General features: G+C 40.4%; 4 protein-coding genes, 1 non-coding gene and 1 pseudogene across 12 annotated transcripts; 2 read left to right on the plus strand and 4 right to left on the minus strand.

Annotated features, from left to right (window-relative positions):
* Positions 1 to 19,814: 19,814 nt before the first annotated feature.
* Positions 19,815 to 28,225, minus strand: SPR (sepiapterin reductase). Its single transcript, XM_061431935.1, has 3 exons — positions 27,616 to 28,225; positions 26,730 to 27,020; positions 19,815 to 20,634 (listed from the first exon to the last, which is right to left on the minus strand). The coding sequence occupies exons 1-3, from the start codon at positions 27,935 to 27,937 to the stop codon at positions 20,444 to 20,446; spliced, it is 804 nt and encodes a 267-aa protein (XP_061287919.1). The 5' UTR covers positions 27,938 to 28,225; the 3' UTR covers positions 19,815 to 20,443.
* A 70,417-nt stretch (positions 28,226 to 98,642) lies between these two features.
* On the plus strand, positions 98,643 to 864,561 carry EXOC6B (exocyst complex component 6B). Of its 4 annotated transcripts, none has more exons than XM_061431936.1 (22): positions 98,643 to 98,916; positions 190,650 to 190,815; positions 200,332 to 200,379; positions 202,050 to 202,140; positions 202,251 to 202,296; positions 222,596 to 222,800; positions 406,614 to 406,790; positions 431,816 to 431,884; positions 475,223 to 475,306; positions 478,189 to 478,235; positions 479,552 to 479,672; positions 494,816 to 494,887; positions 495,571 to 495,668; positions 497,103 to 497,208; positions 498,115 to 498,224; positions 512,178 to 512,289; positions 541,796 to 541,930; positions 561,549 to 561,728; positions 622,851 to 622,992; positions 651,988 to 652,061; positions 808,043 to 808,155; positions 812,305 to 815,698. In XM_061431936.1, exons 1-22 carry the CDS (start codon positions 98,804 to 98,806, stop codon positions 812,429 to 812,431), a joined length of 2,436 nt encoding a protein of 811 aa, XP_061287920.1. In that variant the 5' UTR covers positions 98,643 to 98,803; the 3' UTR covers positions 812,432 to 815,698. The 4 variants fall into 4 exon arrangements, 3 of the variants coding, with proteins under 3 accessions (XP_061287920.1, XP_061287921.1, XP_061287922.1); XM_061431937.1 differs by lacking the exon at positions 812,305 to 815,698 and adding an exon at positions 775,400 to 775,523 and having other exon boundaries at positions 98,657 to 98,916; positions 808,043 to 808,108; XR_009739314.1 differs by lacking the exons at positions 808,043 to 808,155; positions 812,305 to 815,698 and adding exons at positions 736,040 to 748,503; positions 862,761 to 864,561 and having other exon boundaries at positions 98,658 to 98,916.
* On the minus strand, positions 149,801 to 149,872 carry TRNAW-CCA (transfer RNA tryptophan (anticodon CCA)). Its single transcript has one exon. It is a non-coding gene; the product is annotated as a tRNA-Trp (tRNA).
* Positions 282,322 to 284,596, minus strand: LOC133256838 (ferritin light chain-like). Its single transcript, XM_061431945.1, has one exon. It carries the CDS (start codon positions 283,186 to 283,188, stop codon positions 282,793 to 282,795), a length of 396 nt encoding a protein of 131 aa, XP_061287929.1. The 5' UTR covers positions 283,189 to 284,596; the 3' UTR covers positions 282,322 to 282,792.
* On the minus strand, positions 361,618 to 363,520 carry LOC133256835 (heterogeneous nuclear ribonucleoprotein M-like; annotated as a pseudogene).
* Positions 839,235 to 864,561, plus strand: LOC133256837 (cytochrome P450 26B1). 5 transcript variants are annotated; one of them, XM_061431940.1, is made up of 8 exons: positions 839,235 to 841,618; positions 844,333 to 844,411; positions 845,269 to 845,891; positions 849,346 to 849,570; positions 858,454 to 858,729; positions 858,999 to 859,154; positions 860,510 to 860,794; positions 861,149 to 864,561. In XM_061431940.1, exons 3-8 carry the CDS (start codon positions 845,688 to 845,690, stop codon positions 861,539 to 861,541), a joined length of 1,539 nt encoding a protein of 512 aa, XP_061287924.1. In that variant the 5' UTR covers positions 839,235 to 841,618; positions 844,333 to 844,411; positions 845,269 to 845,687; the 3' UTR covers positions 861,542 to 864,561. The 5 variants fall into 5 exon arrangements, with proteins under 5 accessions (XP_061287924.1, XP_061287927.1, XP_061287926.1 ...); XM_061431943.1 differs by lacking the exon at positions 839,235 to 841,618 and adding an exon at positions 841,643 to 843,881; XM_061431942.1 differs by lacking the exon at positions 839,235 to 841,618 and having other exon boundaries at positions 844,189 to 844,411.
* Positions 864,562 to 1,153,433: the final 288,872 nt, after the last annotated feature.

Raw genomic sequence — 1,153,433 nt, forward strand, 5'->3', positions numbered from 1 at the left:
CCTCTGAAACAGCCCCATCTTTCTCCAAGACATGGAGCAGCTAGGAAGCATCTGTGATGTCTTCCTCTTGGCCAGCACCCTGCACAGCCAGGCTTTGCATCCATTCCTTTCTTTCCGTGCCCTCTGCCACTGGCATACTTCCCTCCTTGTTACCTATCCCCAGTGATCCTCCTACAGTAATAATTTGTGGTCTCTCCTCTCTATGATTCATATCATATGTGGCTGCCGGATTTCTACAACACAACTCTATCTCGGTAAGATGTTTTCACACAACTGTGGGACCCAGGGCAGCTTCTTTACCTCTCTGTGACTCAGTTTTTTCACCTGCAATCTGCAGATAATAATAACACCTGGAGAAAGAATTAAGATGAGGTGATTCATGTATAGCTTTGCAAACTCAATAAACATCAACTGTTAGTGTCAATGACTCCAACAGAGTTCAAACCCCTTAGCTGGGCATTTAAGGACCTTCATGAACAAGAACCTACTAGATCATGTCCTCTGCTCACCTAGGGATAAACTGTGCTGCACAATACTCCTGCCACCCAAGGCATTTATCCAGAGACCCCTTACTCTCTGCGGCATGCTCTACACATTTCTCCTCCCAAAAAATGCTACTCTAGAGCATATGTCCATCCCTTTTCTGAGAGGAGGAAAATTGTCAAAAGTGCATGAAGTCAACTGTATAGAATGCCAGCGTCATGAAAACTGTCATTTATTTTGTTCATTGCTGTGTTCCCAATACCGAGAATAATTGCCTGGCAATATTAGATGCTTATTCAAGACTGTTGACTGAATATACCAATTCGAAAAACACAATTTAAAGTTATGTTTGTTCTGAGACAGTGTAAAAGTGTAAATTTTCATCACCATAGAACATAAAGAAAAGATGATCCCATGCTCTGTGAGGTCTGTGATGAGAACAGGACCTATGCCTCATTCTGGGAGATTTCTTCTGCAGAGCCTCCAACAGATGGGAAAGGAAACCCAGATACTTTGAACTTGAACCCTGCCCTGTAAATTACCTAAAGTCTTGAGTGGGGAGGACTAAATTTTCCAGTGTCTCTCTATATTGTAAAATGTGTGAACTTGGAGCAAATATCTCTTTCTTCTGGGAAGACCACTTCAATGGCTGCCTCACTTTTGCAAGGACAAACAAAAGACTCAATTCTTAAATGGAGCAGTTAGAGGTCCCATGACTCAGTGCTCTGCATAACGATACAAACATCTCTCTAATAGGATGGTATCTTTGTAGATTACTATTATTTCAGGGAAATATTTCTTTTCAACGTATGGATCTAGGCTGCTCTCTCCCTGAAAATTAGAACTCCTTCTTAGGAGTATAGATGTGCTCTTATTCAAATACTTCTTCTATGGAATTGAAGGGCAGGGGAGGCCATGCCCTTCACCTCCCACTGATAGTGTGGTCTTGACCAAAAGCGCCAAAGCCTACCCCAAGTTATTGATTCTGCTGAATATCACTCAGAATGTCAGTCCAGAAGGAATATTTTTACTTTTTATTTTAAAAACTTGCAAACATACCCCAAAGTAGACAAAAGTGTATAATGCCTATCCATATTCCCTGTTGCTTAGATTTTATAGCCACTCACATTTTTCCATTTTGCTTCATTCTTTTTTCTCTAGAGTATTTTAGAGTAGATTACAATCATCATGATATTTCACCTCTAAATATCTCACTGTGAATCTCCTTGGGGAATTCTTTTTGAAAAACCAAAACTTTTTACCATATGAAATTTCAAACATACCTTGTAGAGAGAATGATATGATGAATCTCCACATGTTTATCATTCAACTTCAGTTATCAGTCTTTTGCCAGGCTTAAAAACATCTTTTTGAATGATTGCTGAGTTGGCACAAAAGTAAAGAAAAATAATTGCCCATAAATTCTGGAAACTTGAATTGAGACAAGGAAGTACATTTTGAAGTTAGAGTTTGTGTTGGAACAAATCCTAGCTCACTGGTGATCCAGAGTTTGGGCTTTAAAGGGCCACAAGTTCGAAGGACAGGGAACAAAGAAGGGGACAGGAAGTCAGATCAAAGACTTTTTTTTTTGAAAGGTGACATCTTAGCTGAGTGAATGAGAAAATAATTCACCTGCCACAGAAGGAGGTGGTGGACATATGATTCTGGCTTAGCTTTGGCTCTGTGTGGAAGGGAAAAAAGAAAACATGTTTTCTTGAGAGTTCCTAATCATAGCCCCGCTATACTTGGATTAGGGGCCAGAAATTTTAGCAAGCCTAAAAGATTCCAAGCTGAAATTTAGTATCCACTGGAAGAAGCAAGCAAGCTTCTTTAGAGGAATACACTTGAAAGCCAAACTTAAAACAAACTTTTTTTTAATTTTATATTGGAGTATAGTTGATAAACAGTGTTATGTCAGTTTCAGGTGCACAGCAAAGTGATTTAGTTATATACATACATACATATATAGAAAGCTTATTTGGGTTACTACAGAGTATTGAGCAGTTTCCTATGCTATACAGTAAGTCCTTGTTGGTTATCTGTTTTAACTATAGCGGTGTGTACATGTCAATCCCAAAGGCCTAATCTACCCCTCCCCCTGCCCCTGCCCCCCTCCCTTCCCAATCACAAATTTGTTCTCTAAGTCTGTGAGTGTGTGTCTGTTTGAAAGACAAACTTTAAATAACTTCCCCAGACAAAGTTCCAAGGAAGATAAACTCACAATGAAAAATTACAAAATATACAGGGAAATAACCTACCATGGAAGTCAGCAGATACTATAAACTATGAATCAGACCTGTAGAGGCAGAGCATATTAGAACTATCGGGTACAGAATATAAAATGATTATGTACATTATGTTTTTAAAATAAAAGAGAGTATTAAAAAGAAACTAAAAATACCTAACATGGGTGTGTAAATGGTACAACTTCAGAAACTACTTGGCAGGGTTTTGTTTGGTTTCTGTTTTGGCCATGCCATGTGGCTTGCAGGATCTTAGTTCGCTGGTCAGGGATTGAACCTGGGCCCTGACAGTGAGAGCACTGAGTCCTAAACACTGAATGGCCAGGAAATTGCCTTGGTGGTTTTAAATAAAATTATAATATACCCATTCAGCCATTCTACTCTTGGGTATATATCCAAGAGAAATGAGTACATATCTACAAAACTTTATTCATAATCATCAAAACCTGGAAACAATCTACATGCCCATCAACAGTAGGGTGAACAGATAAATTATTAGACTCATACAGTGAAGTGCAGTTGTCCATCAGAACAACATCGATAGATCTCAAATGCACTATTGGGTTGATAGAAGTCAGAATAATGGTTATCCCTGAGGAATTTTCCAGTAGACTGGAAAGTGGAAGAGTGGAACATGCTGAGGTCCTAGGAATGCTCTATATTTTAACTTTGGTGGTGTTTATATGGATACACACAAATATAAAGGTTCATCATGAGTACATTTATGATTCATCCATTTTACTATGTAAATTATACCTCATACAAACAAAAGGGACTAGCCAATTTGGAAAAGTACCAGGGAGAGATATAAAGTAAAATTACTGAAACTAGAAACTCAATTATAGAAAGTTAGTAGAACAGACACAGCACAAGAGAGAAATGATAACCTGAAAGATCTGAAGAACTGAAGAAATACAGCACAAAGAGAGGCAAAGATGTAAAAACTTTTGAGAGTTTAAGGGATATGGAGGGTTGTCCACGAAAGATTATATCTAATCAAGATTCTGAAAGTAGAGAATCGAGGTCATAGGCCAGAGGCATCATTTGAAGAGCTAATGGCTAAGAATTTCCCAAAATCGATGAATGACACCAATCCTTGGCTTGGGGAAGTCCACCAAATTTCTACAAGATAAATAAAAGAAATCCACACATAGACAGTGTAATTGCAGAACACATTAGGAAAAGAGATCTTGAAAGCAGCCAGAGAAAAAGGACAGATTATTACAAAGACTGACAAGCGACTCTCAGCAGTGGATACCAGGAGCGAGTGGAATGTGTCTTCAAAGCACTGAAAGTAATGTACAATACGGAATTGTGTTGTTAACACAACGGGCTTTCAAGATAAGAGTGAAATAAAGACGCATTTGGGCAAATCAAAAATGAAAATTTCTACCAACCCATCCTCCCTGAAGGAATTTCAGGCAGAAGAAAAGTCTGAGATGAAAAGATAAATGGTGAGTAAAGTTAATATAACAAATACTGACTGATTCAAAAATGGGCAAAGACTTGAACAGACATTCCTTTAAAGAAGATATATGGATGGCTGAAAGTACATGAAAACATGCTTAACTTCACTAATCATTAGGGAAATGCAAATCCAAACGAGATGGCTTCTATCAATAAAACAGAAAATAACCAGTGTTGGCAAAGATGGGAAGAAATTGAAAGGCTTGTGCCTGTTGGTAAGAATGTAGAATGGGGTAGCCATTGTGGAATACATAGCAGTTCCTCAAAATCTTAAAAATAGAAGTACTGTATGATCCAGCAATTCTACTTATGGGTATAATGCTGAAAAGAATTGAAGGCAGAATTGTGAAGAGATATTTGTACATCCATATTCATTGCAGCATTATTTACAATATCTAAAATATGGAAGCAATTCAAATATCTATCAACAGATGAATGAATAAGCAAAATGTGGTATGTACATATACAATGGAATATTATTCAGCCTCAAAAATGAAGGCAATTTTGCAATATGCTATGATATGAATGAACTTTGAGGACATTATGGTAAATGAAATAAACCAATCACAAAAATTAAATATTGCATGATTTCACTTTTTTGGGGTACTTGGAACAGTCAAAATGATAGTGACAGAAAATAGAATGGTGATTGCCAGGGACTGGGAAGAAGGGGGAATAAAGAGTTATTTTTTTCAATGGGTAGAGAGCTTTAGTTTTGCAAGATGGAAAGAGTTTTGGAGATGGATGGTGGTAATGGTTGAACAACAGTTTGAATATACTTAATACCACTGGAGGGAGAAGGCAATGGCAACCCACTCCAGTACTCTTGCTTGGAAAATCCCATGGACAGAGGAGCCTTGTAGGCTGCAGTCCATGGGGTTGCTAAGAATCAGGCACGACTAAGTGACTTCACTTTCACTTTTCACTTTCATGCATTGGAGAGGGAAATGGCAACCCACTCCAGTATTCTTGCCTGGAGAATCCCAGGGACAGAGGAGCCCAGTGGGCTGCCGTCTATGGGGTCGCACAGAGTCAGACACGACTGAAGCGACTTAACAGCAGCAGCAGCAATACCACTGGAGAAGGGAATGGCAATCCATTCCAGTATACTTGCCTGGAGAATCCCATGGCATAGAAGCCTGGTGGGCTATAGTCCATGGGGTTTCAAAGAGTTGAACATGACTGAGTGACTAACACATAATACCACTGAACTGTACACTTAAAATGGTTAAGATGGTAAATTTTATGTTATGTGTATTCCACCACGATAAAAGTAATTTAAAAATGAATACATAAATAAATAATAAGTAAACGATGGCAATAGCAAGAAATACGTGTATATCCTAAAATATATCTTTCTGGCAAAGTAAAAACTCTGCAACACATCCATCTAAAATATACATATTGATTACAAAACCTCAATGTCCTTGTATAATTTGTAGGACCAAAAAACCACTAAATATTGAACAACAGCACGTTAGTTGGGGTGGAGTGGTGACCAGATAAAGCAGTAGTCCCCAACTTTTCTGGCACCAGAGACTGGTTTGTGGAAGACGGTTTTTCCATGGACCGCGGTGGGGGGGTTTGGGATGATTCAAGTGCATTATATTTATTATGCACTTTGTTTCTGTTATTATTACATCAACACCACCTCAGATCAAGGCATTAAATTCTGGAGGCTGGAGACACCTGAATCAAAGCATATTTGAATTGCGTATTTTTCTGAAGGAAAGTAAAGATAGTGATTAACGATTTTTGGAAGTTACATGTGCCTGATAAGATGTCTAGGGTAACACCCCAAAGAACAAAAACAGGATATTATTTCCACGTTACTAAAAGAGGAAAAAATTGAATTTTAAAAATCTAGAGTGAAAGACAGTTAAACAACAATAAAACATCTCTTAATAAAAACTGTAGTCCAGTGGAAAAATCTGAAATTCATGGTTTCTATACTATACAGTAGAATGCCACTCGGCTGAAAGAGCCCTGCTTTGGGACATTAATCTGGTTAGAAAATAACTGAGAAAACATGGAAAGTGTCATAACAAGAAGTGTTAGAGAATCTGTCATTGGCATTCTCTTCTTGGAGATGGAACACAATCACTGAGCAATTCTAAATAAATACTTAAATCACAGGAATTTAAAACATGATGTCAAAACAAAAGTTTGAGTTTCTATTTTTCACAAAAATTTCGAAGAGTTTACCATCAAATTATGATGCCAAATAGAATTGTGAGGAATAATCACATATTTCACCATCAAGAGTTAATCAGGGTTGATGCGAAGATTGGTATAGACAGTAACACATTTCAAGCCAAGATTCTGTATGTGGTTTGAAATTTATGAAAGAAAGTAATAGGCCTTATCAATCTGAAACTACCTTCAAACTATTGCACAAAATCTTCAATAAGAATTAAAATATTCTTTTAGAACCTTTATATTCAGATTGATGATGGATGAGACAGAGCATTCTAAAAGAGGTGCTGTTTTTTTAACCCATTCTATGGAATGGGCATTTTGTTATTCTGCTAACAAGAATTCAGGAATGAAAGTACTTGAAAAAAATTACTGGAAATTTCAGACAACCAGAAACAACATGAAATACATTTATATTGGTATAGTTTTGTAGAAAACATCTACTTTTTGGTGACATTGTCTTTTGTAAACTATCATAGGATTAACTGAAACCTATTGAGGAAAGCAGACGGTATCTACAGCTGAAAATGAAAACTGTGTCTATCAGGGGGATAGGGAATCTAATTTGTGAACAAAAGGAAGTATCTTGTATTGGAAATCAAAGAGAAATATCAACTAATTTAAGTTGGTTTCTACAAATTGTTCACACAATATGGATCTTTCAGTGCCAGTTTCCTTTTCTGAAATGGTAATATATCATAGAACCTGCTTTGAGTATATAAATGCAAAGCACATAAAATTGTGTTCAGCACATAGTAAGTATTTAGAATTATTAATAATATAATATAGACATTGTTTCCTTAAACTATGCATGAGATACAAAAAGACAACTGATGGCATAATAACACTAAACTCTGTGCAAGTTTTTTTGCAGAAAATGTCCCAGACCATCCTAATTAAGCAGATGTTCCTGGGTGCCATGGCTATGGATGAGCTCACGGGGAGGCTCTTATGTGAAATTATTATGGAAGCTGATTTTAATAAAATGCATGCCTATATCTACATGGGAGCTGCTGACACAAGTGAAAGATTTAATGTTGTTGCTACAACGTTTACGGAGGATGAGCCAAGAGCTTTATACACACATTGTCATGCACATCTTGGGGATTTAATGGTGTTGAGGTTTGTTGGGATATGAAAGAACTCCACAGTGATCTCAGTACTGTCAATTCTTTGTATGACACTATTCATGCATCTCTGAAAAGCTGGCAAATTTTCAAAACATTTGTAAGTGGAGTGAAGGCATAACATACAGGAAGCTCCAAGGTTGTTGAAAACATCTTGGATTTTTGGTTGTGTCTGAGGGACTTTGCCGCTTATTCAAACATGGGAAGTTCTATCAAGCTATTCTTGAAATGCACAGGTGGCTGGTGCGGTGAGGCAGACTCTGGTTTCCAAATTTGAATTCACCTTTGTTTACAAATTTTAAACAGAAGGATAAGCATTGCAGGCATTTTTTTTTTTCCTAAAGAGCTTCCAAGGAAGCTATAGACATTTTTCTCTTTGCCATCAAAGTTAGAAGCAAGATTTTATGGTTTATCATCTGAAAGAAGTGATAACTATTTCAAAATCATTTGGGACAGAATAGAGAAATTATGCCAAAAAGTAATCCCTAACGATTTCAAAGTGGGAAAAAATTGTTTTAAGAAAAAAAAGTTTTCATGTTAATTCAGATAAAACATTTCCCCTACTACATAGAAAAGGTATAATAAACCTTTATCTTGAATAAATAGTAGTCATATTGCTAAACTTGTATTTTCAAAAACCAGTAATAGCTGGTTAATAAAATGAAAGAAATTTCAGAAACACTATCTTGTGGAACAGTATATTAAATGAAGTGAAACATGTACAAGAATTTTCAGTGTTCCTGCCTGCCATGCCCAGAGCTCCACACACCCCAACTGTCCTGGGTGAACCAGGGCCCTCCTCCTGGCCACAGCTGATTGGACTGCGATGGGCACCATAAGCTTGCCCATCACCTTTGGGCTGGGCTCAAACAATGGGATTCTCTCGCAGGCATTAGAGTTAAGTGACTTACAGTGAAATGATGCCTGATAGTGGGCAGAGGGGCAGAGAGCACTGCAAACCAGGGAGCTGGGGATGGTGGAGGCCCTGCGGGCTGGGCCTCCATGTGAGCCCAGGGAAGCCCAGCCCATGCAGAAAGGCCATCCTGGCTTCAGGCCAAAAGCCTGCTCTTCTGAAGGTCGGGAGCACAGCCCGTAGTGTGCAAGTGCTCCCCACCCCTGTCTGTCTCCCCGAGTCTTTGAGAGCAGTCCTTATATTGCCTCCTGTCCCCCTACAGTAATGTTTGCCAGACTCCCTGATAAATGGATTAATTAGGATCAGAGGACAGGTAGGAAATATCTGCTGGGTGACGGATGTGATGAGCATGGTAGATCTGCAGGAGAGGACTCTTGGCCTCTTACTGGATCTCCTGGAAGGTGGCTGAAGTATTGGTGGGGAGAGGCCTGAAGAAAACTGTGAGAGAGCCTTGAGAAGTCTCAGCAGCCAGGGGCTGAGGACAGGGGCCTGTTGGTGTGTAACAGGCATCCCTAGGAGAGCATCCCATGGGACCCCAGTGCCTCGGCCCCAGTGCTTCAGAGACTTCTGCCGTCTGGCCTCATCCACTCCTGACAGGCCTCGGGACACCCGGCTGGCGGGGGTCCACGTCCTCACACACCACACCCCTCGCTGCTGTGCCGTCCACCGCTCACCAGAGCCAGCCCTGCTCAAGCCTCAAGGCCTCTTCTAACGTCACTTCTCCCAGGCAGCCTTCCCCACCTTTGGAGGCTTCAGGCCTCCATTCACACTTGCATCTGTTAACTCAGGAGAGGCATGTGGCAGGAACCCAGGACTCCCCGGGGCCACAGCACGAAAAGAACAAGATAGCCACTGCCCTTGATTCCCACAGCAGGCATTTAGGCCCTCCTCACCCCTTCTTTTGCCTCATTCCATGACCGTTCTCCAGTGAGAGAGGAGACCCACAAGAGCCTTTTCTCGCTCGTCCACGCCTGAGTTTCTGGTCCTCCTCCTCCCGTGTCCAGGAAGCCTGCGGTTTCAGCTGTTCTCTTTCATTCTGCCTCCACATAGGTACAGGATGCTTCTCACCTCCACCCACGCCCAGGGGCACTCCCTGTGTCTCCCCCAGGTAGCCAACCACCCTTTAATGGCACACTACCGCTCAGGTGTGGCGAGCCCGTGATTCTTAGTAAGCTTGGCAGCTCTCCTGGAGACCCCTCTCTTTCTCAAGGGATCACAGACTTAGTCCCCTCGGTTACCCCCGAGTCTACACTGCCCTTCCCACCCTGCTGCCCCGCTCAGGCCTCAACCTTGCAGCCCCCTTTCCTGTAGTCTGAGAGGCTGCTTCCAGGCCTTGACTAGCCTGATGTTCTCAGTGCCATCACTGTGATGGGTGGAATTTCTGATTGCTTAGACATGAACCACGAGGAAGGCCAGGATATGCTAAGCCGAGCTGTCCCTTGCTGCAGTGGAATCCCTATCTTACTGCCTTCGGTGCAATTTGCTCTTCCTCCAGGAAGCCTCCCCAACTACTCTAAACCTAACTCCGCTGGATCTGCCAGGTCTCTTCCAGAGAAGTTTGAAGCTCACAAGTGACTCTGTAATGTGTTCAACTTTTGCCTATCTATAAAACCTCTGTAAATGTATAGAATGGTGTGGTTATGTGTTTTCCCAGTATTCAACAGATATTTCCTGATCACCTGCTACGTGCCAAGCATTGTACTTGGTGCCGAGGACAAAGCAGTGAGCGAAACGAAGCATGGCTGCCCTGCCATGGAGCTTACCTGGTAGCATGTTGGGTGAGACAGAATGAGCAACCAGGCACTCATGGTGTGAATGGTGTGGAGTGGGTGGCAGGAGGTTTTAGGAGCAACATGGCAAAAGCACAATATCAGAGATGCCAACCGTTTCTTGTTCCACCCAAACCCTAATCTGAGGAATCTTTGGTCCAAACAGCCATATTCTGTGTGAGCCACACAACCCCAGAATAAAGGAGATCCGAAGAAACAGGCTCTTAGGTCAAGCTTAAGCAGGGAGTGGGATTGGCCAGGGGAAGCCACTGGGGATGTGAGGGATCCAGCAGACTTAATCACCACGAGAGGAGCAGGAGGGAGTCTCCTGGAGGTAAGAGTGCTTGTCCCCGTGAGTGAGACTTCCAGGGGGCTAGGCCCCACAACTGCACTCACGGTAGCATGAGCAGAGCAGTAAACATTTGAGAAAAAAAATCAGAAGAGCTACATTTGGTTTGAACAGTGTACATTCTTCTATCCCTCTTTCCTTCTTTTTATGTCTCAGTTTATTCTCTCTCTTATTAAATTTTCTTCTAATTGCCAAGGAAAGGAATTTTCATGACAGAAAAATTTTCAGAACACTATAAAGCAAAAAGAGGTACATAAAAATTCTTCAAAGTTCCACCACTCCGATATCATTATTGTAAAAATCTTGGTGTTATTGATTACAACTAATACTTGTTGAGCTCTTTCTAGATACAAGGCACTAAGACTTACCAGGCGTTATTTTATTTAGTCCCCGTGACATTAGTAGGTGAGTACTCTTTGCAACTCAACCTGGCAGATAGAGGAGGACACTGAGACATGGTCTAAGTAGAAGACAGACTGCAACATGAATAAGGGCAGGTGACAAGCAAGCTGAATGATAGGCGGTGTTCAATTTTTGTTGTACATATTTATGGTCTTAAAAAAAAGACCATAAACAAATATGGATTCCTGTTTCTTTTTACAAATATACTTTGAAGAAATTTTAAGTAAAATACAGTCATACTTAATATACTTTCTACAGGTCAAGTCATGTATTTGTGCTGGAGAAAGTAAAAAATACAAGTGATTGTAACAAAGAAAACAAAAATCATCTGTGATCCTCCCACCCGAAAGACCACCGTTTACATTTAGAATCTTTCCTCCATTCCTGGAATGAATTTAGAATTAGGGACATAGCTGCAGCTCCTAAACAGGCAACATCACCCAGGGAGCCTTTTAATGAGCTGGGAAGCCACATGAGCACGCACTGGAGGGTGTGAGTTACACTCGAGACCCTGAAGAACACTTCTGTCTGATGGCAGATGAGTTTGTTACAGACTGTAAGGTTAAACACTGCTCAAATTCTTTACAGACACCCCGGTGGCCGCGCAAGGGGAGCTGGACTTTCTCCCCAGAGATGCACGAGCTGGAGAAGTCATTTCCTGTCTGAGCCTCAGTTTCCTCATCTGTACAATGAGCTGCTACCTTTAGAAGAATGAGTGAATGCCAGCAGGGTTTCACTTCTGGGTTATCTGCTGCATTTTGGATGATTCCTGACACAGTTCCCACCCAGCTCTGGCACGAAAAACAAGAGGGCTGGTATTAATGAAAGAAGCTGGGGTCAGGGAACACCAAAGGCTTAAGGATGCCCAAAGGAGGGTGTGAGCGCTATTTCCCTGGAGGGCTGGGCCAGCCAAGCCGATTAGGGCCCCAGAGCAGCTGTGGGCAGAGGGAGGCCGCTGGGAGTGAGGGGATTCAAACGGCTCTTTCCCACCCTCTCCCCCACCAGCCTGCTCTGTGTAAAAATTCCAAACTCCCAATCAAACCCCCATCTCTTTCTTCTTTCATTCACCTGCCCATCTTCCTCTCCTCTTCTCTCCTTTTCTATCCAAACTCATAATTAATCGCTCAAGGCAAAAGTAATGAATGTTAATTGGCCATCTGTAGGAAGACTAATTAAAATCTACCACGCTGGGGTTTCAAACATACCTATAGCAACGGAGTGAATCGGGAATGAGGCGACGAGGGACTGAGGTAACAGCTGAAAGACTGCAAAACACCATTGGGCTTAGGTGTGAGGGAACAGCGCCAGAGAGGGGCCGAGACGCTGGAGAGGGAGAGGGGAGAGAAACTTGCTTGATTTGTTCTTACCACTGCAGGGCCTGGTGTTTTGTGGCTTTCTGTTTTGTATTTAACAAACACATTTACACATTTCCTTCTCACCGGACGTGGTTTAAGGGGTGGCTGGAGTTTGTCGACACACAGTTGTCGTTCCTCGGCCCCAGGCCTGAACACACCCCTTTTTCCAAGTACACTTGCCCCATGTCAAAATCACACACACACACACACACACCCCACACACTCCCACATATGCTGGCTGGTTAAATCTCTTGCACAACTTTGCACAGGTTCAGGCTTGTCACATTATACACTTGCACATTCAGTTATAACCTGAGAGCAACCCAGGGACATGTGGTGACACATAATCACATGTAATCATGTCTGCACACTGCTCTATGCATGTATGCTTTAAGTGTACAAGCCAACTGTCACGCAGATATGAAAGTGGGTGTGTACTCACAGTAATTTATACCTACACTCAAATTCACGTAATTGTCTTCTAGATATGCACAGATAGATACCCAGGCCCACAGTTGCATGCATATACTATTACCTGGCAAGTTTTACATCAAAAGTTTTATACACAGGTATACTATGGTGACTTAGATGGTAAAGAATCTGTCTGAAATGCAGGAGACCCAGGTTCAATCCCTGGGTTGGGAAGATCCCCTGGAGAAGGGAATGGATACCCACACCAGTTTTCTTGTCTGGAGAATCCCATGGACACAGGAGCCTGGTGGGCTATAGTTCATGGGGTCACAAAGAATCGGACACGACTGAGTGGCCGACATTTTTCACGCATCGGTCAGTCAGTCAGTTCATTTGCTCAGTTGTGTCCGACTCTTTGGGACCCCATGAATCACAGCACGCCAGGCTTCCCTGTCCATCACCAACTCCCGGAGTTCACTCAGACTCACATCCATCGAGTCAGTGATGCCATCCAGCCATCTCATCCTCTGTCGTCCCCTTCTCCTCCTGCCCCCAATCCCTCCCAGCATCAGGGTCTTTTCCAATGAGTCAACTCTTCACATGAGGTGGCCAAAGTACTGGAGTTTCAGCTTCAGCATCATTCCTTCCAAAGAAATCCCAGGGCTGATCTCCTTCAGAATGGACTGGTTGGATCTCCTTGCAGTCCAAAGGACTCTCAAGAGTCTTCTCCAACACCACAGTTTAAAAGCATCAATTCTTCGGCACTCAGCTTTCTTCACAGTCCAACTCTCACATCCATACATGACATAAACAGAGCCAAATATTAATACTAAGGTGGCAAACAGGGACCCATACATACTTGGCTGGGGGCCAGGGCAGGCCTAAGTGTGATTCATATGTATCCACATATGTGCATACAGAGGCTCCGGCCCCAGGGAAGAACACACCCTGAATGACGACCACTCACCTTCTTGGGAACACAGGGCTGGAGCCACAGATGCAAGCACTCAGGCCTCATGTCCTTTTTCACTGCTTTGAGCAAAGTAGGCACCTACAACCTGCCTAGAATGGCCCATCCAACCTTCGGGCAGAAAGGATGGTGGATCTTGGGAAGGAGGGAGAGATGACTTGGGAGTTGGGACTGGCTTTGAGGAGGCAGGGCAGAGGTGGGGCTTCTGGCGAGTGGGATGGGTGGCAGGGCCTCTGGACTCTGCCTGTCTTGATGGGGTCAGTTATGTGGGTGTGGGGAGGCTTCCACCTCTGGGCCTGGCACTGTGAGAGGAACTCTGACCTGGGGCGGGGTGCCTTCCACCAGGGCTCCTATTCACTTAGACTGAGAAGGCTGCCCTCCTTTCTGAACAGATTTGGAGGACTCTTCCTCATGACTGTAAAATCCCTTTATGACAAGTGTAGATAAAAGCAGGAAGGAGTGCAAATGCACAGAAAAGAACTTCCTGACCCAGGGGCCAGGGGTAAGAGCTTCGAAAGGGTCAGTGAAGAGAAGGGGGCCAGCCTCCCCTGCTCCCCACCAGAAAAAGGTAAGCACCCTGGGCCTTAGTCCACACTCCCTGCTCAGGATCTGAGATTCTCAGACCTCTATGGCCCAGAGTCAGTGTCCCAGCACATCCCTAGGCCCAGCGGGGAATCCAGCTGGGAGAAGAGCCAGCCAGAGGAAGGCCACGGCTTTGGTGCTCCCAGAGGGAGCTGCAAGCTGGGTGCATCCCTGGAAGTCAGGAGTCAGCCACCGAAGGGATCCCGGCTCTAGCAAAAGGCTGCGAAGAACCCCTGAGGTCCAGGAATGACGGGCATACAGGAGGCCAACACTCACTACCACCCCTGTAGGATCCAGGGGGTTTGGCCACTCTTCCTCCCTACCGACAAGTAAGGACACCCAGTGGCTCCAATTGCCCAGGGCCGCATGGCTCTAAGAGGCTAAACCAGGCCACAGAAGCCAAGCCCAGTACTAGGCCTCTCCGTGTGCAGGCCGGGAGGGAGTGGGCCTGCTTCCCTGGGTGTGGACTTCCTGGAGAGCCTCCGGGTCCTTGGGGATCTCCCTCTGCCAGGCTGAGGGCCTCAGCATTCTCTGGGAGGAATAGGCGCACACATGCACACACTCTCACACTCACACACACAACCCTACGACAGCTTCTACATTTGGAGCTGACAGATGTGCAAGGTAACAGCTCGGTGCCGCCTGTGCAGCTGAGGCCCCACGTCAGAGTGGGATTATTTCCAGCGAGGCTCAGGGCGGCTGCATGAGCGCAGGCCCGGGTGTGTGTGAGTGTGTGAGTGCGTGTGAGGGAAAGACAGAGAGAGTGTGTGTGTGTATGTGGTTTCTCTTACTCTCTCCTTCCATCTAAATCTGTCTCACTATGTTGCAAACCGTTGTCTGTTTTCCTCCCTGTGTTTCTCTGTCTTCCTCTTCTGTCCTGTTCATGCTGTCTCAGCCATTCACCCTTGCCGTCTGAGTTTTGTCGTCTCGACCTGGATGCTTCAGAGAAGAGAGAAGACGTGCCTCCCCTCGACTCCCTCATTTAGCGCATCCCTTTCCTGTCACTCCCAGCAGGCCCCGAGGACGGACTCTTAGAGAAAGCCCATTTCGTCTCAGAGGACGATGCAGCTGTCCCTGCCCTGCGCACAGGGTGCCTGCCTGGGGGATAGGGTGGTGGAAGCTGGGGTGGTCATGAGGCTGGGAGCAGCTCCCCGCCTGACTCCTCGCCGTGGTCACTGTCTTCAGGCTTGGCCTTCTTCTCCTACTGAGCCAGCTCACCCCGCTGCTCGTCACTTATGTGCAGGCCTCCTTTGCTTCCCAAATGTTCTGTCTCCCTTTTGTTATTCCCAACTCCCAGCATAAGCTCAGCCTACCCATGGCCCTGGGCTGACCCCAAACCTGGACTCACAATGACCCTGACCTTGGCCACATATTAATCCTTAATTCTGACCTAGACTAACCCCAACTCTTAAGCCTGACTCTGTCTCTTGAACTTCCCCTTCTTTGAGGGGTTAGCTCCTTTGATCTCTGCCAGTATCACCTGAGTTTACAAGGTTCACAGCTCACCTTTTAAATTAGTTAATTAATTTTTACAGCTCATTTTTTAGTACTGTAGCATTGGAGTAGGGACATACTTGGACCCACTGAATTGGAATCTGTAGTAAAGGAGGAACAATGGAGGAGTGATTTTTTTTTTTTTTTACCTTTCTTGGTGATTCTGACACAGGCCAGTCCTACCCATGTCCGCAATACACACATGAGGGCTTGCCTTTAGGGATTCCAAGGGGAATCCAAGGAGGTGGGGTTTAACCCCCACATAGGGAAGGTTGGGGTGGGTGGAGGCTTAACTGCCAGGCACCAGTCATCACACCCAGCCCTTTTAAATGCTTCACTCAACCCCTGGCAGTGGGCCACTACAGCATTCACTTGCTCATTCATTCATTCATCCATTCACTCATCATCAAAGACTCAACAAGGCCTCAAAGAATTAGGTCTGCGTAAGGTCTCCGGGATACACACAGCCCCTTGAGCCTTGGATCCCTGGGGTCAAACTGGGCCTTGGAAGGGCAGGACCTGACAGGAAAGGACTCCACAGCAGCTGGACCAAGACCTGAACCAGAGTATGGACCAGACAGATTTCCGCGGCCCCAAGAGTAGGCACGGGTCTCAAAAGTGGGACCCAGGCCCCTCTCTTCCCTTGTCCTGGGGTTGGGGATGAGGGACATGGGCCTGTGGGCTAAGAGACCACTAGACAGCTTGCAGGCCGGTCAGCTGAGGAATCATCTGAGCCCCTGGAATCAGCTGGAGGTAGGCCTGAGAGGTGGATCCCTCAAAGGAAAAAAGAGGCTTCCTTTTCCCTTCCTTCCTTTTCCCAACCACTTCCTGAAAGTCAAAGGTCAGGACCCTCTCAGCTCACACTAAGGGCAGTTAGAGCTGTGGGGTTGGGGGAAATGGGAGACAGAGGGGAGGGTAGGGGAGTCTTGCTGGAGTGGGATAATTTGGGGTGGGAGTGGGAAGGTGGGCTTTACTTCAAGTCTGAGGGAATGTCTAGCGTTTAGCACTGCCTCCCAGCACTGCAGGCAGAAGACCTTGGGGCTGGGGCAGAGAAGCAATGACAGCTCACTCTCTCCTCCGTCCAGCTACCCTCTAACCCCATCTTCAGTGGCCCCAGAGGCTCCCAGTGAGTCCTCGGCTAACCTCCCCGCAAGCTGCCTGGTGTCTTCAGACCCATGCCCCTCTGCGCTACCCCATCACTGTGTGATGCTGCGGGGGCCCCACCCCGGTGACTGGCAGTGCTTTCACCCCCATCCCTGCCACCGCACAGGACCCCGGTGAGGTCCTGTGGTGAGGGCGCAAGGCTGGGCACTGGGAGCGGGAATTACTGCACATACGTCTGCACAGGAGGCCGTGTTCTGCGGGGAGAGGCTGGGCGAGAGGAGGCTGGAGGCAGCAAGCCCGAGCCCAGCTCTGAGGTGAGACCCCGGGGAGAGCTGGTGGCACCTTGCCCTAGGAGTGGTCCTGAGGCCAGGTAGGAACAGCTGCTCACATCCAGCCTTGGCCAAACAGTGGACTCAGGCACTAGGCTGAGTGCTAGGGGACATGCTTCGCCCACTCAGGGGACAAAGGAGAGGAATTGGGGGTGGACAGGGAGCTTCTGACCAATCCAACCCCTGCTGGTCATGCTCATGGACAGAGGTGGGTGCTGGGGCTCCCTGGGGTGTGCCTGGGGTATTCCCATCCCCCACTCCCACAGGCCAGCTGCTGGCCTCCAGCTCAGGGGTATTAAACACAAAACCGAAAAACTACCAGCTCATTCAGGCCACAGACAAAGAAACCTTGTTTGTCTTTAGGCTAATCTGAGGCCCGCCGGCCAGCAGCTGAGCTCTGGGCACGTGCAGGCATGTATTGTGTGTGCGTTCGAGTGCGCTCATGTGTGTGGTAGCCAAGGACAGGCCGTGCACTCTAAGAACACACATGGCTGTCCCTGAGGTGGCAGGAAGGCCTCCCTGCCCCAGGGGTGCAGGACCTGAGAGGCTGAGTCCAGCCCAAGAAGCAAGGCCTGGGAAATCCCTATGGTCAGAGCACAGGGATCACTACAGAGGCCAGGAGGACCCGCCGGGGAGAGTGATCCCAGCTCTTTCTGCCTCCCCAGCTTCCTGGGGGCCCCTGAGAGTCCAGAAAAGTACAGGCAGAGAGGAAGGTCTAGGGTTTCCAAGGCTCTCAAATCCCCCAACTCCGAGCTGAGAGGATGTCAGGCGGGAGTGTGTTGCCACCTTGTGGGGACATGTGGTACTTCTCCCTAAGTCTTGGTCAACCAGCTTCCTGGGGAGGGAGATAGCCCCACCGCACATCATACATATTGCTGGTGCCGACTGCCCTTACATTCCCCTGGGAGCAAGAGGCCAGGCGAGATCTGTCCCACACTCACCAGACTGTGGTCCAGCCCCAGCCACAGAGGCCAATCTGAGAACTGCAGATGCAGCCTAACCACATTTGAAGCACCTTAGAGAAAAGTTTGCAAGAAAGAATCTTAGAGCTCATCTACTCTAAGGAAACTGAAGCCCAGAGACAAGCCCCTGCCCAAGGTCCACAGCATCTCTATCATAGAGGGAAGCGAGACTGAGGGTTCGACTCCAAGCCTCAAGCATTTTCCTGAAGGTCCGGTGAATCCAGGACAAGCTGTCCGGACAGAATCCCAGCCTGAGAGGCCAGGATTACAGGGGGTGCGGTGAGGGCTCTCGCCACAGGCCAGCAATGGAAGGGGCATCTGAGCCACACGATGAGGCTATGCATGCTCTGGATCTTGAGTTGCTCAAGTTGTGTCCGACTCCTTGTGACCCCATGGACTGTAGCCTGCCAGGGTCCTCTGTCCATAGAATTCTGCAAGCAAGAATACTGGAATGGGTTGCCATTTCCTTCTCCAGGGTATCTTCCTGACCCAGGGATCGAACCCAGGTGGCTCCTTTACTGGGGACCCATTAGGGACACCCCATCTTGATATTAAAAGGCAATAAATATCAGCTTCTGTGGCCACTCAGTGCGGCGCCAGCACTGTGCTGAACAGTTACAAACATTAGGTCATTTACTACTCATGATGCCCCTTTGAGGGAGGCACCATTATAATCCGCTTTTTTCAGATAGGGAAACTGAAACAAGAGGAGTAACCTGCCCTGGGTGGCAGAGCAGGGATCTGAGAACAGTGCCTTTGATTCCACTGAGGGCAAAGGCTCAGCTGGGTGAAGAAAGCGCATGAGTTGCTCCCTCCCTCCTAGGGAACCCAGCAGGGCACGGCCAGCTCTAGCTCAGGGCCTGCCTCCACAAGGACCAGTGTTGCCTCTGGTTCCCCAGGAGGCATGGCCTCAGTGCGCCCTCTGCTGTGCATGAGGAGGAACAAAGAGATCTGTCCGGCAATCAGAGGAAGGGCTGAGGCCCGAGACGGCTGGCAGGGACCATGGTCTCTGACCGAATAAGGAACAGGGACAGAGGGCTGCCTGGCTGTAGACCACCACCACCACAGAGCTCTCAGCCTGGCCCACACCTCCTGATCTGCAGAAGGAGCACACCCTTGGTTTCTCAGGGTTTTTTCCTCTTAGAATCTTGTCTACTTTCCATAAAGGCATGTTGGTCCTATGTCCAATCCCCTGAGGATCAGGTCTGTGGGGCAGATGAATGTTACCAGGAGGGCCCACGACAGGTCCACTGAAGATCTGGGATCCATCCAAGCATTGCCATGTGGGTAAAGGGCAGAGTTGGGAATCTAAGAGAGCCAGGGAAACCACCTTTCCCCAAGGGCGGGGGAGCTCTGAGTCAGGCCCTAAAGGCTGGATACCCTTTGAATAGGTCAAGGGTGAGGAAAGGGTATAAGACTAGGGTAAGAATAGGAAAGGCATAAAGGAGGCACAGGTGTCTGGGCCAGTCACCTAGGACTTTGTTTGAACCTGGGTTTGCTACTGAGGGGCGCTCTGTGAGAAGAGGCAGACAGCCCCAAGACGCCCCAGGACATGAGGGCAATACCCCAAGTTTGGATTAACTGCCTCAGGAACACCCCTTGGGTCGAGGAAACCAGGGAGTTAGTCATAGGACCTGTATCAGAAGAGAAAGCAGGTATTAACAAAGGACAATCCACATTTTATTTGTATCTGCCTTTAACATGTAAAAAACTCTCAGGCTCCTTTCCCCCATCTGGTGGATAGATGGCAGATTCTGGAGGGAGGAAGCATCAGAATGAGGACACAGAGTTCAAGTGAAGGTCTTGCTACCCTGGGCAAAGAGCATCCCTGTGGGCTGGGACTTGCGCTGTCCTCCTATCCCTCCAGGCCATCTGTCAATCTACGTGGGTCCTCCTGTTTGACACTAGCTCATCCCTCCTTCCCCATGGACCGTCATGGGCCAGAGACCCATCCTCCTTTTCTCAGTGTTTTTAGCTTCCTGTCCTAGTTTTCCCATCCCTAAAATTCTATTTCTAGGGAGAAAGAACACCAACAGCCATAACTTGTCTCTCCCAAGTTCACTCCTAACTCAGGGTGGTCAATACAGATATCTGAAAACTGAGAACTCCAGCCACCCAGGGCTCTCACAGTTAGTTGGATCTGAGGGCAGGGCAGTAAGTAAGCATGAGTGCTTATCTGTGTAAGGTAGGGTTGGCAGCGCCACTGTGGCAGCATGTAGGGAGGCACAGGGCTCCTGGGTGTGCCTGTAAGAAGGGGAAGAGAGCCCCTAAAACCAAGGGCATGGTCTTATTCATCGTAGAAGTCAATATGGGCTCCAGACTCGAACTTGTCATTTTGCAGCAAGCTCAGAAGTTTCTGGGCTGATATCTTGCAATCCACAAGTTCCCCCTTTCTCTTCAGCTCCTGCAGGCTTTTTCGCAAGTCTGGGTCCACAGAGGTCTCCCGGGCTAACTGCTGCATGTCAGTGTCCAGGGGACCTAGGGGATGAAGAGCAGAAGATGAGGGGACATGACTGAGGCAGGGGCCCCTGATCTATGTGTGGAGTTGGGTGGAGTCAGGTCTGGCCAGAGGCAATACCTCACCTTGGCTGACATGTGGTCAGCATCACCAAAGGCTCCACACTTCACTATCGAGCTCCAGGCTCATCCAGTGTCCACTGAACACGGTCCCCTTAGACTACCAAATCTACAGATTCACGCTACCCCATCACTCCCCCTCAAAGTCCCAGAGCAGAGAGAGACACTCTCCCTGTGGGAGGAGAATGAAGTGAGCAACCAACTTCTCAAGGGCTCCCGAGCCAGCCCGCTCCAGCACCAGGTCAACTCCCATGGCTGTAGGTGGCTCCCTGTGCGTTCCCAAAAAGTCTACAAACAATAGGTGCTGGAGAGGCTGTGGATAAAAGGGAACGCTCTGCACTGTTGGTGGGAATGTAAATTGATACAGCCACTATGGAAGACGGTGTGGAGATTCCTTAAAAAACTAGGAATAAAACCACCATATGACCCAGCAGCTAAAGTAATGCTAGTAAAGTAATGCTCAATATTCTCCAGGCCAGGCTTTAGCAATACATGAACCGTGAACTTCCGGATGTTCAAGCTGGTTTTAGAAAAGGCAGAGGAACCAGAGACCAAATTGCCAACATCCGCTGGATCATGGAAAAAGCAAGAGAGTTCTAGAAAAACATCTATTTCTGCTTTATTGACTATGCCAAAGCCTTTGACTGTGTGCATCACAATAAACTGTGGAAAATTCTGAAAGAGATAGGAATACCAGGAATTCTGACCTGCCTCTTGAGAAACTTGTATGCAGGTCAGGAAGCAACAGTTAGAACTGGACATGGAACAAGAGACTGGTTCCAAATAGGAAAAGGAGTACGTCAAGGCTGTATATTGTCACCCTGCTTATTTAACTTATATGCAGAGTACCTCATGAGAAACGCTGGACTGGAAAACACAAGCTGGAATCAAGATTGCTGGGAGAAATATCAATAACCTCAGATATGCAGATGACACCACCCTTATGGCAGAAAGTGAAGAGGAACTAAAAAGCCTCTTGATGAAGGTGAAAAGAGGAGAGTGAAAAAGTTGGCTTAAAGCTCAACATTCAGAAAACGAAGATCATGGCATCTGGTCCCATCACTTCATGGGAAATAGATGGGGAAACAGTGGAAACAGCGTCAGACTTTATTTTTGGGGGCTCCAAAATCACTGCAGATGGTGACTGCAGCCATGAAATTAAAAGACGCTTACTCCTTGGAAGAAAAGTTATAACCAACTAGGTAGCATATTGAAAAGCAGAGACATTACTTTGCCAACAAAGGTCCGTCTAGTCAAGGCTATGGTTTTTCCAGTGGTCATGTATGGATGTGAGAGTTGGACTGTGAAGAAAGCTGAGCGCCAAAGAATTGATGCTTTTGAACTGTGGTGTTGGAGAAGACTCTTGAGAGTCCCTTGGACTGCAAGGAGATCCAACCAGTCCATCCTAAAGGAGATCAGCCCTGGGATTTCTTTGGAAGGAATGATGCTAAAGCTGAAACTCCAGTACTTTGGCCACCTCATGCGAAGAGTTGACTCATTGGAAAAGACCCTGATGCTGGGAGGGATTGGGGGCAGGAGGAGAAGGGGATGACAGAGGATGAGATGGTTGGATGGCATCACTGACTTGATGGACGTTGAGTCTGAGTGAACTCCGGGAGTTGGTGATGGACAGGGAGGCCTGGCGTGCTGCGATTCATGGGGTCGCAAAGAGTCGGACACGACTGAGCGACTGAACTGAACTGAACTGAACTGATGACCCAGCAATCCCACTCCTAGCTTGGTTTCCTACCCTGAGGAAACCAAAATTGAAAAAGACACATGCATCCCATTGTTCATTGCAGCCATATTTACAATAGCTAGAACATCAAAGCAACCTAGGTGTCCATCGACAGATGAATGGATAAAGAAGTTGTGGTACATATATACAATGGAATATTACTCAGCCATAAAAAGGAATGCATTTGAGTCAATTCTAATGAGGTGGATGAACCTAGAGCCTATCATACAGAGTGAAGTAAGTCAGAAAGAGAAAGAGGAAAACCGTATAATAACGCTTATGTACGGAATCTAGAAAAATGGTACTGAAGAATTTATTTGCAGGGCAGCAATGGAGAAACAGACATAGAGAATAGATTTATGGACATGGGGAGAGATGGGGAGAGGGGAGGAGAGGGTGAGATGTATGGAGAGAGTAACATGGAAACTTCATTACCGTATGTAAAACAGATAGCCAACCGGAATTTGCTGTATGGCTCAAGAAACTCAAACAGGAGCTCTGTATCAACCTAGAGGGGTGGGATAGGGAGGGAGATGGGAGGGAGGGTCTAAAGGGAGCAGACATATGTATACCTATGGCTGACTCATGTTGAGATTTGACAGAAAACAACAAAATTCTGTGCAGCAATTACCCTTCAATTAAAAAATAAATAAATTTATAGAAAAGTCTACAAACAATAAATGTTGGAGAGGGTGTGGAGAAAAGGGTTAGAACCCTCTTGCACTGTCAGTGGGAATGTAAACTGATACAGTCACTATGCAAGACAGTATGGAGAGTCCTTAAAAACTAGGAATAAAACCACCATATGACCCAGTAATCCCACTATTAGGCATATACCCTGAGGAAACCAAAATTGAAAAAGACACATGTACCCCAATGTTCTTAGCAGTACTATTTACAATAGCTAGAACATGGAAGCAACCTAGATGTCCACTGACAGATGAATGGATAAAGAAGCTGTGGTACATATACACAATGGAATATTACTCAGCTATAAAAAGGAACGTATTTGGGTCAGTTCTAATGAGGTGGATAAACCTAGAGCCTATTATACAGGATGAAGTTAAGTCAGAGAGAGAAAGACAAATATCATATATTAATGCATATATATGCAGTCTAGAAAGATGGTACCAATGAATTTATCTGCAGGGCACCAACAGAGAAACAGATAGAACAGACTTATGGACATGGTGGGGGGAAGGAAGGAGAGGGTGAGATGTATGGAGAGTAACATGGAAACTTACATTACCATATGTAAAACAGATAGCCAATGGGAATTTGGTGTATGGCTCAGGGAACTCAAACAGGGGCTCTGTATCAACCTACAGGGGTGGGATGGGGAGGGAGATGGGAGAAGGATTCAAGAGGGAGAGGATATGTACATCTATGGCTGATTCATGTTGGTATCTGGCAGAAAACAACAAAATTCTGTAATTATCCTTCAATTAAAATTAACTAATAGAAAGAAAGAAATGATAGCTGACAACTTCCCAAATCTCTAGGGAGATTTGTACATCTAAGTTTATGAAGCTATTATTTCAACCCCAAATTATCTTCTCCAAGACATCAGGACTAGATGGTTTCACTGGTAAATTGTGTCTATCTTTTATGCCAATACCATACTAGTTTGATTACTGTGGCTTTGTAATATAGTTTGAAATCAAGCAGCATGATGCTGGGGATCTTTGTTCTTCTTTCTCAAGACTGCTTTGGCTATTGAGAGTTTTCTGTGGTTCCATATATATTTTAGAATTGCTTGTTCTATTTCTGTGAAAAATGCCACTGGAAACTTGATAGAGATCGCATTAAATCTGTAGATTGGGTTGGATAGTATTGACATTTTAACAATATTAATTTACCCAATCCATGAACATGGCATCTTTCCATTTTATATTTTCTTGAGATTCTTTCATCAATGTCTTATAGTTTTTGGTGTACAAGTCTTTTATGTCCTTCGTTAAATTTATTCCTTGGTATTTTATTCTTTTGGATGCAATTGTAAATGGGACTGTTAATTTCTTTTCCTGATACTTCATTATTAGTGTATAGAAATGTAACTGATTCTTCACATTGTTTTCTCTATTAAGATGATCATACAAATTTTATCTTTTGTTATTGTGGTGTATTACACTGATTTATTTGTAGATGTTGAAACATCCTTGCATCCCTAGGATAAATCCCACTTGATCATGGTATACAATCTTCTTAAAGTATTTTTGAATTTGGCTCACTAACAATTTTGCTGAGGATTTATGCATCTATGCTCATCAAGGATTTTGGCTTATAATTTTCCTTCCTTGTAGTGTCCTTGTCTGATTTTAGTATCAGGATAAAGTTAGCCCCAAAAAGTGAGTTTGGAGAGCGTTCCCACCTTTACATCCGCTTATCCAGCATGCCTTCCACCTGCTGATATGGAAGCAGCCCTCAAGATCAATGTCCAGTTTAGCTGCCTCCAATAAAGCCATCCCTGGTCACACCACCAGAAAGTGCTTCCTTCTTGAACTCTTACAAGTTCACTGATTTTATTTTTAAAAAACATTTATTTATTTGGCTGTGTCGGGTCTTAGTTGTGGCATGTGGATTTTCAATCTCCACTGCAGCATGCTAGATCTTTTAGTGGTGACACGTAGGATCTTTCAGTCATGACAAGTGTGGTCTTCAGTTGCGCCACGTGAACTCTCAGTTGTGGTATGTAGTATCTAGTTCCTGAACCAGGATCAAACCCAGGCCCCCTGCATTGGGAGCACGGAGTCTTAGCCACTGAACTACCAGAGAAATCCCTATAAGTACTTTCTCACCTGGGGAACCACAGCACCCCAGAATTTGGAGTCAATGGACCTCATGGGCAGAAAATCAAGGAATCTTGGACGTCGAAGAACCACCCTCCTGATCCTCAAATATCTTTCAATCAAATATCAGTGCATCCCCAGTAAGAAGGGATTTGGTCCTTTCCAAACAGCCCTTTCCATCTTTGGACACCTGTTAGGACATTCTTCCAGAGACTTAAACAAAAACCCAACTGGTCTCTGCCTTCATTCAGGCCCTAAGAGCCCCACAAAAAAGTTCAACTTTCTCACAACGTCCAAGAGAGCTCCCTGAGACGTAAACCAGTCACATGGCATTCTGGAGTTTGTTCTGCTCCTGACTTTGGTTTCCACTTGCTCTCTGTTGCCTGAGTCTGAGGCTGAGCTCAGAGTGGGTGCTACATTGAATGTCAGCTGCAAGAATAACCGTATATATTTGGGAGGAAGAGAGGGAGGGCTGGGTCCTAGAGATCATGAGGAAGTAGACATGGCACCGATCAGACCTTGGAGGCGAGGCTTGATCGGGCTATGCTGCATCTGGGTTTTGATCAGGTTAATCTACCTCTTTGCCCCTAGGGTTCCTAGGGGAAAAGACTACTGGATCTCCACCTAAATTGCTCAGACATCATAAACCATCTTCCAGTTCCAGCAACCTCAAGCCTAGAATAGAAGCCTCACTCTTAAGAAAGGGGTATAGTAGCATCACGGTAGAGAGAAACCAGGCCAACCGTCACAAGGCACCCCCCTCCTTTAAATTTCATGAGAATGGGGCTCTATCTTATTTATCACAGCATCCCCCAGTGTTCCAGCACAGTTCAGCACGGGATGGTCAGCATTCAACAATGTCTGTCTGCTCTGCATTCAGCCAACATTCACTGCAGACTGGCTTAGTGGAGCGCTGTGTGAGAAGCTGGGACAGAAAGATGAATAGTGCATAATCCCTGCCTTCAAGGCTTTCCTATGCCGAGAGAGAGACTAGACACATTAAGATAATACAGTATGATAAGTCCTATTTAACAAACGCTAACAATTAGATAGTCCTTCACAGTTTGGGATCACTTCTACAAGTTTGACCTCATTCAGTCCTACAAAGGGCCCTGTGAAACAGGTAACATCTTCCCTATTTCACATGAAGAAATGAGGCACAGGCCTGGAATTCAAATCCTAAAATCGTAATCATCTCTCAGACTCTAATATCTCAGACTTCCTGTCCCCATCCTCAAGTCCAGGCAGCTCCCCACTCTCAGTCCATATCCACTAACTACAGCTTCCTGCCCCCACCAGCCCTAACTTCCTTGGAGCCTGTATTTCCCTTAAGGAGTGATGGGTCAGGATTCAAGGACAATCTACTCTATGGGGCCTTTCCTGGAGGAGACAGAGAGGGCTCCTAGCCCAGTCCCCGAAGGGTAAGCTGCCAGTTCTGAGAACATGGATGGCAGTAAAGCCTCACCTACCTGGGCCATAGCTCAGCACCCTCACGCTAGGTTCCTCCGCCGCCAGGACCTGGAACATCATGTTACGGGCAGCCTTCCCAGCACAGTACAGTCCCCAGCCCTTGAAGGGCTGCAGGGCACAGATGGACGAGATGTTAACCACAGTCCTGCTGAGGCCAGGACTGTCCGGGAAGGCCTTCAGGATACTGGAAGTCAGGCAGAGCGTGGAAGTCAAGTTCAGAGTCCAGTAGTTGCTCACTTCAGTTGGGTCAGTCAGGTCCACCCAACGTTTGGATACATCTCCAAGAGTGCCTGAAAAACCAGACCTTACGAATCACCCAGTGCCAGGCGGGGTTCTCTCTTCTCCCAGCCCTTTTCAAATTCATTCAGACACCCGCTTCCCAACCACAGCTAAAGGAGTCTCTCTAGGGCTTCTGAAGATGGCTCCCTCTTCCCAGACCTGCAGACTGACGTACCTGGGGAACCCCCATACCCGAAGCTTCAAACTGAGAAGGCGCATGCTCTGCTCTGGGGCTGGGTTTAGGGGAACTCTGGGGGCCATTTGGATAAGTGGGGGAAATTTACAACTGCGGAGAGACTCCATGCCCTAATTCAGGTCTCCGCCAGAGGGCGCTGAACAAGAGGATCAGAAAAGTTCTACAGGCATTCTGGAACAAATGGCGCTGAAACAGGAAGGGGGGCGGAGTGGAGAAGCGGGGAGAATGAGCCGCCGAGGCAGCACTAGGTCTTCCTCCACACCTCGCTGAAACTAGGACTTCCAGGCGTCTTTTCTGACTCCTAGGAGTCACCTTTAAAGTTCCAAGAACCGAGGGGGATGAAAGAGAGGGAAAACAGAACAGGACGCTAAGCAGTATTCCAAGCGCTCACGGGCCAACGGGCGTCTTACCCGCATTGTTGATGAGCAGCACTCGCTGCAGGCCTTCGGGCCTGGGGAGGTCGCACAGAGCACCGACCAGTTGCTGCAAGCCGGTCTCGGTGCCCAGGTCGGCGGGCACCCGCACGATACGCAGACCCGGCCACTCGGCGCCCAGATCGGTCTCCAGTTGCCGCAGGGCCTCGTCATTGCGGGCGCTTAGGACCAGCACGGAGCTAGGCGACATCAGCGGGGCCAGGACTTGGGCCAGCGTCCGTCCGAAGCCCCGGGAAGCCCCAGTCAGCACGCATAAGGTGCGCCCCAGGCCGCCCACCTTGCCGACGCTGCCCTCCATGCCTCCTACCTGCTAGCTGGAGCCGCTACCATGACTCGGCAGGGGGCGGGGCGGCCGCGGAGGGAGGAGGAGGAGGCAGCGCCCGGCGAGGGCGGGAACCTAAGGACAGCGCCGGGGCACGCTTTTCCTTGGTCACAAGCCGTTAAACTGGAGGCGACTGCAAAATTAGAGCGCGAAGAGACTAAATCCGAGGCAGGGCCCAGGAAATCTTAGCCCAATGCAGACCGCGGGCCTCATCCTTTGCCCTGCAAACCCATCAGTGCCCCTATGGAATTCATTCTCCTCCCGAGTTCAAACCTAACTTCCTTGTGTAAGTGATTAAGTAAGTGTTAGTCGCTCAGTCGTGCACGACTCTTTGCGACCCCATGGACTGCAGCCCACCAGGCTCCTCTGTCCATGAGATTTTCCAGGCAAGAATACTGGAGTGGGTTGCCATTTCCTTCTCTGGAGGATCTTCCCAACCCAGGGATCGAACCCAGGTCTCCTGCACTGCAGGCAGATTCTTTTACCGACTGAGCTACATGGGAAGCGCAGTTTAAGTGATTACCTCCAGGTTAAGCCATCTTGCTTCTTGCTAGACACCTCTGCACGTGCCAGTGTAGGGACTGGGGTCCGTACTAATGTTATAGCCACGCGTTTGCAGATAGTGGAGTGCAGCTTATTACACCAGTGAGCCCAAGGCAGAGTTTCCTCTTAGCCAAGGACCCCGACCAGCATTTGTGAAAATCTTTTATACCCCATGTGTACATTTCCGAACCCACCACCCCAATTTCCTTGAGACTTACATATAACAAAGGAAGGGTAAATATAATCACAATAACCCCATTATTCACGTGTTATCAAGTGTTAGGTGTTCAAACAGTTAATAATCAATAAGCCTGCGGTTACACTCCAATAGATACAGAAAGAACTTATGACCTGTCCGGAGGGAGGGGTGATTAGAGTATGTTTTCTCCTAGGCGATGAGTAACCTGGATGTGATCTTCAAGGTTCCCCTGTCTGGAGGGAGTCTTATCCTTCTATTGTAGTTTCCATAGGCACTAAACACAGAGTCCAGAGTCCGTTGGAGAGGTGGCCGAGCGTGATCAGTGTGAACAGGCCTAAGATGGGGTCCAGGCCCTATGAATTCCTTCTTCACTGTAGGGGAAACTCGCCACCCCGGAACAACCTCTGGGGGAACAGAGTCTTCTCTGTACTGTGTTCACACAGATTCCCCTTGCCTCTCTGAGATTTCTCACTCCTTCTGTCCCTAAAGTTCTGCGTTTGCTGGGAACCTGCACCCACTCATGCCACACTCTTCCTCGTAGGCAATTCCATCCACTCCCACATTCAGGTTTTCAGAAATGACCAGGCCTGTGGTTCAGAAAACCCACATTTCTGGCTTTTTTTCACAGAAAGGTCTCAACTTAAAAAAAATATTCACAACTTATAAGTTTTATTTTATTTGGTGGGAATTTTTAGGACTTCAAGCCAAGGATATAGCATTTCAAGAAACCCTGAAAGAACTCCAAGGAAGCAAGGAGAGGTACTAGGTTATATAGAAGTTTTTGCAACAAATGACAGGTCGTCTAAACATCAAAAGATTATTGTTAATTAAAGAAAACCAGATGACCCAAGTCAAGGAAGTTAGCACTTTTCTGTGTATGGGAAGCTGCAAAAGTCTGGGTTCACTAAAATAATTCCTTTGATACATGCCTTAGCTTTCAAGGGCCAGTATCCTGTTTTCACATCCCTAAGTTCCTCAGGGCTCGCCACAGGGAGTGGCTGCAGTCTGATGGCCGCTAGATGGCAGGTATTCTTTCCTTAAACCCTACTCCTAACCCTGAGTTCCCTCAGGGCTCACCAGCTCACGTCTGTGGTGGCTGCTGGTGACTATGATGTCCTTGTTTACTGATGCGGCAGGAAGTATTCCATCTCTTAGAGGAAAAATGGGAAAGCTGGCAGATGGCCCCGGATCTCCTTACAAAGCAGTCTCCTGAGAGTTTAGCAAGCATGGGAGGCAACCCTCATGGCTCAGCCCAGGTCCACACAGGGCTCTTCCCTGCCCCAGGGACAGACAGCAAAATCGCCTTTCAAGGCTCCTAGAAAAATGCACTTTGCTCCCTTGTTCTCTGGGCTGTCATTGTGAACATCAGAACAATTTGGAAGAAGTTTTTCACTTTCCACTTAGGTGCCTTTACCACAGACTTTTTGTAAAATGTACACCCCAGACTGTAGTACATTACTGTGGAAATTATTCTAAGAACAAATGAAACTGGAAAATTTAGATTTATTTGTTTATATAGCATAGCATTATTTTGAAACATTTTAATGTAAAATAGGATAAAGAAAATAAGTATTTATGCTAAGTGATGTTGGGAGTCAAGATTACCAGGTTAGTTAAAGGAATAATCTCTAAATTGAGTTTGAATTGGAAGCCATAAAATAGTAGAATTTACTGCAATTACTTTCACATTTATACAATAACACCAAAACCCTTTTTCCCTTTTGATGTGTTCATTTTGCATGTTCATGTTGCAACAAGCAATACCTGTTGCAACAGAGAAAAACAAACCTGACTCCACATTGAATCTATTCCTTTAGCTCTAACCTTTGTGCTCTGGTGCCTGTGCTTCTATCATGCTGGCTCTGTACCTTTTGTAAAAAGTGTTGCCTATAGCCTGAAATCGGAGAAGGCAATGGCACCCCACTCCAGTACTCTTGCCTGGCAAATCCCATGGACAGAGGAGCCTGGTGGGCTGCAGTCCATGGGGTCGCTAAGAGTCGGGCATGACTGAGCGACTTCACTTTCACTTTTCAGTTGCATGCATTGGAGAAGGCAATGGCACCCCACTCCAGTACTCTTGCCTGGAAAATCCCATGGACGGAGGAGCCTGGTGGGCTGCAGTCCTTTGGGTCACTAGGAGTCGGACACGACTGAGCGACTTCACTTTCACTTTTCACTTTCATGCATTGGAGAAGGAAATGGCAACCCATTCCAGTGTTCTTGCCTGGAGAATCCCAGGGATGGGGGAGCCTGGTGGGCTGCCGTCTCTAGGGTCGCACAGAGTCGGACACGACTGAAGCGACTTAGCAGCAGCAGCATAGCCTGAAATATGTGGGATTGCGCATTCTCTAGACTCTGACTTTTATTTTTTTTATTTTTTTTTTAAGTTTCTTTCTTTTTTTTTAAATTTTACTGTGCTTTGCTTTAGTGAACTTTATAGATACATGTTTTTTTTTTTTTTTCCTTGTTAATTTTCTGTTTAGTTGATCTATCCATAGGTGTGAGTAGGGTATTAAAGTCTCCCACTATTATTGTGTTATTGTTAATTTCTCCTTTCATACTTGTTAGCATTTGTCTTACATACTGCGGTGCTCCCATGTTGGGTGGATATATATTTATAATTGTTATATCTTCTTCTTGGATTGATCCTTTGATCATTATGTAGTGACTTTCTTTGTCTCTTTTCACAGCCTTTGTTTTAAAGTCTAATTTATCTGATACAAGTATTGTGACTCCTGCTTTCTTTTGGTCCCTATTTGCATGGAAAATCTTTTTCCAGCCCTTCACTTTCAGTCTGTATGTGTCCCCTGTTTTGAGGTGGGTCTCTTGTAGACAACATATGTAGAGGTCTTGTTTTTGTATCCATTCAGCCAGTCTTTGTCTTTTGGTTGGGGCATTCAACCCATTTATGTTTAAGGTAATTACTGATAAGTATGATCCCGTTGCCATTTACTTTATTGTTTTGGGTTCGAGTTTATACACCATTTTTGTGTTTCCTGTCTAGAGAATATCCTTTAGTATTTGTTGGAGAGCTGGTTTGGTGGTGCAGAATTCTCTCAGCTTTTGCTTGTCTGAAAAGCTTTTGATTTCTCCTTCATACTTGAATGAGATCCTTGCTGGGTACAATAATCTGGGCTGTAGGTTATTTTCTTTCATCATTTTAAGTATGTCTTGCCATTCCCTCCTGGCTTGAAGAGTTTCTATTGAAAGATCAGCTGTTATCCTTATGGGAATTCCCTTGTGTGTTATTTGTTGTTTTTCCCTTGCTGCTTTTAATATTTGTTCTTTGTGTTTGATCTTTGTTAATTTGATTAATATGTGTCTTGGGGTGTTTCTCCTTGGGTTTATCCTGTTTGGGACTCTCTGGGTTTCTTGGACTTGGGTGATTATTTCCTTCCCCATTTTAGGGAAGTTTTCAACTATTATCTCCTCAAGTATTTTCTCATGGTCTTTCTTTTTGTCGTCTTCTTCTGGAACCCCTATGATTCGAATGGATGTAGCGTTTAATATTGTCCTGGAGGTCTCTGAGATTGTCCTCATTTCTTTTAATTCGTTTTTCTTTTATCCTTTCTGATTCATGCAACCCAGGGCCAGCCTCGGATTGTTCCCGGCGGAACAACCTAGAGCCTGAGCAGTGTGGGCAGGGCGGCTACACGCGCTGTGAGCGGGGGCAGACCCAGTGTGGCTGAGGCACTGCGGGCGCACGCCAGTGTCATTTGTTTGCAGCATCCCTCCCTCCCTCCCCACAGCGCGACTGAACAAAGAGAAGAAATACAGCTCCACCCACCAGAACACCGACACAAGCTTCCCTAACCAGGAAACCTTGACAAGCCACCTCTACATACCCACACACAGCGAGGAAACGCCACAATAAAGAGAACTCCACAAACTGCCAGAATACAGAAAGGACTCCCAAACTCAGCAATTTAAACAAGATGAAGAGACAGAGGAATACCCAGCAGATAAAGGAACAGGATAAATGCCCACCAAACCAAACAAAAGAGGAAGAGATAGGGAATCTACCTGATAAAGAATTCCAAATAATGATAGTGAAATTGATCCAAAATCTTGAAATTAAAATGGAATCACAGATAAATAGCCTGGAGACAAGGATTGAGAAGATGCAAGAAAGGTTTAACAAGGACCTAGAAGAAATAAAAAAGAGTCAATATATAATGAATAATGCAATAAATGAAATTAAAAACACTCTGGAGGCAACAAATAGTAGAATAACAGAGGCAGAAGATAGGATTAGTGAATTAGAAGATAGAATGGTAGAAATAAATGAATAAAAGACTCTGACTTTTAAAAGCATAACACTTTTACTCATATAGAAACGAAAAGTTGCAGAACAGAGGATAACATTTGTCTTGTTGGAGGTTTATAGGAACATTTCGACCTTATCTACTGGAGACCTACAAGGACAAAGGATTCTAGCACCAAGAAGTTTGCAACTAGCCATACCTACCTTGCGCCTTCTAGTATAAAAGAAACCTGAATTCTAACTTGGTAAGATGATTCTGTGGAACACTCCTCCACCGTCTTAGTCTGCTGGCTTTCTGAATAGTTACCATCTCTTGCCCAACACCTCCTCTCTCAATTTACTGGCCTGTTGCACGGTGAGCAGCACAAGCTTGCCCTCAGTAACGCTATGACGCTCTTTTTTAAGAGTTCTCCCTGCAACAGTGGCAGAGATTAAAGCAGTGCCCAGATAAAGTCTGCGCTTGTGTTTTGTTTGGCCAATAGGGCTTTTTTTTTTTTTTTAATGTGAGGTGACATTTCTGAAGTGGAAGATTTTACATAGTATCAGAATTTCCAGCTTCTTTGGAGTAATGGGAATGCCTGGCAAGCTGGGTTCTGATTGAGGTGAGCCAACATCACCTCTTGGAAAGAAGACTGTGCTCCAGTTTGCCAAGATTTTCATCACTCACAGGTGTAGGGAAACATTTCTTTCCCACTAATGGCACATAGCTGAATTCTTGGTTAGTGGTGATGGTCAAAACATTAAAAGCCAGGGCTTTGTGCTGGATTGTGGAGAAGTGGATCTCAGGATGAGATGAGGAGGCTTTTGAGGCTTTAACAAGGACAGGACTCTGTATACCTGTACATCATTTGAAGCGCCCCTGTTTTTCACTTATCTATTAAGGATGGAAGATACAGAGGTTAGATTTGATTGCTTCAAAGCTAAACTCTCTTGTACTGGGCCAAAGGCCTACTTTTTAAGTAAATTTCAATAGCTTCCCCCTGCTCTCCTGGCCTCAGAAAACAGATTGGTGAAAGCACAGTCCCATCCATTCATTCATTCAGCATTTATTGAATTTCTACCATGAGCGAGACTTTGAAGAAAGGAGGGAACTGTTTTCAGTGCAAGTGCGGTTGTTGGCCACCCAAATGTCCAGACCCTTCGCTTTGGGCCTTGGCAGCTAATCAACATTGTTGCAAGGTGGATGCTGCCAATTTATTCTTATGTAACCGGAGTCCTGTCTTGGCAGTTTACAAGGGAGTAAGGTGTGGCTTTCATTTGTAGGCATGGAGTTAGTTTGTGACTTGCACTATTTGAAGCAGCCAGATATGTATGATTTCTGGAAATCTATGTTTAGAAATGTATATGTATGTATATACATCTGTAGATACAGAATCTATCTCTAGAGAGTGGCTCTCAATTGGGGGGTGTGATTTTGCCCCCTTGGGGACATTGGGCATGTCTGAAGGCATTTTTGGTTGTCATAATTTCTAGGAGGGAGCAGCGGGCCTCTAGGCCGGGGATGCTGCTAAACCACCTGCAGAGGCACAGGAGAGACCCCTTTCCCCACAGCAGAAACTTACTCGGCACAAGTGAGTACTGCTGCGGTGGAGAAGCTCTGTCCTAGGGTATGCTTTGGCTTTCAAAGTGCTACTTGTGTTAGGAGGAAGTTTGTTCTTGAATCTATATTGCCGTTTATAATAATCACACATATAGGAAGGGGCCTTAGAGGTCATGTATTTGAACTTTATTCTAACTTAAATCCCTCAGAACAGTGTTCTGCACAATATTAATATAATGAAAAAAGATGTTTATTTGTTCAAAGTGCGAATACTTGAGCAGTATTCAGTATAATAAGGAGAACGCAATGGCACCCTAGTCCAGTACTCTTGCCTGGAAAATCCCATGGATGGAGGAGCCTGGTGGGCTGCAGTCCATGGGGTCGCTAGGAGTTGGACACGACTGAGCGACTTCCCTTTCACTTTTCACTTTCACGCACTGGAGAAGGAAATGGCAACCCACCCCAGTGTTCTTGCCTGGAGAATCCCAGGGATAGGGGAGCCTGGTGGGCTGCCGTCTATGGGGTCACATAGAGTCGGACATGACTGAAGCGACTTAGCAGTAGCAGCTCTCCTGGCCTCAGAAAACAGGTTGGTGAAAGCACAGTCCCATCCATTCATTCATTCAGCATTTATTGAATTTCTACCATGAGCGAGGCTTTGAAGAAAGGAGGGAACAATAAAGGGATGGCCTAACCTCTTCTAAACTTAGCAGCTTCTAAGAGGAACTATTTGGAAATAGCACCCAAGGAGAGTATGGTTTGCTTGACTGGAAGAGAGCCTGGAAAAATTTTCTTTTCTGAGAAAAATTGTTATCTGCTGTACCTGTCCTCCCACCTGTCTTATTTCAAGCAATATTTCAGTAATTTATGAATAATATTTCATGGGCAGCAGCTCATAGAATTCATTTAATAGTAGCACTGCTGCTGCTGCTAAGTTGCTTCAGTCGAGTCCGACTCTTCGAGACCCCATGGACTGCAGCCCACCAGCCTCCTCCATCCCTGGGATTTTCCAGGCAAGAGTACTGGAGTGGGGTGCCGTTGCCTTCTCCTAATAGTAGCACAGTGGTTTCCAAATTTGTTTACACACTGGAGTCACTGGGGAACTTCAGTACACTTATGCCTCTATCCCACAGGCCTCGGTTTGGGAATTTTTTATTCTATTTAAACTAAAGCAAACAAACCCAGTTCACCCATTTCTCCCACCTCCACCCCCACCTCTTACTGCCACCAATCTGTTCTCTGTACCTCTGTGCTTGGTTTTTGGGTTTTGTTTTTAGATTCCACATATAAGAGAGATCATATGGTGCTTGTCTGACTAATTTTGCTTAGTGTTAATATAATGTCCTCAAGGTCCATCCATGTGGTTGAAAATGCAAGATTTCACTCTTCTTTTTTTAATGGCTGAATGATATTCCACTGTATATATATGCTGCTGCTGCTGCTAAGTCGCTTCCGTCATGTCCGGCTCTGTGCGACCCCATAGACGGCAGCCCACCAGGCTCCTCCATCCCTGGGATTCTCCAGGCAAGAATACTGGAGTGGGTTGCCATTTCCTTCTCCAATGCATGAAAGTTAAAAGAGAAAGTGAAGTCACTCAGTCAAGTCCAACTCTTAGCCACCCCATGGACTGTAGCCGACCAGGCTCCTCCATCCATGGGAATTTCCAGGCAAGAGTACTGGAGTGGGCTGCCATTGCCTTCTCTGTGTATATATATATACCACAATTTTTGTATCCATTCATTCATCCTTTGACAATTAGATTGTTTCCGTATCTTGACTATTGTAAATAATGCTGCAATGAACACAGTCAGTTCAGTTCAATCACTCAGTCGTGTCCAGCTTTTTGCAACCCCATGGACTGTAGCATGCCAGGCTTCCCTGTCCATCACCAACTCCTGGAGCTTGCTCAAACTCATGTCCATCGAGTCAGTGATGCCATCCAATCATCTCATCCAATGAACGCAGGGGTGCATATATCTTTTCAAATTAGTGTTCTTGTTTCCTTTGGACAAATACCCAGAAGTAGAATTGCTGGATCATATAGGAGTTCTATTTTTAATTTTTTGAGATACCTTTATACTATTTTCTATAGTAGCTGCACCAATTTGCATTCCCACCAACAGTGCACACGGGTTCCCTTTTCTCCACATCATCACCAACACTTGTTTCTTATCTTTTTGATAGCAGCAAGTTCTAACAGGTATGAAGTGATATCTCATTGTGGTTTTGAGTTGCATTTCCCTGATGATTAGTAATGTCAAGCATCTTTTCATGTGTCTGTTGCCCATCTGTGTGTCTTCTTTGGTAAAATGTCTATTCAGATCCTCTATCCATTTTTAATTGTATTGTTTGGCTTCCTGCTTCTGAATTGTATGATATTGTTTGTTTTAGTCCCTTATCAGATATATGATTTGCAATTATTTTCTCTCATGCAGTGGATTCCCTTCTTGTTGTGTTGATAGTTTCATTTACTGTGCAGAAGTTTTTTAGTTTGATACCCTCTCATTTGTTTATTTTTGCTTTTATTGCTTTGGGTGTCAGATTCAAACAATCATTGCCAAGACCAATATATCATGGAGCTTACAGCTTATGCATTCTTCTAGGAATTTTATGGTTTCAGGTCTTATGTTCAAGTCTTTAATCCATGTTTAGCTCAATTTTTGTGTATCATGTAAGATAGTGGCTCAATTTCATTCTTTTGCAAAAGGCTGTCCAACTTTCCTGGTACCAATTACTGAAGAGACTGTCCTTTCCCTGCTTGATATTTTTGGCCCCTTTGTCATTTTTATTTTGTCATAATTATTTAGCCAAATTTGTGGGTTTATTTCTGGACTCTATTCTGTTTCACTAACCTATGGGTCTGTTTTTAATTCCAATACCATACTGTTTCAGTTGCAAAGCTTTGTAATATATTTTGAAATTGGGGAGAATGATGACTCCAGCTTTATTTTTTCTCAAGAATTTTCTCTAGGAATTTTCATCTAGCTCTCCAGATGATTCTATTGTGCAAACAAGCTTGAGAACCACTGCAATAGCAATTGGCAGTAACATTATTTTAAGGGTGTAAACGCCTGAAAGGAAAGTCATATGTTAAAATAGGTTTAAAAGCCTAAACCTGATAAAGGCATTTAAAGGAAAAATTAGTGAAATTTGAATAAGCTCTGTAGGTTAGTTACTGATATTGTATCATTTCCTGATTTTGACTCATTTCTCAGTCAACTGGAGTACCTTGAATTTGTTTTTTTCAGAGAAGATATATAAGTTGTTTCCTTTTCGAGCCCTTAAATATATAAAAGTATCTTCTGTTACATTCTCTTATGAACAAGACAAAGATATGACATAGAATTATTGACTCATTTTTTATTTGATATTCTGAAATGATACTCTATCACCTTTTAATATTCAGTGTTACCTGCTCCGCCCCCCCCCCCCCACATAAGCCTGGTGTTAATGTTTTTTATTTTGTAAATAACTCATTCTATCCCTGACTGGGTTCATACAGGATTATTTATTTACAAATTTTGAGTCTACTCGGTATGTTTAGGTGTAGGTCTCATTTTTAATCATTTATTAATCTATTGCACAAAGATTTATTGGGCATCTACCATGTTTCCGTGGTAGTTTAGTGGGCACTTTTGTTAGGAAGACAACTCTTTCATCAGTTTAGGGACATCTTTCTCTAACTTATCTCATTACAGTCTTTTCAAGTAGAATTCCCAATGTTTGGTTCATTTAATCTGACTTGTACTCCTTTCCCAATTTGAACCAGTCCATTGTTCCATGTCTGGTTCTGTTTACTTCTTGACCTGCATACAGGTTTTTCAGGAAGCAGGTCAGGTGGTCTGGTATTCCCATCTCTTGAAGAATTTTCTCAGTTTGTTGTGATCCACACAGTCAAAGGCTTTAGTATAGTCCATGAAGCAGAAGTAGATGTTTAACTGGAGTTCTCTTGATTTTTCTATGATCCAATGGATGTTGGCAATTTGATCTCTGGTTCCTCTGCCTTTTCTAAATTTAGCTTGTATATCTGGAAGTTCTCAGTTCACATACTGTTAAAGCCTAGCTTGAAGGATTTTAAGCATTACCTTGGTAGCATGTGAGATGAATGCAATTGTGTGGTAGTTTGAACATTCTTTGGCATTGCCCTTCTTTGGGATTGGAATGAAAACTGATATTTTCCAGTCCTGTGTCCACTGCTGAGTTTTCCACATTTGCTGGCATATTGAGTGCAGCACTTTCACAGCATCATCTTTTAGGATTTCAAATAGCTCAACTGGAATTCCATAACCTCCACTAGCTTTGTTTGTAGTAATGCTTCCTAAGGCCCATTTGACTTCACACTGTAGGATGTCTGGCTCTAGGCAAGTGACCACACCTTTGTGGATATCTGGGTCATTAAGACCTTTTTTGTACAGTTCTGTGTATTTTTGCTACCTATTCTTAATCTCTTTTGCTTCTGTTAGATCCTTACTATTTCTGTCCTCAAGATTGCCAGGAAAAATGTCAACAGCCTCAGATATGCAGATGATACCACCCTAATGGCAAAAATTGAAGACAAACTAAAGAGCCTCTTGATGAAGGTGAAAGAGGAGAGTGAAATAACTAGCTCAAAACTCAACATTCAAAAAACTAAGATCATGGCATCTGTTTCCATCACTTCATGACAGATAGATGGGGAAAAAATGGAAACAGTGACAGACCTTATTTCTTGGGCTCCAAAATCACTGCAGACAGTGCCTGCAGCCATGATATTTAAAGACACTTGCTCCTTGGAAGAAACATAGGTTTCAAACCTAGACAGCATATTAGAGAAGAAACCTAGGTGACAAACCTAGACAGTGTATTACAAAGCAGAGACATCACTTTGCTGACAAAGGTCCATATAGTCAAAGCATGGTTTTTCTAGTAGTCATGTAGGGATGTGAGAGCTGGACCATAAAGAAGGCTGAGCACTGAAAAATTGATGCCTTCAAACTGTGGTGCTGGAGAAGATTCTTGAGAGTCCCTTGGACAGCAAGGAGATCAAACCAGTCAATCCTAAAGGAAATCAATCCTGAATATTCATTGGAAGGAGTGATGCTAAAGCTGATGCTGGAAAAGATTGAAGGCAGGAGTAGAAGGCAACAACAGAAGATAAGATGGTTGGGTGGCCTCCTTGACTCAATGGATGTGAGTTTGAGCAAAACTCCAGGAGATAGTGCAGGACAGAGAAGCCTGGTGTGTTGCAGTCCATGGGATCACAAAGAGTTGAACATGACTTAGTGACTGAACAACAACCATCATATTGATGTCTTTTATCACTTTTATGTGAACTAAGTAAATATTTCTTAAATCAGCCTTTTAAAACACTGTAGCATCAATCTGTAAGTCATTGCCTCCTTAAGTTTACCTTGTTGAATACAGGGCTTCAGACTGCTTTAAGGTATAAGGACAGAGCTCTGTGTAGCCATCAAGCTCAGTGCTTTGCAGAATGGATTATTGTCACCTGCTCCATGTACAGGAGGGTTATAAGTTATACGTGTGTGTGTGCACCTGTGTGCATGAATGTGTGTATGTCTAGAAGGTGGTCTCTAAGTCTGTTTTTGTTGGCCATGGAGAAAAGATGCTGATTGCTTGCAAAGGCATCTGGCCCAAGCACTCCATAATCCTTTGACTTAATAGCAAAACACACAGATATAATACATGTACAAGGAAGCACTCCAAACCTCTGAACAAACAGTGGGTTAAGCACACACATTTAACCTTGCTTCCTCCTGAAACAACAACAATAAAGTTGTTATTGTTGCTTTTAATGATACAAACATACTTGGTTTGGGAGATGGGAAAGGAGGTAATTACAAAATTTTGGATGCTAGAAATAACATAGATGACTTAGGAGACTCAAAGAGGCCAAATTATTGGTAGCAATGGGGAGAGTTGAGATCCAGCTTAACCTACTGGCAAAATTCTAAAAAGGATCAGAAGTTGGCAACACCAACTATCTCTAAATGAATGATAATGAGGAAGGCTATGATAGCAAGTGAGTAAAAGCCAGTGAGAATCTGAATCCCCTCCTTCGGTCTACACCCGTGGTTGATTAATCCTCTCTCACCTCAGATTATCTGTAGGCTGTTATGGACTAAATATTTACCCCTAAAACTCATATGTTGAAATCCTAGCCCCCAATTCGTGGAGAAGGCAATGGAACCCCACTCCAGTACTCTTGCCTGGAAAATCCCATGGACGGAGGAGCCTGGTGGGCCGCAGTCCATGGGGTCGCTAAGAGTCGGACAAGACTCAGCAAATTCACTTTCAGTTTTCACTTTCATGCACTGGAGAAGGAAATGGCAACCCACTCCAGTGTTCTTGCCAGGAGAATCCCAAGGACAGGGGAGCCTGGTGGGCTGCCGTCTATGGGGTCGCACAGAGTTGGACATGATTGAAGTGACTTAGCAGCAGCAGCAGCAGCCCCCAATTCGAGGTGGGAAGGTAATTAGGTCACAGGAGTGGAGCCCTTATGAATGAGATTAGTGCCTTTATAAGAACTCGAGAGCTTGCCCTTGTTCTCTGCCCTGTGAGACACAATGAAAAGAGGGCTGTTTGTAAACCCTCACTGGACATTGGATCTGCTGTCACCCTGATCTCGGAATGCCCAGCCTCCTGAACTGTTTGTGGTTTAAGGCACCAGCCTATGGTAATTTGATATAGCAGCCTGAACTGTCAAAGACAAAGACTAAAGGTTTATTTTCTGGAAAGGGAGAAACATAAGATCTCTGGGCTAGAGAATACCAAGTACAGGTGAGGCCATGCACACCCTCATAAATGGAGACGAGGGAATGAGAAGGCAGGGTTAAGTGGACAAATAAGACTGAAGGCTGAGAAACCGCCCCTCCCCCGCCAGGCTTCTTCCCCCACTGAGCCCTAAGAATGATGGCAGCAAGATCTTGAACCTTCACACTGCACATTAGAAGAATCTGACCATCCCAAGAGGAAAGACTTAACATCGGGAGTTTACCATCAAATGGTTTAATGAGATCACCTTATAATGAAGTCCAAAGTCAACAAGCTCCATTCACTTACTCAGGGCTTTCAAATAAATTTTAAGTTCCCTCACCTCAAATAGAAACTGTCTTATGAATGAAACAAGAAGATACTATGTGAGAACAAAAAAGTTGCTAGAAATTTAAAATAGGATAGCAGAATAGTTATAAAAATTAATAGACTGGTTGCTGCTGCTGCTGCTGCTAAGTCGCTTCAGTCGTGTCCGACTCTGTGCGACCCCATAGGTGGAAGCCCACCAGGCTCCCCCGTCCTTGGGATTCTCCAGGCAAGAACACTGGACTGGGTTGCCATTTCCTTCTCTAATGCATGAAAGTGAAAAGTGAAAGTGAAGTCGCTCAATCGTGTCCGACTCCTAGTGACCCCATGGACTGCAGCCTACCGGCTCCTCCATCCATAGGATTTTCCAGGCAAGAGTACTGGAGTGGAGTGCCATTGCCTTCTCCGAATAGACTGGTAGGAAGATAAATTTGAGAACATTTTTCCAGACAGTAGAGCAAAAAATATAAGGCAAAAAGAAAGCTAGAATCCTAGTGGACCAACTCAGGAGATCCAAAATCTGGATGAGAGCAATTTTATAAAGAGAGATAGAAAACAAGGAAAAATTTAAAAAAAGGAAATCGATAGTGAAACAATTCTAGAAAAATGTTCAGAATTAAAAGGCATGAATTTCTAACACAAAAAGGACACAAATTTCTACTGTGTACCAGCACAAGGGATGAATATCGCTTACACCAAGGTTTATCATTATAAATTTTGAACAATGGAGGTTAAAAAAAAGATCCTACTAATTTCTAGGGAGAGAGGTAAAAACAAAAAATAGATTATATAGAAACAAAAGATGGTAATTAGGATGTTGCTGGACTTCTGGACAGTCACACCAGAAATTCTGAAGAAAAATTATTTCTAACTTTGAATTCTATATTCACAAAAACCATTAATTATGAATGAGGGTAGAATCATATGCCTTTCCAGGTACATGTGCCTGCTAAGTCTCTTCAGTCGTGTCCCACTCTTTGCGACCCTAGGGACCATAGCTCTCCAGGCTCTCTGTCCATGGGATTCTCGAGGCAAGGATACTGGAGTGAGTTGCCATGCCCACCTTTTTTCCAGGTATACAAATCTCAAAATATGTCTCTTACATATTCTTGAATATATCAATATTGAATATATCAATATATCAATATCTTGAATATATCAATATCAATATCAATATTCAAGCTGCTGCTGCCAAGTCGCTTCAGTCGTGTCCAACTCTGTGCGACCCCGTAGACAGCAGCCCACCAGGCTTCGCTGTCCCTGGGATTCTCCAGGCAAGAACACTGGACTGGGTTGGCATTTCCTTCTCCAGTGCATGAAAGTGAAAAGTGAAAGTGAAGTTGCTCAGTCATGTCTGACTCTTCGAGACCCCATGGACTGCAGCCTACCAGCCACCCCACCGTACTGGAGTGGGGTGCCATTGCCTTCTCTGAAAATAAGACAAGTCAATGAAAAAAAGGCTTAGGATATAGAAAAGAAGAGCTAAAACACAGGAGAGGAGCAATAGCATCCCATGATAATGGCTGAACTACTTGATGGCAGGTGCAAGTATTTCTCTCTGTCAAAAGTAGGTGTGCTCCCCTGGGAAGGTCAATCACTCTATCTTCCATAAGACTGTTCAGGGGTCCAAATCCTTCTATCCTATTGGTTTGCCATCAACTAGGATGTTGTCCTTATCTATATGGTCCAGTCTGGCTCACCAACACTCCATTTACATTCCAACTTTCAGGAAGAAGAGGGCAAGCGGCTTCCACTCGTATCCCATTAGCCAGAATTGACTACATGATATATATGCTGGGAAGGATGGAAATCACGTGCTCCTGAGCTGGGTTATGAAAGTGGATTTTCCTTCCCTACAGCAACACTCCAACTTCATTGCTGTCATTAACAGATAGCTCCTGCCTTTCTTTAGTGGCTTGAGAAAAAAGGGAAAGAAATCAGAGCCAGTCCTCTTGCCCTCATACTTGTCATTACTCCTCAAAACTCACCTTTTCTAGACCCATATCATATGATATAACTAATATATGGAATCTAAAAAAATGATATAAATGAGCTATTTACAAAACAGAAACAGACTCACAGACATAGGAAACAAACTTATGGTTACCAAATGGGAAGGGGGAGGATGGATAAATTAGGAGTTGGAATTAACATATACACTACTATATAAAAACATATAGTGGACAAGTGCCTGCTATATAGCACAGTGAACTCTGTTCAATATTCTGTAATAACATAAATGAGAAAAGAATCTGAAAAAGAACAGGTCTATGTATGCATATAACTAAATTGTTTTGCTGTAGACCTGAAACTAACACAACATTGTATTCCAATATAGAATTTAAAAAAATTTTTAACTTACTTTTTCTTTATTGCCTCCTTTGACCTAAGATTCCTCAATAGTTTGTCACCTGGTGACAGTTGCCTTATTTGTATTCTTTGGTTTCTTTCATTCATTTGTACATTCATTCAACAGCTATTTATTGAGTACCTATGAAGTACCATGCTTCCAGGATACCATATCCACCCTACATTTAGGCACTGGGGAGACCTCAGTGTAAAAAATAGGTTGAAACTAACATTGTAAATCAACTGTATATCAACCATACTTCAATTTTTTTTAAAAGGCAGACATTCTTGTCTTCCCAAAACTTCCTGCAGGCTGGTAGGGAGAAACACACACATTACATGCACACACACACACACACACTCACACAAAGTAAAACCTGTAGTATGTTGGGGATGGTGATAAACTTCAAAGGAAAATAAAACAAAAATGGTGAATATGGAGTGCTAGGCTGGAGGGTGCTTGCAATTTAATTTAGAGTGGCCAGAGAATGCCACACTGAAAGCACAATACTTGAGAACTGTAGGAGGAGAGAGAGTGATCCATGAAGACAGCCAGAGGAGGAATATTTCAAGCATAAGTATTTCCGAACATAAGTGTTAAGACTCTGAAGTGGGAGTGTTCTTGGCTTGTAGGAAGAACAGGAAAACAGTCAGGGTAGTTTTATTAATGTTAGAAAGGCAGAGGGAATTTGGAGCAGAGATCAGAGAAATCATGGAAGGCCAGATTTGTATAGGATCTTGTAGGCTTTTCCTCTTATTAAGAGAACTTTGGATAAGCATTCGAGGGATCTGAGCAGAAAGGAACTGCTTAGATTTAGGATCATTGTTGCTTCAGTTTTTAGAATAAACTATCTTCTAGGGAGAAGCAGGAAGACCATTTAGGATATTATTTCTGTAATACAGATGAATAACTGTGGAGTTTTGGGCCAGGGTGATAGCAGGAAGGTCATGAGAGGTGATCCATATGGGGATGTATCTTGAAGAAAAACCCAAAAGTATTTGCTGAGGAAGTAGATTTGGACATATGAAAAAGATAATAATCAATAGTGACCCTAAGGTTTGGGACCTGAGCAACTGGGAGGATAAAAATTTGCCATTTTCTGGGATGGGGAAGACTGCAGAAGGAACAGGATTCTTCCAAGGGAAATCAAGAGCTTGGTTTTGCATCTAAGTCTAGATGTCTACTAGACATCCAAGAGGTAGAGATCAAGTAGTGGATAATGTTTGGAGTAAAGTAGAGAGGTCTGCATTGGTGATATAAATTTAAGAGTCTTCAGCAGAGAGTTTTAAAGCCTCAAGGCAGGTTGAGCTCACTTAGAGAATAAGTATGGATGAACATGGATGGGCTTCCTAGGTGGCACTAGTGGTAAAGAACCCGCCTGCCAATGCAGGAGACGTAAGAGACGTGGGTTCTATCCCTGGGTCAGGAAGATCCCCTGAGGAGGGCATGGCAACCCACTCCAGTATTCTTGCCTGGAGAATCCTATGGACAGAGGAGCCTGGCAGGCTACAGTCCATAGGGTCACAAAGAGTCGAACACAACTGAAGGGAATTGGCACATGCATATACTCTAGACCTACTGAGGGTAGAATTCGGTAGGCTAGTTCAACAGACGACTCTCTGACTCTCTAAGCCATTTTGAAGCATGGTATCTGCAATAGGGAACCCCTGCAATAGAGGTGACATCAACCATACCCACTCAGGAAAAAAATAATAATAAAATTTTTTCATACAATAAAAAAAAAGAAAGCTTGGAAACTGTAGACCGTCATTTTTCATGTCTTTCTTGGTCAAATAAAATTAGTACCCTAAGTATATATACACATGGATATCACCAGATGGTCAACACTGAAATCAGATTGATTATATTCTTTGCAGCCAAAGATGGAGAAGCTCTATACAGTCAGCAAAAACAAGACCAGGAGCTGACTGTGGCTCAGATCATGAACTCCTTATTGCCAAATTCAGACTTAAATTGAAGAAAGGGAAAACCACTAGACCATTCAGGTATGACCTAAATCAAATCCTTTATGATTATACAGTGGAAGTGAGAAATAGATTTAAAGGCCTAGATCTGATAGATAGAGTACCTGATGAACTATGAAATGAGGTTCATGACATTGTACAGGAGACAGGGATCAAGACCCTCCCCATGGAAAAGAAATGCAAAAAAGCAAAATGGCTGTCTGGGGAGGCCTTACAAATAGCTGTGAAAAGAAGAGAAGCGAAAAGTAAAGGAGAAAAAGAAAGATATAAACATCTGAATGCAGAGTTCCAAAGAACAGCAAGAAGAGATAAGAAAGCCTTCCTCAGCAATCAGTGCAAAGAAATAGAAAAAACAACAGAATGGGGAAAGACTAGAGATCTCTTCAAGAAAATTAGAGATACCAAGGGAACATTTCATACAAAGATGGGCTCAATAAAGGACAGAAATGGTATGGACCTAACAGAAGCAGAAGATATTAAGAAGAGATGGCAAGAATACACAGAAGAACTGTACAAAAAAGATCTTCATGACCCAGATAATCACGATGGTGTGATCACTGACCTAGAGCCAGACATCCTGGAATGTGAAGTCAAGTGGGCCTTAGAAAGCATCACTACGAACAAAGCTAGTGGAGGTGATGGAATTCCAGTTGAGTTATTTCAAATCCTGAAAGATGATGCTGTGAAAGTGCTGCACTCAATATGCCAGCAAATGTGGAAAACTCAGCAGTGGCCACAGGACTGGAAAAAGTCAGTTTTCATTCCAATCCCAAAGAAAGGCAACCCAAAGAATGCTCAAACTACTGCAAAATTGCACTCATCTCACATGCTAGTAAAGTAATGCTCAAAATTCTCCAAGCCAGGCTTCAGCAATACATGAACCATGAACTTCCAGATGTTCAAGCTGGTTTTAGAAAAGGCAGAGGAACCAGAGACCAAATTGCCAACATCCACTGAATCATGGAAAAAGCAAGAGAGTTCCAGAAAAACATCTATTTCTGCTTTGGTGACTATGCCATAGTCTTTGACTGTAAACTGTGGAAAATTCTGAAAGAGATGGGAATACCAGACCATCTGACCTGCCTCTTGAGAAACCTGTATGCAGTCAGGAAGCAACAGTTAGAACTGGACATAGAACAACCCACTGGTTCCAAATAGGAAAAGGAGTAAGTCAAGGCTGTATATTGTCACCGTGCTTATTTAACTTATATGCGGAGTACATCATGAGAAACGCTGGGTTGGAAGAAGCACAAGCTGGAATCAAGATTGCCGGGAGAAATCTCAATAACCTCAGATATGCAGATGACACCACCCTTATGGCAGAAAGTGAAGAGGAACTAAAAAGCCTCTTGATGAAAGTGAAAGAGGAGAGTGAAAAAGTTGGCTTAAAGCTCAACATTCAGAAAACGAGGATCATGGCATCCGGTCCCATCACTTCATGGCAAATAGATGGGGAAACAGTGTCAGACTTTATTTTTGTGGGCTCCAAAATCCCTGCAGATGGTGGTTGCAGCCATGAAATTAAAAGACGTTTACTCCTTGGAAGGAAAGTTATGACCAACCTAGACAGCATATTAAAAAGCAGAGACATTACTTTGCCAATAAAGGTCCGTCTAGTCAAGGCTATGGTTTTTCCAGTGGTCATGTATGGATGTGTGAGTTGGACTGTAAAGAAAACTGAGCACTGAAGAATTGATGCTTTTGAACTGTGGTGTTGGAGAAGACTCTTGAGAGTCCCTTGGACTGCAAGGAGATCCAACCAGTCCATCCTAAAGGAGATCAGCCCTGGGATTTCTTTGGAAGGAATGATGCTAAAGCTGAAACTCCAGTACTTTGGCCACCTCATGCGAAGAGTTGACTCATTGGAAAAGACCCTGATGCTGGGAGGGATTGGGGGCAGGAGGAGAAGGGGACGACAGAGGATGAGATGGTTGGATGGCATCACTAACTCGATGGACATGAATCTGAGTGAACTCCAGCAGTTGGTGATGGACAGGGAGGCCTGGCGTGCTGCAATTCATGGGGTCGCAAAGAGTCAGACACGACTGAGCGACTGAACTGAACTGAACTGAAGTGAAGTATATCTATATCCCATGTATATTATATAATATGTCAGGACAACTAGATATCTTTCTGGGAAAGATAAATTTGGATCCATACCTCACACTATATACATCAATACAAATCCCAAATACAGCAAAAATTTACGTGGAAAAATAAAACTATTAAAGGAGTCAAAGAAAGATGAGCAATTTCTTTGTAACATTGGAGTGAAAGGGGCCTTTCTGTGATTCAAAGTCCAAAAGCCAAATAAGAGGAATTGCTATATTTACCACTGAAAAATCTGATGGCAAGAAACATAGTCCAAGTTGCGACAGGCTCAGTTGTCTCCAACTCTTTTGTGACCCCATGGATTGTAGTCATCCAGACTCCTCTGTCCATGGGATTTTCCATGCAAGAATCTTGGGGTGAGTTGCCATTTCCTCCTCTATGGGATCTTCCTGACCCAGAGATCCAACCCCTGTCTCTGGTGGTTCCTGGATTGGCAGGAGGATTCTTTACAACTGGGTCACCTAGAGTCAGTTACAAGGCAGAGAAATAGGAAATATTTGCAACTCAGAAAAATGACAAAGGGATAATCTCCTCAATATATAAAAAATTTCTTGCTATCAAGACACGAAAGAACACAATATGAAAATAGGCAAAGCATATAAACAGATGATTACCAGAAAAGAGAAATGTAAATGATTTTAAGCACATGAAAGATGCTCATTTTCACTTATAATGTGAGAACTGAAAACTAAAACAAAATTGACCCCCGAATTTGAAATTTAATAACATATTTTTGGCAAGGAACTCTTATGCGTTGCTGATTGCAACCCTATGGAAGGCAATTTGAAAATATCTTTCAAAATTACAAATGTTTTTATTCTTTGACCAGTAATCTCACAGAATTTTACCTCAGACTTCCTATGTATTAAATAACTTATGTTAAAGGTCTTGCATTGCTTATAACAACAAAAGGTTAGAAAAGATCTAAATGTTATAAACAATGGCCTTGTTAGGAATGTTATGGCGCCTCTACAAAGTGGAATAGTACACGTGTGTAAAAATGAATGGGACTCTATGTACTGATGTAAGAGGATCTCCAGACTATACTGACTGGAAAGGCAAAGTGAGGATCAGAAAAAAGTGTATATTATGCTACCTTTTGTGCATTATAAGGGGAGAATAAAAATATACACTTAGATTTTCTTACACTCACGTATTAAATATTAGAAAGATCCCCAATAAATTATAAAATTAGTTAACTATCAAAGAAGAAGAGGAGACTGTGAATATACTCACAGTGTACCTTTTTGTATTATTTTGATTTTTTTAAGCCTTATAAATGTATTCTCTATTCAGACTTAAATTAAATAGATTTCAAATGAAAACAAAATGTACTAAAAGAACAAAGAAAGATTATATCAGAATTTTAAGCTTTGTAGACTTCCTTGGCATTTTAGCATTCATAACATGAAACAAAATAATTAAGAATTATTTTATTCTTATAAAAATTTTATTCTTATAAAATCTTTCTTATATAAAAATTTTATTATTAAAATTTAAGAATTTAATTTTTAGTTATTAAATTTTATTCAGCTTTGAGTCTTTCAAAAAAAGGCCTATTTGGGAATTCTTCACAGCTTGTGAGAATGACTTACAAGGAGAACATCAACTTGGCCATCATAAAAGTTTGTAAGAAGGAAAACTCGAAAATCCTGTAAAGCAATATCTATGCTGAAATAAATCTGACCCAGATAGAACAAAGAATACAGACTATTAGAAAGGAGAAAGTTTCAGAGAAAACTGTGATATCCCACACCCATTCTTCCTTAACTAATCAAATTTCAAAACAACAGACTTTATAAAAACATTTCAAGAAAATAGGTCCTTCTTCTTTTGAGTCTATGCAAAAATTTAAACAGAAAGCTTGAAAAATATTGCTATAGACTACAAACTATTTTTAGTGCTAAAAGATGAAGGAATTTTGATGTTTGATGAAGAAATAAAATCCTTCTATAAAATGTTACTAAAAACATTTCTTAGAATTAAAGTCTGTGGTGTGTAAAAATGTTAATGATATTATTAAATGTGCTACTTGTGTATCCTGTACATCTTGAAAATAAAGAAACTTGAAAACATTTGAAAATGCAGAAATAACTAAAATTCTTTCAAAAATAAGAACTATGGATTTCTGGAAATAAACAGAGTAGACCTTTTCCATACTCTTCTCCAGACAAAGCAAAAATATGATACAGAAGATATTTGGAATTGCTGTTGGACCAAAAGAAAGCCTTGACATTTTCTTTGCAGATAACAACAGCAACACAGCAACAACTCATGGTAGCTTCAAGATAAAGCAGTTAATTTGCTGGACTAGCTGAAGTAATCAACTCAGTTGTTTTGTGAAGGCAATATTCCTTTCTCTGTCTGAATTTAACAATAAACATGAGCAGGAAGGAAGTCTAGAATGACCCATGTGATAAAGGATTGGCATTGGAGGTATCAATATGAATTCATATTTAGATTAATATAGACACAGAAGAATAGACAGACAATAATAGATATGTGCTCACACACACACATATATACATATACACATATATATACACACACACATTTATAAGCTGTCTTTCGAGGGGGTCAGAAGCAAAGATTACCCCAGTGACAGTGAGTATAGTAAGTGTCCAGATCTTGGCTTGTAAAACCATTCTCTGGTAAAAAGAACCAGGGCTCCTTGGAGGAATAGCTGGTTTTAGAACTGGTATAAAAAATGGCTTGGAGCATGTTGTAGTGCCAGAAAGTAAAAAAGTGCTTAAAAACTAAAAGCATTCAAAATGACAGGGGTACGTGAAAGACACACGGGAGGCAAGTGCAAGTGCTCACAGTGGCCAAAATGGAACAAAGTAAGCAATGAAACCAAGTAGACCGGATTGTGACCCAAAGCATGACATAGTTTCCCATGAATCTACATGCTATGAACAATTGAGTAATAAACAGAAGGAGTCGAATAGACAAACCTCTCATACAAAACAATTCCAGAGAATTCATGTAGATGCCATCACCACAAGGAGTGCAGCATGACTGCCCGTTTCTTAATTGTGGCTGTGCACAGTGAATTCCTTCAAATTGTAGAGTATGTAAGGGCCAGGGGTGAGGACATTACAGTGGAGAAATAATGGTGTGATGAGAATGTCACTTTACCACTGAGATCTTCCTCCCCCAAACCCATAATCCCAGAATAATCATGAGAAATATATCAGTCAAACCCATATTGAAGGACATTCTACAAAATATTTGACCAAAACTCAAAAATACCGTGACTATCAAGAACAAAGAAAGTCTGAGTAACTATCATTGTCAAAAGAACACTAACGAGAGATAGCAACTAAATGTAATATTTTATACTGAAAGAGATCTTGGAACAGAAAAAGAATATTAGGTAAAAACTAAAGAAATAGGAATAAAGTGTTGACTTTTTAGTTAATAATAATGCATCAATACTGGTTCATTAGTTGTGAACAAATGTACCACACTAATCTAGAATATTAGTAGGGGTAAGCTACATGTAGATATATCATACAATGTTTTTTGTCAATCTAAAATTACTCTTAAAAAAGAGCCACTCAATAAATTTCTCTTCTTTTAAAAAATTATCAAACTTAGGTAGATATATTTTAAAATTATTTTATTATTCTTATCATTATTTTATTTATTTTTATTTTTTGGCTGTACCATGCAGCATGTAGAGTCTTAGTTTCTTGACCAGGGATTTAACCTGTGCCCCCTGCGTTGGAAGCACAGAGTCTCAACCATTAGACCACCAGGGGAGTCCTGATAGATATGTTTTTAAGTCTATAATTTATTACTTCAAATGCATGCAAAATATTGGATGGATTAATGGAAGGATAGAGGGCTAACTAGATAGACAGGTATGTGATTAAATAAAAAAAGACAATAGTGAATTGTTAATAGTAAAATCTAGGTTGTTGACCAGTAATTCCATTTCTAGGTATTTACTCAAGAGAAATGAAAACATATGTCTCTGTAATAACTTGCATACAAATATTCACAGTAGCATAATGCACAGTTGCCCCAAAGTGGAAACATTTTAAATGTCCATCAACTTGTGAATGGGTAAATAAAATGTGGTATACATATAAACTGGAATACCACTAAGCAACAACACAGGTAAACTTTATGAAAGAAGCCAGACAAAAATAACTATTTATTATATGAAACTTCTAGAAAGAACAAAACAGACAAAAAGCAAACCAATGGTTACCTAAGACTGAGGGTAGAAGCAAGAATTAGCTCCAAATAGGCACAAGGAAACTTTTTGGAGTGATTGATATGTTCTAATCAAAACATCTATTTCTGCTTTATTGACTATGCCAAAGCCTTTGACTGTGTGGATCACAATAAACTGTGGAAAATTCTGGAAGAGATGGGAATACCAGACCATCTCACCTGCCTCTTGAGAAACCTATATGCAGGTCAGGAAGCAACCTTTAAAACTGGACATGGAACAACAGACTAGTTCCAAATAGGAACAGGAGTATGTCAAAGCTGTATATTGTCACCCTCCTTATTTAACTTATTTGCAGAGTACATCATGAGAAACGCTGGGCTGGAAGAAACAAAAGCTGGAATCAAGATTGCTGGGAGAAATATCAATAACCTCAGACATGCAGATGACACCACCCTTATGGCAGAAAGTGAAGAGGAACTAAAAAGCCTCTTGATGAAAGTGAAAGAGGAGAGTGAAAAAGTTGGCTTAAAGCTCAACATTCAGAAACAGAAGATCATGGCATCTGGTCCCATCACTTCATGGGAAATAGATGGGGAAACAGTGGAAACAGTGTCAGACTTTATTTTTTTGGGCTCCAAAATCACTGCAGATGGTGAATGCAGCCCTGAAATTAAAAGACGTTTACTCCTTGAAAGAAAAATTATGATCAACCTAGATAGCATATTCAAAAGCAGAGACATTACTTTGCCAAGAAAGGTCCATCTAGTCAAAGCTATGGTTTTTCCTGTGATCATGTATGGATGTGAGAGTTGGACTGTGAAGAAAGCTGAGTGTGGAAGAATTGATGCTTTTGAACTGTGGTGTTGGAGAAGACTCCTGAGAGTCCCTTGGACTGCAAGGAGATCCAACCAGTCCATCCTAAAGGAGATCAGTCCTGGGTGTTCTTTGGAGGGAATGATGCTAAAGCTGAAACTCCAGTACTTTGGCCACCTCATGCGAAGAGTTGACTCATTGGAAAAGACCCTGATGCTGGGAGGGATTGGGGGCAGGAGGAGAAGGGGACGACAGAGGATGAGATGGCTGGATGGCATCACTGACTCGATGGACATGAGTTTGGGTGAACTCCAGGAGTTGGTGATGGACAGGGAGGACTGGCATGCTGCGATTCATGGGGTCACAAAGAGTCGGACACGACTGAGTGACTGAACTGAACTGAACACTGGATTGTGATGATATTTGCACAATTGTATGAGTTCTCTAGTTTTAGTTCTTAAATTTAAGTTTTTGATCCATTTAGAATTGATTTTTTTGTATGGTGTGAGGTGATGGTCTAAGTATGGTTTTTTTTTGCCTGTAGATGTCCTGTTTTCAGGCTTCCCAGGTGGTGCTAGTGGTAAGGAACCAGCCTGCCAGTGCAGGAGACACAAGAGACACAGGTTCGATCCCTGGGTTGGGAAGATCCTCTTGAATGGGACATGGCAACCCACTCCAGAATTCTTGCCTGGAGAATCCCATGGACAGAGGAGCCTGGCAGGCTACGGTCCATAGCACTGCAAAGAGTAGGGCATGACTGAAGGGATTTAGCACATGTGCACACATATCCTGTATTCACAAAAATACACTGTTAAGAAGACCTAGACCTGTCTCCCACTGAATGGACTTGGTACTCTTGTCAAAAATCAATTGGCCATAGAATCGAGAATTTGATTCTGGGCTCTCAGCTTTATCCCATTGCTCTATATGTCTATTCTTATGCCAGTGCCACATATAGCTTTGTACATGAGGAAACTAGGAAAGTGTGAGTTCTTCAAAACTGCTTTGGCTCCTGAGGCTCTTTTGAAATTCTGTATGAGTTTTATGATGGGCTTTTCCATTCCTGAAAAAAAGAACAAGAAATGCCATTGGAATTTTGAAAGGAATTACATTGAATCTGTATATCAGCTTTCCAATCTATGAACATGGGGTATTTTCCCATTTATTTAGGTTTTCTTTAATTTCTTTCAGCAGCTATTTTGTAAGTCTAACCTGGGTAAGATAGTTCTTTGAGACACTAGTCCACCATCTTCTCAGTCTGCTGGTTTTCTAGATAAACTTACTATTCTTCCCCCCAATACTTCTTCTCTTGATTTATTGGCCTGTGGTGTGGTAGTACAGCCTTGAACCTGGCAACCTTTTCTTGCTTAATTGCTCTAGCTAGAACTTCTAGTCCAATGTAGAAATGAAGTGGCAAAAATCAACATCTTTGGTGTTTTCCTGATGTTGTTCAGTCACTAAGTCATGTCCAACTATTTGTGACCCCCATGAACTACAGCACTCCAGGATTCCCTGTCCTTCACTGTCTCCTGAAGTTTGCTCAAACTCATGTCCATTGAATCAGTGATGCCATCCAACCATCTCATCCTCTGTGATTCCCTTCTCCTTCTGCCTTCAATCTTTTCCAACACCAGGGTCTTTTCCAATGAGTTGGCTCTTCGTATCAGGTGGCCAAAGTATTGGAACTTCAGCTTCAGCATCAGGCCTTTTAATGAATACTCAGGGTTGATTTCCTTTAGGATTGACTTGTTTTATTTCCTTGCAGTCCAAGGGACTCTCAAGAGTCTTCTGCAGCACCACAGTTTGAAAATATCAGTTCAAGGAAAATCTTTCAGTCTTTCACATTAGGTTTTTTTTACATGGCCATTATCATGTTGAAGAATTTCCCTCTATTTCTATTCGTTGAGTGTTTTTATCTTGAAAGAATATTGGATTTTGTCAAATAAATTTTATGCATCAGTTCAGATATTGATGGTCATTTTCCCCCTCATTCTATTAATGAGATATATAGAATTGATGAATTTTATATGTGAAACCAACCTTCCATTCTTGTGATAAACCCCACTTGGTGATGATTAAATTAATCCTTTTATAGTCATGAGGGAATGTTGGTCTGTAGTTTTCTTGTAGTGTCGTTTGCTTTGTTCTTAGGGTGATAGGAAAGGAGATTTGAACAACGCAGTTACAAGTTTGACTTAAAAGATATATACTGTGAACCCGCATGTGTATATATGTGTGTTTGTGTGTATTTCTTTGTGGAGAGAGAGAATATTTTGTATCCACAACTGAACAACGTTAATCTTTTAATTACCCAAAGAACATAAACATAGAGATTTCTATAAATCCCTCGAAGTCTCTTACCACAATGTACTCACTTGAATTTCTAAAACCATCTTTCCAGATAATTCAGTTCAAAGTAGAAATAAAAATCTGTTCATTAAATAATAACAATGACAGCCCTACTTTGTATACTAGCAAGACCCTTCTCTGAGGAAAATTTACATAACTAAGTAGCTTTTATTAGACAGCAAAAAAGAAAAATGAATGAAATGAGTTCATTGAGTTAAGGATCTTTGTTTGCAAACAACAGAAATCAACTTGGACAAAATAAGACAGAAAAAAATTTGGTTCAATTCAGCACTGAAAGAAAAAGCTAAAAAAACACAGGTCTATAAAGGGCAGAAATCACAGGTGGCTCTGGAGTTGCTTTCTGAACCAGGAAACAGAAAGCAGTGAATCAGTACAAGATGAATCAATTACTAGATGAATCAGCTACAGCTGTTTCAAGTCTTATGATTTTGCTTAGGATTTAGTTGCCATGGAGAAAGCATAAAATTAGCCTAGGTCAGGTTTCATGTCTATTTCTTAATCTAGAAAAGTTCAGTGTGCCTTCATTGATGGTTTCACCAAGCAGTATCTAATGGGGACATTACTTCCTCAAGAAAAATTGGAATGGTGCCATCAGAGGAAGGGGCAATGAATATGGTATAGCAGAACAGCAAAGTGTCCATTATGCACCATTTGATGCTAGATTTTTGCTAGGATGTTCACTACAGCGTTTGTTTATAGTACCATAAAGTTACTTGTCTTTATGGTAAAAAGCATTTATCTCACCATAAAGTTATGAGATCTCAATATTAACTGAACTGATAAATATAGAGTATTTAAGATCATCTATGATACAGCCATTATAACTATGTTTTGGACAAATATGTAAAGAATAGAAAAAACTTACTATGGATAAGTAGAATAAAATCTGTTTGTGAAAGTGAAAGTCACTCAGTCGTGTCCGACTCTTTGTGACCCCACGGACTATGCAGTCCATGGAATTCTCTAGGCCAGGCTACCCACTGGAGTGGGTAGCCTTTCCCTTCTCCAGGGGATCTTCCCAACCCAGGGATCGAACCCAGGTCTCCCACATTGCAGGCGGATTCTTTACCAGCTGAGCCACAAGGGAAGCCCAAAATCTGTTTAGAGTCTATGAATTAAATCTAGTTAAAGCATTTTATTTATGCATGTAACTAACTCCTGAGAAAAATATGAAATATGTGTGTGTGTATCCATAAACTAACATCTGAACCTGTAAAGATAACCTTATTTGGGAAAAAGGTCTTTGTAGATGTAACCATAATTAAATGAATGACCTTGAGATCATCTTAGATTATCCTCATGACTTAGATCTAATGACCAGGGTCCTTAAAAGAGGCAGAAGACAAGACACAAAGAAGACATGGCCCTGTGAAGACGGAGTTTAGAGTAATGCGACCACAGGCAAAAGAATTACTGGAGTCACCAGAAGCCGGAAGAAGCAAGAAACTCTTCTCTTCACTCTTGAAAGGAGTGCAGCCCTGCTATAGACAGAAAGAAAAAATACACTGGGATCTTGCTCAGGACTGTAGCCTTTCAGATAGCCCTGAGGAATTGTTTCTAAGAGGGAAGGGAGGAACAGGATATTTAGGAGTTTTTACTTAAAAAGAATGTATTTGGATGTCGAAATATTACTGCTAATCACACAAAAAAAATCTTAAAGATTATAATGCTTTTTATGCAAAAGAAGATGCAAGAGTCTGAGCATATTGAAATTATGCTTTTGATATGCATCTTAAGATGCATATCTTGATAGTTAACTATCAAGGACCAGTATCCTGGTTTTTCCTCCATCCTGGATTTCCCTCAGGGTGTCTGCAGTGGCTGATGACTGGGTGACTGACAGCTTGACAGTGGACAACAGCCTCTGTTTACTAAAATGTCAGGTGATGTTTTATGTCCACAACACCTTGTCTTGGTCATAAATTCAACCAAGGACTGGGGAGCGTTTAATGACCAATTTGTCCCATGGTGCTAGAAAGACTCACTCCTAGATCAACAGGGGATTCTGTTCCTAATCCACTTAATGTGTTAATTTTTGGATTAGACCCTGTTAATAATCTAAAATTCTCTGGATTACTTGTTCTTCTAGTCTACTATGATCCAGGAAATGTTTTCCTTTATTGCTTCTTCCCATGGCTAAAGTTGCTTAATAATATTATAATTATTCTACGTAGAGTTATATATCTGATCAATTGTCTCAAGATATTTAGACATCATCAATTTTGTCAGAGGCTCAGTTACATACTGGGTAATGCAAGAAACAGCAACCTTAGAAAATAGACAAGATATAAGTAATACCACTAGCAATATTAATAAAGTCATATATAACACAGAGAGATACAAGGCATAAAAATTTGAAAACAATGAGGGAACAAATTAAAACAAGGGTTAGTTTAAATAGTTGTAATCTGGTTGCAATAAGCCATCAATTCCACAGGTGAACCAACTGGAGAAACCAAATTCCAGAGGGATCAGATATTGAGAAAAAAGAGAAATGTTTCATCTTTGTTTACAAATGTATGTTTTATCAACTGGTTGTAAGTCATGGTTAGCATAGGAGGAAATGTTTTTTGGGAAACAAATGTTTGTTGTTGTTGTTCAGTCACTTGGTCGTGTCCGACTCTTTGCTGCCCCATGGCCTGAAGCACTGCAGGCTTCCCTGTCCTTCACCATCTCCCAGAGTTTGCTCAAACTTATGTCCGTTGAGTCAGTGATGCCATCCAACCATCTCATCTTCTGTCATCCCCTTCTCTTCCTGCCTTTAATCTTTCCTAGCATCAGGGTCTTTTAAACAAACCTTAAATACCAGTATATTTCAGAAACAAGTCATAAAATTATAAATCATCTTTATCAGTTCATTTAGTCCCATGTAGCTAATTTCTGTTTATCAGGGAAGTCATCAGACTTTCCATTAGAGTAGTGCAATTTCTTACCCAGCTCAGTGCTGTGCTTAGTTGCTCAGTTCATGTCTGACTCTTTGAGACCCCACGGACTAGCCCACCAGGCACCTATGTCCATGGGGATTCTCCAGGCAAGAATACTGGAGTGGGCTGCCGTCTCCTTCTCCAGGGGATCCTCCTGACTCAAGGATTGAACTGGGGTCTCCTGCATTGCAGACAGATTCTCTACCAACTGAGCTATGAGGGAAGCCCATCCAGTTCAGTGATATGATCTAAAAGTCAGAAACTTGTATTTGTCAAAAAGTCCTTTTTATGAATTTTCTTGAAGGTTTTCATTTTATGAAAGCATCAGAGTAAAACAACGACTGATTAAAAATGACAAAAGACTTAAAATGGCCCAGATAAAGATGTGATTACAAAGCAATTGACAAGAAACTTGCTCATTTCTATGACGTAACTTTTTAAGTTGATAACTAGAATTATGAATATGTGTAATTAGCATTACACTAGGACATAACAGATTTTTTAGGAACTCCATGTAAATTTTGGGATATTTACCCACACAGTATAACCTAAGATGATTTTATCACCACTTCTTTGACAATATTTCCCATGTAATTTAACATACCAAATAAGCTTAATGAGTTTAAAATCTCTCTTCAAGGTGTTTCAGAGCCCTTTGGAGCATCCCAAAGTTAGCTAGAGAACTTTATTAATAAAGAACTATATTTACAATTTGGCTTGAAGAAATTTTTTAGAGATATCAAAGATTTTAAAACACTTGGTCGAGGGAATTCCCCAGTGGCCCAGTGGTTGGGACTCAGTGCTTTCAGTGTCCAGGGCTCAGGCTCAGTCCCTGGTCAGGAAACAGGTCCACAAGCCATGTGGTGCAGCCAAAACAAACAAACAGAAAAACCTTTGTCAAAAAGATCATAGGTCTCTGTGAAACAACACTTGTTCATTTAACCAAAGTGGCAATAAAATAATTTAAAGGCAAATACAAGTCATTTAGAAGGCAAAGAAACGCATAATCTATTATCAAACAAAGAAAACGTTGTTCGCTTAACAGAGAGAGAAAACCAAACTTCTGTCCTGCACAAGCTCACCCTCAATAACAAAATTTATTTACTTAATTAAATTAAATTCAGTTCCAACCTGACCATGCACAGAACTCTTTTCTCAGAGCTCCCTTTCTACAAACTTTCCACAACTTTCTATATCTAATCTATATCTTTATCTGTATCTATATTAGATATATCTATAAAACTTTTGTCTTTTCCAGCTTTAGGACAAAATCACTTTTCCGCCATAACAAAATGCACTTACATTGCTCATATCTTCTTTTGTTGAAAATACACATCCTACTTTTTCTTTCATACTGAAATGTTTCCTTTATTATTGCAGTAGCTTTCATGGCATATATTACAATTCTAACCCTTAAAAAAACCTCACTATCTAATGAAAGCTGAGAAGCAAGTAATTGTGAACTGCTTGCCAAACTAGCATTTCTTGATTGGAAAACTTAGAAACATTCATAACCTCTAGAAATATTCACCTTCTCAGAGCATAATTCTTTCCTCAATGTGGTACAAGCCATATGTCTAGCAAACCCAAACTTTTTTCCTCTCATGAGAAAAAAGTAGGTAAACTTAGACCTGTTTAGTAATTAATGTTCCAATATTTTATCCTAATTGAAATTATCTGAATATTCAGTGAATTCTCATCATTTAACTTAATATGGCAAAACTTTGTAATTTTAACTTACAAAAAATCTGGAGAAAGTATTTTGATAGACATACTTACCCCCAAATATAATTATTTCTAAAGAGTTCACCTAAAAACTATCTCATTTATCTCTATTTTGTAACTTATGAAAATATCATCATAACAAGTTATTTATTTATTTTTGTTAACAAACTGCAACACAAATAACATGAACTTACTGACCTTCCATAAACCTAGGTAAAATAAAAGACATGTTTCTATTGATTACGCCAACAAGCCTAAGCCAGATTTAATACTTGTATTTAATACTCAATATTTCCTAGATCATGATAGCCTGAAATTCATTCTGGCTGATTTTCTTTATACTTCAGTCAGTTTAGTTCAGTCACTCAGTCATGTCCGACTCGTTGTGACCCCATGAACCGCAGCACACCAGGCCTCCCTGTCATCACCAACTCCTGGAGTTTATCCAAACTCATGTCCATCGAGTCAGTGATGCCATCCAGCCATCTCATCCTCTGTCGTCCCCTTCTCTTCCTGCCCCCAATCCCTCCCAGCATCAGGGTCTTTCCCAATTAGTCAGCTCTTTGCATCAGGTGGCCCAAGTATTGGAGTTTCAGCTTCAGCATCAGTCCTTCCAATGAATACCCAGGACTGATCTCCTTTACGATGGACTGGTTGGATCTCCTTGCAGTTCAAGGGACTCTCAAGAGTCTTCTCCAACACCACAGTTCAAAAGCATCAATTCTTCGGCGCTCAGCTTTCTTCACAGTCCAACTCTCACATCCATACATGACCATTGGAAAAACCGTAGCCTTGACTAGATGGACCTTTGTTGGCAAAGTAATGTCTCTGCTTTTCAATGTGCTATCTAGGTTGGTCATAACTTTCTTGCCAAGGAGTAAGTGTCTTTTAATTTCATGGCTGCATTCACCATCTGCAGTGATTTTGGAGCCCACAAAAATAAAGTCTGACACTGTTTCCACTGTTTCCCCATCTATTTCCCATGAAGTGGTGGGACCGGATGCCATGATCTTGGTTTTCTGAATGTTGAGCTTTAAGCCAACTTTTTCACTCTCCTCTTTCACTTTCTTCAAGAGGCTTTTTAGTTCCTCTTCACTTTCTGCCATAAGGGTGGTGTCATCTGCATATCTGAGGTTATTGATATTTCTCCTGGCGATCTTGATTCCAGCTTGTGCTTCTTCCAACCCAGCGTTTCTCATGATGTACTCTGCATATAAGTTAAATAACCAGGGTGACAATATACAGCCTTGATGTACTCCTTTTCCTATTTGGAACCAGTCTGTAGTTCCATGTTCAGTTCTAACTGTTGCTTCCTGACCTGCATACAGGTTTCTCAAGAGGCAGGTCAGGTGGTCTGGTATTCCCATCTCTTTCAGAATTTTCCACAGTTTATTGTGATCCACACAGTCAAAGGCTTTGGCATAGTCAATAAAGCAGAAATAGATGTTTTTCTGGAACTCTCTTGCTTTTTCCATGATCCAGCGGATATTGGCAATTTGATCTCTGGTTCCTCTGCCTTTTCTAAAACCAGCTTGAACATCTGGAAGTTCACGGTTCACATATTGCTGAAGCCTGGCTTGGAGAATTTTGAGCATTACTTTACTAGCGTGTGAGATGAGTGCAATTGTGTGGTAGTTTGAGCATTCTTTGGCATTGCCTTTCTTTGAGATTGGAATGAAAACTGACCTTTTCCAGTCCTGTGGCCACTGCTGAGTTTTTCACATTTGCTGGCATATTGAGTGCAGCACTTTCACAGAATCATCTTTCAGGATTTAAAATAGCTCCACTGGAATTCCATCACCTCCACTAGCTTTGTTCGTAGTGATGCTTTCTAAGGCCCACTTGACTTCACATTCCAGGATGTCTGGCTCTAGGTCAGTGATCACACCATCGTGATTATCTTGGTCATGAAGATCTTTTTTGTACAGTTCTTCTGTGTATTCTTGCCACCTCTTCTTAATATCTTCTGCTTCTGTTAGGTCCCTACCATTTCTGTCTTTTATTGAGGGCATCTTTGTACGAAATGTTCCCTTAGTATCTCTAATTTTCTTGAAGAGATCTCTAGTCTTTCCCATTCTGTTGTTTTCCTCTATTTCTTTGCATTGATCGCTGAGGAAGGCTCTCTTATCTCTCCTTGCTATTCTTTGGAACTCTGCATTCAGATGCTTATATCTTTCCTTTTCTCCTTTGCCTTTAGCTTCTCTTCTTTTCACAGCTATTTGTAAGGCCTCCTCAGACAGCCTTTTGCATTTCTTTTTCATGGGGATGGTCTTGATCCCTGTCTCAGCACTTAATTTCTAAGTGCTTACTTTTAAGTCAGTTAAATAGAGCCCTTTTATCATTTAGTTTTAATAATACTATTCATATCATATATATTATGTATACACAGACATATAAACAGATATAACTGGAGATCTCATAACTTCATCTTAAAACTTAGTTTTGAATCTAGTATTACAATATAAACCCACTAGTTTATAAATAACAGAATAAGTGAAATTTATTTGCTCAGATGACTAAAGTTTTACTATCTGTGGAAAAGACTTTTAACATCTGTGTTGGTCTTGATACATCCTTAAAGGGGCAATGAATTAGCCTTTGGAACACGGGGTGGCTTGAGTTTTAATGGCGTTTCCCCCTCAGTTCCAGGTTTCCCTGGTTGAACCAATGAGGCTCAGTCTCAGGTCAGTCTGTGGCTGCACTTACATTTCTGATTTGGGGAGGTTTGCAAGACAAAGATGGCTGCTTTTAATTTCATAAAAAACTGGTCTTCTGCCTAAATAACTTTAAAAGATTGATTTGCCTAACTATATTTTCTTTAATTTGCTTTTTTTTTACAAAGTAAGAAGATTTCCAACTAAACTAAAAATCAAGAGTTCCATGTTCTACCCCATACCTGGTTGGTGGGAATGTAAATTGGTGCATCCAGTGTGGAAAACAGTATGGAGGTTCTTCAAAAAACTAACAATAGAACTATCATATTATCCAGCAATCCCACTCCTGGTTATATATCCCAACAAAAGTATAATTCAAAAAGATACATGTACCCTATGTTCATAGCAGCACTATTTGCAATAGCCAAGGCATGGAAATAACTTAAATGCTCAACAGATGAATGGACAATGAAGATGCGGTACATATATACAATGAAATACTAGTCAGACATGAAAAAGAATGCCATTTGTAGCAACATGGTTGAACCTAGAGATCATCATACTAAGTGATTTAAGTCAGAAAGAGAAAGACAAATACCATAGGATATCACCTGTATGTGGAATCTAACATATGACGCAAATGAACTTATTTATGAAACAGAAACAAACTCACAAATATAGAGAACAGACTTGTGCTTGCTGAGGGGGGAGGTGGGAAGGGAAGAAGTGGGAGCTCGGGATTAGCAGCTGCAAACTATTATACATAGAAGGCATAAACAACAGAGCACAAGTACAGCACAGGGAAATATATTCAATATTCTGCAATAAACCATAATGGAAAAGAAATGAAAAAGTATGCAAATATGGGTATAAGTAAATCACTTTGCTGTACTGCAGAAATTAGCACTTGAGTGTAAATCAACTATGCATGCATACTAAGTCACTTCAGTTGTGTCCGACCCTGTGACCCTATGGACCATGGTCTGCCAGGCTCCTCTGTCCATGGGATTCTCCAGGCAAGAATCTTGGAGTGGATTGCCATGTCCCCCTCAAAGGGATTTTCCCAACCCAGGGATCAAATCCCTGTCTCTTGCGTCTCCTACCAGCACCACCTGGGAAAAGCCCCAAATCAACTATCCTTCAATATGATAATTTTTTAAAAGAAAAGTTCTGTGTCCTAGAACTTTAGCGTTCAATATATCATGCATTGAGAAATGTGCTCCCTTCATTAATCACGGCCTTGTCCTGATGAAGGGGCTTAGCTTGTATAATTCAATGAAGCTATGAGCCACACCAGGCAGGACCACCCAAGACAGACAGGTCACAGTGAAGAGTTCTGATAAAACATTGCCCACTGGAGGAGGAAATGAAAACCCACTCCAGTATTCTTGCCTGGAGAGACTCATGGACAGTATGAAAAGGCAAAAAGATATGACACAGGTCGGAAAGTGTCCAATACGCAACTGGGGAAGAGCTGAATATGATTACTAATAGCTCCAGTAAGAATGAAGTGGCTGGACCAAAGCAGAAACAGTGCTAGGCTGTGGATGTGTCTGGCAGTGAAAGTAAAGTCTGATGCTGCAAAGAACAATATTGCATAGGAACCTGGGATGTTAGATCCATGAGTCAAGGTATATTGAATGCGGACAAGCAGGAGATAGCAAGATTAAACATCAGTATCCTAGGGATCAATGAAGTAAAATGGATAGGAATGGGTGAATTTAATTTAGATGACAATTATATCTGGGCAAGAATGCCTTTTAAGAAATGGAGTAGCCCTCGTCATCAACAAGAGTCTGAAATGCAGTACTTGGGTGTAATCTCAAAAACAATAGAATGATATCAGTTCGTTTCCAAGGCAAACCATTCAGCATCACAGTAATCCAAGTCTATGCCCCAATCACTTTGCCAAAAAAGCTGAAGTTGAATGGTTCTATGAGGACCTACAAGACCTTCTAGAATTAACTCCAAAAAAATATGTACTTTCATCATAGGGGATTGGAATGCAAAAGTAGGAAGCTAAGAGATACATGAGGTAACAGGCAAGTTTGACTTTGGAGTACAAAATGAAGTAAGGCAAAGGCTAACAGAGTTTTGTCATGAGACCATGCTGGTCATAGTAAACACCTTTTTACAACTGAAGAGATGACTCTACACATGGACATCACAACATGGTTAGTATTGAAATCAGATTGATTATATTGTTTGCAGCCAAAGATGGAGAAGCTCTATACAGTCAGCAAAAACAAGACCAGGAGCTGACTGTGGCTCAGATCATGAACTCTTTATTGCAAAGTTCTGACTTAAATTGAAGAACATAGGGAAAACCATTAGGCCATTCAGATATGATCTATCAAATCCCTTATAATTTATACAGTGGTGATGACAGATTCAAGAGATTAGATCTGAGAGAGAGAGAGAGAGTGTCTGAAGAACTATGGACAGAGGTCTGTAACATTGTACAGAGGCAGAGTGACTAATACCATCCCAAAGAAAAAGATATGCAAGAAGGCAAAGTGGTTGTCAGAGGAGGCTTTACAAATAGCTGCGGAAAGAAGAAAAGCAAAAGGCAGAGGAGGAAGGGAAAGATACAGCAAACTGAATGCAGAGTTTCCGAGAATAGCAAGGCGATATAGGAAGGCCTTCCTAAATGAACAGTGCAAAGAAATAGAGGAAAACAATAGAATGGGAAAGACTACAGATCTCTTCAAGAAAATTGGAGATACAAAGGGAACATTTTCATGCAAGGATGGGCACCATAAAGGACAGAAGTGTTAAGACCTGACAGAACCAGAAGAAATGAAGAAGAGGTAGCAAGAATACACAGAAGAATTATACAAGAAAAGTCTTAATAACCAGGATAACCACAATGCTGTGGTCACTGCCCTAAAGCCAGATATCCTGGAGTGTGAAGTCAAGTGGGCCTTAGGAAGCATTACTACAAGCAAAGCTAGTGGAGGTGATAGAATTCCAGCTGTGCTATTTCAAATCCTAAAAGATGATACTGTTAAACTGCTGCATTCAATATGTCAGCAAATTTGGAAAACCCAGCAGTGGCCACAGGACTGGAAAAGGTCAGTGTTCATTCCAGTTGCAAAAAAAGGCAATGCCAAAAAATGTTCAGACTACCATACAATTGGGCTCATTTCACATGCTAGCAAAGTAATGCTCAAACTCCTTCAGCTAGGTTTCAGCAGTATGTGAACCAAGAACTTCCAGATGTGAAGCTGGGTTTTGAAGAGACAGAGAAACCAGAGCTCAAACTGCAAACATTGGTTGGATCACACAGAAAGCAAGGGAATTCCAGAAAAAGATCTACTTCTGTTTCATTGAGTATGCTAAAACCTCTGTGTGGATCACAACAAACTGTGGAAAATTCTTAAAGAGATGGGAATACAAGATGACCTTACTTGCCTCCTGAGAAACCTGTATGCAGGTCAAGAAACAACGGTTAGAACTGGACATGGAACAACTGACTGGTTCCAAATCAGAGAAGGAGTACAACAAGGCTCTTGTCACCCTGTTTATTTAACTTATATGTAGGGTACATCATGCGAAATCCTGGGCTGGATGATTTACAAGCTGGAAAAACATCAACAACTTCATATATGTAGATGATAACACTTTAATGGCAGAATGTGAAGAGGAACAAAACAGCCTCTTGATGAGGATGAAAGAGGGAGTGAAAAAGCAGCTTAAAACTCAATATTAAAAAAAAACTAACATCATAGCATCTGGTCCCATCACTTCATGGAAAATGGGGAAAAAGTGGAAGCACTGACAGATTTTATTTTCTTTGGCTCCAAAATCACTGCAGACAGTGACTGCAGCCATGAAATTAGAAGACGCTTGCTATGACAAAACTAGACAATGTATTAAAAAGCAGAGACATCACTTTGCTGACAAAGGTCTGTATAGTCAAAGCTATGTTTTTTTCCCAGTAGACACGTATGAATGTGAGAGTTGGACCGTAAAGAAGGCTGAGAGCCCAAGAACTGATGCTTTCAAATTGTGGTGCTAGAGAAGACTCTTGAGAGTCCCTTGGACAACAAGGAGATCAAACCAGTTAATCATATAGGAAATCAACCCTGAATATTCATTGGAAGGACTGATGCTGAAGCTTAAGCTCAAATACTTTGGCCACCTGATGTGAAGAACCAACTCACTGGAAAAGACCTGATGCCGGGAAAGATTGATGGCAGGTGAAGAAGGGGTCAACAGAGAATGAGATGTCTGGGTGGTATCGCCAAATTAATGGACGAGTTTCAGCACTCTCTGGAAATTAGTGGAGGACAGAAGAGCCTGGCATGTTACATACGGTCCATGGAGTTGCAAAGAGTGGGACCTGACTTAGCAACTGAGTAACAACAATAAAAATTTGCACAAGGCATTATACAACAAAGTTCCTCTTTCCAAGGGTACAAGTTAGATCCACAGGGGGAAAAAATCTCTCTTATTATTTGTATTAGTCCCTGAATATTAGCTCCCAGTTTTAACATCATTATGTGTGGACTGAGGTAACCCTACTGATTTTCTTTAGTACATTTAATTAATATTGTCTAAGAGGCAGTTCTATATGCCCTGTCTTATAATACAAGGCAGGGGAAGCATTCCCCAGTGAGACATAAAGTTTATTCCATAATCATCTTATATAAAGCCCATTTTAATAAACCAATTTTCACAAAATTTCATCTCAACTGTATTAGCTTTTATACCTATAACTTTAGTTTCTATTAGGATCCCATCAGTAAGCCTTAGGCTTACAAAATCCTCCAAAAGCAGCTTTTTTTTTTTTTTAATCCCTTGGCCATTTTATCTATTTTTATAAAGGCTTTGGGGTCCCCAGTGAGAGGTAGAGCTGAGGGACTCAGAGCTTTTTGTTAATCTCTTAACTTGATTAATTGGTCAGGTATTTCACTGTAATTTCACAAGCAATTTCACAAACAATTTTTGGCAAGATATTTCACTGTAATTTTCTTCCAGCCTTTTAAACATATATAAGTATATTTTCAATATACATATATTGAACAGGGGTAAATAAAGTGGGACTTGTTTGGGGCCCTTCAATGTTGGGATCAATGAAGGTCCTTTAAGCCCATCCAATCTCTGGTAGTATTGTATCAAAACCTTTTGTTTTAATTCCATTAGTATCCACTTTATTTTTCCCATTTCTTAATAAACATCTGAAAATCTCTATCCTATTGGGATGAGTTCCTTTAAAATCTCCATCTTCATGGGAAGAAATCTCTATTTTCCCTCAGCTTCTTCTTATATCCTTGTTAATCAATCTAATTAACACTTTTAAATATATATATATATATATTATTGAAATATAGTTGACTTAACAATGTTTTAGGTGCACAGCAAGGTGATTCAATTATACATATATACATATATTATTTTCAGATTATTTTCCATTATAAGTTGTTAGAAGATATTGACTGTAGTTCTCTGTGCTATACAGTAAACCTTTGTTGCTTGATGATTATCTATTTTTTTAAATTGGAAATCTAGCATTCTAGTCACACTAAGCTAAACAAGTGGAATCAAAATGTCATAAATTCTTACAGTAGGCCAAATTTCATAAGTTTTCTAAAGTATATATATTATACATACTATATACATATATACATATGTATACAAAAGTTTTTCTACAATGCTTGATAAAGGCTTGAGAAAGAACATCAAAGGAAAAAAAAACAGGAAGAGCTGGAGAAATTGGAAAACAAGTGGAATGAAATGGGAGCACTGAATATGAAATAGAAAAAGTGAAACAAACTAGATGAAAGTAAAAGATCAGCATATAGTCCAGTTGTTTTTAAACATTGCTGCTCATTAGAAACACATCAGGAGCTTTGGAGAAAAGAAGCATTAGTATTTTTTACAAAGTTTCAAGATAATTTTGATATGCATATGGATTTTAAAAAGTGATTACAGGTTTTTGTATTAAATGGCAGTTTTGGTGATATAAAATTCTATTATTTTCTATTGACCAATCATGATAAAATGGTGTTGAATGAGTAATAGTTACATAATCACAATAGTAAAAGATGTTTATCAATTTTCACAATCAATTGCCAGACAAAAATTAAAAGATAATCATATTTGCAAGGCATAATGGAAGCATAATTAACCTAACAATATAAAATAATTACATACAATTATTATACTGGGGGGTTAAGTAGAGTGATGTGGTAAGTGAAGTGCAAACATACACATGTTTTCATCTGCCCAGCAGTCTATGTCTTTTGGTCAGTGCATTTAATCCATTTACATTTAAGGTAATTATCGATATGTGTGATCCTATTGCCATTTTCTTATTTGTTTTGGGTTTATTTTCTATAGGTAAGTCTTTTCCTCCTCTTGCTTCCTGCCTAGAGAAGTTCCTTTAGGATTTGTAAAGCTGGTTTGGTGGTACTGAATTCTTTTAACTTTTTCTTTGGAAATCTTTTGATTTCTCCATCAAATCTCAATGAGTCTTGTTGGGTGGAGTATTCTTGATTATAGGTTCTTCCCTTTTATTACTTTAAATATATCACGCCATTCCCTTCTGGCTTGTAGAGTTTCTGTTGAGAAATCAGCTGATAATCTTATGGGAGTTCCCTTGTATGTTATTTGTCTGATTGAAGGGCCTCAGCTTGAGCTGAGAATTGAAGGCTGATCACCTCTGCTTGGCAAAGAACTTGGATTCTGGTTCTGTTCTGGTCTGGTTTGTGGCTTGAATTCTGGTTCCGTTCTGGTCTAGTCTGGTTTCTGGTAGGGCCAAGTTCCGGTTCTCCCTTCCCTGGAGGCCCAGAGTAGAGTCCCGTAATGCCTGGGTGTCTGCAGGTGGCAGGAGACCTTACAGACGTCTGTGAGGTCTCCTGCTTCCTTCCCCCTCTTCTTTCAACCTGGCCTCCTTCCCTCCCTTTGAAATATTTGAAGACCTGAGATATTTCTGTACTTGGATCTGAAGTTCTGTGTCTCTGTAGGAGGTTTTCTGAGAGACTGCAGTCTTGTACTTCAGGGACTGTCTGATTAGGATGGCTGGGCATGTGTATGTGTTCTAGGTTGTGATTTGCGACGGCCATTTTGCTTTGTGTGGCTGCCATTTTGTTTAGACCTGCAGCCATTTTGGTAGAACTTGATTTTCCTTCCCTGTGCCTTGAGACCAGGGCTCTTGGGATCACTTATCTATGACCATTCCTAATTCCTGAGACTGAGGGAAAAACAAGACTTGGATCTGAAGTTCTATGACTCCATAGGAGGTTTTCTGAGATTATAATCTTGTATTTAAGAGAGTGTCTGACTAGGACAACTGAGTCTATATGTGTTTCATACTGTGTGTTCTGGGTTGTGGTTTGTGATGGTTAATTTGCTTTGTGTGGCTGCCATTTTGTTTAGACCTCAATGAAAGTTGGTTTAGGTACAAAACTTAAAAATTGGTTCCCAAACTGGTTCTCTTTGCATATACATTTAGTAAAAGCAAGCTTGATCAAACGGCTTTTTAGAATTCTGACCCTGACTTCAGAAAATCAAGTTTTACTTGATTTTCTCTTTGTATGCCTTGAGACCAGGGCTCTCAGAAGCACTAACCTAGACCATCTTTAATTCCAGAGACTGAGGGAAAAATAAGAAGAAGCCTTTAAATTTTTATTTATCCCAATTGTTATTTATAAACTAGTGAATTTTATATTGTGATATCCAATTCATGACTAAGTTGTGATCTTGCATTTACCTGTATGGGTATGTGTATGTCTTAGTATGTGTCTGTTTTTGGATAATATTGCTGAGATTAATTTATAAATAAGCTCTAATTTCATTGGGTTAAAGAAAATTAAGCACTTACAAATCGAACAATTCTAAATACAAGAGAAATTATCCTAATTGAATTTCAGGATTCATGTAGGATTATCCTAAATGAATTTATCCTAAATAAGTTGTCAAATATTCAGTATCAAATGAATACCTGGTAGTACAGACATGTCTCTAGAATCATCAATAAATGTAATACTTCAGTTGTACCTAGGTTTGCTAGAGGTCAAATAAGACCATAGTCTATCTGTTACAAATTTGCCAACAAGAAAAGGAACTTGATGTGGAAAAAAATTAAGGGAGTGTTTTCAGTAAAATAAGTTGTGAGAAATGAAAAGTAATGAAAGGAGTTATGCATGATCAGGATTTTTCGAAGACTGGATTTCATTTAGTTGGGTAAATGGATTTTGTTAGGAATGACACAACCATAGGAAAACTGGTTAGAACCAACTAGGTCCAAGACAGCCAACTTTCACTAAACTTTGAGCCTCTGTATATACACCCATTGTAACATATCAGCAAGCTAAGTGACATGCTCACCCGCTTTGACTGAATCTGACTGAGTGTCCTAAACCCTTTTAATTTTTTGGACAAAATTTCCTAAATCAAATTCTGTTGAAGTTCTTTTGACCTCTAGCTAACTTTGGGATGCTTAAAAGGGCCCCTGAAACATCCCAAAGAGAGCTGTTAAGCTAACTGTGTTTATTTGGTTGGTTAAATTACATGGGAAGTATTATCAAATGAGTGATACATCCTCTCAGGTTATATTGTATGTTAAATATTACTAACATAGTTATACTGGAGGTTATGTGGAATTCTTTAAAATCTGATACATCCTGGTAAAATATTATGAGTCATAATTTTCTGAAGGACTGTCTCCAACCTGGATGGAGAGACCCTTGTCAGGGCCCCTGCACTGGACTGGCCTATAGAGAGGGTGGCTGACCTCAAAATTACCTTAAAATGACTCTCAAATAGAAAAGAAACTACACAAAGATGATATCAAGAGAGAGACAGCTTGCCCAAAATCCTTGATGTGACTCTTATGATCATTTATAATGTTTTCTTGCCTTTTGGACCTTTGCATATAAATCAAGTGTATTTCTATCATAGGCATGATCCTATGCTAGTTTTAGAAATCAATCCAATTGTTGGGTGTGTGGCCAATTACCTGTGTCTAGTTCTGGGTTACCTTGGGGAATTTCTCTACATCATCAAGGCTCTAATTAGGGCTTCCCAGGTGGTGCTAGTGGAGAAGGAAATGGCAGCCCACTCCAGTGTTCTTGCCTGGAGAATCCCAGGGACGGGGGAGCCTGGTGGGCTGCCGTCTATGGGGTCGCACAGAGTCGGACACGACTGAAGTGACTTAGCAGCAGCAGGTGGTACTAGTGGTAAAGAAGCTATCTGCAATGCAGGAGACATAAGAGATATGGGTTCAATCCCTGGGTCAGAAAGATCCCCTGGAGGAGAGCATGGCAACCCACTCCAGTATTCTTGCCTGGAGAATCCCACGGACAGAGGAGCCTGGCAGGCTACTGTCCTTGGAGTTGCAGAGTTGCATATGACTGAGCAACTGAGCACAGCAAGGCTCTAATTAGTTGGCCTGGAGGAAATTTACTTTAAAAGGAAAATTACAGTCATGTTCATGTCACTATTGATATTACTAGATGGGAATCACCTCACTCGGCCAATTAATAATATCGGCTCTGACCCTGACCATAAATATGAGTTTTTCTTCTGTTACTCAAGCTCAGTCAAAGCAACAAGCTAAGTTTCAGCCGTGGAATAAAATCTCCCACAATTATGGGATGGATTTATGTAGATAACACCAGGCTACGGTAATTTAAGTTGAAAGTCTCTTCTATGTTGGGAACAATTAGATCATACTAAGGATAATCAGTCAAGTAATACCACCAAACTGGGCTATGTGCCTTATGGACAATGCTATTGTATAATTTCTCTGAAAGATAATGATTGGTACAGAATAGTCATCCTGGGATATTACTGGGCTGCACCTAATGGAAGTTCTTGGCTTGATTCTTACTTATGACTTTAATAATACTACTAGCTATGTTATTTGTGTTTCATCTGTTTCACTAAATTGCTGTTTCGTATATTACCAAATGTGTGACTGAGCCTCTGATAAAATAATATATAGGTCCATATGAGATCAATGTTGATAATGGTGTAACTCTAGATATGGGAAGAAGCAACAAGAGGGAATATTTTCCTGGACCAAGAGGCTAATATAGACAGGTGGTCCAGAGAATTTTGGATACTGTTTTATGGCCTGGTCCATAAAGTGGACATTGAGTGGCCTATCAGCAAGATCTCTGCCAGACCTGAGAATGAGCATTCTCAGCACCGTGGGATGAAATGATCATGAAATGCCCCCTCAAAATCATGGCCAAGTTTGTAACTATGAAGGGGACCTGCTAACGGGAAACAGGCACTTACCATTTACCTCTACAAAGATTAAATCATGGCCACTGCAACTGCTGACCTTCAACACCCGTGAGAGGAGTTCAGGGCAGAGATTAGGAATGAAGCACAAAGTAAAAAGGCCATTTAATTCTTGAAAATATCTCCTAGAGCAGCAAGACTCAGGCAGTGGATGTGTTAATTTCTTCCTTCCTTCCATCTACAGGAGGACAGGGTTTTCAACAAAGGCACTTTAGCTTAATAGCTAGGCCAGAGGGGCAGGATTATCTGAGGCAGGCCATATATATGTATGAATATAATAACAAAAGCAGCAATAAAATAAGGGTTAAAGTCAAAGAAATGGATCTAGCATGGAAGAGTTAAAATGGACTCTTCTCTGTTACATTGGCTCCTGCCATCCCCATTTGTCTGGGAAGCCAGAATCGTATTTACAAGGAGGGGCTCTTTACACGTTTCCAGTGCCCACAGCACGTGTGGAGGGAAGACGAGGAAAACCCCACAGTAATGCCCTAGCACTACTATACGATTTACAACACAGAGCAATGTGGTGAGTGCTTTTTATTCTCTAAATGCCATGGTGGGGAGTAAAGTTTCTTTTTTTGGTGGGGTATGGGGGCAGCCAGGCAGTAAGAACACAGGCCGCCTTATTTTCAGAAACCGGGAAGTGGAAACATGTATTCTAGGTGTCCAGTGCCCCAGATCACTCAACAAAGAAAGTGAAATCACTCAGTTGTCTTCTACTGTTTGTGACCCCATGGGACTGAATAGGCCATGGAATTCTCCAGGCCAGAATACTGGCGTGGGTAGCCTTTCCCTTCTCCAGGGTATCTTCCCAACACAGGGGTCGATCCCAGGTCTCCTTCATTGCAGGCAGATTCTTTACCAGCTGAGCCACCAGGGAAGCCGAAGAATACTGGAGTGGGTAGCCTATTCCTTCTCCAGTGGATCTTCCCAGCCCAGAAATCGAACTGGGGTCTTCTTCATTGCAGGCAGATTCTTTACCAACTGAGCTATCAGGGAAGCCCAAAGAAGGCGCCATCTAACCGGGTGGATTCTAGGAAGGGTGTAGCTCTCAGCGGTGTGACAGGCAGGCGGAGGATCACTTGCAGAATCAGCATCCACCGAGGGGTTTAAGCCCAGCCTGTCACACCGCCACCAGATGGCACCAAAGTGCAACCACACCTCATGCATTCGGATTTCGCGGCCTCAGACTGGACAGTTAGGAAAGCAGAATCAGATACTGAGGCATGTCTCTTGAGAAAGGGTCTTTTCTGTCCTCTGCCCCCAATCCTCAGGGTTGAAACTTCCCTTAAGGGGATATGAACCTCTCCCACAAGCCCCCAGTTAGGGATGTGGGATCCCAAAGTGGGTATTCTCTGGGGAGAAGAGGGAGGCAGCAAGTCCTGCATAAGTGAGTCCAGGGAGCCTGGCAAGGTACCAGGATCATCAAAGGACTAGAGGGCCTGAGAATGCAAAGGTTTCACAAAAGTGGGTGGGAGAGGACTAGCAGAATAGAAGTGACCTGGAGCCCTGGGCCAAGAAGTGCATGTACTAAAACTATGAAGTGTGGGAAACAGTCCCACATAGTCCTGCGTAGTCTGTGGCAGGTGACAGGCTGGAAGGGGAAGTTGATTTCCATCTCAAGGGATGCCAAAGTTGGCCGGTGATGACCACAGGACATTCAGATGACTCTCCCTTAATGCTGCAAAGACTCCCCTGACTTAGATGCAGCCTCCTGTAAGAAGGTGGGAAGGGGGAAATTATAATTCACTGGGAAAATCCTAAACAGGCAAAAATGGCTTAATTTATCTGGAAGTGACTACTATTCATGTCTTGTTATGGGTTTTGCTTTTCTTGGCCATTAGGATTAAAAAAATAACTCAAAATAGAGGAAAAATTGTGTAACAGAAAAATAAAGCTACATTTTGTTTTACAAAACCTGAATCTTCAGCCTGTGAAATGTATATCAGTTACAAATATTCATAAAAATTGAGTGCATATAAAAAACCTTAATACATTCCAAAAACAGAAATTGTACAGATTACATTCTGTGGCCACAATGTAACCAATAAACATGCCAAAACAAAACAAGAAAACCCAGTCACTTGGAAATCATAAAAAGGGGAAAATTATCCTAAACAGCACTAGAGTCATAGAGAAATGAAGTTTACAATATAAGACTCTTTAGAAAAAGGATAAGTAAGAAAGCACAACGTATTAAGCCTAAGATATATGGGCGAAGTGTTTTTGTAACGTGCTAGGTCTGTTTCTTTGACTTGAATTATTCTAAGTTGTTGAATCCAGATACTCTCAGCATCCAATCCCAACACAGAAATACATTTTTCACGTGTCCCATCACCACTGATGAACCCATATTTTGGACCAAGGATTTTGATTAATTCTAACTGTGCATCTGAAATGAAAGGAACTACTCTGATTTCCTGGCCACCTATATCAATCATTTGTAACAACTGACACCATATACAAGGACTCAGTGTCAAACAATCATTGTCTCTGTTAACCTCTTGGCATACAAGCCTAAATAATGTTTGTAAGACTCTAAAGATACTGGAGTTATCATTGTGCTACAAAAAGTATTATAAATATTTTGTAATAAAAAGTATTTTAAAGTGATTTTCTCCAATGGTTTTAAAAGTGTTTTTTCTCCATTCTTACTGTATGCATATAAAAAATAATATATATATATCTACCTTGGTCTTTTCAAACCTAAAATCAGGAGCCCCAGCACTAGAGCATGTGACATCATGTTGTGGTCTGACAGCCATAAGGTGGCAGCAGAATCTGAAGCTTTTTCATTGACATGCAGTCTAGGCTATCTTGCCTTGTCCAGGTACAGTAGCCCTCCTTGTCCTTTAATCCTTTGGTCTCTAGTCTGGTTTTAGAGCTTGCTTTTCATTATCTTGCTGTGCTGCTTCGCACAAGTGAGCAAACACAGCACTTGTTGTATAGTCACTGAGTCATGTCTGACTCTTTGGGACCCCATATACTGCAGCATGCTGGGCTTCCCTGTCCCTCACTATCTCCCTGAGTTCACTCAAACTCATGTCCATTGAGTCGGTGATGTCATCCAACCATCTGATCCTCTGTCATTTCCTCCTCTTGCCTTCTTTCTTTCCCAGCATCAGGGTCTTTTCCAGTGAGTCAGCTCTTCATATCAGGTGGCCAAAGTACTGAAGCTTCAGCATCAGTCCTTTCAATGAATATTTAGGGTTGATCTCCTTTAGGATTGGCTGGTTTGATCTTCTTGCAGTCCAAGAGACTCTCAGGAGTCTTCTCCAACACCACAATTTGATGCATTGGTTCTTCGGCTCTCAGCCTTCTTTATGGTCCAACTCTCACAACTGTACATGACTACTGGAAAAATTAAAGCTTTGGCTATATGGATCTTTGCCAGAAAAGTGATATCTCTGCTTTTTAATGTATTATCCAGGTTTGCCATAGCTTTTCTTCCAAGGAGCAAGTGCCTTTTAATTTCATGGCTGCAGTCACTGTCTGCAGTGATTGTGGAGTCCAAGAAAATAAAGCCTGTCACTGTTTCCATTGTTTCCCCATCTATTTGCCATGTAGTGATGGGACTGGATGCCATGATCTTTGTTTTTTTAAATGTTGATTTTTAAGGCACTTTTTTCACTCTCCTCTTTCACCTTTATCAAGAGTCTATTTAGTAGTCTTTACTTTCTGCCATTGCCAGGAAAAATATCCATAACCTCAGATATGCAGATGACAGCATCCTTATGGCAAAAAGCGAAGAACTAAAGAGCCTCTTGATGAAAGTGAAAGGGGAGAGTAAAAAAGTTGGCTTAAAACTCAACATTCAGAAAACGAAGATCATGGCATCCGGTCTCATCATTTCATGGCAAATAGATGGGAAAGCAATGGAAACAGTGACAGACTTTATTTTTTTGGGCTCCAAAATCACTGCAGATGGTGACTGCAGCCATGAAATTAAAAGACGCTTCCTCCTTGGAGGGAAAGTTATGACCAACCTAGACAGCATATTAAAAGGTAGAGACATTACTTCACCAAAAAAGGTCCATCTAGTCAAAGCTATGGTTTTTCCAGTAGTCATATATGGATGTGAGAGTTAGACTATAAAGAAAGCTGAGTGCTGAAGAATTCATGCTTTTGAACTGTGGTGTTGGAGAAGACTCTTGAGAATCCCTTGGACTGCAGGACGATCCAACCTGTCAATCCTAAAAGAAATTAGTCCTGAATATTCATTGGAAGGACTGATGCTGAAGCTGAAACTCCAATACTTAGACCATCTGATGGGAAGAACCGACTCTTTGGAAAAGACCCTGATGCTGGGAAAGATTGAAGGCAGGAGGAGAAGGAGATGACAGAGGATGAGATGGTTGGATGGCATCACTGACACGATGGGCATGAGTTTGAGTAGGCTCCGGGAGTTGGTGATAGACAGGAAAGCCTGGCATGCTGCAATCCATGGGGTCTGAACTGAACTGAACTTTCTGCCATTAGGGTGGTATCATCTGTGTATCTGAGACTGTTGATATTTGTCCCAGCAATCTTGATTCCAGCTTGTGATTCATTAGGTTTGGCATCATGCATAATGTACTCTGCATATAAGTTAAATAAACAAGGTGACAATATACAGCCTTGTGGTACTCTTTTCCCAATTTTGAACCAGTCCATTGTTCCATGTTTGGTTCTAATTGTTGCTTCTTGACCTGTATATAAGTTTCACAACCACTGTTTGGTGGTTTGACATTCCCATCTCTTGAAGCATTTTCCACAGTTTTTGTGATCCACACAGTCAAAGATTTTAGCATAATCAATGACACAGAAGTAGATGTTTTTCTGGAATTCCTTTCCTTTCCTCATGATCCAAAGAATGTTGGTAATTTGATTTCTGGTTCCTCTGCCTTTTCTAAATGCAGCTTGTACATTTGGAAGGTCTTGGTTCACACACTGTTGAAGCCTATCTTGAAGGATTTGGAGCATTATCCTGCTAGCATGTGAAACGACTGCAATTGTGTGGTAGTTTGAACATTCTTTGGCATTGCTCTTCTTTGTGATTTCAATAAAACTGACCTTTTCCAGTCCTGTGACCACTCCTGAGTTTTCCACATTTGCTGGCATATTGAATGCAGCACTTTAACATCTTTTAGGATTTTAAATAACTCAGCTGGAATTCTATCACCTCCACTAGTTTTGTTTGTAGTAATGCTTTATAAGGCCCACTTGACTTCACATTTCAGGATGTCTGGCTTTAGATGAACGATCACACTGTCATGGTTATCTGGGCCATTAAGATCTTTTTTGTACAGTGATTCTATGTATTCTTGCCATCTCTTCTTAATCTCTTCAGCTTATGTTAGGTCCTTGCCATTTATGCCCTTTATTTTGACCATCTTTGCATGAAATGTTCCTTTGGTATCTCTAATTTTCTCTAAGAGATCTCTAGTCTTTCCCATTCTATTTTTCCCTCTATTAATTTGCATTGCCTTGGAAACGAACAGAGATCATTCTGTCGTTTTTGAGACTGCATCCAAGTACTGCATTTTGGACTCTTTTGTAGACCATGATGGCCACTCCATTTCTTCTGAGGGATTTCTGCCCGCAGTAGTAGATATAATGGTTATCTGAGTTAAATTCACCCATTCCAGTCCATTTCAGTTCGCTGATTCCTAGAATGTCGACATTCACTCTTGCCATCTCTTGTTTGACCACTTCCAATTTGCCTTGATTCATGGACCTGACATTCCAGGTTCCTATGCAATATTGCTCTTTACAGCATCGGACCTTGCTTCTATCACCAGTCACATCCACAGCTGGGTACTGTTTTTGCTTTGGCTCCATCCCTTCATTCTTTCTGGAGTTATTTCTCCACTGATCTCCAGTAGCATATTGGGTACCTACTGACCTGGGGAGTTCCTCTTTCAGTATCCTATCATTTTGCCTTTTCATACTGTTCATGGGGTTCTCAAAGCAAGAATACTGAAGTGGTTTGCCATTCCCTTCTCCAGTGGACCACATTCTGTCAAATCTCTCCACCATGACCTGCCCGTCTTGGGTTGCCCCATGGGCATGGCTTAGTTTCATTGAGTTAGACGAGGCTGTGGTCCTAGTGTGATTAGATTGACTAGTTTTCTGCGAGTATGGTTTCAGTGTGTTTGCCCTCTGATGCCCTCTTGCAACACCTACCATCTTACTTGGGTTTCTCTTACCTTGGGCGTGGGGTATCTCTTCACGGCTGCTCCAGCAAAGCACAGCCATTGCTCCTTACCTTGGACGAGGGGTATCTCCTCACCGCAGCTCTTCCTGACCTTCAACGTGGGATAGCTCCTCTAGGCCCTCCTGCGCCCGCGCAGCCACGGCTCCTTGGACCAGTAACGCTGAAGAAGCTGAAGTTGAACGGTTCTATGAAGACCTACAAGACCTTTTAGAACTAACACCCAAAAAAGACGTCCTTTTTATTATAGGGGACTGGAATGCAAAAGTAGGAAGTCAAGAAACACCTGGAGTAACAGGCAAATTTGGCATTGGAATACGGAATGAAGCAGGGCAAAGACTAATAGAGTTTTGCCAAGAAAATGCACTGGTCATAACAAACACCCTCTTCCAACTACACAAGAGAAGACTCTATACATGGACATCACCAGATGGTCAACACCGAAATCAGATTGATTATATTCTTTGCAGCCAAAGATGGAGAAGCGCTATACAGTCAGCAAAAACAAGACCAGGAGCTGACTGTGGCTCAGATCATGAGCTCCTTATTGCCAACTTCAGACTTAGATTGAAGAAAGTAGGGAAAACCACTAGACCATTCAGGTATGACCTAAATCAAATCCCTTAGGATTATACAGTGAAAGTGAGAAATAGATTTAAGGGCCTAGATTTGATAGAGTGCCTGATGAACTATGGAATGAGGTTCGTGACATTGTACAGGAGACAGGGATCAAGACCATCCCATGGAAAAGAAATGCAAAAAAGCAAAATGGCTGTCTGGGGAGGCCTTACAAATAGCTGTGAAAAGAAGAGAAGTGAAAAGCAAAGGAGAAAAGGAAAGATATAAACATCTGAATGCAGAGTTCCAAAGAATAGCAAGAAGAGATAAGAAAGCCTTCTTCAGCGATCAGTGCAAAGAAGTAGAGGAAAACAACACAATGGGAAAGACTAGGGATCTCTTCAAGAAAATCAGAAATACCAAAGGAACATTTCAGGCAAAGATGAGCTCGATAAAGGACAGAAATGGTATGGACCTAACAGAAGCAGAAGATATTAAGAAGAGATGGCAAGAATACACAGAAGAACTGTACAAAAAAGATCTTCACGACCCAGATAATCACGATGGTGTGATCACTGACCTAGAGCCAGATATCCTGGAATGTGAAGTCAAGTGGGCCTTAGAAAGCATCACTACGAACAAAGCTAGTGGAGGTGATGGAATTCCAGTGGAGCTATTCCAAATCCTGAAAGATGGTGCTGTGAAAGTGCTGCACTCAATATGCCAGCAAATGTGGAAAACTCAGCAGTGGCCACAGGACTGGAAAAGGTCAATTTTCATTCCAATCCCAAAGAAAGGCAATGCCAAAGAATGCTCAAACTACTGCACAATTGCACTCATCTCACATGCTAGTAAAGTAATGCTCAAAATTCTCCAAGCCAGGCTTCAGCAATATGTGAACCGTGAACTTCCAGATGTTCAAGCTGGTTTTAGAAAAGGCAGAGGAACCAGAGATCAAATTGCCAACATCTGCTGGATCATGGAAAAAGCAAGCGAGTTCCAGAAAAACATCTATTTCTGCTTTATTGACTATGCCAAAGCCTTTGACTGTGTGCATCACAATAAACTGTGGAAAATTCTGAAAGAGATGGGAATACCAGAACACCTGATCTGCCTCTTGAGAAATTTGTAGGCAGGTCAGGAAGCAACAGTTAGAACTGGACATGGAACAACAGACTGGTTCCAAATAGGAAAAGGAGTACGTCAAGGCTGTGTGTTGTCACCCTGTTTATTTAACTTATATGCAGAGTACATCATGAGAAAGGCTGGGCTGGAAGAAGCACAAGCTGGAATCAAGATTGCCGGGAGAAATCTCAATAACCTCAGATATGCAGATGACACCACCCTTATGGCAGAAAGTGAAGAGGAACTCAAAAGCCTCTTGATGAAAGTGAAAGAGGAGAGTGAAAAAGTTGGCTTAAAGTTCAACATTCAGAAAACGAAGACCATGGCATCCGGTCCCACCACTTCATGGGAAATAGATGGGGAAACAGTGGAAACAGTGTCAGACTTTATTTTTGGGGCTCCAAAATCACTGCAGATGGTGACTGTAGCCATGAAATTAAAAGACGCTTACTCCTTGGAAGGAAAGTTATGACCAACCTAGATAGCATATTCAAAAGCAGAGACATTACTTTGCCAACAAAGGTTCGTCTAGTCAAGGCTATGGTGTTTCCTGTGGTCATGTATGGATGTGAGAGTTGGACTGTGAAGAAGGCTGAGCGCCAAAGAATTGATGCTTTTGAACTGTGGTGTTGGAGAAGACTCTTGAGAGTCCCTTGGACTGCAAGGAGATCCAACCAGTCCATTCTGAAGGAGATCAGCCCTGGGTGTTCTTTGGAAGGAATGATGCTAAAGCTGAAACTCCAGTACTTTGGCCACCTCATGTGAAGAGTTGACTCATTGGAAAAGACTCTGATGCTGGGAGGGATTGGGGGCAGGAGGAGAAGGGGACGACAGAGGATGAGATGGTTGGATGGCATCACTGACTCGATGGACGTGAGTCTGAGTGAACTCCGGGAGTTGGTGATGGACAGGGAGGCCTGGAGTGTTGCGATTCATGGGTTCGCAAAGAGTCGGACATGACTGAGCGACTGAACTGATCTGATCTGAATTTGCATTGTTCACTTAAGAGGGCTTTCTTGTCTCTCCTTGCTATTCTTTGGAACTCTGCATTTAGTTGAGTGTATCTTTCCATATCTCCTTTGCCTTTCGCTTATCTTATCTTCACAGCTATTTGTAAGGCCTTCTCAGACAACCATTTTGCCTTCTTGCATTTCTTTTTCTTTGGCATGGTTTTGGTTACCACCTCCTGTACAATGTTATAAACCTCCACCCAGAGTTCTTCAGGCACTCTGTCTATCAGATTTAATCCCTTGAATCTATTTGTCACTTCTGCTGTATAATCATGTGGTATTTGACTTAGGTCATACCTGAATGGACTAGTAGTGTTCCCTAAGCGTCAATTTTGCATTAAGGAGCTCATGATCTGAGCCACAGTCAGCTCATGGTCTTGTTTTTGCTCACTGTACAGAGCTTCTCCATCTTTGGCTACAAATAATTAATCAGTCTGATTTCGGTATTGACCATCTGGTGATGTTCATCTATAGAGTCATCTTTTGGGTTGTTGGAAGAGGGTCTTTGCTCTTTGTAAAGTGTGCTGTCTTTGTAAACTCTGTTAGCCTTTGCCCTGTTTCATTGTGTACTTCAAGGCCAAACTTGCCTGTTATTCTGGGCATCTCTTGATTTCCTACTTTTGCATTCCAATCCCCTCTTGTGAAAAGGACATCTTTCTTTGGTGTTAGTTCTAGAAGGTGTTGTAGGTCATCATAGAACCACAGAACTTCATCTTCTTTGACATCAATAGTTGGGGCATAGACTTGGATTACTGTGGTGTTGAATGATTTGCCTTGGAAACAAGCCAAGATCATTCTGTGATGTTTGAGATTGCACCCAAATTCTGCATTTCAGACTCTTTTTTTGATGATGAGTGCTACTCCATTTCTTCTAAGGGATTCTTGCCCACTGCTGCTGCTGCTGCTGAGTCGCTTCAGTCGTGTCCAACTCTGTGCGACCCCATAGACAGCAGCCCACCAGGCTCCCCCATTCCTGGGATTCTCCAGGCAAGAACACTGGAGTGGGTTGCCATTTCCTTCTCCAATGCATGAAAGTGAAAAGTGAAAGTGAAGTCGCTCAGTCATGTCTGACTCTTAGCAACCCCATGGACTGCAGCCTACCAGGCTCCTCCGTCCATGGGATTTTCCAAGCAAGAGTACTGGAGTAGGGTGCCATTGCCTTCTCCGTTCTTGCCCACAGTAGTAGATATGATGTTCATCTGAATTAAATTTTCACATTCCTGTCCTCATTGGAGAGTTCTGACAAAACATGGTCCTCTGGAGAATGGAATGGCAAACCACTTAAGTATTCTTGCTTTGGGAACCTATTGAACAGTATGAAAAAACACAGTCCTGGCTTGCGTTACAATACCACTGTTGCTAACACAGAGTGACTTTTGTAAGTTATATAAAACCACTATAATGAGTGTTGTTGAAGCTTTATTCTTTCATAATGTGTTTATTTTGATTTGTTAATACTATAAGGTTCCTAATTTACCACTTCATCGCTTTCTTCAAATTTTGGCAGCTGGTCTTAAGTGAAATCCATGGACTCCCTGCTGCTGCTGCTGAGTCGCTTCAGTCATGTCCGACTCTGTGTGACCCCATAGATGGCAACCCACTAGGCTCCTCTGTCCCTGGGATTCTCCAGGCAAGAACACTGGAGTGGGTTGCCATTTCCTCTCCAATGCATGAAAGTGAAAAGTGAAAGTGAAGTCGCTCAGTCGTGCCCGACTCTTAGCGACCCCATGGACTGGAGCCCGCCAGGCTCCTCCATCCATGGGATTTTCCAGGCAAGAGTACTGGAGTGGGGTGCCATTGCCTTCTCCGATGGACTCCCTAGTATTAGCTAAATCTAGGATTGGGAGAGGATCCCAAGGGTGAGAAGACTAAAATTCCTGGAAGCTGTCTTGGTGTTGCTGAGGTCTATTTCCTCTGAGATTTGGCATGAGTTTTCAGTAGTTTGTGCCTTTTCTTTTTGTTGTATGTTTCATAGGCATGTTATTGTTGTTGTCATTTAGTCATCAAGTTGTGTCTGACACTGTAGTGAGCTACCATTTCCTCCTCCAGGGGATCTTCCCAACCCAGGGATTAAACCCAAGTCTCCTGCTTGGCTAGTGGATTCTTTGTCTCTGAGCCACCAGGGAAACCCTTGTTATGGGGAAGTTAAAAGAAGCTATATTGAAGACCTCTAGCCAGAACATCCTTATAACACACAATGGGGCTGAACCTTTGACAGTCCTGTGGAACAACCAGATACTGAATTCGAAGGTTCCTGGAGCTGGCACCAGGGGCAATGGAATGCTCCCCCTCCTCCAGCCCTCCTGACTGTACTCACTTCTTACCATCTTCAGGAAGAAAATGAGGTCTGGCTAGATCAAATGTCTGTGGCTCTGGAAGAGAGTCTCAGGAGTGTAGCGCCAGGAGGAAAAAAAGCCAGAAGCGTTATGTAGACTTGTTTCTCTTAAAAAAAATCTGTGTAATTCCCTGGCTGTCCAGTGGTTAAGATTCCGTGCTCTCACAGCTGAGGGCCCAGATTCGATCCCTGGTCAGGATACTAAAGTCCCAGAAGCCACGAGGTATGGCCAATAAAACACAATACTTGTTGCTTCCCTTGTGTTCAATTAGGGCAGAGGGTGAGTCTCCTTGTGGCCCCTTCTCACTCATGGTGCTCTTACTGACCAGGGCCCCTTTAGGTCTCTGCTCCTGACCACGATGCTCTTTCACAGCTGGGTGAAGCCAGCACCCTACAAAGGTTCTTACTGCAACTATCCTCTCGTGACATCTCAGACAACTATTTGGGAACTTATGCTCTGCAGTGTGGGCTCGACAGAAGGGGTGACCCCACTTTGAAGAAGGAGGGTCCCCACTATGGCACCCCTTCTACCACCATAATCTCCCCATAGCCAATTGTCCCAGCCCCTGACAAGCCCCTAGGTTTTTTCCTCTCTGAATTTGTTTATATATATATATCCAGTACTCTTGCCTGGAAAATCCCATGGACGGAGGAGCCTGGTGGGCTGCAGTCCATGGGGTCACTAGGAGTCGGACACGACTGAGTGACTTCACTTTCACTTTTCACTTTCATGCATTGGAGAAGGAAATGGCAACACACTCCAGTGTTCTTGCCTGGAGAATCCCAGGGACGGGGGAGCCTGGTGGGCTGCCATCTACGGGGTCGCACAGAGTTGGACACGACTGAAGTGACTTAGCAGTAGCAGCAGCATATATATAATTATGTTAAAAAACTTATTATTTCTAGCTGCACTGGGTTTTCATTGCTGCATGCAGGCTTTCTCTAGTTGTGGCAAGCAGGGCCTGCTCTCTAGTTGTGGTTTGTGGGCTTCTCGTTGCAGTGGCTTCTCTTGCTGCAGAGCGTGGGCTCCAGGGCATGTGTGGGCTTCAGTAGTTGTGGCTTAGGCTTAGTTGCTGTGTAGCATGTGGCGTCTTCTGGGACCAGGGATCGAACCCATTTCCCCTGCACTGGCAGGTGCATCCTTAACCACTGGACCACCAGGGAAGTTCTTCCCTCTGAATCTGATGGTCACGGCAAATGATCCCAAAACATTACATTCATTTAAAAGACCCCTTAGTTGGTCTAACAATAGCACCCCACTCCAGTACTCTTGCCTGGAAAATCCCATGGACGGAGGAGCCTGGTAGGCTGCAGTCCATGGGGTCTCGAAGAGTCAGACACGACTGAGCGACTTCACTTTCACTTTTCACTTTCATGCACTGGAGAAGGAAATGGCAACCCACTCCAGTGTTCTTGCCTGGAGAATCCCAGGGACAGGGGAGCCTGGTGGGCTGCTGTCTGTGGGGTCGCACAGAGTCGGACACGACTGAAGTGACTTAGCAGAGTAGCAGAGTTGGTCTAAAGGATGAAAAGGAGTGAAGAGATAGGTGTTGCAGTGGAGGGAGGAACATCCCACTGTAAGGGGCCAATGTGAAGGACAGTTGAGGTGGCTGGCTGTTGGACAGTGAGGAGCACCAGTGCAAGATAAGGCCAGGGATTGCTGGGGCTAAACATTTTGATCTTTATCATGATAGTGATGGAGAGCCATTCAATATTTTGAAACAGATTAAGTGATACAACCTGATTTGTGCTTTAAAAAATAATCTGCAAAATAATTTGGAGCAAGTCAGAAGGATATAGCTATGGCCCAAGTGAGAGATGATGGTGATGGAGAGAAGACTTATTTAGAATCTGGGGGGAGAGGAATGAAAGATGTCCACAGCACAAAGGTAGGGTTGTTTTCCTGTGGCCATGCCTACCTTTCTCTATACATTCACACCTACATTCATACTTTCACTTCACTTTGGAGAGAAGGTTTTCTCTGTCAATCATCTCGGAGGGAGAACTTGGGGAACTGGGAGCTTTGGGTAAGGAGATAAATATACAGTAGGTGAGATGGGGATGGTGAGATCCCAAGGTGTGGATCACTCTAGGTCAACAAAGCTGTTCAATTTCATCTAGCCAGACCCTCACTGAGAACCCTGGAGAAAAGCTATCCAGCTGCTTCCCTGTAGACCCAGAAGCTCCCTGGGTCCCAGTCTCTAGAGAAGTTGCACTAGGGTGCCATGGCTACAGTAGTCATGTGACAGACTACCTCCACCCCCATATCCCTAAGGACCTGGTGCACCACACTTGGAAGGAGGTTTGGTAGCAGGACCCCTGGGTTTTCACACAGGGCCTCTTAATTGTCTTGGTGACAGACACAGCTGAGGTGTGGTGTTTTCTGACTTTAGTCCTCCACAAGGGGCTGGTCTACCCAACCAGAGGGAAGAGTTGATGGGGGCGACAGGCCAAAGGTCAGAAAAAACCTGGAGACCTTGGAGGAAGAAGCCAGGCACCAAGAGAGGGAGATTGGCCACTGGCCTCAAGGTAATAGAATCAAAAGCAAGAAAGTGCTCAAAAAAAACAAGAGAATGAGAACATATCAAGAGAACACAGGAGTTGATCTGAAGGAGCTCCCAATGGTCAAAGCTGGAACAATCTGAGCAATAAAATGAATATTTTATTATCCGAAAACATTAAATATATGTACATGCATTCATAATCAGGAAAATATGTCTGAATAAATAATTAAATGGGGATGGGAGAGAAATCTTGCCTCCAAAAGTTCTTTTAACTTATGTCAATAGTCCCTCATCTAGAAATCGGAGCTTAGTTCCCTTTCCACACCTAAGGGTGGACTTGATACTGTCTGTATTCCAAAGAGAGTTTGGAGAAGGAAAAATAGTAACATTACTACTAGTGGAAGAGTCTGGCAAACACTGCCTTAACCGTGTGATCAAAGTAAACATCACAGGTGATGTTGTGTGGGTTTGTTGTTGATTCACTCAGTCGTGTCTCACTCTTTGTGATCACATGGACTGAAGCGCACACCAGTCTTCCCTGTCCCTCACCATTTCCCGGAGCTTGCTCAAAGCCATGTCCATTGAGTCGGTGATGCCATCCAATCATCTTGTCCTCTGTTGTCCCCTTCTCCTCCTGCCTTCAATCTTTCCCAGCACCAGGGTCTTTCACAATGAGTCAGTTCTTCTCATCAGGTAGCCAAAGTATTGGAGATTCAGCTTCAGCATCAGTCCTTCCAATGAATATTCAGGACTGATTTCCTTTAGGATGGACTGGTTTGATCTCCTTTCAAGTCCAAGGGATTCTCAAGAGTTTTCTCCAACACCACAGTTCAAAAGCATCAATTCTTTGGTGCTCAGCCTTCTTTATAGTCCAACTCTCACAAAACCATAGCTTTGACTATATATATGGATCTTTGTTGGCAAAGCAATGTCTCTGCTTTTTAATATGTTATCTAGGTTTGTCATAGCTTTTCTCCCAAGGAGTAAGCGTCTTTTAATTTCATGGCTGCAGTCACCATCTGCAGTGATTTTGGAGCCCAAAAAAATAAAGTCAGTCACTGTTTCTGTTGATTCCCTATCTATTTGCCATGAAGTGATGGGACCGGATGCCATGATCTTCGTTTTTTGAGTGTTGAGTTTTAAGCCAGATTTTTCACTCTCCTCTTTCACCTTCATCAAGAGACTCTTTAGTTCTTCTTCACTTTCTGCCATAAGGATGGTGTCATCTGCATATCTGAGGTTATTAATATTTCTCCTGGCAATCTTGATTCCAGCTTGTGCTTCATCCAGCCTGGCATTTCATGTGATACATTCTGCATATAAGTTAAATAAGTAGGGTGACAATATACAGCCTTGAAGTACTCCTTTCCCAATTTTGAACTAGTCGTTGTTTCATGTTGGGTTTATGTGCCCCCTAATGTGATGCAAAGAGAAATGACTTCGTCTCTGTGGTGTTCTTTCCTGAAACTCACAACTCCAGTCTAGTTATGAGAGGAACATCAGCCAAACCTAAATTGAGTGGTATCCTATGAGATAACTAACCAGTATTGGGCTTCCCCAATACTGCACTATTTTCACAATGTTTTCTGTAAATCTAAAATTATTCCAAGTTATCATTTTTGACTAATGCAGTGAAATTGCCTTCCTAGTTGTTGTTGTTGTTCAGTCACCCAGTCGGGTACAACTCTTTGCAACCCCATGGACTGCAGCTCGCCAGGCCTCCCTGTCCCCCACTACTGGAGTTAGCCCAAGTTCATGTTCATTGCATCAGTGATGCTGTCTGGCCATCTCAGCTACTGACACCCTCTTCTCCTCAATCTTTCCCAGTATCAGGGACTTTTTCAGTGAGTTATTTATTTGCATCAGATGACCAAAATACTGGAGCTTCAGCTTCAGCATCAGTCCTTTCAGTGAATATTCAGGGTTGATCTCCCTTAAGATAGACTGGTTTGATCTTCTTGCTGTCCAAGGAACTTTCAGGAGTCTTCTCCAGTGCCCACATCCGAATCCCTAGAATCTCTGAGTGTTATCTTATGTGACAAAAGGGACTTCGCAAATATTATTAAGGGTCTTAGATAGGAGGCTGTCCAGCATATTGCAGGTGGGCCCAGTGTGAAGTTGAGACTGAGCAGGGTTCTGTGTGGCCTTCCTGGGTACAAAAGACCCTCTGTGTCTTCCATTTCTTGTCTGTAGGAAACAGGCTTTAGTCTCCTGGGTCTTTCCTGAGTTCCAAAGGCTACTCCATTTCTTCTAATTGATTCTTGCCCACAGTAGTAGGTATAATGATCATCTGAATCAAATTCATCCTTTCTCATCCATTTTAATCACTGATTCCTAAGATATCTATGTTTAATCTTGCCATCTCCTGCTTGTCAATGTTAAATTTACCTTGATTTGTGGACCTAACATTCCAGGTTTCTATGCAATATTGTTCTTTTCAGCATCAGACTTTACTTTCACCACCAGACACATCCACAGTTGAGCAATGTTTTCACTTTGGCCCACTTGCTTCATTCTTGCTGGGGCTATTAATAATTGCCTGCCTCTCTCCCCCAGACATCTTATGACCTAGGGATTCATCATATCTTTTTGCCTTTTCATAGTGTCCATGGGGTTCTCTAGGCAAGAATACTGGAGTGGGTTGCCATTTCCTCCTCCTGTGGATCACATTTTTTCAGAATGCTTCACTATGACCCATCTGTCTTGGGTCCTCTAGTTTGTCTTTCATTTTTCTGATTTTTTTTCCTCCCATTCCAAGAGGGGTATCTCTACCTTAGGGCCATTTTCATGTCAAGACAGAAATGAAAGTAGTCAGAGGGAAGGCTAAGGTCCTTGATGGGTTGATACTGGGATGCAGAAAGAGTAGTAGCAGTAGCAGTAGCAGTAGTAGCTCAGTCGTGTCCAATTCTGCGATCTCAAGGCAAGAATTCTCCAGGCAAGAATACTGGAGTAGATTGCCAAGCCCTCCTCCAGGGGATCTTCCCTACCCAGAGATCAAACCTGAATCTCTCGCATTGCAGGCAGATTCTTTACTGTGTGAGCCACCAGGGAAGCCCTTAGAAAGAGAGAGCATACATCTGAAGGGATAAGACTGAAGTGGAGAGGGTAGAGGGGAGGGAAGAGTTCTGTAAGATTAAGACAGTAACTTAGGGGTTCCCAAACATGTGAGAACCCTGTCCCATTGAGTCATCTGGCAGAAGTGGTGAAATGGTAGAAAGCAAGAGCCACACAGTACCCCCAGGCTCCCTGGTTGCCGTCCCCACCATGCTTCCTAGGGGAAGGGTGGTTTGGAGGCTGTGGCGCTACTTCACACATCCCCCAGGGCTGGACCAATTAGCATCTTACTGCTGCTCCTGAAAGGTCTCCTGGGCCTTGCTCAAGCCTGGACTGAACTGAATTTTTATTAACTGGATGGCTGAGGATTTGGAAGTAGATTTAATTTGACTGAAGGGAATTAAAGTAATGCACCATTTCTTGCATATCCAGTTTGTGAAGCAAAACTTATAGCTGCTTTGAGTGTGCTAGTCAACTTTCCTAAATAGATGAGACACTCTCTATATGCAGAGCTTACCTTTTATCATTCATTTGGTCAACAAAGATTTATTGGGAACCTCTATGTGGTAGGCATTGATCTAGGTACCAGGTATACATGAAATAATTCAGACACGGTCCTTGATCTCTTGGACTTACAGATTCATCAGGGAGAAAGAAAATAAACAAAAAAACCAAGCAAGTATATAAGTGTAAATTGGGATGAATGCTATGAAGGAAAAAAACCAGCTGTTCATCTTATAGCTGAGGACATAACACAGAAGCTGGCCCTGAAGCCATTGCTATCAGGGAGGGGAACTTGAGGCACTAATGTAACCCACGCCGCAGCTCCTCTGCTGGAGCAGCACCTCACCAAACTCCAAGTCCTTGGGTCTCATGTTGCTTTTTGTAACGGCCGCACCTGCCTGATGCGAAGACTCATTGGAAAAAACCCTGATGCTGGGGAAGATTGAGGGCAGGAGGAGAAGGCGGGTAACAAAGGATGAGATGGTTGGATGGCATCATCAGATCAATGGACGTGAGTTTGAGCAAACTCTGGGAGATAGTGAAGGACAGGGAAGCCTGGCGTGCTGCAGTCCATGGGGTCGCAAAGAGTTAGACACGACTGAGCAACTGAACAACAACACGACCTGCCAGATCTTTTCAATTTGAGTGTTTAATATTCAAATACCATAATCAAATCGTCAGTCACATTCTGAGGAGTAACTACTGAATCTGACTCATCATGCAAGTCTCAGACATAAATTGCAAACCCTGAAGTTGTCAAGGTTTCGGTTTTTGAGGGATTGAGAAATGGCTGATGGTGCTGGAGGGAAGAACAGGATATAATAAAACTGGGTGCTAACTTTGGGGAAGGTGCGCCTGGCCATGGTTTAAGTTCAAATTTTGTGCTAACTGCAATGGGAGTCACATGCGGATTTTAAGTTGACAAGTGTCCGTCTAATTTTTCTTTTAAACCATATCACATAGTGCTAGGTTTTAGTAGAAAGGACTATTTGTTTTTGATTTTTTGATGCTTCCTTGCCATACTGAATTAAACTATGAGTTGGTAGATGCAGGGGGAGAATTACTTTATGGAGATGACTTCCTTATGGTTAATAAAGACTGGTAAGTGAAAAAGTTCTGTGTTGGAGCCTTTTTAAGTTTCCCAGTCTGTGAGAGTCAGAACCTGGAAAAGCTAAGTTGTCCTCGTTTCCTCTTGCTCAGCTTCTCCCTTTTCCAGTCTGAAAAAAACCACTGAGGAATGTTTTTTTTTTTTTTGGATAATTCCCGATGTTTCCTTATTTATATTGGTGTGTCAGAGATTCCAGGCAGTGTGTGTGTGTGTGTGTGTGTGTGTGTGCATGTATAGCAAAGTAATGAGTGAGGCTTATGATTTTAGGGGAAAGGCAAGTTATGGTGAAAAACAAAAAGAAAAGAAAGGGACTTCTGGGCAAAGATTAGGACCTCTAAAATCACGGTTAGAAGTTGTTTAGGCAGGGGCATGTAGGTCTGAGTTGCTGTGAAGCTCCATGGAACCAAGGGTGACGTCAGTGTGATGTGGCCTCTGGGGCCTGGCAGAGCAGGAGGCTGACATCACTGCCCAGGGGATCCAATGAGCTGACTCCAGGGAGGCCTCCTCACAGCCCCCAAAGATGCTGGAGCAGCAAACATGACCCAAACGGACCCTGGGGACTGAGCTGCTCCCATTTGCTGTTCAATTATTGTCCTTTCCTTCACAGCTCCACGAGCATAGAAGCTTACCTCAGCACTGGTGAGGGAGAAGGAAGGAGTGTTGATGCTCTGCTCCCAGTAAACTTTAGACCTGTGGGGAGACATATTTTTTCCCTTAAAAGAGAGCCATCAGCTGAGTCAGGCTCCTGCCTGCAAGGAGGTCATGGTATAGATGATGAGACAGAATGAAAACTAATTAAAGCAATAAAGGAAAGCATATGAGCTCTGAGGTGGGGCCTGACTTCAAACCTCAGTCTGTCAGTGACTAGCCCTCTGACTCTGGGCAAGTTATTTAACCATACTGAGCTTCAGTTTTTTCCTCAATAGCATGGAGACAACAACTTTTGTCCTACAGCAGGGTAATTGTGACAATGAAATGAGAGAAACAGAATTATGTTCCTGGAACCTAGCAGGTCTTAATAAGCAGAAGCTGCTGTTATTGCTACTACTTCAGGTCACACCATGTGACAGGGACAATATCGAGTCATGTATTAATGCAAGACAGAGGGTGTTGACGAAGGATCTACTGTTCAACTGCCTGTGTTAGGAAAGAAAGGGTTATCTTCACAGAAGAAGGTCACACAAAGCTGGATCTTGAAGTATAATTTCAGCAAGTGAGGAAGGAGGAGGAAAGGGAAGAGCACTTCATTCAGAAGGAACAGAATAGCATAAGCAAAACCTGAAAAAAGCAACCGGTAGTTCATTTCAGATCAGTTCAGCTCCACTCAAGCTACATGAATTAAGTGCTGTCTATTCTAAGCCATTAAAAAAAGTTTTTTTTTTGGAGTATAGTTGATTACAATGAGTCTGAGTGAACTCCAGGAGTTGGTGATGGACAGGGAGGCCTGGCGTGCTGCGATTCATGGGGTCACAAAGAGTCAGACACAACTGAGCGACTGAACTGAACCGAATGTCAGGCAGGCCATCTTCACTGGAGTTTTCTACGCTAGTCACTCCAAACTCACACTGTTGCTGGTAAAAACTCATGTGAGCTCTCTGGCTGCTGGGGGGGGGGGGGGCTAGAAATAAAACCTGCTGACAGTAGCAGAAGCTCATTTAATCACTACTGTACATATTTAGTCTACATACCCATCTTCTCCCTGTGAGGTATAAAAAGCTTTTTGCTTAGATGTTAAAATTGGTGATTGAAGGGACCAGAGATCTTTAGAAATATGAAAGCCTTCATACTCTTCCTGCCCCTCCTACCTGTGTCTGAAATTGTTTAAGCATGAGTAATGAAACAAGGTGAGACAGCCAGAGATTGTCTAGAAACAGACAGGTTTAGCAACCTTCTCAGTTCCTGGCAAACCAAGACTTGTAACTCATTCTCCTCACTATTGCTTTGTTTATTTATAAAATGTGCTTTTAATTAATAATGACTATTCTTTATTAAAAAAGCAGTACATATACAAGGGAAAGAATTCCAAAACTGCATGCATAATAAAAAATATCTTCCTGCTACTTCATGCCCCTTCCTCCCAATATCTGTCCTGGTTGTCACTAATGTTTACAGTTTCTTGGATACCCTTTCAGAAATATTCTGTGAAGTATTTTATACATATATAAGTATATATATGAATTTTTTCTTTGTGACTTTTTACTGAGGTATAACTGACACACACATCACATTAGTAATTTCAGGTATACAACATGATGATTCGATATTTATGTATGTTCTGAAATGATCACCACAATAAGTCTAGTTAGCAACTGTCACCATATGTATTTATGAAATTTTTTTTCTTGTGGTGAGAACTTTTAAGACCTAGTCACTTAGCAATTTTCAACTGTGCAATAGAATAAAAATTTTGTTTTTGTCTTTCATTTTTCATCAAATATTTGTTGTTCAGTTGCTAAGACGTGTCTGACTCTTTGCAAACCATGGACTGCAGCATGCGAGGGTCTTCTGTCCTCCACTGTCTCCTGGAGTTTGCTCAAATTCAGGTCCATTGAGTTGGTGATGCTATCTAACCACTTATCCTCTGCTGTCCCCTTCTTTTTTGCCCTCAATCTTTCCTAGCATCAGGGTCTTTCCCAGTGAGCCCGTACTTTGCATCAAGTGGTCAAAGTATTTGAGCTTCAGCTTCAGCATCACTCCTTCCAATGAGTCTTCAGGTTTGATTTCCTTTAGGATTGACTAGTTTGATCTCCTTGTAGTCTAAGGGACTCTCAAGAGTCCTCTCCAGCACCACAATGTGAAAGCATCAGTTCTTCAGTGCCCAGCCTTCTTTATGGATCAAATCTCACATCCATACATAACTACTGGAAAAAGCATAGCTTTGACTATACAGACCTTTGTCAGCAAAGTTATGTCTCTGCTTTTTATATGCTGTCTATGTTTGTCAGAGCTTTCCTTCCAAGGAGCAAGCATCTTTTAATTTCATGGCTGCAGTCATTGTCCACAGTGATTGTGGAGACCAAGAAAATAAAATCTGTCACTGCTTTCACTTTTTCCCCTTCTATTTGCCATGAAGCGATGGGACCAGATGCCATGATCTTAGTTTTCTGAATGTTAAGTTTCAAGCCAGCTTTTTCACTCTCTTCTTTCACCTCCATCAAGAGGCTCTTTAGTTTGTCTTCATTTCCTCTATTTGGGTTGTATCATCTGCAATCTGAATCTAAGATTGTTAATATTTCTCCCTGCAATCTTGATTCCAGCTTGGGATTTACCCAACCCAGCATTTTGCATGATGTACTTTGCATATAAGTTAAATAAGCAGGGTGACAATATACATCCATGATGTACTCCTTTTCCAACTTTGAACCAGTCAGATGTTCCACATCTGGTTCTAACTGTTGCTTCTTGACATGCATACAGGTTTCTCAGGATACAGGGAAGGTGTCTGGAATTCCTTTCTCTTTAAGAATTTTTCACAGTTTGTTGTAATCCACACACTCATTGAAACATTCTATCACCTTTTAACACATAAATAGAAACAGATTTAATATAAATAGAATTACACTGAAGTTGAGGTAAAAAAACAAAAACTTATAACTTTCCTTGGAAAACTATAAATAAATTGATAATTTCCCGTCAGTTTTGCATTAGCCTTCTCTAACTACGTCAAGGTTTATGCTCTTTTAGTATTGTATTTTTTATGCTGATCAATGTGATGTAATTTCTTAGCCAGAAAGAATTCAAAGCAAAAATCAGATTTAGGGTCTCAACCTGTTCCAATTGGTTCTTCAGTTCAGTTAAACTCTTGGAGACCCCATGGACTGCAGCACGCCAGGCTTCTCTGTCCACCACCAACTCCTAGAGTTCACTCAAACTCATTTCCATCACATTGGTGATGCCATCCAACCATCTCATCCTCTTGTCTCCTTCTCCTCTTGCCTTCAATCTTTCCCAGCATCAGGGTCAGGTGGTCAAAGAATAGGAGTTTCTGCTTCAGTATCAGTCCTTCCAATGACTATTCAGGACTGATTTCCTTTAGGATGGACTGGTTGGATCTCCTTGCTGTCCAAGGGACTCTCAAAAGTCTTCTCCAACACCACAGTACAAAAACATAAATTCTTTGGTGCTCAGCTTTCTTTATAATTCAACTCTCACATCCATACATAACTACTAGAAAAATCATAACTTTGACTAGACAGACCTTTGTTGGTAAACTAATGTCTCTGCTTTTTAATATGCTCTCTAGGTTGGTCATAATTTTCCTTTCGAGGAGCAAGTGTCTTTTAATTTCATGGCTGCAGTCACCACCTGCAGTGATTTTGGAACCCCCCAAAATAAAGTCTGACACTGTTTCCATTGCTTCCCCATCTATTTGGCATGAAGTGATGGGACCAGATGCCATGATCTTAGTTTTTTTGAATATTGAACTTTTTTTTTTCCTAATTTTATTTTATTTTTAAACTTTACATACTTGTATTAGTTTTGCCAAATATCAAAATGAATCCGCCACAGGTATACATGTGTTCCCCATCCCGAACCCTCCTCCCTCCTCCCTCCCCATACCATCCCTCTGGGCCGTCCCAGTGCACCAGCCCCAAGCATCCAGCATCGTGCATCGAACCTGGACTGGCAACTCGTTTCCTACATGATATTTTACATGTTTCATTGCCATTCTCCCAAATCTTCCCACCCTCTCCCTCTCCCACAGAGTCCATAAGACTGTTCTATACATTAGTGTCTCTTTTGCTGTCTCGTACACCGGGTTATTGTTACCATCTTTCTAAATTCCATATAATGTCCATCAGCAGATGAATGGATAAGAAAGCTGTGGTACATATACACAATGGAGTATTACTCAGCCATTAAAAAGAATACATTTGAATCAGTTCTAATGAGGTGGATGAAACTGGAGCCTATTATACAGAGTGAAGTAAGCCAGAAGGAAAAACATAAATACAGTATACTAACGCCTATATATGAATATTGAACTTTAAGCCAACTTTTTCAGTCTCCTCTTTCATGTTCATCAAGAGGCTCTTTAGTTCTCTTTGCTTTCTGCCATAAGGATGGTGTCATCTGTATATCTGAGGTTATTGATATTTCTCCCAGCAATCTTGATTCCAGTTGTGCTTCATCTAGCCCAGTGTTTCTCATGATGTACTCTGCATATAAGTTAAATAAGCAGGGTGATGATATACAGGCTTGATATACTACTGTTCCTATTTGGAACCAGTGTGTTGTTCCATGTCCAGTTCTAACTGTTGCTTCCTGAACTGCATACAGATTTCTCAGTAGGCAGGTCAGGTGGTCTGGAATGAGTTTGACCTTTTAAATATGATATAATTGTTTATGAAAAGTTGCTTTAATAAGTAATAATTAAAATTCTATTGCCTTTTTAAAACTTGAAATAACTTTTGTTTTAAAAAATACAGCAGTAAAGACCGACGCATAAACTTTTCACAAAACATACTTAGTCTTTTTACACTGAAAATGTTTTGCACTGAAAACATATTTTGTATAGTCCAGGGACTTATAATGGCCATTTCTTTCTCATTTTCACCTTTGTTCCCAGTCAATGTTTTTTAGGGTCCATATTCTGACTGTAAACACCAAGTTCATATTTACTTTCTTCCTGTGGATGGACGGAACCATATATGAGAATTTTATATCCAATTTGCAACAGTAAATCTTTCAAAGGGAAAATATCCTAATTGACTTGAGCTTCTCTGGTGGTGCTAGTGGTAAAGAATCTGCCTGCTAACCCAGGAGACACAAGAGACACTGGTTTGACCCTTGGGTTGGGAAGATCCCCTGAAACAGGAAATGGCAACCTGCTCCACTAGTCTTGCCTGGACAATTCCATGGACAGAGGAGCCTAGTGGACTACAGTCCATGGGGTTGCAAAGAGTCAGACAGGATTAAGCACACACAACCAAAGGCTTTAGCATAGTCAATGAAGCAGAACTAGATGCTTTTATGGAACTCCCTTGTTTTCTCCATGATCCAGTGAATGTTGGCAATTAGATCTCTGGTTCCTCTGCCTTTTCTAAACCCAGGTTCTATATCTGGAAGTTCTTGGTTCACATACTGCTGAAGCCTAGCTTGAAGGATTTTGAGCATAACCTTGCTCGCATGTGACATGAATGCAATTATACTGTAGCTTAAACATCCTTTGACATTGCCTTTCTTTGGGATTGGAATGAAAACTGACCTTTTCCAGTCCTGTGGCCACTGCTGAGTTTTCCAAATTTGCTGGCATATTGAGTGCAGCACTTTCACAGCATCATCTTTCAGGATTTGAAATAGCTCCACTGGAATTCCATCATCTCCACTAGCTTTGTTCATAGTGATGCTTTCTAAGGCCCACTTGACTTCACATTCTTGTATAGTTCTGTGTATTTTTGCCACTTCTTCTTCATCTCTTCTGCTTTTGTTAGGTCCTTACGGTTTCTATCCTTTTCATGCTCATCCTTGCATGAAATATTCCTTTGATATTGCCAATTTTCTTCAAGAGATCTCTAGTCTTTGATCTGTATTAAAAAAGAGATCCAAGATGCTTTTGATGCAGGTGGTTGTTGGCCCAGTTGAGCCATTAGAATAAAGTACAAATTTCTGTTCCTGGTGTTCCTTTTCCAAGATGCTTTCCTAGCACCATCTCTTGTTGCTAATTCCCTATACATCAGTGAAAATGAAGTTCTTTCTGGTTTTCTAGGTGCTTCTCACACCTTCCAATCACACCTTTTGAAATGTTCAGGCATAGTCTGTCAATGAATTCTTTACTGACAAAAGTGCTTGCCCTGTTTGATTCTCAGAACTTGCTTATAGGTACATTACACCTTACCTGTTAGTTTTGGGGTTTTTACTTTTGGGCTTTTCCTCTTTCATAACTTGTAAGATATCTGTTCAGGGAAACCTAGTTAATCCTTCCTTAATATTCATGCCTAAAGAGGCTTTTGCACTTTGAGGCAAGGGTCTTCAACAAGAACTGCCTGACAATCGCCGTTGCATATGAAGTTCTTAATTGTTCTTGCCTTACAGTAGAACTTTTTTTTTTCCCCTGAAAAACAAGTTTATTTATTTGGCTGCACCAGGTCATGGTTGCAGCACATGGGATCTAATTCCTTGACCAGGGAGTGAACCCGGGTACCCTGGCTTGGGAGTACGGAATCTTAGCCACTGGATATAGTGGAGCTTTTAACACAAGTTTGTGGCTTCAATGAATAATGTGTGAAATCAGGCTATTTTCCCCAGAGAACTACAAATCCCAGCGGGCATCGCGCGGAACGTCCGCGGACGTGGTGATGCTAGGGGGCGTGCCCAGTCTGAGGGAGGGGTCGTCCTGCGGGTGGCCGGAGGCTTAGGATCCCCGGGAGCCTGGAGTGAGAGAGAGAGAGATTGAGAGCGAAAGGTGAGCGGAGCTGAGGGAGGGGACGCGCTGCGGGGCTCCCCGAGTCTATGGAGCGGGTTAAGATGGCGGAGGCGGAGAGCCTGGAGACAGCGGCGGAGCACGAACGGATTCTTCGAGAGATCGAGAGCACCGACACGGCCTGCATCGGGCCCACGCTCAGGTACCCTGGGTACCGGGGCCACAGAGGGGTGGGCACGGGCGGGACCCGGGAGCAGGCTCCCTCGGGACTGTGCGCCTGGCCGGCCTCCTGCAGGGCCAGCGCCGGCCCCTCCCTTCGGAGAACCTGGCGAGCGACCTCCACCCTCGGCGAGGCAGGTCCCCCTCCGTAGCCCCGCAGACCCGACGTGGGGTTCCTTCCCGACCGTCGGCGCCGGCAGCCCCGTTACCCTGTAGGCTCCTTCTGCCTCCCTCAGGGCTGGGGCAGCCTTCGTTCTCCCTCCGAGGCTGGCCCGGCGCGGGCAGCCGGAGCGCGCCCGACAAATGGTGGCTCTTAGCAGAGGGTCCCCCTGAGGACATCACCCTTCTGCCCCAGACGCAGGTCCTGCTCTTCAGGCAAAACAGAATTCACCCCACGGTCTGTTGCTCGGAGAGCAAACTCTTGCCTCTTTAAAAATCACAATCACTTCTCAGAAACGAGTTCCTGAAAATCCTAGGCCTGGAAGGAAGGAAGTTTCCTTCAGCCCGCGCGCCCCTCTCCTGGGAGCGGGTACTTGCCGAGCCCTGTCAGGAGGACGACCTCCCCAAAGGTCAGATTCCTGGTGCTCATCGCCGAAAAGACGTTATCTCCCTCCGTTCCCCGTGACCCTTACTTTGCCCACACACCCCCATTTCACTTGGAGACGTCAAACTAAGCCGCCACCTACCTCAACTTATTTAACAAACTTAGCTACAACTTGCTGTGTACAGCGCAAGACATTTATTAAGAGATTTACAAGTATGACTTATTCAAACCGCAAAACAGCCCTATTTGGTAGGTACTGTTATTACCCTCATTTTACAGATGAAGCCCAAAGAACTTAAGTGACTTGCCCAAGGTCACAGAGAAAAGTAGGGGAGTCGCGATTCCTGCTCAGGCATTCTGGATCCAGAGTATGCATTCTTAACCCCTCTTGTTCTGCCTCAGTTGGGGATCACCATCTATCCGTACTTTCTGCTAATTACTCAACCAAGCGCAAACTACCTTTCTCTTTCCCCTCAGTTTATTAGTGCCCTAGAACCAACACATCGTCCTTCCTGTGGCACCTTCTGATCTCCATGCAGCCAACAGAATGATCTTACCCACCTTGTACAGTCTTGGGAAGCTATTCCTCCCTTCATAAAGATTATTTATTACTCACTGCTTGTTTTTTTCATGGGGAGAAGTTGTCTCATGAAAGTCGTTGAAAGAGGGGGCAGGCTGCGGACTTCGCTTCTCATCTCCACCTCCACAGCTTCCTTCTCCAGGGCACATGGTTCTCCCAGTGCCATCCCTGGACATGGGACATGACCATCCTTAGTAGTTTGCTTTTTGTCCCTGACTGCGCTATGATCATGACTGTCACGCTCCTCTTTTTTCATATTTTCTTGAGCTCTTAAAGGTAAATGACCCTTATTTCATTATCTTTACTTTTATAAAAACTAAGACTACTTACTGGTATTCTATGTGCATTACTATTGGTTATTAATGTTTGGTTTTTGTAAAACAAAATGTTATTAGACTTACAGAGGATGCTGTTTGAGGATTTTACTAAGAAATTTGGCTGCTGAGCTATATAGCTGGCAGCCAAGCAAAGCTCCCACTGGAATAGTTGGGATTACCAGAGTTTTTAGGAAGGATTTTTCATCAGAATACCATTAATATTGTCTTGAGTTGGTTGTTTTGAGTTGCTGTTGTTCTTGGTTTATATGATAAATGACTTAATTTAGTGTTATCAATTTAGTTTGTTGTGATTTATTATGTTAGCCCTCCACTGAATAATAATGCATATTTGTTCAGCTGAATTTTAGCCTGTAATTTTCCATTATATTGACTGAAGAATATATACATTTTGTTTAAAATGTTATCCATTTTCCCTAAAATTTGCTGCGTTATCACTGAATTCCATTGGAAAGTGGGGACTTTTTTGGGCTAAGTGAAGTAGAGATCTTTTGTCCTAAGGGGACATGGTAAGAAAAGTTTTGAGAACCACTGCACTATCCTACTAGTTTAATTTTCTTTTGTTGACTCCCTTTTTTCTTTATCAGGGGCTTTTCATTTTTGGTGTTGTCCTGTCTTTGATGGATAACCCTAAATCTTAACTATCAGACCCAAGATTCAATCATGTGAACATCCTATAATACAAGTAATATCCACTGTCTTTGTCTTCAGTCTAGCTTGTTCCTGCCTGTATTCATAGGAGATGATCTCATCTTTCTTCCTTATCCCATGCAGAGGCAGCGGCATGCATAGACTTGGTGCTTCAGATCTCATGCTTTACCCTGGGTGCGTGTTCATAATCATTATCTCTTGCTTTTCCATCACAGTCAGTAAACAGGTATGATAGAGGCAATAGGCTCTTCTTCCTACCATTACCCTCAACTGTAAATCTCAGCCTCTATCCCTCTTCATAGACTTTCCTATTTCTTCTGTCTTTTGAGGCATTTTTAAGGCTCTTGGTTCTTACCTGTCCCTGAGACAGGTGTTCTAACTGAAGAGGAATTAAATAACAATAATTTGTGGTACCAAATTATTCTTCCAATTTTATCCCTTTTTGTTTGAGGAACCCCAATGGCTTGACTTTTTCATTATATAACTATCCTTATTTTAATCTTGAAACAGTACTTGCAATATTAGTTGATTACTGTTTATCATAAGGAGTGACTTTATTTATTTATTGTAATTCTAAAAGTCCCAAGCTTATCCATACATACAGAGGCTGTTGCCTAGAAGATTCTTTTGGGGAAGCGGCCATCTCTTCTCTGTCTTCATCTCAAAAATTATTTTGTTAGCTACAAGTCCTAATTTTGCAGATGAGGAAAGAAGCCTGCCGGGAGCCGGTAAGGCATTCTACTCGTGACAGAGGTCATGAGGAAGGAGGCTAGGCATATGCAAAGGCGGGATCGAACCTCAGGAGTCCCCCCGGATATTCTCGAGCATCTACCCCCAAAAAACCAGAGTCTGCCTACTTTATTGTTTTGTGCTCTCACCTCTGACTTTACTGGGGGCTGTTCCCCACCACCATCTCGCTCTCTCTGTCAAAGAGTTAACTTACAGCTCCAATTAATAAAGTTCCTGGGCAATTAGGAGTGTTTAAATCCAAATCCCTCAGATGGCTCTCTAACTCGCCTGACAAATTTACCCGGACTCCTACAGCTATGCATACTATTGTTTACAGTCTCCCAGCCTCGAGAGGCACAGGAAGCTTAAGATATTCAAATAGCTTAGAGCCTCTCAGAAAGTTAGAAACTGTCAGAATAAAACTAGTAAAAGATTTCATTGATGAGCCAATGCTTGTTGCCAAGTTTCCACATCCCCTGAATTGTATCCTTGAATGTGTATTAATTAATATAGTTGGTATGTAGAAAAAATAAGTAGTGGCCTTGGTGTTAGTAACTTTAGACCCTTAAGGTAATAAATTCTTTCCTTTGTTGTAAACCCATTACACATCTGCCCTATAGGAATGCAATTTTATCTTCGGAAGATGGCGCCAAACCTTAAAATAATTACTCTTAGAGAAAATAAGTCTTTGTTGATAAGTCTTTGTCAAGAGTCATAAAATGTTAATAAGCCTTCTGGCCAGAAGATGATGTAAATCACCTAAACCATTTGTATATGGTAAATTTGCAGGAAAGAAACCCTGGTTTTTGATAAGGATCAAAAACTGCTGACTTTGCATCCCCTATTATCCTCTATGTGTAACTTAGGGTATAAAAGCCCCTGTTGAAAATAAAGCTACGGGCCTTGCTCACCAAAGCTTAGTCTCCCCATGTCATTCTTCCCCTTAACTTCCAGCTGAGTCTCTATCTGGAGCGCGGATATCCTCTGCGACCATTTATTTGCCTGGGCTTCTAAGACCCACTCGAGAAGGTGTCTAAGGTGGGGCACCTTCTGCTATTCGAGAGGGCGCCTGCGGCCTCCGTGGTCAGAGCTAACCTGGTGTCACGGGTTATATTGATTTTCCACGTAAACCAAGCTACTCAGCTTCTTTTCTCCACTGAATTTTCGTACTGAGCTATCCTCATTCTATTACTCTTTATATCTTTGATAAATAAATAAATAAATAGGTCGCCTAAGCCGTCTCTCCTTCGAATACCCTGGATCAGCCGGGGCTGGACCTCGACAGAAGCCCATTAGGTGTAAGGGCATGTCTTGTTTTTAAAATAATATTGATTCTTGCTTTGTAGTGCTAATGCATTACAGAAATTGATCACAAGATATTGTGCTGCTGCTGCTAAGTCGCTTCAGTCGTATCCGACTCTGTGCGACCACATAGATGGCAGCCCACCAGGCTACCCCGTCTCTGGGATTCTCCAGGCAAGAACACTGGAGTGGGTTGCCATTTCCTTCTCCAATGCATGGAAGTGAAAAGTGAAACTGAAGTCGCTCAGTCGTGTCCGACTCTTAGCGACACCATGGACTGCAGCCCACCAGGCTCCTCCGTCCATGGGATTTTCCAGGCAAGAGTATTGTGCTGATAATACACTGCAAAAATTGATCACAGAATATTGGTCACAAATCACTCATGAGTAATAGCTCTATATTCTCATTTTTCAAATCACATCTATGTATCCCTAGTGTTCTTTCATATCATTTATTCAAAATAAGTTGTTTCCTCACTTTGCTCTCTGGGTACTAGCAATTAATATTCAGTCTTAATTGTTATTTAAGATTTTAAAAGAGACTTTTAAATTTAGCAGTGAAGTACCTTGCCTTTAAAACAATAGCTTTATTGAGATATTCATATACTGTACAGTTAACCAATTGAAACTGTACAATTCAATGTTTTTTTTTTTTTAGTGAATTCACAGAATTGTGTAACAGTTACCACAATCTAATTTTAGAACATTTTCATCAGCTCTGAAAGAAACCCCATACCCATTAGCAGTCACTCTTCATTCTGTCCCTTCCCCAGGCAGTCACTACTTTCTGTCTTCATGGGTTTGCATATTTTGTTCACTTTGTATAAATGGAATCATAGAACATTTTGAGGAACTGCTAAACTGTGTAACAAAATGCCTGCACCATTTTTTAGTCCCACTCCAGTACTCTTGCCTGGAAAATCCCATGGACGGAGGATCCTGGTAGGCTGCAGTCCATGGGCTCCTGAAGAGTCAGACACGACTGAACGACTTCATTTTCACTTTTCACTTTCATGCATTGGAGAAGGAAATGGCAACCCACTCGTGTTCTTGCCTGGAGAATCCCAGGACTGGGGAGCCTGCTGGGCTGCCGTCTGTGGGGTCGCACAGAGTCGGACATGACTGAAGTGACTTAGCAGCAGCAGCAGCAGCAGCAGCAGCAGCAATGTATAAGGGTTTTAGTTTCTCCATATCCTTGTCAGCACTTGTTGCTATCTCTTTTTATTTTAGCCATCCCAGTGAATATGAAATTGCATCTCACTGTCATTTTGATTTGTATTTCTCTAATGGTTAATCTTTTCATGTGCTTATTTAGTTATTTGTTTATGTTTTTTGTTTTGTGTATTATGTTTTTTGGAGCAGTGCCTTCAGTTCCTTTGCTCAGTTTTTAATTGGATTATTTTTATTGTTGAGTTATAAGTTTTCTTTATATATTCTGGATATATCTTCTACCGGGAATAGGATTTGAAAATACTTTTCCATTCTTTTGGGTGGTTTTTTCATTTTTCTTGATGGTGTCACCTGCTGCACGAAAGTTTTAAATTTTTGATATGAGGCCAGTGTATCTAGTTTTTATTTTTTTGCTTGTGCTTTTGGTGTTGTATCTAGGCAACCTCTGCTTAACCCAAGATTATGAGCATTTGCTCCTAAGAGTTGTATAATTTTATTTCTACATCACAGTCTGTGATCCATTTTGAGTTAATTTTTGTCTATCATATAAGGAAGGGTGTCCAATTTCATTCTTTTGCATGTTGATGTGCAGTTTTTCCAGCATCATTTGTTGAGTGCCATTTTTTTCTTATCCAGGTATATTTCAGGTTGACTTATTTTGTCTTTTTATCATGAAATTTATGTTCTTTATTTGTAGCAGCAGTGTAACCTTCAAGACCTTGTCTTTGTGTTTATTGGACCTCCCTTGCTGAGTGTTCTCACCTGGGAAAAAGTTTGCTCTATTGTTTTCAGCTCATGATTTTCTCTTTTTAGCTTAGTTGCTGCCTTCCATTTCTAAGGGGTCGGTGTTGTAAGAATGATATGATTGCTATATTTGATCCTGGTAAAGCACTTTACTGTAGGGACTGAATCTTGTCTTACCGTATGGAGTGGTTTTGTGCTATACTGCTTAGTTTTAAGATTAACAAAGGGTATTAATGATAGAATCTTATCTATTTGATCTTTATCACTATTAAAACATTAAAAATTCTGTCAACATTATAAAAATTTTGGAAGCTGTATTAAGAATTACTTGTACTATTGTGACATAGCTGCTGTTGTTTTGATGCATTTCCTTTTAGATGCTTGCTTTATTTATTCTGTTGTTAAAAAGTTGTATTTTTGGTATAGCAACAGTTTTCTCTCTTGCTTATTTGGTGGTGGAGGTGGTTTAGTTGCTAAGTTGTGACCTTCTCTTGTGACCCCATAGCCTAACCCACCAGGCTCCTCTGTCCCTGTCCATGTCTCCTGCATTGCAGGCAGATTCTTCACCGCTGAGCCACTGGGGAAGCCCAAACCGTGTATAAAGCTGCCTGTTCCAGAAAACAAATATGGGGGATATTTTCAAAAGCTCTTTTGCTGAATGTCATTTGATAATTTAATATGGTGAACTGACCTCCCCACTTACTGCTTCTCTGCCTTTGGCCACATGGCTTTGTTTTCCATCCTTTGGCCTTCCATTACCTGCTACTGCTAAGTCACTTCAGTCGTGTCCGACTCCATGCGACCCCATAGACGGCAGCCCACCAGGCTCCTGTCCCTGGGATTCTCCAGGCAAGAACACTGGAGTGGGTTGCGATTTCCTTCTCCAATGCAGGAAAGTGAAAGGGAAGTCGCTAAGTCATGTCCGACTCTTTGCGACCCCATGCACTGCAGCCCACCAGGCTCCTCTGTCCATGGGATTTTCCAGGCAAGAGTACTGGAGTGGGTTGCCACTGCCTTCTCCACCATTGCCTAAGTTGTACAAAATCCAGATAATCCTTGGTTGATGACACTTTCTCATTATTGGTCCTTGTATGGATCTCTTTAAGCAGTTAATTATTTTTATAAGCAACTTACCACCTGAGTGGGCAATTTTTTTTCATCTTTAAGTGGGGATACTACCTACATTGCAGGAACAGTATTAAAAAAAAAAGGAGATAAAGCATTCTTCATGGTACCTGCTGCTGCTGCTAAGTCGCTTCAGTTGTGTCCGACTCTGTGCGACCCCATAGAAGGCAGCCCACCAGGCTCCCCCGTCTCTGGGATTCTCCATGCAAGAATACTGGAGTGGGTTGCCATTTGTAACTCCGATAGTGTGAGTCATATCCTGCCTTTTACCCTTGAGTTTGTAATGAGGACTTAGGTGTTTCATTGTTGTTGTTTAGTTGCTAAGTCGTGTCTGACTCTGTGACTCCATAGACTGTAGCCCGCCAGGCTCCTCTGTCTACGGAATTTCTCAGGCAAGAGTGGGTTGCCATTTCCTTCTCCAAGGGATCTTCCCCACCCAGGGACTGAACCTGTGTCTCCTGCTTGTCAGGGGGATTCTTTGCCACCAAGCCAGTGTTAATTACAAAACTTTGTGTTTGGAGTGATTCTTGACTTTGATTTTTTACTTCTACTCATATATCTGAGGGATAAAATATTCATCAATAATCAGACCCTGGAAGTGGTTATTTTGAGATAGATGGAGAACGGAGGAGGAGATAGGAAACAATTTTATAAAAGCAGTTTAGGTGACTCTGATATTCTCCCTCCTTGTCAATCAATGAGGGGAAAGAAATGATCTCCTATTTCTGATTGTTTATTTTTTAGTAGTAACTACCCATTCATGGGAAATAGATGGGGATACAGTGGAAACAATGTCAGACTTTATTTTTTTGGGTTCCAAAATCACTGCAGATGGTGATTGCAGCCATGAAATTAAAAGATGCTTACTCCTTGGAAGGAAAGTTATGACCAACCTAGATAGCATATTGAAAAGCAGAGACATTACTTTGCCAACAAAGGTCCGTCTAGTCAAGGCTATGGTTTTTCCTGTGGTCATGTATGGATGTGAGAGTTGGACTGTGAAGAAAGCTGAGTGTGGAAGAATTGATGCTTTTGAACTGTGGTATAGGAGAAGACTCTTGAGAGTCCCTTGGACTGCAAGGAGATCCAACCAGTCCATTCTAAAGGAGATCAGTCCTGGGTGTTCATTGGAAGGACTGATGCTAAAGCTGAAACTCCAGTACTTTGGCCACCTCATGCGAAGAGTTGACTCATTGGAAAAGACCCTGATGCTGGGAGAGATTGGGGGCAGGAGGAGAAGGGGACGACAGAGGATGAGATGGCTGGATGGCATCACCAACACAATGGACATGAGTTTGGGTAAACTCTGGGAGTTGGTGATGGACAGGGAGGCCTGGTGTGCTGCGATTCATGGGGTCGCAAAGAGTCGGACAGGACTGAGTGACTGAACTGAACTCAACCTTTAAAAAAATTTTTTTTATATTTTAATTTATAACTGTAATGTAGTGACTTTTAAAAAGAAGAAACAGACAACAACAAACTTAATCCTACCACCCTGTCACAACTCTTATTTTTGTATATTTCTTTTAAACTTTTTCCATATTAATTTTATTATATTAGAAGAATAATGTCATGTTATATGTTGCTTTTTCAGGTAACATTATACATTGTTATATATCTATCATTTTAGTGGCTTCATTCATGAATTAATTTATTTGTTTATTCAACAGATATTTATGAAACAACTTCTGTGTGCCAGGTATTCTTCTGGACTCTGGGATATAATAGAGAACAAAATAGATACGTCCTTGCCCTTTTGGACCATGAATTCTACTAGAGCACTTACAGAATAAACAGACACATAGGCACATGAAATAATAGTGCTATTTAGTGGTTATGTTACATGTGATGGGATATTGTTTCTGACTTAGGTGTTTAGAAAAAGTTGTTTGAAGTAGCAAGCCATGTATCTCTTCCAGACAGCAGGCACAGTATGAAGACCCACAGGAGAAGCATAGTGGGAGGTGATGGTAGGAAATCAGTGAGGGTCCAGATAGCATAGACTAAGAAAGAGACTGTTTTTATTTCTAAGTGTCATGTCAAGGTAGAGAAGAGCATTGAGCAGGGAAGTGACATGCACTAACTTAAGTTAAACAAAGAACATTCTGGCTGCTATATGGAGATTGGAGTAAGAGAAGAAACAGGAAAACCAGTCAAGAAAGTGAAAGAAAAGTGAAAGTTGCTCAGTTGTGTCCAACTCTTTGCGAACCCATGTACTGTCCATGGAATTTTCTAGGCCAGAATACTGGAGTGGGTAGCCTTTCCGTTCTCCAGGGGATTTTCCCTACCCAGGAATTGAACTCAGATCTCTCGCATTGCAGGTGGATTCTTTACCAGCTGAGCCACAAGAGAAGCCCAAGAATATTGGAGTGGGTAGCCTATCGCTTCTTCAGGAGATCTTCCCGATGGGAAGAACTGGGAAGTCTCCTGTATTGGAATGGAACCGGGGTCTCCTGAATTGCAGGCGGATTCTTTACCATGTAAAGAATGACAGGCATCAGAGGCCAATTACTTTAGGTTATGCTTTCAATGAAGAGAAAAAGAAACTCTAAAATTGTATATAATTCCAAAAAATAAAATCTTCTGATATGTCAAGGTTTTCAAGATTTTCAGCAGTTTTATACAGGGAAGCTATCAGGGAAGCTTTAACCAGTCAAGGGATATTTGGAATTATATCCAAATGGTTATAGCATGGTTGTATAATGAGATGGTTGTAGCATGCAGTAAGCTATTGGGGAGAAGGTGATGAGAAGTAGTTGGATTTAGAATATTATTTTGAAAACAGAGTCAAACTTTTGGGATTACTTATGGGGGTTAAAGAAAGAGAGGAACCAAGCATGATTCCAAGGCTCTTGGCCTAAGTAAATGGGTGAGTAATGGTGGTGCCATTTGTTGGAGTAGAGAATAAAGGGGAAGGAACTTTATTTTCCTTCATAGCACTTCTGCCTGACATATATTTTTGATTGTCTCCTCTATTGGAATTTGTATTCCAGGAGGGGAGGAATTTTATTCCTTTTGTTTGCTACTGTATCCTGGGAACCTAAGAGAGGGCCTGGCAAACAGTTGGTGCTCAATAAATATTTGTTTAATGAATAGAAGAATAAAATAATTGTACCATGAGCTGTTAATTATCTAGGGGATTAATTAACTGATTTGCAGATTAACTGTCTTTAAAAAAGTATGACTAGGCTTTTGAGCTGGAGAAGGAAATGGCAGCCCACTCCAGTACTCTTGCCTGGAAAATCCCATGGACAGAGGAGTGTAGTAGGCTACAGTCCATGGAGTCGCAAAGAGTCAGACACGACTGAATGACTTCACTTCACTTCAGGCTTTTGAGAAAAAATAAACTGCTGAAAATCTTGAAAACCTTGACATATCAGAAGATTTTATTTTTTGGAATTACATATAATTTTAGAGTTTCTTTTTCTCTTCATTGAAAGCATAACCTAAAGTAATTGGCCTCTGATGCCTGTCATTCTTCAGTATTTTTGCAGTGTTGTTAAAAATTTTCAAATTTAAGTATAACTCTTGAGTAAAATTTTATTTTCTAAGTTAAAATATTTATAGATTTGGGAAGAATGGAATAGAAATAAGTTTCAGTTACACTATGGAATTGTTGTTCAGTCACTAAGTTGAGGCTGACTCTTTGCGACCCCATGAACTGCAGCATGCCAGGCTTCCCTGTCCTTCACTGTCTTCCTAAGTTTGCTTGAACTCATGTTCATTGAGTCTGTGATGCCATCCAACCATCTTGTCCTCTGTTGCCCCGCTTCTCCTCTTGCTCTCAATTTTTTCCCAGCATCAGGGTCTTTTCCAATGAGTCAGCTCTTCACATCAGGTGGCCAAAGTATTGGAGCTTCAGCTTCAGCATCAGTTCTTCCAGTGAATATTCAGGGTTGATTTCCTTTAGGATTGACTGGTTTGATCTCCTTGCAGTCCAAGGGACTCTCAAGAGTCTTCTCCAACACCACAGTTCAAAAGCATCGATTGTTCAGTGCTCAGTCTTCTTTATGCTCCAACTCTCACATCCATACATGACTACTGGTAAAACCATAGCTTTAACTATATGGACCTTTATCAGCAAAGTGATGTCTCTGCTTTTTGATACATTGTCTAGGTTTGTGGTAACTTTTCCTCCAAGGAGCAAGTGTCTTTTAATTTCGTGGCTGCAGTCATCATGTGTGATTTTGGAGCCCAAGAAAACGAAATTGGACACTGTTTCCACATTTTCTCCATTTATTTGCCATGAAGTGATGGGACCAGATGCCATGATCTTCAGTTTTTGAATGTTGAGTTTCAAGCCAGCTTTTTCACTCTTTACTCTTTCACCTTCATCAGAGGCCCTTTAGTTTGTCTTTGCTTTCTGCCATTAAAGAGTATCACCTGCATATCTGAGGTTGTTGGTATTTCTCCCTGCAATCTTCATTCCAGCTTGTGCTTCATCCAGCCCGGCATTTCACATGCCGTACTCTGCATATAAGTTAAATCAGCAGGGTGACAGTATTCAGCTTTCACATACTCCTTTCCCGATTTGAAACTAGTCCATTTTTCCATTTCCAGTTCTAACTATTGCTTTTTGTCCTGTATTCAGATTTCTCTGGAGGCAGCTAATGTGTCTGGTATTCTCATCTTGTTAAGAATATTCTATAGTTTGTTGTGATCCACACAGTCAAAGGGTTTAGCATAGTCAGTGAAGCAGAAGTATATGGTTTTTTTGAATTCCCTTGCTTTTTCTATGTATGATCCAGCATATGTTGGCAATTTGATCTCTGGTTCCACTGCCTTTTCTAAATCCAGCTTGTACATCTGGAAGTTCTTGGTTCACATACTGCAAAAGCCTAGCTTGAAGGATTTTGAGCATAATCTTACTGGCATGTGAAATGATTGCAATTGTATGGTAATTTGAACATACTTTGGCATTGCCTTTCTTTAATTGGAATGAAAACTGACCTTTTCCAGTCCTGTGGCCACTGCTGAGTTTTCCACATTTGCTGGCATGTTGAGTACAGCATTTTCACAGCATCATCTTTTAGGATTTGAAATACTCAACTGGAATTCCATCACTTCCACTAGCTTTGTTCATAGTGATGCTTCCTTAGGCCCACTTGATTTCACACTCCAGGATGTCTGGCTCTAGGTGAGTGCACCATTGTGGTTATCTGGGTCATTAAAAGGTTTCTGTACAGTATGAAGTAGGATAATGAATTTTTTTGTAATTTGATAATGTTAGGTTTTATTATAATAACTTCATTGAATTGTCAGGGAAATTGGAAAAATGAACAAAGCCGTGTAGCTGGTAAGACAGTGTTGGTTTGGTTCTATCAGCAGTGGGCTCCAACTTTGATTTTATTTGAGCTAAGCACAAATTTTCATTGCAGCTTTTCCAGTGGAAGGTTATTCTAGTATGTTATCTGATCAATTAGATTCAAGCCATAAGAAAATTAGTAGTCACAGAGGGAAATTAAATGGGAGAGTAACATTTGGCAATCATTTCCTATATTGAATTTGAAGAGTTTATTAGGTATCATCAGATCAAATATGTGATGCTGGTGAAACTCATGTGGAAGTTTTACCTAGTATAATTCTGAAAATAAAAAAACGAGTAGGTAAATTATTTCTATGGGTTAGAAATATTTAAAAAGTGCAAATAAAAAGGTATGAACCATAAATCTAGTATGTTTCCTATTCCCTCTTTTTGTTTTATTAGTTTGTTGTTTATTCTTCCATCGTATTTTATTACAAATATAGGCGTATATGATTTTATTTTCTCCTCCCCTTTTATATAATAAATAATATACTGTATATACAATTATGTAGCTTAGTGTCTTGTACTTTTTGTATTATTTCATCAATATATTTTGGAGATCTGTCCGTATCAGTATGTAGAGATTTTCCTTATTCATTTTTTACAGCTACATAGTGTGACTGTACTATGGTTTATTCATCCAGTCCCCTATTTCTGTATATTTGGGTATTTCCAGTCTTCTTTTGGACAAAATGATGCAACTGTGAATAACCTTGAATATCTGTCATTTCTTATTGTACACGTTGTACCGTATCTGTAGGATGTATTTTCAGAAGTGGGATTGCTAGGTAAAATGATGAATGTATTAAATATTTCTACTTTCATAGGTATTACTCTCTATAGAGGTTATATCATTTTGTTCTCCTTCTAGCGGCCTATGAGATTGCTTATTTCTCCATAGCTTTTTAAACAAAGCATGTGTGTTAGACTTTTGAGATTTTTCCAATATGATAAGTGAAAATGGTATTTCAGTGAAGTTTTTATTTGTGTTGTATTTCTTTCTATGAGTGAGGCTTAATGTTTCTTCCTATATATAAAGGCTGTGTGTGTATATGTATGTGTTTTCTGTTTGTCTGTGTCCTTTGCTTATTTTTCTATAAGGTTGGCTTTTTTTCTTTTTGATTTGAGCACTAGTGAAGAGCCTTTGGACATGAGTTTGAGTAAACTCTGGGAGTCGGTAATGGACAGGGAGGCCTGGTGTGCTGTAGTCCATGGGGTCACAAAGAGTCGGACACGACTGAACAAACTGAACTGAACTAAGAGCCTTTGACAGGTATACTGTGCTTAAATGCATTAGGAGTATGCAAACGAAAATGGGTTGTGATTACTAAAACAAAGAAACTGTTGTTTTTTTGTGGAATGAAAGTTTCAAACTTTCCTTTTTATTGTTTTAATTATAAAGGAACATGAATAAACAGACTGTTTAAAATTACAAAAATCTTATACCTGTAGGCTATGATAATTTGAAATCAGCAGGTTTTGGGGGAATGCAGTAAACATTATTAGATAATACTGCTTCATATACAAATGAAATTCTTAGCAAATCAGAGGATGTCAACATTTTAATAAATTCTTTACTTTAAAATGTTATGGTATATATTAAAATGTTTACATAATTTCCAGCATCTGCATAATTTGTATATGAATTAGTTGCAAAAAATTATTGAGAAGGACAGTTGTGTAGTATGGACAGTTATTTTGAAGGACAGTTATTTAGTATGGACATTTATTTAGGACAGTTATTTCGGAAGCAGTTTAGGATTTTAGATGACATTTATGATTTTGCTTTAGTTTGAAATATGATATGTGTAGTTTAAAATATGAATATAGTTTGGAATATGAATATTTTTATGTCATTGAGGAAAATAATATTTTTATTCTTTCCATCATTGGATTTGATAGCTTTTAGCATTTGCTAATGATGTAATAATTGATTTAATCACATACGGGGTTTCAGCTTCCTGCTGAAAATAGCCTGAAATTAAATTTGTAAGTAGCTTCCCTATGAAATGTGTGAATCTAGGTTGAGATACTGAGCATCTATGATATTTAATATTTGCTTGGAGGAAATACCAAAAATAATAAGGGGAGATGAGTTAGTAAAAACTGAGTTAAAAACAGAGCTGGTCTTAAACACTTGTGACCTGTTGTGACTAATAACTTATTTTTTAGAGATAACCTGCTAAGGCTATGAGAAAAAAGAGTAAAGCTTTTTTTTTGTAGTGTTGTAGTATCTGCTGGAGTATGTAACAGAAAACAAAGAAGACAGTTTGCTGACTAACTGATGTTGCACGAACTTTGTTTGAATATTTGAAATAAGCAGAGGTCAGCTAAGAAATAGAAAATGATAATGAAATACTTTAATATTTTGGCTATTTTAAAAAGCAATTTGTGATATAAATTTGTAAGTTATATTTATGTTATATTTTGCATTTATAGATATCCTAAGGATGTTAAATGTTTTCTTTCAAATTGCAGGCAACTTAGCATTAATATTTCCTTTACGTTTTGACTGATTTTTTGAAAGGTAATTAATTTTGTTTTAACTTTGTTTTGTGGTTATTCTCAATCTCCTTGCCCTCTTATTCTGGTTGACAGTTGACTGTTCTCCCCTTCCCTCTCTTTTTCTCTGATTTTCTCCTTGCCTTGTTGTAGAGAGGAATTAGATGGTTTCCAAAAATATATGTGATTTACAAAAATACATATAGTAGATACAGTCAACGGTGGTGAGCAAATTAGGGCAAGGGAAAGCAAAGGTAGGAAAGAATATGAAGTCAAGAGAGAGCTGTAAAAAGATTATGTTTGTTAAAGTAGCCATCGGTTTGGCTCTAGGGTTTCCAGCAGCTAGTACAAAAATGAGATATGCTTTGTTGTTTGAGTTATGGTGTAAAATTAAAAAGTAGTTACTTTGGAGAAGCACAGCTATTCTTGGTTCTGAGTAAGACCAGAGAGCTGTTTATACCATGTGTCCTTACAAAGAAGACCCTGTGTAATGTAGCTTTAATATCCATATAGGAAATGCAGCAATATGTGACAGGCTGCTTCTTACATTGTCCTCTAGTGAAAACATACAGCATAACCAAAGCACAATTCAGTAAAAGCAGTTCTGCAGGGAGTCAAGGGAATGAAGGTGTCTGCTTGTCTTGCCTTAATCAGGGCATAGATTTGACAATATATACAGTGAAACTTGTGCACTTACCTCCTGTTTTTGATTATTGATCACTTTGAGAATCTTTGAATGCTGTACACCCTTTCCTTAGTAAAATGCTTGTGACCAGTCTTCATAATTTCTAATATAGAAGAGTGTATGCGTTACATGTACATTAGTTAATTCTTCCTAAGTACTGCTTTTAGTAGTCAAGGTTTTTGACAATGACAATTATCAATGAGTTCAAGATTATACATATATATACTTGCCTTTCTTTCTGAATGTATCACTTGCCTGTGTTCTTAGTTAAGTAAGACCCACATGTACTTTAAAAGTAAACCATCTGTGGATTGGAGTATTTTTATGAAAGTTGAAGAACCTGAATAAGCCACTTTATTCCTTCAAAAGAAATACAGTGAGAGAGAGTACTTAAGGATAGAGCCAAAGGTCTTTGAAAGTTATTTGGGTTGTGTTCTAGAATGACATAAATGCTGTTAAAGCCATAATAATTTTATTCCTAATAGTCTTAAATTTGGTGTTAAAAAAGACCAACCTACCTTGGCCATTTAAAAAATTGCCAGCAAATAAAGTAATCGTAGATATTTTGTCTTAAGTTGTGTAATTCACAATATACTCTCTGGAAAAGGTATGTGCTATTAATTAATGGAGGCTATTTACCTACAATGTCTGGAACCTAACTTACTCTCAGTTCAGTTCAGTTGCTCAGTTGTGTCTGACTCTTTGAGACCCCATAGACTGTAGCAAGCTAGGCCTTCCTGTCCATCACCAACTCCTGGAGCTTACTCAAACTCATGTCCATAGAGTTGGTGATGCCATCCAACCATCTCATCCTCTGTTGTCCCCTCTCCTCCTGCCTTCAATCTTTCCCAGCATCAGGGTCTTTTCCAGTGAGTCATTTCTTCGCATCAGGTGGCCGAAGTATTGGGAGTTTCAGTTTAAGCATCAGTCATTCCAATGAATATTCAGGACTGATTTCCTTTAGAATGGACTGGTTTGATCTCCTTGCAGCCCAAGGGACTCTCAAGAGTCTTCTCCAACATCACAGTTCAAGAGCATCAATTTTTCAGCGCTCAGCTTTCTTTATAGTCCAGCTCTCACATCCATACATGACTACTGGAAAAACCATAGCTTTGACTAGATGGACCTTTGTTGGCAAAGTAATATCTCTGCTTTTTACTATGCTGTCTAGGTTGGTCATAACTTTTCTTCCAAGGAGCAAGCGTCTTTTAATTTCATGGCTGCAGTCACCATCTGCAGTGATTTTGGAGCCCCCCCAAATAAAGTCTGTCACTGTTTCCACTGTTTCCCTATCTATCTGCAATGAAGTGATGGAACTGGATGCTATGATCTTAGTTTTCTGAATGTTGAGTTTTAAGCCAACTTTTTCACTTTCTCTTTCGCTTTCATCAAGAGGCTCTTTAGTTCTTCTTTGCTTTCTGCCGTAAGAGTGGTGTCATCTGCATATCTGAGGTATTGATATTTCTCCCGGCAATCTTGATTCCAGCTTGTGCTTCATCCAGCCCAGCATTTCGCATAATGTGCTCTGTGTATAAGTTAAATAAGCAAGGTGACAGTATACAGCCTTGATGTACTCCTTTCCTGATTTGGAACCAGTCTGTTGTTCCATGTCCAGTTCTAACTGTTGCTTCTTGACCTGCATACAGATTTCTTAGGAGACAGGAAAGGTGGTCTGGTATTCCCATCTCTTGAAGAATTTTCCAAAAAAAAAAAAAAAAAAGAATTTTCCACAGTTTGTTGTGATCCGCACAGTCAAAGGCTTTGGTGTAGAAGTAGATGTTTTTCAGGATCTCTCTTGCTTTTTTGATGATCCAACAGGTATTGTCAATTTGATCTCTGGTTCCTCTGCCTTTTCTAAATCCAGCTTGAACATCTGGAAGTTCATGGTTCATGTACTGTTGAACCTATTCTAGATTTATAATTAAAAAGCTGAGATGTATAAGTCTAAGAGCACAGTGATTGATAAAATAAATTTAATCATGTGATATGTATTTGCATAACTGTGAACTGTGACTTAGAACTTTGAAAAACATGCATTGCCCAATTAAACATCTAAGTAAGCAAGAGCTATCACAGTACATCCAGCTAGATTACCTTGATGTGATTTGTGATGATATATATGGACTAGGACTCTGTTAATACATGCCTCCCATTCACAGTTTTTTTTTTCTTTTTTTGGATAGGCACCATTTCTAAAGTCTTTATTGAATTTGTTATAATATTGCTTTTGTTGTTTATGCTCTGGTTTTTTGGTTGTGAGGCATGTGGGATCTTAGCTTCCCCACAAGGGAATGAACCTGCGCCCCTGGAACTGGAAAGTGAGATCTTAACCAGTGGACTCTTGAGTCCCCCATTCAGAGAGTTGATGATCATCTCATTGACATGTATCTTGCACTGTAATGAATTTACCTTCAGTTATATGGTAATTTGATAATCAGACTAGATAAAAGCAAAAGCAAAAACAATGACAGTAATAACAGACTTTTAAAAAGAGTAGTTCTATAATTTTTTGAGTTAAATTTAGATGTTTCCTGTGTGGCACCCCACTCCAGTACTCTTGCCTGGAAAATCCCATGGATGGAGGAGCCTGGCAGGCTACAGTCCATGGGGTCGCTAAGAGTCTGACACGACTGAGCAGCTTCACTTTGACTTTTCACTTTCACGCATTGGAGAAGGCAATGGCAACCCACTCCAGTGTTCTTGCCTGGAGAATCCCAGGGGCGGGGAAGCCTGGTGGGCTGCTGTCTTTGGGGTCGCACAGAGTCGGACACGACTGAAGTGACTTAGCAGTGTTTAGGATGCTGGATAAATATTCTTTTGTGTATTAGATAAGTGATAGGCCATTTGCCAAAAGTGATAATTTGGATTAAAATGAGGCTCTTTTGCTGTAATTGTTTTTGAATAAAAAGCTGTGGAGTAACACAGACTTTCAGTTTTGATTGTTTTTATGCACTTGGAACATGACAGGCTGGGATGAAGCTGCATCTCTTGGCACTGTAGTTTTGTTTAGTGAAGCACTGACATCTTATTTCTTGTCCAAGCCTTTGCTCTTATTGTTCTCAGTGTCTCTATATTTGAAAAGTGCTTTTTAATGTTTTTCTCCTTTGCATATTTTGGCTTTGTTTCTTTCCCTATATTTGTGCTTGCTTTTTGTATCTCTCTTCTGCTTCCTGTGATACATCAAAGCAAGCAAGAATCATCACAATGCAACTAACTTCCACTTTCTGGGGAAGCTCTGGTGCCAATAAACAATAAAATTTTAAGGGTATTGATATGAAATGTGATCTTACCAAGAAATATGAATGAATAAGGCCTTCCCTGGTGGCTCAGCAGTAAAGAATCCGCCTACAATGCAGGAGATGCTGGTTCCATCCCTGGGTGGTGGAAGATCCCCTGGAGGAGGGCATGGCAACTACTCTAGTATTCTTGCCTGGAGAATCTCATGGTCTGAGGAGCCTAGTGGGCTACAGTCCATAGGGCTGCGAAGAGTTTGACACGACGGAAGCAGCTGAGCATGCACGCACGGATGAACAAAAACAGCAGACATTGAGCTTGACTGAATCCATGTTATGAAACATTTTTGGTATGGAGTTTGATTTTGAGAAAGACGTGTTTGTATAACACATTAAAAAAAAAGGAAATAAGGGAGCTAGCCAAACATTTTGTTTTTGATGAGGTAAAAGAATTACTTGACATTTATAAGGGAGAAGTGTACAACAAAGATCTTTTGGCATTGGAGTAGCAAAAGAAAGAGGAAAATGGGATGAGAACAGCTCTGGAAATCTAAAGTAAAATAGGCTATTGGAAACATTTTAAATGGTAAATGTGGATCTGACTCTATACATTTATTATTTGCATTTTTTAAAAATGTAACTTTTTGTTTTGAGATAATTGGGGATTCAGTTCTAATAAATTATACAGAGATCCCCTGTACCTTCTACACACTTTCCTCCACTAGTAGCATCTTGAAAAACTGTAGCACAATATATCAGGAGCAAGATACTGGCATTGTTACAGTCAAAGTACAGCACATTTCCACCATCACAAGCATCCCTATTTTCCTTTTGTCCCTATATGCTCTTTAATCCCTGACAGCCAGTAAACTGTTCTCTATTTCTATAGTTTTGTCATCTCAAGAATGTTATATAAATGGAACCATACAGAATGTAACATTTTGAAATTGGCTTTACTCACTCAGTATAATTTCCTGGAGATTTCATCCAAATTGATGTGTTATATCAAGTTTGTCCCTTTTTTTTGCAGAATAGTATTCCATGGTATAGCTGTACCACAGTTGTATAATCATTTACCCATTAAAGGCCATCTGGCTTGTTTACAGTTTTTGGTTATTAAAATGAAACTGCTATAAATACATCTGTAAGTTGAACACACATTTTCACTTCTTTGGGGTATATAACTGGTAGTGGAATTGCTGGGTCATACAGTAACTCTATGTTCAACCTTTTGAAGAACTACTAAACTTGTTTTCTAAAGTGGTGATAGTATTTTACATCCCCACCAGCAATGTAGGTGGGTTCCATTTTTCCAGATCCTTGCTAGCAATATGAGGAAAAGTGTCTGTCTACAATGTGGGAGACCTGGGTTCGATCCCTGGGTCGGGAAGATTCCCTGGAGAAGGCAACGGCAACCCACTCCAGTACTCTTGCCTGGAAAATCCCATGGGCGGAGGAGCCTGGTGGGGCTGCAGTCCATGGGATTGCTAAAAGTCAGACACGACTGAGCAATTTCACTTTCACTTTCATACTGCATCGTGGTTTTAATTTGCATTTTTCTAACTGCTAATGATGCTGACTATCTTGTTATGTGCGTATGTTGCCATATGTGTATATACTTTGTTGAATTGCCTCTTCATGTGTTTTGCCCAATTTCTAATTAGATTTTTTTTAATTGTTGAGTTTTGAAAACTGTATCCTAGATACTAGTCCTTTATTGTATGTGTGATTTATAGACATTTTCTACCACTCTGTGACTTGTCTTTTCACCCTCTTAACAGAGTCTGTTGCAGATCAGAAGTTTTTTATTTTGATGAAGTTCAAGTTACCATTTCTTCTTCATATAGAACATATTTTTGGTGTCAATTCTGAGAGCTATTTGCCTAGCCTTAGATCTTGAGGATTTTCCTCTGTGTTATTTTTTAATCCTAAAAGTTTATAGTTTTACTAAAATGTAAAGCGTGTGATTCATTTTGAGTTAATTTTTTAAATTTTGTAGTTTTTGTATAAGGAGTGACACTTCAAAATTTCTCTCTCTCTCCCTCCTCTCCTCTCCCCACCACCCACCATGGATATCCTGTTGTTCCACCTCCTTTTATTGAAAAGGCTCTTTTTCCTCTAATGAACTACTTTTGTACCTTTGTCAAAAGCCACTTGTGTATTCTGGGGCCTCAGTTTTTCTGTTGATCTATATGTCTATCCCTCTGCCAGCATCATAGTCTTGGTTACCATAACTAAATAGAATAAGTCTTGATAATGGGTAGACTGATTCCTCCCACTTTAATCTTTTTTTAATCAAAATAGTTTTAGTTCATTTATTTCCTTTGCCTTTCCAAATAAATTTTAGAATAATTTTGTCTGCATCTATGAAAGTAACTTGCTGAGATTTTGATAGTTGCATTAAACCTGTTATCAATTTGTGGAGATTGGACATCTTTACTTCATGAGTCTTCCAGTCACAGACATGGTATGTCTTTCAATTTGTTTAGCTCTCTTTTCATCACCATTGTGTAATTTTTTGCAAACAAATTCAGTCTATATTTTGTTAGATTTACACTTCAGTATTTCTTCTTAAAAAAAGTGATTGTAAACGGTATTTTTAATTTTAGTGTCATTATGTTCATTGCTAACATGTAGAAATATAATTAATTTTTGGATGTTTACCTTGTATCTTTATAACTTTCTTTATTATTCTAGGACCTTTTTTGTAGATTCCTTGGAATTTTCTATGTGGATAATAATGTCATGTGCAATATGGACAGTTTTATTTTTTCTTTCTAATCTGTACCCTTTTACTTTTAACTTTTTTTTTCACTGTCTAGAACTATGCTGTCAGGACTGTCCAGGACTGGACAGGACTATGCTGAATGAGACCAGCGAATGTGGACATCTTTGTCTTGTTCCTAGTCTTAGAAAGGATCCAGTCTCTCCCCCAAGTATAGTGTTTAAGTTAATACGATTTTTTGCAAATACTCTTTATCAAGTTGAGGAAGTTTCCTTATATTCCTGTTTGCTGAGAGTTTTTAATCTTGAAAAATTGTTGAATTTTGTCCAGTGCTTTTATTTCATTGGTTGATATGATCATGTGGTTTTTCTTCTTTAGTCTTTTGGATTACATTGATTGATTTTGAATACTGAATGAACCTGCCTTCCTGAAATAAACCTCACTTAGTAATTGTATATATTCCTTTTTATATACCTACTTGTCCATTTTTTCTTAAGAATTTTTATGTTTATATTTATGGGGGATATTGATACGCAGTTTTATTTATTTTTTATTGTCTTGATTTTGATGACAGGGTAGTTTCAGAAAAATTAATTAGGAGATGTTTCTTCTTTCTTCTGTTTTCAAGAAGAGGCTTTAGAATTAATTAATTCATAATTAGGTTAATTCTGGTTTAAGCATTTTGTAGAATTCTTTAATTAAACTAGGCCTGGAGACTTATTTTTTGGGAGATCTTATATCAATATTACAAATTCTGGGCTTCCCTGGTAGCTCAGTGGTGAAAAATTCAGTGCAGGAGGTGTGGGCTCGATTCCACGGTCCAGAGAGGCTTTCCTGGTGCCTCAGACAGGAAATGGCAGCCCACTCCAGTATTCTTGCCTGGAAAACCCCATGGACAGAGGAGCCTGGCAAGCTACAATCCATGGGGCACAAAGAATCTGACATGGCTGAGCAGCTGATACTTTCACTTTATGCAAGAGTGTTGAGAAGATCCTCCGGGAAGGAAATGGCAACCCACTCCAGTATTCTTGTCTTGGAAATCCCAAGGACAGCAGGGCTACAGTCCATGGGGTTGCAAAAAGAGTCAGATATGACTTAGTGACTAAACAACAAGTCGATGGACATGATTTTTTTTTTTTTTTTTTTTTATGGACATGACTTTGAACAAGCTCCGGGAGCTGGTAATGGACAGGGAGACCTGGCGTGCTGCAGTCCATGGGGTCACAAAGAGATGGACATGACTGAGCGACTGAACTGAACTGATTACTAATTGAGTTTCCTTCATAGTTGTAGGGCTAATTACTGTTTTATAGTGGGTAAATTGTGATAATTTGTGATTTTTGAAGACTTGGTTTATTTCATCTACATTATCAAATTTATGTCAAAAGAGTTTATAGCTGTCTTTTATTATCCCTTTGATGGCTACAGGGTATGTAGTGATATCTGTGGTTTTATTCCTTACCTTGATAACTTGTTAGATATCTGTTGATTTTGTTGGTGTCTTCAAAGAATCATTTTTCCATTGATTTCATTGTTTTCATTGATTTTCTGTATTTTTCTGTTTTCTTTTGTATTGATTTCTGCTTGCATCTTTACTATTTCCTTCCTACTGTTTGTCTTTTGTTTTGTTTTTGCTCTGTAGGCTCTTGAGGTATATAGCAGCTTCAAATATTGGTTTGAGACTTTTCCTTTTTTCTAATGATATAAACTGTGTCTCGTGCTGTGTGCACTCGGTTGTGTCTGACTCTTTGGGACCCATGGACTGTAGCCTGCCAGGTTCCTCTGTCCTTGGAATTTTACAGGCATGAATACTGGAGTGGGTGGCCATTTGCTTTTCTAAATATCTTCCCAACCCAGGGATTGAACCTGCATCTCTGGCATCTCCTGCATTGGCAGGCAGATTCTTTACCGCTGGCACCACCTGGTAAGCCCATCTCTAGTGCTACCTATCTCTATATTTATAATACTATAAATTACCTCTGGTGCTATAAATAGCTCAGCTCTGCTTTACCTGTGGCCCACAAATTTTGATATGTTGTATTTTCATTTAGTTTAGTGTATTTTTGATTTCCCTTTAGACTTCCTGTTTGACCCATGAATTATTTAGAAGTGTGTTGTTTAGTATCTAAGGATTTGAATATTTCCTGTTATCAATTTCTAGGTTGATTCTATTATGGTTGGAGAAGATACTGTGTTGATTTCAGGTCTTTTGAATTTGTTGAGGTTTGTGTTATAGACTATATGGTCTTTCTTGATATATATTCTACAAACTTTTGAAAAGAATGTGTATTTTGTTGAGTGTGTGTGCTCAGTTATGGTCAACTTTTTGCCACCCCATGGACTGTATAGCAAACCAGGCTCCTCTGTCCATGGAATTTTCCAGGCAAGAATACTGGAGCGGGTTATTGTTCAGTCACTCAGGCATGCCCAGCTCTTTGTGACCCCGTGGACTGCAGCACGCCAGGCTTCCCTGTCCTTTGCTGTCTTCTGGAGTTTGCTTGAACTCATGACCATTGAGTCGGTGATGCCATCCAACCATCTTTCCCTCTGTCATCCCCTTCTCCTCCTGCCTTCAGTCTTTCTCAGAATCAGGGTCTTTTCCCATGAGTTGGCTCTTCACATCAGGTGGCCAAAGTATTTGGAGCTTCAGCTTCAGCATCAGTCCTAAAAGATGATGCTGTTAAAATGCTACACTCAGTAACTGGAGCAGGTAGCCATTTCCTCTTCCAGGGGATCTTCCTTACCCAGGGATCGAACCCATGTCTCTTGCATCTCCTGCAGTGGCTTCTTCACCACTGTGCCACCTGGGAGGCCCGTTCTGTTGGGCAGAGTATTTTATAAATGTTCATTAGATTTCCATTAATTTGTGTTTTTCTATATCCATGCTGATATTCTATTTCTCTTAATTGTTGAGAGAGGGGTATTGAAGTCTCTTAATTATAATTGTGGAATTGTCTATTTCTCCTTTCAGACCTGTCCATTTTTGCTTCATATCTTTATCAACTCTTTTGTTTGGTACATATGAATTCAGAATTGTGATGTCTTCTTAGTGGACTGAGCATTTCGTTGTTTTTTTTCCTGGTAATTTTCTTTGCTGTGAAGTCAGCTTTATCTGATGATAATATTAAATATTAAATTATTAATTAATAATAAATTAATACTTATTGAAATATTAAATATTAAATCTGATGATAATAGATTACCCATTTTCCTTTTTTACTGTTTACACGATATATAACTTTCCCTTCTTTTGCCTTTGACCTGCCTCACTGCATTTTAATTTGTGCTGATAGCGTGTAGTTGCTTTTTTCATCTGCCCTTTCTGTCAGGTATAATTAGAACATTTACATTTAATGTAATTATTGATATGCTAAATCTTAATTCTGTTGTTTCATTGTTGTTTTCTGATTATTCTCTCTTTTGTTTTTCTGTTTTCTTTTTTATGCTTTTCTTTGAATTACTTGAACATTTTTAGAGAATTTCGTTTCGATTTATCTAATGTTTTTGAGCGTACACTTTTTGGTGGTTTCTCTAGTGTTGAAGTTGTTTTTATTTAACTTCCTAACGTTTTACTAGTGTCATCATTTTCTACTTTGAGTGAAGTATGGAAACCTTACCACCCGCCCTCCACACCATGTCCCTTTATTTATCCACATTTTTGCTTACTGTGTCCTTTCTGATACTCCAAGCTTTCCTTTTTTAAAAAAATCATTTCCTTTCTGTTTAGAGAACATCCTATAGCTATTCTTTTAGAGTAGGCATGCTGGCAACAAATTCTCTTTACATGGGAATGGCTGAGTTTTCCTTCACATGAGAAATGTTTTGATTTTTCCTTCATTCCCAAAGGATATTTCTCCTGGTTGTAGGATTCTGGTTGAAAAGTACTGTGCCACTTCTTTTTGGCCTCCATGGTTTCTGATGAGAAGTTTGTTGTCATTCAAGTAATTTTTGCCTTAGAGGAAAGATGTCATTTTTCCTCTGATTACTTTCAAGATTTTTTTTTCTGTCTTTAGTTTTCAGGAGTTTAATTTATAATGTGTCTTGGCGTGAATTTCTTTGGGTTTATCCTGTTTGGCATTTGCTGATCTTTTTGAATTGGTAGGTTTGCATCCTTTGCCAAACTTGGGAAGTTTTTAGCCATTATTTCTTCAAGAACTTTCTTGCCGCATCGTTTTTCTGTTCTCCTTCTGGGACTTTGGTAACATGGATGTTAGATTTTTGGTACAGTCCAACAGTGGCCCCTGAGGCTCTGTTCGTTCTTTCAGTTGATTTTCTCATGTTGTTCTAATAACGTGATTTCTCCTGTTCTTTTATTTCACTGAGTCTTTTCCTCTCTCCCTTTCACTCTATTCTTGAGTGTAGCCACTAAGTTTTTAATTTCAGTTATTGTATTTTTCAGTTCTAAACTCTCAATTTGGTTATCATTTCCTGTATTTCTTTGTTCGGGTTCTCCTTCTGTTTCAAGCATGTACCTAATTATTTGTTGAATCATGTTTATCATGGCCACTTTGTAATCTTCACCAGATAATTCTTTTCTGTTGTCTCCGTTTTGGCACCTAATGATTGCCCTTTTCATTAGTTTGGCAACTTCCTGGTTTTGGTCTGAAGAATGATTTTTAATTGAAATCTGTACATTTTTGTATTATGTTAAGCAGCTCTGGCTCTCATTTAAACCTGTTCTTTTAGCTGGCTTTCTTTGATATCACTTGGGTAGGAGAATGTGCGGGTCACTGCTTCAGTACTTTTAGGTAGGGTGCCCCTTGGTTTCTGCTGACATCTGAGAACGGTTTCTCATCACTGCCGGAGATGGCAGTTGTGACTCTTGGTCTCTGCTGACACTGTGGTGTGGGAGAGGGGGTTGTAACCATTTGGTGGGGATGAAAGTTCCAGATCCCTTCTTGGCCTTCTCTGCCACCCTGACTGGGGTGTTGGGTGCTTTGTCATCACCTGTGAGGGTAGATTTCTAGGTTTTCTTTCTGACTGTGGTGGTCTGGGTTATGGGTGGGTCACTTTCCCCACCCTCCCTTCCCCCGAGCCCTGTGGTGTTTATCTTGAATAGAAGGGTGATTGTATAAATGTTTTCTGTCTTGATTGACTGCCTCTTTGGTCATCTTTTGACTAGAGAGAGCAAGCGTTTGTGGGGGCTTTTTAAAATTTGTACCTGTTTGTGTTTCTGGGTTGCCAGTCTCTTTAGTTCCAAGTCTGAGATACGAGGCAAAAAGAAAGCACAGGGGACTCATCATTGTGTCATGCTTTTTGTTTTGAGATCCAAGCCAGTTTGCTGCCTTCTTTCCACCTTTCATATTTTCTTATTTTGCTTTACATGTAATGTCTAGAGTTTTAGTTATACTAATGGGGAGAAATAGAAAATACTATGTCTGCTACATCTTTCCAGAAGTGGAAGTCTTATTATAAGCCTTTTGATTCTCAGTTTTTTTTTTCTTTTTGTAAGTATGATGCATGCTTATTAGTAAAAATAAAATTAAGCAGTAGAGAGAGTATAAAGATGATACAAGTATATATCAGGCAGAAATCTATTTATGAGATATGACCGTCATTAACTTTAGGTCAACTTTTTACTTAAGGTAAAAAGTCAGTTTCCATATTTTAGGCAAATTGAATTCCATTCAATTTTAGGCACTATTAATTAATTTCCCATTGTGGAAGAAAAGGGAAATTAGTGCTTTTTTCCCCCCAATGGCTTTATTGAAAATAGTTCATGTACTATACAATTTACTTATTTAAACTGTACTATTAAGTGGTTTTTAGTATATTGTAGGCTACATAATTTCTCCAGAAAAGAATCCCCTGATACCTTGGTAGGTGTTTGGCTGCTGGAATCTCCATGTATGGGGTGCATGTGTATGGGTTTGACTGTTCTGTATTAACTATTTCAGTTCATCTGTTTGTTTTCAGTGCTTCCGTTATTCATGGCGTTCTAAATCCTGACCTTCTCCATGATTATGGTTGGTACCTAGACTCCCTTTTGGATTTCATTCCATTGGCAAATAGACTCTTTTTTGTACTAATCTGCTTCATCCTTATTGCCGTTTAGCAGCTTTTCTTCCAGAAAATGTTGCTATATCTTGTTAGCTGCAGGTTCTTTCCTAGTTCTTTTTGGAGTAATAGGCTTACCTTTTCCTTTGGTGGAGTTTTAGGAGGGAGGAAGATAAATGTATGTTGTTTCATCACATTGAAATAGAAGTCTGAAAGCCAGAGTTAACTCACACTGCTCAAGCTGTTACCCTCTAGGCTGAAGCCAGTATACATTAAAGAGTGGATATTCACTAGAGTTTTAAAAATGAAGGAAAGCTCTAAAGATTTCCCGTGGCTACTAACTGGCTGTCCTGCTCCCCATCCCTCATTTATCAAGGCTGTTTTCATGTGATGTGATGACCCTCTCCCATGTATGGAACTTTTTCACTATCTCCTAATTTTCTTTCCACATATTTTGTGTCTTTTTCTCCTCTTCCCTTGTTTTACACTGCTTGTCTTTTCTCATCCAGTGTACCTTGGTTTTCTCTATCCATGATTTTCCTATAGAAACCTTATTTATATATGTGTTCCAGTGTTTGCATTTCTTCTTTTTCTTTCATATTTTATAAAAAGTGTATTGGTTGACATGATTTTCCTTTAAACTTTATTGTTTTCTATTTTATGTAAAATTTTATGTCATATCTGTGAGTGTGTGACAGCCCCTAGGCAATTCTTTAAAATTTTTCTTTTGTTAATTGAGTAACATTTATGTTCCAGGTACTTTATTTTTAAACAGTAATGACTTTTAAATATTTAAAAATTTTACGTTTATTATAAAAAAGAAACAATTTAGAAGTATAAGTAAAATTCCCTCTCTTCCCCACTCTAAAGTTGTCTCTTCAAAGCATTATTAATTTGATGTGTAGTTTTCCAGACTTTTTTCTATGATTATATAAGCATGTGTATATACATTCTTGCATTCGTATGTACATACATAGTCTTATAGTTTTCTTTTTAGCTAGGAGTTATCATTTACATTTTGTTACATATCTTTTTTTTCTATTTAGTAATATGTAAATATGTCAGGTATATTTATGAATTGAAACTTCTAATTCTACTTTTGTTCTTTTTAATGACTGTAGAATACTTTGTTGTAGAATTAAATATTCCTCTCTTGATGGACATTTAGATGGCCTCTTTTTTCTACTTCCCCACATTGTTTTTACAAAAATTTTTGTTATCAGTATCTTTTTATATATCAGTACTATAGAACAGATTCTCAAATCTATTTGAGAATAGATGTGGGATTGTTGAATATGAGCTTTGTAAATTTAAAACTTTAATAAGTACAGCCAGTTCTTGTCATATTCTTTTTTCTTACCAAATGAAGTGGAAAATTTAAAGGGTACAAAATTGAAAAAACAGTATAATAAATTCCCGCATACCCTTCTCACAGTCTTAACAGTTATGAACACACAGCACATCTTGTTTCATCTAATTCTCTAACTGCCTACCCTTTCTCCCCATCCCAGCCTTTGCTAATTTTGAAGTAAGTCCTAGACATCATATCAGTTCTTCCATAAACATTTCAGAAACACCTGTATTACTTCTGGAAAATTTTGGTTTGATTTATAAATATTTGCTTTGTATATAGACTCCTAGGAACTTATTTATTGAATGAATCAGGGACTGCCTGGCAGGCAGCAAGGCCAGTTGTCTAAGGTCATACCTAAAACTGTATAATCAATATATAAGATGTAGCTTTTGTTTCCATTCTCTGCAGGTAGGCATGGGGAGGGTGAAATGGGGAAGAAAAGCATACATTCAGCTCAACCAAAAGAGTTTAAATCTTTAGGGTATAAGACTAAACAACAATAAAAGAAGTCTTTGTTTATCTCACTGAGTTATCATCTGATCTTTCAGAAGAGTTTGCCTATAGTTCCCAGCTCCTGCACCAGATTTTACAAATTGACTCTAAAGACTTTGAGTTCATAATTTTTTTTTACTGAGAATCTTAAGTAAGGAAGCCTAATGCAGTTGATATTCTTTGTTATGATTCATTGCATTCATTGAGGATGCTGGCATGTAATTATAATGGATTACTTAGTATGTACTAATGGATTATGTAGTAATATACTACTTTTTTTTTGTAAACTGAGGATGAGCAAAAGGTTCTTTAAAATAATGACTCAATAAGAAAAATAAAATAAAAATAAAATGAAATAATGACTCAGGCCCTCCTCTCCAATCAGAAAAGACATTGATGTGGAGGAGGTAAATTGGCAAAGTGATTCTTAAATACTGCTGGAGTGAGGAAATCTTCCTAAGGCTTTGTTTAGCTTGAACTTTTAAATCAGTTGTACAGTATGAGGGCTTGTGATCAGTACTTTAAAGTGGCCTTATTTCAACACACAAAGTTCTGAGAGTTTATAAAGCTGGGAAAATAACCTCCCAAAGGTATACCAGACTTAAAATGTTGTCATCTCCTTTGTCACATTTGGACAGCATGACCCAGAATTTAACCTTGTTAACCAGACTTATTAAAAAAAGAGTTTATAATAATTAATTCTTAAAATAATTCCCAGGTCTCATTTTCTTGTGGTTTTATTTCCTATGTTATTACATAAACTTGGTCAAGAGTTTTATTTTTTGCTCTCTGTCAGTCTTTGATAAAGTAGGAGGACAAATTCCATGTCACTTCCAATCAGGTTTCTTTTTTTTGTTTTGGCCGTGCTGTGCGGCCTGCAGGATCTTCGTTCCCTGGCCAGGGATTGAACCTGTGCCTCCTTTCTTGGGTGCACAGAGTCTTAATCAGTGATCAAAGAAGCAGGGAGAAATTTCTTAAGATACTTGAAGTAGAGTTGTAAAAGTGTATCACTGGATTACAAATTGCTAGAAAGGCTTTGAAATTCCTTTAATCTTTCTGGTTCTCCTCAGTTTGCTAGTCTGCAAAGGCCGGTCATACACGGAGATGGCTCCTTAAATAGCTCTTTTAAGTGTTAAATGAAGGAGAAATTGTCATCTGTCTGGTCCAGGAGTGAAGAGGGGCTGCAGAATGCTACAAATTGCTGTATACCTCAGCAGATTTATTTCTGGTATTACTATTTTGCACCATTAGGTTCTGTTCATCAAATAAAAAATTTTTGAAAGACTATTTTGCTCTAACTAACCCAAGTTAGTAGGTTGTCAATAAAATAATTAGTTGCTAGTGATCAGACCACTCATCTCACCATGGCCTTGAGTGTGTGTGTGCTCAGTTGTGCCCAACTCCTTGTGACCCCATGGACTGTAGCCTGCCAGGGTTCCTTTGTCAATGGGATTTTCCTGGCAAGAATACTGGTGTGGGCTGCCATGCCCTCCTCCTGGGTATCTGTCTGCCTGTATTGCGGGCACATTCTTTACCACTGAACCACCAGGGAAGCCCCTCTTCATGGCCTTAGGATGGGCTGTATCAGACCTTTGTCTATTGTGGTGTTTTGTTTTAGAGATACAACAGATAAAATAGGAAAGCAGATCTATTAAAAAATAGATAAAAATTAAATTGACTCAGAGTCAAATGAAGGATATTAATCTGCAGCAAAATTCTTAAACTAATTTTGCTTTCCTATGTACTAGATCCATAGTCAAAGCAGCATCATCCTGTTTGCTGGAAAAGCCAAGAGTCAGAGGACAACCTGCTGGTCCTTATGTGCTTGAGGCTGCAAGCACAGAGCTATATAGTTTTATCACTAGTTACTTGGTAAGATGAGGTTATAGGTTATGTATGTAGCAGGGAGACTCCTATCAGTCTAATGTCTTGTCAGCTTTACCTTTTAAAGATTTCTGATTTACTGGGAGGTTCATGTATGGTCTGCTGCTGCTAAGTCGCTTCAGTCGTGTCCGACTCTGTGCGACCCCATAGATGGCAGCCCACCAGGCTCCCCCATCCCTGGGATTCTCCAGGCAAGAACACTGGAGTGGGTTGCCATTTCCTTCTCCAATGCGTGAAAGTGAAAAGTGAAAGTGAAGTTGCTCAGTCGTGTCTGACTCTTATCGACCCCATGGACTGCAGCCTTCCAGGCCCCTCCGCCCATGGGATTTTCCAGGCAAGAGTGCTGGAGTGGGGTGCCATTGCCTTCTCCGATGTATGGTCTAAATTAGGTTAATTCTTAACTGTGTTTGCTTTGCACATTTGTGCAGGTTGTATAGTGCATAGCTGGGCCATATCAATGATGATGACATTCATAGCATATGTCATGTAGGTTTGTACATTGATTAGGACAGTTTTCCAGCAGATGGCAGGCAAGTATCTTGAAGAGGAGAAAGATACCATATGGGCAAATGTTTTTTTTTTTGAGTATATAAAAATTTCTTGCAAAACTGTAAATGAGAACTCTTTTTTAAGTTGTATTCATAGATGGAGTAATTTTAAGTGCATTGTTCATATATTTAACGCCTCTTTCCTGTTTTTATTATGTCTCTCACATTTTCCTTATTTTAATACTATGTATTTTTTTCCACCCCTTCTCCTGGACCCCTGGAGAAATGAACTCAAGTAAATTTGCTATGAAAAACTTTTGGACTTATTTTTGGCATATTTAGTTTGTTCATAATTAAGCAACTCTGAGCTTTAACATGGATGTTCTTGACATTTTGAGATGACTTAATGCTTGGATCCTGTTAATAGTTCCATTGTATGTTGTATAAACCGCACATCTTTGCCAGAGGTCTGTTCTGTCAGTATGTGATCAGCTGGGATTCTGTTTGTTACTGTCTAGAGTTTTCAGAAGGTTGCCCTGGGTAGCACCAGGCTTTTGATAGGATTCACCATCTGGAGCTGTTGTTTGTAATGTGAGGCTTGGCAGTTTTGTTATTTGTTCTCTTTGCATCAAGATTAGTCACAGGTCAGGTGGGATTGCTTCTTCATTAATGATATTTTGAATATTTTTGAGGCCTTTATCCTCTACATTTATCAGAAAGAAGGCTCTCTTAGTGGAGATGTCACCTACATTTGTTTGGATTTATGTGGCACCAACAATACCAAGAGGTGTTTAAATTGGTCTTTCAGGTTACTAGATTGTGAGTTCATCTTAAACAGTGGTCCTCAAACTGGAGAATGGGTCAGAATCATCTGGATACAGGTTGTGGGCTCCACCCTCAGATTTTCTAGTTCAGCAGGTCTGGAGTAGAGCCTGAGATTTTGCATTTCTAGCTAGTTTTTGGCGATGCTGATCAGCTGCTGGTCACTTTGAGAACCATTGCTCTTAAGATAAAATTATCTTATTCTTCTCTAAATTAACAGTACTTAGCATCTGTCATGAAAAGAAATAGGTTCAGGTCTTTGATAAGATGATCCAAATCTTAGACTTCTTTGTTTTATAGATGAAAAGGGATTTTTTTCCTCTCTGATTTTAAAAATTATATATATATATAGTAAAAAAAAAATCAAACTAAAAGGAAAAGTTTAAAGATAAAAGTGAAAAATACTTAAAATCCCATTATCAATACCCTAAGCTAATTTTGGTATACTTCATTCCAGATGTTTTCAATCCATTTACATACATTTATGATCTCATTTAAAACAATTCAATTTATACCTGACATTTTGTAACCTATTTCTAAAATTCAAAAATATTCATTGACTCAGAAGTACATCAGATTGGTATTCCATTATATAGATTACACAATTTATTTAATCAATAATAATGATAAACATTTAGATTGTTTCAATTTTCTAGCAATTATAAGTTCTTATATTATATCTTTGTACATATGTCTAATCATCTTATGAATTACAAGAAATGGTATTGCTGGATCAAAGGAAATGTACATTTAAAATTTTTATAAATATTGTCAAATTGCCCTCGAGTTAAGGTAGTGAATTAACACTTGCAACAAGCTTTCACAGATTTTTCCTGGGAAGTGAAATGGTTTTAAGGATATTAACTTCCTTTATTCTAAATTCCAATCTTTGTATGGTAGAAAATGTTCTTTCTAAGATAAGTGTTAGTCGCTCAGTCATGTCTGACTCTGTGCAACCCCATGGACTGTAGCCTGCCAGGCTCCCCTGTCCATGGGATTCTCCAGGCAAGAATGCTGGAGTGGGTTGCCATTCCCTTCTCCAGGGGATCTTCCTAACCCAGGGATCAAACCTGGGTCTCCTACATTGAAGGCAGATTCCTTACTGTCTGAGCCACCAGAGAAATAGACTTTCTAAAATGAACAGTGTCTATTCTTGGAGCAAATAAATATTCTAATAGTTCTGGGATTGAGAGTCTTTAGTTCTCTATCCCTTCAAATTTCATCATAGTTCTGATCAGATTATTTAATCTTGGTGAGCGTCAAAACACTGTCCCAGATGTTACCTTTATATTCACGATACTGAAAGGACCTTCTGGGATGACAGATGCATTATTTGTCCTTCATTCAAGTTTTGTTGAAAGTTTCTGAGAAGGACCTTTATTGCAGGGTAGGAACAGTCAACATGGTGTTTTTGGAATTCATCTGGTGACCAGTTAAACAGCTAAAAATATCCTGAAACTTTAGGGTGTAAAAGGAAACCTTTAAAATAAAAGTCAAACCATCTTTATAGTGATGTAATTTTTTTTTTGCTAAGTTGTCTTTTTTTTGACCATGTATTCCTGTCAGTAAACAATGAGCACACTTACCCTCTTTAAAGTATATTTATTTATAAATTATGTGCAAGTACTAAAATATTATATATTTTATAAAACATACATTGGAAAATAGAAATGTAAATGGATGAGATTAAGAGATTGATAGTAAGAATGTAAATGTTTTATTTCTGTACTTCAGTAGAAACTATTGCTCTGTTGAGGGTTTGTTTCTTAAGAATCATTTTCTACAGAGAATAGGGGGGCTTCCTGATTTGAGGCATCTGTATGAGCTGAATTTTTATATCTATCACAGTCCTACGAAGCCCAAGTACCTATTTTGCTAGTTTGTTCCTGAACCTGATAATGCACTTTATGTTTCTTTAGCAACTTCTGGAAAACTTAAGTTACTTGTAATCCAACTCAAGTTACTTGTAATCTCCACCACAGTGGAGAATGAGAAGAAGAGGATTTTATTTGATCCTTTAGGTAGATGGAAACATTCTTTTTAAAATCATTTATAGAGCATATATTACTTTGACTTTAGATCCAGTTCTATTCAGAATCATAGAATTTATAAAAATTATTGCAGGGACTTCCCTGGTGGTCCAGTGATTAAGACTGCCTTCCAATGCAGAGTTCATGGGTTCAGTGTCTAGTCGGAGAGCTTACAATCCCACACGCCTGGGAACCAAAAAATAAAACAGGAGCAATATTATAACAGATTCAATAAAGACTTGAAAATGGTCCACACCAAAAAAATCTTAAAAAAAAGTACTGTAGAAATCATCTCATCTCATTTTTCTTTATTATCTAGGTTTTAGTGTGGTGATTTAGAATCCAGTCCTAGACTCTGGGGTCAGCCTACTTGGGCCCCATTTCAGGCTCTGTTCCTTATTTACTGTGTGATCTTGGGTGAGTCACTTTACCTTTTTGTGCCTTACTTTCCTCATCTGTAAAATGGGGCTGTAAGAGCATTCATCTTATGAGGGCTATTGTGAGAAACAGTGTCTCTCTTGTAGTCAGAGCTTCTACTAAATGTTGGCTATTATTACTACTATTCATTCATTGTTATTAATTTCAAAGAAATATGAAATGGAGTATTTAAATTAAAATTAAAACTGAAAAATTTCACTTATAAGTCTCCTATCAGCTATTTTGGTATTTTATGACAAAATGAAATATCTTTCTGGAGTTCTACTGCTTGGGTTTGAACTCTGGTTTTATTACTTACTAGCTATGCCACCATGGTCAAATCAACTTATATTTGCCTCTGGTTTCTCATCATTTAAATGAGTGATAATAATAGTGCCTATCCTGTAAAGTTATTGTAAGAATTAAATGAATGTGTAGGGGTTAGGAGAATTCTTGGATATAATGAGTGATTATTTTATCCTTTACAGATACTTAAAAATATATTTGTAAAGTTTAATTTTTAAAGTGGCGGTGGCGGTTTAGTCGCTAAGTCGTGTCTGACTCTTGCAACTCCATGGACTCTAGCCTGAGACTTCTCTGTCTATGAGATTTCCCAGGGAAGAATACTGGAGTGGGTTGTCAGTTCCTTCTCCATGGTATTTTCTGACCCAGAGATTGAACATGGGTCAGAGGAGGGCATGGCAACCCACTCCAGTATTCTTTCCTGGGAAATCCATGGACAGAGGAGCCTGGGGGGCTACAGTCCACAAGGTCTCAGAGTCGGACATGACTAAAGTGACTTAGCACTTAGCTCTCCTGCATTGCAGGTAGATTTTTTACCTTTATGACCGACTGACTCATCAGGGCAGCCCTTTATTTTGGTTTAATTTTTAATGTCTATGATGCTGGTTCAGTCCCTGGGTTGGGAAGATCCTCTTGAGGAGGACATAGCAACCCACTCCAGTATTCTTGCCTGGAGTAGTGACTGAGCACACACGTGCGAAGGTATTCTTGGTTACCACAGGAAAGAGTTGTTTTTATGTCATTCTCCCATTTAAAACCTTGGTTAAATTATTGCTAACAAAAGAGATTTTTTTGGGGGGGGCAGAATCTGAATATGATGAAAGGTATAGTTCCTTTCCCAGTAATAACAACCACGCAGAAATTTTGTAATAGTTTTGGAATGGCCTTTTAGAGGCCTAGCCTGACTTTGAAGACCTTTTCAGTCTAGCCATAATCTAGCTGTCCTTTTGTTCTGACCCTGTCTCCTAACCCAATTACTCTGTTTTTTTTTTTTTTTTTAGTTATTGCTTCTCAAACCTGGCTGTACCTGAGAAATGTACATAAAATTATGTATCCATAATTAACTCCTTCCCTTTCCAGGCAAGGTTGAGAACCACTGATACAGACACATTGGATTGTTATATTCCTGGAGAATTTAATCTCTTCCTTTTCTTTTACTCAGCTCCTCTAGATGAATTCCCAGTATTTTTTCAAGGTCTGAGTGAGATGGTGCTTATTCTGTTATGCTTCCCTGACTCAATTCCTATTAGAACTTTTCTGTTATTTCTTTACACTTAGATTTCACACTTTTTGTAATTTCTGTTATAACAGTTAACTCATTATGTTTAGTTCACATTTGTATTCTGAGCAGGTTATGAATTCCTTGTTTCTAGCACCTGCTACACTCATTGGGTTATGTTAGGTCAGTTCACTTCAGTCGCTCAGTCGTGTCCGACTCTTTGTGACCCCACGGACTGCAGCACGCCAGGCTTCCCTGTCCATCACCAACTCCTGGAGCTTACTCGAACTCATGTCCCTTGAGTCGGTGATGCCATCCAACCATCTCATCCTCTGTCGTCCCCTTCTCCTCCTGCCTTCAATCTTTATTAGCATCAGGGTTTTTTCCACTGAGTCATTTCTTCACGTCAGGTTGCCAAAGTGTTGGAGTTTCACCTTCAGCATCTGATGCTGAAACTGAAAGCTGAAACAATATTCAGGATCGATTTCTTGTAGGATGGACTGATTTCATTTCCTTGCAGTCCAAGGGACTCTCAAGAGTCTTCTCCAGCACCATAGTTCAAAAGCATAAATTCTTCAGTGCTCAGCTTTCTTTATAGTCCAACTCTCACATCCATACATGACTACTGGAAAACCATAGCTTTGACTAGGCGGACCTTTGTTGGCAAAATAACGTCTCTATTTTTTACTATGCTGTCTAGGTTTGTCGTAGCTTTTATTCCAAGGAGTAAGCGTCTTTTGATTTCATGGCTGCAGTCACCATCTGCAGTGATTTTGGAGCCCCCCAAAATAAATTCTGTCACTGTTTCCATTGTTTCCCCATCTATTTGCCATGAAGTGGTGGGACCGGATGCCATAATCTTAGTTTTCTGAATGTTGAGTTTTAAACCAACTTTTTCACTCTTTTCTTTCACTTTTATCAAGAGGCTCTTTAGTTCTTCTTCACTTTCTGCCATAAGGGTGGTGTCATCTGCATATCTGAGGTTATTGCTATTTCTCCTGGCAGTCTTGATTCCAGCTTGTGCTTCATCCAACCCAGCATTTCTCATGATGTACTCTGCATATAAGTGAAGTAAGCAGGGTGACAATATACAACCTTGATGTACTCCTTTCTCGATTTGGAACCAGTCAGTTGTTCCATGTCCAGTTCTAACTGTTGCTTCTTGACCTACATACAGATTTCTCAGGAGGCATGTCAGGTGGTCTGGTATTCTCATCTCTTGAAGAATTTTCCACAGTTTGTGGTGATCCACACAGTGAAAGGCTTTGGCATAGTCAATAAAGCAGAAGTAGAGGTTTTTCTGAAACTCTCTTGCTTTTTCGATGATCCAGTGGATGCTGGCAATTTGACCTCTGGTTCTGCCTTTTCTAAATCCAGCTTGAACATCTGGACATTCACGGTTCACGTACTGTTGAAGCCTGGCTTGGAGAATTTTGAGCATTACTTTGCTAGCATGTGAGATGAGTGCAATTGTGCAGTAGTTTGAGCATTCTTTGGCATTGCCTTTCTTTGGGATTGGAATGAAACTGAAATTGACCTTTTCCAGTCCTGTGGCCACTGCTGAGTTTCCCACATTTATGGCATATTGTATGCAGCACTTTCACAACATCATCTTTTAGGACTGATATTCCATCACCTCCACTAGCTTTGTTCGTTGTGATGTTTCCTAAGGCCCACTTGACTTCACATTCCAGGATGTCTGGCTCTAGGTAAATGATCACATGTTAGGTACTCTGTTTATTTTGATCATTTGTCAAGTAAACTTACTGAACTCATTCATCTGCTTATGTTTAGACTGTAGCATTTCAGCACCTTCTCTAAGAAGTGAGTAAAGGAAAGATATGTATAAAGTGGTAGGAACTGATTAAAGTGTTTTTGATTATTAGTGTACTTTATATGAGTGAACTTTCTTTTTCTGTTTGTAGCTCTACGTCTCAACCAAGTATCTGGGTGATGTTCACCAAATTTCAAGAGTACCTTTAGGATTGTTTGACATTGTTTTTGGGGAGCTCTGTAGGGAGGATTACCCCAAACTACACAGTTATCATTGCAGAGCAGCTGATAGGGAGTTAGGTTAAGAGTCCCATGTGGCTGCCAGTTTGGAGAGTCATGCCATACATAGTTAAGCTGCCATAGATGGAGAAACAGTAGTTTCAAATGTTGGCTCCAAATCAAAGGTCAAATGATGGGTTATATGTGTGTTTTATCAGAATTGAGCTGCTCCTAACAAGGGCAGCTCTATATTGCATGAAACAGAATTTCTCTGTTTATATAATGATTAACGAGTATACTGAGCAATGTGGCAGTGGTTAGTGCGAAGGCAATTAGTTGTTGATAAATCAGTATTCATCTCTCATCCCTAATACCGAGGAGTACTTCCCTTTTAAAATGAGGTTTAGAGCAGCTCTTGCTGGCACACCATGGCTCCACTGGAGAGACTGAGGCTCAATTTAGTTTTCTCAGCATTCTTTCTCTTCCATTTTATTAATGTGTCTTACATACTGTCTACCAGCTCTTTGCCCATATCGTATTTGTTGTTCTAGGTACATATTATTCCAGTATCTTGTTTTCTAATATACCTTTTTCTTTCTAGTGCATCTTAACCTTCCCAGTGGTAAAAGGGGCTCATCTCCCAGTTGAAGTATTCCCCTTTATTAGTTTTGTTTTTTCCTGATGCTGTACCTAATGATTTCTTTTTACATCTCATTTACCTGTTTGTAAGGGTTGTCCTTTCAACCATTTTCCACCTCAGAGCCAAACCTACTCTTCAAGGCCCACTTGAAGTGTCTGTCATCTCTTTTCTCCTAACTCCTTCAGGTAGTTAAAGTAGTTCATTTTCTTTGCTTCAAAACAACACTGTTCATATCTCTGTTATGGAATTTATAACATTATTCTTGCCTGTCAATTCCTTCTTTCCCCTCAAGACTGAATATTTTATCCTTCTGTGAATATTTGGGATGGGTGAGGCATAAGCCTTTATCTGTGTTACAAATGCAGCCTGTTCTTAGGCAGATCAGTTTTAGAAAGTAGTATATACGGGAGTTATGGGTCTGAGTTGAATTCTTGAGAAACCGTATGCCCATTTACTGTTTGGAAACTCTGTGTATGTTCTTTGTGTACCTTTTGTGTAGATATGTGAAAATCTTTAGCTTATACATCAGATTACATGTCAAGGAAATGGTCACATCACCAGTGTACATAATAGTTAAAACATGGAAATGATTCAGATGTACAAAAACAATAGGATGGATGAATATTATATGTTCAGATTGTAGAACAGTATATAATTATGAAAATGGATGACTCATAGGTAAGGTAGAACCACATGGATTCAGCTCATTATTTATGTAATACTGAAAGAAACAGGGCACAATACAATGTCTTGTATTCAGTTTGTGTAATATTCCAGAATGAGCAAAGCTAACCAATCTTGTTTATAGGTGCATATGTATATGGTAAGATATAGAAGAGAACAAGAAAATGATTATCACAAACTCAGGGTAGTGGTTACCTCTGGGGAAGGAAAGTGAGATAGTGATTAGGGAGTGATACTTGGTAGGGCAAAAGTAATGATTATAAGTGACCCAGTGAGTTTGGGCATATTATCTAACCTTTTAACCTCAGTTTCTTTAATTGGAATAATGTAACTACTTTATGAAGGTTGTAAGGATTAAGAGAGATAACCTATATAAAGCAGTTAGCTCAGTGTCTGGCTAATAGTTAAAACTAAATAAATGATAATATTGTCCTTATTGTATTGTTTCTCTCACCATGACTTGAAGTAGATGCTATAGACTTTTGGTACGGAGGATAAAGTTCAAAAAAAGTGGATGAAATTGAAATAAGAAGAAAATCTAGAAATAATGAAAAGGACAAGGAAACTACATTTAGGAACTACTGAACTACTGTGTCATATGTCTTGCTAGGTGAGTACATTATTTAATCTTCAAAATAACCCTGAGGCCAGATTCAGTTATATTATAATAGCCAGAGTTAACCCATATCTTGTGGCCTAGGTGTCACTATTACCATTTCATGTCAGATTGGTTAGGTAACTTTCCCAGGGTTATACAACCAATAAGTAATAGAGCTGGAATGTAAAGCAAGAAATTTCCCCACTGTGCTGTTATAATGATTAAATTTAACTTGTAAGTTGCCAGAAGATAGTCTACATTTGTTGTACCTGTAAATGCTCACAGAATTATTTAACGAAGTTTATCCTGAGAGATTTCTCTTGAAGAACATTAGAGTATATTCATTTCCAGAGAGGGACTCCATTTTTCTATGGCTGTGCAACAGAGTCTGGTTAAACTACTGTAGTTTATTCTGGACTTCCAGGATTAATTCTGATTTAATAGGATCGATTCTGAAATGCTGAAGTTGAGTTTTGAAGAAATTATTTGGAATCTAAATTTCAGTGAATTCAACATTAGAAGACAGAAACTTACAGGGTTGGTTGCTAAAGAATATCTCATGTTGAATTATTGTGCTCACTGTCTTAGGTGTTTACTGCAGTGAAGCCAAGTGTGATAGTGTGCAATCAGATTTTCAATATACTCCAAGGATTAAAAAGATGAGTTAATCAAGAATTGCTTATCTACTAGGGATATATCCTTTGGGTATTGACTCCTTCCCTGTTGTGTTTGCTCTCTTCATTATTATTTCTTAATAAGCATTTATATAGCCCTTAGTTTTAAATTTATTTTTAATTGGCCTATTTTCAGTTCAGAAAGCATGGTTAGTATTGCTCTCAGTTTAAGTAGGTAAAGTTAAGTGGCTTCCAAAAACCACCCAGAGAGATTGTAGTGATATCAAGATGTATATCCCCAGCTCCAGATTGCTTTTAATGCCAGTATTAATCATCTTATCTAATTTTCTAGACTCTTGTTTTCTACTGAGAAGTTTTGAGTTAAAATGGGCCACTTTTTTTTGATTGGAGGATAATTGCTTTACAGTGTTGTGTTGGTTTCTGCCATACAACAGTGTGAATCGGTCCCAAGTGTACACATGTCTTCTCTCTTGAGACTTCATAAAATGGACCACTTTTATCTTGTCTCCTACATTACTTAAGAAAGGAGCTATGAACAGTTTGTTCCCTCTTTAGGTTAAAAATTTTTGGAGAACAGAGGAAGCTGAAAGCATAGCTTTGTGTCCCAGAAACTACCCAAGAGACCTTTTAATAAGGTGGGACTTCTCTGTGTCCCAGAAACTACTTGAGAGAACTTTTAATAAGCTAATTATTGCACTTTAAAAAAAAAATCCCTGTTTTCACATTATTTTTGTTTCCTGTTGAAGAGCATATTGTGGATTAGGTCCCCCCTGAAGTTGTGGCATTGATGGCTACTAAATACACAGTTCTTTTCTTCTTTTTAATTGAAAAAAAAAAAAATCTCTCTTTTGCTACTTAAGTTATAGAAACTCACTGCTTAATGCTTCTATGTAACTGCTTTTTCTAAGGCTTATTTAATTTAACTTAGTATTTTTATTCTTGGATTTAAAAATTAAAGAAGTTAATAAAGGCTCCAGCCATATCAGCCTGAAGGCGCCCGATCTCGTCTGATCTCGGAAGCTAAGCAGGGTCGGGTCTGCTTAGTATCTTAAAAAAAAAAAAAAAAAGTTAATAAAGGTTTGTAGTGTTTTATTGGGAGAAGTCAATGGCACCACACTCCAGTACTCTTGCCTGGAAAATCCCATGGATGGAGGAGCCTGGTAGGCTGCAGTCCATGGGGTCGCAAACAGTTGGACATGACTGAGCGACTTCACTTTCACTTTTCACTTTCATTCATTGGAGAAGGAAATGGCAACCCACTCCAGTGTTCTTGCCTGGAGAATCCCAGGGACGGGGGAGCCTGATGGGCTGCCGTCTATGGGGTCGCACAGAGTCAGACACAACTGAAGTGACTTAGCAGCAACAGCAGCAGCAGCAGTGCTTTATTGGAGTTTTTGTGGTAGAAGCTGGGAATACACTCAATAGACCAATCCATTTCAGCTGACTGTGTTAGAGAGTAAGGGGATTTTCATGGCTGCCAGGTGGAAATTCCTTTTCCTAGTTGGCCTTGTGCTATTCCTCTGAGTGTGGCCTTCTTAAGGGGATCTATGAACATTTAGGTAGATTGGTATAAGACAACAAAATTTATAAAAATAGAATCAGAAAGATTTTGCTTTCTATTAGATGGCATAGTTTTCCCTCCCAACTTCAGGGAGTGTTAGTGTATGAGTGTGTTAAGTTCTGCCACTCTGCCCTCTGCTGCCCTTTTTTTAAGCAATGTAGGTTTAGTAATTAATTATTAGCATTTGCCATATTAACTCTACACAGTTTCCTCTTTGAGCATCAAATTGGCTTTTTATTATATAGTTAAGAGAAAGTTCAGGTTGGTATCCACTAGGTAGTTAGTAGTTCTGATTTTCACATTCTTCCTGAAATGTAGAACATTTTGACTTCTGAATCAGAAAATAGAGCAATTTTCTTTCTGATGTTAATCATGACATAAACATTAAACATATAATCACACCCACAGTTTAGGAACTTGGGAGGCACAGCTAAAATGAGGAAGTAGGAATTGGATATCATTAATTTACCTTCAGCTCAGAAGATACTGAGTTGTCAAGAACCCTAGTGTCTCCAAGCTGTGCCTCAGCAAGTTAAGCAGGCACACCCATCCCAGTCTCTCCAGACTTTTTCATTGTATACTCCTTGGAGGTGGGGATAAAGTAGAGCGAGGAAGGTAAGAAACTAGCATTTATTGATTGGTGCAAGATGTATTATGTATCTTAGGTCATTTAATAATAACAGCAATGTTCTTATAGATATTAGTATCCCCATTTTATAACTGAGGAGACTGAGGTTCAGATAAGTTAAATAATTTGCCCAAAGTCACATACTCATAGTAAGTAGAGGAGAAGTATTTTTGAATTAAAAAAACAACTATGTTGTTTTTAGGTCACTGTGATGACAGTATAATCAGGTACATTTGAATTAGAGATCTCAGATGAAAAATGGTTCATTTAGCATCTTGTGGGGCTTCCCAGGTGGCTCAGTGGCAAAGAAAATGCCTACCAATGCAGGACGCACTGCAGACTTGGATTTGATCCCTGGGTTGGAAAGATCCCCTGGAGAAGAAAATGACAACCCACTCCGGTATTCTTGCCTGGATAATCCCATGGACAGAGGAGCCTGGCAGGCTACAGTCCATGGGGCCGAAAAGAGTTGGACACAACTGAGTGCACGTGCACGAGCATCTTGTAGTTGGGTAAATTGTTTGTCTCACATGATCAGCAGTCTGGGTGGGATTTGTTAATACTGCTTTGTAGAAGGTGGTTGACAAAGGTCTTAGTTCTTTTGGGATTTGATAGTGCTAAGTGAAGAACTTGTTGACATGTTTTGTGCGTTTCCTCACCCTGATAAAGAAATGGTGGAAAATTGCAAGTTAAACTAGTCTTAAATACAGCTGAATTCCATCACATCAGCATTCTCAGAGGAGATGGCGCCAAACATGGCACCACACCCAGAATCAGCCAGGCACACCCAATTAGAGAGTCTAAATCAAGAATTTAGTGGAGAGGTTGTGACTCATCCCAGGATCTTGGAGAAAAAAGCTGACATTAAGCTCTCAGGAGGAAACTCAGGAAAAGAATGGGATTCTTGCTCATTTGCTGGTGGTAGCATCAAGGACAGTCTTGATACTCCTGAAGGATGTATGTTAAGAATCTGCAGCTTCAGAACACTGCCAAATGTTGATGCAGGGTAGTTTCCTGGGCTCATGCACGGGCTAAATGACTAGCCTTCACACTTATGTTAATACCGACTCATGTCCATCTGGTTGGTGATGCCATCCAACCATCTCATCCTCTGTTGGCCCCTTCTCCTCCTGCCTTCAGTCTTTCCCAGCATCACGGTCTTTTCCAATGCGTCAGTTCTTTGCATCAGGTGGCCAAAGTATTGGAGTTTCAGCTTCAGCAATCGTCCTTCCAATGAATATTCAGGACTGATTTCCTTTAAGATTGACTGGTTTGATCTCCGTGCAGTCCAAGGGACTCTCAAGAATCTTCTCCAACACCACAGTTCAAAAGCATCAATTCTTCCACATTATCCACCCCAAATTTCTCTTTCTCTTCCCAGTCACATGTTATGATTACATGCCCTTAGTCCTTGGAAGTTAGATGTGGCCATGTGAGTTGCTTTGACCTGTGATGTGTGAGCTGAAGTCATCTTAGTCTCTGCCACAGTGACCTGCAGCTCTCTGATAAGGCTGTGGGCCAAATATGGTCTGTTGTCTGTATTTTTAAATAAAGTTTTATTGGAACATGCTGCTGCTACTGCTGCTAAGTCGCTTCAGTCATGTCTGACTCTGTGCGACCCCATAGACTGCGGCCCACCAGGGTCCCCCATCCCTGGGATTCTCTAGGCAAGAACACTGGAGTGGGTTGCCATTTCCTTCTCCAATGCATGAAAGGGAAAAGTGAAAGGGAAGTCGCTCAGTCGTGTCAGACTGTTCGAGACCCCATGGTCTGCACCCTACCAGGCTCCTCCGTCCATGGGATTTTCCCGGCAAGAGTACTGGAGTGGGGTGCCATTGCCTTCTCCATTATTGGAACATAGCCATACTTATTTGTTTATGTATTATCTGTGGCCACTTTTGCACTACAATAGCAAAGTTAAATGGTTGTTATAGAGACCGTATGGCCTATAAAGCTGAATATATTTACTTTTTGTAAAGTTTTGTTGACAGCTTTTCTGGATGTTGGCTTCTTCTTAGAATGAGGACTTTGTAGAGCAGAGACTCCTACTGACCCACAGTGGAGATATGCATATGCCATCAACAAGAAATAAATCTTTATTCTTTTAAGTCACTGATATTTGGGAGTTGTTTGTTATAGTGGTGTAATCCAGCCTGTCTGACAGTTGGGCTCTTATAGGAAAAATGTTTCAGTGGTTCAGAGAGGAGGAACCCTTATGGATAGTAGCAATGTGGAACAAAGATGGATAGCAGTGTTATGGTAATGTTGTAAAACTGTGAGACTGTTAAGCTCAACTCTTTAGATTTTGTTTAGAATCCTCAGTATGGAATCAAGACTTATGATTTTTTTCAATGGACAGAAGAATAGTATGGTGGGAACTTTATGGTAAAAAGCTTAATCTGCGAATAGTTATCAAAAGGTTGGGAGCATTTGTTGAATCAGGAATTTGATCTATGTAAAACGAATGTTCCTGCAAACTGGACTGACAGTGGTTTAAATGGAGTTTTTTTTCTTTTTAATTTAACAATTTGCAGTGACTTAGTTTCTTGTCCTGTTTAATGCTTAATAGCAATCTCAGATTTTCTGAAATTTGAGCTGTTACACAAGTGAGGAATCCTCACTGTAAAGAGAATTGTGATAATTGAGGGCAAGTTTTTTAAAAAATTTTTCTTCCTTTTTTCTTTGATTTCCTCTTTTTTAGATAAAGCAAAACATCAAATACTGCCATCAACTCAGTGAACTTGGTGTCACTACCTAACTTGGTGTCAGGTAGCCAAAGGTAGTTTAAATGGAAAAACAGTCACTTTAGAGTTAGATCTTACTGCATCTCCTGTAACTTCATCTGCTATATATCTGCTGAAGGAAACCTTCGTCAATTTGCCATGTTACATGAATACAGCTCAAGGTTGATGAGTCTAGCTAATGGTTTGTCAATTTGGTTTTTCTCAAAGAACCAGCTTTTAGTTTTATTGATCTTTTCTATTGTCTCCTTCATTTCTTTTTCATTTATTTCTGCTGTGATCATTATGATTTGTTTCCTTCTACTGTGGGTTTTTTTTTGTTCTTTTTCTAGTTTCTTTAGGTGTAAGGTTAGGTTGTTTATCTGTCTCTTGTTTCTTGAGGTAGGCTTGTATTGTATAAAACTTCCCTCTGCATTGCTTTTGCTGCATTCACAGGTTTTGAGTTGTTGTGTTTTCATTGTCATTTGGTTCTATGCATATTGTGATTTCCTTTTTGATTTTTTCAGTGATCTGTTGGTTATTCAGAAGCATGTTGTTTAGTCTCCATGTATTTGTTTTTTATAGTTCTTTTTTTTTTTTTTTCGTTTAGTTGGTGTCTAATCTAGGTCAGAGATTATGCGTTGTGGTCAGAGAAGATGCTTGAAATGATTTCACTTTCTAAAGATTTACCAAGGCGTGATTTGTGGCCCAAGATGTGATCTATCCTAGAAAATGTTCCATGTGCACTTGAGAAAAAAGTGAAGTCTATTGTCGTTGGATGAAGTGTGCTGTAGATATCAGTTAGGTCCAACAGGTCCAATGTATTATTTAAAACCTATGTTTCCTTAATAATTTTCTGTCCAGATGATCTGTCTGTTGGTATGAGTGGAGTATTAAAGTCCCCCACTATTACTCTGTTACTGTGTAGTTCAGTCACTCAGTTGTCTCTTTTTGACCCCATGGACTGCAATACGCCAGGTTTCCCTGTCCATTACCAACTCTCAGGCTTGCTCAAACTCATGTACATGGAGTTGGTGATGCCATCCAACCATTTCATTCTCTGTTGTCCCCTTCTCCTCCTGTCTTTAATCTTTCCCAGCATCAGGGTCTTTTCCATTGAGTCAGTTCTTTGCATCAGGGGGCCAAAGTGTTCGAGTTTCAGCTTCAGCATCTGTCATTCCAATGAATATTCAGGATTGATTTCCTTTAGGATTGACTGGTTTGATTTCCTTGCAGCCCAAGGGACTCTCAAGAGTCTTCTCCAACACCACAGTTCAAAAGCATCAATTCTTTGGCACTCAGCTTTCTTTATAGTCCAACTCTCACATCCATACGTGACTACTGGAAAAACCACAGCTTTGACTATATGGACCTTTGTTGGCAAAGTAATGTCTCTGGTTTTTAATATGCTGTCTAGGTTGGTCATAGCTTTTCTTCCAAGGAGCAAGCGTCTTTTAATTTCATGGCTGCAGTCACCATCTGCAGTGATTTTGAAGCCCCTAAAATAAAGTCTGTCACTGTTTCCATTGTTGCCCATCTATTTGCCATGAAATGGTGGGACTGGATGCCATGATCTTAGTTTTCTGAATGTTGAATTTTAAGCCAACTTTTTCACTCTCCTCTTTCACTAAAGAGGCTCTTTAGTTCTTCACTTTCTGCCATAAGGGTGGTGTCATCTGCATATCTGAGGTTATTGCTATTTCTCCTGGCAGTCTTGATTCCAGCTTGTGCTTCATCCAGCCCAGGATTTCACATGATATACTTGGCATATAAGTTAAATAAGCAGGGTGACAATATACAGCCTTGATTACTCCTTTCCTGATTTAGAACCAGTCTGTTGTTCCATGTCCAGTTCTAACTGTTGCTTCTTGACCTGCATACAGATTTCTCAGGAGAAGGTCAGGTGGTCTGATATTCCCATCTCTTTAAGAATTTTCCACATGATCATGACGGATATTTGGGTGTTGTTCATAATCTGCTTTAGTTCAAGGAGCCAGTCATACCACATGCTGGACCAGGTAGAGCCACAAGCAACAGGGTTAGTCTGGGGAGGAACAAGTGAGAGGGTAACAGATAGGAAGGCTGGGGACCCCCAAACAGAGGAAATAGGCTGCAAGTGTCAGATATTTTTATCTCTCTCTTAAGCAGCAGGAGGAAGCAAACTACAAGTGTCAGATCTTTTTTCCCTTTCATATACAAAATTAAAAGGAGATTTCTTTTAAAATTCTGTGCTGCCATGACGACACTTGGTTCCACCTGAGCTTAACTTTTCTCAAACCTTGAGCTAACCAATGCATTTTTCTTACATAAGTATTTTTCTTAAGCTATGTTAATGAACTATGTATTTACCCTAGACTCTGTCTTTCTTCAAGTCAATTCCACCTAAGACTCAGAACTGATAATGGCTCAACAAACCAATATGTTTTACTGATACAATTGTTCTTCAGTGTATTTTAATAAGACTATGTATTTGCTTGGAAACCTGCCCTTCTTCAAGATTCATGTCAATTGTTTTATGGCCTGTGATGACTCACCTTGTGCCAGTGTTATCTCAAAATGCATGTTGTGGGTGAGGGGCCTGGTGCCACTCTCTGAGTTTTGAGACATTTCCTTTCTCTAATTATCAGCCTGCTAGTAGGTATATAGCATGGCCCCACCCATCAGAACAAGACCCAGTTTCCCCACAGTCAATTTCTCCCATCAGGAAGCTTCTATAAGACTCTTATCCTTCTCCATCAGAGGGCAGACAGAATGAAAACCACAATCACAGAAAACTGATCACATGGACTACAGCCTTGTCTAACTCAATGAAACTATGAGCCATGCCGTGTAGGACCACCCAAGACGGATGGGTCATAGTGGAGAGTTCTGACAAAAAGTGGTCCACTGGAGAAGGGAATGGCAAACCACTTCAGTATTTTTGCCTTGAGGACCCCATGAACAGTATGAAAAGGCAAAAAGATAGGACACAGAAAGATGAATTCCCCAGGTCAGTAGGTGCCCAATATACTACTGGAGATCAGTGGAGAAATAACTCCAGAAAGAATGAAGAGATAGAGCCAGAACAAAAACAACACCCAGTTGTGGATGTGACTGATGATGGAAGTACAGTGTGATGTTGTAAAGAACAATATTGCATAGGAACCTGGAATGTTAGATCCATGAATCAAGATTAAGTTGGAAGTGGTCAAACAGGAGATGGCAGGAATGAATATTGACATTTTAGGAATCAGTGAACTAAAATGGACTGGAATGGGCGAATTTAACTCAGATGACCATTATATCTACTACTGTGGGCAAGAATCCCTTAGAAGAAATGGAGTAGCCCTCTTGGTCAACAAAAGAGTCCGAAATGCAGTACTTGGATGCAATCTCAAGAAACAGAATGATCTCTGTTCATTCCCAAGGCAAACCATTCAATATCACATTAATCCATGTCTATGCCCTGACCAGTAATGCTGAAGAAGCTGAACAGTTCTATGAATACCTACAAGATTCTCTAGAACTAAAACCCAAAAGAGATGTTCTTTTCATTATAGGGGACTGAAATGCAAAAGTAGGAAGTCAAGAGATACCTGGAGTAACAGGCAAATTTGGCCTTGAAGTACAGAATGAAGCAGGGCACAGGCTAACAGAGTTTTACCAAGAGAATGCACTGGTCATAGCAAACACCCTCTTCCAACAACACAAGAGAAGACTCTATACATGGACATCACCAGATGGTCAGTACCGAAATCAGACTGATTATATTCTTTGCAGCCAAAGATGGAGAAGCTCTATACAGTAATCAGAAACAAGACTGGGAGCTGACTGTGGCTCAGATCATGAGCTCCTTATTGCCAAATTCAGACTTAAATCGAAGAAAGTAGGGAAAACCACTAGACCATTCAGGTATGACCTAAATCAAATCCCTTATGATTATACAGTGGAAGTGACAAATAGATTCAAGGAATTAGATCTGATAGAGTGCCTGAAGAACTATGGATGGAGGTTTGTGACATTGTACAGGAGGCAGTGATCAAAACCATCCCCAAGAAAAAGAAATGCAAAAAGGCAAAATGGCTCTGAGGAGGCCTTACAAATAGCTGAGAAAAGAAGAGAAGCGGAAGGCAAAGGAGAAAAGGAAAGCTATACCCATTTGAATGCAGAGTTCCAAAGAATAGCAAGGAGAGATAAGAAAGCCTTCCTCAGTGATCAGTGCAAAGAAATAGAGGAAAACAATAGAATGGGAAAAACTAGAGATCTCTTCAAGAAAATAAGAAATACTAAGGGAACATTTCATGCAAAGATGGGTACAATAAAGGACAGAAATGGTATGATCTAACAGAAGCAGAGGATATTAAAAAGAGGTGGCAATAGACAGAAGAACTATACAAAAAAGATCTTCATGATCCAGATAACCACGATGGTGTGATCACTCGCTAAGAGCCAGACATCGTGGCACGTGAATTCAAGTGGGCCTTAGGAAGCATCACTATGAACAAAGCTAGTGGAGGTGATGGAATTCCAGTTGAGCTATTTCAAATCCTAAAAGATATGCTGTGAAAGTGCCGCATTCAGTATGCCAGCAAATGTGGAAAACTCAGCAGTGGCCACAGGACTGGAAAGGTCAGTTTTCATTCTAATCCCAAAGAAGTAAGTAAGTAAGTGAAGTCACTCAGTCATGTCTGACTCTTTGTGACCCCATGGACTGTAGCCTACCAGGCTTCTCCGTCCATGGGATTCTCCAGGCAAGAATACTGGAGTGGGTTACCATTTCCTTCTCCAGGGGATCTTCCCAACCCAGGGATCGAACCCGGGTCTTCCGCATTGGAGGCAGACACTTTAACCTCTGAGCCACCAGGGAAGATAATCCCAAAGAAAGGCAATACCAAAGAATGGCCAAAGAATGTTCAAACTACTGCACAATTGTACTCATCTCACATGCTAGCAAAGTAATGCTCAAAATTCTCCAAGCCAGGCTTCAACATTATGTGAACTGTGAACATCCAGATGTTCAAGCTGGATTTAGAAAAGGCACAGGAGCCAGAGATCAAATTACCAACATCCATTGGATCATCAAAAAAAGCAAGAGAGTTCCAGAAAAACATTTACTTCTGCTTTATTGACTATGCCAAAGCCTTTGTCTGTGTGGATCACAGCAAACTGTGTTACTGTCCGTTTTCCCTTTAGTAGTTGTTAGCATTTGCCTTATGTATTGAGGTGCTCCTATTTTGGGTGCATATATATTTATAATTGTTATATCTTCTTGGATTAATCCCTTGATCGTTACGTAGTGTTCTTCTTTGTCTCTTATAATGGTCTTTATTTCAAAGTCTATTTTATCTGATATGAGTATTGCTACTTCAGCTTTCTTTTGATTTCCATTCACATGGAATATCTTTTTCTAGCCTCTCACTTTCAGTATATATGTGTCCCTAGGTCTGAGTTGGGTTTCTTGTAGACAGCACATATGGGGTCTTGTTTTTGTATCCATTTAGCCAATATGTATCCTTTGGTTGGAGCATTTAGCCCATTTACATTTAAGGTAATTATTGGTATATGATCTTGTTATCATTTACTCTATTGTTTTGGGTTTGCTTTTGTAGGCCTGTTCTTTTTGTGTTTCCTGTCTAGAGAAGATCCTTTAGTGTTTGTTGAAGAGCTGGTCTGGTGGTGCTGAATTCTCTTAATTTTGCTTATCTGTAAAGCAAATTTGATTTCTCCTTTGAATCTAAATGAGATCCTTACTGGATAGTAATCTTGGTTGTAGGTTTTTCCCTTTCATCACTTTAAGTATGTCTTGCCGTTCCCTTCTGACCTGTAGAGTTTCTGTTGAAAGATCAGCTGTTAGCTTTATGGGGGATCCCCTCACATGTTATTTGTTGCTTTTAATATTTGTTTTTTTGTGTTTCATTTTCGTTAATTTAATTAATTTTGTTAATTTTGTTAATATGTATCTTGGCATGTTTCTCCTCGGGTTTATCCTGTATGAGGCTCTCTGAGCTTCCTAGACTTAGGTGGCTATTTCCTTTCCCATTTTAGGGCAACTTTCAACTATAATATCCTCAAATATTTTCTCATGGCTTTTCTTTTTGCCTTCTTCTTCTGGGACCCCTATGATTCAAATGTTGTTATGCTTAATGTTGTCCCATTTTATTGTTCAGTTGCTCAGTCATGTCTGACTCTTTGCCACCCCATGGACTGCTGCACACTGGGATTCCCTGTCCTTCACCATGAGGTGAGCTCTGTTGTCCAGTAGCTCTTCTCATTACTTTTTATTCCTTTTTCTTTATTATGTTCTGTTTTAGTTATTTCCACCATTATATCTTCCAGCTCTCATCCATTCTTCTGCCTCAGATACTCTACTGTTAGTTCCTTCCAGTGTATTTTTAATCTCAGTTATTGCATTGTTCATTGTTAATTGTTTATTCTTTAATTCTTCAAGGTCTTTGTTAAATATTTCTTGCATCTTCTCAATTCATGCCTCTGGTCTATTTATTTGTGCCTCCAGTTTATTTTCAAGGTTTTAGATCATATTTACTATCATTACTCTGAAATCTTTTTCAGGTAGATTGTTTCCTCTTCATTTGTTTGGTCTTGTGGGTTTTTATTAAGGTGTTAATCATTCCTTTTCTCTTGGGTCTAATATTTTAATAATGTATTTCACATAGACCATTTCTTTAACAGAAATTAATAGTATAGAAATTCTTTTTTACATATTTATTGATTATGAAAATAATACATACTTAAATTGCTTGGGATTCTGATTGCAAGCGATAGAAATATGTGAATTAACTTTAGCAAAACAGTTCAGTTTATTAGCTTCCTTTGAGTAGGCATCTGAAGACACAGGGTGAAGCTGGTATTATGTAAGACTGCAACAAGGGACCCTTGTGTTTTTTTTACTGACAATGTGTTTTACATTTTTAGGAAATGTTTTCAATGTAGTTGAAAAATACATGTACAAAAATGTACATTTAGAAATTATATATATATATATATATACATACATGGGTTTCCCTGGTGGCTCAGATGGTAAAGAATCCGCCTGCAGTGTTGGAGACCTGGGTTCAATCCCTGGGTTGGCAAGATCCCCTGGAGGAGGGCATGACAATCCATTCTAATATTTTTGCTATGAATAGAGGAGCCTGGTGGGCTGCAGTCCATAGAGTCGCAAAGAGTCGGACACGACTGGGCAATTAAGCACAGCACAACACGTACGTGTTTTTATATAACTTGTATATTTATAATGTTATGTTTATTTTGTCATGGAACAGCAAGTTGTAATCTGTACATTTCATGTATGTATATTATATATATATATATTTTTAATGGGTGGATAGAGAAATAACTGAGTGTGGGGTTCTGTATCAGTATACGTATACCTTATCATGGCTCTGTGACTTGGCAAATAATTTGTCTTATCTGTGAGTCTTTGTATGTAAAAATGAAGATAATAGTATTCTCTATCATGGGGTGGCTTTGAGGTTAACAAGATAATAAAGAGTGTTTAGAAGCAGCCTTTATAAGTAGTGAACATGGGCTAAATGTTAGTTATTATAAATGCTGTAATATTTATATTACACTTTTGTTGTTGTTGTTCAGTCACTAAGTCATGAGTGATTCTTTCTGACCCCATGGACTCCAGCATGCCAGGCTTCCCTGTCCTTCACTATCTTCCAGAGTTTGCTCAAATTCATGTTCATTGAGTCAGTGATGCTATTTTATCCTCTGCTACCGTCTTCTCCTTTTGCTTTCAGTCTATCCAAGCATCAGGTTCTTTTCTGATGAGTTGGCTCTTCACATCACCTATCCAAAGTATTGGAGCTTCAGCTTCAGCATCAGCCCTTCCAATGAGTATTCAGGACTTATTTCCTTTAGGATTGACTGGTTTGATCTCCTTGTGGTCCAAGGGACTCAAGAGTCTTCTCCAGCATCACAACTTGAAAGCTTCAATTCTTCGGCATCCAGTCTTCTTTATGGACCGACTCTCACATCTGTACATGACTACTGGAAATACCTTAGCTTTGACTATATAGACTTTTGTCTGCAAAGTGATATCTTTGCTTTTTAATATGCTGTCTAGGTTTGTCATAACTTTTCCATGGGTTGGAAAACTCAACAGTGGCCATAGGACTAGAAAGGATCAGTTTTCATTCCAATCTCAAGGAAAGACAATGCTAAAGAATGTTCACATTACCATACAGTTGCACTCATTCCATGCACTAGCAAGGTTATGCTAAAAATCCTTCAAGCTAGCCTTCAGCAGAATGTGAACTGAGAACTTGCAGATGTACAAGCTGGGTTTAGAAAAGGCAGAGAAACTAGAGATTAAATTGCTAACATTCATTGGTTCATGAGGAAAGCAAGGGAATTCCAGAAAAACATCTACTTTTGCTTTACTGACTTTGCTAAAGCCCAAGCAAAGAGAAACTAAAGAACCTCTTGATGTAAGTGAAAGAGGAGAGTGGAAAACCTGGCTTAAAACTCAATATTCAAAAAACAGTCATGGATCCAGTCCCATCACTTCATGGCAAATAGATGGGGAAACAATGGAAAAACAGTGACAGACTTAATTTTCTTGGACTCTAAAATCACTGCAGATGGACTGCAGCCATGAAGTTAAAAGACGTTTGCTCCTTAGAAGAAAAGCTGTGACCAACCTAGACAGCATATTAAAAAGCAGAGACATTATTTTGCTAACAAAGGTTCCTCTAGTCAAAGCTATGGTTTTTCCAGTAGTCATGTATGGATGTGAGAGTTGGACTAAAAAGAAAGCTGAGTGCCAAAGAATTGATGCTTTTGAACTGTGGTGTTGGAGAAGACTCTTGAGATCACTTGGACTCCAAGGAGATCAAACCAGTCCATCCTAAAGGAAACCGATTCTGAATATTCATTGGAAAAACTGATGCTGAAACTGAAGCTCCAGTACTCTGGGCACCAGATGTGAAGAATTGACTCATTGGAAAAGACCCTGATGCTGGGAAAGATTGAAGGTAGGAGAAGAAGGGAACGACAGAAGATGAGATGGTTGGATGGCATCACCAACTTGATGAACATGAGTTTGAACAAGCTCCGGGAGTTGGACAGGGAAGCCTGGAGTGGTGCAACCTATGGAGTCGCAAAGAGTCAGACGTGGCTGAGTAGCTGAACTGAACTTGACTGTATGGATCACAACAAACTGGAAAATTCTTAAAGAATTGGGAGTGCCAGACCACCTTACCTGTATCCTAAGAAACCTGTATATGGGTCCAGAAGCAACAGTTAGAACTTTACATGTAACAACTGACTGGTTCCAAATTGGGAAAGGAGTATGGCAAGGCTGTATATTGTCACCCTGCTTATTTAACTATTATGCAGAGTACATCATGTGAAATTCCAGAGTGGATGAATTCCACCTGAAATTGAGATATCAACAATCTCAGATATACAGATGATATCACTCTAATGGCAGAAAGTGAGAAGGAACTAAGGAGCCTTTTGATGAAGGTGAAAGAGGAGAGTGAAAAAGCTGGCTTGAACCTCAGTATTCAGGAAACTAAGATCATGACATCCAGCCCCATTATTTCATGGCAAATAGAAATAATTTGCCATGAAAATTACATCCATACATCATGTATGGATGTGAGAGTTGTTCCATAAAGAAGTCTGGGTGCTGAAGAATTGGTGCTTTTGAATTGTGGTGCTCAAGAAAACTCTTGTGTCCCTTGGAGTGCAAGGAGATCAAACCAGTCATTCCTAAAGGAAATAAACCCCGAATATTCATTGGAAGGATTGATGCTGAAACTGAAGCTCGAATACTTTGGATAGGTAATGTGAAGAGCCAACTCATCAGAAAAGAACCTGATGCTGGGAAAGATTGAAAGCTAAAGAAAAGGGCGACAGGGGATGAGATGGTTAGATAGCATCACTGACTCAATGGACATGAATTTGAACAAACTCTGGGAGATAGTGTTGTACAAAGGAGCCTGGCATGCTGCAGTGCATGGGGTCTCAAAAAGTGGGACACAGCATACAACTGGATAACAACAATGGGATTGCCTGATGGCTCAGTGGTAAAGAATTTGCCTGCTAAGCAGGACACCCAGGTTCAATCCCTGGGTTGGAAAGATGCGCTGGAGAAGGAAATCGCAACCCACTCCAGTATTCTTGCCTATAGAATTCCATGATCAGAGGAGCCTGGTGGGCTATAGTTCATAGGATTGCAAAAGAGTCTGACACTACTGAGCAAGTCAACAACAACGATGGATAGATACATATGGATTTTGTACTGTGCTTTTTTCACTGTTCTGTTTGTTTTCTTTGTTATATTTTTGAACTTTTAACACCTTTTGGAAAACTCATAAGCCTAAACGAGAGAATATTTGGAGTTCCTTGGTGATCTTAACTTTCCTCTGAAACATGGCATTTTGTGAAAAACTACTTGAGCATGCTAGCCTTTAACCCAGAGGTGTGATGTTTTCAGAAGGAATGGGAGATGACTAACACCAAATCTTAGTCATGATTTATGGTTGTTGCTTTAATGTGTCAATTATCAAGATCAGTATATCCCTTTCATGAACTGAAAAGATGATTTTTTGATTTAAAGAGTCGAAAGATCAGCCAGGGACTCTTTACCAGCGATTAAAATGACAGTTTTTCGTTAGTAGTATAAACCATATTGTGATTACATTTAAGTTTCTGTTTATTTTTGTGTTCTGCAGGATAACCGATTTGTTATTTGCACTACTTATGTGGGATTTATTGTTGCTGCCCGTTTGATATTTTCAGATATGTTCTGTTACCCTCCTAAAGGTTGCTAATACTTTTTTTAATGGGACTGAATAGTTGCCGGGGACCAGCCCCGGCTGATCCAGGGTATTCGAAGGAGAGACGGCGTAGGCGAAGATCAGGAAACAATTGCTTAATTAAATGTTAATTAAGGATATAAAGAGTAATAGAATGAGGATAGCTCAGTAAAATTCAGTGAAGAAAAGAGGCTGAAATAAGGATAGCTCAGTGAGGAAATTCAGTGGAGAAAAGAGGCTGAGTAGCTGGGTTTACGCGGGAGACCAATAAAACTTCAAGACAAGAAGTTTGCACCACTTACGTAGGCCGCAGGCGTCCTTCCGTTCTCCCGAAGGAGAGGAGACACTGAGGCCTCCCCGGTCAGATCGTAGAAGCCCAGGCATAATTAGTAAGCATGGCGGGTTCCGTGCTCCAGATGGAGACTCAGCCAGAGTGAGAGAGAGAGCGACATGGGGAGACCAGTATTTCGAGAAACTGATCCTAATTCTTTATTTTCCATGGTCTACTTTTATACACTGAGATGTTATGCAAAAGTCACGTGGGGACAGCAGTCCTGACCTTTATCAAAGTCAGGTGCTTCACACAAATGTATACAGAGGTCTTAGGGGTGTTACATCATCTTCTGGCCAGGGGGGGCCTGCTGACAATTTACGACCCTCTCCTTGTGACAACGGTCAGTCAACCAGGACACTTATTTCTCCAGGGGTGATTATTCTTAAAACAGACACCACCCAAATAAAGTTACATTCCTATAGGGTGATGGTGTAGTGGGTTTTAGTTAAGGAAAGAATTTACTTAGCCTAAGGTCTAACGTGATTAATATCAAAGGTTAATACTTATTTCTTCTATATATTCATTAATGTGTGTAAGGGCAGGGGATGTGGAGACTTAGCAACAAACATTGGCTCAACAAATGAAAAGCCCTTCACCAATACAATTTCTAATCAGCCCATTATACTTATACTAATAGTTTTCTAACTTCTCTAAAGAACCTGTTTTTAGAGGGTTTAAAGCATCTCGTGCCTCTCACGGTTGGGAGGCTGTGAGCAATCACATGTGGCTGGACGAGCCTGTCAGGCAGGCTAGAGAACCTTCAGAGGAGTTTGTAGGTTAAAACACTCTTGTCACGCCCAAGAGTTTTTATTGACTGGAGCTCTAGGTTAACTCCTTCTCCGAAAGAGGTGGTGGGGGACAGCCCCCTGTAAAGTCAGAGGTGTAGGTGAGAGCACAAAGTAGTAAAGTAGGCAGGCTCTGGTTATGGGGGTAGATACTTGAGGATTTCCAGGGGGACTCCTGAGGCTCGATCCCGCCTTTGCGTATGTCGAGCCTCCTTCCTCATGACCTTTGTCATGGGCAGAGTACCTCACTCTGGCCCCCAACAAATAGTGATATAATGAATGTGATTTTTTGAATTGTAATGAATTATGTCAACATTTGGAAGACCTGCAAAACTCAGAGAATGAGTATTCTTCAAATGATCAATGTCCGATATTACATAATCATACATGGGTAAAAGTTTCATTTGAGGTTTCAGATCAATGGATTTTAATCTAAAACTCATTAAGTTTTGAGGTTGTATCATAAATTTGCATATATATGTAATATATAAGTTTCCTGAAAGGCCTTTAAAAATACTTTGTCCTTTTTCCAACTACATTTGTGCAAGGCTGGATTTTCTCTATATACCATAACCAAAACATGACATTTATTATATTTAATGTAGAAGTGGTACAGAGTCCAGATGTCTTCTGTTAAACCAGACATTAAAGATATTTGCACAAATGCAGCACATACTCTTCCAACTATTTTTAAGAATATAAAAATATTCTGTTTTTCCTGAAATGTATTTTTTAACATGTAAATATTGTTGGTTGTTAATATTAAATGAATTAATTAGTATTTTCTAATTTTTAGTTTTAATTTCTAATACAGTAAGTATTGATGTATATAAAATTAATGTAAACAGAAATTATTTAGGGTTATTAAGAATTTTTAATAGTCTAAAGGGCTCTTGTGTTTAAAATGTGGAGAACTGCTAGTTTGGATGAAAGAAAACAGAAGATACATGGCAACTGAATGTAATTCATGGTCCTGGATTGAATACTCTCCAGGAGGAAATGAAACCACTCTAAAGACCATTATTGGAGGACTTGCCTGGTGATCCAGTGGTTAGAAATCTGCCTTCTAATGCAGGGGATGTGAGTTCAATCCTTGTTTGGGGAACTAAGATCCCACATGCCATGTGGCAACTAAGTGTGTGTATGTGTTGCACGCCACAAGTAGAGAGAAGCCCATGTACCTGAAGTAATTACTGATGTAGCCAAAAAAAAAAAAAAGTGGAACCAAGAGATGGAAATGGTCCCCTGATTAAAAAACAACAACAACAAAGATTATTATTGGGACAGATAACAGGATTGGACTATGGACTATGAATTAATTATAATTTTATCAATGTAAATTTATTGAATTTGATAATTGTGTTGTAGTTAGGTATGAGAGGAAACAGTAGTCTTAAGAGTTTAATACATGCAACATATTCTCAAATGGTTTAGAAAAATAAATATACAAATATACAGGTACATATACCGATGTACATATATGTACATATGTGTAGAAAGAGAAAATGATAAATGAGGCAAAAATGTTACAAATTGGTGAATTCTGTATATGGCTAAATAAGAGTTCTCTATTATTTGTACAATTTGAAAGTATTTCAAAATAGAAATTAAAAACTTATGAAGTAATGTAATGAATCTCTTAGAAGCAGATTTTACAGATTAACTGGTGAGAGTTTTATTGTGCTTGTGAATGACTGAGATTTTGAGCAGTTTATCAGTTCAGTTCAGTCGCTTAGTGGTGTCCGACTGTTTGCAACCCCATGGACTGCAGCATGCCAGGCTTCTCTGTCCATCACCAGCTCCCCGAGCTTGCTCAAGCTCATGTCCGCTGAGTCAGTGATGCCATCCAACCATCTCATCCTCTGTCGTCCCCTCTCCTCCTGCCTTCAATCTTCTAGCATCAGGATCTTTTCCAGTGAGTCAGTTCTTTGCATCAGGCGGCCAAAGTATTGGAGCTTCAGCTTCAGCGTCAGTCCTTCCAATGAATATTCAGGACTGATTTCCCTCAGGATTGACTGGTTTGATCTTGCTGAACAGTTGATAACTGGCTATGGCACCCCACTCCAGTACTCTTGACTGGAAAATCCCATGGACAGAGGAGCCTGGTGGGCTGCAATCCATGGGGTCGCTAAGAGACAGACATGACTTCACTTTCACTTTTATGCATTGGAGAAGGAAATGGCAACCCACTCCAGTGCTCTTGCTTGGAGAATCCCAGGGATGCGGCAGCCTGGTTGGGCTGCCGTCTATGGGGTCACACAGAGTTGGACACGACTGAAGCGATTTAGCAGCAGCAGCAGCAGCATAAACTCCTTTGGAGTTGTCACGGCTTTTCAGAGGACACTCCTTGTGCTCTGCTGCCCCCTAGTGACATTTATGTTCATCAGCATTTTATTGTGCAAGTACAGTAAGTTGGGAATTTATAATAAATCATTGTAGTGATCATTTAAAAGTACTTTAGTAATTTTAATTAAGCAAAGTAACTTTTAAGGGGAGGTTGGGGAAGATACTACTGTGAGGCCGAATCTCATGATCTTTTTTTTTTTTTCTAATTTTTTAAAAATTATATTTTTGTTCTTAGAGTTCCTTTCTATTGTATCCTTAATCCCTCCTCCCTCCCACCTCTCTTTTTTGAAGATAGTATTTATTGGTTCCTCATCTGACAGAGATATCTCTAGGATGTGAAGGACAGGGAAGCCTGGTGTGCTGCAGTCCATTGGGTCGCAAAGAGTCAGATGCGACTTAGCGATTGAATAGCAACATCTGACAGAAATAGTAAAACTTCCTGTGTTTTCTTTTCTGTGACCACAGATATTAGTCAATAATATTATCTTAGTGTTTTACTTTATAGCCTTAAAATGTTTAGAATTCTGCTAGCCCATAATCTCTCATTTGCAATTTGAAAGTACCAAAGATTTTGGAATCATTTGTTATTAAAAGCTATCTGAATTTATTTGGTGAGAAAACTTAATGTGAGTTGATATGAGATAGTCTTTCTTTATATTTACCACTTGTGTGAATATTCCTGCATTTTGCTGCAGAGTTACTGATGTGATTGATTAGGGAATGTTTCTTAAGACCTCACTGGGGATGTTATATATAAAGCGCGCACTATAATTATTTTTTAAAATCTGCAAAAATCTGAATTATGGAACATTTCTGCTCCAAGGATTTTAGATTAGGGATTGTAGACTTGTATCTGATTTGCTTAGCTTTGACTCCCAGTCACTATGTATTAAGCATCACCAGTTTATACTACTTTCTTTTTTCTCTTTTTTAATTAGTTGTATAATTTTTACATGCTATTTAAAAATTTTTATTGGAGTGTAGTTGACTTACAGTGTTGTGTTATCACATACTATTTTTATATACCATATTTTGTCACTCTTAATCTGATCTTTTTGTCTTAGGGTTGCAGTTAAGTATGTTCCCTCATTACTTCCAGTCTTTTTTGTTGAAGTTTCTCTTGTCATTTAGTTTGGTTGGAGTTTCTTCTCTACCAGTTCAGAATGATTCAAACAATAATTTTTGGATTATTAGATTTTCAGAATGACTGCTCTGTAGACTGTATATTCAGAGGACAGTTTTATTGATCTTAAAATTTTGACTCATATGTTGTTTCCCTGAGTATTGACTTCTGGTGTTCAATGTTGTCCGATGGCTGCTGGGTTTTGCTTATATGATTACTGACTGTTTATTTTTTCATTTGATGTCTTTTGGTTCTTCTTTTTCTAATCTACTTCTTATATGAAGTACTTTTCTGAGTACTTCATATTAAGTATTATATGAAGTACTATTCTGAGTACTTTATATAAGTAGAGTTGTGCAGTATTTGTCTTTTTCACTTAGGATAATGTCTTCAGGTTTCACTCGTGTTAGTACGTGTTAGACTTTCCTTCTTTTTAAGGCTGAATAATATTCCATTGTATGTGTACCACATTTTGTTTACCCATTCGTCTGTTGATGAGCATTTGAGTTGCTTCCTGCTTTTGACTCTGGTGAATAATGCTGCTATGAACATAGATGTTTAAATATCTCTTTGAGTCCCTGCTTTCACTTTTTTGGAGTATGTACCGAGAAGTAGAATTGCTGGATTATATAGTAAATTATTTTTAATTTTTTGAGGGACCACTAAAATGTTTTCTGTAGTAGATGTACCATTTTACATTGCCCGCTTTAACTTTCAAGGGGCTTTTTTTTTTTAAACTTAGTTTTAGGATTTTAAGCTGGCAGTTTATTTTTTGTTTTTAGCACTTTACTGTATCATTCAGTTGTTGTTTGACATGTATTTCCTGTTAAACAGTTAGCTCTTAATGTTGTTCCTTTTATATTTTTTACCATGTTTTTGGTTTTCTGCAGTTTTACTATGAGGTATTGAGGTATAGTTTTCTTTGTGTTTATCCTGTTGGGGTTTGTAGAGCTTGAAACTGTGGACTGATGTCTTTCATTAGTTTTGGGAAACAGTTGACTATGATGTTTTCAATATTACTACCACCCCATTATAAAAAGAGTAGACCTCTTTCTGCAGAGTCACAAATTCAAAACTATTTCTTAGTAACCACTAAGATATTATTTACTTTTTTTACTCACATTTCTGTTGGAGAATATAGTGAAGTATCCAAGAGGCTATATGATATGTGAGGACTATCATTGTTTTAATGGGTAATGTAATATATGCTTGTATATAGTTATATTTAAATTCTTATTCAACTTTAATTTTTAATGTGATAAATGTCAATAAAAATAACCACATATACAAAATTTTTTGGGGACCTTCATATTTTTTAAGAGCATGAAAATATCCTTAAGCCAAATAGTTTGAGAACCGCTGGGATACACATTTTGACTCTATCTCATACATTTCGTATAGTCTTACATATTTTATGGACTTCCCAGGTGGTGCAAGTGGTAAAGAATCCACCTTGAATCTCCATCTGGAGATTCAAGAGATGCATCCCAGGGTTGGGAAGAACCTTGGAGTAGGAAATGGCAACCCACTCCCATTTTTCTCGCCTGGAAAACTCTATGGACAGAGGAGCCTGGTGGGCTACAGTCCATACGGTCACAAAGAGTTGACACGAATGAGCACACACATGTGTATGTGTTGCATTTTACATATTTTTATTTTCTTCTTTATGCCTTAATCTGAATATTTTCTATTAATTTATCTTCACTAATCTTCTCTTGCTGAAAAACCATTCTATTGGAACTCTTAATTTTAAAAATTACAGTTTTCATTTCTTATTTTTCTCAGTTTTTAAATAACATAGATTTCAATGCTCTGGTGAATTTTCCATCTTTTCATCTGTTTTGTTCATCTTTTTCTTATCATATTGCTCATAGACATTTTAAGTCTTTTTCTCATAACTTCCAATATCTAGATCATCTGGATCTTGATTTTCAGTTTTATGGTCTTCCTTGGCATGCCTGGTAATTTTGGACTGAATGGGAATTTAAAATTTTAAAATTTAAAAATTCATGGAGGTTCTGAATAGCCTTCTCTTGCTTAAGGTTAAACTGTCTTCCCCTTACCCCTTTCTAAGGTGGATAGAATGGCAGTGATCTCAATCCAGTCAGGGACAGAACTGTGGCTATCTCTGGTTCAGGACTGCCTTTTGATATAAGTAAGTGTAAGTGAAGTCGCTCAGTCGTGTCCAACTTTTGCGACCCCATGGACTGTAGCCTATGAGGCTCCTCTGTCCATGGGATTTTCCAGGCAATAGTACTAGAGTGGATTGCCATTTCCTTCTCCAGGGGATCTTCCTGACCCACGGGTTGAACCTGGGTCTCCCGCATTGTAGACAGACGCTTTACCATCTGAGCCACCAGTCTTTCACATATTCTAAAGAGCCTTGAAGTGATGATTAAGTTCCCTTTCCTCAGATGGCGTGAGGTTGAACATTTTTTCATGTGTTTATTAGCCATCTGTATGCCTTCTTTGGAGAAATGTCTGGAACTTCACCTCTTAAGTCTCTAATTTATGTCCCTTCAGTGCCACAAAACTGTCATAAGCTAATTTCTCTACCTCTTCTACTTGAGTCCTTTAATGGAAACAGCCTCTTGTTTGCAGATTTGGCAAACATCTTGGGAAAAAGTGAAAAAGAATGTTGGTACACCCCTTCTCATTCTTCCCCTGGTCTCCAGCATTTTGTTCCCTTAATTTCTGGTTGTCTAGCAGCTCTGTAAGTCAGCCAAGAAAGAACATCACAAATATGGTATGCAGAAAGCCTGAACAGGTGTTAGTTCAGATTGGAGCAGGGGAAATGGGGTCATCAAGACAGAGTTTTCCAGAAAAGGGGGGGTTCCAGTAAGAAAGGGATGGTAATCTTAGTATACAACCTGGCTTAACAATAAAGAATATTTATATAAACTAATACAAATATTGTTTATTGCCTTTCAAAGACAAAGTACTGGTAAACCATAAAAGCTGCTTTTGATTCTGGTACAGAATATCTATGTTATCAACTCAGTGTATAATTCATTTCATCATTTGGAAGAAGGTGAGGAAAAGAAACCAAAATAAAGTAATGGAGAGCTAATGCCTCACTTTGCACAGGTAGGGCGTTGAGATAATCTATAGATAATAATGTAAGAATTAAAAGCTTAAGTACATTATTAAGAAATAAAAGCACAATATTAGGCATAGTATATTAATTACAAAAATCTTTAGAAAAACTAACAGTGGTATATGTATATTGAGGAGGGGAATGTTATGATATGATGAGGTAAATCTGCTCTGATTACAACAGGAAGTAGTCAGTATCTAAGCTGATAAAGGAGCTCCCCGGGTGGCTCAGTGATAAAGACTCCACCTACCAATGCAGGAGGCTGCAGGAGTTGTGGGTTTGATCCCTGTGTTGGGAAGACCTGCTGGAGGAGGAAATGGCAACCCACTCCAATATTCTTGCCTGGAAAAGTCCATGGACAGAGGAACCTGGTGGGCTACAGTCCGTGGGGTCGCAGAGTCAGACATGACTGAGTGACTGAGCACAAACTGATAAAAAGAAAGTAGTCTTATCATATTTTTTTTACAGATATGGGTTTACCTCCATAAAATTAAAATCAGAAATTTTAAAAAGCTCAAAGTAATTTCCTCTGGAATATTAGAATGGAAGTCCAAGAAGCCTAAAGATCCTTAAGCAGGATAAACACAGCAACAAAACTATACCAAGGCACCATCAAAAGAATCACAATAGCTCAAAAGATGAGAAGGGGAAAATGAAAGTATACTCAGTTAATTACAAAGAAGAAGAGGGAATTATTTATATTAATATAATTACCTATTTGACTAGGTTTAAATTTATTATCTTGCTATAATTCATTTGTCCCATCTGTCTCCCTTTTTTCTCTTTTTTTACTCTCCTTAACTAACTTAGATTAATTGAATACATTTTAGGATTCCAATTTTCTCCAGTATTGTCTTATTCAGTATACCTTTTTATTTTATTTATATGTTTTCATTATTCCTTTAGGGTTTATAATATGCATTTTTACTATTTGCTACTGCCTGAATGTTTTGTATCTCTTTAAAATTCATATGTTGTTATCTTAACCTCCCCTTCAATGTGATGATATTAGGAGGGGAGGTGTTTGGGAGTTAATTAATTCATGAGGAAGTGGTGAGAATGAAATTCTCTTGAATGGGATTTGTACCCTTGTAAGAACAGACATGAAAGCTCTCTCTGTTCTCTGCAATGTGAGGATACAGTGAGAAGATGGTTGTCTGGTAGACCAGGAACCTGGCTCTCATCAAACATTGGATTTACCAGCACCTTGATCTTGGGTCTCAGTCTCCTGAATTGTGAGAAATAATCTTTTATTAAGCCATTCAGTCTATGTAATTTGTTATAGTAGCCTGAACTGATTTAGACAACAAGCTACTTTCACATGATATCATGGCAGTTCATGTATAACACAAACTTGTAATAGTATACTTTCATTTCCACCATTGGCCTTTGAGTTATAGTTAACATGTAATTTACTTCTACATATCTTACGAATTCCACAATTCATTGCTATAATGTTTGGTTTAAAACATTCGTTTATCTTTTAGGGACTTCTCTGGTCATCCAGTGGCTAAGACTCTGCTTTCCCAATGCAGGGGGCCTCCATTTGATCCCTGGCTAGAGAACTAGGGAGTTCACATGCCACAGCTAACAGTTTCCATGCCTCAACTAAAAAGATCCCACATGCTGCAATTAAAATCCAGCGTGGCCAAATAAATAAAAGACAAAACCATTCAGTTATCTTTTAAGTAAGTTTAAAAAATTATAAAAAATCTGTATATTTATTGTTACTGTGATCTTTATTCCTTTGTATGGACCCATATTTTGATGTGATTTTGTTTTCTTTTCACCCGAAGAACTAAACTTTAATGTTTCTTGTAGTGCAGGCACATTGGTTGGAGAAGGCAATGGCACCCCACTCCAGTACTCCTGCCTGAAAAATCCCATGGACGGAGGAGCCTGGTGGGCTGCAGTCCATGGGGTTGCGAAGAGTTGGACACGACTGAGCGACTTCACTTTGAGTTTTCACTTTCATGCATTGGAGAAGGAAATGGCAACCCACTCCAGTATTCTTTCCTGGAGAATCCCAGGGATGGGGGAGCCTGGTGGGCTGCTGTCTATGGGGTCGCACAGAGTCGGACATGACTGAAGTGACTTAGCAGCAGCAGCAGCAGCAGCAGGCACATTGGTAACAGCATCTCTAAGACTTTGTCTGAAAAAAATCTTTATTTTTCCTTAGATTTTGGGGAATATGTTTGCTGGATATAGAATTCTAGGTCTGTAGTTTTTCCTTCAAAACTTTAAAGATATCTTTCCATTGTCTTCTTGCTTGCATAATTTGGATGACAAATCTGTAGTCTTTTTTCTGTTCCTTTTTTTGTTTGTGTTTTTTTTTTCCCTCCTCTGTATCCTTTAAGCTATTTTTTCTTCTCCTTTTTTTTTTTTTTAACTGATTTTCACCAACTTCAAGAAACCCTTTTCTGACTAATCCAGTTCCACACCAAACATTATGTTGCTATAATGCTGTACAGATTTAGGTATATAGCTTTAAGAGTACAGACTTAAACATTATATTAATTTCTGTACAGATTTATAGTTTATAATTACCTTCAATTGTATTTCCTTGTGCTTTTCTTTACTAATTAAAGTATGTGCTTCCACAAAGAGTATGTGCTTCTTGTCTCCTTTTTAGTAAATTCTCAATAAATGATTATTAAATGAGCCTATGATGTAAAATGTCTAAACCACCTGGTAGAGCCAGTTTCTATTTAACTTGCTGTGGTCATTTCATTTTATTATTTTCCTATTTTATTTCTTTGTAGTCAAATTTCTCCTTCCTTTTAAAGTTTATTTCTTCTAGTTTAGTGTATCATGAACATTATTAAAAAATTGCTCCATTTCCCTCATTAAGTAAACAATCAAGTTACTCCTTAGATTGGACAACCAGAGTATTATAGTGATATTCCATAGTTTTTGGAGGGTGACCTAAACATAATCTTATGGAGAAATAGTTTACTGGTAAGCAGCATTTGTTTTTTCAGTGATTTTTGAGGCCATATTAGATTGTCATTTTGTTGACTGCAGAATTGATCTCTGTAGGGTATCTGATTCTTCAAAGAAGTTATATGGTCTAGACCAGATTGATTGATAATATATAATTGATAATAGATGAGTAATAAAAGTATGCACTAGATCTTAGGTAGATATCTAATGAATTGTATAACAAACTTTAATCATAGGATCATTTCTGAAGGAAAGGCAGTTTACTTTTTCCATACTTACCCGTTGTACATCTCTTAAATTGAACTAATAATGCGACATTAATGGCCTCTCTTCAGAAAAATGTCTCTAAACATATTAAATTAGTCCATCTCCAATCTTTATGTAAGTTTCCATGTTAGTCATTCTGTTAAACTTCATTTTGTATTGGAACCATTTTCCCATGTAAGTCCATATAGATCAAGGTAGTTTCAGATTTTCTTTTAATCTTTCAAGGTATTAACAAGAACATCATTTTAGTATCATTTATGTAGTTGAACAGCATATTTTATTTCTTGGTCTAGGTATAAAGTAAATGTATTCACTAGAGCAGGTACTAAGATGACTCCATGTAGAGATAGTTAATGACTGAAGTAAAGTCTTAATCAAAGACCATGACTAGCATTTAAACTAACCCTGTCTTGAACATAAAGTATATAGCAAGGCTGACTGTGATATGCCAGGGCAGTGTTTGGGGATTATGATCCAGATCATTGGTTCTGGATGCTAACATTTGAGAATGATTTCTTGATGGAGCATTTGTGACCTTGGAATTATGAGTTGTCTTAGAATTTCTTTTCAAGGGACGGAAGCATATGAATGGGAGGGTAAGCAAATATTTTGTTAATAATTTGCTGTAAAGATGGTTTATTACAGTTTAATATTAAACAGCTCCGGAGGCCTAAAATTTATCTCGCTTGGTTCTAACTGGTGTTTCTTTCTGACACATGTTGTGAATCAACTGTCCTTCCAACTTGAAAGAGCAGAGAGCTTGCTGACGCAACTCTTTTGTTCTGGGGAATTGTTTCCACTGTGCCTTCAAAAGCAAGGGACATTAAAAGCTTTGACTCATAGCAAGTTCTCTCCAAGTTGGTCACAGTTGGAGGATTGAATGCGGGCTAAAGGAAATGGGTTGATGATTTCTTCTATATCCTGGACTTAAAAAAATAAAATTGAACATTTACTTTTTTGAGCTCTCTATTTAACCTTATGTGATTAACAATCCTTTCTGCCCTCTTAAAATGGAATCAGAAATGTCACATGTTGGTGTTTTCCAGAGTTCTCCTTTCTTAGATCCTAGAGTTGCTTGGGTTTCTGCCCTTCCCCATAGTTGAATTACTTTTGTGAAAATATTCATATACCTACTTAACTAAGCAAAACATGAAAAGGGAAGATTCAATGACAAAATCGTGTCTCAGAAGATCTCAGACAAAAAGGATTATGATTATAACAGGTAATAAGTAGTAGATTCAGAATATCAACTGAATGACTATAGCAATATGTTAAAACAAAGATTTTATGTGACTTTAAGCTCAGTGTACAGCATGATATACCTGCCAGAAACACTCAAGCATTATTTTTAGACTGTTTTAATAGAGGCTGAGTAACAAGTTAAAGGCACTGAGTTTTATTTTCCTAGTTTGACTATATTTGATTTGAAAATTGTTTGTATTTGAAGTGTGCTTTCTGTGTGTCATGTACTGTTTTGAATGTTTTACTTATGCCATTTAATCTTTACGTAACAACTGTATGAAGTGGTTGCTATTTTTATCTGCATTTTATAGATGTGGAAACTGAAATAAAGAGAAGTTTAATAACTTTCCCAAGGTCACACAATTAATAACCAAGACTTGAATTCAGGAAGTTTGGCCTTGAAGCCTGTGCTCTTGACTGCTGCACTATAAATGTTGTCTGTATTGTTGCCTTTTAGGAATGTTGACTACTAGAATGTGTCCAGAGGGTAAAAGTCTGAATTGAAAGGACTTATGTAGAATAGTTGATTAATTTGGATTCTTGAGTTTGGAGAAGGGAAGGGAGTGACCAAGGACTCATTTTTGGTGGTCCTTAGAGTGTAAAAATAAGATAAATGATGAAAATTACAGGAAGGCAAATTTTATTTTTTACAGGAACTTTGCAATAGCTATTGAAATGAGATTGGTTACCTTGTAATGAGCTTCCCTTTACTAGAGATGATCCTCTGGAGGAGAATATGGCAACCTACTCCACTGTTCTTGCCTGGAGAATCCCATGGACAGAGGAGCGTGGTGGGCTATTGTCCATAGGGTTGCAGAGAGTTGGACATGACTGAAACGACTTAGGACACATGCATACATGTGATAGAGACATTTAGAAAAAACTGAACTTTTGTCTGAATTAAGGCCAGTCATTTCTGAGGTTCTTTTTTTCTGTACATTTCTATGTATCTCTGTTAAATAGGGATCTTTCAAATGGGCTAGTGTACACTGTCCTTAAGCAAATGCTTCTATTAAAAAAAGGCAGGATATTGATTCCTGATGGAAACATGGTGTGAGAGCCTGGATATGTTCTCATTTATTTTTGTCTAAAACATGAAGGTTTGTTGCAGATAGTTTTATGATGTTGGTAGGAAGTTCTTTGCACATCTGTTAGTGGTATAGGAAACAACAGAAAATGGCCTACTTTTCCAGTTCACAGATCAAGTTACTTAAATTGAGTAATAGATCAGAAGTTCCATCATAGTAACCATTGAGGCTCCCTTCTTCCCCACCATATAAAGGATTATGAAAGAAGGTTAATTGGTGGGGTTCATAGTTGTGATGGAAGGGCTCTGGGAAACTGCTATGTCAATTTGCAAATTAAAAATTTCAGGGTATCAGGTATATCTATTTAAGTGTATTTTGAGGTGATGATCAGTAATGAGATGGTTAGAATATAGAAGAGACTAAATTCTAGCAATTCTGGAATTCTGTGGTGGTCCAGTGATTAGGACTCCATGCTCCATTGCAGGGGGCATGGATTCTATCTTTGGTTGGGAAACTAAGATTCCACAAGCTGAGCAGTACAGGCAAAAAAAAAAAAAAAAAAAAATCAATCCGTGGTGATTGCTTCTTGGGTTTGTAGGTGATAGATTGTGGGAAGAAATTCTTGTTCTTTTTTTTTTTACATAATATTTTGAAATAACTGTTAAAAACGAGGCCCCCAGTTACTCTGAAGTGTTTGTTCTTGTTTGTTTTTTATTTCAATTAATATTTTATTGAGCATCTGCTATGAACCAGGTACTATTGTAGACTTCTAAAAATACACCTCCTTTTTTCAATTATGTAAAAGCAATTATTGTAAAAGCAATGCATGGAGACTTCTCTAGTGGTTCAGTGGTTAAGAATCTGTCTGACAGTGCAGGGGACACAAATTCAATCCCTGGTCCAGGAATTAAGATTCCATATACCCTGGGGCAACTAATCCCGTGAGCCACAACTACTGACGCCTGTGCGCCTAGAGCCTGTGCTCTGCACCACGAGAAGCCACTATGATAAGAAGCCTGCACACCACAACCCAAGTGTAGCTCCTGCTCACTGCAACCGGAGAAAGCCCGTATGGCATCCAAGACCCAGCACAGCCAAAAAAATTTTTTAAAGCAATACATGTTTTAGAAAATAAAAAATGTAGAAAAGTAGAAAGAAGTCACATTTGCCTTATTCAGACACTGCCATTTGTATTATTTTCATGATTTTCTCTTCTCCCTTTTCCATCTTGTCCTCATCTTCCTGTGTCCCCTTTTCCTTTTCTTCCTTCTCTTTTATCTTTTTTTCTTGATATAGTTGTAGCAACCTGGGAAAGGGTAAATATTTTTGTTTCCTGGCAATGTCAGAAAGATTGCTTCATGTGTGAAATGATGATAATAACAGTGAGATTATGATAAAAGATTTATTTATTTACTTTTGTAACATATAATAATGATGTTACTATAATTTTGAGCTGGATTTATCACTTAATGTTCTGGGTGATATTGGTGTAATAAGATTTCCTAGACTCAATTGCTGGGTGGTTGAATGACTGGCTTCTAATGTTCTTTATGAGTTGGTACTGTAAGTGACTTTTTTCACTCACATTCTTGAGCCATCATTACAAACTTAGACATATACCTTAGACTTTTTTCACAACCACAATTAGGCATAAATCAATTTAGCTGTTCCATAAGATTTATGGTAGGATTTCTCTTCATATTACTATGATAACCATTTAATTTTTCATTACTCTATTTCGACCTGGATAAATCCAGGTCGAAATAGAGTAATGAAAAATTGCTAAATAGCAGGATGTTTAGCATTGCTCTGTTCAGCTTTCTGTGATTGTACATTATAGTGCCTATTCTGGGTATGAGACTGATGTTTATCATTATGATACAGAATTCTTGACTACTTTTATGTTCTACCAGATACAAATCTTTAACAGACTCTATCCTCCTCTCCTCCTTCAAAAAAGAAAGACTTTCCCAGCAGATTTTTCTCTCCTTTGAGAATTAGCTTTGTAATTTAGAGCATATAACCATGATGTTTGGGAGCTATCTAACTATTTCCACTGTTGAAATCTGGTTGTCCGTGGTTTAATCATCAGTAGTTAAGAAAGAAAGCAAAAAAAAAAAAAAAAAAAAAGTGGCTCCAGGCTGCAGATTACCATAAAAAATTTCCACTTGGAAGCAATTTTTTTCTAAAAGCCCTTAGGGACTGCTGTCACCCTCCGCCTCTACTGGCAACAAGGTCTAGAAACACCGGTTCCCTTCAGAGCCAGGTTTTGTTGCAATTTAATCGTCTTCCTTCTCCTAGCTTCCAGAGAAAGTTTGAGGAAAGCTAGGGAAATAAATTCAGAGAAGGCGATGGCACCCCACTCCAGTACTCTTGCCTAGAAAATCCCATGGACGGAGGAGCCTGGTGGGCTGCAGTCCATGGGGTCGCGAAGAGTCGGACACGACTGAGTGACTTCACTTTGAGTTTTCACTTTCATGCATTGGAGAAGGCAATGGCAACCCACTCCAGTGTTCTTGCCTGGAGAATCCCAGGGATGGGGGAGCCTGGTGGGCTGCCATCTATGGGGTCGCACAGAGTTGGACACGACTGAAGCGACTTAGCAGCAGCAGCAGCAGGGAAATACATTATTCCCAGACACTTCTCTTCTATAGTAGATTTTCTTGAACCTTCTAAGTTCCTTCTTTTCTTCCTCTAACTCCTCCTTTTTCTGTTAAGCATTTTAGCTGAAGTATAAATTATTTGCACTGCTAGAACTTGAATTTCCTTTTAAGCAAGAATGTTTATTATTAGCTCTAGTGCTTGTCTTTGGAGAAGGTCTAAATATTCAAACATTTTGGGGCATTGCTTTGGGCCCTTTGTCACTTTATAATGTTTTCTCTGTGGGAGGTGGGCATTGTTCCAGGTATAAACCCTCAAGCAACTTGTGGTCCTGTAGGGGAGATAGACATGTAAATAAATCATTACTGTGTAGACTGCATTACGGTGTAGACTGCTCAATATAGTGCCTGTTCAAAAATATGAACAAATAAACATTTCAAAACAAAAGCATATCAACTCAGCTTTCCATTGGTGAATGTCATTAGAGGTGGTGCCCATTAATTTCTAGGATAATACTATGCATTTGTTCAAGAAGAAAACAGGATGATAGTACTTCTGGTGAAACTTACCTCAAGCCACACATGGGTTAATAGGATCAAGGATGGTTCACATTGTACAGTGTCAAAATGAGGTGGTAAATGAGGATACTGTGGCTATAAAGGAACCACTTATATCACTTCCTATCAAGGGTAGGTCTGGGTGTTTCAACAGATATTGTTTCTTCATTTTTAAAATTGAATTTTAAATATATTTCTTAAAAGTAGGCTATTACATGCTATAACAAGCTTTTAATGTAGTTGAAGTTGGCTTCTTTTTGGGAAAGTAACAGAAAAGTAACCTTCAGTATGAATCTTCAAAGAATGGACTCATAATCCTGTTTGGTGTAAATGTCTTGAGAGAGTACAAGTTTAAATTCTTTCTGGTTTTATAAACAGTTTCTTAGGTTCTGCCTAGTTTGTAAGGAGGGGCGTTTCTATATCGGGTTAGAGTAGTTGTAGTAGGAAAGGAGGTTTTAGAGAGAGAGTGTTATGAGCTGAATCTTGAAGGACAAGGGGGAATTTGCCACCTAAAGTGATAGTAAGGAGATTGTGGGCAGAGGGATTATATAGTACACTCAAGGAACTTTAAGCAGAGTTGTAGAGTGGTATGGGGAGTACTCAGAGGTAAATCTGTACATGGAGGTGTCTCATATTCTATGCTAGGGAATTTGGATTTGATCCTGAGGCAGAACTTAATCCTAAATTGTGGTGTGTGTTTTATGATCATATTTCATTTAAAGGTTACTGCAAAAGAAGTATTAAACATGGATTTTTAGGGAAAGATGAAGAGGGAGGTGAAAACAGTTGCTCAGAAAAGAAATAATGACATGAGGCAAGGCGGTGGCAGGGGAGGATAGGGAGGAAGAGAAGCATAGAAAAGCTATTATGGAATTAAATTAGGAGGCCTTAGGGATTGATTAGTTGAAGGCAGGTGCAAGGTGGAGTGAAGTGTCAAGATTAATTTATGTATTTCTAGTTTGGGTAACTGGTTGGCTGGTGTTTGTTTCAGTTGAGATGGTAAATATAGGAGGGATGTGTAGGTTTGGGAAGAAAAGCTAATGGTTTAGCTTTTGAGATGCACAGTTTGAGATGTATTTGAGGATGAATGGTGGTTGAATATTCAGGTTTGTGGGATTTGACAGATATGCCTTGTTACTGATTTGGAAACCAAAGATGTTTAATTAACAGTGAAAGCTAAAGTATTGATAGATATCTCTTAGGGAGTTTGAAGAATGAGAAGAGGTGAAGTCTGAGAAGATATTGAGGGCCAGAAGGAAGAAGAATTATTGAAGACTGAGAAGGGGACTATAATAGAAACTCTGGGAGAAGATATTTCAGAAAGAAGAGTTGGTTAGCAGTGGCACATACAAAGAAGGAATCAAGCAAATGATGAATGGAAGAATAAATATTTGATTTGAGAGTTAGTAGGCTTTTAGTGACCTTAGTTAGCAAGAATAGGTTCTTTGTGGTGATGTGGTAAGAAACAGGTATGCTGGGTTGAAGAGCAAATCTAACTTGAGGAAACGGAGGCGATGAGTATGGACTGCTCTTTAAAGAATCTTAACTGTGAAAGGAGAAAACAGGAAAGAGAAAGGATACCAGATTAAAGTTACTGGAAAAGAGATTTTAATAATAGTACTTCTTAAAAAAAAAAGAGCCCAATTGTTTTATTAAGAGGTGGCATGTTTTGTTAAGAAAAAGAAGTCAGTAGAGCTAAAACATGAAAACTATAGATATTTAAAGATGTTTTGATGGGGTAGAGGAGAAAGGAGATTTTTAGAACATAGTATTAAAGTAAGGTAGATCATCTATTTTGTTGAAATCAGTTCAGTTGAGTCACTCAGTTGTGTCTAACTCTTTGCGACCCCATGGACTGCAGCACGCCAGGCTTCCTTGTCCATCACCAACTCCCAGAACTCAAACTCAAAATCGGTGATGCCATCTCATCATCTCGTCCTCTGTTGTCCCCTTCTCCTCCTGCCTTCAATCCTTCCCAGCATCAGGGTCTTTTCCAATGAGTATCAGTTCTTTGCATCAGGTGGCCAAAGTATTGGAGCTTCAGCTTCAGCATCAGTCGTTCCAATGAATATTCAGGACTGATTTCCTTTAGGATGGACTGCTTTGATCTCCTTGCAGTCCAGGGGACTCTCAAGAGTCTTTTCCAACACCACAGCTCAAAAGAATCAATTCTTCAGCACTCAGCTTTCTTTATGGTCCAACTCTCACATCCATACATGACCACTGGAAAAACCATAGCTTTGTCTGGATGGACCTTTGTTGGTAGAGTAATGTCTCTGCTTTTTAATAGCTTTTCTTCCAAGGAGCAAGTGTCTTTTAATTTCATGGCTGCACTCACCATCTGCCCTAATTTTGGAGCCCAAGAAAATAATCTGTCACTTTTTCCATGGTTTCCCCATCTATTTGCCATGAAATGATGGGACCAGATGACATGATCTTCGTTTTTTGAATGTTGAGTTTTAAGCCAGCTTTTTCACTCTCTTCTTTCAATTAATTGAGATAGGAATGTACAAATGTTAGGGTATATGGAGACAGAGATAGACTTGAAGATTAAGAAGATTCATGCCTAATATGCCTGGATTTTCTTTATGAAATAGATGGCAAAGTCATTTGTTGTGAGAGTAAATTGTGAAAGTGGAAGAATGAGGTGATAAAAGACATACCAAATGTTTGAATGGTGCTAACAGTTCATCTGTTTGTATAATTAGCTCCATCAGTGTAAGGTTCTATATATTACTGTAGTTGAGTCCTGAAGAGAATGACAGCCAGTTCTAAATGTTGATTGATAAAGCTCAACAGAGAGGAGTGCCCTTCCTCTGTTGGGAGACTTATTTTGGTCAGGTTTATAGGTTTGTCTTTTTTATTTCTAGAATAATAACTTCTTTGTATCTTTTATCAATATTGGGAAATCTTCAGCTGTTTCTCTGGATATTAATATTACCTGTTTGTTATTTCTTATTAGAGCTCCCATTAAACCCGTCCTATTCTCCATGTTAGAACTGGACATGGAACAACAGACTGGTTCCAAATAGGAAAAGGAGTTCGTCAAGGCTGTATATTGTCACCCTGTTTATTTAACTTATATGCAGAGTACATCATGAGAAATGCTGGACTGGAAGAAACACAAGCTGGAATCAAGACTCCCGGGAGAAATATCAATAACCTCAGATATGCAGATGACACCACCCTTATGGCAGAAAGTGAAGAGGAACTAAAGAGCCTCTTGAAGAAAGTGAAAGAGGAGAGTGAAAAAGTGGGCTTAAAGCTCAACATTCAGAAAACGAAGATTATGGCATCTGGTCCCACCACTTCGTGGGAAATAGGTGGGGAAACAGTGGAAACAGTGTCAGACTTTATTTTTGGGGGCTCCAAAATCACTGTAGATGGTGACTGCAGCCATGAAATTAAAAGACGCTTACTCCTTGGAAGGAAAGTTATGACCAACCTAGATAGCATATTCAAAAGCAGAGATATTACTTTGCCAACAAAGGTTTGTCTAGTCAAGGCTATGGTTTTTCCTGTGGTCATGTATGGATGCGAGAGTTGGACTGTGAAGAAGGCTGAGTGCCGAAGAATTGATGCTTTTGAACTGTGGTATAGGAGAAGACTCTTGAGAGTCCCTTGGACTGCAAGGAGATCCAACCAGTCCATTCTGAAGGAGATCAGCCCTGGGATTTCTTTGGAAGGAATGATGCTAAAGCTGAAACTCCAGTACTTTGGCCACCTCATGGGAAGAGTTGACTCATTGGAAAAGACTCTGATGCTGGGAGGGATTGGGGGCAGGAGGAGAAGGGGATGACAGAGGATGAGATGGCTGGATGGCATCACTGACTCGATGGACGTGAGTCTGGGTGAACTCTGGGAGTTGGTGATGGACAGGGAGGCCTGGCGTGCTGCGATTCATGGGGTCGCAAAGAGTCGGACACGACTGAGCGACTGATCTGATCTAATCTGATCTGATGTGATTCTCCATGTTCTTAAGCTTTCTTTAATGTTTTCTGCTATAGGTTGAGTGTTTTGTGTCTCCCATCAAAATTCATATGTTGAAATTCTAACTCTAAGGTGATGGTATTAAGAGGATTAATGTAGTACCTTTAGGGGTGATTATGTCAAGAAAGTGGAGGCTTCATGGACAGGATTAGTTTTTTGAGCCATTATAAAGAGGCCCCAGAGAGCTTGCTTGCCCTTTCAGCTCTGTGAGGATACAAGTTGGCTGCCCAGAAGAGAGAGCCCTTACCTGACCATGCTAACACCCTGATCTCAGACTTCTACCCTCCAGAACTGTGAGAGAGGATTTTTTTTTTTTATAAGTTACCCAGTCTGTGGTATTTTGTATAGCCACCTAACAGACTAAGACATTTTACATTTTTCGTCTTTGTGCTACATTTTGTGTAGGTTTTACGTATACTTCCTAGTTAAATATTATCCCTCCCACTTATTAAATTTTAAAATATCAGTAATTATTATAACTTTTATTCCAAAAATTCTATCTTTTTCAGTATGTCTGTTTTTGTTTTGGTAGTTCCCTCGTATTTATTTAAATGTATTACATGTTTAATTTTAACTTATACTTATTTATTTTCAAGTTTTACAAGTCTAATTCTGTTATTTTTGTTGATTCTTATTTATCATGCTTTGTTTCTTTGTGTGTTTCATCGTTTTTGATACTTGAGTTCAGCTCAAAGGAATGTTATTTGTGACACTAATTAGAACTATGACTTAAGATGTATTCCTCTAGAGAAGTTTTTCCTTTTCTTCAGTCAGTTTTCTGGGGATACTGACAACCAGACTGGGACGACTTTTAAAATAAATTCTCAATTTGAGATATCTTAGACCACACAGGTAATGGTATGAACATGGGCCCTCCCTTTGGGTGAGAAGGGCCAGCTTGTGGTTTCAAATTATCCCAGGAGTCCATCCCCCACTTCCCTAGCCAAAGCAAGTAAGTTTCCTTTCAACCTTCTTTTATGGGGAAGAATTTTTCTACATCTTTAACTAAGGGAGTAGCCCTTGGGTATCTTGGCTTTATTCGTTTGGAGGCCTCTTACTGGACTCTCTGTCTCTTATGGGCCCTAGGTTTTGTCTCTTGTTCTCTAGATAGCTATAAAATAGAAGCATTAGGTTATAAGGAATTGGTGGAATCTGGATTCCTTTTCCAGTTTTGTTTTAGCCTCTGGAAATCTTTTCTTTTTTTGCTTAGTCATGCACTAGAAAAAATTTAGAAACTTAATGCAGCAGTTTTAGAAGTTTGATAGTAGGGACGTTTTTCATGGTATATTCAGTCTTGCGTATCGTTCATGGAATTTTATCCTGTTTTGCCTACTTAGTCTCCATCATTTTTTAGGATGGAAACTATTCTAATACCTTTTATCCATCTTCCTTACAGGGTCTTCATTGCTTAATGAGTCTTAAATTGTGGTCAGTTTTGGCCATGGTGTGCATAATTGAACCAGGAATTGAATGTTATTTTGCCAAATCAGGTTCTGTGCTAAGAAAATCAGAAAAGTGTGTTGTGTGTGTGTGACTACACTCATACATATAGGATCAGTTCAGTTCAGTCCAGTTGCTCAGTCGTGTCCGACTCTTTGCGACCCCATAAATTGTAACACGCCAGGCCTCCCTGTCCATCACCAACTCCCAGAGTTCACTAAGAGTCACATCCATTGAGTCGGTGATGCTATCCAGCCGTCTCATCCTCTGTCGTCCCCTTCTCCTCCTGCCCTCAATCCCTCCCAGCATCAGAGTCTTTTCCAATGAGTCAACTCTTCGCATGAGGTGGCCAAAGTACTGGAGTTTCAGCTTTAGCATCATTCCTTCCAAAGAAATCCCAGGGCTGATCTCCTTCAGAATGGACTGGTTGGATCTCCTTGCAGTCCAAGGGACTCTCAAGAGTCTTCTCCAACACCACAGTTCAAAAGCATCAACTCTTCGGCGCTCAGCCTTTTTCACAGTCCAACTCTCACATCCATACATGACCACTGGAAAAACCATAGCCTTGACTAGATGAACTTTTGTTGGCAAAGTAATGTCTCTGCTTTTGAATACGCTGTCTAGGTTGGTCATAACTTTCCTTCCAAGGAGTAAGCATCTTTTAATTTCATGGCTGCAGTCACCATCTGCAGTGATTTTGGAGCCCACAAAAATAAAGTCTGACACTGTTTCCACTGTTTCCCCATCTATTTCCCATGAAGTGGTGGAACCAGATGCCACGATCTTCGTTTTCTGAATGTTGAGCTTTAAGCCCACTTTTTCACTCTCCACTTTCACTTTCATCAAAAGGCTTTTTAGTTCCTCTTCACTTTCTGCCATAAGGGTGGTGTCATCTGCATATCTGAGGTTATTGGTATTTCTCCCGGGAGTCTTGATTCCAGCTTGTGTTTCTTCCAGTCCAGTGTTTCTCATGATATACTCTGCATATAAGTTAAATAAGCAGGGTGACAATATACAGCCTTGACGAACTCCTTTTCCTATTTGGAACCATTCTGTTGTTCCATGTCCAGTTCTAACTGTTGGCTTCCTGACCTGCATACAAATATTCTCAAGAGGCAGATCAGGTGTTCTGGTATTCCCATCTCTTTCAGAATTTTCCATAGTTTATTGTGATCCACACAGTGAAAGGCTTTGGCATAGTCAATAAAGCAGAAATAGATGTTTTTCTGAAACTCTCTTGCTTTTTCCATGATCCAGCGGATGTTGGCAATTTGATCTCTGGTTCCTCTGCCTTTTCTAAAACTAGCTTAAACATCTGGAATTTCATGGTTCATGTATTGCTGAAGCCTGGCTTGGAGAATTTTGAGCATTACTTTACCAGCATGTGAGATGAGTGCAATTGTGCAGTAGTTTGAGCATTCTTTGAAATTGCCTTTCTTTGGGATTGGAATGAATACTGACCTTTTCCAGTCTTGTGGCCACTGCTGAGTTTTCCAAATTTGCTGGCATATTGAGTGCAGCAGTTTCACAGCATCATCTTTCAGAATTTGAAATAGCTCAACTGGAATTCCATCACCTCCACTAGCTTTGTTTGTAGTGATGCTTTCTAAGGCCCACTTAACTTCACATTCCAGGATGTCTGGCTCTAGGTCAGTGATCACACCATCGTGATTATCTTGGTCGTGATCTTTTTTGTACAGTTCTTCTGTGTATTCTTGCCATCTCTTCTTAATATCTTCTGCTTCTGTTAGGTCCATACCATTTCTGTCCTTTATCGAGCCCATCTTTGCATGAAATGTTCCCTTGGTATCTCTAATTTTCTTGAAGAGATCTCTAGTGTTTCCCATTCTGTTGTTTTCCTCTATTTCTCTGCATTGATCACTGAAGAAGGCTTTATTATCTCTCCTTGCTATTCTTTGGAACTCTGCATTCAGATGCTTATATCTTTCCTTTTCTCCTTTGCTTTTCGCTTCTCTTCTTTTCACAGCTATTTGTAAGGCCTCCCCAGACAGCCATTTTGCTTTTTTGCATTTCTTTTCCATGGGGATGGTCTTGATCCCTGTCTCCTGTACAATGTCACGAACCTCATTCCATAGTTCATCAGGCACTCTTATCTATCAAATCTAGGCCCTTAAATCTACTTCTCACTTCCACTATATAGTCATAAGGGATTTGATTTAGGTCATACCTGAATGGTCTAGTGGTTTTCCCTACTTTCTTCAATTTAAGTCTGAATTTGGCAATAAGGAGTTCATGATCTGAGCCACAGTCAGCTCCTGGTCTTGTTTTTGCTGACTGTATAGAGCTTCTCCATCTTTGGCTGCAAAGAATATAATCAGTCTGATTTCGGTGTTGACCATCTGGTGATGTCCATGTGTAGAGTCTTGTGTTGTTGGAAGAGGGTGTTTGCTATGACCAGTGGATTTTCTTGGCCAAACCCTATTAGTCTTTGCCCTGCTTCATTCCGTATTCCAAGGCCAAATTTGCCTGTTACTCCAGGTGTTTCTTGACTTCCTACTTTTGCATTCCAGTCCCCTATAACGAAAAGGACATCTTTTTTGGGTGTTAGTTCTAAAAGGTCTTGTAGGTCTTCATAGAACCGTTCAACTTCAGCTTCTTCGGCATTCGTGGTTAGTGCATAGACTTGGATTACCGTGATATTGAATGGTTTTCCTTGGAGAACAGAGATCATTCTGTCATTTTTGAGATTGCATCCAAGTGCATTTTGGACTCTTTTGTTGACGACGATGGCCACTCCATTTCTTCTGAGGGATTCCTGCCCACAATAGTAGATATAATGGTCATCTGAGTTAAATTTACCCATTCCAGTCCATTTAGTTCGCTAATTCCTAGAATGTCGACATTCACTCTTCTCATCTCTTGTTTGACCACTTCCAATTTGCCTTGCTTCATGGACTTAGCATTCCAGTTTCCTATGCAATATGCTCTTTACAACATCGGACCTTGCTTCTATCACCAGTCACATCCACAGCTGGGTATTGTTTTTGCTTTGGCTCCATCCCTTCATTCTTTTTGGAGTTATTTCTCCACTGATCTCCAGTAGCATATTGGGCACCTACTGACCGGGGGAGTTCCTCTTTCAGTATCCTATCATTTTGCCTTTTTGTAGTGTTCATGGGGTTCTCAAGGCAAGAATACTGAAGTGGTTTGCCATTCCCTTCTCCAGTGGACCACATTCTGTCAGATCTCTCCACCATGACCCGCCCATACACACTATGTAATATACCTGTATGTATATATGATGTATACCTATATAGGTATAATAAATATTTACAAATGACATACACATTTACAAATGATGTCAGATTTATTAATGTTGGTCTAACAAAATTGATTCAACCAATTTTCCAAGAATCACTAAATCATGGAATTTTTCAAATTTTCAAAATCTTCTGGGAAACTTGGTTGGTTGAATTTTGTTAGGCCCACATTAAATCTACATGCATAAGGAGACCAGAACTATTCACTGAAATGTTTCTAATACCCACCCTACATTGGTTTGCTTCTGTATGAATACTTTTATGATCCTTGTTATTGAAACCAGAATGATAATTTTAAGTGTGGAGAAGCTGAATCATTTCTTCAATTAATAGGCAGCTTTTAAAATATTTTCAGAGCTCTTCAGAGTAATTACTTAAATACTTAAATCTTTTGTAAAGGATCTTGAAGAGTTTTACTAATATACCCTAAATCCAGACGATTATGGTAGTGGGAGACAGTGAGTCAGTAGTTTTATTTAGTTCCAACTTTGCATGTTTAAGTGTTAAATTTGACACTTTGAATTCCAGGCAGTGAAATTGGAGCTTATCTATTGATGTTAATTATAACCCTGTATTTGCCAACTGTATCACCACTGTACTTTCAGCAGTTTTCCAGTTTAGATTCAGTCAGTATAACCAGGCCATAGTTGGAGTATTTGTTTTATTTGACAGCAGTATCTAAAATCTAACTTTTAGCTGCCAGATTTTATGACCACCACTGAAAACTACAATCGGATAAATCTAATTACACTTAATACAAATTGATACAGAGGTCAAAATGAAGGCACTAATATATCCTGTAGTGCCTTTATGTCTTCAGTTACTTGTGCTGATTACTTGTTCTAACAGTGTGACATTATCCTGGTAGTAGTTAGAGCATTCTTTGTATCCTTACTTTGGAGTTTCCTTGCTTTCGTTTCAAGGCTGTATATTGTCACCCTGCTTGTTTAACTTATGTGCAGAGTATATTATGTGAAATGCTGGGCTGGATGAAGCACAAACTAGAATCAAGATTGCTGGGAGAAATATCAATAACCTCAGATATGCAGATGACACCACCCTTATGGCAGAAAGTGAAGAAGAACTAAAGAGTCTCTTGATGAAGGTGAAAGAGGAAAGTGAAAAAGTTGGTTTAAAACTCAACATTCAAAAAACGAAGTTCATGTCATCTGTTCCCATCACTTCATGGCAAATAGATGGGGAAACAATGGAAACAGTGACAGACTTTATTTTCTTGAACTCCAAAATCACTGCAGATGGTGACTGCAGCCATGAAATTAAAAGACGCTTGCTCCTTGGAAGAGAAGATATGACCAACCTAGACAGCATATTAAAAAGCAGAGATATTACTTTGCCAACAAAGATCCATCCAGACAAAGCTATGGTTTTTCCAGTAGTCGTGTATGGATGTGAGAGTTGGAACATAGAGAAAGCTGAGCGCTGAAGAATTGATGCTTTTGAGCTGTGGTGTTGGAGAAGGCTCTTGAGAGTCCCCTGGACTGCAAAGAGATCCAACCAGTCAATCCTAAAGGAAATATTCATTGGAAGTACTGATACTGAAGCTGAAGCTCCAGTATTTTGGCCACCTGATGTGAAGAACTCACTCACTGGAAAAGACCCTGAAGCTGGGAAAGACTGAAGGCAGGAGGAGAAGGGGACAACAGAGGACGAGATGGTTGGATGGCATCACTGACTCGATGGACATGAGTTTGAGCAAGCTTGGGGAGTTGGTGATGGACAGGGAAGGCTGGCATGCTGCAGTCCTGGAGTTGCAAAGAGTTGGACACGACTGAGGAACTGAACTGAATTGCTTTCATTAGTTTATTTCCTAACAGTCTGTTGTTGATTTGACCGATGTTTTGTGACAAGGTCCCTTTCTCCATTTTCCTGTGCTGTTTAACTAATACCAGGTTTTTAGTAGGCTGTATGGCTAAGTGCCATTTGAAAGTTCTCTACTCTGTTTTTATCCCTTTGAAAATAGCTTTCATGGAAGTGGGTTTCCTTCCTTGCCTTGCGGGAGAGTTCCATCACAACTTCTTTTGGTTGCATGGGCTATCTTGGTCAAGCCAGTTCTATACCTTGCTATCTATAAGAGTGGGAAAAGGATTTGAATGTATTTGATCTCCTGTGGCTGTACAAAAACATTTGATTGTGGTCTTCAACTTAGACCTCATCTATTAGCATATCCTTCCCCTGTCATTGATGATAATATACAGTGGTCTTCTTTCACCTTTTGCAATCAGGGCATTCAAATTACCTTAGTAAGGTCTGAATTAAATTGATAGACAAACTGAAGTAAGGAAGGGAAGGAACTTTAAACTCCTCTTGACCTCCTGCAGTTTCTCTTGCAACATCATGCTCAGATCTGTTTTTCCATTTTATTTTTAACTTTTGGAATAAACAAGAAATACTAATGATGCTTTTATGGAGCTTAATGAGAAGAAAATGTTTCATGACTAAAACCATGACAGAAGTTAAAAAACATATATATGAAAAAGAAAAGAACAAACCAAACTCTGAATTTTTTTCTTGGATTAATCAAAAACAAAAGCAAAATGTTTAGTCCTTTGTGTCTTGAAGTTCTCTTTGGTTCTGAAAACATTTCAACAGATAAACTTTGTTTGATATAATACTCCTTTGTATCTATCTTTGAGGCAATCAGAAACCTACATCTTAGTTTCCTACCCTTCCTTCTCTTTCTCTGTTTTTAGCATATATGGAGGGTCTCCTCTATGCCAGTCTCTGTGCTATTAGCTGGAGATAAAATGGATAAGACATGGCCTCAGCCGACAAGGAGATTAACCTTTTGGTATGGGGAAATCGACAAGTGAATGGGTAATCAGAATATAATTAAACAAGTTCTGAAATGGCATTAATAACAAAAGAGAAACACATAACAGAGTCTATGTTTAGAGAATGTTTCCCAGTAAAAGAAAGGTGCAAGCTGAGATTTGAAGAGTGAATTGGAAGTTAACTCTTAACTAAAAGAAAATGGAGAAGAGTAGTCTAGGTCCCGGAAACAGGATTCCTTAGCCATATTTAGACTTTGGCTGCTGGTTGTTTTCTTTGATTTGCCTGCTACCTTTGAAGAATGAACAGTGGTAAACATTTAGGATACTTTCCTTTCCAAGTAGCAGACTATTAAGACAAAGTGGAAATAGGAAGTTTTCCTTAAAATAGAACATTTCTTATCACACATAACATGAAGACTGGAGATAGGACTATTCAAGGTTCATCATTAAGGACCCAGTTATTTTCTTTCCTCGTTGGAATTACCAAGTTATTGGCAGTATCTCCTCTCATCTCTGGATGGTTGCTGCATCCCAAAGCATTATACAGAACAATTTTCAAAGTAGAAAAAGCAGTTTCTTTTCCTGTATCCTTCAGGAAAGAAGCCTTTCTTTGGATCCTCACTCCCAAACTTCCTTTTACTTCATCAGTGAGTTGAGTTGTGTCATCTGTTAATTGATCACTGACTAGGGGAATTAAATTACTGTAGTGGTCTAAATTATTAATAGTTTTACCTCTTGCAGTGGGCTTCCCATGTGGCTCAGTGGGTAAAGAATCTGCCTGTCATGCTGGAGATGCAGGGGACACTGGTTCGATCCCTGGGTTGGGAAGTTCCCCTGGAGGAGAGCATGGCAACCCACTCTAGTATTCTTGGCAAGAGAATCCCAGGACAGAGGGGCCTGGCGGGCTGCAGTCCATAGGGTTGCAAAAGAATTGGACATAATTGGAGTGACTAAGCATGTGTGCACGCACCTCTTGGAGTAGGATAGAAAGGTGAAATACCAGAACAAATTGGGCCTCTTCCAATAGGAAGAAGAATGGAATAGCTGTTGTGTAGGCACAGCTAGTAGATAACTGACTCATCTTAAAGCAGAAGTGTGTATGTGTGTCTTTTTAAAAACCATGCTTCATATTGCATTGTCAGGCTTCATATTGCATTAGTTTTTCCTTTTTTTGGGGGGAGGAGGTGGGCCCAGGTGTATCAGTAACAGGCAATGTAATTTTGATTAAGGCGTTTAACTTTTCTTGATTTCAGTTTCCTCCATTGTACAATAAAGGCTTTGTATTCCATTTGCAAGACCTCTTTCAGCTCTAATGTTTTAGGGGTCCATGTGACTTTCTTGCTGTCCTTTGCTGTAAAAGGAGACAGACTGATGTACTACAGAGAATACTCTCTAGGAGTGTGGACTTGGCAAGTTACTTCATCTTCTTGGATTTTAGGTTCTTCAGAATAGAATAATGTCTAATTTATAAGGTGCCTAGGATTTACGTGAGATAACATATGCTCATTACATTGTATTTTTTTATCTTTTGACAAACCAGTGGGAGTTGATATAGGCTTTCACAAGGGATATAATCCTCTTATATCAGTACTTGGGAATAAATATTTTTGTTGAGTAGAATTCCTGAAGTTTTTTATTTATAAGTTAAAAAAATCTCTGTTAATTTAGGTGCAATATTTAGAAGTATGTGTCAGATATGGACATTACGATGAAACATTTTAGTTTTCACAGAAGCCTGTGGTTTATTTGGGTGTGTTTTTTGGAAATGACTGCACAAGGCAGTATTTATGAAGTTGAATGAAATTTTAGGCTATACAAAGTTGCTAGTTTCCAAGCATATCTTCTTGTTTAACTTTCACTAGGTACCAGAATATTTGTTGGATCATCACAAATAATTAAACCCATGGTGCCGTTTATTTTGTAGTCTTGTTTAACTATGACACACCTAAGGCCCACATGTCAAAAGCATAGAACTTTGTTTTTAAGATTCTACTTTCTATTAGAAATGGACATTTAAACATTAGAGTACTTTATATACAATATCATTTAATAACAAGTTATAAGACTTTGGCTAGCAAATATTATAGAATAGCTTTAGATTTTTTTAAATTTTATTTTATTTTTAAATTTTACATAATTGTATTAGTTTTGCCAAATATCACAATGAATCTGCCACAGGTATACATGTGTTCCCCATCCTGAACCCTCCTCCCTCCTCCCTCCCCATACCATCCCTCTGGGTCGTCCCAGTGCACTAGCCCCAAGCATCCAGTATCATGCATCGAACCTGGACTGGCAACTCGTTTCTTACATGATATTTTACATGTTTCAATGCCATTCTCCCAAATCTTCCCACCCTCTCCCTCTCCCACAGATAGTTTTAGATTTTTAAGCAGTCCTTTGCTTGGTCACATCAAATTTTAAAGAATGTTAGAAATGGGCCATCACTAGATGGCAGTCTTTCTCCAGTTTTAATTCATTTATTGCAGGGAAGGGAAATAACTTGTTCAAGTTCAATGTTGACTACAAGTATTAGATTAATTTCAGGAGATCTATGGTCTTTCCAGAATTTAAGGCTTGTTGTTTTTGTTTTTAGCATTTTATATCTGATGGATGGTTAGCACTAAGTCTGAGGTATATGTGAAATGCTGATGTAAGTTGAACTGTTAGGTACTGACTATAATTATAATTGCCTTTTCTTTCAAATGTTAGGCAATTTGAAACAAACTTTTAGGTTTTTAACCCTTTGATAACCAGATGAAAACTATGGATATTTCCCTAAAAACTTATATATATGTGCTTTTTCCTATACATACAAAATCCATATAAGATATGGAAATTGTGGTTTTCCAGTTGTGTACTCATGGAACACATGTTAGTTAAACACAGTCTAAAACTCCTGTTTTAAGTGTAGGTTTTACATTTTATTCTAACTTTTTAAATTCTCAAGATACTCAGGAGATCCACTATATAAGCCTTTCATATTATTCAACATTATTATAATTAAGAGAGTGTTAGAATCATAAAGGCCCTAAAATAGGAGAAACAGGTGGGGCCCTAGTGATAAGGATGTAGAAAATACATTAACTCTTTACATTGTTCTGAAAAATGTTTGATGTTTACGTTATTATGACTGGACTTGAAAGTGGAATTGAATTGTAGAAATTTAGAGCTAGGCTGATGCTAAAAAGAATTTATAATTGATTGCTTCCTATTTCCTAAATGAGAAAGCTGAGTGTCCTAGAGATTAACTCCTAGTTAATCACATGGCTAAACACCAAGGCCACACAGTCAAGGCAGCTAAAATCCACTTTTCCTTTCTTTCACTTATACTTTTTAAAATAGAAATTTCAGGGAGCTAGGGAGGCACTATTAACATAAATTATAAACTTCTTAACTTTGAGATTTTCTTCTCCTTGAGGTTGTCTTTTGCATATTAATGTAGCCCTTTGGAGGAAGAACAATAGAAAGTTTTACATTGTATAAGGAAGTATACTTACTATTTAAAAGTATTATTGGGTCAAGATATAATTGAATTTGAAACCAAGAGGCTTGTGTCAATATTAAGTAATAATCTTCTTATGCCATTTACATGGTTGGATTTTCAGTGGTTATTTCTCTTCTTCAAATGGCAAGGAACACTGGTGCCTTTACATGGAAACCTTTCTTTTTCTTTCCTTTGGAGGGGGAACAGTTAGGCTTGTTTGAGGTTAGTTACAGATAGCTCATTTAGGCATTTTAATTGTTTTAATTGTCAAAGAAAGGGTTGTTTATAATTTATTTGAAGATCTCTTCCTTTTATTTATTCATAAATAAATGTTCAGAATTTTTACTGTAATCCAAACTTGTATATGTATTATGTTCTATGATTACTGCTGAGTTTTGGGCAATGGAACTTACTTGCTGAATCAGGATGGTAATCTGGTACCTACAAATTATGTGCTGTGTGTGCTCAGCTGCTTCAGTTGTGTCTGACTCTTTGTGACCCTAAGGACCATAGCCTGCCAGGCTCCTCTGTCTGTGGGATTCTCCAGGTATGAATACTGGAGTGGGTTGCCATGCCCTCTTTTAGGGGATCTTCCCAGCCCAGGGATTGAACTTGCATTTCTTGAATTGGCATGCGGGTTCTCTACCACTAACACCACCTGGGAAGCCCAAATGATTATAGAACCAGAAAATGTTGGTAATGAGCAAAAGTATATTTGTTGAATAAATGTCAAGAGATCTAAGAGCTCTTAGAGATAATGTTCTTCCTAGGTGGCACTGCTGCTGCTGCTGCTAAGTCGCTTCAGTCGTGTCCGACTCTGTGTGACCCCAGAGACGGCAGCCCACCAGGCTCCCCCGTCCCTGGGATTCTCCAGGCAAGAACACTGGAGTGGGTTGCCATTTCCTTCTCCAATGCATGAAAGTGAAAAGTGAAAGTGAAGTCGCTCAGTCGTGTCCGACTCTTTTCGACCCCATGGACTGCAGCCCACCAGGCTCCTCCATCCATGGGATTTTCCAGGCAAGAGTACTGGAGTGGTGCCACTAGTGGTGAAGAATCTGCCTGCCAATGCAGGAGATGCAGGAGACACAGGTTTAGTTCCTGGGTCGACGAGATCCTCTGGAGAAGGAAATGACAATCCACTTCAATGTTCTTGCCTGGGAAATCCCATGGATGGAGAAGCCTAGTGGGCTACAGTCCATGGGGTTGCAGAGTTGGACACGACTGAGCAACTAAACAACAACAGAGACAACAGTAGTCATTCATTTAGTCGGTGAATGTTTACTTACTACCTCTTACCTATCTGGCATTGTTTTAGAGATAGAGGTGAATGTGGCAGACAAAGTTGTTGCCCTGGAGCTTACAATCTAATTGGGATGGGTTGGGGGGGAAGATAACAAACTGAATGAGAAGGAGAAAATTGTTTGAAGATGTAGGGAATGAGTGTCATTAGCATATGAACAGCAAAAACAAAATGCTTGAGGCAGGAAGAGACTGAAAAAAATCCTCTGTAGCAGGAGCATAGAGAGGAAGGCAAGGCTAGAGGTGTGACTTAGGGAGAAACAATATTAGAAAAATAATCAGAGGCTAGGTTATGTGGAATGTTATAGGCCATGATAATAAGGATTTATGGCTCCTCTCTCCGTGGGATTCTCTAGGTTAGAATACTGGAGTGGGTTGCCATTCCCTACTCCAGAGGGTCTCCCTGACCCAGGAATCAAATCTAGGTCTCCTGCATCGCAGGCACTGAGCTATGAAGGAAGCCCCTTGACTAACACAAACAAGAGGGTAACATCTGAACTACTGCTTCATAAAGGCCATTTTTACTGCTGTGTGGAGTATCTCCTTTGGGACAAGAAGTAGCGGGAGTGAGGGGTGCTGAATGGAGAGTTTTAGGAGGCTATTGCTTTGGTCCAGTGAGCCAGTGATAGCAGTTTAGACTAGGGTTTTTATTGGAAATGGTGGGATGGTGGTTAATTTTAAGATATGCTTTGGAGGTTAAGTTGTCAGGACTTCCTAGCAGATTGGATGAGGTTTGATGGAAAGAGGTGCATTGGGAGTGATTCCTGGATTTGGGTATTTGACTTGGGCAACTGGATACGCCATTAGCTCTGATGGGTAGCTGAGTGGTAGCGAGCTTTTGAGAGGATCAAGTTTGGGATTGGAGATAGTTTGGTGATAGATGATTTTTTTCTATGTTAAAATTCAAGATGATTTTTAAAAATCCAATTGGAGTTGTTAAATAGTAGCTAGGCATTTGAGCCTAGTGCTCAGGGAAGTGCTCAGAATTGAAGGTATAGATTAGGAAGTCTAGCACTATAGTAGATGGTATATATTATAAAGACATGGGATTAGCTGTCATTTCTTGGTGAGAGAGCACAGGTAGGTAAGAGAAGAGCTCTTTGGAATATTAAGAAAAAGAATAGAGGAGGAGGAGTCCAGGAAGGAGATTAAGGAGGTATGTCAGTAAAATGATGAAAACCACTTAGTGTGGCATCATTGAAGTCTAGAGAAAAGAGTGTTTCCAGAAGGAAGATATATTAAACCATAGAAAATGCTGCCATTAGGTGCAGTAAGATGCTAACTATTCGGAGGTGAGGAGGTAGAAAGAAATTTTGCTGGGAAGAGGAGCAGTGACATAAGATGGTGGCTGGAGGGAAATGAGTAGGTAAAGATGGATTTCATAAAGTCATGTTTATATATTCATGAGAATGATTTAGTAGAGTGGAAGAGATATATAATTCAGGGTAGGAATGAAAGGGGATAATTGCAGGAGTAAAGTTCTTAGAGACAACAAGAATGACTATAGATAAACACTTGAATTTTTATTGTTACAAGAGGGTGGACAGAATAGGAGTTTTAAATGTAAGCAGGTTGTTTGAGAGGAGATGAAATAATACATATATGGTATATATAGATAACATATATATATATATTTCTGTGAAATACAACTGAAAGTGACAGAGAGGGTGGACATTTGAGGAGTGGAGAAAGTAAGGTTTTCACACATTTTAGAGACTACAAAGTGATTTTTTTTGGTGGTGGTACTGGGTGGGATAATTTTAATATTACTATCTAGTGATGTTTGGCTGCCCAATTTAAATTTGTCATCAGATGTAGCTGAACTGAGTTTAGCAGCACAGCTGTGTGATTTGTCTCTAGCAATGTCAGCTTCTTGAGTATAATCTTGGAGTAAATGTATAGTTGGGTTTTTCCAAAATTAAGTTTTTCTAGATTAGTTTAACTGAGAAAGAAAGGTACAGAGGAATTAAAATTCAGTCTTTTTATGATGAGAATTCTATGATGATTACTGTCAAACACTTAAATATTTTTCAATAAATAAGGAAGTAAAATTTTAGATTTTCCTAAAAAAATTCATCAAGCATTGGGGCAACATTAATACAATTGAATTACTCTGTGGTTTATGTTACTTAAACATCTAATTTCTAAATAAATTTGCTTGTGGGTTTGTAATTTTGTCTCTCTTTCTTAAGTATAAATCTATGTCTAATCTTCATGGCATTTTTTTTTTTTTTTGTAAAAGGTCTGTCTATGATGGTGAAGAACATGGACGATTCATGGAGAAGCTTGAAACTCGCATACGCAATCATGACCGAGAAATTGAGAAAATGTGCAACTTTCATTATCAGGGCTTTGTGGACTCTATAACAGAACTGCTGAAAGTAAGAGGAGAAGCCCAGAAACTCAAAGTAAGGAGACTCTCTCTGTCTTGGGGTTTTGGTTAACATTAAAGGAGTAGGGACTGCATTACAGGTTACATATTTGTGGTAAAGATCTTTGAATAGTAAGAACGAGGTTTGTACTGAAACATAGATAATTGGGATTATAGCTTTTAGCTGAAAAGGATACTCTTTTAAGTTAAAATTTATTGGGGATAACTACATGTGGATGAGAGCTAGTAATAAAAATCAGTTTCTTCCAGATAGAAACTTAATTGATCCTTCTAGTCCTCTGTCTACTTCCTTGCTAGATAAAACCCATCACCACTGAATGACAGAATTGCAAGCCATGGCTGCAGAAGTCTTTGCGGCATGGCAATCTGCGGCTGCTGCTGCTAAGTCGCTTCAGTTGTGTCCGACTCTGTGCGACCCCATAGACGGCAGCCCACCAGGTTCCCCCTCCCTGGGATTCTCCAGGCAGGAACACTGGAGTGGGTTGCCATTTCCTTCTCCAATGCATGAAAATGAAAAGTGAAAGTGAAGTCGCTCAGTTGTGTCCGACTCTTTGCGACCCCATGGACTGCAGCCTACCAGGCTCCTCCATCCATGGGATTCTCCAGGCAAGAGTACTGGAGTGGGCTGCCATTGCCTTCTCTGATGGCAATCTGAGGCAGGGGAAAAAAAAATTGTGATAGTTGTGGAAGGTCTTCTACCAAAGTATGGAAGTTCTTTCTTGATAGGACTAACTCAAGTTCAGGAGAGAGGGTGGCTGTATTGGTTTTGTCCCTGGCATAGCAAATTTCCTTATCTTGGGTAACTGACTTTGCTACAGAAAAACTACTGTGTTTGATTATGGGATGCTGTCTTAGTGCCTTTTGGGGGGGGTGTTATGAAATAAACAATATTGGCTCTATAAAATCACCCAAATTCTAAAGTACAAATCACAGTGGGTCTGCAAGGTTTCAAATAGGAATTTATGGACGTGTATAACAACTATCCAGTCATCATAAGAAATATAATGTTACAAAGAAAATTAAATCTCTCTTTTTTACCCTTCTCAGTTCTCGAGAAGCATCAGTTAGGACCTTATATGGAACAACTGACTGGTTCAGAATTGAGAAAGAGTGCGACAAGTCTGTATATTGTCACCCTGTTTATTTAACTTATATTCAGAACACATTATGTGAAATGTTGGGTTGGATGAGTTACAGGCTGGAATCAAAATTGCCAGGAGAAATATCAACAATCTCAGATATGCAGATGATACCACTTTAATGGCAGAAGGTTAAGAGGAACTAAAGAGCCTCTTGATGAAGGTGAAAGAGGAGAGTGAAAAAGCCAGCTTAAAACTCAGTATTAAAAAAAGCTAAGATCATGGCATCTGACCCCATCACTTCATGGCAAATAGAAGTGGAAAACATGGAAGTGGTGACAAATTTCCTCTTTTTGGGCTTTAAAATCACTGTGGATGGTGACTGCAGTCATGAAATTTGAAGACGATTGCTTCTTGGAAAGAAACTATGACAGTCCTAGACAGTGTATTAAAAAGCAAAGACATCACTCTGCTGACAAAGGTCCATATGGTCAAGGCTATGGTTTTTCCAGTAGTCATGTACTGATGTGAGAGATGTACCATTAAGAAAGCAGAGCACCAAAGAATTGATACTTTCAAACTGTGGTGCCGGAAAAGACTCTTGAGAATCCCTTGGACCACAAGGAGATCGAACGAGTCAGTCCTAAAGGAAATCAACCCTGAATACTCATTGAAAGGACTGATGTTAAAGCTTGAGCCACCTGATGCGAACAGCAGACTCATTGAAAAAGACCTGACGCTGGGAAAGACTGAAGGCAGAAGGAGAAGAGGGCGACAGATGAGATGGTTGAATGGCATCACCGATTCAATGGACATGAACTTGCGCAAACTCCGAGAGATGGTGAGGGACAGGGAGGCCTGGCGTACTGCAGTTCATGGGGTCACAAAGAGCTGGACTTGACGACTGAACAACAACAACTGAAAACTGCAAACAGCAACAAATGAAAACTATGTTTTCGTTTATTCTAAAGCTACAGGTGCATGTACAGTGATGTGCATGTGATTTTTTTTTTTGATGGCTAAGACTTTAAAATGTCCCTGAAAGTCATGTACTAGAGGATTAGTAAAATAAAGCATGGTATATCCATTTAAAAGAGTAAGAAACTACATTACTGAGGAAGGATATCTGATATGAGAACATTTGCGTAATGTATAAAAACAGATTGAAAAGTATGAACAATTCGGTTCAATTTAAAAAGTTATACTGAATTTTAGGGGACTGAAAAGCCTCAAGTGGACAGAACTGTCTGAAATACGTGAAAACAAAGATACGGCGCTTCTGCCAGGAGTTGTACGGGCTGTTCGTCCTCATTCTTCTTCCTCATCCCAGCTTCCCATCCACCCTCTCCGTGTGCTGTTCTTGATGCCTGTGTTCGAAAACCTCTCTCTCTTCCTCGGGTGCTTTGTCCATGACAGGCAAAAGGGTGCTCTGTCTCTGGTTACTGAAGTAGACATGTAGTGGAGTACCTGAATATTACCCATAATGTTCTCTGTTAACACATGGGAGACTGCCCTAGGGGGCATCCTTTCAGCTTGTGTGAGGAGCCTGTGAAAATTCTTGAACTTTAGAAATAAGTTTAGAAAATGGAAAAGTTTGACTATTACATACTATCAGTGTTATTTGAACATAGCAATGAAATTTCTGTGTTCTCTAGGATGCCAGTTATTATTATTATTTTTTTGATTCACAGTATGTGTGTGTGTGTGTAGGTGTGTATAAATATATATACATATCATACATATGTTCTCTGAATCAAGAAGTAGCATTCTAGACAAGCAGTATATAGAGCCTTTACTGAAATAAACATGGTATGTTTCTCCATTTATTTAGATCTTAATTATTTAAAATCCATCAAAGAGGTTTTTAAAAAAATTTTTTAAATTACGAAAGTATGATAACACTTTTCAGATGACTTGGAAAACACAGAACAAAGTTACATACAGTTCCACTATATATTACAATTATGTTTTAAGTAGATAATTTAAGATTTTTAATTGGAGTTTTAATATCAAACTTTCAGAAATTCATAGCATGAATAAGCAGAAAAGTAGAAGAATACAGTATACCTGAAAAGCAGTATGAACCAATTCAACATAATTAAGATTTATACAATTTTCACACAATAGCAGGATACAAATTCTATTCAAGTTCCCATAGACTGTAAAGCAGGAGGCACTGAAACATATCTAGGGACATAAAACGGGGCTTCCTAGGTGGCTCAGTGGTAAAGAATCTGCCAGCTAATGGAAGAGACACAGGAGACTCAGGTTCGATCTCTGTGTTGGGATCAATCCCCTGGAGGAAGAAATGGCAACCTACTCCAGTATTCTTGTCTGGGAGATCCCGTGGACAGAGGATCCTGATGGGCTACAGTCCCTAGGGTCACAAAGTTGGACACGACTGAGTACAGACATGCACAAATGCCAAAGAAGGTGCAAAAATTTCGTGGTCTAAAGGTATTGGAATCATACAGAATCTGTTCTCTTATCACAGTTGAATTATGTTAGAAATCAACATTAAAGATACTCGAAAATATCCCACATATTTTCAAGTACAATGTGGCATTTATCAAGAGAGATCTTGACTTAGCTGTTGAAAGCCTCAATAAAGTTCACTTGTTCAGTTGTGTCCGACTCTTTGCGACCCTATGGATTGCAGCATGCCGGGTTTCCCTGTCCATCAACAACTCCCAGAGCTTACTCAAACTCATGTCCATTGAGTCGGTGATGCCATCCAACCATTTCATCCTCTGTCGTACCCTTCTCCTCCTGCCTTCAATCTTTCCCAGCATTAGGATCTTTTCCAGTGAGTCAGCTCTTCACATCAGGTGGCCAAAGAATTGGATCTTCAGTTTCAGCATCAGTCGTTCCAATGAATAATCAGGACTGATCTCCTTTAGGATGGACTGGTTGGATCTCCTTGCAGTCCAAGGGACTCTCAAAGAGTCTTCTCCAACACCACAGTTCAAAAGCATCAATTCTTCAGCACTCAGCTTTCTTTATAGTCCAACTCTCACATCCATACATGACTACTGGAAAAACCAAAGGTTTGACTAGATGGACCTTTGTTGGCAAAGTGATGTCTCTACTTTTGAATATGCTGTCTAGGTTGGTCATAGCTTTTCTTCCAAGGAGCAAGCATCTGTTAGTTTCAATAAAGTTAAAAGACTGAAAAAAACACAGAGGGTGACTGTAGAGAAGGAAACATTTAAGTGAGAAATTAATATTAAAATGAGAAATTAATATGAATGATACTTTAAAAAACATGTATTTGGAAATTAAATGTGCACATTTAAGTGATGGATGTATCTAAGAAGCCATAAAAAGGAAAATTAGAAAATGTTTGTAATAGAATAAAAATGAAAGGAAAATTTATCAGATTTTGTTGCATGCAGGTAAAGCTGCTCTGTGCAACTGAATACAATGTGGAATCTTGAATAAGTTATGAAAAAAATAATGGACACTAGCATAAAATTTTGTGAAATTTGAACAAAATCTGTGCTTCAGTTAATAATACTGTATCACATGTTAATTTTCTGGGTTTTTTTTTTTTTTTTGCATCATCGTATTTCTTTATATTCTCAGAATTGGATTGAAAATGTCAAGCCTCATTCAAATTGAAAAAATGTCACAAAGATAATAAACTTTCTAGACTTTTAGCAGTAATACTAGATGCCAGAGTAAGTGGAATTATATCAAAGTTTTGAGTGAATATAAGTTAGAAATCTAGGATTCCATTCATGCTTAAGCAAACAACTGGAACCAAAATGTCATAAATTTTTTTAGCTAAGCAAAAATTCATAAGTTTCTAAAATATATATTATACATATTTCACTTCTTCTATTTCACGTTCAGTGCTTCCATTTTGTTTAAATGCTTTCCAATTTCTCCCTCTTATTTTTTGTTGTTCTTTCTCAAGCCTTTTTCGAGTACATTTAAATAAAATGGGAGCACAGACTATGAAATAGAAAAAGTGAAACAAACTAGATAAAAGTAAAAAGTAATACTATAGTACAGTTATTTTTAAATAGGGCTGTTTATTAGACTCACATCTGAAGCTTTGGAGAAAAAAACAATACCTTGGCATTTGTATTTTACAAAAAATTTCAAGATAATTCTAATGTGCATCTGGATTTTAAAAAGTGATTGCAGGTTTTTCTATTAAACGGTAGTTTCAGTGATATAGAATTTATTATTTTCTGTTGACCAGTCATGATACAATGGTGTTAAAATGAATAACAGTTATATAATCACAGTAGTAAAAAATGTTTTATCAGTTTTCATGATCAGTAGCCAGATAAAAAATAAAAGAGAATTTACAATTGCAAACTATAATGGCAACATGATTAACCTAACGATATAAAATACTTACAGTAGAGTGATGTGGTAATTGGAAGTGCATACTTCCAATTGGATGTGCGTAATTCCAAGTGTTTTCATCCACCCAGCCAGTCTATGTTTTTTGGTTGGTGCATTTAATCCATTTACATTTAAGGTAACCTATTGCTGTTTTCTTAATTGTTTTGAGTTTATTTTTTGTAGGTCTTTTCCTTCTCCTTGGTTTTTCTCCTTAGAGAAGTTTCTTTCTTATTTTATATCCTGCTGTTCCCTTCTGCCTTGTTCCTTTTGCATTTTATATCATGCCATTCCCTTCTGATTTCTGTTGAGAAATCAGCTGATAACCTTATGGGAATTCCCTTGTATGTTATTTGTCATTTTTCCCTTGTTGTTTTTAATGTTTTATCTTTGTATTTAATTTTTGTTATTTTGATTGCTATGTGTCTTAGTGTGTTCCTCCTTGGGTTTATCCTGCCTGGGAGTCTCTGTTCTTCCTGGACTAGGTTGAATTTTTCCTTTTCCATGTTAGGAAAAGGAACTGTTATCATTTTAGACATTTTCTCAGGTGCTTCCTCTCTTCTCCTTTTGGGACCCTTATAATGTGAATGTTGGTGTGTTTAATGTTGTCCCAGAAGTCTCTGACTGTCTTCTTTTTTTTTCTTTTTTCTATATTCTGTTTTGTGGCAGTGAGAGCCACCATTCTGTCTTCTAGACCATTTACCTCTTCTTCTGCCTGTTACTCTGCTATTGATTCCTTCTACTGCATTGTTCATCTCTGTTTGTTCTTTAGTTACACTTGGGCTTTGGTAAACATTTCTTATATCTTCATTCTTTTTCCAAGATCCTGGATCATTTTCACTGTCATTATTCTGAATTCTTTTTCTGGAATGTGCCTATTTCCCCCCTTTTTAGTTGTCTTCCTGAGATTTTATCTTGTCCCTTCATCTGGGACACAATAGTCTGCATTTTCATTTTGATTAACTTTCTGTTATGTGGTTTCTCTTCTGGCGGCTGCAGGATTGCAGTTTTCCTTGCTTCTTCTGTTTGCTCTCTGGTGGATAAGGCTAAGAGGCTTGTGCAAGCTTCCTGATGGGAAGGACTGGTGGTGGGAAAAACTGGATCTTGCTCTGGTGGGCAGGGTTGTGCTTAGTAAAACTAATCTGGGGACTTCCCTGCTGGTCCAGTGGTTAACACTTTGGCTTCCAATGCCCAGGGTGCAGGTTTGATCCATGGTCACGGAGCTAAGATCCCATATGCCCTATGGCCAAGAAACCAGATCGTAAAAAGCAGAGCAATATTGTAACAAATTTAATGAAGACTTAAATTCAGAAAAAAAAAGTAATCCAGTTGTCTGCTTATGGGTAGGGTATTGCACTCCCTCTTTGTTAGTTATTTGGCCAGAGGGAGCCCAGCCCTGGGGTCTACAGGTTCTGTGGTAGGGTTAATGGTGACCTCAAAGAAGGCTCACCAAGGGGCGCCTCCCAGGACTGCTGTTGCCAGTGCGTGTGGCCAGCCACTGTTGACCCACACCTCCATAGGAGACCCTCCATCACTAAGTAGGTCTGGTTCAGTCTCCTGTGGGGGGTCACTGCTCCTTTCCCTTGGGTCCTGGTGTGCTCAGGATTTTGTTTATGCCCCCCAAGTGGGTGTCTCTGTTTCCCACAGTCCTGTGGAAGTCCTGTAATCAAATCCCACTGGCCTTCACAGTCAGATTCTAGGGGGATTTCTAGTCCCTTTGCTGGATCCCCTGGCTGGGAAGCTTGATGTGGGGCTTGGAACCTTCACAACAGTGGGAGAAGGTCTTTGGTATTATGGTTCTCCAGTGTGTGGGTCGCCTGCCCAGTGGGTATGGGATTTGATTTTATAATGATCGCATTCCTTCTGCTGTCTTGTTGCAGCTTCTCCTTTGTCTTTGGGTGTAAGATATCTTTCTTTGGTCAGTTCCAGCATCCTCCTGTCAATGATTGTTCAACAGCTAGTTGTGATTTTGATGCTCTCGCAGGAGGAGATGAATACATGTTCTTATTCAGCCATCTTGAACCCCTAGATAAGCTGTGTAGATGTCCTCTCGTTGTTATGTTCAAATAGTATTGAAATAGTAATTATCTTTCTATCAGAAGCTTTAATTAGGCTCCTGTGGCTGTTTTAGAATTCTGGTTTGCGTGAAATTGGTTTAGTGGGCCATGATCAGTATTTTTAATAAAAATTGAAATAGAATGGAAAAGGGAACAATAAAGTGTATTATATGCAGTAAGACAAAATTGTTTCTTGAAAATTTTGTTTCTCTGTGTGTGTGTGTATTTCATATACTTGCGTATCAGGTTGCAATGTAAAATATATTTCTTTCAATGAGTTTGAGGTTAAAAAAAAAGTTTCAGAAATATCTTTATAAAGTAAACAAGGCATTCTAGTAGAGAATGTGATACTGAAATTAGTAGTATTTATGGAAGGTTGAATTTTATGAAATCTCCTATTTACATGAAAAAAAAATCTAATCATTCTTAAATAATAATCACTCAGCGGCTGCCCACACCACTTTTATTCACATTGTTTAAAAGCTTTTTCTTATATTGAACTGATATTAATCCCATTTTTGAATAACGTCCATATATTGGTTTGAATAATAAGCACTTCAGTCTCACTTATTCTAGACCAAGAATCAGCAAAGTATATCTTCTAGGCCAAATCCAGCTTGCCTCCTAATTTTGCAAATGAATGTAGAAACATATTGGAACATAGAAACACCCATTCATTTATGTATGTATATGGTTGCGTTTTTGCTTCAGTGACAGTGCATGTAGTAATCTGCTCAGAAAATGATAGTCCAGGTATAGTGTATAGTTTTGGGCAAAATTTTCAAAGGTGTGTTCCTAAAAAACTAGTTTCCTGAGATGATCCTCAGTGAAAGGATGCTACATAAAATAAGTTGGAAAACACTGTGTGATATCTCCTTAGGCATTTATGGTGCTATAGAATATTAAATGCTTCAGAAGTTCCCAGTAAACGAACCTTTTTAGTATTATTTCCTATACATATTATGTATGTGTGTGTCTATGTTTGTGTGTATACAGAGTGCAGAGTATCTATTAGTATAAAATTTGTTGTCATTCTGAGGGACATAATATAAAATGCTGGGTTAAGGAAATATCTTAAACATAAGGAGAGATTTAGAGTCCACCAATTTAGAATTGGTGGAAGTATAGGAAGCCTCTATTAAAGAAAGCTTTAGAAGTTAATATTGCTCATGTTTTGATAATGTTTAAGAAGGTGGGGAAGTTACTATTCTGTAAACTTAATTTTTATATCTACTGATTGTTCAAGAGTGGCTACCAAAATGAGTGGTGCCAATTCATGAATTCTATGTAAATTTAAAGCTTGTTTACCTGATTTTTTACTATCTGATGGATAAATTAGAAAAGAGGGAATATGGAAATGTTAGGAACTATCAAGAATTAGTGATCCAAGAAATTAAGATAAAATACTTTCTAAAATTAGATTATAAGTAGAAATATTTGACCTGAGTTCCGTTCAGTTCAGTTTAGTCGCTCAGTCCTGTCTGACTCTTTGCGACCCCATGGACTGCAGCATGCCAGGCCTCCCTGTCCATCACCAGCTCCCGGAGTTTACTCAGACTCCCTTAGTTAAACAATTCAATTTATGCTCAAGTAAGGTTCTTTGTCCCACTCCAGTGTTCTTGTCTGGAGAATACCAGGGATGGGGGAGCCTGGTGGGCTACCATCTATGAGGTCACACAAAGTTGGACATGGCTGAAATGACTTAGCAGCAGCAAGGTTCTTTGTGGGTTATTTTTTCTATTATAGTTTTTCTTTCCATTTCAAATGAAAGTATGATATTTATTTGTGTTATATAGTTTGTACTATTTCAAACTGAACATATTTTTTAGTAATTTTTTTTTTATTGTTCAAGAAGTCATATAGATGTTCAGTAGAAAAGTTAATACAGTTTAATCCCAGGAGAATACAACTAAACCAAAATGTGGTGAAATATGGAAACAATCTGAATACTTACACTAAATATTTTCATTTAAAATCTTCATCTTAATCAAACTGTTGTCTAGGTATTTATTATAAGTTTAAATTGTCTTCTCTCCACAGAATCAAGTGACGGATACTAATAGAAAACTACAACATGAGGGAAAGGAAGTAAGACCAGTTTACCTTTTGAAAAAGTCTTTTCTGTTTCCTGTCATTCTCTTTGATGACTGTGTTCCTGATTTAGTGGCTTGTGAGACCATAAGCTGCATGTTGGAAGGAGTTGGACATTATCATTGCTTCTCATGTTTGTCTGCAGTAAATGAATATACTCACTAGAAAGCTTAGTGAGAGTATGTAGCCTTCCTTAGTTGTATTTTTAAATCACTTGAGTAGTCATAATATGGCCAATGCTGTTTCCGCTGCCTAGAATCTTCTTTCTCTAGTGTTTATGCACTTCATATATTTGCTCATATGTCACCTCCTAATGAGGCCTTTACTAACCAACTTACTTAGAATTGCAATCTCACTTTCACCTTTTGTTTTCTTTTTACCTTTCCTGCTTAATTTTTCTCCATTGCACCTATCATGCTCTGATATTATATAGTTTTCCTTATATGTTTGTTTTTTTGGTCTCCTTCCAGTAGAAATTAAGCTCCATGAGGTCAGGATTTTTTTTTTTTTTTTAAATACACTGCCATATCCCCTCTACCTGCCTAAACAGTGACTGGCACAACATGAATGTGCCATAAGTATTTGTTAAAAAAGTGAATCATTGATTCTATTAGTTGATATATTCACCATTTAAATCATAGTTTATAAGATCACTTGATGTCCATTTTCTCACTTAATCCTCATGGCTGACCTATGACAAAATTAGGACTAGTATTTTATTGACCAGGAGAATAAAACAGATGATTTGCAAAAGTTTACATAGTAGTTGATATGGCTGAGACTAAAATCCAAGTTTTCTGACTTATAGTCAGTTACTGTTCCCTGTATCATGTACCTTCCTTATTGCCTAATACTTATTTAATGTTTAATAATCTTTAAGATTAGCCTTTGATTGTCTTATCAGTAACTTAATCACGACCACTTCTCTCTTTTTTTTGGGAGGGGGGCATAGTATTTAAGTAGCTAACATTTTTAGGTATGGATATGGGATGAATTCTATAAGAGGCCATGTAGCTTATTGCTTTTTAAAAGTTTGTCTCACATATTTTAAGTCTCACATATTTTAAGTTTTTGCAAAGAGCACAGTTTCTTCTAGTTTTATTTTCTATCACTTCAGAGGGAAGACTTTAAAACTCTATGAGAAGATAAGTACTGGATAAGTACTTCACTAAACTGGAATTCTTGAAAAAGCCACAACTTCTAAGTGTGTGGTTTATTCTCTATTGAAATAGAGATTTAGTTAAAGATTATTTTCAAGATTCATTTGAAGCTGTATAAGAAGGACTGTTTTCCTCTAGGCGTCTAGCACTGATGAAAGAAATATAGGATCTTCTTAGATTGATGAAATCATAAATCATGAAAAGTCTGAATAGGGTTTGGAGCAAATCTGCAAGTTTTTCTTTTTTCCTGGATAGCCCCTGAATTTTAAGATTTCATTTCACCCAGCCTTTCCTAGTGTAGTATGTATGCATCTTGGGGAGAAAGGGGGAAACCATGCAGGGGTGTTTTACTGGTTGGGAAAGGCAGTTCCTTAGTCCACTTGGCAGGTCTTACTATGAAACTGTCTGGGATGTTCTGATGAATTGAACATAGGGTGGAAAAATGTGACTGAAAGCTTTTTATTTACAGCTGTTGGCATAATTCAGTTTTTTTTTCCTCTTGCCAAGCTGGTGATAGCAATGGAAGAGCTGAAGCAGTGTCGACTACAACAGAGAAATATTTCTGCCACTGTTGATAAATTAATGCTGTGTCTTCCAGGTGAGAAACTGGATATAGAGTAGAATTCTTGATGCAGTTTCTTTAGCTTTAATTAATCTTTCACTTTCTCTAAATTATTCTAATGTGCTCTTTTTCCCTTCTCTTTAAAGTTCTGGAGATGTATAGTAAACTGCGGGAGCAGATGAAAACTAAAAGGTAAGTTTTTTTTTATTGAACTTTGTGTTATCTAAAATTTGTTATTTAGAATTTTTTAAAAAGTCCATATTTAGCATAACCTTTCAAAAATAATTGTTGATAAGACATCTTCTCTAGCCTTTTGTATATCTATTGATTCATCCTGAGAGTTACTATTATTTACATATGCTAGTGGTATGCTGATGTATTTTGTCATGTATTATGTTTAAGAAAAAATACTACACATAGTTTGATTTTTAGAAGACCCAGTTTTTTAGGGGAAAAGCATATAATTGTTTTAGTGATAGTTAATTTCAGAAATATGCTTTGGTTTAGAAAAAATAGTTACTGGTTCTGGAGGTTCTCCATTGAAACAGAACCAATAATGTGTGTATCTGTGTGTGTGTGTGTGTGGAGAGAGAGAGAGAGAGATTGATTGTTTTTTTTTTTTTTTTTTAGCAAATTGGTTCACATGATTATGGAGGCTGGCAACTCCAAAATCTGCCTAGTAGATTAGTAAGCTAGTTAGTGTCAGGGAAGAGTGAATACTATTGCCTGAGTCTGAAGACGGTCTGCTGGCCAAATTCCATCTTCCTCTGGGGAGTTTAGTCTTTTTTCTATCAAGGTGTTTAACTGGTTTAATGAAGCCCATTCACATTATGCAGACTGTTCTTCTTTACTCAAAGTCTACTGATTTAAGCACTGATAAACTGAGTGACTTCACTTTCACTTTTCACTTTCATGCATTGGGGAAGGAAATGGCAACCCACTCCAGTGTTCTTGCCTGGAAAATCCCAGGGACAGGGGAGCCTGGTGGGCTGCCGTCTATGGGTCGCACAGTCGGACATGACTGAAGCGACTTAGCAGCAGTAGCAGCAATCTTGTGTCAAAAATACCTTCACAGAGATATCCAGAATAATATTTGATCAGATCTTTGGGTACTATGGCCTAACCAAGTTGACATGTAAAATTAACTATCACAAGGGGCAAAGTCAAGGTTAAGCTCAGAGGATTGCTTTCCTATGTATTATTTTAATCTGGTTGTATTTCAGAGGAAACTTTATAGTGACTCTTTGGCTCTTCTTCCCAAACTAGAGTAAGCATCCCCACTGTCTCTGCCCTGGGGTACCCTGCAGTATGATGGGGGTATGTGAAGCTTTAAGATAAACAGGACACATTTTCCTGGAATGTTAATTTTACCTAGTTTTGAGGGAAAAAGTACAGAATTAAAATATGTTAATACTGAAATAAGATTAAAAATATTATGAATAAAATTATAAATCCTCAAGACTTTTAAAGTTAAAACATGAGGCATCAGTATTTTTTTAATTTCTTAGGGCTACTTCCCAGACTGTCTTTTCCCCAGGAGAACATATTCATATAAGCGAACACAGATTGAACAGTATGAGAAATTCTGTTAAGAATGATAGAAAGTAGTATTATTTCCCTGATAACCTTTTTATGAAGTTCTAGAATTATAGAGAATTACAGAGATTTACAAAAAAAAACCCCAAACTTCTGTGTCAACTTTTCTGAATTAACAAATAATAACAATTCTGGTTTTAATTCATATATATAAATATTTATGGCATATATAAACATATGTGAGAGACAGGTAAACATGTACATTTTAAGAAATTCAGGTAGAGCTCATCCCCTTCCTCAGTCCTTTTCCTTTCCTTTCTCCTTTGAGGAAACCAGTATCATAAATCTGGTATTTCCTTCTAGTCCATGTTTTTAATGTCCAAAAATCATATTGTATTTTAAAAAACATTTACATGAATAGTTCTGGTATTTGTTTTTTTGAGATTCATTCATTCATTCATTCAATAAAAATGAATTGAGTACCTACTGTGTTGCTAGGCATTGCTTTTAGTGCTGGGGATATAGCTCTGAAAAAAATAGTATCTGCAATCATGGGCTAACATACTAGTGGAGAGCTTATTAAAACATATATAGAGATCTAGTTCACTTATTTTAATTGCTTTATAGTAGTCCATTATATGAACAATCTGCATTTTTCCTCTTAATTCAAGTGATTGTCATAAGTGCTGTTGACCAATATTTCCAGTTCAACCTTTTTCTGTTGCATAGAATAGGATTATATTTTGGGGGCTCCCTTGAGCTGTATCAGCACCACATACTGAGTTGCCCTCCTGTATGGTATCCTCCTTAATCTGCTTGGGCTCTAATACCCAATGTTATGCTTCTGTGCCTCCTGAATGCCCTTCTCATCCCTGTTTGGCCCTGACACAGCTGCCTTCCTATACAGACAGTCTTACCGCACTAGGTCCCTTATATCCCATGCTGGTCCATCTTACCCCTTATCCACCAGTATATGAATGCTCTTGTTTATTTGGATCTTCTTTAGCTGTTTTCTGCTTTTTAGTGAACAAGTCTTATATATCTTTTGTCATATTTCCCCCTAATTATATGGTATTTTTTGATGCCTATTTTCAATGGTATTACTTTTTAAATTTTAATTTTCAGTAATTTATTACTAGTATACTATTAAATTTGTGTATTTATCTTTTATTCTGCAATCTTATTAAATCATTTACTAATTCTAGGAGCTTTTTTGTATATTATATTGAATTTTCTATGTAGCTGATTATCTTATCTGCAAATAAAGACAGGTATATTTTTTTCTTTCCAATTGGGATGCTTTCTTTTTTGGTTTGGTTTTCTTGTCTTGTTGAACTTGTAGAGCCTCTGAAAGTGAAGTGAAAGTGAAAGTTGCTCAGTCATGTCTGACTCTTTACGGCCCCATGGACTACACAGTCCATGGAATTCTCTAGGCCAGGATACTGGAGTGGGTTGCCGTTGCTGTCTCCAGGGCATCTTCCCAGCCCAGGGATAGAACCCAGGTCTCCTGCATTGCAGGCAGATTCTTTACTGTGTGAGCCACAAGGGAAGCTGGTTAGAGCTTCTGGTACAGTGTTACATAGAAATAATGAGGCTAGATATCTTTGTCCTGTTCTTGATCTTAGGGGGAAAGCATTTAACCATTGAATCATATGTTAGGTGTAATTTTTTGGTACATGCAATTTATAAGGTTGAAGAAGTTTGCTTCTATTTCTAGTTCTTGAAACTTTCTGTTAGGAATGAATATTGGTTTTGTCAAATGCTTTTTCTGTGTAAGTGAGATGATCATTATGTGTGCTAAGTTGCTTCAATTGTGTCTGACTCTTTGCAACCCTATGGACTATAGCCGACCAGGCTTCTTTGTCCATGAGGATTCTCCAGGCAAGAATACTGGAGTGGGTTGCCATGCCCTCCTCCAAGGGGATCTTCCCAGCCCAAGGATAGAACCTGCATTGGCTCCTGCACTGGCAGGCGGGTTCTTTACCACTAGTGCCAGGTGATCATATGTTTTTTAAAAACTGCTTTTAGTTTCTTAATATGATGATTTATATTGAATGTTAAATGTTAAACTTGCATTAATGGAATAAATCCCACTTGGTCATGATATACTGTCCTTTTTAATATGATGTGGTATTTGATTTGCTAAAATTTTGTTAAGGATTTTTGTGTCTATGTTCATGAGAAATGTTTATTTGTGGTTTCCTTTTGTGTTATATCTTTTTGGAATCAGATTCATGCTAGCCTTATGAATAACTTGGAAAGTTTTCCGTCTTTGATTTTCTGGAAGAATTTGTATAGTGTTAGTAATTATTTTCCTTAAACATTAATACTTGGTAGAATCTACCATTGAAACCACTTGACCCAGGAAATTTGCATCTTTTTGGTAAGAAAGTTGTTAACTACAGATTTGATTTAAAAAATAAATACATGGCTGTTTGCATTTTGTGTTTCTTGAGAAAATCTTATTTGTATCTTTCAAGTAATTTGTCTGTGTTACCAAAATTGTTGAATTCATTAACAAAAATTGTTAATTGTATTACTCTATGCTTTATTGACTATGCCAAAGCCTTTGACTGTGTGGATCACAATAAACTGTGGAAAATTCTGAAAGAGATGGGAATACCAGACCACTTGATCTGCCTCTTGAGAAATCTGTATGCAGGTCAGGAAGCAACAGTTAGAACTGGACATGGAACAACAGACTGGTTCCAAATAGGAAAAGGAGTTCGTCAAGGCTGTATATTGTCACCCTGTTTATTTAACTTATATGCAGAGTACATCATGAGAAACGCTGGACTGGAAGAAACACAAGCTGGAATCAAGATTGCCGGGAGAAATATCAATAACCTCAGATATGCAGATGACACCACCCTTATGGCAGAAAGTGAAGAGGAACTCAAAAGCCTCTTGATGAAAGTGAAAGAGGAGAGTGAAAAAGTTGGCTTAAAGCTCAACATTCAGAAAATGAAGATCATGGCATCCAGTCCCATCACTTCATGGGAAATAGATGGGGAAACAGTGAAAACAGTGTCAGACGTTGTTTTTCTGGGCTCCAAAATCAGTACAGATGGTGACTGCAGCCATGAAATTAAAAGACACTTACTCCTTGGAAGGAAAGTTATGACCAACCTAGATAGCATATTCAAAAGCAGAGACCTTACTTTGCCAACAAAGGTCCGTCTAGTCAAGGCTATGGTTTTTCCTGTGGTCATGTATGGATGTGAGAGTTGGACTGTGAAGAAGGCTGAGTGCCGAAGAATTGATGCTTTTGAACTGTGGTGTTGGAGAAGACTCTTGCGAGTCCCTTGGACTGCAAGGAGATCCAACCAGTCCATTCTGAAGGAGATCAGCCCTGGGATGTCTTTGGAAGGAATGATGCTAAAGCTGAAACTCCAGTACTTTGGCCACCTCATGGGAAGAGTTGGCTCATTGGAAAAGACTCTGATGCTGGGAGGGATTGGGGGCAGGAGGAGAAGGGGACGACAGAGGATGAGATGGCTGGATGGCATCACTGACTTGATGGACGTGAGTCTGAGTGAACTCCAGAAGTTGGTGATGGACAGGGAGGCCTGGCGTGCTGTAATTCATGGGGTCGCAAAGAGTTGGACATGACTGAGCGACTGATCTGATCTGATCTGATTATTTTAACATGTAGAATCGATAGTGATACTTTCTCTTTGATCACTTATGTTGATGATTTGTCTTTTCTGTCTTTGTTTCAGTCTATCTCTCATTATTTTGGCTAGTTGTTTGTCAATTTTATTGATTTTTTGAAAATAGCATCTTTAGGTTTTATTGTTTTTTTTCCTTATTGTTCTATTTTACTGATTTTTAATATGAGGAGAAGAGGACAACAGAGGATGAGATGGTTGGATGGCATCACCGACTCAATGGACATGAGTTTGGGTAAACTCCAGGAGTTGGTGATGGATAGGGAGGTCTGGAGTGCTGCAGACCATGGGGTCACAAAGAGTTGGACACGGCTGAGCAACTAAACTGAACTGAACTGACTATTTCCTTTGTCCTATTTAATTGGGGTCTAATTTGCTCTTTTTTTTTTTTTTTGGTTGAAGTATAATTGATTTGCAATGTATTAGTTTCAAATGTACAGCAAAATGATTTAGTCATAAACACACACACATGCCTGGCTTGCTGCAGTCCATGGGGTTGCAGAGAGTAGGACATGACTGGGCGACAAAACAGCAACTCTCTCTCTATCTATCTGTCTATCTCACATCTTCTTTATCCATTCATCTGTTGATGGACATTTGGGTTGCTTCTGTATCTTGGTTATTGTAAATAATTTGTTCTTTTTCCTAGCTTTTTTAGGTGGAAGCCCAGGGCATTGATTTTGGTTCTGTTTTCTAATGTAGCTATTTAAAGCTGTACATTTCTCTTGAACAGTGCTTTAACTAAATCTTACATGTTTTATAATGTTTCAGTTTTTTTTATATTTATTTAAAATATTTTCTAATTTCTGTTGTGATTTTTTTTGATATTCCAATTAATTTTATTAAGTATTATTTTTCATGAAGTTCATAATAACTGTGCAAAATTCCCTGTTGTATATAATTTTTGTTAATTGGAAACCAGATTGTCTTTATTTTTTTTTTTAAACTTTACATAATTGTATTAGTTTTGCCAAATATCAAAATGAATCCGCCACAGGTATACATGTGTTCCCCATCCTGAACCCTCCTCCCTCCTCCCTCCCCATACCATCCCTCTGGGTCGTCCCAGTGCACTAGCCCCAAGCATCCAGTATCGTGCATCGAACCTGGACTGGCATCTCATTTCTTACATGATATTTTACATGTTTCAATGCCATTCTCCCAAATCTTCCCACCCTCTCCTCTCCCATAGAGTCCATAAGACTGTTCTATACATCAGTGTCTCTTTTGCTGTCTTGTACACAGGGTTATTGTTACCATCTTTCTAAATTCCATATATATGCGTTAGTATACTGTATTGGTGTTTTTCCTTCTGGCTTACTTCACTCTGTATTATAGGCTCCGGTTTCATCCATCTCATTAGAACTGATTCAAATGTATTCTTTTTAATGGCTGAGTAATACTCCATTGTGTATATGTACCACAGCTTTCTTATCCATTCATCTGCTGATGGACATCTAGGTTGCTTCCATGTCCTGGCTATTATAAACAGTGCTGTGATGAACATTGGGGTACACGTGTCTCTTTCCCTTCTGGTTTCCTCAGTGTGTATGCCCAGCAGTGGGATTGCTGGATCATAAGGCAGTTCTATTTCCAGTTTTTTAAGGAATCTCCACACTGTTCTCCATAGTGGCTGTACTAGTTTGCAAAAAGAAACTAAAGACCTATATATAGAAAACTATAAAACACTGGTGAAAGAAATCAAAGAGGACACTAATAGATGGAGAAATATACCATGTTCATGGATTGGAAGAATCAATATAGTGAAAATGAGTATACTACCCAAAGCAATTTATAGATTCAATGCAATCCCTATCAAGCTACCAACAGTATTCTTCACAGAGCTAGAACAAATAATTTCACAATTTGTATGGAAATACAAAAAACCTCGAATAGCCAAAGCGATCTTGAGAAAGAAGAATGGAACTGGAGGAATCAACCTACCTGACTTCAGGCTCTACTACAAAGCCACAGTCATCAAGACAGTATGGTACTGGCACAAAGACAGAAATATAGATCAATGGAACAAAATAGAAAGCCCAGAGATAAATCCATGCACATATGGACACCTTATCTTTGACAAAGGAGGCAAGAATATATGATGGATTAAAGACAATCTCTTTAACAAGTGGTGCTGGGAAATCTGGTCAACCACTTGTAAAAGAATGAAACTAGAACACTTTCTAACACCATACACAAAAATAAACTCAAAATGGATTAAAGATCTAAACGTAAGACCAGAAACTATAAAACTCCTAGAGGAGAACATAGGCAAAACACTCTCCGACATACATCACAGCAGGATCCTCTATGACCCACCTCCCAGAATATTGGAAATAAAAGCAAAAATAAACAAATGGGACCTAATTTACCTTAAAAGCTTCTGCACATCAAAGGAAACTATTAGCAAGGTGAAAAGACAGCCTTCAGAATGGGAGAAAATAATAGCAAATGAAGCAACTGACAAACAACTAATCTCAAAAATATACAAGCAACTCCTACAGCTCAACTCCAGAAAAATAAATGACCCAATCAAAAAATGGGCCAAAGAACTAAATAGACATTTCTCCAAAGAAGACATACAGATGGCTAACAAACACATGAAAAGATGCTCAACATCACTCAGTATCAGAGAAATGCAAATCAAAACCACTATGAGGTACCATTTCACACCAGTCAGAATGGCTGCAATCCAAAAGTCTACAAATAATAAATGCTGGAGAGGGTGTGGAGAAAAGGGAACCCTCTTACACTGTTGTGATTTTTAAAATTTATTTCACAGACTATTTAGAAGTTCATTGGTTAATTTCTAAATATTAGGGGATTTTCCTGATGTATCAAAATTGATTTATATTTTAGTTCATTGTGTTCATAAATGTAAAATGTATGATTTCAATCTTTTATATTTTTTGAGACTTGATTTATGGCCCAGTTTTATGGTCTGTTTTGGTGAAAATTACATATGTACTTTAAAACAATATCTATTGTTATTGAGAAGAGCATCTTTAACTTTCATTTAGACATACTCGTTGATAGCATTATGCAGCTTTTCTACATCCTAATGATTTTGTATTTGTTATTTGCTGACAGGGGAGTGTTGAAATTGCCTATTATGATTGGACTTACATATGTGTTCTTTTTATTCTTTCAATTTTTTCAGTGTATATTTTGAAGCTCTTTTATTGGTTGCATACACATTAAGCATTGTTTTATCTTCTTTATGAAAGGACCCATTTATTATTATGGAAAGTTCTTCATCCCTGGTAATATTTTTTCTGAAATATGTGTTGTTTGGTATTAATATAGCCAACCACTGCTGCTATCTTTTTGCTTAATTTTTACATTGCCTATTTTTAATATACATTTTTCTAAAATATTTTTAACAGCCTCATTGAGATATAGTTCATATACTTTTCACTTCATTTATTTAAAACATACAGTTCAGTGGCTTTTAGTGTATTCAGAGTTGTATGACCATCTTCACAGTCAATTGTAGAATGTTTTTATTCTTCACAAAAGAAACTCTGAGCCCCTTGGCCATCAGTATTCAATTTTTTCCTGTCCCCTGCCTCCCTTGCCAGCTACTGGGAATCACTGATCTGTTTTCTGTTTCTTCATATTTACTTATTCTGGACATTTCATATAAATGGAATCATACAATATGATTGGCTTCTTTAGCATAATGTTTCTCAGGTTAATCCATGTTGTACCATATATCAGTACTTTATTTCTTTTTGTTGCTGAATATTCCATTGCATGGATATACCACACTTTTATTTATCCATTCATTAGTGGATGAGCATTTGGGTTGTTTAAGTTTTAGGGTTTTACAAATAATGCTTCTATGCATTTTTGTTTACAATTTGTTGTGTGGAAATATGTTTTTATTTCATTTCTCTTGGCTTTCTTGGAATGAAATTTTGCTGGATCATGGTAATTCTGTTTAACTATTCAAGGAACTGCCAGATTGTTCTCCAAAACAGCTGTGCCAAATTACCTTACCCCCAGCAGCATATGAGGATTTGATTTTCTATACATCCTAGCCAGGACTTAGAATTGTCTTTTGATTACGGCCATCTTGGTGAAATGATATCATATTGTTCACCTTCATTTTTGAAATCTATTTTTGATGGATATATAATTCTAAGTTTATAGATTCATTTGTTCTTGAGATGTCTTTTTTTTTTTTTTTTGTCTTCTGGCTTGTATAATTTCTGAGAAAGAAGTATATGAACAGCTTTTTTTGGTCACTCTCCTTATTGTGTATTTTCTCCAGCTATTTAAAAACTTTTGCCTGTAAAATTTGTTCTCAGCAATTTGATTTTGATGTGCTTTTGTATAAATACGTATGTATGCATTCATGTATGTGTGTATTTATCCTGCTTGTTGTTTGTTTAGTTTCTTGGTTTTGTGAGTTTATAATTTTCATAAAATCTGAAAGATGTTCAGATACTATTTTTCCAAATATTTTTTTTTTGGTCCCTTTTCCATCCTCATTCTGAGATTTCAGTTTTATCTATGTTGGACAACTTCACAAAATCCCGTAGGTGATTTGAGGATCTTCTTTTTTTCCCATCTTTTTTCTCTGTACTTTATATGGGATAGGTTTTATTGCTGTGTTCTTTTTCATTGTCAAATCTTTTAATTTCATCCAGTGAAATTTTCATTTCAGATGATATATTTTTCATCTTTAGGAGTTCCATTTGGTTTTTTATTTTTAATTTCATTTGTTATTTTTCATCTTTTAAAAATACATGTTATAGTGCTCTAATTTCTCTGTTTATGTACTTCTTTGCTAGTTCTGTCATTTTTGGTATTTTGGATTTCTCTGAAGATTGTTTTTCCTAATTATATGTCAATTTTTTGTTCTTTTTGTTTCTTGTAAGTTTTGATTAGATAATGGCCATTATATTACGTTGCCGAGTGTTTGAAGTTTGGAGGACTTTTCTTTCTTACAGGATATTGGTCTTTGTTTTGGCAAATAGTTTAGTTGTTTGCAGATCCATTTGAATCCCAGTCTCATCAGACCCCATTTTTAAGCTCGGCTAACTTTTCCTTTTGGGGCTTCCTTGGCGGCTCAGCTGGTAAAGAATCCGCCTGCAATGCGGGAGAACTGGGTTTGATCCCTGGGTTGGGAAGATCCTCTGGAGAAGGGAAAAGCTATTCACTCCAGTATTCAGGCCTCGAGAATTCCATGGACTGTATAGTCCATGGGATCGCAAAGAGTTGGACATGACTGAGAGACTAAGCACAACTTTTCCTGTATTCCAGGGGTCGCTTGGAGTAGTATTCATCTCCTTTGAAAAACTCTGAAATCCCCAAGAGCTCTGCACTTTGGCTGTTCAGAATTCAAATGTTTTCTCTGTCTTATCTGAGCTCTTTGAAGTATTTTATCTTACATCTCCCTTCTGTCTGTCTCTCCTTCCTTGTTCTTCCTGTCTTTCGTTCCCTTCCTTTTTTTCTCTTCCCTCCCTTCTTTATTCCTGTTCGTGCAGAATTTTACTTTTCCTGTGCTTGGCCTAGTACTCAGCAAAGGCTCAAGGGAACTCTTGTATAAATTTCTGCACTTCTTTCTGCATTGCTTCCCTTTTTTGAGGAAATTTCTGCACAACCTTTAGGTGTATCATTATTCCTGAACTGCATCTCTGATGCTGACTCTGCTAAGTTGTTGGGCTTTGTTTGGGTTTTCTCTGACTGTGTCCATGATCTAGAAGTCACATTCAGGTAACTATTAAATTCACCTTGTTTGTTTTCCTTTTTTCAGAGACCACAGTTTTGTGTTATTTGATGTTCACTGTCTGAAAGCAGTTGCTTTATGAATTTTAGCTAGTTCCCAGGTGGTGTTAGTGGTGAAGAACCCGCCTGCCAGTGCAGGAGGCATAAGAGGCATGAGTTTAATTCTTGGATTGGAAAGATCCCCTGAAGAAGGGCATGGAAACCCACTTCAGTGTTCTTGCCTACAGAATCCCATGGCAGAGAAGCCTGGTGGGCTACATTCCATAGGATCACAAAGAGTTGGACATGACTGAAGTGACTTAGCACACACGTAGCCAGTATTTTACTTCTTAAGAGTGGGAGTTCGTTCTCTTCCTTGTTATTCCTTCATGACTGGAAGCTTAGTTACTTTTTTTTAAAGCTATAAATACTGATTATAATACTAGGTTTTGTGCTCCCTGAGGAAAGCTATCTGACCATCTTTCTATCATTAGCTCATAGAAGGAATTAAGTATTTTTTATTAATGATCTTTAATTAGGAAAGACACCAGTGTTTTCTGTGGTGAAAGCTTTTATTTCATATTCTTACCATACTCTGAATTAAAAAAAAAATTCTCATGGTAGTTGTGATCCACTTTAAAAGATCAATTAGAAATTTAACACCTGTCACTGTGAAAGAGTGCCATGTGCTGTGCACTGCTTAGTTGCTCTGACTCTTTGTTGTGTCTGACTCTTTGAGACCCATGGACTGTAGCCCACCAGGCTCCTCTATCCATGGGGATTCTCCAGGCAAGAATACTGCAGTGGGTTGCCATGCTCTCCTCCAGGGGATCTTCCCAACCTAGGGATCGAACCCAGGTCTCCTGCACTGGCATGCGGATTCTTCACTGTCTGAGCCACCATGGAAGCCCAAAAATACTGGAGTGGGTAGCCTATCCCTTCTCCAAGGGATCTTCCCAACTCAGGAGTGGAACCACGGTCTCCTGAATTTCAGGCAGATTCTTTACCAACTGAGCTACCTGGGAAGCCTGAAAGAGTTCCATACTATGGCAAAAAAGTACCAAAATTTAATTTGCATATAATCAACAGTCCTCTTTTTAGAATAGCATTCAACCATGTTTAAGTTATTCTGAGCTTAGGTTATCCAATTTTTAGGATTATTTTGACTTCATTTCCTGCCTCATTTTTTAAACAATTTTTTGCTTTGAAGTGGGGAGAAGGGGAAAACTAGCACACATGCAAATGAAACTTAGGAATTGGCTTTTGATTCCATTTTAATAATGTTTAGAGGTTTTCAAAAGTAATGTCAAAGTTGTGTTCTAGATTTCCATGGCCCCTGGAAATAGAATTTTATTCTTTTGTTGTCTGCTATAGAGGAGTTTATACAGTCCATGGGTTCGCAGAGAGTCAGACACGACTGAGCGACATTTACTATTTTATAGAGGAGTTTAATTGGAGGATCATGGGAATTTGAATGAATGCTATTGATCTATTATTGATGAAATATGAGTATGTTAGGGAAAGGACAATGGAGAAATAAAGTAACATTCTTTATTGCCAGAAATCACTGGATTTTATACTAATTAGCCTCGAAAAATGTGGCGTTATTTGACAGACCAGATGTTTCCAGCATACAGCCATGTGTCTCATCAGTGAATGTGCCTGTGTCCGCAGGCAACATTGTTAGATTTTTCTCATTCTGTAAACAGTGTTCCAAAATATAACTAGACCCTAAAGTGTGTTTATCTTTTGGCTTAATTTCTGAGTTTATATCCATTCTAAAGTTTCTCTCTAGAGGAAATGCATTTTATTGCACATAGCTCTTCATACCTAATTGTAGTATAAACACCATTATGTTTACACTAAACCATGTAAATTGTACTGTTTTTGAGTCTGTAACATTTTGATAAAAGCAACCATTTCAGGTTAAACTATATTTGTAGTTTTATTTCTAAATTTAGGGGAAATAAATTTCTTCCCTTCATTTATTTGGATTAAAATTTTGATTTTTGGAACAGAGGAAGGGAAAACATAAACAAAGAAAACAAGTAAATCCAACCTCTAGGCTTTAGTGTTTGTGGTATTAAGTGCATTGGAGTAAAAAGAGTTTAAGTATCTACCATGAAATTCATTCTTAAAATCTAAAGTAGAACTAGAAGTCTTTCACTTAAAGGATCAGAACTGAGTTTTTCCTCAGTTCAGTTCAGTCGCTTAGTCATGTCCAACTCTTTGTGACCTCATGGACTGCAGCACGCCAGACTTCCCTGTCTATTACCAGCTCCTGGAGCTTGCTCAAACTCATGTCCATCGAGTTGGTGATGCCATCCAACCATCTCATCCTCTGTCGTCCCCTTCTCCTCCTGCCTTCAGTCTTTCCCAGCATCAGGGTCTTTTCTAATGAGTCAGTTCTTCGCATCAGGTGGCCAAAGTATTGGAGCCTCAGCTTCAGCATCAGTCGTTCCAATGAATATTCAGGACTGATTTCCTTTAGGATTGACTGGTTTGATCTCCTAGCAGTCCAAGGGTTTTTCCTATACCAGGTATATTATGGGAAATGTGGAAATTAAAAACATGAAGAAGAAATTCATTACCTTTAAGGTTTCTATCCAAAGGAAAGAAAAAATCACAGTTAACATTTTTGTATGTATTTTCCTAGTCATTTTCTGTGTACTTGTTTGTGTGGGGGCTTATATTTACTATATGTAGCCATACATCGGAGAAGGCAATGGCACCCACTCCAGTACTCTTGCCTGGAGAATCCCATGGATGGAGGAGCCTGGTAGGCTGCAGTCCATGGGGTCGCGAAGAGTCGGACATGACTGAGCGACTTCACTTTGACTTTTCACTTTCATGCATTGGAGAAGGAAATGGCAGCCCACTCCAGTATTCTTGCCTGGAGAATCCCAGGGACGGGAGCCTGGTGGGCTGCTGTCTATGGGGTTGCACAGAGTTGGACACGACTGAAGCGACTTAGCAGTAGCAGCAGCAGCAGCAGCCATACATAGATACATATTCATAATTTACACATATATATGTATTTGTAATTTTGAAAAACATGATTATACTTGTAAGTTCTATTTTTTGAATTAACTTTCATTCAACAATATTGTGAACATTTTGCTATTTTATTATTCTTTGGATATACATATATACTACATGGATATATCATAATCTGTTTAACCAATTCCTTGTTAATAGAATTCTACTTTAGTATTTTATTTGCTAATATAAGTAACTAATTCAAGAGGCTTATACATATTTTTGTGCATCTAATTTTTTTTTGCGGGGGCAGAGAAATGCAACTGTTTAGAATATGTGTTTGATAATATTTTTCATTGAAAACTTGTATCAGTAATATAAATTTGTTTACCAGCAGGATGTGAATTCTCATTTATTGAAACTTTTGATAATAATATCCATTGCCTTTTAAGAAATCTTTGGTAGTGTGAATGACAAAATCATATTTTTGACTTTGATGTCTTCATATCAGTCCAACTTCTTTTTTCATGTTTGCCTTTTGGGGTGCTCTTGTGACTTTTCTTTTGCTCATTGCTTTTAAAAAACCCTCAAATTTATATGCAAATAATCTGTACTAGGTTGCTGTTTCTTCTTTATTCTTATTATACTCTTTTTATATATACTTATTTTGTTTTTGGTTAGTCAACTGTATCAATCTTAGTTTCGTTTGTTCTCTTATGCTAATAGAAGCTTTCCTACCTAAGAGGTAAATCTTGTCCCTATAAAATTATTATAAAATGTCCTTCTATGTTTCCAACAATATTTGTTGTATATATATTTTTTAAATTTTATTTTATTTTTAAACTTTACAATATTGTATTAGTTTTGCCAAATATCGAAATGAATCCGCCACAGGTATACCCGCATTCCCCATCCTAAACCCTCCTCCCTCCTCCCTCCCCTACCCTCCCTCTGGGTCGTCCCAGTGCACCAGCCCCAAGCATCCAGTACCGTGCATCGAACCTGGACTGGCGACTCGTTTCATACATGATATTATACATGTTTCAATGCTAGTCTCCCAAATCTCCCCACCCTCTCCCTCTCCCACAGAGTCCATAAGACTGATCTATACATCGGTGTCTCTTTTGCAGTCTCATACACAGGGTTATTGTTACCATCTTTCTAAATTCAAAATGGATTAAAGATCTAAACGTAAGACCAGAAACTATAAAACTCCTAGAGGAGAACATAGGCAAAACACTCTCCGACATACATCACAGCAGGATCCTCTATGACCCACCTCCCAGAATATTGGAAATAAAAGCAAAAATAAACAAATGGGACCTAATTAAACTTAAAAGCTTCTGCACAACAAAGGAAACTATTAGCAAGGTGAAAAGACAGCCTTCAGAATGGGAGAAAATAATAGCAAATGAAGCAACGGACAAACAACTAATCTCAAAAATATACAAGCAACTCCTACAGCTCAACTCCAGAAAAATAAATGACCCAATCAAAAAATGGGCCAAAGAACTAAATAGACATTTCTCCAAAGAAGACATACAGATGGCTAACAAACACATGAAAAGATGCTCAACATCACTCAGTATCAGAGAAATGCAAATCAAAACCACTATGAGGTACCATTTCACGCCAGTCAGAATGGCTGCAATCCAAAAGTCTACAAATAATAAATGCTGGAGAGGGTGTGGAGAAAAGGGAACTCTCTTACACTGTTGGTGGAAATGCAAACTAGTACAGCCACTATGGAGAACAGTATGGAGATACCTTAAAAAACTGGAAATAGAACTGCCTTATGATCCAGCAATCCCACTGCTGGGCATACACACTGAGGAAACCAGAAGGGAAAGAGACATGTATACCCCAATGTTCATTGCAGCACTGTTTATAATAGCCAGGACATGGAAGCAACCTAGATGCCCATCAGCAGATGAATGGATAAGCAAGCTGTGGTACATATACACAATGGAGTATTACTCAGCCATTAAAAAGAATACATTTGAATCAGTTCTAATGAGATGGATGAAACTGGAACCTATTATACAGAGTGAAGTAAGCCAGAAAGAAAAACACCAATACAGTATTTGTTGTATATTAATATAGCCATTCAAACACTTGTATGGTTACATTTTGGGTGTATATTATTGTAGCTTTTACTTTAACCTGTTTGTATCTGTGACTCTAACGTGGGTTTCTTGTGGGTAACATGTAGTTGGATCATGCTTTTTAAATCTGTCTTTTGATTAGCAAGCTTATTAGTCCATTTGCATTTAATATAATTATTAATATGGTTGGGTTTTACTCTCTATTTTTCATGTCTTTTTTGTTCTTATTTATCTTTTACTCCTTTGTTGTATTAAATATTTTTTAGTATACTGTTTTAATTCTTCCATAAATTTTTGTGAAAAATTTATTTATTGTTTCTGTACTTAGACTGTGGTGGGTCTTCGTTGCTGTGCACAGCCTGTGCTGAGCACGGCTGCGGCGAGTGGGGACCACTCTTCATTGTGGTGCATGGGCTTCTCGCTGCGGTAGCCTCTCGTATGGGGTACAGGCTTCGGAGTTGTGGCACATGAGCTTAGTTGCTCCAGTGCATGTGGAATCTTCCCGGACCAGGGATAGAACCTGTGTCCCCTGCACTTGGAGGCAGAGTCTTAACCACTGGACCGCCAGGGAAGTACCGTAAATTTTTTAACAGTGTATTTTTTGAGTTGCTTGTTTTTTTAGAGGTTACTCTATGGATTATAATCTGCTTCTTCATTTGTCATAGACTATGTGTCATAGTCTATTTTAGGTCATTGCTGATATAGTTTTGATGTAGTATATAGAAGTAGTTTTGCTTCAACTTAGCTCCATTTCTTCCCTCTTCTTTAGTGCTATTATTGTTATTTATTTATTTAATTTTTTTTTATTCTCTAATCACCTTTATTACTTGAGGTTTAAAGAAAACCTTTTTTTTAAAACTTTTTAAAAAAATTTTATTTTATTTTAAAACTTTACATAATTGTATTATTTTTGCCAAATATCAAAATGAATCCGCCACAGGTATACATGTGTTCCCCATCCTGAACCCTCCTCCCTCCTCCCTCCCCATTACTCAGCCATTAAAAAGAATACATTTGAATCAGTTCTAATGAGGTGGATGAAACTGGAGCCTATTATACAGAGTGAAGTAAGCCAGAAGGAAAAACACCAATACAGTATACTAACGCATATATATGGAATTTAGAAAGATGGTAACAATAACCCAGTGTACGAGACAGCAAAAGAGACACTGATGTATTATTGTTATTTATATTTCATCTATATATTTTATAAAGCCAACAATGCAATATTATAATCATTGTTTTATAAATGTCTTTTATTGTATTAAAAGAAGAAAAGAGAAAAAACTATGTTCAGTTTTTTATATTCAGCAGATATTTATTGTTTCCTGTGTTCTTCTTCTTTCTTTTTTACTGAGAATTCAGTTTACTACTTGCTATCATTTCCTTTCTGACTTTTGTTAGTATTTCTTGTAAGGAAGATCTATTAACAAGGAATTATCTCAGTCTTTGTTTTTCCGGGAATATATTTCATTTTCATTTTTAAAGTTTAGTCATTAGCTAATGATTGGTCCTGGGTGCTCTAAGAAACTTGAGCCAATAAAAGTATCTACCCTTTGTCAGTGGATTTGTTTGTGGATTAGGGACTTCAGTAAAAATTCAGGCAGTTTTCAACTTTGCTGAGCTTTTATTTCCTTCTCCTGGGTGCAAGTCCAGTGCTGTGTGTGGTGCTTAGGCCCTTTTAGGTGTTACCTGTGTTTGTGCACAGCCTCTGGGTCAGCCAGTGATATGCAGAGAGCTGTCAAGTTATTCGTATTGCTGAAGCCTGGCTTGGAGAATTTTGAGCATTACTTTACTAGCGTGTGAGATGAGTGCAATTGTGCAGTAGTTTGAGCATTCTTTGGCATTGCCTTTCTTTGGGATTGGAATGAAAACTGACCTTTTCCAGTCCCGTGGCCACTGCTGAGTTTTCCAAATTTGCTGACATATTGAGTGCAGCACTTTCATAGCATCATCTTTTAGGATTTGAAATAGCTCCACTGGAATTCCATCACCTCCACTAGCTTTGTTCATAGTGATGCTTTCTAAGGCCCACTTGACTTGACATTCCAGGATGTCTGGCTCTAGATGAGTGATCACACCATCGTGATTATCAGGGTCAAAATTCTCCAAGCCAGGCTTCAGCAATATGTGAACTGTGAACTTCCAGATATTCAAGCTGGTCTTCGAAAAGGCAGACGAACCAGAGATCAAATTGCCAACATCTGCTGGATCATTGAAAAAGCAATAGAGTTCCAGAAAAACATCTATTTCTGCTTTATTGACTATGCCAAAGCCTTTGACTGTGTGGATCACAATAAACTGTGGAAAATTCTTCAAGAGATGGGCATATCAGACCACCTGACCTGCCTCTTGAGAAACCTGTATACAGGTCAGGAAGCAACAGTTAGAACTGGATATGGAACAACAGACCAGTTCCAAATAGGAAAAGGAGTATGTCAAGGCTGTATATTGTCACCCTGCTTATTTAACTTATATGCAGAGTACATCATGAGAAACGCTGGACTGGAAGAAGCACAAGCTGGAATCAAGATTGCTGGGGGAAATATCAATAACCTCAGATACGCAGATGACACCACCCTTATGGCAGAAAGTGAAGAAGAACTAAAGAACCTCTTGATGAAAGTGAAAGAGATGAGTGAAAACGTTGGCTTACAGCTCAACATTCAGAAAACTAAGACCATGGCATCCAGTCCCATCACTTCATGGGAAATAGATGGAGAAACAGTGGAAACAGTGGCTGACTTTATTTTTCTGGGCTCCCAAATCACTGCAGATGGTGACTGCAGCCATGAAATTAAAAGATGCTTACTCCTTGGAAGGAAAGTTATGACCAACCTAGATAGCATATTCAAAAGCAGAGACATTACTTCATCAACAAAGGTCCGTCTAGTCAAGGCTATGGTTTTTCCTGTGGTCATGTATGGATGTGAGAGTTGGATTATAAAGAAAGCTGAGCACCAAAGAATTGATGCTTTTGAACTGTGGTGTTGGAGAAGACTCTTGCGAGTCCCTTGGACTGCAAGGAGATCCACCCAGTCCATCCTAAAGGAGATCAGTCCTGGGTTTTCTTTGGAAGGACTGATGTTGAAGCTGAAACTCCAATACTTTGGCTACCTGATGTGAAGAGCTGACTCATTTAAAAAGACCCTGATGCTGGGAAAGACTGAGGGCAGGAGGAGAAGGGGACAACAGAGGATGAGATGGTTGGAATGCATCACCAACTCAATGGACATGCTGCTTCTGCTAAGTTGCTTCAGTTGTGTCCACCTCTGTGCGACCCCATAGATGGCAGCCCATCAGGCTCCCCCGTCCCTGGGGTTCTCTAGGCAAGAACACTGGAGTGGGTTGCCATTTCTTTCTCCAATGCATGAAAGTGAAAAGTCAAAGTGAAGCTGCTCCGTCGTGTCCAACTCTTAGCGACCCCATGGACTGTAGCCTACCAGACTCCTCCATCCATGGGATTTTCCAGGCAATAGTACTGAAGTGGTGTGCCATTGCCTTCTCTGCAATGGACATGAATTTGGGTAAACTCTGGGAGTTGGTGATGGACAGGGAGGCCTGGCGTGCTGTGGTTCATGGGGTCGCAAAAGTCGGACACGACTGAGCGACTGAACTGAACTGATTAGGTTATTCTGTGGGTCTCTTATTTCTTACTTCCTTGTTAAGTTTTTGATTAGTCCTCTAGTCAGCACTTTGTCCCAACCAAGATGAACATCAGGCCAGTAGATTTGGAAGCTCCCACCTCCTTTTTGTAACTGAGTTTGCTACTTTTCCTAACAGCACTAGTCAGTATAGGATTTTCATCCTCTGCTCCAAATCATGTCAACCCCTAATGGCAGAGAAGTTGCTAATTTTCCTGACAAGTTGTAACCAGGGATATGATGAGGGAAGGTGAAGAGGATGATGGAGGTAGCTCCAGGCAAGAACACCATTAAGTCCCTCTTTGTTTATCAGTTTTCATGAATAAACCCTTCTCAAGCTATTGTTCTACTTCCCAGAGTCCTTTCTAATTTCCAGTCCTGAAATGGCTGTTTGCAAAGTTTTATCCAGTTTTTATTTGCTTTTTGAGTAAAAGATTTGCTAAGTTCTTCTGTGTGCCACAGTTGAAAGTCTGTCCTTGGGATGATTTTTATGGCACTGATAGGATCATTTTGTATTTCTCTTTATTTTCGCTCTCTTTTTTTAATCTCCTAGCTGTGGGCTTTATTCTTTATGTAATGAATTTCACTGGTGGATTTTCTATGTTTTCTCTATTCTTGGGATAAAATATTTTTTGATTATAATTTATTAAATCCTATAGTACATATATTAGTTTTTAATAATTTGATATTTATTTTTCCATTGATGTTTTTATTGAAACAGTCCTGCATTTGTCTTAATGTAAGTGAAAACTAATTCAGGCTAGAAATTTTCCCTGAAGAATATATCTGTGGCCCTAAAGAAGACTAAATTGACCTAAAGGTGATGCAATTCCTTTTATAGGCATTATCCTGCACTGAAAACTCTGGAACATCTAGAGCATACCTATCTTCCTCAAGTAAGCCATTATCGATTCTGCAAGGTGATGGTGGACAATATCCCCAAGCTTCGAGAAGAAATTAAGGATGTGTCTATGTCCGATCTGAAAGACTTTCTGGAGAGTATCCGCAAACATTCAGACAAAATTGGAGAGACTGCCATGAAGCAAGTAGGTCTGGGGTTTATGATAGGTTGGCCAGTGACTTTGCAAGTATTCTATTACATAGATTTCTTTTTGCTAAGTGTCTTAATTGTTTCTTGTCATTTTAGGGAAGTCCTTCATCTTTATGGGAACACGTGGTTTTAAAATATTTTTTATTTTCTTAACAGAGCAGTGAATCATTTACTAGTATATTGTTTTGCTCTGTAAATGCTCAGTAAATATTAATTGGCTGTTATGGTTTATACTGTTGTTTTGAAGAGGTTTTTCTATTTTTTGAATACTTTTCTAGACTTTGGGTATGATTCATAGCCCAGGGTTTCAAAAAGTACTACTTATAGTTAATGAGCTAAATTGTGCTGCATATACTTCTGATTGATTATTTACTGTGCAAGCAAAATGTTATATATGAGTATTTCTGTAATTGTTATTTCATGTATCAGGGATATCGATGAAAAAAGGCCTGTTGGAAATGGTGTGATTTATGATCATAGAAAGGAATTCGCTTATAACTCATTAAAAAGTAACAAAGTATTTAGATTTTTTCTTTCAGTATCTTCATCTCTAATTTATGAAAGTCACACAGAACATCCAGAAGTACTTTGTTGTTATGAATAAAGAACAGTAGTAATTTGCAGTATTATTTGCTCTTTGAAACTTAAGTCATGCTGATTTTATTAAAATTTCTCAGGATACCTTGATGTAACCTACAATGATAGGTAGTAGATTCATTTTATTATGGAAAGTCTTTTTTGGTTCTATAAACAACTATGTTCTTGAATAAGTCATTTGTAGTTTGCATCATTCTGTGAGGAAGAAGGGAGTAGGTCATATTTTGGGTCTCAGCTATTCTTTTAGGTATTTGATTCTGTAAAAGAGATCTGCCTGTTGGAAATCCCTTTCCTAAGAGAATACAGATATTCTTTTCTCCTTTCTCCTTTAAAATATTTTTATTATTATACTTTGCAAAGTGCAAAGTTTAAAACTAGTTGATAAACTTTGATGGAAATAATCATATCATGTCTTTTTTTTTTTTTTAGTGATGTATAAAAAATTAATCATTGGAAATATACTTTTGCTTTGCTGTGTATATTTTGAGTACAGGAATGAAAGTATCTTGTAAGGCAAGTCTTTATTGTGGTTGAAAATTTTTTACTAACCTTTCAAAATATTAAAAAGTAGAGTTGCTTTTTCTCGGCCTTTGCTTGAGAAATTACTTCGGTTTTGAAGTAAAAGACAAGATTCCATGAAAAGTATTATTATTTCATTTAATGAGATTTTCTGGCTCTCTCCCTAGTTATTTGAAGAAATTATGGCCTAGGGCAGGGAAGTGATTTGCTCAAGTTCAGTTTATAAAGGTCAGATCCTGTAGTATAGAATTCAAATTAGATTGAGATGAATTTATCTGCTGTGTCATTCAGTCTGTGTAAACTGTTAGCTGTTGGCTGTATTTTTGTCATTTAAAGAAATGGTGATGAAATCTTTTGTGAATTCAGGACTTTTTAATTAATTGATAACCCTTTATTCCTCCTATAATATTTTTCATCTCAAGTATAGCTCTTATTGCATCTATTACTATCTTATGCTATAAGATCCTTGAGTAAGGATATCTTACACATTTTAAAATCTTCTGTAGTCCCTAAAAAGTAAGGAAAGTGGGAGGGAGAGAAACTACCACATACCCGCATACTTTGTACGTATAGGTGTTCAATAAATATTTGTTTGAATTCATGGATGTTGGATTAAAAGGGAGAGGTTATGGTTAATTTCTCTCTTATGTCAAGTCCAAAATGATGTTTCTGATTTGTGATGGTTTTCTTTGCAATGGAGATTTAAGAAATGTCTCCATTATATGGCTCTGTCATATTTAATATGGTTTTGAAGCTTGCTGCAGAAGGGGAAAGACCAAAGAGTACTGGATGTGGTAGGGTTTTTTTTTTTTTTTTTAAGAAGCTTATTTATTTTGTTCTTAGCACACATTTTATTATTTATTTATCTTTTTGTCTGTTTCTTTGGCTGTTCCCTGTGGCATATGGGATCTTAGTTCCCTGACCAGGGATCAAACCCATGTTTTTAAGTTCTGGCCAATGAAATCAGTGTCGTAGTGATGATGTGTCACCTCCATGCCTAGCCCAAAAACCCGACCACAGGGTCTTCCCTGGTGGTCTAGTGGTTAACATTTTGTACTTCCAGTGCAACGGATGAGGGTTTGATCCCTGGTCAAGGAACTAAGATCCCATATGCCACAGGGAACAGCCAAAGAAACAGACAAAAAGATAAATAAGTAATAAAATGTGTGCTAAGAACAAAATAAACAAGCTTCTTAAAAAAAACAAAACAAAACCCTGCTTCTGCTAAGTCGCTTCAGTTGTGTCCGACTCTGTGCGACCCCATAGATGGCAGCCCACCAGGCTCCCCTGTCCCTGGGATTCTCCAGGCAAGAACACTGGAGTGGGTTGCCATTTCCTTCTCCAATGCATGAAAGTGAAAAGTGAAAGTCAAGTCACTCAGTCGTGTCTGACTCTTCGTGACCCCATGGATTGCAGCCCACCAGGCTCCTCCGTCCATGGGATTTTCCAGGCAAGAGTACTGGAGTGGGGTGCCATTGCCTTCTCCTTGAAGAGATCTCTAGTCTTTCCCATTCTGTTGTTTTCCTCTATTTCTTTGCATTGATCGCTGAGGAAGGCTTTCTTATCTCTCCTTACTATTCTTTGGAACTCTGCATTCAGATGCTTATATCTTTCCTTTTCTCCCTTCGCTTTTCACTTCTCTTCTTTAATGTTCTGAACAAAGATTTATTTAGTCCAGATTTGTGGGTTTTTGGCATTATAGTTACCTCACAACTTAGTAGACCTCTGATCTGTTTGTTTCCAGTAGGTTCTGTTTAGAAAGTGTACCCAGTGTTCTTTTCTAAATATAATTTTCAGGAATGATTTTTTCCTTCTTCCCTGTTTGGAGAGGTAGTGGAATTGGGAGAGAATAACTCTTGCCTCATGTCTTTTTTCTTATTTTAATGGCCCTACTTGGAGGCCATTGGAAATAATGAGTAAGAAAACCATACCTGAATCTAATTTTTGCCTCAGAATTAAGTTCAACAAGTTTTTCTTTAGACTTAATTGCTCAAACTTTTACCTTCTTTTTCTTTTACTGTTTGGAATCTGTATGTGATCAGCTTTCTGACCCTCTGAGGCCCAAGTTTCTGGGCTCAGAAATATGGCCCAAATATTAGTTTGCAAATTAGGAAATTCTGTGCTCATCTCTTTTGTGTAAAACTTTGCTAAAAGCAGAAAGTAAATGCCAAGATACACTATAACTCTCTACATTCACTTATAGAGCTACAGGCCCAGTAGCCACGTGTTATGCCTTTTCATTTATTACTGGATCCCGTTTTACCAGTTTTTTTTCCCCCACAATATCATAGGGCTCTTCAGGCTTTTGACTTGCTTGCTAAATGTATATATTCTTAAAGCCTACTGCCTGACCTCTAAACTGATGCCATTTATTTTAGGCTTTTTTGTTATTTTTTGTTATCAACACCATTCTTCCAACTCTAGTGATTGTTTCTTTAAATAATGCTACCTCTTATAATAGTTAAGCTCTAAAATCTCACCCTAGAAATTCTATTTTTTTGCTTAGGTGAAGTCTTCAATGGATACTCCTGGTGGGGTGGCTCTTCTTCAAGTGACTATGAAGGGATCTAGGACTTGTGGCTCTGTCACTTCACCATGTGACTTTCAGTGTTATAGCAGTAGGGAAAGGAATAACAGCATTAGGGACTTTTTTTTTTTTTTTTTTCATTGACCAACTTGTGAGTGATACATATGACTGCTGCCAACATTACATTGGCTGAAGCTCACACACTGCAAGTGAGGATTGGAAATACAGTTTATCTGTATGACTGGGAGAAAGAAGAAATAGTTTCGGTGAATAGCTAGCTACTCTGCTACAACCTACTATTACATAGCCTAGAAAAATACATATCTCCATGTTTTTTTCCTTTTTTCTTCACAGTTTCATCTCTTTAACATTTCTCCCCTGTATGTTTGCCTTATAATTTACTGACCCAGTTTTTAGCATTGTCTGTGCCACTAATCATCGTTTTTAGTTCAACAACTGCAGTTTTGGCCTTAAAAATATGTTCTTGTCCTTTAAAGAAAAATTTAAGTGGCCTTCTTCAGAATTATACAAGAAAACAGATTTGAAAGTATCAATTTTGATAGTTGGTCTAGGTGCTTCTAGCAATTATGTAGTACATTATGCTTTTTCTTGGTGGACATCTCCCTTTTTCTTATTCTACTTACCCTATCCTGAGTTGCTGCATTGATCCATGGTTGAACTTTGTCCTTTGTAAAATGAAATGTTGGAGGCAGTTGGTAGACTGGCTTCTCTTTGGGATATACCATTTAAGCCACCAGAAGGACTCCACCAAATTGGGGTTTAATGAGCAAAGTAGGCTCCAGACTTTTATCTGAGATTATAATCTCAAAGTGTTTGTTCAATTTTGTCAAGATATATGATGCAAAAATTACTATTTGAGGCTGATGAAAAAATGCCATTTGAGGGATATGTAGTTTTATTCATTTTTCTGTATTCCAACTATTATATTGTTTCTGGATAAAGCTTTATCTGTAGGAAGATCTTTGCTTTGGTTTCAAGTGGTAGGCAAAATTCTGAGATAGTCCGCAGGATTCCTACCCCCTGGTCTGTACACCCTGTAAAATATTCTCCCTTGAGTGTGTGAGCCTAGTGTATAAGGTGAGCACCTTTAAAAGAAGGTCTAGAAGTACAGTCAAATGTCCATATAGTCAAAGCTGTGGTTTTTCCAGTAGTCATGTGTGGATGTGAGATTTGGACCATAAAGAAAGCTGAGCACCGAAGAATTCATGCTTTTGAACTGTAGTGTTGGACAAGACTCTTGAGCGTCCCTTAAACTGTAAGGAGATCAAACCAGTCAATCCTAAAGGAAATCAGTCCTGTATATCAGAAGGACTGATGCTGATTCTGAAGCTCCAGTACTTTGGCTACCTGATGCAAAGAACTGACTCACTGGAAAAGGCCCTGATGCTGGGAAAGATTGAAGGCAGGAGGAGAAGGGGATGACAGAGGATGAGATGGTTGGATGGCATCATCGACGTGATGGACATGAGTTTGAGCAAGTTCTGGGAGTTAGTGATGGACAGGGAAGCCTGGTGTACTGCAGTCCATGGGGTCACAAAGAGTTGGACACAACTGAGCAGCTGAACTGAACTGACAGGTTAGATACAGAAATTAGATTAAAAACTGCATCTGATGCTTAACTGTTGATCTTGAAGAAACAGATTGCCATGTTTTGGAGAGGGCCATGTGGCAGGAAATTGTAGGCCGCCATGAGTTGCTGAGAGCTATCCCCAGCCACCGGCTAGCAAGAAAATGGGGACCTGAGTTCTACGACCACAAGGAACTGAATTCTGGCAACAGTATCAGTAAACTTAGAAGACCCTGAGCTCCAAATGAAACCACAGACCTGATTGACATCATGATTTCAGTGTGGTGAGATCTTGAACAGAAGACTCAGCACAAACATGCTTAACTTCTGATCTATGGAAACTCGGATAATATTTTTGTGTACTTTTAAGTCACTAACTTTATGGTAGTATATTATACAGCAATAGAAAGTTAATACACTCTTATTTTGGTCTTGAATAGATTTACTTTTTACTGAACTGTACATTTTAATTTTGCCTCTGGATCTAGGAAACAATGGTATAGTCAGTCTGGTTTAAAATGTGTTAAGCTAGAAGTCTCTGCAGAGAAGGCAATGGCACCCCACTCCAGTAGTCTTGCCTGGAAATTCCCATGGAAGGAGGAGCCTGATGGGCTACAGTCCATGGGGTGGCTAAGAGTTGGACACGACTGACTGACTTCACTTTCACTTTTCACTTTCATGCATTGGAGAAGGAAATGGCAACCCACTCCAGTGTTCTTGCCTAGAGAATCCAAGGGATGGGGGAGCCTGATGGGCTGCCATCTGTGGGGTCGCACAGAGTCAGACACGACTGAAGTGACTTAGCAGCAGCAGCAGAAATCTCTGAGTCTTTCAGTTGTCTTCCAATATACCTGGGAAGCTGTAGAAAATCAAGAGAATGTATAAGTATGGATGTGAGAATTGGACTGTGAAGAAAGCTAAGTGCCGAAGAATTGATGCTTTTGAACTGTGGTGTTGGAGAAGACTCTTGAGAGTCCCTTGGACCGCAAGGAGATCCAACCAGTCCATCCTAAAGGAGATCAGTCCTGGGTGTTCTTTGGAAGGACTGATGCTAAAGCTGAAACTCCAGTACTTTGGCCACCTCATGTGAAGAGTTGACTCATTGGAAAAGACTCTGATGCTTGGAGGGATTGGAGGAAGGAGGAGAAGGGGACTACAGAGGATGAGATGGCTGGATGGCATCACCAACTCGATGGATGTGAGTCTGAGTGAATTCCGGGAGTTGGTGATGGACAGGGAGGCCTGGCGTGCTGCGATTCATGGGGTCGCAAAGTGTCGGACACGACTGAGCGACTGAACTGAACTGATAAGTATGAAACTGTTAGGGGAAGCACACTGACTAAACTGCCCACCCTGGCCAGGCTCTATAGTAACCATTGGCATGAGTTATTTTACAGTAGGAAGTCCTGGTAAGGAACACGGACTTAATAAGCCACCACCAACTGGAAGAGTTTGGGAAAGGTCAAAAGGAAATGTTAACGTGTCCTACCACCTTCCAGAAATCCTTCTCAGTGACATCCATCTTGGCACAAGGTGTGCACCACCAGGAAGGACCCTGAGTCAGAGTGACTAGCCAGAGACAACCTGGAAACTAACCTGATCGCCTTAAAACCTGAGGCTGCGAACCGTGTGGCAGAGCAGTTCTGTTGGGTTCCCTTACCTTCCTTCTCTCTGCCCAGTTTTCCCTTCCCAATAAAGTCTCTTGCTTTGTTAGCACGTGTGTCTCCTTGGACAGTTCACTTCTGAGTATTAGATAAGAGCCCAGTCTTGGGCCCAGGAAGAGTTTCCCCTTCCTGCAACAAAACCTAGAATGGAAGTTCAATCATATACTGGAATCTGAGGAGGAATTTTAAAAGTGTTCATTCTACTGTTTATTGCCATTTTGAATTTTTAGTTAAGTAGTTTTATTAAAAAAGCAAAACAAAAAAACCCACGTTCATCTTCCTGTATATCTCTTAACATGAATTGGCTTGAAAGCATTTAATGGACCCTCCTGTGAGTTCTGCCACAAGAAGTAGAGCCATCTTTAAAGCAAGTAGAAAAACCTTCCCTTTTGTCCTGTCCCATTTTCTGTGTTGATATTCTTACAGTGTGCTTCCAGAATACTGTGTATGTCTTATTTTGGAATAATCAATTTAGCTTGACCTGAGTTTATAAAAAATGTCTAAAGTATTTCTTTGTTAATTGTATACTGTTTTTTAGTTTTCTTTATGAAATTGATTTCTGTAATTCACTTGTTATGGAATTTGTGCAGGAGGGAAGTTCTGTATTTGTTATTTTGATTAGTTTGCCTTAGGCTTTGTGGGACTAAATAACATTTGTAACATAAACATTCTTGGCTAGGTTGATTTCTATGTGAAGTCCTTTAACAAAAGGAAGAATTTATTTACTTTTAAAATTCTAACTTGGCTTTGCCAAATTATATGGGTTATATAACTGATGCTTAGAAAAGGAACTGGTTGCTCATAAAAGAAATTGAAGGCTCCCAGGCATTCTTCCTTTAGTAATTAGTTTTAAAGAAACTGATCCTTGGGTAAGATTAGTTTTCACCATGGCTTTTTCCATGGTCTTCTGAAGTGGCCCAGTGGTAAAGAATCTGCCTGCAATGCAGGAGACTTGAGTTCAATCCCTGGGTAGGAAAGATCCCCTGGAGAAGGAAATGGCAACCCACTCCAGTATTCTTGCCTGGGAAATCCCATGGACAGAGGAGCCCAGCAGGCTGCAGTCCATGGGGTCTCAAATAATTGGACATGACTACGCGACTGAGCACACTCATTCACACAATTCTTTCAGCCTTTGACTTTCTTTGGTTAAATCTTGGCTATAGCAAAATGAGCTCTTTTGTTTATTGTGTAGAACATCTTTTGATTTAGATCAGGCATGGTACTACCAGCTGAGTTCATGTAGGCCACGTAATGCCTGCCGAGTAAAAGCAGTATTGCCATTGAAACCTCTTTTGTGCTGGGTGCTCTGCAAAACTTCCACAGAATATGGCCTTTGGAGTCAAAGAAGTTGATGCTCACTTGGTTTGGTGTTCCTGGATTTATGTTTATTCTCTTTTCTTCTTGATTTTGATATTTATGTATTTGTGCAATTTCTTGCTCCTTACTCTTTGATAATACAGATGGCCTTAGGGTAGGGCAGGGGAATATGGATCTGTAAAACAGGGATTCTTGAAGTCGGAACCAATCGGAGTAGCTTATGCTAGATTGTACAGTGTTAGAATCTGAAGAGGATAGTAGGCAGTTAAGTTTACTGTTCAGTAATGATAATTAACAGAATAGACTTTGCAGTTTGGGTTAGACTCCTAGATTTTCCATTTGCTAGCTGGATGACAACCTGCAATTTACTAAACAAAACATTCAGTCTTCACAGCTCTATAGTTAGAATTTTTAATCTTCTCTTCAAAGATGTGGAAACGTTTAGGGAAATCAAGGACTTAGATTAGTCCTACGCTTATAATATATGTTAAATTAAAAAGAAAGAACCATCCTAGATGAATGGTGAATATAAATAGATTCTAAGAGTATGGAGAAGAAGAAGATAAACTTGATGATTGAAATTCTTTTAATTTTATTCCTAAAATTCAGTTTTCTGTCACAATTGTCAGCCTTGAATTAGATATCAGTTTTAAACATTTTCCTCCTTCCCATAAAAATTATTTCTATTATGTATACTTTAAGATATTTTGCACCTGATTTCAGTTAAAAAGATGAACGTTAAATTTAAAAGGGCAGTGACTCGATTCATGTTGCATGAAAGAACATACAGAATTTATTTCTTAAATCTGAGGACAATATTGAGGCTTGGTTTTGAGTTTTCTTCAGGATAAAAAGGAAACTATGGTGTGTGTATGTGTAAATATAATAAATGTATTATTTATTTGCCTTGACTAAGCAAAGCATGCTAGCTTATTAGAAATTTTTCTGTTATCAAAGGCAAATTGTCATATGGGTTCTCAATATAATTTGTAAACATGGCCTCATACTGTGCTTATACTAAATAGACCATTACTTTAGAGAAACAGCAGCTATTGCAATATTTACACCATCTCTCACAAATATGCTACATATATACATATTTATATACACACATATATATGTTTCAGTTATTTTAAGATTGAATTCTTTTGAAAATATTCCTTTTACTGAGTCTTGGCTTATACTGTAGAGCAGTAATACTTAATTTAAAACTGTATGGTATCATAAGAATAAACTGCTGAGTAGAATAGAAATACAAAAATTGACCCAAATATATAGTATATGAATTTAATAAGTGATAAAGGTAGTGTTAGAGGCATAGACACAAACAAATTAGCGTTATGCCATTAAGTTGTAAAGTAAATTTCCTCAGTAAGCCTTATAGGCAGAAAGGTCAGCACAGTGCACAAAAATACCGTCTTCCTGTCATTTTATGAAGGAATCTGATGGGTTCTACTTTGCACTGCAAGCAACAGCATACGCCTCAGGAGAAGGACTCCGCTCTTGTATTATTGATAGGGAAGCTGAGAGAGGGGGAGGAACGTCTAGTCAATATGTTGGATCCTTGTTGGTCAGAGAAATGATTTGGTTAGGGGAATTCTCTTATCAATGCCACTTATATTGGCTAAAGAGACCTCGTCTTCAGATGAACTTACTCAGTCTACTGAACTAGTTCATTGCTAAGCTTTGAGAATGGGAAAGGTAGAGAGTTACTCGGGCCTCCAAGGTAGCATCTCATAGCAGGAAGGAATGCCATCAGTGTAATTGCTGCTTTACTTATCTGTCTTCCCAGACAGCTTATGGTCTCTCTAAGGATAGGGGTAGGTTTTTTAGCTTTGTATCTTCAGCACCTTTATAGCATAGTGCTTGGTCATAGTAGATAGTTAATAAATCAATTAATTACTCTTAATTATGTATTTAATTAAATTTAATGTACCTACACCTTAACATTTTTCAGGAACACTACCCTTTTTGATAGTCTAAGGTATATTCTCTTATTTCAATTATATTCTGAACTATATGAAAATACCTAAAGTTGCTCTTTGAATGGATTTTGAAACTATCTGAAAGTTCTCTGGAGGTGCTATAAAGTGATCAAATTAACTTCTTAATAAAGATGGTGTGTTGAACACATACATTTCTGTCTTCTGCCTCTCATAAAAACAACAGCTAAGGAAATTTTTTTAAAAAAAGCACAAGCTGTCAAACAAAGAATGTAGAAGAGAAGGTGACAGCACATTTTTTGGAAATTGGAAAGTAAAAGATGTGTGAAAAGTGTCCTAGCATATCCAAGAAAACTCAGTCCTGAATTGGTAGTAGAAGAAAGTGAGAACGATCTAGTTTTAGGGTTTTGCAGAACCTCTATGTTTAAGAAATTGCTGGCCTCAAGGAAAGTGGGGTAAAATTGATGCCCAAAAAGAAAGATTGGTTGAATGTCTATTTAAGAACCAGTTAGACAGAACCATTGGTTGAGTGTCTGTTTCAGAATCAATTAGGATTCCTTCCTCAGGTTTTCTTGCCAGTTAACTACCTGATCCCAATTCTAGCAGAAGACCAGAGAACAATAGACACAAACTGAAAACAGTGAGTTTATATCCTAAATATTGAGATTTATCCTAAATCTCACAGCCCTCTTTTCTGATTTAGTTTCCAGAACCAGACTTACACCCTTCAGGTGTGAGACTGGAAGATAATCTGAATACTCTGAATAATATAATTAGCCCAAGAGAAGTGTCCTAAAGATATGTCCACTGGGTAGTCACCAATAAAAAGGGCAAGTCAGATCACTTTGAAGGTCACAGTTGATTAGACTAATGTACAGCCAGAGAAATTGTAGTTAGCTTTTTAGTTTCCCAAATTAAAATTTGAGCAGATGGCTAAGGATCACCAGATACTTGAAAAAAGATTCTAACATGAAAATAGAGTCAGAACAAATGTGTACAAAGAAGCAGCATGAAGAAGAAAGAGACTATGCAAGAAGAGGAAAACCTAAAAGGCAAAATGAAACAAACTATCATTAGTAGCATTAGAAAGATAAGAGAAAGTAAATTACATGGTAGAAGCAAGATCAGAATGCTACATAAAAGAAGAGCAGAGAACAAGAAGAATGTTTAAAAATTAAAAATATGGCAGCTGAAAACATTTAAAGGAGGGTTTGGAAAATAAAGTTGAAAAAGTCTTTTAGAGAGAAGAGGTAAAAGAATATTAGGGAGTCAGTCCAGGAGATCTAAAATAGCATTTGAATACTAGATATTTTAGAAAAAGGAAGCAAAAAAGAAGGGAAGGAATTCATCATAGAAATAATGCAGGAAATTTCCCCAAATTCTATTAATAAGACACAAACAAGCAGATTAAAGGACCCACCAAGTATCCAACAAAAAGGATGAAAGTAGACTTACATCAAGGCATATTGTAAAATTTCAGAAACCAGAGGACGAAGTGAAAGTTGTAGGTGTCTTTAGAGATTATAGGCAGTATCTTACATGGCTGTGAATTGCATTCATACAGTTATAATAATTAAATGCAAATGCTAAAAGTTAACATATCTAATTAATCCATTGATTTATCTCTGTTGTAGAGGGATAGGTGAATGGACACTGCCCAGATATGTGGTACTGGTGTGTTAAGAACGTGAAAGAGACCTAAACCCCCTTCTTCCTTGGTGGAAAGTCAATAGATAATGCTTAAAACTAAACCATAGTAGCCAAGAGGTAGAAACAACCCAACTGTCCATTCCATTGACAGATGGATAGAAAAGCAAAAAACGGGTGGAATATTATTTCACCTTAAAAAGGGAAATTTTGACACATGCTACAACATGGATGAACCTTGAAGACATTATGCTAAGTGAAATAAGCCAGGCATGAATGCACAAATACTGTTTAGTTCCACTTAGCTGAGGTTCCTGAACCAGTCAAATTCATACAGACAGAAAGTAGAATGATGGTTTCCAGGGCTTAGTAATAAAGGGAATAAGGAGTTAGTATTTAATGGGTACAGAGTTTCAGCTGGGGAAGATGAAGAGTTTCTGAAGATGGTGGTAGTGATGGTTGTACAACAATGTGAATGTACTTAATATCACAGAACTATACAATTAAAAATGGTTAAAATGGAAAATTCTAAGTCATGAATCTTACCACAATGAAAAAGAATCTAAAGAAACAGGCAGTAGCACACACAAGCATGGTATATAGAGATAAAGAGTGGTTGCTTCTGGGGAGCAGGATTTGGGGGATAGAGGAGAGGAGAAAGCAGTTGTTTTTCATAATAAGTCTTTGTGTATAATTTATGCATAGATTTGCATATATAACTTAGATAAGATATATTGAAAAAAAAAAGAACAGAAACTTAAGTCAGGTTTGGTATATGTGTGTAATAGATAGGATTTGTTGGTGGACTGGATTTGAGATAGAAAGTGTTATGACTGTCAGGTACAAAGGAAGTATTCTCTTATATAAGGGATTATTTATACTTATTTATGGCATTATTGATTTTCCTTTCTGCTTTGTGTGGGTAACTGAGGAGTCTTCAGAATCATAGCTGTAGCAAGATGGAAAAGGAATTATGTGTTAGATGTAAATTAAATGATTCCATTCAATTCTCTGTTGTATTGTGTGCCTTATTAAAGAAGTGAACAGATAAGTCTGATATAATGGACAATAAAGCAAGTGTTTTTTTTAATAATATAAAAATCTTAAAAGTGATGATTGTTGTTGAGTTGCTATGTTGTTTCTGACTCTTTGCTTCCCCATGAACTTCAGTGATGATAAAGATGGCAAATTTGTGATCACCAGAATGATCTCTTCCCCTTGCCTTGAATTCTTAAGATAAACATTAACCCTTGTTCAGAAGAGAATATGAGGTCTTCAGCACTCCCCTTTGGTTACAAAATGTTACACTACCATACCCCTGCCACTATTGCAGGCTCACACAGATTTCATACTTGGTTATGTGTTCTGATGAGTGAAGAGTCCCTATGCTGCTGCAGGAAAAGATGGGGAAAGAGGGAATTAAGAGGGCAGTGAGGGAAAATATTTCTGATAAGTTAGTGTACAATAATTTGGCTTGGCCTCAGAGTCTTGTGGGAGAGAGCCAGTAGCCTCATTATTATCAATATTTCATTGGGAAACTTAACTTTCTGCTAAATTTAAGATAAAGGAGAATGACCTACACTGTGAAGTTTTTCTTGGAGGGTTTGTACAGTAACTGAACTTCATTCCATTACAGTGCTCCTAGGATTTCCTACAGCTTCCAAGTATCGTGAATAATTGTGCCGCACTGTGTGGAAATGAAATTCAGATCATTGAACTCACTTTTGAATTGAGCTTGAGACCAGTCCTTTATTATCTAAGTTATGAGGTAGAAAAATTGATTTCATTGACATAAATAAGATGCTTGCTGTTTGTGTTTTTATTATATAATTTAACCTCTGAAACATGCAAGGATATGAAAAGTTATTTAAAATGATGCCTTAATTATAATACAAAAATATACAGCTGTTAAATATTACTATACAGGGGGTCAAGAACAACCACTTTATTATCTTTATTGTCAGATTAAATTTATTTATTATTATTTTTTGAAAAAGCCTTTATTTATTTACTTATTTTTGACTGGACCATGCAGCAGACCCCTGGCAGTAGAAGCACAGAGTCCTAAGCACTGGTCTGCCTGGGAGTTCTCATTACCAGATTAAGTTTAGGTCTGGTCAGACACAGCCTCTGTCTGCCTTTCTAAACGATGAATGGAAGCAAGATACATTTTTCATCTCATAGGAATGAACTGTTAAATTTCATGTTTAATAGGCAGTATTCCCTCATTATAAGACTGAATGAACTAGTATTCTTGTATTATATCTATTTATAAACTTACTCTGCTTACGTATCACTTCAGTTCAGCTCAGTCACTCAGTTGTGTCTTTGCGACCCCATGGACTGCAACACGCTAGACCTCCCTGTCCATCACCTAATCCTGGAGCTTGCTCAAACTCATGTCCATCGAGTCAATGATGCCATCCAACCATTTTCATCCTCTGTTATCCCCTTCTCCTCCTGCCTTCAGTCTTTCCCAGCATCAGGGTCTTTTCCAATGAGTCAGTTCTTCACATCAGGTAACCAAAGTGTTGGAGCTTCAGCGTCAACGTCAGTCATTCCAATGAATATTCAGGACTGATTGCCTTTAGGATTGACTGGTTTGATTTCCTTGCAGTTCAAGGGACTCTCAAGAGTCTTTTCCAACACCACAGTTCAAAAGCATCACTTCTTTGGGGCTCAGCTTTCTCTATGGTCCAACTCTCACATCTGTACATGACTACTGGAAAAACCATAGCTTTGACTAGATGGACCTTTGTCGGCAAAGTAATGTCTCTGTTTTTTAATATGCTGTCTAGGTTATGTATGGATGGTATTTTCTCAAGGCAGATATAACAACTGCATGATTGAAGCACAGAATATACATTTTAAAACAAAGACTTTTTGACAGTTAGATGTCTGCCACGTGTGCAGAGTGTGGTAGAACCAAGTTTGAGGTTTGGATTTAGAGCCCTTCCCAAATCCCTGTAGTGTGCCCTTTGACCTGAAGGATCAGTCTTACTGGCCCTGGAGAAATCCAGTTAAGAATTCCTAGGATTGTTATGCTCTCAGTGAGTTCTTTATTCTTGTGTCCTCTGCCAGATGTTCTCTTTACTAAACATGAAAACTCCTTCAAAATAATGATAAGGCAACTGGTATGTGAGGAAATAGAAAGTAATGGCAAGGGAACTGGTATGTGAGGAGACAGGAAGAGAAAGAAATATTCACATTTATATAGGAGGGCCAGAGATGTGGACCTAAGGATGTTCTAGAACAAGAGGAATCTATTTTGTCACATCCTTCTAAATATCCCTGCTGAAAAGTTTTAGTAAGTAAACTTAAAGCAGCTTTACAATTAAAAAAATTACATACAATAAAATCTTTTTTGTTGTCATCCGTAAGTTTTTTAACATGCATAGATTGATGTAAGCACCACTACAAACAGAACAATTCCGTCATCTTTCCAACTTCCTTTGTGCTCCCTCTTTGTAGTCAAATCTCTCTCTTCCTAATTCCTGGCCATTGATCATGAAGTTTGTCAAAAGTATAGCGTAGGAAGCACATGGAACAGATAATGAGACTACCAGAAACTTTTTAGTTAATTAATTTTTGCTAATTTTTATCTCACTGATTGAGAATGTGGCATCTCTTAATCCTTCTTGTTTAAGATCTCAGCACAGAAATGAACCCCAAACTTAAAACACAGAGAAATGAAATCTTTGTAATTGAAGAGTGACAGGTGACCACCTAAGTTGTTGCTTTTTCTGGGTCTGTGTGATTGTATGCTTTAGAGGCTTTATGAACTTTGATGGATTCTTTCTGTTTTCATTAGAAGGTGAATGGTTACATGACTGCACCAAGCTGGCTAGGGAATAAACACTAGACTGGGAATATAGAAAGTGGTTAGATCACTAGAGCTGAATTTTTCACTCAGACTCATCTTTGTTCTTTGTAAGTGGCTCCTGAACAAAGCAATGGCAAGAGTTTATACTGTAAGCTGAAAGTTTTCAACTGACTACATTTCATTTGTTTTGAAAGCTTGCAAAAAGTTATTTTGTTGAGAGTTCAGGCTACTTTACCTTCCTGACATAACTTTCTAATTGTACATTTACAGCAGATTTAGAAGTTTTCAATGATTACTTCTGTGTATGCATGCAGAGGAGAAAATACTCGACAGATTAGAGAAGTTGTTTGAGGGGAGAAAGAAAAGACCTTGTCAGGTTGTGGTGCCTACTTTCACGTGTGTGTTTGCTTAAACTCAGAAGTCAGCCAACCATTGAGGCCTCTAGTGTGGTTAGCTATTAGAACAGTGATAATGGATCTTTATATAAATGTTTAAGTATTTGGAAATTTTTAAAAATTGAGAAAATTCTGCTTTAGAGAAAATCAGGGTGGGTTGTCAGGGGAGATGATTATACTCTATACCAGTGAGATGTTAATGAGATTGGGAAGGAAGTAGGGAATTTAAGAGCCCTTATTTTTAAAAAGTCTTACAGTGCCAATGCTTAAGATGTGTTCTGTGGCACACCACCATAAATCACAGGGGACTGACTTGCAGAATACTAGGTAATAAAAGGGATCTGGGGCAGGTGTTTGGAGGAGGGGAACCTAAAGCTAGGATAGAGTCGAAGAAGTGGAACTAAGATGATAATCATTTACTGGCATTTTCTCGAGAGCATGTGTCTGAATTAGCTTCATCTTTTTGTTCCCATAGAACCTAGCACACTGCATTGTACAGACTTGGCATTCGATGCATTTTTATTATATTAAACATATATACACTTTTTTCCCCTTTGGCAGGGCACTTATGCATTTAAGGACAGAGAATTTTCATGGATATTGTAAGCATTTTAATATTTTTCTGGTCTTCTTCGACTCTTAATTTGCTGATGAAACCTTTGACTGTTATGTTCAACTTTGATATCTCAAGATGCAAATTGTCTTGAAGTCCCAGGTGAAGTTTTTCACTTAGGTATAATTTTATCTTGATTCTCCACCAGTGAATATTTCTCACTTTTATGCTTTTTTCCTCCTGGAAAAATATGCATAATATAAAATTTACCTTTATAAAATCATTTTTAAATTATACAGTTTTATGATATTAACAGGTATATTCACGTTGTTGTGTAACCATCACCACCATCCATCCTCAGGACTTTTTCATCTTCTGAAACCAAAACCCTGTAACCGGAGAATCAAAAGCTTACGGTTTGTGCTTTAGTACTGACTGAACAAATAAAGTCTTCTATTTATATACTGAGGAATGTATGATCTCTTTGCCGGGAAGAAAAAGAGGCAAAAAGCAAATCTGGAATTCACACAGTAGCTTATTAATTTAATAAGAAGTAGATTATAGTTCCTGAATTTTTATAGATAGATTTTTCTCTTCTTCAGTTTCCTTAAGAAATTTGTTCAGAAGCAACTACTGGGAGTAACTCTTATTCTTCCGAAGTATTTCCAGTCTCCATGTATGTATGTGGTGTGTGTGTGTGTGTTTCTGTAGTCTTTGTATCTAACAAGACATGGAAAGCTATAGTTTTACTTTAGGTTTTGTTTTAGTGTTGTCACTGGCTGGCTTGAACCACGGTGGTCTTCATCTACTTTTGAGGGTTGTGCCCTTGAATATGGTGACTTTACTCTGGTGTCAGAGAATTTAAGGATATGGAGGATCTTATTTTTTGGTACTGTAATCTTATTTTGTTGACTTAGGCTGAAGTCTGTTATTAATTTTTACCTTCCCCTTGCTTTCCATGTAAGCAAACAAGCAAATGTCAAAAAATAGTACAGCTTACTTTCCAACAGAATGACTTCAGCTCTCTTCAGTTTGTTAAACATAGGCATCTCCTAGCCTCCCTGATGAAGAGGCTATGGTCTAGCTGGCATGCCTTCTGTTTTGTTTTTCTTGGTAGGTCTTTAAGCAGAGTTGGTCTTTTAACATTGGAGAAGAGAGATATCTATAGCAATGGTTCATAAACATTTTAGAGACAAAAACTTACCTTTTGAGAATCTATTGAAAGTCATGAACCCTCTTCTCAGAAAAGTTACTGAGTGAACACAAATTTTTCATAAAGTGTCAGAGCATTTGAATACTCTGTGAAGTATATCCTTGTGGGAGCCATCTGGACTATTAAGATCCAGTATCTGTATCAGATTCAGTAGTATATTCTGAGATACTCCATTTTTATTTTCATCATGGTTTGTGAAGAATACATAGTGGAAAAGCTTGAATAAAATTGTTTAACAGTCTCACAGTTCAGTTTTATGTCCTTTGTGAAATGGATGCTATTTTTACTATAAAACTTTGACAAGTAGGCTTAAGATGTTGGTATACTTTGCTGAGTTGCCCAGTTTAGACAGTAGATAAGTCTCTGAGAATAAGTTGATCTGTATTGTATACTGTGAAAGTTGGATACGGTTATGTTTTCAAACTTTGGTTTGCCTATGATTTCTCATATGTTTCTGTCACTTTTTTTCTTTCTTACTTCTGTTGTATAAGAAGTACAGAAGAAATACAGAAGGGCAAAATAACAGTGGAAAAAATTATTATTATTATTATTTTTTTGTAGGGCATAAGAAATCCTTTTTTTTTTTAAATGGACAAAATTTTTTTTTTCAGTTTTATTTATTTATTTATTTTACTTTACAATATTGTATTTGTTTTGCCATACGTTAACATGAATCCGCCATGGGTGTTCATGTGTTCCCCATTCTGAACGCCCCTCCCACCTCCCTCCCCATCCCATCCCTCTGGGTCATCCCAGTGCACCAGCCCCGAGCATCCTGTATCATGCATCAATTTTTGACATGAAACAGCTAGAGATAGCATAGTGTGAGTAAACTTAAAGTTGGTATGTTCAGTATGGCTTAAAATTGGTCATATTCTGTATGACATAAAAAGACATTTTGGTGAAGACTAACCTTTTTTTCACAGAGCAAATATTCCTTTTTCTGTACAGGTGATCTTCTTAACCAATGTCATAGAGAAACTGAGGACTTTTAAGCAGAAACTGTCTTGACTTTCAAGACTTATTTCTTAACTATGTGTCTCCACCATTCTTTATTCCTTCAACTCCAGTTTCAGAGGAAGAGGCTATTCCTCCTGTTTAAGACTATTTCTTCCACTTGTGCTCATTCTTATTTCTTTGTTCTGTCAAATGTTTCGACTTTCTCTTCCTTCCTTTTTTCTGTTTTTCTTCAATCTTTCCTTTCCAGACTGCTTTCATTTTACATTTGATGTGCTCAGGTCTTCCTTTCATTGGTCATACCACTGTATTTCCTCTTCCTGTTGCCAAACCAGTCAATGCTCTTCTTCCATATTTCCTGTCTCATTGAAAGATATCATTGTTCATCCAAGAAAGGAATTTGCCATGCTAAGGTTTTGATAGCTGGGTGGTGATCTAAGTGTAATCAGTAGTATAGTAAGTAAAATATTGTGGGATGAGGGGAGTATACATATATTGTAAGGTAAAAATGCACTGTATTAGTAAAAGCAGAATACTAGAACTATGGAGATTCTTACTTCCTGGGACAGTTTGGAACTTGTAATGTTGGGAAATAATGGTGGACTAAATAGTGGAGCTCTTTTTCCAACTTTTACTGCATGTAGTAGTGCATGACAACTAACTGAAGGTTTTTCAAAAAAATTTGGTACCATCATCTACAAAAGAAAGAACATTTATATCGAATAGCTGTATATTTGTAAATATAAATTTTATGTATATATTAACTTCAGTAGTAGTATACATATGGTTCTAAACTTTTTGATTATGATTATATACCTCCAGTAAAAATTTTTGTGTATGTATGCATTATATATGTATATGTTATTTATTTATAAGTAGTATACATATGTACTACTCTTTTTTTTTTTTACTTTACAATATTGTATTGGTTTTGCCATACATTGACATGAATCCGCCACGGGTGTACATGTGTTCCCCATCCTGAACCCCCCCTCCCACTTCCCTCCCCATCCCATCCCTCTTGGTCATCCCAGTGTACCAGCCCCGAGCATCCTGTATCATGCATTGAACCTAGACTGGCGATTCGTTTTACATATGATAATATACATGTTTCAATGCCATTCTCCCAAATTATCCCACCCTTGCCCTCTCCCACAGAGTCCAAAAGACTGTTCTATACATCTGTCTCTTTTGCTGTCTCACATACAGGGTTATCGTTACCATATTTTTAAATTCCATATATATGCGTTATTATACTGTATTGGTGTTTTTCCTTCTGGCTTACTTCACTGTGTATAATAGGCTCCAGTTTCATCCACCTCATTAGAACTGAGTCAAATGTATTCTTTGTAATGGCTGAGTAATACTCCATTGTGTATATGTACCACAGCTTTCTTATCCATTCATCTGCTGATGGACATCTAGGTTGCTTCCATGTCCTGGCTATTATAAACAGTGCTGCGATGAACACTGGGGTACACGTGTCTCTTTCAATTCTGGTTTCCTCGGTGTGTATGCCCAGCAGTGGGATTGCTAGGTTGTATGGCAGTTATTTCCAGTTTTTTAAGGAATCTCCACACTGGTCTCCATAGTGGCTGTACTAGTTTGCATTTCCACTAACAGTGTAAGAGGGTTCCCTTTTCTCCACACCCTCTCCAGCATTTATTGCTTGTAGACTTTTGGATGGCAGCCATTCTGACTGGTGTGAAATGGTACCTCATTATGGTTTTGATTTGCATTTCTCTGATAATGAGTGATGTTGAGCATCTTTTCATGTGTTTGTTAGCCATCTGTATGTCTTCTTTGGAGAAATGTCTGTTTAGTTCTTTGGCCCATTTTTTGATTGAGTCATTTATTTTTCTGGAATTGAGCTGCAGGAGTTGCTTGTATATTTTTGAGATTAGTTGTCAGTTGCTTCATTTGCTATTATTTTCTCCCATTCTGAAGGCTGTCTTTTCACCTTGCTAATAGTTTCCTTTGTTGTGCAGAAGCTTTTAATTTTAATTAGGTCCCATTTGTTTATTTTTGCTTTTATTTCCAATATTCTGGGAGGTGGGTCATAGAGGATCCTGCTGTGATTTATGTCGGAGAGTGTTTTACCTATGTTCTCCTCTAAGAGTTTTATAGTTTCTGGTCTTACATTTAGATCTTTAATCCATTTTGAGTTTATTTTTGTGTATGGTGTTAGAAAGTGTTCTAGTTTCATTCTTTTACAAGTGGTTGGCCAGTTTTCCCAGCACCACTTGTTAAAGAGATTGTCTTTTCTCCATTGTATATTCTTGCCTCCTTTGTCAAACATAAGGTGTCCATGGGTGCATGGATTTATCTCTGGGCTTTCTATTTTGTTCCATTGATTTATATTTCTGTCTTTCTGCCAGTACCATACTGTCTTGATGACTGTGGCTTTGTAGTAGAGCCTGAAGTCAGGCAGGTTGATTCTTCTGGTTCCATTCTTCTTTCTCAAGATTGCTTTTGCTATTCGAGGTTTTTTGTATTTCCATACAAACTGTGAAATTATTTGTTCTAGCTCTGTGAAAAATATCATTGGTAGCTTGATAGGGATTGCATTGAATCTATAAATTGCTTTGGGTAGTATACTCATTTTCACTATATTGATTCTTCTGATCCATGAACATGGTACATTTCTCCTCTGTTAGTGTCCTCTTTGATTTCTTTCACCAGTGTTTTGTAGTTTTCTATATATAGGTCTTTAGTTTCTTTAGGTAGATATATTCCTAAGTATTTTATTCTTTTCATTGCAATGGTGAATGGAATTTTTTCCTTAATTTCTCTATTTTGTCATTATTAGTGTATAGGAATGCAAGGGATTTCTGTGTGTTGATTTTATAGCCTGCAACTTTGCTATATTCATTGATTAGCTCTAGGAATTCTCTGGTGGAGTCTTTAGGGTTTTCTATGTAGAGGATCATGTCATCTTCAAACGGTGAGAGTTTTACTTCTTCTTTTCCAAGTTGGATTCCTTTTATTTCTTTTTCTGCTCTGATTGCTGTGGCCAAAAGTTCCAAAACTATGTTGAATAGTAGTGGTAAAAGTGGGCACCCTTGTCTTGTTCCTGACTTTAGGGGAAATGCGTTCAATTTTTCACCATTGAGGATAATGTTTGCTGTGGGTTTGTCATATATAGCTTTTATTATGTTGAGATATGTTCCTTCTGTGCCTGCTTTCTGGAGGGTTTTTATCATAAATGGATGTTGAATTTTGTCAAAGGCTTTCTCTGCATCTATTGAGATAATCATATTGCTTTATTTTTCAATTTGTCAATGTGGTGTATTAACTGATTGATTTGCGGATATTGAAGAATCCTTGCATCCCTGGGGTAAAGCCCATTTGTTAATGATGTATGATCTTTTAAATTTGTTGTTGGATTCTGTTTGCTAGAATTTTGTTAAGGATTTTTGCATCTATGTTCATCAGTGATATTGGCCTGTAGTTTTCTTTTTTTGTGTGGCATCTTTGTCAGGTTTTGGAATTAGGGTGATGGTGGCCTCATAGAATGAGTTTAGAAGTTTACCTTCCTCTGCAATTTTCTGGAAGAGTTTGAGTAGGATAGGTGTTAGCTCTCCTCGAAATTTTTGATAGAATTCAGCTGTGACGCCGTCTGGTCCTGGGCTTTTGTTTGATAGAAGACTTCTGATTACAGTTTCAATTTCTGTGCTTGTGATGGGTCTGTTAAGATTTTCTATTTCTTCCTGGTTCAGTTTTGGAAAGTTGTATTTTTCTAAGAATTTGTCCATTTCTTCCACGTTGTCCATTTTATTGGCATATAGCTGCTGATAGTAGTCTCTTATGGTCCTTTGTATTTCTGTGTTGTCTGTTGTAATCTCTCCATTTTCATTTCTAATTTTATTGATTTGATTTTTCTCCCTTTGTTTCTTGATGAGTCTGACTAATGGTTTGTCAATTTTATTTATCTCCTCAAAGAACCAGCTTTTGGCTTTGTTGATTTTTGGTATGGTCTCTTTTGTTTCTTTTGCATTTATTTCTGCCCTAATTTTTAAGATTTCTTTCCTTCTACTAACCCTGGGGTTCTTCGTTTCTTCCTTTTCTAGTTGCTTTAAGTGTAGAGTTAGATTATTTATTTGACTTTTTTCTTGTTTTTTGAGGTATGCCTGTATTCCCATGAACCTTCCCCTTAGCACTGCTTTTACAGTGTCCCACTGGTTTTGGGTTGTTGTGTTTTCATTTTTATTCATTTCTATGCATATTTTGATTTCTTTTTTGATTTCTTCTGTGATTTGTTGGTTATTCAGTAGTGTGTTGTTCAGCCTCCATATGTTGGAATTTTTAATAGTTTTTCTTCTGTAATTGAGATCTAATCTTACTGCATTGTGGTCAGAAAAGATGCTTGGAAAGATTTCAATTTTTTTGAATTTACCAAGGCTAGGTTTATGGCCCAGGATGTGATCTATCCTGGAGAAGGTTCCATGTACACTTGAGAGAAAGGTGAAATTCATTGTTTTGGGGTGAAATGTCCTATAGATATCAATTAGGTCCCATTGGTCTATTCTATCATTTAAAGTTTGTGTTTCCTTGTTAATTTTCTGTTTAGTTGATCTATCCATAGGTGTGAGTATGGTATTAAAGTCTCCCACTATTATTGTGTTATTGTTAATTTCCCCTTTCATACTTGTTAGCATTTGTCTTACATATTGTGGTGCTCCTATGTTGGGTGCATATATATTTATAATTGTTATATCTTCTTCTTGGATTGATCCTTTGATCATTATGTAGTGTCCTTCTTTGTCTCTTTTCACAGCCTTTGTTTTAAAGTCTACTTTATCTGATATGAATATTGCTACTCCTGCTTTCTTTTGGTCTTTATTTGCATGGAATATCTTTTTCCAGCCCTTCACTTTCAGTCTGTATGTGTCCCTTGTTTCGAGGTGGGTCTCCTGTAGACAACATATATAGGGGTCTTGTTTTTGTATGCATTCAGCCAGTCTTTGTCTTTTGGTTGGGGCATTCAACCCATTTACATTTAAGGTAATTATTGATAAGTATGATCCCATTGCCATTTACTGTATTGTTTTGGGTTCGAGTTTATACACCCTTTTTGTGTTTCCTGTCTAGAGAAGATCCTTTAGCATTTGTTGGAGAGCTGGTTTGGTGGTGCTGAATTCTCTCAGCTTTTGCTTGTCTGTAAAGCTTTTGATTCCTCCTTCATATTTGAATGAGATCCTTGCTGGGTACAGTAATCTGGGCTGTAGGTTATTTTCTTTCATCACTTTAGGTATGTCCTGCCATTCCCTCCTGGCCTGAAGAGTTTCTATTGAAAGATCAGCTGTTATCCTTATGGGAGTCCCCTTGTGTGTTATTTGTTGCTTTTCTCTTGCTGCTTTTAATATTTATTCTTTGTGTTTGATCTTTGTTAATTTGATTAATATGTGTCTTGGGGTGTTTCGCCTTGGGTTTATCCTGTTTGGGACTCTCTGGGTTTCTTGGACTTGGGTGATTATTTCCTTCCCCATTTTAGGGAAGTTTTCAACTATTATCTCCTCAAGTATTTTCTCATGGTCTTTCTTTTTGTCTTCTTCTTCTGGGACTCCTATGATTCAAATGTTGGGGTGTTTAACGTTGTCCCAGAGGTCTCTGAGATTGTCCTCATTTCTTTTAATTAGTTTTCCTTTTTTCCTCTCTGTTTAATTTATTTCTAACATTCTATCTTCTACCTCACTTATCCTATCTTCTGCCTCCATTATTCTACTGTTGGTCCCCTCCAGAGTGTTTTTGATCTCATTTATTGCATTATTCATTATATATTGACTCTTTTTTATTTCTTCTAGGTCCTTGTTAAACCTTTTTTGCATGTTCTCAATCCTTGTCTTCAGGCTATGTATCTGTAACTCCATTTTGTTTTCAAGATTTTGGGTCATTTTCACTATCATTATTCAGAATTCTTTATCAGGTAGATTCCCTATCTCTTCCTCTTTTGTTTGGTTTGGTGGGCATTTATCCTGTTCCTTTACCTGTTGGGTATTTCTCTGCCTTTTCATCTTGTTTATATTGCTGTGTTTGGGGTGGCCTTTCCATATTCTGACAGTTTGTGGTTCCTCTTTATTGTGGAGGTTCCTCTCTGTGGGTGGGGTTGGACAGATGGCTTGTCAAGGTTTCCTGGTTAGGGAAGCTTGTGTCGGTGTTCTGGTGGGTGGAGCTGGATTTCTTCTCTCTGGAGCGCAATGAAGTGTGCAGTAATGAGTTATGAGATGTCAGTGGGTTTGGTGTGACTTTGGGCAGCCTGTATATTGAAGCTTAGGGCTATGTTCCTGTGTTGTTGGAGAATTTGCGTGGTATGTCTTGCTCTGGAACTTGTTGGCCCTTGGGTGGTGCTTGGTTTCAGTGTAGGTATGGAGGTGTTTGATGAGTCCTATTGATTAATGTTCCCTGGAATCAGGAGTTCTCTGGTGTTCTCAGGATTTGGACTTAAGCCTCCTGCCTCTGGTTTTCAGTCTTATTCTTAAAGTAGCCTCAAGACTTCTCCGTCTATACAGCACCAAAGATAAAACATCTAGGTTAAAGATGAAAAGTTTCTCCACAGTGAGGGACATCCAGAGAGGTTCACAGAGTTACATGGAGAAGAGAAGAGGGAGGAAGGAGACAGAGGTGGCCAGGAGGATAAAGGGGGAATCAAAAGGAGAGAGACAGATACAGCCAGTAATCTGTTCTAAGTGTTCTCCACACCCTGGAACACACAAAGAGGTTCAGAGTTGGGTAGAGAAGAGAAGGGGGAGGGAGGAGATAGAGGCGATCTGGTGGAGAAAAAGGAGAGTCCAAAGGGGGAGAGAGCAGTTAAGCCGGTAATCTCGCTCCTAAGTAAAAATGGGTACTGAAGATTGGGTTCTTAAAGGTACAAAATTGATAACAAATACCAAAAAGCAAAGATTAAAAATCTAGAGTATTTGTTGGATTCTCAAAAACACAATATTAAAGAAAAAAAACAAAGTCACAAAAGTTAAATATATATATATATGTTGTTTGCTTTAAAAAATAGGGTCTTTTTTCTTTTTTTCAAAGTAATAGTAGGTTATAAAAATGAAAATTAAAGGAGTAATAGAGGACTTAAAAATAAAACAAGTTTTTTTTTTTTAAACTTAAAGAATGATAATAGTAAAAATATATCTAGGACTTTCTCTGGTGTTGTTGTGGACAGTGTGGGGTCAGTTTATTTTCAGATCGTTCCTTGATCTGGCTTATACTTCCCAAGATCTATAGACCCCTTCCTATGTAGTCGGTGCTAACTACAGGGTTTTAATCTATTGCACCTGTCACTTCCAAGGCGATTCCCTCTGTTTTAGCTTCTGTTTGCTGGTCTCTTCAGTGTCTAATTTCCGCCCTGACACAAGGGGGCGGTGGTGGACACTTTTTTAGGCTCACTTGTTTAGTCGTGCTGTGGGGAGGGAGGAACACTGCAAACAAATAACACTGGTGTGTGCTCGCAGTGTCTCGGCCACACTGGATTTGCCCCCGCTCATGGCATGTGTGCTTTCCCTGTCTACACTGCTTAGGCTCTAGGTTGCTCTGCCGGGAACTGTCTGAGACTGGCCCTGGGTTGTATGCACTTCCCAGGTCTAAGCCGCTCAGGTTCAGGTACTGGGGTACTCCACAAAGGCACAGACTCGGTTGGGCCTGCGTTTTGTGCCCTTCCCAGGTCCGAGCAGCTCAGGTGACTAGGTGCTTGGCGAGCGCAGTCGCTGCGACTTATCACCTCCCCCATCCCTGCCGCTTGGTTTTCTGGGTGTACAACTGGTGCGCCTTCTCAGGTGTGCCGTATGTCTCTTCTGGGTAGCTGATCTCCAGCTGCAACCCTCCTGGTGGATGTCGACCGTCCAGAATCCCAAGAAGTCTTGGTTAGCAAAGAAGCCTGCTTGTAGTTTGGTAGATGATGCCGCGGTTGGGGGCCCAGCTCTGGCTGCCCTCGCCTGCCTGTCAGTGGAGGGGGATAGTCTGCAGCTGGCTAGCTCTGCTCAGTCCTTTGTTCTATGAGCGGGCCTGACGGTGTCTTAGGTTAGGGCTTTTTGCGTAGCTCTAGTCGATCCTTTGTTCTGTGAACGGGCCTGGCAGTGTCTTAGGTTTGGGCTTTTCGTGGGGTAGCTATCCCACAGTCTGGTTTGCTATCTCAAGTTAGTTCCCTCAGATTGCCCTCGGGGCATTTAGGCAGGGTCCTTACTCTAAGCAGTGCAGCCCGCGCCTTCCTGCCTAGCCACCGCTTGCTAGTGGCAGATGAGGTCGTCTGCGCTGATTCTCCACTGGGAGTTACCATTGGGCATGTAATCTGTGGGTTTTAATTATTTATTTATTTTTCCTCCCAGTTATGTTGCCCTCTGAGGTTCCAAGACTCGCCACAGACCCACCGGTGAGAGTGTTTCCTGGTGTTTGGAAACTTCTCTTTTTAAGACTCCCTTCCCAGGATGGATCTCCATCCCTGCCTCTTTTGTCTCTCTTTTTATCTTTTATATTTTTTCCTACCTCCTTTTGAAGACAATGGGCTGCTTTTCTGGGTGCCTGATGTCCTCTGCCAGCATTCAGAAGTTGTTTTGTGGAATTTACTCAACGTTCAAATGTTCTTTTGGTGGATTTGTGGGGGAGAAAGTGATCTCTGTGTCCTATTCCTCCACCATCTTAGGACCGCCCCCCTGTACTACTCTTATTAGCTACTATCTTTAGGCAGGATGTATAGTTAGGGAGAGATTCATTGTTAACAATGTTTAAATCCCCTTTTTAAATAGTCATTTTATAATTTCAAATTCAGGGTGTTATTTTCTGTCAGATTTACTTTGATCATCTTTATATTTGCCACAGGGCTTCCCTGATGGCTCAGTGGTAAAGAAGCTGCCTGCTAGGCAGGAGACGTGGATTCAATCCATAGTGTCGACAAGATCCTCTGGAGGAAGAAATGACAACCCACTCCAGTGTTCTTGCTTAGAGAATCCCATAGACAGAAGAGCTTGGCAGGCTACAGTCCGTGGAGTTGCAAGGAGCTGGATGCAACTGAGGCGACCGAGCACGCATGCATGCATATTTGCCACATACTATATTTTATGGGGAGGTCTTACCAGGTGTATCAGTTAATCTATTTCTCTTAACAAACTACCTCAAAATGTAATGACTTAAAAATAATACTTGCATATTTTTTCTTTTTTTAAATGTTAATTGAGTGGCATCATGATAGAGCTGATGCTTAGAATAGAGATTGGTTCGTGTTAACTCTTGGCTTTTTTTTTTTTTTTTTCCCTTGGCTGAATCACGTGGCTTCTGGGATCTTAGTTCCCTTACCAAGAATGGAACCTGTGCCCTTGACAGTGAAAGCATGGAGTCCTAACCGCCAGACCACCATGGAATTCCCTGATGTATTTTTTTCTTATGATTCCATGCATTAGCACCTCACACTGGGCACAGCAAGAGAATTTATCTGCTGTCTTCACCTGGAAATCACTAATGTGGCTGGCTGGCAGTTGGTGCCAGCTGTTGTCTTGGTTCTGTACCTGAACTGCACCCCGTTACCCTCCCACTGCCAAGTAGGCTAAACTGTGCTTCCTCATAGCATGGTGGTCTTCCTAATAGCATTCCTCATAGCATGGGTTCGGACAGAGAAAGAGAGCTGAAGCTGCTAGACCTCTTAAGACCTGGACTCCAGAATTTGGCAATGTCCATCACTTTCTGTTAGCCAAAAGCAAGTCACAAAGCCAGTCCAGATTGAAGAGAGTGGGGAAATGGTCTCTATCTCTTGATAGAAGCAGCAGAATCACATTGCTAAGGGACATGCACACAGGCAGGCTTGATTCACTGGGGACCAATATTAAATGTGCTTCCCAGGTGGTGCTAGTGGTAAAGAACCCGCCTGCCAGTTCAGGATGTTGCAAGAGACACAGGTTTGATCCCTGGGTGTGGAAGATGTCTGGAGGAAGGCAGGGCAACTCACTCCAGTATTCTTGCCTGGAGGGTCCCATGGACAGAGGAGCCTGGCAGGCTACAATCCATAGGATCACAAAGAGTCGAACATGACTGGAGTGACTTAGCATGCAGTATTATAATGGTCTTACTGCACTAGGATGCAGATAGGTGTTAACCCTGTTTATTAGTATTATTTCAAATGACCGTGTATATCCAGGAATATGCTAAAACTATATCTACAAGTTTAACTAAAACTAGGTAATATAACCTAATTTTCATATACAGCATATGTAATCTATATCACAATAAACTGAAAGAAAATCAACAAATGACAGTATTACTATCAACGACTCTGTCCTCTTTTTTCCTTAATATATATATTTTGAATTCCATGTGTGGTATTTGACTATCAGAGGAAGAGGGTATCAGTGTCATTTCTTAAATCAAATGTTAGTAACTTAGTTTCTTTCTTTGTTCTTTTAAAACAAATACAAATATAAGTACTAATGTATTGTTTTTGCATAACCTTGGCGGTAGACACCACCCCACCCTGGAGACCAGCGGTCTAACTGATGTGGAACAGTTATGTGCCACAAGTCTGTGTCACTTGTTTATGTTCACCCTGATAGAAGTCAGTGATTCAGCATGACAGCCTTGCCACTGCACTAGACTAAACTGCAGAGTCCTTCTCAGTGGACCAAGCCAGTTTTCAAAAATAGATCATAGATGACACATGAGATAAAATGTGTTTGTTATTCTGGTTATAAGAGATTAATTGCACTTGTGGAAGAGGTAATGTGTTCATATATTTTGCAGTTGGTGTTTGGAAAAGATCTTTTCAACAGTATGTGTGTGTGTTTTTGAGGGTTTGCTTCAGTAAGTTGGGGAGATAATGCCTTCCATCTCTGCTTTAGTAATTTTCTTTTTTATTCAATCATCAATGGTAACTTTCCTTTGGTTTCCACATTCAAAGAAATTTAATAGCATTTTAATATATTTTTAACGTGTGTAGATGGGAATTGGAAACAAGTGTTTATTTCTAAAATATGAGGTTTGTTTTAATCCTTTGTGTCTACAAAACTCAGTTCACAGTTGCACTTTCCTGATGTTTGAGAGTTTGCTGATGTGAGTTCTTTACCTTTTGATATATGATTGTCATATTGTGCTGCTGGAGTTTTGTGCTTTTACTAAGGAGTTTACTACTTGAAAAGCTTTGTTAAAATTCTGGTGTACTCACAGCTACTTCTCTTATAGTGTGGTTTTCTGTGTCCTAGTGACTCTGGAGAATGCTTCTTCCATGCAGCCAGCAGGATTAACAAATAGCCAAGCTGAACCTAAAGCATTCAGCCTTCTTTCCTGCTTTGACCCCATAACCTCTCCTCTGGTTGGCAGTGTGCTGGTGTTGACAGTTCTCCTGGTTCAGCCAAAGGTGAAAGATAATTGCTTGTGGAGTAGTGGTTGGGATGGTATGTGTTTTTGCAGCAAGCACCCCCACCCCCGTCCGCAGGCAAAGCTTTGGATCTGGTGCACATTTCAAAGCATGTGTTAAACTTTATGTGATACTGATTAAAATAGAGGGCTCCAGGGTGAATTGGCAGAGCCCCACAACTGCATCTGCCAAATGACATACAAAGAAATGTCTTGCTACAAATGGAAGGCCTGAATTCTGTCTATCTTAGCAATATGTAAGCCTACAGAAGGAAAGGTGACTCTGGGCATGTATACATATACAGGCTGTGGAGCATCCAGGTTTCTTTAGTAACTCCTTTGTTCCTGTGACATTCTAACAGGGGAAAAAAGCCTTTTTATTTTTGTTCTCCTTTGAACAACAACAGCAAAACCCATATGGAAATAATAGTTCATATTACCACGTCCTTCAGTTTGCCATTTCCATTGAACATTTATTAAAAACCTAACTTGGACTAAAGACACAGAGATGGAAGAGCTATTTACTTTCTGAAGCTAGATTTGAAGCTAGATTTTTGGAATGAGATCCATAAATGTCATTGTTGAAGGAAGCAAGCTTTTACAAAGCAGACAAGTTTGTTTCCAGAGGTTTTTAGGTTCAAGGTCTCCTCAGGATTCCTTTCTAAAAAGGAGTATGTATTTTTTTTATCATGTGCATAGATCAGCACTTCCCCAGAGGGAACATAAATGACAGTATTGCAGGTCACGTTTCCTTAGACATCTTGCCCTGCTTTTATGACAGAGTTAGGCTAGAGAGACCATCAGGTCTTTAAAGAGATTTAGGCATTTTGTTAGGGACAAAGTAAGGAATTTAGAGGCGTAATAAGGGTAAGTGGAGACCTGCAGGAGGAGTTGAAGAGATTGGTGGAAAAAGGTGGATGAATAAAGAGATCAGCCAGGCTTCCAATCCATGGGTGAATCAGAGGGAAAAAATATTAGGGATTATAAAATGACGAGTCGGTATGAAAAATCAATGAAAAGTAGCCATAATTATATTGATTTATGGATTTAAATAACGCCACTAAACATTGATGTGTTTTATCACATTCATTCTCTTCTCTGGAAAATGAAGAATTGTTTTATTCTTTGCATTATCCTTTTGTTTTTCAGAGTGGCCCAAAGATGACTTGGGGACTTACTATAGGATTTGTTATCACCTAGGTCATATTTGAGGTGGGGAAGGATAACTTGAACAATTTCACAGGAAAAGAAAAGTACTGTGTACAGCAGATCCTGAATTGGGCAAACAATTACATTTTATTGTTCAGATTGCTTTTACAAATGCTGTGTAAAAAACAATCATGAAAAAGCAAACACTGTACATATGGATATATTCCAGTTTTCAAGGTGAGACTATCAGATCTGTTTTGCTTATAACTGTTTTCTATGATGTATCCCATTTCTTTGTTAAATCAAATTTCATCCTCCCCTCCACCTCTTGCTTCTCCTCTCATTTCTCCTCTTTTGTCTTTATTCTTTTGAAACAAAGGTGGAGAATGTACAGGAAACAGAAAGAGAATATGCTGGCTGTTTGCCTACTATTTTGGAGCTTTTATTGAATTTCATACAGTTTGTTTTCCTCTGGTTTTAAAGCTCAGTTTCAGTCATGAAGATATTTCTAGAGTATTTTCGATTAAACTTTTGTGTAAGAGTTGTTTGGGGGGTGGGAGATTGGTAATCTATTTTTCTCTCTGCTAGAGTTTTGGTAGGGTCAAATAGGATTTGCCCTGAGGATATTAGTATTGACTTCATATAAAAGAAGTTTGAAACCTAAGAGTACACTTAGTTTCCTCTCCTGGGCTTTTTTAGAATATTTTGCAGAGAGAAAAATGCAACTGGAATGTAGTTAGCCACCAGTCTTAGTAGTGAATGCCACTTCTTTCCAGCTATCATTTTAGAGCTTCAAATGGGTCAGTTACCAAATGGAAGCTTCACTTTATATAAAGTAAAATTGATAAAGAATACTATGAAAACAGAAGAGGAAGGTTTACACAGTTCTTTATGTAGTCGAAGTTGTAAAACAGAAGGTGGAATAATAAAGAAGAAATTTGTAACTTGTCAGTAATCACATAGTATTCTTCTTATGTAACACATTCATTTCACTGTTTTATGTGTCAGAGATTATCCTTGTCTAGAAATATCCCAGAATTTGAATATAGTTTAAAAAAAGTCAAGTTTAATATCTTTATGTTTTATACTTCATATATTATTTCTATCAATAAATACCTATTGAGTGTGTATTAAAAACAAGTCAGTTTAGTTTGTCAGGTGGTGGTATTTGCTATGGAGACAAATCAAGCATGGAAGGGGAAAGGTTTAGCTGTTTATTTAGAGGTTGGGTAAAGAATTCAGTCCTTAAATGTTCTATAGTTACTTAAAAATTAATTTTATATATTTAAAAGATTCATTGACTTCACATCAACCAAATCATCATCTCGTTAGAGTAGGCTACCTTTGGGAGGCAGCACTTAATGCTTCTGCTTCTTCAATAGCCCAGATTCTGACTGTAAGCAACTATTTTAAAGTTAAATGGGCATATAATTTTGTATTTGTCTTTGTTTTTCATAGTATCTTTGGCTAGTACAAAGCCGAATACAACAGCAGATCACCAAATAATAATATCCAATTTTTAGAAAAGTTCTTGAAACTTTAAAGAAGTTTTTATGCATTATAAATTTATATATTAGATCAAAAATGTATTTGGATATATTTCCTCTTTTTTTCTTTCTTTTCTATTTTTTAAATTATGAAAATATGATAACACATTTACAGGAGACTTGGAAAATACAGAACAAAGTTACATATGGTTCCACTGTATGTTATGGTTGTTTAAGTTGATAAATTAAGATTAGTTGGAGTTTCACTATAAAACTCTCAGAAATTTATAGAATGAATGTACAGAGAAGTAGAAGAATATAGTAGATCTGAAAAGCATTATAAACCAATATGACATAATTAAGATTTATACAATTTTCACAAAATAGTAGGATACAAATTCTATTAAAGTTTCCATAGACTATAAACTGGGAGACACTGGAATATATCCACAGACATAAGACAGAAATTTCATGGTCTAAAATCATACAGAGTCTATTCTCTTATCACTGTGGAATTATGTTAGAAATCAATATCAAAAGATATTTGAAAATAACCCATATATTTTCAAGTGCAGTGTGACAGTACCAAGAGAGATCTTGGACTTAGCCATTGATTGCCTCAATAAAGTTAAAAATCTGAAAAAAACACAGAGGGGGACTGCAGAGAAGGAAGCATTTAAATGAGAAATTAATATAGAAGTGAGAAGTTATATAGATACTTTAAAAAATTCCATGTATCTGGAAATCCAGTGTCCACTTTTAAATGGAGGGTATGTCTAAGAAGCCATAGCAAGGAAAATTAGAAAATATTTGTAATGGAATAAAAATGAAAAGAGAATTTACCAGGATTTGTTGCACGTAGCTGAAGCTGCTCAATTCCATTCAATACAATGTGGAGTCTTGAATAAGGTAGAAGACAAATAATGGACACTAGCATAAACTTTCATTATTTATTATGAAATTTGAACAGAATCCACACTTCAGTAGGTGATGCTGTGTCCTACGCTAAATTCCTCATGGTGTTTTTTTTTACAGCATAATATTTTTTTTTATATTCTCAGAATTGGATTAGAAGTTTCAGACTTCATTCAAAATTTTTCTTAATCCCTAAGGTAACAGACTTGCTAGACTTTCAGCAGTAATGCTAGATGCCAAAATACATGGAACTTTATCAAAATTTTGAGTGAATATAAATTAGTAATCTAGCATTCTGTGCATACTAAGTCAAACAAGTGGAATCAAAATGTCATAAATTTTTTAGCTAGGCAAAGATTCATAAGTTTTCTAAAATATATATTATATTGTACATACTATTTATATTACATATATAAAACAAAGTTTTTCTACTATCCTTGGTAAAGACTTGAAAAAGAACATTAAAAATAAAGATGGAGAAATTGAAAAACAAACTAAATAAAATAGAAGCACTGAATGTGAAATGGAAAAAGTGAAACAAGCTAGATAAAAGACCATCATATAGTGCAGTTGTTTTTAAAGATGGTTGCTCGTTAGATACTCATCTGGAGCTTTGGAACAGAAAAAGCAACATCTGGCCATTTGTGTTTTTAAAAAAATTCCAAGATAATTCTGTTATGCATCTGGACTTTTAAAAGTGATTACAGGTTTTTCTATTAAATGGTAGTTTTAGTGATACAGAATTCTATGATTTTCTGTTGACCAGTCATGATGAAGTGAAGTGAAGTCGCTCAGTCATGTCTGACTCTTTGCGACCCCATGGACTATAGCCTACTACGCTTCTCCGTCCATGGGATTTTCCAGGCAAGAGTACTGGAGTGGGTTGCCATTTCCTTTAAGCAAAAATCGCAATAGTGGAAGACATTTATCAGTTTTTGCAATCGATAGCCAGACAAAAAAATCAAAGATAATTACAGTTGCAAGCCATAATAGAAACATGATTAACCTAACAATATAAAACAATTACATACAATATGGGGGGTTAAGTAGGCTGATGTGGTAAGTGGAAGTGCATGCATGCACATGTTTTCATCTGCCCAGCCAGTCTATATCTTTCGGTTCGTGCATATAACCCATTTATATTTAAGGTAATTATAGATATATATGATCCTACTACTATTTTCTTAGTTGTTTTGGGTTTCTTTTGTGTAAGTCTTTTCCTTCTCTTGTGTTTCTTGCTTAGAGAAGTTCCTTTAGCATTTGTTGTAAAGCTGGTTTGGTGGTGGTGAATTCTCTTAACTTTTGCTTGTCTGGAAAGCTTTTGATTTCTCTGTCAAATCTGAACTAGAGTTGCTGGGTAAAGTATTCCTGATTGTAAGTTCTTTTCTTTCATCACTTTAAATATATCATGCCATTCCCTTCTGGCTTGTAGAGTTTCTGTTGAGAAATCAGCTTATAACCTGATGGGAGTTCCTTTATATGTTATTTGTCTTTTTCCCTTGTTGCTTTTCATATTTTATCTCTGTCTTTAATTTTTGTCAGTTTGATCACCACATGTCTCGGTGTATTCCTCCTTGGGTTTATCCTGGCTGGGTCTCTCTGTGCTTCCTGGACTTGGTTGACTATTTCCTTTCCCATATGAGGGGATTTTTCAGCTATTATCTCTTCAGATATTTTCTCAGATCCTTTCCCTCTTTCTTCTCTTTCTGGGACCCATATAATGGGAATGCTGGTGCATTTAGTGTTGTCCCAAAGGTCTCTTTGGCTGTATTCTTCTTCTTCTTTTTTTTTTTTATTTCATATTCTGTTCTGTGGCAGTGATTTGCACCGTTCTGTCCTCCAGCTCATTTATCCATTCTTCTGCCTCAGTTATTCTGCTGTTGATTCCTTCAGTTACATTGTTCATTTCTGTTTGTTGGTTCTTAAATTCTTCTAGGTCTTTGGTAAATGTTTCTTGCCATCTTCTCCTGGGATCCTGGATCATCTTCACTATCATTATTCTGAAATCTTTTTCTGGAAGGGTGCCTATCTCCACTTTATTTAATTGTTTTTTTTCTGGGGTTTTATCTTGTTCCTTTATCTGGAACATAACTTTCTGCTTTTTCATCCTGATTATTTAATGTGGTGTTTGTTCTAGCCACTGTAGGATTATGATTCCTTTTGCTTCTGTGTGCACTCTGATGGAGGAGGCTAAGAGCTTTGTGTAAACTTCTTGGAAAAGTTGGGTCTTGCTCTGGTGGGCAGGGCTGTGCTCAGTAAAGCTTTAATCCAGTTGTCTGCTGATAGGTAGGGTTGTGCTCCCTCTCTGTTAGTTGTTTAGCCTGAGGTGACCCAGCCCAGGGGTCTGTGGGCTCTATGGGAGGGTTAGTGGTGACTTGCCAAGTACTTGCCAAGTGGTCTATGTGTCAGACCAGGTTTAGTCAGAGGAGTAGAACCACTGGGAGAGTCTTACCCAATTCCTACAATTGCGTAAGGCAGCCCGTAAGCAGAACTGTTATCTTTGTGTCTGATACTGGAGTTTGAAATCCAAAGGGAAGATAAGAGAAAGAAGAATAAAGTAGGGGAGTAAGACAGAACTCACAGGCATGAGCTAGAACCAAAGAGAATGGACTGAAACTCATTCTTACTGCTTCTGATTTTGATGATGTGTACATACTGCAGGAGAAATGGTGCCCCACCTCTGGGAACTAAACACATACCTGGCCTAGGAGAAGCTGAAGGCAGATCCAGGGGAAAGTGGAGTAATTGGCAGGTTTGGCTGTTGTTCTGTGCCAAAAAGCTTAACTAGCAGATAAAACATAGCCTGTGAGCTACAAAATAGCTGCTGCTTCATTTCCTCTCTCTACATTTTGCACTGGAATATCTCATGTGTCTCACCATAACTAGAAACACATAGGGAGGGGAATTGTGGGAAATGTAGTTTGGCATAGCCAAGTTGACTCATAACTATGTGTCTGTTTCTGGGACAATTAAGAACCATTACTCTATAGCAGGAGTTGGAACTACAGCCTTCCGGTGGACCACCTGTTTTTGTAAATAGAGTTTAATTGAAACATAGCCTTGCTAATTTGTTTACATGTTGTCTACTTTTGTGCTGCCAAGGCGAAGTTAAATAGTTGCAATAGCCACAGTATGGCCTGCACAGCCTAAACTATTTACTATTTGGCTCTTTAGGAGCAAGTTTACTGACCCTCATTCTGTGGGAACTAAAGGAGTCTTTGGATCCCAGAAGGCTCATATCTATCTAGAAACACTTCTCAAAAGCTCTAGAACATTGTATTTATCCCCAGGAAGCCTTGCTAGTTTATATTTTATTTTTGTAAGCATTCTTGTTAAATTTCGTTTATCTTTACCTTTGTATTTTTAAGTTTCCTGAAATGTTAATCAGAAATCAAATACAAATTACTCATGACATATTATTGATTGACATTCTTTTAAGAGCTCTATGAATTAACTGCATATTCATCATGGTTTTTCTATAAGCTTTGTAGCTAAACATTGTTGTGTGTTATTTTTTTTTAATGTGATCCTTCAGTTTATAGTTAAATTTCTTAAGGAAGGTGTATTAGTTTCCTCAGGCTGTTATAAGAAAGTAACACAAATAAGGTGAATTAAAAAAAACCCCAGAAATTCATTCTTTCACAATTCTGGAAGCTAGAAGTCTGAAATCAAGGCGTAGGCAGGGTTGATTCCTTCTTGGATCCTTGGAAAATCTGTTACATGCCTCTCCTGGTTTTTGGTAGTTGACAGAAATCTTTGGCATTCTGTGGCTTGTGGCAGTATAGCTTCAATTTCTGTATCCTTCATCACATGACATTCTCCCTGTGTGTCTGTCCCTTTTTCTTTTCTCATAAGGACACCAGTCATGCTGGATTAAGGCCCAGTCTGATGATCTCATATTAACTTGATTATGTCTGCAATGACAGTTTCCAAATAAGGTCACATTTACAGGTTTTGGGAGTTAGGACTTCAACATGTATTTTGCATGGGACACAATTTGACCCTCAACAGTAGAATTTAAGTTGACTGCGTGCCTGACATGCCCTTCTTAGCAACTTTTTCTCTGTATTGTCATGCCACAAAGAAAGTGTAGAATTGAGCTTTACACACCCTAGAAAATTTTAGCGTAAGAAACTTGTCCTTAGGAAAAACTGATAAAGGCTAAATAGGATGTGAAAGTCGCTCAGTCATATCTGACTCTTTGTGACCCCATTTTCCAGGCCAGAATACTGAAATGGGTAGCCTTTCCCTTCTCCAGGGGATCTTCCCAACCCAGAGATTGAACTCAGGTCTCTCACATTGAAGGCAAATTCTTTACCAGCTGAGCCACAAGGGAAGCCCAAGAATAGTGGAGTGGGTAGCCTATCCCTTCTCCAGCAGATGTTCCCAACCTAGTAATAGAACTGGGATCTTCTGCATTGCAGGAGGATTCTTTACCAACTGAACTATCAGGGAAGCCCTGCTAAGTAGGTATAACAGGTTCTATATTCAGAAACTCAGACTATGTCAGTATACAGAAGGTTGGCAAATTGATTAAAAAGACTGATTCATGGTTTGTTACTAGTGTTTGTCAACAAGTCAACAGTGGTTAGTCATTGATATTTTTTATATGACCATTAAGTACAAGGTCTTATGTTAGATGTTGTCAAAACACTCAAAAGAAAGAATCCCTTAAAAAAAAAAAAAAAGAAAGAATCCCTTGAGAACCTTTTCAGGAAATGTGAATTGCTGTATGATCAACTGATAAAACTATTGAGGTCCCTTGGGAATAAAGGAATGATTAGGTTAGTTTAATTTAGAATATAAGATACTCCTTTATTTCTTGTCCTATGGAAATAAAATTATTGGTATATGCATAGGGATATGAAAAAAGCCATTTGTTAATTTGTCATTAGTTAATTGTAATGTTGCTATCCTTGGCTATCATGTACCCAGAAGATACTCAAATGATGAAAAGATTGTTGATGATATGAAACATCTGTTTAGAGGTTTTAAAGTTACTGTTGACGTTTTTGTGAAGTAGGTCAGTGTTTTATCTTCTCTGCCTTATAGACTATGAGGAAAAGCAGTGTCTCTGGGCAGGCTGGCTATAGAAACTTTATGATAAACTGATTTGAAATGAAGGTTTAATTCCTGGGTTTTAATAAACCATCTCTGTCACCCTTTTGTGAAGAGTTCAAACTTGTAGAACGGGTTGTCTTGGCAGAATCAGAGCTAGAATGAAAAGTTAGGCAGTATTCCCTTGAATGTCTTATATGTGTTTTGGTCAGATACTCTCTTTAACTGTACCAGAAATCTCAGGGACACTTAGGCAGCAACTAGCTATGTCCCCTATTTGTCTGGTACATTATGGACCACCTGGAAAAGACAGTTAACACTCTGCACAGTTGTGCATACTTAAACTGAAATAAGGTGATCAGATTGCAAGGAGAAACAGTGGGAGCCCCTGTGAGAAACAAGCATGTGTATAAGGCTCCTGGCAGAGAGAGCCACACTTTGGCACAGGACCTAGATATTAGAAAGGAGCATTGATCTGACCATTCTAACCTAATCATCTTCCTAACCTCACTCTAGAGCCAAGCAGTTGTATACCCTAGGATATGAAACTGAGATTATATCATTAGGAATCCCAGTTCTTCTACCTGTGAATGTGAATGTGAACGTGAAGTCGCTCAGTTGTGTCCGACTCTTTGTGACCCCATGGACTGTAGCCTACCAGGCTCCTCTGTCCATGGGATTTTCCAGGCAGTACTGGAGTGGATTTTCATTTCCTTCTCCAAGGGATCTTCCCAATCCAGGGACTGAACCTGGGTCTCCTGCATCGTAGACAGACGCTTTACTGTCTGAGCCACCAGGGAAGTCTCACTACCTATGAGATACCCATCTTTAAACAAAGTATGTAGAGAAAGGGCATTTCTGTAAAGAATAGAGAGAGAGTCCTACAAAGTGGTCTGCCAGCCAGAGTATGAGGGGAAACTGAGGATAGATGGGGAAAAAGTGGAAACAGTGGGAAATTTTATTTTCTTGGGATCCAGAATCACTGTGGACAGTGACTGTAGCCATGTAATTAAAAGACACTTTCTCATTGGAAGAAAAACCATGAGAAACCTAGACAGCATATTAAAAAGCAGAGACATCACTTTGCTGACAAAGGTCCATATAGTCAAGGCTATGATTTTTCCAGTAGTAACATATAGATGTGAGAGTTGGACCATAAAGAAAGTTGAACACTGAAGAACTGATGCTTTCAAACTGTAGTGCTGAAGACTCTTGAGAGTCCCTTGGACAGCAAGGAGATCCAACCAGTCCATCCTAAAGGAAGTCAACCCTGAATATTCATTGGAAGGACTGATAGTGAAGCTGAAGCTCCTGATTCAAAGAGCCGCCTCACTGGAAAAGACCCTGATACTCGGAAAGGTTGAGGGCAGGAGGAGAAGGAGGCAACAGAGGATGAGATGGTTGGATGGCATCACTGAATCAATGGACATGAGTTTGAGCAAACTCTGGGAGATAGTGAAGGACAGGGAAGCCTAGCATGCTGCAGTCCATGGGGTCATAAAGAGTCAGATACAACTTAATGACTGAATAACAACAAAAGAAAAGGCAATTCTATAAAGAATAGAGAGAGACTCCCACAAAGTGGACTGCAAGTGAGAGTATGAGGGGGAACTGAGGTCTAGCTGTTTTGGTAAGTTTTTGAGCCAATGGGTGTAAAGACATTGTTAGAATAGGCTACTAGAATACTTAGATTGCTGGGTCTAGAGGACATTCAGGTTGCATTTACCTTTTGGAAATTTAATATTATGGCCAAGTATGTGTTTTAATTATGGTTACCTAATTGTGAATTAAAGTAATGTACCTTTCTGGCCAGCTGCTCTGGGCTAAAATTCTTAGAGCTGGGAATTGGCATAATAAATGTGAATATGAAAGTTAGCAGGTGATACATTTGAAAGTTTAAAATGGGCACCATGAGTTTAGCTTTTAATTTTACCTTAATTTACTTTTGGAACTACGACATTACTTTTTTGATTTTGACTTGTTTTCTCATTGGTGAAATAGGGATGGTTAATGTTAATCTATGATACAGAGTAATAAGGATAATAGCATTAACCCAAATAATGTACAGCTTTGACTAGATAATTTTGTAAAACTGCTTGGTAATTTTGGGACCCTTATCACTTATTACCAAGTTATTAGCTTTCTAAAAGACAGTAGAAAAGGATCAAGACAGAACCTCCAAGAGACAGTGTTTTACACTGAATAAAATAGTGACACAAAGTAGCTCAATTATCATAATGAATGTAGCGAATGCCGTTGTGTTTTGTTTTATATCCCTTTAGACTTACCCTTTCAGTGTGTGCCTACTGAATCTCCAATTCCAGCACCTGCATTTCTTTGCCTAAAAGTTTTCTTTGGATGTCAGAAATAGGGAATTAATTCCACTCCGCACACACCCAATCATTGATTAATAACTGATGGAAATTGATGTAAATACTTCACTTCCCCTGCCCATCAGGGGGTAGGATGGTATAAAATACTTCTGAGGCAGGTATTCTATACTATTTCTGTGTACTCTGTGGAATTGTCTCAGTTGACCTAATTTGCTTGATAATAGACCCTTTATTATAAGGCTTCTTTCTTTTCATTGTCTCACTTACTTCTTCATGTCCCTACCAGCCCTTCCTGGGGTCTTCTCCAAAATGAATTCTTTGGACTGAAAAGCTTGTCTCTGGGGGAACTGAAGACAATAATTAATAGCAATGAAAAGTCTGGACCCTGTTTTTATACCTGCTTAGCAGTAAATGTGAGTTTCTTGTGGTCCAAGACAAAGAATATGTACATAGCCACTTAACTCCAACTCCCATTGAAGTTATAACCCTCCTTCTCTTCTCCTACCTGTGCAGTGATCTGGATGGACAATTCCTTTGGGGAGAAACTTCCTTTGTCAGTATCTTTTGGTGATTTTTTTTTTTTTTTTTTGCTGTTCAAATTATTCCAGTTAGGAGATTCTAGAATCCTTCTTGCTTGCCAGCATTTTAAGAAGTCTAAGTAGAAGGAAAAGACTGGGAATTCCAGCATTTAGTAAGTAGACTCTAATGCTTAATCCCCCATTTTCAAAATGATACTCATATTCCCCAGTTCAGAGACGTTCTATCTTTTTGCTGTGGTGAGGGAAGGATAGGTGGTGCCCAGATGAAGTTAGAAAGGGGAATCTGAGAGTCTAATTGTTTCTTAGACATACTTTCAACTTAGCTTATTCAAGCTTCCTTTTCTACTCTCCCTTCCAGAAATACCTAGTACTACCAGTGTGGTACAAGTTAGGCTGCCACTTGGTCTTCCCCACTGCTTGCTTTGTCTGCTTACCAACTGGGCCCTCTACTTTGCAACTTCCAACATTTTTTGCTGTTGGTTCTTCTGTACTCCTTGATTCTTGTAGGTTTATGCTTTTAAAGCTCGGTGCACATGCTCAATCCAGTATTCTTGCATGGAAAATTCCATGGACAGAGGGACCTGGTGGGCTATAGTCCATGGGGTTGCAAAGAGTCAGACACGACTAAGCAGCTATCATTGTCACTTCACTTCACATGCTCAATCTGCCATCTTTAACTTGAAATCATAGAAGTTAGTTTGCACCAAAGAAAACATAATAAAAGAAGGTTGTATAGCCAGCAGTAGATTGTGTATAGTGCTCCCATAGTTAACTATTTATTTATTTCTGAGCATCTGAGGAAGAACATTCCATGCGATTATTTCTTTTTGGATTATTCATAAAATGATTTTGAGTAATAAAAACATAGACAAAAATGAAAGTTGGGGAAAAAACTAAGATCTTATGATTTTAGTGGCATGAGATATATATTCTCTATTTGTGTAGGGTATTTGTGCTGGGTATCATTGTTTGGGATGTAAGTACTATATGTATGTATTGTACAGGTCCTCTTCTTTTATAGTAGGATGAAATAAGACTATAGCAAGAGTACTTACTTCCTATTGCTTCTGGAAGGTAAAGAATCTGCCTGCAATGTAGGAGACCTGGGTTCGATCCCTGGGTCGGGAAGATCCCCAGGAGAAGGGAATGGCTACCTACTCCAGTATTCTTGCCTGGAGAATTCCATGGATGGACGAGCCTGGTGAGCTACAGTCCTTGGAGTTGCAAAGAATTAGACATGACTGAGAGACTTTGGGCTTCCCTGGTGGCTCAGATGGTGAAGAATCTACCTACAAATCAGGAGACCTGGGTTTGATCCCTTCCATTGGGAAAATCCCCTAGAGAAAGGAATGGTTACCTACTACAGTATGCTTGCCTGGAGAATTCCATGGGTAGAGGAGCCTGGTGGGCTGCAGTCCATGGGGTTGAAAAGAGCTGGACATGACTGAGTGACTAACACTTTCACTTTCCCTATGAGAAGTTCAGTCTTTAAATATAAATAACTTAGAAAATTTGGTTAATTTTAATAAAGAATTAAGAATCTTGCTATGGTTACACAGAAGTCTCCAAACAGAACACTAATCCTTCACTTCTGAAACCTGTACTTCTTCAGGTACTATTCCTTGGCAAAAAATCTGTGCCATAGTCAATAGTTTTACAATAGGTCTATCAGATCATAATTGTACATTCTAAGATTCCTATTGACTAGTGATTTTTCCCTAAGAGAATGTCTTTCTCCCATCACCCACGGTAGAGTCTATCTTATTATATCTTAAACTGCATTAATTCAGTTAATTTTGTATGTAGCATATTTGTTAAGTTAAAGAATTCTGTGGGTGGTTTTTCTATCATGACTGTTTTGCCTCTTACACTTAAAAGCCTGAGCCTACCTAAGGAAATTCACTTTTCAAAACTCCAGACTTAACGTATGATGAAACTTAAAAGAAAAACTCTTGGCTGAGTTTGAATGCTGAGAGCCAGCTAAGTGGTTTTCTCTGTCTGGAGAAAATTGGAAAAAGGGAATTATTAAGCCCAGCAAATGTAGTTGCTGATGGAAATGCTGACATACTGGTCTTGCTTGGTGCCACTGTTGTAAGAAGTCGATCAGTATTAGATGCATTGTAAGAGCTGCTGCTTATGTGCAAGTTGTGTCTTGTAGACTGTCACACATAAATAAACCCCTTCAAAAAATGTTAAGTGATTTTCATAAAAAACATTTATTTTGTTCTCTGTCGTAAGCCAAATTCTTGTTGTTTATGGCTTCCTGTACCAACAGTTCCTGATTGTCTCAAAAAGCAAAACATATCCTGCATGGATTAAGCTGCTGAAATGCCTCTCAGGCATTGTTTATGAGTCTGCTCTCTTTATTTTCAGAGAGAAAGCGAATACTTTAATGTCTTCCATATTCCATAAATCTGTCCCATGCTGCAATTCAAAGCTGTGTGTGTTTTTGTTAGAAGGTACTTCTGGTTGTACTTAGGGAAGAAAAGCTGCTTAAGAATGTTAGTGAATATTTGGGTGGTAGTGGCAGACTCCTCTAAAAAGGATTTGTACTGGTTAAAAGGGCTCTTGATTTTTTTGCTCAGGAAAGAAGTCACCAAAGGTGCTGTTAGAGTTAGTAGTAGTGTAGCAGCTCTTTGATTGCTTTGCACCAGTCAGTTTCCTGTTTGGCTCATCCTTTGAGACCAGTTTTCCCTCCAGGCAGGCTTGCTGATTTACCACTTTGACTGTACTGCTAAGTAGCATATTGAGTGTGCTTGTCTAGTGTTGTCAGTAGAGGGAAACTGGACTTCACTTCTCCCCAAAACTCTGTCTCTGGAGACTGAGCAAAATGTAATCTGAGCTGGAGGTCAAAGTTTGCTTTTTTCTTAACTTTTTTTTTTTTGAAAAAATGTCAAACATGCAGAAAAGCTGAAAGAATTGTACAGTTAAAAGTCACACTTATCTACCACCTAGATTCTACAGTTACCATTCTACAATACTTGTTTTGTTATCTAATCTATTAATATTATTCCTCAACCCATCACATCTTTTTTTAAAAAATGAATTTCAAGGTAAATCTGAGACATCAGTACACTTCATCTCTAAATACTCCAGCATGTATAACATTAACTCGAGTTCAGTATTCATTTGACTATTTCTTTGAGGTAAAAGGTGGTGCTAGTGGTAAAGAACCCACCTGCCAATGCAGGAGACATAAGAGACGCCGGTTTAATCTCTGGGTCGGGACGATCCCCTGGAGGTGGGCATGGCAACTCACTCCAGTATTCTTGCTTGGTGAATCCCCAGTGGACAGAGGAGCCTGGCAGGCTACAGTCCATGGAGTCACAAAGAGTTGGACATAACTGAGGTGACTGCATGCATGCACGCACGCATGCATAATATGTACAAATCTGAAGTGTGTTTTTAGTAAGTATATACAGTGTTTAACCTAACCCCTGTCAAGATATAGGACATTACCATCTCCTTAGGAAGTTCTCTATACTCCTTTCTCCTTGGTCCTCTACTCTTTTCTTCCCAGAGACAACCATTTTTTTCCATTACAGATTAATCTTGCCTTTTGTAGAACATCATATAAGTGGAATCATACAATATGTATTCTTTTATATAAGTCTTCTTTCAGTCAGCATAATGATTTAGACATACATTTATATGGTTACATGTTTAAATAGTTCATTCTTTTTCATTGCTGAATTTTATTCTCTCACATGAAATTAACAGTTTGTTTATTCATTTTCCAATGGACGGACACTCAAGATATTTCAGCTTTTGGCCATTATGACTAAAGGTACTCTGAACACTCTTACGTAAGTCCTTTGTGAACATTTGTTTCATTTCCCAGGGTAAATATACCTGGAGGTGGAATTCTGGGTCACAATTTTATGAGACTGACAAACCTTTTTGCAAGTGGTTGTCCCATTTTATACCCTATTAATATATGAAAGTTTCAATTGCTTTTCCTCCTTGCTAACATTTGTGTTTTCATTGTGTTCAACATTTATTTTTGTTTTAATATCAGAATGATAAGAGATGGAAGGGACATAAAACCAAGTTGTATCAGCTCAAATAGTGAATTTTCTGCCCTGATGTTGGATGTGGAGTGAGGAATACACAAAGAAAAATAAAACAGAAAGTTGGACTGATAAGACAGATGAAAAAGGACTGGACAGCCACCAGGGCTGAAGACACTTCAGGAATTTGGGAAATAGTATAGATGTTAGCTTACAGAGTTAAATTTAATTGATTTTTTCCAACATAAAAACATTTTAATTGTTTTGATATTCATGGGAGGGATTAATATTCATTATTTAAAAATTTCATACACTATATAATGGTATAGGTAATGAGGAATGTGGGAATCATTCCAAAATTCCACAGCTCACAGATAACATTTTGGTGAAAAGATTTTATATTTTCTTTATGGATAAACAAGAATCACTTATATATATATATACATGTCAGTATATAGATATTTGCAAAAATGAACTTAGAAAAATTTTTGTAAACTATATAATCTTTCATTCACATCTTAGACATAGTGCACATAAGTATATCAAATCACTTAAGATGTTTTATATGGTATTTGTATAATTATATAAATTATTATATATAGTGGTATAATATATAATTTTTCCTGTTTTTCTGGACATTGGATTGTTTCTAAATTTTTTTCCTTTCTAATATTTTTAAAGTAGTTCTTTTTTACTGTGTAAAACTTTATGCTAGACACTGGGTGGGCAGGGTTGAGGAAAGCAAAGAATCAAGAATGAAAAAGACATAGTTCTGCCTTCTAGGAACTCACAAGCCAGTGAAACTGAATCAGATGCTAAAAGCTTTCAAAGTATGTGTTTTTCTAACTTTGAGTGTGCAGAGTGTGTGGTGGTTTGTGCAAAAGCTCTTTAAGTGAGATTTAATATTACTATTGCTTGTCAGTCCTTTGTCATGTACCTGGGCAAAGAGATTGCCAAATTTTGATAGAGTTTGCTATTCTAAGAAGTATTTTAAACAAGTTGCAGTTTAGTAATAAAACACTCTACCTGTGGTTTTTCATGTGTGACTCCACAGAACCTTAGTATTGCATGAGATCTTTATAAGGGTTCATTGAAAGAAAGAATCATTTTAGAGAGTGTGTCTTTACCAGTGTTTACATGTAATCCCACAGTAAGATTTCAGTAGGTTATAAAACAAGACCGCAGAATAGCTTCATAGTTTCTGTTTTAACTAATGTGAAATCAAGTTGGACTTTTTTCTTATAGATTTCTTATTAGGTATGTTTATAAAGTCAGAGCAAAATCAGTTTCAATAGTATTATTTGGTAACTTTGTTACCATCTGACTTAAATGTTTTAAAATTATTGAATGAGTGAACAGTTGGTTTTCTCCTGTGCTTTCTCCTTATCTCTTATAGTTACCCTGTGGTTTATTTTCGAGCCCATCATTTCTCCTTTCAAAAGTACTCTAAAACATATTTTCTTCCAGGAATCTTCTTACAGAGTTTTCTTACAAAAGCGATAGCAAAGAAGATGGAGAAAATGATAGAAATAGAAAAACAATAAAATATGTCTAGGAATTTGTGCACTTTTACTGTTACTATTCTCTGAATTTTATCTGGTTTAAATTGTGGTCTTCAACTCCAGGGATCTTGTTTCTTGAATAGAATAAATAATGTCAGCCTATCCATTTGTGAAAATGGAATCTTAGGAAGAAAGAGCAGATGGTTGGAACCACTGTGTTTCTTACCCAGCTGGGAAAGATACTATTTTCAAATGTTATTTCCATTGTGTTTAATATGGCTCAAGGGCCTATTTCCAGCACCTTTTTTATTTGGCCATGTGTTTTGCCCAACGCACAGTGCAAAAAGGAACTCTGGTCAAGACTTTGATTATAGGAATTAACCAGGCATTGTGACTAGCAGAATTAAATGCCTTCACAGACAGATTGTATTAGTTCTTTTTTTTTTTTTTTAGATACTCTAGTTAGAAATAACTTTATGAATTTAGGCCGTCCTGTTTCATTGCCAGTGGAGAGAAGGGACCTAGAAAGTTGTCATTTTCTATGGTCTATGCCTCTGGCAGCAAAAGCATTTTCAATTGTTAATATTGTTTTTAGCAGATTAAGAGCACAATATTGTTGTGACTGGTGTATATTAGGCAATCAATGAACATGTGTTTGGAGTAAACGCCCTTTCTTACCAAAAAACAGTGTCATCTACTTTTTCTGAGCTCTGAGGCATGAAGCTGGTTTTTTTAAGATGGAAACTTGCATGGCTAACATTTTACATACTTGGTTAAAAGTATAGATTTCACTTAAACATTAGACCTCTGTTTTGGACAAATGCTTTCACATACTGTTATTATTTAGTAGCTAAATTGTGTCTGAGTCTTTTGTGACCCCATGGACTGTAGCCTGTCACCAACTTTCTCTGTCCAGGAGATTTCCCAGGCAAGATTACTGGAGTGGGTTGCCATTTCCTTTTTCAGGGCTTCTTCCTCACTCAGGGATTGAACCTGCATCTCCTGCATTGGCAGGCATATTCTTTACCACTGACCTACTGGGGAAGCCCTTTCATATGCTGCTCAATAGATTATCTTGTATCTCATTGAAATTTATGTCAACATTGGAAATTATGTCTATATTGAAATCTCTTGTCAAGATTCTTATCGATTCATTCACTCAGCTCTTATTGAAAGCCTGTATCATATCAGGTTTTGTGCTTGAAATTTGAAGGCTTAAAATACATAGATCTTGCCCCTAAGCAGCCTAGAACCTAATGAGCATGATAGCCTAGTCAGTGATTACAGTATAATACCATGGTGGAGATATGCATGTAGGGTTTTGTGCTCTCAGAGAGGCATCTACATCATACTGAGATGTTCTGAGAGTGAAAATGAGATGGCTAGATGAATAAGGGTGAGATCCTGTTCTAGGCAAAAGAAAATCATCTATGTTAGGGATTTAAGGTAAATAAATCACTGGTGGCTCAGATGGTGAAGAATCTGCCTGCAGTATAGGAGGCCCACATTCAATCCCTGGCTCAGGAAGATCCCCTGGAGAAGGGAATGGCAACCCACTCCATTATTCTTGCCTGGAGAATTCCATGGACAGAGGAATTCCATGGACAGAGAATTCCAACCAGGTGGGCTACAATCCATGTGGTTGCAAAGAGTCGGACACGACTGAAGTGACTTAGCATAGGGATTGAAGATTTTATTCATAGAACTACATTGAGGCCTGAGTGAAGGGTATATTTGTGGAAGTGTAGAGATGAGAACAAGGAAGTATGCTCTAACTAAATGATGATGGGCTTTATAATAAGTTTAAGAAGTTAGAATCTTATCCTTTTTTTTTTTTTTTTTAAGCTCAGTCAAATTGGTTTACTGAAAACAAAGAAACAAATTCTTCCCCCGTCAGAATCTCATAGCCATGACTTGGCTGGACCACATCACTTCAAAGATATAGGGTATTATTCTTAAAGCTATTATTGAAAAGTTTAAGGACGATCTCAACAGAGTTGTATGTATAAAGAATTACATGTATAAAATCCCCTTTGACAGCCATCAGAGAATAAGTTAAAGAATGACCAACCTGGAGACAGGGATTAATAACTTTGAAGTTAAAAGATGAAACATCATGACTTTTCCCACTGTTTGTTTCTCTTTTTTTCTGTAATTAGCTTAGTCTAAGGCAGAGAGTGGTGGGGTGAAATGGGACGGGAGTAAGAATGATGTTTGGAAAGGAGTAATAATAGCAATAATGAGTAAGATTTGAGTGCTTTGTATGTGTCGGATATTATTCTAATAGATGCTTTACATGAATTATCTCATTGTCATTTTATTCTTTACAACAACTTCAGGTAGTGTTATAGTATCCCTATTTTACAAATGAGGAAAGAGAAGCAGAGGCAAAGTTAAAAAACTTACTTGTCTAATGTAACAGAGTGACAGAGCCAGAATTTAAACCTAGACAGCCATGCTCAGAGCACATATTTTTAAATACTTTTAAAAATAATATCAGACTGAAAATTTACAGAAGTTGTACAAAGAAGTCTATATACACTTTATCCAGGTTGCTTAAATGTTAGCATTTTACCATATTTGCTTTACCCATCTCTCTCTACATATAGTTAGACATAATATTAGTTTTTTTTCCAAACAGTTACAGACATAATTCCCCCTTTAAAAAATGCATTCTGTTAAAAAATACGTTCTCTTAAAAAAATGCGTTCTCTTATATATTCTCATATATTATCTTTTATATTCACATTTGCAAAGTCAGGGAATTAATATTCGTATTGTTATTGTTTAGTTGCTAAGTTGTCTCTCTTTTGCTTCCCATGGACTGTAGCCCGCCAGGCTCCTCTGTTTATGGGATTTGCCAAGCAAGAATACTGGAGTTGGTTGTCATTTCCTTCTCCAGGGGTTCTTCCTGACTCAGGGTTCGAACTCATATCTCCTGCTTGGCAGATGAATTCCTTACTACTGAGCCACCTGAGAAGTCCCCATATCCGTATTATCCAATCTATGCTATGCTAAGTCACTTCAGTCATGTCCGACTCTGTGCGACCCCATAGATGGCAGCCCACCAGGCTCCCCTGTCCCTGGGATTCTCCAGGCAAGAACGCTGGAGTGGGTTGCCATTTCCTTCTCCAATGCATGAAAGTGAAAAGTGCAAGTGAAGTTGCTCAGTCGTGTCCGACTCTTAGTGACCCTATGGATTGCAGCCCACCAGGCTCCTCCGTCCATGGGATTTTCCAAGCAAGAGTACTGGAGTGGGGTGCCATTGCCTTCTCCAACTTATCCAATCTATAAACCTTATTTAATTGAAAAAATTTAAAGATCTTATTGGCTTTATTCAGTGATTCATGAGTCAGGCAGCATCCAGTCTAACAGGTAGATAAGATCTCTCTAAAATTTTATAAAATAAAAAAAATTGTCCCCAAATCCAATCCAGGATCACCTGTTCAGAGTTTGTGCTCTTAATCTCTACATTGTGTAGCCTTCCCACAGGCTGGTCACCACTGCTAGTATTAAATACTACCAGAATCATTGTCTCTAGCTAAGCTATGAGACATGTTATGTCTCTAGCTGTGTTCCATGTTTCTTTTGAAATCTTCTATCACCATTTCTGTCAGCTCAAAGATTTAATAATCATGGATCCTGTTTTTCTCTTTTTCAGAAATTTTTTCTCCAGTTATAAGTATACACTCTATCTTTTCTGTCACTTTCTCCCAATTCATTTTACAGCTTATATACCATCAGTGAAGTCCCATGACATTACCAATTTTTTAGAATTTTACAGTGTTAGAAATTTCATTTTCTTCTAAACTTCCTTTCTTTTCTCCTTGACCATAAACCTCCAAAACCGTAATATTTATTAACAGATTATATCTAAGGGACCTACATGTCCCTTATTTACCTTAAGATGTCTTTTTTTTTTAGAACTGGAATTCTCTCGTTTTTAATTGAACTATAGTTGATTTACAGTGTTGTGCCAATCTCTGCTGTACAGCAGATTAATTCAGTTATACACGTATATACATTGTTTTGTAATATTCTTTTCCATTATGGTTTATCACAGGATATTGAATATAATTCCCTGAGCTATACATTGGAAACTTGTTGTTTATCCATTCTAAATGTAATAATTTGCATCTACCAGTCATCTACCAACCCCAAACTCTGAGTCCATTTCTCTCCCCACCCAGCTTGGCAACCTCAGTTTTGTTCTCTATGTCCATAAGTCTGTTTCTATTTTGTAAATAGATTCATATGTGCCATATTTTAGGTCCTGCATATATTTGTCTTTCTCTTTCTTAGTTCACTTAGTGTGATAATCTCTGGCTGCATCTATATTGCTGCAAATGGCGTTACTTTTGTTCTTTTTTATGGCTGAGTTGTACTCCATTGTGTGTGTGTGTGTGTACACACACACACACACACACACACACACATACCATGTCTTCTTTCTTTCTTTCTTTCTTTATCATTGATCAGCAGTGTAGGATGGCTCCCTTTTCTCTACACCCTCTCCAGCATTTGTTACTTGTCGACTTTTTAATGATGGTCGTTCTGACTGATGTGAGGTTATGTTTCATTGTAGTTTTGATTTGCACTTCTCTAATAATTAGTGATGTTGAACATCTTTTCATGTGCCTATTGGAATTCTTAACCTGTGGCCCATTAACCTGCAATAAGTTTATGTTTTTGCAGATATTTCTGGAGAGAGTGATCTTATCTTTCAATGGAATCTTAAAGTAATTGATAGCCAAGAATGATTTTTAAGAATTGTCTAGTTAGTTTGTTAATTTCTAGAATGGCGAAATTGTATCTTGAGGGGTTGTGTGTGTATGTGTGTGTGTGTGTGTATGTGTCTTATGAAATCCTAGTAGACAATAAAACAGTCGGTCCTAGCAAATTTTAATCAAGTGCACTTTTTGAAAATTTATACTGTACACTAATTTGATGTGTGCACGTGCACGTTAGTACATCTTTGTTCCTAATTTAAACAGACTGCTATTGTGTATGTTTCAGCTATTAGCCTGTTTCTGTTCCTTAGTAACAGTCCTATCTACTTCTTATTGCTGCCTCTTCCAGGGAACCAGTGCCAATCCAGTCACACTATTTTACTACTGGGCAGTGAAATCAGATTGCACACTAGTGGCAGCCACATTTACAGGCACTGAAACAGAAATTGGTAATCGTATTACAGATGTTCAGTAAGTCACATTTCATGACCAGCTTTACAAGAAAATATTGCAAGTGTGAACAGCTGTTGGTACATTGCATTTGCATTTCTGAAATTTCAAGTGAGGATAAAACATTAGCAGCTGTGATAGACGGATTCCTGCATTTGCCCTAGTGCCTCAGGGTATGTAACACACTGATGTCATCAGACTGTCAGGGTCCTGCTGAGAAGTGTGGAGAGAGGGAGAATCTAAGAGATGAAAATAGGTTTGTTATTCTTTTAAGCTTTTACTTTTTTTTTGTTTTAAAATCTAGATAGACCTACTGGAATCTAGCAATTCCCATAGTCAGTGAAAGAGCTTTTGATATAGAAATTCCAATAGTTGATTGTCCTCGGACTGTGTATGCCTTAAAAATATTAAATAGTTATCTCTCTTGTAGATTGACCATTTTTAAATTTTGTCTGTTCTAAATTGTGTGCCTTTATGAGCTTTTAATTCTGCTTTGAATTTATTTGAGTTTCGTCTTCTGTCTTCACTTAAGGCATTGTTGAGGAACTCTTTTATGAGATCCAAATGCTTGAGGCCTGAATTAAACTTTATTGATGAAATTACTTTAAGCTCACTTCTCATAATATTTATTAATAAATTATTTTTTCTTTCTCCTCTAGGAGTTATGAAATAAACTGTCAAGGAATATACCACTGTTTGACTTTTGGGTCCACTGAAGCTCAATGTGTAATGCTTTGGAGAGGGTCCAGATAAAACTATTCAGCAGGATTTAAAGTGTGAAGAGTAGGCTTGAAGGCGTTGAGTGCCTAGAGCTGTGAAAGAAAGAATTGGGGAGGAGCTGAAAAGGATCAGTCTCCAGTAAGGATCGATTTCTTATAAATTTGAAAGTAGTTAAGTTATTCTTTACTGTTGTGCTCTCATTGTCCCCATTTTGTTGAACTATAGAAAGGAAGGTCTAGGGTTTGGTCTCTGATAACTGAGAATTAGGTTATAGATTAGGACTGTGTGGATTCTGAAACACTGAAGTATATTCCAAAAGTTAGCAGGTTTTTGGTCCAGTGATAACTAGTAAGAAAGGTAAATTTAATGTTTTGTTTGGAATGGTTTATTTTAGAAGACCCTTGAAGATATTTTAGTCTAAGATTTAGATTCTGAAACTACAACTTAGTGGATCTTACGGGAAGAACAGTAAGTCATTTGTGTGTTTTTTGTTGTTGTTGTTGTTGTTTGTTTGTTTCTGGCTCATTTGACTCCAGAGCATCACTCTGATGTGTCATAATGTGGGTTAACACAGAACTTCTTTGTTTTGGGTCTTTTTTTGTGTGTGTATAATTCCTTCCTTGTTTGAAAACAAAAATAGTTTTTCAGTCATTGGTAGTATCTCCTTCAGCTGTTTAGGAGGCAAAAGATCTTGTGATCTGATTGTTTATCAAGAATATATTTGACATCTGATTAAACAAGGATGCTTTTTCTTGCCTTCTTTTAGTTAGAACTTTTGCCTCTGTTTTGGAAATAGCATTTGGTGGTTCCCCCTCCACTCTCAACCACTAGACTTGTTAATCTTATTGAAGTCTTGAGATTTTATATGCAGCCTGTGCAGGTAGCCAGATGCCATATGCTGTTAATTTCTGATTCCATGAAGGCCAGATCATACAGCTGGAAATGATTGAAAGGAAAAGCATGTTCTTTTGTTTAACAAGACAAAGCCTATTGTGTACTCTGCTTCTGATACTTAAAAGATGTTTTTTTTTTTTTTCCTTACTGCATAGTATGTAGGGCTAAAAGTTTTGAACTCTTCACTTCAGAAATTACTTTTCCAGACAGAAGAGCATAACAATGTTTGTATAAATTGTTCTCTGGAACATGACTGATAGTGTTTACAACATTTCTATGACATTTTGATCCAGTGGGGAGTACTTGGTGAGGTATTTAAAGTGCTTTTCACTAAATCAGATGCTTTGTACTGTTTGAACCTTTAAAAAAAAATTATTTGAAAGGTTGAGCTGAGAGACAGAAAATGGCCAGGTCCTTCTCTAAAGACTAAGAATGGCTTATCATAAGCAAAACTAATTTTCTTCCCTCAAAAATAGAAAAACAACTTCTTTTTTAACTAGAGTGAGATGCATACATATTGGTTCAGAGCGTTTTTATTCATGTCAGCCCTTTCATAGGGGCTGTGTGTAGAGTCTACCTGCCATTCAATGAGAATTCTTTAGAAAAAGCCATTCAGTGTGTGTGTGTGTGTGTGTGTGTGTGTGTATGTGTGTGTGTTTAAATTCTACTGCAGAGGAAGTTATAGCTTGATTCAGATATCAGGGACATATTAGTAGAACATAGAAGAAAGTACTACATAAGTGTCTCTATTGAGCCAAAGATAGAGTATACATGGAGAAATCTGTGTTTTGAACATTGTTTTTTTCTAATCCTGATGCTTGACATGTGAGTTGAAGACATTTAGCTGCTTGAAACTGCCTCAGGGGAGCTTACAAGCTATAAAAACTCCACAACATAAGTATTTAAGTAATTGACTCAGTTTGTATCATCAGTTACTTACAGAGAATCCCAGCTTTTAATGGTGATTTTTTAAGGCATTCTGTTTAGACTGCTGCTGCTGCTGCTGAGTCGCTTCAGTCGTGTCTGACTCTGTGCGACTCCACAGACGGCAGCCCACCAGGCTCTCCTGTCCCTGGGATTCTCCAGGCAAGAACACTGGAGTGGGTTGCCATTTCCTTCTCCAATGCATGAAAGTGAAAAGTGAAAAGTCAAGTCACTCAGTCGTGTCCGACTCCCAGCGACCTCATGGACTGCAGCCCACCAGGTTCCCCTGTCCATGGGATTCTCCAGGCAAGAGTACTGGAGTGGGGTGCCATTAGTGGAATGTTTAAATGCTGTCTTTAAACTGGGAAGCGATCATTTTCAGCATTTTATTTAATTTTTATTTTTTAATCAGCTATAGAAATTTTGCATCACAGAATTCCAGATATGAAAGTCAATGCAAAGTTGAAATAACTTAGTGATATGCCCTGATCATATATCATTTATCAGTAACAGACTTTGGGATTGGACTATGCTATGTACATACTTGTATAAATCATCACAGAGCAAGATATTTTAGTTTTGCCTCTTTTGAGTGGCATATGAAGAAACAGGTCAATCTTATTTTGTAGATGGGCTACATAATGAAGTTGGCTCTTAACCTAAAGATATGAAAGAAATATATTTAAGGAGCATTCCAGCATCATTATTAAGCACATTTATTGTTGTGTATTAGGCAATTTAGACGGAGAAGGCAATGGCACCCCACTCCAGTACTCTTGCCTGGAAAATCCCATAGACGGAGAAGCCTGGTAGGCTGCAGTCAATGGGGTCACTAAGAGTCGGGCACAATTGAGCAACTTCACTTTCACTTTTCACTTTCATGCATTGGAGAAGGAAATGGCAACCCACTCCAGTGTTCTTGCCTGGAGAATCTCAGGGACAGAGGAGCCTGGTGGGCTGCTGTCTATGGGGTCGCACAGAGTCGGACATGACTGAAGCAACTTAGCAGCAGGCAATTTAGATAGTCAAATGGACACTGTCTGCTCTGTAGGCCTTTGTATGCTAAACCAGATAAACATTGTTTGTTTAACATCGGTTTCCAGTCAGATGCACAATCTTTTTAAAGGTACATATATCATTACTACTGGATAGATATAAATGATCGAAATAAAGGGACATCTGCAGAAATGCATCTTCGTGTGTACAAGAGTATGAAAAGTAAGTGAAGAACTTTGAAAGTTGAGCTAACACTGGTTCCAAGACTATTAATGAAATGCTTTGTATGAGACGTGGAACTTTGGATTTGAAAGATTATTAAAGGTAGAGAACTTGATAGTCTATACAAGACAGGACTTTCCTAATCATAGAGCAAGATCTGAGAAAAATCTCAGAAGAAAGGTGATGTCGTTGAAGGGAGATTGGAAATATGCTTGTTTGATAGAGGTACAAAGGACCAAACTAGGGAAACAGGGAATTGGGATAACTGAGACTTCCTAGTGAAACTCACTGAAATGAAGAAATCATAGTTTTGTAAAATCAAAATGGTAAAGGATATCATTTAAGTCATATAATCTAACCTTTCCACCAGTATAAAAGTCTTTCTTCAGTATTACTAATAATCGAAGTGAAGAAAGGAAAGTCCCTCAGTCGTGTTCGACTCATTGTGACCCCATGGACTATACAGTCCGTGGAATTCTCCAGGCCAGAATACTGGAGTGGGTAGCCTTTCCCTTGTCCAGGGAGTCTTCCCCAACCCAGGGATTGAACCCAGATCTCCTGCATTGCATGTGGATTCTTTACCAGCTGAGTCACCAGGGAAGCCCACTAATAATTGAAGGGAATTTTTAAATGTTTAAAAAACTCTTTGGTCAGTCAATAAATGCTTACTGAATGTCTGCTGTGTGTCACACACTGTACTATTATTAATGTAGATACGAAGGAAATAGATACAGTCTTCTGCTCATGAATTTTACTGTCTAATTGAGAGTTGATGGTGGATGAAGAATAATCTTAAGGGGCTTAAAAACTAAATATATACTTATAACTTTGTGATAAGAATTATTTTCTTTCCAGTTACAGAAACCTAACTCTAATTACCTTCACCAAAAAAAATAGGGGGAACTTGCTGGTATACATAATTGAAAGTTCTAGGAATGGATCTACAGATGGATCTAATGTGCTCATTATATCTACTTTTCTTTGTGATGACTTAAGGAGACTTTTTCTGCCAGGTGGCAAGGATAGCCATGAGCACCTCTAGGCTTACATAATATTAGACAGTCAGTACTTCTCTTAACTTCAGTAAAAGCTCAGAAAAGGACTCAGCTTGAGTCATATGCTTAATCTTAAACTATGATGACCAGACGAATGGGGTACTCTAGCTAGCCAGTGTAACTTGGCAGCAATCCCCAACCTTTTTGGGAACAGGGATGGGTTTCATTATTTTTCCAGGGACAATTTTTCCAGGGACGAGTTAGAGGGTGGGGCTGGTGGGAGGAGAGATGCAGGTGGTACTAAGAGTGATGAGGAGCAGTCCAGGGGTTGGGGACCCCTGTTATATGGGCAACCTTGTGTGGGGAAGACAGAGAATATTACTGACAGTCACATTCATTTATTCCATAAATGCTAATACTAATATGCTCCAGACCAATTGAACCTGAATCAATGAGGATGGGGCCTGGGCGATGGTAAATTTTAAAAGCTTCCCAAGTAATTCTATGTATCCAGTCTAGATTAATGCTGATATAGGCCTTGAGTTAGTATAAAGACTTACTTTTGAGTGAGAAGGAAGCCTTTGGAGGGTTTTGACTAGAAAAGAATTGATCACTTTTTTGACTCTTTGGATACATCACTCTCACTGCTGTGTGGAATACAGACAAAGAGGGTAGAAATAGAATAAGAAGACCAGGTAGGAGGCAATTTTAATAATGCAGGCATGAGAGGATATAGTTTAGATAAGACTGTACTGCTGGAAAAGGGTTACACTCTGGATTTAGTATATTTTCAGTGTGGAACCAATGGGTGGATTAAGTAGGGTTGTAGAATAAAGAGATACCAGGAATGACTTTAAGGCTTTTGGTTTGAATAGCTCAAAGAATAGAATTGCTCTTTACTGAATGGAGAAGAACGTGGGTGGAGTAGGTTTTGGTGGAGGAGAAGGGACTGGGAGAGGGAGTCAAGAGACAAGGGTTTGATCCTTGTGTCAGGAAGATCCCTTAGAGTAGGAAATGGCAACCCACTTTAGTATTCTCACCTGGGAAATCCCATGGACAGAGGAGCCTGGTGGGCTGCAGTGCCAGGGGACACACAGAGTCAGATGCAGCTGAGCACACGCATGCACACATACTACGGCAGAGATGCCTGTAAGACTTGTGAGTACAGTGTTTAGTAGGGTGATGGGATTTATGAGTCTGTGGTTCAGGGGAGCGGCCTCAGGTTGTGATATAATTTTGAGACTCATTATAGAACTGGAAGGGTTTCCCTTGTGGCGCAACTGGTAAAGAATCCACCTGCAATGTGGGAGACCTGTTCGATTACAGGATCTTTTGGGAAGATCCCCTGGAGAAGGGAAAGGTTACCCACTCCAGTACTCTGACCTGGAGAATTCCATGGACTATATAGTCCATGGGATTGCAAAGAGTCAGACACGATTGAGTGACTTTCAGATAGAACTGGATGGATCACCTAAAAGGGTAAGCATTGATAAAGAAGACATCTAAGGCCTAAGCTCAGGAACCTCTCCAAAACTGAGAGGATGAGGAAAGGACCTGTAACTAGCAAAACAGATTAAGAATGTGTGTCTGTGTGTGTGTTAGTTGCTCAGTTGTGTCCGACTCTTTGCGACCCCATGGATTGTAGCCCACCAGGCTCCTTTGTCCATGGGATTCTCCAGGCAAGAATACTGGAGTGGGTTGCCATTTCCTAGAAGAGAGTTATTCCAGGTTTTGTTTTGTTTTTATAATGAAGAAAGCTTTTAGTATGAAGGAAAAGAAAGTTCGGAGAAAGAAATATTGTGTGACAAATAATAGTATCATATGCTATAGGATCTTGAATGCCATTTTGAGGAATTTGGGCTTCTTCCTTTAGCCCAATAATTTATAAACATCAGGGAGCATGATTAGGTTTGTGTTTTAGGTAGGCTTGCTGGTTAACATTGTGATGGCCAGGTTAAATGAGAAGGGAGAGACTGCAAAATTTCAGGGGAGAGGTGATACAGTTTAATGTACCAGTTCAGCTCTGTCAGACCCACTGCTGCCTTTTTCTAAGAAATATTTAATGCCCCTGTTTACAGTTCTTAGTAAAATAAATAGATAATATAATCTACCTGTGTACATGATTCAGAAACTAACATAGTACCCTAACTCTAGTATAAAGGAGAAATGAAAGTAAGTTGCAATAAAATATTATAACAAAAAAAAATTATATATAACTTGACTTGTAAAGTGTTATTACACTCCATCCATGTGTGCATGAGTGAATCTGAAGCAGACACCATTAACAGCATACAATTCTTACAGATGTGAATCCAGAAAATAGAACTGAGCCTGTGTATTTTAAAAAAATGTTTATTAAGCAGCTTATCCGGTGTGGCTCCTATGTGCACTGTAGTATTGTAGTATTAATTGTAGTATTATTGTGGTATTAATTCCTCATATTTTTGAGCTCTGAAGCATATAAAAACAAATAGATAAAAATGGTATTTACCCCTTTATTGGAGAAGGAAATGGCAACCCCCTCCAGTGTTCTTGCCTGGAGAATCCCAGGGAGAGGGGAGCCTGGTGGGCTGCTGTCTCTGGGGTCACACAGAGTCGGACACGACTGAAGCGACTTAGCAGCAGCAGCACCCCCTTTATAAATCAGAATCTTTTTTTTTTTTTAACTTTGTTTTTCCCTCTTATTTGAGAAAAAAATAAATGATCTTTGTTAGCTTAGACTGCAGTTACATTTTGGGTAAGAGAAACTTCACAGTGAACCTCCCACATTTTCATTGAGTGTTATGAAGATTTTTTGACTACCTTTAGTGGTTGGAACTTTTTTTTTTTTTTTTGCTGCAAAAACCTTTATTGTTTCCATTTGGTCCAAGGCTTTAGAGAGGGCTCCAGGGTGTTAAAAAGTTGCCTAGTGGCTGCAGAGAGGGGCTTCAGGCAGCCCTGATGTTAGGTGGGCTCCTCAAAGGCCACTGGTTTCCAGAAGCTCCTAGTCGTGCTTGAGGGTGAGCCTTTCGAAGAGATACTCGCCCAACCCAGCCTGGAGACTAGCCAGCCTGTGAGGGTTGGTCAGGTGGTCACCCATTTTCTTGATGAGTTTCACTTCCTCATCTAGGAAGTGGTTCTCCAGGAAGTCACAGATGTGGGGGTCTGTGTGGGCAGAACCCAGGTCATGTAGATCCAAAAGGGCCTGATCCAGGTTCTTCTCTACGAGAAGGGCGGCTTCCATAGTGTCCTGGGTTTTACCCCACTCATCTTGAGATGGCTTCTGCATGTCCAGGAAGAGGACACGGCCGGCACGCTGGTTTTGCATTTTCAAGAGAGACTCCATGCCCTCGCGCTTCTCCTTGGCCAGTTGCGAAAAAAGTGATCCACACCCACACATTGTATAAACATTGTAATGTAATGTAATACTCTATTATATATATGTACCACAACTTCTTTATCCATTCATCTGTCGATGGACACCTAGGTTGCTTCCATGTTCTAGCTATTGTAAATACTGCTGCAGTGAACTATGGGATACATGTGTCTTTTTCAATTTTGGTTTCTTCAGAGTATATGCCTAGGAGTGGCATTGGTCATATGGTGGTTTTATTCCTAGTTTTTAAAGAAATCTCTATACCGTCTTCCATAGTGGCTGTATCAATTTACATTCCCACCAACAGAGCAAGAGCATTCACTTTTCTCCACACCCTCTCCAGCATTTATTTTTTGTAGACTTTTTGATGATGGCCATTCTGACCAGTGTGAGGTGATATCTCATGGTGGTTTTGACTTGTATTTCTCTAATAATGAGTGATGTTGAGCATCTTTTCATGTGTTTTTGAGCCATCTGTATGTCTTCCTTGGAGAAGTGTCTGTTTAGGTCTTTTCCCCACTTTTTGATTGGGTTTTTTCTGGTATTGAGTTGTATGAGCTGCTTGTGTATTTTGGAAATTAATCCTTTGTCCATTCTTTCATTTGCTATTATTTTCTCCCATTCTGAAGGCTGTCTTTTCACCTTGCTCATAGTTTCCTTTGCTGTGCAAAAGCTTTTGAGTTAATCAGTTCCCATTTGTTTGCTTTTGTTTCTATTTCCCTTACTATAGGAGGTGGGTCATAGAGGATCTTGCTTTGCTTGAGTATTCTGCCTATGTTATCCTCTAAGAGTTTTATAATAATCTGGTCTTACATTTAGGTCTTTAATCCATTTTGAGTTTATCTTTGTGTATGGTGTTAGGAAGTGTTGTAATTTCATTCTTTTACATGTAGCTATCCAGTTTTCCCAGCACCATTTATTGAAGAGGCTATCTTTGCCCCATTGTATATTCTTGCCTCCTTTGTCAAAGATAAGGTACCCATAGGTGCTTGGGTTCATTTCTGGGCTTTCTATCTTGTTGCACTCATCTGTATTTCTGTTTTTGTGTCAGTACCATACTGTCGCAATGACTGCAGCTTTGTAGTATAGCTGAAGTCAGGAAGGTTGATTCCTGCAGCTCTGTTCTTCTTTCTCAAGACTGCTTTGGCTATTCGGGGTCTTTTGTGTTTCCATATGAATTGTGAAATTTTTGTTCTAGTTCTGTGAAAAATGCCATTGGTAATTTGATAGGGATCGCATTGAATCTGTAGAATGTGTTTGGTAGTATAGTCATTTTCACAATATTGAGTCTTCCTACTCAGGAACATGGAATGTCTCTCCATCTGTTTATATCATCTTTGCTTTCTTTCATTAGTGTCTTATATAATTTTCTGTATACAATTCTTTTGTCTTCTTAGGTATTTTATTCCTAGATATTTAATTCTTTCTGTTGCAGTGGTGAATGGGATTGATTCCTTTCTCTTTCTGATTTTTCATTGTTAGTATATAGAAATGCAAGTGATTTCTGTGTATTGATTTTGTATCCTGCAACTTTGGTAAATTCACTGATTAGCTCTAGTAATTTTCTGATACTGTCTTTAGGGTTTTCTATGTACAATGTCTTGAGTTTATCTTTGTGTATGGTGTTAGGAAGTGTTCTAATTGCATTCTTTTACATGTAGCTGTCCAGTTTTCCCAGCACCATTTATTGAAGAGGCTGTCTTTGCCCCATTGTGTATTCTTGCCTCCTTTGTCAAAGATAAGGTACCCATAGGACTTCCCTGGTGGGTCAGACGGTAAAGTGTCTGTTTACAATGTGGGAGACCTGGGTTCAATCCCTGGGTTGGGAAGATCCCCTGGAGAAAGAAATGGCAATCCACTCCAGTACTATTGCCTGGAAAATCCCATGGACAGAGGAGCCTGGTAGGCTACAGTCCATGGGGTTGCAAAGAGTCAGACACAACTGAGCGATGTCACTTTCACTTTCATGTACAGTGTCCTGTCATCTGCAAACAGTGAGAGCTTTACTTCTTTTCTGATCTGGATTCCTTTTATTTGCTTTTCTTCTCTGATTGCTGTAGCTAGGACTTCCAGAACTATGTTGAATAATAGCGGTGAAAGTGGACACCCTTGTCTTGTTCCCTGATCTTAGGGGGAATGCTTTCAGTTTTTCACCATTGAGAATAATGTTTGCTGTAGGCTTATCATATATGGTCTTTACTATGTTGAGGTTGGTTCCTTCTATGCCCATTTTTTGAAGAGTTTTAATCATAAATGGGTGTTGAATTTTGTTCAAGGCTTTTTCTGCATCTATTAAGATTATCGTATGGTTTTTATGTTTCAGTTTGTTAATATGGTGTGTATCACACTGATTTCTGTATATAGAAGAATCCTTGCATTCCTCAAATAAACCCAATTTGATCATGGTGTATGAGCTTTTTGATGTGTTGCTGAATTCTGTTTGCTAAAATTTTGTTGAGGATTTTTGCATCTATGTTCATCAGTGATATTGGCCTGTAGTTTTCTTTTTGTGTGTGTGTTGTCTTTGGTTTTGGTATCAGGGTGATGGTGGCCTCATAGAATGAGTTTGGAAGTGTTCCTTCCTCTGCAATTTTCTGAAAGGGTTTTTGAAGGATAGGCATTAGCTCTTCTTTAAATGTTAGATAGAATTCTCCTTTGAAGCCATCTGGTCCTGGGCTTTTGGTTTTTGGGAGATTTTTGATCACAGCTCCAATTTCAGTGATTATAATTGGGTTGTTTATAATTCCTGTTTCTTCCTGGTTCAGTCTTGGACAATTGAACTTTTCTAAGAATCTGTCCATTTCTTCTAGGTTATCCATTTTATTGCCATATAGTTATTCATAATATTCTCTAATAACCTTTGTATTTCTACATTGTCTGTTGCAACCTCTGATTTCTCATTTCTAATTTTTGTTGACTCGATTCTTCTCTTTTTTTCTTGATGAGTCTGGCTTAAGGCTTGTCAGTTTTGTTTATCTTCTCAAAGAACCAGCTTTTAGTTTTTATTAATCTTTACCATTGTTTCTTTCATTTCTTTTTCATTTCTTTCTGCTCAGATATTTATGATTTCTTTCCTTCTACTAATTTTGGAGGTTTTTTTTTTTTTTTTTTTTTTGGTTCTTCTTTTTCCAGGTATTTTAGGTGTACTAAAAGGTTGTCCTTTCGATGTTTTTCTTGTTTCTTGAGGTAGGATTGTATTGCTATAAACTTGCCTCTTAGAACAGCTTTTGCTGCATCCCTTAGGTTTTGAGTTGTCGTGTTTTCATTGTCATTTGTTTCTAGAAATTTTTTGACTTCGCTTTTGATTTCTTCAGTAACCTGTTGATTATTTAGAAGCGTGTTGTTTAATCTCCATGTGTTTGTGTTTCTTATGGTTTTTTTCTTGTAATTGATATTGAGTCTCAGTGTTGTTTTCAGAGAAGATGTTTGATATGATTTCAATTTTCTTAAATTTACTGACGTTTGATTTGTGACCAAGATGTGGTCTATCCTAGAGAATGTTCCATGTACACTTTAGAAGAAGGTGTATTCTTCTGCATTTGGATGGAATGTCCTGAAGATATCAATGAGATCCATCTCATCTAATGTATCATTTAAGACTTGTGTTTCCATATTAGTTTTCTGTTTTCATGATCTGTTCGTTAGTGTGAGTGGGGTGTTAAAGTCTACTATTATTGTGTTACTGTCAGTTTCTCATTTTATATCTGTTAGTGTTTGTCTTATGTATTGAGGTGCTCCTGTGTTGGGTGCATAGATATTTACAGTTGTTGTCTTTCTCTTGGGCCGATCCCTTGATCATTATGTAGTGTCCTTCCTTTTCTCTTGTAATCTTCTTTATGTTAAGGTCTATTTTGTCTGATATGAGGATTGCTACTCCAGCTTTCTTATGTTTCCTGTTTGCATGGAATATATTTTTCTATCTTCTCATTTTCAGTCTATATGTGTGTTTAGGTCTGAGGTGAGTTTCTTATAGACAGCATATTTATGGGTCTTGTTTTTGTATCCATTCAGCTAGTCTGTGTCTTTTGGCTGGAGCATTTAATCCATTCCCATAATTATTGATATATATGTTCCTATTGCCATTTTCTTAATTGTGTGAGATTGATTTTGCAGATCTTTTTCTTCTCTTGTATGTTTTGACTGTATAAGTCCCTTTAACATTTGTTGTAAAGCTGGTTTGGTGGTACTGAATTCTCTTAACTTTTGCTTGTCTGAAAAGCTTTTTATTTATACACCAATTTTGAATGAGATCCTTGCTGGGTACAGTAATCTTGGTTGTAGACTTTTCCCTTTCAGTACTTTAAATATATCCTGCTCTTCCCTTCTGGCCTGCAGAGTTTCTGCTGAAAGATCAGCTGTTAAGTGTATGGGGTTTCTGTTGTATGTTTCTTGCTGCTTCTCCCTTGCTGCTTTTAATATTCTTTCTTTGTGTTTAGTCTTTGTTAGTTTGATTAGTATGTGTCTTGGCGTGTTTATCCTGTATGGGACTCTTTGTGCATCTTGGACTTGATTGACTATTTCCTTTTCTATGTTGGAGAAATTTTCAACTATAATCTCATCAAAACTTTTCTCATGCCCTTTCTTTTTTTTCTCTTCTTCTTCTGGGACCCCTATAATTTGAAAGTTGGTGGGTTTGATATAGTCCCAGAGGTCTCTGAGACTGTCCTCAGTTCTTTTCATTCCTTTTACTTTATTCTGGTCTTCAGAAATTATTTTCACCATTTTATCTTCCAGTTCACTGGTTTGTTTTTCTGCTTTAGATATTCTGCTATTGATTCCTTCTGGAGTATTTTTAATTTCAGTAATTGTGTTGTTTGTCTCTGTATGCTTATTCTTTAATTTTTCTAGGTTTTTGTTAATTGATTCTTGAATTTTTTCTATTTTGTTTTCAAGGTTTTTGATCATCTTTACTATCATTATTCTGAATTCTTTTTCAGGTAGTTTACCTATTTCCTCTTCATTTATTTGGACTTCTGTGTTTCTAGTTTGTTCCTTTATTTGTGTAGTATTTCTCTGCCTTTTCATTATTATTATTTTTTTTTAACTTACTGGGTTTGAGGTGTCCTTTTCCCAGATTTCAAGGTTGAATTCTTTCTTCCTTTTGGTTTCTGCCCTCCTATGGTTGGTCCAGTGATTTGTGTAAGCTTCCTATATGGTGAGATTTGTGTGGAGTTTTTGTTTGTTTGTTTGTTTGTTTCCTTTTCCTCTGATGGGCACCTCTGAGTGAGGTGGTAATCCTGTCTGCTGATGATTGGGTTTTTTTTTTGTTTGTTTGTTTTGTTTGTTGTTTAGATGATGTGTCCTGCACAGGGTGGTACTTGTGGTTGAGTGATGCCAGGTCTTGTATTCATGTGGTTTCCTTCAACTATTTGATACTCCCTAGGGTTAATTCTGGAAAAGGTAATGACACCCCACTCCAGTACTCTTGCCTGGAAAATCCTGTGGACAGAGGAGCCTGGTAGGCTGCAGTCCATGGGGTCGCTAAGAGTCGGATATGACTGAGCGACTTGACTTTCACTTTTCACTTTCATGCATTGGAGAAGGAAATGGCAACCCACTCCAGTGTTCTTGCCTGGATAATCCCAGGGACGGGGGAGCCTGGTGGGCTGCCGTCTATGGGGTCGCACAGAGTCGGACACGACTGAAGTGACTTAGCAGCAGGGTTAATTCGTTTGTGTTTGACTCTGTGACCCCATAAGCTACACAGTCGTTGGAATTCTTCAGGCCAGAATACGGGAGTGTGTACCTATTCCCTTTTCCAGGGGATCTTTTCAGTCCAGGAATTGAACCCAGATTGATTATATTCTTTGCAGCCAAAGATGGAGAAGCTCTATACAGTCAGCAAAAACAAGACTGGGAGCTGACTGTGACTCAGATCTTGAACTCCTTATTGCCAAATTCAGACTTAAATTGAAAAAGTAGGGAAAACCACTAGACCATTCAGGTATGACCTAAATCAAATCCCTTATGATTATACAGTGGAAGTGAGAAATAGATATAAGGGAATAGATCTGATAGAGTGCCTGATGAACTATGGACGGAGGTTCATGACATTGTACAGGACACAGGGATCAAGGCCATCCCATGGGAAAGAAATGCAAAAAGCAAAATGGCTGTCTGAGGAGGCCTTACAAATAGCTGTTAAAAGAAGAGAAGCGAATAGCAAAGGCGAAAAGGAAAGACATAAGCATCTGAATGTAGAGTTCCAAAAATAGCAAGGAGAGATAAGAAAGCCTTTCTCAGCAATCAACGCAAAGAAATAGAGGAAAACAACAGAATGGGAAAGACTAGAGATCTCTTCAAGAAAATTAGAGATCCCAAGGGAACATTTCATGTAAAGATGGGCTCAATAAAGGACAGAAATGGTATGGACCTAACAGAAGCAGAAGATATTAAGGAGAGGTGGCAAGAATGCACAGAAGAACTGTACAAAAAAGATCTTCATGACTCAGATAATCACGATGGTGTGATCACTCACCTAAAGGTAGACATCCTGGAATGTGAAGTCAAGTGGGCCTTAGAAAGCATCACTACAAACAAAGCTAGTGGAGGTGATGGAATTCCAATAGAGCTATTTCAAATCCTGAAAGATGATGCTGTGAAAGTGCTGCACTCAATATGCCAGCAAATTTGGAAAACTCAGCAGTGGCCACAGGACTGGAAAAGGTCAGTTTTCATTCCAAGCCCAAGGAAAGGCAATGCCAAAGACTGCTCAAACCACCACACAATTGCACTCATCTCACATGCTAGTAAAATCATGCTCAAAATTCTCCAAGCCAGGCTTCAGCAATGCATGAACCATGAACTTCAAGATGTTCAAGCTGGTTTTAGAAAAGGCAGAGGAACCAGAGATCAAATTGCCAACATCCTCTGGATCATTGAAAAAGGAAGAGAGTTCCAGAAAAACATCTATTTCTGCTTATTGACTATGCCAGAGCCTTTGACTGTGTGGATCACAATAAACTGTGGAAAATCCTGAAAGAGATGGGCTTAAAACAAGACCACCTGACCTGCCTCTTGAGAAACCTATATGCAGGTCAGGAAGCAACAGTTAGAACTGGACATGGAACAAGAGACTGGTTCCAAATAGGAAAAGGAGTACATCAAGGCTGTATATTGTCACCCTGCTTATTTAACTTATATGCAGAGTACATCATGAGAAATGCTGGACTGGAAGAAGCATAAGCTGGAATCAAGATTGCTGGGAGAAATATCAATAACCTCAGATATGCAGATGACACCACCCTTATGGCAGAAAGTAAAGAGGAACTAAAAAGCCTCTTGATGAAAGTGAAAGAGGAGCGTGAAAGAGTTAGCTTAAAGCTCAACATTCAGAAAACTAAAATCATGGGATCTGGTCCCATCACTTCATGGGAAATAGATGGAGAAACAGTGGAAATAGTGTCATACTTTATTTTTTAGGGCTCCAAAATCACTGCAGATGATGATTGCAGCCATGAAATTAAAGGACGCTTACTCCTTGGAAGGAAAGCTATGACCAACCTAGATAGCATATTGAATAGCAGAGATATTACTTTGCCAGCAAAGGTCCTTCTAGTCAAGGCTATGGTTTTTCCAGTGGTCATGTATGGATGTGAGAGTTGGACTGTGAGGAAATCTGATTGCTGAAGAATTGATGCTTTTGAACTGTGGTGTTGGAGAAGACTCTTGAGAGTCCCTTGGACTGCAAGGAGATCCAACCAGTCCATCCTAAAGGAGATCAGTCCTAGGTGTTCATTGAAAGGACTGATGCTGAAGCTGAAACTCCAATACTTTCTCCACCTCATGCAAAGAACTGACTCATTGGAAAAGACCCTGCTGCTGGGAGGGATTGGGGGAGGAGGAAAAGGGGACGACAGAGGATGAGATGGTTGGATGGCATCACCGACTCGATGGACATGAATTTGGGTAAACTCCGGGAGTTGGTGATGGACAGGGAGGCCTGGCATGCTGTGTTTCATGGGGTTGCAAAGAGTTGGAGACTACTGAGTGACTGAACTGAACTGAGGGTTAATTCTTTGGTAGTCCAGGGTCTTGGAGTCAGTGTTCCCACTCCAAAGGCTGAGGACTTGATCTCTTGTCAGGAAGAAAGATTCTACAGTGCTTTATTATGGCATTGCTGCTGCTGCTACTGCTGCTAACTCGCTTCAGTTGTGTCAGACTCTGTGTGACCCCAGAGACGGCAGCCCACCAGACTCCCCCGTCCCTGGGATTCTCCAGGCAAGAACACTGGAGTGGGTTGCCATTTCCTTCTCCAGTGCATGAAAGTGAAAAGTGAAAGTCAAGTCGCTCAGTCGTGTCTGACTCCTAGCGACCCCATGGACTGCAGCCCACCAGGCTCCTCTGTCCATGAGATTTGCCAGCCAAGAGTACTAAAGTGGGCTGTCATTAAGTAAGATTAAAACAAACATCCAAAAACGAGAAACCAAAGATAAACCCCAAACAAATAGCAGTTACAAAATCAAGCAAATAATAATTAAAATAATGGAATATACATATATACATATACACCCATGAGCAAAGTCAAAACAGTCCATCAATAATAAAGTACAGTAGATTGACCTGGTGAACAAAGGAAATAAAAAATTATATTTACCAGTTAAGAACAAAATTATCTAAAGGGCAAACTGGTAAACAAAACTTAAAGCAAGGTGCCAAGTGGGGAATAAAGCAGTGAAAAAAATAACTGTCAAATATGTTGAGAGAAAAGGAAAGAAAGAAAAGATATGCAGAGTTAAATAGAGGTAGATGAAGAAGATTTATATACATTAAAGATTAACTGCAAGGGAAAACGAACAGTAGGAAAGGCAAAGGAATACCTGTGGAAAAAATATAATAGGTTTAAAAAAATTAAAACTTAAACTAATATAAAAGAGAAAAGAAAAAAATGGAAGAAGAAAGAAAAAAGGAAATAAAAAATAAACCTCCACAGAACTGCAGAAGCCCAATGTAGAGGCAGAAGTTTATAACAACAATAAAAAATGTGACTGAATATACAAATATACATATATACCCACAAGCAAAATCAAAACAGTCCAAAAAAAATAAAGTGCAGTAGATTGACCCAGCAAAGAAAGGAAACCAAAAATTTTATCTACCAGAACAAAACTAACTAAAGCACAAACTGGAAAACAAAACTAAAGCAAAGTGCCAATTGGGGAATAAAGCAATGAAAAGAAAACTAACAAATATGTTGAGAGGAAAGGAAAGAAAAGAAAGAAAGAATAGATATGCAAAGTTAAGTAAAGGTAGATCAAGAAGATTTATATACATTAAAGATTAACTGCAAGGGGAAAAGAACAGTAGGAAAAGCAAACAAAGGAATAAATGTAGAAAAAGTAATAATAGGTTTAAAAAATTAAAAATTAAAAAAAGAGAAATGAAAAAAAAATTAAAAAGGAAATCTTCACAGAACTTCAAAAGCCCAGTGTAGAGGCAGAGGTTCATAACAACAATAGAAAATGTGAGTGAGGGAAAAAAAAGTTCAAAAGCTTAATTAGATTTCATAATGGCAATAAAATCGACAACTACAACAGCTGGGGAAAAAAAGGCAAAAAAAAAAAAAAAATAGAAAAAGAATCTACAGAACAAGTCAAAACATAAGAATAATAAATGTTTTTCTTGAGTCACTGCTGTCAGAGTCCTTTCCCTCCCCGGGAGTTACAGTCCACCTCACCTCCCTAGGATGCCCTCCAACACTGTGCTGATCTCTGGACCTGCTGTGGGCACAGCCCAGATTCTAATCTGGTCCTACTCCTGTGTGTTCTTGCCTCCAATGTCCACAGCTATCAGAACTAGTGTGTTTTCTTTTGTGGGAGCTCTCAATGACCTTTTATATATCCCATAGACACAGAGTCTGCCTCGTTGATTGTGTGGATTTAATCTGCCAGCTTTTATAGCTGGGGGGAAGGTTTTGGGTCTTCTTTCTCATCCACACTGCCCCTGGGTTTCAATTGTGATTTTCTTTCCACCTCTATGTGTGGGTGGTTCAGCGGGGTTTGCTCCTGAGGCTGCCCTGGAGGGCTTGGGTTTGCCCCTATGAGGGCCAGGTGTGGAGGTGGTGCAGCTGCTTGGGTTGCAGGGGTTCTGGCAGCACCAGGTACTCGGGGTTGGTGGCTAGGGCAGCAGAAAATATAGTGCTCTTGAAGGTTATGGCAACCAGTACTGGCCAATATGCGCCAGTATTCTTGCTTGGAGAACCCCCTCCCTGACAGAGAAGCCTGGCAGGCCACAGTCTACAGGGCTGCAAAGTCCAGACACAACTGAAGTGACCCTGTGTGCATACATACAAGACTTTTTTTGCCTGTGGTAGCTCTGCCCCTGTGAAGGTTGAGCATGAAGGTGCCACAGCTGCTTGGCTTGTGGGAACCCTGGCGGTACCAAGTGTGCAGGGACATGGACTGCCTCTGCTGTAAGAGTAATGGCCCTGTCAGAGTCTTTTTTTGAGCCTCTTGTAGCTGGCGATCAGAAGACCTCTTTGGCCAGTCTTTCTCCGTAGCTTCCCCTGTTCAGGCCCTTAGAGGGCTCCCTTCTCTGTTGTTTGTCAGGTACACAGAGGGCACCCCCCTGGCTGGGGTCTTATTCTTTAGATTGGCCATCAGACACTTAAAGAGGCACCCTGGGTGGGGTCCTACTCTGTAGTTCAGTGCGTCAGGCATTTGATGGGCCAGCCTGTCTATTGTTCAGCTGCCGATGCTGACGTGTGGGGAGAGAGAGGCTATGGTCATGCCTCCACCCCCTACACGTGACTCAGCCCTATTGCCTTGCTTCCATGACTGCCTGGCTTTCCTCCATGGGCATTTGCCACCACGATCTCCTCCCTCACATCCCCTCAATCTGTCTCTCCACAATCATTAGCAGCCCTCGCCCTGGGATTGCTGCACAATCCCTAACCTCTAGCTCCTAGTCGCTGCGCCTTGCAGGGGACCTACCTGTGTCCCTATCAGGGGTGTATATGGCTGAGTCAGGGACTGTCTGATTCTCATTCCATTTAGACTGCCACAGATCAGCTGTTTCACTCTCAGCCTTAAGTGTTTCTCCTCTGACTCAGACAATTCCCCGATGTGGGGACTGGGCTCCTGCTTCAGTTCCCCCGCTCACTCAGGGCAGGTCCAGTCCTGTTTTTCCCCTGGTTCCTTCATCCTACTGAGTTTTGCATGGTTCTGTCTATTCTTTTCCTCTGGTCATGTACTTTGTCCACTCTCAGCTGATGTTCTGCATGCACTTCTGTGTCTGAAGGTGTTTTCCTGATGTATCCATGGGGAGAGATGTACTCCATGTTCACCTACTCCTCTGCCATCTTGTTCTCAATTTATCTGCTTTTTAATACACTGTCTAGGTTTGTCATAACTATCTTCCAAGAAGCAAGTGTCTTACAATTTCATGGCTGTAGTCACTGTCCACATTGATTTTGCAGTCCAAGAAAGTGAAATCTGACAGTTTCCACATTTTCCCCATCTATTTGCCATGAAGTGAGGACTGGATGCCATGATCTTCTTTTTTTTGAATGTTGAGTTTTAACCCAGCTTAAAACTGAATGAATATTTTCCTCTGTAAAACATTTCATAGTTTTAGGTTTTACAACTAGGACTATGATTCATTTTTAGTTAATTATTATATACAATAAAAAGTTCAAAGCTTTCCCTCCCTCACCCCCACTTTGGGCAGAGGGGAACATATGAATGTCTAGGAGATCTAGCATCATTTGATGAAGAGACTTTTTTCCTCCAATGAATTTTTCTGCACCTTTTTCAAAAGTCAGGTGGCCATATTGATGTGAATCTATTTCTGTCATTTCTCTTCCATTGATGTATGTGTGCACCACTTTACCAGTAATATGCTGTCTTGATTGTTGTAACTTTAAGTCTTAAAAATTAGATAGTATAGTTCCTTTCACTTACTTCTTTTTCCAAAATCAAGAAAATATTTCAGTTCCTTTGCCTTTCTACATGAATTTTAAAATCAACTTGTCTAATATCTAGAAAAAGTCCTATTGGGATTCTAATTGCAATTGCATTTAATCTATGGTTCAATTTGGGAAAAATTGATGTCTTTGTAATGTTGAGTCTTCTAATACATGGATATGATATGTGTCATCATTTATGTAGGTCTCATTTGATTTCCGTCATTAGCATTTTGTAGTTTTCAACATACAGATCCTGTATATATTTTGTTATATTTTTACCAATTCATATTTCATTTAAGGTATTGTAAATGATTTGAGTTTTTGTTTTCCATTTATTTATTGATAGTTTATAGAAGTACAGTTGATGTTTGTATGTTGACCTGTGTTTTCCAAGTTTGACAAACTGACTTTTTTGTTGTAGGACTTTTTTTTTTTCTCGAAGGATTTGTTACTGTCTAGGTAGATAGTCATGTCACCTGTGAATAGGAAGTTTTGTTTCCTTTCTAATCTGTATGCTTTTAATTTCCCAGTCTTGTTTTATTGCATTGACTAGGTATTTTTCAGTTTCCTGGCTTTTTGAAAAAAATCCTTTAGTTGTAAAGCTTGGGCTTTTGTTATTCTGCTTTGCTGTGGGACTTCCCACCTGCCCCCTCATCCTGAGACAAACAGTGGAAAGATATGAAGAAGGCAACCCTGGGTTTGGTCCAACCCTCTAGGAACCACAGCCTTACTATATAGAGGGAAAGGTTATACCCTTAAGAGCTTTAGCTCCTGTGGGCTCCTATTAGTGACCAGTGCCACTGTTGCTTAGAAATTCCTTATAGGCTTTGGTGGGATGGAGAAGGGAAAGAGAAAAAACATGAGATACTTCTGTACTCTCTGAACATTAGGTAGTCCCTTTCCTGTTTCTTGACCCAAAATCAGAGGGCAGGTCCTGAAGCTTTGTGGTCTACTTCAAAGTTTTTGGTACATTGAGTTCAGGCTAGGAGACACCAGGAGAAAAAAAATGTAAATTTACTGTCAGTTTGGTGGTGCTTCAAATTCGGATCTTCTTCTCCAGTCAAGCTGCTACTGTTTTTAAGTCCTCAAGTAGTTGCTCCATGCTTTATGTCCATATTTTATAGTTATATTCAATAGAAGAGCTTGGTTTGAGTATGTTTACTCTGTTTTACCTGAAATTTCATTAATGGAATTTTACAGAGATTGAGTCAAGCCATCTCTCTTTTGTATAGACTTTAAGTAATCAAGAATGAATGAGCTCATGATGTTGCTGTAGTTATAACTGAAAATATTCTGTGGTAGATCAATTAATAGGCAAATGCATTGATGGAGACAAAGTTGTTTTTCAGTTCAGTTCAGTCGCTCTGTTGTGTGCGACTCTTTGCAACCCCATGGGCTGCAGCATGCCAGGCCTCCCTGTCCATCACCAACTCTCACAGTTTACTCAAACTCACGTCCATTGAGTGGGTGATGCCATCCAACCATCTCATCTTCTATCGGCCCCTTCTCCTCCCACCTTCAATCTTTCCCAGCATCAGGTCTTTTCCATCAAATCAGTTCTTCGTGTCAAGTGACCAAAGTATTGGAGTTTCAGCTTCAGCATCAGTCCTTCCAATGGATATTCAGGACTTATTTCCTTTAGGATGGACTGGTTGGATCTCCTTGCAGTCCCAGGGACTCTCAAGAGGCTTCTCTAACACCACAGTTCAAAAGTATCACTTCTTCGGCACTTAGCTTTCTTTATAGTCCAACTCTCACATCCATACATGACTACTGGAAAAACCATAGCTTTGACTAGACGGACCTTTGTTGGCAAAGTAATGTCTCTGCTTTTTAATATGCTGCTTAGGTTGGTTATAGCTTTTCTTCCAAGGAGGAAACATCTTTTAATTTCATGGCTGCAATCACCATCTGCAGTGATTTTGGAGCCCCCCAAAATAAAGTCTGTCACTGTTTTCATTGTTTCCCCATCTATTTGCTGTGAAGTGATGGGACCTGATGCCATAATCTTAGTTTTCTGAATGTTGAGTTTTAAGCCAATTCTTTCACTTTCCTTTCATCAAGAGGCCCTTTAGTTCTTCACTTTCTGTCATAAATGTGGTGTCATCTGCATATCTGAGGTTATTGATATTTCTCCCAGCAGTCTTGGTTCCAGTTTGTGTTTCACCCAGTCCAGCATTTCTCATGATGTACTCTGCATATAAGTTAAATAAGCAGGGTGACAAAGTTGTTTTTAGGAGGCATTGAATCATAATAATATTTGTACATTGTTCCTGAAGGGAGTTTCAAGGATACTGTAGATAATTCATCTTTATTATTTATTATTAGAAAGAGATACAGTTCTATAATTTTTTTATTAATCAAAAGAGAATAGGAAGAAACCTAATTATCATAAAGTTGAGAAAGGAGAGCATTTTCTGAATACCAGTCTACAAATGTCTCTGGAAATTTGTGCGGTAAGTATGTATTGTTAACTATATTGAAGATAATTAACTTATTATAGGCTTTTATTTCCCCAGCTTTTTGATTAGACAAGTCAAAGTTTTAAAGAATTAGGATAGTACTGGCTATCAGCAGACTGAGTTTTAAAAGCTAATCCTTCGCTCTTACTCTAAAAAATGTTTACTTAAAAGAGTGAGAGAGAGAGTGTGTAGTAAAGGGGACCATTGTGTCAAATTTATGCTGCGATTCCTCGTTTTGGGGTTTGTCCAGACTGATCTACATGGGATAGACCTTTTGCTGTTTTCAGATTGCCTTTAGTAAGCTCAGTCTTTTAAGAGTTTAACATTACAAATACCTTGGGTTCATTGGCATATGCAGAACAAATGTGAATCAAACACAGAAGTGATTTCTTCAGGAATTTTATTTATTGATGTGGTAGCGAAATACTACACCGTTTACAACAGAGAACTAAGTGGGATTTTGGGTATGCTGAGAAGTTGACAGCTGGTGGGTCTTGAACAAAATACTGTCTTTTGTGGGATAAAAGAAGAAAATATTATGTTCTTGAAATGATTATTTATAAATTATTTGAAATCTTGTTCTGCTTCCAGCTCAGAAGGTTTTGCCAGCATTGTGGTCACTGCTATAGTGAAATTTTGGATGCAAAAAAATCCTCACAGAATCTGTTTACATTTGAGTAACAAGTTAAAGAACTCTTATGTAGACTCAGGGAAATAAGATATAGATGTGCTCACAATTCTTTCACTTTCTTTTTTATAGTAAAATAATTAGGAATTGGAATTAAAAGTTGAAGGAATTCAGTGAAAAGTGAGTCATGGGTAGGTGGGAAGGATCTTTGCTTGTTATAACGTGGGTAAGAGATTAGCAGTCACATGATTGAGGAATAGATACCCTGTGAAGAGATTTTCTTCTTGTGTGACTTTATCTTCATCATGGGATGATAATATCTCATTTTTGGCTGTTTTTTAGAACTTGGGCTATAGTCAAAAGACTGCATTGTTTTCATATTGTATATATTCCAGTTTGTTTATTAATTTATTGTATGTTTCTGCTTATTTAAAAAAAAAATTGAGGTATGTTTGGAAAAAGACAGACATACAAATAGTGGACATGGAACAACGGACTGGGTCCAAATAGGGAAAGGAGTACCTTAAGGCTGTATATTGTCACCCTGCTTATTTAACTTGTATACAGAGTACATCATGAGAAATGCTGGGCTGGATGAAGTACAAGCTGGAATCAAGATTGCTGGGAGAAATATCAGTAACCTCAGATATGCAGATGACACCACCCTTATGGCAGAAAGTGAAGAAGAACTAAAGAGCTTTTTTGATGAAAGTGAAAGAGAGTGAAAAAGTTGGCTTAAAGCTCAACTTTCAGAAAACTAAGATCATGGCATGTGGTCCCATCACTTCATGGCAAATAGCTGGGAAACAGTGGAAACAATGACAGACTATTTTTGGGGGCTCCAAAAACCACTGCAGATGGTGACTATAGCCCTGAAATTAAAAGATGTTTACTCCTTGGGAGAAAAGTTATGACCATCCTAGACAGCATATTAAAAAGCAGTGACATTACTTTGCCAACAAAGGTCCATCTAATCAAAGCAATGGTTTTTCCAGTAGTCATGTGTAGATGTGAGAGTTGGACTATAAAGAAAGCTGAGCACTGAAGAATTGATGCTTTTGAACTGTGGTGTTGGAGAAGACTCTTGAGAGTTCCTTGGACAGCAAAAAGATCCATTTAGTCCATCCTAAAGGAAATGAGTCCTGAATATTCATGGGAAGGACTGATGCTGAAGCTGAAACTCCAATCCTTTGGCCACCTGATGCAAAGAACTGACTCATCTGAAAAGATCCTGATGCTGGGAAAGATTGAAGGCAGGAGGAGAAGGGGACGACAGAGGATGAGATGGCTGGATGGCATCACCGCCTCAATGGACATGAGTTTGAGTAAATTCCGGGAGTTGGTGATGGACAGGGAGGCCTGGTGTGCTGTGATTCATAGGGTCGCAAAGAGTCAGACAAGACTGAGCAACTGAACTGAACTGAACTGAAGAAAAGGGGGAAAGAAAGGGAATAGCTAATCAGTAGAGCAGCCAGAGCACACAGAATTATTAATTAATTTTGCTGTGTATGGTCTCTAGTATCCTATATAGTAATGTACTACTAAGTCCCTTGGACTGCAAGGAGATCCAACCAGTCCATTCTGAAGGAGATCAGCCCTGGGATTTCTTTGGAAGGAATGATGCTAAAGCTGAAACTCCAGTACTTTGGCCACCTCATGCGAAGAGTTGACTCATTGGAAAAGACTCTGATGCTGGGAGGGATTGGGGGCAGGAGGAGAAGGGGACAACAGAGGATGAGATGGCTGGATGGCATCACCAACTCGATGGACGTGAGTCTGGGTGAACTCCGGGAGTTGGTGATGGACAGGGAGGCCTGGCGTGCTGCGATTCATGGGGTCGCAAAGAGTCGGACACGACTGAGCGACTGATCTGATCTGATCTGATACTACAGTATACTGTAAGTCTACTACTTATAATAGTAATATGGATCACTGACCACAGATCAGTTTAACAAATATAATAATAATGAAAAAGCTAGAATCACTAAATGTGATACAGAGACACAGAGTGAGCAAATGCTATTAGAAAACTGGCACCTATAACCTCATTTGACACAGGATTTGCCACAAACCTTCAATTTGTAAAAAAGCACATTATCTGCAAAGCACGGTAAAGGCATACCTCAGTAAAATGAGATATTCATGTATGTGGAAGGATGTACATAGGATGCAAATACTACATCATTTTTATATAAGGGAACTGAGCATCCATGGATTGTAGTATATGTAGGGGTTCTTGGAATCAGTTTCTCACTGATACTAAGGAATGAATAAATTTGAATATGTATGTATACAATTGTATTTGTGTGTGTATGTACACACACACATGTATTCAAAAGGTCTGGAAAGACATACACCAAAATGATGGTTGTAGTTATCCCTGGGTTGCAATTTTATATATTAAAAACATTTAAAAACAGTTCTATGATTAGCATCCTGGAATGAAGATTTCAAATTTCCTCAGTAGTGATTGAATGCAGCTTTTTAATCTGTACTGTTGGCTGCCTTTTTTTCTTATTGAATTTACAATGTATTAATTTCTGCTGTAAAGCAAAGTAACTCAGTTATATGTATATATATATATATATACATTCTCTTTTATTTTCTTTTCTATTATGGTTTATCCCAGCACATTGAATACAGTTCTCGGTGTAGGACTTTGTCATCCATCCATTTTATATGTAATAGTTTGCATCTACTAACCCCAAACTCCCAATCCATCCCTCCTCTACCCTCCCTCCCCCTTGGCAACCACAAATGTGTTCTATATGTCTGTGAGTCTGTTTCTGCTAAGTGGATACGTTCATTTGTATCATATTTTAGATTCCACATGTAAGTGATATCATATGATGTTTGTCTTTCTCTTTCTGACTTACTTCAGTTAGTATGATAATCTCTAGTTGCATCCATGTGGCTGAAAATATCAATATTTTTTATAGCTAAGTAGTATTCTACTGTGTATATGTACCACATCTTCTTTATCCATTCTTCTGTCGATGGTCATTTAGGTTGTTTCTATGTCTTGGCTATTATAAATAATGCTGCAATGAATATAGGGGTGCATGTATCTTTTGGAATTAGAGATTTGTCCAGATATATGCCTAGGAGCGGAATTGCTGGATCATTTTAGTTCTGTTTTTAGTTTTCTTAGGAACCTGCATACTGTTTGCTTTAGTGGTTGCACCAACTTACATTCCCACCTACAGTGTAGAAGGAATCCCTTTTCTCCATACTCTCTCCAGAATTTGTTATTTGTAGAGTTTTTGATGATAGCCATTCAGACTGGTGTGGGATAGCCTCTTACTGTAGTTTTATTTATTTATTTATTTTAATTGAAGGATAATTACAATATGTGAAGAGTTTTGTCGTACATCAACATGAATTGGCCATAGGCATACATGCGTCCCCTCGCTCTTGAGCCCCCTTCCCACCTTCCTCCCTATGCCATCCCTCAAGGTTGTCACAGAGCACCAGCTTTGGTGGGGTTCCCCACATCATACATCAAACTCCCACTGGCTATCTGTTTTATATGTGATAATGTGTATGTTTCAGTGTTATACTCTCAAATCATCCCACCCTCTCCTCCCACTGAGTTCAAAAGTCTGTTCTGTATGTCTGTGTCTCCTTTGCTGCCCTTCATGTAGGATTGTCAGTACCGTCTTTCTAGACTCTCTATATATGGGTTAATATATGATGTTTGTCTTTCTCTGTCTGACTTCACTCTGTATAGCTGAGTAAATAGTCCATTGTGTATATGTACCACAGCTTCCTTCTCAATTCATCTGCTGATGGACATCTGTGTTGCTTCCATGTCCTGGTTATTGTAAATAGTGCTGCAGTGAATATTGGGGTACATATGTGTTTTCAGTATGTTTTCCTTAGGGTATATGTCCAGTAGTGGGATTGCTGGGTCATATGGTAGTTTTATTCCTAGTTTTTAAAGAAATTTCCATGTTGTTCTCAATAGTGGTTGTACTAGTTTGCGTTCCCACCAACAACGTAAGAGTGTTCCCTTTTCTCCACACCCTCTCCAGCGTTTATTGTTTGTAGACTTCTTGATGATGGCCATTCTTTCTGGTGTGAGGTGATACCTCATTCTGGTTTGATTTGCGTTTCTCTAGTGATGAGCCTTGTTTAGCATCTTTTCTCGTGCCTGTTGACCACCTGGATGTCTTCTTTGGAGAAATGTCTGTTTAGGTCTTCTGCCCATTTTTCGACTGCGTTGTTTTTGTTTTTTTTCAGTAAACTTTTTACTGATATAAGAAGAAAAAAAAATGATATCTTACTGTTTTGATATATAATGTTTTGACTATTTTATTTCTTCTTTTGTAAATGCCTTTTCTTGTCCCTTGCATTTATTTATAGGCATTTTGTTTTATGTAATCATATTTGATGAGCTTTTCCTTTGTTTTCTATTGTGAAATCTTTCACTATTATAAGATTAAATAGTTATGGTATGATTATTTTAGTATGAGATAGAAACATAGCATTGTATTTTTCACTATAGTTTATTCATTTATGCCATTTATTAAACAATTAATATTTTCCTGACTGATTTGAAATACTACGTTTATAATTTTAGGCTGTTTTTAGACTTTCTAGTCTATTTTTTTCTTCTGCCTAAGGCACACTATTTTTAACTTTAAGTTATATTTCACTTTAAGTTATATATCACTTTAAGTATATTTATCTGATATTTTAGTTTTCCTGTCAGTATTCTTCAGTTCAAATTGATTTTGAGCATTTTCATTTATGTTTCTTCATTTCCAACATTATCTTAGAAAACACTGTCACGTTTCACACTAGAACTTTGTTTAAACTTTGAAAAGAATTACCTCATATTTCCAATTTAATTTGTGGGTGAATAGACATTTTACAATAGAGGCATCACATCTAAGAATATGGAATGTATCTTCACTTATTCTGGTCTTTTTTATGTCTATTAAGTTTTGTAGACCAAGATATTATCAGAAAATATGTAATTTTAAACTGGGAACCTTTGCAGAATATCTCAAGGATAGTTAACTAGTTCAGTATTGTTATTCAGTTGATAGTCATGTCTGACTCTTTGTACCCCCATGGACTGCTGCACACCAGGCTCCTCTGCCCTCCAGTATTTCCCAGGGTTTGCTCAAATTCATGTCTATTGAGTTGGTGATGCTATCTAACCATCTCATCCTCTGCCACCTGCTTTTGTTTTCAGTCTTTCCCAGCAACGGGGTCTTTTCCAGTGAGTTGCCTCTTTGCATCAAGTGGTCAGAGTATTGGAGCTTCAACTTCAACTAAATTACAAAGGCACTTTCTACATAAAAATTAAATTTATACTTTTGGTCATTGTGCTTTCAATAATTTTTTGGAATCTATTTTATTAAATATTTTGGTGTTTATATTCAGATGTTAAATACTCATTTTGGGGTTCTTATTATGATTAGTTTTTGTTTATATGAGTGCATCTTTGAATACTTTTTCAGTAACTTTACATGGAGTGGCATTTACGTGGATGAAAATCTTTTGGAACTGTTGTATAGCTGAAGAATTTTTTTTACTCCTTTTTCTTTGTCTCACAATTAACAACTTTCTTAAAAACAGAATTTTTGTGTCATACATTTTTTCCACCCCAGAAGGTATCTATTTTCCTTCATCGTCGTCTTGTATTTATGATAGAAGTCTTTATATATATATGCTTGATTTTCCCTTTTAGCTTGTCTCTAAAAAAGCTATGGATTTAAAGAATTAAGGAAGAAAAAAACCTTGATAGTTTTGAATCAGTTAGCATCGTTATTTGTAATATGTACTTATAAATTTTTATTGACCTTTATATTCCCCAGCTATTAAGGTGATCATAGTTACAGATACTCTTCTGCATAAACTTCACTGCTCCTAATAGTGCTTTGTGTAGAGTGGTTACTAAATCTCTACATATTTGTTTGAGTTTACTGGTTTTACTGATCCAGTAATTCTGGACTCTGGGTCAGTTAGAAAACCAGATTTGTTTTTCAAAAGATAAATAGAATTGTAAGTAAAAATAATGAATTAATTCTGTATTAGTACTTATATATGGTGTTATTTGTTTTCAAGCAATAGTCCTGTCTGTTTTTTGGGAATTATTTAAGGTAGCGCACGTAGAATAAAACCCAAGAAAACGTGTTCAGCCTGTTTTCTGCTTAATTAACATGTAAAAGCATACAGCCAGCTCTCTTGCTGAGAGATTTTTGTGGTTGGAGCATTAGGCTATCTGGATATGTGGGTGATAACAGCTGTTGAGAATTATATTTGGGGACTTTGGATTTAAAATAATCCTGCCATAAAGTTGTGTGGTCAAGAAAGGCAAAATGAAAGAAGCAAAGGAAGGATGGAAGGAAGAGAAAGAAAGAGAAAGAAAAACAAATTATTTATCCTTGTGTTCCACATGTAAATATTTCATGTATTCAGAAAGGAAGAAAAGGCGCTTAGTTGTTTAACTTATATCTCTAAAGGAGTCAAAAATAGTAAGACACAATCAGAAACTCTACATGTCAGTTTTAAAATCTAATCTCCCCCTCAACCCAAATCATTGTTGTTAAAAACTTTGGGTTTTTCTTGGTTAACCCAGGCAATTAAACATGAGAGGAATTAGGAAACTGATTTAAGGACTCGATGTTTGAATCCTTTGGGAATAAGATAAGACTTGTTAGAAGACAGTTATGAAAGACTTCTGTGTGGATTGAAAACTGGAAGAAAATCTAATTTAAAAAGTGTGTTTCTAAAAAATTAAAAAGGGTGTTGTGCAGTGGTGTTATCAGAGATAGCCCTGTAATCCTTTGGATGTTATGAATACATAATATCCTTTTAGATTCATTTCTAGCAATGCTGCCATCATTGCTTATAGAAGCTTGGATGATTCCATTGAAGCACATATGTGGGAAGATTTTTATTTGATAAAACCTCTGCTAAATGTTAGGCTCAAATGTTGGATATGAAATCAATAACTTTTCTCAGCCAATTAAAATTATTTCTTCTTTAGAGAGTATTTATAATTCAGTAACTAAAATGGACTGGAATGGGTGAATTTAACTCAGATGACCATTATATCTACTACTGTGGGCAGGAATCCCTCAGAAGAAATGGAGTGGCCATCATGGTCAACAAGAGTCTGAAATGCAGTACTTGGATGCAATCTCAAAAACGACAGAATGATCTCTGTTCGTTTCCAAGGCAAACCATTTAATATCACAGTAACCCAAGTCTATGCCCCAACTAGTAACGCTGAAGAAGCTGAAGTTGAACGGTTCTATGAAGACCTACAAGACCTTTTAGAACTAACACCCCAAAAAGATGTCCTTTTCATTATAGGGGACTGGAATGCAAAAGTAGGACGTCCATAGGGTTGCAAAGAGTTGGACACGACTGAAGCAACTGAGCATGAGCACACATTGTCTTCTTGCATTTATGGTAGAAGTCTTATGTTTGCTTGATTTTTGCTTTTAGCTTGTCTTTAAAAAATCTAGAAGTTTAAAGAACATATATAAACTATATATACATATATATAGCTTATTTTTGTGGAATTTTTTTCATTTAGGTAAGCAATAGAAATTATAATTAGATTGGTGTAGCAACAAGTAATAAAAGTATTTATCACTATGTCATTGCTGATAGTTGCAATTTCATTTGATTAATTGGGAAAAATCATAGGTAGGAGGAATTCTTTTTCTATCAAAACTGTTACTCTGTGTTACTGGCTAGGAAAAGCGACATTATTTTGGTTAGTGATTTGAGTTATTGTTGAAGCCACTATGACTGATTTTTAATGTGGTTTGCACTGTGGCAGTAAAATCTGTTGAAAAGTTGGGATTTTTGTGTCTTAGCACAAAAGTTAATCAGCCTTTCCTATCTATAAAGTGGTTATCACTTTTAATTTCCATTAGTTTTCTAACTTTAATATTTTGCAGAACAAGGGGTGGCGAGGAGTTGGTAAGGATTCTGTGGTTGTTGGGTAATTTTGTTACTTAGCTAAATAAATGTAAGTTTGGCATCACATTGAAGAAGCTGGCAGAGCCATTACTGAATAATAGAATTTGAATTTATTATAAAGTCAGAGTAAACTAGAAAGACACATAGATGCAAATTTAATAAGAATAGAGGGAATGGAATGTGTATAGGCTAGGCATAAGGTATAAGGGAGATACAAATTCAGTGATTTGTTAAAAGATGATTTCATTATAACTAAGTAGGGTTTGCAGCAGCAGCAGGGTTTGTTATGGAATATAAATCCTTAATTTTATGAAATAAGACGATCATTATTTCACTATCATTGTCATTTTTTCATTTATCATTATCACTGTTCAACATTTAATAGAAATTCTGTCACTCCAGTAAAAGAATAATAGGAAATGAATTGTGTAAAAAATGAAAAAGGAACAGAATTATTTAACTTGCAATGTAATGCTATTTATTGGAAAGACCCAAGAAAATCAGTTGGAAAATTATTTGAACTAGTAATAGAAAGTAGTAACTAGCTGCACATACATAAAACTTAGTGCTTTACCATATGCAAGAAATAACAGGAAAATAAAATGCGAAGAAAGAGCCCATTTCCAAGAGTACTGACAACAGCTATGTGTACTCAAGTGTATATTTCCTCAGAAAAAGTAAGGCACAGTTAAACAATTAAATTTAACAAAGAAGATATAGAATCTATGTGAACAAAACAATGAAACATTATTAAGGGACATAAAATAAGACTAATAAATGAAGACACTATGTTGATGGGTGGGAAATTATAAATTTAACGTAGTTATTATGAAGATTGAAGTGAAATGTGAAATTCTTTTGGATAAAATGAAAAATTTCAGAATTCACTTGGAGTAACTATTGTTACTATGAATAATGGTGGGTGGCTTCTGTGGAATTTGTGATTTGGTGCTAACATAGGGAAAATATGTGGGCTTCCCTGGTGGCTCAGACAGTAAAGAGTCTACTTGCAACGCAGGAGACCTGGGTTCGATCCCTGAGTTGGAAAGATCTCTTGGAGAAGGAAATAACAACCCTCTCCAGTATTCTTGCCTTGTCCAGTATCCCCTGGACTGAGGAGCCTGGCAGGCTGCAGTCCTGGGGTCGCAAAGAGTCAGACACGACTGAGCAAGGGACACTTTCACTTTTACTAGGAAAATATGTAATTCTATAATATACAATAATATCAGACAGAATGGAAGATTAGAATCAAAAGTATATAAATCATAGTACATATAAGAAGTTAATATGTGATAGGAAACATTTAAAATTATTAGTAGGAAGACTGAAGGGGTTTACAGACACTACAAGTGGATTAAAAAGTAAATGTAAAGTCTGCCAAAGTATTAAACAATATGTTTACTAGTCGTGGGGTCAGGAGGAACTTTTAAACTTGATACCAGTATTTGGGAAAATTTTAGTAAATTTCATTATAACATTAAAAACCTGTGTCTTATTTATTAAAATCAAAAGTAAAAGACAAAACAGACTAAGGGAGAATATTTCATATCTGATAAAGGACTTATATCCAGAATATATGAATAACTCTTAAAACTCAGCATTTAAACAGAACACTCAATTAAAAAATTCCAGAAGAGCTGAACAGATACCTCACCAAAGATATTTACATAAGAAAATTAGCCTATAAAAAGATTCTCTGCATCATATGTCATTATGGAATTGCAAAGTTAGACAGCAACGAGGTACCACTACATGCCTACCAGAATGACCAAAATCCAAAACACTGACAATACCAAATGCTGGCGGTAACGTGAAACAACAGGAGTTCGTATTCATTGCTGGTAGGGATACAGAATGGTTCAGTCACTCTGGAAGACTGTTTGGCAGCTCCTTATAAAGCTACACATACTCTTACTATATGATCCAGCAATCATGCTCCTGGGTATTAACTCAAATGAGTTGAAAACTTGCATTCACACAAAAAAACCTGCATGCAAATTTTATGGCAGCTTTATTCATCCTTGCCCAAACTTGAAAGCAACCACGTTTTCCTTCAGTTGATGAATGGATAAATAAACTATGGTACATCCAGCCAATGGGAAAATTATTTAGCACCCCCCATGCCCCCAGAAAAAGCCTGTAAGGTCATGAGGAGACATGGATAAACCTTAAATGCATATTGCTAAGGGGATGAAGCCAGTCTGAAAGGCTACGTGTTATATGATTCCAACTATATATATTCTGGACAAGGCAAAACTATGGGAGAAGATCAAGGGTTGGAGTTGGGGTAGAGGATGAATAGATGGAGCACAGCAGAATTTTAGGATAATTGAACTATTTCTGCATGATACTGTAATGATGGATGCATGCATGCATGTGTGCTCACCGTGTCCAACTCTTTGCTACCCCATGGATTGCAGCCCGCCAGGCTCCTCTGTCCATGGGATTTCCCAGGCAAGAATACTGGAGTGAGTTGCTGTTTCCTTCTCCAGTAATGATGGATACATGTTATACTTTTGTCCAAACCAACAATTGTACAACACAGAGAGTTGAACCTTAATGTGATCTTTGGACATAATAATTTATGATTACTGGTTTATCAGTTGTCACAAGTGTACCCCACCAATGCAAAATATTAGTTTTTAAAAAAAATATCTAGGAACAAACTCTTTGACATAAATTACAGCAATATCTTTTTGGACTCATCTATTAGAGTAACAGGAATAAAAACAAAAATAAACAAATGGGACCTAACTAAACTAAAAAGCCTGTGCATAGCAAAAGAAACCATAAACAAAACAAAAAGACAACCTACAGAATGGCAGAAAATATTTGCAAATAATGTGACCAGTAATCACTAAAATATACAAACAGCTCATATAGTTCAATATCAAAAAAACCTAACAATCCAATAAAAAAATGGGCAGAAAATCTACATAGACAGTCTCCAAAGAAGACATACAGGTGGCCAAAAGGATCATGAAAAGATGCTCAACACTGCTAAAATTGTTATAGAAATATAAATCAAAACTACAATGAGATATCACCTCACACTGGTCAGAATGCTATCATAAAAAGTCTACACATAATAAATGCTGGAGAGGGTGTGGAGAAAGGGGAACCTTCTACACTGTTGGTGGGAATGTAAATTGGTACAGCTATTAGTGAGAACAGTATGGTGGTTCCCTAAAAAATTAAAAATATAGTTTCCATATGATCCAGCAATCCCACTCTTGGGCATATACCCAGAGAAAAACGTAATTTGAAAAGATATATATATACCCTCATGTTCATTGTAGCACTGTTTACCATAGCAAGGACATGGGAACAACCTAAATGTTCATTGACAGAGGAATGGATAAAGAAGTGGTATATATGGAATACTGCTCACTCATAAAAAAGAATGAAATAATTCCATTTATAGTAACATGGATGGACCTAGAGATTATCATACTAAGTGAAGTAAGCCAGACAGAGAAAGACAAATATCATACGAGTTTGCTTATATGTGGAATCTAAAAAAAATATGAATGAACTTATATGTAAAACAGAAATAGACCCACAGACATAGAAAACAAACCTATGGTTACCAAAGGAGAAAGGTGGACGATGGATAAAGTAGGAGTTTGGGATTAACAGATAGATACTACTATATGTAAAATAGATAACCAATAAGAATCTATTTATAGCAACAGGGAAATATTTTGTAATAACCTATAAAGGAAAAGAATCTTAAAAAATAGATATGTATGCATAACTGAATCACTTTGCTGTACACTTGAAACTAACACAACATTGTAAATCAACTATACTGCAATTTAAAAAAAGCCTAAAGTGAAAGGCAGAGCAACTGGAAAACATTTGTATTGTGGAAAGCAAATAAATAGTTAATACTTTAGTTTTAGAGAATTCTAAAGACAAAGGGCCTCATAAGATGGGCAAACAACATGAACAAAAGAAGACAAGCTTAGTAAAAAATAATAGAAATGTGCATGAAAGCTCTAATATGGGCTTCCCTTGTGGCTCAGTGGTAAAGGATATGCCTGCCAATGCAGGAGACACAGGTTCCATCCCTGGTTTGGGAGGATCCCACATGCCATGGAGCAACTAAGCCTGTGCACCACAACAGTCGAGCCTATGCTCTGGAGCCAGGAACCGCAACTACTGAGCCTATGTGCTGCAAAACTGAAGCCCATGGGCCCTAGAGCCTGTGCTCCACAACAGGAGAAACCACTGCAATGAGAAGTCCACGTGCTGAAACGAAGAGTAGCCCCCACTTGCCACAACTAGAGAAAAGCCCTCGCAATAACCAAGACCCAGCACAGCTCCCCACCACACACAAAAAAGAAAAACCTCTAATATGATGTTATTTGCCGCCTGGAAATTGGCAGAGATACTCAAAAAGTGATAGTGTACCATGACTAAAACATTGAGAAACAACTTTTTTTTTTTTTAACTTGGAGAAAGTATTAGAGAGTGAAAGAAAATTTGAGGATACACATCAAAACTTTAAAGGCTTTACCTAGAATTTGAAGATTGATTATCCCAGTTAAATGATCAAGGTTGTGTGCAAAGGTCTGTTTATAATGATATACTCTGCCCTAGGTCAATAAAAATTGGAAACTGCTTAGATCGCCGCCATTAAATAAGTCATTGTGTGTTTATACAGTAGAAAAATACGCTGAAATGGTTTTCTAGACAAGTGAGTTTTCAAACTTAAACGTGCTTCAGAATGACTGGAACCTCATCTTCAGAAATTCTGTTCTGTCAGGTCTGAGGTGGGGCCATGAATTTACAATTGATCAACATCTGCTCGTCTGGGGACCATATTTTGAGGACCACTTTTTAAGGAGAAATATTTAAGGAAAGAATACAGATTATCAAAGTGTTTATAATGTGATTCTACACTTATAAGTGAAGAAAATAACATTCATTTGTAAAAGTGTTGAAATACTATACACTGAAATGTTTGTATGGTTGTTTTTGTATGATGGAGATATGGGTGATTATGTTTTCTGCTTTTTGTTAATGTGTGTTTGTAAAACTTTCATAATGAAGAAATTTTTAAATAACAGAAAAATCTAAACAACTTAAAAAACAAAAAGATGAGGTAGAAGACTTAATTCTTTTCAGGTTGAACATGAGAACTAAAATCTCAAGCTGTAAGTGATTCCTTTCTCCTCTACCATCTCCCACATACAATTAGTTGTAAAGATGTATCAATTTTACTTTTTAAATGTTTCTTTAATCTTTTCTTATTTTGTCATTCGTTCAGCCACTACTTCATTTAGTTTGTTATAATCTCACTAAGAAGAGGTGGCAAGAATACACAGAAGGACTGTACAAAAAAGATCTTCATGACCCAGATAATCACGATGGTGTGATCACTCACCTAGACCCAGACATCCTGGAATGCAAAGTCAAGTGGGCCTTAGAAAGCATCACTACGAACAAGCCAGTGGAGGTGGTGGAATTCCAGTTGAGCTATTTCAAATCCTGAAAGATGATGCTGTGAAAGTGCTGCACTCAATATGCCAGCACATTTGGAAAACTCAGCAGTGGCCACAGGACTGGAAAAGGTCAATTTTCATTCCAATCCCAAAGAAAGGCAATGCCAAAGAATGCTCAAACTACCGCACAATTGCACTCATCTCACACGCTAGTAAAGTAATGCTCGAAATTCTCCAAGCCAGGCTTCAGCAATACGTGAACCCTGAATTTCCAGATGTTCAAGCTGGTTTTAGAAAAGGCAGAGGAACCAGAGATCAAATTGCCAACATCTGCTGGATCATGGAAAAAGCAAGAGAGTTCCAGAAAAACATGTATTTCTGCTTTATTGACTATGCCAAAGCCTTTGACTGTGTGGATCACCATAAACTGTGGAAAATTCTGAAAGAGATGAGAATACCAGACCACCTGACCTGCCTCTTGAGAAACCTAAATGCAGGTCAGGAAGCAACAGTTCAACCTGGACATGGAAGAGCAGACTGGTTCCAAACAGGAAAAGGAGTATGTCAAGGCTGTATATTGTCACCCTGCTTATTTAACTTATATGCAGAGTACATCATGAGAAACGCTGGGCTGAAAGAAGCACAAGCTGGAATCAAGATTGCCGGGATATATATGGATATATATGGAATTTAGAAAGATGGTAACGATAACCCTGTATACGAGACAGCAAAAGAGACACTGATGTATAGAACAGGCTTATGGACTCTGTGGGAGAGGGAGAGGGTGGGAAGATTTGGGAGAATGGCATTGAAACACGTGAAATGTCATGTATGAAACGAGATGCCAGTCCAGGTTCAATGCACGATGCTGGATGCTTGGGGCTGGTGCACTGGGACGACCCAGAGGGATGGTATGGGGAGGGAGGAGGGAGGAGGGTTCAGGATGGGGAACACATGAGAAATAAAGGAATAAAAAATTAAAAAAAGAAAAAAAAAATTTATTTTCTGAGCACCTAAAAAAAAAAAAAAAGATTGCCGGGAGAAATATCAATAACCTCAGATATGCAGATGATACCACCCTTATGGCAGAAAGTGAAGAGAAACTAAAAAGCCTCTTGAAGAAAGTGAAAGAGGAGAGTGATAAAGTTGGCTTAAAGCTCAACATTCAGAAAACTAAGATCATGGCATCTGGTCCCATCACTGCATGGGAAGTAGATGGGGAAACAGTGGAAGCAGTGTCAGACTTTATTTTTTTGAGCTCCAAAATCACTGCAGATGGTGACTGCAGCCATGAAATTAAAAGATGCTTACTCCTTGGAAGGAAAGTTATGACCAACCTAGACAGCATATTGAAAAGCAGAGACATTACTTTTCCAACAAAGGTCCATCTAGTCAAGGCTATGGTTTTTCCAGTGGTCATGTATGGCTGTGAGAGTTGGACTATGAAGACAGCTGAGCACCAAAGATTTGATGCTTTTGAACTGTGGTGTTGGAGAAGACTCTTGAGAGTCCCTTGGACTGCAAGCAGATCCAACCAGTCCATTCTAAAGGAGATTAATCCTGGGTGTTCATTGGAAGGACTGATGCTGAGGCTGAAACTTCAATACTTTGGCCACCTCACGCGAAGAGTTGACTCATTGGAAAAGACTCTGATGCTGGGCGGGGTTGGGGGCAGGAGGAGAAGGGGACGACAGAGGATGAGATGGTTGGATGGCATCACCAACTCGATGGACATGAGTAAACTCCGGGAGTTGGTGATGGACAGGGAGGCCTGGCGTGCTGTGATTCATGGAGTCACAAAGAGTTGGACACAACTGAGCGACTGAACTGAACTGAACTGAACTGAATCTCACTGGAATAGAATCCTTATTTGTTTCCCTTACTTCCATTCTTATTCCCTTCCAAATCCATTCTTTACTCATCAGCCAGAATAATCTTTATAACATTAAAAATTGAAGGATTAAGCATATATTGTGTTTTAGTTGCTAGAGTAAAATCCAGACTCTTACCTTACCTCTCTTGCTTATCTTTCATAATTCTCCACTTCTGCTTTCCAGGGATTTTGAGCTCCTTTTATTTTAGATCATGTAAGATATATTTTAGTTTCACTGTTCAGGTCTGAACACTTTCCCCCCAACTCTTTGTGGGTCTTATCCTTTCACTTCACCCTTGACCTAACTAACTCCTACTGATTTCAGCATCAATGTTGTTTCCTTTATTGAGTTTTTTGTAAGGTGTTTCTTCACCATACTACTTCCTCATTCTATTAAGCACCGTTGCTGTGTACTTACATGGCATTCTCATCAGAAGACCTTCCACACTGCATTTTAGTTGCTTCTTGTCTGTATTGCTCATTTGACTGTAAACCTCAGAGGTAGAGATCAGTGCCTGGTACAGAGAGGGAGCTTAAGAAATAATTAATTGTTCATGACTGAGTGAATGAAGGAAGAATGAAACATGAAAATGATGTGTAGAGATGCACTGATGTATAAATAAGTATAACTCATGTAACCTGCTCTGGCTAGACTGGAATTCTCTTCTTATGTTACCAGAAGTTAAACTTTGAAAAAATTTGGAGAATTACCCTAATGATTATGAGCTAGAAAGAAGAACCAATGAAATGAAGTTAAAGAAACTAAGAAAATTATGAGTAGCTTGAAAATTAGCAGTATGATCTAAAGCTGTATATAAATATATGCATGCACAATTAATTTTCTAGAAATACATTGATTAGCTGGCTATTCTCCACCTTTTCATGAGGAAAGATAATTTGATTCTATAGCAGACTTTACATTTAGTATATGGGGTAAAACTTAATGGCTGCCAGTAAATCCTGAATTTATTTTACAATATGAAGCAATGGGATGTGCCAGCTTTTAATATATAAAAATCTTTGTAAGTTGAGAAGTCTTTTTGAGAAAGATAAAGGTGGTTTCTGATGTTCATTTTGTCAGTAAATAAAGTACATATAATAGTAGTGCCTAAATATTATGGAAATGTAAAACTAAAATTTCTCCTCCAAAAAAGTTTTTCAGAATTGAATATCGTTGATACGAAATAATTTTCTGACTAATCTTTGGAATACCCTCACCAATTTCCCCTCAAGATTTAAGAAATTTTAGCCTTAAATCTATGGGGAAAAGTCTGTCAAAATCTGAGATGTTAATAATCAATATATGAAGAGCTATTTGGGGAGTAACATGAGCCTAGAAATGTTGACTTGAAGAAGTGAGTGATGTGTATCCTATATAATCAACAGAATGTAAAGTTTAGCTTTCTATGCAGCTGCTGGTGACATATTTAATTAATACTGAAGCAATTATCTTGACAAGTAAATCAAACTCAGTTAGATCTCAATTAGAATATTAACATTTTCTAAAATATTGTATGGTTGCCAGATGGTTACACTTCTTTTTAGCCTCCTACCCGCTTTGTTCTTTTAAAGATAGACTTTCCCACTACTGTGTCTATTAGGTATAATCACTTGGTTTTGTTTACTTATTTTGGGGAGGAAATTTGAAATTTAAGTGTATATCAAAATTCTCTTCCTAGCAGTGTGTAGTTTTGTTCTATAGAAGATTGCAAAAGTAACAGATACTCACTTATAAAATTAACAAATTCTAATTAGAGATTTTAGATTACTTAGGAAGAGGTTTTTAGAAAGTATTTAATTCTTACCCTTGTCAGAGGCAGCACAAATTACAACTGGATCTATATATCATTTGTATCATAGTTATATTTTCTCTCTGAGTAAAATGGAATCATAGTATTTTTAGACTCCGTAAGTGTAGGTATTCCAATTACTAACTGTTATGTAATGCCCGATAAATAAGAAATTATAACATCTTCTACTCTTCAGTTAGTTATACTTAGAACAACTGTGTCTTCAGAGGTCTTCTTTTTTGAAGGTCAACTAAATTTATATATTCAGGTCCAGCTATTTCCCCTCAATCTTAAATTTAATTTCTTGCATCCCTATTTGTCTGAGGAGGCCTTACAAATAGCTGTGAAAAGAAGAGAAGTGAAGGAGAAAAGGAAAGATATACCCATTTGAATGCAGAGTTCCAAAGAACAGCAAGGAGAGATAAGAAAACCTTCCTCAGTAATCAGTGCAAAGAAATAGAGGAAAACAATAGAATGGGAAAGACTAGAGATCTCTTCAAGAAAATTAGATATACCAAGGGAACATTTCATGCAAAGATGGGCTCAATAAAGGACAGAAATGATATGGACCTAACAGAAGCAGAAGAGATTAAGAAGAGGTGGCAAGAATACACAGAAGGACTGTACAAAAAAGATCTTCACGACCCAGATAATCACGACGGTGTGATCACTCACCTAGAGCCAGACATCCTGGAATGCAAAGTCAAGTGGGCCTTAGGAAACATCACTAAGAACAAAGCTAGTGGAGGTGATAGAATTCCAGTTGAGCTATTTCAAATCCTGAAAGATGATGCTGTGAAAGTGCTGCACTCAATATGCCAGCACATTTGGAAAACTCAGCAGTGGCCACAGGACTGGAAAAGGTCAATTTTCATTCCAATCCCAAAGAAAGGCAATGCCAAAGAATGCTCAAACTACCACATAATTGCACTCATCTCACACACTAGTAAAGTAATGCTCAAAATTCTCTAAGCCAGGCTTCAGCAGTACGTGAACCGTGAACTTCCTGATGTTCAAGCTGGTTTTAGAAAAGGCAGAGGAACCAGAGATCGAATTGCCAACATCCTCTGGATCATGGAAAAAGCAAGAGAGTTCCATAAAAACATCTAGTTTTGCTTTATTGACTATACCAAAGCCTTTGACTATGTGGATCACAATAAACTGTGGAAAATTCTTCAAGAGATGAAACCTGCCTCTTGAGATATCTGTATGCAGGTCAGGAAGCAACAGTTAGAAATCGACATGGAACAACAGACGAGTTCCAAATAGGAAAAGAAGTACGTCAAGGCTGTATATTGTCACCCTGCTTATTTAACTTCTATGCAGAGTACATCATGAGAAACGCTGGGCTGAAAGAAGCACAAGCTGAAATCAAGATTGCCGGGAGAAATATCAATAACCTCAGATATGCAGATGATACCACCCTTATGGCAGAAAGTGAAGAACTAAAGAGCCTCTTGAAGAAAGTGAAAGAGGAGAGTGAACAAGTTGGCTTAATGCTCAACATTCAGAAAACGAAGATCATGGCATCCGGTCCCACCACTTCATGGGAAATAAATGGGGAAACAGTGGAAACAGTGTCAGACTTTATTTTTGTGGGCTCCAAAATCACTGCAGATGGTGACTGCAGCCATGAAATTAAAAGATGCTTACTCCTTGGAAGAAAAGCTATGACCAACCTAGACAGCATATTGAAAAGCAGAGACATTACTTTTCCAACAAAGATCCATCTAGCCAAGGCTATGGTTTTTCCAGTAGTCGTGTATGGAAGTGAGTGTTGGATTATAAAGAAAGCTGAGTGCCGAAGAATTAATGCTTTTGAACTGTGTTGTTGCAGAAGACTCTTGAGAGTCCCTTGGACTGCAAGGAGATCCAACAAGTCCATTCTAAAGGAGATCAGTCCTGGGATTTCTTCGGAAGAAATGATGTTGAAGCTGAATCTCCAATACTTTGGTCACCTGATGCTAAGAGCTGACTCATTTGAAAAGACCCTGATGCTGGGAAAGATTGAAGGCAGGAGGACGAGGGGACAACAAAGGATTAGATAGTTGAATGGCATCAACTACTCAATGAACATGAGGTTTAGTGGACACTGGGGCTTGGTGATGGACACAGAGGCCTGGCGTGCTGCAGTCCATGGGGTTGCAGAGTCAGACACATCTCAGTAACTGAACTGAACTGAAGTTGGATGGAACAGTGGAATGGAATAGAACTGCAGGTTTGATCAGACTGCCTGAATTTTGAGTCCTGGCTTTTCCACTTCTTAGTAGTGAATCTTTGGCAAGCAAATTCTGTGATCCACAGTTTAAGGTGATAAACTTAATTTAAGGTATAGTAGTTGAAGATTGAGTAAAGATTTGGTGTTGTTTTATTATTATCCATGTACTTAATCATTGTTTTTCCTCATTCACTTTTTCAATGAATACTTGGGTAATACTAGTCTCTGTGCATGAATGCTAAGTCATTTCACTTATGTCCAACTCTTTGTGATCCTATGGACCCTCCAGGCTTCTCTGTCCATGGAATTCTCCAGGCAAGAATACTGGAGTGGGTTGCCTCGTCCTCCTCCAGGGGATCTTCCCAGCCCAGGGATTGAACCTATGTCTCTTGTGTCTCTTGCACTGGCAGTTGGTTCTTTACCTCTAGTGCCATCTGGGAAGCCAGTGCTAGTCTCTTGATTACACTGATTCTTAAATTTAAAGATTTTTGATTTTATTAACTTTGCTTATGTTAGCATATATGTAGGATTTTCAGGAAAGATGAAATAGTCTCAAATTATTTTCTTGTTTCTGTTTTGTCATTTTTCTATCCATTCTCCATATTCTCTACATCAGGTGTGGACATATATTTTGTTTCAAGGGCAAGAGGGCAAATACTAATTGTAAATATTTTAGGCTTTGGGAGCCACATCGTGTCATTTATGTATGTTATATATATAAATTTCTTACTCTTGAGATATAGATTTACAGAAAATTGCAAAGATAATCTAAAGAGGCCTCATATACCTTTCACACATTTTCCCCAGTGGTTACATCTTACATAATTAAATTGCACCAGGGAGCTCACATTGGTATATGTGTGTAGAGTTCTGTGGTGTTTTTTCACATCTGTGGATTCCGTTACCTACCACCTCAATTTGCAATCAAGATACAGAATTATTGCATCAATTGCAAAGAACCTCATGCTTCTCCTGCTTATCTCACCATCCCTAACTCCTGGAAATTTGTTTATATTCTTGTCATTTTGAGAATTTTCTATGAATAGAATGATATAGTGTGTGACTTTTTGGGACTGACTTCTTTTGTTTGTTCTTGAGACAGTTTCATGTTATGATGTGCCACTTTTTGTTTCTTGTGTGTAGTTTTTGAGGAGTTGGTTCATTTCATCTAAGTTGTGTAGAGTTGTTTGTACAGCAGTATGGCCTACATAATCTATGGTGATATCCCCTAGTTCATTCCTAATTTATGCCTTTTCTCTTTCATTGTCAGTCTTGTTAGAAATTTTTCAAGTTTGTCAATTTTACTAATATTTTCCAAGAACCATCTTTTTTGTTTTATTGATTTTTCTGTATTATTGCCCTGTTCTTAATTTAGTTGATTTGTGTGTTTGAAATTATTTTCTTTGTTCTGCTTGTTTTGGGTTTATTTTGCTTTTCTCATTTCTTGAACTTAATTGATTTGAGATTTTCCCTCTTTTCTAATGTATACATTTAGCGTTATGAATTTACCTACTACTTTAGCTGTCTCCCACACATTTTGAAGCACTTCATTTACATTTTCATTCAGCTCAGTGTACTTTTGAATTTCCTTTGAGGCTTTCTCTTTTCTCATGTGTTGTTTAGAAGTGTTTTGCTTAGTTTCCAAGTGTGTGGAGATTTATTATTTTCAGAGATCACACTGTCTGATTTCAGTTATTTTAAATTTGTTTACATGTGTTTTATTGCCCAGAATATGGTCAGCCTTAGTCTGTGTTTTGTGAGTACTTGAAAAGAGTGAATATCCTGTTCTTACTGTAAGGAGTATTCTAAGAATGTCAATTAGATCTTTTTGGTTGATGGCATTTTGAGTTGTTCTATATCCTTGTTGATTTCTTGTCTGCTTGTTCTATCAGTTGTTGAGGTAGGGGTGTTGAATCTCAACATATAACTGTGAAACGTTTCTCTTTCCATTCTATCATATGGTCTCCATTGACACTGTGCAGGGGGGTTCCTTGTGAGTGCCCTGGCTCCCTACTCTGCCTTTTCTGACAGCATCTGTAAATGAGGGAGGAGTTAGAGCACCTCATTAGAGTCTGGAGGGGTGGAAGTCTTGGCTCCTTGGTAGGCTTTTGATGAGGTGGTGGTGAGTGGGGCTGCAGTTTCTTCAGTGGTGTTTGGCTAGAACAGAGTGGTTACTGTGTAAGTTTTCTGTCTTGGTAGAATGCTCCTTTCCTGGTCCTTTGGCTAGAGACAGGGAACTTTTTGGCTTTCTTTTGGTCAGCTTTCATTGACTTTTCCAGGTTGCTGGCTTCCCTAGTATCCAGTATGGTATATAGAAGTCAAAATAAAACCCAGAGAACTTACTGCCATGTTGTTTGTTGGGCCCCTTGATGGTATACTGCATTCTTTCCTCCTCTAACAATCTCTATGTAATGTCTAGAATAGCTGTAGTTAGCAGCAAGAATAGGAAAAAATACATCTGTCTTTCTGAAAGTAAAAGCCTGTTTTGTTTTACATTAATTTCTTCCAAGATATTTTTTGGGGGCAGTGTTTGGTTCACAGCAAAACTGAGAGAAGGCTACAGAGATTTCTCGTATCTGTGCTATCGCCACATGTGCATAGCCACCACCTCCATCATCAGCCACCTACTTTACCCTCTACCATTTCAACTGATGGATGTATATCAACACCTCATATCTCTCGAAGTCCACAGTTTACATTATCGTTTGCTACTGTACATTCTGTGGGTTTGGGCAAATGTGTAATGATATGTATCTACTATTATAGTATCATCCAGAATATTTTCACTGCCTTGGAAATTCTCTGTGCTTTGCCTGTTCTTCACTCACCCCTGCAACCCTTGGCAAACGACTTATCTTTTTATTAACTTCATCATTTTGCCTTTTCCAGAATAATGTCATATAGTTGTAAAGTATGTAGTCTTTTTAGATTGATTTCTTTTACTTAATAATCTGAATTTAAGTTTCCTCCATGATTTTTCATGGCTTGATAGCTCATTTGTTTTTAGTGCTGAATAATGTTCTGCTGCTTGGATTTGTCACAGTGTATTTATCTACTGAAGGACATCATGGTGGTTTCAAGTTTGGGCAGTGATAAATAAAGCTGCTGCAAACACTTGTGCAGGTTTTTGTGTGGACATAAGTTTTCAGCTCCATTGGATAAATACTAAGGAGTGCAATTGATGAATTGTATGGCAAGGGTATGTTTAGTCTTGTAAGAAATCGCCGTAATGTTTTCCAAAGTGTCTGTACCATTTTGTATTCTTGTGCGTGCATGCTAAGTCACTTCATTTGTGTCTGACTCATTGTGACCCTATGGACTGTGTAGCCCACTAGGCTCTTCTGTCCATGGGATTCTCCAGGCAAGAACACTGGAGTGGGTTGCCATCCCCTCCTCCAGGGGATCTTCCTGACCCAGGGATTGAACCCATGTCTCATGTCTTCTGCATTGGCAGGTGGGTTCTTTACCATTAGCACCACCTGGGAAGCCCTTTGTATTCCTATCAGTGATGAATGAAAGTTCCTATTACTCCACATCTTCCTCAGCATTTCGTGTTGTCATTGTTCAGGATTTTGACCATTCTAATAGGTGGATAGTGGTGTCTCATTGTTTTATCATGTTTTTTGTACAATCCTTAAAAATGTTAAAAAACATTCTTAGCTCTAGGACTGTGTGAAAGACTATGGAGTGAATTTGGGTCATGGGCTGTGGTTTGCCCATGTGATAGCTGCCTCTAGTTTTAAAGTCTCATCTTGAGTCTTTCTCGTGATTGCTCAGTATATTGCACGGACTGGATTATTATTATTATTTTAATCTGCCAGTTCTTTGCTGTCTTTGGACCTTCAATCATACACTTTTGTTTTTTAAAAATTTATTTATTTTTTTATTGAAGGCTAATTGCTTTACAGAATTTCTTTGTTTTCTCTCAAACATCAACATGAGTCAGCCATAGGTGAATCATACACTTTCTTGGTGGAGATTGTTCTCATCTTTTGTCCCCTTCCATGTCTCTTGTTTATCCTTTAGACTTTAGCCTAAATATCATCTTCTAAAAACAGTCTTTCTTGACCCTAAGCAATCTAAGTTAGATTCCCTACACTATTTAATAAAACTGTCCACTTTTCTTTTATAGTGTTTAAGATGATATCTTACTCTAAATTTTATAAGTGTGACTATTTATTTAAACTTTGTTTTTATTCTTACAAAATTGTATGTCCTTCACTGGAACAGACCTCCTACACCCTCATCTGTTTTATTCACCAGCTTACACTGCCCTGGAGCAATATTTCAGTGCTTAACCAAGTAGTTGACACTTCAGCAATTTATTAAGGGGAAGTTGAAATTTTCATTTGGGTCAGCTCCAAGATATTGTTCTAGGTGTTTTACCGATGTTTGCTAATTTTATGTTTATAGAAATGTGTAAGCCAGACATTGTTATTCCTTTTTTATAGGTGAGGATGCTGAAGTTCTAAGAGCTAAAGACATTTAATGCTGGAGAGTTAGAAAGGACCAGAGTCACGTGGTCTGAATACAGACTTTTTTTGTTTTTAATTACACCAGTGGTTCTCACTGAGGCCTCAGAATCTTAATGGCAATAGGAATGGAGTGATATTAAAATAACACAACAGCAAAATGAAATGATATATGATCCTAACTATTTTCTTCACCAGTTTGGGGGCAGGAAGTCAGGTGGCCAGGAATGTCCTCTGGTGTTTAGAATCCCTGCACTTCCACCTATTGGAGAAGGAAATGGCAACCCACTCCAGTATTCTTGCCTGGAGAATCCCAGGGACAGAGGAGACTAGTGGGCTGCCGTCTATGGGGTCGCACAGAGTTGGACACAACTGAAGCGACTTAGCAGCAGCAGCAGCAGCACCTCCACCTGCTGGCAGACAGAGCACTTTTTGTTAAGGGACTTAATATTTGGTCTGAGAGTCAAATTTTGTATTTTATAATTTTCTATTGAGCTAATAAGTTAATACTGCTACTGCTGCTAAGTCGCTTCAGTCGTGTCCGACTCTGCGACCCCACAGACGGCAGCCCACCAGGCTCCCCCGTTCCTGGGATTCTCCAGGCAAGAACACTGGAGTGGGTTGCCATTTCCTTCTCCAATGCATGAAAGTGAAAAGTGAAAGTGAAGTCACTCAGTTGCGTCCGACTCCCAGTGACCCCATGGACTGCAGCCCACCAGGCTCCTCCATCTATGGGATTCTCCAGGCAAGAGCACTGGAGTGGGGTGCCATCGCCTTCTCCAATAAGTTAATAAAATGTATAAAAAAAAGGACATAACAACGGATATACCAAAGAGAGTACAATTCATTCTAGTTGGACAGTTTAAAGAAGTTTGTTCACGTCCCATTGGGAAGCCAGGGTGTAAATTAATTACAAAGCTTGGGATTTACTTCCAGGGGCCAGTTAGTGTAGACTCTTACCAGATATAACGTATGGGTACTAAGTAGAGGGTATACTAAGAATGTAAAAGGCTACTATTATTAAATTTTTGCTTGTTTTCCTCAAGAATTTTGTTCTCCATGGCTATGCTTCTATAAACATTCTCAATCATACTATATATGTAGCTGTGTATCTTATTGTATACATTTACTTATAAGTGTTTTCATGTTGTCTATTCCATGTAAACATCACTTATACTGAGTGTTTTTTATTCACGTAGAAAGTGATTATGCTGTATGTTAATTATTTTTACTAAATGATGGATGTTTAGATTGTTTTTAGTTTTTTAGAATTGATTTTTAGTTTTTTTAATATTAAAATATCAACAATGTGCCCATAGCCTTTTCCATATTAAGATCATTTCTTGAAGATGGATTCTGAGTAGTGGAATTATTGAGTTAAACAACATAAATATCGTCAAAACTGTTGCTCACATTAAAGAATTGTTTTCTAAATTGATTTTTCACATTTTACTGATATTTTCAGAGAGTTTGTTTTTTTGTTTTTTTGAAAAATGAATTGTTTTTTTCAGCATTTAAAAATTTAATAGGCATTGCTTTACTTTGCATTTCTCTAATTGCTAGTTACAAGTAAACATTTTAACATTGTTTATCCATTAGTTATATTTCTCTTTTGTGAATTGTGTGTTCATTTCCCTTGTTCATGCTTCTGTTCTATTGGGAGATAGTACCTAGGGTTGTTTTTTTTTTTTTTAATCATTAATTTGTGTTTACTTCACAGTGTATCTTCTATTCTTTTTTCTTTGTGATTTATTCTTGTTTTTATATTTAGATATTTATATTTGACCCAATTTTTTAATAGTTTGAGTGTTTTTATCCCTTAATGTAGCTCTTTAATCCATTTGGAATTTATTTTGTTGTGCACTGTAAAGTAAAAATTTAAATTGCTTTCCAAGTTAGCATCACCATTTATTGGATAATCCTTATATTGTATTATGAATTTGACTCCTGTACACATTTGACTCCTGCCCGTGTGTTTGTGCATTAAACATTACAACTGGATACAGTGAGGAGTAGAGCAGTAGAAGTTCTATATAATAATGATGTGTGATTATGGATAATTAATAACCTTTGACTCATTTAAGTTACATTGTTTTATATACAGTTATATTGATATATAGATATATATATATGCACATACATCTGTAAACACATAATTTTATGCTTTAGAACTATGAAGAAATATTAGCAATGCTATTTTGCTCTTTTACACTGTGATATATTTTCCTTTATAAAAAGTTGATTTTTGTAGGATGTTGTGATTAGTGATAGTATTGCAAAGTCATGATGAATGTGCTATTGGGTAATTTGCTATGTTAGGACACCACTTTGGGATTATTTAGTTTCGTTCAGTGATTTGATGTGGTGCCAGCATTTTTCCTTTAGGGTTGATTGGTGTAGCATTGTTACTCATATTGCTCTTTCCTCCTGAGATTTTCACTTGAGCATTAGAATTTTTTTTCCAGGGCAAAAGTATAGTTAATATGCTTTAGATTGCCTTTTCTTCTACTGTAATTGTTTAATTAGCTAGCTTGGGAGTTCTTTTCTCTCTTACTTAGCTTGAGAAGTAATCCTATATTTCCTAAATTCTGAAAGCATTATTTCAGAAATGTAAAAAAAAATTTTTTTCTGCTTGGAAATATATACACACATTTATTATACAATACAGAAGAGTACATAAGAGTATGTAAGAGTTGATGATCACAGAAGAATATTTCAGAGGTCACAGTGGAGGTTGGAGGACGAGGTCATGGACATGGACAGGACTAGGTTGTCTTGGGACAGACATCTCATAGTCAGTAAACTCCAGGAATTGAGCAGGTGTGTAAATAAGTGTGGTGACGATTGTGCAGTTCTAAAGGGATTAGCTTCTGTTAGGTCCATACCATTTCTGTCCTTTATCGAGCCCATCTTTGCATGAAATGTTCCTTTGGTATCTCTGATTTTCTTGAAGAGATCTCTAGTCTTTCCCATCCTGTTGTTTTCCTCTATTTCTTTGCATTGATCGCTGAAGAATGCTTTCTTATCTCTTTTTGCTATTCTTTGGAACTCTGTTATTCAGATGTTTATATCTTTCCTTTTCTCTTTTGCTTTTCGGTTCTGTTCTTTTCACAGCTATTTGTAAGGCCTCCCCAGACAGCCATTTTGCTTTTTTGCATTTCTTTTCCACGGGGATGGTCTTGATCCCTGTCTCCTGTACAATGTCACGAACCTCATTCCATAGTTCATCAGGCACTCTTATCTATCAGATCTAGGCCCTTAAATCTATTTCTCACTTCCACTGTATAATCATAAGGGATTTGATTTAGGTCATACCTGAATGGTCTAGTGATGTTCAAGCTGGTTTTAGAAAAGGCAGAGGAACCAGAGATCAAATTGCCAACATCCGCTCGATCTGGAAAAAGCAAGAGAGTTCCAGAAAAACATGTATTTCTGCTTTATTGACTATGCCAAAGCCTTTGACTGTGTGGATCACAATAAACTGGAAAATTCTGAAAGAGATGGGAATACCAGACCACCTGATCTGCCTCTTGAGAAATTTGTATGCAGGTCAGGAAGCAACAGTTAGAACTGGACATGGAACAACAGACTGGTTCCAAATAGGAAAAGGAGTACATCAAGGCTGTATATTGTTACCCTGTTTATTTAACTTACATGCAGAGTACATCATGAGAAACACTGGACTGGAAGAAACACAAGCTGGAATCAAGATTGCCGGGAGAAATATCAATAACCTCAGATATGCAGATGACACCACCCTTAAGGCAGAAAGTGAAGAGGAACTAAAAAGCCTCTTGATGAAAGTGAAAGAGGAGAATGAAAAAGTGAGCTTAAAGCTCAACATTCAGAAAACGAAGATCATGGCATCCGGTCCCACCACTTCATGGGAAATAAATGGGGAAACAGTGGAAACAGTGGAAACAGTGTCAGACTTCATTTTTGTGGGCTCCAAAATCACTGCAGATGGTGACTGCAGCCATGAAATTAAAAGACGCTTACTCCTTGAAAGGAAAGTTATGACCAACCTAGATAGCATATTGAAAAGCAGAGACATTACTTTGCTAACAAAGGTCCATCTAGTCAAGGCTATGGTTTTTCCTGTGGTCATTTATGGATGTGAGAGTTGGACTGTGAAGAAAGCTGAGCGCTGAAGAATTGATGCTTTTGAACTGTGGTGTTGGAGAAGACTCTTGAGAGTCCCTTGGACTGCAAGGAGATCCAACCAGTCCATTCTGAAGGAGATCAGCCCTGGGATTTCTTTGGAAGGAATGATGCTAAAGCTGAAACTCCAGTACTTTGGCCACCTCATGCGAAGAGTTGACTCACTGGAAAAGACTCTGATGCTGGGAGAGATTGAGGGCAAGAGGAGAAGGGGACGACAGAGGATGAGGTGGCTGGATGGCATCATGGACTCTATGGACATGAGTCTGAGTGAACTCCAGGAGTTGATGATGGACAGGGAGGCCTGGTGTGCTGCGATTCATGGGGTCGCAAAGAGTCGGACACGACTGAGTGACTGATCTGATCTGATCTAATCTGAAAGGGATTAGCTACTATTCAGCTGTAGCTGATTATTTCATTGGGGCTCAATGTTACTAGACCTTAATTTTTTTTCCCAAGAGATATTGGAACCATGGATTTTGCGTGAATTCTCTTAATTTCTAAATATTGGCAAGTCATACAATTGTGATCACTTAGGAGATCCCACTATGTGGGAATAGTCGTTCCCTTCTCCAGCAGATCTTCTCAACCCAGGGATCGAACCCAGGTCTCCCTCATTGCAGGCGGATTCTTTACCAGCTGAGCTATGTGGGAAGCCCAAGAATACTGGAGTGGGTAGCCTATCCCTTCTCCAGTGGATCTTCCCTACCCAGGAATTGAACTGGGGTCTCCTGCATTGCAGGTGGATTCTCTACCAACTGAGCTATCAGGGAAGCCCTGATTGGCATTTTAGTCATTGTTTATACACAGTTAGGCCTTCCCTGGTGGCTCAGATGGTAAAGAATCTGCCTGCAAAGCAGGAGATCTGGGTTTGATCCCTGGGTTGGGAGGATCCCCTGGAGAAGGAAATGGCTACCCACTCCAGTATTCTTGCCTGGAAAATTCCATGGACAGAGGAGCCTGATGGGCTACAGTCCATGGTGTTGTACAGAGTCAGACACGATAGAGAGACTTAAGCTTTCATACACAGTGAAGAAGTTTTAGTTGAGTATAAAGACCAATAAGTAGAAACTGGTTGAATATAAAGTACAATGGTAAATGAATCTGTACAAACAGAAGATTGCTGCTATTGTATAGTAGGGTTCTTTGTGTTGATTATTGACTTTTTTTTTAATCAGACTAAAGATATAATGAATAGGATGAATATCAGAAACAAGATTCTGAATACTCTTTTTAGGGTGATAAATCTGGCTTTATCCAATAGAATAAATTTTGCCTTGAGTTGAAATTTTATCTTGAGTACGTTGCACTGCTTTTAAATCTATAATAATTAACTGTTAAGTACAGTGTGAGAAAAGTTTATAAGCAATGTGTGTGTATGTGTGTGTAGGAATCTGGTCATTTAAAAAAAAGGCTGCATGAATAGTTTATTACTGAATGAGTGTATTCTGTTTGGGATACACGTGGAATATAATATTTAAAATAGCTTTTGGTGCAGCACTGTAATAGGCGAGCAGTGAAGGAGAGCACCTTCAGGGAGGTGGAAGTAGAGTAACTATTCAACAAACACCTCTGGCTCTGAGGAGTAGTTGAAGAGCTGAAAGAAATTTTAAATTTGGAAAACAGAACTTTGGGGGCCATTGGTATGACTTTATATTTTGAAAGGGTTAAACATGGAAAGTTAATTAGAATTGTAATGTTTTGGCACAGATAATAGCATTAGATAGATAGAAGCTTTAGGGTTGGGGATAGATTAGGGTAAAGGGGAAAAGTGCAGGATAGGAACTAACATTTCACACTTTAAATGTATTATATCATATACTCCTATAAACACTGAATACATTATATATTACTTGAAGAACTTAATTTTATGTATAAACATTTTTATAATATAAAATATTTTTACAAGTTTGCTGATCCCACATTTGCTTAAAACAGCATTTAAAAGCTAATATAGTAGTTCAGATGACTTCTATATGCCACATTTACAAAACTAATGAAGAATAACAAATGTGTCTACAAAAATACATTTATCACAAAATACCACAATAAAAAATGAGAAACCATGCAACCCGAACCTTCTATACATTACCTCTTTCTGTTTCTTGTGAGCAGATTTTCCTAACTTGGCATTTTCTGATTAAAAGGATGTAAAGTACTGGGGATACACTATATCATTTTCTTTCAAAAAAAAAAAAAAGAAAAGAAAAGAAAAGATAGATTTGCTAGGCCTCTGCAGAGTACATTTGCTTCCTAGGTAGACAGATTGTGTGTGGCAGTTGAATAACACAAACAGAAACAACCAATACTTTCATTAACAACTCATGTAAGAACTTTTATTAGTAACTTTATTGATTGTTTTCTTTGAATATAAAAACATAGTGTATTCTGCTTGTGGCTGTCTCCATCCAAAAGCTTTTCCACCTTAGAAGTGATTTCTGTGGATGGTATGCTGGTTGTATAAGGGTGTACAGCATAGTCTGTTAACTTACAAAAGTTCTGTTCTGTGAGTGGTAAATTATAATAAAGTTGGGCAGTGATCTCTAATGTGGCACCAGTAAAGGCAGTACTGCTGAAATGGAGAGTGTTTTTAATATGTACATTTTAGGGTCTTCAACTCAATTAGAGAAGGAATTTGGTTTGTAGTTTGCCCTGACTTTCAGTAACCTGAGAAGCAGGGATGAAGAAAGGAATAATTTTATATGCAGAACAGCATTCAGAGCAGCTAAAGAAAAATAATAGGACTTTGATTTTTCTGTGTGCTTACTAAAAGGCGGTTCATGAATTTTGTCCTCACCCATTGTCTTCATAGTAGCTAAGAGGGCAGTCCTTCCTTGCTGCTGCTGCTAAGTCGCTTCAGTCATGTCCGACTCTGTGCAATCCCGTAGGCGGCAGCCCACCAGGCTCCCCGTCCCTGGGATTCTCCAGCAAGAACACTGGAGTGGGTTGCCATTTCCTTCTCCAATGCATGAAAGTGAAAAGTGAAAGTGAAGTCGCTCAGTCATGCCTGACTCTTAGCGACCCCATGGACTGCAGCCTACCAGGCTCCTCCATCCATGGGATTTTCCAGGCAAGAGTACTGGAGTGGGGTGCCATTGCCTTCCCCGAGTCCCTCCTTACTCAACTACAAAATATATGATATTCATCTGATCCTGCTTTCTTCCTTAAATCATCAACAGATCCACCCTGTGCAGTAGAATACTGTATAGTGAAAGTGAAAGTGAAGTTGCTCAGTCCTGTCCAACTCTTTGCGACCCCATGGACTGTAGCCTACCAGGCTCCTCCCTCCATGGGATTCTCCAGGCAATAGTACTGGAGTGGGGTGCCATTTCTTTCTCCAGGGGATCTTCCCAACCCAGGGATTGAACCCAGGTCTCCTGCATTCCAGGCAGACACTTTAACCTCTGAGCCAACATAGGTAGTCTCAGAATACTGTATAAGCCACATTAAATAGAAAATTAAAATTGCTTCTGAATACTAATATCTATCCAATAAGGTATATACTTAAATGTGAGAAACCTCTTTTTACTTTTTTTTTTTTTTAATATGTTTATTTTAAATATGTGGGCTAACATTTGCTCCTTGCTGGGCAATGATCTTGGGATGATTCTGATCTATACCTTATTGGATAGATATTAGTATTCAGATGCAATTTTAATTTTATATTTAATGAGGCTTAGGTACTCTTGCCTGGAAAATCCCATGGATGGAGGAGCCTGGTAGGCTGCAGTCCATGGGGTCGCTAAGAGTCGGGCACGACTGAGCAACTTCACTTTCACTTTTCACTTTCATGCATTGGAGAAGGAAATGGCAACCCACTCCAGTGTTCTTGCCTGGAGAATCCCAGGGACGGGGGAGCCTGGTGGGCGCCTGTCTATGGGGTCACACAGAATCGGACACGACTGAAGTGACTTAGCAGTAGCAGCAGCAGGTAGTCTCAGAATACTATATAAGCCTCATTAAATAGAAAATTAAAATTGCTTCTGAATACTAATATCTATCCAATAAGGTATAGATCAGAATCATCCCAAGATCATTGCCCAGCAAGGAGCAAATGTTAGCCCACATATTTAAAATAAACATATTTTAAAATAATAAAAAAGTAAAAAGAGGTTTCTCACATTTAAGTATATTATGGGGGTATCAGGAAAACAAAAAACTCCTCCTTATACTTAGCAATATTTAATAGTATGTGTAAAGTACTATGCAAGTTCAATGCCAAAAAATTATTAAAAGCTTAAGATATTGCCTTTAATATTATTATAGTCTACTTGGGAAGACAAAGCTATTATGTGTAGAAAGAAACTAAAATGGTAGTATATAAACAGCAAGTAAATATTCTAGGCAATGTGTAGTAAAGGTTTTCAGTACAGGGAGAGATCACTGTTGGTGGAATGGTCAAGGAAAGCTAAATTGGAAAATTATCAGAACTTCGTAGTTTTTAAGGACCTACAAAAGTCATCTTGTCTAATAATCCATTTAAGAGTTGACTAGTCTACAGTCAAATACCTCTAAAAATTGAAAACTTAACCTCTTTCCAGTTTTGGTCGATGAGGTCAAATCATACAACGGGACTTCCCTTGTGGTTCAGTGGTAAAGAATCTGCCTGCAAATGCAGGAGACCCAAGTTTGATCCCTGAGTTACAAAGATCCCCTGGAGAAGGAAATGGTAGCCCACTCCAGAATTCTTTCCTGGGAAAGAATTCTTTCCTATGGACAGAGTAACCTGGCGGACCATAGTCCATGGGGTCACAAAAGAGTTGGACACGACTTAGTGACTAAACAAACAGCAACAATAAAATCATAAAATATCCCTCAAAATATATTTGGGAGCTATTATGCCATCTATTTATTATCTTAAGAAGAACTATATACTAATAGGAGTCTTTGGTATTCTCTTCTAGATAACCATTTAGTGCTTATTCTCCTCTTGATGAATCCAGCTAGGTCAGTTGCTGGAAGACCTGATCATTTCTGTAGTTAAATATGAATGAGTTCATCTGTAAGAATGAATTTAGGATATTTTTATATTTCATCATCTTATTTTTTTTAGTGAAAAACATGTTTTTTGGAATTTTAAATGATTTTTTTTTCGAGATTTGATGAGGTGTTCTGAGAAACAGGGAAATGTTAAGTTACTTGATTTATGCTGTCGTTCTGATATAGGAAAGGAAGGGCTACTGTTTAAATTCTGAATGAAGGTGAATTCAGAAGAGAGGTTTATATAAGCAGAAACTTTGAAGAATAGCCAGAATATCTAAGTTTAGACTCTGAAACCATAGAAAAGTTAAAATAATTCGGTAAAATCCACAATAAATTCAGTTGAAACCATTGTTTTCTGTAAATGATGATGAAACATGAGTTGAAGATCAGGGCATTCCTGAAGTTAAATTTGTAATGGATCCGCTGTGGTGGTCTTGTAGCAGTGGAAGGAGAATAAGAATACCCACTGATACTTATATGATTCAGTAAAAGACTTAAGAATCCCAAGAGAATGCATAACATTTAGAATCTGTAACAAGACTGCAGGAATTTGGAGGTAATTGGTATAGCCTGGAGCCTTTCTGGGTATATGTTAGCAAATTTTGGAAAACAAATGTTCTCTTTCCAGATGTGTTACATGGGAGAGTTTCTGGAATGAGGACAATTGAGGAAACAAGAAACTGATGTTTCCTTGCCTTCCTTTGATGGACAGGAGAGGGGGCCAGTTGCTCCTCATTCAGAGTCTGGAAATAAACTTTTTGTGAGAGATAACTGAAATTAGTGAACCCAGCAGAGCTGTAGTTAAGAGTTTTGGACATATATTTGACTATATGATTACAGGCAAATATGAAAAAACTGTCTCATTTGAAATTTCATAAGTGAACAAATTTTGAACAGTATTGAGTCTTTTTTTAATGTCTCTTTTTATAGAAAAGAAAAACTGTATGTTCCTGAGCATGGAAAAAGATGTGGAAAGACAGACCACCAGGCTATAATCATTGGTTAGAAGGTAGAAGAGTGTAGTGGTTAATACTACATAATGGACTCTGCAGCCAGACAGTATGTTTCAGACCCTAACTCTGCCACTCTGTGTGTAACATTCCTAACCTCTTGGTGTCTGTTTCTTCAGGTGATGTGAAAATTCAATCAGGTAATACTTTAAAGTACTTAGAATGGTGCCTGGCAGATGGTCAGTACTATATAAATGCTTTTTATAATAAAATAGAGTAAATAAAATTTTCTTACCTTGATCTGTAGGGAGAAAATATAGAGTTACTCTTTACATCTTTGTTCTTCATTTCTACTGAGGTCTGAACACAGTGTATTGTTAAGTGATTTTGTCATTGTATTAATGTGCTACAGTTCATGGAACTATACTATTAGATATTTAAATTGTTTCCAACCTAAATCTTAGGGTCTTTCAAAGATCTTATGTATATATTAAAAAGTTGTAAAAAAAATAGAATCTGAACCCAGCTTTAATATTTATACAGATATGCTTTTAATTTAAAAATATCTCTGATGGCTTTCATTGAGACTGAGTAAAAATCAGTTTTCTTAACCTTAAGAATATCTGATTTTACCTTATTTTATCCTATTGAACTTTATTCCCAGAAGTGAATTGTGGTTTTTGAGAGAGCCAATGTAGTGCAAAATTTTTTTTAAAAATTTCATAGTTATCTCCTGTGGAAACTTCATGTTTTTTTGATTGAAAGACTAATGAAGAGGATATATATGAAACTATAGTTTTGTGCCTCCTTTCTGTACTGTATCCAAATACTGAAGCAGATTATATTTAAATAGCAAATTATCACTGTTTCCACTCCCATAAATGAGACAGTAAGATTAGAACTTTTCCTAAAATTTTAATTTTTGAGTCTAGGTACAGTGAAAGTTAAATTGCTACATGAACCTCAGCCAATAAAATTTAGTTTAGCCCATTACCCTGAATAATGTTTCTGTCTTTGTATTAATTAATGTTTATTAAACATCGACAGATAACACCATCTTTATTGATCTCTAGCTTAGACCTTTTTGCCCTTTGGTTTTTTTAACCATTTAAAAAAATCACCCTAATTTCTTTTAGTTATCAAAGAACTTTCATTTTATTTCTTTTATCCTTTGAAAATTTTATGGGTTTATATTCAAATGCCCCTTAGATTTAAAAAGCTGAGTCAAAAAACAAAGTACACAGTTGAGAAAATAGTGACAGGCGATGAATTATTGAACTCCTTCAAGCTCAGCTTCAGCAGTTTGTGGAACTGAGAACTTCCAGATGTACAAGCTGGGTTTAGAAAAAGCAGAGGAACCAGAGATCAAATTGCTAGCATTTGTTGGATCATGGAGAAAGCAAGGGAATTCCAGGAAAACATCTACTTCTGCTTCACTGACTACACTTTGACAGTGTGGATCACAACAAACTGTGGAAAATTCTTAAAGAGATGGGAGTACCAGACCACCATACCTGTCTCCTGAGAAACCTGTAGGTGATTCAAGAAGCAACAGTTAGAACCACACATAGAACAACAGACTGGTTCCAAATTGGCAAAGGAGTACCTTAAGCTGTATGTTGTCACCCTGCTTATTTAACTTCTATGCAGAGTACATCAGGACAAATGCAGGGCTGGATGAAGCACAAGCTGGAATAGAGTTTGCCTAGAGAAATATCAACAAACTCAGATATGCGGAAGACACCTTAGGCAGAAAGTGAAGAGGAGCTAAAAAGCCTACTGTTGAGGGTGAAAGAGGAGAGTGAAAAAGCTGGCTTAAAACAACATTCAAGAAACTAAGATCATGGCATCTGTTCCCAGCACTTCAAGACAAATAGAAGTGGAAAAAGTGGAAGCAGTGACAGATTTTATTTTCTTGGGCTCCAGAACCACTGTGGATGGTGGCTGCAGCCTTGAAATTAAAAGATGCTTGCTCCATGGAAGGAAAGCTATGACAAACCTAGATGGTGTATTGGAGAAGGCGATGGTAACCCACTCCAGTACTCTTGCCTGGAGGATCCCATGGACAGAGGAGCCTGGTGGGCTGCAGTCCGTGGGGTCTCGAAGAGTTGGACACAACTGAGTGACTTCACTTTTACTTTTCGCTTTCATACATTGGAGAAGGAAATGGCAACCCACTCCAGTGTTCTTGCCTGGAGAATCCCAGGGATGGGGGAGCCTGATTGGCTGCCGTCTATGGGGTTGCAGAGAGTTGGACACGACTGAAGTGACTTAGCAGCAGCAGCAGCAGCAGCAGCAGATGGTGTATTAAAAAGCAGAGATGTCACCTTACTGACATAGGTATATGTATCTTGTATATCCTTTAACTATCCATGTAGTCAAAGCTATGGTTTTTTCCAGTAGTCATGTCCGGATGTGAGAATTCATAAAGAATTCTCAGTGCTGAAGAATTGATGCTTTGACTTGTGGTGCTGGAGAAGACTCTTGAGAGTTCCTTGGACTGCAAAAAGATCAAACCAGTCAATTGTAAAGGAAATAAACCTTGAATATTTATTGGAAAGACTGATGCTAAAGCTGAAGCTCCAATACTTTGGCTACCTGATGTGAAGAGCTGGCTTTTTGGAAAAGGCCCTGATGCTGGGGAAGATTGAAGGCAACAGGAAAAGGGAGCAGCAGAGGATGAGATGGTTAGATACCCTTACCGACTCAGTGGACATGAATTTGAGCACACTCTGGGAGATAGTGGAGGACAGAGGAGCCTGGTGTGCTGTAGTCTATGGGGTCACAAAGAGTCAGATGAGACTTAGCTACTGAAAAACAGCAAATTATTTAAAAATATTTATTGTTTTTTTGATATTTCTTCTTTGAGATTTTCATCATTTGGACATGTATGTAGAAGAAACATGGCTTCCCAGGTGGCACTAGTGGTAAAGAACCCGCCTGCCAATGAGGAGACAGGGATTCAGTCTCTGGATTGGGAAGATCCCCTGGGAGAGCGCATGGCAACCTACTCCAGTATTTTTGCCTGGAGAATCCCATGGACAGAGGAGCCTGGCGGGCTGTGGTTCATAGGGTTGTAAAGAGTTGGACATGACTGAAGTGACTTAGCATACACGCATGCACATAGAAGATACATGGGGAAAAGAAAAGGTTAATGCTACCTGCTTTCCAGGAGTATTACTGCTTTTATGTAACAGGACACTGCTTTATTGTATTATGCTGCTGCTGCTGCTGCTACTGCTGCTGCTAAGTCGCTTCAGTCGTGTTCGACTCTGTGTGACCCCATAGACGGCAGCCCACCAGGCTCCCCTGTCCCTGGGATTCTCCAGGCAGGAAAACTGGAGTGGGTTGCCATTTCCTTCTCCAATGCATGAAAGTGAAAAGTGAAAGTCAAGTTGCTCAGTCATGTCCGACTCTTCTCGACCCCATGGACTGCAGCCTACCAGGCTCCTCCGCCCATGGGATTTTCTAGGCAAGAGTACTGGAGTGGGGTGCCATTGCCTTCTCCGATTATTATTATTATTATATTATGAGTGTTCTTCAAATTTTCTGAGGTTGGAGTCCTTCCATTTTTCAGTCTTCTGTACTTACTGAAATTTGCCTAAAATTTGATACTCTGATATCTTTTTTAGCCATATCATTTGTATTTCCTATATGAGTGGTATTTTTTCTGAATATAAGTTTTGCCATACTGTTAATGAAACTTTATTCATAAGTGTTTGGACTTATTCCTAAGATTTCCATTGGGTATAGAATAGTTTCATATTACATAGACCAGCCATCAAGGCTGTCCACAGCTTGTCACAGCCTTTCTTATCTCATTGTCTTTTTCTCCTTTACTCAGATATTCTTTTCCTGCCTAGATTATGCTGTGAACGTATCAGGACCTCGGTTAGCCTGTACGTGTATGTAAAATCCAGTACTATATTCAGATCCCAGTCATTTACTACCTCCTTTATATAGGTTTCTTGGTATCTTCAGTTAACTTTCTTTAAATTTTTAAATAATTAGAATTACAAAGACTGCAGGGATAGTATGAAGAAGTCCTGTGTACTGTTTACCCATTTTCTCCACTGGTCACATCTTACATAATATAGTGCAGTATTAAAATCAGCGAACTGACATTGGCACAGTGTGTACGTGTGGACTAGTGTGTGCCATTCTATCATTTGTGTAAATTCTGTATTTTTGCCACAATCAGGATGTAGAACTGTTCCATCACCACAGACATTTCCTGATATCAGTGTTTTGCCAATTAAAGTGTAGGAATCTTACCTTCTCCATGTTTTTATTATCCCTTAAATAATAATGTAATGGTCTTTAAATTTTTCTCTCTATAAGTTTGAAATCTCTACCAGACAATATTGTATTTTTGCTTTGATCATTGAATATAATTTAGGAAACTCAAGATAAGTAGGAAAGTCTATTTTACTTATTCATGCTTTTTCTCTTTCTGTTATTTTTCCTTTTTTCCTGATGTTCTAAGACTCACTCATTTATCATTTCCTTTCTTTTTAAGAACATCCTTTAGGCATTCTTTAGGGTAAGTCTGTGGGTGACAATTCTCTTAGTTTTCCTTCATCTTTAGTGTTTTGAGCTATTCTGATGGCAATATGGAAGACACAAATTCCCCTTTAGTCACTTTTTTTTCTTTTTACTATATATCTATGTTTATTGAGGTATAGTTGATTTACAGTGTAAAGTTTTAGGTGTATAACATAGTGATGCGCAGGTTTTAAATGTTATACTCCATTTATAGTTATTCTAAAATACTGACTATATTCCCTGTGCTGTACAATATATCCTGTACCTTATTTATTTTCTACATAATAGTTTGTACCTCTTAATCCCCTACCCCTATTTTCTTTACATGGTTTTTCTCATCTTCACTGTCTTCTTATGACAGCTGATACTAAAATGATTGTTTTGTGATTTTATCACCTTCCATGACTATGAGAATATAACATACTCCAGGGGATAAAGAGAAGGAAGACCGGAAGATATCAACCTCTGTTTCACCTTTTATCTCTTGAGAATACCTTAGTTTACTAAATTACCTGTTTGTTGACCTTTGTTGATCTTGCATGGAAATGATCAATGCTATGTAACATCTGTAGACAGTTAATTACAAATTTGTACAGTATGTTTTTTGCGGTCATATGTTTTTGCCTTTATAAAAGGCAGCAGCAAATTTTTTTCTATATCTAATTTTTTCTACATACAATTTCAGTTGTAGGTAGTTAGAATAGTTTGTTACCCACATCTTTTGTTTTTTGATGGGGCTCTTGGCCTGAGAACACTGTGACCATTTCAGTATTTCACTCTTTTCTAAAGTACTCCAAAGGCTACCTTATTGGAACTTCCCTTATGTAGAACATAAAAGTATTGTTGTTGTTTTTAAAATTGCAGCCATATTTTTAAATTAAAATCAGTTGCAATTCCAGAGAACAGTAAGTCACAAAAATTTCCAAACACTGGCCTTGAGCTGTTGTTTCTGTTTTTAACTTTATGGAAACTAACTTTTTTTCTTCTTATTATAAAAGTAATATATATTCATTCTAGAAAACTTGGAGAATATTGAAGTACAATGAAGAAATACACATCAATAATGATGTATCAGCCAAGAAAGAGATTAACATTCTGACAGGTTTTATTTTTTTAAAAGATATTTAAGGACACATTTATTTATCAAAAACATTGACATCGTATTTATAGACTATTGGGCATAGTTTACTATTTGTGTTTTTCATTTGTTATAAAATAGAAAATGTAATAAAATATGTAATATATGAAAATTGTAAAATATAAAAATAAGTATCTTTGTATTACTCTCCAGCTTAAGATAGATATTATTAGCAACTTTGAAGTCCTCTGAGTAGATCAGTTTCATCATATCCCTGCCTTTTCCTCCACAAGAAATACCTAGTGTGCTGTATTTGGTGTATATAATTTACTTCTGTTTTCTGTAGGTATGTCTAACTATATATAACGTATTGTTTACTTTTCCTTGCTTTTGACCGCTGTGAAAAGGGTAACATATCTGAGGCTTGTACTTTACTCTCAACATTATGTTGCTACAAATCATTTATGTCTTTGTGAGTCATTTACTTTCATTGCTCTAGGGAAATATCTTAAGGTATACACTCCACCGTTCTTCTGAAGGCGGACATTTAATGATGGCAAGTTTGATGACCTGAAAGTAGTACAGTACGGTTTGGTATGTAAAATTACATACATAAAGTTTATGTGTGTGCATTATACTAAGTGTATTACTATCACTTTTTGTTTTATTTATTAATAGTTTGAAGCTGTGTTCTTAGGCGTTTGAATCTTACTGTAAGATCTTTTATCTGTAGTAATCGTTTGCCTCATATTTTGTGTGATATTAAATGAACTATGCTAGTATGTGTGTATATATGGTTAGTATTTTTATTATTTTCAGGGTTTTTTTGAAAATAAATTTTTAAATGTGTCTCTTGTGAAGAGCATATTGCTGGACATATAAAACAATCCAGTTGGATCCATTATCAGTGTTATTGTATTTACTAACAGGGGCATTCAGTTTACATATAATTTATTGTTAGTACATTTGAATTTTTGTCTGTCATCTTAGTTTGTATTTTCTGTTTTTTGGCTCTTCTTTGTTTCTTTCTCTCCTTTTCTTGCCTGTCTTTGGATTGATTTTTAAAAATCCTTTATCCACTATCTCTCAGTTATTTCTCCCTCTTTGAAAGTTATACACACTTTCTGTTCTTTCAATGCTGACCCTGTAAATTATAACATATATCCTTAAGTTATGAAAGTCTAAAGCTAATTAAACTTCTACTTTCCTGATGGGTAAAGACCTTAGAACACCAAAATTCTGTTTAGCCTCCACATGGTTTGTGATATCATTGTTCTATATTTTAATTTTCTTTTTATTCCTGCTAGACCTTATTATAGTTTCACAAAATAAGTGTTAGTTTATATTAGCAGCTTGCATTTTGGCTTTTTATTCCTTCTTTCCCTCGATCTCAGACCTTCCATTTGAGATCACTTACCTTCTGCCTGAAGAATGTCCTTTGTAATTTCCATTGATGGAAGTCTCTCTGCAACTAACATTTTCAGGTTTTGTAAAAAAAAATTCTGTTGTTTGGCTTGAAATTTCTTTATTTCACTCTTATTTTTAAAAGTAGGTATGTAATTCTGAGCTTGCAATTATTTTCCTGTAGTACTTTACACACAGTATTTCACTGTCTTCTAGCTTTGTTTTTTGATGGTTTAAAATTAGCTATACATCTGATTTCCACTTTGAATGTAATTTATCTTTCTTCACTTGTCTGCTTTAAAATTTTCTCCATATCCTAGACTTTCAGCTGCTTCATTGTGAGATGTTGGTGAGTAGATTTCTTTTCGTTTATATATTTTGGATTTATTGCATGTTTGAACCAGTGGATTAATGTCTTTCATCAGTTCTGGAAAATTCTCAGCCATTTTTTAAGTATTTTTCTTGCCTCAATCTTTCTGTTTTCTCTTTCAGGAGCTTTAATTAAATATGTATTAGATTAATTTCACTCTAAACTCCATGTTTGTTATTTTCAGCTATATAGTTTTCATTTTTTTCTGACTTGATTCTGTGTAATTTCTTCCAATTTATTTTCCAGTTAGTTCTTTCTTCTGTTGTGTTTCATTATCAGTAATGTAGACTGAAATTAAAATTCAGTTTTTTTCCCCCTTTTCTAGGATTTCTGTTTTTTCCCCAAATCTGGGTGTACGTGTGTGTGTGTGTCTGTGTGTGTGTGTATCTATATATCTATCTGTCTATCTATATATATGTTTTTCATATTCTTTTCCATTGTGGTTTAGTACAGGATATTGAATATAGTTCCCTGTGCTATACACTAGGACCTTGTTGTTTATCCATTTTATATCTACCAGTTTAATAGTTTTCTATTTTTATAAGGTATTTTCAACAATTTTATTTTCTGAAAACAGGTAAAGAATAGTTGTAATATCTTTGCCTATTAATTCTAACAGTTGAAGTCTTGTGGGTGTTTTTCTGCTAGTTCATACTCATAGATCTTCATTTTCTTTTTTGCCTAGTTTTCTTTGACTCTGTCATGGCTATTACCTTTGAAAAAAAATGTGTATTCATGTGTGTGTTTGTGTGTATTCCTTGAAATCTTGTATGAAAGTTTCTTTCTCCAGGGCTGAATTTTGTCTGTTTCTGTCAGGTACCTAGTAACACTGCCAATAAAGGACTTTTTAAACCAAACTCATGTAGTCTACCCAGATATGGGCTGCAAATTCTTTTGAGGCTTTGGGTTTGAATACAGCTTCTTCGGAATGTTGTTTATTTTAACTCCTCTACTCCCTGATCCAGCCCCCTGACTTTCTTTTTTTTTTTTGTGATATTGTGTTCTGCTCTGCACCAAGGTAACTTTCATTGGACTCCCCTCTGGATGGTAAGGATTTAGTGATCTATTCCTACTTCTAGAGTGTAGTTATTCTTTGAAACTTCATATGGGAGAGAATCTTGGATTCTTGGATGAATTTGACCCTTAAATTCTGCTTTCTTTGCCCTTTTAGGCTCCCAAGATGAACCTCACATTTTTGGAATTATAATTGAGAAATATCTTCAGTTCAAAATCAGTTTAGTGCTCTAGTATTCTCCTTATTTCCCTGGGTATCAGGTTTCTTCTAAAACTTGTCCTGGTGTTTTCACAGTAGCTTATTAACACTTTGCTGTTTTTCAGTGATGCTTTAATGTTTTAGCTAACACATATTTTAAGAAGAAATGTTGGTTTGAGTAACTGTATGATTTGTTGTTGTTTTTACTGCTAACTCAGTTTCTTGGGGACTTTATTTATGGGTGCTATTGTTCTTATGAGAAAGCTGTATTAGTAGCTGCACATGGGGTGGGGAACATTGATTACTTGATATCAGTGTAAACTAAATTTTCACTTTGGTAGTTTTTCTGCCGCTGATCCATATGTAGACTATGTAGTAGCTACAAATGCCCAAGGAAAGTCTTCTTTTTACCTGGTCCCCTGCCCATGAATATTTATTGTGTAAGTAGGCCTGGGTCCATGTTATATGATTTTGTGGGATATATATTTCTCTAGTTTGCTTTTGATTAAGGGTGTATCCCTTTGTTCTTATGCCTTTGTACCACATCTCCAGTTTAATTCCTTGCCCTGTGTGAGCCAGAGGCTTTGTTTCCTGTCCCCCTTGTGTATTCATTAAAAATGAAGCTATTGGCCAAGAGTTGGCAAACTTTTTCTGTGAAGGGCCAGATAGAAAATATTTTAGATTTTTCAGGTCATACAGTCTCTGCTGTTGTGATATGAACATATCTGTAGACAAGACTTAAATGAATGAGCATAGGTATATTGTAAAGAACTTCATTTATAGACACTGAAATTTGAGTTTCATATAATTTTCATTTGTTAAGATTTCTTCATTTTTATTTTCAACTATTAACATTTAAAAACTATTCTTAGCTTATGATTATAAGCTGGATTTGGCTTGTGGATTATAGTTTTCCGACTCCTGCTTTAGGCCATTAAGATAGCTTTCCTCCTTGCTGCTCTCATTCCTGGCCCTTTTAGGATTTTTCTCACTTCCATGCAAGCTTAGGAAAGCTTGATATTCATTTTAATATGAAGTTAAAAAAGCAAAATTTCTATTTTATCCAGCATTTTAGGTTTTTTGCAGTAGGAACATTTCAGAATACACACACACGTTGCCAGATTCATGTTTATTTCATCATTTCATATTTAGTAATATATAGTAAAATATGAACAAAAGGCCAAACATTCCATTTTAGATTTTATGACCCTGTCTGATCCTTGTTTTGCATTCTTTGTTTTATATAACTTTAAGAGTGTATGTACATTGTTTTTGTTCCGTGCTTTCAATTAATGTTCTTCTGTATGCATAACAATCTCCACACTTATTTTTTGAGTATATAATATTCTTTGTCTTGTCGTACTACAATTTCCTTAATTTACTTCCTTATTTGGAAATTGTGGAGTTTTTCTCCCCCTTCAGGTATTTGTTTTTGTTGTTGATTGCAACTGAGTTTCTGCTGACAAGTGCTGAGTAGTGTCTGACTGTCTGTAAACCCATGGGACTTTTCCAGGCATGAATACTGGAGTGGGTTTCCTTTTCTTTCTCCAAGGGATCTTCCCAACCCAGGGATCGAACTGGGTCTCTTGCATCTGCTGCATTGGCATGCAGATTCTTTACCACTAGCACCACCATAACTGAGTACTATAGCAATTAAAAAAAGTGGAAAATGTTTTTGTTTCCCATCATGATTCATTTCATTAAGACTGTTTAAAACACTTAAAGGAAGGTGCTTCCTAAAGAGGGGATCTTATTTTGTTCCTTCTTCACTCCAGATAACCTCTGCACAGCAAATGCCTATTCAGTAAAATGTTTTGTTACATGAACACTAAGTCATTAAATGAGAGTAAATTGAGAGGTATATCTCTGATTGTATTGTCATTGTTTTAATGATAATGAAACAATTCAAGCTGTTTCTCCTTAGCTTTGCCCCAAACAAGAATGGAACATTTCCTCTTCTACCTGTCCCAGGGAACCAAAGCCAGTAGGTATTGTGGCTTGAAAAATACCAAATACAGCTGAGTTGAATGACTGTCTTAAAAGTAGATTTTTGTTCTCTTTTCAACAGGATAAATAATAAGAAAAATTGGCATATAACCATCAGTTCTTTACTATGTGGATTGTATACATGTGTTCAAAGAGACAAAAATGGCATTTAAAAAGAGAGGGTTGTATTTCTTTTTATCACGAAGTAAGGTGGTAGGCAGTTCAGTGCTGATGCAGTTGGGGCCCAGTCTTCTTCTATACTTCTGCCCAGAAATCCATAACATGTAGCTTTTACCCATATGTGTTTTCTTCTCATAATTTCTCTCTCCAGTGTTATGTCAAGAAGAAGAGTAAGAGGTGAAGGGGGTCGCAAACCGAGCTGAACCTTTACTTTTTTAAAGAGCATTCCTAGATGATTTTTGTATACAATTTCAAAATGTAGTTTTTTAACCTAAGCACACTGCTACTTCTAACAAAATTGGAAATCTTTTCTTTTTCTTTTAAACTAATTTATTTTTTAATTGAAGGATAATTGCTTTACAGAATTTTGTTGTTTTCTGTCAAAGCTCAACATGAATCAGCCGTATGTTGATTCATACATCCCCTCTCTTTTGAAACTCCCTCCCATCTCCCTCCCCGTCCCACCCCTCTAGGTTGATGCAGAGCCCCTGTTTGAGTTTCCTGAGCCATATAGGAAATTCCTGTTGGCTGTCTATTTTACATATGGTAATGTAAGTTTCCATGTTACTCTTTCCATACATCTCACCTTCTTCTCCCCTTTCCCCATGTCCATAAGTCTATTCTCTATGTCTGTTTCTTCATTGCTGCCTTGTAAATAAATCCTTCAGAACCATTTTTCTAGATTCCATACATATGTGTTAGAATATGATATTTATCTTTCTCTTTCTGACTTACTTCACTCTGTATAATAGGTTCTGGGTTTATCCATCTCATTAGAACTGACTCAAATGTGTTCCTTTTTATGGCTGAGTAATATTCCATTGTGTGTGTGTGTGTGTGTGTGTGTGTGTGTGTGTGTGTGTACTGCAATTTCTTTATCCATTCATCTGTCGATGGACATCTAGGTTGCTTCCATGTTCTAGCTATTGTAAACAGTGCTGCAATGAACAATGGATACATGTGTCTTTCTCAATTTTGATTTCCTCAGGGTATATGCCTAGGAGTGGCATTGCTGGGTTGTATGGTGGTTTTATTCCTAGTTTTTAAAGGAATCTCCATACTGTCTTCCATAGTGGCTGTATCAATTTACATTCTCCACACCTTCTCCAGCATTTATTGTTTGTAGACGTTTTGATGAGGGCCATTCTGACCAGTGTGAGGTGATATCTCATGGTAGTTTTGATTTATATTTCTTTAATAATGAGTGATGTTGAACATCTTTTCATGTGTTTGTTAGCCATCTGTATGTCTTCCTTGGATAAGTGTCTGTTTAGGTTTTTTCCCCACTTTTTGATTGGGTTGTTTGTTTTTCTGATTGAGTTGTATGAGCTGCCTGTATATTTTGGAAATTAATCCTTTGTCAGTTGTTTCATTTGCTATTATTTTCTCCCATTCTGAGGGTTGTCTTTTCACCTTGCTTATAGTTTCCTTTGCTGTGCAAAAGCTTTTAAGTTTAATCAGGTCCAACTTGTTTACTTTTGTTTTAATTTCTGTTACTGTAGGAGGTGGGTCATAGAGGATCTTGCTTTGATTTACGTCATTCAGTGTTCTCCCTATGTTTTCCTCTAAGACGTTTTTAGTTTCTGGTCTTATATTTAGGTCTTTAATCCATTTTAAGTTTATCTTTGTGTATGGTGTGTTCTAATTTCATTCTTTTACATGTAGTTGTGCAGTTTTCCCAGCATCATTTACTGAAGAGGCTGTCTTTGCCCCATTATATATTCTTGCCTCCTCTGTCAAAAATAAGGTACCCATAAGTGCTTGGGTTTATTTCTGGGCTTTCTATCTTGTTGCATTGGTCTATATTTCTGTTTTTGTGCCAGTACCATACTTTCTTGATGACTGTAGCTTTGTAGTATAATCTGAAGTCAGGAAGGTTGATTCCTCCAGCTCGATTCTTCTTTCTCAGGACTGCTTTGGCTATTTGGGGTCTTTTGTGTTTCCATATGAATTGTGAAATTTTTTGTTCTAGTTCTGTGAAAAATGCCATTGGTAATTTGATAGGGATTGCATTGAATCTGTAGATTGCATTTGGTAGTATAGTCATTTTCACAATATTGATTCTTTCTACCCAGGAACATGGAATATCTCTATATCTGTTTATGTCATCTTTGATTTCTTTCATTAGTGTCTTATATAATTTTTTTTGTTGATTTTACATATAAGTGTATTACATTTATATGTAATATCCTTTTATTTATTTATTTTTTTAAATTTTATTTTATTTTTAAACTTTACATAATTGTATTAGTTTTGCCAAATATCAAAATGAATCCACCACAGGTATACATGTGTTCCCCATCCTGAACCCTCCTCCCTCCTCCCTCCCCATACCAGTTCCTTCATCTCCTTAGGTAAGTTTATTACAGGTATTTAATTCTTTTTGTTGCAATGGTGAGTGGGGTTGATTACTTAATTTCTCTTTTTGATTTTTCATTGTTAGTATATAGAAATGCAAGTGATTTCTGTGTATTGATTTTGTATCCTGCAACTTTGCTAAATTCACTGATTAGCTTAGTAATTTTCTGATACTGTCTTTAGGGTTTTCTATGTACAGTGTCATGTCATCTGCAAACAGTGAGAGCTTTACTTCTTTTCTGATCTGCTGCTGCTGCTGCTAAGTCGCTTCAGTCGTGTCCGACTCTGTGTGACCCCATAGACGGCAGCCCACCAGGCCCTCTGTCCCTGGGATTCTCCAGGCAAGAATACTAGAGTGGGTTGCCATTTTCTTCTCCAATGCATTCATGCATGCTAAGTTGCTTCAGTAGTGTCTGACTCTCTGTGACCCTATGGACAGCAGCCCACCAGGCTCCTCTGTCCACAGGGTTCTCCAGGCAAGAATACTGGAGTGGGTTGCCATTTCTTTCTCCTTTCTGATCTGGATTCCTTTTATTTGTTTCTTCTCTGATTGCTGTAGCTAGGATTTGTAGAACTATGTTGAATACTAGTGGTGAAAGTGGACATCCTTGTCTTGTTCCTGATCTTAGGGGGAATTAAGCTTTTCACCATTGAGAATAATGTTTGCTGTAGGTTTATAATATATGGCCTTTACTATGTTGAGGCCCATCAAGAAAAAAAGAGTGGTAAATCAAATCAACATAATTAGAAATGAAAAATGAGAGGTTACAACAGACAATGCAGAAATACAAAGTATTATAAAAGAGTATTATGAACAACTATATGGCAATAAAATAGATAACCTGGAAGAAATGGACAGATTCTTAGAAAAGTTCAATCTTCCAAGACTGAACCAGGAAGAAGTATAAATTATGAACAACTCAATTATAAGCACTGAAATTGAAGCTGTGATCAAAAATCTCTGAAAAAACAATAGCCCAGGACCAGATAGATGGCTTCACGGAAGAATTCTATCAAACATTTGGAGAAGAATTAATGCCTACATTTCTGAAACTCTTTCAAAAAATTGCAGAGGAAGGAATACTTCCAAGTTCATTCTACGAGACCACCATAATCCCGATACCAAAACCAGACAAAAGCAACACAAAAAAAGAAAACTATAGGCCAGTATCACTGATTAACCTAGATGCAAGAATCTTCAACAAAATTTTAGGAAATAGAATTCAGCAAGACATCAAAAAGCTCATACACCTTGATCAAGTTGGGTTTATTCCAGGGATGCAAGGATTCTTCAATACATGCAAATCAGTGTGATACACCATATTAACAAATTGAAAGATAAAAACCATATGATCATCTCAATAGATGCAGAAAAAGCCTTTGACAAAATTCAGCACCCATTTATGATTTTCTTCAAAAAATGAAAATCTTTTAGAATGGAAGGAGATAATTGATCTCGGATAGGCAAATGTCAGCATCTGCCTCATTTAGGATGCTACTTTTGTAGAAACTTCAAAAGAAAGGTCATAGAATTAAAAATTTGACCTTGAGGCATGTGATACTCAACTTCTATGGTGCAACACGAAGAGAGTTTTTCAAAACTCTCATGGAGAATTTTTAAAAACTATCAGAAATGCTTTAATCTACATTGTTCCTTTTTTATTGCATTACTGCCAGTGTTGTACATTTTACAAGAATTAAATATTATTTAAATAGTTTTTAATATTGATTTTCACATTTAAAACATTATTTATTAAGCTTTTAGCACATTGTTAAATTTCCTTTTAAACATTTTTTAAGGTTATATACAGTATCTCATGATATAGGTATATCATATATAGATATATGATAATTTTTTTTTACCAGTTCTCTTACTATTAAACATTTACTTGTTTAGTCTGATTATGAATCGATGCTTTTGAATTGTGGTGTTGGAGAAGACTCTTGAGAGTCCCTTCTCTGCAAGATCAAACCAGTCCATCCTAAAGGAAATCAGTCCTGAATGTTCATTGGATGGACTGATGCTGAAGCTGAAACTCCAATACTTTGGCCACCTGACGCGAAGAATTGACTCATTGGAAAAGATCCTGATGCTGGGAAAGATTGAAGGTGGGAGGACAAGGGGCAACAGAGGATGAGATGGTTGAATGGGATCACCGACTCCATGGACATGAGTTTGAGTAAGCTCCGGGAGTTCGTGATGGACAGGGAAGCCTGGTGTACTGCAGTCCATGGGGTCGCAAAGAATCGGACATGACTGAGTAACTGAACTGAACTTGCCTATTTAATTATACTTTAGGGGAAATAGTTTTAGATTTACAGAGAAATTTCACAGATAATACAGAGTGTTCTTACATTCCCCTTACTCAGGTCCCCCATTGTTAACATCTTACATTTACACTTGTCAAAACTAAGAATCTAGCATGGATGCATCACTGATAACCAAACTCCAGAGTGTCTTTATATTTCACCAGTTTTCCCGTTAATTCCCTCTTTCTGTTCACTGATTCAGTTTAGGATAGCACATTGTTTAGTTGTTTTGTCTCCCCATTTTCCTGTGATCTGTGATAATCTCTCACTCTTTCCTTATTTTTCATGACCTTGACAGTCTTGACAATTTCCGACTAGGTATCTTGTAGAATGTCCCTCAATCTGGGTTTGTCTGATAATTTTTCTTATAATCAGATTGGGATTGTGGGTTTGTGGGAACAATACCACACAAGTCAACTGTCCTTTTTAATATCATCATATCGGGAGTGTGTGGTATCCACATGACAGCACTGGTGGTATGACACTTCATCACCTGGGTAAGGTTCCGTTTGCCAGGTTTCTTCACTAAACAGCTACGGTTTTTCCCTTCTTCCTCTTTGGAAGTGAGTCACTAAGTTCAGCTTACACTTAAGGTAGTGTTGTGGGGTGGGATAGGGAGAAGCAGATACTCTTTTACCTTCTGGCAGGAGTATGTATATAAATTACCTGAAATTCTTCTGTAAAGAAGATTTGTGCCTCCCCCCATCATTAATTTATTGGTTCAGTGATTTATTTATATCAGCATGATCTTATGTATATTTTATACTTTGAATTGTAATCCAAAAGTGTATTTTTTATTTAGATGCTGAGATCATTCTAGTTTTGGACATTGTGAATTCTTTAAAGGCTGCTTTCTATATACCTTTGATATACTCCCATTAATTAAAAAAAAAAATCAGTTTCTTAACTTTTTATTGAGATGTAGTTGATTTACAATATTACATGTGTTTCAGCTAAAGTATTGGCTGTATTCCCTGCACCATATAACTTTGTAGCTTATTTATTATACATAGTAGTTTGTACCTCACCATCCTCTATCCCCTTTCCCTTTCCCTTTTCTTCTTCCCACTGGTGACTACTAGTTTTCTATATATGTGAGTGTCATTTGTGTTGTACTCAGTAGTTTGCTTTATTTTTTAGATTCCACATATAAGTGATAACATACAGTATTTGTCTTTCTCTGCCTGACTTATTTCACCAAATATAATATCCTCCAAGTCCATCATGTTGTTGCAGATGTTGCAATTTCATACTTTTACATGACTGAGCAGTGTTACATTGTATATACCTACCACATCTTTTTAAATTTTTTAAAAACATTTACTTATTTATTTTAATTGGAGGATAATGACTTTACAATATTGTGGTGGTTTTTGTCATACATCACTATGAATCAGCCATAAGCATACATGTGTCCTCTCCATCCTGAAACCCCCTACTGCATCTTCTTTTTCCGTTCATCTGTTGATGGACTCTTAGGTTATTTCCATATCTTGGCCATTGTAAATAATGTTGCTATAAACATTGGGGTGTATGTATCTTTCAAATTAGTGTTTTTGTTTTTTTCAGATATATACTCAGGAGAGGAATTGCTGGGTCATTTGATAATTCTATTTGTAGACTTTTTTTTTGGCTGTGCCACATGTTTTGTGGGATCCCAGTTCCCTGACTAGTGATTGAACTTAGGCCCTTGGCAGTGAAAGTGCAAAGTCCCAACCACTGGATTGCCAGAGAATACCCTCCTGTCTTTTAAGGAACATTGATACTATTTACCACAGTGATTGTACCAGTTTTCATTCCACCAGCAGTGTATAAGGATTTCCTTTTCTTCACAGCCACATCAGCATTTGTTATTTGTTGTCTTTTTGATGATAGCCAATCTGACATCGGAGAAGGCAATTGCACCCCACTCCAGTACTCTTGCCTGGAAAATCCCATGGACGGAGGAGCCTGGTAGGCTGCAGTCCATGGGGTCGCGAAGAGTCAGGCACGACTGTGTGACTTCACTTTCACTTTTCACTTTCATGCATTGGAGAAGGAAATGGCAACCCACTCCAGTGTTCTTGCCTGGAGAATCCCAGGAATAGGGGAGCTGTCTATGGGGTCTCACAGAATCGGACACGACTGAAGTGACTTAGCAGCAGCAGCAGCAGCAATCTGACATATGTGAGGTGATACTGAGAATTTGAATTGCATTTCTCTGATGGTTAACAGTGTTGGACATCTTTTCATGTGCCTGTTGGCCATTTGTATATCTTCTTTGGAAAAATGTCTATTCAAGTCTCCTGCCCATTTTTTAGTCAAGTTTTTGTTTTTTTTTGATATTGAGTTTCATGAGGTATCCATATATTTTGGATATTAACTCCATATTAGCCATACCATTTACAAAAATTTTTTCTCATTCAGTAGGTTGTCTTTTCCTTCTGTTGATGGTTTCCTTCGTTATGTAAAAGCTTTTAATTTAATTAGGCCTTATGTGTTTACTTTTCTTTTTGTATTATTTACCTTAGGAGAAAGATTGAGAAAATTATTGCTGGGATTTATGTTGAGGAGTGTTCTGCCTACATTTTCTTCTATGTCTTTTATTGTTTCTGGCCTTACATTTAGGTTTATAATCTATTTCAAGCTATTTTTTGTATATGGGATAAGGAAATGTTTTAATATCATTCTTTTATATGTACATGTCCAGTTTTTCCAGCACCACTTATTAAAGAAACGATTTTTCTCCATGTGTATTCAATGCCTCTTTTGTAATAGATTAGTTGACCACAAGTGTGTGGGCTTATTTCTGGGTTCTCTACTCTGTTCCATTAATCTATATGTCTGTTTTTATGCCAGTACCATACTATTTTGATTACTGTGGCTTTGTAGTATAGTGTGAAGTCAGGAAGTGTGGTATCTCCAGCTCTGTCCTTTCTCAAGATTGTTTTGGCTTTGGGGTCTTTTGTGTTTTCATACAAATTTTAAAATTATTTATTCTAGTTTTGTGAAGAATACCATTGATATTTTGATAGAGATTGCATTGCGCCTTCAGGCTGCCTTTGATAATATGGTTATTTTAAAAAATATTCTTCCAATTCATGAACATGATCTATCTTTGCATGTGTGTGTTTCCTCTTCAGTTTCTCTCATCAGTGCCTTATAATTTTCTAGTACAAGTCTAGTACAAGTCTTCTTCCTTAGGAAGTTATTACTAGGTATTTTAATTCTTTTTGATGTGATTGTAAATGGGATCATATCCTTAACTTATCTTTCTGGTAGTTCATTGCTAGTGCATAAAATGCAGTATATTTCTGTATATTAAATTTGTATCCTGCAGCTTTAACAAATTCATTGGTGAGCTTTAGCAGTCTTTTGGTAATATCTTTAGGATTTTCTAAGTATACTTTATATGTATAGTCTGCAAAGAGTGATGTTTACTTCTTTCTTTCCAATTTAAATTCCTTTTACTTCTTTTTATTGTCTGATTGCTGAGGGTAGGACTTTCAAAACTATGGTGAATAAAAGTGGTGAAAGTGGGCATCTTTGTCTTGTTCCTGATGTTAGAGAAAATACTTTCAACTTTGTATGATTGAGTATAATGTTGTTGTTTAGTCCCTAAGTCATGTCCGATTCTTTTTGCAATCCCATGGACTATAGCCCACTAGGTTCCTCTGTCCATGGAATTTCCCGGGCAAGCATACTGGAGCGGGTTGCCATTTCCTTCTCCAGGGAATCTTGCTGACCCAGGAATCAAACCTGCGTCTCCTGCACTGGCAGATGGATTCTTTACTACTGAGCCACTGGAGAAGCCTGAGTATATTATTAGCTCTGTGCTTATCATATATAGCCTTTATCATGTTGAGATCACCTCTATACCCAATTTCTGGAGAATTTTTATCATATATGAATGTTGTCAAAATGTTTTATGCATCTGTTGATATGCTTATATGATTTTTCAAACTGTTAATTTGTAGTATAGTGTGAAGTCAGGGAATGTGTGATATCTGCAGTTAACATTGCAGATTAAAAAAAATTTACTGGGGTATAGTTGGTTTACATTATTGTGTTAGTACTTTGCATATATTGGGCCATCCTTGCATCTCTGGGATAAATCCCACTTGATCATAATGTATGATCCTTTTAATGTATTGTTAAATTTTGTTTGCTAATATTTTGTTGAGGATTTTAGAATGTATTCAGTTCAGTTCAGTTCAGTCACTCAGTCATGTCCAACTCTTTGTGACCCCATGAATCGCAGCACGCCAGGCCTCCCTGTCCATCACCAACTCCCGGAGTTCACTCAGACTCACTTCCATCGAGTCAGTGATGCCATCCAGCGATCTCATCCTCTGTCGTCCCCTTCTCCTCCTGCCCCCAATCCCTCCCAGCATCAGAGTCTTTTCCAATGAGTCAACTCTTCACATGAAACTCTTCGCATGAAACTCCAAAGTACTGGAGTTTCAGCTTCATCATCATTCCCTCCAAAGAAATCCCAGGATGGATCTCCTTCAGAATGGACTGGTTGGATCTCCTTGCAGTCCAAGGGACTCTCAAGAGTCTTCTCCAACACCACAGTTCAAAAGCATCAATTCTTCAGCGCTCAGCTTTCTTCACAGTCCAATTCTCACATCCATACATGACCACTGGAAAAACCATAGCCTTGACTAGACGGACCTTAGTTGGCAAAGTAATGTCTCTGCTTTTGAATATGCTATCTAGGTTGGTCATAACTTTCCTTCCAAGGAGTAAGCGTCTTTTAATTAGCTTGGTGCAAATATAGTTACAATTTGGACTGTGAATTTTAAATCATTATAACTAGGTTCGAACACATCTTTATTAATCAAAACAGAAACCATTATAACAAATACATTTTTGCCAACAAGAAATGTTTGCTTATTCCTTTAGCATAAAAATCTATGCTTCAGGATTTGACAAACTCTTGGAAAGCATTTTCTGCATCCTGCTGGTTGTGAAAGTGTTTCCCCTGAAAAAAGTCATCGAGATGCTTGAAGAAGTGGTAGTCAGTTGGCGAGAGTTCAGGTGAATATGGGAGATGAGACCAAAGCTTCATAGCCAGATTCATTCAACTTTTGAAGCGTCGGTTGTGCAATGTGTGGTTGGGCATTGTTGTGGAGAATTGTTGGGCTCATTCTATTGACCAATGCCAGTTGTAGGCATTGCAGTTTTCAATGCATCTCGTTGATTTGTTGAGCATATTTCTCAGATGTAATGGTTTCACCTGGATTCAGAAAGCATTAGTGGATCAGCTGGGCAAGAGACCACCAAACAGTGACCAGGACCTTTTTCTGATGCAAAAGTTGACTTTGGGAATTGCTTTGGAACTTTTTCTCAGTTCAGTCCATCCACTGAGCTGGTCATCACTGGTTGTCTTACACAACCCACTTTTTGCTGCACATCACAATCCAATGGAGAAATGGTCCATTGTTGTTGTGTAGAATAAGAGAAGACAACACTTCAAAATGGCGATTTTTTTGATTTGCAGTCACCTCATGAGGTACCCACTAATTAAGCATTTTCACTCTTTCAGTTTGCTTCAAATACTGCATGACAATAGAATGATTGATGTTGGGTTCTTAGGCAACTTCTCATGTAGTTGAAAGAGGATCAGTTTCAATCATGGCTCTTAGTTTTCATTGTCAGCTTCTGATGGGCCAGGACTGCGTTCCTCATCTTCAAGGCTCTCATCTCCTTTGCAAAACTTCTTGACCCACCATTGCACTGTACGTTTGTTAGCAGTTCCTGGGCCAAATGTGTTGTTGATGTTGTGAGTTGTCTCCATTACTTTATGACCCATTTTGAACTCAAATAAGAAAATTGCTCAAATTTGCTTTTTGTCTAATGTCATTTCCATAGTCTAAAATAAATATAAAATAAACAGCAAGTGATAAGTCATTAGCAAAAAACATGAAGTGAGAACTGTGCATTAAAAGGATGTATAACATAACCACATTTATTTAAAATGTATTCCAATATCAAATGGCAAATTTCAACAATGCAAAACTCACAGTTACTTTTGCACCAACCTAAGATATTCATCAGTGATTCTAGCCTGTAATTTTCTTCTCTGTGATATTGTTGTCTGATTTTGGTAAAAGGGTGATGGCGGTATCATAGAATGAGTTTAGAAGCATTCTCTCCTCTTCAATTTTTTGCGGTAGTTTGGGTTGGATAGGTGTTAACCTTTTAAATATTTGGAAGATGTCACCTCAGAAGTCCTAGACTTGTGTTTGTTGGAATTTTTGAAAATTTCTGATTCGGTTTTGTTGATGGTAATTGGTCTGTTCATATTTTCTACTTCTACCTGTTTCAGTCTTGGGAGACTGTACATTTCTAGGAATTTGCCTGGTTCTGCTAGGTTGTTCATTTAATTGGCATATGTTAATAGTTGTTCATGGTAATCTCTTATGACCCATTATATTTCTATGGTGTCAGTTGTAACTTCTTTTTCATTTCTGATTTTATTGATTTAGGCTCTCTCTCTTTTTTTCTTGGTGAACTTGGATATGGGTTTATTGATTTTGTTTATATTTTCAGTAAACCAGATCTTAGTTGCATTGATTCTTTTCTCTGTTTGTTTGTTTAATTTTAGTCTCTATTTCATATATTTCTGCTCTGATTCTTTTGGTTTCTTTCCTTCTACTAACTTTGAGTTTTGTTCATTCTTTTTCTAGCTACTTTAGGTGTAATGTTAGGTTGTATATTTGGGATTTTTCTTGTTTGCTGAAGTGAGATTATATTGCTATAAAGTTCCCTCTTAGAGCTGATTTTGCTGTGTCCTATAGATTTTGAAGCCTTGTATTTTTATTTTCATTTGTTTCAAAGTATTTTTTGATTTCTTCTTTGGTTTTTTGGTTGATCCATTGGTTGTTTAGTAGCAGATTTTTTAACTACCATGTTTGTGTATTTTGCAACATTTTTTTCTTGTAGTTGGTTTCTGTCTCGTAACATTTTGGTCCAAAAAGTTACTTGATATGATTTCAGTGTTCTTAAATTTAAGAAGGCTCCCTTTGTGGCCTAGCACGTGACTTATTCTGGAAAATGTTCCATGTGTGTGTTGAAAATAATGTGTATTCTGCTGCTTTGGATGCAGTGTTCCATATATATCATTAAATCTATCTGATGTAGTGTGTCACCTAAGGGCAGTATTTCCTTATTAATTTTCTGTTTGCCTGATCTGTCCATTGATGCTAGTGAGGTCTTAAAATCTCCTACCAATTTTGTGTTACCGTCAACTTCTTTTTTTTTTATGTCTGTTAATACTTGCTTTATGCATTTAAGTGCTTCTATGTAGTGTACATATATATTTGTAATTGTTATATCTTCTACTTAAATCAACCCCTTGATTATTATGTTATGGCCTTCTTTGTCTTGTTCAGTAGTCTTTGTCTTAAAGTCTATTTTGTCTGAAATAAATATTGCTTTCTTTTCATTTTTGCTTGCATGATAAAACCTTTTTCCATACCCTCACTTTCTGTCTGTGTGTCTTTACATTTGCAATAAATCTTGTGTAGGCAGCATTTATGGGTCTTTTTTTTTTTTTTTTTATCCATTCAGCCACTCTGTGTCTTTTGATTGGTACATTTAGTTCACTTATATTTAAAGTAATTATTAATATGTACTTTTTCTGCCATTTTGTTAATTGTGTTTGTAGTTCCTTTTAGTTCCTTTCTTCATCTTTTTTGTCTTTTTTTATTGTGATTTGATGACTATCTTTAGTATTATTTTTGGATTCCATTCCCTTTGTGTGTGTGTATGTATATTTGTTAACAGATTTTTGGTTTTTGATTACTGTGAGAGATATATATGATAGTTTTAAGTTGCTGATCTCTTAATTTAAAATTAATTTTAACAGTCCTGCATTTGTAGTCTCATCCCCTCATGATTACCGTCTTTTGACATTTTATTTTGCATCTAATTGTTTTATGTATCCCTTAACTCCTTTTTGTGGGTAAGAATGATTTTATTCCTACCTTCCTACTCGCTTTGTGTGTGGTTGATTTCCTATCTTACCCTATATTTTCCAGTACTCTTTCATGATTTCATGTTTCTAGTTTTGGCCTTTCCTTTTTTGCTTAGAAAGTCCTTTAAACATTTCTTATAAATTGGTTTGGTGGTGCTAAATTCTTTTAGCTTTGCTTGTGGGTAAAGTTTTGACCTCTCCATGAAATCGGAATGAGACCCTTGCTGGGTACAGTATTCCTGCTTGTAGATTTTTAAATTTCATCAATTTGCATATGTTGTGCCATTCTTCTGATCTGCAGAGTTTCTACAGAGAAGTCAGTTGGCAGCCTAAGGGGAGTTACCGTATATGCAACTTGTTACTTTTTCCCTTGCTGCTTTTTATGTTATCTCTTTATCTTTCGTTTTTGCCATTTTAATTAAAATGTGTCTAGCCATTCTTTCCGGACTTGAATGTCTGTTTCCATTCCCAGATTAGGGAAGTTTTCAGCTATTATGTCTTCAAATATGTTCTCTGTCCCCACCTTTTTTTGTCTTTGCTTTTTGGGACTCCTCTATTGCAAGTGTTACTATGCTTGATGTTGTCCTAGAGATCTCTTAAACTTTTCTCATTTGTTTTTATTTTTATTTCCTTCTTTTTGTTCAGGATCAGGATTTCCACTGCTCTGTCTTCCAGCTCATTAATGGGTTTCTTTGTATTGTTTATTTTGCTTTTGATTTCTACTGTGTATTTTTCTTTTTTTGTGTGTATTATCTCTTTTTTTTAATTAATTTTATTTTATTTTTAAACTTTACATAATTGTATTAGTTTTGCCAAATATCAAAATGAATCCGCCACAGGTATACATGTGTTCTTATTCTTCATGTCTGGTTGGTTGCTCTTTATATTTTCCAACTCTGTGTTACAAATTCTGTCTTCTCGCTCTGTGTCCATTCTTCTCTCAAATTCTTTGATCATCTTTACAGTCATTACCCTGAACTCTTTCTCTAATAGTTTGGTTATCTCCACTTCCCTTAATTATTATGGGCTTTTCTCTTATTTGGAACATATTTCACTGTTGACTCATTTTGCCTAACTTGTTTTATTATCTTGTTCCTTTATTTCAAACATTTTTTATTGTTGACTCATTTTGCTTAACTTGTTGTTTTATTTCTATGCATTTGGTAGATTGGTTATGTTTCCCAAGTTTGGAGATGTGGTCTTTTGTAGGGGACTTCCTGTGTGTACCAGCAGACCACCCTCCATTTGGCCACCAGAGCTATATGCTCTAGGGATGTCCCCTATGTGGGCTGTGTGAGTACTCTGTTTTGTTGAACTGGCTACTGTGGGTGGTCTGGTAGGCTTGGTTGGTTCCCGGTTTGATTGGTTGCCAGGCCCTGCCTTGTACAAAGGTTTCTGGCACCTCATTGGCAGGGCTGGGTCACACTGCAGCTGGCTGAATAATCCTGTGGAAACCTGCGGCTTGTGCTGACTTACTGGTGGGTAGAGTTGGTTCCACGAGATCCCCAGGCTGGTACCGCTGATGGGTGAAGCCAGGCACCAGGGCTAGTGCTGGCCCCCTGGCAGGTAGAGTTGGGTACTGGTGTCTAGCTGCACAGCCCAGAGGCTCCAGAGCTGGTGTCAGCCTGCTGGCGGGTGGGCTGGTTCCTGACACAGTTGTCTGTTTGGTTCATGGTACCTGAACTTTACGTTGGCCTGCTGGTTGGTTAGCTGTGTCCTCAGGCTTTGGGGCTCTAGTTGTCCTGTGGCTGGTGTCCTCTTGCTAATGAGTGAGGCTACTCCTGATGCTAGAGACAACTTGCTAGTGACCAGGACCAGAAATTCTAGTTCCTGTCCACTGTTGTGTGTAGGTGGGTCCCGTGGTCCCTGGCAGCAGATTCCCATGGATCCCAGGTTTAGCGTCTATACAGTGGTATGTAGGTTCAGTCTTGGGCCTTTTGGGCAGGGGCAGCTGTGGGCTCAGGGGCCTAAAGTCAGCCTTTGTGGTTGGATGGAGCCGTGTACTTACCTGTGTAGTTAAGTACTTGGCCTGAGGTGTCCTAGTACTGGTGTCTGTAGGCCATTGGGTAGGTACAGGTCTGGATTCTGAGGCTCATAAGCTAGGGGGAGGATTCTAAATTTTTTTTTGCCAGCACCAATGTCCATGTGGTAGAACAAGCTCCCTGAACTGTCTGCTGCCGCTTTCTCTTTCCCCAGGGTAGGCTCCAGTTGCCTTCTATCTCTCTGGGAAACTCTCAAGATCAGCAGATAGGTGTGACTTGGGCGCCTTTCAAATTATTGCTTCTGCCTTGTATCCTGGAGCATATGAGATTTTATGTGCACTTTTTAAGAGTGGAGTCTTGATCTCTAACCTTCTGGGACTCCCAATAGTAGGCCCTGCTGGCCTTCAAAGTCAAATGTTTAGGTAACTTGTTTTACTGGTACAGGACTTTTGGGCTGGGAAGCCTGCTGTGGGGATTAGATTCATTACTTTTAGGGGAGAACGTCTGCAGTTGTAATTATTCTTCCATTTATGGGTCACCCATTTGGGGTATGGGCCTTGACTATACTGTGTCTCTGCCCCTCCTGCCCATCTTGTTGTGGTTCCTTCTTTAATATCTTTAATTTGTAGAAGATCTCATCTGATAGCTTCCAGTCATTTTCATCAATAGCTGTTCTGTTGTAATTTTGGTGTGTCATTAGAGCAGCCGAGCTCAGGATCTTTCAATTCTGCCATCTTGGCTGGTATCTTCCGCATTTTTAATGTTAGCCTCTCTGTGTTCTTTAAAGTGTGTTTCTATTACATAGCATAGATTTAGTCTTTCTTTAAAAAAATTTTTTTTGTAAATCCATTTTGACAGTATCTATCTTTTACATGGTATTGTTAGTTCATTTGCATTTATCATAAATCCTCATATGGCTGCATTTAAATTGTGTGTTTCTTCTTTATTTGTTGTAGCTGTTCTTTATTCATTTGTTCCTCCTTTCTTTTTTGGGGTTCATTCAGCAATTTTTAGAAATCTATTTCATCTTCTCAATGAGCTTTTTGCTTTAGTCTTAATTTTTATATACCAATTTTTTACTGGGCTTCTTTGGTGGCTCAGATAGTAAAGAATCCACCTGCAATCTGGGAAACCTGGGTTTGATCCCTGAGTTGGGAAGATCTCCTGGAGAAGGGAATGCCTACCCACTCCAGTATTCTGACCTGGAAAATCCCATGGACAGAGGAGCCTGGCAGGATATAGTCCATGGGGTCTTCTTTTAATAACAGTAATTTTTTTATTAGACAGTCTAAAATTTTAATATATATGTTTCAATATTTGTAGCATATCCATATAGTGTGTGTGTGTGTGTGTGTGCGTGCTCAGTCACTCAGTCATGTACAACTCTTTGAGACCCCATGGACTGTAGCCTGCCAAGCTCCTCTGTCCATGGGATTTTTCACACAAGAACACTGGAGTGGGTTGCCATTTCCTTCTTCAGGGGATCTTCCCGACCCAGGGATTGAACCTGTATCTTTTGAGTCTCCTTCACTGACAGGGAGATTCTTTATCACTGCATCACTTGGGAAGCCTATCTAGTACTAGTTAACAATTTTTATACTTTCAGTTCAGTTCAGTCGCTCAGTTGTGTCAGACTCTTTGCGACGCCATGAATCACAGCACGCCGGGCCTCCCTGTCCTTCACCAACTCCCGGAGTTCACCCAAACTCATGTCCATCGAGTCGGTGATGCCATCCAGCCATCTCATCCTCTGTCATCCCTTTCTCCTCCTGCCCCCAATCCCTCCCAGAAGCAGGGTCTTTTCCAATGAGTTAACCAAAGTATTGGAGTTTTAGCTTCAGCACCAGTCCTTCCAAAGAACACCCAGGATTGATCTCCTTTAGAATGGACTGGTTGGATCTCCTTGCAGTCCAAGGGACTCTCAAGAGTCTTCTCCAACACCACAGTTCAGAAGCATCAATTCTTTGGTGCTCAACTTTCTTCACAGTCCAATTCTCACATCCATACATGACCACTGGAAAAACCATAGCCTTGATTAGACAGACCTTTGTTGGCAAAGTAATGTCTCTGCTTTTGAATATGCTATGTAGGTTGGTCATAACTTTCCTTTCAAGGAGTAAGTATCTTTTAATTTCATGGCTGAAATCACCATCTGCAGTGATTTTGAAGCCCCCCAAAATAAAGTCTGACACTGTTTCTACTGTTTCCCCATCTATTTCCCATGAAGTGATGGGACCAGATATCATGATCTTAGTTTTCTGAATGTTGAGCTTTAAGCCAACTTTTTCACTTTCCTCTTTCACTTTCATCAGGAGGCTTTTTAGTTCCTCTTTATTTTCTATAGTTTACAACAGTATTATTCCACTTACCGCATTCTCTTTTTTGTGCTATTGTTATATATTGTATTTTATTCCTACATATTTTATAAATCCCTTAATATGGTATTACCACATTTCGTTTAAATTCAAAATCCTTTAAATACATTTTGCAAGAGTCTTTTATATTTATCCACCTATTTAAACTGTTTGGTGCTCTTTTTTTCCTCCTTCATAACTGGGTCTCCATCAAGGATCATTTGTCTTCAAATGAAGACTGAAGAACTTACTTTTATATTTATTATTGTGCAGGCTTTCTGGCAATAGTTTTAGCTTTTACTTATCTAAGTGTGCATTTATTGCACCTTCATTTAAAAGAATATTTTTCACTAGATATAAAATTCTAGATCTGTTTAGTTTTTGTCTTTCCCATAACTTTAATAATGTTATTTCATTATCTTCTGCTTGTATTGTTTTTGATGAGAAACCAGCTGTGAATATCATACAATATCACTTATACATGGAATCTCAAAAATGGTACACAGAAACTTATTTGCAAAGCAGAAATAGAGTCACACATGTAGAAAACAAGATTATGGTTATGGGTTGTGGGGAGGGAGTGGGATAAATTGGGAGTTAGAGATTGACATATATATATACTACTATGTGGGCTTGCCAGATGGCTCAGTGTTAAAGAATCTGCCTGCCAGTGCAGGAGTTGCAGGTTTGATCCCTGGGTTGGGAAGATCTCCTGGAGGAGGAAATGGTAACCCACTCCAGTATTCTTACTGGAAAAATCCTATGGTCAGAGGAGCCCGGTGGGCTACAGTCCATGGGGGTCACAAAGAGTTGGACACAATTGAGCATGTGCACACTTACTCGTCCTTGCACACATACACACACTACCATGTATATAATAGATAACTAATGAGAACCTACTGTGTAACACAGGAAGCTCTACTCCTCTGTGGTAACTTAAACGGGAAAGAAAGCTAAAAAAGAGTGGATATGTGTATATGCATAACTGATCTGCTTTGCTGAACAGCAGAAACTAACACAACATTGTAAAGCATCAGTATTCCAGTAAAAATGAACTGAAAAAAATCACCTGTGTTTCTGTTGCATCCCCTGAATGCAATGTGTATTGTTTTTTTAGTTGCTCTTAATGTTTGTTGTTGTTGTTGAGTTTGTGTAGTGTTCAGGAGAGGATTTTGGGGTGCATGTGTCAATTTTTTCATTCTTGGGGTTTACTGAGCTTCTTGGACCTTGGTTTGGATTTTTTCCTTTTTTGAATTTTGGAAAGCTCTTATACTTGATCTCTTCAAATATTTTTTCTGCTTCATAATTTGTCTCTTTTCTTTTGGGAATCCAGTTATGCTTTTGTTAGATTTGATCATTTGTCTCTGAAACTTTTTTTTCTCCTTTGATAGTTTGATTTCATTGATGCTATCTTCTCTTTCATCTGTCTCCTTTTAAGACCATACAGTATGTTCCTCATTTCTGATACCTTATGTTCCACACTGAAATTTCTGTCTGATTCTTTTCAGAGTTCTCATTGCTGAATTTCTTCTAGTCTTCTAAATTCTTATATTTAGTATTTATTTTACTGTTTTTGTCTGCTAATTTGGACAATTAGCTCATCTGTGAATCTTCTATTACTGTTGATTTTTTGATATATAAGTTACTTTTCCCCCCTTTTATTACATGGCTTCTCATAATTTCTGATTCTCTGCTCTTCTAGCAGGGCTCTAGGATGTAAGAAATGTGAAGCTCTAGATTTCCCTGTGTTTTCTGGTACCATCCTTGCCTTCCCACATGTTGCTTACTCAGTTAGTATAACTCTGTGAGCAGAGGTGGGGTGAAGTGGTAACTGGGTGGTGAGGATTATGAGCTTTGTGTTTGGAACATTTCTAGATTACTGCTTAAGCATTTCTATTGATTTGAACATCAGTCTTTCTGCCACTCAGCTTCATCCCATTCATCATCCAGCAGGCTCTCTCAGCCACCTCTGGCAACTCAAACTTAACCACACCGCACCCCTTTGGCTTCCCATTCTCCATCTTGATGGTGGCATACAGCACGTGGCTGCATTCGTTGAACTTGTCTTTTAGCATCTTCCATGTAAAATCAAATGGGAGGTTTGTCACAAATATCTGGCATGCTTTCCTGGCCACACCCAGGGGCATGGCCTCCAGTTCCACCAAAGGAACCTGTGAAACTTCCTCCAAAGTTGCCATGCTCCATCTCGATGGCACGGTCAAAGCTGACACTGCCACTGCCACCCATGGCCAGGCCCATGAGCTCAATGCCAGCGTCCAGGGCTGGGCCCATGGCAGGACCTATGCGTTCCAGGCTGTTGGCGCCCATGCGCTCCAGGGCCATACGCTGGAGACTGTTGGTGCTCATATGCCCCAGGCCCATGCACTCCAGGCTGGTGGCTGTGTGGTCCATCACAGGGCCCGTGCTCTCCAGGCCTGTCCCCATGCCTGGGGGCACCATGTGCTTGATGGCAGGGCCCGTGCGCTCCACACCAGAGCCCATGTGCCTGATGTTCTGGCCTACATGGTCAATGGGCATGGCCAAAGACCATGCTGGCACACATGCGCTCCACGTCGGAGCTGATGCGCTCCGTGATCTGGCCCGTGTGCTCAAGACCCAGGGGGTCCATGTGCTCGATGCCAGAGCCCACATGATCCATGCTGTGGCCTAGGCCTGCGCCCATGCGTTCCATGCTGTCTGCCCTGTCCCCACCCCGCCCCTCTCCCCCTCTCAGCCATGCGGTCAGTGTTGGGGCCCATCCTCTTGATTCCAGGGACACTGCCTCCGCCTCCACCATTTATTCTGCCCATGTTCATCCCAGATCCAAATCGACCCATATTTTTCATACCACCACCAATAGGTCCTTCCATGCCTCCCATTTTATTTGTTCCAAATCCTATGCCTTCCATTCCCATTCCTGCAGGTCCCAGGTTGCCCATTCCAATGCCTTTATTCAAATGGTTGGCATCAGTAGGCTGCCCTCCTGGTCCTAACCCCATGCCGATACCACCAAGTCCATGGGGAAGTTGTTGCAGATGCTCAGGAGGGAAAATATCTCCCTTTGGTAAGGCCCTCTTATCCATTTTCCCGTGCATTGGTCTCAAACAGCAGCTGGCCACTAAACATAGATATAGTTTGCATGGCTTCAATGGACTGTTCAAAAGTCACAGTGCCTATTCCACGACTTTTTCCATCTTTATCCTCAAGAATGTCTGCTCTGACCACCAAACCAGCCATACTAAAAACTACCTTCAGTTTCTACCAGCCAACTTTATAATCCAGATTTGCTACAAATACTGTGCTTCCCAGTCTTCCAGCCTTTTGCACTGCTCTCCGGGCATGTTCACCATCAGGATCTTCTTTGACTTTCAGTGGTCAGACTATGCTTGTTTAGAACTTCAGCAGCGTTTTTCATGCTCTCTTCCATCTTGAATTCAACAACAGCTCATCCCCTTGACTTTCCTTCAGCGTCCAACTTTTTCTTTAACCAGATCTTTATGTGACTGCCATCTCGCATCAAAAGGTATGTTTGTAATGAAGGCTCTGTATCTTTTAGTTGGATTGGCATATGGCTCAAAGCGATTGCCTCTCTTTTGATGTATTTCTCCTTCCTCTTCTCATTCTGAGCAGGTTGTTTTCCTTCACCTTTCGGGCCTGGAGGGCCGTTGCCACTTGGCATGCCGGGCGCGGCACTCTCCTCCTCCATTTTGGGCTCCGTCGCCGCCACTTTGGCCGCTGCTTCAACCCATACTGCCATTTTCTGCGTGTCGGGGCTTTAGACTTTCTGGAATTTAATGACCTTTAATATCTAGAAATCTTGAAACTTTATTGTTTGTCCCTTATTCTCTGCTTTTTGCAACTATTTCCCTTTAATATCTTCTTTGTGTTGGTATTGAGTAACTTATTAAGTTCTTAAGGAATTTAAAAGTTCTTTAAAACTCTGGGCTTTTTGTGTTAAATCTTAATGCTATTGTCTGAGATCCACGAAATAAGAAATCAGGGAGGTAATTTTTAGGATATTTTATTTTGTGTTTTTTGTTTATTTAGCACTGTTTGGTTCATTTATATGTTATTTTTGATGATAACGTTCCTTCATATTTATTAAACATATATAAAACTGTCATTTTTTCCAAATAATATTCCCTTTGTTTTGGCACAGTTTTGGTAATTTACTTGACCATACCCTAGAAAATCTTAAGTATAGGTCTATCTGGTATCTTTGAAAATTGGGTAAGTGTTAGAAATGATCTGTCAGCTAGCAGGCTAGCTGCCTAACAGTATTGTAATGATGTTTTCTTAGATTGTCATATTGAATACTATCAAATATTTGGTTTATCATATGTTGGTTCAGTTTTTAAACACACATTTCTCTCTTCACAAATGGACATTTTTCAGCTTTATTGAGGTATAATTGATAAATAGAATTGTAGGGTATTTAAAGTGTACAACATGATGACTTGATATACATGTATAGTGAAAGGATTCTATCAAATTAATGAACACATGCATCACCTCACATATTTACTTCTTTGTTTTCTCCTGAGAGCATTTAAATTCTACTTCCCTAGCAGTTTCAGTTATACAATGCAGTGTTGTCAGCCACAATGATGTTATAAGTTAGGTCGTCAGATCTTATTAATCTTATAGCTGAAAGTTTGTACCCTTTCAACAACCCCTTCCTATTTCTCCCACCCCTACCCTGCTAACTGCTTTTCAACTCTGGTAACCACTGGTAACCACTTTTCTACTCTGTTTCCATATGTGTGTGTGTGTGTGTTTAATTACACATATGAGCGATACCAACACATGGGTATTTGACTTATTATGTTTGAAGAATCTAAGAAAAATTAATTTATATATGAATTTTTATGAAGTTAGAAGAATTTATCATGTTATTAATTATCCATTTTCTGTGTAAACCTCATTAAAAGGGACGATTGATTTTTTTTTTTTTTTCCGTCTGTGGACTAGGGAATGACTGACTGGACTCTAGGATATAGCATACATTTTCAAGTATCCACTTAAAGACTTGGATTGAGCATTATAATGTATCTGTGAAAATATTATTATATCTTAGGAAAGAGTTTCTAGGTGATTGGGTATAGTCATTATTTTCAATGGTTATGAGACATAAGACTGTCCTAATTATTTGGGGAAATAACTGGATATTTAGAGTTAGATTTAGTGCATATCTAGCGGTATTTGGGGAATAGGTTTTTTATATTGTAATTTGTGTTCACTCTGAATCTGAAAAATATTTAATTCTCGTTTTCTGATTCATTCCACTGATGAGCTGTAGAGGGCATTACATGAATAGTAAATATAGCTTTGTATTTTCAGTTTTCATCTGAAGTCATTGTACAAGGTGACTAGATTCTGAGTTATTATTCACTTTCTTTGATATGACATAAATATCAACATTATCTTCAGTGATAATGGATTGAGATAAAAATATTTATGAAACTTAATTTAATTACCATGAATTTTTCATTAAAATAATATTTTTCATTAACTGTGTTTCATTTTTTCTGAGGGCTAAATGAAAAAAAATGTGTTTAAAGGGATTTTGAGAACATATAAATAAAGCTTCTTAAGATATGTTTGCCTAGAATGGATTAGTTAATGAATCAGGCTTTTAATGTATGTGTACTAGTCTAACCTTTCCTAAAATGCTACCCGAGTGATCCTTGCTATTTTAGAACAACAAGGTGAATAAAGGTATTTTTTTTCCCCCCCTTATTGCAGACATTTTGTGAACTTAAATTGCAAAGAGTTTAGTTCTCCTTATCTCTGAGACAAGTTAATATAATTTAATGAGAACTAATAAAAACTTACAAAATGCTTTTCCTCTGGCCTAAGGGGCCAACTATCTAATCAAAATAAGAATGGGAAGAGACTACTAGATGGGACTGGAAGTTGAGAAGCCCACCTTGCTTTCTTTTCACAAAGTAAACTAAGTGGCATGCCTTCTTATCTTGGGGTTTTAGTGTTCCTCTCTGTAAGTTGGAGATTCTTCAGTGTAACCTTTATAAGATAGTGTTTTGCTTTCAGATTTTATGAGCTTCTTAAGGACATTAAGAGATGCTTATGTTCTTGTACACACCACTGAATAATCAGATACCTAGTGCTACCATTTTCTTTTTTTATGGTGTCAGTAATTGGGAAACTGAGTAAATGAACGAGTGATTCTAAAAAAGTAATTTGTGTAAAAACTTATCTTTACAGTATAGAAAGACTTTTTGCCTAGAATTTTAAAAATAATTTCTCTCATCCTTTGGTATAATACATGCCAGACTTGGAATTGCTGTTCAGTCACTAACTCATGTCTGACTCTTTGTGACCCCAGGGACTGCAGCACAGCAGGCTTCCCTGTCCCTCATTATCTCCTGGAGTCTGCCCAAACTCATGTCCATTGAGTTGGTGATGCCATCTAACCATCTCATCCTCTGGTGTCCTCTTCTCTTTCCTTCAGTCTTTCCCATCAGTAGGGTCTTTTCCAAGGAGTCGGCTCTTCACATCAGGTGGCCAGGACTTGGGGTTAAAATACTTTTAATGTAAGATAGCCTGATATGATCAGCAACAGGTGTTCTATATACAGATGAGAATATAGTTGTAATGATTATGTGTACAGCCATTATTGTTAGTTTGCCTTCAAATCTTAGTTGTGCCACTCTCTGAAATTTGTAACCTGTGGTCACTTAAATGGCCTTTCTAAACTTTAGATTCAGTTCAGTTCAGTCACTCAGTCGTGTCCAACTCTTTGCGACCCCATGAATCGCAGCACGCCAGGCCTCCCTGTCCATCACCAACTCCCAGAGTTCACCCAGACTTACGTCCATCGAGTCAGTGATGCCATCCAGCCATCTCATCCTCTGCTGTCCCCTTCTGCTCCTGCCCCCAATCCCTCTCAGCATCAGAGTCTTTTCCAATGAGTCAACTCTTCGCATGACGTGGCCAAAAAGTACTGGAGTTTCAGCTTTAGCATCATTCCTTCCAAAAGAATCCCAGGGCTGATCTCCTTCAGAATGGACTGGTTGGATCTCCTTGCAGTTCAAGGGACTCACAAGAGTCTTCTCCAACACCACAGTTCAAAAGCATCAATTCTTCGGCGCTCAGCCTTTTTCACAATCCAACTCTCATATCCATACATGACCACAGGAAAAACCATAGCCTTGACTAGACGAACCTTTGTTGACAAAGTAATGTCTCTGCTTTTGAATATGCTATCTAGGTTGGTCATAACTTTCCTTCCAAGGAGTAAGCATCTTTTAATTTCATGGCTGCAGTCACCATCTGCAGTGATTTGGGAGCCCACAAAAATAAAGTCTGACACTGTTTCCACTGTTTCCCCATCTATTTCCCCTGAAGTGGTGGGACCAGATGCCATGATCTTCGTTTTCTGAATGTTGAGCTTTAAGCCAACTTTTTCACTCTCCACTTTCACTTTCATCAAGAGGCTTTTTAGTTCCTCTTCACTTTCTGCCATAAGGGTGGTGTCATCTGCCTATCTGAGGTTATTGATATTTCTCCCGGCAATCTTGATTCCAGCTTGTGTTTCTTCCAGTCCAGCATTTCTCATGATGTACTCTGCATATAAGTTAAATAAGCAGGGTGACAATATACAGCCTTGATTTACTCCTTTTCCTATTTGGAACCAGTCTGTTGTTCCATGTCCAGTTCTAACTGTTGCTTCCTGACCTGCATACAAATTTCTCAAGAGGCAGATCACGTGGTCTGGTATTTCCATCTCTTTCAGAATTTTCCACAGTTTATTGTGATCTACACAGTCAAAGGATTTGGCATAGTCAAGAAAGCAGAAATAGGTGTTTTTCTGGAACTCTCTTGCTTTTTCCATGATCCAGTGGATGTTGGCAATTTGATCTCTGGTTCCTCTGCCTTTTCTAAAACCAGCTTGAACATCAGGAAGTTCACGGTTCACATATTGCTGAAGCCTGGCTTGGAGAATTTTGAGCATTACTTTACTAGCATGTGAGGTGAGTGCAATTGTGTGGTAGTTTGAGCATTCTTTGGCATTGCCTTTCTTTGGGATTGGAATGAAAACTGACCTTTTCCAGTCCTGTGGCCACTGCTGAGTTTTCCAAATGTGCTGGCATATTGAGTGCAGCACTTTCACAGCATCATCTTTCAGGATTTGGAATAGTTCAACTGGAATTCCATCATCTCCACTAGCTTTGTTTGTAGTGATGCTTTCTAAGACCCACTTGACTTCACATTCCAGGATGTCTGGCTCTAGGTCAGTGATCACACCATCTATTAATACTTTATAGGGTTGTTTGTAGTTTAAATACAATTATCCAGTTTATGTGTTTAATATTATAATACTTGTTGCATAAACAGTATACATAAACATTATTATTATTATAGAATTCCTTTTTATAATTATTTTTCAGGCAAAAAATGTTGCGATTTTCCTCATTTTAATGGTAAAGTGAAAATATTAAAGTATCTTCAAAGGACCTGAAATCTGAGTTCATTCACAGATCTTTTTTGTAGTGAATTTAAGACTATGAATAATACTAACTCTCATGGGGAAATCTCCAGACATCTTTGAGATCTATTTCAATAACACTGACTTTAGGTTTTGTATTATACTTCCTCCTAAGGTGGTTAGAGTCAATAAATCATTTGGGGAATCTAGACGATTAGTGTGACAGAAATTTACATCAGCTCCAAGTGACCAGGCACTAATAAATCTAAGATTTTTTTTTCTGGCACAATTAATAATTCAGCAACTCTTGATGGAACATATCAATGAAAAAAAAAAAAGGTGTTTTTTTTTTTTTTTAAACATATCAGGAAACCACTCTTGCTATTAAGGGGGAAAAAATGTCCAGGACCGTGAAGGGAAAAATGTGAGTGGGGGAAGTCCTTGAAAAGTTGTTAACTTGAGTAAGGGAAATACCAGTATCTCTGTGGTCTTTCAGGAACAAAAATTATCTTTTGCAAAGGGCCTTGTGTTTGAGTCAAGTTATGAAGTGACCTTTGTGGCTGGCTGGCTCAACCTCAGATTTTCCTAGGGAGAGTTAGTCAGCATTGCTTCAGTGCTTGTCAATGGGCAACAGATCACTTATCAGTGGGAAGCAAGGAAATGATGGTTGAAGCAGGGAATGACTGTTATTTCTCACCAGCAGATAGGTACACATCACTTGCTGAAATGATTCAGCAGTTTAAAGTTGAGTTGAGACTTTGTGAGTTACCACATGGGGAACACAGGACCCAGGAGGGTCAGCTGTGTTGGAATACTTCTGGGATTGCTCTGTTCCCTTCTGCTTTGAATCACAATTGTAGGCTTTGTTTTCTTTTTCTCCTCACTCCTAACCCTACCCCGAAAGCTCCCTAATAACAGAGTATTATTCTAGCCAGCAGCAGGTAAAAAATTTTCAGTTGTAGTAGGAGTGTGAGGGGCGGGGGAGGGGGAGAAGGAAGGTGCTTCATGTATTTCATTGGTGTTTAAGATACTTCCATCTTTTAAAACTGACACAGTTCTGTTCCACCCTCACTGCCATAAAAGAACAGGCCTCTTGTCTGGATCTTTTCCTTTTAATGATTTCCATGAAAAAGCTTTTACCCAGTTTCTGACATGACTGTCAGAACACACATTTAAATAAACGTGAGACTACTTTAAAGGTTATTGATATTCCCTGGTGGAAAAGAAAGGGCTTGGAAAAAAAAAACCATCTGTCCATACACAAGTTAACTCAGGCTGTTTATTATTATCTCCATTCTTGCTTTCTCCCTTTCTTCCTCCCTTCCTTCCTGTCTTTCTTTCCCCCATCTCTTTTTCTCCTCCTTGCCTTCCTCTTCTCTTTCCCCCTCTTTTTACTCAAAGACTCAGTTTAAAGGCAGGTCATTTGTTTCACAAAATTCTTGTGTTACTGTGTCTTAGAAGCTGTCATTTTTATACATTGATGTCTCTGATAAATTTAATCCATATTCAAAGATGTTGAATGGCAAGGAAGAATGCTGAATTCTAAGGCTGCTGTTTAGTTTCTATAGACTATTCCTTTTGCCTATAGGGTTCATTTCTGTTTGTATGTCTCAGATTTGTTAGCAGAACTCAGTTATCTGTGTGATAAAAAGATGGTATATACAGCAGGAATTTATACATAGTATTCATAATAAAAACACACACATTAAAAAAATATATTGGGCATCAAAAAAGCACATTGGGTATGGATTTACTAAGAATTAGTGGGAATTAAAGTTCCTATCAGATTGCTGTACTACATAAACCAGTCTTTTATAGCAAATGGGTTCTCAAGTAACAACCAGATATTTGGTAAGATTTCAATTATCTGATAGGCATGAGAATATGGAGTTGTTAACATGGTTTGTCTATTCTGTTTTGAGAGAATGTTCTAATTACTATTAACCACTGTGTTCATTGTTGTTCTCTTTTCCTCACATGAAGTACGATGATTTTATTGAAGAAGCAAGAGATTAAGGTAGTAAATTTCATAAGAAAAAGCATTTATGGCTACTTATAAATACTTAATTATCTCACAAGTCCTGGTTAGTTTTTCTGTGGTGATTATTGTAAACTTTTTTTCATGTTACTCAGTACCACAGCTTTACCTCTGTTCTGTATTTCAGCAGATGTTCCTTTATGTAGAAAGTGGACATGATTAGGTAGAGGTATAAAAGACATCTAGGCCATTTAGAATAACTGTCTCAGATTTCTTTTTTTCTGTTTCAAATTCCCTCTGGGTCATCTCCTCCCTTTGCTCTTTCACAGAAAGAAGTGCATAACTTCCATAAGGCTAATAGCTATAAGCTTTTTGACCTCGGTTCTTCCTAATTTTTCTAAAACATTGTTTCTATAGTGTATCTGTCTTTTTCTTACCTTTTCAGTCCCATAGTTGGCCCTTTTGCCACCAACTTGGTCTTGTAAGTTATAATAACAGAGAAAAAAATTATTCTAGCTATACTTCCCTCTTGAATGAAACTTTAGCTTTATAGTTCTTTTTTTAACATTTATATATTTTTTTATTTAAACTAAAATTTGTTTACAGTGTTGTGTTGGTTTCTGCCATATAACAGTGCAAATCAGCAATAATTACACATACACTGCCTCCCTCCCCAGCTTTCCTCCCTTCCCCTCAGCCCATCCCTCCAGGTCATCACAGAGCACCAAGCTGGGCTTCTTGTGCTACACTTTCTCACCAGCAGCTTCTCACCAGCTGTCCATCTCACACTGTATAGTGTGTATATGTTGATGCTACTTCCTCCGTTTGTCCCACTCTCTCCCTCCTCTGCTTTGTCAACAAGTCCATTCTCTATGTCTGTGTCTCCAGTTCCTTGCAAATAGGTTCATCAGTACTCTTTTTCTAGATTCCATGTATACGTGTTTATATACTATATTTCTTTTTCTAACTTACTTCACTCTGTATAAGAGGCTCTAGGTTCATCCACCTCACTAGAACTGACTCACATGTGTTCCTTTTTATGGCTGAGCAATATCCATTGTATATATGCTACATCTTCTTTATTCATTCGTCTGTCAGTGGACGTCTAGACTGCTTCCATGTCTTTGCTATTATAAATGGTGCTGCTGTGAACATTGGGGTACAAGTGTCTTTTTCAGTTATGATTTTCTCATGGTATATGCCCAGTAGTAATGCTTTAGCAGTGATATTTTTAATGTTTTTCAATGAAATTCAGTATTTACTGAGGACTGCCTACTGTGTGCTCAGCACAAAGATAACAGAGTTTTGACCTCTGTCTTCTGAAACTTTATGTATATGTTGGTTTGGTGAAGAGGGGTAGATCTAGTTATAATAATAAGTTGTAGGTGCTTTAACAGAGATACGTACTTAGTGCTACAGGAGTTTATTCTGGCATTTCCAGTGTGTCCTCAACTTGGCTTTTCACTTTTCACAACACTCTAAATGTTGAATACTTAATGATTCTCCCAGTGGAGGATAAAGGAATTAATGCAGTTATACTGTGTCCTTTTTATTTTCATCTCATTTATTCTTATCTTTTCTGTTTTGGAGTTCATGAGTTCTGGTTATAATTAATTATTTTATGTTATATGAAGTTTTACAACATATTATAATCTTCATGTAATTTAAAGCTTCTACTTTTTATAACAGTTTCATGTAGTCTTATGAATGTGAGGTAAATTATTTAGAGCCAGTTCAATTTTAAAAGAATTGGTGCTTCTACTAATCCTTTCATAGCCAACTTCCTCAGTCACAAGTACTTTATTTTAAATCAAGGCTAGTTGAATTTCTAACTTCAAGTAGAGTTTTCAAGAAGGGTTCATAAAATGTGATATTTTCCCCATGGATTAAAAAAAAATATGAATATATCCTCCTGAAAGTGAAAGTCTTTCAGTTGTGTCCAACTCTTTGTGATCCCATGGACTGTAGCCTGCCAAGCCCTTCAGTCCATGGAATTCTCCAGGCCAGAATAGTGGAGTGGGTAGCTGCTCCCTTCTCCAGGAGATCTTCTCAACCCAGGGATTGAACCCAGGTCTCCCTTATTGCAGGTGGATTCTTTACCAGCTGAGCTACCAGGGAAGCCCATATATCCCCCTGATAATATGAGCAAATAGAATGTTCTCATATGCTGATTCTCTCCCTAGTGCAGTTTCCCCCATTATTAATATCTTCCTTTTGTGGGGTATTTGTTACAATTGATGAATCAGTATTGATTTTTTGAGACATAATTGTGTAAGTTTAAGGTGCATAGTGTGTGGACTTCATCCTTTTATAATATTATAGTATGATTACCACCATAGCTTTAGCTAACACCTCTATCGTGTTCCATAATTATAATTTCTTTTTTTGTTGTACTGATAACATTTAAGATCTAGTCTCTAAGCAGTTTTGAAGTTTATAATGCATTATTGTTGACCATAATCCCTGTGCTCTAGGACTTACTTATCTACTGATTGTAAATTTGTACTCTTAAATAGTATCTCCCCAATTCTTCTACTGCCGGCCCCTGGTAACCACCATTTTATTCTCTGGTGTTAAAAATTTAGCTTTTTTAGATTCCATATATAAGTAGTATCATACAGTATTTGTCTTTTTCTAACTTACCTTGCTTAGCAATAATGTTCTCAAAGTTCATCCATGTCGTTGTTAATAGCAGGGTTTATCCAAAGGAAAGGAAAACAAGATATCAAAAAGTGATTGTACTCCCATGTTTATTGCAGCATTTATTCACAGTAGCCAAGATATGAAAGTAACATAAGTGTCTGTCAGTGGATGAATGGATAAAGAAGATATGATGTGTATGTATATGTGTGTGTGTATAAATAAAAAAGGAATATTATTCAATCATGAGAAAGAAGGAGATCCTACCATTTGTGACAATATCCACTCCAGTACTCTTCCCTGGAGAATCCCATGGACAGAGGAGCCTGGCAGGCTACAGTCCGTAGGGTCGCTAAGAGTCAGACATGACTGAAGCAACTTAACACACACAATGCTATATTATTGTGTGTTTTTTTAAAATTTTATTTTATTTTTAAACTTTACAATATTGTGTTAGTTTTGCCAAATATCAAAATGAATCCGCCACAGGTATACATGTGTTCCCCATCCTGAACCCTCCTCCCTCCTCCCTCCCCATACCCTCCCTCTGGGTCGTCCCAGTGCACCAGCCCCAAGCATCCAGTATCGTGCATCGAACCTGGACTGGCGACTCGTTTCATACATGATGTTATACATGCTTCAATGCCATTCTCCCAAATCTTCCCACCATCTCCCTCTCCAACAGAGTCCATAAGACTGTTCTATACATCAGTGTCTCTTTTTCTGTCTCATACACAGGGTTATTGTTACCATCTTTCTAAATTCCATATATATGCATTAGTATACTGTATTGGTGTTTTTCTTTCTGGCTTCCTAGGTTTATACTTTAAATTAGGGCTTATGCTTTGTTCTGTACAGTTCTGCAAGTTTGAGTCATGCATAATGTCATGTATCCATCACGGTAATATTGAACCAAATAGTTTCACCATGCTAATAATTTCCTGTGCTTCACAACTATTTATTCCTTCCTCCAACTCCAAGTCTCTGTGACCACTAATCTTTTTATTGCCTCCATGGTCTAGTTTTTCACCTAGACTGTCATATAATTAGAATCATATGATATGTAGCCTTTCAGACTGACTTTTTTCACTTGGCAGTATGCTTTTAAGGTTCCTCTGGGTCTTTTATGGTATGATAGTTCATTTTTTTTAATTTCAAATTAATATTTCATTGTATGTATGTGCCACAGCTTCTTTATCCTTTTACTTAATGAAAGACATCTTGGTTGCTTCCAAGTTGGGCAGTTATGAATATAGCTGCTATAAACATTTGTACCTATGTAAATTTTAAACTCTTCTGGATGAATACCTAGGAGTGCACTTGGTAAGTGCATATAGAAAAAGTATATTTAGCATATTTTGGCTTTGTAATAAACCACTGAACTGTCTTCCAGAGTGGCTGTGTCATTTTATATTCTCAATAGCAATAAATGAGAGCTCTGATTGCTCCACATCCTCACCAGCATTTGGTATAGTTAAGGTTTTTTTCCCCCCTTTTTTGGTCACAACAGGTCTGTAGTGGTATCTTGTTTTATTTAGCAGTTCTCTAATAAAAGATGATGTTGAGCAACCTTTCATATGCTTAGTTGTTATCTATATATTTTCTTTGGTGAGGTGTCTATTCAGAACATTTACTCATTTTTAAATTGAATTGTTTTTTTAATTGAGTCTTAAGAGTTCTTTATATATTTTGTATAGCAGTTCTTTTGTTAGATATGTGTTCTGCAAAAGTTTTCTCCTAATCTATGAGTTATCTTTTTACTCTCTTAGCAGGGCCTTTCACAGAGAAGATGTTTTTAATTTTAATGAATTCCTGCTGGCTAATTTTGCTGTCATGGCTCATGCTTTTGGTATTGTTATCTAAAAAGTTATCACCAAGCCCAAGGTCACCTGGATTTTTCTCTATTATGTAATAGTTTTACATTTTTTGCATTTTATATTTAGATCTACGACACATTTTTTTTTTTTTTTTTTTTGGTGAATGGTACTCAAGTTTATGTCTATATTAATTCTTTTGCATGTGGATATCCAGTAGTTCTAGCATCATTTGTTGAAATGACTATTTCTTTTCTATTGAATTGCCTTTGTTTTATTGTCAAAGATCATTTGACTGTATTTATCTGGGCCTAGAATTTGCATTCTAGACCCATTTATCTGGTTTCTAGAATTTGCATTCTATCCTGTTGATCTGTCTATTCTTTTGCTCCTACTGATAAGTTGCTTCAGTCGTGTCCGACTCTATGTGACCCCTTAGACGGCAGGCCACCAGGCTCTGCCATCCCTGGGATTCTCCAGGCAAGAACATGGGAGTGGGTTGCCATTTCCTTCTCCAATGCATGAAAGTGAAAAGTGAAAGTGAAGTCGCTCAGTCCTGTCCGACTCTTTGCCACCCCATGGACTGCAGCTGATCAGGCTCCTCCATCCATGGGATTTTCCAGGCAAGAGTACTGGAGTGGGTTGCCGTTGCCTTCTCCGTTTGCTCCTACCATCCTGTAATTATTACAGTATCTTTATCCTAAGTCTCAAAGTTGGATACTATGAAACCTCTTACACCTTTCTTTGTCTTCAGTATTACAATGACTACTTTGTATCTTTTGCTTTTCCATAAATTTTAGAACCAGTTTTGTGATATCCACAAAATAACTTGCTGAGATTTTTTATCGGTATTATATTGAATCTGTAGAACAAGTTGTGAAGATATCTTAACATTATTGAATCTTCCTATCAGTGAACATGGAATATATCTCCATTTATTTAGATCTTCTTTGCAGGCAGATTCTTTACCGACTGAGCTATCAGGGAAGCTATCATCTTATATCATAGTCTTGTCATTTCCTCTTATAGGTATTATACAATGAGATTTATACCTAATATTTCTTTTGGGTGCTAATGTAGGTAGCATTGTGTTTTAAATTTCTAATCCCAAGTGTTCATGTCAAGAATTTAATGAAGCAGTTAACTTTTGTATATTCACCTCTATCATGCAACTTTTTTTGTAATCACGTACTAGTTTTAGGAGGTTCTTTGTTTGTTGTTGGTTGTTGGTTTTTTGGAAATGTTTACATAATCATGTCATCTTCAAACAGACAGTTTTATTGCTTCATTCTTAATTTTTATTCACTTTATTTCCTTTTCTTGCCATATTGCATTAGGCAAGACTTCCAATATAATGTTGAATAAGAGGGAACATGCTTGCTTGATTCTTGATCTTAGGAGGAAAGCATGTAGTTTCTCAACATTAACTATAATGTGCTATAGAAGTTTTTAATAGATGTTCTTCTTTAAGTCTAGGAAGTAAGTTATTAAGTATTACCTTCTTTATCCTTGGTACTTTCCCTTGTTCTGTGGTCAGCTTTATCTGAACATATATAGTTACTTCATTTTCCTTTGAAATAGTGATAGTGTGCTCTGTCTTTCTCCATTTCTTTACTTTTTCAACTTGTGACTTTATGTTTAAAGTGGATTTCTTGTAGGCAACATATAGTTGGGTCTTGTTTTTTCATCCAGTCTTTTGGTCTTTGTATTTTAGTTGGTATATTTAGATTGACATTTAAAATAGTTATTGACAGATGGCTTAATATCTACCATATTCGTGATTCTTCAATTTATTGCATTTGTTCTTTGTCTCTGTCTTAAAAAGCCTCTTTAATTCTGCCTTCTATAGTTTTGAGTATTTTATAATTCCATTTTCTCTTTTCTTTCAGCAAATAATTATATTTTCTCTAAGTTTTTTTTGCTGGTTGCTCTGGCATTTGCAATACACATTTATAGTAAATCCACTTTCAAATAGAACTTCACAGGTTGGGCAGATATCTTAAAAGAGAGTATTCCAGGTCCTCCTTCTATCCCATATACTATCATTGCTCTTGTATATTTCCCTTACCCATAAACTGTGATAACCCAATACACTTAGCTATTAATTTAAATTAAAAAAAATTTTAAAAATTGAGGTTAAATTCAGATAACATAGAATTAACCATTTTAAAGTGAATGATTTAGTGGTATTTAGTACATTTACAGTGTTGTGCAATCACCATCTCTATTTACTTCCAAAACATTTCTATTATCCCCAAAAGAATCCGTACTCATTTTTTCCACGTTTCACTCTTTTTCTAGCAGACATGATGTGTCATATACTAGGAACTAAGGAAAACAGGATTTTAATGTGAGTGTTTATGTGTATCACAGGAGTTGCTGCTGCTACTAAGTCGCTTTAGTCGTGTCCAACTCTGTGCTACCCCATAGACGGCAGCCCACCAGGCTCCCTGTCCTTGGGATTCTCCAGGCAAGAACACTGGAGTGGTTTGCCATTTCCTTCTCCAGTGCATGAAAGTGAAAAGTGAAAGTGAAGTCGCTCAGTCATGTCGGACTCTTAGCGACCCCATGGACTGTAGCCCACCAGGCTCCTACATCCATGGGATTTTCCAGGCAAGAATACTGGAGTGGGGTGCCATTGCCTTCTCCGATCATAGGCTTTATTTAGTGTTTGCTTTACCTCTAGCTGTTAGAGGCTCAAATTTTTTGTTTTGCTTTTGTTTGACCTTTCATCTTTGGGTTTCCCTAGTTGCTCCTTTTAAAATAGAGTCTTTTTCTTGTAACTCTCTCAGCTGTAATTTACTGTAATTACACTGGAACCCTGTTGATGTGGTGGTAAAGTATTGGGGAATGGAAGTAGTCTGTAGTCTTAAGATTATATCTCCATTTTTTGTTTTGTTTTAGATTGGACAAAATCTCAGAGCTGTGACCTTCAAAGTTTCTTAACTTTTCTTTTTTAATCATCTTCTTTGATAAAGAAGGCTAGAGGGTCCTATTTCAAAACGATGCTTTTCCTTTTCCCCTGTTGTAAGTATAAGGGAAATTTTCTTGGTTGTTCTCCATGAGTACCTTGTTAAGCTTCTGGAGGTGAAATTCATGGATGTGTAAGGATCCTTCTATCACTGGGTCCTCAGGAGTTTCAATTTTCAGGCTATCTCAGACCCAGCCTCTGGGAATTCAGTGTATCATTTAAGTTTTCCTACCAGTTACTGGGTTGGCTTTAGGCACTTCTGTTTCTGATAAGCTGTGATTCTCTGTGTCTGCTTCTTTAATTTTTAGATAGCAGTCTGCCTTTTGATCTCAGTTCTCTAATGGATTTAGAAGAGTCGGTTTGCTTTCTTTTTGTCAGCTTTTTTCTTCTTTTGAGAACAGGAGTGACAACTTCAAGCTCTTTGCTCTTTGGAGCTGCAATTGGAAGTCTATTGCATTTTAACTTTTTATATTATCTTTGAAACAAGTCCTTCCTTCACTTTCTTTCTTAACCCCTCTATATTTTGACATCTTTTGTTATTGAGAAGAAGCCCAAGATCTACTTGACTTTTCTTTTTTTTTTCTTTTTAATGATGCAGTGTGCTTCTTTTGACTTGATAATGATGAGATCTTTAGACTTAAGCTTTTGAAATCTTAGACTGTAACTTGATATTGATTATTTTGGAAGAATATGGTAGTGTTCTTTGATATAGAAATTTAAAACTTTTTTATCCTTCAACATTTTTGAATTCTACTTGTTTTTTCTCTTAGTCTGAAAGCATTTCATTGTTACTTCTTCATATGTATCATCATTTCACTAATTGTTTCATATCTTTGTCTCTTATCTTATTATGTATATATGTATTTTTTCTTTAATTGATGTCAGCTCTCTGCTTTTTGTGCCTAACTTGTTGTACTGCTGCTGGCTTCTAATATGCTTTCAATTATGTAATGGTTTAATATTTTATTCAGTTTCTTCTACTAACTCTCATCACTCTTAAAAAAAAGGCACTCTTTTGACATTTTCCTTTTTTTAGCATGTTGTTTCTTTTCTTTGATCACTTGTTTTATAGTACTTATGTTTTCTTAATTTCTGTTTGCCTTTTGCTACATCAAATTATTTTTTGAAAATTTTTTCTTTTAACAATATTATTTTTATTTTAAAAATTATATTATTAGCCCATCCTTTGATTTTATGTCTTTCCTTTTTTTTTTTTTTTCCCCATGCATGACTTCTCTACTTACTATCTTTGAGTTGAAGTGTTTATTTCTAGAACTGTAATTTTCCAAAAAATATTGTGAATAGGTTCTCTCTGACTTCTTTCTTTCTTTAACTATGTACTATTGAAATCATCCTTTTGAACTTGAGCTACAGAACTCAAAATGGTTTTCAATACTACTCTTGTGGTTTGGGGTTCTTATTAAGTAAAATAAAGGTTATTGAACACAAGCACTCTTGATTCCGTAAAACAATCAATATGATAACGGAGATGAGTACTAACTGACTAGTGGGCAGGATACGCTGGACAAAGGGATAATTCATCATGAGCAGAAAGCAGGATAGTGAGAGATTTAATAATGCTACTCAGAATGGCATGCAGTTTAAAACTTACGGATTGTTTATTTCTGGAATTTTACACTTAGTATCTTTAGACCTTGTTTCAGTGCAGATGATGAAACCATTGTTCACTTAGGAAGGCTTTCTAAGTGAAACAGTGAAAAGAAATAAGGAAAACAATAGAATGGAAAAGGTTGGAGATCTCTTCAAGAAAATTACAGATGCCAAGGGAATGTATCATGCAAAGATGGGCACAATAAAGGACAGAAGTGGTATGGACCTAACAGAAGCAGAAGATACTAAGAAGAGGTGGTAAGAATACACAGAAGAGCTATACAAAAAAAGATCTTAATGACCCTGATAATGACAATGGTGTGATCACTCACCTAGAGCCAGCATCCTGGAGTGTGAAGTCAAGTGGGCCTTAGCAAGCTTCGCTATGAACAAAGCTAGTGGAAGTGATGGAATTCCAGCTGAACTATTTCAAATTCTAAAAGATGATGCTGTTAAAGTGCTGCATTCATTATGCCAGCAAATTTGGAAAATTCATTAGGCCACAGATGGAAAAGATCAGTTTTCATTCCAATCCCAAAAGAAGGGCAGTGCCAAAGAATGTTCAAACTACTGCACAATTGCAGTCATTTCATATGTTAGCAAGGTCATGCTCAAAATCCTCCAAGCTAGGCTTCAACAGTATGTGAACCGTGAACTCCCAGATGTGCAAGCTGGATTTAGAAAAGGCAGAGGAACCAGAGATCAAATTGCCAACATCCATTGGATCATAGAAAAAGCAAGAGAATTCAAGAAAACCATCTACTTTTGCTTCATTGACTATGTTAAAGCCTTTGACTGTGTGGATCACAACAAACTGTGCAAAATTTTTCAAGAGATGGGAATACCAGACCACCTTACCTGCCTCTTGAGAAATCTGTATGCAGGTCAAGAAGCAACAGTTAGAACCATGTTGAAGTTTGACAGAAAGCAACAAAATTCTGTAAAGCAATTATCCTTCAAAAAAAAAAAAAAAAGGAACAGTTAGAACTGGACATGGAAAAATAGACTGGTTCCAAATTGGGAAAGGAGTACGTCAAGGCTGTATATTGTCACCCCACTTATTTAACTTATATGCAGAGCACATCATGTAAAATGCCAGACTGGCTGAAGGGAAATCTGGAATCAAGATTGCCCAAAGAAATATCAATAACCTCAGATATGCAGACGATACTACTCTTATGGCAGAAAGTGAAGAGGAACTAAAGAACCTCTTGACGAAGGTGAAAGAGGAGAGTGAAAAAGCTGGCTTAAAACTTAACATTCAATAAATGAAGATCATGGCATCCGGTCCCATTCTTTCATGGCAAATAATGGGGAAACAATGGAAACGGTGACAGACTTTATTTTCATGGGCTCCAAAATCATTGCAGATGGGGACTGTAGTCATTAAATTAAAGGACAAAAAGCTATGACAAACCTAGACAGCGTATTCAAAAGCAGAGACATAACTTTGTTGGCAAAGGTCCATATAGTCAAAGCTTGGTTTTTCCAGTAGTCATGTATGGAATTGATGCTTTTGAAGTGTGGTGCTGAAGAAGACTACTGAGAGTCCCTTGGACTGCATGGAGATCAAACCAGTCAATCATAAAGGAAATCAACCCTGAATATTCACAGGAAGGACTGATATAGCAGAAAATCCAGTACTTTGGTCACCTGCTGGGAAGAGCTGACTTTTTGGAAAAGACCCTAATACAGGGAAAGATAGAATGCAGGAGTAGAAGGGGACAACAGAGGTCAAGATGGTTGGATGACATCACTGACTCAATGGACATTAGTTTGAGCAAACTCTAGGAGATGGTGAAGGACAGGGAAGGCTGGCATGGTGCATTCCATGGGGTTGCAAAGAGTTGGGCACAACTGTTCTACTGAACAGCAGCTATAAATGAAACCATGGAAAGTGAAATGCAGTTACAGCAGGGACTGTTGGCAACACTTTCCTGAGTTCTGTGAGCCAATCTAGCAAATTTTGGAACCTGAAGATGGAATCATGGGAACTCCCGATTTGTGGCCAAATTGGACAGAAGTGTGGGTTTGCTGGGCACCCCGTTTTTGTGGCTGGCATCTGAAGTGATGGCAGTTGCATGAGACTGAGACCTTAAACCTGTGAAGTCTGATTACTAATTTCAGGTAGTTAGTGTCAAAATTGAGATGAGTCATAGGACACCCACTCCAACTCCAGAGAATTAGAGAACTAGTTGGTGTGTGGAAAAACCTCATACATTTGACGTCAGACCATTTGTGAGTAAAAACAGATCTTGGCCTCAAATTGCATTCCGAAGAGAAACCCCGTTTGGTTATGAAGTATTAGCATCACACACACACAACACACACACACACACACACACACTTCTATTGTTTTATTGAGTTCGCTGTTAGTGTTACATGTTTATATGTCTGTTTTTACAAGGGATGTATAGCTGTAGTTTTCTAGAATAGTTTTTGTTTGGTTTTGGTGTCAGGATAATACTGACCTCTCAAAATTAGTTTGGATATATTCTATTCTCTTCTATTTTCTGGAAGCATTGTGTGATATCTAGATAGATATAGACAAACATATACAATATAGATGTTTGATTGAATTTAATAGTAAATTTTGCTTTCAGTTTTATTTGTTGGAAGATTTTTTTCTACAAACTCCATTTCTTTACTATTAATAGATATAGGACTATTCAGGCCATTTCTTTCTTCTTGAGTAAGTTTTAGTAGTTTTTGAATTTTTCCATTTTGTCTAAATTGTTGAATATCTGGGCACAGAGTTGTTCACAATATTGCCTAATCTTTTGAATGCCTGTTAGATCCGTAATGATGTCCCGCTTTTTGCATCTTTAAAGTCTGTAGTCTAATGATTGTAACTTTTAGAACTTGATTATATTTTCATCTGTTTTTTTGCTCTCTGTTTTTTATTCACGTAGTCTCATCTCCTTATGTGCTTGTTCACTTTTGATTGTGTGCAGGGCATTGAGTTTTTAAATTATTTGTAGGAACAGTTTAAAATGTAGGATGATGATATCCTTCCTTGGAGAGGAGTCATGTTTGCTTTTATCAGACACTTTGTTGTTCAGTCGCTCAGTCTTGTCCAACTCTGCAACCCCATGGACTGCAGCATGCCAGGCTTCCCTGTCCTTCACTATCTCGCAGAGTTTGTTCAAACTTATGTCCGTCAAGACAGTGATGTCATCCAGCCATCTCATCCTCTGTCATGCCCTTCTCCTCCTGCCTTCATTCTTTCCCAGCATCAGAGTCTTTTCTAATGAGTCAGTTCTTTGCATCAGGTGACCAAAATATTGGAACTTTAGCTTCAGCATCAGTCCTTCCAATAAATATTCAGGACTGATTTTCTTTAGGATTAACTGGTTTGATCTCCTTGCAGTTCAAGGGACTCTCAAGAGTCTTCTCCAACATCACAGTTCAAAAGTATCAATTCTTCAGTGTTCAACTTTCTTTATAGCCCAACTCTCACATCCATACATGACTATTGGCATAGCTTTGACTAGATAGACCTTTGTTTGCAAAGTAATGTCTGCTGTTTAATATGCTGTCTAGGTTTGTTATAGCTTTTCTTCGAAGGAGCAAGCCTCTTTTAATTTCATGGCTGCAGTCACTGTCCACAGTGATTTTAGAGCCCAAGAGAATAAAATCTGTCACTGTTTCCATGTTTCACCATCTATTTGCCATGAAGTGATGGGACCAGATGCCATGATCTTAGTTTTTTTAATGTTGAATTTTAAGCCAGCTTTTACATTCTCGTCTTCCTCTCTTTTATCAGACACTAGTAGACAGTATTATTCTAAGTTATTGGTTGACAAGTAGCACTTTAGGATCACTTTAATCCAATTAATTGCTTAATTTAAGTCCCTACAAGAGCCTGTCTAATTCTGGCTTAACCTTTTCAAAGGGCAGCATTCAACCCGTTAAGAAAGGTATACCCAAGGCCATTCCTCCCTGGTGGCACTTGACTTTTACTCCAGTTTTCTAATTTTTCAGTATTTCATATAGTTACCTTTTCAGTATTGATAAATGCACTTGGGAAAAATGGCTACAAATGTTGATATCCCTTCCTCATGTCAATTCCCTTTCCTGGATTCTGGGCTACTTAATAAGTTTTTCCATCATGTTAACTTTCTGAAGTCTTTAAGCAATTGACTTTTATATTTTGTTCAGTTATTCATATCTAGTTATCCAGCTTACCATAGTTTAAGGTGCCTATTCCCATACAGTTGTTTATATCCACAAATGTTTTATAAAATTTTGATCATATTGTCTATATTAATTATATCTCTTATTTTTATACTTACTATTAAGAATGTTTGTCCATATAACTAAATATCCTTTAAAGACATGCCTTTAAAATATTTATTGGATAATATTTCTTTACATTCTTGTTGAATGCATGTGTGCTTAGTCACTTAGTCGTGTCTGACTCTTTGTGACCCTTTGGACTGTAGCTCCTCTGTCCGTGGGAATTTTCAGGCAAGAATACTGGAATGGGTTGCTGTGTTCTTCCTCCTCAGGATCTTCCTGACCCAGGGATGGAGCTTGCATCTCCTGTGTCTGCTGCATTGCAGACAAACCCCTTACCCACCAAGCTCTCAGGGAAGCCTCTTTTATGTTGTATAATTTCCCATTAGTTTTTCTGATCCAATTCTCTATTAGTAAACATTTTGTATTCCCTCTTTTTATTTGCTACATAGTGCTAGATTCAAAATTATTTACAATTCCTCTGCTTTACACATTTTATAAATATAACCTTGGTCATACTTACTAGAATAGACATGTAATGTGATAACAAAATTGAATTCTTGAGGGAGGATGCAAAAGAACCTTTAATATCTTGAGAAACACCTGGTTGTTAAATTAAAACTGGAAACAGAAGCTTGTGTAAATGTATAGTTTTACACCTAGCAATAAGAGAATACATGTCCTTCTGCTCTAAGGATGATTTTATAAGTTTCAAATGGGTCTTTGGGCCTGAGCCCTTCTTGCTGTCATTTTTTGTTAACTTTGTTCTCTTTTTCTTCTTATACAATGCCTTCTTTTTGTAATATTTTTTAAAAATGTAATTCCAATATATTGTAATATGGTATATTAAAATAGTATATCTTAGTCCATTAAAAAGACTCATAAAACATCATAACTTAATATATGCAGTAAATAGAACCACAGAGTTAATCTTAACTTTCTTCTAGCTATTTCATAGTCAATCACTTGGCAATGATCATCACCAAGGAGCAAATTTTTTTTTTTTAAACAAGCGTTACTACTTTCATTTGTGGATAAGAATGAGACATTTAATATCACATTTCTTTGATGGAGAGTCCAAATTGGAAATTTTAATAATGTCACTGAGATTAAATCTTACAGTTTACTACTTGATTTTTGCGTGGCATTTGTAGTGGCCTGTTAGTTTATTTTCATAAACTAGATTATATTTGTAATGTTGGGTCTTTCATAGATTGGCTAAATTGCAGTTATTGCTATTCTTTTTCCTGTGGCACTTAAGAGTAGGTAATAGAAATACGTTCTCTTTATTCTGTAACACTGTCTACTATGGTTTATCAAAACTCAGTGTTGCGAGAAATTGTGTTCAATTTTTTAATTCGTTTATGAACGAATTTATGGTTTATGGTTGTTATATTTAGCAGTCTTTTCTAGGTTGACTACATTATAATTATGCTGCTCCTTTTCCTGCTGCACTTCTTAAAGAAGTGGGTAATAGAGATATGCTCTTGCTGTCCTGGTATTTTTTTTTTTTTTCCCCAATAAAGATGAAAAACATGAGTTTGAAAATCAGCACTGTGCCCATCCCCGCACCCCTGCAGCTTTCCAGTAGATGAAGCTGTCATGGCACTCATGTGGAAAAGGTTAGCCCATCTAGAAAGGTGGTGCTGATGAACCCATCCACAGGGCAAAAATGGAGATGCACACATGGAGAACAGGCTCCTGGACACAGTAGGGGAGGGAGAAGGTGGGATGATCCGAGAGAGCAGCACTGAAGTATATATACTCCATATGCAAAATACATACCCAGTGGTAATTCACTGTAAGGAAGAGGGAACCCAAAGCCAGTGGTCTTGTGACAACCCAGAGGGATGGGATGGGGAAGGAGGTTTGAAGGAGGTTCAAGAGGGAGGGCTATGGCTGATTCACCTATGGCTGATTCACGCCCATGCATGGCAAAAACCATCACAATATTGTAAAGCAATTATCCTCCAATCAAAAAAAAAAAAAATCATCATGTAGAAGAAAAATAAAGGAAAGGTTAACCCAGGAGGCCTACATTGTCCTAATTCTACAGCTTCTAAATCTTCAAGACTGGCTTTTGATCAGTTCTTGGAAGAAAACCTCTGAGCCATTGAAACATGCAGCCTGATAAGCAAGTCTTTGCATGCCTGGGGCCATGTTGGATTGTTGATACTGACAGTGCCATCTATGGGGAATGCTTGCTTTCTTTTGCCTGGGGCCCTGGGCCATGCCAAATAAGTTTGACTTCTTGGGGAAAAGCGAGTTGGAGACTGAATAGCTAAGTTCAGTCACGTGGTTGCTTCCTGCCTATATAACCCCCAATAAAAACCCTCAATATTAAGTTTCAAAGGAGTTTTGTTGGTTGACCATAGTTCATACGTATTGTCACATACTGTTCCTGGGGCCATGATGGGTTGTCTGTTTGATTCCACTTGTAGAGGAACCTGGAAACTCATGCTTGGTTTCTCCTATACTCTGCCTTATACCCTATACACCTTTGATTTTTTTAAAAATTTTTTATTGAGGGATAATCGCTGTACAGAATCTTGCTGTTTTCTATCAAACCTCAACATGAATCAGCCATGGGTATACATAATATCCCTTCCCTTCCAAAACTCCCCCTATACCTCCCTCCCCATCTCACCCCTCAAGGCCAACACAGAGCCCCTGTTTGAGTTTCCTGAGCCATACAGCAAATTCCCACTGGCTATCCACCCTACACATGGTAATGTAAGTTTCCACGTCACTCCTTCCATACATCCCACCCTCTCTTCCCCTCTCCCCATGGCCACAACTCTATCCCCCATGCCCCCACTTTTGCCTGCAAACAAATTCCTTGGCACCATCTTTCCAGATTCCGTACATATGTGTTAGAATATGATGTTTCTCTCTCTCTTTCTGACTCACTTCACTCTGTATAATAGGTTCTAGGTTCATCCACCTCATTAGAACTGTCTCAGATGCGTTCCTTTTTATGGCTGAGTAATATTTCATTGTGTATATATACCACAACTTCTTCATCCATTCATCCATTAATGGACATCTAGGTTGCTACCATGTTCTAGATATTGTAAATAGTGTTTCAATGAACAGTGGGATGCATGTGTCTTTTCAATTTTAGTTTCCTCAGAGTATATGCCTAGGAGTGGGATTGTTGGGTCGTATGGTGGTTTTATTCCTAGTTTTTTAAGGACTCTCAATACCATCTTCCATAGTGGCTGTATCAATTTACATTCCCACCAACAGTGCAAGAGGGTTCCCTTTTCTGCAAACCTTCTCCAGCATTTATTGTTTGTAGACTTTTTGATGAGGGCATTCTGACCAGTGTGACGTGATATCTCATGGTAGTTTTGGTTTCTTTTTTCTCTAATAATGAGTGATTTTGAGCATCTTTTCATGTGTTTGTTAGCTATCTGTATGTCTTCCTTGGAGAAGTGTCTGTATAGGTCTCTTTCCCACTTTTTGATTGGGTTGTTTGTTTTCCTGGTATTGAGTTGTATGAGCTGCCTGTATATTTTGGAAATTAATCCTTTGTCAGTTGTTTCATTTGCTGTTATTTTCTCCCATTCTGAGGGCTGTCTTTTCACTTTGCTTATAGTTTCCTTTGCTGTGCAAAGGCTTTTAAGTTTAACCAGATCCCACTTGTTTACTTTTATTTTTATTTCCGTTACTGTAGGAGGTGGGTCACAGAGGATCTTGCTTTGATTTATGTCATTGAGTGTTCTGCTTTCCTCTAAGAGTTTTTTAGTTTCTGGTCTTACATTTAGGTTTTTAATCCATTTTGAGTTTATCTTTATGTATGGTGTTAGGAAGTGTTCTAATTTCATTGTTTTACGTTTAGCTGTCCAGTTTTCCCAGCACCATTTACTGAAGAGGCTTTCTTTGCCCCATGTATATTCTTGCTTCCTTTGTCAAAAATAAGGTACCCATAGGTGCTTGGGTTTATTTCTGGGCTTTCTGTTTTGTTGCATTGGTTTGTATTTCTTTTTTTGTGTCAGTACCATACTGTCTTGATGACTGTAGCTTTATAGTATAATCTGAAGTCAGGAAGGTTGATTCCTCCAGCTCCATTCTTCTTTCTCAGGACTGTTTTGGCTATTTAGGGTCTTTGGTGTTTCCGTATGAATTGTGAAATTTTTTGTTCTAGTTTTGTGAAAAATGCCATTGGTAATTTGATAGGGATCACATTAAACCTGTAGATTGCACTTGGCAGTATAGTCATTTTCACAATATTGTTTTTTCCTACCCAGGAACATAGAATATCTATCTATGTCATCTTTGATTTCTTTCATAGTGTCTTATATGTTCTGTGTACAATTATTTCATCTCCTTAGGTAAGTTTATTCCTGGATATTTAATTGTTTTTATTGCAATGGTGAATGGGATTGATTCCTTAATTTCTCTTTCTGGTTTTTCATTGTTAATATATAGAAATGTGTGATTTCTGTGTATTGATTTTGTATCCTACAACTTTGCTAAATTCACTGATTAGTTCTAGTAATTTTCTGATACTATCTTTAGGGTTTTCTATGTACAGTATCATGTCATCTGCAAACAATGAGCACTTTACTTCTTTTCCGATCTGGATTCCTTTATTTGTTTTCTTCTCTGGTTGCTGTAGCTAGGACTTCCAGAACTATGTTGAATAATAGTGGTGAAAGTGGACGTCCTTGTCTTGTTCCTGATCACAGTGGGAATGCTTTTAATTTTCACCATTGAGAATAATGTTTGCTATAGGTTTATCATATATAGCCTTTACTATGTTGAGGTAGGTTCCTTCTAGGAGGATAGGTTCCTTCCTCCTATCTAGACAGATATTCTTAATACCTGTCTAGTGTGGTTCAGGAAAAGCATATGTTCTTGTTGATAGAAAGTAATTGATAAAGCAAGGAAACATTATTTTATGGAAGGAAGAGATAAATTGTTATTTTCAAATGTCATTGCTCATTTTACCCTGTGCCAGTTACAGTGCTCGGGACTCTCATGTAAACTGAAGGAAATATTTTGCTTAGAACCTTTGACATTTTAATGAAAAATTGTCAAAGTAGTTGAAGCTTAGTTTTGGAAATGTTAATTTTTGCAGTGTTTTCTTTGTAATTTTCATTGTTTCTGGAGTAAGTGAATCAAGTGCAGAAGAGTAATTTATGGAATTTTTTGGGAAATATTCCTATTCTTCAAAGATTATCTCTCTTTATAGTTTTTTTTTTAAGCAATCTTTATATTAGAATATGGACTTAAGCTTAGTGTTTTCATAACTTTCCTGTTTGTATTATAAACTACAATGCTCTCTGCATTATTTTTCCAGATTGGCTTTACTACCAATAGTTTATACTGTATATGAATTTTACTAGGATCATAACTGAATTTTTCCTTGTATGGAGTTCTTTGGTATGAGCAATTGTCCTATATACATTTGATTCCCCATCTTTGATCTCATTATCACTCTTCTAGCCAGTGAGTTATACCCAGTAACCTTACTGCAGTCCCAGAATCGTGCCCAAAAATCAAGGTAATTTACAGGATAGGAGAAGCATACCATGTCTTTCCTAGTAAACCACACTAAAGGTATGGGTTTCCTCTGCTAAAAATTGGCTTCCTTCATCATTCTCCCTTCTTTAGAGGGCAGTTTAGAGTATTACCCTTCACTTTGATGTGGTCTTTAAATTTCTTTTCTTAATTGTACTTCTTACAGAAATCTTTATTTGAAACAGAATGTTGAAATCTAATTGTGGGTTTGTAACACATAATTTTTTTTTTTCATTCAATACTATGCCAAGTAAGTTGAGTTGTATCTGCTAAATCATTTTCTTGATGCAGAGCCATGAAGAGAAAAGCATATGTAGTTAGACATGGGAAGTAGTTCTAGTGACTTAATGCCCGTACTTAGAGCAACTTGTTTTTAGACTCCTTAATTTTGCTAGGGGAATATTAATACTTAGGTAGACAGTATATCTTACTGGATCTATTAGATACAAAGTATACAAATATACCTTAATATTCTGCTCCTTTTCAAAATTTAAAACTTTTAACAAAGGAATAATTTTCTTTATCTAGTCTGTGTTCCTGTTTTAAATATTCAATGTATATTGTTGAATATTTTCTATTTGATAATATTTAAGAAATCCAGAGCACTTTGTAATACTTTATAGAAGAAAATGGAAGGGGAAAAATTTGCTGTTTACTTAGAACTATGGTTACTATTTTGATTCAAACTTTTTTTTTTTTTGATTCAAACTTTTGCATGTTATTATAGCAATTATTAACTTTGTATCTTCTGTCTTGGTGGAAAGAGTTCTGGTACTTAGAAAAACGGATCCCTTTACTTTTTCGTTTTCAGAGTCTGATAATTATTTGTTCTATCCCCTTTTAAATGAGGTTGTTGTTTCAGGTGTTTAAATAATCAATATATATATTTAGAGACTCAAAATTTTCATTTTCCTTTCAGCAAACCAAAATCATATAGGGTCATGTAAGCGACTTCACTTTCACTTTCACTTTTCACTTTTCACTTTCATGCATTGGAGAAAGAAATGGCAACCCACTCCAGTGTTCTTGCCTGGAGAATCCCAGGGACGGGGGAGCCTGGTGGGCTGCCGTCTATGGGGTCACACAGAGTTGGACATGACTGAAGCAACTTAGCAGCAGCAGCAGCAAGTATTGAGTAGCACTTAGAACTACAAGTTAAATCTCATAACTCTGATCAGTATTTTTTCTTTTTAGTCATGCCGTTTTGTTTTGTCATAGTAATGCCTTAGTATTAACTTCCTTGTGAAGAACTCTGTCTTGAAAAAAATTCTGACAGACAGTTCAAAACTGGGGCCTAATTGGATTCCTCTTTTTGTGATAGATTACTGCTGAGAGAAAACCATAATTATAAATTTGAAGGGAAGTGTTATATTGGATTGGAATCTTCAATATAATGTTGGAATGGGAAGCTTTTGTCCTTTGGGTTCTATTAGTAGTGATATAAAAGTTTTTGTTTTTTAGATTTACCTAACATTATTATCCCTTCTCCTACTCCCTACCCTTCTCAGATCCCTTCTCACTGTCACCTGTACTCAAACAAATAACACAATCATGGAAGTTTGGAAGGGATGAAGAAATATGGTAACAATACTTATCTTTGTGTAAATGACTTGTACCTCAGACATTTTGGAAAGATCGGTATCTCCTTTACTTCTGATAGCTCTTGAGACTCTAATACATTTTATTACATGAATACATTTTATTAGAAAGTCATTGAAGAATTTAAAGGCTTGGGCAAAAGTTACAAATTACCTAGTTTCCTGGAAGGAAGGCATAAAGGATAAAGACTGGTAAAGATACATATAGAATTACTATTTTGCTGAAAGGGTAAATCAGTAGAAGAGATAATTTTGAAATAATTCTTCCTGTTCAAGAGTAAATCCCAGGTTCTCTTGATTTTATTTATACTTTCTACCACACTTCTTAATTTTATCCTGTTTTTGTGTTTCTTACCTGGCTTTTGACTATAGGTATTTAAGTAACCAGAAAAAAGAAGACGTTTTCTCTGTAAGCCTAATATAGAAGAAATGAAAGGGACATTGAGAATAATAGCTTGTTGTCTACCTTGGAGATATATTGTGACCTTGTGTTACTTAGTGACACTTTCTTTCATTGAAATATAATTGACATGCAGTCTTAGTTTCTGGTGTACAGCATAGTAGTTTGACTTTTGTATACATTGCTGGGTGAATACCATAGCTTTGGATACAATCTATCAACATACAAAGCTAATACAATATTATTGACGTTATTCTCCATGCTGTACTTTACATCCCCATGACTTATTTATTTTATATCTGTAGGCTGATACTCCATGATCCTCCAGCCTCATCTCCAGTCATGCCTCCCTTCCCCCACCCTATGGTAACCACCAATGTCTTCTCTGTATCTATGAGTCTGGGTATTGTTTTTTCGCTTGTTTGTTTTGTCTTTAGATTCCACATATAAGTGAATTCATGTGGTATTGTTTTTTCTCTGTTTTACTTATTCCACAGCATATTCTGTCCTCAAGGTACATCCATATTGTCACAAATGGAAAGATTTCATTCTTTTGTCTGACTGTGTGTGTGTGCCTGTGTGCACAGGACTCAGTTTCTAAGTCTTGTCCGACTCTGTGACCCCATGGACTGTAGCCCGCCAGGCTCCTCTGTCCGTGGGATTATCCCGGCAAGAATACTGAAGTAGGTTGCCATTTCCTCCTCTAGGGGATCTTGCCAACCCAGGGATCGAACCTGTGTCTCCTGTGGCTCTTGCATTTGCAGGTGATTTCTTAACCACTTGAGAAGCCTCATGACTGAGTCCACACACACACACACACACACACACACACACACACATGTTCTTTATCCATTGATTTGTCATCTATCAGTGGTCAGTTAGGTTGTTTCCAAATCTTATTTTTTATAAATAATGTTGCAATGAACATAGAAGTTATATATCACTTCAAATTATGTGTTTGTTTTCTTTAGATTGGTATTCAGTTGTGGAATCGCTAGATCATACAGTATGTCTATTTTTCTTATTGATGAAGAACCTTCATACTGTTTTCCATCGTTGCTGCCCCATTTACATTCCCACCAACAGTACATGGGGGGTCCCTTTTCTGTGCATTCTTGCCAACACTTGTTATTTCTTGTCTTTTTGATAGGAGCCATTCTGACAGTTTTCAGGTGATATCTCATTGTGGTTTTGCTTTGCATTTCCCTGATGATTCATGATGCTGAACATTTTCCTATGTGCCTGTTGACCATCTTTTTATCTTATTTGGAAAAATGTCTATTCAGATTCTCTCCCCATTTTTTTTACTGGACTGTTATTTTTGTTGTTGTTGTTGATATGTATGTGATCTTTATATATTTTGGATGCTAACCCCGTGTTAGAAATATGATTTACAAATATCTTCTTCATTTTGTTGATCATTTCCTCTCCTATGCCGAAGCCTTTTAATAAGTGTTGTCCCATTTATTGACTTCTGCTTTTGTTTCCCTTGCCTTTGGAATCAGGTGCAAAAAACATCTCTAAGACTGGTATCAAGAGGCTTAGTACTTGCTTTTTGGGGGGGTTTACGGTTTCAAGTATGTCATTTAAACTTTAATCCATTTTAAGTTACTTTTTGTGTGTGGTATAATATCAGCTTTTGTATGTGGTGTAACTTCAGTTTCATTCTTTTGTGTGTAGTTGTCCAGTTTTTCCAGCATCCTTTATTGAAGGGACTAGAGTTTCCCCGTTGTATATTCTTGCTTCCTGTGTGTAAATTAATTGACCATATATCTATGGGTTTATATCTAAGCTCTCTTTTTGTTCCACTGATCTATGTGTCTGTTTTTATGCAAATACTATGCTCTTTTTTTTTTACTATAGCTATGTAGAGTAGTTTGAAATCAGGGAACATGATACCTCCAGCTTTGTTCTTAGATCCCAAGATTGCTTTGGCTGTTCAGGATTTTTTATGTTTCCGTTCAGATTTTGGAATTATTTGTTCTCATTCTTTGAAAAATGCCATTGGAGTTTTGATAGGTGTTGCATTAAATATGAATTTTGCTTTGGTGAGTAGGGACTTTTTTTTAAAGGGGAGTGTGGACATTTTAACAATAATAATTCTAATCCATGACTGTGGGATGCTTTTTACATATTTGTGTTTTCTTCAGTTTTCAGATCTTTTACCTCCTTGGTTAAATTCATTTATAGATACTCTTTTTGATGCAGTTGTATTGCATCACAATTGTTGACTGATTTCTCTTTCTGATAGTTTTTATTTATGTATAAATATAACAGATTTTTTAATATCAATTTTGTATCCTGCAGCTTTAGTGAAGTCATTTATTAGTTCACATAGTCTTGGTGGAGTCTAGGTTTTTCTACATATAATATCATGTCATCTGCAAATAATGACAGTTTTCTTTCTTCCTTTCCAGTTTGTATGTCTTTTATTTCATTTTCTTTCCTAATTGCTGTTACTAGGAGTTCTAATACTATGCTGAATACAAGTGAGGAGAGTGGGCATCTTTTGTTCTGTTTCCGATCTTAGAGAAAAAGCTTTCAGCTTTTCACTGTTGAATATGATGTTAGTTGTGGGTTTGTTATATATGGGTTTTATTTTGTGAGGCAAATATTTCAGTAACATGTTTAATTCCATGTTTTAGTGTTTTGGTTTTTTTTAGTTTGTTCCTTATAATTAATTTTTATTTTCATTTCATAGTGGTAGGAAAAGATACTTCAATTATTTCAGTCTTCTTAAATTTACTGAAATTTGATTTTACTGAAATGTGATTTATCCTGGAGAATCTTCCATGTGCACTTGAGAAGAATGTGTATTTTGCTGCTTTTGAATGAAGTGTTCTGTATAAATCTATTTTGTTTATCTGATATGATGATATTTTCTTATTGATTTTCTGTCTGGACAGTGTATCCATTGCTGTAAGTGTGGTGTTAAAGTCTCCTACCATTATCATATTGCTGTTAATTTTCTCTCTAAGTTCATTAGCATTTGCTTTGTATATTTTGGGTCTTCTATGGTGGATGCATACATATTAATAAATGTTATATCTTCTTGTTGGATTAGCCCCCTTATTGTTATGTAGTTTCTCTCTTTGTCTTTTATTACAGTCTTTCTTTTAGAGATTATTTTTTCTCACACGAGTATAGCTATACCAGCTTTCTTATCATTTCCGTTTGCACAGAATGTATTTTTCCATCCTTTTACTTTCAGTCCATTTGTGTCCTTACTTATTATGAAGTGAGTCTTTTGTAGGCAACGTATAGATAGATGGGTCTCTAAAAGAAAAATCCATTCAGCCATTCTGTATATTTTGATTGGAGAATTTAGCCTGTAAAAATTGGTGTCTATGTTGATAGTTATAATTGAAACTGTTGGTTCAGTTGAAATAGTGATTGAACCAACAGTTTAAATTATAACTATTTCTGGCCCTTTTCTGTTGAAACATGGGGTGCTCCTTGGAGGAAACCTTGCTTATATATGACATCTTTTCTGGGAGACAAGGTTAGTAAAACATTAAGCAGCTTGGCAATTATTTTTCTTCCCAGGTTTACTTATATTTTTTATATTTGGGGGTCATTATTATAACCATTTAAAATTGACATTTATAAAAAGATATAAAATTCAAACTGGTATGTGATAAAAAAAATTGTGGAGAAAAGTTAATGCTGTTTTCAAAAATAATGTTAAAGATTATCTTGAAATTTAGTTTATCCATTGACCAGCTATCTTAGAATAATGTGTAAATGATACTGAGTGATCATTTAGTGTGTTAGACATGTAGCAAGACTACCATAGCACGCCTATCTTCAGGTTGTGTGTGTGTGTGCACGCTTAGTTGCTCCGTCATGTCCGACTCTTTGTGACCCCATGGAATGTACTGTCCAACTCTTTGAGACCCCATGGTCTGTAGTCCACCCTGCTCACCGTCCATGGAGTTTTTCAGGCAAGAATATTGAAGTGGGTTGCCATTTCCTACTTCAGGGGATCTTCTTGACCCAGAGTTCAAAACCTATGCCTCTTGCGACTGGCAGTGGCAGGTGGATTCTTTACCATTGCACTACCTGGGAATCCAGGTTATTGGCATTCTGAAAAGAATGTTGTGTTTGAAATGACTAAAGGTTTCTTGAAACATTATTAACATGTTAGATATTGTCTTTCTAGATATTAGAATATATAATAATGTTTTCAATAGTATAAAATATATGTAGGAATTCAAGATTAAAATGTTGTTCACATGCATATCTCTTTTCTTAAGTCTCTATGATTATTAAATAAATAAGTACTAATGTCTGAAATGCAAATGCCACTTTATGAAAGATACTTTCCTTGATCACTCTGTATTAGAAAAGCAGCCTCTCTTTTCTTATGATTGCTAGACTATTTTGCATTTTCAATTCTATTCATTCATTTCTGGGAATCATTTACTGGAATCATTTGCTTTCAGCCTGAAAAACTTCCTTTAGCACTTTTATAGTACAGATGTGTTGGTCTTAAATTGCCTTTATTTTCTTTTATCTGAAAATGTTTTCCTTTTGTTTTCATTCCTATATTAGTTTTCTAGGGCTGCCTTAACAAAATACCCAAAAGTGGATTTTTGTTGTTGTTCAGTCACTCAGTTGTGTCTGACTCTTTGTGACCCCGTGGACTGCAGCACATCAGACTTCCCTTTCCTTCACTATCTCCTGGAGTTTGCTAAAACTCATGTTCATTGAGTCGATGGCGCTGTCTAACCATCTGATCCTCTGTCACCCCCTTCTTTTGCTTTCAATCTTTGCCCCCTATAAGAAATGTTGAAGTCCTAAACATCTCAGAATATGATGTTATTTAGAAATAGGATAACTGCAGATGTATTTAAGATGAAGTAATATTGCAGCAGGCTGAGTCTTTAATTCAATATGATTGATGTCCTTTTAAGATGAGAAGAAGACAAAGATAGAAGATACAGAGGAAAACATTAGGTGATAATTGAGTCATATTAAAGCAATTTAATTGCAAGCTAAGGAATGCTAATATTGTTGGCAAAACACAAGAAGAAAGGAAGACACAAGGACACAAGACCCTACTGACACTTTGATTTTGAACTTGTAGCATCCAGACCTGTGAGACAGTATTTTTTTTTTATTAAGCCATCCAGCTCTTTGGAAGAGAGTGAAAAAGCTGGCTTAAAACTCAACATTCATAAACAAAAGATCATGTCATCTGGTTCCATCACTTCATAGTGAATAGATGGGGAAAAATTTTTAAATTTTTCTCTCGATCTTTGATTTTCAGTAGTTTGACTATGGTGTTCCCTTTGGGATTCATTAAGCTTCTTGACTGTGGTACTTTATGTCTTATATAAAATGTGGGAAATTTTCACCTATTGTTTTTTCAGATTTTTTTCTTCACTATATTGTTTCCCCTTTTTGTTCTAGGACTCTGGCACTACTTAGGTTAGACTTTTTGATAGTGTCTTCCATATTACGCAGGCTTTGTTTTTCATGTTTGTTTGCTTTTTTAACCTTTTATTTATTTTTTTCCTAATTTGATAATTTCTATTGATCTATCTTCAAGTTCACTGACTATCTCTTTTTGACTGTTAAGTGCTTTAAATGGTGAATTCTTTATTTCAGGTATTTTATTTTTCAGTCATAGAATTTACTTTGGTTGTTCTACATAGTTTTTATTTTTCTGATGATATTTACTGTCATTTCATTAGTTTATAATGAGAATGAACAGGGCATAATAAATCTTTGGCAGAAACAGAGTTGAGGTACATCTAATGTCAAAGCATCTAAATATGTTAAACAAATTACTAACAGTTCTGAAGGAAGAAATAGACAGCAATACAATAGTAATAGGAGGCTTAAATACCCCACTTGGACAATGGATAGATCTCCCAGACAGAAAAATCAGTAAGTAACCATTGGACTTGCACTAAACTTAAGACCAAATAGACTTAAAAAAGCATGTAAAGTTTATTCCACCTAATAATAGAATACATATCCTTCTGAAGTGCACACAGAGTGTTCTGCAGGGTAGATTATATGTTAGTTCACAAAATAAGTCTAAGCGAATGTAAGAAGACTGAGATTATACTAAAGGATATTTTTCATACTATTATAAAATTATACTATGTTTCTAATCACAATGGTATGAACTTTGAATGATGGAAAACTGGAAAATGTATAAATGTGTGGAAAGTAAACAACACATTGCCGAACAACTTAGCAATAATGAATCAGGAAGAACAGGAAATTTGAAAGGATCAATTTTGAGTAAGGAGATTGAAACTAATAAAATGCCTCCCAAAATCTAGAGAAGAGTTAACATCCGTTGTTCTAAATTCTTCTAATAAATTGAATAGGGAACACTCTCAAACTTATGTTACAAGGTGTCTTAATAAGGTGAAAGTGAAAGTCACTCAGTGTGTCTGACTCTTTGTGACCCCATGAACTAACTATACAGTCCATGGAATTCTCCAGGCTAGAATACTGGAGTGGGTAGCCTTTCCCTTCTCAGCATTTGCTTATGGCCATTCTAATCAGTATGAGGTAGTACCTCATTGTACTTTTGTTGCATTCCTCTAATAATTAACAATGTTGAGCATCTTTATATGTGCCTACTGGCCATATATATGTCCTCTTTGGAGAAATTGCTATTGAGGTTTTCTGTCCATTATTTGATTTGGTTGTTTGTCTTTTTGTTATTGAGATGTATGAGCTATTTGTGTATCTTGAAATCTAACCCCTTGTCATTTGGATTACAAACATTTTCTTCTAGTCTGCAGGTTTTTTGGTTTTGTTTATGGTTTCCTCTGGGCCTCCCTGGTGGCTCAGAAGGTAAAGAATCCCCCTGCAATGAGGGAAACCTGGGTTTGATCCCTGGGTTGGGAAGATCCCCTGGAGGAGGGCATGGCAACCCACTCTAGTATTTTCACCTAGAAAATCCCCATTGCAGAGGAGCTTGACAGGCTAAAGTCCATGGGGTCCAAAGAGTCAGACATGACTGAGCAACTAAGCACATGGTTCCTTTTGCTGTGCAAAAGCCTAAAACTTTGAAAAGGTCCTATTTGTTTATTTTTGCTTTTATTTCTATTGCCTTGGGGGACAACTGAAGAAAACATTGGTATGATTCCTGGCAAGCTTTGTAATATTTCTATATAATAAACCAAATTTTTAATTTTTAGGATACCAATGAATTTTTTAAACATATTATTTTGTTTTCTACCTTATCTGCTCCATCTAGCTAGTACTTTTTATTGTTGTTATTTGTTTTCTCATATTGGTATTTTGTATCTCTTTCCAGTTGGATATTTTCCTCAAATATCTATTGATCCTTGGCCAGTCACTCATATTTAGTAATAAATTACTTAACAGTTTACAGGAAAGTCTATGGGCATAGAAGACTGTAAAGTAGCAAACTTCATGGAATTCTATAAAGGAAATCACATCTTTGATTGGGAAATATAAATAGTGCTTTGTGGCAGTTCTTTGTTAATTTCTCTAGAAAAAAATTTTCCAGTCTCCCAACTAAGAATATAAGTGCAAACATTCATTGCAAGTGAGTTGGATGGCTAGATCATATGGCAACTCTACTTTTAGTTTTTTAAGAAACCTCCATACTGTTTCCCACAGTGGCTATATTGATTTACATTCCCACCCAGTGAAAGACATGGGAATATCAGACTACCTGACCTGCCTCCTGAGAAATCTGTATGCAGGTCAGGAAACAACAGTTAGAACTGGACATGGAACAATAGACTGGTTCCAAATTGGGAAAGGAGTATATCAAGGCTGTATATTGTCACCCTGCTTATTTAACTTATGTGCAGAGTACATCATGAGAAACGCTGGACTGGATGAAGCACAAGCTAGAATCAAGATTGCTGGGAGAAATATCAATAACCTCAGATAAGCAGATGACACCACCCTTAAGATCATGGCATCCCATCACTTCATGGCAAATAGATGGGGAAACACTGGAAACAGTGGCAGACTTAATTTTCGGGGGCTTCAAAATCACTGCAGATGGTGACTGCAGCCATGAAATTAAAAGACATTTACTCTTTGAAAGAAAAGTTATGACCAACCTAGACAGCATATTAAAAAGCAGAGACATTACTTTGCCAACAAAGGTCTGTCTAGTCAAGGCTATGGTTTTTCCAGTAGTCATGTATGGATGTGAGAGTTGGACTATAAAGAAAGCTGAGTGGTGAAGAATTAATACTTTTAAGCTGTGGTGTTGGAGAAGACTCTGGAGAGTCCCTTGGACTGCAAGGAGATCCAACCAGTCCATCCTAAAGGAAATCAGTCCTGAATATTCATTGGAACGACTGATGCTGAAGCTGAAACTCCAATCCTTTAGCCACTTGATGTGAAGAACTGACTCATTTGAAAAGACCCTGAGCTGGGCAAGATTGAAGGTGGGAGGAGGAGGGGATGATGGAGGATGAGATGGTTGGATGGCATCACCAACTCAATGGACTGGGTTTGAGTAAACTCTGGGAGTTGGTGATGGGCAGGGAGGCCTGGCACGCTGCAGTCCGTGGGATTGCGAAAGAGTCAGACACGACTGAGCGACTGAACCGTGACTGTGCAGTGGTGTATTTGTAGGGCAGTTTGCTTCCTTCATCCCTGGACTTCTGAGACGCCATATGGAACTCACTGTGGGCGGAACTAAATGGGGAGTGTATCTGGCTGCTCTTTGGTCAAAGTTTGCCTCACTTCTGGGTTGAGAATCATGAATGCTAATTAATTGCTGTGGGATTCCACACTGTAATGTCTGCAAAACCTCTGGGTAGAAAGCTGGAAGTGTGGTGTACATGCTATGTTGGTTTCAGTTTACACTATATGACACTTCCAAGGCTTCCCAGAACTGGTTGCTGATATTATACTTGAAATAAGAGCTGAACATGAGAGGATGTGAGGTAGAGTACAAGAAGTGTGCAGTACAGATATCTAATAGTTGCAGTATAGTACAAATACAAAATTGAATGGCAGTGTGAAGAAATATGAGATAATATTTTTTTTATGAGATAATATTAATCATTGTGTATCTAAATATTGCTAGATCTTTGATACTTCCAGAGTAGAGAGTGAAACAAGATTCCTATCTCACATTCAGAGGAAGACAGGTGGAACTTAAAATTTTAGTGTTTTTTTTTTCTTTTAAAAAAATGTGCAACATAATAAGTATAATTAGCTCTGCTCTATGTTATATAAAGTTGATAAGAGTAAATCCCAAGAAGTCTCATCACAGAGAGCAAAAAATTTTTGTATTTACCTAATTTTTTATCTCTATAAGATAATGAATGTTCACCAACATTATTGAGATAATTATTTCATGATTATGTTAAGTCAAAAACTTTTGCTTAGATGTATCTTTTAATTCAGGATCATTTACGTGGGGCTTTCTTGGTGCCTCAGGGGTAAAGAATGTGATTGCCAACAGGAGACACAAGTTTGATCCCTGATCTGGGAAAATCCCACATGCCACAGAGCAACTAAGCCCATGTGCCACAGACTGTTGAGCCTGTGCTCTAGAGGCTGGGAGCTGCAAGTACTGAGCCTCCGTGCCACAAATACTGAAGTCCGAGCACCTTGGAGTGCAAGCTCTGCAACAAGAGAAGCCACTTCAGTGAGAGACAGGCCCACCCACCACAATTAGAGAGTAGGCCCCGCTGTCTGCAACTAGAGAAAAGCCCCTGCAGCAAGAAGACCCACTGCAGCCAAAAGTGAATAAATAAGTAAAATTATAAAAAAAAAAATGAGTGAATGATTAGGCATGTAAATTAAATGCCATTGAGCTTAAAGCCTGTTCCCAAACACAGTACTTCTGCACATTAATTTAAAAAAATTTTTTTAAAAGATAATTTGCATGTATTTTTAATTTAATCCTTGTGGCAGTTCTGAGTAGATGGGATGTTGCATTGAGAAGAACCTATCCATGGTTATATAATTAATATATCACAGAGCTTAGATTTAAACATATCTTACTCAACGAAGGTTTTTTTCTTCTTCATTTTCTTTTCTGATACAGCACCCTGTGATTGAAGTCTGTGAGCTATAAGCCTAGGCCTCTCTCCATTTGTATTTATTCCTTTAGTCCACTAGAGGTCAGTATTGGGCTGATAAAGAAAGGAACCTTTGTTTTTTTGATTCACAGAATTTTGAGTCTTATTGCTAGGTACCCTTGGAAGTTGTATTTGCAATAAAACTTTATTTAATGGCATGTGTAATGACAGCTGTAAAAGTTGTAATAGCTACATTTTTAGGTGAATAATTCAAGTTAGGTGATTCTTATCCCCCACCCCCTTAAATAAATAGGAGAATATTCAAATTATGTCTTTTACAGATATCCCTCTCTTTTGTTGGGCCAAATCTCATTCTTACATAGTTTTTTTTTTTTAATTATTTTTTCCTTTATATAGTAAGCATTTATCTGAGTTTTCTGTGTATATGTCATTGTATCTGGACTTGGGGGATTTTAAGAATAGGCAAGTATGTTTTCTATCCTGAAGAAGAGAAGAGTTGAACTCTGAAGTGCTGTACTGTCATTTTTTATCTGAATATCTGACAAGTTTACTTAAGTCATCTTCTGTATCCTGCCTTTAACTTACTATTTCCACAGTTCCTATTTTTTGGAATGATCCCATCATCTAGTCTTAAAGACCAGAATATTTGCAGTTATTTTTATTTTCTTTCCCTCTTCCACATACAACATTTAAATCAGTAAACTATATTGCTTCTGCTTTTCTGTATCTGCTGCTACCTTAATTCAAATTCTCATCATTGTTATTTGGACTCCTTTCAGTTCAGTTCAGTTCAATTAAGTTGCTTGGTCGTGTCCGACTCTTTGCGACCCCGTGAATTGCAGGCCACCAGGCCTCCCTGTCCGTCACCAACTCCCGGAGTTCACCCAAACTCACGGCCATCCGTCAGTGATGCCATCCAGCCATCTCATCCTCTGTCGTCCCCTTCTCCTCCTGCCCCCAATCCTTCCCAGCATCAGAGTCTTTTCCAAGGAGTCAACTCTTTGCATGAGGTGGCCAAAGTACTGGAGTTTCAGCTTCAGCATCATTCCTTCCAAAGAAATCCCAGGGCTGATCTCCTTCAGAATGGACTAGTTGGATCTCCTTGCAGTCCAAGGGACTCTCAAGAGTCTTCTCCAACACCACAGTTCAAAAGCATCAATTCTTCGGCACTCAGCTTTCTTCACAGTCCAACTCTGTGATCTATATTGATTTTCCTGTTTCTAGTCTTTATCTTCTCCCAGTTGACCATTGCTCAGCTCCCAGAGGATGTGCCCGAATTGTAAAGCTGATCGTTTTCTTCCCCTGCTCACATTCTTCTCTTGTTCCTCCATTGCCTACTAGCTGGCCTTGAAACTACTTTGTATGGCATCTTTAACTTTGTCTCTTATTGTTGTTCAGTTGCTAAGTCCTGTCCAACTCCTTGTGACCCCATGGACTTCGGCACACCAGTCTCCTCTATCCTTCACTATCTCCCAGAGTTTGCTCAGTTTCATGTCCATTGAGTTGGTGATGCTATTCAACCATCTCGTCTTCTGCCGCCTCCTTCTCCCTTTGCCTTCAGTCTTTTCCAGCATCAAGGTGTTTTCTAATAAGTCCGCTCTTCACCTCAGGTGGCCAGAGTATTGGAGCTTCAGCTTCAGCATCAGTCCTTCCAATGAATATTCAGGGTTGATTTCCTTTAGGATTGACTGATTTGACTATCTCCTGTTAGTCCTTCATAACTTATGTTCTTATACAAAATTATTTATTGCTTGGGTGGATAATGTTATTTCACATGTCTTTTCTTATGCGGTTTCTTTCTTCTGGAATGGTTACCCTTTCTACCTATTTCCCTTTGTAAAAATCATATTCACTTTTTTAAATTGGAGGATAATTGCTTTCCAATGTTGTGCTAGTTTCTACTGTACAACATAGTGAATCATCTATAAGTATACGCATATCCCCCTACTTCTTGAGCCTCCCCACTTGCTACCTTTTCCTCCAAGTTCCTGAAATCCTCCTTGCAGGTATGATTACTTTCTGCTAATCATCATACCCATGCTTATTTCTATCATACTCATTGCACTGATTTCAGCCACTTGTTTGCTTATCCATTTCTTAAAATGATGTGAGGTTCAAGAGTCAGAAAATCTGTTTTATTTGTATAGTCAACACAATACTGGGCTCAAGTGGTTGTTCAGTACATGTTTGACTGAAAGTAGGGATATAGGGAGAAAGCACTATGAGTTAAAACAGTGAGAGGAGGCTTTCTCAAGGAAAAAGAATTTTAGTTGGGTTTTGGAGGAAAGATTGAGTACAGGTAGGGAGAGGTCATCTAGAAGAGAAATGGCTCAAGCAAAGATATAGTAGTGAAAATATTCTTAGTATATCATGAGGTAGATTCTGTTCCAAGTAGAAATTCATGTTGGAGAATATTGGAAAATACATTGGGACAATCAGGTTCACCTCCCATTAACTGTAATGAGAAGGTGATGAGTTCCATTTTAGGTATGTAGTAAGTGAAGTGATGATCGCACACACAGTAGTAATATAGAACTAGAGATACACTATTGAATTCTGAGGGAGTGGGAAGAGTGGTAGAAGAGTAGGGGTTGAGGAATAAACTTGCTTTATTTCTATATATTAGGAAAACAGAGAAGAACATATGTGAGGGAATCTTGAGGAAGAGGTGGTTAAATGTGTAAAGATTATTCACAAAGAGAATGAACAAAGAAGTTAAAAAAAAAGCCTAAATGTTTTCTAAAGTCTGTTTGTTTGCTTGATACCCTGTTACCTGCACTCTAGGCAGCAAAAGTCAGTCAGCTGCTTCTTTGTCTCCAAGGTTGTCCTTGGAGGGACAGAATAAATGGTTCTGGTGAGATGGCTTAGCATGTTAGAAAAGAGCTCTGAAGAACTCTTGTTTGTTGTATGGACTTTAGAGTCACATTTTAATTTTTACATATATTGCATATATTTACATATTTTTATCTCTATTTACTCTTCTCTACTTCCTGCCAGTCCCATAACATAATTTTGAATAGATGGTGGTTTTCATTTGCTTTCTAATGGGTAATATCTGAGTATGTATTTCATTGTTCTACTTGTTTCAATATTTCCAACTTGATTAGTTCTTTCTTGGCAGATCTGCCCTGACTGCTCCTTTATAAATGGAAAAGCCTTGATAATTTTGACAGAGACCCCAAGTGACTATTGAGCCTTGGAATAAAACTTACAGTGCTCTCATTTCTAGCGTAGGGTATGTTGATTTGGCCTAAGCTACTTTATGCTCCATCAAAGTGATTGGTAAACCAGGCACAAAAAGAACAAATCATAGATGATCTAAAATTACTTCCATAGGGTTTCTTTCAGATTTGTATTATTTGAAGTATAAGTGATACTACTTAGATGTGGCTCCTCTCAATTGCTTTTGGTACATTGATAGTATTTTATTGATTGTGAAAGAAAAATATTTAACTTTGGATTCAATAAAATAAGACCAACTTATGAAAGGTTTTAGTTTTGCTGTACTGAGAGAAAGAATAAAGAGACAAGTGATCATTCTCTAGTTGAGGGCTTGCTTTTCTAATATGAAAGCTTTAGCTTTCTAGAGTCCTCAATCTCTTATTGTGTGGTTTACATTGAAAATAAGTGAGGGGGGGAACTTCCTACCTTTGAGAGGAGTAGGAAGAATGTTTTGTCGAATTTGGAATCTCGAATGCTTTAAGGATATATATTCTTGTTTACAAACATAAAGTAAATGTTATTGGGTATCTTCCCTCTCAGTTTGGTTACTGAAGCCATGTATTTTATGTAAGTCAAATCAAAATATCAACAAGTACTATGCAGAGAAACAAGTTAGTCCATTGATTCAAATCTCTGGAATGTAGATTCTTTTCATTTTCTTGGCAGAGTCTAGCTCACATAGTTGAAGTTTTTCTCTGTCCTGTTATAATTGTCTTATTTAACTAGTACCTGGACTAACCCTTATACTTAGTATTTATCTAGAATTCTTAATCTCATTCAAAATATTTGGAGATTCTGGTTTTTCTCTTGAGTTAATTTCTACTTGTTGCTGAGTAGAAACATCATATAGTGATTAAGGAATGCATATTCTGAGAAGTCACATTTCTTAAGCTTTATATCTTTGGATGATACTAAGAATTAACATTATTGTTTTTAAAAAGAAAAGTTCCACTGTGAAACACTTTTGGAACATGCTGGATTAAAGCATGTTAAATAACTTTTCTTAAAATAGGACTTTTCCCAGTTTTTATTCTGTTAATGTATTATACATCATATGTCTAGAAGAAGGTTTGCATAACATGGAGTGTTTCACATTTATTTGACTGCAGAACTCTTTTTTGGGGGACTGTTTTTGTCATGCTTTATGGGACTGTTGGTGTAGTGGGAAGATGACTCATATGGAATTTAGGAGATCACACTTTGGGCTTCTGATTTACCACTTACTAACCTTGTGGCCTCATACAATCCTTTGTCTTCCAGTGTATTTCCTGAGTGGTGATTAAGATCCCTTCCAGCTCTGATACTTTGGTCTAACTTCTGATGTTGACTCTGTATAGTCACACTTTCCACCTCTTTGGATGTATGGAAACCACATTGTTATTTGAGTGTACTTTGTTAAGCTGAGGGAATTACACTTTTCTATAAAAGTTTAGAAAAAGAAATGCTTAAAACTCTGATTTCCTCAGACTAAGGTCATGAAATTCTGTTGGATTCATTAGTTCATATTACTCTATTAAGATATTTCATTCTCCTGATTAAAATTTATTGATCTCATATATCCACATATCTGTTTTTAAGAGTACCCTAAGCTTGAAGACTCCTGTCCCTTTTCTCCAAACCACAGTGGTTCTAGTATAGCACTTATCTTTTAAGAGATAAATATTTAGTCATTTGCACTAATCTCTTCGCTGCTGTGCCATGCTAAGTCATTTCAGTCGTGTCCAACTCAGTGTGACCCTATGGACTGTAGACTGCCTGGCTCCTCTGTACATGGGATTCTCCAGGCAAGAATACTGGAGTGGGTTGCCATGCCCTCCTCTGGGGAAATTTTCCTGACCCAGGAATCCGGCCCGCATCTCTTACGTCTCTTGCATTGGAGGGTAGGTTCTTTACCCCTAGTGCCACCTGGGAAGCCCCAATCTCTTGGCAAATCAATAGATTTCATTTTTGTGATGACAGTGTGTGTATTTAGAAAATCTTCCCAGGTGGCACTATTGGTAAAGAACCCTCTTCCAATGCAGAAGACTTAAGAGATGTGGTTCGATTTCTGGGTTGGGAAGACCCTCTGAAGGAGGCCATAGCAACCCACTCTAGTATTCTTGCCTGGAGAATTCCTGGCACAGAGGAGCCTGGTGGGCTGCAGTCCATGAGGTTGCAAAGAGTTGGACACGACTGAAGTGACTTAGCTCTCACTAAGTGATTATCTTTTTTTTTTTTTTCCTATGTGCTACATTAATATGTTTGGTTTTATTTCTGGTACTAAAACTTTATGTATTTTAAGGCATTTCATTGTATTTTCTTTTGATACCAATTAATTCAAAATTAAAAGTTCTTTGAATGCTTAAGTTTTGTTTCTTCTTTTGTTTGTTTATTTGTGTGTATTTATTTCTATCCTAGGCACAACAACAAAGAAACCTGGATAACATCATCTTGCAACAACCCAGGATAGGTAGCAAGAGAAAATCTAAGAAAGAAGCTTATACAATTTTTGATACAGAAATAGAAAGCACTAGCCCCAAGTCTGAACAGGATTCAGGAATTCTGGATGTTGAAGATGAGGAAGACGATGAAGAGGTAACTAACATTTGAACCGGGGCAGTGAACTTATTGTTCCTTTAAATATAGTGTGTTTGAGATGTGATCAGGAATTTATCAATGTAACATAACTTGTGTGATCTTCAGGATATTAAAGATCATTTAAAATACAAATGGTGCCTGATTTAAGGAAACTGAAGATGTACTAAGATATCTTAGGTTCTAAATCTTTATATTTTAAATATACTCATCCATTTTTTGTTTGTTTGTTTCAGTGTTTTTGGTTGTATACTGAGTACTTCATTAAGGGAAGAATAGAGTTTACCTGACCTAGAGAAAGAGACCTAGATGACCTCTGCTGAAGCTGGAACAAATTACTTGAGACAAATAAAAGATGTTACTTTAAACAGTGGAGTGTAAACAAAGAGCTTTCTTAGCCTTGAGAAATGGTTCAGATTGAAATTACTAAATGGTTTCAGAAAGTTGAGAACATATTTCTAGAAGAAATAAATGTATATATGATTATAGAGTATCTGGGAATTTTGAGACATGTCCATGCTGTCTTAATTCTGTGACACTCTGAGGTGAAGAATAAGATTAAGTGGCTTAACTAGTATATTTTTATATCTTTCTTTGTTGTTAAAAGTATATTTAATGTATTTTTAAAAATAAAACTTTTAATAATTCTAAGATATAGAGGTAAGGAAAAACCAGACATTTCCCTGATACCCATGGAAATAGAACGGGGCAGAGAAAACTTGATCCCCTGAGTATTTTTTAGCTTTCTCTCTAGCTTGGAATGACTCGTATGGTTGGATATGGATCCACCCAGGAGACCAGATTGTCAGGGATTAGACTCATCACAAGTAAGAAGTTTATTAGCAGTAAAATAAAGCATCAAGATCAGGATGAGGTCCAGTTAACATTTTAAATTTACATTTTAGATTCCCATTAAGGAAGTTAAATTCTGTCAGGCACTATGGCTTAAGGAAACAAGTTAAACATAGTGTATGCCCCTGGATAATACACACCCCAAAGAGAGGGTTATGTGATAAGATGAAAGAATGAAAGATGTACACAGTTCTCATATATTAGTGAGAGCCTGCTGGATATGAGCCATTCTTTATTGTTAGCTCGCTGAAGATGCTGGGCAAGTCCTTTTTTAATCTTTGTTCCATATTTTTTCATTGTTTTGTCTTCTGACGTCCAGAGAAGATGAAGAAAGCCTGACTAGTAAAATATGTTGGGGTTCCTCATAAAGGAAGTATTATAAGAATGTACTTGGAAGTTAGCATTTTAAAATGGTTATGTATCCCAAATCAAACAGAATTTGTATTAGAGATTTGCTGATTGCGCTCTTACAATAAGAATTCAGCACTTTGCTGTCATCTAATGGCATCCTATCTTAAAAAAAAATCCTACCTTATATTTATTTACTTCTCAGTTTGAATCTTCTTCAAGTGCACATTCTTAATCTCAAACCTCATGTAGAGAATTATTTATTTAGATGTCTCCAAACTGGTTTCTTGGCATAGTTCTTGCATGGTGTGAATAAATTCTTCAGATAAGGTCTTCCATGACCCACTGTGACGTTCTGACCTTCATTCTTGTCATTCTTCAACAGACCTCATTGAGAGTAGCAAAAATAGTTTTTGAAATATTTTGACTTTAAACTGTGGCATAGAATTGAGTAGTTCTTAATCTATTTGGAGGTCATATTTTCTGTGACAGTTTAATAAACTATATGGACTTTACCCTTTACTTTGCTGCTTTACCCAGTAAAATCTATGTACATTCACTTACAAAAAATTATGTATAAAATTTTAGGGAATTTGTGAAACTAATGTTGCCCCTAGGACGTAAGTTAAGAACCTGTGTTGTAGAGAGAGTGCTTCTTGAACTTAAATTTGCATAGAAATCAACTTGGAATCATATTAAATGCAGATTCTGATTGTGTAGGATGGGGGTGAATCTGAAAGTCAGCGTATTTAACAAACTCCCAGTTAAGAACTGTGCTTCTGGTCCCTGGGCATACTTTGAGTTGCAAGGCTATAGTGGACCATGAGGAAGCATTTTTAGTACATAAAGCAAATAAATTCATGAATGTTTAGGTGTCTTACTGATTTTTCGTTAATGTGTCCTAACATTTTTCCAGCAAAGAATACTGTACTTGAATCAGTTCAGTTCAGTTCAGTTGCTCAGTCATGTCCAACTCTTTGCGACCCCATGGACTGCAGCACGCCAGGCTTCCCTGTCCATCACCAACTCCCGGAGCTTACTCAAACTCATGTCCATTGAGTTGGTGATGCCGTCCAACCGTCTTATCCTCTGTCGTCCCTTCTCCTCCTGCCCCCAATCCCTCTCAGCATCAGGGTCTTTTCCAATGAGTCAGCTCTTCGCATGAGGTGGCCAAAGTATTGGAGTTTCAGCTTCAGCATCAATCCTTCCAATGAACACTCAGGACTGATCTCCTTTAGGATGGACTGGTTGGATCTCCTTGCAGTCCAAGGGACTCTCAGGAGTCTTCTCCAACACCACAGTACAAAAGCATCAATTCTTCAGCACTCAGCTTTCTTTGTAGTCCAACTCTCATATCCATAGATGACTACCGGAAAAACCAAAGCTTTCACTAGATGGACCTTTGTTGACAAAGTAATGTCTCTGCTTTTTAATATGCTGTCTAGATTGGTCATAAATTTTTTTCCAAGGAGCATCTTTTAATTTCATGGCTGCAATCACCAGCTGCAGTGACTTTGGAGCCCCCCAAAATAAAGTCTCTTACTGTTTCCATTGTTTTCCCCATCTATTCACCATGAAGTGATGGGACCAGATGCCATGATCTTAATTTTCTGAATGTTGAGTTTTAAGCCAACTTGTTCACTCTCCTCTTTCACTTTCATCAAGAGGCTTTTTAGTTCCTCTTCACTTTCTGCCAAAAGTGTGGTGTCATCTGCATATCTGAGGTTATTGATATTTCTCCCGGCAATCTTGATTCCAGCTTGTGCTTCATCCAGTCCAGCATTTCTCATGATGTGCTCTGCATATAAGTTAAATAAGCAGGGTGACAATATACAGCCTTGACATACTCCTTTCCCAATTTGGATCTTGTCTGTTGTTCCAAATCCAGTTCTAATTGTTGCTTCCTAACCTGCATATAGGTTTCTCAAGAGGCAGATCAGGTGGTCTGGTATGCCCATCTCTTTCAGAATTTTTCACAGTTTGTGGTGATCCACGTAGTCAAAGGCTTTGGTGTAGTCAGTAAAGCAGAAATAGATGTTTTTCTGGAACTCTCTTACTTTTTCGATAATCCAGCGGATATTGGCAATTTGATCTCTGTTTCCTCTGCTTTTTCCAAAACCAGCTTGAACATCTGGAACTTCACAGTTCAAGGACTGTCGAAGCCTGGCTTGGAGAATTTTGAGCATTACTTTGCTAGTGTGTGAGATGAGTGCAATTGTGTGGTATTTTGAGCATTCTTTGACATTGCCTTTCTTTGGGATTGGAATGAAAACTGACCTTTTCCAGTCCTGTGGCCACTGCTGAGTTTTCCAAATTTGCTGTCATATTGAGTGCAGCATTTTCATAGCATCATCTTTTAGGATTTGAAATAGCTATTGAATAGAAAGTACTTGAATAGAAAGTCGTATTTTGTTTTCTAAAATCTGTTGCTTTCCAGGTGGCACTAGTGTGAAGAACCTGCCTGCCAGTGCAGGAGATGTAAGAGTGCAGGTTCAGTCTTTGGGTTGAGAAGATCCCCTGGAGGGGGGCATGGGAACCCACTCTGGTATTCTTGTCTGAAAAATCCATGGACAGAGGATCCTGGCGGGCTATAATCCATGGGGTTTCAAAGAGTCAGACACAACTAAAGCAACTTAGCATGCACACATAATAAATTAGAGCATTATTTTTAATGAAATTTTATAATTCTGATTTAACATAGTTCAGTTTAGGTATTTTTTTTCAATATCTGAAGAACGTTTTGCCCTTTCCTGTGTTTTTAGTGAAAATATACTTAATATATTTTTTGAGCCAAGTGACATTTGTACATTATTTACTATGTCTTTAGTTTGATAATAATAGTAGACTATAGAATGAGATGGGTAAGGAAAACTGAACACCTGCAAAAGAGGTTTCTACATAGCAAACAGATTGTATATTTTTAAACTGAAGTAAAGTTTGTGTCAGACATAGGAAAAACTTAATAGCCTGGGGATGAAAAACTTAATAGCCTGAAGATGAAGTCGCAGTAGGAAGTTGTCATCTTGGATGAAAAAAATGATTAAATGTTGAACTGACTGCCAAAGTCAGTCTCTTGATTGCTAGTTGCAAGAAAACTATTCCCCTGTAAATTCTCTCCCTATTTGTATTTTATTTTTGTCTAAGTTAATGAAAGGGTCACCTTAATTAATGTAAGTTTTTTATTTTAACTTGTCATATATATATATAAAGTTGAACTATATAAACTGCTGGTATTTGCCCATTTTTTTACCAAGAACTTAGTTTTCAGTGGAAGTATGTATGAATTTTAGAATTAAAAAGTATTTATATTTCAATTATATGGCATTATAATTTGAGATCTGTAACATTACAAAGTGATCACTCCCCAAAGGGTCACTTCTGTCAACATACTGCTGACCCCTTGAATGCCTTGAAGCCCTCCTCCAGGCCCCTTCCCCTCTGTTGACTACTGGTCTGTTCCCTGTAACAATGTGTTTGTTTTTATTTTATTTAGTTTTATATTCCACATATGAATGAATTCATACATTATTTGTCTTTTTATTTCTGATATTTCACTCAGCATAATAACCCTCAGTTCCATCTATGTCATCCCAGTTGGCAAGATTTCATTGTTTTTATCTAGTTGATTAGTATCTACCTATATGCCAGATCTTTTTTATCCATTCCTTATCCATTAATGGACATTTTCCCCTATCTTATGGCTGTTGTACAAATGGCTATCGTAAATAATCCTCAAGTGAACATAGGGGTACGTATATCTTTTTGAATTAGGTTTTCATATTCTTTATATATATATATACACACCCAGTAGTTACAATACCTGGATAATATGGTAGTTCTATTCTTAAGTTTTTGAGGAATCTCTGTACTGTTTTTCATAATAGCTGCACCAATTTACAATCCCACTAACCATATTTGAGTGTTCCCTTTTCTCTATATCCTCTCCAGTATTTGTTATTTTTTAACTTTTTGTTAAAGTTAAAGCCATTTGTTAAAACTTTAACAAAAGCTTTTTCATTCTGATGGATGTAAGATGATATTGTGGCTTTTATTTGCATTTCTGTAGTAAATAGTGATGTTGAACATCTTTTTATGTGATTTTAGCCACCTGTATGTCTTTAGAAAATTGTATATTATTTTCCCATTTTTTAAATTGGACTGTTTATTTTTTGTTGTTGAGTTGCGGGTTCTATATATGTTTTAAATATTAACTCTTTATCAGATATGTGATTTGCAAACATCTTCTTCCATTCAGTAGGTTGTTTTTTGTTTTAATGATGATTTCCTTTGCTGTGCAAAAGCTTCTTAGTTTGATATAGTCCCATTTGTTTACTTTTGCTTTTGTTTCCCTTCCTTTTGGAGTTAGATCCAAAAATCATCACTAAGACAGCAATCAATGAGATTACCTCTTGTGTTTGTTTTCCAGGAATTTTATGGTTTCAGGTCTTACATTTAAGTCTTTAAACAGTTTTGTGCTAATTTTTGTGTGTACTTTAAGATAGTGGTTCGGTTTCATCCCTCTGTCTGTAGCTGTCCAATTTCCCAACACCATTTATTGAAGAGACAGTCCTTTTTCCATTGCATTATATATTCTTTGCTTCTTCATCATAAATTAACTCTTTATTTACCAGGAGAGTTTTGCAGAAACTAATGCCTGTGGCCAGCGATTTGTTATATAAGTGAATATTGAAAAGTCTCTGGTCGATAATGTTTGGGTAACAAAAGATGTTTTCATATGTCTCTGTTCAGTAATGTGATAACTGTCCACATATACGTAGATAGTTTTTGGGCTCTTAATTATGTTTCATTGGCCTGCGTGTCTGCTTTTGGGCCACTGCCATTTTGTTTTGATTACTATAGCTTTGTAGTATAGTTTGAAATCACGATCATGGTCTCTCTGGCTCTGTTGTTTTTCAAGATTGTTTTGACTATTTGGGATCTTTTGTGGTTCCATACAGACTTTAGAATTGTTTTTTCTAGTTCTGTGAAATATTCCATGGGGAATTTTGATAGGGATTTATCTGCCTGCAATGAAGGAGACCTGGGTTTGATCCCTGGGTCAGGAAGATCCCCTGGAGAAAGAAATGGCAACCCACTCCAGTACCTTTGCCTGGAAAATCCCATGAACAGAGGAGCCTGGTAGGCTACAGTCCATGGGATCGCAAAGAGTCAGACATGACTGAATGATTTCACTTTCATTTTTCATTGAATCTGTAGATTGTTTTGGATATTATGAACATTTTAACAGTGTTAAGGCTGTGTATTGTCACCCTGCTTATTTAACTTATATGCAGAGTACATCATGGGAAACGCTGGACTGGAAGAAATACAAGCTGGAATCAAGATTGCCAGGAGAAATATCAATAACCTCAGATATGCATATGACACCACCCTTATGGCAGAAAGTAAAGAGGAACTAAAAAGCCTCTTGATGAAGGTAAAAGTGGAGAGTGAAAAAGTTGGCTTAAAGCTCAACATTCAGAAAACAAAGATCATGGCATCCGGTCCCATCACTTCATGGGAAATAGATGGGGAAACAGTGGAAACAGTGTCAGACTTTATTTTTGTGGGCTCCAAAATCACTGCAGATGGTGACTGTGGCCATGAAATTAAAAGACGCTTACTCCTCGAAGGAAAGTTATGTCCAACCTAGATAGCATATTCAAAAGCAGAGACATTACTTTGCCAACTAAGGTCCGTCTAGTCAAGGCTATGGTTTTTCCTGTGGTCATTTATGGATGTGAGAGTTGGATTGTGAAGAAGGCTGAGTGCCGAAGAATTGATGCTTTTGAACTGTGGTGTTGGAGAAGACTCTTGAGAGTCCCTTGGACTGCAAAGAGATCCAACCAGTCCATTCTGAAGGAGATCAGCCCTGGGATTTCTTTGGAAGGAATGATGCTAAAGCTGAAACTCCAGTACTTTGGCCACCTCATGCGAAGAGTTGACTCATTGGAAAAGACTCTGATGCTGGGAGGGATTGGGGGCAGGAGGAGAAGGGGACGACAGAGGATGAGATGGCTGGATTGATGGCATCACTGACTCGATGGATGTGAGTCTGAGTGAACTCCCGGAGATGGTGATGGACAGGGAGGCCTGGCTGCGATTCATGGGGCCGCAAAGAGTCAGACACGACTGAGCGACTGAACTGAACTGAACTCTTCTATTCCTTGAGCATGAAATGTTTTTTCACTTACTTGAGTCTTCTTTAATTTCTTTCATCAGTCTTCGAGTTTTCAGTGTACAGGCCTTTTATCTCCTTGGTTAAATTTAATCCTGGATATTTTATTCTTTTTGATGCAGTTGTAAGTTGGATTGTTTTCTTAATTTCTTTTTCTGATATTTCATTACTGTTGTATATGCTTTCCTGGTGGCTCAGACGGTAAAGCATTTGCCTGCAATGCAGGAGACCTGGGTTCGCTTCCTTGGTCAGGAAGATCCCTTGGAGAAGGAAATGGCAATCCACTCCAGCATTCTTGCCTGGGAAATCCCATGGACGGAGGACCCTGATAGGCTACAGGAAATGCCATGGATTTCTGTGTATTGATTTAATATCCTGGAACTTTGCTGATTTCATTGATTAGTTCTGATTTTTTTTTTTTTTGGTGGGGTCTTTAGGGGTTTCTAAATATAGTATCATGTCATCTGCAAACCGTGACAGTTTTACTTCTTTGTTTCTAATTTGGATGCTTTTATTTAATTGCCTTGCCTAATTGCTGTAGCTAGGACTTTGAATACTTTTTTGAAGAAAAGTGGTGAGAGTGGACATCCTTGTTTTATTTCTGATCTTAGAAGAATAACATTAAGCTTTTCACTGTTGGCTATGGTGTTAGCTGTGGGTCTGTCATATATGGCCTTTAGTATGTTGAAGTATATTCCCTCTATCCTTGGACAGAGGAGACTGGCAGGGTATGGTCCCTAGGGTCACAAAGAGTCACATGTGACTGAAGCGACTTAGCACACAGGCATATTCCCTCTACACCCACGTTATTGAGAGTTTTTATGGTAAATGAACCTTGAATTTTATTAAAAGCTTTTTCTGCATTAAGATGATCATATGTTTCTCCTTTATTTTGTTAGTGTGATGTATCACATAGATTTTAGATGTAGAACCATCCTTGATCCCTGGAGTAAATCCCACTTGATTGTGGTGTATAATCCTTTTAATGTATTGTCAAATTCAGTTTGTTAATATGTTGTTGAAGATTTTTACCTCTATGTTCATCAGGGATATTGGCCTGTATACAGGTTTTCTTTTTGATGTTGTCCTTGTCTGGTTTTGGTGTCAGGGTAATCATGGCATCATAAAAAGTGTTTGGAAGCATTCCTTCCTATTCATTTTTTTTTTTTTTTGGCGGGGGTGGGGGGAAGAATTTGAGAAGCATGCATGTATGCTAAGTCACTTCAGTCATGTCTGACTGTTTGTAACGCTATGGACTATAGCCTGCTGGGGCCTCTATCCACCAGATTCTCCAGGCAAGAATACTGGAGTGGGTTGCCATGCTCTCCTCCAGAGGATCTTCCTGACTCAAGGATTGAACCCTTGTCTCTTATGTCTGGTACATTGGTAGGCAGTTCTTTACTGTTAGCAGCACCTGGGGTGCCTGAGTTTGAGAAGGATAGGTATTGAATCTTTTTCAAATATTTAGGATGATTCACCAGTGAAGCCATCTGGTCTAGGCCTTTTGTTTATTGGGAGGTTTTTGATTAGTATTCGGTCTCCTTGCTAGTAATCAGTCCATTCAGCTTTTCTGTTTCCTCACTATTCCATCCTGGTAGACTATATGTTTTATCTGTTTCTTCTAGGCTGTCCAATTTGTTGGCATATTATTGTTCATAATATTCTCTTACCATTCTTTGTGTTTTTGTGGTATCAGTTATAATTTCTCTTTATTCCTGATGTTATTTGACTCCTCTTGCTTTGTCTAAAGGCTTGTCAATTTTATTTTTCTTCTTAAAGAACCACCTCTTAGTTTTCTATTGTCTTTTTGCCTTTACATACTGTTCATGGCGTTCTCAGGGCAAGAATATTGAAGGGTTTACCATTCCCTTTTCCAGTAGATCATGTTATTTCAGAGAATGAGATAGTTGGATGGTCAGCATCACTGACTCAATGGACATGAGTTTGAGCAAACTCCAGGAGATAGTGAAGGACAGGGAAGCCTGGTGTGCTGCAGTTTATGGGGTTTCAAGGAGTCTGGTATGACTTAGTGACTGAACATTTGTCTTTTTAATTTCTATTTCATTTATTTCTGCACTGATCTTATTATTTTCTTTTATCTACTAACTTTGGACTTTGATTTGTTCTTCTTTTTCTAGTTCCTTAGCATTAAAATTAGATTTCTATTATTTCTTGAAGTAGTCCTGGACTGCTGTTGACTTCCCTCTGAGAACTACATTTGCTGCATCTTAAAGACTTCAGTATGTAATATTTCCATTTTTCTTTGTCTCTAGGTATTTTTTTAAATTTTACTTTTGATTTCTTCAATGACCCACTGGTTGTTTGGTAGCATATTGCTTAATTCCCACATTTTTATTGGTTTTTTGGTTCAGTTTTCTTCTTGTAATTGATTTCTGTTTTCATAGTGTTGTGACTGTGAAAAATGCTTAATATGATCTCAATCTTCTTAAGTTTATTCATTTAATTTCTTTTTTAATTGGAGGAAAATTGCTTTACAATGTTGTGTTAATTTCTACCATATAACAGCACAAATCAGTCATAATTATATATGTATTGGGTACATTCCACAATTCTAAATTTTTACTACCCCCACCAAATTTTATGTTTTTGATGTCACATTTTGCATCTTTTTATTTATGTTTCCTTAGAAAATTATTGTATTTTTTTTAGCTAAGTTTACTTCTTTTGTCTCTTAAGCTTTATGGTAGTTTTATAAGTGCTTGATTGGCTACCTTCTTTTTTAAAATTTTTAATTAATTAATTTATTTTAATTGGAGGATAATTGCTTTACAGTGTTGTGATGATTTTTGCCATACATCAGCATGAATTGGCCACAGGTATACATGTGTCGCCCACATCCTGAACCTCCCTCTGACCTCCCTCCCGACTCTATCCCTCTGGGTTGTCCCAGACCACTGGCTTTGGCTACCTGCTTCATGTATCAATCTTGCACTGGCCATCTGTTTTACATATAGTAATGTCCAGGTTTTAATGCTATTCTCTCAAGTCATCCCATTCTCCCCTTCTTCCACTGAGTCCAAAAGTCTGTTCTTTACGTCCGTGTCTTGCATGTAGGATCATTGGTACTGTTTTCCTAAATTCCATGCTGTTGCTACTGCTAAGTTGCTTCAGTCGTGTCCAACTCTGTACGACCCCATAGACAGCAGCCCACCAGGTTCCTCTGTCCCTGGGATTCTCCAGGCAAGAATACTGGAGTGGGTTGCTGTTTTCCTCTCCAATTCATGAAAGTGAAAAGTGAAAGTGAAGCCGTTCAGTCGTGCCCGACTCTTAGCGACCCCATGGACTGGAGCCTACCAGGCTCCTCCATCCATGGGATTTTCCAGGCAAGAGTACTGGAGTGGGGTGCCATTGCCTTCTCCCCTGAATACCATATATATGTATAAATATCAGTATTTGTCTTTCTCTTTCTGACTTGCTTCACTCTGTATATTAAGCTCCAGGTTCATCCACCTCATTAGAACTGTCTCAGATGCATTCCTTTTTGTAGCTGAGTAATATTCCACTGTGTGTATGCACCACAACTTCCTTGTCCATTCATCTGCCGATGGACATCTAGGTTGTTTCCATGTCCTAGCAACTGTAAATAGTGCTGCAGTGAACATTAGGGTACATGTATTGCTTTCAGTTCTGGTTTCCTCAGGGTGTATGTTGCTTACGTTTTCCCATGAGATTTTTACTTTCCTGTGTTTTCTTCTTATCAGTTAGTGTTGTTTTTTTTTCAACTTAGGGAATTCCCTGTAACATTTCTTGTAAGTCCACTTTAGTGTTGATAAACTTCTTTGCCGTGCTGTGCTTAGTTGCTCATTTGTGTCCGACTCTTTGTGACCCCCGTGGATTGTAGCCCTCCAGGCTCCTCTGTCCTTGGGGATTCTCCAGCCAAGAATACTGGTAGCCATGCCCTCCTCTAGGGGATCTTCCCAACCCAGGGATCAAACCCAGGTCTCCTGTATTGCAGGCAGATTCTTCACAGTATGAGCCACCAAGGAAGTTAACTTCTTGAGCTTTTGCTTATTTGGAAAACCTTTACCTCATCTTTAATTTTGAATGAAAAACTTGCCGATTAGAGTAATACTGGTTGGAAAAATTTTCCTTTTAGCAATTTGAATATGCCATGCCACTCACTTATGGCCTGTTGAGTTTCTTCTGATAAATCTGCTGGAAGCTTTATAAAGATTTTTTTTTTAATATAATAAGTTTTAAACTGTGGAAAATTCTGAAAGAGATGGGAATACCAAACCTATATGCAGGTCAGGAAGCAACAGTTAGAACTGGACATGGAACAACAGACTGGTTCCAAATAGGAAAAGGAGTACATCAAGGCTGTATATTGTCACTCTGCTTATTTAACTTCTATGCAGAGTACATCATGAGAAATGCTGGGCTGGAAGAAGCACAAGCTGAAATCAAGATTGCCGGGAGAAATATCAATAACCTTAGATATGCAGATGACACCACCCTTATGGCAGAAAGTGAAGAAGAACTAAAGAGCCTCTTGATGAAAGTGAAAAAGTTGGCTTAAAGCTCAAAGATCATGGCATCTGGTCCCATCACTTCATGGGAAATAGATGGGAAAACAGTAGAAACAGTGTCAGACTTTCCTTTTTTGGGCTCCAAAATCACTGCAGATGGTTATTGCAGCCATGAAATTAAAAGACGCTTGCTCCTTGGAAGGAAAGTTATGACCAACCTAGATAGCATATTCAAAAGCAGAGACATTACTTTGTCAACAATGGTCCGTCTAGTCAAGGCTATGTTTTTTCCAGTAGTCACGTATGGATGTGAGAGTTGGACTATAAAGAAAGCTGAGTGCCGAAGAATTGATGTTTTTGAACTGTGGTGTTGGAGAAGACTTTTGAGAGTCCCTTGGACTGCAAGGAGATTCAACCAGTCCATCCTAAAGGAGGTCCATCCTGGTTGTTCATTGGAAGGACTGATGTTGAAGCTGAAGCTCCAATACTTTGGCCACCTGATGTGAAGAGCTGACTCATTTGAAAAGACCCTGATGATGGGAAAGATCGAGGGCAGGAGGAGAAGGGGACGACAGAGGATGAGATGGTTGGACGGCATCACTGACTCAATGGACATAAGTTTGAGTGAACTCCGAAAGTTGGTGATGGACAGGGAGGCCTGGTATGCTGTGGTTCATGGGGTCACAAAGAGTCAGACACGACTGAGCGACTGAAATGAATGAATGAATGAAGTTGTTTTTCTCTTATTGCTGTTAGAGTTCTCTCTTAGTCCTTACTCTTACCATTTTAATTATAATGTGTCTTGGTGTGCTTCTCCTTGGTGTCATCTTTCTTGGAAGTCTCTTGACTTCTAGACCTGGATGTCTGTTTCCTTCCCCAGCTTGGGCAAGTTTTTCAGCCATTATTTTTTCTGACCCTTTTCTAAGTTTTCTGACCCTTTCTCTTATCTTTCCCTTCTGAAACTTCTATAATGTGAACATAATTCCACTTAATGTTGTCTCAGATATCCCTTGAGGTATATTCACTTTTTTTTTTAAGATTTTTTTTTCATTTTTCACCTTTTTCCAGGTGATGTCCATGTTTTTCTTCCAGCTCATTGATTCTTTCTTATATTTTAATCCAATCTGCTGTTGAATCCCCAAAGTGTATTTTTCAGTGAGTTACAACTGCTGTTTAGTAGTTTCTTATATTTTCTATCTTTTTGTTGAGGATTTCACTGTATTTATTCATTCTACTCCTGAGTTTGGTGAATATCTTTATGACTGTTACTTTAAACTCTTTATCAGGTTGGTTGCTTATCTCTGTTTCATCAAGGTCTGTTTCAGGGCATATGTCTCCTTCTTTGGTTTTGGAATATGTTCCTTTGTCTCTTCGTTTAGCCGGACTCTCTGTTTGTCTAAATGTGTTAGGTGAAACAGCTGTCTCTCTCAGTCTTAAAGGAGTGTGCTTTATAAGTTATGATCCGTGTGGCCTGGAAGCACAGTCTTCCCTGGCCACCAGAACCAGGTGCTCACAGGCTGTCCCTCATGTGGACCATGCATGCCCTCCAGTTGTGATGGGACCTTCGCTGCTTTGTGGGGAGAGTGGAGAGTGGTGCACTTGTCCGGCCTGGTTTTGATGTTAGAAATTTGTTTTGAATCTTTATATCTTACTGTGGTATATTCAGATGTTATTGCTTATTTCTAAATGTCTAGACAGAACTTTAAAAATCTTTAGAAGTAGTGAACAGTTTAGTTTGAGAATGTATTAGAGTCATCAGAAATATTATTTTTGAAATATTGGAAGATAGAGTGCAAAGAACCATTTAAGATGATATATTATTTGTGAAAAAGTGGCCAGTAATACCTACAGAGAGTAGGGTTGTTGTGAGGATTGACTGAAGTAATTTATATAATGTTTTGTCATAGTGCTTGGCACTTACAATCCTACCAGTATATAATAGTTAACATTGTAGCATTCTGACTGTGCTTTTTTTTGCAATAAAGATGAAATATATCTTGATATATTTTTGATAATGTACCAAAAAATGGTAATGATACCATCTATTGTAAACAAACAAACAAAAATCTATTGAAATAAAGCAATATTGAGTAAGACATAGTTTGAAGAAGCAGGGCCTATGATTTCTGCTTTGTCCTAAGGTTACTTAGAGCTTCTGCATTCTTAGAATACTTCATTGTTGCCACATTTCTGGCACATCTCATATTCTAGTTTGTTTGTTACTTTTCTTAATTTGTTTACATACTGTTAGTTATGTAAACTGCAAGGTTGCTACAAAGGATATGGTTTTCCACTAATCCACAATCCCTGTTGTGTCTGCATGTTGGATATTGCTGTTTCTCATCTTATTTGTGCAGGTGCTGAGGGAAATATATTATTGCTTTTAACAAGTGTGTAATAAAAATAGGAAAATGGAAGATATACTGTCAGGACCACATGTTTGGGAAAAAATAATGACAATATAGTTAATTGTAAAAATGAGTAGTAGTCCAGTATATCTGTTAAGAGAATACACTTTAATGTGCTGGCCTGCTTTGCTGATTCCCTGTATCCACTAACCCCTGCTGGCTTTGCATTTTGCATTTCTGTTCTTGATGAAAACTGGTCTGCTAAGGATAAATGTAGTCAAACGAAAAGTAAGTACCTATATTTATAAACAAGTGGCAATAAAGGCAATAAAGACAGTTGACAGAGTTGAATGAAAGCAGTGTGACATGCTTTAGGTATTCTATTTTGCTTTTCTCATTCCTAGTGTTTGATCTTTTAAGTCTATCCATTGGCAAAAATTTATTATGGCTTACATTGATTTAGGATCTTAAATTTTTTTTCTTTTTCTGATAGTATAAAAGTTTTGTTTTGAAAATTTTTGCCTTAATTATCAAGGTTTACCTATCTTTTCAGGTCTTCTTGAATATCTACTTTATGTACTTGTTGCTTTTTCAGCCACCGCTTTAACTATGTGCGAAGTTGCTATTAACCCCGAATAGGGAATGTACTTTCCCCCATTCCGTGTCTGTAATACCAAATTCTACTTTTCCATGAGAAGTAGTTGAATCTCACCTCTTCTGTACTTATTTATCTTTTACTTATTTATAAGAATTTTTAATTAAATATGCTACATGTCAGTTAAAGTATAATTGACATATAGTGTGATATATTGAATACACATACACAAACACACACAGACTCTTCACTTAATATTCCATTATTAAATTTAGAGCCTTTTCTCTCAGAAAAATGATTTTGAAAGTCAATTTTATTCTTCATTCTTCCCCACTGTCCCTGTTAAATCTGTCATTTGAAAGAAAGTGGTATATTTTAAACATCATATTTGAACTCTCAGTACATTGACTTGTTTTCTGAGAATGACATCCTTCCACATTATCACAATAAAATAATCACAGTCAGGAATTTAATATATAACTTATATACAAATTTTCCCAGTTGTCCCAATATTATAGCAGTTTTTTCTTTCATTTTTTTCCTGCAATCATATGTAGACATGTATCACATGTTGCATTTAATTTTTATGTATATTTATTCTCCTTTAATGTTCTTGTATTTAGGTACATATGGTACACCCCCATGATTAGATTCAGGTTAATAATTTTTGGCAAGAATATTACAAAAGAAGTATTATGTTCTTTTCAGTGCATCATATCAGGAAGTACACAGTTGATTAAGGTGGTGTCTACCAGATTTCTCTACTGTTTTTCACCTATTGGTTTTAGAATTGATTGATGATTCTTTCCTGAATCATGTATTACTGTGGTGATTATAAAATAGTGATTTTTCTATCTTTACCATTTGATTCACATTGATTTGTTGGCATTCTTCTAAAAGAAGAAATTTACTTTTCCCCCTTTCCTTTTTTTTGTCTCCGTGTTGGCACTTATATGTTTTTTTAGTATACAGCTGCTTATAGTCCATTCTTGTCTTTCATTTTGATTCTCCATTTGTTCCAAACTTGAGTCTCATCCATTGTGTTCTGCTGTGTCTCTGTCAGTTCTGAGCATCTCATTCATTGTCTTGCACAGGATGGGTTCACTCCAGGTTTTGCCCCAGCCCCAGCATTAGCTGTTTTGTCAAAGACTTCTTGTTCCTTTTACTGGAGAACGGTATTTAGAAACCAAGATACGGGCATTGGGTGTGCTCCTTTTGTGGACAGAATTAAGAAATATACATACTACACTGGCAGAGATATTTTTATAAATTGTAAGTTAAGTCTGATGCTTCTAATTCAAACCTGATATCATAGCTCTTCCTCTTCTGTTGCATATTTGTGTCTGAGAATTCTGGTTCCCAGAGTATTAATATATTTACTCATTTGCCTAATTATAATGCCCAAAATAGTTTCAGAATTTCTATGCTTATACCACTAAAAGTAGTAAACTTACTAAGTTCAAGATTTCTTTGCTGTTCTTTTCATCTTAAATGCAGTGGAGCTATATTGTTCAAAATGTTTTGTTCAGATGTTTGTTGGCTATTTTAGTTTCTCGTGTGTGCTCATTATCCAATTTATATATTCTTAGGCTCATTGATTTCTTTTTGAGTAATTTTTGGAGGTTCCCTATCCTTATTAGTTTAATTTTTTGACTATATAAAATATGAACATGGTTCAAAAGGCAGAGTTATATAAGACAGTATGTTCACTGAAATCCCACTCTTCTCTTTATCTCTCCCTCCTGATCTTACCCACCCTTTGTAAGTAATCAATATTGTGAGTTTGTGTTTGTGGCGTGTATACATACTCTTTCTCATACCTTATATAACATTAACAGCATAATGCATATATATATGTTTTGTACTTTGTTTTTTCATTTGAAAATATATCCTGAAAATAATGATTTTTATATCAGTTCCTGGAAATCGTTCTCATTCTATTTTTACTACTAAATTGTACTCCATTTTTGAATGTACCACAGTTTATTCAGCTAATCTCCTGTATGTAGGAATTTAATGATTTCTAATCTTTTCCTGTAAAAGTATAGTGTTTCTGTTATAGAGCTATTTTAATTAGCTCAACAAAATACTAACAATACCAGGTACTGGCAGGGTGCAGGACAGCTGTGCATTTGCTGTAAAAATGCAAAATGGTTCAGTCAGTTTGGAAAAGAGTCTGTTAGTGAATTTATAAAGTTGAACATACACTTACCATGTGACCCAGCAGTCTCACTCCTAGGAATTTACCCATTATGTTTACACAGTAACATCTACCTGAATTTTTATAGCAACTTTATTCATATGTTGCAGCAAGTAGAAGCAACCCAAGTGTTCTTCAGTGAGTGAAGAGATAAAAATGAACCGTGGTATATCCATAATTAGAGTGTCACTTTGAAGTAAAAAGAAGTAAACTATAGATACATGAAACAACACAAATGAATCTCAGATACTTTATGCTGAATGAAAGAAGCCAGATTCAAAGGTTATGTACAGTATGAGTCTCTTTATATGACATTCTTGAAAAGGCAAAACTCTAGGGACAGGAAATGGATCAGTGTTTGGCAAGGGCTGAACATTATGGAGTAATTTGACTACAGAGGGACATGCCGGAAATTTTGGGGGTGGTGGAACCTTCTTTTAAAATCTAGATTGTGACAGTGATTATAGGATTAGATGGATTGTTTTAGAACATAAAGTTGTTCTAGAAAGTTGTCACTAGAAAGGATGAATTTTCCTCTATGCAAAATACCTTAAAACTTAAAAAAAAGTTTTATAGTAAACCCTCAAACCTGAAAATTGTTTTATATATAGTTGGAGATGTTTCTTCAGGGTAGGTTTCTAGATTGCTGATTCAAGGGATAAATGCATGTGTAGTCTTGTTGGATAATGTGAAATTCTGCTCTATAGAGGTTGAACCATTTTCTGCACCTCCCCACTACCAGCCATGTATGAGATGCTTATTTTCTTACAGCTTCTTTCAGGGAGAATTTTGTTAAGTTTTTTATTTTTTGCCAGTTGCATAAATGAAAAATAGTATCTCTGTATAGTTTTAAATTTGCATTCCTATTACTATGGGTGAAATGTGGTATCTGAGAAGTTTGAGAGGCATTTGTATTTTTTTCCCCAGTAAGCTATCTGTTTGGTTTTTTTACCCATTTTTTTCTGATTTTTTTTCCCCTTCAATTTTTATGATTTGCTTATATATTAGGGATATTAGTTCTTTAAGATTTTATTCTACCTACTTTTGATCAGCTTAACTTTTCCTCCCCTTAGAACTTTTATATTTAATACCACATTCATGCTAAATTTCCTTTTTGCCTGATAGTTTAGAGTTTCTTAGCATACAGTCTCTCTCTCTCCAGTTGCTAAGTCATGTCTGACTCTTGCGACCCCATGGACTGTAGCCTGCCAGGCTCCTCTGTCCATGGGATTCTCCAGGCAAGAATACTGGAGTGGGTTGCCCTTTCCTTCTCCAGGGGATCTTCCCAATCCAGGAATTGAAGCCAGGTCTGCTAGACCTGGCAGATTTTTTACCGACTGAGCTATGAGGGAAATCCTAGCATACAGTAGACCATTGTTAAATAAAGATCAGTTCAATCTTTATTTCCTAAGTGTTCAGGTTCAAGCAGAGAATTCTTAAAGGACTCTCATTTGATTTGGTCACAAGGTTTTTTGTAATGCCTCAATAAGGAGAAATGCTGTTATCTTTCCTGATTTTCTTCTGTTTAGTGCAAACATGAATTAATTAAGTGGTAATCTACTTAGGGATTTTTCAGGAAGAAGTTGAGTAATTTGTGAGATGCTCAATAGAAAAAAATGCTGTACTTTTAGGGTAGGGCTCTGGTCAGGGTATTCTTGAGTGTTCAAAGGCTTAGAATGTTTTTTATCCTTTTACTCACCCTAGTGACTTAGAGTCCTATCTTCTAGTTTGTTGGTGTGTCTGTGGTGTTAGTCCAGCTCTATTAGAGCTTATGTCCAAATGAATTTTACCCTTTTTTTCCTCTGAAATTTGTAAGTCAAATAGTTCAGAAATGCACACTGGTAAAAAATGTCTGCCAGGTACTTCTTGGCTTCTGGACATAATATAGGCAGTCACAGTTGATCTTCTGGATTCAAAGGCAGTACCCCTTTAGCTAATCATTTGTTGTTTTCTCTCTTGAGAAACATACCTGGTACATTTTAGTAACTTGAGAGTCAAGTAATTTTCAGAAATAGGTACCAAGTCCCTACATTCATTTATCAATACCAAGAAACCAAAGTACCAAAATTCTGTTTTATGTTAAGTGGTAATCAAAAAGTATTTTTAAGATCAAGAATGACCCAAATAATTAGTGAGAAGCATATCTACATTTTTTACAAACTTCTGTCATACTCTTTTTGGAAGGTCCACCTGCTTTGAAAGAGTTCATGAGAAAAAGATAAATGATGTGTGTGTGTGTGTGTGTGTGTGTGTATCTCCCGGGCCTACTTAGAGGGAAAGCAGGTAGATTTATCTGATTGTTACCTGCAGATACTCTTTCCCCCACCTCCGTTCACTAGTGAGTCTTTGAAGTTATGGAGAGAGCTAAATTCTAACTCCTTTTTTTTGAGGGGGAAGGTTGTGTTATAAAACTATTAAGTGAATATATCTGATAAAGCTTGAGTGTCATTATTTTAAAATAAAAATCTCCTTTAAAAAAACTAAATCATTTTCCTATCATTTATGAGACTAACTTATCCACTAGCCTTTCCATTTTCAGAGATTTCCTTTGACTTGAACTAAGATATATTAGAAAACAAGAAAAACGTATCATAAAACCAAATCCTGATGTTTTGCAAGAATTTTCATAATGAGAAATACTCTTTCTTTTCTTCTTGATATCTAATATTCCCATTTCTCCTCTGAATCTTTATATCTTATCTAATGTATGTTGTGTACAGAGGTTCATAGACTATTTTTTTCTAGGTGCTTTTCATTAATCCTATTTATAGAAAGGTTAGCTTTTCTTTTTTTCAATATCCTCTGTCTCCAGACTCTTTTTGCCATCTATGTAGTGGCATCATGTGACAGCTGGTGTATTGATGGATATAATGGTATTTAACAACAAATAGTCTATACACAATAATTAGGAATAATTGCTTTGACTAAAGCTGTTAATTTTTATCATAAGTATATAAGATTGAAACAGTCAAATTAGCCTTATAGATTGGTATCTAATGGCACATATCTCTGGTGGGTATGTGAATGTATAATTGTTGAATGTAGTTGTTGCCTTGATGATATCTCTCTGTGGATGTGGTAGGCCAGTCATCCATAGATTATTTTAACAGCTTATTATTATCTGTTAATTTAAAATATATCCAAGTTTTCTTAATTTCATGGGCTTCTCAAGTGGTGTTAGTGGTAAAGAACCTGCCTGCCAATGTAGGAGACTTAAGAGATACAGGTTCGATCCCTGGGTTGGGAAAATCCCCTGGAGAAGGGAATGGCAATCCACTCCAGGATTCTTGCCTGTAGAATACCACGGACAGAGGAGCCTTAAGTGCTATGGTCCATAGGATTGCATAGAATTGGACATGATTGAAGCGACTTAGCACTAGCACTCTCTTAATTTATATAATTTATATTGTGCTCTCCTTACCTGCCACCTTACCGGCCTCCTGAGAAACCTGTATGCAGGTCAAGAAGCAACAGTTAGAACCAGACATGGAACAATGGACTGATTCAAAATTGGAAAAGGAGTATGTCAAGGCTGTGTGTTGTCACCCTGCTTATTTAACTTATATGCAGAGTACATCATGTGAGATGCTGGGCTGGATGAAGGAAAGCTGAAATCAAGATTGGTGGGAGAAATATCAGTGACTTCAGATATGCAGATAACACCACCCTTATGGCAGAAAGTGAAGAGGAACAAAAGAACCTCTTGATGAAAGTGAAAAAGAAGAGTGAAAAAACTGGCTAACATTTTTTCAACATTCAGGAAATGAAAATCATGGCATCTGGTCCTATCACTTCATGACAGAAGGATGGGGAAACAGTGGAAACAGTGATAGACTTTATTTTCTTGGATTCCAAAATCACTGTAGATGGTGACTGCAGCCATGAAATTAAATGATGCTTGCTCCTTGGAAGAAAAGCTATGACAAACCTAGAAAGCTCATTAAAAAGCAGAGCCATTACATTGCCAACAAAGGTCCATCGAGTCAAAGCTGTGGTTTTTCCAGTAGTCACATATGGATGTGAGAGTTGGAGCATAAAGAAGACTGAGCGTCGAAGAGTTAATGCTTTTAAACTGTGGTGTTGAAGAAGGCTCTTGAGAGTCCCTTGGGCTTCAAGGAGATCAAACCAGTCAGTCCTAAAGAAAATCAGTCTATTCATTGGAAGGACTGATGCTGAAGCTGAAGCTCCAATACTTTGGCCACCTGATGCGAAGAGCTGACTCATTAGAAAAGACCCTGTTGCTGGGAAAGATTGAAGGCAGGAGGAAAAAGGGACGACAGAGGATGAGATGGTTGGATGGCACCACCAACTCTATGAACATGAGTTTGAGCAAGGTCTGGTGGATGGTGGACAGGGAAACCTGGTGCACTGCAGTCCATGGGGTTGCAAAGAGTCGGACATAACTGAGTGACTGAAAAACAACAAATAGTGTGCTCTCAGGCATACATTTCTTGGTTGTGTGTGTGTTAAGTCACTTCAGTGTGTCTGACTCCTTGCGACCCTATGGACTATAGCCCACCAGGCTCCTCTGTCCATGGGATTCTAGGCATGAATACTGGAGTGGATTACCATGCCCTCCTCCAGGGGATCTTCCTGACTCAGGAATTGAACCCATGTCTTTTATGCCTCTTTCATTGGCAAGCGGGTTCTTTACCACTAGCACCACCTGGGAAGCCCGGATTTCTCATTTACATAATCTAGAATTTTACCTACTATTTGGTCCTTCCTGACAATAAAGAGGTTTGAAGGGACTCTCTTCAGAAACTATAGGGAATTAGGCAGCTGCTGTCCTTGGTGATGAAATTATTTCATGTGAATTCTTAAGGAAAACAACTAGTTAAAAAAGTGGGATAATCTTAAGTGCATTGTTTGTGACTACTGTTGGTATGAAGATAGATCTGTTTGAACTAGAAAAATACAGACTGCAGTATCTTAATGTCTTGAGTTCCTGACTGCCATGCAGAGGAAATGTTTAACTATTTTAATCATGTTTCTGTATCTCAGAAAGAAAGCCCTTATGAAAGGAAATGACAGCGTCCTACCACAAAGTTATCTCTTATCAGTTATAGTCTTAGTCGATAATGATTTGTCAAAGTTGGACATGTGTAAAATGCAAGGGCTGTGTTATTTACTTTGGAAAGGAAAAATTAGATGAAGCTGATAAAGACGGAGTCATGGCTTTTGTTAGGAGACAGAAACCATTAAAGGCAGTCATTGTTAGCTTAGGAAAGTGTCCTTGGACCCCTCCCTCTGTCCCAGCTGAGACCTAAACCTGCTTGAATCATTCTTTGCAACTTGAGGGGAGGGAGGGACAACTGAGGGGAAGAAGAATGAAGACAGCTCCGACAGAGATTTAGCATTTTAAATGGGGAGCAAAATGTGGACCTTGAGGCAGACTATTTATTTGAGTCAGAAAACACTGCCTTTTGTTCTGGTACTCACTCCCATTTATTTCGGTTTTTGAAGGTTCATTTCTTATCCTTCCAAACATGTAGCATTCCTTCACGTACAGTGTACGTTGCTCTCCTCCCTTCACCTTTCTGTAGATGTGATTCTTTTTCATTAGTGGAAGCAGAGAAAACACATTTAGCTCAAAGCAACATGAGTCAGTGCATGCTTTACATACCTTTCTCCTCACAGCACTCTTCTGGTTTCCTCACAGTGTTCCTAGTGTTCCTCACAGAAGGGAGCATGAAGGAAAAATCATCTCTAAATAGTAGACTATTTGGAGGGTGGAAGTAAAGTTTGTGAACTTAAGCCCTGTTCTGCTCCTTTTTATCTTGATTTCTGTGTACCACCTTCAAGGCAGGAAAGCATGTCCTTAGGAGGACTTAACTGGATTATGATTTCAGAGGCTAAGAAATAGCCCCCTTGACAGCCCTCCTGCGTCAGAGTACTTTAAACAGTTAGAAGCTGAATGTCAAGACAGCCTCACAGAGAATAGATTTGGTTGTAAATATTTGGTGGAGATGACAGAAAAGGCCTTTGTCTCTTCTCTAATTATATCTATTTTTAAGTTGGTCCAGAAAAACCAGTCTTCCCATGCCATTAGTAAAGGGCCCCATTAGGTTATTTGTCACAGATTTCTTGGGAAATTGTCCCCTAAGGTGGGATGTTCATTCTTTAAGGATGGGTCTGACATGTGAAAGGGCTAAGACTTTGACTGAGCAATGGCTAGAAGCAGTTTCCTTTTGAATGAAAGGCTTTGAGTTCAAAGCAAAACAAAATAAACTGTATGAAGAACATAGAAACAAAGTTGTGATTAAATTTGTTGTTTAAAATTAAGTAGAATGTTCTTAATATTTTTAAAGGTATATACTTCTAAAAATAACTTTATAATCATTAATTCTAAATAAAAGGAAAAAGTTTAATTTTCCACACAGATCAAAGTAATTTTTTAATGCATTTCTGTTCTTGTCTTTTTCATGTACACATGTAATTTTTAGGTAATTTAAATACTATTGTAAATATAATTTTATGGGAATTTTCTGTATTTCTTCTTTTGAAGTTGTTTTTCACTTAGCTACAGTTTTCACTAGTAGGCTCTGATTTTCCGGAAAAATAAAATAAATTTCCTTGAAATCTCCACTTCAGAATCAAAGAGGAGCGACTGTAAAGGTGCTTAATGTCGTAGTCATTTTAAAGAAGAGGGCCTGTAATGATCACCTATTGCCCCTTGTTGTGTTAAGATGAAAATGAATGTCCATTTGTATCCTTAAAGTTAGAATTTTTACATGCTTTTTAATCATACTTTTCTTTACCTACATGGTGCCTGTCCATGAAATGTTTTACTTAGTAATTTGGCAGTGCTCACTAACTCTTCTAGATTTTTTTTTTTTTAAGTAAAACTGTGCTTTGGCCATGGTGTAGGATCTTGAGCACCTTATCAGTCTTTGGAGTCACAAAAACGTTTGTTTGGAGTGCTTATAGATACATAATATATTGAGTGAGATTCCCAAACATAGAGGTTTAATTTCTGATCTCATGGATGCAAAGCAAATAAACAGAATGGTCAATAAATTTGAACCAATACATAGAGACATGTGATGGTTTTGAAGGGAAAAGAAAGTGGATATTATACTATTGAATTAGGATGAATAGATTTCATTAGAAACAGCATCTTGATGAAGAATCAGTTCACCCAAAGAAGATATGAGGTTTACTTTTATGAAGTAAAGGAAACTGACTTTATAATCATGAATCAGCCCAATCCAATTTAGATGTGCCTGCTGCTCGTATTCAGATGAATTACAGTTACTAGTGTTGTACTAAAAACTTTAGTCTTTGTCTTTATTTAGTCTTTAGTTTTTATTTTAGTCTATATTTTGACTGCTGTATTTCTTCATGTAGTTGTGTCTTTTCTTTTTTGTTCTGTTTTGCTTAATACTTGCTTTCTAGTGTTTCCTTTTATTCTTATTAAATTTATTTAGGTCAACTAATATTTTTCTTTTTCAGATGAGGAAATTGAGGTCAAAGAACATTGTGACTTATTCATCATCACAATTGTAATGCATCAGTTTTAGCACTGTGACTGTATTGCAGTTCTAGTTTTTTGTTTTACTTTCCTTGTTTGATGTCTAGGATTAATCTGTATGCATTTTTCATACTATAATTTGTTGATACTCTAGATTTGATTTTTCTATTCATTATCTTATTTTTAAAAATATCATCTCCCCTCTCTTCTTGGAGTATTTCTGTATTTGACTGCATGCAGTCTTAAATATTCACAGATTCTAATGCCCTTTCCTGCTTTTTTTCTGCAGTCTCCAAGTGTATCTCTAAAAGCATATGCAAGACCAGAGACACCTGTTACTCTTCTCTGTTATCTGTTCTTCAGTTCTGTGTCCCAACCTTGGTGATAGCCTCACTGTTTTTTAATCTATGACTGAAATGCTAAAACTAGGTTTCTTGAAGCATACTTTGTTTTGTTTTAACACTTTAGTATTAAAAATGAGTGCTATTGCTCTTTATAGCTTTGTTTGAATATTTTGTGACAATTTTGGTTGTTTTGCAGGTACCTGGCGCCCAAGATTTGGTTGATTTCTCTCCTGTTTATCGATGTCTACACATATATTCTGTCTTGGTGAGTCTTTGGCTTTGCCTAATAAAACTTTACATTGAATTCAAATCTCTGCTTTCTCATATTTGATAGTTTTTCTTATTATTATTAAGGAATAAGAAACTATTATTAAGGAATTGTTATTGTTATTCAGTCACTAAGTCATGTCTGACTCTTGAGACCCCATGGACTGTAGCACACCAGGCTCCTCTGTCCTCCACTATCTCCCAGAGTTTGCTCAAATTCATGTCTGTTGAATCAGTGATTCTGTTTAACCATCTCATCCTCTGCAGCTCCCTTCTCCTTTTTTAAAGGAATATCATTTATTAAAAAATAATCTTTTCATTTCTTCCTGAATCTTTTATTTATCTTTGCCATGTCATATGTGGTAACTAGTAACATTAATTTCTGTCAGTCATCAACAGATTATTAGATTATAGCTAAAAATAGTGACACACAAATTTGAATTTCTACTGTTAATTTAAAAATGTGTTATTCATATAACAATAGCCTATCTTCAAATATTAAAATAAGATTTTTTATTCCTGATGGTAATTACTCCTTTGTCATGTAACACATATGGAAAGAGGAACTTCTCTGAGGAGAAATACTGTGGATATCAATGTCATTCTAAGAAAGGCGCTTTATCCTTCATGGTAATATACCTACATGCAGACACACAGATACATACAATCAGTAAAAAGATTAAATTCTAAAGTATCATCAAAGACAAATTGATTAGAAAAGTCCATTATCAATACATTTTATAGCAAAATTCAGTGAATCTTCTATCAGGTTTTCAGTCTATTTGAATATGTCTTATTGCCTAGTGTGTTATCCATATTCTTTCCTTATATATTTACCAAAGTATCATTACTCCAGATAGTTTGGGTGGACTTTATAGCCTGAAGTGTTTTTGGTAACCTCCAGTAGCTTGAGAGCTTCCCTGGTGGCTCAGAGGGTAAAGTGTCTGCCTGCAATGCAGGAGACCTGAGTTCCATCCCTGGGTCAGGAAGATCCCTGGAGAAGGCAATGGCACCCCACTCCAGTACTCTTGCCTGGAGAATCCCATGGGCAGAGGAGCCTGGTAGGCTGCAGTCCATGGGGTCACTAAGAGGTGGATATGACTGAGCGACTTCACTTTAGTAGCCTGAGAAAAGAACTGAAAGCTTCTTCTCCTCTTCCTCCTCTCACTTGTTGCTGTCTGTTTCCCTTTTCCCCTCTCCCTCTTTTCTCACCCTCTATTCCTTTTCTCTGTTCATCGTTCTTTTGTATAAAAATGGGGCTTCCCTGGTGGCTCAGCTGGTAAAGAATCCGCCTGCAGTGCCAGAGACCTGGGTTTGATCCCTGGGTTGGGAAGATCCCCTGAAGAAGGGAACGGCTACCTACTCCAGTATTCTGGCCCGGAGGATTCCATGGACTGTATAGTCCATGGGGTCACAGAGAGTTGGACATGACTGAAGCAAGGTATAGATAAAATTGTATCAAAACATCTAAAATAAGTTGACTACTTCTTTTTAATATCATGTGTATGAAAGTCACTCAGTTGTGTCCGACTCTTTACTACCGCATGGACTGTAGCCTTCCAGGCTCCTTCATCCATGGAATTCTGCAGGCAAGAATACTGGAGGTGGTAGCTATTCCCTTCTCCAGGGGATCTTCACAACCCAGGGATCGAACCCAGGTCTCCCTCATTGCAGTCATATGCTTTACCCTCTGAGCCACCAGGAGAATTAAATAAATTATATACATCTTAGTTTGTGACATGCTTTTTTTGTCATTTCATACAAGGTCCCCTGCTGTATTGTGTTTTATCATGGTTTTTCCATTCATCCCCTGTCCATAACTCCACTTGTCTCTCATCCCCAGTTATACTAACTCTATTATGTTTAACATATGATCGTGGTTATGGTTTTGAAAAGTATATAGTAACTTTGTATTTGATTTTAACTTATTCAGATAGTATTGTCTTATGGACCTAGTTCTATTTCTTATATCTTTTGTTTAGTCCTATTTTTAATATCAGTTCCTCATTATAGTTTGTATATTTAGTTCATTGCCTCCTGCTTATATGTGATATTTAATTGATCCCATTTGTATTTGCTGTGTTTTAATTATCTATTACCTTAGTATGTGTTAGTCATTCAGTTGTGTCCGACTCTTTGTGACCCCTTGGACTGTGGCCCACCAGCTTCTCTGTCCATGGGATTCTCCAGGCAAGAATACTGGAATGGATTGCCATTCCCTTCAATCAACTCTTAAACTGCCTAATATATTCTGTTGTAACAAATAAATACCCTCCTATGGACTTGTAAGTTTCTATACTTTAGGTATGAAATTCTTGGTTGTAAGGTATATGTATAATATTTAATTTTACCAATTTCTAATTTCTGATAACCTGATGGATATTGATATCATTTTAATTTGCATTTCTCTGAATACTGGTAACATTATACTTCTCTTTTTGAACCTGCTGCTACTACTGCTGAGTCGCTTCAGTCGTGTCCGACTCTGTGCGACCCCATAGACGGTAGCCCACCAGGCTCCCCGTCCCCAAGATTCTCCAGGCAAGAACACTGGAGTGGGTTGCCTTTTCCTTCTCCAGTGCATGAAAGTGAAAAGTGAAAGTGAAGTTGCTCAGTTCTGTCCAACTCTTAACGAACCCATGGACTGCAGCCCACCAGGCTCCTCCATCCATGGGATTTTCCAGGCAAGAGTACTGGAGTGGGGTGCCATTAATCCTTTAAGATTTTTCTTCTCTGAACTGCCTACTTTTAGTCAGTTGAATTTATAGTTAAATTTTGGGAAAAAAATGATTACTTCATAATACTAAGTCATCCCATTTATGGAAGAATAAGGCCTACTTTAAAGTTATTTAATTAAGCTTTATTTTTCTCTGTTAATAGTCTTGGGCACTTTTTGTTTAGTTACTAACAGAACACTTAGTTTTTGTTGCTATTTTCTGCTTTCATTTCTAAAATTATTGCTGATATTGAGAAACAGTATTGGTTTTTATAAGTTAACCTACATCTGGCAACCTGCTCAATTCTTTTGTTAGTTATTATAGTTTGTTTTTTGGTTTATGATAGGTTTTCTGTGTGGTTGATTATAGCATATGCAGATATTTGTTTCTTTTCTTCCTAACCATTTATCTCTGTTCTTTCTATTGTGGTGTTGTATTGACCAGGATCATCATTACTTTGCTGTTCAGTAAAGTGATAATGGATCATCCTTCTCTGATTTCTAAATTCAAAGAGAGTATCTAAAGTTTCTCCATTAACTGATGTTTGCAATAGGATTTTGGTAAATATTCTTTATCTAGTTATTCTTAGACTTATATTTTTTTTTATAAAAACATAAATGAGTATTGAATTTTATTGAATTTGTTTTCCAAATATATTGATAAAATGCTGTGGTTTTTATTCTTTAATTCATGAAGGTGATGGCTTTCATTGGTAGATACTTTTGATAGTAAACAATTCTTTTATTCTTAGATAAATCCAACTTGTTAAGGATGTAAATCACTGCCTTTCTTTAACTCCCTGTGGAATTTGACTTCTTTTTGTCTATTTTATTTTTAATCTTTTTTGTATTTATGTGTATGGCTATGAGTAACACAGGCCTAGTGTTGTTCTTACTCTTCTTCTTTTTTTTTTTTGTATTTTCTTGTGTGGTTTGTAAGTCAGTGTTATTTTAACCTCATTAGAATTGTTGAACATCCTTCCCTTTTTTTGGTCTTACGAAATCATTTATGTAACATAAAAGTTATCTATTTATTGAAAGTTGAGTAGAAATCACATTCAGTAATATGCATTTTTCATTTGCCACATACTTCCTCCTCCTTTTTCCCATATTATCTTACTTCTCTGACGCACTCCAGTATCCTTATCTGGAAAATTCCATGGACAGAGAAGTCTGCTGGGCTATAGTACACAGGGTTGCAAAGAGTCAGACATGACTGAGTGACTAAGAGCATATGTGTCATGATTTTGTTTACTCTCTTCAATAGTATGTATAGCTAAAAAACCATATTTGCTTTTTTTTTTATATAAAATTTTAAGTTTTATTATAAGCCTCATAATTATAAATCAAGTGAATATTTCCTCATAAAGTATAGGAAAATGGGTAGTTTGTTTAATGTTATATCCTCAGTACCAACAAGAGTTCTTGGTGTAGGTACTCAGTAAATATTAGTTAAATCAATAGATAAATAAGTAGTACGTGAAGATGGATAGGGCTTCCCTGGTGGCCTCAATCAAGGACTTATGCTTTTACAAAATTATAATCTGTCAGGAAATAAGTTACAACATTTGAATGACTATAATATGACAGCACTATATCTTATCACTGTGTGTATATTAATTCCTCAAGTGAGAAATCTAGTAGTGATTCATAAGAGTACTAAAGTAATTTGTTTACATAGTAGTGGTGTTAAGCAAGTTACCCAGATCTCAGCTTTCTCATATATAAAATGTGATAATAATGTTCAGTTGCATCTTACTCTTTGGGACCCCATGGTCTGTAGCCTGTCAGACTCCTCTGTCCATGGAATTCTCTGGGCAAGAATATTGAAGTTGGTAGTCATTCACTTCTCCAGGGGGTCTTCCCAACCCAAGGATTGAACCCAGGTCCTCTGCATTGCAGGCAGATTCTTTACCATCTGAGCCACCAGAGAAGCCCAATAATTACCTACTTAGTGCAGTTATGGTATGGTATGAACGTTGCCTGGCTTAGTGCATAGTTGGCATTTAATAAATGGTAGTTAATATGTCAAAAAGTATGTGTCTCTGATGCTAGTCATGAGACATGTTATAGGTATTTTTCAAAGTATATGACAAAGTATAGACATGTTGATAGAGATTGTAGTTTCTGCCATCAACATGCAATCTTTATCAATTATTTAAAATTCACACATTCTTAAATATACAGAGTCTATATAGTCTTAAATTGTAAGAACAAAAAAGAGGGCCTTAAACTGCCCATTTCAAAATACATTCAATAATATTGAAATATTTAGTGTTTGTTAATTTTAATGTGGGGCTTCCCTGGTGACTCAGATGGTAAAGCATCTGCCTGAAATGCTGAAGACCCGGGTTTGATCCCTGGGTTGGGAAGATCCCCTGGAGAAGGAAAAGGCAACCCACTCCAGTACTCTTGCCTGGAAAATTCCATGGACAGAGGAGCCTGGTAGGGTACAGTCCATGGGGTTCCAAAGAGTTGGACACGACTGAGCAACTTCACTTTCTTATGGCAGAAACAAGCCTCTTTCCCCATTTGTAATGTTTCTTACAAGTTTTGAAAAGGTACAACCTTCAACTAGGGTGGTAAGAAGTCGGCTATGTATTTTTTGGAATACATGTTTAGTTTTTAGATGTTGCTGTACTCGACCTATATGGACTTTAAATAAGAACTCAGTTATCTCATTTGCTAAAACAAGAGCCAAATCATGTATAACTTCTAGGGTTGGATCTTTTCACAGGTTTTTGGGGGCCATAATCTGTCACTTTTCTGTATTTGTTTCCTTATTCTCAAGTCACTAATTTGTATTATTATGTGATAAAAGGTAGTTCCTCATATTGTTAATGACAATGATATTTAAAAATAGATTACTTAATATAAATATTTGTAACATAAGTATTTTCTTATTTCCTGATGTAGTTCATATTAGCATTTTACTTGTTGTTATTTAGTCTCTAACTCGTGTCTGGCTCTTTGTAACCCCATGAACTGCAGCATGCCAGGCTTCCCTGTCTTTCACTATCTCCCAGAGTTTGCTCAAAATCATGTCCGTTGAGTTGGTGATACTATTCAACCATCTCATCCTCTGTTGCCCCTTTCTCTTCCTGCCTTCAATCTTGCCCAGCATCAAGGTCTTTTCCAGTGAGTTGGTTCTTCACATGAGGTGGACAAAATTTTGGAGTTTCGGCTTCAGCATCAGTCCTTCTAATGAATATTTTGGGTTAATTTCTTTTAGGATTGACTGCTTTGATCTCCTTGCAGTCCAAGGGACTTTCAAGAGTTAGGCTTGAAGAAAAGATTTAGGAATAGAGAAATGAGGAGTGAGGAGAAAGTAAACCTTCTCTTTCTCATTCTTTTCCATTTCTATACTTGTCTCGACTTCTTCACTTTTCATTCTTTCATCAACCTAGTGTATTTATCTTCTGTTTATACGACTACCCTGAATCTGTATGTTACTGGACTTTTTAGCAGTTTATGACTTTGATAGTTTACAATCTAAAACTAAGTTAACTGCTTAATCCCTTCCTATTTTAATAACGTATTCAGATCTCAGATCTTCCAAGTGTTACCTCTTAGGTGTCGTTTTACTTCACCTTCTCCTTTCCTAAAATGATTGCTCTAGTTTAGATTCTCATCAAGATTACTGAAAACTGTCTCCTAACTGTTCTCCCTACCTTGTATCTTAACCCCTCACTCACTTCTCACTGTAGTGTGTTAATAATCTATCATATAAATCTAATCAATGATGTCTGTGTAAAATGCTCTAATTGGTCATCTGTGGAGTAAAATGTAGAGGTATAGAAGAAGACCCAGCATATGAAAGCATAGTAGGTTTTCCATGTCCAGTCTGCTGTTTTTCTTGTGGTTCCCACCTTCCTTTACTGATACTGAAATGCTTCCGGTTCATTGAATATACCATGCTGTTTCACGCAGCTCATCCTGTCTTCATGCTAGTGCTTCTGCTTGAATTACTATTCCCATTCTATTTTACAGATTCATATTTATTTGCTACTCAAGTCCTCTAGCAAATTTTCCTGATGTTTCAGGTTAAGCACAGTGGATGCTGTTTCTCTTTGCACTACTATAGAACCTGGTGCATATTTACATTAGTGCTTACTATATTATATCATTGTATTCTCAATAGGCATTCTTTTTCTGCAGTAGACTATAACAGTCTTAATACTTATAATACTATAGCACTTAATTCTTAGTATTAGTAGAATATAATGCTAAATACAAGTTTTTTTATTTTGAAATATAACTACCCTCCTTTTGACCTGCAAATGAATCCAGTATCCTAGTCTCGGTCAGTGTTATACAATATCAGAGCTGGGGCTTATACAAGGGAAAACAGTTCTATTGGTGTCCAACGGAAGGATCATAACAGAAGTAACAAAAAGTTCTAATATTTGTCATTTACAATAGTGTTTATCTGAACTTTTGGCCTGGAGGATAACAAGGCACACTTTGAATAAACATGGCAATATTTATTATTTTTAGTGAAACCGACCTTCCATTCACCCCCCTTTTATGGCTGTGCTGCTTATAAATTCCCAAAGGATTATTTGAAAAATCCTACTTATATCTGCCAGCCTTATCAGTAGGGCAGGAGTTCACGTATTGTAACAGGAGGTCAGATTTCGGTCATGGTCTTATAGATGGGGCCAAGCACCTGTAAATTCTTCCTTTGGTGACTAAAGTGAAGTACAATATCAAACAGGCTGTGAGACTTTTCTAGGAAGTGCTGAACTTTGGCAGGAAGGGCAAACTTTGGCAGGAGGAGGGGAGGGAAGAAAGTGAACAAGGGTCAGATAGTGGTTAATTGAGACTTGGTCCCTGGTGTGGTAAGGCAAATGGAAGTGTACAAAGCAGAGGTAGGTATATTTTATAGAATTGTTTTAAAGAGCTTCAAGTGTTTAAATCTTCCTGTACAGTTGAGAAATGGGCAGGTAAGGGATAGGATATAAGACATCTCACAGTCATTAAGGATAATTTTTTAGGAAGGGAGAAAATAGCATAAACTAAAAATTTAACTGGAAGGGAAATGATGAAGAATAATCTGAGATTCTTGTACATTGTGTAGTTTTAGTTTAAAAGATGGATAGTTGTCTAATGAAGACAGAAACAAATCTGTCTTGCAGATTTTTAAAAAACATCTCATCAATCCAGGGATGTCTGCCATGTTTATGGGCTTCAAGCCTTGAATTCCAATCAACTTGGACAAAGATTTGTACATACTTCAAGCTTTTCTATGTACTATTCCATCTTTCTGACTCTTCTTCAGATTCGTTGCTCACTCACCTTTCTCTCACTTAAAGGGTGTATATATGCCCCATAACAAGGATCTTGGGTATCATTAAGATACTAGGGGAGCAAATCTGTAAATATAACCATAACCCCTAGTTTGTGGGCCTGATTTATAATCTTCTTGTGGTATATTGGTTGTCAGTGATCTATATCATCTGCTCATTAACAATTTAAAAAACTACCAGATTAAAAAATGTTGACAAATGTATACCTTTGATTTATGTACTTTTCTGCATGTGTATTACACAATAATGAAAAAAATTATTTTAAACATTTCTGACTTCTCGGGCCTAGGGATAGCAATTATAGCAATATATGGATTTTTTTTAGTAGGCAGTAACCCCTCAGTATTACCTAAATCATCAAAACCTTAGTTTAATATAATTGTCCTTTAGTCAGTAAAGAACACTGTGAAACTGCCTAAGATATAAGGAGAGAAGAATGCTATTGTGCAGTGAATTCATTATTATAAAGGCAATATAATACTACAAATGTAGTATTTTTAAAAACTCTCTTCAGTAGGAGGCCTCTGAGAATTAGATGAAAGCTGAGAACCCTTTCCCCAGATAAGATGTGCATATGTCCATGTACTTTGTATTCTGCTTAGAATTTCAGAGGCTTCCCTAACTCCTGAATCTCATCCAAAGACCTAAAAAGAATAATTCATCTAAAGGGAGCTACAAGTTGAGTTAGATTTCAGGTATCTACTGACTATAGACCTATGCCCCAGAGTAACTTATCCCAATTCCATTTGAGTATCCCCTTTTATAAGCCCCCTAAGGACTCCCTACCACCTTGTCTTTTTCTTAGACTTGCAAACCTTGCCAAAATCTAACTTTAAAAGCATATTTCAAAGTAACCTTATTTCTTTGTCATAAATCTTTATTCCCTGGGAAGCCATTATACATGGCAAGTGAGTGGACCTGTTTTTCTGTTAAGAGTAAAGTTAACATCAGCATCTAAACTAATAGTTTTATTCCCCTGAATTCTTCAGCTTAGAAGGATACAGAGCAGAGATTTAGAAATAATATGAAGACTGTAGTTAGTAGTTTATCTTCCTGAATATAACTGTGGTAAATTTCAGAATATGTTACCTCTTACTTGTATTTAACAGTATCTCTTTTTAAGTATTTGGCCATAATTAGAAGAGGTGAGTCAGCAGCAGAGTTAGAATTTACCCACAATCTCTTTAAAGTCCTTCATTCATGATCATTGTTGACGCAAGAGATGGGGGAAGGTTGGGTGGGCAGAAACATTTCTGGAACATGTTTCTCCCTTTATAATCTGAGGATTTCTGCTGGTATGGTCTGTACTGGCAGCTGGGAGAACTTAGAAAATCCATGGTCATGTAACTACAGATTATACTAATAGTAAGGAAAGGATTTGGAGAGTGGAAAAAGGAAAAGCTATAAGCAGTTGTAAGTGACACAAGTTTTCTGAGCTCTCAAGGGAATTATTTAATGAAATCAGTTAAAGAACTTTGTGGTAGCAATTGGCTATTATATAGAAGTACTTGAGGAATAAATATTTGAAGAGTCTGAAATTTTCAATTAAAGAAAAATGATTAGTTTTGGCATTCTTAAGGTTAAAGATCCTTTTGAGTAGTGGTCGTTGAAGTGTTGTAGCTTATGCCTGTATTTATAATTTTATCATCTTGGATTTTATCTAATACTTTGTTCAGCAGTCTCATAGTGCTATATGCAAATTTAACTACATCAAATAAGTGACTCATTCATATGGTAAATATGAGGGAAACACCTTATTTCATAAAGACTAAGCTCACTCTGAAATAGTTGTTTTTTTGCTACCAGAGGTAAGGTTTTATGTTTCTTATTTCTGTAGTTTTATCAAAAAGTACTTTAACTGCCAAGTGAATTTAGTAGAGGGCTTCCCTGGAAGCTCAGTGGTAAAGAACCCGCCTGCCAATGCAGTAGACACGGGTTTGATCCCTGGGTCGGGAAGATGCCCTGGAGAACGAAATGACAGCCCCTCCCGTATTCTTGCCTGGGAAATCCCTTGGACAGAGGAGCCTGGCGGGCTACAGTCCATGGGGTTGCAAAGGAGTTGGACATGACTTAGTGACTAAACAACAACAAATTTAGTAGAAACAATTAGATCATAGACTTAAAGGAAATCAGAAGGATGGGGTATATTTTTGATGGTCAGATTTTTTTAAATTGTTATTTTTTAAAATGAAACCCCCTTAAAAAAAAAACAAAACATCTCTGCTACACTTTGATTTTAAGATAATTGATTAGCAAATGAAAAAAAAAAGATATTCAGGTATTAACCTCACATAGCTTTTGACAGTGCTTCTCACAGATCATTGACCTGGCAGTGTGTGTGTGTTTGCTAAGTTGCTTCAGTCGTGTTGGACTCTGTGCAACCCTACTAACTGTAGCCTGCCAGGATCCTCTAGCCATGGGCTTCTCCAGGAAAGAATACTGGACTGGGTTGCCATTTCAGTGAATTTGATAAATAAAGCTCTGACTGATTATTTAGTTTTCATTACAATTGATTGTACTTTTACAGTAGCCTAGTTTGTAAAATCTATTCTGATTCTACTTTGAACAGTTGATTTGTATTAATTTATATAGCTGTAGTAAAAATCCATTATTTAAACTCTTTCAATTTCTTACAAAGAAACTTGAATTTAAATTTTGGTTTGGATATAAATACAAGTGCAGTCATTTATTAATATTACTGCAATGGTAGAAATAAAAACAAATGGATAAGGCCTATATGCAAAATTCTTGGTGCTTAGAGTTAGTGGATAAGGTTGTTTTTGTTTTTCTCCTTGTTTGACATTCGCAAAGATGGTGGTACAGAGAGAGGGAAATATCAGTTGATTTTGCCTGTCACACAGAATTGGAAATTGTGGATATAGAATTTCAGCATTGTCAGAGGCAAATAGGATCTAAGTCTCCTTACAGTTGTTTCTGGAGCTGTCTTTCTGGGGAACCCCAGTTTTATCAGTTGATCTGTTTTTGTTTTTTTTTTTTCTGTTTTAAAAAAAAGGAGGGGAGACCTATTTCAAATGTCTTTGAAACTCTGTGTACTTTATTTATGTCTTGGGTTTTTCACAGTTCACACTAGTATATTCAAGTATATTCTGAGATCTGAAAATAAAAATGTTATATTTCACTCAAGCAAACATTTCCTAATTCAGTGGAATATGTATAGATGATCAGGATGTCTCCTGATCATCAAACTTTTTGGTGATCAAAAAATTTATAATTTGATCAATCTAGAGAAAAGCTCCTTTGTAAGAGACTCTGAAGAGGTCTGTTTTTTTTTTTTTTTTTAAATTCATTATGTTTAGTTGAAATATGTATACTTACTTTGGGAAGTAAGAAAAGAAAGTTGAATTTTCAATCAAAAAGCCTTCCAGAGAACCATAATTTGAAATGAGTAGGTACTATTTTCAAATCTTCATACTGTTAGAATAGAGCTGAAAGCTTTCCTGATTGTTTCCATGGTGACCTTGAATACTTCTGAGCAATAAGAATGTATTAAAGTATTTTCTTTAGAGATATTTTTTAATGTGGAAAGTTTTGCCCTGAAATACTTGGTGACTCCTAGTCCATCTTTGACACTTAACAGATTGTCTCATCACTATCCTGCCATATCTCACTGCCTCCTGGTTTTACTGACCTACCAGTGCCTGGTGAGGGTAGATAGGCATAAGCACTACATAGATCATAGCGAAAAGCTGAGGGTGAGCTCCTCTGTGCGCTGCGTTGATAAGGGCACAGGAAAAGCCATGTATAGTGATAACTTTACTGTAGTAAGGGCTAATGGGTCCTGGTTTGTAGTAGCTGTAATCTAACTTTTTATAATTGTCATATTGCTCTTTTAACCTGGTGACCTTATTACTCATGGGCATACATATCATTTGGCTTTGAATAAAACAAGAGGAAAAAAAAGTGATTAAAAGTGTTTTTTTCTAGACATGCTTGTGTTTGTTTTTCAGAATGCTTACTTTGGGAACATGGAACTTCTCAAGTGTGCTTACATTTTTTAAAACAAGAATATCTCACTTAAACAGCTTTAGATACCACAATAATGTAACTGTTTAAGTCCGGACAAAATGAACAAGAAATAATTCACTTTCCTTATAACACACAGTCATCTTTCTAAACACAGTTTAAATCATATAAAAACTGTGCTTTAAATACTTTAGTTTCTTATTGTTCTCAGAGTAAAGTAAACTACTTAACTTGGTCTGTATAGTTTTCCATATTGTATCCTTGCTTATCTCTCTTACCTCATTCTTAGTGCTCTTTTCCTCCTGCCTGCTCCAGATGTACAGACCCCGGTGTCCTTTCATAATGATGCCTTGGCACAAGCAGTTCTTTCCTGAAACATACTTCATCTTTTCTTTCTTCTTTTGATGTTTCTTCCTATTAATTATGCCAAATTTCTTCATTGCTGTGATCTCGATTTGGCATTTATAATCTTCTTTCCCTCATCTCATATATCCAGATCTCTTCTATCTTTTTCTTCCTTTTCCTTCTTTCTTGGTGGTGACTGCCAGGTATTTTTTTGTTTTTAAATTAAAAATTTTTAGTTTGTTTTGTTTGTTTCTCTAAAATGGCTTCTATACTAGGTACTTAGTTTAATACATTGCCCTAATAGTTGGGGATTCTGGAGGGGGGGCATAAATAATTGTTGCCAGAAACTTGTGATCTAAGTGAGAGGGCATGGAAGGGAGGAATTTCCTTTTGTTTTAAACGTGAAATTTGGTCATTGATTTATGTAAATTACATGTGCCAAAATGATCTTCGCATCAGAAACAAATACTGGAGCTCATGTTTATCTGTGATTGATTGTAGCAGGTGTAATGAAGAGGTTTTTTTTCACCTATGAATACAAATGGATTTAGTTTAAATTGTGCGGCCGTGCATACGGGCTCACTCACTCAGTCATGTCTGACTCTTTACGACTCCATGGACAATAGCCCACCAGGCTCCGCTGTCCATGGGATTTCACAAGATAAAACTGGAGTGGGTTGCCGTTTCCTTCTCCAGGGGATCTTCCTGACCCAGGGATCAAACCTGTGTCTCCTGCATTGCAGGCAGATTCTTTGCTGCTGAGAATTGTGGGGGATTCAAAAAGCTGAGTTAAAATAGAAGTGGATTCTCTTTTTCTGATTCCAAAACTCAGATCACAGTCTTTAGGTGAAGTAGTCTAGGATTTTGACATTGGCGTGGAATTGCTTGTCCACACCCCTGACTCTGTGCTTGTCCACACCCCTGACTTTCTCAGGGAATGTAGGCAGTTTAGTTTCTTTCTTCAGTGTCTTTAACCGGAATTTCTGGAAATCTCAGAATACTGTGTCATTCACACCTCACAGAAGGAGCTTAGCAAATAATTTTAGAATTAATAAATGAACAAATATCATCAAAATATGTCAAGAAAATACTGTAAAAAATAAAAGGACTATGGTGGAAAACTGAAAGCATTCCCTCTAAGATCAGGAATAAAATATGCCATAGAGTAAGATTTAGATGTTTTAACTGAAATTAATACAGTTAACCTATTGATTATATACAGTGTTATCATTTAAGATTTGGAGTTTTGTCTTGTCCTAAATTGCCAACATCTGCTGGATCATCGAAAAAGCAAGAGAGTTCCAGAAAAACATCTATTTCTGCTTTATTGACTATGCCAAAGACTTTGACTGTGTGGATTACAATAAACTGTGGAAAATTCTTCAAGAGATGGGAATACCAGACCACCTGACCTGCCTCTTGAGAAATCTGTATGCAGGTCAGGAAGCAACAGTTAGAACTGAACATGGAAAAACAGACTGGTTCCAAATAGGAAAGGAGTACGTCAAGGCTGTATATTGTCACCTTGCTTATTTAACTTATATGCAGAGTACATCATGAGAAACGCTGGGCTGGAAGAAGCACAAGCTGGAATCAAGATTGCCGGGACAAATATCAATAACCTCAGATATGCAGATGACACCACCCTTATGGCAGAAAGTGAAGAAGAACTAAAGAGCCTCTTGATGAAAGTGAAAGAGGAGAGTGAAAAATTTGGCTTAAAGCTCAACATTCAGAAAACGAAGATCATGGGATCCGGTCCCATCACTTCATGGCAAATAGGTGGGGAAACAGTGGAAACAGTGTCAGACTTTATTTTTGAGGGCTCCAAAATCACTGTAGATGGTGACTGCAGCCATGAAATTAAAAGATGCTTACTCCTTGGAAGGAAAATTATGACCAACCTAGACGGCATATTAAGAAGCAGAGATATTACTTAGTCAACAAAGGTCCGTCTAGTCAAGGCTATGGTTTTTCCATTAGTCATGTATGGATGTGAGAGTTGGACTATAAAGAAAGCTGAGCGCTGAAGAATTGATGCTTTTGAACTGTGGTGTTGGAGAAGACTCTTGAGAGTCCCTTGGACTGTAAGAAGATCCCACCAGTCCATCCTAAAGGTGATCAGTCCGGGGTGTTCATTGGTAGGACTGATGCTGAAGCTGAAACTTTAATACTTTGACCACCTCATGCAAAGAGCTGACTCATTTGAAAAGACCCTGACGGTGGGAAAGATTGAGGGCAGGAGGAGAAGGGGACGACAGAGTATGAGATGGTTGGATAGCGTCACCAACTCGATGGACATGGGTTTGGGTAGATTCTGGGAGTTGGTGATGGACAGGGAGGCCTGGTGTGCTGCGGTCGCAAAGAGTCGGACACGACTGAGTGACTAAACTGAACTTGTCCTAAAATGAAGTGTAAGATATGTTAATGTATTTTTTAGATGTGAAAAACTAAGTCATTTATAATGTTTAATGATGATGTTTGTGGCAGTGCAGATTGTATTTGTTAACGTGTTTCTAAAACCCAAGCATAATGGTTTAAATGAATGCTTGGGTTTTAGAAACACGTTAACAAATACAATCTGCACTGCCACAAACATCATCATTATTATTACATTCATAAATGAATATAGAGTTTGTTTCTTTATATATGATAAAGAAGTCCAGATATAGGCAATTCACTATTGGTATGGTGACTTACACTGTCATTAAGGCTTAGGTTCTTTTAGTTGTTGCAGTTCTCCTTCTTTAGCACGTAATGTGTCTTCCATTTTGCAAGGTGGATCTTTTTCATATTTCAGAAAGAAAGCAGGTGCGAAGGCCAAAGTGTAAAAGCTGCATTCCCATCTGTATCTGTTTTTGTTTTCAAGAAAACAGTAGCTTTAGTAAAAAAATAAAAGGTTCTGCAAAAATGATGAATTATTTTGTAATTTTAAAAACAAAAAATTGGGAACAAATCAGACAATCTTGAATCCAGATCTTGATCTACAGTTAACTTCTTATAGCTTCAGTTTCCCATTAAAAATGCAAATAAGAGTGTTTATCTCACAGTGTTTCTGTGAGAATGAAGTGAAAGAGTATATGTAAAAAAAAAAAGTACCTGGCATACTAGCTTGATCTGAAAAGAAATATTTTTCCTTCTAACTTGTACATGTTCTGCTCACCCCCATCTCCTATCACCAAATTCTTATAAGGATGTGATACAGATGGAGGAAGGGACTAGAAACTAGACTGATGCATGTGTAATACATATGCAGATGTAAGAAACAATTCAAGAAAACCCATACAGTTCCTCTCACAGCCCATCCCCATTTAATGTCGTCGTTGTTGTTTACTTGCTAAGTCATATCCAACTCTTTTGCAACCCCATGGACTATAACCCACCAGGCTCCTTTGTCCATGGAATTTTCCAGGCAGGAATACCAGAGTGGGTTGCCATTTCCTCCTCCAGGGGATCTTCGCAACTCAGGGACTGAACCCGCATCTGGCAGGCTGGTTCTTTACCACTGAGCTGCCAGGTAAGCCCCATTTAATGTTACCTTTATAAAAAGTCTAATCTACAGATTAAAAGCCATGCTATATTAAGAGGAGAAAGACCTTTGTATACCTTTTCTTTTAATCATCTTATTTCCCAGAGAGGGAAACCTCGGCCTAGGGCAGTTGAATTACTCACCTAAAGTCCCCTATTGCTAAATAGCAGAATTGAAACTAAAACTGGAAATACATCTCTGTCTTGTGTTCTTTCCTCCATCAGTTTTCATTATCATTAAAGCAGTTAAATTTATCATCCTTTGTGTGATGCCCTATTCTAAGCACTTAAAAGTGTTAATCAGTAAATTATATTGTACTCTAATTTGGTAAAGAATAATTATATGAAATTTATAAACCTAATTAACCTATGGTTTTTCTTATTCTACTACAGTTAGGGACTAGACTTGGTTTCCTGTCAGTAATGATTGCAAATAGCGATGCAAAGCCTTTTGTATTTATTGTCTATCTTAATTTTTTTTTCTCTTTCAGCATTTTCTTTGCTATATACTTTAACAATTCTGTATTCTCAATTCTTATATGACCATATTTGTCAAAATTCTTACTCTGGTTGACCAGAGCCATGTTACAGGGAAGCCTAATGATCATAGTTGTTGTAGGGAAATGACCATTTTCCTTTCTTAAACAGTAAGATCAGTTACTTTTCTTCCATGAAAATAATCTGTCTCCTTTTTTAAATTTTTTTCCCCTGTCTTGTAACATAAGAAATGCCATTGAAACCAGTATCTATCAGAGAGTGAATAGTCCACACTAGACCACAGTTGGCTGCAACTGGTTTTGGGCTAAGCAATCAATAGCAGCTACTTGTGAGTTTTTTTAAGCTATTATTTGGGATTTTAGGAGGGTCCTCAGGCCATTCTGAAGGAGATCAGCCCTGAGATTTCTTTGGAAGGAATGATGCTAAAGCTGAAACTCCAGTACTTTGGCCACCTCACGCGAAGAGTTGACTCATTGGAAAAGACTCTGATGCTGGGAGGGATTGGAGGCAGGAGGAGAAGGGGACAACAGAGGATGAGATGGCTGGATGGCATCACCAACTCAATGGACGTGAGTCTGAGTGAACTCCGGGAGTTGGTGATGGACAGGGAGGCCTGGCGTGCTGCGATTCATGGGGTCGCAAAGAGTCGGACACGACTGAGCGACTGATCTGATCTGATCTGAGGACTCTTAAATCTTAAGTTTTAGTTGTATTTGACCTCTTGTCTTTCTGGATTTTCCTACATTATTCAGAAATTCACAAACATAATTTCTTCCATCAAATGATACAATAAAGTAGAGTTGGGCTTTAAAATCTTAACAAAAAATAGAAAAATTTATAAGTATAGGTATTTTCATTGGGGAAAAATCAGAAAACTATGAGTCTATACTGATAATAAACAGGTATATAAATGAATAAACTATTACATATATACTTAAGTACATACACAAATAGAGAAGAAGGCTGTGATCTTACTCATAGTAGGATGCTGCATCTTGACTGATGGGAGACAATTATGGGCGTCTTGTATCTTTCTACATCTTGTGAGCACAGGCACTGACTTTGTTCTGGACTAGGTTTTCAAGGATGTTTGTGTAGTCAACAGGTTTCTAGAGGAGGGATAATGTCTCTGCTCAGAGAAAAAAGCAGGTGTGCTTCCAAGTTTGGAAGACTGAGATTGTGTTTTTCTTTTTTTTTTAATTTTATTTTATTTTTAAACTTTACATAATTGTATTAGTTTTGCCAAATATCAAAATGAATCCGCCACAGGTATACTGGAATAAAAATATTTGGGTTCTCTACACTCAGGGATTCTCTGCTTTAGAACAAACCTAGATTATTTCCCATTGGTGTGTAGAAATTGGAACTCTGGGAACTGGTGCAAGTATAATTGTTGATACCCTGGCCACTGCTGTTGATACTAGTAATGAAGTCCTTTGTCTCTGATCCAGGGATCCAGCTTTTTTTTTTTTTCTGCCTTCTACTGCTACTGCTGCTGCTAAGTCACTTCAGTCGTGTCCAACTCTGTGCGACCCCATAGACGGCAGCCCACCAGGCTCCCCCGTCCCTGGGATTCTCCAGGCAAGAACACTGGAGTGGGTTGCCATTTCCTTCTCCAATGCATGAAAGTGAAAAGTGAAAGTGAAGTTGCTCAGTCGTGTCCGACTCTTAGCGACCCCTTGGACTGCAGCCTACCAGGCTCCTCCACCCATAGGATTTCCAGGCAAGAGTACTGGAGTGGGGTGCCATTGCCTTCTCCACCGCCTTTTACTAGCATCCATGAAACTGTGGCAAGCTAATTTGTTGGCTTATAAGTGAGTAAATCTCAGATTCTTAATGGTTCTTCATTTGCAGACATTATAATAAAAACTTATTCAGGTAGAAATCATCAATAGATACTAAATTTATTGGGATAATTGGAAAAAAAAAAGTTTATTTGTGTGGTCTTAAGTTGTCTCCCCAAGATTGTTTATTAATAGCAAGACAAAAATTGTAACTAGACACTACCTTTGCCAGGTGATCAAAATTAACATGGTAATTAAGGATCATTGAGTGCCTCTGAATGAGAAGCCCTGAGAGGGATGTACTGTTTTGACCTGGAGTGTATATCCTGAATCTAATTTACAAGGAAACATCATAGCAACTTCAAGTGAGGAGCATTCTATTATGAAAGAAAGAAAGAGTGAAAGAGAGAGAGAGAAAAATTTTCAAAAATATCAGTTATAAAAGATAAATGCTTAGAAACTATTTTAGACTAAAGGAAGCTAAAGAAAACATGAAAACTAACTAAATGATCTAGATCTGGGATTGGCAAACATTTTGTCAAAAGGACCTGACAATAAGTATTTAAAGCTATGAAGGCCACAAGGTCTCTGTCACAACCACTGAAGTTTACTGTTACAGCTCAAAAACAGTCAGACACAATGTGTAAATGAGTGAGTGTGGCTGCATTCTAATTAAACTTTATTTGCATAACAGATAATGGGATGTATTTGACCCGTGGGCTGTGGTTTACTGATCCCTGTCCCATATTCAATCTTGTGTTTGAGGGAGAACATGCTATAAAGAGCATTTTTGGGTCCATTGACAGAATTAGAACATGGACAGTAGGTTAGGAAAATGTCATATTTTTTCTGAAATTGATAAATATTCTATTATTATCTAAGAAATTATTCTTATTCTCAGAAAATACACAATGAAATATTTAGAAGGAAAGAGATCTGTATATTACATACATTCAAATCGCTAAGGAAAAATATATGCAGAAAGAGCACATGAAAAAGAATATGGGGCAAAATATTAACAGTAGGTAAATCTGGGTGGAGTATACGGGTATGTTTTTTGATACTATTCTAACTTTCCTATAAATTGAAATTGCTTCCAAATGAAAAGTTAAATGAGTATATGTGTTTATATATGTAAACTTATATGCGTGTACATAGCCCATAGGGAGAGAAAAATATAAAAGATTTGGTAGCTTCTTTACACTCTCTTGATACCTATTAAAAAAAAAAAAAAAAGGAGAATTTAACCAACACATGAATTGAAAATGAAAATCTGTGGTTGCTCTAACAAGGGGAGCCAGCAGACATCATCTTTGGCCTAATCTGAATGCACTTAGTTACCAAGTGGCTGTAGTCTAGGGGCCAGAGGTTTTTAGTGCGGTCTGAAAACGATGGTGGGAGCCACATTTTCCAGACTATGAAACACAGGGCACCTTGTTTAGTCAGCACAGTTTAGGTCAAATGTGGTTATGAAAAACAGATGAATTCTGGTGATCAAGTTGTACTTTGACAAATATTCCATTGTTTGAACATGCAGTAATTTCTGAAAAATGTGAAGCAGCTTGGACTGCAGAGATTGAGTTCTCTCTTCTCAACTCCCTTGCCTGCTCACAAAGGTCTTGTCATCATGGGGAGTAAAAATAACATGGCAGAAGAAGTATATTAGATACCACTCCCCCCCTTTTTACCCTTTTCTTTGCTTTACTGGTAAATCAAGCAGTTTTGGGCAGGCTGTTTTGTCAGCTGGAGGTCTTACACTTACTCTGGGCTTTGGGTACAGCTTTTGTGCTTCAGTTTTATGGATAGTGGTGTGTTCTAGTGAATTAGATACTTTGAGTTTATCCCATTAATAAGAAAATGGTACTTGAGGTTTAGTGAGACGTTGTTGTATTTCACTGGCTGTTCTGGTCATGACCTAAGAGTCATTATTTCATCTAATGTCTAACCCTAGCTCAAGAGGCTTATCCCTAGAGCTCTGTTCCTATAACTTAAGAATTATAATAATAGTATAACAGGCCAGAGCTACTTGATGCAGAAAATTTCACATAGAATCAAGTCTTTGATGGCTTATTTTTCCATTTTTGTGCTAGTGTTGTATTTTTTGTTGTTGTTGCTTTATGGTGTTTGTCTTACTTTACTCACTTGGTTCATTTATCCATTCAATAAATATTTATTGCATACTTATTGTATACAGAATACATGATCCAGCCTTCTGCCTTTGAGTAGGATTTTCATTTTGGATGATTTGGACTTCTGGTGTTTAATATGGTAACCATCAGCCACATGTGGCTTTTGAGCACTGGAAACAATGGATAGGCTGAATCAAGATATAAGTATAAAATATGCATCAGATTTCAAAGACTTAGCATGAAAAAAGGAGTGAAAAGTATTTAATAAGTAATTTTTATATTAATTAGTTCAGTTCATTTCAGTTGCTCAGTTGTGTCTGACTCTTTGTGACCCCATGGACTGCACCACGCCAGGCTTCCCTGTCCATCAGCAACTCCCAGAGCTTGCTCAAACTCATGTCCATCGAGTCGGTGATGCCATCCAACCATCTTATCCTCTGTCATCCCCTTCTCCTCCTGCCTTTGGTCTTTCCCAGCTTCAGGGTCTTTTCCAGTGAGTCAGTTCTTCACATCAGGTAACCAGAGTATTAGAACTTCAGCTTCAGTATCAGTCCTTCCAATTAATTACATATTGAGATGATATTTTAGATATATTCAATATATTATTAAAAGTTAATTATACATATTATATTAATACATTATTAAAATTTATATCACTTTTTTACTATTGCTTCTAGAAAATTTAAAAATTGAATATGTTGCTTGCAATATATTTCTGTTGAACATTGTTGCTCATCATATATGAACTCTGAGTATTTTTCTCCTCTCACATGAAGCTATCTTGGTCTTTTCTAGTATTAGTATGTTTAGCATTTTTATATAAAAACGAATCAGCCGCAACTATTATACCTTCAGTTTTTTTCTTTCAGTTTTGATGATGATCATCAGCACATATAAAATATACCATCAGTTTGTGTCAAATTGGTATATAATTTATGAATAAATTTGTAATCTTAATGAATATTTCTGAGCATCTAGATAAGCTTCGGAGAAGGCAATGGCATCCCACTCCAGTACTCTTGCCTGGAAAATCCCATGGACGGAGGAGCCTGGAAGGCTGCAGTCCATGGGGTCGCTAAGAGTCGGGCAGGACTGAGCGACTTCATTTTCACTTTTCACTTTCATGCATTGGAGAAGGAAATGGCAACCCACTCCAGTGTTCTTGCCTGGAGAATCCCAGGGACGGGGGAGCCTAGTGAGCTTCCAAATCTATGGGGTCGCACAGAGTCGGACTTGACTGAAGCGACTTAGCAGCAGCAGATAAGCTTAATAACAAGCTGACATTTGTAACAATAATGATTATTGGTCAGAAATCTTGAGTGTAGTGTTCTTATGAATTCTGCTAAAATTTTTATATAAGCTACTGAAATCTTACGGGAAAGTTTCCTTTTTTTTTTTTTTTAAATTATTCTAGCTACAGGAAGTAAGTCTTGGTAGTTGCGTGAGCTGTAAAATATGAAAGAACTCATCTCTAATCTTGAACATTTAATAATTTTTAAAATTCTGAGTAAGTATAAAATGGTGCAGTGCATGTTTAATACTTATTTGTGAAGATTACTTTTTGTTGCTGAAATCTTCAGTGCATTGTGCTTTGAGAATAGACTGAGGAAATTTTTCAGATGACTGTCTGGCTGTATCTTTGAAAATATTGGTTCTTTCATGCCCTGGGAAGTCTGCCAAGATATAAGTATTGCAGTGCCCTACAGATAGCGTTATTTTTTAGAAGCTTGAAGCTAAATCTTCATTGTATATACTAGTGTTGGAGCTCTGCAAGTGTTTGTGGCAGTGTTAACATCTTTTGTCATTGTATCCCCATGGTTTGGATTTTGATTGCCTTTCATTAGGTAAGTCATATTTGGTGTTAGTGGCATACCTGAATTTGGGAAAGTCTTTAATCTCTTGAAGTCTCAACTGTGGTATAGATACTTTTCAGGGCTGTAGGGACTTCTGTGACTTGAGATTCCATCAGGGAACAAACAGTCCTGATGAGGAATGAAGTTGTGGGCAACTTTAAGGGAAGAGAGAAACAAAAAACTCCTGCTATAGAATTGCTTAAGCAGAGGGTGGAAGCATGGATTTTAGCCAGGAAGAATCATATTCATCTGGATAAGGTGAGATCCACAATAGGAAGCCAGGATGGTAATTATCATTCTTTCTCTCTCCTCTTTTTTTTTTTTGTTACCTTGTACTGATACATCTTTGCAATGAGCTTATTAGGAAAAAGGCCAATCAATCTGAGAATATTGTTTTTACTGTGTCTTATACTTTGAGGAGAGACTAAAAAAATGGGTCATATTCTTATATTCAAGAGAAATTGATATACTGGAACTGCTTTGGTGGTCCAGTGGTTAAAAGTCCCCGCTTCAAATGCAGGGTGGTGTGGGTTCAATACCTGTTATGGGAACTAGGATCCCACATGCTGTGCAGTACAGCATAAAGTAGAATAGACTAGAATAAAAGAGTAAGGTCAAATAAAAATAACTTCCTTGAAAAAAAGAAAAAAAAAGGATATAGATAAGACATGAGATGAGTACCAGTATGTATAGAAGTTTTTAAATTTGGTAAGGGGCATCTATGAAAAATCCACAGCAAAGATCAAAATGACTGAACTTTACAATGATTTCCAATAAGTCAAGAAGAAGACAAAGACAAATACTAGGCATGGAAAATACATGCCAGCATCATGATCATTATTCCCAAGGTTCTAGGCCAAGAAAAAAAGAGAGATTTAAAAAAGTATATAACATACCCAATAACAATTCTTTAAATCAATTATACTCATCAAGAAGATACAATTGAAAATAAATAAACCCTTTAAAATAGGTTATATAGAAATTAACCTGAAAAATGTACAAGTCCTTTATGATGAAAGTTTCAAATTTCTATTAAAGGACATGTAGGTGTAGGAAGTACTGAATAAATGAATAGTGAGATACTCTTCCAACAGAATGTCTGAACATTGCAAAATTATCAGTTTCTCCCTTATTTAATTAGTTAAGTCAATGAAATTCCTATAGTAATCACAATAGAAAGGTTGTGGTAATGTTACAATCCTCTTTTTAATTCACCAGAGTTGCTGTGCTGTAACGTAGAGGCAAGTGACTTACTGTCAAGACTTGAGGCTGCCACATTGTAATGGCCTCTATCCCATAAAAAACTCTCCTTTATTCCCACAAGGTTGCATTTATGAGGGTTTTATTTTGGCATTGTTGAGAGTGGTAAATAGTGGAGGCAATCTATGTATTCATTACCCAGGAACTAGATGAGTAAAATTCGTACTTAGAGATGATTGAATGTAATATGAAACACATAACAAGCACTGTAAATGATGAATAATACTTATATACTATAAGGATTTCAGAACTACAATGCTGAGGATCAAAGTAAGAAACAATACATTTGATAGCTCAGTATCATTTATATAAATTAAAATTAATGCATAAACTAGTACTGTACATACTTAGGTCAAAGATGCATTTTTAGATAAATAACTATGAAAGATTCATATGAATAACAGGTCTTATATATAGTAAGATGGGTGTTTGTGTTGATAAGCAAAGTGATTTAGGAATGGAGTATAAAAGAGAAAAAAATTTAAATGTGTAATACTGTATACTTCAACAGTTACATTTTGAACTGGGATAGTATTATAATATAAAGTCAGTTCTTTGGAAGTGATACCCTATTACAATACTCTTAAATTGCTTCTACCTGCATGTCACATTATCAGATAAATTCCATTCAGTTGAGTTGCTCAGTCGTGTCAGACTCTTTGCAACCCCATGAATTGCAGCACACCAGGCCTCCCTGTCCATCACCAACTCCCGGAGTTCACTCAAACTCATGTCCATCGAGTCGTTAATGCTATCCAGCCATCTCATCCTCTGCTGTCCCCTTCTCCTCCTGCCCCCAATCCCTCCCAGCATCAGGGTCTTTTCCAATGAGTCAGCTCCTCGCATGAGGTGGCCAAAGTATTGGAGTTTCAGCTTTAGCATCAGTCCTTCCAGTTAACACCCAGCACTGATCTCTTTTAGGATGGACTGGTTGGATCTCCTTGCAGTCCAAGGGACTCTTAAGAGTCTTCTCCAATACCACAATTCAAAAGTATCAATTCTTCGGCGCTCAGGTTTCTTCACAGTCCAACTCTCACATCCATACATGACCACTAGAAAAACCATAGCCTAGACTAGATGGACCTTTGTTGGCAAAGTAATGTCTCTGCTTTTTAATATGCTGTCTAGGTGGGTCATAACTTTCCTTCCAACAAGTAAGTGTCTTTAAATTTCATGGCTGAAATCACCATCTACAGTGATTTTGGAGCCCCCCAAATGAAGTCTGACACTGTTTCCACTGTTTCCCCATCTATTTGCCATGAAGTCTTGGGACCAGATGCCGTGATCTTTGTTTTCTGAATGTTGAGCTTTAAGCCAACTTTTCACTCTCCTCTTTTAACAACTGAGCTATCAGGGAAGCCCATAACTTTTCTTATAATCCTAAGAAAATATACTTTAAAGAGTTGTTGAGGATAGAAATGGGACACTAAAATTGTTTTTATAAAGCATATAATAGGTGTAGTGGTTGCTCCCGCATGCATGATAAGTCACTTCAGTCATGTCTGACTCTTTGCGACCCATAAACTGTGGCTGACCAGGCTCCTCTGTCCATGGGATTCCCAGTCAAGAATACTGGGATGTGTTGCCATGCCCTCCTCTAGGGGATATTCCTGATCCAGGGATTGAACCTGTTTCTCTTATGTCTCCTGCATTGGCAGGCAGATTTTTTACCACTAGCACCACCATACTTCATAAAAATAAGCTCCACTTAAGAGTCTTGAGGGCTTCCCTGGTGGCTCGGACAGTAAAATGTCTGCTCACAATGTGGGAGACCCAGGTTCAATTCCTGGGTCGGGAAGATTCCCCTGGAGAAGGAAACGGCAATCCACTCCAGCACTCTTGCCTGGAAAATCCCATAGATGAAGGAGCCTGATAGGCTACAGTCCATGGGGTCACAAAGAGTCGGACACGACTGAGTGACTTCACTTCATTTCACTAAGAGTCTTGAACAGGTAGGAGTTGGATTTAGGATTTGATGAAGTAAAAGAGGCATGCTTAACAAATGCTTTATTATATACCATCTTATACCATGTAATTTTGTTATATGCTTTTTAAAACCTGAAGCATAGATTATTTTCTCTTTTTTCAGAATAATTAAAATTATTTGTTGCTTGTGGTTTCTATGAAATATCCTTTGTGAAAATGGCCAGCATGGAGGATCCAGTTTAACTTGTAGAGCTATATCTATCTTCTCAAATTTATTACAAATATGAAAATAGAGAAGGATCAAACTTTAGTCCTCATTAGAAGGAAGGATAGTTTTTGTCTTTTTTCTCCATTTGAAAGTATCACCTATGTTTGTGTTCGTTGCTCAGTTGTGTCTGACTCTTTACGACCCCATGGACTGTAGCCTGCCAGACTCCTCTGTACATGGAATTTTCCAGGCAAGAATACTGGAGTGGGTTGCCATTTCCTTCTCCAAATATTACCTATAGCTGTAAGGTATTCTACAGTCAGTGTCCAAACTGCTGCATTTTTTTAAGTTTAGGATACCAGTCTGACAAAAGCAGGTTTTATAGTCAGCATCATATATTGACTTGGTAGTTGAGGGAACTGAAGTTCAGCAAGATTAACTGAACTGCCAAATGGATCATGTACTCTGTATACATTATGTGAAATGCCAGGCTAGATGAAGCACTAGCTGGAATCAAGATTGCTGGGAGAAATATCAATAATCTCAGATATGCAGATGATACTCCCCTTATGACAAAAAGTGAAGAGGAACTAAAGAACCTCCTGATGAAGGTGAAAGAGGAGAGTGAAAAAGCTGGCTTAAAACTCAAATTCAGAAAATTAAGATCATGGCATCTGGTCCCATCATGGCAAAAAGATGGGGAAAGAATGGAAACAGTGGCAGACTTTATATTTTCTCGGGCTCCAAAATCACTGCAGATGGTGACTGCAGCCATGAAATTAACAGACTCCTGCTCCTTGGGAGAAAAGCTGTAACAGACCTAGATAGCATATTAAAAAGCAGAGACATTATTTTGCCGACAAAGATTCCTATAGTCAAAGCTATGGTTTTTTCAGTAGTCATGTGAGAGTTGGACCAAAAAGAAAGTTGAGAGCCGAAGAATTGATGCTTTTGAACTTTGGTGTTGGAGAAGTCTCTTGAGGGTTCTTGGGACTGCACGGAGATCAAACCAGTCAATTCTAAAGGAAATCAATCTTGAATATTCATTGGAAGGACTGATGTTGAAGCTGAAGCTCTAATACTTTGACCACCTGATGCAAAGAGCCAACTCATTAGAAAAGACCCTGATACTGGGAAAGATTGAAGGCAGGAGGAGAAGGTGATGACAGAGGACAAGATGGTTGGATGTCATGACTGACTCAATGGACATGAGTTTGAGCAAGCTCTGGGAGATGGTGATGCTTCTGGACAGGGAAGCCTGGCATGCTGCAGTCTCTGGGGTCGCAGAGTTGGACACAACTGAGCAACTGAACAACCACACTGGATCACAGTGCTAGTGGTTTGCAAAAATAGGAGCTAAGTTTGTTTTTGCATTGTATTTGAAATCTTGTATTACTTTTCTGTATCATTAATGTTTCTGTTCTGGGGCAAAAGTTATGCAGTAAGTAAACAAACTTTTTCTATAACTATACATTCTGAACGTACTACTAAAAAAAATAGATTGACATTATTTTGCATTCATATCTGGTATTTGAAATTTGAGGAAAAAGAAAAAAATTATAAAATTCTTAAGAAAGCAATGTTCTTGGTAGTTTTGGGAAATTTTTTTTTTTAAATAATAGTCATGCCCTTCCAGGCAAAGCCTGGAAATCAGATATAAGGGCATGGAGAAACTCAGTCATATTAAACCACATATGTATTGGCTTAGAAAAATGGCCGCAGTAGAGAGAGAAGGTAGACAAATATGTTTAATATTTTGCCCTTGGATTAGAAGTATTGGCTTATAAAGTGAAGTCACTCAGTCGTGTCTGACTCTTTGTGACCCTGTGGACTGTAGCCCACCAGGCTCCTCCGTCCATGGGATTCTCCAGGCAAGAATACTGGAGTGGGTTGCCATTTCCTTCTCCAGGGAATCTTCCCATCCCAGGGATCGAACCCAGGTCTCCCACATTTCAGGCAGACGCTTTAACCTCTGAGCCACCAGGGAAGCCTAGGAACTCTAAAAATGTGTTAGTGTCATCATGCAAGGTCTCTTTGAACATGTCAGAGTTTTGCAACTGCCATGTGCAACTGCAGCCTTGCTGGGGTAGTTCTGCACAGTTCATCCTAAGGGTTTATTTTTAATTAGAAATTATCCTGCGCTCACTCTCTGCTCTTCACTCTAAACCTGGCTTGGGAAATTCAGGAGGGGAGAGGCAGGTGATAGTTTTAAAAGGATCACTGCCAGCCCTCAGTTAGGCAAAGCCAAGCTCACTCTGGACTAGTCTTAGGATAGATCATCCTTCCTTGAGTTGCCAAATAGCCCTTCATAATGCCAGGTTATTGTGCAGTTTGTTCCAAGATCAAGCTTCACTTGGACCCTCCCATTCAGAAAAGAGCAAAAATTTTTCTCTTTCCAGGCATAGTTTTTTTACTCTTTTAAGGGAAATTTTCAAACAGACGTTCTGTTGAAAGTTTCTACAGTGCCAGATATCTTCTGTCTGAAATCGTCCTGTACAGTTATTATAGAGTTGTATACTTGGTTTTTACAGGAAGGAGTCTTCAGATAGGCAGCCACCTTGTCTGTAGGCAGAGTGGTAGATGGCACGGTCCCAAAGTATCAGTTTTATGGTTTTCTTATTGCTACAGGATGGTGAGTTCCTTTCCAGGTGCCAGCTGTTACTCTAACCCTGTCCAACTCTAGACATAGCACAGGAACCACTTTTATTCTCACCTATCAACTTTGAAGAAAGCACTTATTTTTTTTTCTCTTCTTATGTTCTTTATCTCGGGATATGGCAGTTTCTATACTAATCATTCCAGTCTGTCCTAGGCTCTTTCTACCCTGACCTGGTGAGATCATGGACCCTGTGATGCCTTTGATATTTATTTTTCACCTAAATGTCATTGTTCCTTGTTTTAAAAAGTTGAAAAATTTTAAGAAACCAAATTACTTGTAATTTCCCCACAATTTTGGTCTACTTCCATACAGACATTATTCTTTGGACACATTTGATATACTTTTTACATAAATTTAATTATACTGTGTGCATTTCTTTATACTTTGCTTCCCCCTTCCCTTAATATGAACATTATCACAAATATATGTTCACGTCATATGTTGTCATATGATGTTACAGATCAACATTGTTGTTTTTATTTTCACTATATAGGTTTCCTTAATCTAATATTGTAATTAATCATGATAGTCATGAAAAACAGTAATGATGATAGTGATGATGATGATGATGATGTCACTGTCACCATTTATTGAGAGCTTAGTATATGCTAGGCATCATTTTGTATGATTTGCATACTTTGTCTTATTTTATCCTCCTAGCAATCCTGGCAAGTATATATATTAATATTCCTATTTTTCAGGTGAGGCAGTTGAGGCTTAGATTAAATAAATTGCTTAAGATCACAGAGTTAGGAATAAGCCAGGGTTCTAACCTATACTGTAAGAATGTGAACCTGAGTTCTTTCAACTGTGCACATTTTAAGCATTTTTAAAAAAAAATTACTCAGCCGTTAGAAAGAATACATTTGAATCAGTTCTAATGAGGTGGATGAAACTGGAGCCTATTATACAGAGTGAAGTAAGCCAGAAAGAAAAACACCAATACAGTACACTAACGCATATATATGGAATTTAGAAAGAAGGTAACAATAACCATGTATACGAGACAGCGAAAGAGACAATGATGTATAGAACAGTCTTTTGGACTCTGTGGGAGAGGGCGAGGGTGGGAAGATTTGGGAGAATGGCATTGAAACATGTATAATATCATATATGAAACGAGTTGCCAGTCCAGGTTTGATGCACAATACTGGATGCTTGGGGCTGGTGCACTGGGACTACCCAGAGGGATGGTATGGGGAGGGAGGAGGGAGGAGGGTTCAGGATGGGGAAGACATGTATACCTGTGGCAGATTCATGTTGATATATGGCAAAACCAATACAATATTGTAAAGTTAAAAAATTAAAAAAAATAGTTTAAAAATGAAAAAAAAATTACTCATCTAATGCTTACTTTAGGTAAAATGATTAAAGTGAGTTACAGGGCAGACATATTTTTAGCTTCCTGATAATCTCTCAAAAATGTCATGACAGTTTGCATTCCTTAAGAAAAGAATTTAGGGTTGTGGTTTTGCCATATTTTCAATGATACAGAGTATTGTCTTTTTTCTTTTGCTAACTTTGTAACAGGAAAACAAATGGTACATTGGTGAATTTTATTAGTATTTTTAAAATCACTATTGATTTTGGACTTTTTTAAACAAAAATTATTCTTTTTTTTATTCTCACATTGTTTTTTTTATTGAAATATATTTGATTTACAAAGTTGCAACAGTTTCAGGTATATAGAAAAGTGACACATACATGTACGTACATATGTGTACACACATATATCCTTTCCTTTTTAGATTATTTTCCATTATAGATTATTACAAGATATTAAGTATAGTTCTCTATGCTATACAGTGGGATTCCCAGGTGGTGCCAATGCAGGAGACATAAGAGACACGGGTTTGATCCCTGGGTTGAGAAGATCCCCTGGAGTAGGAAATGGTAACCCACTCCAGAATTCTTGCCTGGAGAATCCAGGACATGGACAGAGGAGCCTGGTAGCTACAGTCCAGAGGGTCACGTGGAGTCGGACACGACTGAAGCGGCTTAGCACACACGCTGCACAGTTGTCCTTGTTGCTTGTTTTATGTGTAGCACCATGTGTCTGTTAGTTCTACACGCCCAGTCTACCTCCTCTTCTGCTTTGGTAACTCAGTTTGTTTTCTATGTCTGTGAGTTTATTTCAGTTTTTTAAGTATGTTCATTTCTATCATTTTTTAAGACTGCATATAAATGATATCATGCAGTATTTGTCTTTCTCTGACTGACTTCAATTAGTATGATAATCTCCAGATCCATCCATGTTGCCACAAATGGCATTATTTCATTCTTTTTTGTGGATGAGCAATATTCCATTATGTGTGTGTATGTGTATATATACACATGTGTATATAGCACATCTTCTTTTTTCATTCCTCTGTTGGACATGGAAGTTGTTTCTCTGTCTTAACTATTGTAAATAGTGCCAACTTGAACGTCGGAGTGCATATATCTTTTTGAATTAGAATTTCTCTGGATATATGCCCAGGAGTGAAATTGCTGGATTATATGGTAGCTCTATTTTTAATGTTTTAAGAAACCTCCAGATTGTTCTCCATAGTGGCTGCACAAATTTACATTTCCACTAACAATGCAGTAGGGTTCCTTTTTCTGCGCACCCTTTCCAGGATATTATGTTTAGAGTTTTTGATGGTAGCCATACTGACTGGTGTGAAGTGATACTTCATAGTTTTAATTTGCACATCTCTAATAGTGATGTTGGGAATCCTTTCATGTGCCCATTGCATGTCTTCTTTGGAGAAATGTCTATTTAGATCTTCTGCCAATTTTTTTTTGGGGGGGGGTTGATATTAAGCTGCATGAGCTATTTGTATATTTTGGAAATTAAGCCCTTATTGATCACATCATTTACAATATTTTCTTCCATTCTGTAAGTTGTCTTTTCATTTTGCTTATGGTTTCCTTTGCTGTTCAAAAGCTTTAATTAGGTGAAGATGGTTAAGAGGTACAAACTTTCAGTAATGACAAAAAATCCTGGGGGTGTAATGTACAGCATATAGACCATAGTCAGTTATATTGTAGAGAATACTTGAAAGTTGCCATGAGAATAAATCCTAAAAATTAAGCTTGTGTGGTGATGGATGGTAACTAGACTTATTGTGGTGATCATTTCACCATGTGTACTATCTAATCTGAAACCAAATGACGTTATATATAAGACATAGCTCAATAGAAAGCTTTTTTTAAAAAAAGAAAGATGTATGGAATTGACAAAGGGCTACACAGACCAGTGGGACAGACCAGAAAATTTAGAAAGATAAAAACATGGGACGGAGTTGCAGAAGCAATTCAACAAATGGTGCTAGAATAGTTGCACATTCACACAGCAAAATAGTGAACCTGCAGTTACTTCTCACATTTTGTACAAAAAGTGACTCAAAATGTGTTATGATTTAAACGTAAAATGCAAAACTAGACAACTTTTGAGATCAAGACAGTATGGTACTGGCACAAAGACAGAAATATAGATCAATGGAACAAAATAGAAAGCCCAGAGATAAATCCACGCACATATGGACACCTTATCTTTGACAAAGGAGCCAAGAATATACAATGGATTAAAGACAATCTCTTTAACAAGTGGTGCTGGGAAATCTGGTCAACCACTTGTAAAAGAATGAAACTAGACCACTTTCTAACACCATACACAAAAATAAACTCAAAATGGATTAAAGATCTAAACGTAAGACCAGAAACTATAAAACTCCTAGAGGAGAACATAGGCAAAACACTCTCTGACATACATCACAGCAGGATCCTCTATGACCCACCTCCCAGAATATTGGAAATAAAATCAAAAATAAACAAATGGGACCTAATTAACCTTAAAAGCTTCTGCACTTCAAAGGAAACTATTAGCAAGGTGAAAAGACAGCCTTCAGAATGGGAGAAAATAATAGCAAATGAAGCAACCAACAAACAACTAATCTCAAAAATATACAAGCAACTCCTATAGCTCAACTCCAGAAAAATAAACAACCCAATCAAAAAATGGGCCAAAGAACTAAATAGACATTTCTCCAAAGAAGACATACAGATGGCTAACAAACACATGAAAAGATGCTCAGCATCACTCATTATCAGAGAAATGCAAATCAAAACCACTATGAGGTACCATTTCACACCAGTCAGAATGGCTGCGATCCAAAAGTCTACAAATAATAAATGCTGGAGAGGGTGTGGAGAAAAGGGAACCCTCTTACACTGTTGGTGGGAATGCAAACTAGTACAGCCACTATGGAGAACAGTGTGGAGATTCCTTAAAAAACTGGAAATAGAACTGCCTTATGATCCAGCAATCCCACTGCTGGGCATACACACTGAGGAAACCAGAAGGGAAAGAGACACGTGTACCCCAATGTTCATTGCAGCACTGTTTATAATAGCCAGGACATGGAAGCAACCTAGATGTCCATCAGCAGATGAATGGATAAGCAAGGTGTGGTACATATACACAATGGAGTATTACTCAGCCATTACAAAGAATACATTTGAATCAGTTCTAATGAGGTGGATGAAACTGGAGCCTATTATACAGAATGAAGTAAGCCAGAAGGAAAAACATAAATACAGTATACTAACGCATACATATGGAATTTAGAAAGATGGTAACAATAACCCGGTGTACGAGACAGCAAAAGAGACACTGATGTATAGAACAGTCTTATGGACTCTGTGGGAGAGGGAGAGGGTGGGAAGATTTGGGAGAATGACATTGAAACATGTAAAATATCATGTAAGAAACGAGATGCCAGTCCAGGTTCGATGCACGATACTGGATGCTTGGGGCTAGAGCACTGGGATGACCCAGAGGGAGGTATGGGGAGGGAGGAGGGAGGAGGGTTCAGGATGGGGAACACATGTATACCTGTGGTGGATTCATTTTGATATTTGGCAAAACTAATACAATTATGTAAAGTTTAAAAATTAAATTAAATTAATAAAAACAAAAAAAACAAAAACAACAACAACAACAAAAAGAAGACCCTCAGACTCTAGAGGTAGACAGAGTCCTTGGACTTTACTCCAAAAACACTTATCACAAAAAGAAAATAATTGATAAATTGAACCTCATCAAAATTAAAAGACCCTGTTAACAGGGTGAAAAGCCAAGTTACAGAGTGGGAGAAAATGTTAGCAAATGGCGTATCCAAAAAGGACTAGTATCTAGAATGTATATAAAGGCTTTTCCAAACTCAACCATAAAAAAGTAAACAATCCAGTTATGGTATGGACAAAAAACACAATAAACTGTTTACCAGTGCATATGGACAGATGGAAACTAAGCACTTGGTAACATCTTTTGTTTAGCATCATTAGTTATTAAAAAGAATTAAAGCCACCATGAGCCATCATTACATTCCTTTACAATAATGACTACATGAAATACCATTACGATTGCTGATGGGCACATATATAGTGCAGGTCACCCTAGAAAACAGTTTGGCAGTTTAAAAAACTCAGCATGAAACTATCATGTAACCCAGCAATTGCACTCATGTTTACTTATCCCAGAGAAAAGAAAGCTTATTTCAGGTATTTTACTTCAGGTACTTTATAGCAGCTTTGTTCATAATAGCACCAAACGGGAAACAACCCTATAATCTTGAAGGAGATGAATAGTTCAACTATGGTCCATTTATACGATAGCATCATGACATATTACTCGGCAATACAAAGGAAAGAACTACTGATATTTGCAGCAACCTAGATGAATCTTCAGAGATTTATGCTGAGTGAAATAAGCCAATCTCAAAAGGCTGCACACTGTAAAATTCCATTTACATAAGTCTTAAATGACAAAAATTATAGGAATGGAGAGAACATTCAGATCAGATCAGATCAGTCGCTCAGTCGTGTTCGACTGTTTGCGACCCCGTGAATCGCAGCACGCCAGGCCTCCCTGTCCATCACCAACTCCTGGAGTTCACTCAGACTCACGTCCATTGAGTTGGTGATGCCATCCAGCCATCTCATCCTCTGTTGTCCCCTTCTCCTCCTGCCTCCAATCCCTCCCAGCATCAGAGTCTTTTCCAATGAGTCAACTCTTCGCGTGAGGTGGCCAAAGTACTGGAGTTTCAGCTTTAGCATCATTCCTTCCAAAGAAATCCCAGGGCTGGTCTCCTTCAGAATGGACTGGTTGGATCTCCTTGCAGTCCAAGGGACTCTCAAGAGTCTTCTCCAACACTACAGTTCAAAAGCATCAATTCTTCAGTGCTCAGCCTTCTTCACAGTCCAACTCTCACATCCATACATGACCACAGGAAAAACCATAGCCTTGACTAGATGGACCTTTGTTGGCAAAGTAATGTCTCTGCTGAGAAACGCTGGACTGCAGAGAACATTAGTGCTGACCAAAAGCTCAGTAGAAGGTAGGGATGGAGGGAAGTGGGTATGGCTATAAAAAGGACACTTGTGACACCCTTGTAGTTTTGGAATTGTGCATCCTTGACTGATTGTATCACTGTCAGTGGCCCAGTTGTGATAGTGAACTGTAGTTTTCTAAGATGTTCACCTTTGGAAAACCTGCTTAACGGCACATGGAATCTCTCTCTATTAATTTTTTTATAATTGCATGTAAATCTACAGGCCTCTCATAATAAAAAGTTTAATTAAAAATTGGTATTGAAGCAAAGTTTATTTAACTTTTAGTTTCCTTTTTTCTCTTAATCTATATTCTTATATTTTTAAGCAAACATCAGCTGAATATATTTATCTTTTTTTGTTTTTAGATATTCTGCTTGTTTTTCTGAATATCTGAAGTTCAGTGTGACAGATTCTTTTTTATTCTTATATTCTAAATTTGTCTGTTTCTGTACAGTTTCTGTTAACGGGGGGGAAAAGGCATAGATTTATTTATACAAAATTCCTCCAGTTGTCACTTAACTATATAAAGGGCTGTTTTGGGAGGTGGTTTGGCAAGTTTGATTTTGAAAGGCAGGGAGCAGCCATGTGTCTTTAATAAAACAGCCATTACATACATTTATATATCATAAAAATAATGTGTATAACTCGTTTAGTTTATAAACTTCTTAGACTGAGCCTCAGATTTTTTGCTTTTCCTGGTGTTGACTTCCTCTAATATACTTGAGAAGTCACTTGAAAGCTATATGCCTAGTTCTTCTTGTATAAAATCTTGTATTGCACCTTCTGTTAAGCCAGCAGTTTCTATTTACTTATTGTTAATAGTGAGAACTATTAATAATATCTCATTGCCTTTCATCTCCATGAAGTGATTGTGTATAACAACTGTGACGTGATGATATAATTTTTATTTACATTTTTAGATGGTACCTTTTTCTGTGTGCTCTTTAGTAATTGTTCAAAGCCCTACTCATTTTGGCAACATGAAAAAAGATTAAGAGATTGGGAAATTTTAAAGTTTTAAATTTTGAAGCACTTCAGCAGTTGAAAAGATTGACAGTTATGAGTTAGAAGAGACTTCTAACCATCATAATCAAATCACCATACTGGATGTCTTAAACTTACACAGAGATGTAAGTCAATTATTTCTCAGTAAAACTGGAAAAAAAAAAAGGGAAAAAAAGAATTCTCTTGCTAATTTTCTACAAATTGATTAAATTGTATTATAGTATACAATTAGCACATTATTTGTGCATGTAATTGTACACAGTTATATACAGATTATTCAACTTATGTTTTTTATAACAAAATGGGACACTTAACCTTAAAAGTGAAATCCAAGTCTTTTCCTGATCAATTACCTTAATCATAGAGGAAGTCTGGGTTTCTGTTCTATCCAGGTAGGTAGGTTGTAATTTTAAGCAGTTTGGTTTGCTAAGCATGATTAAGACACTGTTCCCTTTGAGGTTTACCCTTTCGCTTCTAAGGTACAACTGTTTATCATCTTGGGTCAAAGGTTATAAAAAGTAGTCATCAATTAAAGCTTTATTGGTTGTAATTGGTAATGCTATGAAAGGAGGCAGCCAAACTGAATCTAATAATAAAAGACTCTTTGTTAAAATATTTAATAAATTAACACTCTCTCATGGAAGAGGGGAAGCTAATTACAAAGCCCAAGATTGTTAATCATAATGTTTACTTTCTTCAAAAGCACAGACCCAACTATCCATAATCATTAGACATTAGATTTCTTTCTTTTTTAAAATTCTGTAGACTTCTGTCATTCCCGGAGGGGATGTTCTTTTCTATGGCTCAGACTTGGGGTATGGGAGAAAGAGGAAATGCCAAGACAAACATAAGTTATAAGGGGCATCTTAAAAATAAACAGGATTCTGTTAGAACATCAGATTACCGTTGCTCTTCAAACAGGGTCAGAAGTTTATGTAGGTTTACTCTGTAGGCTAAGGGAGTAATAGCAAGAATCGGGGCATTTAGAAAGTAATGGTTTTTTGTTTTTTTCATGGTTAATTATTTACCAGAGCAATTATCCTTTCCACATCTATGTTGTGAACAGTGTGGTTCTTGAATTTTAGACATTTTTCAAAGCCATAATGTAGGTAAGTGGAGCAGTGACACAGTACTACCTTCACAACTCTTGAATGATCTTGCCATGAGAACTGTGAATGGGCTTTCACATCTGAGAATCAAACGATCAAATGAATGTTTCTAGATTTAAGAAATAGGGGACATCTTGGGTTTGTTCTTTACATATGTTTCTGTAGTCTGATCTTTAAGTCACTTCTAATGAAAGAAAATCCTGCTTTCGGCCTGCTGTTCAAATTAGCCATATGGTGAAGTGTAATATCCCGCTGAATGTCATTACGGTGCCCTGTGATATGTGCTCCCCTTTTCACATGGAAGCAAATTAAAATAGCCCTTTCAGGTGTTTTTTTTTTTTTTTTAAACACTCTGAATAAACCTGTCTTCACTTGGATGCTGGGACAGTTAAAAGGGTGTTCTCCAGCTGCAGTCAGGGCAATGAAATTATAGGCTTTGCTCAAGACCAAATGGAAATATTGCTTCCTGTAGGCAAAGCCGGAAGAACCCTGCATGTGATTCCCTTCTTCCATTTCTCTCTCTCGTTCTCTGCGTGCTTGTCCATAGTTGTTTCTCAGTCCAAGGGTTCACTGTGTTTTGTTGTGATGGATGGGAAGGATTCTGTCTACTTTCCAGTGAACCTCATATCAGTCTCTACCATGGAAGAGGCACTAGATGAAGAGCTGTTTAACCAAATCATGGCATAGTAAATATTTAATAAAGAAAATAGAAGGTCTTTTCCTCTTTCTGTTGTGTAGACATATTGCCCCTATGAGGAAGTATTGTCCCAGCATAAGCTTTTTTTCCTATGAAACTGGACATGTTTCCACTAACATTTAGAGACCTGGGGATCAGTAATTGTATGAAATGTTCAGGGTGTTTCTGCATATAGGATACATTGTTATCTTTTATGAAGGAAAGAAATTCAGGAAAGGTCCTTCATCTGGCCTTCTCCTTTCCCACTACGAGCAAGGATCACATGATCCTGACTTATTTGATTCCTGGTGTGACCTACTATAGCAACTATAATTTGACTTTGAGCTTTGTTAGCAATGAATTTTATCACTTTTATTTATATACAAAAACAAAAGGCCTTACTCATTTGCCCCCACTGAGTGGCAATACTGTGTTTTTTTTTTTTTTTATGTTTATATTCAGACAAGTCTAGACATGTGGGAAATTTAAAATCATCACTTGTGTTTTTATTTTTAAACATTTATTCATAACTCATGTTTGTTCTGGCATTTGTATGGCAGTCTGTAGCATGTGTTTGAAGAAAGGCAGTTGAAACAGTGTTGTGCAGTAAAAGTGGATCATACTGGATTATGATGTTTTGGAAAAGATTTTTGCCTGGAAAAGTCAGTGAAAAGAATATGTATACTATGATATATGATCCTATTTATAAATGTGTTATATGCACATATGTGTGTAGGTAAAATATCTGTTTAGAATAGCTCCCTGGTACCTCAGACGGTAAAGAATCTGCCTGTAATGTGGGAGACCTGGGTTCAATCCCGGGGTCTGGGAGATCCCCTTGAGAAGGGAATGGCTACCCACTTCAGTGTTCTTGCCATGAGAATTCCATGGACAGAGGAGCCTGGTGGGCTGCAGTCCATGGGGTCGCAAAGAGTCAGACACAACTGAGCAACTAAGCACACACACACATGAAGTAGTAAGCAGTAGCTGTCTCTAGGAGATGGGGATTATGAATGAGGTTTTTAAAAATTAAAGGTTGATTTATAATATTATCAACATATTAGTTTCGTGTATATAACATAGTGATTAAACATTTTTATAGATTATAGTGCATTTAAAATTGCTGTAAAATATTGGCTATGTTCCCTGTGCTGTACAGTATATCCTCATAGCATGGTTATTTTATATGTGCGTAGTGGTTTGTACCACTTAATCCCCACACATGTCTTGTCCCTCTTTCCTTCCCTTTACCTATTGGTAACAATTTGTTCATTCTCAATATCTGCTAGTCTTCTTGTGTTTTGTAATATTCAATTGTTTATTTTTTTTATATTTCACATGTAAGTGATAACATGCAGTATTTATCTTCCTTTGTCTAACTTACTTCACTAACCATAATACCCTCTAGGTCCATTCATGTTGTCGCAAATGGCAGAATTTCATTCTTTTTTATGACTGAGTAATATCCAATTGTATATATTTGCCATATCTTCTTTATCCACTCATCTGTTGATGGACATTTAGGTTGCTTCCATATGTTGGCAGTTGCAGATAGTGCTGCTGTGAACAATGGGATGCATATATCTTTTTGAATTATTGTTTTTGTTTTCTTCAGATCTGGATATATAAACATATAGGAACATGTATATCAGGCAACTCAAAATTTTTACCACTCTGTGTATGTCTGTGGATGACTATGAAAGTGCCATGGGTTTTGATTTTGAGACTACCCATAAATTTTAGCAGGCAGACAAATTTGCAAATTAGGAATCCATGAATAATAATTGACTGCATTTCCTCCTGATTCCTCTCTTATTAAATGACACCACCAGCCAAACTAGTTACCTAGGTTAGAAATCTCATGTCAGTTTTCTTTCCTTCATATCCTTTACCACATATATCCAATTGGCTTGTGCCTCTTTAAGTATATGTCAGAGTCTAATCCTTTTGTAGCTAATTTCCCCTTCCTTCATAGTGCTTACTACATTACAGCTTCCAGGTGTTTAAAACTAGAGTTGAAGTCCAAATATCTTATCATGATTCACAAAGTCCCCTGGCCTTGTCTCCTATCATACCTCTCCCTTACATGCTGAAGTTCCAATTGTGAAGAACTTCTTTCAGTTCGTGGAGTGTGTGATATCTTTTTTCATTGAATCTCTCTGTCTCTACAAGGAACAGTTTTCCCCCCTTTCTGTTTACCTGGCTTATTCTTCTGAGTCATTCTTCAATTATGGGTATAAATGTTATTTTTTTCCTGAGAATCTTTCTCTAACGTTTATCCCTCCCCCATTCATGTGCATGCATACACACACACACACACACGCACACACACACACTCAGTTATACATTCCACTCCAATCCATAGGATTTTATTGTTTATTTTAATATAATTGCTTATTTAATTTCTAGTCTTCCACTGTAGACTATAAATTCACTGAGGAGATTCTTAGTGTCTTTCACATGGTAAGCACTTTATATACTTTGTAACTGATTTTTCTGTGCCATTGTATGTATTAATTAATTATCGTATAGTCTTCGGAGCACTGTCATTCTAAAGACATAAAATGAAAATGAAAACAACTTTTGCCTTGCCTTCCTGTTGTTTTGTATCTTTTTGTTTATACCTTTATTAGCTGTTCAGGTGACTTTTTTGGTTTGTGTTTTGCTTTTTTTCATTTGAGTGGTTAAAGGAGCTTGAGGCCGAAGTGGCAGAACTCTATAGAGCATTGTCTATTGACCTATTTGTGAATAGGCAGGCACTTCCTCAATTACTCAGCTGTATTGGGCAGACATCTATTTCTCAATTTCTTCCTATAAGCATTGAGTTGACAAAATTGGCAAAAGAAATAGAAAAATCAGAGGTGAATTTCTTGAACATTCACTAGGGAAAATCTAACTCAATTTTGTAAATGGAGAAGCCAGACCTATTAGATAAATTGGTCTTTTCTTATGTTTTAATTTTATTTAAAAACAAAATGTATATAGTTTAGAATTAAGTAGAAGTTCATGATTTGGTTTTTATATAGAATTTCATCTTGTTTATTTTCTATCATTTATGACAAATAATTAAATTAGTATGCTACTGCTAAGTCACTTTAGTCGTGTCCGCCTCTTTGCTATCTTATGGACTGTAGCCCTCCAGGCTCCTCTGCCCGTGGGGTTCTCCAGATAAGAATAGTGGAGTGGATTGCCATTTCCTCCTCCAGGGGATCTTCCTGACTTAGGGATTGAACCCGTGTCTCCTACAGCTCCTGCGTTGAAGATGGATTCTTTACCACTAGGCCACCCGGGAAGTCTCGGTTAGTCCCGGTTAGTATGCTGTGTCCTAATTAACAAGGCTTTCCCTAAATTCTCAACTAAGTGTATCTTGGCTCAAAAGTATGTTGAAAGTGTAATGTCACACTCACATAATAAAGGGCCTTTTATGGCTGTTAACCTTAAAATGAAATGTCCTTCACTGTGTACAAAAGGTAACTGACCTTTAATAATACCACTATGCTGGAAAGTGGTGACAAGTAGGGAATAACTTTAACAAACCAACAGACAGTTTCCACTTCTTATTTCTTAAATATAATTATTTGCTACCTCACTAGCTTATGGACTAAGAAAGTCTTGAAATAGCTGTCTTAAGGTTTGTTTTCATTTTTTAGACAGAAAAATTCAGATGTATATAGTTGTCAAAACCTTACTGTGTTAAAATATTTGATTTTAAGCTACACCAAGAGTTGTCAAACCATGACTCTTGTGTTAAGTCCATCATATTGCCTGTTTTTGTATGACCTTGTGAACTTTTACATTTTCAAATGATGGGTGAAAAATAATTTTTTATCCCTCGAGGACTAATATTTTATGACAGGTGAAAATGGTTTAAAATTCTAATTTCAGTTTCTACAAATAAGGTTTTATTGGAACAGAGCCATACTCATTTATATATTGTTTATGACTGCTCTTATACAACAGCAGCAGTGTTGAGTAGTTGCATCAAAGACTGCATGGCTCAACAAAGACTATTTACTATTCTACTCATTACAGAAAGCATTTGCCAACCACTGAGCTACACTATCAAGTGTGCATGATTTAGTACCTTAAATAGCTTTTCTAGTTTAAGGATAACAAAGAAGTCATGTTGAGTAAGATTCTTCAGACTTTTGGGAAGGTGAAAAAAACTGAAGGTAGATAGTACATGGAAAATCTTCCTTCTGTGCAGGGGACCTGTGTTCAATCCCTGGGTTGGGAGGATCCCCTGGAGAAGGGAATGGCTACCCACTTCAGTATTCTTGCCTGGACAGAGGAGCCTGGCAGGCAATGGTCCATAGAGTCTCAAAGAGTCAGACATGACTGAAATGATCAACACTTTCACAGTAAACCTTATCTTCACATGGGTGGGGCTTTCACTTTCATCACTGATTTCATCTTATGTTTTAAATAAGTATTTGCATAGTGGTTATTATTTATCTAGACAGTATTCTAAAAGCTTTATAATGCTTCATAATCTTTATAACAAACATAGGAGGTTGGCATCTCTACAAATAAGTGAGCCATAGCATGTTTACTAGTGAAAGGTAAAGAGTTAAACAGTGGAAGTTAAATTAATGAAAGGGAAATTATATAGCTAGTCGTATGAGTTATACTGTAGGAGGAAATGGCAACCCACTCCGGTATTCTTGCTGGGATAATCCCATGACAGAGAAGCCTGGCGAGCTACAGTCCATGTGGTTGGAAAGAGTCAGACACAACTGACTGACGGAGCACATGAGTTACACAGTTCGTAAGGGCTAGGCCATGATTGGAATAAATTCATCTGGTTCTAAATTCAATACTGTTAACCGCTGTACAATGCTGTCTCTCCCTTTCTGCTTTTGTTTATTTAGAAAAGTCTTGGGTTGTGAGTAGAGTTTAATAAAAGAGGAGCATCATGTTTTAAAAGTTTTGAGTTCATATCAGTTTCTAGGATTTTTATAATCAAGTACCACAACTCGGTGGCTTAAAATAAGAGAAATTTCTTCTGTCACTGTTTTGGAGAGTAGAAATCCAAAATCAGGATGTTAGGAGGCTGTCCTTCCTCTGAGATTCTGGGTAGAATCCTTGCCTCTCTGCAGCCTCTGTGGTGGCCAGGAGTCCTTGGTGTTGAGATGTATCAATCCCATCTCTGCTTGTGGCTCCAGGTTGAATTCTCCCTGTGCTGTCCTCATATAGCATTCTCCTCTTCTTATGAAGACACCAGTTATGCTAGATTAAGGATCACCCTGTTATAGTATGGCTACATCTTAATTTAACGAATTATACCTGTAAAGACTATTTCTAAATGGTCATGCTGTGAGGTCCGGGGAAGGACATTAATTTCGAGAGGACACTATTCAACCCCAGTTATAGAGCATATAAATCAGCTCTTGTGTTCTAGAGTACCTTTCAGTTTAAGCCCAAAAACCCTGAATGAAAAGTTACAGGGCTTTGTTTCTTCCTTTTTGGTGTTAATCCTGTGCTAGATAATACTCTGTCTGAGAAGACTGACATTATTCTCAATTTCTGCCTTTTTCTTGCCTTCTTTTGGCCTCTTGCTCATAATTTATTTGAGGCTAGATTTTATTCTGGAATTTTCTTCTGGGATGTTCTGTGATTTTTTTTTTTTTAAGAATCATTTTCTCAACTGTTATTATAACCTACAAGAATGTTGGTTTGTTTTTTTCTTGTAAATTTGTGATAATTAGTTCAAAAACCAACTTTTGGAGGTTGAGTTCCGACAGTTTCCTCTGAATAATCTTGTGTCCATTTCTATTGGGATTGTAAGTTAGGTTCAGTAAGTTCTAATAATTATTTTTGTTTTTTCAATGGTTATTATTGTTAAAATGACAGATTGTGAGAAATGTGGGACTGCCTTAGCTTCTGACCTGGGAGCTTCTCTTTTCCCACGAAATACTAGAGTGGTTGGCCCAATTGTGTCAACCTATTTCCTTTCATTTGTTTTGCAGGGGGCCCGGGAAACATTTGAGAACTACTACCGAAAACAAAGGCGAAAACAGGCTCGTTTGGTGCTCCAGCCTCCGTCTAACATGGTAGGATAACCACTTTTATTTTTCTCCCTTTTTCATTTTTCTTCTATATCTTTTAATTATTTTCCACTTGTGATTCCCCCCAGCCCCAAATTGTCATTCGGGGACCACTTTTGGTGGCCATGACTTGCACTAAGAAAGTAGCAACTAACATTTCTTGATTGCTATGTTTCAGGCATTCTTCTAAGTACTAGATATGTATAGTCTCATTTTATCCTCACTGTAATCCTATAAAGGTAGGTTGTTGTTGAGTCACCCAGTCATGTCCGACTCTTTGCAACCCCATGGACTGTAGCACGCCAGGCTTCCCTGGGCTTCACTATCTCCTGAAGTTTGCTCAAACTCATGTCCATTGAGTTGGTGATGCCATCCTACCATCTCGTCCTCTATCAACCCCTTCACTTCCTACCCTCAATCTTTCCCAGCATCAGGGTCTTTTCCAGTGAGTGAGTGCTTTGTGTCAGGTGGCCAATGTATTGGAGCTTCAGCTTCAGCATCGTCCATCCAGTGACTATTCAGGATTGATTTCCTTTAGGATTGCCTGGTTTGATTGCTTTACTGTCCAAGGGAATCTCAAGAGCCTTCTCCAGCACCACAGTTCGAAGGCATCAATTGTTTCACGCTCAGCCTTCTTTATGGTCCACCACTCACATTGGTACATGACTATTGGAAGAACCACAGCTTTGAGTATATGGACTTTTGTTGGCAAAATGATGTCTCTGCTTTTGAATACGCTGTCTAGGTTTGTAATAGCTTTTTTTACAAGGAGCAAGTGTCTTTTAATTTTATGGCTGCAGTCCCCATCTGCAGTGATTTTGGAGCCCAAGAAAATATAGTCTGTCACTGTTTCCACTGTTTCCCCATCTATTTGCCATGAAGTGATGGGACTGGATGCCATGATCTTTGTTTTCTGAATGTTGAGTTTTAAGCCAGCTTTTTCACTCTTCTCTTTACCTTCATCAAGAGGCTCTTTAGTTCCTCTTCACTTTCTGGCATTAGGGTGGTGTCATCTGCACACCTGAGGCTATTGTTACTTCTCTCGACAATCTTGATTCCAGCTTGAGCTTCATCCAGCCCAGTGTTTCACATGATGTACTCTGCATATAAGTTAAATAAACAGGGTGACAATATGCAGCCTTGATGTACTCCTTTCTCAATTTGGAACCAGCCCATTGTTCTGTGTCCAGTTCTAACTGTTGCTTCTTGACCTGCATACAGGTTTCTCAGGAGGCAGGTAAAGTGATCTGGTATTCCCATCTCTTGAAGAATTTTCTATAGTTTGTTCTGATCCACACAGTCAAAGATTTTAGCATAGCCAATGAAGCAGAAGTAGATGTGTTTCTGCAGTTAGCTTGATTTTTCTGTGATCCATCTGATGTTAGCAGTTTGATCTCTGGTTCCTGTGCCTTTTCTAAATCCTGCTTGGACATCTGAAAGTTCTTAGTTCATGTACTGCTTGAAGGATTTTGAGCATTACCTTGCTACCATATAAAATAAATGTAATTGTGGGGCAGTTTGAACATTCTTTGACATTGCCCTTCTTTGGAATTCAAATGAAAACTGACATTTCCAGTCCTTTGACTACTGCTGAGTTTTCTAAATTTGCTGATATACTGAGTGCAGCACTTTAACTGCGTCATCTTTTAGGATTTAAAATAGCTCAGCTGAAATTCTATCACCTCCACTAGCTGTGTTCAAGACGCTTTCTTGGTTGCACTTGACTTCCCATTCCAGGATGTCTGGTTCTAGGTGAGTGATCACACCATCATGGTTATCTGGGTCATTAAGACCTTTTTTGTATAGTTTTTCTGTGTATTCTTGACACCTCTTCTTAATATCTTCTGTTTTTGTTAGGTCCATACCATTTCTGTCCTTTATTGTGCCCATCTTTGCATGAAATGTTCCTTTGGTAATTTTCTTGAAGAGATATCTAGTCTTTCCCATTCTATTGTTTTTCCCTGTTTCTTTGCATTGTTCACTTTAGAAGGATTTCTCATCTCTCCTTGATATTCTTTGGAACTCTGCATTCAGCTGGGTATGTATGTTTCTTCCTTTCTTCTTTTTACGTTTGCTTCTCTTCTTTTTTCAACTATTTGTAAGGCCTCCTCAGACGACCATTTTGCCTTTTTGCATTTCTTTTTCTTGGGGATGATTTTGATCACTGCCTCCTGTACAATGTTAGGAACCTCTGTCCTTGGTTCTTCAGGCATTCTGTCTGTCAGATCTAATCCCTTGAATCTATTTGTCACTTCCACTGTATAATCATAAGGGATTCGATTTAGGTCATCCTTGAATGGCCTAGTGGTTTTCCCTACTTACTTCAATCTAAGTCTGAATTTTACAATAAGGAGTTCATGATCTGAGCCACAGTCAGTTCTCGATCTTGTTTTTGCTGACTATATAGAGCTTTCCCACCTTCAGCTGCAGAGAATATAATCAGTCTGATTTTGGTACTGACCATCTGGTGACGTCCATGTGTAGAGTTGTCTCTTTTCTCTTCTGTTGTTGTAACAGGGTTTGCTATGATAAGTGTGTTCTCTTGGCAAAACTCTGTCGGTGTTTGCCCCACTTTATTTTGTACTCCAAGGCCAAACTTGCCTATTATTTCAGGTATCTCTTGATGTCCTACTTTTGCATTTCAATCCCCTATGATGAAAAGGACATCTTTTTTTGGACACCTTGTTAGTTCTAGAAGGTCTTGTAGGTCTTTATAGAACTGTTCAACTTCGGCTTTTTCAGCATTAGTGGTTGGGGCATAGATTCGTAGGTACTCTTACTGTATTTACTTTATAGTCTTGGGAATTGAGCCTTAAGAAATGAATTAGCTGATTTGTGTCTTTATCAAAACAAAAACAATAACTTCTTTCTTCTTTGCTTTTTTGTAGCATGAAACTTTAGATGGCTACAGGAAGTATTTTAATCAAATTGTCGGGTGGGTATTTGTGTGTGTGTCTTAAATTTATACACTTTCAATAGTTTGTACACTTTTCCTGAGACTTGGAAAAGTATAGCAAGTGTTCTTTGGGAATTTATTTTTTTTCCTTTATTTAAATTCTTAAAACAAGATTTGGTTTTGAATATCTGATAATTTTAAAGGAACATCTATTTGTTTCAACATTATATTGTTGGAGAATACTTTTTACGGAGAAAGGAAGAATAATGTTGAATTATAACCTTATTATATGTGATATTTTGCTTTTCCATTATTGTTAAGAGAGAACCCAGCAATCAACAAACGTTGGCACTTTTTTTTCTAAAAGAGCCAAATAGTAATGTGTTTTAGGTTCAACAGACCAGACAGTTTCTGCTATTCAGCTTTGTTGCAGTACAAAAACAGCTATAGACAATATGTACATGAGACACAATTGGTGTGTTCCAATAACACAGCATTTATAAAAATAAGCAGTGTGCCAAACTTATTCCATGGACTGTGTCGTTTGCCACCCTCATCTTGAGAATACATACTAGTTTGGAATTCCAGTTCCCCAATAAGCTTCCCAAATATAGGCAGCTTATTCTTATTGCAAAATAGTGATTTTGTAGTGAAAAAAGGGAAGTAAGTTGAATTGTTTCATGAAATTTCTTTATTTTTCAAATTCAGATTGTTATACTGTAACTGGTAACTTTATTAAAGTGTTATCACGAGCAATTCTCTAAAGAATTGTTTTAATTAGTATGACTATTTAGGTAAGATAACTAAAGATAATTTCAGATGCATAAAAATTAGGACACCACAGCAGAATGTTAAAAAAATATGTGTGTATTTTTTTACCTTTGTGCTATATCTTTTCAACACTTTGATGAAAAAGTTTTATATAAGGGGAATTGTTTTAATATTTTGTGTGTTGGATTCTTAAAATAATGGGTGTTTTAACTTTTGTTGTTTTTTGTAAAATGTTTTAATGGCCTGGTATTTTTACTGTAGTGAAACTAGTCTCCTTTATCTATAAACATTTTTTTCTTCCCTTTTAAATTCCAGGATAGCATGGTTAACATTTAATGCAAATGTAATTCCAGTTTACAAATGTAATTCCAGTTTATTGAAGTGATTAAAATGATATCATGATCAAAGGTATAATTCCAAGTCTAATAAATGTGATTTTGTTTGTTATACCAAGTAACTTTCTTTAAGAAAAACACTAGTATTGCCTTCAAATTTAATGGCAGCTCTTAATGTTTGTGACATGCTGAAAATAGTAATCAAACTATTTTCTGACAGCTGTGCTTTCTTTTTTTCCTCAATCTTAGCTTTTTTGTGGTTGAAGATCACATTTTACATACAACACAGGGCTTAGTAAATAGAGCCTACATTGATGAACTGTGGGAAATGGCACTTTCAAAAACCATCGCAGCACTCCGTACTCACTCGGTATGTAAGACACCCAAGAGAAATTTTTACTTCAAGCTAATTGTCTCTACAGTATTCAGTCTTCTACAGCTTTAAAATCATCCTATGAATACCATTTACTCATGAAAGATGTATGGAAGTAACCACTTCAAACTGCATGTTCTCTAATGCTAAGCCCCCTTTATGGATGTTCTTTGCATTAAGAAAACAACAGCTAACATTTACTGATTGTTCTCTATGTCTCAGGCATTGTTATTGTATTGTTACTGTGTAGTGCATATATATTTCATCTTCACTTCATCTTTCTGAGGCAGATACTGTTTTTATATTTGTCATGTAGACTGCAGAACAACCTCAGAGAGGTTAAGTAACCTCTCTGCCCAATATCACCCAATAAGTGGTAGAGCTTGGATTCGAACCTTGACAGTATGGCTGCAGACCCTGTGTTCTTAGCCACTACACCATAGTGCCTTTGTAATGCCTGTTAATACTGGTTTGGAGTTCACAGGTTTATTCTTACTCCATAACATTTCAATAAGTTGCCTGATTTTCAGTGTCCATGCTCTATTGATCTGTTTTATGATAGCATCAATTTTAAATGGTAATCTACTTTATTACAGGTGGGGAATCCTGGCTCTGAATTATTCATTTATTCATTCATTCAGTATTTCTTTAACAAGGATTACATGTTGATGATAGCAATACAAGAATGAATAAGACTAAGGACTTTGTTCTCAGAGAGCTGTATTATGACTGGGGAGATTCCCAATAAACTAATCAATATCAGACAGTGATAATGCAATGCAATTAAAAGAGAGTGATATATTAGGACAACAAGGTGTCTGATTTTGATAAGTTGATATGACATGGCATTCTGAGATATAAATATCAAGGAGTCAGTATTTGTGCAAAAATCAATTAAAAGGTCATACTATAGGTATAAGGAACAGTAGTGTAAGGACTTTGTGGCATTATTATGTATGAATGTGTTTCAGGAACAATAGTGAGAAGTTAATAATAAGAGATAATTTGGTATTTTAAAAATTTCAAGAAATGGTTCTAGTATGCATATTATTTTGTTAACCAGAAGCTTAAAAGTCATTCATAACCCTACAAGTCTCTATCTATTCATTATCAGGTGTTCCAGAGTAAATATCATGTCTAAAATCTAGAATTGAAGGGAGCGTAGCCACTTTAAAGGAAACTGAACAATGCTCCAAGTAGTTAGAACATAAGACATATAACCCTAAGGAGGTATGGTAAGAAGTAAGAATAAAAAAAAATAGGAAGATTTCACATTATATAGGGCCTGGTTGACCCTTTAAGCAGTGAGTTAAGCGGAATATGTGTGTTCGGGACAGGAGTAGAGTAAATTGGAGTGAGAAGATCAGATTTCTATTTTTAAAAGATTATTCTAGCTAAATAATGGATGAGGGATGAGAATGGATGTGGGGAGAAGAGTTATTGGTAGGCTGGTCTAGTATTCCAGACAAGAGATGATGATTGTTGGACAAAAGTGATGGTAGATATGGAAAGAAGTGAATGAGTTTGAGAGATATTTAGGAAGTAAGATTTTTAATACTTTGTGATGGACTAAATATAAGAGATAAGGTTAAAGAAGTATCAGGGCCTAGTTTACGGTTTTCTTCTTTGGATGATAGTGTTGGTATTGATGGTTTGGAGTGGGAAAGTCATAAGTTACTTTTGGATACGATTACTTTAGATGCTTTTGTGCAATTAAAGTAGTAGGCTCTGTCGTTGTGGGTCAGTCGCTGTCATTTCTGACTCTTGTGACCCCATGGACTGCAGCACACCAGGCTTCCCCGTCCATCACCAACTCCCGGAGCTTGCTCAAACTCATGTCCATTAAGTCACTGAAGCCATCCAACCATCTCATCCTCTATCATCCCTTTCTCCTCCTGCCTTCAGTCTTTCCCAGCATCAGGGTCTTTTCTAATGAGTCAGCTCTTCACATCAGGTGGCCAAGGTATTGGAGCTTTAGCTTCAGGATCAGTCATTCCAATGAATATTCAGGATTGATTTCCTTTAGGATTGACTGGTTTGATCTCCTTGCAGTCCAAGGGACTTTCAAGAGTCTTCTCCAACACCACAGTTCAAAAGCATCAATTCTTTACCACTCAGGCTTCTTTATGGTCCAACTCTCACACCCATAGAAGACTACTGGAAAAACCTTAGCTTTGAGTAGACAGACCTTTGTTGGCAAAGTAATGTTTCTGCTTTTTAAAACACTATGTGGGTTTGTCATAGCTTTTCTTCCAAGGAGCAAGCGTCCTTTAATTTCATGGCTGCAGTCACTATCTGCAGTGATTTTGGAGCCCAAGAAAATACAAGTAAATTTTCTCAGCAAGAAAATACGCTGTTTTCTTCATCATACAATCATATTTATTATCATTAAGAATAGGACACATTGCAAGTGTGCTGATTAAGTTGTATATCTATGGAAAAAATTAATTTAATTTAATTTTCATCTGTGGATCCACTGTATATTCTTTTGAACTAAAGGGAAAATGACACAACTACTTTTAAAAAATAGTTCTGCATCAGTCTACAGAGGCATAAAGAAATTAGTCATCTCTTAGGGCTGAAAGTGGGTATGAGGAATAATGAGGTGATAGTTTAAGGGGCACAGGGTTTCTCCTTGAGGTGATGAAAATGTTCTAAAGTTGATTATGATTATATTTGTACCTATCTGCAAAGATATTTTTAAAAATGTAAAAAAAACATTGAATTATATACTTTAAGTGGGTGAATTGCATGGTATTGAAATTGTATTTCAACATAACCATTAAAATATAACTCAGCATTACATTCATTTACCCACTGAACCATATTTATCCATTATGAGATAGTGTAGTTGATGCCCATATACCAGTTCCATTCTATGATAACTATTTACTGTATTATATTTTCAGCAAGAAAGACAGATAGACAACCCAAACATCAAAACAAATCTCAAAAGGAAACATTTTATCTGAGTGGTTATTTTTTTATAAGAATTCTATATTATTCCAACTTTCTGTCACTAATTAAAACTCTTCATATTTTCTAATTGAATTATCAATCTTTGTATAAATTAGAAACATTTTGAAAGGTATATTATTCTCAATGCTGATTTCAAGAAAAATCTTATACAATCCATTTCACATAGATTTCAAATTTAGCAGTACCTAATACATTTTCTCAGCAAGAAAATACACTGTTTTCTTCATCATACAATAATATTTATTATCATTAAGAATATGACACATTGTAAGTGTGCTGATTAAAGTGTATATCTATGGAAAAATTTAATTTAATTTAATATTCATCTGTGGATCTACTGTATATTCTTTTGAACTGAAATAATATACAGTATTCTTGTTTTAAAATAATAATATGCTAATACAGAATTCATATAAGAAATGGCTTCATATTGGAAGATCTGTTAATATAATTGCTAGCCTGGCTGCTAGTAAAATGATAGGCCGATCATCTGATAATACTGGAAAAATACTTTTTTATAATTTAAATTATGGAACAATGTAATCTATAGGCAAAAATCCTCATGTTTTATAGCTATTAAACATTAGACATCTTTTCTTATTATGTGATAGGCAGACAAGAGTGTGTACTGTGATAGTGGTTTGATACACACCCACAGCCATATTCACCCTCTCACACACCCGTTTTTGAATCAGAGGGTATACTGAGAATATGTGTCATTCAGCTCCCCTAACCAAATTGACATTGAAATAAAATGTAAGAAAAACTAAAAGGAAAAACAGTTCAAAGTGTACCTCTATAGGCTAGAAAATTTGAAAAATTTCTCTGAACTTAGAAAATCAGATGGAATCAGAATAATGACTCAGCCTGAGGAAAGAAAATATTGGATTAAGTATGAAGTAGAGGGTTTTGTGGCAGCCCACTCCAGTACTCTTGCCTGGAAAATCCCATGGATGGAGGAGCCTGGTAGGCTGCAGTTCGTGGTGTAGCTAGGAGTCGGACATGACCGAGTGACTTCACTTTCACTTTTCACTTTCACGCATTGGAGAAGGAAATGGCAACCCACTCCAGTGTTCTCTCCTGGAGAATCCCAGGGACGGGGAAGCCTGGTGGGCTGCCGTCTCTGTGGTTGCACAGAGTTGGACACGACTGAAGCAGCTTAGCAGCAGCAGCAGCAGCAGCAGAAGGTTTTGTTAAAGCAGGAAATGTTCCAAATGGAATCTACTGCTAAGTCACTTCAGTCATGTCCGACTCTGTGTGATCCTACAGACGGCAGCCACCAGGCTCCCCGTCCCTGGGATTCTCCAGGCAAGAACACTGGAGTGGGTTGCCATTTCCTTCTCCAATGAATGAAAGTGAAAAGTGAAAGTGAAGTTGCTCAGTTGTGTCCGACTCTTAGTGACCCCATGGACTGCAGCCTACCAGGCTCCTCCATCCATGGGATTTTCCAGGCAAAGTAGAATGGAATCTAGGAACACTCTAAATTCAGTAAACAAATGTCATGAGCAGGAATGAGCCTGGGAGAAATCTTGGTGGAAATAATTTAGAGATCTGCCTTATATGCAGAATACATCCTGCAAAATGCTGAGCTGGATGAATCACAAGCTGGAATCAAGACTGCTTGGAGAAGTATCAGGAATCTCATATATCCAGATGATACCACTCCAGTGATAGAAAGTGAAGAGGAACTAAAGAGCCTCCTGATGAAGGTGAAAGAAGAAAGTGAAAAAGCTGGCTTAAAATTCAACATTCAAAAAATTAAGATCAGGGCATCCGGTCCCATTACTTCATGGCAAATAGATGGGGAAACGAAGCAAACAGTGGCAGATTCCATTTTCTTGGGCTCCAAAATCACTGCGGATGGTGACTGTAGCCATGAAATTAAAAGGTGCTTGTTCCTTGGAAGAAAAGCTGTGACAAACCTAGCTGCTGCTGCTGCTATTAAGTCACTTCAGTTGTGTCCAACTATGTGCGACCCCATAGGTGGCAGCCCACCCAGCTCCCCTGTCCCTGGAATTCTCCAGGCAAGAACACTGGAATGGGTTGCCATTTCCTTCTCCAATGCGTGAAAGTGAAGTCGCTCGGTTGTGTCTGACTCTTAGCGACCCTATGGACTGCAGCCTACCAGGCTCCTCCATCCATGGGATTTTCCAGGCGTGAGTACTGGAGTGGGGTGCCATTGCCTGCTCTGTGACAAACCTGTATTAAAAAGCAGAGACATTACTTTGCTGACAAAGGTCCATATAGTCAGCGCTATGGTTTTTCCGGTAGTCACATATGGATGTGAGAGTTGGACCATAAAGAAGGCTGAGCACCAAAGAATTGTTGCTTTTGAAATGTGGCTCTGGAGATAACTCTTGAAAGTCCCTTGGACAGCAAGGAGATCAAACCAGTCAATCCTAAAGGAAATCAACCCTGACTGTTCTTTGGAAGGACTGATGCTGAAGCACCAATGTTTGGGCCACCTGATGTGAAGAGCTGACTCATTTGAAAAGACCCTGATGCTGGGGAAGACTGACGGCAGAAGGAGAAGGGGGTGATAGAGGATGAGATGGTTGTATCCATCATCGCCTAAATGGACATGAGTTCGAGCTAACTTCGGGAGAAAGTGAAGGACAGGGAAGCTTGAAGTGCTGCAGTCCATGGGCTCACAAAGAGTTGGAGAAGACTGAGCGAGTGAACAACAACATTTACATGATATAGAAGACATTAATAATCAAAATGAATAGCTATTCTTTAGCAAAAACAAGTAATTCATGGACTAGGAGAAAAATTTATGAAATAACAATCATTTCTCATTTTAGGAATATAGGAGGCTAGATTATTCATAGCAACTGTTCAGCTTGAAACAACTAAAAGTACTGTAATATGTAATATGCATCATATAAGACATTAAGTCTCAGAGTGCTTAGTAAGGTTATTAAGGAATTTATCAGGCCAAATCCAGGGGAAATTGAGAGTCCAGAAGTTCAGAGTGATACGCTGAAATACATAAGCTGCCTTTCCCTTGAGGTTGCTTGTTAGTCCAATTTGTACTCAGATTTTATAGTCTCTTGGGCCTACCTGAGATAAAGAGTCTAGTATGGTGCCCTCCCCACATTAAGCTGGAGAAACTATTCCTTTCAGGTTAAGAATGTATCTGAAGTAAGTGATCAGCAGTCACAGTTCTTCCCCTAAAGAGATCTTCAGGTTTGGGGAGTTTTATCTTAAATTGTTATCTATATAAATTCTTGGAGAACAGAAAAGGAAGATACTCACTAACTCATCTTATGAGTTGTATGAGGTGTGAGTAATCTTGATAATGAAGCTAGAGAAGGATAGCATAACTCATAAGCTCATAAATATACAGGCTTATTCATAAATATAGTTGTATTTAGTAAAGATAGAAATATAAATAAAAAATAAACCTTTGAAAGGAAAAAGGAAAATTGTCATTTTTGCTGATGATATATTTTAGTATATTGAAAATCCAAAGAAATTTACAGAAAAATTATTCCAATAAATGGAAGAGGTTAGCATATTCTATGTTGCAAAATTGTCTCTTTATATCCAGGAATAAAATTTGAAAAATTAAAAATTTTAAAAGATAAAAATTGATACAATAACATATATTAAAAGTAGTAGAAATATACCTAACATAATATGTCAAGACCTAAATGGAGAAAATTCAAAAATATTTTTGAGAGATGGAAAGGAATTAAAGAAGACCTAAATAAAACTGAGAGTAATAGCATGTTCAGTGATTGGAAGAGTTATTTTAGATATCTACTGTCTTAAAATTTATCTATACATTTAATTCAATGCCAATTAAAATCTCCATAATCTTATTTTTGGAAAGATGAGTACCTTTGCAATTAGATTTATAATATTTTTAAGCCAGTACAAAAGCAAAGAATAGCTAAGAGACTCCTTAAGACTGAAGGCAGGTGGTTTTTCTCTACCAAATATGAAGATTCAATTTAAAAATCTTACTAAATCAATACCAGACCCTCTGGTACTGTCATTGGATAGATAGAACAGAATATAGTCCTCAAAAAAATATTTGATATTTATCAAAGACTGTTGCTGGTCAGTGGGTAGAGAACAGACTTTTCAATGAATAGTACTAGAACAATTGATTATCAGTATGGGGGAATTGGAGAAGGAAATGGCAACCCACTCCAGTATTCTTGCCTGGAGAATCCCAGGGACAGAGGAGCCTAGTGGGCTGCCATCCATGGGGTCGCACAGTCAGACACAACTGAAGCGACTTAGCAGCAGCAGCAGCATGGGGGAAATAATTATACCAAAAAAAAGTTTCAGGTTGATAAAATACCAAAATGTGAAATATAAGACCATAAATTCTCTACAAGATAGTGTAAGATAATATCTTTGTGGTTTAGGATATGGAAGAAATTCCTAACTAAAATACAAAAGAGACACTAACCATAAAGATTCATACATTAAGCTACATTAAAACTAAGAAAAAAACAAAAAAAAAATTAAAGATAGTAGATAAAATAAGATATATGATGAGAAATGATATCTTCAACAGAATATCAGCAAAGAACTAACATAAAATATATAAAAATTTTCACTATACATCATCACAATAGAGACAAACATCTCAGTAGAAATAAGAAGCAAAAGATTTACAGTTATTTCATTAAGGAAGGAATTCACTTGGCTGAGAAACATGTGCTCAACTTCAGTGCATCGGTGAAAGGCAGATAAAAACAAAATGAAATAGCATGTAAAAATTAGTAATACAGATGTTGATAAAGATATGAATCATTCAGAACTCTTATATACTACTAAGGGAATAAGTTTAAATTGATAAAACCCTTTGAAAAAAAGAGCGTTATCTTCTAATCAACCATCCACATTAACCACAAATTCTTTTACTAACTATATTCCCTTGAAAAACTTGCCCTAATGCACCATAGTACACATGCAAGAATATTCATTCCAGCATTGTTCAGTTTTAAAAATTAGAAATGACTTACATGTCCATGGTTGGATGGCATCTGTGACTCAATGGACATGAGTTCAGGTGAGCTCTGGGAGATGGTGAAGGACAGGGAAACCTGGTGTGCTGCAGTCCACGTGGTTGCCAAGAGTCAGACACCACTGAGCATCTGGACAACAAAATGTCCATTGGTAATAAAATGAACAATCTGAGTTAAACTCATAGCATGAAATATTATACAACATGAAAATGCCCACCCTGCAGCCATATACAGTAGCATAGATGAATTTCACAAGTACAATGTTGAATTATAAAAGCAGGTCAGAAAATTATACATACAGATTTTTATCCATTTACATAATGTTGAAAAAATATTGAGTAAGGCTGAATATTTAGATGGTTACAAAACAATGAAATTAAGAGAATGAACTGACAAGCCACAGATCAGGAGAAAATCTTTGCAAAACACATACCTGTTAAAGGCCTGGTACTGAAAATACATACAGAACTCTTAACACTCAGCAGTAAGAAAACAACCCAATTAAAAAATGGACAAAAGTTCACCACAGAAAATACTCAAAGATCAAGAAAGCATGTAAAAAATGCTTAACAACATATGTCATCAGTTCAGTTCAGTTCAATCCCTCAGTCGTGTCCGACTCTTTGTGACCCCGTGAACCACAGCACAACAGGCTTCCCTGTCCATCACCAACTCCTGGAGTTTACCCAAACTCATGTCCATCGAGTCGGTGATGCCATCCAACCATGTCATTCTCTGTTGTCCCCTTCTCCTCCTGCCCTCAATCTTTCCCAGCATCAGGGTTTTTTCAAATGAGTCAGCTCTTTGCATCAGGTGGCCAAAGTATTGGAGTTTCAGAATCAACATCAGTCCTTCCAATGAACACCCAGGACTGATCTCCTTTAGGATGGACAGGTTGGACCTCCTTGCAGTCCAAGGGACTCTCAAGAGTCTTCTGCAACAACGCAGTTCAAAAGCATCAATTCTTCTGTGCTCAGCTTCCTTTTTAGTCCAACTCTCACATCCATACATGACTACTGGAAAAACCATAGCCTTGACTAGATGGACCTTTGTTGGCAAAGTAATGTCTTTGCTTTTTAATATGCTGTTTTGGTTGGTCGTAACTTTCCTTCTAAGGAGTATGCATCTTTTAATTTCATGGCTGCAGTCACCATCCACAGTGATTTTGGAGCCCTCAAAAATACAGTCTGACACTGTTTCCACTGTTTCCCCATCTATTTGCCATGAAGTGATGGGACCTGATGCCATGATCTTTGTTTTCTGAATGTTGAGCTTTAAGCCAACTTTTTCACTCTCCTCTTTCACTTTAATCAAGAGGCTCTTTAGTTCTTCTTCACTTTCTGCCATAAGAATGGTGTAATCTGCATATCTGAGGTTATTGATATTGCTCCTAGCAATCTTGATTCCAGCTTGTGCTTCCTCCAGCCCAGCGTTTCTCATGATCTACTCTGCATGTAAGTTAAATAAGCAGGGTGACAATATACAGCCTTGACGTACTCCTTTCCTGATTTGGAACCCATCTGTTGTTCCATGTCCAGTTCTAACTGTTGCTTCCTGATGTGCATACAGATTTCTCAGGAGGCAGGTCAGCTGGCCTGGTATTCCCATCTCCTTCAGAATTTTCCACAGTTTATTGTGATCCACACAGTCAAAGTCTTTGGCATAGTCAATAAAGCAGAAATAGATGTTTTTCTGGAACTCTCTTGCTTTTGCAATGATCAGCAAATGTTGGCAATTTGATATCTGGTTCCTCTGCCTTTTCTAAATTCAGCTTGAACATCTGGAAGCTCATGGTTCATGTATTGCTGAAGCCTGGCTTGGAGAATTTTGAGCATTACTTTACTGGTGTGTGAGATGAATGCAATTGTGCAGTAGTTTGAGCATTCTTTGGCATTGCCTTTCTTTGGGATTGGAATGAAAACTGACCTTTTCCAGTCCTGTGGCCACTGCTGAGTTTTCCACATTTGCTGGCATATTGAGTGCAGCACTTTGACATCATCATCTTTTAGAATTTGAAATAGCTCAACTGGAATTCCATTACCTGTACTAGCTTTGTTCGTAGTGATGCTTTCTAAGGCCCACTTGACTAAGGATGGCTGGCTCTAGGTGAGTGATCACACCATCGTGATTATCTGGGTTGTGAAGATCTTTTTGTGTAGTTCTTCTGTGTATTCTTGCCCCCTCTTCTTAATATCTTCTGCTTCTGTTAGGTCCATACCATTTCTGTCCTTTATTGAGCCCATCTTTGCATGAAATGTTCCCTTGGTATCTCTAATTTTCTTGAAGAGATCTCTAGTTTTTCCCATTCTATTGTTTTCCTCTATTTCTTTGCACTGATCACTGAGGAAGGCTTTCTTATCTCTCCTTGCTGTTCTTTGGAACCCTGCATTCAAATGGGTATATCTTTCCTTCTCTCCTTTGCTCTTCGCTTTTCTTCTTTTCACAGGTATTTGTAAGGCCTGCTCAGACAGCCATTCTGCTTTTTTGCATTTCTTTTTCTTGGGAATGGTCTTGATCCCTGTCTCCTGTACAATGTCATGGACCTCTGTCCATAGTTCATCAGGCACTCTGTTACCAGATCTAGTCCTTTAAATGTATTTCTCACTTCCACTGTGTAATCATAAGGGATTTGATGTAGGTCATACCTGAATGGTCTAGTGGTTTTCCCCACTTTCAGTTTAAGTCTGAATTTGGCAATAAGGAGTTCATGATCTGAGCCACAGTCAACCCCTGGTCTTGTTTTCACTGACTGTATAGAGCTTCTCCATCTTTGACTGCAAAGAACATAAGCAATCTGATTTCAGTGTTGGCTATATGGTGATATCCATGTGTAAAGTCTTCTCTTGTTTTGTTGGAAGAGGGTGTTTGCTACGACCAGTGCATTCTGTTGGCAAAACTCTATTGTCATATGTCATCAGGGAATTCGAAATTAAAACAGCAGTAAACTACCGCCACATGCCCAGTAGAATGACTATAATGCTGAAAACACCAAATTCTGGAGAGAATGTGGACAACAGGTACTCTCCTTGCTGGTGGGAATGGAAAATGGTACAGCCAGCTTAGAAGAGAATTTGGAAGTTTATACAAAATGCAACATAGATATAAGATGCAGCAAGTAGGTATACACTATAGGTATTTGCTAAATGTGTTGAAAATGTATGTTAACACAAAAATCTGCCCACCAGTGTTTACAACAGCTTATTCAAAATAACCAAAACCTGGAAGTAACCAAGATGTCCTTTAATAGGTGAATGGATGAACTCTAGTACATCCTTATAATTGAATATTACTCAATGGTAAACAAAAGAAGTAATCTGTCAACCCACAAAAAGACACGGAGGAAGCTAAGTGCATATTGCTAAGTGAAAGTACCCAAACTGAGAAGGCTACGTATTCATAGGATTCCAACTATATGACATTCTTGACAAGGCAAAATTAAGGAGGCAATAAAAAGATAAGGGTTGCTAGGATTTGGGAGAGGGCTCGAGGGATAAATAAGTGGAAGACGGAATTTCTAGGGCAGGCAGTGAAACTATTCTGTATGATATTGTATGGTGGAATACATCATTATGCTCATGTTAAAACCCATGATTATATAACACAGAGAGGAAACTCTAAATAAGCTATAGAATTTAGTTAATAATAATAATAATGTGGATAATGTGTCAGTATTGGTTCACCAACTGTACCAAATGTCACCACACTAAGGGAAAATGTTATAATAAGAGAACCTGTGCATGAATGTCTGTATGAAGGGATATATGGGAACTCTGTACTTTCTGTTCAGTTTATCTGTAAATGCAAAACTGCTCTAAAAAATAAGATCTATTAAGCTAAAAAATACAAAGAAAAAAGAATGAAAGAAAGATATGTAATGATTATAATAAATGTCATGATAATGTTTTCCTGAGTGGAAAGGAAAGAAGTTGTTTTTGAGCTTCTGATATGCTGGTGCTGTTCAGTTATGTTTGCCTGGTAAAATTACATGTATAGGTTTTATTTATGTATACTATATTCACAGTTATACAAAATGTGAGAAGGAGGAAAAGGAAGGATGGCAGCCACAGAAGAATATAAATCAAAGATTAATGTTGTTTTCTTGAGATTTATGCCTACCAAAATAGAGAAATTTAATTCTAAGATTAAATAGATAAAACTGAATATCATTCTGTGATCAAGAAGACAAAGTCAAATACATAACCCCAATATAGAGCAGAGACACAAAGAGATGGAAAATATTAATGAAAAGTTAAGAAACCTGGATAATTGCTGTAGATTTTGGTTGTATTTAGTAGAGATTTAGAAATAAAATATAGTCAGAAAGGAGGGACCTTAATAATTAAATGAAAGAGGGAAATTTCCCTGCAGTAGAAAACGACTAGATTACTACAGCTGAAAGGGTGCATCTTTTTGTCAGGCAGAGTAAATGAGGCAGGCAGTTTTCTCATGTCTGAAATGGTGTATTTTAGTTTGAGTGCAAAAGAAAGACATTTCCAAACACATGAGGATACAAAGTTTACTTTTCACCCATCTTATCTTACTGATGTCTTACCAAAAATGAAAAAGAAATTCAAAATACGTGATGGGGTGAGAATAAATAAAATGTGTGCAAAAAATGAGAGTAAAACTCATAGATAAATCTAAATAACTGATCAGTTGTTTGTAAGTGAAAGTCACTCAGTTGTGTCTAACTTTGCAACCCCATGGACTGTACAGCCCATGGAATTCTCCAGGCCAGAATACTGGAGTGGGTAGCCTTTCCCTTCTCCAGGGGATCTTCCCAACCCAGGGATTGAACCCAGCTTTGCCACATTGAAGACGGATTCTTCACCAGCTGAACCACAAGGGAAGCCCCCAAGAATACTGAAGTGGATAGCCTATTCCTTCTCCAGGGGATCTTCCCAATCCAGGAATAGAACCAGGGTCTCCTGCATTGCACGCAGATTCTTTACCAACTGAGCTTTCAGGGAAGCCCATTGTTTGTAAAGTTTAATGCTATTAAGAATCCCTACAAGAGGAGTGGCTTAATGTTTAAAACATTTTTAAAATGACACTACAGATTATTTCAAGTAAACAGTGGACAGAAAGTATCAGTTCAGTTCAGTTCAGTCACTGGGTCGTGTCTGACTTTTTGCGACCCCATGAATTGCAGCACACCAGGCCTCCCTGTCCATCACCAACTCCCGGAGTTCACCCAAACTCATGTGCATCGAGTCGGTGATGCCATCCAGCCATCTCATCCTCTGACAGAAAGTAAATATGTTATTAATAACCAGTATAAGATAATTTGAAAAAACTAATCCAATGAAAAACATGAAATGATACAAAAAATAAAGAATAAATCATTGAAAATAGAAAACTTAAAATAAGATGGCTAGAATAGGTCCAAATATGTCAGTATTCATGAGAAACATCACAGGTAGAAAGTATTATAGTTTGGTTACTAAGGGAGATTTCTGCATTAAGATTATATAGAAAGATTAAAAATGAAGAATGGGGAGCAGAAAGGGCAATATTCTTCAAGAACACTGGATTGAAGTTAAAGATTGTTAAATGGGAGAAGAGAGCAACATTTTGTTTTGATAATACTTTTAACCCATCAAAAAGACTGTATCCCATTTACTGGAAACAAGCAAGCATCAGATCAGATCAGATCAATCTCTCAGTCGTGTTCTACTCTTTGCGACCCCATGAATCGCAGCACGCCAGGCCTCCCTGTCCATCACCAACTCCCGGAGTTCACTCAGACTCACGTCCATTGAGTCGGTGATGCCATCCAGCCATCTCATCCTCTGTCGTCCCCTTCTCCTCCTGTCCCCAATCCCTCCCAGCATCACAGTCTTTTCCAATGAGTCAACTCTTCGCATGAGGTGGCCAAAGTACTGGACTTTCAGCCTTAGCATCGTTCCTTCCAAAGAAATCCCAGGGCCGATCTCCTTCAGAATGGACTGGTTGGATCTCCTTGCAGTCCAAGGGACTCTCAAGAGTCTTCTCCAACACCACAGTTCAAAAGCATCAATTCTTCAGCGCTTATCCTTCTTCACAATCCAACTCTCACATCCATACATGACCACAGGAAAAACCATAGCCTTGACTAGACGAACCTTTGTTGGCAAAGTACTGTCTCTGCTTTTGAATATGCTATCTAGGTTGGTCATAATTTTCCTTCCAAGGAGTAAGTGTCTTTTAATTCAGTATGTATATAAACAAAAACTGATAGTAGTAGGAGGAGAAACAGAGGCCACACCACTTTGGGAGAATTCAACGTGCCTTCTTTAGGAATTGAGGAGTTAAGTAGAGAGCAAGTAACCAAATTATACTTAAGAGAATTTGAATATCAAAAGTCACTGAAAAATAGTGACATAATACATCTTTGTAAAGAAGATGCCTTCCAAGTCATTTCAGTTTTCAAATTTTTTAAGAGATTATACATTGAATTTGTTTGTAAATTTTATTTTCTTCTGTATTATATTTATTTTCTGTGTTCCTTGCATTGTTGTTTCTTTTTGTTGTTTAATTGGACTTACCTGTGATTTGTCTCTCTTACTGATTTTATGTTTAACTTGAGTTTTTTGTTTCATTGATCAAATCTTTCATGTCTTCTCTGTGTCATTAATGTCTGCTTTTTATTTTATCAATCTCTCATTTGTGGTTTATTTTGGCTTTTTTGGCCTGCTTCATGAGTTGAGTTCTTAGTTTATTATAAGTCTTTTATGTTTTCTAATGTTCACATACATTTTTTAAATGGCATTAGCTGAATTCTATAAGTTTTGATATGAACTTTTTTGTTTTTTTACTATTTGTTTTATTTGTTTTATTTTTTAAATTAATTTTATTTTATTTTTAAACTTTACATAATTGTATTAGTTTTGCCAAATATCAAAATGAATCCGCCACAGGTATACATGTGTTCCCCAGTATCAGCTTTGATTTCTTCTTTAACCAGACAGTTATTTAGAAGTGTGTTTTTAAATTTCCAAAAGTTAAACATGTAGGTCATGGATTATTGGAGTCTTTACTCATTCTCCCCTGACTGTATCTGGTGTTAACCTTAAACCAGGAAGGCTTTCCAGAGAACCTGCACCAGGTGAAGTGTTAAGTAATTGAATAAATCAAAAGATAGTTTTGTTTTTAATAAATATGTTTTTCCTCATTGTCTTTTATTTCCTTTAGTCTTACTGCTCTGATCCAAACCTCGTGTTAGATTTGAAGAACCTCATTGTGCTTTTTGCTGACACACTTCAGGTTTGTGGCTTATATTTATGTCATCTTAACCTAGATGAGTGTTTCATCAGCTCTATATCCTTTGACTATCTATCTAAGCTTGAGTAAGTATCTTTTTCTTTTTAGTTGTGTTTCTTCTTTTCCTAGCGCTAGATAATTTTTATCTCTTTGTAGCATTTCCTGGTCATCACCTTGTCTATTATGTTCTCATAATTTGTTCTCATCCCCCCTTTTTTTCTCAAAGCAAATTGATTAAATGAACTCACTACGTTAGTTCTTAAACTATTGTCTTACCTACTCTTTTGAATAATGATTATTGATATGAACCACATGTTATATTCAATAGAATAACTTTAGAAGTGGGTAAGATTGGTAGCATTCTCATTTTCTGACCCTACTCTTAAAAGTTGCTAAGAGTTACAGAAGGAGTTATAGGGAAAACTTCATTGACAGTTATATCCAATATATATTAATTTTAATGTTCATCTTTTTATTATTTTCTGACTGGTTCAAATATTTTGGTATATATCTTTTAATTATTGAGGATAAACACTAGATATTAGGTGGGAATGGAAGATTCTTGTATCATGGTTTTATTTAAATTGTTGTGCAAAGAACAAAATTATCTTTCAGTGCCTAATCTCTCTCATGTTGTTTAAAAAAATCACCTTATAAAATGAAACTTTTTTCTTATTTTGTTTCAGGTGTATGGTTTTCCTGTAAATCCGCTTTTTGACATGCTATTAGAAATCAGAGACCAATATAGTGAAACTTTGCTAAAGAAGTGGTCAGGTATTTTCAGGTGAGAGATTATCTATAGTTGTGTGTGTGTGGGCATGCATGTTTGTACACTCATCTTTATACATACGGGTTTTCAGGTATAATAGGCAACAAGTGTATGTGGCTTATTTTTTTTTAGGTCTGATTCCAATTATGATTGGGAATTCAATTAAATAGTGATGGTATCCCAAATAAAGTTCCCAAGATATTCAAACTCTGGATATTAGTACCTTCTATGTGAGGAGTCCCGAAATCCCCAGATTTGTTTCATTGAATAAATGGCAAATACCTTGGTTCATACCAACCAGATCACCTTGTGTCATCTTAATTTGATTTTTGATTTTCTCTTTGGGGATCATGCCTAATCTATGTCTCACTTGTAGGATAGTGGCTTTTGAACCCTTTTGAATAATTTAGCTTTTTTTTAAACTTTTTTGAAGACTCACTCATGTTATTCCTCATCTTCTTTACTCTCCATACCCAAAGAAGAGATCTATTACAATCTAATATTTGAAGCATATTATTTAAATAGTTACTGCAACATGCATACAAAAATAAGAAAATTATTGTATTACATCTCCACTTACAAATATTTCCTTGGACATGTTTTCCTCACACATAACTCTTGTCAACTCACTTGCTTCTTCTTTTAAAGTGATCTTTCTGCTTACTGCAGGACCACTTCCCCAGATCAACTTTCTTTGTTTTCAAGTTCTTATAGCTTTAAGGTATTACATTGTCCCATTAATCTTACTCTTCACATTTTATAAACATATAGCTAATAATTATGTAGTGTAACTCATTAGTATATTCATATAAATATTTGTATTTCTAAAAAGTCCTGTTTATTAATGATATAATTTTCTTTAGGGGAGAGTATCTTTGAAAATTAGTACCATGATATATCCAAGTGCATCTGATCTGAAGCCTTCAGTAAATTTCTTTTTTCATTTTGGTAGTATGGTCTCTGCTCTGGAGAATTCCTAGTCTAGTTAAGGACACAGAACCTTTGGATGAAGAAAAGTCATTCTTAATATAGAGCAGTAGATGAAGTACATGAACATAGTTTGATAAAATATTTTTTTTTTAAGAAAGCATATAAAACCTCTTTGCCTTTTCCAGAGCTCACATTTTTTTGTTGTTGTTGCTTCTCATTTGCCTTAAGGCTTCAACGTGTTGCCTTGAAATTTTCTGTCTGAGCTATAAATCTCAAATACTATGAGGTCATCTTTATATTTGTGTTCCATTTGTTTTAGAATGCAATTTTCCTTCTGTGTTTTTTTTTAAGATGTCCTTACCTAAGACCAAATAGCTGTACTGTAAAAGGAATAGATTAGGGACTAAGAAATGTTTATTCTGAAAGTTACTTGTGATCACTCTACTGATGAACTCACCTGTCTTTCCTTTTTTACTTTATCCCTCCCTCCTTTCCTTTCTTCTTTTATTTTCTTTATAGAAACATACTTGATTCTGACAACTACAGTCCTATCCCAGTAACAAGTGAAGAGATGTATAAAAAGGTGATAGGACAATTCCCATTCCAAGATGCAGAGCTGGAAAAGGTAAGGAACACTAAAGTAAACTTCTCTGATTTGACATCCTCTTAAAGCTTTCTTTGTATCAGTCTCATTAAAGGCATAATTTCTAACTCAATGAGTTAGGAATCTAAAACAGTTTCAAAGGATGATTTTTGGGCTTAGGGGAGCCAAAGTTCCTGTTTGGAGAATCAATCAGTAAATGGCTTTGGAGTATTGTCACCTCCAAAGTGTTGAGGAGATTTCTGGCAGTGTTTCCTTTTGACTTACACGTTGAAATATTTGCTTTTCTTATACTTTGAGGACATTTTATCCCCAAAATATACAGTAAAATTTACCTTGCTTTATAATTGTATTGGTTTTGACTGTGCTTTTTGGTGTATGTACTACCACAACAATGTTGCAGAATAGTTCCATGATTCCCCCAAATTCCCTCATGCTATACCTTGGCTTCTGTCTATGGGGTCACACACAGTCGGACACGACTGAAGCGACTTAGCAGCAGCAGCAGCATACCTTCTTAATCAATTACTCCTCAAGCCCCAGCTTTTGGCAACCACCTATCGTTGCTATCCATCTACTTTTACCTTTTCTAAAAGGCCTTATAAATAGAATTATATAGTGTGTAACCTTTTGAGATTGGCTTCTTTGACTGAAGATAATGCTTTTGAGACTCATCTAAGTTACTTATTCCTTTTTATTGCTGAGTATGTATCAGAATTTGTTTATCAGGTTTTACAGGATGTTAGAATCATTTATTTAATTTAATCTTATTCTTTTTAGTATTAGAAAACTTTCACAAATATGTTTTTAAAATGTAGAGTTGTTAAGAAGGCAGTTCCTGGTATGCAAGAAAATCTCTTTTGTATTTTAGTTAGTAGGTATTTTCAATGTATGCTCATTTGTAACTTTCATTAATTCTTGCTTTTACAGCAACCATTCCCAAAAAAGTTTCCATTTTCTGAATTTGTGCCAAAAGTTTACAACCAAATTAAAGAATTTATCTACGCCTGTCTGAAGTTTTCAGAAGATCTTCATCTAAGGTATAGTATGAAATAATGGAAGTGCAATAGATACTGAGATTATGGCTCTATATACATAAATATTCTGGAATACTTTTGATGTTCCCTTCAGTTCCAAGTTTGAAAGTCTTAATATCAGCCTTGTATGGTATGCCACTGCCCTATTTATATGGTCAGGTTATAAAAAAGGGAAGTTGGAAACTCTTGAATAATTTCTTTTCATATTACTTACTTTATTCTCTACTGTTTTCTTTACAGACTTGCATTTCTAGTGAGAATTCACTAGAAAAGAGTAGTATAATATTCTGGTTTTTACATTATATTGATGAAATGTTGAGGCCAGTAGAGGAGTGGCATGTGAAATTCTTGCTGTGATCTCCTTGCTATCCAAAGGAATCTCAAGAGCCGTCTCCAGCTTCACAGTTTGAAAGCATCAATTCTTCGGCACTAAGCCGTCTTTATGATCCAGTTCTCACATCTGTACATGATATTGGAAAAACCATAGCTTTGAGTATGCAGACCTTTATCAGCAAAATGATGTCTCTGCTTTTTTAATATGCTGTCACATGAGGTTTGTCATAGCTTTCCTTCTTGGCTCTTTGGTTCCTTCACTTTCTGCCTTTAGAGGGATATCATCTTCATATCTGAGGTTGTTGATATTTCTCCTGGTAGTTTTGATTCCAGTTTGTGATTCATCCACCCTGGCATTTCATATGATGTACTTTGCATATAAATTAAATAAGCAGGGTTTTTGTTTTTTTTAATGGTGTGGATGGGGAAACAGTGGAAACAGTGGCTGCCTTTATTTTTCTGGGCTCCAAAATCACTGCAGATGGTAATTGCAGCCATGAAATTAAAAGATGCTTACTCCTTGGAAGGAAAGTTAGGACCAACCTAGATAGCATATTAAAAAGCAGAGACATTACTTTGCCAACAAAGGTCCGTCTAGTTAAGGCTATGGTTTTTCTGGTGGTCATGTATGGATGTGAGAGTTGGACTATAAAGAAAGCTGAGCACAGAAGAATTGATGCTTTTGAACTGTGGTGTTGGAGAAGACTCTTGAGAGTCCCTTGGACTGCAAGGAGGTCCAACCAGTCCATCCTAAAGGAGATCAGTCCTGGGTGTTCATTGGAAGGACTGATGTTGAAGCTGAAACTCCAATACTTTTGCCACCTGATGCAAAGAGCTGACTCATTTGAAAAGACCCTGATGCTGGGAGAGTTTGAGGGCGGGAGGAGAAGGGGACGACAGAGGATGAGATGGTTGGATGGCATCACTGACTTGATGGACATGGGTCTGGGTGGACTCTGGGAGTTGGTGATGGACTTGGAGGCCTGGCGTGCTGTGGTTCACGGGGTCACAAAGAGTCGGACACGACTGAGCGACTTAACTGAATAGGTCTCTCATGCTTTCTTTACAGTTTTTCTCTTTGTTCCTCTTTCCGTTTTTAAATGGCCTGTTTTCTAATGCCCTAATTCTTTCTTCTGCATTATTTAGTCTGCTGTTGATGCTCTAAGAATTTTTCAATTCTTTTAATTGTATACTTCAGCTCCAGGATTTGTTTTTTTTTTTTTTTTATAGTTTCTATATCTTTATTAAACTTCGCATTTTATTTGTGCATTGTATTCTAGATTTCATTTTGTTGTCTCTCTGTGTTCTCTTGCATATTATTGAGCTTAATACGATATTTCAAATTCTTTTTAGGGCAATTTGTATGTCTCAGTTTCTTTGGGATTCATTAGTGGAACTCATATTTGTTTTCTTTGGTGGTGTCAAGTTGTTTGATTCTTTTTGGTCCATGTAGCTTTGTATTGGTGACTCTGCCTTTGTGCTTCTCTGGGGACATGGAGATATGTGTCTCCCCCAGGTCCCAGGGTGGCAGGACTATTCCTGTACCGTGCCTGAAGGGGCCTGGAGTCAAATCACAGGTCTGCTTCGGGGTTTCACAATTAGAATGACTGATAGATTGTGGCTCTGCAACTGCACTGAGGAATTCATCGCTCAGTGGGGCACTTCTGGGGTTTCCTTCTGGTGGGTTCCTGGAAAAGTAGTTTCTCTTAGATCATAGTTGGGAGTGGCTGAAGCCAGATTCCAGAGCCACTTCAAGATCCACAATGAGACCGAGGTCACTGGGCCTATCTCTAGGGGTACATATAGCCATGTCTCCTGTTGGATCCCTGGCAGGCACAACTGCCTCCCGTCCATGGGTACAGTGGGCTAAAGCCAGGTTGTGCAGGCACATTAACCTCTCCAGTCAAGTTTGAGATTGGCGGCCCTTCCTCCAGGTGCATGGAAAGTTATTGCTCCAGCAGGTCTCTGAGTAGGCAGGAGTGTTCCTGGTCTGTGGCTATGAATATATGGGGTAATGTTACAGGGATTTTTTTAGTATTTGCAGTCAGACAAAGGTTAGAGAACTTGCCTGGATTCATGAATGAGCATGTCTCTGCCCAGTCATAGGCAGGCAGGGTGGGCAGCTAATAGGAGCTGGAGTTGGGTCATGGAACAATTCAGTTTACAGCTGGAACTGAGGTTGGCGGACCTATTATCCAAAGCACAGGTTGGCATGACTCTTGCTGGGTTGTTTTCCAACTGGTGATGTTGGCAAGGCCAAATAGGCCATGTCCATAGGCTGTCAAGGGTCAGGGTCTGTTCCTGGGACTGTAGGTAGGACTATGGTTAGCAGGTGTGCCACATGAGTGAGTTTATGCTTGCCTTCTAAAAGCAACCCTCCTTGGTCTTAGATGCTACCAGAGTTTTACAGTCTTCTTTCTTCAATCCAAAGTTTCACAAAAGTACTTTTGTCTCTGCTTGCCTGCCAAATTATTATTGCTGAGAAGGGATACGAATGCAGGACTTCCTGTTCTGCTATTTCTAATGTCATTCCTCTATTTTTAATTGGTCTTACAGAAAATTGCTTGTGTACATGAAAAATAATGATAGTATCTGGTAAAGAAATGTAACTATAAAAGTAAAGAAGGCTATGGCACCCTACTCCAGTATTATTGCCTGGAAAATCCCATGGACGGAGGAGCCTGGTAGGCTGCAGTCCATGGGGTCGGGAAGAGTCGGACACGACTGAGCGACTTTACTTTCACTTTTCACTTTCATGCATTGGAGAAAGAAATGGCAACCCACTCCAGTGTTCTTGCCTGGAGAATCCCAGGGACAGCGGAGCCTGTTGAGCTGCCATCTATGGAGTCTCACAGAGTCAGACACGACTGAAGCGACTTAGCAGCAGCAGCAGGACAAAGAATATGAGAGAGGAATGTGATTTACTATTTAAGGATTTTACATTATGCATGAAGTAGTATGATCTAGAACAACCACTGAAAAAATGGTCAAAAACATGAAAGAAGTAAAAGTAATAAGCCAATAATGAAAATGAAAAGGAATCATGGAAAGAATACTCAATCCAGAAACAACCAACTGAAGAGTTAAATGAGCCATAGAACAGGTGGAACAAATAGAGATCAACTAAGAAAATGGTACATTTAAATCCAGGTACAATAGTGTTCCATGTATATTTGAATAAAATCTGTATCTTTAGTTGTTGAATGTTGTATTCTCTAAATGACAACTGGATTAAATTTGTTAATATTGTTGTACAATTTTCTGTATCCTTTCTTTTGTAGGTCTGCTTTTTCTGTCAATAACTGAGGAGTGTTCAACTGTCCAAATATGATTGTAGATTTGTCTGTTTCTCTTTTGAGATCTCTCAAGTTTGCTTCATATATTTGAATATATCTTTTAAGTTTATGCACAGTTTGAATTATGATATCTTCTTGTTATATTCATCTTTTTAATTTCATGAAATGTCCTTCTTTGTGTTAAAAATTATAATAGTCTTTTTTTATGCACTTATTTATTTATTTATTTTTTAATATAAATTTATTTATTTTAATTGGAGGCTAATTACTTTACAATATTGTATTGGTTTTGCCATACATCAACATGAATCCACCACAGGTGTACACGTGTTCCCCATCCTGAACCCCCTCCCACCTCCCTCCTCATATCATCCCTCTGAGTCATCCCAGTGCACCAGCCCCGAGCATCCTGTATCATGCAACGAACCTGGACTGGCGATTCATTTCACATATGATATTATACATGTTTCAATGCCATTCTCCCAATCATCCCACCCTCGCCCTCTCCCACAGAGTCCAAAAGACTGTTCTATACATCAGTGTCTCTTTTGCTGTCTCACATACAGGGTTATCGTTACCATCTTTCTAAATTCCATATATATGCATTAGTATACTGTATTGGTGTTTTTCTTTCTGGCTTACTTCACTCTGTATAATAGGCTCCAGTTTCATCCACCTCATTAGAACTGATTCAAATGTGTTCTTTTTAATGGCTGAGTAATACTCCATTGTGTATATGTACCACAGCTTTCTTTATCCATTCATCTGCTAAAGGACATCTAGGTTGCTTCCATGTCCTGGCTATTATAAACAGTGCTGTGATGAACATTGGGGTACATGTGTCTCTTTCAATTCTGGCTTCCTCGGTGTATATGCCCAGCAGTGGGATTGCTGGGTCGTATGGCAGTTCTATTTCCAGTTTTTTAAGGAATCTCCACACTGTTCTCCATAGTGGCTGTACTAGTTTGCATTCCTGCCAACAGTGTACTGGGGCTCCCTTTTCTCTGCATCCTCTCCAGCATTTATTGCTTGTAGACTTTTGGATCGCAGCCATTCTGACTGGCATGAAATGGTACCTCATAGTGGTTTTGATTTGCATTTCTCTGATACTGAGTGATGTTGAGCATCTTTTCATGTGTTTGTTAGCCGTCTGTATGTCTTCTTTGGAGAAATGTCTATTTAGTTCTTTGGCCCATTTTTTGATTGGGTCATTTATTTTTCTGGAGTTGAGCTGCAGGAGTTGCTTGTATATTTTTGAGATTAATTCTTTGTCAGTTGCTTCATTTGCTATTATTTTCTCCCATTCTGAAGGCTGTCTTTTCACCTGACTTATAGTTTCCTTTGTTGTGCAGAAGCTTTTAATTTTAATTAGGTCCCATTTGTTTATTTTTGCTTTTATTTCCAATATTCTGGGAGGTGGGTAATAGAGGATCCTGCTGTGATGTATGTCAGAGAGTGTTTTGCCTATGTTCTCCTCTAGGAGTTTTATAGTTTCTGGTCTTACGTTTAGATCTTTAATCCATTTTGAGTTTATTTTTGTGTATGGTGTTAGAAAGTGTTCTAGTTTCATTCTTTTACAAGTAGTTGACCAGTTTTCCCAGCATCACTTGTTAAAGAGATTGTCTTTAATCCATTGTATATTCTTGCCTCCTTTGTCAACATTATCCTCAATGGTGAAAAATTGAAATCATTTCCCCTAAAGTCAGGAACAAGACAAGGATGCCCACTTTCACCACTACTATTCAACATAAGTTTTGGAAGTTTTGGCCACAGCAGTCAGAGCAGAAAAAGAAAATAAAAGGAATCCAGATTGGAAAAGAAGAAGTAAAACTCTCACTGTTTGCAGATGACATGATTCTCTACATAGAAAACCCTAAAGACTCCACCAGAAAATTACTAGAGTTAATCAATGCATATAGTGAAGTTGCAGGATATAAAATCAATGCACAGAAATCCCTAGCATTCCTATACACTAATAATGACAAAATAGAGAAATTAAGGAAACAATTCCATTCACCATTGCAACGAAAAGAATAAAATACTTAGGAATATATCTACCTAAAGAAATAAAAGACCTACATATAGAAAACTATAAAACACTGGTGAAAGAAATCAAAGAGGACACTAATAGATGGAGAAATACAGCATGTTCATGGATCAGAAGGATCAATATAGTGAAAAAAAGTATACTATAGTATACTGTATACCAAAGCAATAGTATACTTTACTATATACCAAAGCAATCTATAGATTCAATGCAATCCCTATCAAGCTACCAGTAGTATTTTTCACAGAGCTAGAACAAGTAATTTCACAATTTGTATGGAAATACAAAAAACTTTGAATAGCCAAAGCAATCTTGAGAAAGAAGAATGGAACTGGAGGAATCAACCTGCCTGACTTCAGGCTCTACTACAAAGCCACAGTCATCAAGACAGTATGGTACCGGCATAAAGACAGAAATACAGATCAATGAAATAAAAATTAAAATAGTCTTGATGTCTTGCTTGCCTTGTATTAATATGACCACCACTTTCTTTTATGGTATGCCTTTGTCTCTTCTATTACTTATAACCTTTTTTAGCATGTTATTTTCAGATAATTTCAACATTACAGAAGAATTTTGAAAATGTTGCTGAACTGAAAGCTTTTTCCCCAAATTCTTCAGTTTTTGAAATGTTGCCATATTGACTTTATTACTTCCTTTCTCCCTTCTTTACTGTTTCTCTATATGTACCTATGTGTGTTTAGCATTTTAATCTCTTATGGTTCATATTAATTTTAATTAGCTAGTTAAGATTTTTCTGTTTTCTGTGTATAGTTTCCATTTTTCCTTTTGTAATAAGTAATGTTTGTATTAAAGTACTTTGAGACCATGTATTTATTCTTTTGGTTACTAGATGTCTTTCACTATAGTATTCATTAATGATTCTTGCCTGAATCAGTTTTTTTTTCTCTGATAATTTAGCTAATATGGGATTTTTTATTCCTTAAGGGGCTACTTTGTTGGTGCAGCAGTGAAGAATCTGCCTGGAGTGCAGAAGACTCAGGTTCAGTCCTGGGTCAGGAAGATCCCCTAGAGGAGGAAATGGCACTCACTCCAGTGTTCTTGCTGGGACAATCCCATGGAGGAGAGGGAGAGGAGAGAAGAGGAGCTTGGGAGCTACAGTCTTTGGAGTCACAAAGACTCAGACACCACTGAGCAACTCTCTGTGTGTGTGAGTCGCTCAGTCACATCTGACTCTTTGTGACCCCATAAACTGTAGCCTCCAGGGCTCCTGTGTCCATGGAATCCTCCAGGCAAGAATACAGGAGTGGGTTGCCATTCTCTTCTCTGGGGAGCAACTGAACATGTCAATATGTTATTACTTCACATTCTGTATTAGGGAGTCCTTCTGTATTACCTATTTACCTGTCTGTTTATCTTTCTATCTGTCTACCTTTGGTCTCCTATTATTGTATTAGACTCATAGATTTTTACATCATTCAGTCAAGTTGTTCCTTTAATGACCTTATTCATTTTGATGCTCAGATGGTCCCAGATGTAGCTGGTGTAAGCTACCTCAAGCTGGCTCATATGACGTGTTGATGCACTTTTATCATTTTGGGCAAATTTCCTAACTTAATCATGAGACCATTAATTTTTTCAAGGAGCTCAGTTCTTTTTAGTGCTGAATGGCATCTTGACAGTAAGATATGGCCATGTGTCCTTGTTTTTAAAATGTGTCAGTTTGAATCAACAGGTAGCTAGGTATCGGTTTTTTATTCATTCTGCCTAATTAGAATATTTATTCTATTACATTAACTGATTTAGTGATTTATGTGGATTTAAGTCTTGGATCTAGCTATTGTTTTTCTATTCCATTCTTTTTTTTTTAAGCTCCTTTTGTTCCCCCTGTTTTCCTTCCTTCTTCTAGATTACCGTCTTTTAGTATTATCATTTAGTTTCTCTATTGGCTTACTGGAGTATAACTTTTAACTTTATTTATTATTTGTTTGTATTTGTTCTGGGGATTACAATGTATATCCTTAAGTTATTAGTTTATCTTGAATAATGATATGTCACTTTACATGTAATTTAAGAATCTTATAGCAGTATAGTATAATTTACCTTTATACTTACTTTTTTAATGTGGTTGGTATATACTTATACAGTTAAACGCTAAATATGTTACTGTTTGTGCTTTGAACATTTAATTGTATTTTAAAATTCAAGAAGGAAAAGTAGTTCATTATACTCATCCACAGATTTGCTATTTCCAGGCCTTCTCATTCTTTCTTACAGATCTATGTTATGACTTGGTGTCATTTTCTTTCAATGTGAAGAATTCTTTTAGTTATTCTTTTAGTGTATATCTGCTGGTTTTAGATTTTCTTAGCTTTTGTTTATCTAAAAATATTTTTTCATCTGTTTTCAAAGTTCTCCCTTTCCCAACCCCTTAAAGATGTTATTCCTCTGTTTGCTTTGATTGTTTCTGAAGAGAGATAAGCCAGTAGTCTTACTGTTATTCATCTAAATGTATTGCCTTCTTTTTCTGGTTGTCTTTAAGGTTTCTTCTTTATCTTTGCATTTTGCAGTGTTTGATTTTCTTGTGAGATTTCATTTGCATCAGTTCTTTTGGGGTTGTGTTAAACTTCTGAGATCTGTAGGTTGAGATCTTTTATTAGGGTTGGAGATGATGTTGCCAGTTTCCCCTTAAATATGTCTCTTTTCTCATTTCTCCTTTTGCAACTCATTGTGTTGTTCAGTTGTTCAGTCATGTTCGACTCTTTGCGACCCCATGGACTGCAGCCCGCCAGGCTTCACTGTGCCTCCTAGCTGCTAAATATATCATTCAGATTTCATCATTACTTGAGTGAACTGAATGTGAGTCTCAGTTTTTATTAGTTTCAAATTACTTATGATTTCAGTTCTAAAAATTCTGTTCTGGAGTCTCTTTGTCCTTAAGACTCTGAAATTCCAAAGCTTCTATCCAGGGGCTTATCTCTGATTTTAACAGGATTTGAGTTGGGCTGGGTTTCAGCTTTGATTGGTTTTTACTCTCCTTTGGATTGAATTGCAGTAGAACCTTGGACTCTAAACCCTTTGCAAAATGTGCAACATTTCTCTCTGATTTCTAGCACTCCCCATCCCCACCCCCACCCCACCCCCACCCACCATTTCTTATGGAACAGAATTGTTTTAGGGAAGAATTTTGGGTTAGTATGTTTATTTTTGCTTAGAGGCTCTTCCAAGATTACAGTCCAAAATAGCAGCCCACACTATTAAAGGATTGCATGGTTTTTTCTTGTTGTTGTTGCTTTTTTTTTTTTTTTTCATTCCACCAAAGTCTCTCAGCATATGACTGTTTCACTCTCTCATCTCTGTGTATCCAGATTAGACAACTGGCCTTAGATATGAAGGTGATGGCTGCTTTTTGCTCATCTTTCAAGAGCTTTATCTCAGTGTGCAGTTTAATTCAGTTATGCATCTTTGTGTATATTATACTTCATTAATATTAAAGGAAAATACAACTTTTAGCTTAGACCTAGCTTTCTTCTGCTTTTGAAGGTAATGACAGCGTTTCTTGATCTTTGACATCGTATCTAAGAATAGAATTTCTACCAGATCTTCTTAAAGCATAATAGAAATATGTAATGTAAGTAGAGATGCTAGGTGGGTGATTACTATCAGAGTCACCAGATTATTTTGGGCCCCTGTGTTCATCACTTGTATAGCAACCTGTACTTATTCATTACACATACTGTAATTGATATGATATAACTGTGAGTCTGACATATGAAGGCAGGAACCATGAATATTTCTTCGCTATTGTAAATACAGTATTCCATCAACACAAGTGTAACTTCAATATCTCTTCACCATTGTAATTTCAATACTCCATTAACACATTTTTGTAATGAAGTTTTAAATTCAATAACATTTTTGGAAAGGGTGGCAATAGGCCAGAGTTTATCATTCAGTAAATATATCCTGTAAGAATATTTTGAGGTATCTTTTTTTCCCCTAACTGAATTTCCTACCTGGATTCCTTGCAGTCTTCTTTATTTCAAATAATTTTCTCTTCTGCATAATAATCTAATTTGTGTACATATTTAGTAATTTAAGATTTTTAATTGAACTATATACTAAGGCTCTGATATTCTGTAGAAAGAGAAATCAATAAGATAAAATTTGTGACCTTTGCTCACAAGCAATAAATTACTGAAAAAGAACTGCTTACAAGTCTTTCAGATCAGATCAGTCACTAAGTCGTGTCCGATCTTTGCAACCCCATGAATCGCAGCATGCCAGGCCTCTCTGTCCATCACCAGCTCCCGGAGTTCACCCAGACTCACGTCCATCGAGTCAGTGATGCCATCCAGCCATCTCATCCTCTGTCATCCCCTTCTCCTCCTGCCCCCAATCCCTCCCAGCATCAGAGTCTTTTCCAAGGAGTCAACTCTTCGCATGAGGTGGCCAAAGTACTGGAGTTTCAACTTTAGCATCATTCCTTCCAAAGAAATCCCAGGGCTGATCTCCTTCAGAATGGACTGGTTGGATCTCCTTGCAGTCCAAGAGACTCTCAAGAGTCTTCTCCAACACCACAGTTCAAAAGCATCAATTCTTTGCCACTCAGCCTTCTTCACAGTCCAACTCTCACATCCATACATGACTACTGGAAAAACCATAGCCTTGACTAGATGAACCTTTGTTGGCAAAGTAATGTCTCTGCTTTTGAATATGCTATCTAGGTTGGTCATAACTTTCCATCCAAGGACTAAGTGTCTTTTAATTTCATGGCTGCAGTCACCATCTGTAGTGATTTTGGAGCCCAGAAAAATAAAGTCTTGACACTGTTTCCACTGTTTCCCCATCTATTTCCCATGAAGTGATGGGACTGGATGCCATGATCTTTGTTTTCTGAATGTTGAGCTTTAAGCCCACTTTTTCACTCTCCACTTTCACTTTCATCAAGAGGCTTTTGAGTTCCTCTTCACTTTCTGCCATAAGGGTGGTGTCATCTGCATATCTGAGGTTATTCATATTTCTCCTGGCAATCTTGATTCCAGTTTGTGTTTCTTCCAGCCCAGCGTTTCTCATGATGTACTCTGCATAGAAGTTAAATAAACAGGGTGACAATATACAGCCTTGATGTACTCCTTTTCCTATTTGGAACCAGTCTGTTGTTCCATATCCAGTTCTAACTGTTGCTTCCTGACCTGCATACAGATTTCTCAAGAGGCAGATCAGGTGGTCTGGTATTCCCATCTCTTTCAGAATTTTCTACACTTTATTGTGATCCACACAGTCAAAGGCTTTGGCATAGTCAATAAAGCAGTAATGTTTTTCTGGAACTCTCTTGCTTTTTCCATGATCCAGCGGATGTTGGCAATTTGATCTCTGATTCCTCTGCCTTTTCTAAAACCAGCTTGAACATCAGGAAGTTCACGGTTCACATATTGCTGAAGCCTGGCTTGGAGAATTTTGAGCATTACTTTACTAGCGTGTGAGATGAGTGCAATTGTGCGGTAGTTTGAGCATTCTTTGGCATTGCCTTTCTTTGGGATTGGAATGAAAACTGACCTTTTCCAGTCCTGTGGCCACTGCTGAGTTTTCCAAATGTGCTGGCATATTGAGTGCAGCACTTTCACAGCATCATCTTTCAGGATTTGGAATAGCTCAACTGGAATTCCATCACCTCCACTAGCTTTGTTCATAGTGATGCTTTCTAAGGCCCACTTGACTTCACATTCCAGGATGTCTAGTATTATTGCAATACTGACTTTATTTTAAGAAATATTTGTCTCAAAAGGGTATCTTTTATAGAGAGACATCTTGGGTGACACTTTTAGGGGCTTGTGAAAGATACATAGTTCTGGAATTTTGTTTGTTGATTGTAAGATTTATTTTTAAAACTTTGCTTGTAAAGATAGCTTTGGAGTTATTTTCTTTATGTTTAGTTTCCTTTACTGAATAAAAAGTATCATTATTGATCACTTTTGGAATAGTAAGGATTATAAAACATTTAGGTAGAATTACATTATTGGTTTATTTTCGAAGTCAGGGGAAAAGAGAGTACCAAGATAGATGTAGGGAATTAAGAAGTACATACTACTGTGATTGGACTAATAACCTGCAAGGATAAGTTATACAGCACAGGGAATATGGTCAATGTTTTATAACTTTAAGTGGAATATAATCTTTAAAAATTTTGATTCATTTTGTTGTCTACCTGAAAGTAATAAAATCTTATAAATCAATAATAAAGGAGAGAAATGGTAGAGACCTAGTAGATGCTGAAGAGATCAAGAAGCGATGGAAAGAATCCACAGAACTGTACAGAAAAGATCTTAATGTACTGGATTCCTACAATGGTGTGCTCAGTCACCCAGAGCCAGACATTCTGGAGTGCAGAGTCAACTGCTATTAATAAAGCTAGTGGATGTGACAGAATTCCAGTAGAACTATTCAAAACCCTAAAGGATGATGCCTTCAAAGTGTTGCATTCAATATGCCAGCAAATCTAGAAGACCCAGCAGTGGCCACAGGACTGGAAAAGGTCAGTCCTCATCCCATTTCCCAGGAAGGGTAGTATTAAAGAATGTGCTAACCATCAGACAGTTGCACTCATCTCTCATGAGGTCATGCTTAAAATCTTGCATGTTAGGTTCAGCATTACATGAACCAAGAACTTCCAGATGTCCACTCTGGATTTAGAAAAGGAAGAGGAACCAGAGATCAAATTGCCAACAGTCTCTGGGTCATAGAGCAGGTTAGGGAATTCCATAAAAACATCTACCTCTTTTTTATCGACTACGCTAAAGCCTTTGACTGTGTGAATCATAAAAAACTGTTGGAAGCTCTTAAAGAGATGGGAATACCAGACCATCCTACCTATCTCCTGAGAAACCTGTTTGCAGGTCAAGAAGCAACAGTTAGAACCCCATATGGAGCAACTGATCGGTTCAAGATTGAGAAAGGAACACGACAGGGCTGTCTGCTGTCTCCCTCTTTGCTTAACCTATACACTGAGCACATCATGAGAAATGCTGGGCTGGATGAGTTGCAGACTGAAATCGAGGTAGACAGGAGAAACATCAACAACCTCAGATATGCAGATGATACCACTCTAATGGCAGAAAGCGAAGAGGAACCTCTTGGTGAAGGTGAAGGAGAAGAGTGAAAGAGCCTGCTTAAAACTAAGTATTATAAAACTAAGATCATGGCATCCAGCCCTATACTTCATGGCAAATAGAAGGGGAAAATGTGGAAACAGTGACAGAATTCCTCTTCTTGGGCTCTAAAATCACTGTGGATGGTGACTGCAGCCATGAAATCAGATGATTGTTTCTTGGCAGGAAAGCAATGACAAATCTAGACAACATGTGAAAAACAGACATTGCAGTACCAACAAAAGTCTGTAGAATCACAGCTGTGGGCTTCCCAGCGGTCTCATACAGCTATGAGAGCTGAACTGTAAGAAAGGCAGAGCACCACAGAATTGATGCCTTCGAACTGTGGTGCTGGAGAAGACTCCTGAAAGTCCCTTGGACAGCAAGGAGATCAAGCTGGTCAATCTTAAGGGAAATCAACCCTGAATTCTTGGAAGGACTGATGCTGAATCTCCAGTATTTTGGTCATCTGATGCTAACAGCCAACTCATTGGAAAAGTCCCTGATGCTGGGAAAGATTCAGGGCAGAAGGAAGATAGGGTGTCAGAGGATGAGGTGGCTGGGTGGAATCACCAATGCAATGGACATGAACTTGGGCGAGCTTTGGGAGATAGTGAGGGTCGGGAAGGCCTGGCGTGTTGCAATCCATGGGGTTACAAAGAGTTGGACATGACTGGGCAACTGAACAAGGAGAAGACATAATATGAAATATGATGACATAGGAGCAGAGATAGTTTTCTTTTTTTTAGGAGCCTTTATCAGCTAATTGTGCAGGAAGGCTACAGAGAGATCAGCTTGAAAAATTATGAATATTAACTGTGAAGGAATTTGAATGTGTGGGAGAAATAAAGGTTTCAGGACACAGAATCATGTTAGAGGATTCTTCATGAGAGGTAGTGTAGCATAGTGTTTAAGTGTTGTTGGCTTTAGATCTAGACTGCCTTATTAAAATCTTTTTTTTTTTTTTGCTATCTGCTCAATACTAAAATTATTTCTCATGGTTATTGTGAAGGTTGAATGAATTTTTATACATTAAAGTATTTAGAACCTAATTTCTGAAGTACAATAAATATTTCCTGCAGTTATTATTAGTATTATTAAAGTACTACTGGAGCCTTGTTTGCAAAATAATTCTCCTACCTATGACTGACTCTTGATACTTCCTTTTTAGCTCAACTGAAGTTGATGACATGATTCGTAAATCAACAAACCTGTTGCTAACTAGGACTCTAAGCAACTCTCTGCAGAATGTCATTAAAAGGAAGAATATTGGACTTACTGAGGTAACTCTGCTATTATTGGAGGCAGTCAAGGCAATATGTGAATAGATCTCCTAAGCCCTAGGGCTTGTGTGTTAATTAATTACAATTTTCTGTGTGGTCTGTCATGTTCTTCATGGGATCATGGTGAAAGTGCAAAATAAATTCCTTGTATTTTTCATTTGTTGCCTTGGAGAAATCCAGTATTTTTTGGAAAAGTCACTTTTCTCTCTCTCATATCTTCACTAATTTAACTGGTTTTCCTTTCTGAGGTTATTGGGTTAAATTTCTATTATTTGCAATTGATTATATATTTTATAAACATTGTTGATTGGAGAATAGAGTCAATGTCAGGATCCTGTTTAAAATAATGGCACTTTGAGTACAACATACAGTATGAAATCACATTTTGCCTACATAAGTCACTGATGCCAGGGATATTAGCATTCATAGTCATTGGTTAGTGTTAGATTCAGATTTTGTTTTTGAGAAACATTAGGAATATGAATAGTAAATTACTCTTAATTAGCATGTAACTGGGAATTTAGGATTGAGGAAATGTGAGAGAAAGGCAGTTGTCACATTTCTGTGGAAGCTTACACAATCTCACAAAGGATGAAGGGATATTATACATATGTTGAGAACAGTATCTTTGCAAACCGAATATCTGATGCATTGTCTTAAGTCCTAAAATTTAGAAAGATGTGAAATTTCCTTTTCTTAGAAACCCAGGTTTGTGTAGGAGCCTCAAACTGCCACTTTATGGAAATCATAGTGCCAAAAATGAGAGATGGGAGGAATCTTATTCACAAGCAAAGGGAAAGGCTGTTGGCCATCTGCTTTACCTATATAGGTGGTGTAGTTTCAAATTCAGTTGGTCTAGAAAATTGACATTTTTAGGTATATGTTACCAAGGATGAACATCAGAAAGTGATTAACGATACTGACCCATAGGTAAATATAGCTGGAAGCCAGGTGAACATCTATTGTTACTTCTGATTTTGGAGTGATTGTTTCTTTCCCTGTGTTAATATTTTAAAATACTGTATTATAATATATAAATAGTGTATTACAACATGGGACATTGGCAGTGATTGAATTCTACTTATAACCAACTTATTTTTATAGTTTAAAGTCACATTTGACATTATTAGACAATCCCTTCACTTTGCAATGCTTTGTTTCTGTTGCCTGATCTAGAAGTGTTAGTTATTGCCATTATGTGTCTGAGGATAGGCTAACTTCTTTTGTAATCAGGAACGCTACAAAAAACCAAGTTCGACTGAAAATTTGGCAGTCCTTCTATTTTGTAGACTATTCTGTTCTCCTTTTCTGAATCCCAAGTAAGACAAGAAATTTATTTATTTTACGAACTGCTGCTGCTGCTGCTGCTAAGTCGCTTCAGTCATGTCCGACTCTTTGCGACCCCATAGACGGCAGCCCACCAAGCTCCCCCATCCCTGGGATTCTCCAGGCAAGAACACTGGAGTGGGTTGCCATTTCCTCCTCCAATGCATGAAAGTGAAAAGTGAAAGTGAAGTTGCTCAGTCGTATCCGACTCTTAGCAACCCCATGGACTGCAGCCCACCAGGCCCCTCCGTCCATGGGATTTTCCAGGCAAGAGTACTGGAGTGGGGTGCCATTGCCTTCTCTGATTTTATGAACTACTTCTGCATTAAAGCTCTTGATGTAATTCTGCTTCTTGCCATCTTAAAAGCCGTTGTATTTAATTATTTAATTTTTATTGAAGTTTAGTTGATTTATACTACTGTGTTAGTTTCATGTATCCAAAAAAAAAAAAAAAAGAAATCCATTTTAAACAAGTAGCATAGCAGGAATGTGGTGTGGTAGAAAGAGCTTGGCCACAGAAGACTCTGGATTTAGTTATGACTATGCCATTGATTTACTGTAGCGTCTTAAAAGAAGACCTAACTCCTTAGCTCTTCAGTTTTTCTGACTCCATTGTTCTTTTCAAGGGTACTGTACAGATCAACTAACAACAGGAAGAAGCAGTAGCAGCTTGTCAAGAAGGACTGTATCACATTTCTTGACATTATTTCACTGAATGCTAAATGTTATTGCTAAGTCATTGGATTGTTTTAGGAAAAAATACTTTTGTTATCAAAATCTTTGCATATGCATGAAGGAACATCCACACATATTTATTTATTTTGGCTATGATGGTTGTGTGTACACACAACTAGTGATTTTTTTCATCACCAAGTAAATCTTTGACTAACTTCACCTTTTATGAAAGGGAGGACATTATATCTTCCTTTATAGGTAACTGAAGTGATTTATACATCTGAAATCATCATCATAATAGGCAATGTATGTGTAACAATTATATTCTTCAGGGGCTATTCACATATAATCACCTTATCTAAATAAGGTGATTTAGCACAATAACATTTGAAGCAGGTTGGGCATATATTATTACTCCCTTTTTATAGAAGGTATAATTAAAGTTCAAGAAGAATGCCTAAGCGAGCAAAATGATAGAAATGAGGCTTGAGTTCAGGTTATTTTTTCCCCAAACTTACTAATATTTACTATATTGTATTTTCTCCCATATTGACTTAATTATTCTATCATAACAAGGATAGAGATTTTTATAGGAGGTCCATGGTAATATGGAAATGGTTCTACTTATAGATGATTTTCCGAGATCAGTCGAGATCGGGCGCGTTCAGTGGCAGAAAGCGAAGAGGAACTAAAAAGCCTTTTGATGAAGGTGAAAGAGGAGAGTGAAAAAGTTGGCTTAAAACTCAACATTCAGAAAACGAAGATCATGGCATCTGGTCCCATCACTTCATGGGAAATAGATGGGGAAACAGTGGAATCAGTTTCAGACTTAATTTTTTGGGGCTCCAAAATCACTGCAGATGGTGACTGCAACCATGAAATTAAAAGACGCTTACTCCTTGGATGAAAAGTTATGACCAACCTAGACAGCATATTGAAAAGCAGAGACATTACTTTGCCAACAAAGATCCATCTAGTCAAGGCTATGGTTTTTCCAGTGGTCATGTATGGATGTGAGAGTTGGACTGTGAAGAAAGCTGAGTAGCGAAGGATTGATGCTTTTGAACTGTGGCGTTGGAGAAGACTCTTGAGAGTCCCTTGGACTGCAAGGAGATCCAACCAGTCCATTCTGAAGGAGATCAGCCCTGGGATTCCTTCTGAGGGAATGATGCTGAAGCTGAAACTCCAGTACTTTGGCCACCTCATGCAAAGAGTTGACTCCTTGGAAAAGACTCTGATGCTGGGAGGGATTGGGGGCAGGAGGAGAAGGGGACGACAGAGGATAAGATGGCTGGATGGCATCACTGACTCGATGGACGTGAGTCTGAGTGAACTCCAGGAGTTGGTGATGGACAGGGAGGCCTGTTGTGCTGCGATTCATGGGGTCGCAAAGAGTCGGACACGACTGAGTGACTGAACTGAACCAATAGATGATTTTGTAATATATCCAGTCAAATGATAGAAGTATTGTAAGCACTCAAAACTCACAAGAGTCCTATTTTTGGTTACCGGACAGACAATGCTTTTAGCATTTAAAAGCTCACATAACTTAATGTCTTCCTGCCTATCTTGATGCGTGATTATATGCCATCTCATCTCTTATTTTTTTTCTGTCCATATACTCTATCCTTTTATCTCTTTCTCTCTATAAACTAGCTTTTATACCTTTCACAAGACTTCTTTACTTCCCACGTTAAGCCAACTCAACATTACCTTTCATTTCTAGCCTGTAATGTAACTTGAATGCCCTAACTCTCAGACCCTAAGTGATGATCTACATACAGTTCAGTCAGCACGTACAGCTGTTTCCTAGGGATTATTCTTCCAGGTCTGTGAGAAGGTCAGCTGAGCAGCAGTGAAGAGTGTATGTTTTAAAGCAGACTGCATGGGTTCCAGTTCTGGTTTTCTTTAATAAATATGATCCTGGGTAGATTCCTTGGGTTTATGTGAAAAATGGGGACAAGAGTAGCATGTATTTCATAAGATTTCTGTGAAGATAAAATGAACAGATAAGTGCTTAGCATAGTTCCTGTTTCATAGCAAATACTCAATACATATTGCCTATTATTAAAAAAGAGGTCTGGCAGATAGGGTGGTGGTTAGGGCTGGTACAGAAATGGAATTTTTCTGTTAAGAAAAGTCAGAAGACTAGAGCAAGATGTCCTATTAAGGTAAATAATTTTTAAAATTAACTCCTACTCTGTGACAGGCACTGATCTAAGTCTTAAGAATAAATAAGTAAAGAACAATAAGAACAACAACAAAAGAGATTTTTGCTCATATTCTAGTGGCAGAAAAGAGATAATAAAGAGTAAATAAAATAAATAAGTAAATCATCTAGTATGATGAAAGGTCTTGAGTTCTATAGATGAAGAGAAAGAACCTGGGTTAAGGAAATCAGGAGTCTGCTGGAGGTTCAAGGTTGGTCTTACCAAAAAGAGCAGCATATTGACAGTAATTTATCATTGAAGAAGAAAGAGTATTCTTGGCAGAAGTTAGAACTAGAGCAAAGGTCTGAAAGTAGTTAAGTTATTGGCAAGTTTAGGGAATAATAAGGAAGCTAAAGTAGCTGGACTGGAGTGATCTAGGGGAAGAGAAAGAGGAGATTAAATCAAAGAGGTACCTGGGATTCATGCTAGGCCATTAAAAAGTGTTTGGCTGTTGTTTTGTATGAAAAGGGATGCCATGGCAGGATTTTGATAGTGGCATGATCTGGCATATCCAGAAAGGATCACATTGACTATGGTATTGAGAATTAAATGTATGGTAAAAACAGGGAGACCAGTTAGGAGGCTATTACAGTAATCCTGCAAGATTTGATGGAAGCTTGGGGATAGAGGTGATGACAAGTGGTCCTATTTGGACTGTATACTCAGTATGGTTTCCTGATGGTTAGATGTAAAGAAAGCAAGAAAATGAGAAATTGATACTTTTCAATATTTTCAAGTGAGCAACTAGAATGCTGCATGTAACATGTGCTTTGATAGGAAAAATTTGAAGTAGAGCTAAATTTAGGGTAAAGGAAGATTGGGAATTTGGTACTGGATATATTATATTTGTAGTGTTATTAAACATAGTTTGAGATACTGAGTTAACAGATATATATATGAATTTAGTTTGAGAAAGTGATTTGACCTAGAGATAAAAAGTTGGGACCATAAAAATTATGTTTATAACCACCTGACTGCATAATATTACTTTATTTGTAAAGATGCAGAGAAATAGAGGAAAACAATAGAATGGGAAAGACTACAGATCTCTTGCAGAAAATTAGAGATACCAAGGGAACATATCATGCAAAGGGAAAGAAAGTGAAAGTGAAAGTTGCTCAGTCATGTCCAACTCTTTGCAACCCCATGGACTATAGAGTCCATGGAATTCTCCAGGCAACAATACTGGAGTGGGAGGCCTTTCCCTTCTCCAGGGGAACATCCCAACCCAAGGATCGAACCCAGGTCTCCCACATGCAAAGATGGGCACAATAAATGACAGAAACAGTATGGACCTAAAAGAAGCAGAAGATATTAAGAAGTGGCAAGAATACACAGAAGAACTATACAAAACAGGTCTTAATGACCCAGATAACCATGATGGTGTGATCACTCACCTAGAGCCAGATATCTTAGAGTGTGAAGTCAAGTGGGCCTTAGGAAGCATCACTACAAACAAAGCTAGTGGAGGTGATGGAATTCCAGCTAAGCTACTTCAAGTCCAAAAAGATGATGATGTTAAAGTGCTGCATTCAGTATGTCAGCAAGTTTGGAAAACGCAGCAGCGGCCACAGGACTGGAAAAGGTCAGTTTTCAAAGAAGGGCAGTGGGAAAGAATTCAAATTACCACAAAATTGTACTCATTTCACATACTAGCAAAGTAATACTCAAAAATCTTCAAGCTAGGCTTCAACAGTATGTGAACGAAGACTCCCAGAAGTTCAAACTGGATTTAGAAAAAGGCAGAGGAACCAGAGATCAAATTGCCACTCTCCATTGGATCATAGAAAAAATAAGACAATTCTAGGAAAAAATCTACTTCTGCTTTATTGACTACACTGAAGCCTTTGACTGTGTGAATCACAACAAACTGTGGGAGATTCTTCAAGAGATGGGAATATCAGACCACCTTACCTGTCTCCTGTGAAACCTGTATGCAGGTCAAGAAGTAACAGTTAGAACTGGACATAGAACAATGGCTGGTTCTAAATTGGGAAGGGAAAACATCAGGACTGTATATTGTTACCCTGCTTATTTAACTTATATGCAGAGTACATCATGTGAAATGCTGGGCTGGGTGAAGCACAAGCTGGAATCAAGATTTCCAAGAGAAATATCAATAACCTCAGATACGCAGATTACACCACCCTTTCAGCAGAAAGCAAAGAGGAACTAAAGAGTCTCTTGATGAAAGTGAAAGAGGAGAGTGAAAAACTTAACATTCAAAACTCAACATTCACAAAACAAAGATCATGGCATCTGGTCCCATCACTTCATGGAAAATGAATGGGGAAACAGTGGAAACAGTGACAGATTTTATTTTCTTGGGCCCGAAATCACTGCAGATGGTGACTCTAGCAATGAAATGAAAAGACGCTTACTCCTTGGAAGGAAAGTTATGACCAACCTAGACAGCGTATTGAAAAGCAGAGACATTACTTTGCCAACAAAGGTCCATCTAGTTAAAGCTATGGTTTTTCCAGTCTGTCTGGATGTGGGAGTTGGGTTGTGAAGAAAGCTGAGCGCCGAAAAATTGATGCTTTTGAACCATGATGTTGGAGAAAACTCTTGAGAGTCCCTTGGACTGCAAGGAGATCAAAGCAGTTAATCCTAAAGGAAATCGATCCTGAATATTCATTGGAAGAACTGATGCTGAAGCTCGAATACTTTGGCCACCTGTTGAGAAGAGCTGACTCATTGGATAAACCCTGAAAGAGCACACAGCAGTAGGGTGAAAGACCATGGAAAGGAAGATTGAAGGCAGGAGGAGAAGGGGACAATAGAGGACGAGATGGTTGGGTGGCATTACCGACTCAATGGATATGAGTTTGAGCAAGCTCCAGTAGATGGTGAAGAACAGAGAAGCCTGGCGTGCTGCAGTCCATGGAGTCACAAAGATTGGGATGTGACTTGAGTAAGTGCACAACAATTTATAAAAATGGAGAAGAAGATAAAGAATTGAACCCTTGGACTTTTTAGTATTAAGAAATCAGGAGAAAAGAGGAATCTGGAATGGAGGATGGGAAAGAGCTACTAGGGAAGTAAAAAGGTAACAACAAAAACAAACAAAAACCCCACAAAACTCAAGAGTGTAGTGTCCTGGAAGTCAATGAAGAAAGTATATCAAAAAGTAAGGAGTGGTCAATTATGATAATAATTTGTGATACTTCAGGTAATTGAGGATTAAGATTTACCATTGGATGTAGCAACTTGGTGTAAGATGGTGACCTTGATAGGAGCATTATTAATAGAATGATGTTAGGAAACTCTTCATGAAGTAGATTTAAAAGAGAATGAGTTCTTCACAGAAGAATTTCAAATAAACTATATGGATATTACCCCTCCAGGGCTGGAGCTTTGCTTCATACCCCTTGGGTAGGTTGTTCTTAGTGACTTACTTCCTAAAAGCGGAGTGTTGAAGGAGGGAAATGCTGCTTTACAGTGAGCAAATCTGACACACTATTTAAGTCAGGTAATCAAGATTATCACCAATTCAGTGGACATGAGTTTGAGGAAACTCTGGGAGATAAAACGCTGGAGATGAGAGGAAACTCAAGGGAAGCCTGGTGTGCTGCATTCATGGGGTCACAAAGAGTTGACATGACTGAGCGACTGAACAACAACAAAATATTTTAACATCATCAGTTATAAGCAGTGTTGATGGCATGTACCTTCAATATGATGTGATAAGGTATTTTACCTCTCTGGTCTTCCTTCCAAACCCATGATGTTAGTTTATCCATGAGAAAAACATTAAACAAAACCAAATTGAAGGATATTCTACAAAATACCCAACCAGTACTCCTCAAAACTTCATGATCAACAAAAACAAGGGAAGTGTGAGGAGGCTAAGGAGACAAGATAAATAAATGTAATGTGGTATCTTAGATGGGCTCCTGAAAACAGTAAAGAACATCAGATGAAAACTAATGAGACCTAAAGAAGGTGTGTTGTTCAGTTATTGGCTTCTGTCATAGCTCAGTTGGTAAAGAATCTGCCTCCAATTCAGGAGACCCCAATTTGATTCCTGTGTTGGGAAGATTTGCTGGAGAAGGAATAGGCTACCCACTCTAGTATTCTTGGGCTTCCCTTGTAGCTCAGCTTTGTTCGTAGTGATGCTTTCTAAGGCCCACTTGACTTCACATTCCAGGATGTCTGGCTCTAGGTCAGTGATCACACCATCGTGATTATCTGGGTCGTGAAGATCTTTTTTGTACAGTTCTTCTGTGTATTCTTGCCACCTTTTCTTAATATCTTCTGCTTCTGTTAGGTCCTTACCATTTCTGTCCTTTATCGAGCCCATCTTTGCATGAAATGTTCCTTTGGTATCTCTGATTTTCTTTCCTTTTTTTTTTTTATTTATTTTTTTTTAAATTTTATTTTATTTTTAAACTTTACAATATTGTATTGGTTCTGCCATATATTGAAATGAATCTGCCACAGGCATACACGTGTTCCCCATCCTGAACCCTCCTCCCTCTTCCCTCCCCATACCATCCCTCTGGGTCGTCCCAGTGCACCAGCCCCAAGCATCCAGTATCGTGCGTCGAACCTGGACTGGCGACTTGTTTCATATATGATATTATACATATTTCAGTGCCATTCTCCCAAATCATCTCACCCTCTCCCTCTCCCACAGAGTCCAAAAGACTGTTCTATACATCAGTGTCTCTTTTGCTGTCTCACATACAGGGTTATTGTTACCATCTTTCTAAATTCCATATATATGCGTTAGTATACTGTATTGGTGTTTTTCTTTCTGGCTTACTTCACTCTGTATAATAGGCTCCAGTTTCATCCATCTCATTAGGACTGATTCAAATGTATTCTTTGTAATGGCTGAGTAATACTCTATTGTGTATATGTACCATAGCTTTCTTATCCATTCATCTGATGGACATCTAGGTTGCTTCCATGTCCTGGCTATTATAAACAGTGCTGTGATGAACATTGGGGTACATGTGTCTCTTTCAATTCTGGTTTCCTCAGTGTGTATGCCCAGCAGTGGGATTGCTGGATCATAAGGCAGTTCTATTTCCAGTTTTTTAAGGAATCTCCACACTGTTCTCCATAGTGGCTGTACTAGTTTGCATTCCCACCAGCAGTGTAAGAGGGTTCCCTTTTCTCATCCTCTCCAGCATTTATTACTTGTAGACTTTTGGATCGCAGCCATTCTGACTGGCGTGAAATGGTACCTCATAGTGGTTTTGATTTGCATTTCTCTGATAATGAGTGATGTATAGCATCTCTCTGATTTTCTTGAAGAGATCCCTAGTCTTTCCCATTCTGTTGTTTTCCTCTATTTCTTTGCATTGATCACTGAAGAAGGCTTTCTTATCTCTTCTTGCTATTCTTTGGAACTCTGTATTCAGATGTTTATATCTTTCCTTTTCAATCCCGGGGTTGGGAAGATCCCCTGGAAAAGGGAAAGGCTACCCACTCCAATATTCTGGCCTGGAGAATTCCTGAGACTGTATAGTCCATGGGGTTGCAAAGAATCAGACACAACTGAGTGACTTTCACTTCACTTCACTTCAGTTAATGGTAATGTACTGATGTTGGTTCCTTAGTTATGGCAAATGCACCATAGTAAAGGGCTTCCCAGGTAGGTCAGTGGTTGAATAACTACCTGCAATGCAGGAGATGTGGGTTCAATACCTAGATTGGGAAGATCTCCTGGAGAAGGGCAGGGTAACCCACTCCAGTATTCTTTTTTTTTTTTTTTAATTTTTAAAAAATTAATTTATTTTTTACTGAAGAATAATTGCTTTAGAGAATTTTGCTGTTTTCTGTCAAACCTCAACATGAATCTGCCATAGGTATAAATATATCCCCTCCCTTTTGAAACTCCCTCCCATCTCCGTCCCCATTCCACCCCTCTAGGTTGATACAGAGCCCCTGTTTGAGTTTCCTGAGCCATACAGCAAATTCCCGTTGGCTATCTATTTTACATATGGTAATGTTTATTTCCATGGTCCTCTTTCCATACATCTTACCATCTTCCCCCTCTCCCCGTGTCCATAAGTCTATTTACTATGTCTGTTTCTCCATTGTTGCCCTGTAAATAAATTCTTCAGTACCATTTTTCTAGATTCTGTATATGTTTGTTAGAATACAGTATTTATCTTTCTCTTTCTGACTCAATTCACTCTGTATAATAGGTTATAGGTTCATCCACCTCATTAGAAATGACTCAAATGCATTCCTTTCTATGGCTGAGTAATATTTCATTATATATATATATATATATAGCAGAACTTCTTTATCCGTTCATCTGTCGATGGACAAAGAGGTTGCTTCCATGTCCTGGATATTGTAAATAGTGCTGCATTGGAATAGCAATGCAGCTTTAAATATAAATTTATATATATATAAATTTATATATATTTATATATATTTATATATAAATATAAATAGTGAACATTGGGATACATGTGTCATTTTCAATTATGGTTTTCTCGGGATATCTGCTCAGTAGTGGGATTGCGGGGTCATATGGTTTTCTTATTCCTAGTTTTTTAAGGAATCTCCATACCGTCTTCCATAGTGGCTGATCAGTTTACATTCCCACCAACAGTACAAGAGTGTTCCCTTTTCTGCACACCCTTTCCAGCATTTATTGTTTGTAGACTTTTTGATGATGGCCATTCTGACTGGTGTGAGGTGATGACTCGTTGTATTTTTGATTTGCATTTCTGTACTTATGAGCGAGGTTGAGCATCTTTTCATGTGTTTGTTAGCCGTCTGTATGTCTTCTTTGGAAAAATGTCTGTTTAGGTCTGTTTCCTACCTTTTGTTTGGGTTGTTTTTTTATTTTTCTGGTATTGAGTTGTATGAACTGCTTGTATATTTTGCAAATTAATCTTGTGTCAGTTGTTTCATTTGCTATTATTTTCTCCCATTCTGAGAGTTTTCTTTTCACCTTGCTCATAGTTTCCTTTGCTGTGCAAAAGCTTTTACGTTTAATCAGGTCCCATTTGTTTACTTTGTTTTAATTTCCGTTACTGTAGGAGGTGGTTTATAAAGGATCTTGCTTTGATTTATATCATTGAGTGTTCTGCCTATGTTTTCCTCCAAGAGTTTTATAGTTTCTGGTCTTACATTTAGGTCTTCAATCCATTTTGAGTTTATCTTTGTGTATGGTGTTAGGAAATATTCTAATTTCATTCTTTTACATGCAGCTGTCCAGTTTTTCCAGCACCATTTATTGAAGAGGCTGTCTTTGCCCCATTGTATATTCTTGCCTCCATTGTCAAAAATAAGGTACCCATAGGTACCTGGGTTATATCTGGGCTTTCTATCTTGTTGCATTGGTCTGTATTTCTGTTTTTGTGCCAGTACCATACTGTCTTGATGACTGTAGTTTTGTGGTATAATCTGAAATCAGGAAGCTTGATTCCTCCAGCCCCATTCTTCTTTCTCAAGACTGCCTTGGGTATTTGGGGTCTTTTGTGTTTCCATATGAATTGTGAAATTTTTTGTTCTAGTTTTGTGAAAAATGCCATTGGTAATTTGATAGGGATCACATTTAATCTCCAGATTGCCTTTGGTAGTATAGTCATTTTCACAATATTGTTTCTTCCAACCCAGTACATTGGAATGTACTCCATCTGTTTATGTCTTCTTTGATTTCTTTCATTGCTGCTGCTGCTAAGTCACTTCAGTCGTGTCTGACTCTATGTGACCCCATAGACAGCAGCCCACCAGGCTCTGCCATCCCTGGGATTCTCCAGGCAAGAACACTGCAGTGGGTTGCCATTTCCTTCTACAATGCATGAAAGTGAAAAGGGAAAGTGAAGTCGCTCAGTTGTGTCTGACTCTTAGCGACCCCATGGACTGCAGCCTACCAGGCTCCTCCGTCCTTGGGATTTTCCAGGCAAGTTTGTGTACAGTTCTTTAGTCTCCTTAGGGAAGTTTATTCCTGGATATTTAGTTCTTTTTGTTGCAATGGTGAATGGGATTGATTCCTTAGTTGCTCTTTCTGATTTTTCATTTCAGTATATAATGCAAGTGATTTGTGTGTATTGATTTTGTATCTTGCAACTTTGCTAAATTCACTGATTAGTTCTAGTAATTTTCTGATACTATCTTTAGGATTTTCTATGTACAGTGTCATGTCATCTGCAAACAGTGAGAGCTTTACTTCTTTTTTTCCAATCTGGATTCCTTTTATCTCTTTTACTTCTCTGATTGCTAGAGCTAGGACTTCCAGAACTATGTTGAATAATAGTGGCAAAAGTGGACATCCTCATCTTGTTCCTGATCTTAAGGGGAATGTTTTCAGTTTTCCACCATTTTGAATAATGTTTGGTGTAGTCTTATCATATATGGCCTTTACTTTGTTGAGGTAAGTTCCTTCTATGCCCTTTTTTTGAAGAGTTTTAGTCATAAATAGGTGCTGAATTTTGTCAAAGGCTTTTTCCGCATCTATTGAGATGATCATATGGATTTTATCTTTCAGTTTGTTGATATGGTGTATCACATTGATTGATTTGCGTATACTGAAGAATCCTTGCATCCCTGGAATAAACCCAAACTAATCATGGTTTATGAGCTTTTTGATGTGTTGGTGAATTCTGTTTGCTAAAATTTTGTTGGGGATTTTTGCATCTATGTTCATCAGTGATATTGGCCTGTAGTTTTCTTTTTTTGTGTTGTCTCTGTGTGGTTTTGGTATCAAGATGATGGTGGCCTCAAAGAATGAATTTGAAAGTGTTCCTTCCTCTGTAATTTTTGGAAAGAGTTTTAGAAGGATAGGCATTAGGTTTTCTCTAAATGTTCGATAGAATTCTCCTGTGAAGCCATCTGGTCCTGGGCTTTTGCTTTTTGGGAGATTTTTGATCACAGCTTCAATTTCAGTGCTTGTAATTGGTTTGTTCATAATTTCTATTTTTTCCTGATTCAGTCTTGGAAGATTGAACTTTTGTAAGAAGCTGTCCATTTTGTACAGGTTATCTATTTTATTGCCATATAGTTGTTCATAATAGCCTCTTATGATCCTTTGTATTTCTGCAATATCTGTTGTAACCTCTCCTTTTTCATTTCTGATTTTGTTGATTTTATTCTTCTCTCTTTTTTTCTTGATGAGTCTGGCAAGGGTTTGTCAATTTTTTATATCTTCTCAAAGAACCAGCTTTTAGTTTTGTTAATCTTTACTATTGTTTCTTTCATTTCTTTTTCATTTATTTCTGCTTGGATGTTTATGATTTCTTTCCTTCTACTAATTTTGTTTTTTTTCTTCTTCTTCTTCTTTTTCCAGTTGCTTTAGGTGTAAAGTTACGGTCGTCTATTCGATGTTTTTCTTGTTTCTTGAGATAGGATTGTATTGCTATAAACTTCCCTCTTAGAACTGCTTTTGCTGCATCCCTTAGGTTTTGAGTTGTCATGTTTTCATTGCCATTTGTTTCTAGAAATTTTTTGATTTCCCTTTTGATTTCTTCAGTTACCTGTTGGTTATTTAGAAACGTGTTGTTTAATTTCCATGTGTTTGTGTTTCTTACAAGTTTTTTCTTGTAATTGATATCTAGGCTCATAGTGTTGTGGTTGGAGATGCTTGACATGATTTCAATTTTCTTAAATTTACTGAGGTTTGATTTGTGACCCAAGATGTGGTCTATCCTGGAGAATTTCCCATGTTCACTTGGAAGGTGTATTCTTCTGCATTTGGATGAATGTCCTGAAGAAATCAGTCAGATCCATTTAATCTAATGTATAATTTAACACTTGTGTTTCCATATTAATTTTCTGTTTTCATGATCCGTCCATCAGTCTGAATGGGGTGTTAAAGTCTCCTACTATTCTTGTGTTACTGTCAGTTTCTCGTTTTATGTCTGTTAGTGTTTGTCTTATGCATTGAGGTGCTCCTATGTTGGGTGCATAGATATTTACAATTGTTATGTCTTCCTCTTGGACTGATCCCTTGATCGTTATGTACTGTCCTTCTTTATCTCTTGTAATCTTTATATTAAGGTCTATTTTGTCTGATATGAGGATTGCTCCTCCAGCATTTTTTTGCTTCCTGTTTGCGTGGAATATATTTTTCCATCCTCTCACTTTCAGTCTGTATGTTTCTTAAGGTCTGATGTGGGTTTTTTGTAAACAGCATGTATGTGGGTCTTGTTTTTATATACATTTAGCCAGTCTGTGTCTTTTGGTTGGAGCTTTTAATCCATTTCCATTTAAAGTAATTATCGATATATATGTTCCTATTACCATTTTCTAATTGTTTGGGGTTGATTTTATAGATCTTTTTTCTTCTGTTTTATTTCTTGACTATCAGTTCAGTTCAGTTCAGTCACTCAGTCGTGTCTAACTCTTTGCGACCCCATGAACTGCAGCATGCCAGGCCTGCCTGTATATCACCAACTGCCGAAGTCTACCCAACCCCATGTCCATTGAGTCAGGGATGCCATCCAACCATCTCATCCTCTGTCGTCCCCTTCTCCTCCTGCCCTCTATGAGTCAGCTCTTTGCATCAGGTAGCCAAAGTATTGGAGTTTCAGTTTCAATATCAGTCCTTCCAGTTAACACCCAGGACTGATGTCCTTCAGAATGGACTGGTTGGATCTCCTTGCAGTCCAAGGGACTCTCAAGAGTCTTCTCCAACACCACAGTTCAAAAGCATCAATTCTTCAGCGCTCAGCTTTCCTTATAGTCCAACTCTCACATCCATACATGACTACTGGAAAAACCATAGCCTTGACTAGATGGACCTTTGTGGACAAAGTAATGTCTCTGTTTTTTAATATGCTGTCTAGTTTGGTCCTAACTTTCCTTCCAAGGAGTAAGCGTCTTTTAATTTCATGGCTGCAGTCACCATCTACAGTGATTTTGGAGCCCAGAAAAATAAAGCCAGCCACTGTTTCCATTGTTTCCCCATCTATTTGTCATGAAGTTATGGAACCAGATGCCATGATCTTCATTTTCTGAATGTTGAGCTTTAAGCCAACTTTTTCACTCTCCTCTTTCACTTTCATCAAGACGCTCTTTAGTTCTTCTTCACTTCCTGCCATAAGGGTGGTGTCGTCTGCATATCTAAGGTTATTGATATTTCTCCCGGCAATCTTGATTCCAGCTTGTGCTTCTTCCAGCCCAGCATTTCTCATGATGTACTCTGCATATAAGTTAAATAAGCAGGGTGACAATATACAGCCTTGACGTACTCCTTTTCCTATTTGGAACCAGTCTGTTGTTCCATGTCGAATTCTGACTGTTGCTTCCTGATCTGCATACAGGTTTTTCAACAGGCAGGTTAGGTGGTCTGGTATTTCCATCTCCTTCAGAATTTTCCACAGTTTATTGTGATCCACACAGTCAAAGGCTTTGGCATAGTCAATAAAGCAGAAATAGATGTTTTTCTGGAACTTTCTTGCTTTTTTGACGATCCAGTGGATGTTGGCAATTTGATCTCTGGTTCCGCTGCCTTTTCTAAAACCAGCTTGAACATCTGGAAGTTCATGGTTCATATATTGCTGAATACAAGTCCTTTTTTTTTTTTTCCCTAATTTTATTTTATTTTTAAACTTTACATAATTGTATTAGTTTTGCCAAATATCAAAATGAATCCGCCACAGGTATACATGTGTTCCCCATCCCGAACCCTCCTCCCTCCTCCCTCCCCATACCATCCCTCTGGGCCGTCCCAGTGCACCAGCCCCAAGCATCCAGCATCGTGCATCGAACCTGGTACAAGTCCTTTTAACATTTATTATAAAGCTGGTTTGGTGGTACTGAATTCTCTTAACTTTTGCTTGTCTGAAAAGCTTTTTATTTCTACATCAATTTTGAATGAGATCCTTGCTGGGTACAGTGATCTTGGTTGTAGATTTTTCCCTTTCAGTACTTTAAATATATCCTGCCATTCTCTTCTGGCCTGCAGAGTTGTTGCTGAAAGAGCAGCTGTTAAGTGTATGGGGTTTCCCTTGTATATTATTGCTTCTCCCTTGCTGCTTTTAATATTCTTTCTTTGTGTTTAGTCTTTGTTACTTTGATTTGTATGTGTCCTGGCGTGTTTCTCCTTGGGTTTATCCTGTACGGGACTTTTTGTGCCTCTTGGACTTGATTGGCTCTTTCCTTTTCCATGTTAAGGAAATTTTCATCTATAATCTCTTCAAAAATTTTCTGGTACCCTTTCTTTTTCTCTTGTTCTTCTGGGACCCCTATAATTCAAACATTGGTACCTTTGATATGTTCCCAGAGGTCTCTGAGAGTGTCCTCAGCTCTTTTCATTCTTTTTACTTTATTCTGCTCTTCAGAAGTTATTTCTACCATTTTATCTTCTAGCTAGCTCACTGATTCATTCTTTTGCTTCAGATATTCTGCTATTAATTCCTTCTACAGTATTTTTAGTTTCAGTAATTGTGTTGTTTGTCTCTGTGTGCTTATTCTTTAATTCTTCTAGGTGTTTGTTAACTGATTCTTGCATTTTCTCTGTTTTGTTTTCAAGGTTGTTTTTTTTTTTTTGTCTTTTTTTTTTTTTTTTTTACCATCTTTACTATCATTATTCTGAATTCTTTTTCAGATTATTTTCTTAGTTCCTCTTCACTGATTTGGACTTCTGTGTTTCTTGTTTGTTCCTTCATTTGTTCAGTATTTCTCTGCCTTTTCATTTTTTTTTTTTTTTAAGTTATTGTGTTTTAGGTCTCCTTTTCCCAGGCCTCAAGGAAAGTTGAATTCTTTACTTGAAGAAAGTTGAATTCTTTCTTCCTTTTGATTTTTGCCCTCCTAACTTTGGTCCAGTGGTTTGTGTGAGCTTCATATAGGGTGAGATTTGTGCTGAGTTTTTGTTTGTTTGTTTGTTTTTCCTCTGATGGGCAAGGGTGAGTGATGTGGTACTCCTGTCTGCTGATGATTGGATTTGTATTTTTGTTTTGTTTGTTGTTTAGATGAGGCATCCTGCATGGGGTGCTACTGGTGGTTGGGTAATGCTGGATCTTGTATTCAAGTGGTTTTTTTGTGTGAGTTCTCACTACTGGATACTCCCTAGGGTTATTTTCTGGTTGTCTAGAGTCTTGGATTCAGTGCTCCCACTCCAAATGCTCAGGGTTTGATATCTGGTCAGGAACAAAGATTCCACAAGTTGTTTGTCATGGAAGAGAAAAACAAATATCTAAAAATGAGAAACCAAAAATGAATCCAAGGCCAATGGCATTTACAAAATCAGGCAAATAATAATTAAAATAATGGAATATACACATATACATATACACCCATGAACAACATGAAAACGATCCAACAAAAATCAAGTACAATTGATTGATCCAGCAAACAAAGGAAATCAAAAGTTATATTTGCCAGTTAAGAACAAAACTAACTTAAGCACAAACTAAAAAACAAAACTAAAGCAAGGTGCCAAGCGGGGAATAAAGGAATAAAAACAAAAGTAACAAACATGTTGAGAGCAAAGGAAATTAAGAAAAGAAAGAAAGAATAGGTATGCTAAGTTAAATAGAGGTAGATGAAGATTTATATACATTAAAGATTAACTGCAAGGAGAAAAGAACAGTAGGAAAGGCAAATGAAGCAATAAATGTAGAAAAAATATAATAGGTTTTAAAAAATTAAAATTAGAATAAAACAGAAAATAGAAAACACTTCAGTATTCTTGCCTGGGGAATCCCACGGACAGAGGAGCCTGGTGGGCTACAGTCAGTAGGGTCACAAAGAGTTGAACACGATTCAAACGACTGAGCACGCATACATGTACCATAGTAATGTGAGATGTAAACAATAGGGGGAACTGGGTGTGGAGTATTTGGGAACTCTTTGCAACTGTCTTGTAAATATAAAACGATTCTACATAAAGTGTTTGTTTATATTAATATTTTTAAAGAATGGAAAGAGAGGAATTGGAGACAGTGTGTATAAGACAACTCTTCCAGGAAATTTTGTTACAAAGGTAGGTAAGGAAATGAGGTCATAGCTGTCAGTGGAAGTCGGTTAATTAAAAAAAAATTGTGTAATAGCAGAAGTAACAGCATGTTATTTATGGTGAGAATAATACAATAGAAAGCAAAAAGTTGATGATGTATGAGAAAAGGGGAAATCTCCAGAATGCTGTACTTGAGTAGGTGAGAGACTTTAGAATCCCATGCACAATTAGAGGAATTGGTTTTAAGTGGTATGAAGTTCACCTCTGGTAACAGATGAGAATCACAGTTTGTGGATGCAGATGGTGGTGATTGTGTATATGTTATGATGGAATTTTCCAAGTGCTCAGTTTTCCCACTGAAAGAAGTGTCTTTAGCTAAAAGTGGATTTCTAGTACAAATGTTGGGTTTAAGTTATCTCTGAAGAAGAGAAGGTATCTCTGGGCGCTGGAAAAGAGAATTACTTCATGAACAGTAATGTGGTTATTTCATAGCATTATATGTACACTTTGGCTACTGGATATGAGGTAAAGTGAGGCTAGCCAGCCTAGTTATATATTTTATTCAGCCATATAAGCCATATTTAGCTGAATCTGTATATAATAAGCAGTAAGTCCACATCAATAATAAAGTTCCCATGAATTTAGTACATTTTATACTTGATACTTTATTATTTATATTGTTGTTGTTATTCAGTTGCTAAGTCTTAGCTGACTCTTTGCAACCCCATGCACTATAGCATGCCCAGCTCCTCTGTCCTCTCCTATCTCCTGGAGTTTGCTCAAGTTCATGTCCATTGAGTTAGTGATACTCTTTGACCATCTCATCCTCTGCCACCCTCTTCTCCTTTTTATTTTTAAAATTTATTTTCTCTTCTCCTTTTGCCTTCGAAAAATGAGTTGGTTCTTTGCAATAGGCGGCCAGTGTATTGGAACATCAGTTTCAGCAACAGTTCTTCCAGTGAATTTTCAGGGTTGATTTCCTTTATGATTGACTTGTTTGATATCTTTGTTCCCAATTTGGAACCAGCCCATTATTTCATGTCCCGTTGTAACTGTTGCTTCTTCACCTGAATACAGATTTTGCCGGAGGCAAGTAAGGTGGTCTAGTATTCCCATCTCTTGAAGAATTTTCCAGTTTGTTGTGATCCACACAGTCAACGTCTTTAGTGTAATCAGTGAAGCAGAAGTAGATGCTTTCTGGATGTGGAGATACCATATTATCCTGCAATCCCATTCGTGGGCTTATATCCAGAGAAAATCATTCTTTGAAAAGATACATGGACCACCCCCCGACCTTGTTCATAGCAGCACTATATACAGTTGCCCATGGGAACAACCTAAGTGTCTATCAACAGATGAATGGATAATGAAGATATGGTATAATTGTACAAAATATTACTCAGCCAAGAAAAGAAATAATACCATTTTTAGCCACAATGATGGACCTAGTGATTAGCATACTAAGTGAAATAAGTTAGAGCAAGACGAGTAATATATATATCATTTATGCATTGAATCTAAAAAGTGATACAAATGAACTTATTTTCAAAATTGAAACAAATTCCAGACTTAGAAGCTTATGGGTACCTGAGGGTGATGGTGAGCAGAGGGTATCAACTAGGAGGTTGGAATGAACATACATATACTACTATATGTAATATATATAATCAACAGACATCTACTGCATAGCCCAATGAACTTTACTCAATGCTGTGTAATAACTTACATGGGAAAATAATCTGATAAAATTATATATGTGTGTGTGTATGACAGTCACTTTGATGTATGTTTGAAACTAACACAATGTTGTAAATCAGCTGCATTTCAATTAAAAAAAATTTGAAGTAAGTTTTAAAATAAGGTTTATCTTTTTTCTAAGCCTTTTCTTTTTTCTACAGAAATTTGAAAACAATGTTGTAAAGAGAAAGGAAATAAACCACAAGTTTGTTAATTTCAGGATATCAGAGAATTAATTAAATTTGAAAGAAGGTTTTAAAATGAATCAAAGGATATTCTTTCTGTATTAAAAATGTACTTATAGGCTTAAGGTATAAATTAGACTTAAAATTATTTATTTATCACATATGGTAGCAATATATCTTCAGTTAAGTCCCTACTCAAATATTATTTCCTTAAGGAGATTTCCTTGACCACCTATTCTCAGAATAGCTCAGATCTCCCATCCCCATATACCTCCTTATCCTTCCTTCTATTAATAATATTCCCAGTGCTTATTGCCACCTGTTGTTGTTGTCATTCAGTTGGTAAGTCATGGCCCACTCTTTGCAACCCCATGGTTTGCTAGTTTCTCGGTCCTCTGCTGTCTCCTAGAGTTTTCTCAAATTCAAGTCCATTGAATTAGTGATGCTATCTAACCATTTCATCCTTTGCCACTCTCTTCTACTTTTGCATTCAATCTTTTGTAGCATCAGGGTCTTTTCCAATGAATCACCTCTTCACATCAGATGGTCAGAGTATTGGAGCTTCAGCTTTAGCATCAGTCCTTCCAAATGAATATTTAGGGTTGATTTCCATTAGGATTGACTGATTTGATCTCCTTGCAGTCCAGGGGAATCTCAAGAGTCCTCTCCAGCACTACAGTTAGAAAACATCTCTTCAGCACTGATCCTTCTTTATAGTCCTGCTCTCACATCCATACATGACTGCTGAAAAGACCATAGCTTTGACTGTATGGGCCTTTGTTGGCAGTAATATCTCTGCTTTTTAATACACTGTCTAGGTTTGTCATAGCTTTCCTTTCAAGGAGCAGGCATCTTAATTTCATGACTACAGTCACCATCTGCAGGGATTTTGGAGCCCAAGAAAATAAAATCTGTCACTGTTTCTACTTTTTCTTCTTGTATGTGGCATAAAGTGATATTAGTTTTTGTAATGTTAATTTTCAAACCAACTTTTTCACTCTCCTCTTTTACCCTCATCAAGAGGCTCTTTAGTTCTTCTTCACTTTCTGCCACTAAAATGGTATCATCTGCACATCTGAGGTTGTTGATATTTCTCCTGGCAGTCTTGATTCCAGTTTTTGATTCATCTAGCTCAGCATTGCACATGTTGCACTCTACATATAAGTTAAATAATCAGGGTGATAATTTACAGCCTAATCGTACTCCTTTCACAATTTTGAACCAGTCCATTGTTTCATGTCTGGTTCTGTTACTTCTTGATTCACATATAGGTTTCTCAGGAGACAGATAAGGTGATCTAGTACTCCCGTCTCTTGAAGAATTTTCAACAATTTGTTGTTATCCACACAGTCAAGGGCTTTAGCAAAGTCAGTGAAGCAGAAGTAGCTTTCCTGGAATTACTTGGCTTTCTCCAAGATCTAATGAATGTTGCAGTTTGATCTCTCTTTCTTCTGCCTCTTCAAAACCCAGCTTATACATCTGAAAGTTCTCAGTTCATGTACTGCTGAAGCCTAGCTTGAAGGATTTTCAACATAACCTTGCTAGCATGTGAGATGAGCACAGTTGTAGTTGGGACATTCTTTGGCATTGCTTTTCTTTTGGATTGGAATGAAAACTTGACTCTTTCCAGTCCTGTGGCCACTGCTGAATTTTCCAAATTTGCTGGCATATTGAGTACAGCGCTTTAACAGCATCATCTATTAGGATTTTTAAATAGCTCAGCTGTGATTCTGTCACCTCTAGCTTCCTCATAGTAATGCTTCCTAAGACCCACTTGACTTCACACTACAGGATGTCTGACTCTTGAATAATGGTCACACCATCATGATTATCTGAAATTCTTCTGTGTTTTCTTGCCACCTCTTCTTAATCTCTTCTGCTTCTGTTACATCCTTATCAGTTCTGTCCTTTATCATGCTCATTCTTGTCTGAAATGGTCCCTTGATCTCTTCAGTGTTTTTGAGGAGATGTCTTTGCCCTTCTATTATTTTCCTCTGTTTCTTTGCACTGTTCATTTAAGGAGGTCTTCTTATCTCTGCTTGCTGTTGTCTGGAACTCTGCATTCAGTTGGTTGTATCTTTCTTTCTCCTTTGCATTTCTCTTCTCTTCTTTCAAAGCTATTTGTAAAGCCTCCTTGGACAACCACTTTGTTTGGGATAGTTTTGGTCACTGCCCCCTGTATAGTGTTACAAACCTCCATCCATTGTTCTTCACACACTCTGTCTACCCGATCTAATCCCTTGAATCTATTTGTCACCTCCACTGAATATAATGTAAGAAATTTGATTTAGGTCATACCTGAATGTCCTGGTGAATTTCCCTACTTTGTTCAATTTAAGCCTGAATTTTGCAATAAAGAGCTCATCATATTAGCAGTAGTCAGGTACAGGTCTTATTTTTGCTGACTGTATAGAGCTTCTCCTTCTTTGGCCTCAAAGAACATAATCAGTCTGATTTCAGTATTGACCATTTAATGATGTCCATGGGGCTTCCCAGGTGGCTCTAGTAGTAAAGAACCCCTACTGCCAATGTAGAGATGCAAGTTTGACCGCTGGGTTGGGAAGATCCCTTGGAGGAGGGCATGGGAACAAAGTCCAGTATTCTTGCCTGGAGAATTCCATGGACAGAGGAGCCCGGCAGGCTACAGCCCATACGGTCGCAAAGAGTCTTACATGATTGAAGCAACTGAGCAACAGGGCAGTCATAATGTCCATGTGTAAGGTCATCTCTTGGGTTGTTGGGAAAGGGTATTTGCTATGACCAGTGTGTTCTCTTGTCTAAATTCTGTTAGCCTTTGCCCTGCTCGTATCCCAAACCAAACTTGCCGATGGTTCCAGGTATCTCTTGATTTCCTACTTTTGTATTCCAGTCCCCTGATGAAAAGGACATCATTTTTGGTATTAGTTCTAGAAAGTAGGTCCTCATAGAACTGGTTAACTTCAGCTTCTTTGACATCAGTGGTTGGGGCATAGACTTGGTTTGCTGTGATGTTGAATGGTTTGCCTTGGAAATGAATTGAGGTCATTCTTTCTTTTCAGGTTCCACCCAAGTACTGCATTTTGTACTCATTTGTGGACTGTGAGGGCTACTCTTCTTCTAAGGGATTCTTGCCAATAGTAGTAAATATAATGAATTAAGTTTGCCCATTCATGTCCATTTTAGTTCACTCATTCCTGAGATGTTCTACCTTGCCATCTCCTGCTTGACCATATCCAGTTTACCTTGATTCATGGACTTAACACTACAGGTTCCTATGCAATATTGTTCTTTACAACACTGAATGTACTTTCACCATCAGGTACTACCATAATTGCTCATCGTTTCCACTTTGTCCCAGCTGCTGCATTCTTTCTGGAGCTGTTAGTTATTGCCCTCTGCTCTTCCCCAGTAGCATACTGGACACTTTTCTACTTGGAGGGCTCATCTTCCAGTGTCCTATCTTTTTGCCTTTTCATACTGTTCATGGGGTTTTCCAAGCAAGAATACTGGACTGGGTTGCTATTTCCTCTTCCAGTGGACCATGATTTGTCGTAACTTCACTATGACCCATCCATCCTGGGTGGCCCTGTACTGCATGGCTCATAGCTTCATTGAGTTATACAAGCCTCTTTGCCATGACAAGGCTGTGATCCATGAAGGTTTTACAGTGAATGAAAGGATATTCTGTTTCTTTATGAAGAATGTAACTATAGAAAGGCTTAAAATATAAATTAGACATAAAATAATTTATTTATTACACATGACAGCAATATACCTTCACTTAAATTCCTTCTCAAATATTATTTCCTTAAAGAGGCCTCTTGACCACCCTATCTCCAAGTAGCTCAGATACATTAATACCCTCCCCTTGTACCTACTTCTTCTCTCTCCTATTCCCAGTGCTTACTACCACCTGCTGTCATACTATGTATTTGTATGTTTATATGTTTACTATAATCTCCATGAAACCAAGGACTGTGTCTTGTGTATAATTATGTACAACCCTATCCCAGTTCCTGGGCATATAGAAATTGTTAAGTAATGAAAGAGAGAAGAGGGGGAAAAAAAAAAAAGAAAGTAGGTAGGTAGGTTTTCAGTGTAAAGTTAAAAAAATTTAGAAGGGCTGGTAGTTATACCATATTGAACACGTATTATTTTTATGATTATAATCATGCCCCAGGGGATCTGAATAAATGACTGATGCTTTGCATTCTCCTTTTCCTTTTAATATAGTTTAGGTTGATGACCTATGTTATCTCCTGCATATCATTTGTCTCCATCCCCTATTGTTAACAGCAACGATATTGCTAATATTATGTTAAAACATTGTATACAGAAGTTTTTCAAATATAATCTTTGTGTTAGTCCTTTGAATTTGAAACCAGTAATTCCAAGTATTTTAATAGTTTAGATATTTACCATAGAGATGGTATAAAATGGGTAGCTGACACAGCTTTTTATACCCTCTTGCTGCGGTGAAATGGAGATAAAATTCCTTGAAGTCTTCAGTTCAGTTCAGTTCATTCACTCGGTTGTGTCCGACTCTTTGCGACCCCGTGAACTGCAGCTCACAGGCCTCCCTGTCCATCACCAACTCCTGAGTCAACCCAAACCCATGTCCATTGGGTTGGTGATGCCATCCAACCATGTTATCCTCTGTCGTCCCCTTCTCCTCCTGCCCTCAATCTTTCCCAGCATCAGGGTCTTTTCCAATGAGTTAACTCTTCACATGAGATGGCCAAAGTACTGGAGTTTCAGCTTCAACATTAGTCCTTCCAATGAACACCCAGGACTGATCTCCTTTATGATGGACTGGTCTTAGGGATAGCTTATACTTGTGAATGAGAAATAGGACTGTTATTTAGTTTTTAATCTTTTCTATCAGTAGTTGAGAGGCATTGGTGGGTGGAAAGAGTCATTTTCTTGGCTTGGATTAGTCCATTTGGAGCTTCAGTATACTAAATTATCTGTTTTGGGGGACAAGGTAATGTAATATATCAGAAGTAACTTATAATCAGGAACGGAAGCCTCTTCTTGGAATTTAAGGCTTAGTTTTGAACTGTTAACGATTATGAAGACGTTTTCTTTCCTGGAGTTTGTCAGGAATATGAACACCTATCTGTGATCATAGTTCAGCTTCTGCTGTGGTGTTTGGAGCAAAGTTGAAGAAGTGATGCCTACAATCTACTCTGTGCCTTCTTTATTAGATTCTCTCTGATTTTAGGAAGGAAAGAGCCCCCCCCCCCAAAAAAAAAAAAAATTCCTGTTTCTTAAGGGTTTTTCGTCTAAGTAACTTCTGTCATTTGGTTGTGGAAGTGTTTATTTGCTTTTTGGTGTTTTTTTTTGTGTGTGTGTACAGTTTTCATGGAAATCCACTTTATGTGAGATATAACCAGTATCTTAATACATTGTTAGTTCCATGTTCTTGAAACAATAGGACAGTTTAGATTGCTGCAGTGATATATTTTTAAAAGAGAGTGGGTAGTATGGGTTAAAAATATCAAAGGAGCTCAAACTCTGATGAAAGTTGATATAAGAAATTGCTTCATTTCACCCTTAAGTTCAAAATAACTCCCAAAGCATCTGGCTTCACATTTGTAAATGCCCCTTTAAGGATTTTGGTTAGCTGTCATTCAGGAGTAGAGATCACTTAGACCTCATTAACAGACAAATATTCCCTTTGAAAATGACATGATATCTACTGTAATCCTAGAGTGTTTTAATAGTCTCTTCTGTGCTCAGCAGTGAAACATTTCAAAAGTGACTGACAGCCAATTGATGTAATTCGTGGTGATCTTTTGTGTTGACAGATCTTTAAAAAATCATGGGAAATTACTACTGTACCCAGTGAAGCCACCTCCTTTTTTTTTAAACTGCCAATATCCTGCAAAACATGACAATTTTCTCTTTGACTGCCACTGTTTTTTATTTCTATAACATGACACGATTCCTCCTTATTATTAGGATTTCTTTTGATAGATAGAATGTGTTCCCTATTGGTAATGCTCATTTTAAAATAGAAAATTTTTGGTTCCCCAAATTAACTCTCTTACTTTTCTAGCTTCCATATCAAGACAACCTTTCCAGTAGCCACATTCCCACTCATGAAGAAGAATGATTTAATGTATAAAATTTAAATTTTAAAAGTGATTTTAGTCCTTCTCTGAAGAAGAAACACATTGAAAGGAAGAGGGTGAGAAATCACTTATTTTTGTGGGTGTTTTTCCCTAAAGCACTCTCAAGTTAAAAAGCTGATATTTTGGGTAATTTTATAGGTGACAGAATTTTTTTTCCAAAATTCGAAGTGTCCAAATTCAAACTATCGAATGAATGGAAAGGACCTGGGTATGTGCTAAGTTGCTTCACTCGTGTCTAATTCTTTGAGACCCCATGGACTGTAGCCCACCAGGCTTCTCTGTCCTTGGGGATTCTCCAGGCAAGAATACTGGAGTGGGTTGTCATTCCATACCCCAGGGTATCTTCCTGACACAAGGATTGAACCCATGTCTCTTATGTCTCCTGCATTGGCAGTTGTGTTCTTTACCACTACCCCTACCTGGGAAGCCCAACCCTGGGATCGAACCCAGGTCTCCCACACTGCAGGCAGATTCTTTACTATTTGAGCCACCAGGAAAGCCCAGAAAGAGCCTAATGATTAATATGAACTTGTCTGATGAATTTTGGGAAATAGTAAAAGACTTAGTCCCATTGTTGCCCTAACTTATCTTTCTTGGAACTCAGTCTTTTATCTTTGCCATTATATTTCAAAAGTAGCTGTTTTTGGCTGATCCTTAGTGGGTAGAAGTTACCTTTTCCCTTACTTGAATCTATTACTAAAGCATTATTATGAGTTGACATGTATTTTTGGAGAATGAATTGTGTATTTGGCCCTGTGCTGTGTGCTGTTTGAGGAGGTTGTTGTTGTTCAGTCGTGAAGTCATGTCCGACTCTTTGAGACTGCTTGGACTGCAACACACCAGGCTTCCTGTCCTTCGCTATCTCCTGGAGTTTGCTCACATTCGGGTCTGTTGAATCAGTGATGCTATCTAACCATTTCACTCTCTGCCACCTCCTTCTCTTTTGCCTTCAAGCTTTACCAGCAGCAGGGTCTTTTCCAATGAGAAGGTTTTTCAATCAGGTAGCTATAGTACTGGAGCTTCATCTTCAGCATCAGTCCTTCCAATGAATATTCAACATTGATTTCCTTTAGGACTGATTGGTTTGATCTCCTTGCTGTCCAAAGGACTCTCAAGAATCCTCTCCAGCACCACAATTTGAAAGCATCAATTCTTCAGCCTTCTTTATGGTCCAACTTTCACATCCATATATGACTACTGGAAAAACCATAGTTTTGACTATATGGACCTTTGTCAGCAAAGTGACGTCTCTGCTTTTGAATACACTGTCTAGGTTTATCATCAGTTTCCTTCCAAGGAACAAGTGTCATTTAATTTCATGGCTGCAATCACTGCTGTGATTTCGGTGCCCAAGAAAATAAAATCTGTCACTCTTTCCACTTTTTCCCCTTCTATTTGCCATGAAGTGATGGGATGGGATGCTATGATCTTAGTTCTTTGAATGTTGAGTTTTAAGCCAGCTTTTTCACTCCTCTTTTACCTTCATCAAGAGGCTCTTTAGTTCCTCTTCACTTTCTGCCATTAGAGTGTTATCATTGGCATATCTGAGGTTATCGATATTTCTCTCAGCAATCTTGATTCTAGCTTGTGTTTCATCCAGCTTGGCATTTCTCATGATGTACTCTGCACATAAGTTAAATAAGCAAGGTGACAATACACAGCCTTGGTGTACTCCTTTCCCAGTTTTGAACCAGTCCTTTGTTCTGTGTCTGGTTCTAACTGTTGCTTCTTGACCTGCATACAAGTTTCTCAGGAGACAGGTAAGATAGTCTGAGACGTACTCACATCTCTCTAAGAATTTTCCACAATTTGTTGTGATCCATACAATCAAAGGCTTTAGTATAGTATTTCTGATTATGGTCCTATTAATAATTTAATTTAATATTCCACAGCATAATACAGTCACTTTTACTGAAGTACAATTCTATCTTTTAAACATTGTTTTCGAATATCATTTGATTTAAAAATGTGTAGTACCTCCCTTCATCTTTAACTCCAGTTTTCCCCTTCTGTCATCTACTTACTTCTCTGGATTATTATCTCACTAGACTAAAAGAGGATGCAAGTTCATTCATAGCCTTAAACACCAAAACTCCCCTGCCTACCACAACCCCACCCCTAGACATATTCTTGTGAAAATGAAAAGTTAAAAATGTAGAAAAGAAAAGTAAAAAAGGTTCCATTTTACTTTCTCTTTGTATTTCTTTTTGGGGAATGTGAATAGTTTTTTTTTTCAATATAAATGTATTTATTTTAATTGGAGGTGAATTACTTTACAATATTGTATTGGTACATAGTAGGTATCAGTCATTAAAAATTTTAACTTAATTTTTTACATAAAGTAGAATCAAAGAATGGAGATGTATGGTTGATGTCAGCCCCTGAATCTGGTAGTTCAGCCTAGTATACATAAAAATGTAGTGCTCCAGGGCTGCCATCTTAAGCTTATGCTAAAAGGCACTGGCTGAAATCATTAAGATGAGACCATAATTTGAAGGTTGATGACTTGGATTTGAATCCCAGTTTAATTTCATTTTTTGTTTCTCTTATGGTAGAATGGAAGTAATAAGTATGCCCACTTAACTTACTTCTTCAGGTTGCTAGGAGGGTGATGTAAGAAAATGAACTGTAAAGTGGTTTAGAAAGTTTAATTCTACAGACAGCAGTTTTCTTTCTCATCTTGCTCTCGAAGAAATTTAGAGATGGCTTTTTATCATCAGTACTGCCTTCTTTAAGGATCTCTTCTGTAAGAAAAGGAAAATAGTATTAACAAAAGAATATTTAGTCTTCATAATAAGTGTGAGTTAGAAATTATTATTAATATTTTACAGGTAAATAAATAGGCTTAGAGAAGTCAAGAAACTTTGTCAGTATCAATAATTTGTAAGTAGTTGCTCCCTGGTTTCTCTGATTCCTGTGCTCATATTTTTTTCTTTCATAGAAACTGATGTAGTTTATTTATATATTGCAACTGTTCCAAAATTCCTATGTTCACTGTGCCTTATTTTGAAACTTACTGTCCTTTACTGTCTTATTCTTTTAATAGGAGTTTATTTTATTCATTTGGCAATTATTTATTTCCAGGTTGTATGCTAAATACTATCAGTTTTTTATCTTAGCCTAGTCTTTATTTTGAACCAAAGATATGAGTTTAAAATAGTGACATTTACTCCTATAGTTGGGGGAAATGCTAGATTTTTTGGGAAGTCAGGGAAATCTTCATAGAGGAAGTGATACCTATCCTGTGCTTTCACTTTAACATTTACAGAATACAGATGGCCTCTGCCATTATGCCTTTTGTTTTTCTTATACCAGTAGATTCATAATGAGCCATGCATCCAAGGTTAAATAGTCAAATGACCCTTACATGTTCTTGTTATTTTCTAGCTTGTCCAGATTATTATCAATACAACACACTTGGAGAAATCCTGTAAGTACTTGGAAGAATTTATCACCAATATCACTAATGTCCTTCCAGAGACAGTCCACACTACCAAGCTGTATGGCACCACGACTTTTAAGGTGAGAAAGTCCTGCAGTACTATAGAAGTGCTTCTGGTGTGCTGGGGCTTTATACCTAACCTTGCTTTGTTTCTCTCATAAGTCATACATGGTCTTGAGAATAAGTCCTTATTATTTCCTTAGGAAAACAAATACCAATGCCTGTTTTGGGGTGTTTAAACTAAAAAGGGTCTATGGTTGTATTCACTGAATCTTCCTTATATTTCATACGTAAAAATGACTGTTTTCCTCTATTGACTGCCTGGCATTCAAGAAGTCTTAAGTTTGGTCTAGAAAATGGTGGTTATAGCTGAAATCAACAGCAATTAAAATTTAAATTTAGCCACCTTCTCTTCTCTGTGTCCTATTTCTAGTCTTTTTTTTTTTTTTTTTTAACCTTACTAGAACATGTATGTTTTAGGATTCTGTTGTTATTATTTGATGATTTCAGTTTTCGAGCAAATATATGTTTTGAAATCCAGAAGTTGATATGAATTAGATATAAAATTATAGAATTGAAATTTTTTTTATCTATATCTCTTTATTGGTACCTTCCCTTGAGAATAGATTTAAGAGTACAAATCAAATTTGATTCATGTTGCTTATTATATTTTATGAGATATAAAAATTGTTGGTATGATCTACTTTTTTCTGTTCTAAGAAAAAAGATGTGAAAGAACCTGCCCAAAGCAGTCTTGAGAGAGAAGAACAAAGCTAGAAGCATTACACGATCTGATTTCAAAATGTATTATAAAGCTATAGTAATCAGAACGGTATGGTATTGACATAAAAACAGAGATATAGATCAGTGGAACAGATTGCAGAGCCCAGAAATAAACATGCATATATGGTCAATTAATTTATGACAAAATGGCCAAGAATGTATAATGAGGAAAGGATGGCCTTTTCAAAAAAGTAAATCAAAACCACAATGTGATAATGCATCACACATGTTAGAATAGCTATCAGTAAAAATACAAGAGATGATAAATACTGGTGAGGATATATAAAGGGAACACTTGTACACTGTTGGTAGGAATGTAAATTGGTATAGCCATTATGGAAAACAGTATGGAGGTTCCTCAAAAAATTACAAATAGAGCTTGTAATTTCTTGAAGAATCATATGATCTGGCAATTCTGCTTCTGGGTGTGTATTCAAAGAAATTGGAAAATTGTATTTCAGAGTTATATATAGTTCCATGTTCATCGCAGGAATAATCACAATAGCTATGACATGGAAACAGTCTTCAAATAAGTGGATAAAGAAATGTTTTATATATATATATATATATATATATACACACACAAACATATATTCTCCATATATGTATTGATATTGATATGTGTATATATATGAATATTATTCAGTTATGAAAAATAAGAACATCCTACCATTTGTGATAATGTAGATGGACCTAGAGGGCATTATGCTAAGGAAAATAAGCCACACCAAGAAGGACAATTACTGCCTTTATATGAAGAATATTTTTAAAAAATTAGTAGAAAAGTGGTTGCTAGGTACTAGAAGAGTGGGTTAGGCAATAGAGAGAAGTTGGTAAGGAGGAACAGACTTTCAGCTTTAAGAGGAAAAAGAGTTAAGGATCTAATGTAAAGCATGATTCCCATAGTTGATAGTACTGTATTGTTGCTAAGAAAATAGAACTTAAATGTTCTTATAGAATAAAAAGTAATATGTGAGGTGATGAGTATGTTAAATAACTAGATGATGGAAAAGAAATACTCTCACAATATATATGCGTGTTAGATCACCACAATGTATGGTTTTAAATATCTTATGATTTTGTTTTCAGTGAAGCTGAAAAAAAGGAAAAAATGGGATGTGTAACAACTGGTGTATTCTTTCTCTATGTTTATCATTACATTGACTGCTAGATGAATTACACATTTATGATGTGACCTTGGGTTATTTCAAATTATCTATAAAATTACTTACAATAGAATTCATTATACATGATTTATATTTGTAGCTTGTAAACTTTTCAATAATGTCTCATTGTATTAATATTGACTCTCTTTTAGTGATGGATACTGAGCGACTTCACTTTCACTTTTCACTTTCATGCATTGGAGAAGGAAATGGCAACCCACTCCAGTGTTCTTGCCTGGAGAATCCCAGGGACGGGGGAGCCTGGTGGGCTGCCTGCCGTCTATGGGGTCGCACAGAGTCGGACACGACTGAAGTGACTTAGCAGCAGCAGCAGCAGACTTACTTTATAAAGAGGCCCCAAGTATTAATATGAAAATATGACAAGAGATTTAAGAGTTTTAGGATGACTTTCCTTAGGTAATTTAATAGGACTTATAAATATTCTTAAATATTATCATTATTATGGAACATGGGCAATAATTTTATCAAAAAGTATTTCTACATGATTTCTACATGTGGAATCTAAAATTTCTTCTTGAAAGAAAACGAGGTAGGGACTTACAGTTGAGTGTTGAATAGAAAATAGGAGAGAGAATGTGATGTGCATTTATAGTTGTTTACCCTATGTATGTAATATAATTACATACATATGTATGTACGAATATGTAATATGTACTACTATTCTTCCTCTAATCCATTTCAATTTTCTTATTTCAAGGGCTTTTCAAATTATGGTTAGAAATCCTCCCAGAGGATGACTTGTGTATTTTGTTGTTGTTCCAGCATTAAAATTGCTGAGGGAAAATTAAAGGCAGACAGGAAGGCATAGAGGTTGAGCATCCAGTTAAATACTTAGTAAAGGAGAAGTTCTGGAGACCACTAAAGGTCATGTTGACAGTGCTTATTGGAAACACTGATTGCTTAAAACACATTGAAAGTTTATTTTTACCAGGACTGTTTCAAAGCAGCTAACCCAGAACTCAGTATAAACATGGCAATTATAAGAGCTTCATATTGTGTATTTTCCTAAGCTACTGTTTCCAGAAAACTTCTCCTAGCAGATGGAAACCTTAATGCTGAAAATGGGGCAAAAATAATCAGAAGGTCTTCAAGGTATTTTCTTGCAGAGTTCCTTCTTGTTTTTACCATATGTGACCTAATCAAGCTGATATTCTTAGCTTTCCTTGTTTATAAGAATTCCCTCACTCACTGACAATATAAAATGAAGGTATTTTACACCACAAATATTGCCTGTGTACCTACTATTAAATAAGGTAGATTTTGGGGTAGAAGAAGAGAAAATACTTAGTCCTTTAATTTAGAGTTTATAATCCATAGGGAAGACAGTCACTGTAAATTTTGTAAAGAACTGTGCAAAAAAAAAAAAATGCTATAATAATACAATAAATACATTAAACTTCTCCATTTTCTTAAAGTTTTTATAAAGCATTGGTTACATACCAGGCAATAAACCAGTGTCCTGGCTTGACATAGCTTGTATTCTAGTGGTGATAGATGGCACACAAACAAAAAATTTAATATAATGTCAGGTAGTGTTAAGAACTAGGAAGACAAAGAAATGATCTGAATGAAATCAGAAATTGAATCACTTGGATTTCTAATAGATAAGCATTCTAGTCGGAGCTAGGGCTTGCTAGGTGGCTCTAGTGGTAAAGAACCCACCTGCCAATGCAGGACATGTAGGAGATGTGGGTTGGGAAGATCTCCTGGAGGAGAGCATGGCAACCCACTCTGTCCAATAGTATCCCATGGACAGAGGAGCCTGACAGGCTGCAGTCCATACTGTCTCAAAGACTCGGACAAGACTGGAGTGACATAGCATGCACTCATGCATGCACGTCAGAAGTTACAGTATAGTTCAGTTAAGTTCAGTCACTCAGTCGTATCTGACTCTTCGCGACCCCAAGAATCACAGCACGCCAGGCCTCCCTGTCCATCACCAACTCCTGGAGTTCACTCAGACTCACGTCCATCGAGTCAGTGATGCCATCCAGCCATCTCATCCTCTGTCGTCCCCTTCTTCTCCTGCCCCCAATCCCTCCCAGCGTCAGAGTCTTTTCCAATGAGTCAACTCTTCGCATGAGGTGGCCAAAGTACTGGAGTTTCAGCTTCAGCATCATTCCCTCAGAAGGAATCCCAGGGCTGATCTCCTTCAGAATGGACTGGTTGGATCTCCTTGCAATCCAAGGGACTCTCAAGAGTCTTCTCCAACACAACAGTTCAAAAGCATCAATTCTTCGGCGCTCAGCCTTCTTCACAGTCCAGCTCTCACCATACATGACCACAGGAAAAACCATAGCCTTGACTAGATGAACCTTTGTTGGCAAAGTAATGTCTCTGCTTTTGAATATGCTATCTAGTTTGGTCATAACTTTCCTTCCAAGGAGTAAGCATCTTTTAATTTCATGGCTGCAGTCACTATCTGCAGTGATTTTGGAGCCCAAAAAAGTAAAGTCTGACACTGTTTCCACTGTTTCCCCATCTATTTCCCATGAAGTGATGGGACCAGATGCCATGATCTTCGTTTTCTGAATGTTGAGTTTTAAGCCAATTTTTTCACTCTCCACTTTCACTTTCATCAAGAGGCTTTTTAGTTCCTCTTTACTTTCTGCCATAAGGGTGGTGTCATCTGCATATGTGATGTTATTCATATTTCTCCTGGCAATCTTAATTCCAGCTTGTGTTTCTTCCAGTCCAGTGTTTCTCATGATGTACTCTGCATATAAGTTAAACAAGCAGGATGATAATACACAGCCTTGACGTACTCCTTTTCCTATTTGGAACCAGTCTGTTGTTCCATGTCCAGTTCTAACTGTTGCTTCCTGACCTGCATACAGATTTCTCAAGAGGCAGGTCAGGTGGTCTGGCATTCCCATCTCTTGCAGAATTTTCCACAGTTTATTGTGATCCACACAGTCAAAGGCTTTGGCATAGTCAGTAAAGCAGAAATAGATGTTTTTATGGAACTCTCTTGCTTTTTCGATGACCCAGCGGATGTTGGCAATTTGATCTCTGATTCCTCTGCCTTTTCTAAAACCAGCTTGAACATCAGGAAGTTCACGGTTCACATATTGCTGAAGCCTGGCTTGGAGAATTTTGAGCATTACTTTACTAGCATGTGAGATGAGTGCAATTGTGCGGTAGTTTGAGCATTCTTTAGCATTGCCTTTCTTTGGGATTGGAATGAAAACTGACCTTTTCCAGTCCTGTGGCCACTGCTGAGTTTTCCAAATTTGCTGGCATAGTGAGTGCAGCACTTTCACAGCATCGTCTTTCAGGATTTGAAATAGCTCAACTGGAATTCCATCACCTCCGCTAGCTTTGTTCGTAGTGATGCTTTCTAAGGCCCACTTGACTTCACATTCCAGGATGTCTGGCTCTAGATGAGTTATCATATCGTGATTATCTGGGTCGTGAAGATCTTTTTGTACAGTTCTTCTGTGTATTCTTGCCACCTCTTCTTAATATCTTCTGCTTCTGTTAGGTCCCTACCATTTCTGTCCTTTATTGAGCCCATCTTTGCATGAAATGTCCATTGGTATCTCTAATTTTCTTGAAGAGATCTCTAGTCTTTCCCATTCTGTTGTTTTCCTCTATTTCTTTGCATTGATCGCTAGGGAAGGCTTTCTTATCTCTCCTTGCTATTCTTTGGAACTCTGCATTCAGATGCTTATATCTTTACTTTTCTCCTTTGCTTTTTGCTTCTTTTCTTTTCACAGCTATTTGTAAGGCCTTCCCAGACAGCCATTGCTTTTTTGCATTTCTTTTCTATGGAGATGGTCTTGATTCGTATCTCCTGTACAGTGTCACGAACCTCATTCCATAATTCATCAGGCACTCTATCTATCAGATCTAGTCCCTTAAATCTATTTCTCACTTCCACTGTATAATCATAAGGGATTTGATTTAGGTCATACCTGAATGGTCTAGTGGTTTTCCCTACTTTCTTCAATCTAAGTCTGAAGTTGGCAATAAGGAGTTCATAGTCTGAGCCACAGTCAGTTCTTGGTCTTGTTTTTGTTGACTGCAATGAGTTTCTCCATCTTTGGCTGCAAAAAATATAATCAATCTGATTTCAGTGTTGACCATCTGGTGATGTCCATGTGTAGAGTCTTCTCTTGTGTGTTGGAAGGGGGTGTTTGCTATGACCAGTGCATTCTCTTGGCAAAACTCTATTAATCTTTGCCCTGCTTCATTCCGTATTCCAAGGCCAAATTTGCCTGCTACTCCAGGTGTTTCTTGACTTCTTACTTTTGCATTCCAGTCCCCTATAATGAAAAGAATAACTTTTTTGGGTGTTAGTTCTAAAAGGTCTTGTAGGTCTTCATAGAACCGTTCAACTTCAGCTTCTTCAGTGTTACTGGTTGGGCCATAGACTTGAATTACTGTGATATTGAATGGTTTGCCTTGGAAACGAACAGAGATCATTCTGTCATTTTTGAGATTACATCCAAGTACTGCATTTCAGACTCTTTTGTTGACCATGATGGCTACTCCGTTTCTTCTGAGGGGTTCCTGCCCGCAGTAGTAGATATAATGGTCATCTGAGTTAAATTCACCCATTCCAGTCCATTTTAGTTCACTGATTCCTAGAATGTCGACATTCACTCTTGCCATCTCTTGTTTGACCACTTCCAATTTGCCTTGATTCATGGACCTGACATTCCAGGTTCCTATGCAATATTGCTCTTTACAGCATCGGACCTTGCTTCTATCATCAGTCACATCCACAGCTGGGTATTGTTTTTGCTTTGGCTCCATCCCTTCATTCTTTCTGGAGTTATTTCTCCACCCATCTCCAGTAGCATATTGGGCCCCTATTGACCTGGGGAGTTCCTCTTTCAGTATCCTATCATTTTGCCTTTTCATACTGTTTATGGCATTCTCAAGGCAAGAATACTGAAGTGGTTTGCCATTCCCTTCTCCAGTGGACCGCATTCTGTCAGACCTCTCCACCATGACCCGCCCGTCTTGGGTTACCCATAGTAGAAGGTATTATGTAGTCAAGGTGATCAGTATGCAGAGGGGTCAGTCTGGCAATGCTGTATGTATCATTTGTGGTAGGAATGGTAAGAGACAGGATTTCGAATCATATGATTTCTGGATTTTAGGCCACAGTAAGGAGAAGGCGATGGCACCCCACTCCAGTACTCTTGCCTGGAAAATCCCACGGACGGAGGAGCCTGGTGGGCTGCAGTCCATGGGGTCGCTAAGAGTCGGACACGACTGAGCGACTTCCCTTTCACTTTTCACTTTCATGCATTGGAGGAGGAAATGGCAATCCACTCCAGTGTTCTTGCCTGGAGAATCCCAGGGATGGGGGAGCTGGTGGGCTGCCGTCTATGGGGTCACACAGAGTCGGACATGACTGAGGTGACTTAGCAGCAGCAGCAAGTATTTTTTATTTTATTTGAAATGAAATGTGAGGCCATAAGAAGACTGGAAATGGTGGTGATAACCTGATTTTATAATGGGTAACACTGGTGGCAATATGGAAAATATATGATAGGTCAAGAAGAGTGGAAGAAGGCGCCCAGTCGGAAGGTCATTACAATAGTCTAGGTAAGAGAGACTGATCATCTGGACTATAGTGGCAGGGATAGAAGTGTAAAGAAATATTTTTGAAGGTAGAGATGGCAAGTTTTACTGCTAGATTGGGTATGAGGTTATAAGAGAAAGCATGGAGTCAAAAATTATTCTAAGATATTTAAGCTAAGCAAACTAGATGAGTAGTGATGCTATTACCTAAGATAGGGAACAGTGAGAAAATAACAGGTTTGGGGAGTGGCAGTAGAATCAAGATTTCCATTTTTAATATATTATGTTTGAAGTGTTTAGTAGTCATTTATCATAGAGATATTAATTTGACAGGATAAAGTCATGCTGCTAAGTCACTTCAGTCATGTCCGACTCTGTGCGACCCCATAGACGGCAGCCCACCAGGCTCCCCGGTCCCTAGGATTCTCCAGGCAAGAACACTGGAGTGGGTTGCCATTTCCTTCTCCAATGCGTGAAAGTGAAAAGTGAAGGTGAAGTCGCTCAGTCATGTCCGACTCTTCGCAACCCCATGGATTGCAGCCCACCAGGCTCCTCCGTCCATGGGATTTTCCAAGCAAGAGTACTGGAGTGGGGTGCCATTTCCTTCATAGTTGTACATAAAACTTTAAAACTTATATATATATAAAGATGGTATTTAATACCATGGAGCTGGCTTTCTGCTGGGAATTGAATATAGATAGAGAAAAGCTGAAGAACAGGGAAGCCTGCAGTCCACAGGGTTGCAAAGAGTCAGACTCTTGCTAAGTCAGACTTAGCAACTGAATAGCAACAACCAAAGAAAAACTATGAGGTTTGAGCTCTAAGGAAAATCAACTTTAACAGATCTAGAAGAGGTGAATGGTACTTATCCCAGGTATGAAACTTTCAAGGAGGACTTACCAGAAAAGGCTTAGTAGGAGGTGTCCAACAGGAGTATCTTTGGACCTGCAGAATGTATCCAGAGAAAGGATGAGGAAGGGATAAGAGACATTTTTAGGTGAGGCAACCTCATGTACAAAAATGAAATAATGAAATAAAATTGTACATGTTCCATGTCAAATAAGGGTAGCAATGACTTATAGAAGTAGGTAAATGTCAATATGTGAAGCACTGTGCTTTATAATGATAGATAATTTGGATTTCATCCTAATAAAATCTTTGAGAGACTTTAAGCAAGGGTATGTCACAATTTAAAAAATAATTGTTTATTTTGCTTAATTAGAAGGAAGGAAAAGGACACTTCCCTGGTGGTCCGATTGTTAGGAGTCCTCCTTGCAGTGCAGGGAATGCGAATTCAATCCCTGGTTGGGGAACTAGAGTCCCTATGCCTCGGAGCAACTAAGCTAACTCCATGCACCACAACTAAGACCTGAGTCAGCCAAATAAACAAATAAATGTTAAAAAAAAAAAGGAAGGAAGGAAAGAAGGAGACAGGAAGGAAGTATTGAAAAAAGGATAAAGAGCAGAAAGGAAAGGAGAACAGAAGGAAAAAGCAAGGAATAAATAAATCACAGTTACTTGAAATTCATAATCAGAAGAAATGAAATATATCTCCAGCATATGTTGTATAACTCTATGCTAATAAATTTGAAGATCTATTAGAAAATGTGTGATTAATAAATGATACAAGAAAATACAGAAGATCGGCATAACTATGAAAGAAATGAAAATATTGTTAAGTATTTCTTGAAAAGATGGAGTCGCATGATTTTATAAGGGAATTCATTTATGCTTTCATGAAACAGATAACGTCTGTATAATTTAAAATACTCTAGACTATAGAGAAAAAAGGAAAATATGTCAGTTAATTTTTGTGAAGTCAACTTAGCAATGATTCAAAAACTAGAGAAACCACAAAAAGCCCTGAACAATTAAAGACAAATATTATGTGAAAATCATAAATAATAAAATATCAAACAAAATCTGGAAGTGCATAGAAAATAGGGATAAATAGGTTATGAATGCAATGATGATTAGTACTAGAAAATTATATAAAATTATTCACTACTGTAATAGATCAACTGAGAAAAAAGGCATGAGTATTTAAAAAGGTATTTATTAATATATAAGACAGATTTTATTCTCTTGGGCTCCAGAATCACTGCAGATGGTGACTGCAGCCATGAAATTAAAAGACCCTTGCTCCTTAGAAGAAAAGTTATGACAAATCTAGCCAGCATATTAAAAAGCAGAGAAATCACTTTGCCAACAAAGATCCATACAGTCAAAACTATAGTTTTTCCAGCAGTCAAGTACAGATGTGAGAGTTGGATCATAAAGAAGGCTTAGTGCCAAAGAATTGATCCTTTCCAATTATGGTGCCGAAGAATACTTTTGAGAGTCCCTTGTATTCCAGGAGATCAAACCTGTCAATCCTAAAAGAAATTAACTCTGAGTATTTGTTGGATGGACTCATGCTGAAGCTGAAGCTCCAGAACTTTGGCTGCCTGATGTGAAAAGCCAACTCATTGGAAAAGACTCTGATGCTAAGAAAGAATGAAGGGTAAAGGAGAAGGGGTGACAGAGGATGAGATGGTTAGATTGCAATGACCAACTCAGTGGACTTGAATTTGACCAAACACTGAGACATAGTGAGGGACAGAGGAACCTGGTGCACTGCAGTCCATGCGGCTGCCAGGGGTCAGACACGACTTAGCAACTGAGCAACAATACCAGCTTATGTAAGACCACATCTCTTCCTGGTAAAGTCTCTTAGTAAACCCCTCTATCAGCAATTGACAGATTATTAGCAGAAAATTAGTAAGGCTGGGGTTTAACTGAATGGTGCTATCGATCAGCTGGATCAAATTGACATTTGTAGAATATTTCATCTAATAACAACATAATACATATTCTTCTCAAAAGTCATAAGAACGTTCACCAACACAGATTATGTTCTGGGTATTAAAACACATCTTAAAAATTTTAAAGAATAAAAATCATATGAAACTTGCTCTCAGGCCAAATGGTATTAAACTCTAGAAATAAATAATAGAAAGATAGATAGAAAATCCTCAAATATTTGGAGATGAACCTACACACTTTAGAAAAACACGAGTCCAAAAAATTTTTTTTCAAGAGAGATTAAGAAAGACTTCAAATTATATTATATGACCCCCATGAACTGTAGCCCGTTCCTCTGTCCAAGCAATTCTCCAGGCAGCTAAACTGGAGTGGGTAGCCATTCCCTTCTCCAGGGGATCTTCCCAACCCAGCAATCGAAACCCAGGTCTCCTACATTGCAGGTGGACTCTTTACCATCTGAGCCACCAAGGAAGCCTAAAATAAAGTGTAACTTATTAAAATTTGTGGCATCAGTGAAAGCACTGCTGATAGAGAAATTTACAGCATTAATCACATAAATCAGAAAATAAGAAATTTCAAAGTCAATAATCTAAGATTCTGCTTTAGGAAACTAGGGAAGGAAGAACTAATTAAATCTGAAATAGCCAGAAGAAAAGAAAGTTAGAATAGAAATCATTGAAAACAGAAAGGCAGGGGGAAGGAGGGTTCGGGATGGGGAATGCGTGTGTGCCTGTGGTCGATTCATTTTAATGTAGGGCAAAACCAATACAATATTGTAAGTTAAATAATAAAAAAAAAAAAAAAAGAAAACAGAAAGGCAAAGGAGAAAACCAATGAAATCAAATACAGATTTTTAGAAGCATCAATAAAATTGATAAACTTTGAGTTAGGCTGACCAATAATAAAAGAGAGAAGACACAAGTTATTAATATCATAAATAAAAAAGGGGCCATCACTAGTGATTCAGTGGATTAAAAGATTAACAAGGGCATATTATGAACAACTCTGTACCCACAAATTGATAGTCTACATAAATTGAACAAATTATTTCAAAGACACAATTTACCAAAACTCAAAAAATGATACTCTAAGTACCCTTATATCTATTGAAGAAATTGAATCAATAATTAATAGCTTTTCAAAATAGAATTAATATGTTACCAATATCCAGACTATCCAAAGTGACCTGCAAATTCAATGCAATCCTTATCAAAATGATTATTTTTAATAGTATGATATTTTTATAGAAACTTAAAAATCAATATTAAAATCTGTATGAAAGTTCAACAAACTCTGGAAATTCAAAACAATCATGAGGAAGAACAAAGCTGGAAGAATCACACTTCATGATTTCAAATTATATTATAAAGCTATTGTAATCTAAACAATACGGTATTGGTATAAAAGCAAACATATTTATCAATTAAACAGATGGGATCGCCAATACATATATCACTTGTATATATCTCCAATACATATATGGGATCTCCCATACATATATGGTCAAGTGATTTATGACAAAAGGGCCAAGAAATACAATGAGGAAAGGATAGTGTCTTCAATAAGTGGTTTTGGTAAAACTGGATAGCCATATGCAGAAAGAATGAAACTGGATCTCTATCTTATATCATAGGCACAGATTGACACAAAATGGATTATAAACTTGAATGTAAGACTGAATCCATAACACTCCTAGAAGAAAACTTAATGTGTAACTTCTTTGACATTGATCTAGGAAGTGATTTTTTGGAACTTACAACAAAAGGAAAGGCAATAAAATACAAAATAAACAAGTGGGACTTCTGTGTGAAGTTATTTACAAAACAGGAACTAGAGCCACAGACATTGAAAATAAATTTATGATACCAAAGGGGAAAGGGGATGGGGGAGCTATAAATTAGGAGTTTGGGACTAGTAGATACAAACTGCAATATATAAAATAAATAAATAACAAGGTCTTACTGCATAGCACAGGAAACTGTATTCAGTATCTTGTAATAAAACATGTGGAAAGGAATATATATATGTGTGAGTTTGTGTAAACACACACACACACACACATACTTGGCTGAATCACTTTACATAAGAAACTAATATAACACTGTAAATCAACTTTCTTTTTATTAAAGAAAAAAGCATAGATGACAAATGCTGCAAAGGATTTGGAGAAGAGGGAACCCTTGTATACTGTTGGTGGGAATGTAAGCTGATACAGCCACTGTGGAAAACAATATGGAAGTTTCTCAAAAAATTAAAAACAGAGTTACTGTATGATCCAGCAAGTCTACTTCTTGGTATCTTTTCAAAGGAATCAAAATCATTATCTTGAAGAGTTATGTATACTCTCAAGTTCATTATTACATTAATTAAAATAGTGAAGATTGGAAACAACCTAAGTGTCTAATGGATGAATGGCTAAATTACACACACACACACACGTGCACACACACCATACATACAATGGAATATTATTCAGCTATAAAATAGAAGGAAGGAAGTACTGCAAAAACATGGATGAACCTGGAAGGTATTATGCTAAGTGAAATAGATAAGGAAGAACAAAAACTTCATGGTGTCATTTATATGTAGAATCTGAAAAGAAGTTGAACTCATAGAAATAGAGAATAGAAAAATTATTGCCAGGACTGTTGGATGACAGAAGTAGAGGCTGATAAAAGAATATAAACTTTCAACTGTAAGATGAATAGTTTGAGCACCTAGTGTATAACAATGTGACTGTAGTTGATTGCACTGTATTATACTAATGGTGATTACTAAGAGAATAGGGACTTCCCAGATGGTGCTGCTGCTGCTGCTGCTAAGTCGTTTCAGTCGTGTCCGACTCTGTGCGACCCCATAGACGGCAGCCCACCAGGCCCCGCAGTCCCTGGGGTTCTCTAGGCAAGAACACTGGAGTGGGTTGCCATTTCCTCCTCCAATGCATGAAAGTGAAAAGTGAAAGTGAAGTCGCTCAGTCGTGTCCGACTCTTCGCAACTGCATGGACTGCAGCCTACCAGGTTCCTCCATCCATGGGATTTTCCAGGCAAGAGTACTGGAGTGGGGTGCCATTGCCTTCTCCGCCAGATGGTGCTAGTGGTAAAGAACTCGCCTGCCAATGCAAGAGTCATGAGTCAAGAGTTAGATCCTTGGGTGGGGCATATTCCCTAGAGGAGGGCATGGCAACCCACCTCAGTATTCTTTGCCTGGAGAATCCCATGGACAGAGGAGCCTGGCGGGCTATGGTCCATAGGGTCACAAACAGTCAGACATGACTGAAGTGACTTAGCGTGTACACATGCTATGAGAGTAGAACTAAAATGTTCTTACACAAAAAAAGTAAATATGTGAGGTGATGATGTGTGTTAATTAACTTGATGTGGGGAATCTTTTTGCAGTGTGTCCGTATATTTAATCATTATGTAGTGCATTTTAAATATCTTGTAGCCTCTCAATTATATCCAAATTAAGCCAAAAAAACTCTATCTAATATTTAAGGGTGAAATTTCACCCCTTCTCTATAATATTTTCTAGGAAGCATAAGCAGAGGAAGTACTACCTAACTCATTGTAGGCATGCATGTATGCTCAGTTGCTCAGTCATGTCCCACTTTTTATGACTGTAGCCTGCCAAGCTCCTCTGTCCATGGGATTATTCTGGTAAGAATACTGGAGTAGGTTGCTGTTTCCTTCTCCAGGAGATCTTTCCGACCCAGGGATCAGACCCACATCTCCTGCAGCTCCTGCATTGGCAGGTGGATTCTTTCCCACTGAGGCGCCTGGGGAGCCCTAACTCGTTGTATGAGTTCAGTATTATCCTAATACCAACCAGACATTGTATGAGAGGAAAACTACAGAACAGTAGTTCTCATGAACATTGATGTAAAATCCTCAACAAAATATTATTAAATTGAGTCCAATAATGTATCAGAATTATACATGACAGCCAAGTGGGATTTATTCTAGTTCTTCAAGGCTTATTCAGCATCAGAAATCAAGTAATGTATTCATCACATCAATGGGCTGCATACAGAACAATTAGATTAATAGAATCATATCAATAAATGTAGAAAATGTGTTGACAGAATCCAACAGCTATTCATGATAAAACATCTCAGCTAACTTTAATAGGGGCAGGGGGGGAAATTTCCTCAACTTGACAGAGTACATCTGCATGAGTCCTATAAATAACTTCATACCTGCTGATGAGAAACTAGAAACTTTCCTGTTAAAATCATGGGAAAAGAAGGCAGGGTTGTTCTTTCATGCCAGTCTTCTTCAATGCTCAGTAAACCTTGATATCAAAGATTTACAAATTGGATGTTGCTGTTTAGTCACTGAGTCTGTCCAACTCTGTGACCCCATGGACTGTCACCCACCAGGCTCCTCTGTCCATGGATCTCCCAGGCAAGAATACTGAAATGGGTTGCCATTTCCTCCTCAGGGGATCTTCCCAAACCAGGGATCAAACCTGCGTCTCTTGCACTGGCAGGCAGGTTGTTTACTACTGAGCCACAAGGGAAGCCCCTTAAAGATTGGGAAGATAGAAATAAAGCTGATCTCAGTTACAAATGACATGATTGACAATGTAGAAACTATAAAAGGATTAACAATAACAAAAAGACTACTGGAAGTAATGAAAGGTTCAGATTATAAAAGTGATATAGAAAAGTCATTTGGTCTTTGTATCAGTAATGAATAACGCATTTGTAATTGAAAATGCAATACTATTTAGATTAGCATTGAAGTAGGATAGAAATATGCATAAATCTAACAAAAAAAAAAACAGTATCTATATGAGGAAATCTTTAAAACTCTGATACAAAGTAGTCAAAAAAGTAAGATCTAAATAATGGAGATATTTGATTTATAAGTATTCATGGATAAGTAGATTTAGTATTTTATGAATATATCAGTTGTTTTCAACTTAATATAAAGATTCAGTCCCAGTCAAAATTCCAGCAAATATCATTTTGTGGATATTGGCAAATTGTTTCTGAATTTTATATGGAAATGCAAAACACCCAGTACAGCCAACACAGTATTGACAGAGAAGAACAGTGTTCGAGAACTGACACTCCTTGACTTCAAGGTTTACTCTAAAGCTACAGTGACAAGACAATGTGATAATGGTAAAAAATAAATAAATAATTCAATCAAAGGAACAGAATAGGTAGCCCAGAAATAGACTCACACAAATATAATCAATTGATTGTTGACATGGAATAAACTCAGTTTAATGGGAAAATGAAAAGCTTTTCCATAAATGGTTTGAAACAACTTGTCATCCACATGCAAAAGAAAAAGAAAGAAATCTAAACACAGATGTTACACTTCAAAATTGAGTTAAAATTTTGAGGATTTTTCTCCTGAAATTTTTAAAAAATTTAATTGCAGGATGATTTCTTTATAAAATGTATTGTTTTCTGCTGTACAGCAATGTGAATCAGCTCTAAGTATACATCTATATCACCTTTCTCTTGAAAAAAAAATTTCAGTTTGAATTAAACTCAAGAAAATTTGAGTTAATTGACTTAAAGATTAACACAAAAGGGATCACAGACTTACAGGTAAAACACAACACAATAAAACTCCTAGAATATAATATAAAGGGAAATGTTGCTGACCTTGACTATTAAACTTTTAAGGTTCAGTTCAGTTCAGTCGCTCAGTCATGTCCAACTCTTTGTGACCCCATGAATCGCAGCACGCCAGGCCTCCCTGTCCATCACCAACTCCCGGAGTTCACTCAGACTCACGTCCATCGATGAGTTGGTGATGCCATCCAGCCATCTCATCCTCTGTTGTCCCCTTCTCCTCCTGCCCCCAGTCCCTCCCAGCATCAGGGTCTTTTCCAATTGCATGAAGTGGCCAAAGTATTGGAGTTTCAGCTTCAGCATCAGTCCTTCCAGTGAACACCCAGGACTGATCTCCTTTAGGATGGACTGGTTGGATCTCCTTGCAATCCAAGGGACTCTCAAGAGTCTTCTCCAACACAACAGTTCAAAAGCATCAATTCTTTGGTGCTCTGCTTTCTTCACAGTCCAACTCTCACATCCATACATGACCACTGGAAAAACCATAGCCTTGACTAGACAGACCTTTGTTGGCAAAGTAATGTCTCTGCTTTTGAATATGCCATCTAGGTTGGTCATAACTTTCCTTCCAAGGAGTAATTGTCTTTTAATTTCATGGCTGCAATCACCATCTGCAGTGATTTTGGAGCCCCCAAAAAATAAAGTCTGAGACTGTTTCCCCATCTATTTGCCATGAAGTGATGGGACCAGATGCCATGATCTTAGTTTTCTGAATGTTGAGCTTTAAGCCAACTTTTCATTCTCCACTGAAACTTTTAAGGTGCAACAACCAAAACATGATCCATCAAAGAGAATACTAAGTTGGACTTCATTAAAATGAAAAACTTCTGCTGTAGAAAAGATACTCTTAAGAAAATGAAAAGACAATCGTAAAATATTTGTAAAAGGCTTATCTAATAAAGGACTTATATCTAAAATATAAAAAAAACTGGTAAAACTCAACAGTAACAAAATTTAAAACTGGGTTTAATATGGGTTCACTCTAAAAATGGGCAAAAGATCTGAACAGATATCACACGAAAGCATGGAAAGGGTATTATAAATTAAAACAACAGTTAGATACCATTGTATAGTTCTTAAAATGACTAAAACCCAAAATAGTAACAACAATTTCTGGAGCAATAGCAACTTTCTCATTCATTGCTGGTGGTAATGCAAAGTTCAGTTCAGTTGCTCAGCCGTGTCTGACTCTTTGCAACCCCATGTACTGCAGCACGCCAGGCTTCCCTGTCCATCACCAACTCCCAGAGCTTGCTCAGACTCATGTCCATTGAGTTGGTGATGCCATCCAGCCATCTCATCCTCTGGTAATGCAAAATGGTAATGTTATTTGAAAGACAGTTTGTCAGTTTCTTACAAGGCTAAACAGAAATAGTCTTCCTATGCAATTGATCAATCATGTTTCTTGGTAAGGGGTGAATTGAAGTCTTAATCCACACAAAAACTTACACATGAGTGGCCACAGCAGCATTGCTAATAATTGCCTGCATTTGAAGACTACCAAGATGTCCTTCAGTAGGTGAATGAGTAGAAAAACTGTGATGCATCCTGACAATGGAATATTATTCAGTGATGAAAAGGAGTGAACTATCAAGCCACAGAAGACCTGGAGGAAAATTAACTGCACATTGCTAAGTGAATTAAGGCAATTTGAAAAGCTACATACATGATTATCAGTATAAGACACTCAAGACAGTTAAAATTTTGGAGAAAGTAAAATGATCAATTATTTCTAAGATTTGGGGGATAAGCAAGGTAGGGATAGTTAGAGCAGAGTGGATTTTTAGGGCAAGAAAACTCTTCCATATGATTCTGACTGTAATGGTGAATACATGGCATTACCGATTTGTAAGTACCCATGGAACTGTACAACATGAATAATAAAATCTGGTGCAAACTATAGACTTTATTTAATAATAAAATATTGTTATTGGTTCATCTGTCGTAACAAATGTTCCACACTCACTCATGGGTTTTTTAATTGGGGAAACAGTAGGAGGGAGACAGGGATGCAGCATCTGCGAATGCTCTGTGCTTTCTGCTCAAATTTTCTTCAAGCCAGATTTTCTAGAAAATAATGCTTATTAAAAGAAAATTTAGTAAAATGGAAATTCAAGGACAACATTAGATTATCATACAAGCAAGTAAATAAGCAAGTAATCAGAGAAATGTTCTTGAAACTGTTCATATAAGTAAACATAGTCAGTGCCTATATTAGAGTATGTAAATACCTTGAAAAATTATGCAGGTATTAAAAAGGTGAAAATGGAGAAGAGGTTATGAGTTAGCATAAAATTTGGAGGTTAGAATTTATAGGACATATTGACTGACTATGGAGGAATCAATGGAATCTAATATGTTGTTTAGATCTCTGCCTTGAACTGAAATGAACAGATGAAGAGTGGTTCAGTTTAGTCACTCAGTCGTGTCCGACTCTTTGCGACCCCATGAACCGCAGCACACCAGGCCTCCCTGTCCATCACCAACTCCCGGAGTCACCCAAACCCATGTCCATCGAGTCGGTGATACCATCCAACCATCTCATCCTCTGTTGTCCCCTTCTCCTCCTGCCCTCTATCTTTCTCAGCATCAGGGTCTTTTCCAATGAGTTAGCTCTTCGCATCATGTGGCCAAAGTACTGGAGTTTCAGCTTCAACATCAGTCCTACCAATGAACACTCAGGACTTATCTCCTTTAAGATGGACTTATTGGATCTCCTTGCAGTCAGATTATAATTATTCTAGTCCTGGACTTGGAATAATATTTAAAGTTTCTGTGAACCATAATGCAGGAAACAATCAGTTATATGTGTCTTTAACAAGAATGGGCTTGGACAGAGATAGTGAGTGAAAGGCATAGGAGGTGATGAAATCACTCAGCAAAAGTGAGAGGATTAGAGGCCAGAAAAGTAAAAGAAAAACTATGTCCTGAAAGCCAAAAAGGAACAGGGTTATAGCAGAGAATGTTTAACAGAGGATGGTCAAGTAAGATCAGCCTGAAAAATGAATATTAGATATGGTAGCCTGGCGAATTACCCTGGACCAATCCATGTTGATGGATTGTTAGCGTTTCAGTTTAGACTGCTTTGCCCTAAAAATGTTTTTCTTGGAGCCTTAGTCCCATGACACTTCTTAGCACCTTTTATATGCCACTGTACATCACAACTCTTTTAAATAGGGTTTCTCAAACTTGCTTGATTTAGGAACATTTTTTGTTATTGTTTAAGTACTTTTCAAGACTATTGTTAATTAGCCTGAAATTGTTAATTTTTGTAAATGTGTGCCCATTTTTGAAGAAACTTCATTATAAAGAATCTAGAAAGGTGGGATGGTAACTAGTGGAAACAAAGAGCATTAAATTTGGAACTTCAGGAAACCTACAATAAGGAAAGTGAAGAGACTAGCAATTTTAAGAGAGGTTGGTATTGTCACGAGAGAGGTTCTTGGAATCGCAGAAGAGAAGAGAACAGGATCCTGAGAATGAGTATGGTTTTGATAGTTTGTTTGATAGATAGTTGAGTATAGTTCAATGGATAAGAAAGTAAAAAGGATGCAGATAGCTGAGAGTAATGAAGGCAGTTTCTTATTTGGTAAATCTAAATAATAGCTTGTTTTGCAGACATAAATTGAAAAGATTCTACTGAGCTTTTGGAAAAAAGAAAAATTAATGGAGACTGTAATATTACTTGATATTCTCAATTATGTTACTTAGTTTGAGATGTTTCCAAGCAGAAATTTCTGCTTTGTTTGTAATGCAATTCTGAATGATTATTAAAATTTCATATATCATAGGATGCCAGACATGCAGCTGAAGAAGAGATTTATACCAACTTAAACCAGAAGATTGACCAGTTTCTACAGTTGGCTGACTATGACTGGATGACAGGAGATTTGGGCAGCAAGGCTAGTGACTATCTAGTGGACCTCATTGCCTTTCTACGTAGCACCTTTGCTGTATTCACGCACCTTCCTGTAAGTGACAATTGCTTGTATTTTCTCCGTCATATAGAAAAAGGATTTCTTAAAATCTAGGTTGGTGAAAGATGTTTGTTTCTGCTGTAACTAGCCAGGAAGCAATGGGTATAGAATCTCACATTATAATTATCCCTTAACAATATTTACAGACTTCTTCCATCTTATTCTAAGACTTCTTTTTTTCATTGACATTTGCATTTTGTTTATTCTGGAAATGATTCCTAATATTATGTCTGCTTATATATCCCTACTAACTTCAAGGTAATTAGTACAACACATGATGGATGCCTTGGTGGAAGTAAAATAGAAAATTAGGAGTTAGAATTTTCTATATGTATCTTTTAATTCTATAATGTTGATTTAATTTTTTTTTAATATCCTCAAATTCTCTGGTAAAATTCTCCAAGATTTTTCTATTTGTCTATCTTTTCTCTATTTTCTTAAGCATATGTATCACAGTCTTTTAAAAATTAAAGTATAATTTATTTGCAGTATTATATTAGGAACTTCCTTGGTGGTCCAGAGATTAAGATTCCTTGCTCCCAATACAGGGGGCACGAGTTTGACCCCTCACTGGGGAACTAAAGATCCCACATTTCTCACAGCATAGCCAGAAGAAAAGTTACATTATATTGGTTTCAAGTTTACAGCATAGTGTTTCAGTGTTTTTACAGACTGTAAGATAATGGCTATAATTCCATGTGCTGTATGTATATCCTTGTTGCTTATCTGTTTGATACACAGTAGTTTGTGTCTCTTAACCCCTTTCTCCTGTCTTGCCCCTCCCTCTTTCCCTCTGGTTTATTGATTCCCTATTGTTTATTGATCTCTGTTTTATTCATTTTCTCTCTAATCTTTATTATTTCCTTCCTTCTGATGACTGGACTTTGTTCATCTTTTTCTAATTTTTAAAACAGTGGTGGGTTAGGTACTTTGTTTGAGGTTTTACTTATTTCTTGAGAAAGGCCTGCACTGCTGTACACTTCCCTCTTAAATACTGCCTTCTGCATGCCATAGATTTTTGGAGTTTTGTGTTTCCATTTTCCTTTATCAGAACTGGTTTTCTGATTTCCTCTTTGATTTCTTATTCAATTAGTTGGTTTTTTAGTAAGATGTAGTTTAGTCTTCACATTTGTGCTTTTCCCATTTTTCTTCCTGTAATTGATTTCTAACTTTATACAGTTGTAATGGGGGAAGATGCCTGATATAATATCTATCTCCTTAAATTTGTTCTGACTTATTTTGTGGCCTAGCATGTGATCTGACCTGGGGAATGTTTCGTCTATACTTGAAAGGAATGTATGTTGTGGTACTTTTGGATGAAATGTCCTGTCAATAGCTTTTAACTGTTCAAGTGTGTTAGTTAAGACCACTGTTACATGATAAATTTTCTGTCTAGATGGTGTGTTCACTGATGTAAGTGAGGTGGTGTTGTTGCAGCCCTATGGGCTATAGTCTGCCAGGCTCCTCTGTCCATGAGATTTCCCAGGCAAGAATACTAGCGTGGGTTGCCATTTCCTTCTCCAGAGGATCTTCCAGACCCAGGGATCAAACTCATGTCTCCTGCATTTGCAGGCAGATTCTTTGCCACTGAGCCACAAGGGAAGCCCAAGTGAGATGTTTTTTGTTATGGTATTATTGTCAATTTCTCCCTTTGTGTCTGTAAATATTTAGGTACCCTTGGGGTGTGCATATTAATGCATATAATATCCTTGTCTTGTATCGATCCCCTTATCATGGAATAATACCCTTCTTGGTGTTTTGTTATAGCCTTTGTTTTAAAGTCTATTTCATCTGAAGCAAGTATTGTTACCTTGGGTTTCTTATTGTTTCTCTTTGCATGAAATACCATTTTCATTTCCTCACATTCTTCCTATATGTGTATTTTACTTTGAAGTGAATCTCTTAAGCAGCATGTAGAAGGGTCTTTTCTTTTCATTTAATCTGTCACCCTATATCTTTTAATTGGAGCATTTGTCCACTGATATTTAAAGCAATTATTGGTAGGTATATAGTTACTGCCATCTTGTTGCTTGTTTTCTGATTGTTCTTATAGTTCTCTGTTCATTTTTTTTTCCCTTTGTATCTTCCCTTGTGGTTTTGCTGACTTTTCTTTAGTAGTATATACCAGAGAACTCTCAGACTGTTTTGAATTTTTACAATTTGCTCTGTTTTTTTTTTTTTTTTTAACTGTTCAGATTGGGCGATTTCCTCTATTTTACCAGATCACTTACATGTTCCTCTGTATCAATTAGTTTGCTTTTCATTTTTCCTAGTGTGTTTTTAATTTCAACTATTGAATTCCTCATTTATTATTGGGTCTTTTAAAATAGTTTCTAGTTTTTTTTATTAAAATTATCACTTTGTAGATATAGTCTTTCCCCTAATTCAATTAATGTTTTTTATAACCAGTGGTTTGAATTCTTTATCAGATGAATTATTTATGTTTTATTATTTTTTCAGTTGTGTTTTCTTGTTCTTTCAATTGATAATGGTTCTTCTGCCATTACATTTTGCTTAACTTATCTATTTCTATGAGTTTAGGTGAAACAGTTACCTGTTGTGATCTTGAAGGGGTGTTCTATGTGGCAACAACCCGATGCGTGCCCTGTGCCTTTGGTGTGAGAGCTGCATTTGATGGGAAACAAGTCACAGTGATAGCTTTCCTCAGGTTGTGCTGATAGCATCAGCTTGGTAGAGAGTGGGGCTCCAGAGGGAGGAGCCAGGGTCTGTTCCGGGTGTGAAATGGGACTTGCCCTCTGCTCAGTGGGCATCAACACTCTATGGGGGTGGGGTCTGATTCCAAATTCCTGGAACAGAAGTCCTGAGCACCTGGCCTGGGCCAGCTCTGTCCCTTTAACTATGTGTTTCCCATTTTTTCCACACTGGGAGCCTTACCTGAGTGGTGGGAACTGCTGAAGTAAGTTGGGTCCTTGGGGGCTCTTGGCTTGTGTTGATTAGAGGCAGAGGCTTAAGCCCCTCTTATGTGCTGCCTGTATGGGATCCCACATTTGTTTCCCTTACTCTGCTCTGACTCAGCCACAGGTCCAAGTCCTCTTTGTCTCTCACAGCTGATCACTGCCCTCTGTCCCAGCTCCCCCTCTCTTGTCGGGAACCACATTATAGTGTTGTTGCCTATGTTGATTCTCAGTGTGTGTCAGGAGGTGAGCTATGCTTGAGTGCTACCATGAGAGATCTGGGTTGCTTGTGATGTTCTGCTTGAGTAAGCATCAACAATGACCCCATCCCCCCACCCCTCAGGCTCCCCCAAAAGACCAGATTGCTTCTGCCTCCCAAGATCGAGTTTTCTCCCTGGTCATGACCACCCCAGATTTAATACCCTGCTGAGATGTGAATAGCCATGGTGCACTGGCTCAGCTTGGGCTGAGTCACACACTGAGGTGGTTGTGGGAAACCTGGCAGCCTCTGGAGTATACCTCTTTCCACCCTGTCTTGGGGTATGAATGTGCTCCTCATGAGTGGAGTGCAGACTTCCCACTGCCCTCCTAGTAGTGCCAGTGGCCCTCAAACCAGCCAAGAAAGCTTATCTCTCCTGCATAGGACCCCAGACTTGGGCATCTAATTTATGGCTCTCACTGCTCACTCCCCTGGGCAGGTGTCCACCTGTGTATTCCCCCTTTTACTCTGAGTTACCTCCCAGGAACACATCCTTCCTGATTACTTGTGTATTTTTCTTCCAACCTTTTTCATGCTAGATGTCTTCTGTCAGTTTCCAGTGAGAATTTTTAGACTTGTAGATGTCTTTTTGGTATGTTCATGGGGGGATATGAGCTCCGTGTCCTCTTAATCCACTATCTTGATCCTGCTCCTCTGCAGTTGTTTTAAACATGTTTATTAATGCCTACGTATAATTCAGCTACATATTGGTTAGATTTGTTTCTGAGTTTTATTGTTGATGTTGCTGTTCTCAGTCATATGGTCCTATCTCGTCCTATCACTTTTTGGTATATGGTAGACATTGTTTTTAAAATATGTTTTAATAGGTGTTCCAGATAATATCTTCTGCCACCAGAATTGTTTCGTCCTTTCCCATACTAAGTAGTTAAAATGAGTGGGTGGTTTGTGGTTTGAACCTCATCACCTTAATCCAATTATGAACTGGTCTGGATTGAGCTTGGGTTGCAGTTGTATTGTACCTTTGGTTTACATTTGTTGCTAGGATGTGGTTCTTCAGAGCTTTTAATGAGAGCCTGGCACATTATTGTCTCTTCAGTACCAAGAGGACTGTGGAAATTTCCACTTTTCATATAAACTTAGCTCTTCAACTTCCTGCTTTTTACAGTCTTAAAATTTGGCTAATATCTTGAGTAGGTGTCTTCCTCAGATCAGCAATTGCTAACAGTAAAAACTGTGATTGGAGACTGTCGATATCAATTCATTAATCCCTCAAGAGCTTTCAAGTTGCCACCTGTGATTCTTATGAACACTCCCACTAGTGAGTTGTTTTTTCTGAAACATTGTGAAACTGCAGGAAAGCTTACTTTGCTTTTGAAAGGTTTTGGCTTAGACTGTTATTTTCCTCGGCTGTATAGCTTTAGAATTCAGAAAATGTCTTGAGAAAACTGGCCCTGAGATCTCTAATTTTGGCACTTCAGCCCCATGGAAGCAACAAAAATTCAATGATTCTTTTTTTTTTTTTCCTCCAGGGCAGTTGCTTTCTGCCTGGACCTAACCCAGATTTTCAGTCTGTTACTACTCCTAGGTTTGTCAAATGCCTCCAGGGACAACTTGAGATCCTCAGCTCACCTTTAACAGGTCTGCCCTCTTTGCAATTTTATTCCCTTACGTTTTCATTACTTCCTTGCCTTCTGGTTTTCTCCAAATTTTTAAATTACCTTTCCTAATTTTTGGTGGAAGCACTACCTATAAAAAACTAGGCCATTTTATCTATTTTATCTTGATACCAAAGTCAGAGAAAGTAGCCCAAAAGACAAAACTATAAATTAATCTCACAATTATAAATAAAAAAATTTAGCAAATCTATTCCAGAATGTTTCAAGAAAATAATTTAGCATTAGTATGTAGGATTTACTCTAGAAATGCAGAGATAGTTTGATATTTAAAAATCTAATAATATAATTTATTATAATACTAGGTGAAGGAGATAAAGTATATGATCATCTTTATGTAATTCTAAAAAGATATTATATAACATCCAGCCTGCTTTTCAAATTTTTTAAAAAAGTTTTAAATACAAGAAATATTATATTTCAGTAGCATGATAAAGAGCATCTATATGAAATTTAGCAGCAACCAAAGATTTAACAGTGGAACACTAGGAATATTTATTTGCATCAACATCAGAAGAATGGTGAAGACATCTCACCATTACTTTAGATGCTCTATAAAATAAGGTAAAAGAGAAGTAAATTTCAAATATTACAATGAGCCATGTATCTTATCATTATCCTTATGTTAGTATTGTGTGGTTGAAAACTCTAGAAAATCAACTGAAAAATAATTAGGACCAATAAAACTTTTGGTTACAGAGTACACTTAGAAAACAGGTCATCTTCTCTTACCTTTGCAATACCTTCATGGAAAATATTGTCCTAAAAGTATCCTATTTGCCATTGATGCATATTATATAAGGTCTCTGTGAGTATATTTTAACAAGTCATGTATAGCATCAGTGTGGAAAACATGTCACAGAATAATTTAAAAGATACTTTATTATGATCAGATATGTGCAGGGTTCTAGGATGAGAAAATAAGGATTGTGGCATCTGGTTTCATCACTTCATGGCAAATAGATGGGGAAGCAATGGAAACAGTGAGAGACTTTATTTTCTTGGGCTCCAAAATCACTGCAGACAGTGACTGACCCAGAGGGAGGGTATGGGGAGGGAGGAGGGAGGAGGGTTCAGGATGGGGAACACAGGTATACCTGTGGTGGATTCATTTCGATATTTGGCAAAACTAATACAATATTGTAAAGTTTTAAAATAAAATACAATTAAAAAAACAAAAAAGACACTTACTCCATGGAAGAAAAGCTATGATGAACCTAGACAGCGTATTAAAAAGCAGAGACATCATTTTGCTGACAAAAGGTCCATATAGTCAAAGCTATGGTTTTTCCAGTAGTCATGTGTGGATGTGAGAGTTGGACCGTAAAGAAGGCTGAGTGCTGAAGAAGTGATGCTTTCAAACTGTGGTGTTGGAAAAGACTTCTGAGAGTCCCTTGGACTGCGAGGAAATCAAACCTGTCAATCCTAAAGGAAATTAATGCTGAATATTCATTGGAAGGACTGATGCTGAAGCTGAAGCTCCAGTACTTTGGCCACCTATGTGAAGAGCCAACTCGTTGAAAAGACCTTGATGCTGGGAAAGATTGAAGGCAGGAGGAGAAGGAGACTACAGAGGACGAGATGGCTGCATGGCATCCCTGACTCAGTGGATATGAGTTTAAGCAAACTCTTGCATATGGTGAAGGACAGGGAAACATGGCATGCTGCAGTCTATGGGGTCGCAAAGAGTGGACACGACTGAGTGACAGAACAACAAGGATGAGAATAGTAGTTTTTCCAAAATTAATCTAACTGCAGTGAATCCGAAGTAAATTTGATGGTGGTGGGTTATCTTAACAAAATAATTCTACAGTTCATTCAGAGACAAAAATGGATAATACTTGGCCAAAAAAAATATGGAAAAGAAAATTAATGAGTGTAGTACCTTCGAATATAGAAATGTTATTGTTAATGAAAATAATTAATATCCCTTCTACACAGGACTGGACTGATAGAATAAAGGGATAGTTAAAGAAAATATCTATAAATATTTCAAAGAATATATGGGCTTCCCTGGAGGCTCAGACAGTAAAGCATCTGCCTGCAATGTGGGAGACCCGGGTCCGATTCCTGGATCAGGAAGATCCCCTGGAGAAGGAAATGGCCATCCACTCTAGCACTTTTGCCTGGAGAATCCCATGGATGGAGGAGCCTGATAGGCTACAGTCCATGGGGTCGCAAAGAGTCGGACATGACTGAGCGACTTCACTTTCTTACTATGTGATAAAAATGGCACTTAGCAATTGCTGTTACCAGTGCTGTCTGCTTGTTGGGTAAAAAGAATATTAAGTCTATACCTCATATATCAAAATGAATTCTAGATCAAATGCATGTTCATATTTTTAAAAAGAAAGAAACTATGGGAAAACCAATAAAAATATTAGCAAATATATCTATAATCTGAAAGTGACTTACTCTCATAAGGATGACACCAAAGACTGAAATCATTAAGGAAAAGGTTAATAATTTGACTACAGAAAATTATTTATAATGTTCCTAAAAGGTATTAGTTAGAAAATAGAATGTAAGATTATCAGTAAAAACATTTATAGTAAATATTCCCAAAGGTTAATATCTATAATGTATAACAATATAACACATTCTTTCAATTTTAATCAGAGGAAGATACAACTTGAAGAAAAATTTGCAAAAGTTGTATTAAGGCAATCAGAAGAGGAGAAAAATCAAAGACTAATAATAACATGAATAAAGCATGTAATTCTAATAATGACATATATATATATATATATATATATATATATATATATAAACATTGTGGGGTATTTTTGCCTATAAATTTGCCAAACGTAAATAAGAAATGACAGCCTTCAGTATTTGTGATTAGTATTTCAGGAACTACGTATTCTGATACTTTGGTGGTAGGTGTGTAAATTGGTATAGTCTTCTTAGTACTTAATTTTTCAGTGTCTCTTATAAATGTTTTAAAATTTGTGTACCTATTATGCTGAAATCCCATTTATAGAAATCTAACTTAATGAACTTAATCTAACTTAATGTTCAAGCTGGTTTTAGAAAAGGCAGAGGAACCAGAGATCAAATTGCCAACATCTGCTAGATCATTGAGAAAGCAAGAGAGTTCCAGAAAAACATCTATTTCTGCTTTATTGACTATGCCAAAGCCTTTGACTGTGTGGATCACAATAAACTGTGGAAAATTCTTCAAGAGATGGGAATACCAGAGCACCTGACCTGCCTCTTGAGAAATTTGTATACAGGTCAGAAAGCAACAGGTAGAACTGGACATGGAACAACAGACTGGTTCCAAATAGGAAAAGGAGTACGTCAAGGCTGTATATTGTCACCCTGCTTATTTAACTTATATGCAGAGTACATCATGAGAAACACTGGGCTGGAAGAAGCACAAGCTGGAATCAAGATTGCCAGGAGAAATCTCAATAACCTCAGATATGCAGATGACACCACCCTTATGGCAGAAAGTGAAGACAAACTAAAAAGCCTCTTGATGAAAGTAAAAGTGGAGAGTGAAAAAGTTGGCTTAAAACTCAACATTCAGAAAACAAAGATCATGGCATCTGGCCCCATCACTTCATGGGAAATAGATGGGGAGACAGTGGAAACAGTGTAAGACTTTATTTTGGGGGCTCCAAAATCACTGCAGATGGTGACTGCAGCCATGAAATTAAAAGACATTTACTCCTTGGAAGAAAAGTTATAACCAACCTAGATAGCATATTCAAAAGCAGAGACATTACTTTGCCAACTAAGGTCCGTCTAGTCAAGGCTATGGTTTTTCCAGTAGTCATGTATGGATGTGAGAGTTGGACTGTGAAGAAGGCTGAGCGCTGAAGAATTGATGCTTTTGAACTGTGGTGTTGGAGAAGACTCTTGAGAGTCCCTTGGACTGCAAGGAGATCCAACCAGTCCATCCTAAAGGAGATCAGTCCTGGGATTTCTTTGGAAGGAATGATGCTAAAGCTGAAACTCCAATACTTTGGCTACCTCATGCGAAGAGTTGACTCATTGGAGAAGACTCTGATGCTGGGAGGAATTGGGGGCAGGAGGAGAAGGGGATGACAGAGGATGAGATGGTTGGATGGCATCACTGACTCGATGGACATGAGTCTCAGTGAACTCCAGGAGTTGGTGATGGACAGGGAGGCCTGGCGTGCTGCGATTCATGGGGTCCCAAAGAGTCAGACACGACTGAGCGACTGAACTGAACTGAACTTAATGAAATTTCCTTCATGGCTTATAGCCTTGATGTGATGAAGTGATTTGTGTAACTCAGTGAAGCTATGAACCATGCCATGCAGGACCACCTAAGACGGATGGGTCATAGTGAAGAGTTCTGACAAATCATGGTCCACTGGAGGAGGAAATAGCAATCCACTCCAGTATTCTTGCCTGGAAAACCCTATGAACAGTATGAAAAGGCAAAAAGATGACACTGGAAGATGTTGGAAGGTGTCCAGTATGCTACTGGGGAAGAAAGAAAAGTGAAGGAAAGTGTTAGTTGCTCAGTCGTGTCTGACTCTTTGTGATCTCATGAACTGTAGCCCAGCAGGCTCCTCTGACCATGGAATTCTCCGGGCAAGAATACCACAGTGGGTAGCCATTCCCTTCTCTAGGGTTTCTTCCCAATCAGGGATTGAACTCAGATCTTGTGCATTGCAGGTGGATTCTTTACTATCTGAGCCACCAGGGAATCCCCGGGGAAGAGCTGAGGGTAATTACTAATAGCTCCAGAAAGAATGAGGTGGCTGGGACAAAGCAGAAATGACATTCAGTTGTGGTTGTGTCTGGTGGTGAAAGTAAAGTCTGATTCTGTAAGGAAAAATATTGCATAGGAACCTGGGATGTTAGGTCCATGAATCAAGGTAAATGGCACATGGTCAAACAGGAGATGGCAAGATTGAACACTGACATCTTAGGAATCAGTGAATTATTAATAAAATGGACAAGAATGGGCAAATTTAATTCACATGACCATTATATCTACAACTGTGGGCAAGAATGCTTTAGAAGAAATGGAGAAGCCCTCATAGTCAACTAAAGAGTCTGAAATGCAGTATTTGGGTGCAACCTCAAAAATTACAGAATGATCTTAGTTCATTTTCAAGGCAAACCAGTCAACATCTCAGTAATCCAAGTCTATGCCCCCACCACTGATGCTTAAAAAGCTAATGTTGACCTGTTCTATAAAAACCTACAATACCTTGTAGAACTAACACCAAAAAAGATGTCCTTTTTATCATAGGGGGTTGGAATGCAAATAGGAACTCAAGAGATACCTGGAATAACAGGCCAGTTTGGCCTTGGCATGCAAAATGAAGCGGGGCAAAGACTAGCAGAATGTTGTCAAAAGAACACATTGGTCATAGCAAACACTGTTGTCCAACAGCCCAAAAAATGACTCTACACCTGGACATCACCAGATGGTCAATATTGAAATTAGATCGATTCTTTTCTTTGCAGCCAAATCTGCAGAAGCTCTATGCATGCTTGTGTGTGTGCTAAGTTGCTTTAGTCGTGTCTGACTCTTTGCTACCCTATGGACTGTAACCTGTCAGGCTCCTCTGTCTATGGGATTCCCAGGCAAGAATACTGGAGTCGGTTGCCATGCCCTCCTTAAGGGAATCTTTCAGACCCAAGGATTGAAGCCAAGTCTCTTTCATCTCCTGTATTGACAGGCACGTTCTTTACTGCTAGTGACATGTGGGAAGCCCTGGAAAGGCTCTATACAGTCAGCAAAAACAAGAACTTCAGCTGACTGTTGTTCACATCAGGAGCTTCTTATTGCAAAATTCAGGCTTAAATAGAAGAAAGTAGGGAAAACCACTAACCATTCAGGTATCACCTAAATCAAATCCCTAATGATTGTACAATGGAGGTGATTAATAGGTTCAAGGGATTAGATTTGGTAGGCAGAGTGCCTGAGAAACTATGGATGGAGGTTCATAACATTGTAAAGGAGGCAGTGACCAAAGCTGTCCCACAGAAAAAGAGATGCAAGAAGGCAAAGTGGTTGTCCAAGGAGGCTTTGAAAATACCTAAGAAAAGAAGAGAAGCAAAAGGCAAGAGAGAAAGGGAAAGATATACCCAACTGAGTGCAGAGTTCCAGAGAATAACAAGGAGAGATAAAAAGGCCTTCGTAAAGGAACAATGCAAAGGAATAGAGGAAAACAATATAATGGGAAAGACTAGAGATTTCTTCAAGGAAATTGGAGATATCAAGGATGCTTTTCAGGAAAGAATGGGCATAGTAAAGGACTGAAATGGTAAGGACCTAACAGAAACAGAAGAGATTAAGAAGAGATGGCAAGAATACACAAAAGAGCTATACAAAAAAGGTCTTAATGACTGGGATAACCATGATGGTGTGGTCACTCACCTAGAATCAGACATCCTGGAGTATGAAGTCAAATGGGCCTTAGGAAGCGTTACTATGAACAAAGCTACCTGCAGTGATGAAATTCCAGCTGAGCTATTTAAAATCCTAAAAGATGATGCTGTTAAAGTGCTGCATTCAGTATGCCAGCAAGTTTGGAAAATTCTGTGGTGGCCACAGGACTGGAAAAAGTTAGTTTTCATTCCAATCCCAAAGAAGAGCAATACCAAATAAAGTCCAAACTAGCATACAGTTACACTGATTTTACATGCTAGCAAAGTTATGCTGAAAATCCTTCAAGCTAGACTTCAGAAGTACATGAACTGAGAACTTCTGGATGTATAAGCTGTATTGTATAGCTGTATTATATAAAAGGCAGAGGAACCAAAGATCAAATTGCCAACATTTGCTGAATAATGGTAAAAGCAAGGGAATTCCAAGAAAACATCTACTTTTGCTTCATTGACTTTGCAAAAGCCTTTGACTGTGTGGATTACAAAAAAACTATGGAAAATTCTTAAAGAGATGGGTATACCAGACCACCTTACTTTCTTCCTGAGAACCCTGTATGCAGGTCAAAAAGCAACAGTTTGAACTGGACATGCAACAATGGACTGGGTTCAAAATTGGGAAAGTAGTATGACAAGGCTATATATTGTCATATATACAGAGTACATCATGCAAATGCCAGGCTGGATGAATCACCAGCTGGAATTGAGATTGCTGGGAGAAATATTAACAACCTGAGATGTATAAGACTCTGATGCTGGGAGGGATTGGGGGCAGGAGGAGAAGGGGACGACAGAGGATGAGATGGCTGGATGGCATCACCGACTCGATGGACGTGAGTCTGAGTGAACTCCGGGAGTTGGTGATGGACAGGGAGGCCTGGCGTGCTGCGATTCATGGGGTCGCAAAGAGTCGGACATGACTGAGCGACTGAACTGAACTGAACTAAACTGAGATGTATAGATGATACCACTCTAATGGCAGAAATTGAGGAGGAACTAAGGAGCCTCTTGATAAAGGTGAAAGAGGAGAGTTAAAATGCTGGCTTAAAACTCAACATTCAAAAAACTAAGATCATGGCATCCAATCCCATCACTTCATAGCAAATAGAAGGGAAAAAAGTGGGAGCAATAGCAGATTTTATTTTCTTGGGCTCCAAAATCACTGTGGATGATGACAGCAGCCATGAAATTAAAAGACGCTTGCTCCTTGGAAGAAAAGCTATGACAAACCTAGACAGAATATTAAAAAGCAGAGATATCAGTTTGCTGACAGAGGTAAGGTTTTTATATAGTCAAAGGTAAGGTTTTTCCAACAAATTATATATGAATGTGAGAATTGGACTCTAAAGAAGGCTGAGTGCCAAAGAATTGATGTTTTCGAATTGTGGTGCTGGAGAAGACGCTTGAGAGTCCCTTGGACTGCAAGGGGAAGGAAATCAAGAATAAATATTCATTGCAAGGACTGATGCTGAAGCTGAAGCTCCAATACTTTGGTCATCTGATAAGATGAGCTGACTCATTGGAAAAGACCCTGATGCTGGGAAAATTTGATGACAAAAGCAGAAGGGGGCAGCAGATGATGAAATGGTTAGATAGCATAAATGACTCAATGGACCTGAATTTGAGCAAACTCAGGGAGATGGTGGAGGACAGAGGAACCTGCGTATTGTAGTCCATGGAGTCACAACGTGAAAAATGACTTAGTGACTGAACAACAACAAAAAGAAAGTTAATGAAATAACCATGGATGTATTATAAAATTAAGATATAAATATGTTCACCATTGCATTACTTCCCTGGTGGCTCAGACGGTAAAGTGTCTGCCTACAATGCAGGAGACCTGGGTTGGGAAGATCTCCTAGAGAAGGAAATGGCAACCCTCTCCAGTATTCTTGCCTGAAAAATCCCACCGACAGAGGAGCCTGGTGGTTTATAGTCCCTGGGGTCACAAAGAGTTGGACACGACTGAGTGACTTCACTCACTTTGTATAGTAAAAAGTTGGAAATAAATTAAAAATCTAGTAACAGATGTACTAGCTAAATAAATTATATATTCACATAATGTGATGTCAGTGATTCACTAAATTAATGTAAATGATATTTACTTATTTAAAAATATGTTATTTGTCTCTTAATTTGAAAATTGAGATTACTTTTCAAACTGGTTGGAGAGAAGGTGAAGTCCAATGATGTTTTTGATTTTAACGCCAGATTACTCTTTTATTCTTAGATAAAGAAGACTATAACCATAAAAGAAAGGACATCCCTGCAGTCTGGTTGTTAGTACTTGGCACTGTCCTTGCGGGGGCCCAGTTTCAATCTCTATTCAGGGAACTAAGATTTTATTAGCCTTATAGGATGACCAAAAAAACACCCAAAATACAAACAAAAAACTGTAACAATATGATCTCATTTTTATTAATATAATTATAGGGACATTATTCATTATTCATAGATACTAATGTGTTATAAAATACATTGATATTAATGTGTAATAAAAACTAGAATTAAATTACTCTCTAGTTTAACTATACTCTGTATAGTCTGTGACTTTTCCCTTTTGTTTATCTGTATTAAAAGTTTTTTTTTTCCCGTCATGAAATCATGAAACGTTTATAATCCTGGGTTGGTGGAAGGTCATGTTTAGAATCTATCTCAGTATATTTTATTATTATCTATCTCAAGATTATTTTTTGATAATTCATATTAAAATATTTTTATTAATGAAACATTATTTTTAAATGTGTTTCATATTTCAATAGGAAAGTGGCCAGCAGTATTTTGGTCATTATGTCTCCCCCAGTATTGTACAATTCTTTGACTGAGATTTTGGAGTATCATAAGGTAAAAATGCAGTATGCCAGGAGAAGGCAATGGCACCCCACTCCAGTACTCTTGCCTGGAAAAACCCATGGACAGAGGAGCCTGGGAAGCTGTAATCCATGGGGTCGCTAAGAGTCGGACATGACTGAGTGACTTCACTTTCACTTCTCACTTACATGCATTGGAGAAGGAAATGGCAACCCACTCCAGTGTTCTTGCCTGGACAATCTCAGGAATGGGGGAGCCTGGTGGGCTGCCATCTGTGGGGTCGCACAGAGTCGGACACTACTGAAGTGACTTAGCAGCAGCAGCAGCAGCAGCAGCATGCTGTTCTTAGTGGCCAAGTCGTGTCCGACTCTTTGTGACTCCCATGGACTGTAGCCCACCAGGCTCCTCTGTCCATGGGGATTCTCCAGGCAAGAATCCCAAAGTGGGTTGCCATGTCCTCCTCCAGGGGATCTTCTCAACCTAGGGATCAAATGCAGGTCTCCCACATTGCAGGTGGATTCCTTATGGTCTGAGCCACCAGGGAACCCAAAGAATTCTAGAGTGGGTAGCCTGTACCTTCTCCAGGGGATCTTCCTGACCCAGGAATCAAACCAGGGCCTCCTGCATTGCAGGCAGATTCTTTACGAACTGAACTACTGGGGAAGCCCCCAAAATACTATACTTCTAGTCAAAACCATGCTGTACAGGTGTTCTCGGTGTTCAAATTTCTTTTTATTTTCTGTTTTTAAAATGTAACAAACAACTTATACCAAGTGTTATTGTTCATACATGCCATATAATACAGTGGTTCTATATATACAGTAACTATCATATGTCAATACCATACTTACTTCAATGTCCAGGCCATTTAGAAGTAGTACTTTGAATTAAATTCATGTTTGTCTAACTACAGGTACACACTTTTTCCACTTGTGGAGTTGTAATCTTTGTTATAGGATTATATTGTAAGTATTTAATTGAGGGTATTTTTTTCATTTTTGTTTATTCTGAGGTGCCATTGCTTCCTAAATATTATACAGTAACCTCTCAGTGTAGATTCAGTTGATCCTACCGTTCATAATCACCTTACCACTTACCACTAATAATTGAACTCAGGTAGTTCAGAGTCCTGAATCGTCAATATCACTTTCATAATTGCCCTATTTTTGTCTTGTCTAATATAGAGATGTCTTTCTGAAGCCATACTTTAAAAACTTAGTCATATTGACCAACTTTGTATTCGAGAAAATAAAATTAGTATGACTTTATAAAACTGCCCCTTGTTCTAATTTTTCACAGCGATCACTCCACACTTATGTTCATGTTCCCAGCATGCTAGATAACTTCTTCGTGGAACTTTATTTTAGTAAAATGTATTAGCAAAAATAGCTGTGTCTGAGATTCACTGTAGTGCGTTATTAGTGAACAATGAGAGAGGAAGGAGCTAGGTATTTCTGAGAAAGTACCAGAGTTATTTGTCTTTTCATAAATATAAATACTTCTTTTCATTTAAAAAATTCCCTGATAAGAGTGACTCTATGTCAAAGAGGGATTGAATGATATGAAATATGGATATGGAAAGAACTGTAAAGAAAAAAAGCAAAGACTATCTTGTTCTTTTACACTTTGAAATCCCCAATTTTTCTTAGTTCTCAAAGATGTTTTATCACCACAATAGCAACAAAGCTAAAGGGTGTGTCAGTGACTGACTGTGTGTGTGGTGGGGAGGGGAGATTATGTCCTGGATTAGATTTATTAGATGGTGAATGATCAGCGGAAAATTATTGAAATTTGCAACTATTTTCTCATTGAAATTTTGATGACCAAGATAGCTTACCTCTTTTCACATGTATTGTATCGTGTGTGTGTTCAGTCGGGTCTGACTGTGATGCCATGGACTCCTCAGCCCATGGAATTTTCCAGGGAGAATACTGGAGTGGGTTGCCTTTTCCTACTCCATGGGATTTTTGTTGACCCAGGGATCAAACCCACCTCTCTTGAGTCCCCTGAATTGGCAGGCGGATTCTTTACCACTGAGCAACCTGGGGATGATTTGTGGGTACCTCCTAACTCTTCATGAGACACCCACAAATCAGTAATAATAAGATTTTCCACAGTTAGACTTCTAAAATGTTGCTGTGTCTCTTTAATTAACAAATGAGGTAAACAGACAAGTATTTTTTCAGCCTCCAGTTGTATAATTTACACTTGCATGCATAGCTACTCATTTTGCATGCTCAGCATAAGAACATACTTTTGAGAGTTTATCCTTGTTCTGATAATTATCTTTCATAAATGCTTGAGAGAGAGGAAATACTGTCTCAAGTATCAGACCCAGAGGAGGGAATCTTGAATTAGTTTTCTCTGTCTGCTGTTAATGTTAATTTATATGACCTTGGACAAGATCTCTCTTAACCCACCTTGGTTTGCCTTAGTTTCTTTGTCTGAAAATACAGTGATACCTGTTACTTGATGGGTCATCTTTAAGAGGAAGTTATTTTCTACGTGCAAGTTCCTGAAATTCTTCTAAAATCTTTTAAAAACGGACATTCCTCTCAGCACAAATGGATGGACCTAGAAGGCAATGGCACCCCACTCCAGTACTCTTACCTGGAAAATCCCGTGGATGGAGGAGCCTGGAAGGCTGCAGTCCATGGGGTCGCTAGGAGTCGGACACAACTGAGTGACTTCACTTTCACTTTTCACTTTCATGCATTGGAGAAGGACATGGCAACCCACTCCAGTGTTCTTGCCTGGAGAATCCCAGGGACATCGGAGCCTGGTGGGCTGCCATCTATGGGGTCTCACAGAGTCGGACATGACTGAAGCGACTTAGCAGCAGCAGCAACAGCAGCAGTGATTATCATACCATGTGAAGTAAGTTGTCAGAGAAGGACAAGTATCATATGATACAGCTTGTACATGGAATCCAATTTAAAGAAAAGATACAGAAGAACTTATTTCCAAAGCAGAAGCTGACTTGTAGATATCAAAAACAAACTTAGGACTACCAAAGGAGAAACTTTGGGGGAGGAATGAATTAGGAACTTGGGGTGAACACATGCATGCTACTGTATATAATATAGGTAACCAGCAAGGACCTTCTGTATAGCACAAGAAACTCTACCGTATGTATTCTGATAACCTACCTGTATGAGAAAAGAATCTAAAAAGAATGAACATATGTATATATACAACTGAATCACTTTGCTGTGTACCAGAAACTAATAATACATTATAAATCAACTATGTATGTATGTGTGTGTGTATTAAGTCACTTCAGTCATGTCTGACTCTTTGCGGCCTATGGACAGTAGCTCGCCAGGTTCCTCTGTCCATGGGATTCTCCAGGCAAGAATGCCGGAATGGATTACCATGCCCTCCTCCAGGGGCTCTTCCTGACCCAGGGGTTGAACCCACGTCTCTTATGTCTTCTGCATTGGTAAGGAGGTTCTTTACCACTAGCAGCACCTGAGAAGCCCAAATAAAATATTAAAACCTTCATTACTGAATTGAAAAGGAAAAATAAGATAATAAGTCCAAATACATTAAAGATCACAGTAACTGTGAAACTAGTACAATTTCCTTTTCAACTTAGAGATTGTCAAATTTACTTTATGTCAGAATTTGTCTTTGTGTTGTTTACAAGAATAAACAAATTAGGCAAGATAGAAAAATGCAAAATAAGTGTGAGAAATAGTCTAGGCTAAGAGCAGAAGAGATTAGGAAGAGGTGGCAAGAATACACAGAAAAAATGTACAGTAAAGGTCTTAAAGACCTGGGTAGCCACTATGGTGTGGGCACTCACCTAGAGCCAGACATCCTGGAATGTGAAGTCGAGTGAGACTTAGGAAGCATCACTACTACAAACAAAGCTATTGGAGGTGATGGAACTCAAGCTAAACTATTTACAGTCCTAAAAGTTGATGCTTTTTAAAGTGCTGCACTCAATATGCCAGCAACTATGGAAAACTCAGCAGTGTCCATAGGAATGGAAAAATTCAGTTTTCTTTCCAATCCCAAAGAAAGGCAATGCCAAAGAATGTTCAAGGTACTGTACAATCATGTTAATTTCACATGCTAGCAAGGTAATACTCAAAAATCCTGCAAGCTAGGCTTCAACAGTATGTGAACTGAAAAGTTCCAGATGTACAAGCTGGATTTAGAAAAGGCAAAAGAACCAGATATCAAGTTGCCAACATCCATTGGACCATATAAAAAGCAAGAGAATTCCAGAAAAACATCTAGTTCATTGACTGCACCAAAGCCTTTGACTGTGTGGATCACAACAAACTGGAAAATTCTTCAAGAGATGGGAATACCAGAACACCTTACCTCCTCCTGAGAAACCTATATGCAGGTCAAGAGGCAATTGTAAAAACCGGACGTGGAACAATAGAATGGTTCAAAATTGCAAAAAGAGTACATCATGGTTATATATTGTCACCTGCTTATTTAACTTCTGTGCAGAATACATCATGCAAAATGCTGGGCTGGATGAATCACAATCAGCAATCAAGAGTGCTAGGAGAAATATCAACAACCTCAGATATGCAGATGATACCACCCTAATGGCAAAAAGCAAACAGGAATGAGCCTTTTGATGAAAGGAGACTGAAAAAGCTGGCTTAAAACTCAAAATCACAGATATGTCATCCAATCCCATTACTTCATGGCAAATAGATGGAGAAACAATGGAAATGGTGGCAGACTTGATTTTCTTGGGCTTCAAAATCACTACGAATAGTGACTGCAGCCATGGAATTGCTCCTTAGAAAAAAAGCTATGACGAATTTAGACAGCCTATTGAAAAACAGAGACATAACTTTGCCGACAAAGGTCCATGTAGTCAAAGCTATGGTTTTTCCAGTAGCCATGTATGGATGTGAGAGTTGGACTATAAAGAAGGCTGAGCACAGAAGAATTGATGTGTTTGAACTGGGGTGCTGGAGAAGACTCTTGGGAGTCCCTTAGACAACAAGGAAATCAAACCAGTCCATCCTAAAGGAAATCAACCCTGAATATTCATTGGAAGGACTGATGCTGAGGCTGGGGGTCCAATACTTTGACCACCTGATGTGAAGAGCCAACTCACTGGAAAAGATCCTGATGGTGGGAAAAATTGAGGGCAGGAGGAGAAGGGACTGCAGAGGATGAGATGGTTGGATGGCATCCCCGACTCAATGGACATGAGTTTGAGCAAGCTCCTGGAGATAGTGAAGGACAGGGAAGCCTGGTGTGCTGCAGTTCATGGGATCACAAAGAATCAAACACAACTTAGTGACTCAACACCACCACCAAGACAAACAGCATATATAGCAGTATTAACATTGTATGGTTAGCAGACATTTTTTCCTGTCCGAAATGTTCATAAGAAGTTAGGTTCATGCCAAAAGGTTTTAATATTTGGTCCTATTCAAAATCACTTTTCATGCCCATGGGCATTTTGGATAGGACCAAATTTCAGAGACCTTCTGGCATCAACCAAATGTGTTACGGACACTTTGGACAATACCAAATGTCCTACAAGGCATTATATAAAATAGAAGTTAAGTTAGACAAGCTCAAAACTAGAAAAAATAGGTATATAGTGTAGTATAAAAAATTACACTACCAGGCAGATTAAAAGGGAAAAACCGTATATTCATATAGTAATGAAAGGAATAATATTTTAACATGAAATTTAAAATTTAACATTGAATATATAGCCATTCCTAATAGAAGCTGAACAAACTAATATTAGACTGAAACTTTTGTCAATTTAATAGCTGCTGTCTATCAGAGACTTGGAAGAAACATCATGTTTAATGGTGAAACACTAGAATCAATCTCGTTATGCCAGATCAAAGAAATAAAAAGACTATTATCACCACTGCCGTTCAGTGTTTTCAGGGGATCCAAACCAATGCAGTAAGACAAGAAAAATAAAAAGCAGTAGGACTGTTGGAAACCAAGCGAGAAAGCTTCAGTATGCAAACAGTGTGATTATGTAAAACAGTCTTAAGATAACAATTGTGGACCGACTGGAATTGACGAGAGTTTAATAAAAATGACTGACTGCAGTATTATAAATCATATCCTTCAGCTTTTGTGTGCCTATAACATATTATGAAATGTAATGAAATTGGTTTGCGTTCACAACTGCCAGAAAAATAATAAAAGTCATAAATATACATGACAAGAAGTATGTTAGACTTATAGGAGGAAACTTTGAAAGTTTAATGAGGGGATCACTAGAAAACCAGATTAATAACAGGAATACAATGTTCCTGGACAGAAAGGTTTGGGATTTGAAATTACTAGAGTGTAAAGCAGTAATAACTAAAACAGTAATGTGTACTAATAGAAAAGAGAACAGTGACCTAGAATGGGAACCAAAATTATTTTAAAGTGCCTCATAAAATTGAAATTTGTGTACGATATAAGATACTGCATAATAAAGATAATTCTAGATAAAGACTGAGGAAATATTTATAATATAACAAAGATTAATAATTAAATCTTACAAATTATTAAGAATAAGCTTAATAGAAAAATAGGAAAAGTATATGAATGAATATTTTACTAAATGCCTGGTAATAAATGAAAAGAGATTCAGTCCTTACTTCAGAAAAATAGAGTTTAAAATCATAGTAATACATATTTTTCCTATCAGATTAGCTTAAATGATAAAGATAGATAAAATACAAGAAAACCAGCTCTTTCATATATTTTTGATGATAAGCTCTTTTGGAGCACAATATAACAGTATCTAACAAAACTTTTAAGTACATACTCAGAGTCTGCAATTCCGTGTTATACTCATAAATGAAGATCAATATATATAAATATTCATCATAACAGTGTTGTATGAAAAATTGAAAAGAACCCAATTGTTCATTAATAGGGGGCTTGTAAAGTAAATTCTAGTAAGTACTGTAGTAAACAATTAGACTAATATTTAATCTTTTAAAATAAAGCAATGATGTGATAAGTTGCTATTTGAAAATTTAAGTTGCCGAGCAATAGATACATTATGACTTTATGTTTTAAGAAAAGATATATATGCTTGTGCAAATGTATGAAAATGTATAAAAGCCAGACTGGAAGAATGTATTCCGTGCTGTTAGTGAGTATATGTGAAGAAGGACTTACACATTTTGCTCTATTAAATTCTTAATTATTTTGAGTCTTTTATAGTGACAGTGTAATGAAAAATTAGAAGAAAAATGTTGAAATGACAAAAAATGCACAAAGTACAATAAGTAAACTTATTTGCACTCTCAATTATAGAAACACATAAAAACAGGGAGATTTTTCATCTATCATATAAGGAAAGGTTGAAAAGAACTCAGTCTTGGGAAGGTTGTGACCAAAATAGGGCCGGATATACCATAGGTTAGAATATAATTTGCCTTATCATATTATGAAGTCAGTTGACTTCATCTAATGAAATTCTATTTTTTATTTAGCAATCTCATTCTTATATAGTACTTTAAAGACACCTCTTCAAAAGGCAACAGTATATCTCTAAAAATTTTTTTAAAGCTTTTTCAGTTATTCAGTTTTTACAATGCTATGGAAATAATCAGCAGGGACTTAAATTTTGACACATTCATATGTCAAAATTTGTCCAGGATACACATTAAGATTTTTTTTTTAAGTTTGGTACAAATAAGCATGTCTAGTGTGATCTCATTTTTCCAAAATGTGTGTGTATTCACAGGGTATTTTGGTTAGGACAAAACTTATAAAGGTAAGTAAAAGGTTTGAAATCAGTAATCCCTGCAGTGAAGGAAAAGGGACTTGCTCTTTCTTACTTAAAGATTTCCATGATGTTTGATGATTTTTTTTTTTTTTAGCTGCAATTATGCATTGCTTCATCAGGGAACCACAAATATGGCAGTTGAGCTATAGAGAATCTGTCTTCCTATTAAAAAAATGTTCTGTGATTTTTAGGAGTTGAATAAGCAAAAGTCTTTTCTTGTTTTTGTTCATTTTTCATCCCTTTGTTATCAGTGGTAACAATAATATCTAATATTTATTCAGTGTGTATTTTGTCAGGCACTGCTCATGACAAATAGCATTTATTTTAATCCTCAAAATCCTTGAATCATTATTATTATTTGTGCTTTATAGTGGCAATTTTCAAACTTTTTGGTTTCAGGATCTATTTGTATGCCTAAAAAGTATCAGGGACCCTAAATAACTTTTGCTTATTTGTGTTATATCTGTATGATATATGCCATATTAGAAATGGTCTTGAGTGAAGTAGCTCAGACTATAGTCTACCAGGCTCCTCTGTCCATGGGATTTTCCAGGCAACAATACTGGAGTGGGTTGCCATTTCCTTCTCCAGGGGATCTTCCCAACCCAGGGATTGAACCCGGGTCTCCTGCATTGCAGGCAGATGCTTTACCCTCTAAGCCACCAGGGAAGTCTAGAAATGGTCTTAGACTTCTTCTAAGTATTATTTTATTTCAAAGAGCAATAATAGATCTAATATGTTAATATAAATAACACTTTTATGAAAAATTACTATTTTCTATATAAAAATTTACTCTTTTGAGTAGCACTATTTTACATTTTTGCAAATCCCTTTTACTTTCTGGCTTAATGGAATACAGCTGAATTCTTCTACATCCTGCTGCATTCAATCTGTTGTGATACATTATTTTAGTAGATTATATTATTTCCAGTTATTCAGTTTCCTTCCCTGTGTCAGGCTTGGCCATGTGACTTGCTTTGGCTACTGAAATGAAAATGTTTCCTGTATTACTTTTCAGAATAAGCTTTAAGAGCCATTTTGTGGTTCTTCATCACTCTTTTTCCTCTGCTGTGTGCATAGAATGTCATAAAGAGTAGCTGCTTCATTTCCAACTTTGTTCTATGATAAAAATGTCATGAAGCAGAGCAACTGATCCCTAGCCAACAATAACTGAGGGAGGATTAAACCTTAGTTGTAAGAAACTGAAATTTGGCAGTTATTTTGTTATCATATAATAGCTGAGTATAAGGTAACTGATACAGAAATTGATAAAACTCTATGAGATACTGAAGTGATAAACACACATACAAAAATACCTAGAATATATGACACTGACTTTGGGGCTAAGCAAAAGTTGATTCCCATGATAAAACTTTTGATGAAGTTGTCTCTTGAGATAACTGGAAATCAGATACTATTCCAGATGAGTGTACCAGCAAAGAGTTTGGGAACAGAATATGATCAATATTCTTTGGTTTCTCTTGGTTTCATTTGATTACAAAATAAAGATGAACTCAGGAAAGAATTGACCTGTTTATAATCAGAGGGTAAAGGGAATGGAGAGACTCTAGAAATTTCAAGAATAACAGTCAAACTGTGAAACTTTTTCTCATTTTCTCATTTTTGGTAATATACATAACTAAAAAATTATATGAATGGATGGAAGTCTATTTCAGCTGTCTGTCAAAGATAACATGAGGGTTAAAGCCAGCATATTTTTTTTAAAAAACTTAGATTCAATTAAAGTAGGTACCCAGTAAATATTTTCATTTGATTGAAATGTCTCAGAAGGCAAAACAAGTACTGAGTATGTGGTTATACCATAGAAACTTGCTCACTTCAGGAAACTTGTAATTAAGTCTAGAGTAAGAGGCATATCCTGAAAATATTTGTAAATATGGGTACTGGCATAACAAGATGACTGCAGTTATTAATAAATAAATAAAATTTCAAGAGTGTTGTACTGCCAAATGAGCTAGTAGGTTCCACTAAAATAGATTTGTGATTGTTCATAACTTGTGTGCCTCCTACCTTCTGTGAATTAGAAGTAGCCTGAGAAAGCTGCTCAAATCACCAAGGAAGTAGTAGTGAGTCATATTCTTCAGTACCTTATCTATAGATCTAATGAGGGTCAAAGAAAATGAACAGCCTCTTACAGGCTGAGCCAGCAGCCTCAAAGAACAGTGAGTTAGGAAGGTACCCCAAGAGAGTGAAACCAGGGCCCAAGTAAGGTATGCTCCCCACTTCAAGGGCAAGCGGCCCTCACAAGTTCTGAATTGATGTGGATACGTGCTGTGTGTTTCCCATTCTTCCCCTTTCCAAATTGGAGATTTAATCCAGTTGTGTTTTTCCCCTTCTCCACTTATATGTTGGATATGTGAGGGGCAGCTCACTTGTTTTTTTAGTTTATTGGTCTACAGAGTAAGAGGTGCCACATCTGGGTTTGGTATGGAGTCGATTGCCATGTCCAGAAAGGACTTTGAGGTTATCCCTTCTGGGAAACAGGGTGTGTGTAGTTCATGTGCAGAAGGCAAAAGCAAAGCTAACTGGTTATCAGTTAGCAGACTGTGGTATTATTATTTTATCCAATTATTTGCTGCCTCTCCCTGTGACAGAATTATGATTCTCCATTCAGTGATTGGAGTGATTGCCACAATCACTCCACGGCCACAATCACAATCCACACAGTGATTGCCTGTGTCCAGGGTAATGTGAACAGAAGGGATGCATGTCACCCCCAAGCAGAATCTTTAGAAACATTACATTGTTCTGCCATGGCTGTCTTTCCTTTGCCATGAAGTTAGTATGTCCATGAAAAGGGGCTGCTTCTGCAGCTGACATGGAACATGGGTAGAAAATAAATCTTCGTAGTTGTAAGCCACAGAGATTTGGGAGGTGTGTAAGCTGTCTGACAAATCAGTATTTGGCTGAAGTTTTTTGTGTGTACTGCAAGAATCCTGAAGATGCCAAGACTCCAAAATCTCCTGGAAATCACGTTTTCTCTGCACTTACTACCAGAAGATATACAGTAAAAAGTATGATTGCTGTTTGGCACTGTTTCGTATGTAGTCTCTGTTGGTGGTAGCAGTGATGTTCAGTCATTAAGTTGTGTCTAACTCTTTGTGAGCCCGTAGACTGTAGCACGCCAGGCCTCCTTGTCCCTTACCTTCTCCTGGAGTTTGCCCAAGTTCATATACTATATACATACAGTTGTTATTTTTTTTACAGTTCTAAGCTCCAACTTGTTTTGTCATAAGATCAGAAATTTCATTTTTTGCTACCTGTTTCCCCTTATAAGCAGAGTGAAGCAGTGTCCTGCAACAGTTTTATTCCGTTGGCTTTTACATTGGCATGGTTAATTCTAGAAGCTGTGATCTAAATTGGTTTATCATACTTTGGACACTTAAATACAATGAGTTGTAGCAGCTGTCTGTGATTGAATACAGTCAAAAAAACGCATGGAAATGTCTCCACACTTTTCAAACTACAGTGTCAGTACATTTTTAAGAGTTTTCGGGATCCTTTTCAAACTTAGGTTTTTGTTTTTTGTACCCTGAGAAGACCTTGCTACTTTCCCCCACTGCTTTTTGTTTGCCACAGCTACAACGATTTGGCCTTTGATCAGTGTATTCTTTGGAGGACCCTAGGCTCAGCATCTTTTTCCTTTTTGTTTGCTCTTTGACTTGTAAGCTTTCAGAACTCTGAGCTATATTTGGGAGACTGGGGCAAAAGTTGCAGTCAGGAAATTTGTTTAATTTAGCTGAGTTGTAGAGACTTAAGGTTCATTATCTTTCCTGACTTCAAAATATGAATGCGTACCAAAGTTTTAAGAATCTTTCTGGATTGCTGCAGCCATTGATTGTGTTTAATACAAGAAAGATATATTAAAAACTCCACTTGTTCATATCCTTTACAAAAACATTTTCACCAAGTAAGTGAGAGGGGAATGCTTCTGACCAGGTTAATTCAGCCGAGGCTGTGGGCGTAGTCTTAAATTAGGCAAGGGAAAAAAGGACTGCCATAAAATAGACTGTAATCTGCTAAATTGTCTGACTATTGATCCTCTGCTAACCAAATCAACTTGAGGTAAGTACGAGCAGAGCTGAGCAATTTTAATAATCTGGTAAATTTTATAAACTTGAAAATTGTATTCTTAGGATTTATCTTAAGTCTGTCAAATGGACTTGAATTCAATGTAATGCTCAAGAAGTTGGCACAAAAAATAAGCAAAGCTATGTAAAGGTCGTTGATTTCTAAAGTTTAACCAGTTGACACTGAGTGCATCAGATCCTTGCAAGAGTGCTCTTGAACATATTAATATCACTGCAAAGAGGGCCTCTGGCAGTATTGTGTGAAATTGGTAGGATTCTCTGTCTTCTTGTCACATTAGCTAACTGGAGTCAAGTGCTCAAATTTGAAAGTAATTCCTTTTTTTTTTTTATAGTTTTTGTTAAGTATTTATAGGAAGAAGGCAATGGCACCCCACTCTAGTACTCTTGCCTGGAAAAATCCCATGGACGGGGGAGCCTGGTAGGCTGCAGTCCATGGGGTCGCTAAGAGTCGGACACAACTGAGCGCCTTCACTTTCACTTTTCATTTTCATGCATTGGAGAAGGAAATGGCAACCCACTCCAGTGTTCTTGCCTGGAGAGTCCCAGGGACGGGGGAGCCTGGTGGGCTGCTGTCTATGGGGTTGCACAGAGTCGGACACGACTGAAGCGACTTAGCAGCAGCAAGTATTTATAAAACTGTCTTTTTGGATGACTCATAATTAGACAAGTAAACTATTCATATAGTAGTGAGGGAAGCATTTAGTTTTCAAGGGTTCTTGGAAAGCATTATATAGTTGATTCATTGTTTTTTGACATCCTTAGAAATTCTGTTAAGAGAATTTAAAAAAATAATTTGTAGAATGCTCAGTCCAGAGCCTTTAAGTTCTCTTAATGTCAGGGAAAGGACACCAAGATATCTTTAAAACTGATATGCTTTTAAATTAGAGATGACAGAGATCTGGAACTCCTCTTAGCTTAATGAACTAAAACTAAAATATAAGAAATAATACACTCTCTTCATATATGAATATGTCACTAATGGTTTACCTATGTAATGTTCATTTTGTTGATTTTCTCAGTAGAGATGGAAAATAAAGAACAGGAATGTTTAGTTGGTTATTCAAATCAATTGTGCTTGTTAAAAAAAGGCTTGAAATCTTGATAAGGAAGAATGGAACTGGAAGAATCAACCTGCCTGACTTCAGGCTCTACTACAAAGCCACAGTCATCAAGACAGTATGGTACTGGCACAAAGACAGAAATATAGATCAATGGAACCAAATAGAAAGCCCAGAGATAAATCCACGCACCTATGGACACCTTATCTTTGACAAAGGAGGCAAGAATATACAATGGAGAAAAGACAATCTCTTTAACAAGTGGTGCTGGGAAAACTGGTCAACCACTTGTAAAAGAATGAAACTAGAACACTTTCTAACACCATACACAAAAATAAACTCAAAATGGATTAAAGATCTAAACGTAAGACCAGAAACTATAAAACTCCTAGAGGAGAACATAGGCAAAACACTCTCCGACATAAATCACAGCAGGACCCTCTATGACCCACCTCCCAGAATAGTGGAAATAAAAGCAAAAATAAACAAATGGGACCTAATTAAAATTAAAAGCTTCTGCACAACAAAGGAAACTATAAGCAAGGTGAAAAGACAGCCTTCAGAATGGGAGAAAATAATAGCAAATGAAGCAACTGACAAACAACTGATCTCAAAAATATACAAGCAACTCCTACAGCTCAATTCCAGAAAAATAAACGACCCAATCAAAAAATGGGCCAAAGAACTAAACAGACATTTCTCCAAAGAAGACATACAGATGGCTAACAAACACATGAAAAGATGCTCAACATCACTCAGTATCAGAGAAATGCAAATCAAAACCACAGTGAGGTACCATTTAATGCCAATCAGAATGGCTGTGATCCAAAAGTCTACAAGCAATAAATGCTGGAGAGGATGTGGAGAAAAGGGAGCCCTCTTACACTGTTGGTGGGAATGCAAACTAGTACAGCCACTATGGAGAACAGTGTGGAGATTCCTTAAAAAACTGGAAGTAGAACTGCCAGACAACCCAGCAATCCCACTGCTGGGCATACACACTGAGGAAACCAGAAGGGAAAGAGACACGTGTACCCCAATGTTCATTGCAGCACTGTTTATAATAGCCAGGACATGGAAGCAACCTAGGTGCCCATCAGTAGACAAATGGATAAGAAAGCTGAGGTACATATACACAATGGAGTATTACTCAGCCATTACAAAGAATACATTTGAATCAGTTCTAATGAGGTGGATGAAACTGGAGCCTATTATACAGAGTGAAGTAAGCCAGAAGGAAAAACACCAATACAGTATACTAACGCATATATATGGAATTTAGAAAGATGGTAACGATAACCCTGTATGTGAGACAGCAAAAGAGACACAGATGTATAGAACAGTCTTTTGGACTCTGTGGGAGAGGGAGAGAGTGGAATGATTTGGGAGAATGACATTGAAACATATATAATATCATGTAAGAAACGAGTTGCCGGTCCAGGTTCGATGCAGGATACAGGAAGCTTGGGGCTGGTGCACTGGGATGACCCAGAGGGATGGTATGGGGAGGGAGGTGGGAGCAGGGTTCAGGATGGGGAGCACGTGTACACCTGTGGTGGATTCATGTTGATGTATGGCAAAACCAATACAATATTGTAAAGTAATTAGCCTCCAATTAAATAAATTTAAATTAAAAAAATGGCTTGAGAATTTGAGTTGACTGCAAATTCAGGTTAAGTAAGCAAGATCTACCGAACAGCTTAATTGTTATAATATTTTATTATAGAAGAATAGTATCTAACAGTTTTCAAAATGTGGTACCTGGAACATCAGTGTCATATTTTTATTAAAAAATGCATGACCTCAGGCCCCATCCTAGACATACTGAATCAAAAACTTGGTTTTTGCCCTAGCGATAGGTATTTTAATACGTCCTCCAGGGAATTCCTGATATATACTAAAGTTTAAGAACTACTGATCTAGAACAAAATCCTCTTCTACTTGATGCTGACCGGAGCATTGTTTTGGATCAGTTGTTTTGCTTTTATTTTGTAATCTAAAAAGGATGCTGAGCAGTGGAGTCCTCTAAAAGAAAATGCTGTGGTGTAGAAAGGACTAGAAACTAAACCGTATAGGGATATTTGAAGATGTTTATTTAGCTTTGAGAAAAGATCACTTAGAGGCTCATGGCATATAGTTGTGGCCTTTTGTTAGCTAAAGGGCTATTTTAGCTCCAGAAGGTGAGGTTTAGCTGAAAAACCTTCTGACCAAAGTTTTATTTGATGTCTCGTTGATTTTGTGATCTTTACTTCTCTGGAGGCATTTGTGTAAGTTCTAGACACGCTCTTAATGGCAGTACTCAGTAGTCATTTATGTAGTAGTTAGAATCAGATGCCACTAACTAAGGTCTTTTCTATATTTAGTTAGTGGCGTCTGATTCTAACCACTAACTAAACTAAATGAACTAAAATGGACCGGAATGGGTGACTTTAATTCAGATGACCATTGCATCTACTACTGTGAGCAAGAATCCCTTAGAAGAAATGGAGTAGCCCTCATAGTCAACAAAAGAGTCTGAAATGCAGTACTTGGGTTCAGTCTCAAAAACGACAGATTGATGTCTGTTCATTTCCAAGGCAGAACATTCAACATCACAATAGTCCAAGTCTGTGCCCCACCCAGTAATGCCAAAGAAGCTGAATGGTTCTATGAAGACATATAAGACCTTCTAGAAATAACACCAAAAGAAAGATGTCTTTTTCATCATAGAAGACTGGAATGAAAAAGTAGGAAGTCAAGAGATAGCTGGAATAACAGGCAAATTTGGCCTTGGAGTACAAAATGAAGCAGGGCAAAGACTAACCAAGTTTTGCCAAGAGAAAGCATTGGTCATAGCAAACACCCTCTGATCAAATGCCTTCACTGATCTAAGACTAGGTTTTTGTTCATATTTTAGCTTAGGGCTTCCTGTACTACATTTGTATTGTAAATTCTGACAGCATATCAATACTTAGATTTTTATTTCTCATGGAAGGCTATTTTTTTTTCCAGTGCAAAATGTCACTTTAATCTCATTCCTTTTGACTGAAAGTATAGCCTTTTTGAGGTCTCAAAAGTGCACGTGCTATGGACTGAATATTTGTGCCCCAGTGAAATACGTATGTTGAAATCTAACTCCATGTGATAGTGTTTGGGAGTCTTTGGGAGGTAATTAGGAATGAAGGTGGAGCCCACATGAAAAATGGATTAGTATTAGCGGGCTATAGTCCATAGGGTCTCAAAGAGTCGGACACAACTGAAGCACCTTGACACGCACACCCACGCGTGCCCTTATAGGAGACCAAAGAGCTAGCTTGCTCTCTGCTCACCATTTGAGGATACAAAGAGAAATTGGCAGTCTGCAACCTTGCAGAGGGTTCACACCAGAACTCAGTCATGTGGGCATCCTGATCTTGACCTTCCAGTCTCCAGAACTGTGAGAAATAAATGTCTGATGTTTACACACACTCAGTCTGTGGTACTTTGTGGTAGTAATCTGAAGTGACTAAGCGGGAGTCTATTTTATATCTGCATTCTTTCTGCAGATCCCAAGGCGTATTGCTCTGTTGATATTAAACTCCTGTATGTAGCTATGAATTAACTCCAGCCTCGTGTCCTCCTGGGATCAGGGCAACAAAATACTAGCAAAGTGAATCCAACAGAATGTTGAGAGTATTGTGTCCCTGGACCAGCTGGGATCTTACCTAGGAATGCAATAGTGGTTCACTGTAAGGGGGTCAATAATTATAATACAGTCAATAGAATGAAGCACAAATACCACGTGATCATCTCAGTTCTTGCAGAAAAGTGATTTGACAGAATGCAACACCTTTTTATGGAGAAACGATCAGTAAACTAGGAATAGAAGGGAACCATCTTCAGTATGATGGAGCATTTTTGAAAATTCCACAGCTAACATCTTACTCAGTGGTGAGCGACTAAAAGCTTTCTCTCTAAGAACAGGATCAAGACAAGCATTCCTGTTTTCACTGTTACTGCCCAACATTATACTGGAAGTTCCAGCCAGGTCTCTAGATGAGAAAAAGAAATAAAAGCCTTCGAAATTATGACGGAAGAAGTTAAAGTATCTCTAAAGCAGATGATGTGATTCTCTATGTACAAAAATTAAAGAATTCACAGAAAAGTTATTATAGCTAATAAACAAGTTCAGAAAAGTTTCAGGGTACATGATAAACACACGAAATCCTGTTCTGTTTCTGTATACTCACAATGAACAATCCAAAAAAGAAAACAAGAAATTCGTTTACAATAGTGTCTTTAAATATTTCACCTTCAGTGTATTTCCTATATATTTGTAGCTAGTGGTTAATTGATTGATTTTTGGTATATACACTTATTAGGTTAATAAATTTCCTGATATTCCAATGATTATGAATATTTTTCTCACCAGTTACTGAATTCCTCACTTTCTTTTCTTACATTTTTTGAGACAAGTATGTGATATTTCCCCCTTTATTCTGTTACAAGATAAATTACAATCTTGTATTCCTGGAACAAACTGATTGTGATACATTTTTACATGAAACTGGATTTCATTTGCTAATATTTTGTTTAGAATTTTGTTTCTGTATTCATGTTAGAGATCAGCCTATGCTTCTTAGCTATAATGTCTTCATCAGGGTTTGGTATGAGAATTATTCTGCTTTAGAGAACAAGTTGGAAAATGTTTTATTATCTGGAAGTATTTGTGTAAGATTATTTGTTTCCTTCTTGTTGTTGTTGTTTAGTCACTATGTTGTGTCCAACTCTTTTGGGACCCCATGGACTGTAGCTCGCCAGGTTCCTCTGTCCATGGGATTTCCCAGGCAAGAGGACTGGAGTGGGTTGCCGTTCCCTTCTCCAGGGGATATTCCCAGTCCAGGGATTGAACCCAGGTCTCCTGCATTGCAGGCAGATTCTTTACTACTGTCTGAACCACCAGGGAAGCTCTGTCTGTAAGTATTTGTTTAAGATTGGTATTATTTGATTCTTTACTGTTGGAAGATTCAGAGAAGCCCCCTGTGCCTTTGCTTTTAAGGAAAGTTTGAACTGGGATAAAGTTTTTAATTGCAGGATCAATGTACTTCAGGGCTATCCAGATTTTCTTCTTCTTGTGTCACTTTTGATAAGTTGTGTCATTTATTTCATCTACCTTGTTAATTTTATTGATATTTATTTGTTAATAATATATTCTTATTTTTAATGTCAGCATTTATAGTGATGTCCTGTTTTTCAGTCTTCCTGATGCTATTGATTTCTTAAATGCTCTTGTTATTATTTATGTTGACCATCAAAAATTTTTAATCTTTTCTTGTTAGTTGTTTGTAATTTGATTTATGCTTTCAAAAGCCAACTTGTGGTTTTATCGTTTTCTCTATTGTATGTTTTTCCATTTCATTTCTTTTTTCTCTTATTTTTATTATTTACTATTGATATGTTTAAAAATACATTTTCCTACTGTTTGTTTTTTGAGATGGATACTTACATAATCAATGTACAGCCTTTAAAACAATGCATGTTTAAGGCTGTAACCTTAAGCGTCTCTTTAGTTACATTGCTCAAATTTTGATGCATTATATTCTGGTTCAGCTCAAAGTAGTTTTTAGTTTACATTGTGATTGATTTCTTGGCCAATAGATTATTGTTGCTTGATTTTCAGTTTCTGTTGTTACTATTGCTGTTGGGAGGGGATTTCTTTTTTAGGTGTCTTTTCTCAAAATCCATTTCTCGCTTACTTCCATTCTGGTCAGAGACCAAAATCTATATTAAATTTTAATACTATCAAATTCATAAGGACTTGCATTATGACTATGACCTATTAGTCATATGAGCTCTTGAAACATGCATATATTCTGAAGTTGTTAGGTTCTGCATTATTTTATATATATCAATTAGGTTAAACTTCTTCATTGTGACATTTAAATATTCTGTATTATTTTGCCTTATTTGAGTTAGTCTTTTTTTAGTTTTCTTGTTTTTGTTTAATATATTTGAAGCTAGTTAAGTGCATATAAATTTAGATTTATTATATCTTTTCATTGGATTAACTTTTTTTATCTATGGGGATATTTTCATGCCTTATAATCTTTTTTTGATATTTGCTAAGGTACACAAACTTTCTTTTAATGCTTAGATAGTGTATCTTTTTCCATCTGTGTGTCCTTACTTAAAGGTATATTGCTTTCAAGTAGCGTATGTATGTATTATTACATATTTTAAAAAACTATTTTGACAATTTTTTCTTTAAATTGTACTGTCTATTTGACATACTTCTAATATGATTACTGTAGCATTTCTATTTAAATCTACCACCTTACTTTTTGCATTCTCTTGGTCCCATCTGTTTTTTGTTTCTATATTCTTTTCTTTGCCTTATTTGGATTTAATCAATTCTTACTATTCTCTTGTTCTATATTAGCTTGTTCTATAACTTTATTATTTTAGTTGTTTCACAAGAGATCACAGCATGCATTTAAAAATTGTTTAAAGGTATTGCAAACAAGAAATTTTGCTAGTGCCTGAATAATGCAAAAACTTTATAATACTACCATTCCGTTACCTTCTTTCTGCCTTTTGTGCTACCATTGTCACATATATTAATCTTACATTTATTTCAAAACTTTTAAAACCTTATTATTACTGTTTTGCAGTCTATGCATTAACCTCGTTTATAATTTCTTTTTGCATTATCTTACTTCCATCTTGGTATTATTTATGTCCTGGGTAACTCCCTTTAGTATTTTTTGTTTTTGTGAGTCTACTGGCAGAAAATTCTCTTCCTTTTGTGTGTCAAAACTTAAAAAAAGTTTTCTTCATTTTTGAAGGATTTTTTAAATTAATTTTTATTGGGGTATAGTTGCCTTACAATGTTTTGTTAGTTTCTGCTGTGCAGCAAGGTGAATCAGTTATACATATACATATATCCACGCTATAAAAAGATCTCCTTCTAAGTTTCCTTTTAGATTTGCTTCAGATGACCATTAGGTCATCACAGAGCACTGAGTTGAGTTCCCTGCGCTATGCAGTAGATTCTCATTAGTTATCTATTTTGTACATAGTAGTGTGTATAAGTCAATCCGAATCTCCAAATTCATCCACCTCCCTTTCCTCCTTGGTAGCATAAGTTTGTTCTCTACATCTGTGACTCTAGTTCTGCTTTGCAAATAAGTTCATCTGTACCATTTTTCTAGATTCCACATATAAGTGATATTATCCAATATTTGTTTTTCTCTTTCTGACTTACTTCGCTGTGTATGACAGTCTCCAGGTCTTTCTATGTCCCTACAAATGGCACTATTTTGTTCATTTTCGTGGCAGAGTAATATTCCATTATGTATATGTAACACCACATATTCTTTTAACATTCCTCTGTAGATGGACATTTAGGTTGCTTTCATGTCCTTGCTGTTGTAAATAGAGCTACAATGAACTTTGGGGTGCATGCATCCTTTCAAATTCTGGTTTTCTCTGGATATAAGCCTAGGAGACGCATTGCTAGGTCATATGGTAGTTCTGTTTTTAGTTTTTAAAGGAGTCTCCATACTGTTCTCCATAGTGACTGTGCAATTTTACATCCTCAACAACAGTGTAGGAGGGTTTCCTTTTTCCCAGATCCTCTCCAGCATTTATTGTTTGTAGATTTTTTTGATGGCACCCATTTTCACAGGTGAGAGATGATACCTCATTGTTGTTTTGATTTGTAAGTTTCTAATAATTAGTGGGCAGCATCACTGATGCAATGAACATGAACTTGGACCAGCTCCAGGAGATGGTGAGGGACAGGGAGGCCTGGTGTGCTGCAGTCCATGGGGTCACAAAGCATTGGACACAACTAGACAACTGAACAACAAGAACAACAATTAGTGATGTTGAACATTTCTTTCTGTGTTTGTTAGCCGTATGTATGTCTTCTTTGGAGGAAAAAAAATTGGGAAAGAAGAGGTAAAACTGTCTTAGTTTAATTTTTTTCTTGGCTCCCCTTTGCAAACATCAGTTGATCTGGTATTAACTTAATCTTCTGTCTTCAAATTGATCATCTCTGTTATGATTTTTAGCTTCATACTAGTTTTCTAAGTTCTGGGAAAATGTTTCATGTTTGTTTTCTGAATAACTTGGGTAATTTTTCATAGCATAAGTCCTAAACTTATGCCCTCTCCTTAAATCTTAAACTCGTTACTGTGCTTTTGGTTTTTCTTAATAACTCTTCATCTTATTCATGTCCCTTTATATTTCTATTTGATTTTTTTATTTATCACGTTATTATTTCACTTCACATTATTCTCTTCTTATTCTCTTGTGCTTCTCTTTTTTAATAGTATTCTTTGTTTTTATTTTTAATTGGAAGATAATTGCTTTACAATATTTTGTTGGTTTCTGCCATACAACAATGTGAATCAGCTATAAGTATACATACATTCCCTCCCTTGGAGCCTCTCCCCAACCCACCCCACCCCCGTGTCATCCCTCTCAGTCATCACAGAGCACCAAGCTGAACTCCCACTAGCATTCTCCCACTAGCTATCTATTTTACACGTGGTAATGTATGTAATTCAATTCTACTCTCTCAGTTCATCCCACCCACTCTTTCTCCCTCTGTGGTTCATAAGTCCATTCCCTACATCTGTGTCTCTTTATTCCTGCCCTGCACATAGGTTTATCGGTATCATTTTTCTAGATTCCATATATATGTGTTAATATACAATATTTGTTTTTCTCTTTCTGACTGACTTCACTGTGTATAACAGGCTCTAGGTTTGTTCACCTCGGTTCAACTGACACAAATTTGTACCTTTTTATGACTAAATAACATTCCATTGTATATATGTACTGTAACTTCTTTATCCATTCATCTGTCAGTGGACATCTAGGTTGCTTCCATGTCCTGGGTATTGTAATAGTGCTGCAGTGAACATTGGGATACATGTGTCTTTTTCAGTTACAGTTTTCTCAGGATATCTGCTCAGCAATGGGATTGCTGGGTCATGTGGTTGTCTTATTCCTAGTTTTTTAAGGAATCTCCATACCTTTCTCCATACTGGCTCTCAGTTTACATTACCACCCACAGTGCAAGAGGATTCCTTTTTCTCCACATTCTCTCGAGCATTTATTGTTTGTGATTTTTTGATGGTGGCCATTCTGACTGTTGTGAGGTGATACCCCGCTGTAATTTTGATTTGCATTTCTCTAATAATGAGTGATGTTGAGCATCTTTTTATCTGTTTATTTGCCATCTATAAGTCTTCTTTCGGAGAAGGCAATGGCACCCCACTCCAGTACTCTTGCCTGGAAAATCCCATGGATGGAGGAGCCAGGTGGGCTGCAGTCCATGGGATCGATAAGAGTCAGACACGACTGAGCGACTTCACTTTCACTTTTCGCTTTCATGCGTTGGAGAAGGAAATGGCAACCCACTCCAGTGTTCTTGCCTGGAGAATCCCAGGGACGCGGCAGCCTGGTGGGCTGCCGTCTATGGGGTCACACAGAGTTGGACACGACTGAAGTGACTTAGCAAGTCTTCTTTGCAGAAGTGTCTATTTAGATCTTCTGCCCATCTTGGGGTTGCTTGCTTTTCTTTTCATGGAAATGGTTTATTTTATACTCTAGCTGATGATGCCATAGAGATGTTTGAAAAAAATTTTTTTTGATCCTCTAATATATAATTTTATGAAGCTTTATAATTTTCCTAGTCTTTCAGATATTGTATTAGTCAGAATTCTTCAGAGAAATAGAACCAATAAGTTATGTGTATATATATCTAAGAGACTTACGAGGAATGGGCTCATGCAGTTATGGAGGTTGGGGCATCTCAGGTTTGCAGTGGCAAGCCTGAGACTGAGGAATTTGATATAAGTTCATGACCAAGAGCTAGCATACTGACGATCCAATAAGAGCCATAATTCAGTTTGGTTCTGAAAACTGGAAAGACTGATGTGCAAGGTCAAGGCAGTTAGGCAGAAAGAATTCCCTCCCACAAGTGGATAGCCTTTTTATTCTACTCAGGTCTTCAACTGGTTGGATGAGGCCCATTCACAATAAAGAGGGCAATATGTTTTACTCAGTCTCATTTACTCAACCATTTAAATATTGTGGTTGTTCAGTTGTGCAGTCATGTCTGACTCTTTGCAACCCTATGGACTTCAGCACACCAGGCTTCCCTGTCCTTCACCGTCTCTCAGAGTTTGCTCAGATTCATGTCCATTTAGTCGATGATTCTATCTAGCCATCTCATCCTCTGTCACCCCTTTCTCCTCCTGCCTTCAGTCTATCCCATCATCAGGGTCTTTTCCAGTGAGTCAGCTCTTTGCATCAGGTGGACAAAGTTTTGGAGTTTCAGCTTCAGCATCAGTCCTTCCAATAAATATTCAGTACTGATTTCCTTTAAGATTGACTGATTTGATCTCTTTGCTGTCCAAGGGATTCTCAAGATCCTTCTCCAACACCACAGTTCAAAAACAATTCTTCATCGCTCAGCCTTCTTTATGGTGCAACTCTCACATCTCTACATGGTTACTGAAAAACCATCACTTTGACTAGATGGACCTTTGTCAGCAAAGCAATGTCTCTGCTTTTTAATATGCTGCCTAGGTTTGTTGTAGCTTTTCTTCCAAGGAACAAGCGTCTTTTAATTTCATAGCTGCAGTCACCATCTACAGTGATTTTGGAGCCCAAGAAAATAAACTCTGTCATTGTTTCCATTTTTTCCCTATCTATTTGCCATGAAGTGATGGGACCGGAAGCCATGATCTTAGTTCTTTGAATGTTGAGTTGTAAGCCCGTGGCCTGCATGGGGGTCACTGGCACTGGCAGCAGCAGGCCTGGGAGGCACAGGGTGCTGGCACAAGTCCTCCTGGAGGAGGTTGCCCTTACCCCTACCTTAGGGCCTATAGCCTACCACAGAGACTGCAAACTCTAGAATGGGGCCACCTCAGGCCAAACCACAGGGAGGGAGCACAGCCCCGCCTTCAGCAGAAAGTTGGATTAAAGATGTTCTGTAGTTTCTTAATTGTCCACCCTACGGCTCTGTGGTGGGACTAATGGCGACCTCCTCCAAGAGGACTTACACCACACATGGTGCCTCCTAGAACTTCTGTGGCCAGTGCTCCTGTCCCCGAGGCAGGCCACTGGTGACCCGTGCCTACACAGGAGATCGTCAGGCACACACAGACAGGTCTGGCTCAGTCTCTTGTGGCAGCCACTGCTTCTTTCCTTGGGCCCTGGGGCACACAAGGTTCTGTTTGTGCCCTCCAAGAGTCTGGTGGAAATGCGGTTTGATATTAAACACGATTGTGCCTCTCCTATTGTCCTGTTTCAGCTTCCTCTTTGTCCTTGGACATGGGGTATCTTTTTTTTTGGTGGGTTCCAACATCCTCCTTTCAATGGTTGTTCAGCAGCTAATTGTGGTTTTGATGTTCTTACAGAAGAAGATGAGCTCATGCCCTTCTGCTCCACCATCTTGCTGGTGTATGATTTAAATATTAATTTCATCCAAAAATACTTTTACAGTCACATTCAGCATAATGTTTGACCAAATCTCTGGGCAGCTCATGACCTAGTCAAGTTGACACATGAGATTAACCATCACAGAGTTTGTACCCTGTCCTTTGTTTTATAGTATTTCTCCTTGGATTGTATGTTAGTATTTTTACCTTCCTCCTTACCTGAGGAAGATATAGAAGTCTTTTCACACTGTATACTTGTCCAAAAACAAGGTAAGTAGATAGCCTTTCATCCCTTTCTTCAAACTATCCATGTGTACATCTCTCATCCGATTTCCTAATTCTACTGGCTTGGACCGTAGCCCTTCCAACTCCTGTCCATGACATTTGCCAGGCAAAAATAGTGGAGTAGGTTGCCATTCCCTTCTCCAGGGGATCTTTCTGACCCAGGGATCAAACCTGCATCTCCTGCATTGGCAGGAGGAATCTTTACCACTGAGCCAGCAGGGAAACCCAACTGTCTATATAGCCAAGGATTATTTTGTTAAGGTAGAAGGGAGCGTGGATAATATATAGGCAGCTAACATATTCTGCAAGTATATTCTTTTTTCAATGCTAGCATATTTTTCCTATCACCAGTGTTTGGTTCTCTGAAAATTATCTGAACTTGTGGAATATAATGTGAATGATTAATATCTAGTATGTTCTGTTGTAGAGTTCCTTCTACAAGGGCAGTTAGGGACATTGCTCAAGGAACTATACCAGTATCTCATCAATATCTGCAGCTTCTGATGAAATAAGAAACTAACCAGGCAGCAGGTAGTAGGTGAGGAACCCACTAGGAATAGGAAGAACCACATTTTAACTTAATGGCTAGGTGTAGCAAAGTATAAAGAGGAGCAGCTTCCCGGTTCTGTGTTATGCAACACTTAGAGTCTGTGAGAACAAGGGATAGACGGAAGAGCACTTTACAAGAATGTTTGATGTCTCATATTCTGAATTTCTAGGAAGGCTTTTCTTAAGTCAGCTTCTGCCTTCCACATAGTATAACTTCCTTTGTGGGTTTGTCAATTATGGTTTTAGCATTATTGTGGCTTTTCATCTTTTTCTGGGTCTTTACTATTGCAAATGTTTGTAAAAAGCTATATTGAGGTTGTTAGCCAGGCAACCTGTATTCAGTGGGTACTTATTTTAATAGCCATTTGGTTTCATTACTGTTTAATGAGCTTTTTGATAGTAAGTTTCTTAATTAACAAGGCAGTCTTTCAGATTTCCTCTTTTCTAATTGTTAACATATTTTGGTGCTTTCACATAGATGTACTGTGATGAAAAGTTTCCTCTTTTATAGCTCCTGTCGGACCATTCAGAAGGGAAAAAGACAGGGATGGGAAGAATGTACAGCATATTTCCCTGAGATATAAATGGTTTAAGAGCATTTATCCTTTCAAACTGAGACATAGTCTTGCTTTATGCTCAATTTCCTGCAGCATGATTAAGTCAGTGTGAATTTCTAGCTGTATGAAAGTTGATTAAGTTCAACTCACATTAGAATTTGTATGTTGAGTTTTTATATAACCACGTTTCCCTGGTACCCAAATAACTTTTCCCTCTAAATTTTCTTTGATGTATTGGCAGTACTGCTCAAAATGACAGGGATATTTTATAATAAAGTATCTACCATTCATTGAGCCTCTACTATGTGCCAGACACTGTACAGGGCTCTATATTATATGACCTCAGATATTGCATGTGTTTTCTGCATAGTTGGTGTTACTATATGCATTTTGCTGATGAGGAAGTTGATTCTAATGAAGATTAAACTTTCCCAAGAGTCACACAAGTGATAGGGCCAGGATTTGAGCCTACGTTAGTATGAACCAAAGTTATTGCTCTTTCTCTATGTCTTACTTCCACTCTGGTCCTATCTTCTTTTCACTGTTACTTACCATAAAATGGATATAATGGTTCATGCACTATTCTCCCAGTAGTGAAATTAATTAGAGCTAATTAAATTCTTGTAAAGAAGATCTTAAATTGTTTCTGTCAGAGAAACCTGAGGTTTTAAATATTCTGAAATGAAGCATATGTTATTGGCAGAAAATAATGAACCAAAGCACCTACAGGATACATTAGCTCAAAAAAGCAAAAAAGAAGCAGGCTAATGAGGTGTTTGGGTGGAGAAACGCTCTTATTTAGGGTATTGACCAGTTAGGGACTGAGTAATAAGTTGTATGTGGAAGTTAAAAGCAACTGGCTGGCAGACATTCAGGCGTCTGTAGCATCGTGTTTTGTAAACTTTCTCCTATGGCTGTGGTGTGTTTTTTCCAGGCCCATTTAATTTTTTATGAGGTTTGTAAAGGTCTTGAATAAACAATTGAGATTATAGAGGTTTTCCTGGAAGCTTTGGTTAATATTTTAATATGATTTGCTTTGTCACATTATTAAATGGCTTATTGGAAAGTTTGAAAGAAAAGGTTTATTTTTTACTTTTCCTATTTTTCTTCTTCTCTCCTCCCCGCCTTTTTTTGTTCTAATAGATAAATATCAAAATTGGCTTTAATTTTTAGCTCATTCCCACTCTTCTTTTTATTTTAACTTTATTCCTCTACAGATCACCCTTGGGTTGGGAATTCAGCTTCTGGGAGGCCTCCACTTAAAATGCACTTCCAGTGAATTACAGTTTAGAGGGTATATCTTGAAATGAAGCCAATGACTGTAAATGTGTGTAGTAAGAGAGGACTGGAGAAAGGGAGAAGGAATTGGATAGGGTCAGAAAACAAGAACTAATGGAACTTTGGAGATTACTTCATCATGACCTTTTGCTTATTAATATTTGAATCTGATTCTTTGGCATCTTGGTTGCAGTCTGGTGAAATGTCAAACATGACAAAGACTGAATACTCTTAAAGATATTTCTGTGTTAATGACATGACTTGATGAAGTTGAACTTTAACCTGAACAAGAGTTGAGAAAAGGGAAAGGAAAAGTTTTTATTTCTCATTAAGTGAAAAGTAAAAGTGTTAATTGCTCAGTCATATCTGACTCTTTGCGACCTCATGGACTGTAGCCTGCCAGGCTCCTCTATCCATGGAATTCTCTCGATAAGAATACTGAAGTGGGTAGCCATCCCTTCTCCAAGAGATCTTCCAAACCCAGGGATCGAACCCAGGTGTCCTGCATTGCAGGCAGATTCTGTACAGTCTGAGCCACCAAGGAAGCCATTTTGTAGAGGTTTGTCTAAATAGTAATAATTGTTGTTATTTGTAAAATGTTTGCCTCATTTCAAATTGGACACCACTTAAATATTTCTATGTTGTTGGGATGAAATGAAGGTCACCCAGCAAGTCCTACCGCTTTTGTGAAGTCTTCTCTGATTATTTTGGCCTCACAGTCTTTTCTTCTAAAATCATATAGTACTTAGAGTTTATTCTGCTCTATTTAGCACTTAATTGTATGTTCTCCTTGATTTGCTTCAGAATAGGAAGTATGCTTTCCATTTTTTTGTGTGACAATTTTTGGTTTCGAAGAAAAAAATCATATGACTCTATAAAAGGCATAAGTGATTAGTAAAATATTATGTACTTATAAAATACTTATATTTTAAGCAAGTATACCCATTGTCTTTTTCAACTGTTTTTCATGTTCAGGATCATAGAAATAAAAATTAATCATAATCATAAGACATTTGCCAAATAATTAATATAAGACAGGTACTGCAGTAAATACTACATAGGAATTATTTTTATTTAACCATTATAACAATCATATTGTTCAGGTGATGAAACTGAGAAACAGATTAAATAAAGTTAATGCTCTAGGACATTGTATTTAATTTGTATGTTGATTTTCATTAAAACACATATCTGTACTTTCTCCATTTACCTTTATATAGATTTCTTTGTTTTGCTCTGACAATGTTTTGATCTACGGCAGTAGAACATACAAGCTAAGATTTTGGCCTTTGGTGGTTTTGTTGTTTGATAATATGCATGTACTGATTATTGGCTATACCCTTTATCCCTTATTGTAAATTTGAGTTCAAAAGAAACATATATGTGTGCATTTACTTTATAAAGCAAAAATGATGGCTAAGATGATAAAGGAAATCAGGACTAGGGCATATAAAAATATTGACCAGATTGACATTCTTTGTTTTCTATACTATTCTATAATTTGACTACTATAGTTTTTTTCTGGTTGATATAGATTCATAAATGATTTTGGGGGGATTCTAGTTGTGATGACATAGCGAGTATCAGACTTATCCTCTAGCCATCAACAATTATAAAAACTGGACAAAATATAAATCAGAATATTGTCAAAAGAATGAATCAGTGTTTGGGATTCCATAAGAATTGGTTATTGAGAAACAGAATACTAAAGAAGAAGGAGACATAGAAGAGGGGCCCACCTCAGTGTCTGTATAAAATTCTTCTTCAGTCCTTGGCCAGTTTCTAAGCTGAACATGAATACAGCATACTGTGGACTTAAGAAGATATCAGTTGCTAAGATATTGATAGCTGAACAAATATTCTAGAAGTTACGTAGTGGAAACATTGCAGATTGAACCCACAGAGTGACTTGATGAACATAAGATTCAATTAAGGTCAGTTTAGTCACGTCCAATTCTTTGTGACCCCATGGACTGCAAAATGCCAGGCTTCCCTGTCCATCCCCCACTCCCAGAGCCTGCTCAAATTCATGTCCATCGAGGCAGTGATGCCATCCAACTATCTCACCCTCTGTGGTCCCCTTCTCTTCCTGCCTTCAATCTTTTCCAGTGTCAGGGTCTTTTCCAATGAGTCAGTTCTTTGCATTAGGTGGCCATAGTATTGGAATTTCAGCTTCAGCATCAGTCCTTCCAATGAATATTCAGGACTGATTTCCTTTAGGATGGACTGGTTGGATCTCCTTGCAGTCCAAAGGAATCTCAAGAGTCTTCTCGAACACCACAGTTCAAAGGCATCAATTCTTCTGCACTCAGCTTTCTAATAGTCTAACTCTCACATCCATACATGACTAGTGGAAAAAACATAGCTTTAACCAGACTGACCTTTGTCAGTAAAATAATGTCTGTGCTTTTTAATATGCTGTCTAGGTCATTCATAGCTTTTTTTCCAAGGAGCAAGCCTCTTTTGATTTCATGGCTGCAGTCACCTTCTGCAGTGATTCTGGAGCCCAAGAAAATAATTCTGTCACTATTTCCATTGTTTCCCCACCTATTTGCCATGAAGTGATGGGGCCAGATGCCATGATCTTGGTTTTTCGAGTGATTGAGTTTTAAGCCAACTTTTTCACTATTTTACTTTCATCAAGAGGCTCTTTAGTTCTTCTTTGCTTTCTGCCATAAGGATGGTATCATCTGCATGTCTGAGGTTATTGATATTTCTCCCAGCAGTCTTGATTCCAGCTTGTGCTTCATCCAGCCCAGCATTTCTTATGATGTACTCTTCATATAAGTTAAATAAGCAGGGTGACAGTATACAGCCTTGACCTACTCCTTTCCCAATTTGGGACCAGTCTGTTGTTCCATGTCCAGTTTTAACTGTTGCTTCTTGACCTGAATACAGATTTCTCAGGAGGCATGTCAGGTGGTCTGGTATTCCCATCTCTTGAAGAATTTCCCACATTTTGTGGTGATCCACACAGTCAAAAGCATTGGCATAGTCAATAAAGCAGAAGTAGATGTTTTTCGGGAACTCTCTTGCTTTTTCAATGATCCAGTGGGTGTTGGCAATTTGATCTCTGGTTCCTTTGCCCTTTCTAAATCCAGTTTGAACATCTGGAAGTTCTCAGTTCACATACTGTTGAAGCCTGGCTTGGAGAATTTTGAGCATTACTTTGCTAGCTTTGGAGAAGGCAGTGGCAACCCACTCCAGTACTCTTGCCTGGAAAATCCCATGGACAGAGGAGCCTGGTAGGCTGCAGTCCATGGGGTCGCTAAGAGTCGGGCACGACTGAGCGACTTCACTTCACTTTCACTTTCACTTTGCTAGCATGTGAGATGAGTACAATTGTGCACTAGTTTGACCACTCTTTGGCATTGCCTTTCTTTGGGATTGGAATGAAATCTGACTTTTTCCAGTCCTGTGGAGTTTAAATATCTGTAAAGTTGTTTGAAGGGGTTACGGACAAGGTCCTAAGTATAAGGGAAAAATCACTGTAATTTTTAAAACAAGCCTGACTATATCAAGATGATCCACTAATAATTTAACTGCCTGCCTAAACAAAACTTAAAATTCTATTTAGGAAGGTAAGATAATCTAGAGCCTCTGTAGCATCTTATTTGCCATATGAAACAAAATTTCTTAACAGGATAATAAGCGGAAAAAACTGAACCTTAATCAAAACTTGAAACAGTCAATAGAAGCAGATTATTAGATAATCCAGATATTTATGCTAGGAAACAATGATTTCAAAGTAACTATGATTAATATGTTAAAGAGGAACGAATGGACAAAATACCAAAGCAAAGAAAAAAAGATTATACATTCTTTGTACAGATATTAAAAACCAAGTGTGTATTCTAGTATGCTGTACCGTGCTCAGTCACTTCAGTCATATGCAGCTCTTTGCGACCCCAGGGTCGCAACCTGGACTGTAACCTGCCAGGGTATTCTGAGGCAAGAATACTAGAGTGGGTCACCCATGCCCTTCTTCAGGGGACCTTCCTGACACAGGGATCGAACCCCTATCTCCTGAATTACAGGTAGATTCTTTACCAATGAGCCCCTTGGGAAGCCTGTATTCTAATATATAGCAAAATATAAAATCTGTAATGAAGAACTCATTAGGTGAAGTTTTTAAAATGCATTACATGGGGATTAACAACAGACTCAACAAAGTAGAAGTCAAGATTTGTAAACTCAGAGATCTAATATTAATTTTTTTTAAAAAAAGTAAACTTAAACACATATAGAAAAAAATAAATTTAAAAATTTTAAAACTGGTAAGGAGCATAAAAGAGAGATGCAACATAGTTGAAAGGTATAATCTATATGTCTTTAGAGTGTCAGAAGGAGAGGAGAATGAAAATGGTACAGAAGCACTACTTAAATAATGCTTGAGCATTTTCTGTATCTGAGAATTGTATCAATCCACAGATTTTTGGAAGATCAATAAGTATTGGAACCCCCTGAGGCTTTGGCTAAATATTAACTGTTCATGCATAGGGTGAAAAAACTTCATGAGGTTAGGCAAAAAACAACTTCTGGGGCACAGAAGCTGAGCACAATTGCCAGAATTCACATAAGGAAGGGAAATGGTCAAGTTCCTACTTGTAAGATGGAAAAGTAGAACTTCCAGAAGAGTAGAGACTCTATAGTTTAACCATAGCTTGTCTTAAGCATTGAAAACCTGAGACCTCATCTCACCATTAGGACCAGAGCGGTATTTGGCAGGGGCTTCCCAGGTGACGCAGTGGTAAAGAACCTACCTGCCAGTGCAGGAGACACAGAAGACACAGGTTTCATCCCTGGGTTGGAAAGATCCCCGGAGAAGGGAATGGCAACCCACTCCAGTATTCTTGCGTGGAAAATCCATGGACAGAAGAGCCTGGCGGGGCTACAGTTCAGGGGGTCACAAAGAGAAGACAGGACTGAGCACACACGCACAGCAAGGTAACTGGAGAAAAGATGATTTCTAATCCCTGCATAAGTTTGTATGCCAACAAACCTCCAAATTTCAAAGTGAAAGAAAAAAAATGGAACTGTTTGCTTCAAAAAAGTCAACGCTCTTTAAAGAAATTCATAAAGAAGAGAGACTGTAAAAGGTTAAAGATGCATATTATAAACCCTGAAGTAACACTGCATATATAAAATAAGGAGCAGTAGCTAATAAGCCAAAAATAGTTAAATAGATTCATAAAAATATTCAGATAATTCAAAAGAATCCATAAAAATTGGAAAATAAGAGATTGGATGAAAAAAAAGCTAAGATCTAAGTAATCAAATTAAATCCAACCAATTCTGTTATTTATATTGTACCAATACTCTGAATAAATGGCAGAGAATAATTATTTTGGATAACTAGAGTTATTCAACTGTATTATAAAAACACAGATAGGTTAAAGGTAACAGGAAAGAATAAAGATACACCATGTAAACACTAATCATAATAAAGTCGAGTTCCCATATTAATATCAGGTAAAGTAATCTCAGAAGAAGGAGCATTCTAGGGATAAAGATTGATATTTTATATTGATAAAATGACCAATTTGTTAAGGATATATTGCAGTCTTAACCATGGCTACATTCAGCAATGTGTGAACAAAATTTTAAATTCATGAACCAAAAAGAAACTGAGGACTGCAAACATAAACAAATACAGAATTGCAACTAGTTAACACTCCTTCAGTTCAGTTCAGTGGCTCAGTCGTGTCCGACTCTTTGGGACCCCACGAATCGCAGCACGCCAGGCCTCCCTGTCCATCACCAACACCCAGAGTTCACTCAGACTCACGTCCATCAAGTCAGTGATGCCATCCAGCCATCTCATCCTCTGTCGTCCTGTTCTCCTCCTGCCCCCAATCCCTCCCAGCATCAGAGTCTTTTCCAATGAGTCAACTCTTCGCATGAGGTGGCCAAAGTACTGGAGTTTCAGCTTTAGCATCATTCCTTCCAAAGAAATCCCAGGGCTGATCTCCTTCAGAATGGACTGGTTGGATCTCCTTGCAGTCCAAGGGACTCTCAAGAGTCTTCTCCAACACCACAGTTCAAAAGCATCAATTCTTCGGGGCTCAGCCTTCTTCACAGTCCAACTCTCACATCCATACATGACCACTGGAAAAACCGTAGCCTTGACTAGATGGACCTTTGTTGGCAAAGTAATGTCTCTTCTTTTGAATGTGCTATCTAGGTTGGTCATAACTTTCCTTCCAAGGAGTAAGCATCTTTTAATTTCATGGCTGCAGTCACCATCTGCAGTGATTTTGGAGCCCCAAAAAATAAAGTCTGATACTGTTTCCTCATTTCCCCATCTATTTGCCATGAAGTGATGGGACCTGATGCCATGATCTTCATTTTCTGAATGTTGAGCTTTAAGCCAACTGTTTCATTCTCCTCTTTCACTTTTATCAAGAGGCTTTTTAGTTCCTCTTCACTTTCTGCCATAAGGGTGGTGTCATCTGCATATCTGAGGTTATTGATATTTCTCCCGGCAATCTTAATTCCAGCTTGTGCTTCTTCCAGCCCAGCGTTTCTCATGATGTACTCTGCATGTAAGTTAAATAAGCAGGGTGACAATATACAGCCTTGACATACTCCTTTTCCTAGTTGGAACCAGTCTGCTGTTCCATGTCCAGTTCTAACTGTTGCTTCCTGACCTGCATATAGGTTTCTCAAGAGGCAGGTCAAGTGGTCTGGTATTCCCATCTCTTTCAGAATTTTCCACAGTTTATTGTGATCCACACAGTCAAAGGCTTTGGCATAGTCAATAAAGAAGAAATAGATGTTTTTCTGGAACTCTCTTGCTTTTTTCATGATCCAGCAGATGTTGGCAATTTGGTCTCTGGTTCCTCTGCATTTTCTACACATGGACATCACCAGATGGTCAATACCGAAATCAGATTGATTATATTCTTTGCAGCCAAAAATGGAGAAGCTCTATACAGTCAACAAAAACAAGACCAGGAGCTGACTGTGGTTCAGATCATGAACTTCTTATTGCCAAATTCAGACTTAAATTGAAGAAAGTAGGGAAAACCACTTGACCATTCAGGTATGACCTAAATCAAATCCCTTATGATTATATAGTGGAAGTGAGAAATAGATTTAAGGGACTAGATCTGATAGATAGAGTGCCTGATGAACTATGGAATGAGGTTTGTGACATTGTACAGGAGACAGGGATCAAGAAAAAGAAATCCCCAAGAAAAATAAATGCAAAAAAGCAAAATGGCTGTCTGAGGAGGCCTTAGAAATAGCTGTGAAAAGAAGAGAAGCGAAAAGCAAAGGAGAAAAGGAAAGATATAAGCATCTGAATGCAGAGTTCCAAAGAATAGCAAGAAGAGATAAGAAAGCCTTCCTCAGCGATCAATGCAAAGAAATAGAGGAAAACAACAGAATGGGAAAGACAAGATCTCTTCAAGAAAATTAGAGATACCAAGGGGACATTTCATGCAAAGATGGGCTCGATAAAGGACAGAAATGGTGTGGACCTTACAGAAGCAGAAGATATTAAGAAGAGGTGGCAAGAATACACAGAAGACCTGTACAAAAAAGATCTTCACGACCAAGATAATCACGATGTTGTGATCACTCACCTAGAGCCAGACATCCTGGATTGTGAAGTTAAGTTGGCCTTAGAAAGCATCACTACGAACAAAGCTAGTGGAGGTGATGGCATTCCAGTTGAGCTATTTCAAATCCTGAAAGATGATGCTGTGAAAGTGCTGCACTCAGTATGCCAGCAAATGTGGAAAACTCAGCAGTGGCCAAAAGGCCTGGAAAAGGTCAGTTTCATTCCAGTCCTAAAGAAAGACAATGCCAGAGAATGCTCAAACTACCACACAATTGCACTCATCTCACACGCTAGTAAAGTAATGGTCAAAATTCTCCAAGCCAGGCTTCAGCAATATGTGAACCGTGAACACTCCTTCAGTAATTGATAAAACAAGTAAAGAGAATATCAGTAAGGATATTGATGACCTGAACAGCAGTATCAAATAATTTGACTTAATTGGCATTTATAGTTCCAGTAAACAAAGCATTCACTAAGCGAGAGCATATTCTGGACCATAAAACAAGTCTCAATAAATTCAAAAGGAGTAAAATCATATGACTGTTTTGAAATCTGCAACAGAAATAAATTGGAAATCAGTAACAGACACATTTATATAGCTATAGTGCATCATCTTTTTTTTTAATATAAAGGCTAGACTTGATTTTTTATTATTATATTAAATTTTGTGTGTTTATGTGAGATACTGTTCTATAGTTTTCTGTTCTTGTTTTGTCTTTGCCATTTATTTTTCTGAGTAATGTTGATTTCATAAATAAGTTTATAAATATTTCCCCCATCTATTTTGTGAAAGATTTTGTTGAGAATTGGTTTAATTTCTTCAACAGAAAGATTTTTAAATACAAATTAAATTTCTTTATTAGAAATAAGCTCATTCAGTGTGTGTGTATGTGTGTGTCTGTGTGTACATGTGATCATCTCAATAGATGCAGAAGAAGCATTTAATTGAATACACTTTCATGAAAAAGAGACTTTCGGTAGACTAATCTAATCTTTTCTAATCTGAAAAAGGGTATCTATGAAAAACTTACTGCTAATATTTTAGTTAATGGCAAAAGACTGAAAAAGGCAAGATTGGAACAAGACAGGGTATGTTTGCTTTTACCATTTCAATATAGTATCCTGTTGGAACTAGTAAGTGCAATATGGCAAGTAAAAGAAATAGAAAGCATATTACTTAAAACAGGGAAAAATTAAGCTTTTTTCTTTTTTTAAAAGATCACACTATCTTTTTATTCTTACAATATATTTATTGAAAAAATTAGGAAACCACAAGAGAAAGACTCACAAATTGGACTACATAAAAAATTAAAATTTCTGCATTACCAAATACACAGTACACAAAGTGAAAAAAATCAAGTCACAAAATCAAAGATTTGCAGCGTGTAAAACCACCACCACCAACAACAACAAAAATGCCCACTGTTGTCTATATAGAAAATCCTAAGAGATCTACAAAAAAGGATATTAGAACTAATAGTTTAGCAAGATCAGAGAGTACAAAGTCACTATGCAAAACAATTCTATTTCTAGGTACTAATAATGAAATAATTAGAATCTGACACTAAAAATCAATATAATTAAATAGCATCAAAAAAACTGGAAGTACTTTGTAATAGGCAAAATATGTACAAAACTTATACACTCAAAACTGCAAAACATTATTAGCAAAATTAAAAATCTAACTAAGTGGAAGCATATACTATGTTTATGGATGCAATATTGTTAAAATGTCAGTCCTCCCATTACTAATCTGTGGCAGTTCTTCTCCAGGCTTCTGAGTGAGAATTAAGCCTTAATGCTCTAAGCCATCCATTATATGTAATAAATTAATATTTCTTGCATTCATGTAAAATCATACTAGCTATACCAATCTAGAGGAAATTGAGTATACATGTTAACAAGCTGATTTCAAGATTTATATGAAAATTAAAAGGACCTAAAATAAAGACTATCATGAAAAAGAAGAATAATGTTTGCAGAACTTTATGCTGCCTGATTTCTATATCTACTCTAAAGTTTGGGCTGTTAAAGACAGTGAAGTATTGGCATAAAGATTGACAAAAAGATCAATGGACCTGAATAGGGAGTCTCAAAATAGACCCACATGTAGTGGTCACTTGATTTTCAACAAAGGTGCCTATGCAGTGGGAGAAAGATGAGTCTTCTCAATAGATGTGTTCAAGCAATCCAGTATATGAATTGACAAGAAAATTAGTACTGACATCTATCCCACACTATTAATTAAGATGGATTATACAGCTAAATGTGAAAGCTACTATAGTAAATTGTCTAAAAAATGAGAATATCTTCAAGACTTTGACTTAAGCAAAGATTTCTTAGACAAGTCATAAAGGGTATTAGCCATAAAAAGAAAAGTTAATACTTTATCAAAATCTTACATTTCTGATCATCAAAAAAAAACCACCATTAAGAAAGCAAAAAGGCAAGCCAAAGAACATGTGAGAATATTTTCAGTACTTGTATCAAATCAGTCATCCAGAAAATACAAAGACCTTGTACAAATCTCTAAGGAAATGTTAGTTCACACTTTCACCCACCCCCAGTGTGGACAATCAACTTAACTGGTACTTTACAAAGGAGGATATACATTTGCGCAACAGGCCCACAAAAATATGCTTTAATAGATTTACTCACAAGGGACTGTAGATTGAAACTGCAATAAGATGCCACTATATGCTGGTAAAATAGGAATTAAAAAGACTTATAAGACCAAGTGTCAAAGAAGATACAGAACAACTCTCAGTACATAGCTGGTAGGAGAATGAAATAATACAATCACTCTGAAGAACTTTGACAGTTTCTAATAAAATTAAGCATACTACTAACAAACTCGGAGAAAGCGATGGCACCCCACTCCAGTACTCTTGCCTGGAAAATCCCATGGACGGAGGAGCCTGGTGGGCTGCCGTCCATGGGGTCGCGAAGAGTCGGAGACGACTGAGCAACTTCACTTTCACTTTTCACTTTCATGCATTGGAGAATGAAATGGCAGCCTACTCCAGTGTTCTTGCCTGGAGAATCCCAGGGACTGGGGAGCCTGGCGGGCTGCCGTCTATGGGGTCACACAGAGTCAGACATGACTGAAGTGACTTGGCAACTAACAAACTATGATCCAGCAGTTTCACTCCTAGGTATTTTTCCAAGGAAAACAAATAGTTCCATTTGAAAGACTATTCACAGGGCTTCCCTGATGGTCCAGTGGTTAAGAATCCACCTGCCAATGCAGGGGGCACAAGTTCGATCCCTACTCGGGGAAGATCCCACATGCCACGGAGCAACTAATTCTGTGTGCCACAAGAACTGAACCGGTGCTCTAAAGCCCACAAGCCACAACTACTGAGCCCTCATTTCACAACTGCTGAAGCCTGTGCACCCTAGAGCCTGTGCTCCGCAATAAGAGAAGCCGCTGCAATGAGAAGCCCGAGCACTGCAACAAAGAGTAGCCCCCACAGCTAGAGAAAGTGCATGCATAGCCATGAAGACCAAGTAAGGCCAAGTATAAATAAGTAAATAAATCTTTAAAAAAAAAGAACACTCCTTGACATAAATCATAGCAATATTTTAAAAGACAATTCATAATAGTGCCTACCTAGAAATAAACCAAATTGGTATCAATAAGAAAAATGAATAAACAAATTGTGATTTATTCATACCTGTAAGGTTTTTCTTTTTTTTTTTTTTAATGAATGAAGTTCAAGAAACAGGCAAAACATATCTATGGGCTTTAGAAAAGTTACGTCATGGTGTCAGTGGATCTACTGATTTGAAAGGGGGATGAAGAACTTTCACGTTTTGTGGAAATATTTCACATCTTGATCTGAATGTCAGTTTTAGAGGGTTTTACATATAAAAGTCATAAATGGAAACAGTGACAGACTTTATTTCCTTGGGCTCCCAAATCACTTCAGAAGGTGACTGCAGCCATGAAATTAAAAAGATGCTTGCTCCTTGGAAGGAAAGCTATGACAAACCTAGACGGCATATTCAAAAGCAGAGACATTACTTTGCTGACAAAGTTCCGTATAGTCAGAACTATCATTTTTCCAGTAGTCATGTATGGATGTAAGAATTGTACCATAAAGAAGACTAAGCATCGAAGAATTGATGCTTTGAACTGTGGTGTTGGAGAACACTCTTGAGAGTCCCTTGGACTGGAAAGAGGTCAAATCAGTCAATCCTAAAGGAAATCAAATTGCCAACATCCTCTGGACCATCGAAAAAGCAAGAAAGTTCCAGGAAAATATCTATTTCTGCTTTATTGACCATGCCAAACCCTTTGACTGTGTGGATCACAATAAACTGTGGAAAATTCTGAAAGAGATGGGAATACCAGACCACCTGACCTGCCTCTTGAGAAACATGTGCAGGTCAGGAAGCAACAGTTAAAACTGGACATGGAACAACAGACTGGTTCCAAATAGGAAAAGAAGTACGTCAAGGCTGTATATTGTCACCCTGCTTATTTAACTTATAGCAGAGTACATCATGAGAAAGGCTGGGCTAGAGGAAGCACAAGCTGGAATCAAGATTGCTGGGAGAAATATAAATAACCTCGGATGTGCAGATGACACCACCCTTATGGCAGAAAGTGAAGAGGAACTAAAAGCCTCTTGATGAAAGTGAAAGAGGAGAGTGAAAAAGTTGGAAAAAAAAAAAAAAGTTGGCTTGAAGCTCAACATTCAGACAACTAAGATCATGACATCCGGTCCCATCACTTCATGGCAAATAGATGGGGAAACAGTGTCCGACTTTATCTTTTTGGGCTCCAAAATCACTGCAGATGGTGACTGCAGCCATGAAATTAAAAGACACTTACTCCTTGGAAGGAAAGTTATGAACCTAGACAGCATATTAAAAAGCAGAGACATTACTTTGTCAACAAAGGTCCGTCTAGTCAAGGCTATGGTTTTTCCAGTAGTCATGTATGGATGTGAGAGTTGGATTATAAAGAAAGCTGAGCACCAAAGAATTGATGCTTTTGAACTGTGGTGTTGGAGAAGACTCTTGAGAGTCCCTTGAACTGCAAGGAGATCCAACCAGTCCATCCTAAAGGAGATCAGGCCTGGGTGTTCATTGGAAGGACTGATGTTGAAGCTGAAACTCCAATACTTTGGCCACCTCATGTGAAGAACTGACTCATTTGAAAAGACCCTGATACTGGGAAAGATCGAGGGCAGGAGGAGAAGGGGATGACAGAGGGTGAGATGGTTGGATGGCATCACTGACTCAATGGACATTAGTTTGGGTAGATTCTGGGAGTTGGTGACGGACAGGGAGGCCTGGCGTGCTGTGGTTTATGGGGTCACAAAGAGCTGGACACGACTTAGTGGCTGAACTGAAAGGAAATCAATCTTGAATATTTATTGGAAAGACTGATGGTGAAGCTGAAGCTCCAATACTTTGGTCACCTGATGCAAAGAACTGACTCATTGGGAAAGACCCTAATGCTGGGAAAGATTGAAGGTAGGAAGAGAAGGGGATGACAGAGGCTGAGATGGTTGGATGGCATCACCAACTCGATGGGCATGAGTTTGCACAAGCTCCGGGAGTTGGGGATGGACAGGGAAGCTTGGTGTGCTGCAGTCAATGGGGTTGCAAAGAGTCAGACACAACTGAGTGACTGAATAACAAAGGTCATCAAGCTGTATATTCTTAAGATCTCCATATGTACAGTTTGTGATCATACCTCAATAAAACCATGGGTAGCGAAAAGTATTTTTAAACAGTTTCTTGTGTTTCTTGAAAAATGACTGAGAATAAGAGTGAAACAGGTGGGTGAGTCTGAGAACCAGGTTTATGGCATCTATTACATCCCTCCTCTGACACCTCCTTCCATCTACATCCTAGTTTTCTTTTGACTCTGCTTTTTCATTTGAACTTATTAATTTTTTCACGAGAAATTGATTAGGGATTATTTCCCCTTATTTACTTTGTGTTGTGTTTTTCTTATTTTTGATTTACTAGAGGTTCACCATCTCATTGTAGACTCTACTAATGTCATCAAATAACACCACATACCTTGCCTAGGATATTTTAACTATCACCCTTGGGCTTAATTTTCTGTAGTTGTTAGGGAATATTTGTTTATCTAAAATAGGGCTTTGTGAATCTTTTGATGAGTGGATATTTATATAGATTCTCTAATTGAATTTGAGATTACTCTTTAAACAGGATTATAATCCTTCCTAAGACATGGATACAGTTGTAGGAAAAACTGCTTGGACAGGCTATATGATTTTTAAGATGGTTTAGATATAAAGACTTTGCCATGGGGTTTCTGCAGCACATAGGAAACAAAGTTCAAAACATGGGTCACAGACAACAGGAACATATGGGGTGATCCAGAACTCTGCTCTCTGAACGTGGCTTCTAGAATATCCATTCTAAGTAAATGGGAAGTGTAGTGCTCTGGGAATGAAGCGGCTGTACCCGTGTCTATGGGATACTGAGGAAAAAGAACAAGACAGCATGCTTGTTCAGTGAAGAAAGGACAGCCGGAAGAAACTGTGTACAGTCGTGGCCAGGGCAGAAGGTTAAGGAATTAGAGGCATGGGTACACAGAAAGAATGAGCAGTGTATAGGGTGGATTTACTTCTCTCTGAGTAGTTCTTACTTGCCTTGCTAGAACAGTTTCTGTGTCTGAACTTTTCTCTTTCACAGTGAAATAACTCTTTAAATAACTAGAGAGAGATAAAATTTGACACATTATACCGTAAGCAATGGAGTGTTACTCAGAGAGCAGAGAAGAAAGTTGGTGTGAAAAGACAGCTCTTTCACAGAATAGTTCCTCGCCTTCTTTCCTTACTTTGAAACTTAAGATTATCCACAGAGAGAAATTTGGCTTTTACCACTTAAAGTCATATAGTTAAGATTCTTGATGATCCAGAGGTCAGATCTGATCCCAGTAGGTTGACAGAGAGCTGTGGTTGGGATTCGTTCTAAACATCTGTGAATCCAGTGTTCTGTGGATGCTTACTTAGATGGAGAAGGGAGAAAAAAGAAGTTTTCTTCTTGTCCTCTTCATTCCCTTACCCACAGTCTCAAAACTACAGAAAGACAATATAATAAGTATCACAAGGACTTTTACTGGCAGGCAGAATCAAATGATAAGAGCCTTTGGAGTTTGACAAGGCTGAATTCACATCTTTGGTCCACAACTCATAAGGTATTTTCATATGGCTTAACTTCTCTACCCTTATCTATAAAGAGAGGGTTAAATACCTCATGGGGTTCTTGTGAGAATTATATGAGAAACTATTTTCAAAACACTTGGCACATAGTCAGTGCTCAATATATGGAAGCAGCTGCTCTGGTGATGGTGGTAGGGTTTGTGGTGATACTGTGGGTGATGATGCTTTCTCTAAACTGTTCACCTCTACTCGTTTTTACTACTATGACATAGCACTAAGTATTGTATAATTGAAGTACGTAGTAATTGAAAGTTATGAATACTAAGCTTTCTGTATTTATTTGAAATCTGTGAGATTCCTATGTATCTTTTTTAGTTGTGTTTAGTTATATCTATGTATGAAACAATGGATGGCATCTCCCTTTTTGTAGAAGAGAATGAGATAGCCTCAAAGCATAAAGTTGGATGGCAGTGTGTACCTACTTTGCAGTCTAGAACTGTTGCTTCATTTAGATACACCAAAGTTTTAAATGCCATAGTGTCTTTCCTTGCAAATCACATAAATTTCAAGGAAATGTAGATGCATGAAATGACACTGCAGTAAATCATTTAGTGCAAAGTTTTATGTTACAAGGGAGACTGTAAATAGAGAATAGGAGGTAGATGGAATAATTCAAATTAGATGATGTGAATCTGCATGTATTTTTGAAGGAAGTGGGTTGATTTGGTTACTAAAGAGCTCCATGGTGAAAACCAAAAATGTATTATCACAGATCTTGACTTATGCCCAGTGAGGGTCCTCACTATGGTAATAAGCCTGACTTTGAATTTACAATATGAATTTTCACCAATGTACTCTTCTTGGTTTCCCAAAACTTTTTTTTAAAAAAGGTATTTTAAATGAATTGATAAGTAGTATGAACTATTTAAGTCCTTTGGTAATTGACTTTTAGTTCATTTAGTTGATATTTATTGACTCTCTTGGAATACGGAAATATTGTAGCTGCATCAAGAGGCAGTATGATGTTGCCTCTAGAACTTTTTATAAGACTGCATGACTCAAATCTCCCTGCATCCCAGGTTCCTCATATATTCAAAATATGATGATAACGCTTAGGTCATTTTTCATCTTCTCTGACATTCTATTTCTATTCATGTGTAGTCTCTGTACACTAAGACTATCATAGCCTCATAAGATACAACCTAGTTGTGATTATCTAGGTTGTGATTTGAAAGTGTTCCTGGGGGCATCCAAAGGCAGTTTTGGTCATATTAAGTTTTTTTATGTTCCAGATTTCTATCCTGGTCCTAGAGTTTGGCGGTTCATCCCTAGAAAGAATCTACTTCATAAACAGATTACTTAATAAAGAGGGTGAAAGCACCAATTTTTATTGCTTAATGCTTTGATTATTATTGCCTGAGTTACTGTTTATCCTTTCTTAGGAAACCTACGGATGCTGTGGTAACCAGAAGTAAAAAGGGAAATGGGAGAATGAATAGCAGACTGTGAATTAGCAAAGCTCCAAAATGCTTTCTAGAATTAGAAAAAATGTTTAACAATGAAAATATACATTTCTGCAATTATCACTATGTTTGGAAATAAAGAATTAGCTTGAGTGGGAGGAAATGAGGTGGAAAGTGATTGGAGGACAGTTAAGTAATTCAGTATGTTAAGGTAGTATATAGCATATGGTCAAGTACAAGTGCCTTTGGCTCTATTGATATCAGCTGATAGATTTGTTTCATGTTAATGCTAAAGTTGATAAGCTGTTTAATATTTTGAGACAAATAATGATCGAACCCAGGTCTCTCACAATGTAGACAGACGCCTTACTGTCTGAGCCACCAGGAAGTCCAAGAATCAACTAACTTGTCCTAAATTGCACTTCTAAAAAGTGATGGAGACAAAAATTCAAACCTTGGTCTTTCTGATTGTGAGCTATCTTATTTTAATTTTATTAGGTCGGTTTTGCTTCTCCTTGGCAATCTGTTTTGATTGCTCGAAACAAGCTTTTCAAATGTTATCTTCTCAGACTCCAGCTTAATTGGACTTTTAGCTGTTTAATTTTTACAACATCTCCTTGTTCAGTTTGTTAGGACCTTTAAATATCAATCTTGGCCTAGATAATTATTTTGGACTTCAAGTTAAAAAGCATGCCCCAGCAGATACGCAGAATTTGAAGAGTTGGCTCCTGAGCTACTACTGTCCTACCTGTTTGGACCTAGTTTTTATGTCTTGGATAACCTGTCAACCCTGTTATTATCTGAACCTGTTTCTGCCCAACTGTTCCAGTAGAAGACAATGTAAGATTTACTGTTGCTTTTTAGGTAATGATTTACTGGAAAGATACAGATTTAGGATTGGGTAGAAGTAACAAATAGCTGTATTAGTTTGTCTAAATTTCTTAACCTCACAGAGAAGTGAGGTTTATTCATCTACAAGAAAGAATAATGCCAACTTCTTGGGGTGATTGGGAGAATTAAGTGAAATAACATAAGATGTCAGCTGCCTAAGACAGAGTGTCTTTCCCTTTTCTCTGCCTTCTGATTTGCAGTGTTATCTCTGGACTTACAGTTTAGTCTTTCCTAATTGCTTCACTGCACTCCCACTCTAATTGTTGCAAAGCCATAGGGCTTCTCACAGCTTTGATCTGCCGCCTCTGAGTGTTCACATGGGACATAGCCTAACAACTGTGTTGAATTATATGGCTTCTTGGTGGCACCTGTTCTAGGTTTCCAGCATGCCATTTAATGTGGATTTCTTTTTGTGACTTTTCTCTTTAGGCTACTTTATGCTTCCATTGCCTCATTCTGACTTGGTCTCTATTCCCTAACTTAAGTATTTCCATTTGTTGTCTAAATCACCTACAGAGTATGGGTCTTCAGAACATACAAACAGAACCATCTAGAGGAGGAACATTTTTAGAATGTGTAATTTCACTGTTTATTAGTTATTTTTTATTCTATAAAATAGTTTTAAATCAAATAAAATTTAGAAAGTTTCTTTTTTTTTTTTTACTTTCTCAAAGGTAGAAGCCAGACATACAAATCATAAAATATCTCTTATTTAATTGTGGAAAAAATGTTATAGTACTCATGCTGGTGATTATGCAACTAAGTGACACTCAGAAATATCTAGGAACATTGTAAATCAGAACATACGGTAGGCAGAGCTATTTATAGTTAGGTATTTGGAAATCTGGCTTCTACCCATGTTCCTCTTCATATATACACATGTACATTATGAATCATTCTCATTCTAGTAGATTCAAGAAATAACCTTAAAGGAATTATCTGAAGTATATAAAAAGGCATGCAAATTTAAAACTTCATTCTGGTATTGTTTGTTCTATTTGTTCAGTTTAAAGCCTGCTACTTTTGTAAAAGGGCTTCCCTGGTGGCTCAGTGGTAAAGAATCTGCCTGCCAATAGAAAGGGGTTCAGTCTCTGGGTCGGGAAGATCCCCTGGAGAAGGAAATGGCAACCACTCCAGTATTCTTGCCTGGGAAATCCCATGGACAGAGAAGTCTGGAGGGCTGTAGTCCATGAGGTCGCAAAAGAGTCAGATGTAATTTAGTGGCTAGACAACAGCAACAACTTTTGTAGAAGGCCCTGGCCCAGAGAAACATGTGGCAAAAAAAAAAAAAAAATATATATATATATATATATATATACACACATGAAAACTATAGTCAGAATCTGGTATAATAGGAAAAAAAAAAAACCCATAAACCATCAACAACAGAAGAATGGACAAATGAATTATGGTATAGTCCTAAAATGGGATACTGTGGAATAATTAAAGGAATAAACTACAACCACATGTATTTCATTAAAAAAAAAAATTCACATTCATAACATTGAGAGCAAGTTGTAGAAGGATATCCTGTGTAGTAATAGAAAGTTCCAAATACATAAAATAAGATGTTGTTTTTTATTATATACTTGTCATATAGTTTTTTTATAATACAAATGGTATACTTAAAGTAAGAAATGGTCACCTCTGGGGAGAGGGAAGAAAATGATTTAAGGAGGCCATATAGGGCTGTTGGGAGAAGGCAATGGCACCCCACTACAGTACTCTTGCCTGGAAAATCCCATGGATGGAGGAGGTAGGCTGCAGTCCATGGGGTCGCTAAGAGTTGGACATGACTGAGAGACTTCAATTTCACTTTTCACTTTCATTCATTGGAGAAGGAAATGGCAACTCACTCCAGTGTTCTTGCCTAGAGAATCCCAGGGACGGGGCAGCCTGGTGGGCTGCCATCTATGGGGTCGCACAGAGTCGGACACGACTGAAGCGACCTAGCAGCAGCAGCAGCATAGGGCTGTTGACTATATTTCTAATGTTTAGTGGATATGTGTGCTCGTCATAAAATTATATATATTTTTCTGTATGACTAAAATACTTCATTATTTCACAAAAGAAGGATCCACTGAGTAATATGAGGAGTCAGACTTTTAAAAACTTATCAGGCTTTTCAGACCAGATGATAAATAGCAGAAATAAAATGAATATACATCTGGGGAAGAAATGGATATGTCCTCCATACTGTATAACTCAGACCTGGGACTAAAATATAATTCACTAGTGTAAAAATGAATCTTTCAAAGAAATAGCAAATTACTAATTTTGATATCAGTGTTTTAAAAATTAGCTTAGAGTATGTGCTTATAAACTTCAGTGCTTATTTTCTGAGAAAATTTACCCTTTTATTAATTTTTTCAGAAAACTCTTTTGTTTTAAACCATTCTTTTCATTTATTTTTTTTATTTTTTATTTTTTTAATTTTATTTTATTTTTAAACTTGACAATATTGTATTAGTTTTGCCAAATATCGAAATGAATCCGCCACAGGTATACCTGTGTTCCCCATCCTGAACCCTCCTCCCTCCTCCCTCCTCATACCCTCCCTCTGGGTCGTCCCAGTGCACCAGCCTCAAGCATTTTATATGTGTTAAATCATAAAGTAGTAAACACTTTGGTTTCTAGATAAGTTAGGAAATTGTTTTCATTTGCTCTTTAAGAACTACAGTAGTTTTGAAGGGATTGCTGAAATTTATTCTCTCTGGAAACATTCCTTCTCAGTTTAATTAAGATTTTGAGTATTGTTTATCTATTGTTGATTTAGGGGAAAAAACATTTTGTGAATGAAGAGCTGGGATTTATGAATTTTAGCTGAGTATTATAGTGACATAACTAAATGGTGATGGAGCTAATATTTAAGATGTTTGCCATCAGGTGTTATTAATTTCAAAATTATTTGAAAGGAAAGGTTATCATGATGGAGAAAACCTTTAAAGAAATTCCTAATTGAAAAATAAATGATTTTAATTTTTGTTGGAATTTCATTTTAATCCATCAACCTTATGATTTGCTTTCTTGTATTTCAGGGAAAGGTGGCCCAGACAGCATGTATGTCAGCTTGCAAGCATTTAGCCACATCTTTGATGCAACTTTTGCTGGAAGCTGAAGTAAGGCAGCTTACCTTGGGAGCATTACAGCAGTTCAACCTGGATGTCAGAGAATGTGAACGTAAGACAGGAAACCATCTCTTTGTTTGTTTGTTTTACCTGCCTGCTCACTACTGCAGGAAAAAAGCTTTAGGTCTGGGGGTTTTGGTCCTAATGGAGTCAAAAAATACCTAAGTGACAGAAATAATTTGTAGGTCTAAAAGTAAGACTCTGTCAGCAAGCTAATTTGAACACCCAAAAGTGCATAGGCCCACATATAGGAAAAAGACCCCTGGCTGCATGGAAGTCTAGGGGGAATACAAGGCAGACATGCATTTTATACACAGCAAAGGAAACCTGATTAGTTCATAGACTTCAAAAGAATGCAGTTCTCAACCATTTGCTTTTTATCTTGTAATTTAAAATTATTTTTTCATCTTATGTGCAAACTCTTCTTAGTCTAAAGAATAAATGGAGTATGCATTTATCAGTCAGAAATGCTTTCTATGACAGGTAGAAACAGAAAACCTTAGGCAGAGTAGTTAAATAGGTTTTGATTTTCTCAGAGACCGTGGGTTGCTGTACTAATTTAGTTGTTCAGTGATGTCATCAAGGACCCAGGCTCTTTTGTTCCCTCTCCTCTGTCACACTTAGGAATATAGAATTTTCCTCCTCATCTATATTATAGTCAGAAAGGACTCACATTCAATGGACAAAAAAGGTGCCAAGATCACCTAGTCTTTTTTATTTAAAAAATTAAAATCTTTTCAGTAAACCCCTAACAAACTTTCCTGTATGTCTCGTTGATCAAAATATAGTTGTATAATATTGAAGAAGTGAATGAGTCTTATTTTCGTGTGTAATTAGTAGATTTATCACAGTCCAGATTCTAATCTAGTTTCATAAATAAATAAATTATTCATTACATGCAAAATATATATATATATAGGTGTATGATCACCTCCAGCTCTCAGGGAGGCTGGGGGATTGAGTATCTGGCAGAGTGAAAGAGGAGCATCATTCCTGACATAGTTCATTTATCATGAATCATCTACTTGGAATTAAACATGAAATCAGGCTTTGGTTAGCAAAGAAGGAAGGGATGAAAAGTGTGTGCCATCAGTGCACATCTCACTGTGCCATCGGTGAGAAATGAAAATGAACTAAAATGATATGACTTCTGGAAACTTCTGTTTCTAGAAAAATTAAAATAGTGAAAAATTACATAAGTGTACTAATACTTCTGCCTCACCTTTTTATTTTTCTACTGCTAATTGGTTTCCTTTTGTGGACATTTTTTTTTTTTAATGTACCACGCAACCACAGGATCTTAGTTCTCCAACCAGGTATTGCACCTGGGTTCCCTGCAGTGGAAGCGTGGAGTCCTGACCACTGGACTGCCTGGGAATTCCACCTCTTGGTTGACTTTTGATGGCTAGAAATTAAGGCTATGCTATTTTTAGTTAATTAAATAAGACTTCCAGTTCCAGCATCATGGTGTAACAGCTATCAAAGTCACCCTTTTGCCATAAACAGCTCTAAAACTGGATTAACTGTATGAAGCAACCTTTTTCATGCATTAGACAGCAGACAGCACACGACTATGATCCTTCAAAGGGGAAGTGCACAAGGTAACCTTGACATTTGCTCTTGTTTTCTGTCTAAAGGCACTATCCAGACACAGCACAGAAAAGTAGAACCCCTATAAAAAGCTGTGTTTTACATAGGAAAATACCCAGAGATTGGCATATAGAACTGTTGAGACACCTTAGCTTAGGTTTATGGACCAAGGTACCATAGAGCAAGGAGTTGTTTAGAGAAATAGCTCTAGAAATATGCATTGGAGATCCCTTGAGTCTTTGATCAAAAACTAAGTTGCCATGTGTGGTGTAAAACTCTGGGAGGCTTAGCAGAGAATAGCCACTAAGGAGTTATGAGCTGAGTTATGAGCTGAATGCCTTAAAAGTTAGGCATTAAGAATACTTTTCAAGCTCTGGAGTAAGAGCTAATCTTGATCCACCCTAATAAAGCCTAATAACAAGACTTGACAAGATGAAGGTAATCCACCAGTAAAATAACTGCCTGCCAAAACATTCAAGAGTCTTTGAAGGAAGAGGAACATGAAAATGTTTTCAGATTCCCACCATCTAGCATCTATAATTTCACATCAAAAAACTAAAATTTGGGATTTCCCTGGTGGTACAGTGGATAAGAATCCACCTGCCAGTGTAGGAAACACAGGTTCAGTTCCTGGTCCAGGAAGATTCCATATTCCACTGAGCAACTAAAGCCTGTAAACTATGACTGATGAAGCCCATGCGCCCTAGAACCAGCAGGCTGCAACTGCTGAGCCTGTGTGCCTAGAGCCCGTGCACAAGAGGAGCCACTGCGATGAGAAGCCCGCTCACTGCAGCTGCAGATGAGCCCCCGCTCTCTGCAAGTGGAGAAAGCCTGTGTGCAGCCATGAAGACCCACTGAGACCAAAAAAATAAGATAAACATTAAAAAATTTAAAAAACCCTAAAATATGACAAACAAATATGTAGGGAAATATGACCCATAACAAGAAAAAATGAAAAATAGAAATAGACCCATTGATTATACAAATGTTGAAAATAGTGGGCAGGGCCTTTAGAAAACAGAATATAGTCAATAATATAAAGGAAAAGGTGGAATGACTATAGCTGAAATCTTTTCCAGGTTTGATTAAAAAAAGTGTTAACTCACTGATTTAAAAAGCTTAACAAATTTTTAGCAAGATAAACGTATAGCCACGCCCAGGCACATTATGGTCCCTAAAAATAGCAATAAAAGAGAAAGTCTTCAAAGCAGAAGAAAATACACATTACATAAAAAAGAACAATGATAAGAATTAGAAACAGTGCAATCCAGAAAGCAGTAGAAGGACATCTTTACAATACTGAAAGAAAAAGTCTGTTAATCTTAACTCAAAAATTCTTTTTCTTGTGAAAAATATCCTTCAAAGATAAAGGTAAAATATAGACATTTTCAAATATGGACGTTGAAAAAAATTGTCACCAGAAGATCACCACATTTAAAAGTTGGTTTTTCAAGTTGGAAGGAAATTATACTACCTGTCTGTCACCCCAGCTCTGCAGTGAAGATAACATTGTTCAAAGATGTAAACCACAGTATCTCTTTCCTCACATCTTTTTGTAGAATCTTGACACTACTAAGAATTGATGTCTGTTAGAGGGAAGTGTGCAGTATTGTATGCATGTTCAAAATTATTTAATTGAAAAAATAATCAACATCTAATTCCCCTTCTCTTGAATCTGAGCAAGCTTGTGACTTGATTGTAACCCACAGAATGTGGCAAAAGTGGCTTTTGTGGCTGGATCATAAAAGACAATGCAGCCTCCACGTTCTTAGCTGCTGTATATCAAGTCCCTCTACCCTGAGGTGTCCATGCTGTGAGGAAGCCTAAACCAGCTCATGTGGACAGACCACATGGAGGAACTCTGGTATATGACATATAAAACTGTATGCTGTTGCTACTGTGTTTTGTTGTACTCCTTCAAATAGTGCTAGATTTTGTTCTGACCTAGAATTGCATTACTGGTTGGATCCTTTTGAGATTTGTTTTTCATTTATATTAGGTCTAGAGCAACCTTTTGTCTCAGTCAGATTTAACCCCAAATCTAAAGCAATGCCCTTTGAAATATTCTACCTCATTACCCCAAGTATATGAAGATATTTCAACTCTGGCTGGTGGAAACCCAAAGTATGCCTGGCTATATAAGAACTCCACAAATTATTCCGCCATTTCTTTCTTATAATTCTTTGCCCAGCCTTGGGTAGTTTCTTCTCATGCTATCCTATGCTATGCTAAGTCACTTCAGTCGTGTCCAACTCTGTGCGACCCCATAGATGGCAGCCCACCAAGCTCTGTCATCCCTGGGATTCTCCAGGCAAGAACACTGGAGTGGGTTGCCATTTCCTCCTCCAGTGCACAAAAGTGAAAAGTGAAAGTGAAGTCACTCAGTCGTGTCCAACTCTTAGCGACCCCATGGACTGCAGCCTTCCAGGCTCCTCTGTCCATGGGATTTTCCAAGCAAAAGAGTACTGGAGTGGGATGCCTTTGCCTTCTCCGATAGCATCCAGCAGCCATAGAATTTTTTCTAGAGTTTGCTCAGCTTTATGTCCATTGAGTCCAATGATGCTATCTAACCATTTCATCCTCTATTACCCTTTTCTCCTTTTTGCCTTCAATCTTTCCCAGCATTAAGATCTTTTCCAACAAGTTGGTTCTTTGAATCAAATGGCCAAAGTATTGGAGCTTCAGCTTCACCATCAGTCCTTCAATGAATATTCAGGGTTGCTTTCCTTTAGGATAGACTGGTTTGATCACCTTGCTGTCCAAGGGACTCTCGCGTCTTCAACACCACAGTTCAAAAGCATCAATTCTTCATGGTCCAGTTCTCACAGCCATACATGACAACTGGAAACACCATAGCTTTGACTATGCAGACTTGTCAGCAAAGTGATGTCTATGCTTTTTAATACACTGTCTAGGTTTGTGATAGCTTTCCTTCCAAGGAGCAAATGTCTTTTAATTTTATGGCTGCAGTCACCATCCACAGTGATTTTGGAGCCCACAGAAATAGAGTCTGTCACTGCTTCCACTTTTTCTTCTTCTACTTGCCATGAAGTGGTAGGACCGGACGCCATGATCTTCGTTTTTTTTAATGTTGAGTTTCAAGCCAGCTTTTTCACTCTCCTCTTTCACCCTCATCAAGAGACTCTTTAGTTCTTCTTCACTTTCTGCCATTAGAGTGGTATCATGTGCGTATCTGAGGTTGTTGTTGTTTCTCCCAGCAATCTTTTTGATTCCAGCTTGAGCTTCGTCCAGCCTGGCATTTTGCAGGATGTACTCTGAATATAATTTAAATAAACAACCAGTACCATTGGTTGAATAGGAAAATCTGAATTATTGGGAATGACTTGTGACTGCATTTTTGATAGAGCTAAAAGGTAAAGAGGGATGAAGGGTGATAAGCTAAAATATATTAACCTTGAGGAGGAGGAGCACTGAGAGAATAAGGAAAAGGCCCATCTTATAGCCCAATTCGGAAATTTATTTTATATGGAAGAATGAACAGTTTCTACTTTAGACAATTTATAGGTGAATTGGTATCCTTAGTAGAGAGCCATATTTCAGTTAATATTGAGGAAGAGAGACCATTTAATGAAAAGTTGGAAACTGTGCAAATAGTTTGTTAATTTTGCAAAAGGAGTTCCAGGGGCCAGTGTCTTATCTGAAAAGCCATTCAGTATCTGTAATAGCCTTTTGTAATTGGGATCAGCTTGAAGCTAACATTTGTAAAGCGTGACAGTGCCTCTAATAACCCTATTACCACTGAAATTTTTTCTCCGTATATTGAGGAGCCTCTAAGGTTCATTGATTTAGAATTTAATGTTTCATTTCTGATTGGCATTAATTTGTCTGTCAAAAAACTTTTCATGGACATTTATTTTAATTTAAAAGAAAGAATTCTATGTCTTTTGCTATACCATCCCCCTCATTTTCTTCTTTAGATGCTCAGTGGTCTATAAAAAATCTTAAAGAAATGATACATAAGATTCACATAACTATACAGAGGCGTATTAAAGCAACTCCAAATGACAAGATAATTAACACTTACATCTTTCTACCCAGTGGTGTGTACGTGAGGTATTTTTGCTATTGTCTGTGAGTCCTTGGAAGAACTGTGTATAGGTCTTAAATAAAACTTTGGACAAGATAGAATGTGAATGTATCTTTAGTGTTTGACTCTGAGGCCTGGCCTGCCACTTTGTTAGATTCAAATACTTAGATGAATTGTATGCATACAAGCATGAGATAATCAATTAGTATAGTGTAGTCATTAAGAACTCAAATTTTAGAGTCAGCTCAATCAGATGGATTCAAGTCACTACTTCTTTTTAGTGTGATTGTGTATAAATTAACCTCTTACAGCTCCATTTATGAAATAGGTACAATAATAGTACCTAATATTACAGGAATGGGTTCAGAATTAAATGAGATAATGCATGAAAGAGTTTATTTCATTACTGGCAAAATATTAAATATGCAGTAAGGAATAACTTCTCCTATTGTTATCATTGTCAGCAATTAATAAACTGCTGTTTATTAACAGCAGTTAATAAACATCCAGCAACTCTCAGAAGGTCCTTTGCAGTTTCTGTAGTTTGTGAATCAGTTAGGTTTGGAGATGCCCTTTTATTTGATTTATGTTGTGCTTTTTTGTAGCTGTCTGTCAAGCTTCCATATTTATTTGGAAAGTTATCATCCAGAACTGATCATTTTCTAATTCTTAGCTTATGCTTTTGCAAGAAATCAATTAGTTAGCTCAGATGTTTACTAGAGATGGTACCTACTGCTTTGGATACCACCATCTAGGAATGTTGTTGATTTCTTACTGACAGACTGTCAAACCAAGTACCTTTAAGGTGACAATTATTAGGACTTAGGAGATATGAAGAAAATATTCCTTTTCCTTTAAAAATTGACAGTAATCTCTCGGTATTTCTTCTCTGTTTGAGTTTCATCTTATATTCTCCATATGTTTGTATGTCTTCTATGTAGTTTTGGATATTGGAACACTGGATCCCAACAGAGAAACTGGATTTTGAATACTAGCAGGTCTTGATGACCTAATGCTTACCTCCTTGATAAAACTTCGGCTTTTGTAACTTTCATGTACTAGGATGTTCAGTCTGTGTCCAGCTTTGGAATTTCCAAATGTTTTACTTTGTATATTCTAAAAATATGGAGGTCTAGGTTCATATTCAGGCTCAACTACTTGTTAACAGCACTAATTCAGTAATTTGTTCATTTATTCAAAAAATTCATGTGAAGTCCCTACTCCATACAAAGTACCATGCTGGAGGCTTGAAACAAAATGGGAAACCACTGATGTTAATTAGGAGGGTAATGAATCTAAATTCATTAGATATGTGGTTTGAAAAGGAACTCTCCAATTTATCAGGAGCCTCAGAGATCTGTTGTAAGGCTGTTGCAGTAATCCATAATAGAGATGATTTGGAAGCTTTAGCATATTTATGCATCATAATTCAAGCCATTGGAGTGAATGAAGCAACTCATCTAACCTCTCTTGAGTCCATCAGTAAACTGGAAATGATAATCCCTGTATATTTTTCTCACAGTATTGTTATGAAGTCAAATGAGATACTATACATAAAATCATTTGTATACAGCCATGGAAAATTTATTTATTATGGCTGTCATTTCTTTATCCATATGCTTTCATATGTTTTTATCTTGTTTTCTTTCCCACTTCCACTGTTATATGAGTTACAATGTTAAATATTTTCAGATTTTAATAATCTGTTCACGTTCCTAAATTATTTGAAAGATTGGTGTGTTAAAAATATAACAATTAAACCAAATCCAGGGGACATTTGGTTGTGAGGAAATGCAGCAGCAATTGCATCTTTTTAAATTTGCCATAATCCATCTTTTCCCAGGGCCCATAAGCCTTTTGCACAGAATAGACCAAGTCCTTGTACAGAAAGGTTAATAGTATGCATCTTGCCAAATTCCCAGCTCTTTGATGGTCAAGTTAACCAGAGCTCGGTTTGCTATTTTGGAAAGGAGCAAGGACTCCAAAGCCTTGTATTTCACCCTTCTTACCATAATAGCCCTTGCTTTACAGGTCAAGAAGCCAATGTGGAGAATCTGCCTAAACTCAGGACTTAATAAAACAATTTCAGGTTAGATTCATGACTTTACTGAGCAAATTATGGTATAAAATATTGGCAGAACACCATTTGTCACTTAACTCCATAAACCCCACTCTAACTGAAAGATCAGATCACTTTCTACATTCCTAGAGAAGTAGTTTTAGCTCAAAGTCAGGATCAAATAGCCCAGTACTGAAAAGTCTGAATTTTCTATCTCTTAGTATATATTTACTAAAACAAATGGCTACAAGTTTCCCTTGTGGTATAGCAGGCTCTCCTCTGACTCAGGTGTGAGATGTTTTAGCATATCTTACTGGGACAGACCTTAATAGGCTTGCTTATGATTTTGCAACTGGAGCTTCTGAACTAAAGAATCTTTATTAAGTGATCTTTCTGAATTTTAAGTACTAAGCCCAAATACCTGCCATTTGAGGTAACTGTACTCACTTTTTGTTTTTTCTATTACTTGGGTCCAGCTATCCTTGACTGTCCACCTCTGTATAGTTAATTATCCCCATAGACTCCCTACAAGAGTCTGAGAACTTTCAGGCATCCCTTTACCAATCTCTTCCTGGTGAGAGGGAGACAGTAGAGAAGTGAGTCCTCAGGACCCTGGTCAGAAGCATCATGGAACCATATGTGACAGCTCTCACATCCATTCTTCTCTTACAACCTTTGAAGTTTACATTTGCAAAAGGAATTTTGATCTTGAATAACTACGCCAGTGTTAAACTCCCTGGTGGCTCAGATGGTAAAGAATCCACCTGCAGTACAAGAGACATGGGTTCGATCCTTGGGTCAGAAAGATCCCCTGGAAAAGGGAATGGCTGCCCACTCCAGTATTCTTGCCTGGAGAATCCCATGGACAGAGGAGCCTGGCAGACTACAGTCCATGGTGTTGCAGAGTTGGATACGACTGCACAACTAACACTTTCACTTTTCATATTTTTCAAATCCAAACTGCATCAGCTAACCAAACTGTACAAAGTGACTACTAGCTCATGTATTAAATCAAGCCTCTCCGGTGAGATGCCTTATAGTAATTAACTTGTCATTCAAAATTATGTTTAGTTGTCCTTGAATAAGTAGTAAAAAATGCATATCCACACTGTTGTTTTTTTTCCCCCTAGAGATTCCTTAGAAAACTCTTCTGTTTCTTTCTGAATGTATTCTCTGCTACTCTTATTTAGCATATCACCTTTGAGACCACGTTGTGTTTAGATCCTAGTCATGGGTCAATATTCAGTAAGGGGTAGAGCAGAGCAGAGTGCTACCCTTCTGTGGCAAGGGAGACACAATGGAAAGCATTCTGGAGAAGACCGAGGAATCAAGGTTTCAAACTTTCTCTTAGCACCCTTGCATTTTTCAAGGAGATGTGGTGAAAGTATGAAGGCAGATGGTGTGTCAGTTCATAACTTGAAAGAGCAGTTTGTGCCCCATTTGCATTGTAAGTTGCCCAGTGTTAGTAAAAGCTTTTACATGAAAACTTTTCATATTCTTCAGTTTACTTAAATTGAAAAATGTCAGGACAACCTGGAGAAGGAAGTGGCAACCCACACCAGTATTCTTGCTGGAAAATCCCCTGGACAGAGGAGCCTGGTGGGCTGTAGTCCATGAGATCTCAAAGAGTCAGACAAGACCAAGCTGATTTAACTAATGCTAAATTCTAGGACAACCTAGTCCTCCAAAGCTTCACCTTCAATGAGAACTTGTTCCCAGGTGACTCAAAATAATACCTTAATTTTGAGCTTGGCTGCCATATCCCACTGACCATTAACTTCTCATCCTAGGAAATGAAGGGATGTCTTAATGCCCTTTTCCCTGCCATCACCTGTTAATAAATTCCAAATATTTTACTTTTTAAATAAAGTCTTTGGATTGCCAACTCAATCTTCAATCATCTGTCTTAATTAAATTATGCTTATTTGCATGAAACAAAAATTTATTAAAAATAGTTCAAAAAAAGAGGAGGGCTTATTTTGAATACATGGATTTCATAGGACCCCAGAAAAAGATAAATAGATCATTTAGGTTAGGGATCGTGTCTGCTCACGCCTGTCTCCTTAGTCTCTTACATAGTACCTGACATGTGGTACTTACTTAATATTTATTTATTGAATGAATAAAAATGATTCAGCAACTACCCAAGTTTCTGGATCTTTCTGGTCAGCTCTGACGATGGAAGGGAATAGAAGTAAGAAGTGGCTTGGAATGGATGTCATGTGATGTGAACAGCAAGACAAACAGGGATGTAGTTGGAACCCTAAGGAATATTCTCTTAGGAGAATGGACAATTGGCAACTTGAGTACACATATCCTACCAACGTCTATGGATTATAAAGCCGTTCTTGCCGACAACAGTCACTTTTTGATATATCACCTGTATAATATATAATAATTAAAATCAGAGGTGATGCAAACAGATTGGCCTTTGACATCAATCTGTTTCTATCACTTCTGATTTTTATCATTATATATTATATTTAGTAGTTTGGACATATTTTATTCCTCTTCTAAACCTCAGTCTCTCTACTTATAAAATGAATTTACAATTATACTGTCTCACAGACTTGTTCAGTTGGTTGAGTAATTAATACATAACAAATGCTCAGTAACTGCTAGCTGCTATTCTCGTTGTCTGTGTCATTATCGTTGTCATAGAGTATTAACCTGGAAGGAAAGTTGTATTACGACCTCAGTTTTGCCACTGATTTGCTGTATGATCTAGGTAATTCACTAAATCTGAATTTGGGCTTCTTGGGAAGCCCAAAGTGTTCCAATATGGGAACACTTGGCTAGACTGTTTCTGAGTTTCTATTTAGTTCTGGCTTCCATGATGGCTCAGACAGTAAAGAATCCACTTGCAATGTGGGAGACCTGGGTTCAATTACCGGGTTGGGAAGATTCCCCTGGAGAAAAAAATGGCAAACCACTCCAGTATTCTTGCCTGGAGAATTCCATGGATAGAGGAGCCTGGTGGGCTATTTAGTTCTAAGATATTATAGTTTATCGTGGGAGGGAAGATTGTGTGGATATGTTTATATGTATGGAAAATTGTTATAATTTATATTGTTATATTAAATGAGATAATGTAATGAAATGCTTTATAAATCCTAATACATACATATTTGTAAGCACCAGTAAATATTAAATATGTTTCTTATAGTTTTTATTATATTATGTATGATACCGTGTTCATCAGGGAACTTGATAACATGTTCATCAGGGAACAGAGTATATGGAAGTAGAAAGCAGGCTTTGAGTGATTGCCATTAAGGGTTCTTATAAACTTAATGACCATTGGAATAGGGTCAGTGGTTTTTTTTCTCAAAGAAACTTTCTGTATGATTAAGACAAGATTGTCCCAGGCTACTTTATGCTATTTACTTTGGATAATATTAGTTTAGGAAGAAAGCAAGCTGTCTAGTCAATACCTAAAGCACTATGAAACAGTGAAAGTGTTAGTCACTCAGTTGTGTCCAACTCTTTGCGACCCTGTGAACTATGTAACCCGCCAGGCTCCTCTGTCCGTGGGCTTCTCTGGGCAAGAATACTGGAGTGGGTTGCCATTTTCTTCTCCAGGGGATCTTCCTGACCCAGGGATTGAACCGTGGTCTCCTTCATTGCAGGCAGATTCTTTTACCATCTGAGCCACCAGGGTATCCCCTAGAAATGTCAGTGTGGTTTTGGGGAAAACCAGAGTTGCCGTGGTGAAACATGTTAGCAGTCCTGAATTTCAGAAGTCTAAAGAGTATGATTACATTTCTTTTGGGAACTTACTTACTAGAACCTGAGTACTAATATAGTACTGATATGAGAAATAGATTTTTAAAAATTGGCTTTCTATAAGATTTCCTTTAATCTTAGAAATGTTAAATTATTGTAGCAAATGGTATCATTACATATTATGAGATTCTTGTGAAAAGTCTTGAATTTACTTCCTTTCCTGTTAAAGCATAGGTTTTATGTTTTATCCAGAAGACACTTTTCAAATTGTATCTTAATTATTTTAATTGTACCTCTTCAAATCTTAAAAAGAAAGCCCTGTTAAGCCCTCTTAAGAATGTAAGGCTTGAAAAGAGACAAATGGAGAAAGTTTGAGCCCAATAAAATTTTAAACCTCATCTTCCTAAGTTATATCAAAATAATAGATGCCTCCTTTGTTTGAGGATATGTAATGCCTGAAGATGCAAATTTCCTGTTGCAGACTATTGAAGGACATTTTGTGTGTTTCAGTATCATTAATTTCAGATCCCTTAGCTTCTATCCTCGGCCTCATCTTTCTAAATTGCAGTTTTAAAACAAGCTTTCCTGTTCTGCCCTCTTCCATCTGAGAAACATTACAGTGGAAAGATTGATGATAGACTTCGAGTTTGTATGCAGAAAAATAAACTTGCTTCCTATAATTTGCAGTGTTCTGCACATGTGAAAATCTAAGGATAATTAGTTGTTATTGCTTTAATGTGATGGAGACAATAACTTGTTCTGTGAGACAAGCTCCATGGCTAATGAATTTTGTCTTTTGGTTGATTGACTGGTTAATGGAATCAGAAAGAAATATTTTATGTTTCTTCTTCAGAAAAATGCTTTCATTTTCTGTTGGAAATGTACAGGGATTTAGTTGGCCACTCTTTGTTAGAACACATCTTTCTTTATTCTATCATTTGTTTTCCCTTTTTCTCAGTTTTGTTCTATATTCTTGTTTCTCATTCTCATTTTGACTCAATATTTGCAATGAAACTCACATTTGTAAGGGAAAATCATTAAGCTGGCAGTTATATATGCATATGTATTAAATATAGTTATAGTTATCAATATTTCATTCATTCTCTTCATTCCTTGTTTTCTCTGCAAGACCTGGAACACTGTAGATGTTCTATACAAGAAATCAAATTTAAAACTAAAGTGCAGTGGGAATTTGTAGGGTGTAAATAGAGGCCATTTTTCTGAGAGGTACTTTCTCAGTCACACAGCTCTCAATCAACCTATGCAGAGGCTTCCCCAGAAACATACAGGTTGTGTGGCTTTGTCTCTCTCCCTCTTCCCAGGCCCTTACTAGTTCTTTTTAAAAGTAGGATTGAGCTTGAATTCTTAGATCTAAAATGGTGTGGGAAGAACACAACTGCAGATATCTTCCTTCTGTCAAAAATAGGCAATACAAAACCCTGCTTTGCTCGCTGTTGTCTTCCCACACCGGCAAGGTTTGTCATGCTAGGTGCTGTGCTGTTATGATGTGCCTTTCTTAGCCACGGAAAACCCAAACAGAAGGCTTCACTGCCGTTTAAAGGGCCATGTCACTTCTCTTTGACTATGGATGATGGACCCTGTACCCTCTGGAAGGACTTTTCCCAGACATGGATCAGTGAGTAGTGCCCACTCAGCAGTTATTTTGGTTTATGGGCTGAAGTTCCTTGAATTCCAGGAGATAAGACACTCATTGTCTCTGTGAGCCCATTGCCAGACGCCTAGTCGTTTGATAGTATGTGCTGCCAACCTGAGCTGAAGGCAGGCAACCTGCTCTTCCTCACCATGGCGAGGATGCCATCCCTGTCAAGAAAATGGAGATGAATCATGCTGCTCTGACCTGGTTATGCATCACTGTCAAACCCTGTTGTTGGCTTCCAGACATTGGCCAACAGAGACAAAATACTTTTTCTGGTAGCAAGTGTGACCTTGGATTGTTTGTGAGCATTTAAGTGATGAGGAAGTACAAAGGACCTGCTACGTGAAGAATCATACTACTCAATTAAGCTTTTTTATTTGTGGCAAACTTAATACTCTAAATTCTGTTTGCCTGTTTGGTAAATGTGGTACTTATCCCAGCTCTAAATAAGGACAGGGACTGATTCCTCTTTGAAATTGTTTAGATTTTTCTTCCCAGCTTTGTTTCAAGGGATATTTGGAGGGAGGAAGATAGAGGTGGTAGGAGGAAATTAACTTAAATCAGCTGGTAGCTTCCAGAAGTCCATTTTTCTACTGTATGATTTTGAAAAGAAGAAGACCAGATGTTTTTTAAAGTGATATTCCAAACTTGGTGCTCCTTTCTTCTTTTTCTACGTTTTTCATTACTTATTTTTTCTTAACTTTGAGACCTTCTGCACTTTGGAAGTTTCAGAGACTGGAAAGATTAAGAAATGCCATTTCAAAGAAGTAGAAATTTAAAAATATATTGTGGTTATTGCTATTTTCCTGTTACTTAACCCTGGTTCCAGACCCAGTAAAACAGATTTTTCTTAAAGTTAAAAGAGTATGTTATAGCAATTTCATAATCTCCAAAGACTTTTTACTATTTCTCTATTAGAAACTTTAAAAACAATTATTAAGTTGCCAGTCCAGGTTCAATGCATGATACTGGATACTTGGGGCTGGTGCACTGGGGTGACCCAGAGGGATGGTATGGGGAGGGAGGAGGGAGGAGGGTTCAGGATGGGGAACACATGTATACCTGTGGCGGATTCATTTCAATATTTGGCAAAACCAATACAATATTGTAAAGTTTAAAAATATAATTTAAAAAAATAATAAAAATTAAAAAAAAAAACACAATTATTTGAACATTTTCATGAGTCCTCATAATTTGCTTGGAAACACCCAGAAACATTTTCCTGGAGAAATGAGCCCACTGAAACAACAGTGTTTCTTAATCATTGCAAACCAGAGACCTCACCTCACCATTAGCACCAGAGCAGTGTCTGGCTGAGGCTTCCCAGGTGACTCAGTGGTAGGAACCTGCCTGCCAATGTAGGAGATGGGGATCAGCAGGTTCAGGCCCTTGGTCGGGAAGATCTCTTGGAGGAGAAAATAGCAACCCACTCCAGTATTCTTGCTAGGATAATCCCATGGACAGAGGAGCCTGGGGGGCTACGGACCATGAGGTTGCCAAGAATCGGACACGAATGAGCCACTGAGCTTGACAAAGTATGTACGGCTGGCCATCTCTTTCTCCTATATCAACTATATCAACTACAAACATCACCTCAGGTGAAGAGTTACTTCTTCAGCATCGCTGCCTCATTCCATCAAGGCATTTGCACCCACTTTTATTCACATAGGCTAAAATCCTAATATTTGTACTAAACCAGACTCTCCCAAGAACATCTGATGCATTTACTGTTCTTGTCTCCGAGTGATTATGCTGAGGCATTGTGTACGTTTTCTATTTTCTTTGGCCCTTACTTCCTGTCTTTGGGGTTGAGGCCAGTAAACTATTTATTTATTTATTTTTCCTTTTTTCCTTTTTTTTAATATTGAGTTTTTTTTGTTTTTTAAACTTTACATAATTGTATTAGTTTTGCCAAATATTTTAATTAGGCCATTTTATAGGGTGTAAACCAGGAAATCATATTAAATACAATGTATATTTAAAAATTATTTTAATTGTTGAAAATTGACAGACTTGGGCCCACAAAAAATGCCTGTAACATTCTCATCCACCTACTGCCTTTAGGTGGAACAGTACTATATACATCTCAAAAAGTTGATCAAAGTCCTAATTTTTATGAAACATTTTAAAAGAAAAAAACTTTCTTTTCCATTATCACCTGCTGTAACATTTTAAGAGTTAACAGATTCTGATTTGAGTTCTAATTTGAGTTCTGAGATGATTTTAATTAAACCATCTATCTGATCTAGTTTTTCTAAAATTTATTACAAATTTTAGAAATTTATCCTTTCTCTCTTCCTCTCTTCTATGTGTGTGTATATGTATGAGAGAGTGGCACCCCACAATTCCCTTAGCATTCCCAGTTTCTTTTTTCTAAGATTGGAATTTAGAAAATATGAGTAAAATGTCACTGCCAACACTTCCACTTAGAAAAGCTGAAGTTTTCAGAAACTAGTGAGACAATGAATAGCATTTTTAAAGTCTTACCTATAATGTTCTGTAATAGTAGTTGATCTATATTTTGCTTCTATTTTCTACTCCTTTCCTGGGAGGAGAAAGTAGTATATATTAGGGTCACTGGTGGGATAATGTACACCTACCAGTACTTTGGATGGGTGAATTGAGGCCCGTGTTTTTGTCTTTGTTTGATCACTAAGTAGCTGTGAATTTGGACAGCACACTTAATCTCTTGCAAAATCTTTTTACTCATTTGTTATATGTGAATGATTTGGACTAGGATATTCCATTGGACAACGTGGCTAGGAATTAGCCATTCAAGTAGGATGAGGTAGACTGGGAAGGGTGTTCTGACAAAGGCAAGTATTTGTATCAATTCTGGGAGGAAATAAAGAATATGGCCTATTAGGGAAATAAAGCTAGTTCATTTGACTAGAAAATATAGTGAAATGAACTGGGGTATCCAGAAAGAAACATGGAAATATAATTGTTACTATTGGAGCCAAAGCAGATTTTAGAGAGCACACTTTCAGTGGAAGTAGATGATGGACCAGATTGCTAGGAGTTGAGAAATGAATGAAAGACAAAGAAATTGAATCAGTGCTTATAAAAGACTCTCAGAAATTGACATTGAAAGAGAGGAGAGAAAAGGTTGTTTATTTCATTGCCTCCATTAAGCCTGATAATTGGGACTGTTTAATTGTAAATAACAGCAAATATTTTGTATCATGTAGCCAAGAATAAAAGAAAAATAACTATTAAATTATTTTGTCAGTATCAGTAAAATTTCCCTAGTAATCTTTGTCTTCTTTCTCTGCTCTTTTTTCCTGAATGATGTGCCTTTCTGAAATTCAAGCCTCCTCAGTTTTTCACCAAATCCCAGCAGTCAGGCTTAAGGGCCTGCCATTCCGTCTGGCTCACAGAATCTCTTTGTCAGCTGTCTGCCTGTCAATAGATGGAAACAAGGTGTAGCATCAGCTCCTGTCCAGACAATTAACCAGGGGAAAGAATGTTTCTGTACTCTCCTGTAGAAAAGCATTTCGAGAGCTTTTAAACATTTTAAAGACAGAAGTGCTTTTAATACTTGAGATGCTCATTTGTCTCCTATACTTCCTATTTGTTAGGATATTCCTTTCAAAGCACCAGTTTATCATGGAAAGAAGTTGCTTATGTACCTAAAGAAACACTTACTTCCATTTCCTTTTTTTCCAACTGACTTAAATTCTCTTAAAACACTAATCTCCCCCTTTCTTACCAGCGCCTCCAAGTTAAACGCCTAACATTGCCTCTGGAGTTCCCCGTTGTGTCTGCCTTCAAGTCTTTGGTCTTACAACCACCAGCTTAAGGTCTCAGGTTTCAGGTTTCACTGACAGAGATTCTCTCCTTCACCTTCTTTTGTTTTTGTTTGCTTCATTGTTTGTTTTAGGGGAAAAAAAGAAAAGGGAAAATACACCTCAAACTGAGCTCTTAGTGGCAATGTTTATATTCTTTAGTAAGATAGATCCTGAGTGTAGATCTTGACCTCTGAAAACAAATTCATTAGTCTGTATAACTACAATGGCAGACCAGTATTTATGTTCATACTGATCTAATGCAAACATTTAGTGTGGAAGTGGATCATTGTTTTAATACTTAACATTATAATTCCATTTGAGGAGGTGAAATTCCCAACAAATACTTGAACAATTATATGAAGTAAAGCTAGAAAGTGTAGAAAATGTTATTGTTCTCTGAGAAAGATATGTGAAACCTTTTATTTTGCTATGTTAAAAATAATCTCTTCTAACGAACACTCAGTTTAATGCAATATCTTTAATAAGTTTTTTGATTTATTGAAGAAGTGGCCATGTAGGCAAAAAAAAAGCATATCATTATTTTATTATATCCGTTTCCAGTTAATTTCATATTTGTTATGCTGGGACAAATCTGGCTATAACCTAGATACTAAAATGTACCAAATATCAAGTTGTATTGTACATGATCTGAGTTGAAACTTGTGTTCCAACAGCAATTCTTCAACACCAACTGAGTGAGGAGTAAAGTTGCTCAATTGTGTCTGACTCTGCAACCCCACTGACTATACAGCCCATGGAATTCTCCAGGCCAGAATACTGGAGTGGGTAGCCGTTCCCTTCTCCAGGGGATCTTCCTAACCCAGGTATCAAACCCAGGTCTCCCACATTGCAGGCAGATTCTTTACCAACTGAGCCACCAGGGAATCCCAGCAACAGCTGGGTGTTCTACAATTCAATCCAGTTCTAACAGTTCTACAATTCAATCCAGTTCTAACAGTAACTACCTGGAGTTAGTAGAGATTCTACAAATTAAGGGTTCAGTCCCACAAGACTGCCCCTCTACAGATGTCAGCTACAAGCCTCAGGTGTCCTCAAGCCACTCCCACTTCTTTCTAGCTGACTACAGATTTTGGGGGCTTCCCCGGTGGCTCAGATGGTAAAGCGTCTGCCAGCAATGCAGGAGGCCTGGGTTCGATCCCTAGGTTGGGAAGATCCCCTGGAGAAGGAAATGGCAACCCACTCCAATACTCTTGCCTGGAAAACCTCATGGATGAAGGAGCCTGGTAGGCTATAGTCCATGGGGTCGCAAAGAGTCGGACCCGACTGAGCGACTTCACTTTCATTTTTTATTTTCACAGATATTGAGCTCACCACATCCCCTTTCAGTTCAGTTGTTGTTGTTCAGTTGCTAAGTCATGTCTAACGCTTTGGGATCCCATGGACTGCAGCATGCCAGCCTTCCCTGTCCTTGACTATCTCCTGGAGTTTGCTCAAATTCATGTCTGTTGAGTCAGTGATGCTATATACCCATCTCATCCTCTGCTGTCCTCTTCTCCTTTTGTCTTCGGTCTTTTCCAGCATCAAGGTCTTTTTCAGTGAGTTGACTATTCACAACAGGTGGCCAAAGTATTGGAACTTCAACTTTAGCATCAGTTCTTCCAATGAATATTCAGGGTTGATTTCCTTTAGGATTTACTGGTTTGATCTCCTTCTCCAGCACCACAATTCAAAAGCATCAGTTCTTTGGCCCTCAGCTTTCTTTATGTTCCAACTCTCACATCTGTACATTCAGTTCAGTAATTCACTACAAAAACTCACATAACTCACCAAAAATGCTGTACTTATGATTGCAGTTTTATTATAAAGGCTATAACTCAGGAACAGCCAAATGGAAGAGATATACAGGATAGGATCCTGGGGAGGAGGGTGGCAAAACAGAATTTCCATGTCCTGTCCTTAAGGAATCAGGCATGTCAACCTTCCAGCACATCAGCATGTTCACCAAATCAGGAAGATCCACTGAGTTTCAGTGCACAGAGTTTTTATATGAGGGTTTTATTATGTAGTGAAGTGAGTCGTTCAGTTGTGTCCAGCTCTTTGTGACCCCGTAGACTGTAGCCTGCTGATTAATTAATTAATTAATTAATTCCTGTCCATGGACTTATCCAGGCAAGAATACTTTAGTAGGTAGCTATTCCCTTCTCCAGGGGATCTTCCCAACCCAGGGATGGAACCCAAGTCTCCACATTGCAGATGGATTCTTTACCATCTGAGTCACCAGGGAAGCCTGAAGCATGATTGAATAAATAAATTGCTACATGATTGAAATCAACCACCATCCCTTCCCCTCTCTGGAAATTGGGAGTGGGGCTGGAAGTGTCAACCCTCTGGTCATAGGCTTGGTCATTCTGGTTTGTGCAGCCCCTCCCTTAAAACTACTTAAGGGCCCTCAGGAGTCAACTTCTCAGCATAAACTTAGGTATGATCAAAATGATTCAATTATGAATTGCTCAGGAGCTTTCCTTTTGCTTAGGACCTTTGAAAGATATAAAACTCCTTGTCAGGAGCTAGGACCAAAGACCAGGTATATTCCTTGTTATATAATAGGCCTCAAGAGTATATTTGATTCAGTCCCATAGCTTTAAGCAAGTGAAATATTATTGCCTTCATTTTACAGAGGAGACATCTGGCACTAAAAACTTATATGATAGACCCAAGGTCACATAAGTAAAATCTAGAAATGTTGGAATCCCGGTTACCTTAGCTAATGATATATCCATTTCCTGTGAACACCAATCAATGTAGACTGAGACTCAGTTTTCCTAGCAAATTGTGAGACTATCCACGAAACTTATACCAAAGAAACATTATTGGCTTTCAGTTTAGAAAGAATTACAACTAACTTAAAAAAAGTCTAGCTCTTTTAACTTAGCAAACATCCTATGTGGAACCTACCTTAATCATTTCTCTTTTGGCAGTTTTGGTACCTTTGTATACCTTTGTCTACCCTGTTCAAGAGCACTGACAGTGTCCTGATACTTTTCCTTTTAATGAAAGCATTTGTTTTGTGTTGTGGACTTAACAAAACATTTTGCAGTTATAAGTCAGGATTGTTATTGTCATCACTTGCTGGGGAACCTGAGAGTCAAAGAGCTTTGTCTGGAAACATATACTGGTCAACTATCAGTTTTTTAAATATACCTTAATCATCCCAAAATGATTTGAGACTACTTTCAGTAGGATAAGTTGAAAAAATTAGTAAATTAGATATTAAGAAAAGAAAATGAGATGAAGAGAAGAAAGGAAAGAATACTAACATAAGAATTAATAGAGAGGTACTGTAAAAATTTATTGACAGACATGGTGAAGAATATACAAAGGATATAGCTGCATCAGAGGGTGGCATATTTTAAAAATATGAGCTGAAGAGAAGCCATTGTGTAGTACCAGGAGCATTTGTTTTGATCCTAATTTCATAGTCAATGTAGAAACAATTCATATTGCTGTGAATTTGGAGAGTGCTCTTTCCTTGTCATTTCAAAGTCTGAAATCATTCTTTGCACATTTCATTTTAGCTTTCATTCTTTACAGTCAACATCATCTGAAGCTGTGCTGTCCAAAACTGTAGTTACAGCCACAAGTGGCTATTAGAGCATTTGACACGCAGCTCAAATATGCATTGTACTCTAAGTGAAGAACACATCCTGGATTTCAAAAAAACCTCATGAATAATTTTTTAAATGCTAATTTTATGTTGCAATTAAAATATTTTAGATATATTAAGTAAAATAAGATATGCTATTATTAATTTTTCATTGATTTTTATTTTCTTAAGTGTATCTACTAAAAATGCTAGAATTACACAGGTAGCTCTTGTTTCTATTTGGACCGTGCTTTTCTAGAGAATTTTTTACCTTATGTTAAATGCCTACAGAATCCTTCTCAATGTAAAATTTCAGATAAACTTAATCTGTCTTGTGTCCGTACAACAGAACGATCAGTGCTGAACAGACACATGGATAAGATTAAGTCCTTGAAAGCACAGTAAAAATACCAGGGATATAAAGTTGCTACTTTAGAACACCAGCCTTTCTCATCTCTCAGGAAACCCACGCCTTTCATTGCAAGTTCTCAGCTTTCTTTAAGATTATGCACAGAAGCACTGCTGTTTGCTAATTGGCAGAGGCATCTTTTCACTGTAGTATTAAAAAATCTATTATGAAATTGGCCTTTATTTTGCAAAATTGCAAAACTTCAGAAGAAAATTGTGATTTTACACAGATCTGTATATTTTTATGACTTCATTGTTATTGAAATGAAAAAGATATACACACATATATATGCATATATATGAGGAACGTGTAAAGTAAATATTTGCTTTCAGACATTATAGGTCAGGGATGCATATTGAAATAATAGGGGAATTAGGTTTTAACTGATTCACCAACTTACTTTTTTTTTGGTTTTAATTTTTTCATCTGTAAAAGTCCTCAGCAATTACAAATGCTTCTTTCAGCTTTAGGATTCTTGGTTGTAAACTCAAGTCCTAGGACATTTTGTGCTGTGTTTTTGGCAGTTATTTATGGAATATTAAGGGAACGTCCAATGCCATGTGGCATGACATTGTTCTGCCACTTGTTATGGGTCTTGGCTTTCCTTAACCTTCTTCCTCTGCAATGCAAAGGGTACTCTGTTTAATTTGGTGAATACATCTAACGTGTTCTTATCCACCATTTAGAATACTATTTCCTTAAACAAAGAACACCACTGTATTTCTATAGAAGCACCCAGTGGCACCTGGAATCCATGACATGGTAGGAATTTATGTCATCTCCTTCTTTTAAATCTTGAATAAAATTATTTTCTAGTTTGCTTTGCTAGAAGTCAATCAATTAATTTCATTAAACTGTTTACAGATTCTTCTTCTATGTTAGAGATGTTAGTAGGGCATAAAAATCAACTTCTCCAATTTCCTAGGTTTATTCCACGTAAGACAGCTGTGTCCAGGGGAATGTGTTCTGTCATTGACACCAGTCTCTGCCAGTATCTGAACCCTCGTTTCCTTTCAGTGGTACGGCATAAGGGACAGACACATGGAGACTGATTGGCTTATTTACTCAGCGGCATCGTGGAAGTTCCTTCATGCTTGTGGCCATTTTCTCTCTTACAGTAGATTAATCTTTTATTAATTAAAAACCTATATTTATCTGTCCTAGTTTTCAATTGTCTTTTAAAGCAAAAGGAGCTAGGAGAATTAAACTTTGAAAACAATTTATGAATCTATTTAGAGTGCTGCTTTGGCATTTGCTATCAGACTCTGTTATTATCAGTTTTACTTGTATTTCTCACACAGAAACTCAGAATAGGTTAGATTGTACTTTACTCTGCCCTTCTTAAGGCAGAAGGTCTAGTGAGTTTAAAATATATGAAAGCAAAGAAAAATTTATATCACAGGATTATACTCTGTGTAATTAAAGGTGACTGTTTTTTATGATCACATGTTCATACAAACGCTTACACAAGTATAGTCAGCTGAATCTTCAAGGAACTTGTCCCTCCCCACTCCCACCCCCACCCCCGGGCCTCCCTTCCTTTTTCTGTCTCCTTGATAGCTCTCTCATCTGTACTTACTTCCTTATGTTCTGGCCTACCTTTCTCTGACCATCAGGGCCTTGAGTGGAGTCCCTGTGGAGTCCATCAACTCTTCTTCGTAATTAGCTTAGTGGAACCACTGTGAAGTGATGCAAGAAGGCTTTAACTTCCCCAGAGCTACACTTCATAGTCTAGCACACTCCTTATCTGTTGCCCCAGGGACCCAATACCAGGAAACCGTTATATTAATACAGCAACAGCAGCTCTTATTTTTAATCCCATAAAAACCGCATGTGACCTGACCTGATCTCAAGATATAAACAAGTACCCAATATAGTTTGAGTTCCAGAATACTGATTTTCCTTTCTCACCTGACATTTTGGCCAAAAACAAAACCCTGATCTGTTCAGTGGAGGCTGGTAATGCTATCTTGTCCACTGTCTAACTTGGAACTTCACTGAAAGCAGTAGTATATTATGCTAACCAGGAATTTCTGGTTAAAATTTTGCCCACTGCCTTTTCAATTTTCTCTTATTTGAACAAATTAGCTTTTCCTCTAAGAATTGCTATTTTACCTACTTCCCAGATACTGTACTAGTTTTGATTTTTTGAAATAAATTTTGCCTTGCTCATTGTCCTTTGAAAATTATTCTTGTTTTATGGACAATTTGCAAAGATTCAGAGGAATTTCTTTTATATTCTGTTTCCCACAAGTTGCTTTTGATAAGTTCTCAAATGTTCTGTCTGATTACAGATTACAGACTAAGGCAGCCTTTTTTTGGTGGGGGGAGCTGTTTTATTTGGTGACCTTGTTGTTCAGTTGTTAAGTTGTGTCCGACTCTCTGGAACCCCATGGATAGCAGCACACTAGGCTTCCCTGCCCCTCTCTCCTGGAGTCTGTCTAAACTCATGTCTGTTGAGTTGGTGATGCTATCTAACCGTCTCATCCTCTGCCACCTCCTTCTCCTCCTGCCCTCAGTCTTTCCCAGCATCAGGGTCTTTTCCAATGAGTCAGCTCTTCACATCAGGTGGCCAAAGTATTGGAGCTTCAGCTTCAGCATCAGTCCTTCCAATAAATATTCAGGGTTGATTCCTTTAGGAGTGACTGATTTGATCTCCTTGCAGTCCAAGGGACTCTCAAGAAAACTATCTAGCACCACAGTTTGAAAGCATCAATTCTTCCGCGCTCAGCTTTCTTTATGATCCAACTCTCACATCCATACATGACCACTGGAAAAACCATAGCTTTGACTACTGAGAACTAAAACCTAGGAGGCACCTCTCAGATAAAACTGTTCCAAAAAGGTAAGGGAGGAGCCGGAATATATAGGAATTTTTGCTGAAAAAGAAAACAGAGTCAAACATCAATAGATTACCGCTAATCACAGAAGGCAGACATCTCAAATTAATGATTTTGGTTCTTGTCTATAGATGGAAAGATACAAAAGTCTGACTCATAGAATTTATTCCTTTGATGTGTATCCTAACTATCTTGGGCCAATATCCTGTTTTTCTGCATCCTGAAATCCCTTCAGGGCATAGTTAGGGTAGCTGCAATGGTTGATGGCTTGATGGTGGACAACATGTGATTTTTACCAGAATGGCAGGCAACATTCTTGTTTATTGAAATGGCAGGCAACATTTTTTTATCCATATTGATGTTAAAACTTAGAAATGCTGTATCCTGGGAATCCTTCAAGCAAGAGGAGGGAAAAAAGGAGACACATAAGTCAAGCTTTTCCAGGCCCCCACCAGCCAACTTCACCTATAATCATTTAAGGTTTAACCTTTCTGAGTTTAATTCACTTTCCTTTACTCTCTCAAGGCCTTGAACTCTGAAAAACTATAATACTGTTCTCTGGCTATAAGGCATCATTTTGACTCCTCAAAGCCTCTTCTAACTGTGACTCTCCCATTTTTTCTAATTAGGGTTCTATGCTCTTTATCAAATGTATATTTTGTTTTCCTCAGCGAAATGTGAATGTACCAAGTAATTTTAAAGTTTATTTAAACATTTTTTTCCTCCCCTCTCTAAGTGGTAGTTCATTTTAAGAAAAGCCTTCAAGAAGTCTAGAAAGCATTTTGAAATTAGTTGAATTCCTCTATTTTCTACTTTGGTAATTTTTATTTCAGTAAAATATGAAGGTTATTAGAACTGTAAACCTGTTGGATATTTTTGAGAAATTAATATTGATTTAAAAATATTGTCACACCTCATAAATTTAAGTGTGTATGAGAATGTGAAAAAATGTTGGATATTTGTTAAGTAAAAGTGAGAGGTTTTTTGTGTGTGATTTTCTTTCCCTGTTTATACCTTCACTTAACAGTATGCCACCTTTCCTATAATTTTTATACCTCCCTTTAATTTTTTTAATGAAATATTTATTTCATTAAAATATTTTTTATACTTGCAAATTGGATTTGAGAGTCAGGCTCTGATAGCAGTTTCAACTCTTGAGAAACCATACTGTGATTAAGGGCAGTAAAAAGGAACTGGAGTGAGCCAAGCTCTCAAAAAGATGGCTTGGCCAGAAGCTCCAATAACCTGAACAAGTCTTTTAAGAGGAAGCTTTCTTGCCAGCCCATTGGAACCTTGATTCAGTCCCCAGATAACATAAGATAGTCAAAGGTAGGATTTGGTTCTCTGTGAAGTGGAACAAGCACCTTGATATTCTTGTGAGGCTGGCGCCACTCTGCAGAACTCCAGGCACTGGCTTAAGCCTCTTAGAGACTGAAAACCTACTACAGATCTTGGAATGCAGAGACAAGTCCAGAAAGAGGCGTCTTCACTGCCCCATTCATCCGTTGGTTCTACTTGGCCACTAGTACAGACATGTTCTCCTTTTCATTTGTGATTATAAAGGAAAGCGTCTCTGTGTTCATGGAGTCAATCTGTGTGTGTTTCAATGGACTGGGGGCTGCTGTACCCCTCCCATGTGTAGTTGTTCTCGTCTCTGTTAAGCAGCCTCTGAGAATATGGGTGTGCAAATCAATCCCAGTTGCCTGTAGTGCTAAATCCTGAACAGGTTATAGCTCTTGTTACTAGAGAAAATAGCACTGAATAATTTGGGGATGTATGTGTTCTTCAATTTCCTGTTCTCTGATTATAAAAGTGGTCTGTACTCACTTTTAAAGTTTATAAAATGTAAAGGAGAATAAAATCCCGTGTAATCGTTCTCTCTCTAACAGCCTCAGCTAACATTATGAGATGAATGCCTACTGTCATGTGTTTCACTGTTACTGTATTTTACATAGTTGAAGATAAATGCAAATTTTAATTTAAAAATATTCACACTTTCTTATGCTATTAACATTTTTCATATATGTAAAAAATTGACTCTATAGGAACAGTCCTGTTTTAAAGGAAATATTGAATCACAAAATTATAGGAGATCTGCTTAATATATTTATTGATTTTCTAAAATAATACTAGTGAAAATTCCTGTGCTGTGGCTAATACACTAGTAATTAGTCATATCAGCCTCCTTTAAGTGAATCACTTAAATATTTGCCCATAAATTTCAATACCAACTCACTAACTTACAACTGAATGGAAGCTGAATTTTCTTCTAATGTTTTGTCCTGGATATAAAACAGTGTTTCTTTACATTTGTTTGGTCACCTACTCTCTGAGAATTCAGTAAAACATACCCACCTTCTTCACAGGGAAACGCATATTCCCACAAAAAACTAATTGTAATGATAATCAATTATGATATGCCAGGCACTCTACTCTGCCAGTGGCTTTACATGTTATTTCACTTAACCCTCATAGCAGCAGTGTAAGGAATACACTGCCACCCTCATTTTTGAGATAAAGATATTGAACCTTTTAGGAGATTAAGTAGTTTGCACATATCCATAGAGCTAGTAAGTAGAACTCAAACTCTGATTTTTAAAACCCCAGAGCCCATCCCCTCAATCATTGTGCACCTAATTTTAGGAAGCTCATATATTCCTAAAGCCTACTTATTGATACTCATGTTAAGGACGCCTTACTATTGCAATCCAAAGAGTTTCATTGGCAGTAAAGAATGTGTGTAATTAATTGATCTTGTTATTTCTGTAAAGTATAGGTATTTGTTGGACATCTACTGTTTTGAACACTTTGCTGTGTTCTGTGATATAGTCCTTACCCCTAAGAATTTTACTGTCTACACGAGAGGATAGCACTACATTCATAAAATAATGAGAAAATATAAATATGAAGTTGAATATATAGTATTTAATATTTCTATATTAATTAATCTCTTAACTTTGTTGCACCTGATGCAATTGTCATTTTCTGATTTATAAAATTAAAATCAAATCTAAAAGGCCACTGTGTCCTCTGGGAACCTGGAAAATTGAGTGTGTCATAAAATGAGATCTATAAAGTGTGACTTACTAAATATGTATCAGATCCAGATACCTGAGTGGTTTCATCAGCATCATGTCAGCCCCAGGGAGCATGCCCAATAACGAGATTCAGGAATGTGTAGTCAGCTCTCAAGCATTCAACCCGTGTATCACAGGGCAGTCCTGTTGAACTGAACATGTGTAGGTCAGCAGAACACCTTGGCAGTTGCTGTGTCTTGACTTGTGGGGTTCCTACTGACAGAGGAAACTTCAGTACTTCAAATGATGCAGCATAAGGCATATGTCATATGGGAGTAGCAGTGATAATCTACCAACATTGGATGAAATCGTCAGACATAGGAAGCTTATTTAAGCTGACTGTCTGACCATCAAGGCTGTCAAAAAGAGTGACTGTGGCTATGACTCAAAGAGCTGCTTTCTATAGGAGCATAGTATGAGAAAGTTGTACATGTGATTGAGCAGCTGTTATATACAAGGTTATCACAGATGATTGCTATGAAGGATGGATTATTTAAGCTTTTATTAACATGGCTCTTACCATGTATTTGTACAGTTTTAGAACTTTACCCTTTTAAAACTTTAATTATCTGCGCTATACATATGATGGAATTAATTTATAAATGACATATAAATTTTCTTTCCAAAGTAAATAGAAACTTAGTGTGCTGTCATTCTATATAGTTTATCTCCTTCCATTTGAGTTATTTTTATTTGAAATCTCTGAAGTAAGACTATTTTGTGAAAACTCCAGGATAAGAATGTTTTTATTTCACATTTGTGCTCTATATAATTAGTTTAGCAAATTGGTGTAAATTTTATTTCATGTAGTGTTTTTATATTCCCTGCAACTTAACTTGTTAACATTATTTTTTAAAGTAGGGCAAGGAATTTATGAAAACCCATTAGACATTTCCTAGATGGAAAATGTTTTTAAAGAACAGGAATATCTGTCATTGTTCGTAAATCATCATTTGAAGCTATCCAGTTACTAGTTGTTTGGAGGAATTTTCCAGACATATATGCAAATATATTGGTAGATTTTATTTAATTTCAAAAGAAAATATGATACCAACTTCCTGTAATTTCTTAAATTCATTCCTGGAGAAAAATAAAATCAAAAGGAAAACATCCCTTTTCATATTTGTTTTGAGCAGATATTTGAGTTGTTTTTGAAGTAAATAGTAGATTGATGTTAAATGTTTATCTTGCTTTGTTTGACTTCACAGATAGAATTCAAGGGATAGTAACTGTACAACTTTTGAATTTTCTCTGTGTCTATTTTGTCTGTATATAGGGGCTTAAACAAGACCTTTCGATTTCATAATAAGCAGGGCTTAGGGACAATAAAACTTGACATTCTTAACTGTTAACTAGTACATTTCCCTGTAGTCCTATGCAGTTACCTTCTTCTTAATGATGTAGAAGCCAGAGTCATAAACTAAGCATGTACCCAAGGCACTATTGTAAATTGCAAATAGCATTCATGTGTCTCTTCGACCTAAGACTCAATTGGAGTAGAGGAAGAGAAAAATAATTTTTAAGAGTGAAATAGAAGTCAAAAACAAAGAATACACTAGGAGGATAGACATATACAAAAATTTCCTAAGTTTTTGCAGTGCTATTTATTTAGATGGGTCTTTTCATATCTGCAATACTCTTTTACTGAAGAGCCAAGCATTGGATTGGGGCAGCCTCTGCTGCTGGTGTGTGTGTTTGTGTGTCTGTGTGTGGGTTGGCAATAATGCACTCATGAGATAATACAAATAATCAGTGAGGGAATAATTAATGATGTGGCAGGGAATATTTTTTGATAAATGCTTGGGGAATGAGGTGACAGGCGTGAAATTAGAAAATTCCTTCAGCGATCTAAAATATAAATAGCTTTCGGAACTGAAAAGAGTTTCACAGCTGAAGATTTTATTGTGTTGAGAGGAAAAACTTTTTTCTCTCCCCCACTCCCTCCTCCTTTGCAAGTTGTTTGTCCATTCACAAAACAAATACTCTGAAGCCCAGCGCGGCTCATGGGAATAAATTTCAGGTCGAATTAGTACAGTTTCCTTGCTGTCAGGATGCTGGAATTAATGGTGTTTTGATGACACGAATTTTGAAGGGCAAACAAAGAAGCTGAAGGGAGAGAGACATGACTCCTTAGAAGCTTGGTCCTCCTCTCCCCCAGCCTCTCTTGTCTTCCCTGTCATCCGTCTGCCAATCTCCCTGTCCATGGTTAGTTAAAGGCGCTTTTTATCCTCTTTTCTTTCCCACAGAGTTTGCCAGATCCGGCCCGGTGCCTGGGTTCCAGGAGGACACGCTGCAGTTGGCCTTCATCGACTTGAGACAAGTAAGTCTTTGTGTTTTTGTTTTTTGTTTTTCTTTTAAGATGTGTGACTGAAGACCATCAGGTCTTAAGGAAAAGGAGAGGGGAGGGGCATTGGCATTGGCGATTCACACTGGAGACCTAAGGGCTTTTCCCTGTGTTTGAGGCCACCTCTTTTATTTAGCTATCTGGGATCCTTAGCTATGGTGGAGTTAAAGGTTTTGTGGATGGAAGGAAAGGGAGGAGGTGGAAGGAGGGCCCCAGAATGTAGTGGGACTCAAGTGACCCTCAAGTGATGTGACCCATTGTGCTATAGTTGGCTTTTGCAGACACAGCAGAAAAGATAACTCGGCAAACTGATGCTAAGCAGGTGCACTGATGCAGACTGCCTGCTTAGAGAACTTCTGTTTGCAGATAATGAGGGCAGTAACAGTTAATAAAAATGAAATATTTTACATTCTGGATTGTTGATTTGGTTTGTTGACTTTTTTTCTGTTCCCTTAAGTCTTCTCATCCCCACCTTTGTAGAATGTGGTCAGCCATGAGTGACTGAGTGGTCATTGTAGATGACTAGTAAAGGCCCTGAACAGTCATGATAACCTGACAGGTAACTCTACTGAAGTAGTGTGGTGAAAGCGGGTACTTAGGTATACCTGAGGTTTGCAAGCCCATCAGACAGAGTCATTCTGTAGAGCCGTTGCTTGCAGATTGAAAAGGGTGGGTCGGTGGGTCTTGGTGGATTTGGTACAGAGGAGCAGTATGGGTGGGGGCCGACAGAGGGAGAGGGTTAACTGGGCTCTGTCATCTCTTCACTCTGAAGATGGATGGGGTTGGATAGAAAGTGTGAATGAAGTAAGAATCAATGACTGATGCTTCTCTCCTATTAAAACAATCTTTTTTTTTTTTTGTCTGTTTTTAAAAGGGTGCTGGCTTTGTTTCTCCTGCCATAATGATGCAGTGCCTCTTGTTTTCAGAGCTGACAAAGTTTGCATTCTGAGAACTTTTAGATGCCCAGGGTATTTCTTAAAGCTGTAGGACCCCTTGTATTGGTAGTCTCCTTACCACTGTGACTCGATTCATGCTAGCACAGCTTTTAACCCATAATGGATGGCTTGAGCTACCCCTGAATCCTTGTGGATGGGTGGTGTAATCTGTCATCTGATGACAATTCTGGAAAGCCCTGTTAAGCAGAAAACAGAAAATTGTGTCTCTATAGACCCGCAAAGTTTGAGGATTCAGGCTGTGTCCCAGAAACGTGTGTCAACTTAATATTTAGGAGTTGAGATGGGGGTTCTCTTAAACATAAAGGCTTTCTCAGCATGGTCCCAAATGGAGCTGAGTATCTCTTTCCACCCTTTAGACCTTCCACCTGTGGATTCAGCAACTCAACTGAGGCGTTCAGGTTTTAACCCCTTGACTGATGTTAAGGCTGAAAGGTTGGGATTTTGCTTTGGAGTTTTGTGGTATGGTATCTGTCTGACTATCCCCACACTGTTCTTTCTCAGAGACTTCTGAGCCAATTGGCTTTTCTTGGAAAGCAGAAATTGAATTTCATTGGAAAAACACATTCAAGGAAAAAATTTTCTCTTCTCACTGTTCATGAAAAGGAATTGTGGTAATTCTCTCAAGTTTGTGGTTTTGGTCCCTATGGAAAGTAACTAGTGTTCACAGAAAATGTTAACTAAAGGAGTAAGTTAGAAAGCACAGCCAAAATAAGGTGGATCTGAGCTGGGATGAATGCTGAAATACTTGTGAGTTCTCAGTGAGCACTGTTGTTTATGCTTAAGTTCCTATTTTCTATTACATTTTTGTTCTCAGAGTTCCTTGCATGAAATTTTTAGGAGTAGAAAAAACTCTAAAACTCACTGAATCATGAGAGTATGCCTCTTCCTATTGAATCTATCACTTAATTTCTATTTATGTCTGTCTCTATTAAGGCAGCTTAAATTCTTCTTAGATCATATGAAAAACTTCCCTAGCTCATTATTAGCATTATTTAACCTCAGGTAGGTTAAATCAGTGTGACAAAAATGATCTTTCCCCATCCCATGCTGAAAATGCATCTCTCTTTGTAGTTCATCTTAGTCATTCTCATAAATTAATTAAAGTGAGCGTTGTTTTTAAAGGGAGCAGTTTATGAACTATAAGAGATGTTCAGATTATAAATAGAAAGCCTGGAAGCATGTTTTCAAATAAGACATGATTAGGTGTCCTTTAATATATGTCCCTTTGCCTGCACTCTTTGGACTCCTAAAATAAGAGTTACAGAATTTTGGGGGCTACGCTGGGTGCTGATCTTAAAAATCATGTAAATGTATCCTGATTTATGGAGCTTCCATCTGCTAGTAATTGAATCTTTTTCACACATAACATTGTTACCCACTCTATATCTAGTTCTTACGTGGTTGATTTTATACACCACAGCTGAAGGTTTCGCTATCTTTGGACAGTGTTTGCCTTTTAAGACATTTTATTAACAAACCAGATTTTAATCATTAAATCGTTACTTAATAATTAGTCATTTCATTATTTATTTAGCCTGTCTAAACCTTTAATGTCTTGACTCAATTATCCACCTTACTACTTGATTTGACTGTTATGTTCCTTATAAGTCAAAGATAACAGTATTGATCAGAAATGGCTGAAGTTAAAGAAAGAAATTAAAGCATGTTATAGGATACATATATGCACCCATGGAAAAGGGGGATTTGTGCCCGTTCAGTGCAGCAAGGATGTTCTTTTACTGTCATTGAGTTTATTTTGCTCTCTGGTTTATGAATATATTCATGCTGAGCATGCTTTTCATGTCCTTTTGCTTTAGAGTGTTTCAGACTATCAACTGAATTATAATTTTGAAAATATTCAAAACATAGAATATTTGATGAAATCATCTCTGTACAGACTATAATAACAGAGTGTCATTTGAAAGCCATAGAATTTTATTAGGAAGCAAATTAGATGTGGATAGCAAAACTATTTATCCTTTCTGAGCCATCCTGTCTACTCTGATTTTTCTACTTCTTAAGGAAAAAAGTGAAATGACATTCTGAATACACAGGATTTCATGATATTTTACATTTGTAAAACACTTCAGAATTAAAGCATATTTATACACATAAGTCATTTGTCAGGTTTGTGGATTTAGAAAACCAGCTGTTAATGGAAATTTGTGCAAATCAAAGGAGAAGGCAATGGCACCTCACCCCAATGGTACTCTTGCCTGGAAAATCCCATGGACGGAGGAGCCTGGTAGGCTGCAGTCCATGGGGTTGCTAAGAGTCAGAAACAACTGAGCGACTTCACTTTCACTTTTCACTGTCATGCATTGGAGAAGGAAATAGCAACCCACTCCAATGTTCTTGCCTGGAGAATCCCAGGGACGTGGGAGCCTGGTGGGCTGCCGTCTATGGGGTCGCACAGAGTCGGACACAACTGAAGCAACTTAGCAGTAGCAGCAGCAGCAGTGCAAATCAAAATCTTCTTCTTTTACACTTTATATTTTCTGTATTCTGAAGCTCATGAAAGGATTGCAGTACAATTTCACATCCATGTATCAAATGTGTGATATTTCTATTAAAATCCAAAATTTGGATTAATCCTAAATATTGAGAAGGTCAGCTTAAGGGCTCACTTATTAACTGCCTTGAAGTAGCATGTATATTCTAGGTACTAATAGTTGCTGTCCCTTAATGGTTCATAATTGAGAGTAGCAACTCAAGGCCACTAGCAGATCCTCAGTAGTTATTTGATTCTCAAACAGTACTATGGTTGGTATTTTCTTCTGTTGTTAGAGTTTAAGTAAATAATGCCAATGAACACCAGAATCTTAACTTTAGTTGATTTTCATTTCAGTCTATCAAACTCTGAGTGCCTACTATGAACAAATTACAACTTAGGAATACACAGTGGATATAATACACTCTAATAGCAATGAGGTGAACAGCAAATACTGGATTCTAGTATAAGGCACACTATGAGTAAGTATTTCATTGGAAAGCTAAAACCATTGTGTGTGTTTCAGTTATTTCAACAGCTTTCGCTGCATAACAGATCACCCCACAACATATTGGCTTAAAATAGGAATCATTTATTTAGCTCATGTTTCTACAGACTGGACAGATTCAGCTGAGCTCATCAGACTTTGAGATGAGCTACTAGAGTGGCTGCAGACTACCTGATCCAGGATGCCTTAGCTAAGCTGACTCTTCTCTGCTCCTTGTGATTTCTCTCTAACCAACTGCCCAAGCCAGGCTTCTTCACATGGCATCCTGGCAGGGTTCTGGAAAAGCAAGAGGAAATGTGAAAACCTCTTGAGGCCTACACTTGAAATATCACTTCTTCGGCATTCTGTTGGCTAGAGCTGGTCACAGATAGGGCCAGCCCAAATTCAGGGAATAGGGAAATAGATTCCAACTTACAGTCTCATTGGAATATGACTTTTATATAATGATGCAAAATAAACAATGCAAATCAGGAGCAAAATTGAATCTCTAAGTACAAAAAGAGGCCATGAAGTAGAGAGGTCTTTGTAGGCCTTGGCAGTATAAAATTTTTCATGGAAAAGGTGGAGAGTTAAACCAAGAGGAGAGTTAAATCAAGAATAGCTGGATTTAAGTACTGTTTGGAAAAATCTGTGCATGTGTCTGTGTGTTTGTTGTTAACCAGGATCTAACTGTCTTTCTGCCTTTAACTATTAAGCTCATCTCTTTAAATACCATTTTCTTAATTTCTCTTCTTTATTCTTTGTTTTTACTTTTCAGCTTCTTTTTGGACCTCTTTTTTTATGTTCCGTATCTCCTCATCAAATGCTGTTTATTACAAGCTACCCTGAAACATTTCACATTTCTGTTATTCCTTTCATTATGAGAGTCTTAATTTCCCCTGATAATTATTACATTATTTATTTAATTTTTAGCTGTTCACCTTCCATTTCTGACCAATAGGGAAAGGCTTGAATGTGTTCTTTAGCAATGTCACATTATTTTCTGTTCTTTGGCATCAACAATTATTTACTTCCAATATACTTAAGTTTTATAAAGCTGAATGAATTAGGTTGTGACATTGCATCAGATCTCCTGAATGGAGCTTGTTGGCAACGACTCTTAAACAGCAAAGCCATCCCAAGATATCTGTGGCTTTTTTTAGATTGAGTTGGTGACATTCCCTCTAGGCCAGTTATTCTCCAATTTCTAAACCTTCTGTCTAAAGTAAACACAGTGCATTTCCATTGCAGGCACTTAACATGCCTTAAAAACAACTATAGGACCTAAAAGAAATCATTGTAAATTTCTTTGGAGATATTGAACAAATTCTGGTATTATACCTGTTAGAGATATAGAGGCAAAATCAATAAGTTAGCCAACATCAGGTAGGGAAACCTGAGAACCACCCAAGAATCTTACTGTGTAGAACTGCCCCTTTTATTTCCCCTCCTATCTTGATCCTGTTCAATAAAATTTTGTCTTTTTATTATATTTACTTTCTGTCTTTTTTGGCCTACCCTCAAGTTTAATGAACAGTGTTCCATTAAGAGGAATATGTTCCCTTTGCTTGACTGCTGTTGGCTTTTATGGAAAAAAATCCTAACTTTGCTTTATAATCACTTATATTTTAGCCTCAGTAGAGTATCCATTTATATCAAAAAACTGCTTTTGTCTAATATAGCATATATCAAAATGATACTTAATAGAATTTATTTTATATTATTTCACCCTAACCAGACTAAACAACCCCTAACTAGGTGATTAGGAGGCTAGGCTAGGGGACAGGCATGAAAGGCCTCAAGGATCAGTCTTCATCACTGATCATTTCTTCCAGTATTAAACTGGAAGAAAGCCATCTCCCCCATGTACTTCTTAATAGGGAGGGGTGGTAGCCTGTAGTTTTCCCATGTATTTACTGAGCAGTTGTCAGTAAGTGATGGTAAAGAAGGGAGGTGTGGGTGTAGATAGATAGGGGAAAGTTTTTATGAAAGGATGTTCTTGTTGGAGGAAAATAGAGACCGTGGTGTATTAACCCTCTAGTATTGAAGTGTGTGGATCAGTAATGTGGTCAGTAGAAATACTCTCCAGGTGCTCAATTGAAATAGTTTGTGGGTATTTAATAATGACCTATAAAACTGGGAGTCTGCTGCTGCTGCTGCTAAATCGCTTCAGTCGTGTCCGACTCTGTGTGACCCCATAGACGGCCTCCCACTAGGTTCCCCCGTCCCTGGGATTCTCTAGGCAAGAACACTGGAGTGGGTTGCCATTTCCTTCTCCAATGCATGAAAGTGAAAAGTGAAGGGGAAGTCGCTCAGTTGTGTCTGACTCTTAGCGACCCCATGAACTGCAGCCTACCAGGCTCCTCTGTCCATGGGATTTTCAAGGCAAGAGTACTGGAGTGGGGTGCCATTGCCTTCTCCAGGGAGTCATCTACACCAGAGTTATTAATCAAATAGTTTGATAACCCATGAAATTGGAAGGTGTCATTTATATAAATGATGTGAATGGTGGGGTTGGAAGGATGGTTTAAGACATTAATTGAATTATCTAGGAAAAGATTATCTGCACAGCCAATATGATAGCATATGTAACCTATCCCTTGGACAGTAGGGAGATCAATGCAGTATGTCCTAAATTTAGTAAATCCTAAAGGAAATCAACCCTGAATATTCATTGGAAGGACTGATGCTGAAGCTGAAACTCCAATACTTTGGCCACCAGATGTGATGAGCTGACTCATTGGAAAAGACCCTGATGCTGGGGAAGATTGAGGGCTGGAGGAGAAGGGGAAAACAGAGGATAAGATGTTTCGATGGCATCATCAATTTAATGGACATGAGTTTGAACAAACTCAGGGAGATAGTGAAGGACAGGGAAGCCTGGCTTGCTGCAGTCCATGGGGGTCACAAAGAGCTGGACACGACTGAGTGACAAACAACAGTGTAGGTAGATGTCATTTCAGGAATGAAATCCAGGGTTATCATATTCCAAAGGCATTTGCTGATTAGAAGAGGTTGTAGTATTAATAATATATTGGAACAGCTTCACAAATCTATGCTGATACAGAGCTACTAAAAGTTCCTGCAGGCTATAGTCCATGTTTTGATATAACCATGGCAAGCACTTGAATGTAATATAGACCTCCCTAATCAGAAAGTATTTATTCATTCATTCATTCAACACTATGCCTAGCACTGTTATAGTGGGTATAGTGATATCGGGGGTATAGGATAATGAATAAAATATGATCCATGCCCTTGTGGAGCTTATATTCTGGTATAGTTTGCCCATGGTTATAAAATAGGCCTTTTTAATGTTCTGGCCTTCCAAAAATCTCTCTTCATGTGACCCTGGTGCTTTGAGAGAATGCCATTTTGTCTAGATAATCTATTTTTTGTATTGATGCTGTATTGGTCAGTTTTAGGGACAGCTGCAGAATTTTCTGTAAAGATCCCCAGGACAAGGTGAAGTCTGTTGCATATTGATAAGCAGGCTTTCACAAAAGAGTATTTAGGTATGGTTGGCAGCCTGGCATAAATAAGATAGTTAACTTGAAATACTTCAAAAAATAGTCCTTTGGTTTTTGAAGGCAGGTTTTTCTAATTGTATTGACAAAATTCTTTTGCCCAAGTTGTTTTGACAGATGCTTATAACCTTGACAGTGATACCTCTAACCTTAAAGGAGGTTCTGACAGCAAATAATTCGTATTCTGAAGTAGGAGAAAGCTAACACTTTTAGGTCTCTAAGTGTAAGTAAGTGAAAGTCACTCAGTCATGTCCAGCTCTTTGCGACCCCATGGACTATACAGTCCATGGAATTCTCCAGGCCAGAATACTGGAGTGGGGAGCCGTTCCCTTCTCCAGAGAATCTTCCCAACCCATGGATCGAACCCAGGTCTCCCGCATTGCAGGCAGATTCTTTACCAGCTGAGCCACCAGGGAAGCCCTTCTGGGTCTGGTTCTGTAAAAAAAAAGAAAGTAAAAATGGGAATATTTCCAAGAATAGACTCTACTGAGCTAGACTTTTGACCTCAGCTAAGTCAACGCTAGATCAGCATACACACAGATGGGGCACAGGTGAATAAGGTCTTCAGCTGCTGCAGTGTGGCTGCAGCTTTTGCAAACCAGATATATCTCCTTACCTTCCTCAGGACAATATTAACTAGAGCTGTCACAGAAGCTTTACAGAAGGAATTGCCAGTAATATGTCATACATTCTAGGATTTACTGAATGCTTTTGGTTGGTTGGAGAATTTATTCTAGAACTGTTGAGACTTTGTCTCACCTAGACCAGCCTCTTAACTGGGGAGGAGGTGAGCTCAGAAATTCTGTCTTAGGGCTCATTTCTGATTTAACACAGAACCCATTTTTTCTAGACCAGGGTTTTATGAAATAATATCCAAGTAGAGTACAACTGTTTGGTAATAGAAAATCGTATAAGGAATCACTTAAGAACTAGGAAAAGACCCAGATATTTAATGGGCCAGATAACATTATAGTGTGTTAGGAAAACCATTTCCTATTTATTAGCCTCTCTCTATGGAGATCATTTTAGCAATTCAGAGGTCTAATTTCTTAAAGTCTCATGGAATCATTTCAGAAGATCAGGAGTCAGAGGAGAGGGAACAAATATTACTGGTTGATCCTCACCACATTGAGACCATGGTAGTCTCAGAAGAAGGAGACTCCTCAATGATTTTTTTGAAGTGAAGAATAGTTGGGGCCTTGAAGGGAAGGGGGAAGGGTTAATGAGCTCCACTGTGTATTTGCCAGGGGCTTTGCTTTTCCTCTGAGAGGAGGCATATCTACTTAGCAAAAATTTAGGCAACAGAAACTCTCTGCACAGTTGTGCTTGGTGGAGAGGCCTCTTAGCTTCTTTAAGGGCCTCCTCCTGTAGGTAGTTTGTGTGTCCGAAATGCTGAATCATTAATAATAGGATATTAATGACAGATACATGGAAATAAGCAATGGATGAAGAACCTTCAGTTAGAGGGGTTGTGGACAATCTTTTGGGTAGCACGAGATAAAACACCAGGCTTTTGATGTGTTTTCCCACAAATAATACATTGGATCTGGCCTTTGACTTACAAGCTGGCCAGGCTAACGTTTTCCATTGTTACTGGCAACTCATATTGATACAGTCCTGGGTTAGATGGCTCATCTAATCTAAAGCTGGTCAACAGAGTTGTCCACTACTTCCTCCTTTAAACTGGAGGCAGAGAGATCTGCCAGCTAGAGATTCTACCCAAGTATAGAATAGCCTTTCCGGAAGAGTGAGTCTATAGTCTGTGACAATCCTCCTACTCCTTTGGTCCAGTAAAATCTCTGTAACATTTAATATGGGCATGGTGCCAGCATCACTCCAGATAGCCCCATAGTGAAATATGTCAGTTCAGAGGTTAGTTTCATTCCCTTTCAACTCTTATGTGAATAGCGAATAAGTGTAGCATAGTAAGCCACATGGTTATTTCTACATTGGCTCATAGACAACATTTGTGATCCTCATGCTAAATCATAAAAGACCTAGGCAGTCTGTGAGACTAGCTACTAGGCTGACCTGAGGCACTGCACCACTCTCTACTTTCTCAGCAAGCCAAGCCTCAGAAACAGATTTCTCCCTTACCTCCAACACAGTGTGGATATGCATATGCATAAACCTGGAATTTGTGAATTTCTTAGATAATAACATCTTCAAGAGAAAGGACAGGAAAGTCATCACCAATGAATTTCCCTGGGAGTAACAGTGGAGTCAGAGGCTGTTGTTGGTAGTGCTGGCTGAGTTGCAGCCTGGTAAGCTCCCAACACAAAGCTCATCTGCATTAACTACACTGTCTAGTGTCCTATTAGAGGACACTCACAGGCCAGAGGGCAGTAGAGCCAGTGCGTGCGTGCTCAGTTGCTATGTTGTGTCCGACTCTTTGTGACCCCATGGACTGCAGCCCACCAGTCTCCGCTGTCCATGGAGTTTCCCAGGCAAGAATACTGGAGTGGGTTGCCATTTCTTGAAACTAATTTTTAACAGGGCTTCCCTTGTAGTTTAGTCGGTAAAGAATCTGCTTACAGTGCAGGAGATCCAGGTTCGATCCCTGGGTCTGGAAGATCCTCTGGAGAAGGAAATGGCAACCCACTCCAGTATCCTTGCCTGGAACATCTCATGGACAGAAGAGCCTGGTGGGCTGCAGTCCATGGGGTCGTAGAGTGTATCCTACTGGTAGCCGCTGGAGGGCAGCAGAGAGTGACAGCAAAGGGCTAGATTTGGGGAATTGGGGCATATTTCATTTTGCCAAGAAAGAAGCCCCATAACTGTAAGAGAATTAGCTCTCTGGGAGCCACCATTACAAGCATAGGCCCATGGTGAACAAGGAACAAAGAGAACATCCAGAACCTGATCTGAAGATTAAAACCCTTTATTAGGCAAGTTCAGAAACCAGGATTTGGTAAAGAAATGAAGTAGAATGAACTATGAAAGGGGAACCAGACATCAGTAAAGATCGGGAACCAAAAGGGCTGTCTAAAGTGTCAAGTTCAATGAAGCAAACAAAGATGGAACAGGAACCAAGTGAAAGAAGCAACTACAGTGGGACGCACGCCAGAGTGAGTGCACTGAGGCAAACGGACAGTCAGGAACGACTGACTCAGGCAGCCGTACAGGAAGGAGCCTTTTGTAGGACACCTATCAGCAAGCAGGGAGCTGCAAAGGAATTTCAGACACAATCACACAGCTATATCAACGGGATGCTCACCTCATAAAGTAGTCCCTCCTTGATTAGACAGGATTATTTCTTGTTTTGGTCTTTGTTGATTTCAGAAGCCAAATAACCCATTGAGAATGTGGAGAGAGAGAAATGATAAGGCATTTTAAGATGTGACCAAGGAATTATTATATATGAAATGTTAAATTTGGGCATGAAGCCCTTCTGAATAGTATTGGTTTCAAAGGACAGCTCACTTTCCTAGTATAGCCTCTGATGTTCCCTTTTGGTATTTTTACACTGTAACATTTGCTGAGAATATCCAGTGGAAAAGAAAACCAGGCTCTTGACTAGTTATATAGGCAAGATCCCAATCAATCCAAGATTTGGGATCTGTTCCCAGTAGGTTAGCAGAGAGCTTTCTGGAGTCTATTCTAATTGCTATGTAAGCAGATTTCCAAACCTCTTAAGTATGGAGAAAGAAAACTCTTTTTTGGCCTGTTAAAATTCTAGTGTCTCCCTTTGTTTCAACTCCTTAAACATCAGGAAAAGGAAATTCTTGTACCTGCAAATTACAGTAACCTTATGGTGACTGTTAAGACAGCATAATGGTTAAGAAATTTGGAATCAAGAAGACCTGGATTTCTAGCTGTGATATTGGCAAATTATTTGACCTCGCTAAGATGTAGTTTTCAACTATCTTTGATTATACGCTTACCAAATACTGTGATGTAATTACAATATCTTATTTAGTGCTTACTCCAGCATTTTTAATCTTATAAGCTATAAAATCTTCATTTTTATAGACTAAGAAATATTTCCATAGGTTAGTTCATAAATATAACAGGTGAATAAATTATGCTATGCCCTATATTAAAGAAATATCTCTCATCAATAAAAAGAATAAACTACTGATACATCCAATTCTAGAATTTATGTAAAATTCCAGAAAGGGAATTTCATACAGCATATTTGAGATTCATCCATGGAGTAGACGTATCAGTAGTTCATTCCTTCCTTATTATTGATGAATGATATTCTTTATATGGATATATTGTACTTCATTTGATTTTTCACCTCTTATGAACATTTTGTTTCCAATTTTGCACTATTGTAAATAAGGCTGATGAACATTCAAGTACGAGTACTTGCATAGATACATGTTTTTATTTCCCTTGAGGAATTATTGGAGTATATGTTTGACTTTATTTTTTTAAGGTCAAACTAGTTCCCAAAGTGGTTGTACCATTTTCCATACCTGTCAGCAGTGAATGAGAGTTCTGGTTGTTCCACATTCTCTTCAACACTTGGTGTGACAGTCTTTTATTTGTTTGTTGGTTTGTTGAGACATAATTAACATGTAGTAAAAATTCATCCTTCTTAGATATACAGGTCTATAAATTTTTACAAAGTTGTGCAATTGTGTAACTACCACCAAAATCAAGATACAGAATATTGCCATTACTCAAAAAATTCCTTTATACTTCTTTGCAGTGAGTCTCTTCTTTCTACTTTCAGCTTCTGACAATGATTGTTTTGATCTCTGATGCTACAGTTTTGCCACTTAAAAGGAATAATACATATAAATGGACCCATACGTTTCATTTGACATCTTTCACTTAGCATGATGCTTTTGAGATTCATTCATATTGTTACATATATTAGTAGTTTCTTCATTTTTATTACAGACTACTATTCTGTAATGGGGATTATTTATTTACTCATTCACCAGTTGGTAGATATTTGGATTTTTTCCAGTTTGGGGAATATTATGAAAAAAAAAAACCCACAATAAAGATATGTGTAAAAGTTTTTATGTGGACATGTGTTTTCATTTCTCTGGAGTACTTAGGAGTGGGGTTACTGAGTCATATGGTAAGTATATGTTTAACTTTATAAGGAACCATCGAACTGTTTTCAAAGTTGCTTTACCATTTTACATTTTCACCAAGAATACTTGAGAGTTACAGTTGCTGTGCACCCTTACTAACATTTGATAGTGTCAATTTTCTTTTCATTTTTTAACATTCCAATAGGTATATATAGTGTATCTTGTGGTTTTTATTTGCATTTGTGTAATGACTGTTGATGATGAACATTATTTTGTATACTTACTTGACATCTGTGTTTCTTCTTTTGTGAAATATTTGTTCAAATCTTTCATCCAGTTTTAAAAATAGTTATTATTGAGTTGTAAAAGATTTTTACATATTCTTATTAGCAATTCTATTAGATATGTTTGGCAACTTTTTTCCTTAGTCTGTAGCTTTTAATTTTCTTAACAGTATTTCTTCAAAAGTTTGAGATTTTTACCCGAATAAAATATAGTTCACAGTGACATCAATTTTTTCTTTTATGGCTCGTGCATAATGTAGAACATGAAGTTCTTTGTTAAGAAATTTTTACCTAACCCAAAGATACAGAGATTATCTCCTGTTTTTTCTCTAGGACTGTTATATACAGTTCGGGGTTCTGGTTTTTTTTTTGTTTGTTTGTTTAAAAACCCACATTTTATTTATGTAGATGCATATACCTATATATATATTTTTTTAATTTTATTTTATTTTTAAACTTTACATAATTGTATTAGTTTTGCCAAATATCAAAATGAATCCGCCACAGGTATACATATGTTCCCCATCCTGAACCCTCCTCCCTCCTCCCTCCCCATACCATCCCTCTGGGTCGTCCCAGTTCACCAGCCCCAAGCATCCAGTATCGTGCATCAAACCTGGACTGGCAACTCGTTTCGTACATGATATTTTACGTGTTTCAATGCCATTCTCCCAAATCTTCCCACCCTCTCCCTCTCCCGCAGAGTCCATAAGACTGTTCTGTTTTGTTCGTTTGTTTACATTTGCGTCTCTGTTCATACTTTCTGAGTTAATTTTTCAATGTAATGTAAAATATGGTCAAGGTTCATATTTTTATATAGAATGTATGTGTTTTCTAGCCCCATTTGTTAAAAAGGCCATACTTTTTTTATTGATTTGCCTTGAAACCTTTATCAAAAATCAGTTGACCATAGATGTACTGTTCTATTTCTGGACTCTATACTTTGTTCTGTTCATCTGTGTGTCTGTTGTTTTACTCTGTCTTGATCTTGCTTTTATATTGTCTTGAAATGAGGCAATGTGGTATGTCCTCCTGTATTTTTTCTTTTTCAAAATTGTTTATTTACTCTAGGTCCTTTACATACATATTCTAGAATCATTTTGTCGATTCCTACTATAAAACTCTTGGTGGAATTTTGACTAGGATTTTACCAAATTCATAGGTCACTTTGGAGAAAATTGACATTCTGACAATATTGAGTCTTCTAATCCATGTACATAGCCTGTCTCTCCATGTATTTATGTCTTTGATTTCTTCTATCAGTGCTTTGTACTTTTTCAGATAATGTGCACATACTTTGCTAGAATAAATCAAAGTACTTAATGTTCATTTTAAAAGCTATTGATTTATGTCAATTTTTAATTGTAAATTGCTAGTATATAGAAACCCAATTGGTTTTTGTATGTTGATCTTAAATATCAAAAATTTTAAGCTCACTTATTATATCTAATAGTACTTTATGCATCTTTGGGATTTTCTAGGTAGACAGTTATGGCATCTGTGAATAAAGACAGTTTTACTTCTGCCTTTCCAATTGATGCCTTCTGACTTGACTAGTTGCACCAGGACCTCCAGGACAATCTTATATAGAAGTGCTGAGAGCGGATTCCTTGCTTATTCCTGATCTTAGTGGGAGAATATTTGATCTCACACCATTAAATGTAATGATAGGTGTAAGTTTTTTTATGCTTCTCATCAGTTGAGAAATTTTCTTTTAATTCTTAATTTGCTTAGAGCTTTTATTATGAAAAATATATCAATTTTGTTGTTGTTGTTTAGTCACTAAGTTGTGTTTTACTCTTTATGACCCCATGGACTACAACACGCCAGACTTCCCTGTCCTTCACCATCTCCCAGACTTTGCTTAAACCCATGTCCATTGAATCAGTGATGCTATCCAACCTCTGTCACCCCCTTCTCCTGCCCTCAATCTTTCCTAGCATCAGGGTCTTTTCCAGTGAGTCAGCTCTTCCCATCAGGTGGCCAAAGTATTGGAGCTTCAGCTTCAGCATCAGTCCTTCCAATGAATATTCAGGATTGATTTCTTTTAGGATTGACTGGTTTGATCTCCTTGACATCCAAGGGACTCTCAAGAGTCTTCTCCAGCACCACAGTTCAAAAGCATCAGTTCTTTAGCACTCAGCCTTCTTTATGTTCCACCTCTCACATCTGTACATGACTACTGGAAAAACCGTATTTTTTACTATATGGACCTTGGTTGGCAAAGTGATGTCTTTGCTTTTTAATATACTGTCTAGATCTGTCATAGCTCTTCTTCCAAGGAGCAAGCGTCTTTTAATTTCAGTATCTCATCATTTAATTAGTCACTATTAGTTTCAGAGAAGGCAGTGGCACCCCACTCCAGTACTCTTGCCTAGAAAATCCCATGGACAGAGGAGCCTGGTAGGCTTCAGTCCATGGGGTCGCTAAGAGTCAGGCACGACTGAGCGACTTCACTTTCACTTTTCACTTTCATGCATTGGAGAAGGAAATGGCAACCCACTCCAGTGTTCTTGCCTGGAGAATCCCAGGGACTGGGGAGCCTGGTGGGCTGCCGTCTATGGGGTCACACAGAGTCGGACACGACTGAAGCGACGCAGCAGCAGCAGCAGCAGCAGCAGCAGCAGCAGCAGTTTTGGACTTATGTTATTACTAGTGTTTTTTTATATATTTAAATTATAATGTGTTCATACATAAAGCCTTCTTTTAATCTGAATTTTTCCTTAAGGTAATTTCTTTATGCAAGAGTTATAAAAACATTTTTATGGCTTTTAAATATATTGCTGGTTCATATAACAAAGTAACTTAAAGGACACCTAGCAGTGTATTCATGCACTAGTTTTTCAGCACCCTCATCAATATTGAGTCTATAAATTATAAATTTTAAGTGTTTGGTTAACACAATATGTATAAGAGGGTATTCTTATTTTTTTATTCCATGTCTTTTTTATGTTGCACATTAAAAAAATGAGTAGCCCATGAACATCAGTAAGGGCATGAATTTACCATTGTCTGGTTTTCAGTTCTCAGTGCCCTGTCCTGTGATAGGTTTTTGGTAATCTGATTTGATGGATCTCCAATTTAGCTTTTAGCTTATTACAATCTAGTAGGAAAGATAAACCTGATATTTCTAAAAAGTAGCATATCATTGACAAATTAAGTATTGTGTAAGCATTACGGGCATTTGAAAGAGAGAAATATTGCTGAGCCTTTAGAAGTGATGATTCTTGCCTTTCTGGTTAATGGGTCAGTAGGAGATGATTTTGTTTCTTAATTTTATTTTGTTTACTTAGTTTTATAAAAGTGTTCTGTGACCAGTGCATTTGAGATTCACTATTTATGGTGTCTCTAAAATTGTGTGTGAAATTTAATTCCATGCTAATAATAAAAAATGTTCAAACTATTGCTTACCTCCAGTGTTACTGTAAAAAGATCAAATGAGCCTGCTCTTGGCTAGAAAAACTAAGGTGTGACTTCTCTATTTTCCAGAGTATGCTAAAAAAACAATATGCTCCAGAGATTTTATCTAAAGATTGAGGTGCAGGTATTCACCTAAGCTGAACATCAATCAGAAAAGACCTATCAAATTCTTCCCAGAGTTCTGATGCTTTGGGCCTGGTGAAGACAAGTAGCAGGTTCTCTGTCATAATGTTTTGGCTACTTTAATGGCTACTTTAAAAGCTACCGCAAGTATAGTCTGTGGTATTCTGTGACTTGGGACCACAAGAGACTTGGAGAGACAATGGGAAGAAAGTGGTTCTCAGGATCTACTGGTATACCAAAGCTCTATTTAAGAGAACAATAATGAATTAGCAGCATCACTGAAAGTGAATGTATGTTAAGAGGGAAAGGAAGGTGTATCATTCTTTTTAGATTATATATTGCTAACAATTTGTCAATACAACATTTGTAGTGTATGTGCTTCCCTGGTCTAAATCCAAGTGTGATTAGAGTTACATTGTTGTTGTTGCTCAGTCACCCAGCTGTATCCGACTCTTTGCAACCCCTTGGACTGTGGCACGCCAGGCCTCTTTTTCCCTCACCATCTTCCAAAATTTGTCCAAGTTCATGTCCATAGCATTGGTGATGCCATCCAGCCATCTCATCCTCTGACACCCTCTTCTCCTGCTGCCCTTAATCTTTCCCAGCATCAGGGACTTCTCCAATGAGTCAGCTGTTCACATCAGATGACCAAAATACTGGAGTTCCAGCTTCATCAGTCATTCCAGCGAGTATTCAGGGTTGATTTCCCTTAAGATTGACTGGTTTGATCTCCAGCTGTCCAAGGGATTCCCGGGAGTCTTCTCCAGCAACACAGTTAGAAGGCATCAATTCTTCAGCCAAGGTCCGTCTAGTCAAGGCTATGGTTTTTCCAGGGTCATGTATGGATGTGAGAGTTGGACTGTGAAGAAAGCTGAGTGCCAAAGAATTGATGCTTTTGAACTGTGGTGTTGGAGAAGACTCTTGAGAGTCCCTTGGACTGCAAGGAGGTCCAACCAGTCAGTCCTAAAGGAGATCAGTCCTGGGTGTTCATTGGAAGAACTGATGCTGACGCTGAAACTCCAGTACTTTGGCCACCTTATGCGAAGAGTTGACTCATTGGAAAAGACCCTGATGCTGGAAGGGATTGGGGGCAGGAGCAGAAGGGGACGACAGAGGATGAGATGACTGAATGGCATCACTGACTCGATGGACATGAGTTTGGGTGGACTCTGGGAGTTGGTGATGGACAGGGAGGCCTGGCGTGCTGCGATTCACGGGGTCGCAAAGAGTTGGACACGACTGAACGACTGAACTGAACTGAACTGAATTCTTCAGGGCTCCACCTTCTTTACAGTCCAGCTCTCACAACCCTATGTGACCCCTGGGAAGACCATAGCCTTGAATATATGTACCTTTGTTGACAGAGTAATGTCTCTGCTTTTCAACACACTGTCTAGGCTTGTCATAGCTCCCCTACCAAAAAAGCAGCAGTCTTCTGATTTCATGGCTGCAGTCACCATCTGCAGTGATTTTAGAGCCCAAGAATAGGAAATCTGTTGCTACTTCCACCATTTCTCCCTCTATTTCCCATGAATTAATGGGTCCAGATGCCACGATCTTAGATTTTTTAATATTTAGTCTTCAGCCGGCTCTTTCACTCTCCTCCTTCACCTTCATCAAGAAGCTCTTTAGTTCTTTCACTTTTTCCCATTAGAGTGGTATGTCAGATATCTGCATATTTGAGGTTGTTGATGTTTCTCATGCCTATCTTGATTCCTGCTTGTAACTCATTCATCACTTCTCATGATGTGCTCAGTGTATAGACTAAACAAACAGGGTGACATTAGACAGCCCTGTCATACTCCTTTCTCAATCTTGAACCAACCAATTGTTCCATTCAGGGTTCTAACTGTGGCTTCTTGACCTGCATACAGATTTCTCAGGTAACATGGTCTGGTATTCCCATCTCTTCAAAAGCTTTCCACAGTTTATTATGATCCACATAGTCAAAGGCTTTGTTTGGTGTAGTTGATGCAACAGAGGTAGATGTTTTTCTGGAATTCCCTAACTTCAACTATGATCCAGTGAATGTTGGCAATTTGATCTCTGGTTCCTCTTCCTTTTCTAAACTCTGCTTGAACAGCTGGAAGTTCTTGGTTCACATAATGCTGAAGCCTAGCATCCAGTATTTTAAGCATGACCTTACTGGCATGGGAGATGAGTGCAGTTGTTTGATGGTTAGCACATTCTTTAGTACTACCCTTCTTGGAAATTGGGATGAGGATTGACCTTTTCCAGTCATGTGGCCACTGTGGGGTATTCCAGATATGCTGGCATATTGAATGCAACACTTTGAAGGTATCATCCTTTAGGGTTTTGAATAGTTCTACTGGAATTCTGTCGCATCTACTAGCTTTATTAATAGCAGTGCTTCCCAAGGCCCACTTGACCAAACCCTCCAGAATGTCTGGCTCTGGGTGACTGACCACACCGTTGTAGTCATCCAGTTCATCTGGATCTTTTTTGAACATAGAGTTCCATATGATGCTGTTAATTTAATTTTTCCTTCCATTATAACCTCTGATAGAAATCATTAAAAGAGAGAAAGTGGTTTTTCTTGTGTTTTCTTGGAAGAACGTAGGAAGTTCTTTCCAACTTCCTATGTCTATCTGTGTGAACCTCTTTTCCTTCACTGTCTGATTGATTAAATGGTAGTGAAAGAAGACAGTTTCATTGGAGGAGGTAATGATTGACTTGGAACATAAGTGGATAGTGGTTATGTTCATGATACTTTCTGTTAAGTATGAAACTATTTTATTGTCACTTCTTCTCTTGACCTGTCTTATGCTGCTACCATCAAAAATTTCTTATTTCTTTTTTTTCATTCTGCTACCTACTATTTTTAAAAACTACAGTTATTGTTAGGTCATTTGCTTGCTTATAAAGCCTAAGAGCTCTGTTGCCCAGAGAACAAATGAAAAACTCCCAGCAAAGCAAGTCTGGTCCCAGCTTGTCTGTCTAGTCTCCTTTCCCTGTCTTTTCCGCATGTAACCTCTAATGGGACCACTCTTTACACCTCCCTGATCCAAAAACTGGACAAGCTTTAGGCCCCCTCTGCCTGTCACAGACTGCTCTCTTGATAAAGTGACAAACTCCTTCCCTTCCTTCACAGTTTGGCTCAAATGTCATCTCCTTTATAAATTCTTCCCAACCTCCTCAGACAGATTTAATTGTTCCCCCTTTGGGTCCCTGACATTTTGTATATCCCTTCATTACTAATTCCTTTGTAATTACTTGTTTAATCATCTGCCTTCTCCATTAGATTCTGAGTTCACCAAGGGCAGGATCTCTGTTTTTATTTATCCTCAAATTTCCCCTGCTCCAGTGGGTAACGTAGTTCCTATGAGGTATTATGCTTTCATAACTGCTTTCTGAATGCATTGACTTAATATTGTTTTGTGCCATTTTAGAAGTAAATGGAATTAGATTGAATTTCTGATAATATTTGTACTCAAACTCCCTTAAATAAATAGTATTCATTATTTTCCTCCCACACCATGCTCTTCATTTTCACTTTACTTTAGTCCTGTTAAATGAAGTGCAGAGGTCACAGCCCTGAGGAAGGTAGGACCAAATATAGGGAAAGGGAGCGTCACCGGTAGTCCCTGTGACCCAAAATAGGAAGAGCTTCACTTCCTACAGTGAGAGTCATGAGGGAAGCCGACCTAGAAAGACAGTAGCTCCTCGTCTGGTAAATTATTCTTATTACTTCAACAAGAGATGACTTCTTAGATGAAACACTTGGTCATATTCCTCCAACCTTAATGAGCACCTGAGTTCAAGTATCAGGTGATGCCTTTGTATTTCTGTGCCCAGATGGGTGTCATTTTTTCTCAATGCAAATGTTCTGTTAGAGTCCATCCAGTATTTCATCCTTGCTATATCCCTCTGAGATGCATGTATCCCCTGTAACTGAGCTCCAAAATTAGGCCAGAATGTCAATCCAAATTCTTAAACCAATTCACAATGTTGACATCTTTTTTTAGAATGACTTCTAGTTTACAAATAATTCTTATTGAGGCAGTGAGGAATTTTGAATCAAAGTGATTATTGCATTGAAAATATAAATATGGCCTTATTCTCCAAGCCAGAAATATACTATCTTCATCTTATATAATAATTTAAAAACTCTTAATATGTTATATCCTAATTTTAAATGTCCTGAAACTAAGTTCCTGATTCCCCCTCACCCCCGCCCCATAAAACCAGGCTTCCCAGGTGTCATTAGTGGTAAAGAACCTACCTGCCAATGCAGGAGAAGTAAGAGATGCAGGTTAGATCCCTGGATCAGGAAGATCTCCTGGAGGAGGGCATGGCGACCCACTCCAGTGTTCTTGCCTGGAGAATCCAACACACAGAGGAGCCTGGTGGGCTACAGTCCATAGGGTCACAAAGAGTTAGCCTTGACTGAAGTGACTTAGCAGGGCATCCTCAAAAAAACCTGTTCCTTCTGTAAGGAACCTGTTCTTCTTCACCTCAATTAATGGCAATTCTGGTCTTGCTTGTAGGAATAGATATCTTGAAGTCATCTTTGACTCCTTTCTTTTTCTAACTTCCTACATCTAGTCTGTCATGAAACCCTGTTTTCTCTCCCTTCAAAATATATCCAGAAACCAGCCATTTAGAACTATCATTTTTCTCGTGATTGAAGTAATAATTATTTCTCATTGAATTCTTACAGTAACTTCCTAACTAGTCTCCATGATTGTGACTTTGCCCCCTACAGACCGTTCTTTGCCCCCTACAGACCAGCATGAAACAAAACAGAAGTCAGATCATATCAGTCCTCTGTCCAAAACCTTACGATGATTTCCCATTTCACTTTAAGTAAATGCCTGAATTCTTTTAATGTTAAGTCGCTCCAGTGGTGTTCAATTCTTTGCAACCCTATGGACTGTAGTCCACCACGCTCCTCTGTCAATAGGATTCTCCAGGCAAGAATACTAAAGCAGCTGCCATGCCCTCCTCCAGGGGATCTTCCTGACCCAGGAATGGAACTCTTATGTCTCTTATGTCATAAGAACTCTTATGTCTCTTGTGTCTCCTGCATTGGTAGGTGGGTTTTTTACCACTCGCACCACCTGGGAAGCCCTTTTAATGACCTACAAGCTACTGTAGAATTTTCGTGCACACACACACACACACACACACACACACATCCCACTTGACTGTCTGGCCTCATCTCTGCTGCTTTTCCCCTCACCCACTCTGGTTCTGACAGCCTCCTTGTTGTCTCTCCACTATGTCAGGTACAGGCCCAGCTCAAGGCCTTTGCACCTGATGTCAACTCTTCCTAGAAGGCCCTTTTCCAGATATTTGTAGTGTTTGCTACTTTCTCTCTTCAGGTCTTTATTCAAGTCATTTAAAATTCACCTTTACGTGGAGGCCTTTTTTATTTAAGATTGTAATGTCACTCTCCTGCTACCCCTGCCTCCCTACCAGCAAATCAAAACCAAATTAAAACTCTATCCTTTTCCTTGTTTTAGTTTTGTCTGAAGAATTCATAATCTTCTGGTATGTACCTTACATATCTTGCTTAATGTATTTTCCCTTCACTAGAAAATGATTTCATGAGGGTAGAGATTTGGCCCATTTTGTGAACAACTTTATTCTTAGTTCTAGAACATTCCTAGTACATGGTAGGCCTTCAGTAAGTATTGTTGAGGGAAAAAGTGTAACCTCTACATGTTTGCTTTAGTTTTAAGTACTGACAGGTTAATATCCTTTTAGACATGAACTTTTCTACAAAGCAACCTTATACTATGATATATATATATACTATGATATATATAATATAATTATACTATTATAAGCAACCTTATACTATAGGGATTTCAAAAAGCTGTTGATCAGTAGTTTAAGTTAAACTACTGATCAACAGCTTTTTGAAATCCCTATAGTATAAGGTTGCTTATAATAGTATAATTATATTATATATATATATATAAGTATAATAGTATAAGGTTTACAGATGACATGATCCTCTACATAGAAAACCCTAAAGACTCCACCAGAAAATTACTAGAGCTAATCAATGAATATAGTAAAGTTGCATGATATAAAATCAACACACAGAAATCCCTTGCATTCTTATACACTAATAATGAGAAAATAGAAAGAGAAATTAAGGAAACAATTCCATTCACCATTGCAACAAAAATAATAAAATACTTAGGAATATATCTACCTAAAGAAACTAAAGACCTATATATAGAGAACTATAAAACACTTGTGAAAGAAATCAAAGAGGACACTAATAGATGGAGAAAAATACCATGTTCATGGATCGGAAGAATCAATATAGTGAAAATGAGTATACTACCCAAAGCAATCTATAGATTCAATGCAATCCCTGTCAAGCTACCAATGGTATTTTTCACAGAGCTAGAACAAATAATTTCATAATTTGTATGGAAATACAAAAAAACACGAATAGCCAAAGCAATCTTGAGAAAGAAGAATGGAACGGGAGGAATCAACCTGCCTGACTTCAGGCTCTACTACAAAGTCATCAAGACAGTATGGTACTGGCACAAAGACAGATATATAGATCAGTGGAACAAAATAGAAAGCCCAGAGATAAACCCATGCACCTATGAACACCTTATCTTTGAAAAAGGAGGCAAGAATATACAATGGAGAAAAGACAATCTCTTTAACAAGTGGTGCTGGGAAAACTGGTCAACCACTTGTAAAAGAATGAAACTAGAACACTTTCTGACACCACACACAAAAATAAACTCAAAATGGATTAAAGATCTAAACATAAGACCAGAAACTATAAAACTCCTAGAGGAGAACATAGGCAAAACACTCTCCAACATAAATAAAAGCAGGATCCTCTATGACCCACCTCCCAGAATAGTGGAAATAAAAGCAAAAATAAACCAATGGGACCTAATTAAAATTAAAAGCTTCTGCACAACAAAGGAAACTATAAGCAAGGTGAAAAGACAGCCTTCAGAATGGGAGAAAATAATAGCAAATGAAGCAACTGACAAACAACTAATCTCAAAATTATAGAAGCAACTCCTGCAGCTCAATTCCAGAAAAATAAATGACCCAATCAAAAAATGGGCCAAAGAACTAAATAGACATTTCTCCAAAGAAGACATACAGATGGCTAACAAACACATGAAAAGATGCTCAGCATCACTCATTATCAGAGAAATGCAAATCAAAACCACAATGAGGTACTATTTCACGCCAGTCAGAATGGCTGCGATCCAAAAGTCTACAAGCAATAAATGCTGGAGAGGGTGTGGAGAAAAGGGAACCCTCTTACACTGTTGGTGGGAACGCAAACTAGTACAGCCACTATGGAGAACAGTGTGGAGATTCCTTAAAAAACTGGAAATAGAACTGCCTTATGACCTAGCAATCCCACTGCTGGGCATACACACCGAGGAAACCAGAATTGAAAGAAACACATGTACCCCAATGTTCATTGCAGCACTGTTTATAATAGCCAGGACATGGAAGCAACCTAGATGTCCATCAGCAGATGAATAGATAAGAAAGCTAAGGTACATATACACAATGGAGTATTACTCAGCCATTACAAAGAATACATTTGAACCAGTTCTAATGAGGTGGATGAAACTGGAGCCTATTATACAGAGTGAAGTAAGCTAGGAAAAAAACACCAATACAGTATACTAATGCATATATATAGAATTTAGAAAGATGGTAACGATAACCCTGTATGCGAGACAGCAAAAGAGACACAGATGTATAGAACAGTCTTTTGGACTCTGTGGGAGAGGGAGAGGGTGGGATGATTTGGGAGAATGGCATTGAAACATGTATAATATCATATATGAAATGAATCACCAGTCCAGGTTCAATACAGGATACAGGATGCTTGGGGCTGGTGCACTGGGATGACCCAGAGGGATGGTATGGGGAGGGAGGTGGGCAGGGGTTCAGGATGGGGAATATGTGTACACCCGTGGTGGATTCATGTTGATGTATGGCAAAACCAATACAATATTGTAAAGTAATTAGCCTCCAATTAAAATAAATAAATTTTTTAAAAAAGATTAAAAAAGAAACCAAAAAACAAAATACAAAAAAAAAAGTATGTTGCACATATTGAACATAAACTCTTTCAATGAAGTAGAGAAATGGTATTTCCTAAGTGTTCTTGGTTGTGGATTTCTTTGCTTCATAATATAGATTGATAGATACTGATAAATCTCTCTCTCCAATAACCTATTCCCAGGATGATAATGATGGTGATGATACTGTCTGGAGAGGTAAACTGTAAGCCAGGCGCCATAATTTCTGATCACAAGGTAGCAATGAAACTTAAGGCAACTCTGCTTATCAAGAAATGCAGAAGTCACTTTACAGGGGCCAAAGTAAGTCAGCAGAACTTGATGAGAAGTAGTGTTTTCGTAAAGGGAAAATTGACTCCTGATTGCAGAAGTGTGTTGTGACTTTTACAGAGGACTTTTAATGTTATATAGGGACATTATATATTCTTTTTCCAGCACAATACAGTGGAGAATAATGAGATATGGAGAGTTTGGGAAATCAAAGGATACCAGGTGAATATGACACCCTGGATAATCAGCGTGACTACACCAAGGAGATAGAGAGGCAGAAGTCCTCCCTGCATTGTGATAATCCACATATTCTATTTTGTATAACAGCAACAACAGCAGCAAGAGATATTTAAACTGTGTAATCAATAATTAGAATCTATAAATTCAGTAGCTCATCCTGAGAAGTGGCAGAGAATTCTGAAATTAGATTTCCCTTCATTTTTGTCACCTTTTTTTCCTTCATCTCCTTACTCAATATGGTTATATGTCAGTGTCCTGGAGGGCATTAGGCTCATAAAAACCCAGAGAAAGAAGGGTGATCTGTGGAGGATCTAGCCTGCAGAAATCTTCCACTTCTTTTACAAAGGGCAACTGCCACAGTTTACTGTCCTTAAGCAGCACATTGCCTGGACAGGGATCATAGGATTTAATTATTAAATCTGTGACTGGCTAATTGCATAGATGCTAGGGTTGGGTGGCCTAGATAGGCCAACTGACTCCCTAAAATGTGAGATTTTTTTTTTCATTTCACTGTCTGGAACAGAAGAAAATGGCTGTGATTTTATGTGAGTTGCATCCTGTAATGTGCTGGGAAGCATGAGTTTCAGAGATTTCTTTATTGTGGCTCCCGCTTTTTATGAGGTAATAGAACTAAAAAAAAAAGTCTTGGCAAAAATCAAATGTGGGAGAGGTGAGGTGAAACCATTCACCTTTTTTCCTACTTTCTCTTTCCCATTTTCATTCCCCAGAATCCAGTGGTGGTTTTACATTCACACACACCCCTCAAAATCTCTTATGCAGAGCTATTGAGTTTTGAGTTGTGTACTGTCTTTTGGTTTTCTAGGCATACTAGCCCCTGGGAGACACCTGGAGTTCACTGGTTTTTAGAAGTCATCCCCTAGAAGAAAAGATGTTATTTAGACTCAAATATCCTAGAAGTGACTTTCTAGTAAATTGAGGCTAGAATTGCTTACAGTGTTAAAGCATTGTGAGTGGCAGTGTTTCACCCATGTTTTGGTCTTCCTCACTGAAGCCCCAGAATAAAGTAACTGAGGAAAAGAATCCATTAAGAAAGTGGAAGTAGATCTACCCTCTATGGACCATCCCAGGATGCAGAACATTGAAGGGGAAGTCAGGATAGCTCTGATGTTGCAGCAACTAGGTTATTTTAGAAAAGTCCTTTCCTTGTATTTTAATTTCCCCAATGTAAAATGAAAAGATTAGGTTAAATCTTCATGTTCTCTTTGATCTCTTGTGTCCTGTGATTTTCGATCATACTAGCTTTAAACTTCTCTTCAAGATGGTTTCTTCCTTAACTTCTCATATGTACTTGTTTAGAATTCCTATATTCCTATATTTCAGTTTTAGAAGATAGCATGTATTTGATAGGGAGCTTTTTGGCTTTATCAACACTGATAATTGTCAGCTTATAACACAGAATCCACCGAATCTTTTAGTTAAATTAATGCTTATTAATCCACAAGTCTATATCTCATAGAACTTATTGACTCAGTTGCAGGGAGCAGGGTGGGGGTCGGGGAAGGTGGAGAGTAAGTACTGACACCAGGAGATTCCCTACTTGGTCTCTCCTTTTGAAAACCTGAGGTCAGGATCTTGCTTGCCAGCAATGGAATCTGCCATCAAGGTACTGCAGCTTTCCACAGCTACCTTGCTTTAGAGAGTTCTAGCATGATCTATTATTCTATTGCCTGGAGCAAGATGTTCCTGGAAAAGAGGTTTCTGAATGTTCAGCCAATTTAGCAATTCATTGGCTCAGTGTTAGAGATATTTCAGTATACTATGTGCAAAACTGAAATTTGTCTGGTCACTGCCCAAGAATCAGCACCATTAATGATGACTGGATTAGGAGGTAAAAGACTGGGCAAAAGAGCTTTGGGAAAATAGCATGTTAAGTGATGTTTCCAAGTTAAAGAGGAAATTAGTAAGTCAAGAGAAGACAAAACTTCACATAAGAATCTTTAAGATACCTCAGGATCTACCTCTCTGACTGTTTCCCAGGCTCTCTTTTTGCAGGAGGTGGGAGAGGGGTTTTTTCTTCTGATTATCCTTTAGTATCAGCATCTTACTTCAAGGGCTCAACCAGTCTTCTGTCAGATCTGCCAGTCCTCTGTTCTTCTTACTCTGTATATTTACCTAGCCGAGGTAAAAATATAAGGGTGTGTGTATATGTGTGTGTGTCAGAATAAATGCCCTGTTCCTCCAAAGATGTCCACATATTAATCCCTGGGACATGTCCATGCTACCTTTAAGACAAAAGAAACTTCACTGATGTGATGTTAAGGACTTTGAGCAGATTATCCTGAAATTGTCTGGGTGAGTCCAGTCTAATCCCATGAATCTTTAAAAGCAGAAGAGGGAGGCAGAAGAGTGGGTCAGAGAGATGAGATGAAAGAAAAAAGAAAGATTCAAAGTGTAAGAGGGATTTGATAAACCTTATTGGTTTTGAAGATGGAAGAAAGAGGCCATGAGCAAGAGTACAGGTGGCCTCTAGAGCCTAGGACTGGCTAGGAATAGCTGACAGCCAGCAAGGAAATGAGGATCTCAATCCTCTAACAACAAGACACTGAGTTCTGTCAACAATCCAAATGAGCAAGGAAGTCCAGCCTCCAGAAAGGGATGCAGCCCTGCCAACACCCTGATTTTAGTTGGTGGACACCCATGTTGCACTTCTGACCTATATAGAGCTGCTGCTGCTGCTGCTAAGTCGCTTCAGTCGTGTCCGACTCTGTGTGACCCCATAGATGGCAGCCCACCAGGCTCCCTCGTCCCTGGGATTCTCCAGGCAAGAACACTGGAGTGGGTTGCCATTTCTTTCTCCAAGTGCATGAAAGTGAAAAGTGAAACTAAAGTCGTTCAGTCATGCCCGACTCCTAGCGACCCCATGGACTTCGGCCTACCAGGCTCCTCCGTCCATAGGATTTTCCAGGCAAGAGTACTGGAGTGGTGTGTCATTGTATATAGAGCTAGAAGATAATAAATTTGTGTTGCTTAGGCCACTAAATTATTATGGAAGCAACGGAAAGCATACATTCCTTCTTTTGTTACCAAAATCAAAAACTTTACATTATGCTATATAATAATGAAATGCAGTACAGTAGAGAAAAAAAGAGTGTGGTTTGTACAGTTAGACAAAGCTGGATTTGAATCTTGTCTCTATCATTTCCTACTGAATGACTTTGAGAAAATTCCCTTTTTGAACTTTTTTTTCCTCTAGAAAATGGCCTACTACCAACCAGGTTAGAGAGAGGGAGAATGAGAGTAACAGCAAGAAAGGGGCGGGGGGAAGGAAATGAAAGAGCACACGTGAAACGCCAGCATGTGGTTGCAATTTGATAAATTGTAGTGATTAATATAATAAAAATTAAAGCCAAAATTGACATATTTTAGCTCTCTAAAGAAGCACCGTAGTTAAATATGATATCAAAGAAACAAGCAACAAAAGAAACATAAATTAGACTTCATTACAATTGAAACTTTTTGTTTCAAAAGACACTAGGAAGAAAGTAAATGACAACTGATACAATAGGAGATAATATTTGCAAATCATATATCTGATAAGGGGCCAGTATCCAGAATATACCAAAGAATTTACAACTTAACGATAAAAAGAAAATCCAATGTTAGAGTGTACAAAGGATTTAAATAGACATTTCTCCAAAGAAGGTATACAAATGCCCAATAAGCACCTGAGAAAATATTCAGCACCATTAACCATTACAGTTCAATATTACTCTATACCTACAGGGTAACTGTAATCAATAAAATGGAAAATAACAAATGTTGGTGAAGATATAGAGAAATGAGAACCCTTATACATTGCTGATGGGTGTAAGATGATGCTGCCTCTGGAAAATAGTTTGGTGGTTCCTCAAAAAGTTAAAAAGAATTACCATATGACCCAGCAATTTCATTCCTGAGCACATACCCCAAATAATTGAAAACAGATGTTTAAACAAAAACTTGTACTTGATTATTCATAGCAACAATATTCACCATAGCCAAAAGGAGAAACAACCCAAATGTCCATCAACTGATGAATAGATAAATAAAAGGTAGTATATATACAATGGAATTATTATTCAGCCAAAAAAACGAGTGAAGTACTGGTACAACATAGAGGAACTTTGAAAACATTATGCTTAGTGAAAGCAGTCAGATGCAACAGGGTCACAAAGTGTATGATTCCATTTATATGAAATATCCAAAATAGCCAAATTCATACAGAGAAAATGCAGGAACCAAGAATGTAAGGATGAATGTTCAGACTAATTTTCAATAACTCCACATTTTAGTGAGGGGTATATTTCAAGAGGTTCACTTGAAAACAAAGTTTCTGAAGAGATTAGAAGAGCATTATTAACTTGGCATCAAATGGTGGGAGCCAAATGAACCCCCTATAGCAGCCAGGTTACTTTCTCCTCATTTTAAGTTCTCTTTCCTATTTACCTGCGTTTTGTCCCTCTTTTCTTGTAGAAAAAAATTTTAGGTGGCCATTTAGGATCAGTCACAGAAAAAGAGAAAAGTAAAAGCAGAAACACTTCAGGGCAGTTTTGTACTGCTATAGAAAGCAACGTCCCCTGTTGGTCAGAGGGGGTCTCAGTGTCTTAGGGCTGCCCCAACAAAAATACTACAGACTGGACCTCTTAAACACCAGACATTTATTTTTCACAGTTTTAAAGGCTGCGAAGTCCAATATCAAGGAATTGGCAAATTTGATGTCTGATGAGAGCCTGCTTAGTTCATAGATGGGCATCTTCTTGCTGTGTCCTCACATGGCAGAAGGAATAAAGAAACTGTCTGATGTCTCCTTTATAAGGACACTAATCCCATTTAATGGACAGCAAGGAGGTCAAACAAATCAATCCTAAAGGAAATCAACTCTGAATATTCATTGGAAGGACTGATGCTGTAGCTGAGGCTCCAATACTTTGGCCACCTGATGTGAAGAGCTGACTCATTGGAAAAGACTCTGATGCTGGGAAAGATTGAAGTCAAAAGGAGAAGGGGGCAGCAGAGGATGAGATAGTTGGAAGGCATCATCAACTCAATGGATGTGAATCTGAGCAAGCTCTGGGAGATGGTGAAGGACAGGGACATCTGGTGTGCTGCAGTCCATCAGGTCACAAAGAGTAAGACATGACTTAGCAACTGAATAGCAACCACCATCATCATGACCTAATTGTTTCCCAAAGGCCCCATTTCCAAATACCATCATTTCATTATTGGGGGACTCAAAACATACAGTGTACAATGTAAGGTTATCTATCCCTTGCTTCTCCATGATTATACTTGAGATAACTTATTTCCTAAGGTTTTTATTACTTTTCTGTCAGATTTGCCATTTTTTTATGTTAGTAGAAATTATTTTTTCTCATGACAATTAAATCATTTTGACTTAAGTACTTCCCTTATTCATTTAGAGTCATCATTTTCATTAAATGACAGAAAATAACTTTGTTTTCCTATTACTAAAAAATAAAAGTAGACAAAAAAGTTTAACTAAAATAGTTTTAGATGTTATGAAGAACTTCCTATTAGGATAGGGAAAGTAACAAAGTTGGGATATTAGAAACTTCCCTAGAAATGTACATGTATAGAGACTGTCATCAGCCATGAGTAAACTGCTACTGCTAAGTCACATCAGTCGTGTCCGACTCTGTGCGACCCCATAGATGGCAGCCCACCAGGCTCCCCCATCCCTGGGATTCTCCAGGCAAGAACACTGGAGTGGGTTGCCATTTCCTTTTCCAATGCATGAAAGTGAAAAGTGAAAGTGAAGTCGCTCAGTCGCGTCCAACTCTTCGTGACCCCATGGACTATAGCCCACCAGGCTCCTCTGTCCATGGGAGTTTCCAGGCAAGAGTACTGGAGTGGGTTGCCAGTGCCTTCTAAGACGTCTCATTAGCCGAAAATGCTGGCCCAGGTTTTTATTTACTTAAAGTCTTAACTTTCAGCTGCCTAATGAGAAATGAAAAGACAACATAATAGTGCCAGGCACTAAGCATTTCGAGTGATTAACTCATTCATTTCTTACAATACCTCTGTGAGGTGGATACTACTGTTACTCTCACTGCAGATGTGCTCTCAGTAGTATAAGTTGATCAGTTAGAAACATCGCTTTACTTTAGTGTGTTCCTTCTTACCAGCTCCGTAGCTGTTTTGTTACTTATTTATTCCATAGCTGTTCCTCTTGCTACCTTTCTTTGATCTCTTTGTTTAGGCTTTCAGTGTATCTACAATAAAAGAGAGTTGATTTTGACAGTTAATAATGCCATAAAACAAGAAAAACCAAGGATGAGATGTTTAAAGGATGATCCACTGTTGTAGAAAGGAGCTAGTGTTTAGGATTGATAGTTCTGCTTGAGCAGATGCCAGTAGAAACATGGGCATTTCCTGGAGACTTTAGGATCATTTAATGAAGTAAGTGTAGAAAGCAGAAAATATTTACGTACTGTGATCTTTGCTGAGTTTTCCTTCTTTGAAGTTTCTGTAGAGGAGATTTCTTCACTTCAAAGTATGTAAAGGACTCAACTTATTTAATTTTGTAAGTCTTTCAAATGAGTCAACTATTTTAGCACAGTGTTTTGATAAATTTTCAACAATGACTCTGGAAGCCCCGATGGCTATGTTTTTGTGATGTATGATTGCCTCTTCTAGTTTATATTCTATTGTATAAACATATTTATAACGTTTTATGGTGAAATATTACAAAGTATTTGCCAGACACAGACTTTACTAAGTTTGTTCTTTGTATTACATCTTGATATAAATCCACTGAACACATAATTGAATGTAAGATGCTGTGCTAAACTTTGGGTGGAAGAGATATATAAAAACCAGCCCTACTAGCCCAAGTTAGTTCCCTCAGATTGCCCTCGGGGCGTTCAGGTCCAGTCCTTACTCTAAACAATGCAGCCCATGCCTCCCTGCCCAGCCCCCTTAACAAGTGGTGCTGGGAAAACTGGTCAACCACTTGTAAAGGAATGAAACTAGAACACTTTCTAACACCATACACACATAAAAAAAACTAAAAATGGATTAAAGATCTAAACATAAGACCAGAAACTATAAAACTCCTAGAGGAGAACATAGGCAAAACACTCTCCAACATAAATAAAAGCAGGATCCTCTATGATGCACCTTCCAGAATATTGGAAATAAAAGCAAAAATAAACAAATGGGACCTAATTAAAATTAAAAGCTTCTCCACAACAAAGGAAACTATAAGCAAGGTGAAAAGACAGCCTTCAGCATGGGAGAAAATAATAGCAAATGAAGCAACTGACAAACAACTGACCTCAAAAATATACAAGCAACTCCTGCAGCTCAATTCCAGAAAAATAAACGACCCAACCAAAAAATGGGCCAAAGAACTAAACAGACATTTCTCCAAAGAAGACATACAGACGGCTAACAAACACATGAAAAGATGCTCAACATCACTCATTATCAGAGAAATGCAAATCAAAACCACAATGAGGTACTATTTCATGCCAGTCAGAATGGCTTCGATCCAAAAGTCTACAAGCAATAAATGCTGGAGAGGGTGTGGAGAAAAGGGAACCCTCTTACACTGTTGGTGGGAATGCAAACTAGTAGAGCCACTATGGAGAACAGTGTGGAGATTCCTTAAAAAACTGGAAATAGAACTGCCTTATGATCCAGCAATCCCACTGCTGGGCATACACACCGAGGAAACCAGAATTGAAAGAAACACATGTACCCCAATGTTCATTGCAGCACTGTTTATAATAGCCAGGACATGGAAGCAACCTAGGTGCCCATCAGCAGATGAATGGATAAGAAAGCTGTGGTACATATACACAATGGAGTATTACTCAGCCATTACAAAGAATACATTTGAACCAGTTCTAATGAGGTGGATGAAACTGGAGCCTATTATACAGAGTGAAGTAAGCTAGAAAAAAAACACCAATACAGTATACTAATGCACATATATGGAATTTAGAAAGATGGTAATGATAACCCTGTATGCGAGACAGCAAAAGAGACACAGATGTATAGAATAGTCTTTTGGACTCTGTGGGAGAGGGAGAGGGTGGGATGATTTGGGAGAATGGCATTGAAACATGTATAATATCATATATGAAATGAATCACCAGTCCAGGTTCAATGCAGGATACAGGATGCTTGGGGCTGGTGTACTGGGATGACCCAGAGGGATGGTATGGGGAAGGAGGTGGGCAGGGGGTTCAGGATGGGGAACACGTGTACACCCGTGGCAGATACATGTTGATATATGGCAAAACCAATACAATATTGTAATTAGCCTCCAATTAAAATAAATAAATTTATATTTTAAAAAAAGAGTCCTTATCTTTGGTTTACACTCTAGTGGGGAGACAGAATATACAATATCTAGCTCTTAAACTCCTGAGGTAAAGAAGGCTTGCTTACTGCTCACATGAAAAAAGTCTGCTCTTACAGAGTTTTCTACAGTTCATTAGAGAGATCAGACGTTCAGTAAGCAATTTGAATAAAGTGAGCTGATTAGTGAGGAGCTTTAACTTAATGATAGATTTTAGTGACATTTAAGAGTAGCTCAGTAAAATTTAGCTAGGAGAGGGAAGGTCAGTCCCTTGGTGCATGCATTTGAAGTCCTGATCTTAAAATGTGTGCTAAAGTGAAAGTTAGTCACTCAGTCATGCCCGACTCTTTGTGACCCCATGGACTGAAGCCCACCAGACTCCTCTGCCCATGGAATTCTCCCGGCAAGAATACTAGAGTGGGTAGCCAATCTCTTCTCCAGGGAATCCTCCCAACCTAGGGATCAAACTCAGGTCTACTGCATTGCAGGCAGATTCTTTACCATCTGAGCCTAAAGTGAATACCTAAAAAAGCAACATGACAGGAATCTCATTTATAAAAGAGATGTAAATATCTTAAATAAAATAGAATTTAGTTTTAATAGCATTATCTAGAAGCTCATGTGTAGTAATAAGAAACCATTATCACATTTCCCCAGAATTACAGATATTGAGAGCATATGGAAACTCACTACCACTTACAAGAGAGGACTAAGATTTGGGGAGAAGTAGGCTTAGATGTGGAGAAGGCAATGGCAACGCACTCCAGTACTCTTGCCTGGAAAATCCTATGGACGGAGGAGCCTGGTAGGCTGCAATCCATGGGGTCGATAAGAGTCAGACATGACTGAGTGACTTCACTTTCACTTTTCACTTTCATGCATTGGAGAAGGAAATGGCAACCCTCTCCAGTGTTCTTGCCTGGAGAATCCCAGGGACAGAGGAGCCTAGTGGGCTGCCGTCTATGGGGTCGCACAGAGTCGGACACGACTGAAGCGACTTAGCAGCAGCAGCAGCAGCAGGCTTAGATGTCATTGAGTAAACTGCCAGTCTTTTTTGGAGAGAAGTTTAGCAATAAACAATGAAGATCATAAAATGGGCACTATTTTTGACCTAAAACTACTATTTTCATAAAATTACCCAAAGAGGTTAGAAAGAACTACATATGTATAGCTTCACCATCACTATTTTTAATAAAAATGAGAAAAGGTACTAGAAGCTCATGTGTAGTTGAAACTAAGTGCTAGACTGTTGTATGTTAATAAAAATTGAATATTGTAATTGAAATCACAGAACTGTTGACTGTGTTAATGCATGTGAGGAGAATAATACATATAAAATGTACGACAAAGTAATGTTTAAAAAAATCAAAAAATGGCACATCCATATGATACAATTATATAAAATGTATTTTTAATAGTAAAGGTAGGAAACATAATTTATGTTTCTTAGACTCAGTTTTTTTTTTTTTTAATTATTTTTACTTTTGGCCACATTGAGTCTTCATTGCTGTATGTGGATTTTTCTCTAGTTGCAGCAGATGGGGGTCACTCTCTGGTTGTGTGCAGGCTTCTCGTTACCTGCAGTGGCTTCTCTTGTGGAGCACAGGCTCTAGGCGCATGTGGACTTCGGGAGTTGTGGCGTGAGGGTTCTAGAGCTGGTGCACGGGCACAGCTGGTCCATGGCGGGTGGGATCTTCCTGGACCAGGGAGCAAACCCATGACCCCCGCATTGGAAGGTAGACTCCCAACCACTGGACCACCAGGGAAGCCCCCTTAGATTCAGTTTTGTTAGCTGTAAAATGAGGATGTTGGATTACAAATGTATACATTTTCTTTTCAATTCTAATCTATGAAATATTTATCCCCTTTTTTGTAAATATATTTAAGTGGGCAATATATATGAGTATATCTTGAGATATGTCTTAAGATGAATCAGCTTATTCAGAGTAGGAAAGTTCCTCCTTTCCTTCAACTGAGCCTGCTCTTCCCAAGAGGAAAAATGTATTCAGAATTTTTAGGTCTCTGGGACCATGCTGCTTGCTCCCCCTTTTGGAATAGAAGAACAAGACAGGAGCCCCAGCCACATGCTGTGTAAATTAGAACAGATTTCTGAGCCTTAGAATTGTAATCTTTTAATTTTACTAGCTTCTTGAGATCTTTTGAATCTTACCAGCTAGTGTTCAGAGTTTTAACAAACCTAAATTAATTTGAAGTCAGTAGTAGAGATTAGTTTCCTAAACATCTGGAGGATAATAATATATTGAAACTTGCTACTTATTAGAGCAGACAAGGAATTTGGTGGAATACATTAGAGATGGAAACTTTGTGTAACTATATGCTAGAAGTATCTTCTTATAAATCTTTCATTTTGAACACAGCATCTATTTTAGCAGTGTAATCTACTTTGCAGTCTTAGGTGGATAATTTGACTATATAATTTTAGTATCCACAAGGACACAGTTAACATTCCGTGAAGACAAATATTCTAACCTTTCTTCACAGGGTTCAAAAGGAACAACTGGCTCAGTGTATAAATGATCAAACATCAGAAAGGAACAAAAACAGCATCATATACACACCTGTAAACATGCACTCACACCCTCACTCTTATACCATATATTTTTTTCAACTTAATTGTCTTAGGCATTCCTGTGAAATCATTCCTCCACTAGCCTCAGAGCCAAAGCCAACCTGGCTTTACCTACATAAACTTAGCAATATAACCCTGGACAAGTTCATAGCCATTCTGTGCCTCAGTTTCTTCACTTGTAAAACACAGATAATAACAGTAGCTGTTTAGAAGCTACCTCATATGCTTGTTGTCATGATTAAATAAGCTAATCTATTCAGAGTGCTTAACATACTACTTGTCACATGATAAACATTCAGTAAATGTTTGTGATTTGTACTTGTTCTGATTTACTGTATCATTCAGAAACTCCTTCATTCTTTAGGCATGCTCACATTGGATTTGTTGAAAGAAAAAGATGTATGATGCATGTTCTCCCAGATGCCTCTGAATGCCCACTTTTCTTAAGAAACCTTGTTCTCAGTCTCAGCTGCCTGATAGCAATTCAAATAACCTAACCCCAATCTTACTGAATTTCTTTCTTGTTGTCTAGGGCCCTTGCACCTTAAAGGTGGTCAGGTTCCCAAACATTAGTTTTACATTTGGGGTAAAGAGGTTGGTAATAATAGAACTGATATGACCAAAAGTAAGGGTCCTGTTGAATGCAGAGCTGATTAACCTTTTCATATCACAAAAGGGATTTTGTATTAGAGGGATCATCTTCAGGTTGACTCTGCTACGTAAAATTCACTCCATCTACTCCAGTCTATTTAGTGTAGCTTAACTTTTGAGAGCCTTACTTACTGACAGTCTAGAAAGAGATGGGTGGTAGGCAACAGACAGATTATCAGCTAACACTGAAAGGTGTGTGTTTGTTTTAATTTTGCTGCATAAAAAAATGAGAAGTTACCTGTTTTGTCCTCGTTTGGATCAGCTGGATTTCTCTTCTGCATCTCTCTAAAACAGTAGTCTAGAACTCAAGGAGTGCTATTGGCAAATTAGGGAGTGAGATATATACCTCATCCACGATGAAATAAAGCATAACTGTCCTAGAGTTATGCTGGGTATTTTGTTCTTTGCTTTGGTTTTTTATTTTAACCTGCTGCTGCTGCTGCTAAATCGCTTCAGTCGTGTCCGACTCTGTGCGACCCCATAGACGGCAGCCCACCAGGCTCTCCTGCCCCTGGGATTCTCCAGGCAAGAACACTGGAGTGGGTTGCCATTTCCTTCTCCAATGCATGGAAGTGAAAAGTGAAAGTGAAGTCGCTCAGTCGTGTCCGACTCTTCCTGACTCCATGGACTGCAGCCTACCAGGCTCCTCCGTCCATGGGATTTTCCAGGCAAGAGTACCTAGATAGGTTTAATTTGGAGATAAAGGAAGGATCAATTTCTTGGTTACTGAACCTTATATTTCCACTGCACATTTTATCACATATATTTCCCAAAAATTATTGCTCAGAACTGCCCGCACCCTCACTCTTCTTTCTTAAAAATAAATAATACAAATATTTATTAGAGAATTATAGAGCTTACTTTCAATATACTAACATTAAAAGAAAAGAGAAATAGAAACAGCAGAGTATACATCACCAAATTGGATTTTGACCAACATCCAGACTTAGCACAGGGAAGACCCGTGTCACAGCACTTCTGGAGTCTCAATTGGGAAAAGGTCCCAGGCAGCACGTCCGATCTGTGGGTGAGACTTCAAAGATTGCAGGTCAGGATTCCCATTTATAATCCCAGGATGCCAACTGATTTCATCATCAATCTGTGACCAAATTGCAGCTCTGGTTTCATGTTAATGCTGTAGGTTTTGTCATGTAAACTTGGATTGCTGCTAAGCCTGGGGCTCGGTTGCCCAGGTCCCCTCCAGGGTCACAACAATCTTAAAATTCCTCCCCCATCTTTCTATGGCGCTGGAAGTCTTGCACTCACAGCAGAGAGTTACTCACAGTCAACTCACAGTCAGGGTAGTATCCAGGCAGGTTAGAAGCAAGGTTAGAGGCCTACTCTGATTTGTCTCTGAAGCCTAAGCAAGACTATTTAATTTCCCCAGGATTGTTTAGGCTGAAGAGAAAAGGAACAAGGCAAAATAAGATAAGCAGTCTTATTAATTTTACAAGTAACAATGTAGAACATATTGTAGGTTTTAGTGAAAGCAGTCTATTCACAGGAATTGATGCAGTGTTCTAATAAACAGGGTTCTCAAATTTGAGAATTTGGTTCATAGCAGTTCTTCCATAGCCTTGTCATAGTCTGTCAGTAAATGGGTGCAGTTGTCAAAGTCTAGATAATTTAACCACCTTTGCAAGAGTCTATGATGTTATGCTTCTTTTGGCCAACAGTAGGGCAGGTGAACTTGTCTTGCCACCCCCACTCTTGCCCAATACTCAGTTTATACCTGAACCACAAAGAAAACTTCCTGGGTGAGGGGGCAGTGACTATCCTTTGCTCTTCTTTCCTTAGCAGAAAGAAAGTGCATGAATGACTGGCTTTTGTTGTATTATTGTATATTTTCTTGCTATTTTGCTTTTTTTTCCCTCTTTTACTCTTTGGCCTACTATGTTTTCATTGTTTTTTATTTTTGCTGGTAAACAGAAGATTTATGTTACACTTTTATTTCTACTGGTTTTTAGTTTTCCCATACTAAATTTTGTTTTCTTATTCATGTATGAGACAGAAATTATTTATTAATTCATGCTCCACTCCCATAAGAGTTAATAAGCATTATTTTTCTTCTCTTAATTTTTTCTTTCAACCTTGCTTTTGCTATATTGATACTTGTGTATGTATAATGCAGTAGTATACATATGGTAGTATACATATAGTATTATGGAGTTGAGTGCATGCCTACTTAGTGATGTTCGACTCTTTGCGACCCCATGGACTATAGCCCTCCAGGCTGCTCTGTCCATGGGATTTTCCAGGGAAGACTATTGGAATGGGTTGCCATATCTTTCTCCAGAGGATCTTCCTAACCTTCCTAACCCAGGGATCAAACCTGTATCTCTTACATCTCCTGCATTGGTAGGTGGGTTCTTTACCATTAGAGCCACCTGGGAAGCCCTCATATAGTAGTATACTGATATATAAAATATATCTAAATCTATGTTAGCAGTAGGAAGTATGGAGAAGAGGAAAGTTAGGTAAGTGACAGCAGCTTAGTGAGGGGACTGGAAGGTTGAACAGGAGATGACAGTACAGTATGACAAACGCTATAAAAGAAAATCACATGCACAAAGTACACACCTCGCCTGAATTAGGGAAGGGAGTCCTCGCAGGGAACAGTGTCAGCATTTGTTCCTGTCTTATACTTATTATAACAATTTTTAGATTTAACACGTTTGGCTGATTTCTTTGTTCACTACCAGGACATAGAACACATTGACAACATAATTTTTCCAGAATTCTTGATAGGCTAGTGAGTGTCTTTGGGTAATGTTTTCAGGAGTGATTTGAAGTAGATTTTGTAGGTCTTTATATACTTGAAAATCTCTCTTTTTTTTTTTTTAGTTTCACATGGCAGTAACAACCTGAAGAATATAAATTTCTCAGGTCATATCCTTTTTATCCTCTTGGACATTGCTTTGTGATCAGCTTGATTTTTGTTACTAAAAATTTACCTCTTACATTTTGTTGCTAATAATTTACCATATATTTGTAAACTTATTTCCTTATCATTGAAGTTTAACAAATTTCCCAGGATATATATCCAGGTATTGATCTCTTTTCCTTAAGTTTTCTAGTTATATGGTGAATCTTTCCAATCTGTATGCTTCAGTCTTTGCACTGCTCAATTTTTTTTCTGTTGTATTAATATATTTCCTATGTTCTTTTCTTCCTCATGGATATGAATAATCTATATGTCATAAAAAAAACTTTATATTCACTATTATGTGCCTTTTTCTGTCCTTTCCTCTATTTTCAGAGGAAGCATCTCCAATCAAAGGATTAAATCTGTTGGGTTTTTAAATTTTCACTTTGTAGGACAGATTGTAGTTTTACTTGCATTTTTATTTATCATCTCTTGTGACATCTACCTCATTTTAAAGTTACATGAAACTAACAATTTTTTCAGTATTTTTATCTTTCAACTCTTTCTCCCAGAGAATCTATCGTTCCTTGAAGTCTATTGAAAATATTAAAATTTCTGTCCATGCTTAAGTTTACTTCTATAGTTTACTGTCTTTTTATTATAAACTCCTTTCCTCATCTTCCATGATTCTTTACTTCCTTTTCCTTAAAATTATGTACCTGACTCTGAAAATAAAAGGTCTATTTGGATCTACCACTTGCTTGTGAAAAGGTTGTCATGTAATTACCGACGTGGGGTCTTTACACCTCTCATCCAGGAATTATTAGAACTGTAGAATCTCATACCCTACTCTGGACTTACTGAATCAGAATCTGCCTTTAAACAAGATACTCAGGTGACTGATATACATATTAAAGTTTAAAAAGCACCATTCTACATTATTGCTATTAGAATACATACAATCTCAAGTTAGAGGGGTGATTGATGGAAGCATCATCTATTCCCATTTGATTAATTGTTTGATTATCTTTATATAGGATCACAATCTGCAGTTCTGCTTTAGCCATAAAAATTGGGGGAGGAGCAGGAATCAGTAGCCTACAAGATACACTACTCTTATGGATTTTCCAAGCTCATCTCCTTCTTGTTGACAACTTTTCACTGAGAGATGAAGCTCTATCCCTTTACTATTTCAGTCTCAAACTATGTTTTATTCCCTGTGTAGAAGAGGAAGTACTTTAATTCTATACCCTGAGGGCCTATAAATTAAACTGACAGAGGATAGACTAATAAGAGAACAGACATATACATTTTAATATATTTTTTGTTGTTTGTTTTTTCTTGTAATATATTGATTCTTTTTTAATTTATTTTTAATTGGAGGATAATTGCTTTACACTATTGTGTTGGTTGCTGCCATACATCAACATGAATCAGCCATAGGTATACCTACATCCGCCCCCTCGTGGCCTCCCTCCCTCCTCCCACACCATTCCACTCCTGTAGGTTGTCACAGAGCACTGGTTTGAGCTCCTTGAGTCATACAGCATTTTTATATACATGGGGGCTTCACAGAAAAGAATTGGAAACCCAAAGAAGGAGCTAGATTCATTGTATTATATATACCATTTTAACAAAGGGTGATAAATTGTGGAGAAGTGTCTAGATAAAGGAAAGGGGATTTGGGATCCTAGGGGTGGTGAATTTGGGGACAGTGGTTGGGAAATGTATGATACAGCAGGCTCATCTGGTGCCATATCTGTCTTCTGAGCATAGGAGGGTTTACAAATGGAAATTTATATCATCTTTACAAAAGAAAATTTATGCCCTGTTCTTGGGCCAAAGGTGGAAGAGCAAAGTATTCTTCTGTATAAATTGTTTCTCTTTTGCCTTCAGCTCAAGACAATCCTAAATAATACTAAAGTGGCATATTTTGGAGTAGCATATTCTAACCCCCTTTACAGGGAATCATAGTCCTAAAATGTCCTTTTAGGACATGCTTTTACAGCCTTATCTATGCTTTGAACAATATGAATTCTTCCTGAATCCTGACAAGTAAGTTTCTTAGTTTTCAATCAGCTTGAAACTTATCATCACTTGCTGTAGTTTCATGAGAATTTTAATGGGAAGCTGAGGAAGGGCTAACAGGGCATTGTTAACATTCCCATCATTGAACAAGGAGCTCTCACTGTAAAAATGCAGACGCCAGATGGCCACTTTTGAGAATGTTGTATGAAGAATTCCTCCCTGATAGAAGATTGCATGGATGACTTTGAGGTGTTCTCCCACCCAAACAGATCATCATTTAGCAGTCCTTTTGTTGCATGTAGTCCAATTTATATCCCTCTCTTAATATGGAGTAAAGTGAAGGTTTATAAAGGCATACAGCTTACGGAATGTTTAACTATAAATACCATTTTGGGCTTAGTCTTTCTTAAATTATTTAAAATGTTGAATTGTTTCTTATATTTAGTTTATAATTTACACACACTATGTTAATATATGTTACGCTTTTGAGTCACATTTTACAGTTGAATTAAAATGTGGCCACAAAGATTAAGCAACTTGTTTAAAATAATTTAGCTGATAGTTGCAGAACCTCAACTACTTACTGGCTGTGTAAACTTCTCAAGTAACTAACCTGTTTGTTTTCAGTTTCCTCATTATAACAAAGGGATTGCACCTTACTGCAAGTAGTTCTTGTGAAGATTAAACATGTCAGTGTATGTCAAAGCATCTAGTATCAGTTCAGTTCAGTTCAGCTCAGTCGCTCAATTGTGTCCAACTCTTTGCGACCCCATGAATTGCAGCACGCCAGGTCTCCCTGTCCATCACCAACTCCCGGAGTTCACTCAAACTCACATCCATCGAGTATAGTGTCTGGTAAATCGTAAATGTTCATTAACTGTTTATTTTTTCCCTTTTCTGCAGTTATGGTTTCCCAAGCACACTTTGTGCCTTTCTGATTTCATATCTCTACTGCCTCTTCTTTTTGCCACTAATCTCAGTCCATTGAGAAGGCACCCATTTAATTTAGGCTAGAGAAGTAATCACCCAACTGGACAAAGTTGTATGTACCAAGAAGTTTGTCACAGTATTGTTTGTAATGGCAAACATTTGGCACCATTTTGATTTATTTAATCCAAGTTTGGATTAAATTATTGAATCAAAATTTGATTTCTTTAATCTGATTAAATAAATTATGATACATACATACCATATGGTATGGCACATACCTCAGATGTAATGAAGATTGAGTTGATATTTATAAAGCACTTCAAACAGTGCCTAGTACAATCACTATGCTTTTTTAAAATGGTAAATTCAAACCACAGAATGTGATACACTTGCTAGAGATGATTTTTATACCTGTGGCGGATTCATGTTGATGTATAGCAAAACCAATACAATATTGTAAAGTAATTAACCTCCAATTTAAATAAATAAATTTATATGGCAAAAACCAATACAATATTGTAAATTTAAAAAAAAAGAAAAAATTAAAAATAAAAAATCTACTTTTATTTACATTCAAATTGGCCACAATATATTGTTAAGATAGAAAGTAGCTCATAGTACAATTATCTATAATATATTTTTTCAAGAGTATATAAATTTTTTGCAGAGTACAGAGCCAGAAATATAGCCTGATTTTTTTCTGCCTGACTTCTTGGCAGTAAGTCAGGATGGGATTATATATGACCTTGAGAGATTTATTTAATGGTGATAAGTTTTAAGGACTTTACTTCAGCTCTTCTTAGTCCATGTGGCTGTCCAAGTAGATTCTTATGATGAGATTCTATAGCTCAAACTGATCAGACTTGCTTACTTGGAAATTAAGGAGCTTTGGGGTTAGAGGACAAGTGGCAACTTGCTTAACTCACCTTAGGTGGGGGTGTTTAGATATAACTAACAGATTACAAAGTTCCTTAAAGGGAAAACCATCAGGATGTCCTTTCTGTGAAAATGCTATTTGGGGAGACTAATTTCACTTATCCCTTATGGGGTTGCTGTGAGGATTAAATGAATTAATATATTTAAAATATGTAGAAGAATATCCAGCATACAGTAAGCACTACATATGTATTTCTTAGTGTTTATGTGTGTATGTTTTTTGAGCCAGTATTTAAATGGAGCAGAAGCTCTCGTGAAGTATCTCACCTAGTGACTGTTTTCACTTAACCAAAAGACAGGGAGGAATAATGTTTCTTTTCTCAGTGTTTTTGACTAGATATAAAAAATATATATATATATATTAGAAAGGAGGAAATGAAGGTGTCCTTATTAACAGTGTATATCATCATCAACCTGAACATTTCAAGTGAATTGATTAAAAAACAATATTCTAATAAAAAATGGTAAGCAAGTCTGTCAGGCATAAAATTAATATACTAAGACAAATGCTTTCCTGTATAATAGCAAACACCTATAGAGGGGAAAAAATCCCATTTATAATAAGAATAGAATCAGTAGAATAAAATAGGCCATGGAAATTTAACTTACTTATGATTTAGAGACAATTTAAACTCAGTCAGAAAAATGTTGGTAAATGGTGCTGAGTCAACTCACTGTTTCTTTAGGGAAAACCCTAAGTTAGATCACTCCTTCATAGCATTGCCCAAAATAAATTCCAAATGTATTAAAGGCTTAAATGTAGAAGATATTTAAGAAAAAAATAGGAGAATGATTTTATATGCTTAAGGTATAAAAATACTTTCTGACTGAATACAAAATCTAAAGCCATACAATAAAAGAGTGATAAGATTTGAGATTTTAACATGGTACAAGTCAGTATAAATAAAGTTCAATCACAATCTGAGAGAATAATGGTAGTAACTATAATGAAACACTGATTAACATTCAGAACATATTTAAAACTTTGCAGACTCAATAAGAAAAATTGCTAACAACCCAGTAAAAAGTGATCAGAGAATAATCAATAGGCAGTTTTAAAAATAAGTGCTCTGTGACAACCTAGAGGGATGGGATGGGGCAGAAGATGGGAGGGAGGTTCAAGATGGAGGGGGTATATGTATACCTGTGACTGATTCATGTTGATGTATGACAGAAACCAACACAATATTGTGAAGCAATTATCTTCCAATAAAAATTTTTTAAAAAAAAGAACTAAAGACTTGCATGGTGGTCCAGTTGTTAAGAATCCACTAGCCAATGCAGGGGACATGGGTTCAGTCCCCAGTCAGGGAAGATTCGACGTGCCACAGGGCAGCTAAGCCCGTGAGCCGCAACTGCTGAGCCAGCGCCTAGAGCCTGCAAGCTGCAACCACTGAAGCCCACGCGCCCTGAAGCCCACGCTCTGCAACAAGAAAAGCGTCTGCAATAAGAAGCCCCTGCACCATAACTGGAAAGTAGCCCCCGCTTGCTGCAACTAGAGAAAGCCCCTGTGCAGCAATGAAGACTTAGTGCAGCCAAAAATAAATAAACAACTTTTTAAAACAACTAAAAGTCCCCCTCCCCTACAATGAAGACAATTACCTTCACTATTAATGGAAATTAAAATTATAATGAGGTACCATTTTTTGATTATCAGATTAGAAAAAAGTTTTAATTTACAATATCTAGCTTTGCCTGGAAAATCCCATGGATGGAGGAGCCTGGTAGGCTGCAGTCCATGGGGTCACTGAGAGTCGGACATGACTGAGCGACTTCACTTTCACTTTTCACTTTCATGCATTGGAGAAGGAAATGGCAACACACTCCAGTGTTCTTGCCTGGAGAATCCCAGGGATGGCAGAGCCTGGTGGGCTGCCGTCTATGGGGTCGCACAGAGTCAGAAGTGACTGAAGTGACTTAGCAGCAGCAGGTTTGCAAAAGGGAGTGAAGAAACTGACACTATTTTGAAGCTGTAAATTACAGTGTGAATTAATGCAGCTTATTTGAGGACAGTTTTGGAAATAACTATCATTATTTTAAATTACACTTTCTACTTGATCTCTAGTAATTTTACTGCTAAGAGTCTATTCGAAAGAGTCAGTCATGTTTCCAAGAATATGAGTGTAAAATATTCATTAAAGTATTCTAGCAAGGGTGAGGAATTAGAACAAATATTCTTGGAAGAAGAATGGTTAAATGATGAACCATTTCTAGTTGAGATATTGTACATCCCTTGAAAAGGCTGAGGCAGTCATATACATATTGGCATGAAAAGATCTCCCAGACATACCAAGTTTAAATAAGTCACCAAACAATACTTATAGTAAAATCCTATCTACACCTAAAAATCTGTCTATTTTGTGCATATTTATCTATATTAACAATTAAATTATTCTTCATCTTGAATATGGGAGAAAAGGGAGAATTTCAACTTTTACTTGATATCTTTCTTTAAAATTTTGAGAATGTTTTCACATATTCTTTGCATACTTTTTCAAAATGCAGTTAAGAGGTGGATAAATTTAAAGGTGGAAAATTCTGTAGAATAATATTGTTCATGTCTTTCTTGTTTCTGCAGGTGTATTCTCTATAGAATAGTATAAAAAGATCAGTCTTTCACATGACTATGCACCATCTTCCCCAGGGAATTTAGTTCACAAGTAGAAATTTAGGAAAACTCAGAAAAGCTTTCTTTTTACTCTGCATTTTCCTTTGCCTAATTTCATCCCATTAACACAGGGTTAAAGTCTCTTTAGATGTTACCTCTGTCTCCTTGATAGTCACATTCATGAAATACTTGGAGAATCATCATAGAATCATGGAAATAGAATGTCTTTTCTATTTCCATTTTAAAAGCATTATTGTACACATATCTTTTATCCTGAAATACCTAGAACACTTTTTCAGAGCAGACAAAATAGATAAATAATCATAATAAATCATGATATCTTCATCTATCTGCTCTACTCTCATCTATTATTTAAATGTATACTATACATATAAGAGATCCTGGATAAATACTGAATGAATTATCTTTAAATATTTAAGGGATTCTCTTGAACTCCCCTTCTTCCCTGTCCATTTCTGCTCTAAAGAGAACAGTGGTATTATTAGGAAGGCCAAAGAAATTGACCTTATAGTTTTGGCAACTCAGAAGGCTTTTCCACTGGAAAAATCTGAATGTCCCATGTTTCTTCTCCCCCAAACATAATCAGGTATCATTTCAGCTAACTCAAGCTATATTACATTAGAAAGTTCCTGTTTTGTATTGGAAACTTCCAGAATGAATATAACCTTATATTCAGCACTCCAGTAGTACATACTTATTTATTCCAAAGCATATCTATTGTTTTTAATATATTTTTATTTAATATCATGTAAAACGGAGACTTAGAAGAAATGGAGTAGCCATCATAGTCAACAAAAGAGTCCGAAATGCAGTACTTGGATGCAATCTCAAAAATGAAAGAATGATCTCTGTTTGTTTCCAAGGTAAACCATTCAGTATCACGGTAATCCAAGTCTATGCCCCGACCAGTAATGCTGAAGAAGCTAAACGGTTCTATGAAGACCTACAAGACCTTTTAGAACTAACACACAAAAAAGATGTCCTTTTCATTATAGGGGACTGGAATGCAAAAGTAGGAAGTCAAGAAACACCTTGAGTAGCAGGCAAATTTGGCCTTGGAGTACAGAATGAAGCAGAGCAAGGGCTAACAAAGTTTTGCCAAGAGAACGCACTGATCATAGCAAACACCCTCTTCCAACAACACAAGAGAAGATTCTACACATGGTCATCACTAGTTGGTCAACACTGAAATCAGATTGATTATATTCTTTGCAGCAAAAGATGGAGAAGCTGTATACAGTCACCAAAAATAAGACCAGGAGCTGGCTGTGGCTCAGATCATGAACTCCTTATTGCCAAATTCAGACATAAATTGAAGAAAGTAGGGGAAACCACTAGATCATTCAGGTATGACCTAAATCAAACCCCTTATGATTATACAGTGGAAGTGAGAAATAGATTTAAGGGGCTAGATCTTATAGACAAAATGCCTGATGGACTGTGGATGGAGGTTCATGACATTGTACAGGAGACAGGGATCAAGAACATCCCCAAGAAAAAGAAATGCAAAAAAGCAAAATGGGTGTCTGAGGAGGCCTTACAAATAGCTATGAAAAGAAGAGAAGCAGAAAACAAAGGAGAAAAGGAAAGATATACCCATTTGAATGTAGAGTTCCAAAGAACAGCAAGGAGAGATAAGAAAACCTTCCTCAATGATCAGTGCAAAGAAATAGAGGAAAACAATAGAATGGAAGAGACTAGAGATCTTTTCAAGAAAATTAGAGATACCAAGGGAACATTTCATGCAAAGATGGGCTCAATAAAGGACAGAAATGCTATAGAAGCAGAAGATATTAAGAAGAGGTGGCAAGAATACACAGAAGAACCGTACCAAAAAAGATCTTCATGACCCAGATAATCAGGATGGTGTGACCACTCACCTAGAGCCAGACATCCTGGAATGTGAAGTCAAGTGGGCCTTAAAAGCATCACTATGAACAAAGCTAGTGGAGGCGATGGAATTCCAGTTAAGCTATCTCAAATCCTAAAAGAAAATGCTGTGAAAGTGCTACACTCAATATGCCAGCAAATTTGGAAAACTCAGCAGTGCCCACAGGACTGGGAATGGTCAGTTTTCATTCCAATCCCAAAGAAAAGCAATGCCAAAGAATGCTCAGACTACCACACAATTGCACTCATCTCACACGCTAGTAAAGTAATGCTCAAAATTCTCCAAGCCAGGGAGAGTTTGTGTGAACTGCAAACTTCCAGATGTTCAAGCTGGATTTAGAAAAGGCAGAGGAGCAGAGATCAAATTGCCAACACCCGTTGGATCACTGAAAAAGCAAGAGGGTTCAAGAAAAACATCTGCTTTATTGACTACGCCAAAGCCTCTGACTATGTGGATCACAACAAACTGTGGAAAATTCTTCATGAGATGGGCATACCAGACCACCTGACCTGCCTCTTGAGAAACCTGTATGCAGGTCATGAAGCAACAGTTAGAACTGGACATGGAACAACAGACTGGTTCCAAAGGCTGTATATTGTCACCCTGCTTATTTAACTTCTATGCCGAGTACATCATGAGAAACTCTGGGCTGAAAGAAGCACAAGCTGGAATCAAGATTGCCTGGAGAAAATAACCTCTGATATGCAGATGATACCACCGTTATGGAAGAAAGTGAAGAAGAACTAAAGAGTTGGCTTAAAGCTCAACATTCAGAAAACAAAGATCATGGCATCTGGTCCCATCACTTCATGGCAAATAGATGGGGAAACAGTGTCAGACTTTATTTTTGGGGGCTCCAAAATCACTGCAGATGGTGACTGCAGCCATGAAATTAAAAGACGCTTACTCCTTGGAAGGAAAGTTATGACCAACCTAGACGGCATATTAAAAAGCAGAGACATTACTTTGCCAAGAAAGGTCCTTCTAGTCAAGGCTATGTTTTTCCAGTGGTCATGTATGGATGTGAGAATTGGACTATAAAGAAAGCTGAGCACTGAAGAATTGATGCTTTTGAACTGTGGTGTTGGAGAAGACTTTTGAGAGTCCCTTGGACTGCAAGGAGATCCACCCAGTCCATCCTAAAGCAGGTCAGTCCTGAATATTCATTGGAAGGACTGATGTTGAAGCTGAAACTCTAATACTTTGGCCACCTGATGCAAAGAACTGAGTTCTTGGAAAAGGCCCTGATGCTGGGAAAGATTGAAGGCTGGAAGAGAAGGGGACGACAGAGGATGAGATGGTTGGATGGCATCACTGACTCAATGGACATGAGTTTGGGTAAACTCCGGGAGTTGGTGATGGACAGGGAGGCCTGGCATGCTGGAGTCCATGGGGTTGCAGAGTCAGACATGACTGAGCGACTGAACTGAACTGAACTGAAAAACGGAGAAATAACATGTTCAGCAATCTGTTACGATTCTCTTTCTGTGTACCCTTGGACAAATCCATAACTGTCCCTGTCCTTCAGTTCTTCATCTTTAAGAGTATATCTGTGTATTTATTTTACAGAGAAATTTTGAAGCAGAGTTCTTATTATAAGAACTCCTTATAAAGATTTAACTTGTTATTCAGTCACAAAGTCATGTCTGACACTTTGTGACCCCATGGATTGTAGCACACCAGGGTCCTCTGTTCTCCACCCTCCTAGAGTTTGCTCAAATTCATGTCTGCTGAGTTAGTGATGCTATCTAACCATTACATCCTCTGCCACCCCCTTCTCCTTTTGCCTTCAATCTTTCCCAGCATCAGGGTCTTCTCCAATAAGTCAACTCTTTTGCATCAGGTGACCAAAGTATTGGAGCTTCAGCTTCAGCAACAGTCCTTCCAATGACTATGCAGGGTTGATTTCCTTTAGGATTGACTGGATTGACCTCCTTGCCATTCAGGGGATTCTCAAGTGTCTTCTCCAATATCACAATTTGAAAGCATCAGTTCTTTAGTTCTTGGCCTTCTTTATGGTCCAACTTCTTTATGGTCCTTGTCCTTTATACAGTATCTTTTTCTATGTTAAAAAAATTACATACTGTAAGTCTGCTTTTCTATTCTTAATTTGTTTTATGCTCAGTTGTCTTTTCTTTTATAATAAATATACTGGAAATGACTTCAGTATATCATCTGGTCTAATAATTGGGATCTCTGACTCAGTTTCCCATAAAGCTGGAGTCATTTCAAAGCTCTCTTGGGAAAGATTTACTTCCTTGCTTACTTAGTAGTTGGTTGTTGGAGGATCCATTTTCTTATTGGACTGAGACCTCAGTTCCTCAGGAGCTCTTAGCCAAGACCTTCTTTAGTTCCTTGACACATGGGTCTCTCCCTAACATATCTCATAACATGGCATATTGCTTCATCAGAGCAAGCAAGTGAATGGGTAACAAAGTATAAGAGCAAGACAGAAATCAGTCTTCTGGAACCTACCACAGAATCCCCTCACTTTCCCCATATTCTACTTTTCTCCTTCTTGTCTGGGTTTAAGGAAGTACTCATAACTGATCTGACATGTACAGACATGTGACAATAAATATCCAGTTGTTCCCTGTCAAAACAAAAAATTTCACCTGTAGCTGTAGACATTTAAGATCTACACCAATTTTTAGGCAGCTGAATTCACACCTGGGACCAGGATTCAAACTAGGGGTTGATTCACCTGACAGAACCTTGAAACCAAATACTCCTCATATCTTCCATTTTTTCTCTTGATGCCTAAAAGGTTGGATAAAAGATAAACTGAGGCATATGTGTCTTAGAAGTAATACAGAACCTTATATAGATGATGAAACATCTTCATTCAAACTAGATGAATATATGTTGATAGCTAGATCTGTTTCTCTCCTGCAGAAAGTTATCACCCGTAATGAACCAGTTAGCATAGTGGCTTCAGTTAGCATTGGAAGATGTACATATGAAAGAAGAAAGCAAATCAAATCAGTTTTGGTAAGGAAGGGGATTCCTGAGAAATAAAGCAGGGGAAATACTTTTTCTCTAGGTCATACTGAAGTTTTACCCACTTAGGAAATTTAAAAAAAAAAAAAAAAAGTCGCTCAGTCGTGTCCAACTCTTTGAGACCCCGTAGACTATAGCCTACCAGGCTCCTCTGTCCATGGGATTTTCCAGGCAAGAATACTGGAGTGGGTTGCCATTTCCTTCTCCAGGAGACCTTCCCAGCCCAGGGATTGAACCCAGGTTTCCTGCATTGTCGGTAGATGCTTTACCGTCTGAGCCACCAGGGAAGCCCAAGGAAATTAAGGTGGCAGTTTATTAGGTGGGAGGGAATGGTTTCCACTGTCTTTGAGGATAGATGTTCTGCAGTTTCATGATAGCTCTATTACAGTATTTTCAACTCTTCACTTAAAACCTGTTTCTTATTATTCTGGCCTTGATTGAGTTCACAAGTCATTCAAAACCATTATTGCATTAATTTTAGATCACAATTGGAAATGGACCCACATACCACTGTATACATAAACAGGTACCATACAGTTAGGGAATTTTCTTCTCACCCTTTCTTCTCCAGGTTCAAATAGCCCCAGCTTCATTAGCTTCTCCTAGGACCTATGTTCTGTCTATTAAACCTTGTGACTTCAGACCTTCTTTGAGTTTTTAATGTAGTTTTTTTTTCTTTCTCTGTGAATTTGACAGTCTTAATTTCAGGTATTTTACAGATATTTCATACAAAAGTGATTTTTGTTTGCAAGCCATTTTTATCCAGTCCCTTATTCTAATCTTCCTCTCTTTTTTTGGTAAATAGAGAGGGATTACAAGATTACATTGGTCCTAGCCATCCCCTCAAAATATAAATAATTAGGTAATTATAAATATATAAAGAGAAATATATACATAGAAATAAACACCTAATAAGGATTTTATTCTGGCAAATTTGCAATAAATTTAGGAGAGATGAAAAAAGAGGCAAACCAAGGATGTCTGCTCTCAGAGGTTCACTGGCTTGTCCTGACTTTTTGTCCTTTTGGCTCTGATCACAGTGATCAGTGGTCCCACTAGATTATGCTGCATCTTTGTCTGGATTTATTAGGAGTCCCAAAGATCTATTTTCCTGGTAACTGACTCCTTATCTCTCCTTCTTTCTCCTCCTACCATCTGGAAGACATACTTTTGCTGATATAATTTCAATTCCAATTTCTTTCTCACAGTTCCAATTTAGTGAAAATGAGAGCCCTGCCCCCTAAAATCACCGAAAGCTTCATGCATGTCGTTACACTACAGGATGCGTACGGATCTTTCTCTATGCCTTTTCCAGTCAACTTACAGAAGCAAAGATTGAAGTTATTAGTCTTCATTCTGTACACCAGCTGGATTTGTCATACTCATAAAAAATCGTAGAACCTTTAAGATTCACCCTAAAGTGAATCTTTGTTTTTACATTCAATGGAATAGGACGTGGGACAAATATTTAGGCCTGCTTTTATGTTATAGAAAAACCAAGTTTTCTATTAATAGAATGAGCATGCCAAAAGAAATTAAGCAGCATCTCAGAGATTATATACTTTAAAGAGCGCATATTTGGTCATTCTGGTTTTAAAATACTCATTGACACTCTAGTTTTATGGTTTTTAAAAATCACAGTAAATAATGACTGCATATCTACTAGATTTACGGTCGAGTCTCTTTTTATCAGGGGAATAGGAAAGTGGAGAACCTAGAGCTGTGCCTCTTACTTCATGTATTGTCATCTAACCTTAGAAAAAGGCTGAATCCAATCACACTGGCCCCATACTTTTTCTCTGTAGCAACAGTTGGCAATCTGTGGCCCACTGCCTGTCTCTAGAAATAAAGTTTTATGGGAACATAGCTATACTCATTTGCTTACTGTCTGGGGCTGCTTTCACATTACAATGGCAGAATTGAAGACTTAATTCAGAGAATAAATATATGGCCCAGGAATGTAAAGCATTTACTCTCTGGCCCTTTACAGAAAGTTTTCCACCTCCTGCTCAACAGAATTAAATGCAAGAAAGTGAAAATCTTTACAAACTTAAAATAGGATAAAAGTCTCTATAATACTAATCAAGTTGTCCATGTTTTTGATCAATGGAATTTTTTTTTTAATAAGAGGATGTGATTTTATAAAAGGACTGATAGGGAAAATTAAGCTATTTTTAAACATGAAGTCTGAGTAAATTTTGAGAGACATTTTTAATATTTAAGATACTTTTGAAAAACAAATAAGATACTTTTGTATGTAAATACTTAAAAATAAGAAGCTGTGTCTGAAATCCCTAATAATATCAACCATACTGAGAGATGAGAAGTGTAGGGCTAATAATGCTCTTTTAGTCTTGACACTGATAATTAAGTTTATATTTTAAAAATTGAATTGAGACTGTATACATTCTAAATTATTATCAAAAACTAATCAAAGAAAATTTCTGTGTAGCAAAGGAAACAACAAAGAAGAAAACAAAGCAGAAAGCACAAAAACAAATAATGCAAGGCCAAACATACTCGTTATGATAATAAATATAATTAGAGTAAATGTTCTACTAAAAGGCTCAGATTGGCTTTTTAAAAATATCAAAATATGAAAAATAGCTCTGAGATGTTAAAAGACAAATAAAAGGCAAAAATTCAAGCAAATACAATTTAAAGGAAAGTGTAAGTTGTAGTTTGATTATCATGTTAAGAGTTAGTATATTAACTTTTTTAATGGGGCTTCCTAGGTGGCGCTAGCCTGCCAATGAAGGAAATAAAGGAGACTCAGTTTGATCTCTGGGTTGGGAAGATCCCCTGGAGTAGGAAGCGGCACCCTACTCCACTATTCTTGCCTGGAAAATTACATGGGCAGAGGAGCCCGGTGGGCTGCAGTCCATTGGGCCACAAAGAGTCCCAAATGACTGAGCAACTCAGCACCACCATATTGATTTTTACTTGAAGAAATTACAGTGCAACTGCATTTAATTTCATTGAACATTGTTATTGAGTTAGCAATGAAGCAAGATTGTTAAGGTCTATCATTGTAGTAAACATGTATATAATCTCTGGACATTAAAGTATATTGTATTTTGGATTAGTATATAAATGTGTAAAAGAAGAAAATCTATTTAAGATATATCCAAGTTTCTGAGGAAAGAAAGTCAGACACAGGTAATTATTGCTTATCTTCAACATATACCTTGCTAATTCTTAATGCCTTGAAATTAGAACCACATTAGTCAAAATCCCAGAGCTAAGCAATTGTTATCAGATTCTCAATGATCTATTTCTATTATGAAGAATCAAACTGAGGACAGGAGAAGAGAATGACTATAATGTTACCTTGTGGAGAGTAAACACTAAATAATTATTTATTCAGTTCTTAGATCTTGTCTCCCCATACAAATCATTTTCTTTATCTGTTTCTTTTCTTTTTTTTTCATTTCAGCACTCATTACAGTTATTCAAGTTTGTCCTTCATATCTGTTATTTAAGTTGCTGAAGTTGTGATCATCATTACCTTCAATATTTATTGAAAATTCTACTATTGCAGGTTTTTTGCATTGTTTCCACTATCTCCCTTAACATGAACTTTCATTCTGGACTTCTGCTTCCTTGCATTGTATTGAGAATGCAAATTAGTTTTTATTTTTTAAAGTTCTCTCTGGTTTCTATACTTTAAAAAAAAATGTGCCTTTTCTCTTAAAGAATAATAGTCCCTTCCATGATCCTGGAGTATTTTTCCATATTTTTTTTTGTTTTTTTCCTGATTATCCATCATGGAAGGAATATTTAGATGCATTCTGCATATCAACAGACAGGATATGTCGTTCACTATATATAAATGACATATCCTGTTTCTTAGGTTTGTTTGCCATATAGTATCCCAAGAAATATCAGGAAAGGAAGTTCATGTTCTTGTATCTACGTTAGGAGTCAGCACAGTAGCATGTATTATAAGCCGAGAGGAAAAAAAATGTTGGCTTATAGGCTACATTACCATAAGCCATTTTTAGGCCAAAAGCCATTTTTATACCAAACTTTCAGTTTTAAAAACCAGACATCTATTTACCTTATTCTTGAGTGTGATTAGCCTCATCTCAGATCGATAGCTGGAGAGTGCATTGATATACACAATTCCTATCCAAGTACCTCACCATTAGCAGATATTCATCAAATGCAATGTGATTTATTGTAAGCCTATACCCTCATTGTATCTTTCTCTAATATTAACTAGAGAATGAATGGAAACTCTGTTGCCCTAATATGTCCTCTTACTGGGTTCTTTAATTTGTGCCCACATCATGACTCCATAGTGTTTTGCATCACTTAAGTCCTGTTGCCTTTTGCCATGTTATAAAGGCATAAGCTAAGCTAAGTCACTTCAGTCGTGTCCGACTCTGTGCGACCCCATAGACGGCAGCCTACCGGGCATAAGGGCTCAGAAAAAAGGATATCCAGCTTTGTGTACCTCAGGAAGCATGAGGTAAATGAAATGCTGGTGAGAATGCAGCACAATTGAATCTCTCGTGTATATATTACTGGTGGGGATATAAAATGGTTCTGTCACTCTGGAGAACAGCCTAGCAGTTTCTTATAAAATTAAATATATCCTTGTTGTATAAACCAGCAGTCACACTCCTGGGCATTTGTCCTAGAGAAGTGAAACGTTTACCAAAAAAAAAAAAAAGAAAAACCCTGTACGTGAATGTTCATAGCAGCTTTATTTGTAATAACCAAAACTGGAAGTGTACTTCCAATGTACAGTCCAAATGTACCTCAGAGAATGAATGGATAAATAATCTGTGATACATCTGTACAACGGAATACTGCTTGACAGTAAAAAGACTGGTCTGTTGATATGTATGCAAAAACTAGGATAGCTCTTGAGGGCATTATGCTAAGTCAAAACTAAAATTCAAATTTTATATACTGTCTAATTCCACTTATGTGACATTCTCTAAGTTACAAAATTATACTGATGGAGAACAAATCAGTGGTTGTCAGAGGTTAGTGCTGGAGAAGGTTTGACTAGTAAGAAAGAAAACAGAGGAGTTCCTTAATGGTGATAGAACAGTTTTGCATTCTTGATACAAATCTACATGTGATAAATTTTTGTGCAGCTGCATGCATACAAGTGTATGTCTGACGCTGTGCGACCCCATGGACTATATAGTCCATGGAATTCTCTAGGCCAGAATACTGGAGTCCATAGCCTTTCCCTTCTCCAGGGGATCTTCCCAACTCAGGGATAGAACCCAGGTCTCCCACATTGCAAGCTGATTCTTTACCAGCTGAGCCACAAGGGAAGCCCAAGAATACTGGAGTGAGTAGCCTGTCCCTTCCCCAGGGGATCTTCCTGACCCAGGAATCCAACCGGGTTCTTCTGCAGTGCAAGCAGATTCTTTACCAACTGAGCTATCAGGGAAACTGCATATAAAACACACATATACAGAAATGTGTGTGAAAACTGGTGAAATCCAAATAAGGTCTATACCTGAATTCATAGTATTGTACCAGAGTCAGTTTCCTCGTTTTGACATTGTGTTCTGGTTATATAAGATATTATTATTGGAGGAAGCTGGTTGAAAGGTTTATGGAAACCCTTGGTATTATTTTTTGAAACTTGTCATGAGTATTTCAAAATTTTTTAATTATGTTTTTAAAAAAATAGCAGCAAGTATGCAACAGAGCAGTATCCAGTATCCAGTTTTAGTAATTGCTATAGACCAGTAGTTTTCTAACCTGGGAGATCATCAGATTCATTTAGTGTTTTATAAAAAATATTCACTTACAGACAACTCCCCCTACTCCCCAACTACCCAAACCAGACCTTGAATTAGGATCTCTACAAATGGAGCCAAAGGATCTGTATTGCAGAAAATTGCCCGATGTTGAAAAGTACTGTTGTAGAGCCTAGTTTCTGACCTGGGGGTAGGAGTAGAGAAGTCTGGTGAGTCTGTTCTTATGAGCCCTGAACTGGGATTCTCAATTCTGCTCTCTTCCTGTTCGTTTGAAAATCCTTCTGAATTTTGGCCATAGTTTAACCATTCATTTTAGAGTTTAACATTGTTAAGAGTTTCTGCTTTTTTCAAAGTTTTTATGGCCATTTCAGTGGGAAGTGTCTTGGTGCTGTATCTTTAGCTCCTAATCAGTTGCCAGCGTAAACCAGAAGCAGGGCAGCAGCACTTTTGTAGATGGACCCTGTCTTTGCCTTATCCACATGTGAATGGTGACTTGCTTCCAGCTCTCCCCAGTTAGGCTACAGAGTTCTACTTTACTTGATCAGATTTTCACATTGATGTGGCGTCAGCGTAAATCATGCTTCCCCCAAGATTGGCTAGTACGTGGAAGACAGCCAAGGCACACCACAGTGAAGACATCAGTTAGGAAAATTACATCCAAAACCTGAAAGCAGCTGTCACTGAAGTTTTTGTTTATGAAAATTGGAAAAACTTTCCTCTCTCAACCACTGACATCCCTGATTTATTGTTTCTCTGCTGAAAATTATCCAAAGATGTTTTCAGACATTAGCTGGTGAAAGCCAAATTTATTGAAGGTGGAAGAAAATGTAAAGAACCATTCTATTTGTGAATTTCTCAGTCAGATATGGCAACTTTTTAATAGCTAGAGATGACCAGATTCTTTTTGTGCATGTAAAAAAAAGCCTTTGAGGAGCTAATATGACTGATCGTGCTAGAAGGGACAGGTATCGTAGGTGGTGGTGCAAAGAATTCTGGCCCCATAATCAGGACACTTGAATACTTACCCTAACTCTGCTGCTAACTAAAACTGTATTCTTAGTTGAATTTCTTGACTGCTCTGGGTCTTGGTTTCTGTATCTGTGATATTTGGAGGTAGATATTAGATCCAAATCTACTTATATGACCTGTTGTTTGGAATTTTTAATTTTGAATATTGAAAGCTAGTATTTTTAGTATTTAATTTCAACTTGTGTTTCTAAATATTATAAGAAAAGGTCTTTCATGCTAGTAAGTGCAAGTAATTCTCAGAAATAAATGTCAACACAACTAATCTTAAATCCTGATAAATATAAAGGCAAATTAAACATATTTCCTCTTTTTAAATATTAAGTTTAAAAAGATTAAGACTATGTACATTGTAAGGAGTCTGATCAATTTAATGTGATTGCATGTTTAAGATATTTCAGACTTATTTGCAAAATTGTGATAATTTTATGGTCTTTATGTATTTTTATTTTTTCAGTATTTCTTATGTTTTCTGCCTTTAACAAATGATCTATTATGGATAAAAATTAAGCAATGTATGAGTGTATTAGTCAGAGTTCTCCAGAGAAATAGAACCAATAAGATATATGTGTATGTAAATGTATGTATGTATACTTATTTACTTACTTACAATGAATTAGCTCGTGTGATTATGGAAGCTGGCAAATTTCCCTAGATCCGCAGATCCATCAAGCTGCAGACGCAAGTAAAGTTCCGTTTTAAAATGCTAGCAGATTTGAGACCCAAAACTCATGTTTTCATTTCAGTCAAGGCCAGAAAAGACTGATGTTCCAGCTTAAGACAGTTAGACAGGAGGAGTTTCCTCTTACTTGTAGGAGGGTCAGCCTTTTGATTCTATTTAGTCCTTTACCCAACTGGATGGGGCCCACTCACATGAGGGAGAGCAATCTGCTTTACTAAGTCTATCAATTAAAATGTTGGTATTTATCCAGAAATACTCCCACAGGCACACCCAGTGTAATGTTTGACCTAATTTCTGGCCCAGTCAAGTTGACACATAAAGTTAACCATCACAATGAGTACAAATGAAAACATTTTCAAGTTTTATGGTGGTAAAAATACACACACACATACATTTGTATCACAGAACCTAGCTGTGTCAGCTAGGGAGAAAACCAACCAAGACTCTGGATCTGTGAATACAGTCTTCTAAATTCCTTTTGCTATTCATGACTTACTCTAAACCCACTTAGAGGATCTGAAGCAATACAGATTTAAAGGAGAAAAGTTTACAAATGAACTTGTTTACAGAGCAGAAATAGAGTCACAGGAGTAGAAAGCAAAGTTATAGTCACCAGAAGGAAAGCAGAGTGTGTAGGGGAGGAGGGATGAATTGGGAGATTGAGACTGAAAAATATACACACTACTATATATAAAATCAGAGCTTCCCTGATAGCTCAGTTGGTAAAGAATCCACCTGCAATGCAGGAAACCCCAGTTTGATTCCTGGGTAAGAAAGATCCACTGGAGAAGGGATAGGCTACCCACTCCAGTATTCTTGGGCTTCCCTTGTGGCTCAGCTGGTAAAGAATCCACCTGCAATGCGGGAGACCTGGGTTTAATCCCTGGGCTGGGAAGATCCCCTGGAGAAGGGAAAGGCTACGGACTCCAGTATTCCGGCCTAGAGAATTCCATGGACTGTATAGTCTATGGGATCACAAAGAGTCAGACATGACTGAGCAACTTTCACTTTCATATATAAAGTAGATTACTAATAAGGATCTACTGCAGAGCAGTCTTCTCAATACTCTGTAATGACCTATATGGGAAAAGACTCTAAAAATGTGTGGAGATACACATATATATGTGTACTAATCTGTGAAACTAATATACATTGCTATACAACAGAAACTAACACAGCATTATAAATCAGCTATACTTTAATTAAAAAATGTTGTAAAAGACAGTTCATGTCTACTTTTTAATAAGTTCTACCCATGAAGGAAAAAAATTGAGGAAAGTTAGAATATTCCTTTTATTGACATTTTAAAGTCAAGGTTATTGTAGAATAGAAAAAGCTGTAAATTACAATTGTGCACCTTGGTTTGTCTTTGTAAAGTGAATGCACCCATAAAACCCAGAAAAAATTACTCATTCTTGGGAATGAACATTCTCATTATTCCTGTTCCCAGTCCCTAATTCCTCTCATCCAATAGTAATCACTATACTTATTTCTATCAACACTGAATAGTTTGACCTGTTTATGAGATTCATCTAAACTGTTGCATGAGGTGATAATTTATCCTTTCTCATTGCTGTAAAGCATTCCATTATATAGTTATGCAGATATACAAAAAACTCAGCAGTGGCCATAGGACTGGAAAAGATCAGCTTTCAATCCAGTCCCAAAGAAGGGCAGTGCCAAAGAATGTTCAAACTACTGTGCAATTATGCTCATTTCACATGCTGGCAAGGTAATGCTCAAAATCCTTCAAGCTAGGCTTCAGCAGTATGTGAATCGAAAACTTCTAGATGTACAAGCTGGGTTTAGAAAAGGCGGAGGAACCAGAGATCAAATTGCCAACATTCGTTAGATCATAGAAAAAGCAAGGAAATTCCAGAAAAACATCTACTTCTTTTTCATTGACTATTCTAAAGCCTTTCACTGCATGGGTCACAACAAACTGTGGAATTTCTTGAAGAGGTGTGAATACCAGACCACCGTACATGTCTCCTGAGAAATCTGTATGCCCGTCAAGAAGCAACAGTTAAAACTGGACATGGAACAACGGACTGGTTCAAAATTGGGAAAGGAGTACGTCAAGGCTGTATATTGTCACCCTGCTTATTTAACTTTGATGCATAGTGCATCATGTTAAATGCCAGGCTGGATGAATCACAAGCTGGAATCAAGATTGCTGGGAGAGATATTAACAACTTCAGATATGCAGATGATATCACCCAAATGGCAGAAAGCAAAGGAACTAAAAAGCCTCTTGATGAAGGTGAAAGAGGAGAGTGAAAAAGCTGGCTTGAAACTCAACATTCAACAAACTAAGATCATGACATCTGGCCCCATTACTTCATGACAAATAGAGATGGGAAAAAAGTGGAAACAGTGGCATATTTTATTTTATTGGGCTCCAAAATCACTGCCAATCATGACTGCAGCCATGAAATTAAAGGATGCTTGCTGCTTGGAAGGAAAGTGATGACAAACCTATTAGCGTATTAAAAAGCAGAGACATCACTTTGCCGACAAAGATCTGTATAGTCAAAGCTGTGGTTTTTCCAGTAGTCATGTACAGATGTGAGAGTTGGACCATAAATAAGGCTGAGTGCCAAAGAATTGATGCTTTCGAATTGTAGTGCTAAAGAGGACTCTTGAGAGTCCACTGGAGATCAAACCAGTCAGTCCTAATGGAAATCAACCCTGAATATTCATTGATGCTGAAGCTGAAGCTCCAGTACCTTGTCCATCTGCTCCAAAGAGCTGGCTTGTTGGAAAAGACCCTGATGCTGGGAAAGATTGAGGGCAGGAGGAGAAGGGGGCGACAGAGGGTGAGACATTTAGATAGCATCACCAACTCAATGAACGTGAGTTTGAGCAAACTTCAGGAGACAGTAAAGGACAAAGAAGGTTGGCACACTGCAGTCCATGGGGTCTGTAAGAGTCGGACATGACTTAGGGACTAAAGAACAACAAATACAGATAAGCCACAGTTTAGTCATTCCTGTTTGATTGTTGATGAACATAAGGGATATTTCTTCACTGGGGTTTTTATAAATAGCACTGCCTTAAACAGTCTTGTATATGCTTTTTGATGTGCCATTTTCTGTTGGATATATACCTAGGGTTGAATTGCTAGTCATTTGTTAGGATATATGCGTCAGCTTTAGTAGATACCACTAGTTTTTCAGTGATTGTAATCAGTTTATACCAACAATGATGGTAGTTCAGCTTACTCCACATCTTCAACAATGTGTGGTATTGTATTCTTCCTAATTTTAGCCATTCTGGTGAGTGTACTGCTATTTTTTTGAGTTTATTGTGTAATATAATTATTAGTAATATTTTTCTAATATTTATGATATTAGGCAATCTTTGTACGTTAATTAGCCATTTTGGTATCTTCTTTTGTGAAATGCTAGTTCAGCTATTTTTCCCAATTTTCTGTTGGGATTTTCTTTCTTATAATGGCCTGTGGGAGTTTTGATAGCAAGGTTATGCTGGTCTACTAAAAATACTTGATAAGTTTTCCCTCATTTTCTTTCTTAAGAAGAATTTGTGTAAGATTAGTTTTATTTTTTCCTTTAATATTACAAAGATTTCACCATATGGACCAGGAAATTTCTTTCTGGGAAACTTATTATAGACTCAACTTCTTTAATCCACAAGTGTCCCATCTTCTATTTATTCTTGTGTCAATTTTGGAAAATTGTGTTTTCCTAGAAATTTGTTTCATCTAAACTTCCTAATATATTGACATAAAGTTGTTCAATAATATTCTCTATATTTTTAACATCTATAGGATATGTAGTTATATGCTTCTTTTCATTTTGAATACTGGTAATTTGTGCCTTCTTTCCATTCTCTTTGATTATTGTTAATGCAACGTTTTGTCATTTTTAGCAGCCTTTTCAACAAGCCATTTTTTTCCTTTATTGATTCCACTTTACATATGTATTCTACTTCTCTTATTCTGCTATAAGCAGTGGCAGCAGCAGCAGTTTGCTATTCTTTAACTTCTTGAGATACATATTTAGATCTATCTTTTTTCTTCTTTAGTTTTTCTTCTCTTTTAAGGTATTCATTTAAGGCAATAAAGTTCCCTAGAGATGCCTTCATCACAGAAATCTTTGTACCTCATATTTTCATTAACATCTCCAGATATTTCTAATTTCCATTTTGATTGCTTCTTTGACACATGAGTTATTTAGTAGGGCATTATTTTCCATTTTTTGATTTCCTGGCTGTCTTTGTGTTGTTGATTTCTACCTTGATTCTGCTGTGGTCAGAGAACATAATAGAATGATTTCTAGTCCTGTGAAATTTGTTGAGACTTGACATTTGGCTCAGCATATGGTCAGTGTTGGTACATATTCTCTACGCCGTTTAAAAATGGAACTTGTGTTTACAGTTACTGTCTGCAGTGTTTCTATAAACATCAACTAGATCAAATTTGTTAATTACAATGGATAAATAGTCTATATCTCTATCAATTCTTTGGTTTTATTCTAGTTATTCCATTGATTGTTGACAGTTGTATGCACCCCTCCAATTATGATTGTGAATTTATTTCTCTTAGTCCTGTCCATTTTTGCTTTATATATAATATAACCATATATTACTAGGGGCATATAAATTTAGGATTTTTTATCTTCTTGTTAAATTGACTTTTAACATTATAATATATTATTTTATATATATATATATATATATATATATAATATGTTATAATATAATAATGCCTTTGCCTTAAAGTATACTTTGTCTGATATTAGTACAGCCACATCAGCTTTCTTTTTGGCTAGATTTGCGCAGTATATGTTTTTTCATCAGTTTACTTTCAACTTTTCAGGATTGTTATAGTTGAGGTGTGCTTTTATAAGTGGCATGTAGAATGTTTGTTCAAACAAATTTTGCTTTTTATTGGAGTATTTAGTAAATTTTCATTTAAGTTAATTACTGATATGTTGGGATTTATACATAGCATTATACTTGCTTTCTATTTTTGCCCTCTCTTTTGTTTTTGTTTGTTTACTTCTTTCTTACTTTTTAAAAATTAATTATACTTCACTACTCTACTTTTTTTCTCCATTATCTTGTTTGTTATACAGTCTCTAAGTGATTCCTCTAAACAATACAACCTGCACCTTTTACTTATAAAAGTCTGATATAACTTAAACCCCACAAAAATGCTAGAAATTAAAGCAACTTTAATTTACTCCATTCCTACTTTTTTTAATTATTGCTAACATTTTCACTTCACAAGTATTTTAAGTCTAAATCAACATTAATATTACTGATAACATTTATTTATATGTATCTAATATATGTATATATGTTTCCTTGCACATTGTTTTTAATGTATCTTTTAGTATGGATCTGCTAATAACAAATTATCTTAGCTTTTGTCTTGAATTTTTTTTGCCTTCATTACTCAAGAATTTTTTTTACTGAGGGATGAATTTTAAGTTGCCAGTTATTTTCTTTTAGCATATCCATGTGTGGTTCCATTGTTTTCTGATTTTCATCATTTTTCTTGATGAAGTAAAGTGTAAGTCTTATAGCTGCTCCTTTGAAAGTTTGTCTGCTTTTGACCATTTTACTCTAATGTGCATAGTGTGGTTTCCTTTGTATTTTTCCTCTATGGAGTGTAAAATTACTGTTGAATCTGTAGATTGGGTTCTTTTGTAAGTTTTAGAAATTTTGCAGCTATTATGTCTTCAAACTTTCCTTCTCCTATTCTCTAGCTTCTGCTTTTGGGGACTCCAGAAAGACATATTTGGCTCTTCTCACTATGTCCCATATGTTCTGTCCTTTTGTTTCAATCTAGCTATTTTCTTCAGTCTAGGTATTTTGTACTCATTCCAATTTATTAATCTTCTCTTCAACTGTGTACAATCTGCTTGTCAACCCACTATTTTATTAATTTTAGTTATATTTTTCAATGCTAGAATTTCTTCTTTTTTAAATATTTCAGTTGTATGGTGCAGTTTTGCATTTTCTTTTGCATTTTATTATTTCTTAGTCATGTAATGTAAGTCACAGTTTTTTTAAAGCCCATTTCTGATTTTGTTCATCTGTAGGACTGTTTCTATTGTCTAGTTTTCTCTTGCTCCTGTTTTTGGCAAATCTAAATTTTTATTGAGTCCCTGTCATTGTGAATGAAAAGTGTTGCTGGTTCTAGATGACGACATTTACTGCAGAGATGCATCTTGTCTTTTGGCAGGTACCAGGAGTGTGGGTGACATCACTGCAGTCTGCCCAGAACCTTTGCAGACTTGGTCTGGAGCGTGGCTCAGCCTACTCTTTGCTCAGGCCTACCATTATACGTATTCACCTTTGTGTCCCCGCTGAGCGTCCAGGGCATTTTAGTAAGGCTTCTCCTAGGCGGACCTGAGCTCTTCATTTTTGTTTCCTCAGCACCAAGAATCTATAGAAAACTCTTCTCTACTTTTTAGCCATTATCTGCTTGGCTTCTCAGGCCCTACGTCCTACAGCTTAGCATCAGCACATACCAGTAGGCTCACTTTTCTGTCCCTCTCCAGCCCTTTGAGTTTTCTAGAAGTTCTCTTAGCTCCTCTGCCTTTCTCCCAACACCAAGAACCTGGTGTACAGAATTTTGGCTTCATCTCAAAGAACTTCTTTTTCTTCCCAGTCTTGTCTTCTCAAATCCTGTATTCCTCAGTTGTTAGCTGATTTTTTGCTTCTAATCTTCCTGATTGTTTTTGGCAGAAGTGTTGGTCTGCTACAAGTTACCTCATTATATTCAAAAACCTGTTTATTGATTTAAAATAGAAATTCTTACTGATGCCATTACCACCTTGAACAATTTGAAACCTCAGGAATTCCCAAACACACCTATGACTACATGATTTCTGAGTGAAAGTGAAAGTCGCTCAGTTGTGTCTGAATCTTTGTGACCCCATGGAAAATACAGTCCATGGAATTCTCCAGGCCAGAATACTGGAGTAGGTAGCCTTTTCCTCCTCCAGGGGATCTTCCCAACCCAGGGCTCGAACCCAGGTCTCCCACATTGCAGGTGGATTCTTTAACAGCTGAGCCCCCAGGTATATTTAATTTTAACTTTTAATTTTAAATTAAAATATACTGAATACTTAAGGCATATTTAATTTTAACTTCTAATATTAAATATACTGAATACTTAAGGCATATTTAATTTTAACTTCCAATGATTCTTTCATATAAACATCAAGAACTTTGATACCTATATCAGTGTATGGGAAATGATCATTTCTTTTTGCTTAATTCTAAAATCTGTTCTCTTGGGTTTCTTTATTTTCAAAAGGGTTATGAGCACAAAAAAAAAATTGTGAAAAGAAAGAGAAAAAAATAGAGTTTCCATGTTTAAAATATATTTGAATTTGTGAACCAGTCATCAGCAATGCAGGCTCCCAGAAAAGAATATGAGATGTAATAGGGAAGTAAAAGTACAGAAAGAAATGCCAGGGTATGATTTTTGAATCTATGTCATAAAAATTACTTTGTTCTAATGCCACTTTTTAAGTACAGAAAAGGAGAAAATAGCCAGATTGAACTAGAATGATAAGAAGAAATTAATAATGACCAGAGGTTATAATGACTAAGACCCTATGCAGATTGAGTACTTGATACATGGTTGCTATGAGACAAATGAAAGATGTACTTTTAGAAAGCATTTCTTGGTTCAGTAAAGCAGGATTTTATTGTCATTGTCATCATCATTGTTGATAATGATGTTCCTCAGCCATCTGACTGCTTCTCAATGTACCTTTAGAAAAATTATCTGTTTTGCTAGTGCACTGTTGATCCAAAAGGAAAGGGTAAGTTTAGCTTAACTGAAGTTCCTTTGTCATCACAACTTTTTAGAGGAATAAAAAATGAGTTCCAGCTCACAATTGTATTTTATCACATAAAAAAAAAAAAAGAGTTCTTTAGCATTTGAACCCTTATATAATTTTTGTGTGGATCAAGGTCCAAATTTTCTAAACCACCAAGTCCCTTACCCTAGCCATCTTGACTGTCATCTAAAGGTATGGATCATAATATCCCTGAGGGAAATCTAGAATGTGACTTTGTGACTCCCGAAAGTTTGGCAGAGGAATAATTAACTAAAGGTAAAGATCTTAACACTGGTAATAGGCCTATGACTTCTACACTTCTGAGAATATGTAGTTGTTCTACTTCCAGTTCAGCCCTGACTCGGGTATAAAAGAAGAAAGAAGAAGGACTTCCCTAGAGGTCTGGTGGTAAAGACCCTGTGCTTACACTGCAGGGAGCATGGGTTCAATCACCGAACTAAGATTCCACATGCCATAGGGCACGGCCAAAAGAAAAAAGAGGGAAGGAGGAATAGAATAAGGGATAGTGATGGGAAAGATGTGGTGATTGAGATGGAAGTCCTTTTCATGTTTTTAATCTTAGTAATATTCTGAAACCAATTCAGTTTGATATATCCTGGGATTTATCTTTGGGCTTCCCTGGTGGCTCAAATGGTAAAGAATCCACCTGCAAGGCAGGAGATCTGGGTTTCATCCCTGAGTTGGGAAGATCCCCTGGAGGAGGGCATGTCAACCTACTCCAGTATTCTTGCCTGGAGAATTCCATGGACAGAGGGGCCTGGCAGGCTATAGTCCATGGGGTTCCAGAGTCAGACACGACTGAGCACAGCACAACATAGGAGCTTACTTTGGAACAAACCCAGGGCTCTGGATTCCCCCTACCCCCACTACACAACTTTAATTCCCTAAAGTTAAACTTGTACCCCTGTACCCCTTGGATACTAAATTACAAGCTGCCTGGGTGTTCACCTAATGGCAGTTGATTTACAAAGTCAAAAATATATTTCTTTCTTATCTCTCTCTTGAACACTTAGCATACTTAGGATCACACACAGGATCCTGAATCAGTTATAAACCAGGAACAGTGCTTGATAAATCTTATCTTTTATATCTTGAAAATAATCTTGTGAGGTAGCAATTATTATTCTACTTAAAGAGGTAAGGAAATAGAGGCAAGGTGCTCTTAGGCAGTATCTTATTGCTATGAAGTAGCAATGTGGCACCCCACTGCAGCACTCTTGCCTGGAAAATCCCATGGATGGAGGAGCCTGGTAGGCTGTAGTCCATGGGGTCGCTAAGAGTCGGACACCACTGAGCGACTTCACTTTCATTTTTCACTTTCATGCACTGGAGAAGGAGATGGCAACCCATTCCAGTGTTCTTGCCCGGAGAATCCCAGGGACGGAGAAGCCTGGTGGGCTACCGTCTATGGGGTCGCACAGAGTCGGACACGACTGAAGCAACTTAGCAGCAGCAGCAGCAGCAGCAATCTTAAATTTGGACTCCAGTGTTCTGACTTCAAGTTCAATGCTCATTTTAGAAACACAAAGTGTGTTAGTCGCTAGTTTCTCAGTTGTGTCCGACTCTTTGTGACCCCATGAACTGTAATGCACCAGGCTCCTCCTTCCATGGAATTCTCCAGCCAAAAATAATGGAGTGGGTTGCCATTTCCTTCTCCTGGGGTTCTTCCTGACCCAAGGATTGAACTGCATCTCCTGCGTTGCAGGCAGATTCTCTACTGTCTGAGCCACCACATGATCAGGATATCAGTAAATACTTGGTTAATTGGTGACTGAGAAGGAACAATTTTCCTAAAATAGAAGGCAGACTTTAAATGACTTCCTTGGCTTGATTTAACACTCATTATACCTCCTTTTGAATTTCAGGCAAGGGAAATGATTAGTTTGATTATTGCCATTTTTAAGTTGAGACCAGATAAGCTTTATTGAAGGCCTCAACTTTCAATTGTCATTCTACATTTCTCATTAAGGAAAGTTGAGATGTGTGGAGGTTGTCATCTTGTTTGAAGATAAGATGGAGTGTTTCAGTGATGACTGCTATAGTGGCTTGTCTCTTGTGATCTCTGTGATGATGTGATGACTAGGGATTTCTGAGTGAATACAGAGTGAGGGAGGAGAGAGATATCATTTCTGCCCCCTTAAAATGTTCTACACAGAAAATAATTTTTTCCAATCTGAGGCAAGGCATTGTAATGCAAGATTTATTAAACATTTAGGATTAGCTAGATTTTATAGGGAGTATAATATAAACAAGACAAAGCTCTTGTCTTCAAGAGATAGTCTTTTAATAGAAAAAAGTTCTAACATGGTCATTCATATAGTTCTGAGTTAATTAAGTTTGAGGAAATGATTTGCCACTTACAAATACCTATTTCCTAATTACTACCAACACCATGTCTTAGAAGCTTTTAAGCTGTGTTGGGTGGTAGCTAGTGGTTCTATTGAGTTCCCTTGGGTATGATTCTGTACTGTGCTGGTAGAAGTGGGGAAAATTGAGGAGATAGATGAGCTGAGCTGATAGGTCTTGGGGTGGTTTATCCTAAATCTGCCCAAGCAGCTTTCATATTACACATTTCATATTTTGGGCTTCTTCATAAGATTCATTTGGGAGAAGCAAACAGGCTCTGCAACTAAAAAATTTAAATCACTGCGTTATGCAACAGTAACAAAACATCAGGCTTTATGGTGGGGCACTCATCTAAATGCTTTGTGGTCCTGCAGGAACTAGAAATTACCTCCCTCATTTGAAAAGCACTATTGAAATAATGTGCGGTTAACTTTTGAGAGTGAAAAGGGTTGTCATACCACCCACTTATTTGCCAAGAAAGGATCCTCTGAAGAGGGAATAAGTGAACATTATAGAAATTGTCCTTTCATTTTGTCAAAAAGGATTGACAAGACAGATCAAGCTGTAAGAAAGCAGATGCAGCCCAGCCAAGTGGGATCTAAATGCCAGGGAAGACTGCTCTTAAGCAATTTGAGACAAAGTACCATACAACTAATAATTGTTTCAAGGGGAATAAATGGCCAAGAATAAACGGGGTCTCTATTTTTTTATCTCTCCAAAACAGTTCATAGTATGAACCATAAATACTAAGCAGTTGAGCGTTTAGATAGTTTGAAAAACTAAAAGAAAACAAAACAAACAAAACATGGCTAAGCTCTGTGAAATGGAAAATGACTTTTCCATACAAATGACTGATGAGTTATGCAAAAAGCATTCCTGAGCAAAAGCTTTAGGACCACTTGCTTTTAGTTTGGTTTGGTTTTTAAATGGGAAAATGGGTCGGTTGGTCTTATTAAAAAAGTGAAAGTTGCTCAGTCCTGTCTGACTCTTTGGGACCCCATGGACTGCCAGGCCCTTCTGTGCATGGAATTCTCCAGGCAAGAATACTGAAGTGGGTAGCCGTGCCCTTCTCCGGGAGATCCTTCCAACCCAGGAATCTTACAAAACATCCCCACAAAGCTTGTCATTCCAACATGTGATACCGTATAGACAGTAGAGATGAGAAAAATCACATCTGAAATGATTCCTCTCATTAATGTTACCTGGGCTTGTTCAACCTGATTTGTAAGATAAAGAGCCTTTGTAGAAAACATTTACCCTTCTGAGAACTTCCATTTCTGCTCCTCTGTGTGTGTGTGCTTAGTCGCTCAGTCATGTCCGATTCTGTGACCCCTTGGACTGTAGCCTGCCAGGCTCCCCTGTCCATGGAATTCTCTGGGCAAGAATACTGAAGTGGGTAGCCATTCCCTTCTCCAGGGAATCTTCCCAACCCAGGGGTAGAACCCAGATCTCCTGCATCACAGGTGGATCCTTTACTGTCTAAGCCACCAGGGAAGCCCTTTTCTGTTCCTGCTCACTGAGAAAGAGAAGGAAATCAGCCCTGTCTCAGTTGCCATCAATGCAGAATCAAGCTTCCACTGTTGTGGTCACTTCAGAATGAAAATATAAGGCTGCTTTGGAGCCAGTTTTGTTTCTGGCAGTGATGTAATCAAGTAAACACTAGAAACTCCTGAAAGGCTCCACCTCAAAAGTGTAGAGCGTTCCGCCACAACCCAGAATCAGCCAAGATGGTCATTGGTAGTGAACCTCTCAGAACTGCAGAAGGCAGGAACCATGGCTCTGCTTCCCCCTTCTACCCTCTCCTTTCCTTCTCCCCCACTCCCTCCTTCCTTCAGAGCTACTAAGTGCTCTCTCTGGAATGTTTGAAGATGAGGATTTAGGTCTGGGCAACCTGTTAAAAATATGAATTGTTACCATGAACTCTGAGTGGCCTTTCGGCTTTGCTGACAGAAATTTACTCCATGTAGACACCTCCCTCCAAAAAAAAAATTAAGCAGGTAAGGTCATTTGGAGTTGAAACAAGCATGCAGTCGGTGTGTTTGAAATGAAATTATAATTAACCTACTGATGGCTGTGAGGTGTTACCTTGAACTCTGTGTGGCCTCTTGGCACAGCGGCTGAACTTGCTTTATTGAATACCCAGAGACCTGAACAGGTGAAATCAGGATATGTCCAGGGCCAATTGTACTTTTAGAAAAAAGGTTATTTCTCTTTTAGTGCTAATTATAAGAGAGTTGAGGATTAATTGAGCAACACTAATCAGAAAATAAAAATGAGTTTTGACCATTCATGTCTACATGAAACATAAAATTGGTTAAAACTGCTGAGGAAAATGAGTTTACTTGCCCACTTTGTGAATTGATTCCTGAAGTGATGAGAAATTACTAGGCCTGAATAGTGGCCTAGGAAGATTATTGCAATTTGGAAATCATATATTATCTACATGTTTAGGAAAACATTATAATTACCAGCTGAGAGATATGAAGTGTTGCTCGAAGTCCAAGTGGTCTGTTGACACATGGGCTGGACAACTTTATGGAGCTATTCAAAATGAGGTAGGTAAAATTATACAGCAGTAACTTAGCATTGTTAATGACAAGGAAGGATGGTGAGGTCATTTATGGTGTAGAATGAATGAGTCAGAGATAAAGTTTAACTCTCTCTTGTCCATGAAATATTATTTTAACAGAAGTGTGCAGCTTACTGCCTTACAGAATCAACAAAATTGAATAATGGGTACTGCAGTTATCAAGTATGTACTAGATTAGGGGAATACTATAAACAATTTATTGACAGAGTTGGTTATAAGCTATACCTTGTCTTGGCTTTAAGCTGACAAGAAATCCATTTCACCCCTTGTGACACTGAATAAAAAACAACTGCATTATTCTTTTGCTTCCGTCTTCACATCTCCTCCCTCTCATTATCTAATATCATTGCATGGTAAAGTCACGGTTCATAAAAGCAAAAGTTGGGGGATCCTGCTTGTTTTGGCTGAGAGCACCTATTGTTCGACTAAACAGAGTGTTTGGTTCATTTTGTGCTTTTGACACACTAGCTGGAATGAATGCTCTTGTTGGTTTAATAAACAAAGAATAATAGTCCAAAATGGGGTTTGATTACTATGTGGAATTTCTCGTTCATAGAATGATCTAATTGTTCACATCTCTGCGTAGTGTTAAGCAGTAAAGTATAAGTAATATGGAGGTTTTTCTATTTGAAAAGAAGTTTCAGTTAGGACACACGTAAAAACACTCTTGGCCTTCCCAACTCCTTTTTTAGTAGGAGTTGTCATCATATACTCTTCTGTTTCTAACAGAACACTTAAGTGAAGTAGAAAGTTCACAAAGTACTAACCAGTAATCCAGGTTCATATCAACTTAATGGGATTTCACTTGGTTGATGACTAAGGTTCAATATTGGTAACAGACCAGAGAAATCTATCTTTTTGGAAGTAAGTGCTTTGTATTTGCCCAGCATGTTTCATCTCCATCTAATGCACAAACTTAGAAATGGACTAAACTCCCCACAATAGTTATAGGTACGATCATGTCAGCTCAGTGTCGACAGTGCTTGACTGCCGAGTCCTACTTTGGGGTGCCATGTAGATTTTGGTAGACTTCAGTGTAACTTAATATACCTGCCTAAATGTATAAGGCCTTGGATAATTTTATTTCTCTTGTTTTCCCTAATAGTCTGATGTTCTCCAGTTCACAGATGCATCATGGTTCTATCCTGTATTTAGAGGCATCACACTTTATTTGAAAGATTTCTGCAATCTGGGATGGTCATCCTATTACAGCTTCAGTTGTATCTGTCTGCCTGCCTTCTCCTTAAAGCCTTTCCTTATCATCCCATTCCAGTCTCTGAACTCTTATTATATTGATTTTCCATAACACTCATAATGGTGGCAGATATATGACAAAATTTAAATAAGTATCCACACTTACATCAGCACTTTTAAACTTAATCATACTAATTTTACATACTTGTCTCAGAGTCCCCTCTGCTTTTGCATGGTAGCTACTCCCTTCTGATTACTGCCAAAGTTATCTTTCTAAAATATAAATTTGATTGATTATTCTTCTGGGTCTGCCCATCATCTCCAGAAAGGGAAGAGAAAGCCCTTGCATATTGCTGTCTTTTTAAGCCAGCTCCCACCTACCTTTCCAACTGTGTCTTCTACCATTCCTTTGGTATACCCACACTTGGTTGCTATTCACCCAACATGACATAGCGGAGTTTCTTCCTTTTAGCTGGGCACTTATACCCCTGGCAAATATTTACTCAACTTTTAAGACTCAGATGTTTCCTCCCCTTGGAAACTTTCCCTGACTCTTTCAGGCAGGAGCTGGCCTGCCCTCTGCACCTCTTTAATACCATACACAATGCTCTAATACAGTATATCTTATTGTACTATTTTTGTTTTCCCATATGTCTCCTCTTCTAACTGTACACTATTTAAGATAGAAACTGTTAAACTGTTACCTTCCTCAAATTTATATCCTAGCTCAGTTCCTGCCACATAGCAGCTGCTCAATAAATGTTTGTCAAATGAATGAACAAATGAACTTTTTCAAAAGAAAAAGTTTAAAAGCCAAGTACTCTCCAATGAGAGAGATGCTTTAAAGTATTTTATATCCATAAATATCCTTCCTTTTATGTCAGTATATCGGAGAAGGCAATGGCACCCCACTCCAGTACTCTTGCCTGGAAAATCCCATGGATGGAAGAGCCTGGTAGGCTGCAGTCCATGGGGTCGCGAAGAGTTGGACACGACTGAGCAACTTCACTTTCACTTTTCACTTTCATGCATTGGAGAAGGAAATGGCAACCCACTCCAGTGTTCTTGCCTGGAGAATCGCAGGGACGGCGGAGCCTGGTGGGCTGCCGTCTATGGGGTCACACAGAGTCGAACACGACTGAAGCAACTTAGCAGCATGTCAGTATATGAACTACTTGCTAAGGAGCCTGGGTGCATACCCTCTGTTGTCTTTCAGCAGGGAATCCAGTCTGTTGAAATATGTCTTGACCATGAATACTTTGATTGGAGAAAGTTTTCTAGTTTGAGAAGAAGTGATTATTGCTATTGTTGATCACAGCTAGATTCCAAAGTAGATCAGATAGGTGTGAGGACAATTTGACTGTAATAGGGTAGAGTTTTTAGTCTTATCTTTTACCTTCTCTTTACTGCGAAGTGAGCTTCAGAAAATTAATACTGTTCCTTAGTGTTGACCTTAACAGGGCAGAATGAGTCAATATTCCCACCTGCTTTGTAACAATTCACATAAGACCCAAGCAATGGCCAGTTCTATCCAAAATTAACATAAAGGAACAATGCTAATATCCTCTTCAGGGACAGCCATAGGGCTTCCCCATCAGCCAACCCTCAACCCCCAAATCTGGAAGCACAAACTTGAAATTTGATATTCTGTTTCTTTTTCTGTTCCTGAGACCTAGGTGTTCTACTGGCCAGGGCTCTTTAAGCAGGTAATTGAAGCAGTTCAGGAATAGAGAGTAAGAACTGCCATTTTATAGGAGAATACAACAAGGCAAGCGAAGGTTATCCAGATTGTGAAACGATGTTGGGAAGGTTCGGGTACAGGTCAGTGCAGTGCTGAGGAAAGCACCCAGGTATCCTTGACAGGTACCTGGGCTAAATACCCGACTCTTCCACCCTGGGCAGTTTAACTTGTGCCAGCAATCCCATGGATTTTCTGAATGAATTACCGTAATTGGATTTAATTCAGGAGGGGGATGTTTCCTGTACACACCAAACAAGCTGCATACTGGATTCTTTTGCCCCTGTGACAGGGAAAAGAAACCCAACAGGAAATACATCTTTGCAAATTAAAAAAGTTGATGAGCTAAGTCCTTCAATATTGGGCACTTGTCCAAAGTGAACTCCTAGTGACCCCCTGGCACCTTGGCTCACCTCACCACACTTCACAGCCAGAAGCATACCAGGTGGATTCCCGCTCTTCCCTCCCTGATAAGGCAGCAGGACCTTGCCACACCCACACTTACATCCAGTCGCCTTCCCAGCTTCCGCTGACCCCAGGTCTGATGGAAATCCAGGGTGATAATGCTATTGAGGTACAGGCCATAAACCATATCAGTATGTACGTAAGTGGAGGGAGGGGAAATGGGGAGGAAAAAGCAAAAAAGGCCAAATGGAGAGTTCAGCGTCACCTCTGGGTGACCTTGGCAGCATGTAGAGTAGAAGGGAAATTGCCAGGAACTCGCAGTCTTTTGTGGAGCATTGTTTTGACTTGGCTTTGCTACAGAGCAACTTTGGGGGACTGGGGCAAAAAATAGGTCATTGTGAACTGCAGGTGCGGTTTTGATCTTGAACTATAATCTGAACTGTATATGTGCAAACCCAGAAGTATTTATTGAGATGAAAATGAAGCTTTCCCTCATAGATAATACAGACCACTTTACATTATAATGGCACCAACAACATAACTGGGTTTTTCTTTCCCCAAAATGGAAGGATAGAGTAGCCAGCTCTCCTTCCTTCCCCCTGCCCCTCTCCTTCTCTTTTTTCTCTCTCCCTCCCTTTCTCCCTCAATCTCTCCCTCTCCTTCTCTTTTCTTCTCTCACGCCCTCCCTCCTTCACTTCCTCCTTTAATAGACTGTGCTTCTCTATTATGAAAAGCCTCATTTGACAAACCAACCTATGAATCTGAAGGTATCCTCGTCAGGAGATACTGATTAATGTAGGCAGATGCACTCAAAGACTCAGTGACAGGCAAGATATTCAAAGGGCTGGGACTTTAACTGTCGCTCCCAAATAGTCAGCACTTACATGATCTTTGCCTACTTAATTTAAACTCTTGAGAGTATGCAGGCCAGTGTGCAGAAAAAACATATCCCAGCAAATGAAAGAGAGTTTTAAAACCCTTACTCTTGGCCTCAATCATGTCATTTAATCCCTCCCACCATATGTTTGCTCGTTTTCTAAACCTAATAGGAAACATGTCAAAGCACCTGGCTGCTAAAGTGATAGGCACTGTCTTTGGACTAAGAGGAAAATCCGGAGAGTATTGCCTGAGCAATTTTGTTCTTGAGAACTATTAAACACGTTGCTGGGGTTGCTGATTTCTTCCCTCCAAAGTACTCTGTACATACAAAGAAGATTAAGAGAGCAGAGGTTTAAATTGCAGCAAGAAATATTTAGATTAGTCTAGAAATGCCCTGCCACAGATTTGTGTGGGAAAGGTGTCTTTGGTGGTGGTGGTTTAGTTGCTGAGTCGTGTCCAACTGCTTTACAACGCCATGGACTATAGCTGGCCAGGCTTCTCTGTCCATGGGATTTTTCAGGTACTGGAGTGGGTTGCCATTCCCTTCTCCAGGAGATCTTCCCGACCCAGGAATAGAACCTGAGGCTCTTGCAGTGCAGGTGGCACCATTCTTTACGCTGACCCACCAAGTTAGGTGAGGCCTGATACCAAGAAGGCCAGTTTTATTCATTTTCTGATCACTGTGACTTTTGAAGATTAATAACTTAAAGGAAAATAGGTATCTGCTACTGACATTTTTGGGGTAAAGTTGGATTCATTGACTGAAAATGTTGAGAAACATAAGCAGCTAAGAAAAGTGGTTTCATTATGTTTTCAACAATGACTTGTGATGTAATCTGGATAATGTGGGTGGGAAGGTGGAAAAGGAAGGATAGGTAGTCAGATGGACTCCACTGGAGGTTTCTTCAAACTTTGTGATTTAATATGTTTGAACAGCTCAAAGTTTTTTGTTCTTTTTTTCTGAACCTTTATTGATATTTGGAGGAAAGAGATGTAAACTATTATCTCCTTTCAGGAGCGAGACAAGATTGGGGTAGACAAATATGTTAGGACACTGTGTTGGCCTTCATTTGGGATTCCTCTCCTGTGATTCAGGGTGGGGTCCCCTAAACACTAGGCTGCTTAGACAGAGTACGAGCCACCATCCCCTTCCAGTGCCCCAGAATTTCGTCCACCCAGGAGACCCAGCTGCTGCCAGCAGGAAGTATCACACTTCTGTGATCTCTGGAATCCAGGTTCCCAGAGGGAGCAGTGATCTGGAGCTGCTACCAGCTACACCTCTGTTATCCTAGAAACCTTAAATTCCCAGACCGGGATACTGCTAAACTATTCATAGAACAGTGACTCTCAGTGATGATGGGAGGGGCACTGGGGTTAGGGGCACATCTAGAAGGCTTCCTGACCCCAGTCATCACCTCACATCCTACTCACCTCTTCATAGTCTTCCGCTATTATGATGGAAACTCCTCATATTCATCATGTATGTAGAATTAATAAAAGAATGGTTAACCTTTAAAAGTCCATGTGTAACAATAAATGCTTCCTCATCCGTTTCATTTTCACTAACCATTCTTTGAATATTTCCTATGTGCTAGACAAAGTGGTATATTTATACATTAGCTCAGGAAATTTTCCAAAAATTATGTGAGATGGGCTTCCCTGGTGGCTTAGATGGTAAAGAATCTGCCTGCAATGCATGAGACCTGGGTTCAATCCCTGGGTGGGGAAGATCCCCTGGAGAAAGGAATGGCAACCTACTCCAATATTGTTGCCTGGAAAGTTCTGTGGACAGAGGAGCATCGCAGGCTGTTACAGTCCATGGGGTCGCAGAGTCATACACAACTGAATGACTAACACTTTCTTTCTTCACTTTCTATGTGAGATAAGAATTATTATTTCCATTTTATACATGAGGAAATGGAAGCTTAAAGAGGTTAAGCAGCATAGCTAAAGTCATACTTAGTGGCTGAATCAGGAGTTAGGCCCAGATCTGTGTGATGTCAAAGCTTCTTAATTGTTACACTATTCTGCTTCCTCTTGCCAGTGTCCTTGCCTAGAACCAGTATTGCTGAATGGCTGGCTCATGTCTATAGTAGCAATTGTTCACTCAGATAGCCATGAACTCTCTCCTTTAAGTTTCAGACGAAACATTAAACAGTGCTAAGTCTTTACGTATGTTTGGAATTCCTAACATCCCATACATACGTTTTTCCATGCCAGTCAAGTGATTGGCCCCTTTGAGGTCTAATTTTCTTAAGAAGTTTAAATAGAACAAATACTATATTCCTACTACCTAGACTTGAAAATTAACATTTTTGTCTGATGTTTCATCTTTTTATTTTAAAACTCATACATTGTCAAGAAATAAACAAAGAAAGGAAAAATAGTTAAATGAAAATAAATAAAAGAAGCAAAACAGTATAACGTAGATAACATCCTAGGCCAGCCCATTCCTGCCATGAGTTTGCCATTTATCTTTTCAGTTTTTAAAAATATTTTAAAGCCATTTATGAGTATCTATGTAATGTAATGTATATGTAATGTTGCTTTGTGGGCTTTCTAGGTTTATGTATGTAGATCATGCTATGTATCATTCTGTTACATTATTTTTCGGGCTCAATAGGTAAAGAATCCGCCTGCAATGTGGGAGACCTGGGTTCAATCCCTGGGTTGGGAAGATCCCCTGGAGAAGGGAAGGACTACCCACTCCAGTATTCTGGCCTAGAGAATTCCATTTTAGTAGTATTTTCAGAATTTCTTCATCCTTATAGTGAGATCCAATTCATTCCTTTTATCTGTAACATAGTTCTCCATTGATTCCTCTGCCTCTTTTTATTTTCCATTCTGCTATTGATGAACATTTCAGTTGTTTCTGTTTTATTATTTTGTTTCCAAATTGCATTTCATGGAACATTCTTCATTGCTTCCTTGTGCATACATATGTGTGTTTCTTGAAAGTTTATTCCTAAAAGCATACCTACAGGTAAAATGACTGGCTCATTAAGTTGTCTAGCCTTTTTTTAAAGCTATTTATTTTATATTGGGATATAGCCAATTAGTAATGTTGTGATAGTTTCAGGTGAAGAGCTAAGGGACTCAGCCATACATGTACAAGTATCCATGAGTTGGATATATATGTATTCTTGAGAATATACATGTATTCTTGAGTTGTCTTGTCTTGATGCACATGAGATTTTTATATGTTGAGATAAATCCAAGTGAAACCATCAGTGTGTGTTTGCAGTAAGAGAAGAAAGGTAGGGATAGTGTCATTGTAGAGTATAGAAATGAGAGACTGGCTCTCAGGGCTGTCAGTAGCATTGTTCCCCTTCAACAGACAGAATGTCAGTCTTCAGCTCTACTGGCAGGAGAGATCACTGTAGTTCAGTTGACTATATATGTCATCTTCTCTTTATTGGAATGTTTCCCCTTTTTGATACACTCTGGGATAGGCCCATTCCTTAATTCAGAAAAAGGAAATAAAATGTTTTATGCTCAAAATTCAAACATCAGCCAGCTCTGTGGTATTCTAAGCAAACTGCTTTCAGGATCTTCATAATATCCCAACTGTCTGTCAGAATGCTTTACTGTGGTGCCTGCAGCAGAACCTGAAAGAAAGAATTTCTCTTTGCAGGAGTGGCTGAGAACGGCAGGACTGTGCATTGTCTGGATGTTCTGCTGTACTTATTAAGTATTTATTTACTTTATTTAGTGGCAAAAGCTGTGACTCTATCTTCTTCTAGCTCATTTTCCAGTGTAACAGGATAAGACCACTCCTGCCATTATGATTTACCATGCAGTAAACAATGAGGGCTTTTGGACTGCATTTTACAGAATTGCTTTATTCGGTTCTCCTTCCAACCCCTTTGGGAGACAATTGACAATTGATATTTCTCTTTTGGATTTCTCGGTGAATTCAGCATTCCTAGATTTGGTTTCTGTTTGTTATTGTCTTGTAAAATCCATCACTTTGGGGGTAAGAATGGCCTATGTCCAGCCTAACAGCTTTTTGCTTACTAGTCTACCCAGTGACAGGAGGGAAAGCGCAACGTGGCTTACCCTGGCCCTGTCTCAGTTGTGCTTTTCGTATCTACTTCAAACATAGCAGTGCCCGTCTCCCAGACAAACGACAGTTGGGTGTCACCTTTGACCATGGAGCGTAGTCCTGTCCCAGGAGTTCATCTACAGTCATGGAAAGTTCAGGTATCTCAGAGTCAAAATTCTACAGAATTAATCGGCTCATCCTAGTCTCTCTGTCCTCAGTCATGCCCTACTCCGCAACCCCATGGACTGTAGCCTGGGGCTCCTTTCTCCATAGAATTCCAGGCAAGAATACTGGAGTGGGTAGCCATTCCCTTCTCCAGGGGATCTTCCCAACCCAGGGACTGAACCCAGGTCCATTGCATTTCAGGAGGATTCTTTACCATCTGAGCCACAGAAACCCCATCCTAGGGGCCAGTTAATTTCACAGGGCATGTTTATTACGCTGATAGAAGAGGAGTTTCTGGATCTTTTGTGTTTTGAGGCTTTCATGTAATTTTCAATCTGATGTCAAATGTAAATTGATCCCAATTTTAAATTATCCCCCAACTTTGGATCTTGCTTTCAGAGGAAAAGATTGAGTATAGGTGCGTTTTTATTTTATGCATCCATTTTTTCCATGTATCAGCATAGCTTCTTTGTTATCTGCATATTTGTCTTTTTAACATTAGTTGCTGAGTTCCTTTAAGGCAGGCCTCATTCTTTTTTATGTGTGTGAATTTCAGTTCTCAATGCCTTTTGTCTTGTTGATTTGCAGTAAGTAGATATTGAATTAATTCCATATGTATTTTCAGGGGTGAATTTGGAACTTATGGGGGGTAGGAAAGATACAAAGAAAGCACATAAGCCAAAACCCAACCATTGTGCAACAGAATGCTATTTTGCCCAAAGCTCTCAAACTCAATTTTAACTACTAGCCCAGAAGTAATATATACATCACTCCATTCTGCATCTTTGCTCTATATATTTTATATTCAAAATTCTGATTAAAAGGTGAGTATAGTTGAGCTTTATCCGCTACCACTCAGGCTGATATTTAATTGTCTTAAATTTATAATTTGTCTTTAATGTCAGGGGAGTAAGTATTGGGATTTCAGTTGGGAGGTATAAGAAACCCTTCTGGATTGCACCAAACCTCTTAAACAAAGACCAGGAGGTGCTCACTCGTGCTTTGATCCTTTGCAACTACATCCTTTGAGACCTGTATCCAGAGAGAATACATTTTTGTTTTCCTTCGTGGACAGGAGTAGAGACCCGAATAAGGGAATTAAACTGGCCTGTAAGAAGGAAGTTCTTCATCCTAAGACTCATTGCTTTCCATTCATTCCTTTTGTAATCACAAAAATCCTGTTATCCATGTTGAAGAAACATATTTTTCCTATATTACAGATTATTTTCAACATGATATAAAGAATTCTGACCTGAGAATACAGAGATCCATTTCTTATTTCTGTCTCTATTTCTTTTTGATTAAATGTGAGCAAGTAATCTAACCTTTCTTGTCAATTTTCATTGGAGGCAGTTAGCTATGATAATAAGCCCATACCTAAGGCATTGCGTTTGATTTGGAGTACCACATGTTGAGCAAGACACTGATAAAGTATGTTTAGAAGATAAAATTAATCAGATTATCAAGAGATCTGGAAATCCTGTTTAAAGAAATGTGGATATTTCAACCAAGAAAAGAGAAGGCTTGGGTGATTTATGATACCCAGTTTCAAACATATGAGGACCTCACTTGTTAAGAATTGTGAGTAGACTTACTTCTGTTTTGCTAACTAGAACCCATGGTTGAATGTTAAAAGGAAGCAGATTTCCTCAGTATTAGAGAAAAACTTGTCAACAGTTAGAGAACTCAAACATTTTAACAGACCACATGTCCTGTGAAGCATGCAAACAGAAAACAGATTCATATTTATAAAGGGATATTTTATATTGGGTAGCAAACTCTACTAAATGATTCCCAAGGCCCCTACCAAAGCTAAAAGTCTATGATTCTGTGAGTAGACACACTCAAATTCCTTCCACCCTTCACTTCTATAATCCTAGAGGATCTATACATTTTAACAAACTTTTCTTAAAATCATGAGAAAAATAGATAAAGCATGTTATTTCGTTACTTTAGAATCTGGCAGAATTTCGAAGTCTGATATGATCACAAGTTCCCTGGAGGGGGTGCTCCAAGCTTGTTCTTCCTCTGCTGGTTCTCCCTCCCTCCAAGCACATCTGCCACGTTTTTTTTTTTTTTTTCTTCTTCTTCTTCTTCTTAGTGATTTTTGTATTTCTTTGAATCTTTACAGGTGGTAGCAATTTTGGCTCATCTGACTTGATGGTATGAAATTCTAAATAGTTGGGGGTCATTTGGAGTGATTACTTTTTTCTTTGTATTCTGGGAGCCTGGGGGAGTGTGTGGAGCTGCTTAGTTTATAGTCCTTGTCAACATAAACTCTGTATTCATCTTCCCATCTCTGAAGAACAGACAGAGGAGGTTCATGATATCACAGATGTCCTGCAGCAGACACATACAGAGTCAACAGAATTACAATAGTCTCTAAACTGGACAAATTTTGTAACTTACTTTTTTAAGTCAGTGCTTCAGGCGGCAGGGGGGATATCTGTATATTATCACCAGATAGAAAATAAGACCTCAGTTTTGATGGACAGTGTCTCTAATAGGAAATTTGTCAGTATATGCTCTTGCATGTGGGAATATCTTCACCTCACCATCCCCCCAAGGATTAAGTTACTGAGAATTGCAGCTATTACAATGAAATTGCCAAGATCTTCTCTGTTCTCTTATCAAATTATCTGGATGACTGGGTTTTGTTTTGTTTTGTTTTTTTTCCTTACTTCCCATACTCCTCTTTCTGAATTCTGCTGGAGCCCACATTTTATATGAGATTCTTCCCCATTACACTTTCCGGGTGTTTGAAATCCTGTCTAGATTGTTGGCCATGGGGCAGGGAAAGAGAATCTTTGAACTTGATCTGTGTGGCAGCATATTTTAAAACAATCTCTTCCAACTTCACAGAGATTGTGCTTGTGACTCTCTGCTCATAATTGTTTCTTCACATAATCAAAACTGGATATAACTTCTGTTATCCTACAGACTTGTTTCAAAGCAAATTTTCAAAAGTAGATTGCCATTCTTTCATAATGTCCCAGTCAGCCTCAACTAACCCTGTGATATTGATGAAAGCCTAACCGTCTTCATGGGCCACAGCATTCCCCTTGGATATGCCCACACAGTTCAGTTTTCCTTCATACATCTAACTTTTCTTTAAAGCATAATTAAAGATCGTTGTAGTTGTTTAGTAGCTAAGTCATGTCCAACTCTTCTACGACCCCATGGACTATAGCCCTCTAGGCCCCTCTGTCTTTTCCTAGACAAGAGTACTGGAGTGGGTTGCCATTTCCTTCTCCAGGAGATCTTCTCAATCCAGGGACTGATCCCTGTCTCCTGCATTGGCAGGGAGATTCTTTTCCACTGAGCCACCAGGGGAGCCCTTAATTAAAGAGACTGCTTTACTATTATCTATAAACTTCATTAGCTATATACTTAAGGGGGAGCTCAACCACTGCTACTCCTCTAAGACAAAGGAATCCAGAATGCCATGCTGGGATGACACTGCTGCTGCACTAGACACTATAATAAAAATGTAAATTATAAAGTTTAGGGGATGAGTATATAGTTGTTTATTGTTAAATTGTTTCAACTTTACAGTATGTTTGAAAATTTTTATAAAATGTTAGTGAGAATAGTCGAGAAGCATTAATAACCACAATGACAAGAAAAGCCAAGCTTAAAGTTTTCAGTGGAGTAATTACTGTCTCAATCTGTATGTGTTAGAGCCTTCTAATACTGTTATTGTTATTATTTTTTATTATTGTTATTATTATATTCACTCATACACTTATTCAGCAAGCATTCATAGAGTACTCACAAGTTCTGGTCTTAATGCTGGTAACAACAGGATAAAAGAAAGATAAACCCTGCCCTTAAAGAGCTCACAGTCTAATAGGGTAGAGGAGCTAAGAGATGCTTCCATGCTGTTCTGGTAGCTCAGACCTAAAGAATCCACATGCAAGCAGGAGACCCAGGTTCGATCCCTGGGTTGGGAAGATTCTCTGGAGAAAGAAATAACTACCCACCCCAGTATTCATGCCTGAAAAATCCCATGGACAGGGGAGCCTGGTGGGCTACAGTCCATGCGGTTGCAAAGAGTCAGACATGACTGAGTGACTAACACTTTCCATGCTTTTCATACTTAACTTCTCAAAAGAAAAACATCTCTGTTTCCTTGCTTCTTTGTCTTAGTAATCTGAGAATTTAAAAATGAATAATTGAAAGACTGTATAAAATCTAAGCAAATGTAGGATTTTAGTTATAAAGTACTTAAAGACTCTAAAAGTGAAATCTAGTGAGTGAACCATCCTCCTCCTGAAAATCCCAGGATAGAAGTTCCCAGAGGGTGTAGGATATAACACAGAACCGTGGGAAGAGTCCCAGTTGCCTGAATGAGATATTTGTGTGCCCCTTTAACTTTAACTCTTCAAAGAGTCTTTAAAGAGACTGGTGTTGTAGAAATTAGAATGCTATCCAGGATGATGTGATTCCTCTCCATCAGCCTCATACTGCCCTGTGACTGTAGATTGTGAAGACTAGCCCAGCCCTGGGAAATGGGGTAGTTGGAACAAACAGAAAAAATAACTCCTGCTTTGATCTTCCTCAAGATAACCAGGGATCTGTGTTTCATTGATCTTTCTAGGTTGTCCAAATTCTGCAAAATTCACAAATCCTGTCTCCATAAGGATCTTCTGCGGCTGACAGACATGTAATTCAGGCTCTATGTGTTGACAAGCCTTGTTAACACATGGTATTCAGCAAATAGTAAACATCAGAAAAATACTTTTCCTTCTGTGTTGACTTCATGACCAGAGAGTCATAGTGATTTTTAATTCTGCTAAGATTGTGTTTACTCAGGATCAACGAGTTTTAAAGATTACATTTAGGCTCTAATACACATTAAATTTTTCCACACCTACTATTGCAGTTAGACATTAAATTTAGGAGACAAAATATGGTAAACTTGAGAGCCAAGAAGATAACTCAAGCCTATATTTAAATACAAACAAAAAAAACCGTATATAGTCAAGCTGGGCCTTTTTCTAAGAAGGAGGATGTGTTTTTTTTCTTAAAGCTGTGTGACTTCTGAAAGATGGAAAAGATTTTGTGAATATTATTCTCAGATGTAACAAATCCATGTTGGCAACACTAGCTTGTATGCAGACATTTTGAACGATACCTGTTTCACTTGGCCTGTGTTGTGTCACATATGTGCTTTCCCTTTGTGGAGAGAAAACACTTTACACAATCATCCTGTTCACAGAACACGATGAGATGCGACAGGAAGGAGTCAGCCAGGGACAGTGACTGGTTATGCAGAACAAAGATATTAAGAGTTATTTTAGGCCCAAATCCCATGCCCCTGGAACCTGGAATAAATAGGTTCCAGATACTTGCTTTTACATTCATCCTCTTTATGTTCACAGATATACACAGCCCACGCCCTGCATATATTTAAGTGTTGAAAACTATGGGAATAGGTCTCTAATCCAATACGAAACATAGCATCAAGTGAGATTTGATAACCATCTCACCCTGTGATTCCCAAACTTGGTGATATTTAATCAGCTGGGAATTTTTAAAAGATAGATTTCAGAGCTGCAGTGATTCTGAATTAACAGGTTGGACAGGGGTGGTGTGATAAAGGCTGGGAGTCTATAGTAAGTCTATAGGAAGCTTTTTATGTAAGCTTTCCATGTGATTCACATGACTAGCAAGTTTTGAACTCTCTCTGTATATATATAATATATGTATTATATATATTAATATATGTATATTTATATATAATATAAATTAAGTATGTATATATATATAAAATACTCATCATCCCCACTCTCACTTTTACAAATGAGGCAGCTGATGCCCAGAGAAGTTATGACTTGTCCAGAGTCCCACAGCTAACACCAGAACTAGAACTCCCATCTCCTCACTTTCATTCCACTGCCTTTTCACCCTACCTTGAAGCAACAGTTGCAAAGACAATCTGTTTCATGCTTTTTCTTTAAACTGAAATCACTTAAGTTCTTTAAACTTTAGTTACCTTAGCTGTAAAATGCTGTCTTAGTTGTATAAGTTTCCTGTGGCTACAGTAACAAGTTACCACAAACTTGGTAGCTTGAAATAGCAGAAATTTATTTTTTAACATTTCTGGAGGCAAGAATTCCAAAATCAAATGTAAGAAGGGTCATGCTGTCTCCAAAGCCTAGCAGAAAGAATCTTTCCTTGCTTCTTCCCCTTCTGGTAGTTCCAGGGATTCCTTAGCTGTGGTTTGCGTAACTCCAGTTTTGGCCTCTATGTTAAATGACTTCTCTTCTTCTCCCCACGTCTTCTCCTCTTTTGTCTCTCAGAGGATATTTGCCATTAGATTTAAGGCTTATCTGTTTAATCCAGAAATAATGTTTTCTTAAGACCCTTAACCAAGTTACATCTGCAAAGATTATTTTTCCAATTAAGGTCATATACAGAGACACTTGAGATTAGGACCTGGGCATATCTTTTTGGGAATCATCATTTAACCCACTAACTTTTACTTTTTGGCTTTAAACAAATCAAATCTATCCCACATGAAAAACACATTCACCCTGTTCCAACATCTACAAAAGTTCAACCCATTACAACATTTTCTCCAGGTCTGAAATCTCATTTAAATATTATGAGCTCAAGAGTCACACATTTTATCATCTAAATGATCTGTGTCAAGATGTAGGTGAGAATCTAGGTATGATCAATACTACGGTAAAACTCTTCTCTATTTATGACTCTATGAACCTAGAAAATAAGTTATCTGTTTCCAAAATTACTGTGATGTTTCAGGCACATGATAGACATTTTCATTCCACAAGGATAAAATGAGAGAATAAAGGGGTTACTAATCCCAGAAACTTTGGAATACAGTAAGTAAAATTCCATTAGATTTCGGGGATTGGGACTTGCTCTGTGGCTCTTAGCACTGCCCTCTGGGCCTCTGACTCCAACCTCCACATCTGTGGCATCTCTATCAGCTTTTGCTTCTGCATCTGAGTCTGTCCTGGAAGTCATTCTTTCCTTTCCTTGAATGGCAGCACATGTTTGCAGTTGGGTAGCTCTATCAGCACATTTCCTGCTTGTAGAATTATGGAAGTGCAACAATCTTTCTTCACTTCCTCCTGTCTTAATCTCCTTCAGTTCAACCTGACAATGCTTCTGCTGATGCCCTATTCCTAAATAGTGTAGAAAAGATTCCTGTGTATGTCACAGGAAGCCTGATTTTTTGACAGTGTAATAATGTGTGGATTGTTCTTGTTGTTCAGTCACTAAGTTGTATCTTACTGTTTGTGACCCCATGGACTGAAGCACAGCAGTCTTCCCTGTCCTTCACTGTCTCCCGGAGTTTGCTCAAACTCATGTCTATTGAGTTGGTGAAGCCATCCAACCATCTCATCCTCTGTTGCCCCCTTCTCCTCCTGCCCTCAATCTCTATAGTCTTTCCCAGCATCAGGGTCTTTTCCAATGAGTCTGCTGTGTGTATCAGGTGGCCAAAGTTATTGGAGCCTCAGCTTCAGCATCAGTCCTTCCAATGAATATTCAGGGTTGCTTTCCTTTAGGATTGACTGGTTTGATCTCCTCACCGTCCAACTGACTCAAGAGTCTTCTCCAGCACCACAGTTCAAAAGCATTATTTCTTCAGTGCTCAGCCTTCTTTATGGTCCAGCTCTCACATCTGTACATGACTACTGGAAAAACCATAGCTTTGACTCTACAGACCTTTGTCTTTCAAGAAGCAAGCATCTTTTAATTTCATGGTTGTAGTCACTGTCTGTAGTGATTTTGAAGCCCAAGAAAATAAAATCTGTCACTGCTTCCACTTTTTCCCATCTATTTTCCTTGAAGTGATGGGACCGGATGCCGTGATTTAAGTTTTTTGAATGTTGAGTTTAAAGCTAGCTTTTTCACTGTCTTCTTTCACCCTCATCAAGAGGCTCTTTAGTTCTTCTTCACTTTCTGCCATTAGAGTGGTGTCACCTGCATATCTGAGGTTGCTGATATTTCTCCCAACAATCTTGATTCCAGCTTGAGTTTCATCCAGCCCAGCATTTTACATGATGTATCCTGCATATAAGTTAAATAAGGGTGACAATATACAGCCTTGACGTTCTCCTTTCCTGATTTTGAACCAGGTGTTCCATGTCTGGTTCTAACTGTTGCTTCTTGTCCTGCATACAGATTTCTCATGAGGCAGGTAAGATGGTCTGGTATTCCCATGTCCTTAAAATTTTTCCACAGTTTCTTGTGATCCACACAGTCAATAGCTTTAACTGAGTCAAGGAAGCAGAAGTAGATGTGTTTTTTTGGAATTCCCTAGCTTTATCTCGGAGAAGGCAATGGTACCCCACTCCAGTGTTCTTGCCTGGAGAATCCCAGGGACGGGGAAGCCTGGTGGGCTGCCGTCTATGGGGTCGCACAGAGTTGGACACGACTGAAGCAACTTAGCAGCAGCGGCAGCTTTATCTATGATCCTGTAGATATTGGCAATTTGATCTCTGGTTTCTCTGCCCTTTCTAAATCTAGCTTGTACATCTGGAACTTCTTGGTTCACATACTGTTGAAGCCTAGCTTGAAGGATTATGAGCATTACCTCACTAGCATGTGAAATGAGTGCAATTGTACAATAGTTTGAACATTCTTTGGCATTGCCTTTTTTTGGGATTGGAATGAAAGCTTACCTTTTCCAGTCCTGTGACCGCTGCTGAATTTTCCAAATTTACTGGCATATTGAGTGCAGCACTTTAACAGCATCACCTTTTAGATTTTGAAATAGCTCAGCTGGAATTCCATCACCTCCACTAGCCTTGTTCGTAGCAATGCTTCCTAAGGCCAACTTGACTTCACACTCCAGGTGAGTCTGGCTCTAGGTGAGTGACCCCATCAAAGTGGTTACCAGGTCATTAAGACTTTGCTGTAGAGTTCTTCTGTGTGCTGTTGTCACCTCTCGATCTTTTATGCTCTTGCTAAGTGAAGTGACTCAGTTGTGACCAACTCTGTGACCCCATGGACTGTAGCCTGCCAGGGTCCTCCATCCATGGGATTTTCCAGGCAAGAGTACTGGAGTGGGCTGCCGTTTCCTTCTCCAGGGTATCTTCCCAACCCAGGGATTGAACCCAGGTCTCCCACATTGCAGGCAGATTGTTTATTGTCTGAGCCACCGGGGAATCTTATGCTTCTGTTAGGTGCTTGCCATTTCTGTCCTTTATTATGCCCATGCCAAAGAATAAGATATGTGTTTTTTTTCTGTGCCATTAACATAGTTATTTATTTAAACTCTTGTTTATTTAAACTTAGTTAAATTTTATTTATTTGTTTATATAGCATTATTTGTGTAAACTAGAAATGATTATAAGAAGCAAATAAAACCATTGGCTAATAGTTCACCCATTTACATTTATCTGTATATTCAGCAGGTGTTTATTGAGTACCTTTTCTGTGCTAGGCAGGGATATAATACTGAACCAGACAGAGTAAGTCCCCAGTCTGTTTATAAGCTGATGGAAACAGACAAACAAATGACCATACAAATAAACAATAAATTATCAGGTGGTAGTGATTAGTTTTATGGTAAAATAAACCCATATGCATTTGACTTTTGATGCTGGTGTAAGAGATATCCATTTGGAAAAATTTTACAAATCAGTTATAAAATTAAAGAACCCTATATACTTTTTTGTCCACCATACAAAAAATGTCTCTCCTAGAAATCAGTACCAGGAAAATATTTGACTATTCAGATGAATTCTATTGAAACTAGAAATTTTGTGTGTTTTTCTTTTTGTTTGGCAGCTTGGAAGCCAGTGAAACTGTTTAGCACTCCATTACAGTGATAAATTTACCCAGATTCCCAGTTCATCTTTCTTACTTTCATTTCTATTTTTTCATTTTCTAAAATCCAACTCTTTTCTATTTGTGTATATTTAAAATTTTTATTGTATTTTTATTACTTCTGTTATTCTATTATTTATAGCATTTTTACTATATACATATATTCATAATGTTTTACTATTTCTACTATTAATTTTCTTATTTCCACTTTTTCTTATTTTCAGTTACTTTTTAAATCATCGTATTTTTTACTCTTTATATCAATTAATCAATCAATACTTTGACCACCTGATGTGAAGAACCAACTCACTGGAAAAGACTGTGATGCTGGGAAAGATTGAAGGCAAAAGGAAAATAGGAAGGCAGAGGATGAGATGATTAAATAGCATCACTGACTCAGTGCACATGAGTTTGAGCAAACTCCAAGAGACAGTAGAGGATATAAGAGACTGGGGTGCTGTAGTCAATGGGGTCAGAAAGAGTTGGACACAACTTAGTGACTGAATGACATATGTTTTAATGTTATAGGCAAACATGTCATTTTTGGTAGTAAATAAGGTATGAATAATAATTTAACGAACTCTTAAGACACACCACTTTCTCATTTTTTCTACAAATACCCTTATATGAACAAACACTACATATGGCACTGGTATAAATTGGGCGAACTTTAAGCTAAAATGCCTCTGCTTGCAAAGGGCTTAAAATTCAACAAATCCAGATATAACTGTTATTTCTTAAGTGTCTGTAAGTGCTGTTTACAATAAAATGATGACTTATCACACCTATATCCTACCTTCAAAGATGGTCAGTCTGGTTGGTAAAAAAGAACAGAAATCTAAGATTAATGTTAACTGAATATGTAGTACCTATATCTGTCATGGGATATAGAATTATAATAATAAAAATGTTCTAACCTATTTTTAGATGTTGTCATTGTTTTTGTGTTATCTAAGTAATTCAGAGTGTGGAAGAGAGGGTCAAGTAATGTGGAGATGCCTCCAGAAGGATTAGAGAACAGGCCAGTGTCCCAAGGCCACTGGCAAACATAGGCACCAATAGACTCACTGTCTGATTAGATTGTATATTGTTGTAGAATCTTTAGTGAAAGGCTCTTCAGGACAAATTAGCCTGTCTTGCATTCTCTAGGCCTCCTCTCCCTATACCATTAAAAAGATAGATAACAACCTTTTTAAATCCCCAAAATTCTTTATTTTATTTTTTTTTAATTTTTTTAATTATTATTTTACTTTACAATATTGTACCAAGATTCTTAAGAAAGAGATTGAAATTTAGATTCACAACATTTTAATATGCTTTCCAAACTTTTTTCATAAATTGAGTCAAAACAAATTACTGACCAAAAGTATGAACTTTGAGAAAACTACTAACCGTACTTCCCCTGTCCCCCACAAAAAGAGTCTCATCTATGAGCCAGTCATCATGTTCTGACAAATTCACAAATTTCCCATATTTGCCTTCCAACACAGCTGTAGAAAAGGAGATGGGAGTTTACATGAGTAGTTACAGTCATAGACTTCAGTCTGCCAAAAAGTGTCTCAATTTCGTAGCAGATATGAGAGGGAGGACTTTGACATCTGGATGGAGCTGGAAAGGCCAGAGGCACATCATCAGGTCAGCACAGTATATTATCCTTGGGAAACCCTGGGAGAAGAGCTCGAGGAAGACTAGAAACTTTTAAAAGGCCCTAAGCAAACAAACACTGCTTCCCTGGTGGCTCAGAGGTTAAAGCATCTGCCTGGAATGCAGGAGACCCGGGTTCGATTCCTGGGACTGGAAGATCCCCTGGAGAAGGAAAATGGCAACGCACTCCAATACTCTTGCCTGGAGAATCTCATGGAGGGAGGAGCCTGGTAGGCTACAGTCCATGGGGTTGCAAAGAGTTGGACACGACTAAGAGACTTCACTTTAAGCAAACAAAGGAGTTCCCTGGTGGCTCAAGTGGTAAAGAATCTGCCTGCAACACATGAGACCTGGGTTCAGTCCCTAGGTTGGGAAAATTTCCCTTGGAAAAGGGAATGGCTACCCACCCCAGTATTCTTGCCTGGAGAATCCCCATGGACAGAGGAGCCTGGTGGGCTACAGTCCGTGGGGTCGCAAAGAGTCAGACACAACTAAGCGCAGCACATTTTTATTTTTTTTATTTTTTTGCATTGAGTTTATGAGCTGTTTGTATGTTTTGGAAATTAAATCCTTGTCAGTCATTTTCAAATATTTTGTCCCATTTTGTAGACTGCCTTTTCATTTTGTTTATGGTTTCCTTTGCTGTGCAAAACCTTTTAGGTTTGATTAAGTCTCATTTATTTACTTTTGCTTTGGGAGATTGACCTAAGAAAACATTTCTACAATTTCTGTCAGAGAATGCTTTGCCTATGTTCTCTTCTGGGAGTTTTATGGTATCATGTATTATATGTAAGTCTTTAAGCCATTTTGAATTTATTTTTGTGTATGGTGTGAGAGTAGCCTAACGTCATTGGTTTACATGCAACTCTCCAGCTTTGCCAACAACATTTGCTGAAGAGACCATCTTTTCTCCCTTGTATATTCTTGCCTCCTTTACTGCAGGTTAATTGATTGTAGGTGTGTGGGTTTATTTCTGGGCGCTGTATTCTGTTCCACTGACCTGTGTGTCTGTCTTTGTGCCAGTACCACACTGTTTTGATTACTGTAGCTTTGTAGTATTGTCTGAAGTCTGGAAGGGTTATGTCTCCAACTTAGTTTTTTTCCCTCAGGATTGCTTTGGCAGTATTGAGTCTTTTGTGGTTCCATATAAATATTAGGATTATTTGTTCTTGTTCTGTGAAAAATGCCCTGGGTAATTCGATAAGGATCACATTAAATCTGAAGATTGCTTTGGATGCCCTCATTATTCTTGATAATTTTCCTTGACTCTGAAATCCACATTGTCTGAAATCAATAGGTTTTATTCCAACTCTTTGGTTTTAATCTGTCTGTGTCTTTGTATTTAAAGTGAGTTTCTTATGGGTAACATATAATGACATCTATTAAATTTATTTACTCTGTTACTGTTCATCTTTTAATTAATATTTAGATCATTCATTTACATTTTAAATGATTATTGATACAGTTAGAGTAATATCTACCATATCTGTATTCTCTATCATTGCCCTTGTTCTGTGTTTGTTTTTATTTTTATTTTTTGTTATTTTTCTCTGTCTTCTATGGTTATAACTGAATGTTTTAAAGATTTCTTTTTTCTCCTCTTGTATCATATCAATAATAGTACTTTTTTTAGTGGTTGCTGTAGATTTTGAAATATAAATTTACAATGAATCCAAGTCCATTTTCAAACAGTCTCCCTTCATGGGTAGTGCAAGTACATCATACCAAAGTATTCTCAATTTTGTCCTGCTATTTCTTATAACATTGCTGTCAATTTATTTCATTTACCCATAAGGTATATATAATTCCCTAGTATGATGTTGCTATTATTGTTTTGAACAAACTGTTAAATCAATTAAGGTTAAGAAAATGAATTTTGTATTACCTTAGTTTATTGCCACCTCATGTGAAGAGTTGACTCATTGGAAAAGACTCTGATGCTGGGAGGGATTGGGGGCAGGAGGAGAAGGGGACGACAGAGGATGAGATGGCTGGATGGCATCACTGACTCAATGGACGTGAGTCTGAGTGAACTCTGGGAGATGGTGATGGACAGGGAGGCCTGGCGTGCTGCGATTCATGGGGTCGCAAAGAGTCGGACACGACTGAGCAACTGAACTGAACTGAACTGAACCTATTCCATCTCTAATGCACTTTATTTAGAGTTGATTTTCTGATGTATATAAGTTTCTTCTTTTTAAGAACTTCATTTAAAATATCTTGCAAAGAACTGGGTATAGGATTCTAGGTTAGGGGTTTTTTCTTTCAGTGCTTTAAATATTTCATTTCACTGTCTTCTTGCTTGCATGGTCTTCTGAGAGAAGTTTGAAATATTTCTTGTCCATACTCCTCTATAAGTAAAGGCTTTTTTTCTCTTACTTTTTTCAAGATTTTCCCTTTGTCCTTGATTGTTTGCAGTTTCAATATGATATGCGTTAAGTGTGGTTTTAGATATTTATTCTGCAGGTTTTCTCTGAGCTTCTTGTACCTGTGACTTGAGGTCTGTCTATGATTTTGGAAAGTTCTCAATCACTATTACTTCAAGTATTTCTTCTCTTTCTTCTTTCTTTTCCTTCTGCTGTTCCCATTACACTTATGTTATACCTTTTGTAATTGTCCCGCAGTTCTAAGATAGCAATAGTCCCCACTCTCTGAAACTTCACATTACACCATTTGCTTTTACAAAAAACCTATGTTGATACTTCTTTTCACTAACCAAAATAAATCCAAAGGGAATTTTTTGTTTAACAAATAAAAAATCGTTACCATACTAACATTGGTCTTTCACGAAAGTAAAACGGCATGATGTGAACTTTTAGCAAGCATGGGATACTGTCTGCTTTATGCCAGTTTGGCATATAAAAGTTTTCATAGGAATGCTCTGCATTCAGGTCCTGGGAGAGACCTGTATTCTGTTCTTTCCCTTTCTCTTTACATTTCAATTTTGACAGTTCCTATTGACATTTCTCCAAGCTCACTGATTCTTTCCTCAGCATGTCCAATCTAGGGATGAGCACATCAAAGGCATTCTTCATTTCTCCTCCAGAGGGCTTTTGATTTCTAGCATTTCCTTTAGATTTTTTCTTAGAGTTCTTATCTCTCTACTTATGTTACCCATCTGGTTTTGCATGTTGTCTACATTCCTGACTAGAGCCCTTAGCATCCTAATCATAGTAGTTTTATTCCCAGTCTGGTAATTTCAACACTTCTGTCATATATGAGTCTGTTTCTGGTGCTTGTTCTGGCTTTTCAAACTATGTGGTTTGCCTTTCAGTATGTCTTGTAATTTTTTGATTGTAAGCCAAACATGATGCAAAAAAACTGAGGCACTAAGATGTCTTTAGTGTAAGGTTTTATGAATATCTGGATAGGAGTCAGGTTGTATTTACTATTTGTTTAGATCTGTCAGAGGCTAAAATTTTCTCTGATGTCCTTGTTTTTGTCTTCCTTGTCTTTGGATTTCCCTAGAAACTTCTTTAAAAAAAAATAAATAACACCTAAGATATTTTGTTCGTTCAGTTATATTCCTCATTTGTTATGCAAGAGCTCTGTTGTTATGGCCATGAGGTGTGGGGAGAGGGGAAGTGTTCTGTAGTCCTAGTGTTTGGTCTCAGTCTTTCAGTGAGCCTTTGCTCTTGAGATATTACCGTCACAAGCACATCTTATCTCTCCCCACCCACTCTGATGAAATAGGAAGGCTGCAGAGGGCTGGAGTCCAGTATTCTCCTTCCCCCAGGCTGGAAGGAAATACTTGGAACAGTCTGGAGCATTTCCTTTCCCCAGGATTGTTAGGCTCTGATAAAACCCCAGTTAGGTTCTAATAAAATAGTTTTTCTTGAGAGCAGGCCTTGCTGAGAACAGGATGCTCTGGGAGTATTTCAAATTGACTACTGAAAATAGCTACAGGGTTTCTTTTTAGAGTGATGAAAATGTTCTAAAAGTGATTGCAGTGCTTGATGCACAGTTAATGTGACTGTCATAAAGACCATTGAGTTATACACTTTTAAGTGGGTGAATTATATGATATGTGAGTTGTATTTTAGCTAAACTGTTAAAAAAAAATGCTTCCTCAAGTCCAAAAGTGAAAGAAATTTTTGCTTCCTTTTTTCTTTGGCCTTGACTCTCTCCTGTCTCTTCTCCACCCACACTTCAAGTCAGTAGCCTCCAAGGAGCACTCAGTTTACAGCCCCTGCTGCCACAATGTCAAACTCTGTAGAAATATGTTATGCAGAGCAGAAATCAAAAAGTCATAGTATGTGAAGTCCGACAGAAACTGGCAATTGCACAGACACTGAGAGGTCAGGCAGGGGACGAGGGTAAGAAGAAGGACAAGCTGACTCTGGAACATGTTTAAATTCTCTTTGTCCTGTAGCTTGTTTTATATTGTCTGCTAGAGGCTTTACTTCATTTATATTCAAGTTTCAAGTTTACTATGTATTTTGTTCATAATCTACATGTTGATTTCTTTTCATATTTTTATTATGCATATCTGTTGAGTCTTGTGCGCCTGTCATATTGGCCCTCTTTTTCTAGCAAACATGTATGGTTGAAATTTGTATGTGTACATTTTCAGCGTCATGATTGTATTCTCAGAGAGAGGCCTGTATTTGGCCGATGATAAAACTATTGATCAGAAATAAAGGAGACAGCATCTCAGTTATAAGTTGCCTGCCATATAGCACACGTGCTTTCCTAGTTTGGTCTTTGCATTTACTCATCCTAGTGATAGATTTAACTTTGGAAAATAACTTTCCAAAAGTTATTCCAACTGTTAAAGGAATGTAACAGTTTGCATTCCACTACTTAACATAATGCCTGGTCACTCTTAATGCACTCCATAAATATTTATGAATGAATGAATTCATGAATGAACTACCTCGTAGCCTCTACTTAGTACTGATGCTTCCACTCACTTCTTTCTCTGGTGCCTTTTTCTTTTTCAAGCCTACCTTTCTACCTTGAAGTCTCAGGAAATACTGACTCTCTTTAGAGTCTATAGCTGTGTCATCTGTCTGTCCTGCAAGTAGAAAATCATTCTGGAAGAAAAGAAAAACTTGATTACTACTTCTCTGTGTCTAAATATGAGACTAGTCATCTGCTGTTGACAGTGATCAGAGACAGCATTGACTTTGCCAAAGAGCAGTGGAATCACCTGAAATTGTCTGGGAGAAATTGAGACCCTTTGTGGTCTCCTTAATTTTGATGTCACTCTTTGCTTACAATTCTATAATACATCTTTTTGCACCAGATCTGGCTAAATGACAGTTAAGGCAAAAATTACCATGGAAGTAACTGCATCTTTCAAGATTATTCTGCTGAGTCACAGAAATCTCACCACTTTGCCTGTGGAATAGCATCACTGATTGAGTCATCATGGGCCAAACATGTCAAACAGTTCAAAAGACAGCGACAATGCTGGAATGCAGTTTCCAGGGCCTTCTGCAGAACCTAAGAATATTTGAATGTATGGTAGCTGTCTTACAGGAAAGTGTGAGGAAAGTTATATTGTATTTGAAAACCAAATATTTAGTGATTTGAGAAGTCTAAATTCAAGACAGTACTGACAAGTCAGTGCCAGGATCTGATTTACTTCCCTTTGCCCTCAAAATGGTGTATCCAGAAAGTTATTTTCCAAGCTCAGAAAAAACTAGGATTCTGAATATTTCAAATCACTTCATCTCCTCTTCTGGATGGAGTACCCTAGTATTACAGCCCTATTTTCCAACTGCCATGTGCCTGCAAACATAAAACAATACCAGCTATGCTGGTAAGCAAGCAGTGGTACTGAAGAATTAGTTACTTTGATTTGCCAAGAGGTTGCTTGATCTGGTCAGGAGAGAAGCATTCTTAGTTCCCTTTAGGTTCAGTTCAAGAATATGAGGAAAGTAAGTTGGCTATTGTAGATGTTAATTCATATATCCATAGAATGTGAGTAAGAATCCCTTCTTCACAAGAATTATCAGAATGGTTAGATGTTAGCGTTTGTTAGGTGTGTTAAGCTCTGTCATCAGCTGGTATCTGTATATATGATATCTGTATGTATGTGTGCATCTGTATGGTTGTGTTTACAATCTTCTTGATATGGGTGGCAAAATATACCTGTACAAAGATAAGCCAAAATAAAAGGTAGTGTATGATAGTTCAGTTCAGTTGCTCAGTCATGTCCGACTCTTTGCGACCCCATGAATCGCAGCACGCCAGGCCTCCCTGTCCATCACCAAATCCCGGAGTTCACTCATACTCACATCCATCGAGTCAGTGATGCCATCCAGCCATCTCATCCTCTGTTGTCCCCTTCTCCTCTTGCCCCCAATCCCTCCCAGCATCAGAGTCTTTTCCAATGAGTCAACTCTTCGCATGAGGTGGCCAAAGTAATGTATGATAAATGCCAAATAAATGGTACAAGCATTGGGAAGAAGAGATGATAGCAGAGGCTGCAATGATGTAGAAAATCTGCTTGGAGAGACAGAGAGCCTTACTAATGCAGCAAGGGGGAGGACAAGGACTGCACTGTAGAAAGAAGGACAAGGCATCCAAAGAACGTGGCTGGGAAAGAGACTGGAGTAAAGGAAGTTAGAAACTGAAAGGCCTGTATACCTGTGTCTTGGACCCATTTTAGCTTTTATAAGAGTGGGGTTTGTTTAATAGGGTTTATTTCCCTGAGTATAAAAGTAGTACATGTTTATTATAGAAATTTTGAAAAATATGGGTAAACTATTGGGAATTTACAATAACCTCATGTTTATTGCCCATGTTTCATAGTAACATTATATTCTTATCAGTTATAGCTCTTCATATAGTAGAGTTATTACTTCTTTGTCATATATACCGAAGACATTTTCTGTGGTTTCTTTGCCTTTTGTTTTTTTTTATATGTATTCTAAAGTTGTAAATTTGTATGTATTAATAGTAATTTGTAATTCCTCCTATTCTTTGAAAGTCTTTCCACAATCAGAAATAAGATTAATACTGTCATTTCTTCTTTATTGTTTCATTTTTTAAAAAAATATATTGTAAATGCATCTAGAATTTATTTTGGAGAAAGGCCTGAAATTAGGATTTATTTTTGTCTCATGCAGCTAATTTTCCAAGCGCCCTTGTTGATTAATCTATTTCCCCAGATTTGGCAATCTGGTCTTTTACATTTATAGTGCTGTTTACTTAAAGAATGTGTGTGTGATGTTTTCATGGAAAATAGGAAGTTGGGAAAGTTGGGAAAATCTTCCACCATGTTAAACCAGAACGAGGTTCTATTTTCAGTGGGAACTTTTAAATCAAATAATCTCAGTGGATTTGATTTTTTCAAATCAAAGCTATTCTTTATTTCTAGCTGTTCTCATTGATGGAAAAAGATTGTAAGTTTTCCTTTTTGATTGTTTTAACCTCTGTTCTCTGACACATACCTGTAAGGCCTGTTTCTTCATTCTTAGGAATGTGCCAGCTTTTTTACTGCTTTCATTCATAGTGCTTTTTGCCTGAAAGGGCCTCTTTCTAGTCATCTTCCAGTAGAACTTCAATACCCAGATCAAATCCTAATTCTTCCAGCTTGTTTTGTTTGGTCCTCTAAACTTCAGTAACATTGATGGTCTGTATCTAACAATTGAGCCCTTTCATTCATTTTATCCCCTATGTAAATCTTGTTTTACAAGATATTGTAGGCTTCTTGCAGAGACTATTTATCTTCCTTAATACCTAACACTAAGATTTTCTTTTAATCTCATTTTAATATATGGATCGGGTCAATAACTAAAATATTAGAATGCAGAGAATCACGATAACTAAAATATTAGAATGCAGAGAATCAAGTGTTATATATTTACCATCCTCTCTACCATCATCTCATACAGCTAGTATCAGGGTGTCTGTAAGACTAAGGCAAAATAAATTACTTTCCCTACTTGACACAAGAAAGAATTGTAATGGAAAAAAGTACCATCAGTTATTTAAAGACATCACTCAGAAATAAGAACTCCCAACTTCAATCTTCTTGTCTTTCTACTAGTTCTTCCCTTTCCAAAGCTACTTTGTTACCAAATGATTATTTTAATTTAGTTTATATTTGTCAAAGTATGTTCAATAGAACCATAGTTTCATAGCATGCTAATAAGTGTTTTGCAATGAAAGTTCCATAGTAAATAAATTTGGGACATACTGAGTTAAATTTCAAATGAGCTTTTTACAACAGAACTTCTCAAAATCCTATACTTGACATGGTGGGTTTAACTTTTAGATTGCAGAATTCTTTTTTGTTTTTCACAGAGAATCTGTGAACATATTTTGGGAAAGAGTGCTACCCTGTTACTTTACCTAGGCATTTACCTCTGTCTTTCCTGCTTTTTATATTCCTTTTTTTGGTTTCTGTCTAGGGTATAGTGTACAGTAAGGTGATCCTGCCTTTAAAAGATACTTTGAGATGGGGATGCCTGTCAGAAAGAATCCCTTGTCTTGATATAATTACATCTAGTAACACAAAAATAGCCAAAGCTTTATCATTTTAAGGAACGTTATTAAGTGGCATGTGGTATCTATTTCTTTGAAATAGGCAGCTTTTCTAAAAGAAATGTTTTGAGTTAATGTACCAAAATTTACCAATTTGAATCTTTGTTGGGAATTTAGGTGATTTATCATTTTTGCTATTGCAAGTGACTCTATGATACACATTTTCATGCAGTATTAACTATAGAAGAATGAAAATGAAACAGATATTTGAATTTGTAAATTGTCTCTCTCTTTTCTTCCCTTTGTGTGATGCTCTGTAGCCTCCACTGGGGGAACTCCCTACCTTGACCTCTCTGATAAATATACTTGATTTCTTCCAGGCCTGGGAAGAGGTGTCTTGCTTATCATTATAGGCAGCAGTGGTTGGACTAAACCTGTCCTGTTGTCATAAAGATTGCAAATGGCAGACTGATTCTGGGTGCTCAGTTTCTGCCAACCTAAATCTGTCTGACCTCTAATCGTCACCTGCTTTCTCTCTGCTTAATGCTGCTTCCTCTACACTCTCCCATCACTGTCAGAGTTAGATCTTCTTCAGGATGTTCCACTAGTACTCCAAATGCAGTGTGTCCTAAATGTGATGCTTTATTTTTACTTTTTTTCCATTCCTTCACTGCCCAATCCATCATTCAAACTAAAACATCTTTAATTTACCCTTGATTCCTCTTTTTCTCCCACTTAACTATTCACCTTCCTGGATATAGGGCAAATTTTCAAGTAATGTCAACTCAATGTCCTTATAACTGCTGCTGCTAAGTCGCTTCAGTTGTGTCCAACTCTGTGCGACCCCATAGACGGCCTCCTACCAGGATCCTCTGTCCCTGGGATTCTCCAGGCAAGAATACTGGAGTGGGTTGCCATTTCCTTCTCCAATGCATGAAACTGAAAAGTGAAAGTGAAGTCGCTCAGTCGTGTCCGACTCTTAGTGACCCCATAGACTGCAGCCCACCAGGCTCCTCTGTCCATGGGGTTTTCCAGGCAAGAGTACTGGAGTGGGGTGCCATTGCCTTCTCCGGTCCTTACCACATCTCAGACCAATTGTTTACTCTGTCTCTCCACTGCTTCTACCCAACTGAAGCTCTTTGAATTTATCACTCTCTTCGTTATTTCTTCAATGTATTCCATCTTCCACAATGGAATAGAACGATGAACGTTATCAACTCAACACTTCGACACCTTTGATCACTTCCCTTTATCTAAATGGTAAAATCCAAACTTCCTTCTTTGGTATAAAATCCAAACGTGCTGACTCCAGTCTGCTTTCACACCCTCTTTCCTCCTTTTTCCCTCTCACCCTATGTACGCTGTAATCATACTTTCACCCTGAATGTCTTGCTTTTTCACCACTTTACCTTTACAACCTTTGTTCCCCCACCAGTAATACTCTCCTTGTTGGCCTGATGGATTCTATTAATGAGCAACCTTAGTTATGTAATGCTGAAATGAAGGTATCACCTCCTTAGCTTTTGCCCAGCCGAGCTGTTTTTCTAAGTTGAGTAAAATCATTAGCTTCCTGATGAAAGATTGTCTTTTTTAAAAAAAAATACATGCAGCTTCAAGTTATTTGTTTATAATTCTATTGCCCTAATACAAAGAATGTGGTATTTTTTGAGATTTGCTTTATAGCATGTTTCTGACCTAGTTTTGTAAACACCCCCTAGGTGCTTGTAAAGAATATGTGTTTTCTCATAAATAAATGCAGGGTTATATAGCCAGTGAATCAAACTTAATAATTGTTCTCAGTCATCTGCAGCTTTACTAATTTGTTTAAAACCTGCTTTATCCAATTACAAAAAAAGAGTCTTATAAACTCCCTCTATTATTGTGGTGTATCAATTTATTCTTATAATAGTGTCAGTCTTCATTTTGTATATTTTATTATATAGTCTGAGATCATGGTCTGGGTACATAGAAGTTTAGAAGTTTGATGTCGTGGTGAATTTTTCTTTTACCAGCGTACTGTGGCCCTCTTTATTCCTGAAGACTGCTTTTTTGTCTCATAGTCTGTGTTGCACCTACCTTCTCTTTAGTTTTTACTATCTGCTCAGTATGTCTTTTGCCACTGCTTGACTTTGCGCTTTCTGTGTCCTCATGGTTATCTTTAAATTTATCTTTTATAAGCAGCATACAGTTGTATTTACTTACTAATGCATGAAAATGTTTACCTTCTGACTGTTTTAATTTAGATCATTGCAATCACATTTTTGTTTCTAACATCTTATTTGTGCTGTATGTACCATGCTTTTTCTTAGTTTCTCTTTGTTTTTATTTTTTCCTGCTTTCTATTTCTTATTTTGGTTTTAAAATATTAGCATTACAAATATGAATTTATAGAATGCAGATTTTTTTTTTTACACGATTTTACCCTTGGAATTGCTTTCGGTCTTTGACACACATATCAAGGATTATATCTTTTATTTGTTTGTTTGTTTTATATAATGGCTGCTTCCTATTTACCTGACAGTTCGACTGCTTCTTATTTACCTGGAAAAATAAACTGACAATTTGCTTCTAATTAAGAAGGCAGAGAACATGCCATTCCTAATTTCAAAGCGTTCATTTTTCCCTTTGCTATTATTTATTTGAATGACAGAGCTATGAAATTTAATGTAATCATCACCAGTTGGCTTTTCGCACACTTTGCACACCAGTTCACTGATGAACCAGGGCTCCTGACTTACTGGATGAAATCAGCCCCGTGCGGTTACTACCAGAACGACCGTGCTCTGGTGGTGGTCCTCATCGTGGTGCGTGCCTGCGTGCAGTCGTGTCTGACTCTTTGTGACCCCGTGGACTGTAACCCACCAGGCTCCTCTGTCCGTGGGATTATCCTGGCAAGAATACTGGAGTGGGATGCCACTTCCTCCTCCAGGGGATCCTTGCAATCCAGGGATCAAACCCGCATCTTGTGGCACCTGCATTGCAGGCGGGTGGTTTGCCACGGAGCCACCAGGGAAGCCCTTGGTGATGGTATCAAGAGCTAATCAAAGTGAACAGAAAATCTAAATTCTTATTTTTTTCTTTAAAATGTGAGAACCTAAGTGAACCTCAACCAATATATTTTAAAGAGATATTATGCAAAAAGGAATAATAAATTCATACATCCAGAGCTGCACCTTGACTCTCCAGTAACACCAGGCTGCCTCTAGTTCCTTGCATGGATGGTGCTATTTCCCTCTCGATGTCTTTGTTTACACTACCCTCCTCACCTGCTGGAATGTCCTTCCCCTTTCCCTTGTGTTTTATGTAAAATTTGGGGGAGAATATTTTAGATACACAGAAATGTTACAAAGATAATACAGAGAGTTCCTGTATGCCTTTTAACCAGTTTCTCCTAATGTTAACATCTCTCCTCTTACTGTTGTATACTTGCCATACTAAGAAATCAACATTGGCATACTGGTATTGACTAATTACAGACTTTATTCACATTTCATCAGTTTTCCCACTAATGTCCTTTTTCTGTTTCAGGATCCAGTCCAGGTTACTACATTGCGTTTAGTCGTTCTGTCTCCTTAGACCCTCTACGTTCTATTTGACTTAAAAAAAAAAAAAATCCTTTCCCTCTTTTTCCCTTTACTCTGATGGTTTTGCATTCTATTTCTGTTCTTGTAGAAGTTACCAACACACCATGTTTCCTGAAATATGGAGGGACCATCACATATAGTCCTGTGGTGGTATAAATTGGCACAACTTCTAAGGAAGAAATATAGTGTGTACATCTTTTAATCCAACAGTTCCTCTCCAAGAATATAGTCCTACCGCTTTATATACTTGTGCACATATACTAGGTTATTTACTGCATCATTATTTATAATTGTTTAATAGGACACTAATTAAGAAGTTTTATATACTGATAGGAAATAATGCCAAACATATTATTGTTAAATGGGGACAGGGGAAGCAAAATCCAGAACAGTGTGTTTAATGTACTCTGACAAACAGATGTCCTTATTCCTGCTAGATTTGCTTTCTGGTCTGCCCTTTTATGAAGTTGCAGCTCTTGAAGAGCCTTGTCTTCACACAGCAGTCTCAGGTCTAATCGGGCTGTGTAGACAGGTCCAAGTCATTGTCTCCAGCCCCCACGTGGGCTTGAAAACCCAAGCTTCAGGCACCTCCCTGCCCTCTCGGACAACTAATGAATTTTTCATTACTACCTGGTTTTGATAATGACTTTTTATATCAATGTAAAAAACTACCACTTAGGAATATGAAAATTAAATAAAGAATAATGTATGCAAAGAATTTAGCTCAATACCTGACCCACGAAGTACTCAATTAACTTTAGCTATTGTTGTTGAGTTGCTTTTCTGGATACTGTCAGACTTGCTACTGATATTAGATTGATATTTATCAAACTTTCTTTACTCATACCTCTTCTTAGTAAGCCAAAACTATCATATCCTGTTTAATATTGTTTAAAATGATAAGATAAAGCAATTTTATGTCTAAAAGACAATAAAAGCATTGGTAATTTCTAATATCCTTTTCAAACTACACATGTATTTGGTTTCTTTCCTCTTTCCCTCTGGGAAGATTCTGATATACTTTCTTCCTCCAAAAAAGGGTGCTGGTACCATAGTTGATAGCCAGTGATTTAACTTCTTTCCAATTTTGTGTTGTTTGGTTTCCTTTTTCCCCTGAGAATTCTGTTATATACATCTTCATGCATATAACGTTTTTAGTCTAGTAGATTATTCCCTTCATATAAATTTCTAGGAGTCGAATCAATTGTGCCAGAGGTAGAAATATTTTTGTGATTCTCAAAACATAAGGTAGTATTTCTTCCTAAATTATTTGCTATATTATAGTGCTTTATTTGCAATGCATGAGTATACTGATTTTACCAAAACCTTGCAAGCATGAAGTTAATATTTAATGCATTTAGCTAATTCTTAGGTGTAAAATGGCAACTTCTCATTGTTTTAATGTCAGTTTTCTTGATTACAAGTGAGTGTAAACTAAATGTCTATACAACATACATTTTTGCTATCTTTTATTCCTTTAATGAGAATCACCAGGCATTAATCTAAAAAATTTCGTATTTAGGCACTCTGAAAAGATTTGGAGCTTAAACAAACTGAAACAAAGGAGAGAAATTAAACTAGAAAGTGGCTGTGTTTATAAACAAGCAGTCTTGAAACACAAGACCATTGTGGTAATTGGAATGGTCTGTATCCCAGAATGTCCTTCTTAGTAGATGCCAAGCTTACCAACTAGCTGGGAAAAGGCAGAGCAGTGTGTTTGCCCCCAAGGTGTTCAGATGAGGCAAATCTGAGTTCCTAAGCTCCACAATTACTCTCTGCCCAAAAACTTACCATGGCCCCCACCATCTAAGTGTTTACGTTAAGGATTCTGTTTTTCTGGCGTGTTACAGGATTCTGGTTCTTTAAAAAAAAAAAATCCTAAAATACAAAAAACAGGCATCTACTAGATCTGAGAACATTTTCTTTCTTTATAAATGTATTTAATAATAAAATAGAAACACATGTTCTTTTTCCAAATACCATGTTAATTCAAAAAAGGCCTTTTCATTAGATGATATATACACAAGGGCTAAAGATTACAAAGGAAAAAAATTAAATTGTAAACTATACAAGGATGCTTAGGAGAAAAGCTTAACAGGGGCCGTAATCAGAGATCCTATCCTTTCTGCTTGCTCTGTTTGCAATCTGACATTCATGGGGAATACTGTCTAGGGAGAGCCTGAAATGGTTTCATAATCTGTAACCACAAAGGGATGACTCAGATCTTTATCTTTTATAAACTGCACTCATAACTTGGTGCTGTACTCACTTTCCCAATGTCTAAATGTTTGGTCAAATGATTTAAAACAAGTTGAAGGAATCTTTTTGTTTTGGGTTTTTTTCCCCCACTGCATTTCCTGAATAGTGGTTTCTCAGTGGCTATTAGCCATTGAAATCGGTTAACCCTCATAACTTTATCTTCCTATGGGGCTTTTTCTATCTGCTTACCGAGTTAGAGTAGAGCCTAGTGACCAAGGAAAAGACAGTGGTGTTCTTTGCGGACAGAGGTGCAGGGTAGAAGGGATGGAGCTCAGACATGCTGAGCACAGATTATGTTGCCACCACACATTTTTAGTCCTGGTGACTCACATAGAAAGCAGTCAGTCTCTAAAGAGAGAGAGTGTGCTGCAAGGACTCACGTGAAAGTAAATGTCTCTTCTTCTTCTCCTGGTATCTTGGCCACCAGCCTCACCTTATTGGTTGAGTTACTAAGAAATGGTAAATACTTGAAGGGAAGGGACCCCTACCATTAAAGTCTCTTCTGCCCAATTAGGGTTCAGAGTACCTTGTGATGAGTTATTTTAAGTGTTGTGCATATGTTAAGTGATATATACAACTCATCGTGTAGTCATAGCATTTTCCAGGGGAATTGCTCATGTAGCCAGGCAGCCCCATGACCTCTCTCCGACATAGGCCAGTATCAGATATTTCCTGAGAAAGGTACCAGTGAGCTCAGAAGGACTCAATTACAAAATCCTCCATCACAAGAAGAAAGGCTGTGTGCTCCACGTGCTCTCCCCAGCTGATAGTTAGCTCAGCTTCCAGCCTAGGGCTGTTTGTTTTTGAGATCCTATAACTAGGTACACTCAAATATATCATCAAGTTTTTGTATTAAAAACGATTGAGAAGTTTCTTGAATAAATTGTCCTATGCCTTAAAAATATAGTTATTGCAAAGTTTTTATCATGTCTACACAGAGATACTTCCTTCCATGCTTTAAGGCCTACGTTTCCTGTAGAAAGGTTTCTCTGATAAATTGTGAACACAAAGATGGCCTTTGAACTTTTCTCATACATGGTGTTTCTCTACTGCAATAAGTAGGTATTAGTCAGCTTGGTATAGCACTTCCCCTCTTTTCTTAGATCTGATTCTGTCTTCCAAGGGAAATCATAGAATTCCCCGTGTCTTATAGGACTCATTATTCAGGTGCCTAGAACACACCAGGCAGTGAGGTCCAGCCAATAAAAGGATGGAAGTTGTAAATGTTTAAAAGAAATACCATCTTCCTTGGCGATTATTTCAATAGTGAATCTCCTAGGTTCTGAGAGGCTTTAATGACGTCTCTCGTTATTATGAGACTACTGGCTATTTCTCAGTTATTCTACAATCTCTGGTTAGTCACATCCCTTGGCTTTGCCCAGCCTCACTTCCCTAGCTTGACCCTTTTACCAGCTAGTTAATTCATAAAGGTTTTCCAAAGCCAAGGAGAAGACAGATGAAAGAAGGCAGTCACAGAGTATTTATGGGTTTCAGATACATATGTCAGATGTGTCTTCAGATATTTTCTGGGCCAAAACTCTGAGTTGATTACAGTAACACACAGAAGAAGGTAGCCTCTGCCCTAAAGTACCTTAAAAGTAAATTATTCTTAGAGGTTCATTCATTCATTCATTTTTTTTCAGTAAATATTTGCTGAGCCTCTGCTGTGGGCTGGGCACTTGAAATAAATCAGTGAACAAAACAGACTTCTGACTTCATGGAGCTTACAATTTAGGATGGAGAAGTGAGTAAATAAATAAATAAGGAGAATAATCCATCAACTGTGTACTTGTAAGTGGGTAATAAGCTCCATGGAAAGAATAAGAAAGTAGAATAAGGGAAAGGTGGGTTAGAGTGTGGAAGTCTGGGGATACAAGTCACAGTATTAAAAGAGATCAGGTAGGCCTTGTTGAGGGTGAGATTTGAGCAACGCCTTGTGGGAGATGATATAATTAGCCAAGCAGGTACCTGAGAAGAGCAGCCTTACAGGTGATGGGAGAGCCATGATTTATCATTTAAAATTTGCAGGCATTTTTAAATTTGGTAATTTGATGTAGATTGTTTTATTCTTCTTTTTCAAGGGAAGAAACTGGATATACCAGGTGAATATCAGCTCTGGCTTAAAGAGATTGTCAGTTGAGATAGGTTTTAGACAGAGGCCATTGTCTTGGTTTTACAGATGGGAAAAAGTAAGACACAGAAAGGAAAGAGGAACCAAATTCCTTAGAGTTATGAAACTGAGCAACATGGAACAGGCCACCGTCTTTTAGATTAGCACTGCGATAGTATATCATCACAGGGTTTGTCCTCCCTGGAGCTTAGAGATTTCTTTCCTTGTACATTTATTTCAATTCTTTTATTTGATGTATTACATTTTCATCAGTTTCTCTATGTGATAAGATGTACTTTCATCTGTTGTAAAGCATGTTAAATGAATTTCAGTGAAAGGTGGCGGAGCGGTGGGAAACTATAATATGAAGACCTTGAACATAGGCCTAGGTCATTTCTAGGCAGCATTGCCACACTGTACATGCTTTGAATGCCCTGGAAATTATTAGGATGTTTTCTTAGAGGTCAGAGTGCCCATCTGGAAGGTCTGTAGGGAATCTGCTTGTGATCATCTCTGCTGCTTCAGGGGGCATGAAGAGCCAGCCCTCCTGCAGGATTTTCTCACCCCTGGCTGGATAGAGAGCAACCATCTGCTTTGGTTCAAGTGAGGAGGGCCAGCACAGTGAGGGCTTGCAAGCAGCAGGGCCATCACCTAGGAGCAGTTTAGAAAGAGCTGGGCGTGTTCTCTAAGCTCAGTCCAGTTGATATACTTTGTAGAACCCTGAAAAGTATAAGCACTTAGAGATAAATTCAATTCATTTCCATGCTTGAGTACCTAACGGAGCCTTAACATACAAAGTTAATTAAAACATTTATGTAACACTTGAAATCTCCAAAACCCTTTATAGTTATGTATTGGCTGATTAAAATCTGCAGCTTCCCTGGGAAATAAGTTGGTACTTTCATCCCTATTTTAGAGATTAGACGCAAGTAGTTTAAGTGGCTTACCTGAGGCTGTAGTGTGAGTTGGGTCCCCAGCATTCCACAGTACATGAGCCACTATTCAACCATGACCCCCCAGCATAAATCACTTAACCTCTCTGAGCCTTAGATTTTTCATGTATGTATGGGATACTAATGATCTTCATCCTACCTATTCTGAAGAATAGGTGTAAAAATAAGTCATTGTATCATTCAGCAAACTCAAAGTGCTATAATGCTTGTTATAATTAGGTAATGGATTAAGGCAGAAAGAATCAGCAACTTCATTACTTAGTATTTAGGGAGTGCTACTCGTTTGGGGCCAGAGTGGAAGAAATGGAGAAAGAGACCAGCTAACGCTAACCCTTTAAAAAAAACTGAGTCCTCCTACTTGTTTGACTCAGCCTTGATTAGAGTAGGGAAGAGAAGGAAAACAGAGTAGTGAACTAAAGATTGAAAGAGTGAGTAAATGCTGGGAGGAGAGAAATGAAAGAGCCAAGACTGCAAGTCTTCCCAAGATTAGCAATGAACTGCTGATCTCAGCCTAAGAATCACTGTCTGAACTTGGGCAGTATTGCAGCATACAGGGAGAGGCTTAACATTCCAGTGCAGAGGACACGAGCTAGATTTTGCTGTCTAAACCGTTGGTCCGTGTCCCAGATCTGGTAATGATCTAAGATCGTGTAGTCCTGCGCTCCTTCCCTCCCCACTCCCCACCTCACTCCCTCCTGCCACTGCCTAAGCCAAGCTTCAGAAAATGAGACCATTACTTGGTTGTCAGTATCCACACACCGGCTGACCACTTGATGATTGCAGCTGGCGTTCCCTTCAGCCATCTCTAGTCTGGCTTGGAGACTTCCAGACCAGCCCTTTCTTTCCGTATAATCACAGGTGAATGCAGGTGTCCCTTGTTGCATGTATAAAGCAAGGCCCCCAGACACAAGCGACTGAAGGTACAATCAAGTTGCTAGAACTTTAGCCGTCTTTTCATTCTCTATGGTTTTTTTTTTTTCATTCCTTTTTCTTTTTTAAGTTGGTCCATATAAGAGCAGAACTGAAGGTTTAAGTAAACATAAAAACCGAAGTAAGTCGTGTGGAATAATGCAAAATAAGAGGTCCTGGGAACAAATAAAAACTCAGCAAGGTGATGAACAGTGTTGGAGGACAGTGGACAAATAAATCATTGCTAATCAGGTTGTTTGTTATGGATGTACATGCATACACATGCGTATACATTTTTGTGTGTGCACTCACACGTACACCATGTTATGATACCTTTGTTAGATGGTCTCCTCATTCTAGGTTGAGCCCCTAGAAATTAAGACAGAGTCAAATAATTTATTCATATGCATAAAAGCTAAAGAGTAAAATGTCTTATGCTTAGGATTAAAGCTCCATAGCTACTGGAGCAGGAAGCAACCTGAAAAATTCACCTTACTGAGGAGCTGAACACTAAGTAGCCACTCTGCAGGCCTTACTGCACACATCTGCAAAAAACGAACACATTTATGAGATATTTTCTTGATTGACACAAGGCAAGTAATATTTTTCCTCTGAGTACACACTGACTGTTAATGGCAAAGTTTTCTTCCTTCATTGTTCCCAGTAGCGTGCATTTTCCTTTTCCAAAGAGTCCTTTGGTGATTTAGAACAAGTTACTTAACCTCTCTGGCCTCATTCTCTTCAACTATAAAGCGGGCTTATTAATAAACCCTGCCTCATAGGGTTGTTTTGAGGATAATTAAAATGATATATAAAAATGCTTCGCACAGGGTCCGGTGTGTCATTTCCATATTAGCACTTATCGCTTGCTGAATGCCGGTTACGGGCTATGTTCTTTTCAGGGCAGTGGAGGCACAAGGGAGGTAGAGCATAGCCAAGGAGGCCTCCAGATGCGCATCCTCTTCAATGCCTGGAAATTCCTAACTGAAAATGCCCGATATCAGTTCTTTGAAGCAGACGCAATATGCTTAAGCACTCAGGCACCCTCACTCACGCTGCGATTTTCCTGTCTCTTTTTTCCTGTCTCCCACTCTTCCGTCCGGCCTCTTAATGGCAGTTCCCTCTATCCCACCTTGACAAGGAATGCCCCTGTGGTGGGAGACTGTGTCTTGGCCACTAGGCCAGGATCTCCTCGGTTGGAGCACTTTTCGTTCCTCTGCTTTAGGTGCCTGGTGTCTTACACACTGAGTGCTTGGAGTGCACCCACTCCTTTCACACCAGCTCCATTTTGTAGCTGAGGAGTGTGTAGCTCCACATGCATTTGGACCAATACCTTCATCCATGTCACTGACTTTGGAAGTCCACCTTGGGTATCCGTGCTGCCCCAACTCAGGAAATCCTATTTCTTGATCCTGCTCTGTTTGTTGTGTGTTGGTTCCTTATCCTAATTCAAATAAAGGGACAGAAAATAGCCAAGAGGGAGAGATTGAGAGGCAAAGATTGGTATTATCGACGGTGGACCTGCAGTGGGAAAATATGTTATAACAGTAGGATTCTATGGGAAGCATAGTTCAATCCCTGGGTTGGGAAGATCACCTGGAGAAGGGAAAGGCTTCCCACTCCAGTATTCTGGCCTGGGGAATTCCATGGACTGTATAGTCCATGGGGTCACAAAGAGTTGGACACAACTGAGTGACTTTCACTTCACTTCACTTCATGGAAATCATGCAGTGTACACCTTTAACCCCCAAAGTTAGGCCTATAGGAGAAGAGGAAGACACCGCAGTTCAGACCACCTTATTCCCTTAATCACCCCATTTGCTGCAACTTTTCTTCATGGTCTTCTGCTCCCAGTCTTACTGTCCACTGGGTGGTGTTCTCCATGTTGCTGTTAGATCTCTCACTGCTCAGAGACCCCATAGCCATAGGTCTCTCCTTTGACGGTTATTGCTTTCTTGTGTTATTGCTTGCTTGTGTGTAGAACTGTGTGTGAATATCCTGTCTTTGCCAGATTAGAAGGTTACAAGGTCACTGTGCTACAATATCTTTCTCTTCTTTGATTATCAGTCTTCTTTATTTTATGAACCGCCCAGTCTATACTAGTCTATGGAATCAACTGCTTCTGTTTAAATCCTGGCCCTGCCACATGCTAGCTGTCTGATCATGAGTTAACTTTTCAGTGCCTCAGTTTCCACATTTATAAAAAGAGGGTGATAACAGAATCTTTTAGAGCTACTAAAGATCAAATAAGGAGGTACATAAATAATACCTGGCATATAGTTAATAGTTTATAAATGAAGCTGCTGCTGCTGCTGCTCTGCTGCTGATAGTCAGAGGACAGTACTTTTCCCCAGGGCTTCTGAGGTTCTGTGCTTGCTTCTAAGGCGACAACTGTCCCGTAAAGAAGACTCATTCTTAGCCATGGGTAAGAGTGCCTGCTCTCGTACCAGCTCTTTAAACGCAGGATCTGTCGTTACCTAACTCTTTGTTCTTTACAGTGCTGTGGAAATAGATGCTGACTTATGTCTTACGGTTTAGTTTTCCAATTTTAAAACTTCTAAATGCTCATTAAATAAACTTAGAGAATGTGACATATAATTCAGAAAGAAAAAATATTACCCATTTTTGTACAATCAGAGAGACTCACTGCAAATATTTTGATGTGTCTTCCTTCTTCACTAATATGGAATGTGTATGATTGAGCTGATTCTATATATATAGTTTTATATGCTGATTTTTTAATACTGACTATTTTAAGAATATTTTCTCCTATATTTTTACAAACATAGCTAACCTTGTGGCTGTACTATAAATTGACATTCCTTTATTGTTGAATGTTGCTAATTTTAAGTTATAATGAAGAAGTCTGTAATGATCAATTTGGTATATAATGCTTTTTTTAAAGCATGTCAGGGGACTCGGTACTTTCAGCTATCAAGAATAAAATTATAATGTCAAAAAATATCAGTGTCAATATATGAAATGTCAATTTCATTTTTGTTTTCAACATCTGTTTTCTTCCCTTTTGTGAAAGTTGAGACCTTTGGTCAACTCTAGGCTTAAATCATTCTTCTTATTTTTTATATATTATAGTCCTTAATCATTTATATATTTGAAAAATAAAAGGTGAAGAGGCATCTGCAGAGGAGTGGCCTGGCAGGTATGTCAGGGTCTGAGCAGGATGAGAAGGATGTCTGCGTAGAGGGTGGCCTGGCGCAAGGACTCAGGGCCCAGGAAGTGAGGAAAGCATGCCCACAGAGAGGTGGCCGGGGGTGGGCTGTCGGAGCCCACACAGAGTGAGGTCAGAGTGTGTGCTTGGGGGCAGTCTGGTTTCAGGGGTCAGAACCCGTGCAAGTAGGGGAGAGCGCACACTTGGAGGAGTGGCATGGCCTGGGCCAGCAGAGCGCAGGAGTGGCGTAAGAAGCGCTTGCACGGGAGAGCTGTTCAGAAAAGGGAGTCAGAGCCAAACAGGAAAAGAGGGTATCCACATGTGGGAGAAGGTAGAAACTGAAATAGGAAACTCTTTGCAAAAGGAAAATTGATTGAATAAATAAGTGACTATATTAAGGATAATGGAAGCCAGTTTCTGTCAGAGAAGGGGTTTATAGATATAGAAAGGGAAAAAAGTCAAATGAACCCTATGGTGTGAACTCATGGTTCTTTATTATAGATAAATATAGAAGTAAGTAAGTATATGTGTTATGTATGCATTCCCTAAGTTTGTCTGGGAATAGTAATACCCCCATGGAAATGAGTAAGCTTGTCTAGTGCTATATATTGACCTCTCAGTGTAATTGTCTACTAAAAAGAATCAGTGCGTTTTGGCCAAATGACTAATTCCTGGGTCATGAGTCTGTTTCTAGGCTCATCATGAGCCTAGAACATCTTGTACCAGAAATGAAGTGCTCAAAGAATATGGAGGTATGTCAAAATGATACCAAAGCAGCCTAAAGGGGCCACTACTGGCTAAACTGGCGACAATTTGAGCATTTAACTAAATAATTAAAAACAAATTGTTATAGTAACAAATTATGTTGAAAAAATAAGAAATCACAAGGCAGTACAAATACAAACAACAAACTGAATACGTTGAAAGTTTGATGAAGAATGGTGTATTTATGTAATTTCAAAGTATGTATCTTCCCACAAAATACTTACTAGTTAAGAGTGAGAAAATGTGCCATTACACCAGATAAGCCTAGCAGATAGTGCCTTAATCAAGTGATCAAAGTGAACATCATCAGTAACAGGGAAATTTGAAATCATTTGATAGAATCTGAAATCTCTCGATAGGATGCAGTAAGGAAAAAAGCAAGATCACTGATATAATATTATTGACCAAAATGAATCATCTGAATCTAGTCATAGGAGAACATCAGCTAAATCCAGACTGAAAGACATTCTACCCAGTAACTGTTCTGTAATCATCAAAAAATCAAGGAAAATCAAGGAGCTAACAGTTCCAAATCTAAGGAGTCTAAATAAATGACAATTAAACACAACTCATAATTCTCAACTGAATGCTTCTGGTGTAAAAAACACTGAGACAACTAGTGAAACTTGAGTGGGATATAAGGACTAGATGATAGTAACTTATTGTAATTTTCTGACTTTGATAGCTATACTGTGCTTATGTAGAATAATGTCTTTGTTTATAGGAAATATAAACTAAAGTATTTGCTAGAGAGAGGGAATCAGATTGGCATTTTACTCTCAAATGGCTCAGGAAATTTAAAAAAATTGTACTGTATTTCCAACTTTTCTGTAAATTTGTGATTATTTATCAAAGTATAAAATATTAATTCAAAAAGGGAAAAATAAAAGATTCAAAAATTACATGAAACCAAAATAAATTAACCTAATTGTGTATTAAAATGATAATATAAAATGAAAGATTCAAAATTTACATGAAACCAAAATAATTAACCGAATTGTGTATTAAAATGATAATATAACCATGTGAGACAAATAGTAATTTCAAGTTACTTTTGAAAACAGTTCTATTCTTTCCACAAAAGGACTGCAAAATGTTTTTAAATTTTTGCTCATAGGTTCATTATAGTTGGTAATATTGATGTTATACTTTGAATCAACATTACATATATTACCAGTCAACAACTAAAAGATCGATGTTATTAGAAACAAAGATTTTTACAAAAAGAAAGAAACTAATTTAAAATAAATAAAAGAGGCTTGAGGACTGAACAGTCCTCTGATGTGGTTTTTTACCATATATTTAGTGAATAATCTTATTTAATGTATTCGTTTACAACACTATTTAAATTATATCAGAATTTAAGAAAAACAGAACATCTTCCCAGTTCACTTTTTTTAGTCTAATCAAATTAGACTAATTACAGAAGTTGCATTTCCAGAAACACACAAACAAACAAACATTTTAAATTAGAACATTTATTTTTTTAATCTGAAGTAAAATACTACTGAGTGAATTCAACAGCATTTTAAAAGAATAATCTGTCTTGACCAATAAGATTTATCTGAGAAACACAAGGATATTTCACATTATCAGTAGATAAAAATAGAAAAATTATTGGGTAAGATAATTAAATTGCTAAATAAGAATGCCCACTGTCACCAGTATCATGGTACTATATTTTCCAGTTAATGAATATGACAAGCAGAAATAAGAGGCAAGGAAAAGAAAAAAAATGTCCTTAATTATAAACAATATAATTGTCTGCTAATAAAACATATAGGAATAAATTGAAAACTAATTGGAGTTTAATGAAAACTTAAAACCCAGAGTTAAAATACAAGTAACAGACTAGAAGAAAATATGTTCATATCTGTAATTGACAGAAGATTAACATTCAGAACATATAAAGAGCTCTTACTAATCAATAGGAAAAAGCCTGCAGAAAAGTGGACAACAGATGTGAACATGTGTATATATTGTTGTTGTTTAGTTGCTCAGTCATGTCCAACTCTGTGTGACCACATGAACTGCAGCATGCCAGGCTTCACCGTCCTTCACTGTAGCCCGGAGTCTGCTCAAACTCATGTCCATTGAATCACTGATGTCAGCCAACCATCTCATCCTCTGTTGCCCCCTTCTCATCCTGCCTTCAATCTTTCCCAGCATCAGTGTCTTTTCCAGTGAGTTGGCTCTTCGCATCAGGTGGCCAAAGGATTGGAGTTTCAGCTTCAGCATCAGTCCTTCCAATGAATATTCAGGGTTGACTTCCTTAAGGATGGACTGCTTTCATCTCCTTGCTGTCCAGGGGACTTTCAAGAGTCTTCTCCAGTACCACAGTTTGAAAGCATCAATTCTTTGGCTCTCAGCCTTCTTTATGGTCCAACTCTCACAACCATACATGACTACTGGAAAAACCATAGCTTTGACTATATGGACCTTTGTAAGCAAGGTGATGTCTCTGCTTTTTAATACATTGTCTAGGTTTGTCTTAGCTTTTCTTCCAAGGAGCAAAAGTCTTTTAATTTCATGGCTGCAGTCATATGTGTGTGTGTTTTTGTATGTGTATGTGTGTGTATATATATATATATATATATATAGTGCAATACTGCTGCTGCTGCTGCTAAGTCGCTTTAGTCATGTCCGACTCTGTGCGACCCCGTAGACAGCAGCCCAGCAGGCTCCCCGTCCCTGGGATTCTCCAGGCAAGAACACTGGAGTGGGTTGCCATTTCCTTCTCCAATGTATGAAAGTGAAAAGTGAAAGTGAAGTCGCTCAGTCATGTCTGACTCTTAGCGACCCCATGGACTACAGCCTACCAGGCTCCTCCGTCCATGGGATTTTCCAGGCAAGAGTACTGGAGTGGGGTGCCATTGCCTTCTCCGAGTGCAATACTACTCAGTCATAAAAAAAGAATAAAATAATGCCATTTTGCAACAATATAGATAGACCTAAAGATTATCATACTAAATGAAGTCAGAAAGAGAAAGACAAATACCATATGAAATCACTTGTATGTGGAGTCTAAATTATGACACAAATAAACTTATTTATGAAACAAAAACAGGCTCACAGACATAGAGAACAGACTTGCGGTACCAAGAAGGAGGAGAGGTGTGCCAGGGATAGACTGGGAGTCTGGAATTGCCAAATGCAAACTGTTCTATATAGAATGGATAAACAGGGTCCTACTGTATAGCATGAGGAACTATATTTAATATCCTGTAATAAACCATAATGGAAAACAAAAAAAAGAATTATCCAATATAGAGCTTTTTCAGTCTGGCTTCTTTCACTTTGGGGCTTGCCAGGTGGCGCTAGTGGTAAACAATCCGCCTGCCAGTGCAGGAGATGCAGGAGACATGGCTTTGATCCCTGGGTCGGGAAGGTACCCTGGAGTAGAAAATATATGCATTGAGATTCATCCATGTTGTAACAGGTATCTGTAATTCATGCATTTTGTTGCTGGGTAGTGTTCCATGGTATAGGTGTACCACGGTCTGTTTATCCACTCATCTGAACTATGTCCAGTTTTTTGAAGTTATGAATAAAGACATTTTAAGCATTCACATACAGGTTTTGCTCTGAAAATAAGTTTTCATTTAGCGTTTATAAATACCTAAGAGTAGGATTTGTGTGTATGGATTGTACGCTAAGCCTTAATGAGAAATTGCAAAGGTATTTTCCACGTGGATGTACAACTTTGTTTTTAATTTGAGCTGTTTCAGTAGGTGTATGGTGATCTTGTTGTGGCTTTAATTTATATTTCCTAAACAACTAATGATGTTGAGCATCTTTTCATGTGCTTATTATCATCTGTGTACCTTCTTAGGTGACATGTCTATATAAATTTTTTTCTCATTCAAAAAATTGGGTTTTTCTTATTATTCAGTTTTGAAAGTTCTTTTTTTATTCTGGATACCAGTCCTTTATTATATATATTATTTTAAGACATTTTGCCCTGGTTAGTGGCTGTTTTTCATTCTCTTTTAAAGGGCAAAAGTTGAAACATGTATAATATCATGTATGAAACGAGTCGCCAGTCCAGGTTTGATGCACGGTACTGGATGCTTGGGGCTGGTGCACTGGGACGACCCAGAGGGAGGGTAGGGGAGGGAGGAGGGAGGAAGGTTCAGGATGGGGAACGCGGGTATACCTGTGGCGGATTCATTTCGATATTTGGCAAAACTAATACAATATTGTAAAGTTTAAAAATAAAATAAAATTTTTTAAAAAATGGGAAAAGAGAAATCAAAAAAAATAAAATAAAATAGCTCAACTGGAATTCCAAAAAAAAATAAAAATAAAAAAAATAAAGGGCAGAAGTTCTTAATTTTGATGAAGTATGACTTATCAATTTTTTTGAGTTTATGGATTAGGCATTTTGTATTAGATCCAAGAAATCTTTGTTTAAACCAAGGTCACAAAGATTTTCTTCTGTAAGTTTTATAGTTTTAGATTTTTTTTGTTTGTTTAGGCATTATGTTCCATTTTGAGTTAATTTTTATACATGATATAATGTATAGATTGGATTATTTGTATACAGCTTTGGTGGCCTCAGTGATGGTCCCCCCAAAGATATGTCCCCATCCTAACCCCTAGAACTGCGAATGTTACTTTATGAGGCACAAGATGCAATTAGATTAAGAATTTTGTTTATAATAGCCAGGACAAGGAAGCAACCTAGATGTCCATCAGCAGATGAATGGATAAGAAAGCTGTGGTACATACACACAATGGAGTATTACTCAGCCATTAAAAAGAATACATTTGAATCAGTTCTAATGAGGTGGATGAAACTGGAGCCTATTATACAGAGTGAAGTAAGCCAGAAAGAAGAACACCAATAAAGTATACTAACGCATATATATGGAATTTAGAAAGATGGTAATGACAACCCTGTATGCGAGACAGCAGAAGAGACACAGATGTATAGAACAGTCTTTTGGACGCTGTGGGAGAGGGAGAGGGGATGATTTGGGAGAATGGCATTTAAACATGTATAATATCATATAAGAAACGAATCGCCAGTCCAGATTCAATGCAGGATACAGGAAGCTTGGGGCTGGTGCACTGGGATGACCCAGAGGGATGGTATGGGGAGGGAGGGGGGAGGGGGGTTCAGGATGGGGAACACATGTACACCCGTGGCGGATGTATGTTGATGTATGGCAAAATCAATACAATATTGTAAAGTAAAAAAAAAATAATAATAATAATAAATAAATAAAATTTTAAAAATAAATAAATAAAGCTTTGGGGACACACACACATACAAAAAAAAGAATTTTGAGAGAAGTGTTTATCCTGTATTATCCAGGTTGGCCCTAAATGCAAACACATGTAGGAATTTTTGAAACATACAGAGAGAGAGGAGGTGGTGGTGTGACCACAGCAGCAGAGATTGCAGTGATGTGTAGGCTAATGATGCTTCCAGAAGCTGGAAGAAGCAACAAACATATTTTCCTCTAGAACTTTCAGAGGGATATGCCAGCATCTTGATTTTGGACTTCTGATCTACATAACTGAGAAGGAATAAATTTCTCTTGTTTTAGGCCACCCAGTTTACCATAATTTATTACAGTACTCATAGGAAGTTAATATAATGACTCTACAGTTCTTCCAGCAGCATTTGCGGAGAAAGCTCTCCTTTCTCTATTGAATTGCCTTTGTACTTTTATCAAAAACCAGTGACCACACATATGTGTTAGGTCTACTTCTGATCTTTCTGTTCTAATTTACTGACCTGTATATCTGTAATTTCACTAATACTACTTGGTCATGATTACTGTAACTTTATAGTAAGTTTTGAAAGTAGGTAATGTGAATCTTCAAATTTTGTTTTGTTTTCAAAATAGTTTTGGCTTTCCTAGTTTCTTTGCTTTTCTATATAAATTTTAGAATCACCTTGTCAATTTCCACTAAAAAGTTCCTGCTTTCACTGGAAATGTCAGTCAGTTCAGTCACTCAGTCATGTCTCTTTGCGACCCCATGAACCGCAGCACGCCAGGCCCCCCTGGCCATCACCATTCCCGGAATTTACTCAAACTCATGTCCATAAAGTCAGTGATGCCATCCAGCTGTCTCATCCTGTGTCGTCCGCTTCTCCTCCTGCCCCCAGTCCCTCCCAGCATCAGGGTCCTTTCCAATGAGTCAACTCTTCGCATGAGGTGGCCAAAGTATTGGAGTTTCAGCTTTAGCATCAGTCCTTCCAATGAACATCCAGGACTGATATCCTTTAGGATGAACTACTGGTTGGATCTCCTTGAAGTGCAAGGGACTCTCAAGAGTCTTCTCCAACACCACAGTTCAAAAGCATCAATTCTTCGGCGCTCAGCTTTCTTCACAGTCCAACTCTCACATCCATACATGACCACTGGAAAAACCATAGCCTTGACTAGATGGACCTTTGTTGGCAAAGTAATGTCTCTGCTTTTGAATATGTTATCTAGGTTGGTCATAACTTTCCTTCCAAGGAGTAAGCATCTTTTAATTTCATGGCTGCAAAATCACCATCTGCAGTGATTTTGGAGCCCCCAAAAATAAAGTCTGACACTGTTTCTACTGTTTCCCCATCTATTTCCCATGAAGTGATGGGACCAGATGCCATGATCTTCGTTTTCTGAATGTTGAGCTTTAAGCCAACTTTTTCACTCTCCTCTTTCACTTTCATCAAGAGGCTTTTTAGTTCCTCTTCACTTTCTGCCATAAGGGTGGTGTCATCTGCATATCTAAGGTTATTGACCTTTATCCCAGCAATCTTGATTCCAGCTTGTGCTTCTTCCAGCCCAGCGTTTCTCATGATGTACTCTGCATAGAAGTTAAATAAGCAGGGTGACAATATACAGCCTTGACGTATTCCTTTTCCTATTGGGAACCAGTCTGTTGTTCCATGTCCAGTTCTAACTGTTGCTTCCTGACCTGCATATAGGTTTCTCAAGAGGCAGATCAGGTGGTCTGGTATTCCCATCTCTTTCAGAATTTTCCACAGTTTATTGTGATCCACACAGTCAAAGGCTTTGGCATAGTCAATAAAGCAGAAATAGATGTTTTTATGGAACTCTCTTCCTTTTTCCATGATCCAGGGGATGTTGGCAATTTGATCTCTGGTTCCTCTGCCTTTTCTAAAACCAGCTTGAACATCTGGAAGTTCATGGTTCACGTATTGCTGAAGCCTGGCTTGGAGAATTTTGAGCATTTCTTTACTAGCGTGTGAGATGAGTGCAATTGTGTGGTAGTTTGAGCATTCTTTGGCATTGCCTTTCTTTGGGATTGGAATGAAAACTGACCTTTTCCAGTCCTGTGGCCACTGCTGAGTTTTCCAAATTTGCTGGCATATTGAGAGCAGCACTTTCACAGCATCATCTTTCAGAATTTGAAATAGCTCCACTAGAATTCCATCACCTCCACTAGCTTTGTTCGTAGTGATGCTTTCTAAGGCCCACTTGACTTCACATTCCAGGATGTCTGGCTCTAGGTGAGTGATTACACGTTCGTGGTTATCTGGGTCATGAAGATCTGTTTTGTACAGTTCTTCTGTGTATTCTTGCCACCTCTTCTTAATATCTTCTGCTCCTGTTAGGTCCGTACCATTTCTGTTCTTTATCGAGCCCATCTTTGCATGAAATGTTCTCTTGATACCTCTGATTTTCTTGAGATCTCTAGTCTTTCCCATTCTGTTGTTTTCCTCTATTTCTTTGCACTGATCGCTGAGGAAGGCTTTCTTATCTCTTCTTGCTATTCTTTGGAACTCTGCATTCAGATGCTTATATCTTTCCTTTTCTCCTTTGCTTTTCACTTCTCTTCTTTTCACAGCTATTTGTAAGGCCTCCTTAGACAGCCATTTTGCTTTTTTGCATTTATTTTCCATGGGGGTGGTCTTGATCCCTGTCTCCTGTACAATGTCATGAACCTCTGTCCATAGTTCATCAGGCACTCTGTCTATCAGATCTAGTCCCTTAAATCTATTTCTCACTTCCACTGTATAATCATAAGGGGTTTGATTTAGGTCATACGTGAATGGTCTAGTGGTTTTCCCTACTTTCTTCATTTTAAGTCTGAATTTGGCAATGTATTTATCTACAATTTGGGAAATTTTGACCTCTTACTAATCTTGAGTCCTCTAATCCATAAGTTTGGGTATTTAGGTGTTCTTTGATTTCTTTCATCATTTTGTAGTTTTCATCATACAGATCTGGTACCTAAGATCATGGGTTTTGGTGTTTTTTAAATAAAAGTACTTAAATTTCTAAGTATTTATTTATATAGCATCAGGGTACATCTTTCTGTAGAGTGACCCTGTGTGCTGTCATCTTACTGAATTTGGTTACTAGTACTAGTAGCTTTTCTTGTAGACTTGGGGGAGATTTTCTCTGTAGATCATCTTGTCATATATGAGTAGTGCTATTTCTCCCTTTCTTTCATTTTTTCTTCCCTTGCCTTATTGCACTGCCAGAAACCTCCACTGTAGTGTTGAAGAGAACAGGAGTGGCATCCTTGTGTGGGTCTTCACTTTCTGCTTCGTCTCCGAGTGTGTCTCCTCCAGCAGTTTACCACTGCTGTTGGCTATTTGTTTCTTGCTGGTTTGGAGGTGAGGAGTCAAAGTGTTCACATTTTCTCTTCTCAGTGCTCCTGCCCCTCCGTCAGCAGTAAGGGCTGTCTGATGATCTTGGACACCCTCCTTTTTCTGTGTTTCCCCGTGGATCCAGGGCATCCATGGGAAGGGTATTCCCTTCCCCCAGCTGCACTGGATCTCGTCCTGTGCCCTAAATTCTGCCCCTTCTTTCCTAAATGGCTCAAGGCTTTCTTTTTTGCAATTGAGAAAGGGTAGAAGTACCTAGGACAGAACTCTGATCCTTTCTTGAAATGACCACCACATGTCTTCCCCAGGCCTTCACAGTGAAGGAAGCCTTTTCTCGTCTCTCCTGTTCCAATCCCAGTCTCTCTTGAGTGGTGATGTCTGTGAGAAAGAGTCTCCTAAATTCCTCTGGTGTATATTGTTCCCAGAAGTTCTGTACTCTGGCTGGTCCACACTCAGCCTTTAGGAATGTGTTAACAATTTTAGCTGACTTCTTACCAGCTTGCCTGGTACCCAGCTTCTGCTGCAGGTAAGCATGTGCTTGTCTTCCCTGTCTGCTTGAAACTGCCTGTCTTTCCTTAGGTTTCAGACTGGTTAGTTGTGCAATATCGGCTGTCTGATAGCTTCAAGAATTGTTCCTTCCTTCGACGTTTTTACTCTGCTTTGATTTTCTTGGGCATTTTTATGTAGTATGATGGTTGCTTTCTTGGATATAAGTTTAGTTAATAAGCATGTGTTTAGTAGGGAGTGAGACGTGTTGCAGAGGTCCTGTGAGGCAGAAGATGCATCTGCTTCGGCCTTCTTGATTCCTGGAGGATGTTAGGGTGGTGAATCAAAGAGGTGTGATGAGACTTGTGCCTGGCCAGGCCGATCCCAAAGCGAAATGAGATTTCTCTCTACATCTTACCTCAACGGAGAGACATGATACTGTAAGACCTATTAGCTTCAATGTCCCTGCCTTCTTTCTGTGCCCAAGCAGGCAGGTGGGAAGGAGATGAGATTACGTGGCCCTCTGTCACTACGCAGCCAGCTCATAGTTTGAGCCTCATAAGTAGCTCTTGCTCTCCATTTCCAATGTAAGCCAGACTCCTATGATTAATGTGATGGGGCATTCACCAATGCTTTTAAAAGATGGATCATTGTGAAAAGGCCCAACCCTGTTTGCTGCATTTCCTCCCTAAAAGCAGTCAGTCTTGACAGAAGCTATGCGAGTCATCCTGTCTCCCATTAACAATGACCTCAGCTGTTTGTTTTAAAGAGTTCACAACCCCAAAGCAAAATTTTCACATACAGAAAAACATAGCACGAACCAAACCTTTTGGGAAAGCTTCTCCTGAGCCCTCAGCCTGTGTTTCTGTTCATTAAATCAAAAAAACCCTTTATAGTGGGTGGGAATCTCCCACCAGTTGCATTGGTGTGATCTGAAAGGAACTTGCAAACGGCCACCTCTCTATGTGCCTGCAATCTAACTGCACATCAGCTGATGAGTGGAAATTATGGCAGAAAAGAAATAGAAGAGGTGATTCCACAGAAGCAGGGTTGATTGGCTAGGGATTCCTAGTCAGAAGCAGACTCTGATAAGGGGCTTAGGCTGCCACAGCGGTGTGTGATAACAAATAGTCATCAGAGATGGTATTCATGAAACATCCTGTGCCCTAGGCACCAGTAACAGTTCTCAATAATAGCAAATGACTGGATGAAGAGAAATGGCACATTCTTGACTTAGGTTTTCCACAACAGGAAGAGACTCATTCGAGGGCGTGGTGGACAAAAGAGCATCATCAGAACCCCTTTTTGAGCATGAATGGAGAGTTTCTGTTTCAAGAGCTACCAGTCTACAGATAAAGTCAATTTTTCCTTGAAGGTTAGTGCCATCCAGAAATCCTAACAAGACTTACTATCGAGAGTCGAAAGGAATTCATTCCTCCTTTTTCCCCATGTTGAGTGGATTGGTAAAACCAGAAAGGTGAATTTGAGGCTTCAAACTGTCTCTGAGTTCCCAAAACAATGACTATCTAACTTGTTCCTATAATTGATCTAGGAGGGAGATTTCCACCTGTTTTGATTTTCATTTGCTAATGTTAACCATCTACCCCCAAATGTAGTGACTTCAATCAACAATCATTTTATTTGTTCACCATTCTGGAGGTCACAGATTTGGCCAGGGTGCAGCTGGGCAGTTCTTCTGCTTTACATGGTATTAACTAGTGTCTTTTGTGAGGCTGCAATCAGATGGCACTTGCGGTTGGAGTCCCAGAATGGCTTTACTCATAAGAGTGGCACCTTGGGAGGGCTAACTAGGAGGCTAGGATATCTCTCTGCTTCCTCGCATGGATCGCTTGACTTCTTTGCATGACACCTAGATTCCAAGAATGAGTATTCCAAGTAGTGAAGCAGAAGCTATGATCTCTTAAGGCCCAACTACAGAAGGTACATACACAGCATCACTCATGATAACCTTTCGATGAAAACAAGTCCTAGGGCTAACCCATATTCACAGGGAATGTGGGAAATGGAAGGGTTACTCATCAAAAGAGCACGTGGCATGGGAGATATCATTGCAATCATCTTTTGAAACGCAGTCTACTACACCACCTAATGCTCTCCTTCCACTGCCTCAGATTCTGCTCTGTGAGAACTGTTTTGTATTTAACCAAAGTGTTATGTACTGCAGTTGGCATTCATGCTTTTTGTTTGGAGAATATGGGAGTCATTGCCCCTCCATACATCCCTGAAAGACTGATTATCCAATAGACTTGAACTCTGCTTAAGTAAGATTAGGAGTTGTGAGATATAACTTGGAAAGAAACAAGATGCAGATTCCTGCTTCATTTCCCCCATTGCTATCTACATCAAATGCATTTTTATTATTATTAAGTTAAAGGTGTTTTATTATCCACACAGGGGTTTTCAGTTCAGTTAATATGCTTGATACTGACATTTAATTTTTTTTTATTACCCTATTCTTTTATCCCTTCTCAGTACCAGCAACTCCAAGTCCTCTTTTATAGGGCTATTATTTTCTAGGGTTATTCTATTCCTACGTGTGTTAGAAATTGGGTTTATTTCTATGAGACATTAGTAATTAAAGCAAATCTCTACAACAAGCCATAAAATAGCCTGCCCTGCCCCAAGAAACTGGAACTATGGAGGAGACTAAAAGTTGAATCAGACAAAGATAAAGAGTTCTGTCGGTAGCTGATCCACCTACCATCACATCCTTTGAAACAGTTTCTGCTCCCTGCGTCTAAACATGCTTCAGGCCCCCTTTCAGGCAAAGATGTCACCTTTCTAGAAAGAGAGGCACCAACCTAGGCCAGACTCTACCTTTGAAACAGCACTCATTTTAACTCAGTGTTCTTGGGCCAAGGGGAGAAACACCCTTAGCATATTCCAAAGCAATGGAGCCTTTTTTTTTTTTTTTCCATCTCAACACACCTAAGGGATTCCACACACTCCTATCGGTAGAAACTCATTAGGGCAGTGAAGGGCTGTGTGGTTTGGGAAAAGTCCATTATTGAGAATCACAGAAATAAAACTTTAAATAGCTTAGGGTAACACTGGATGGCAGAGAAAGCCAAACAAAAGAAACAGTCAACCAAACTGATACACAACCTCCTAAATCCTTCACACAGCCTCTGAGGTTAACAAAACAAAGACTACTTTTATCCAGAATCACATTGGTTTCCTAGTAATCCTTGATTATGCTACCTGACCACATAATAAATTCACAATGAGAAGTGGGAACTTGGGTAATTAAAAATCATTCATAACTCTGCTCATCACCTTCTAGTAACCTTGCCAGGCACAGTGCCTCATTAAAATCTTCATAAAACCCGCCCTGTGGTGGGTGTGGTCTAGTGTTTCATCTCAAGCAGTGACCAAGTTTTTGTTTCTGTTTCGGCTGCACACTCTTGGGGCAAGTGGTAGGTCTTCATTATGGGTCTTCATTAATGAGTAGATGAGAAAATGAACGCATGTGTGGAAATAACTCTGCCAGCCTTAGTCCTCACCTTGTACCTGACTTTTCTAAAGGCTTTACTTTCCCTGGCAGTACAGCCTTAGTAGAAGAGGAAGGCTCAGTTTCCCACCTCAATCTCTCATTGGAGAATATGGCATATGTAAAGATTAAGTTTCAGAGCTCGAAAGGGGCCCTTAGAAATCAATTAGCTCCAAAACTTCATTTTACAGATGGAGAAATTGAGTCCAGAAATATTATGACTTTGCTCAGCATCACCTGTCAGTACATCTGTAACTGAATCTCTGCTAGGGGGCGGGGGGGAGCATATAAACTGGTTCATTGAGGACTGAGTCTTAGAGGGCACAGGTGCCCAGGCATTTGGTGCAGACAGGACCCATTTCAGGTGGAGAGGGAGGAGAATAAAACGGCCCACCCTTTCCTAGATCAGCTCTGGCAAGAGGAAGCAGCGGCTGCCTGCGGAGGGTGAGAGGTGGTATGTTTGCCTTCCACCGAGACCATCTGACTCAGCCTGCTACTCTTTCGTCATCAGCACTCTCAAATAAGTTCTAAGTGAAAACACTTTGAGAAAAAGCCTTTGTAAACTTGGTTGCTCTCTTGTAACCCAGACATCATCTCAAAGGTTTCACGGCTGAATGCCCTCTCCCCGTCTGCAAACGGCTGATAGGGGTGCAAGCCATGGGGTTTCTAAAGGGATGTGTGTACGCTTTGCTGAGGAAACAAGCCTCTCCATTGCAGACCACAAAAAAAAAAAAAAAGAAAAAAAATTCTCATTAGTAGTGCCAAGCAAGCTTCTGTGGGCTCTGTCCCTGGAGAAGCAGTGCACGCTGACTTGTTACGTGAAGCATGTCCCCCTCTGGGACGGCTGCCAGAAAACTGCACAACCTTATGGAAATTGTAATGACTTGGGGGCCCTTTGGGAAAGGTAGATGTCCTGGAAAACACCTGGTCCCTTAGCTTTGAAATAGATGGCAGGACAGGAGAGGGGGGAATTCAATCTATAAATATTTATTGGGTGTCTATTATGTGTCAGGCACTGTTCTAGGAAATAGGTATCTAGTATGAACCAAATAGTGTTACTGTCCACTGTTCTTCCTTTCTAAACCTTCTGTAGTGACCCATATCTTCCTGCACAATATGCTTATCTTATTTAGCATCAAAAGAAAATTAACAATATGCCATCCATAAAATAGTATTTGTTTTGACAAATACATTGGTCAGGATGCCCAATTAAATTGTAGCCTCCTTGAGGGCAGAGGTAATATTGTCTGTTTCCTTTGTAGTCCTCACAGCATTTCACATGATGGTGAATGCAGAGAAAATATTCAATAAAGGGTAACTGACTAGATCCTTAAGAGATAATATCTGTAGACAACCAAAAAGAATTAGGGATAGCAAGCAGAAGTTTAGGATCCGAAAGAGAGGGCATCTAGAGATACCCACCAACAGAAAGCCTTATTGTTTACAGTGACTTTAACACCATCGTTGGGTCCATCATATTCAATTGTAAAGAGCAGTCATAAAATACATTATCACTGAAGAACAAAATTAAATACCATTTATTTTAAGAAAGAAGGATTGCCGTGATTATGGCCATTGTATTCAGATGCTCACAATTATATTTTCAGTGCACTTGGCTTGATTTTAACCCTGAGGACACAGGTTATGGCACTCATTCTCTGATGCAGACATAAGCCTTTACTTCGGCAAATATTGTAATGATCGGAAATGTAACTGCAGCCCCATTTCTTAAACGAGCCACTTGTTCTTTTCTTCTACGAGCTTAAGTCTGCTTTGGCTCTTTGAAACACGTATAGCTTCTGATCGAGTGGAATTCTTACACTTTCTATTAGCAGGAGAGTATGCTAAGATGGAGACATTTAGAGGTCCTGAAGACATCAGGCTGAACTTTGCTTCTTCAGAAACCTGACAAATGAAGAAAGAAAGGAGTTATTATGGAATAGAGAGAAATTGCTGTGATTGTAAGATAAAATCCAAAGGGAAGATGGTTCTGAATCCTCGATTAGTGGCAGTGGAAGACAAGAGAACCTTAGAGAGTTCTTGATGATTTGCAACGAAAGGTGTGGGCACCCTGAGTTTATAGCATTGTGAGGTGCAGAGCTGGGTCTAAGATCTAGAAAAGAGTTAAGAGGAGACTAGGCATTCATTTTATTTTGTAACTTAATCATCCTTTGATTGTTCTAGTTGGAGAATATGAGTTTTGATAGCCAATAACTTATTATTGTGGAAAAGTATTGTTTATACTTCAAAATGAGAATATATTTGAACACACTTTACAAATCATAAAGCACTAGATAAATGGAGGTTAGCACACTCCTTCCAGAATATTCCAGGTATTTTCAATGTGTTCTCTGGATTTTCAGTACATATATATGATTTAAACATCAGGGCAAGAAAGCATGGGATCTTATAGTAGATAGAAACCTTTGAGGTTCCTAATACTTTCCATTCATCTAGGCTCTATTCAGTTATTTCCATTCAAAAACACTTTGATATATGTTAATGGAGAGTAAGTCGATATGCCATTTTGGAGGACAGTTTATCAGTGGATATCAAAAACTGTGACTGAGAATTCTGCTCCCAGAAATTTATCATCAAATATCATTATCAACATCATTGTAGCTAACATTTGTTGTGCATTTACTCTGGGAAAGGCACTGTTCTAAATGCTTTGCGTGAATTTATTCAGTCCTCACAGCATTGCTATGGTGTGTGTTATTATCCCTGTTATATAGATAATGAAAAACTGAATTATAAAGAAGTTAGATAACTTGCCCAAGATCACAAAACTGGTAAGTTGAAGAGCTAATAATCTAAGTTAGGCTGTCCAGATCGAGTCAATACATTTAACCACTGTACTATATTTAGGACTTGTGTTATTTCCTAAATAACAATTGAAGAAATGCACAGTGATGTATATTCAATATTTCATCAAGGCATTGAGTAACGTAGGGAAGGATTAGGGGAAACCCAAAATATCTGCCAGCAAGGCATTTGTTCAACTTAGTATGGTGTATAGCCATTAAAAACAGATACTGTGGTGTCTTTCAAATGATTAAGTTCATCAGTATAACTTCTTTTGACTATCAGTAAAAGATGTGCTGTATTAGTGAAAAAATCAACCTTTGAAAGTACATATAATTTGCTCTGTTTTGGTAAGAACATAGTCTTGAAGGCTAGATACCAAGTCATTATCAGTTATTATCCCTCTGAGATAAGATTATGGATGATAGGTTTTCCATTGTCTTTTTTTTTTTTTTTTTTGAGTTAAAGAAGTTTTTCTTGAATTTTTATGGAAAAAATTATACTCAAAAGAAGTAGGTCTCATTCTACTCCCACATACATATCCCTTACATCTTCCACTCCAGCACAGTCTGCTGGTAAACAGCTCTCTTTGTTATAAAGTGTTTCTTCACTTCGTACACTAAGAGATTTTGTTGGTTTCTGGGGGCTTAGTCACAAACGTGTCGAGGCCCCACTATGTGTGCCTTGCCGTGTTAGGCATTCTGGATCTTAGATTGCAAAGAATTGACTTTCTATTCTGGGAGACTTTATCTCCTTAGGTTTGGGTTTCTCTCTGTATCAACATCTGGTTACTGACATACTCAACTATTTGGTTGTGAGGGACAAGTAGTTGGAAGAATAGAGAAGTATGTGACATGTGACACAATGCTTCCTGCGCACGTAAACGATAGGTGCAAGTGGAGTTCAGAGAAGGGATAAATCTAAGAAGCCAATAGCAGCATTCAGGTTTTCCTAAAGGAGATAAGGACTTAAGCAGGATCTTGAAGGTTGATAGGAAGAGGAGGACATTTTATCCAATCTCACCAACCGAACTTTTGTAGATTTCCTTCCTGGTTCTAAGATTCTGCTCTCATATTTAAAGATGCATTGAATCAGATAAACCTGAGTTCAACTTCTGACTTGTTTCATTAGCAGTGAACTTTTAAGCAGTTGTTTATTTGCTCCGTGCCTCAGTTTTCTTATCTATAAAATGGGCATGGTAATAGTATCTTCCTCTTAGAATAAAATTAGATGAGACAGTGCCAAAAAAGCATTTAATATAATGCTTGGCCCACTTTCAGCTCACAACAAATGTAATTTTTATTATACTTCCCAAACCCTCACCCCCAAGTTGCCACCCAAGGGTATAATTTCTTATTTTCTTTCTCTTGGAACATAGTTGCCTTTCTTCCTCCCCGAGTTTACTTTTTCAGTTCCTAACTGACCTGTTGAGTCTGTCTCTTTGCCCTTGGCTGGTATCTATGTGTTATGCAACTGTTTGCCTGATTTCAGACTGTCAGCTTCGTTACAGCCTCCTGCTTGCTCACTCTACTTTCCCGTGATTCTCATATCCCAGCCTCCATATGTCCAGACTCCAGGACTCACCACCAAACACGGAACTTGAACTGAGAGGCAAGAATCTGTTTTCATTCTTCTCCAAGTCCAGGCTAAAATTTTGGACACCAATTGCCCCTGTGACTAGAAGATGACTTCAGAATCCCCATGCCAAACTTAAATATCCCCCAGTACTGTCCTGGCTCCATGGCCATTTCACTTCTCCACTCAGCTCTGAGTGTCAAAGGCAATGCCAAAGCATTTCTAAAGGCCTGATTCTTTTGAGCAGTGAGAGGTCTTGCCTAGAGTGGAAGCTGAGCTAAGCCACCGGCTGCTTTCCTCATGTCATGGACCCTGGGTTTTGCAGCTTTTATGGTCAAGGCCTTGCCAACTGTAGAAACAATGAGTCTCTTTAGCACCCGTGTCTCTGCCGTAGGGTAACCAGAGACAGAATGACTCCTTTCCAAAGGTGACTTTGCTGGCCAGAGCCTATCACCTCAGTCTGGGCTTCCTGACCACATTTTACAATTCTTTTGGATCAAACAGAGTACTCTGTGGCCTTTTCTGGTTATAGAGGTCTCATTGTTTAATGGTCAGTACAGGCCTTTTGCAAACGTATCCTGGCTTTGGAATCTTAGAGGATTTAGCAAACTTTACTTCAGTGGAATATCCATTTTTTTTTTCTTTAACCATGAAACAGTGAATCATAGAAATAAATGTTCTTGGGTCATCTGGTCAGTCTCCCGGGTACAGCTACAGGGTGTTTCCTTTAGAGTATGCTCTAGTCTTTGTCCAGTCACCATTTAAACGTCCCAGATGTCAGGGCATCCTCATCTCCCATAGCAGCTCAAAGAACAAAATAAGCAGTGTTTTCTTTCAGGCTTCTTTCTGCTGCCTGCTGCCCTTCAGTTTGCCCCATACTGTACAGCAGACCCAAGGAAGAGCATCTCTCATACAGGCAGAAGTGTTACACCAGGAATACCCTTTATGACAAGCCAGGAGTCAGGGTAGAACAGGCTCGTGTTCACCTGCGAACTTGCAGATTGCCTGAAAATGGAACCAAGAGCAGCTCAGCTCTTCTGTTGAGTTTGGGGCTTTTGGAGTCTTCTAGAGCTTTAATTTCTCTCACGTGGCCAGATTTCTTTCCCCTTCTTTCTGGGATACCTATGCAGTGTTTTCTCTTTTGTTCGGAGCTGTGAAAAGGAACTGTTTGTTTGAGTTTCCCTTTTTTTAACTCCCCCCCACCCTAAACCCATAGCTCTCTTCCTCTCCCAAAGAAGAAAGAGGAAAGCAAGCCACAATAATACTTCTGTAAATTTATGGCCACTCTGTAATGTTTAATCACAGCTACGTGACTGGGGGCTTCAGAGCAGGCGTACAAGTTCAGCGCAAGGTGAATCTTGTCTGAGATAATCTGAAAGTTCATTCAGAGGTGAGGGCAGCAGCCTCTTGCAGACGGGTGAGGTTAACAGGAGGTCACCTGCTTTTTTTTTTTTTTCTTCTGGTCTTCTCCCCTTTAATGTGTAAACAAAGGGAAAATGTAACTTCCAATGAACTTGGCATATGTTGTGCTCACGCTAATCTTGGCCTGGCCAACTGTAAACAGTCCAATATCCTGTGGCTGAGCCTTTCCACCCATTCTCCGCCCTTTGGAGAGCATGGAGAAACATCAGCAGAGAGCACAGACCAGCACCTTGTGGAGAAGGACTCTGGTGCCCCCAGAGAAGCACCAGGAGCCCAGCACGGAGGCCCTGGCCAAGACTTCAGACTGACGTTTCTGCTGTGATGTATTCAAGGGCCTCCAGCACATGTGATGCTTTCTGACAGCCATCAGTCAGCATGCACTTATTGAGCTTCTTTTCTGCCCCAGTACACAGCGCTCAGCACTAAGAAGTAAACATGCACAGGCCCTAAGGTGCTTTCAAGCTGAAGGGCAAGAATGCCTATGATCTGGCCCTAGAGGTATGAGGATGAGGGAGGGACGTTGCTAGTATCCAGAGAAGGCTGACCACAGCTTCTGGATAGAACCCTGTCAGAAGCCCCCTCCATTGTAGGGCTGTGCTTTGGTTTCCATCCCATTTGTGGACAGACATGTCTCAAGGCTAGAGGACTCCAGAAGCCTATGGAGGCAGTATCTGCGGGCTGTATGGGGACCCATAGCCTAAGCATCAGCAGCTTACAGTACAGCAGGGGTTATTTGATGATTTGTTACCAGCTCTCATTTGCCATAAACCCAGTTCCTTGGGCCAATATAGATGTGCTCGGGGAACATACCTCTGCTGTACCTCAGCAGCTCTCTTGGGAATGTGGGAATGTAATTAGTATTCCAATATCCAGAACAGGAATTACTAATTAGTGAATTATTTGTTCAGTTCAGTTCAGTTGCTCAGTCGTGCCCGACTCTTTGTGGCCCCATGGACTGCAGCACGCCAGGCCTCCCTATCACCAACTCGCGGAGCTTACTCAAACTCATGTCCATCGAGGCAGTGATGCCATCCAACCATCTCATGTTCTGTCGCCCCCTTCTCCTCTCGCCTTCAGTCTTTCCCAGCGTCGGGGTCTTTTCCAATGAGTCAGTTTTTCACAGCACGTGGCCAAAGTATTGGAGTTTCAGCTTCATCATCAGGCATTCCAATGAATATTCAAGACTGATTTCCTTTAGGATTGACTGGTTTGATCTTACAGTCCAAGGGACTCTCAAAAGTCTTCTCCAACACCACAGGTCAAAAGCATCAATTCTTTAGCATTCAGCTTTCTTTATAATCCAGTTCTCACATCCATCATGACCACTGGAAAAACCATAGCTTTGACTAGACAAACCTTTGTTGGCAAAGTAATGGCTCTGCTTTTTAATATGCTGTCTAGATTGGTCATAGCTTTTCTTCCAAGGAGCAAGCATCTTTTAATTTCATGCATCTGCAGTGATTTTGGAACCCAAAAAATAGTCTCTCACTGTTTCCATTGTTTCCCCATCTATTTGCCATAAAGTGATGTTTGACCAGATGCCATGATCTTAGTTTTCTGAATGTTGAATTTTAGGCCAACTTTTTCACTCTCTTCTTTCACTTCCATCAAGAGGCTCTTGATGAAAGACAAACATGAATTATCTGTTCAGTTCAGTTCATTCGCTCAGTCGTGTCCAACTCTTTGCGACCCCATGAACTGCAACATGCCAGGCCTCCCTGTCCATCACCAACTCCCAGAGTCCACCCACCCATGTCCATCGAGTCAGTAATGCCATCCAACCATCTCATCCTCTGTCGTCCCCTTCTCCTCCTGCCCTCAATCTTTCCCAGCATCAGGGTCTTTTCCAGTGATTCAGCTCTTCACATCAGGTGGCCAAAGTATTGGAGTTTCAGCTTCAACATCAGTCCTTCCAATGAACACCCAGGACTGATCTCCTTTAGGATGGACTGGTTGGATCTCCTTGCAGTCCAAGGGACTCTCAAGAGTCTTCTCCAACTGCTGCTGCTGCTGCTAAGTCACTTCAGTCATGTCCGATTCTGTGCAACCCCATAAGACGGCAGTCCACCAGGCTCTGCCGTCCCTGGGATTCTCCAGGCAAGAACACTGGAGTGGGTTGCCATTTCCTTCTCCAAGGCATGAAAGTGAAAAGTGAAAGTGAAGTGAACACCACAGTTCAAAAGCATCAATTTTTTGGTGCTCAGCTTTCTTTATAGTCCAACTCTCATATCCCTACATGACCACTGGAAAAACCATAGCCTTGACTAGACAGACCTTTGTTGGCAAAGTAATGTCTCTGCTTTTTAATATGCTGTCTAGGTTGGTCATAACTTTCCTTCCAAGGAGTAAGCGTCTTTTAATTTCATGGCTGCAATCACCATCTGCTGTGATTTTGGAGCCCAGAAAAATAAAGTCTGACACTGTTTCCACTGTTTCCCCATCTATTTCCCATGAAGTGATGGGACCAGATGCCATGATCTTCGTTTTCTGAATGTTAAGCTTTAAGCCAACTTTTTCACTCTCCTCTTTCACTTTCATCAAGAGGCTTTTGAGTTCCTCTTCACTTTCTGCCATAAGGGTGGTGTCATCTGCATATCTGATGTGATTGATATTTCTCCCGGCAATCTTGATTCCAGCTTGTGCTTCATCCAGCCCAGTGTTTCTCATGATGTACTCTGCATAGAAGTTAAATAAGCAGGGTGACAATATACAGCCTTGATGTACTCCTTTTCCTATTTGGAATGAGTTTGTTGTTCCCATGTCCAGTTCTAACTGTTGCTTCCTAACCTGCATACAGGTTTCTCAAGAGGCAGATCAGGTGGTCTGGTATTCCCATCTCTTTCAGAATTTTCCACAGTTTATTGTGATCCACACAGTCAAAGGCTTTGGCATAGTCAATAAAGCAAAAATAGATGTTTTTCTGGAACTCTCTTGCTTTTTCCATGATCCAGCAGATGTTGGCAATTTGATCTCTGGCAAGCATTAACTCTTAAACCAGCTTCTAGAACCCCTTACTCATTTGAGAAGTATTTAGGGACTGTGGGCTTTCCAAACATTCAGCCAGCATATGACTTTTTGAGTAGTATGAGACAGTAAGAAAAGCTCAGAAATCCTGAACTGCCAAGAAGACACAGCGTTCAGCTGGGAAATTCCCTGTGTCCTGTGCTTGGTACCACCCTGTGACCAGGAAATAGAAACCTCTGTAACTACACTTAATATCAAGTATTTCATAGCTAACATGGGCCCAGGCTTGTGTCGGGTAGAAGCAAAGGGAAAGATCCTGTGCTTAAGAAGCTTATAATCTCCCTGAGGAGGCAAGACAAAAAATATTAATAATATTTAGGAGTTTAAGCTGGGTTTTGACACTATCAAGTGAGTTGTTGTACCTGGAGCACCTAATAACAATTAGGAGTTTAAGATGGACCATGATACTACCAAGTGAACTATTGGGACAAAGACTTGTTAAGGGTCTCTTTAGAAAGGGAAAGGTCCAGATGGGACACAGAGGAAAGGGGAGATATTCCACATGAGAGGACAGCATGAGGGCATTGTGAGGGCAGAGATGAATTTGTCAGCTTCGTTGCCGTTTTCCTCTTTTCCTTCTTTCATCATTGTCATCATCATAACTAATGTTTGCTGAGCATTTACCGTGTGCCAGGCACTATGCTAAGTACTTTACCAAGGTAGGCATTAATATTTCCACTTCCATGAAAGCCCAGGGCCACAGAAGTGAGACACAGTGGAAATTCTGAACTGCAGCTCCTAGGCAGATTGACTTGGATTTGGCTCAACACCACTCCTCTTTATAACTCTGAAGATCTCGTAATCCCCTCCCCTCTGCTCCCAGCCCAGTGTTGTAAAGTGTTTGATCTTGAGATCCATAATGGGGACAGGGGAAGGTGCTGGGAAACTTTAGCTGCTGAAGAGGACACTTTCAGTCAGGAGCGGGGCTAGTCTGTGGAGAGGACTAGTTAAGGGCTGACAAGATGGTGATGATTTGCCAGTGCACTGTGCTAGCTCCTTTGGGGTTATTTTCTTACAGACATGCGAAAGGTCTCAGGTAGAAAACTAGATTGTTTTTCCCACAGCTTACCCACTGTATTTAAAGTGTGGGTGGTCCCCTCCTAAAAGCCACTGCTTATAATCTGGCCCTTGAAGGAACTCTGCTCTGAGGAAACAAGCCACATGGACAAATGCTAATCTGGAGAATGTCCATCTGCCCCTGGCTCACAAATAATACGGATGTGAAAGCCCTGGGGTCAGGGGAAGGGAGTTGTAGCTTGAAAGAAAGCCAGGGGCTCCAGCCTATATTACATTGAAGCAAAATTTAGACAGTTTTTGTTGCTTTAAAGTTCATGAAGGGTAATGTTTAGTTGCTTTTTAGAAATATCTTTGAATAGTAATGACGCCCTGTGATAAGAATGTTATTAACTATAATAACAATGTGAAATTTTCAAGTGGTTTCACTATGTCTCTTTTCATACCTTTATTCAATAAATTGGAGCAGTTTTTTTTTTTTTTTTAACAAATTCACATCACTGATTGATTCAGAAAACCATAATGATTTGTTTGAGACCTTACAACAAGCCATACTATAACCCAGAGGTAGTAAACAGGAAGATCTTCTGTAGGATAAAGGCCCCCATGCCATCAAGGACCTTATTACTCTGGCCATACAAGAAACCAGAAGGTTGATTTATCTTTGCAAAATAACAGAAGAATTCTTTCCATTCTAGGATCTCAGAGAATGACACTAAATTCTCCCCCAAGGAGGCTTCTTTCTTCTCCTAATTTCTGCTTCCCACCAAGTCAAACAGTAGCTAATGGGCATTTAGGTGCTTCAAGTTCGAGACAGAAGAAAATGGCTACTGAAGCAGAGTTTGCCATTCTCTGCCATCCCAGGTCAACCTCATCTTTGAAAATACTGTAGAAACCTCCTGGTCCATTCCCAGAGGCTCAGAAATGAGAATGTAACTTCCTGACTTTACTATTCAGAGAAGAGTTAGTTTGTGTTTATCTTCATTCTAGCCTGAGTGGGTGTGCTTCTTTCTTTATTCCTCTGCATGTTCTTTCTCAAGGAGAGATGGCGCCCTTCAGTTACTCTTTAAGAGCCTTGGCCTGGACCGAGATTCCTCTGTGCCACTGGCTGTGGTGTCAGAGTCAGGAAGTGTTTAAGTTGGCTCGTTAAGTGACAGGACACTTTGCTATCATTTCAGGTGCGTGTGGTGGTAAGGATGAACTGACACCCCTTTCTCACTATACTCGCCTGGAATGCTGTGTATTCCTTGCAGGCACTACAGATTCCCTATCAGCCAGAAGCACAGTTGTGCACATTCCCATCAGTTAATGAGTTTGATGAATACAGTGTAGTATATTTAAATATGCTTATACAGTGGAGAATATTCTTCAGCAGTCAAAAATCAGTGAACTAGGTTTACATGGATCAACGTAGGTAGATCTTGAAAGCGTTCTCTTTTTTTTTTTAACTTGGGATATAGTTTCTTTACAATGTAGTTTCTGCTGTACAACAAAGTGAATCAGCTATATGTGTGCATATATCTCCTCTCTCCCTCGCACCACCACTCCCATCCCATCCATCTGGGTCATCACAGAGCTCCGAGCTGAGCTCCCTGTGCTGTGTAGCATGTTCCCACTAGCTATCTGTGAAAACAAAATACTGAATGAAAAAAATAACTTACAGAATTTTGTATACAATGTTTTAATATATATAGAAAGTAAAACACAAAACATTACCATATATCGTCTCTCTAGTTGTTGTTGTTTAGTCACGAAGTCTTGTCTGAGTCTTTGCGACTCCATGGACTGCAGCACACCAGGCTTCCTTGCCCTTCACTGTCTTCCGGAGTTTGCTTAAACTCATGTCCAGTGAGTTGGTGATGACATCCAACCATCACATTCTCTGTCACCCTCTCCTCTTCCTGCTCTCAATCTTTCCCAGCATCAGAGTTTTTTCCACTGAGTCAGCTTTTTGCAGCAGGGGGCCAAAGTATTGGAGTTTCAGCTTCAGCATCAGTCCTTCTAATGAATATTCAGGGTTGATTTCCTTTAGGATTGATTGGTTTGACCTTGCTGTTCAAGGGACTCTCAAGAGTCTTCTCCAGCACCACAATTCAAAAGCATCAATTCTTCGGCACTCAGCCTTCTTCACGGTCCAGCTCTTACATCCATACATGACTACTGGAAAAACGATAGCTTTGACTACACAGGCCTTTGCAAGCAAAGTGATGTCTCCTTTTTAATACACTGTCTAGGTTTGCCATAGCTTTTCTTCCAAGAAGCAAGCATCTTTTAATTTTAGTCACCATCTGCAGTGATTTTGGAGCCCAAGAAAATAAAGTCTGTCACTGTTTCCACTTTTTCCCATCTATTTGCCATGAAGTGATGGAACTGGATGCCATGATCTTAGTTTTTTGAATGCCAAATTTTAAGCTAGCTTTTTATTCTCCTCTTTCACCCTCATCAAGAGGTTTTTTAGTTCCTCTTCACTTTTCTGCCATTAGAGCAGTATAATCTATATCTGAGGTTGTTAATATTTCTCCCAGCATCTTGATTCCAGCTTGTGTTTCATCCAGCCCAGCATTTTGCATGATGTACTCTGTATATAAGTTAAATAAGCAGGGTGACAATAGACAGCCTTGACGTACTCCTTCCCCAATTTTGAACCAGTCTGTTGTTCCATGTCCAGCTCTAACTGTTGCTTCTTGACCTATATACAGGTTTCTCAAGAGGCAGGTCAGGTGGTCTGGTATTCCCAGCTCTTTTAAGAATTTTCCACAGTTTGTTGTGATCCACACAGTCAAAGGCTGTAGCATAGTGGGTGAAGCAGAAGTAGTAAAAGCGTAAAAACTTGTGCTGTGTGTATGCTATGTCTCTTCAGTCATGTCTGATTCTTTGCGACTTTATAAACTGTAGCCCGCCAGGCTCCTCTGTCCATGGGATTCTCCAGGCAAGAATACTGGAGTAGGTTGCCAGGCCCTCCTCCAGGGGCTCTTTCCCATCCATTGATAGAACCCCCATCTCTTATGTCTCCTGCATTGGCAGGAGTGTTCTTACTGCTAGCGCCACCTGGGAAGCTCTTTAAAAAAAAAAAAATGCAGGAGATTACATAATTAAATCATGATGGTAGTCTCCTCCAAGAAGGCATAAAGGAGGGGGATTTCACCCTTACTTATGTTTTATTTCTTGAAAACAGAGGATCTAAATTAAATTAGACAAATTGTTAACGTTTGTTCACTAGGGCTAAGATGGACTTTATATATTCTTTTTTACTTTATTTTTTAATTAAAAAAAAAAACAAACCTCTTTCCTTCTCATTCACCTGATCTAGGCATTTGTTCTCATAGATTTTGGTTCTTCACCAGCTGGTTAAATTGCACCACACAACTGAAAGAAAAGTTGACTAGAAATCAAGGGCTTATGTTCTAATCCTGCCTGCATTCACGGAAGCTTTTCCTGTGATCGTGACATCGTTCTTGACCTGTTTCCTCCTCTGCAAGACAAAGAAATGGTCATCTTCTCTGCAGTTCCTCACAATCTGCCATTTTAGCAGGCTCATTCCTGCTAAGTGATGAGAATTACTCTCTGGGTCCTATAGTTGTTTACTTCCCAATAAGGAATTCTCTGGGTTTAGAATCTTAGAGCTAGAAGGGACATTAATGTTTCTGGTCATCAGTAAGTGTGATCTTTAGAGGAATCCTACTTAGTAGTAGGACTGTCTGCTATTGGCGGATGCAGGGCTGTGACGCTGGACCCTGATTGATTTTCCTGAAATTAAACGAAATAAGATGAGTAAGTTGCCTGGCCCAGCGGAATCTGTCGCATAGTAAGTGTTCAAGAAATGTCTAGTTCATTCTTCCCTTGAACACATCTGAGCTACTCCCCTTTCTGCGCTTTGACTGCCACTAGTCTTTTTGTCTGAAATTCCCCCTGTCCTCTTCTGTATTTGATGTAAACTGTGCCCATCCTTTTGAAAGACTGAAACTTGAAATCATTTGGGCCTCTCCCATCTTTCCTTGTCCTGAATGCCTTCATTTGGCTCCCAAGGACAAGTGACATGCTTCACAGCACTTTTTATCAAATTTGTTTAATTCCACCTATTTCCAAAATGACCTTGAGGTGGCTCATTAGAATGATACATAAAATATAATTAGGAAAATAGGATTGAAAGGAAGGAAAGAAATTTAATGAAAAAGAACCAGCAAATACCCCAGCCCCATGGGGCTGAGACTCTAGCCTTCCTAGGAATTAGTGTTTACTTCACACAGTCTTTAGGAGGCAGAGAACCTTTTTGTGGTTTGGAGTGGTGGTTGAAAACCACTTATCATCTGATACTTCTTTATTTGGTCTATTGATCAGCTCCAAAATTTGGCAGTGGAATCTGAGTTGCAGTTTTCCTCGATCTCCAACGCCTCACACACAGAACAAAATAGATTTTAAATGCATACCTTTCTGGGCTAAAGGCCTTCAGAAGCTAGCCTTCTAGTGCTGAGCCTTTTGTCCAGACCCATGCATATTTCCCAGACCACTGAGATTCTAGCTTATTCTAAACTTATCCAGGGTATAAGGATGCTTCCTGCTTAACTACCCTTGTGATGTCAGATATTTTTTCTTAGGCCAATCAGGAAGTTCGTGGACTATAATTTGTAATGACTCATATAAGACAAGAAATAGTGTTCTATAACTGTTTCTAATTTATCCACTTACAAAAGAGAACCCAAACCGTTTTCATTATGAATTTTGATAGTTTTTCCTGCAGGTTATCTAACCAGTATCTCCAAACTTTTTGATTGGCCACTACTTCTGACAAAGACATCTTGAAGACTCACCCCAAATATATGTATAACAATTTATTAACAAACTGTAATTAGATACTGAATGGCTACAAAAGAATAGTCCCACACACGCCCTTCTCCCCACCTCAGTTTAAAAACAGAAATTATATTACCTTTGAAAGTCTATGTGTATGCCCATGTGCGTGTACATACTCATGTTACTATCAGTAATATTTCAAGGCACAATATGTACTTAGGCTAAGTTAAGTTCATTGTTCACAATACTGGATATGAATCATGTTTTAAATAGCCTTTTTATAATTTCAGGTTTGGCAAACTGCTTTATCGAAGCTAATTAGTCATCATTGTTTTTACTTTGTAGTGTGGGTGATAAAGACCTTGCTCATGATCTGCAGACTTGTGTGCTCTGCCATTTTCTTGATGCTGCTTACACTTTATGGTTAATGTTATCTTCAATTCATGGTGTCTTTACAGGGGTATTTTTAAACCACTTATTTATTTTGACCAGAGAGGGAAGAAGAGTAGTTTAGTTAAAAACTCAACAGTATAGTGCCCAATCCGCCTACCTAGCACACTTTAACAGATCACAATATGCTGAAAAGGAACTGGGCCCTGGCTCCCACCTCCTGCCACATCTATGGCAGCAGTCCATCCAAACCAACACCTGCCTGCCTCCCCCCTTCCCCATCCCAACAAGGGGCAACTCCGCCCAGGGCAGTCTCCCGTCCTCCCCTTGAACATGTATGTACAGTATGATGATCATCACCCTGCAGCAGGATAGATGCTGTCATGAATGAGAAATGGCCTTACAGTACAGTCTCTGACACAAAGGAATGCTTAGTGTTAAAATGTTTTGAATTTTGGGACTCTTCCCTCAGACTCCAATTGATGACAATGGGAGAGCCTCAAGCCTCCCTGTCTTTCCTTTTGTCTTTACCAGGGTAGTCTCAGAGGTGAAAAGTTTAGATAGCAAACCTATAAACCCATATTTATGAGGCAAATAAATATTTCCCAGAGTGACGTTCCCTTCCAGGCGAAGCTGCTGACGTGTAATGGGTTTCTGATAAAGAGCTGAGTGAAACTTCCATCCACCTGGCAGCTGGGCTGGAGGGAAAACAGGGACCTGCATAGCCACGGTTTGCCCCTCGCCTGCTGCACTCATCCGGGGGAGAAAGAGGAAGAAGGCAGAAGTTTCTGGGAGGCCCCAGTGCCAGCCTATAGAGTGACCATTGTTGCAAAACTCAGGTTTAAGCCAGATCCCTTTAACCTATAGAGATCCGGAGAAACTTGGAACCTCTCCCCACCCCAGTTTCATAGCCTGTGGAAAATCCTAAGACCTCCTTCAGATTTCTGTGGATCCCTAGATACCTCCAGTCTTCTTGTTTCCTGGGGTCCCCTTTCCACAGTCTATCTATGCAGCTTTCTAGGTGTGAAACTCAACCTTAAAAAAAAAAAAAGTCATTCACCCAAGCAATTAAGAACAGATTGTCTTAAGATTGGGATTGAGGATATGGATTTTTAGGGGCGATTTATATCATACACTACACAGCAAATAGCTTTGAAAAAGTCAGTTAATCAGCCATCCCAGATCTCCAAAGTTGTTTGGGGCCATAGTAACAATAACAATAGGAATTCCCTTCTTAGCCCTTCTCACACACGTTAGTTGTCTCCTCTCTTTAGATTAGCTCCCTGCCTCTCAGAAACCAGAGCAACAAATTCTGTCCCCTTTCTGCACTGCATGTCTTGGCACCCTGGGGGATCTCACAAAGCAAGGTATTTCCCCCAAACACATTTTTCTATCCTATGATGCCAGATGTTAAGATAATGAAGTTTTTGCCATTCATGTTATAATCAAAATTGTCTCCCTGAAGCCATTTTCTTTCCTTCTTTTTTTTAATTTAGTGGCTATTAGACATTTTACACCTGAGAAAATTTCAGACCACTCTGTCCTCCCTGGCCTGAATCTAGAGGCAAATTTTCTCTGTAAAGGACTAGGTGGTGAATATTTTCGGTTTTTTAGGCTGTAATGGTCTCTGTCACAACTACTTAATTCAGCTGTTACAGCACATAAACATAGACAATATGTTAAGCAATGAGCATGGCTATGTTCCAATAAAACTTTATTTGCAAAAACAAGTGGTGGCTGTAGTTTTCCATCCCATGATCTAGAAGAAAGCAGATAGCAGCTTTGATGAAAACAAGTAGAGAAGGCTCCAGGCTAAAATTCAATCTCCTCAGCTTATTAGAATATGAGGCCATTTATCATTTGCTTCATTGGTCCTACTTATTACTAAGGCAGTCTCCACCTACCTGGCTCAGGCTTAGATGCCCTTCTTCTGAACTTTCTTTGCACCCTGTTAGAGTACATCTCCTAGTGCTCACGTCACTCTGCATCTGTTATTTACTAGACTGAGTTTCTCAAAGTAGAAGTGTCTGCTTCATCCTTTCATGTGCCTAGAAGAGTAGCTGAGACTTTGTTGGTACTCGGTTTGTGTTTGTTAAAGTGACTGCTGCTTTCCCTTTCCTGTGTTTGCCCAGATTTCTGTGTCAGGAAGCATGGGAGGCAGACAGGTGGTCTGTGAATGAGAGTGGCCCAGCACCAAGGACAAGGAGTTGGGGGGACCTTGGGCAATAAACACAATGAGTCCTTAGTCAAGTCCGTGCTTTTTGGTGGACTTTCTACAGTTGTTCTCTTCATCTGCCCTCAGCTATTGATAGGAGCTCTTGTGTTTCCATATCCAAATGAGAAAAACAGATTTGGTGACTTACCTGGGGTCACACTGTCAGTTGGGGGACCTACAGCCTGAGGGTCTTTTATTGTGTTAAACTGCCTTTTAAAAGGCACCTGGGCATTGGATGTTTATGAAAAATACTTTATAGTGATATGATTGGTTTCATCCTGTTAGAGGCTAGAAGTCGACCAAAAAAAAAAAAAAAAACCCTGGCTTAGTGTTCTATATGTTTGAAAAATGAAAGTGAAAGTGTTAGTTGCTCAGTTGTGTCTGACTCTTTGCAACCCTATAGACTGTAGCCTGCCCGATTCCTCCGTCCATGGGATTCTCCAGGCAAGAATACTGGAGTGGGTTGCCATTCCCTTCTCCACGGGATCTTCCCGACCCAGGGATCAAACCTGGGTTTCCCACATTACAGGCAGATTCTTTACCATCTGACTGCACTTTATATGGTAGCCACGTTCTGAAGAGGTAGCATATTTAGAATTTTGTCATTTAGACTGTATGTTAAGAGTTCCAGAGGAGCATGTTATTTGAAATCATTTTGTCATCTAACCTGTTTCACATGAAGGTTTCTTCTGGAGTATATATAAAGTGCAAGTTCAGATCTTCATGTATCAAGTTTCCTTCAAGGACGTACTTTGGGAGCACAGTTCTCTACATGACTCAGTGTGCCTTTTCAATAGAAAATGTAAACAAAATCGCTTCTGGGCAAAAGAGGCATGGCTCTGGTCAGTACGTCTTTGTGTCTGTCTGTGTGTACCTTCAGTGTGTGCCTGTGGTCCTTCACTGCCCGTGTTATCTTTAAGAGGAAACTCTCCCTAACATGAGGTAGGCCCCATGCTGCCTGCTAGAAGCCAGCACAGTTAACTCGTTGAAGCCAGACATCTGCTGAGTTCCCATCACTAGTCACAGGATCTTCCCCTTCGTGCCCACTCATCTGTCACAACTCTTATTGCTCCCGTTTGATGTGTCCTTCTTCCCCAGACAACCTTGTTTCTAGTGCTGGTCAGAGGGACCCTAAGTTTGGTCTCTTTGTAAAGTTTGTTCTGAAAAACAAATTATAAGTCCGTCCCACCATCCCCAATATTGTTCCTATAAAATGTCATTTTTACCTAGCTTAATTCTATTTAGTGTGCTTTTACTGATTACCTGCTGGTAACCTAGCCGTATCTGGTCCATGTTCTGGAGTAGTCAGGAGGAGGAAACATGATCTCCATCCTTGTGAAGCTCCCCGTCAACATGGGAGATGAGATTCATATCTCAAGAATTAGCAGTGAAGGTGAGAATATATAGAATAATTCTCCTCACCAAAGTAAGCATGATGTGAACTGGTTTAGTAAAAAATACTAGTCTAGCAAACTTTGGGAGATAGGACAGGGAAGCCTGGCGCGCTGCAGTCCATGGGGTCGCAAAGAGCTGGACTCGACTTGGCCCTAAACAACAGCAGTGGGAACATGCAGGGCGTCCTTCACTGATCTTTTCATTTTTACTTTCTGAGTTGGTGGGGGGCGAGGTGGTAATCCTTTCTGCCTGTGAGAACACAGGAGCACCCTCAGGACCATTTACTTGAATATTAACCTGTAATTCTCCTTTACCCATGAACAATTCATCCATTTGAATCACTTCTGCATGTTCTGTGGGAGAAGTATGTGTGTTGATATGCATGAACAAGTATGTATGTTGATATGCTTATCTTAATATCTAATTTCTACGGTCTTTCCTAGAAGTTTGCATTTGTTCTACTATTATGATGCTATTGACACTCTGCCAGTTAGCTCACTGTCTGGCTTTGAACTAGCTTGCACCTTGACTCATTTGAATTTTGCTAGTCTTTCCTAGCTACCATTGCAAAAAAATGAAAGTCTGTTCAGAACTTTGACCTAGCCTTAGGCAAGTGCTTTATCCAGAATCAATGATGATTTTAAAAAATAGACAGCTATGGTGTCTTAGGGAGTAGAAGTCATCAAGCCATGTCTACTACTTGTCTTCTTTGTGACTTTCAGCAATTTACTCATCCTTTCTGGGTCTTTCTCCTCCCCCTCCTGCCCACCCCCTGTCACCCCATGAAATCAGAACTGTAATTTGAGTCCTAGAAAGCCATGAGCATGTTCTGAAACAATGAAATGTATTAGAGTCAGGTTTAGAATTGCCAAAGCCCTAGTTAGAAGTCATATAGCTTAAATTCATGGAAGAGGGAAAAAAAAGAAGATATTCCTAGGATTAATAGCTTGTTTAGTATAACCTGATATCTTTCCTTGTCATATCCTTTACCTGTACAAAACTTGTACACAGTTTTGTATAATAACCAATAATCACATAATTTATAATTTTTATTAACCTTTTTTCTTTGTAGCTTATAAGATGTCACATCAATTACTACACTAGTTTCTCTGATAAATACCATAAACAAATAACTCTGTGTTAGAGGTCAAAGCATCATTAATGATTGGTTGAGTTTGCTTTTGTTTGAAGAAGCTGTAACATTTATCAGTATGTTCTACTCTGAAAATATCCAATACTCCTGTTCCACCAGTTAAATGATAAAAATGCCCCCCCCCACATAATGTCTGATCTATCCCTTGAAAATGGCTTATATAGTTTATAAAAACTGCACTTATATGAATAAATCAAGAATATGATTAATAAGGAATTAGCATCTTTGGTGTGAGTCCTAGGAGTACTGTTAAGTGAAAAACGCAAAAGTGCAGAAGAGTATCTACAGCATGCTACCCTTCCGGTGAGAAGGAAGAGGATATAAGAACATGCACGTGTAGCTTCTCGTTTGTACAAAAAAAGTAAAAGAAGGATAAACCAGAAGCCATATTGGTCACCTGTGAAGAGTTAATAGAAAAGATGTAGTAAGAAATGCAGAGAATAGAGCAGCTTAGTTGGGATGAGGAAAGAACGTTACTTCTGAGTGTACTTTTTCTATAGCTCTGATTCATTCACCAAAATAAATGATTTAAACCAACTAGAATGTGAGGGGGTCCAAAATGGAACACAAGCAGTGAAAACTAAATCTTAACTAAATTGTGAGAGAATAGCATAATCATACTGAAAGGAGTGAGGAAGAAAACAAGTAACGTAAGTAATTTTGAGATGGCTGGATGGCATCACTGACTCAATGGATATGAGTCTGAGCAAATTCAGGGAGATAGTGATGGACAGAGAAGCCCGGCGTGATGGATGCAGTTCACGGGGTCACAAAGAGTCAGACACGACTTAAACAACTGTATAAAGTACTGAACTACAGGTAGTAAACTCGTTTTTCTCACATGGGTATGGATTAGCAGTTCTGAAACTACTTTAGACTGTACCAGGATGAAACCCAGTAAGTAAAATATAATGAGAGCCAGGTTTCTCATTGTCAGAGAAAGAAGTGATAAATAAGGAAAGAGGGAAAGGTAGACTGAACCCTGTGGTGTTGGCCTGGAATATGAACTGACATAAAATATGAACTCATAATTTTAAACTATATTCACAAAGAGATATAGAAATAAATATGTTGTGTTAATAAATATACATGTGTTTCCTAGCTCTGTCCATTAATAGAGCTTAGAAACATTAACACCACAATAGGAATGAGCATGCTAAGGGCCCAGATCTTGGTTTCTAAATCTGTTCTACAATACAAGGAACCGGAGCTCCTTGGAGAAGTGACTGGTTCCAAAGCAGGGGCAGGGAATGTGCAAGATGAGCTTGGCACATCTTATAGCACCAGCAAGTAAGGAATTGTTCAAGAAAGGATCAGTTCAGTTCAGTTCAGTCACTCAAGTCATGTCCAACTCTTTGCGACCCCATGAATCGCAGCATGCCAGACCCCCCTGTCCATCACCAACTCCTGGAGTTCACTCAGACTCACGTCCATCAAGTCAGTGATGCCATCCAGCCATCTCATCCTCTGTCGTCCCCTTCTCCTCCTGCCCCCAATCCCTCCCAGCATCAGAGTCTTTTCCAATGAGTCAACTCTTCGCATGAGGTGGCCAAAGTACTGGAGTTTCAGCTTCAGCATCATTCCTTCCAAAGAAATCCCAGGGCTGATCTCCTTCAGAATGGACTGGTTGGATCTCCTTGCAGTCCAAGGGACTCTCAAGAGTCTTCTCCAACACCACAGTTCAAAAGCATCAATTCTTCGGCGCTCAGCCTTCTTCACAGTCCAACTCTCACATCCATACATGACCACTGGAAAAACCATAGCCTTGACTAGACAGACCTTTCTTGGCAAAGTACTGTCTCTGCTTTTCAATATGCTATCTAGGTTGGTCATAACTTTCCTTCCAAGGAGTAAGCATCTTTTAATTTCATGGCTGCAGTCACCATCTGCAGTGATTTTGGAGCCCAAAAAATAAAGTCTGACACTGTTTCCACTGTTTCCCCATCTATTTCCCATGAAGTGATGGGACCGGATGCCATGATCTTCGTTTTCTGAATGTTGAGCTTTAAGCCAACTTTTTCACTCTCCTCTTTCACTTTCATCAAGAGGCTTTATAGTTCCTCTTCACTTTCTGCCATAAGGGTGGTGTCATCTGCATATCTGAGATTATTGATATTTCTCCCAGCAATCTTGATTCCAGCTTGTGCTTCTTCCAGTCCAGCATTTCTCATGATGTACTCTGCATAGAAGTTAAATAAGCAGGGTGACAATACACAGCCTTGACGTACTCCTTTTCCTATTTGGAACCAGTCTGTTGTTCCATGTCCAGATAGATAGATGGAAAATACATGGGAGAGCCAGTCTGCAGGCATCCCTGACAACCATAGCTGGAACAGTTCGAACAACAGCATGAATGATGATTGTATTAGATTATAATCCACAAAATAAATACCTCTGAGGTCATACTGATATAAATAAATGGACAAATAAATGGAGGAGAAGGGACAACACTTTTCCTCACAGGAGGATTTCATTTAATAACTGTATATATATATATTTATTAGCATTATTAATTTAACATTATTAATAATAAATGTTATAGACAAGATCTACCAATGGATGTTAACATTAGTGGACAAAAGTTTGAGGAGAAACAGGATATTTTCTTAGTATCAAAGTATATCTCTGACAAAAAAATATTAATTACAAAGGTAAAAATAATAATTTTGCAATAGAGAAACTTAACCACTTAAACTAAGTGATCAAGTGATCATTATTGGTTAATGTCACCAATAGTGAAATATGTGGATATCCTGTACACCTGATATGATACACTGAGAAGGGGACAGTATCACTTCTGTAGTGTTTTTGCAAAACAAAAAATGCACAACCTCAATCCAGAATTTGGTAACCGTGACACCGCTGCCATTTGGGCTTGGTAGTTCTTTGCTGTAGGGGCTGTCCTGAGCACTGGAGGATGCTTACCAGCATTCCTGGCTCCCTCGATACCAGAAGCATCACCTCCACTACCACCGCCAGCCTTGTTACAACCAAAAATGTCTCCAGACGTATTTCCAGGTGTCCCATGTGAGGCAAGGTCTCCCTCACTGAAAACTACTGCCTCAGTTTAACCAGAAGCAAATATCGAGGGAGTGAAGTCGCTCAGCCGTGTCTGACTCTTTGCAACCCCATGGACTGTAGCAGGCTTCTCCATCCATGGGATTTTCCCAGCAAGCATACTGGAGTGGATTGCATCTTCGTGACCCGGGGATTGAACCCGGATCTCCCACATTGCAGACGCTTTACCCTCTGAGCCACCAGAGAAGTCTAAGCAAATATTGGGCAGACTCAAATTAAGGGACCTTCTGCAAAATAAATAAGTAAGAGTAATTTATAAATGTCAAGGTCTTCAAAGATAAAAATGAGAAAATATACTGGAAGAGTCATAGAAGACATGATGATTAAATGCAGTGGGATACTGAATGTGTTCAGAAAAAGGACGTTAGTGGAAAATCTGGTGAAAGTAGAATGAAATAGTTTAATAGCATTGTACCAATGTTGATTTCTTGGTTCTGATCATTGTAATATAATATGTGGACATTAGAGAAGCTGGGTAAATCTGGACGTTAGAGGAATTGTCTAAACTATTTTTACAATTTGTATGTAAGTCTAAAATTATTTCAAAACAAAATTTTTTAATTTTGTTTAACAAAATCTGTGACTGATGGTAATAATAAAATGCAGGCAAATTTCCATATCTGACTCAATGACAGAGATATAATCATAACACATTTGTTTCTGCTGATGTGATTCTAATCACCTCAAACATTGTCTGATAATCAAAATAAATTTAAACCCAATGTGTGTGTGTGTGTGTGCATTCTGAACCACAGTTTATATATGCTGTTTAAATTTTGTTACAAGTGAAAAACCTTGTAAATTGTTCATGTGATAGTTCAAAAAGAAGAGGAATACATTACTTAATAGCATTAAAATCATTTGGCTTGGATTGGAGTTATTTGTGTTTTTCTTTTATTCTCCTATGTGGGGGGAAACCACATATCTTAATATCACTTGAAAAGCCCATCCCTGTCCTTCCACATATTAGATGCTTCTAAAAACATTTGCTGAATGTTTTTAGAAGACAATGGCTAATGTCTTCATTAAGACAATCTGAGACGAGAAAATATGCTTTATTATTTATGTTTCAAATCCTATGAGTAAATATTAGAAGAAGCCACTCGAACTTTTAAACTTAAGAAGGTTATAATTTTTATGCAACTCTTAAGAAATATAAATAGAATGAACATGGTGCAGGCCCACAACATGGTTCTGTAAATTCAATGAGAAGGCATCACATGGAAAATCAAGAATTTTAACAATGTTCTGACACAGAAGTAAGAGTTCATCAAAAGTCGATTACGTGGAAACCCACTCTCTAATGAGGGTTCCCGGGGATGAGAGAAGTGAACTATTCTCGTGATTGTGTTAACCTGTCGCCCCAGCCCATCTAGCCTCCCAGGTCTTACCAACCAAACCAGACCTTTGGCTGTGGACCCTGCTGACCATCCCAGCACACAGGGCCCAGGTGTGCTCTGATCCTCTCTCATAATGAGACTAATTCTTGCTGAAAACATCTGTTACAGGTGCTTCCCTGTGCCCATACACCACTTAACACTGGTGCAGGCACACAGTCATCACTCAACTCTTGGCTAAAGCCACAAATACCAAAACAGAGGGTGAATGGAGGGCTTCCCTCTTAGCTCAGTTGGTAAAGAATCTGCCTGCAATGCAGAAGACCCCGGTTCAATTCCTGAGTCGGGAAGATCTACGGGAGAAGGGATAGGCTACCCACTCCAGTATTCTTGGGCTTCCCTGGTGGCTCAGCTGGTAAAGAATCTGCCTGCAATGCAGGAGATCTGGGTTCGATCCCTAGGTTGGGAAGATCCCCTGGAGAAAGGAACGTCTAGAGGATTCCATGTATAGTCCCTGAGGTCGCAAAGAATCGGACATGAGTGAGCAACTTTCACTTTCACAGGTTGGATGGAATAGCGGAGTTACGGAAGGCCATCTGAAGTGGCACTTGAGTTGTTGCTTCAGTCGCTTAGTCACGTCTGACTCTTTACAACCCCATAAACTGCAGCATGCCATGCTTCCCTATCCTTCACTATCTCCCAGAGTTTGCCCAAACTCATGTCCATTGAATCATGATGCTACCCAACCATGTTATTTTCAGTCTCCCCATTCTCCTCCTGCCCTCAATCTTTCCCAGCATCAGGATCTTTCCAGTGAGTCGGCTCTTTGCATCAAGTGGCCAAAGTATTGGAGCTTCAGCATCCGTCCTTCCAATGGTTATTCAGGGTTGATTTCTTTTATGATAGACTGGTTTGATCGCCTTGCAGTCCAAGAGACTCTCAAGAGTCCTTTCCAGCACCACAATATGAAAGCATCAATTCTTTGGTTCTCAGTCTTCTTTATGGTCCAACTCTTACATCCATACATGACTACTGGAAAAACCATAGCTTTAACTAGATGGACCTTTGTTGGCAAAGTGATGTCTCTGCTTTTTAATATGCTGTCTAGCATTGTCATAGCTTTTCTTCCAAGGAGCAAGCGTCTTTTAATTTCATGGCTGCAGTCACCATCCACAGTGATTTTGGAGTCCAAAAGAATAAAGTCTGTCACTGTTTCCACTTTTTCCCCATCTATTTGCCATAAAGGGATGGGACCTGATGGCATGATCTTCTTTTTTTGAATGTTGAGTTTTAAGCCAACTTTTTCACTCTCCTCCTTCACTCTCATTAAGAAGCTATTTAATTCCTCCTTTCTTTCTGCCATTAGAGTGGTAACATCTGCATGTCTGAGGTTGTTATTTCTCCCAGCAGTCTTGATTCCAGCTTGTTTCCAGCTTGTGATTCATCCACCCCCACATTTTGCATGATGGACTTTGCATATCTAAACTGAGTACAGGGTGAGATAGTACCGAGATGCACATTAAACACAGAATCATTGTTGAAAGAAAGCTATCCCTTTATAGCCTTTGCGACAACAAAGCAAGTATCTCATTGTTGTGCTGATGTTTGAGTTATCTTCTATTTATGACAAGTTAGAATGGTTTCCCATTTATGATAGTGGTGTAAAGTGTTCTTTAAAATTTTTTAATACCAAAATATGAATCAATGCAAAACTGTTAAATTAATAAATACACTTGTAGCATGAGGATATGGTAAAAATTATGAATTGATACTCAATAAAGTTTGAAGAATAGTTCAGTCTCCTGCCTTTGACACTCTCTTTTCTTCTTCTCCATCCCCCTCCTGCTTATAAATGTGAAGAAATAAAATATCTTAAGTGCATACATAGTATTCTACTTTCTGTGAAAGAAAGAAGAGGAAATAAGGAAGCAAACGTGTATCTGTTTATCTTTACAAATAGAAACATATTGGAAAGAAAGTTATGACCAACCTAGATGGCATATTCAAAAGCAGAGACATTACTTTGCCAACAAAGGTCCGTCTAGTCAAGGCTATGGTTTTTCCAGTGGTCATGTATGGATGTGAGAGTTGGACTGTGAAGAAGGCAGAGCGCCGAAGAATTGATGCTTTTGAACTGTGGTGTTGGAGAAGACTCTTGAGAGTCCCTTGGACTGCAAGGAGATCCAACCAGTCCATCCTGAAGGAAATCAGCCCTGGGATTTCTTTGGAGGGAATGATGCTAAAGCTGGAACTCCAGTACTTTGGCCACCTCATGTGAAGAGTTGACTCATTGGAAAAGACTCTGATGCTGGGAGGGATTGGGGGCAGGAGGAGAAGGGGACGACAGAGGATGAGATGGCTGGATAGCATCACTGACTCAATGGACGTGAGTCTGAGTGAACTCCGGGAGTTGGTGATGGCCAGGGAGGCCTGGCATGCTGCGATTCATGGGATCGCAAAGAGTCAGACACAACTGAGCGACTGAACTGAACTGAACTGAACTAATGAATATAAACTATTAAACAGTGGAAACCCATGAATCCATACCAGTAATAAAGCAGATGAATTAATAGTGGAGCAGAAGCGAGCACTTGCTTATGGTCAAATGCTGAGTGACAGCTGATAAACTTGGAGGGAAGGATGGAATCAGTTTGGAACTATCGTAGTGAAGACTAAATTGGAGAAACATCTTCAATAGATGCTAAATCTAATAGAAAATTTTAATCAGGAACAGTATGTTCACGTGATCTCCTAAATTGCTTGCTCGTTACAAAAGAAAAAATAATACCTAGACAGTGGAGAAATCAGACGACATCTTATCTTGACTGGGTGATCAAAATTAATGTCACCGTTGAGAGACACGTGAACATTTGCACCTCCAGATGTGATGCCCTGAGGAGGACACAGCATCACATGTAGGATTCTGGCCAGATATGCATATCTTACATCTTATTATGAGAAAGAGTTAGGAAAGTCAAAACCTAGGATGAAAAAGGAGGTAGGGAACTTTTGAAGAGTTGATATTATTAAAAAATGTCAATATCATATAAGAAAGACTGTGGAAATAGTCCAGATTAAAGGAGACTCAATAGCTAGCTAAATGTAATACCTGATCCTGAACAAAGAAGCTATACAGGACATTATTGGGTCAATTTATAAAATTAGAGTATGAACTGTATCAAAATTAGATTTATTGAAGTTAAAAACCATACTGTGATTATGTTTGAGAAGAATGCTGAAATATTTGGGGATAAAGGGCCATGATGTGTGTAATTACTCTCAAGAGACTCCAAGAAGAAATACTGTATATGTGCAAAAAAAGAAAGAACACAAATGATGGGGCATGCTGGGTAAAACATTGGTGATGCATGGATCTGGGAGGAGGGTATATAGTGCTCCTTAGACTACGCCTCTTCTTAGAACTTTCTGATAGATTGGAATTATTTCCAAAATGGAAACTTTTAGAGATAAAAAATTAAGATGTGCTCGCGATGACACACGTTCAGTGATGACAGAATGTTCAGCATCCTCGGGAGAGACTTTACTGAGATCTTACAAGGCAGTTGCATGCAGAGAACTAGGCTGAGAGGCCTCATTCACCTCGGAATATCATAGTCTGGAGATCCAAGTGCCGTGATAAAGAGGCCTACTGGTTTTCTTATTCTCTTATTCTAACTCTGATCTAAAGAATCCAGTAGAGCTGTACCCCAGAGCAGGTTAACTTAGCTAAGTCTTACGCAGCCTCTAGTCTATGTCCATCTGTCTCAGAGGAGACCATCAGATCTAGGTGCAGGCCACAAAAAGGCCTGTGGGAAGCAGCATAGACCCAGAGCGTGAGCCGCAGGCTCATACTGGTTGAGCTTAGTAGAGTTGTGTGGTTTCCAGGCCCAGCGTGGGATAAACTAGCTAGCTTGTCATCCCAGAGGTCGTAGGCTCAGTACTGGCATTGAGAGACTTTGGCAAGAATTTAAAAATAGGAAATCTTGGGACTAAGTTATGAACTGCCCTCCACGCCCTATTGGTGATTTACCCAGGTTTCATCATCCAGAAAGACATGGTGTTCTTTGCAGTAAATCAGAAAATGCTGATACCATCAGTTCCATCACTGAAATTAGGATTCTATTAGTAGAGAACAAAATGAAATTAGTTTTATGAAATGTATATATATATATATATATATATATATATATATATATATCTCCACATCTGAGAAATAATATCTAAAATAGCTTTAAGAAATCAGGTTTTCAAATTTTTCCAATTAAACTTATTTGTTATTCTTTCATGCTTCTTTTGTTAGGTCCCTAGCATGCAAACAGCAAAAAGCTCCCAACATTTTCTGTTTAGTTTTCTAAGAGAAAAAAAACTAATTAATAAAATGCTCTCTTTTCCCATAGTTTCTTTCCTTGGGGTTTCAGGGAAAAACATAATCTTACTTGTAGAAGACCTTTAGAACAAGGGACACTCCAAATGTCTATCATGTTCCTTAGGAGGAACTGTCTTGAGCAGTCTTTAGGCTGGAAATACCAAGATTAGGATAGGAAGTCAGGGAAATTTTTCTTCTAAAGGAGAGCTCTGTGAGGCCTTGGGGCAGTGAAAGGAAGTGGTAGAAGCCCTTTTACTTGCCAACTAAAACAAGCATGACCTAAAAGAGGCCTGAGAGGGCCGTTTGGGGCCTTGCTGACCCAGGCCAACCAACATGTCTGTCTCTCTCCCCGTCTCCTCTCGTATTTAGTATCCCTTTCTTGGCTGAGGGTGTAGGGGCTTTTCTCTGTTTTAGTTTTGGGACTTTAGCCAATTTGCATCCTGAGGAAGTTCTTAACATCTATCCTAAGAGAATGGATAGAAGAGGAGACTTGGCCCACACTGCCTGTTTGCCCAGCTGCACAGTGGGGAAGACAGAGGAGGAAGGTATGCCTAAGAGCCCAGACTCCAGCGTTGAATTTGATTCTTGGCCTCTCCGCCTTAGTTCTGCACAGAGAGATTGTGGTCTGCTTACCTTCATCAACTGTTACCTCTTGGAAAGGGAGAAGTGGGGAAACGCCCTAAGTCCAGAAGCACTTGTGTGCATCTCATGGCTAGAAAGACTGCTTGAAGGCCCTTCTGTGTGATGATGTGAGTCTGGGGCAGTGACCCCCGCAGGTTTATACAGGGGGCTACCAGCTTCCCTTCCGTCACCCCTAACCCACCTTTGAAAGGCACTGATTTTTTTCTTTTTTAGTTTTATTTAGTTATGAGTTTTCAATATTTGTTAGACTGATACCTGAGGCTAAAGCTGGCTGAGAAGGAAAGCCTTTGACAAAATGTGGTTAGTTAGCAGATTTCTATCTGTTCAACCAGTGTCCACATGGGTGTTGTATATTGCCTCATGTAAATAGCATATGGTCCATTTGTGTCTTGGTTCAGTGTGTTTCTGTGCTATCTGTGTGTCCTGTTTGTTTTTGGCATGTGTCTGTATCAACTGAGTAACTTAGCAAAGTCAACACAGCAAGTCATGAAATTCATACTTGAACCCAGACCTTTTAACCTGAAAGCTCATATAGTTGCATATGGGGCACTGGACACACCCACCTGTATTTGTTCATGGTTGAATTCTGAGCTCCTAGAATGGTGCTTGGCACATGGAAGACATTTCGTAAGTATTTATTAAGTGAATGAGTGATTATTATGATAGTCTGGTGTTTTGATTCAGTCCAGTGCCAGTTTCTTTCCAGGCCTGCCTCTGAGAGCTCTCTCCCGGCATCAGCAGTGCAGTGCTTCCGGCAGAGATGACTCTACCTTACAGTGATTACCCGTTTATTTTCTTAGTTTTGTTACTGTAGCCATTCTTTCTCTTGTGTGTGTGTTAGTGGCTCAGTCGTGTCCAGCTCTTTGCAACCCCATGGACTGCAGCCCGCCAGGCTCCTCTGTCCATGGAGTCTCCAGGCAAGGACACTGGAGTGGGTCACCATCCCCTTCTTTGGGTGCTCTTCCCAACCCAGGGATCAAACCTGGGTCTCCTGCATTGCAGGTGGATTCTTTACCATCTGAGCTCTCAGGGAAGAGTCATACTCTTTCTCGTATTACAATTTTAATTTTATTTTTCAAATCTAGTGGGTAGTGAAGGGTGCTAGGAGTTTTTGAGATCCTGATTTGTCTTATCTGTCTGATTAATCACCAGAGTGGGGGTTTGGATATTTTACAGCTTTTGGATCTCTTCATCCAGTGGGATTGGTCAACCTACCTTGCTGACTACGGCCAGCCCACCTGCAAGTACCTCCGGGTAAACCCTGTGACGGCTCTGGCCCTGCTTGAGAAGTGAGTACCCATCCCGTGGCCTGTTTTGAGGGGTGGGGTGATGGGGAGGGGAGACTGATACAGAGGATAATTTTCTCTTTGCCACTACCTTGAAAAGATGGCAAAGAGGCCCCACTCTAAAGCCGCCACAGGTGTTCTCAGCAGTTTCCATTGCTGGATTTGGCAGTGCCGTCTTCCTTTTGGAGCCTCTTAATCCCTGAGCCCCAGCAAGCTAGGGAAAGTGTGTGTCAGGGGAACTGTGGCATTACTTCAGAGCTTACCTACAGATGACAGGAAGAGAAAGGAAGATGCCTTAGCCTGGGGCTCAGGTCAGCCTGGTGAACAGAGTGAGCCAGCCCCAGCCATCTGGGGTGTGATGATGGATGGAGAGCGTCCCCACAGAACAGATGGCTTCTCTGGTTCCTGGCAAAGAAGCTCCTGAAATTATTTCAGCTGCCCTACCAACCCGTGTCTCCATCAGATTGAGCTTTCTTATGCTGAATAGCCCAAGAAAGCTGTATTGGAAGTGTCTAACTCTTGCCTTAAGCAGTCACTAGCCAGCAAAGTGGCTGCCATGGGACTTGCGCGTCTCTGAAGCAGAGCTGCTGCCGCTGAGGTTGAGTTAGCCAGCTCCAGAACGTCTCACTAACCAACATGTCACCCAGATGCTGGAATCTGCACTGCGTTGTAGCCTGGGCCTGGCTTTAGCTTACCTAGTTGAGAGCTGGCAGACCAGAGACAAAGACCCATGTAAAAAGGAAGCTTTCTCTTGTCATCAAACTAGATAAAACCCTTGGCTTCTTAGAAGAGCGCCCTGCATATAGACAGTGTAGTAAGTCTACATATATAGCCAGTCAGGCAGGTCTCAACTCCTAAGAAGGCAAGAATCCGAGTCCAGGAAGCCAGAGTGAAGCCTTAAGCAGAAGGAGAGGCTGAGGGGTGCCTTCCTACTGAAGGCTATAATGGGGGAGAGAAGGGGAGGAGGTAGAGAGCGGGCGCAAGCAGAAGGCAGAGGTGTGCGCTGGAGCCAAGCCACTAAGAGCCCAGAATTGACTTTTTCCAGATCAAGACAGACTCATGTTTCCATTTTAACTCTGTTTCCCATGATTCTCTCTCCCAATGACCTTCTTCCCTAGGATATCTAGAGAGTAAGTATATTATTCACTTGGGCCTTTTCCACTACTTTCAGGCAAGTCCTTCTGGTTTCCTCATTGACACTAATGACTACACTAAAATCCCTACCCTGTGAGTTGTCCCCACCCTGACATACTAATCTGCTAAACCAGCCCGGTGCCAGCTGGCTGGCTGCCTCCTCTCTCCTTGGTCCTTCAAGTGACCCTTGGCTTACCAGTTCCTTTGGGGCTGGGAGTGGTGACAGGGATTTTCCCCCATCAGTGCCAGGTAAAAGGTTGCTCCCGCCCACCTTCCTGGCACACTCAATACTCTTGCTAGTCCAGGGCCTGAAATCCAGCCCTGACACAAGGGAGCTTCCTCAGCAGTCTTCCCGCCCTCCCAGTGGTGAGGCCCTGGCTTCAGGATCTCCCACAGAAGACTCTTTCTTAGAGGCGAGGCCTCACCCACGTTCTCTGCACCCTACTGGCTTTTGCGTTGCTGCTCGGGTGTCCTGTTCAGATGGGCTCTGGGATTCCCTTCGGCCAGTTGCCTCTCTCAATAGTTCTTACGCCTCTGTTCCTGAGAATCTCACATCCAGGAAGTACTGGCTTATCTACTTCCTGTGGATCAACAACAGGCTAAAATAATCAGCCTCTCAGTAGCATTCTGGAGGCCTAGCCAGTGATAATGCCATGTACTTACCCTGGGTGATCAGCAGGATTTAAAAGCCCCCTTCCAAACACAGTAGGGCCAGAGGCCACCCAGATCACTAAAATCCACATTTCCCAGCCTCATAGGAATCAGTCTCTCGATTTGACCCTCTCCTGCTCTCCCCACAGCCAGCTCTACCACCAGAGCTCAATACTCTGTCCTTTCCAGCCTGACACTTCTTAGTGGGATGAGACGTGGAAAGACACAGGACATGATGAGGACTTTCAGGAAAGAGAAGAGGCCCCTGTGTCTTTGAGAGGTGTCCAGGGCCAGAAAGATCCAGATCCTGGGCTCACAGAACGTGATAGGGGATGGGGGCTGTCCTTTGGTTTTTGAGCATTGCAGGGTACACACCAGCATGCCACCATCAGCCCTCAGGGCACCTGAGTTTCTCCTTCAAGTAATCCCCACTCCAGGCCTTAATGGCTAAGAAATCCTGGCCTCTGGGGCCCAAAGACTACCCTTTTCTCCTGTTCCCTCCTTCCTTCTTTCTGGACCTCCTCAAAGGGAATTGAAAGCCATCTCTGTCTTTGGGCTGCTTTGAGGAGTTATGAAACGAGTGACCACATAGGATGTTAAATTAAGTGTTCTATAAAGGTCAGAAGTGCTTTTCTTCCTTTATTATTCTTTTTTTTGTTTGTTTAGTGTTGGTTTTATTTAGATTTATAGTATATCCAGCAAAGGAGTTGCTGTCTGGGATAAATAATCCTAAGTCAAGCCAGTTCCACAAATATCATGGTGCGGTTACTGTTTGAGAGACCAAATACAGTAATCATCATAGCCTTGAGGTCCTTTGTGCTTTCTTTTCAACCTAAACCTCTAAACCTCTGTCATCTCTTCTTCTTCCTCCCTTTCAAGCACAGACCTCCACATGTGGGTGGTTGTACCTTATACGCAGTGTCTAAGTATGCTTGATGAGTAATTCCAGGCTCAAGGCCCTAAAGTTTAGATCAGAGAGAGAAGTCTCAATTCATTTGTGGCTGTCACCATCAGCCAGAGCCATAAAGCTGGGATGCTCATCAGAACCTCCCTACCATATGGATATAAACGTCCTTGTGGACTCTCTGACCTTCTGGCCTCTCTAGTCCATCCCTCTGCATGGGGCCTCCCCACGGGAAAAAGTGGTCCAGGATTAGCCAAAGGCCCCTGGAAGTCTTCCTGGGAGTAGTTGACTCCCTGGTGCCAGGTTCCTTCTGTCCCCTCTCCTCGCCCATCACCATGCAGGGCAGGGGGCTGTGAAGTCAGAGAGCCGGCCAAGCTCCTGAGGGATGGTGGTAAGGAGCCACCTAGGCCGCCCCAGGGACAAATGAGTCTAGGCAGAGTCCTTCTTTCTCTACCACGAGAACTATCTGTGGGCTGGAGATCCGATGTGCAGAGGCTGGGGCCAAAGTTGACAATCACCAACAAATACCAGGGGCTGGGGCGCCTTTCAGGGGAATGAAAGGTTCCTGGGATCTGTCACAATGGCTGAGTCAGGCTTGGGGTTCCTCTGGGCCTCAGCCTAGCCTTGCCTTTCTCCATCCACGCTTTCCAGTTAGGTCTCTCCATCTGCGGAATTGACGGCCAGAACTGCCCATGGTTTGTGCTCTAGGAATACGCCGTCTTGGGAGCTTTAGCAGCAGCCAGTTAAAAAGCTTTCCAAAGGTCAAGATCTGAAGGTGTCGCAGCCATTGAGAACTCAGGGGCTTCTCTTGCCTAAAACCCTGGTTTTTCAACTGAGAGAACGGCTCAGCCTTTTGGCACCTTCTTTCCTCAGCACCGTGCCCTCTGAACCACCTCACTGCCTCTGGGCCCCATTCTGAGGCAAAGGAAAAGAGATCAGTCAGGCCCTTGGTTTTGTTAGGAGTAGGATAGAGTTACCAGCTAGAGTAATGTTTAGGAATGCATAGTGGCTTTCAGTACTCGTGTTCTTTTGAAATGCTCGTTAAGAGCATTGTCCTGCTTTCCCTTTCAAATGCCAGCTGTAAGGTCGCAGCAGGATTTCAGTAGGTTCGGGGTTGATGAGAAGACCTTAGACATTCTCTGAGGTCCTGTTGTCCATCAGGGCTGCAGCAGGTGCCAGACACCTACGCCAGGCTCATACCTGGGCATAGAAAGGGAGGAAGTAGGTAGGGTGAGCATGGATAGTAAGGGGGCTGGCCATGGCTGGCTCTCAACTGTTTTCCAGAGGTGACTGAAGTTGGGAGGTATGGAGGTGCCAACAGGGCAGCTTTCTGAATAGTAGGTGAGTGTGGGCCTGACAGTGGAAATATTCTGGACTCTCTCAACTCCGGGTGGTTGTTCAGACATACTGGCCACCTTGCTGCCTCGAACACTTTGCTATCTCTCTTCCCCCTCTCTGTTTAGGATGAAGGACACCAGCCGCAAGAACAACATGTTTGCACAGTTTCGGAAAAATGAGCGAGACAAGCAGAAATTGATTGACACCGTGGCCAAGCAACTCCGGGGACTCATCAGCAGCCACCACTCGTGAAGACGGGCCTCAGGCCCACAGAGGCTGATGGCTGCAGCCCCAGAGTCCAGGACCCAGCGCTGGCTGGCCCTGCATTTGTGCATTCTTCTTCAAAGAGAACAAATGTATTTTTTTATAATAACCTATGTACAGTATTTGCATAACCTTTCCCTATAGTAGAAGAGGCACAAGAGTAAGCAAGTCCAGGAGATGTTGCTAGGCCGGGCTTCAGGGGAAGCCACACTACACTGTATCTTCCTAGAGACGGTGGCGTCCTCAGTCCGGTGTGAGGAACCCCCTTTCACCCGTGGCTCTAGAGCTTAGGTCTGGGGCTCAGAAACTGCACAGACAAAATGGGCACTTGGCACTGGGAGATAAGGTGATAGGCAGAAGGATAATAAAGTACATCCTGCTCACTCCTAGGTGCCCCATTCACTGCGTAGGTGAGGCTGGTTGTTCTTGATGCAAGGAAAGGGCCTGGAAGACACTACTCCTTGGTCTATGAAAGACCAACACACAGCTGTGGAGTTCCAGAGGTTTTTTTTCTCAGTCCAGAGACTTTCCCTAAGCAGACATCAAGCACGCCACTGTGACCAGCTGACAGCTTCGCTGCAGCTCCCCCAGGATGGCATCTTGAAGCCTCAATCTGCCCCCAGCGCTTGCACTCCTGATTTGTCTGGGGCATGGCAGAGCTGAGTACGCAGTGGGACTAACTAGACTATGACTAGCTGTAGGTTGCCCCCACACCAGGAGGAATCTTGAAAGCCAGTGTGAATGGGGTCAGAGCCCAGCCCCTTCCCCATTCCTCTCACTGCCCTCCTTCCTGGTCAGGCGCTTGGTTCAGGGCCCAGGTCCGCAGTTATTCCACAGACAGAGAAGCTCAGACGTGGCCTCCGCCAGCAGTGTCACTGGGATAGTCAGCTTGCAGAAGCCTGAAAAATGACCTCTTGCTTTCCGCTTAGGTAAAACCTGAAGGTTACTTGCAATCGATCCTTTGTGTTTTAAAACCAACTTTCTGGCCACCATCTCTATGGGAAATGCCACCAGCTCTGTGCTGTGGGGAGAGCTTCCGCTGGACCTGCCTCTGGGATGGAGCCGCTGTCACCATGAAGTAGAGCAGAGCAACCCTGACTAATGGTTTGTCACCCCAGCCGTCCCTCACCAAGTCATACCCTGGATTAGAAGCTCCTGCTCAAGCCTAAAGCTTCCGTCCCCCTTTGAGGTCCCCCAGAGCTATCTTTTGGCTTTGTCTGAGAAAGATTGCCTGTAATCCTATCCTTCAAGCTCTGGAGTCTGCAGAGGAGCCTGAACTGGCTATGTCCTCTGTCGCAAATGGGCTCCTGTGACTTAATGCAAAGGCTTTGCTATGAGGTCAGTCATTGGAACCTGCCCTTTAAGACACTTCAGGAAGACGCTATTAAGGCTACTGGCGAGAGTATAATTGTGCATCACCAAACAATGACAAATAAGCCACACAGGCTTTCCAGCTAGGGTTAGTGGGAGGAAAGACTCGTCAAACAGAGTCCACTACCTTTGTCAGCTGCTGAGTTGCTTCTAGGGAGGGCAGTGCTTTTCACCACCACCCCCGCCCCCCTGCCAAATATTATGTCACAACTTGAAAACCGTGGGGAAGAAAACATGCACACAGACACACAGACTTCCTCAAAACTGGAAAGACCAGGCTGCTGGAGGCTCTGCAGAGCTTTCTGAGGCTCATCCTCAGGGCTAGTCATCCTGAGGGCTTGGTCCAGGGTCTTAGAATGAGGCTCAGAGATGAGCGCTGCCTCTCAGAACTGCTACAGCCAAGGGAGGGCAGGGGCCAAGGGGATGAGACCTCAAATGCCATCTCTCAGATTCTGGACTTTATTAGAAAAGAGCAAGAAATGATCACTCAAATCCTATTGCTTAAGAAGGGCCCCAAACACCCTGCTTCACTAGACCCGTTACAGCAGGATCTCTTCTGCTTTTTGCATTCCACTCTAACTTTGAAGTGGAATGGAGAGAAGCTTAAGTATGTCGCTTTATTTTTCAAGCATTATCATTGTCAGTCTGGTCTCAGACCCGTACCCTGGAGAAATAGTGTTACAAAGAGAAAATGAACAGGGTAGAGGAACGAGGGTCACCCTGCCCCTTGCACACAGAAGCCCCTCTGTAGAAAACACGTACTCAAGCCCGAGACTCACAGGGCAGATCCTTTGTTAGAGCCCTTCTTTCCTCTTGGTCTGCCTCCAGCCTTCCCTAACAAAACCAACCTGCACCACTGAGTTGTCTGTGGAGACACACTCTTGGTGACCAGGGAAAGGTAGAAAACAGGGACTGGCAATGTCCAGACTGTCTGAATTGGTGAAGTCGGAGTTTTAGTTTTGTCTGTAGGCCTCAAGCTAGGTCAGCCCTTGAGAGGACTTGGACGAAGCATGGGTGCCTGTGTCCCCCAGAATCCTGACATCTGGCCTCAGATGCCCAGAGATGTAGATGCGCCCCAGAGGCCTGAGGAAGAGGCGAGAAAAAGGGTGCCTGGAGGCCTTCCCGTCTTCTAGTTGGCTGAGTTCTCGGGAAAACCAGACCCATATTCCTGAAGGGACAGTCAGGTTTGGGACCCTGGTGGGTTGCAAGTAGTATTTTAGGCAGCTGGAATAGTTTGAATGTATCACATGGCAAAATCTCTGAGGAGAATAAATGAAGCTGCTGATGGTGGGGAAGAACAGGACGTGAAAATTGGAAGCAGCAGAGAGTTCCCATTGGTAAAGGGCATATACAGCCTCCAGGGAGCAATGCCCAGCATTTGCGTTGTCTCCCAGGCCTCCGAGTCAGCCTAGCTTCACTGCGCACTTGACAAGTGTTTGCTCAGCAAGTCCCAGACCCAGGCCCTTTATCCCCAAGGTTGACATTGGCCATGACTCTGCCCATGAGGCCTCTGAGCACACTCCCCACGGCCTGCTGCAGAAGCCCCTCACCAGAGCCTCGCTTCTCCCAGGACGCTGCTCCTGGCTGCTTCTGGTGCCTCTTTTATCTTTTTCCTTTGCCTGAGTTTGCAATTACTTTTCACTAATGTGTTGGAAATGGCCTTTTTATTTTGCACAAATAGTTGCACATTTATGAGGGAAATTTAGGAAAGTCCATTTTTAACTCTAAAGGGAACTTTTTTCTTTAAAACTCAACCAGTAAAGCTACTGATACAGATGGGCCTTGTGGTTAGTAGAAAACCTCTCACGTGGAAAGAGCATGTCTACTCCTCCTGTATGTTCTCTTTTAATTGCTATTAAATAAGGGAGCCTACGCACCTGCTCACCGTGTTGTCTCATGGTTTTTGTTCTCCCGCCCCTTTCACACCGTGGAGCGTGGTTGGTGATCTGGATAGAGACCCTGCACCCCTTCAGCCCCACTGGGAACTAGAGCAGGCAGAAGCCTGCTGGGGAGGAGAAAGCTGCCTGCTAGGCAAGGCGAGAAATCGAACTGTGGCCTTGGAAGCATTCCAAACCACCGGCCTAGGCTTTCCTGCCTGTACCATTAACACTGGCATCGTCGTCATCAAGAGGAATAACCCTTGAGTTGCCTGATTTATGAGGAGTACCTGGCTAGGCTACTAGGGGCTCACGGTGTTCTGAACACTGGCCCTGCCATGGAACGGCTCCTGGTTAAGATGGAGCCAGGACGGATTATCTAGAGGAAGGAGCGAAATGAGCCTGTCTTAGAGCTTGGTGGAGAGAGGGACAGGCATCCCAGACTGCTGTGGGAATGGCTCTCGTCAGGGAAGCAACACAAAGTGAAAGTCGCTCAGCCGCGTCCAACTCTTTGCAACCCCATGGACTATACAGTCCATGGAATTCTCCAGGCCAGAATACTGGAGTGGGTAGCCTTTCCCTTCCCCAGGGGATCTTCCCAACCCAGGGATCGAACCCAGGTCTCCTGCACTGCAGGCAGATTCTTTACCAGCTGAGCTACAAGGGCCCAGAGAAATGGGGATGTTAATTAGCTGGACCTTGAAGGAATTAAATCCAATGTGGGGCAGACCACGTTAGAGTGAAAAGTTGGCACAAGTCTGGTGTGTGCACAAGTCTGGTAGGCATACCTGAAACCACGGTGAGTAAGGCCTGAAATGTCTGTGCAACAGCACCAGCCTTCCTGGCCCTAGGTGGAATGGGAATAGGCTGGAGAGAATTTCTTCAGTAACAAGTCTGACCACTACAACTGGGCTTCAATGCCTGAGAGACCTGGGCTTCAGTTCCTGCTGTACCAATACCAGCTGAATGACCTTGAACAGTGAACTCCCTGAATCTCATAATCCTTATCAGTGAAAGCAGAACCATAGTCAGGCCTAATGTACAGGCTTGTTGTGAAGTGTAACTGGGCTACGGATGGTCAAAAGGCCTAGCCATTTCCTAGCCACACACACAAGCTCTTCCAGGCCTTTCCCTCCCTCGCCTCCAATTCCACAACAGGCGGTGTCACGTCATATAGAATTGTCCAGAGCATCGCTGCATCCCGGGTTCCCCTCCCCAAGCCCGTCACAGGCTTCATGGTCCCTAGGTCCCCTGAGCTCCTGCGTATCCACCGAGATACAAGCCTTCACTTCAGACAGCCAGTTACCTGGCTCAGAGTAGAGCCAGTCCTTCAGGTGGGATCTGCCCCTCAATTCCACTTGGAACCTCTTCTGCCAAAACTTACACCTCCTTCTAAAGTTTAGGAGTTCTTGACCAGAATTCCGTGAACACTTGGAGTGTGTATGTGGGGGAATATATGTACAAACACACAGGCTTGTATCCACTCAGTTTTCTGGCTAGAAGGTACATGGCTTTCATCAATGTCTAAGGAAGATTCAGGACTAAAATCCTGAATAATAACCAGATCCCTTTGGAAGTATAGATCTCCCTGTAGAAAAAGCCAGACACTGAGCAGTCACCTCCTCTCTCTGCCTCACAGAGTTCTGGCAGGAGATTTTTCAAGACCTGCAGCCCTGCCTCCGACCCTCCCACCTCTCCCGGGAGCCTCTACATGAACCTCAGTTCACACCTAAAAACCAGCACAACCACCATTCCTAGCTTGACCTCCCTGAACCAGTTTAGGGTACCCAGGGGCACGCAAAGACCCTGTACTTCTGAGAAGAGAGACTTCCAGCTGGTTGAGGGAATCACAAGCAAGAAGGTCCAGTCTAGAGACTTGGGATGTGGAAGCTGAACCGAACCCAGACTGTTTCCCACAGCTTCTTAGTCTGAGCACTGCTACAAAGTCTCACCCACGGCTCTGTCCAGAGAGGGCCCAGCAACCCTTGTGGTACGTATGCACTGCGGGGAACCACACCAAACCAGGGACAGATGGGAAGCTCTCTCTAGCTTGCCCCTTGTCTGATCTGCTCAGCAGGCAGACGAGGGTGGGGAATAGCCAGTGGGAGATAAGGGGAGGGAGGAGAAAGAGTTGCCAGACCCTTTACCCCAGAGGCCTCAGCTTTGATTTAATGGACACTGTTTGCCGGGAATGAGAGAGCCTCCAGGCCCAAGAGACCAGAAGACAAAAGGCTCTCGAGGAAGTGCAGGGAGGGGAGGGGAGTGGTGGGGGCCCTGCATTGTGCTGGAGCACCACCCCTCTATCTGTTTCAATCTCTGCTAGGGTTAGGGTTACCCTGCCTTTGGGGCCCCGGCTTCTTTGTGGGGTCTGTGACATCAGCTGTTGTGATGTTAATGGAGCCCCCATCCCTGCCCCCCACACAGGGGGTACCCCTGCACTGGCCAGCCCACATCAGCTCCTGGGGAGGATCCCAGCTCCTATTCCCTCAGGGAGGGGGCAGTCTGTGGGCCCAGAACCCAACCCAAGACAACAGCCCCCTCCCAGTCTGAACCCACTGCTAAGCGTACCTTCCAGGCCCAAGCTGTGACCTTCCTCTCTCCAAAGCTCCAGAAAAGGAATGAAATCTGAACATTGAGACGCTTTTCTGGCCCTAAACAATCCTTCCATTCTCTAGGCTCAATGATGGGTCTATTCCCTCCTGTAAATGGGTCTCGTAATCTTCAACTTTTACCTTTGCTTCTAAGGGTAATTAATTGCATCTCCCTCTTGTTCTCCCCACACACTCCCCTCTCTGTTACAAGGCTCAGGTTAAGCTGGGTGGATGGCTTTTCTTTCTTTCTATTCGATAGAGTCCTTATTTTTAAAGCTGATGGAGTCACGCCCTGCCCTCTACAGTGAACCTCTTTTCCGGAGAAGCCTGCCGGGGAAATACCACTTCCCTGGGCACAGGAAAGGGGGCCTCAGACTGTCCAGCTTTTCAGAGAGCCAGCTCTGAGCTACCATTTCACTCCTCCCAACCCCCAGATATGTTTCCAAGGTTTTAGGAAAGACATTTTCAGGTACCACTCAGGAGCAAAGTGGAGGGTTAAGCAGTGATCTGGAAAGTAAAGATGGGCATGGGAGAAAGCAAGACCAAAGGGTCAGAGTCTCCTTTTTTCCAGGATGAGGAGAAACAGTAAGGTTCAAGTGCAGGGCAGCCTGAGGACATCCAGGATGGAGGTGAGGGTAAGACCCATGAAGGCCAGCTGGCAGAGAGACTGCCGTGGTGGAGGCAGGTCGTGCAGGCAGCAGGTTGAACCCCACAGGGACTGCTGCTGGTTTCTGGTGTCGGTGTCCTTGGCTCATGCCTCTGCTCTTCGAAGGCGGGAAAGACATCACAGGCCTGTCTGGGGTCCCCGCAGCACCTCACCCAGCAGATGGCATATGGGCTCTCGTGGCCACATCAGGTCACACTTAGTGATTCGCTACCGAGAGTGGGGACTGTGAGGGCAGCACCCCTTGCTAAGAGGAATTCTCTGTCACTGACATTCTTGAGAAAGCATATGGTGATAATAAAAAGCAAACCAACGTTTAGCCAGGTTTATTACCGTGTAAAATTCTCTGCAGATATGTTCCATTCCACTCTTGGTATGCCACGGAATAAGGAACAGGTTGAAAACAGATTGAGTAAGGTGAGAAATCAAAGTAGCATTTTAGTTCCTGATGGGCAGGATGTGGTCCTGGTGGTGATGGTGACCATGTTCATACATGCCTGCGCACACGTGCACACAGAGATCCGACAGCACTGCTGGAGGGTTTCCCCACTGGGCCCGAAGGCCGTGCCCCACACTGAATCACTGCTCGCGGGATGGTGACGTTCTTCCAGATCATTTTACTACATACATACTGACTTTTTTCACAAAAAAATTATGATGTATTAAACTACAGGTTGTTTTTTTTTTTTTCCTACACTGTGTATCTTAAACATTTTTGTGGCAACATACAGGATATCTTCATCCTTTGTGAAGCTCATAATTATTTCTTTGCATGGATATACCTTGAGTTTGTTTAACCAATTCCCAATTGATGGATATTTGGGATGTTTCCAGTATTTCACAGGTGTTTCACAGTATATCAAGACATCTGTATACATCTTTGCCTTGTTTAGGTATTTAAAGGCTATAAATACCATTAATATTAATAAAAAGTGTGTCTTACTTTCTAGCAAATCACCAACTTATACTGTCTCCAATACTATATTATGAGTTTGTGTGTATTCTCAGCCCTAAGGAATTTCAATATTCTTCATTCATTTTTTTACAAAAGTAAAAAAATCATTTCCTTTTGTTTTATTTATACTTCCTTATAGTAAGCCTAGCATCACTTATATTGTTTACTGCTCATTGCATTTCCTCTTGTATGAAGTAGCCATCCGTTTATTGTGCCTTTAAAAAAATAGGTTGTTTCCTTGTTCATATGATTTGTAACTCTTTGTCTGTATGGGCTTTCAATTATTTGTCTTTTGCATAGCAAATATTTTCCCCAGCTTTTCTTTTGAGTTTGTTCACGGTCCATAGCTTTTAGAACTCTTCATTCTACAAGTGAAAAAAACCAGCTCATAAAAGGAGATCTGTTGATTGAAAGTCCAAAGTTAGTTCAAGGCTGTTTTGTTTCAATGACTGAAAAATATCAAGGTTCTTTCCTTCTCTCTACTATCTTTTCAAGTAGCAAGGCCGTCCTAAATTTCACTATCCTTCTGGTGGCTGACTGTCCTTTTTCCAGGTTTCATGTCTCCACACCACACCATGTAGAAACCAACTTCCATTGGCCCTCTGAGCTGAGTGAGGAACCTTCTGTCCCATACGCCTCCCCTATTTGGAGACCTAAAGTTAATTACATGTCATTCTTTTTGATCAGAACCAATTCATGAGTTTACTGCTTAGGCCAGAGTGACTTGTACCAATCATGGTGGCAGAGGCAACAAGGTTGCCTTGGTAGATTAAACCAATCAGTTCTTACCCCTAAAAGTTATAGTAAAGAGGTATTAATACTCCCCACAAAGCAAACTGCAAGACATCTGTGCAATGGGGAAGAGGCGGAAGGAATGTTGGGGAGACAGGCCACAATACTCAGTGCACGGTGCTTTTTTGTCGTATAGAAAGATTTTTCATTTTTGGAATGTTCATTTATCAGAATTTTCATTTATGATGTTTAGATTTCACATCATACTTAGATTTCCCCCTCTTCAAGTAAAAACATTGACCCACGTTTTCTTCTGGTATTTGTGTTTAATATAGCAACCATTTATCAGTTTGAGTTTTCCCTAGAGGTGAAGAATGTGGCAGAGATCCAGCTTTTTCTTTTTTTCCAAATGGCTCACCAGTTGTCCCCCAACAGCACTGATTTCTTTTTTATGTTATTTTTATCATACATAAAATTCCCACTGATTCTTGGGTCTATTTCTGGGCTTTCTATGCTGTTCCATGATCATCTGTTTCTGAGCCATTACCATATTGCTTTAGTTACCATTGTCTTCGTAATTTGTTTAAATATCTAGTAACCTACATCGTGGAGGAGGAAATGGCAACCCACTCCCGTATTCTTGCTTGGAGAATCCCACAGACAGAAGAGCCTGGCGGGCTACAGTCCACAGGGTCACAAGAGCCAGACACGGACTGAGGCTGCTGAGCACACATGCGGTTGTCTTTTTTCAAAATGTTCTTCAATATTTGGATACTTATTCGTCCCAAGTAGTTTTTTTTTTTTTAATTGAGGTACAGTTGCTTTAAAATGCTGTATTCTCCCAGAGTAGTTTTAATCTTAAAAGGTATATTGTGATTTTGACTGGAGTTGCACTGAATCATAAAATAATTTGCAGGTAAATGACACCTTTATAATGTAAAGCCTGTCTATGCAATGATGAAAACTGTTTATTTTCTCACCACATGTGTATTCCTGACAATTTTTAACATTTTCTTCATTTAGATTCTTTGCATTTCTTATTCAATACAAACAGATGTTTTATGTTGTCATTATTGTTATAAATGGGATCTCTCCTTCCATGTTCTATATTTTCTTCGGCTTTTAATTACAGAAGTAATATATAAACACCTATAAAATTAGCAAAACTCCTGAAGTCTGATATTACCTAATATTGGTAAGGATATGGAAAAACATTTGTAGGAAGATAAATTAATACAACTACTTTAGAAAGTAGTTTGATGATGCAGATCCAAACCCCTCATCCACAACTTAGAAACCCAAAGAGCTCTGAAAACTGAACTGTCTTTCCTAACTCATCTGGTGGCAAATCCTGACCTGCTGTGAAGCTAAGTGGCATCTTTATTTGTCTCACTTTATGTGAATATTTCTATTTTTCACCACAGAGGAAGTAATACATCTGATTATAGAATACTTTCCCAAAGCCTACTGAAAGTGTTATGTATGGCATATATACTGTATTACCTTCCTAAAATCCAAAAAATTCTTATCCTGCAACGTATCTGACCGTAAGGGCATTGAGCAATGCATTGTGGGCCTGTATCTAAGAAAGATGCACATATCCTAAGACCCAGCAATGTTACTTCTGAGAATATTCCCTCGGGAAATCAATCCTGTGGGCATGAGGAGACATAAGACGGTTCATTCTAGCCTTGCTTGGAATGATGAAAAACTAGAAATTACCTAAAGGTCCACCAAGCAGTGAGTAGATAAATTGTGATATATTCATCTAATAGAATATATCACAGCAGTTAGAATGAACTATAGTTACATAAGTCAATATGAATAAATCTTTTAAAAGCTGTTGAGTCAAAAAGCAAGTTGAAGCATAACAGTGCCTTGCCACTCTAAAAACACGCAGGAGAGCGATCAACAGTAAGTTCCTTCTGCGGCAGGAGGAACAAAGTAAGGTCCACTGGGGCACACAGGGCTTTTTTACTTTATAAAGTCTAACTTCTTTTTAAAAAATATGAAATGAACATGGCAAAATGTTGAAATGTTTTTACAAATAAATTTGTAGTCTACATAATGATCCTAACCCGTTTTGTGGCTGCACAGTATTCCATGGTGGGACTACTCCTTAATTTAGCCATTCCTTTACTATTTATTGATATTTAACTTGCTTTTACTTCCTTGTTATAACCAAAACTGCAGAATCAAGCACATTTGATATCATTTTGCATTTATACAAACATCTCTTTAAGATTGCTAGTAATTCCTAGGAGTGATGTTAGTAGGTAAAGGGTGTACATTTCATGGGCTCCCCAGGGGGCTCTAGTGGTAAAGAGGCTGCCAGCCAGTGCAGGCTGCACAAGAGACACGGGTTTGATCTCTGGGGCAAGAAGATCCCCTGGAAAAGGGAATAACAACCCATTCCAGTATTCTTGCCTGGAGAATCCCATGGACAGAGGAACCTGGCAAGCTACAGTCAATGGGGTTGAAAAGAGTCGGACATGACTGGAGCAACTTAGCACACGTATATTTTATATTTTGTTCAGTTCAGTTCAGTCGCCCAGTCGTGTCCGACTCTTCGCGACCCCATGAATCGCAGCACGCAAGGCCTCCCTGTCCATCACCAACTCCCAGAGTTCACTCAGACTCACGTCCATCGAGTCAGTGATGCCGTCCAGCCATCTCATGCTCTGTCGTCCCCTTCTCCTCCTGCCCCTGATCCCTCCCAGCATCAGAGTCTTTTCCAAGATGATGCCAATTGTCTTTCCAAAAGGCTGTACTAATTTACTTTCTTACCAGCAATGTAAGATTATCAATTTCCCAACATCATCAGTGAAACTCAAACTGGAGTGAGGAGAAATGGTGTATTAATTTGCAGTTGTCAATTTCTGTTAGGCTGAATCATCTTTTCCTATCTCATTAGTCATTTATAGTATTCTCAAGAAATTGCCAGTTGATACTGTTTTCAATTCAAAGTATGTTCAGCTACAAGTAATGGAAAATGGACAATGACTTTGGTAAAGAATAAGGTAGGGATTTTTTTTTGTTCTTCATTTGGTTTCCATGTTTTATTTTGACTAAGAAGAATTCTGGAGGCTTAGCACAAAAGCAGTACAAGGCTAAAGCAGCAGAGGAGACCTAGGCACTTTCTGTCTTCCTGTTCTGTCTCCTTAGTATGCTCACCACTTTATAGGCACAGGGCAGCTGTGTCACCTAGACAGCATGTCCACCTTCCAGGATGGAGGAAGAAAACAAAAAGAGATAAAGGCCTGTTCAGGTCAAAGCTGCCCCTTTCATATGTGCATGCGTGCTCAGTCACGTCTGACTCTGTGACCTCATGGACTGAAGCCTCCAGGCTCCTCTGTCCATGGGATTATCCTGGCAAGAATACTAGAGTGGGTTGCCATTTCCTCCTCCAGGGGACTTGCCTGACACAGGAATCCAACCCGTGTCTCCAGCATCTCCTGCACGGGCAGGTGGATTCCTTACCACTGAGCCACCTGAGAGGCCTGTCCCTTTCTTAGAAACCTGTAATTTTCATCTTTCTTTGGGTTTGAATATTACCCTAAAATTATGCATTCTCAGAATTATTTAAATTGCTATTTAGCATTATCTCTTCACGTTACCTCCCCTTACATCATATTGGTCAAAATGTGGCCACTAAACCAATCATGACCAAACAGAGTGTGAGTTTGGTTTAGACCAATGATGGTTCATTCCCTGTGAGCTCCGTCAGAAAAGAGTGTTTTGTTCATAGACTTACCCTTAGTGTCTAGAAGAGTTTTTGCCACATAGAATATGTTCAATAAATTTTGCTGAATAAACTGTATCCATGAATGAAAAGATAAATGGAGCTGGGATGGGGTGGGAGATCAAGGGATTTGTAACAGCATTTGAGCCAATCTGAGTCCTGTCCACAGGAAGTCGTTAGGAATAAATACTCTCAAGAGAGGGGATCTATCACAATATCCTGGAACCACTGAGCCAATTGATGCTAACTACCTGTGTGTTTGGGCAACTATTGTCTCCCAGTCTTTCATTTATTTTTTAAATAAACTTAATTTTCAAATAATTTTAGGTTTACAGAAAAGTTGCAAAGTAGTACAGAGTTTATACCACTCACCCAGATTCCTCTGTTAACATATTATCGTGTATATGTGTGAAAATGTTAAAAACCCAAAGCGTTTTCCTAGCTCCTTGGTCTCCTCTGGCCCATGACAGTTTCTCAGTTTTTCCTTGCTTTTCATGTCCTTAACAGTTTTGAGGAGTACTGGGCAAGTATTTCGTAGAACGTCCTTCAAATTTGCGTCTGTCTGGTGTTTTTCTCTTGATTAGCATGGGGTAATGGGTTTTATGAAAGAATAGCACAGAGGTGAAATGCACTTCCCATTGCGTATCAGAGCTTACACGATGTCCGTGTGACATCACTAATGATGCGAACCTTGATCACTTGGGTAAGGCAGCGTCTGCTCTGTTTCTTCACAATGAAGTCATTATTCATCCCTTCCCATATTCTGTTATTAGAAGCAAGTCACTAATTACAGCCCACACTTAAAAATGATGACAGGGAGAGGTGGAGTGTTTTTGCCTAAAAGGTACCTAAAAAAATTCTTTGAAATTCTTCTATAAGGATTATTTTCTTTTTATTCTCATTTATTATTCTAAATTATTCATGTATTTCAGTGTGAATGCACACTCATTTTAGGTTTTTTTCTTTTTGTAACTTTTTATTGTGATATAACTCACAAAACGTAAAGTTCATCATTTCAAAGTGACAATCCAGGATTTGGGTATACTGTCAATGTTGTGTAGTTATCACCATCTAATTTCAGAATATTCCCATCAACCCAAAGGAAACACTGTATTTATCAGCAATCACTTCTAATTCCCTCTTTCTCTACCCCAGAATCTACTTTCTGTTCCTGTTAATTTGCCCATTCGGTACATTTTCTGTAAGTGGAGTCATATAATATGTGTCCTTTTGTGTCTGGCTTCTTTCACTTAGCAAAATGCTTTCAAGGTTTATACGTGTTGTAACATGTATCAGAACTTCATTCCTTTTTATGACTAAATAATATTCCATTCTATAGATATTACTACATTTTGCTTATCCATTCATCTGTTGATAGACTTTTGCCCATCAGTGAATAGACAAGTCCAACAGAAGAATAAACAGCTTGTTTCCACTCTGGGGCTCTTGCGGACAATGCCACTGTGACCATTAGTGCACAGTTTTGTTTGGACATGTTTTTAATTCTCCAGATACATACCTAGAGGACCTGCTGGGCCATATGATAGATCTATGTTTAACTTTTTGAGGAACTGCCAAACTGTTTTCCGAAGTGTCTGCATTACTTTATAGTCCTGCCAGCAATGCATGAGTGTTCAAATTCCATCATGTATTTGCCAGCACTTGGTATTTTCTGGTTTGCTTTTTTTTTATAATTGCCATCCTGGTAGGTATGAAGTGATATCTCACTGTAGTTTTAATATTCATTTCCCTAATGACTAATGATGGAGAAGGCAATGGCACCCCACTCCAGTACTCTTGCCTGGAAAATCCCATGGACGGAGGAGCCTGGTAGGCTGCAGTCCATGCAGTTGCCAAGAGTCGGACACGGCTGAGCGACTTCACTTTCACTTTTCACTTTCATGCATTGGAGAAGGAAATGGCAACCCACTCCAGTGTTCTTGCCTGGAGAATCCCAGGGACGGGGGAGCCTGGTGGGCTGCCGGCTATGGGGTCACACAGAGTCAGACACGACTGAAGCGACTTAGCAGCAGCAATGACTAATGATGTTGAGAATCTTTGCTTGTGCTTATTAGCCATTTGTATATCTTTGGAGACATGTCTGCTCAAATCATTTGTTCCTTTTTAAACTGGGTCATTTGTCTTGTTTTTGAATTGTAAAAGTTTTTCATATATTCTGGATATTAGACCCTTATCACATACATGATTTGCAAATTTTCTCCCATTCTGTGGAACTTTTCTCATTTTGACACTGCCCTTTGATCCAAAACAAGTTGTAAGTGCTGATAAAGTCCAAATGTATCTCTTGTTCTTGTTGTTGCTTGTGCTTTTGGTGAGATAGCTGAGAATCTAAGAAAATGTTGCTTCATCCAAAGTCATGAAGATTATGCCTCTATTCCAAGAATTTTATAATTTTACCTCATGTTTAGGTCTTGAATGATCCAGTTGGATTTGAATTTCTGTATGTGGTGTAAGTTAGGGGTCCAAGCTAATTCTTTTATGTGTGATATCCAGTTGTCCCAGCACAATTCATCGAAAAGACAATTCTTTCCCCATGGAATAGTCTTGGCACCCTTGTTAAAATCAATTGACTATAGATGTATATGGGTTCATTTCTAGACTCTCAGTTCTGTTCCATTGATCTATGTATCTACCCTTTGGGCTTACATATTTATTTCACCTTTTAGGTTATAGTCCAATACTACGTTCTTTCTTTCTTTTATTGCTCAGATTATTTCAGGTTGGGAGCTCTTTTGGGTTGTCTCCAGAGTACCGTTGCTAAACCCCTATTCTTTCGTTAAAAACATTTCCTTGCTTTATCAAACTACAAGATGCTACAAGTTTATCTTCTCTTTTCCCTGTTCCAGCCCTAGAATTCACCAGTTTTTCATGGAGCCCTGATTCCTTTTATGAAAGAATGATTTTTAGAAACTAAGATTTGGGTGTGTGGTGTGCTCACTGCTATTGAGATGTCATTTTTTATTTTTTGGCTCTCAGCAGACAGAGCTAGATACTTTATTATATATGATGTCCATATATACACATGGTATTACTGTTCCTATATCTATACATCTGTGTGTATATATGTGAGGTATGAGGCTTATGTGTTTATTTATACTATGCATCAAACTCTAGTACCATAGAAATAATTCTAACCTTTCATCATTGCTTATCTCTCTCCAACAGTGAGAACCTGGCTCCCATCATCTACCAGCCGTTAACTTAATTTCAACCCCAGTACACAGTTTCAGAATTGTTAGCTCATACACGTACTTTTATCTATTTTCATTGTTTATACTGGCTTTCCTCATACAGCATTTTGAAATTTGACGTAGTTGGTCAATTCTTTCTTTTAAAAAGGAAGCTCCTGAGTTTTGTATCTTGCCTAGAAAAGCTTTCCCACCCACCCCCAGATTATAAAAAATTTTAGTTTTGTTTTACATTTAGATAATCTTTCTGAATTTTATTTTGGGATTATATAAGATGCAGATCTAATCTTTTTTCCCCCAAATGGCGATCTGAAGATCCTAAACACATGTTATTATGAGCCAGTCCTTCCTCACTGATGTGTAATGCATGGGTCTATTGATAGCCTACTGATCTATTGGTCTATTTCTGTGCCAACAGGAAACATTTTAATTTTTGTAATCTTAAAATACGTCTAATATCTAGTTCTAATATCTAGTAGAGAAAGCCTCCCATCAGCAACCTTCTCTGAAAATGTCTTGGTTCTTCTTGTATGTATATTCTCATAGATGAGCTTTAGAATTATTTTGTAAAGTTTTATTTTTAAAATTCCATGGGAATTTTGATTGGGATTACACTGAATTTATTCAATATTGGAGAAAGTGACTCCTAACATTGTGAGTCTCTATCTACGTCTTCTTTTATGTCCTATGTAAAGTTTTGTGTTTTCTTCCCATAACTACTGAATTCATGAATTCACTTTATTTGCATTAATTACATAAATCCACAAGAGTATTCATATTATTTATTATATATTTTCAATTAAATTTCCAAATTTAATAATGTTAACATACATGAAAGCTATTGATTATATATTTGTCATGTATCTGAGCAAGTTACTGCATATTTTGTTCAACTGAATAGGTTTTCAGTTGATTCTCTGGGATATTCTATTATAGGCAGTCCTAATATCTGCAGATGATGACAATTTCACATTGCTTTGTAAATCAAAGAACTGTCTATTGGTGGAAGGAGGAAACACACAAATCACTAAGCAAACCTAAAATATCATGGAAAAACAATGTAAAAAAGTACAGATACTACTATCCTTATTTCTAAATAAAACTAAGAAATAGAAAGTGGAAATTACCACTGAAAAGGGTTTAAATAATAATTTAAAATAATAGTTTAACTATAAGTAATGCTGCACTCAATATGCCAGCAAATTTGGGAAACTCAGCAGTGGCCACAGGACTGGAAAAGGTCAGTTTTCATTCCAATCCCAAAGAAAGGCAATGCCAAAGAATGCTCATACTACTGCACAATTGCACTCATCTCACATGCTAGTAAAGTAATGCTCAAAATTCTCCAAGCCAGGCTTCAGCAATATGTGAACCGTGAGCTTCCTGATGTTCAAGCTGGTTTTAGAAAAAGCAGAGGAACCAGAAATCAAATTGCCAACATCCGCTGGATCATGGAAAAAGCAAGAGAGTTCCAGAAAAACATGTATTTCTGTTTTATTGACTATGCCAAAGCCTTTGTCTGTGTGGATCACAATAAACTGTGGAAAATTCTGAAAGAGATGGGAATACCAGACCACCTGATCTGCCTCTTGAGAAACCTGTATGCAGGTCCGGAAGCAACAGTTAGAACTGGACATGGAACAACAGACTGGTTCCAAATAGGAAAAGGAGTATGTCAAGGCTGTATATTGTCACCCTGCTTATTTAACTTCTTTGCAGAGTACATCATGAGAAACACTGGGCTGGAAGAAGCACAAGCTGGAATCAAGATTGCTGGGAGAAATAACAATAACCTCAGATATGCAGATGACACCACCCTTATGGCAGAAAGTGAAGAGGAACTCAAAAGCCTCTTGATGAAAGTGAAAGAGGAGAGTGAAAAAGTTGGCTTAAAGCTCAACATTCAGAAAACGAAGATCATTGCATCTGGTCCCATCACTTCATGGGAAATAGATGGGGAAACAGTGGAAACAGACTTTATTTTGGGGGGCTCAAAAATCACTGCAGATGGCGACTGCAGCCATGAAATTAAAAGATGGTTACTCCTTGGAAGGAAAGTTATGACCAACCTAGATAGCATATTCAAAAGCAGAGACATTACTTTGCCCACAAAGGTTCGTCTAGTCAAGGCTATGGTTTTTCCTGTGGTCATGTATGGATGTGAGAGTTGGACTGTGAAGAAGGCAGAGCGCCGAAGAATTGATGTTTTTGAACTGTGGTGTTGGAGAAGACTCTTGAGAGTCCCTTGGACTGCAAGGAGATCCAACCAGTCCATTCTAAAGGAGATCGGCCCTGGGATTTCTTTGGAAGGAATGATGCTAAAGCTGAAATTCTAGTACTTTGGCCACCTCATGTGAAGAGTTGACTCATTGGAAAAGACTGATGCTGGGAGGGATTGGGGGCAGGAGGAGAAGGGGACAACAGAGGATGAGATGGCTGGATGGCATCACTGACTCGATGGAAGTGAGTCTGAGTGAACTCCGGGAGTTGGTGATGGACAGGGAGGCCTGGTGTGCTGCGATTCATGGGGTTGCAAAGAGTCGGACACGACTGAGCGACTGAACTGAACTGAACTGAATGTTGAGAATAATTTATGTAATTTTGTGTAAATAATCCATAAACCCAAAGAAAGACGACTGATGCTGCTACAAGAGTGTGTATTACCAAGAGTGACCCAGGAAGGGAGAGAAAACCCCCAAGATCAATAAACAGGAAAGAAGTTGAAAAAGTTGTCCAAGAGCTCTTAAAATTTTTATTTTTTAAAATTTTAAAATTTTTATTTACCCTTGCATTTCTGATTTTTTCTTCATTTATTTAGCTAAGACAACCAGACAGTGTTGCCCGTTAGTGGTAATGGTAAGAATTTGTCTCTTTTCTTGCTTTAACCAAAATTCATCTAATGTTTAGTTATTCATTATGAGGTTTGTTGTAGGCTTATAAAGTTAAGGGAGTTTTCTTCTATTCCTGGATAGTATAAGAAATTAGTGTTGAACTTTACTAAGTGCTGTTTTTTCCAGCCATTCCCTTCACTCATGCATACAGTTAAGTACTAATGTTTCAACATTTTGGTTCATTTATGGGTTCAACCCCAGTTGGTCGTCATGTCTTACTATTATGAACTTCTGAGTTTTATTTTGCAGCATTTATTTTAGGATTTTTGTATAAATATTCAGAAGTAAGATTTGTCTGTACTAACACTGTGTTTATACCACCTTCAAAAGGTTTGCTCTGGTCCTCAGGAAGATTTTTTGAAAGATCTTATCTTCCTTTTTGCTTTGGTGTATCAAGGGTTACCTGTTCCTTGACATGACTTGTAAAATTAACCCCATCTGTGGCAGGTGGAGGTAGCTAGCGTGCTGGTCATTGAGGTTTGTGGTTCCTATAAGCCACCAGATGAGCGTGGATGGGTAGAAGCAGTTAGTTAGGGTGGGAAGTAAGCTGAGAACATAGGTTACCAGCAGCCTTCATTTGTATATACTGTCTTCTCCATTCTGAAGCTTCCTCTACTCCGAGGACAGTGGAAACAGGAATGGAGATGAGGGGTATATTTGAGAACCAACGTGGAAGGTGACTCAGTTGACTTTGGTTAACTAAACAGCCAGAGAGATGGGAGATGTCAGGTTAATATCTTCTTGATTCACTGGGAAAAAATAACAGGATTGCTAGAAACAAAAGATTCCAGAGGAGATTCAGTTTTAGGGAAGATGAGAAATTCAGTTTTGGATGTGTGTGGAAGATATCTTTCAGAACTTGAAGAAGGAAAGAGATTGCGCACAGAATGTTATCAAATGGTGAGTGTAACTCTCACAACTCATTTACATCTGATGTACAGACTGCTAAACCAGAGGCCTGGAAAGATTGAGCTCTTCAAGTTCTTTTAATTCTAAAAATCATGTTCTTTTCAATGCATCCTTTATGAGATATCAGCTTAGGGTTCATTGGCATCAAGGGAAAGACTTTTCAGGCTAAGAGAGATATTCGTTTGGTCACAGGCAGAGGAAAGAAACATTTAGAAATGACTAGAATAAAGTTTGGAGAAGGCAATGGCACCCCACCCAGTACTCTTGCCTGGAAAATCCCACGGATGGAAGAACCTGGTAGGCTGCAGTCCATGGGGTCACGAAGAGTTGGACACGACTGAGCAACTTCACTTTCACTTTTCACTTTCATGCATTGGAGAAGGAAATGGCAACCCACTCCAGTGTTCTTGCCTGGAGAATCCCAGGGACGGGGGAGCCTGGTGGGCTGCTGTCTATGGGATTGCACAGAGTCGGACACGACTGAAGCAACTTAGCAGCAGCAGCAGAATAAAGTTGTTTGAAGTCTGAGTGAGGTCCTGGAGTACATAAGACAGGACTTAGTTAGAAAAATACTTATTGAGAGTACAGACAGAAAAAGAATGTGTCGTGATTGCCCAACTTCCCCATTCTCACAGACACAGCCCACCCTCTCCTTCACTCTTCCTCCTCTCTCCAACGGTTCCAAAAGGCAGGAAACTTATCTGCCTTAGCGGCCAAGGCAGAGGGCGGTGTGTGAGTGAGAAAGAGAGGAAGGACTATGGTGAGATGGTAAATGCTAGGGTGGTACGTACCGAATGTTCCGGAGCACCAAGGAAAGGTTGACAAACTGGAAAACTCCACACAAAGATATAATTCTTAAATTGGGTTTTAAAAGACAAGTAGACGTTTACTAGTCAGTGAAAGGGGGGTAGTCAAAACAGTGGTAACTGGGATGTGTGAAGGCTTCAGAGACTTCATTCTGATCAAACTGGCAAAACTAGAAATGAGCAGAATGCAAGAGTCGTTTACGATGTGAGGAACCAGGCACCTTTGTGCACTGCTGATGGACGTGAGCCAGTGCGGTCTGCCTGGAGTCACACAGCAAAACTTCATTTGCATCTGCACATTCCCTAGGATGCGCTCATTGCTGGTTAAACGCCCAGAGAAAATACATTCACTGCATAGTGTGTGCAGAAATAGGAAGCTGGAAGAAATCTGGGCGTCTGCTACCAAGGTAAAATGTGGTAGATACATATTTTGGAATATTTTACAGCAGTTACAGAGTAACAAACTAGAAATACATAAAGCAACATAAACAGAATTTTTAAATGATGTTAAAAAATTTTTAAACCTGAAATAAGATCTACATTGCAAGATGATTTGTGTTAGTTGAAGACACATACATACAAAAGATACTACTATTTTCAAAGATACATACACATCGCCAGACATATACCAACACAATGGCAGGTGGGCCTGGGGGTGGAGGTGAGGGTCAAAAGGAGGGCTGGGGATCAGAGGGGAACAGGAGGCGAGCAGAGGCTGTACTGACCAAAATGTTCAGGAACTGGCGCATGTGGTGATCGGTTTCCTGTCCCTAAAGTCCAAATAAAGGATCTAGAAGTGTAAAAGTGGATGGCGTGCCTTTGCCACAGAAGAGGCTGGGTAAGTTGGAGGGAACCCCAGAGCTGAGGCTGGGGGAGAGGCTGGAGTCAGAGTGCCAGCCTGAGATCCATCCCGAGGGCAACAGGGAGCTGCTGACAGCTTTTAAGGAGAAAAGAACATTTTGTTTTAAAGATTCCCTCTGGTGATCTAGAGGACAGACTGGAGACAGTGGAGTGTTTAGAAGTCTACTTTAAAATGACAGGAGAGAGACATGGAGATCAGAACGAACGCGGGTAGGTGGGGCTGCAGGACTGTGGGTGGTCTGGAGTGAAGGCCATCTCGGGCCCCTGTGGGAACCTGCAGCAGACCATGTCCTCTTTGAATGGAAGAGGTCATCGGCCTCCCTCTTCTCAGGAGAGCAGCGGAGAGGCCAGAGTAGCGTAGTATCTCCTTTCCTAGTCTCATTCGCTCCTCCATCTCTGGCTGCAGCTGCGCAGAAAGCAGGAGACTTGAGTGCTAAGTCTAGCTCTTTGGGTTCCAGAAGTGACCTTGGACAGGTCACACCTTCTCTCCTGGCCTCACTTCCCCTCGCTTCTTTCCTTCTGCATTTTTTTTTAGTTCCATATGATTTCCCTAGTAATAACCCCCAACAAGGAAATCTTGCCCCCCACCCTCTGCAACCTCCCCCAGGTGTCTCCCAAGTCCTGACGTCCTCCTTAATCTCCCAGCCCCACTGCCCCGCCCTGGTGAGGAGGAGCAACAAATTGGTATCGTAATGGCCCTGCTGATCGCATTATGGGTGTCTAATGCAATATGCCCTCATGAGGACCATCCATCAGAGCAGAGCCCCTCCCCAGGTCCCTGCCACCCCAGTCACATTAGTCAGGCAGCTCATTCATCACTCCCGCGCACCTCCATGGAGACTGGCCTAGACAGATGAGGGGCCAAATCAGATTTATGGGGAGGAATCCTGGAAAAAATCGGCCCCATCCATCTCCCAGACACTGAGGAGGGAGTCCTGTGTCCCCACTCCCTCCAAGGCTCCTCAGGGAAACGGGTGCTAATGGAGAAGCCGGCCAAGTTGCTTTTGTTTTCCTGAAGGCCCATTCTTGAGCCCTGGGGTTGCCTAGCACAGCCCTAAAACTAGCTTCCCTAGGAGTTCATAATTTTTGGAGCAAAGTCTCTGCCAGGACTAGGACACAGTGCCCAGAATTCCAGGGAATTCATTTAAAGGGGTCCCAGCTGGCTTAACTGCTGTGAGCCAGAATGGGGTGCACAGCCTGGCTCAGGGAGGCAGCCGTCCCGGGGTGACCAGCTCAGGGAAGGTGACGGCGCCCGGGCCTTCCACCTGGAACGAGGCCTTGCCTGGGGCTGGTTTCAGCTCTGCCCACCTGACGGGGGCATTCTCCTGTGCCTGGGAGGCAGTGAGAGGCTTGAGGACGGGGTGGAGCAGGAAGGGCAATGGCTACCATCCAGGCCCCAGGATTTATGAAACCCGAAACCTTGGGGACCCTCTTGAAGAAAATAATGCAAAGTATAAATTGCCAGGGCTTCTCAGGAGCCTAGACAAGTGAGAAACCCAAAGCTTCCTGGCCTTCCTGTGGCTCTGTCCCGGCTCTGAGCCCACCACCGTGCCAAGTGTTTCACATGGAATATCTCTGACATTTTTATCAATGTCATCACTGCCAATTGCCCAGTAAGGCAAGACTTCTTTTCCCCATTCTTATAAGATTGAGCCTGAGGGGTGAAGTGACTTGGCCAGGACTGTACATCTGATGAGCGGCAGGAATGACTCCCTGACCTGTACTCCTGTTGGCTGGTTGGTTCCAGGCCATCCTCAAGCTGTAGACGGGGTATGTCCTCTGCCCTGGGGATCCTGATGAGGGACCAGTCACAGGGACAGGACAGTAGAAAAAAAATCCTTGTACCACAGAGCCCCAAGGGTTCAGTGACGGGTGCTCTGAGCCCCTGCCCTAGAGCAAGTATTCTTTCTTCCTCTAAACCGACTAGGACCCCGTGGAGCTGGGTCACTGTAGAGGGGGCTCTGGGGTTAAGGGAGCCAGCAGAGAGCCACAGAGTCCTTCTCCTGTCACTCTAGCCGTCTCTGTGTAGCCTGCCCATGCCCCAGCCTCACCCCTCGCCTTCCCCACTCCACTGAGGCTCTGAGCTGTCCCTCTCTGCTGGCCAAGCCTGTCACCGCTCATGTGAGTTCTAAGGTACCGAGAGGGCTGGGTGGCCCAACCTTCTCCTGCCAGGCCAGAGGTGCCAAGGCCATGAAGCTCCGTGCCTGAACCAGCTTGTGGGGAGTGGGGAGGGGGCTGGGCATGCGAAGCTTCGGGGCGGGGGCTGGGAGCTCCGGAAGAACGTGTCTCCGTGAGCAGGCGTGAGTGTGGGAGAGCACCTGTGAGACAGGAACGTGAGCATCCACCCGAGAGGGGAATCTCTGCTAACGTTTCCCTGAGCGTGTGCTCTCGGCTGGATGGTTGTGCAGGGGAACTTGCCCACAGCTGCCACTTGCCTCTGAGGGCAATGCCTTGTCTCCCCCCAGAGGGCAAGCCTAGCCTAGGGCTGTCTGAGCTGGTGCTTTCATAACTAGTGTGGGGAGACCTAGCCTAAGCACCTCCATCCTCTTCTACTTCCCTCACCCTTCTCTCCCGGTTGGCCCAGGCCCCTCCAGGGGAGCTTGGCAGCCCTGCTTGCCCAGCCAGCACATGGACTCTCCCTGATGGGTCAGGAGAGCAGTGGGAAGAGAGTCCGTCTCTCTCTCGCATTGCCTGGCTTTCTTCCCGTGCTTCCGCCGTTCCCCGTTCCCACTTGGTTCCCACATGGCTTTCAGTGTGGCCTCTCCATCTGGTGCGTTCTGGCCCTTCTCTGGACCTCACCGGATCCTCACACTCCCTGCTCCCACAGAGGCCCCCTTCCTGTCTCAGCCCTGAACAAACAACAGCAGGCCGCCCAGTCAGGTAGTGCTGTCTGGGGGACCCACAGTCTGCGGCAGCACGCCGTGCAATGGGGAGCTCTGCCGTGCCGTGCAGCCTGGGTGGAGTGCAGTCTGTGGCAGGCAAGATCCAGACCCACGAGGAGGTGCCCCTGAAAGTGTTACGGCACTGTATGACATGGTGAAAAGCTCAGTGAAATGGATGGCTTTATACACAAGATGTCAACAGTAACTCAGCAGCTAGATTCAGAATCCTACCAATGACCATAGGTCAGGAAGCTCTATGCGAGTACGTGTGTGTCCCTAAGTTATGCGGGGGCGAAATTACTAACCTGAGTACCTTGATTACCCTGAGCTTCTAAGTGCTGAGTGGAAACAAACACGTCGGATCATCAGTCTCGTGAGGTTAACACTAGGGTGTGAGTTTGGGGCAAAGAAGAGAGGCCCCTCTTTCCCAGACCCCTTTTTCTCTGCTTGTGCCTTGAATGTTGGTGTCCCTGGGGCTCTATCCTAGGCCCACTTCTCCTCCCGTGTAGGCTTCTCTACTCCCACGCCTTCCATTATCATCAGAACACAGATGACTTTTAAATCATTTCTAAGAGCCCACCAGAAAACTCCATTTGAATATCCCCTAGTCACCTTGGGACTTCCAGGGCAAAACCAAACTCATCATCTTGTTCCCTGAGCTTCCAGCTCAGTAGGTAATTCTGACATGCACCCAGCTACCCCGCCTGAAATCCTAGACACCCACCTTCCTCCCTACCTAATCAGTTGCCAAATATGTCAATTTTTTAATTGGACACTCCTAAAATATGTCCGGATTCCCTGGTGGCTCAGACGGTAAAGAGTCTGCCTGCCATGCAGGAGACCTGGGTTCCATCCCTGGATTGGGAAGATCCCCTGGAGGAGGGCATGGCAACCCACTCCAGTATTCTTTCCTGGAGAATCCCAGGGACAGAGGAATCCACTTTTCTCCATCCTCACTGCAGCCAGCTTCGTTTAGTCCTTAGTATGCTGGCTAAGAGCCCTGGCTAATGCAGATTCCCTGGGCTTGAATTCTAGAGGAGATTAAATCTAACCCCCAAAGTGCAGCAGGATTCATTTGGGTAAGTTGTCAAAACACTTGGTGCCTCAGATTCTTCGTCTATGAAGTGGGACTATAGTACCTACCTCCTGGGGTTGATGTGAGGATTAAATGAAATAATATATGTGAAGTGCTTTGAGGCGCATAGGACCCAGTGGTGGCCTTCGCTGCGGTGTTATTGCTTCACTACTGCTACTACTGTTATTGCTCCTGGGTTACCACCAGCCTTCTAACAGGACTCCCGCCTCAACCCTCATTCCCTTCTAATCCAGTGACCACATTGGAGACATATCCGAGGCTCAGATGACCAGCGCTCACGGGAATGAGCGGTGGAGCAGGCTCAGCGCCCAGGTCTCATGGATTCCAGAGCCAGTATTCCGAGTTACAGGCCACTCTGCCTATTTGCTGCAAGTATGATGAGTGAATGGATTTGGAAAAGCAGGGCAGGGAGGAAGGAAAGAAACCAGTGGAGGGAAAACTAAAAGAGAGAGAGGAGCTCCAGGTTTCCCACACAGAAGGGATTTCAGGAGGCAATCTAGTTGTGGGATGGGAGACCAGGGGCTTGGTACTGAAGCTTGGACTGAAGAGGAAGCCTAGAGTTCTGGTGGGCATGCTGATGGACAGACTGTGTAGGAGGGGCCCAAGTCCTCCCACGAACTTTCTGGTGCCTCAGGGTGGTCAGGAAGGGGAAATCCTGGTGGGAGCACAGGTACAGGCTAGAACAGCCCTGGACTTCAGGACGGCTGGCCCCAGGGCGTCTTGCTGGGAGCGCCTCCTCTCACCAGCGTCTGGGGAAGAATCTGAGGAGAGCCGTGGCATCTGGGACCACTTCAGCTCGGAGCTGGGGTGGACAGTGGGGTACAGGTGTGAGAAGAAAGGGGGGTGGACTTCAGGTGGGCGGCCATACAGCCCCCCTGCTCTGTGTCTCCTCCAGCTCCTCCTCCAGAGAGAGCCCACAGGAGCCACAGCCTCACGCAAGAGGAAGGGATTTGGACTCAGGGTTGGGGAGCTCTGCCAGCTAGCTTCTCGGGTGAGCTCTGCTCGCTGAGCTTTCTGAGCAAGGCTGCCAGTCAGCTGGCCGGCTGGCCTGCTGGGAGGCTTCTGGGCCCGAGCCAGCTAGGAATGGGAAGGCTGGTAGGAGTCAAATTGTTCTGGGCACTTTCTCTGGATGAGGGGATATTCTTCCTGGCTCCTTCGGCTGTGTCTGAGGCTGGCGACTGGGTTGCTGCTCTCTCCCTTCCAGCCCCAAAGAATGGAGACCTTTGGGAAAGCAGTCCAGTGACCCCATGTACTTTGCTTCAGGCCCCAAACTGCCTTGACAGTTCATCCAGCTCCATCTAGCAATCCTCTGAGTTCAGGTGCAGGGCAGAACTTTGGCAAGAAAAAGCCCACCCAATCCTTGTCCCAGCCAGGCCCAGGGAGAGAAGCTGGCTGCACAGGCCCGGATGGGGGAGGGCAGAGGGCACTGTACCTCCGTGAGCGACTCCTCTGAGCAGGCTTCCCAGCCCTCCCCTGGCATGGGGGGCTGGGAAGGGCAGCCCTGGAGGGAGGAAGCTGTGCTCCAGCTTGCCTGGCTCAGCCCGTGTGAAAATGAACAGTGTTCCTTTTAAAAATCAACCATCTTGCAATTTCTAGGATCCCTGGGATTTTTGCAGCTGAGGTGGTGGGTGGGGGGAACAGTTTTTAACACCAGCAGCATGAAGGCAAAATCACTTAGAGCCACCCGACCACATCCCCGCCTTTGACATCGCTGTTTTACCCTCCACAAAAGCCTTGGGTTCTCTGTCGTGCCTTTCTTTTTTCCTCCTGGATCTCCAATTGTCAAGCCTTCAAGAAAATGCACTTCAGTCCTTTGTCACTGAGTGTAATTTGATAAACTGAGCAGAAACACACTGCTCTCCCCATCCTTTCAAAAACTGTTACTGCCAGAGAAAGAGGATGAGGGAAAGAGATCTGAGGTCTTTGAATGGAAGTTTAAGCACGAGCGCACGCGTGCGCGGACAGACACACACAGACACACTCACACACACACACACACACACACGACTCTCATGCACATACCAGGACATGGAGTTGCCTGGGATGGGAGGAGGTTGAATCCCAGATTCTTGTGCATGCGGCCTGGCCCTGGGGTCCTGGGGCGCATGCCCTTCCAGCTCCTAGCGACTCCCCTGGTTGCAACCGCCCAGTGGGCGGTGCCAGGGCAGGTTTCAGGCTATAAAGGGCTCTTGGCTCCCAGGGCCTGAGGGAACGCCATCGCTGCAGCACTGTCCCTGCCAGCCACAGCCAGCTTGGGGCACTCCGGCCGGTGTCCCATCGCCACCGGGCAGGCTACTCTTTTCCAGGCAGTGCCGACTTGGACACTGCCAGCTGCATTCCTCATCCCTACCTCGCTCCTTCCATCGGCAAGTCCCTTTTTTGGTTGCTTTGGTTTGGGTTGGGTATGGGGTAGGAGGAAGGGGACTGGCTGTGGGGGCTTTGACAGAGGAAGATGGGGATATTTCCATTTCTCTGAAAAAATTCCTTCTGAGGCAAGTGTCCGAAGCTGCGATTTCTGAGATGAGGTATGGGGTGAGGCTTGTTCCACATTCAGGCAAAGGAGGAAGCAGCAAAGTTCGCTCCTAAGGGCTGCCTGCCTGCTTCCCAGCGCTGCAAGGGGGTGGGTGAGGGGTTCCCTCCCCCAGCCATGGGTCTCAGAGCAGCTGGCAGCGAGGTGCCAGGCTGTGTCTGCATCTGGCCCCTGCCAGGTAGAGACACTTGGGGGGTTATCGATAAAATAAAACAAAAACAAAAGAGTCTAAAGAGCTAATGATGAGAGGGTACTGGGGGTAATGTGGGAGCAAGTCACACTGAGGGACAAGGAAGAAGAGGAAACCTTTAGGAAATAAATAATTAGAATCCAGAATCTAGCTCTGCTTCGGAAGCACCACAGGCAGCAGGATGGTGGCTCCAAAGAGGTGGGGGGCCTGGCTGGGACTCTGGCAGGTAGTGGTTTTGAAGGGGCCCATAAATGTTCTAAACAGTTCAGAGCCTAACTTGGGGGGTGGAGGGGTGGGGAGTGAAGGGGAGCTTAGCCCCTGGGGGCTCTAGGAAGGCAGCATCCACGGCACTCTGGCGATTTCCAAATCGAGCTGGGTTATGTCTGCAGCCCCACCCGGCCCGGCCAGCAAGGGACACAGCCCCTCGCAGAATCACCAGCACAGCCTGGGACTGCCCTCTACGCTGTCCTTGAAGACTGGGCGCCCGAGAGGCATGGCCGGCCTAGCGATGCCCGATCCAGAGGGAGGACGTGGAGAGGAGAAGGGTTAGCTGTCCTTGGGATGAATGTCCGGGGCCACAGCTGGGGCCCAGGGCCAAAGGGGTGCTGCTAATGTGCTGGGGTGGCACCTTCTGCTCCAGTTCTAGAAAGCAATGGAAGAGCATGACTGAGTAGGGCCTGGCGGCCCAAGGCAACCTCTCTTCTTCACCCCTCAGAAACAGAATGTCACTTCCCCTCGGGACTCGAGGTTTTTCAGGCAAGGAGGCCTGCTTCTGCCATGCATCTACAGAGAGGCCTCAGAATGGAATGGGGACCAGCCTGAAGCCCTGGGGAGGATGAGGAGGAGAAAAGAGCTGACTTCCAAGGGTGCCTTGGTGCCAGCAAGGCAGGAGAGGGCAGCTTTATTTCTCAGGATAGACTACCGTGGACCCAACGGGAGGCCAGCAAAGCCCTGCAGCCTCTCTTTGACCTCTGAACAGTAGCCCTGCTTCCTACCCACAGCCTCCTGGTCTCCACTATGGACACTGGCCACCTTTTATCATGGGCTTTTTTTTTTTTTTTGCCTCTTTCCATTTGGCTCCAGTTGGAGGAAGCAGAGGTAGTTTTAGGGGAAAGAAATTACTGCAATAAATCAGCATCAATTTTAAAAATTCAGGGCCAAAACTATGCAAAATTAGGTGTAAAACTAACAACTCCCTCCGTTGTCAGCTTTAATGGTCAGAAGCATGGATGTTAAACAAAGGGGCAGCTGCTATGTGGGACAGGATCTCCGTCTCAGGGGCTGTGTGCTTGACGCGGGGAGAGGGGCAAGGAGAATACAATGGAGATGGGGAGGGCCTCTCTGGGGCTAAGCTTTGTCTTCAGTACAAAAAGTTATATGTAAATCTAATATCTAAAAATAGTGTTTTCTCACAGGGCTGAGTGGAGATGAAATAAATAGTAGCTGTGGAAGAGATGTTGGCCCTACAGGGCTGCACACATGGAAAGGATTTGGAAAGTGCAATGTCGTTATTTCTTTGGGCACAGAAAGGCTGGGATACTCCTGGGGAGCCCTGTGCCTCTGTGAGGAGCTGACTTGCCCCATAGATGGGTGTTTCCTGAGCCTGGGAGGCGGGCGCAGAGCCTGTGCCTTGCCCGACTGACTACATAGTCCAAGAGTGTCTGATGTCTGCCCTCTGTGTTCTTTCAGCCCCTGTGCCAAGCATTGCAAAGTTCATCCAGGCAAAGCTCCACTTGAACTGGCATGATTGATCCCCCAGTCTGTTCTGATTTCAAGGTGCCCAGAAGGCCACAGAGACGTGGGAGGCAAGCTGTGAACCCAGGCTTCAGAGCACTTCAGGCAATAGTTGAAACCCCATGGAAAAGGGTTGTAAGTGGGGTGGGGTGGGAGGGAAATATTCTATCCTACAGCCGGGTCTCACTCCCAGAGCCTCCGGGCTGAGCTGCGTCCCATTGTTGGGGAGTCCACAATGGTCCAGCCACACTCCTCTCGCCAAATGCAGGGTCGGATGATGCTTGAGAGGATTGGGGTTCAGTCTGGGGTCAGGGACAGGGTCCTGACCTATGACTCCATGACCAGGATAAAGGGTCAAGCTGGGATTAAGCTTGGGGATCTGTTTTAGGTCAGGGTTTTGGGTCAGACTGAGGTCTGGATCAGGGCTTGTTCTAGGGCCAGGGTCAGAGGAACATGTGAAGCGGATGAAGGCATGTCCTCAGTTGGAATCTGTTGAAGATGATTGCCGACCTTTCTCTGTCCTAGTCCCACTCTTTCTGAGGCTGCCCCACGGCCCCAGGATTCCTACTCTCCCTAGCACCTCTGGCAACATAGATAATTACAATACCATGGCTTTTCTTTTCTTTCTTTTCTCTTAAGTACTCTGTGATTTGAATAGAGAGATGGTTCCAATTAGGACATCCAGGGACTATTGCTATGTAGCCATGCTGTCCCTATGGGCATTCCCCAGGACCCCACTTGGTGGCTGGACAATAAAGACTCAGAATGACTCCCCCGGGGCCCCTCCCAACTCCCACCAGAACAGGAGGAGAGGATGGAAGTGCTCCAAAGCCAACGGTGAAGCAGGAGAGGGGTAGGGGAAGACAGTAGGTTCCTGGAGACTTCTGAGGCTGTGATCTCTGCAGAGCAGACACCTCCTATGGTCTCTTGAGGTTGGAGGCAGGTGTTGTGTGAATTTGTTGACAATGATCTCTAAGGGTATGTGTCTGTGCCTCTCTGTATGTGCACTATTTGCCTATGCATCTGTTTGCGTCTCTATAAGGCCATGTTTCCCTCCTTTCAGAGGTTGATGTTTCTGGAGATGGGTTCCAGGGTGACTGCCCATTCTGCCGCCTTCTGGGAGTGCTGTGTCTAGGGGTCAGGCTAGATCCTTAGGGCTCTTCAAAACAGCAGGGCCTCAATAATCCACCCCCCTCCAGTCCTCACCCGAATCCCCTCCCCGCATGGGGAACACTGTGGTTTCGGTCTCACAGCTCCTGTGTTCCCAGTCCAGAGTTGTCCTCCCTGTTGTGAAGATGTGCCCCGGCTCTCTACTTCTGGGGTCGCAACGGTCCCAACGAGGACTCCGTGTGTCTGGGTCCAAAGCTGCTTGACGTGGCAATCTGAGGGCACCGAGGCAGGAGTGGAGCCACTTAGGAGCCTACAAGCAGGCCCTTTAGAGCCAACCTTCCCCTGCGAATGGAGTCAGGAAAGGGGGAGCCGGAATCGCTTCCCCCTGGATCTGTAGTGCTACGACTGTCCACCAGGTGGGGTTCCAGGGCAGAGAGAGAATTGAGATGACCCAGCGCTAGAAGCAAGAGACCGAGCTTTTAAACCTCCGCCCGCCACATCAACCTCGGAAGCGCTCGCACAGGGAGGAACAGCACAGATGCTCGCCCCTTAGACACTCACATACATTCTCTTCCGGTGAACTCTAAAAGAGAACCCGTATTCGGTGCAGGGGACGTGTTAAAAGGGGAGTCGAGTTTCACTTACACACACATCATCCTAACCGAAGGTTAGGTCTTCTGCTCTGGGAATGCCAGAGTGAACGACGGAGAAAGGGGGCCGGGGGAACAGGACGCGCGGGAGAGGGCGAGCCAGGCGCGGGCTAGACCGTGTCGGGGTTGGCACGCACAGCTCCATGTATCACAGACAGCAGGAGGAGAGACCAGATGACAGACGGATGCACGATGCACAGACACACATTCAGCACCAGAGAGAACACACAAACGCGCAGACACGCCACGCAGCTCCACAGACGTCGGGCCGACCCGGGACACACGCGCGCGCACAGACGCGGCCCCGGGCCACACGCACACCTCGCACAGGCGCGCGCGTTGGGCCCTCAGCGGCCGGCTGGGAGAAGGTGGCCGCTCTCACCTGGCATGTTTATTTATTAATATTAATTTATCAATGAATGTTTGTATCCTACTCCTCCCGCCGCCGGGTGCCGGGGCCGCCGCATTGGTCCTCTTCGCGGGACATTCACCAGCATCGGGGTTCCTCTGACGCTGCGGGGCGAGGAGAGGGCGGAGGGGACTACAAAATGAGAGAGTCTCGAGGTGTCCGAGGGGAAGGCTGCAGCGTCAGCTGCCCGGGACGCGGACGGGGAGAGGGGTACATCGGGTCCTGTAGGGTAAGAGACGTATAGAAGCGGGGGGAAGGGACCTTGGCCTCCAAGGTCTGAGGATGTCGGGATCCAAGATGGGGACTCCCCGCTAGAAGGAATTGGGAGTGACAGTTGAGAGGACTGAGGGGTTCCGGGAGACGGGAGCCGGCGGGGTCCCGCGGGATAGGAGCTGGAGATCCTAAGCACAGGTTCAGGGGCTTTTGGCGCCCCTCAGTCGAGAAGCGGTCCGCCCGAGACCTCAGCTGCTGGGGCGACAGCCCACGCGGGACTGCCTGGGGGGCGAGAAGGGGGCCGGGGGCCCGGGAGGGGGGAAAGAGGGAGGGAAATAGCCTAGCAGCCAAGCGGGCACCATGCGAGCGCTCACCGTGTGTGTGTGTGTGTGTGTGTGTGTGTGTGTGTGTGCGCGCGCGCGCGTGTGTGTGTGTCTGTGTGTGTGTCTCATCTCGTCCGTCTGTAGGTGCCGGGCTCAGCGAGACGCCGGCGAGAAGGAAGAGGAGGCAAGAGGTGAACTGAGTTTGATCCTGCGGCGGCTACAAGTGGGTCCGCGGCGGGCGGCGGGCTGCGGGCGGCCGGGGCGGGGCAGGAGGCCGGCGGGCGCTCACACGCTCCGGCCGCCGGCCTCTCACCACGCCTCCGGCTTCGAGAGCGCGGCGGGGGGGTGGTAGGGAGGGTTGGGGGGTGGGGGTGGGAGGGGGGGGCCCTGGCGGAGCGCCCACGGCGCAGCCTCCCGCCTCTATATAAACACACGCATCGCCTGGCTCTCAGAGGCACAAATTCACATTGAGGGAAGCTTTTAAAACCATCAGCCCTGAAATCCTGCCTCCGGCTTTTCCCCCTCTTTCATTCCTTTTGCCTTCCTTTCTTTTTCCCCCCTTTCTTTCCCCAGCAGCAACTCCAGAGCCGAGAGACCGCGTCCCGGGACGGACTGCCTTTTCTTAATTGATACAATAGCCCAGCTCGGGTTTTCACCTCCTCCCCCAACCCCACCCCGCCTCACCCCTCCCGCCCGCCGCCGCCGCCGCCGCCCCAGCGCCCGCCCGGGGCTCTGTCGCCGGCTGCGTCCCGTCCGGGCCGCGGGCCGCCGGCTCCGCACCCGCGTCCGCCTCGCCGCCTCGCCTGCCGCGCCCTCCTCGGGGGTGCAGCGGCGGCTCCGGGGCTCCGGCGCGCCGCCCCGGGCAGCCCAGAGGCGCTGAGCTCGGCCTCTCCACTCGCCTCAGCCGGGGAGCCTTCCCCCTTGCACCCAAAGTTTCTGGGTTCGTTGGAATTTGGGGATTCAGGATTTTTTCCTTTTTTTTTTTTAAACCTAGGAATTTGAGGGGAAAACTTTTGACAAATCCATCGCACTTTCTCTCCGCTAGTTCTCTGTCCCCCTTCTTCTTTTTTTCCCAAACAGGGGAAGGGGCTTACGAGAGAGACTCCCGCTGGACAAAGTTTTCCCCAAGTTTTCCGAGTGTGATGGTTGCGGGGAGAGCCAACCCACCAGCTTGATTCACGACTTCGTCTCGCCACCCCTCGAGCAACCCCTAAGCCCGCTATAAGGGAACAAACAAACAAACAAACAAACAAAGTTACACTCCGAGTCGCCTCGTGTCTCCTCTCTCTCTTCTTTTAGGCGATTTCCCGCCCCCCTCTGCTCTCCCCTCACAACCTCCACTTCCCTTCCCTCGGCCCCTTGCTCCTTCTCTGTTTCGGCTGGAGGTGCCAGGACCCCCGGCCGAAGCCTCCCCTCCCCCGCCGCTCGCGTCCCTTCTCGTCTGGCCCTCCCCTCCCCCGCCGAGGCCCGCACAGCCAATCCCCCGAGCGGCCGCCAACATGCTCTTTGAAGGCTTGGAGCTGGTGTCGGCGCTGGCCACCCTCGCCGCGTGCCTGGTGTCGGTGACGCTGCTGCTGGCCGTGTCGCAGCAGCTGTGGCAGCTGCGCTGGGCTGCCACCCGCGACAAGAGCTGCAAGCTGCCCATCCCTAAGGGCTCCATGGGCTTCCCGCTCATCGGAGAGACCGGCCACTGGCTGCTACAGGTAAGGGCGCACTCACTCCGTTGCTCTCCAGGTTCCACTAACGGCGAGCACCGGGCGGATGGAGCCGAGGGCCGGCCAGGGGGCGCCGGGAGCCTGAAGGCACCAGTCCCCGCCCCGCCCCTTCCCTCCTCTCCGCTTGAGCCGCCCGGGCTTCCCCGGCCCGCCTGTGGCGTGGTTCTGAGCCCGCTGGCGCCGGGTGCGCAGGTTCAAGGGGGTGGTAAGAGAGGTCCCTGGATCCCAAGACCGACTTTTTCCAGCCGCGAGCGACTCAGCAGGGGTGCGTCTAGCGTCCCGGGGGCTTCCCGAGCCGCGCGAGTCGGAGGGGGCGTCCCGTCTTAGCCGCTTTCGCCTTTCCTTAGCGTTCCCGTCCCAGTCGCTGTCGACTTCCCTGTCTTTGTCGGTGTACCTGGGACCCGAAAACGGAGTCAGGCAAAGAAAGAGTGGGCCAGTGGCAGCCGGGATTGCCGCTTTAAGACCCGGGCTCTGTTCCCGCCGCGTCCCGTACTGGCCAAGCCAGGTACTACTGCCCTGGTCCACGGTTCGAGAAAGTGTGTGTGTTTTGTGGTGGGGGAAGAAGGAGGTAACCCAAGGAAAATGAGAAGCCTGAGACCCGAGGTTTCTCGACTTTCGGAGAAAAGGGTCTATTTACTTACTGGGTGGGGACAGTTTAGCAGGGGAGAGGAACTTGGGAGAGGTGTGTGAGATCCATAGAGAGCGTTTGTGTTTGTTGTTAGACGCCGCACAACCACACTGACGGCGATAATGGGGGTGGGCCTGTCGGGGACCAGACCCAGGTAGGTAATGGGGAAATTAATCTGGAATTAACCTCCTCAAGAGCTAGACAACCGCTTTTGCAATGTGTTAAACAGCAGGTTTTTCTTTGGGATGGGGGTCCTCTGGGTTAACCGCGGGAGGTGTGTTGCGTGCGCGTGTGCACGCGGGTTTGTCTGGCAGATGCTGATGAGAATTAGAAGGATGGCTGTACTGAAACAGACAGTCCAGGCCCAGGAAAGCTGAGGCGGGAGGTGAAGGCAGAGACCTGTGGGTTTAGAAGTGCGAAAGCTTGGCTTGAAATTAACAGACGCGTGCAATCCGCGCGTGCACACACAGACACCCAGCGCAGCCCCGCCCCGCCCGGAGCCAATTGACAGCAGAGCTGGGGCGGGAGGGGTACGCGAGCTTCCTCTCCCCAGTGGTCTTCCCAAGTCCCGAATCAAACTCATCTCTTTGGGGTTCGTGCAGCAAGGTGGGGTTCATATCAACCAGTGAGACCTACATACCCCGCCCCCACCGCTGTGAAGAAATCCCCAGAGCCTCTCCTGTGCCAACACACTTAAAGGGTTAACTGCAGCGGTGGTCTAGGCTTTTGGCCGAGAATTTAGGAAATAAAATAATTCACAGGGGCGTCGGCCCCTGCCTTGTTATAGCCAATCTGCCGAATTCGCGGTCTGGCCCCCCCTTTCTTTACCCCCCCTCCCCCGGCCACCAACGTCCCCCTGGCCTTTTCTCCGAATCCCACAAGGGCCTCTGGGGCTCCGCGTCCAACTCGCATGTAAGATGGGGAGGGGGAAGCAGGCCTACGCCTCCCCATCCGTCCGCCCCCGGGGGCCCCTTGACCCTCCCGGCTGGCGGGTAATGAGAGATGCGTGTAGAGGAGCAGTGAAGGGGTTAATGGGAACCCTCTGAATCCCAGCTTTATTTTTTCGGAGTCATTTATCAGATTTTACTGGGGGACCTCCAAGGGCTCTCCGTTTCCACCGTGCGCCATCTAAACAGAGCCCAGGGCTAAAAATACAACATTTTTGTATAAATTGGACTCGCGGCCCGAGCGGCCGCCCCTATGAAAGTCCTCTTTGTGAAGACCGTGGAAACGGCGGACAAATAACCCTTTATTAATACCACAAAAAACGCACTTTAATTATAGTTAGGCAGATCAGAGGCGGGGGGGTGGTGCGGCGGGAGAAAGGCGGCGGCGACCTCGGAAAATTCACAACCCAACTTTTGTGTCGAAAGAAAAGAAAAACAGAGGAAACGCAGGAGAGGAGCGAAGGAGAGTCAGACGGAGTGAGAGAGACCGGTACCTCGGGCAGGGTGAAGGAGCCCCGCTCCTCAACCCCCTTTGGTCGCACCTCCACCCTCGCCTTGATTTCTCTTAAAGGGGTAGACGCCGCCTAGAAGTGCCGCAGAGTGGCGGGAGTTCTCCCCCACCCGCCAACCTGGAGGCGCGGGCGCTCCGGGCTCGCTCCCTGTCGCGCGCCCGGGCCGGAGGCACATGTGGAAAAGTGATTAGGGCTCCGGGTTCTGCAGAGTCACTTTTCGGCGGGGCTGGGGTGTGTACACATCTAACTGGCGAATACTTTTCCGCCGAAGAAAGGAAAGTGAGGAGGGGGACCAACCGGGGAAAAGAGGAAGCCGAGGGTCCCTTCGGGGGATGCATGACCCCGCAGGTCTGGAGCCCGCATCTGCACGTCTGCTGGCGGGCGGGCGGGACAGCCTGACAGGTGGCGCCCCTCCCCCTTCACCGGGTTGTAGCCGCGGCTGGAGAAGGGTTAATGCGGGGTTGGGTGGCGAGCAACGACGTCAAAGGTGAGCGGGACGCCCCTGCCCCCGCCCCTCGGAGGTCCCCTCGGTTTCCGGTACCCTCGCGGGGCCAGCACCGCCAGCTCCTCCGAGCGCCCGGCTCGGGCCGGGGCCTGGCTCTGCTCGGCTCGCGCCGCCGCCGGGGATCCGGTTACCTGTGACGGCCGCCCAGCCCCGCCCCGCCCCGCCCCGCGGGAAGCGCCTTCCTCTGCGCTCCAGTTCCAAACTCCAAGGCGGCGACGAAAGTCCTGCTCAGTTATTTCGGGGCAAATTGCATTCGAAAATCGCGGCTCCGGGCCCGTGACTCTACCCTGCGGAGCTCTCAGAGGGCCGCCGGGTCCCTTCGAGGCCCACACCCGCGAACGGAGGAAACCCCAACCCCCATCTGTAGTGATTGCCTCGGGGCACCGACCGCTCGCCGCTATAAATAATCTTTGGCCTGCGGCCACCCCGCGGGGTCTCGCCAGCCCGTGGCCGCGAGCCTGGAAATATTTATTCCGAGAGTCTCCCGAGCGCGAGGCGAGGGAGGGGGGAGGCGGAGGCTCTAGTTTAGGGTCTCGCGGTCCGGTCCGTGATACCTTTTCCCTCCCGCAAGTCATTACTAAAAAGCCTCCCGCGGGGTGCCCTGGGCCTCTCGCCCCCTTGCATTATTTATTATCCTCTAGGCCCCACTTCCCAGTTCTCGTGCATGCTATGAAAAATAAAACCTACGTGCGTGCGTGCGTATGTGTGTGAGTGGGATAGGGGAGGGCAGGGAACTGGTGCCCGAGGTGGGGGTCCTCCGCCCCTCCCCCGCGGGCCCTCGAGGCTGGGCCTCCTGGACGTCCCATCTAGCGCTGTGGGCCCTGAGAAAGTTCTTGCGTGGCCCCTGTAGGGTTCTGGCTTCCAGTCGTCGCGGAGGGAGAAGTATGGCAACGTGTTCAAGACGCACTTGCTCGGGCGGCCGCTAATCCGTGTGACGGGCGCAGAGAATGTACGCAAGATCCTCATGGGCGAGCACCACCTCGTGAGCACCGAGTGGCCACGTAGCACACGCATGCTGCTGGGCCCGAACACGGTGTCCAACTCCATCGGCGATATCCACCGGAACAAGCGCAAGGTAAGAGCTCCGCAACCGTGCTCTGATCCTCTTCTCGCGTGCACCCCCTCGGAGTAAGGAGTTCTTGGGGCCCCGGTGACGTCCCCACCAGAATCCGCACCCGTATTCGCACACCATGCGGGAGAATCCCGAAGCTCCCTGCCTATACAGCTGCGACCCCAGATCCAGGGCCTGCACAGGCCTCCTCCGGGTCTGCCCTTTTGCTGGCCCACCGCACCGTGCGCGCTACCAGGCCCAAAGGGAGGGTCATTGGGAGTTGGTTTGGACAACTTGAACATGCGGCGATAGGGGCGTCCAAAGCCTGTCCTCGCCGTGCTCCACAAACCTGGACAAAAAGAGAGGGCGGACGGTGGCCAGCGCTCCTCCTTATCGCCCCTTGGAATCCCGAGGACTAGAAACGGCTCATTCTAAAATCACACGTAGCCTCCCCTGCTGCAGGTTGCTTTAAGGGCACCGCAAGCAGGCGCAGGCGGCTGGGGGCACCTTGTGACAGAGGTTGCTGGGCCTTGCCTGGGAGGGGCGAGGTGAAATTTGGGCCACCGCGCTCGGATCTGGCCGAGGGGGAAGTACGAGGGGTGGGATAACAGCCGAGGAGGCGGCGGGGGATCAAAGCGCACCTACCCCCCTCCCATAAAGAGGAAGAGAAAGTGGGTGTTTATCCTGTGGATTTCCCGAGCGCCTGGAAGAGGCGAGGAGGAGGCGAGCCAGCGCGCACGGAGCAAGCCTCCCCCGCCCCCTCCCAGGGCTGCGCCGCCGCCGCGGCTCCGAGCGCGGGCGGCACGTGCTGTTTGAACTGCAGTAACCCGAAAGCTGAGCCGCCGGCGGGCGGGGCGCCGGCCCGCCGGCTTAAAGCGGCCGCGACAGGGGAAGGCGGCGCTGCACGACCTCCCCTCCCTTCATTTTTTCCACTGGGTCAGGGGACTCACCAGGTTTGAAACCTAGAGGAAAGGGAGAAGCAGCGTGTGATTTCTGGGAAGAGTGGCAGAGCCCGGGAGACAGGAGACGGCCACGGTGGGCAGTCCCCTCCGCCGGAAGTCTGTGTGTGAACGGAGGAATTCATCCCATAGAATTCGATGTCTTCCGAACGGCCCGCGAAGAGTAGTTCTTCGTAACAGACAAAAGGAGGAAAAATCAGAGGGGACTGGTCTGCACATACCCACCCCCACCCCGCCCCTGAAAAGCACGCATTTCAGGGGCTGGGAAAGGGGCTTCTGAAGTAGTCTCTCCAGCTGCTTCACTGGAGCCGGAAGCAGCTAACAGAGCCCGGGGGCAGATGGGGAGAGTTCTCGGGAGTGGCGGGGAGGGGGCTGCCAAACACTTCTTTTTTTCTTTTGGTGTTACTCCACCAAAAGTTTATTTTAAAGAGTTAGGAGAGAGCCCGAGACTCAGAAACCCAGCTCCAAAGAATGTGGCTTAGAAAGCCATTTTTGTCCTCCGCCCACAGAAGAGGACCCTGAGGCTTAGAGAGGTTGAGGGACTTGAAACAGGTCAGTTCAGTTCAGTTCAGTTCAGTCGCTCAGTCATGTCCGACTCTTTGCGACCCCATGGACTGCATGCAGCAGTCCAGGCTTCCCTGTCCATCACCAACTCCCAGAGGTCGGGAAACAGGTCGGGAAAGAGGAAAAGACAGGGCAGGGCTTGCAACACTGGCATCTCTGGGAAGAGCCTTTCTAAGCCATCGAGGAGAGCCTACTCAGCCCTGCCCACCCGGGGCTTCCAGAAGCTGAGGGTGGAGATGGAGGTGGGGGTGGGGGCGGTGCTGGGAGGAAGAAAGCTTGGTCAGGACCTGAGTGTGAGACCCTGGGGATGTGGAAGGTTTGCGGGGAGGCTCTTGCCTTGCAATTGCATTCACCCTCTGCTTGACTTGGCTGTAGGCCTTCAGGTGGGGCAGGGCCCTCTTGGAAAGCCCCCGAGGGTTTGGCTTTCTGTGGTCCGTTTGGAAGGAGGGCCGGGAGGGTGGGGGAGGGGGAACACAAAGAATGCTGCTGGAGGAATACTCAGGGAAGGAAGCCTGAGGGACAGGGTTAGGTGGTGGGACCTGAGAGGCCAGAAAGCTGGATCACAGAGGAGGCATGGATAGTGTCCCTCTGCCTGGCACCCTTGCCCTCTAGCTCCTTGGGGGTCGGGAGCAGCCAAAGACCAGCTCATCCTGACTGAGACTTGGGGACCCTCTCTGTGTACAGGTGGTGGTCTTGTTATGTGGCATGTGTGTGTCTTATGTTAAAAAGACAGATGAAAAAGTCCTTCTCCCCCAGATCATTAATTGGTGTTCTGTCAGCTTAAGTTTACTGAGTTAAATAGCAGGGCTTGGGCTAGAAACAAACACAGAAGGTAGGTATACAAACATAAAGGCAAGGTCCTTGCCCTTGAAAAGTGGAATCTAGCTGGAGGGATGAGAAGAGAATACTCAGGAGCACACATATGGGTCCTGGAGAGAATGGCCTGTTTGCTGGACCCAGTGCCTGGTAGACCCAATTTGGCCAGGGTTGGGGCTGCCCTGTGGCACTCCTGCTGCCTTATCCAGCCCGCACTGCAAGCAGGGACCCTGCCGAGGGTAGCATGTACTCGCAGGCAGTGCGGCCCAGGTGTAGTGAGGCCCTGCTGGTGGGGAACTAGGAGCGTCACAATTTCCACTGGGGCAGGTACCCCACCCCATCTCTGGGAGGTCTGACCAGATGTGCTGGGAAGGGGTTCCTCACAGTCATCGCTGAAGTCCAGGTGTTTGTCCAGGCTGCCCTGGTGGTCTAGGGCCCAGAAGGGTAGGGCTGCCAGGGAGAACACTTCGCCCAGTCTAACAGAATCCTCTCAGGACTCCAGGCCAATGTCGTCACAGCCACCACCTCAGATTCCGTCCCCATCCTCTGTTACGCCTCCCCTCCCTGGGGCCTGGGGAGTCTCTGATTTTGAGGGGAGGGACCACATCTGTCTATGTGTGCAGAGAGGCTGGGTTGCCCTGGAAGAGTGCGTGGAGAGAAGTAGAGAAGATCAGGGGAGGGTTACCAGAGACACAGAGGAGGGGGACAGGGGATTGTTGTGCGTCATCCTGGAAACATCCAGTGCCGAAGCCCACACACAGGATCAGACATTTCCTCTTTTTCTTTGGAGCTGGGGCCTGGCTGCTTTACACCGAAGAGCCAGCATCTTCAGGGCATCTCAGGCAGTGGCCCTGAGATTCTGCCGGAGAACTTGGAGTTCTCTGCATCATAGTGCATCTCAGGGATGAACTTAGCTTTGGAACTCTAGACTGGAGAGACCCTAGGAGTGATCTTCTTGCCCCTCCTACTCTGACCCCTGGCTCAGGGACTTCTGTGGCCATGACTGAGATAGGCGAACAGCTTCTCAGGTTTTGGGGGTAGGAATTAAGAAACTCTGCCCGCCCACCTAGGGCTCCTCACAGACTTAGCCTTTCGGCCCCCTGGGTGGGGATGGAGCTCAAGCTCAGGCTCATTGCACTTCTCTCAGAAATCCTGTGTATGCTGGGATTTGTGTCAGGATAGAGAGACCAGGAGGTGCTTCAGCAGGAGGCAGAGCCAAGAGGGCCACGGTTGCAGGATCCTGAGGGAGGCCAGCTGAGACCGGCTCCAGGTGTTCTTTGAACCAGTGCACAGCCTCTGACTCCAAAGTCATGTCCATCAGGGTTGGCTCAGGGCAGAAGCTCCTACCTGGGTTGAATGGGAAAGCAGTGAATGGCCAGGCAGCCCTGCTCCTGGGAGCTGCCCCGCCTCCCCCACCTCCGGCATAGGCTCAGAGCCTTTGTTTGGCCAGCGGAGGTCCTTCACCAAAAGTTACTGTAGCATCAGGGGCTTCTGAGGGGGCGGTTGACAGGAGCGGATGTCTCTGAAGGTCAGCGGGGGAGGGTGCCCACGGCTGGCTGCCAGGGCGCCTGGGAGTGGTCTCCTCCCTCTGTGTACCCTTGTGTCGGGCAGAGGCAAGTGGTGTGGGGGCTGTCCTCTCCCTTCCCTCTCCCTCCTGCATCCTCCTCCCAGGGAGGGATGGATCCAAGACTGTGATGCTGAGGTATGTGCTCACTCTCCCAGCCTTGGGAGGCAGTTGTGGCCTTGGCCGGCAGCAGGGAGGCTTGGCCGGGGTCTGCTCCGGCCCTGAGCCCTCTATGCCGGTTGCTGTATCTGTTCCAGGTGCCCCAGGCTGAAGGGCAGAGGTTGGGGGTGTGCCCCAGGGGCTGACAAGGTTTGAGAGTAAACCAGAGTAGCCAAAAACAGCTGGCCTTACCCTTAGAATAAACTTGGGCCCTTGAGGAGTGTCCCCTTCAGGCTCATAGATACATTGGAGTCCCCAGGACTGGTAGAGGCTGGCTCAGTGGGTTTGGAGTGGTGGGAGGCTGGGTATTCAGGGACCCTGGTGAGTGTGGCCAGTCATGCCTGGGACTGTGACCTTGGGAGGCTCTTCCTGCTTTGGGCCTCAGCTTTCCAAGGGGGTTTGTCTCTGGCTGGAGGAGAGATAGAAGGGTCTGAGAAGACCTTCTCAGAGTCTATGGCCCAGCAGGGATGTACCAAGTGCTGCCCTCCCTTCACGCACTGGGTGCTTTTGTTGTGTGTGGAAGAGTTAGGGGAGACGGTCAGAGCTGGACTCAAACCGGGGACAGAAACTGTTCCCACAGGTGCTGAGGACCCAGAAGGGCATGCACAGGCTGGGCAGGGCGGGGGAGGTGGGTGTCTGGCCAGCACCTCCCCATCAGAGGGTCTGAGTGGGGCCTGACTCAGGAGGCAGCCAAGGTGAAGTGGAGGTCCAGTGGAAATGCCAGGCAGCCAAGGGGTGACGTCCTCTCCTGTCCTCCCCCTTCCTTGAGTATAAAGTACACACCTTGGCGTCACCCCTGTGCTGTGCGGACAGCTGCCTCGGCGGCTACCCGCCCTCTGTTATTCTTTCCACTCCGCAGGCTGCGGCTCCGGTGGCTTGGCGGGGTGGCCTGCCCGGGCCCCCACCCTCCCGGGCAGCCGCTTCCATTCCTCCCAGTCTGAGTCACTGGCCCGGGGAGTGGGTTCCCTCTCCGGCTCTTCCAGCTTCTGAGGCTGCCCATCTTTCTCTGCATCCATCCAGTTGTGAAGGGGCAGTTATCTGGCTGAGTGGGTCAGCAGAGGGCTCTGGGGGCCTGGGGATCTACTCCCCTACCAGGGTGAGATGTGGGGAGGGGGGCCTCGGGGTGTGAGGGAGACATTTGCAGAAACAATCACAGGGAATTTGAGCCTTGACAAGCCCCCTGGTGGTTACCCCAGCCCCCACTGTGGAATCCACTTTTATTCCAGGGAGAGGAAGAACCAGGGATGAGGGGTCTTGAGCCAACTGCATTGCTGGGAAAGCCAGTAGAGGTAGGGGGAGGGTTTCCAAGCATGTCATCCTTCAAGGCCGGAGCCCATCCTGCTCTGGCGTCTGTGCCTGAAGTTCCCAGGTCTCCCGCGCCCTGCCCTCCCAGCACCAACCCCATGGGGCGTTCCCTACCTGCTGCTCTCTCTGCCGGGCTCTTTGGAGCCGGGCTGGTTCCCAGTGACCTTTGTCCAGCATTCTTGGCTCACTTGTGGGAATTCCCAGGGAAGCCCCAGAGGGAAACAAAGCAGTCCTGGCTCCCGCTGCGACTGCGGTCAGGCCATGGGCTCTGGGGCCACGGGACACCCTTCCCCTCCTCACCCAGAGCTGCTCCGCCGGCGCCTTCCCCAGTGCCCGAGTGCTGACCCTGCCCGCCCCCATGAGCCCCGGCCTTCCTCTGCCCTGGCCAGCACCTCCGCCTCCTCCTGGGCTTTGTGGTGGGCGGTGGTTTCTGGGCTGCCCCAGCTTTGGGAAGCGCCCGCGTTGTTAACCCTGGGCACGGTCCCAGGGATGAGGCCCTGGAGTTTCCCGGCGCCTGGGAGGCCCCGATGCCTGTGGAACGGCTGAGCAGGAGGCAAGAGCGTGGTCTTCATGACCACGGAGCAAAGCCCCTTGAGCTTGGAGTGCCCGCAACCTGCCTTTGCTTAGCTTCTCGTTTGGGTAGTTTTTCCCCCTCAGGGGCCCTCTAAGGAGAATCATGGGACTGCCAGGAGGAAAGGGATCCCAGAGCATCCAGTTAGACTCCTGGATGGGTCAAGATAAGGGCCCTGGTTGGGGCTGCCGTTCTTTCAGAAGCCCCACCTCAACGAGCCTGCAGATTCAGGCATCCTGGGGTCATTTCAGCTTCTGGCCTTGCTCAGGGCCCCTTCCCACTTGGACGTCAGGTGTGGACCCCCTGCTCTGGAATCGTTCTGCTCAGTCCCAGGTCCCCTTGGGTCCCTCCTGTTGTCCCTGGCTCCCAAGGCTTGAGTAGGAGCAATTCAGCCAGCCATCGCTAGAGGGCGCAGGGAATGTAACCTTTGGGACAGGGCAGGGCTTGTCCCTGGGTCCTGCCTGGCCACTCCTTGGGGTGCAGTGGGGTCCCTCAGAGCTCCCTGTTTCATAGCCCTGGAGTGACTCCTCCTGAGCCACTGTAGCCCATACAGAGTGTGTGAGTAGGGGCCCAGCAGGCAATTATACCATGTGATTATACCAGATTCTGGGCTTTGAAGGGATAGTGTCTACTTAGGGACACGTGGATATTGGTGTTTATGTGATTTGTACATTGAAAGGAACCTCAGAGGTCACCTGGTTCAGCCTCACCAGTTTACAGATGAGGAAACTGTGAGGCCGGGAGGTGATTTGGGCATGATCCTACAGTGAGCTGGTGAATGATCTGGGATTAAAACTCAGGTTTCCGGGTGCCAGGCCTGCCTTTTTCTACCACCCACTGCATGGACAGAGGAGCCTGTCAGGCCACAGTCCACGGGATCGCAAGAGTCGGACATGATTTAGCGACTAAACCACCACCACCACTGCATCTTAGGAGCCTCGATGGCTTTGACTTTGGCTGATCCTTGTCAGTGTGGACCTCTGCTTGCTTCCCCCTCCCCCTCCACATGCCCACTTTTGTGGCCAGGTCTTCTGTGTGCTGGGGGCCCTGACCAGCCACTGCTCCGTTTTCTTCAAGGTAGTGCCCTTGACTCTGCTCTGGACCGGCTGGCTCTGGCCAGGCATGATGCCCCCACTGTCCCTGCCTGCCCTACCTCCAGCCTCCCCACAGAGGCCTGGCAGCCACAGAATTATCATCCTGTGTCCCTCATGAGCCTGCTCGGCTCCCATGGACCACTTTCTGTGGGCTGTTTGCTATTTTATAAGGGCCCCTAGTCAGCTGGTGCTGGGTTCTGGGGCAGTGCCCTGCTCCTACCCATAAAACTCTTGGACCAGGAGTGGAACCTGGAATCCTAAGAACACCAGGGTTGGAGGCGGGGGGGTGCTGAGGCAGAGAGCACGCTGGAGGGAGGTGGCCCTGGAAATGCCCCGGGCCCCCACAGCTGAGCAAGGTGTGAGTGACCTGGCCAGGCCTGGGCTGCCCCTGCCACCTCCCCTCATCCTGCTACATTTCAGCTGTCCCTTAGTAGCAGGAGCAGCCCCAAACAGTGCTGGTTTTTCTGCCCCTCACCGGCCTCCCTCCCCCCTCCCTCCCTCTGCCCACCGGGAATTTCGGAATGAAAGTGCTATTGTGAGCGTCTGGCTGGGCCACTGAAGGGCCAGCCCTGTTATTTCTGCAAACCAGCCCTCCCATTAGCCATGCAGGGCCGGGGCCAGGAAAATGTTACCTTTTCCTTCTTGAGCTGACTGCAGGGGAAATTCTCACATTTACAGTTTGTGCGGTGGTTGTGTTTGGGGGCAGGAGGGGAGGGCGGGCGCGTGTGTGTGGTTTGCGTGGGGCTGATTGGGGGTGGCTAGAGGGATATTTGTCTCCTTCCTCTGCTCTGCCCCTCCCCTCTCTGCCTTTCCTGATGACCTTTCCCTTGGCATTGGTGGGGGCACCCCTTCTTTCTGTTTCCAGGGATTGGGGCTAGAGGTTGTTGGTTGCCAGTGAGACCCACAGGCCACCAGTAAATAAACTCACATCTCACCCTCTCCTCTACACCTTGGGCAGCAACGTGAAACTGTGCACAGGGGCATCTGGGTGAGGAGGGGCAGGGGGGCTAAGGACTTCTTTGCTCAGGAATTGCGAGGACAGAAAGCAAGGGAAGTGGAAGCAGAGACTCACTGGCTACTTAAAATGAACTGGGAAGATGCAGGGAATTAAAAGACCTTCTGTTTGGCTTTCTGATCTTTTGAGGTGAAAAGCCTGACCTCCATTCCCATGCCTCCAGACCCGGTCACAGTGAAGACTTCTGGATGGCACAGTAACAGACTCCCTAGGATCTCCACCCAATAGGTGTTTCGCAGGGAGTGAGCGCAGCCTTGGGTCTCAGGAAGTTCTGCTTGCAGTCTAGCCTTAGACTCTCTTGTTCTCCCATCAGTGGAATAAAAGAGCCACCTCCTGCTTTCCACCTCTTCCTCGTCCAGTCCACTCACCTGTGTTCTCTTCCTGCTGGGCACATCTGTGCCGTGGCCGAGGCACTCAGGAATGGCCCCTGCGGCGGAGGGGCAGCCTCCCTCCAGCCCTGCCCAGCCCCCTCTTTTTTGCCGCTCGTGCTGGTATGGCCACATGGCCTTGCAGACCTGTTGGCAGCTGGACTGCCGGGTCTCCGGGCTTTGCCATTGTTTGGAGCACATGCTTTTCTGGGGCTTCAGTAAGAAAGGACAGCTCAGGTCACCCTGTGAGTGATGTTGAATGTCCCAACTCTGTGAACTGTTTTAATTCCGTCCTTCCCCTGCCTTCCCTTCAAGACATGAGCAGTGGGAGGGGGGCTCAGAGCGGAGGAGCCAGCAGAGGGACTGTGACTGGAGACAGGAAGGCCTGAGGCTAGTCAGGGCAAGGACCTGGAGTTTCCCTAATCGAGGTCATGGGGACTGCGCTTCGGCTGGGCAGGGCTGAGTCCGTCTGACCAGTTCACTCCTCTGCAGGTCTTCTCTAAGATCTTCAGCCACGAGGCCCTAGAGAGCTACCTGCCCAAGATCCAGCTGGTGATCCAGGACACGCTGCGTGCCTGGAGTAGCCACCCTGAGGCCATCAACGTGTACCAGGAGGCTCAGAAGCTCACCTTCCGTATGGCCATCCGAGTGCTGCTGGGCTTCAGCATCCCCGAGGAGGACCTGGGACACCTCTTCGAGGTCTACCAGCAGTTTGTGGAGAACGTCTTCTCTCTGCCCGTCGACTTGCCCTTTAGTGGCTACCGGCGGGTGAGCACCCAGGGCCTGGGAAGAGAAGAGATGGGCATCCGTGAGCTCCCCTCGGGGAGGGGCAACTGACCGCTAAGCTGGTCACTGGTCACATTGGCAGAGAGGGGTTTCAGTGGGAGGGCACAGTGGACCCTTCACCTGGGCTCTCTGCTGCTTAGATGGGAAATTCTCAGAGGATTCCCTACCACACCTTGCCAGACCTTGGGAGGAGGCCCTTGGTGACCCTGCCCTTCCCCTTGGGTAACCCGATGGCCTCCTCCCTGCCTCAGGGCATTCAGGCAAGACAGACCCTACAGAAGGGCCTGGAAAAGGCAATCCGGGAGAAGCTGCAATGCACGCAGGGCAAGGACTACTCGGATGCTCTGGACATCCTCATCGAGAGCAGCAAGGAGCACGGGAAGGAGATGACCATGCAGGAGCTGAAGGTGGGGCCCCCTGACCCCCGGCCCAGGCAGCGCAAGTGCCGGAACTCTACCCTGGGACTGCATGTGCACCCATAGGGGTGGGGCCGTCCCTTCCGTCCCCATGACTGGCTGTGCACAGAGTCCTGATGATGAACTGGTCCCCACAGCAGCTGGGCCCCAGGCTCTCCCTCTCACCACAATTCCCTCTACCATTTTGGTAAAGATGCTGGAAATTGGATCCTAGAAATCCCGAACAGATGTGGTGTCAGGGGCATTGTCAATCCCCTCATCTGCTCCTCACCCACAACCCTCCCCGACCAGTATTCACTATTGCAGTGCCTTTCATGGTCGCAGTAGCCTTAGGAGCTCACCTAGGGAAATGAGGCCCAGCAGAAGCCACGTGCTGGAGGGCGGCCTCAGCCCTTGGGGAGGAGCAACCTTTTCAAGTTGGAGTCACAGCCTGCCTAGCACTGGCCAAATCCAGCTGGGCTGCCAGCCCCGGGACTGTCCTCTCTGGGCTCCAAGAAAGGCTTCCTGCCTACCCTTTCTTGAGGCGGATGTTCATCCTCACTTAGACTCTGCTGCCCACATGCTTCCCAGGTGCCCGTGGACACTGAACTGCCGACTGCTCCATCCCTGTCCCTGCTTCCCCTTTTTTTGGTTGTTTATAAATCTCTGATGAGCCAGAAAGGAGCTCAAAAGACTTCCCCATTTCATAAGAAGTTTTGTGACTTGTAGATAGTGCCATGGCAAGTAAGGGACATACTCGTTCACTCCGGTCTCTGGGCGCAGCGTCCGCATTTGTAAAATGCAGGGCTTGGAATGAGACGGTTTGGGGAGACCTTTTCATGGGGCACCATTGCTCCCCAGAGGGCCCTGGAGGGGCTCTAAGTCCTCAAGGGGCCACCTCGCCTCAGCCTTCTCACTGCAGGTCCCATCCCAGGTCCTCCTGCCTCCTTAGCCCCTCAGCTCTCCTGACCACCTGCCACCTCCCTCCGTCTCCTGAGGAGGGAGGAAGAGCTGGGGCTGCCAGTGTGGAGGCCCAGCTGGAGACCCTGCAGCACACTCTACTGGCCCAAACAGTGCCTGCTCCCTGGGATTTGCTCATTTGCACTGATGAGGGCCGATGGCCAGCCCTGGAATCCAGCAGTCAGTGGGAAGCAGCTGTGCCCCAGGGGACTTTTAAGCTAGTGCCTCTGCCCAGCCAGGGGACTGGACCTATGTCCGCCGTGGCTGACACGCCCCAGCAATGTGAGGCTCAGAGGAAGCACCAGGGCTCAGATAGATGGCCCCAGGGTCGGGGGGATATGGGTGAAGAGGGGCTGCCGCCAGGCTAAACCCAGGTTGCAAGCAGCTCCTCCTCCCCGCTGCTGCAGGATGGGACCCTGGAGCTCATCTTTGCTGCCTACGCCACCACTGCCAGCGCCAGCACCTCGCTTATCATGCAGCTGCTGAAGCACCCAGCCGTGCTGGAGAAGCTGCGGGAGGAGCTGCGGGCCAAGGGCCTCCTGCACAGTGGCGGCTGCCCCTGCGAGGGCACGCTGCGCCTCGACACGCTCAGTGGGCTGCACTATCTGGACTGCGTCATCAAGGAGGTCATGCGCCTGTTCACTCCGGTCTCCGGCGGGTACCGCACCGTACTGCAGACCTTCGAGCTCGACGTGAGACTCCCATGGGCTGTGGGGCGGGCCGACGGGAAAGACCAGTTCCCCGTGGGGTACCTCAGTCTCAGTCTCGTGGGGAGATGATGCTGACTTTCAGGGACCTTTCAGGCTGGTGGGAGGGTCTTTGCCCCAAATACTGGGTCAGATGCAGCCCCCCTGGGTGTCCTGTGAAGCTGCCTGAGACATCTATAAATAGGTGGACTGACATGCCCAAAGGAGAGCCTGGCCAGGCCCCTGGGACCACAGTGGGAACATCTGGGTGGAGACTGGCAGGCAGAAGGTCCTGGGTCCTCTGAAACCCCCTTTGGTTCTCACCACCCCCTCCCATCCCTTCCCCTACCTTGCCTCCAGGGTTTTCAGATCCCCAAAGGCTGGAGCGTCATGTACAGCATCCGGGACACACACGACACGGCGCCCGTGTTCAAGGATGTGAACGTCTTCGACCCCGACCGCTTCGGCCAGGCGCGGAGTGAGGACAAGGACGGCCGCTTCCATTACCTCCCTTTCGGCGGCGGTGTCCGGACCTGCCTAGGCAAGCACCTGGCCAAGCTGTTCCTGAAGGTGCTGGCAGTGGAGCTGGCCAGCACCAGCCGCTTCGAGCTGGCCACCCGGACCTTCCCCCGCATCACCTTAGTCCCCGTCCTGCACCCCGTGGACGGCCTCAGCGTCAAGTTCTTCGGCCTGGACTCTAACCAGAACAAGATCCTGCCAGAGACCGAGGCCATGCTGAGCGCCACGGTCTAAGGCTCCAGGCCTCGGGGTGGGAGCGCTGGAAGGGTATAAACCTGTGTGCGGGTGGGGCTGGAGCCCGGGGAAGGGGGAGGCCCCCAGGCCTTGCCCTCCCCTGTTCCCCTACCTGCAAACCTGCCCCAAGTCAAAAGGGGGCCAGCCTCCGGGGTGGGGCCCTCCCCCGACCCCTGCCTCTCTCCAGTCTCTCTGGTTCCCAACAGCTTATTCCCCCGGGAAAGGGCCCGGCCCCCCGGGGCCCCGCATGCCCGTCACAGTGTTAACCGTCGGCTGTGCTGCAGCCTTTGCTTGTGATGTTCTGACCTGGTCTCTCCCCTCCCTTTTCTTTTGGACTCTTAGTTTGAGGTCAGGTGATTGCCATGGGGAGGGAGAAAAAGAGGTTCCCCCTGTGGCCCTCTCTTCAGCACCCGCCCCCGCTGCCCCGGCTCAGACAGGCGAGTGCCCCTCCCGGCGTGGCCACCCGTGCCCGCGGGGAACAGCACTGTGGGTAATAGAATGCCAGTCACCCTTGGCAGAGCGGGGATGGGTTGTCACCAGCCTGGAGGCCCACCCCTTGCCATCTGGGACGTTTGAAATTACCTGTTGCTGCTACTTTTTCTCTCTTCTGACCTTGGGGCAGAGGAGCCCCAGGCCCTGTCCTCCCAGCATCCTCCCTGGTGGCCCTGGGCACGCGCACTGACACCCCCACCTTTCCACCAGGCGGCTCAGAGCCCACCCTGCTCCCTGTACACCCACGCCCAAGGCCCTCTGCCCATGGGCTGACCCCCGTACCCCACCCCCCATATTTATTCACTGATATAACCGACTCTTGGTGTTACTGGGACTGGAACAAGCATTCTGCCATCCCCTGGCTTCCATCCCAGCTGTCCCAGGCAGGACTTCTGCAAGTGGCCAACCCCCAGCCCCTGCCCCCACTGGCCAAGGGTCGAGCAGCCCCCCAGGCACCAGACCTCGGAGCCTCACCCCCGAGGTGAGATCCAGTGGGTCTGCTTTTGTCCCCAGGGGAGATGGGGAGATGGCGCACTGCCTCCCCGCCTGCTCTGGCGGAAACCTCTAGCACAGGGGCCCTGGGGGCTGCTGCCGGCTCCCACGTGGTCACTGCCCACCGCGGTGCCCCCACTCTGGCTGGTGAGTACGGAGAAGGATACGGGTTCTTCTGACGGGGAGCCAGGGCCTCCGTCATCCCTCCCTTGACCCTTCCCTTTGGCCTTGGAAGGCGTCCCTGAAGTCCCTTCCCGCCTCTATGCCACTGTCTGCTTAGCCCAGCTCAGGGGTGTGGGGACCAGACGGAAGCCCGGGGAGGTGAGAGCAGAAGGCAGCCCTCCCTCGGCCGTGGTGGCTTGAGGTGGCTGTGGGGAGCGCTGCAGCGAGAGCCGAGGAGGAGGGTACGTGCGACTTGTCAAGTGATTTGGTGGAAAATGAGCGGTCAGGGGATGGGGGAGGAATAGCTCCTGCCACTGGCATTTTGAGTGTTGGCAATTAGGGATGCCTCCTGGGATGGTTTTGGGCCTCTGGTGAGTCTCTCAGTGATTTTGTCTGTTTCCAAACTTTTCTTTGATTTTCATGTTTCTCTGTTGGCTTTTGATGTTATAAAAGCAATGAATCCTCTTTAGGAGAAAATAAAAAACACACAGAAGAATAATGCGGGGCACCAGTGCCCCCGCTTGGCTCTCCGCAGCAGTGACTCAGTGGCTTCCCAGAGGCGTTCAGTGGGCAGGTGGCAGACCTCCACTCCTGCCCCCGCTCACACCTACCTTGTGCTGGGCTTTACGGGAATGGTTTGTGCCCACGGACTGGTCTGTGACACCCATTCTCAAGTATTTCATTCGGTTCCTACCTTTCCATCATTTAAAAAGCCAGTGCAGCACAGACATTATTGACAAAACTTGACATTAAAAAAATAGTAATATTATCAATTTCCCCCCACCCCATTCTGAAAAACAGGCAAAAAATACCCCACAAAAAAACGTGTTAAGGACTCATCAAAGCTTGCGAAACAGCTGCATGGTGCACCAAAATTTATCCCCTACACAAAGCCCAGTCTCTGGAAGGTCCTTGCTCCTCTATGTTGACCCATCTTATCCCAAACCAATTGTTTTTTGACTGCTTTTTGATTGCAGTAAGTGCAGATTCACCAGGAAGCCCGCCAGGCCTGGCCCTGGCAAGGAGCAGAGAGCTGGAGGGCTGTGGGAAGCTTCAGTGGCCTTCACTTTCGGCCACCAGCCTGGGAGGGGCAGAGAAGGCAAGACAGAGGATCCCTGTGAGGGAGGGAAGAAGGATTACTTACCCCACTGGGTCTCAAAGGGGTTAAGAATAGAACTGAAGAAAGCTCTTGACTGGCTGACAGGAGGGTTTCCATGTCGAGGCTCATCCATCTCTCCTCTTTACATCCATCCGTGTCTGTGTGCTTGTCGTAGGTCTTAGAGCGGTAGCATTAGATGGGTGACGTGTTCTCACTTACCATTCCTACTATTGTAACTTGACATTAAAGAGACAGAACCCCACAGAGCTCTTCACGCCATGGGCTTGCGGATTGAAGCACTTTCAATGTTGGGCGCTGGCATCTGTGTTCTGGGCCTCATCTTGACTCTGCCCAGATCGCTCTAATTTTATACACAAAACTTGTTTTTTCATAAATGTTATAATTTTGTGTCTGTCTTTATAAACTATTATAAGTACTATTTTTGTTATAATTCAAAATAGATATTTAGTATAAAGTTTTTGCTGTTAAATATTTGTTATTTAGTAAAATATGAAGTGTTTCCTCTATTGTAAACATGGTTCAAAATATTAATATGTTTTTATCACAGTTGTTTTAATATTGAAAAAAAGCACTTGTGTGTTTTGTTTTGATATGAACCTGGTGCCGTGTGAGTGTTTTTGCCGTCGTGTGGTTTCACACTGTATATAATATTCCATGTTGCATATTAAAAAAATGTTGTGCATTTTGTGATTTTGGAAATACTCAATGTGGCTCTTTTATAGGCTTCCATAATAAACCGTGAAGACTCACCCTCGTTTGGCTCTCTGGCCTCTGCTTTCTCAGCTCCCTGAAAGGGTCCTCCTGGCCACCCACAGTCCCTTCATCAACACCCAGTCCCACCCACTTCTCAGGGAGGAAGGTCTTCCCCTCAGGGTTGGTCCTGAAAGGCCACCCCCCCCCCCAACTCCCCGTGTGAAGGCACACAGAGGTCTGTGGCTGTGTCCTGGGAGCAGCAGGTCCCCCAGGGAGTGGAGGGTGTACTTGGATGGTCGTTGGCCCCAGAAGCCTGATGTGGGATGGAATGACTGGGAGCTGAGTCCTGGCCGCGTGGCTGGGCCAGGTGTCTTGGCAACCAGAGTGCTGCAGAGTCCAGCTTGTTTACACAAGTGAGGACATGGATGTTCACAGCCACACGACAAATAGGAGAGCAGAACTCAGTTCTCCTGACTTCCAGTCTCACACTCCATGAGGCACTTCTCAGGGCTATTTCATGGGTGTCACAGGAACGCATTGATTCTAGGACCAAATCAGTTTGCAAAAGGGCTTAAACAGAGTCAGGCACGCTGAGGGCTGGACAGTGAAGAGCTCACAGGCTACAGGGGTCCCTAAGCCCACTTGATGACTAAAACCATGTCCTCTTTGCTCATTCTCAAACTCTGTGACTGTCATAGAGCCCAGAGATGACCCTGCAAAAGACACATCGTCCAGTGCCAGACAAGGAACGTCCAGGGCAGTCCCTAGAACAAGGGGCTGGGGGTGGGGAGGGAGAGAGGGCAGTGAGTAGCAAAGCCGTGGTCCCTGGAGCTACACCAGGCACCGGGGGGCCCAGCCCTGGCAAGCACCAAGCCTCACAGTGCTCAGGCCAGTCCCAGACCCTGTCTGTGCCCAGGCCCTTCCTCAGAGCCTGGGGAGTGAAAGTCCCCACTGAGCTGGCCTGAAAAAGGCCGTTTTGTGGCTTCAGTGTTTCTTTTTGATACAATCAGTCAGACCCAACCTCAGCCCAGACAGGGCCTCTCACAACCTGGGTCACAGAACCGGGCCACCCAGAGGGGCATCACCAGCATCTCCTGGGCAGTGCCACCGGTAGGCTGCTTCACCCTTGCTCTGCTTCCCCACCCTGATCTGTACTCCCCAAGCCCTAACCTCCACCCTGGGGAGGGGAGAGCAAGGTGATCCCCCGTTTCCTTAAGCTGAAGCAGAGTCTCAGCATAGCAGGGATGTTCCCAGAACCATGCAGAAGCAGAGGATGTCCTGTGCCAGAACGGGGACCACCTGGCCCTAACAGCACAGGCCCCACCCAAGGGCTCTCTCAGACTGAGGCCTCCAGGGCCAGCAAGAAGCAGCAACAGACACCCCCAGCTTCCCTAAGGAAGTGTGCCAGTGGAAGGCAGTAGTTTTTCAGAGTGTAAATTCCATCTCTCCCGGTGGAATGTCCTGTGTGGCAGCAGAGGTGAAGGAGCCTGGTCCTCGGGCTGCCCTCGGTCTGACCGCCCTGCCACGGGGTGGGAGGGCCCGGCTGGGCGGGTGGCTGGCCTGTCATCACCAAGTCTGTCCTGGCCTCTCCCCCGTGGGCCCAGCGGGCCAGTGACGTCTCCCGCACGGCTGCCTGCCCCTGGGATCTCCTGGCCTGGAAGGAGAACACAGGCCGCTGTGGACAGGCCGACACGGCCGCTGTTTGTCCAGGGGTTGGGGCGCCAGGTTGGAGGGAACTCACAGACCGCACATTCTGCCACCTCCCAGCACTTTTCCAAAACAGCCTGCCTTGGTTGGGCCTGGCTGCCTGGGGTGGCCGGGGGCTGGACGCCAGGAACAGGGCAGGGGAAAGCAGGGCCTCAGGGCCAGCGAGTGAGGTGGCTAGGTGAGGGCAGAGACAGCACTCTGCCAGAGCCAGTCTGTGGGCTGGGTCTTGGACTGGGGCAGGGGGAGCGGGAGGAGGACTGTGTGTGTCTGTGTTGGGGGCTAAAGGAAAAACAAGCTTGACTAGCCTGAGTACTCAGCTGAGCCAGCCAGGCTCTGTTCCTCACAAAGGCTCTGAAGCCCTGAGCACGGTGTGGAGGTGGTGATGGTGAAGCAGCAAGCTGGGCCTCAGGTTCCGCTGCTTATCTCCTGCCCCACTTTCCTTTCACCGGATTGGTCTGCCCCGCTGGCCTCATCCACCCCCAGGGACTCTGGCCTCCCAGGAGATACTTATTCTAGTCCCTGCAACCTTGGCCTTCCCATGATGAGAATGCCTCTCCATAATCCTCCTGAACCCTAGTGCTCTAAGCCTCTGCCCCCCTCCATCAGATCCCCCATGCTGCACAGTAGTGGAGCATGTGTGAGCCCACAAAGACTTCCATGGGAGTGTGGCGCTAAGACACCAAATTTGGAAGCAGCTGGGTCTGCCCCGGGGGGCTGTCAGAGGCACAGTGGGGGATCCTTGGCTGCTGGCAGCCCTGTGGCCAGGTTGCTGGCCCACGTGAGGGCATCATGCTCCTGTGAAGGAATGTGGGTGGTCTGGGAGGCAGATGTGCCTGGGCAAGGCCCACCTGCTTGGCTATAGTCCTCTCCTTCCTGGCTTGTCTCCACCCAGAGAAGCCCTTTTTGCCTTGCCTCGTGTAGACTTGATTTTTTTTTAGACTTTGACATTTTGGTAAGTCCTTCCTTCCCACAGCTTTTTCCCTCTGGGACTCACCCTTAGATTCCCTCTGAGAGAAATGTTTTGTAGGACACATTGTGAGTGGTGCCCTCAAAGGTAGGCAGCAGCGAGAATGCTCCACCCTGAACCCATAGGACAGTTTTCACATAGCAACTCCTGCGAGGTCTCTGATTGGTCCAATTTGAGTCACATGCTTATCCCAATGGGAAAAAGGATGGCTACCTCTGATTGGTTACCTTGCCGTGGGAGCAGCTACATCGCATATGATTGGCAGCCCAAGGTGGAGGTGTGAGGGAATTGTTGGAGGGGACAGATGGAAGTAAAATTTACTCCAGAACACAGTCGAGGAGGGAGAGAAAGGAACAAGCAAGATGGGGAAAGATCCTGGCTGCCGAAGTGATGTGCCAGGACTGTAGAAGGAGGATGTGTGATGAATGATAGTTCAAGAGAAGAGAAGCTCTTAAGTGGCAGACTCGCATGCTTCTGGTGAGGATGCATGGCTATGATGTCAACTCCTCGTCCGTCAGAATAAAGTGTGCCATGTTTCCAAGGGCTTTGTGTGACAGTGCATGTTGGTATTTTATTTTGAAATAATTACAGATGCACAGAAAGCTGCAAAGACAGTACAAGAGAGGTCGCATGCACCCTGCACCCAGTCTCTCCCGATGGCTTCTTACATAATTATAGTACAATATCCAAACCAGGAAACTGACACTGCACAGTGGTTGTGTGTAGTTTGATGCCATTTTATCAACTACAGATTCATATAGTCATCAGTGATATCAACATACAGAATTATTTCTCCACCACAAAGATCTATATAATACTTTATACTCACTCGTGGTATACCTCCCCACCAGTCCCTTCTCTCTCTAAGCCCTGGCCACCGCTACTTTCCCGTGTCTATAATTCTGTCATTTCAAGAAGGTTAAACAAGCGGAATCATTCAGTGTGTGATCTTTTGAGATTTTTTTTCCCCCTAACAAATCATAATGCTCTGAAGAACCACCCAAGTTACTGCTGCTGCTGCTAAGTCGCTTCAGTCGTGTCCGACTCTGTGCGACCCCATAGACGGCAGCCCACCAGGCTGCCCCGTCCCTGGGATTCTCCAGGCAAGAACGCTGGAGTGGGTTGCCATTTCCTTCTCCAATGCATGAAAGTGAAAAGTGAAAATGAAGTCTCTCAGTTGTCCATGACTCTTAGCGACACCAAGGACTGCAGCCTACCAGGCTCCTCCGTCCATGGGATTTTCCAGGCAAGAGTACTGGAGTGGGGTGCCATTGCCTTCTCCAGTTACTGTATATATCATTAATTTATTTCTTTTTGTTGCTGAGTAGCATTCCATGGTAAGGACGTATAACAGTTTGTTTAACCATTTACTTGTTGAAGGATATTTGGGTTGTTTCCAGTTTTTGGCTGTTTCAAATGTTATGTTGAGGTTATTTCCTTCTATTCCTAGTTTGTTGAGTTTTTACAATGAAAAGGTGTAAAATTTTGTTAAATGCTTTTTTAGCATCAGTTGAGGTGATATTGTCATGTCCCCACAATCATTCCATTAATGTGATGTACTACATTGATTGAGTTGTATATGTCAAACTATCCTTGCATTCAATGAATAAATCCCACTTGATCATATGGAATTTATTATGATATTGAATTTTGTTTCCTAGTATTTTGTTAGGATTTTTACTTCCATATTCATCAGGTATATTGATCTATAGTTTTCTTTTTTTGTAGTGCTTTGACTATAGTAACAGGGTAATGCTGGTCTCATAGCATGAGTTTAGAAATGTTTCCATCACTTCAATTTTGGGGAAAGGTTTGAAGAGGATTGTCACTCTGCTTATTTAACTTATATGCAGAGTACATCATGAGAAATGCCAGGCTGGATGAAGCACAATCTGGAATCAAGATTGCCAGGAGAAATATCAACCTCAGATATGCAGATGACACCACTCTTATGGCAGAAAGCAAAGAAGAACTAAAGAGCCTCTTGATGAAAGTGAAAGAGGAGAGTGAAAAAGTAAGCTTAAAACTCAACATTCAAAAACTAAGATCATGGCATCCCGTCCCATCACTTCATGGCAAATAGATGGGGAAACAATGGAAACAGTGACGACTATTTTCTTGGGCTCCAAAATCACTGTGGATGGTGACTGCAGCCATGAAATTAAAAGATGCTTGCTCCTTGGAAGAAAAGCTATGACCAACCTAGACAGCATATTAATAAGTAGAGATATTACTTTGCTACAAAGGTCCCTCTAGTCGAAGCTATGATTTTTCCAGTGGTCATGTATGGATGTGAGAGTTGGACCATAAAGAAAGCTGAGCACCTAAGAATTGATGCTTTTGTATAGTGATGTTTGAGAAGACTCTTGAGAGTCCCTTGGACTGCAAGGAGATCCAACCAGTCAATCCTAAAGGAAATAAATCCTGAATGTTCATTGGAAGGACGGATGCTGAAGCTGACTCCAATACTTTGGCCACCTGATGTGATGAACTGACTCATTGGAAAAGACCCTGATGCTGGGAAAGATTGAAAACAGGAGGAGAAGGGATGACAGAGGATGAGATGGCTGGATGGCATCACCAACCTGATGTACATGAGTTTGAACAAGCTCTGGGAGTTGGTGATGGACAGGGAAGCCTGGCGTGCTGTAGTCCATGGGGTCACAAAGAGTTGGACACGACTGAGCGACTGAACTGAACTGAATTGAGGATTTCCTACCCATAGTATCCTGTTACGTTATCTGCAACCAATGACAGTTTTATGTCTTTCTTTCCAATCTGATTTCCTTTTATTTTTTCTGTTATCTGACTGCTATGGCTAGGACATCCAATAATATATTGAATTCAAGTGGCCAGAGTGTGTATCCTTGACTTGTTTCTGATCTTAGAGAAAATGGTTTCAGTTTTCACCATTGAGTACTGAGTTTTAGCTAGGGGTTTAAAACTCAATGAAACTATCAGCCATGTCATGTAGGGCAACCCCAGACAGACGGGTCATGGTGGAGAGTTCTGACAAAACGTGGTCCACTGGAGAAGGGAATGGCTAACTACTTCAGTATTCTTGCCTTGAGAACCCCATGAACAGTATGAAAAGGCAAAAAGATATGACTCTGGAAGATGAACCCCCCAGGTTGGTAGGTGTCCCATATGCTACTGGGAAAGAGGAGAGAAATAGCTCCAGAAATACTGAAGAGGCGGAACCAAAGTGGAACTGACACCCAGTTGTGGATGTGTCTGGTGGTGAAAGTAAAGTCTGATGCTATAAAGAACAATACTGCATAGGAAGCTGGAATGTTAGATCCATGAATCAAGGTAAATTGGATGTTCACATAGGAGATACCAAGAGTGAACATCAACATCTTAGGAACTAAAATGGAGGGGATGGGCAAATTCGATTCATATGATCATTATATTTACTACTACTGTGGACAAGAATCCCTTAGAAGGAATGGAGTAGCCCTCATAGTCAACAAAAGAGTCAGAAATGCAGTACTTGTGTGCAGTCTCAAAAATGGCAGGATGATCTTTGTTCATTTCCAAAGCAAACCATTCAACATCACAGTAATCCAAGTCTATGCCCCAAACACTAATGCCAAAGAAGTTGAACAGTTCTGTAAAGACCTGCAAGATCTTCTAGAACTAACACCCAAAAAAGATGTCCTTTTCATCATAGGGGAAATGCTAAAGTAGGAAGTCAAGAGATACCTGGAGTAACAGGCACGTTTGGCCTTGGAGTATAAAATGAAGCAGGACAAAGGTTAACAGAGTTTTGCCAAGAGAACTCACTTGTCATAGCAAATACCCTCTTCCAACAACACAAGAAATGACTCTACATTTAGATGTCACCAGATGGTCAATACTGAAATTAGATTGATTATATTATTTGCAGCCAAAGATGGAGAAGCTCTATATAGTCAGCAAAAACAAGACCAGGAAGTGACTGTGGCTCAGATCATGAGCTCCTTATTGTCAAGTTCAGACTGAAATTGAAGAAAGTAGGGAAAACCACTAGGCCATTACGGTAATATCTAAATCAAATCCTTTATGACTATATAGTGGAAGTGACAAATAGATTCAAGGAATTAGGTCTGATAGAGTGTCTGAAGAATTATGGACAGAGGTTCGTAACATTGTACAGGAGGTGGACACCAAAACCATGCCGAAGAAAAAGAAATACAACAAGGCAAAATGATTGTCTTACAAATAGCTGAGAAAAGAAGAGAATCAAAAGGCAAAAGAGCAAAAAAAAAAAAAAAAAAAAAAGGCAAATTAGACCCAACTGAATGCAGAGTTCCAAAGAGAAGCAAGGAGAGAGAAGAAAGCCTTCTTAAGTGAACATCACATGGAAATAGAGGAAACAATAGAATAGGAAAGACTAGCGATCTCTTGAAAAAAATTAGAGATACCAAGGGAGCATTTCATACAAAGATGGGCACAATATACGACAGAAATTGTATGGACCTAACAGAATCAGAAGATATTAAAAAGAGGTGGCAAGAATACACAGAAGAACTGTACAAAAAAGGTCTTAATGAGTCTAATAACCACAATGGTGTGATCAGTCACCTAGAGCCAGACATCCTGGAGCATGAAGTCAAGTGAGCCTTAAGAAACATTACTACAAACAAAGCTAGTGGAGATAATAGAATTCCAGCTGAGGTATTTCAAATCCTAAAAGATGATGCTGTTAAAGTGCTACACTCAATATGCCAGCAAATTTGGAAAACTCAGCAGTGGTCACAGGACTGGAAAAGGTCAGTTTTCATTCCAATCCCAAAGAAAGGCAATGCCAAAGTATGTTCAAACAACTGCACAATTACACTAATTTTCCATGCTATCAGTTCAGTTCAGTTCAGTCACTCAGTCGTGTCCGACTCTTTGCGATCCTATGAATTGCAGCACGCCAGACCTCCCTGTCCATCACCAAGTCCCGGAGTTCACCCAGACTCACGTCCATCAAGTCAGTGATGCCATCCAGCCATCTCATCCTCTGTCGTCCGCTTCTCCTCCTGCCCCCAATCCCTCGCAGCATCAGGGTCTTTTCCAATGAGTCAGCTCTTCGCATGAGGTGGCCAAAGTACTGGAGTTTCAGCCTTAGCATCATTCCTTCTAAAGAAATCCCAGGGCTGATCTCCTTCAGAATGGACTGGCTGGATCTCCTTGCAGTCCAAGGGACTCTCAAGAGTCTTCTCCAACACCACAGTTCAAAAGCATCAATTCTTCGGTACTCAGCTTTATTCACAGTCCAACTCTCACGTCCACACATGACCATTGGAAAAACCATAACCTTGACTAGACGGGCCTTTGTTGGCAAAGTAATATCTCTGCTTTTGAATATGCTTTCAAGGTTGGTCATAACTTTCCTTCCAAGGAGTAAGCGTCTTTTAATTTCATGGCTGCAATCACCATCTGCAGTGATTTGGGAGCCCCCAAAAATAAAGTCTGACACTGTTTCCACTGTTTCCCCATCTATTTCCCATGAAGTGGTGGGACCAGATGCCATGATCTTCGTTTTCTGAATGTTGAGCTTTAAGCCAACTTTTTCACTCTCCTCTTTCACTTTCACCAAGAGGCTTTTTAGTTCCTCTTCACTTTCTGCCATAAGGGTGGTGTCATCTGCATATCTGAGGTTATTGATATTTCTCCCAGCAATCTTGATTCCAGCTTGTGCTTCTTCCAGCCCAGCATTTCTCATGATGTACTCTGCATAGAAGTTAAATAAGCAGGGTGACAATATACAGCCTTGATGTACTCCTTTTCCTATTTGGAACCAGTCTGTAGTTCCATGTCCAGTTCTAACTGTTGCTTCCCGACCTGCATACAGGTTTCTCAAGAGGGAGGTTAGGTGGTCTGGTATTCCCATCTCTTTCAGAATTTTCCACAGTTTATTGTGATCTACACAGTCAAAGGCTTTGGCATAGTCAATAAAGCAGAAATAGATGTTTTTTCTGGAACTCTCTTGCTTTTTCCATGATCCAGGGGATGTTGGCAATTTGATCTCTGGTTCCTCTGCCTTTTCTAAAACCAGCTTGAACATCAGGAATTTCACGGTTCACATATTGCTGAAGCCTGGCTTGGAGAGTTTTAAGCATTACTTTACTAGTGTGTGAGATGAGTGCAATTGTGTGATAGTTTGAGCATTCTTTGGCATTGCCTTTCTTTGGGATTGGGATGAAAACTGACCTTTTCCAGTCCTGTGGCCACTGCTGAGTTTTCCAAATTTGCTGGCATATTGAGTGCAGCACTTTCACAGCATCATCTTTTAGGATTTGAAATAGCTCCACTGGAATTCCATCACCTCCACTAGCTTTGTTCGTAGTGATGCTTTCCAAGGCCCACTTGACTTCACATTCCAGGATGTTTGGCTCTAGGTGAGTGATTACACCATCGTGATTATCTTGGTCGTGAAGATCTTTTTTGTACAGTTCTTCTGTGTATTCTTGCCATCTCTTCTTAATATCTTCTGCTTCTGTTAGGTCCATACCATTTCTGTCCTTTATTGAGCCCATCTTTGCATGAAATGTTCCCTTGGTATCTCTAATTTTCTTGAAGAGATCTCTAGTCTTTCCCATTCTGTTGTTTTCCTCTATTTCTTTGCATTGATCGCTGAAGAAGGCTTTCTTATCTCTTCTTGCTATTCTTTGGAACTCTGCATTCAGATGCTTATATCTTTCCTTTTCGCCTTTGCTTTTCGCTTCTCTTGCTATCAAGGTAATGCTAAAAATCCTTCAAGCAAGGCTTCAACAGTACATGAACTGAGAACTTCCAGATATACAAGCTGGATTTAGAAAAGGCAGAGGAACCAGAGATCAAATTGCCAACAGCCATTGGATCATAGAAAAAATTAAGGGAATTGTGGAAAAACATTTACTTCTGCTTCATTGACTATACTAAAGCCTTTGACTGTGTGGATCACAACAAACTGGAAAATTCTTCAAGAGATGGGAGTACCAGACCACCTTACCTGCTTCCTGAGAAACCTGTATGCTGGTCAAGAAGCAACAGTTAGAACCAGGCGTGAAACAACAGACTGTTTCAAAATTGGGAAAGGAGTATATCAAAGCCATATATTGTCATCCTGCTTATTTAACTTATATACAGGATACAACATGCAAAATACCAGGCTGAATGAAGCACAAGCTGGAATCAAGATTGCTGGGAGAAATATCAATAACCTCAGAAATACAGATGACACCACTGTAATGGCAGAAAACAAAGAGGAACTAAAGAGTCTCTTAATGAGGGTGAAAGAGAAGAGTGAAAAGCTGGCTTAAAACTCAAGATTCAGAATATGAAGATCATGGCATCTAGTCCCAACACTTCATGGCAAATAGATGGGGAAACAATGGAAACAGTGACAGACTTTATTTTCTTGGGCTCCAAAATCACTGCAGATGGTGACTGCAGCCACCAAATTAAAAGACACTTGCTCATTGGAAGAAAAGCTATGACAAACCCAGACAGTGTATTAAAAAGCAGAGCTATTACTTTGCCAGCAAAAGCCATATAGTCAAAGCTATGGTTTTTCCAGTAGTCTTGTAGGGATGTGAAATTTGGACCATAAAGAAGGCTGAGTGGTGAAAAATTGATGCTTTCAAATTGTGGTGTTGGAGAAGACTCTTGAGAGTCCCTTGGACCGCATGGAGCTTTCCTGGTGGCTCATGTGGTAAAGAACCTGCCTGCAACGTGGGAGACTGGAGTTCAATCCCTGGGTTGGGAATATGCCCTGGAGAAGGCCATGGCACCCCACTCCAGTATTCTTGCCTGGAGAATTCTATGGACAGAGGAACCTGTCCACAGGACTACAGTCCATAGGGTCCCAAGAGTAGGACATGACTGAGTGACTAACATTTCAGGCTTCCCTGGTGGCTAAGCTGATAAAGAGTCCACCTGCAATGTGTGGGACCTGGGTTTGATCCCTCGGTTGGAAAGATTCCCTGGGGAAGGGAATGGTTACCCACTCCAGTATTCTGGCCTGGAGAATTCCAGGGACGGGGAAGCCTGGTGAGCTGCCGTCTATGGGGCTGCACAGAGTCAGACACGACTGAAGCGACTTAGCAGCAGCAGCAGCAGCTGATAAAGAATCTGCCTGCAATGCAGGAGACCCTGGTTCGATTCCTGGGTTGGGAAGATCCCCTGGAGTAGGGATAGGCTACCCACTCCAGTATTCATGGCTTCCCTGGAAGCTCAGACAGTAAAGAATACAGGTGCAATGTCGGAGACCGGGGTTCAATCCCTGGGTTGGGAAGATCCCCTAGAAGAGGTCATGGCAACCCACTCCAGCATCCTTGACTGGAGAATCCCCGTGGACAGAGGAGCCTGGTGGGCTATAGTCCATGGGGTCTCAAAGAGTCAGACACAACTGAGCAACTATGCACAGCACAGCATAGCACATATATACACACATATATATCTCTCTTCTTACATTTCCTTCTCCAATTTTATCAGCTGAGCTACCAGCAACTCCTTGTATGTATATGTGCGTGTGTATACATATGTATATACACACACCATGTTTTCTTTATCCATTCACTTGTCAGTGGTCATTAGGTTGCTTCTATGTCTTTTTTGTTGTTGATAGTGCTGGTATTAACATTGGGGTGCATGTTTCTTTTCAAATTAGAATTTTCTCCAGATGTGTCCACAAGAGTAGGATTGCTGGATCATATGGCAACTATTTTTAGTTTTTAAAGAAACCTTCATATTGTTCTCTATAGTGGGTGCAGCAGTTTACATTCCCACCAAGAGTGTAGGAGAACCCCAGTTCTTCTGGGGTTTTATCTTGTTCCTTCATTTGGAACGTATTCCTCTGTTGCCACATTTTGCCTCGTTTGATGCTTTTATTTCTATGTATTGTTAGGTTGGTTATGTTTTCCAACCTTGGAGTTGTGGCTTTTTATAGGAGACACCCTATGTGTCCCAATAGCACACTTCTATCTGGTCACCAGAGTTATATGCTCTAGGGTGACCCTTACGTGGGCTTCTCTTGTGGGTCCTTCTGCTGTGGTGGGCTGACTGCTGTGGGTAACCTGGGAGATGTGGCCGGCCCTCGTCTGGTTGGTTGCCAGGCCCTGCCCTGAGTGGAGGCTGCTGGCTTCTGGTTGGTAGGGCTGTGTCACCAGGCAGGTGACTGCAGAGCCCCAGCAGGTCCTGGGGCTAGTGACAGTAAGCTGATTGGTTGAGCCTGGTTCTGCCCATGGTTGCAGGGTCGGCAATGCTGGGTTTAGTCTTGGCTGGCTGGTGGGTTGGGCTGGTTCCCATCCCTGCTGGCTGTGGGATCCAGGGTGCCCCAAAGCTGGCCTTGCCCCATTGGAGATTGGGGCTGGATCCTGAGGTGATGGCCTGAGTGGTCCAAGGTGTCTCAGAGCTTGCTGGTGGGTAGGGTTAGAGCCCAGTGTTCCCAGGGCTAGTTCTGGCTCACTGGTGGGCAGTGCCTGGTTCTTGAGTCTCTGGCTGCAGGGCCGTGGTTGACCTGGTGGCCAGTGCTGTGGCCCAGGTGGTCCCAGGCTTGGAGCTGGCCCACTGACGGGCGGGCTGGGTCCTGATATGGCCACCTGCAGAGCTTGCTTTGGTCCCGGGGCTGGGGCCTGGAGGGTTCCCCATGCTGGTGCCTGCCTACTGGTGGGTGAGGCTGGATCCTGCAGCTACTGCTGGCCCATTGGTGGATGAAACCAAATCTATGAATCTATGGTTGCAGATCCCTGGGGGTGGTGCCTACCTACTGTTAGAGGGAGACTGATCCCAGGGTATCTGGCTGTAGGGCCTTAGAGGCCTAGGGACTTGTGCGGAGGCATTGGTGTTTGGAGCTGAGTTCTGGGCCCTGCAGTGGACAAGGCAAGCTCCCGGGGCTAGCCAGTGCACTTGTGGGTGGTGTGATCCTGGGGCAGCTGGGGGCTCAGAAGGTCCTAAGGCAGCCAGCCTGCTGGTGGGTGGAGCTGTGTCTCTGCCTGGCTAATTGCTTGGCCTGGGGTGTCTCAGTACTGGTGCCAAAAGGCTGCTGGGAGGAGTCAGGTTCTGGTATTAATAAGCCAGAGAAAGGATTCCAAAATGGTGCTTGCCAACACCAGTGTTCATGTGTTGAACGAGCTCCCCAAAATGGTTTTTGCCAGTGTCTGTGTCCCCAAGGTGAGCTCCAATTGCCTCTTGCCTCTCTGAAAGGCTAAGATCAGCAGGTGGGTCTGACCAAGGCACTTTTCAAATTACCCCTTCTAACCTGGGTCCTAGAGCTTATAAGATTTTGTGTGTGCTCCTTAAGAGAGGAGTCTCTATTTCCCACCATACTTTAGCTCTTCTGAAAGTAAGCCCTGAAAGTAAGTCGCTTCAGTTGTGTCTGACTCTGTGCAACCCTATGGACTACAACCCATCAGGATCCTCTGTCCAAGAGATTCTCCAGGCAAGATTACTGGAGTAGGTTGCTGTGCTCTCTTCCAGGGGATTGAACCCACGTCTCTTATGTCTCCTGCATTGGCAGGTGGGTTCTTTACTCCTAATGCTACCTGGGAAGCTGAAAGTAAGCCCATTGACCTTCAATGCCAATTCTGTGGGTAAGTAGAAGAGATGAGAAAGTGAAAGTTATTCAGTTGTGTCCAACTCTTTGTGACCCCATGGACTGTACAGTCCATGGAATTCTCCAGGCCAGAATACTGGAGTGGCTAGCCTTTCCCTCCTCCAGGGGATTGAACCCAGTTCTCCTGCATTGCAGGCGGATTCTTTACCAGCCGAGCCACAAGAGAAGCCCAAGAATTCTGGAGTGGTTAGCCTATCTCTTCTCCAGCAAGTCTTCCCAACCCAGCAGTCGAACCAGGGTCTCCTGAATTGCAGGCAGATTCTTTACCAACTGAGCTATCAGGGAGAGACCCCAGAGACCTCAGAGAGGTCTCTCATCTCAATTTATCTATAGTATTTTTGACTGTATTTCTTTATGGTTTGCATTTCTTGGTGGTTGCTCTGGGTATTTTAACATATATGTCACCTATAAGGTCTGCTGGTATCAACATTTCAGCAGTTTGAGTGAAGCATCGAGACCTTAAACCTATTTAAGTCCTTTCACCTAGTTCACTGTTAAATATTATTAGCTTGAGTTTCGGGGCTTCCCTGGTGGCTCAGAGGTTAAAGCGTCTGCCTGCATTGCAGGAGAACTGGGCTCGATCCCTGGGTCGGGAAGATCCCCTGGAGAAGGAAATGGCAACCCACTCCAGTATCCTTGCCTGGAGAATCCCATGGACGGAGGAGCCTGGTGGGCTACAGTCCACGGGATTGCAAAGAGTTGGACACGACTGAGCGAATTCATTCAGATGGTGTTATATATTTTGTTTCAGTAATAAAATATAGTTTAGAAAGCTTACAAGGAGAGAATAGTTTATTGTATATTCCCATATTTATTTTGTTCTATCGTTTTATTTTCCTTCCTGATGTTCCAAGATTCTTCCTTACATCCTTTCCTTTCCATTTGGAGAATTTCCTTTTCCCATTTTAAGTCATATGAGAAGGCATATACCTCCTTTATGCCCAAAAGACAGTTTTACCCAGTGTAGGCTCCACAATGGACAGATGTTTTTGCATTTGAAAAATATTATGCCACCTCCTTCTGGTCTCAGTGGTTTCAGATGAGAAATTTGTTTTTCAAATTGGTGTTCCTTTACAGTTAATGTACCGTTTCTATTTGACAGTTTCAAGACCCTCTCCTTTGCTTTAGTTTTCATGAATTTAATTATGTATCTTGGCATGGATTTCTTTTGAATTTATCCTTTGGTGTTCATTCAGCTTTTTTGATCTGTGGGCTTATGTCTTTTGCCAAATTTAGGATCTCAGCTTATTTCTTTGAGGACTTTTTCAGCACTTTCCCTCCTCTTTTGCTTCTTGGATGGCAATTATATGAATATTGGGTCTTTTTTGTCATCTTCACATAGGAGAAGCTCTGTTTATTTGTTATATTTTTAGTACTTTCCCTATATGTTGTTTGGACTGGATAAATTCTATTATTATGTCTTCAGGCTCACTGATTCTTTTCTCTCTCAACTCCATTCTACAATTTAGCCTATCCAGTGAGATTAAAAAAAATTATTATTTTTCAGTTCTATGATTTCTATTTGCTTCTTTTTTATAGTGTCTACTTGCTGAATTTTTAAAATTTTTTCATTTGTTTCAAGATAATTTATAATTGCTGTTGAAGCAACTAATGTTTCAAAATTCTTGCCAGATAACTTATCTTATTTGGACCTCAGTTGATTGTCTTTCCTCGTTCAAATTGTAATTTCCCTGACTCTTGGTATGCTGGGTGGTTTTTTATTCTATCTTGTATGTTTTGGCTATCGTGTTAGGAGACTCTGGGTTTTATACAAATTTCCAATTTCAGCACTTAGTTGCTCTTTTTAGTACAAAGGTCTTGGCTTGCTTTTGTGAGTTGTAGCTTCATTGAAAATGTAAATTTCAGAGTTGTTTTGGTCTACTTGGTTTATCTAGGTGGCTCAGAGGTAAAAAGAATCTGCCTACCAAGCAGGAGACCTGGGTTCTATCCCTGGGTCAGGAGGATCCCCTGGGGAAGGAAATGTATTTCCCACTCCAGTATTCTTGCCTGGGAAATCCCATGGACAGAGGAGCCTAGTAAGTTACAGTCCATGAGGTCACAAAGAGTCTTTGTAGCTATATAAGTCTTAAACTTGGGTAGAATTATTTCTTCTACATTCTTCTTCTTTTTCCACATTGTTTTAGCTATTCCAATTCTTTTGCCTTTCTATACAAAATGTATAATAATTTTTTCTATATATCTACAAAAATTCTTTCTGGGATTTTGATAGGTCTTACACTAAATTCCTGTATCAATGTGAGGATAAGCGCATCTTGGCAGTCCAAGGTCGAGATGGGGTGGGATAGGGGAAAGGGACAGATGGAAACTAACATTATTCCAGAGGAAGAGGAAGAAGCTAGCAAGACAGTGAGTGGGGAAAAAAAAAAAAAGACAGCATGTGGGCTGGGAGTGGGAAATGACATTTTAAAGGTGGAGAAGCTCTAAGATGAAGCTGTTGCTGCTGCATGTGAAATTATTTGAGTTATTATGATGTCAAATCTTCCTCTTTCAAAATTAAGTCTACCATGTGCCAAGGGCTTTGTGTAATTCTGTGTGTGTGTGTTTAAAACATTTAAGCAGGACTGAGTCTCCCATCAGTGTCTCTGAATACAGAGCTGTTAGGCGGCACTAGTGGTGAAGAGCCCGCCTGCCAGTGCAGGAGACATAAAAGACTCAAGTTTGATTCCTGGGTTGGGACGATCCCCTGGAGGAGGGCATGTCAACCCACTCCAGTATTCTTGCCTGGAGAATCCCATGGACAGAGGAGCCTGGCCGGTTATAGTCCGTAGGGTCACAAAGAGTCGAACACTGAAGTGACTTAGCACGCATGCAAGATACATAGGAGCAGGAGTCCAGGCCCAAGGTTAGAGGGTAGGCAGAATGTATGCTCCTGGGAACCCCAGGGCTTGTCACTTATAACTCCAGTGTGGATGGGAGATACTGAGGGGTTTTTTTAAACCTATTTCTCAAGAGCAGAGGAAGCTAGCTGACCTCTTTGGTTTGCTCCCATTATTCTCCAAAAACAACCAGAATTGGAAATTCCCCACTAGTCTTCTACTAGTGTGAAAAGTAAATGGGGAAAAAGAGGGTGAAATTCAGTCAGATGTGACTGAATGCTTTCTATTAGGGACAGAAAGAGCCTTTTGGAGCTGGTAGCAAGCCTGAAAAATCATCCTCAAGTCTGAACATCCTTGCCATTTCTACCCTTCGTGGAGGTTGGAAGACGTATCAACCCCCTCCATGAGACCAGTCAACTGGCAACCCTCCCCAAGTTCAGGCCAACAGACGCCAAGCTTGCCCCATGGTCTTGAGACATAACCCATACCCTTTTGCTTGCCATAAACATCATAACTTATGAATAATTTCATCATTCATATCATAACTCATGAATAACTCACTACCTCAACGCCCCAGTTAGTGAAGGCGTTGGGTCTAAAAAGCATTACAGATTTCTAACTGCAAATGTATACTCTTTAGCCAGTCGAGATGATGTCAGGGCCCGTAGGTAGGAACAGTGCTGGCTGAGAAAAGAGCAGGCCCAGACAGCACTGTCCAGAGCTCTCCTTTCTGCTTACCTCTCCCCTCTCCCGTCAACATTCAGAACAGTTCCGCGCAGGTGGCCAGTGGAGGGGCGGCGAAGAGGGGAATGTCCAGAAGCCTGGCCCTGTCCACGGGCACCTGCTCACTCTGATTCCAGGCAGGTGGTCCTGGAAAGATTGGCATAGTGGGGAGAGACGTCTGAACTAATCTTTCCTAAGTACAGAAAGGCCCAGAAGTGGAGATAAGCAAGCAGGGAGCCCTAAAGCAGAGGTCACCAGCTTAACTGGTTCCTCCTGGCTTCTGGGGACATTTGACACAGGACATACTCTCCTCTGCATTGCTGAGCAATGGCTGAGCAAATCAGTGCCACAGGAGGGGGTGCTCCTGCCACCCTTGGTGGTATAGCTCTCTGGACACACGGAGAAGGCCCAGCCCTCCGGTAGGATCCCCCCAGTCCTCCTGGCTTCCGTGTAGGTAAGCACCCACCCCTGTTTGCCCAGGTCAAAAGTCCTGTCTCCTAGGAAATGCTTCAGTCCTGGGCAAACCGGGCCAGGTTTTTTTGTTTTTGTTTTTTTACCCGATTTCTGTGAGTGGCTGTGAAAGTCGTTTCTAACCCACTTGAGGGGCAGCCCTGAACAGCCTGCCTGGGGCTCACAGTTTGGCTGAATACAATATAGAGGATTCCTCAGTAATGAAGGGTATCCAGCGTGATGAAAAGTGCTGCCTTCTAAAGCAGGGGTCAGAGCATCCCCACGTGGGACACATCCCTGGACCCAGTCTGCAGCCAGGCTAACCCAACCTCCTGTCTCCTGGAAAGGCAGGCAGATCCTGCCCACCTGTCACTAGGACACCAGGGGCCGGCTTCCACAGCCTCACAGCTTTTCCTTGGGAAGCAGCTACTGCTCTCTTCACCTCCCTGCCTCTCCGCCTCCAGGCACTGCTCCTCTTGAACTTCCATGCTGAGACGTGCTAAGGCCGCCCAGGCAGGAGCACTGGCTAAAGTCTGGCAGCTCAGAATGTCTCTCTGATGTCCTCACAAGTAATATGTCAAGGATTCCAAGAGACCTCACAGACCACTGAAGGTGTGTATTTCCCCTCCTTTTTGCCTGCAAGGAAGTCACCGCCCAGCTTACTCGACAGTACAGAAATTGTCAAATACCCTCCAGGAGGCTTCATCCCTGGCTCTCTGTGCAGTCTCCTTTGTCTCTAATCTGGGCAGATACACAGGTATCTTTTCTGCATCAGGACCTAGAGCTAAAAACCAAATCTAATGTAACCGTTAGTGCCCATGCCCTAGAGGTCTGAACTGGAGAGCCTCCCCCAGCCTCTTACTGTGCTGGGCGCTGGAGGAGGTGATCTGATTTATTAATGCTTTTTTATATTTATATATTTCTGTGTGCTATTTTCATTGGTCTGGTATAGTTCACACACAGAAAACTTAACATTCAAAAGAATGTGAGATTGTCCCAGGTAAGAGATCAGTCCTGGGTGTTCATTGGAAGGACTGATGCTAAAGCTGAAACTCCAGTACTTTGGCCACCTCATGCGAAGAGTTGACTCATTGGAAAAGACTCTGATGCTGGGAGGGATTGGGGGCAGGAGGAAAAGGGGACGACAGAGGATGAGATGGCTGGATGGCATCACTGACTCGATGGACATGAGTTTAAGTAAACTCCAGGAGTTGGTGTTGGACAGGGAGGCCTGGCGTGCTGCGATTCATGGGGTCGCAAAGAGTCGGACACAACTGAGCGACTAAACTGAACTGAACTGAAGAGCTACAAAGGAGCAGGGCGTGGGACCACATCCTTCCGAGGACAGCCACCTTGCTTGGAGGCACGTGGGCCAAGATGCTGTGGGGCGGCAGGAGCCTGGTGGGAGAGGCACACCGCACATCCCACAAGCCACCCTTTGCTCTGCCAGGAGAGCTGCTGCCATCTCCAGGCCCTGCTTAGAATGGAGAGCAGAGCCCCGTGCACTTCTTTCTGCCTTGCACGCCCCTGCAAGTGTGCTCCCGGATGGGCCAGCTGGAGCACAAGTGCTTTGTTGTGGGCCCAGCGTGACCACTAAGGCTGGCCTCAGATAGCCCTGAGCGCCGAGCCCCACCCAGACTGCATCTGTGGAACAGATTTCCAATGCAGGGGCAGTGGAGGGCTGCAGGGGCCCCTCAGCCTGAGCACTGCTTGTGCAATGTTTGTGTGGTTGCCTTCTTAGAGGAGGGAGGTCATACCCTCCAGAGCTTTTCAGGGGGCCCCAGATCTAGAGAGAGGTGAGGAGTTGGTGCTCTGCGCTTCTGCCGGCAAGAGTAAAACAAGCAGAGACCATCCTGACTCGGCTCCTTCTGTGTCCCAGGCCCCATTCTCTCTTTTTTCAGAAGAGGAAACTGAGGCTGAGCTCTGGGCGCTTTGTTCAGGTTCTCACTGTTGGAAAGTTGGAGTCTTCAGAGGCGGTTTCTCATGGCTTTCTCCTGGAGATGGGGGAGCAGGCTGGGCCCTTGTGCAGCTCACAGGAGCCTCTCCTGGCTCAGGGCGGACGCCACATTGGGATGGCTGCCCACGGGCCTGGGGCGCTGCTGCAGAAGCTCCAGGTTGGTGCAAAGCCGTCAGGCATGGCTCCTCCCTTCCCTTCTGTATGGCGGCAGAGAAGGGGCTAAACAAAGGGGCAAGTAGGCCCCTCTGAGGCTCTGAGATAGCAGGGGGAGGAACAGCTCCATGCAGACCCTTCTCTGGCCTTTAAGGGGCTCTGGGGGCTCTGGGGCTGGGGGTGACCCTGGGGGCTCCTCAGAGTGGCAGGCTGGGCTCTGCGCCGGGAGGCTGGGAAGAGCGATGTGAACACAGAGAAGAGTCAGGGCATGTGTGGGCTAACACTGGAGAAACAGCATGAGGTGTGTCCTGAGGGGCCGAACCCGGAGCGTTAATACAGGGTGGGAGAAGCCGGTGAGGCACGCATGCTTAAGAAAACGACCCGGGGGTCAGGGCTGGCCCCACGCTGGCAGTGAGCAGCATTTAGAGCTGCTTGTGGGGTGGGGCCCATGGCAGGGTGTGGGCGAGCTGAGAGCCAGGAAGTGATCTTTCCTCAGCCCTCAGCATCAGCCCCACCCTCCCTGGAGTGTCCTGTCCGCTGAAGGGCAGGCTGTTGTCCAGCCTGGAGTTGGGGACCACCAGTCTGTTGCTGGTGTGTGGAAAGGGGGTGCCCTTCTCTGTCCCTCAGGCTTCCCGCAAACGCTCAGCCTCTCAGACTGAGGAGGGGTGTGAGGGGAAGGAGCGAGTGAGGACGGACACGGAGGGCCCCGGGGGGCCGGGCCCGGAGGGTGACCTGTGTCAGGAGCCTGCCCTTGGTGCCGCCCTTTCCCGGCACTTTCACTGCCTCTTGTCTGTCGGTCGCCTGTCCGTCAGTCAGCAGGCTGAGTCAGAGGCGCTCCGGGGCTGGGGGCCGCCTGCCAAAGGCCTGACTCACTGAGGATGGCTGACTGATTTCCCCACCTCTGCACCTCCCTGTCATGACACGCTGAGGGGTGAGGGCCGGGGGAGCACAGGGCTTCTCTCTCCCAGGAGGCTCCTCCACACAGCAAGGAGCACTGGGCTTCCCGGACAGGACCACTGGGACTGCAGATGGCTGGCAAGAAAGGCCCTCCTGCCACGTGGGCTTCTCCCCACTCCAGAGCCTGACACGGATCGTGCACGTGCTCAGAACCTGTGTAGTGACTGGATGCGTGACGCCCTCTTCACTGCTGGAGGAAAACGACACTCCACCCACTCAGGATCGTGTGGATCCCAGCTTCCTCAATTCCAGACAGTGGGAAACCCTCATTTGTGTGCCATGGTCCAAAAAGACATTTTCCTAGCATTAGTCCCATCATTAGTTCTGATTTCACATTTTATTTAAATGAGAAATAACTCCCAAGCTAGCATGCTAAGGAGACAAATCAAATGAAGGGTTTGGGCAGGGAGTGAGCCTCTGAGTGTACGTGATCAGGTGCAGCTCTTCAGAGCAGGCTGCATTCCCGAGGTGGGGACCTGGAGCTCCAGACTGAGGCCCGGCAGCCAGGCTCGTGTACAACCCAGCCCCTGGCACTGGCGGGCGCCACGTCTGCTCTGAGCTGCAGGGAGGGCCAGTCTAGGACCACGGTCCTCACCATGGGGAAGCCAGGGCTGCAGGGCCACAGGTTCTGTGTGGTGGGCGAGGCCGAGGAGCCAGCGTGTTGCAGTGACAGCTGAGGAGTGAAGGTCCAGGTATGCGGCATCCTGTGTGTTAGAGCTGCGTCAGTCAAAACCCTTTCATTTACAAGCAGCAGGAAATACGACCCACTGACTCCAAGTCTAGCTCAGGCACACCAGGTCTGGGGTTCACATAGAATCCCTCATCTGAGTATCTGTGTTTGGCTCCATTCTGAGCGAGTAGGGGGCCGGTGGTTGGCCGTGTGCTGTCCGGTCCTTGCAGCCCTGGTGGAAGAAGAGCTCTCTCGCTGTTGATGCAACAGTGCGAGGAAGGTTCTGGCTGGAGGCAGGGACTGAGTCTGTGGTTAGGGTCACGTCCTAGCCTCCTTGGGGTGATGGAGGGTGTGGACTGTTGGCCCCACCTGGAATGCCTGAGGAGAGATGACTGAGGGGGCGGCAGGAAGCCTGTCTCTCCTAGCCTCTCTGGATGCTGGGCCTGTGCACGTGGTCATTTGCGGCTCTGACCCCTTCTAGCTGTGTACCTGAGTGAGCTCTGACCTGCTGAGAGGCTAATGGTTCAGGGAGGTAACAGACCTAAGGGGACATACTGGGAGACTGCAGCAGGACTGCTGTCTTCGTAACAAAGAGAATTTCAACCTGGGCAGACAGCCTCTCCCAGGGAAACCTTTTCCCTTGTGTTCAGCAAACCTACGTACACTTGCTGGGTCTTCTGGGGGAGATGATTGTGGGGAACCTCCAGCCCCAGGGCCAGCTGGGGTGATTGAATTCTTGTCACTCCCCTCACTGGGGGGGCAGCAGGGCCAAATGCCGTGTCTGGAAGAGGACCATCCCCACTGGGAAATGCAGCTTTCTGCCTCATCCGTCTTCCTCCGGAACTAACCCTCAGCACTGGGCCCTGCAGGAGGTCAGCTCCCCTCTGAGTGACCAGGCCACAGCATGTTTCTCACCCCCCACTTCCCTCCCTTGGCCCAGGCACAAACCACCAGGTCCTGCATAATCATCTCCCAAACACCCCGCCAGTGCCTCATGGAGTAGGTCAGGTGGCTCGGAGCCTCAGTGTTCTGTCACGGGCTCTATCAGCCACTGCTGCTGCTGCTGCTGAGTCACTTCAGTCGTGTCCGACTCTGTGCGACCCCATAGATGGCAGCCCACCAGGCTCCCCTGTCCCTGGGATTCTCCAGCCAAGAACACTGGAGTGGGTTGCCATTTCCTTCTCCAATGCAGGAAAGTTAAAAGTGAAAGTGAAGTCGCTCAGTCATGTCTGACCCTCAGCGACCCCATGGACTGCAGCCTTCCAGGTTCCTCCATCCATGGGATTTTCCAGGGAAGAGTACTGGAGTGGGGTGCCATTGCCTTCTCTGTTATCAGCCACTGAACGGGGTCAAATGCAGTACCTGCCAGAGCTTTCCTGCAGACTGAACACTTGGGGAGTGGCTGAGGGCAATGATGCATCCTGCAGCCATTAAGAGGGTCTCTCGCTTGAGGAGTGGACACAGCACCCCCTCCCTGAAGCTTCACACACCCCCCCACCCCGTGGCTCTACAAGTTTCTGTTCCCTGCTGGCCTGACGCTGCACTCGGCCCGTGGTCTTCCAGACCTGACTCGCGACTCTCCCCCTCCTTGGCTCTGGCCTTCTCAGACCCCTCTGAGCCCCTAGGACACTCGGCTCCGGGGTTGTTCCGCGCTCAATGCCCTCCCCAGTGGCTGGCCTCAGCGCCCGTCTGCGTTTGTCTGGGGACTCTGCCCTCGAGTCGGCCTCTGCTTGTAGTGCTCTTGGCCTGCTGAGTGTGGTCCTGTCTCCTCAAGAAGAACACAACCTCTGTAGTGATCCTGCTAACTGAAGTCACTTGGCCACTCATCAGTGACACTTGTACTCTGTAAATGGTTACCAAGTAGGGACCATGAGGTTAAAATGGGTATGAACTTCACTTGGTCCACACTTCCCACTTGACAGATGAAGTAACTGAGGACCAGGCAGGAAAAGCAACTTGCCTGTAACCAGCCAGCAGCTGAGGCTGGGACAGTCTGTGAGACCTGACTGCCCTGGGTCTCAGGCCAGTGTCTGCCCACCTGCCCCTGCTGCCCGGGGAACTGATTCAGTGAATGAGTCCCTTCAGAACCAGCCACATGAAGGATCAAATAAAAATTCTCAGACCTTCCTGTACATGTCAGAAAGGGCGATTTTAAGAAAGGCTTAATAAGCAAACACTTGTGTATTAGTCAGGATTCTTTTAGTTACAAATGACAAAATACCCACTCAAAATAGTTTATGCACAAGAGGGATTCTATTGCCTCCTGTTCAAGGCAGTCCAGGGAGGTGTTGACCAAGAGGTGTCAGGCTGGTGCCAGTCTGGATGGATGGAGGTGCTGCTTGAGACTGAGGACCCGATCTTCTAATGCAGCTCCCCCTAGGGAAAGGGGAGGGGGTTCTTGGCAGGGGGAGGGGCGCTGCTGTGTGACTTGAAGAGGGAGGCATGAAAAGGGGAGCAAATGCCAGTTGCTGAGTCTGGAAGGAGCCCTCTGTGTAAAGTCCTGAGGCATGAAGTTGTGAGAATATTTTTGATTTATAATATTGTGAAGCATTGATATTTCTTACATATTAAAGAGCATTAAAGAATAACAATAAAGCAAATACTGTGGAACCACCACTGGGGATGGGAAAATGAACTCTGCCAGGTCTGGTACCAACCCAGTGAAACTCACCCCAACTGCACACAATTCCCTTCCAATCCTTCTCAATTTTGAGTTTATTACTCTGTTTCCCACTTGGGAGTGTAGCCTTGAGCAAGACAATATTTAGCGTTGCTGACCATTTTGTAAATGGAATCCTTGTTCTACCTGTTTCTTTTGCTCCATGTTATGAATTTTGAGATTCCGCAAAATTAAGTTGATATGTGGAGTTGTGATTAATTCTTTCACTACTTTATGACATCCTATTATATATGAAAATACACCTCGATCTATCTATCCATTCTACAGTGGATTATCTCCACTTGTTTTTCTACCGTAAGCAGTACTACTGTGAATATTCCTGTGGCCCGAGGAACAAATTCCACAGTTTCTTTAGAAGTAGGTTGTAGGATACATGGGTGGGAGTGTTCAGCTTTACAAGATGATGCCAAGACGGTTTCCCAGAGTATGTTCTTCCTGTGTGGTTGTTCCTTCCTGATACTGTCCTCATGCTTCCACTGAGACCATAGTTTAACACTATGGTCTGATGAGTTAATTTGGTGGAGATTAATGGGGGAGGCATTTGGCTCTTGAATGCCCTGGAATGTGAACTTGTTGGGGCCTGTAGTAGCCCCTCAGAGATTCAATATAGGTTCCAGGGAGATCTATACCAAGCAAGAAAGAAGACCGTTACTATGACCATGTGGCTGGCCGAGATGATAAAAAGGATGGCTGGGGAGCTTGTTGGCGCTAATGTCTGGGAGCTGGGAGAGGTCCTTGCTACCACTAACACTCCAGTATAGCCATATAGAAAGCCCTTCTGCACAGTGAGGAGACACCTGGCACCAGGCTCACCAAGCTGAAGAAACTTCTGTATTCATCAGTGACAAATAGACCTCTTGAGAAAAGTAAAGCCACAGAATAGCTCAGCCTTTCTCTTCTCCTTCCTCTAGGATGAAAGAGTTGAACAGAGACCCACATGCTTTTAGCACCACCTATCTCAAGCCCCAATACTGGAAAAGTAACATTTATTGAAATGGCCAATCAGTTCAAAAGAAGGGGGCTCTATCAGTTATCTATGGCTGCCTAACCAATTATCCCAAAACTCAGTGGTGTAAAACAATAATAAACACTTATAATCTCTGAAATTTCTGTGAGTTAGCAGTTTGGGAGACCCATGGAGGGGTGGTTCTGGCCTGGGGACTGTCATGAGGGTGGTCCTCCAACATGTTGATCGGCTGCTATCATCAGAAGACTTGATGGGTTGGGATGATCTTCTTCCAAGGTAGCTCATTCACACAGCTAACAAGTTGGCACTGGCTGCTGTTGGCAGGACCCCTTTTTTCCTTTCCAGGTGGACCTCTCCCCAGGGTTGCTTGAGCATCCTCATGACATGATGGTGGGCTTCCTCCAGAGGGAGAGATCCCAGAGGACCAGGAGGAGATCACAATGCCTTTATAACCTAGCCTCAAAACTCGGGCACAGTAATGTCTGCACTGTGGTGAGACACCACTGGTCTCACAGGTTGCCCTGGTTCACTGTGTGGGGGGAACACAGAAGGGCAGGAAGAGCAGGAGGGAGATATCTCTTTGAGAGATATTTTGGAGGCTGGTTAGAAAGAGGAGGGGTTCCCTTATGGCTCAGCTGGTAAAGAATCCACTTGCAATGCAGGAGACCTGGGTTCAGTCCCTGGGTCAGGAAGATCCCCTGGAGAAGGAAATGACAAGCCACTCCAGTATTCTTGCCTAGGAAATCCCACAGACAGAGGAGCCTGACAAGTTACAGTCCATGGGTTTGCAAAGAGTCTTTATTATTGTAGCTATTGATTGTTCAGTTGGAAAAGAATCTGCCTGCAATTCAGGAGACCCCGGTTCATTTCCTGGGTCAGGAAGATCTGCTGGAGAAGGGATAGGTACCCACTCCAGTATTCTTGAGCTTCCCTTGTGGCTCAGCTAGTAGTAAGGAATCCACCTGCAATGTGGGAGACTTGATTCAACCCCTGGGTTGGGAAGATCCCCTAGAGAAAGGAAAGGCTACCCACTCCAATGTTCTGGCCTGGAGAATTCCATGGACTGTATAGTCCATGGGGTCACAAAGAGTCAGACACAACTGAGTGACTTTCACTTTCACTTAGAAAAAAGGAAACTGAACAAATATTCCCCTGTGGAGCAGAACTACTGCAAGAAACAAGAGAAAATAAAATGGAATGAAATAAAATACTATATCTGTCTTTATAACTTTTACAAATTTCATTGCACCTGTGAGAAAAGAGTAATTACAATTACAAAAATTTATTTTATATGAAAAATTGCTATTATAAAAGTATGAGAAGTGGATAGCATAATAACAAATATTATTAGAAAGCTAGCTTGAAAATTTCTATTAAATACCAGAGGAGAAGGCTAAAGGGATGAAGGAAATACAGGTGATGGAGCATTTGTATAATTGGGAGATGAAGGGAGCAAAGAAGGAGAAAAAGAAGATTCATTCATTCATCTACTTGTCATTCATTTAACGTATATTTATTGAGTCTATCATGAGTCAACAACTAGCGGAGACTTTTTCTGTTCATTTAAAATTTCTAGTCAAGACAGAGAAAGACAAATACTATATAATCTCACTTATATGAGAAATTAAAAAAAAAAAAGCCAAACTCATAGAAAATGATCTGGTTACCAGAGGTGGGGCTCGTGAGTGAGGGGACTGGAAAGAGCATCAAAGGTACAAAATTTCTGTTATAAGAAAAATAATCTCTGGAGATGTAACGTAGAACGTGATGACTATAGTTAACACTGCTGTATGGTATATTTGAAAACTGCAAAGAGAGTAGATCTTAAACATTCTCATCACAAGGAAAAACATTTTCTCTTTCTCTCTTTTTCTGGCAATAATGTGAAATGATGGATGTTCAGTAAACTTATCATGGTAATTATCATACAATATACGCTAATTGGGTCATTATAATGTACATTTTAAACTTTTCCAGTGCTGTATCGTAGCAGTGTTAGTGCTCAGTCATGTCCTACTCTTTTTGCGACCCCATGAACTGTAGCCTGCCAGGCTCCTCTGTCCACGGGATCTACCAGTCAAGAATACTGAAGTGGGGTGCCTTTTCCTTCTCCAGGGGATCTTCCCAACCCAATGATCCAACCTGGGTCTCCTGCATTGTGGGCAGATTTTTTTTACCATCTGAACCACCAAGTTCAATATATGTAAATCAGGTTACAATATATGTAACATATACAATATATGTATCAGATTACAATATATGTAAATCAGGTCATTATAATGTATACTTTAAACTTATAGAGTACTGTATGTTAATTATATCTCAATAAAGTTGAACAGAAAAAAGTTTTTTTAAGTTCTAAAAATGTTCTGTAATTTACTATTTCTATAATCAAAGAATTAATAGAAAACTTCTCTGATGTGGAGGGTGTAAGCCATCAGATTTAATGGCTGAAATTAATGTAAAGGGACCCATGCGTATTTGTGTCTTTATAAAATCTCAAGTTTCAAAGATAAAGGAAAAATGTTTTCATGTTTTTAGGAAAAACAGTTTACTCACATAGAAAAGAATGGACTTGTCCTAGACTTTATTAGGTAACTCTCAATTCTAGAAGACAATGAAGCAATTACTGCTGAATTTTTAGAAGCAACAAATGTGAAGAATTCTTTAAGTAGCTATGATGTCATTCATATATGGGTCAAGTGAAAGACATTCTTAGACATGTAAGGACTCACATTATCTGCCTGAAAAATAATGCCGTCAAAGGTCCACCAATTAACCTAGAAATGAGTCAAAAAAAAGAACCCAGGAATGGAAGAGGTGGTACAAAAGAAACAATCATGAGTAATTAAGCCGGTAAAGAATAGTTAATGTCTAAATCATTGTTCAGAACATGGTTATGAAACCAAATGCAAACGTCAGAAATAATCTTTAAGGGAATTATTCTGACAAAAATTTAAGATGACGGAAAAGTAAAGAAGGAAGAGCCCTCAATTTCTCATCCAATTTGAATGCAGTTGTAGATATTGTTTAATTCTTGAAATTGGTAGAATTTTTTTTAAACATTTTGTCTTATTCTATAAGAATACACAGAAGAACTATACAAAAAGGATCTTCAGGACCCAGATAATCACGATGGTGTGATCACTCACCTAGAACCAGACATCCTGGAATGTGAAGTCAAATGGGACTTAGGAAGCATCACTACGAACAAGCTAGTGGAGGTGATGGAATTCCAGCTGAGCTATTTCAAATCCTAAAAGGTGATGCTGTGAAAGTGCTGCACTCAATATGCCAGCACATTTGGAAAACTCAGCAGTGGCCACAGGACTGGAAAAGGTCAGTTTTCATTCCAATCCCAAAGAAAGGCAATGCCAAAGAATGCTCAAACTACCGCACAATTGCACTCATCTCACACGCTAGTAAAGTAATGCTCAAAGTTCTCCAAGCCAGGCTTCAGCAATACGTGAACCATGAACTTCCAGATGTTCAAGGTGGTTTTAGAAAAGGCAGAGGAACCAGAGATCAAATTGCTAACATCCACTGGACCATCAAAAAAGCAAGAGATTTCCAGAAAAACATCTATTTCTGCTTTGTTGACTATGCCAAAGCCTTTGACTGTGTGGACCACAACAAACTGTGGAAAATTCTGAAAGAGATGGGAATACCACACCACCTGACCTGCCTCTTGAGAAACCTATATGCAGGTCAGGAAGCAACAGTTAGAACTGGACATGGAACAACAGACCAATTCCAAAGGCTGTATATTGTCACCCTGCTTATTTAACTTCTATGCAGAGTACATCATGAGAAACGCTGGGCTGAAAGAAGCACAAGCTGGAATCAAGATTGCCGGGAGAATTATCAATAACCTCTGATATGCAGATGACACCACCATTATGGCAGAAAGTGAAGAAGAACTAAAGAGCCTCTTGATGAAAGTGAAAGAGGAGAGTGAAAAAGTTGGCTTAAAGCTCAACATTCAGAAAACGAAGATCATGGCATCCAGTCCCATCACTGCATGGGAAATAGATGGGGAAACAGTGGAAACAGTGTCAGACTTTATTTTTTGGGCTCCCAAATCACTGCAGATGGTGATTGCAGCCATGAAATTAGAAGACGCTTACTCCTTGGAAGGAAAGTTATGACCAACCTAGATAGCATATTCAAAAGCAAAGACATTACTTTGTCAACAAAGGTCCGTCTAGTCAAGGCTATGGTTTTTCCAGTAGTCATGTATGGATGTGAGAGATAGACTTTAAAGAAAGCTGAGCTCTGAAGAATTGATGCTTTTGAACTGTGGTGTTGGAGAAGACTCTTGAGAGTCCCTTGGACTGGAAGGAGATCCAACCAATCCATCCTAGAGGAGATCAGTCCTGGGTGTTCATTGGAAGGACTGATGTTGAAGCTGAAACTCCAATACTTTGGCCACCTCATGCGAAGAGCTGACTCATTGGAAAAGACCCTGATGTTGGGAAAGATTGAGGGCAGGAGGCTAAGGGGTCGACAGAGGATGAGATGGTTGGACGGCATCACCGACTCAATGGACATGAGTTTGGGTAGACTCTGGCAGTTGGTGATGTACAGGGAGGCCCGGCGTGCTGCAGTTAATGGAGTCACAAAGAATCAGACATGACTGAGCATCTGAACTGAACTGATATGTATATAACTTTCAAATTATTACAGAAAAGCAAGCCAATAAAAATTGATCAACTAACCAAAATCAGAAAAAGAAATGGCAAAGGAAAAAAAGCAAGTGCAAAATAATGTTACAAAAATAATACCAAACATAAACGTTTCATTCAAATATGAGAGCATGAATTCTACTATTAATAGTTGAAAACTTTTAGATTGTATTGAAAATTAAGGTATTTTGTTCATCAGAAACATAAGATGTTATGCAAATGTGAAAAATACATGAATATAAAAGTATTATACTCAGGAAATGCAAACAAAAACAGCAGAAGTAGTGATATTGAAAGTATATGGGGTAAAATTCAAGAGAAAATACCACTAAGAGACTGTTAATAGTAAACAAAGTGGGTTTCCCCCTGGTTCAGTGGTAAAGAATTTGCCGCCGATGCAGGAGATATGGGTTTGATCCCGGATCCTGGAAGATTTCACGTGCCATGGAGCTACAGAACTCCTGCTCCACAACTATTGAGCCTGTGCTCTAGAGCCCAGGAGCCACTACTGAAGCCTGCGCTTCTAGAGCCTGCATGCCATGACAACAGCAGCCACCTCAGTGAGAAGCCCACGCTCCGCGACTAGAGAGCAGCACCCCCCACAACTAGGGCAAGCACGTGCAGCAGTGAAGACCCATCACAGCCAGAAGTGAACAAGTAAATATCACCCCCCAACATGATGAAAAAGTGTCAATCTACATTAAAGATACATGGTAGACTTTTATGAGCCGAATAACATCTCATTAAAAAAAAAACAGAAGACAAAAGCTATTACAAACAAAAGAAGAAATTCACAAACCCATTGTATTAGTGGGGATTTAAAACATATGATCTTTGTATTTGACAGAGTGAGGAAACTTTTAGAGCTATAGAGAAATTGAATACTATGAATATAACAGTACAGGGGGTGAGTGGAGACTCCTGAGGTTTCATTTGAATAAGGAAGAATCACCTTTTAAGGTTGCAGTGCTCCCTTTAGCGTTTGTTGGGTGAGAAAGGAACACCAATACTTCATCCTCAACCTAGCCCAAGACTTTGTTCTGGGATTAAATCATACTCTCACCTTAGTGCGTTTACTCCAGCTTTCCCTTAGTTTGGAAAAACCTGACCTCTGCCTGACCTGTATTTTCTTGACTCATCCTCACTGCATTTTCTTGAAAGCTCAAAAGCCACCTCCTCAAAGAGGCCTTCTACTTCTCCTCATGATAGGATTCTCCCTGTTGGCTCTAGGCCATCATTATTTCTTATTGTGCTTTCTTTGTTTATTTTCTGCATATAAAATTATCACTATTTGACATTATATTATTATATAAACATTTGGTTTGTTCACCTTTATATCCCCAGTACAAGAACTCTGTTTAGCATACAATAGCACTGGCTCAATAATATAATTTGTAAATGAATGAAGTTACAAGTGTAAAAAATTTTAAATTTCTTCAAGTTCTTTGGGTTGCTATAAATCAATGGTTCTTGACTAAAGGTGATTCTGCACCCTCCCCTCTTCTCAGAACATTTGGTAACTTCTAGGGAAATTTTTGGTTGTCATAACTTGGTAAGAGTATTTCTACCTGTCAGCAGCTAGTAGGTAAAAACTGGGGATGTTGCTAATATCCTACGCTCCCACCACAAAGGAAACTCAGCTTGTTGTTTAATCGCTAAGTCAGCTATAGAGACATTATCGCCTTTCTTTGGGAAGATACCTTCTTAGGATTTAACAAATTATGAATATGTAATAAGATTAAGAAAAGAAGGGCAAACCACTTCAGTATTCTTGCCTTGAGAGCTCCATGAAGGGTATGAAAAGTCAAAAAGATATGACACTGAAAGATGAACTCCCCAGGTCAGTAGATGCCCAATATGCTCCTGGAGAAAAGTGGAGAAATAACTCCAGAAAGAATGAAGAGACAGAGCCAAAGGAAAAAACAATGCCCAGTTGTAGATGTGACATGATGGAAGTACAGTCCAATGCTGTCAAGAACAATATTGCGTAGGAAACCGGAATGTTAGGTCCATCAATCAAGGTAAATTGGATGTGGTCAAATAGGAGATAGCAAGAGTGAACATACACATTTTAGGAATCAATGAACTAAAATGGACTGGAAAGGGAGAATTTAATTCAGATGACTATTATGTCTACAACTGTGGGTAAGAATCCTTTAGAAGAAATGGAGTAGACCTCATAGTCAACAAGAGTCTGAAATTTAGTACTTGGGTACAATCTCAAAAATGACAGAATGATTTCTGTTAGTTTCCAAGGTAAACCATTCAATATCACAGTAATCCAAGTCTATGCCCCAACCACTAAAGCCGAAGAAGCTGAAGTTGAATGGTTCTATGATGACCTACAAGACCTTCTAGGACTAACACCCCCAAAAGATGTCCTTTTCATCATAGGAGACTGGAATGCAAAAGTAGGAAGTCAAGAAACACCCGGAGTAACAGGCAAGTTTGGCCTTGGAGTACAAAATGAAGCAGGGCAAAGGCTAACAGAGTTTTGCCAAGAGAATGCACTGGTCATAGCAAACACCCTCTTCCAACAACACAAGAGAAGACTCTACACATGGACATCACCAGATGGTCAATACTGAAATCAGATTGATTATATTCTTTGCAGCCAAAGATGGAGAAGCTCTATACAGTCAGCAAAAACAAGACTGAGAGCTGACTGTGGCTCAGATCATGAACTCCTTATTGCCAAATTCAGACTTAAATTGAAGAAAGTAGGGAAAACCACTAGACCATTCAGGTATGACCTTAATCAAATCCCTTATGACTACACAGTGGAAGTGAGGAATAGATTTAAGGGACTAGATCTGATAGACAGAGTGCCTGATGAACTATGGATAGAGGTTCGTGATATTGTACAGGAGGCAGTGATGAAGACCACCCCAAGAAAAAGAAATGCAAAAAGGCAAAATGGTTGTCTGAAGAGGTCTTACAAATAGCTGAGAAAAGAAGAGAAGCTAAAGGCAAAGGAGAAGAGGAAAGATATACTCATCTGAATGCAGAGTTCCAAAGAATAGCAAGGAAAGATAAGAAAGCCTTCCTCAGTGATCAGTGCAAAAAAATAGAGGAAAACAATAGAAGGGAAAAGACTAGAGATCTCTTCAAGAAAATTAGAGATACCAAGGGAACATTTCATGCAAAGATGGGAACAATAAAGGACAGAAAAGTTACGGACCTAACAGAAGCAGAAGATAAGAAGAGGTGGCAAGAATACAGAGAAGAACTATACAAAAAAGATCTTAATGACCCAGATAAACACGATGGTGTGATCACTCACCTAGAGCCAGACATCCTGGAATTCGAAGTCAAGTGGGCCTTAGGAAGCATCACTACAACCAAAGCTAGTGGAGGTGATAGAATTCCAGCTGAGCTATTTCAAATCCTAAAAGATGATGCTGTGAAAGTGCTGCACTCAATATGCCAGCAAATTTGGAAAACTCAGCAGTGGCCACAGGACTGGAAAAGGTCAGTTTTCATTCCAATCCCAAAGAAAGGCAATGCCAAAGAATGCTCAAACTACTATACAATTGCACTCATCTCACATGCTAGCAAAGCGGTGCTCAAAATTCTCCAAGTGAGGCTTCAACAGTATGTGAACTGAGAACTTCCAGATGTTCAAGCTGGATTTGGAAAAGGCAGAGGAACCAGAGATCAAATTACCAACATCTGTTTGGATCATTGAAAATAAATGCAAGAGAGTTCCAAAAAAACATCTACTTTTGCTTTATTGATGAAGCCAAAAGCTTTGACTGTGTGGATCACAGCAAACTGTGAACATTCTTAAAGATATGGGAATACCAGACCACCTTACCTGCCTCCTGAGAAATCTGTATGCAGGTCAAGAAGCAACAGTTAGAATCAGACTTGGAACAATGGACTGGTTCCAAATTAGAAAAGGAGTATGTCAAGGCTATATATTGTCACCCTGCTTATTTAACTTATATGCAGAGTACATCATGAGAAATGCTGGACTGAATGAAGCACAAGCTGGAATCAAGATTGCAGGGAGAAATATCAATAACCTCAGATATGCAGATGACATTACCCTTACACCAGAAAGTGAAGAAGAACTAAAGAGCCTCTTGATGAAAGTGAAAGAGGAGAGTGAAAAAGCTGGCTTAAAACTCAACATTCAAAAAACTAAGATCATGGCATCCAGTCCCATCACTTCATGGCAAATAGATGGGGAAACAATGGAAACAGTAACATTCTTTAGTTTTGGGGGCTCCAAAATCACTGCAGATGGTGATTGCAGGCATGAAATTAAAAGATGCTTGCCACTGGAAGAAAAGTTATGACCAATCTAGACAGCATATTAAAAAGCAGAGACATTACTTTGCCTACAAAGGTCCATCTATTGAAAGCTTTGGTTTTTCCAGGAGTCATGTACAGATGTGAGAGTTGGACCATAAAGAAAGCTGAGTGCCGAAGAATTGATGCTTTTGAACTGTGGTGTTGGAGAAGACTCTTGAGAGTCCCTTGGACTGCAAGGAGATTCAACCAGTCAATCCTAAAGGAAACCAGTCCTAAATATTCATTGGAAGGACTGATGCTGAAGCTGAAGCTCCAATACTATGGCCACCTGATGTGAAGAGCTGACTCATTGGAAAATACCCTGATGCTGGGAAAGATTGAAGGCAGGAAGAGAAGGGGACAACAGAGGTTGAGATGGTTGGACAGTATCACTGACTCAATGGACATGAGTTTGAGCAAGCTCCAGGAGTTGGTGATGGACAGGGAAGCCTGGCGTGCTTCAGTCCATGAGATCACACAGAGTCAGGCACGACTGAGTGAATGAACTGAACTGTTGCTGCTGCTAAGTCGCGTCAGTCGTGTCCAACTCCGTGCGACCCCATGGACAGCAACCCACCAGGCTCCCCTGACCACCGGATTCTCTAGGCAAGAATACTGGAATGGGTTGCCGTTTCCTTTTCCAGACCTGAACTGAATAAGATTAAAAATCAGTTTTAAATGGTTGCAAGAGATTAGGAAGTAGAGAGGGATGAATAGGCTGAGTGCAGAGGACTTTTCGGGGGCAAAACTACTTTTATGATAGTTGTGAATGTTAGTCATTATACTTCTGTCAAAACTGTACAACAAGAGTGAGCCCTACTGTAGATTATGGACTTTGGGTGATTACAATGTGTCAGCATAGATTCACCATTTGTGTGGGATGTTGATAATGACAAGCTGTGCATGTGTGGGGGCAGGAGGTATATGAGAAAATACTGTGCTTTCTACCCAGTTTTGCTGTGAATGTAAAACTGCTCTAAAAATATAAAGCCTATAAAAAAAGAAAAAGCAGAGTTTTACCAAAACACATTGATATTCTAGCTCCTTGATGCTCAAATCATGGTCTTCAGACCAGATATGTTACATCATTTGGGAGTGAGCTTGTTAGAAATGCAGACTCTGGACCCCAGGCTTACTATTTAATGGCGTCCTGGGCCCATCACAAGCACATGAGTTTGAGAAGCACTGGGCCAGGACACTGTTCTCATTCTTGGCTGTTCATTGGAACCACCTGGAGAGTTTTAAAAAAAACCTCAATGGCCAGGCCACATCCCAAGACAATTAAATGAAAATCTGGAGGCTGGGGTGTAGGTATTACTATTTTTACAAACACTTCGGGTGATTTCAGTGTGGACCCAAGTAGTGTAGCCTTGCAGGGATCATATGCAGAAGTGACTAAAGACAGTTAAAAAATTGGTTTTGTGACTTGGGCCCTTTACAAAAACCACTGGTGAGGGCCAGGTGGTGAGGGTTGGAAGGGATTTGAGAGGGAGGGTCTCCTTGGAGAATGTGGGCATGTGTGAGCCTCCGGCTCCCCTCACCTCTGGGCCCGGGAGACTTGGCTGTGCAGCCTGGGTGTGGGCATGCATGGACTGGGTTCTGACTTCTGCCTGAGAAGAGGCAGAGTGAGGCCGGCCACAAGGAGACTGAGCTTGCTTCCACCCAGGACTGATCTAGGGGCACCATTTCTCATGAAATCAGAGTGAACCTCGGGGTGAGAACTCACCAACTGGCTTAAGGGAAAATGTGTCCCACATCCTCTTCCCGCTTTCACTGTGACTGGAAAGGCTGTGGGAGAAAATGCATCTCCCCTTCAAAGCAAGTACAGCAGGGGATTCCCAAGGAGGTGCAGGCTCAGAAAGTCACCTTTAAATCACAGTGTAAAGCATTCTTGCAACAGTACCTGTCAGGTGGGTACTCTGCTCTCGCTCGTATCCTTACTCCTCCTTCTTCTCCTTCCTCTCAAGACCCCCAGTCCTGGAAGGACAGATGCCACAGCTACTGGCCAAGGAGGTAGAGGAGCACCAGATAATGAAAGAGAGAACAAGTCATATGCCTAATGCCCACCCCAAGTTGCCCCCTATGCACAGCACCCGCTTCCTGCATGGGAGTGAAAATAAAAATCAGGTTTGAGGATTTTATTCTCAGTTGGGGGCCTGGACACTTCCAACTGAGTCAGTATTTGGAACTTCAAGTGATTTTTATTATTTGAAAGTGAGATACAGAGAAAAAAAATATTGCTCCAATGTTTAACCCAAGGCTTTGGGATGAAATAACATTGCTCACTGAATAGATCGTGAAGGGCTGATGATGGGAGACGGGAGTAATGGAAACTACTGAATTCGCTGTGTAATTCCAGCTCAGTGGGCGGGCTACAGGAGGGCTCAGTCTGGAAGGCGGGGGAGGAATTTCACCAAAGACGGCTATATCCTTCCATGTAATCGAATGTAACAGAGCACAGAAGGAGGGGTCTTGGGGTGAGGGTCTGAGAGAGAGCTGGGAGAAGGGACTCAAGTGCAAGGCAAGGGCCCAGGCTAGTTCCTGAGACACAGACCAGGGGCCCTGCATGCTGGGCGTGCCCCAGTGCGCGGCTCTGAGAGTCACACAGGCCACACACATGCGTGTTTGGATGTCTAGAACCGTGTCACTGCACTTTGGCTTTTTCTAAGCAAGATAAAGCAGTTGAACCAAGGATAATAAGGTTCTCTCTTTCTTTGAGTTCCCTGAAACTTTGGGCTTCCCTGGTGGCTCAGACGGTAAAGCGTCTGCCTACAGTGTGAGAGACCCAGGTTCGATCCCTGGATCAGGAAGATCCTCTGGAGAAGGAATTGGCAACCCACTCCAGTCCTCTTGCCTGGAAAATCCCATGGACGGAGGAGGGTGGTAGGCTACAGTCCATGGAGTTGCAAAGAGTCAGACACGACTGAGCAACTTCACTTTCACTCACTTTCTTTGAGTTCGTGTCAGGATTAAGTGACCCCTCTCTTCCCTGAACCCCCCACTACCCACTGTCACACTTGGGGGAGAGAGGCCAGTGAGGAGCAGACCTGTTCTCAGCAAGTCTGGCTGCTTCCTTGAGGGTCCACTTGGCCTCTCCGCCTTTCTGTGTTCAATAAGCAGGCAAAATCGGGCCCCCAAGCCGCAAAACAATGCTCTTTGAGGGGCTCCTGTGCCCCCACCCACTGTCTGCCCCAGGTGTCTCTAGGAAGAACTTCCAGGCCACGTGGAAGTTGGGGTGGTTTTGGACAGCTTGGGAAGGTTTCCCGGCTCCTCCTGTGCCTTTGCCATCCACGGACTCCCACCCTTGGTCCCTTTCTAGTGTTAAAAAATCTGGTTTGTCCCAGGGGGGATTGAAAGTCATGATTTCTCCATCCTTCAAGCTTGCTCAGGGGTCATCTGAGAGTATCCTACAAGCAGGGATATACACTCTGTATATATAAACTGTTGAGACCATTTTCAAAAATTATTTTTATTCCAGGTCACAAACACGTTATCAATAACCTCTAAAATGTACAAACTGCATAGGTTACATTCTCTGACTAGAATTTAAGAAAACTAGAAATCAAAACTTGCGTGATAAATAATCAACAAAATTACTGAACCACTTGGGAAATTAAATATCACTTTTTGAAGTCACTCTTGGGTCTAGGCGGGAATACAGACAGACATCCCTAATGAGAAGTATAGAACCAGTGATCATGATGACAACACAGAGAAACAAATGAGCCAAACATTTATTTCCAGATGCCAAAAAGAGATGAAAGCTAACTACCACCACCGCAACCCAAAGAAACAAGATGGTGAAGCTAATAACAAAAGCCCCAGAAATTAATGAATTAGAAAATGGGAAACACAAATTGACAAATGCATTCCGAATCTGGCTCTTTAAAAAGGCCGATGACTTAGAGAAGCCATTGGCAAGGCTAATCAAGGAAAGGAAAATGTGATTGGGCAGAAATGAGAAATGGTATGCCATTAAAGAAAAATGCCGAGGAGTAGGTTTCAGAGAAGGAAATGGCACCCCACTCCAGTACTCTTGCCTGGCAAATCCCATGGATGGAGGAGCCTGGTAGGCTGCAGTCCATGGGGTCGCTGCCAGTCGGACACGACTGAGCAACTTCACTTTTGCTTTTCACTTTCATGCATTGGAGAGGGAAATGGCAACCCACTCCAGTGTTCTTGCCTGGAGAATCCCAGGGACAGGGGAGCCTGGTGGGCTGCCATCTATGGCGTCACACAGAGTCAGACATGACTGAAGCGACTTAGCAGCAGCAGCAGCAGGTTTTACAACTTTATATTAATAAGCTTGAAAATCTCAATGAAGAGGATGGTTTTCTGGGAAAATAAAAATTATCGAATTTGACTGAAGAAGTGGTAGAAAAGATGCATAGATAAAAAATCCTAGAAGAAGCTGAGAAAGTTGTCCAAAAATGTATTACCCAGACCCTTTCACCAGAAGTGAATCAACAAACTGATCATCTCCATGCTGTTTAAATAGGGTTAGCATGTGGGAAAAGAGAGGCAGCCCAAGTCATTTTAGTAAGCCAGCATTGCACACCACTCCCCCACCCCCCAACAAAAGCGAACCTGTCAGGCGGACAAAAGAAGAACGGCAGCCGAGTTTCACAGTAGAGACACAAAATGATAGAAAACTGAATGCAACCAAATGTGTAAAATAACAATACACTATGTACAAGCAGGACTAATGTCAGCAAAACAAATGTTATTGTATCGCTGATCCTGTTCGTGATGCCAAGTCGCTAAACTGAGGGTAGGCAAGGCGCAAGTGGGAAGCTGGAAGAAAATTCAAGGAAGCGCAGGAACTGCAGACATGTTTCTTCTCTCCTGGCTGGCACAGCAGCTGTAGCAGCAGACAAGCTATATTCTCCCCTCTTGTGCTTGACCCAGTGGTGGACACAGCCGTGATGCAGCAGCAATGCCACCACTTTTTAGGTGGAGCTCACACATCAGTACCACACAACCCCTGACAAAGGGAGAAACTCGTGATGTGCATGCACAGCGCTATAAGTGTACTCAACTGTTACATAGTCTTACAGAAAGTGGGGCAAGAGCAAGGCCATGCGGTGAGAGAGCCTGACCACGCCATCTTGGCTAATTTGCTTTTCCCTACAGTTGTACAGTATCAGGAAATCTCTTAATGTGATCAATTATGTTAGTAGATCAAGGAGAACAACCACATTATTGCTGTCTTATGAGCTTAGGTTTTGAAATCAGAAAGTCTGAGTACAAATTCTGTCTTTTTTCAATTCCTAACTGTGAATCTTGTACACTTTCCCTATCTTCAAGTTTGGAAAATATTGTCTGAAGTCAAGGTCGTATACAGATTAAATTAAATAATGAATATAACTCTTGACACAGTGCTGAATGCATAAGCAGAGCTTAGTAAATGAGAATTTTAGAAAAATTCCAAGATATTGCCTTCCATTCCTGGTAATGTTTTGTAAATAAAACAAGAATTGAAGAACAGTCCTTTAGTATTACAAAGATAGTCTCTCTCAAACCAAAGTAATAATTAACTGCGGAAAAATTAGTGACATCCTAGTTAAACTCAGGAACAAGATAAGGATGCCTTTGTCTCCCCACTACCACTTATTAATGTTCCAGAAGTTCTAATAATGGATCTAACAAGAGAATAAAATAAGAGTCACAAATATTCCCAAGGAAGAAATATTATCATCATAATTTTCAGGAGATATGGGGTGTTTTTTGTCATTTGAACCTCTCAAAAAAATGGAAAACGTCATAGAGCTAGCAAGTGAATTTAGTAGGGTAGCAGTCACAAAATATAGAATTAGAGATGTAAAAACAAATACTTTTTTTTAATGATAATAAGCAAGCTGTTAGGAACATATCATGGAACTATATCACATTTACAGCAGCAACAAAATTCATGGGAATTAACTCAACAAGAAATGGACAAGATTTACGCAAAGAAAACAGAAAGACCTTTAGAAAGAAATTTAGGATGAAACTTAAAAGGAGATACAAACACTCTTTTCTAAGAAGAGTCAACAATGTAAGCTTTCAGCTGTTCCAATGAATCTACAAATGAACAAATTCCAATCTAAGTCTCAATGAGGTTGGTTTTTTTTTTTTCCTTAGGGAAATCTTGACAAAATTATTGTAAATTTACTTGGAAGACTAAAAGTGTGAAGAGGAAAATGGTGCGGGAGAGCAAGGTGGATAGACTGGCCCTACCAGGTATTAAATATAATTAAAGACTCTAACAATTAAAACCGATTCACTGGTACATAAAAACAGACAGGATTCATGGGACAGATGAGGGAGGGAGGAGGAAATCCAAATGTGCATGAAAATTTATTATTTCATAGACCAGTCAATAAGCAAATCTCAGCTTCTACTTATGTATGTTTTTATTTTTGATCTTTTGTTTTGAAAAAATTTCAAGATTTTTTTTTTAAGGTGCAAGAAGAGTACAATAAATTCCATTATCCCTCATGAGATGATTCACCAGTTGTTAATATTTTACAATTGTTTATAACTTTAAGCTAATAAACTTATAAATCTCATGAATTCAAATCCTGGCTTTTTTCCACTTCCTGACTGTGCCATGCACACACACACACACAGAGACACAAAGGAACACATTTTTTTCTGTGACAATTGAGAGTAAGTTTCAGACCACATGTACTCTTTATCCTAGAGTGAAATTCTCCAAAGAACAAGGGTATTCTTTTGTGTAACCATAACACAATGATCAAATTCAGAATATTTAACATTAAGACAATACTCCAAGGTGGCTCAATGGTAAAGAATCTGCCTGCCAAGCAGGAGACATGGGTTTGGTCCTTGCATCAGGAAGAACTCCTGGAGAAGGTAACAACAACCCACTTCAGTATTCTTGCCTAGGAAATTCTATGGACAGAGGAGCCAGTCCATGGGGTCGCAAGGTTTCAACACGACTTGGCAACTAAACAATAGTAACAACAAAATGTTTAGTCCATATTCAAATTTTGCTGTTTCCCATTAATATCCATTTTGGATATCCCCCTGCCTCTATCCAGGACCGGAATCTGGGGTCACTCGTTACATTTAGTTGTCACGTCTTTTGTTTCCTTTGATCTGGAGTAATTCCTCAGCCTTTCTTTGTCTTTCATGCTGCTGATATTTTTTGAAATATACAGAGCAGTAGTTTGGAGGAATCTCTCTCCATTTGTGTATATCCAGCACTTCTTCATAACTAGAATCAAGGCATGCATTTGTGTGGGGATACTGCACAAGGTATGTTATGTCCTTCTCGATGCTGCACTCTGGGAGGCACGCGATGTAGGTTTTTCCATTATTGGTGCTGTCAACTTTGATTGATCACTTAGTGAAGTAGTGGTTAATGGATTTCTCCACTGTGCATTTATTCTATCTTCTTTTGTGATAAATACAAAATCTGTGACATAATACTTGGAAGCTATTTAAATATTTGTTACTCATTTTGGCTAAATTAGTTGCTGCTAGGGTTGCTGTAAGGTGGTGATTTTCCAATTCTGTTATTCTTTCTGTATTTATTAGTTGGCCCTTATTGTATGGAAGAGCTTTCTCTCCCTGTTTTCCTCTTTCCCTCTCTTCTCTCTTCCTTCCTTTCTTTCTCCTCTGTCAGTGTGGACTCGTGGATTCTTATGTTATTCAATGGGCCATCATCCATTACCATCATAATTCATTTTGATGCTGAAATTTTCCCCTGTTTGGCAGCAGGTCTTTTGCCCCTGGGACCCGTTCCCATCATTTTTAAAGCTCTCCTTTGCTTTCTGGCACAACAAGATGTTCCAGGCTTATTTTATACGTTCTCTGTCCCAGACTTGGAGTCAGCCATTTCTCTAGGGAACTTTGGTTCTTTTTATTGGGAAATGGTATTGAAAAATAAAGATCAGGGCATAATTAAATATAAAAGTTAAATCATAAAAGAATCATAGATGAAGAGTTATATAACCTTTGGGTGAAAAAGAACTTTAAAATATACTATCAAAGCCAAAACTCATAGATTTATCTATATATAAATTTAGGACCTTCTCTAGGAAGTCATCATAAACAAATATTAAAAGGTCCAAGCTCGTTCCTTGAATTTCTTCTCTTCTCTTTCCATACTCCTTTCCTTGGTGATTATGTGATGTTATGGCTTTAAGGATTAGTATATTCTGATACGTAACAAATTTGCATCTCTAGCCTGGATCTTGCTCCTGGATCCCACCCTTGTGTGCTCAACTGCACATTCAGGATCTTCACTTAGATGTCCACTATGAATCGCAAACGTCTCTACCCCACCCTCGCTTACTCATATCGCATCACCCCTCCGTCAGAATCCCCATTGCCCCTTGGCTCTCACAGCACTTGGAAGAGAAATCCAAGTCCTTGTAATGGCCTCCATGCCTCAGTGTCACTGGTTCTTAACTATGGCTACACGTTAGAATCATCTGGAAATTTTAAAAGAAGTAGAGATGCTTGGAATAGGGCCAATTAAATGAGAGTCTCTGAGAGTGGGTCATCAGCATTGGGAGTGTAGGAAAGCCCTTTGGGGTCCTAATGAGCAGATGGAGTGGAGAAGCCCTGCCCTTCACCTTGTACTGTTGCCTCTCTGGTTTCATCTTCTACAATTTCTTTCTCACTTGCTTACTCCATTCCAACTGAACTGGCTTTTCACTGATCTTGAGCACACCAGGCAAGCTCCTGCCTCAAGGCCTTTGCACAGGCTGTTTCCTCCTGCTTGGAACCTATTCCCTCAGACATCGGAGTGGTTTGGCTGCCTCATTTTCTTCAAGTCTTGCCCTGACTTGAAGACATGCCCTTGCTCAGTGAGATCTCCCTTGTTTAGAGTTGCAGTCCCTGTCTTCCTGCCAGTACACTTTGTCCCTCTTCCCCGCTTTATGTTTTTTTTTTCTCTAGCACCTCAATAATTTGACAGTTTATATATGTACGTTTTTATGTACTCATTGTATGTCTCACTCCTCTAGAGAAGAGGTTAGAAGCCGCAGCACATAGGTCAAATTTGGCTGCAGCCTGTGTTTTTATGGGTCAGCTCGGTAAGCTAAGAAGACCTCAGAGCCCCTCCTGCACCCATTTCCCCCTTAGCCTCCAGGGACTGCCTCCCTTGTCCCACCTCTCCCCCCAAGATCCTCTGGTTGATATCTCTGTGCTCTTGGCAACAACCAGGCACTGACTGGTGGAAGGAATATCAGTCTGGGAGACAGTGACTCAGCCAGCAACCCCCCCACCCCACCACCTACCGCTGCTCTGGTTGAGATGGCAGATTTTCTTGGAAAAGCAAGCTGTTTTGAGGCTTGGTTGTCACTGGAGCAGAGGGTGAAACGCTTCATTGCAGCTGCACCCACTCTTGTCTGCCATCCCCTCCTTGAGATGGTCACTCTTCTTCTCAAGAATGTCTGCAGTGGACGTCCACCAGCGCCAGTCGGGCCCATCACCCTGGCAACTGGGGTGGGGTCGGGAGGAGAGGGAGCTTTATCATTATATAAGCACCTACCTCAAACTTGTCTACTGACCTAAAGTATTTAGTATTATCTAGTCCTTTTCACGGAGAAGGCGATGGCACCCCACTCCAGTACTCTTGCCTGGCAAATCCCATGGACGGAGGAGCCTGATGGGCTGCAGTCCATGGGGTCGCGAAGAGTCGGACACAACTGGGCGACTTCACTTTCACTTTTTACTTTCATGCACTGGAGAAAGAAATGGCAACCCACTCCAGTGTTCTTCCCTGGAGAATCCCAGGGACGGGGGAGCCTGGTGGGCTGCCGTCTATGGGGTCGCACAGAGTCGGACAAGACTGAAGCGACTTAGCAGCAGCAGTCCTTTTCAAAAAAAGTTTAGGACGTTTGCCTAAGTTTCATGAGGTCATGTCTTTTTAATCTTATTTTGTTCACTAATGATATTTCTGCATCTAGTAAAGTGTCTGGCACATAATAGATACTTAGCAAATATTTATAGATGAATACAAACCAAATAATAAACTAGATGATAAATGATAAAGCAAACGATAAGTACATTAAATATCACTTGTAATGAAAAGCCTTAAAATATAGAGCCAGCATATACCATTAAGAAAAACTTGAACATACTAAGAAAAAAAATCAAGTAAAGACAAGCAGATAAAGATTCACAAAGTAGAAATACAATGACCAGTAAACATGAAAACTTTAATAGCAATCAAATAAATCCAAAATAGGAGAAGATTTACTTCTCAGGTTGGCAAAGACTAAAATGATGAAATAGCTGGTTTTAGGAAGGCTGTTTGAACTGCTTAGTGTATTAATTTCTGGGTAATGAGATTATGAATGTGTTTTTTTTCCTCTTTATCTTATAAGAATTTTTGAAAGTTTTATACTGAGCACATATTACTTAAGTAATGATCTAGAAACTTATTAAAGAACAAGAGGAGTTGCTGGGACAGCTGAATATCTATTAGGAAAAAATAAATCTCCACATTTACCGCTCATAAAAGTTAATCCTAAATGAGTCATAGACCTAAAATAATAAAGTTTCTAGAAAAAAACACAGGAGAAAATATTTGTGACATTGGCTTAGGTAAAGATTTCTGAAACAGAACATGACAAACACGAATCGTAAAAGAAAAATGATACAATGAATTTTATCAAAATTAAAAAAAATTTGCTTTTCTAAAGACAACGTTAAGAAAATGAAAAGGCAAGTCACACAATGCGAGGATATATTTACTAAACATGTCTGGCCCAGGACTTGTATACAGAATATTCAAAGAACTAGTACCATTTAGTAATAATACAAATTACCCAATTTAAAAGTGAGCAAATAATTGAAGAGACACTTCACTAAAGAACACATATGACTGATCAGTGTGTGTCCTTAATTGCTCAGTTGTGTCCAACTCTTTGTGACTCCATGGACTGTGGCCCAACAGGTTCCTTGGTCCATGGGATTCTCTAGACAAGAATACTTGAGTGGGTTGCCATTTCCTCCTCCAAGGGAATCTTCCCAACCCAGGAATCAAATCAGTGTCTCCTGTATCTCCTGCATTGCAGATGGATTCTTTACTACTGAGCCACTAGAGAAGCCTGACTGATTGATAAGCGCATGAAAAGATGTTTGAGATCACTAGTCTTCAGTGAAATGCAAATTAAATCCACAGTGAGAAACCACTATCTGCCTGCTAGAATTAAATTTGAAAGATTGACCATACCAAACATTGTTGAGGACAATCAACTAACAATCAGATTCATTACTTGGGAATGTAAGGTAATGCACCCACTTTGGTAAACAGGATGGTTCACCTTATCACATGAACCAATCGTGTCTGACTCTTTTCGACTCCATTGTCTGCAGCCTGCAAGGCTCTCCTGTCCATTAAATTTTCCAGGCAAGAATACTGGAGTGGGTTGCCATTTCCTACCCCAGGGGATCTTCTCCCCCCAGGGATCAAACCCACATCTCCCACCAGCAGGTGGATGCTTTACCACTGCGCCACCTATCCAGTAATCCCACTCCTAGATAGTTACCCGAGAGAAAGAACATTTGTCCACTAACATACTTGTAAGAGAATGTTCACAGCACCTTTTTTTCATACATGTCCCAAACTAGAAACAGCCTAAATGCTCATCAGCTGGCAAGTGGGTAAACAAATTGTGGAATTTCTGTGAGGTAAACTTAGCAATAAAAAGAACAAACTATTGATACATACAATAGCATGAATTAATCTCAAGAGAGTTATGCTCAATAAGAGAAGTAAAGTGTAAAAGACCAGGTACTATATGATTCCTTTATGTGAAGTTCTACAAAATGCAAGATTATAGTGACAGAAAGTGGATGAGTGACTCTCTGAGCCTGTGGGGCTGGGGGAGGGGATTGATACAAAGAGACACCAAGAAAATTCTAGGTTGATGAAAACACTTTTGATCTTGATTGTAGCAGTGGTTATATGACTGCATATAATTTCCCAAACTGATGAAGCTTTACACTTAAAATGAATATTAATGTGTATAAATTATACTCTAATAAGGCTGGTTTAAAAATCATGCGGGAAAAATAGAAAAATAATAAGAAGGACATTCAAAAAAGAAGGGACTGCAAGGAGACCTCTTGCTCACCCTTGGAGTGGCAGAGGACCACTGGAACCTGAGTGATATTGTGTCCTGAGACAGAGAGCACAGTGCTTTTGGTAAGAAAGTGGTCTTAGAGTAATGCCTGAATTAAAGCCGTCAGCTGTGGCCATACCGCACCAATATAATTCTCAAGAAAAACGCTGGCCTAGACAGAATTTTCTCCATTCGAAGGGGAAATAGTTTCAGAAAGGAATCATCAAGAAAATTGGTACAACAGAGAAGGGAGAAAAGACACATAAAAGTAAAAAGTTGATGACAAATGCATATCAGAAAAAGAATTACTCCTGGAAATAGAGGAACATTTCAGTAAAATACTCTGTCCATGATCTCAAAGAAATTAATGAGAACATGAACACTTAGGAGGGAAATGGAAGACAGAGAAGAGATAAAAGATTGAACAAGCAACATTAAGATAGTGGAGAGAGAGAAAAAGTGAGCCAACGAAGATTAAAAAATAGAAATATAAGATAATAATGTGTTAGAAAGTCAAAAATCTTATCTACAACACAAAAACTGAGCGTACTTTTGAAAGCAAAGTAAGTATAGTGTCTACTATCTCATACATAGTAGATAAGTATGAGAAAATTTACAAAATGAAATGAGAAGAGCAAATATAAAAATAGATTAAATGCTCAAGATAGATCAAAGGACTGCAGCATGTATGCAATTGTTGTTCCATTAAAAGTGATACAGTAAAAGGAATAAGAAAAATTCAAAAGTAAATGAAAACTGTCCAATTAAGGAAGACCTGAATGTGCAGTTTGAACAGGCACGTTTATGTTCCTGAAAGAACACATCCTGGTGAAGTAATTAGGTATTAAAGCTAAAGAATCACTTGGGCAACCAGGAAGAAAAAGCAACTCACTCAAAGGAGAAAATAATATTAGCTGGCCTGAGGCTTATCTTCAGTGACATTCAGTAGCAAAAGAGAGTGGAGTTCTGTCTCGAGTTCTGGGGAAAGTATGACCCAACAAATTTTCACTCAGCCAAATTGTCACTCAAGTCTACAGGCAATAGTCATTCACAAACCTGAAAATACGCCAGGACTATTACATCCTGTATTTCTTGATAAACTGCCTGGGGTTGGAATCCAGTTAATCAATGGAGGAGTCTAAATAAAGAACCCAGTGGAATTGAGAAACCATTGTATTAGGTGGTGGGTGATGAATATTTAATAATACATTTATGTATAGAATTATTATGCTTATATTTAATGTTTTAAATAATGTTGCAAATGTAAAAACTTGTTGCAAGCACCACTGAAATTTGGGGATTTCTTGTTGCTGCAAGGTAAAGTAGCACAAGCTAATTGATACACCAGTATTGGTCTACTAAACCAGAATTTACTTGAATGAGAGACTGAGGGGATTTGGGGGAAAGAATATGCCCTAATATTATAAAGGTCTTGGTTGGTCTTAAAGAGGCTAAGGGAGTATAATACAGGGTGATGTGTATTACTTAAATATGTTCTTGGCCACACCCCATGAAGTTGCATCTTATCCCTGGGGGAAAGAGAACTGCAGTACAAGTAAAAGCAAAATCTTTCCCTAAAAATCTAAAAGGTATTGTGACCAGAGCAATGAGCTTTGAGATTTTCTCCCAGAGGGCAGCACAATGGCAGAAGAAAGAGTCTGTCTCTCCACCCTGATCCTCTGATGACTTTGCATCTTGAGGGTACCAGAACACTGGTGTCTGTGCCCACTGGGAAGTGCTGTGGATAGGAGTCATGTTCAGGGGGTGGAGATTAGAGTCCAGTGGGAAAAGGCATAGTCCAGTGCTTGTGTAGGGTGTGTTAGATGCTGGATGTGTGCTGTACAGAAAAGGAAAGTGCAAGTAGCTCAGTCGTGTCTGACTCCTTGCATCCTCATGGACTGTAGTCCATGGAATTCTCCAGGCCAGAATACTGGAGTGGGTAGCCTTTCCCTTCTCCAGGGGATCTTCCCAACCCAGGGATTGAACCCAGATCTCCCACATTGCAGGTGGATTCTTTACTAGCTGAGCCACAAGGGAAGCCCCAAAATACTGGAGTGAGTAGCCCATCCCTTATCCAGAGGATCTTCCTGACCCAGAATGGAATCAAGGTCTCCTGCATTGCAGGCTGATTCTTTACCAGCTGAGCTACCCGGAAAGCCCCAAGGATTCCTTAAGAGATGTTCAAAAGGGGAATGACAGGGACTTCCCTGGTGGCTCAATGGTGAAGAATCTGCCTGCCAATGCAGGAGACACAGGTTCAATCCCTGATCGGGGAAGGTCTCACATGTGGAGGAACAACTAAGCCCATGTGCCATAACTATTGAGCCTGAACTACTGAGCTCTGAAGCCTGAGCATGTACCAAGCTCACGCTCTGCAACTACTGAAGCCCGTGTAGCCTAGAGCTGGGCTCCACAACAAGAGAAACCACTACAGTGAGAAGCCCTCACGTCGCACACAACTAGAGAGTGGCCCATGCTCTACACAATTCGAGAAAATCCCATGCAGCAGCAAAGGCTCACTCAGCACGGCCAGTTCAGTGCAGTTCAGTCACTCTGTTGTGTCCAACTCTTTGCGACCCCATGAATCATAGCACGCCAAGCCTCCCTGTCCATCACCAACTCCTGGAGTCCACCCAAACCCATGTCTATCGAGTTGGTGATGCCATCCAAAGATCTCATCCTCTGTCATCCCCTTCTCCTCCTGCCCTCAATCTTTCCCAGCATCAGGGTCTTTTCAAATGAATAGTTCTTCTCATCAGGTGGCCAAAGTATTAGAGTTTCAGCTTCAAAATCAGTCCTCAATGAACACCTAGGACTGATTTCCTTTAGGCCAGAGTGGTTGGATCTCCTTGAAGTCCAAGGGACTCTCAAGAGTGTTCTCCAACACCACAGTTCAAAAGCATCAATTCTTCGGTGCTCAGCTTTCTTTATAGTCCAACTCTCACATCCATACATGACCACTGGAAAAACCATAGCCTTGACTAGACGAAGGCTGTGTTGACTAAGTAATGTCTCTGCTTTTGAATATGCTATCTAGGTTAGTCATAACTTTCCTTCCAAGGAGTAAGCATCTTTTAATTTCATGGCTGCAATCACCATCTGCAGTGACTTTGGAGCCCAGAAAAATAAAGTCAGCCACTGTTTCCACTGTTTCCCCATCCATTTGCCATAAAGTGATGGGACCGGATGCCATGATCTTCATTTTCTGAATGTTGAGCTTTAAGCCAACTTTTCCACTCTCCTTTTTCACTTTCATCCAGAGGCTTTTTAGTTCTTCTTCACTTTCTGCCATAAGGGTGGTGTCATCTGCTTATCTGAGTTATTGATATTTCTCCTGGCAATCTTGATTCCAGCTTGTGCTTCCTCTAGCCCAGTGTTTCTCATGATGTACTCTGCTGCTGCTGCTGCTACTGGTAAGTCACTTCAGTCATGTCCGACTCTGTGTGACCCCATAGATGGCAGCCCACCAGGCTCTGCTGTCACTGGGATTCTCCAGGCAAGAACACTGGAGTGGGTTGCCATTTCTTTCTCCAATACATGAAAGTGAAAAGTGAAATTGAAGTCACTCAGTCATGTCCAACTCTTAGCGACCCCATGGACCGCAGCCTACCAGGCTCCTCCATCCATGGAATTTTCCAGGCAAGAGTACTGGAGTGGGTTGCCATTGCCTTCTCCGCATGTACTCTGCATATAAGTTAAATAAGCAGGGTGACAATATACAGCCTTGATGTACTCCTTTTCCTATTTGGAACCAGTCTGTTATTCCATGTCCAGTTCTAAGTGTTGCTTCCTGACCTGCATATAGGTTTCTCAAGAGGCATGTCAGATGGTCTGGTATTCCCATCTCTTTCAGAATTTTCCACAGTTTATTGTGATCCACACAGTCAAAGGCCTTGGCATAGTCAATAAAGCAGAAATAGATGTTTTTCTGCAACTCTCTTGCTTTTTCCATGATCCAGCAGATGTTGGCAATTTGATCTCTGGTTCCTCTGCCTTTTCTAAAACCAGCTTGAACATCTGGAAGTTCACGGTTCACGTATTGCTGAAGCCTGGCTTGGAGAATTTTGAGCATTACTTTACTAGCATGTGAGATGAGTGCAATTGTGCGGTAGTTTGAGCATTCTTTGGCATTGCCTTTCTTTGGGATTGGAATGCAAACTGACCTTTTCCAGTCCTGTGGCCACTGCTGAGTTTTCCAAATTTGCTGGCATATTGAGAGAAGCACTTTCACAGCATCATCTTTCAGGATTTGAAATAGCTAAACTGGAATTCCATCACCTCCACTAGAATAATAATAAATAAATAACATTATTGAAAAGGGGAATGACATCATCAGTTTGCCTTTGTAAACATCACATCTTGTGTTGAGGAAGAATTAGGTCGAGGACACAAGTTGGGCAGGATGGTCTCCAGTTAGAAGACTACAGCAGCATCCTGGGTGGGGCCAGATGACGCATGAGGTCAAGGAGGTGGAGAGGAGGGCATGGGTTTGAGAGCTACTAAGTGGAGGCAGTTATAGGATTTGGAGATGGGTTGAATGCGGGATGTAAGAGAAGAGTCAAGAATATCTCGCACACTTCTAACCAAAACTGCGTGTTGGGTGATGGAACCAACTGACAGAGATGGAGTACAGAGGAAGCACTGGCTTGTTGATATGGGGAGGAGACGGTAGGTTGGGTTTTGAATCTGCTGGGTTTGAGGGCCTTTTAGGATTTGGGTCTGGAGCTCAGGAATGTCATCATCTAATCAATGGAACTGAATTGGTGGGAGGGGAATTGCATGTAAAGGGAAAAGAAAGCAACTCAGGAGAGAAAGTTGGGGAAGCCAAACTTCTAAGGACAGGCTAAAAAGAGCCTGAAAGAGGGCTAGGAGGAAAATCAGAGGGAAAGACACTTGGGAGAAGGAGGTAGTTGCCAAGAATCAGACACTACCAGGAAATCATGTACAATAAGGCTTGAAAGCAGCTGTTGAATTTAGCACCAGGAGGCCACTGGCGACCTTGGAAACAAGTTTTCTTGAAGCGATAGAGGTGGAAGTCAGGTTGCAAAGCACTGGGGAGACGATGGGAAGTGAGGAGATAGAGAGGGTAAATCCAAACCCCTCTAAGGAAAAGCTTGACTGGAAAGAGAGCCAAAGGAGATGATGGCAGGAGGAAGGGAAAGGCAGATAGACAGAAAATTCAGAAAAACCTGAAAGCTGCTTCCATTAAATCTAAAAACCAAATAATTTTAAGAATGTTAACGGTGAACTAAATTGCATTAATAAATGACTTCCTTTGAAGGGAAAAAGTGAGCATTAATACAGACTTTAAAAAAATCAATGCTTGTAAGCCAATAATTTTAGCTTTTGTTACATAATCTAATATTTTCTTATTATTAATATAAAAGTAGTACCGAGAGTAGTTCTCCTGGGTTCCCTATCTTGCTGCTCTCCACTTGAGCTCCCCTTTCCAATAAAGTCTCTTGCTTTGTCAGTAAGGAAAAAAGAAAGCAATATGTGTTACTTAAAACTTTAATTTTAATTTATATCATTTATATTAAGAATAATTTATGGATATATTACATACTTATAGATTTAGTATATATTGAATTATTTTATACTTTATATAATTGTTTCTCTCTTGGTTATTTTCATTTATTTAGATGGTCAGAACTTTCATGCTAAGGGAAAGAGTTAGTGGAGGGGAGGAGAAAATGAAGTGCCCTGTTCCAAGTTCATGATCCCCCTAGGAGATTGAAACCGCCTCTTGCCAGCTCAGGAACCCCTTTAATTTCTCACACATTTGAGGAAGCGATAACTAAGGTCAAAGGATGAGCAAGCTCTTGCCAGCGGAAGTCACCATCCTTCTCCAGTGCCCAAGGCTTCCCACCTTCTGAGTGAGATCATTTTCCGGAAATTTATTGCATTTGCTTTACATCCATGTTTCCAAATGTGCATTGTCAATACACTGAAAGCCTCTAGTGCCCAGTCATTTCCTCACATGAGGCGGAGGAGTCTGGACTTGATCTTACAATATGAGTGAGAAGTTGGCTCCTATGCTAACCGCCCCCTGGTGTAAGCAGGCCTTCTCCTGCTGCCTCTGGACTGAATCTTCCCTCCTCCTGGGTGAACCATCCAGAACAAATGCAAATGTTCAATTCCATCACTGCCTTTTTGAGCTGATGACTCAGCTGATGATACCCAAACATCACCCCAGGATAATCAATCAATGTGCTGATATCCTGTAAGAGGCAGTCAGGACTGCAGACCCAGAGACAGCCGTGGGATTGCACAACTCTAAGTCATCATGGAAGCTGAGAGGGGATCAGGAAGCCTGGCCCAATGCCATCCTGAACTTAAAAACTGGAGAGAAGATGGGTTATGGCAGAAGGTATTATGGATGGGTGAAAAAAGAAAGTGGACAGTGCCAGGAACTGCTTTGGCTCTGCTCAAAAACATCCGTGAAATTCCTTCATGTTTGTTTTTGAAGGATTATGAATTAAAAGGAAGGGGCAGGCATGCCCATTTTACCTGGAGTTTTTCAGGTCACCCCTGTAGGGTCAAATGGTGGCCCAGGGGCTGGGATGACCTATCCCTTCTCTGACCTGCCTCTTTCCTTCTCTTACAGCTGAAGCCAGATGGATGGCTGTCCAGCTATATTTATATTTATTTAGGAATAATTCCCTGGGAAATGTAATGAGCTCAGTATGGATTTGGTTAAGTCAGCACAATTACCTCTTATTTTCAACTTGTTCTGATTGAAAGACTCATATTCAGAGATTAGGGACATCCTTGAACTCAATCTAATATAAGGTCTCTCTTGTCCCTGAGACGTTTCAGGAACTCTGGTCCATCCACATGTTGGGTCTGTGGGTCTGTGTCTGGTCCTTACCAGTCTGCTGCATCTGCTCTTTCCAGAGAAATGTACACAGTCCGTCCACCAGGACTGCCAACGTCTGTGGCTTGGTCCTCTCTTGGGCCCTCTTCTTGCCAGGCCTCTCCAAGGCTGGCCCAGCCTTGGCAGTATCTACAGCCAGTCTACTCTCTTTCCGCTGGCCCAAGCACACTTCCTGCCCCCATGACAGCTGGTGTGTCCCAAGCAAACGGCTGTTCCAAAGTCATGTCTGGTTTCTGATCCCAGCGTTTCTACAGCCTGCTCCTGTTCTCACAGGTTGGAGCCAGAAGCACTAGTCTGGGGGACTCCAAGTGCCTGCCATTCCCACTGCTTCCTTATGAGGAGAGTGGCCTTGGGCAGCTGCTTGCAAGTGAATACTGGCTGTTATAGTCTGGGACCTTGCTCCTCTCTGGCCACGTGGATTGGCCCAGGAATTAGGACTTGAGCCCAAGGAGCCATTTATTGGCTGGGCATGGGGAGACTAGCATCCCATGAACTAGCCTGGAGGTTAAGATTTTGCTTACAGGACAGTTGCATATTAGACAGTGACCAGCAGGCTCAATCGGATCTCTCTTGGGAATTTTGATCATACAAGTCAGGCAGTGAAAAGGAGAAACAAAGGCAAAGGAAGTACAAGAGAACTGCTTACTTCCGAGGTGGGGAAGATAGCTTCTGCAGCCATGTTTGAGCCTTCCTGGTACCAGATAGCAGTCTGTTCCTCCACCTGGGAGCCAGACATGACTGAGACCCCATTGGGGCAGGTTTTCCTCTCTTTTCCATCTCCCAAGGTTACACTGAGCCAAGCTTTATTCCCAGCCTCTTCAGGAGTGAATGGCCACACCCAGAGGGTAATTGAGGAAATGACTGTGGTTAGATGGAGGCAGTTTTCAGCAGAATGTCCTGGCTTGTTATTGATTCTAGTAGCTAAAGAGATGAGATGCAGATGACATATTTATCGAATGAAGGGGTGACCCAGGACTGAGCGGGACAGTGAATGGGTATCAGGGTCAAAGGTCGAAGAGGCTTCGTGTCAGGCTGGAGAGATGGGCCAAATGCAATGTGATGACACTCCAAGGACAAATAGGAACTTCTTCCCCACCCCCACGGTAGCAGTACAGCTCTTTAAAAATACTTGGCGTATCTCATTGGCTGCGGGAAAAATAGCCCACAGAGTGAAGGAGTTGCTCCAAAGCGAGACCAAAATGTTTGAATCCTATAACAATGAGAGTATGGTCTCTGGTTCAACCTCCACCTGGAACAAAATGCCATGAGGCCCTATGGGCTATTCTAGTAGTGAGTGGAGCTTTCCATCAGAGGGATAAAGGGGCTGATGGTGCCCAGGGCATCATCCTAATCTTTCCTTCCTAATCCTTCCTTCCTTCTTTCCTTCTTAAGCCTTACTTTCTAAACCTTCTTCCTTCCCTTCCTTTCTTCATCCCTTCCTTCCTTCTCTCCTTCTTTTCTTCCTTTATCAAACACTGAGTGAACACCTCTGATCTGGCACTGATAGGTATTTGGTCTCACAGGAGAACAAAGAGGTCAAAGAAGTTGTACAGAGAAGTTTGTGTCTGGAGAAATGAGTAGGAGTTTCGTTTAGTCAAGCAGATTTAGGACGAGGTGGGGGGCAGGGGAAGGTCATCCCAGTTGAATGGTGAGAAGTTTAAACTGGCTGGAGTTTTGGGAATGGAGGAAGAGAAGTTATGATCCCACAGTGAAAGACATTACACATAGTGTGCCAAGGACTGTGGTCTTTATCCTGAGGTTGATTATTAAGAGTTTTTGAACAGGGACAACACAACCAAATCTGAGATTAAAGAGATCTCTCTGGTGGCAGGACAGAGGATGGTCCAGAGAGGATACAGATTAAGAGCAGTGAGATCCAGTTAGCCAGCATGGCAGTCTTCCTTCTCTTGCAGGCAGAAACCACTCCCTGGTAAAGGACTAAAAAGTCAGACACTGGCTTTCTCCACCTCCTTTGGAGCTAGATATGAACACATGACCTGGATTGGCCAATGGGACCAGGGAATCCTCCTGGGGACAGAGTTTCTGGGGGAAAACTTTTTTCCCTGATAAAAAGAGAAAAATGAGGTGAAAAATGTCTTCCTTGCCTTTAGATTTTGCCTTGTGCAAATGTAATGTCAGAATCTGTGGCCATTGCCTCACACACTCAGGGGAAAGCCACAGGAATCAAGGTGCATCTGATCCCAATCCCTAATATCTGGGTGGCTGAGTTAGCCAGTCCTTCTTCCCTGCCTCTTGGTTACCTCCTGTGGAATAAGGGAGGCTAAAATTCATTGAGTGCTAGCTCAAGAAATATGCATGTATTGATTCTTTAATTCCTGATAACCTCATAGGGAAATTTAAATATATATATGTGTGTGTATTATCATCTATATATTTAACACATGTAGGTTATTATCTATACCTTACAGATGAGGAATTGGATACAAAAGACCAAAGTGACTTGGACACAGAGAATGCAACAACGAATAATGAAAGAACCAGAATTCAACATTTCACTTGGTTAAGCCCCTGATGGCTAGGTATTTTGTAATTGACAAACAGAGGCGTGCTGACTGATGGAGGCTACTGCTGTGGTCCAGGGAAGCCAGGGTCAGGTGAGGCAGGACGCTGGCCCTAGCATGGTAAGAGAAGACGGAGGAGAGAGAGATTTGAGGGGTAGATGATCAGCCTTGGTGCCCTACTGGGTGTGGGAAGTAAGGGAGAGGAAGGAGTAAAGAAACTTCCTAACTGCCTGGTGAGGTTGTAGAGAGTGACAGGCAAGGAGGGGGGTTCTCTGGAGGAAGAGGAATTTGGTTTGGAACAGTTGAGTGTTCCAAAGGGGTGTCCCTCTGGAGTTGTCAGGTAGCACTGGGGGTCCAGCAGGCCCTTGAAAATTCTCCTGTAGGAGGAGGGATGGAGCTCTAGGCTGCAAGCTGTTGACACAGACAGGGAGCTATGCTAGGCGGCTTCAAGTTATGCAGAATTGAAGGTTTGGAGGTGGGGTGGTTCCTCGAGATGAACCTTCTTCTCACCTTCTCCCCCACTGTGCACTCTCTCCCCTCTCCTCCTGCCCCTGTCCGTGAGGGCTGCAAGGGCTTGAGGGAGCCATCAGACCAAAGTGGTGCTGGGAATGTAGCCTGGGCAAAGGGCAACTTCCTCCGGGCAGCCTGCCTAGGTCGATGGGGAGCTGGTGGGCTCCCGCACAGCTTCAGCTTGCCCAGTGGCCTCACTGCCCAGTACTTGGCCTGACTACTTCATGTCATTACTTTCAGGGATCCTCGCTCTTCCCTTGGCATTTCTGAAGCAGATAGATGTCTGTCTGTGAAGATGGGTTTCTCTCCCAAGACTGGATCTTCCTTTCTCCTCAAGGCACATTCTGGGAGGGAAGTGGACTTGGAAGATGACTGTCTGGGCAACCTCACAGGGGTTTACTGGGAATCCGGAGCAGAGTTCTCATGAGGAGATACTGGGGAGACTGAAGGGATGTGAGATATACTTCCAGGGCTGTGGAGGTCCTGAGTCCCACCTTCTGCCTCCGAAGCCTGGGACTTGGCTGAGTTCCACAGCTCCACAGCTATCCTGGCTTGGGGGAGCCCTTGATGCTCCAGCCCCACCAGGTACCTGTCTGGAGGAGGTCATCACGGGGTCAGCCCTGCTGGGTGGGGCACAACATATCACCCAGCTCTGGGGCTGTCAGCCCTTCCTGCCTCTCATTCCACATCCGCTTAACAAGGGAGAACAAGATCCTTGGGGCCACTTTCCTCTGTGGGCAGCAGTACTTAGTGCAGAATAAATCCTGGTCCCCGATGGGCTCTGAAGTCAGACCACTTGGGTTCCCGAGTTTAAATCCTAGCAGTGCAGGTGCCAACAGAGCAACTTAAACCTCTCTGAGCTTCAGTTTCCATTTGTAAAATGGGGTTAATATTATACCCAATCTACAATGTTAATGTAAGGATTTAAGTGAGATGATCCACAAGCCAGGTGCTATGGTGTTCTGTCCCTTGGTGCCTTTGTTGGGACAGCCCTGTCCCCTGCATGTTCAGGGCACCCCCATCCTGGGGAGCAGACAGACAGGAGACAGCTCCGTCTGAGGAGGACTGTGCGTGTGTCCAAGAAGAGCTGATCCGTGAAGCGGAGCCTGGAATTCCTACACTCATCTGCTGGATCCCAAATGGAAACAAATCCGAAACCTCTCTATAAACAAAGACGGCATCTTAAAAAGAGAACAAACCAATGAGCCAGTCTGAACTGGAACTGAACCTCTGGGTTTTCTATCTAAATAGAAAACTCCTCTCCCCGCAGTGCCCAGACCTGACTGTCCTCCAGGCCTGGATGCCGGTGGCTGGAGTGCCTCCTCCCACAGTCCAGCCACGTGCCGGGAACTCGCCGGCTGTGGGAAATTCTTCCAGCAGCTTCTCTTCCAGGCCCAGCCAGCTAGGAAGGGAGATGATGTGGTCCTTGCCCCTTGAGGGACTGAGGTTAGTGGACACGTTCCCTGACTAAGGCGTCCCTCCCAGGTCAGTTCTCCACTCTGCTGGCTCCCTTCCCCATATAGCTCGGATTGCGTTCCTGTCCCTGTGTGGCTCCCCGTCTTCAAGAGAAGAAAATCAGGGTCCTTAGCTAGTGTTCAAGACTCTTTACAGTCTTTCTAATTTTCACTTAAGGTTCCTGCTCCCCCACATGCTGCCCACCAGGCATCCTCCTCTGGACCGTCAAACACTCTGAACACTCTCGAGGGACAGTGGGCCTGTACAGCCAGTGCTCCCAAATCTGGCTGTCTTATGTCCAGGCTCATTATGTCTTATGTCCAGGCCTCAGCTCATTGTTCTCCAAGTGCAGTCTTCTCTCACACACCCAACCCCAGCCCCCCACATGGGACTCTCCTGGAAGACATGGAACCAAGGCAGACTGCAGGGTCCCTGGGCCCCATACACTCAGAGCCTCTGGAGTCACCTCTTAAGCCAGCTGCCCTGGTGGTGTTTCTGGTTCTTGCAGACCTTTGAAGAGCCCTGTGGACATTGACAGAGACTGAAGGCTGGCGAGGGGTTTTTTCTCTTGGCTCTAGCTCTCAAAGCCCAGCACAAACTCAAGGAAAATCTCAAACTCAAGAATTCAAGCAAAATCATGTCCCACAGGAGACCTAAGCTTCCAGGGGTTGTGTCTGCCTGTGGGTGGGAACACTCATGTCAGCAGTAACTGCTGCTGCTGCTGCTGCTAAGTCGCTTCAGTCGTGTCTGACTCTGTGCAACCCCATGGATTCTCCAGGCAAGAACACTGGAGTGGGTTGCCATTTCCTTCTCCAATGAATGAAAGTGAAAATTGAAAGTCAAGTCGCTTAGTCGTGTCCAACCCTTTGCGACCCCATGGACTGCAGCCCACCAGGCTCTTCCATCCATGGGATTCTCCAGGCAAGAGTACTGGAGTGGGGTGCCATTGACTGAGGAGGGCCTTAAATAGCAAGGACCCTCAAAACACCAGTTTCCTTTAATGGAAGGGAGAGGATGGACAAGAGGTCTTCCAGGCCAGGATCCATGCAGGGAGCCACCACCTATTGACGTCCCCAACCCAAAGGGTAAAGGACACAGTCCTCATCTTGGGGGTGCAAACTGGAGAACACACCCATGAATCAGTTTTTCTGAGAAGGTGACACATGTGGGGTCTCAGGAGGGAGGGACCAGCTACCAGCAGTTCCGGAGTGGCTCCTGATGGTAGCTGATTCCTCCTCCAAGCCAACTGTGATTTCCTGTGACCAGGTGTAATTGCACACGCCCACTGCATCCTGTGCACTGCTGGAGGGACACCGCAGCCAGGTAGGTGCAAGGTGGACTCCTAATGCCCTGGGCCTCAGGTGGTGCTGGCCTTCTGTCCTCCAACCAGTTTCTGCCATCCAGTAGCCCAGGTTCCATGGGCCGTCACTCCCCACAATCCCTCTCCCCTGAGGCCTGGCCCACTCTAATCCTTGTCAGCACTCCATCAGGGCCGGAACCACCGTGGTTACCGGCAGCACTCAGAGCAGCAGAAACAGAACAATGCATGACTCAGAGTGCCACACTTCTGTTGTGGGTTCTAATTTTAGGCCATTGTTCCATTCCTCCCTTTGCCTTTCCCAGAATTCTAACGGGTGGGGGCAGACTGACTTGCCAAGATGGAGACCACAGCTGGGATGGGGTGCAAGGCTGAGGTGGGACTGAGGCATTGCTCTGGGGGCTGGACGGAGAGCAGATGGCGAAGAAAGGTGACCCTTGGGGAAAAGGGACTCCGCCATCCTCCAGAGAGCAGCTCGGCGAGGGTGGGGAGACTGGTGGCTCTGATCCTTGTAACCTCTCTGTGATTACTCAGCAATGCCATTTGAGCTACAGGGAGGGAGATCTGGAAACCTCATAGCTCTGAGTCACTTGGGTTCACAGGCCAGTGAAAAGCCCCACAAATCTCAGAACGACAGCAGGCTCGTGCACTGGTGGGTGAGCACGGGTGTGCCTGTGGTTCACGTGCTCTGTGGCTGCAGGGCAGCTGAAGAACAGCTCCATGGCCCCTCATTTTCCTCATCCCATTCACAGAGGGACCAGCAACAGCCCTGCTCACCAGTGGTCCAGGCATGAGGTGGATACTGGGGGTGGGTCTGCACTGCCAGGAAGCCATCTGGCCACTGCTTCCTTCCTGGGCTCTGAGCATCAGTGTTCATGATGAAGGGAGGCAGAGAGCTGGTTTGGAGTCTGACTGTCTGGTGCTCCCGTGTTTTTGGAAAGTTTTTCAGAGCCTGCATTCCCCTGAGCAGAATGTGGTATGTGATTCACAGCTCCTTGCAGTCCGATGCGTGTGTGTGTGTGTGAGCGTGCATGTGTGTCCGAGTGCATGCACATGCATGCCAGCACAGTAAGCTCCCTCCCTGAATTGTGAATAATCATGGTCCTTCCTGGAAATCATCTTTGAGCTGGGATGTGAACCTCCTCATCTCAACTCACCTCTCCTTTCTACCCCTCACTTCCTGTGAAGTGATTACTTAGGTGTAACCTGGCAGAAAGAATAGGGCTGGGTGTCCAAGAGGCCTTGCATCCAGCTCCACCCATGCACTGGGTGTGTGGCCCTGGGCAGTTTCTTGTTCACCCTGCACTGGTTCTCCTGGAATCAGGAAACTTGCGTGCCCTTCTTTCCTCCTCAGAGAGCTTGGAAGGGTGGAAGGGCTCTGAGGAGAGCTGGGTGCCCCACTATGTGCTCTGGGAGGGTTTCCCTGGCAAATGAGGGTGGTCCATCTCTTCCCTTGCTGACTCAGGCAGGGGACAGAGCAGACTGGATGCCTAGAACCCCACAAGGGCTCAGGATGCTGGCGCTCCTCTCTGCCTTCTTTCTGCTTTCTTCCCCTGAGCTCTCTGCCCCTTTACCCCTGGTTCAGGGAGGCTCTTCTGGCCCACATGCATTCTGGACTCCTCCACCAGCTATGCCCCCTCAACCCTTTTCATTAACTTCAGGGCTCATTTTCTCCCAATTCAGTGCTGTTTCCCTTACCTTGCTTTCCTCCCCTCAAGATCAGAAACATTTCACTCTGTCTCTTCCTCTGCAAATCCCCTGTGTCCCCCAATGTCAATACAAACCATGTCTCCCTTCACTCCAGTCCACGAGTACCTTTTGCTCTTATCCTGTTCCTGAGTGGTCTGCCTCAGCTATCTACTGCTGTGTAATAAACAACAAAAGCAACCACTGTTTTGTTATACATCACAATTGTGTGGGTCGGGAATTTTTGGATGGGGCTCAATTGGACGATCCTTTCAATGTTTCCCATGATGTTGATTAAAACCTCTTAACAGTCCTTAGTGGATGAGATGATTGGTCTGGAGGGTCTAAAATGCTTCATTCAGACACCTGGTATTCCCAGCTGACTTGTCCCAGAGTGAGTGTTCCGAGAGACTTGGATGGAAGCTTCCAGGCTAAGATCAGCTGGGGTTGTCACCTAGAGCATTTACAGGTGATCTGTCCAGCCTGGTGGTCTCAAGGGTAACAGCCTCAGCTGAGCCAGCCCATAGTCGAGAGGAGGGATTAGATTCTACTCTCAATGCAGGGACTAGCAGAGACTTTCAAGTCACCTTTCATTGACCAGCACATCTTTCAGGTCTTGCTCTGAAGCCTCTCATTTTGCCCTTGCAGATGAGGCATTGCTCTGTGACTTTTTCCTAGGTCCTTGATAGTCTTGGTTTTCCCAGCTGGGCTGTACACTCTTCCAGGAAGGGAGGAAGGGGAGGTGCTGGCCAGGTGCTGCAGGCAGAGGCTATGCCCAGCAGATGCTTAACAAAAAGAGCGGGAGAGGCTCTCAGGAGCTGGAAGATGAGTTGTATAGGTTAAGCATCATGTCAAGGACACGTATTATCCATAAGCTGTCCTCCAAACACCAGGAACAATCATGGGACCAAGAAATCCTAGCTCAGCGGCCTTGTTAGGAAGCAGGTATTTGGGCCCCCAGGTGGATGAGACAACAACCACGTGGTCAAAGTGGGCAGAGTGAGGGCTGTTTTGATGATGGCAGTTCTCATTCACAGGCTCTTGGCTCCTGCAGATTTGAAGTTGGCTGCCTGAAGGAGGATAGAAGCTTGTGAATTTCACCTGCTTCAGCATCAGCGAGCTGTACAGAACGAAGCATCAGTGCGCAGGTGCTGCAACAGCAGTGCTGCACAACAGCCTGGTTAACCTATCATTGGTCTCTCTCAACAATTTGTTTGAGCTTCAGCTTTACAGAACCTATTGCCAGTTACCGTTTGGTTATCCACTTTCACCTTTCAATGTTTTGTGACTGTTTACTCTTCTATTCTATTTGTCTTTGTGGGTTTATACCTAAAACATTCACTTTTGTATTAGTGAGACTTCCAGTTCAGTTCAGTTCACTTCAGTTGCTCAGTCGTGTCCGACTCTTTGAGACCCCATGGACTGCAGCACACCAGGCTTCCCTGTCCATCGCCAACTCCTGGAGCTTACTCAAACTCATGTCCATTGAGTCGGTGATGCCACCCAACCGTCATCCTCTGTCATCCACTTCTCTTGCCTTCAATCTTTCTCAATGTCAGGGTCTTTTCCAATGAGTCAGCTCTTCGCATCAGGCAGCCATAGTATTGGAGTTTCAGCTTCAGCATCAGTCCTTCCAATGAATATTCAGGGCTGATCTCCTTTAGGATGGACTGGTTAGATCTCCTTGCTGTCCAAGGGACTCTCAAGAGTCTTCTCCAACACCATAGTTTAAAATCATCAATCCTCCTGCACTCAGCTGTCTTTATAGTCCAGCTCTCACATCCATACATTACTACTGGAAGAACCATAGCTTTGACTAGATGAACATTTGTTGTCAAAGTAATATCTCTGCTTTGGAATATGCTATCTAGATTGGTCATAACTTTTTCCCAAGGAGTAAGCATCTTTTAATTTCATGGCTGCAATCACAATCTGCAGTGATTTTGGAGCCCCCCAAAAATAAAGTCTGTCACTGTTTCCACTGTTTGCCCATCTATTTCCCATGAAGTGATGTGACCAGATGCCATGATCTTAGTTTTCTGAATGTTGAGTTTTAAGCCAGCTTTTTCACTCTCCTCTTTCACTTTCATCAAGAGGCTCTTTAGTTCTTCTTCTCTTTCTGCCATGAGTGTGGTGTCATCTGTGTATCTGAGGTTATTGATATTTCTCCCACCAATCTTGATTCCAGTTGTGCTTATCCAGCCCAGCATTTCTCATGATGTACTCTGCATATAAGTTAAATAAGCAGGGAGACAATATACAGCCTTGATGTACTCCTTTCCCTATTTGGAACCAGCCTGTTGTTCCATGTCCAGATCTAACTATTGCTTCCTGACCTGCATACAGATTTCTCAAGAGGCAGGTCAGGTGGTCTGGTATTCCCATCTCTTTCAGAATTGTCCACAGTTTATTGTGATCCACACAGTCAAAGACTTTGGCATAGTCAATAAAGCAAAAATAGATGCTTTTCTGGAACTCTCTAGCTTTTTCAATGATCCAGTGGATGTTGGCAATTTGATCTCTGGTTCCTCTGCCTTTTCTAAATGCAGCTTGAACATCTGGAAGTTCATGGTTCATGTACTATTGAAGCCTGGCTTGGAGTAAAGCATTACTTTACTAGCATGTGAGATGAGTGGAATTGTGCAGCAGTTTGAGCATTTTTTGGCATTGCCTTTCTTTGGGATTGGAATGAAAACTGACCTTTTCTAGTCTTGTGGCCACGGCTGAGTTTTCCAAATTTGCTGGCATATTGAGTGCAGCACTTTCACAGCATCATCTTTTAGATGAGACTTCCAGAGAGAGTGGCTAAGTCTGCCGTGTTTAACTGGAAGTTCCAGGGTGCATTATTTAGTCACTTTATATGGTGCTAGTAGTAAAGAACCTGCCTGCCAATGCAGAAAATGTAAGAGCTGTAGGTTTTATCCCTGGGTTGGGAAGCTCCCCTGGAGGAGGGCATGGTAAGTCACGCCAGTATTCTTGCCTGGAGAATCCCTTGGACAAAGGAGACTGACGGGCTCCAGTCCATGGGGTAACAGAGAGTTGGACATGACTAAGCAACTTAGCATGCAGGCATAATGAAGAAAGTTAAGCTCACAAAGGATGTGAGTTGTGTAAAGACCACAAAAACAGTGGAAGAACTTGAACCCAGATCTGGTTCTAAATCTGGTGCTGTTTCTTGACCCACCCTTCGGTCATTCCTCTAATGATCATCTCTCATAAGACAGTTTTGTGCAATACGTTTTGCTAAAGGTTCAAGAAGGTAATAATGAAGGAGAGCTACATCACAGGGTATGCAACTCAACACTGAGCGTTAGACATTTTAATAGTCAGTTCTTCCCACAACTGAGAATTATATTTCTAACTACTTTTCCTCCTTTGGCTCCCTAACTGCTGTCTTCTTTCTTCTATTTCTCTTTGTATTTCAGGTGGCCTCATTATCCCTTTCTCAAGCTACCCATGAAAACTCAAGATTTCTCTCACAGTTTTTTGCACAATTGAGCTACTTCTTCTGTATTCTCTCCATGCCATGGAAGTAGTAGGAAGATAGGGAATGGGGAAGAATTAATTTTGACTAACCAAAAATCTCATTGTATTAGTTAAGGTAAAAGGGTAAAATTCTGGGAAAAAAGGAATCCAAATTTATAGGACTGAAAACAATTTATTTCTCTTGTGTAAGGGTATTTGGTGGAGGTCTATGTATACCCCATCCAATCCTTCAGGGAACCAGGCTGATGGCAGCTCTGCCAACTTGAGTATTGACTTCCAAGGGTGCTCTGGTACTTGACATCTCAGTAAGCTGAAGGACTGTGGAGAAATGAATAAGCAGGGCTCTCACCTACCCCATCCTCCAGGGCAACTGGAAGCCACTTTTAACAAAAATCTAGCAGAATAAAAGCAAACAAAATAATCTTTTTGACCAGGATGAAACAATTTGAATAGGATCCAATACCTAAATTATTGCTTATTATTACAAGTCCTAGTCCTGAACAAATATGTACATCCTCTCTATAGGCAAACAAAAATCACCAGATACATGAACAAATTCAGCAGCTCCAAGCAAGGGATTCATTGAAAAAATTACACAATCTGAAACATATTTAATCCTTTAAACCTTAACTTTAAAAAGAAATAATCTATATTTATATTTCCAGGGAGAAGGAGTCTGAAATTAGTTTCCAGCAGTAGTTGAATCTCTCTTTACCTTTTATTTTTTTCTCTATCTTTACTTGGTAATCAATACGTTTTCTTTTTTGGCAGGATCCATGTGCTCCTGATTGCATCTTCCGTCATTGTTCAGCTCTGCAGTTACTTTGGAATGGCTTCTTTCTCAGGTAGCCTGTTTGCATGGTGACCCAAAGGGCTATTAGCAGCTCTGAGACTTTGCTTTTATAATATTAGCTTGATGCAAAAGTAATTGTGGTTTTTGCACTGTTGAAACTTGCCATTTGATATTGGAACACATTCTGAATAAATGTGGTTATGTTATACATCATTTTAATGCTCATTTCTCACTTTATTTTGTTTTTGCTAATGACTTATTACTTGCTGTGTATATTATATTTTGAACTGTGGTGTTGGAGAAGACCCTTGAGAGTCCCTTGGACTACAAGGAGATCCAACCAGTCCATCCTAAAGGAGATCAGTCCTGGATGTTCATTGGAAGGACTGATGTTGAAGCTGAAACTCCAATACTTTGGCCACCTCATGCGAAGAGTTGACTCATTGGAAAAGACCCTGATGCTGGGAAAGATTGAAGGCAGGAGGAGAAGGGGATGACAGAGGATGAGATGATTGGATGGCATCACTGACTCAATGGACATGAGTTTGGGTAGGCTCCAGGAGTTGGTGATGGACAGGGAGGCCTGGCGTGCTGCAGTCCATGGGGTTGCAGAGTCGGACATGACTGAGGGACTGAACTGAACTGAACTGATATTATATATATTTTAGACTATGGACATAATGTTAGACAAAAAAAATTCAAGCAATTTTCTTATTTGAGTTCAAAATGGGTCATAAAGTGGCAAAGAAAATTCGCAACATTAACAATACATTTGGCCCAGGAACTGCTAACGAATGTATAGTTCAGTGGTGGTTCAAGAAGTTTTGCAAAGGAAATAAGAACCTTGAAGATGAGCAGTGTAGTGGCCAGCCATCAGAAGTTGACAGTGACAACTGACAGCTATCATAGAAGCAGATCAGTCCTCTTACAACCACATGAGAAGTTGCCAAAGAACTCAATGTTGACCATTCTATGGTCCTTCGGCCTTTGAAACAAATTGGAAAGGTGAAAAAGCTCAGTAAGTGGGTGCCCATGAGCTAACTACAAACCAAAAAATCATTTTGAAGTGTCATCTTCTCTTAATTCTATGCAACAACGAACCATTTCTCCATCAGATTGTGACATTCGATGAAAAGTGGATTGTTTACAACACCTGTCGATGACCAACTCAGTTGCTGGACCAAGAAGCTCCAAAGCACTTCCCAAAGCCAAACTCAGCACCAAAAAGAAAAAGGTCATGGTCACTGGTGGTCTGCTGTTGGTCTGATCCACTACAGCTTTCTGAATCTTGGCAAAACCATTACATCTGAGAAGTATGCTCAGCAGATTGATGAGACGCACCAGAAACCGCAATTGCCTGCAGCTGGCATTGGTCAACAGCATCGGCTCAATTCTTCTCCACAACAACACCCAAACACATGTCGCACAACCAATGCTTCAAAAGTTGAACAAATTGGGCTATGAAGTTTTTACCTCATCTGCCACATTCACTTGACCTCTCACCAACTGATTACAACTTCTTCAAGAACCACTTTGCAGGGAAAGCACTTCCAGAACGAGCAGGAGGCAGAAAATGCTTTCCAAGAGTTCGTCGAATCCCGAAGCATGGATTTTTATGCTACAGGAATAAACAAACTTATTTTTCATTGGCAAAAATGTGTTGATTGTAATTGTTCCTAATTTGATTAATAAAGATGTGTTTGAGCCTAGTTATAATGATTTAAAACCGCCAATTACACTGAAACTGCAATTACATTTGCACCAACCTAATAGTTCCAGCAAAATCAATCTCATTGTCCTGGCATCAGTCAATGCCTACTACATTACCTATAAGGTGGCCAAAGAACTGCCATGCTGTTATTGTCATATATCTGTTCACCCATAGGATCTGGGGATAGAGTCTCATTCACTCAGCCCACATGAATCCAGAAGGAGGAAGAGGTATTTCCTTAAAGGAAGAGATGGGTGCTGGACCAGCAGAAACAGCTTTTCACTTACCCAACCTAATTACTGTTCATGTGGAAGACAACACAGAGACACTCTTAGATACACTGGGATTCAGAAAGTAAGCTATCTATTGTTGTTGTTGTTTAGTCACCAAGTCATGTCCTGCTCTTTGCAACCTCATGGACTGTAGCCTGCCAGGCTCCTCTGTCCACGGTATTCTCCAGGCAAGCGTACTGGAGGGGGTTTCCATTTCCTTCTCCAAAACTATCTATTACCCTTTCTGAAAAGTTGTTTCAAGAAATATAACTAAGAAATGAATCCAAATAAAAACTCTAATGTGGAAGATGTACTATAAAAGAAATGGTGGCAAGCAATACGATTATAAGACTTAGAGTTAATATATATATGACTACTAGTAACATAGTTAGAAATTTAATCAAATGAGAAAAATTCTTTAGAGAGCTAACCAAAGTGCAAAGAAATCTGTGGTAATAACTGACACCCAAACAACTCTGGTTTGTTGTTAATTCACTAAGTCATGTCCGACTCTTTGCCACCTCATGGACAGCGGGATGTGAAGGACACCTGTCCTTCACTGTCTCCAGGAGTTTTCTCAAAGTCATGTCCATTGAATCAGTGATGCCATCCAACCATCTCATCCTCTGTCATCCCCTCTCCTCCTGTCTTCAACCTTCCGCATCACCAGGGTCTCTTCTAATGAGTCGGCTCTTCGCATCAGGCGGCCCTAGTGACTGGGAAGAGCCAATTCCGACTGCATGTTGGATCAGTTTCTCTTACTTTCACCCTTGCATTTTGTTGCTTTTGCTCTTATGAGAGTGTTAGTCACTTAGTTGTGTCCGAATCTTAGTGACCCCGCGGACTATAACCTACCAGGCTCCTTGGTCCATGGGATTCTCCAGGCAAGAACACTGGAGTGGGTTGCCATTTCCTCCTCCAGGGGATCTTCCTGACCCAGGGATAGAACCTGGGTCTCCCACACAGCAGGCAGATTCTTTATCTTCTGAGCCACCAGGGAAGCTCTTTGTTCTTGTAATCGTACATAATGGCTTGCCTCAGGGAGCCCTGCCCCTCTGTGCAGGCTCAGTCACTTTAGTCCTGTCCAACTCTTTGTGATCCTATCTAGACTCTCTGCCCATGGGATTCTCCAGGCAAGAATAACTGGAGTGGGTTGCCATGCCCTTCTCGAGGGGATCTTCCTGATCCAGGAATTGAACCCTTGTATCTTATGCCTCTTGCATTGGCTGGTAGGTTCTTTACCACTAGTGCCGCCTGGGAAACCCCTCTGCCTGAGGGAGTAAACTAAAGTGGCTTTGTTCAGTTTACAGAGGGACAATCTGACCCTTCCTATCTGTGAAAGGATGTAGAAGAGAATAAATTAACATACATCCCTTCCTGTTTTGCAAGATAAATGGCCTTTTTTTACTTTAATTCCTCAACACCTCTCCCTTTCTGTTTTATTAAAAAAAACAGATCCTGATAAGAAATTGGTAGTAATAACTGACACCCAAACGACTTTGGATCTAGATCCTGATAAGATGGTTTTTTGGCGACACTAATCTACCATCTTTTCAGTCTACAGGCTTTCCAAATAAGGTCATTATTCCTTGCCTCATCGCCTCATTTCCCAATTCATTGGCCTGTTGTGCAGCAAGCAGAGTCTGGACTAGGTAACACTCTAACAAATTGCAACAAACATGATGCCTTGAGACAACATACATTTATTCTCTGGCAGTTCTAGAAGACAGATGTCCAAACAGCTCACTGGAATAAAATCAAAGTATAAACATGGCCATAATAATTTTGGAGGCTCAAGGGGAGAACCCATTTCTTGCTTCTTCCAGCTTCTAGAGGTTACTGGAATTCCTTGACTTGTGGCTGCATCACTCCAGCATCTTCTCCCTGCTTAGTCTGCACATCTCCTTCTCTGCTGTGTGTGTCAAATCTTCCTCTATCTCACTCTTATAAAGATAATAATAAATGGGATTGCATTTAAAGCCCACCATAATAATCTAGGATAATCTTCCCACCACAAGATCCTTAATTTAATCACATCTGCAAAGATGTTTTCGTAACTTTTACAGGTTCTAGGGATTAGTATCTGAATATCTTTCAGAGGGCTTTTTTTTTCCCAGCCATAATCTCAAATTGGAAATAATCCAAATTTTTATGAACTGATGAGTGTATTTTGGTATATCCATATGATAGAATACTATTCACTTTTTAAAAAAGGAACAAACTCCTGATATTTACATGTGTGAATCTCAAAAACATGTTGAGAAAATGAAATCAAATATAAAGCACAAATTTTATCTGATTCCCTCCCTGAAAAATTCTAGGAAAAGCACAGTTACAGTGATAGAAATCAAATCAGTGGTTGCATGGGGCACAGGTTGGAAGAGGATATTGATTGTAAAGGGGCCACAGGGAACTTCTTTGCATGATGGAAATGCTCTATATTTTTGGTGGCGGTTACAAGAATGCATTTATGTGTTAAAATCCATTAAACAGAACACTTAAAATGGGTGAGTTTAAAAGTGTAAATTGTATTTAAAACTAATATTTAAAAAGAAAGACTAAAGGGCCAAGAAATTTGAAAATCTAGATGAATTGGTTGAGTTTTAAGGAAAATATAACTAAAATTGAGTCAAGAAGAAAAATAAAGTTTGAACAGAGCAATCAACATGGAATAAATCAAGAAGTTTGTGAAGAACTTTGGTCCTTTTCCCAATATCCTCTAAACTGCGTCACAGGAACAGGAAGTAAATCTGCTTGTTTGTGATTTATTTCACACCTGAGAGAATTCCTATGCAACTTAAATTGCTCTAGTGAATAAATAAAGAAGGAAAAGCTTTCCATTTTTAAAATAAAATTTATCTAACCTTAATACAATACCTGTAAAACTTCACAAGCAGAAAGCTACTGAATTATATGTACTTGAATAAAATATTAGCAAATTAAATACATTCCTGTGTAAGAAGAATAACACCACTAAATTAGAGCTCATTCCAGACATGCAGTGTAAGTTTGAGGAACTAAGAAAAATAGGTAGAGATTAACTTTGGACTTTTGCTTCCAAGCTCACCCTCTCCAAAGGCACAAGACAGATGGTCTCTATTGGGTGGGTGGGAAGTGGGGAGCTGTTTCTAGGGTGCAACAGGTGAATGAAGGCCAGCCCCAAAGAGCTGTTTTGTGGTGTGGATAGTGATTGAGATAGATTTCTCCTTAGTGCATTTCTTCTTCACCCAGATGTCTTTTATCCTCTCAGCTCACCGGGACTCACATAGATAGGGATCTGGCTTTGTACTGACTCACAGACCACAACATCCTCAGCAGAACATAAGCTGAGGTCCAAACATTACAGTTTAGAATCACAGTCATTCCAAACAAAAAATAACATATAATTGGAGTACAGGGTCCTTCAGAAGGAGAAGTATTAGAACAGACAGACAAATAATTTAGAATTAGACTAAAAGTGATAAGGGAAGATATTAGCAGTATCTAACATCTTAGGATAAAAATAAGAATAAACTAAATATATAAGAAACTAAATATACTAAACTAAATAAACTAAACATATAAGAATATAAGAATAAACTAAAAGTGATAAGGGAAGATATTAGCAATATCTAACATCTTAGGATAAGAATAGGAAGATAAAGACCAAGCAGAAATACTAGTATGAAAAATGTGGCAGTTGGAATAAATGATAGAGCAGCTTAGATAAATAGCAGACAGGATCTATGTGGAGGGGATACTTTAATGATGTAGAAGGCTAAACTGAGCTCATCCTCCCTTAAGGAAGAGGAAAATGACAAACAAAAAATATGAAATGAAAAGCCAAGACACATGGAAAAATAAAGTTGAAGTGCTAACATTCAGCTAATAGAAGTACCAGAAAGAAAGAAAAAATGGAGAGGAAGACTTATTTGCAGAAATAATAATGATACAATTTCCAAAGTAGAGGGAAAAGAAGAGGAGGATAAGAAGAAGGAAGAGGAAGGGGAAGGGGAGAAGACGAGAAGGTGGAGAAGAAAGTCTTTGGATTGAAAGAAACTGCAGAGAATAGATAGGCAACATGGGATGAAAGTGAGAGTGAGAGTCACTCAGTCTTGTCCGACGCTTCGCAATCCCATGGACTAGACAATCCATGGAGTGAATGTGATTTTAAGAATAGCAAAGTTGACCAGAAAATTCTAAAATTTTCCAGAGAGAAAGAATAGTTCACACACAAAAAAACAAGAGTTAGATTGATCTTGAGAGATTTTTCAATTAAGTACTGGGTGCAGGAAATCAGAAGATTATCATTTAAAAAATATTAGAAGGAAAGAACTTAGACTCTAGAATTTTATATTTAGCTAAGACATTTACATATGAGGGCATGATAAAAATATTCTTAGTCCCAGAAAGCTTCAGAAGGTTTGTCACAAAAAGATCCACACTGAAAGCTGTTTTGGATGAAGTATATAAAGAGGAAATACAAACCCAGATTTGGCTACCATATTGAACAGCACAAGTATAGATTCTTGCTTTTAAAAGTGTCGTGTTTTGAACCAGCATCAGCATCACCAGGGAGCTTGTTAGAAAAACTCACATCACACCTCAAAACATGCAGAATCATAACGTACCTTTTAACAAGAATTCTAGATGCTCTGAGACTTTAAGAAGCACAAGTCTAGATATATCATTATGATTGGGGTTAGGTTGGAGGGAAAACTAAGGGAATATAAAAATGTGCTAAAATGCTTGTCAAATTAGAGGGCAAAGGATTGAAAAGAAACATTGTCAGACAACTGAAAAATTAAGATGGTAGAAACTAATCCAAATATATAAAAATAAATGTGAGTGGACTTAACTCACAAGTAAAAAGCAAATGTTGATAGATGGAATTTAAAAATTCAGATGTTATGTTATTTACAACACATACTTAAAAAGCTAAATGCAAGCCCAAGTTAATAATAAAAGGGAGAAAAAATGATATATCAGCAAATATTAACCTAAATACAATAGTTATAGCTATATTGGTATCCAAATATCTATATCTATCTATATTATATACATATATATAAAATATAGATATATTCATATACAAAGAAATAAAATTGACTTTAAGGCAAAGGGCATGATTAGGGATGGATAGAGCACTACCTAATGTAATGATAAAGTGTTCTTTTTTGCCAAAGAGATATAGCAATTTTAATGATGCATCTAACAAAAGAACCTCAAATAGCTATAGAAAGCAAAAACCAATAAATAAAGAGCTCATAAATCTACCACCATACTGAGAGATCTCAACTTTCTCAATTATATCAACAAAAATATAAAAATATGAATAATACAAAAGATTATCCAGTGGGAATTTATGACGTTCTGAATAAAAAATTGGAAAGTACACATTTTTCTCAAGCACGCCAGAAATACTTACAGTTTCAAATAACAAATAAAACTCAGAACATGATCTCTAACCACAGGATATGTAATTCTGGAGTAACCAAAAGATAAACAAGAAACCTTACATATTTGAAAACTTAAAAAATACACTGCTAATTAATTCATAGATCAAGAGAAAGTCATAATAGAAGTGTAAAAATATTTAGATCTTAAGTTCGGTTCAGTTCAGTCTCTCAGTCGTGTCTGACTCTGCGACCCCATGGACGGCAGCATGCCAGGCTGTCCATCACCCGGTTGTCCATCACCAACTCCCGGAGCCTACTCATGTCCATCGCGTCTGTGATGCCATCTAACCATCTTATCCTCTGTTGTCCCCTTCTCCTCCCGCCTTCAATCTTTCCCAGCATCAGGATCTTTTCCAATGAGTTGGTTCTTTGCATCAGATGGCCAAAGTGTTGGAGTTTCAGTTTCAGCATCAGTCCTTCCAAAGAATATTCAGGACTGATTTCCTTTAGATCTTAAAAATTGTGAAGATACTAAATATCAGATTTTATGGAACTTAAAAAAAAAAAAAAGTGTAGCTTTAGCTATGTATATAGGAAAACAAGACAGCCTCAAAGTTAGTGAGCTATATGTCTAACTTAAAAAGGTAGGAAAAAAACAACAGAATAAAACAAAAGGAAGGGGAAACAGATACTATGAATGAAAAGGGAGGAGTAACTTCACATAGAAATTTAAAGATAAGAATATACTATCAGCAATTATATGCCAATAATTTTGAATCTGGAGTCAAAATAGGCAAATTCTTGGAAAATTGAAAGTGCTGCCTAAAAAGTAAAAACAAAGCATCAGTCCCAGATGGTTTTACAGATGAGTCCATCTTATATAACTTTCACGTAGGAGAAAAAGGAGGAATATAACTTATTCTATGAGGACTGCACCACCCTGATACCAGAGCCAAAGACATACTGAGGAAGGGAAAAAGGGAAATCTAATCTGAAAAAGCTATAGACAATACGGTTCCAATTCTATGATATTCTTGAAAAGGCAAAACTATCAAAACAGTAAAAAGATCAGTGGTTGCTAGAGGTTAGATTAGGAGGGATGATGAGCAGGCAAAATCCAGAGGATTTTTGGAGCATTGAAAGTAGTCTGTATGACAGCATAGTGATAGATACTCATCTTTATACATTTATCAAAACCCACAGAACATGTAATAACAAGAGTAAACACTAGTGTATATTGTGGATTTTTGATGATTGTGATATGTCAATGTAGGTTCATTGATTGTAACAAATGTCCCACTTCGATAGGAGATGCTAATAATGCTGGAGGCTATGCATGTGTGAAGGGAGCATGTGGGAAATCTCTGTACCTCCCCTCAATTTCACTGTGAATCAAAAACTGTTGTTAAAAAAAAGTCTTAGAAAAAGAGAGAGAAATTAAAACAATATGGAAAAAAATTTAAGAATTTTAGTTCTCTAAAAGATTTTTAAAATAAAAGAGAAAGTCAATCTAGAAACTGAGAGATGATCTTTGCAATATCTGCTGATGATAATGAGTTTGTATCAAGAATATATAAAGCACTCGTACAAAATAATAAGAAAAGCACGTGTAACCCAAAAGAAAATTACCCAAAGATATGAAGAGACATTTCATGGAACAGGAAACACATATCACTCACAAATAGATGAGGAAATGGTCAGCATCATTAGTGACAAGAAAATGCCAATTAGCACTACAATGAGAAGCATTTAATACTCATCCAACTGGCAAAAATGAAAAAAATCTGACAATACAGAAAGTTGGAGTGGATATGATTCCAGAGGATCTCTTTCTTAAACATTGCCAGTAGGAATTTAAATTGATATAACCATGTGGTCCATGGGGTCGTGAGGAGTCGGACATGACTGAGCGACTGAACTGAACTGAACTGAACTGAACCATGGTAGAACGCAATTCAGGACAAACTCCTAAAGTTTATCATCTCTTTTGAGCCAACAATTCTACTCCTAGCTATATCAGAAATTCTCATATGTACAACATGAGAAATTCACATATGTACAACAGGAAGTATCCACAAGAGTGTTCATAGCAATACTGTTCACAATAGCAAAAATCAGTGAATGATTAAATGGAGATACTTGGATGAAAAAGAAGCACATGGCCTACAAAATAAATGAACTAACGTGATACACAACCATACGGATGAATCTTAATAGTATACTATTAAGTGAAAATTGTAAGGCCCCAAAGATTAATAACCTCAGATATGCAGATGACACCACCCTTATGGCAGAAAGTGAAGAGGAACTAAAAAGCCTCTTGATGAAAGTGAAAGAGGAGAGTGAAAAAGTTGGCTAAAAGCTCAACATTCAGAAAACGAAGATCATGGCATCTGGTCCCATCACTTCATGGCAAATAGATGGGGAAACAGTGGAAACAGTGTCAGATTTTATTTTGGGGGGCTCCAAAATCACTGCTAATGGTGACTGCAGCCATGAAATTAAAAGACGCTTACTTCTTGGAAGGATGGTTATGACCAACCTAGATAGCATATTCAAAAGCAGAGACATTACTTTGCCAACAAAGGTCCATCTAGTCAAGGCTATGGTTTTTCCAGTGGTCATGTATGGATGTGCAAGTTGGACTATGAAGAAAGCTGAGCGTCAAAGAATTGATGCTTTTGAACTGTGGTGTTGGGGAAGACTCTTGAGTGTCCCTTGGACTGCAAGGAGATCCAACCAGTCCATTCTAAAGGAGATTAGTCCTGGGTGTTCATTGGAGGGACTGATGTTGAAGCTGAAATTCCAATACTTTGGCCACCTCATGCGAAGAGTTGACTCATTGGAAAAGACTCTGATGCTGGGAGGGATTGGGGGCAGGAGGAGAAGGGGACGACAGAGGATGAGATGGCTGGATGGCATCACCGATTCGATGGACATGAGTCTGAGTCAACTCTGGGAGTTGGTGATGGATAGGGAGGCCTGGCGTGCTGCAATTCATGGGGTCACAAAGAGTCGGACATGACTGAGTGACTGAACTGAACTGAAAGATTACACTTTTTTAACAAAAATAAAATATGTTCAATTTTAACAAATATATATGCAATCAAACTATACAGAAAGAAAGTTTAAAGAGTGATGAATACCAGCTTATGAATGATGGTTAACTTGAGTTGGAACAGGAAGGGGAACAGAATACAGAGAGATCATATAATTTTGTTGTTCAGTCACTAAGTTGTATCCCACTCCTTGCCACCCCGTGGACTGTAGCATGCTAGGCTCCTCTGTCCTCCACTATCTTCTGGAGTTTTCTCATGTTCATTGAGTAGGACATGCTATCTAAACATCTCATCTTCTGTTGCCTCCTTCTCCTTTTGCCTTCAATCTTCTCAGCATCAGGGTCTTTTCCAATGACTTGGCTCATCGAATCAGTTGGTCAGACTATTGGAGCTTCAGCATCAGTACTTGCAATGAATATTCAGGGTTGATTTCCCCTAGAATGGACTACTTTAATCTTCTCGCAGTCCAAAGGGCTCTCAAAAGTCTTCTCCAGCACCACAATGTTAAAGCATCAATTTTTCACCCCTCAGCCTTCTTTATGGTCCAACTCTCACATCCATACATGACTACTGGAAAAACCACAGCTTTAATTATATGGACTTTTGTTGTCAAAGTGATGTCTCTGATTTTTAATACACTGTTGAGGTTTGTCATAGCTATCCTTTCAAGGAGCAAGTTCTTTTATTTTCAAGGCTGCAGTTGTGGTACAGCGATTTTGGAGCCCAAGAAAATAAAATCTGTCACTGCTTCTACTTTTTCCCCTTCTATTTGTCATGAAGTGGTGGGACCAGATGCCATGACCTTAGTTTTTTGAATGTTGAGTTTCAAGCCAGCGTTTTCACTCTCCTCTTTCACGCTCATCAAGAAGCTCTTTATTTCCTCTTCTGTGTAGTTAAATGCAGGTTATTTTCAAGGTCCAAGCTCTTGTTTTGGATGTTGTGTTCACAGATGCTTATGTAATTATCAGAACTAAAAACCAACTAAGTAATTTACTATCCATCTCAGTTATTTATTCTTGCCTAACAAGTCACTCCAAGGTAAATGGCTCAACAGAACAGTTGTTATTATCACACCTCATGCTTCTCTGGGTTGGGAATTTAGACAGTGCACAGAGGGGCTTGTTTTTGTTCCACAATGGCTTGGGTCCCTTGAGATTAGTTCAAGTAGCAGGGGGTGGGAACAGAGAGGGGCTGGCCAGGAATTTCTCTCTTTATCTCCATGGGGCTAGGCTTCCTCACAGTATGGCAGCCCCAGAGTAGCCGGACTTCTTCTACAGTGGCTGAGGACTCTAGAGTGACTAGGTAGAAGTTACAAGGCTTCTTTTGATGTTGCCTCATAAATCAAGGAAAAGGGAGGAACAGACTCCATCTCCCTCCACCTCTGGAGAGGCAGGAAGGATGAGGAAGAGAGGCATTGATGGCAACCATCTTCACATACAAGCCTGCAGGAAGACTGTATCATAAATAGATCTATTCTCCCCTAATTAACCTATTACTTTGATATGTTTCTCAGCAGAACTCAAAGATCTAAAATTTATACAAAGGTTCAGTAATATAGAATAGTCAAGAATATTATAAAAAAGAGAAGTGATGAGAAGATACTTTTTTATCCAGGTATATAATGTATGTTCTTGGGGAAAGGGAAGGGAGAGGGGTAAAATAAAGACAGGGGATTAACAGGTGCAAACTATCCTGGATAAAATAAGCTACAAGGATATATTGTAAAACACATATTTTATTTTAACTAAATATTTTATTATAACTAAAATTGGGGTAGGCTTCAACAATATGTGAACTGAGAACTTCCCAAAGTACAACATGGACTTACAATATGGCAGAGGAACCAGAGATCAAATTCTCAACATCCTTTGTACTGTAGAAAAAGCAAAGGAATTCCAGAAAAACATCTATTTCTGCTTCATTGACTATGTGAAATCCTTTAACTATGTGGATCACAACAAACTGTGGAACATTCTTAGAGATGGAATACGAGACCACCTTATGTGCCTCTTGAGAAACCTGAATGCAGATCAAGAAGCAACAGTTAAAACCAGACATGAAACAATGAACTGGTTCCAAATTAGGAAAGGAGCAATGGCTGTACATTGTCAAGGCTGTATATACAGTCAAGGCTGTATATTGTCACCCTGCTTATTTAACTTATATGCAGAGTACATCATGTGAAATGCTGGGCTGGATGAATCACAAGCTGGAATTAAGATTTCAAGGAAAAATAGCAACAACTTCAGATATGCAGATGATATCACCCAAATGGAACAAAGCAAAGAGGAACTAAAGAGCCTCTTGAAGGTGAAAGAGGAGCGTGAAAAAGCTGGCTTGAAACTCAGCATTAAAGAACTAAGATCATGGCATCCAGTCCCATCATTTCATGGCAAATAGACATGGGAAAAGTGGAAACAGTACCAGATTTTATTTTCTTGGGCTCCAAAATTGCTGACGACAGTGACAGTAGCCATGAAATTAAGACACTTGCTCCTTGGACGAAAAGCTATGACAAACCTCAACAGTGTATTAAAGAGCACAGACATCACTTTGCCGACAAATGTCCATATAGTCAAAGCTATGACTTTTTCAGCAGAAAAAGTGATCTCAGTTCTTTCCAAGGCAAAGCATTCAAAATCACAGTAATCCAAGTCTATGCCCCAACCGCTGATGCAGAAGAAGCTCAAGTTGAATGGTTCTACGAAGACCTACAAGATCTTCTAGAACTAACACCAAAAAAAGATGTCCTTTTCCTCATAGGGGTTTGGAATGCAAAAGTAGGAAGTCAGAGACACCTAGAGTAACAGGCAAGTTTGGCCTAGGAGGACAAAATGAAGTAGGGCAAATCCTAACAGAGCTTTGTCAAGAGAATTCACTGGTCATAGCAAACACCCTTTTTCAACAATACAAGAGATGACTCTACACATGGGCATCACCAAATAGTCAATATCCAAATCAGACAAAAACTATATTCTTTGCAGCCAATGATGGAAAAACTCTATACAGTCAGCAGAAACAAGACCTGGAACTGACTGTGGCTCAGATCAGGAGCTCCTTATTGCAAAATTCAGGCTTAAATTGAAGAAAGTAGGGAAAACCACTAGGCCATTCAGGCATGACTTAAATCAAATCCCTTATGATTATACACTGCAGGTGATGAATAGATTCAAGGGATTAGATCTGGTAGACAGAGTGCCTAAAGAACTACAGACAGAGGTTCGTAACGATGTATAGGAGGCAATGACCAAGCCATCTTAAAGAAAAACAAATGCAAGAAGACAAAGTGTTTGTCTGAGGAGGCTTTACAAATAGCTGAGGAAAGAAGAGAAGTTAAAGGCAAAGGAAAAAGGGAAATACACACACAACTGTATGCAGAGTTCCAGAGAAAAGAAGGAGAAATAAGAAAATCTTCTTAAAAGAACAATGCAAAGAAGTAGAGGAAAACAATAGAATGGGAAAGACTGGATATATCTTTAAGAAAATCAGAGATATCAAGGGAACATTTCATACAACGATGGGCACAATAAACGACAGAAATGGTAAGGACCAGAAGCAGAAAATTTTAAGAAGAGGTGGCAAGAATACACAGAAGAACTGTACAAAAAAGATCTTAATGACCCAGATAACCACGATGGTGTGATCACTCACCTAGAGCCAGACATCCTGGAATGAGAAGTCAAGTGGGCCTTAGGAAACATTACTATGAACAAAGCTAGTGGAGGTGATGGAATTCCAGTTGAGCTATTTCAAATCCTAAAGATGATGCAGTTAAAATGCTGCACTCAATATGTCAGTAACTTTGGAAAATTCAGCAGTGGCCACCGGAATGGATAAAATCAGGTTTCATTCCAATCCCAAAGTAGGGCAGTGCCAAAGAATATTCAAATTACCATTCAGTTGTGCTCAGTTTTACATGCTAGCTTCCCTTGTAGCTCAGCTGATAAAGAATCCACCTGCAATATGGAAGACCTGGGTTCGATCCCTGGGTTGGGAAGATCCGCTGGAGAAGGGAAAGGTTACCCACTCCAGTATTCTGGCCTGGAGAATTCCATGGACTGTATAGTCCATGGGTCACAAAGAGTCAGACACGACTGAGCGACTTTCACGTTCACGTTCAAAGTTATGCTTAAAATTCTTCAAGCTAGGCTTCAGCAGCTCCTGAACTGAAAACTTCCAGATGTACAAGCTGGGCTTAGAAAAGGCAGAAGAACCAGGGATCTAATTGCCAACATTCACTGGATCCTAGAGAAAGCAACGGAATTCCAGAAAAACTACTTCTGCTTCATTGACTATGTGAAAGCCTTTGACTGCGTGGAAAATTCTTAAAGATATGGGAAAGCCAGACCACCTTACCTGTCTCCTGAGAAACCTCTATGCAGATCAAGAAGCAACAATTAGAAATGGACATGGAACAACTGACTGGTTCCAAATTGAGAAAGGAGTACGTCCAGGCTGTCTATTGTCACCCTGCTTCTTTAACTTATATGTACAGTACAGGGTGTTAAATAGCAGAGAAATCACTTTGCCAACAAATCTTCCAATAGTCAAAACTATGGTTTTTCCAGTAGTTATATATGGATGTGAGAGTTGATCCATAAAGAAGCCTGAGGGCTGAAGAATTGATGCTTTCAAATTATAGTGCTGGAGAGGGCTCTTCAGAGTCCTTTGGACTGCAAGGAGATCAAAGGAGTCAATCCTAAAGGAAATCAACTCTGAATATTCATTGGAAGGACTGGTGCTGAAGCTGAAGCTCCAATACTTTGGCCACCTGATGGGAAGAGCCAACTCATTGGAAAAATGATGCTGGGAAAGATTGAGGGCAGGAGAGAAAGGGGAGACAGAGGATGAGTGGTTAGATAGCATCACCAATTCAATGGATTAAATCTGAAGAAACTCCAGGAGATAGTGAAGGACGGGGAAGCCTGATGTGCTGCAGTCTGTGGGGTCACAAAGATTCAGACATGACTTAGAGACTGGACGACAGCAACATATTGTGCTCATGTAACTTATATAATACTGGACATCAACTATATTTCAATTAAAAGAAATTAAAGCAAAAAAGTGGAGTAAATAGAAAGTTCAGACCCAAACAGATCTTTATAATGATTTAGCATAAGATAAAGATGAGGTTTCTTTCAATAAGGAAAGGACAGGCTATCGGCATAATTGACTTCTTATTTAAGAAAAAATATGGTTGGATTCTCTTCCTTTTTACTTACTTTAAAATAAACCTCAAAATTAATACATATTTAAATAAAACAATTAAAAGAGAATGTAGAATATTATTTTCACTGTTTCAGAATGGGGAGGACTTTTTACTCTTGATGGTGAAAGCAATGAAACAAGATACTGACAAATTTGTCTACATAGAAAGTACAAATTTGTGCTCTAAAATTATCATTCTGAAACAATTAAAAGATATCAAACTAGAAATTTTTTTGCAATAAAAGTACATAAAGAGTTAATATTCTCTATATACAGCACTCTTAAAAATCAGGAAGAAAATGAATAGTGTAACTGTAAAAATATTGACAAATTACACAAGCAATTTACCAAAGAGGCAATGCATGCATGCATGCTAAGTCGCTTCAGTTGTGTCCGACTCTGTGCAACCCCATAGACAGCAGCTCACCAGGCTCCTCTGTCCACGGAATTCTCTAGGCAAGAATACTGGAGTGGGTTGCCATTTCCTTCTCCAAAAGAGGCAATAAATATATTAAAAAAGTTAATATTCACTTAAAAATGCAAAATGAGATATCTTCTCCCCTAACAGATTGACAAAGGTAAAAAGGAGTAACACTGCACAGTGCTTATCAGAGTATAAAGAAATGGTCACATTCATACCCCGATGGGGTACTTAAAAAATGGAGGGCATTTAGACCATCGCTACCAAAAGTCTTAAAATGCAAGCAAGCCCTTTGACAAAGTAATTCCACTTTGGGGAAGGAATTTATCTTAATAAGGAGATAATTGGAGAACTTCAAGTTAAACATGGTGGGTTTAAAAAAAAATGGGTTTATCCCTGCCCCTCTCCTGAAACCACACTAGACTGATACAAAGTTAAAAGAGAAGTGTAAAGTAACAAGGAGATGACAGTAGGGCAGAGTTGTCAACATAGCTTTGGAAGTTGAGAATGGATGAATGAACAGAGAATGGCGAACTGAACACATGCATTTAATTTTGTTCTCTTCCAAATATCCCATGAAATCTACAGTAAAAGGATTGTTTAAAAGGACTTGAACCCAGAAGGGTGGGGAGAATAGGAGAAGAGAAAGGAGGAACACAATTTTGTAAGCTAGAAAGTCAATGGATGAGTCATAATTTACTTGGTGAAGCTGAGAAAGCTGAGAACTCACCTGGTTTATACCACAGAATCTTCAAAGGACACAAGAATTGGAGGCTCCAGTTCCTCTGGAAGGAAGTGCAGGAAGGAATGTGTGTGACTAACATAGGGAGGATTGTTTGAAAGCCACTTAAGAGGCAATTAGATCCCTATGCCCCCTCTTCAACTCTGTGTCACTGAGTTCCTGCCTCTCCCCTATGCCAGCAGATGACTGGAGGTTTATTCTCTTTGGAGAAGGCTGTTTGGACTTGTGGCTATATTATGCCAGTCTCTGCTGCCACGGTCACACTGCCTCTTCCTCTTCTGTGCCAGTCTTCCTCTGCATTAGGATACTTATGATAGCATTTAAGTGAAAGTGTTAGTGGCTCAGCTGTGTCCGACCCTTTGCGACCCCATAGACTGTAGTCAACCAGGCTTCTCTGTCCATGGAGTTCTCCAGACAAGAATACTGGTGTGGGTTACCATTCCCTTCTCCAGGGAATCTTCCCCACCCAGGAATCGAACCCGGTTCTCCTGTATTGCAGGCATATTCTTTACTGTGTGAGCCACCAGGGAAGCCCATGATAGCATTTAGGACTCACTTACATAACCGAGGATTATCTTTTCATCTCAGAATCCTTGACTTGATCTCACCTGAAAAGATTCTTTTTTCCCAAATCATGTAACATTTATAGATTTCAGGAATTAGGATGTGAGTATCTTTTAGGGAACAATTTTTCATCCTGCCAAATATGCTAAATTAAATTGATTAATTTGCAAATGTTAAACTAACTTTCCATTTCTGGAATAAACCCTATTTTGATTGTACTGTATTACCCTTTCTGAGAATACATTGTTGGATTCAATTTACTAAAAATGTTAATGGATGTTTTCTAAGCCAAATATCATGACTATCACAAAGGACATTTGTCTAAAACTTTCTTTACTCTCTGTTAGGTTTAGATATCATGATTGTGATGTCAGTTTTCATTTCATTTACTTTGAATAACCAGTTTTTGGTTTCAATGATTTTTCTTCATCGTTTTTTTACTTCCTTCTAAAAATTTATTTCTGTTCCTTATTATCTCCTTCTCCCTTTTAACTTGGGTTTAATTTGACTTTTGTTTGTTTGATTATTTTAGTTTCTTAAACTTAAGCCATTAGTTTCCAACCATTTCCCACCTTGTCCCCTCATAGAAAATCATTTAATGCTACAAATTTCCCTCAAAAGAATGTTTTACTTGTAACTTAATTATTTTGATTGACTGTATTTTCACTTTTATTTAATTCAAAACATACTTTTATTTTGCTTGTGAATTCTTTGAAAGATAGGTTATTTATAACTGTGCTATTTAATGTCCAAATATTTGGAAATCTCCCAGTGTTTTTCTGTCGCTGATTTATAGTTTAATTCTGGGTGGTAAGATGTATTCTTAAATTTATTGAGATTTTGTTTTATGGTCCAGAATATAGTCTATCTTCCAGGACTCCATATGCCTTTGAAAAGATTTGTATTTTGCTATATTAGATGGTGTGATCTACAAATGTAAATTAAATCAGATTCGTTGACTTAAGTCAAATCTTCCGTATTATTACTTTTCTACTTGTCTTATTCAGTTACTGAATGAGGGCTGTTGGAAAATTATAGTTATCTCTTCTTTCAGTTATATACTTTTATTTCATCTGGTTTGAATATTTTTATGTTCTGTTGACAAATCTGTCCTTTTATTGTAGCTTTATCTCTGGTAATATTCCTGCTCTGAAGTCTACTATATATGATATTAAGAGAGCTACTCCAGCTTTCTTATGAATAGTGTTTGCAAGATACATCTTTCTCATAATTTTGCTTTTAACCTGTGTTTTTGTATTTACAGTGGGTTTCTTAAAGAGGATATATTATTGGGTCTTGCTTTAAAAGAAAAATCAAATCTGATAGTCTTTTCTTTTTAACTTGTATGCATAGATCATTTATAATAAATGTACATTTCAATATTTTTCAGCTTAAATTTACCAACTTCCTCCTTGTTTTCTTCTAACTCCAACTGCTATTTATTTCTTTTTTTTTCCTCTTTTCTTCCTTCTCTGGTTTAAATTTTTAAAATTGTATCCCCACTCGGCTTTTTGCTCTATCTCTTTGCTTTATTTTTTAGCTATTGCTCTATGGTTTGCTATAAATGTCTTTAACTTATGCTTAATATATTATAGTATAATTAAAAGTAATACATAACCTCACATGTATTTGTAGGAAACTAGAAATAGTATATTTTCATTACCCTCTCCATCCTTTATACTATTTCCCATAATTTTCCTTATACATATTTGTAAATGGAATAATACTCCAGTATTCTTGCCTGGGAAATCCCATGGGCAGAGGAACTTGGCAGGCTACAGTCCATGGGATCACAAGAATTGGTCATGACTTAGTGATTAAACCATCACCACCACTCATCCTAAAACTTATGTGAAATTGCAAGGGACTCTGAGTAGTAAACAATTTTGAAAAAGAAGAGCAAAGTTGCAGGTCTCACATTTTGTGATTATAAAACTTACAACAAAGCTGCAGTAGTCAAAAGAGTGTGGTACTTCAGACATATTTAACAACGGAATAGAATAGACAGCCCAGAAACAAACCTTTCTGTGTACAGCCAAAAGGCTTTCAGCAGGGCGCCAGAACCGTGGGGAAATGCCAGCGGTTTCAACACGTAGTGCTGGGAAAACTGACATCCACACGCAGAAGAATGAAGCCGGGCCTGTACCTTACACAGTACATGCAAATTCATAAACATGGATTAAAGACCTAAATATGAGAGCTGAAGCTGTAAAACTCTTAGAAGAAAATACAGAGTAAAAGCTACATGACTTGATTGATTATGATTTTTTGAACATGACACTAAAAGCACAGGCAACAGAAGAAAAATTAGGTAAACTGGACCTAATAAAAATTAAAAATGTTTACACATCAAAGGACATTATGATCTTAGTGAAAAGACAACCAATGGAATCGGAGGAAATATTTGCAAATTGTATACCTGATAAAGGATTGATATCCAAATTATATAAAGAATTTCTATAATTGACAAATAAAAAGCAGACAATTAATTTTACTAAAAAACAGAAGACTTTAATAAACAGTTCTTCAAAGAAGGTATATAAACTGCCTATAAGCACATAAGATGATGCTCAATGTCAGGAATCATCAGAGAAATGCAAAACAAAATCTCAATGAGATATCATTTATACCCATTAGCATGACCTCTATACAACAACAATCCAGAAAATAATGAGCATTGGTAATGATGTGAAGAAATTGAAATCCTTGTGCATTCTTGGTGGGATATAAAATGGCACAGTTCTGTGGAAAACAAGGTGGTTCCTCAAAAAAGAGGGCACTCTATTAGCTATGGCCTAACAATTTCACTCTAGGGTTATACTCCAAAGAACTGAAAGTAGAAACTCAAACAGATACTTGCACCTCTACATTCATAGCATCATCATTCACAGTTGCCAAAAGGTGGTAGTGGTTTAGTTGCTAAGTCATGTCCAACTCTAGCGACCCCCCATGGACCCCCTGCCAGGCCCCTCTGTCCATGGGGTACTCCAGGCAAGAGTACTAGAGTGGGTTGCCGTTACCTTCTCCAGGGGATCTTCCCAACCCAGGAATCAAACCCAGGTCTCCTGCCTTGCAGGCAGATTCTTTACTGACTGAGCTATGAGGGAAGCCCTGCCAAAAGGTGAAAATAATTCAAATGTCCATCAACAGATAAATGGGGAAGCAAAATTTTGTACACACAATGGAATATTAAAAAAAAATTCTGACACATGTTATGATATCAGTGAAACTTGAAAACATTATACTAATATTTTTTTATGAAAAAAAGCCAATTACAAAAGGATAAGCACTATACAACTTCACTTATATGAGGTACACAGTGGAGTAAAATTTGTAGAAATAGGAAGTAGAATGGTAGTGGACAGGGGTTGTTTCAGTTTGGGGAGATGAAAAGAGTTCTGGAGGAGGAGGATGGTTATGATTGCATGACAGTGTGGATATTCTTATAGCCACTGAATTGTACAGTTAAGGATGCTTAAATGGTGAATCTTATGCATATTTTACCACAGTATAAAAAAAAAAAAAGTACATTTTGCACTGGACCAGGGTAAATTTATCACTAAAAAATCTATGCCCATCCTCATTGAAGACCAATTAAATCAGGTTCTGGAGTATCAGTATATATGTTTTAAATCTCTGCCAGTGATACTAATGTCAATCCAGTATTGAAGACATATGACTTGCCTTATAGATGTCAATGATGGGAGAATTGTTTCCTGACTTTATTTTTATTTCCTTATGCTTTTGAGTTTGGATATGAAATATAAATTGTGTTTAAAGTAATTTTTCTAGCATCTGGCTATATTTTAGTAGGAGGCAACTTTAAAATATAAATTTAGATTTTTATATCCAGAGAAACTATTGATCGATCTTGAGGGTAGAATAAAAGCAATTCAGACACATACTTTTTCAAAAATTTTATCTGCTATTTTTCCTGAAGAAACCACAGGACATTGTGTTCCAACAAAATAAGAGACTAAACCAAGAAAATAAAAATAGGGGAACTAGGAACCAGGCTAGCCAACATAAGAGAGAAGCAAAGTGGTCACAAGATGATGAAAGAAATACCAAAAAAGAGATGTATTAGATGCTGTAGAAGCACACACAGTGGTATGAAGTGCTCAAGAGCCAGATTAGACGAGAAGAGTAGGGTAAATAACTATTTGAGGTGTTGGTCTTATTTAGAAAATTTTCATAGTTTTGTCAGAGAACTTGAGAAGAATTAGCAATAAATATTGAGAAAGTGAAGTAAATTTTAAAAATGAGGCAATTATTAACTCTGGGAAGAATTGAAACTTTTACAGGAAAAAAAATGTAATCCTAGTATATTACAAGGCTCAGATTTAAGAATGTTGTAATTTAACCCTACTGGAAGATTGAGGAGCAGGGAAATGTTTGTGTGTGGCAGTACAAGAGCACTCCTTGCCCACCTCCCACAGTAGGAACTAAATAGACAATGTTTAAACTTGGTTAAAGAAAGTAGAATATTAAAAATTTATATGTATACAGTTAAATACCAGGAAAACTACTAAAAGAACTGTGAATGTCTTGGTGGAGGGGGAGAAATGAGACAGAACATTGCTGGTTTTCATTACGAGATTTTTTGACTTTTAAAATTTGGTTGGAGAGAAGTTCTTCAAGTATATAAATGCATAAAGATTTATTTATAAGGATATTCGTCTCAGCATTGTTTATGATAGTGGAAAAATTACTGTCCATTTGCAGAGATAATTCGAGTATATACCTTACATGCAATCATTCTGCCAAGGAAAATAACTGTGGAAGAAGACAATAGAAGGAATGTTTATGATTAATGGCCAGATTGATTGTTAAGTTACACGGTTGCAGGATTCCACAAGACAGAAAGAGCCTTCTGGCTGTGTTTGGTTTGGGAAAGTAGATGATGTCTGTGTTTGGCTCAGGGGCCTCTGAAGCCGGGACAGGGGGTATCAAAGGCCCAGAAGAAGACCAGGAGCCCGGGGTCAGGGAAGAATGGGCACACTTGCTTAGCAGGTTGCGGAGGGGCATGGTGAAGCGAAGAGACCCGTTCCTGTAGGATGCTGGGCTACACTGCAGAACAATGGCTGTGGGTGACTGGCAGCCTTGGCCATGTGCAGCCAAGCGTCATCCCACCAGGCCCTGCAGCAGGGTTCTCAGCGGTGTTTCTCTGGAAACACCTACATGCTCTTTTCCTCTACCTTTGAGATCAAACATGCAGTTTTGAAGTGGCCAGTGGCCAAGATTAGGCTCAGTGAAGCTGAAGGAGTTGGGATTAGGTAAGTCTGAGGACAGATTTAGCGGTGAGTCTTGGCCAGGGTTAAAGTTCAGTTTGAGGCCAGGTCTAGGGTTCAGCCTGCGATCATTGTTAGGGTTTGGATCTCATTTTTCACCCTGTCCATAAATGTTGCTGAAGTTCACGGATGAATTGCAAATTCTGGCCAGCTATCCTTCTCAAAGCTTTTCATACTGCCCCTTCTTTTGGCTTTCTGTCTCTCTCTTAGGACACCACACATACAGGCATCTCTTCCAACCCTCCCCAGGTCCAGGCTGCCCTAGTCTCAACCCACCACCTCTCCCCATCCTCATTAGCTAGGCTCCAAGCCCTCAGGTGCCTGGCCTGTGTTGTAAGGAAGAGTCTGCATGGTGAGAGGTGGTGGTGGGGCTCTGGTTCTCCTGCTAGAGGAGGCTGGCCTGCCCACCGCACCCCAACCAGTGGCTGGTGGCTCTTCCCCCCTCATCGTTCTAGTTGCCGGCCTTACTCAGTGCTCAGGAATCCTGGCTCACGCAATGCCTGGGTGCTTTCGAGGCAGGTTACTGAAACTTTAATCCCAGCTTTCCTTTCATTGCTGACCCCCCGCCCCAAGTGCCATGGTCTGTCGGGTCCCTCCCTTTCCCTGTCCCCAGAAGACACTCAAGGCCGACCTTGGAGAAGGACTCCTCATCCAGCCCAGTTCTGCCCTCTGGGTGAGGGACTGTCCCTCAGCTAGGTTGGGGTGAAGTGGAGGTGTGATGGTGTGGGCCACAGGGCAGGGCAGTTTCTCCTTGACCCAACGCCACCCCTCTGGGTGCATGCGTCCCTGGCATTCTGGTCCTCGGCTGCCTTCCAGTTTGGCTACCTTCCTTCTGCCTTCGTGCTTCAACATGCAGGAGTTTCAGGAGTGGCTTTGAGGATGCAGAGCCCAGCCTGGCACTGAGGCAGCCAAGGAGGGAGGGGCCCACGCTCTGGCTACCCTTCTGCCTCTCTCGGCTTCGCTTGGCCTTCCTCTCCGTTGCCCTTGTTTGCGCTCTCTGGGTCCCTGCCCCACCCAGGCCCTGGCCTCTTCCTGTCTCTGCTTGCCCCTCTCCTCTTTCCCTGACCCTACTTCTGTCTATCCCTGTCGCCGCCTTGCTCCTGCTCCGTTTCTCTGCCTCCATCCCTCAATGGGCTCTAGCCCCTATCTTGTTGCTCTTCGTGATTTCTGTCTGCACCTCTTGCTTGCAGATTTTTCACTCCATCGTCAGATTGGAGGGGCAAGTCTCATCCTCAATTACTTGGCAACAGAGACATATGACAAATACCTGTTGGTGATGATCATAATTTGAGGGACCCTTCCCGTAACCTCACCCCACCCAGTGATCCCCATATAGGAAACCTCGTCACCCACTCACTTCTTGGAGCTAAGGAATTCAAAACCACAGACTGTTCTCCACCAGGCAGGTAACAGCACTCTACTGGGGGTTGGAATATATTAGTAAGACAGACCTCCAGCCTCTAAGAGTTTGCAACAGAGGAGAGGTGGTGGTGAAGAACACAGATGCTGATGAGAGAAATAGCAATCTACGATGAAAGTGACTATTGGAGGCAACAATGAGACTTCTAGCGGAATGTGCAGGCCCATCTCCCCTACTGTTTTGAGGAGTAAGGAGTCATCATGGGCTGAGGGAGCTTGTGGGAGCTGGGTGGAATTCATAGATGATGTGATTACACCTGGGGAGTGAGGTGGCCATTCCAGGATGAGAAACGTGAGCAATGCTACAGAAGTAGAACTGTGCTTGGAGCCAGCGCCTAGGGGGTCAGCTTGCTGAGACCTTGGTGTTAGTGTTTGTGGACAAATGGGGAAAAACTGACAGGCCACTTGAGCTCAGATAGTGGACTCAGACTGGACCCACTGGGCATTAGGAAGGCAAGGCAGCTGCTTGAACACAGGGCTGATAGGCCTCAAGCGAGCACCAGCAAGCAACTCCAGTCTGCCGTGTGCATCCTGCTTCTTCCCTTGACAGACAGGCTTGGACCCGGGTCCGTGTGGACCATGGCCACAAAGGCAGCTGTGTAGGTCCTGGTCTCCACTGAGACCAAACAAGGCCACAGTGTCTGTCTCCAGTGGGAAGTCTGCAGGTGTGAGGACCACGGGGTCTAGGCCCAGGTAGGTCAGGAAACGTGATGGCCGTGTCTCCTGTGTTTATGCCCTTCAGTGGCTTCTCCTGGCCTGGAATAAAGCTTAGGATCTGTGCCGAGGTCACAGGCCCTACCTGCCTGGAGCTTGTGTCCTGTTGTGCCTCCCCCATATGTTTAGACTGTCTCCCCGGGGACGCTCAGCCCACTCCTTCCCACCAAGGGCTTCTGCAGTGAGGCCTACCCTACCCATTGCAAGTGACCTTGGTCCTGCCCCTGTGTCACACTTTGAGAGTCCTGGTTCCTCTGCAGGCCCCATCGGGTGGGGCGTCTGGTGGCTAACTGGTGCTTGTAAAGCACTTGAAAACATAAAGGATGACACCAGCGAGGAATGCAGCTTCTAATCCCAGTGTCTCTTGAGTCAGAGGACAAACTGGGCAGGGGACAGTCCCAAGAAGCTTCTGGACTGGTTTCTTTTCCATCTTTGGGAGACATGCCCCTTCAAGGTCTACACCCGTGTGGAGGGTCCCAGGAGACCCTCTTCCCAGGAAGCACCCCTGAGCACTGCACTGGTCCTGGTTGCTTCTGAGGTGGAGAGAGGACCTAGTGCAGGGTCAGGAGACCCAGGCTCTGACTTCTAGAACGTCTGTGAGTTCATTAAAAGACGCCTCTTGTATTTGAACCACCATGGCGACAAGTAACTGAAGGCCTGCCTCAAAGCAGCCTCAACAAGAGGGCTTGCCTTCTCACACATCAGGGAGTCTCTGACATATATATCTGATATACTGGGTGACCCCAGGCCAACTGACCTAGCAGGGCAACTGTCCCTCAACCCTCAGGGATCTGGTACCTCTCATATTTTCTTTGCCTAAAAGCAGCAATTGGCAGTGCTTCCCTCAGGGTGGTAAATAGCAAAGTGGTGTCTCACTTTTCAATACTGAGAGAATTTCCCCTTACACCCCTCCTCCCAGGTCCTATTGACCAAGATTGGATGACATGTTCAGACCAGGGGAGTGAGACCCTGCCCTGCTGGCTCTCAGAAGCAGAGCGTGGTGCAGGGTGGTTGTTTTGGTGATGTGGATGCTCTGGCATCTGGAGGTGGGAGGCTGGGGATGGCCTGCAATGCAGGGGATGGTTTGCATCCCCCGTGACTGTCTTACGAGTCATTTGTGAAGGTGAAAAACCTTACGTTTACTGTTCAAGCCTAGGCCCTAACTCCATGTTATAAGAAGTGTTCTTGCCCAAGATTTACCACATAAATTGAGGGAAAATTCTCCATGGCTTAGAGTCATCCGCCACTTTGGAAGATCCCAAAACTCAGGTGTGGCTGGATGGGCACGAGTGACCACCGCCCCTCTGGCCCCTGCCTTTGCCGCTATCCCAGTACATCCTCTTGGGTGATCCTGCTTGACCACGTGATGTATCAAAACACAATTATCTTATTGGAAATTGCTTTTCATGTGTTCCTCCTTTATGTTAGGTATGGTGCTGTGTTGATTTTTTTCTTCAAAATTGTATTATCTATGGATTTCATTTCAGGGATAGAAAAGAGCCTGGCTCAAAGTGTCTGCTCTCCAAAAAGGGTGTAAGGTTTGAGAGGGTTGTGAGCCGCTGCCTTAGGCTAATGAAGCTTGTCCCTGAGGCAGAGAGCGGGCATCCTCCTTGGGCACCTGAGATGATAAACTTCAGGACAAAATTGGGAGTTCCGAGCAACACACCTTCTCTGGGGTGGGGTGGGAAGTCAGGTGGGAAGCTGTACTTATCCCATGGGGCCTCAATTTGCTCATCTGTGGAACAGGTTGACACTTTTAACTCTGTTCACCTCCTCCTTTGTGAAACTAATGTGGGGAACCATGAACGTTTCTGGAGAAGAGTAAAGTGCTGAAGACTAGGAGGGCCCCCTGTGTCTTATGGATCACTGTTCCTTCCCTCAGGAGCCCATATCTTCACAATCCCATATTTTAGACCCAGAATCATTAGTGCCATTAATGTCAAACAGAAAGGCTGTTACCCGACATAGAGCACAAACTTGTGGTTGCTAAGAGGGACGGGTAGCGGGGAGGGATGGAGTGGGAGTTTGGGATTAGTAGATGCAAACCAGTATATATAGAAGAATAAGCAACAAGGTCTTACTGTGTAGCTCAGGGAATTATTTTAAATAGTCTATGATTGGAGCTTCCCTAGTACCTCAGTGGTACAGAATAGGCCTGTCAACGCAGGAGACACAGGCTCAATCCCTGGTTGGGGAAGATCCCACATTCTGCAGAACATTGAAGCCCATGTGCCACAACTACTGAGCCTGTGCTCTAGAGCCTGGGAGCCATAACTACTGGAGCCCGCACATCTAGAGCCCGTGCTCTAGAGCCTGGGAGCCATAACTACTGGAGCCCGCACATCTGGAGCCCGTGCTCCGCAGCAAGAGAAGCCACCACAATGAGAAGTCCATGCACAATGGAGAGTAGCCTGCACTCTCTGAAACTAGAGAAAAGCCCACGTAGCAGTGAAGACCCAGCACAGCCAAAAATAAATAAATAATAGATAAAATTATTTTTAAATTTATGATAACCCATAAGGGAAAAGAATATGAAAAAGAATGTATATGTATATATATGTATGTATATATGTATATGTATGTATAACTGAAATTAATACAACATTGTAAATCAACTATATATCAATAAAAAATAGATAAACAACAAGGTCCTACTGTGTGGCACAGGAAACTATATTTAATATCCTTTGATAAACCATAATGAAAAAGAATATATATGTAAATATATATATATGTAAATATATATATATATAAATATATAAAACTGATCCTGGGTCAAGGATGGCATGGCAACCTGGAGGAGGGCATGGCAACCCACTCTAGTATTCTTGCCCTGAGAATTCCCGTGGACAGAGGAGCCTGGCAGGGTACAGTCCATGGGGCTGCAAAGAGTCAGTCACGACTTAGTGACTAAGCACGCACACAGCATATATAACTGAATAATCACTCTTCTATACACCAGGAACTATTATAAAACAACATTGTAAATCAAGTACACTTCAATTTTAAAAATTAATTAATTAATTTGAAAAAACCATAAAAAAGATAACAAGTGAAAGACAAAGGAAAGGAAGAGCTGTTACAACAGCATCCTGCAGTCCATGGTGTTTCTCGACCTGGCTCCTCAGGAGGCTGGCACACTCTACTGGACTGCCCCTCCCAGAGCAGAAGTGCGCCGCGGACCCTGTGCTCCGTAGAAAAGAAAAAAAATGAAGATGGTGAAATTCCAGGTACCAGAAAGTGCGGAGATGGTGCAACCGCTGCTGGCTGGCATCCACTTCTCTCCCCTGGGATTCACTCCTGGAGACTTAGACACGGGCTCTCAGTTTCTTCCAGGAGGCAGGGGTTGGGGGATGATGGGGATCATGGAGTGGGGCAGGGGGTGGTGGGGTGGGGACAGCTTTGGCAAAGTCACAGCTTGCTCAAGTGGGGATGAGGTAGGATCAGTCTCAGCCTTATGGGCATATGGTAATTAAGAGCAAGGCTGACCACCTGGATTTAAAACTAATGCCTGGATTGAAATGCAGGAGCCACATTGTGCCTCAGTTTCCTCATCTATAAATGGTATGATAACCTATATTGGAGTAAAAGAAACAATGTGTAAAAAGCCTTAGAACTCTGCCTGTGCAGTATGACTTCACCATGAGCTGACTTGCTGCTGACGCATGAAGTTCTAGGGTTGAGAGGAACGTGCTGCTGGGGTACCCTCATCCTTTGCTGGGCCCAGGAGCTGTAGGGATTATGACTCACAGGCACTCTGGGGGAGCCACCTCGGAACCTCTGCTTCCCCTCCCAGGCCTGGGGTGGCTGGGCCCAGGGAATGACCTCAGCCTGGAGGAATGAAGAATCTAAAGGGCTGCTTCCCCCTAGGGCCCTCTCGACTCCGCCTGGTGCCTGCTCCCTAGCAGGTGACCCACAGGCAGCAGATTCCAGGGGTCACCCCAATGACTCACTGAGGCCTCTCCTTTCACACCCAGTGCATGGGACCCCCCTCAGCCCCTCCCTTCTGCAGCCAACTCCAGTCTCAGATACATTATTGACTTTGACTTCTAGCTGACATCTCAATCCTGCTCTGAATGATGTGTGACCCTGACCTTTGACTGACCTCTGACTCTGGGCACAGACTGACTCCTGGGCTCAGGCAGTTCCAGTTCTAGTCTTTGGCTGAGTTCTGGACCTGGCTTGGGCCTGAACCATCTCCCAGGCATGGAAGATGGTTAGGGGCTCCTGGGATGAAGTCCCTCTCCTGGCACCACTTGCTTCTCCCTTCTGATCCCTGGGCTCTGGGCAGGCACGCTCCATCTGCCTGGTAGTCTGACTCCCTGAAGGTGAGGAGCGCATGTCTGGCCCCCCTTGCTGGGAGTGGTCACACAGAGAAGGGACCTCGCCCTGGGAGGAGTCCACTTCTCAGTGATACCTGCCGGGGAACATCCTTCCGCCTTCTGACTACAGCTCCCAGATGGAAAGGAACCACCCTCCCCATACCACACCCCCGTTAGCTCAGGAGCTCCCAACTGGACAAGGTTTCATAAGGAAGAACGGTGTCTCTTCCTTCAGACTGGGGCATCCTTCAAAGCTGGAGTTCTGTCTCAATCTAGAGATTGAGGGGTGTCTTCAAGAAGGGGATTAGAGCAACTTCGGTGCTGGAGTTGTACAAACTTGGATTCAAATCTTGACACTGTTCATTAGCCTGTGTTCTTGAACCAGTCCTTCAACCTCTCTCAGCTCAGTTTCTTCACCAGCAAAATGAGGCCAGTGGTATTACTTACCTCGTAGGGTTGTGAGGATTAAATGAGATGAGTTTCAGAAAGTGTCTGCCATTTGTAAGTGCTCAGCAGACATCAGAAGTCACGGATATTGTATCATGTTAGGGGTTTTGCAAGTGCTGGTAGGCTCAGTGAAGCTGAGATCTTTGCTTCCACCTCTCAAACTAGGTTTTTGTCACTGGCGGGGGATCAGATGGCAGTCTCTGGGCTGGCCTCCCCTGCCTCCCTCAGGGACTCTGGGCCTATAGAGCTTGGTCCAGCCTCTCTGCAAATCTCCTCTCTGCCCTTTGCTGTAAGAAGGCTTCTCCTTGGCTTCACTCCTCTGCATCTACTCATTCTTCTTGGGTTGCTGGCCCAGCCCAACCTCTTTAGCAAGCCTCTTGAAGTTGACACCTGCCAGGGCCTAGATCTCTAAGGCTAAGTCACAGAAGCCAGGGCTGATCCTCCACTGCCGATGGCCTTGCTGTGATCCCTGGCTGCCTGTTTCCAGAGACAGTGAGGATCTGGGGCCAAGCCCACCCTTCCCATCATGGACTCTAGGGCAGGTCTGGGGTAGAGGTGAGGTAAGTCGTCTGAACATGAGACACTGCGGCAGACATCTCTAGCACTGGTGACCCAAACAAGTGCCCAAACTGTCCTTGGGAGGGTTTGGTTTTTCCTCTCTTTTTAATTCAGCAAATCAATTAAGTCATTTTGAATCATTCCAGTTAGCCACTTGGGGCTCTCTCTTTAGTGAAGCCTGATTCATTAGGGTAACGGGACAGGTGCCAAGGTCAGCCATGACTTCATGAGCCCAGGGCATACTTCCTGTGGGCAGGCTAGGGGGTCCTGCCCACAGACCATTACTCAGGAGAGAGAAGAGCAAGGCGTGCCCCATGCATGCCCCAGGACTGACCTCTGGAGGAAAACAAGGATGTGATGCCCAATGGGATCAGTTGGCCAAAGCAAGGTATGAACTCAGACCACCCCAGAGACTGGGGAATCCAATTTTTCAATCAGCCACAAGCATTGCTTTGATAGTCTTCTAGATGCAGGTTTGGGGGAAGGTGAAAAAGAAAATGGCTCTATGACTCCTAGAGACTCCCTTTTTACCTTGGTGGTTGGAGAGCTCAGATATTAATTTAATCCTTAATCACAGTGATCTAGGTCAGCCTCTGTGTCTGACATATTTGTATCTTTTTCCTCTCGAATTTTGATTTACTAGTATTATTTATTAGTAGAAGCATAGTATTATGCATGTATTTTATTGTAAGTTACCTCATGTCCCCTCTGGAAGTAAGTAGAGTATAAATGGAAAATCAGGGTGGCTCCAGTGGAGCTCAGACTATTCAGGGAGACTTGTGGGATCCTGTATCTTTAATTCTTGGTGGAAGGTGACCTCAAGCTAAAGAGTTGGATAAAGTCAATTTTCTGTGGCCCAAGGATCTGTAAACAAATTTCCAGGGAGGGCCTTGGCTCTCTGTAGAGGGAAAATGGTCTGGGTTCAGGGCCACAAGCCCTGACTTTCGGCTCCAGCTTCACTCTTCTGTAGCAGTGGGACCTGGGACAGCTCCGTTTGCTCCAGTGGGCCTCTGTTTATCTGGGTGTCAAATAGGTATGATGGGGGCTGATGGACTTTGGCTTTCATGGTGCTCTTCCATGGCTCCCCTGAGCCAACGGGCAATTTGAACAATTTTTCTGATCAGGACTGGTTTATACACTGCCCTTGCTGCTCAGAGAAGGAACAAGAAGGGTTTTCTCAGACTTCAGGGCTAGAAAGGCCCCCTACTCCCAGCTCCTAGAGGAGGAATACATGTGTTATAAGAATAATTGCTTCTGGCACCAGAAAGACCCACTCCTCACCTGAGGCCTACTCCCCTCTGCCCACTGCCTCCCCAGGGATACTGGCCTTTATCCCTCTATGTCACATTCCCAGAATCTGATGGTGACCCAGTGCCTGTGCCATAGCTGCCCAAATTCCTTGGAGCTGCAGCTGGCTTCTCAGCCTGAGGTGCCCTCCTGGGACTCTGAACAAGAGGAATTTGCTGAGCAAATTGACAAGCGCTTCCACGAGGATCTCTAACCTGGAAATGGTCCAAGTGGACTCTGACCCTCCTGCCTCCCAATGATTCTGAGCAGATGATATCACGGGCACAGTCAACATTTACTGAGCCCACATCATATGCCATCTGCTGAGCTGAATACCTTATTTAATCCACACAACATACCTATGAGTCAGGTATCATTATTAGCTTCATGTTACAAATGGACAAACCAAGGCACAACAAGGTCACACAGTTAGGAAATGGTGAATTACCCAAGTTCTCTTAACCATTACAATCTACAGACTCTCATTCATTTCACAAGTGTTTATTACATGTTTGTCACGTGCCAGGAGGTAATGATCCATTAACATGTGAACCAGGCTGGGAGTCCTGCCCACCTGGAACTGACATTCCAGAGTGGGGAGAAAGACAATAAATAATAGAATACAGTAGACAAGTAAATTGTATAATATGCTAGAGGGTAGTAAGTGGTATGGAGAAAATAAGGAAGAGTAAAGTGAATGAAGGATGCTGTGAGGGTGGAGGGAGTATTGCAATTTAAGGAAGGCCTCACTTTTGGGAAGACTTGAAGGAGGCGAGGGAAGGAACCCTGGGAGGAATACGCACATGAGCCTGGGGGTGACCCTGGAGCGTGCCTGTGTATAAAGACAGCAGGGGGTCAGGTGTGACTGCAGGGAGGCTGAAGGACCTGAGGACAGAGAGGGACTGGGGAACAGGGACCCTGTGTGCAGGCGTCTGATGGCCATTGTAAGGCCTTTTGTGTTTGTTTTTTTTTTTTAAACCAAGTTGGTTTTATTACACAAATAGGAGGATGCCTGCATTGTCAGGGCTTTGGTTTTACTCGGAGAGTAACGGGTAGCCTTGGCAGAGTTCTCAGCCCAGAGGAACCTGCTCAGACCTCCTATTTACAAAGGCCCCCTCTGACTACAATGAGGGGTGGAGCTGAGGGCAGGGGTTCAAGGGCTGGGCTCCTGCAGACCCTGGGGCCTGGTCTGGTGAGGAAGGGGAGGTGCATTGAGGAACAGTGGGATTCTGGGTCTATTTTGAAGGTGAAGCCAAAGGATTTGCCCGTGGATTGGATGTGGATGGGAGGGAATGACAGGAGTCAAAAATGTGTGGCCTGAACAACTGGTAGGATGGATTGCCATTTACTGAGATACGGGGTGGAGAATTTCTTTTTTGGGGTTTGCGGGATGATCCAGAGTTCGGTCTTGGGCATGTTGAGTTTGAGCTGCTTTTCATTGCAGCTCAGGCTGAGCTACTGAACTGGCAGCTGGACTTAGGGGTCTGGAGTCCAGGGAGAGGCCAGGCTGAGGCCTTGTCCCCGGGTGTTCTAGCATCAGAGCTTAGGGACTGCTGAGGACCAGGAGCGGTGGGATGTCAGGCCACGCAGTAGGAAGATAGCTGGGCTGGGACTGTCACTCCGTGCGGTCCCCAGGAAAAGGGCCACCTTCACTCACTGCTTTCTAGTGACAGCCAGCTCAGGGAAGATTTGTGGCTACTGAGCCCACCATGCCTGTTACACAGAAGGGCACTCAGGCCCACATAACTCGCCTGGGCTGGCGAGGGCAGGCGGCAGAGCTGGACCCCAGGCCTCCCTGACACAGGATTCAGAGATCTGTGCGTGACAAGATAGCACTCGTGGAAGCGCCCTAACAGGTCTGGAATGTGGGAGTGAGTGCGGTGGTGATTATCATTTGCCCCATTGGCTTGCCAGGGGCGCATTTCAGCAGGATTGCCCTCTCACCCAGAGAGCTCTAAGGACCGGCTCATGCGCTTCCTGCTGGGAGAGGCCCGATCCCCTGGGTGGGGGCCCAACACTCAGTACCTGCCTCCCTGATTCATTCCAACTCTCCTGGCAGCCTGAGTCACGTTCCAGGCGAGAGCGGCTGCCTGTTGGCCAAATCCCTGAATCCTGGAGGGAGCGATGGCAACGAGAGCCCAGGGTTAGTCCTGTGTGAGGCAGGCAGCCACCCACACCTGCCCTGGATGCCTGTCTCAGCCTGGAATTCACTCACTTGCCTCACTAGCCAGCCAGCAAATCCTGAGTGACCATCTCTATTCAAGTGCTCAGTACTGTGCAGGTTACAAACCATTTTCAAATTGTCCTATTTTGCAGATGAGAAGACCAAGGTTCAGAGAGAGGAAAACACTGTTTCAAGAGTGCCCGGCTAGTTAACAGAAGAGCCAGGGTCCAGCCCTACCTTTTCCGACTCCAAGAGCTCTTCTGTTTACATCCATTGCTGCCCCCAAGCCTGGCTGCCATTTTCCAAATCTTGGCCCCGATTCTCTGCTCTGGGAGGCAAACCATGACCTTGGGGAAATCTATGGATTCGCCTTGTACTTTGGGTAGACAGTCTCTTGGATGACTGTGCAGCTGGAGCTGGACAGAGGCTCTGGGAGAAGTCTCTGGCAGAAGTCTTGGTGGGTGGGTACTTAGGAGCAGCTCCATGGAAGCAGTCAGAACATCAGAGAAAAAGTCAGCTTGCAGAAGGCATTCTAGGGAGGGAAATAACCAGAGGAATAGACAGAAATGTATTCAGGAGCCAGGATCATAGGGTCTGTGTGTGGGTGAAGGAAGGTCAACTTGCAGAAGTTCCGGAATGCCTAGGGAATGCTCTGGGCAGTACTGGTGAGGGGCTAAAGCGCCGCTTCTCCCAGGAAGGCGTCCTGTGTAAACTCTGCCGGCTCCTCTGGCCAGTCAGCTCTCCTTCCTTCCCTGGCATAGCCTGTGCTTCAGAAGGAAAGCATGAAACTTCCTGTGTCATGCCATCTCTCCCAGAGAACAGGGCATGGGGCAGCTCCCAGGGTACCCGTGTGACTGATAGAAACCAGAGACTTCCCTAAGAAGGAGCGAAGCTCAGAAGGAGGACCAGCCTCAGGACAGGTGCGTTGTGTTTTTCTTGAGGTATATTCAGACGTCTCTCCAAAGAGCCCCAACCACACATTATGTGCCTGGAATGCAAGACGTGGAGACTATTTTGGATGAAAGCACATCCCTTATCATAGGCAGATTCCCAGGAGAAGGGTGTTATTGTTCCCATCTCTATGAATGCCACAGTTTAACACTTTCCTCCCTGGTTGGGTGGTGAGGGTGGGATGGGGGAGCAGAGAAGAGGAGGGTCACCTGAGACCCCCACAGGAAGGCTGGGTGGCAGAGGCACCTCTGGCCACTTCAGACCTGTGGCGTGGGAGGACTGGGTCTGTTGAGAGGCTTCGCAATAATCCATTCCCATGTTCCACTGATACCCCGGCAGGTACATCAACTTCTGCCATCCTTCAATAAGACTCTTGGTGGATCCTGGTCTTCCTTGTTATAGGGCTGTATAGTGGCTGATTTAAGGGGACCAAGATGAGGGGTCTTGGAATCCAGTGCCCCTTAGCAGGCAGAGCCTAATTCAGGGAAAGCAAACCTGGGCACCTGTCAATCTATAGAGGGTACAAAAGAGTTAAATTGTAAAATGATGCCCTCTCAGGTTTCCACCTGTGACCCCATCTAGAACTGCCCAATGCAAATTAGCTCTACTCCTACCGAAATGGACAGTGCCCTTGAGCAGAATTAAGAAAAAAATACCAACCTATCCTGATACGTATTTCTGCAATAAGTATGCACATACTGCATTTGCATGTCACACCTCTCACCTAGAAGTCAAAGCTGCAATTAGCCAAAATCATGCAACCAAGCAATGCATGGTGGATACAGCACGACTTCTGGGGAAGGAGGGATTTGTTTTCTTATATAAAGTTAAACCTTTTGATATGACTTTCAAAAGCAAGTCTGTTTTAGAAAAAGGCAGACTGAAAACTTGAGGAATGTGGCCAGTGGATGACCACAAGCCAAAATAAAAAAAAAGTTTAAATATGTTGTGAATAAGGCTTAGTAATGATAAGTATATAAGGTATTGCGTGTGTGCTAAGTCGCTTCAGTCATGTCCAAGTCTGTATGACCCTACTGTAGTCTGTAGTCTATAGACTGTAGTCTGCCAGGCTCCTCTGTCCATGGGATTCTCCAGACAAGAATACTGGAGCTCTAGCTGCTCCCTCTGCCTGTCGTGCCCCTTGCTCAGCTCTTGCTCAGACATGACTTTTGCCAGGAACCTCTGCTGCTCTCTGCAATGCCCCTGTTCTGTGTTGGCTGATCTGCTTAGTCTAGATTATGATAAAGTGATTTTATCTCTCACATGGAGCATGGGTGGAGGTCCTTTGATGTGGCGAGGGAGGCACCGGGAGCATCCTGCCATCTGGGACTGAGCAACATTGAGGGAACCCTGGCTCGAGGCTTGTACTAATTTCAGGAGCTAATGGAGCACTGGGAACCCAGGACCTTAGACCTGCAAGGAAGAGGGGAGGAAGGTGCCCACGTAAAGCTCCCCCTGTGTGGGCTCTCTTTGCACCATGATCTCTAATCTAAAGCCCCTGATGCAGTTGCAATTTCACTTTTCTTTGATGGAGATCATTTCCACACCCAGACTGAAAGTTCTGAGGAGGCACAGATGGTGTCCGTGCCTGGCCTGTCGCCTGAGCCTGGCACACAGCAGAGTTCAGCAGTTACTTTTGATAGACGTGAGACTTCTCTCTGCCCAGCTGGCAGGCAGGAAGAGCCGTGCCTGCTCACAGCTTCCCCGACCTCTTCAGAATCTGCACCTCTCAGCTGGGCTTACGTGGATATTTCCCCACTAGCCTGCACGGTCATGGCTTACTCGTTTTGCAGGAGGTTACCAGTGACTCACACCTGGTGTGGCTGGGCCTGGCTCTGAGGGAGCTCCCCGGAGACTGGGTAGCTGCTCAGGAGACGTGTGCCGAGTTGAGTGTCAGCCAAGCTTGGAGGCAGACAGTGGGACAGGATGGCCTGGTTGGAGGAGCATGGGCCCTCAGAGGAGAGGACAGACAGGACAGGTGCCTGAGGTCAGGGTTCAATTCAGGGTCAGGTGGCGGGGCCTAGGCTCAGATACTGGGGAGTCTGGGGAGTTCCACGCCCCATGATCTGGGCTGGGTGCTCCAGATAGGATTCTGGCACACCCCCAGCAGCCTGCCCCCACCTGCTCCTGGGGCGGGGGTAGCAGGTGGGGCCCACTTATCGCCAACCAGGCCAGCAGGCGGAGCTGGCCCGGATCCGGGGAGATGACAATCACTCGGCACTCCTCAGTGGAAAATCACCTCACTGCACAGCCCCTTCCTGGGAATGGGGACAGAAAGAACCTGGGAGACATGGGGGGCAGAGGGCTCCATCAGGCATAGGGTCTGCAGAAGACACTCAGACTCCTCTTGACCTGGAGGCAGGTGGGCTCCTCTCTGTGGGACACACAGGTGGGCAGTGCTCAGACTTTCCTCGGGTCTTGGGAAGCAATTGTAGCCTCCTTCTAGGCCCTTGGGGGGGGGTCTCTAAGATCACCTCTAACGAGTAGGCCTGGACCAATTTCAGTCATGGCCTCCTGAGGTCTCCTTAGATGTGACAGCTCCCTTGTCCAGGGCCAGCTTGAGAGCTGAGTGCTTCAGATACTGTTTAGGGGGCCGAGGTTGCTGGCCTCCTTACATTCAGGATTGGCAGGCTGAAGAATGTCCACATGACTTACTAACTGGCTTAAAGACAAAGACTTTTACATAAAACATGTGAATATACTGAGAGTATCCACTGGTATGTGCTTCCTCACACACGTCCACAAATGAAGACACGCTCTAGAGTGACCACAGACACAATCAGGCTCCTGTGCACCAATGCAGGGTTTTCATGCAGCAGTGCATGCATGTACCAGTCTCCACTAGCCCAGTCCTGTTCAGGAAGGTGAGCAGTCATGCAGATCTTCCAGCCTCTTTTCTCTACACTTAAAAAACATACATGCAGTTGAACTGTTTGCATGATTTTGTAGCTCATGTCATGAAACACTTTTTAAAAATGTCATTTTAAATTATTGCATAATCTACTGTCACATACCTGGAGAAGGAAATGGCAACCCACTCCAGTATTCTTGCCTGGAGAATCCCATGGACAGAGGAACCAGGGGGGCTTAAGTCCATGGGGTTGCAAAGAGTCGGACATGACTGAAGCAACTTAGCACACTGTCCGCAGACCATAATTTATTAAAACCAATTCTGTGTTATTGAACACATTATGTTTCACAATCATTTTCAGCTATTCACGAGACAGTGCATAAATCTCTATCCACCTAACAGATGATTTCCTTGGGCTGAATTTCCACAATTCACAATACTGTCAGAGGGTAAGATTTTTCCCCCTCAATTTTATTGAGATACAATTGATATATAAAATGGTATGATTTTTGTAAAGGCTTTTGACAAATATTGACAGATTTACTTAAATAATCAATTTACATGTCCTCCAGCAGTGCTCATGTCCACCAGCAACTGCTCACTCCCTTGCCAAGCCTAGAAACTCTTATTTAAAAAACTATTAACTTCATGTGCAAAATTGTTTTTTGTCATTCTTGTAGTTTACCTTTGTAAATTATTAATGATTACAAACCTTTTTCTGTGTTTTTAAGCCATTTATACTTCTACTTTTTTTCTATTTAAGTCCTTTACCATTTATGTATTTTGATCCTAGCTTTTTGAAAATATTGATTTATAAGAACTCTTTGTATATGAAGGACACAACTCTCCCTTTAGTGGCCATAGTTATATCAAAGATTGTTTCTGTGTTCCTTCTTGGTTTTATATTTTGCTTATTTTTTGACATAGAGAAGACATGCAATCTAAGCTATCAAACTTAAAATGTTTTTCTTCAGTTTAAGAATGCTCTTGCCCAGTTCTAAATAGATGTTGATTATTAATTCTGTTTTCCTGTTGTGTTTGTGTGGCTTCATTTTACATACAGTTCTGTAATCATTCAGGAAGCAAGGAGGAGATGACATTATCCCTTCCCACAAAGGAGCTTGAGGGAACAGAGGAGAGGGAGTACCAGCCTGTGTTATCTCTGCTTTCATCTGTACCAGTGACAGGATGCAGATAGGGGTTCAGCGAAAGGAGAAGGAAGCTGAATGGAAGACACTTTATGGAGTCCTCAGAGTTGCACTGGGCTGAGAGAGGCTCTATTTATTTTTCAGACACATACCTAGAATTATTATGTGACAGGCATTGCTTTAGTGCTTTATGAATTTTAACTGATTCAATTCTTGTAACAATTTAGAATGATTATCTTACTATTACTATCCCCATTTTACAGAGTAGAAAACTGAGGCCCAAAGAGTATAAATTACCTACCCAAGATACTATACAAGGGCCAGGATTGGAACTCATGAAATCTGGTCAGATTGGAGGGAAACAGGGCTATTTAAGACTAAGGGACCTGAATGTTCAAAGGAAGAATTTAGACCAGTGTTTGGCCAGAAGTTGTCAAAATTTTCCTGTAAGGAGCCAGATATTTTAGATTTTTCAGGCCAAGCTAAAAAATTGAGGATATCATAGGTACTTAAATAATTCGAGAGAAAACAATTTCCCACAAAAATTTTGATGTAATTTAATAATAATAATAATAATAATAGCCTATAATTTAAAAAATAATAGAGTTCCACTGATGTGAAGAATGGAATTATTTTGGAGGGAGCAGAAGATATTAAGAAGAGGTGGCAAGAATACATGGGAGAACTATGCAAAAAAGATCTTCATGACCCAGATAACCACGATGGTGTGATCACTCACCTAGAGCCAGACATCCTAGAATTCAAAGTTAAGTGGGCCTTACTTTTGAACATAGTGGGCATCACTATGAACAAAGCTAGTGGAGATGATGGAATTCCAGTTGAGCTATTTCAAATCTTGAAAGATGATGGTGTGAAAGTGCTGCACTCAATATGCCAGCAAATTTGGAAAACTCAGCAGTGGCCATGGGACTGGAAAAGGTCAGTGTTCATTCCAATCCCAAAGAAAGGCAATGACAAAGAATGTTCAAACTACTGGACAATTGCAATCATCTCACACGCTAGTAAATTAATGTACAAAATTCTCCAAGTCAGGCTTCAACAGGAAGTTCATGAAATTAAAAGATGCTTGCTCCTTGAAAGAAAAGTTATAACCAACCTAGACAGCATATTAAAAAGTAGAGACATTACTTTGCTACAGAGATCCATCTAGTCAAAGCTATGGTTTTTCCAGTAATCATGTATGGATGTGAGTTGGACTATAAAGAAAGCTGAGCACCAAAGAATTGATGCTTTTGAATGGCAGTGTTGGAGAAGACTCTCGAGAGTCCCTTGGACTGCAAGGAGATCCAACCAGTCAATCCTAAAGGAAATCAGTCCTGAATATTCATTAGAAGGACTGATGCTGAAGCTGAAACTCCAATACTTTGGCCACCTGATCCAAAGAATGGATCTCATTGGAAAAGACCCTGATGCTGGGAAAGATTGAAGGCAGGAGGAGAAGCAGACGACAGAGGATGAGATGGTTGGATGGCATCACCACCTCAAAGGACATGAGTTTGAGTAAGCTCCGGGAGTTGGTGATGGACAGGGGAGCCTGGTGTGTTGCAGTCCATAGGATCACAAAGAGTCAGACATAACTGAGCGACTAACTGAACTGAACTGAACTGAACATTTTGCTTAATTGGGATTTAAATTTAGTGGTCCCAATCATCTAACTGTAAGCTGTTGTTGTTCAGTTGCTCAGTTGTGTCCAACTCTTTGCAACCCCATGGACTGCAGTACGCCAGGCTTCCCTGTCCTTCACCATTTCCCAGAGCTTGCTCAAACTCATGTCCATTGAGTCGGTGGTGCCATCCAAACATCTCATCTTCTGTCATCCCTTTCTGCTCCTGCCTTCAATCTTTCCCAGCATCAGGGTCTTTTCTAATGAGTCAGCTCTTTGCATCAGGTGGCCAAAGTATTGGAGCTTCAGCCCAGCATCAGTCCTTCCAATGAACATTCAGGATTGATTTCCTTTAGGATTGACTGGTTTGATCTTCTTGCAGTCCACAGGAATCTCAAGAGTCTTCTCCAACACCACCGTTCAAAGGCATAAATTCTTCGGTGCTCAGCCTTCTTTATGGCCCAACTCTCACATCCATACATGACTACTGGAAAAACCATAGCTTTGACTCTATGGACCTTGATTGGCAAAGTGATGTCTCTGCTTTTTAATATGCTGTCTAGGTTTGTCATTGCTTTTCTTTCAAGGAGCAAGCATCTTTTAATTTATGCCTGCAGTCACCATCTGTAGTGATTTTGGAGTCCAAAAAAATAAAGTCTGTCACTGTTTCTATTGTTTTCCCATCTATTTGCATGAAGTGATAGGACCAGATCCCATCTGTAAAATCCACTCTCAGCTTGTGGGACCTTAGGAACACAGACTTGGCCTTGCACGTTTTCTGCTGACCTCGGCATGGAGCTTGGTGTGGACCTATTGTTGCAGGGCTGATCTGCATGGAGAAATGATGGGTGGCCTTGAAGAGCTGTGCACTAGCTACTTCAAGGGCCCAGGGGTCCACCTGGGGCTAGGGCAGTGTAGGTGGGGAGGCAGGACAGTTTCGCTCTTTTGTTGCAGGGAAAAGCCAATTCTGAATCCTTGTTGGATCTGTTTCTTTGACTTTAACTTTTGCTTTTCATTGCTTTTGTTATTATAATCATGTATAATAGCCTGCCTCAAGGAACCCTCCCCCTCTACCTGACTGATAAAGTGCCTTTGTTAGAGATAGTCTGACCCAGTCCATCTGTGAATGGCTGTGGTAAAGAAGAAATTAACCCCATTTCTACTTCCTCACCTCTTTTCTCTCTCTGTTCTCTAAAGAAAACTGGCATCCAGACGCTGAAAAGAAGGTTATTTGGGGACATTAGTCTGTCATCTTCTCAGTCAGCTGGCTTTCTGAATAAATTCGTATTCCTTGCATCAACAACCTCATCTCTGATTTTATTGGCCAGTCATGCAGTGAATAGAGTAAGATTGGATTCGGTAACAACCTTTCTGAGGCTCCCAAGTGGGGAGAGGGCCCCACAGATAATGTGGGGTGCTGGGTATGACCCAGCACAGGGAAGCACAGTCCTGCTCACCAAGTCAGAAGTACCCCAGCACTTACCTTCTCTCAGATGGCTCAGGGGAGTCCATCTGGAAGCCTAGGCTCAGGGCCAAGACACCAAAGAAGACAAGAAGGCCATTCCTGCTCTGGTGGGGTCATGCTGCTGCCGAGCACCAGGAGGACCCCGCTCCAGAAATAGTCTCCACATCTGCTGGTCACAAGGCCAGTGATTTCACTGCAGAGAGACCTCTCTTGGGCTTCAGTGCTGCCCCTTCAGAATCCTTTCACAGAGTGTTGGGACATCCAGTCCTTCCCTTTCAGAGAGAGGTGAAGTTAGGGGCTGTATGGTAGATAAGAGAGTGTTGCTGAAATGGGGCGGGGCGGGGGAGGAACAGAGAAAGGGGATGCAAGGCAGTCTGAGAAAATGTCCCCTCAATGGTCATGGTTTCGACTGAGGCAGGTCCCACTATTGGGAAATGTTCCATGATTTCTCTCCTTGATACCTCCTTGGGAAGCACAAGCCTGCCCCCACCTGTGCTCCGTGTGGGGGCGGAAGGTGGCCACTTACTGCGGCCGGGCTCTGTAATTAAGTCTGTAGCAATGGGCGAGGGATCGGACAGATCTCATCCCAAAGTTCTTGCTGTCAATGGGCTTAAATGCCGACAGGTGCTTGCGAAACGCTCCTGAGAAATCACTGCGGGTGAGCCCAAGCTGTACCAGATGCAAACAAGCCTGAGGGACAAACACAAGGCACCTCTGCTGTGGGTGCAGTCAGTCCTCCTGTCCTCAGGTCCGGAGGGACTGCGGAGAGCAGAGTTAGAAGGCTGAGGACTGGGTTAGGGAGGGAGTGGTTCCTGCCCACGGGCTGTCAGCACTGTGCTCAGAGAGTCACTGTTCACGTGCAGGGCAGTCCCTTAACCCTGACTTCAGAGTAACCCTGTTCTAGCCTGACTAACCCTTGACCATGGCCTCAGCCAGAAATGTAATCTTCTTTCCTCTCCAGACTGACCTTTGAACCCTATTCATCTTAAAAGCAAAGCTTCTTTATGCTGAGGGAGATTGGGCCCAGCAGTGTGGCCTCCCCACGTGCATCCAGAGGGACCCAGGCCACAGCCTGAGTCTTAATGCCTGGAGGGTGGCTAGTGGATGGCCTGGAAGGCCACTGGACTGAGAATAGGGCTCAGCCTTCTCCCCTGGCTCCCACTCAACTCGATTACTCTTGGTAACTGTCCAGCGGGTATATGGATACCACAGGGCAGGAGGAGAAGGGGACAAAGAGGATGAGATGGTTGGATGGCATCACCGACTCAATGGACATGGGTTTGGGTGGACTCCGGGAGTTGGTGATGGACAGGGAGGCCTGGAGTGCTGAGGTTCACGGGGTCGCAAAGAGTGGGACACGACTGAGCGACTAAACTGAACTGAACTTGCCATCTCCTGAAGTAGGTGTGGATGTTCAATGTGGAGATGTGGAAGTGATTTGAAAGCCATGGAATGAACTTGATTGTATCATAGCCAGCTATGATACAAATCTGTAGTATTAAAATGAGAAAGATTGCTTGCATGGACTGCCCGTCATCAGTCTGTGCTTCCCAACCCTGTTGCGTATGATAACTTGGTTATACATTCCTTTGCCCTAAAATTTTCTGCTCTCTCCATTCTTTTTCCTTTTAGTATTCATTGAGAAATGTTCCAAATATAACACACTCAAAAGTAAATGTTTAATGAACTCTTTACGTGGTAGTCAAGGGAGCATGCTTAACAGACCTCTTAGTGCAGGGGCCCTAATTGATCTGGGGTTCAAATCCTGGGATCTGGTGGTGCAGAGACTGTACCTCCCCAGGGCTGGACCCTGCCAGCATGGCAGATACATTAAGGCCACTGCATCTTGAGACATGTGGGCTCCTCTACTAGCAATTTTCAATCAAGTGCTCCCCTGTGGCTTTGTGCAACTGTCCTCAGGCTCCATGTCAGCCCCGAGGTGTCAGATGCACCCCCCCAACCTCTCTCCTTCCTGCTTCATTCAGGGGCAGACCTGCGTGTAGAATAACAGCTCTCCCAGCCTCTCTGCCCTTTCTCTGTTCTCTTTCTCACTGGCATTTCCTCTAGTAAAATAAAAACCTTTAATCCCATCTTGGTGTCTGCTCCTTGGAGGACCTGGACGAACAGAAATGAGATCTCATATGTCCATCCTCCAAGGTTGACAGTTATCAGTATTTTCCCATATTTGCTTCATCTTGTCTTTCCTCATCTTCCCCCCGCCCCCAATGAAGTGATTTACAATAAATCCTAGACAATATGCCATTTCACTCTTAGAACACTTATTGCTCATTCTTCATGAATTCTGAATTTGCAAGTTCACCTACAGCCAAATTTTATTTGTAAGGCCAAAATCAATACTGCTGTGCTTTCATGGTCATTCATGAACGTGCACAAGAGTGGTAAAAAACCTGAGTTGCCAGCTGTCCTCAGCTGAGGTCAAACAAGCCAATGTCCTGGCTTTTTGTTTTCTGTTTTTTCCCCAGCTTTATTGAGATATAATTGACATATAACATTGTGTAAGTTTAAGGTGTACAAGGTGTTGATCTGATATACTTATATATTGCAAAATGATTAAAGCCTTAGCATTAGCTAACACCTCCATCACATCATATAATTACCCTCATTTTGTGGGAAGAACACTTAAGATCTACTCTTTTAACAATTTGTTCTGCCTTTTTGTTTTGGCTCTCATACCATAGCAAGTGGCCTTTTCACAGTCTTTCTGGTTGCACATTTTTTGCATTTTTGTGCTTTTTTTGGTGATTTTTCTGTTTAAAATGGTCCCCAAGCATAGTACTAAAGCACTGTCTCAGTACTTTTGAATTAAAGAAGGCTTTGGTGTGCCTTAGGGAGAAAATGTATGTTAGATTAACTTTATTTGGGCTTATGAATTATTCACTTTCATGAATTATTCAGTTATTGGTCAAATTTAATGTAAATAAATAAATATATTAAATAAGATGTCTTTAAACAGAAACACACTTAAAACAATACTATGTATTGATCAGTTGATGAAAACATGACCAGAAGCCCACAGGAACTTACCTTGTATACACCCTAGGAACAATGGTTTACTATTCAGTTGTTCAGTGTTTTGGTGACTTTATATAACATAACTTCCAAAGATAAAGAAAATCAACAGTTCATGTAGAATTAACATTTTTTCACAGGACCAGAATGTTATAATCACACCTAACAAAATTAATACAGTTTCCTTGATAACACTTACGACTCAGCCTCTTATCAAAGTGCTTCAATTGTCTCAAAAATGTTTTTTTATGATTGGTTTATTCAAATTTGGCAAGATCCAAGCATTTCATATTTGGTGGTTATTATTTTTAAGTTTTTGAATCCAGAGCACTTCTGCCTCCCCTTTTAATTTTTCTTCCGTGCCACTGACTTGTTGAAGAAACGGGCCAGTTGTCCTGTGAAATGTCTCACCTTCTGTGTTCTGTCTCTGTGCCTCCTTCTGGTATCATTTATCATTGAATGTTGTGGAATTTATCTCTAGAGGATTCTATTAGTGGTGGGGTACTGGTAGCTCAGCTGGTAAAGAATCTGCCTGCAATGCAGGAGACCCTGGTTTGACCCTTGACTCAGGAAGATTCCCTGGAGAAGGGATAGGCTACCCACTTCAGTATTCTTGGGTTTCTCTGGTGGCTCAGACGGTAAAGTACCCACCTGCAATGCAGGAGACCTGGGTTTGATCCCTAGGTTGGGAAGATTCCTTGGAGGAGGGCACGGCAACCCACTTCAGTATTCTTGTCTGGAGAATCCCCATGGACAGAGGAGCCTGGCAGGCTTCAGTCCATAGGATCGCAAAGAGTTGGACGTGACTGAATGACTAAGCACAATACAGGATATAAAGGGTGAATGGTGACAGTTGGGGTTGGAAGATGGTGTTTTATTGAACATGGTGACATTAGGGTTGGGTTGGGTTGAAGTTTGAATTCAGGGCAGAGCTACATCTGGCAGGACGATCCAGTGGTTAGCAGACTCAGGACTTCTGGGTACAAATTGTGCTCTGTCACTTAATAGCTATTGACTCTGAACAAGTTATGTAACCTCTCTGTGTCTTAGTTTCCTCATCTATAAAATGAGGATAACGAGAATCCTTACCTCATAGGGTTGTTGTGGAGTTTAAATTAGTTAATATATGAAAGCACTGGGTTGGTGCCTGGCACATGGTGATTGCTACATTAAGGTTTGTTACTCTGTTGTTATTGGGGTTAGACTAGGGGTTGGGGCTGGCTCAGTTGTATGGTAAGAGTGATTTCTAATTCATGATTCCACCCAGTACTGGAAGCTCCACCGCATACTTAGGAGGGGTTTGGAGGTGGTGAGTGCTGAGACCACCCCTCCTTGGGTGGCCTTCCCTCATCCCCTCTCAAACCCCATTTGGGATTGAAGGGGGAGCAGTGTGGCTCCATCTTTCCCTTGGAAGCTTTCCCATTTCAGAACCAGTTTTGACCCTGATCCTTCTTCCTTGCCTGTATGCCAACAGGACTGTGGATGTCCTTTGATATAACCACAATCCTGAGTGGGATGTTAGAAGGGTGGGAGGAAGTAGGCCTGGCCCTTTCACTCACTTCTGAGAAGGAAATTTTGTAGGTTGGGGACACTCATGTGGACATATGGATCAGTTACATAGGGGTACAATGAAGTGAAGTGAAGTGAAGGGAAAGTCACTCAATCGTGTCTGACTTTTTGCGGCCCCATGGACTATACAGTCCATGGAATTCTCTAGGCCAGAATACTGGAGTGGGTAGCTTTCCCTTTCCAACTTAAGAGTAAGACAGATCATACAGTGGCCACTAGAGGTGTTGGTGGACATGCATGGAGTATTCATCTATCCATCTATGTTGCATGCATCCGTCCATTTATTCGTCTGTTCATCTATCCATCACTACAGTAAACGCCAGGCACTCACTCTGAGTCAGGAACATCCTCCTGGCACTCAGGCAGCTCATTGTCTAGTGACGAACACCATGTGTAATGACTACATTCTGTGCTAGTAGAGGGATGTACAATATGTGAAGAGGTTTTTGGAGAGGGTGGAACCATCTGTGGCTGGGACCAGGGGCTAGAAGGGAGGCCCCCTCCTTTCTTCTTTGCATCTGGTTCTTCTGCCCTGGTGACAATTCCTGTCCCAGGGCTGGGTTCAGTGGCAGGCTAATTCTTCAGTTTCCTTGTTCTATATCACCAGGCACAACTGGAGAAGAGAACTGTTCCTTCTGGGAAGGAATTTTGGAGTTCAATCAGTCTACCACACCTGGCCAGGCACCCTGAGGCCATAGTCCACATCTCTGGAGACAGGGTCTCTTCCTCATGAAGACTCCCTGGGAAGATGTGGACACAGTGTCCACACCACTTTCACCCACTAGACTGGCTGGATACGGTAATGCTGTTCCCAGTTTGGAACTGCTTCCTTACTTAGGGCAGTGGAGACTGGACGGGAAGTCCATCTTGTGTCCTTCTTCTCTGCTGCCTTGATCCCAGCCTAATGCTTGGCCTTTGGCTTGGGTCTCTTATTAATGACTCCTCTCAATCTTGAGTATCCTGATAGGGGCTATTTTGCCTCTAAGTAATGGCAGGGTCCAGAATCAGAGAGAAGGAAACGTGATTCCCCCAGAGGAGACCACGTTCCCCATGGCTGCAGCATGGTGCAGCCAGTCTTTTTGCCATTGGCCTGGGGGTCAAATGGAAGGGGCTGTGTCTGCTCCATCAGCCTAGCACAGGGGAAGAGGCCTCGCCCTTCACATCTTCCCAGCTCCAGAGAAGCAGCAAGCCCACAGAGCCTCACAGAGTGGCCTGTTTTGGGGGAAAACCTGCCAGGGCCCAAGACGGTTTCAGCACACTCTCCCTCCCTCTGTCTGTCTGACTAATGCTCCCATAAGCAAGCCCCAGGTGAGAGACGGCTGTGTCTCCTGTGGCTGCCCCAGGGAGAGGTTGTGTTTGTGGTGTAACTGCCTGATGGTATCACAGAGGGTGGTTTGGGTGAGCTGTCTCTTGGGAGTATCTGCCTGTTGTTTGCCTGAGCCCCCCACCTGGCCCCCCCCCCCCCCAGCCCCCGCCTGAGCTCACTGCATTATTCATAGAACTCTGGGCCCAGCGCCTCTGCCCCCAGCACTGTGAGACCCCTCCCTGGTTGATGCTGGTGTCCGTGTGTGTTTCAGGGGAGAAGAGTCCTCTCTGCACGTCCTCCTGAACTAGCCCCGGGATTTCTCTTCTGACAAGTCCCTCACTAGAGGATCTGAAGACATTGCTGCTGCCAGAGTGTCTCTGGGGATGAGAGGCCTCATTTCCACCTTCCGCATTACAGACATCCCAGCAATGAGTGCTGAGGTCTGACTCCCCAATCCTGAATGGCCCCTAAACACTCTTTCCTGCACTAGTGGGCTCCCAGATCCTTATTCTGGGAGATTTTTCTCTGCTCCCGCCAGTGGAAGAGGGCCTCTTCCTGGCCCCAAGTCTCTTCCCAGTAAGAGAAGATAGGGGACAATGCCATTAACAGAACTTGGTTCCCAGCCCGGCTTGACCCCTACGACCAGCTGTGTGAACCACAACCACCAACCCACCCCTCCCACTGTACCAGTTTCCCAAGCTGGTAATGGAAATAATAGAAGAAGAGTCCCTTTGGGGTTAAAAGAGATCATGTATGCAAAGTGATGGACACAGGAATCCAGTGTCTTAACATTCTTCCTCTTCCTGACTGTCCTGGCAGTCCTGTATTCCCTAAGGACCGTCTCCTGGGCTGTAATCATGCCCAGAGTACATTCAGAGGAGAAACAGAAACACAAGTAATAGAAGGAGAAGAACCCCACCCTACGAGATCCTCTGAGCTCATGGGAGAGATAACTTTCTGGCAGGGAGCTGTGTGTGTGCATATGTACGCATGGTGGAGGCGTTGTCTAAGCAGAGGAAGGGAGCCCAGATACATGTATCTAGGTTAAACCAGTGACTGAAGTGTCTTTTTAGTAAGCAAGACCAATCAGCAGATTCATTAAGTTCCTGTTTACCATCAATCGTCAAAGCTAATAATTTAACTAAGCTGATTATCTTCATTAAAAACCATTAGTTCCCGTACGTAAATGTTCCCGTGCTTGCATTTTCATAATTGTGTTGACATTTCACAACTTGCATTTCAAAGGAGTCCTGTGCTCAAAGTCTTCTTCCATGCCAGCCTGCCTGGCTCTCTGTGTTTATCTCAGCCCAGGAGCCATGTTAGGTGTTGGGGAACAGTGGGGAACAAGACAGGCCTGGTCATCCTTTGCCTGCAGCCCAACTTTGTTGTCTCTGGTGTTCTGGATGAGCCATGCCCTTCTGTCTGTGAACAGGACCAAGACCAGCCTGACATGCAGTTTTAAGAACCTCCCGGTGCCTGGTTGCCTAACTGAGTCCCTTAGAAGTGGGACAGCCCTCAACACAGCCTTTCAATGTCACCATTCATTGACACACCCACCATTAACTCAGGGAAGGAAGGCCCTCGGTACCGCATCAGGGAAGAGGAAGGAACCAGTGTTTGTTGAGCACCCACAGCTGCCAGGTGCTGACATTGTGGTTCCCTCTTTAATACCTCCAGTAACATAGCAGCATCTCCATTCTACAGGTGATGAAACTGGGACTGGGGGAGGTTGAGTAACCCAAGTTCACACACCAGGAAGAGCTTCGGTTCTGGATCTGTACCCCAAGCCTGTGCCGTTTCCACCCCGTCACATCTTCCTTCCCAAGAGAAAGGTAAACATGGCCCCAGGCACTCTTTGTTCCAGATTCCCCAAGGTCCATGTGCTGGCTTCCCCAGCAACATCTGGGTCTACACTGCACTCCATGACGGTGGGACTCAAGGACCCTGGCCTTCCTCCACTGTGATTTTCCCTGTACCACAGGTCCTGGCCTGGCCCCAGGAGGCACCTGACTGTGAAAAGAATCTTGTGCATTCTGGGTCCTGGGCAAGAGTGCCTTCCCTCCCTTCTCCCCTGTGGCCTGAGTTCCCGAAGCCCACAGGCAGACTATGCGCAGGGCAGCAGGAGCCCAGCATCTGTCCTCCCACCTCTCTGGCAGGTGCCCTGGTGGGTTTTCCTAGATGCCCACTGCCCTGGAGCAAGGGCCAGGGTCTGGGTTGGGGAAGCGTGGAGGTGGCACTCGCTTGGAGGACGAGGGCTCCAGATAGCAGAGGAGTCCGGCGTTGTAACAACAGCAACCAGGGACGATATCCACAGAGCACCAGCATGCACCTAGGCCCTGTGCTAAGAACTTCACCAGCGACGGGCAGGAAGATGTGGCTCTTGGACCCTTGGCATCCCTGTCTCCATGCTCCCACACAAGGAAGTGTGTCCTGTGGGAGCAGAGAGCTCTGGCCTTGGATTTCTTGGTGCTGTGGACACAGCCTTCCTTGGTCCTGGACTGAGATGGAAGGGAGCCTGTGTCTGTCAGGGTCTGCCTTGCAGGTCCTGGGAGTTGGGGCGAGTCTGAGCCTGGAGGAAGGAAGGGCTCTTTCCCAAGGGCCGTGTGAGGACCCAGCTGCGTTTGGCATCGCCTGCTTGGCCCTCTTCCCTCCCTCCCGTGCTCTGCTTCCTTTTGCTGTGTCCTGGCTTCTTGTGGGGGGCACCTCTCCCCTACCCCATCTCTCCTCACCCCTTCTCTAACCTGCTTTTCCCAGGCCTCACTTGGGATTGCTGTTCCCAAGGACACCCCCCTGCCCCAGGGTGCCAGAAACCAGCTCCACAGCCCCTCTTACAGCAAGATCCCTCCCTGGGACCTTGGGGCCCTCCTTTCCCTTGCCTCTTGCCTTCCCATCCCACCGCTGCTGCCCCTTCTCTTTCCTCCTTCCCTCTTCCTGCCTTCCCAGCTCTGCAAGCCACTTTCCTGACTGTGAACGCCTCTGGCTCCACCTGTGCTGTCTCCTGCTACCCACCCCCCTTGACCTTTGCTCTGTTCTGGATCTCCCCACTGCCCCTCCCCCACCCCCAACCCAGAGCCACCTCTACACTTGCAGGAGACAGAAGCTTCTAGATTCCACATGGGAGGAAGCCCAGGGCCTGGACTGAGGAGTCAGCAGTCTTGGACATTTGGAGGAGTCAGGGGAGCCCAGCAGAGGAGACAAGTGTTGCTCAGAGACCCGAGGGAGCCTGTGGCACTTTCTTTGGTGTGTCTTCCTATCGTAAATCTCCTGCCCCCCTTTGAGGACAGCATTGACTTTTTAAAAAAATGTAAGTTTATTGTGACGCAGATGGTGAGTGAGGTGAGTTAGAGGAGGCAATCTGGGGCAGGAACCTGGGTGTGGCCATAAAGGAAGACTGCTTTGGTGTGCCCTGTCAGATCAGATCTGCTCTCCAGGGGTGGTCCAGAGCCACAGCCAGCCTCCCTGTCCTCCAGAGCTCACGTCCACGAGACAGGTTACCTGAGGGCTGCGAGAGTGCTTCTGCGTATGAGACAGAACAACTCGGTTCCTAGTAGAGAGAAGACAGATTGCGATGTGCAAAGCCTTAAAAGCTTCTGCTGCTGGAACATGAAGGGCTGCGAGCCTTGGTGCCAGGGAAGCAGGCGTAAGGCCCACTGGATTTGTGTTCCAGCATCACCATTTTCTACTGTAACATGGGCATGTAAACCTGAACATGTGACTCTCTGGAGCTTGGTTTTCCCACCTTTAAAATGGGAACAATGTTCAGACTCATCTCACAGTGTTCTTGTGAGGCTCAGCAACTGAAAGCGTTCAACATATTTTTGCTTTAAAGAAGGACATTTCTAAAGTGTCCCATCTCAAGAACATTTCTGAGTGAAGCACGAGCAACCTCCCAAGCAACTGCACTTCCAGCCATCCTCTGGAGTGCCCGAACAGAGAAGCTGGACTCTTCTCTGTCTCTGCCTCCCGCCTGCTATGTACCCATCTGCAAAATGAAGAGGCTGTAAGAGATATTTCTCAGGTTCCTGCAGGTTGACATTATTTCCTTAAGAATCCAGTGTTTTTGTCGCTGGCCCCGTGGCAGTGGGAACAATCAAATGGGGGCTGGGGTGAGGTGGATGAGAAGAAGGCCCCCTTCCAAGAGCCTGGATCCAGGAAAAACAGACCAGATAGGAGAACTCTGGTCTTAAGTCAACTTCTAGAAGGAATTAGGGTCCATGCATGCCCTAGGGCCCCAAATCCAAATATTTGGAGGCTTCCACACTTGGGGTGTGGTGGGGTGAGTCACCCAGTAGGGAAAAAAACAGGGAAAAATTCCTCTTGTCCCCTTCCCTTCCCTCTCCTGGGCTCACGAGCAGGGAGGCTGAGCAGGATCAAAGCCACACACACCTCCAAGGGACAGATGTTGGCATATCTGTCACCCAGGCCCAGAGGTGGGTGGCAGGGAGGATCGGGAGATGGGGAGGGCTTCCGTGTCGCAGGATGTAGCAATGAGAGTGTGCACACACTCCCTCCCCACCACCTTGCACTAGCTTTATTGAGCAAAGCTACAGCCCTTTAAGCAGCTCACATCCATCCACGTTCGAAAGAAAGCACTATTAATAAGTCGCCCTGGGCAGCCAGTGATGATTGTCAGCGGTGGTAAGCCAGGGTACACGAGGGCACTGCAACTTGAAAGGGAGAATTTCCCAAAGGGAGGTGATAGGTCCTGATAATTGTTATAATAACAGCTCAGCAGCCCTGCGTTGGTTCCTTTCATCCTGTGAGGTCATAAATGGCTTTCTCTACCAGGGAAAGGACAGGGCCTCCACCCACCACAAACACGCTCTTGCCCACACTCACCCAGCTGGGGATCTGCCCAGCTGTTATTTCTGAGCTGGGAAAACGTCGGGATTGTTAACACAAGGTGAGCTAATCAGGCCTGTGTGCGCCCTTGTCCCCAGATGGGAGTGGAAATTCCACTTGGCATGTAGGTTCTCGAGCCCTCTGCCAGGAAGCCTGGCCCATTATACTGGCTCTGTTGTCTCATGCACACACCTGGACTGTGCTGAGGAGTCCCCGCTTCATGTGCCGCCCGAGTGACCACAAAATGCATGGCGTGGTTACTCTCCTCTTCTCCTTAGGTGTGCTTACACTTGAGGAGTTGAAAGTTGTCTGCTGAGGATGGGAGGGTTAACACAACTCTGACTTGTATCTTTATTGGGCTCAAGGCATCTCTTTAGGACTCTACCAATGAGCACCTCACAGTTCCAGCAGGCAAAGGGTGGGATGGCAATCAGAGTGCCAATAACTTGCTTGTAGATGTTGTCCAGACCGGGTATTTATTTAAAGCTGTTGGTTCTCTATGTGTTTTATGATGGTTTGAGACAGCGAGATGACAAGAGCATGGGGCAGCGTGTGCCAACCTGAGACCACGGTACCCTGGGCCCCCCTCACCCTGCTAATTCCCCTGTGGAGGAGGAAGCCGTATTCATGGTCACTTGGTTAAAGAAGATGGTGATGGGAAGTGGGACTTGGGAAGATCAGAGTTCAGCTCCTCCACTTTCACAACCATAAAAATAATAACGATTACTACTGTAGCTGATAGTCCACGGTCCAGACGCTATTCTACACGTTCTTCCTACACTAGCTGATTTTATCTCCTCATAATCCTATGACGTACATCTCTTATTCCCATTGTACAACAGAAGAAACTAAAGAGCAAAGGCAAATAACTTGCTCAAATGGGAGCATCAGAATGTGAACCCGCGTTCCTAAGCTCTCAAAGTAGTCACCTCCACTTTGCCTCTGCCCTGGTTCAAAGCTGCCTGCCCTATGTGTGATATCTTCCCAGCCCTCAGGGGTCTTCAGCTCCCAGATACTGGCTTTGCTGAACAACCATAACCTGCCCTGAGAGCCTATTAGAAACACACATCCTGAACTTTCCTGTGAATCTTGACTCAGTGTTCAACCCTTTGTCAGGCTCTGGGCCACATTTAGATCTTCCACACCAAACTGCATCACACATGTAGATGCCGTGTGGTGCTACGGGCATTCATGAAGCATGTAGACTTGATTTTTTTCACATTAAGTTCTGTTCTCTTGTCTGACTACACAGACCTGGGCACAGAAAGGGCTTCTGGAAACTGCTGCTGAGATTGGAGAATATTTGAAGATGTGCAGGTATGTAGAGAGTTTAGGAACATGAGTTCAATTTCTGATCCTCCCATTTGGCAAGTTATTTGCCTTTGCTCCTTAGTTTCTTCAACTGTATGATGGGAATAAGACACATAACGTCATAGGATAATGAGGAGATAAAATCAGTTAGTGTAGGAAGAACATTTAGAACAGGGCCAGGGCCATGGACTGTCAGCTGCGGTAGTAATCGTTATTATTTTTATCGTTGTGAAAGTGGAGGAACTGAACTCTTAGCTTTCCAAGTCCCACATCCCACAACCAGGGCCTGCATGATTCACAGGTGTGGCATGAGCTACCTGCAACCAGCAGACAAGGATCTTGTTAAAGCCTCTGGGACCATCCTTAACTCATATAAGTTTCAGCCTTCCGCTGTCAGGAATTCCCCTTAGATCAGACTTCTGACCTGCATGCTGCAGCCAAACCACACCTCTGTACCTGCCTCATGCTCCACATAGAGGAGGAGGAAGGCCCTTCCTCGTAGCCAGTTTCCCAGGCTATGAGGTATCATGTGGCTATGAGTTGCCCAGTGACTAGAGTCTAAAAGATGGGGATAATACTAGGGTAGTCCCTGGGCATGCCAGCCTGATAGCCCAACATCTATGGCCTTTATATTCAGCCCTTAGAACAAGAGCAGCCAGTCCAACACCTAGACAGAATGCCCATAAGGGCTTTGTGTACAAATCTTCATTGTTTATCCACCTCTCACCCCAGAGCAGCCTCTGATTGCAAGGGCCACACAGATGTTTCTTCACTGTGACTTTCCCTACTTCACCTATGGCTCAAGGAAGGTATGTTCTCCTAAACAGCAGTTCTCCATCCATATAGGTGCCACTGCAAAGCGTGTTTTCTTTGCTCTGTGCTGACTCCTTCTCTTGAATTCCTCTGGCCCTTGGAATTAATATGGGATAGGCCAAAGGTTTATCAGGCTCTGTGCCACCCTCCTACCTCATGCCTCCATGATGGCTGAAGTCTGGCCAGGATGAAGTGACAGAGCACCATACAATCTCTTCAGAAGCCAAGGAACAGACTTGCATCCCTGGCCTTGGGGAGGTGGATCTTCCCTGCACAAGGGTGTGATGGAGCCCTGGCCACATCTGCTTCTGGGGGGAGGGGGAGAGTCACTGGACCTCACTTTGAACTTGCATTGGAATGCTTACAGGACTCAAAGTTAAGGGCCAGGATAGGGGCGCACAAGTTGGCTTACCCCTGCATTAGGTTTGGAGATCAAGTGCCAGGAGAACGCTTCTGAGAAGCACCAGTGTCCAGTGAAGACTGCTTTGTGCTGGAGCGCTTTTGACCTCCCCTTGCCCCCGATGCTGTGTCTCAAGTCTCTGTGCCACTGTTCCTCAGCCGTCTCTTAGGGCAAGCTCACAAAGGTGCCTCACACGTCAACCAGAGGAGTGTGTGGACCCAGCCTTGGCACAAAGAGCCTTCTGCTCCCCTCTGATCCTGCCTCCAGATCCCAGTCTAAGATTGAGTCTGCACACCGCCAGAGCAGAGACTGGCCAGCTGGCTCCCAGTATCCATTTTCCAGGTAGATACAATCAAAGTCTTAAGCCTGAAACGCCAACCTGCCACGGCTCCCCCACACTCTGGATCACGCTGAAGTGAAGTCCCCCCTTGCTCCGAGGTTACTTTTCTTTTTAGTCTCAGACCATCTACATCTGCAAATAGAAAAGAGAGAAAATAATTGCCTTCCAGGAGAGGAAAACCAGGGAGTCCAAGACAGGAAATCACCAAAGGACTGTGACCTAGTGTCAGCCTCTGGAGTGGCCAAGCTGTGACCTCTGCCTTTCCTGCCGTGGCTCTGACTTGGCAGCCTCAGGGAGCGAAGGAACCACCTTAGGTAACCATAATCAGGCAGGGTGCTGGGATGGTGGATAGAAAGGGGTGACACAAAAGTCAAAGGTTAGGAGAGGTGCATGCAGAATGAGACCGCCACCCTGAGGCAGGACTCCGTTCCAAGATCCAGGCATCTCCCTTTGTTTCCTGGCTGGACACACCTTGTCTCTCTCCGGGGATCTCCTTCCCCTCAGGAGTTTTCACACACAATGGTTGGCAGATTCTGACATTTGTTTTCATCACCATTTTTCAGGTGAATGACATTTGTCACATCCCTTCCTTGATGGCTTTGATGTGGGGATTTTCCCACTCTCTAATGACAGGTGAGGAGCTGACACCCGGCCCCTCTGGGCGGCTCGCCATCTCTGCCAGACCCGGTTCCCACAGCAGTTGACTCTGTTCCCGGGCTCTTAATTAAGATCCTCTCTAATGATGGCGGGGGACTTCTCCCGCGATTATCTCCTTGTTTTTCCAGCTCCCATAGGCTCTGTCTCTCCTTCCTTCTCCTGGGTCTCATGGGCTCTGTTCCTCCTCACCCTGATGTGAGGAGCTGAGGACACAGTTTTCCGGAGGATCTTGGGGGTTCACACGAGGGTTTTGGGAGTGTTTAGACATTCCAGCGATGCTTGAGTGCAACATAATAATAACATGCAAGATAGTTTTAATGCCTGTGCCCTAGAGAAACTGTAAAACTGCAGTATAGCCCAGAGCCTGGTGCAGAAACGAAACTTATTACATGTGGGTTTCTTCAGTGAAATGAATGAAAAGATTAGCGTGTGGGTGAGTTTAGTACTGAACACAAATATGGACATTTGGGGAAGAACGCCTCTGATTTTCTGACCAGAAATAAGTCTTGGAGTCCGAGTCTCTCTCCATGAAGCTAAGTGTTGGTATCCGTCAAGTACGGGACATGGGGATCCGGTCATGATGGGGGTGTGTTGGGGCCAAGCCACACAGTGGGGGCAGCAGTGGTTCATGCCCTGCCATCCTTGCCTCTCTCCCAGGTCCACCCTGACTTCACTTTTCTGCCTCCATTTTCTTGGCTGCAAATTTTCTCAACCCCAATCACACAGGTATATTGTGAAGCAGTGACCAGAACCTGCCTGTGAACAATGTCTGGCAAGAGCCATTTCAGGATGGTTCAGGTTAAAAGTGGGCCTTGACTTCTTGGCCTCACAGAGCCCCACGCGGCCCACGGCCTGCACTCAGCCTCCTCCTTGGCCCAGCGCTCCTGCTTCTCTTCCCCTCAGGGTCCCGTCTCTCTGCCCTCTTCAAGGGAGCCTCCCACCTCAACCCACCCTTTTCCTTCTGACAGCCATGGAGGGGCAGGCAGCCTTATCGCATATCTCCAAGGAGATATCGAAGGGAATTCTGGAGTCATATGACGAACCGAGGACCCAAAGACTCGGATTCATTCAGATCACCTCCTTCACGGTAAAGGCTGTGCATAGGCTCTCAAAGGTGAAAGGGCGGGAGTTGGTCATCCAGTTGGTCAGGTCTCAAGGCTGGAAAGAACTGAGGCCCCACCTTATGTTCTTTCCAGAAGCTAGTGGCCAGGACTCATACAGGGCAGCATAGACATGTGGGAGTGGCAGGGCAGGTGTGTGCGTGGCTGTGCAAGGCTGAAGGGAAATCCCATCACGCCCCGCTTCTAACTGGGTCCTGCAGTTTGCTCATGGCGCGGGCACTCTGGGTAGAAACACCCAGCTTGCTTCCCACCCTCTCTGCGACCCTCAGTGTGTCCCCATCTGTGAAGTGCAGGGTTACAATAAGAAAACTCTTGTGTTGCCTCTGGCTGGGTCACTCCCTGGCACCATTCAGTGAAGCAGGAAATGTGGTAATTTTGTGTCCCAGAGAACCCCTTCACCCACCCTCTTGCCTCACCTCCCTTACACACACCTGTCCACTGTGTGCTCCAGTGGCCCTTCGGGAGGCTGATCGGTCCTGAAAAGTGGCTGGCTTTGGCTGGGGGTGGTGAGTTGCAGGCTGAGAGTCTGGAGTTTTGAGCTCTGTTGCTCATCTGGAAACTCACTTGTAGCAAAGCTGTGAGAAAACCAGGGGATGATTTTTGAGCCTAATTCTTTATTTGCAAAATTGAGACAACAGTTAGCCTTCAACCACCCACACCCTAGTGGCTGTGGGGCAGATCTAAAGAGTGCCAGTGAGGTGGTTATTATGATGAACCCCAAAGGGCCAGTGAGAGGGTGAGAAGGTGGAGAGAGTGCAGTTGGGTCAAGCCCAGAGAACAGAGCTGGTGGAGGAATGGTCGAGAGGGGCCAGGCTGAGCCTCTGTAGAGGCTGCTTCTGCACAAGATTGTGGACGTGAAGCCGCAGCTCAGGCAGAGCTAGGAAGCTGCATGGTGGCCTTGAGTGAGCCCGGGGCTTCTCAGGGCTCCAGGTATGTCAGATGTAGGCCAGTGAGTGTGCTCAATATTTGTGGACTTGATAGCATGTTTTCATCTGTGTCAAGAAAGCTTCAGTGAAGGTTCTAGAAGGCCCACCAACCCATTTCTTTGACCTGGTCCCAGAGCTGAGAACTCTGTTTTGGGAGCTGGGGCTCGAGGGGTGTAGAGGGCCTGGCAGCCCGGAGCCTGCCTTGCCATTCAGGTCTGCCTAGAGGTCTTCACCCAGGGCTTGGTTTTTATTTGCCTAGTGCCTTCCTTCCCAGGAACTCAGAGGAGGGGCACTTTGTTATCTTGGAGACTTTCAACATCCAGGGGAGGCAGGGAGGTGACTGGGATCCTTATCAGGGGTGGGGCCCGGGCCTGCGGAGGGGCCACCCCATCTCTGTTCAAACTTCCGGCAGCCCAGAGCCTAGATATTCTGGGGCAGCTTGATTTCAGCTAGCCTGCTCTCTAGTTGTTGCCAGAAAGGAAGACCTCAGATCAAATGCTTTATTAGCAAAACCATCATTTTTGTTTCTGTCCCTCAGCTTTTAATGCCAGATCATCCCACACAGGTCTCCTCCAAGTTACCTTGGGTTGCACTTTGCAAACAGTTTATCTTGGAAGTTTAGCAGGAAGGAGACTGCTCAAAACTATGCATCCAGGAGACTTCACTGACTCTTAAAAAAGGTGGGTTGATGTTTGACTGATTTTGCTCTAAAATGTTCCCAGGCTCAGGTCACTTGAAGCATGTTTCAATGAGTCCGTCATTATTTTCCAGAAAGACTCTTGGTCCTTGTGAGGCCTCTTTGATTTTCACAAGAGGATGTCCAAACTTTCCCCAGTTTGACATCTCGTGGGTCACTGGGTCTCATGCAAAATTTTATCACTTAGAAGGGCTTCAGTAAAGAGAACTTCTAGTCCCCATTGTCTGCCTGAATCTGGCCCAGAGACATTCTCCTTCAAAAACATTATTTTGGGGATCTGTAGACAACACCCTCCATTGTTTGCATCGACGTCTACCCCGGGACGAAGTCAGATCATCTGGAACACGTGTAGCTGTACCAAACCTCACATCCCTAGCCTCACAACTAACTGCATTTCCCATTAGGCGCACTCTGCTGTGCCCCACTGATGAGCGTAAGAAACAAAGCTCACAGCTGCGCCTGCTGCAGAGACGCCTCTGAGTGCTCTGCCCGTTGCCTTATCCCTTGTCCTCTTTGTGTGTGCGTGTGTTGGGGGAGAAGCTAAGGAGACATTTCTTTCTGTTCTCTGGGACATCAGGAATGCTGGTGTTTCTCCTGGGCAAGTAGCTTGCTTTAATCTCAAGGATCCTGGCAGTTGTGCAGCTGATCGTGTTTCATCTTGGCACTGGCTGTTAGACGTTTTAGAGCCAAATTTGTGGCCCACCCCTAGCAAATGGATCAAAGTTTATGGTATGTTTACTTTGTATTAGTCCCATCCTTGGCTCCATTTTATGGCTTTACCCTTGCTTTTTCATTTTTTTTCTTTCTCACCTGCTTCTAATTTATGTCATCTTGCTGAATTTTATGCATCTTTGTAAACTGACTTAAATCCTTCTGTGAAACAAAGAGGTATGTATATACACAAACAGACAAACAAATGAATATTCTCCATCACTGGACAATGTATAATTTTTTGGTTTGGGAAATCGGGTTCATAAAGTTCCTGCTTTCCCCAGGGCCATCATTATTCCACAAGGCCAGCCAAACAGATCAACTGTGAATGAAGCTCAGCATGAATTCCCCTAAGGATGGAGAGACAAAAACGAAAAAAATAAGAACACAAAGTCAGGTGATGCTAAGGGCTGTGATGAAGATAAAGCAGGGCAGGAGGACTAGGGTGCTGATATAGCTTGGTCAGAGGTGATCTCACTGAGAGGGGATTTTTGAGTTGAGCTCAAGGAAAAGAAAGAGGTAATCTGGTATCCATGGTAGAGGAGCATCCCAAGCCAAGCAACTGGCTAGTGCAAAGCTTTGTGGCAAGTTGAAGGTGTTGGAGGGACTCAAGTGAGCTGATGTGCCCAGAGCTGAGCAGTGAGGAGAGTGTCAGGTAACTGAAAGCAGGGCCTTGACCTGGAGCCACGGTAAAGACTTGATAATCTTCTGAGAGGCGAAGACTGGTGGGTCTGGGCAGAAGTGTGACATGATCTGATTTAAGTTGCAGCACAATCAGTGCAATGATCAGGTCAAGGCTGAAGCAGGGTGAGGAGCTAGGAGGCCTGTAGGAGAGCTGTGAGCATTTGAACTACAATAGCAGTTAGAGAAGAGGTAAGTGGTCTGATTCTGGATCTTTCTCCACACTGTATCACCAAACTCAAAATCCATTCTTGTCTACTTTTGTTGTCTACATGTTCTCGACTGTTTCATTCTTGAACAGTGTGAGCCAGCCACTGCCCCCGGCCCCTCACAGTTCGTCAACAACTCCTCTGCATGATGGGTGCTCTGGGGTCCTCCCTTCTTTTGTTTCTGCAGCCTACCTCTCCTTCGTCTCCTCCCCTGGCACAGGGGCTTCTCTTGTACCACCCACCCCTTTCAGCTCAGTACTTCAGAATATTTTGTCTTCGTCCCTCTTACCTGCAAAAACTGCTACATAATTGTGGGGAGAGAGGTAACTAGCCAAGATGGTGTGTTCAGGCTCTCTCATCCCATGTTTTGTAAATAATGACTACGTAACAGCTGAGATCATTTATAGCACTGTGGATGCATGTCATGAGGTACTCGCTTGGTCATGAGGTACTCGCTTGGTCACGGGTTACTTTGTGCTCTACGGATGTGTGAGCTCCACCTAGAAAGCAGCAGCATTTTGCTGCGGCATCACTGCTATGTCTGTTGGGTCAGCCATGAGAGGAGAGAATGATGGTTCTGCTGCTGCGTCAGCCAGGAGAGAATACTGCTACGGCTGCCGTGCCAGCCAGGAGAGACTAAATGTGTCTGCAGTTCCTATGACTCTTTGAGTCTTCTTCTAGCCTCTTAGCTCATGCCTTGCCTTCCCTGGGTTCAATGAACAGTGTGCATAGTGAGATACAGTGAGACAATTCATGTCACAAGCAAGATCAGCAAGACAATAATTTACAGGGCCCAGTGCAAAATGAAAATGTGGGGCACCTACTTTAAAACTTAAGAAATCCAAGATTGCAACAGCAGAGCGTTAAACCAAACATGAGGCCCTTCTGAGCACAGGGTCCTGTGTGGTCACACAGCTATGAAGCCAGCTTTGCTCACTCTGTGTGTTCCCAGGACAATCTCATCCATGATGCCATTAACTACCACACATGCTAATGACTCCCTGATACATCTTCTTTCTTGAGTCGCAGACCCAACTGCTGCCTCAACCTACTGTCACTTTACAGGCAACTTAAAAGCATTGAGTTCAAGGATGAACTCATTAACATCCCCCCAAACCTGCTTCTCCTCCTGTATTCTCTATCTTGATGAATAGAAACATAATCCTCTGAGTTGCCCAAACCAGAAATCTCTGAGTCATCTCTGACTCTACCCTCTGCTTTACCCCTCATATCCAGTAGGTCTCCAGGTTTGAGTGATCTTAGTTCCCTGTTATCTCTGGAACCCATCTGGTGCTGTCAATGTCCCAGGCCACTGCCCTAGTTCAGGTGCTCAGCAGCTCCCACTTCCTCTGGTGCAGTGGTTTCCTCCCCACCTCCGCTCCTCAGCATTCCATCCAACCTTCTCCACCCTGTCATCACAGTGACGTTTTTAAAGCACAAAACCCAATTACCTCACTGCCATTTCTACAACTTCCAGAGTCTATGGAACAATGCTCAGACTCTTTGGCATCTTATGCCAGCTCTTCAAGATCTGGCCTCTACCAACCAGCATCTCCCAAGCTAGGCCACACCCTTTCAATCAAGGATACCGATGGTCCAGCTGTTCCTGTCTCCTCTTGACAGGCTATGCACGTTCATGTGGCTTACCTTTGCATATCTTGGTCTCCCTAGCTGCCTGAGGGCCGTACTCCTGCTGGACCATCATGATGCAGCTCCAGGATGGCACTTCTCACCTCCAAGAGATGCACTGAAATGACCAATGAGAACAAGAGTTAGGAAAAGTCCATAAAAACACTGATAATCAGAGGAGGCTGCTATGAAAACAGAAGGCATTTATAGAGATTTCTGGAAGAAATGAAGCAGATAATTCCATCTAAAAATTAACAACAAAGAAAACAGTATATCAGGACTTATGAGGTGAAGCCAAATCTGTACTCAGAGTAAAATTCATTGTCTTAATTATTTTATTAAAAATAAAAGATTGGAAGGGACAGTCTGAGAGTTTTGTTTCAAAAAGTAGAAAAGAAACAATAAAACATCAAAAAATAAAAGTAGGAGAAAGAAATTGGTGCATTAGAAAGAAAAAAAAAAAGAAAAGAATTGACATAAAAAGGCAAAACACAACTCTATTGATTTACCTTGTCAGTAATATTTTTTGCCTACCAAACTTGCGCCAGGTACTGCACAAAGCCCATGGGGATCCTGAGATGAACAGAGCAGATGTGATTGCTATTCTTGTGGAGTTTTTTGAGAAGTTTTATAAAACAGAAAAAATCTCCTTCAAGACTGGCAAGAAAACAAGATAGGAAAAGAGTGAAAAAGAATACAAACACAATTTTATAAATAAGAAAGTAGATATAATTACATATATGGAGGAAAATCTTTTAAAAATCAGTGTTATGTATAGATTTGTGTCTATAAAATTGAAATTCTAGATGAAGTGGACACTTTTCATGCAAATGTAAATAGAAAAATGTAAATGCAAATGTAAATAGCAAAATTGGTTCAAGAGAGAACAGAAGACTGAAAAGCTCAACAAGCACTGAAAAAGTATAAATATAATAAAATATGTAACCTCAGGCCAGATGGTTTTACAAATGAATTGTATCTATCAGATCTCCCAAAGGCAAATATTTCTTATCTATATTTAGAGATAAAGCCCTTCCAGATTTGTTTTCTAAGACTCATTTAACCCTAATAATAAAAATCGGACAAAGATAGGACTAAAACATGAACAAATTTATGGACATGTAAAAATCTTAAATAAATCATTGAAAATTTCAGTATAGCTACATAAGTTTTCCCATCCCTCAGGGTCGTCCCAGTGCACCGGCTTTGAGTGCCCTGTTTCATGCATCAAACTTGGACTGGTGATCCATTTCACGTATGGTAATATATGTTTCAATGCTATTCTCTCAAATCATCCCACCCTCGCCTTCTTCCACAGAGTCCAAAAGTCTGTTCTTTATATCTGTGTCTCTTTTGCTGTCTCGCATATAGGGTCATTGTTACCATCTTTCTAAATTCCATATATATGCATTAATATATTGTATTGGTGTTTTTCTTTCTGGCTTACTTCACTCTGTATAATAGGCTCCAATTTCACCCACCTCATTAAAACTGATTCAAATGTGTACTTTTTAATAGCTGAGTAATATTCCATTGTGTATATGTACCACAGCTTTCTTATCCATTCATCTGCTGGTGGACATCTAGGTTGCTTCCATGTCCTAGCTATGTAAACAGTGCTGCAATGAACATTGGGGTACACATGTCTCTTTCAATTCTGGTTTCCTTGGTGTGTATGCCCAGCAGTGGGATTGCTGGGTCATATGGCAGTTCTAGTTCCAGTTTTTTAAGGAATCTGCACACTGTTCTCCATAGTGGCTGTACTAGTTTGCATTCCCACCAACAGTGAAAGAGGGTTTCCTTTTCTCCGCACCCTCTCCAGCATTTATTGTCTGTAGACTTTTGGATCGCAGCCATTCTGACTAGCGTGAAATGGTACCTCATTGTGCTTTTGATTTGCATTTCTCTGATAATGAGTGATGTTGAGCATCTTTTCATGTGTTTGTTAGCCATCTGTATGTCTTCTTTGGAGAAATGGCTGTTTGGTTCTTTGGCACATTTTTTGATTGGGTCATTTATTTTTCTGATATTGAGCTTCATGAGCTGCTTGTATATTTTTGAGATTAATTCTTTATCAGTTGCTTCATTTGCTCTTATTTTCTCCCATTCTGAAGGCTGTCTTTTCACCTTGCTTATAGTTTCCTTTGTTGTGCAAAAGTTTTTGAGTTTAATTAGATCCCATTTGTTTATTTTTGCTTTTATTTCCATTACTCTGGGAGGTGGGTCATAGAGGATCCTGCTGTGATTTATGTCAGAGAGTGTTCTGCTTATGTTTTTCTCTTAGAGTTTTATAGTTTCTGGTCTTACATTTAGATCTTTAATCCATTTGAGTTTATTTTTGTGTATGGTGTTAGAAAGTGTTCTAGTTCCATTCTTTTACATGTGGTTGACCAGTTTTCCCAGCACCACCTGTTAAAGAGATTGTCTTTCTCCATTGTAAATTCTTGCCTCCCTCATCAAAGATAAGATGTCCATAGGTGCGTGGATTTATCTTTGGGCTTTCTATTTTGTTCCATTGATCTGTATTTCTGTCTTTGTGCCAGTACCATACTATCTTGATGACTGTACCTTTGTAGTATAGTCTGAAGTCAGGAAGGTTGATTCCTCCAGTTCCATTCTTCTTTCTCATGATTGCTTTGGCTATTCAAGGTTGTTTTTTTTTTTTTTTTGTATTTTCATACTAATTATCAAATTATTTATTCTAGTTTGTGAAAAATACCATTGGTAGCTTGATAGGGATTGCATTGAATTTAGATTGCTTTGTGTAGTATACTCATTTTCACTATATTGATTCTTCCAATCCATGAACATGGAATATTTCTCCATCTATTTGTGTCATCTTTGGTTTCTTTCATCAATGTGTTATTGTTTTCTATATATAGGTCTTTTGTTTCTTTAGGTAGATTTATTCCTAAGTATTTTATTCTTTTTGTCACAATGGTGAATGGAATTGTTTCCTTAATTTCTCTTTCTGCTTTCTTATTTTTTGGGTATAGGAATGCAAGGGATTTCTGTGTATTAATTTTATATCCTTCAACTTTACTATATTCATTGATTAGCTCTAGTAATTTTCTGGTGGTGTCTTTAGGGTTTTCTATGTAGAGGAGCATGTCATCTGCAAACAGTGAGAGTTTTATTTCTTCTTCTCCAGTCTGGATTTCTTTTTCTTCCCTGATTGCTGTGGCAAAAACTTTCAAAACTACATTGAATAGTAATGGTGAGAGTGGACACCCTTGTCTTGTTCCTGACTGTAAGGGAAATGCTTTTAGTTTTTCACCATTGAGGATAATGTTTGCTGTGGGTTTATTATATATGGTTTTTTATTATGTTGAGGCATGTTCCTTCTGTGCCTGCTTTCTGGAATTTTTTTTTTTTTTTATCATAAATGGATGTTGAATTTTGTCAAAGGCTTTCTCTGCATCTATTGAGGTAATCATATGGTTTTTATCTTTCAATTTTTTAATGTGGTGTATCACATTGATTGATTTGAGAATATTGAAGAATTCTTGTATCCCTGGGATAAAACCCACTTGATCATGATGTATGATCTTTCAAATATGTTGTTGGATTCTGTTTGCTAGAATTTCGCTGAGGATATTTGCATCTATGTTCATCAGTGATATTGGCCTGAAGTTTTCTTTTTTTTTTTGTAGCATCTTTGTCTGGTTTTGGTATTCAGGTAATGGTGGCTTCATAGAATGAGTTTGGCAGTTTACCTTTTCTGGAAGAGTTTGAGTAGGATAGGTGTTAAGTCTTCTCTAAATTTTTGGTAGAATTCACCTGTGAAGTTATCTGATCCTGGGCTTTTGTTTGTTGGAAGATTTTTGATTACAGTTTTGATTTCCATGCCTGTGATGGATCTGTTAAGATTTTCTCTTTCTTCCTAGTTCAATTTTGGAAGGTTATGCTTTTCTAAGAATTCATCCATTTCTTCCACATTGTCCATTTTATTGTCATATAGTTGTTGATAGTAGTCTCTTATGATCCTTTGTATTTCTGTGTTGTCTGTTGTGATTTCTCCATTTTCAGTTCTCATTTTCTTGATTTGATTCTTCTCCCTCTTTTTCTTGATGAGTCTAGCTAATGGTATGTCTATTTTATTTATCTTCTCAAAGATCCAGCTTTTAGTTTTGTTTTACAAGAGAAAAATAGGGGGCAAGGAGGGATGGGATGAACTGGAGGATTGGGATTGACATATATACACTACTATGTATAAAATAGATAACTAATGAGAATCTACTGTATAGCATAGGGAACTCAACTCAATGTTCTGCGGTCACCTAAATGGGAAGGAAATCCAAAAAAGTGGGGATACTTATGTATACACTGATTCACTTTGCTGAACAGCAGAGACTAACCCAACATTGTAAAGCAACTACACAACAATAAAAGTTAATTATAAAAAAGACATTGAATTTAATCCCCTTCTCATCTTGAGGTCAATGTCTAACCCTTTCCTGTAACATTAATTCTTGCTAATTTACTTATTTTGAGGTGAGGACAGAGGGCTCCTGGCTTCATTATTTACTAATTACATGACTTTGGACAAGTTAGTTAGTTTTTGAATCTCAGATTTTTTACCTACAGTATAGAGACAGTAATACTTACATCATAGAACTTCTGTGGAGATGGAAAAAAGATAATAAGTCTAAGGTATCTAACACAGAGGTGTGCACACAGTGGATGACTGAATACTACCTATTACTACTATATTACTACTACTACTAACAATAATGGCTAGCTTCCCTCATAGCTCAGTTAGTAAAGAATCTGCCTGCAATGCAGGAGACCTGGATTAGATTCTTGGGTCAGGAAGCCCCTGGAGAAGGAACTGGAAACCCACTCCAGTATTCTTGCCTGGAGAATCCCCATGGACAGAGGAGGCTGGCAGGCTACAGTCCACAGGGTTGCAAGAGTCAGACACGACTTAGCGACTAAACCACCACCACCACTAACAATAATAAAAACTGCTAAAATTTATTAAAATTTTTCTATGTGCTAGAAACTTTCTAAGTGCTTAGTAAATATTAACTGATTAAAATGAGAGAGAAATATCAAGTTTAAACATTCCAAAATCCTTAAGCATGCTCAAAATCCTTCAGGCTAGGCTTCAACTGAAAACTTTCAGATGTACAAGCTGGATTTAGAAAAGGAAGAGGAACCAGAGGTCAAATTGCCAACATTTGTTGGATCACAGAGAAAGCAAGAGAATTCCGGAAAAATATCTATTTATGCTTTATTGACTAAGCTAAAGCTTTTGACTGCATGGATCACAACAAACTCTGTAAAATTCTTAAAGAGATGGGAACACCAGAGCACTTTAACTGCCTCCTGAGAAACGTGTCACTTCATGGCAAATAGATGGGGAAACAATGGAAACAGTGAGAGACTTTATTTTTGGGGGCTCCAAAATCATGGCAGATGGTGACTTCAGCCATGAAATTGAAAGACATTTGTTCCTTGGAGGAAAAACTATGACCAACCTACAGAGCATATTAAAAAGCAGAGACATTACTTTACCAACAAAGGTCTGTCTAGTCAAAGCTATGGTTTTTCTAGTAGTCATGTATGAATGTGAGAGATGGACTATAAAGAAAGCTGAGGGCCAAAGAATTGATGCTTTTGAACTGTGGTGTTGAAGAAGACTCTTGAGAGTCCCTTGGACTGCAAGGAGATCCAACCAGTCCATCCTATAGGAAATCAGTCCTGAATAGTCATTGGAAGGACTGATGTTGAAGCTGAAACTCCAATACTTTGGCCACCTGATGGCAAGAACGACTCATTGGAAAAGACCCTGATGCTGAGAAAGATTGAGGGTGGGAGGAGAAGGAGATGACAGAGGATGAGATGGTTGGATGGCATCACTGACACAATGGACATGAGTTTGAGTAAGCTCCAGGAGTTGGTGATGGACAAGGAAGCCTGATGTGCTGCAGACCATGTGGTTGCAAAGAGTCAGAAATGACTGAGTGACTAAGCTGAACTGAACTGAGAAACCTATATGCAGGTCAAGAAGTAACAGTTATAACTGAACATGGAACAATGCACCGGTTCAAAATTGGGAAAGGAGTACATCAAGACTGTGTATTGTCACCCTGCTTATTTTACTTACATGCAGAGTACTTCATGCAAAATGCCAGGCTGGATGAATCACAAGCTGGAATCAAGTTTGCTGGGAGAAATATCAACAACCTCAGATATGTGGATGATACCATCCTAATGGCAGAAAGCAAAGAGGAACTAAAGAGCCTCTTGATGAAAGAAGAGAGTGAAAAAGGTGGCTTGAAACTCAACATTCAAAAAACTAAGATTATGTCATCCTGTCCCATCACTTCATGGCAAATGGATGGGGAAAAAGTGGAAATAGTGATAGATTTTATTTTCCTGGGCTCCAAAATCACTGCAAATTGTGACTGAAGCCATGAAATTAAAAGATGATTGCTCCTTGGAAGAAAAGCTATGACAAACCTAGACAGTGCATTAAAAAGCAAAAACATCACTGCCTACAAAGGTCTGTAGAGACAAAGCTGTAGTTTTACCAGTAGTCATGTATAGACGTGAAATTTGGACCATAAAGAAGGTTGTGTGCTGAAGAATTGATGCTTTTGAACTGTGGTGTTGAAGAAGACTCTTGAGACTCCAGTGGACTGCAAGGAGATCAAATCAGTCAAGCCTAAAGAAAATCACCCTGAATATTCACTGGAAGGACTGATGCTGAAGCTGAAGCTCCAATACTTTGGCCACCTGATGTGAAGAGCCAACTCACTGGAAAGGATTCTGATGCTGGGAAAGGTTGAGAGCAGGAAGAAGAGTGGATGACAGAGGATGAGATGGTTGGATAGCACCATCAACTCAACGGACATGAATTTGAGCAAACTCTGGGAGAGAGTGAAGGATAGGAAATCCTGGCATGCCACAGTCCATGGGGTTGCAAAGAGCTGGATAATACAACTTAGTGACTGAACGCCAATAAAGCATTCCAGACATTCAAGGGTGATTCAGTATTAGATAATTCAATAATTTATGTTAATAGATTAAAGAAAAATTATGATCTCAATAGATGGCAGAGTATTATGTGACAAAAATTAAATTCTGAGCTTCATGAATTCCTCATAATTCAGGTGGGTTTCCTAAATATCAACAATAATCTGTTAGAAAATAAAAGTTTTTAAAAAAGTCATTCAAAGAGTATGCTTAACTAGTAACAAGTTTAATAAGAAATGTATATGATGTGTATGAAACAAATTATATACTTTTTAAAGGAGTATAGAAATTTGAATTAATAAATGGAGAAACAATAAGTTTTTGGATGGGTAGATTTAAAAATTGTATGACAGATATACAGAAAAAGTTGATTTACCAAAGACAGTAGAGAGTATAAATATAGATGGATGTACATACACATATAAAAGAACTAAATGTGAAAAGGTTGAAATCATATTAGTAGGGGAAGAATCTTTTAAATAAATGATGCTTGAATATGTAGCTATCCATTCACTTGTAGTGATGTGGATGAACCTAGAATCTGTTATACAGAGTGAAGTAAGTCAGAAAGATATAAGCAGCTATTGTTATTAATACATATATAATGGAAACTAGAAATCTGGTACAGATGAATCATTTACACAACATGAATAGAGACACATAGGTAGAGAACAGACTTGCAGACACAGGGAGGGAAGAAAAGGGTGGGACAAACTGAGGGAGTAGCTGTTGACACTATTCCCGTTACTGACATAGTGGGAAGCTAATGAATAGCACAGGGAGCTCAGCTCAGTGCTCTGTGATGACCTAGATGGCTGGGTTGGGGGCCGTGGGGGGAGGGAGACTCACGAAGGAAGGGATATATATACCTACAGATGTTTCACATTGTTGTACAGAAGAAACAAACACAACATTGTAAAGCAATTATGCTCCAATTAAGAAAAAGTAATAATAATAAAAGGAAAAAATAGTGTCTAAGAGGAGAGTGAAAAAGCTGACTTAAAGCTCAACATTCAAAAAAACAAAGATGATGGCATCCAGTCCTATCCCTTCATGGTAAATAGATGGGAGAAAAGTGGAAACAGTGTCAGATTTCATTTTCTTTGGCTCCAAATTCAATGCAGACATGCTGCTATGAAATTAAAAGATGCTTGCTCCTTGGAAGAAAAGCTATGAAAAACCTAGACAGCATTTTAAAAAGCAGGGACATGCTTTCCTGACAAAGGTCTGGAGAGTCAAAATTATGGTTTTTCCAGTAGTCATGTATGGATGTGAAATTTGTACCATAAAGAAAGCTTGAATGCTGAAGAATTGATGCTTTTGAACTGTGGTGCTAGATAAGACTCTTGAGTGTCCTTTGGACGGCAAGGAGATCCAACCAGTCAATCCTAAAGGAGATCAGTTCTGAATATTCATTGGAAGGACTGATGCTGAAGCTGAAGCTCCAATACTTTGAGTACCTGAGGCAAAGAGCTGATAGAGTGGAAAAGACTCTGTTACTGGGAAAGATTGAGGGCAAGAGGAGAAGGGGGTGACAGAGGATGAGATGGTTGGATGTCATCACCCACTCAATGGACATGAGTTTGAGCAAGCTCTGAGAGATAGTGAAGGACAGGGAAGCCTGGTGTGCTACAGTCCATGGGGTTGCAAGGAGTAGGATGTAACTTACTGACTGAACAACAACAACATAGCTATTTGATACCATATACAAAAATAAATTTTATTAAGTAATTAAATATAAAGCATCTTGGAGAATACTTGCATAATCTTTTAATTTGAAATACTTCTCTAAGTATAACTTAAAATATAAAAGTTATAAAATGAAACAATGTCAGATTTTATTAAACATTTCTGTCCAGTGAAAGACCTAAATAGACTTTAAAAGATAAATGCAAAACTGCAAATAACATTTGTAATACATATATCAGAAAAATCATTAATACTCATGTATATTAATATTAATATATCAATCAGAATATATAAATAAGTTTTACAAAATATTGATAACTCATAGAATAAAGAGAAAGATTATGAAAAGTAATTCAGTAAATGTAAGAAAAGATGCACAAGTGTACTAATAATCAAAGTAATTAAAATTAAAATATAAATCTATCAGTTTGATAGGAAGGATTAAGAATATTGATGTGAATTGTTAAGGAGACTAAATTTGTAGTGTCTGTCCCTTATAGTCAGCGATTCCATTTCTGAAAATTTAACCTGTAAAATTGGGCTTCCTTGGTGGCTCAGTGGTAAAGAATCTGCCTACCAATGCAGGAGATGCAAGAGATATGTGTTTGATCCCTGGGTCAGGACGGTCCCCTGGAGCAGAAAATGGCTACTGGTCCAGTATTCTTGCCTGGAAAATTCCATGGACAGAGGAGCCTGGTAGACTACAGTCCATGGGGTTGCAAATAGTCGGACACGACTGAGTGACTGAGTACACACACATACAACCTATACAAATATTTACATAAGTGCCTACTAGTTATATATATGGATGTTTATATGTATGGTTTGAAATAGTAAAAATTGAAAATAACCTGAAGGTTTGTCAATTGGGGACTGATTAATTAAGGTCAATTCAAGTGCCAAATTATGCAAATGTGTACAAGGCGGTTTAGGAATTGGGAAGGAAAATCTGACAGGAAATAGTTCTATGTTTGAACATCATACTCTTGATTCTGCAACCCAGAGACCATACTCCACTTGGATACTAGGAAAGAACTTGGAGAGGTAGATAAAACGCTTTTGTTTTTCAAGATGAGGAATTTGATCCTGATAAATATTTGAAGACCTTAATTGGAGACCCTGGTAGAAAATCTTCCTTAGGTAAAGCAAATCTGACTCTCTGAAACCTGTTTGTCATCAGAGAGCAGCTGAGGAGACTGGAAAGATGGATGGGAGTCAAAGGAGACAGAGTTCAGTGTAATGAAGAAAATCTTTAGGACTGACTGAAGAGGCCCTAGTGTGGTGACTCCTGGGAGACACTGGAGAAGGAATGTAGACGTTATTTGTGGAAGTTGGTTAATTGACCATTGAGCCTTGATATCTCACGATTCTATGGTTCCACTTATTGGATTCAGTTTTGTCCTTTGGAGAAATACAGATTTAACCTGATATCTGTCTGTTTATACCCTTTGGTTAATTGTAGAGGACTCTCCAGTTCACTTCTCGTGTTTTCTTCCTCAGGCTCTACATTTCCAGTTCCTTTTTTTTTTTTTTTTTTAGTATATTTTGACTTACCTCATCGGCTGTTCTTCCTCCTGCCCAATTTTCTTTGGTCTTTTTTAAAATCTTGAACCATGAAACCTAGAATTTAGCCATGAATTCCAGCCATGGTCTAATACAGAATAGAGTGAGATTTTTCACTTTCCTTACTTGGGACATACAGGTCCTGTTTTGAAGTCCTAAACTACTTCTTTGACTGCCATTTTACAGAACTGGATCCTACCAGAGTCACACAAGGGGTGCTCTAATACATTGTGAGTTTACATACTGCACAACTCTAGGGGGCTCTGTTTACAACAGATTGTAGATTTATATATTTGTTATAATAATTTCCAGCAGATGGCAGTAAAGTGTCTGAGGAAGGGGGTGCCTTTTCTATTTCATATAGAGACCTTCTATGGACTAGCAATGACCCTGGATTATGATCAATTATTATTAGTCAAGAAAAGCAATAGATATTTTTAATATGAGTTCACAGTCTTTATAGCAGACTCCTCAAGATTCATCTCGTTCCCTCTTCCTTCCTAACAAACCCAGTTTTGCTCACATATCCACCCCCGACCCTCCACCCCCATGAAATTGGGGAAGGCAATCCTTTAACTCCCTCAGGTCTTGTCGTTAAGTCTCTCAGTCATGTCCAACTCTGGGATTTTTCTGGGCAAGAGTACTGGAGCGGGTTGCCATCTCCTCCTCCAGGGGATCTTCCCAACCCAGGGATTGAATTCGAGTCTCCTGCGTCTCTTCCATTACAGGCGGATTATTTACTGCTCTGCCACTGGGGAAACCCCTAGGTGTAGATTACTCTAAATCTGAGTTTCTTAGCCCTACTGACATTTGTGCTAGATAATTCTTTGTTGTGGAAGCTGTCCTATACTTTGTAGGATTGTTTACACCTTTGGACTCTCTCTCCCCATTAAATACCAGTAGCACCCCCCGCCCCCGCCAACAATCCCCTATTGTGACAACCAAAAATATCTCCAGACATTGCTAAATATTCCCTGGGGGAAACTATGCCCACCCCTCCCCCATTGGCTGAGAATTATTTTACTTTCAGAGAAGTACAACTTTCACACTTCACACTTTCATACTTTCCCTCTATTTCATTGTTATAGAAAGTGATAACTTGCCTTATCTGTCGTGAACATGTGTTTTCATTACATGCAGCCCAAAGCATGCCCATCTAAAATGAGGAATTACTACTAACTCACGTCAACTCTTACTGTGCTTATATTATTGCTTTCTTGTTACCTAAATGAAGAACTTTTTATTACTTCCATTCATTTTGTCAGTGAATTTTAGTTCATGTTCAGTCTACCAAGAGACTTCAGAATCCCAATTTTGTCATCTAAATTATTAGTTATCCCTCCCATTTGGCATTCTTTGCAAATCTGATAGGCATGTCATAGTCTTGTCTGAGTTGTCCTTTAGGGATAGTTAGTCAGTTACGTGTTACTTAATGGATCAGTAACCAACTCACATTTCTTTATCTCATATACTAAAATTTCCAGAGAGACTTTGGCAAGTGCCTGACTAAAGCCAGGAGAAGCCTCGCCCATAGTGGTCTCTAACTCATAAATCAAATAGTCAAGTGGAAATAGACTTTCCAAGTGTCACTAGTGGTAAAGAGCCCACCTGCCAATGCAGGAGACATAAGAGACATGGGTTCCAATCAAAAAATGGGCCAAAGAACTAAACAGCCATTTCTCCAAAGAAGACATACAGACAGCTAACAAACACATGAAAAGATGCTCAACATCACTCATTATCAGAGAAATGCAAATCAAAGGCACAATGAGGTACCATCTCACACTGGTCAGAACAGCTGTTATCAAAAAGTCTACAAACAATAAATGCTGGAGAGGGTGTGGAGAAAAGGGAACCCTCTTACACTGTTGGTGGGAATGCAAACTAGTACAGCCACTATGGAGAACAGTGTGCAGATTCCTTAAAAAACTGGAAATAGAACTGCCATACGATCCAGCAATCCCACTGCTGGGCATACACACCGAGGAAACCAGAATTGAAAGAGACACATGTACCCCAATGTTCATTGCAGCACTGTTTACATAGCTAGGACACTGAAGCAACCTAGATGTCCATTGGCAGATGAATGGATAAGAAATCTGTGGTACATATACACAATGGAATATTACTTAGCTATTAAAAAGTACACATTTGAATCAATTTTAATGAGGTGGATGGGATTGGAGCCTATTATACAGAGTGAAGTAAGTCAGAAAGAAAAACACCAATATAATATATTAATGCATATATATGGAATTTAGAAAGATGGTAATAGTGACCCTATATGTGAGATAGCAAAAGAGACACAGATATAAAGAACAAACTTTTGGACTCTGTGGGAGAAGGCGAGGGTGGGATGATTTGAGAGAATAGCATTGAAACATATGTATTTATATGTGAACTAAATTACCAGTACAAGTTTGATGCATGAGACAGGGCACTCAGGGCCAGTGCACTAGGACAACCCTGAGGAATGGGATGGGGAGGGAGGTGGGAGGGGGGTTCAGGATGGGGAACACATGCACACCCATGGCTGATTCATGTCAATGTATAGCAAAACCCACCACAATATTGTAAAGTAATTAGCCTCCAATTAAAATAATTAATTAATTAAAAAGAGAGAGAGAGACGTGGGTTCAGTCCCTGGATAGGGAAGATCTCCTGGAGAAGAGCATGGCAACCCACTTGAATATTCTTGTCTGGAGAATCCCATTGCCAGAGAAGCCTGACAGGCTACATTTCATAGGGTCACAAAGAGTTGGACATGATTGAAGTGACTTAGCATGCATGCATTTGGTGTGAGCTATTCATTCCTTGAGAACCCATGTTTATGCATAGTAATTTAGTGTGAAGAATCTGTTTATTAGTTCATTCTGGTGTTTTGCTGGTAACAGGTGTCACAATTATCAGTCTGCAATTCCAACATACCATCTATCTTTCCTACATGAAAAATATTCAACATCTGTTGGTCTCCTGCTTTGTGCCCATCTCTAGTTTTCTAAGAATTCTCAAACATTATCGACCATAGCTTAATAATCACATTTGCAATGGTATTTTCTGTGCTGAGATTTAATTCATCTATGACATGAATTCATTCAAAATCACCTTTTGTGTAAAAGATATTAAGTAAAGGGGCACTTACTTGGGCTTCCCTGGTGGCTCAGATGGCAATGAATCTGCCTGCAATGTGGGAGACCTGGGTTGGATCCCTGGGTTGGGAAGATCTTCTGGAGGAGGGCATGACAACCCAGTCCAGTATTCTTGCCTGGAGAATCCCCATGGACAGAGGAGCCTGGCGGGCTACAGTCCTGGGGTCGCAAAGAGTAAGACACGACGGAGCAACTAAGCACAGCAATACACTTACTCAACCAATACCAAGATGAAAGGAGTGTCTACTAAACACGGTGTTGATGGGCCTGATTAATAAATACCATGAAAAGCTGACAGACTCCACCTCGGTATCCAAAACAAATAGTCAGGATGTTTGGTAAACTAAGAGGAAAAGAGAACGCTTGGAGAGCTCCATGGGAATGAGAAAAGACTATTGAGAAAGCAAAATAGAAATGAATCAAGCTGGCAACTTCTATGGAGTTGAATTGAATTCCTTTCTCCCCTTCCTGCTTAACAATCCCTTCCCCCAACTTACTCCTGCAGGCTCCAGAGAGACACTGTTGACAGGAAACTGCAGTGATGTCAGGACCCATTTAGCTGTCAGGAGTGAGCATCTGCAGCCTTGGGGGATGAGCCAGACCCAGAAGAAATAACAATGTTGAGAAGTGGACCAAAGGGACCCCTGTCAGTGATTCCCCTTGAGAGTGGGGAAATGGAAGACTCATCACAGAGCTATCTCTAAGAACCATGGAGGGACTTGGGCTTCTCAGTCTGCACCAGGAGAATGTCATGGTATCCACAGACGACTGTGGAGCAAGAGTGAATCTTCAGTGACTTTCCTCCCCAGTCTGGGTTTTCACTCCCGAACTGTAGGCTGCAGTTAAGGGGGCTGGAGCCAGACTGACTGGGTTCATCTACTGGATATCCAAGTTATCAGCTATGGGATCTTGGGAAAACCACTTAACCTCTCTGAGTTTCACTCTTTTTGTTGAAAAACAAGAGAGTATGTGTGGTATGGTGCCTGGCACATAGAATGCAGGGATGTGAGCAACCATCACTTTGAGACCATCTGCTTTGGAAACGCCCTCCTTTCAGAGATTTCCTCTCTTGAGGGAAGAGAAGGCCAAGACATTCTAAGCTTGATCCTCAAACTGAGACTTGGTCCTGGAGTTTACATTGTCTTGGTAGAAAGGATCAAAGCTGGAACACAACTGTGGTTTCTAAGGTTCACCCGTGATTTTCTTTGTTGCCAGAGGTAGGTTCTTAGATTAATTATTGGGCAATAGCCCTGTGATTAAGTAAAGCAAAAGGAATAGATTTCCAAAGAGCTCAGTCTCTGCATAACAATGTTAACAGGCTATCCTGAACAAGAATGATGGAGGTGGCGAGGGTGGACAGAGTTACACCTCTGCTGAAACACTTCCTTTAAAGAAATACCTCTTTCACAACTGCTGGATTAGGTTGTCTTTCTTGGTATAACATCCCTTGTTCTCAGGAGGCATTTCTTGGAGGAGACCCTGAAAATGACAGAAAGCCTGTGCAAGTCTGGTCAACACGTTGGTGGAGAAGAGGAGAAAGGAATGGTTTGGTTTGGATTTTTGATAGTTCACAGATGGTATTTTTTTTTAACACTAAATAAGTTAGAATTTGGGGAAGATCTTGATTTCTAACTTGGGTTCAGATACCTTTAAAGGTCAAAGGGCAAGACCGTATCCTTGTGGGTTGGGTTGGGCTTTTCTCAAAGGAAGCTAATTTCTCATTGTCACTCATGCTTGCAAAAGGTTAATCACAGGGTTAAAAAATAAGACCTTGGAAGGTGGGTCCTAGAATTGAGTGAGGGAAAACTGCCTCCTGGCTGCAGGTCTCAGGATATGGCTTAATTGGATCTTGGGTTGGGCCATCGTGCTCAAGGATACTTCCTTTGGGGTAGACCTAGTAACAGGTGGCAGATGGGTGCAAGGCAGAGAGGCTGGCGTCTACCCTAACAAGGAGGGCCAATATCAACAGAAAGCAGGGCAGTAGTGGGTCTCTGTGAAGGGGCCTGGGCTTGTGGCCTTAGGGTAGCCATCACTTACACTGGGTATAAAATGTTTGTGCAGAAATGCCACCTGTCACAGCCTACATTTCAATCAACAGAGGAAAGACAGGAAGGCTCTTTTCACACTTGGGGAAAAGTAGGTTCCTGGAGAAAGGAAGCATCTTGAGGAAAGCTGATCCTGAGTCTGTAAAAACAACATTCAGAAGAATAAGGAGTGTTCCAGGGGCACATGACACCTAGAGGTGGGAAGAACTCAGGAGGCATTTGGTGAGCACAGCAGTGTTCCCCAGGAAGTCCAGACATAGCTGGGGAGGGACAGTAGCTTAGAGTTCTATGAATCAGGGATTAAAGGGAAGCATAGCAGGTGTGGCTTCCTGAATCTGTAAAGCCTGGGATGTCAGGGAATGCAACTATATGACCTTCTGGCTGCATAGCTTCATCTGAGTTGCTTATCCTTCCAAGTCTGTTTCTTCATCTGGGAAATGGGGGTAATAACCTTGACTACCTCACAGGATTCTTGTGAAAATCAGATGACCTACAGTAGTTACTCAATTCACAGTAATTATTGATACTAACCCCAAGAGTGCTGGGAAAGCGTGATTAGTGCACTAAGCAAAGCCATTACCACTAATTGTCAGGACTCATGTAAGGTGTACAGATAAAACTTTTACATAGGGAAGAGGAGTTCTCAGCTCATCACTGACTCAGAGATGAGAAGACAGCCCTGACCCAGGGATCTGATGTACCAATGGCCCTCAGAAGCTCTCTTCAGATGAAAACCACCAGAAATGGGTCCTGTATCAGCATCTCACCCTCCTGGAGAAAAATTCTCCTTGCTGGGACCCAAATATAATTTAAAAGAGAGTGCTAACTCAGAAAACTCTGCTGGAAATGGGTGTGAGGACTTAGTATCATGTTGCCCTGACCCATTCTTCTCAAGCTCAACTTTGGTAGAGGCAGCAGAACACGAGATCTACGGTAATTCTACCTGGACCCCTCAGTGGACAGTCAGCTGTGTCTGTACTGAAGCGACTTGATACTGAGCTTCATGCTGGAACCATTCCTGGCTCATCCTTGTCAGACTTCCTCTCCAGCGCATTCTTCTTCTTCTTGCTTCCAGCCAAGCTCCCTGTGATATTCCCTTCAGCACCCTGACTCCAGTCATGGGACCCTGCTCACTACGCCCAGAGCTGTTCCCTCCCAGCCTTGACATCTTCCCTCATGGGATACTGCTTTCTGGAAGTTTCCATATACCTGTACTTCGTAATATACTGAATTAGGAATAAAGTGCCCCTCCACGGCACTCCGTTCATCTATCATGCTTAGCACTGTAATATTGCTGTGACTTTATCTCTTCTCCAGTTGGAATGTTTGCTACTTTGGGAGAATGGGTTATGTCTTCTTTCTTTCTTTGTTTCTATTTCTACCTCAGTGTGTATTCCTGTTTCTAGCATAGTAAACACTTTTTAAACATGTGCTAGATAAATTCTTGAGCAAATGAACTCAAGTATACAGAAGTCAAACTAGAAAAGGTATTCATTAAATTAAATTCACTCAAGCATTGATTGAGCACCTACTGTTTGCCAGACACCCCTCCAGACACCGGAGACACAGTGGTAAACGCTAGACCCGAGCTCTGCCTTAGCACCCGCAAATTCTAATCAGTGTGGAGAGCTGGAGCTAAGTGAGTAGACGGTTGAGCTCTCAGTTGGCAATGTGTGCTATGTTTTCAAATAAAGCCAGGAAAAGTGGGGCAAACCATAAGCATCGCATCAAACATTTTAAAGACAAACAATTTAAGTTAAAATGTTTTAAATATTAAATAAAAATAAAATGAAGATAAATAGCTCGATCATAATTAGAAGCAAATATTGGAGTCACAACCCCAGATTAAATTTTTTAATGTTAAAATGATTAGAAACACTTTAGACATTTAAACCTTTCATATTTTTCTCTATGTGGTCATTTACATATGCATGCACATACACACATTATATACATAATGAAAGGTTTTGTTTCCCTGTCATTTTTTAATAAAAATGTAAAGAGGAAATATATTTATCCTTTTCTACCTCTTGCTCAACGCAACCTCATGTAAGTCTCTCTAGGGCAAAATGTGTATTTCTAATACTGTTTTTAAAACACAGCTGCAAAACTTAAAAGCTGGGAGAACATAATAGCAAATGAAACAACTGACAAAGAATTAATCTCAAAAATATACAAGCAACTCCTGCAGCTCAATTCCAGAAAAATAAGTAACCTAATAAAAAAATGGGCCAGAGAACTAAACAGACATTTCTCCAAAGAAGACATACAGATGGCTAACAAACACATGAAAAGATGCTCAACATCACTCATTATCAGGTACCACAGTGAGGTACCATCTCATGCCAGTCAGAATGGCTGTGATCCAAAAGTCTACAAACAATAAATGATGGAGAGGGTGTGGAGAAAAAGGAATCCTTTTACACTGTTGGTGGGAAAGCAAACTAGTACAGCCACTATGGAGAACAGTGTGGAGATTCCTTAAAAAACAAACTAAAACTGCCATACGACCCAGCAATCCCACTGCTGGGCATACACACCAAGGAAACCAGAATTGAAAGAGACACGTGTACCCCAATGTTCATCGCAACACTGTTTACAATAGCCAGGATATGGAAGCAACCTAGATGTCCATCAGCAGATGAATGGATAACATAGCATATGGTGGTACATACACACAATGAAGTATTACTCAGCTATTAAAAAGAATGCATTTGAATCAGCTCTAATGAGGTGAATGAAACTGGAGCCTATTATACTGAGTGAAGTAAGTCAAAAAGAAAAACACCAATACAGTATACTAATGCATATGTATGGAATTTAGAAAGATGGTAATGATGACCATATATGTGAGACAGCAAAAGAGACACAGATGTAAAGAACAGACTTTTGGACTCCGTGGGAGAAGGTAAGGGTGGGATGATTTGAGAGAATAGCATTGAAACATGTATATTATCATATGTGAAATAGGTCTCCAGTCCAGGTTTGAGGCATGAGACAGAGTGCTCAGGGCTGGTGCACTGGGATGAACCTGAGGGATGGGATGGGGAGGGAGGTGGGAGGGAGGGTCAGGATGGGGGACACATGTACACCCGTGGCTGATTCATGCGAATGTATGGCAAAAACCACCACAATATTGTAAAGTAATTAGCCTCCAATTAAAATAATTTTTTTTAAAAAGCTGCAGAATATTCCATGATATGGCCAAATCATATTTTCTCAGTTTTTCCCCTATTTGTAGGCATTAATTTTGTTTCCAGTTTTTCTTCCACAATAACAATGATGCTATAAATACCCTTGAATATATGTCCTTAGATACACTTAATGTTATCTAAGATTCCCAGCAGTGAGAGTACGAGGTTATACGTGTGTGTATATATATAGATATATATATAGTTTAATTTCATAGGTTGCTTTTCATACTAGCTATAAATTTTCATATTGTTATCAGCAATATGTTAGAGTTTCTTTTCTTCCACATGTCCTCTAGGAATAGATGTTCAATGAAGTGACATTTCATTATTACTTTAATCTGTATTTCTCTGTCTACAGGTGATTTAGATTTTTTATTTGGGTTTTAGTAATTCAATGAATATCATTTTAAGTAAACTTTTTATAGAAGCACAACACATATGCAGATAAGTACATTAACACTAGTGTGCAGTTCAGTGAACAAATCCTTAAAACCAGCATCCAGATCAAGAAATAGAACATTACCAGCCCCCCTCCAGCAGTCCCTTCATGACCCCTACTAGTGAATAGCCCCTGTGCCTCCAAGGGGAATCATTATTCTGTCTGCTATCATCATAGATTCGTTTATTTTTGAAACATATATTTTTGAAATCCCATAGTCTATACTCTTGCCCAATAATATTTTATGAGATCTCTACTGTTGCATGAAGCAGTAAATCTTTTACTCTTTGCTATAAAGATTTACATTATTTAAATATACCATTGTATATCTATTCAATTGTTGATGAACATTGTGTTGTTTCCAACTTAAACTGTTATGCATTTTGCTGCCATGAGTATTCTGGTATGTCATGATATCCTATTGATACACATCTAGCAATGGAATTGCTGGACCATAGATGTATCCATGTGTTCACTTTTAGCAAATACTGGCAAACATCTACTGCTAAGGACCACTGCCAAAAATAATTCTTACAAATTCACACTACCCCAGCAGTGTCTGAGAGTTCTAGTTGCTCTGTATCTTTGCAAATTTTTTTATTTTTAGCCTGTTCGGTGTGTTTTTGATTTGCATTTTCCTTATGACTAATGATACAGCATACCTTACCATGTTTATTGTTCATTTAGACCACCTTTTTTATGATATGCCTATTTAAGCCTTTTGCCCATTTCTCTGGTTCCATGATTTACAAGAGTTCTGTATATATTCTGGAAAAATATTCTTTGTCTTGTTTATCAGATATTTATATTTTTATGTCTCCTCCCATTCTGTTGCTTGTCTTTTCTTTCTCTTAATGGGGTTTTTTGATGAATGAAATGAAAATGAAATGAAAGTCACTCAGTCGTGTCCGACTCTTTGCGACCCTACGGACTGTATAGTCCATGGAATTCTCCAGGCCAGAAAACTGGAGTGGGTAGCCTTTCCCTTCTCCAGGGGATCTTCCCAACCCAGGGATTGAACCCAGGTCTCCCTCACTGTAGGCAGATTCTTTACCGGCTGAGCCACAAGGGAAGTCCATGAAGTGAAAGTGAATGTGAAGTCACTCAGTCGTGTCCAGTTCTTTGCGACCCCATCCAATCAGGCTCCTCCATTCATGGAATTTTCCAGGCAAGAGTACTGGATTGGGCTGCCATTTCCTTCTCTAGAGGATCTTCCCAGCCCAGGGATTGAACCCAGGTCTTCTGCATTGAAGGTAGACGCATTACTGTCTGAGCCACCAGGGAAGCCCTTTGATGAATAGAACTTCTGAATGTAGGCTGATTTATCTTTTTTTTCCTACTGGATTTAGTGCTTTTTGTATACTGCGTAGGAAATCTTTGCTTACCTCAAAATCATGAAGACATTCTCCTGTGCTTTTGTCTAGAACAATGTTTCTCAACTTTTTTCCCCATAATTTGTGATGAGTAGACTGCAAGGTTGGAGAAGGCAATGGCACCCCACTCCAGTCCTCTTGCCTGGAAAATCCCATGGATGGAGGAGCCTGGAAGGCTGCAGTCCATGGGGTCGCTAAGAGTCAGACACGGCTGAGCGACTTCACTTTTACTTTTCACTTTCCTGCATTGGAGAAGGAAATGGCAACCCACTCCAGTGTTCTTGCCTGAAGAATCCCAGGGACGGGGGAGCCTGGTGGGCTGCCATCTATGGGGTCACACAGAGTCAGACACGACTGAAGTGACTTAGCAGCAGCAGCAGCAGCAGACTGCAAGGTGTCCCCATAATTCCCACCTCCCAGTATTCATGCCCTTGTAAAATCTCCTCCCCATGAATGTGGGAGGGACCTGTGATTTACTTCTAGCCAATAGAAAACAGAAAAGGGGACAGGCTGTCCCTTCTGCCATTATGTTACCAAGGTTGCTATGGAACTTTCCTTTGATGGTTTTGGACAAGACAGCTTCCGTATTGTAAGCTTCCCAGGAACTGAGAGTACTCGCTAGATGATAGCCAGGAAGAAATTGAAGTCTTCAGGCCCAAAGCCTGCAGATAACTGAGTTCCACCAACAACCTTGTGAGCTTCAACATTGATCCTTCCCTACACAAATTTTCAGATGAACCAGTCTGGTTAATGGTTTAATTGCAGACTTTAGGGGACTGTCTAAGCCATCCCAGACTCCTGGCCCATAAAAACTGTGACGGATGCATGGCTTTAAGTCACTGAGTTTGTGATAATATTGTCTTGTAGCAATTTGTTGTTGCTCAGTTGCTCAGTTGTATCCGACACTTTGCGACCCCGTGGACTGAAGCATGACAGGCTCCCCTGTCCTTCACCATCTCCTGGAACTTGCTCAAACTCAGGTCCATGGAGTCCATGACCCCATCCAACCATCTCATCCTCTGACATCCCCTTCTCCTGCCTTCTATCTTTCCCTGCATCAGGGTTTTTTCCAATGTGTCAGCTCTTTGTATCGCGTGGTCAAAGTATTGGAGCTTCAGCTTCAGCATCAGTCCTTCCAATGAATATTCAGGACTGATTTCTTTTAGGACCAACTGGTTTGATCTCCTTTCCAAGGGATTCTCAAGAGTCTTCTTCAACACTACAGTTTGAAGGCATCAGTCCTTCGGCCCTCAGCCTTTTTTATTGTCCAGCTCTCATATCCATACATGACTACTGGAAAAACCACAGCTTTGACTATATGGACCTTTGTAGGCAAAGTGATATCTCTGCTTTTTAACATGCTGCCTAGGTTTGTCAGAGCTTTTCTTCCATGGAGCAATCATCTTTTAATTTCATGGCTTCAGTCACTGTCTGCAGTAATTTTGGAGCCCAAGAAAATAAAGTCCATCACTGTTTATGTTGTTTCCCCATCTATTTGCCATAAAGTGATGGGACTGGATGCCGTGATCTTTGTTTTTGAATGTGGAGTTTAAAGCCAGCCTTTTCACTCTCCTTTTTCATCTTCTTCAAGAGGCTCTTTAATTCCTTTTTGCTTTCTGGCATAAGGGTGTTGGCATCAGCATATCTGAGGTTATTGATATTTCTCCCGCTAATCCTGATTCCAGCTTGTGCTTCATCCAGCCTGGAATTTTGCATGATGTACTCTGCATACAAGTTAAATGAGCAGGGTGACAACATACAGCCTTGATGTACTCCACTCCCAATTTGGAACAAGTCCATTGTTTCATGTCTGATTCTAACTGTTGCTTCTTGAACTGCATACAGGTTTTGCAGGAGGCAGGTAAGGTGTTCAGGTATTTCCATCTCTTTAAGAATTTTCCACAGTTTGTTGTGATCTACAAAGTCAAAGGCTTTAGAGTAGTCAATGAAGCAGAAGTAGATGTTTTCCTGGAATTCTCTAGCTTTTTCTGTGACCCAGTAGATGTTGGCAATTTGATCTCTGGTTCCTCTGCCTTTTCTAAATCCAGCTTGTACATCTGGAAGTTCTCAGTTCACATACTATTGAAGCCTAGCTTGAAGGAATTGGAGCATTAGTTTGCTAGCATGTGAAATCAGTGACATTGGGCAGTAGTTTGAACATTCTTTGGCATTGCCTTTCTTTGGGATTGGAATGAAAACTGACCTTTTCCAGTCCTGTGGCCACTGCTGAGTTTTCCACACTTGCTGGCGTATTGAGTGCAGCAGTTTTACAGCATCATCTTTTAGGAATTGAATTAGTTTAGCTGCAATTCCATCACCTCTACTGGCTTTGTTTGTAGTGATGTTTCCTAAGGCCCACTTGACTTCACATTCCAGGATGTCTGGCTCTAAGTGAGTGATCACTTAGATCACCATCATGATTACCCAGGTCATTAAAATCTTTATTGTGTAGTTCTCTGTATTCTTGCCACCTCTTCTTAGTATCTTCTGCTTCTGCTTGAATAGATAACTAAAATATCACACCCCCAAAGGAGACCACTTTGACTTTTATTTTCATAATCACTACAGCCCCTCCACTGTGCAACTTTAATACTTGTTGTTGTTACTGGCTAGGTTGTGTCTGACTCCTTGTCCCCATGGACTGCAGTATGCAGGCTTCTCTGTCCTCTGCTCTTTCCCAGAGTCTGCTCAGTTTCATGTCCATTGATTCAATGATGCTATCCAACCATCTCATCTTCTGCCATCCCTTCTCCTTTTGCCTTCAATCTTTCCCAGCATGAGGGTCTTTTCCAATGAATCAGCTCTTCACATCAGGTGGCCAAAGTATTGGAGTTTCAGCTTCAGTCCTTCAAATTAATATTCAGGGTTGATTTCCTTTAAGATTGACTGGTTTTATCTCCTTGCTGTCCAAGGGACTAACAAGTCTTCTTTAGCACCACAATTTGACAGCATCAATTCTTCAGCCCTCAGCCTTGTTTATGGTCCAACTTTCACATCCATATATGACTAATGGAATAATCATAGCTTTGACTATAAGGACCTTTGTCAGCAAAGTTATGTCTCTGCTTTTTAATATGTTGTCTAGGTTTGTCATAGCTTTCCTTCCAACATGCAAGCGTCTTTTAATTTCATGGCTGCAGTCACCATCCCTGTGATTTTGGAGACCAAGAAAATAAAATCTTTCACTGCTTCCACTTTTTCCCTTCTATTTGCCATGATGTGATGGGACCAGGTGCCATGATCTTAGTTTTTTGAATGTTGAATTTTAAGCTACCTTTTCACTCTCCTCTTTCACCCTCATCAAGAGGCTCTTTAATTCCTCTTCACTTTCTACCATTAAAGTTTATCATCTGCGTTTATGAGGTTGTTGATATTTCTCTGCACATTCTTGATTCCAGCCTGTGATTCATCCAACCCAGTATTTTGCATAATGTATTCTGCATAGACGTTAAATACGCAAGGTGACAATACGGAGCCTTGTACTCCTTCCCGAACTTGGAGTCAGTCAGTTGTCCCACATCTGGTTCTAACTGCTGCTTCTTGACCCTCATACAGGTTTCTCAGGAGTCAGGTAAGGTGGTCTGGTACTCTCATCTCTTTAAGAAATTTCCACAGTTTGTTGTGATCCACACAGTCAAAGGTTTTAGTGTAGTCAATGAAGCAGGTGTTTTTCTGGAATTCCCTTGCTTTCTTCATGATCTGATGAATGTTGGCAATTTGATCTCTGGTTCTCTTGCCTTTTCTAAATCTATCTTGTACATTTGGAAGTTCTTGGTTCGCATACCCCTGAAGCCTAGCTTGAAGGATTTTGAGTATTACTTTGCTAGCATGTGAAATGAGCATAGTTGTATGGTAATTGAAACATTCTTTGGTGTTACCCTTCTTTGGGATTGGAATGAAAACTGACCTTATCCATTCCTGTGACCAGGAATGGATTTCTGAGTTTTCCAAGTTTGCCCACATATTTAGCATAGCCTATCTTTCAGGATTTGAAATAGCTCAGCTGGAATTCCATCACCTCCACTAGCTTTGCTTGTAGTAATGCTTCCTAAGGCCCACTGGACTTAACACTCTAGGATGTCTGGCACTAGGTGAGTGACCACACCATCATGGTTATCCAGGTCATTAAGACTTTTTTGTGTAGTTCTTCTGTGTATTCTTGCCACCTGTTCTTAATCTCTTCTGCTTCTGTTAGTTTCTTAACATTTCTGTCCTTTATCATGCCCATCCTTGCATTATATGTTCCCTTGATATATCCAATTGTCCTGGAAAGATGTCTAGTCTTTCCTATTCTATTGTTTCCCTCTATGTCTTTGCTTTGTTCATTTAAGAAGGCTTTCTTATCTCTCCTTGCTATTCTCTCGAACGCTGCATTCAGTTGGCTGTATCTTTCCCTTTCTCCCTTGCCTTTCACTTCTTTTCTTTCCTCAGCTATCTGTATAGCCTCCTCAGAGAACAACTTTGCCTTCTTGCATTTCTTTTTCTTTAGGATGGCTTTGGTCATTGCTTCTTGTAAAATGTTATGAACTTCTGTCTATTGTTTCAGAAACTCTATGAGATCTGATCCCTTGAATCTATTAATCACCAGCACAGTATAATTATAACGGGTTTGATATAGATCATATCTGAAGGACATAGTGGTTTTCCCTACTTTCTTCGATTTCAACCTGAATTTTGCAATAAGGAGCTGATGATCTGAGTCACAGGCAGCTCCACGTCTTGGTTTTGGTGACTCTATGAAGTTTCTCAATCTTTGGCTGCAATGAACATAATCAGTCTGATTTTGGTATTCACCATCTGGTGGTGTCTATGTGTAGAGTCATCTCTTGGGTTGTTCAAATGCTTATACATCTGTTTATGTACTATCATTTCAGTTCAGTCACTCAGTCATGTCCAACCTTTGTGACCCCATGGACTGCAGCACGCCAGGCCACCCTGTCCATCACCAGCTCCCAGAGTTCACCCAAACTCATGTCCGTTGAGTTGGTGATGCCATCCAACCATCTCATCCTCTGTTGCCCCCTTCTCCTCCTGCCCTCAATCTTTCCCAGCATCAGGGTCTTTTCAAATGAGTCAGCTCTTTGCATCAAGTGGCCAAAGTATTGGAGTTTCAGCTTCAACATCAGTCCTTCCAATGAACACCTAGGACTGATCTCCTTTGGGATGGACTGGTTGGATCTCCTTGCTGTCCAAGGGACTCTCAAGAGTCTTCTCCAACATCACAGTTCAAAAGCATCAATTCTTTGGCGCTCAGCTTTCTTCATAGTCCAACTCTCACATCCATACATGACCATGGGAAAAACCACAACCTTGACTAGACAGACCTTTGTTGGCAAAGTAATGTCTCTGCCTTTGAATATGCTATCTAGGTTTGTCCTAACTTTCCTTTCAAGGAGTAAGTGTCTTTTAATTTCATGGCTGCAGTCACCATCTGCAGTGATTTGGGAGCCCAAAAAAATAAAGTCAGCCACTGTTTCCCCATCTATTTGCCACGAAGTGATGGGACTAGATGCCATGATTTAGTTTTCTGAATGTTGAGCTTTAAACCAACTTTTTCAGTCTCCTCTTTCACTTTCATCAAGAGGCTCTTTAGTTCTTCTTCACTTTCTGCCATAAGGGGGGTGTCATCTGCATATTTGATGTTATTGATATTTCTCCCAGCAATCTTGATTCCAGCTTTTGCTTCCGTCAGCCCAGTGTTTCTCATGATGTACTCTGCATGTAAGTTAAGTAAGCAGGGTGACAAAATACAGCCTTGATACTCCTTTTCCTATTTGGAACCAGTCTGTTGTTCCATGTCCAGTTCTAACGCTTGCTTCCTGACCTGCATACAGATTTCTCAAGAGGCAGGTCAGGTGGTCTGGTATTCCCATCTCTTTCAGAATTTTCCACAGTTTGTTGTGATCCACACAGTCAAAGGCTTTGGCATAGTCAATAAAGCAGAAATAGATGTTTTTCTGGAACTCTCTTGCTTTTTTGATAACCCAGCAGATGTTGACAATTTGATCTCTGGTTCCTCTGCCTTTTCTAAAACCACCTTGAACATCTGGAAGTTCATGGTTCACGTATTGCTGAAGCCTGGCTTGGAGAATTTTGGGCATTACTTTACTAGCGTGTGAGATGAGTGCAACTGTGTGGTAGTTTGAGCATTCTTTGGCATTGCCTTTCTTAGGTATTGGAATGAAAACTGACCTTTTCCAGTCCTGTGGCCATTGCTGAGTTTTCCCAATTCGCTGGCATATTGAGTGCAGCACTTTCACAGTATCATCTTTTAGGATTTGAAATAGTTTAGCTGCAATTCCATCACCTCCACTTGCTTTGTTCGTAGTGATGCTTCCTAAGGCCCACTTAAATTCACATTCCAGGATGTCTGGCTCTGGATCACGCCATCGTGATTATCTGGGCCATGAAGATCTTTTTTGTACAGTTCTGTGTATTCTTGCCACCTCTTCTTAATATCTTCTGCTTCTGTTAGGCCCATACCATTTCTGTCCTTTGTTGAGCTCATCTTTGCATGAAACGTTCCTCAGTATCTCTAATTTTTCTGAAGAGATCTCTAGTCTTTCCCATTCTATTATGTACTATATGTGTTTTTATTCTTTTAATGCTTTTTTATTTACTCCCAGAGAACTATTTTCAACCCTCTGAGGGAAATATCGCTTTTGTTGACAATGCATAAGTTGGCAACAGCAAATTAAAACCTACCACCAGTTTGGAAAAAAGTTTTATTGAACACAGCCATCCATGTACCTTAATATATTGATTATGCCTGGCTGATTTTGTGCTGTAATAGGAGAGTTGAATAGTTGCAACAAAGACTATATAGCCTGCAAAACATTTAGTATTTACCATCTAACTATAGAAAATATTTGCCAGTCACTGTTCTAGAAGTTCACAGTCCCCCTGAAGTTTAATTTTTGCCAATGATATTAGGTAAAGGTCAAGATTCTTTATTTTCCATGTGGATTCCCAGCTTACTCAGAGTTCAGTTCAGTTCAGTTCAGTTGCTCAGTCGTGTCCGACTCTTTGCGACCCCATGAATAGCAGCACGCCAGGCCTCCCTGTCCATCACCAACTCCCAGAGTTCACTCAGACTCACGTCCATTGAGTCAGTGATGCCATCCAGCCATCTCATCCTCTGTCGTCCCCTTCTCCTCCTGCCCCCAGTCCCTCCCAGCATCAGAGTCTTTTCCAAAGATTCAACTCTTCACATGAGGTGGCCAAAGTACTGGAGTTTCAGCTTTAGCATCATTCTTTCCAAAGAAATCCCAGGGCTGATCTCCTTCAGAATGGACTGGTTGGATCTCCTTGCAGTCGAAGGGACTCTCAAGAGTCTTCTCCAACACCACAGTTCAAAAGCATCAATTCTTCAGCGCTCAGCCTTCTTCACAGTCCAACTCTCACATCCATACATGACCACTGGAAAAACCATAGCCTTGACTAGATGGACCTTTGTTGGCAAAGTAATGTCTCTGCTTTTGAATATGCTATCTAGGTTGGTCATAACTTTCCTTCCAAGGAGTAAGCGTCTTTTAATTTCATGGCTGCAGTCACCATCTGCAGCACCATCATGTCCCCACTGCAAGGTAGTGTCACCTTTATCTTAATCAATGACTGTGTATATGTGGGTCTCTGATGAGTACATGATTTGTAGACAATTGATATCTTTATAATATTGAGTTTTCTAAAAGTTGACATGATATATAGTTGCATTTATTTAAATCTTTTAACTTTTTCTCAGTGGTATTTTTACTTTTCTTGTAGAGGTCATATATCTATTATATTAGATTAAGTCCTTGATATTTGATTTATTTGATCAATCATAAGTAGTACCATATAGTCATTTCTATTCTTTAATGGTATGCTGTTAGTATATGTAGATACAGTTGATTTTCCTATATTAATTTTGCTTTTAATGTCTTTGGTAAGTCCATTACTAATTGTAATAATTTACCTGAAAATTATTTATGATTGTTTATGAGCACAGTCATGTCATTTTTGAATGACATCTTTATTTTTCCTTTTCTGATTTTCAAATCTTTGAATTTATTTTTATTTTCTTACCTTAACTCATCAACTAAAATTATCAAAAACATTAAATAGAAGTAATAGCAGATATCTTTGTCTTCTTCTGGATATCAGTTGGGAAAGCTTTCAATATTTCATCATTAAGTATGATGTTTGGTGTAAGTCTTTCATTGAAACTAATTATCAGATTAAGGAAATTCTGCCCTACTCCTAGTTTCTAACAGTTTTAATTTTATTTTATCATGAATATGTGTTTAACTTTTATAATTTTTCTATGAGATAATCACTTGATTCTTCCTATATATTGTAATTAATGTAGTAAATTATATTCCTTGAGTTTAACATCCAGTTAAATTAACCTTTCACCTTGAGTTCTTGGACTAAATCCACCTTGGTTTTTTAATACACATCATTGGATTCACTTTTATATAATTGGCTTATTTTTTACATCTATCTTCATAAAACAACTTAGTAAGTGCTTACTCCTTTTTTTCATTCTTTGGAACAGTTTGTAAAACACTGGTGTTAATCATATTAACAAATTGAAAGATAAAAACCGTATGATTATCTCAATAGATGCAGAGAAAGCCTTTGACAAAATTCAACACTCATTTATGATAAAAACTCTCCAGAAAGCAGACATAGAAGGAACATACCTCAATATAATAAAAGCCATATATGACAAACCCACAGAATACATTATTCTCAATGGTGAAAAATTGAAAGCATTTCCTCTAAAATCAGGAACAAGACAAGGGTTTCCACTCTCACTACTACTATTCAGCATAGTTTTGGAAGTCCTAGCCACAGCAATCAGAGAAGAAAAATAAATAAAAGGAATCCAGACTGGAAAAGAAGTAAAACTCTCATTGTTTGCAGATGACATGATCCTCTACATAGAAAACCCTAAAGATACCACCCCAAAATTACTAGAGCTAATCAATGAATATAGTAAAGTTACAGGATTTAAAATTAATATACAGCAATATCTTGTATTCCTATACACTAACAATGAAAAAGCAGAAAGATATTAAGGAAACAATCCCATTTACTATTGCAATGAAAAGAATAAAATACTTAGGAATACATTTACCTAAAGAAAGAAAAGAACTATATATAGAAAACTATAAAACACTGATGAAAGAAATCAAAGATGACACAAACAGGTGGAGAAATATATGATGTTTGTGGATTGGAAGAATCAATATAATGAAAATTAGTAAACTACCCAAAGTAATCTACAGATTCAATATAATCCCTATCAAACTATGAACAGTATTTTTCACAGAACTAGAACAAATAATTTTGCAATTTGTATGGAAACACAAAAAGCTTCAAATAGCCAAAGAAATCTTGAGAAAGAAGAATGGGCCTGGAGCAATCAATCTTCCTGACTTCAGACTATGCTAATAAAGCTACAGTCATCAAGACAGTATAGTACTGGCACAAAGACAGAAATACAGATCAATGGAACAAAACAGGAAGTCCAGAGATAAATCTACATACCTATGGACATCTTAAGGAGGCAAAAATATAAAATGGAGACAAGACAGTCTCTTTAACAAATGGTGATGGGAAAACTGGCCAACCACCTGTAAAAGAATGAAACTAGAACACCTCCTAACACCATACACAAAAATAAACTCAAAATGGATTAAAGATCTAAATGTAAGACCAGAAACTATAAAACTCTTAGAGGAAAACATAAGCAGAACACTCTCTGACATAAATCACAGCAGGATCCTCTATGACCCACCTCCCAGAGTAATGGAAATAAAAGCAAAAATAAACAAATGGGACCTAATTAAATTGAAATTTTTGCACAACGAAGAAAATTATAAGCAAGGTGAAAAGACAGCCTTCAGAATGGGAGAAAATAATAGCAAATGAAACAACTGACAAAGAATTAATCTCCAAAATACACAAGCGGCTCCTGCAGCTCAATTCCAGAAGAATAAACAACCCAATCAAAAAGTGGGCAAAAGAACTAAACAGACATTTCTCCAAAGAAGACATACAGATGGCTAACAAACACATGAAAAGATGCTCAACATCACTCATTATCAGAGAAATGCAAATCAAAACCACAATGAGGTATCATCTCACACTGGTCAGAAGGTCTATCATCAGAAAGTCTACCAACAATAAATGCTGGAGAGGGTGTGGAGAAAAGAGAACCCTCTTACATTATTGGTAGGAAAGCAAAATAGTACACACACTATGCAGAACAGTGTGGAGATTCCTTAAAAGCTGGGAATAGAACTACCATCAGTTCAGTTCAGTTCAGTCACTCAGTCGTGTCTGACTCTTTGAGACCCCATGAATCGCAGCACGCCAGGCCTCCCTATCCATCACCAACTCCCAGAGTTCACTCAAACTCACGTCCATCGAGTTGGTGATGCCATCCAGGCATCTCATTCTCTGTTGTCCCCTTCTCCTCCTGCCCCCAGTCCCTCCCAGTGTCAGAGTCTTTTCCAGTGAGTCAACTCTTCGCATGAGGTAGCCAAAGTACTGGAGTTTCAGCTTCAGCATCAGTCCCTCCAAAGAACACCCAGGACTGATCTCCTCTAGAATGGACTGGTTGGATCTCCTTGCAGTCCAAGGGACTCTCAAGAGTCTTCTCCAACACCACAGTTCAAAAGCATCAATTCTTCAGCGCTCAGCCTTCTTCACAGTCCAACTCTCACATCCATACATGACCACAGGAAAAACCATAGCCTTGACTAGATGGACCTTTGTTGGCAAAGTAATGTCTCTGCTTTTGAATATGCAATCTAGGTTGGTCATAACTTTCCTTCCAAGGAGTAAGCGTCTTTTAATTTCATGACTGCAGTCACCATCTGCAGTGATTTTGAAGATAATAACTAAAAAATAGGGATTTCATTTTGATGTTATGAAAATGTTCTAAAATTGACTATGGTGATGGTTGTCCCTATATGTGAATATACTAAGACCATTGAATTGGACACTCAAAATGGGTGAATTTAAGTGATAAGGAAATTATATCTCAATAAAGCTGTTAAAAATGTATGAGAAAACGAACTAGAGAATAGCCAGAACAAATTTGAAAAAGAAGAATAAAGTTGGAGGAATCACACTTCCTACTTTTAAGATTTACTACAAAATTTTTAAATTTACTGAAGCTACAGTAATCAATAGTGTGAAATGAAGGAAGAGATAGATTTAAAAATCAATGACAATGAGGCATTCAGAAATCACCCAACACAAATGTGGCCAATTGCTATTCTCGTGTATGGTAAAATATGCATAACATAAAATTACCATTTAAATCATTTAAAGGGCACCATTTATGGGCAATTAATACATTCACAGTGTTATGCAATCATCATTAGTATCTAATTCAAGACCAATTTAATCACCTCAAGAAGAAATGCTGTTCCCATTAAATGTTCTTCATTACCTTCTGGCCCCAGACCCTGTCACCACTAATCTGATTTCTGTCTCTGTGGATTTGCCTATTCTGTATATTTATCTAAATGGAATCATACAATATACAGCTTTTTCTGTCTGACTTCTTTTACTTAACATAATGTTTTCAAGGTTTATCCATGTTGGAGCATGCATCAGTACTTCACTCCTTTTGATGACCAAATAATGTATCATCGTATGGATAGGCCACATTTATTTGTTCATTCATCAGTCAATGGACATTCCCACCTTTTGGTTGTTGTGAGTAGTGCTGCTATGAACCTGAGTGCACAAACTGTGTTTGAACATCTGCTTTCAAGTCTTTTGACTATATACCTAGAAATGGAATTGCTGGGTCACATGGTTACTATATGTTTAATCTATTGAGGAACTGATAAACTGTTTTACATAGCTGTTTTATATATCTTTGTATATCCCACCAGCAGTCAATGAGGGTTCTAATTTCTGCACATCCTCACCAACAAATATGATTTTCTAGTTTTGCTTCATTTTTTTTTTATGGGCACCCTAGTCTGAGACTGAAGTAGAATCTTATTGTGGTTTTGATTAGCTTTCCCATGAGACTAGTGATATTGAGCATCTTTCCATGTGTTTATAGGCCATTAATAAATCTTCCTTAGAGAAATGTCTGTTCAGATGCTTAGCCCATTTTTAAATTCAGTTGTCTTTTTATTATCAAGCTATGAGAATTTTTTTAAATATATTCTGGATTCTAGACCCTTATCAGATATATAATTTATAAATACTTCCCTCCTATTCTGTGGGTTGCCTTTTCACTTTCTTGATAGTGTTCTTTGATGCACAGAAGTTTTTAATTTTCTTGCAGTCCAATTTAGTTTTTGTTCTATTAGTTCTGTTTTGTTGTCATATTTATGAACCAAGGTTATAAAGACTTACAGTCATCTTCTTCTAAGAATTCTGTAGTTTCAACTCTTAAATTTATATAGATTTAGGTATTTGGCCCATTTCAAGTCAGTTTTTATATAAGGTGTGAGGTTGGTTAATTGATTTTTGACAAAGGTACAAAAGCACTTCTATGAAGAAAGGATAGTCTTTTCAATTAATGATTTGTAAAAAATGGGCATTCAAATTCAAAACATTAACTTCAACCTATACCTGTACCTTAAGAGAGAGAAGTCCATAAATTAGCTCAAAGAGAAACTTAAGAGGAAACACCAGCATCCAAAGTTGTTTGGGGGTCAAATGGCAATCAATGGAGAAGGAAGTTATTCTCTCCTTCTTTACGTAAAACTCAGCAAAGCTTTGTTACCCTAAGGACTGGAGACTTCAGCAGTGCGTGGAATATGCACCTTGGCATGGGGCTCATTCTGGACAACAGCAATGACAATTTTACTGTTTTGGGGGATGGGATAATTTCATAGTGCACCATTCAAAGTGCTGGTCAAAAGCAGCCCTCTGAAAGTAAGCCCAGGAAAGCACAAACTGGAGCCCTCATTAAGTGATAACGACAAAATCAATGATATCCAAGAACTGGATGCATTTACTAATCCAATCCATTTTCTTCCATCCTTGAAAAGCATCAAAACAGTCTAAAGTTTCTACAGTTCTTTTCTCCTGTTGCTCACCATTGGAATGCAGAGAGAAATAGGGATCCCACTGGGGAATGTCAGTTTCTTTGAATCAAGGGAGTTGTAAAGAGGGTGTCTGGCAATGGCATGTGAGTCATAAATATTTGACTATGTGCATGATGTACCTTCGTCTTCCAAGGCCTATTTCTTTGACAGCAAGAAGCTGAAGTTCTTACATTTCCTATTACTCATAAATCCCCAAAGCCAAGAGCTCCTGGCCATTCCTCAGAATCACAGAATGAAGTCTAGTTGTAAACAGCAGTTGCTGTGATGACAAGATGTTATGGTTTATCTATTTGTTTCCCAAAGGCACATAGGTTCTAGAGAATATGAGGTGATTAAGGTCTTTACATAAGCTAACCCTTGGCCCAGTTGGGAGTCTATTTTCTGTTCACTCATCTTCAGGAGATTGACATGAAGGGAATCTGGGTTTTGGAGTCAGATAGATACACCCTGTTTCAAACCTCAGTCTAGTCAGGGTTTTAGCTGTGTGACTCTGAACAAACTTCTTAAGCTAACTGAACCTCAGTCTCCTCATGAGTAACAGTGTGGTTAATAGCACCCATTTTGCAGAACTGTTGAGAGGATTAAATGCAGTAATACAGGTGGAAAGTTAGGGAAAGTGCTCAGAAAATGTTAATTTCTATTTGCTTTTCCTCTTTAAATGAATGATGGGAATTCTGTTCTTTGATATCTGCAATAGTTTGAAACTAGCTTTGGAGTAAGACTCCAAATACAGTAGCTTAAATTTAAGAGAGAAGCTTATGTCATTTCTATTGATGAAAGCTAAAACAAATAGGGATTTATTAACAGTGTGGAGTCTTTGTGCTGGACGCCTATGTTCCCCTCTGGATCCACTCTTCATCTCCTTGCTGTGCTGAGGCCCAGGAGACTGACCTGTAGGGGCCACATTGACAGTTTCCTTGCCCTTATTGCACTTGGGTTTGGCCAATAGAAAGCTCAACAGGAGATTGAAGGGTTGTAGGAGGCTGAGACTGGGCATTTAGTTGCCCAGAAGCCTTCCTGCAAGGGTGTCACAGATAGTCTGTGTCCCTCCCCTGAGCCTGCCTTTTCCATATGGGAGCTCATTCCATATGCTTGCTCCCTATTTCCAGGTTCCCTTACAGGTTGTCACCCTTGCCCCTTCCAGCCTAAGGAAGATAATGCCCCTGCTGCTTCTAGCCCTAGGCTGCTGTACTACCACTGTGGTTTTTCTACAGCGGGACCACACCTTGCATATAGTTTATTAAACCTTCTTCAAATTACCCACTTAGAGTGGGCCATCTGTTCCCTTTAAGAACCCAGATGATGCCTAATGCCCCAAACACTACAATGTCAAAAGGCACAAGAAAAATCTGTCAGAATTATAGAACAAGGTTTATAAAAGCAAACTTTTTTGAGATATTTTTAACCAACCATTATCCATCTAAACAATTTAAGGAGTAATGTAAAATTTGCATCTTAGATGAAAAGAATATGTACTATTTTCAAAAGCCCAATTTAGATCATTGAACAATATGTTCAATAAATATGGATAATGTTCTTAAATCACAGAGAACTTGGAAACAAAGTTATGAAAGGTTAATAAGCACATTAAAAATTTTTTAATATGACTGGTAATCAAAATATGCAAATTAAATCATAAAGTATCTTCTTTAACCTATCAAATTAACAAAGACTGAAAAAAATAGTGCTTGCAAGAGTGTGATATGACACTGTTACAGCTGGTGAGAGTGTGAACTGATAAAAATTTTCTGGAAAGAAATCTGTCCTCTATGTATCAAGGGCCTTATAAATATTTATAGTCTTTCAAACCAGCAATTCCACATCTAGAAATTTATTATAAAGAAATAATAAATAGTACAGAAGTGTTTATGGAGGTTTAGCATACATATTTATAAGAGAAAAATGGGAATAGTCTATATAATTAACAATAGTTGATGGTTGCTTTGTTATGTCCATGGAGAAATAAGGGCTTTCCAGGTAGCTTGGTGGTAAAGAGTGTGCCTGCCAATGCAGGAGATGTGGGTTCGATCCACTCCAGTATTCTTGCCTAGGAAATCCTATGGACAGAGGAGCCTGGCAGACTATAGTCTATGAGGTCACAAAAACAGTCGGACACAACTTAGCAACTGAACAACAATGTGGAAAAACACAGAGACATTAAACTATGGTTTTATAAAAAGTTAAATGAAACAGGACAGTAATCCCCAAATTATATTAATTTATCATAGTGAGACATAAAACTGTAGAAACAGTTTGATTCTTAAGTTTAAAATATGCATAAAAATATTAACAGTGTTCATACAAGTAGTGAATTACAGATAATTTTTACATCTCTCTCCCTTTTTCTGCATGTTCCAATTGCTCTACACTGAGTTTTACTTTCATCACGCTATGTAATTTTTCACGAAAAATAGTGAAAGGTCCAAGCTACCTAAAAAGTATGTCATTTCCACAAAACTATGATGTCCCAGGAGCCAAGTGATTCTGATGTACAACATACCCTTTCTACCTTCGTCACTCCACACGCAGAGCGCTCTCTTCGGAAGACGCGTTCTTCTCACCCGGGAAGAGATTTTGAGCTGTCTCGGTCCAGTTCGTGTTGAGCACGTTAATTGCTGGGTGAGTGAGTGATCAGGGAAAAGGAAGGGGAAGGAAGACAACGGAAGAAGGACAGGAGGGTGTGGCTCAGAGAACTAGGGGGTCACTTAAACAGCATGACTGGGTGTGGGCCAGGTGAAGCCGTGAAGGTAATGCAGGCCAAGAGCAGGTGTTGTTTAGAGCAACCCAGGTGAGCAGAGGCCAGCAGCCCGAACAGATTTACAGGAACATATATGATACCCATGGGTGGGTCTTAGGAATGCCTGACAGGTGGGGCTGCTGCTGCAAAGACCGGGACTTTATATATTAAAGTTACTATTCTTTTTACTACTTTTCTTTAGAAACCAATCTCTTTCTAAATTCTTTTTTATATGCAAACATCTTTTTTTTTCAATTGACATGTTTTCATTATTTTAGCTCTAAGAAATCCTTTAAAATTTAGTTTTAATGCCTGCTAGTACCACCTGACCTGCCTCTTGAGAAACCTGTATGCAGGTCAGGAAACAACAGTTAGAACTAGACATGGAACAACAGACTGGTTCCAAATAGGAAAAGGAGTACGTCAAGGCTGTATATTGTCACCCTGCTTATTTAACTTCTATGCAGAGTACATCATGAGAAACGCTGGGCTGGAAGAAGCACAAGCTGGAATCAAGATTGCCGGGAGAAATATCAATAACCTCAGATATGCAGATGACACCGCCCTTATGGCAGAAAGTGAAGAGGAACTAAAAAGCCTCTTGATGAAAGTGAAAGAGGAGAGTGAAAAAGTTGGTTTAAAGCTCAACATTCAGAAAACGAAGATCATGGCATCTGGCCCCATCACTTCATGGGAAATAGATGGGGAAACAGTGGAAACAGTGTCAGACTTTATTTTTTGGGGCTCCAAAATCACTGCAGATGGTGACTGCAGCCATGAAATTAAAAGACGCTTACTCCTTGGAAGGAAAGATATGACCAACCTAGACGGCATATTGAAAAGCAGAGACATTACTTTGCCAACAAAGATTCGTCTAGTCAAGGCTATGGTTTTTCCTGTGGTCATGTATGGATGTGAGAGTTGGACTGTGAAGAAGGCTGAGCGCTGAAGAATTGATGCTTTTGAACTGTGATGTTGGAGAAGACTCTTGAGAGTCCCTTGGACTGCAAGGAGATCCAACCAGTCCATTCTGAAGGAGATCAGCCCTGGGATTTCTTTGGAAGGAATGATGCTATAGCTGAAACTCCAGTACTTTGGCCACCTCATGCGAAGAGTTGACTCATTGGAAAAGACTCTGATGCTGGGAGGGATTGGGGGCAGGAGGAGAAGGGGTTGACAGAGGATGAGATGGCTGGATGGCATCACTGACTCGATGGACGTGAATCTCAGTGAACTCCGGGAGTTGGTGATGGACAGAGAGGCCTGGCGTGCTGCTATTCATGGGGTCGCGAAGAGTCGGACACGACTGAGCAACTGATTTGATCTGATCTGATCCACCCCAATATTCTTGCCTGGAGAATCTCGTGAATGGAGGAGCCTGATGGGCTGCAGTCCATGGGGTCGAGAAGAATTGGACACAACTGAGAGACTAAGCTCACCTAATCATTTCCTATTTTTCCCTCCCTCGTATGTCATTCTTCGCAGACATCTTCTGTGGTTCCCCAGACTCTCAACCTATAAATCACATGGTTTGTGCCCTGAGCCTTCCCTCCTTCATCCTTCTCATGTTGCTTATCCTGGATGCTCAGGTTTTCTGATCTGTGTTCAAAGGTTTTTTTGAGAGTATCAGAGGAGCTCTTGATTCTTTCTCCCCAGCATTGCTCACCCACTCCCTACTTCCAAGTTTCCTGTGATGTTACAGCCATGCAATGTCATGTATACCATAGTGTTTTGGTTAGGTAATGAAATGTGATGCAAGTCGATCAATCAAAGCCTCTTTCTGAGAACGCCCTTTTCCTTCATGGGCGAAAGCTACAAGGAGGAGTCTGGAGTTTGCCTGTGGCCAGGTAGCCCATCCTGTGTGAAAATCAGGCTGAGAGAACCTAGTTCATACACAGAAAAGAGACACATGAAAGAAACAGTCCAGATGGTATTTGGTCCCTCAGCCCAGTTCTCCCTGAAAGCCAGTTCCATTCCCAACCTCACTATGAGTTGGTTACATGAATTTCCCCTTTAACATTTTGAATCAGTTTGAAATGAATTTCTGACACTATCAACCCAGTGTTCTAATGTAACTATTCCAGAGCTCTCAGAGTCCCCATGGTTTAACATTGCAATAGTCCTTTGCATACCTCCCTCTGGAAGCTGTCTTATTGGTCTTCATATTCTCAGCACCCATCCCTCTGCAGGTACAGAAGTTCTGGACTCAGAATGGAGACCAGAATTCTACCACTGTCAGATAGAAAGAGCTAGTAAAAGCTGTGTGAGTTTGAGGATAGCCTTGAATGTGTGTGGGTCTCTATCCCCTCATTGATAAAAGAAGACTTGAATTAGATGAAACCTAAAATTCTTTCCAGCTCTAACATTTTTAAATTTTATGATTCCGAATTCTCTCTCTCTAGGCTGATTTAGTCAAAGCTCTGGTCCAAAACCGGCCTGCCTAGTGTTTGCAGTTTTACCTCCCAACATGATTCCAGGCTCAAAAACTCTGAAACCAGTCATCATTTGTCCCCAACAACATGCTATTTTTTGTTTCTGCCAATGTTAAGTGACCACCAATTAATACTATTTCTTCCTTTAGAAATTCTTGTAGTCATCCTGTGTTGGGTTCTTTGTGCTATTTGTTAAGATCAATCTAGGTCTATCTATCTCAGTCTCTATCTCTGTTTCTCATATATAATTACATTGATATTTGTGTCTGTATTTATGTCTACATCCACATCTACATTTATATCGTCTGTATCCCCAGTCTCTGCCTTAAGTTTCAGGCCCATATCTTCAAATATGTATTGAAATATCTCCCTGGTTATCTCTCAGATGTCTCAAACTCATTATCCTCTTCTCAGATATCTACTTCTTTTGTGTTACATGTCTTGCTTGGAGTTGTCATCATGTACTGGATTTCCCAAGCTATAACCTTGGACATACCCTTAACTACCTCTCTAATTCCATCAGTTTTATCTCAGAAATGGCTCTCAAACCTTTCACTACTCTCTTGAACCTACACCCCCTTCAAATTACCATAGGTCAGACTTCCGTTATCTCTCACTGAAATACTGCAACAGCCTCTTAACAAAATCCCTGCCAAAGTTCTCAGCCTATCCTATTCTCCACATTGATGTCAGAGAGTACTTTTCAGGGCATTAAATCCACCAAGTTTATCTACTGCTTGGCAACTTTCAAAGCTCACCCTTTTCCTATAGGATTAAGTCCAAATGTCTTAACATAGCCTGAAATGACAAAATGATAAGAATAGGGTGTTCTAAGATGGGTAGGAGGTGTTCAGAAATTATTTTGAATGGTAAAGCTCCCAAAGGAATTATTTTATGAACAGAGATAAAATAAGACATGAACAAAGATGGAGACTGGTGCAGCCAAGGAAAACAAGATTTCAGGAAGGACTCGGGCTTGAAGAAAAGTGCAAAACACTAACTAAACTATTGATCTTTAGTGGAAGGACCAGGTCTTTATCTGATTTTTTTCCCTCCTATAATGAGGATCGGAGAAGGCAATGGCACCCCACTCCAGTACTCTTGCCTGGAAAATCCCATGGATGGAGGAGCCTGGTGGGCTGCAGTCCATGGGGTTGCGAAGAGTCAGACATGACTGAGCAACTTCACTTTCACTTTTCACTTTCAAGCATTGGGGAAGGAAATGGCAACCCACTCCAGTGTTCTTGTCTGGAGAATCCCAGGGACGGGGGAGCCTGATGGGCTGCCATCTACGGGGTCGCACAGAGTTGAACACGACTGAAGTGACTTAGCAGCATAATGAGGATACTCAAGGTTTAAGACTGCTCCACAGGGCCAGAGGCATGGTCTGCTTTCTTTCATGAATTCAGCGGTGACTTAACTTTCACGGGAATGGCAAGTTGGGTAGATCTGGTGATGCTCCTACTGCTGGGGTGGGCCTCCGGATTACTGCTGATCTGGGTTCTAGGGCCAACATCTTCTTTACAGCACACCCTCCTCTTCTTCCCTGGCCAGAGATGCTCAGAATTGCCCTTCCGCACATGGCAACAGCTCCAGGATCTGAGACGGGGCTCACCTGGAGAGAAGCTCCCAGAATAGCCAAGGAACACCTGGCTCTGCCCTGCGCTGGGGTCTGGGACAAAGTCCCCACTAGAAACAAGGGGTCCTATGCCTAATTTTGTCTTCTTTGTGCTTATTTTCCCTTTTGGAGAGTCTGGGGAAGGCATATTGTTGAAAGCCAGATTAGGGAAGCCATACCTAGGCCACTTATGTCTCCATGAGCTTATCAGTATGTCATTCTGATACAGTTCAAAACTTTCATGATTACTTTGTGTCAGACAAAGCAAGAGGAATAAGGAAGGGATAGGAACATGTTTTCTGGCAGATGGTATCTGGGAACAGATGACAAAGAGAAGACAGGTCAGTCAACTCCTACTGAAAGGGAAAAATTGGCTTTCTCTACCCAAGACAGAGATCTTCATTCTTGGAAGTGTAGAACAAATGTGGTCAGAAAGGAATGTGGATGTAAAAATAGAAGCAGGTGGTAAGAGAGCAATTTATTGCTTTTGAAAAATATTTAATGGTAAAGTTTTTTTTTAACTTTAAAGAGCAGTTTGAAATTGAAATGTAGAAAGAAGGAAAGTCACTGCTAGCCCCACCGTGAGCCATGAACTTTATTAACAATTATTATCAAATTCCTCCCATACTCCACTTATTTTAACTGTACATATATTTTTATTCTTTTTATTTTTCAAATTGCAGTCTTAATAGACACAAAATTTTGTATTCTGCTTTTTTACTGGAATATTATAGAATAGTCATATTTATGTTCCATTGCACAGCATATACTCATCAAACACCTACAATGCCCAGGTATGGGCCAGTCACAATGAGCCCTCTTCCCTCATGGCATTAACAGTCTAGTGAAGCACTGAGGCATGGGAACACGAAGCCTGCAGGTACCCATGTGAGACCAGGGCCAGGGAGGGGGCACAGGCTCTGGGGGAGCATGTACCAAGGGCGCAGATGTCTGTGGGACGACTGTCACAGAAACTTCTTGGAGGAGGCGGTGGCTAAGCTGAGTCCTGCAGGGTGAGTAAGACTTGGCCAGGAAAAGAAGGTGAAGGAAAAAAAGAGTGTCCGGGGGTCTGGGAGAGAGTGAGAGCATGAGCAAGTGGAGGAAGTTTGCTCTTTGGAGCATATGGAGAGCCGGGGTTTGAGCACAGAGGGGGGCGGTCTTCATAAGAGGGAGGAGCAAGAGGGGGCCCAGTGTGGGGGAGGGGCACAACAGTCCCTGCCAACCTTGCCCAGGAGTCTGCTCACTGTCTGGAAGGCACTGGGGAGCAGGAAGGGCTTTAAGAAAGGGAGTGACAGGTTAGGGCTGCGTTGCGGAAAGATTGCCTAGGCTGTGCTGTAACTGGCACACCAGGGTGGGGTGAGAATAGTCAGGGAGAAGGCCCAGGACCCCCGGCAGTACTCCGGTGAAAGCCGGTGCATTTCTGACCTGTCTCCTCCCCTTCCAGCTCAGCTCCACACCATGCTTAGAAGCAGCCTTCCACAGGCTTCTCCACAGACTTTCCTTGGGGCCCTCTCCTGGCTGGGCACACCTGAGTCAGGGTACTGTTCGGTGACTTTCTTCTGATCTTCCAATTCCCCCTTTAGGACTGCTGCCCCCTAGATCCCCCCACACCACTGTAGTGTCTTATTCCTATAGCGAACCCCCATTTCTTAATGCTCACAGCCCCTCTGCTTCCTGATTCATCCTCACGAATGCAGCCCCCAGTCATGCTGGCCCATGACTCTGTTGGCTCTTATCCTGCATGGAGTGGTCTTGTCTCCCCATATCGAGTGTGTCTCTGCCACACCGTGAAGCCCCCAAGTGCAGGGGCTTGATCTGTTTTGTTCCTGGTTCATGGTAGGTGTACAATCTGTTTGAGTGAGTGAGTGAGTGCATGAATGAGTGAGTGTGTAGCTCAGGAGAGAGCTCTGGGCTATAGTCACTTAGGCCATGGAAGTGAGTGAGATCACCCATTGGAGAGTATGGAGTGAAAAGGGAAAAGGAGGAGGGTCAAATCCAGAATTCTGAAAAGGGCCCACGATGGAGGCACAGCCAGAGGCAAGAGCCAAATCGGGGGCTGTGCCAGAAAGATAGGGTAGGAGCACTGGAGCTGGAGAGGCTGGGGCCGCGTGCTGCTGAAATCGGATCCAGCAGCAAGAAAGCCTTTGACTTTGGAGAGAGAAGTGTCAGGAAAGCGGTGGGGACAGAAGCCACACTACTATGGACCGAGGAGAAAGTAAAAGTCACGGGAGGAAAGCCAGCAAGTGTGTGTACTTCCAGGAAGTCCGCTGTAACAGGGAGAAAGCAGGGAGGGTGGCAGGTGGCACTGTGCCGCTTTAACATGGCAGATGCTTTAACATCATAAATGCTGATGGGAGGGGCAAATAGTTGTGCCGTGCTTAGTCGCTCAGTCGTGTCTGATTCTCTGTGACCTCATGGACTCTAGCCCGCCAGGCTCCTCTGTCCATGGGGATTCTCCAGGCAAGAATACTGGAGTGGGTTGCCATGCCCTCCTCCAGGGGATCTTCCCAACCCAGGGATCCAACCTAGGTCTCCCGCAATGCATGTGGATTCTTTACCATCTGAGCCACCAGGAAAGCCCAAGAGAGCAGAGATTAAATCATGCAGGGGGACTGGGGTGCTAATTGCAAGAGGGATGGCTCCCAGGAGGCAGAGAGGACACCTGTATGACTCTCAGTGGGGATGTAGCCCTGAGGGAGCAGAAGCTTGGGGCAGACAGCTCCCCCATGTTAACTTGAGTGGAAGACCAAGGTCGTGATAGGCTGGGTGCAGGGAGCCCTGTGTGTCTGGGGACAGGAGCTCCGGGGAATTAACATTCCTCTGCTTCCCCTCCCCGGGAGGTGGGAGCCAAGGCCATCTGCTCCGAGAGCTGGGCAGCAGTGGGATAAATGTTTTTGGCTCCTGTCCCATTAGTGCACTGAATTCTTCCTAAGGAGGGCATCTCCTGTGGCCAGAATGTCGCTGGTCCCTCAACTAGACCTTGAAAGTGTTCATTCCCATCCAGAGTCTAGCCAAGAGCAGTTTCCCCATTTTTAGGAAAAGACCATTTCTGAAGCTCTTCTGAGCCTCTGCCCACGCTTCCTCAGGGGATAGCTGAGGGCCTGGCCCACCCTCCCGCCAGGGGCAGTCCCCAGAGAAGACGTTCTCACAGGTGGGCCCTGCTGTGAGGAGCCCCCTTGTGAGACAACTCTGGCTGTCTAAACTGGGGCCAATAAAAGAATTTGCCAAGAGGTCTTTGAAGTAATGACCTCCCTAGTTAGTGCCTTGAAACATATTTTTACTTCTTGGAGGAGAGATTATGAGCTGGGGGGCCCAAGAGCCGTGGGAGGGTGAAAGACCCCTGAGGGTGGCAGAACTTGGCTCCTGTCCAGCGGCCCCACCGGGCGAGCCACGGCTGCTGCTCCTGGAGGGCCCCATGGCCTAGGGAAGTCAGCTTCACAGAAGTCTAAGTGTCTAAGCCCCAGCTCCTGTGCAAAGCGAGGTTTGTCTGGATGAGATCTGTTTATTCTCCACAAGCCCAGCCCAGGCAGGCTCCGTGTGGGGCCCAGGCCCGCTGAAGCTGCGTGGAGCAGCCCCTTTCCCTGTATCCCATGAGGATGAGCAAGGTGTGGGCAAGGTGCGGGCAGGAGTGTGGAGGCAATGTGGGGAGATGGGCCCAGAGGGATGCTGACCCACGTGGCAGTAAGGATCTTTCGCACGATTTAAAAAATTGTCTCATTTTCCCATTCATTCAGTCCCCAAATCTTTATTGAGCACCTACATATGGCACGCTCTTTGCAGGGTAAAATGGGTCTGGTCCTGGCCCCACAGAGCTGAAATTCCGTGGGAAAGACGCATCATAAACAAACAGGTGTGCCAGTGTGTAAGGAGGACCCTGACAGAGCTACAGAGAGGAACAGCTGTGGACCAGGAGAGCTATAACCAGGACCCTGCAGCGTGGAGAGGGCAGTGGCTGGGGCTCTGGGGAGCTGGGACCTGATGCCTAGGTGACATTCACCAGGGTTGTGTGTGTGTAGGATTCGAAGCTGAGGGAACAGCACGTGGAAAGGTCCTCGGGGGCCAGAAGTGGGCTGTTCCAGGAAGCAGAGGGCCACCAGGACAGCGGGACACAGAGATGGAGTGGGCTGGAGGAGGAGGAGACGAGGGAGGCTGCAGGGGCCAGATCACACAGGGCCTTGTGGGCGGCAGTGAAAGGTCTGGATTTTATTCTGGGCGCAAATAGGAAGCTCTTGGCTGCCATGCCATAGACGGCAGAGGTTTGCATGTGGAGGCCTCCTCCTGGCAATGACAAGGTGACCCATCTTGTCAGAAAGTGGAAACAGAAGTCTGCCCCACCACTCCCAGCCTCCCTTTCCATTTGATTTCTCTCCACCCAGGAATGCCTTCCAGGGAACAGCTGGAAACAGGAGGACCCCGGGTTTCCCCCTGCTCTGGGCTCTCAGGCTCCCCTGCAGGATTGCAGCATTGCCTGCAGGCAGATGCCAGGTGCGGTGAAGGGCTGGCCTCCTGTGGGTTTAGGGATGTACAGACTGATGTGGGAGGCAGGCGAGAGCTCTCAGCTCCCACGGGGTATTCGAGGTGCCAGAAATGCTTCACCCAGAGGCCTCAAGGGCCTCCCACCTGCATCTTTGGTTAATCTTTACTGTGAGCAAAATGCTGTAGGAGAAAATAAAGCAGACAAGATGTGTGTGTGTGTGTGTGTGTGTGTGTGTGTGTGTGTGTGTGTAAAGAGGCTCAGAAATGTAATGCTATTTCTTTGGAGAGTCTCGAAGTCCTCTCAGCAAACAGACCCACACCAATATGTTCTGGAATGCAGGATGAATTGGTAGGGTGGAGACATAGGAGACAGGGCCAGTAGTGCTAAGGCTGCTGCGGTCTAAGAGGAAAACAGTCAAGTGTGATTATGGTGGAGGCAGGGAGGTTCGGGAGGAGTAGAGGCTGAGGCACTGCTGGCAGAGGCCCCAGTGAAACTTGTTGAGAGATGAGTGCTGTGTGTGTGTGTGTGTGTGTGTGTGTGTGTGTATGTGTGTGTGTGTGTGTGCTGGTGCTTGTGTGAATCTTAAAGGATGCCAAGGTCCCGGACACTCTTAGATGACTGTGGAGTTTGGTCCAGGTGTGGGTGAGAGGTGTGGCTGACCTTGACCAGGCTCAGGTGCTAATAGATTCAGCTCAGGGAGCCAAGTGGAGAATTGGTAAATTAAGCCTGGAACTCAAAAGGGAGGTGCTCTGGGGTTAACTAGCTTCCGGTATGAATTCATCACCAATTAACTTATTATCCTACAAGCAAAATGCCTCCTCTGTGAATTCCCACACTTCCCAGTCAAACCCTGCCACCCCAGTTACTGAATTTTGACTTGTCATTCCTAAGGTCAACCCCACCCTTGACTATCAGTAAGAACAACATTAGTTCATCCTTCATTCTCTACACCTCTACCTTCTTTTCCAACTCTGGGTGGAAACATACAGGGAAACTCACCTCTCAAATCCCATCTGATTTATCTCTTGAGCTTCCCTAAGGTTCCCTTGCAACCCCAGGGAAACCTGCGTGGCCCAGTCCTTTACGTTCTCACCAACATTTTTGTTCATGTGTTTGGCCCATCATGGTGCTTCTTCTGGGATGTCCGCCCTTCTCCTGGCTTATCTCAGCTTTCCCAGGTGGGCAGTCCTTGTAGGTTGAAAACCACAAGGCTATGTGAACCCTACCCATTTTCCAAGGCCAATCCCTAGTTTCCCCTCCTCCAGGGGCTCTCCCATGATTATGCTTTAGTCAGCTCCCCTTGCAAGACCAGGAGGGTGCCCAACTCTGTATCACATGGATTGCTTGGGTTGCATATGGCATTTGCCCAGCAAGCTAGAACTTGGTCTTGTTCAGCCTGATTTTGCTGCTCCCTGCTCATTTCGTGCAGATGGGCTGTGCTAGTCTGACTAGCATGGAAGGTCGGACTCTAGGGGAGCAAAACCTTCACCCTGAAATCTCAGTAGTGTCACATAATGCAAGTTTATTTCTTGCTGATGCTCAATGTCCCCTGTGGGCTGCTGCGAGGTTCTGCTCCCTTTTCACTTGAGGACCAGGGCTGATAGTGACTGAAATCTTGGAGCTTCACCACCTGGGATGGTGTTTTCCAGTAGAACTTTCTACGAGGATGGAGATGTCCTGGATGTGCTGTGCGATGCCATCTCTGCACCTCTGCTTGCCACGTGTAACCGTCAAGAACTTGAAATGGGGCTAGTGTGACTAAGACACAGAATTTGAAATTCCATTTAATTATAAGTAATTTAAATTGCCACACATGGCTACCACATTTGGCAGTGCAGAGCTGTGCTATGAGGTCTCCGTGTTTACCTTCAGGAGGAGAGAGCATGTGGAGGATTGTGCCTGCCTGTCTGTGCTCAGCCAAGGAGTCATCATGGGTCAGAACTGGACACCAGGCCCAACCTAACTGCAAGGCTTCTAGAATAGGTGCGGGACCCCATGAATATTCAGAGAGCAAAAAATAGCTTCGCCACAGAACTCTTCTAAGTGCAGTCAAAACTTTCTGAGGCTAAGATGCATGCGACTTTGCAGGGAGTGCAGACTGAGATACTCTGGGTGGCAAGGAAGGGTGGGGGGTGGACTGAGATAGTGCAAAGGGATTGTAGCTTAGAGATGCAGAGACAGGCCCAGAGAGGGCAAGGGGTACACACAGCCAGGCTGGAGTCTCGACGTGCTGGCTCAGGGAAGAGGGAAGGGGAAGGTGAATGCTGTATATGCCCTTGGGGAACAACAGCCCTGGCTGGGACACGTCTAGTCTTCCATTCTGCATCCCTGGGAAGGGAAGAGTTCAGAGCTGCCAAAGGTCTGTTCTTGAAGCCCTTGGATGGAAAGGGCCCCACAGGGCTTCAGTGTTCAAATGGCCTTGGCTCTCTCCCCCTGAGGTGAGTCACCGAGCTGCCTGCCGAGAGAAGAACAGATGAACGGCTGAGCAAGAGCCCAGCATGAGGTCATCTGGGCCACACTTCCCTCCTGACCCTGGCCCTGGGGCCAAGTTCAGGGAGTTTCCAAGGCCAGCAAGGAAGGGGGTCATGCCCTGACTATTGTAGTGCTCCAGCCACTGCAAAGTGGGTGGAGGTGGGTAGGATATGTGCTGTTAGGGTCAGGGCCCAAGAGCTGTGGAATGGATCTCAGCTGAGGTGGGGAACTGAGACCCAGAGAGAGGCCCCGAGACACCCTGGGGGGTTGCAGTGGAAGGCCCTTTGCACCCCACATGCAGAACCTCTGAGGCAGTCTTGCCCAGATTTCATCTTCACCGTCTCCAGGTTGGTGCTTGCTCCAGCTGTTTCTATTTTTCCTAGAGACCCACATAACTTAGGCTCTGTCCACTTCTGATTTAAATCTTTGCTGCTGTTGGAAACCATTTCTCTCCCTCTCACCACCGCCCCCCCGCCCCGCCCCGCCCCCCCTCCCACCGCCACCACAGGACAGACGGCAAAGCTCCAGATGGAAGAGAAAAACCCATGTGAACAAAGAAACTGGAGCCAGGGAAGGTAGCCTCTGGTTCCCCTGACCAGGCGGACACAAATCTGTATTTAAAAAAAAAAAACTACAGCTGGAGAAATTCTTCACTTCACAAGCTACTCTTCACTTTAGAGCAGACTTTACCATAGGAGTCCATTAAAGCAAGGAGTTCCTGGTGTATTTCATATGGAATTTGATTCACAAACCGTCTAATTTCATCAGCAAAATTCTATTAACAATTACCATCTGTAAGACACCAGAGTTTTTAAAAAATGTGGCATCTCATTAAAGCCAGGCCTGTCTGTGGGTTCTTCAAGCTTCAGGGAACCCCAAATCAATTTGGACTGTGCTGGCCTCCAATCTGCCCAAATTGGGAGAATATAGCCCCCATTTCATAAAGCAAAAACTGATGTTGGAGTCAAGAATTAGAGCCAAGACCAGGCTCTACTGTGCAGGGAAGGGTGTGCTGGGAATCTGGTCCAGGCAAAGCTTCTTGCCTGAATCCTCTCATCTAGTCCCATGAGTCCTGTGGGCTGGGGCTCCCATTGTGTCAGAGACCAGAGTGCATTCCAGAAACAAACTCTCTTGCCCTCTTTCTAAACACTGCTCAGAAAACCCAAACCACAGTCCAATTTGACCTGCCCTCTGCTGCTATCTGTGGCAGATGGTATTTTTCAGAGACTTCCAAATATCTCTGGTGCACCTGTCCTACTCGGAGACCATGCCACACCCACATGGACCGTGGAATCTAATTCCCTTTCCCTTGTTTCTTATTTCCTCCCCTTCCCTTGATTGCTTGAACAATAGAGCACAGTGGAAGTGATGCTTCTGAGGCTGGGTCAGAGAAGGTGATGCAACTTCTGCCTATTTCCTATAACTTAGGGGCTCGTGGAAGAAATCCAGACACCTTGAGGCCAGCCGCCACGCTAGGAGGAAGCCAAGCCATGTGGCGAGGCCCCATGCAGGTGTTCTGGCCAATGGTCATGGCCCAGGTGCCAGACGAGTGACTGAGGAGCCATCAGATGAGTCTCGTCCCAAGCCGTAGAGCCACTCCCTGCCTTGGGATCTACCCAGCTGAACCCCAGACAGCGCAGGGCGGAGACTAGCCATCCCCTCCAGGCCTTTCCAATTCCCAGCCCACAGAGTCTGTGAGCATAACAAATGGTTGTCTGAAGCTACAAAGTTATGGGATCATTTGCTCCATGGCCACAATAACTGAACGAGACCTCGTTCTCTTCCATAGCACGAGGTGCAATGGTAATTAATGACCCCACTATCAGACGATTTCTTCTTAACTGTCTTTCCCATTTGACTCTGAGTTCCAGGAAGACAAGGGATGCTGTCAGGCTCATCACTGCACTCCTCGGGAGTCAGCCAGGGAGACACTCAGTGACTGTTTAATGGATGACTGATCTTAACACTGTCCCCGGATTGACCCCTAAACTTGACCTCGGAATGACTCTGGCCCTGAATTCAGACTGACTTTAACCTTGGCCGCAGACCAACCCCTAATTCTGGCATCGAAGACCTAACCCTGGCCACAGCCCCAGCACAGCCTCTTGCTCTGGTGCCTGCTCACTAAGCCCAGCCTCAGACTGACCCTTAAACTTGACCTCAGAATGATCCCTGGCCTCGCCATAGCCCAGATGGACTGGCCCCAGCCTGCCTCTCCTGGCTCGCCTCTCCCCTTGTACCCCCTCCACCCCATGTTCCTGCCTCATGAGCCTTCTTTCAGTCACTTCAAGGAATAAAGCTCTTCCAGGAGTCAGAATGAACCCCAGCATATACTTGCCCCTGCCAGGAACACATTCCCTGCTAACTCTGCTCTTTCTTTCAATCTTTCCTTCAGGATCAGCTCATTTCGGTTAGACCCCTGTACCTAGAATTAAGTAGACTGCATGTGGCTCAATGGCCAGGGGTAGAGATGTGTGTGGTATTTGTTCCATCTATTAAATATTTATACATGAAAAAATAAAAAATAATGAGACCCCTTTATAAATGCTGTTAGCATTTTCCCACTTTATAACTATATATGTGTTTGCTATTTGCTTGATGTCCCTCTTCCTAGAGACTGGACTCCTTCCATGAGTACAGGAACCACATCTGCTTTGCTCACCACTCCATACACAGTATACCCAGCACAGGATCTGGCACCTACACCGGGGCTCCTGATTAACCGTGGGATGACTGAAGGAACAATGCCTGGTTTACATCTTCCAGGAGGCCATCTCTGTGACTTCTCCCGGCCCTGGTCGAGCTCCTGTTCTTCCCTGTTTCTCTTCCCTGGGCCCCGCAAACAACCCAGTGGGAGCGCTCAGCCGGGAGCTGGGTGATTTTCATGCCTTTCTGTCTCTCCCGCCAGTGTGTGGCCTCCTCCAGTCCTGAGCCCGGCCTCTCCCCTCAGCAGCTCCAGCACGCACAGGCCCGGGCAGCTCAATAAATGTTGATTGAACTGTTGAACTAAACCAATTCCTTCTCTCCAGCCTCCTTTCTGGCCTTGGCTCTCAACTGGTTCATGTAAGGGGCCATCAGCAGCAGCGCTTCAAACAGAGCAGGAACAAACGAAACAGCTGAGAAATCGGCAGGAGGAGACAGGCGGGGACATTCATCTCCTCCTGCCCTCTGTCCTCGCCATCCCCTCGAGGGTTGCAGGCAGTCAAAAGTTCAGGCTCCACATTTTCTGGAAGAGGGAGGGAAATCTGTGTGTGGGGGATAAAAAAAAAGTCCCCAAACTCAAATCACGCACACAGAACAACAAGCCATAAAACAGAACACCATTGGGAGAAGATGGGGTCACATGGTGGGAATCTGGATTGCAACGGGGTGGGGGGGCGGGGTGGGGGCAGCACTTGAGAAAACGCAGCCTGCTCAATGGGAACCAGATGGGCTGCGTGTTCTTAAATAGAATCCCAGACTCGCAGCGCGGGCGGGAGCTGGGCTGGGGGCTCTCCCCTTGGCTCCTTCGTGGGCACAGGGTACGTGGAGACGGAGGGAGATGGTGGCAGGCCCCGAGGCTGGGACAGGGTGGCATCTAGGCTCGGTCTCCTGGCTCTGGGTCAGCGCTCCACTCACCCTGCCACGCTGTCTCCCAGCCTTTTGCCAGGATCTCCAAATTAGAAGCATATCGAGAAGCAATACTGTCATTTCCCCCCTTTTTCCGTCCTTTCTTTGAATTCTTTCTCTTTGCTGTATAATTTTAGAGGTGCCAGGAAGTCCTCCTCTTCCAATATCCCTACCCTGCACCCACCCCATCCACGGAACACACGACAAGACCTGTGATGGGCACTGAGGGGTGGAGGTGGGGGCTCTACAGCTCTTGAAGTCCTCCCAGCACCTGTGGGGGTGGGTGTTGGTCTATTAGTTCACCATCTTGCAGGATGGGAGGGAGGATGGGGTCAGATATTGTCTTTTTGCCTTTTATTGACCACTTAAGATTTAGTATCTTAACCAGAGATTTTTATAGCAAAAAATAAAATAAAATAAAATAAAACTGTCCCTGCAGAAACCACTGTGTGAAGACATGAAAGTGGCCATGCATTCTCTTTCTTCCCTGCCCTCTCCTCCCAGGATAAAGGCATCATTGGTCTCTTTCCCAGCTCCCTGAAACAGACTCTAGCAATAAGCTCCGCGGGGTGCTACGAATGGCCCTGTATGCCCAACAGCCCCAGGGGCAGCTTTCAGTGATGTGAGTGACACCCCCGGCCCCTCACAGAGACTTCCTGCTGCCTGCACAGGCAGGAGGCGGGACCTCATCCTCCTTAGGGCATGGTGAGGAAGCCCTGCTCATCTAGGGACTCAGACGAGTCTGGGTCTCCTAACAGGAGGGGTAAAAAATTAGGCATCCACTTATATTTGAAATCTTTGTCCTCTGGGTTGCCCCGGGGCTGGAAATCCTTCATTTTTAATCCCCCCAGGGGTGAGAGTGTCTCTCACAACCAGTCACTCAGTCATCCAAACAGTGGTGGCCAGCACCCTGCAGTGTGCTCCTGAATTGTGGGTGAACAGGCTACCAGATACAGAGCCTCAGGGTGGGTGTCCTGACAGAGGAAGAGCAGAAAGGCCAGGGGGGAAGGGCTGGACTGCACGGGGGGTGAATGTGGCTATGGCACAGGGAGCAGAAAGGGCGGTGGTAGGGGAACCAGGAGGTGTGAGGTTGGAGCAGGGACCGACCCAGGAAGGGTCTGGAAGGCTGTGGCCAGGAGTCTGGACTCAATTTGAAGAGTGGTGGGGACACTTTGAAAGGCTCTAAGCTGGAAAGTGACGTGACTGACATTTTTGCAGCCTCCCTCTGGCTGGAGTGGGTTAGGAGAAACAGAAGTGGAGCAGAGCATCATGAGAGAAGACTATTTCAGGGCTCCAGGTGGGTGGAGAAGGTGGCTTGGACAAGGGCACTGTCAGAAAGAAGTGGATGGATTTGAGGACATGTTGGAGAAAGACGCCTGGACTTCCTGTGGGATTTGATGTGGGTGTGAGAGATGAGGAGGGTCCTAAGTTTGGGGCCTGGATAAGCAGGGTAGCTGGAGGGGCCCCTCCTTGGGACAGGAAGGTCACCTCCTTCCCTAACTCCCATCTCTGCTGCAACCCGTGACTCCAGCAAGTGAGTAACACATGCTGTGGCCTCTCTCTGCTCCCTTCCTTGCAAAACAGATGGTGAGAGAAGGAAGAAGGCCAAGCCTCTGCCGCTGTGATTGTACTTTCCACTTTTAGCTCAGCAGTTGGGAGCCCGTGGTCTTGCCATTCCTTGCCTCCCACTCCTGGTTCTCCCAGATCTACCCTAAATCAAACTCGCCTCAGAATTGTTTACCAAGCACCTGCTGTGGCTCAGCCACATGAAGGCACTCTAGGCTAAACAGGAGAAGAAGTATGGGGTCCAGCCATTATGGCCTGAGGACAGCTGGGGACATGGGGCAGAGAAGGACTGAGCAGCCAGGGAGTCCTTCCTGGAGGAGGCAGGTATTTGGGTTGGCATGAGAGATGGGTGTGAGCTGAGCAGCAGAGAGACCAGGAGGGGAATCCCCATGAAATTACTTCCATGGAAGAGAAAGAGAGTCCTAGAAAGCTGTGGACACTTATTCGAGGTCAGACAGTGGGAACTGGAGGAAGAGTCAGCAGTTCAGATGAGCCCCTGGGGCAGGGAAAAGCTAGTGCCAGTTCCATTACATGTGCCCTCTCTCTTTCTCTCTCTCTCTCACTCACACACACACACACACACACATGCACCCACATGCATGCACAAGCGTGCGTACTTCCAGGAGGCCACCCCTGATTTCTCACCTCAGCCATATGCCTCCCTGTTCCCCAGTGGGGTGGGAAGAAGGAAGGAGACGGACGGGTCAGTTGTCCACTTGTCTGCCTCACCATCCCAGACCACCCCCAGAGGGTCAGCTAAAAGATCTTTGAAGACAGCCGTTTGCTGACCTTCTGTTCTGAGCTTCCCCACATGGCAGGTCAGCTTGTTCATGCCTCTAGAAAGCTCCAGCGATTCTCAAGGTGTGGACCCAGATCAGTAGCATCAGCATCAACCTGTGAACTTGTTAGAAACAAACGTTCTCGGACCCCACCCCAGACCTGCTGAATCAGCAACTCTGGGGCCTTAGAATCTGTGTTTTCATACACCGCCCCATGCCCCTGGGGGTGGGGAGCGGGGGTCCTGAGACAAAACTTCCCCAGAAAGGGGGGATGTTTCTCTTCTGCTGCCGCCCCCAAGGGGAAACTCCCACGTGGCCCTCCAGGGCCTAACCCTGCTCCTCCCCAGAAGTCATTTCCGCCCAAACGGACTCTTTAACTCTTCAAGTTTATTGCCCACTCCCACCCCAGCTGGGGCTGTGGGAGAGAAAGCCAGGTGGCTGCATCTGCTGCCTTCTCCCCCAACCCAGCCTGTTCTGCCACATCCATGCAGGGTCCGCAGAGAAGCCAGCTTTGTCCATGGAGAACATTCCAGGCAGCAGAATAAATGAGATGGCTTGTGAAAAAGGAAGTGGGGTACCCCGATGGCCTGTTTCCAGTTCAGTTTATCCAGCTCCCCCTTCTTCCCCAGAACCCTGCTCCTCACCATGGAGAGGGGCAACACCAAGCCATTGGCATGGTGCTGGGCTCCTGTAGATTAGAGATGAGAGGCTGGTGTGCATCACAGACAAAATCAGTTGTCTGCTGGCTGCTTCCTGGGATGGGACAGTTTCATTGCCCCTAGGGAGCTCGTATGACAATGTTAACTCCAACTAGGGGCCCTGTTTTCTTTAAAACCACAAGCAGAAAAAAATAAATAAATAAAACCACAAGCAGTAGTTGCCCACCGAAGGGTTACTCCTTCCTGGAGCCCCTATTTGGTGGGATTCTTGGCTGAGCCCTACGGGAGGCACTGGGTGGTGATGGGGATTTGGTGCTATACTGGGCAGAGCTGAGCAGACAGAGAAGGCTGTGTGTGCGAGCAAACATGTGTCCAACCAGCCCCTGTTGGCAGAAGAAGGAACCAGAGATTATAGCTCACGCTCCGTTGCCAGTAGACTGAGCGGCTCTGGGAGAGTCAGCCTCTTTGGGTCTCAGTTTACTTGACAGACAAATGGGAACAATACTAGCTCTGCCTCCCCCGCAGGATTATCATGACATCCAAATGAGCTCATGTCTAGAATGGCCTTGAAAATACTGATGGCTACATAAAGCAAGACAATGTATTCACAACAAAGTCATTGCCTCTTCCTTGCAGGCAAAGACGGATTTTCCCCTGTTTTCTATTCCCCAGGGCGCCTGGTACCACCCTAGCAGGTGGTCAATCAGTGCTTGTTGAATGGATGAAATAGAAGACATGGTCCCTGTCTCCATGGAATTTAATATCTGGCTGGTGGATGGCGGTGGGGATGAGAAACACATAAGGGAAGGAACTTAAGAGTATAGAGGCTCTTGTTTGCTCAGACACCTCTCATTTAGAACTTGTGGTGCTTTCTCAGGGCCAGAGAGGAATTGGACCCTGCTGATTGGAACGCTTGGGCGCAGGAGGGCTTACAGGAGCTATCCCACGTTGAATGTCAGGAAGGGCAGCGGTGAGGAGATACCACTCATCCAAGGTAAGGAGCAGTGGCTGTGCTTTGCTGGAGCAGCCATGAAGAGATACCCCACGCCCAAGGTAAGAGAAACCCAAGTAAGACGGTAGGTGTTGCAAGAGGGCATCAGAGGGCAAACACACTGAAACCATACTCACAGAAAACTAGTCAATCTAATCACACTAGGACCACAGCCTTGTCTAACTCAATGAAACTAAGCCATGCCCCTGGGGCAACCCAAGATGGGCGGGGCATGGTGGAGAGATCTGACAGAATGTGGTCCACTGGAGAAGGGAATGGCAAACCACTTCAGTATTCTTGCCTTGAGAACCCCATGAACAGTATGAAAAGGCAAAATGATAGGATACTGAAAGAGGAACTCCCCAGGTCAGTAGGTGCCCAATATGCTACTGGAGATCAGTAGAGAAATAACTCCAGAAAGAATGAAGGGATGGAGCCAAAGCAAAAAAAATACCCAGCTGTGGATGTGACTGGTGATAGAAGCAAGGTCTGATGCTGTAAAGAGCAATATTGCATAGGAACCTGGAATGTCAGGTCCATGAATCAAGGCAAATTGGAAGTGGTCAAACAGGAGATGGCAAGAGTGAATGTCGACATTCTAGGAATCAGCGAACTCAAATGGACTGGAATGGGTGAATTTAACTCAGATGACCATTATATCTACTACTGTGGGCAGGAATCCCCCAGAAGAAATGGAGTAGCCATCATGGTCAACAAAAGAGTCCGCAATGCAGTACTTGGATGCAATCTCAAAAACAACAGAATGATCTCTGTTCGTTTCCAAGGCAAACCATTCAATATCACAGTAATCCAAGTCTATGCCTCAACCAGTAACGCTGACGAAGCTGAAATTGAACGGTTCTATGAAGACCTACAAGACCTTTTAGAACTAATACCCGAAAAAGATGTCCTTTTCATTATAGGGGACTGGAATGCAAAAGTAGGAAGTCAAGAAACACCTGGAGTAACAGGCAAATTTGGCCTTGGAATATGGAATGAAGCAGGGCAAAGACTAATAGGGTTTTGCCAAGAAAATGCACTGGTCATAACAAACACCCTCTTCCAACAACACAAGAGAAGACTCTATACATGGATCACCGGATGGTCAACACTGAAATCAGTTTGATTATATTCTTTGCAGCCAAAGATGGAGAAGCTCTATACAGTCAGCAAAAACAAGACTGGGAGCTGACTGTGGCTCAGATCATGAGCTCCTTATTGCCAAATTCAGACTTAAATTGAAGAAAGTAGGGAAAACCACTAGACCATTCAGGTATGACCTAAATCAAATCCCTTACGATTATACAGTGGAAGTGAGAAATAGATTTAAGGGCCTAGATCTGATAGATAGAGTGCCTGATGAACTATGGAATGAGGTTCGTGACATTGTACAGGAGACAGGGATCAAGACCATCCCCATGGAAAAGAAATGCAAAAAATCAAAATGGCTGTCTTACAAATTACAAAATGGAGGCCTTACAAATAGCTGTGAAAAGAAGAGAAGCAAAAAGCAAAGGAGAAAAGGAAAGATATAAGCATCTGAATGCAGAGTTCCAAAGAATAGCAAGGAGGGATAAGAAAGCCTTACTCAGTGATCAATGCAAAGAAATAGAGGAAAACAACAGAGTGGGAAAGACTAGAGATCTCTTCAAGAAAATTAGAGATACCGAGGGAAGATTTCATGCAAAGATGGGCTCAATAAAGGACAGAAATGGTATGGACCTAACAGAAGCAGAAGATATTAAGAAGAAGTGGCAAGAATACACAGAAGAACTGTACAAAAAAGATCTTCATGGCCCAGATAATCATGATGGTGTGATCACTGACCTAGAGCCAGACATCCTGGAATGTGAAGTCAAGTGGGCCTTAGGAAGCATCACTATGAACAAAGCTAGTGGAGGTGATGGAATTGCAGCTAAACTATTTCAAATCCTGAAAGATAGTGCTGTGAAAGTGCTGCACTCAATATGCCAGCAAATTTGGAAAACTCAGCAGTGGCCACAGGACTGAAAAAGGTCAGTTTTCATTCCAATCCCAAAAAAGGCAATGCCAAAGAATGCTCAAACTATTGCACAATTGCACTCATCTCACACGCTAGTAAAGTAATGCTCAAAATTCTCCAAGCCAGGCTTCAGCAATATGTGAACCATGAACTTCCTGATGTTCAAGCTTGTTTTAGAAAAAGCAGAGGAACCAGAGATCAAATTTCCAACATCTGCTGGATCATGGAAAAAGCAAGAGAATTCCAGAAAAACATCTATTTCTGCTTTATTGACTATGCCAAAGCCTTTGACTGTGTGGATCACAATAAACTGTGGAAAATTCTGCAAGAGATGGGAATACCAGACCACCTGATCTTCCTCTTGAGAAGTGTGTATGCAGGTCAGGAAGCAACAGTTAGAACTGGACATGGAACAACAGACTGGTTCCAAATAGGAAAAGGAGTATGTCAAGGCTGTATATTGTCACCCTACTTATTTAACTTATATGCAGAAACATCATGAGAAACTCTGGGCTGGAAGAAGCACAAGCTGGAATCAAGACTGCTGGGAGAAATATCAATAACCTCAGATATGCAGATGACACCACCCTTATGGCAGAAAGTGAAGAGGAACTAAAAAGCCTCTTGATGAAAGTGAAACTGGAGAGTGAAAAAGTTGGCTTAAAGCTCAACATTCAGAAAACGAAGATCATGGCATCTGGTCCCATCACTTCATGGGAAATAGATGGGGAAACAGTGGAAACAGTGTCAGACTTTATTTTTGGGGGCTCCAAAATCACTGCAGATGGTGACTGCAGCCATGAAATTAAAAGACGCTTACTCCTTGGAAGGAAAATTATGACCAACCTAGATAGCGTATTCAGAAGCGGAGACATTACTTTGCCAACAAAGATTCGTCTAGTCAAGGCTATGGTTTTTCCTGTGGTCATGTATGGATGTGAGAGTTGGACTGTGAAGAAGGCTGAGCACTGAAGAATTGATGCTTTTGAACTGTGGTGTTGGAGAAGACTCTTGAGAGTCCCTTGGACTGCAAGAAGATCCAACCAATCCATTCTGAAGGAGATCAGCCCTGGGATTTCTTTGGAAGAAATGATGCTAAAGCTGAAGCTCCAGTACTTTGGCCACCTCATGCGAAGAGTTGACTCATTGGAAAAGACTCTGGTGCTGGGAGGGATTGGGGGCAGGAGGAGAAGGGGACGACAGAGGATGAGATGCCTGGATGGCATCACTGACTTGATGGACGTGAGTTTGGGTGAACTCCAGGAGTTGGTGTTGGTATTGGGAAGCCTGGCGTGCTGTGATTCATGGGGTTGCAAAGAGTTGGACACGACTGAGCAACTGAATGGAACTGAACTGATTGGAACATGCAGTGAACAAACTCCTAGTGGGAACGAGATAACAAGAACAGGAGCTCCCAGCCTCCGAGCTCAGGTTGTGTTCCAGATGGCAGAGAGAGCGCCATGCCCTTCGGCAGCACCTGATTGCAAGGGAACAGTTAGCATGCCAATCACTAGTGAACTCTGACCTCATCTCTGAAGCAGCCAGCACCTTTCCTTGACCATGTTTTGTTAATGGCCATTTAGGGTGACTTCATGTATTTAAGGAACATAAAACTTTATTTTGCTAAGACTAGACCATGCTGGCCTCCCTCTGCCTCCTCCTAAGCATCTCAGATCCATTCACAATTTTCAAATAGATTTGGTGACAGGGAGCCTGCAATCCACTATATCTTATCTTCCCTGGAGGAGCAGACATGGGTTCCCTCAGCAGCAGCTGGAGGGTTTGTGGGCCTGGCAGAGAGCTCTTGTCTTCTGGGACTTGAGCCAGCCACTGGCCCTTCTGGGCTACAGTTGCCCCAATAAAAAGAGGAGGTTGGGTCAAATGAACCTCAAGGTAGGTGCCCGCCACATTGGACCCCCTGTCCAGTGTTAAAGGATGACAGTCCCTCTGCCGGCTGCTGCCTTCTTCTGCCCTGTTCTCTGGCCAGGAGGCGAGGCCCTGCAGGCTAGAGACAGATGGCTCAGGTAGTTTGTCTGTCCTTCCTGGTCCCAGATGCTTGGACCAGGCTCCCAGTGGACTGGGCTCAGGTGGAAGGAGTGCCCAGTTAAGCCATGCCAACAGGAGTGTTGGAGACCATGGGTAAACGCCTGAGCATTGGCGTGGCAGTGGGAAGGCGAGAGCTCAAGTCCCTGCTGGAGAGAGCGGGTGGTGGGCAGCGTGGAGATATAGTAATGGGATGGGATGTGAGAGTTCCAGCTTCAGGGAGAGGGGCTCAGTCTTAACTGGTAAGAGGGAATCATTACCTGTTGTGAGCAAGGAGGGCCTGTGATCAAGGTTCGGCGTGATGGTCTGCAGCCCCTTCAGTGAGTCAAGCTGGAGCCCGAGGCTCTGGGTGTGAGACCTCAGGGGCTGACTGGCTGCAGAGGTTCAGCCCCACTGCAGGGAAGAGGGTAGATGTGCAGAGCTGGAAATCCTTCTAAGCTCAGAATTGCTAACTAGTTAGTGGCAGCTAGAAGGGCCCTGGAGAGACCCCTCTGCCCAGAAATATCTCACACAACTGAGAGTCAGTAACCCCCAAGCCCACAGGCATCTACATCTCGTTTCCCTATTGAATCCTCACACAACCCAGCAACACACCATCATTATCACCATCTCGCGAGTGAAAACACCCAGCCTGGAAGAACTAGCAACATAACTGGAGGTCATAGGCTGGGAAGGGTCTGAGGCAGGTTTTGAACCCCTGCCTGTCTGACTCTAGAGCCCCTGCTCTTTCCATCACACTCCCCGCGACCATGCCTGGAACAGCCCCCAGGCCCAGAGTTGGCATGGGGATTGGACTTCTAGGGAGGGTCTGGCACCCGCTGGGCAGAGGGTCTTGTCTCACACCCCAGCCCTGGAGGCAAGCTGGACCCTATCAGAGGAGAGGCTGGGTCTAGTCCTGATGGACACCACTGTGGAGTCTCCAGGTCTGAGTGCAGACAAGAGTCAAGTGATGCCCTGTACTAAACACACCCTGTGCTTTCTGCTCTTCATGCCCTTACTCAATGCTTTCTTCTGCCAGTTCTGCCTCTTTCTGACTGAGCTTCCACACAAGTGTCCTTACATATCGTCACCCCTCTGTTTTCTCATCAGTAAACGGGGGCTAATAATAGTGTATCATGGTCGTGAGAGAATCAGTGGAGTAATATACGCTGAAGTTCATGTTGTAAGTGGACTGGCTTTGTACAGGGAGCCTTATCTGCAGGCTTCTCCCCATTTCCCCTTGTCCACCTGTTGCACATTCCACTCATCTTCTAAAGCCCAGTGTAAATGCCTCTCATCCCTCTTGGCAGAATCTGTTTCCCTGATTTCTGTCCTGCTAGAAGCTTGGTAACAGCTTTATTGCATGATTTATCTAGGTCTGGGTGTAATCAGTTGAAGATATGTCTGTCCTTCCAGACAGCATGCCCCCGGGGACAGGGCCTCTACTCACCTTGTTTGCTTTCTCCTCCTTGGCTCAGGAGGGAACAGCTGTCGGGACAGTTCTCAGCAGTCCCCAGACACGTGCCCTTTGGCCATGCCCACCCGGGATCCCTCCTTCTTTCAAAGCAAAGGTCTCTAGTCTCAACCTTCTGCTTCCTTAAGGCCTCCTCAGCCCCCCAACAGCCTGCTTCCTGCCTCTCCAGCCACCTGTGACCCTCATAGCTATTCTTTATTTGGCTCACTCTTTCAATGCCTGATAATGCAGACCACTCCCTATTTCTAGAAATAAATATTTCCTTTTGTCTGTGTCACTATCTTCCTAGATTTTTCCTTGCTCTGGCCACTCCTTTTCTCCATCCTTGATAACAGAGATGGAAATTCATAGCACTTCAAGGTGATTCCAGCTCAAGGCAGCTATGAGAAATGTGCCCCTTCACGGACCTCCCACGTGGCTGCCCGTCTACCACGCCCGCACATCCTGCTTTCCTGCCATCACATAGTTACACCAATTGCACTGAGCCATCAACACAGAGTGAAAGACAGTCAGCGTGTGTATATTCAGAATGGCAGAGATGGTGATCTGTTCTCCAGGCCTCAGTCCCTCTGCCTCCTGGACCAGGCATCTCCCACCTCCTTGTAGGGACTAAATTCTGACCGATGTGATATGAGCAGACATGATGGAGGGCACTCCAGGCCTGGCCCTGAGAACCTCCCTGACAATATTCCATCCTGGCTGGATATGGAGAGTCCAGCAGAGAACTCTGGAACTATGGAGTTGGCAGATTCCAGGTCCCTGAATCACAATAGAAGGAGAGTCACCCAATCAGCAATGCTTGCATTGGATTGGATTGCTATAGTAGTGAGAAAGAAACTCTAATTTCTGTTAAACCATTTTCAGTAAGGTGATCCTACGCCGATTACTACAACCCTAAGAGTACTTACACACACACACACACACACACGCACACACACACACGCGCGCGCGTACATATGTGTGCTTCCATCCTGGAATCACCTGGGCTTCCCAGGTGATGCTGGTCGTAAAGAACCTGCCTGCCAATGCAGGAGATGTAAGAGAGGCTAGTTCGATCCCTGGGTCAGGAAGACCCCCTAGAGGAGGGCACAGCGACCCACTCCAGTATTCTTTCCTGGGGAACCTCCACAGAGGAGAGGAGCCTGGCAGGTTACAGTCCATAGAGTTGCACAGAGTCGTACATGACTAAAGTGACTTTTAGCACGCATGCATGCATGCCAAAAATAGAGATATAAGCACGTAAGGACTGCCCTGGTGGCTTAGGCGATAAAGTGTCTGTCTACAATGAGGGAGACCCGGGTTCGATCCCTGGGTCGGGAAGATTCCCCTGGAGAAGGAAATGGCAGTCCACTCCAGTACTATTGCCTGGAAAATCCTATGGACAGAGGAGCCTGGTAGGCTACAGTCCATGGGGTCGCAAAGAGTCGGACATGACTGAGCGACTAGAGAATAGAGAAAGGAAATCAAGATGGGGGCAAAATAGACTAGGGAGATAAGATGATGTAAAGAGTAAAAGAAAGGCAACAAGTCTTGCTAATCTTACAGAAAAAGAATAATATTCCAATAGAATAATGAGACAAAGGCTCTGAGCAGATAGCTTCCAAGTGAGTTAGCTCTAAGGCCAATGCATACATGAAAAAGATGCCCCTGAATAATTAGAGAAATGCAGTTTAAATAAAGAAAGTGATAACCACTCCTTCGAGGAAATGCCAAACTATTCATCTTGGCAAAAACTAGACATTGTGACGATACCCAGTGTTGGTGAAAAGAGGGAGGAATAGGAACTCTGGGTCTCTTGATGGGAGGGTTAATAGCTTCAACCTCCTTGGACAACAATTTGACAATATCTAGAAAAACTGAAGATGAGCCCCCAGCTGTTCTACTGGAACTCTCACACATGCACAGCTGATACAGAAGGGATGCTAATCTGGCTCTGAGCTTCCTACATGCCAACGCAAACAGGAGCTGATGATTAATTACAAGATTCTCAATGCCCACGTAATAATAAAAGGCTCCGGCTTTTGGCCATGAGGTTGAAGAAAATGTTCTCTGAATTGCTTCTGGGAGCAGTGTATACTTTCATAGAAAAGATCTTATGCAACCTTCCCATAATAAATAGTAAATTGGATACCACTAGGTTTCAAAGCACATGTGCAGTCATATGAAACTTACTATCAATTATAAGAATGAAATTCAAGCAGAGGCTCAAAAGGCAATTCAGTATCAGCAATTATGAGAGAGAGTTCAAAGCCATGAGGTCCATGTATGAGCTCTCCGGTGGCTTAAGATAGCCTGGCTTAATTCAGGAATAAGATTTTTAGTATTACCAGGAACCTCACTCCCTGCCCCCATGATGACTATTTCTTCAAAGCAAGCTTCTGAATAGAGCTAAATAGTAGAGAGTTCAGGTTATAATATCAGGCAAGCAAACAGAGTGAAGATATCCTCTACTATTGATTTAAGGCATTAACCATGAGCTGTGTAAATGACATAAGCAAGAAAATGGCTGTCTTTTCATGAAAATGAAGGAGTCTTCAGGGGGAACAGTGTCTAGAAAGCTAGCCCCAGATCCAAAGGTGTGTGTTGTTGCTGTTCAGTCACCCAGTCGTGTCCAACTCTTTGCAACCCCATGGACGGCAGCTCAGCAGGCTTCCCTGTCCCTCGTTATCTCCTGGAGTTTGCCAGGAGTTTGCCAGGAGTTTGCCAAGAACTCCTGGAGTTCTTGTTCATTATGTTGGTGATGCCGTCCAGCCACTCATTCTCTGATGACCTCTTCTGTTTCCACCCTCAATCTTTCCCAGCACGAGGGACTTTCCCAATGTGTTATTTGTTCACATAAGATGACCAAAATATTGGAGCTTCAGCTACAGCATCAGTCCTTCCAGTGAATATTCAGGGTTGATCTCCCTTAAGATTGACTGGTTTAATCTCCTTGCTGTCCAAGGGCCTTTGGGGTGTCTTCTTCAGCACCACAGTTCAAAGGCATTGGTTCTTTGGCATTCTGCCTTCTTTAAGTCCAGCTCTCACAACCATACATGACCACTGGGAAGACCATAGCCTTGACTATAGAAACCTTTGTTGGCAGAATAATGTCTCTATTTTTCACATGTTGTCTAGATTTGTAATTGCTTTCCTGCCAAGAAGCAATCGTCTTCTGATTGCATGGCTGCAGTCACCACCTGCAGTGATTTTAGAGCCCAAGAAGAGGAAATTAGTCACTACTTCCACCTCTTCCCCTTCTATTTGCCATGCAGTAATGGGGTCAGATGCAATAATCTTAGTTTTTTAATATTCAGTTTTAAGCCAGCTCTTTCACTCTCCCCCTTCACCTTCATCAAGAGGCTGTTTAGTTCCTCTTCGCTTCCTGCCATTAGAGTGGTATCATCCACATATCTGAGGTTGCTGATGTTTCTTCCACCTTTCTTGATTCCAGCTTGTATCCAGCCTGGCATTTCTCATGATGCACTCAGTGTATAGGTTAAGCAAACAGGGAAACAGCAGACAGCACTGTCATACTCCTTTCTTGACATGAACCAATCAGTTGTTCCATACAGGGTTCTAACTGTTGCTTCTTGGCCTGCATACAGGTTTCTCAGGAGACAGGTAAGATGGTCTGGTATTCCCACCTCTCGAAGAGCTTTCCAGAGTTTGTCATGATCCACACAGTCAAAGGCTTTAGCGTAGTTGATGAAACACATAGATGTTTTTCTGAAATTCCCTTGCTTTCTCTATAATCTAGTGAATGTTGACAATTTGATCTCTAGCTCCTCTTCCTTTTCTAAATCCAGCTTGGACACAAGGAAGTTCTTGGTTCGCATAATGCTGAAGCCTAGCATGCAAGATTTTAAGCATGACCTTACTAGCATGTGAGAGGAATGCATTTGTCTGATGGTTAGCACATTCTTTGGTACTACCCTTCTTGGGAACTGGGATGAGGACTGACCTTTTCCAGTTCTGTGGCCACTGCTGGGTCTTCCAGATTTGCTGACATAATGAATGTGGCACTTTGATGGCATCATCTTTGGGGATTTGAATAGTTCTGCTGGAATTTCATCACATCCACTAGTTATATTAACAGCAGTGCTTCTTAAGGCCCACTTGACTTCACAATCCAGAATATCTGGCTCTGGGTGACTAACCACACCATCGTAGTAATCCAGTTCATTAAGATCTTATTTATTCTGTTCTTCCATATATTCTTTCCATCTCTTCTTGATCTCTTCAACATCTACTGGGTCATTACCATTTTTATCCTTTATTGTGCCCAACTTTGGGCGGAATGCTCCCTTGGTATTTCCAATTTTCTTGAAGAGATCTCTAGTCTTTCCTGTTTTTATTGTTTTCTTCTATTATTAAGCACTGTTCATTGAAGAAGGCCTTCTTGTCTCTTCTGGCTATTTTTTGAAACTCTGTGTTTAATTGAATGTACCTTTCTCTCTCTCCGTTGCTTTTCACTTCTCTTCATTCTTCCGCTATTTGTAAAGCCTCCTCAGATAACCACTTAACCTTCTTGTTTTTCTTGGGATGGTTTTGTTTGCCACCTCCTGTACAATATTACAGACTACTATCAAAAGGTCTTCAGGCACACTGTTAACCAGGTCTAACCCCTTGAATCTACTGTTATCACTACTGTGAATTCATATGGGATTTAAGTCATACTTGGCTGGCCTATTGTTTTTCCTAGTTTTCTTTAGTTTAAGCCTGAATTTTTCTATGTATAAAAGGCCAAAATAAAAGGCCAGAAGTGTGTAGAGGGGATATAAGTAAATAAGGGAAAGCCATATTAAGAAATCACATAACTGCAAGCTATGGCTGGTTCCTAATCACAAACTTCCTTACAGCCTAAGGGAAAATGGACAGTGACCACAGGCAGTACTGTATTACATCACTTCTCCACAGGCACTCACTGACATTTGTTCTGAAAGATCTAGGTTATGGTCCAAGTGCCCATAGTTCCTGAGCAAGGCTAGGAGCCCCTAGAGGAATGAGTACTTGCCTTGTTCTTTTAGCTCAGTTTTTTTAATGGTCAAGACAAAAGCTGTAACCAAATACTTGGTTCAGGGCAAGGAGGTGCCTCGAAATCAGTCTTCCTTTATCGCATTTCAAAAAGGGACACTGTCTATCAGATGGTTACTCCTAGGACTCCCAGTGTGGTAGGATGGTCAGAGAGGTTATCAGGGCATACCCAAGCCATACTAAAACCACCTAACTGGCCCCAACGTGGTTCCCCCTAGGAGTTAAAGAAAAAGACAGTGGGACCCAGACTAGGAAGAGGATGCCCTGTTTTTAGCTGTTGCCCATGTTGGGTAGAAGAGGGTGATGGGTATCAGCGAGAGGGTATTGCCATCCCAGATTTGGAGCTTACAGAAGAGGACTGTCCACCTCCTGCTAAGCTTGAAAGCAGCTTGAAAGCTTGAAAGATCTGTTAGGTCTGATACATAGAGAAGAGCTGTCCCTTCCTTTGGTGATATGAGCCCCTGCTTTTGGCTCAGCCTTTGTTACTTAACCAGGATGCAGAATAGACAGTTTGCAGGAATTTGGCTCCACAGTTTAGGGCAGAAGTTCAAAAGCTCTGAAAGCACAGAGGTCCTTCAGTGGCATTCTTCAGCTCCAGGAAGCAATCTTTAATCAGTGACATCACCAGGTGAGAAGGATGATTTGGGGCTCCACCCAATGCCCTTTGCCAGTTCTTTGTGCCCATCTCCTAGCTCTCGTGAGCTTCATTCTAAGAGTTGGCACCTTTGAAGGCTACCACTGGATCAACTAGAGCCACATCACCAGGACTCCTAGAGATCTGGAAATGCTGAGTTTCTATTTCCCCTGGGGCAGACTGAAGCTACTGCCTAACTGCTTGAGGAATATGGCAGCCTGGTTTCCTTATCTCTGTGAGGAGAAACTCTGTGATGTAATTTATGCCCCAGAGCTCCCTGCAGGATCAGGCAGAGGCTGGGACTTACCTGAAATCACACCGTTATTGAACTTCTCTCTGACCTTCATGAATCACTTGTACATGACTCTCCATCTCAGCAGGTCCACGAAGGGGCCTTTCTGGGGCCTGATGCAGAATGAAGAAGGAGACCTAGGCTTGCACTGACTTGTCCCCCCACGCTTCATTCGTCTCACTCTGCCTGGGTCAAGGGCAGCAGGGTCCTGGGGTGTCCATGAATTGCCAGTCTTTGACCGCCTCTAAGACCTGTGACAACTGGCTGGGTGTCGGGGCTTTTGAGAAATGCATTGCTCATCAAGCGACTGAGATGCAGGGCATTCTGGCCTCCTCCACTGTGTTCCTCTGGGGCTGCCCTGGTAGGCTTGCCAGGGGACTTCTGGATTCCCAGAGAACCTCGTAAAACAAGAATTTTATAGCCAGAGTATGCTGCCCAGATCAGGGAAGTCAGACAGACAATCAAGCAGCCCCACTGGTGCCGTGTGGCCACAGGGAAAGCACCACGGCAAGGCCCAGCAATGACCACACATCAACCCCTCAGATGCTGGGTGGTCCCAACCTCCCCAGAGTCTTCATGACCGCCTGACTGGGCCTGTCCAGGTCACCCAGAATTGATCCAAGTCCACCCATGTGCAGAGGGATTTTGTGAGAAGATGGGCTTCTTTTTTGGAACCCTGTAGAATGCCCATGTCAGAGATATGGCAATTGCACCATCAAAGACACCAGCCCTTTGGCTGACCTGCGAGCCCATTTCCCATCAACGTGTGTGATGGGCTGTGTTGAGCAATAATGTGTCAGTTGGATCAGACATCCCCCTTCAGTCACGATGACTTTCTCAGAGGTGTGGCCCATAGGGAGACGGTCTTCACAGGCAGCTTGCCCAAAGATGGGGTACAACCTGGGCCTTTGCGCCAGTATTCCTGGCACCCAGGTCACTTTCAATTAGCATAGCAATCAGGAAGGAGCTGGATGGGGAAACTGGGACCCTGCGCCCAAGGAGCCTCCCTTGAATGGCAACAAAGGAACACAGACTCTGAAACTGGTCTTTTTCCGGCTCAGTCAGGTGCCTGATGTCCTCCAGGGGCAGGGCAGCGGCTGGCCAGCTGGTCACCTTGTCAGCCACTGGCCGGCAAAAGCAGAAAATTCAGGGTTCTTACAAAGAGCATCAGCTTGGAAAGAAGGGCCTGGGAGTCCCCACACATTCTAACCCCACCCACTCCCTGCCCTTCCACCAGTTGGGCACAGCCCTCCTCCTCAAGTTCAGAAGTACCTTCCTTCCCATTTCAGAGGAAAAATTGTCTAGCATGTTCTCCAAGGCTGCGGGGGCCTTCTGCTCTGAGAACCAGCCTTCTGGGGGCTTCTCTGAGACCTTGTCCCAGCACATGGTTTTGTGATCCAAGTTAGCAATGTTGTTCCGCCTGTGATGTCAATCTCATCCCCAGAGGGACACACAGGACCAGTCTGTCCCCCGCCACTGAGGTCCGGCCTCTGCTCTGTTCACTGTCCCCACAAAGGCCATTTGTGCCCTCTGCCACCAGGGGTGGAGGCATCTCAGTCGTCAGTGCCCTGTCCTCTCTCAGTCTTGGTCACTGTTGGACACGTCCCCCTTCTTGACACCACCTTCTCTGTCCCCACAACCTCCTGGCCGTGCCTTCTCATCTTTTGCAGGCCCTTTGTCCCCTGCTCTTGGCCTGGGCTCCTCGTGCCTCACTGTTCTCACTCTCCCTGGACATGAATGACTGGGCTCTGACCTGACACCAGTCACCTTCTCTGTGAATGCAGCTCCCTGTGCTTACTCCTGACAGCGTCCCTACCGGACATGCCCCTGGAAATCTGGCAAAGTTTTGGCCAGCTCACCTGCCCTAAACGAAACCCATCTTATCCCCACTTTCCCCCAAACCTACTCTTCCTCATTAAGCCCATTATATTTTGTACACACCTAGCTCCTTCTCCCCCAGCATCCCCATTCGCAGCTAACAGCATCACTGACTGTACAGGTGTTCACAGCAAAAACCAGGACACTGCCCCCATCCCTTGCCCTTTCACTCCTTGGCCCTGCACAGAACCCTGTTGGGTTTCCCTACTCATGACTTGTCACTTCTGTCCTTAGTCTCTGTGGCCAGGGCCTGAGCTCTACACAGGCCCCATCTTCCCCTTCCAACCCCTCTCGGAGAGCTTTTGCCTCTGAGTGCCCAGAGCAGGGTGCCTGCTCCTTCAGAGAGAACAAGGGCAGGGTTAGGAGTGGGCCACAAGCCTAGCTCCCTGCTAATGGCACCCAAAGAAATTCTGCTGGACCCAGGTTAAGATCCCACAGTCTCTCCAGAGTGGTGTGAGCCTTCCTGTGTTGACTGTATGTGTGCAGAAGCCTTGCACCCAGGCAGACTCAATCCTGGGGGTGTCTTCACTCCATGGCCATGCAAGGGACTTGGCTGGTGGGTGGAGGAGCGGGGTGGGGTCCCTGGCTGTGACCTCATATGGATGCACACTGCCTACACTGAGCTCATGCCTTTCCACGGCATGGATAGTTCTGCTCTGCCCACGCCAGCACACCAGCCCCTCAGCGACACAGGCCCCACCCCAGATCATTGTCCCCTAGCCCAGCCACTCCCGAGTCTCCAAATTGATTGTTTTAAAAATCCTGAGCCACCCCTGGCCCAGCCACCAAATGTCCAACTTCTTGGAAAAAGAAGCCTCTTCTGCACCTTCACTCCCGAATGAACAACGCTGGGGCCTCGGGAGCATCATGAGACCCCTGGTCCTTCAGAGGAGTTCCCTGTGGTGCTTTATCTTGGGGAACCTATCTTGCTCCCCTCCAAACCCTCTGATGAGGCACAGCACTTCTAGGAATTCTTCATTTCTCTGGGGCAAATGCCCTTGCGGGACAAGTCCCATAGGTTTGTCAACAGCCATGACTGACCCTGCAGAGAAAATGGACTGTGGCCCAAAAGGTGTGCGTGTGTGTGTGTCAAGAGGAGGCGTGGAAAGGCAGGGAGCACCCCGGAGACCTGTGGGCTGAGGGGGTGCCGTGTGGACACGTTGGGGCCACTGGGAAGTTGGGGAGCTAATACAATCCCTGGGCCAGGCCGGCTTTGGGAACCCTGCGCGGGGACCTGGGGGAGGGGGAGGAGGAGGAGGCCGGTGGGAGAGAGGCTTTCAGACTTTCAGGGAACGTAAATTTTACCCCCGGCTACTTTCTCTGGGATTTATTTCTCGGTGAACTTGAGACTTTGCCTAATTACGTTTGGGTCTCTTTCAAAGCACATAAATTGCATCCAGTTCTTCTGCCTCCTTCTTAGGAATAAATTGTCCCTGTGTAAGGAGGGGTCTGGGGGAGAGAGTGAGACTTTATTAATTCGACACAGAACTCTGTTCCCCTGCCCTCCCCTCTGCCCCCTGTTGAATAATAAAATAATGAAGATTTGACTTGGACCAGGATGTGTGGATAAATATATTGGTGACATGAATGGAAATGGATTTATTACATAAACAGGAGACTTCATCAATTTAAACCTGGCCTCCTTTCAATGGGCATAAATTACATTTTCTTTTCCTACCAGTTGCTGTTTTTTTTTTTTTTTTTTAAGAAACTGGATTTATCGGAATTGAGATTTCACTAATTTATTTCATGGAGCCTCATGCTTCCTCTTTCTGCCCAACTCGTTAAAGACAGGTTTTCTTCCAGCCACCCTACTCGGGTCTCCTCCACCTCAGCCCCAGAGCAGCTCTATGGCCTGCTGGGACGCCGGGGTCATGCCTTTACTCACTCTGGAACTATTCAGTCCACCTTAGGAAGGATGCTGGAACAAGGTGGCCAGCCCAGAAGCAGAAGAAGGTCCCTTTCCAGGCCCCGTGGAGAGCCAAGGATGAGCTTGGCTGGTCCCAGGATGGGTCAGCAGGCAGTGGCAAAGAGGTTCTGCCAACAGGATTGCAGGAACAGCTTTGGTGTGCTTGGCCAGGAGACCCAGGTGAGGTAGGGTAGGAGGAGTGCAGAGAGTACTAGAAGGTTCCATCAAAGACTGACGGCAGAATGCTCACGCACAAGAGTTGATTTCGTACAAGTTCCAGGTCCAGTTTATATAGACTCCCTTCATTCCCATCCTCCCCCTTCTCCTGCTGCTTTCTCTTAGCAAAATGAGGATTCAGAGCAGCATCAGCGAAAATGTTTGGTTGGAGCAGGGAATATAACTTGAAACTGCCTTATAGCAGACAATGTGGCCTTTGGCAGCTGACTTGGTTTTTCTGTATCTTTGCTGGCATGTCAAGGTTACTGACATGGGAATTCCAAGTATGGAGCCTCCCACCTTCCTCACCCCAGGTACCTCCACTCCAACTTACTGTCTCAAGTCTTGAATATTCTCATCGACTTAGAGTGGTAAGGAGCTCACTATGTTGACACTTCTGGGAAATATGGATGATAAAGAAGTGTGGTGCCGTCTTATTTAGAGAACCCAAAGAGGGCAATGGCGAACTCAGGGGGTGACTTCTGGTGGGGGCAGGGTGGGCCACCGCAAGAGATTCCTGTTCACTGAGCCTTCCTGACACCCAAGTCCCACGTGACAACAGGAGGGGTGCTGCCTTGGCAACGCTGGCCCTGCGGGGGCTTAGGGAGGAGGGGAGAGGGATGGAAGACACGACCCCCACCCAAGCCCTTACCCCCATCTCCCGTACCACCCTCTTCACCAGCCCCAGGATGGGTGTGGGGGGCAGTGGCAGCTCTGCAGGCTGTCATTCACCAGGCCTGCCGTCTGGCGCAGGTGTTTCTAATAAGGGCTCCTTCAGGCTTGCTTCATCCAGGAGGATGTTTACAAGAAGGTCTGATGAGAAATTGTCTCCAAATGCTGTCTTGTAAGCAAGACGTTAAGAAGGGGGTGGGGGTAGTGCCTCAGGCTGTAAGCAGGCAGGGCTCCTGGAATGGGGCCTGGCCAGTGCGCCCTCCACCCCCAGTTCTCTTGGCCAGGCCTGGCAGGCTGGGGCCTGGGCAGGTCTGGGCCCACTGCCAAGGGTGCTGAGTGCCATGGGGGTTGGGTTTCAATAAACAAAAGCAATAATGTTGGAAGAGCCTCTACACTAAACAGAGACTGGGGCATCCCAATATTGCTAACCCAAACCCTGAGGCTTTTTCTCTGACCCTGTGATCTTTCTTCAGCCCCTCCTCCACAGGTTGGGGGCAGGCAATCACAGGTTTTATTATCAGCATAATGAACCATCCACACATTATTAAGGAGCATCTTTTTGAGAAGCACAGAACAGGAGGGGAGGTCTCCTGCATTCACACACAGACTTCTCCAGTGTCGTTAGACCCTCTGGGAGGAAGGTAGAGGATGTGTATCAGAGGTGGCACACTTTTTCTGCAAGGGCAGATAGTAAATCTTTTTGACTTTGAGCCCCATATTGTTTCTGTTGCCACAACTCAAGACTGCAGCTGTTGGGGGAAGGCAGCCATAGCCAACAGGTAACTGAGAGGGAGGGCATGGCTGGGTCTGCTCCAACTGTAGTAGTCTGCTGACCTCTGAAGTATAGGAGGGCTTTCCTGGTGGCTCAGACAGTAAAGAATCTGCCCGCAATGTGAGAGACCTGGGTTCAGTCCCTGGGTCGGGAAGATCCCCTGGAGAAGGGAATGACATCAAGTGAGTTCCAGGGAGGTGAAGTGATCAGCTGAGATCACACAGCGTGTGGGCAAGTGAGCAGAACAGTTGTCCAGGTTCCTGACCCCTCACGCAGGGGTGGCCGTGACCCAACTCAGTGTAATGCCTGAGATGGGTCCCTGGAGACATGGACTTGACATCAGGAAATTGTAGCCCATAGAAGAGGTCAGGATGCTCAAAGCTGGAGAGAAATTTGGGACTTGGTCTCACTGGAATTAGAAATAATAGGAGGAATGTAGCCGGCGGCCTCAGTGTTGCTGAGTAAGAACTTCTGGTGCCTTCCCTGGGTCACGGAGCTGGGCCATAGGAAGAACATCAGGCCCTCGGTCTAGGCGTCGCTGCCCAAGCCCTCTCTGCTCATCATCCCTGTGTGTCCTGGCCTGCGTGGGGTCACAGGACCCATGGGACAAGGTTGTGTTGGAAAATAGGGTACAGTTGAACTGGGTGGTCTCTGTGAAGATGGAATCTCAGGTCCCTTCAGGCATGCGTGAGGTTGAAGGGCGCAGAGTGAGGCTGGGCTGGCAGTGTTTTGTGGAGGGTTGGTGTGTGGATGGGATTTGAAGGCCCCACGTAGCTGGGGGACCCAGTGAACAGTGTGTGAACTTACAGTGCTATCAGAGTGCCCTTTTTCTCTGGAGGGGCAGTGAGGTTTGGAATGGGGTGTTCAGCTTGCAGTGAGGTTAGGGGTTCAGTTTAGTTCAGTTGCTCAGTCATGTCCAACTCTTTGTGACCTCATGGACTGCAGCACGCCAGACCTCCCTGTCCATCACCAACTCCTGGAATTTACTCAAACTCATGTCCATTGAGTCAGTGATGCCTCCAACCGTCTCATCCTCTGTTGTCCCCTTCTCCTCCCACCTTCAATCTTTCCCAGCATCAGGGTCTTTTCAAATGAGTCAGTTCTTTGCATCAGGTGGCCAAAGTATTGGAGTTTCAGCTTCAGCATCAGTCCAGATTGGGGGTTAGGGTGGTGTTTGGCTCTGGGGTCAGCAAGTCTTTGCTGGCTTGGGCTGGGGTTAAGAGCATAGAGGGAGGGTGAGGGTCAGTGTATGCTTGGGACATGGTCACTTTGAGGTTAAGTTTGGTGGATCACACTTTGTTGGGGCTGAGAGGGAGATGAAGTTCTGCGGTTGAAGACAAGGCCTGGTTTGGGGGTCGGAATGGCTGGTTTGAGGTAGCTAGGACTGAGGTCTTTGTCTGGTTGATGTTCCTGGCTGGAATTCAAGTCATTGGTTGATGGTCATGAGCTCAATGAATATTCAGATTGGGGTGTCTATGCCAGTGGATCTAACTGGGTGGTGGGCATCCATGTGGGGCTTGAGATAGGAGTGACAGGCAGTGATTGGGATGGGGGTCAGCTTGTGGTTGGAAAGCTGGCAGTCGGCACTCTTTGGGCTTTAGTGGATCAGTGTCATGTTGCATTGAGAGGGTTAGTGTATGTGCTGTTTGAAAGTGAAAGGGAAAATGTCTTAGTCATGTCTGACTCTTTGCCACCCCATGGACTACACAGTCCATGGGATTCTTCAGGCCAGAATTCTGGAGTGGGTAGGCTTTCCCTTCTTCAGGGGATCTTCCCAACTCAGGGATCAAGCCCAGGTCTCCCATATTGCAGGTGGATTCTTTACCAGTTGAGTCACCAGGGAAGCCAGAGAATGCTGGAGTGGGTAGCCTGTCTCTTCTCCAGCAGATCTTCCTGACCCAGGAATCGAACCAGGGTCTCCTGCATTACAGGTGGATTCTTTACCAACTGAGCTCTCAGGGAAGCCGTGTGCTGTTTGGTACTGGGAAACTGATGTGTGTCTTGATGATCCTGCCAACTACGCCAACTGTCTTGCTGTATCTCACTGTTCATTGAACGCAGGGTAGGCAAGGCGCAAGCAGGGAAGCTGGAAGAAAATGCGAGGAGCTGTAAGAAATGCAGACACGTTTATTCTCTCCCGACTGGCACAGTGGCTGTAGCAGAAGCCATGCTGTGTTCTCTCATAGTTGAGCAAGTGGACGCAGCATAACGCAGACACAACACAGCCATAAAGTAGACACACACAGCCATAAAGTAGACACACACAGCCATAATGCAGACACACACAGCCATAATGCAGACACACACAGCCATAATGCAGACACAACACAGCCATAAAGTAGACACACACAGCCATAATGCAGACACACACAGCCATAATGTGGACACAAGTGCTTTGCAGGTCATAATTATATAGGACCACACCATGATGTGCGTGCACAGTGCCACAGATGATCTCAGCTGTTATATAATCATTATCTACCAAACATGAGGCCAAACCGAGAGGCCATGGGGCGAGAGAGCCTGACCACTGCCATCTTGGCTAATTTGCTCTTTCCCTACAGTGTGTATCAGGGGTTGGGGTACCATGTGTGTGACTGCGTTCAGAGAAAATGTGTGGCTGGGCTATGTATTGCAGCGGGGTTGTGTCTGTGGGTCAGTGTAGCCAGGGATGGCACTGAGGCATTCATGTGTGGTTGGTGTTGGGGGAATCAGTGTGGTTTCGGGTCATTCATGGTTGAGAATTCAACATATAGTGGGTCTTGCAGTGTGTGGGTCTTTGCAAGTTGTGGTATTAGGTTGGAAGAACAAGGTGCAGGCAGGTCTGAGTGGTCCTTGTGGGTTGGGGATCAGTTGGTCACTTTGAGTTCCTGTGGGAGCAGTTAGGGTGTGGAAGAAATTGGGATGGGGATGGATGAATGGTCTCCCGGGCAGGTTCCCCGAGGAAGGGAGCACTGTAAGCAGAGATTCCAAGGCTGTGCTGGCATCAGTTTGTGATTTTGACAGTAGGTTCCACACGCAGTGAGGTTTACAGGTCAGCTGGTCAGCATGTGACTACGAGGGCAAGAAAGGGTCCTAGGAGTTGGTAGAAAGAGTGTATTTGGAGAGTCAGTGCTTTGTCTGGGGTGGAGAGTTCTGGGTGTGATCTTTTCAAACTGAGCTTAGAGCGTGTAGAAACCAGGGGATATATAGAAGTCAAGTTTACTTGAATATTTGGGTAAAAATACTGTAATAAATTATACCATTGCCCTGCCCATACCCTCTGATATTCACCATTCCTTATACACTGATGGCTTTTGCACCTGCAGCTCTGCCTGGGCGTGTGGTCTAGCTGTGGGAGCAGGTTCCTTTCTCACCAGGCAGGTGCCCTCAGTGACAGCCCAACACTCATGACGGGCAGGAATTGAGAGAGATACCCCTGCTTCGGGTCCTCAGCAGGACTGAGCCCCTTTCCTAAGGAGCCCCTTGCTCTGAGGCACCCTGTGGGCTTCGTCCCCTGTCCTGGCTCACATCTCAAGTCCCCACTCTCCTATCGTTCTTCCCAGGATCACATGAACAACTTGCCCTCAAATCCTTGTCCTGGGTTTGCTTCTGGGGAACCCAACACAAGAGAAACATTTTTTATAATAAAGCTAACAAAGGTACATAATGAAGCATGAATTTCACATGACTTTTCAAGTTAAAGCAAAAACTAGGATAGAGTTGTGCATGCTCCTGGCGGCTCACCGAAGTGAAAAGTGTTATTCACTCAGTGGTATCCAACTCTTCTTGCAACCCCATGAACTGTAGCCCACAGATTCCTCAGTCCATGGGATTCTCCATGCAAGAACACTGGAGTGGGTAGCCATTCCCTTCTCCAGGGGATCTTCCAGACCCAGGGATCGAACCTGGGTCTCCTCCTGCATTGCAGGCAGACCCTTTATCATCTGAGCAAACAGGGAAGCCCTCACCTCACCAAAAGGAACTCTAATTTAGGAATCTGGTGGTAAGTCAGAGGGCAAAGCGGGGCATAATGCAGTCCCTAGAGGTCAGCTTCCTAAGCACAGAAAGCACAGAGAAGGATGGGGCAGGAATCTGGCAGCAGGGGGTGGGGGAATTGGAAAATTCTGAGCACGGCTGTGCACTTGGGTCTGCAGGTCAGCATGTGGCTGGGGTACAGCGAGGGTGACAGTGAGATTTCCTCTTCCATTTCTTCTATTGTAGAGTCAGTTGGGGAACTGAGGTGGCTCGGCTTAGCAGTTTTTACATTTGGGGTGGTCTGTGTCCTGATGACTTTGTGGGAATCGATATGCAATTGCTATGGGATGACCAGTTTTGGTCATTATGTGGTGATTGGACAATCAAGGACTGAGGGGATCAGCAAGTTTCTGATGTCAGGACTTGATGATTGTCATGAATTTTGCCGGTGGAAGGGCTGTGAAATTTGGGAGTACAGTGAGTCAATGGATTTGGGAGTCAGTATCTGAAGCAGTTAAGGTAGAGATCTGGATTTGCCCAAGGGATCTGTGAGCATGGCTGCCAATCACACAGCACCTTTGTGTGGGTTCTAGAAATGCCCCGCTCTGGGCAGATGTCACCCTGCCCAAGGGGACAGGTGCAGTGAACAGAACGTGGGTGGACTTCAGCCCTCACTTCTGTTTGTGTGGGTACCTTCAGGCAATGACCGACGTGTATGTCAGCTCTGGGGTCTCTGAGCTGGGGATCCCCACTGACCCAGCATCCTCCACCCCTCCCCCTGCTGTCCTGACCTTCCAGAGGAGGCTGGGTAGGTTTCTGCAGCGTGAGCCCCTGCACCCTGTGAGGCTTGGGAGCTGGCTTCCTGGAGTGAGGGTCAGGGTCAGAGTTCGAGTCCTGGCCACGTCGTATATGTGTCAGAATGAGCAATGCCTTTTTAGGTCACATATACTTTGGACTTCAACACTGCTTTATGTAGGCCGTAAAATTAATAGGTGGGAACGGGATTTATGGGCCCCACTGGGCTGTTCTTTGCTTGTTAGGTTAAACACACTGATTTCCTGGTACAAAAGTGCTTGTTAAAATAATCTCCCCCAGCATGTTCAGAGGGGACATATCTGTCTTGTTTGGGGGGTGGGGAGAAGACCAAGGCACCCCATCCCCACCTCCCTGGCTGGCCCACCTGTCATGGCCTCCCCCAGCCCCAGCTGTGTGTGTGATGGAATGAATAATGATGTTTCTGGGTGGAGGCGGGCCAGGGAAGGAATGTGCCTCTGTGCAGATAACGCTAGAGCCAGACGTGCACTCCCGTCACCCCCGCCCACCCTGAAGAGCCGCTCGCCTTTGTTCTGGCCATATCTTGAGGAGGAAGGCTAGAAGCACGGGGCATATGTGGGGGAGTCATGTTGGAGCGGATGGGAGGATGTCCGCTTCTGAATATTCGCAAGTCAGCAATGGAAGCAGAGAGAAGGAGTGGCAGGGCCTGCTGCCTGAGCGCCTCTCTACATCTTCCAGCTCAGGTGGCACCATGTTCGCAGGTACATAGGGCTTGACCCTGCTTCTCTGCCCACTGTCCCTCACCTCCCACAGTGCTCAGGGGCGGGCATCCTCTGAATGACTCAGCCACCCCAGGGAGTGGAGACTGTCTTGTCATCTCCTGCCCTGGTGGATACCCCTCTCCTCCTGCAGGTGTGATGGTGGAGTGGATTGTGCAGAGCGTGTAGAGAACTTCTGAGAGGTCCAGGTTACTCACAGATGTGAGGGGCAGAGATGGGAGATGGGCCTGGATGGGGCCCGTGTGGGCCTGATACAAGTGATGGCAAGACGGTGCTGTGGACGTCTGCTAGGACACATCTATAATACACAAGAAAGACCCAGGCTGAGCCCACACAAGACTGGTGTCTGGTCCTTAGGAGGCCCACGAATGCTTGTTAAACCATGGGCTGCTGGCCGGGGCGCTCCAAGTCCTCCACCTCCTTGTTAGAGTCTGGCTTGCTATGAGACCCTCTGAAGATCACATCCCCCAGCCTGGCTTCATGGGACAGAAGGGCACCCCTGGGATCCTCACCCTCCTGCCAATCACCTGCACCTAGGAAACTCGTCCCATGGCCCCTGCCGTGGACACTCTTTGCCTTTCGTGTTTGATATTTGTGGTCATTTCAGTAAAGCACACAGCCTACTCCATGCCTGATGCTTCTGCCCCTTGACCCTGTGAGGTGTATATTATACCTAATTATAGACAGATTAAAAAACTGAAGGCCCGAGACATCTGTCAGTTACCAAGGCCACCCCACAGTGAGCAGAGGAGCCAGACTTGAGCCAGGTCTGAGGACCCAGTCAGTGTCCGGCCCCTTAAGCTGCTGCCTACCTCCACCATCCCAGAGAATCAGAGTCTGAGTGGGATGCTGTCTAGACCACTTTGGGGTCTCTAACCCCAAGCACAACTTAATCCATGATGAAAATTCAGCATATGCTCTGGACTGAGGCATGATGTTGCATCTGTATAGAGTTTAGGTCTGGATCTGGAGTTGGCTGCCTGGGTAAGAATCTGAGTTCCAGTACTTCCCGGCTCTGTGGCTTTGAACAAATTACTAAACCCTTCTCGTGTAAAATGAGGCTAATAATAGTACGTACCTCACTGAATTGTTGTGAGGGTTCAGTGAGACGCTCTGTGTGAAACATTTATGACAATGCCTGGCACATAGTAAGAGCTCAGTAACTCCTCTTTCTGCCATGGTCCTAAGTTGTCACCTTCTTGTTCTGAAATACTGCCACCTGCTGGTAGGTTTCTGGTGCAACCACCCTGCACCGTCAGTGTCCAGAGCCTCTGAGCGCCCTACTGGCAGGGTCCTTGACTCATCCGTTTGGACCATCCTGCTCCCCTCCACAGTAAGCCCTCCTCCTCTTCTTTCAGGGCCTGCATAGCAGCAGCTCCTTCTGGGAGCTTCCTTGTTTATCAACCCTGCACAACAGGAGCCCAGAGCCATCTCTAGCTTCCCCGCTCTATCTACCCATCCTGTTTCTTTGGTTGCATGGATTTTAGAGCCAGAAAGATGCGGATTTTGACCCTGGTGTCAAAACCTAATAGCTGGTGACACCAAACCTTTCTGAGCTTCCTGATTAAAGGACCTCCCCGTAAAATGTCACGGGTGGCATTTATCTTCTGCTCCCTTGTCCCATTCAGTCCCTGATGTCCCCCCTCAGGTCCCCACAGGGCACTACTCGCCTCCTGCCAGTGCCAAAGGGGAAAGGGAGCAGCATGCACACAAAGAAGGGGGTTATTGTACCAGTTACAACGTATGTCATCGTGATGGTGACCCAGAAGGACTCGGTTCTCACTCTCTTGCTTCCATTCTCACCCGCATGTGTTTCACTGTAGGCGTTGCTTGGAAGGAGCCAAGCCTTCCTGGTGTCTTCTGACCACACCCTGTGCTCTTCCAAAGCGGAAAGCTAGTGGAGCAGGGAGCTTGGCTTACTGAAAATCCTTCTGGAGGAGGATCTCACGGGAATTGATTTATAAACATGGGGGCTGAACCTCAAAGTTCTCAGAGGTCTTTCCTAGCTCTGACGTGCCTTGCGTCTGAGACAACCATTTTTGGCTGAATGACTCCCAAGTGTCTGCTTGGGAGAACTTGCCTTTGTACACATAGTTGACACTGAGCACCACCCACGTTGACTCAAGAAAACCTTCTGGGCCTGGTGGTGGTGAGTAGGTGCTTCTTGATGAAAGACAGTCTCTTCATTCAAATCCAGTGCAAGCTGGTATAAGCTGAGAAGTGATGGGAGAGACAGACGTGGTCAAGAAGGCACCCTGCTTCTTCCTCTCATCGCTTCCTCTGAGATGGGTGCAGGTCCACTGTGATGGACACCCCACACAGGGCACTTGGCCCCCAAATGTGCTTTCTTCTGCCTGGAATCTCACAGTTCATGTCCTTCTTTCGAGTTTTCCTCTACAAGCTCATCTCAAACCCAGCCTTACCCCAGGGAGGATGGCACGTTTGAGGCCCCTCCCCATACCATGTGAGTTTCCCAGACCCTCAACAGGCAGCCTGAGTTCCCAAGGAAATGGAAGGTGGTGGGGAAGGGCTCCAAGGGGGCCAGGCCAGGGAGTGTGGTTCAGACAGCCCTCGTCATGGGGCAGAGCCTGAGCGCAGGCCTGGTGGATTAGAAGGGGTGTTTGGTGAGCCCACAACCAGCCCGCAGCAGTGGGAGCTCTGCTCAGGCTTTGTAGACCATCCAATGGTCTCTTTCAAAACAGGGTTTTGATGAGTTAAGTGTAAATGAATCAGAAACACATGGGTTGGATTTCCCTCCAAATGCAATGGGGTTTGAACACAGCTCTGGGAGGGTAGGGTGGGGGAAAGAAGGGGAGCTTGGGGGAAAAAAGACATGTCTTTCTTTCTTTCTTCTTTCATGTCTAATCAAACAGGTCTTTTCTTTTTCAGTTAACATTTGCCACCAGTGCCCTGGGGCTCCCTGTCCTCCACCGTCTCCCCCACCCCAGCTCCAGGGGTGGGAGGCCGGGGTTTATGCTGCCCATGCTAAGTGGTGGACCTGGGGCCAGCCCTGCCGGCGTCAGGCTCAGAAGGAGATGGATGCTCCCAGCCTCCCTCCAAGCAGCCGTCCAGGATGACTGGCAGAAGCAGCTGGAAGGCTTTTCTCTGGAGATTGTGTTTCTCAGCTCATCCTAGACTTCTGAGGTGGGTGACCCAGGTAGGAGGGCAGAGCTAGGGAGTGCGCGAGCCCCTTATAGGATAGCCCCAGGGACACACAGGCACCAGACCCCCTCTTAGAATGTGGTGTCTCGTGAGGAGGCGATCTTTCCAGGTAAGACCGGGCCTTCACCTATTTAAATCTCATGTATTAATTTACTTCTTTTTATAAACACTTTTTTCTTTTGGTATAAATCTTAAAAGCATAGAAAAGTAAAATAAAATTCTCTGTAACCCCACCAAAATGTGAGTGTGTTAACATTTGGTACAGCTGCTTCCAGGCCCGTATTGTATGTATGCGAGACAGCAAAAGAGACACAGATCTATAGAACAGTCTTTTGGACTCTGTGGGAGAGGGAGGTGGGGGATGATTTGGGAGAATGGCATTAAAACATGTATAATATCATATAAGAAACGAATCGCCAGTCCAGGTTCTATGCAGGATACAGGAAGCTTGGGGCTGGTGCACTGGGATGACCCAGAGGGATGGTATGGGGAGGGAGGTGGGAGGGGGGTTCAGGATGGGGAACACGTGTACAACCGTGGCGGATGCATGTTCATGTATGGCAAAACCAATACAATATTGTAAAGTAATAATAATAATAATAATAATAAAAATAAATAAATAAAAATACAGATTCAGAGTCATGCAGGATGCAGACAATAAAGCATACTGGTTATAATTGGGGTCCAGGACGAGACAACCTCGGTTCAGATCCAAGCTTCACTATTTGCTGCATGTTAGATCACTTTTCCTAAACTTCAGGTCCTGGATCTCAAGCTAAAAACAACAACAATGACAATAATAATATGCTAGTTGCCAGAACTGAATGGGATAGCATTTATAGAGCACTCAGAGGAGTCCCAGCATATAGTAACCACACAACAGTTGTTAGCTTTTAGTGTTTCTATTGTGTATCCTGTCTTTTCCTCCTATATGTATAATATCAACACTTCCATATGTCATTAGTATTCTCTATAACATGATTGGATGGCTGTATTCTTTTCATACATTATTTGACCAACTTTTTCCTTTAAGCATTTACTATAAATAGTGCAATGATGAACATCCTTCTGCATTCTAAAAGGGCAAAAACTTGAGTTTAATTTGTTGTCACACAAGTTTATTTTTGCATAAGTTAATTTGCCTGAAGAAAATTTAACTTGGAGAAAATTTATGCTTATGAACTTGGAGGATATATTGGAGATTTCTAATCCCTACAGTTCTGCCTTTCCTAGAATGTCAAATAAATGGAATCATACTGTACACATTGTTTTGTGTCTGGCTTCTTTCACTTTGCCTAATACTTTTAAGATTCACTCATATCATATCAATAGTGCATTTCTTTCTATTGCCATGTAGTATTTCATTATATGGATGTAACATAATTCGCTTATCCATTTACTAGTTGATAAACCTTTGTATTATTTCCAATTTGGGCCTATTATTTTTTAAATTTTGTTGAGATATAGTATACAACATTGTGTTAATTTCTTCTGTACAGCAAAATGACTCAGTCATGCACATGCACATTCTCCTTCATATTCTTTTCTATTATGCTTTATCACAGGATATTGAGTATAGTTCTCTGTGCTGTGTAATGAGACCGTGTTGTTTATCGACCCTATTATAATAGATTACATCTGCTAATCCCAAACGCCCACCCACCCTCCTTGGCAACCATAAGTGTGCTGTCTGCGTCTGTGAGCCTGTTTCTGTTTTGTAGGTATGTTGATTGGTGTCGTGTTTTAGATTCCTGATGTCAGTGATTATCGTACGGTATTTGTCTTTTTCTGATTTGCTTTGCTTAGTATGATCATCTCTAGGTGCATCCGTGCTGCTGCAAATGGCATTTTATTTCATTCTTTTTGATGGTTGAGTAATATTCCATTACTTACTTTTACACACACACACACACACACACACACATCTTCTTTATCCATTCAGATGGGCATTTAGGTTGCTTACATGTCTTGGCTATTGTACATAGCATTGCTATGAACATAGGGGTGTATGTATCTTCTCAAATTATAGTTTTTTTCTGTGTATATGCCCAGGAGTCAGATTGCTGGATCATATGGCAACTTATTTTTAGTTTTCTGAGCAACCACCATATTGTTTTCCATAGTGGCTGCACCAATTTATATTCCCACAAACAGCGTAAGACGGTTCCAATTTGGGCCTATTATAAATAAAGCTCCTAAAAATTTACATTCCAGTCATTGGGTAGACATATGTTTTCATTCTTCTTGAGTAAATTCCTAGGAATAGAATTTCTGAGTCACATATAAGAGTAAATGTATCTTTTAACTTTATAAGAAACTGCCAAACATTTTCCTCAGAGGCTGTATTATTTTGCATTTCCACCAAAAAATGTTTCAGACTTCTGATTAATCATATTCTTCAGCAGCACTTGGTATTATCAGTTTTTAAAACTTTAGCCATTCTAATAGAAATGGTAGTGGTACCATATTGTGTTTTTAATTTACTTTCTCCTAACCAGTAATGATGTTGAGGCTCTGTTTATGTGCTTATTTGCTATCCATACATGTTCTTTGGTTACGTGCTTAAATCATTTGTACATTTTTTGATTGGGTTAATTATTTTCCTATTATTAAGTTATAATTATTCCTTATATATTCTAGACACAAATTCTTTATTGTATATGCATTTTGCAAGTATTTCTTTACAATCTGTGTCCTGGCTTTTCATTTTCTAAACTGTGCCTTTTGAAGAGCAGAATATTTTAATTAGATAAAGTTTAATTTATTGATTTTTTTCTTTTATGAATTGTGCTTTTTAGGTTATAGCTATAAAATCTTACTCAGTCCAAAGTCACAAATATTTCCTCTAAATTTTTTTCTCTAGAAGTTTTATAGTTTTAGAATTTATATTTAGGTTTATAATACATTTTGAGTTAATTTCTATATGGCATGAAGTATGGATTGAGTAAATTATTTTGCATATAGATGCCTAATTATTTCAGCACCATTTGTTGAAAAAGCTATCCTTTATCTAATGAATCATTTGTAATCCTTCACCAAAAATCAATTAACCGTATTTGTGAGGCTGTATCTTTATTCTGTTCTGTTGATCATAGTTCTGTCTTTTCACCAACATCACTATCTTGATTACTATAGCTGTATATGAATCTTGAAATCAGATAGTGGGAGTCTTTCAACTTTCTTTTTCAAAATTATTTTGGCTATTTTAGTCCCTTGCTTTTCCATACATAGGCATACCTCAGAGATATTGCAGGTTTGCTTCCAGATCGCCACGATAAACGAATATCTCAGCAAAGCAAGTCGCATGAATTTTTTGGTTTCTCAGTGCACATAAAGTTGTATTTACACTATACTATAGTCTAAGTTATGTGTGTGCAATTCTCGCATTGGTAAGAAGAAACTCCCCATCCATGAAAAGCTTTATTATGAAATTACAGAAGTTCAGCCACAGCTTCAGTCTCCACTTCTAATTCTACTTTGCTTGCTATTTCCATCATATGTACAGTTGCTTCGTTCATGGGAGTCTTGAGTCCCTCAAAGTCACCTGTGAGGGTTGGCATCAACTTCTTCCAAACTCCTGTTAATGTTGATATTTTTACATCTTTCCATGAATCACAGATGTTCTTAATGACATCTAGAATGGTGAAGCATTTCCAGAAGACTTACAATTTACTTGGCTCAGATCCATCCAAGGGATCACTATCTATGGCAGCTAGAGTCTTATGAAATGTATTTCTTAAATAATAAAACTTGAAAGTTAAAATTACTCCTTGATCCATGAACTGCAAAATGGATGCTGTGGTAGCTGGAATAAAAAGATTAATCTATTGTATATTCAATCAGATCTCTTGGGTGGCCAGGTACATTATCAGTGAACAATGCCATTTTGAAAGGGATACTTTTTTCTGACCAGTAGGTCTCAGCAGTGGGCTTAAAATATCCAATAAACCATATTGTAAACAGATTTGCTATCACTCAGGCTTTGTTGTTCTATTTCTAGAGCACAGACAGAGTAGATTAGCAAAATTCTTAAGGGTCCTGGGATTTTCCATTTGTAAGTGAGCATTGGCTTCAACTTAAAGTCACCAGCTTCATTTACCCCCAACAAGAGTGTCAGCCTGTCCTTTGAAACTTCAAAGACAGGCATTCACATCTCTGTAGCTATGAAAGTCCTACATGGTTGCAAGGATGTTTCATCTACATTGAAAATCTGAAGCTGGGTTTTCTGGAAAACTTGTTGCAGCTTCTGCATCAGTACTTGCAGCTTCCTCTTGCAATTTTATGTTATTAAGATGGTTTCTTTTCTTAAATTTCAGGAACCAACCTCTGCTAGCTTCAAACTTTTCTTCTGCAGCCTCCTCGCCTGTCTGTCTTCACAGTATTGAGGAGAGTTAGAGCCTTACTCAGGATTAAACTGTAGCTCAGGGGAATGTTGTGACTGGTTTGATCTTCTATGCAGGCCACTAAAACTTTATCCATATTAGCAATAAAACTGTCTCACTTTCTTATTATTCATGTGTTCACTGCAGTGGCACTTTTAGCTTCCCTCAAGAACTTCTTTGCATTCACAAGTTAACTTGATTAACTTGTGCAAGAGGCCCAGCTTTTGGCCTCTCTCAACCCTTGACATGCCTTCCTCACTAAGATTAATCATTTCTAGCTTTTGATTTAAGGGGAGAGACACAAAACACTTGAATGGGAAGCCAAGTGGGCCTTAGAAAGCATCGCTACGAACAAAGCTAGTGGAGGTGGTAGAATTCCAATTGAGCTATTCAAATCCTGAAAGATGATGCCATGAAAGTGCTGCACTCAATATGCCAGCAAATTTGGAAAACTCAGCAGTGGCCACAGGACTGGAAAAGGTCAATTTTCATTCCAATCCCAAAGAAAGGCAATGCCAAAGAATGTTCAAACTACCACACAATTGCACTCATCTCACACGCTAGTAAAGTAACGCTCAAAATTCTCCAAGCCAGGCTTCAGCAATACGTGAACCGTGAACTTCCAGATGTTCAGGCAGGTTTTAGAAAAGGCAGAGGAACCAGAGATCAAATTTCCAACATCTACTTGATCATGGAAAAAGCAATAGAGTTCCAGAAAAACATTTTTTCTGCTTGATTGACTATGCCAAAGCCTTTGACTGTGTGGATCACAAAAAACAGTGGAAAATTCTGCAAGAGATGGGAATACCAGACCACCTGACCTGCCTCTTGAGAAACCTGTATGCAGGTCAGGAAGAAACAGTTAGAACTGGACATGGAACAACAGACTGGTTCCAAATAGGAAAAGGAGTACGTCAAGGCTGTATATTGTCACCCTGTTTATTTAACTTATATGCAGAGTACATCATGAGAAACGCTGGGCTGGAAGAAACACAAGCTGGAATCAGGATTGTTGGGAGAAATATCAATAACCTCAGATATGCAGATGACACCACCCTTATGGCAAAAAGTGAAGAACTAAAAAGCCTCTTGATGAAAATGAAAGAGGAGAGTGAAAAAGCTGGTTTAAAGCTCAACATTCAGAAAACGAAGATCATGGCATCCGGTCTTATCACTTCATGGGAAATAGATGGGGAAACAGTGGAAACAGTGTCAGACTTTATTTTGGGGGGCTCAAAAATCACTGCAGACGGTGATTGCAGCCGTGAAATTAAAAGACACTTACTCCTTGGAAGAAAAGTTATGACCAGCCGAGATAGCATATTCAAAAGCAGAGACATGACTTTGCCAACAAAGTCCATCTAGTCAAGGCTATGGTTTTCCCGGTGGTCATGTATGGATGTGAGAGTTAGACTGTGAAGAAAGCTGAGCACTGAAGAATTGATGCTTTTGAACTGTGGTGTTGAAGAAGACTCTTGAGAGTCCCTTGGACTGTAAGGAGATCCAACCAGTCCATTCTGAAGGAGATCAGCCCTGGGATTTCTTTGGAAGGAATGATGCTGAAGCTGAAGCTCCAGTACTTTGGCCACCTCATGAGAAGAGTTGATTCATTGGAATAGACTCTGATGCTGGGAGGGATTGGGGGCAGGAGGAGAAGGGGATGACAGAGGATGAGATGGCTGGATGGCATCACTGACTCGATGGACGTGAGTCTGAGTGAACTCCGGGAGTTGGTGATGGACAGGGAGGCCTGGCGTGCTGCGATTCATGGGGTTGCAAAGAGTCGGACACGACTGAGCGACTGAACTGAACACAAAATTCTTCCTTCCACTGGAACAGTTAGACGCCATTATAGGAGTATCAGTTGATCAAATCTCAATATTGTTGTGTCTCAGGGGATAAGGGAAGCTCAAGAAGAGGGAGAGAGATGGAGGAACAGCCAGTTGATGCAGCAGTAAGAACACATGCAACATATATCAATTAAGTGTACTGTCTTAAATGGGCATGGATCGTGGTGCCCAAAACACTTCTAATAGTGGCGTCAAAAATCACTGATTACAGATCACCATCACAAATACAATCATAATGAAAATATTTGAAATATTGCAAGAATGACCAAAATGTAACAGAGACATGAAGTGAGCAAGTGTTGGAAAAATGGCACTGTTACACCTGCTCAGTGCAGGGTTGCCACAAACTTTCAGTTTATTAAAAAAAAAAAAAATACAGTATCTGCAAGGCACAATAAAGCAAAGCACAACTGGACATGGTATGCCAGTACATTTTAGGGCTATCTTGCCAATTTCTGCCAAAAGCTTACTGGGATTTCTGTTGGGATTTCTTTTTAATATTTTTTCTCCAAGTTTCTTGACTCTGTGGTTTGTTGTCCTTCAATACTTTGGAAAAGTTCTCTGCCACTACCTCTTCAAATATTTCTTCTTGTAAGTTCTTTCTGTCTTCTTTTGTAACTCAATTTGATATTATCCTAAAGCTTTAGAGGATTGTTTATGTTCTCTCTGTACCTCAGTTTGGAAAGCAGCTATTGACCTACCTTTGAGTTCAGTAATTCTTTTCTATATCTAGTCTATCGATAAACCTATCAAAGACATTCTTCTGTATCTCTGATGTAATAATGTCCTCCCCACCCCAGTATTTCTACCTGATTTTTTAAATAGTTTTCATCTCTATGTTTAAATTCCCCATCTATTTAAACGTGCTTTTCCCACTAGATCCTTTAATGAATTAATCAGTTATTTTAAGGTGATCATTCCAACATCTGGGTCATCTCTTGGTCTGGTCCTATGGATTGCCTTATCTCTTGACAATTTTTTATAGCTTTTAAAAATGCATCTTGTAATTTTTTGTTGAATGTTGGACATGGTGTGAAGAAAGCCACACAGACTGAGACAAATAGTTCTTCTGCCTGAGATGGACATGACTTTTTCTGTGAGACCATTAGTATATGTGTGTGGGGGGGATGGGCAGTGGCGGGGGGAGCTGTTGAGTTAATCTAATGTCTGTTTGAACTGGGTTTGAGTATTCTTGCTATAGTTGTCTTCACGATATCACATCTTGCAAATTCCTCTAGCGGTGGACCACTGCTACTTATGCAACTGCCCCTTTCTTCTGCCCTCTGCCAAAAGGAAATAGTTTGCATATTCCATTTCTCCTCAAATGGGCTTTTCACTCTTTGATATTTAGTTCATGTTGTCACCTGTGACATCAGTTCACCGATGGGTCAGTCAATTATCAGCCTGATAATCTTATAGTTTATCTGGCTTTTCTTAAACCATTTTTTATGAGGGGAAGCAGTGTTCCTTTGTCATTTTCTGCATCCCAAGAGAAAGCATATTTTTCTTGCCTTTTCATATCTATCATAGGATTTTCTCCTTTTGCCTAAGGATGCAGTAAATTTTATTAATATATTGTGTGTGTGTTAGTTGCTCAGCCATATCTGATTTTGCATGCGACCCCATGGACTATAGCCCGCCAGGCTCCTCTGTCCATGGAGTTCTTCAGGCAAGAATACTGGAGTGGGTAGCCACTTCCTTCTCTAGGGGATCTTCCTGACTCAGGGATTGAACCGAGGTCTCCTGCACTGCAGGCAGATTCCTTACCATCTGAGCCACCAGGAAAATCCATATTAATGTATTATTTGCTATTAAATCATATTTACTTATTTGAGTAATGCCCATTGGCACATATTATTCCTTTACTGTAGTATACTGGATTTCATTTTATAGTGCTATTAAGTAATTTAGGTTTGTTACTTTATTTATTGTGTTTTTGTATAATAATTACCTACATTGATAGAATAAACTGTGATCTTTTGTATCTTTTTCTTTTTCTCTCAAAGTTTATGTGGCATGTAAATCCTCCATTCCATGAATTGGTAAAGCTTTCAGGCCATTGCACCATTTTTGGAAGTTGTTCTACATCAATCTTCTCCATTTGTTCCTTAATTATTGGTCTTTTAAGGCTTTATATTGCTTTAATTCCTGGTGACAGTATGCATTTCCCAAGAAAATAATTTGTCTTATTGACAAATAAGACAAGAAAATTGGAAAATTGGAAAAATTGGAAAATTATTTTTCCCAAGGAAATAATTGTCTTAAATTGTAGACTTGACTGAGTTTGTAACGCTCAGCTCAGCATGAGAAGGAAAGAGAGCTGAGACAGAGGCTCTAGGAGCATCAGTATTTAAGAGCAGAGGAGGAAGAAGTATTAGAAAGGACTGTGAAAAGGAACATCCTGAGAAATATGGAAAATCAGGAGGTCTGGGACCAAAGGAGGAAGAATTTCTCAATACTGACAGTAATCAAGCTGGGCTCGTATTTCTTTGCCATGTTAGAGAGCAGAAGAAACTAGAAGTAACCTATCCAGAATTTTAAAGGAAAGTTGAGATTCAAGAATTCCATATGAAAGGTAAGATGCCATTGTGTATGAAGGCAGTCGAAATAAATTCTCAGTTACACACGTTTTCAGGAAAAATACCACATCTATGTTTTCTGGAAAATTACTTATTTAAAAATATAAACCAGCTAACAAGGAGATAAAACAAGAGTTCACAAATGGGGAAGTCATGATATAAAAGAAACCATAGTGATTGTTGAAGTAATGTGGACACAGAACAGTCTAAATTATTGTCATTATTGTTTTGAAGCGAACTCCTTTCTTAGTTGATTTTGAAAAGATAACAATGTAAAAACAATAATGACTTGACAATGATAAAACTGAGGCAAAATTACCAAATCCTTTTGACAAATATTGAGAAGAGGAATTTAGGGGAAATCTGAAGTAAATGTGTACCAGTTCTTGATCTTTCGTAGGGATATCTTAATAGATATTATTTTTAAAGATACAATTCATTGGGGTATAATTTATTATGATAAAACACACATTTTAAGTATATGGACCAATGAGTTTTGTCAAATGTATAAAGCCATATGACCACCACCACAGACAAGATACAGGGCGTTTCACTTGCCCTAGGAAACTTCCTTGTGGCCTTTCCCAGTTAATCACTACCTTCTACCCCTCCCTGACCTCAGGAAACCATTACTTCGTTCTCTCTCTAGTTTTCCTGGAGTTTAATATAAATGGAAGCATGTAGTATACACTCTTTTGCACCTGGCTTCTTTTCTTCACTATAAGTAAGATTTGACATTAAGTATTATAAGTTCTCCAACTGTGTTCTTTTTTGTTTTTTTAGCAAAATCATTTTATCTATCCTAGTTCCTTTATTTATTTATGTAACTTTTAGAATCAACTTGTCAATTCTATTTTTAAAACCTACTAGAATTTTGGTTGAATTTCCTGTTGAATCTATAAATTGATTTAGGCAGAAAATGCATCTTAATATCCTGAGTCTTCCAATACATGAATATGACCTCTTTTTTATCCACTTACTTAAATTTTCTTTAATTTTTCTCAGCAGTGCTCTATATGTTTTAATTTTGTGTCTAAATATTTCATATTTTAATGGCGATAGAAATGATATTTTTAAAAGTTTAATTCCTAGTAATCCACTGCTAATATATGAAAATACAATGCATATTTGTTTATTGACATTTTATTCTGAAACATTTCTAATTTGTTTATTCATTTCAGTAGGATTTTTGTAGATTGACTCCTTATTTTATGAACCTAACTGTGTCATCCATAAATAGAGCTTAACTGTACTTACCAAAACTATATCCCTTTTGTTTCTTTTTATTGCCTTATTGTATTTGCTAGGAGAAGAGGGCAACAGAGGATGAGATGATTGGATGGCATCACTGATTCAATGGACGTGAATTTGGGCAAACTCTGGGAGATGGTGAGACAGGGAAGCCCAGCATGCTGCAGTCCATGGGGTCGTGAAGAGTCGGGTATGACTTGGTGACTGAACAACAACAAACTTACTCGGATTTCTAACCAAGTGCTAAATATAAGAGGTGAAAGGGAATATCATTGCATTGTTTCCCATGTTAGGGGGTAAGAATCATTATTATATAAGCATTATATAAGGTATAGGTTTTTTCGGATTCATGTTCACAGCAAAATTAAGAGAAGCGTGAAGAAATGTCTTATACTGACTACCTCTCTCACATGCAAGTTACTCCCTCACCATCTCCTACCAGAACGCTACGTTTGTTACAACTAATGAACTTACACTGACACATAATGACCTCAAATCCATAGTTTACAGTAGGATTCACTCTTGGCTTTTTATAGCTACAGGCTTGAACAGAAGTATAAAAACACATATTCATCATTGTACTATCATTCAGAATATTGTCAATGCCCTAAAATTCCTCTGTGCTATACCTCTTCATCTCCCACAGCAATCATTGCTAGCAATCGATAGCAATCACTGATTCTTTTTAACTGTCTCCATAGTTTTGCTTTTTCTATGATATTATATAGTTGGAATCATACACTCTGTTGCCTTTTCAGATTAGCTTCTTTCATTTAGTAGTATGCATTTAAGGTTTCTCCAGGTCTTTTCTTGGCTTGATAGCTTATTTATTTAGTTCTGTATATTATTCAATTGCCTAGATGTTCCACAGTGTTTATCCATTCACTTACTGAAAGACATATTGGTTACCTCAAACTTTTGGCAATTACTAATAATACTTCTATAAACATTTATGTGTAGGTTTTTGTGTGGCCACAAGGTTTCAACTAATTGGGGTGAAGGCCACAGAATCCAATTAGTGGGCTCTATAGAACTGGACATGGAACAACAGACTGGTTCCAAACAGAAGGAGTACGTCAAGGCTGTATATTGTCATCCTGATTATTTAACTTAAATGCAAAGTACAATATGAGAAACACTGGGCTGGAAGAAGCACAAGCTGGAATCAAGATGGCTGGGAGAAATACCAATAACCTCAGATATGCAGATGACACCACCCTTATGGTAGAAAGTGAAGAGGAACTAAAAAGTCTCCTGATGAAAGTGAAAAAGGAGAGTGAAAAAGTTGGCTTAAAGCTCAACATTCAGAAAACAAAGATCATGGCATCTGGTCCCATCACTTCATGGGAAATAGAAGGGGAAACAGTGGAAACAGTGTCAGACTTTATTTTGGGGGGCTCCAAAATCACTGCAGATGGTGACTGCAGCCATGAAATTAAAAGATTCTTACTCCTTGGAAGGAAAGTTATGACCAACCTAGATAGCATATTGAAAAGCAGAGACATTACTTTGCCAACAAAGGTCCGTCTAGTCAAGGCTATGGTTTTTCCTGTGGTCATGTATGGATGTGAGAGTTGGACTGTGAAGAAAGCTGAGCGCTGAAGAATTGTTGCTTTTGAACTGTGGTGTTGGAGAAGACTCTTGAGAGTCCCTTGGACTGCAAGGAGATCCAACCAGTCCATTCTAAAGGAGATCAGCCCTGGGTGTTCTTTGTAAGGAATGATGCTAAAGCTGAAACTCCAGTACTTTGGCCACCTCATGCAAGGAGTTGACTCATTGGAAAAGACTCTGATGCTGGGAGGGATTGGGGGCAGGAGGAGAAGGGGACAACAGAGGATGAGATGGTTGGATGGCATCACTGACTCGATGGACATGAGTCTGAGTGAACTCCAGGAGTTGGTGATGCACAGGGAGGCCTGGCATGCTGCGATTCATGGGGTCGCAAAAAGTCGAACACAACTGAGCGACTGAACTGAACTGAACTGAAGTCAAATTCAGACTTAAATTGAAGAAAGTAGGGAAAACCACTAGACCATTCAGGTATGACCTAAATCAAATCCCTTATGATTATACAGTGGAAGTGAGAAATAGATTTAAGGGACTAGATCTGATAGATAGAGTGCCTGATGAACTATGGACTGAGGTTTGTGACACTGTACAGGAGACAGGGATGAAGACCATCCCCATGGAAAAGAAATGCAAAAAGCAAAACGGCTGTCTGGGGAAGCCTTACAAATAGCTGTGAAAAGAAGAGAAGCGAAAAGCAAAGGAGAAAAGGAAAGATAAAAGCATCTGAATGCAGAGTTCCAAAGAATAGCAAGGAGAGATAAGAAAGCCTTCCTCAGTGATCAATGCAAAGAAATAGAGGAAAACAACAGAATGGGAAAGACTAGAGATCTCTTCAAGAAAATTAGAGATACCAAGGGAACATTTCATGCAAAGATGGGCTCGATAAAGGACAAAAATGGTATGGACCTAACAGAAGCAGAAGATATTAAGAAGAGATGGCAAGAATACACAGAAGAACTGTACAAAAAAGATCTTCACGACCCAGATAATCACGATGGTGTGATCACTGACCTAGAGCCGGACATCCTGGAATGTGAAGTCAAGTGGGCCTTAGAAAGCATCACTACAAACAAAGCTAGTGGAGGTGATGGAATTCCAGTTGAGCTATTTCAAATCCTGAAAGATGATGTTGTGAAAGTGCTGCATTCAACATGCCAGCTAATTGGGAAAACTCAGCAGTGGCCACAGGATGGGAAAAGGTCAGTTTTCATTCCAATCCCAAAGAAAGGCAATGCCAAAGAATGCTCAAACTACCGCACAATTGCACTCATCTCACACGCTAGCAAAGTAATGCTCAAAATTCTCCAAGCCAGGCTTCAGCAATACGTGAACCGTGAACTTCCTGATGTTCAAGCTGGTTTTAGAAAAGGCAGAGGAACCAGGGATCAAATTGCCGACATCCACTGGGTCATGGAAAAAGCAAGACAGTTCCAGAAAAAACATCTATTTCTGCTTGATTGATTATGCCAAAGCCTTTGACTGTGTGGATCACAATAAACTGTGGAAAATTCTGAAAGAGATGGGAATACCAGACCACCTGACCTGCCTCTTGAGAAACCTATATGCAGGTCAGGAAGCAACAGTTAGAACTGCACATGGAACAACAGATTGGTTCCAAATAGGAAAAGGAGTACGTCAAGGCTGTATATTGTCACCCTGCTTACTTAACTTACATGCAGAGTACATCATGAGAAACACTGGGCTGGAAGAAGCACAAGCTGGAATCAAGATTGCTGGGAGAAATACCAATAACCTCAGATATGCAGATGACACCACCCTTATGGCAGAAAGTGAAGAGGAACTAAAAAGCCACTTGATGAAAGTGAAAGAGGAGAGGGAAAAAGTTGGCTTAAAGCTCAACATTCAGAAAACGAAGATCATGGCATCTGGTCCCATCACTTCATGGCAAATGGATGGGGAAACAGTGGAAACAGTGTCAGACTTTATTTTTGGGGGCTCAAAAATCACTGCAGATGGTGACTGCAGCCATGAAATTAAAAGATGCTTACTCCTTGGAAGGAAAGTTATGACCAACCTAGATAGCATATTAAAAAGCAGAGACATCACTTTGCCCACAAAGGCTCGTCTAGTCAAGGCTATGGTTTTTCCAGTGGTCACATATGGATGTGAGAATTGGACTGTGAAGAGAGCCGAGCACCAAAGAATTGATGCTTTTGAACTGTGGTGTTGGAGAAGACTCTTGAGAGTCCCTTCGACTGCAAGGAGATCCAACCAGTCCATTCTGAAGGAGATCAGCCTTGGGATTTCTTTGGAAGGAATGATGCTAAAGCTGAAACTCCAGTACTTTGGCCACCTCATGCGAAGAGTTGACTCATTGGAAAAGACTCTGATGCTGGGAGGAGAAGGGGACGACAGAGGATGAGATGGCTGGATGGCATCACTGACTCGATGGATGTGAGTCTGGGTGAACTCCGGGAGTTGGTGATGGACAGGGAGGCCTGGTGTGCTGCGATTCATGGGGTCGTAAAGAGTCGGACACTACTGAGTGACTGAACTGAACTGACTGAATTGTGTTTCTTTTATTAATTGCTAGTTTAATGTCACTGTCATCCAAGAGTGGACATTGTATAATTTTTATTCTTTTATATGTGTTAAGGTGTGTCTTGTGGCCAAGAATATGGCCTTTCTTGGTTAACGTTCCATAAACTCTTAAAAAGAATGCTTATTCTGCATTGATGTATGTTTCACTATAATGTCAATTAGGTCATGTTGCTCGGTAGTGTTATTCAGCTTTTCTATATACTTTCTGACTTCCTGCCTACTTGGTTTTTTTAAACTGAGGAGAAATTAACAAGAATAATTTTATGCATTTAAAGTGTATGATGTGATGATTTGATACACACATGCATTGTGAAATGTTACTAGTATCAAATTAGTTAACTCTACATCATCTCATATAGTTGACGACTTTTGTTTATGTAATGAAAATAATTAAGATCTACTCTCAGCAACTTTCAAGTATACAGTATTGTATTATTAACTATAGTCACTGTGATATACATGAGATATCTAGAACTTATTCTTCTTATAATTAAAAATGTGTGCCCTTTAATTTACCCACTTTATTTCCCCCTACCTCAGATTCTGGCAACAACCTTTCTATTCTGTTTCTATAAAATTTACTTTAAAAATACCACGTATAAGTGATGCCATACAATATTTGCTTTTTTTTGGTCTGATTATTTCACTTGACGTAATGCCTTCCACATTAATCCACATTGTTACAAATGACAGGATTACCCTCTTTTTTTATGGCTGAATTATATATTGCTTCCATATCTTGACTATAGCATATAATGCTGCAGTGAACATGGGTGTGTATATATCTCTTTGAGATGCTAGTTTCAATTCCTTTGGATATATATACCTAGGAGTAGGATTGCTGGGCCATATAGTAGTCAATTTTCTTTGAGGAACTGCCATACTGTTTTCCATAATCATTATACCAATTTACATTCCCACCAACCATGTGAAAGTGTTCTCTTTTCTCCAATTCTTGCCAACATTTATTATTTCTTCTCTTTTAGAAAATAGTCATTTTAACAGGTGTAAGATGATATCTCATTGTGATTTTAATTTTTGCATTTCTCTCATGATTAGTTGAGGAGGGTATGGCAAGTCACTGAAGTATTCTTGCCTGAAGAATCCCATGGACAGGGGAGGCTGGTGGGCTATTATTCATGGGGTCACAAAGAGTCAGATGTGACTGAAGTGAGTTAGCACACACACATGCATAACTCATTATGTTGAGCAGAGTTTCACATATCTATTGGCCATTCATATGTCTTCTTTGGAAAAATATCTATCTAGCTTATTTTCCCATTTTTAAATTGGATTGTTTGCTTTTTTGCTATTGTGTTGTATGTCATTGATCAGTCGTAAAGATATGTCCAACAATTTGTGACCCCATGGACTGCAGCACAGCAAGCTCCCCTGTCCTTCACTATCACCCAGAGTTTGCTCAAATTCACGTCCATTGAGTCAGTGATGCTATCTAACCATCTCATCCCCTGCTGCCCTCTTCTCCTTTTGCCTTCAATCTTTCCCAGCATCAGGGTCTTTTCCAATGAGTTGACTCTGCATTAAGTGGCCAAACTATTGGAGCTTCAACTTTAGCATCAGTCCTTCCATTGAATATTCAGTATTGATTTTCTTTAGGATTGACTGGTTTGATTTCCTTGCAGTCCAAGGGACTCTCAAGAGTCCTCTCCCACACCACAATTTGAAAGCATCAATTCTTCAGTGCTCAGCCTCCAACTCTCACATTCATACATGACTGCTGGAAAAGCCATAGTTTTGACTATGCAGACTTTTGTTGGCAAAATTATGTCTCTGCTTTTTAATATGCTGTCTAGTTTTGTCATAGCTTTCCTTCCAAGGAGCAAGTACCTTTTAATTTCATGGCTGCAGTCACTGTCTGCAGTGATTTTGGAGCCCAAGAAAATGAAATCTGTCACTGCATCCACTTTTCCCCTTTCTATTTGCCTTGAAGCGATGGAACCATATGCCATAATCTTAGCTTTTATTAATGTTGAGTTTTAAGCCAGCCTTTTCTCTCTCTTGTTTCTTCACTCTCTTTTTTGTGTTGTGTGAGTTCTTTATATATTTTAGATATTAACCACTTACAGATATGTGGTTTGGGAATATTTTCTCTCAATCTAGTTTGTATTTTCAATTTATAGATTGTTTCCTTTGCTGTGCAGAAGCTCTGTAGTTTGATGTAGTTCCACTTGTTTGTTCTAGTTTATGTTGCTTGCATTTATAGTGTTTTATGAAAAAATCATTACTAAATCTACTGTCAAGTATATTTGCCCCTATGTTTTCTTCTCAGGGTTTTATGGTTTCAGGCCTTACATTGGAGTCTTCTATTCAAGTTAATTTTTTTGAGCAGTGTAAGATAGGTGTCTATTTATAGTTTCTTGCATTGGATAGCCAACTTTCTCAGCACCATTTATTGAGGACACTTCATTTTCCTGCATGTGTGCTTAACGCTCTTGCCAAAAATTGAGTGTACATAAGTGGACTTATAACTGGCTTCTCCAGTCTGTTCCATTGGTCTATGTGCCAACTCTTATGCCAGTACCATACTGTTTTGATAACTAGCTTTGCAATATAGTTTGAAATCAAGAAGTATGATACTTCCAGCTTTGTTGTTCTTTCTCAGAATTGCCTCAGATATATGGCGTCTTTTGTAGTTTCATGCCAATTTTAGGATAGTTTTCACCTATTTTGTGAAAAAAAAAAAGTCATTGAAATTTTGATAGATATTGCATTGAATCTGTGTCTTGCTTTTGGTAGTATGGACATTTTCACAGTATTCATTATTCCATCCCAAGAACACAGGATACTGTTCCATTTTTTTGTGCTGTTTTCAGTCTCTTTAATCAATGTTGTATAGTTTTCAGTGTACTTCTTGATTAAATTTATTCTTAAGTGTTTTATTGTCTTTGATGCTATTGTAAGTGATATTGCTTTATTAATTTCTCTTTCAAATAGTTTGTTGTTGGTGTATAGAAACACAGCTGATTTCTATATGTTGATTTTGTATCCTGCAAATTTGCCAATTTTATTTATTGAATATATTAGATCTAACAGTTTTTGGTAGTGTATTTAGGATTTTCAGTATGAAAGGACATGTCACCTGAGTAAAACAGAGATGATTTTACTTATTCCTTTCCAATTTGGATGCCTATTATTCTTTATTCTTGCCTAAGTGCTCTGGCTAGAACTTCTAGCACTGTTCACTAGAAATCAGAGTGGATATTCTTGAATGGTACTTAATCTTAGAGAAGCGACTTTTAATCTTTCACTATTGGGTATGATGTTAGCTGTGGCTTTGATGTGGCCTTTATTATGCTGAGGAACATCCCTTATATACCTAATTTGTTGAGAGTTTTTATCATGAAAAGATGTTGAATTTTGTCAAGTGCATTTCCTGCATCTATTGAAATGATTACCCTATTTTAATTTTTCATTTGTTAATGTGATGTATCATACTTATTGGCTTGCATTAAGTTAAACCATTCTTGCATATCAGGGATGACTCCCACTTGATCATAGTGTATGATCCTTTCACTATGCTCTTGAATTTGGTTTGCTAACATTTTGTTGAGAATTTTGCATCTCATTTCATCGGAGATATTGGTCTGTAATTTTATTTTCTTGTATTATTCTTCTGGCTTTAGTATCAGGGTAGTGCTGACCTCACAAAATGAATTTGCAAGTATTTCTTTCTCTTCAGTTTTTTGGAAGAGTTTGAGAAGGATTGGTATTAATTATTCTTTAAATAGTTGGTAGAACTGACCTGTGACGTCATCTCATCCTGAGCTTTCATTTGTTGGGAGATTTTTCATTATAAGTTCAATCTCATTGCACATTATTGATCTGGTCAGTTTCCTGTTACTTCAAGCTTCTATCTTGGAAAACTGTGTTTTTCTAGGAATGTATTCATTTTTTCTAAGTTTTCTAATTTGTTGGCATATAATTGTTCTTACTAGTTTCTTACAGTTCTTTGTATTTCTGTGGTGTCAGTTGTAATGTCTCTTCTTTCACTTATAATGTTATTAACTTGAATCATCCTTTTTTTCTTAGTCTGGCTAAAGGTTTGTCAATTTTGTTTTTCTTTTCAAAAAACACAGCTCTTGGTTTTTGTTGGTTTTTTCCATTGTCATTCTAGTCTCTAATTTGTTAATTTCTGCTCTAATCTTTACTCTGCTAACTTTGGGTTTAGCTTTTTCTTCCCTTTTTAGTTTCTTGGGATGCAAGTTTAGTTTTTCTACTTAAGATCTTACTTTTTCTTAATTAAATATTTGTTGTTGCAAACTTCCCACTTGGGACTACTTCTGCTGCATCCCCAAAGTTGATTGTGTTGTGTTTCCATTTTTGTTTTTCCTCAAGATATTTTTGAATTTTTCTTTTGATTTCTTTTTTGACCCATTATTTATCCGTTTAATTTCCACATATTTGTGAATTTTCCAGCTTTCCTGCTGCCATTGATTTCTAGTTTTATACCACTGTGTTCAGAAAAGATACTTGATATGATTTAAATATATTAAAATTTATTGAATCTTGTTTTGTGACCTATAGTATGATTTATCCTGGGATATGTTTCAGGTGGGTTTGAAAAGAGTATATTCACCTACTGTTGATTGAAATGCTCTGTATATGTCCATTTGGTATAAAGTTTAGTTTCAGTTCAGTTCAGTTCAGTTGCTTAGTCGTGTCCGACTCTTTGCGACCCCATGAATCGAGCACGCCAGGCCTCCCTGTCCAACACCAACTCCTGGAATTCACTCAAACTCACGTCCATCGAGTCAGTGATGCCATCCAGCCATCTCATCCTCTGTCGTCCCCTTCTCCATCTTCCCCTAATCCCTCCCAGCATCAGAGTCTTTTCCAATGAGTCAACTCTTCGCATGAGGTGGCCAAAGTACTGGAGTTTCAACTTTAGCATCAGTCCTTCCAAAGAAATCCCAGGGCTGATCTCCTTCAGAATGGACTGTTTGGATCTCCTTGCAGTCGAAGGGACTCTCAAGAGTCTTCTCCAACACCACAGTTCAAAAGCATCAATTCTTCAGCACTCAGCTTTCTTCACAGTCCAACTCTCACATCCATACATGACCACTGGAAAAACCATAGCTTTGACTAGATGGACCTTTGTTGGCAAAGTAATGTCTCTGTTTTTCAATATGCTATCAAGGTTGGTCATAACTTTCCTTCCAAGGAGTAAGCATCTTTTAATTTCATGGCTGCAGTCATCATCCGCAGTGATTTTAGAGCCCAGAAAAATAAAGTCTGACACTGTTTCCCCATCTATTTCCCATGAAGTGATGGGACCAGATACCACGATCTTCGTTTTCTGAATGTTGAGCTTTAAGCCAACTTTTCACTCTCTCACTTTCATCAAGGGGCTTTTTAGTTCCTCTTCACTTTCTGCCATAAGGGTGGTGTCATCTGCTTATCTGAGGTTATTGATATTTCTCCCAGCAATCTTGATTCCAGCTTGTGCTTCTTCCAGCCCAGCATTTCTCATGATGTACTCTGCATATAAGTTAAATAAACAGGGTGACAATATACAGCCTTGACGTACTCCTTTTCCTACTGGAACCAATCTGTTGTTCCATGTCCAGTTCTAACTGTTACTTCCTGACCTGCATATAGGTTTCTCAAAAGGCAGGTCAGGTGGTCTGGTATTCACATCTCTTTCAGAATTTTCCACACTTTATTGTGATCCACACAGTCAAAGGCTTTGGCATAGTCAATAAAGCAGAAATAGATGTTTTTATGGAACTCTCTTCCTTTTCCATGATCCAGCGGATGTTGGCAATTTGGTCTCTGGTTCCTCTGCCTTTTCTAAAACCAGCTTGAACATCTGGAAGTTCACGGTTCACATATTGCTGAAGCCTGGCTTGGAGAATTTTGAGCATTACTTTACTAGCGTGTGAGATGAGTGCAATTGTACGGTAGTTTGAGCAGTCTTTGGCATTGCCTTTCTTTGGGAGTGGAATGAAAACTGACCTTTTCCAGTCCTGTGGCCATTGCTGAGTTTTCCAAATTTGCTGGCATGTTGAGTGCAGCACTTTCACACCATCATCTTTCAGGATTTGGAATAGCTCCACTGGAATTCCATCACCTCCACTAGCTTTGTTCATAGTGATGCTTTCTAAGGCCCACTTGACTTCACATTTCAGGATATCTGGCTATAGGTGAGTGATCACACCATCGTGATTATCTTGGTCATGAAAATCTTTTTTGTACAGTTCTTCTGTGTATTATTGCCACTTCTTCTTAATATCTTCTGCTTCTGTTAGGTCCATACCATTTCTGTCCTTTATTGAGCCCATCTTTGCATGAAATGTTCCCTGGTATCTCTAATTTTCTTGAAGAGATCTCTAGTCTTTCCCATTCTGTTGTTTTCCTCTATTTCTTTGCATTGATTGCTGAGGAAGGCTTTCTTATATCTTCTTGCTATTCTTTGGAACTCTGCATTCAGATGCTTTTATCTTTCCTTTTCTCCTTTGCTTTTCACTTCTCTTCTTTTCACAGCTATTTGTAAGGCCTCCCCAGTAAATACTTTATTTTCATATTGATTTTCTGTCTGGATGATCTATTTGTTGTTGAAAGTGCAGTACTGAAGTCCCCTACTATTATTTCACTGCTGTCTACTTTTGTCTTCAGATCTGTTAATAATTTTTTAATAATTTTCTGGGAAACTCTTTTCCTCTCTTTCATTTCTGAAGGACAGCTTTGCTGAGTAAAGTATACTTGGTTGACAGATTTTTTTCTTGGTCTCTTTGTGTATCCCATTCTCTCCTGAACTGCAAGGCTTCTGCTTAGAAATTTGCTGATAGCATTTTTGGGATTTCCTTGTTTGTGATGAGTCTTTTTCCTTTTTCTGCTTCCAAATTCTCTATGTCTTTGATTTTGAGACCATGATTCACTGTGTCCCAATGAAGATCTCTTTAGGTTGAAACTCTGAGTTTTGAGCTTCATGTCTCCAGTTGGCCACATCTCTTCCCATATTTACAAAGTTTTTAACCATTATTTTTTTTTTAATTTTCTGTCTCTTTCTCTCTTATCCTTCTGAGACTCTAATAAGCATATATTGTTTTGTTTGATGGTGCCTCATAATTTATGTAAATTTTCTTTACTCTTTTTAATTCTAAATTCTTTTCTCTCTGACTGGATAGTATCAACAGAACTGTCTTCAAGTTTACGAATTCTTTCTTTTGCCTGATTGAGCTTGTTGTTGAAGCTCTCTATTGCATTCTTCATTTTGTTAATTGCATTTTTCAGCATCAGAATTTGTTTGATTCTTTTCATGATTTCTATCTCATTGTTGAACTTCTCATTTTATTCATGCTCAGAGCAGCAGTGACTGGGGTAGTAATAGTGGAACAATGCATGGGGGGGAAGGGCACTGAGCAAAAGCCGCTTCATTTGCATATATGGTGAGGTGTTACAGCATCCTGATCCCGGAGAGGCAGGCACAGAGGCAACTGGGCCCCTGAGGGCAGGTATCACTTCAGCAACAGTTTTAGTCCCTAGGAAGAGATGCAGTGGCAGGAACTTTGCACAGCATCAACAACTAGTATCAGTGTAGGTAAAGAATGTAGAGTGCTCAGAATCAAAGGCTGCAAATGTCCACAAGGTGAGATTTGCTGGGATCTCCCTCTCTTCTTCATCTCATGGGGTAAAATGCCTCTAAGGGGATCCCTGTTGGCTATGAGATGCTCTGAAATAGGAGAGGTGGTAATGCAGGTATAATGAGTGCTATACTTTTCTATGTGTCTATCCTCAATTTTTGAGCTCTGCAGGATTTTTGTTGATGGTTATGTAGTCCTGAGAAGTTGTCTCTTTATTGGTTTCATGGGAGAAGGTGAGCATTGGAACCTTTTTACCCTCCAACTTGGTAATGTCACCCTCCTTGTTCTTTCAGTTACTGAGAAACATGTGTTCAAAATTCTAATTAGTAATGGATTTCTCTATTTTCCATTCATTTCTGTTAGTTTTGGCCTCTTTTATTTTGATGCTGTGTTGGTGGGCATCAGAACATTTAGGATTGTCATAACTTTTTTATGCATTACCTTTTCATCATTATGAAATGCCCTTCTTTATGTCTGATAATGTTACTTCTTATTAGGTTAAACTTGTTACTCAGATAGCTAACACAGCATTCTTGTGATTCATGTTTACATGGCATATATCTTTTCATGCATATATGGCATATATCTTTTCACTTTTTTGCAACTGGTGTGTTAGTCGCTCAGTCATAACCAACTCTTTTCAACCCCATGGACTATATAGCCTGTCCATGGAATTCTCCAGGCAAGAATACCGAAGTGGGTTGCCATTTCCTCCTCCAGGGAATTTTCCTGACCCACAGATCGAACCTGGACTCCTGCACTGCAGGCAGATTCTTTACCATCTGAGCCACCAGGGAAGCCCTCTGGAATTTGTATTTCAAATGGTTAGAGCATGATGTTGGAATTTGATTTTTCTTCTAGACTGAAATTTTCTGTCTTTTGTTGGAACTGTTTAAATTCGAAGTCAGCAAACTACATCCTGACAATTGTGATCATTCATTTACATATTGTCTATCACTACTTTTATGCATTGACCACCTGTGACATTGACTGTATGACCCACAAAAGCCTAAAATATTTACTGTCTGGCCCTTTAAATAAAATGTTTACACACTCTGGTTTTGACCATTTACACTGAATGTGATTATCAATACAGTTGTATATAAATCTACCATCTTAGCATTTGTTTTCTTTTTGTCCCATTTATGCTTTTTTGTCTTCCTGTAAGTTAATTATTTTTTAAAATTCTACTTTGCCTCCACTATGGTTCACTAGCTATGCTTCTTTGCTTTTAAAGATTGCAGTAGTGTTTTTTTTAATATGTGTCTTTAATCACAGCCTGCCTTCAGCTACCATGTGTGCTCAGTTGCTCAGTTGTGTCCAACCCTTGGCGACTCTATGGACTGTGTAGCCTGCCAGACTTCTTTGTCCATGGGATTCTCCAGGCAAGAACACTGGAGTGGGTTGCCATTTCCTCCTCCAGGGGACTTTCCCATCCCAGGGATCAAACCCATATCTTCTCTGTTTCCTGCATTGGCAGGGAGATTGTTTACCACTGAGCCACCTGGGAAGCCCTACGATACCATTACACTGTTTAACATATCACATAAAACCCTACAAAATGCTTCCCATTTCCCTATTCACTGTGTTGTTGTTGGTATGCCTTTTACCACCTTCTTGTTGTTCAGTAGCTCAGCCGTGTCTGACTTTTTGTGACCGCATGGACCACAGAACGCTGGGCTTCCCTGTTCTTCATTATTTCCCAGAGTTTGCTTAAACTCATGTCCATTGAGTCAGTGATGCCACCTAATGAGTTATAAACCCCACCTTACATTCTCATTGATTTCAACCAATCAATTATGTTTTAAAGAAATTTAGTTTTTCCTTCCGGTTTTATTGAGATATAATTGATATACAGTGCTGTATACACTTGGGCTTCCTGGGTGGTGCTAATGGTAAAGAACCCTTCTACCAATGCAAGAGATGTAAGACTCAGGTTTGATCCCTGGATTGGGAAGATCCCCTGGAGGAGGACAGGGCAACCCACTCCAGTATTCTTGCTTGAAGAATCCCATAGACAGAGGAGCCTGGCAGGCTACAGTCTGTAGTGTCACAAAGAGTTGGACATACCTGAAGTGATCTAGCATGCATGTACTGTATACAATTAAGGTGTATAGCATGATAAGTTGACTTACATACATAAAGAAATGAGTATCACAAGTTTGGTGAGCATTCATAATCTTATACAGATACAAAATTAAAGAAATAGAAACAAGATTTTCTTATGATAAGAACTGTTACAATGTACTTTCTTAACAACACTCATATGTAATGTACAACAGTGTTAATTATATTTATCATGTTGTACATTGTATCCCTAGAACCAATTTATCTTATAGCTGGAAGTTTGTACCTTTTGAATGCTTTCATCCACCCCCTCCCACACACACCCACCTCTGGTAATCACAAATTGATCTTTTTTTTTTTTTTGTCAATTTGTTCACTTGTTTTTGAAGAATAATTGACCTACAACACTACATTGTTTCTAATTACACAACATAGTGATTCAATATTTCTATACATTTCAAAACAATGATCACAATGAGTAGTTATGATATGCCTCCACTCAAAGATATTACAGTTGCTGATGATTTTACCCACACTGTACATTTCATCCATGACTCATTTGTTTTTCAACTGGAGTTTCAACTGGACCCCTTAATCTAATCTACCTCACCTATTCCTTTCCTCCCCCACTCACTGCACCTCTGGCAATCATCTGTTTGTTCTCTGTACCTGTAATGATGTTTCTGTTTTGTTATATTTGTTCATTTGTTTTGTTTTTTAGAGTCCACATATAAGTAAAATCATACAGTATTTATCTTTTTCCATCTGACATTTCATGTAGCATAATACCCTCTAGGTCCATGAATGTTGTCACAAATGGCAAGATTTCATTCCTTTTTAAGGCTAATATTCACACATATATATATATATATATACATATGTATGTATAATGCATATAACACACACATATATATGTATATATGTGTATATATATATATATTTAGGTTGCTTCCATATCTTGGTTATTATAAATAATGCTATAATGAACATAGGGATTCACATATTTTTTCTAATTAGTATTTTTGTTTTGTTTGGATAAATATTCAAGAGTGAATTGCTGGATTATATGGTAATTTTATTTGTAATTTTTGAGGACTCTCCATAACCTACGCTACGCTACATTTACATTTCTACCAACAGTGCGTGAGGTGTTCCTTTTCTCCATATCCTCGCCAACACTTGTTATTTGTTGTCTTTGATAATAGTCATTCTAACAGGTGTGAGGTGATATCTCATTGTGATTTTGATTTTCATTTCCCTGCTGATTAGTGATGTTGAGCATCTTTTCATGTTCATCTTGACCATCTGTGTGTCTTTTTTGGAAAACATGTATTCAGAGACTTCCCACTTTATTTTTTAATTTCCTTTTATTGGAATATAGTTGCTTACACCGTTGTGTTAGTTTCTGCTCTACAACAAAACAAATCAGCCATAAATATACATCTATCCCCTCTTTTTAGGATTTCCTTCCTATTTAAATCACCATGGAGCACTGAGCGGAGTTCGCTGTGCTATATAGTAGGTTCTCATTATTTATCTATTCTATACATAGTAGTACATATATGGGACTTCCTTGTATGAGCCATAGGACTTCCCTGTAGTTCAGATAGTAAAGATTCTGCCTGCAATGCAGGAGACCTGGATTCGATCCCTTGGTCAGAAGGATCCCCTGGAGAAGGAAATGTCTACCCACTCCAGTATTCGTGCCTGGAGAATTACATGGACAGAGGAGCCTGATGGGCTAGAATCCATGGGGTTGCAAAGAATCAGACATGACTGAGCGACTAACACATTCTAGCTCTAGTGTATACATGTGAATCCCAATCTCCTGATTCATCTCCCCTTGATATATGTGTATTTGTTCTCTCTATATATTTGTTCTCTAGGTCTATATATCTATTTCTTCTTTGCAGATAAATTTATCTATACTATTTTCTAGATTCCACATATATGTGTTAATATACAATGTTTGTTTTCCTCTTTCTGACTCACTTCACTCTGTATGACAGTCTCTAGGTCCATCCACATCTCTGCAAATGACACAATTTCATTCTTGTTTATGGCTGAGTTATAGCCCATTGTGTATATGCATCACATCCTCTTTATCTATTTATCTATTAATGAGCATTTAGGTTGCATCCATGTCTTGGTCATTATAAATAATGATACAGTGAACATGGGCTTCCCTGATAGTGCAGAAGACCCTGGTTCAATTCCTGGGTCAGGAAGATCCGCTGGAGAAGGGATAGGCTACCCACTCTAGTATTCTTGGGCTTCCCTTGTGGCTCAGTGGGTAAAGAACCCGCCCACAATGCAGGAGACCTGGGTTTGATCTCTGGGTTAGAAAGATCCCCTGGAGAAGGGAAAGGCTACCCACTCCAGTATTCTGGCCTGGAGAATTCCATGGACTGTATAGTCCATGGGTTTGCAAAGAATCAGACACGGCTTAGGGACTTTCACTTCACTTCACTTACAATGAACATAAGGGTGCATATATCTTTTTATAATTAATTATCTTTGTTTTCTCTTTGGATAAATATTCAAGAGTAGAATTGCTGGATTATGTGGCACTTCTATTTTTAATTTTTGAGGATACTCCATAGTAGCTGTACCAATTTACATTCCCACCAACAATGCATGAGGTTTTCTTTTTCTCCACATCCTCACCAACACTTGCTATTTGTTATCTTTTTGAGAGTAGTCATTCTGACAGGAGTGAGGTGATATCTTATTCTGATTTTGATTTGCATTTCCCTGATGACTGGTGATGTTGAGCATCTTTTCATGAGCCTGTTGGCCATCTGTGTGTCTTTTTGGAAAAATGTCTATTTAGAGCCTCTGCCCATTTTAAAGTCAGATTATTTGTTTTTTGCTATGACCAGTGTGCTCTCTCAGTAAAACTCTGTTAGCCTTTGCCCTGCTTCATTTTGTACTCCAAGGCCAAATTTGCCTGTTACTCCAGGTATCTCTTGACTTCCTACTTTTTCATTCCAATCTCCTATGGTGAGAAAGACATCTACTTCTATTTTGTTGACTACACTAAAGCCTTTGACTGTGTAGATCACAACAAACTTCAGAAAATTCTTAAAGAGATGGGAATACCAGACTTTACCTGCCTCCTGAGAAAAATGTATGCAGTTCAAGAAGCAACAGCTGAATAGGACATGGAACAATGGACTGGTTTCAAATTGGGAAAGGAGTACATCAAGGCTGTATATTGTCACCCTGCTTATTTAACTTATATGCAGAGTACATCATGCAAAGTGCTGGATGAATCACAAGCTGGAATCAAGGTTGCTGGGAGAAATATCAACAACCTCAGATATGCAGGTAATACCACTCTAATGGCAGAAAGCAAAGGAGCTTCTTGATGGAGGTGAAAAAAAGCAAGTAAAAAGGCTGGTTTAGAACTCAACATTAAAAAAAAACTAAGACCATGGCAGCTGGTCCCATGACTTCATGGCAAACAGATGGGGAAACAGTGAAAGACTTTATTTTCTTGAGCTCCAAAATCACTGCAGAGAGTGACTGAAGTCATGAAATTAAAAGATGCTTGCTCCTTGGAAGAAAAGCTATAACAAACCTAGACAGTATATTAAAAAGCAGAGATACCACTTTGCTGACAAAGGTCTGCATAGTCAAAGCTATAGTTTTTCCAGTAGTCATGTATGGATGTGAGTTGGACCATAAAGAAGGCTGAGCACAGAAGAATTGATGTTTTTGAATTGTGGTGCTGGAGAACATTCTTGAGAGTCCCTTGGACTGCAAAAAGATCAAACCAGTCAATCCTAAAGGAAACCAACCATGAATACTCATTGGAAGGACTGATGCTAAAGTCCCAATACTTTGGCCACCTGATGCGAAGACTCAACTCAATGGAAAAGATCCCAATGTGGGAAAGATCAAGGGCAGGAGAAGGGGATGATAGAGGATAAGATGATTGCATGGCATCACCGACTCAATGGACATGAGTTTGAGCAAACTTCAGGAGATGGTGAAGGACATGCTGCTGTCCATGGGATCTCAAAGAGTCAGACATGACTTAGCAACTGAGCAACAATAAGTTTGTTTCTAATGTTGAGTTGTGTGAATTTTTTGTATAGTTTGGGTATTAACCCTTTAACAGATGAATCCTTTGCAAATATCTTCTCCCATTTACTAGGCTACTTTTTGTTTTGTTTCCCTCACTGTGAAAAAGCTTTTTAGTTTGGGATAGTCCCATTTTTTATTTTGTTTTTCTTCCCTGAGGAGACATATTTTAAAAATGTTATTAAGACCTATGTCAAAGAGAGTACTGTTGTTCTTGAAGTTTTATGGTTTCAGGTCTTACATTTAAGTCTTTAATCTGTTTGTAATTTAATTTTGTGCATGCTGTGGGACAGTAGACCAGTTTGATTACTTTGCATGTAACTGTCCACTTTTCCCAACACTACATATATATATATATATATATATTTGTAATTTATTTTATTTTATTTTTTAACTTTACAATATTATATTGGTTTTGCCATATATCAACATGAATCTGCCACAGGTATACATGTGTTCCCCATCCTGAACCCTTCTCCCTCCTCTTTCCCCATATCATCCCTCTGGGTCATCCCAGTGCACCAGCCCCAAGCATCCAGTATCATGCATCGAACCTGGACTGGCGACTCGTTTCATATATGATATTATACATGTTTCAATGCTATCCTCCCAAATCATCCCACCCTCTCCCTCTCCCACAGAGTCCAAAAGACTGTTCTATACATCAGCATCTCTTTTGCTGTCTCAATCATGGGAAATAGATGGGGAAACAGTGGAAACAGTGTCAGACTTTATTTTTCTGGGCTCCAAAATCACTGCAGATGGTGACTGCAGCCATGAAATTAAAAGACACTTACTCTTTGGAAGGAAAGTTATGACCAACCTTGATAGCATATTCAAAAGCAGAGACATTACTTTGCCAACAAAGGTTCGTCTAGTCAAGGCTATGGTTTTTCCTGTGGTCATGTATGGATGTGAGAGTTGGACTGTGAAGATGGCTGAGCGCCGAAGAATTGATGCTTTTGAAGTGTGGTGCTGGAGAAGACTCTTGAGAGTCCCTTGGACTGCAAGGAGATCCAACCAGTCCATTCTGAAGGAGATCAGCCCTGGGATTTCTTTGGAAGGAATGATGCTAAAGCTGAAACTCCAGTACTTTGGCCACCTCATGCGAGGAGTTGACTCATTGGAAAAGACTCTGATGCTGGGAGGGATTGGGGGCAAGAGGAGAAGGGGATGACAGAGGATAAGATGGCTGGATGGCATCACTGACTCAATGGACATGAGTCTGAGTGAACTCGGGGAGTTGATGATGGACAGGGAGGCCTGGCGTGCCGTGGTTCATGGGGTCGCAAAGAGTCGGACATGACTGAGCGACTGATCTGGTCTGATACAGGGTTATTGTTACCATATTTTTAAATTCCATATATATGTGTTAGTATACTGTATTGGTGTTTTTCTTTCTGGCTTACTTCACTCTGTACAATAGGCTCCAGTTTCATCCACCTCATTAGAACTGATTCAAATGTATTCTTTTCAGTGGCTGAGTAATACTTCATTGTGTATATGTACCACAGCTTTCTTATCCATTCATCTGCTGATGGACATCTAGGTTGCTTCCATGTCCTGGCTATTATAAACAGTGCTGCGATGAACATTGGGGTGGAACAAAATAGAAAGCCCAAAGATAAATCCACGCACCTATGGACACCTTATCTTTGACAAAGGAGGCATGAATATACAATGGATTAAAGACAATCTCTTTAACAAGTGGTGCTGGGAAAACTGGTCAACCACTTGTAAAAGAATGAAACTAGAACACTTTCTAACACCATACACAAAAATAAACTCAAAATGGATTAAAGATCTAAACATAAGACCAGAAACTATAAAACTCCTAGAGGAGAACATAGGCAAAACACTCTCTGACATACATCACAGAAGGATCCTCTATGACCCACCTCCCAAAATAATGGAAATAAAAGCAAAAATAAACAAATGGGACCTAATTAAACTTAAAAGCTTCTGCACAACAAAGGAAACTATAAGCAACGTGTAAAGACAGCCTTCAGAATGGGAGAAAATAATAGCAAATTAAGCAACTGACAAACAACTAATCTCAAAAATATACAAGCAACTCCTACAGCTCAATTCCAGAAAAATAAACGATCCAATCAAAAAATGGGCCAAAGAACTAAATAGACATTTCTCCAAAGAAGACATACAGATGGCTAACAAACACATGAAAAGATGCTCAACATCACTCATTATCAGAGAAATGCAAATCAAAACCACTATGAGGTACCATTTCACGCCAGTCAGAATGGCTGCGATCCAAAAGTCTACAAGCAATGAATGCTGGAGAGGATGTGGAGAAAAGGGAACCCTCTTACACTGTTGGTGGGAATGCAAACTAGTCCAACACTTTTCTTGAAGAGATACCTTTTGTCATTGTATATTCTTGCCTCCTTTATCACAGATTCAGTTCAGTTCAGTTCAGTCGCTCAGTCGTGTCCGACTCTTTGCGACCCCATGAATTGCAGCACGCCAGGCCTCCCTGTCCATCATCAACTCCCCGAGTTCATTCAGACTCACGTCCATCGAGTCAGTGATGCCATCCAGCCATCTCATCCTCTGTCGTCCCCTTCTCCTCCTGCCCCCAATCCCTCCTGGCATCAGAGTCTTTTCCAATGAGTCAACTCTTCGCATAAGGTGGCCAAAGTGCTGTAGTTTCAGCTTCAGCATCATTCCCTCCAAAGAAATCCCAGGGCTGATCTCCTTCAGAATGGACTGGTTGGATCTCCTTGCAGTCCAAGGGACTCTCAAGAGTCTTCTCCAACACCACAGTTCAAAAGCATCAATTCTTTGGCACTCAGCTTTCTTCACAGTCCAACTCTCACATCCATACATGACCACTGGGAAAACCATAGCCTTGACTAGACGGACCTTTGTTGGCAAAGTAATGTTTCTGCTTTTCAATATGCTATCTAGGTTGGTCATAATTTTCCTTCCAAGGAGTAAGCGTCTTTTAATTTCATGGCTGCAGTCACCATCTGCAGTGATTTTGGAGCCCCAAAAATAAAGTTTGACACTGTTCCCACTGTTTCCCCATCTATTGGCCATGAAGTGAAGGGACCAGATACCATGATCTTAGTTTTCTGAATGTTGAGCTTTAAGCCAACTTTTTCACTCTCCTCTTCACTTTCATCAAGAGGCTTTGTAGTTCCCCTCACTTTCTGCCATAAGGGTGGTGTCATCTGCATATCTGAGGTTATTGATATTTCTCCTGGCAATCTTGATTCCAGCTTGTGCTTCTTTCAGCCCAGCATTTCAAAAACATCTATTTCTGCTTTATTGACTATGCCAAAGCCTTTGACTGTGTGGATCACAATAAACTGTGGAAAATTCTGAAAGAGATGGGAATACCAGACCACCTGACCTGCCTCTTGAGAAACCTATATGCAGGTCAGGAAGCAACAGTTAGAACTGGACATGGAACAACAGACTGCTTCCAAATAGGAAAAGGAGTACGTCAAGGCTGTATATTATCACAGATTAATTGCCCATAAAAGTGTGAGTTCCCATCTGAGTTCTCTCAGAATAGTCTCATTAATCTGTGTGTCTATTTCTGTTTCAGTACTATATTGCTTTGATGACTGCAGCTTTGTAGTAAAGCTTGAAATCAGGGAGCATGATACCTCCAGCTTTGTTCTTTCTCAAGAAAGTTTTATCTAGTCAGAATCATTTATATTTCCAAACAAATTTTAAAATTATTTGTTCTAGTTCTGTGAAAAATGTGATTGGCATTTTTGACAGGAATAAATTTTAATCTGTAGGTTGCCTTGTGTAATATGGTCATTTTAGCAATATTAATTCTTTCAATCCATGAACACAGTATATCTTTCAAAGAAACAGCTTTTGCTTTCATTGACCTTTCCTATTTTTTTTAATCTCTATTTTTCTTCTCTTCTGATCTTTATGATTTCTTTCCTTCTAATAACTTAGGTTTGTTTGTTCTTTTTCCTTTCAAAGAAACAGCTTTTGCTTTCATGGATCTTTTCTATTTTTAAAAAGTCTCTAATTTTCTTCTGCTCTGATCTTTATTACTTCTTTCCTTCTACTAACTTTGGATATCATTTGTTCTTCTTTTTCTGGTTCCTTTAGGTGTAAAGTTAGATTGTTTATTTGAGATTTGTGCTTCTAAACTACCCTCTTAAAACTTCTTTTGTTGCAGCCCATAGATTTTTGGATTGTTGTATTTCTTTTTTATTTTTTTGGTGTGTCTCCAACTATTTCTTAAATTAATCTTGAATTTCATCACTGACCCACTTGTTTAGTAGCATATTCTATAGCTTCTGCACATTTGTGGGATTTGCAGGGTTTTTTTCCCTCAAAGTTGATTTCTACTCTCATAGTGTTATGGTCAGAAAAGATGCTTGATATGATTTTAGTTTTCTTAAATTTATTGATATTTCATATATATATATGAAATATATATATATATATATGTCTATGGTTTAATACACCATTTAAGGCCAGTGTCTCCTTGTTGATTTTCTGTCTGGATGATCTGTACATTGAGGTAAATGGTGTTAAAGTGCCCTACTATTATTGCATTACTGTCAATTTATCCCTTTATGACTGTTAATGTTTGCTTTAGGTATTTAGGTGCTCCTATGTTGAGTGCAGGGAGAAGGCAATGGCACCCCACTCCAGTACTGTTGCCCGGAAAATCCCATGGATGGAGGAGCCTGGTGGGTTGCAGTCCATGGGGTCACTAAGAGTCAGACACAACTGAGTGACTTCACTTTCACTTTTCACTTTCATGCATTGGAGAAGGAAATGGCAACCCACTCCAGTGTTCTTGCCTGGAGAATCCCATGGACAGAGAAGCCTAGTGGATACAGTCCATGGGGTCGCACAGAGTCGGACACAACTGAAGCCATTTGGCAGCAGCAGCAGCATGTTGAGTGCATATATATTTACAACTGTTACATCTTTTTGTTGAATTGATCCCTTGATCATTATGTAATGTCCTTCTTTATCCCTTGTCTTTGCTTTAAAGTCTGTTTTGTCTGATACAAGTATTTCTATTCCATCTTTCTTTTGATTTCCATTTGCATAGACAGCTTTTTCCATCCCTTCTCTTTTGTATGTATGTTTAGATCTTAAGTGAGTCTCCTGTAGGCAGCATACATATAGAACTTGTTTGGTATATCCATTCACCTACTGTAGTCCTTTGAATGAAGCATTCAGCCATTTCTTTTTAAAGTAACTATTGGTAGGCATGTACTTAGTCCCTTCATGTATCACAATTTTGCCATGGAGAAGGGGCTTGTGTCACTCAGTGAAGCTATGAGCCATGCTCTGCAGGACCACACAAAACAGACAGATAATAATGAAGAGCTTGACAAAACATGGTCCACTGGAGAAGGAAATGGCAAGCCATTCCAGTATTCTTGCCTGGAGAACCCCATGCACAGTATGAAAAGGCAAAAAGATAGGACACTGGAAGATGAACACCCCAGGTCAGAAGATGTCCAATATGCTCCTGGGGAACACTGAAGGACAATTACAAATAACTCCAGAAAGAATGAAGTGGCTGTACCAAAGTGGAACACTGTTCAGTTGTGGGCGTATCTGGTGGGGAAAGTAATGCCTACTGCTGTAAAGAACAATATTGCATAGGAACCTGGAATGTTAGGTCCATGAATCAAGGTAAATTGGATGTGGTCAAGCAGGAGATGGCAAGGTGGAACATTTGCATCTTAGGAATCAGTGAACTAAAATGGACAGAAAAGGTGAATTTAATTCCATAGCCACTATATCTACCACTGTGGGCAAGAATCCCTTAGAAGAAATGGAGTAGACTTCATGGTCAAAAAAAGAGTCCAAAATGTAGTACTTGGGTGCAATTGCAAAAGTGACAGAATAATCTTGTTTCTTTTCAAGGCAAACCATACAACATCACAGTAATCCAAATGCATGACCCAACCACTGATGCTGAAGAAACTAAAATTGACTAGTTCTGTGAAGACCTACAACACCTTCTAGAACTAACACCCAAAAAAAATGTCCCTTTCATCATAAGGGATTGGAATGCCAAAGTAGGAAGTCAAGAGATCCCCAGAATAACAGGCAAGTTTGACCTTGAAGTACAAGATGAAGCAGGGCAAAGTCTAACAGAGTTTTGTTCAGAGAACACACAGGTCATAGCAAATATCCTTATCCAACAACAGAAGAGATGACTCTATACATGGACATCACTAGACGGTCAACACTAAAATCAAATTGATTATGTTTCTTGCAGCCAAACATGAAGAACCTCTATACAGTCAGTAAAAACAAGACCTGGAGCAGACTGTGGCTCAGATAGTAAGTTCCTTATTGCAATTTTCAGGCTTAAATTAAAGAAAGTAGGGAAAACCATTAAGTAATTCAGGTATGACCTAAATCAAATTCTTTATGATTACACAGTTGGAGGTGATGAATTAGATTCAAGAGATTAGATCTCATAAACAGAGTTCCTGAAGAATCATGGACAGAGGTCCATTACATTGTATAGGAGGCAGTGACCAACATCATACCAAAGAGAAAGAGGTTGTCTGAGGAGGCTTTACAAATAGCTGAGGGAAGAAGAAAAGTAATGGGCAAGGGGGAAAGGGAAAGATGTAGCCAACTGAATGCAGAGCTCCAGGGAACAGCAAGGAGAGATAAGAAGGCCATCTTAAATAAACAGGGTAAGAAATAGAGGAAAACACTAGAATGGGAAAGATCTCTTCAAGAAAATTGGCCGTATCAAGGGAACATTTCATGCAAGGATGGGCATGAAAAAGGACAGAAATTGTAAGGAACTAACACAAGCAGAAGAGATTAAGAAGAGGTGGCAAAAATACACAGGAAAACTCTACAGAAAAGGGCTTAATGACCCAGATAACCACGAAGGTGTGGTCATTCATCTAGAGCTGGATGTCCTGGAGTGTGAGGCCAAGTGGGCCTTTGGAAGCATTATTATGAACAAAGTTAGTGGAGGTGATAGAAATCCGGCTGAGCTGTTTCAAATCCTAAAAGATAATGCTGTTAAAGTGCTGCACTCAATATGTGAGCAAATTAGGAAAACTCAGCAGTGGTCATGGGGCTGGAAAAGGTCAGTTTTCATTCCAATCCCAAAGAAAGGCAATGGCAAAAAATGTTCAAACTATCATACAGTTGTGCTTATTTCACATGCTAGCAAGGTATGCTCAAAATCCTTCAAGCTAGGCTTCAATAGTACATGAACCAAGAACTTCCAGATGTACAAGGTGGATTTTGAAGAGACAGAGGAACCAGAGATCAAATTGCCAACATTTGTTGGATCATGGAGAAAGCAAAGGAATTTCAGAAAAACATCTATTCTGCTTCATTGACTATGCTAAAGCCTTTGTGTGGATCAAAACACACTGCAGAAAACTCTTAAAGAGATGAGAGTATCAGACCACCTTACCTGCCTCCTGAGAAACCTATATGTGGACCAAGAAGCAGCAGTTAGAACCAGACACGGAACAACTGTCTGGTTCCAAATTGGGAAGGGAGTTACAAAAACGCTGTATTTTAACTTCTATGCAGAGTAATTCATGCAAAATGCCAGGCTGGATGAATCACAAGCTGGAAACAAGATGGCCAGGAGAAGCGTCAACAGTGTTAGATATGCAGATGATACCACTCTAATGGCAGAAAGTTAAGAGGAACTAAAGAGCCTCTTAATGAGGGTGAAACAGGAGAGTGGAAAAACTGGCTTAAAACTCAACATTCAAAACCTAAGATCATGGCATCCAGTCCCATTGTGGGTGTGTACTCTGTCCCATCACTTCATGGCAAACGGAAGAGGAAAGAGGGAAAGCAGTGACGAATTTTCTTTTCTTGGGCTCAAAAATCACTGCAGATGGTGACTACAGCCATAAAATTAAAAGCTGCTTTGCTCCTTGGAAGGAAAGCTATGACAAACTTAGTGTATTAAAAAGGAGAAACATCACTTTGTTGACAAAGGCCCATATAGTCAAAGCTATGGTTTTTCCAGTAGTCACGTATGGATGTGAGAGTTGGACAATAAAGAAGGCTAAGTGAAGAACTAATGATTTCAAATTGTGGTGCTGGAGAAGAGTCTTGAGAGTCCGTTGGACAGCAAGGAGATCAAACCAGTCAATCCTAAAGGAAATCAACTCTGAAGTACTGATGCTGAAGCTCCAATACTTTGGCCACCTGATGCAAAGAGCCAACTCATTGGAAAAGTCCCTGATGCTGGGAAAGATTGAGGGCAAGAGGAGAAGGGGAAAGCAGAGGATGAGATGGTTAGATATGACCCTGGGGCTCATACCTGCTCACTGGTAGATGAAACTGGTCTTGCAGCTTGTGCCAGCCAGCTGCTGTGTAGGAGTCAGGTCCCAGGGTCTCTGGCTGCAGGACCCCAGGGATTCCAGAGCTAGTGCCCATGCGTTGGTGTCGGGGGCCAGGTCTCAGGCCTTCTGGTGGATAGTGCTAGGTCCCAGGGCTCCTATTCGCTCAGGCATCTTAAGCATTCAGTCTGCCTGTGAGTAGGGCCGTGTCCCCACCTGGCTAGCTGCTTGATCTGAGGCATCCCAGTCCTGGTGGGTGAGACTAGGTCCAGACACTAATAAGCTAGAGGAAGATTCCAAAGTGGTGTTTGCCGCCACTAATGTCCTCATGGTAGAATGAGCTCACAAAAGTGACTGCCTCCAGTGCCTGTGTCCCCAGGCTGGGCTCAAGTTGCCTCCTGCCTCTCCTCCTCCCTCTGCTTCCACCTGACCCAGGTCCTTTCAAATTATTGTCTCTGCCCAGAGTGTGTTGGATTTTGTATGTGCCCTTTAAAAGTGTAGTCTCTATAGATTCCCACAGCTCTCTGGCTCTCCCAAAAGTTAGCCCCACTGGCTTCCAAAGCCAAACTTTCTAAAGGCTCATCTTTCCAGTACAGACCATCTCCCAGCTTAGAGAGCCTGATGTAAGGTTCAGCCTCCTCACTCCTTGGGGAGAACCTCCACATTTGTACTTATCTTTCTATTTATGTGTCACCTGCCTAGGAGAATGAGGCTTCACTGTATCATGCCTCTGACACTCCTACAAGGCCCACTGTTGACCTTTCTTTACATCTTTAGTTGTAGAACGTCTTTTCTGCTAGTCTTCAGATTTTCCCCATCAATAGTTGTTCTCTAAATAGTTGTATAAAGGGACAACAGAGGACAAGATGGTTGGATGGCATCACTGACTCGATGGACATGAGTTTGAGCAAGCTCCGGGAGTTGGTGAAGGACAGAGAAGCCTGGCGTGCTGCAGACCATGGGGTCAAAAGGGGTTGGGCATGACTGAGAGGCTGAATAACAAAAACAGTTGCAATTTTGGTATGCCCATGGTAGGAGGTAAACTATCTTGGCCACTCCCCCTAAGGAAATTTAAAATAAGAAAAATAATTTATGTTTATACCCTTTTCAGTGTTCTTCATTCTTTCGTATAGATTACGGTTTCCATCTGGTATCATTTTCCTTCCACTTGAACTACTTCCTTTAACACTTCCTGTAGTGAAGCATATAAATAATGAATTATCTCAGCTTTTATCTAAAAAGATTTAGTAGTATTTACAATTTCAAACTATTCACTGAATTTAGAATTCTAGTTTTACACTTTGTCTTAGCACTTTAAAAATCTCATTTCATTGTTTTCTGGCTTGAAAAGTCTTTGATGAGAGATCTGTGATTATATGCTTATCTTTGTCTGTATATAATGTATCTTTTTTCACTTGATATATTTAAGATTTTCTCTTTAACATCATTTTTAGAAATTTTATAATGGTTTTTCCTTTGTATTAATCTTTTGTGGAGTCTGTTAAATTGTGGGGAAGGGCTGTGGGTTTATAGTTTCCATCAAATTTTTGACATTTTAAAATTATAATGTCATCAAATACTTTTCCACCCCCTCCTTTTTCCTTGAGATTCTATTAGCATATGGGTATGTTATGCTCTTGATCCCTCGATATTACCTCACACAGCACTAAGGCTCTATACCCTGTCCCCTACCTTTTTTCTCTCTCTGCTTCATTTGTAGCTTCCAGTCTTCAAGTTTGCTAATTTTTCTTTTGCTGTTTCTAACACACTATTAATCTCATTCAGGAAAATTTTCATTTCAAATATTCCATTTGATAGAAATATATTATCTGTTTATTCCATTTTATTTAAATTCTTGAACATATTAACAATATCTCCTTAAGCATCCATCATCTAGACCATCTGAATCTCTTTCTATTGAGTGTTTTTTTTCCACCCCCCCGGCATGGATCACATTTTATACTGGAGGCTGGATGTTTGTCTTCCTTTAAAGAGCACTGCGCTTTGTTGCAGTAACATGTGAAATGAGTGTCTTAGCTCATCCTCTCAAGACTTATTTTTAAGCATTTTTCTGCTGAGCCTTTAATCTAGGTTTAGTCCTACTGTTAATGTGCGAGTCTTCTTAGGTTCTCTGCTAAATGTTCTACATGCTCAACAAGGACTCTTCCTGTCCTGTATGATATCTTTAAACTGTTCAGTGTATGACTTCCTGATTATTCTTTTCCCACTCTCATGGAACTTTACACATAACCATCTTAGTATTCATCAAAAACACAGAGGACCCTACATATGCAAATTTCTCAAGCTCCTTTCTAGATTGCTTACTCCATCTGGGAATTCTCAGTACTCAGCTACCTCAGACTCCCTTAACTCAAATCTCTGTTTTCTCTTCCTAGTGAGACTGCCATACACACCTTGGGATACCCCTCCCTCTTCTGTAGTCCAGAAGGTACCTCCAAGCAGAAGCCAGTGCAATCATACAGATCTCCTTATTTGTTCCCTGCCTCCCTGGGGCCACAGTCTTGAGCTGCCTGTTGTTCAAAATCTGAAAGTGGTCGTTTCATATACTTTTCTAGTTTCTAGTTGTTTAAGGTAGGAGAGTAAGCCCTATTCCTGTTAATCCATCATCAATGAAAGTGGAAGAGTAGATACTCTTTTCCTTCTTGACTTGGATAATCATAGAACTATAGAGTTAAATAAGTTGCAGAAATTGTCTGTTGATTTCTTGTGATATTTACTATAAATATTACCAAAATACAGAAGTTATGACAAACATAATAACCACTGTTAATATTTTGATGTGTTTCTTCACAATTATTTTCTATATTTGGTGACACTCATAGATATGGCTTTATAACTTTAACTTTGTAGTATAGTGTACAAGCCTTAGTAATTAAACAAAAGAAAAATAAGTAGTATAAATCTTGGAATGGAGCTGGAAATGTTATCATTATGTACAGACAATATGATTGATTGCCTATTTAGAAAACTCAAGAAAATAAAAATGACTGGAGATGTATGATTTTGCAAAAAGATTTCTATATGTCAATGTTAACTAATTAGAAAATATAATGTGATAAATATCTTGATTATAATAGTAACAAATATATGTAATAACACACATATATATGTAAAACTCCAAGTTCATTTGAATGTTTAATTAATGAGGGAGAGCATTATGTTCTAATTTGGGAACATTTAATAGTGGAAAGTTGTCTATTTCCCATGAATTGAGCTATAAATTATTTGAAATCCTCACCAAAATCCATATGGGTTTTTTTTTTAGAAAAAGACAAAATGATTCTAAAAACCACCGAGAAAATAGTTTGAGAAGATCCAGAGGGGATTTGAAGGAGATTTAATGATATGGGAGTTTCCCTACCAGATATTAAAATGTATAATAATAAAGTTGTAATAATCACAGTCATATGGAACCAGTGCAGGAATACAAAACAGATCATTGGAGCAAATGACAAAGCCCTGAAAAAGTCCAAAAATATTCAAGAAAATATTGCAAGTTAAAAGTAGCATTTTAAGTCAGTGGAGAAAAGATGAATTTATTTAACAAACAAATTTGAATTTACTATATAAAGTATTTTGGGACAGGGAATATGTAAGGAGTTAATGCATAATTTATGTCAGAATAAATTCAGGTAGATTAAAGGCTTAAATGTAAAATATTAAGCTTAAAGGGGGTGGAAAACAGGCACTCTCATATATTTTTGGTGAAGAGCAATTTGTATAACTCTTTGGAGGACAATTTGGCAATACCCAACAATTCCTCTTCTGTTAATTCATCTGGTACTTTCTATAGATATACTGGTCCATATACACAAATAAATATTCTCAGGCAAGACTACTAGTAACAGCATTAGTTATGAGAGTGTAACATAATATTAGAACAGAACTCTTCTTGGCTCAGAATACCAAAGTGAATGAGCCATAAACTCTGCCCTCTCCATAAATTGGTAAAGAAATTTGGCCAAGAATCTGTTTAATGGTTCTTCAACTGCTCAGCCACATCAAGGATGAAAACAAGCTATGAAAACTACAAAGGTGGGGCATTTCAGGAGGGCAATTTTTAGAGAGAAATGTTGCCTTTTGGGGTCCTCACTGACATTTGGGGGACCAGTGAGGAAGGCTTCTGTCAAGACTAGGAAGGGGGTTTTAAGGAATCTCTTGGAGAGCTTCCAAAGGCTGTGCCAGCAGTGGGAGACACAGAGGACCGATGTCTGGCCCAGGATTGGGGATGCTAACGTGGCCTGGGGCCAGGGGCTGACTTTCCCAAGAAATTCAGAAGTCAAGGAAGGCCTTCCTTATGGGGACAAAGCCCTACAATTACCACTGTGTTGGGATCAGAGATTTTTAGGACAAGGGATACATGAATGATTCAAGGCCAGTTATGGGTCATGTGCCAAAGAGAGGGCCAACATGGGGTTCCCCTGGGTCTGGTTTAGTAAAGCTGCCCAGAAGGCCAAGGTAGAACCAGGGTGGCAACACCTCCATGTGCTCACACCAAGGAACGAGTCCCAAGGGACCATTAGGCACAGGTCAGGAAAACTTCAGGGAAGAGGGGCTTTCTAGGGGGCCTCCAATGACACCCCCAAAGCTCCCGAAGACAAAAAGGCAGTATGAGCCATCTGCTAGGGGCACAGAACTCAAAATCACCCTCACCAAATGATAACAACCATCTCATTCCTTTACTTTTCCTTGTTCATTTTCCCCCTACTTTCATTTTGATTCTTTTGGGGAATAAAGCAGCAACTAGTGGGGTGATGATGAAGAGAAGCAGATGGACTAAAGCCCCTTCTCCACTGCAGGCTTCCTTTTGGAAGCTGGCCAGTGTCTGGGGGAGGGAAGAAGATATAATATTAAGTCAAGTTCAGAGGGTTGGTTTATAATGTGGGAATGGATACTATAATTTCTGAATTGAGGCTGTGTTTGACCAAAAAATGAAAACCTACAAGAACTTCCAGTGTTTTCAAATATACACAGGAAATATTAATCTAAAGAAATACTTTTAAAGGGATGATGGAATAAAAAATAAAATTTTATTTTTATTATGTCACGAAGAATGCTTGTTCAACATACCAGTTACAGCCATAAAACACTGGGAAAACTTAAAAGTCCACCAAAAAGGACTGGATAAATACACTTATGTGTCCATATAGTAAGATATTATGCTATTGTTAAAAATAATGAGGAAGATTTTTTATGCTCCGATAAGGAATGATCTCCAAATAAAACACTCAGTGGGGACAAAAGCAAAGAATAGAACACTTTATGGAGTGAGCTACCATGAGTAGGGAATAAAAGAGTTGAGGGAACATTAACTATGTATTTGGTTCATGCTAGAATATCTCTGGAAAGTTACCTAAGAAACTGGTCACACAATTTGCTTCTGAAGAATACAAATTGGATACTGGGGAGCAGGTATGAAAGAGAAATCTACTTTCTAACATGTGCATTTATAAATAAATTGTGGAATTACAAAAGTACTAGAAAAGACAGGTGACTATTTATCCAAATAAACCTGGGTAGTTTCATAGTTCAATCTTAACACAGAATAAGAGTTAAATAGAACCTTTGTAGAAAATAGAATTAGAAAGAATTTAGATCTTACTCTTGGGTAAATACCAGCGAGCTGTGGTGATAGTGTGAGCCTGTGTGAAAGAAGCACATTTTTAATGAGCCACAAAACATTTGAAAAATTCTCTTCCATCTCTGCCATTTTCTATGTTCTTCACATGTACAATAGCTGGTATCTACAAAATTTAGTATTTGTTCCACTCAATCAAAATTCATTTTGAAACTAAGAATGCATGGCTCAATTCTTCCACTCCTTCTTTTCTGTGGATATACATTTTTCTTTTGCTAGAATTCTCTTTCCTAGGTAAACATCTCGAACCCCTCTTCTACATCTTTCTGATTCTGCAGCTGTTTCTATGAAGCATTTGTAAACACACACACACACACGAAAAAAAATCAGGAATACAAACAGACAGAATAGTCTTTGGTGTGGAGGAAAGTAGGGAAGCTATCAAATATTTAAACCTTATTCCTCTGATGTTTTTGTGATCTTGGTGTGGGGCACATTTCACAAATATAAGACTAAATGTAAGGGGGAAAATATTATACTTAACTGTACTTAAAAACAACTTTTGAAAAAAAACTGATACAGGGACTCTTTTGACCATGTATAAAGATATTATAAAGGTACAATTAATATAATGTGTTGGTAGCTGAAGGATTGACAAGGATACCAATGCACTATAACAGCACAGAAACAGACTCAGTCATATACAGAAAGTTAATATGACAAAAGGGCAATAACAAACCAGTGGCAAAATGAATGATTTAACAAATGCTGCTGGAATACTAAGTTATCCATATGAAAAAAAAAATATTAGATCCCTATCTCATACCATAGTTTAAAAAAAAAAAAAAACTTCAAAAGTCCACGTAGATCAAATATAAAAAACAAAGCTTTTCACCTTTAGAAGAAAATGTAAGACACTAGATTTATGATCTTTGGAAAAGGAAAGCCAAAATTAAAACACACACACAGCCCACACCCTGAAGAGGAAGACTGATAGTAAGATTACATTCAAGTTGAAGATTTTTCTCAGCCAACACATTATACAAATTTACTAAGCAACCACCAACTGTAAAACAATCTGCAACAGGGAAAGGAATATGACAATTGAACTAGAAAAATAAATAGAAGAATGGGCAAAATACATGAGGATTTACAGCAAAGGGAAGCTTAATGTTCAAAAAATGTGCGCAAGGATAAACAAATTAACTCGGGATTAGGCAAATATAGAAATAAACAGTGAGATAACATTTTTACCCATAATATTAGCAAGAACAAAAAGCCTGATAATACTGTGAGCTGGATTAGGGAAACAATATGGAGGAGGGGATACAATGGCTACACTGCTTGGGGGAGATGTTTGGCACCATCCAGGGAATCTGAGGGCTTCCATGGCAGCTCAGGGGTAGAGAATCCACCTGCAATGCAGGAGACCCCAGTTCAATTCCTGGGTCTCCAGTATTCTTGAGCTTCCCTGGTGGCTCAGATGGTAAAGAATCCTTCCATAATGAGGGAGACCTGGATTCGATCCCTGGGTTGGGAAGATCCCCTGAAGTAGGTCATGGCAGCCCACTCCAGTATTCTTGCCTGGAGAATCCCATGGACAGAGAAGCCTGGAGGGCTACAGTCTATGTGGTCACAAAGAGTCAGACACCACTGAGTGATGAAGCACAAACACAGGGAATCTGAAACAGTTTCCCTGGTGGCTCAGCAGTAAAGAATCTACCTGTAAAGCAGGAGACCTGGGTTCAAGCCCTGGGTTGGGAAAATCCCCTGGAGGAGGACATGGCAACCCACTCCAGTATTCTCACCTGGAGAATCCCATGGGCAGAGGAGCCTGGAAGGCTACAGTCCATGGGGTCGCAAAGAGTTGGACAAGAGTGAAGCGACAGCAAGCACACATGCATGCAGGGAATGTGTAATGTGCACACCAGCTACCCAGACAGTCCACCTCTTGGCATGTACATGGAGAAGTACATGCAAGTCCACATCTTGCACATGCACATAAGAGCCACATGCAATAATATTCAATGAAGTGTTGTTCTTATGAAAATTTAGGAGGAAAAACCCTAAGAGCCCAGCAATAAAATAAGCTGTGATGTATTTATAAAATAGAACAGTATGCCTCCATTAAAATGAATGAAATACAGCTGTATATTTCAATACAAATATATTTCTAAAACACAATGTTGACCAAAAGCAAATTATAGGACACCTAAATTTCAACTTTGTTCATGTAAAGTTTCAAAACATTAAATGTGCAAAACAATGTCACATTTATCATTTATGGACACACACTGTAGCATGGCTATTAAAACATACGTGACAACTGGCAAAGGATTAATCTCCAAATATACAAACAGCTCATGCAGCTCAATACCAGAAGAATCCAATCAAAAAGTGGGCAGAAGACCTAAACTGGAATATTCAGTTCAGTTCAGTTCAGTGTTCAGTCATGTCCGACTCTTTGTGACCCCATGAATCATAGCACGCCAGGCCTCCCTGTCCATCACCAACTCCCAGAATCCACCCAAACTCATGTCCATCAAGTCAGTGATGCCATCCAACCATCTCATCCTCTGTCAACCCCTTCTCCTCCTGCCCTCAATCTTTCCCAGCATCAGGGTCTTTTCAAATGAGTCAACTTTTCGCATCAGGTGGACAAAGTATTGGAGTTTCAGCTTCAACATCAGTACTTCCAATGAACACCCAGGACTGATATCCTTTAGGATGAATTGGTTGGATCTCCTAACAGTCCAAAGGACTCTCAAGAGTCTTCTCCAACCACAGTTCAAAAGCGTCAATTCTTCTGCGCTCAGCTTTCTTTATAGTCCAACTCTCACATCCATACATGACCATGGGAAAAACCATGGCCTTACTAGACAGACCCTTCATTGGCAAAGTAACGTCTCTGTTTTTGAATATGCTATCTAGGTTGGTCATAACCCTCCTTCCAAGGAGTAAGCATCTTTTAATTTCATGGTGGCAATCACCATCTGCCATGATTTTGGAGCCCCAAAAAATAAAGTCTGACACTGTTTCTACTGTTTCCCCATCTATTTCCCATGAAGTGATGGGACCAGATGCCATGATCTTCGTTTTCTGAATGTTGAGCTTTAAGCCAACTTTTTCGTTCTCCTCTTTCACTTTCATCAAGAGGCTTTTTAGTTCCTCTTCACTTTCTGCCATAAGGGTGGTGTCATCTGCATATCTGAGGTGATTGATATTTCTCCCAGCAATCTTGATTCCAGCTTGTGCTTCTTCCAGCCCAGCATTTCTCATAATGTACTCTGCATATAAGTTAAATAAGCAGGGTGCCAATATACGGCCTTGACGTACTCCTTTTCCTATTTGGAACCAGTCTGTTGTTCCATGTCCAGTTCTAACTGTTGCTTCCTGACCTGCATACAGATTTCTCAAGAGGCAGATCAGGTGGTCTGGTATTCCCATCTCTTTCAGACTTTTCCACACTTTATTGTGATCCACACAGTCTAAGGCTTTGGTGTAGTCAATAAAGCAGAAATAGATGTTTTTCTGGAACTCTCTTGCTTTTTCAATGACCCATCGGATGTTGGCAACTTGATCTCTGGTTCCTCTGCCTTTTCTAAAACCAGATGAACATCTGGAAGTTCATGGTTCACGTATTGCTGAAGCCTGGCTTGGAGAATTTTGAGCATTAGTTTACTAGCGTGTGAGATGAGTGCAATTGTGCAGTAGTTTGAGCATTTTTGGCATTGCCTTTCTTTGGGATTGGAATGAAAACTGACCTTTTCCAGTCCTGTGGCCACTGCTGAGTTTTCCCAATTTGCTGGCATGTTGAGTGCAGCACTTTCACAGCATCATCTTTCAGGATTTGAAATAGCTCAACTGGAATTCTTACTCAGCCACAAAAAGGAATGTATTTGAGTCAGTTCTAATGAGATGGTTGAGGTTCAACCTGGAGTCTGCAGAAACCCGTAGAAAATGGGGCACTGAGGGCTACACCTGCCCTGTGAGGTCCTGTTCAAGTGAGCATCTCTTCCACATGAGTCGTTGCTCAGTCTCTTACCGTCTACATGATCTTGGGTGAATCACTTTCCTCTCTGTGCTTCAGTTTCTACGTTAGACAAATGTGGAGATAATAATAGTAATACCTATCTCATAGAGCTATTGTGAGAATGCAGTGGGCTTATTTATATGACACACTTAAAACAGTTCCTGGCACATACTGTGTCCAAAAATGATAATTAATATTTGAAGTATAATTAACTAGAATTAAATTTTATTTCTATTTTATTTAAAATAGAATTCGAAATTCTATTTTATGCTTCACTCACTGAAAAGCTATTTCTGAAAAGGACACAAAGCACAATCCTGTCCCCAGCAGTCCTTTTCCCAGAGCTCAGCTGTCAGTTGAGAAGTCGAACCACATTTAGCCATCCTGGGCCTCCCTCCTGCTACTCTTTGTCCTCAAAGAAGAGGCCAATTTAATCTGAAACACTCCAGCTGTGTTTTAGTCAGTGATGGTTTGGCCTGGGGTGCTGATGGAGCCTCTGTGTGTGGGGCCCAGGGACCTTCCACATCCATAGGATGTGCTCCATGGGCAGGAATGTGGGGAGTGGAGGACAGCTGCCCTAGAGCCAGGGGCAATCCACAAGATCTAGTCTTCAGCACTCTCCTTGTTAGGTCTTTCCCCAGACACAGCTGTCTGGAGCGGGATGAGGTATTTCAACCCCTTCATTTTACAGGAAAGAGATCTGAGGCCCAGAGAGGCAAGGCCAGCGCAAGACCACAGGACAGAGACATGACCAGAACCTAGGTCTGGGGCGGCCTGGCCAGAGTGCCCTCTCCTGGAGGTCCTGGGTGCATTTTCTCACTGTCTTGCCCTCCATCCTTGCACCCCAAGCAGGCACTAGCTTTCATCAACACTCCCTGAGCTTGTGCAGGGGAGGGGGTTCTAGAACACAGATGGGGCGGGGGCAGGAGGGATGGTGGTACAGGGAGTCATTCATCAGGAAGTTAAGGCCAGTCCCTGAGGCTGGTGCCAGGACAGGGAGGTGGGCCGCAGCCAGTCTCAAACCCTCAAAGTAGGTCTCCAAGATACTTACATGATTAGAGGTCAGCCGTCCTGGCTGGCCAGAAAAGTCTGACGTTTGGGTGCAGGGCCAAGGAAAGGGTGGTATGGGGCCGTGGGACCCCTGCCCAGGCCCAGGACACACCTGGCTGTGCTCCTTCTGCCAGGCCTGGCTGCTTCTGCACTCTGACCCCAGCAAGGGCCTGAAAGACAGACATGGCATCTGAACTGGGAATTCAGGGCTCATCTAGATATTGAAAACACTCAGTTCCGATCTTTCTTGGAATCCATTCCATCTTCTCTATTCTCTCCCTCTTCTTTTGCTAATCTTTCCAAGGTCTGATCCCGATAAAGGGTGTAAGTGGTCGACTTGTCAGCCCATCAGAGCGTCTGAAATGCCACTGTTGTCCTTCCTTCCCTTGGAGCCACCGTTCCTCCAGTTGGTGCGGGGTGTCTCTGCGCTCCTCCCTAGATTCAAACTGCATCAGGCCCTCAATACAACCAAGTCCTGCTTCATCAAAGAAGCCACCTTCAAATGCTTCCCTGATCTTCCCTGAAAGCATATTAATATGCTTTCCTGAAATTTCCTGAAATTTAATATGCTTCCCTGAAAGCATATTAAACTCATTGCCCCATGCTGGAACCAAGTTTCAGTGGCTAACTTGGCTCCCTAAAAGGCACCCTGGGTGTAGCAGCCTCATCTCCTCCCTCTCTTTCTTCATGCTGCTACTGAACATGAGGCTCAGAGACAAGAGGGGTGGGACCTGGGGGCTGGTTAAAAACTCAGAATCCCATTCAGTTCTGGTTTCCTCGGTGTGTATGCCCAGCAGTGGGATTGCTGGATCATAAGGCAGTTCTATTCCCAGTTTCTTAAGGAATCTCCACACTGTTCTCCATAGTGGCTGTACTAGTTTGCATTCCCACCAACAGTGTAAGAGGGTTCCCTTTTCTCCACACCCTCTCCAGCATTTATTGCTTGTAGACTTTTGGATCACAGCCATTCTGACTGGTGTGAAATGGTACCTCATAGTGGTTTTGATTTGTATGGGGAGGGAGGTGGGAGGAGGGTTCAGGATGGGGAACACATGTATACTTGTGGAGGATTCATTTTGATATATGGCAAAACCAATACAATATTGTAAAGTTAAAAAATAAAATTAAGTTAAATTAAAAAAAAAAAAAAAACTCAGAATCCCAGGCCCTACTCAGAACTTACTGGGCAGGGTGCCAGGGAATCCTCTAGGACAAGCGCCTTGGGTGATGGCCACAGCTATTTAGGCTTTAGAACCTGTGAGGGAGTCACAGGGAACCCCACTCCTTACCTCATGCATCACATGAGACAGAAGCCCTGACAGAATCCTTATTCTGGGTGGGGTAGGAGGAGGGGTTGGGGAAGGCTGTGGAAGAAGCAAAGGGAGAGGGAGGTGAAGACAGACGTGCCCCTCAGAGGCGTCCAAGGCCCCAGGGGCTGTGGGGTCTCCAGGGGGAACGGCTTGCCCTGTGAGGCTGCCAAAGTCCAGTGAGATGGGATGGTGGCTGCTTCCTGCTTTGGGATAGCTCTTTGCTTCTCCCCTGGGAGGAGACAGAGGCTCTCAGACACCAATGGAGTCCTTTGGCTGTCTCCTGGCTGAGCAGGCTGGCCACGGAAACAGGGATTCAGGAAGGAGAGAGAATAAAAAGGTACTGAGTTGGGGGCAGATCTGGGAGGAGGACGACATTGCTCCCCACCTCTGTGGAGACCTAAGGAGTCAGAAAAGAGAATGTTTTCAAATGTAAAGTGGGTAAAGGGCAAAGAGCTTGGCTAGAGTCAAGGAGAGATGGGCTGGCTCCCATCAGTCCTGCGTGGATGAATTTTGCACTTGGGAGGCAGGGAGTGGGGAGCTTTTTCAAGCCCCTCCAAGCACAAGCCCAGAGAGGTCCCATCCAGGTGACAGAGAAAAGATGAGCTGCAGACCTGGAGTGCTTGCTGGCCAGCCTGGCTGGCTTAGCTGACATGAGGTTCAGCTGGTTCGTGCTGACAAGTGATTCCAGACATGCACCCCCAGCTGGGCTGGCAGCAGGTGACCTCTTGTTCCTCCCTGGAGTATGCTGTGGAGAAGATAAGAGATGACAGGAAGGCCCAGACTCAGCCGCGGGAACCATCAGAGCACAGCACCAGAGCATGGAGGGGTATCTGCTCCAGGCCCCGTGTCCACACTCAGCCTGGTCACCACACTTATTTATGGGCACTTAGGATAGGAGCAGGAAGAGGAAGAGGATAGGAGAGGAAGGGGCTGTGTGCTGAGACAGTCAGGGAAGGCTTTCTGGAGCAGGGAACCAACAGGGCCTTGAAATACCAGCCAACTGTGATGGATGGATAGAGGGAACTGCTTTTTCTCTCCAGATTCCTTTAAAACAAGCCTTTGAAAACCACTGTCATCTTGTCACTGTGTTATTTTTTAAAAATTATAAAATCTAGTAGATCTCTTTTAATGCAGCTTTTTGTGCCTTATGCAGAAACGCTCTTTATTATTTTTTAATTAATTTATTTAATTGAAGGATAATCACTTTACAGAATTTTGTTGTTTTCTGTCAAATCTCAAAATGAATCAGCCATAGGTATACATATGTCTGCTCCCTTTAGACCCTCCCTTCCATCTCTCTTCCCATCCCACCCCGTAGGTTGATACAGAGCCCTGTTTGAGTTTCCTGAGTCATACAGCAAATTCCCGTTGGCTGTCTATTTTACATATGGTAATGTAAGTTTCCATGTTACTCTTTCCATACATCTCACCATCTTCTTCCCTTTCCCCATGTCCATAAGTCTGTTCTCTGTTTCTCCATTGTTGCCCTGTAAATAAATTCTTCAGTACCATTTTTCTAGATTCTGTATATATGCATTAGAATACAATATTTATCTTTCTCCTTCTGACTTACTTCACTCTGTATAATAGGTTCTAGGTTCACTCACCTCATTAGAACTGAACGCATAAAGATGCATTCCTTTTTACGTCTGAGTAATACTTCATTGTGTATATGTACCACAACCTCTTTATCCATTCATCTCTCAATGGACATCTAGGTTGCTTCCACATTCTAGCTATTGTACATAGTGCTGCAATGAACGATGGGATACATGTGTCTTTTTCAGTTTTGATTTCTTCAGGGTATATGCCTAGGAGTGGGATTGCTGGGTTGTATGGTGGTTTTATTCCTAGTTTTTTAAGGAATCTCCATACCGTCTTCTATAGTGGCTGTATCGATTTACATTCTCACCAACAGTGCAAGAGCGTTCCCTTTTCTCCACACCTTCTCCAACATTTATCGTTTGCAGACTTTTTGATGATGGCCGTTCTGACCAGTGTGAGGTGATATCTCATTGTAGTTTTGATTTGCATTTCTCTAATTATGAGCAATGTTGAGCATTTTTTCATGTGTTTGTTAGCCATCTATATCTCTTCTTTGGAGAAATGTCTGTTTAGGTATTTTTTCCCACTTTTTGATTGGATTGTTTGTTTTTCTGGTATTGAGTTGTATGAGCTGCTTATATATTTTGGTAATTAATCTTGTGTCAGTTGTTTCATTTGCTATTATTTTCTCCCTTCTGAGAGTTGTCTTTTCACCTTGATCATGGTTTCCTTTGCTGTGCAAAAGCTTTTAAGTTTAATCAGGTCCCACTTGTTTACTTTTGTTTTTATTTCCCTTACTATAGGAGGTGGATCACAGAGGCTCTTGGAGGTGGGTCACAGAGGCTCTTGCTTTGATTTATGTCATTGAGTGTTCTGCCTATGCTTTCCTCTAAGAGTTTTTTAGTTTTTGATCTTACATTTAGGTCTTTAATCCATTTTGAGTTTATCTTTGTGTAGGGAAGAGTTCTAAATTCATTCTTTTACATGTAGCTATTCAGTTTTCCCAGCACCATTTATTGAAGAGGCTGTCTTTGCCCCATTGTATATTCTTGCCTCCTTTGTCAGAAATAAAATACCCATAGGTGCATGGGTTTATTTCTGGGCTTTCTATCTTGTTCTATTGGTCTATATTTTTGTTTTTGTACCAGTACCATACTGTCTTGATGACTGTATCTTTGTAGTATAATCTGAAGTCAGGAAGGTTGATTCCTCCAGCTCCATTCTTCTTTCTCAAGACTGCTTTGGCTATTCGGGGTCTTTTGTCTTTCCATATGAATTGTGAAATTTTTTGTTCTAGTTCTGTGAAAAATGTCTGGTAATTTGATAGGGGTCACATTGAATCTGTAGATTGTGTTTTGGTAGTATAGTCATTCTCACAATATTGATTCTTCCTACCCAAGAACATGGAATATCTCTCTATCTATTTATATTGTCTTTGATTTCTTTCATTAGTGTCTTATAATTTTCTGTGTACAGTTCTTTTGTCTCCTTAGGTAAGTTTATTTCTAGATATTTAATTCTTTTTGTTGCAATGGTGAATGGGATTGATTCCTTAATTTCTCTTTCTGATTTTTCATTGTTAGTATATAGAAATGCTAGTGATTTCTGTGTATTGATTTTGTACCCTGCAACTTTGCTAAATTCACTGATTAGCTCTAGTAATTTTCTGATACTATCTTTAGGGTTTTCTATATACAGTATCATGTCATCTGCATACAGTGAGAGCTTTACTTCTTTTCTGATCTGGAGTCCTTTTATTTCTTTTTCTTCTCTGATTGCTGTAGCTAGGACTTCCAGAACTATGTTGAATAATAGTGGCAAAACTGAACACCCTTGTCTTGACTCTGATCTTCAGGGGAATACTTTCAGTTTTCCACTATTGAGAATAATGTTTGCTGTAGGCTTATCATATATGGCCTTTATTATGTTGATAAAGGTTCCTTCTACGCCCATTTTTTGGAGTTTTAAAGCTCAACATTCAGAAAACTAGGATCATGGCATCCGGTCCCATCACTTCATGGGAAATAGATGGGGAAACAGTGGAAATAGTGTCAGACTTTATTTTTGGGGGCTCCAAAATCACTGCAGATGGTGACTGTAGCCATGAAATTAAAAGGCGCTTACTCCTTGGAAGGAAAGTTATGACCAACCTTGATAGCATATTCAAAAGCAGAGACATTACTTTGCCAACAAAGGTTCGTCTAGTCAAGGCTATGGTTTTTCCTGTGGTCATGTATGGATGTGGGAGTTGGACTGTGTAGAAGGCTGAGAGCCAAAGAATTGATGCTTTTGAACTGTGGTGTTGCAGAAGACTCTTGAGAGTCCCTTGGACTGCAAGGAGATCCAACCAGTCCATTCTGAAGGAGATCAGCCCTGGGATTTCTTTGGAAGGAATGATGCTGAAGCTGAAACTCCAGTACTTTGGCCACCTCATGCGAAGAGTTGACTCATTGGAAAAGGCTCTGATGCTGGGAGGGATTGGGGGCAAGAGGAGAAGGGGCTGACAGAGGATGAGATGGCTGGATGGCATCACTGACTCGATGGACGTGAGTCTGGGTTAACTCCAGGAGTTGATGATGGACAGGGAGGCCTGGCGTGCTGTGATTCATGGGGTCACAAAGAGTCGGACACTACTGAGTGACTGATCTGAATCTGAATCATAAATGGGTGCTGAATTTTATCAAAGGCTTTTTCTGCGTCTATTGAGATTATCGTATGTTTTTTATCTTTCAATTTGTTAATATGGTGTATCACACTGATTGATTTGCGTATATTGAAGAATCCTTGCATCCCCAGAATAAACCCAACTTGATTATGGTGTATGAGCTTTTTGATGTGTTGCTGAATTCTGTTTGCTAAAATTTTGTTGAGCATTTTTGCACCTATGTTCATCAGTGATATTGACCTGTAGCTTTCTTTTTGTGTGTTGTCTTTGTCTGGTTTTGGTATCAGGGTAATGGTGGCCTGGTAGAATGAGTTTGGAAGTGTTCCTTCCTCTGCAATTTTTGAAAGAGTTTTAGAAGGATAGGTATTAGCTCTTCTCTAAATGCTTGATCAAATTCTCCTGGTCCTGGGCTTTTGTTTTTTGGGAGATTTTTGATCACAGCTTCAATTTCAGTGGTTGTAATTGGGTTGTTCATAATTTCTATTTTTTCCTGGTTCATTCTTGGAAGATTGAAATTTTCTAAGGATTTGTCCATTTCTTCCAGGTTATCTATTTTATTGCCATATAGTTGTTCACAATAGTCTCATAATCCTTTGAGTTTCTGCACTGTCTATTGTAACCTCTTCTTTTTCATTTCTAATTTTGTTGATTTTATTCTTCTCTCTCTTTTTCTTGATAAGTCTGGCTAAAGGTTTGTCAATTTTGTTTATCTTCTCAAAGAGCCAGCTTTTAGTTTTATTAATCTTTACTATTGTTTCTTTCATTTCTTTTTCATTTATTTCTGCTCAGATCTTTACGATTTCTTTCCTTCTACTAATTTGGGTTTTTTGTTGTTGTTGTTGTTGTTCTTTTTCCAGTTGTTTTAGGTGTAAAGTTTGGTTGTCTATTGGTGTTTTTCTTGCTTCTTGAGGTAGAATTGTATTGCTATAAACTGCCCTCTTAGAACTGCTTTTGCTGTATCCCATAGGTTTTGAGTTGTCGTGTTTTCATTGTCATTTGTTTCTAGAAATTTTTTTATTTCCCTTTTGATTTCTTCAGTAACCTGTTGGTTATTTAGAAATGTGTTATTTAATCTCCATGTGTTTGTGTTTCTTACAGTTTTTTCTCATAATGGATATCTGGTCTCACAGCATTGTGGTCGGAGAAGATGCTTGACATGATTTCAATTTTCTTAAATTTACTGAGGTTTGATTTGTGACCGAAGATGTGGTCTATCCTAGAGAATGTTCCATGTGCACTTGAGAAGAAGGTGTATTCTTCTGTGTTTGGATGGAATGTCCCGAAGATATCAATGAGATCCATCTCATCTAATGTATCATTTAAGACTTGTTTTTCCTTATTAATTTTCTGTTTTGATGATCTGTCCATTGGTGTGAATGGGATGTTAAATTCTCCTACTATTCTTGTGTTACTGCCAATTTCTCTTTTTATATCTGTTAGTGTTTGTCTTGTGTATTGAGGTGCTCTTTTGTTGGGTGCACAGATATTTACAATTGTTATGTCTTCCTCTGGGATTGATCCCTTGATCATTATGTAGTGTCCTTCCTTATCTCTTGTAATCTTCTTTATTTTAAGGTCTATTTCTTCTGATATGAGGATTGCTACTCCAGCTTTCTTTTGCTTCCTATTTGCATGGAATATATTTTTCCACCCTCTCATTTTCAATCTATATGTGTCTTGAGGTCTGAAGTGGGTTTCTTGTAGACAGCATATATATGGATCTGGTTTTTGTAGCCATTCAGCCAATCTGTGTCTTTTGCTTGTAGCATTTAATACATTTACATTTAAAGTAATTATTGATATATATGTTTCTATTGCCATTTTATTAATTGTTTGTGGTTGATTTTGTAGATCTTTCTTCTTCTCTTGTATTTCTTGACTATATAAGTCCCTTTAACATTTGAGATAAAGCTGGTTTGGTGGTACTGAATTCTCTTAACTTTTGCTTGTCTGAAAAGCTTTTTATTTCTCCACCAATTTTGAATGAGATCCTTTGGTACAGTAATATTGGTTGTAGATTTTTCCCTTTCAGTACTTTAAATATATCCTGCCATTCTCTTCTGGCCTGCAGAGTTTCTGCTGAAAGATCAGCTGTTAAGCATATGGGGTTTCCCTTGTATGTTACCTGTTGCTTCTCCCTTGCTGCTTTTAATATTCTTTCTTTGTGTTTAGTCTTTGTTAGTTTGAGTAGTATGTGTTTTGGCATGTTTCTCCTTGGGTTTATCCTGTAAGGGACTCTTTGTGCCTCTTGGACTTGATTGACTATTTCCTTTTCCATGTTGGGGAAATTTTCAATTATTATCTCTTCAAAAATTTTCTCATACCCTTTCTTTTTCTCTTCTTCTTCTGGGACCCCTATAATTCGAATGTTGGTGTGTTTGATATGGTCTCAGAGGTCTCTGAGACTATCCTCAGTTCTTTCATCCTTTTTACTTTATTCTGCTCTTCATAAGTTATTTCCACCATTTTATCTTCCAGCTCACTGATTCGTTTTTCTGCTTCAGATATTCTGCTATTGATTCCTTCTAGAGTATTTTGAATTTCAGTAATTGTGCTGTTTGTCTCTGTATGTTTATTCTTTAATTCTTTGTTAACTGATTCTTGCATTTTCTCCATTTTGTTTTCAAGGTTTTTGATCATCTTTACTATCATTATTCTGAATTCTTTTTCAGGTAGTTTGCCTATTTCCTCTTCACTTATTTGAACTTTTGTGTTTCTAGTTTGTTCCTTCATTTGTGTAGTATTTCTCTGCCTTTTCATTTTTTTTTTTTTAACTTACTGTGTTTGAGGTCTCCTTTTCCCAAGCTTCAAGGAAAGTTGAATTCTTTTCTTGAAGATAGTTGAATTCTTTCTTCCTTTTGGTTTCTGCCCTTCTAAGGTTGGTGTAGTGATTTGTGTAAGCTTTGTGTAGGGTGAGATTTGTGCTGAGTTTTTGTTTGTTTTTTTGTTTTTCCTCTGATAGGCAAGGCTGAGTGAGGCGGCAATCCTGTCTACTGATGATTGGGTTTATATTTTTGTTTTGTTTGTTGTTTAGATGAGGTGTCCTGCAGAGGGTGCTACTGGTGGTTGGGTGATCCTGGGTCTTGTATTCAAATGTTTCATTTGTGAGTTCTTACTATTTGATACTCCCTAGACAGTAAAGTGTCTGCTTGCAATGCAGGAGACCTGGATTTGATCCCTGGGTTCGGAAGATCCCCTGGAGAAGGAAATGGCAACCCACTCGAGTACTCTTGCCTGGAAAATTCCATGGATGGAGGAGCCTGGTAGGCTACAGTCCATGGGATTGCAAAGAGTCAGACACGACTGAGCAACTTCACTGAGGATTAGTTCTCTGGTAGTCTAGGGTCTTGGACTCAGTCCTCCCACTCCAAAGGCTCAGGGCTTGATCTCTGGTCAGGAATGAAGATTCCACAAGTGGTTTTCTTATGTCATTAAGTGAGATTAAAACAAATATCCAAAAATGAGAAACCAGAGATGAACTCCAGACAAATGGCAGTTACAAAATCAGGCAAATAATAATTAAAATAATGGAATATACACATATACATATACACCCATGAGCAAAGTCAAAACAGTCCAACAAAAATAAAGTACAGTAGATTGACCCAGAGAACAAAGGAAATCAAAAATTATATTTACCAGTTAAGGACAAGACTAACTAAAGAACAAATTGGAAAACAAAACTAAAGCAAAGGGCCAAATGGGGAATAAAGCAATGAAAATAAGACTAACAAATATGTTGACAGGAAAGCAGAGAAAGAAAAGAAAGAAAAATAGATATGCAAATTTAAATAGAGGTAGACAAAGAAGATTTATATATGTTAAAGATTAACTGCAAGGGGAAAATAACAGTAGGAAAAGCAAACAAAGGAATAAATGTATGAAAAAATAGGTTTAAAAAATTAAAATTAAAAAAAAAGAAAAGAAAAAGGAAAACTCTACAGAACTGCAAAAGCCCAACGTAGAGGCAGAGGTTTCTAACAACAATAAAAAATGTGAATGAGGAAAAAAAAAAAAAAGCCCAAAGCTTAATTAGATTTCATTCAGTTCAGTTCATTCCTTCAGTAGTGTCTGACTCGTTGTGACCCCGTGGACGGCAGCATGGCCTCCCTGTCCATCAGCAATTCCTGGAGTTTATCCAAACTCATGTCCATTGAGTCGGTGACACCATCCAACCATCTCATCCTCTGTCGTCCCCTTCTCCTCCTGCCTTCAATCTTTCCCAGCATTAGGGTCTTTTCAAATAAGTTAATTCTTTGCATCAGGTGGCCAAAGTATTGGAGTTTCAGCTTCAACATCAGTCCTTCCAATGAACACTCAGGATTGATCTCATCCAACCAGGATGGATTGGTTGGATTTCCTTGCAGTCCAAGGGACTCTCCAGAGTCTTCTCCAACACCACAGTTCAAAAGCATTAATTCTTCGGTGCTCAGCTTTCTTTATAGTCCAACTCTCACATCCATACATGACCACTGGAAAAACCATAGCCTTGACTAGATGGATCTTTGTTAGCAAAATAATGTCTCTGCTTTTTAATATGCTGTCTAGCTTGGTCATAAATTTCCTTCCAAGGAGTAAGTGTCTTTTAATTTCATGGCTGCAGTCACCATCTGCAGTGATTTTGGAGCCCTCCAAAATAAAGCCAGCCACTGTTTCCACTGTTTCCCCATCTATTTGCCATGAAATGATGGAACCAAATGTCATGATCTTAGTTTTCTGAATGTTGAGCTTTAAACCAACTTTTTCACTCTCCTCTTTCACTTTCATCAAGAGGCTTGTTAGTTCTTCACTTTTTGCCATAAGGGTGCTGTTATCTGCATATCTGAGGTTATTAATATTTCTCCCAGAAATCTTGATTCCAGCTTGTGCTTCTTCCAGCCCAGCATTTCTCATGATGTACTCTGCATAGAAGTTAAATAAACAGGGTGACAATATACAGCCTTGACGTACTCCTTTTCCTATTTGGAACCAGTCTGTTGTTCCATGTCCAGTTCTAACTGTTTCTTCCTGACCTGCATACAGGTTTCTCAAGAGGCAGGTCAGGTGGTCTGGTATTCCCATCTCTTTCAGACTTTTCCACAGTTTATTGTGATCCACACAGTCAAAGGCTTTGGCATAGTCAATAACAAAAATAGATGTTTTTCTGGAACTCTCTTGCTTTTTCCATGATCCAACTGATGTTGGCAATTTGATCTCTGGTTCCTGTGCCTTTCCTAAAAGCAGCTTGAACATCTGGATGTTCACAGTTCACATATTGCTGAAGCCTGGCTTGGAGAATTTTAAGCATTACTTTACTAGCATGTGAGATGAGTGCAATTGTGCAGTAGTTTGAGCATTCTTTGACATTGCCTTTATTTGGGATTGGAATGAAAACTGACCTTTTCCAGTCCTGTGGCCACTGCTGAGTTTTCCAAATTCGCTGGCATATTGAGTGAAGCACTTTCACAACATCATCTTTCAGGATTTGAAATAGCTCAACTGGAATTCCATCACCTCCACTAGCTTTGTTTGTAGTGATGCTTCCTAAGGCCCACTTGACTTTACATTCCAGGATGCCTGGCTCTAGGTGAGTGATCACACCATCGTGATTATCTGGGTAGTGATAGTGCCAATAAAATTGACAACTATAACGGGGGAGGGGGGCGGGAAGCAAAAAAAAAAAATTCAAAGGAAGCCACAGAACAAGTCAAAATATAAGAATAATAAATGTTTTTCTTGAGTGACTGCTGTTAGAGTCCTTTCCCTCCCTGGGAGTCACAGTCCACCTCACCACTCTAGGATGCCCTCCAACACTGTGCTTATCTCTGGACCTGCTTATGGGCACAGCTCAGATTCTAATCTGGTCCTACTCCTGCATGTTCTTGCTTCCAATGTCCACAGGTATCAGAACTAGTGCTTTTCCTTTGTGGGAGCTCTCAATGACCTTTTATATATTCCATAGACACAGAGTCTGCCTAGTTGATCCTGTGGATTTAATCTGCAGCTTGTACAGCTGGTGGGAAGGTTTTGGATCTTCTTCCTTAGCCACATTGCCCCTGGGTTTCAATTGTGGTTTTATTTCCACCTCTGTATGTGGGTCATCCACTGGGGTTAGCTCCCGAGGCTTCCCTGGAGGACTTGGGTTTGCCCCTGTGGGGGCCAGGTGTGGAGCTGGTGCAACTGCTTAGGTCGCAGGAGTTTTGGTGGCACCGGGTACTCAGGAGTCGATGGCTAGGGAAGCAGGAAATACGGTGCTCTAAAAGACTATGGCAACCAGTATTGGCCAATATGCTCCAGTATTCTTGCCTGAAGAAACCCCCTCCCTGACAGAGAAGCCTGGCAGGCCACAGTCTACAGTGTTGACCAAAATGACCCTGTGCACATAGAAAAGACTTTTTTGGCCTGTGGCAGCTCTGCCCCAGTGAGAGTTGAGAGTGAAGGTGACACAGCTGCTTGGCTTGCAGGGACCCTGGTGGCACCAAGTGTGCAGAGACACGGACTGCCTCCATGACAGGAGTTATGGCCCTATCAGAGTCTTTTTCCAAACTTCTTGTAGCTGGCGATCAGAAGGCCTCTTTGGCCAGTCTTTCTCCATAGCTCCGCCCATTCAGGCACTTGGAGAGTTCCCTTGCCTGGGGTCCTTCTCTGTTGTTCCGCGCGTCAGGCACATAGAGGGGGCCCCCCTGGCTGGGGTCCTACTCTGTAGATCAGCGCATCAGGCCCTTTGATGGGTCAGCCTCTCTATTGTTCAGCTGCCAATGCTGGTGTGTGGGGAGAAAGAGGCTATGGTGATGGCTCCACCTCTACGTGTGACTCAGCTGTATCGCCTTGCTTCCATGGCTGCTGGCTTTCCTCCACTGGCATTTCTCACCACAATCTCCTCCCTCAGATCCCCTCAATCCATCTCTCTGCAGTCAACAGCAGCCCTCACCCTGGGATTGCTCCACAATCCCTGAACTCCAGCTCCCAGCTACTGCGCCTGCCAGGGGACCAGCTTTCCTGTCCGGGGTATGTATGGCTGCAGCAAGGACTGTCTGATTCTCATTCCATTTAGGCTGCCGCAGATCACCTGTTTCACTCTCAGCCTTAAATGTTTCTTCTCTGTCTCAGACAGTTGCCCCAATGTGGGGATCAGACCCCTGCTTCAGTTCCCCCACCTGCTGAGGGCAGTTTCTGTCCTACTAACACTCCTGTTTTTCTCCCTAGTTCATTCATTCTACTGAGTTTTGCGTGGTTCTGTATATTCTTTTCCACTGGTCAGGTACTCCTGTCCGCTCTCAGCTGGTGTTCTGATGCACTTCTGTGTCTGAAAGTGTATTCCAGATGTATCCATGAAGAGAGAGATATTCCACGTCCACCTACTCCTCTGCCATCTTGATCTCTGTCTCTGTGTTCTTGTTCCTCGTGGGCCTTTCTGTGGTGCCCAGAAGTCCTGGCTGTGCTTGGGTAAAGGGACGTTGGAGGATGCTGTGCTGTTTGGCCCCAGTCTTGTGCTTGGCACCATGGACATAACGGACTGGGAAAGGACTTCTGGGGCCTCTGGGGAAGCCAAGGGGACAAGGAGGGACATACAGGATATGGCTCTCTTCCCCTTCACCCCAAGAGGGCTTCCTCCTGACAGGTGGTGGGGCCATCTGTTCTTGTCCTATGGTCCTGGGCAGGGAGCATGACAATAGGGCTGCCCACCCACTGTATGCCAGGGCTTGGCCTGCCCTTGATGGTGCCTGGTGTTTGTGGCCATGTGGAGCTGGGCATGAGGATGACTCTGTGGTGGAGCAGCAGGGAGGAGGCCAGGCTGAGGCAGGAGACCCCTCTCTCCCCCTATGCCACAGGGCAGTGCTAGGGCAAGGTCCCCTCAGAATGGCACACCCTCCTTTCTCCTGAGGAGATTCGTGGGGCACCAGTGGCTTGATGAGAACGTGCGGACCATGTCTCAGAAGTTGCCAACCCTCACACAGTGGAACCACAGCCACATCCTATCCTGAATTCAGACCCTAACTGATCCCAACTGACCCTGACTCTGTCTTCAGACTTGTGCCTGTGGCCAGGGACAGGGACTGGCTTGGCACAACCAGTGCTCATATTACACATCCCTTCCTCCATGCTGGGCACTATTCTAAACAGGTTCTATGGATTAATCTATTTAAATCCACACAATCCCTCATCAAGGCCAAGTTCCGCTCTCTGGGAGGCTCTGTCTCTTCCACAGTGAAACAGGCAGTGGGGTGGGTTTGAGCTCACATGGTCTGGCGCCTGAGGCTGCTCCCCACCCACCGTGCTGAGGAGGAAGAGAGAGGCGGCCCTTCTGCTGGCCTGGCAGGTGGTCAAGGGCCTCATAGTCCTTGCTAGATGACAGCACGCTCATGCTCTTACCCCAGAGCTGACAGAAGAGGGGCAGAGCAAAGTTGGAAATGATCTGGCCCCCCATCCTGGTCTCTGGGCCTCATGTGACCCCCTGCCCTCCTTGGAAGCACTGGTGACAGCAGCAGCTGGTGATTCATTCTAGATCCATGGGTTTCTGTGCCAACTTCCTGCCCACCCAAGCCTTGCCTTCAACATCTATCCATTCATTCATTAAGCATTACTGTGTGCTCAGCTCTGTGCTAGGAATGGGAGTGGCACGGATGGATGAGGTTCCATTTGTGCCGTCACAGTCTGCTGGGGCAACATTTGAATCTAGCTAGCTAGCTAGCTATCATCTGTATCTTTATATATCTGTCATCGGTGCATCTACGTATGTGTCTATCTACCATCTAAGTACGGCATATCATCTATGTAGCTATCGATATATCTATGTATGTAGCATCTGTATATGTATCAATACATCTATGTATATAGCATCTGGATATGTTTCTATCTACCAGACACAGTGAACACAGCAAAGTATCTGGGAAGGGGGAGCTGCTTGGGGAAAGTTTCCTGAGAGGAAGGGGTACCTTAGCTCAGTCTTGAAGGAGGTGACGAGTCAGCCTGGTGCAGGCCTGGGGCCATGGGCCATCCGAGGGGGTGAGGGTTCCAGGGACAGAAACTTCGGGTGAGGCAGCAGGGCAGGGGCAACTTGAGAGTCACCATTTGGAGAGCAGGGTGTGAGGGAAGTGGATGGAGACATGCTGCGGAGCTAAGTGTGGCTCGCCACTGGGAGGGCCTCAGAAGACAACCTGGAACATACTCCCCCAGGCTGAGACCACGCCCTCTCCAGTGTGGTTGGAGAATCTCCCAGACTCCTGGCCAGGGCCTTCCTTAGCGGCCTGCTGGCTTCTGAGAATGGTTGTCCCGGCTGAGGAGCCTGTGGTTCCTCCTCTTCAGAAGTTCCTTGGGTGTTCTAAGTCGTTTTTCCGGGAAGGCTGCTCTGAGGCGGAGCTCTGAGGGTTCTGAGCATCTTGGTAAGAAGGTGCTGGGCTGCTGGGTGACCCGCTTATCTGGCTGAAAAACTACCTTTCAACTAAACCTCAGGTTGCAGCCTGTTCAATGCTGGCTGACACTTCAGACTCACAGTGACCCATCACTCAGCCTAGAGTGAGGAGACTATCCATGTGTGGAGGAGCCAGGAGCAGTATTTTGGGGGCATTTTTAGTTTTTCTGCTATAAGGAAGTGTCTGCTTCAGCAGAGCGTGTTGTCCTTAGGAACAGAGGGAGACAAAAGCAACCAGCCCTTTGTGCTGCATTCACTACCCTCAAAGAGGGGCGTCCAAATGTTTAGAATCAGTATCTTTATGAATGGATAAAGAAGATGTGGTGTACGGGAATTCCCTGGCAGTCCACTGGTTAGGCTTTTTGATCTCACTGCCAAGAGCCCAGGTTCAATCCCTAGTCCAGGAGCTAAGATGCCTCAAGCCTCATTTATGACATGGTCATAAGAAGAAAAAAAAAGATGTGGAATACTAGCCACAAAAAATAATGAAATAATGCTATTTGCAGCAGCATGGATGGACATAGAGACTATCATACTAAGTGAAATAAGTCAAAAAGAGGAAGACAATACTATATATCACATCATTTCAGCTCAGTTCAGTCACTCAGTTGTGTCCTACTCTCTGTGACCTCATGGACTGCAATGAACCAGGCTTCCCTGTCCATCACTAAATCCCAGAGTTTACTCAAACTCGTGTCCTTTGAGTCAGTGATGCCATCCAACCATCTCATCCTCTGTCATCCCCTTCTCCTCCTGCCTTCAATCTTTCCCAGAATCAGAGTCTTTTCAAATGAGTCAGCTCTTCACATCAGGTGGCCAAAGTATTAGAGTTTCAGCTTCAATATCAGTCCTTCCAATGAATATTCAGGGCTGATTTCCTTTAGGATGGACTGGTTGGACCTCTTTGCAGTCCAAGGGACACTCAAGAGTCTTCTCCAACACCGCAGTTCAAAAGCATCAATTCTTTGGCGCTCAGCCTTCTTCACAGTCCAACTCTCACATCCACACACGACTACTGGAAAAACCATAGCCTTGACTAGACACACTTTGTTGGCAAAGTAATGTCTCTTCTTTTTAATATGCTGTCTAGGTTGGTCATAACTTTCCTTCCAAGGAGTAAGCGTCTTTTAATTTCATGGCTGCAGTCATCATCTCCAATGATTTTGGAGCCCCACAAAATAAAGTCTGACACTGTTTCCACTGTTTCTCCATCTATTTCCCATGAAGTGATGGGATCAGATGCTATGATTTTTGTTTTCTGAATGTTGAGTTTTAAACCAACTTTTTCTAATCTCCTCTTTCACTTTCATCAAGAGGCTTTTCAGTTCTTCTTCACTTTCTGCCTTAAGGATGGTGTCATCTGCATATCTGTCATATGCATATCTGCATATTGATATTTCTCCCGGCAATCTTGATTCCAGCTTGTGCTTCCTCCAGCCCAGCGTTTCTCATGATGTACTCTGCATAGAAGTTAAATAAGCAGGTGACGATATACAGCCTTGATGTACTCCTTTTCCTATTTGGAACCAGTCTGTTGTTCCATGTCCAGTTCTAACTGTTACTTTCTGACCTGCATACAGATTTCTCAAAAGCTAGATCAGGTGGTCTGGTATTCCCATCTCTTTCAGAATTTTCCACAGTTTATTGTGATCCACACAGTCAAAGGCTTTGGCATATAAAGCAGTCAATAAAGCAGAAATAGATGTTTTTTCTGGAACTCTCTTGCTTTTTCAATGATCCAGCGGACGTTGGCAATTTGATCTTTGGTTCCTCTGCCTTTTCTAAAACCAGCTTGAACATCTGGAAGTTCACGGTTCACGTATTGCTGAAGCCTGGCTTGGACAATTTTAAGCATTACTTTACTAGCGTGAGATGAGTGCAATTGTGCAATAGTTTGAGCATTCTTTGGCATTGCCTTTCTTTGGGATTGGAATGAAAACTGACCTTTTCCAGTCCTGTGGCCACTGCTGAGTTTTCCAAATTTGCTGGCATGTTGAGTGCAGCACTTTCACACCATCATCTTTTAGGATTTGAAATAGATCAACTGGAATTCCATCACCTTCACTGGCTTTGTTTTTAGTGATGCTTCCTAAGGCCCACTTGACTTCACATTCCAGGATGTCTGGCTCTAGGTGAGTGATCAAACCATTGTGATTATCTGGGTCGTGAAAGTCTTTTTTGTACAGTTCTTCTGTGTATTCTTGCCACCTCTTCTTTATATCTTCTGCTTCTGTTAGGTCCAAATCTAAAAAATGATTCCAATGAGCTTATTTACAGAACAAAAACAGACTCACAGACATAGAAAACAAACTTATGGTTACTGAAGGGGAAAGAGGATGGATGATGGATAAATTGGGCGTTTAAGATTAGCAAATACACACTCAGATCAGATCAGTCGCTCAGTCGTGTCCGACTCTTTGCGACCCCATGAATCGCAGCATGCCAGGCTTCAACTATGTATAAGATAGACAAACAGCAAGGCCCTAGTGTGCAGCACAGGGAACTCCTTTCAGTGTCCTGTAATAGACCATATCGGAAAAGGAAAAACAGAATCAGTATCTTCATAAAAATCAATATTTTTAGCAGGAGATTCTGTTGATACTTCCTTGAAGCTGCAGAGAAGAAGGCATCTGAGAAGAGGGATAAGGAGGAGAGAAGAGGGAGAGAAAGAAAGGAGGGGCAGGGCCTTCATCGGTACCAGACAGTCTTATTTTTGTAGGTCCCACCCCAGAGTGTATAAAAGAATTAAAATGCACCCACATCCCACATTAAATAGAATGATTTTGCTATAAAATACTTGGAAAGAATTTTTATAATTTTGCTTTTGAAATTATTTGGCTGAAGTTTACTCATTTAGTTTACGATCTGCTCTGACTTCCCAGCCCTCCTCACGCATACTCAGGAATCTGTAAGGCGAGGGAATCGAAGGTACAAATTGTTTTCAAATGGAGGGAGATTTTCATGATACCTAATTGGACAATTAATAATGTTTGAATGTATTCATTAAAAATTTACTATTTCCAATTTTGCTCTTTTGTATCTTGGAGCAACTTCATTTTTCCCAGCTCACAACAGTTTGATGGGTAGAGTTTATGGGTCCCAAATACTTGACTTTTTAGGGTTTGCTTTGCCATGAAATGTTTACAGTAAGGCCATGCAGGGAAGCGGGGGAAGGGGGGAGGGGAGAATGAGCTTCCTGGAGGGAGGGGCTGGGGTAGGCTCTCTGGCCGGTCCTTCCTCCAGCTGCCCTGCTTGCTAGGCCAGAGCTTTGCCACTGGGCCAAGGGCTCGAGCTGGGGAAAAGGCCCCAGTCTGGAGTCTGGGAGAGGTGTCTCGGGAAACCCTGGGTCAGCCTGGGTCAACCTGTCACACTCAATTCCGGTCCTGGGGTTATGAGAATCTCATCCCAGGCAGGGGGATCGTCTGAGGTCCCCTGGGGCCGGGCCGTGGGGCGCCTGTACTTTGTAACTTGGATTCCTGGTAACTAGCCCTGGGCGGACAGAGGAGGAGAACAGAAAGTCACTTGATGGCCTCCTGCTTTTAGTCACGACAGAGGTTTTATGATCTGAGAGGTGAACTGGGGAGCAGGCACAGACGATTTAATCTTTATCCTAACATACTGAACGAAAACACAGACAAAAGGGTTTGCGTTTTAAAAAAATCTTTTTTTAACAAAAAAGAAATAAAACTCCCAGCTCACTTCAGGTAATGGTGCTGGAGTTCTGCAGCCTTCCAGGTGGACATGGGACTGTCCCTGGCTCCAGGCAGCTGCCTGGGGGAAACCTTGCAGTTCAGCTGTGGTGACCTGGCCAGAGACAGACATGCAGGGGGTCCTATCCCCAAGGCCCATAACTCGGGCTCAGAAGCCCTGGTGTGGGTCTGCGGGGTGCAGGCTGCTGTCCCCGACTTCCACTCACTGCAGGACAGCGTGTCTCCCTCCCTGGTGGAGTGCAACTGAGGGAAATCACATTAGCACATGAGGTGTTGTGATTGATGGGGTCTCTTCTGGACGTCAGGATGATGAATGGGCTGCAGGAGTGGGCCTGACCACAGGATGGGGGCCGTGTGGGGACCACACCCAGCAAGCCTGGTGCACTGGGACTCTGTGCTAACACAGGGGAGGGACACAGGGCATTTTGAATGAATAGTCCATTGATGGAAACTTCGATACGGTCAGCGCTGTGCGGAGGCAGTGAGTAGAGGGCTGGATGTTGTCAACTGTTTTCTGAGGCACTAGAATCTGATGGATGAGTGACTCCCTGATCTCATAGTCCCTCACATTGCTCTGAAGGGCTCTTCCACAGGCATCCTTCCCCGACTGCCTCCCACATTGGCCATGGGTTTGGTCAAGGTGATGCTACATGCCTTCATAAATTAACCCCTAAATTTCAGTGGCCTCAGGGTGCTTTGTGACTGAGAGCACCCTTTCAGGGTAGTTTGTGGCCCACGTACGTGACAGTCCAACATGGGTGTTCTTGGCAGGCCTGTGACTTTCCTCCAGGTGGTGACTCAGGGACATGGCTCTTTTCATCTGTGGCCTCATCATCCCTTAGGGCCTTGAGACCTCTCCATATGTACAGCGAATGAGCAGAATGTGGAGAATGCATTTCGAAATCCCTTAGCTGGGAAATGATCATTTGTCTACCATTGGTGAGAATTAGTCACATAGCAGATAGTACGTCTGGATGAAAGGAGGGCTGGGGCCCATCCTCACTGGGAAGTTGATAGCCAGAAAAAAAAAAAAAAAACTCTGTTCTACAGAGAGGAACAATGGAGAATAAGCCATCTCACTATTCACTCCCCAGAGGCCTTCATCCTTGCCATCCTCCTCCTCACTACCCAAATAGCTAACACACACACACACACACTCACGTGCACACACACACACACACTCACGTGCACACACGTTATGTTCTGGTCGCTGTTCTCCGTGATTTGCATATTTTAAACCATGTAACTCTCACAATGACCCTAATGAGCAATTACTACTCTGTTTCACCAGTTCCAAGATGCACAATTTCTTTTCACACACTAGCTCCTCTGAAATCAGAACATAGTCAATGGCATCTTTTGATCACTGTCAGTTAGGCAGCAGTTATGGTGGCTGTGTGTGGAAAACTTTCCCCTGACATTGACACTTTCTAAAAAGATCCAGAGAGTTTCAGCATCTACAGATTTGGAAACTGGTGCCCAGAGAGGTTTAGTAACTTGCTCAAAGTCACACAGTCGATGAGTGATGTTCTGGGGAATCAGCCACGTTTAACAACTGTCCTCTCCCAGACCTCTCCTTAGAAGAAGCATTTCTCCACATCCAAGATCAGGGTCCTCGAAACTTACAGAAACCCAATCCTTGCCAGAGTGATGGGACTACAAGGACGTCTGCTGAAGCCAGGATGCTTGCTACATTCTTGCCTGCCTAATAATTTAATCTCTCAAAAAGAAACAAGCAGAACTGACAGGATACACCAAATTCTAATCAACTAAGAGGCATGCAGTGGTGAAATGGAAGTGATAGAAGCCTGGGAAGAAAAGGACTTTATCACCCTAGCATTGACAATGTCACAGGAAGGGAGTGGTGAGCGAAAGCTCATAACCTACCAGTTATGTAGGGTGGACCTTGAGAAAGTAGATAGTTTCCAAACAAAGAAAATATAGTAGCCCTGAAAAGATGACTCAAAAATCAATGTGGCCCCTTGATAAACTCAAAATAGAAAAGAAAAGCAAAGATTGTGATTGATAGCAACAAACAAGGAAAAAGATGGTGGGAGAAGGGGCAGTTCAGTATACTGACAGAACAAAACCAGACAACACACCCCCCACTCAGATCAGATGGTAGAGTGTATGTCAGGAACACCCCAGCCAGAAAGCGTCAAAGCCGAATAGGACCTTTGATGAGAGAGACAGCTGAACGTTTGCCTTCTAAAATCATTCAGGTCTTCCTTAGACAGTCAAGAGCCCTGGGAACTGTCTGAATATGGGAGTAGCACCCTGATGCCCGGAGAGGTGGGAGGTACATGGGCCCAGATGAGCTGACTTTCAGTTCTGGGAAAAATTGCTGCTGAAACCCCATGATAAGAGGAGAGCTGAAGATGAGAGATGGATGAAGATTTTCGTGATCTTCCAGACGAAACTTGGAAGGTGGAGACAGTGAAGCAAGTACCGCAATAGACAGGAGCAGGTTGTGATTATAAACAGTTGACGGAGCTGGTCAGACCTGCCCTGTGCAGCCCCCTGGGCTCTCTTGAGTCTCACCCAGCTCTGCCCCCAGGCCAGCTGCAGGACTGGTGCTGCCCTGCCTGCCACGCTCACATGGGCACCACCTGGTGCCCTAAGCCTAACCTCCCACATCCCACAGAGTGCCCTGGGGCACACTTGCTGCAGGAGGAGCACCCCCAGGCTCCTTCTGGGTGCCTCCCATGCGGAACCAGGAGTGTGGGAGTGTGAACTCCCAGGGTGGAGCTGGAGCTGGAGCTGATGGGTGTTTCTGCTTCCCCTGACAGGCAAGCAGCCCTGAAGTACATTTTGTACAGCTCCTGGGGCAGCCCTGTGGAGCCCAGAGACAGGCAGTGATGGAGGCCAGCTCCCTTTTGCCCACTTCATTCCCTGTCCCACCCTCCTGCTCTCGGGAACAGTCCTCAATAAGATGCCTTCAGCTAATGTTTGTCTCAGAAACTGCTTTCTGCAGAGTGATGGAAAGTTTGGAAAACAGAAAGCCTAAGGCTTCCCTGGTGGCTCAGTTGGTAAAGAATCCATAAGCAATTTAGGAGACCTGAATTCGATCCCTGGGTCAGGAAGATCCCCTGCAGAAGGAAATGGCAACCCACTCCAGTATTCTTGTCTGGGAAATCCCATGGACAGAGGAGCATGGCGGGCTACAGTCCATGGGGTTGCAAAGTGTCGGACATGACTTGGTGACTAAACAAACAAACAAGTCACCCATTCCTATCTCCCTGACTCAACTTCTACAATATTGAGAAATTCCTCATGTGTACACATTGTTTTACATATTTACTCTCATGACCCTATGAACTGTAACCCACCAGGCTCCTCTGTCCACGGACTTCTTTAGGCAAGAATACTGGAGTGGGTTGCCATTTCCTTCTAGAGGAGATCTTCCTGACCCAGGGATTGAAGCCAGGTCTCCCACATTGTAGGCAGACTCTTTACCAACTGAGCCACCAGGGAAGATGCTTACTTTCATGGGTTTCACATAATTTTGTAGATTTCTTTTTCTGAGTTCACATTATATCTACATTTTCCCCCTGTGTTGTTACCATATATGTTTAAAAAATATAGTATTGCTTTAATGGTGCCAATGCTTTTCTATGGAGAGGATGTATCACAATCAACTTAGCCATTTTCCTGACTCTTGGGCTCTTAGGTCACAGCTGTTAGCATTATGGTGGGGTTATCAGGTCTACGAATTTGAACGACTTCATGGTTCTCAATACATAGCAATAAAATAAATGACTTTGACAGCCTATAAGAGAAAGTGAAGATACCTAGGAACAAGCATCACTTTGCAAAGAGCAAAGGAAAGCTGGCAGACTCCATTCTCTCTTCTGGCACAGGCACCAGAGGCAAGGGGATTCTGTATATGTCATTGTTTCAGCTTGCACACACTCTGGTCATACTTTATGGACAAAATGGATAAGAATACAGATAGGATCAGAGATGGCTAAATTATCATTCATCAGTTCTACTGATTAAAAAGTTGATGTCCATAAGCCAGGAGATCTTTGGTGGCCTGACTTGTTCAGTATTTTTGTCATTGAACATGGATGAAGAGGCAGATTGCTCTTGTGTCCCAATTAGAGGGATGAACAACATGTTGAGTCAAAAGACAAGACTGGAATAGATCTTGAGAAGTTAGAAGAACGGACTATCGCTCAGCAGGATGAAATGTTACATAAGGCATTTAGTTAAAAAAATCAACTGCATATGGACAGGATGGGGAAGCCCTGCCTTACTTAATAGCTGTTCATGTGAAACAGACCCAGAGACTACAGTTGACCTCAAGCTCAATATGAATCATCTGTGCTGTGTGCCTGCCAAGGAGACTAATATAATGTTGGGCCACGTTAAGAGAAGTATAATATTAAGACCAGGGGAGGAGGCGTTCCCTCCAGGCTCTGATTAATCAGACCACAGTGGGAACATCGAGTCAAGTTCTCTAAATCAGTTTTTCAGTGAAACATGGCCAAACTCACTTCTTCATAAAGCATTTATTGAATGCCTACTACATGCCCAACATTGTGCTAGCTGGAGGACACAAAGATAAATGAGACAAGTTCCTGGCACACACGGGGGTTGCAGCCTAGGGATAGCAACAGTGTTCAGATTTCACATAACATTTAATAATTTAGAAAGCAAAACTTAGAAAGCTAAAATATATTCTGTCAGCTGTGCTTAGGAGCCTTTAAATGTTCTCAGGAAACACAAGGACATCACACACACACTCAAACACACACGCTGTGTGTCTTCATTGATACTGTGGTGGTCTTCATTTGAGGTGGAAAGTTAATACAGATTTCCTCTCCCACCTTCCCTTGCTCCTTGGAAGAAAGGCTATGACAAACCTAAACACCAATATTAAAAAGCAGAGACATCACCTTGCTAACAGAAGTTGATATAGTCAAAACTATTTTTTTATGGGTTTTTCCCATAGTCATGTACAGATGTGAGAATTGGACCATAAAGAAGGCTGAGCACCAAAGAACTGATGTTCTTGAACTGTGGTGTTGGAAAAGACTCTTGAGAGTCCCTTGGACTGCAAGGAGATCAAACAGGGCAATCCTAAAGGAAATCAACCCTGAATAGTCACAGGAAGGACTGATCTGAAGCTGAAGCTCCAATACTTTGGCCACCTGATATGAAGTGCTGACTCATTGGAAAAGACCTTGATGCTGGGAAAGATTGAGGGCAGGAGGAGAAGGGGACAACAGAGGATGAGATGATTAGATAGCATTACCAACTCAATGGACATGAGTTTGAGCAAACTCTGGGAGCTAATGAAAGACAGGGAAGCCTGGCTTGCTGCAGTCCATGGGGTCGCAGAGTCGGACCTGACTTAGTGACTGAAGAACAACACCTGCCCTCCCAAGCCCATCTAATGTGATTTTGCTCCTCAGTTCCCTTCACCCAGCCCTGTTTGGTCCAACTATCAGGTTGTGGATTCTGCTTACCCTGGCTTTGAGCAGGAACACACTTAGGGTTCCAGTATAAGTTTGCTAGGTGGGGGTGCTAAACTGGCTTCCAGAATCAATCCTTTGAGAATGCTTTCCTGTATTACAGAAGCTGGAGAGCTAAAAACTACATTTCCTAGACTCCCCTAAAGCTATGATTCTGGATGCAAATTAGGTTTTGCCAACTCGATGCAGTTTTTGAAAGGTGGAATTGCAATAAAGGCCATCTTCCTACTACGTCAGCTCTTGCTTTGGGCAAGCAAGTAATTAGGGCCAGCATGTCCCAATGTCCAGTGTCACCAGTAAGAATGACCTACACTCTGGTCACTACATGCAGGTCAGGAAGCAACAGTTAGAACTGGACATGGAACAACAGACCAGTTCCAAATAGGAAAAGGAGTACGTCAAGGCTGTATGTTGTCACCCTGCTTATTTAACTTCTATGCAAAGTACATCATGAGAAACATTGGACTGGATGAAGCACAAGCTGGAATCAAGATTGCCGGTAGAAATTTCAATAACCTCAGATATGCAGATGACACCACACTTATGGCAGACAGTAAAGAAGAACTAAAGAGCCTCTTGATGAAATTGAAAGAGGAGAGTAGAAAAAGTTGGTTTAAAACTCAACATTCAGAAAACTAAGATCATGGCATCTGGTCCCATCACTTCATGGGAAATAGATGGGGAAACAATGGAAACAGTGGCAGACTTTATTTTGGGGGTCTCCAAAATCACTGCAGATGGTGACTAGCCATGAAATTAAAAGACGCTTGCTCCTTGAAAGAAAAGTTATGACCAACCTAGACAGCATATTAAAAAGCAGAGACGTTACTTTGCCAACAAAGGTCTGTCTAGTCAAAGCTATGGTTTTTGCAGTGGTCATGTATGGATGTGAGAGTTGGACCATAAAGGAAGCTGAGTGCTGAAGAATTAATGCTTTTGAACTGTGGTGTTGGAGAAGACTCTTGAGAGTCCCTTGGACAGCTAGAGATCCAACCAGTCCATTCTAAAGGAAATCAGTCCTGAATATTCATTGGAAGGACTGATGTTGAAGCTGAAACGCCAATACTTTGGCCACCTGATGCAAAAAAGTGACTCATTGGAAAAGACCCTGATGTTGGGAAAGATTGAAGGCAGGAGGAGAAGGAGACGACAGAGGATGAGATGGTTGAATGGCATCACCGACTCAATGGACATGAGTTTGAGTAAACTCCACGAGTTGATAATGGACAGGGAGGCCTGGTGTGCTGTAGTCCATGGGGTCGCAAAGAGTCGGACACAACTGAGCGACTGAACTGGTCACCACATCACAGGATTGACTGAGGAGCTGACCACTGCTTTCACCACGTGGGGACCCAGGCTGATAAAGCTACCAGAATGTGGAGAATGTGGGTCACTGTGGCAAGAGAAACAAAGAATACAGAAAATTACACCATAGCACTTAAAGCTTCCACTAGGAGATGACACATAAATCACAGAGTCTCGTGATCACTTAACTCTGGGGGCAGAGAAAGCTCATCCTACCACGTGACTGGGGGAGAAGTGGAGCAGTCTGGTGAAACCCGAATGAGCAGCACACTAGTCATCAGCTTCCGGAATACTGCAGGGCAGTTGTGGAGTGGCCGGGGCGCTTCCTCAGTCCCAATTGCTCAGCAACCTCCAGCTTCCTGGCCGCCTTGGTCTTGGGAGACGAGGAGCCCCCTGGCCACATCCAGGAAGGATTTCTCAGGAAGGATTACCTGGCAGGATCAGGTAATCAGGTGATTAGGTAATTAGGTGATTACCTAATCACCTGATTACCTGTGTTTGATCCCTTCCACTTAACATCGCTTTGGTATCATCTATTTCCTACTGATCCCTGATGGACACAAGCTGCCTGCCTGTGTGCTCTGCCCTGGCCTCCAAGACTGCCACCCTCAGCACCATCCTCCTTTAACCCTGAGCACAGTCCTTCGAGGTTGCTGGGGAGGCCTCCTCAGCTCCTTGTTTACTGAGAGAAAAAGCAAGACCCATGGAATTTGAATAACTCATCCAGGGTCGTAGAATCAGACAGTGGCAGAGCTGGGTCGCAAACCCAGCTTCTTGCAGTTTTGCGCCCTCCACTGAACCACGTCTAAACCACATTGTGCAGAGAAGCACACCACAAAGAGAGGATCCAAAGGGCTGGACACAAGGTCTCACGAGGAAGACTAAAGACAACTTAGGGGGAGCGGTAGCCAAAAGAGTTGACTTAAAATACTATTAATGCACTTATGTAAAATCTAGAAAAATTATGCAGATGAATCCATTTCCAAGGCAGGAATAGAGATCCAGATGTAGAGAACAAAAGTGTGGACACAGCAGGGGAAGAGGAGGGAGCAGCAGATTGGGAAACTGGGATTTACATATATGCACTACCATTGGTAAAACAGACAGCTAGTGGGAAGCTGCTGTAAAGCACAGGGAACTCAGCTCAGTGCTCTCTGATGACCTGGGGCGAGGGGATGGCGGTGGGAGAGATACATGCATATGGCTTATTTACTTCATTGTACAGAAGAAACTAACAAAGCACAGTAAAGCAATTCTATTACAATTTTTAAAAATACTTTAAGGGGACTGAAGCAGACTGCATTTTCCAAAAAATGGTCCCAGCAATATTTCTGGTCCCACATGCTCCTCCCTGAAAACAGAGAGACACACTCAGCAGACTGAAATGAGAGTCGAGGAGAACCAGCAGGCCATGGTCACCATGGTCCTGGCAGGGGCAACCTACCAAAGAGACTTTGGAAAGAAAGGCGAGGTGGTTACTGGAACTTCTGGCAAAAGAAACCATCATCTGCTGAGATGAGAAACTTTAGAGGAAGAGTGATTTGGGAAGGAGTTGATGAGCTTATTAATGGATTTATTGATTTGGGGGAGTTAAAATGATTTCAGCTACAAGGAACAGAATACCTAACCGGAAGTGATTTAGAATAAAGCTGTGTGTTTACTCATGTAGCAATAAGCCCAGAGATCCCAGGATTAGTTCATCTGTCCAATCAAATAATCAATGATGCAACATACTTTGCATATAGAAGTTGTTCCCTCATGGTCACAAAGGCTGCTGAAAGTCTAGACACTACCTCTGGATGCAAACTTCTGGCCAGAGAAGAGCAGAGTTTCCATTCATGAGCCTGTTTTAGTGGAGAGGAGAATTTTTCCTATGTCCTTTGATCAGGATGAAGTCATATGTCCATGTCTTAGCTGCAAGGGAGGCTGGAGAACAACCAGGTGACTTTTACAGCCCCTCCGTGGGAGGTAGACTAGAGTCTGATCTAGTGAAATTCAGGAAGCATAAAAATGGAAGCTCTGAGTCTGGTGGTTCTTGAGAGAACAGTTCAGCCCCAGACACACGAAGAGACCTGGAACCCAGATGCAAAGAACTGTGCTTCCCCAGGGAGTTGGGGCACCAGAGAAATAGCTACAGGGCTTGGTCAAGGGAGAAAGCTGAGACTGAACCAAGGAGACAATTATGAGAGAGAGTTCCCCTTTTGCTGAGGACAAGCTGACTTGAGGCCGGGGGGTGGATTTCTCATTCCCCTGAGGCCTCTCTGTGGATTGCCGATGCCCATGGTGGGGAAACCGGCTGACCAGGCTATGGCAGGGAAGGGATTAGAGGAGACAGAGAAGGAAAGAGCTTTCACCTCATGCTGGGGAAGTGATCCCAGTAGGTGGTTACCTGGAGAAGCAGCCTCTGAGGAAGTAGGACTTTTAAATGGACTTGGGCGAGATGGGTTCATATCATGGGTTCTTCTAGGTTCACCTGAGGCTGAGCCCTAAGCTCAAACCAGCTGAAGGAGCCCAGTCTGGTTGGAGCCTATTGCAGAACCCTACTGTAGAACATTCATGCTGAGAGCACTGCCCGGGGGCTCGGGGACTGGGTAGGATCCAGCACTGATGGCTGAAGCCCAGCTTGGATCATGGTGTCTGTGTGGAGGCAGTGGTGGTCACCAGCATTCCACTCACCCCACAACTGTCCTCACCCCCTTGAAGGGAAGAAGGGCCCTGAGGCTAGTTCTGAACAATGAACTATCTCATTCCCACCTTGTGAATGTCTGCTGATGAGATGACAGAGCCCCAACTCAAAGCAGCCTGCAACAAGAGTGGATGATAGCTACTCTGAAGAGTCCAGCTGCAGTTTGAGTGACAGAATAATAAGACTTTGCTTATAGTAAAATTCTGGGGCTGTTTGACACTGCAGTATAACATCACATATTTTTACCAGTACACAGTATGTGCTTGATATCCATCCATTTAAATTATAGCTGCTGCTGCTGCTGCTAAGTTGCTTCAGTCGTGTCTGACTCTGTGCAACCCCATAGACAGCAGCCCACCAGGCTCCCCCGTCCCTGGGATTCTCCAGGCAAGAACACTGGAGTGGGTTGCCATTTCCTTCTCCAATGCATGAAAGTGAAAAAGGAAAGTGAAGTCACTCAGTCGTGTCCAACTCTTAGCGACCCCATGGACTGCAGCCTACCAGGCTCCTCCATCCATGGGATTTTCCAGGCAAGAGTACTGGAGTGGGGTGCCATCGCCTTCTCTGAAATTATAGCTACTGACTGGTTATTTGACCCTGGGCCAGTTCTTTTCTTTCTAGGCCTCAGTGTCTCCATCTAAAAACTGGTAGTGTTTACACTTGCTTTATTTATAGGATTGTTGCAAGGACTGAATATGGCAATACTTGGCTTGGTATGAGACACAGACAAATCTTGTTCATCTCACTTCCATTTCCATGAATAAGACATAAAGAGGTAGGCAGCAAGGACCCTGACCTGGAGAGTGTCCAGTTTCACTCGTGGCTCCAAGTGAGCTGGGTTCTGTGACATCCCTGAGGGTGGGAAATGACACCGCCTAAGGACTGGCTGAATGTATGGCTGGAGCGTCCCAGTTTTTTGGCTGGCGCGTCTTAAAAGTGGAGAGGAGAGGTCTGCCCTTCCCAATTTGGCAGGGCTTCCCAAGCCTCTTCTTCCTCATCTCAAAAATGGGTGTAACTCAAGAAGTCTTCCTAAGCGGTGCCCACTTTTCTCCTTTGCCCTCCCATCCTCCAAGTTTCCTCCAGGAGAGAAGTCAGTGGTTCATGACTGCCCCAGCTGCTCATGTCATTCTGGACATCCATCTCAAGAGGTGGGGGAGAGTTCCAGAAGAACTCTGCCAGCTCTGGGTCCTCTTCCTTGCTTGGGCTCAGAACTCTTGGTTCTGAGGTTGCTGCTGTTTCCATGTGTCTGGCTGTGGGCAAGGAGACTTAGGAGGGGCAAGTGATAGCTTGATCAGTCCCTGGGGGGGAGATGGGGACTGAGGGGGTGGACTGTGAGCTGGGTGGAGGGAAGCCATCCCGAGGCTAGGCTGAGGAGGGAGAGCCTGTCGCAGAGGGCCAAGTTCAGGCCCATAGCCCACTCCAGGTGCCCAGTGGCATCTGAGTGATTCTGGAAACAAGACTCTGGGGCTCAAGTTCTTGACTGGGTAGTCCTGGACAAATCACTTGTGACTCCTCTGTTTCCATCTCTGGAAAATGAAGCACACGCCTGTCTCACAGGCCACACGGTGAAGGACTGTGCAGTGCTGTACTTTCAGCAGTAGGTAAAGCCTGCAGTCTGCTGGGGCAGCCTACTGGGAAAGGCAGCAGAGCAGGGGATGAGGACTGGGCAACGGTTGACGGATGACCCTGCTGAGGACGGAGGGGCTGGATTCCAGGGCAGCGGGGAAGCAGGGGGCAGGAGCCGGGGACTGCTGGCTGCGCTGGCACCAGGCATCCGTTCCTCGCATCTCACTTGGCCTTGGAGAGCAGCAGAGCTGGCCTCCCTCCCCAGCTGTTCCTCCTGCTCCAGATAAATTGTTTCCGCCTGAGCCGCCTCCTCCTCCCCCAGCCCTCTTCCTGTTGCAACACCTCAGCCGGCAGGGCAATAAACACCGACCCTATCTCTCTCCACCAGTCTCTGGCTTCCTGCCTGCACAGGCTAACCCTCCTCCAGCCCAGCCTGGCCAGATGTGCCAGTGGCTTTCCCAGCTGTTCCCTTGACCCTTGAGTCAAAGCTCTCTACGTCTAGAGATTGCCTTTGGCCCTCCCCACCCTCTCCTTTCTCCTCCGCCATCCTATGAGGATGGGAACTGAGAGGGTCCCAGGCTGCCTTTTCATTGCGGTTTTCTCTCACCTCCAGCTCCTTAGCAGCCTCTATAGACTCCAGCATTGATGCCCACCATGTCTTCATTGTGCCCCCAGCACCTGCTTCCCAGATTCTCCAGTCTGGTTTCCCCCCAACCCCCCTACAGGTACCCAGGCCCTCCAAGTGTTCCAGAATCCTCCTGACTGGGATAAGACAAGCCCACCTAGATGAGGTGCTCCAGACCCATCTCCTCCTCCCTCCCAAGAGGGAGGAGGGTTCCTTCCAGGGTCTCTATCATGGCCTCACCTTCCCAAGGGAGGGTTATCTCCATTTGTCCTACCCTGGCCCTGGCCCTGGCCCTGAACCCCATCCACAGCCATTCTTCCAGAGCGAAGGGGGCTTCTCTTCTTTCCTGGTCTCCAGAGGTGCTGGGGGGGCAGTCCTGCTGTTAGCTAGGAAAGGAATAGGGCCCTTTACGGTCCTGAATAGGATTCTGGAGATTGTGGCCCAACCTTCCAGGCCTCCATGTCCTGACCTGATCACCAGGACACAGCTCCATGGCTGCCCCACTTCTCTGATAGATGGCAAAGATGCCCATATCTGTCTGTTCAGATGACCCAACAGGACATTGGTGGATAGTCCCAGACCTCTCTCTGTCACACACACACACACACACACGCACACACGCATGCCCATGCACACGCACACACATCTCAGAAAGCCAGGAAGAAAGGCGGGGGAGCAACACGCCTAACCAACTCCTCTAGCAGCACACGTTTGATGCAACTGTGGTTAAGAGCATGATGAAAAGACCACCTGGATAAACTGTGAGAAGACGCTTCTGCTAGAATTCAGGGGAAACCTGAGTGCCAGCTAAGGAGGAGACTTCCTCCCAGAGGTCAGGGCCACCTGGGCTCCTGCCCCTGAGGGTCAGAGCGTGCTGAGCTTCTCTCCACCCAGCCTCTCCAGAGCTCACCCTTGGTCCTCTGTCACCTCCCCGTCCCTTCTCTACAGCTCTGGAGATCTTTCCTCACCCCATGGCTTCCTCATTCCTCACAAGTCATGGTACCTGAACTGATGGCACAGGCTGGGTAAGCTGATTAGAGAAAATGACGACTAGAGAAAGGGAAGTAGAAATCATTCTCACCACCTCTCTTTTTGTATAGGGATGTAATTGAGTCCCAGAGGTAGTAGCTGGCAGTGACAGTACAAGGATCTACTGAATATTTGCTGTGGACTGAGCATTTCACATCAATTACCTTATTTAATCCATGGGGTCACAAAGAGTCAGACATGATTGAGTGGCTGAACTGAACTGAATCCACACAACAATCCCCTGAGAAAAGTACTGTCATTCTTCCCATTCTACAGACCTGAAAACAGTCTTGGTAAGGTTACATGCCTTGCCCCAGGATACCCAGCTACTAAGTGTTGTAACAGAGGTTCTGACCCAAGCTAGCTCGATGCCTTAAACCCAAGCTGTGCTGCCTCTAGTGTAGAAAAGGGCTTTGGGAAGCAATTGGTCCAAAGTTGCACAACAAATTTGGAGAGCGGCTGGGCCCCCCACCCAGGATGGGCCGTAACTTGCTGCCCATCTTTAGGAGTCAGGTCCTCAGTGGGCAATTGCTGATGATGAGGACAGGGCCAGACTTGGCCTGAAGGCTTCCTGCTGGCCCTCTCAGATCCCAGCTCAGCTGAGCTCTGGGGGAATGTCAGAGCTGGGAGCTGTGGGAGTTGAACTCCTCACAGAGACCTGGTCAAGGTCACAGGTGAGCCGGAGGCAGAATCTAACACTCCAACCAGCCCCTCCCAACTCTGGTTCCAACCCTGCCAGAGTGGGCCAGGCCTTCCCAAGGTGACATCAGCTCCAAGAGTATTTTGGCGGTCAAGTCCCGATGGCAAGTCCCAACAAGTCCTCTTTGAGGGGTTAAGATTAGCACAGGGACCTCAGCTATGACTCATGGAGGTGACTGGGGTCAGGTCAGCCTGGCTCCCATTACCACTCTCCTCTGATTCACCAGTGGAAAAAAATGGTCCAAGATGTTTTCCTGGCTACCAGCTTCCTCTCTCTGCTTCCTAACCAACTGGGCAATGCAGAGCAGGGGCGGGGCCCTCCATTTCTCAGGCTCAGAGCCTGGGCTACCAACAGTGACTGGGGATTCCCTTCTTTGGGGTCCACTCTGATGTACCCCAAACCTTCTCTCATTTTATTAATATCCATCCTCCCCATCTAAATAGCTTAAGCCCAGTTTTCTGCTTCATAGGGAAACCCCAGGTCAGGTGGTGGCCTGGTGCAGCCAGCTCTGCCCATGCCTTGCTGTGGCTGCTCAGATTTCACTGAACATTTGGAGTTATGATATGGCTTCAATCCAAGAATAAGAGATGCACCATTTGTATGTTTCATGTCACTTTCACAGTCTTAAATCCACAAAGGGCTCAGTGACCAGGAATTACCTGTGTGTGTGGACAGAGAGCTTGGGAAGTACAGATCTGGATATCTCATAGGGATCCAGGGCCCTGCCTCCAGAAATCTCAGATCAGGGCTGGCAGAACTCAACTTCCCCATCTGTAAGATGGGCATTTGTACTTGACAGCCTGTTAGTGTCTCAGCCTCAGGCTGGCTTTCCCAGTTCCAGCTACTCAAGTGCACTTGCCTTTTAAGACACAGACTTAGCTTGTCTGAGAGTTCCTTGGATACCAAGGAGATCAAACCAGTCAATCCTAAAGAAAATTAGTCCTGAGTATTCAATGGAAGGACTGATGCTGAAGCTGAAGCTCCAATACTTTGGCCACCTGATGTGAAAGACTGACTCATTGGAAAAGACCCTGATGCTGGGAATGATTGAAGATAGGAGGAGAAGGGGAAAACAGAAGATGAGATGGTTGGATGGTATTACCAACTTGAGGAAATTCTGGAAGTTGGTAATGGATAGGGAAGCCTGGCGTGCTGCATTCCATGGGGGTCACAAGAGTCAGACACGACAGAGCAGCTGAACTGAACTGAAGCTTCCTTCCCAGTCTGCATCCTGGAGGCATCTGTAGAGGGGAGCAAAGGTCCTTCAGCATCCCTGGTGAGCACTGCCCTCTATAGAGGGCAGGAAAGAAGAAGCAGGAGGAAGGGAGAGGTTAATTTCTTGTGAAACCATGTGATTTCTGCCAAGAGCCATCAGAGATGGTCCCAGGCCCCCAACCCAACTGCCCTCAGGCTCTGGTTCTGGTTGGCGCTGTCCCCAAAGGCTTCAGAGTCCCTGGCATAGGGGATGTGGTGGTAACCACAACACTCCCTCTTCCTTCTCTCCTCTTCTTCCCTGAGACTGCATGGAGACATGGGCCCTGAGGATCTGTGAACCATGAATGGAATAGTCTGCAGGGCCTGGGGTTTGGAATATATGAGTTTATGGGCACCCCTGGAACCACCATGGAAAAGGACTGACCCAGTTCCTCCCCAGGACTGGGTGAAGTGAACAAGGGCCACTGGGGAGCAGGCCTTCGGAAAGCTCTCTTCCAGGGAGGCAGGGAGCAGGGGGGCACTGGGGGTAGGCCTGGGCAGGGAGGATGGGTACTGCTCACCCCTTGCCTCACGCTGGGCAAAGCTGGCAGAGGCCAGAGAGGGCTGAGCACCATCTCTGCAGCTGCAGCATCCCTGGGACAGCCTGCTCTCCCTGGAGCCCAAAGGCTAATTGGACAAAGCAACCAGTCCAGGAGAAAACAGCAAGGCAGAATGGCTTTTAAATGCTCCAGCCCTTAGTGGGCACAGCTGGTGGCAGTTCTACAAATCCACAAAGTGTGTGAACAGATACTCCCGTCAGTCAGGGGCTCATCACACAGAGGGCAGCTGGTAGCCATTGCTTGGGCTTGAGCTGGGAGGTGACAAGAAGCCATGGGATGGGAGTAGGGTGGGCAGAAGAGGGCTTTAGGTAGTGTCAGGGACAAGAGGGAGAGCTATATAGAAGAAAGGGTGATCAGGAACCATGGATCCAGAGGGAAGAGTGAGGGGCTATGGATGTCAAGACAAATCCACTCCACTGGGCTCTCCTCACCTGTAGACAAGTGGTCTCTGCAGCCCCCAGTCACAGGCTGCTGGGGAAAATCGGTCCTCAGGATGGGTGGCAGGGTCCAGCCTTGCTGGGTGGCTGCACCTTACAAAAACCAGGCTGAGCCAGGGTGCAAGGCAGTCTGTGTCCTGGGGAAGGGAGGCCACACACGGGGTGGGCTCGAGCCAGGGCAAGAGGTTACCTTGCTGGCTCACCCCAGGCCTCGGGGCAGGTCTGACTGTGCTGCCCAAGGCCACCCCTTGGGTGGGGAGCACAGCTGGCCTGCCTGGAAAAGCCCAGCACAGTCTGCATTCTTCTCACTTCATTCCTGTTGCCCCCAGGGACCGGCAGGGCCAGCCCAGGTCATTCCAGCTGACAGCCCTCAGAAAAGGACGCCCCCTCCACTCACGCCTACACAACCCTATCTTGTTTACACTGCTGTTCCAGGTCTGAACATGGCAGGATGCAGAGGAAGGATTTGAGGGGGGCCTCATAGCACGATCCAGGAGGAAATCTACTGCTCAGGACCGTCCCCAGAGTCACAGACCCTCTCTCCTCCAGTGAGGGATAGCAGGTAAGGATTGGGAGTGGCGGGGAGGAGGTTGTCTCTCCAAAAGCATGCATCCTTATCCCTGCTTTTGATAAGCTGGTCCCAGGATGGGCACATGAGTAGCAGACCCAAGCACCTCAGTTGAAGTGGCAGAGGTCTCTCTGACATCTGAAGGAAACCTCTGGGGCACCACTGTCAGTCTCCACACCCGCTTCATGGTAGGAGCTCCCCATGGCTTTGCAGACATGACCAACTCATCCATTCATCTGTCCATCCATCCATCCATCCTCCCATCCATTAATAAACTCATCTGACCTCCTGCTCCTCCCTTTTCCTACCCCCGACTTCCTTCACCCTGAACTTCCTTAGTACCTTTTGTTCTGTGAGGCTTCCAGTCCTTGACACAAGCTGTGTCCTACAACCAAGCCTACTTGACCCCAGAAGCCCCTACTTGCCCATCCAGTCTCAGCTCAGGCATGACCTTTTCCAGGAAGCCTTCCTGGGCCATGTGCTGTTCCTCTGGGCTCCCACAGTCCCCTGGGCTTCTCGCATTGTAGCATGTCTCATGCTGAGTTGTCATTGCCAAG

The sequence above is a fragment of the Bos javanicus genome, chromosome 11, assembly GCF_032452875.1.
Source record: "Bos javanicus breed banteng chromosome 11, ARS-OSU_banteng_1.0, whole genome shotgun sequence".
Taxonomy (NCBI): Eukaryota; Metazoa; Chordata; class Mammalia; order Artiodactyla; family Bovidae; genus Bos; species Bos javanicus.

Bases quoted from the DNA above. Each gene is read 5' to 3' on its own strand.
- SPR (XM_061431935.1), bottom strand. From the start codon at position 27,937: ATGGAGGGCAGCGTCGGCAAGGTGGGCGGCCTGGGGCGCACCTTATGC. The intron at 27,021-27,615 runs GTAAGACGCCCG...CTGGTTTTTCAG, and splicing joins GCTGCTCATCAACAATGCGG to GCACTCTTGGAGATGTATCC. The intron at 20,635-26,729 runs GTAGGTGAGGCT...TTCATCCCCTAG, and splicing joins GGTGCTGAGCTATGGCCCAG to GTCCCCTGGACACTGACATG.
- EXOC6B (XM_061431936.1), top strand. From the start codon at position 98,804: ATGGAGCGGGTTAAGATGGCGGAGGCGGAGAGCCTGGAGACAGCGGCG. The intron at 190,816-200,331 runs GTAAGGAGACTC...TTCTCTCCACAG, and splicing joins GAGAAGCCCAGAAACTCAAA to AATCAAGTGACGGATACTAA. The intron at 541,931-561,548 runs GTGAGAAAGTCC...CATATATCATAG, and splicing joins ATGGCACCACGACTTTTAAG to GATGCCAGACATGCAGCTGA.
- LOC133256837 (XM_061431940.1), top strand. From the start codon at position 845,688: ATGCTCTTTGAAGGCTTGGAGCTGGTGTCGGCGCTGGCCACCCTCGCC. The intron at 849,571-858,453 runs GTAAGAGCTCCG...ACTCCTCTGCAG, and splicing joins TCCACCGGAACAAGCGCAAG to GTCTTCTCTAAGATCTTCAG. The intron at 859,155-860,509 runs GTGGGGCCCCCT...CCGCTGCTGCAG, and splicing joins TGACCATGCAGGAGCTGAAG to GATGGGACCCTGGAGCTCAT.
- LOC133256838 (XM_061431945.1), bottom strand. From the start codon at position 283,188: ATGTGTGGGTGTGGATCACTTTTTTCGCAACTGGCCAAGGAGAAGCGC.